The 1,076,576-nt window shown below is 37.1% G+C and overlaps 5 protein-coding genes, 1 long non-coding RNA gene, 1 other non-coding gene and 3 pseudogenes across 61 annotated transcripts; 4 read left to right on the top strand and 6 right to left on the bottom strand.

Moving 5' to 3' along the window:
* The first annotated feature begins 20,601 nt into the window (after positions 1–20,601).
* On the top strand, positions 20,602–109,235 carry DPYS (dihydropyrimidinase). 4 transcript variants are annotated; one of them, XM_055116848.2, is made up of 10 exons: positions 20,602–20,899; positions 36,215–36,322; positions 40,075–40,254; positions 43,138–43,327; positions 57,881–58,037; positions 59,474–59,615; positions 63,215–63,357; positions 95,673–95,880; positions 107,362–107,492; positions 108,826–109,235. In XM_055116848.2, the coding sequence occupies exons 1-8, from the start codon at positions 20,636–20,638 to the stop codon at positions 95,872–95,874; spliced, it is 1,386 nt and encodes a 461-aa protein (XP_054972823.2). In that variant the 5' UTR covers positions 20,602–20,635; the 3' UTR covers positions 95,875–95,880; positions 107,362–107,492; positions 108,826–109,235. The 4 variants fall into 4 exon arrangements, 3 of the variants coding, with proteins under 3 accessions (XP_054972823.2, XP_063462940.1, XP_063462941.1); XM_063606870.1 differs by having other exon boundaries at positions 20,620–20,899; positions 36,164–36,322; XM_063606871.1 differs by lacking the exons at positions 95,673–95,880; positions 107,362–107,492; positions 108,826–109,235 and adding an exon at positions 67,091–68,471 and having other exon boundaries at positions 20,620–20,899.
* Positions 109,236–131,011: 21,776 nt separating this feature from the next.
* DCSTAMP (dendrocyte expressed seven transmembrane protein) lies at positions 131,012–149,592 on the bottom strand. Of its 2 annotated transcripts, XM_034966471.4 has the most exons (3): positions 139,071–140,244; positions 133,469–133,777; positions 131,012–132,528 (listed from the first exon to the last, which is right to left on the bottom strand). In XM_034966471.4, exons 1-3 carry the CDS (start codon positions 140,097–140,099, stop codon positions 132,454–132,456), a joined length of 1,413 nt encoding a protein of 470 aa, XP_034822362.1. In that variant the 5' UTR covers positions 140,100–140,244; the 3' UTR covers positions 131,012–132,453. The 2 variants fall into 2 exon arrangements, with proteins under 2 accessions (XP_034822362.1, XP_063462686.1); XM_063606616.1 differs by lacking the exons at positions 131,012–132,528; positions 133,469–133,777 and adding an exon at positions 148,794–149,592 and having other exon boundaries at positions 138,448–140,111.
* Positions 149,593–230,319: 80,727 nt separating this feature from the next.
* On the bottom strand, positions 230,320–973,437 carry RIMS2 (regulating synaptic membrane exocytosis 2). 50 transcript variants are annotated; one of them, XM_055116819.2, is made up of 35 exons: positions 972,579–973,437; positions 832,808–832,840; positions 832,335–832,421; positions 787,712–787,922; positions 768,681–768,692; positions 717,041–717,351; positions 674,255–674,296; positions 598,636–599,561; positions 574,317–574,525; positions 572,674–572,793; positions 569,260–569,359; positions 568,318–568,441; positions 566,367–566,413; positions 563,079–563,191; positions 556,973–557,020; positions 553,468–553,598; positions 548,132–548,303; positions 541,938–542,091; positions 523,748–523,816; positions 509,344–509,500; positions 495,263–495,379; positions 486,467–486,532; positions 471,129–471,308; positions 470,138–470,247; positions 469,294–469,326; positions 466,476–466,544; positions 416,135–416,235; positions 391,061–391,233; positions 389,973–390,224; positions 335,868–336,109; positions 239,717–239,858; positions 235,956–236,068; positions 235,153–235,254; positions 233,581–233,720; positions 230,320–233,142 (listed from the first exon to the last, which is right to left on the bottom strand). In XM_055116819.2, exons 1-35 carry the CDS (start codon positions 972,752–972,754, stop codon positions 232,924–232,926), a joined length of 5,301 nt encoding a protein of 1,766 aa, XP_054972794.2. In that variant the 5' UTR covers positions 972,755–973,437; the 3' UTR covers positions 230,320–232,923. The 50 variants fall into 50 exon arrangements, with proteins under 50 accessions (XP_054972794.2, XP_054972798.2, XP_054972795.2 ...); XM_055116823.2 differs by lacking the exon at positions 389,973–390,224; XM_055116820.2 differs by lacking the exons at positions 674,255–674,296; positions 768,681–768,692.
* On the bottom strand, positions 713,886–715,310 carry LOC100983800 (small ribosomal subunit protein eS6-like; annotated as a pseudogene).
* Positions 819,601–819,700, bottom strand: LOC112440790 (small nucleolar RNA U13). Its single transcript, XR_003028800.1, has one exon. It is a non-coding gene; the product is annotated as a small nucleolar RNA U13 (small nucleolar RNA).
* On the bottom strand, positions 824,034–825,821 carry LOC100982784 (RISC-loading complex subunit TARBP2-like; annotated as a pseudogene).
* Positions 905,579–913,547, top strand: LOC129398638 (mediator of RNA polymerase II transcription subunit 21-like; annotated as a pseudogene).
* A 6,085-nt stretch (positions 973,438–979,522) lies between the features above and the next one.
* Positions 979,523–1,030,530, top strand: LOC129398639 (uncharacterized). The gene is made up of 2 exons (XR_010112830.1): positions 979,523–986,109; positions 1,025,895–1,030,530. It is a non-coding gene; the product is annotated as an uncharacterized LOC129398639 (long non-coding RNA).
* A 421-nt stretch (positions 1,030,531–1,030,951) lies between these two features.
* Positions 1,030,952–1,059,134, bottom strand: DCAF13 (DDB1 and CUL4 associated factor 13). Of its 2 annotated transcripts, XM_003821732.5 has the most exons (11): positions 1,058,421–1,059,134; positions 1,053,525–1,053,724; positions 1,052,906–1,053,013; positions 1,047,839–1,047,928; positions 1,046,731–1,046,886; positions 1,043,292–1,043,369; positions 1,041,200–1,041,282; positions 1,038,149–1,038,313; positions 1,033,659–1,033,794; positions 1,032,309–1,032,472; positions 1,030,952–1,031,132 (listed from the first exon to the last, which is right to left on the bottom strand). In XM_003821732.5, the coding sequence occupies exons 1-11, from the start codon at positions 1,058,944–1,058,946 to the stop codon at positions 1,031,045–1,031,047; spliced, it is 1,794 nt and encodes a 597-aa protein (XP_003821780.3). In that variant the 5' UTR covers positions 1,058,947–1,059,134; the 3' UTR covers positions 1,030,952–1,031,044. The 2 variants fall into 2 exon arrangements, with proteins under 2 accessions (XP_003821780.3, XP_063462531.1); XM_063606461.1 differs by lacking the exons at positions 1,052,906–1,053,013; positions 1,053,525–1,053,724 and having other exon boundaries at positions 1,058,421–1,058,566.
* On the top strand, positions 1,058,671–1,075,287 carry SLC25A32 (solute carrier family 25 member 32). The gene is made up of 7 exons (XM_003821735.5): positions 1,058,671–1,059,153; positions 1,066,147–1,066,297; positions 1,069,079–1,069,164; positions 1,070,600–1,070,760; positions 1,071,869–1,071,982; positions 1,072,262–1,072,407; positions 1,073,371–1,075,287. The coding sequence occupies exons 1-7, from the start codon at positions 1,059,000–1,059,002 to the stop codon at positions 1,073,504–1,073,506; spliced, it is 948 nt and encodes a 315-aa protein (XP_003821783.1). The 5' UTR covers positions 1,058,671–1,058,999; the 3' UTR covers positions 1,073,507–1,075,287.
* The last annotated feature ends 1,289 nt before the right edge of the window (positions 1,075,288–1,076,576 follow it).

The raw sequence follows: 1,076,576 nt of genomic DNA, 5'->3' as shown, positions 1-1,076,576 counted from the left end.
ACTAATATATTTTGTAATTTTGCACTATCATTACATTCTTTAAATAAATTCTTTTTGGCCATGTGTATTTTTTTAATATATTGCTAGATTGCACTTCATATTTTATTTAGGATATTTGCACTTGTATTAATCAGTAGTCTATAGTTTGTGTGTGCGTGCATACACGTGTTCACTTTGAGAAGTGTAGTATTTTATGCTTGTGGATTTGGAAACTTCCCTCCTTTTACAATGCCCTAGAACAGTTTAAATAGCATTGAAATTTTCTGTTTCTTAAAATTTCAGTGAAATTATCTGGGTTTCGTGGATGTTTGGCAAGCAGCTTTTTGACAACTTTGTTGGTATCATCTAGGTAATTAATCCATGTAGTTTTTATATCCTATCTGGATCAGGAACCATCCATTTAATCCCAAGTTTTCAAGTTTATTTGCCTAGTTGAGGAAAGTTAACTCTTCATCTTCTATGCATGTGGATGTTGCCCCTTAGTTTGTAAGTTTGTATTATGCTTTCTCCCTTATTTTCTTTTTTTTTTTTTTTTTTTTTGAGACGGAGTCTCGCTCTGTCGCCCAGGCTGGAGTACAGTGGCACGATCTCTGCTCACTGCAAGCTCTGCCTTCCAGATTCACGCCATTCTCCTGCATCAACGTCGTAAGTAGCTGGGACTACAGGCGCCCGCCACCAGGACCGGCTAATTTTTTTGTATTTTTAGTAGAGACAGGGTTTCACCGTATTAGCCAGGATGGTCTCGATCTCCTAACCTCGTGATCTGCCTGCCTCGGCCTCCCAAAGTTTCTCCCTTATTTTCTTGATAAAGGTAGCTAACAGTTTACCTACTTTTTTAATTGTGTATTTTTTTATTTTCCCCAAACCGCTTGGATGTCTCTATTCTGTAATTTTGTTCTTTCTAATTAGTTGATTTCCACTTTAATAAGTTTTCCACATTTTGCTTTCCTTGGTTTATTTTGTTTTTTTCTAACTCGAGTTAGCATGTAATTTATTTTTACTTCTTAATTCTTAAGAAGAGATTAAGACATGGACTTAAGTGTGAGCACTGCTTAAGGCGAATCATTTGGCTGCATTAATGTCATTACTGTTATTTTCTAAATGTTCTTAAGTTTCAGTTTTGATACCTTCTTTAATCCAAAAGTTGTATAAAAGAAGTTTTTTTCTTTGCTTTTTTTTCTAGATAATGAGAATTTTTTGGTGTGAGTCTTAGTTTTGTTTTCTGATTCTTTTCATTTTATGGCATCAAAAACAGAATGTTAAGAGTATATGTGTTGGGGGGGCGGTTATTGTCTTTCAATTTTTAAATGTCCCAAGAGCACTTTTAGAAAGTGTGTTATTTCTTTACAGGATACAGATTTTAGTGGGAGTTACTCAGATTTTAGATCTTCTCAACAGGATACAGTCCTTTGTCTTGTCAGTCAGAGCACCAATATTAGTAGGGAAGAGAATGGAAACAAAAGGAGCTGTTATCAGAAGGGATCTATGGGCCAGAAGCCCTGTTACTGGCTCATGTCATACACTAGCACTAAGAATATAAAAGCACAGGATGAAGGGGTCTTTCAATAAGCTGTTGAGGTTTTAATTCTCACTACTGCTTACCACCGTCATCCACTGTTCATCTGGAAATAAGTGGGTAAGACAGGCTAAATGGGATAAAGGAAGAACAAGTTCATTGAATTCTGTAAGTGTTTATTGAGCACCTACAACAGACCCAGCAATGTTCACAGCAGTTTACAGCGGCCCTCCTTTCACCTGCTCCACCATTCCCTCACACCTTTTCCCCCAAATTCCAGGGGAGAAGATGACAGCAACTAGATAGGACCTGCTTTACTCAGGAAGGTCCCTGTTTAAAGTAGAAGCAGGCAGTAGAGAGAAAGGCCTTTTCTCTGAATACCTAAACTCTTGCTCAGGAATAGCATACAGATTGCAAATTGTATATAGTTATTGGCATGAGCTGATAGCTGGCTGTGATTGCATTTGTTTCCTAAGGTAATCAACATTCAAGGTAGACAAATGATGCTAAGTAAAATTCACAGAATTTTAGAGCTGGAAGGAATCTTAAAATGAAGAAGTAACAGACATAGCTGTTTAGTCAGGAATTTTCTAGACAAAAGAAATCAATTATATACCCATATTATGTTATACATACAGGTAAACATAGGCCATGTATGCATACATGGTTTACCATCATGTGATGTCATGAGGTTTTTTCCTATTAGAAGTCAGGCCATTCTGACATTTTTGCACGTGCCTGCTCCTAAATGAGTGCATCCCACACCATGATGGTATTCACACCATCAAATGCTATTCTGCGAGCCTTTTACCACCAGCTACTTCTGCATTATAGGAATTTTCAAAGCAATAATATTTGCCCATTGTTGAGTGCCTATCACCTGCCAATTTCTTTATATGTATCCTTGGAATCTTCACAGTCCTGTGAAGTAACAAACTTACCTTCTATTTATCCAAGGTCATATAGCCAATAAGGGCAGAACTAAGATTTAACCTTAGTCGTGCCTGACGCAACAGCTGTGAATAAGATGGATCATAAAGTGAAGTAAGACTTATCAGGAGAAATATCTATCAAGCTGGAGTTGACAGACCTGGATTATTATGCCAACTCACTGAGCCTCAGCTTTGTCATCTTGAGGTAAGGATAATAGCTTCTTCATAAGATCATTGTGAGGAATAAAGATAACGTGTAAAGGCCTTAGCACTTGTTCTGTCCATCTATTGCTGCATAAAAAACTACCCCCAAACTTTGTGCTTAAAGCAACCACAATCATTCAGTTTTCTCACAAATCAATAATGTGGGCAGAGCTCAGTGGTATTGGCTCATTCTGCTCCTCTTGGCCTCTGCTGGAGTTGGAGAATATACTCCTCAAAGAACTCACCTGAGTGACTGGCAGGTTTGTGCTGCCTGTCAGCTGGGTGCTCAGCCAGGAGCCTGGGATCCTCTTCATATGAGTCTCCCCAAGGTTGCTTATGTTTCCTTAGAGCATGGAAGCTGGACCCAAGAATGAATGTTACAGTATACAGAAGCTGCAAGGCTCTTATGACAGAGTCTCAGACATCCTAGAATGTTATTAGGTTGGTGCAAAAGTAATTGCGAGTTTTACCATTACTTTCAATGGCAAAACTGGCAATTACTTTTGCACCAACGTAATACTTCTGCCACATTCTACTTGTCAAATCACTGGCCAACCCAGATTCAGTAGGAAAAGAAATAGACTCACCTCTAAATAAAAGGAATAGCAGGTAAGTCATTCCATCTTTACCCCAGCACAGTACCTAATACATAGCAAGAAACATTAAGTTGCCATTATTAATATTTTAAGTAGAAAAAGTTTTACAGCCTTAGAAATGTATTTGCTAAAAGGATATAAAATTAACTCTGCTCCACTGTCATGTCAGGCATGTATGTGTATCTCATATCTGTTTATTACAAATACAAGGATAAAACAATTTGCCTTAGCATATTCAGTCAGAAATCACAGCATTGATGCAATTTTAAATAAACATATTTAGGCAGTTGGTAAAATTTAAAGATTAGTAGTTATTTCTCTACATTTAAAATAACTTGTATTAATATTTCAACATGTTGTAACCTATAAAATGTTTATTTTTAAATTGCTTAGAGGCAACAGTATAGTGCGTAAAAGTCTGGAGTCAGATTGCTTGGATTCTAATTTCTGTCTAACTCCTTACTGGCATGTGCCTTTCAGGAAGTCACTTAATCACCTGTACTTCCATTCTTCATCTGTAAAATGGGGATAATAGGGCTACTGGAGGGTCAAACAAATTAATATACATAATGCTCTGGGAACAGCATTGTAATATATACATAGCAGCTCTTGGCTTATAGTAGGTGCTGTGTAACTGTTTGCTATTATTGTCATTGTTTAAATGTTAAAACATCTGACCAGGTACGGTGGCTCATGCCTGTAATCCCAGCACTTTGACAGGCCAGGTGGGCAGATCACCTGAGGTCAGGAGTTCAAGACCAGCCTGGCCAACATGGTGAAACCCTGTCTCTATTAAAAATACAAAAATTAGCCGGGTGTGGTGGTGCATGCCTGTAATCCCAGCTACTTGGGAGGCTGAGGCGGGAGGATTGCTTGAACCCGGGAGGTGGAGGTTGCAGTGATCCGAGATCACACCACTGCACTCCAGCCTGGGTGACAGAGCAAGACTCCGTCTCAAAAAAATCTCTGAATCTTACATTTAAATAAGCTATCGTACATGAAAAGTTCTAAAATAACAGTGGTTTCTGAAGAGAAATAGAAACAGATCATTTTCCATTTCTTATGTGTGCTTATTCCTGGGATCATGAAAGTGAATTGCAACCCAGAACAAAGGTCAATAAGAGAGCAGGGGAGAAGAAAGGATAACAGCCCACTTGTGATAAGGTAATAGAATTCCAAGACCAAGCAGACACAGATGAAAGGATCCTGCAGAGTTCAGGGGGCCCAAGGAAGTTACTTAGTGACAGGGAACTAAAGCGAGGTCTTTACAGAACTCCTAGATCCGGATGTTTTTCAGATCACGTTGTTATCTTGTTGTAGCAAACACTACTAATTGCATACCCAGTATCCATGAAAAGAAAAGCCTCATTTTAAGGGTGATGGAAAAGGAAGAGAAAAAGCCTGATTTCACTGAGCAGTTGCATCAGCCTTGGCCTGGCTATCTCTGGACTTCTAGTTCCATGAAAAAAATAAACCTGTATGTATTTAAGCAACTGGTAGGCTTCTCAGTTACCCATGGAGTAACCTTCTTAACCAGTCTACTGGCTCTTAAGTCAGGAATAGTAACGGTGGAGTAGAGGATTAAATGAGATGATGTGAATGCAGCAGAACAGTGATGAGGAGGCACATATCAATGGAGCTCAATCAATGAGTTCAATCAATGTAGGTGCTCTGTCAATGTAGCTCCAGTTGATGGGTTCTCTCAGTAAACTGCTCATCCTTGTGTTCTCCTAACAGCAATTCTATTTATATGTTGGACTTTCCTGCAAGATTTCATTTGAACAGAGGGTTTTAAGGATTAATACAATTTGAAAACTAGTGTTAGAACATCACAGGACCAAGTCGCCTTCTCCTACGTAGGACACACCTGGTTTACTGAGAATGAAATGAGAATTTGCTTAGAGTGTTTTCCAGTAAGGATACTGAGGTGTCAATTAGGGCAGGTTTTCCCATATGTTGGAAGGAAGCTCAAACCCCAAAAAGCTTAATATCCCCCAAAAAGTGACTTGGAAGCTTTACTAAGGAAAAGTAATAGAGTACAGTGAGATGGAAAAGCATGGGCTTTGGAGTCAGGCACATCAAAATTTGAATTGTGTCCACTACTAAAGAGGTCTTTTTTTTTTTTTTTTAGACGGAGTCTTGCTCTGTCGCCCAGGCTGGAGTGCAATGGTGTGATCTTGGCTCACTGCAACCTCCGCCTCCCGGGTTCAAGTGATTCTCCTGCCTCAGCCTCCTGAGTAGCTGGGATTACAAACGCACGCCACCACGCCCAGCTAATTTTTGTATTTTTAGTAAAGACAGGGTTTCACCATGTTGGTCAGGCTGGTCTCCAACTCCTGACCTCGTGATCCGCCTGCCTTGGCCTCCCAAAGTGCTGGGATTACAGGTGTGAGCCACAGCACCCAGCCTAGAGTTTTGTAACTGAATAAATCACTTGATTTTCTTGTCTCATCTGGAAAATGGGATCACACCTACCCTTAAGGGTTACCAGTGAAAAGATCAAATTTTTTAAAAAGCAAGAAAAAAATTATGCAGAAGCCTTTCCTAGAGCTTTACGCATAGAGATTGAAAACAAATTTTAATTGTCAATATCATAGGTTCACTTTCCAAAATAAAACAGTCTTTTAAAAGAGCTCCCCTATACCATGTATTAAGCATTTTGTGTATTACTAGAGCTTTCTGAAAGAGCAGGTTTCTTATAATAGCCACTGTCCTGTTTTCTTGGTTATAGGGCAACTTGTGGCTGTATCTCAATGAAAACTAACTTCACTAAACAAAGGTAGAGTGATGTCTTGGCTCACTCCTTTTTATTATTTACAGAAGCCAAAATGAAGAACTTCCATGGAGCCCTAGAACAGAAAAGACGTGGCTACTTCCTGTGGGCTTAGCAACATATGTTGAGCTCGTAATAATAACAGAAGTTATGATAAAAAGCAACATATAAACAATATTCAATGGAATATTCTCAATTGCATTATAATGGGAGCAGCTTTTTAAGATATTTCTATGTTACTGCTGAGCTCTGATTTCAAGTGACCCTGGAAATTCCTTATAGATTTAGTTTTCCAAAGTCTGGGTTACCTTAAATAAAAATTTTGTACAACAGTCCCCACCTTGTCTGAGGTTTCACTTTCTGTGGTTTCAGTTACCCACAGTCAACCTTGGTCTGAAAATATTAAATGGAAAATTCCAGAAATCAATTCATAAGGTTTAAATTGTATGCTATTCTGACTAGTGTGATGAAATCTCATGCCATCCAGCTTCATTCCATGCAGGATGTGAATCCTCCCTTTGTCCAGCTTCTCCACACTGTGGACATTGCATGCCCCTGGTCACTTAATAGTGGTCTTGGTTATCAGATCAATTGTTGTGGTATCACAGTGCTTGAGTTTATGTCACTCTTATTTTACTATTCATACTGGCCCCAAAGCACAAGAGTAATGATGTTGGCAATTTGGATTGCCAAAGAGAAGCCAGAAAATGTGTTCTTTAAGTTAAACGTTGGAAGTTCTCCACTTAATAAGGAAAGAAAAAAAATTGTAGGCTGAGGTTGCTAAGGTCTATGATAAGAACAAATCTATGTGTGAAATTGTGAAGAAGGAAAAAAGTATATGCATAGTATGTATAGGGTTTGGTTTAGGCATCCACTGGGGGTCTTGACAGGTATCCCCCCTTATCGATGGGGGGATTTTCATTTTGTGAGTTTTAGCTGCATCCTGTTCCTATTTCCTTTGGTGGTACTTTGCACATTGACATTTTTTATTGAGATTTTACCATACAACCTAATTTCCATTTCTCTATCTCATGTTGCCATTAGAGTAATTAGTCAAAGGCTGGGCTTGGTGGCTTACACCTGTAATCCCAACACATTGAGAGGCTGAGGCCGAGGAGGGAGGATTGCTTGAGGCCAGGAGTTTGAGACCAACGTGAGCAACATAATGAGACCCTTGTCTACTAAAAGTAAAAATAAATTAGCTAGGCATGCATAATGGCAAGTGCCTGTAATCCCAGCTACTTGGGAGGCTGAGGTGGGAGGATCGATTGAGTCCAGGAGGTTGAGGTGGCAGTAAGCTATGATAGCATCCGTGCATTCCAGCCTGGGTGACAGAGCAAAGCCTTGTCTCTAAAAAAATTGTTTTAATTAAAGAGTTGTTAGCCAAGTGTGCAAAGCAACTGTTTGTAACCAATTCCTTGCTTTTGAGTAAACATAAGCATTTATTGGTACTTCCTGAGTACCAACCCTCATACTAGATGCCTTATGTACTTTGTTTCTAATCCCCAGAACAAATATGTGATGGATGTTCTTATTCAAACAAACAGCAGAAGAAGAAGCATCAATAAGTACCTCCATCATTGGGATTGGAAGCAGTATAGCTCTTGGAAGTTGAACTAATTCTTTATTGTATTTTCACTTATAGAATAATTGAGGGATTTAATTTTCTATTTTAAATGTTATAGCCTCATAGTAAGGATTTATGTTTTATTTTGGAATCATATTTGCTTTACAAAAAATATAGAAATATTAGAAAACAACCACTTCACAATTACTGGGATGGCTGTAATAAAAAAGACAGGGAATAACAAGTGTTAGTGAGGATGTGGAGAAACTGGAACCCTCACACATTGCTGGTAGGAATGTAAAACGGAGCAGCTGCTCTGTGAAACCACAGTCTGGCAGTGTCTCAAAAGTTAAATGTACAGTTACCATATGACCCAGAAATTCCACTCCTAGGTATATACCCAAGAGAAATAAAAACGTATCCACACAAAAACTTGTGCATAAATGTTCATGACAGCCTTATTCACCAGAGCCAAAAAGTGGAAACAAGGCAAATGGCCATCACCTGATAAATGAACAAACAATATGTGATATATTCATGCAATGTAATATTATTTGGCAACAAAAAGAAATGCTGTGCGATGAACCTCAAAAACACTCTACGTGAAAAAAGCCAGTTACAAAAAAACACAAATTGTATAATCCCATTTATATGAAATGTTCAGAAGAGGCAAATCTACAGAGACAAAAAGTAGATCGGTAGCTGCTCAGGGCTAAGGAAGGCGAAAGGAATTTGGAAGGAGGTGGGTGTCAGAGGAAAATTGTGCTACACAGTTGAACAGGCAAGGAAGACTTTTCTAAGACTTAAAATAAGGGGAGAGATCAAACTCAAGTCTGCTGAAACAAAAGGTCAGCAGGTTTGGAAGTGCTGGGTGAGCTAGTGGAAAAGTCCTGGAGGACATAGAAGGGGAGGTTGGTCAGTGTAATTAGGCCAACTGTGCTTGCTAATTTGTACTTAGTGAAGTTAGGCTCCTACCCTTCCACAGAGACTAGGAGATAGGGGCACCAGCTAACTTGATTACATTTGAAGGAATGGCTCTAGGTCCTTGAGAAAGAGATACTTGGGTTATTAAACTGGCAAGAAGCTGGAAGAGGATCTATCTTCATTTCAAAGGAGCAAATAATTTTCAATTACAAGTTTTCTAAAGTAAATGCTCTAAGAACAGGGAGGTCAGGGACCTATAATCAGGAAGGAACTTGTCTATAGGCTAGTCAACCTGAGGGGAATAATAATACTGTCTTTGCCAATGGATACAAAGTTTATTTTTGATATGATGAAAATGTTCTAAAATTAGATCAAATGAATGTTGTAAAACTCTGTAAATGTACTAAAAACCATTACATTGTACACCCTAAATGGGTCAGCTTTGTGGTATGTAAATTATAGCTCAATAAAGCTGTGTTTAAAAGATCAGAGAACAAAAATACAAATAATATCCCTTTTTTTCTGTTTGCTTTTAGAATTAGATCTAGCTATTCCACTATAAATAACCTTGCTTATTCTGCAGGAAACAAGTAGTTGCTTTATGAAACTAAAGTTACAGAAAATACCGGCCAGGCATGGTGGCTCATGCCTATAATCCCAGCACTTTGGGAGGCCAAGATGAGTGGATCACCTGAGGTTAGGAGTTCAAGACCAGCCTGGCCAACATGGCAAAACCCTGTCTCTACTAAAAATACAAAAATTAGCTGGGTGTGGTGGCACGCGCCTGTAGTCCCAGCTACCTGGGGGGCGGAGACAAGAGAACTGCTTAAACCCAGTAGGTGGAAGTTGCAGTGAGCCAAGATCACACCACTGTATTCCAGCTTGGCAGACAGAGCAGGACTCCATCTCAAAACTAAATAAATAAATAAACAAACAAATAGAGTTGCAGAAAATACCATTCATCTTCCTTTAGTCAAAAACATAGGGCTGAGTGTGGTGGCTCACGCCTGTAATCCCAGCACTTTGGGAGGCCAAGGCAGGTAGATCACCTGAGGTCAGGAGTTCCAGACCAGCCTGACCAACATGGAGAAACCCCGTCTCTACTAAAAATACAAAATTAGCCGGGCGTGGTGGCGCATGCCTGTAATCCCAGCTACTCGGGAGACTGAGGCAGGAGAATCACTTGAACCCGTGAGGCAGAGGTTGCAGTGAGCCGAGATCGCGCCATTGCACTCCAGCCTGGGCAACAAGAGCAAAACTCCATCTCAAAAAAAAAAAAAAAAAAAAAAAAAAAACCCATAACATAGTGAGTGTAGTGGTTGTAGGTACTATTGACATTAAAATTTGACCAAAGTAACTTACTTTGGCAGTTAACCTCTCTGAGACATAGCTTGTACATCTGTAAGATTGAGGTAATATTTCCTACCTCATGGAGTTCCTGTAGTGATAAAATCATACATGCAAGGGCTTTATAGTCCAGTGCCAAGCATATTCAAATTCAATAACTGACTATTCCATAAACATTGATGGGGGGAATCCCACATGCCAGGCATTGTTCTGATGAGTACTACTCTTGACCTCAAGCTCCAGAGCCCTGCTTGAGAGCGCCTCTCCCTGGCTCTCCGCACCACATGCTTCCCTAAGAGGCAAGGAATTCACAGGGTTATGGAGAAATGAGTGCTGCTCTTTCTCCCTCCACTTCTAGACCACACTCTTGGTACCCAGAATCCTAGATTTTCCCATCCAAGTGGCCTAAGTCTACATGCAGGACCTCCCTCGTGTCTTCCTGGGATCTATCTTCCTGGGGCTGGATGGAACTGCTAGCATGAATATCCCAGGCCCCATGGGAGTGAGGAGCTTGGATGGACTGTGGCTAGGCAGGCTGCGGTGTCCACAAGCACGAGCATAAGGCCTCTCATGGTGCAGGACAGGGCCTGGGATAGGAAGACAAGGGACAAGTGTTTGCCATCCATAATCGTGCCCTGAGCACTGCAAATATTAGGGGCAAGACAGGTTCTGGCACTGGGGATAAGACAATATCCAAAACAAATATGAATATTATTAAAAACACTGAATTATTTCTGCCATCTGGAAGAATACTTATAGTGCATTTAACTTTTTTCTTTTCTCTTAAAGCCCAAGCCCATTTAGCTCTAAGCACAAAGCTATGGCCCTGAAAGTTTCTTGCCCCTTGAAGACTTGCTTGACTTGAACTACAATAAATGAAGAATTATTGCCTTTAGTAATTATGCATCTTCACTTCATTTCTAATTTATATTTTTTCTTGTTCCCATGAAAGACTCATTGCAAAGAAAATCCAAATGTTTATAAGAATAAAAATGCCTTATTTTTAAAAAGTCATTTATGCAAATTCCCTATGTACCATAATCTTTTCCCAGAGGGAAAAGTAGATAGGAATAAATAGATGTTAAGGAAAGGGGGGGAAATGGGGGATGGAGGAATGAAAGAAGAATTTTAAAGATATTTCATAGTTAGAGTCTGATGGAATAACTTTATTCTTTCTCTTTCTCTATCTCTAAATAAAAGTGGTTACTTATTTCCTTATTGTATGTGTCACTAACATTTTGATATTTCCCCAAATGTTCAAGTCTACATACATCAGGTATAATCAATGTATTCAAGTATAATCGATGTGAGAGTTAAATGCCTGAATAGGAATATGTAAATCAAGTGTATGTGAACTACATAATATTGGAAATGTAAGATGGAAGCTTATTATTTAAGGAACTCCCATTAGTAAACCTTTTTTGAAGTGAATAATATGCTCAATCTGTATTTTCTTTTAATCATGATGTGAAAACTTTGCTTAATGTGAAGAATACATTGTATAAATCTAAAAAGCTATACTTTTATAATATAAAACTGGACTTATAACTTAGTGTGCACAAAAGGATGCAGTAGTCATATTCAAAGGGATCAAAGAAGCTACTTTCCAATTTTGAAGGAAGGATAACAACTATATGTCAATATAGATGCAAAATCATCAGGATTGACACTTTTTTGATGACAAATTGCTGAACAAACCAAAGAAATAGTCTTTTCAAGAAGCCAACTAGTGGTTTATTCCAGCCTTACCCTTACATATTTTGCAACACAATTTGTTTAATAACTTGTTTTTTGTAACACTCAGTTGAACTTCCTTGAAATGAAAAGTGAATGATACTGAAGGTGAGTTTGGAGTTCCAAAGGAGTTTAAAAAAAGACTCCTGGGCCAGGCACAGTGGCTCACACCTGTAATCCCAGCACTTTGGGAGGCTGAGGTCAGAGAATCACTTGAGCCCAGGACTTCAAGACCAGCCTGGGCAACATAGGGAAACCTCGTCTCTACAAATAATTTAAAAATTGGCTGAATGTGGTGGCATACACCTGTAGTTCCCGCTACTAGGGAGGCTAAGGTGGGAGGATCTCTTGAGCTTGAGAGGTTGAGGCTGCAGTGAGCCTGCACTCCAGCCTGGGAGACGCAGTGAGACTCCATCTCAAAAAAAAAAAGAAGAAGAAAAAAGGAAAAAAAAAAAGAATAGAAGAAAAATCTGATCTGTGTCCTTATTAATACAGACCAAACGCTAAAATCCCTGCATAGAGCCCCATATTGGAATGTTGATAAGGCAAAAATGAAAAGTTAGTGAGTTACTCTTTTTGCACTGCTGTTTCAATAGGTCTTTGAAGACAAAAATATATGATGTAGTTTTGTTTCCCAGAAGTTCACAGATTAGTGCCCTTAAGTACATGGTTATGTAACAGATGGGCAGTCAGGTGTTATTCTTGACCCACAACAACATATTTACTGTGTTTACCGTGTATAGTTCTACATGAATATCTCTTACAGCAAAAATAATTTTCCCTCAAGAAGTATTTGTATAACGTGAATCACGTTTTTCATGAAGGAGGAAGGTAACTCCATTACCTTCCATTTATATTAAAGAAACGCAAGTGTAGTGAAATGAGATCGCATAGACAGTGATGCAGAGGTAGAAAGGTTCTAACTTCAAGGAGAGTGGGAAGAAGTGCAGGTAAAAAGGGGCACACCATGACTGCCTCTCTCTGTATCTCAAAGTCTTGCTTACATTGATTCCTCCAACATCTGGATCATCAGAGCCTCACCAGTGTCTCATCTACATAACTTAAATGCAGTGTTGTGAGGGTTCTGGAACAGTGCCTGCTCTCCCTGCTCCAGCCCTAGCTGTGGTTCTGGCTTAGGGCCTCCCAGGGCTCCTGAAAAAGTTTCAGTGAATCCCAGTGAGGTGCACCTTTCACTTTAGACCTTGACGTCATTAAGAATTTTTGTTTTATATGTAGGGGACAGGAACAGTGCTGCCAAGTCACAGACAACATTTAAAACCAAAGTAGGTAATCTCTTCCTCTGCAGATATCCTGCAGCTTGCTTTGTATACAAGCCTAAAGTTAAATTTTCTTTTTAAACAAAATAAAATACAAATAATAGATTTGTAGTTGCCAGGGGCCAGAATTTGTAGGAGAGAAGATTGACTCTAAGCAGGGCACAAGGAAACTATTTTGGGGTCGTGGAAATGTTCTCTACCTTAATTGTGGTGGTGACATAACTGTTTTTTTTTTTTTTTTTTTTTTTGCTGTTGTCAAGATTCACAGAACTCTATGCTTCTTAAAGATGACTTTTACTCCACGTATTTTAGCCTATTTTTATTAAAAAGTAAAATATATAATACAGTATTCAAACTCTGATCTATGTAGCAAAATTCCAAGTATTTTGTTAATGCTAAATAATCTTGCTTAATTCTCAAGATCAGAAGAAGCATTTCATAAGCTTGTGTATCTCACACTTAAAAGTTATAACTACTAATGAAAAGAAAGTTGCTGAAATATGGGAGTAACATAGTTGGTTTTGCTAATAATATATAGCAAGCACCGTGCTGTGGGCTTTAAATGAATATCTCATTAAACGTTTACAGCCACCGTGTGGATTGGAAGCACCATTAGGTGGAAACAAGAGCTTAAGAGTAGTTAAGAAACTTATCAAAGAATCACAGATAACAGATAATAAAGTCAGAGTTCACTTCCAGATCAGTCTGGCTCCCAAGTACAAGCCTATTTATTAATTTTATTTTGCTTTATTATATTTTTTCTAATCAAGGGAACACTTTCATTATTCCCCTAAAGGTTATTATATGCTGGAATATATTTTGCTAAAAAACTCAAAACAACTTGGAAATTTATGACACAAGATGAGTGAGTTAAAGGAGTAGGAGGGTTTCTGTGGGTACAAGTGAGTGCTGTTGGCAGGATGGGTAGACAAACTTTTGAGCAGAGCCTGGTGTTTCTTTGTCATTTCTTAACAAAGACAGCATCCTTTTGTTTAAGGGCAACAATGTTAGGCACTATGATAGGCTAAATTATAGCCCCCAAAGATATCCAGATCCTACTCCCTGGAATCTGTGAATGTTGCCTTATATGGCAAAAGGGACTCCCAAGATGTGATTAAGATAAGGATTTTTTAAATGGAGAGATTATCCTGGATTATCCAGGTGGGCCCTAAATGTAATCACGTGCATCCTTAGAAGAAGGAGACTGAGGGAGATTTGACACAGAAGAGGAGAAGGCGATGTGGTTACAGAGGCATCCGTAATGTGATTATGGAAGAATGAAGCGATGTGGCCACTGCCAATAAATGCCAGCAGCCACCAACAGCTGGAAGAGTCAAGGAAACAGATTCTTGTTTCATTCAGAGCCTCCAGAAGGAATCAGCCCTGCTAACATCTTGACTTTAGCCCACTGAAGCTAATTTTGAACTTCTGGCATCCATAAATGTAAGCAAATAAGTCTGTGTTCTTTCCAGCCACCAAGTTTGTGATAAGTTGTTAGAGCAGTCATAAAACTAATATACTTAGTTATCCCACTTATCCCTGATTTCACTTTCCAAGGTTTCGTTGCGCACAGTTAACCTGGGCCTGAAAACAGGAATCTTCCCTTTGTCTAGCATACCCACGCTGTAGAGGCTCCCCACCCACCAGTCACTCAGTAGCCATTTCAGTTATCAGATTGGCTGTTCCAGTATCGCAGTGCTCGTGTTCAAGACACCATTATTTTACTTCATACTGGCCCCAAAGCACAAGAGTAGTGATACTGGCAATTCTGATACACTAAAGAGAAGCAGAAAAGTGTTTTCTTTAAGTGAAATGGTAAAAGTTCTCCACTTAATAAGTAAAGAGAAAAAATCATATACTGAGGTTGCTGAGATCTACGGTGAGAAAAAAACTTCTATGCATGAAATTGTGAACAAGGAAAAAAGAAATTAGTGTTAGTTTTGCTGTTGCTCCTCAGACTACAAGAGTTACAGCCATGGTGTGTGGTGGATGAGTGCTTAGTTAAGATGGAAAAGGCATAAAGTTTGCGGAAGATGTGAACAGAAATGTGTTCCAGCTGATGGCAGTCAAGTTTGGTACTATCTGCAGTTTTGGTCCTATCCGCAGTGTGTCCCCTGAGAATCAGGGAGGACTTACTCTACACTGCTAGAGCCAGCTTCTCCAGGATATGCTTGAAACTGCCTGTTTAGCATCAGAATATCTTTAACAAAAAACAAGCAAACAACCAAAAAATAATACCACTACCATGTAATACCAGACAATATTGGAAATAGGAACTTTTAAATAAGTATTTCCTTGAATTTCTTGGAGTTACACAATAGCATATCTGAAAGTTCTTCCCCCAGGCAGTTCAGTGTTGGTGTGTTGGATCTGGTCCCACCAAATTTGTTAATTTATTACAAAAAGGACTGCTTTATAATTTTTTTGAACACTGATGACATTGATCACCTGAGCAAACACATAGACTGGCTCTACAATATTGAGATGACTAAATGAACCAGCCTGCAAGCAGCAGACAGAAGTGAACAAGGTCTGAAGGTAATGTCCACGATGTCAGATTTCATTCCAGGATCATCATTGATTCATTTATGTAATCTGAGGCCCAGCTGCAGCCAGGATTTGGACATGGCTTTGGAGCGTGGAGTTGCATAGTGGGTAAATGACAGGTTCCAGAAGGGAAGGCCTTGCCTGCCATGTGATCTTGGGCAAATCACTTGACCTTAAAAAGCTCATTTGTTAAAGGGAAAAACAGTACTTAGCTCAAAGAATTGTGAGGATTAAGTAAAATACTGCACGTAAAAATCTTGGCCCAGTACTAACTTGATGTTAGTGCTGGACAAATCTTAGCTACTGTCGCTGGTACTGTTATGTGGATTACCTCTTTTCTCCTTCTGCCCAGGAGTGGTGCTTCAGGGACAGTATCCACTGGGGTTGTGTAGTGGGCCAGCTCTCTCCATGGCCCCCCAGAGTCAGGGGTGACCATCCCTGCCTACCGTGCATGTTAATTCTGAGCAGTGATTAAAATGCCATACCTGCTTTTCAGTCCGAGGACTTTCAAACCAGTCCCACCAAGCATCACAGCCCCATCCCCATGACTGTAGGTTTTACACTCTGTATGTAGCTCCTTTCCAAGGAGAGCCCCTTGGCCCCAGTGGAAGGACCAGGAATAAAATATTTCCGAATCTAGAAGGCAAGTTTTACTTGGTTCCCAATTCACTCATCTGAATCTGGGAAGAGTGTAATTCTAGGACTACACCATTCAGAGAATGGAGAGAACTCTCCATTCAGAGAATCATAAAATTATAAAAGTGGGAAGGGTGGGTCTTACAAGCTTTTGCCAACCTAGCTGTGGAGGAGGCGGAGACCCTGAGCATTAAGTGACTCGCCCAAGCTCTCAGCAGAAGCTGGCATCAGATTACTATTAGATTAGATTACTATTTCCTCATTCAATTTTCTTCCACCCTTTCCATGCCATCTACCTTTCCCAACTTTCATCATTGATTCAAGTATAAATACATTACCCTGCCAGGGAATTCTATCCCTCAGTGGTCCAGGGAACTGGAGTTTCCACAGATGCTGGTGCACATGCACTGCTTTGAGACACCCAACTCTCCTTGCTCAGTCTCACTCACCCACCCTCACCATTCCTTCCCTGTGCCCCAGAGAACTCTTCCATTGGGTGGAAACAACAGCTTAAAAACCTCTCCTAGCCCACAGGAGCCTCTAGTAGGAGTGGAGAGGGTCAGGAGCAAAGGGAAAGCAAACTTGGCTCCTCCAGGATAGCCAAAGACTGAAATACAACTGACCCTGGTGGACTTGTTTCTCAAAATCTCAACCACTCAGTGAAGGAAGTCACCTGCTTGCTCCTCCAGGCTTTCTCTCCCTGTAGACCATCAAGCAGGGATGGGAGGCTCTTCTTGCCAAATCACCCTCACCTACACTTCCAGATAGATGTGTTTTCATGGGTTAAGCACTGACAATCTTTGTAACCATCCTGTAAAATGCTTCTTTAAAACTATTCCTCTGAGGGGTAATATGTTCTCAGACATCCTTGATATTTTCATCAATACAACTGACTCTCTCCCCAGCAAGAAGAATGAAGAACAGCAGGAGCTCTGCGTCCCACCTTTCTCCCAATGACAACATTGTGTCCCCTGATTCTTGTTTACTGCCCACGGAGGGCCTGGAGTGTCTGGGTAAGGAGGAGGCTGTGTAGGACAAAGAAAATGAAGGTGAGTGTGTGCTGAGAACAAGCTTCCCCCACTGAGCCGGTTTGTCCAGGCTCAGCCACCTGCCCTGCAAGCTAGTGTGCGGGAATGATGGCCAGAAAGGGGCAAAGCCCCTTCTGTTCTGTGAGCTAACATTTATCCCTAAAACTACCCCCCTCTCTCTTTTATTGCTGTCAGTTAATCTCAATGAGCCATTTCCTCCCACTTCGGTGACATTCTACAAGTCCCCTTTTCTGATAAAAGTTTGAGTTAATTAAATGTGGGAAGTTTGTTTTGTGTTGTGTTACAGGGCATTTCACGACGTAAACTGTGTAAGATAAAAGAAACCTTTGAAATCATTAATCTGAACAATTTCAGAAAGGATGGCACAACTGCACTGACATCCAATCTTATTTTCCTAAGGTGGTGCTTACTTGTACAGCTTGTAGAAATTTCATTATGTTTATAATTACCCCTTTCACCCTTACACAAAAGTCCCTTGACAATAATTGCATAACCTCCTTGGGTTTCTTGTTCCTGGCTTGACAGCCAAATCTACGGAACTTTAAATTATTGATGCTTTCTAATTTTTAATTATTTTGAGGTTTGTGTAAGCTGAAGCTTTAGGAGATTTGGCAATAATAATACCTCACATTCCACTATTGAAAATGCCATCTCTGAGGTCACATGTGGCCACCTTGTCTCGAAACATGAAGAAGATATCTTCCCAGTGTCTGTCAGTGGACCCTGCAAGTGACAAAAGACTCAAATCAGCTTAAGCCAAAAGTGGGAAGTCTAGGGGAGGGGGCTTTAGGCATGGTGGGATTCAGGAACTCAGTGTCATGAGAACCCAGCCTCTCTCCGTCTCTCCTTCCTGTTCTTGGTGTTGGCTCTGTTCACAGAAGGGCTATTTCTCTGTGTTGTCTAGAAGGCTCCCAGAAGCCCCTTGTTTACACTCCCTAGAATTCAAGTCCAAGAGGAAAGAACAAGCCTCTTGTCTGCTCAACCTAAAAATAAGAAGTCTTGGGATCTGCACTCACTTCTTGGGCATGAGAAGTCAGTTTGGAGCATGTGCCCATCCCTGTATCATCACTGTGGTTTGAGGATTCCCTGCCCTGATTGGAAGAGTCTAGGTGAGAGCTCAGTCGCAGAGCTAGAGGTCCCATTGTTACGGGCAGGTCTTTGTTCTTAGTGCTCTCAAGATGGTGGTGAGCCGCTCCCAAGATGGCGGCAAGCCTTTTGTTCTCTGACCTGGGGTTCTTGGCCTCATGGATTCCATGGAATGGAACCTTGGGTCATGCAGTGAGTGTTATTGTTCTATTAGAAAACGTGGGTCAAGGAAGAGAACCACGGAACCCAGCGACTAGTGTTCAGTTAGATTAGGACAAACCCAGGCACTTAGCCATGCAGGAACAATGGCGAGCCTCTAGCCTGAACTGGAGCGGCAATGGGCGCCTCGCTGGATCAGGAGCGCAGCGGACTCCCTGCTGGATTCAGAGGGGTGGAAGTCAGCGGCGGGTCTGTGACGGCAGCAAACAGCAGTGCTGGATGGTGAGCAAAAGCTCAGCTCAAGCCATAACAAACACAGACCAGAAGAGTGTGCAGCTGCAAAATTTAATAGAGTGAAAACAGAGCTCCCATACAATGGGAGAGGACCCAAAGGGGGTTGCCGCTCCCTGCTGGAATGCCTGGGTTTATATCCTGATCATTGTCCCTCCCCCTGTGCTCTCAGGTGATATATGATTTGACTATTTCTTTACCTCCTGCTTTTAGCCTAATTTGTATTTTAGTAAGCCCTCTTTACTACCTGATTGCTAGGGTGTGAGCTGAGATACAAGCCCCATGTTTAAAGGTAGGTGTAGTCACCTTCCCCAGCTAGGCTTAGGAATTCTTAGTCAGCCTAGGAAATCCAGCTAGTCCTGTCTCTCACCATCAGTTTCTCCAAAACAAGTGTTCTGAGACTTCAGGCAGAGGATTTCCCACCAAAGAAATGCCAGTGACTGTTACCAGAATAAGGACAAGAATGTATGCCTGGTCAGCAGATGTCCACCCCACCTCCCCATGACCCTTCATAACCCTTTCGCAAGATTCCATCCTGTTGCCCTTCTTAAAATTCTGCATTCCTGCCTTCCATCACACAGACCTGTGGTCTCCCTTCTCTCTGACCACTCTGTCTCTTCTTCCTCCTCCTCCCCTATAAGCAAAGGGATGGTCCAGGATTCAGTGTAAGCCTATTCCTCATAGCTTAACCACAGGGAGTGCATTCCTTCATCCTCTCTGTGCCTTTACACGCTCTGTTCACTCTACCTGGAGTACTATGTCCTCTTCCCACCACTCACCTCTGCGTGTTCACATTCTCTGTATCCTAGTTCAAATACCTCTTCACAAATCTTCCATATCTGATGTCTTTAAGCCAGAAATAAACTCACTCTTTCCTCTAAATTCTTATCTTTATCCCTTCTCAAAGATAGAATGTTCTGTTTTATATATTGAAATATGAATGTGTGTCACTGTTGGCTGTTAGCTACTTGAGGGTGGAAATGTGGTTTATCTTTCCCACTTAGCCCTCTAGCCAATCCCCCTAGTCAGGTAAGCTTTGTAGTCCTTACAAAGCCAGTATTTAAGTGAATTTGCATGGTGCTTCCCACTTTATTAGGGTGTATTCACAGCCATGATCATATTTGCTTCTCAAAGCAAATATGGAAGGCAAGAACAAGTATTAATCAATTTTATATATGAGAAAACTGAGGAACCAAGAGAATAAAAGATTTAACTGAAGATCTCTAAACTGGTTTTGTGGAAAAGCTGGGAGTAGAAATTTAAATCTTTAGAGTTACAGTACCGGTTATTTTCCAAGAAACACTTGCTGGTATGTGTTGTATCATTAAACTGTGGAGAATAGTTGACACCAAGTCGTTTTCTTTCAAATACATTAAATATTTTACTCTGATCCTTCCCTGTGTCTGCCAATTACTGGGATTATATGATAATTTGCTCCTCGCTTAAGAACATTTAACAGGAAACCCAGATCGAGTGGCTCTGTTCTGGCTTGGGTGGGTTTGGGTATTTTTGTTGCTGCTTCTAGTGATGGTTCTTGCTTTCTTTCTCCCTCTGGATCTGTCTTTTGGTACAAACACACCCCCAACCAAGGGAAAGGGTGAGGTGGATTTCTTTCCCTTTAGCACCTAATCTTATGATGAAAAACGCAGGTCCCTTTCTCTTAAAACTCCAAGATCTTTCCCTTCCAATGACTCCGAAGCCTGGGTGGATACCTCAACTCAGGGCGCAGAACACTTGGGGTCTGAGTGTGCAAGGACCATGCGGACCTGTTCAATCCCGGCCTTTGGGCTCCAGCCCAGCCTTCCCGGGGGGAGGAGCCGCATATGCGGCCAGGTCATAAACCCGCCAGGCCGCCGGGCTCCGGATTTGCAGCCTGAGGCAGAGCTCGGGGGCTGTCGGTGGGGACCTTGCAGGAGGGCACCCCAAGCCCGCCCGGCCCGCCCAACCCAGCCCCTGCGCGCAGCCCGGGCCGAGTAGGACCCCGCGCGCCCCTCGCCATGGCGGCGCCCTCGCGGCTCCTGATCCGCGGGGGTCGCGTGGTCAACGATGACTTCTCGGAGGTGGCCGACGTGCTGGTGGAGGACGGCGTGGTGCGGGCACTCGGGCACGACCTGCTGCCTCTCGGGGGCGCTCCTGCGGGGCTGCGGGTCCTCGACGCCGCCGGCAAGCTCGTCCTGCCCGGAGGCATCGACACACACACGCACATGCAGTTCCCCTTCATGGGCTCGCGGTCCATCGACGACTTCCACCAGGGCACCAAGGTACCCGCCCCGCCGCGCCCCCGCCCCGCGGTACCCACGGAGGCTCGGGCAGCCTCCCCAGTCGTCCCGGGGTCCTCAGCAGGGCCGCCTCGCGCGGCGCGGCGCCGAGGGGATGGGTGGGCGGGAAGGAGCGCAGCCCCGGCGGGTGTCAGAGGGGACTCAGATTCTCTTCGCTGGGGTGCCTTCCAGGCGCCCCTTCTCGGCGGCAGCCGAGCAGCCTTGGCTCAACCAGATGCCCTCGACTCCTCCTTTAGTGGTTAATTTGACGAGTTTAAGGCCATCCCCTTACCCTAATTTCTCTATACCGCTTACTCCCCAAATCTCCCCGCAACCCCATTTTGATTGGTGTTCTGTGGAAGTCGCAAATCTTCCATACATTCTTTAGAATCTTTTTTTAAAGTAGGCACTTCCAGCCATTTCTCCCAACCATTTCGACCCATCCTTTATCCCCAACCAAAACCAAATGAAAAATCCATTCACCTGGTAGTTACAGCCTTGACTCAAAGTGAGCAGTGTAGCAGGTGATGTGTCTGAGTAGGCTAGATGCCCACCGTGTTCACGTTCCCGTCCCCTACCCTCTGCCCCCACTCCCACCCCCAGTAGAAAAAATATAGCCCCGACCAGGGTTTAGAAGAGAAAGTATTCCAGAAATGATCTCGCAACACTCACACACACCAACGCAGCCTCGCAGCAGGCTCTTTTCTCCATCCCGCTTGCGCTGGGGACACAACATTCTTGCTGCTGGAGTACCCATAGTTTTACTGATGTTGCAGGAGGGTAATCAGATCACCACTCCCCAGGTGAAGGTAGGCTTGGGTTTCTCTAGATACAAAGGCCTAGAAGTTTGGGTCAATGAAAGGAAACTTAAACCAAACTTGTCCAACCTGTAGGCCGCATGCAGCCCAGGACGGCTTTGAATGCGGCCCAACACAAATTCATAAACTTTCTTAAAACATTATGAGATTTTTTTTTGCAATTTTTTTTCTTAGTTCATTGGCTGTCGTTAGTGTTAGTATATTTCATGTGTGGCCCAAGACAAGGGAAGCCAAAGTTTGGACACCCCTGCAGCATTTCCCCAAAGCTCCTCAACACAAGATCAAGAGACTAACAGAGCAGCTTTACAGGAACATAGAGTAAAAATTCTACTCTCAGCACTTGGGCTAAAGTAAAGCCCACATCCTCCTTAAGTCCTGTGTTTTGAGCTGCCTTGAGAGAAATGGCTCCTTCCAAAGTGAAGATGTATTGATATACTAAAGGCCTTTGCTTTTCACCTGGACCATACCTTGATGTGTGAAACAAGTTGGGCTATTAAGTCCAGTGTATAGTAGGCTTCCTTCCTCCCTGCCTCCCTCTCTCCATCGCTCCCTCCCTTCTTTCTCCCCCCGCTACCCCCTCCACCCCTCTCTTTCTTTCTATTCCCATGTTACTGTGGACAGGCCGACAGTCTTCCAAAGCAGTTTTGGTGATAGCTACTTCATTCATATACTGATTTCTGACAGTTTTGCTCTCCTTACACCTCCCCCTCTCCAAGTTCCCCAATCCTCTATAATTGACTGGAATGATTAACAGAAAAAAAGGAAGGCAGGTAGATTTGACCCAGAGAGAAGGATCTGAGCAGGCTGCTCAAATCACCATTTGGAAAGCTTCTCCCTGATTACTAATTATCAACCTATATCTTTATGTCAATAAAGTCTTTTGTAGGACAGATTGTTGTATGCTTTGAAAATTAGCAAACTTTGTTTTGTTTATTCATTTTTCCCTTTTGCTAAAAAGTAATATGCACTGAATTTGAATGAACTTATTTTTACATTTTAAAGAATTTTTTAGCTATCAAAACAATATGTGATTATAGGAAACAATTGGAAAAATAATAGGAAAATTAAAAGAAGCAAAACATTAATAATACTCTCCCTCTCAGTGACAGCCAATGTTTTGGTGTATTGCCTTTATGCTTTTTAGCATGCTCTATTTTACATAATCGATATCATATTGTGCATGTGTCTGTGTGTGTACACCTATATTTAAAATGTCAGAACTTGCAGTTTTCAGTCATAGTGCAAGCCCTTTCTGTTATTACAGACTTATCATTAACAAAGAGCTTTGCTGATAGCAGGGCATCCCATTGAACACTCCCACCTGCAAGGTGGGGAGCTGCTATTTCTGACCATGAGTTGCCCACTAGCAACATTCTCCCTCTTAGAGCTGAGCAGTAGCTTTCATTCTCTTTCTGCCGTCAGGGTTCCAGATGAAGCAGCAAAGAAGAGAAAGTGGAATGCTGTGGGGGAGGGGCATTCCCTCTCTTTCTCAAGATTATCTTTGCGTGCCCCAAGGTCCTGGGAAGTGGTTCTTGGTCTTCTATCTTTTCCTTAGCCATTCTGGGATTCTCTAGTTCAGAGAGATTTATAATTCTTAACTGAGAATGTAGGTCCTTATGGCGTATAGTCTGTTGTCAACATCTCAAAGGATTTATCCACCAGCTGATCCTCTAAGCATTTCTGTACTTAAAGGTTGTGAAAACATTAAACAAAAACATGTTCTTCATGAGCTTAGGATCTTAAACAAAAAATGATACGGTCAGAGATATTAAGGTCAAAGGTTTAGCAAATACCAAATTCCTGTTGAATATTAAACAGTACTTACAAAGGGGCTGTGTTGCAATAGTCTAGTTCAGAGTCAGTTGGTTGGATCCCAAGAGGTAACCACTCCCACCCCCAGAAACAGCTGAGGCTTCATAAAGTGAACCAGATGGGGAAATATAGATAAACATAAACATTACAGTATTGACCTGAATTCTGAAAGAAAGGCATTATAGAGTTATTTTGTCTTCTTTCCTGGCCTTTGCAATAATCCCCAAAGCAACGCTGGTGGGTGTTTGTTTTGGGGAGCTAGAGACAAAGATAGGCCTTTTGTAAATACTGGTTGTATGATATGTTAAACTTGAAAAACATCTTCTTATTATACCTTTAAGTAACATCTATTTTATCAAGTACATACCAGGCAATGCCCTAAGTTGTGCATTATCTTCCAAAAATCCCAGATGCCATTGTCTACTTTTTTACAATTGAGGAAATTGAAGCTTAAGTTACCTGCCTAAGGTTGTACATCTAGGGCTGTAACTCATTGAGTGGCTCTTCAAATTTAGTACTGCCTGACCCCGTCGCTAAAGCTGTTACCTATTAGTGTCTGTTCTTTTGAAAAAACATATAATGTTCAGATTTGTCAGGGTGGCAAGTGGTAGATGACAGAGCCATATAAGTTGCATTTTAATGCGAGGCATCTTTTCTCAAAAATAGAGCACAGCCATCTTTAGAAAAGACAGTAACTCTTCACTTTCCTAAAGCTAGAGGCAGTTAAGGTTATCAAAATAAATACACACTGCAGGTATTCAGTTTATAAGGCATTTGTATAATACATACATTTATAGCCATATCATTTGTAAGGGTGCAGAAATGGACCTTAAGTACAGAAAAAGCATAAAGTAAAAATGATATATTACACTTTCAGGAAATGGGCCCCTAAAGTTTAGACCAATAGCTGTTTGCATTCTACATCCAGCAGGCTGATCATTTATAATACCTGACAAATACAAAAGGATATTATTTGTGGTACTCTATTTATCGATCACTAGATTGTGATGGGACTCAATTTTAAAAATGAATATACATTAACTAAAGGTTATTTATTTTGTAAATCTAATTCATGTCAGAGATTGGTTTAAAGCCTATAACTGATTAGCTTAATTACAGGTAAAAGCTTTCTGAAGTAAATAATGGAAATAATGTTCTGCTTCAAAGAAATCATATTTCATTTTGTTGGTCTATACCAGATGTACAGTGGTCTTCAGATAATTCAATATCTATGAGGAAGGACAATGGAATTTTTTATTCAATGGGTAGTATGAATTCAATAAATTTGAAAGAATCGTGACTTTGCTTTTACTACATTCTGTGATAAGAGAATGAAGTATAAGAGTTTGGCAAGTTTTCAAATATACATAAATTTGTATTCAGAGGTGTATGCAGGTCAGAGTGGGTGGAGTTGCACTGAAAACCCGGTAGTGTCAGTAGCTGGCAGGAGGAACATCTTTTTAAAAATTGGGAAACCATGCAACACATTTTTCTTTTTTTCTTCTCTTTTTTCTTTATTGTAAAGGACAAAAAGTTCTCAAAATTATTGAGAAGGGAAATTACACTTTGCTTTGAAACTTTTTGGTAAAATGCCATTGTGGGGATTACTTACAAGGCAGTGTAAGGCATGTGATTAAGCACACCACACATTTAGTTGTATTTATAGAGCTTCTGCAACTTGTGGAAGAGCTGTGCTTCAAAAACCCTGGTTGCAAATCAAATCCCCTTTTCTGTTGCTTGCCAGAGCTCCCGGCTGGGCTTCAGGAGCTGCGTGGGCTGATTTTGTGACCTTAGGCAAGTAATTTCCTCTCTCAGGATTGTCAGCATTTTCTTGTCTGTGAATGAGGCATTGGTTAGATGAGCAATTCAAAAAGAGTTTTTTAAGTTATAAAAACAATATATACTTATCATCCAGACCTTAAAAAAATGCTGGCACATTATAGTCACTCAATATGCATTAGTTAAATGAATCAACTGCTTTTTCAAAAAAGAAAAATACAGATGAGTATAAAGAAAAATAATATTTAAATCACCTATAATTTTAACATTTGGCTCCCTATCCTTCTAGATATTTATTTGTTGGGGGAACGTGTAAACATTTGTTTCCTTCTACCAAATTGGGCATACTGATGGGAGTCAGCCTTGTTTATTAAACATTTCCCCCTGTCCTTAAATACCACTGGAGAATGTGATTTTGTGGCCTCATTATCCTCTCTGAGGATAATGATCTCTGAGTCTCGGATCTCTCTCTCCAGCCTGCATATTCCTTAAGCATCAGGCCTCAATTTCTGCCTGTCTCTGGATATCACAACCTGGATATCCCAGAAGCACCTCAAACTCAGCATGTGCCAAACCAAATGTGACCTCTCCTTCAAGTTTCAAACTCATTTTTCTTCCTGTTTCCCAAACTTTGATGGTTCAGCTCTCATCTTCTCCATGATGGACATTTTGGTGATCTCCAGTGTTTATCCACTATATAGCAATGCTGTGACAGACATCCTTATATGTAAATTATTGTTCATATTCTTGATGATTGCCTCAGAAATGATCCCTTAGAGTAAAATGCCTGGGCCAATGAGTATTAGACACATCTTAAAGGAGTTTAATACATTCATTCAGACTGCTCTTCAGTTTATGTGCCCATTATCATTCCCATTTCACTGTATTCTTGTCGATGGTGGATAATGACATTTTATTTTATTTTATTTTATTTTATTTTATTTTATTTTATTTTATTTTATTTTATTGAGACAGGGTCTCACTCTCTCACCTGGGCTGGAATGCAGTGGTGCAATCCAGCTCACGGCAGCCTCATCCTCCTGGGCTCAAGCAATCCTCCCACCTCAACCTCCCGAGTAGCTGGGACTGCAGGTGCACGCCACCATGCCCAGCTAATTTTTGTATTTTTTTTTTTTTTTTGTAGAGACAGGGTCTCACTATGTTGCCCAGGCTGGTCTCAAACTCCTGAGCTCAAGTGATTTACTCACCTCAGCCTCCCAAAGTGCTGGGATTACAGGTGTGAGCCACTGTGCCTGGCCTGGATAATGACTTTTTTAAAAATCTATGTCAATTTCAGAGGAAAAACGTAGCACTTCTTACTGTCTTTAAAAGATCATCTCTTTAATAACTGGTGAGGCTGAGCTTTGAACATTCGTGTTGTATTAGTAGTTTAGATGCTCCAGCTTCAAGGGTTTGTAATTCTGTGGTTCCCTTGAATGGCTGTTTAATGATTACAAACTTAACCTTCAGACTCATCAGAGGAAGCACAAAAAAACTCAAAGATGAACTGAAACCACTTGATGCTAACTAAAGCTTTGGTTCTGTTAAGGGTGTTGTGTATTAGGAATCCTTTCACTGACTTAGATTCCAAGACTTGCCTTATTTCAGCTTTGATAGTCCATAGTTCATGCTTTTCACCTCCACCCCTTGTTTTCTCTCTCACATGTCTGGCCTGGGTATTTTCAATGTCTCTATTAGTCTGTTCTCACACTGCTATAAAGAAGTATTTGAGACTGGGTAATTTATAAAGAAAAGAGGTTCAATTGACTCACAGTTTCACAGGCTGTACAGGAGGCATGACTGGGGAGGCCTCGGGAAACTTACAATCATGTTAGAAGGTGAAGGGGAAGCAAGCACATATTCACATGGTGGCAGGAGAGAGAGCAAAGGGGGAAGTGCTGCACCCTTTTAAACAACCAGATCTCATGAGAACTCACTCATGAGATCGACAAGGGGGAAATATGCCCCCATGATTCAATCACCTCCCACATGGTCACTCCCCCAACATTGGGGATTACAATTCAACTTGAGATTTGGGTGGGGACACAGAGCCAAACCATAAAATGTCTGAGAGAGGTAGTCTAGAAATCAAGGTTTCCATGATGCTTCTCTCAGGGAGGAAAGTCTTTTCCTTTACCCTCTTATGTTTAGTAATTGGGGGCCTGCAAATTAAACTGACAAAAGAGAGATTCACAAAAGAAAAGACAAATTAAAAAAATTCACATACATATATAGGAATTCACAGAAAAATGTGACTCAAGGAGGGGGCTAGATTTGGGGGGTTATACACCATCTTAACAGAACAAGGGAAGGCGGAGCAGGCACTTACAAAAAAACAACTTCTTAACAGGGGATGGTCACAGGGAGAAAAGACACATAGGAAAACAAATGACTTTTAGAAAAGATAAATGGGCCCTTAGAAGGAGATATGGGACATATGATAGTTTTGTGACAGTGTCTATTTAGGTATGGTGTCAGCTTCCAAGTCTCTAGTGATAAGTCAATCTTCCCTGGTTGTGAAACCCCTAGAGAGGGGATTTATGATAATTGAGGTCTTTGGGGAGGCTTTGCTTTATAGCAGATTTGGGACTTAAGGAAAAACAAAAACAAACAAACAAAAAAACACCTATTCTCAAATATCTGGAGCTCAAAATAATATTTATGCTACAGTGGTATATTCTAGAGTCTCAACTGCCATCTAGTATGGAATAATCCCAAACTAACGATTTTTCAAGCTGGCTGTTAGGTTCCATTAATTCAGTCAACAAGTATTTCTTGGAAACCCACTAAGTGCCAGGCATTGTGGCTGGTGCAGAGGTTATAGAGATGAAAACCATGGTATTTGTTCTCAGCGGTAAACAGACTAGAGGTATATGGGTCTCTAATCTGTCTGGACTTTGATAATAAATTTTATATAGTAAGTTTGGGCTTTATAGACTTTGCTTTGATGATTGTGACAATTTTTTAGTAAACATGTGAGGTCAGTGACATCTGGCATTTTCCCTGTTGCTGAGTCATCAATCACAGTGGCCTGCATCACCTGGCTGTGTTTCTGACCTGCTTACTTGGCTGACAAGTGAGCCTGGGCAACTGGCCACCATCTACACCTCAACACTGCTTTGTGCTTTCTTCTCACACGTCAAGTAACAAGTTGAGAAAGGACACTTCAATTTTTTCTGTTATGTTTCATTGCATCTAACAGGGAAACTGTGTTATATAGTGATAGTCACGGATGAGTTCCTGAGCCTGAGGATCTTTTCACACAGAAAAGACCTTAAAATTCACCTGAAAGTAAAACAAAATGTAATCATTTTTAGAAGTCAAGAAAGTATTTGAGGCATAGATACAGAAATAAACTAAAATTGTGTTTGTTAAAAGTCTTAGTTAACACTGCTTTGGTAATGAACTTTGGAAAAACTGAGCATTCAGCCTTCAGATGTGGTCTGCATTGACACTCCATATTAACATGTTCATAGAAGGATCTAGGAAACTACAGGGCCAGGACTAGCAATATTTTTGGGAAATGACATTTCACACTAACACGCAACTTACACAGCTTTCCCAGTTTGCTATTGGAAAAGTGAACCATCATAATTATTCCATCTCGTGACTTTTAGGGAAATTCACTGGTCCTTCTCTTCCTTTCCCCTTCAAACATTTAGAGAATATTCATGTTCCAGGTACTGTAATGGGCACAGAATATACAGAGATGAACCAACATTGATTAAATCAGAATCTCTGGGGAATGGGGTAAACGCTTTCTATATGATTCCTGCATGATCCAGGGCTAAGAATTGCTTGGACTCAGCACAGGAATGGGTAGAGGAGGGAAGAACATGAATGATGTCTCTCTCTGAAATGGGAAAGTCCTCAGGTCTCCTAAGAGAGGCAGGGACAGTGTCAGTGGAGTGGAGTGAATGAGTTGAGAGGGAATAGCTCAATAGACAGCTTTGGAGAAAGCTAAAGTTCAGGTCATGCAGGACCTTATGGGTTGGGCAACAATTGTTTTTTCTCCATCTTAAGAGCAAAGAGAAGTCAATAAAAGATTGGAAGTGGCAGATATGGCTGGGCAGACATATAGTAGGTATACCTCCTACCTTGGAGTTGTGTTCACATTGTTGCTCTGAGGATTTTCTGGGGACTGAACTCCGGTTGCTCACAGTGGTAACCTACTCATTAACACACCCTCTTTATGGCCCTCTTCCTTTCTGTTTTCCCTCCCTTCTCATTTCTTCACTGTGCTAGTCCAGTGGGAAGACGAAGGTGGCACCGGGCAGTAGAGGTGAAGACGCAGGAGTAGAGAGGCTCCTGGAGTTCATAGAAGACAGCCTCCAGGGTCTTGTTGATGGATTGGATTTGGGGATACAGGGAAGAAGAGAAGTAGGTGTCAGGAGTAACTCTTAAGTTTCTGGTGGGTTGGATGATAGTGTGATTAATATTCCAAACTTAGGGAGGCAAGAAGCCAAGCATGGACAGGAATGTGCAAGACATCTTTACAAAGCTGAGTGTGCTTCTGGATTTGGGACAGACGTTGGGACCATGAAACTTGTTTTTGTAGGTTTCAGTGATTGTGAGAGAGCTAGAAATTCAGCCATGAACTTTTCTCATTAAGGCTCAAACATACCGTTGGGTTTCTTTTTGTTTTACTTGGGTGGTGCAGGTTCTGTGATGGATTTTAGTGAAACAAAGTCACTTGTTTTAGGATAAGCTTAGAAATAAGAATTTGGTGGCACCATAAAAGGGAAGAAAATGCATTTGGATACAGTAGTGTACCCTGAATCACAGTTTCAATTTCTCCAGTTACCTGAGGTCAACTGTAGTCCAAAAAACTTAAGTGGAAAATTCCAGAAATAAACAATCATAAGTTTTAAATTGTACAACGTCCTGAGTAGTGTGATGAAACCTCAAGACATCCTGCTCCATCCTGCCTGGGACTGGGACGTGAGTCCTCCATATGTCCAGCACATTCATGCTATAGACGCTCCCTGCCCGTCAGTCACTTAGTAGTTGGCTCGGTTATCAGGTCAACTGTTGCAATATTGCAGTGCTTGTGGCCACCCACAAGTCACCCTTATTTTACTTCATAATGGCCCCAAAGTGCAAGAGTGATGCTGGCTAATTGTTCTATTTTTTATTAGTTATTGCTGTTAGTCTCTTACTGTGCCCAGTAATAAATTAAACTTTATCACAGGTATGTACATATAGGAAAAAACATAGCATATGTAGAGTTCAATACTATCCTCAGTTTCAGGCATCCACTGGAGGTCTTGGAATGTATCCCTCTTGGATAAGGGATAACTCCTGTACTTTCAGTAATGATTTACAATGGAATATTCTTAAACAAAATCTTGTGTAATATTATGACCCACTGTTAGAGTTTATCTCAATTTCTGTTCCACTGCATTTCTTCTGGAAGCAGTGTGGGCTCCCCTGTCCCCCAAAAGAGTTTTTTAGATAAACTGGAAGGTTTACAAGGAAGAACAGTGAAAGTAATTAGGAGCTGAAATAATTGATTTGTGAGCCAGGTTAGAAAAGCTAAATCCATTTTGTTTGGCTAACTGACAAATAAAAATGGAAATAAGTCAATCAGGAATAAAAGCAAAGGAAATAACTAGGCTTCATGTAGCTATTTGAGAGAAATTGGCCCCAGCCATCCTTTCCCATTCAATACAGCTTCTCCAAACTCATTCCCAGTCTGGGGTTGAGGAGAGGGAGATAAGAATGGGGATAAGAAACAGAACAAGAAGAAACAAAAGATAAGTGGTTGTTCCTCTCCTGTCTGTTTCCTGCTCCTAGTTAATTAGGAAGGTGGAGCATTTGTGATCAACCCTCATTTAAGAGCTTTCAAATTGTAGCCCCGAGAATTTTCATTTGCTTTAGTTTTAGAAGAGTGGCCCTTTGACTATCATATCTTCAGTCTGGTAAGAAGACCATCAGCAGCTCTGTCTATTTAATTTATACACCATTTATGGTCATGTGTCACTTAATAGCAGGAATACATTCTGAGAAATGTGTCATTAGGCAAATTTGTGGTTGTGAGACCATCATAGTGTGTACTTACACAAACCTAGATGGTATAGCCTACTACACGCCTAGGCTATATGCTATGACCTGTAGCACCTTGGCTACAAACCTGTTCAGTAGTTACTCTACTGAATACCATAGGCAATGACAATAACTGTGTATCTAAACATTGCTAAACATAGAAAAGGTACAGTACAAATATGGTACTGTGATCTTATGGGGCCACCGTCATACATGTGGTACTGTCATTGATCAAAACACCATTATGGTACATGACTGTACATATATATGCCCTGTGTCATATATTTATATGTAAAATATTTATTTTTCATATAAAATTATGATTTTAATAGAAAGTTTAGCAAATATTGAAAATAAAATTGAAGTAGGGGAAAATTAAAATGACCTGGAATTATACCACCTAGATCCAGCCACTGTAAACATTTTGTCTTGGCTCAGTGTGGTTTTGTGTTCGTGCTGAGTGTTGGTATGTTCCGAAGCATGTTATTGTGGCTCATGTTGTCATGTCTGGCTTCTCGCTCCCTGGCCATTTCGGCCAGTCTCGGGACCTCTATGGCATCCTCTAATAGGTCACTCCTACATTTTCTCCTAGTCTTGTATGCTGTTTGGAAACAGGTCTGTATGTCTTCCTGTCTGCAAATGCCACCAGGTGGACATGTGCCCAAGCACCTCACTCTCAGGATGTTCCCCACTTAATTCACGTCCCTCCTAAGTGCAGATCATGCTCCTCCTCTGTCCACTCGCCTGCCATCGTCTCACTCATCCTAGTCAAATCAGCTCACCTGACTCCCTTCGCAACTAAAAACAATCATTGCCCTGTTTTCCTCCTCTGGGACCACCACTTTATATGGTCCCCAGTCACCTTAATTCTGCCCTTTAACATTTTCTGCTGAGCTGCTACCTCTTCCCCCCAGATCTTCTTCCTCAGAGCTTCTCTTCATGCAGTTCACGTTTCCCAGAGGCTCAGGCTCTAGGGCCTGATGACTCAGATTCCAACCCTGCCATTGTTCCTTGCTGGCTATAAGACTTTGGCCAAGTTATTGATGGTTCTGTATTAAGTTTTTTTTTCTTTATTTTACTTTAAGTTCTGGGATACATGTGCAGAATGTACAGGTTTGTTACATAGGTATACATGTGCCATGGTGGTTTGCTGCACCCATCAGCCCGCCATCTGGGTTTTCTGTATTCAGTATTCACCACCCTAAAATGGAGTTAACCATAGTACCTACTGTAGAGCTCTTGAGATGGTTAAAATATGCAAAACATTGGAATAGTTCCTAGAGCATCATGGTGCACAAAAACAGCATCACAGCACTTGCTGTGAGTCAGATATCATTATACTTAATTGGAAACTTCCACGTGTATGTCCTAATCCTGATTGAAATCCAAGCCGTCTCTAATCTCTGAGTTGATCTTTCTCTCCTCTGAATTCCCAGTCATCTTTTCTCTGTACCTCTTCTAGGGAGCTTAGCAAATTTTACCTCCCTTTAGCAATTTTTATACTACTGTTTATTTTAAAAGTAGACTTGCTACCTGTTATTACAATCTAACTATTTTATATTTATTTATTCATATTTCTGCTTCTCCTATAAACACCCTGAGGGCAGAATCATTGCCTAATTATTTGTGTGATCTCCCACTCCCTTCACTACATACAGTGGCTTGGATGTGGTAGAACTTTTCTGGTTTTGTGGAGATAGAATCCACCTACAATACAATTCGGCCATTTAAAGTGTATAGGACAATGGCTTTTAGTATGTTCACAGAATTGTGCAAGCATCACCACAATCAATTGTAGAATACTTTTTGTTTTGTTTGTTTGTTTTGAGATGGAGTTTCACTCTGTCACCCAGGCTGGAGTGCAATGGCATGATCTCGGCTCACCGCAACCTCTGCCTCCTGGGTTCAAGCAATTCTCCTGCCTCAGCCTCCCTAGTAGCTGGGATTATAGGCACCCGCCACCATGCCCAGCTAATTTTTGTATTTTTAGTAGAGATGGGGTTTCACCATGTTGGCCAGGCTTGTCTTGAACTCCTGACCTCAGGTGATCCACCTGCTTCAGCTTCCCAAAATGCTGGGATTACAGGCGTCAGCCACCATGCCCAGCCAAAACACTTTTCATACCCCCAAAAGAAACACCATACCCTTTAGCTATCACCTTGGACTCTCCTCATCCCACCCAGCCCCAGACAACCACTATTCCACTTGCTCTATGGATTTGCCTCTTCTGGACATTTCATATAAATAGAATCACACAATATATTATCTTTGTGACTAGCTTCTCTCACTTAGCATCATATTTTCAAACTTCACCCATGTCATAGCGTATGTCAGTACTTCATTTCCTTTTATGGTAAAATACTATCCCATTGTATGAATCTATTAGATTTTATTTATCCATTCATGAGTCGATGGACATTTGTATTGTTTCTACTTTTTGGCTACCATGGATCATGCTGCTGTGAATATTCATGTGCAAGTTTTTACGAGAACATGTTTTCATTTCTCTTGGCTATAGGCCTAGGAGTGGAATTGCTTGGTCTTGTGGTAACTCTATCTTTAACTGTGAGAGGAACTCCAAATTGTTTTCCAAAGTGGCTGTACCATTTTGCATTCCCACCAGCTGTGTATCTAGTTTCTCCACATCCTGCATGTGGTAGATTTTAATAGGGAAAGAATAGAAAGAGTAGTTCTTTAAGCTTTATTTTCTAGTTCAGTAGATGCTAAAAGAGGACTTTCTTCTAATGCTTTAATTAACAGCAGATTCTATTAGAAAAATGTCTTTCATCCTCAAGGGATGTCTTGTCATACTGGGAAGACACTTTTAGAAGGAAGAAGGTAAGAAGATTAATCTGTATTCAAATAAAAATACAAAGCCTGAGGAATTTTTTTTCCTAGTATTTTCATTACATCAATAGGGATTTCTTAAGAAATGCAAATATGTATTGTTTTGCCACAGATAAGGCAGTGTTATTTAAAGGTGGAGACAACATACAGGATCCTGTATAAAAAGTGAAATTTTTGAGAGCAAAAAGAATTGGAGTGGGGCCAAGTAAGTTAAGGAAAAATAAAAATCTATTGAAGTAAGCAAGAAAAGTGGGAGTAGAATAGAGCTGGCATATCAGGTAGGACATGAGGGCATCCAGTGTATCTGGGGGCCGTTGGGGGAGGGTGGTGGGGGCCGGAAAGAGAGACTGAGGCACTGCCCCCTCCTGTGTTGTAACATGACCACATTTATGGTGATGAGGTAACACGATATAGGGAAGATGGAAAAATTCCTAATCCTGAAATAGTAGTGCTCAATCCATAAAGCACTTACCATGAATCAAACTCTGTACTAAGCACTTTATTTTTATTTATTTGTTTATTTTTGAGACAGGGTCTCTCTCTCTTGCCCAGGCTGGCATGCTGTGGTGCAATCATAGCTCACTGCAGCCTCAAACTCCCGGGCTCAAGTGGTCCTTCCATCTCAGTCTACCAAGTAGCTAGGACTGCAGGCGCATGCCACCATGCCTGGCTAATTTTACATTTTTGTAGAGATGGGGTTTTCACCATGTTGCCCAGGCTAGTCTTGAACTCCTGGGCTCAAGCTCTCCTCCCGTCTCAGCCTCCTAGAATGCTGAGATTACAGGCATGAGCCAAGGCGCCTGGACCTAAGCACTCTGTATACATTACTTCAGTTTAATCCTCCTATCAAGCCTATGGTTTAGGTACAATTGTCCTCACTTTGCAGATGGCGAATTAAAGGCACACAGAGGTTAAGAAATTGCTGAGATTACCACCGCGAGTAAGTGTTGATGCTGAGCTTTGTACCCTGGTGCCCGTGAGCCTCCCAGGTCTGTGGTCTAAGCCACTGTGCTAGCATCTGTCCTGTCTCTGTTTTCTTCACCTACGTTGTTTGAATACAACAATTAAAAACAATTAACCATCTTGTGATTTTAGTTTAAATGAAATTGATTTAAATAATTAGTCAAAGGCATGTGATTTAGTAACAGTTTTTAAATTAGTAGTGATGTAATGTAATATAATGTGCTAAGGGGTATATTGCAAGTTGAGGCAGAATGCAGGGATTTATAGACCATGTTATGAAGATTCCAGTTTGTGCAGAGGCAGGGAGAAGCACTCAGTTTTCATCTTTGGAGTCAAGTGGTTACATTTTTGCTTTGGAAATATCTCTCTCGTTGCAATGAGGGGTTTGTATTGGAGGGAGTGGGAGATGAAGATCAATCAGGACTCTGTTACAATAGTCAAGATGAGGAATGAGAAGGATCTGAACTAAGACCAGGGTGGTAGCAGTGGACAGAGGGACAGATGCAAATCTAAGAAAGATAAAGGGGTCACCATTTGGTTTCTGGGAATGGAGGCAAGACCGGAACCATGTAAGTCTCCCAGGATTCTGAGAGGACCACAGGGCAGTTAGAGATACAGTTCATCAGGATGGATTCTAATAAAATGGAATTTTATAATAATGAATATCACTTCTCAAGAAAAAATATGTGCATTTTTTCCACTTTTCCATTTTGATTTTTCTTTACAATCCTCACTCTGTTTTCTTTGAGTCAAATCCATTTTCATCTTATCAGATATGACATTCTTTTTGCAGAAGCGATTCCAGCAGGTTTAATACTTTAAACTTAATTTATGAAAAGTCTATTCATGCCCTTCTGGGTCATTTAAACAGGCAGCATCTTTTTGCAATTTCCTGGACCCATCGAGTTTGCCCAAGTGCTTACAAATGCACATTGTTCAAGATGATAAATGACTTAACTAGGAAATTGATAGCTAATTTGTTGAAAACCTCTTATGATTCCAGGCTGCTCTCGCAGGAGGCACCACCATGATTATTGATTTTGCCATTCCTCAGAAAGGTGGCTCCCTCATTGAGGCCTTCGAGACCTGGCGAAGCTGGGCTGATCCCAAAGTTTGCTGCGACTACAGCCTTCATGTGGCAGTGACGTGGTGGAGTGACCAGGTAAAGCACCTGGATTTCAATGTGTTCCCATTGTCCTCTTGTCCTCACTCTGCACAAGAGCAAGAAACTGGTGACATTGATTGCTTCCTAGACAACAGGAGGACAGAACTGTCAGGAAGACTTTTCATTGCATATTCTTTTGTGTCTTTTGAATTTTTAATTCTGCGGAGTATTACCAATTTTAAAAACTAAATTTAAAAAATCATATAAAGACAATAGGATAAATCTTTTATGCTCATTCATAACAGCTTCTCCTAATATTTAATCAATGAATCATCAATGCTTTAAGTGTAATGTTTAATATACTGATTTCTCTTTTTCTTAAATTCAATATCCCCCGAATCTTTTAAACAGTATTTTCCCACAGGTTAGAACTTCAATAAAAAATGTTTAATTTCTCAAAAAAAAATCAAGGAAATTCTAAATTTAGAATTCTCTAGAACTAGAAGCCTGCCTTCCCACTCATGAGCCTTCTTTAGAGAGGAAGGGACAGGCCTGGACTGTTTCCAGAGTCTTCTCCAAGCTGTATCTTGACCGAGTGATCTTCCTACTCTGCTAATGTTACCACACCTGGTCAGATGATTTCATAATAGAGCTTAAAACAACCTTCCATGTCCACTAATTGCCCAGGCCATGGCAGAAATAACATGATTTAGATAGAAAAGACAGTTTTGAGAGATGTTAAAATATGTTGATTTCCTCCCACATAAATGTGTGTGTGAATTTTGGAAGAAACTTTTACTTGGAATTTAAATTGCAACATGTTTTTCCACATTGCACTTAATTCAGCAATCTTTTTACCAGAAAGAGTTCACCATTAGGACATTATTTGCGTATCTTATAATCTCACATCCCCCACAAACTCGGGCTTTAGACAGCAAGTTAATCTAAAACAAATAATCAATCTTTAACAGGTGGTTCAGCAAACATAATAGCAAGGTTTATAGTCCACAGCTAACGTTAGTTTTTCTCCAAAAATGCCATTTTTAGTGATGCATCTGAACTCTTATGCTTTTAGGATCGTCCCTCCTTTTCTTCCCTTCCCTCCCCTCCCTTCTCTTCTTCTTTTCCCTCCCTCCCTCCCTTCCTTCCTCCCTTCCTTCCTCCCTTCCTTTCTTTTCTTCTCTTCCCTCCCTCCCTTCCTTCCTTCTCTTCATTTTCCTATTCTCCTATTTTATAAGATGGAGCAAAGGTGATGGTGTTTGTCCTTATCAGTGCTTCTCACACTTTAGTATACAAAGAGTCACCTGGTAAACCTTGCTAAAATGCAGATTGCAGATTCTGTTCAGGGGGGTTATTCGTTTGCTAGGGCTGCTGTAACACTAGCAAACAGAACGTACGACAAACAGAATGGCTTAAACAACAGACATTTACTGCCTCACAGTTGTGGATGCCAGAAGTCTGAGATTTAGGTGTCAGCAGGGTTGGTTCCTTCTGAGGGCTCTGAGGGAGAACCTGTTCCTTTCCTCTCTAACTTCTGGAAGTTTGCTGACAACCTTTGGCATTCCTTGTCTTGTAGAAGCATCATCCCAATCATTGCCTTCATCTGCATATGATGTTCTCCCCATGGAGGTCTGCATCCCAGTTTCCACTTGATATAAGGGCAGCAGTTACATTGGATAAAGCGCACATGCTCGTGTCCTCATCTTAACTAATTACATCTGCAAGGACTCTATTTCCAAACAAGGGGTTAGGACTTCAACATATGAATTTTGGGCTCACACAAGTCAACCCATAGCAGTAGGTTAGGAGCAGGTGGGACCTGAGATTCTGCATTTCTAGCAAGCAACCAGGTGACGCTGCTGCTGCTGGTTCAGTTGCCACACTTTTGGAGGAGGAAGGCTGAAGCTAATATGCTTGCAAGTTGTATAATGAGATTCTTCCATGGATGTGGATGGCAGGGATGATTAATGAGGGCTCTTCTACTCAGGGAGCAAAAGATATTTCATGTTAGCAATGCAGATCATAATCCCCTTTGGAAGCCCATTATGTGAATATGCTAACAATGTTTCAAGCATTTTTTTTTCTGACTATAAAACTAATGTACTCATTGTAAAAAATTAGAAACTGTTAGGGGGAACAAATGAGGTGCACTGTCCCATGTTCTGTCCCTTGCTGTTGTCACTTAACCTAACTTGGAGCACATTCCATCACTTGTCCACTCTCAATATTTTGGTGCTTTTTTCTAGATTAATTAAGTAGCAATTAATTTATTCAATAAATAGTTATTGAGTGGGCACTATGCACCAGGCACTGTTCTAGGATACAGCAGTGGACAAGCCTTACAAGGCCCCTTCTCTCACGGGGCTGAAATCCTGGTGGGGCCGACAGGTGATCAGCAAATAAGGACTGCTATGCCGGGTGATAAGCACCATCAAGAAAAGGGAGGGACATTTCCAAGGGAATAAACAGTGGTAGCAATGAGTAAATTCGCATGTAATATTATCATTCTTAAACTTTGCTGACTCAATAGAATTACACTGCTTTATTTTGCACTTTTTAGTTAGTAGGAAATTTCTTGCATGTGTTTTTAGTCATTTATTACTCCATGAATTGTTGCCAACATTTTTCAACATGTTTTTCTTATCAAGTTGAAAGAACTTTTATTAGCTAAGAGCAATAATCCTATGCTTGTTACACTTTTCATTGTGTGTGTGTGTATGTGTGGGTGGGTGGGTGTGGGTGTGTTTTAACATATAGAAGTTCAAACAGTCTTATTTGGTCAAATCTATGAGTTTTTCCTTTGGAATTTTTGATCCTTATTGAGACTTGAATCTGACCTACAAAAGCAATTATTGAGGCTGGGCGCGGAGGCTCATGCCTGTAATTCCAGCACTTTGGGAGGCCAAGGAGGGCAGATGACTTGAGGTCGGGAATGCAAGACCAGCCTGGCCAACATGGTGAAACCCCATCCCTACTAAAAATACAAAAATTAGCTGGGCATGGTGGTGCACGCCTGTAATCCCAGCTACTCAGGAGGCTGAGGCAGGAGAATCACTTGAATCTGGGAGGTGGAGGTTGCAGTGAACCAAGATCATGCCACTGCACTCCAGCCTGAGCAACAGAGCAAGACTCTGTCTCAAAAAAAAAAAAAAAAAAGAGCAATTGTTGAGATAGCTTTGATACTAACTTGCCCCTGACCCCTGGCAACCCTGAAGGCCTCTGAGCTTCCAACGGATCCAGAGTGGAGTCTCCAGCTCTCACCTCCTAGGAGCTGCCAATGGGTCCCATGCCACCACGGCTGGCTCTACAGCTAAACCATGAGTTTGTGCTTTCTTGGGCATGCCCGGGTCCATCTGCATCTTCTACTTTCTCCTTCTAAGAACTCCACCCATGGCTTTCAGATTGGAACCTGAATCCTTACCTCACATTAACGTTCATTCCTGCTGGATCCATGATTGCTTCTGTTGCTGCCAACATGGCTTCAAGGTCATTTTTTAGAATAATTTCCTCGAATCGGGAGATAGATGCAGAGAATTTTACATCCAAGTACAGAAATAAAGCACTTTGGGAAAAGCTATTCACTTTTTCATGATTTAAAAGTATGAGAGCAGCAGCAGTTTATCAGATGAAATGGGGTATAACCTGGGAAAAAGATCAAGGCCTTAATTGCATTTTTGTGGAACTAAACTATTGTTCTTATTTTCCTTATTTTACTTAGTTCTCTTCCGAATGCAACGTTTTAGAGAATGTTGAAATTATCATTTAAATTAGAGTAACATATTGTTGTTATGGTTGCTGCTTCCTTTTAGGTTAAAGAAGAAATGAAAATCCTTGTGCAAGATAAAGGTGTTAACTCTTTCAAGATGTTTATGGCCTATAAAGATCTGTACATGGTGACAGACCTGGAGCTGTACGAAGCCTTCTCTTGGTGCAAGGAAATTGGAGCAATTGCCCAGGTCCATGCAGAAAATGGAGACTTAATTGCAGAGGTACGCATTTGCATTCCAAAGCTACTATAGAAATGACAGCAGCCATAACATAAGGTGAAGATGATTGGGCCTACATAGGTAAACTCATTTAATGCATTGGAAGATGAGAAATCCAGAAATGGATTTTCCGTGGCTCGGAAACGGATTTTCTGTGGCTCAGAAACTCCCAACTCCATTTCCTTGAGTCCCTGCTCTCAGCTTTATGCAGGTGGTATATGCGCTAGAATGAGGATTTCCCCTTTGCAAACCAGCTCTTAGATCTCAAACATGTGCAGTTATGAAAACACAAATACTTTTCTTTGTGTCCTCCAGCATACTTTTGGCTTTGTTGTTGTTTTTCAGAAGCTTAGGCTGCTGGTTCAGAATACCAAAGCGTGGTCAACATCAGTGTCATCTGATGACTTAAGCAGTGTATTAGGTAGCTGTTTAAAGCCCTGCTCTTTTCAGAAACTGGATATTAAAATGTGCTCTGGAGGAAACTGGATGATATTTATTTCTCATGTTAGTCCCATTATTAATGCCTGAAGGATACACCATCTGCAAGATTTAAAGAGCTGTCTCTTGCCCTTTATATTAGCTGACTTTTTTTTTAATCTCCTTAGGCTCAGCTCCCATTAAAGTGAGTGAGATTGAGGCTCAGTGGCCACAAGGCAGAGAGGAATAATGAGAAGGGAGCGTGAGCTGTGAAAACAAAACAAAACAAAAAACAGACCAGGGTTTAAATTGGACTCTTCTGCTTTATAGTTTCATGACAACAGGAAGTATTTTTACCACTCTAAGTCTGGACTGCATGCTCTTTTTGTAAGGAAGAAATAACATTTTGAAGAAGAAAGATAACAGGTCCAATACCATTTAGTGGGTTGGATTGGGGAGCAAGTGAAGAGGATTATTCCGTAATAAAAGTAAAACTGATTACATAGTATGACAGTGAGTCACTTCAACAAGGATCCACAGTATTTTTATTTTGTCTGAATCAATATTGTCTTAAATATAGATATTGCTTTTCAAAGAATGTGATTAGAAATAACTTCATATCTTTTTCACCTTTTCTTTTTAAATTTTTTTATTTTTGTGGGGTACATAGTAGTGTATATATTTATGAGGTACATGAGATATTTTGATACAAGCTTGCAATGCATAAGAATCACATCATGGAAAATTGGGTATCCATCCCCTCAAGCATTTACCCTTTGTGTTACAAACAATCCAATTATATTATTTTAGTTATTTTAAATGGTGCAATTATTTTTTATTTGTTGTTATTATTATTTTTTTTGAGATGGAGTCCCGCTCTGTTGCCTAGGCTGGAGTGCAGTGGTGCGATCTCAGCTCACTGCCAGCTCCACCTCCCGGGTTCACACCATTCTCCTGCCTCAGCCTCCCGAGTAGCTGGGACTACAGGTGCCCGCCACCACGCCCGGCTAATTGTTTGTATTTTTAGTAGAGACAGGGTTTCCCCGTGTTAGCCGGGATGGTCTCGATCTCCTGACCTTGTGATCTGCCCACCTCAGCCTCCCAAAGTGCTTGGATTACAGGCGTGAGCCACCGCGCCCGGCCAAAAGGTGCAATTATTGACTATAGTGCCCCTGTTGTGCTATCAAGTACTAGATCTTATTCATTCTTTCTTTTTGTTTGTTTTACACACAAACCATCCCTACCTTCCCCCCTCTCCCCACCGCCATCCCTCCCCACTAACCTTCCCAGCCTCTAGTAACCATCCTTCTATTCTGTATCTCCATGAGTTTAATTGTTTTAATTTTTAGATCCCACAAATAAGTGAGAACATGCGATGTTTGTCTTTCTGTGTCTGGCTTATTTCATTTAGCATAATGACCTCCAGTTCCATCCATGTTGTTGCAAATGACTGGATCTCATTCTTTTTTATGGCAGAATAGTACTCCCTTGTGTATATGTACCACATTTTCTTTATCTATTCATCTGTTGATGGGCACTTAGGTTGCTTCCAGATCTTGGCTGTAGTGAACAGTGCAGCAACAAATATGGGAATGCAGGTATATCTCTTTGATATACTGATTTTCCTTTCTTTTGCATATATGTCCAGCAGTGGGGTTGCTGGATCATATGGTAGCTCTGTTTTTAGTCTTTTGAAGAACTTCCAAACTATTCTCCAGAGCAGTTTTATTAATTTACCTTCCCACCAACAGCATACATAGGTTCCCTTTTCTCCACATCCTTACCAGCAATTGTTATTGCCTGTCTTTTTAATATAAGCCATTTTAACTGGGGTGAGATGATATCTCAGTGTAGTTTTGATGTGCATTTCTCTAATGATCAGTGATGTTGAGCACCTTTTCATATGCCTGTTTGCCATTTGTATGTCTTCTTTGAAGAAATCTCTATTCAAATCTTTTGCCCATTTTTAAATCAGATTATTAACTTTTTTTCCTGTAGAGTTGTTTTAGTTTTGTATATATTCTGCTTATTAATCCCTTGTCAGATGGGTAGTTTGCAAATATTTTTTCCCATTTTGTGGGTTGTTTCTTCACTTTGTTGATTGTTTCCTCTGCTATGCAGAAGCTTTTTAACTTGATGTCGTCCCATTTGTCCATTTTTGCTTTGGTTGCTTGTGCTTGCTTTTTCCCCTTTTCAATAAAAAAAAGTGATGGTAAAATATGCATATGGAAAATTAACTTATATGATTAGAATATCAAAATTATTTTTACCAAATATACATGTTATATATATATGTGTTATAGATATATTTACACAAATATGTTCATATACACACACACACAGACACACACACACCCCTATACCTAACAGATCAAAAGCCTGGCATTGCATTTAATTTATGATAAAATAATGATATCTGCCATTAGTAAACCTTCCTTGCACATATACACATTCCTGCTGTCTTTTTAGGGAGCAAAGAAGATGTTGGCTCTGGGGATAACAGGCCCTGAGGGCCACGAGCTGTGCCGCCCAGAGGCAGTGGAGGCAGAGGCCACGCTGAGAGCCATCACCATAGCCAGCGCTGTGAACTGTCCTCTCTACATTGTGCATGTGATGAGCAAGTCTGCAGCTAAGGTGATAGCGGATGCAAGGAGAGACGGTAATTCTCGAATGTAACCTCACTTAGAACTCAGTGATAGCTGAAGAGAAAAGTCCACGTCTGTAGCCTCTGCTTCAGCTTAGGAGAAAGTGCATGTGGATTTCCACTACTTTTCTTCCTCCATTTTTATTAGCCTCCTGGTTTCATTTATCCTTATGTGTGTCTGTTTTCCCCCACTTTTGTTCATCTTCATCCTTGCCTCTCTACCTTCAGGTTTTATTTGTTATTTCTTCTCTATCCTTGCGACCCCAGGACATTTCCTTTAGCCACCTGCCCCCACACTCAATGCCACTAGCAGCCACTTTTAAATATGATAGCTAAATGCAAAGCTCTCCGGTTTTTGTTTGTTTGTTTTGTGATGGAGTCTCACTTTGTCACCCAGGCTGGAGTGCAATGGCGTGATCTCAGCTCACTGCAACCTCCGCCTTCTGGGTTCAAGTGATTCTCCTGCCTCAGCCTCCTGAGTAGCTGGAATTACAGGTGAGCACCACAACACCCAGCAAAATTTTATATTTTTAGTAGAGACGGGGTTTCACCATGTTGGCCAGGCTAGTCTCAAATTCCTGACCTCTAATCATCCACCCGCCTCAGCCTTCCAAAGTGCTGGGATTACAGGTGTGAGCCACCATGCCTAGCCCTCTTTCGTTAATTTTGAAGAAGCTTCCCTATCTCTTAGGCAGCTCCACTACCCTTCCCACTACCTGAATCAGGGCAGTGCAAGGCACCTAGTACATGCTCAATAAATTTCTTTTGAATTGGATTGATTCATCTGACAGCCACTTGGATGTTGGAGCAATTGAAGCAATTATCCAAATGGTATTTTTATGATGGTTATTTTAAGATTTTAAAATCTAAGTTATTTTTACCCCAAACTGCCTAATTGCCTCAGTTCTCTGGTTCAGCCTAGTATGTAAATACTCATCTTAAAGGAAAGAGAAAATCTCCTATTTTTGATAAGCACTGGGCAAAGAAATGATTTCACTCTTTTGCCAATACTGGTACAGAAAGGAGGAAAAATAAATAAGGAGCATTTTACTCAATGACTTTAGTCCCATGGTAGCTTCTGTCATCTCAATTTTAGGAATACAAATAATCAGAGACAGTGTTATAATTCAACCTTGCTGTTTTTGTTTGTTTTTTATTAAAACAGGCTGTATTTTTGTAAGATTCATTATAAAAATAATGGGTCTCACTCTGTTGCCCAGGCTGGAGTGCAGTGGTACAATCATGGCTCACTGAAGTCTCTAACTTCCAAGTGATCCTCCCATCTCAGTCTCCCAAGTAGCTGGGACCACAGGCATGTGCCACCATGCCCAGCTAATTTTTAAACTTTTTGTAGAGACAGGGTCTCGCCATGTTGCCCAGGTTAGTCTTGAACTCCTGGGCTCAAGCAATCCTCTCACCTTGGCCTCCCAAAATGTTGGGATTACAAGCATGACCCGCTGCATGGTTTTGGCATGTATATAATTGATACCAAAACAAATTTTGTCAAAATTTCTTCTTGTTGCATTAAGGTTCAGTAATGATTTTGTGCAAGCTGTGTGCACTTTTAAAATGTAATCCATCAACATCTTGCCTTAAGTGTAGGCTTATTTCACCTAGGATTTAATAATATCTTACTAACCAACCATTTCTGATTGCTATTCTCGCATGTAAAAGAATTTCGCCCCTTAAAAAAGAAAATATAAGTACTACGATTTTAAAGTTATAGGTTTTTCCCACCAGATGGTGCTGTTGCCAACGCTATGAGATGAGTTGGTCTATAATTATTTCCTTTGTTAAGTCGTGTACCGGGTCCATAATGTCAGAATATTATTTAAGGAACAGTGAAATCAGCAGAAATTTTCACTTCTAACCCACCTTCAAGCTCCAATTTTGACTGTTCTGTCAGGAAGCAGTTTCTTGATCTTGGGTATTTGTTTTGCATTGGGATAGAATTCCATTAGGAGCAAAGTAAAAGTCTAGGGAGGGTTTTAGAATACAGATCATAGGCAGAAAACTAGTAAATACAGACATTTTAATTTTATTGTAAATTATTTTAAAATTCAATATTATTTCTTGTATCTGTAAAACATTTACATGGCCCAAGAGTCAAAATTATATATAAAAATGTTCAATGAAGTTTTACTTGCCTTCTCTAGCTCCTTCTTCCCATACAGTATAAGTAATGATTTTTATTAATTTATTTCTGGCCTATCTTTACCATGTTTCTCTTTACCAAATAAGAATATAGTCCTTCTTTCCTACATAAAAGGTAGCATACTATACACCTTGTCTACACATTGCTTTTTTTTCCACTTGAAAATATGTTCTGAAGGTCAGCCCACATTAGATACAGAGATTTTCCTCATTCTTTTTTGTAAGTGCAGGGTATGCTACTGTATTTATTCAACAAGTGCCCTATTGATGGACATCTGGGTTGTTTCCAATCTTTAGCTGTTTCAAGAGAAACCACAGTGATGGCCTTACGCATATGCCATTTCAATTTGTGAAAGACACATTAATTCTGGAGGTCAGAAGCCTGAAATGGGTCTCACCAGGCCACAGTCAAGGTGTCTGCAGGGCTGCATCCCTTTCTGAGGTCCTAGGAAGCCCTTGCCAGGCCCCTCGAATTACTGGGCTCGTGGCCCCTTCCTCCATCTTCAGCACCAGCCACAATGGGTTGAGATCTTCTCACATCACATTATTTTGACCTCTTTGCCTCTCTCTTTCACTTTAAGGGCCCCTTATATTAAGCCTACCGATTAATTCAGGATAATCTCCCCATTTCAAGGGCCTTAATTTAATCATATCTATTAATCCCTTTGCCATGTAAAGTAACATATTCACAGGCTATGGGGATTAAGATGTGGACATCTGTTGGGCTCCATCTTTCTGCCCACCACAAAATGGGTATCTTGAGAGTACATGCCTAGAAGTGGGTTTGCTGGCTCAAATTGCATATGTAATTTTTGGGACATTGCTCATATTTTCCCCAAGGAATTGTAAACATGAAATATTTAAAATACCACCCTAAACGTTGTAGTTGAGTCAGACTTACTGTGACAGTATAATACTTGTGAAAATACCCTCATGTGCAATTGTCAAAGAGGCAAAATTGCTTCGGAATAAAATAGTTTGAAAGATTTCCTACCCCATGCATGTGACCAAGGCATGGGATCAAGCAGGGGCCCAAAGAGGAAGCGTTGGACATAAACTGTGCCCAGCTGTTCACATGGTGACTGCATCAGCAAACCAAAGGACAGATCCCTGGGTAGTACTGTGGGACAAGAGCTGTTGGACCACACTGACCTTTTACAGAAGATGCTGTCTGTACTCATTTATTATCTAACATCATTTCTAAATGTAAAAGAGCAAGATAGATGTAAATAAGAAATCATTCAGTTTTACACATTTATACTATGAAAATCTCCCATCTGTAAATACCATTGCCAGCCCATTCTTTTTTTGTTTTGTTTTGTTTTGTTTTGTTTTGTTTTGTTTTGTTTTGTTTTTTTGAGACAGGGTCTCACTCTGTCACCCAGGCTGGAGTGCAGTGGCGCGATCTTGGCTCACTGCAACCTCCATCTCCTGGGTTCAAGCGCTTCTCCTGCCTCAGCCTCTCGAGTAGCTGGGATTACAGGCTCCCACTACTATGCCCAGCTAATTTTTTTGTATTTTTAGTAGAGACAGGGTTTCACCATGTTGGCCAGACTGGTCGAGGTGGCTCATGCCTGTAACCCCAGCACTTTGGGAGGCCGGGGCAGGTGGATCACCTGACGTCAGGAGCCCATTCTATCTTCAAGGGCCTTGACTCTCACAGTGTGGTCCCTAGAATGCAGCCTCCACATTGCCTGGGAGCTCCTTAGACATGCAGAGCCTTGGGGCCCATCCAGATTCCCTGAGTCAGAAAGTGCATTTATAACTAGAATCCCAGGTGATTCATATGCATATGAAAGCCTGAGAATCACGGCTCCAGGAGGCACAAAGGAGATCCAATTATTGATTGCTTCATTGTGGTAGCCTAGAAATATAATGCTATTAAATTTGATTTTATTGTTCAATTGCCAGCTCTATATCCAGAAGAGCGGGATAGTAATGATAACAACTAACAGCTTGTTGAGTGCTTAATATGTGCCTGGCACATAGTAGTATTTTAATCTCTTTTATCTTATTTCAGGTTTTACTATATTTTTATCTTATCAATGTGTTTTAATACACATTGTCTTTTAAAAAATTGTCATAATAATGCTTCATGCTCAATTTTACCACTCTTTTGTGACTGATGAAATTGAGGCTTAGGAGAGATTGGTGAATTAAGCCAAAGATCACTTTATTAGTAAGTGCTAAACTTGGAATTCAAGTCCAAGTCTATGTGACCCCAAAGCCCAAACTTTTTCTGTCACTCTCCACTGTGTTAAAGGAGAAATTGATCTGAAGTTGGGAAAACCTGGATATCAAGTTTGTATTTAATGGGTTTGGGGTTTATTTATTTATTTTTAGAGACAGAGTCTCTCTGTCACCCAGGCTAGAGTGCAGTAGCACAGTCTTAGCTAACTGCCACCTCAAGCTCCTGTGCTCAGATGATCCTCCCAACCTCCGATCCCAAGTAGCTGCGACTACTCATGTAAGCCACCACACCCAGCCAATTTTTAAAATTTTTTTGTAGAAATGAAGTCTCCATTTGTTGTTCAAGCTGGTCTTGAACTCCTGGCCTCAGGCGATCTTCCTGCCTCAGCTTCCCACAGCACTGGGATTACAGGAGTGAGCTACCACGACCCGCTGGCTTTGGTGTTTTAAAATTTGTAATTGTAATTGGTTTTTGGGTTTTGGCATTACATTTACATTTTTTATTTAAGACGTTATCATCATTTTGCTGTTTTTATCATTATTAAGAGATTAATTTTGGGGGTGGAAATGATGAAGTATTAAATGGAAAGTAAATATCTTCTATCTCCCTCAGCTCATTCTTTAGAGCCAGTGATTTTAAACTTATCTATCTTTAGTTTTTGGTGGTGACCTCTAAAATCCTAAACTATAAGTTTGTAGTGATTTGTAATTTTTGACAGTATCACTTGACTCTCAACTATGAAAAATGAATAATTTAGTTCCTGTAAACTTCTCACCTCCTGAGTTTTGTCAGTAATAAATGTCACTTCAAATGATATATTTAATTTTACGTGTTTTATTTTACCTGTTTTAGGTATTCCTTTTTTTTTTTATTTAAGAGGCAGGATCTCACAGGAGATCTTGCAGTGGCAAGAACACAGGACACTGTAGCCTCTTTCCTGGGCTCAAGCAATCTTCCTGCCTCAGCCTCCAGGGTGGCTGGGACTATAGGCATGCACCACTGTACATGGATAATTTTTAAATTTCTTGTAGAGTCGGGATTTCACCATGTTGCCCAGGCTGGTCTCAGGCTAACCTCCCACCATGGCCTCCCACAGAGCTGGGATTAGAGCTGTGAGCCACCACGCCCGGCCTGACATCTCTTTACAGGCTGAAGAAGAAACTTAGAGGCCCTAAGTGCTCTCTCCCTCTGCCTCCTCCAGATGTCTACCAGCTGTATTATTATCTTTACACAGACTCTGTAACTCTAATTAGGTCTTCCATGCTTTGTCTATAGGTTAAGTCTAAAATTTAGAACTGTCACAGGGTAAAATTATGGAAATATTCTTCTCTGTAGAAACAATTAGTGAGAAGAGAACTTCAGAGAAATTTATAGCACTAACTTGCAGTGCAAGTTAGTGTTATTCAAATTGACTCTCAGAGAAGCAATTTCCAAGTGTCAAGGTCAAGTGAGTTTTCTTCATTCCAGTAGGACTCAAAAGCATGCCTTATTTTAGTTTGCTACATATTTAGACCATTATTGTCTTGCAAAGTTTCTTGTTTCTCTTGACATTTTTCCAATTAGCTCTTTTTAAAATAGGTTGAGAAAAGAAATATATGCCTTCTTTACCATATCATGAAGAGTTCTAGCTTCTTCATCATACTTTCTATTGAATAGAATCAGCTCTACTTGCAGAGATTCTTTGTGGGAGGAGAATCTGCTGACTTTCCCTTTCATTTTTGATAGCTGCTTGCTAAGCCTGCAGTAGAGATGTCATTCTGGGATAATGAGGTTGGATATACTGATTCCTGGTTTCCATATCTCCCTTTTTCTTGAATTACTTTGAAGATTTTCAGGTAATTTTTAAGGAAAAGTGTGTAAAAGGTAAATTTTCTGATTCCTTGTCTTCACGCTTACTGGGTGATTTGAATGGGCGTGGAATTCTTGGTTCTGAAATATTTCCTTCTGAATTATGAAGGCACAGTTTCCTTCTCTGCTGGCATCCAGTGTTACTGAGGAACAGGAAAACCCTATACAATTTCTTGTCTTCTTATCACAAACTTTTCATTATCTGTAAGATTTTTATACTTTCTCTTCATTTTAGATGTCCAGAAATTTCATTGAGACTATTACTGGAAAGGAGTTCCAGTCCAGACCCCAATAGAGGGTTCTTGGATCTTGCTCAAGAAATAATTTAGTTGAGTCCATAAAGTACAGTGAAAGCAACTTTATTAGAGAAGTAAAGAAACAAAAGCATGGCTACTCCATAGACAGAGCAGCCCCAGGGGCTGCTGATTGGGTATTTCTATGGTTAATTTTTGAATATCTGCTAAATAAGGGGTGGATTATTCATGAGTTTTTCAGGAAAGGGGCAGGGAATTCCTGGAACTGAGAGTTCCTCATTTTTTTAGGCCATATTGTGTAATTTCCAGATGTTGGCATGGCATTTATAAACTGTCATGGCATTGGTGGGAGAGTCTTTTAGCTAATATATTTTAGCTAATACATTATAATTAGTATATAATGAGCAGTGAGGATGACCAGAGGTCACTCTAGTTGTCATTTTGGTTTTGGTGGGTTTTGGCCAGCTTCTTTACCACATCCTGTTTCTGCAGCCCAGGAGGTTTCAGCCTCATTTTACCCAGCCCCTCTTCAAGATGGAGTTGCTCTGGTTGGAACACCTCTGACAAGCCTATATTTAGTAGTAGGCCTTTCAAAAATTCACCTGCATGTTCAGAGGGCTTTATCAATCTGACGACTGAGCTTTGATTCTGAAAATGTTTCCTCTGTATTTTCCTCCATATTCATGTCCTCTGTTTTCTTTTCCTGGGACTCCATCATAATCCTCCATGTCTTTTAACTATTTTCACCTTTTTAAAAAGATATTTGAATTTTTGCTATACATTTTAGGAAATATTTTTGTTTACTTTTTCCTGCCCTTCTAATAAACTTGTGTCTTGGTAATCACACCTTTATTTCCAAGAAAACGTTCTTGTTCTCTAAGCGCTCTTTTTTTCCATGGTTCCGTATTCTTTTTAATGTTTTTCTTTCAATAGATGCATTACTTTCTTTTTAAAAATAATTTGGTACTTTATTTGTTTTTTATTTATTTTTATATAAAGACATAGTCTTACAATGTTGCCCAGCCTGGTCTCAAACTCCTGGGCTCAAGTGATCCTTCTGCCTCGGCTGCCCAAAATATTGGGATTACAGGCATGAACCATTGGGCTCAGCTTATCTTCTTAATCTAAGAATACTAATGAAGATTTTTTTTTAAATTCTCTTCTGTTTCCTGAGTTACTCTGTTTCTTTCTAGTTCAGTTTTTCAGGGTTTTGTTTTGTTTTGTTTTAGATGGAGTCTCACTCTGTTGCCTAGGCTGGCACGATCTCGGCTCACTGCAACCTTCTTATCCCAGGTTCAGGTGATTCTCCTGCCTCAGCCTCCCGAGTAGCTGGGATTACAGGTGCCCACCACCATGCCCAGCTAATTTTTGTATTTTTAGTAGAGACAGGGTTTCGCCATGTTGGCCAGGCTGGTCTTGAACTCCTGACCTCAGGTGATCCGCCCACCTCTGCCTCCCACAGTGCTGGGATTATAGGCATGAGCCACTGTGCCTGGCCAATTTTTCAGTTTTTAAAACTCCTGGTCTTCTTTTTCGTGTGTGCGTGTGCTGTTTGTGTTTTCTTCAAAAGTCTGGTGATCCTTGGCTGTCCGTATGTTGACAGGACAGTTCAGTTGGTCAGTGTGGGAATGGGCATGGATTTCCTCTTCCACCAAGCGTGTCTGTTTCCTGAACTTGCTGTGTGAATGCACATGGGGCATAGTCACTGGACAGCTTCAGTTTAAGGTGGAGGGACCTCAATCTAGCATCAACACCACCTAAGAAGCTTTATTTCCCAGCAGAGGTAAGGGTGAGTGCTGACAGACCCAGACCTCCTCCTCCCCTCCCCTTCACTGCCCTTTCTGCCCCAGGAGGAAAGCTCTTCATGACTCCCTCTACTCCTTCAGGTTAGGCTGTCACTCCCCCTAACTTTTCTTTATGAATTATTGCCATCCCATCTGCTTTCCACATTCCTAAAATCTACCAAAACCCCGGTCAGCCATGATCCTTCTTTCAACCCCAGTACAGCTCTGGATTCTTTCCCTTTTGTCTGTCTTCACCAGGATTTTTTTGTGAACTGGGAAAGAAGAGGTGGGCAATATTCAGTGCATCCAAAGCCTGAGATTTCTTTTTGCTCATGCTTGATATTTTCTTTTAGCATTCTGCAATAAAAAGTGAAAAGCAGGTTACAGAAATAAGATAACTTTCAAGTCCAAGCCATCGAAAGTGGTGTCACCTTTGACAGTTTGCAAAGAATGCCCATTTCATGCTTAAGTATTTTTTCGTCCAAGTTGAGTAACTATTAGGCTGGTGCAAAAGTAATTGTGGTTTTTGCCATTACTTTCAATGGGAAAAACCACAGTTACTTTTGCACCAGCCTAATAAAACTAGATTAGTTCTCATCCACCCTTCTTGTGAGAAGACACTTTTGCAGAGATGAGGCAAGGGAATCCGGCATTTCTCCCTAAAGTGTTATCCTTTTCTTCCAGAAGCAGAGTTTGTCTCCCTTGCTCCATAGCCCAAGTGTGAAGTTGGACAAACAAGTTGTCATTGTGTTTCATGTGGACAGTCCAGTCTGCCAGCCCCTGACTTCTATCACCCACTTCAGTCCAGTTTTTGTCCGAAGAATATATGTGTCAATGTGTGTCATTGGCTTCAGTGACCCTTTTTAAATTTTGGTCTGAGTAGCTATACATGTTCTTTTTCTGCCACAGTGTTGGCATATGGGATTATTCATGGCTTTTTAGGAAATGCATTGTTCACTTCACCTTCGTACTTCCCAGTAGAACCTGTAGGCTCATGAATTCACTACCTTTCTGTGATTTGTTTAGAATGGTGGCAATTTCTCAAAGCAATTTAACTTGATGCCCTAATTGCTATGTATCTGGCGTTGTTTCTCATTTATGACTGAAATTGTCAATGCACTGCTTTGCTGTTGTTTTGGTTTACAGTTAAACTTGTTTTAACTTGTCTTAATAAAGTTTACGTCTATTTTAAATCCATGTTCCTTTCTTTAGGGTAAAAATATGATGCTCATTTGAACGTAACAAATATTTTCCTTATATTTTTCATAAACAACAAAGTTCTTGGATGCCAAGCGCATGCTAGGTACTGTGCTCTAGGCATTAGATTTGCTAAGATGATTAAGACAATTTCAGATCTCAAGCAGCTCACAGTAAACTGGGCTAGATTGTGGTTGTTTAATGTGTTTGTATATTTGATTGTTGTTTATTTGATTTGATTTCGTTTGGTTTTGGTTTTGCTTATAGTTTTACTTAATAGGCGTATCTTTGTAAAATAAAAAGTTCTCTTGCAGAGAGGTGTAAACCAAAAATAAAATTCTAAGGCCCCTTAACCATCTGAATGGACCCCTCCTCTCAGTCAGGGCATTCCAAAGTTAACCCGAAAATCTGTTTCAGGCCATGCTGGGAAGGGAGGGTTGGACATGCCTCATTATGTCCTCCTCCCTTTTGGAATTCAGGAAAGGCTGACCAGCATTTAACATCAACACAGACCTTAAGTCTAATAAAAACCATTTACAATTTATTCTCTCTGAAGCCTGCTACCTGGAGGCTTCATCTGCATGATAAAACTTTGGTCTCCACAGCCCCTTATCATAATCCAAACATTTCTTTCTATCGATAATAACTTTTTCAACCAATTGCCAATCAGAAAATTTTGACATCTACCTATAACCAGGAAGCCCCCACTTTGAGCTGTCCTGCCTTTCTGTCCAGAACAATGTGTAGCTTACATGTATTTGATTGATGTCTTGTTTCTCCCTAAAATGTATAAAACTAGACTGTGCCCCAACCACCTTGGGCACATGTTCTCAAGATCTCCTGAGGGCTGTGTCATAGGCCATTGGTTACTCATATTTGCCTTAGAATGAATCTCTTCAAATATTTTACAGAGTTTGACTCTTTTTGTCAACAGAGGCTTTGGAATTCCTATTTTCCATTTTATGTAAACTCTGTCTCCCATATATTCCTCTTGTGTTTTAAAAGATGGGGAGAAAAATCCACACAGTGGCCCCTCTCTTCCCAAGTAGTCACGCTGAGTGCTGCTTGGCAATGTTGAACAAGAATACACCAAATTTCATTTACTCATGTGCAATGAACTGATGCTTAGGCACTAGTGCTGTAGGAAGAATCGATGTGCAACTGAGTCCAGGTGATTTTGAGTCTCAAGTTTCCTTTCTTCTCTTTTTTTTGGAAAAAGAGTCGCGTTCTGTTGCCCAGGCTGGAGTTCAGTGGCATGACCTTGGCTCACTGCACCCTCTACCTTTTGGGTTCAAGTGATTCTCGTGCCTCAGCCTCCCAAGTAGCTGGGACTACAGGTGTGCACCATCATACCTGGATAATTTTTTGTATTTTTAGTAGAGATGGGGTTTCACCATGTTAGCCAGGCTGCCTTTCTTCTTTCTTGCATATGAACATCAGAACACTCCATTGTCCTTTAAATTTAGAACAAGATAATTTACATTATATCCAATTGCATAGCAGTTAAAAGCTAGCCATTAAAAAAATAGAATCGTGTGGCTATCAGGAAACTAACGTTTGTGGAGTGTATGAGTTTTCTATGGCTGCCGTTGCAAAGTGCCACAGACTGGGCCACTTAAACAACAGGAATTTATTTTCTCACAGTTCTGGAGTTTTGAAGTCCAAAACCAAGGTGACAACAGGGTTGAACAGGGTTGGCTCCTTCTGAGAGCTGTGGAGGAAGGATGTGTTCTAGGCTTTTCTTCTTGGCTTATAGATGGCCATCTTCTTCCTGTGTCTTCACGTTATCTTCCCCTCTATGTGTCCAAATTTCCTCTTCGTATAAGAACCACAGTCATTGAATTAGGGCCCACCCTAATGACCTCACTTTAAGTTCACTACCTCCATAAAGATCCTTTTTCCAAATACAGTTACATTCTGAGGTACCGGGGTTAGAACTTCAACATGTGGATTTGGGCAGAGGACACAATTCAGCCCAGAACATGAAATATCTCCAGGGTCCCAGGAAGATTCTGGGTACTTTCATAAACATTAATTTATTTGACTTTCACAAAATTGCCACAGTAGAGGGACACTATGATCCCATTTCACAGATGAGAAAAACAGACTAAGAACAATGACTTACCTTGTACAATGTCACCAGCTAAAAAGTAGCAAAAGCAGGATTTGAACCTAAATCTGTATGATCCATTCTACCAAGCTGCTTCTATGTATTTTCCTTCTCAATTCTTTTCTTCCTTTGTAAATGTAATGTTTTGAATCAAAATAAAGTCCAGGAAAGTTTGGCTGTATCCTTTTGGCTAGGAAGATTTATTTCTATAAATATGTTTGGCCTCCTATTTAGTGGCCAGGGCTTTTGGCCCTGGATGCCTATGCTTTTTCTGTGCATCTTTCAACCTTCTCTAGCAGATCTCAGGACTCAATATTAAGCATTGCTTGCAGATCCAGACAAGGTGTTAACATCTGCTCTATCACCGTCATCTAATAAATGGGTTGTCTGGTCAGTGGAGAGTTTGGATTGGTTTGATCTGCTTCATTACTGGGAAATCTTGAGTATCTCTCAAAGGGTAAAACTCCTTTAAGTGGGAGACTGCATCATAAAGGGCAGAATCTTTTGTTTGTTTGGGTTTGAGCCAAAAAATGGAGAAATAAGGAGAGAACATCTATGGGTAGAGACGATACAACCTAATGTGAAGCTTGCTAAGACAGTGGGAGGAGATTAATGATGAAGATGTTCCTTTCTCCTAAGAGTTGTTGAAACCCTCCAGTTGTGAATGTAATCAGAATAGTACCAGGCTGAAGACAGATAGAGCACTCTTCATTGCCAACCAGCTAAGTGTAGTAAATGAAACCAGTAAATGAAATTGGAAAAATGCTCAGCCACATCCACAAATAGCCTGTGCTTGACTTAAACATTTAGAAATACATGCTCTTTCCCAAGTAATAAAAAATGGCACTTTTCCTAGTAACATAGTGCATATGATATGATATTATAATACTATGACTGTAATTCTGGCTGTACAACTTAGTGCCAGTGTGTGTTGGGCACATTAGTCTCATTGAGCATCAATTTTTTCATCTGTCAAACCAGCATGAAGGCGGCTATGAAGGTCAAATGAGATTGTATTTGGGAGCCTTGCAAACTATAGAATGGTATGCATGTGTTAGCTATTTTTATTGTTATTTTATTTTTAGCCCAAATCTAACACAACCCATAATTATGCTGAATTATCCAGTTTGATTATCCAATTTATGGATTATCCAGGCCTCCTGTTTTCCTTCCCCTTTTTAGTTCTTGCATGCTTTTTAGTCCTTTGAAAATGCCTTAGAAATAGTGAAATAGGAAATAGAATATGCAGTTAGGAATTTTTACTTTTTAAATTTTATTTTGGATATTAACAGATACTAGATGGGGAGAAAGTTGAAAATAGCCCAGTTAACGAAGAGCTTGTTGTATATACCACTAAAGTGGCCTGTCACATTTTAAAGGAGCTAAGCCCTTCCAAGGAAATTACCTGTCATCTGGTTTCAAAACAGTCCTGGCAGACTCCCGGTAGATGCTGACACTTTTAATTTTTCCTGAGTGCTGTTAAAATTGCAGAACTTTTGGAACCATATTCCCGTATCACCTTGATGGGCCAAGTGATTGAATAGAACATGTGATAAGGATCTTTCCTCAATGATAAAGCACCATGGAAAATCCTCAGTCAGCGACTTGTAAAGTGATTGCAGATCAAGTCTCTGAGTTTTCATTGTCCAAGCATCTGTAAGACGTTCCCTTGGAATAGGAAGGTCTCTTCATACTTGCAAATAAAATATCGTGTCCATCTTCCCAGTTCTCCAGTAGATAGTACATTACCTCTTCATTCACTAAAAACGATTGGGCATATTCTATATTTAGAAAGAGTTGCTAATGGTGTTTCTCCTTTTCTGGGGATAGGGCAGTAAGAATCCGAATGGAGATGGGATTCATCCAGTAGGGTATGTCACGGAAGCAAAGTAACTTAGCCATGGCTAAGTCCCTGGGGGATAACTTTTATTGATACTTGGTTACTTAAGAATTGAAGTTCTTAGGCTTCAATAAGCCTTGCTTTCATGGTTTTTCAAATCCCTAAGCTAGCTAGTGGAAGATGGCTAGTTTGAAGAAGGATCTATGAAATAATAGGGTGCTGTGTTCCAATTTGATATGACTCAGGCAACTGGCGGCCATCTACTGTCAGTACTCTCTGAGGAAATCGTTAATTTCAGTTATATATCAGGATTTTAACTAAAACTCAGCATCTGATGAACCAGAGTGAACTAATTTGGTATGCCAGCATCTCTCTACTGTGCACTCTCCTTAATGATTGCCTGAATTTGATCAGGTTGATGCCAACAAACCTATTATTCTGACAAATGCTAATCAGAGATAGGATTCTGATTTTAATTTCAAATTCACTGTGCACTATTAACTTTTCTAACATTGTACACTTTTTTTTGATGGCCTCATTTGCATGATTTTTAAAATATGCATTTCTGGCTAAGACTTTATTATCTGAGTGTTCTTTCATTTAATACAAGTTTTTTGAGGAGTTCTTTTTTTCAAGGGCATGAAAAGATTATCAATTGATTTGCAGCAGAGATATGCTGTGGTTGAATTCCATATGACCTAACTAATAATTATCTGTCATCAGGGTAGTAAAGCATAAAAGTTAGAACCACTGGAGTCAAATTCTGGGTTCAAATTCTACCTTCTCCACACCACATAGACTGTATGTAATGTAAATGTAGAGAAATTATTACTCCATAGCTTTATTTTCATCTTTTTATGGAGATAACAATAGCATTTATCTGGTAGGGTTTTGGAGAAGGTTTCATTAGAATGGCTCTTGTACCAGCCAGCTTTTTCTAGGTTATATGGCCATAAAAATGGATCTAAAATATGAATAGCTTATACTTACAGAGGTTTATTTCTCATTCATATTTATGTTCATCATGGATTTTTAAATCCTGTCCACAAAAGTAAATTATAGTTTGGGATTCTGCTAAACTGTAGATATTACCCTCTGCTAGGGCAGAAAAGATTAATATTTATGTGTTTGTCATATGGTCCTCTTAAGAATAAAATTAAAGTGATGAATGCTTCTTTTAATCTTTCCAGGGAAGGTGGTCTATGGTGAACCCATAGCAGCCAGTCTTGGCACAGATGGCACTCACTACTGGAATAAAGAATGGCACCATGCAGCCCACCATGTCATGGGTCCACCTTTGCGACCAGACCCCTCAACACCCGACTTCCTCATGAATCTGTTGGCTAAGTAATCATTTTGCAGATGACTGGGAAGTGTATTGCCAAAAGAAGGTTTGGGTAGAAGGGAGCTCGTCCTCCCATCTGGATCCCCCACTAACCTCCCAGTATTCTCTTCTACTTGACCTGTCAGGTCCTGGGTACCCCTCACCTGCAGAGCAAAAAACATTGACTTAATTATGCTATGATATGTTGTCAAAGCCTTTCCTAGACTCTCAGAAATCAGATCGTTTTCACTGAAACTTTACTCTTTTCTGACTTTTTTCATCTCTCGTTGCCCAAACCCAGGGCTCTTCATTACACCTTACTTTTTATCAGAATATTGTTGAATTTTTTTCTATGCTGATATAATATGGGAACTAGGTTTTTGTATAGGTAACCCTGTTACTTTCTGGGAACATATGATCATTTTTCTTGAAAATTCTACCATTCCTGGGCCAGATGCAGTGGCTCATGCTTGTAATCCCAGCACTTTGGGAGTATGAGGTGGGCGGATCACATGAGGCCAGGAGTTCGAGACAATCCTGGTGAACATGGCAAATCCCCATCTCTACTAAAAATACAAAAATTGGCTGGGCGTGGTGGCTTATGCCTGTAATCCCAGTTACTCGGGAGGCTGAGGCACGAGAATCACTTGAACCCAGGAGGCAGAGGTTGCAGTGAGCAGAGATAGTGCCACTGCACTCCAACCTGAGTGACAGAGCAAGACTCTGTCTCGAAAAAAAAAAAAGAAAAGAGAAAAGAAAATTCTACCATTCATGGACATCCCGACACTCCCCATTCACAGATACTCAGTCTCAAGCTAAGAGTTTTTCATGACAGACCGTACAAGAGTTCACTTACCCATTCTTTTCAGCTTCCTTCCTCCTTCATGATTCAGCATCCCCAAGATTACTCACAAGTCAAAGCAGGATTCCTGTCCCTGGTAATATCAGCATCCCCAGCCAGTCTCACCCTCTGTTCATCCCAGTGTGGCCGTGTGGCTAGGGACTGCCCCGGAGGGCCTGCCCTCCATTCATGAGGATCACCATGGTGATGTCTTTGTGGATGCAGCATTCTGCTCACAAGGAGTTTTCTCTCACATATTTGCTGGTGATTCTGAAGTTATCTTCATCAAGTACATGTGACTATTCATTTCTAGATGAGAAATGGAGTCTCGGACAAGCTCATATCACAGAGCTAGTAAGTGACGGAGCTGAGCTTAGAACTCAGGTTTCCTAACCCGTCTTGGATCATGCTTCCGATCAGTGTGTCCTCTGAAAGTGCTTCCTAGAATAGAGACAGGAGAGGGATGAAATATGTTCTTGAAAAAACTGCTCATTCTCCATTGGATTTTTCTGACTTCAATTGAGAAGGGAGCCAGGAGATTAGGAAAGGTTATGGCAGTTTCCTCCTAACATATTCTGTATACTCACCCCATCACTCTCGTGTTTTTTTCTTTTACAGTGATGATCTAACCACAACAGGGACTGATAACTGCACTTTCAACACCTGCCAGAAAGCTCTTGGGAAGGATGATTTTACCAAGATCCCCAATGGGGTGAATGGTGTTGAAGATCGGATGTCCGTAATATGGGAAAAAGGCGTGGTGGGTTTCACAGGTTCCAGCCTTGCTTTGCCTAGTTCTTCAGCCAGGATCCTGCCCATTTGAGGACCAGAGTGGCACAAATTTTCATAGAGAAGCTTTTTGATTGTTTTTACTAGGGAGGATACTAGGAATGCAATACTATCACCTCCACCACCATTCCATCCCTCAGTATAGCATCAGCAAAGAAATAATCTTCTCTGCATAGTTTATTTTAGTTTAGACGATGCATCGCACTATTTTGCAGAGACATTAGGGGATGAATTAAGATTGCATACAAAGAGGGTTATTCTTCAATTCTCTGAAATGGCAAAGCCCTTCTGCTTGATTTCTCATGCTCTTGAATTCCAGTGCGTCATGTGTCATTGGCACGAATGCTTGAAATGATAAAAAATACACGAAGGGGCAGGGTGCAGTGGCTCACACCTGTAATCCCAGCACTTTGGGAGGCCAAGGCAGGTGGATCACTTGAGGTCAGGAGTTCAAGACCAACCTGGCTAACATGGTGAAACCTCATCTCTACTAAAAATACAAAAGTTAGCCGGGCATGGTGGCACGTGGCTGTAATCCCAGCTACTCAGGAGGCTGAGGCAGGAGAATTGCTTGAACTTGTGAGGCAGAGGTTGTGGTGAGTCAAGATGGCACCATTGCACTCTAGCCTGGGGCAACACAGACTCCATCACAAAAAAAAAATATATATATACACGAAGCGTATTCGTTATGCTCATACCTCCTTTCCATGAAATCTTTGTTGATGTCAGTTCTTTTTTTTTTTTTTTTTTTTTTTTTTGAGACGGAGTCTCACTCTGTTGCCCGGACTGGAGTGCAGTGGTGCAATCTTGGCTCACTGCAACCTCCACCTCCTGGGTTCAAGTGATTCTCCTGCCTCAGCCTCCCAAGTAGCTGGGATTACAGATGTGCACCACCATGACTGGCAAATTTTTGTATTTTTAATAGAGAGGGGGTTTCACCATGTTGGCCAGGCTGGTTTCAAACTCCTGACCTCAGGTGATCCACCCGCCTTCGCCTCCCGAAGTGTTGGGATTGACAGGCGTGAGCCACCGTGCCCAGCCTGATGTCACTTCTTAAAGAATCCTTGGATATCATGTTTTTAAAATTGCTATATGAAGTCACAAAAGTAATAATTTAAAGTCTGGAAAAAAATTTAAATGTCCATGACTACAAAACTTCTCCCTGAGGACGGAGAAAAATCACATGACTAAATGTCTATGTGTTCACTTGTCCAGCCAGTTGACATGTGGAGCTGTGAAGACCAGCAGAGGGGACTTGCCTGGTTAGACTTCTGGTCCCCAGTGTCATGCCCTTTTCACCCATCTCCTGGGATGCCTCCCTCAAATGACACATTAATTATATCTCACACTTCAGAATCCTCTTCAATTGCTTTTACCCTACACATACCACCTACTTCTAACTCTAATGAATTATTCACCAAGTCTTGTCAATTTTATTTCCAAAGGGCCTCCTTATTTCTTTCTTCGTTGCTACCATTCTAGTTGGAGGCTCATATTTTGTTTGGACCTTTGCAGTAATCTCACAGCTGGTCCCCATCTCCAGAGTCTCACTTGCTACAGTGTATTCTTTACTCCAGTACAAGAACTCTTGTTCTGTACTGAGAACAGCTGACAATGCTTTTATTATTATTTTTACAATATTATAGAGTGAGGATAGGTTTTGAATGGGAGTTCTCATTTAGAAATAAAGTTCTGTTTGTGCTATTGTTCTCTCAAAAACCCTTTACTTGTCTCCATTACTTATTGGATGATAGTTGAATCATTAACTTACAATTAGATCTTCAAAACATCTCTATAGCCCCATCGTCTGCTGATTATTTTCCTCACCCCCTCTTCCTCCACCCTAACTCTAACCATCCCAGATGACTTCTCTTCACTTAGATTTTCTTGATAACAGTTCAGGCTTCCACTTGAACTTCTGTTTTACAATGAATATCTTTATTATAGCAGATTTTCATAGTCTATATAGTTCCCTGGTATATAAATGGCTTTACAGTGACTGAATAGTTCTTAATAATATATAGAAAACCATGTCATTTTATGAAACATTAATATGGTTTACTTATGGGAATATTACTTTCAGGGCATGGTTCTTAGTCATTTTTAAGGCAAGCACTGTTTGATAATTAAATAAACCTTTAGTACCCTCTTACCATATAAATAGGGATAAACCCCTAACACTTTTAAATTGTATTTTAGAGGAGCCACACCCCTCTGAATTCTGTCCATATTAAAATCTCTTGCAATGGACTATCCATCATTGTTGGTTCATGTAAAACTTCAGTTGCATAAAATTGAACCTCTTGAGTTGTTTTTTTATCTTTTCAAAAGGATTGCATCTGGGTGTGGTGGCTTATGCCTGTAATCCTAACACTTTGGGGAGGCTAAGGCAGGCGGATTGCCTCGGCCTCCCGAAGTGTTAGGATTACAGTTCCAGACCAGCCTGGGCAACATGGTGAAACCCCATCTCTATAAAAAATTAGCCAGGCATGGTGGGGCATACCCCACCATGCAGTCCCAGCTATTAGGTTGGTGCAAAAGTAATTGCAGTTTTTGTCATTAAAAGTGAAGGCAAAACAGATTGCTTTTGCACCAACCTAATGCTTGGGAGGCAGAGTGGGGAGGATCACCTGAGCCAAGGGAGGTTAAAGCTGCAGTGAGCCATGATCACATCACTGCACTCCAGCCTGGGCAACAGAGTGAGACCATATCTAGAAACAAAAAATTTTTAAAAAGCATTGTCACCTGATTCAAAAGTGTTGTCACCTATCCTCACTCTATAATATTCTTTTAAAAATAATAAAAGCATTGCCAGCTGATTTAAAAATGTTGTCTGCTGGGTGCGGTGGCTCACGCCTGTAATCCCAACACTTTGGGAGGCCAAGGAGGGTGGATCACCTGAGGTCAGGAGTTGGAGACCAGCCTGGCCAACATGGTGAAACCCCGTCTCTACTAAATACAGAAAATTAGCCAGGTGTGGTGGCGCATGCCTGTAATCCCAGTTACTTACTTGGGAGGCTGAGGCAGGAGAATCGCTTGAACCTGGGAGATGGAGGTTGCAGTGAGCCGAGATCGCACCATTGCACTCCAGCCTGGGCAACGAGAGTGAAATTCCATCTCAAAAAAAAAAAAAAGTGTTGTCACCTATTCTCACTCTATAATATTCTATCTAATGTCTACATGATTATTTCATAAATCTTAGGTCTGTAATAAATAAGTCAGATCATAAATGTGGTATTGTCAAACTTTAAAGGAGAATCGAAAATACCATTACCAAAATTTAGCTGTCACCTATAACAATTTTTGTGATTCTAGGATGAATGGGAAGAATTAGTGTGGATGCTAAGTAGTGGGGTTTTTGAAAATCATCTTCAGGCTTCCATATGTTACCCCATCATCTCCATCATTGGCATTATGACTGTTTAATACTTACCAGCATCCTCAGATGCTCTACAATATAAGAAATTAGGTACAGTTCTGTTTGTTTAAGAGATGCAAGTCTTGTCATTTTATTGATAGGATACTTTTTAGTATTTGATCATTAGAATGATTCTTTGAATTGCTTTACAGCATAGTGGTAAAATGGATGAAAACAGATTTGTGGCAGTTACCAGCACAAATGCAGCCAAAATTTTTAATCTCTATCCAAGAAAAGGAAGAATAGCTGTAGGATCAGATGCTGACATTGTTATTTGGGACCCAAAAGGCACAAGGTAAGTCTAAGTTCTTGTATTCCTTGGCTTCATTGTGGAGAAGATGCACTAACTTGCACAGAAATAATGCTTTGGCATTAATCAGCCGTTTCTCCTTAGATGACTTCTTTAGCTATGCTCAGGTATTTTGAGCCTGTACACAAGATAAAGGCTTTGATGTGCAAATATTCCTTTGTTTTTCTTGGCATAGAGGATGCAGAAGTTGTGTTGCATTCTCTGACAATGGATCTGTATATAAAACCAATATGAATTTACCACTTCAGTGCCTGGCAAATGCCCGAGTTCACATGGAAGAAAGGTAAAGCGTTATGAAGGAAATAAAAGGCTTAGTTTGAAAAGGGTTGAATTGAAAACTCAAAATAATTACAGCCTTTTTAAAGCTTTCAGATAGAAAAATTCCAGCACAAAGGATGTCACTTTCAGTTAGCCAAATTTTCCAGTTGAGTTCATCTTCAGCCTATCATTCCTAGTAGATTCCAGCTTTTTGTTTCCAATTTCCATAATTCTATGTTAATATTGCAAGTCTGGCAAATTCCACCAACTCAGGAAAACAGTCAATAGAGGCTGGAGCTCTGTTATTGTCTCCTTATAGGACGTTAGTACAGGCAACACCTGCAGCCTGATTTGTGTTTTTCATAAATTTTGCAGTTGTAGTGGAGAAAATCCCATTAAATGCTTTAATAATCTGTATGTATGTGCACTTGCATGGACTTCTGCCTCCTTGTACAGGCATTTATTCAAAGTCTGTTAGGGTTTTTATTGTAGTAAGAAAAAGTCTACAGTTTCTTGGGCTAATATTGTCACAAAGGCCCAGCTTCAATTGAAGTGCTCCTAGGTTACCTTTGGGAAAACGATGATCATTTGAAACACTAAGGTACCATCACTATAAGCCTAAAAACAAGCCCCAGATATTCCTATAGGAAATCCTTGTTTTTTTCCACTTGACACTCTCTGGGCACCCACTGTTCCCACTCAGGGACCAGTTCACATGGTTGGCAGGCCGTAGTCATAGCAAGCAAGCAGCCTTCAGTTAAACACTTCAGCATATCACCTCATCACTGGTTAAGATCCATGCAATGCCATAAAGGGTGGTATACACATCTTACTCACATAAATATCTTAAGATAACAACAAGACATGGTTCAAGGTCTTTCTTATGTTAATAAGGAACTATTGCCCATTTAAGGACTAAATATCTGGTTGCATACAAAATAATTACATGCAAAATGAAGACAAGTAAAACCAAATGTAGGCAGCTTCTCTACAAAGCTAGAAAAATTGTGCTTGGAAAGGCAATGGAAAAAATATTGCTTGGATTTTGATTGTTCTGTGGCTGAATTGAGCATGCTGTGTTTAGAGAACTCCTGATATTTAAAATATCACTCTACAGCGGGCTGCTGTACACCCAGCAGGGGCCTGCCCAGGGCCATCTTGGCTGTAATTCAAACAATTTAGGCTGCTTCAAGGGCTGGGACCAGGCAGACCTTTTGAAATAACTTGTGGCTTAAGGAGATTGTGAGCTTTAATCTGAAAACCTAGAAATTTTCAAAAGGGAGAAAACTATTCTGTAAAGAAATATTTCTGAAAAATGGTGTTTTTGAAGCATAACATCAGGGAGCATCATACTAATGTTAATCGTCAGTAATAATCTGTACGTCACAGCTCTCGTGGGTTTTTAAAATGTTTTGGTGCCTTAAATGTAATTTTACCAGGAAAGACAAATATTGATTACCTTATGACAATGAGAAAACGGTAGCTGTACAACCGTGTAAGTGACAGGTTTGCTATGAGAACCCTGACCTAGTGACTTTGACTTCATAAACTCAGATGTTTCTTCATGAGATTCAGTACCAGGCTGTCTGATAGCAAAGCAGAGCACTTTATAATTTTCTTGATTTTTCATATTCCATGTTGTCTTCCAATCAGGTGGGCCAATAACTAAAAGCATTTTTGGATTTGATTTCATTCTCTGTCATTCTTTATCAAAGGTGAGGGAAAAAATGAAAATACTTTATTGTGTGGTGAGACTCTCCAGTCTAATTCTTAATAATATGGAGAATCTCAGGAGGCCATTTGATGTGCTTCTTCTTTTGAATCCTACACCTGAGTATCTCCAACAGGGCCCAGCCTGGCGAGCCCTCGTCTGCCGTTTTAATTTCTAGGGATGACACCAGCTCAGGGGTAGAGCATTGTCTTCCCTAGACAACTGGACAAAGAGAGATGACCTGAACCTAAGGTTGTGAATAATTCACTTGCTTTATTTACCACATATTGCTGCTTGGAGGATATTTATAGGCTGTGATTATGTCTCTTTGAGTCACGTTTTTAGACTATATAAATTTAGACCACTTTCTCACAAGTTTTGCTACTGATTTCTATAACATTGTCTTGCCCTTCCTTTCCTATTCAGTTGTTTCAGAATAGCACATAAAGATCCAGATGTGTAGATTTTTTTAAAAGATCTATATATATTACCTGCTTAATTTCCCTCATTTCTAGTCTAAGAATAACTAACTTAAGGTCAAACTAAAAAGCTCCTCTGTTTTTACATTTCTTTCTATTGCTTTCTCTCATAAGTTCTTTCACATTTCTTTTTTGTTTGTTTGTTTGTTTGTTTGTTTGTTTGTTTGTGATGGAGTCTCGCTTTGTCGCCCAGGCTGGAGTGCAGTGGTGTGATCTCGGCTCACTGCAAGCTCCGCCTCCCAGGTTCACGCCATTCTCCTGCCTCAGCCTCCCTAGTAGCTGGGACTACAGGTGGCCGCCACTACGCCTGGCTAATTTTTTTGTATTTTTAGTAGAGATGGGATTTCACCGTGTTAGCCAGGATGATCTCGGTCTCCTGACCTCGTGATCTGCCCGTCTCAGCCTCCCAAAGTGCTGGGATTGCAGGCATGAGCCACCGCGCCCAGCTGTTTGGCATTTTTGTATGATTTCCGTCCTTCACTTTATGAAGGACATTATTTATCACATTAATGATCAAATATATTTATCACAATAATGATAATGGAAAATTAAATATTTACATTTTTGTATGTGTGTCTTTTGGGAGAAAGATACATATTCTGCATTATCTTACTAGTATGAAGCCTTCTTTATCTGTGTCTGCTGATTGTGTACACCTCGGTGCCAGACATAAGGAAAACCAGCATAGGCCCCAGAGCCTGATGTGTAGGTTCTGGTCCCAGATCCATCAAAGGCCATTTAAAGTCTCTGAAAATCCACTCTCTCATATGTAAAATGTGATCATTAAGAATTGTTATGCCTACCTCATAAAGTTTTGGTTAGAATCACATGAGATACATGTGAAAATGCTTTGTCAACTAAGAACGTGTTACACAAAGACAAGATATGTATTATTATGGTTATTTTCTATTTCTCTAGTTTGACTAGTTTCATTCTTTGCAGGACATTTTCATTTTTAGATGTTCTTAGCTATTTTGCCTGTGGTGATCAGAAGGCAGATGAACCATGGGGTTCTATTTCTCTGACTGTAGATCCGTTTAAAAAGCTGGTGACCTTTTTGTTTTTCTTTTCTTGTTTTATCCGTTTTTTTTTTTTTTTTTTGAAAAGTGGAAAAATATTCTCAGGGTATATTGAATTGATTGAGCCTCCTTTGGATTTCTTTGACTTATTTGACTTACTCTATATCTTGCTTCTTTAATCCTCTAATTTAACATTTTCCTCTAAACCATCATCAGAATATTTTTGCACTATCATTATTCATTTTTTTCAGTTACAGAATGTGGGAAAAAGGAGAGAAGGGGGCTGTTGAAGAGGAGGCTTCATAGAATAATGAATCTGGAAGAATTCAAGGAGAAAGCGTGTTTGTTGTGGTTCACGTTAAAAGAGAGAGATCGTTGCAGCAACTGTATGCTGAGCCCTTATCTGGGTCGATCACAGCACCAGCTTTCTCTATTCTTGGCCTGGTTGTTATGAGAAAGTTGCTCATCTGGGCTGGCTGTTCCCGACCAAAATTTATGCTGATGACCTCAACTAGGACCTTTCTGAAGTGCAATAATATTTTTAGCCTTTTCTAACTGTCCATGAATCATCCATAGCTTTCCACTGTCCTTAGACACTACCCCTACCATTGTCACTGTCTGCCTCTTCTCACCTTGCAGCCCGAGTTCTACTGAATCCAGCAAACCCACTTACAATCCTGTACCACAATCTGTCTTCCTTTTCTTTCTCATTAATATTCTTGAGGTCTAGTTCCATTTTTTAAAATAAATGTTTTATTTTAGAATATTTTAGATTTACAGAAAAGTTGCAAAGATAGTACAAGACACTCCTATGTACCCCAGAGCTGGTTGCCACTATTATTATCTTACATTAGTATGGTACACTTGTCACAATTAATGATCCAATATTGATATGTTATTATTAACTAGAATCCATGCTTTATCATATTTCCTTAGTTTTTGCCTGTTTTTTCCCTTCCGGGATTTAATATTACATTTAATGGTCATGTGTCCTTAGGCTCCCCTGACTTGTGACAATTTCTCTGACTCTGTTTTTGATGACCATGACAGTTTTGAGGAATATCGATCAGGTATTTTGTAGAATGGCCTCTGTTGTGATTTTCCTGATGTTTTTCTCATTATAAGGTTCGGGTTGTGGGTTTGCGGGAGGAAGATCACAGAAGTAAAGAACCATTTTCATCACATTGTATCAAAAGACATACTGTGAGCACGACTTACCACTACTGGTGTTGACCTGGATGAACTGGCTGAGGTCGTACACGCCAAGTTTCTCCACCATACAGCTGTTTTCCCCACCCCTTTCCATGTTGTATTTTCTGGAAGGAAGTCACCATGTACAGCCCATACTTAAGGAGTGAGGAGTTATGCTCTCGATTTTTGTTTTAATTGATCCTATTTGACGTAGGCCAGTTCGGTTCAGCATAGAGAAGAATCACAATAAATGATGAACAGGTGAGTGAGAAGGATGCAGCCTTCCACACTGCATGGAAGATTGGCGGGACTAAGAAACAGCATAAAGGAAAATTAGAAAGATATTATTCAGCACTGGCTATGGTGAGAGGAAAAGTAAGAATAGCATCTTTCCATTTCATGCTTTTTACTTACTGCATGTGATCAATAAATGACTGTGTTAGAAGAATGAATGGATAAAGATGAATTTAAGTAGAAAAGATTTTCCAAGGAGAGGAGGAAGAACTGTCTCGCTGGTCTTATTTTCTTTAAGTGCCCCTTCATTTTTTAGGTTGGGAGCAACGAGTTTGTTAAGCAGAGCTCTTAGAGAGATGAAGTGAAGCCAAAAGAGTCACCTTTGTGTGTTCCTTCATTCACAAATTCACTCTGCACAGGAGCACCTCGGCAAGCTGCAGGCTGAGGGTCAAGCTTATACAATAGCCACACCCTGCCTTTAAGAAGCTGACAGTCCAGGAGAGGAGAGGAGAGGAGATGTAAAGTCAAATATTCTCAGCCTAAGAAGGGATGGGTTAAGAATATCACACGAGAGGCAGAAACAAGATGCCTTAGAAATTCAAAGAAGAAAGATAATTGTGGAGTTAGAGCAGTCATCGACATGAAATCGTACGAGAGAGGTGAGTAGATAACGTGGCCCTGTGAGTCAAGACTAAACATGGAGGTGAGATAAACCAAGGCATTGATGGGGGTTCTAGGAGGAAGCAGTTAAGGCTGGGGATTGCACCACAGAGAGAACAGCTTCAGGCTGTAGAAGGAAATGAGAAGGTGAAGAGGTTGTGGCTGTCTCCACTTTTAATTGTGTTTATCACAGACAGAGGCAATTTTAAATAGAGTTCACCTTGTAGAGAAGTGTTATTTAATCAAATGAATAAATGAATATATCTATACGGTTTTTTTTTCTTCTTGCAATAAAGGCCTCCCTTTTAAATTTTACCTGCCTAATTTTAACATTAAATGCAGGCTGGTAATGTGCAGGCTTTTTGTCTCACACCATTAGATGTTGGCCCAAATTTTCCTACAAAATTTCCTTAAACGGTTTTAGCAAAAATAATTGCCCAGCCGTCTCGTTAGTATCTAACAGGAAAGCAACATGCATTGCACCCTAGATGCTGAAGGGGGCGCCCGCAGCCCGAGCACTGAGCTAGGCTGGCTCCAGCCAGGCCATTCGAGCTGCTGGTTATGCAAGAACAAGCCAGCCTCTGGAGAACGGATGCATTTGCTAATGATTTTTGGCTTCATGGTACATAGATGTTTTCGTTTTTAAAATTCTTGTTACTTATTAATGGCATGTAGACGTAAGTATGCTTGCCACACAATCTGTAGCCTTAAAAATGGACCACGTTAAAGTTACCAGGGGAGACCAGTGGAAAGAAAAGCAGGGCAGCCATGCTTATTTTTTCCTTTTAAATCTGTAAAAAGTGAGATGATTCCAAGGTGAGGAATTTGACATATGGTGATGGATGGCGAGAGAGAATTGGGAGTGGGCGTAGTAGGGAAGGTTTGGACATCCTGATGAAAGATTACCTAAGACGTCACTAGCCTGTAAAAAGTTCCTGCAAAAATCAACTGCAATAGCTCTTCTGTGTCATTGCACAATAAAGAACAAACTGCATTTAGTGTAAAGGGAGCATTCACCTTTTTCGGAAATAAAGAGCCTGCTGTATTCAGCCTGACGGCTCATTGAACTGGTGTCTATTGCTTATGAAGGAAGTATGTGTCCTACTGCTTCACTACTTGGGTCAAAGTTTCAAATTTAAGGATGTTTTCCATATCTGAATGTCTGACCCATTTCTGTAGAAGATCTTGGTACTTAGAGTCAGGAGAAGAAATCAGGAACATGCTTTTCATGTGATGTAAAGACAGAATCTTGTGGTGTCATGTGGTCAAGACAGAGATCAGCCAAATTGGCCAACTTGTTAAAAATCTTATTAGAGAGAGTGACATGTCAGTTACTTGCAAGCCCATAGCTGCAGCAGTAACTCATGTTCTGGCAATTTAAAACCATCCTCGGAGCTTCAGTTCTTTGGTATTCATTAAATAGCACTTAGTTACTATGGTAACTGTCCCTTTTCAGTATTTATGAGCTACAGGATATCTCACAGAATCTCAAGCACACAAACACACAGCTAACACATTGTGTGTACTGGAACATTTAATGAAGACTTCTAGCTGGACCGTATTCTGCCGAGCAGACATTTTCATTTATTATTTTTTAACTCAATTATGGCAGGCTTTGACCTTGAATACACCATTCTTGAAAGCATTGTGCCATCTTTCTTGCTTAATTTCCTTCCTTTTCTTATTGAAGACAGAGATAAATGAATTTAACTTTATATTCAGTGAAGAGTAATGGCTTGCGGCTTATGATGGTGCCCTTCTGGATTCTAGAGGGGGCCTTTTGTGTGAAATAAAGCGGGGGAAGAATGACTGTCATCCTTGGGTAGTAGGGATTGTAGGGCGTGGGGAGGGAGAAGAAAGGAGGAGTCAGGTACCCTTTGGCAAAGAGTGATGGTTATGGCTTATTAGGATAGCTACATCACCAGTGACTGTTTCACAGAAGCTATGAAGCATTTTCCCTTGAAGTTGCACATTGTGTATCCTCTGACTAATTTGTGCGTTATAATCCTCCTCCTCTTCCTCAAAGAAAGCGTGCACACACACACACACTCACATGCACATCAGCACAGCAGCCTATGTTCCTGCTCATAATAGTTGATCGGCCTAAAGATGCTGCTTTTCATGCCTGTTTCTAAGAGTGTCTGTCACTAACGTGCCCGCCACTCCCCACACCCACAAGCATCCCAGTGTGCATTGTGTGGGTCTTGTCATGGGTGCATAAGTGGAAATGAATATGATTTATGCCATGATTTGTCGCTGTGATGTCTTGTAACACAATATCAGGGCTGCGCCATGGTGTCAGGGCTGCTGGCTGAGGTGGTTCAGGTTGTGCTTTTGCAAAGTTACAGGGGCACTCTTCACATCATAGTTACCACAGATATATGTGGATAGATAGGTAGCTAGATATAGATACAGGTAGTAACTATGCCAGTTTTCTAGCATATGATAGCAAAGCACCTTGAGGAACAAATATCTGTTGCTAATCCACACAAAATCAAACCTGCCATCTGGGCTATTGGGGGAGCAGTACCATAGAGTGAAGAGAAAGGCTTTGGTGATAAATTCCTAGTCTGCCACTTATGAGCTGGGTATGACCTTGGGTATATCATTTAATTTTTCTGAATTTCAATTTTTTTATTTGCAAAATGGGCATGATGATGTTATTTACTTCCTAGCTTTGTTGTGAGTTTTAAGGTAGCGTCATAAGATGCTTGGAACATAGTTAGTGTTCAGTAGCAGTTGGCATGTAGTAGGTAGTCAGTTAGTGGTAATAGATAGTAGTAGTAGGTGGTCAGTTTGTGAAATGAGTGGGAGCTCTTATTAGCTATAGCTGTGAGTCAGAAATCTTTGTATAATGACTTAATTCAGACAGGACCAAAAGATACTATAATTATATTTCATATAAAAACTCTGTCTCCCAGGTTTCTTGCACACCTTTAATTTTCACCACTAAATTTCAGAATGACTAAAATTAAGAAGCTTGGATGGATTATTTTGGCTAAGATAGCCCGAGCCTCCAGAACTGACACCTTTTAAAAATTATTAGCAGTGAAACTGTTCAAACAAACCTCCTAAGATTCATTTTGTGGCCTTCAGAAGACATTTGCTTTAAAAAAAAAAAAAAAGTCTGGGCTATGCATGAAAAAAAGCTAACATTGTTGATTACATATGCATACAATTTTAACCACTCTTTATTCCAAGTTGTTTATTTAAACATATTTTTATGCAACTGAACCTTTCAAGTGAACTAGAAATGATTTCTAGGGACTTTACTACTAATAACTGCATTTTCCCCCAAATTATAAAAGAAAAGCAGCTTAGAAATGAATCACAGTAACCCATTCTATCATTGATCATTTGGCTTGGCCAGAGTAAGCAGTTTATTTTCAGCATTAGCATTGGGCAAAAAATAAGCACCAAGCGAGGCTGTGTGAAAGGCATAGGCTTTCCTAACTAAGCACCTGCTGTATTTTTCTTCCTACCTGACATAGATTCTATGTTTTTATATCTTTGACATTTGCTTGTATTATTTACAACTGTATCCCTAGGTTTAAGCACAGCTCCAGGTATATATAGAAGCTCAATAGTCATTTGTTGAGTGAAGAAACCAGATACTAATGGACAAATGTGTGATTTAACATTTTTGTCTGAACTTTATCCGCCCATGGAACTGGTTCAAGAGCCGTGTTTTACATTCTTCCCCCATTTGAATTAAAAAGAAGAGAATTCTCAGCACTTCTGTCTTCTTCCCCAAAGCAGTGCTTGACAAAGATGCATTCCAGAGACAGTGGCTAGTTAGTGTCACCAGACCTGTTCGTGAATGTGGTTTACACCAGGTCAGATCCTTCTGTGGGTCAAACAACACTGTTTTTTGGACTCAGACTCATCTCTAATTCTGGCCAGTTATTTTAAAATTATGGCCATCGGTTATGGAGGAAACAGAGGACAGAGTGAAAATGGCTGAAAAGAAATTTAATATCAGTATCTGAAAAGAATCCCAGGGTCCTTATATTCTTATTGTACAGCAAAGAACCTTGTCTTCCTATAAAGGCATTAGAAGAAATCATCTATAAAAGTGATCCCCTCCCTCTAGAAGACTACAGTGGAAGTCTATTTGGAGGCAGTGAGTAATTCAAGGAAGGGCCTGCATTTTAATGGCCTGACCAAAACACCAAAAAACTTAAGTTGATTTACTATTTTTTTTTTAAGAGCAGAGGTTCTCAAAGCATGGTTTCTGGACTAGCAACATCAACATCATCTGGGAATTTTTCAGAAATGCCAACTCTCAGACCCTACCCCAGAGCTGCTGCCTCAAAAACTCCTGTAGTTGGTTCCAGCAATCTAGGTTTTCCCAAGCCCTCCAGCGGCTTCTGATACACACTCAAGTTTGAGAAACACTGGTTTAGAGTCATAGAATTAGATAACACTTTGGAACTAAAAAAGTCCAATTAGCGCCCCCAAATGGAGTTCTCTATACCTTTGCTTGATTGCTGCTAGTTTCAGGGAACTTACTACCTAACCAAACAGTCCTTTTCTTTCTGGGATGCCTGTAATTAAGAGGACATTCTTCTTCTGGTTGCATTAAAATTATCTCCTCTTAGCCCTTCACATGTTTAGCCTTTGGAATTATGCAGAATATATCTACATTCTCATATGATAGTCCTTTCATTTATTCATTCAAATGTTTGAAGAAAGTTACTGGCTCCCAATAAGCCTTCCCATCACCAGATATGCATTCCCAGGTTCTTCACCAGATCCTTAGGCCCATGAGTAGCAAAATCCCAATCACCTGACCACTCCTGTACCCACCCTTCTCTTGACACACACTTGTCCATGTCCTGCAAACATGTGAGTCCCAGAACTAGACATGTTCCTGCCTGTAATACCATCAGAGCAGGAATATCTGAGGCTGATTAGTTTTATAATTAAATGCAGAACTTTGCATTTTTTTAAAATAACATTTTCCTTGAATACACCTTGTACATCCAAAACAGTAATTGTGAGCAATTGCATGAGGTTTGAATATCTTACCACATTTATTCAGTGAGTAATTTAAAAACTTATATTGGGTCTTCTCTGATGTTTATGTTAAAATGACTAGGATTATAGTAAATGGCTGCTTTCTGTGTTTTAAGTCTCTTTAAGTAGACAGTAACTTACAACGTCCATAATTTTTTTTAAAAGTACAACATTTAATATAAACAAAAGGTACAAAGAGTACTATAGCTAACACTTGTGTATTAACCTTCCCAGGCCTGTCTCCTTCCTCATCTCAACAACTACCCAATTTGGTGTTTATCATTTCCATGCATTTCTTTCTATTTACTATATATATATAGGTGCATTTCTAAGGCATGACTATATATTTACATAATATATATTATATATAATTTTTGTGTATTCTTAGCTTCATATGAATTGTACTATATGTATTGTGCAACTTTCTCAACATTATAATTGTTAGATTTATCTATGTTGAAATGTGGTTTGTTTTATTTATTTTCACTGCTTTATACTATTATGCTTTATGAATATACCGTAATTGATGATATATTCTTTTGCTGGTGGACATTCAGGTTGTTTGCAATTTTTCACTATTTCAGATACTGTATGTCTTTGTATATATGTGTGAGAGTTTCTCTGGGGCATTCATCTGTCCCCTGGTTTGTTTTATATGAAATGCTCTCACATTTTCTCAATAGAAACGTATAAATTTATGGGTCTTTGCAACTAAATGCAGAAATTCCCATTTCTCTCTATTATGCTTTTATCTTGTTCCACATTCATTTATTCAGTCATTACAAACCATATCTTGGGCCCTACCATGTGCCAGAGACATAGTAGGTGGTGGAGACAAAGTGATTAGGCATAATCCCATTCTTTACCAGGGTGGTAAGGGCATGGCCAGCAGAGAAGTGGTGGCTTTTGCTTTTTGCCCCAGTTGTCTTTTGAATTGTGATTCTGATGGTCCAGGTACTAGCTCTCACTGCCAGAGTAAGCCCACCAATCAGACAGTGGGTTCTCTGACCAGATCTACCACACCAGAGCCACAGAAACAAAGCTGGTGGGCCCTGCAACCCTGGCAGGGGTGGGCCTGGAGCTGGAATATGAGTGGGGGAGGAAGTGAAGACAACAAAGCTCCAGACCCCTTCCAGTCCCCTGAGGCAACACAGCCAAATATTCACCTATTTGGTGACTTGAGTCTGCACGTATTTCATCATTCTAACTGCACACACAATGCTTGAAATATATAATATTGGCACCCACCCAAGACACACGCACATAGACGTACAACTGTTTCCTATTAATCAGTACCTCTCTTTATAGCCACATTTTCACAAACATTCGCATTGGCCCTTGATTTCCTGAGCTCATCACATAGAAGCTAAGATCTGTGAATCTGAGGTTAGTGCTTTCTTTCTGTGCTCCAGGGCAACAGATTGCGCATTCTGTCCTTGGTTACAAGTGTGCACTTGGCAGGAGCGTGGCCTGCATCCCTGCAAATCTGCCAACGCTCCTGGACATCGGTTTCAAGCATATCCTGCTGGCAGTGGGGCTTCTTTGAACACCAGCAGGCAGTTGACTTCTAAGTTTAAAAGATTTCATGTACCTGCAGAACACTTCCTTGGTGCCCTCCCAAAAAAGTGGCCTGTGCAACCCAGAGAGCACATGGGAAGGAGAGTCAGAGTACATTAGGTTTATTTCACAGCTGCAGCTGCAGTCACATTAAACTTATTGCCTAATTTCCTTTGTCTAACTTGATTTCTCTTTGGCTGGGAGGCAAATAGATTGATATTTTTTTTTATGCTGAGGTTATGTTGCCTGAAGAAAATTTTCCATTGGTTCACTACGCCTGCCTTTAGTCCAGTAAATGGGGCCGCGTGCTGTCTGGGCAAGGAAGGGCCTCCCCAGATGTGCTCTCGAGGCCAGCTGTCTGCGTGGAGGAGGCACCTCCTGGAAGGGGTAACAGGGGCTGCCCCTCCCATGCAGGGTATTGCTGAGCATTTGTGCTGGGCTCTCAGCTCATTTCTCTGGCTGTCTTCTAATAAATAGCTTTGTTTTATTTTTTCCTTTCCTGTGAAGTCCTTTTCTCCCTATGTTTTCTCTATCATTTTGTATATTTGCAATGCTCTTTCCCTCTCCAAAATTTCTTAAAGGTGGTTTCTTCACGTTTTTGTTATATTTTCTTCCCGTGAGCCCCCCACTATCATCCTGTGCTATGATTGTGCCCTTTTCTTCTCACCAGAGAAGGGAAATGTTCTTACTTTGCTCTCAGTTCTGTCCTCCTACCAGGCATTTATTTAAGAGAGCTAAGTTTCTGGAGGCAGAATAATGAGAAGGCAATTTACCCACAAGAAAAACAAATGGAGCCTTTATCTGTGTAGAAGGATTGCTGAATTCCTCACATGGTGGAGGCGAGGGGGATGAGGACAATGTTAATCAGTTATCTGAAAACATATATGGATTGCATGTTCATTGTGTGTAAGAAATGTGTGAGAAATTACTGAGTACTGAGGGAGACATAAATATAAGGTGTAATACCTGTCATCAGAGAGGTTGCATTTTGGTAAGACAAAGATATAAACATAGTGAAGGATAACTAAGTTTTGGAAGAGAAAAATATCAGCTCAACACATCAGTACCAGAGATGAAGGAGGTCTCACGTGCTGGTCTCCTTGACAAAGGAGTAGTCCAAATAATTGTCCTGAGTTGAGGTCGTCTGTGAAGACTTCACAGATGACTGGTTTGGGCTTGGGAAGGGGCTATGCACTAACCGAATCCTTGGAGGTGGCTCTGGACAGGTGGATGGGGACAGTAAAGCCATCCAGATGGTGGAGTCAGGGGCAAATGAGGAAAATGGGAAAGATACAGTCGTGGGATAATAAAAACTGGAGAATGAGATAGGGGTCAGGATGGGAAGGAGTTGAAGATGAGATTTGTCCTCGTCAGACTGCCAAGGGCTTTGAATGTTAGGTGAAGTATAGCAGACTTTATGTGAGGCAGCATGAGCTATTGAATGTCTTTGAGTGAGGGTTTGAGTTGATCCAAATCTGTGCTTCCCAATTTGCCTGGCACCAGTAGAAAATGGTGTTATTTGTAGAGTACATGGCTGTAAAGAGAAGGGGCTTTGGAGATGGGGAGGAGGATGTAGCAAAACCAACTCACCCTGGTTTGCCTGGGACTTTCCCAGTTTTAGCACTGAAACTCCCATGTCCTTGGAAACGCTCTCAGTTTAAGCCTAAGCTGTGAATGTCACTCTAGGAGGTTGCTTTTGGTCAAAGGTGTTGGCCTAGGATCTCTACACCTACCTGGTCACCCTAGGGTCTGAGGGTTTTAGTCTTGTGTCTAGGCCTGTCGGCTGGGGAAATCTGACTAAATCGTATTTTAGGGTGATGAGTGTGTAGGATGGATTGGACTCAGGGAGAATGGTCAGGAGGCTATTGTAGGAGTCTGGCCTGAGGGGATAAGTCAAGATGAAAGCAAACAAAATGAAGGCCTGGAAAATGGGGAAAAAAAGGAGTTAATTTAGGTTGGTGAAAAATTGGAAATGGACTGAAAGAGAGGAGTCAGAAGTGACTTCAAAATAACTGCAGCCTTGCTCATGTATGAACCAAGCATTTATCGAGTGCCAGCTGGATGCAATACATTGTACTCAAAGTTGAGTGAAAAAATTATTACCCTAAGGGAACTTAGGATCTAATTAGACAGATAAGGAACACCCCAAGTAACTCAAATAACTATAATACAAGGTAAAAGATTAGGCCCAATGGTTAAGGGACATGGCATTTAGAGCCAAATTAGGCAACTGTATTTAAATCTTAACTGTGCCAGTACTGGCTGCAGGACCTTGGGCAAGTTACTCCCCTCTTCAAGGCTCTTTCCTCCCCAGTAAAATGTAGATATGATAATAATTGTAGCAACTTTTGGGGCTTGTTGAGAAGAGTTAATGCCTTTAATATGGTGCCGGGCATATAGTAGAAATTTAAAAACCATTAATATCATGATCATGTATCAAGTGATAAAGCACTAGAGAGTTATACACTAGTAGGGAGATACCAAAGTAAATGACTTTTATAATGTGGGATTCTAGGAAAAAAAGCTTAGAAAAATTCAACTATCCCAAATTTCAGTTTGTTTTGTCAATCACAGTTTCATGCTTGTTTATACATTTCCTGTCCTGCATATTTAGTTTGTATTTTTTTAAGATTTTTAAAATTTTATTTAATTAATTATTTATTTCTCTGTCACCCAGGCTGGAGTACAGTGGCACGATCTTGGCTCACTGCAACCTCTGCCTCCCTAGTTCAAGCAATTGTCCTGCCTCAGCCTCCTGAGTAGCCGGAATTACAGGCGTGCACCACCACGCCCAGCTAATTTTTGTACTCTTAGTAGAGACGGGGTTTCACTATGTTGGCCACGCTGGTCTTGAACTCCTGACCTCAAGTGATCCGCCCACCTCGGCCTCCCAAAGTGCTGGGATTATAGGCATGAGCCACTGTGCCCGGCCCTGCACATTTAGTTTGTGACTGGCATGTTGGTGAGGCACAGTGGTAACCACAATTTTAGTAGAATGCCCCTTAGACGTTTAATTGTACAGTGCCATTAAACATGTGTGGCCGGGCACAGTGGCTCACACCTGTAATCCCAGGACTTTGGGATCACGAGGTCAGGAGTTCAAAACTAGCCTGGCCAACATGGTGAAACCTCATCTCTACTAAAAATACGAAAATTAGCTGAGAGTGGTGGCCGGCGCCTGTAATCCGAGCTACTTGGGAGGCTGAGGCAGGAGAATCATTTAAACCTGGGAGGCAGAGGTTGCAGTGAGCCAAGATCATGCCATTGTACTCCAGCCTGGGCAACAAGAGTGAAACTCTATCTCAAAAAAACAAACAAACAAAAAAACATGTTTGGAGGATCCAAATGTATTTTAGAATCCTTTGATTTTAAAGGCACTCTGTCTGACAGCATGGACTAGTGGCCTCAAGGAATGACTCTCTATATAATTTTTTTAATGTTAGGTCCTTAATTTAGATTTCATAGTAATGGGTAATTTAAAGCTTTAAAATTTTTTGCTATTTGAAAACTTAAAACCAAATTTCTTGTTTTTCCGTTGAATGGATTACTAAAAGAAAATTACTGTTTCAAAGGGTACAATCTTTTGATACAGCACAATCTCTTGCTCTTCCTTTTATTTTTGCTACTTTTGCAGGTAAAAATTGTTACCTTTCAGCTATGAATAACATACATTTGAGCAATAAGGAAATTGGACACTTTTTCATGTTTATTAGTCATTGAGGTTTTTTTCTTATGAAGAAATATCTATTCATGCCCTTTGTTCATGTTTCTTTTGGTAACATAATATTATTTGTGTCTTTATTTAAATGATCTGTCACATTTCTTGCAAAATCCCTAAGGCTTTTTTGAGAAATAAATGCTATAGTTACATGAAAGTGTTTTGTATAAACTGTAAGGTACTACAAGCATGTTACTATTATTGAAACATTGACTTTGTTCACTAAGGTATGTCAGAATCATATTTATAACAAAGAGATTCTTCCAAATGCAGAAATAGCATGACTAGGGTGTGAGCTCAGATTTTTATCTTTGTTCACTGCTGTATCCCCAGCACCTAGAACCATGCCTGGCACGGAGTAGGTGATCAATAAATGCATGTAAAATGAATGAGTGTATGATAAACCCATTGAATGGTAGGGATTTTCTACATTCTTCCACCAAGATGACTTTTTTTTTTTCTTCCTGTCTTAAGCCAGAAGTGAAAAGGGTTGTGTATAGTTCGTGGGCTAGAGCTATGGAATTGTGGTCTTAAGATTCTGGACATAGGAAACCCATTTATTAGAACCTAACTTTCTTTATGGTAATATTTTAAGCCTAGTTAGTATATTATTCTCCCTCATTTAAGAGAGAAACCAGAGACAAGAAGAGTTTAATGATCCAAGAATGATTTTCAACAATGATAAAAGACTAAGTTGTAGTTTTGTTTTTAATATAGCAGTGTTTCCAATTCCTAAAATATGGCAAACGTTGTTTTCTTCTCCTCTCATGCCTCATTTGTTGTTTTTCTGTTACCTATGAGAATAAATTGTATGCATGGCCTAAAAGAAAACATGACAACTTGCCTTCAATGGATTCATTTTTTGGTTGCCTATTTTTGGGTAAAGGTTTTGTATAGAAGTTTCTGCTAATGAGTATAATCTCCTATGTAGACCTAAATTCCACTACTCACAGGTACATGGTACCATCTTTTTTTCTAATGTTTTCCTGTTCTGTTTTTATCCCTAATTATCCTACCTCCTGTTATGTTTTCCTTTTAAAGTACTTTAGTATTTCTGGAAGAAGAGGGGTTAAAATTTTATATAAATGTGCATTTAGCTCTAGACTTGTGTTCTGGATGGATCACTTATAGTGAGAGACACTATACAGTGGTTAAGCACTTACTATTTGAGTCATATACACTGTGAGGTGAGTTACCTGGCTTCTCTGAGCCTCTATTGCTCCATTTATAAGTATGAAAAAACTCTGCTTCCATAGGGTTAAATAAAATAATGAGGATTGAATAAAATAATGTATGAAAAACTTCTCACATAGGGTTTAATAGCATGCAGTAAATGGAAGCTCCAATGGAATACTTTTCCTTATTAGCATCGTATTCATAATAGATGGCCTTGGCCATGGCTTCCAACCACTGAAGTGCTATTAGTAAATGTAAGAAAAGGAAGTGAAAATGTCAAGGGTGAATGCTTTTGGAAGCAAAACGATCAGGAAACTATTCCAGAAGTAACCCAGCCAGGATATATTAGTCAGGGTTCAATCAGAAAAGTAGATCCACTTGGATGTCTGTGCGTGTGTATGTGTGTGTGTGTGTTTATACATATGCATATGTGTGCATATATACGTGCATAGATATACACATACACATCCATATGTATGACTTGACCTTCCACACTCATAGGGACTGGACTCTCTGCAAGGCTACTGCCTTCATGTCTGATGCTGGAGCCTGCAGGCCAGAGGGCAAGTGGTCAGGAAGGGAAGATGGAGGTGAAGTGGGAAGAGCAAGGACCAGGTCGAACCCCAACCATGAGCTGGAGCCCCACAGGGAAAGATGAAGACCTGAGCCCGTTCTTGTTTGCCTTTGCCCTGGGTATGTGGTGTGGGTGGCTGCTTTTGGTCATGAGGCCAAACTCACACACCTGGCCCAGGAGTTGGAGCAGGTGAAGGAGGATCCGGGGGAAGGTGGAGCATTGCAAACCTGACCACATTCTCACACTACGAGATGAGTCAGCAGGTATCATGTGTGCAAAATGGCTGCTGCGTCACTTCCACCCTCCACCAGAGCTCTAGGTATAGATGCCATCATCAGTGCAGGTAACCATTTTAAGGAGAAAACAACAGAGGTTCAGAGAGGTTAAATCATTTGTCCCGGTTCACACATCTGGAAAGGACAGAGTTGGGATTCAGAGCAGGCCTGGTTGACTGCAGTATCTAGACTTTTAACCGCTGCAGAGCTTACAGCCTCTTAGAAGGGCAGGCAAGGAGGGGCCATTTACAGCACAGGGGTTCATACTTGGTCTCTGGAGCCTGACTGCCCAGGTTTGTAATCTGTCCCTCCACTTATTGACGGTGTAACCCAGGGGGAGTTACTTCACTTTGGTTTGCTTCAATTCCCTTGTCTGTCAAAGGGGAATGATTATAATACCTATATCAAAGGCTGAGAGTTGATATATGTGAATTCTTTGCAACAGTGCCCAGAGTTTTAAGCACCCCATGAACTTGGCCGAGCAAGTCAGCAGATCCCGGAGCATCTGGCTGTGGCGGGCAGCTCATCATGCCCTCCTGGGCACTGCTCCCCTCCACCCCCTCCAGCATGGATGTCCTCAGGCGTGCTCCCTGGTGAAGCTGAGTCAGTTTCGAGATCTGCAGTTCTGCAGCTTTTCAGCATCACCGCCTTGGACTCAGCCTTGTGCCTGCTCCAGGCAGACAGAGGTGATGTTACAGCGACTACATCAGCGCCAGCTGATTGTGCTTCTTAGAAGCAGACACCTTTTAGATAGGCCAAAGCCCGAACCATACAACTTTGTTGCTAATTGGGACCCTGAGGCTGAGCTTCTAGCTCTGACAGAGCCTCCAAGATGCTTTATTTCAGGAGTGTCCATGAAATGTTAGCATGCACCACCACTGGAAGAGATGATTAGCTGTCACCAAGCTCTCACCCAGATGGAAAGTAGATAATTACTATCAAAATTCCAGTGTAGGTAATTGTTTGAATGAGTGAAGAGTATAGTGCTTTCATCCTTTGAGCAGGGGGTGAACACTGATGGCTGGAGTACTGGGGCAGGAGAATAGAGTGGGGTCAGCGTCAACCTGCTAAGTTTGATTTCTGGCCCTGCTGACTCAGGACAAGTTACTCAAGCTCTCTAAGTCTCTGTTTTCTCATCTGTTAAATGGAAATACAAAGGTGGATTGTTGAGAGATTCAATGAGGCAATGTACCTGAAAGTACTCGGAATACAGAGATGCTTCATGGATAGTGGCCACACCCGACACTGTGGGGACAGTCATTCGTGTCCCTCTGCCACTGCAACTTTTAGTGGTTACTTTTTTTTTCCCCATCCCTTTTGTTCTTGCTCCCTTTAGGTCCTTGCCTGTCGTTTTTTTTTCTTATTTGTGGCTCTCTCACACCAAGTTTTAGGTCTTCCAATTACTCTTCAGAACCTTGTGTTGTTATTGTTGCTTTTTGTTTGTTTGTTTGTTTGTTTTTGCCACTAGAGATATTCAGAGCAGGGGAAGAGCAAACTTTTTGTAAAGAGCCACATAGTACTTTCTTTTTGGCTTTGTGGGCCATATGGACTCTGTTGCTAGTACTCAACTCTGCTGTTGTAGTGCAAAAGCAGCAACAAATAATATGTAAATGAATGTGACTGTGTTTCAATAAAACTTTATTTACAATGCAGGCTATGGGCCAGATTTGGCCTACGGGCCATGGTTTGCCAACCTCTGTTTTAGAGATTTGAGGATTTCAGACTCCTGTCACTGAATATCCAAGGTCATCTCTTCAGATGGACATCCTGATCTCCAGTTCACACCAAGGAGCCTTTGATGCCTGGAAGCCTTTTTGCCTTATTTTTCCACGGCACAGTCTTCAGACAGTGAAGCATGAAGTTACTTTGTTATTCACAACTGTTACTTTGTTTACTCATTTAAGTTTAGAAGATTCTAAACAAATTCCACTTAAACACTTAGATCATAAGTGGCTTCATCAATTCAAAACCAACTGATGGTTTTGAGCAGTGAGCATTAGGTAAAACTTCCTAGCCTTGGCAGAAATATATAAGCTTAGTACTAGTACAGTAAGCATTGCATGGTTACTGACTGATAGTCTCAGGTCACTTCCAAAAGAGCTTACAGACCCTGCGTTGAGGTTCAAATGAGCTGGGAACCCTTTTTACTACATAGATCTGAGTTCAAGATCTAGTTTTTCCATGTGCCAACTGTGTCTTAGGCAATCTCATTCAGCCTTAGTGTTCTCATCCATAAAATAGGGATAATAATAATAATAATGGTATTGATATCATAGGTTTATTGTGAAGATTAAAGATAAGGCTTTAATGCCTAGCTCAGAGCAAAGAGGCCATAAATATTTGTTATGCCTATTATAAGAACATGTTTGTGGTGGCTTTGGAGTTTCTGAGTGCCCCTTCAGCTGTGACTTGGGAACAGAATCAAAGGCACTTATGTTTCTGTTTGCCTTGTTACCTTCTCAGGAAAGCTGGAGGCCAGGTCTTGATTCTTAGGATTGCAGAACTTGAAGTTCTCTCTGACTTTTAAAGGAGTGCTTCAGCCCATTTTTGTGGATTTCACACAATTCTTTAGCATTCTGGATTTCATGGTTGTCTGGCTTGACTGTAGACTTTCCTTCTCTCTTTTACTAACATAACTCACTCCCTGGTTGTCAGGAAGTTATTTTCCAGTGTCAAACTACATTTCCTCTGTCAGCATTTATGCTTACTCACTCTTTTCATTTCCCTCAGTAGGGATGGAGGGAAAATAGGTCATCTTCTTCCTTTCAAAAAAAAGAGTTAAGTTTAGAAGTCCCCCAGACATTTCTGTTATCCAGCTTCTCTTTTCCAACCCTTAAATTGAGAGCCCTCCTTCCTGTCTTCCCTTCACAGTCTAGCCATTCTGTTACCGGGGGCAGAGATCCTTGCTCCCAGAGCTCCCAAGATGGTGGCAGGCTGCTTCCAAGATGGTGGCAGGCTGCTTCCAAGATGGTGGCAGGCTGCTTCCAAGATGGTGGCAGGCTGCTTCCAAGATGGTGGCAGGCTGCTTCCAAGATGGTGGCAGGCTGCTTCCAAGATGGTGGCAGGCTGCTTCCAAGATGGTGGCAGGCTGCTTCCAAGATGGTGGCAGGCTGCTTCCAAGATGGTGGCAGGCTGCTTCCAAGATGGTGGCAGGCTGCTTCCAAGATGGTGGCAGGCTGCTTCCAAGATGGTGGCAGGCTGCTTCCAAGATGGTGGCAGGCTGCTTCCAAGATGGTGGCAGGCTGCTTCCAAGATGGTGGCAGGCTGCTTCCAAGATGGTGGCAGGCTGCTTCCAAGATGGTGGCAGGCTGCTTCCAAGATGGTGGCAGGCTGCTTCCAAGATGGTGGCAGGCTGCTTCCAAGATGGTGGCAGGCTGCTTCCAAGATGGTGGCAGGCTGCTTCCAAGATGGTGGCAGGCTGCTTCCAAGATGGTGGCAGGCTGCTTCCAAGATGGTGGCAGGCTGCTTCCAAGATGGTGGCAGGCTGCTTCCAAGATGGTGGCAGGCTGCTTCCAAGATGGTGGCAGGCTGCTTCCAAGATGGTGGCAGGCTGCTTCCAAGATGGTGGCAGGCTGCTTCCAAGATGGTGGCAGGCTGCTTCCAAGATGGTGGCAGGCTGCTTCCAAGATGGTGGCAGGCTGCTTCCAAGATGGTGGCAGGCTGCTTCCAAGATGGTGGCAGGCTGCTTCCAAGATGGTGGCAGGCTGCTTCCAAGATGGTGGCAGGCTGCTTCCAAGATGGTGGCAGGCTGCTTCCAAGATGGTGGCAGGCTGCTTCCAAGATGGTGGCAGGCTGCTTCCAAGATGGTGGCAGGCTGCTTCCAAGATGGTGGCAGGCTGCTTCCAAGATGGTGGCAGGCTGCTTCCAAGATGGTGGCAGGCTGCTTCCAAGATGGTGGCAGGCTGCTTCCAAGATGGTGGCAGGCTGCTTCCAAGATGGTGGCAGGCTGCTTCCAAGATGGTGGCAGGCTGCTTCCAAGATGGTGGCAGGCTGCTTCCAAGATGGTGGCAAGCCTCATGTTCTCTGACCTGGGGTTCTTGGCCTCACGGATTCCAAGGAATGGAATCTTGGGCCATGCAGTGAGTGTTGTAGCTCTATTAGAAGCCATGGGTCATGGAAGAGAACCATGGAACCCAGTGACTAGTGTTCAGTTTGATTAGGGTGAACCCGGGCACTCAGCTGTGCAGGAATACCCGATCAGGAGCAGCAATGGGAGCCTTGCTGGATCAGGAGTACAGTGGACACCCTGCCAGATCTGGAGAGATGGAAGTCAGCAGTAGGTCTGTGAGGGTGGCAAACAGCAGTGGTGGATGGCAACAAACACGGACCAGAAGAGAGTGCAGTTGCAAGATTTAATAGAGTGAAAACAGAGCTCCCATACAAAGAGAGGGGAACCAAAGAGGGTAGCCATTGCCGGCTTGAATGCTTGGGTTTATATCCCGATCATTGTCCCTCACGCTGTGCTCTCAGGCGATAGATGATTGGCTATTTCTTTACCTCCTTTTTGCCCAATTAGCATTTTAGTGAGCTCTCTTTACTACCTGATTGGTCGGGTGTGAGCTAAGTTGTAAGCCCCATGTTTAAAGGTGGATGTGATCGCCTTCCCAGCTAGGCTTAGGGATTCTTAGTTGGCCTAGGAAATCCAGCTAGTCCTGTCTCTTAATTCCTTTTTCTTCCTAAAATATGGAGCTAGAACTGAACATACCAATAAGTCCCTGGCCTATTGTGTACTTTCAGGAAGGATGTTGTGTGAGTTTTACCCAGTGTATTTCTATATAGGAAACTGACATCTTTTCCTGCTCAAGTTGTCCTCGTAGTCTGTCAAGCAATGTCAGCTTGCCAAAGACAACACAGCTTCCTGGGAAGGATGACAATAAAATTATAAGACCAAGTCCACACGTCACCCCAGAAAGTTATTTCTAACTCTCACCAGTATTCAGGCTAATAGCCTAGCTTTCCAAAAGCTAATAATCATACCTTACCTATAAGTACTTATCTGTTTAATATTCATAAGACATACATCCTAGTATCATGCTAGCTTGGCTGATTCACATTCAGTTCCTGTTCCTTAAAGACACTAAATTATTTTTAGTTTCCCACTTTCTAAAAACTACCGTATAGAACAAGGAATATTTATGCTAAGTGGAAATCCAGAAATTTGCTAATAACTTATTTGCAGATAAACAAATACATATATAAAATACCTCTGTTTGCTTAGTACTGTGTGAGGCATAGGAGGTGAAGGACATGGTACCTACATACAAGGTCAGCTTGCTCATGTCTAAATCCAATTTATCTCACCATGATCTACATCACCATCCATGACCTATATTACATACCTCCAAGGACAAAATAGCAGAGTGAACTTTATTCCTTTAAGTCAATGCTTGGGGAGCATTTTTATAAACCTGCATTAAGTATTTTGTCATCTACTGAGCACCGGTAGAGTTCCAAGTTATTGTCCAATTTAGATTTAATAACGTGGCTGAAGCAATTCCCATTTTCTCTTCTGCAGGAGGCGGGTGTAGAAGTCTCAATAGAGGGTGGAAGATTGATGGGTGCAGTGAGTGGCAACTTTGCTTAATAATGACAATGTACTTGAAGCAGCACCATTTAGCATTTCCAGAGATGTGGCTGCTTTGCTCCCCATTTATATAACTTGTCACATCTAAGAAATTGACAGAAGAGGTAGTTTGAAATAGACAGAACACACACTTAGAAAAAGTCTTCTATGGTGATTACATCAAGAATGACTGGTCAATTTTGGCTTAAGGAATTCTTAATAACATCCTAAATCCTTTACTGCTAAACAGAAAACAGACCAAGAAACATCATGGAGTATGAAACAAGCTGCTTCCTATTTATTTTCTGGTGGATTAAGAATGTTTTCATCAACCGCATGCTTTCCAGGTAGCTTCCCATAAAGCTTTCGAGGGGCAGTATTGTCTAGTGGTTAAGAGCACAACCTCTGAAGTGAAAGGCCCAGGCTTATCTCATACGTCATATTCATATCTCAGCTACATGAACTTACTAGCTGTGTAAACTGGGGTGAGTGTTATTAATCTTTCTGTGCCTCATCATCTTTATCTAGCCCATGGGAATAATAATAATAATAATAATAATAATACCTACCTCATAGGAAGATGTCATGATTATTATTGTTTCACACTGAATACATAAGGCATCACACAACACAATGTAGAGAGATGAGGTATATTTTTAAAGATGCCACTAATAATCCTGACATGATTCTATTAACTTTTTTTGTTTCTCATGGCAACCTGGTAAGAATCTATCTGTTCCAAGGCCAAAGTGCCTGAGTGGGAGAGAATATAACAGAATACCTAAAACAAGTCATTTATCTGGGGTTGGGGAGACCCACATTACTCTAGGAAATTCTCTTCCTCTCCACAATGCTCCTTCTGAATGCATATGGGTGGTGTTGCTATCTCCTGCAGGCTCTGCTTCAGTGATTTTCTCATCTGTAAGAGCACGCGGCTCTTTGACAGAAAGCTATTTGCAAAGGGACAGAATGTTTTTCTGCAGCTGTGATGTGAGTGGTATCAAAGTTATTGGCTAAGTTGGAAAATAGCTTAATGTTTTCAGGGCTTCTGCTTCCATATCTGCTTCTGCCTTGGAGATGTGTATAATTGGGACTCAGTAAGACAACCTTGACACCCCTCTGCAGCGAGATGTGCCTCTTTCATACAGGCTTAAAGTGAGCTTGACAAAGAGTAGCTTTTGCCTTGGGGCAGAGTGACCATGGAGAACATCATTTCTGTGAATCTGCTAATGAGTCAGTGGCCAGGAACTCAGCCTCACTCCCTAGATGGTCAGGCTTCCATCATTCTGTATCCTTCCTGTTGCTGCCAGAGCAGGCCAAAATCCTAGCTGTCCAATCAGTCATTAGAGAGAATGTATTTCTCACAATTGCCACTCTCTTGAGCTGCTTTGCGTTTGGTAAATTTGAAAACTATTTAGTAATGAATCTTGAAGCTCTTTGCTTTTGCCTACAAATGTAGTGATAACATCGCCCCACATCTGCATCTGTTCTGCAGGAAGATTTAGTTGAAAATATCTTCTTGGTTCTTTTTGAGTCACAGGCCTTTTGAACTCTGCCTCAGAAACATCCATGGGCTCTTCATTAAGGGAATTATTCTCCAGAGAACAAGGTGTCTATCAGTCAGGAACTTTGGTTGCAAACCCTGGTAACTAACCTGTGCTCACTTCAGTAAAAACACACTCTGTGGGAAGGCCATGGGGAGCTCACAGATGGAAGGCACAGTCCCTGCTCCAGCTTGGAATGGTTGGAGCCCAGGGTGACCCCAGGCAGCTTGCAGCAGGAATTGGTCTGAGCTCAGGGATGTACCCTCCAACCACTTTTAATTATTTTTGTCACCATGCAAAATATTCTAAATTCCTGGGAAAGAGAATGCAATTGCCCATCTCTTGGTTAGGGAAAAGCAGACAACCATGCCTAAGGGTCTTGTCAGATTATCTCAAAAGCAGGAAAGTAGTTTCTTTCTTTTTTTTTTGAGACGGAGTCTTGCTGTCTCCCAGGCTGGAGTGCAGTGGTGCGATCTCGGCTCACTGCAAGCTCCGCCTCCCAGGTTCACGCCATTCTCCTGCCTCAGCCTCCCAAGTACCTGGGACTACAGGTGCCCGCCACCACACCTGGCTAATTTTTTGTATTTTTAGTAGAGACGGGGTTTCACCATGTTAGCCAGGATGGTCTCAATCTCCTGATCTCGTGATCCACCCACCTCGGCCTCCCAAAGTGCTGGGATTACAGGCGTGAGCAACCGCACGCAGCTGCAGGAAAGTAGTTTCTTAAAGAAAAACTGGGGTGCTGACACCAGAAGATGGGAGAATGGATGTCAAGGGGCCAAACCACAGTTCTTGTTCTCCTGCATGTCTCAGGATGGGATAGTGTGTGGGGCCCACTTAAAAGCTTAAATATGCTGCAAAAGATACATGATGCCTGCTCCAAATATCTCACAGTGTCACGGCACCCTATGACAATAGCGTATTAGTCCATTGGCTGAATATCTTAGAGCCTGGATGTGTGTTTTCTTGTTTTTTTTTGTTTTGTTTTGTTTTGTTTTTTTTGAGATGGAGTCTCACTCTGTTGCCCAGGCTGGAGTTCAGTGGTACCATCTTGGCTCACTGCAACCTCCATCCCCCAGGTTCAACTGATTCTCCTGCTTCAGCCTCCTGAGTAGCTGGGATTACAGCTATGTACCACCATGCCCTGCTAACTTTTGTATTTTTAGTAGAGACAGTGTTTCACCATGTTGGCCAGGCTGGTCTCGAACTCCTGACCTCAAGTGATCTGCCCGCCTCAGCTTCCCAAAGTGCTGGGATTACAGGCGTGAGCCACCATGCCTGGCCTGTTTTCTTGCTTTCTTCCAAGATTATCTCCCAGCCTTCAAAGCATGGCCTGCTCATCAGATGACATGAGGCCCATCAGCTCTGCAGGGGAGGTTATGTGAGTCTGACTTTGGCCTTCACACCTGCACCTCAGCTGCTTCAGGAGAAGCCACTTTGGGCAAGTTACAAGAACCTGGGGGATGTTTCATTACAGTGAAATAAAGGCATAGGGTGAGTTTTGAAAGGATGGGTCTGTTCCCATGTGCTATATGACAATGGCCCTAGATGGGTGTTAAGATACTGTGCTAAACACTCACCTCTCTCCAGGGCCTCTCTTAGGGACAATGCCTGGAGGGCAGTTGGGTTCAGCCTTCACATTCAAGAAAGGCCTCAAATTTTTGTTTTTCAAATTATCACAAAAGCAGATTTTTCTAAAAGTTCCATAGATACATTGCAAGAATTGAAAGAAAAAGCTGTGTCAGGCAGGGTTCTTAGCTGCAATCAAGAGAAATTCACTCTAAATAGTTAAACAAAAAGGGAATGTATCAAAGGATACTGGGTGGCTCATAGACTCTCCAGGAGGGCTAGAGGAGCAAGCTGAGAGGCTGAGCAGCCAGGACTGATGCCCCAGGCATCCCACAGGGCATCGGAGAGCTCTGATCCTGCTCCTAGGCACAGATACTGCAGATCACCTCACTGCAGTGGAGCTCAGATCCTGCTGCTAGAATCTCTGTCACAGCTGGCCCTAAACCCAGGATTGACCCATCTCTACCCTCCACATGGATTCCTGTGGTAGCTGCTTCCTGTGTCACCAACTTGCCAGGCAAAGTCTGGTACTAGGGCATCATTTTGAAGGAGCCCAGGTCACATGCCTGGGCCCTAGCTGCAAAGAAGTCTGGGAAGACATGTTTTTGGCTTCTGCCATGGGGAGAATTCCCCAGAGGAAGTGTGTTCAAAGGAATGACAGATGTCCTTACAAAGATGTGTGACTCTGAACTTGCGTTTGTTCCAATAATAGACCACATCTCCCAAACTGCACAACAAATGCATAGATTTTAAACACTGTTTGGTAGTGATCTGATAAATCACGTGATGATATTGCATTGTATTTTTATGTTTAAAACTGTCTATAATTAAATATTGAAAATGTACCACAATTTTTAAAACTTTCTGATGGCAGGGTTACAAATATAACAGTATTCTCAAAAGTTGGAAGTGGTTTCTGCCTCTCACAAGTTCATTCAATATTAAACTATGTGAACCTTGGGCAAGTTGTGAAACGGCACTATTTCAGCATTATCATCTTGGAAATGGAGTAATAATATTGAGCTGTGTGCTTATTACAGTTGGTAATATTAAAATTGCCAAGTATTTATAGGTATTAGTGAACAAGTACTTCATATAAGCTAAGATGCCACTAAGAATGATAGTTATAACAATTTTACTTATTTATTCATTACTAATCAACCTGTACAGCATGCTAGAAATGTTGGGTACCCAACAGAAATGGGCTGGATGTTTACCTCTCATTTACTTCAGTGTTCTGTTCCCAAAACACAGTCATGTCCCAGAGTACAGTGGAGGCAGGAATTTAAACCAACCTGACTAAACAGGAGGACAATCATGCAGTCTTTTAATTTGATCATCACATAAACGTTTATAAAGCACCTAGCATGTGCTGAAGCTAAACCAACCTAGTCTCTGTCTTAAAGTGTGTACCAAGTAGGAAAAGAGAGCCTTGTCAAGAGATCAATGTGATACCTTCAGATAATGCTAAACGACAGAGGAAAATGTTCAGTTTCACCCCATGTCATCAGGGTCAGCTTCTAGGGACCAGGGTTCTTGGGTGGAGTTTTAGGGCAGGGAGAAGGGCAGAAGTGAGGAGGGCATTTAGGGAAAAGATAACTTCATGTGCAAGGATTCAGAAGTGTGAAAGCTCCTAAGATTGGAGAATTACAGCTTCAGCTGGAAGGAAAAAGTTGGGTGACGAATGACACCCTGTCAGACACCTTCCAATGTGAAAGTGGAAGCACATTCCTTTTGCTGCTGGTGATAGTGCCTCAAATTTACATTTTGTGTTAATTTGACTTCATTTACATAATGACTTAATATAAAGAATCTCTTAGATGTTGTCTAATTGTCCTCTTTCTCTTGCTAACCCCAAGTCTGAGAAAGTCAACGTAATGACCTTTTTTTTTTTTTTTTTGGTATGAGGCAAAGAAATCTGATTTGATATTTTGCTGTGTCAACCTCATTTTAAGATCACAACTTACTTCAAGAAAACAGTATAACAAGAACACTGAAGATACCTAGAATCTGCCATCTTCCTTTTCTTAGCCACAAAAAAAGCTACTTTGTATATTCCCTCTTGTATTTGCCCACATGCATATATATTTTTCTGGTAGACATAATGTACATACTCTCTATCACCGGTTTTTCCATTGATATTACATAATTGTCAGGGTTTTTGCTTCCCAGAGTATTTTTAATTCTAGTCTTTCATAAATGCCTAATATTCTATAGGATAGACTTTGGAAAATAGTTATGCTTCAGTTTTTAAATAGTTTAGGCAACATTGTAATGACAATATTTGTGTATAAAGATATTTCTTCTGTTAGATGTTTTCCCTAAGAGCTTCAGTAACTCTTAAGAATTTCTTTTTTCCTCCCATTCATGTACTTCAAATAAATTTCAGCACAAATTTTTAATTCATTTTACTTTCTTCATATAGCAACCTTACTAATGCATCAGTCCAAAAATCTTCTTTATACAGTATGCTGTAATACAATCCCAAAAGTCCCTCCCATCAATATAACTGTGATGTGTAGGAATGCAGCAGCCCAGGCTATGGAAATATTTGGCAGATTATAATGGCCATAAAAAGTCTTTTCACCCTGAAGGTTTGAAGCCCCTCTCTATTGTTTCCTAACTTTATTTTCTTTGAGTTTGTATCTTTCATCACCATAATTCATCATAACTCATTCTATACTTAGTATTCCTTTAAATAATTTTCTTCATTTTCCTGTTTCAGTGACGTTATTTACCACTTGATTAATACCCCTCCATCCTTCTTAATGTTTGAAATTATTGTGTATTTGTACCCGCCTCCTACTTCTTGGTGATTCTTTGACATTTCTTTATATCAGTAAGTTGGTTCCTAAGGTCACCGAAAGCTCTTTTTTTTTTTTTTTGCTGCAGCATACACTTAAAATATGACCCAGCAATTTCACTCCTGGGTATTTACATTAGAGAAATATTCATGCAAAACAGGTACCTGAATGTTTATAACAGTTCTATTCATATTCATCAAAAAACTATTTAGAAACAACCCAAATGGCCTTCAGTGGGTGAATGTATAGCACTGCGGTATGTCCATACAGTGGAATACTATGCAGCAACAAAAAAGGAGCTATTGATACACAAAACAAATTGGATGAATCTCAAAGGATTGATGTGGAATTACATAAGTCAGTCTTGAAAGATTACATACTCTATGATTCTACTTATATGACAGTCTTGAAAACAGAAAACTATAGTGATGAAGAATAGATCAGTGGTTGCCAGGTGTTAGGGATTGGGGGAGGGCGTGACTACAAAGGGATAGTATGAGTCTAGGGTAGTGGTATCACTGTTCTGTGTCTTAATTGTTGTGATGGTAACACAAATCTATGTATGTGTAAACATTCATAGAAATGTGCACCAGAAGATCATTTTTATTGTAAATTTTAAAAATATAAAAAGATCCAAGTTTCCAACCAGGTGCAGTGACTCATGCCCGTAATCCCAACACTTTGGAAAGCCAAGGTGGGTGGATTGCTTGAGCCTTGGAGTTTGAGACCATCCTGGGTGACATGGCTAAACCCTGTCTCTACCAAAAACAATATAAATATTAGCTGGGTGTGGTGGCACGTGCCTGTAGTGCCAGCTACTTGGGAGGCTGAGGTGGGAGGATCGCTTGAACTGAGGAGGTAGAGATTGCAGTGAGCTATGGTCACACCACTGTACTTCCAGCCTAGGCAACAAGAGCAAAACCCTGTCTCAAAAACTAAAAATTAAAATTAAAAAAATCTTAGTTTCATCAAACTGGTCATATGTCCTTTGGCAAGTGATATAACCTTTCTAAATCTCAATTTATTTTTCCTATAAAATGTGGAAAATACTCTCTACCTTGGAGAGGCATTCTAAAGATGAAATAAGATGTTATAAACGATCTCCCTGACATACTAGATGCTCCTCTTTCTCTTTTCCATGGCAGCTGTTTCTCACTGGGAGCAGACTATTTTTTATTATTATCATCACCATGCTTTTTTACAGCTATTTGGCTCTTAGGTAACAGCCTGGAGCCACTGAGGGTTTCAAGCAGGAAAGTGACATGATCTGATCTTCATTTTTAAAAGACAATTTGAGCAGCTTTGTGGAGAGTGGTAAGGAATGCAGGAGGGTAAGAATTGAAACAAAGAAGCCAGTAAGAAGTGTTGGGGTTGTCCAGGTGAGAGATGACGGTATAGACTCCAGTGGGAGCCATGGAGTGGGGAGAGGAGAAGCGGGGGGTTTATTTTGGGAGGAGGTAGAACAAAGAAGCTTGATGCTGGTTGAGGGGTGAGGAAAGATAGATGGTGATGTCATTTACTGAGATGAGAACTCAAGGGAGGAGCAAACTTGAGTGGGTGGGTTGTGGTCAGCATTACAAGTCAAGAATTCTGTCTGGGCATGTTGGGATTGGAAACCAAGTAAGCAGTTAGACCAAGGAACAGGCCAGTGTTATCTTGCTCATTACTAGGACTGCAGCACACAGCAGCTGGGGCTTCCTCATCAGCCCTTCCAAATAAGGCTGGGGGAACTTTGAGCTGCTCCTCCTTAGACTCACTCAGCCTTGACGGTTTTTAAAAAATTTATCTCTTTAATCCATTCCTGAGAGGGATTGTAGAACCTTCCACCAGAATTTAGAGTATGCTATTATTCTAAGTGAAGTAACTCAGGAATGGAAAACCAAACATTGTATGTTCTCACTCATAAGTGGGAGCAAAGCTATGAGGATGCAAAGGCATAAGAATAGCACCATGGACTTTGGGGACTCAGCGGGAAAGGGTGGGAAGGGGTGAGGGATAAAAGACTACACATTGGGTTCAGTGTACACTGTTCGGGTGATGGGTGCACCAAAATCTCACAAATCACCACTAAAGAACTTACTCACGTAACCAAATACCACCTGTCCTCCAAAAGCCTATGGAAATAAAACATTTTAAAGAAAAAAAGGACTCAGATTATGCTCATATTAGTCACTGCTGCCAGATTTTTTTCTTTTCCATTTAATGAGATTTAAGGAAAGGAGGCATGTAGCATTTTCAAATACCCAGCCTGAAAGTCATCAATCGTATTATGTAGGATTGAAAAGTATTAATAAACTACTGAGAATGATGACAAATGTATGACATAGAATATGCTAAGAGATTATATTCCAACGTATTTGATTATTTCTGTTATCTTCAAATTTCTAGTTTTGCTACAGACAATGAAAGAAATTCCATATATACTTTTCCTTGATAACTACCAAGTCCAATTTGATAACTACCAAATAGCTATTTCCTTTGGGAAGGCAGGAGCGGGCATGGGATTTGGGAAGGGGTATTGAAGAAGCCCCCATTGTATCTATAAAAAGTTAAAATTTCATAGAGCTGGATATAGGGTCAGTGTGTTCATCAGTCATCTGCGTTTAAAAATATTTTATAATTTAAAAATGAAAAAATGTGTTGTTAACATATAAATAAAAATAATTTTAAAATCTGAACATAAAAGACAATGCCCTCCTTCCACTCACTCCACCCTCATTAATCACCTTAAAGAGTGATCTCTTGGGTTTTTCTCTCAGAAAAATGTAATTACTTTGTAATGAAATGTTAATGTTATGTTCTATTCTTAAAGTTACTTGTTACAGTGATGAAGCTATGACTTAATAGAGTTGCTAAGTTTTCTTCTAAGTCATTCTTCTTTTAATATTTTATATTTATCAAGTGAGCTAGTGATGATCCAGAACTTTTTTGTTGTTTTCACAAATATAGGACTATCTCAGCAAAAACTCATCATCAGGCTGTTAACTTCAACATTTTCGAGGGCATGGTTTGCCACGGGGTGCCCCTTGTGACTATTTCAAGAGGCAAAGTGGTATATGAAGCCGGAGTGTTCAGTGTCACAGCAGGAGATGGGAAGTTTATTCCTCGAAAACCATTTGCTGAATATATTTACAAACGAGTAAAGCAGTGAGACCGGGTGAGTGTGCCACAGTGGGATACTGCCACAAGTCGGACTGTCTCCTGCTTCTGGATGTCTGGCTGGTTATTGTTGGTAGTAGTGGTGTTGACACATCACACTTGGTTTAATGTATTCCTGGGGTGTCAGGATTGATATGAGAGATTAGAGATTCCAGTTTTTAGATAAAGGATCATTATTGGATGCACGCATTTCCCCTTGCAGACTGATAGGTCAGTTCGGGATTTCCAGATTGTGGGGTAATCTGGTGGGGGCTTTTGGCAATTGTGTTAGTCAGGGTCCTCCAAGAGGCAGACACCAAGATGGATAAAGGTGTATGAGTTTTATTAGGGGAAACACCTGTGAAAGAAACTAGGAGGTGGCTGGAAAGATTGGGAGAGCCCTCAGATTGCAAGTTAAGTCTGAAACCAGTAAAGAAAAGAAAGAGAGAAAATGGGTAGGAGCATCCTGGAACACCCTACAGTCTAGGGGAGGCTGAAAAAGGCCGTCAGGGAGTCCTTGAGCCAAGTCTCAGATCTCCCAGCTACAGGCCAGGCCCAGTCATTGGCTGAGAGCCACTGTGGGAGGTGTGACCTCTGTGTAAAAGTGTAATGAAGTTCAGAGCTCAGCAGCAGCCCCTTGAAAAAATGTGCTCCCACTAGTTGAAGATCTGCAAGGTCAGTTTTTATGACCACCAGAGCAATGGTGGAGTTTTGGGCTGGAGAAGACCTAAATTCTCTCTTGCCCTCACCACCATTTCCTAGCTGTGCGGCCTTGAGCAAGTTTCTCGATCCTCCTTGGGCTCAATTCCCTCATCTGGAAAATGACAACAACGTTTCCTTCCTAACAAATTGTGACACTCAAATGGGTTTTTTTTTTTAATGAAAGGCATGGCCCAAAGCAGTAGCTCACCACACCTGTAATCCCAGCCCTTTGAGAGGCAGAGGTGGGAGAATCACTTGAGGCCAGGAGTTTGAGAACAGCCTGGACAACAGAGTGAGACCCCAGCTCTACAAAAAATTTAAAAATAAAAAATAATTAGCCAGCCATACCAGTGCACTCCAGCCTGGGCAACAGGTTGGTAGGAGGTCAATAAATGTCACTTTTGTCTCTTTGCTTTCCCCTTTTGATGACCAAATCTCTATCAAAGACCCCTGTTATTATAAAAGGGATATCGGGGCTTTCACACAAGTTTTGTTTAGTTCACACAGAGTTTGAAATAGTTTTAAAATTTTACTACACCAAATACACTAAAATATTTGAGAATTTTAGATTTAAAAAATCTAGATTTCTGGATATGGGGGCCGGGGAGGCAACCCTGTGTCCTCAATCCCACATGGGTCCAATGGGCCAGAGCTAGATGGCAGGCCCCTAGCTAGGAGGTATTTCTGGTTTTCACCCAGAAGGCTTCACACATTACTTGCCTGGCCATGTAGATGGTAGTGTTTGCCACCCTTGGACTAGTTCTAAGGCTTCTCCCTCTTCTTTCCATTTTTCAAATGTACCTCTCCTTTTCCAGAGCTCTCTGGCTGTTTTTTTGATTCAATTCATTTGGATCTTGTAGAGGCTTTGGTTTCTCCTTTAATGTCTTATGAAAAATTTTTACTTGTGGATTCTCAGAGTCCATTATGCAAGATTTATCCATTTTTAAACACTTCCTAAGGCTTTGATTAGGTAAACAAGTTTTCTCACGTGCTTTAAATCCTCAGAAAACTGCAGTTCTTTATATGCTGTATTTATATGCTCAGTCAAAATAGGTGGTTTAAGGTTACAGTTAATATTTCTGGGGAGTTAGTTTATAAATGTTAACATTAATGGGTGACAAGTAGGTGGTAACTATAAGAATCCTAGGATCCTCGGTGTTTCTGAAGATGTATGTGATAAATAACAGCAGCACTAACATTTAGTGAGTGCTTACTGAATGCAAGACACACTGCTAAGGTCTGTGTCACTATAATAACCCTGGGAGGGAGGGAGGTATTTTTTTCACTTAAAATTAGAGAACTGGCCAGGTGTGGTGGTTCACACCTGTAATCCTAGTAGTTTGGGAGGCTGAGGCAAACAGATTGCCTGAGCTCAGTAGTTCAAGACCAGCCTGGGCAACATGGCAAAACCCCATCTCTACTAAAAATACAAAAAATTAGTTGGGCGTGGCAGCGCACCCCTGTAGTCCCAGCTACTTAGGAGGCTGAGGCACGAGAATAGCTTGAACCTGGGAGGTGGAGGTTGCAGTGAGCCAAGATCACACCACTGCACTCCAGCCTGGGCAACAGAGTGAGACTCTGTCTTAAAAAAAAAAAAAAAAAAAAAAGTTAAAGAACTGAAGCTTCAAGAAATTAAGAAATTTGTCCAAGTCACACAAGCAAGTGTATGGCAGGGCCAGGACATAAACCCTGCTTATATGATTCCAAAAACTTTATCCTTAAGTAATAATAGATGCTGTAAATTATAAACATTGAGTTAAATGAAGTAATGAAGGATAAGTTACTCAGCGTTTGTTTTGGAAAGTCTCTCAAGGAAAAAATTAATCTAAGTTGGAGGCACTGATGGCAGCTGGTGCATTCATGAGACTGTAGCAGTAATCTAGGAGATGAACATAGAGGGTGGATTTAGGATATTATAAAGTAGTAAAATCAATAGAACTGGATGATAGATTATGTGACGCCTGAAGTGGATCCAAGGTAGGGCCAATCTTGGCATCAGTTCCAGTTTCTTCCAGCAGGGGCGGTAGACTAACAGGGAACCCTGATAGACCATATTTAAATGCTTGGCTTTGCCTTAGTCTTCTTGTAGAGAAAACGTTTTGAGGCAGCAGAGATCATCAAGTCACTGGTTTCATCAGTTCTCCTTTGCAAATTGTTTTGTGATTTTTTTGGCAGAATTAATGCCAACTGCAATTTTTATGAGTTCACTGTCAATTCTGTGAATTATTTTAGTTTCTTAGTATTTTTTTCTGGTATCAAATTTTTAGGCATTTTAGTGCATCATTGTTTTAAAAATACCAATAAATGATAGTTATCATGTGCTGTTTTGAGCACTATCTGCCAAGCTCTGTACTAAGTGGTTTATATTCATTATTTTACTTAATCCATAAAGCAAGTCAAGTGGTAGGTATTATTGTTCCCATTTTACAGAATAGAAAGCTGAGTCTCCGTAGGATTAAGTAACTTTCCCTAGGTTAAGCATTAAGTAAACCTAAGAGCCAGGATTTGTGATAAGGTCTTTTTGATTCCCACTGTACCACTGGACCTCTGTAGAGACAAAAAATAATAATAATAAAAGGAAGAAAATAGTCATGAAACCCAAATCATGGAGAAATGCCTTATTCAAAAAATGTTGGTGTGGAAAAGATATTAAATAAAATGGATAAAATGAAATGAGGTTTGGGAACTGTCTGGAGATGGTTCCCTATGGCATTAGGCAAAGACAACTTACAGGATAAAAATATCACATGAAGGTTAAGAAAAAGAATCATAAAAACTCTAGATTTTTAAATTCACATGAGGTTATCAAAGTCCTTGCTTTGGTTTTCATTTCAAATATTCAGATTTCTTTGTGAGTGGGGATAAGAGTTTGAGGGCAAGCAGGAATAGCAAATGCTATTTCTTTGCTTATCTGTTGTCCCTACCAAGAAAATTAATCACTTCCTATTCTGGACTCCCAAAGCACAGAGTACAGAGTCACATCAGCATTTGTCAGTCCCTGAACTCAGCTGGTCTCCTGGCTAGAGTTAGTTCCTTCAGAGCAGCATCTTATTCTTTTTTGCCAGTACTTGGTACATAGGTGGCATCTGGTAAATGAATAAACTGCACACAGAAGGAGCAAAAGCTATAGTTTCAGAGATGCGTAGAAGGAAATTTAACTAAATTTACCCAGCAGATTACCCCTGCCTTATTTCAAATAGTGGGATTATCTGTGAGAGCTTGATTTTTATCTATGATTTTATTGCATAATAATAAAATTTGTCAACATCATACCATGCAGCTATTACTGTTACTGGATCTTTTGGGAAATTTCAAAGGAAAGAGAAGATGTTTTTATCTGATTTGACAGCTTTGGAGAATTGTTAATTTATTTATTTTAAAATGTAGACAGCTGATCCTAAGGGAAAATATTGAATCAGAAGATGAGGCATCAAACTTTATTTGATAAATATAACATAATAGAATATATTTCAACTTCAACTTCATATAAAAGTTGTTTAAGGAAAGAAAAGCAAAAGAAAAGAGGGAGGGGAAAAATGTAAGAGCAACTTGGATGTTCAAGAGAATCCTGACTGAGCAAAACTACATATTATTAATTGTTTACAAAAAATATATAGCTCTTTAAGTTAAAATGGGTTATGTTTCTTGAATTTTTGTGTGTTTAGAGTGTTATAAGTTCCAACAAAATGTGAAAGTACAGACATTTGTTAAGTCATCTGTTTTTCTCTTTTTTTTCAGTAATAGGGAACCCCAACCTTTTCTGGAAAATCAGGATCACATTGCATTTTATAGAGAAACAGGAATAGCTTCATGGAGTGATGTATGGTTTCAGAATACTGCTGCCAAAGCTTTTAAACTGGGTTGTATCTTTGCAATGATAAGCATAATTTGCCTTGTAGATAAGATAAAATTGAGTGGATGGCTGCTTTGGTCCTTGAGATGGGTATTCTCCATTTCTGAAATAACCATTTGTCAATGTCTTTCTCAAGGTGGTAGCTCAGAGAAAATAATTTAAGACATATCACTTGCCATATAATCCTAATTTCTTCAGGTTAATCACTACCAATACAAGGTAATACACATGCTGGAGTTGGCTCATTTTGGCTCACAAGAGACATATGTACACATCTATGCCCAACTCTTCATTCAGTGGTGTCAGTTTGGTAGCTTGAAAACAGCCAGAGAAGGAGTATTTACACCACAGAAATAGGCAGGTGCTTTAAGTTAGGGCTTTAAGGATGGTGAGGAAAAAGGAAGGTAGAGATAGTTGTTAATATTTACCAACACATCACTATACACAGGACACTTTCTAAGTACTCTTTTTCATGCTTTATCTAATCAATCAACATTCGTTCAGTAAATATTTATTGATCACCAGTTATGTTCCAAGCACACTTTAATTCTTTCAACAACCCTTGGAGGTAAGTAGTGATATTCCTATTTTATATACTAAGAAATAGAGGCTCAGGGAGCTCACATAGTTACCAAGTGGCAGTGTTGGGACTCAAACCCAGGTTTGTCTACCTCCAAAGCCAATCCCTTTAACTTGTATCACTGCAGTATCCTAACCATAAAGTTTAATCCCTACTCAAACAAATAGCCACCCATTCCTCCATCCTTATGATATCGCTCCCTCAGTCTCCCCTCTGCACAGAGGGTTCACTTCCTCTCGGACTGGCAAATTTACCAGAGGAGCCAGCCCTGAAATGAGACAGCCCAGCTTTGTAGCTCACAGCATTTTGTTTGTTTGTTTGTTTATTTATTTATTTATTGCTTCAAATCTTTCCCTCTCCCACTCCAGCCAGGATATTTTAAGGATTAAATTGAGATATTTGGTAAATTGTAAACATCATCAAAATGCCAATCTTCATTGTTATAGATCACCTCTGTTGCACCTAGGGCTTTCTCATGTACAAGTGATTCACAGAGCCCTGGGTAGCTCAGTTCAATGTGTGCTGAGTGCCCTCTACATTCACCAGGCCAGGCGTGGATTTCATTCTCAGGGAGTCACTGTTCATTTGGTCTGCTTGCTGTTGACCCAGCATCTGCTGTTTGGTATTTGGAAGTTCTGTTGTCTTTATTGATATTTTAGTATCTTAGCCTCCATGAACAGCATTCAATCATTAATACCTTTGGGATTCTTCTCTGTTGATCTTGCTAATTTCAGAAAATCTAGCATCCAGCCAGGCGTGGTGGCTCACACCTGTAATCCCAGCACTTTGGGATGCTGAAGCGGGTGGATCACCTGAGGTCAGGAGTTCAAGACTAGCCTGGCCAACATGGTGAAACCCCCTTTCTACTAAAAATGCAAAAATTAGCCGTGAGTGGTAGTGCATGTCTATAATCCAAGTTTCTTGGGAGGCTAAGGCAGAAGAATCATTTGAACTCAGAAGGCGGAGGTTGCAGTGAGCTGAGATCGTACCACTGTACTCTAGCCTGAGCAGCAGAGTGAGGCTCTGTCTCAAAAAAATAAATAAATAAATAAAAAGAAAAAAAAAAAGAAAATCTAGCATCCCAGCACATTCCATCCTCAGCAGTCAATATGATTAAATTTTCTTTTTCTTTTCTTTTTTTTTTTTTTTAAGAGTCTCACTCAGTTGCCCAGACTAGAGTGCAGTGGGATGATCTTGGCTCACTGCAACCTCCACCTCCTGGGTTCAAGCAATTCTCCTGCCTCAGCCTCCCGAGTAGCTGGGACTACAGGCATAGGCCACCACACCTGGATAATTTTTGTATTTTTAGTAGAGACGGGGTTTCACCATGTTGACCAGGCTGGTCTTGAACTCCTGACCTCAAGTGATCAGCCTCCCTCAGCCTCCCAAAGTGCTTGGATTATAGGTGTGAACCACCATGCCCAGCCCAATATGATTAAATTTACTATCAACTTATGTCTTCCTTTTTCCTTGGTCATGTAACCAAAAGGCATTTCTGCAGTTATGAAAGTGTAATGATAATTGGAATTAATGTTTATTTATAGAACCACAAATTATATAATTTTCATTTCTGTCTCTCTATTAATTTGTCACAATGACAAGTATCATCAAATACTGAGAACTCAAATTCAATTCTCATTTACCAAAGTAAACCACCGATGTCCTGCTAGGTGAGGTGCCACCTATGTCTTTTGTATTACTTATTTTTTGTGCTTCCTGCTATAACAGAATATCTGAGGCTGGTTAATTTATAATGAACAGACATTTATTGGCTGACATTTCAGGATGCTATGAAGTCCAAGAACGAGGCGCTGGCATCTAGAGAGGGCCTTCTTGCTGTGTCATCCCATGGAGGAAGGCATCACATGGCAGAAGGGCAAAGAGAGAAGAAGGGAGAGAGCCAAAGCGGCCAAACTTGTCATTTTATAAGGAATGCACTCCTAAGATAACAGCATTAATCCATTCATAAAGGCAGAGCCGTCATGGCCTAACCATCTCTCAAAAGTCTCACCTCTTAATACTGTTACAATGGCAATTAAATTTTAACATGAGTTTGAGAGGGGACAAACATTCAAACCACAGCAACAGCCTCTCATGTGGTTTTACCCTCAAGCCATTTTATTTGATTGTGATACCATCAAGATGGAAAGAATTGCTGTCAAGGTGTGATCATCTAATCTTGACCAGCATGTACTGGGGGGAAAAAATACCATAATCAAATTAGCCTTCCAACAGTGTGTTCTCAGGACTTGAGTCTCTTGAAGTATTCCTTGAGAAAGTTGTCAGATAATTTTAGATGATGTTACCCTCAGGTGATACAATTGCCCAATATCATAAAAAGTTTCAAGAAGTCCTATAGTCAAGAAATCTCCCTTCATTTAATAAATGTTTATAGATCACCAGGCACTATTCTAGATGCTGAGGATATAGGCATTAATAAGACAGCCAGTCTGATCACAAAAAGCTTATATTCTACTTGTTTCAAACTGTGGTTCATGGTGCTTAAGTTCTGGTTGTGTTTGAGCAATTTTAAACCTCTTTGTGCTGTAGCTAATGAGCACAAAGGAGATAAAGGAGTCTGGAGATCAAGAGACATCAAAGCTGGAGATAAAATTTGGGAGTCATAACATATAGATTTAAAACCGTGAGTCTTAAGGTCACCAAGGAAACTATATTAGAGAAGAAAGGGGGCTTAAGATAGAGCTCTGGGCCCACCAACCTTCAGAGGTGGAGGAGAAGAGCAAGCATCAGTGGAGTCTGAGAAGGCTGACCAGTGATGCAGGAAGACCATCAGGAGAACATGGAGTCCCAGAAGGCGAGAAAAGAAACCTGCTGTCTTTGTTCAATCCAGAGTACTCTGTTTCCTCATCCTGGTTTTTCTATGTGTTTTATGCTGCATAAATGTCCTGTAAGAATTAGGTATGCTTTTAGCCAGGAGAATAGGGATGGAGATTTTATTATCACCATATTCATCTGGGATGCCAGAGAAAGAGGCTCACTTTATTTTGACCCTGACTGCTAGTGTCAACTACATGCATTAAGCAATGGCTCTGCCATATGCTGGGGTCTGTGTCAGGCTGGGCAGTTCATACTTCGGACAGAGGTTTGCCATCGTCATTAGAGAGAAGGAATAAGACAAGGATTGCTAAGAGTTGGAGGTTAACTCTACTTAGAAAACAAATGTGCAGCTGAACTTCTGAATAACAGCAGTGATGGTTTCAGATTCTGCAGAAGGAGTGCCATCACTTTTCCATTTTGTCACAGTGAACATCTAGTGATGTCCTAAAACATGCCCAGAGAACAATGCCAGAAGTGACAGACAGCACAAAGATGAAGAAGGCATGAGTCTGGCCATCATAGAGCTTATGTAACCCAATTCTAAGGACGAGCAAATATTAAAAGGTTAAAAGGGCTGAGAGGCTTGAGACTAGAACTTAAGTTATCTTTGATTTCTGTCAACTTATCTATCAAAGGGAAAGACTGTGGAGTGTGAGACAGCACAGGACTCCTGACAGGAGGCTGCTTGTTTCTGAGGTGGCCGTGCACGCAGGCGTGGCTCCCATCCATGGCCACTCTGAGAGGAAAGCAGACCTGGCCCACCCAGAGCCTCAGAGGCAGGCAAGAGAGAGACAGTGTGCAGGTTAGACCCAGCCAGTCGGGTCAGAAACATGCGATGGTCAGCGTGACCAGGGTGACAAGCCAGACATGGCTGGCTCCATGACTGAACAGCCAGAAAGCAGTTTGTAGACAGCCGGCCACAGAAAAAGTACAGCCCAGGCCAGGCTCAGTGGCTCACGCCTGTAATCCCAGCACTTTGGGAAACTGAGGCAGGTGGATGACTTGAGGTCAGGAGTTCAAGACCAGCCTGGCCAAGGTGGCGAAATCCCATCTCTACTAAAAATACAAAAATTAGCTGGCCATGGTGGTGTGTGCCTGTAATTCCAGCTACTTGGGCGGCTGAGATATGAGAATCGTGTGCACATAGGAGGTGGAGTTTGCAGTGAGCCGACATTGTGCCACTGTGCTCCAGCTTGGGTGATGGAGTGAAACTCTGTCTCGAAAAAAAAAAAAAGTACAGCCTGGAGAACAGATAAATGATGCAGCACAACAAAAGAGCATGACAGAAACTGAGTCAGCCCACGCCAGGCCAAACCACAAAAAGAAGAAAGCAGGCTTAGATGGGAAGCCCCCTTCATAGCTCCCTCCCCCAAAATCCCTTCTACCCATATCTACTGAGTGCTTGTTATGAAGAAAGAGAGCAGCACACCGGCCTTCTGTCTGCTGGGGGAGACTGACGAGTGAACAGATTATTCCAGAAACCTGGGGTAAGCAAGATAGTGGATAGGGGACAGAGGGCCAAAGCTTCCTAGACTGATGATTAGCTGAGCTGAGTGATAAAAGAGAAGTCAGATAATTACACAAAAATGAGAGCGGCAGCCCAGCCCATGAAAAAGCATGGCCCTGACCGGAAGCTACCAGGAAGGATTCTGATGTGCATGGCCTGGGTGGTGCCTGCTCCCAGAGCCTGCAAGCTGGGTTCTGGGGAAGCATCCTCTAGGTGATGGAGCAGGCTGTAGAGCAAGCCCTGTTCTGAGTGAGGAGGACAGGCCCTGTGTGTGATGGCCCCACCTGAGCCACTGGCATGGGCAGTCAGTTCCCAAGACGGAGTCCAGGACAGACAAAAAATGAACAGCTGAAAAGTGCAAGTAGTGTAGGTTCAAGGAAGTGGTGTAGGAAGAGGGAGACGGAATGGGATCTGAGGAGGGCTGCACAGCACACAGTACGTGGCACAAAAGTCTGCTCAGTTAGGTCACATGCTCCAGAGGCACTCACTGCAAAAGAGCCTGAAGATTGAACTGAAATATGCCATCGGCTTTGCTGAGTATGAACGCCAAGAGGAGCAGAGAGAAGTCAAGCCCTCTAGGTGATAGGCAGGAACGAGCTGAAAGAAGGACATAAATCTTGGTTTGCTCAGACGGGCCTGGATTATACTTATGTTAATTATGTTTAGTGCCCTTTTCATGCTAAGAAGTGTCCTACTTTGGATGATAAATTGTACAGTCACCCTAGGTTTAAGTGATATTCATGCAGTCTGGCTTGGAAAGTCAAGTCAGGAGAAGAAAAAAAAAAAAAAAAAAACAGGGACCAAGGACCTGAAAGGGAGGATGTGGCCAGAGAGTGGGGTATTACTGAGTTTAAGGTTTCAGATGTGGTGGTCCAAGGTGGTAGAAATGGGAGGCTGGCCCTTCATTTCCTGGTGTCTGTGTTCCTCAAGATGACAACAGGGCTCAAAGACTGAGTAGACAGTGAGCCAAAATGGAAGTCCAGCAAAGCATTTAGACAGATACAGAAAGTGAGCAGAGGCTTGGCCTGGTGAGGGAAGGGCAGGAGTCCCCCGATTTCCTGAGCACTCAGTGCACACCCGATGCAGTGCTTCAAGTTCTGTGGCTGCAGGAGCTGTGGGCCTTGTTCTGTGTTGGATCCTCGGTGTTTGGTGTACTCTCTGGGGCTGTGTGAGCTCAGTAAATATCTGCTGAATGAATGAAGAAAATGCTTTGGCTCTGGAAATTCTCCACTATCTGAGAGATAGGTTTATTTCCCCCATTTCATGGATGAGGAAGTAGGCCTGGAGGCATTAATTAACTTGTCAGTTTCCTACACGTAGTAAATGGCAAATGGAGAATTCTAACTTAGATCTGTCTCACTTCAAAGGTCACACTGTTGATCACTACAATGTATTAGTTTGGGTGGTCAAAATGAGACCCACAATAATTTGTTATTTGTGTGTGTGTGTGTGTGTGTGTGTGTGTATGTGTGTGTGTGTGTGATTTCAAAACTCTGCTCAAGCACTGACAGCTCTTGCTGAATCCAGCAGAGGGTTCTGCTGCATAGTCAGTCACCAACGAGGTGAGATTCTGTGGAAGATCCATAATGCACAGAGACAGGAAAGTGGAAAGCGTACCCAATTGCTAGAATCTAAAGCAACTGCTCTGAGAGTGTTAGGAGAGGTACAAAGAAGCACTGCAAACTCAGGTGAGTAGGACTGAAACTAGAAGAAAAGGTCGGATGTTGGAAGGGACAGCAGGAGACAGTTGTGGGACTCAGAAGGGCGTGAGGATATGGCAGAGGCCCCAGTGAGTGTCCCTGGGCCTCTGTCTGATGCAGATTAATACCCACAAAAAGTGGGACAATCCAGATTCTCAAGGTTGCCAGGAATTTCCGTGAAAGGCCAAGGGGATGGGGAGGCACGTGATAAATTTACAAGATTCTTTTTTTAAAGCTCTCGCAATTCATAAAGGGAGCTACACTTAACTTTGAACTCAAGAAAATAAACCACAAGAGAGAAATGAAATGTTCTCTTTCAGACTTGCACACCTACCCCTGTGGAGCGTGCACCCTATAAGGGAGAAGTCGCCACACTGAAATCCAGAGTGACAAAAGAAGATGCCACAGCAGGGACCAGGAAACAGGCCCACCCTTGAAGTGTGTGCTGTCGGTAAGGGACTGTAGGCAAGAAAAGTCTTCCTGCATGACAGCATATGAAATTAGCATCTCTCCTCATAAGGGTTGAAGAGACCAAGGTCAGAGGCTTCACAGTGACTCAAGGACAATTGAGCCAAGGGAAGATTGATCAAAGCAGAACATTTAGATAAGCCTTCCAGATTGTAGAAGGCCTTGGGCTTGCTAGAGAGTCATTCTTTAAGATGTTAGGAAACATTCAATACAGCCTTGGAGAATCAACTATGAGCAAGTCGCACTAAGGAGGCTGATAACATACAGAGGGAACTACTTAAGACAGGGAGTATAATTTCATGGTCAAAATTTACAAATGAATTAGGACCTTATCTGGAGAAATGAATCTTCATTTTGTAAATACAACGGTGTTCTAAAATTTAGAATAAATGAAAAATGAATAAAATGTTGCTTTAGGGGATATAATCCTTCAGAAAAATTCTTTGATAGTATCTGATTATTTCACAGTTAGTTTTGGGAATAATATTACAGATACAGTCATTTTTGCAAAAGTATTTGAGCACTTCATCAGTTTTCTCTGTCTTTTGACATGCAGATCTTTCTTTTCTGAAGTGCCTCGTATCATCATCCTTGTCAATTTTCTTTCTTCAGTTGTCTTCTGGTCCTGCTCTCTCAGATCCTCATTTGACAACAGCTTTGCTGTAATTTTAGCATCTCCCTAATATCACTTCCACTGACTTCATGAAATCTACATGTTTTGCCAGTTTTGCAATTTTGCTGGGCTCTTAATTTTTTTTTTAACGGTGATATCTTTTCAGACAGTTCAACACGTGGCCATCTGCACAAGACTTAACCCCAGAGGTTGACCTAATGGACCTGGTTAGACATTTGTGTTAATGAGAGGCACAGTTTGACAACGGTTTGGTTTTCTACATATTCAGGCACTGCACCTTTTCACATTTGGACAACCTCTTATTCCCTGCATAAATCCTGTTCCTGCAGGGATTTGGATAATGAGGGCTTGAATGGCAAAGCCCTCTGTGCTACATGCCATGTTCTTTCATTATTGAATGTTGTGTCTTTAACAGGACTATCTAGCCCAAAGTCTCAACATTTTTGTCATTTTCAGACTACCAGAATTATTCTTCTAATCTAGGATGATTTTGTTAAAAATTCAGGGAAAGATTAGCAAGAGAAAGAAATGTGATTCAATGCTATAACATGCTATTAATGACATTTATAGGAGCAGGATTAGTGTTTACTTTGATTATAGCATTTCTTGGGGGTTAGGTTTGAATTCTGCATCTCTTTGTGAGGGAGAATGTTACAGTGAGTTCCTTTCATTCTCTTCAAAGGTAAAATCAGAGGAAAGGAGGCTGCCATTCCCTTCACAGCCAAACATTGTCAACCCATGGAGAAGCAGGCCTTATTCAACTCCCTAGGATCCTTTAGAAAAAAATCACCACTATAGGCTTCTTTGATTTTCTTTCAGAAGCAATTGCTGTCTTTCTCACTGTGTCTTTGTTGCTGCATAAGATTGAAGGTATAAATTTATATTATTGTGATGGAAAGGCTGTGTGGAAATTCATTGATGATACTTTAAAATGTCATCTTTGCTTGTACTAGATTTCTTACTTAGAATTTTTAAAAATTATTTTCTTGTTTAAATAGTTTCTTTTTTAAAAAAAATGGTTACATTAGTTTTAAAATAGTTCTGTGATTTTACTTTTTATTGTAATTAATAAACATTGAGATCTTCATTTTATACCTTATTATTTGATTTATTTGTATCTCCTTCTAACTAGTGGGATTGGGATTCTAGGAGGTTGGTTTTCATTTGAGAGCATGAGTTCCTGGCCATGTCTCTTCAGCAACTTTTGGAAATCTGGTCTTGGAAAACCCACCTAATCAAATTAGATGCTCAAGTTTAAAATAAGTCCAAGGCAAATTATCCAATCACAATGATGAATGCGAGATTTGAGGGAATTAAATGGAATCAGCATGGCTGAAAGAGGCTGCCTTAATACCTTCCTTCCCCTACACTTCCTAGTCTATGGTATGATCCTTCTGTGTGTGCAGAGAAACTAAGCTTCGATTTCTTCTCCTAGGTAACTAGGTCAAGAGGGATTTTTAAAAGATGGAATAAAATCAGGGCGATTATGCTCTCCTTGCAGGTGCATCTGCCCCCAGCATACTCACTTAGGAGTAAATTTGCACATTTAACAAAGGGTAGTAGAAATTCAGTTTACCCAGTTGTGATTTGTTTTGAGCACAAAGAGAAAGGATGGTGAGCTGCATCTGAAGAAAATCCTTCTGGTTCAATCAAACTACAGCTCTTTTTTCTCAGGTTAAGAGATACTTTAAAATATTTATTTCTCTCCTCTGCTTTGGTTGACAATGGAAAGTCTACAATAAGACTACTGAATCCTGTCGAAAGAAATATTTAAATTGCTTTCTTACCCAGAAGTCAATTCCCACTCATCCTTTGGTATTTAGCTGTAATAGCACCCCACTAAGAGTCTTACCCAGATCTGACATGCTCCTCCGTAGGAGGCCCAGCATACACCCATCACCGTGCCTTATCTCGTTGCCTTATAATACCTGTTCTACTTGTCTGTCTCCTCTAGGAAACTGAAAGCTTCTTCAGGACAGGGCCTGTCTGGTTCACTATTATTTCACCAGCATCTAGCAGAGTACCATGCAATTGATGGGTATTCAATGGATATTTATTAATATTCAGATAAGGGAGGAAGTGAAGGCGTTCCTGTTCAGTTCTCAAATTCATAAAGTTAGTGAGAACTCTCAACAAAATAGGGACAAACTTTGTAGAACATTTTAGTGTAAGGCTGCTTTAAATGGAGAGCACAGGTCATTATCTATTTGATAGATCTGTTCGGGAGAATAAAATAGCTATAGGATTCTGCATCAATAAAGACATTTGAAATGAATGTGGAAATCCCTTTGTTGCTTTTATTAGATTTTGTCACAATATTTTTATGGAAAGTTAGGTCTAAATAATAATATAAAGCAACAGAAAAACATGATTCAAGCTATTAATATTTAATACCATAGTTTTCAAGGCTGCCTCACTATACAGTGAAAGATTTGTCACTAAACAATTGCATTTTTAAGGTCTGCAGAAAGAATAGGTGGAATGAGTAACATTCTTTTTCCATATTCCCCTTCCATTGCCTCCCTCCTCCCCTAGGTACTGTGATGGATTGGGAGGGAACCATGTATTCATGGTGGGCCCTAAACTTCGCTCCTCTATTTACTAACGATGAGGCCTTCAGAAATTTTTAAAACTAAAATATGAGGTTATTGAAATATACAAAAAGCATCAAAATTAACATGATCACATCTCTGAACCTATCACCCAGTGTGGAAAATAAAACTTTACCAATACAGTTGAAGTCCCCTGTGTTTCTCTCCCTCTGATTGGCCCCTTCCTTCCCCAAGGTAGCCAGTGTCCTGATCTGCTGTTTTATTCCAGTGTCCATCATTTATATATTTTTCTTTTTTTTGGAGACAGAGTCGCCCTGTCACCCAGGCTTGAGTGCAGTGACTCCATCTCAGCTCTCTGCAACTTCCGCCTCCTAGGTTCAAGTGACTCTTGTGCCTCAGCCTCCTGAGTAGCTGAGATTATAGGCTTCCCCCACCACACCCAGCTAATTTTTGTATTTTTAGTAGAGATAGGATTTCACCATGTTGGCCAGGCTGGTCTCAAACTCCTGACCTCAAGTGATCCGCCTGCCATGGCCTCCCAAAGTGCTGGGATTACAGGCATGAGCCACTGCGCCCAGCCTATACCTTTGCTATGTATATACATATTTCTTTTTTTTTAAATTATACTTTAAGTTTTAGGGTACATGTGCACAACATGCAGGTTTGTTACATATGTATACATGTGCCATGTTGGTGTGCTGCACCCATTAACTCATCATTTAACATTAGGTTTATCTCCTAATGCTACCCCTCCCCCCATTGTTTTGTATGTCAGGGGTCTCCAACCCTTGGGCCATGAACTGGTGCACAGCAGGAGGTGAGCAGCAGACGAGCATTACTGCCTGAGCTCCACCTCCCTCAAATCAGCGGCAGCATTAGATTCTCATAGTGTGAACCGTATTGTGAACTGTGCATGCAAGGGATCTAGGTTATGTGCTCCTTATGAGAATCTAATGCCTGAGGATCTGAAGTGGGATAGTTTTATCCAGAAACCATCCCTCCCAACCCCCAGTCTGTAGAAAAATTGTCTTCCATGAAACCAGTCCCTGGTGCCAAAAAGGTTGGGGACTGCTGTTGTATGTGGTTAAATCTTATAGAAGCACAACATAGTATGTATTGTCTTGATTCCTGCTTTTTTGTAGTCAACATGTTTGGGAGTTGTTTTCATAGGCCTAGCTCTGGTTATTTACTTTATTGCTATGTAGGATTCCATGGTAATAGCCATACCACAATCTATGTTGGCATTCTCTTGTTTAATAAACATTTAGATTGTTTCCATTCTTTTGCTATCACAAACAACACTGTCATAGGCATTTCTGTGCCGGTTTCCTCGTGGCACGTGTGACAGCTCCTCCAGGGCACATGCCTTCAGCACAGGGGAGTGGGACTGGTGAATCCTAAGGTGGGCCCTTTCTCGCCTCACTTAAATACTGGTAAATTGTCCTCCAAAGTGGTGAGTTATGCCCTCATTAAGAGAGTGTACGAGTTTCTGTTGCTCCACATTCTCATCAAGAGCAGATATTGTCCAATTTACTAATTTTGCCATTCTGATCCATGCAAAAGGGATCTTATTGAAGTTTGAATTTGCATTTCCTGAGCACTAATGAGGCTGAGCTCCTTTTCATTGTGTAAATTAATTGATTTTTCTAAGCCTCCATTTTTTCATTTATAAGAGGAGAATGATAAGGGTGTCAGCCCAATACACAAGGACACCATGAGGATTATGAAGCCCAGACTGTATGGTCAACAAGTGCCAGCTATGATTACTGTGTTAACAGCCATGCAGTGAGTTAATAAATGATACGCTACCAAGAGACTGCCAAAGTCGACTGTTCTTCTCTTTCTATGGGGAAGTTCACCATGCTTTGTAGTTCCAACTCCTTTGACAGCTGCAAAAGCATGGAAGCCAAGAATGGGAAGGATGAGTGAGCCCAGGCACAGGGTGAGGGCGTCAGGCGGGCCTGGAGAGGGTCAGTGGGCCTGGGTCCCAGGCACTAGCATTGTGAGCTGTCTGAGAAGGAGTACAGACTGAAATAGGGGAGTGGGTAGAGCCTCACTCTCAAGTGACCCGCGCAGGTGCAGCAGGTCCCCATGTCAGCATGCAGGCCAACTACGGCAGGCCCTTTTCTCTCCGTTCTCTCTCTACATGATGCAGCATCCTGTAGGGGAATGATCAAGAGCTTGTTAGAGGCTTTCAAGTCACAAGAGCTGGATTTGAACCAGTTGAGCAAGATAGGTAAACTTCCTGAGCCTCAGTTTCTCTATTGAAAAAGTAGGAGTAATTAATCATACCTCTCTTTCACAGGATGGTTGAAAGGACACATTGGGATGGCACATGCAAAGCCCCAGCTCTCCCTCAGTGGTAGACAGATTCAGCCTTGTCTCTTTCTCTTGCCCCATCACAACTGCCACTCTTTTCGTTCCCATCTATCCAATATAGAGCCCCCTGAAGGCAAATATTTAATTAGGTTAATTTTTGACAAATGAACTTTCTCCCTTTACTTCGTTTTGGAGAATATCTGTGCACGAGTTAAAATTTAAAAAAAAAAAAGAAACACAGAGTGTCCATCATTTATTAAACACCGACTGTTTATAAAACACAGAAGCAAACCCCTTAGTTTGGCTGCCACTGCTCCTCAAATGCCTTGCACAGGGAGTGGCACAAAGAAGTGCTCAGTAAATCCTTGATGAGGGAATGAATTAACCTTGGGAACAGAAGATGACAGAGGAGGAGGAGAGGAATAATTCATGAATAAAAAGTAACACTATGACAAATCATTATTTGTGTCCAGGAGTCAGGACTCCATTTGTCTTAAGAGCCATCCTAGTGTGAATGGTGATTGTAAAAATATAAATGGCACTGGGGAGTGGCCTTCTGAGACTCTGTGGGCTTAGGTGAGCTTGCATAACCAGCTGCAGTAGTGAGAAAGCATTCAGGGCTTTTTCAAGCAGTGGTTCTTTTGTTGTTGTTGTTGTTTTTGCCTTATAATAGGATGCAGTCTTCACAAGAACATAGGACCTTGGCTTTTTCTTTAACAAAACCTATAAATGTGCTCAATAGAGTCTTAATGAAAATATTTATTAGGCCCTTATTAGGTGCCCAGACTTGTGCTAAGGTCTGTATAGATACCATCATTTAATTGTCTCTGCAGCCCTATGAGGGCAATGTTATTATTTTATTATATATTATTTTATTAATATTATTAATAAATTATTATTTATTATTTTATTACTATTATTAACAAATTATTTTTATTATTTTATATTATTGTTATTATTTAACAGATGAGAAAATGAAGGCTGAGAGAGGTTAAGTAATTGCCCAGAGGCACTCAGCAGGTCAGTGGGTGGCCCAGGACATGAATTTTGGTCCATTTGACTTCACATCACCCCTCTAATGTATCTCTTAATCAAGATTTTGGAAATAACTCACTCCTGAATGATGTACATCATTAGAGCTCAGGAGAAAAAAGAATCTGAACATCATTAGAACTCAGGAGAAAATATCAGGAGCTCACAATTATTAAGGGCTCCACCTAATGAGCCCCAAACACTCTGCAAACATTAGTTCACGTGATCCTTCCGACAACAACATGAGGCAAGCACTGAGATTATCCTCACTTTATATATGGTGAAACTGAGGCACAGAAAGGTCCATTAACTGTAAGTTTTCAGGCTACACAGGATGACATGGAAAGGAGTTTCCAAGGTATATTAAGCCATTTCAGTAAACACAGTTTCCAAGCCAATATCAGTGAAAGTGTATCATCTCATCTCTACAGTCTTGCTAAAAACTTTCTCCAATTACTAATACATAAAAAGTCAAAGCATAAGAAATGATTTTCTGAAATCAGTGGCAGTTATCATGGAATCAGACTTGATTCCTTATGAGAAATCTAGCATTCAGGTACGGACGTCTCTCTTGGAGCAGCCTGAGGTTGGTTGTTTTGTTTTCTTTTAAACATCTTATTCAAGAGAATTGAATCCAAATTTGATGTTTTTCCCTCTTGAACCCAAAGACAAGAGCACAGGTGGGAAATGGAGGCTGGAGAGCGGTGGGTGGGAGAGACCCATGGTGCCAAGGGCCTCTGAGTGGGCTGCTTCTCCAGGTGGGCGTCGCTCTGCTGCTGAGAAAGTGCCACAGACCAGTGGGGGCCTGGTCACGCCAGCCCTCCAGTCATCCAGAAACTGAACTTGAAGCAGAGTCAATGAGGACACACTGTTCCTGGGCTATCCCATACCCATCAGCGCCTCTGCCAGGGGCACTTCCCATGATGCAGAGTGGGCTTGACTCCAGGAACCCGGCATTAGTCCCGGCTCTGCACCATTTGCCTGTGGGGCTCGTGCAAGTTACAGCTCCGCTCTGAGCTTCCCTGTCTTCACTTCCATGGGAGGAGGTGTGGCTGGTGGTGTAGGGAAGGATACGGAGCACAAAATCTAGAATCAAACTGACTGGGTTCAAAACTTCCCTCTGACACTGGCCACTTGTGTAACTTAGGCAAATTACTTACATTTGCTTAGCCTCACGGGTCTCATCTGTAAAATGGGGGAATAATAATACCTACTCCCTGGGTTTGGGAGAGAATTAACTAAGACATAAGCGATTAACATTGCCCTGAGCACAAAGTGAGCCCTCAATCAATGACAGCTACTATTATTTCTTTGAGCTTGACTGCCTTATTGCTCTACATCAAAGCAGGACAAAACTATCTGATGTCATCTTAGAAACTTCTAGTCTCCTCTGAGTCACAGCTGATGGCTACTGCTGCTCAATAGTACAATTACAAAACTAAAACTGAAAGACAAACCCTTCAGCCAACAGCGATATTGTCCTCCTGTTTACTTTTGTGGGTTTCCTGATTGATATGGTTTGGCTGTGTCCCCACCAAATCTCATCTTGGATTGTAGTTCCCATAATCCCCACGTGTGGTGGGAGGTAACTGAATCATGGGGGAAGTTACCCTCATGCTGTTCTTATGACAGTGAGTGAGTTCTCACGAAATCTCATGGTCTTATAAGGGGCTTTCCCCCCTCTTGCTCAGCACTTCTCCTTGCTGTCACCATGTGAAAAAGTACGTGTTTGTTTCTCCCTCCACCACGATTGTTAAGTCTTCTGAGGCCTCCCCAGCCCTGCAGAACTGTGAATCAATTAAACGTCTTTCCTTTATAAATTACCCAGTCTCAGGTATGTCTTTATTAGCAGCATGAGAACAGACTAATACACTGACTTAAAGAGTGATTTCTGGCTGGGCACAGTGGCTCACGCCTGTAATTCCAGCACTTTGAGAGGCTGAGGCAGGTGAATCACTTGAGGCCAGGAGTTTGAGACCAGCCTGGCCAACGTGGCAAAACCCCATCTCTACTAAAAATACAAAAATTAGCTGGATGTTGTGCTGAGAGCCTGTAATCCCAGCTACTTAGGAGGCTGAGGTGGGAGGATCACTTGAACCTGGTTGGGGGGCAGAAGTTGCAGTGAGCCACGATCACACCACTGCACTCCAGCCTGGGCAGCAAAGCGAAACTCCGTCTCAAAAAACAAAAGAGTGATTTCTTACTTTAATCATTGAGGTGCACCGAAGCACAATCTTGTTCCTCAGGTAATTTACGAAACCGCTTGAGAAATAGACCTTGCTGTTTTCTTTTCCAGTTTTCTCATGAGCCTATTAAATGATAAGACTTTCTGTCTCCCCAAATATATTATTTGAGTTAATTACTGGTGAATGAGATGTCAACAATCATTGGAATAAAACACTGCTGCTACAAACTCTTCTAAAGTTATAAATGTCTTGGAACTTTGTTTTCACAAAAACCAAACTTAAACTGAAAGTGTTTATTTCTCAAATCTAATATTATAATAGACAGAAAGAGAGAGTTTTTTGCTGGATGAAGTCTTCATTATATCCAAACATAGTTCAGACTTAAATTTTATTCAGATGAGAAATAAGAACATGATAGAAATTTAGGGATAGAAAGGCCATTTAGTTTCATATCACAGATGAGGAAAGGGAGGCTCAGAGGATATATGACACTGAGCTCCCCTCCTCGCTCCCCTATTCACTGCTAGCTCTTGCCCTTAGACAACTAATATTTATTGAGTATATATTATGTGCCAAGTTTTGGCACCAGTGATAAAATTGTGAATTTAAAAAAAAAACAAAAAACATTGTGTCTGCTCTCCTGGGAAAAACAGACACTGATCACAGGCCAGCCTAAATATATAACTGTACTGCTACAAAGAAGGGGGATACAGTGAAACAAGAACCGGAAAGAAGATTTGGTGATTTGGGGAGTGGTCAGGGAGGGCTTCCCTGAGGAAGTGATATAAGAGCTGAGACCTGATGAATGAGTAGGAGATAACCAGGCAAAGGAGGGAAGGAAAGTCTTCCTGCAGAAAGCCATGTGTGCAGCTGGGGCTGGGGAGGGTGAGGACCTAGAAGGGTGAGTAAGAAATGAAGGCTAAAGTATGGGGTTGGGGTAGTAGGAGAAAATGAAAGAGAAAGATGAGAGAGAGAGAGAGAGATTAAGACTGAGAAAGAGAGAGACTGAGAAAGCCTGAGAAAGACAGAGATGATCCTAGAGGAACCAGGACAGTTTTTCTTCATCCTAAGAGCAATAGGAAGCCTTTGAAGGGTCTTAGGCAGAGTTCTGATCTGATCAGAACAGCATTCCGTAAGGATCACTGGAGCTATAGCACAAAGGATGAATTGGAGAGGACCAGAATGGAGACCTACAGGCCAGAAAGGAGGCCGTTGCAGGTGTCTAAGCCAGAGATGGTGATAATTTGCACAAGGGTGGTGGTAGTGGTGGTGGTAGAGATGAAAAGTGGGACATTTTAGCAATATTTCATTGGTTAAATTGACCAAAAAAAAAACTGTAAAAGGCTGGGTCAGCAAGAAAAGGGAACCAAAGATGACTCCTCTTTTTCTGGCTTTTGAAACTGGATAGATGTTACTGCCATTCCCAAAGAAAACAAGACCAGATTCGGGAGACAGATCAGAGGCTGGATTTTGGACACATTATATTTGAGATGCCTGTGAGATATCCAAGCAGAGAGATCAAATAAGGTGTTGAACACAGAGAGGAGAAAGCTGAGTCCAAGATTAAATTTGTGAGTCTTCTCCAAATAGAGAGAATACGCTTCCATTTCCTTTACCTATAAGCTGGAATCATCATAGTATCCACCTCAAGATTAAATAAGATAGTGTAAAGAATTCACCCAGCACAGCAGCAGCACACAGAAGGTGCTCATAGAAATCAACTCTCATTATTTCTATGAGGCAGCTTATTTCCTGAAGTCACAGTTAGTAAGTCACCTGAAAATAGCAGCCCTATAGATAACCATAAGATTCAACACCTCAAGTGGGGAAAACTTTTAATTTATTAAGTAATGAGATATGAAAGCTAATTCTTCTTGACTGGAAACTGCAGTTTCTGAGCAGGGGCACCTAATTCTGCAGATGTGATTAACTTAAAAGTTCCCAGTTTACCAGGCCCTTAATATAATCCCATGAATTTTGCCACTGAATGTGCTCCAGTTTTGTAATCTAGAAATACAACACCGAGCAATGAAGTGAAGATGATGTGAGACGGCACTTCTTCCAATCTTTCTGAAATGAGGCAGGTACAAATAACTAAATACAATTTAAAATGTCAAGCAGTGTCAAGTTCTGGCACTGTGTCTCTTCTCTGAGATGCACCTGCACCTTTGAGTACTGTGCACGTCATTCATTCAATTGCTCAGCAAATGTTTGCTGACTCTTTCATTCTTCCTGGTTATGTGCGAGGCTCCCAGAATGTAAATCACCCCTTTGTGCATGAGCAGGGCTTGACAGTTTATTCTATTTAACTTTCTCCTATGGTCCCTTCAAACTTATTCTGTGCATTCATTCTTTCCCCTCTCCCCTGCCCTCTCTCTTTCGCTCAGGTTAAATCTTGGCCAGATCCCACAGCTCTGATGATCATGCTTAGGTGGCAAGATAATATTCTGGCATTTAAAAATCAATTTCAGTCTAATGACCACAAAACGACAGTCCAATCTAGGATAATAATTGAAACTCTTGAACCTGTGAGTACCCCAGTTACGTCAGTTCAATCCTCTCACCAACCACCCCATTTGCTTCTCTCAACTCCACTACCTTCTCCCCACTCACCTGGTTGACCAGAAGCAAATGGTCAGAGATTGCTAACCCTCCAGTCAATCACACAGCCCCACCCTGTGTGATCTGGAGCAAGCCACTGAAACCCTGTGGCTCCATGTCATTATCTCTAAAATGCTGATATTTTGTCTACCTCACTGGATTCTCATGAGGCTTAAATGAAAGTATTTTGAACAGCATCTGACACTTGATAAGCACTCAGTACCTGTTAACAATGACTATTCCTAGTGCCTTCCTCTCTTCTGCCTACAAGTATGCTTTGTAATAAATCAATGGCACTACCTTTTGTTCCCTGTTTCTATGCCTACTCCAAGCCCCAAAGCAATTCTTGACTGTGTCACAGTCCTTCCTCAGCTTCTATGGGACATGGTACATATTCTGAGGACCAGTGGCCACTGATATTCTGCAAGAGACTGGAGTTCTAATATCCCATAGCACTGTTACCGTCAGAGTCCTTGCCTTGAGAGAGCCTCTTAAAGGGTTGGGTTTGAGCAAACAAAGTCAACAGTTACACACTCCTGTAATTGCCCCTACCACATGCCAGTCTCTCCAGCTGGGCTATGAATTCAACCAGGCAGAGACTATGTCTTACTCATCATTGCATCCCAGTGCCTGAGGTGATGCCAGACAAAGAATAGGCACAGCAGTGGAAGTCAGTTGGGTGCTTCCTCAATCAGTGTAACAGAACTGCCATGTGACCCAGCAATTCCAGTCCTAGGGACATTCCCAAAAGAACTGAAAACAGGCATTGAAACAAAAATCCATACACGAATGTTCATAGCAGATTATTCATAATAGCTAAAATGGAGAGACAACAAAAAATGTCCATCAACTGTCGGCTAGATAAACAAAATGTGGTATATCCATGTAGTGAAATATTATTCAGCTATTAAATAAGGAATGAAGTACTGATGCGTGCTACAACACGGAAGAGCCTTGGAAACATTACATTAAGTAAAAGAAGCCAGACACAAAAGGCCACATACATGAGTTCATTTACATGAAATATCCAAAACAGGCAAATATGTGGAGACAGAAAGCAGATTAGTGTTTCCAGGCGCCGCAGCAAGGGAGAAACGGGGAGTGACTGCTCAATGGGTACAGGATTTCTTTTGGGGGTGACAAATATTCTGAAATTAGAGAGTAGCGAAGGTTGTACAACACAGTGAATGTACTAAAAGCCACTGAAATGTACATTCTAAAACTACCGTGGTTACAATAGTAAATTTTATATGTATTTTACCACAATTGTTAAAAAACTAGAAAAAGGAAGTAGGCTTCACATAACCATTTTAAAATAAATTGGTGAATATAAGTGAGGCATTTGGGAGTTTAGGTTGTTGAAAAGTTTAAAGGAAAGTTGGAGAGAGGGGAGTTGAAAGGCAAATGTCTCCGAATGGCAGTAAAAGGTTTAAGGAGCCCACCTGCGATGCCCCTCAGTCTTCTTCCCAGAGGTAAAGAAACAAGTCCTTCCAGATGATCAGGGAGGGTCTGTGAAAAAGTCACATTCGAAATCAGCAGTCCTCTACTGTGAGAACCAGAACTGTATTAGGAAACCGCTTTGTTTCCCTAAGTTCTATAACTGAGCATTTCCCTGATCAAAGCAATTTCTTAATTCAAGGAGAACCTGTGGGTCACCTCTCTGCCTGGCAAGGCACCCTGCGTGCTCCATCCTTACTGCTTCTGAGGTCATCTACTTCCATCCTCTGCCCACTCTCCAAGAATCAAACTCTGTGGGAAGCGACCTCCAAAAGGCGACGTTGTTTACGGTCATGAGATGTGACCACAGTGTTAGATCTGCCTTGAACGGGCTCCTGAGAACAGCGTCCAAGGGACTCTCTCTACGCCCGTCTCTGCTTCCTTTCTAAGCTGGGTGGCCTTGGGAAGTCACTCAAACTCTCTAAGCTTCCATTCCTTTAACTGGAGGTGGTAGCATTCACGGAGTCTTCCTCACAAGGTTATTGTGAGGCACAGATCGCTTTGAAAACTATCAAATGCCAGAAAGAGGTAAGAGAGTCCCATTTTTACAGCGTTTGGGAGTCCAACAAGCAGCGTTTAGCGGCTGGGAGGCCAGGGCCGAAGGACCTCTGCGCTCCGGACCGCAGGTTCCTCGCTGGAAAACAGGAGCGTCGTCAGAAGTGTGTGGGCGAGGAGAGGATGAGACTGCAAGCAACGCGACCCGCGCAGAGCTGGACGGGGCGCCAGCTGGTAAATGACGGCGACTGCAGGGGCTCCAGTGCGCGCCATGAGTCAGCGCAGGCCCTGGGAAGGGGCTGCAGGAGCGCAAGCCTCACCCACCCGGAGCGCGCTCCGGTCCTGTTCCTTACCCAGCGAGGTTCCGGCTTGGCCTGTCTCCGACTCATCTGTCCCAGGGGCGGCCCCGCGAGACCCCCGGAGGCGGCTCCCGGCCTCTCCCCTCCCCTCGGCGCTGCAGACGGGCCCCCTGGGAGTTGTTTACTCTCCCCGCCACCGCCTCCCCAAGTTCTGTTTCCTTTTCTTAAGTGGTTTACAATCCTCTGAGTCGCTTTACACTTTGGGGCCAATTTCACTGTAAATAATTCTCTTGTCTTGGGATTTCTTGTTGCAAGAAGGCTTGCTTTCTCCTTCCCAATAGAACAAGCACGCCCGCACCAATCAATATGTACCGCCCTGCACTGGTCTGCGGAGAGGGGGCGAAGTTTCCAGAACATTGAGATGTGGACACAGCCCTCGGGGCGCTTATAATAAAAACGTGCCAGGGAGACGCTTCTCGGAGTGCAGGCAGGAGTGCTAGGCAGGCAGGACTGGGATTTCAAGGGAGCTCCTGAGATAGAGCCTCCCAAGATTTTCTCGTTGTTTCGTTTGTAGGCAAAAAGGAAAAAATGGAGCATCCTGCATCTTAGCTGGAGGGCCTTAGACAATGTGGTTATGCCACTGGGTCTAACAGGAAATGGGAAAAAGCAGGCATGAGTTGGTGTTTCTGTTTATTTAAATTCTTTGGAGGATGCTGGCTTCATACCAAGCAGGAAGAAGTCTTAGAACAAGAGTGGAGCATAGTGTGGGCACAGACTCAGTGCCACAAAAGGCAGAGCCTCAAGTGCCACATGACACGTGACAGGGACAAGGCGCCCACTTAGAACGAGAAGACAGGTTTCATCACTTCTCAGCATGTGACCTGGACAAAGTCACTTAACTTCTCTGAACCTCACTTCTTGATCAGTGAACTGGAGGTGATAATACCTGCCTTGCTTACTTTACTGCATTGTTAAAAGGACCATAAGAGAGGAAGTTGGTGAACAATAAAGTAATCCAAGTGCAGTGTGATCACAATAGGAACATCTAGCTCAGTGTCCGTTGCTCTGGAAGGAAAGTTGGTTTGTAGTGAAAGATGCAGCATGAGCGAGATTATAAAGGCAACAGGAGGTTTTAAAATAGATTGGTGAGATCACAGTAATAACAGAAGGCCACTGTTGAGGAGAGGGTGCTAAGGAATGAAGAAAATAATGAGGACCTGAACAGGAAGTTTATCCCTGGCGACTTAACAGGAGGAGGTGTTGCCGGGTCCCACGGGAGGAAGCTGGAGGTTATGTTCACTGATGTGCAGAGGAATCGGGTTAGGATAACAGCTTTGATGTGAGCATTTTCCATGAGTCACTATCCCATCCATATTGAAGGTCACATGCAAAAGCCAGAGCCAGGAGCAGGATGCCAAAGTCAAGGCTAGGACTGAGCATGAGAACCGATAGGGAAGACACACAGGGTTGGGAAGACCAAGATGGTGAAATGGACATTCCAGGCAAGTTCTGAGAAAACCCAGCAGGAGGCGTCAGAGGAGGTCGGGGAGCACAGAGGAGACTGATCACAGGTGCTGCAACTGCCATGGGGATGAGGTGGAGGCCAAGAAAATCAGTTCTGAAGGAGCTGGAATCCTGGGCACAGTGGTCAGGGTGCCCCTCAGCCAGGAAGGAGACCTGGCAGGCCCCCTGGAACAGGACCAGAGCTTCAGGGCAAAAGGAGGCCCAGTTCCCAGGAGTGAGCCAGTGGCTGTGTTTACGTCTTGCTCTTCCAGAGAGCAACCAGCGACAGCGAGCTACTGTGCCTCCTTAGTCCCTAGCCCTACACCTATGCCTGGCACACAAAAGGCATTCAGTCAGTGTTCTTTGGAGTAAACCAACATATGAATGACAAATGAATATGGTCAGATTGAAAATGCCCAAGAAGCCCTGAATTGTATTCCCCTTTTTGGTGGCTTTGGAAGCCGTTGGCTTTCTTTCTGGTGGCAGACAGCTAATGGGCAGGCTGTCTTATTGTCCCTCCTGAGGACTCCTGGCCGTCTAGCATGTTCCTGGTCCCCCTCCCATCTCTGTATATGGTGTCCGCCCGCAGGATGGTCGTGTCTCACTTGGAGGCTCGTTTCCCTGGCAACTCACTTCTACATTATGCTCTTCTCAATTGGCCTCTAGTTCCCAGGCACTGCTGTACTTTATTCAAATTTCTAACCATGGCAATCCCCAGCCGTATTTACATCTAGTCTTGATACAGAATCTCTTAAATTAAGGGAACATTGTCTTCTCAGAAATTAACTTTGAAAATGCATTTAAACGCATTTTAAACTAGAAATATAAAATTTCTTCACAACTTCCTTGCCAAGAAACAATTCTTGTCAGCCATTTTCATTGACTCTTTTCAAAACTGTTTTCTTCTCACATATTGAAAGCCAGCCCTCAAAAGAGTCTCTAGGAGAAGCATTTGGTTCCAAAAATAATGTCTGGTTCTCAAACTTTCACCCACCTCAGTAGACCCTGTCCACTCCTGGTCACTGCCATCATCAGGCTGCTGGTAGTCTCACCGTCAAGACTGAAGAAGACCTGAACATCATCGCAAGCAAATATAGGAATAACAGTCACAGTAAACACTTAATTTTGTTTTACCTTGCCATTTCTATTAGACTGGTCTATTTGTGTTTTCCAAACTAACATGGTTTGCACCCCTTTAATGAGTGAGAATGGATCTTGCTGAGCCATTCTCTATTCATATAGTGTTTTTTTTTTTAACCATGGTCTCTTCTTCAACTGTAAACTTGTAAGACTTTGTTTTGTTTTTGTTTTTTGAGACAGGATCTTGCTCTGTCTCCCAGCCTAGGGTGCAGGGGCACAATATCGGTTCAATGCAGCCTCAACCTGCAGGGGTCAAGTGATCCTCCCATCTGAGCCTCCTGAGTAGCTAGGACTACAGGCGTGTGCCACCACACCTGGAAAATTTTGTTACGTCTTGTTTTAGTTTTTGTAAAGATGAGGTTTCACTATGTCGCCCAGGTTGGTCTTGAACTCCTGAACTCAAGCAATCCTCTCGTCTTGGCCTCTGTAAGTGTTGGGATTGCAGGTGTGAGCCACCACCCCCAGGCTAAAACTTGTAAGACTTTTAAGAAATACTCTGGTGGGGCCCACTAATACTGGTTGAGGATCACCTCACCTTTTCTTTTCAAGGTGAATTTTCACCTCTTCTAGGAGAACTGTCTGCCACACATACACTACTCACAGCCGGTGTGGATAGAGATTCCCTCGGTGCAGCAGCTGATCCTATTCCTCACCTAAGGTCCTTAACCATCATTCTCTGCCTTCCCATAAAACACCGTATTGATTCCCACATTTGGTATCTCTCGATATACGGCCTCTGGTGGCTCAGTTCAATGTATTGCTGAGGTCTTCTGTTTAGGTCCTGAACATCACCTGGGCGCTCTCGGCCAGCGTGGGTTCCAGGTGGACGGGGGCTCTGCAGGCCCTGCTGTGCTTGATCAGGGGATGAGCTTCCTCTGGGCTGCTGGAGTGCCTGGGTTGGGTGCCGCAAAATCCCGCCAGGAGTGCCACTGAGAGGTGAAGCTGCTGGGCTTCTGGGTCTGGTGGGGACTTGGAGAACTTTTCTGTCTAGCTAAAGGATTGTAAATGCACCAATCAGCACTCTGTGTCTAGCTAGAGGTTTGTAAGCACACCAATCAGCACTCTGTCAAAACAGACCAATCAGCTCTCTGTAAAACAGACCAATCAGCTCTCTGTAAAATGGACCAATCGGCTCTCTATAAAATGGACCAATCAGTAGGATGTGGGTGGGGGCCAAATAAGGGAATAAAAGCAGGCCACGCGAGTCTGCCTATGCAGCTCTCTTGGGTCTTCTTCTATTCTGTGCAAGTTTTGGTTTTTAGCTCTTTGCAATAAATCTTGCTGCTGCTAATTCGTTGGGTCCGTGCTGCTTTTATGAGCACTAGCACTCACCGCAAAGGTCTGCAGTTTCACTCCTGAAGTCAGCGAGACTGTGAACCCACCAGAAGAAAGAAACTCAGCGAGACTATGAACCCACCAGAAGGAAGAAACTCCGGACACATCTGAACATCTGAAGGAAAAAACTGCGGACACAGCATCTTTAAGAACTGTAACAGTCACCGCGAGGGTCCGCGGCTTCTTTCTTGAAGTCAGCGAGACGAAGAACCCATCAATTCCGGACACACCAGTACCTATGAGTATAATCTTACTTGGAAATGAGTTTTTTGCAGATGTAATAAAATTAAAATGAGGTCATACTGGATGATGGACTGTAATCCAATAACTGTTCTTGTAAGAAGCGAGAACATTGGACACAGAAAGAAGGCAGTCATGTGAAGACAGAAGCAGAAATTGGTTTATGCTGCCATAAACCGGGGAATGCTGGGGAGTGCGAGCAACCACAGGAGGCAGAAAAGACAACGGAAGATTTCTTCACTAGAGAATTTAGAGGGAGCATGTTACTGCTGACACCTTGAATCGGCTTGAATACATTCACCAGCTGAAAAACTAGATAAAGGGGAGAGGTTTAAATTCTCCGGAATCTTCCTGCCTTCAAGGTTCAGCCCTACGAAAGATAACTAGGAATTTGTATTTTGGGCGATAACACTTTCTCTACTTTTAAGAGACAAACTTTTTCCACTTTTGTGAGAAGAAAAAAAGTACAAGAGAGTTTTTCTTTTCCTGGCATTTGGTAACATTGTTGTCCATAATGCGTTAGAGACTTATATTTGAGATAGTGTCTAAATACTTATAGCTCCTCATGGGGTATGAATGTTTGATTTCTTAATGAGGGACCACTTGAGAGCACCTCCCCTCATGCCCAGCTTGTGACTTAAAGATGACTATTAACCTACAAAGGCAGCAGGCAATTTGGGGATTGGCTGTGATAAGCAATGGGGATTGTAAATGTTGCATGTAAATTCTCTTCCAGGGAAAAGCTCTGAACCAAGTGCTTTTAAATTAGTTTTTGTTTCGTTTCTGGGCCAAAGCTGAGGGGCTATGGAGAAGCTGGAGTGGAGATGTAAGCAAATGTAGTGATTTGATAAGGAAATGACGGTGACAGCCAACATTGTGGGGTGGGGAGGAGGGTTAAGGGATGCTGCAGCAACAGAACTGGTTGGGTGTTAAACAGCAAGAGAGTTACGAATAAAGCGAACTTCTAAGCTGAGAAAATCAGGAAAATATTCGGGTCACTCATTGTGGTGTGGAATTTGAGATCAGGAAGGGGAAGGGGAGATGAGGATGAAGCTCTGTCAGACTCACTGGCTAATAGAGCTTGATAGAGCTCTCAAGATCATTGCCTCTAATTGCCGATTTTAAAGATGAGGAAACTGTGTCCCACAAAGGTGAAACTAACTCATTCAAAGTTCCATAGTTAGCAAAGGGCAGAGCGAAAACCAGAACCCAGGACTTATCATCATCCCATCCTCATTGTAAATTAGAAATCAAGAACTGGAAAAAGTGGGAGGGTTTATCTAGATTTTGTAGAATTTCATGTTATAGCTGGTAACACACGACTTCCTCATAGGAGAGGGTGTGGGGCAGAGATCACAAACTGAAAGCTTATGGTTTGACCTCCACTCTGTTTTTTAAATTAACATTCTAATTTATTTGTAACATTTCAAGATTAGGCAAGTTTCTGTACCAATCTGGATTTTTGCATGCTCTGGGAAAAGCCAGTCGAGCTGTCAGAGATTTAGTAAGAGACGCCCTCCTTTCAAGAAGGGGCGTCGTCTAGTTTACCCTCATCCACCTTGTTGGCTTCATGTTGTCTACCTGCTCTCTCTAGTCCCTAGTTTGCAGTCCCTGGGAGGGCAAAAGGAAAGCAGAAGCTCTGAGCCCAAGACTGACACTTGGGATTGTTAATGGCAGGGGGTGAAGTGAAGTGACCAAAGGAGCCCAGAACAAGAAGAGCCTGAGCCCCGAGGTCACAGAAGCAAAAGGTCTTGTCCAGGAATTCAGGGACAGGGTTTTCATCTATTTTTAGATAAATTAGCAGGATGTGGGAACCAAAAAAGTGGTCAATTCTCCAATACCGCACAATGGTGATGACTTATGCAAAACATCCTCTTTCCTATTTTTAACTAGATCACAGAAGCTGCGTCAGAGGACTTTGCTGCTGACTAATCCTGTTGAGGCATCTTCCTCTGAATTGCATAAATGTCATCTACATAGGCTAAAGAACATTTGAGAAAAAGAAAAACTGTAAAGACTACTGCATACGGGGCATTCTTATAAATAGTGTTCTGAGTGGGATCGGGGTGTTCTGGGCCACAGCTTTCTGGAAGTTGTCTAGGATTTCATGGTTGAAGAATGCAGACAGAGAAATCATTCATTTTGTAAGCTGAATTAATGATCCCGTGATTTTTTGCACTCTAAAGAACAGTGAGGACTGTTTAGAATTATGCTGATTTTTCAGGAAAACAATTTTCTAGTTGTATAGATATCCCTGCACAGCAATAGGCTTTTTATTGGAGAAGGGAATCAGGAATGACAACAGAGGTTTCTCAATGCTTTATAGATAACTTGTGGACAAGTTAGCCTCTTTGTGCCTCAGTTTTCACATCTACAAAACAGCAATAGCAGCAGATCGTCTCTCATGGGGTTTGGGTGAGGATTAAATGAAATAATTCACTAAAAACAGTGTCTGGCATCTAGTAAGGGCTTACTAATAACTATTATGATATTTTCTATGAATAACTGAATTGAGTCAGAGAGAAGTGCTTTGGCTAAGCTACTTGGTAGCAGTACCAGAATTAGGGACCAGTTCCTCCAATTTTTAATTCAGTATCCTTTCTTTCATCACGTGTGTTTTTAAACAACTTATTATGTATTTTCTAGTACATATTAACGTTTCCTCTTGCAAGACATAGCACACTGTTTCAGTACAAACACACTTCCACAATGGTTTCCTTTGGAAAAACAATTTTGATTGATTTCTTTTACTCCGTAATATATCACATTTAGAGTGAGAGTACTGCTCGCTTAGAAAAAAGCAAGACTTTCAATTTTCAGGTCTTCAGCCACTGACATGGCAATCTGACTTTAAGCCATATGAAATTACACATGACATTTAGAATTGAATAACCATACTGATTGCTTCTTTGTGTCTGTGGAGAAAATAACATTTATTTTGACCAAATGTTATCTTTTCTCTTTTTCATCAAATAAATCATACTTAGGAGTGGAGCACTTCTGTTTTTCTTTATGATTCATTGATCAACCGTGAAAGAACAAACACATCAAATGCTGAAACTTGGGTTACAGTCCATTGGTGATTCTCTCCAGGACACTGCGGTCTCCCAAAGAATCATAGGCTTAAAGAGATGGCAGAGATTTCAGAGATTCTTTAGCTAAACCCCTTGATCTTTATAGATGAGAAAATTGAGCTCAGAGAGGTGACATGACTTGCAAAGTCATCCAGCTAGTTGGTGGCAAAGAGGGATTTCAAACCTTGTTTTTTCTGACTTTCAGTCCCCATTGCATCATGTCCTGCACCAACTCATGTCCTGCACCAACTCATGTCCTGCACCAACTCATGTATTTCTAAAAAGCCTTTCTGTATTATCAGGTGTTGGCAAAGAGCCACAGGCCATGTCCAGCTTGCCACTTGTTTGTGCAAATAAAGTTTTATTGGAACACAGCCATGTTCATTTGTCTACTTATTGTCTATGGTTGTTTTCTCGCTACAGTGGCAGAATTGAGTAGTTGCATCAGAGTCGCTCTAACGTCTGGCCCTTCACAGAAAAAGTTCGCCAACCCTTGTTGTATATCAAGCTTGACTGAAATTCTCTCTTTTTTTTTTTTTTTTTTTTTTTTTTTTTTTTTACTCTTTTTGTATCAGACCCTATTGTCAAAAGTTGAAGAAAGTGCAGTTGGGTAGAGAATTATGGGAAAGAAGAAAGAGGAAGAAAAGAACTAACATTGCTAACATTTATTTATCTGAGACAGGATAATAGAGGCTTTATATATGTCATCTCATTAAGTTCTCAAAAAGATGCTGGAGACTGATATTTTCAGCCCCATTCTGTAAATAAGAAAACAGGCTCAGAGAGGTAAGAGTTAAGTTGCTAGGTTTATGTCACTAACAATTAGCAGAATGAGGATTTGAATCCAGCCTTCTCCATTTGAAGATTCTGTAATTCTTTCAATTATGTCATGTGGTTGTTGTAGTCAAGGTTACCTTTCATTTTCTTAAAAAAGTGCTATACTATCCTCCAAATTGAAATAGTTTAATTAAAAAATAAGATTTGGTACCAAATAATATTTAAAAAGCAAGTAACTATAGGTTAACATTATATAATTCATGGTGTTGCCATGGGTTATGTTTTTGTTGGGGTGCTTGTTTATACAAGTAAGTGAGTTGGACTGCAGATGATGAGAACAACACATTTCTTGACAAGAAATTTGCATTTTGCATTATTGGAGAAACTTAATGGCTCAGCAACAGGTAGAATCAAAGTCCTGTATGTATGTTCACACAGATAATTACATAGATAACATGTAATGTGTTTTTATTTAATCAGCAATCCCCCCTCTCCAAGGCTTGCCACAATTCTCTAAACCAGTGGTTAACAAACAGACCTAATCATCTGCATCACCCATGAAGTTCCTTAGGGTGCAGATTTCCAGGACCTTCCCTCCACCTACCTAAGTCAGTATATCTGAGTTTAGGTTTGGGCGTCTGTAATTTTATTTTATTGTTTAACCTCTGGAGATGGTTCTGATGATCAGCCAGCTTTGGGAACCATTACCCTAGAGAACGAGTGAACAGGCAAGGCCTGCGTCTTTGTCTCAGTCTTTCCTGGTCCTCCTCTAAGTCCTGTAAACCTGTCCACCACCTGAGCCCTACGCTTTGGTCAGTGTGCGTGCTCTTCTCTGTCTTCGTCAAATGAGGCTGAGTGCAGGGGTAGGGGCACTTCCTTCATCACAATGTATTTTCTCAGCATCCAGGAAAGTGATGCAAACACCTTCTGCCTTAATTGCAGTGAATGTGGCTTGTTATGCTTTTATCTCTGTCATTGCCTTTTCTGCTTTCTATTTGCATTTCACAGAGTGCTCCAATGACAAATTCAATTCTGATTTCTTCTGCTCCCTGAGTACAAAAGTAAAGTTCATGGACACTCAGAATTGAGATCATAAAAGGTCATACATTTTCCCCACTACCCAGTTACTCACCTCCTTTTCTTTCCTGCTTTTAACAATGTCACTGCAACCACGTTGGATTGAAACCAAAAGGGGTTTTGAGCTGGGAAAACTTGGAAAAGCCTCAGCCACCTGTTAATTTAAAATTTTCCTCCCCTCTGTGTGGGGGTTATATTAGCCTAATATAATACAGGCTTTTAAATATAGACGTATTTAAAAAACACATTTTCAAAACATATTAAGGAGATGGCAGAGATTTCAGAGATTCTTTAGCTAAATTCAACCCACACTCATTTTTTCAGCCAGTTCCTCTCTTCCATACTATAATCTCACCAATTGACTTCAGTAGTCTTTACTACTTTTTGGGAATCACTATTATTGAGTTTGGCTGAGAAAGCTAGTTCTTACTTTCTTGGGGTGAGATATGTGTACTTCTTTCTCTTAAGTAAATTAAGACAAAAATATGTGACATGTGAGGACTTCAACATATCCCATATTATAATTATGATTGATTAGGTCCCAACAGACAAAGTAGTAGATACAGAATCTGAGAAGAGGAAAGATAACATTTTTTAATCCCAGGTAGAACAATAAGAGAGACCTGTTCTCATGAAGGTGTTTAGAATTCCCATGTCTTGCTGTCAAAGAGAAACTCAACTGACAACAGAGTTAGTAAGCACATCAGAAAGACACTTGACAGCTTCTAACAAAATATGGCACCAGACAGAGATTTGTGAGATGAGAAATGGTGATTTAGGGGATAATGCAATATACTTTTATAGGCCATTACAATTAGAGGTGAAAAAAGGGTGCTCTATGAAATTGCCTTGGGCAGTACCTTTCTGCCTCTATAAGATTAACAGAGCGCATTTCACAATGGATTTCTCAAGAAATTTAACTTAACATTCATTTAAATCAAAGTGAATAAGCTGCAATTAAATAAGCATTTCCCATCCAAGTGAGATGGACCCTAATGAGCGAGTCTAAATCCTGTTTTCAAGATCAAAATTGCCTTTGGTGACAGCACTGCTTTCCAGTCTGTCCTTCCAACAGGGAAGAGCACTTCAGACTGAGGGCAAACGTGCCTAACAGATAAAGACAGTGTGTCCTGTGACTCGTTAAAAGTGATATGGGGGCTGGGCGTGGTAGCTCACGCCTGTAATCCCAGCATTTTGGGAGGCCAAGGCAGGTGGATCACCTGAGATCAGGAGTTTAAGACTAGCCTGGCCAACATGGTGAAACCCCATCTCTACTAAAAACACAAATACACACATATATATATAAGCTGGGCATGGTGGCAGGCGTCTGTAATCTCAGCTACTTGGGAGGCTGAGGCAGGAGAATTGCTTGAACCTGAGAGGCAAAGATTGCAGTGAGCCAAGATCACACCATTGCACTCCAGCCTGGGTGACAGAGTGAGACTCCATCTCCAAAAAAATAAAAAATAAAATAATAAAAATAAAAGTGATTTGGAGTATAGTTAAAGAAGAAAAGGGGCCCAAATATACATTTTAATAAGAATTGTATATAATTTTAATGCACATGGTCCGTAGGCCACCCTGTCATAAATACCAGCCAGGGGATTTGCTAAAAGAGGAGAAAACAAAATAGAGGCAGGTAGAGGGCAGAAGTGCAGGCGGTGGTAAGAAGAAACGAGGAGCTGCTAGGACTGAGTTTCAGAAAGAGTTCTTTAATAAGGGAGCAGGGAGAAAAGAGACCATTGTGGGGGCAATAGCCGTGGAAGACATTAAGGACGGAAGAGTTTGAAGATAGTTTGCTGGCTTTTTACATGTATGTTCCCCTTAGCATTTGCTTGTGAGGCTGTGGTAGAGATTTAAACTGTTTTCGTTTTCTTTTCCTTGAACATTATTCTATGCTGAAACTCATCACCAGGGGACCCAGCTAGAGTCTTGTTACATTGTGACACAGGCAAGATCATGTGGTTTGTTTGGAACATAGACCACATAACCATTTACCTGGCAGCTCTTTGGCTTTGAGATGAAAGGAGGCATAACCAGGTGCTGCAAGTTGGCTCTGTAAACTCAGACTCCTGAGAGGACTGCGTCACATAGTTCTCTATTATCCGGCATGAATAGTGACTGCCATCCTAGACCTGAGGAGAATTGTTGGTGCGATGTGGCTGAGGAGTAGTCGGGGTCTCTCATGGCTTGTCTGCACTTGCCATGTCCATTTGCTTCTTCCTAATCATTTTCAGGACTGGAAGCCAGAAATGAATCTGAAGAGACAGAAAAGTGGATAAATGGGCATTGGAGTTGGAGTCATTTTAAATGCCTCTGACATCAATTTTTCGTTGTGGGATTAAAGATGTTGGGAAAAACAGCAAAAGACTGAAATAGACAAGCTTATTTTTGTGGGTTATGTTGGTCTTCCATTGTCTATGGGCTATTTCCCAATTCTGTAAGTTGCAGATGGCTGATAGAAACAATGTGAGTGATTCTTGTCCATGACATGCACATGATCTCCGTCCAATAGCATACAACTGACCCCTCCCATCCACCCTTAAAGAAAAAGACAGTTTTGCATCTATTAAGCAAATTTGTTTGGTATTCCTGATGGCCTATATATATGTGTGTTCTTTGAATTATTCTTTGGTTCTAATTTTTATTACCATTCCCTCATTAATAAATATGTATTAAATTACGTAAAATTTTTGATATATGTCCATTTTATGTATGAGTCATGTTTTTATTTATATATTTGTGTATATATTATATTTTTGTATATCCTCTCTATATATATATACACACATAAACACACACTGGAAAATGAACAAATTCTTTGGCGTTTACAAAGCTATAGTAGACATTTCCCTGTCTGTTTTTTCTTTACCTAGGAAAGCATATCTTACTGTGCTTTGTCCTTTACTAGTCAACACTAAGGACCTCTCCAGTCGCCTCTCTACAATGACTGAACATATTTTCTTGAAACCAATATTTTAAGATATCTTGTAGTATCCTTTGGATCAGCATTCAAATCACAGAGTTAAGAGTCCTAGCCACGTACGTTTGTTCATTTTTCCTCAATGTCCTATCTACTGCTGGGGTACAAGCCCTGATGTGAAGTTGAAGCATTAAATGCTTCGAAGTCCCCTTTCCCATTTCCCTCCAAACTCGACACTTCCTCAATTGGAGTTTACACCACCATCTTGGCCTTACCTTTGTAAGATAGAGACTCAGCCGTCTTTTGACTTCTCCCAGCGGCTGCTTTGATCTTTTTTTAAGCAGCTTTGCATGCAGATATTGGATGCGCTTCCTCTCCACGCTGGGGTAGAAAGATGCTGACACCAGGATTTTAAGTTGCATAAGGATAGAGGACAACAGTCCCAGCATCACTAATATCAAAAGAATAACACTGAGAGGAACCCAGGTCTCAGATAGAAGGAATTTTGGTTTTGGGATACAGTTGGGTTCAAACACAGATATATTAAAGGAAGAATCATGGATAATATCTTGAGTTCCTTGTTTCTAAAATGAAAGAATAAAATAATCATGATGCATGCCATTTTTGTACTCAGTTCTTGTCTTTCTCAGTACTTCCCTGCAGCACATGGCACTATCTTCAAATATACAGGGAGCTTTGGCCAAAGGAACTATCACATCTTCCTTTGTGTGTTATGATTGGAGCAAAGGAGAAGAGATGTGTCTTATTTGTAACTATTGCAGTGTTTTCTGAAATGGGTTTGTAGAAATACAGTAAAGATTCCCTTGAGAGAAGTGTATTAAATACATTTTTTTACTCTATCCCTTCTTTTGAAAATCACAACGCCCATTAGACTGTTGAAGGCTCTGAGGAGTAGGCAGAGGAATCTTTTAATTTTAGCCAGCAGTTTTCCTAACAAATTTGATCACATAACTCATTTTCATGGAATACTTGTTTCTACATGTTAGCACACATGGGGCGAAAGAAAGAGCGGGGAGTCAGCTAAACTCAGGGAGACGATTGCTTTAGAACATAGCCCCTTAGGACCCCATCATCTCCTCCCAATACCCCTTAAGCAGACCACAAGGTCACAGAGATGTTGAGGCACTAAATTATGTTCTACATCTACCTTCTGGAGCTTAGGGGGGATTATTCTTATTTAGTGTACTATATTCCCTTCTGGGTTGACACATTGGCCCTCTAGCCCACATTATCGAAGGAGACTCTAAAATCATGTTTGGGCAGGTCCTAAAAATAGGAAAAATTCTCATCCCTATTGGATGCTCATGAGAGGTACATTCCTTCTTTTTGAAGGCAAGAGAATAAGCCAGTTGCCCTCAGCAGATTGACACAGAGGGCAGGAGATGACATTGAGCCACCCAGCCAAGCCACCCACAAGAGAAGTGTGTGCTGATCCAGCTCTTTCTTTCTCTGACCTGGGAAAGTCATTTAATCTCTCAGTGGATTTCTTTTCTAATTTGGCAAAACAGGAGTTAATGGACCAGATCCTGCCCATGAATAAACTACTCCCAGTGTAAATTAAACACCTTGGGGAAGGAGCATTAGCCTTATAGACTGGGGTGCTTAGTAAGTTATTATCACTCTAGTGCCACAGAGCCCTGGGGCCGGGAAAAGGTAAATGACTTCTCAAAAAGAACCCAACCACACCCAGCGGACGCTGGGCACCTTGGATCTATTCCAGTGCCTGTGAAGACTTTGGAAACCCCAAACCTGGGACCTCTACACAAATGCCAAATCAAATCTATAATTTCCCCCCACTGTGCCGAAGCAATGAAAAACATTTGTGTTGCCTCTCCCTTTCTCTTATTAAAAAGATAGGCTGCCTACAATTAAATAGAGAGATTTCAGTCCCCAGAGCAAAGACATGCACTCTTTTTAATACTACTGAAGAAACAAACACATCGATTGAGTCAGTGATGAGAAATCCTGCAATAAGAAAGCAGCGGATGTTCGGTCTGGGACAAAGTTATTTTGTCTAGAAATTTAACTGGGGATTTTGCAATTGGGAATCAGGGCTTCAGAACGGTTGAGTCAACACTTTTGTGTGGGATTGGTTGAGGGTAACGTGGAAGACAAATTAATTCTTTCAAAATGCCTAAGCAATATACTAAATGGCACCCCAATGTTTCAATATTTATATTCCTCTCTTAAGTAAACAATTTGTTGGCACAACACTAAGCAATGAATGGAGGGCAGGCTCTGCTGTCAGCCAGTCCTGAAAAGTTAATGCAGCCAAGTGCAGTGAACATAGTAGGTGCCCAATAAGTAGAAATTCTGGCTATTTTTATTCACACTGCCCACCCACAGAGCTAGCTCTACCTGGGTCATTTCCCGTCTTCTTTATTCAAAACACATAATTAAAATCATACAAAAGTGAGGGAGAAATATTGGCAACACCTTGAGCCAGTGTTTCTCTTCCTGTGTGACTTCTCCTTGGCAAATGTGAGGCAATGGTGAAGACAAGGAGCCCCCAAGGGCACCCTGGCATAAGGGCAGGGCATCGTCAGTCATGCAGAAGCTGGCTGCTGGCAGCACAGTCTCCCAGACACAGCAGGAGAGAGTTTGAGACGCGCTCCCACAGCAGTCTCGTACTCACATCTGTTCCAGTGCCCACCACCCTACTGTTTCACGTGTGTTCATGGTAACCTCCCTCCCAGGACATAAGCCCCTCAAGGAGGCCCTCACAACCTAGACATCTTTGTGCCCCCAGGAGCCAGCAGTGCCCAAAGACAAAGGTGTCAGGACATTGTCATTGGAAAGCTGCGTTTTTTTGGAAGGCAGAGCTTGCTTTTTTTTCCCCCTCTATCTAACATGGTGAGAATTCACAACACAGCCATGGGTACTTGCTGAGAGAGAAGTAAATGAGAGAGAAGAAAAATGTAGGAGAGAGAGGGAGAATTGAGGGGGGAAGACAAGAAAGGAGAACACAGGAGGAGAATGGCGGGGAAGGAGCGAGACCCTTTTCCTGGCCACCCCCAAAGATCAAGCATGTCTGAAATTCTTGTTTGGCTTTCAGCTAAAACACTACTTCCGTTATCCACCCTGCTCCAAATATCTAGAGCAACAGGGTGCCTTGTAATTAACGGGATTCTTCAGGGGACTCAGAGAGCTCAGAATAATCAACTCTGAGAGGCAGCCCAGGCTTAGGAGGGCAGGAGCCATGGGACTAGATCTGCTGAGCCAGAGGAAAAGGGAGGAAAAGTGTGAATGCAGCAGGAGGATTTAAGGCCCTGAGAGAGAAAGAGAGAAATGGCAAGTGGGGCTTCATGGGAGGGTTTGCAGGCAACATTGTGGCCGTTTTTCCTCCATGATTTCCCCAGCAGCTGGCACAGCCTATTGCAGCTTGAGGAATAGTAGGGCAAATCAGACCCGTGGAAACAGCTACTGGATACCCCATAAATATGTACAATGATTATGTGTCAATTAAAAATAACAATAAAAGTTAAAAGTAATAATCTTTTTAAAAAAAGAAACAGCTGTTGGTGTTTTTGAGGCAGGAGATAAGCAGGACTTATTTACTGAGCCTCTGTCGTGACCCTGTGGATAGAAACAAGATATAACAAAGAAACCAGCCAAAATCAGCTAGGACCAAGATGGTGATGAAAAAAAACCTCGAGTTGTCCTCACTGCTCATTATATGCTAATTATAATATATTTGAATAAGGCACTCCTACCAGCACCATGACAGCTTACAAATGAGGCCATGGCAATAACCCAGAAGTTGTCTTACATGGCTTGGGAACTCCCCACCCTTTTTCCAGAAAGCTCATGAATAACCCACTCCATAATTAGCATAAAATTAAGACTAGGTATAAATATAAGAGATCAGCAATCCATGAGTGCTACTCTGGGCCACTCTGCCTATGCGATAGTCTTTCTCTGCCTATGGAGCAGTCATTTTGCTGTACTCTGTTCTAATAAACTTGCTTTCTTTCACTGTCAGCTCACTCTTGAATTCTTTCCCAAGCAAAGCCAAGAACCCTCCTAGGCTAAGCCCCAATTTTGGGGTTCACCTGCATTATTTTTGCCAGCCTGGGCTAGTGTACTTAACCCAGCATGCATCACACACATGCACATACACACCCATACATGTGCATACACACACCACGTCATTCAGCCTGGCAATTTCTGGGTTTAAAAAACAATAAGACAAGTGTCTGACAATATCCAGATCCTCTGAAATGTCAGCATAAGCACAAATATCCACAGAGAAAATGGAAAAGAAAAGATAAACGATGGGATGCCCCATCCCCACCATCTTCTCTGTTTGTCCATGGCTGCCAAGAGGAGAGAGAAGGAGAATAGAGGAGAGAAAGCCACATCCCTCAAGATGCGGGAGGCACCAGCTCAGAGACAGATGCTATCCTGGCTAATGAAGATTTTTCACAGATCCATCTGATGGCAATTAGGAGTTAACTTTCTGGCTTTGTTCTTGGAGTGAGGGGTTTAGAACAGGGGTTCTCAATCTTGGCTGCACATTAGAATTACTCTGGGAGGTTTTAAAAATCTCTCGCCGCAGTCCAATTAAAACAGAATCTGGTGATTCTGGAGAGAGGAATTGAGTTGGTTTGTTAGTTCAACTCTGCAGTGATGCAACTCTGTATCCAAGGTTGAGGACCTCTGGGTTAGCAGGTCCTTGCTTTCTAAGACCTAGACCAGAGTTGCTCAAAATGCGGTCTATGAACCACCTACCTTGAAATCACAGGCATGCTTATTTAAAATGCTCTCCCAGTTAAAACAAAATCTGTGTAAATCGAGGCCTGAAACTCTATGTCCAACTCAGGAAATTCTTAACACACATTTAAAATTGAGAACTAGTAATCCAATCTGTCTCAAAAAACCGAAGTGTAGCTGTGTAGCATTTTTAAAAGTGGGTGCTATCAGCTACTAGCACCAGCCATTTTACTGGGTAACTTAGGAGCCCTTTTCAACAATCATCCTTTTAAACATTGCACTGATGCCTTGGGAACCGTCTTGTATTTGATAAGGACTCAAGATGCACAGAAAAGTTCTCACTCAGAGAAGGTGCTCGAAGTCTACTTGCCTAAGCTTGAGGATGAGAGGAAGGCAGACCCTAAATCCGTGTCTCTTAGGTTCATGCCGGATAGTCCTGCTTGGGAATCCACTTCATGTTCAACCTCAGAGATACTTATTTCCACATTTCAGTGTTTGTTGACTGTAGGAGGCTGGATGATGCCCTGAAGATATAAGATCTTAGTGCCTGGAACTGTTAATGTTACTTTATTTGGAAAAAGGATCTTTGCAAATGTTATTAAGTCAAAGATCTTGAGATAGAGAAATTACCCTGGATTATACTGGAAAGTCCTAATACAGTCATACAGATTCTTTAAGACAGAGGCAGAGAGAGATTTTCCACATGCAAAGAAGAAAGTGATGCGATGACAGAGCAGAGACGGGAGTGATGTGGTCACAGGCAAAGGGATGCCATCGGCCACTAGAATCTGGAAGATGCAAAGAGCGGCAACAGCACCTGGATTTCAGGCCAGCGACACTCACTTCATACTTCTCCCCCCAGAACTATCCAAGAATAAACTTCTGTTATTTTAAGCCATTCAATTATTGGCCATTTGTCACAGCAGCCACAGGGAACTAATGCAGAATCACACCCTAACATTGGGACTTCGATTCAATTTGACCTGCAATTGTTGGGTTCCTTCTATGTGCCAAGCACTATGCTGGGCACCAAGGATGCAAAGGTGAATGAGCCACTGCCCTGCCTCGGGAGGTTCATGATCTTTTGCAAGACAGACCAGCAAATAGCCGGGATAAACCATGAGAAGTACCTGTGGGCCCTACCTCTCCGTGCAGTTTCAAGTGAACCTCAAACCCTGGCAAGCTTTGAAACTGCTTGCTCACTGAGAAAATGAGCCGATACAGCAGATAATCTACAGCTGCAAACAGCACCCAGATGCAGAGATGGATAAGTATGGGGAGGAAAAACAGCCCCAGGTTTTTCCTTTCTTTAGGAGTCGGCCAGAAAGTCGGGATAATGACATACTTCCTCCTTTCCTCCTTATTCAGCGGGAGCACACAGGGCCTCTGTTGATGTCTCTCCCTTTCATCAAACTGAACAAATTGTCTGGTGATGTAGATGTTTTCATACTTCCAACCACAAGGGCCCAAAAATCGCTTCATGAAGAGGCCAGTGCCAAGCAGGACGAGCGAAAGCCCTGCAAAGGCAAGTAGCTTCTGACCCAGGGAGGACAACACCTCTGTGGTTGTTGCCATCTGGTACAAGACGCTCAGGACTTCCCCTTTGCTGTCATTTAGCTGTGCCTCCAGGACATGGCTGGGACTGAAAAGAGAGACTGCCAGGGTCTGGTTCCAAGAAACAAGGTCATCAAATACACTTAGTGGAGTGGCAAGGCCATAAATCCACTGAATTGCCTCAATATATTTTTTCAAAAGTGGAAAATGTATGGAAAAGCTCTTTGCCCTTAGGTTGCAAGTCATACCATCTAGGAGACCTTTAAAGTTGTGAAAAATATTTTCTACATGTCCCAAGATGACGATCCCTGTGCCAGCTGCAATCAAAGCATTCCTGCCTTCACGCAGGCCACAAGAGAGAAAGACAAGAAGAATAAAACATCGTGCATGCTTGGAGCAACACAGCAGAACACACGTGATAATCCAGGAGGCAGCGGCCGCTATGATTGATGACAGAAACCAGCAGAAGGCCACAGACAGGAGGCCCACTGAAATAAGAGCAACCAAACAGCAAACTCCCAAATGCTGGATAAAGTCCATCCATCCGGGGCTTCTTGGAGACACATAAATCTCCCAAAGACTTAGGAAGATATCAGTGCCTGAGGTCCAGATACCCATGCTCCCTGCGTCCTGAAAATGAAAAAGAAACCAAGGTCAGAAATTACTTTTGAATGTCCTCTGACCTTCGTAAAGGCCATGGTGGTAGACTGACTACAAAAAACGTGGCCATAATTCTTTACTCTTCCTGTGTCCTCTCCCTTGAAATATGACTTTACAGCTTCTTTGACCTTCCACCACCAAGAGTTGAGGTCTATTCCTCCATCCTTTGCATCTGACCTGGCCTTGTGACTTCTTTGCCCAATCGAATGCAGCAGAAATGACAGTGACAATCCTGGGCCTGGGACTCGCTCCACGTGCTCTCACGGAACCCTGCTCCTGCTGTGTTAAGTCCAGCTGCATTTCCCTGCTATCGCTGCTGTACAAATAACCACTGAGTATTTTAAAGGAGCACGTATTTATTCTCTCACAGTTCTAGAGGTCAGAGTCTAAAATGGGCCTGCAATGCTGTGGTCCTTCAGGAGGCACTGGGGGAGAACTTGATTCCTTGCCTCTTTCAGCTTTAGAGGCCACCTACATTTCCTGGCTCATGGACACTTTTTCCACCATCTCAAAGCCAGCAATGTTGCATTTTCCCTCTGCTTTTATCCTTATGTTTTCTCTCTAGACTCTGATCCTCCTACCTCCCTCTTATAAGAGCCCTTGTGAATACGCTGGGCCCACCCAGATAATCTGGGATAATCTCCCCATCTCAAGAGACTTAATCACATTTGCAGGGTCCCTTTTACCATGCGAGGTAATATATTCATGGGTTCTGAGCAGTAGGACATGGACAACTCTGAGGGGGCCATTTTTGAGCCTATTATACCAGGCTGGACTGCTGGATGACAAAAGGCACCTGACCAAGCAATTCCATCAGCTCAGCCGATAGCCGTCCAACTGCCAGATGTGAGAGAGGCCATCCTAGACCAGCTGGTTCTCAGCTGGCCCACCGGCTGACCACAGACACGTGAGCCATCATAAATGCTGATTTATTTTAAGCCCTGAATTCTGTACTGGTCTGCTAGAGAGTCTTTGTTTATTGATAAAGGCAACAGTCCTATATCATAAGCCTTAATAGTTGAACCCTAGGTTGATAGGCTGAAATGTCAATAAACTGCATTATGCAAGCTTACTCTTTAATAGTCATCTGTTTTCTTGTGCTCTAATTTTACAGACCAGAAAGCACACCAAGGGCATCCAAACTTAAATGCAGCCTTGGACTGAGGCCATTGTGTCTCTGCTCTGTAACCACGGCTTCTTCCCTCTTATGCCCCTGCCCTCCAAGAACAGTTTCCTCCTGAGAATCTTACAAAGAAAAGAAGAATATTTATTTTTTGTCACTGAGATAATCATCTTTTCTTTTTTCCTAGATCGGAATAATTAAAATGAAGGCACTCTGGAGCTGCTAACATGCCATCAGTCACACAGATTTAGGTCTGTGATGCTCTCAGAGAGACTTGGATTCATTTGGAGTGATATATATATAAAATAAATTTGATATTCTCTCCTGATTGACATGAAAATATCTAATAAGCATTATATCATATGTATGGGATTTTAATGCGGACATTGATCAATTTTTAAATAATCTCAAATAAATCCCTTCTCACATTAAATAGGATGGGTCTGAATTTACGGAGTAGCTGAATACAGTGAGAGCCAGTGAATTACATTTGTCGTGTAAGATGAATCCAGGCACTGGATAGAGGTTGTGAACTGAGCAACCAGAGGTGAGGAAATTATTCTTTCTGTGTTCAGGCCGAATGAGGTTAACGAAGGGCAGAAATAAAATGGGGGGAATAGGCAGGTTATGAGTAAACATGTGTAAATTTCTCCACCAGGAATAGAGAGTGCTTGCAGTTCCTGCCATATAATCTGAATGGAAATGCTCAGAGCAGAAAAGAGATATGAGGCGAACCTGAGTGTTGAAGAGTGGTCACTGCCATGTGGAACTGGCCTTAGCAGAGTCCAGATCCCACATATAAGGATGTTCTGACAGCATCAGCAGGAAAGGGAATTAGAATGGTCATTAAAATGGGGGCCAGCAAAAGGCCATAGTTCCTTTTTCCTGAAAGCTTGCTTCCTTTTGGAATCAGAGGCCAGACTGAAGGGTGAAGATAGAGACAGGCCTTACCATAGGCCCCTGTGCTGCTGAACCTTCCCTGGCATTACAGACCGAGTCAGACAGGCTCCACGGCACAGGCAGGAGGACTGCGGGCAGGTGGGCAGAGGGCAGGACGCCCAGCACCAGACGAAGTCAGGAGCTGTGGCGTCTCCTCCCAGGCATGACTCTTTGCTCTCCCATTACTTTGGGTTTGACCCCAAACCATTATTTGATTGATACCCTAAAAGATGATAATTCCCTATTACATTGTAAGCACTTTTTATAAAGCATCTCTCTAACCCTGCCCCAAGCCTGCAGATGCTCTTTGCATCTGGCACATTGGAAACTGAGGCTCTGAGTGCTTGCCGGAATTTGTCAGCAATCACACAGTGGAGACGGCACAGCAGGATTTAGGCCAGACTTCCCCGACTCCTGGGCAGGCCCTGTCATCTGTACCATGCCCCAATTCCATGCTCTGCATGATGTGACAGGACCCTCAGCTCACTGTTTGCCCCTGCTGGAGGCATCACACCTTCTGCCAGTGGCTGTTAAGAGCTGACCTGTATATCACAAGCCCATTTCCATTATCTGCTCACTTTTTGTTCCCTGCATCAAAATAGTTGACTCTGTAAGGATATCTCTCAAACTAGCAGATTCTTCTTTAAAGGAAATCAGAAATCCCAGCTGTTTAACTTTTTTCTAATTTCCTTTATGAGGCACCATTTTGCTTCCTTCCTAAAAAATTAATAATGTATATTCTGGATTCATTTTTCCTTTCTCTTGCCTTCATCCTTGTACAGTGTGTTCCTAATACAGACATTTTTCTGAAAGTATGAAAAAGATTTATGGACACATTAACATTTTAACGTTCTGCAATAAAATCTAGTATCAATTAAAGAAGATATATGACTGCAATTTTGTCCTGTAAGAAGAACATGTTTTCTTAACAGGCAACAGCTCTAATATTATCCTTATTTTTGTGTTAAAACCAGCACGTCACCAGACACCAAAACTTTCTGCAGTGAGAGGACTGAAGGTATCTTCTCTTATTTTACAGCTCAAGCTCCAGAGCACAATTTCGGCCCATGAGCCCAAAGGCTGATGTTCCAGTCTGCCCTTTTGGCATCGTTGACTGTGGCATTGATTTCTTCTCTGTTCCTCATTTTCCCTAATTGAATATATGACCTACCTGCTCCCTTTGGTTTAATGAGGGGAACCTTAGCAAGCACCTTAAGACTCTCTGGATAAAAGGTCCCCAGTAAATGCAACTCATTCCTTGTTGTTTCTTTGCTGCCACAGAAAATGAAGAATGTCCATTCTCTGCTCTTTAGGCAAAGATTGAATGCCCAAGCTGACGGGAGGCTTAGAGACAGGCACTGGAGGCTGAGCGTGGTGGCTCATGGCTATAATCCCACACTGAGGTGGGAGGATTGCTTGATTGAGCCCAGGAGTTTGAGACCAGCCTGAGCAACAGAGAGAGACCCCCATCTCTCTTTTTAAAAAACAACTACAAAAAAAGAGATAGGAGCTGGATTGTACCAACCTCCAAGGTGTACAACCCTCCAGGCACGGTGACGCCACCCATGCCTCCTTTAGATATCTGCTGATTTCTTTTTGCTCCTGTGGAGGTGCAGCCATTCTGCTGATCTTCCTTCAGATATTTCAACTCTTTCCTCTTAGGCAAATCAGTAAACTGGAATTTTGATAAGCTAAGCAAGTGTTTTCTTTCTCAAAGACTTTGTCAAGCAGATACCCAGATTCATAAATTTTCTTTTTTGAGCTGGAGGGAATCATACCTCAGAGCTTCTTAGACTTGAGTACGTGATCACTGGAGGGAATCTTGTGAAAATGCAGATCTTGATTGAGAAGGTTTAGGGTGGCCCCTGAGAGTTGGCATTCCTAACAATTTCCCAGGTGCTGCTGAAGCTGCTCTCGTGAAGACTAGGCTTCAGGTAGCAAGCTCTAGAATTCAGCGCTGTTGGATAGAACTGTCTGTGATGCTGGGCGTGCTGTATATATGCACTGTCCAGCATAGGAGGCACTGGCCACATGAGCACTTGACATAGGGCTCATGCGACTGAGAAATTGAATTTTAAATTTTACTTAATTTTAATTAATAAATTTAATTACTTTTAGTGTTATTTAATTATGATATTTAATTTTAATTTTAATAAATCAATTCACTTACATTTAAATTAAGATTAAATAAAATTTAAATTACTTAAAGTTAAATAAATAACTGGAGCCTATGTATTGGATAGCACAAGTCCAGATTATTTTGATTGACACCTCCCTGGCTGATAGTCACAGTTGAGGAAAATAAAATCCAAAGAGGCTAAGGGACTCTAAGCTAGGAGGGAGACCCCCAGTTTTCCACCACTTGGTGACACACTTCCCATCACATTAATATCTCACCTCTGACTTTTCATGAGTCCTGTTTTAAAATTCCACTACAGTTCCTGAGTAATGGAATTAAAATTTCCTATGTACCTGTTGTCATCTGCCAGTGCTGCCATAGCAGAACCCCACAGGCTGGGTGGCTTCAACAGCAGAAATTGATTTCTCACAGTGGTGGAGGCTGGAAGTTCCAGATCAAAGTCTGGCAGGGTTGGGTTCTGGTGAAGACCCCTCCCCGGCTTGCAGACAACTGCCTCCTCCCTGTGTCCTCACATGGCGGGGAGAGAAGGTGGGTAAGCTCTCTGGTATCTCTTCACGCTGTGTCGCCTTTAATTAAGTACAAAGAATTTTCCAACATGGCACCCAGAAATCATTTTACCCACTGCTCTGTTTGGCTGCCAGTCTCTTGTCTCTCTCTTAGACAATGGTGAGGCAGTTACATTTTCCTCTTCTTATAGGGACACTAGTCCTATCAGATGAGGGCTCCACACTTAGGACCTCATTTAACCTTAATTACTTCCTTAGAGACCCAATTTCCAAATACAGCCACACTGGGGGTTCAAATAAATTGGCAGAAGACACAAACATTCTGTCCATAACAATATCCAGTTGGCCCTGAGTCACCACAGAATACATAATTAGAGAAGCAGACAAACTATAGCTTGTGTCAATGTCTGAGGCTTAGTGAAATACTCCTAATAATAGACGGTAGTTATTAATGTGTTACTTTATGCCTGGCCACAGCATCTGATATACACGCTTTCTAACCCTGTACTATTGTAGCTACATCTTTTTAGGTAGGAAACTGGGGCTGAGAGAGGTTAAACAACTTGGTCAAGGTCACACAGCTAATAAGTGCAAGAGCCAGGATTTTAACCCATGTTTAAATGACCCTGAGGGGTCAGAATGGACAACTGCTCAGCCCCTCTTTGACATGATCATAGAGCAGCTTCTGAATTTTGTTGAACTATATTCCCAGGATCCCAATCACAAAAGAATCCTGAAATGCAGATTCACCATGCCAGGATGAGCTGTCCTGCGTTGTCAGCCACATCCAGGGTCCTCCCCTCCTCTGCCAGCATAGCTTTATTGAGCCATCTAAAGCTGACTGCAGCTCTCCTTTCCCCAGGTGAACACTTGCTCTGCAGCATCGTGCAGTCGTGAATACCTATATTTTACTCAGAGACTGTTACAGCCAGCGTTAGGCTCACCTTGCTCACCCCTTAAACTCGGGCACCCCGGACGCAGGCCCATCCTGGTCTGAGGTCCAGATCAAGGGCTGTCTCTCCCAACTTAGCCATCTCTCCCAGGGATGGGGAAGAAAAGTGCATTCCGTGTTGGTCTCACCTTCCCTGTTGAGCTGGGGTCAGGAATGGGGGCTCATCCTGTCCCCTGCAGGCAGCACTTAGCATTTCAAATGCCTACAGGGGTCAGACAAGCACCAGAAACAGTGAAGGAAGTAAGGAGATAGAGATACTCCTTGGGAGTGTGGGGTGTGGGCCAGTGGGCCATGGGTCTCTGGGGGGCTGGAGAGCCCATGCCCCCATTTAACTTGTAGGAACAGCAGCCTCCAACCCAGCAGATTTTCTTGAAAGTTCTCTATAGAGGCAGTCACCAGATTTTCTGACTTTTTTTTTTTCAAGTCAGAAATCTAGATTTCTTTGGGTGACATCTTCTGGTTCTTAAAAAACTGTTGGCTCAAATTATTTTTAAACACTCTGACGGCTGATTTTGGCCACAGATTGTGAGAGTGCAGCCTTGATCATCAGATGACGTTCACATGTCTCTCTTCTCTCCTCTCTGGCCGGCTTCTCACCTTAGCCCTCCTCTTCTCCGTTCTTGTGAATTACCTTTTCCCCTTTTATCCCTGGAGACATTTAAAAGTCATGCTTAAACCAAGTTCCAGTCTCACAAATAAAGGTTTTCCTCTATATCTCAGAAATGTTCATTTTTGCCCAAAGATTTCTAACTGTTTTATTCCCCTCTCCTGTGCTTACAGAGTCCCTCCCTCTGCCTCTCCATCGTTTTTTTCTGGCAGCTTCTAAAAGTTTACCTGATCCCTTTAACCTGTAATTTCTCTTTATTTTGCCTCCATTGTCAATAATGTCTATTCCTGACTCAACATGCTTGTGTCCCCAGGATACAATACCTGCTTCTGGCTTTTACCAACAGCACTATCCCTAGAGTAATGGCCACTGTCTTGCTTTTATCTCAGAACTGCAGTTTCTACCACACCTCAGGCAGGGGAGCCTTAGCTGCCGTCCACAGCAGAGTACCACCAAGGGCCCCATCTCTCTTTCATGAGGTTAAAGCCATTTTTGTGGCTGGGTGGAAGGGAACAGGAAAATAGCAGAACAGGGTTAGGGATGAAGAGCCCTGATTTGAGCTGAGAGCCCTGCAGAGCCATGCAGTCTGTGCATCTGGCTTGAGCCCACATTTACCTGCTTTCATGCAGGGCCAAGCTGTTGCCATGGGAAACAGAAACAGCCAGACTTCCACATCAACCCTGCCCATGCTAGCTAGCAGACACCTCTGCAAGGTACATACACCTCAATCGTTTTCCCTGCATGGGATCTCAGTGTCAGTGGGAGCATTGAGAGCCCCAGCATGGAGGGCACAGGGCTCACAGCCCCCACCCACAGAGCTCTGTTTGGCCACCTTTTTGATGAGTCAAGGAGACCGGCATTCCTGAGCACTGTCTTTTGAGCACAGATCAACTTTCAAGGTGCAGATGAATGTGTCCTTGCTTCAGATACAAGGTCCAGTCAGAAGCTACAAAAAATGGAGCCATGAAATAATAATGAGAACCTCCACATGAATGGCCCACCCTAGGAGCTTTCTAGACTGGGGGGGTATTGAAGCTGCACATCACCCATGTGTCTCCAGAGCTGGTAAGCAGAAACCCACAGGATTACTGCTATTGAAAGTGTGGGAGGAAGAAATGTGAACTTCTCTGGAGGAAAGGCCAGGAGACAATGACCTTGGGAGCATCTTATTGCTCCCCTCTCTCCCCATTTCCAAAGCTCCTGCCTCATCTGATGTCCTGCAATTCCCATTGAGTGACACCAGTTCATTCTTACTCTGCCTGTGCAGAAACCAATGGCTTATGCTCAACAAGCCCAGATATAGTCTGCAGACACCCCAGGGGACAATAAACCCAAACGGACAAGCACTCTGTTCTTTCTGTACTCCTCAACCAGCCCTGCCGGTCCCTTGCGGGAACCCAGTCTGAACCCATCAGCCTCCCTCACTGGCTTGATGTGAATCTCATTTTAAAAGGAATTCGAACAAAGGACAGAGCAGAACAGGAAAAGAGCGCCAAACAGGGAGACCTGTGGTCCAACCTGCCTCTACCCAAGCCAGGTTGCGTGGCCTTGGATAGGTCATGTCACCTCCTGGACCTCAGCTCCTATGGGCTAGCTGAGTTCTAAGGTCCCCACTAGCCCCATGCTCTCTGAAATGAAAGGTGCAGTGAGCAGTGGAGCTGGTTCTTGGAGCTGGCATTCTGCAGTGACTTCTGAGACAGAACATCAAAGCCCAGCACCTGGGAGTGGAACAAAAGAAGAATGGAGGGTTTCTTTTCCTTTTCCTTTTTTCTCCCTTTCTTTTTTGTATAAGCTCTTGCAAACTTACAATGTGGTTCAGAATGTACTGTTCTCTCAGACTGCCAAAATAGCTTGAGCAGGAGCTGCGGCCTTCATTTGAGGTAGAGAGAACTCCTCATGACTTTGTTTTCATTGTTCTTGCCTTGGGAAAGCCAGCAAATGCCTTCCTCTGTGAAAGCAGCCTTCACACAAGAAAGGAAAGATTAATAAACGCTACTAGGTAAACAGAATAGCATTTACGGAACAATTCAACCCATTGCTGCGTGTGCCAGGTGCCGGGAGCTGCATCGTCGGCCAGGCAGGACTGAGCCAGCCTAGGGCTCCCCATAACCGCCAGGAGGATTAGCTGAGGGGATTCATAAAGTGGAGGGTGGCTCGCGTATACCCAGGCTACACCCATAAGAAGATATTCATGCAGCAGTTTTCCCTGAGCAGAGGATATTCAGATACCAACATGAAAAGACTTTCTGATACTTCCATACATAGGGAGACTGTCGGGGTATAGGGGGCCTTAAAGTATGCTCTGGTTACAATTGTTTATTCCAATTTACTAGTACTTTTTTAAAAGCAATTTTAGAAATAAGATTATTCTGAAAGTTTACTTACAGGTTTCTCTCAGGTTCTTCTTCGAATGCAGAAATGCACTTCCCAAGGGCTGTAGGTCTTGATATATAGCAGGAAAAAGGGAACCAGAAGTGGCGAGAGGGTCACATCACCATGAATCAACCTCTTTATTTCCCCCATAAAGTGGCTAAGCCATTTAATATCAACAAAAAGTAACGCTGATACAAATGAATAGCATATTTCTTTCTAGCATTTTCCTCAGAATAGATGTTCTAGAAATTAATTATAGAAAATAATGAAATCAGATATTTTCAAACACAAGAGAGTGAGTTGTGAAAGCTTGGACGGACTCTCTCCCTCTTTCCTCTTTTGCCCTCACTCCCATACTCCCCACATCCACTCGAGCCATTGGGAAATGACAAGCATCCGCCATACCCACCTCTCATCCACACTTGAAGAGGCAGATGGTTCGTAGGAGCCGCCTCTGCACTCATGACCCCAGACAGGTCGAATAATTGGTTTCATGCCTCCCACTCATACATGTGACTTTCCATCTTAGAAATTTAGCTTCCAAGTCAAAAGGACCAGCTTGTGTAGTTTCAGAGAGTTAGGAAAGTCTCAAAATCTTTCTACAAAATTATTCTTTACTTTTTGTTGGAGACCCCTATTATACCTGCAAGAACTTTTATCTTAAAAAAAAAAAGGATCAGAATAGACCCTTGGGCTCAGGCTGGGCACACAGACTGCATGCCCCTCATGAGTCCTTTGTGTAAGGGCCTGACTTAGTCCTGAAGATGAAGAGAGCTGTTGAAATGAGATGTTTTCATTTGAACAGGAAGGATGGGACTGCAATGTGGGTGTCTGATTGAGTCATCCAGAAGCAGCCATGGTGGCCCCAAGGGAGGGAAGGGTCAGGGAGTGGGCAGGATCTTGAGGAAATGGCCCCAGACTTTGGTGAGTGTGAAGTCACTGGTGTTTCTGGAAGAGCCATTTAGGCAGGGGCCTAGGGGTGGGCACCACTCTTCAGTGGGCTGGAGCGTGAACTGGAGTGGGAGGAGGGGAGGAGCAAGGCAATCGGCTGGACTGGATGGGGTTCCTTTGTAGTAGTGCTAGGGATGGAAATGGAGAGGGAGAAGGCAGCAGTAGAGAGGTAGTGGTTTGAATTTGGGGAAAACTAGATGAAATTTAGCATATCAGCCTCACAAAGAAGAATAAAGATAAGAGAGAGATGTTGGTACTCTCTGAGGAGGGAGGGAGGAAAGCTGAGGGCAGTTGCAACCTTCTTGGGGAAGGAGGAGATGGAGCCTTCTGAGAAAGGGGGATGGAGACAGAAGTTGCTGGATCATGGAGAACAAACCTGGGGGCAGCTGCAGAAGAAAGAACTGGGAAGAGGAAATGGAGGGGCTCCCAGCTCCCAAAACCAAAAGTGGAGTCAGTGACATGGTTTTGAGAGTCCCCAGCAATTCCCAACTTGGGAGTGAAAGAAAAAGGCTGATTTGACAATGCCTATACAAATTTATAAGCTACTAGAATTAGTCATTCCAAGAATTTATCTTATATTTGCATGGTATGTGTGTGCAGTGTGTATGTGTATGTGTACGTGTGTGTACAAATCTACCATATACCTCTCTATGCCGGCTGGATAGCTAGATACACAGATCAGCATTGATTGTAATAGAGAATATGTAGAACAACCCACATGTCTATCAATTGGGAATTGGTTACATAAGTGTTCATATCTCCAGTAAAATGACTTATTCCCATAATGTATCCTTCTTCCAACTGAGATGGTCTTCCCTTCCTCTCCTTCCTTCGGGAAGCCTTCACAGGATATCTCATATCTTCCTGATTACTCCTTAGTAGATGCTAAGGTATTCCCCACCATATCAGTTTTCATTCTCTTTTACCACCCTGCAGTGGTAGATCCCAATTAATGACCTCTCTGTATGCATGACCTTTGCCTTGTAACTTTGTAGTTCCCACCCAATTTGAATCTGGGCTTAACCATGTGGCCTGGTTTGGCCAGGAGGTAGGTAGCAAACTTGATACATGAAAGAAAGAAAGAAAGAAAGAAAGAAAGAAAGAAAGAAAGAAAGAAAGAAAGAAAGAAAGAAAGAAAGAAAGAAGGAAGGAAGGAAGGAAAGAAAGAGAAAGAAAGACAGAGAAAGAAAGAGAGAGAGAGAAAGAGAGAGAGAAAGGGAGAAAGAGAAAAAGAAAGAAAGAAAGGGAGAGGCCAATTGGGTTTAAAACTCAGAGACCCCTACAAATTGGTGCAACTTAAGGTGGAGGGGCTGTGATATAGGCAGATGAGATTCAGCTGGTGCTGCAAGATTTCTTTCCTGCACTCCTAGATAACTCAGAGAATGGAAAAGCTATGCTCAGCTGGGAATTTTAACCTGATCAGCTCAAATGTTGTTTAATTATTTTGAAAGTCTGTAGTTAGTGAGCTGGACTCTTTGAGTATCCACCTGCACTTCTCAGAAGAATAGCCTCAGAACAGCAATTGTTGGTTAAGAGGGCCTGAGAAACAGGAATCATCCTGATTTTAACGCCAACGCCATTGACCAAATGAAGTCAGGGCCTGAACTTCCAGGACATCTCTGGGATTCTGCCTCAGGGGCCCAGCAAGGAGTAGTCACTGCTGAAATTACTGTATGACCCTAAGGTCAGGAGCATCTTCTGTTCTTTCTCTTGCCATCAAGGAATCTCTGTCCTGCAGAGGTGGTTTTAGGTTTGATGAGTCACAGAAGCACAGATAACACTAGGCTCACTTCAGACCCATGACTCACCTAGCCCAGGAACTCCTCTAGAAAACCAGCATAGAGAAAGGGTGTTTTGTGAAGCTGCATGGCCTGACATAGACAAGACTTGTCGCTTTGTCCATTTAGTAGCTTTTAACCCCTTAAAAATTGCTATGGCCAGGTGTAGTAACTCACACCTGTAATCCCAGCACTTTGTGAGGCCAAGGTAAGAGGATCCCTTCAGCCCAGGAGTTTGAGACCAGCCTGGGAAACACAGTGAGACCACATCTCTATTTTTAAAATAATTGTTATAGTCTTTCCTGAATAACCTACTAGAGGTAATAAGTTTCACATGTTGAATGAAGAATGTGAGAATTCTATTCTATGAGTCCAGCTGTGCTTTATCTGCCCTAAAGCACTCTCCTTTTCATTTCAGAGTGATGTTCCCAGGTGTGTTCTTCTGAGATCATCAGTTATATCCTTCACAATGATAGATCTTGACCATGTCTGCTATTTCTATAATGAAATCTTTTAGTGTTTTGCACTCACTTCTGTACTGAAGCTGCTTCCCCACCTTGGCCTTTGTGTTCTCCCCAGGATGGGAAAAGCTCCATCTGCTTTTTTCTGCCATCCAAGACCACTTTTCAAGCACGGCTGTGCACCAAGCCCTGTACAAGGTCCCTGGGCTCCCCTGATGAAAGAGGAGAGATTGCAGAAGCTCATGTCTGGCTGTTAAGACAGATACACACATAAAAAAGTCTACACAGAGGGAAGATAAAGTTACATACAAAGGCCTGAGGGAGATGCAAGGAGGATTCCTGAATGCTCTCAGCGAAAGAAGGTGGGTCAAGGGAGAGCGAAGAGAAGCGAGAGGGAAGGAGCATGAGTAAAGGCACAGAATTCTGCAAGTGCCTGTGTGGCCCCAGTGGGTGCTCGCCCTGCAGCCCTCTCCCTTCCCTGCAGTCAGATCATGGATATGAGACTCAACACTGACCAATGGGACCCAAGGGGAAGTCTATGGGGAGCTCATAGGAGAGCGTTCCTCTCTCTTAAAACAAGATGCATAGGAAGGAAACTGTTCATTTTTACTGGACGCTGTTTTGCCCGCATGTGTGACTTCAACAACTGCAACACTTTTTATAATATGAAGGGGTACAGAGCCAGAAGATGGGAAGCATCTGTGTCCTTAATAGCACTTTTAGCCACTGAACCAACCTTTGATCCTCTCTACCCGCCAGACGCCTGATTTGGGAGACAATAAATATCCTAATTGTTCAAGCCACTTTTAAAAGTAGACTATTTTTTAGAGAAGTTTTCGGTTCACAGAAAAGTTGAGCAGAAAGTAGAGCGATTTCCCACATACCTTCATCATCACACACGTACAGCCTCCCCCAATATCAACATCCCCCACTGTGGCGGTGCATTTGTTATAATCAATGAACCTACATTGGCACTAATCACCCTACATCCATCATTTACATTAGGCTTCTCTCTTGGTATTGTACATTCTATGGCTTTGGACAAATGCATAAGGACATGTACCCATTATTATGGAGTCATAAAGAGTATTCTCACTGTCCTAAAAATCCTCTATACTCTGTCTATTCATCCCTCCCTCTTCACTAACCCCTGGCAACCACAGATCTTTTTACTGTATCCACAGTTTTGCCTTTTCAAGAATGCCATATAATTGGAATCACACAGTATATAGTCTTTTCAGATTGGCTTTTTTCTCTTAGTAATATGCGTTTAAGTTTTCTCCATGCTTTTCCATGGTCAAGCCACTTTTAAATACCATTTTATTAAAGTATGATTGGCATACCAAAAACTGTACACGTTTAGTGTATAATTTGATAAGTTTAAGTTTTTGCGTATGTGTACACCTGTGAAAACATCATCACAATCAAGCTAGTGAACATATCTATCATCCCCTGAAGTTCCTGGTGATCTCTTCCTCTTGCCCCTCCCCACTCAACCCCATCTCCAGCCACCACTCATCTGCTTTCTGTCACTATAGTTTGCATTTTTTAGAATTTTATAAATGGAATCATACAGTGCATCTTTTTTGTAAATTTTTTTTAATGCACTGGTATTATTTTGAGGTTTATCCATGTTGTTGGATATGTCAGTAACTTATTCCTTTTTATTGCTGAGTAGTATTCTTTTGTCTGAATATACTACAATTGTTTTATTCGTAAATCTGTTGATGGCATTTGGGTTGTTTCCACTTTGGATCTATTAAAAGTAAACTTGCCATGAACATTTGAATATAAGTCTTTGTATGGGCATATGCTTCCATTCTTTTGAGGGAAACACCTAGGAGTAGAACAGCTGAATCAAATAGTAGCTGTATGCTCAACTTTTAAGAAATGGCCAAAGTTTTCTAAAACAGTGGTACTATTTTATAGTCCCTCCAGCAGTGTGAGAATTGCAGTTGCTTCATGTCCTCACCAACACTTGGTATGGTTAGTCTTTTTCATTTTAGCCACTCTAACAGATGTGTAGTGCCATATTGTTGTAGCTTTAATTTGCATTTGTCAGTGACTAATGATGTAGAGCATCTTTCTGTGTAATTATTTGCCATCCTTGTATCTTCTTTGGTAAAATGTCCATACTGGTCTCTAATTCATTTTTGATACAACTACCACAGTAACAGGATTTCTGTTAAGATTTGTCTTCTTTACAAAAAGTAATGCACATTCATTGCAGAAAAGCATCCTTAACTCTACCATTCAAAGATAATTCTCTATCAATTTAATACAATTCAAATATTTTTCTAGTTTGTAATTTGATTTATAGATTTTTTTAATATAGAGGTTTTTAAAAATGCTATAACTCTTTGTCTTTGAAATTATACTTATAAAATTCCCCTCTTTCCACAAGTTTTGTTTGTTTGTTATGTTTTGGGGGGTATCCCATATAAACATTTCATCTATCTAATACATACTTGATAGATTATAAACCAGGGATAACTATAAACAAGGATTACACATAAACTTATAAACTAACTATAAACAACATGTCTTCTTTTTTCTCTTTTTAACCTGGCTTTTTTTCATGCACTGTAATTATCAATAGTTTGTTCCTTTTTATTGCTGAGTAGTATTCCATTGTAAAATATACTACAGTTTATTTATTCATCAATATGTTGATAGACACTTGGGATCTGTATTCCTTTCCTATTGATACTGTAACAAATTGCCAAAAACAGTTGCTTAAAACAACACAAATTAATTTTCTTAAAGTTCTGGATGTCAAAAGTCTGACATGGGTCTTACAGGGCTAAAATAAAGGTGTCCACAGGGCTGTTTTTCTTTCTGGAGGTCTAGGGAAGAATGTGTGTTCTTGCCTTTTGCAGCTTCTAGAACACCACCCACATTCCTTGGCTAGTGTCCTCTTCTGAGCTTCAAAGCCTGCAATTGTCTCACTCTAACCTCTACTTCCATCACCATTTCTGTTTCTCTGAATATGAGGCCCTGCCCTCCTCTTGTACGAACCCTGGTGATTACCTTGGGCCCACCTAGAACCCAGACCCAGGATAATCTCCCAATCTTAAGATCCTTAATTCAGTCATATCTCTTTGCTATGCAATGTAACATGTTTCCAGGTTCTGGGGATTAGGACATGGATCACTTTGGGGGACCATGATTCTGTCTACCACAGGATCTAATATTGCTTTTTGTCCAAATGGTTCAACAGTTGGCCCAATATTATTTATTAAATAATCCATATTTTCTTCACTGATTTGAAATTTCAGCTTTATCATATAAGAAATTCATATAAGATGTATTTTTTTTCAGAACTTTCTATTCTGTTCCTCTGCTCAGTAGAATCAACTTTTTTTTTTTTTTTGAGACGGAGTGTCTCTCTGCGGCCCAGGCTAGAGTGCAGTGGTGTGATCTCAGCTCACTGCAATCTCCGCCTCCCATTCAAGCCATTCTCATGTCTCAGCCACCTACGTGGCTGGGATTACAGGCACACGCCACCACGCCCAGCTATTTTTTGTCTTTTTTAGTAGAGATAGGGTTTTGCAAAGTTGCCCAAGCTGGTCTCAAACTCCTGGGCTCAAGCGATCCACCTGCCTCAGCCTCCCAAGGTGCTGGGATTACAGATGTGAGCCCCTGCACCTGGCCTCAGTAGAATCAACTTGCTAATATGCACACCTGGTCCCCATTGCTGTAGTTTTCCATTCAAACTCCTTCCCATGCCTCTTGTGACCTACCTGACCCTCTCCTGCCTCTCTTTTCAGCTTCACTGTCTACCATGCCTGGTGGGCCTGCCACGCTCCCACCAGGCCTAGGAGTTCAGTGATACAGTGTCCTGTCTAACTTGCATGTGACAAGCTAGTCACTAGGGCTATAGAAGAAACAAGCCACCATCCCTGACTTTGAGGAATTCCCAGTCTGGTGACCTACTCAAATATGTAAAATGAAAGTTTTAGTACAGAGATGTAATATGTAATAGAGGCAGTTTTAGCTCACCCACCAGAGTTACATACTTGTCAACCTTTCCTGATGTTTCCATTATGTTAGCATTCATTAAGAACCACCATGTTATGGCCAGGCGCGGTGGCTCACGCCTGTAATCCCAGCACTTTGGGAGGCCGAGGCGGGCGGATCACGAGGTCAGGAAATCAAAACCATCCTGGCTAACACAGTGAAACCCTGTCTCTACTAAAAATACAAAAAATTAGCCCAGCATGGTGGCGGGCACCTGTAGTCCCAGCTACTCGGGAGGCTGAGGCAGGAGAATGGCGTGAACCCAGGAGGCAGAGCTTGCAGTGAGCCGAGATTGAGCCACTGCACTCCAGCCTGGGCGACAGAGTGAGACTCTGTCTCAAAAAAAAAAAAAAAAAAAAACCACCAGGTTATTAATTTCATCAAAAAGTTGTTCAAACATTTATCACGTATGTTCAAAACTTGTAGTGTCCTTATCAGCATCTGAATGTCGATAATGATATATCTCACAGTTGTCCTTGGTAAAATTACTGCAAACATCCCGAGCTCACCTTGAAAGGCTGTCTGGTAATTCTTCTCAGGCCACATCAGCTGCCTGTTGGCATCATATCCAGCAACCAGGGTAGGAAATGCTATAATCATTTTTCTAGTCATGATAGACCCTTTTCTCACTATTGAGTGGTGTGTTCTCAAGCAACTCACTTAACTGCTCTGTGTTTCTATTTGTCCACTGCAGTGTTGCAGGGTATAACCAGGTGAGTCATTTCTAGCGTTACAGCTTTATTATACCATAAACCCTATTACTGAACATTATTAAATGTGTGGGTCAGAGTGACATCAAGAGTTGTAGCCTCTCCCAGTGCCCTCTCCTTAAATTCATAAGATGTGATCATTAACCTCATTTGACTCCTGAAAACATGGGCTCTGCACATGGTGGGATAACATCTGAAACGCTTCTCGATCACAGCTACAGAGCAGCGGTGGACCCAATTCCACGGCACGCAGCGGAGGAGGCATCACTGCAGAAAGTTAGGACCCCAGTTTGTAGAAGGGCCCAGACTGAGGCTGGGCAGAGACTCTGCCAACTAACAGGTCAGAGTACTTGGGATCAAGGTTCAAAATGGAAAGTTCAGTTAGATAGAAGATGGAACCTTTGCAATAAATGTGTAAGACAAGAAGGGAGTCGGGGAAGTATTTATGTCAAAATTGAAATATAATTTAATATGATATCTTCATAGTATGGAGCCATAAATAGAAATTAGGCAACTCTTTATATACTGAAATGGAATGATCTCCAAGAAATACTAGGTGTGAAAAAATACTAAGTGGGGAAGAAAAATGAGGAGTAGAATGATGTGTATTGTACACAGCATTTGTATAAAAAAGGTAAAAAAGAATATATAGGCATATTGTTTTTATCTTTCTCTGTTTCCATCTCTGAAAGGATAACCAAGAAACTAATTAACTGTGGTTACCTCTGAGTAGGGACCTGGGGAGCAGAAGGACATAGGTTGAGGAGGGGACTTCTCATTGAATTCCTTTTGGTATATTTTGAATTTTGAATCACATGAACTATTGCCTATTTGAAAAATAAATAACATAAAAACTCCAGCAACAATAATAAAAATTAAAATTAACTACTGTATTAGTCTGTTTTCACACTGCTATAAAGAACTACTCGAGACTGGGTAATTTATAAACAAGAGAGGTTTAATTGGCTCACAGTTCTGCATGGCTGGGGAGGCTCAGGAAATTTAGAATCCTGGCGGAAGGCAAACGGAAAGCAAGGCACGTCTTACATGCGGCAGGACAGAGACACAGCAGGGGAAACTGCCACTTTTAAGCCATCAAAGTCTCGTGAGAACTCCCCCACCATCAGGAGAACAGCATAGGGAAAATAACCCACGATCCAATCACCTCCTACCTGGTCCCTCCCTCCACACCTGGGGATTACAATTTGCGACGAGATTTGGTTGGGGACACAGAGCTAAACCATATCAACTACAAAATTATATTAAAGTTACATAATTAATAAATTGTAAGTATATGTTAATTACTAATTTATAAATATGTATATATTTATATAACTATAGACATCGATAGCTTACTATAATATAGATACTGGAAAAATAAATAATAAAGCAGATGGACTTGCATTTGAAGGCAGTCACTAGCTGGGTGGTCTTGGACAAGCCATTTATTCTCTGTGATGCCTCTGTTTTTTGTTCTGAGCTAAATAATATTTATTATTGTTGCACAGATTAAAGGGGAGAACGGTGAACTGGCCGGCACAGCACACAGTGGCTGTTCCACATGTCAGCCCTGGACCCACTGTCTTGGGAGGAGATGATCCAAGGACCCCAGGGACGCTGGGGCAGAGAGGGGTAGGGGCGACAAAGCCTCCTGGGGCGAGGAAAGTGTCCTTAGGACACGCGAGTCTCCCCCTGGGGAAGCAGCTGTTACAGCAGCGGTTTTGTGACTCTGGCCCGGAAGCCTGGAGAGTTCGTGCCGCTGTGAGGCTGTCTTCATAGCGTATGTTCCTTAGGCCATCAGCAGGATATATGCTGCATTCGCGGAGCCCCAGGCGCCTGCCCCTGCCTAGTCTCCACGGCTGTGGCTGGGCCCGCAGTCTGGAAGCCAGAGGGGGCTCCCTAGCACCCCCCGCGGCCAGATTTCTCCTCTTGCTTCCCGTAGTCGGGCGGCCGGGGTGGGCCTGGCGGTCGGGTGTTGGTGGCCTTTCCAGTCACCCTTGCAGTTCCTCATTCTAGAGATGAGAAGGGCTCATGAATCAGTTCATGGGTCATGGAATAGGGAAGTGGCTTCTTCTTCTCCTAGCCTTTTTTTTTTTTTTCTTTTTTTCTTCTGGGTAAAACTGAGGCACCAAAAAGCCTGAGTCACAGGTGCAGGGGCTTAGAGCAGGGATAGGCGCTAAGCTTCTAGGAGCTTCGGCCCCCACCCAGCCCCTGACCCGCAGCCTAGGTCCTTCTTCCTGGGGCCTCACTTTTAAAAATCAAATTCAATAAGGGGGAACAAAAAATGGAAAGAAAGATTTCAATAGAAGATTGAAATAAAACTTGTTTTTTCATCTGGTTTCTGTAGGGTCCCCTCATCCCCCCGCACCCGTTCCCTGTGCCCAGTTGTTCATTTGAAACCACAAAATTAGCAGAAAAATTAAAATAATATTACTGTCCTAATTTAATTGTTTCTTCTCTATAGGCATCACAGCTCTGTCAGCCTGGCCTCCTTGAGTACCTTGAAGAGAGCCAGATTTAGAAGAAATATGACTTCAGCTCTCAAGATGGGAAAACATCTAGCCAAGAGGCAGGGATTCTGGAAAATTGCTAATAAATTGTTACTTCCTGCTATTAAAAGGATCGATAAGATAAGGCCAGAAATGACTGATGAGAGGGCTTTGTGCTTCGGGGACTAATGGGGGAAGAGGCGCCTGACAGCTCAGAACAGACTGGCTGGGACAGTGCATGCCTGTTCACCTCCTTCAGCAAAAACTCCAGTAGCTTCATTCATTGCTTTGACGATCAGTAGTTATTGATGGTGGTTATGAATAATTAAATCAATTGGCATGCTGGGGAGCTCAGATATCGGGGAGATTGCATTATATATGTCTGTAGCATTGAAGATGCACCAATGTGCCTCTTCTGTAATTTTTATTTGTGATGCTGTCTTGGGGCAGAACTGGGGTAGGAGGTGTTGGATCCTTGTGGGTCCGAATCGAGACAGGAAGGAGCCCAGGCAGACAGCTGGCTCTGCCTCCACCACAGCCTTGCCCAGCTGCCCTGCATGCCTGCCCAGCTCCTGCATTTTGTTCCCTGTCCCTTTGTAGGCAGCCCTGGGGGAGGCAGCATGGTCTTCACAGCCAGAGGCATAGTTGGTGAAGTAGGCTCTTCTGTCGGACTAACTTCTCTTCCAGCCAGCAAGAGCGAGAACCTTCCCAGAACCAAGAGTGAGGCACCATGCATCCAACAGCCTGATCTTTCAGGCACACACATCTCTGTCCCTCTTCTTCCCTTTTTTCTGCTGGTCAAGTTGTACCAGCTGATTCCAGGGTGCCCTAGGAGCCTTGTTAGCTGAAAGTTCTTCTTGTCCCCTCCCATTCTTCCGCAGGATTCTCCCCACTTAAATATTCCTGAATGCCTTAAAAACCTCCCTCTTTCTGCCCAACCTTTGCCCCAACATGTAGATATTCTCAGGGATATCCCAGGGGATCTGCCTCCTCTGCAAAGAGCAAGGCCACAAGATTATGTGACATGAGTGGGCTGCCAGGCAGGGCCAGACCTGGGGAGGCTGGGTGGGTAGAAAACCTCAGAACCTGTATTCAGCCTGAGGATGAGCCATCTTTGGGCAAAATGACAACACAGGCAAATCATTTGTGGCTCCTTTACCATCCTCCCTACTTTCTATTCCAAATGCCCTTCAATGCCTCCCTCTTCTGCTTCAGGGAGTTCTGGATTTTGCTGTGTGTGTGTTTTCTTTTTGTTTTTTTTTTCAGGCAGTGCCTGGGTTCAAGGCAACTTCCTACCCTTTCTCCCAGCCCAAACTAACCCAGCCTCCTTTCAGCAAGGCTTCACATCCAGCCAGCAGCCATGCTCACCAAACAGCTGGGATGTCATGGGCTTAGTGTAATAATTCAGCAAATTGAAACCACCTTTGCAAAATTATGACCGTAAGAGAAATCTGACATGGCTGACTCCATCTTGCTTCTAGCTTCACAGGCGGGCTGTCTTTGCACATTCCTGGGTATGGGCCAAACTAACTTTGGGAGAAATTTAATTTATAGCTTAAATGGTAATAGCCCTTCCCCCAAACTAAAGTGCCCTTGTAAAACTAATGAAAGGCCACCGACTTAGGAGATGAGAAGGGCCTGAATTCTAAATAACTACCAGTCATTATTCCAGAGGTCATAGGATTTGCAACCTCCCCAGTTACTCTTGCAGAATACATTACTATCATAGAACCTAAGATAGGCTTTTTGAGATGTCTTTTCAGGTTTTTGCATTTCTGAAAACTGGATGGCCCTAACTGGTGACTCGACCAGTCCGGTGGCCCCCACCCAGAAGCAGACTGAGTGCCTGAGGACCATTGTCCACACCCCTATAATTGCATCTGCAACCAATCAGCAGCACCCATTGCCTAGCTCCCTGCCCACCAAATTATCTCTGGAAAACCCCTAACCTCTGAGGCTCACAGGAAATTGATTTGAGTAATAATTCTGTCTCCCACGTGGTGTGGCCAGCCTCTCATCAATTAAACTCTTTACTGCAATGCCACGGTCTCCATGAATTGATTTTGTTTGTGTAGCAGGCAAGAAGAACCTATCAGGTAGTTACATAGTGGCTAATGAGTATCAAGTGTGTGCAGTGGATGACTTCTCAGAAGGTTTCTATACATTCTTACTCCTTCATATACAGTGATTAATTAGACATTGCATAATCTGGTTTCTCTTCAGATCGTATAAATCTTTTGCCTTTTTAAAGGAGGCATTGCTCACCCTACCATGCAGGTGGGCATCTTGAGGAGTAGAGGCACCTCTTGCGCAAGGCTACACATCGCTCATGTTCTGGAGCCCAGATCTGGCCCCAAAGCCTGGGCTGTGTCAACACCTCACCCCTACTCTTCCTGAGGGGCCTCAGGAAGTTGAATCTCTAACAAGGGCAGTTAAGGAGCCATAGCAGGGGAATGGCAGGGAAGTGTTATAGGGCCCACATCACTCCAACTGGTTACATCCTTGACATTTGCTGAGCTTGGCAGGACAGACCGCAGGAAAGCCAGGCCCTGAGGAGATTGTGGCTGGGGAGTGACGGACACCAAAGACCAGCAGCTTCTCAAATCAACCTAGGGCTACCTTGTCTACTTGAAACAACACTGGTGGGCCCTTGATCCAGGGAAAGTCAGCCTAAAACAGGTGATATAAACAGAGCCTAAATAGATCATCACAGGCAATCAAGAGGCCTGGCCTTTCTGATGGGTGACTCCAGGGTATTGAAGGCCCAAGGAGGGGTTGGGTGGCAGGTTGCAGACATGGAGGTCTGCCCACCTCCAGGGCCCAAGCCCAGCCTTCAGGAGACCCACGCTCCTGGAGTTCACCCTACCCCACCCAGCTTGCGGAGGTCAGCGCAGCCTGGACCCCTGCAGAGTCCACAGACTTCTAATCTGCGTTCTATGCTGTGGAGCAGCCGCTAACATAGGCAGCTGGCAGTGCACCACAAAGCAAGTTAGGCAAATGTGGAGAGTGGCTGCCAGAGACAGCTGCGTGTCCTCTTACCTGGGGACCTAATTTAGTGGGGGCACAGAGAAATTTATCCACACCTGCCCAGAAGTGAGGCCACGTAGATAGATAGTGAGCAGGGCACAGGCTCTGGTTAGATCCTAGGAATTCCCTGCCAGCAGGCAGGAGACAGGTTTGTGAACTGTTGGGTCCCACAGGGGTTGAACAGGTGGCTGAGCATTTTAGGAAGAGGCCTGTCATCTACACTTGGCCTGAAGGTGGCAGCTCTTCCCGTGTCTGCAGAGGGCTGGGGATTTCATTCTCTGAAGCTCTTTAAAGTAGGCCAGCTTCTCTTTCCACTGCCTGGAACGTCTCCAGCCTTTGGAGATTATGAAACAGCCTCATTTCTGATTTCAGAGATTTGTTGGTGGAATCATCCACACCAGCCGCCGCTCCAAAGCCTGGGATGGCACAGAGCAGCCCCTGGTGAAAGGACCACTCCCCAAAGGGCTCATAATGCTGAGTGGGGGCACCCTCAGAGCCAGTCTGTGTGGATGAAAATGCCCGTTATGCCTCTTGCCAGTAGTGAGGGTTTTGCCCAGTGACTGAGCCCTTCCGAGGTTGGGAATCAGAATCCAGGTGATTTCCTCCCTGTCTTCCTGCTCTCTTGCCTTCCTCACAAACAGGTCACCTCCAGGAGTCTTCAGGCACGATGGTTTAGAAAGATAAAGATGGAGCCTGTGAAGGGATGGAAGCACCCATTGGTCCAATGGGATCCATTAAGTGGGTATCTGGCAGTCGGCATGCAGGGGAGCCCACAGTGAGGCCACCTCCTGAACACTCTGCGCCTCTGAACTGCAGGGCGCACTCTGCTGGACATTCTCGGGACTGCAGCTCCATCCTCCCAGGAATGTTTACTAATAGTAATAATAATTACATCCAACACTTATTGATGCTAAGTGTGCCTGACACTTTTTTTTTTTTTGAGACAGGGTCTCGTTCTGTGACTCCAGGCTGGAGTGCAGTGGCACAATCATAGCTCACTGCAGTCTCAAACTCCTAGGCACAAGCAATACTCCTGCCTTAGCCTCCTGAGTAGAAGTGACCACAGGTGCATGCCATCAGGCCTGGTTAATTCTGGCTATTTTTTGTACAGACAGGGTCTCACTTTGTTGTCCAAGCTGGTCTCAAACTCCTGAGCTCAAGCAATCCTCCCACCTCGGCCTCCCAAAGTGCTGAGATTACAGGCGTGAGCCACCACATCCAGCCTGGCACTCTTCCAGGAAATTTATATCTACTACTTTGTTTAATGCTAACAAAGGCCCTGTACTGTTGATACCCAATTTTATATGTGAGAAAACCGAGGCACAGAGAAGTTAGAGAAATTGTTCAAATTCATATAGCTGGTAAGTGGCAGTTCTGAGATTCAAACCCAAGGCAATCTGGTTTGGCTTAAGAGAGTATTTTAAAAGGCTAAACTGAAGTGCCTCTTAAAGACACAGTCAGCACCACTGTTGACAGAAGCCAGGTGCAGAATTATGAAGAAGCAGGTTCCAGGGACCCAAGTCTGTTCTGTGTACAGAGCACAGAGAGCTGTCACTTCACCACTAGTCTAGAATAGGTGCTCTGCAGTCCAGGTGACAATCAGCAGAGCAAAAGGGCAGCCTGTCTTTGGGGCTGGAGAGAATGAAGCTGGGGAAGCTCATTTCCAGGGTGCTGGGCCACTCCTGAGCTGCCCCCATCAACACCCGAGCTCTGTAATTCTGCTCCAAACCCTGAAATGATACAGTGAAAGCCCCTGACAAGACAGAAGACCCTGGGGAGAATAGCTGCAGAAATGGAATCACAAGTGCCAGCTGCAGGTGGGAGTCACATAAACATTAGAATGGAAATTAAGTTGGAGAAGAGACAGCTCAGAATGGACTTTGGGGACTGTTTTTCTTCGTTCTGTAGATTGCCTTTCAAAGAGAAAATTAAACACTAAACATAAAGCAAATGTCCAAGGGAAGAGGGAATCTGCTTCCCTGCTGGTACCCTGGATGTTCTGGGCTGGGCCTGCCTCTGAGGCCCCCATCAGGCCGGAAGCCTAGAGTCCTTGGCCCCCTTCTGTGGACACTGTGGGTGGAAAGGTGCAATGAAGGCCTATTTCATAGAACTAACCTGCAGCAAAGACTCTGTACACTATGAAGTGTTCAGGGTTGGGGGAGGAGGCAGCCCAAATCCATCAGCTGAAATCATTAGAGCCACTAATTGCTGCCTGGGATGAGCTAAGCTCTAACCAGGACTTTTATGAACCAGCAGAATTCCCAGGGAGCCCGCAGGGCTGCGGCATCTCAGCGTCCTCCTCCTGCAGAACACCAGCAGCCACTGTGCTAATCAGCCTGTCCTCAGCCTGCCTGTCTCTTTCCTCCCAGACCTCAGTTTTGTTCCTAGCGTCTTGCAGCCTAATTATTCCTGGAGGTTGGGGGAGGGGGTGCATGGAGAGGTTGGACTCATAATTATATTAAGAGCTTTTGACAGGACCAACCTTTCTGTCTTCTATTTCTGTCTTGTTGAAATTCTACTGTGCCGCGTTAATGGGTGAAATAAATGTGAGGGGAAGGATCCATCAACCCTTTCTGGAAACAGGGGAGGCAGCGCAGTGCATTGTGTGCCCAGCACTCGTGTCCATGGCAAGATTTATGGCTTGTTCTCTTGACTAATAGGAAAACTGCCCAGACTTAAATGAGGAGGAAAAAAAAATCCCATGTTGTCTCACTCAGAGTTAAGTTTATTACATTCAATTTTATCCCAATCTCAAACCATAAAACAGAATGGGGCCCCCAGAAGGTATCTGGTCGACCCCTGTTTCTATTTCATGGGCTGGCTCTTTCCTGGCACCCCTGCTCTTGTCTTGACCTGCCCTGTGGTAGTTTGTCTTGTTGGGTATAAACAGGTTAGTGCTGGGAAAGTCAAGGCCACTGGCCAAGGCCTTCAGCTGGAAAGCGGCCAAGGCTCTGACTGTCCACCATCCCCAACACTGGCTTTTCTGACCTCAAGGGGAGTTAACAGTGTGAGCACATAACGGTCAGCACAGCAGGACTCAAGCAGAAAGCAGGAGAGTTGGAGGTAAGAAGGCCTTCTTGTGTGATAATAGCACCATGGACAAATAGCCATCTGCTCTTGCTGGAGACCCTAACAATAACTAACATTATCAATCATCATAAGCCAGGGCCTGAGTTAAGCACATGGTGTGGCTTATCTAATTTAAGCCTCATGAAAACCCTGTGAATTAGGCACCATTATTAGTCTGTTTTATAGATGGAGGACAGACTTAGAGAGTTTAAGTAACTTGTCCAGTGCTATATGGATAGTAACTCTCATAACTGGGTTGTATTCATAAACAAGTTTGCTCCTGAAAGTCTATCAACTTTAGTTCGTGTTCTGTGCCTGACCATTGATCTAATATTTTAGTTTGGAGAAATAAAACACCAATTTTACATGACTCTCATCATTCCAGGAGTTTTATTACCACATCCAAGAGCCTTGTGTCTGGGGCTGACTAATCAATAGAACCCACCTGACCAGGGCATCACAAGGTTTGCTACTGCTTTATTCTGTCCCATAAGAACTTGCATTCATCAAGAGTATGCTTGGCTGCAGGTTATAGAAAGCCTGACTTTCAGGGGCTTAAAAAGAAAGGAGGTGTATTTGTTGCACATACCAAGAAGCCTACAGCTAGGCAGCTGATGGTGTAGATCCGGTGGCTCAGTGATGTCAGGGCCACCTGCTCTTGGCCTTTCTTACAAGTTTGCAAGATGGCTGGTGCTACTCTAGGAATGTGACCTCATTAAACCAAGAAGAAGGCGGGAAGAGGTGGAGTTAATGGCATCTATCCCTTTCCTCAGAAAAAGCAACAGCCTTCCCAGAAGCTCCTAATGGACTTCTGCTGACATCCCATTGGTCAGAACTGTCATGTGATCAGACCAGGGACTGAGAAAGGAAGCAATTGCCCTTTGTAAAGAGATGCCCTGCATAAGGGAGCAGGATTATCCACTGAGTCAATCAACAAAGAGTGTCTGCCAGAGGAGCCACTTCTCAAATACTGTCTAGAGCCACAGTTCCCACCCAGGCTCTGCTGCTAGCTACTAGCTATGTGACCTGGAGAGTCACCTAATCTATGAAGTCTCAATGTCCTCGTTTGTAAAGTGGAGGTGATAGCAGCTGCTCAACAAGCTTGTTCTGAGACTGAAACAATCTAATAAATGTGAAAGCACCACGCCAATGCCTGGCACATGTCGTACAGCTGGATCCCAATCAGACTTAACAGGGACAGCTGGCGGCCAAAGAACCGAGCAGGACTTCTCCATGCCCCTTGCCCTTTTCATGGCTGTCTTCCCACTCTCTGCCTGCCACGTGGAGTAGCCCTGGCTTGATAAGTTCCTAAGATGAATGTCAGAGAACCACAGAAAAAGCCAGTAGAGGACAGTGGTTCAGAGCAAGGACCTCACGCTCAGACAGGCCTGAGTTTGAATCCTGGCTCAGCTCCTTACAGCTGTGGCCCATGGGGAAGTTACTTAAGTTCCCAGAACCCTCACTCTCTAAAGTGAGGTATCATTAGTTGTTGTGAAAAATAATGCAATACTGCTTGTAAAACACGGAGTCAGACATCTAGCGAAAGTTTGAGTAATTGTTAATGTGAGAGGTGTGAACTCCTCCAGTACTATGCTGTCTTCAGGTACGAATCAATCCCAGTCTTAACCTTGCTGAACTGGAAGGAAGTTCGGCAGAAGTGTCCGCCTGGGTTCGAATGCCAGCCCAGTCCCTCTGTGAGCCTGAATTTGTTTATCTGCACAGTGAGGTAGAGCCTTCCCCACTGGCTACCTGGGAGATCTGGAGACAGCCCTGGAAAAGCCCCAAGCCCAGAGCCAGGCACAGAGGAAGAACTCAGTGGGCCATTGCTGTTCTTACTACCGGAACCTTCATCGGTGATGCTTGGCAGTGCCAGACATGGCTTGGGGCAGAGGTGCTTGGTATCACTTCTGAAAGGCAACTTGGAGATTTCTCTGGAATTCTTTGACAGGGCCCCTGTTGATGAAATGTGACAGCACCACAGCACCTGGGGCTCAGCCATAACCCTAGACAAGTAGAGCAAAGAGGAATGACACAGGCAGTCATGCCAGCCCTGCTCTTGGGGCCTGCGATGGCACAGGAAGCAAGCTGATGATGACAGGGATTGCCAGGGGCCACGCCCACTCGGAAGCACCAGTGATTCGCTTTATGAATCTTCCTAAAGGGGTCTGGGGAACTTTGTGGGTGAGGGGAAGAAAACAAAATGCTTTACGATTTCTGTGTGAGTCTTTCCACACACACTCCCTCAATTCCACTGGGTCAGGTAAATCTCACAGTTTTTCTTCTCTGTGATTTAAGGGATAAAATATTAGGGAAGACAAACCTTTGCCCCATATATCCAGAAATAGCACCTTCATTCCTGGCGATTCTGTGAATTGATTTCTACTGGGAGTTTATAGGTTCACTCTGCATGCCACCAGAATGGGGTATGGGAGGACCAAGGAGCCACCAGCCCAGGGAGCAGACACAGATTTTGTTTGCAGTATACAAAGGTTGAAGCTAATGCTATTTTAGGTACCTCCTAGATGCATTATTTCTTTATTTACCAGTAGTTAAAATAGGCCTTGTTTCACCCACGTTTGCTTTGCATGTACTCTTCCAAACTGTTAATAGTAGTTAGCAAGGACTTTGCACATGCATTTTCCTATTCAACATATGTAAGAGTTGGCTAGTCGTATGAAAATTGGAGAAATGAGGAAACTGAGGTGCAAAGAATTATTATACAACTTTTCTAAAGTCACAAGTAGAAAACTGCAGAAAGGGCTCAAACCCAGGTCCTCAGACTCAGCTCTTTTTTACAATACCATTTTGCATAATTCATTAGCAAGTTTTGCGCCCATGCATGGTATCACATTGCCTATCTGTGCCTTGGCTTCCTCATCGGGGGCAGCATAGCCTCACAGCTCAGAATATAGGATCTGCAACTTGGCCATTACCAGCTCTGTGACCTTAGCACTTCACAGAGTGATACGGCTTGAATGTTTATTCACTCCAAATCTCCGGTTGAAATGTAATCCCCAGTGTTGGAGGTGGGGCCTGGTGGGAGGTGATTGGATCATGGGGGCAGATCCCTCATGAATGGCTTAGAGCCATCCCCTTGGTGATGAGTGAGTTCTCCCTCTGAGTTCATATAAGATCTGGTTTAAAAGCGTGTGGTCCCCTCCCCCACTGCCTCTCTTGCTTCCTCTCTCACTTCCTCTCTCTCCATGTGACTGCTCCCCCTTTGCCTGCTCCTGCTTCACCTTCCACCATGCAGCTTCCTAAGCTCCCACCGGAAGCCAAGCAGATGCTGGCACTGTGCTTGTACGGCCTGCAGAACCGTAAGCCAATTAAACCTCTTTTCATTATAAATTGCCCAGCCTCAGGTATTCCTTTATCTTAACACAAGAATTGACTAACACCAAGTTTGTTGTTTTGTCATCAAAATGGGGATAGCGACCACCTTACAACTGCCAGGCACATACCGTATGCTCAATAAATGGTGTCGTGTACTATTACATTAATAATAATATTCTCTAGGTCAGTATTATTTAACAGTGTGTCACCAACAGGGATGACCCTCTGGTACTTTATGTATGCATTTATTTGAATTGATCTATTTAAACATTAGATAGGTACTTAATTTAAATGCAAGCCTCCAGAGTTCAGGGACCATCATTCTACTCTGATACCCAACCTCTTCCTCCTTCCTCATCTCCAGGGCACCTGCCTTATACATGTCTATCAATTGGACTTAAATTAGGTGACAAAAGGCTTGATGTACATGTGTATCCAGGCAGTCAGAAAAAACGAATATCTATAAGAAAACCCACAAAAAGCTAAATGAATTCATTCTAACAACTTTTGAGTAGAGATCATGAAGAAGGGGTTGGAAAGACTAGACCCATTGGCTTTGAATAAATGTTTAACGTTGATCTGGATGTTCTGTCCTCAGGCAAAGCCAGGAATCAACTCTGGCCAAATCTCTACATATGGGTTCTCCAGCTGTGCCCCATGAAAATGAAACGGCTTATCCAATAACGTGCCTCACCATTGTTTTTCTTGTAGAATAACAGGCAGGCATCTGTTTAGGCAGGAAAAGAAGAGACATGCAAAAGTGAAGAAGTTCCTGTTGAAAGTGCATGATGTCATGTATAGCTCTTAGTAAGTGAAAATCGTGTCTTTGCAGGAAACCTCGTTCCAGCACAGATGGTCCTGACTGACAACCCCAGCCAGCCTTGGGAGCAATAGTTGAGATAAATCTAAAATTATAGGGTCTTCCCACAAAGGTGAGAAAAGGTGATATTTGAAGAAGAAAAGGTAATTTAAACTGGAATGTTTATACCCAAATTACTGGGCTCCCTTTGCCTCTCTTTTTTTCTTCCATTAGATTCATTTTGTTCTCAAAAGGGAAATTTTAAAACACTGTACCTTGCTCATGGTGGTGGAGCAATAATTTTTTTTCTAAATTGAATCAATCATTTCATTTTCCATTCATGCCTTCTCCTGCCCTCCAGCAAGTAACTCTCTCTCCAGTGCTGACACAGAACCAGAGATGATCACTCCCAGTGGGGAGCGTCTGTGGATCAGAATCACTAGCTCCATCCCATTCCCATCCTTCCATTCAGTGATGATGTAAAGTGCTCAGAGACTACAAGGCAGGCGTGTGCACTCAGATGCATGGGTCCTTACCTACAGCTGTGTGAACCTGGATGAGTTACTTAACCTTTCTGAGCTTCAGAATCCTTATTGGTAAAATGGTAATACCTCATAAGGTTGTCATGAGACTTGGGAGATTTAAGACAGGCAAAGTAAAACAGGTGCTGTGGCTCAGGCCTATAATCCCAGCACTTTGGAGAGCCAAGGTGGGAGGATCACTTGAGGCCAAGAGTTTGAGACCAGCCTGGACAACATAGCAAGATCCTGTTTCAATGAAAAAATTTAAAAATTAGCCAGAATGGTGGTACATGTCTGTAGTCCCAGGTACTCAGGAGGCTGAGGCAGGAAGGTCTCTTGAGCCCAGGAGTTGGTGAAACTGCCTTTGCAAAGATTATGACAATGAGAGAAATATGGCATGGCTGACTCCATCTTGCTTCTAGCCTCTCAGGCTGGCTGGCTGGCTTTGCTCATTCCTGGGCATAGGCCAAGCTAATCATGGAAGGAATTTAACCTTGAAGCAAGGATGATAATAGTCCCTCCCTAAAACTAACTCCCTCCTTGCTCAGGGACCAAAAACTAATGAAAGGCTATGGGATTAGGATTATGGGAGGGACCTGAATTCTGCTAAAATGTAGACATAGTTTCTATAATCCCTAAGTGCTCAGGAGTCATATAATCAGAGGGCACAAGATTTGTGACTTTCCCAATTGCTCCTATAGATAGACCCCACCTGGACCCATGACTCATGACTCAGCCAATCCTGTGGCCCCCACTGAGAGGCAAACTCAATGCTCAAAGACTGTTTCCCACACCCCTGTGATTTCATCCCCAGCCAATCAGCAGTTCCCATTCCCTAGCCCCTCTGCCCACCAAATTGTCCATAAAAACCCCAGCCTCTGAGTTCTTGGGGAGACTGATTTGAGTGATGACTTCATCTCCCACATGGCCAGCCTCCCATCAATTAAACTCTTTCTTAATTGCAGTATCATGGTCTCAGTGAACTGGTTTTTTCTGTACAGTAGGCAGGAAGAACCCACTGAGTGATTACACTAGAGGCTGCAGTGACCTGTGATCCCTGCCACAGCACTCCAGCCTGGGTGATGAACTGAGACCCTGTCTCTAAAAAAAAAAAAAAAAAAAAAAAAGACAAGCAAAGCATGCTTCCAGCAGTTATTGACAACCATTCAACCATTATTACACATAGTAGGCATAAATTGTAAGGTAGTCTCATATATTCCCCTGTTCACATGCTCCCAGACCCTGAGGTGTGTCCTCACCACTGTGTGTGCTCATTTTGGACTGTGTGTGCCCTCTGGGCACAAAAGCCACCACACCAGGCCATCTCAGAGAAGGATTTACTGAGGCCCAGACGGGTGGCTTTGTCAGCCAACCAAGAGCCAGGCCTGGAGGTCAGGTGACCTCATTCTCAGGCCCATATTTATTAGCCACCTTAAGGATTTTAAATTTTGGCAAAGGATGAAGCATTCTCAAGATCCAAGTCACATGAAGCAGAGTCTGGTTCTGTGTGTTTGTTTAAATGAAGCAGCTTATGACGTGAGTATTCAATTTCTGTCATCTGTTCTAAATTTAAGCATGCAAAATGTCAAGTTATCTCACTATTTTGCTTGAGTTAAAAAAAAAGATTTAGATTTACGGCTGAATGTTATAAGAGCTTCTGCTTCATTTCAAATCCTGACAGGCCCCGCAAAAGAAGCAATTGACCGGTAAGTCCCTTCCTGAGCCTAAGGTCAGTGTGCTGGTCCTGGAATGCACATTAGCAACAAGATCCAAACCTTCTGTCCAGCCACCTCTGGAGGGAGGGTCTGGATGCTCCAATTGCTCCTGCACCACCTGTGCTCCCCACCCATGCCTCTCCCCAGCTCCCTCCCCTACTCCTCTCCAGGGAGAGCTCCATACCGAGGGCTACCTCTGAGCACCTCCAAGGCCAAGAGCTTGGAGCTCCTCCAAGACCTGGAGGACTGAATCCTCCTGGCCCTCAGCAACTTGCCCCTGGGGCAAGAGGATGTTTCTACAAAGGTGCCCCACCTGAAAGGACACCCTGGACTTAGGGCTGAGGCCCAAGGGACAGTGCCTGGCTTTAATATCCCAAGTTACTTTCCAGTGTCCCTCGATGTCTGCCACTTAAAGATAGCATCAGGTAAAATATGCATCTATTGGTTTTGTTTTCTTAGATAATAGCTTTTAATACCATGCCATTGCCTTATCAAAGACCTCATAAGAAAGCTTTGTGATAACTAAAAATTCTCTAAACAGACAAAGGAAATGGCACTTGGAATCACTGTTTATTCATTTTCTAACAAGGCCTGGTTACACCCTCTGTCTGGTATAGATAAGAAAACTTACTTATTGTGTAACTTAGAGTCAAAATTGCAGAACTCTGCAGTGTATCTGATACTTTCTCAACCTGATTAATGGTGTTGTGGATCATAAATTGTCAACTCCCCCCCACCCTCAACACCACAAGAGCTGCAGCAAAAGCCACCCAATCTAAAGCCATCCCCTGATGGAGCACGCAGTTGCACTCTCATCTCTTCATTTTAATTATCAGCACATTACACTCTGATAGTTTCCTTGTTTGTTTATCTTCTGCCTCCAAAACACAAGAATGTAAACTCCTAAGTCAATCTCATCCACAGCTACGGCCACAGAGTCCAAAACAATGAGGTGCTCAACACCTAGGTCTCTTTGCAGCTTTACCTCTTGTTATCTAGGCAAGATCAGGAAGCCAGTGGAGAGCTAGAAAGGAAGGAAAGTACCATAGGAGAGAGGGACATAAGGATATCCATTAAGGAAAGGAAGCTGTATCCAGGAGAAAGCCAAGGAGGGAAAATCTAAGAAATGTCATTCTCCCCCATTCTCCATTTCTGGACCTACTAAAATAAGTAAGAATTTCAAGAATGAACTGAGCTTTTCCATCAAGCTGCTTTGCAGGTGAGCTGCCTAATGTCTACATGATCCTCTTTCCCATTCTCTGCAACCATGGCTCAAACCAGCTGCTGGAACCCATTCTTCCCTCTGTTTCCATCAACCCCTTACCTAGCTGCCCCATGCCGTGGGCATCAAAGGCCACACCAGCCAGCTGATAGAAGCCTAACAAACTATGCCTACTGTATTAGTCTGTTCCCACGCTGCTAATAAAGACATACCCAAGACTGGGTAATTTATAAAGGAAAGAGGTTTAATTGACTCACTTTCCACATGGCTGAGGAGGCCTCACAATCATGGTGGAAGGGGAAGGAGGAACAAAGTCCCGTCTTACATGGCGGCAGGCAAGAAAACTTGTGTAGGGGAACTCACCTTTATAAAACCATCAGATCTCTTGATGGTTTTATACCTATTCACTACCATGAGAACAGCACGGGAAAGACCCGTCCCCATGATTCAATTTACTTCCACCAGGTGTCTCCCACGACACATGGGAATTATGGGAGCTACATTTCAAGATGAGATTTGGGTGGGAACACGGCCAAACCATATCACCTACCTACCGAAACTGAGAACGAAAATTACTGCATAGGTGTTACACACTGACATTCAGAGACATGAGTCAAGAGAGATGACACAGGGGCAGTGAGTGAGGCCTGGGGCAGCGCCTGGGAGAACTATCAAATGGAGCAATGTATCAGTCAGCTCCAGCTGCCGTAATAGAATGCCACAGACTCAGCTCTTTTTTTTTTTTTTTTTTTTTTTTACTATACTTTAAGTTCTAGGGTACATGTGCACAAAGTGCAGGTTTGATACATATGTATACATATGCCATGTTGGTTTCCTACACCCATCAACTCATCATTTACATTAGGTATTTTTCCTAATGCTATCCCTCCCCCAGCCCCCTACCCCTCTACAGGCCCTGGTGTGTGATGTTCTGTTCCCTGTGTCCAGGTGATCTCATTGTTCAATTCCCACCTATGAGTGAGAACATGTGGTGTTTGCTTTTCTGTCCTTGTGAAAGTTTGCTGAGAATGATGGTTTCCAGCTTCATCCATGTCCCTACAAAGGACAAGAACTCATCCTTTCTTATGGCTGCACAGTATTCCATGGTGTATGTATATGTGCCACATTTTCTTAATCCAGTCTATCATTGATGAACATTTGGGTTGGTTCCAAGTCTTTGCTATTGAGAATAGTGCTGCAATAAACATACGTGTGCATGTGTCTTTATAGCAGCATGATTTATACTCCTTTCGGTATATACCCAGTAATAGGATGGCTGGGTCAAATGGTATTTCTAGTTCTAGATCCTTGAGGAATTGCCACACTGTCTTCCACAATGGTTGAACCAGTTTACAGTCCCACCAACAGTGTAAAAGTGTTCCTACTTCTCCACATCCTCTCCAGCACCTGTTGTTTCCTGACTTTTTAATGATTGCCATTCTAACTGCTGTGAGATGGTATCTCATTGTGGTTTTGATTTGCATTTCTCTGGTGGCCAGTGATGATGAGCGTTTTTTCATGTGTCTGTTGGCTGCATACATGTCTTCTTTTGAGAAGTGTCTGTTCATATCCTTTGCACACTTTTTGATGGGGTTGTTTGATTTTTTCTTGTTAACTTGTTTGAGTTCTTTGTAGATTCTGGATATTAGCCTTTTGTCATATGGGTAGATTATAAAAATTTTCTCCCATTCTGTAGGTTACCTATTCACTCTGACGGTAGTTTCTTTTGCTGTGCAGAAGCTCTTTAGTTTAATTAGATTCTATTTGTCAATTTTGGCTTTTGTTGCCATTGCTTTTGATGTTTTAGTCCTGAAGTCCTTGCCCATGCCTATGGCCTGAATGGTATTGCCTAGGTTTTCTTCTAGAAGTTTTATGTTTTCAGGCCTAACATTTAAGTCTTTAATCCATCTTGAATTAATTTTTGTATAAGTTGTAAGGAAGGAATCCAGTTTCAGCTTTCTACATATGGCTAGCCAGTTTTCCCAGCACCATTTATTAAATAGGGAATCCTTTCCCCATTTCTTGTTTCTGTCAGGTTTGTCAAAGATGAGATGGTTGTAGACACGTGGTGTTATTTCTGAGGGCTCTGTTCTGTTCCACTGGTCTATATTTCTGTTTTGGTACCAGTACCATGCTGTTTTGGTTACTGTAGCCTTGTAGGATAGTTTGAAGTCAGGTAGCGTGATGCCTCCAGCTTTGTTCTTTTTGCTTAGGATTGTCTTGGCAATGTGTTATCTTTTTTTGGTTCCGTATGAACTTTAAAGTAGTTTTTTCCAATTCCGTGAAGAAAGTCATTGGTAGCTTGATGGGGATGGCATTGAATCTATAAATTACTTTGGGCAGTATGGCCATTTTCACAATACTGATTCGTCCTATCTGTGAGCATGGAATATTCTTCCATTTGTGTCCTCTTTATATTTCGTTGAGCAGTGGTTTGTAGTTCTCCTTGAAGAGGTCCTTCACATTCCTTGTAAGTTGGATTCCTAAGTATTTTATTCTCTTTGAAGCAATTGTGAATGGGAGTTCACTCATGATTTGGCTGTTTATCTGTTAATGGTGTATAGGAATGCTTGTGATTTTTGCACATTGATTTTGGATCCTGAGACTTTGTGGAAGTTGCTTATCAGCTTAAGGAGATTTTGGGCTGAGATGATGGGGTTTTCTAAATATACAATCATGTCATCTGCAAACAGGGACAGTTTGACTTCCTCATTTCCTAATTGAATACCCTTTATTTCTTTCTCTTTCTTGATTACCCTGGCCAGAATTTCCAACACTATGTTGAATAGGAGTGGTGAGAGAGGGCAACCTTGTCTTGTGCTGGTTTTCAAAAGAGAATGCTTCTAGTTTTTGTCCATGCAGTATGATATTGGCTGTGGGTTTGTCATAAACAGCTCTTATTATTTTGAGATACATTCCATCAATAACTTGTTTATTGAGAGTTTTTAGCATGAAGGGCTGTTGAATTTTGTCGAAGGCCTTTTCTGCATCTATTGAGATAATCATGTGGTTTTTGTCAATGGTTCTGTTTATGTGATGGATTACGTTTATTGATTTGCGTATGTTGAACCAGCCTTGCATCCCAGGGATGAAGCTGACTTGATCGTGGTGAATAAGCTTTTTGGTGTGCTGCTGGACTCGGTTTACCAGTATTTTATTGAGGATTTTTGCATCGATGTTCATCAGGGATATTGGTCTAAAATTGTCTTTTTTTGTTGTTGTGTCTCTGCCAGGCTTTGGTATGAGGATGATGTTGGACTCATCATCCTGTTGAGTTAGGGAGGATTCCCTCTTTTTCTATTGATTGGAATAGTTTCAGAAGGAATGGTACCAGTTCCTCCTTGTATCTCTGGTAGAATTCGGCTGTGAATCCATCTGGTCCTGGACTCTTTTTGGTTGGTAAACTATTGATTATTGCCACAATTTCAGCTCCTGTTATTGGTCTATTCAGAGATTCAACTTCTTCCTGGTTTAGTCTTGGGAGAGTGTATGTGTCGAGGAATTTATCCATTTCTTCTAGATTTTCTAGTTTATTTGCGCAGAGGTGTTTGTAGTATTCTCTGATGGTAGTTTGTATTTCTGTGGGATCGGTGGTGATATCCCCTTTATCATTTTTTATTGTGTCTATTTGATTCTTCTCTCTTTTTTTCTTTATTAGTCTTGCTAGCGGTCTATCAATTTTGTTGATCCTTTCAAAAAACCAGCTCCTGGATTCATTAATTTTTTGAAGGGTTTTTTGTGTCTCTATTTCCTTCAGTTCGGCTCTGATTTTAGTTATTTCTTGCCTTCTGCTAGCTTTTGAATGTGTTTGCTCTTGCTTTTCTAGTTCTTTTAATTGTGATGTTAGGGTGTCAATTTTGGATCTTTCCTGCTTTCTCTTGTGGGCATTTAGTGCTATAAATTTCCCTCTACACACTGCTTTGAATGCGTCCCAGAGATTCTGGTATGTTGTGTCTTTGTTCTCGTTGGTTTCAAAGAACATCTTTATTTCTGCCTTCATTTCGTTATGTACCCAGTAGTCATTCAGGAGCAGCTTGTTCAGTTTCCATGTAGTTGAGCGGCCTTGAGTGAGATTCTTAATCCTGAGTTCTAGTTTGACTGCACTGTGGTCTGAGAGATAGTTTGTTATAATTTCTGTTCTTTTACATTTGCTGAGGAGAGCTTTACTTCCAACTATGTGGTCAATTTTGGAATAGGTGTGCTGTGGTGCTGAAAAAAATGTGTATTCTGTTGATTTGGGGTGGAGAGTTCTGTAGATGTCTATTAGGTCCGCTTGTTGCAGAGCTGAGTTCAATTCCTGGGTATCCTTGTTGACTTTCTGTCTCGTTGATCTGTCTAATGTTGACAGTGGGGTGTTAAAGTCTCCCATTATAATGTGTGGGAGTCTAAGTCTCTTTGTAGGTCACTCAGGACTTGCTTTATGAATCTGGGTGCTCCTGTATTGGGTGCATAAATATTTAGGATAGTTAGCTCTTCTTGTTGAATTGATCCCTTTACCATTATGTAATGGCCTTCTTTGTCTCTTTTGATCTTTGTTGGTTTAAAGTCTGTTTTATCAGAGACTAGGATTGCAACCCCTGCCTTTTTTTGTTTTCCATTTGCTTGGTAGATCTTCCTCCATCCTTTTATTTTGAGCCTATGTGTGTCTCTGCACGTGAGATGGGTTTCCTGAATACAGCGCACTGATGGGTCTTGACTCTTTATCCAATTTGCCAGTCTGTGTCTTTTAATTGGAGAATTTAGTCCATTTACATTTAAAGTTAATATTTGTTATGTGTGAATTTGATCCTGTCATTATGATGTTAGCTGGTGATTTTGCTCGTTAGTTGATGCAGATTCTTCCTAGTCTCAATGGTCTTTACATTTTGGCATGATTTTGCAGTGGCTGGTACTGATTGTTCCTTCCCATGTTTAGTGCTTCCTTCAGGAGCTCTTTTAGGGCAGGCCTGGTGGTGACAAAATCTCTCAGCATTTGCTTGTCTGTAAAGTATTTTATTTCTCCTTCACTTACGAAGCTTAGTTTGGCTGGATATGAAATTCTGGGATGAAAATTCTTTTCTTTAAGAATGTTGAATATTGGCCCCCACTCTCTTCTGGCTTGTAGGGTTTCTGCCGAGAGATCCACTGTTAGTCTGATGGGCTTCCCTTTGAGGGTAACCCGACCTTTCTCTCTGGCTGCCCTTAACATTTTTTCCTTCATTTCAACTTTGGTGAATCTGACAATTATGTGTCTTGGAGTTGCTCTTCTCGAGGAGTATCTTTGTGGCATTCTCTGTATTTCCTGAATCTGAACGTTGGCCTGCCTTGCTAGATTGGGGAAGTTCTCCTGGATAATATCCTGCAGAGTGTTTTCCAACTTGGTTCCATTCTCCCCATCACTTTCAGGTACACCAATCAGACGTAGATTTGGTCTTTTCACATAGTCCCATATTTCTTGGAGGCTTTGCTCATTTCTTTTTATTCTTTTTTCTCTAAACTTCCCTTCTCACTTCATTTCATTCATTTCATCTTCCATTGCTGATACCCTTTCTTCCAGTTGATCGCATCGGCTCCTGAGGCTTCTGCATTCTTCACGTAGTTCACGAGCCTTGGTTTTCAGCTCCATCAGCTCCTTTAAGCACTTCTCTGTATTGGTTATTCTAGTTATACATTCTTCTAAATTTTTTTCAAAGTTTTCAACTTCTTTGCCTTTGGTTTGAATGTCCTCCCGTAGCTCAGAGTAATTTGATCGTCTGAAGCCTTCCTCTCTCAGCTTGTCAAAGTCATTCTCCATCCAGCTTTGTTCCATTGCTGGTGAGGAACTGCGTTCCTTTGGAGGAGGAGAGGCGCTCTGCTTTTTAGAGTTTCCAGTTTTTCTGTTCTGTTTTTTCCCCATCTTTGTGGTTTTATCTACTTTTGGTCTTTGATGATGGTGATGTACAGATGGGTTTTCGGTGTGGATGTCCTTTCTGTTTGTTAGTTTTCCTTCTAACAGACAGGACCCTCAGCTGCAGGTCTGTTGGAATACCCTGCTGTGTGAGGTGTCAGTGTGCCCCTGCTGGGGGGTGCCTCCCAGTTAGGCTGCTCGGGGGTCAGGGGTCAGGGACCCACTTGAGGAGGCAGTCTGCGGGTTCTCAGATCTCCAGCTGCGTGCTGGGAGAACCACTGCTCTCTTCAAAGCTGTCAGACAGGGACATTTAAGTCTGCAGAGGTTACTGCTGTCTTTTTGTTTGTCTGTGCCCTGCCCCCAGAGGTGGAGCCTACAGAGGCAGGCAGGCCTCTTTGAGCTGTGGTGGGCTCCACCCAGTTGGAGCTTGCTGGCTGCTTTGTTTACCTAAGCAAGCCTGGGCAATGGCGGGCGCCCCTCCCCCAGCCTCGCTGCCGCCTTGCAGTTTGATCTCAGACTGCTGTGCTAGCAATCAGTGAGATTCCGTGGGTGTAGTACCCTCTGAGCCAGGTGTGGGATATAGTCTTGTGGTGCGCCGTTTTTTAAGCCGGTCTGAAAAGTGCAATATTCGGGTGGGAGTGACCCGATTCTCCAGGTGAGTCCATCACCCCTTTCTTTGACTCGGAAAGGGAACTCCCTGACCCCTTGCACTTCCCAGGTGAGGCAATGCCTCGCCCTGCTTCGGCTCGCGGACGGTGCGCGCACCCACTGGCCTGCGCCCACTGTCTGGCACTCCCTAGTGAGATGAACCCAGTACCTCAGATGGAAATGCAGAAATCACCCGTCTTCTGCGTCGCTCACGCTGGGAGCTGTAGACCAGAGCTGTTCCTATTCGGCCATCTTGGCTCCTCCCTGGGCCGTCCTCTTTCCTGTTCTAAGGCTTTTTAATAAACTTCCACTCCTGCTCTGAAACTTGCCTCAGTCTCCTTTTCAGCCTTATCCCTCTCGGTCAAATTCTTTTCTTCTGAGGGGGCAAGAACTGAGGTTCCTGCTGACTCATATGGGTTTGCCAGCAGTAACTCAGATACCTTCTACCACTAACATATTTTGGTGTCTTGTGACTCGGATCCCCTCTGCCAGTAACACAGTCTTGTTGCCCACCTGACAAACCCAGACCTCTTCAGTCAACAGCATATGGAGACTTTGCTTTCTAATATGGGACAGAAATCATTCCTGGTCTTTGGGCTTTGCTGCGGTTTGAATGTCTCCTCCAAAACTCATGGTGAAATTTGATTGCCATTGTGATGGTATTAAGAGGTGGGACCTTTAAGAGTTAGTTAGATCATGAGAGCTCTGCCTTCCTGAATGAATTAATGCTGTTATTGTGGGAATGACTTAGTTATTGCCAGAGTGGGCTCCTGATTTAAAAGATGAGTTTGGCCCCCTCCCTCTCTCTCTGTCTTGCATGCTCCCTGGGCCTTCTTCTGCCTTGTGCCATGGGATGATGCACCAAGAAGGCTCTTACCAGATGCTGGCCCCTCAACCTTGGACTTCCCAGCCTCCAGAACTGTGAGAAGTAAATTTCCGTTCTTTATAAATTATCCAGTCTCAGGTATTCTGTTGTAGCAACACAGAACGGACTAAGACAGGCTCTAAAAGATCTTATTCATTTCTCATCCCTGGGAACCTACTACACCCTGTACTCTACTGGGTTTCCTGCTTGGCAGGAAAATGTTCCCACTCAGTGCCCAGCTTTGGTGCCTCAGTTTTTATTTTCTTTTTAACTGACTCCATTTTGTTCACTGTACTTGGAGCAAAATAGCTTACTATAAAAGCAAGATGATCCACAGCTCTGATTTCCACACAAAATTGAAAATAAAATAAATAGACTGGGAATATAAGCTCTACAAGGGTAGGGATCTTTGTTTTATTCTCATTGTTGGATTTTAAGTACCTAGAGCAAATATTTGTTGAGCATGCATTGAATAAAAATGTGCTGAATGAATAATGATTGATAAATGAGAAGACAAGTATATATTCTGAACAGATCTCAAAAATTAATCAGTAAAGCAGGAACTTGAGCTATTCAAAATGAACTGGTAGTATTTCAGAATATAGGCAATGCCATTTTTTAAAAAGATATGATGTGGTTTAAAATAAAATTTTCTTGCATATTCCTCTGAATTTATTGCTTCCCCTGCAACACTTTTAAGTGGTAGATGTTTTTTCCCAATAGCCATCACACCACTTGACCTAGTAGGGCCCCTACTTATTTATTGACTATAACTCCTAGTGCACCATCACTCTGTACAACATAAGCCCCTGTTAATTTGTGTAGATTTACATAAAGATGATTCTTCCATCACCCTAGACTCTCAGATCCTTGAATTCTTCTCCTTTAAAAGCCCTCTTCCATTTTACCTTACTTCTATTTCCAAGATGCACTTATTACCAATAATCAAAACTCTTTCTCATCTCATTTCCAGGTATCCTACACTGACCACCACCTTTTATCTTTCCTATACGCTCCCTTCAGTCCTTCAATTCCAACCATCCTTCGAGTCTAGCAGAATGTTAAAGCTATTGATCCTATCACTCACCCACTTGCTATCCTATTTCCTCATCTTCCTCTGCAAGAATTCCATGGTTAATCATTATAATCACTCCCTTGGTACATCCTCAACTCTCTCCCCGTCTCCATTTGTCATGCTGGCTCAGCAAAGAAACAATCCTGGTTAAATGAAAATTTCTGTTTCCTCCATGCCTGCTCTCATGTGGTTGAATGTGGCTGGAAAAAAACCAAAAAACCAAAAAAACACACAATCTTGCTGGCTGGTCTCACCTTAAACTCATGACCACAGTCTCAAATGGGCTTTTAGTGCCTCTGGGCAATCTTACTATACTTTCCTAACCCATTTGACCTTGTGCTTTTCTGGATGAAAATTTCAAGCTTCTCTTTTTCCAGACCTCCAGCACCTTCTCCCCGATCCTCTCAGCTAACGATCTTGACTCCTATTTCACCAAGGAAATAGAAGCACCAGAAGGCTTCTACCCACTGCTACCACCACACCTACCCACCTGCAAGCACCTGTACCTGCAGCATCTGTGATTTCTCTCTTCCTGCACAGGAACCATTCATGCTGCTATCTAAAGTCAGTTCCTCCACTTACACCTTCATCCCATCCTCTCTTACCTACTCAAGGGCATCACTCCATCAATCTCTCTCCTGCATCAAAAATTTCCTCTTTCTGCCATTTCTCCCATCTGAAGGCATGGGGAGGGTGAAGAAATAGAAAACTGCTTTTGACCTGAGTTCTTTCATCAGGCACTACCCTATTTCTTTGCTCTTCCTTACAGAATCATCTATACTCTCTGCCTTCAGTTCCTCTTCTCCCATCATCTCTTAAAATCTTCTCTGGTTGGGCGTTTACCCACACCAACCACCAACTGTTCTCAAAGTCATCAATGTCCCCCATGTTGACCTTATGACAATGTATGACTGATTGTTCCCTGTAGCTTAATCTTTCCAACAATACTTGATATTGCCAGACTTTAATTTTTGCAAATTTAGTGGGTGAGAAATTATATCTCTTTGACATTTTATTTTCAATTTCCTGAGTACTAACGAGGTTGGTCATATTTTCCTGTAGTCATTGGCTATTTATACTCTTTTCTAGTATAGGCATATTCATTACCTTTGCCCTTTTTTTCTATTATCTTTTTCTTATTAATTTGTAGAATTTCACTTTAAATTATGGATACTAATCTTTTGTCATTTTATGTGCTACAAGTATCTTTTCTGAAAATAGATTTTTTGGAAGCTAGATCGTTTCCTATGAACAGAAAATCTTAATTTTAATGTAATTGTCATTGTCTATGTTTTCCCTTAGGTTTAGCACTTTTTGTGACTTGCTTAAAACATTCTTGTTTATCCTGAGGTCATAACGATATTGTCTTACTGTAAAACTTTTAATGTTTTGTATTTCATATTTAAGTCCTTGATCCATCTGGAAGCATCTTTGTGTATGATGTGAAATAGGGATACTTTTTCTTTTTTCTCATCTGAATAATTAGTTGTGTATAATGCTAACACATTTATATTGTCTATCTTTTTCTCTTGGTCTACAATGCCATGTCAAGTGCATATCAAGTTTTCAAATACATATGAGTCTATTTCCAAGCCCTAGTTCCTGTTCTGTTGGTCTATTTGTCTGTTTTTGCACCAACATCACTCTTTTTAATTACTACCACCTCAAAATAACTCTTTACATTTTATAGGCCAATGTCTCCACACTGCTGTTCTCACTCAAAAGCGTCATCGCTATGGTCTTATGGTCTTTATACAAATGTAGAATCAGTTTAACAAGGCCTATGAAATCACCTGTTGGGATTGATTGGAGTTACATTTTGTTTATTGGTCAGTTAGAGGATAAATATCTTTTTGTATTTAAGTCACCCTATTCATGAACATGTTATCTTTCTACATTAGTGTAAACCTTTTTTTTTTTTTTTAATTGAGATGGAGTCTCGCTGTGTTGCCCAGGCTGGAGTGCAGTGGTGCGGTCTCGGCTCACTGCAAGCTCCACCTCCCAGGTTCACCCCGTTCTCCTGCCTCAGCCTCCCAAGTAGCTGGGACTACAGGAGCCCACTGCCACGCCCGGCTAATTTTTTGTATTTTTAGTAGAGACAGGGTTTCACTGTGTTAGCCGGGATGGTCTCCATCTCCTCACCTCATGATCTGCTGGCCTCGGCCTCCCAAAGTGCTGGGATTATAGACGTGAGCCACTGCGCCCAGCTGACCTTTAATACCTTTTAGTAAAGCTTTATAATTTTATCCATGAAGATCTTTCACATCTTTTGTTAGATTTGTCCCTAGATCTGTTTTGTTAGGCTTCAGTTATTTTGTGATATTTTAATTAGTATATTTAAAAAATTATATTTTCTAACTCTTTGTTGTGGATATTTGAAAGTGTAAAGGATTTTTGCATTTTGAGTAGTAGCAGAAATTTTGATAAACTCTGTTGTTAATTCTGATAATTAATCCTTAGATTATGAGGTTCTGTTCATGTAGAAAATCTTATATAGATAATGATAGTTTGTTTCTTCATTTCCAGTCTTTATATCTTTTGTCATTTTTATTTCACTATAGCTAGGGCTCCAGTGTGGTTGGATCACAGTGGTAATAGCCGGTGTGGGATGAGCCAGCATCTTTCTAGTTTCAATTTTTCAAAGGCGCTTTTAATGTTTCACTATTGGGCCCTTAGGTTTAGAGTTGGGATTAGGTTTTTGTTAGGAATCCTTTATTAGGGTAAGAAACTTTCTCTCTAAGCCAAATTTGCTAACAGATTAAAAAAATGTTTTTAATCATAAAAGATTGTTAAATATTATTAACTACTTTAACTACCTCTACTGAGCATATCCTATTTTATTTTCCTTTAATCTATGAGTGTGATAAATCACTATTTGATTTTTAATATTCAACTACCATTGTATTCTTGGAATAAACCCAGTCTGATCATGTTTTATTATTTTGCTATGTTCTGCTGGACTTGAGTTGCTAATATTTTGGATAGAATTTTTGCTTTTATGTTCATGAGTAACATAGGCTTTAATTTTTATTTATTGTACTGTCTTATCTAGTTTTGGAATCAATATTTTACTAGCCTCAAAGAAGGGGAGTGTTTTCTCTTTTTATTCTCTGGAAAAGTTTGTATACGTTGAAAAAAATTATTCCTCAAAATTTGGTTGAATTTACTCCTAAAAGCATCTGAGCCTAGCATTCCCTTTTTGGGTATGTTTTGGGGTTTTTTGGACTATTTATTTTTAGTTTTAATTTTTTAAGAGCAGTTTTAGGTTCACAGAAAAATTGAGCAGAATATACAGTTCCCATACACCTCCTCCCCGACCACAAGCGCAGACTCCCCCATCACCAACATCCCACCAGAGTGGAGCATTTGCTGTAATTGATGAACCTGCACTGACACAGCATTGTTGGCCAAAGTCAATAGCCCACGTTAAGGCTCACTCTTCATGTACAATCTATGGATTTGGACAAATTTGTGATGGCATGTAGCCACCATTATAGTACTGTAGAGTAGTTTCATTGCCCTAAAAATCCTCTGTGCTCTGTTTATTTATTGCTCCTTTTTGGAAACGTTTCAAAATACAGATTCCATTTGTTGTGTAAGTTAGTTTTGGTAAATTATATTTTTCAGATAATTTATCCTTTTTCTTAGGTTTCAAACCTATTTACTCAGTAATAATGGCTACAGTTCTGGCACTGGAGATACTGTAGTGTGTGAAAATATAATAGATGTGAATCCTAATTTCATCAGGTTTACATTAAATGCACTACAATGTTCCTATTATTTTTTCATTATTTCTGTTGTATCTGTAGTTGACTCTTCATTTCTACTTTTTATTTTTATTTTTTGAGACAGAATCTCTACTCCTGAGCTCAAATGATCCTCCCACGTGTGCAGCCTTCCAATCCCAATTTTTGTATTTTTCTTTTTCTTTTACTTTTTTTTTTTTTTTTTTTTTGAGGTACGGGCTTGCTCTGTCACCCAGGCTGAGTGCAGTGGCACAATCACAGCTCACTGCCTCAACCTCCCTAATTAAAGGAGCTTCACCATTGGCAGGGAACAGGAGGCTCTGCCATGGTGGCAACAATCCACAGCTTCTGTCTTCCACTGATGGCATCTCAAAGCAGAGACCCTGATGAACTTGCCCTCTCATTTTTAGTCAAAATAAGGAAACCCAGTCCAGATGACTTCAAAGAGATACAATAGGGCTCAAGTGATCCTCTCGCCTCAACCTTCTGAATAGCTGGGACTATAGGCGCCCACCACACAATGCTCGGCTAATTTTTGATTTTTTTGTAGAGACAAGGTCTCGCTATGTTGGCCAGACTGGACTTGAATTCCTGAGCTCAAGTGATCCTCTGCCTTGGCCTCCCAAAGTGTTGGGATTACAGGCTTAAGCCACCATCCCTAGCCTCTTTTCATTTCTAATATTGGTTTTTATATCTTTTTCTCTCCTTTTTTTAACCTAGGTCAAACCCACCAGAGGTTTGTCCATTATACCAACCTTTACAAACAGCCAACTTTATTTTGGCTTCAGGGTTTAATATGTGGTCACTGGATCAAGTGTATTAAATGGCTTTGCTTGTCAATTACTCATTGTAGTTTCATCAAATATTCTTTACATATTGTAAACTTCACTAATAGGTCTATGCAAATTTAGAACGGTATATTCTGCTGAACTCAACTTTTTCTATTATGTGCTGGTCTTCTGCTATTTGCCTCAAAGTTTTTACTGATATAATAGATAAACAGTGACTTTATTTGGGTTAGTATTTGCCTGGAATATTATTGCTTTTGTCCTTTTATTTTAAGCCTTTCTATGTTTTTATGTTTTATGCGTGTCATGTCTTAGACTATAGCAGAATATTTTTTGAAAATTCCTAATTATTAAGTAAATAATTCAGCCCATTTTCATGTTTTGAGGTTACTGATATATTTGAACTTACTTCCAACATTTTATTATATGCTTTTATTTGTCCCAATTTTTAAAGTTGTATTTTGTCATGTTTTGGAACAGATTAAATTTTTCCTGTATTCTATTCTTTTTCTCTCTTTTTCTAATGGTTATTCTAAAAACTACAACATGCATCCTAAAGAATGAAAAGTTCATAAGTGTCTTTAATTCACCTTTCAAATAATACAAAGACCTTAGGAAAACGCCAACAAGAAATTGTCCGTTGTGTTAGCTCTTTTGACCCCACAAGTTAAATATTATTTTGTATAACATGTTTTAGATTTTTTCCAAACTTAACAATTTAAAATAATTTATTTCTTTACTTATAATTACAATTTATTACTTTCTGTATCTCAGAACTAGATTCTGGAATCCTTTTTTTCTTCTTTTCTCTTACTTTTTATAGTATGACATAGATTTTCCATTAGTGTGAGTTTGGAGGCTAACTTTCTCAGTGTTCATCTGAAAATGTGTTTATTTTGCTCCTGTTCTTGAGAAATATTTCTACAAAATGTATTAACCTAGGTTGACAGTTATTTTATATCAGCATTTTGAAGATACTTATCTAGTGTTTTCTGACTTCCATCATTGCTGCTAAGTCAGCTGTCAGCCTAATTGTCACTTGTTAATAGTTAGCTTTTTGTTTCTCACTGTATTAAAGATATTTTTGCCTCTGATTACCTTCGTAGATAATTATCTCAGTTACTATTGTTCCCGTTCCTCTCAGTCACTCTGTCATCCTCAGAATCTCTTTCCAGTTCTCCCAACAGCCTATGTTTTCTATGCACATGGTCTGGTGTATTTATTTATACTCCAGACTGCTCTTTGGAAGAACAAGACTTCTCCTTGTTCTTCCTTGGGTCTGTGAGTCCAGCTGAGCCATGCAACATGTGTCTATGGTCTGCTGAGGTCCTCTCTGGAAAGAGGAAGTGAATAGCTATTCCCCAAATGGAGTCAGATGAGGAGAAAACTGCTAACAGGATAAGTGAGTGTGTTTAGGTCTCTAACATCTGGGGATACAATGGCGTCATATTTTCATGTGTGGAAACAAAGATGTATGATTTGAAGTCAGCTTGATTTTAAACAGGAGAAGGTCTGAAACATCACTGGAGCCAAAATAAATTCTTTGTTTACTCTAAGCAACCAAGAAATACACATACAGCTCATCATTGCTGAGAGCACTGGATCCGTGTGATCACTAAAGAAGCTTCGCCATTGGCAGGGAACAGGATGCTCTGCCATCGTGGCAATGATCCACAGCTTCTCTCTTCCACTGATGGCATCTGAAAGCAGAGGCCCTGATGAATTTGCCCTCTCATTTTTAGTCAAAATGAGAACACTCAGTCCAGATGACTTCAAAGGGGTACAGTATCTCAAAATAATAAAATTCTTTCTTTCTTTCTAAAAGATTTTAATCAGAGAAGGATACCTTATTTTATAAAATCACATTGTAAAATGGATTTTACTATGATAAAGACAAAAATAGACTAATGGCAATGAAAACACAGGTTTAGCTTGAGTCACACAATTGAAGATACTGGGATTAATGAAGTTGAGTGTTTTTCATCCCAGTCATCCTGCTAGTTTGCCTAAGGAGCTCACAATTCATCAGGCAGGTGGTTTATCATTTCTGAAATTGTAGCAAAATGAGATTGTCTCAACAGCAAGTCAACTGGCTGGGCCAGGGCTCTCCATATTGTATACATCCTCTCTAACCTACACCTTGAGTTAGGCTAGAAGCTCCCAGAGAGCAGGGACCTATTTCACTTGTCTTTGGTACCCATGACATAATAAACACACTCAGGTGAGGACAAGTGTAGGCATCTCTGCCCATGATTACTTAACTGGCTGTCTGTGTAAGTGAGCAGGGATGCAAGCGTGTTTGTATATTGATAATGTAAACCCAGGGCTTCCTGACATGTCTGTTGCTACAGATGGAGTTAATGCAGCAGGTCTTGGAATTTCATGCTGTCTTTTAAAATATATATACAACTGATATGTATTAACTGTAGGAGAAAATACAGAAATACCAACAAACCAAAAAATAAAATAAAAGTCAATTATGACTTTTCTACCCAGAGAAAACTACTGATAATATTTTGGCTTACATTCCACTAGATTTTTTTTTCTAGGCACATATATTTTTAACTGTTCAAATGGGATTCTATTTCACATGTAGTTAAAATTCAAACATAGAAACATACAGAGTAAAACATTCCCATCCCCTTACCTTGTTTAATCAGACACATCTTACAGATTATCTCCTATGGACATTGTAGTAGGCATCCTTCCTGACTTCGAAAAAGCTCATTTGCATAATAAGTTTATGTATATATACCACATTCCTAACAAATATATGATCCTTTTGTTTGTAAGGCGTGCAATGATTTTATGTACCACTAAGAAAGAAAAAACATTGCCAATTAATCTATGATGTTATTGATTTTAAGATGTATTCAGATTTTTGATGTTCAAAGTAGGGGATAAAACATCATATGATGCAATATGTTTTTTTAAAAAAATATAAAAGAGACCTTGTATTGTTCTGTTTTGCTTTTCTCATGTAATGACATGTCTTAAAATAAATTTCTGTGTCACTGTTTAAGGCTCTGCCTAGTCATCTGGTTATGAATAGATCATCACTAGATTAACCATTCTCCTATGAGGTTGTTTTCAATTTTTTACTCTAAAAAAAAAAGCTGCAGTAAATATCATTGTTTACATATATATAAAACATATGTAACAATCATGTTTTATTTAACAAATTAACATCAGTGGTATATATTACACATATTGTTCCACCTTATGTAGCTTATTTTTTCTGTGTATGGTCTTCTTGGACCCCATCTAAGGGTAAATTCCAAGAAGGGAACCGCTGGATGAAAAGCTATGTGCATTTACAATTGTGTTAGATGTTACACGACTGTCCTCCCAAAAGGAGAGGGCAATTTACACTTTCTCCAGCAGTGTGTGAGGAAATCTTCACAACCTCACCAAGAGTTAACATTGTCAATCATTTTAAACTCTGTCAAACCTATCAACAAAGGATAGATTTGTCCATGAACACTTGTAAGAGTTAACATTTTTTTCACGCTTATTGGCCATTTGGATTCTGTAACTTTCCTGTTTATGTCATTTATTTTATTTTATTTTATTTTATTATTTTTTTATACAGGCCCTCACTCTGTCATCCAGGCTGGGTGCAGTGGCACAACCTTGGCTCACTGCAACCTCCACCTCCTGGGCTCAAGTGATCCTCTTGCCTCAGCCTTCTGAGTAGCTGGGACTACAGGCATGCGCCACCATGCCCGGCTAATTTTTCGTATTTTTGGTAGAGACAGGATTTCTCCATGTTGCCCAGGCTGGTCTTGAACTCCTGAGCTCAGATTATCCACCTACTTCAGCGTCCAAAAGTGCTGGGATTACAGGTGTGAGCCACTGTGCCCAGCCTATGTCATTTTATTTATCCTTTTTTATAGATAGCTTTTTAAAAATTTACCTTTCTCATTGGTCTTTATATGGTATGGATAATATTCTCCTCTTTGGTGGCTTTTTAAAAAATACTTTTTCTTTACTGAAGAAGTTTTTAATTTTATATGCTCAAATCTCTCAATATTTTTCTTTACGGCTTTATGGTATTTTTTGTTTATTAGGAAGGTCTTTCTTATCTCAAGAATATAAAGAGATGTTCTATTAGCTATCTGGGTTTTCTTTTTGCATCTTGATCTTTAATTTACTTGGAATTTATATCTGTGTATGGTATAAAATAGAGATCCAATTTATTTTTTTCCTTTAGGAAAATCCTTCGTTGCTTCTTAATTACCTATTTGGCCTCCCTGAAAAGATACACCTGGAAATTATCAGTCCACAGTGTACTCTGAGGTCAGCAGTAGGATTCTGTTCTAGCTTCATAACTCATGGGGATTTTTTCAAGTGGAAAAAGTGCAAGTGAAACCAACCACGAATACTTCATTATTTCACACGAGTGACTTGCTGCTTTTCTTCCAGAAGATGCTCTGACTGCAGCACTCTGCTTCCCCAAATCCATTTACTTTCCATTTCAAAAGGAATGATCGTAGCTTTGCTTTATACTCTGCACCCTGTGAATTAACACGAGATACAGCCCCAATCTCAAAATGTCTCAAATGCTTATAGTCTTATGGGAAAACCAGTTCATACATATGTAATTAAAACATAGATGTATACACATGCAGATGAAGTGAAAAGCATCCTAAGGCAGTATACATTAATATTAATGAGTGATGCATGCTCTGACGAGCGTGTGTCTCCCTGCCAACTCCCCACGAGGGGAGGATGATGGCATTGTCATTTTCATTTGCTTGTAACAAAGTAGGAGCTTGGTCAATGTTAATTGAACAGATGAAATAGTAGGTAGCGTGGGAATTTAGAGAGAGCAAAATTCACGTGGTTAATAAAGGTCAGAGGGTGTTTCCCAGAGGCAGGATTGTACTGGCCCTGAGGATTTGGAGAGATGGAAAATGGGAGAGTAGGCCTGCCGGGTTCAGGCCCTTAAGGACTGGCTTTCTGGGCGTCAGCTTTCTCTGTTCTCACACATTAGTTCAGGTTGTCTGGGAGGGAATTGAAAAGCTACAAACATTACGTAGATCTCCCTAAATCATCCTTATTCAAATGCTCGTGGAGCCCCATAGCTTTTCAGACCTATGAAAATCAATGCTCTGGGAGCCACCTGACTGACTATACTGCTGGAACCCATTTTGCCCAGGGCATTAGCTCCATGAGTGCATATGGTGCTCACCTTGTGGGAAATTCCAAACAATTATAACCCTTAAGTCTCAGCACAGAGGTAGGCCTGACCTTTCCTCTCAGAGCCAATTCTAGCAATAGGCACAAAACAGCAACAAGTTCTCTGCCCATGCAGAAAAGTGACACCGCTTTTCAGTGTCAGCCCGGAGAGAGCTGACCCTTCAAGTCAGTAGTGAGGGCTGAAAAGAAAAGATGTCACAGACCAAAAATGGACCTGAACCTTCAACCTCAGTCAGAGATGCCTGGATCTGCCTGATGCATTTCCTGGGACATCGGGACACTGGCACAAAGAGGAAGGTGGCAGTGCCTGTAGGGCAGATGCACCCTACAGCAATAACAAGCATACTCTAAGAAGAACCCTATGGTCTAAGAAGAACGTGTGTTCAGAATTCCAAGCTAAGGAATTGTAAACATTGAGTATCTGAGACAGTTTCAGTTAATTTAGAAAGTTTATTTTGCCAAGGTTGAGGATGTGCACTCTTGACACAGCCTCAGGAAGTCCTGATGACATGTGCCAAAGGTGGTCAGGGCACAGCTTGGTTTTATACATTTTAGGGAGACATGAGACATCAATCAATATATGTAAGAAGTACATTGGTTCCATCCAGAAAGGCAGGTACAACTTGAAGCAGGGAGGGGGCTTCCAGGTCAGAGGTAGGTGAGAGATAAATGGTTGCATATTGAATTTCTGAAGCCTTTTTGAAGAAGGCAGTCAGATCTGCATCTAGCTCAGTGAGCAGAGGGATGACTTGGAATAGAATGGGAGGGAGGTTTGACCTAAGCAGTCCCCAGCTTGACTTTTCCCTTTAGTTTAGTAATTTTGGGACCCCAAGATTTTCCTTTCACAGAATCTAAGAGTGGCAGTGGCCAACCCAGAGATTTGCTTTATCTATGATGGTCGTCTGAAACCTCAGCCCATTCTTTGGAACACAGGCCATAGAGGGAGTTGAGGCCCTTTGTTTTGGGTTAAATGGAGGTTGCCAGGTAGAGGGTGCTAAGTGAAAATGTTTTATACACAACGTGCTTTTTACAAACAATAGCGGTTCTCCTGTCCAGCCTGCCTCCGCTGGATTTCTCTGTATGTAAGTTCCCACCCCCCCATGCTAATAAACCCTTTGTCTCCAGGTCTCCTCTCTGGCCTCTCAGACATGGTGCCATCCCTACTGGAGTCAATAGGGGGCTGGTAGGACAGTCCCACAAGTAGAAGAAACACTGATTCACTGGATGCTTCATGAGCTCCTTCTCCAGGTCAGGCACTTTCTAGGAGCTGGAGAAATATCCAGGAACAAAGCAGACAAGTATTCCTGTATTCAGGGAGCTATGTTATAGCAGGGGGGAAATAGGCAAATATTAAGAATAAATAGAAATAAGTTAACACAAATTAAGCCTCTTCCAGATTATCCCACCACAATGGCATCATCCCAACTTTAAAATATATATAGTTTTTCCTAGTGGCAATTTAATTCAGACCATAATGGCCAAAATGATTGCTTTTGTAAACTAAAAATAAATGAAGAGACCACCAAACAGGCTTTGTGTGAGCAATATGGCTGTTTATTTCACCTGGGTGCAGGCAGGCTGAGTCCGAAAAGAGAGTCAGCAAAGCGTGGTGGATTATCATTAGTTCTTATAGGTTTTGGGATAGGAGGTGAAGTTAAGAGCAATGTTTTGTGGGCGGGGTGGATCTCACAAAGTACATTCTCAAGGGTGGGGAGAATTACAAAGAACCTTCTTAAGGGTGGGGGAGATTACAAAGTACATTGATCAGTTAGGGTGGGGCAGGAACAAATCACAATGGTGGAATGTCATCAGTTAAGGCTATTTTTACTTCTTTTGTGGATCTTCAGTTACTTCAGGCCATCTGGATGTATACATGCAAGTCACACAGGGGATGCGATGGCTTGGCTTGGTCTCAGAGGCCTGACATTCCTGCCTTCTTATATTAATAAGAAAAATAAAACAAAATAGTGTTGAAGTGTTGGGGTGGTGAACATTTTTGGGGGGTGGTATGGAGAGAGAGTGGGCGATGTTTCTCAGGGCTGCTTCAAGCGGGATTAGGGGCAGCCTGGGAACCTAGAGTGGGAGAGATTAAGCTGAAGGGAGGTCTTGTGGTAAGGGGTGATATTGTGGGGATATAAGAAGAAACATTTGTTGTATAGAATGATTGGCGATGGCCTGGATACGGTTTTGGATGAATTGAGAACCAAAATGGAATAAGAGAAGGAGAAAAACAGGTATAAAAGGTCTAAGAATTGGGAGGACCTAGGACATCTGATTAGAGAGTGCCTAAGGAGATTCAGCATAGTCCTGCCAGCCAAGATTATTTATTTACTTCAAGAGTTTAGAGTGGCAGTTTGGGGATAGCACCAGGAGATATCAGCTGTGATGGCTTGGAGAAACAGTGTAAACCGGCAGTGTAAACAAGAGCAGGGCATGTATGAGTAGTTGAGAACAGTGAATAGGAGTATGACTAGAAAAAAGATAGTAGGGATGACAAGTTTTTTTGGGGCACAGTCTAAGTGGTGGGGGTGGCTTCATAAAGCCCTGTTGCAAAAAGTAGAGTAAGGACGAAAAGACCTAATAGAATGAAGGGATGTATTAGGCTCATAAGGGTTATTACTGTTCTTCAGAAATATGAGTGAGTTTAAGGGAAGTAGGGGAGAGTACTTGCGACTTCCAGGAGGAAGAGGAGGGATTAGGCTGGCTCTCCAATGGACACAGCTTTATTCTGGAATGGTGAACCCAGTGGGGAGGATCCTGCAGGCGGACGGCAGTCGGGGTACTATAGATGACTAAGTAGGGTCCAGTCCATTGAGGTTGTAGAGTTTGAGGGGTCAGATTCTTAACAAGAACTGATCATCCAGCTAGGGTGTCTTCATATGGCTGGGGATCTGCAGTAGGCAAGAGAAGATTAGCAGCCTGGCAAATTTCCTGTCTAGCCTGCTGGAGGACTGGAAGATAGTCGCCTAGAGGGCTGGTGTCTGGGATGAGGTTGAGGCCAAGCAAGAAAGTGCGTCCATATAAAAGTTCAAATGGACTGTACCCTGTAGCATCTCGAGGACAGGCTCTGATTCTGAGAAGAGCAAGAGGTAAAAGTACTGTCCACTCCTTTTTAAGCTGGAGGCTGAGCTTGGTGAGGTGTGCCTTTAAAAGACCATTAGTCTGTTCCACCTTTCCTGAAGATTGAGGATGGTAAGGGATATGAAGGTTCCACTGAATACCAAGAGCCTGAGAAACTGCTTGGGTGATTTGGCTAGTAAAGTCTGGTCCGTTATCAGACTGTATAGAGGTGGGAAGGCCAAACCGAGGAATTATGTCTGACAGAAGGGAAGAAATGACTGCGGTGGCCTTCTCAGACCATGTGGGGAAGGCCTCTACCCATCCAGTGAAAGTGTCTACCCAGACTAAGAGATATTTTAGTTTTCTGACTCGAGGCATGTGAGTGAAGTCAATTTGCCAGTCCTGGGCTGGGGCAAATCCTCAAGCTTGATGTGTAGGAAAGGGAGGAGGCCTGAACAATCCCTGAGGGGTAGTAGAATAGCAGATGGAACACTGAGAAGTTATTTCCTTGAGGATAGATTTCCACGATGGAAAGGAAATGAGAGGTTCTGAGAGGCGGGCTAGTGGCTTGTACTATAGCATAGCCTGCCTTTGCTGGTGTGTGGCGATTAGGCCTGGTGGAACTGCCATCAATAAATGAAGCGTGATCAGGGTGAGGAACAGGAAAGAAGGAAATATGGGGAAATGGGGTGAATATCAGGTGGATCAGAGAGATACAGTCATGGGGGTCAGGTGTGGTATCAGGAATAATGTGGGAGGCCAGATTGAAGTCTGGGCCAGGAACAATGGTAATTGTGGGAATTAACAAAGAGTGAGTACAGCTGAAGGAGCTGGGAAGCAGAAAGTATATGTGTCAGGTATGAGGAAGAAAATAGATTTTGGAAGTTATGAGAACTGTAGAGAGTGAGTTGAGCATAGTTTGTGATTTTGAGGGCCTCTAAAAGTATTAATGCAGCGGCAGCCGCTGCACGCAGACATGAGGGCTAGGCTAAAACAGTAAGGTCAAGTTGTTTGGACAGAAAGGCTACAGGGTGTGGTCCTGGCTCTTGTGTAAGAATTCTGACCACGCTAACCATGCCTAGGAAGGAAAGGAGTTGTTGTTTTGTAGAAGGTGCTGGGGTTTGAGAGATCAGTCGGACACGATTGGCAGGGAGAGCACGTGTGTTTTTATGATAATTATGCCAAGACAGATAACAGATGAGGAAGAAATTTGGGCTTGATTGAAGTAATGGGGGCTGTCTGTGAAGCTTTGCAGCCGTACAGCCTAGGTAATTTGCTGAGCTTGATGGGTGTCAGGGTCAGTCCAAGTGAAAATGAAGAGAGGCTGGGATTAAGGGTGCAAAGGAATAGTAAAGAAAGCATGTTTGAGATCTACAACAGAATAATGGATTGCAGAGGCAGGTATTGAGGATAGGAGAGTATATGGGTTTGGCACCATGGGGTGGATAGGCAAAACAATTTGGTTGATAAGGAGCAGATCCTGAACTAACTTGTAAGGCTTGTCTGGTTTTAGGACAGGTAAAATGGGGGAATTGTAACGAGAATTTATAGGCTTTAAAAGGCCATGCTGTAGCAAGCGAGTGATAACAGGCTTTAATCTTTTTAAAGCATGCTGCGGGATTGGATATTGGTGCTGAGTGGGGTAAGGGTGATTAGGTTTTAATGAGATGGTAAGGGGTGCATGATCGGTCGCCAAGGAGGGAGTAGAGGTATCTTATACTTGTGGGTTAAGTGGGGGGATACAAGAGGAGGACGCAAAGGAGGCTTTGGATAGGGAAGAAGGGTGGCAATGAGACATAGCTGTAGTCCAGGAATAGTCAGGGAAGCAGATAATTTAGTTAAAGTGTCTCAGCCTAATAAGGGAACTGGGCAGGTGGGGATAACTAAAAAGGAGTGCTTAAAAGAGTATTGTCTAAGTTGGCACCAGAGTTGGGGAGTTTTTAAAGAGGTTTAGAAGCCTGGCCGTCAATACCCACAACAGTTATGGAGGCAAGGGAAACAGGCCCTTGAAAAGAAGGTAATGTGGAGTGGGTAGCCTCCACATTGATTAAGAAGGGGATGGGCTTACCTTCCACTGTGAGAGTTACTGGAAGCTTGGCATCCGTGATGGTCTAGGGGGCTTCCGAGGCGATCGGGCAGCGTCAGTCTTCAGCCGCTAAGCCGAGAAGATCTGAGAAGGAGTCAGAGAGCCATGGGCCAGAGTTCCAGGGGCTCTGGTAGTGGCTGCCAGGTGAGTTGGACAGTCCGATTTCCAGTGGGGTCCCACACAGATGGGACGCGGCTTAGGAATCCCGGGCTGCGGGCATTCCTTGGCCCAGTGGCCGGATTTTCGGCATGTGTAGCAAGCTCCTGGGAGAGGAGGTTCTGGAGGAACGCCTGGCCGCTGCGGTTCAGGCATTTGGAAGTTCTTGTGTGCTGGAGATGTGGCTGGGGTTTGTCTCACAGTGGAGGCAAGGAATTGCAACTTTTTTCTGTTATTTTACACCTTGAAGGTGAGGTTAATTAAATCCTGTTGTGGGGTTTGAGGGCTGGAATTTAATTTTTGGAGTTTTATTTAATGTCGGGAGCAGATTGGGTAATAAAATGTATATTGAGAATAAGATGGCCTTTTGACCTTTTAGGGTCTAGGGCTGTAAAGTGTCTCAGGGTTGCTGTCAAACAAGTCATGAACTGAGCTGGATTTTTATATTTGATGAAAAAGAGCCTAAACGCTATCTGATTTGGGATAAAGAAAAAGGAGCATTAACCTTGACTATGCCTTTGGCTTTTTAAGAGTAAATTGCTGGGCAGGTGGGGGAGGGCTAGTCATGGAACAAAACTGCAAGCTGGACCAGGTGTGAGGAGGGGCGGTGATAAAAAGATTATAGGGTGGAGGAGCAGAGGCTGAGGAAGAATTGGGACCTAGCTCGGCCTGGCGAGGAGCAGCCTGGGGAGGAAGGGAGAGGTCAGATGGGTCTGTAGAAAAGGAAGATTAGAAAGACTCAGCGACGCTTGGGGTTGGGACTGAGGGGACAGGCAGGAGGGAAAGAAGGAAGATTTGGGATGAGTTGCACTGGGCACAGGGACTAGGAAGGGACTGATGTGTAAAAGAATGCCTGGACGTCAGGCACCTCAGACCGTTTGCCTATTTTACGACAAGAATTATTTAGATCTTGCAGGATGGAAAAATTCAAAGTGCCATTTTCTGGCTATTTGGAACTACTATCAAGTTTGTATTGGGGTCAAGCAGCATTGCAGAAGAAAATAAGGCATTTAGGTTTTAGGTCAGGTGTGAGTTGAAGAGGTTTTAAGTTTTTGAGAACACAGGCTAGGGGAGAAGAAGGAGGAATGGAAGGTGGAAGCTTACCCATAGTGAAGGAGGCAAGCCCAGAGAAAAGAGTAGAGACACGGAGAAGGGGTGGGGGGTTCTTGCCCTCCAGAAAAGCAGAGAAGGGGTTGGGGCATGGAAATAAGGGATTGGGGCACAGAGATAAGAGGTCAGGGTGCAGAAATAAGGGATTGGGGCACAGAGATAAGAGGTCAGGGTGCAGAAATAAGGGATTGGGGCACAGAGATAAGAGGTCAGGGTGCGGAAATAAGGGATTGGAGGACAGAGATAAGAGGTTGGGGTGCAGAAATAAGCGATTGGGGGGTTTTTGCCCCCTAGGAAAGCAGGACTTGCCGCTAAGGGTGAAGGAGAAGGGGTTGAGGGGTACTTGCCCCTGCCCCAGGAAAGCAGAGAAGGGGTAGAGACAAGGAGAGAAGGGGTTGGGGTACTTGCCCCTTCCCCAGAAAAGCAGAGAAGGGGTAGAGACAAGGAGAGAAGGGATTGGGGTACTTGCCCCTTCCCCAGAAAAGCGGGACTTGCAGCTAAGGGTGAAGGACCAAGGCAGGCGTCCCTGTGTGGTCTGACACCCTTGAAACGTGGGTGTATAATCAGAGAGGCATCCCTGCAATGATTAAACACCAAGGGAAGGCTGCCGTCCCAGTCCATGACCGGCGCTGGAGTTTTGGGTCCAGGGATAAAACGTGTCTCTTTTGTCTCTACCAGAAAATGAAAGGAATTGAAATTAAGAGAAGGGAGAGATTGAAGTGTAGCACCAAGATTGAAAGAAGAAAGAGGTTGAGGGATAGTGAGGGAAGTTGGAGAAGAGAGTAAAAAGAGGCCGCTTACCAGATTTGAAATTGGTGAGATGTTTCTTGGGCTGGTCAGTCTGAGGACCTGATGTCGTAGGTGGATCTTTCTCACGGAGCAAAGAGCAGGAGGACGGGGGATTGATCTCCCAAGGGAGGTCCCCCGATCCAAGTCACGGCACCAAATTTCACGTGCGTCCGTGTGAAGAGACCACCAAACAGGCTTTGTGTGAGCAACATGGCTGTTTATTTCACCTGGGTGCAGGCAGGCTGAGTCCGAAAAGAGAGTCAGCAAAGGGTGGTGGATTATCATTAGTTCTTATAGGTTTTGGGATAGGAGGTGAAGTTAAGAGCAATGTTTTGTGGGCGGGGTGGATCTCACAAAGTACATTCTCAAGGGTGGGGAGAATTACAAAGAACCTTCTTAAGGGTGGGGGAGATTACAAAGTACATTGATCAGTTAGGGTGGGGCAGGAACAAATCACAATGGTGGAATGTCATCAGTTAAGGCTATTTTTACTTCTTTTGTGGATCTTCAGTTACTTCAGGCCATCTGGATGTATACGTGCAAGTCACACAGGGGATGCGATGGCTTGGCTTGGGCTCAGAGGCCTGACAGTTGCATATTGAATTTCTGAAGCCTTTTTGAAGGAGGCAGTCAGATCTGCATCTAGCTCAGTGAGCAGAGGGATGACTTGGAATAGAATGGGAGGGAGGTTTGACCTAAGCAGTCCCCAGCTTGACTTTTCCCTTTAGTTTAGTAATTTTGGGACCCCAAGATTTTCCTTTCACAGAATCTAAGAGTGGCAGTGGCCAACCCAGAGATTTGCTTTATCTATGATGGTCGTCTGAAACCTCAGCCCATTCTTTGGAACACAGGCCATAGAGGGAGTTGAGGCCCTTTGTTTTGGGTTAAATGGAGGTTGCCAGGTAGAGGGTGCTAAGTGAAAATGTTTTATACACAACGTGCTTTTTACAAACAATAGCGGTTCTCCTGTCCAGCCTGCCTCCGCTGGATTTCTCTGTATGTAAGTTCCCACCCCCCCATGCTAATAAACCCTTTGTCTCCAGGTCTCCTCTCTGGCCTCTCAGACATGGTGCCATCCCTACTGGAGTCAATAGGGGGCTGGTAGGACAGTCCCACAAGTAGAAGAAACACTGATTCACTGGATGCTTCATGAGCTCCTTCTCCAGGTCAGGCACTTTCTAGGAGCTGGAGAAATATCCAGGAACAAAGCAGACAAGTATTCCTGTATTCAGGGAGCTATGTTATAGCAGGGGGGAAATAGGCAAATATTAAGAATAAATAGAAATAAGTTAACACAAATTAAGCCTCTTCCAGATTATCCCACCACAATGGCATCATCCCAACTTTAAAATATATATAGTTTTTCCTAGTGGCAATTTAATTCAGACCATAATGGCCAAAATGATTGCTTTTGTAAACTAAAAATAAAATTCTAAGCCTTCCAGCCCTTTGATTGGACCCCTCCTCTCAGCTAAGGGAATTCTAAAGTTAACCTGAAAACCTAGTTCAGGCCAGGATGGGAAGCCGGGGTCAGGGGTGTTGGCCATGCCTCATTATGCCCTCCACCCTTTGGAATTCAGGGACAACTGACCAGCATTAACATCAAAACAGACATCTTAAGACTTTTTGTAACAATAAGGCTTCAAGTCCCAGCCTGACTTTAGTATAGCATCACTTGACAAATAGCAGGCCCTGAATGAAATTGAAGCATTTTACCCTAAAATATATTTATTTGACATATTTTGAAATGGCCCTGCAAAGCTGTCTCTCGTGGGGAAAAATCTACATTCTGTAGAGACTCCCTTTCCCTTTCCAGTTCTTTTCTTCTGATCCAGGAGAGAATTAACTAAGAGTCTAGCACCTTTTTAAGTCTGAGAAGAAACATTTACAATCTATTGTCTCTGAAGCCTGCTACCTGGAGGCTTCATCTGCTTAATAAGAACCTTGGTCTCCACAACTCCTTATCTTAGCCCAGACACTTCTTTCTATGGATTCCAGGTCTGCAGATAAACTCTTTCAACAAATTGCCAATCAGAAAATCTTTGAATCCATCTATGACCTGGAAGCCCCGCTTCTCGCTCCCACTTCAAGTTGTCCTGTCTTTCCAGACTGAACCAATGTATATCTTACATATATTGATGGATGTCTTATGTCTCCCTAAACTGTATAAATCCCAGCTGTAGCCAAACTGAAGCAGAGCCATTTGTCTGGGAAAATACCTGAGGTTTGTTACCTCACGGCCAAGGAAATCAAGGACACGAACACACAAGGAGTAGTTTAAGAGTGGATGTTTAAGGCTGGTCATGGTGGCTCACGCCTGTAATCCCAGCACTTTGGGAGGCCGAGGCGGTTGGATCACGAGGTCGGGAGTTCAGGACCAGCCTGGCCAAGTTGGTGAAACCGCATCTCTACTAAAAATACAAAAATTAGCCAGGCATGGTGGCACATGCCTGTAATCCCTGCTACTCAAGAGGCTGAGGCAGAGAATTGCTTGAACCCAGGAGGCGGAGGTTGCAGTGAGCCAAAATCGCGACACTGCACTCCAGCCTGGGCCACAGAGCGAGACTCTGTCTCAAAAGAAAAAAAAAAGGATGTTTAATAGGCGAGAGAAAGAGAAAAGTTCTCTCTTCTGCATAGAGAGGGGGGTCCTGCGTGGGTCTTCCATTTCCATGGTGAAATGCACGTGGTTTTATAGATGAGTTTGAGGAGGTGGTGTCTGATTTACATAGGGGGTGAGAGATTGGTTGGATCAGGTGTGCCATTTACATAGCACACGAAGAAGCTGGCCGCCCCACCCTCATCTGTTGTCATGCAGATGAGTTCTCTACCTGGCCGGTGCCATGTTGCTTGCTTCTTTACACGTGGTTGACAAAGAAAAGGGAAGATGGAGCCTCCATGTTGTGCACAGCTGCCGGCATTCACCCCTGCAAGCTTCTAGCTTGCTTTTTTATGTCTGCAGCTTGATTTTTCAGGCTTCTCTTTGTTAGAAAAAAAATGATTTGGGGGCTGCTTTTTATTAAAGGGGAAACCTTGCCAAAGACTCTCTTACCCTCACTAACTGCCTAAATAATTGCTTTCTAGCTCCTGTATCAAAACTTCCTTGGGCACATGTCAGAAACTCCTGAGGCTGTGCCACGGGCACATCCTTAACCTTGGCAAAATAAAATTCTAAGTTGACTGAGATTGTCTCAGATACATTTTGGTTTATACTTTCATCTCCTAAAGCTACAGAGGCTAGTCATAGAGTTCTGCAGAGATCTGTTTAAGTTTCTTTTTCAAAAACCCACACGGGTAAAAGAATAGACCCAGGAAAATCCTTCCTAAGTCCCACAGTAATATTTGAGAAAGCTCAGCCTTATACAGGTATATGACTAAATTCTGTACATCTGAAACTAGGGCAAATCCAAGTAGAAGATGTATTGCATGTTAAGCCAGTAAGGGCTGGTTCAAAAATCATAGAAAGAAAGAGTCTGCACTATTGAAAACACTGAGAGAATCCACCTCAGCAGATTGCTACCTGGCAGCCATCTTTCCCAAACAGCTGTTGGGACCAAGGGAAACTTCCCGTTCACCCTCTGAATGTTCACTGAAAGATCATCTCACAAAAGGCAGATTAGTTGGTGAAAAGGCATTCAAATTTTATTAACACGTACATGAGGAGAATCACAGTGATTACCTCCTGCCAAGGGGATTTGGACGCTTCTCTAGCATCCTGGCAAAACAGATTATGGGAAGAGAAGAGGAATTCTTTTGAGGAACAGTAAAGGCTTGCTGGGAAGAACCATGGATCCTGGAACAGAGATTACTTGTAAACACTTCTCTATGGAATTTGAATAAGCCTGAGAGGCAGACATTACCTTGTGAAAAGGTCTGTTCAGGTGTGGTTACATTCTTGGTCTTACAGTGACAGGAAGACAAAATAATTGTTCTCCTTTTTGGTGGGGAGGGGGGTCCAGACTTAAGGGAGATAATGGAACTTAACAACTTTATCCTGTGCTTTGAGAGAGATGGTGGGAAGAGGGGAAGGTTGAAGAGACCTTAAGGCTTCTTCTACAGTTCAGCATGTCAAAGCACCATATTTTGGAGAATGGTTTCTGAGCTCCAACACTGCTGAAGATGATTCTGTGGCAGAGTTGCCTAAGGGAGAAGGCATATACCTCTAACTAATGAATCTTACGTATTGAGAAGTAAATGTCTTCCAGAAACTTCATTTACTGTAGGTATTTACACACAAATATACAAACACACAAGTATACAAACCCAGATATTTAAAATTTAAAATTTTAAAATTTTAAAATTTTAAAATTTTAAATTTCCACCTTGTCCCTATTTTCTGTGAGAGCTTGATCTTGAGATAGGAGTTTGGCAGGACTGGTTTCACAAGATACAGGTCACAAAGACCCCACTGATAAAGCAGGATGCGGGAAAGAAGCCAGCCAAACTCCACCAAAACCAAGATGGTGACAAAAGTGATCTCTGGCCGTCCTCACTGTGCATTATACACTAATTATAATACATTAGCATGCTAAAGGAAACCCCAACCAGTGCCATGGCAGTTTATAGATGCCATCACAACGTCTGGAAGTTACCTTGTATGGCCTGAAATGGGGAGGAACCCTCAGTTATGGGAATTCCCGGCCCCTTTCCTGGAAAACTCAGATGAATAATCTACCCCTTATTTAGGATATGCTCAAGAAATAACCATAAAAGTAGCCAACTAGAAGATCTTGGGGCTGCTCTGCCTGTGGAGTAGCCACCCTTTTATTCCTTTACTCTCTTAATAAACTTGCTTTCACTTTACTCTTTTGACTGGCTCTTGAATTCCTTCCTGCTCAAAGCCAAGGACCCATGTGGCCTCCTGGGATGAACCCTAATTTGGGGGTTTGCCCTGTGACATTGCCATTGGAGATTTTGCATGCCATGGAACATTCCAGCTCAAAACCTCAAAATCAGCTTGACTGATGTTTCTTGTCCTCTGGGAGTCAACTTACATGTCACATCCTGAGAGACCTTTCCTGACTAGTGTGAATATGCTCTTCAGCTCATACCTCCCACCCACATGGTTACTTCCTTTCAGAAGGGAAGGAAGAACTAAATATAATTTATCTTATCTGAACTAGATATAATGGGAAATCATCTCTTCACTCATTCATTTCCTTGCTCACTTGTTTATTGTATGTTGCCTCCACTAGAACAGGGGTCCCCAACCCCTGGGCCATGGACCAGTACCATACAGCAGTAGGCAAGCTGTGGGCAGGCAAGCATTACCACCTGAGCTCTGCTGCCTGTTAGATCGGAGGTGGCATTGGATTCTCACAGGAGTGTATAAAATTTATAAAAGAAAGAAGATTGATTCACAGTTCCACATGGCTGGGGAGGCCTCACAATCATGGCAGAAGGTACATTAGGAGCAAAGTCATCTCTTACATGGTGGCAGGCAAGAGAGCTTGTGCAGGGGAACTACCATTTATGAAACCATCAGGTCTTGTGAAACTTATTCACTACCACAAGAACACTATGGGGGAAACCTCCCCCATGATTCAATTATCTCCACCTGGCCCCACCCTTGACATGTGGGGATTATCACAATGCAAGGTAAGATTTGGGTGAAGACACAGCCAAACCATATCAGAGCACAAAACCTGTTGTGAACTGCACATGGAGGAATCGAGGTTGTGTGCTCCTTATGAGAACCTAATGCCTGATGATCTGAGGTGAAACAGTTTCATCCTGAAACCAACCACGCCCCAGTCTATGGAAAAATTGTCTTCCACAAAACCAGCCCCTTGTGCCAAAAGTTTGAGGACTGTTGCACTAGAAGAAAAGTTCCATGGGAACAGGAAACTTATCTTGCTTTCTCCCAGCTCCTAAAACAGTGTTTGGCAAGAGTGAATGTTCAATAAATATTTGCTGAATGGATGAATCAAAAACTGTGTCAGGTTTGATTTAACAAAGCAGCTTTGGTTTTGCTGCTACCTTAAGCAACCATCTTGTGTCCCTTCCTTTTCCCCATATTTCAGTGTTCTGCCCCCACTTTTGATGGCTCCCTTCTCAGACTGGCTTCTTATCCAGCCCCCTTGCCTCCCTGAAGCAGCTCTCCTGAAGGCCAACCATGTCTTCTTCAAGGTTAGACCCAGCTTTGCCTCATTGACTTATCTCCAGATTGGGCACTGAGGAAACTTCTTGACATGCTTCTCACAGAAGTGACCCTAGATGAAACTGAGCCCTTCGCTTGTCTACATGTTTTTATTTTCCCTTCTCAAGTATGTGTTCCTCCTACTGTCATATAAATAAGAATGTTCTTTGAAGTTGTATCTTTAGAGCTTTGCTTTTCTCTCTTTCCTCTTTACGTCAAAGATGGCACCTCCTGCTCTGTCATCATCGTCTCTTACATGGATGGTACCTATGGAAGTCAGTACAGCAGTTTACAAATGGTGGTCTTTTGCCATAGGCACATGTAGAATCATTTTTCTGCATTCATAAGATCTCAGGAGTGATAATGTGACTCACTTTGCCAATGAAATGTAAGAAAAAAATGTCATATGTCACTTCCGGGCAGAAATTTTGTAAGCCAATGCTTGCTCCTTTCCCTTATTCTCCTTTCCCTTTCTCTGTAATCATTGAGAACATATGGATGAAACTGACTTGATTGTCCATTAGAACAAATATTTATGATTTTTTTTAATCAACATAGAAATTGAGGCTCCCTAGTCTTAAAACTTGAAACTTAACATTTGTCTCATTTGAGTTTCTTTCTCAGGAAACTTACCTTCAGGCAAGGAACTGAAACTCACCAGATCACCACAACCAGTGAGATGCCAGACCCCTCATCCATCATAATTGCTTCCTTACTCTTTTCTAATTCCTGTTTTCCTACCTTGCCTGCTACATAAACCCCCAATTTTAGTCGATTGGGGAGACAGATTTGAGACTATCTCCTGTTCTCCTTGGCTGCAGCACCCTATCAAAGCCTTCTTCCCTGGCAATACTCGTTGATTTAGTGATTGGCTTTCTATACAGTGAGCAGCAGGACCGATAGTGTTTGGCTCTGTGTCACCACCCAAATTTCATGTCGAATTGTAATTCCCAGTGTTAGGGGAGGGACCTGGTGGGAGGTGATTGGATCATAAGGGTGGAATTCCCCCTTGCTGTTCTTGTGATAGTGAATGAGTTCTCACAAGATCTGGTTGTTTAACAGTGTGTAGCAGCTCCCCCTTTGCTCTCTCTCTCTCCTGCTCTGCCATGGTAAGATGTGCTTGCTTCCCTTTCAGTTTCTACCATTATTATAAGTTTCCTGAGGCCTCCCAGCCATGCTTTGCTTCCTATACAGCCTGTGGAACTGTGAGTCAATTAAACCTCTTTTCTTCATAAATTATCCAGTCTCAGGTAGTTCTTTACACCAATGTGAGAACAGACTAATACAAGGACCTAGACCAAACCCCTGCTATTTCAGTAACAGATTTTGGTTCCCTAACTGGGAACATGCTGCTTGTGGCTTGACCACAGTGGGCTGGCAGAGTTTCAGAAGCCCTCCTAAGCAGCTGCCCACCTTTTTTTGGCCAGAGGTTGGTTTCAGTCTCTCTCTCTCTAGCCCCACCGTTGCCAGCTCCAACTGCATTCTTGATTGCCTAAGAACAACCTTTTTAATTTGGCATCAGTGTCTGGGTAGGTGAGTGTCTTTTGTGGGCTCAGAGAGCAGGATCAGCTCCTCTCAATTTGGGAAATTCTGGAGGAATTTCCATTTGTAGATGGAACAAGCCCAACTGTCAAAGAGGAAAGCACTCTGACTGTTTCAGTTTGTACACTCTTGGGGCTTGTTAGTAATTGCTTGTGTGTCTTGGCAATTGAGTGTCTTTTGTGGTTACCAGACAGTGAGATCAGCTCCTCTCAGCTTGAGAAATTTCAAAGGACTTTCCATTTGCAGGTTGAACAAGCCAAACAGACAGAGAGAGGAAGCACCTCAACTGTTTCAGTTTGGGCCTTTTGGCCCTTGTTTGCTGCTGCAACAGTTGTATTATATTTTGTTGATTGTTTTGTGTGTGTTTTGATGTAGTTGTGGGAGGTCGGGATTTGATCCCACAGCGCTGCCCACTTTGATGCATCCTTCACGGTTGGTCTGAATATAGTTGTGGGCTGACGGCTATGGCCATCCCACCTCAAAAGTGCCAGGTCTCATCTCATCTTGGAAGGTCTTTGAATTATAGGGCAGTCTTCATTTTGCTGTTGAATAGGAAAGCAGGAGGGACTTCCATGTACCCAGGATTTTATGCTGCTGTTCTAAGCAGGGTTGGGCCTAGTTAGTACATAATGTTCTTCTGTAGTGTGTTTGGCCCCAGTATTCTTTGGAGTTTGGGAGAGTTTGACCTCTAAAAGGAAATCTAACTACCATGGAAACTGCTTTACCCAAAGTTTTGGTTCACAGCCTTCATCGGATTACCTATCAGAGCAAATAAAGTTTAGCCATGTGGACAGGTCCCAATTTTGTCAGAAATCATTTGGATCCAGCTATCTTTTACAGACTAGTAAGTTTGCATTGCTATCTCATGGCTAGAATTCCAAGGTAAAAGTTACTGGCTCTTTATTTATATGGGTGTACATGTATCTGAATGTTATGTGTTTTCATACAGTACCAAATTGGCCTATAACTAAAAGAGCACTCATAAGTTAAGTAAATAAGTCCAAGCATTTTTCAAATGTGTATGACTAAAGTAAATGTATAATAAGCAAGCTGGCTTTAAGATTATTAGTAAAATAAAAATAAAAATGTCTTCAGAGTTGTCAGCATATATTTTTGTCTGGGTTTTATATTTGTCTCTGCTGGAAATTTTAAGGTGTCAGGGTTTGGCACAAAAGGTTGTAAGACTGCAAAGCCAGACAAGAACAAAATGATCTTTCTGTGATTTTTTTTTAAATGAATAAAACTAATTTAATGTTGTTGGTTTAACAAAAACAGGTGAATCTTCTGCGTTATGGGTGAAAATACCGATGTGTGTGCCTTTAAGATTCTTACCTAGATGAATGCCTATTAGGCACTGGTCATAAAAATGGTTAACAAGGAAATCATTACTAGCTTTTTCTGATATCACTGTTTTCATAAGTCATCTAGATAAACTGCTAAAAATGAATGAAATATAAATGGGGTAAATACTGTAAGGGAATCTTTGTGGATTTAAAAATCTTATAATTATTTTGGAAGCTCATTAGATGTCTGGGTGATTTCCAATAAAGAAAGGGTTATGACCTAGAGAAACATGTTTTTAAAAATTGTGGAAAGTTTTCATCTGTGAAATGCTAAATTCTGATAGACAGTTCAGGATTTCTTACATCCTAGGTTTTCACTAAAATTTAAGGTTACTAAAAATAAGAATTCTAGTTAATATATAATTCTGTATATAAAGCATGCCAAAGAAGATGTGTCCTTATTGAGAAAAAGAATAATTTTGTCTAAATTCTGAAGTTATCTAAAGGTTGATTCAAATTATGGACTTGGAAAAGTTATTTATGAAACAACGAAAAAAAAGGAAACACTAAGTAGGGGAAAGACATGTAAAAAAGTTATGGATATGAAGATGTATTTTTGGTAAGAAAGGTTATAAGGAAAAGAGAATGATTTTATATGAGAAAGGATCTTGTATAAGAGGCTTTGATTTTAATTCTATAATCTGTTTCTTTTTGAAAACTTCTCAGAGTTCTATCTCTGAGGTGCAACTTTGTTGTGTCTTGCTGTTTTCAGCTTTTTTCTCTCTCATTGTAAAGGCCTGAGATGATAACTCTCTCCTTCAACTTTTTTGTCAGCTTCTGTAACTTTATTTTTCCTCCTGTTCTAACTGATGTTGTGGCCTGATGCTTGAATGTTTATTTTGAAGGTCTAGAAAAGTAATGTTTTCCTCTAGAATAATTTGATTCTATACTCTTGGCTTTTCTTGCCATGTTGAAATTGTTCATCAGGTTTGACTTTCAGGTTATCTAAATAAGCTTCCCATAAATAGAAGCAATCACCACCTTAGGAGGCTGAGGCAGGCAGATCACTTGAGGCCAGGAGTTCAAGACCAGCCTGGCCAACATGGTGAAACGCTGTCTCTACTAAAAATACAAAAATTAGCCAGGTGTGGTGGTGGGCGCCTGTAATCCCAACTACTCAGGAGACTGAGGCAGGAGAACCACTTGAACCCAGGAGACAGATGTTGTAGAGAGCCGAGATCTCGCCACTGCACTCCAGCCTGAGTGACAGAGTGAGACTCCATCTCAAAAAAAAAAAAAAAAAAAGAGAGAAGCAGTCACACTGTGGAAGGTCTTTCTTTGCCTTTTGCTATATGCCCCCCCCAAAAATTTTATATTTTACCAAGATAATTCCTGTGTCATCATTATTAGGTTTTTGATTGCTTAGGAATACTGGGACTTAGAGGCATTGAGGAATTAAGGCTTTTACATCACGTAATTTTCTCTATTGCTAATAAAGTCCTTGTGCTGTTGAGTTACAGAGCTTTGGCTGGGTCCGAAAAAGGCACTGCCTTCTGCTAAATCTTGAACACTGACACCAATCAAAGCCTCATCTTCAGACTGAGAGAAGATGGCAATCAAAATGAACTGCTTTCATAAGACATGAGGCCAGAAGTTAAAGTGTTTGATCTCTCTTGGCCCGGGGACTATTGGGGAAGAGGTGGGCAGGTGAGATTGTAGGGCTGATTTTGAGGGATAAGATTAGTTCAGATTTTCTCTAGAAAGTAAACAATATCAAAAGCACACTTTTCCAAGGCCAGTGTCTGGGCCCCTGTGTCAGAATCACAGGATTCTCCTACAGCACTGACCTGCTGTTTCATAGAGAATTGTGAAAGGTTATAAAAGGCTTATGAAAATCTTACCTGTGGTCAAATTTATTAAACTTAGATAGAATTATTTATAAAGATTTATTGAAATTAGCTTTAACATAAATAATACATCATACCAAGGTAAAATTTGTTTTTATCTTTTGAATAAAATTTTCATATAATATTAATAAGAGATAATAAAAGTTTTTTGTTTATCTTTTGAGTAAACTGCAGGAAAAAAAGAGGAGAGAGAGAGAGACTTTTTTTTTGGCCTCATGCTGTCTTTATTAGGCCTTATTATTTGGTAATTATTATTTTGGCTAAATGAATACCTATTTTATAGTGACCCGTGATATTATTTTGTGATACGAAATGTTTTAAGCCTTTGTTATTTGACCAACTTTCCAAAATCAAAATTTCAAGTTCTAAATTCAGTCTTTTGACTTGAAACTAACTTTTTAGATAGTAGGGTTCCCTGAAGCCCAAGAGGGACATATTATTTTCATTTGATATGTTAAAATTTTACAGGAAGCTTTGTCAAATATGAAATGGAGTTTGGCTTTCTTTGGGTTATATTTATATAAATGTGTTCCAAAATTGTATGAGATTCCTAAAATCCTGATTTATCTTAGTATATTATCAGGAATAATTATGATTATTATGTTAAATTGTCACAGAAATAACCAAATTTCCTTGTCAATTGTGTCTTTAACTATGGGTGTCTTAAGACTTTTGTCGTCTACAATTATTGTTTCATTTTGATTCTTCTCAAAAAGCAGCTTACAATCAGCTATAGTCCAAAATTTGCTTTTGCAAATTGCTGATTGTTTTTGTTTTTGTTTTTAGAGTCAACGAGGCTTTTTTTTTTCCTTTTGAGCTAAGTATAGCCTTCGACTATCGTGTGGAGTATATCTTGTGATCAAAATTTGAAGCATATTTCTGTTTCTACCTGATTTCTGCAAAATTTGGAAACTGTGCATATTCCTAATTTATAGCAATAGTTATTTGCATAAGTTTAATAAAATTCTGTTTTCTTTTATAACTGGACACAATTGGAGGCACTGGTTATTTTACCAAGGCTTTGACTGGAATAATGTATTTTCAGATATGAGCAGAATGCTTTGAGGAATTGATGTTGACTTACAGAGCCTATGAAAGTCCCTTAGAAATATTGCCCTTGTACCTGGTCTACACAGTTCCTTTGCAGGGTTCCTGGCCTGTGGTAAGTAAAGAATGTCACTTTCTGACAGGCCCAGAAACCACAAGTTATTCTGGGACCTCAAGAAGAGAGGAATTCACCCAATTCATACAAGTATATTCAGGCACAGATAAATCCTTGGCCGGGCTTGAGAGGTCTTTAATTTCAAATCTGAGATTCCTTATGAAAAGTTCCAGCAAAGCCCAATTTAAAAGAACCTATGAGAACAATAATTCTTGCTGTATTTTATGCAAATAATCAGGCCGCCTAGAATAAGACTAACACTTAATTTTGCAAATAAATTGGGTCTACTATGATTTGTCTTTGGTAGAAATGGGGGATGGGAAAAAGAAAAATTGTGTTTCAAAAAAAAAAAAACACTAGAGTACACCTGTTATTAAATTAACCTTTGATTCTTGATGGCACTCTGGTCACCCATCATATGGAGTTGCAGCTGTGCTGCTTTCAGTTATTAAAGCTACAAGTTACCCATGGAATTTACAGATGGATTAAGCTCCTGGGGAGCTGGCTCACTGGATGCATAAGGAAATGTGAACTAACGAGGAAAAAATATTAAATTCCTTAGTTATTGTTATCTATAACAGTTCCAAAGAAAGTAAGAGAGTGCGGAGTTCCGGCTTCAAACTAAACCAAGCTCAGATGTGAGACTGTTTGGATTCAGACCACTAGCCTCAAAGCTACCCACAAAAGGGAAAATTATGCCAGGGCACCAAAAAGCACCTCTGAGACCTGCAGTTTCCAAAAAGGTAGTCAATGTTGGAGAAAGGCAAAATCAAGTAATTATTGAAACCAGAGGGTATAATGTAAAGGGATAAGTTCTGTTTTGTAGATTGGTACCATCAGCTTCCTCAGAAACCTTTACTAAAATGGGTTGTGAGAATAACTAATTGAAGAGCAATGTCTTTGATTTTAAATGCTGCAAAGTAGAAGAATCTGTTTTGGTTGACTCAGAACCCACAGCTCGCTAGTGAACAATCACAGATAAATATATATATTACAGGCACACAGAAGGTTATTCCCAAGACAATAGCCAGCCTGGTTGACTAGATAAAAGCCACTAATATCTGTTTACTTACTGAATACTTAAAGCCAGTAAGATCTGTTTACCCTGAGAAGGGAAACTGCTCAACTCCACTTATCAATGTCAAGTGGAGCACCTCAGATGAAGCAGATGATATGTTTCCTATGCAAACCAGTGGGGGCTGGCTTTATAATGGCAAGGGTATTAACTTTACCCTTTGGAAATATATTAACTACTTTCTCTGAGTTTACTTCCAATAGGCTCCAGTTCCCTACGGATGTGCCTCCTCACTCTTTGAAACTGAAACCAGAGAACCAAGTCATGCGGAGGACCAGCTGCAACCACAGTGGATCGGCCCTTCTGAGGTGCTGCTGGCCAGCCACCCTTCTGTTCTTAACCAGTGTTGAGACTTGGATTCACCAGACTTGAGTAAAACCAGTCCCTCTGGGATCCCTCCAGGGAAAACAGTCATGGTCTTGTGAACCTTGGGAGGGCCTTAAGTTAGCATTCAAAGCCCAGACAAAGACCCTAGATAAGAAATCATAAAGTGAACATGCGGCTTTCAGGAACATTCTCTTGGCTTCCCCAGGGGATCAACCCCATATTCTTTGGTATTATCTAAATTTGGGTTATCTATGTAATTTATCATCTTAGTCAATGTGGTATAAAATGTTGCTCTAAAACCAAGATAAAAGTACCCCTGACTGATTCCAACCACAGGGGCAACATTTCCAAGCCTCCTCATGATCCCACAACATCCCTCCTCAGCATGAAGCAGCCAGAAAGATCGATGACCAGATTCCCCATGACTGAGGAACTGATCTATAGAAAAGGGGGACTGAAGTCATCCCTGTTGTCCCATAGAACTAACATTTACAGTTGTTTGAATACACATAGAAATTGACCCTCCCTAGCCTTAAAACTTGAAACTTACATTTGTCTGATTTGAGTTCCTTCCTCAGGAAATCTACTCTCAGGCAAGAAACTAAAACTCAGCGGATCATTTCATCTGAACAACAATATTCCAGACCACTCATCAATCATGATTGCTTCCTTACCTCCATGAATTCCTGCTTTCCCACCTCCCTGCTTCCCTGCTATATACACCCCCCGATTTTAGTCGGTCAGGGAGATGGCTTTGAGACCTTATCTCCCATTCTCCTTGGCTGCAGCACCTGATTAAAGCCCGCTTCCCTGTCAGTACTCATTGCCTCAGTGATTGGGATTCCGTCCGTGCAGCAAGCAACAAGACCTAGACTGAACCCCTGGCATTTTGGTAACATCGAGACAGAGCCTCTATTAAATGGAGCTCCTGAGTAACTAGGATGGACACAGTGCCCCTGATGAACCACAATGAACATGAAGCATGAGTTACAAATAAGCAGCATTGTTTCAAGTCACCAAGATGTTCATGTAGCTTATTATTGTAGCATAAGCTAATCTATGTTTACTGATACAACATCTCAATATGTTTCTTTCTCTGAAGCTCAAGTTCTACTTCTCCTGCTGCCGTCAACATTTCTATATGATTTTACTTATAGAAGTACAAGCTCAACATATCTATTTCTATATTCATTATTTTTCCTCCCTAACCCAGAAGCAAAAGTCTCTTCCTGATTTTTTTTATTTTGGTCAATGGTATGAACACTCTTCTAAAAACCTAAATTTCATTCAATCACTTACAGTCATGTGCTGCATAATGATGTTTTGGTCATGACAGACCACAAATACGATGGTGGTCCCATAAAATTATAATGGAGCATATGCAGAAGCCTGATATGTGGCATTTGATACTAGCATTGCAGATTAAGTAGGGGAAATTATTGATATTCAGCAATGCTGCTGGGAAATTTGTTTTTCATATATATATATATACACATATATATATATATACACATATACATATATATATATACACACACACACACGATCTAGGTTTCTGTAAGTACACTCTGTGATGTGTGCAGTACTGCAAAATCGCCTAATGATGCATTTCTCAGAATGTATCTCCATTGTTAAGTGATGCATGACTATTTTACATTTTGTCCCCACTTTATTTGCAACTCTGCCTTATGGTTCCCACAGGTGCCTCCTTGATTCTTGCTTTGGTCCCTCAATTCTTGCACTATTATACGTCTTGAGTAATTTTGCTGCTTTTATTCTCTTCCCTTTTATGATCAATTATCTTTCCTTTGTCATTAGCTATTCATGAATGTGATAAAAGTAAATATCTAGATTATATTATGCCTTTGCTCAAAACTCCGATGTGTCCCCATCGTCTACTGAATAAACTCTCAATCCTTGATCTGGCATTTAAGACCCTGCATTCTTTCACCTCTAATCTCATCTCCCCTACTCCTTTGCGTGGATCTTACATGAGCACAACACCACATAGCCCACCATAAATGGGATATAACCTGTGATGGTTAATTTTATGTGTCAATGTGACTGGGACAGAGGATGCCCAGATATCTGGTTAAACTTTTTTGTTTTTTCTTTTTTTGAGATGGAATCTTCCTCTGTCACCCAGGCTGGAGTGCAATGGCACGATCTCCACTCACTGCAACCTCCACTTCCCAGACTCAAGTGATTCTCCTGCCTCAGCCTCCCAAGTAGCTGGAATTACAGGCACGTGCCACCACACCCAGCTAATTTTTGTATTCTTAGTAGAGATGGGGTTTTACCGTGTTGGCCAAACTGGTCTTGAACTCCTGACCTCAAGTGATCCTCTTGCCTCTGCCTCCTAAAGTGCTGAGATTATAGGTGTGAGCCACCACGCCTGCCCTGGTTAAACATTATTTCTGGATGTGTCTGTAAGGATGTTTCTGGAAGAGATTTGTTTGAGTTGGTGAACTGAGTAAAGTGAATTGCCTTACCCCAGTGTTAGGATCATTCAACCTTTGAGGGCTCTGAACAAAAAGTCAGAGGAAGATGAATTCTTTCTCTCTGCCCAACTACTTAAGCTAGGTCATTGGTCTTCTTTTGCTCTTAGATGGAGGATTACACCAACAGCTCCCCAGGTTCTTAGGCCTGCAAGCTTGGACTGGAATTTCCTTTACCAACATTCCTGGGTCTCCAGCTTGCACACAGCAGATTGTGAGACTTTTCTACTTTCATAGTCATATGAGCCAATTCCTTATAAAAAATCATTCTATATATATAGAATGAGTATATACTCTGATATGGTTTGGCTCTGTCCCCACCCAAATCTCATCTTGAATTGAAGCTCCCATAATTCCCACATGTTGTGGGAGGGACCTGCTGGGAGATAATTGAATCATGGGAGCAGTTTCCCCCATACTGTTCCTGTGGTAGTGAATAAGTCATGACATCTGATGGTTTTATAAGCGGTTTCCTCTTTCACTTGACTCTCATTCTCTCTTTGCCTGCTGCCATGTAAGATATTTCTATGCTCTTCTTTTGTCTTCTGCCATGATTGTGAGACCTCCCCAGCAATGTAGAACTGTGAATCCATTAAACCTCTTTCCTTTATAAATTACCCAGTCTCGGGTATGTCTTTATTAGCAGTATAAGAACAGATGAATACATACTCTATTGGTTCTGTTTCACTGGAGAACCCTGACTAATACATACCCTGAGCTTATTTGCTCAGTGCTCTTAGAATTAATTTTCTGTCTTTGAAATCCTTTTCTTCCCACATACTCATGTCAAAACCCAAGTTCACTTTTAAAACTCAGCTGAGATGCCACTTTCTTCATAGGAACGTCTCTGATCCCTCCAACCAAAAGTGACTCCCCTCTCCTGGGACCCCTAAGGCACCTGCTCTGCTCTATTTCTTGTTGTTGCAGTAATTTCTCCAGAAGTCTTATCTCCCCTACTGGACAGTGAGTTTTTTACATGAAGAATGAAGTTTTTTACATGAAGAATATAATGGCTAACCTTCGTGTTTTTCCATAAACATTAGTTGAGTAAAGAAGCACCAGGACATGACCTCAATTCACAGAAAAGTTGTGTGGCTAAGCAAAGATAACTCATATGAGAATTTCACATTTTGAGAAAACAGAGGGCAATATTAAGGCTAGGTAATAATTAGTGTTGTTGTTTTTTAGTTTTGCGACAAATAAAAAATGGTCCACCCTTGGGTTATGAAATTTCATTTTATTTGATTTAGAGATGTACTGCTGGTGATAATAAAACACCTAAATATTAGAAACATCTGTAATTATCCATCATTAGCCTTTCCAGTATAGTATATTAGATAAATACAGCCAGACCCCAGTTGTATACTTACGGCTCTTTATTGACAGCACCGTAAGTTCCGGAAACCCTCAAATCTCTCTGCTGTCATTTCTTCCAGAGAAAGAAAATCATTATTAATGTAATGGCTTATTTATGACCTTCTCTTTGCTCTTGGATATTATCTTCCAGCCCTACCCCTCTGTGTTAGTCAGGGTTCTCTAGAGGGACAGTACTAATAAGATATATGTATATATAAAAGGGAGTTTGTTAAGGAGAATTGACTCACACGATTACAAGGTGAAGTCCCACGATAGGCCGTCTGCAAGTTGAGGAGCAAGGAAGCCAGTGGTGGATCAGTCTGAGTTCCAAAACCTCAAAAATAGAGGTCAACAGTGCAGTCTTCAGTTTGTGGCCCAAGGCCTGAGAGCCCCTGGCAAACCACTGGTGTAAGTCCAAGAGTCCAAAAGCTGAAGAACTGGGAGTCTGATGTTCAAGGACAGGAAGCATCCAGCATGGGAGAAAGAAGAAGTCCAGAAGATTCAGCAAGTCTGCTATTTCCAACTTCTTCTGCCTGCTTTATTCTAGTCGCTATGGCAGCTGATAAGATGGTGCCCGCCCAGATTGAGGGTAGGTCTGCCTTTCCCACCCCACTGACTCAAATGTTAATCTCCTTTGGCAACACCCTCACAGACACAGCCAGGAACAATACTTTGCATCCTTCAGTCCAGTCAAGTTGACAGTCCATATTAACCATAACACAATCTAACCCTGGGAATATGGATGGCAGAATTTTGTAAAGTAGTAAGTTATCATGGAACTGGTGACTCTGTAAAGGCGGGAACCATAAACAGATGAACATTAACATGAACTTACTCTGAGAATTCTCCATGCCAGTTGTTCTTAAAGTGGGTTCCCCAGATCAGCAGCATTAGCACCTTGTTGGAAATGCATATTCTGGGGCCTTTCCTCAGACCTACTGAATCAGAATGTCTGCCAATGGAGCCCAGACACTTATATTTTAACAAGGTTTTCTTGGCGATTCTGATGCACATTGAAGATTGAGAACTATTGCTTGATATCATCTCTTAAGTCCCAAAGTTAAGAGAACTAGAATAAATTCCTTTACCCAGTATGGTCAGAAAATGTCTCCAGACTTCCAGCTTCACATCTGTTCTTGACGTTTATGCCACTTCCTGTACTTACACAGCGCTCAGATTTGATGAATGTATTCATGTCATGGTTTGACAAATTATCTGAATTATAGATGATGTTACAGTTTAGCTTGTCTCTTGGCTAAATAAACGAAGATTTACTCAAGCAAGCTAGCTTAAGGAAGGCGGGTGTTTATTGTGAGGAATTACATGAAGTGATTAGGAGAATCTCTTGGATATCTAAGAAGAGAAGATCTAAAATAGGGCTGGACCTCACACAGTCCAGATTCAAGATGGGTCTAAACATCTTGGCAGAGTGTTAGTGATACGTCATGATTTTTATACAATTACACTTCATATGTCTGCTTCTTTCATCCTGCTATCAATTAGTTTCCTCTGTTTAATCACGTTTCTGATCCTCCATAATTTGTGGCTGTAGGGTTAATTATTTCAATGAAAGAAAGACTATGATAGGTTGAACTTATCTTTGAAGTGTCATGCTATTGGTCATTCATGTTGATAGTCAAATACTAAAACTTAGCAATTGATACATAAGAGGTATCAGCCAATCGGAATGAAGAACCAACTTTTTAGAACAGGATGTCAATCAATTAGATTAGGCACTGACTACATAAACCTGGCATGGCTGTACCAATGCATACCTGCTAAATATTGGGCTGAAAAAATGGCTATGTACATTTGTCCCTTCAGAAGAGAGTATGAGCACAGCAGAAAGATTTGTATAGGTAGAAATTATGATTTTATTTTTGCTTAACATCACATCCACAAATTTCAACACAGTACATGGCACATAGGAGACACGCATTAAATGTTTAACAGGACATAATTTTGAAAAGTTACTTAAATATTTCCCAGTATTTAAATAACACCAATAAACATATTTAAAATTCAAGCTTTAAATCAAATTTAATGTTATCCTTTCCTTGCAAATGGCCTTTCAGCCTCCTTATCTATTATTTTTGCCCTTACTTCTTCCTCACCAACATTCATTGTGGATCATTTCAACAATCTTCTAATTAATCTTCCTGTCTCTAGAATAGAATCTCTTTTTCTTTTTCTTTTTCTTTTTTTTTTTTTTTTTTTGAGACGGAGTTACGCTCTTGTTGTCCAGGCTGGAGTGCAATGGGGAGCTCTCTGCTCACTGCAACCTCCGCCTCCTGGGTTCAAGTGATTCTCCTGCCTCAGCCTCCCAAAAGGTGGGATTACAGGCACCCGCCACCATGTCCAGCTAATTTTTTTTTTTCTTTTTTTTTGTATTTTTGGTAGAGACAGGATTTCACCATGTTGGCCGGGCTGGTCTCGAACTCCTGACCTCAGGTGATCTACCCGCCTCAGCCTCCCACAGTGCTGGGATTACAGGCACGAGCCACTGCGCCCGGCCTCCTTTTCTAATATAACTTCTGTCTCCAAAGCATCTTTCTAATACAAGAGTTAAGTATCCCAGTTACTTATCCATTTTCCTGTTTAAGGATAAATTCATGAATAGGAAAAGTATACTCATACATAGAAGCAATAAATGTAAAAACACAGTAGTGGTTGCCTCTGGGGGTACAAGGAATAGTCAGACAAAGGTTTAACCTGGAAGTATAATCTTTATATGTTTTAAAATTTAAAAATCAAAATAAAAAAATTACACTTTATAAAACAGTCAAGAGTTGATGTTATTATGCTCCTGTTAGTAGCGTTATCAAATGACAAGCCAGAGTGGACACAGCTGAGTGAGTACTTCAGACATGCAGTCGTGACTCCAGAAAGACTAGGCCTTAGGAATGAGGGCCATGCTCTAAGTTCAAAACTGAAATAGACTTGCCCTAACAAAGAATGAAACAAATCTGACAGGACAAAAAGAACCCATCATTAACTTAATAGTATAATATGGGGTAAAAACATTCAACACAAAATTCTTTATCCTTTAAAATTATACTTCAAAGGATGAAATAAAGATATTTTCAGGATAACAAGCCTGTAGAATTTATTGCCAGCAGGTCTGTATTATAAGAAATGCTTAAGAAAAATTTTCAGACTGAAAGGAAATGACACCATATGGAAACTTGGATCTACAGGAAAGAATGAGAGAACCAGAAAAAGTAAATATTATTAGAAATACAAAGAAATGTTTTTTCCTTCTCTGAATTTTTTGAAATATAACAAATTATTTAAAACAAAAATAATACATTGCATTATAGAATTTTATTACTTATGTGGACAAACTAAAGGACAACAATAGCAAAAAGGATAGGCAGAGTAAATAGAATTTTGCTGTTGTAAGGGTCTTACATTTTATGTGAACTAGTAAAATATTAACTCTAAATTGACAGTAATAAGTTAAGGCTCCATCTTGTACTCTATCTAGAAGCAACCATAAAAAATTAACACAAAACAAATAGAGGAATGAAAATGGAATATAAAAAATATTACTTCAGAAGACAGGAAAAGAAGAAACAGATAAACAAAACTAGATAAGATAACTTGGAAATAAATAACAAGAGGGTAGACTTACACCCAACCATATTATTAATTATATTAAATGTAAATGAATTAAACTTTCTATTTAAGAGGCAGAAACTATCAGACTAGATTAAAAAGCAAAAGGCAGCCATATAATCCTAAAGGAGACAGAGAAACAATTTAAATAAACTGGCACAAATAGATGAAGAGTAAAAGGATGGAAACAGTAAGCATAAGAAGGATGGTATAGGTATATCAACAGAAAATAAACTTCCAGACAAGGAATATTACCAGTAATAAAAGGGTACTGCATATAATGATAAACAATTCAATTCAACAAGAAGATATAGCAATCATATATCTTATGCAGTTAATAACAGAGGTTCAGGATACATGAAGAAAAAAACTGACAGAGCTAAAGGAAGAAATAGACACACCCACAAACATAGTTACAGATTTTACTACTTCTCTCTCACTAACTGACAGAATTAGACAATCAGGATATAGAAGATTTTAACAACAATATTAATCAACTTGACCTAATTAATATTCACAGAACTATAACATTATACCCAACAACTGCAAAATATACATTCTTTTCAAGTACACTTGGAATGTCAGCCAAAATAAACACTATGCTCAAAAGTAAAATAAGCCTCAACACTCAAAAGATCAAAATCTTAAAGAATTTGTTTTCTGGCCAAAACAGAATTACTTAGAAATCAATAACAATAAGATAGCTAGAAAATGTCCAAATATTTGGAATTAGTACATAGCCCATGGATTCAAATAGCAATCACAGGCATGACAAAACATTTTAGCTGAATGGTAATGAAAATAACAATGTTTGGTAGAAGCAATTAAAGCAGTGTTTGGAAGGAAATGTATAATTATAAAGATTATATGGGAAAGGAAGAATGATTTTAAAACAATGATCTAGGCTTCCATCTTAAAAAACTAGGAAAATAACAAATTAAATCCAAAGTAATTAGAGGTAGGAAATAATAACAGAAATCAATGAAATGGAAAAAATAGAGAAATATGACAAATCCCCAAATAGGTATGTTGAAAAGATTAACAAAATCAATAAACTCATAGTAAGACTGCTCAAGGAGAGAAAAAATATCAAAACTGAAAGAGAGGTCATCTTTTCAGATTCTACAGACATTAAAAGGATAATAACATTACACATACCTTTATAAGGAAAAATTTGGAAACATATAAAATTGACAAACTCCTTGAAAAATACAGCCCAAACTGACAGATATTCTATTAACCTTTTATTTACTGAACAAATTTAATTTAGAGTCAAAATGTTTCCACAAAGAAAACAAACTTCAAGTCTAGATGTTTTCACTGTTGACGTTTATCAAATATTTAAGAAAGAAATAGTATCAATATTAAACAAGTTGGTTCAGTAAATAGAGCAGGGAAACACTTCCCCACTAGTTTTTTCAGAACACCAACACATTAGAGGAAAAAAAATTGAAAACAAATATCTGTCATAAATATAGGTGCAGAAATCCTTAACAAAATATCAAATTGAATCCAGCACTATAGAAAGAGCTAATACATCATGATCAAGTTGGCTTTCTTTCCAAATTTTCAAATGTCTTAACACTGGAAAATCAATCAGTGTAATTCATTATATTAACAGAGTACAGGAGAAAAAAAATACAATCATCTTAATAGAAGGAGGAAAAGCATTTGGCAACATTTAACATCTATTCATGATAAAAAAAAAAAAAAAAACCTCTCAACAAATTAAGAATAAGAGGCAACTTCCTCCATATGACAAAAGAGCATCATATTTAATGGTTAAATATTGAACCATTAATATTTTCCTCCTTAGACTGAAAGTCTTGGGCAGGACTTCCAGGTCCAGGAAATCTTTAAAGGTAGCTACCCAATTGGCTGGTCCCTTTACTCTTCCCTCATCCCCTGTCTCTTTTTTCCTAGAATGTAGATGGCAGGAGCTGCAGCTACCATCTTGTAACCGGGAAGTAACTAACTTTGAAGAAAAAATAAGCTTCTATAATTTTAGGTTACTTTTACTGAGGACTCGGTTACCCATGGCTGAATGCAATGCCTGATTGATACGAAGAAACAACTTTGGTTGAGTCCTTATTATATGCTGGGCTGTCATTTCTTTTGTTACTTAAATTCTCAAGGGCCTTTGTAGTGGGCATTGTGCACCCCAATTTACAGATGAGTTAACAGTAAAAAGAAAAGCTCACCTCCTCTGGGCAGCCTTCCTAAAGAAAATTAACCAATGCTTCTAAGATCCTGTCTAGCAGATCTTAGCAACTGACACATCATATTTTAGGTATAGAAGCATACAGTTCGGTCATATTTGAGTAGGCTATTTGAGGTCTGGAATGACATCTTATTCACCATGTCATTGCTAGTGCTTGAACAGAATATGTTTTAAAAATACAATTCAGGGAATAGACTGTCATGTACTGTGTTATTCAGAATCGTCATTATCAAGAAGACCAACTGCATACTAGAGTCAGGAGCACGTGGCAATTGGTAAAGTTTCACCACCTAGACATCAAAGATTGAAAAGTTCTTGCATTACGCAGGCTCCTTCCAAGGCGACTGCTTGCTAGTGCCTACCCCTATGTTCTTTGGATCCTTGGGGCCTATCCTGTGTTTTATGCCCCATGATCCTATTTCCTAGGTGCAAAATAGTGTGTTTGAAATACAGCTGATAAACCACTCTACCCAAGAGACAAGAAAAATATCCCTGACTGGGCAGACCAGTAATCTGATACTTCTTTAGTAAAAGAAGAGAAAGGAAAAATAATGGACACACGATTTTGCAGTGGATGACAGCAGCAACAGCAAGGTATTCCCATTGCCACACATCGTGTTCCAAAGGAAGACCTTTCCATGGCAACGTTGCTGTGGTCCCACTGTCTGTGAGTGTGGTTTGTCCATCCCCAAGTTTGTTCCGCCCTAGGTTTTAAGTGTCCTCTTAAAGCCATGACCCCTCTCCTTGACCCTTTCAAGGCACACTCAGCTCTTCGGGAAGACCCTGGAAGTAATTATGTAATTAAATGAAGTCTCCATATGTTTGTTTCTGTTTCCATTTTGCTTTTGGTTCTCACTCACATTCACCTACTCTCCTGCCTCACTCTGAGCTAGGTCTGAGAAAACAAGGATTATAATTCTAGACAGGGAAAAACAGACCAAATTCCAGTTAAGGGGTAGGTGGTTTTGAGACATTTTCTTCCCTGGGTCCTTCTTTTTCTATACTCTTCTTCCCTCTCCCTTTTCCTGCCCTCATTTCCTCTTTTCTTCCATGAAAAAGAGGGACAGGGTTTGAGGTTCAGTGTTGAATGAGGAGTCCACAATGTTTATACCTGAAGACAAAAATGGGATTTGTCGTGATGATAGGAAAGATGTAAGACAGAAAAGGTGTGCTTATGAGTATCTAGAGGTGGCTATTGAAAGAAGTCCAGTCCTTTTAGAAGGACAATGATTCCTGGATATTTTTAACAGCCTGCCTCCTGGTGGATTGGAAGACTGTTGCTCTGTTTGTGGAACCCTATCACTTCTCCTCTCTGAGAAAGCCCCGCAGATCTAGGTTTCTGGTTTTGCGAGTTTGGGATTTTCCTCCTAACCAGGCTTGTATCGACAAGTTGACTGAATTGTCAACTTTAAGTGTGCAGCACTCATGGCATCTCAGGACACTCAGGATGCCCCTCCCCCTGCCACCAAAGTTTTAGGATTTTTTGTTAGTTTTTTACTATGTCGCAAACAACTTGCATAAGCTCCATGGATGTTAGCACATGAAGTTTTATAACAAATCAAGAATATCCCAGACAACGTGTCTCTTTCCCCACAGCTTCAATATTTCTCCAGCGAGAGCATAAGGTTTGCCAAGGAAGCTCATGACTATTCATCAGACACAGATCCCTGCCCTTCATCACTACCCAGACAGGGACCGAGTTGTTACAGGGTCAGGGTCTGGATAACCCCAACGTATTGCCAGAGTTCCATTGTAGTCCGCAGGGGCTCTGCAGTCCTTGGGTGTGACTGTGAGCCCACCCAAGAAGCCTGCTGTCCCCAGCAGCCCACCAGCCAGACCTATGACACAGCGAGCCCAGCCTTTGGAGGTCAGAACTAGAGAAGAGCCTGACCTATTCCTTGCTTAGGAAATAACCAGAGAAGCTGTGTGATAAGGAATGTGAGGATCCATCCAGGAGGATTCTGAGGTCGCCATTCTCCTATGTAGTGTGATCTTCCAGGGGCTGAGGCGTCCTCTGCCGTCCCTGACTCTCCAGGACCCTGAGAGCCAGCCCAAGGGTGTGAAACTCTGCTGGGGCGTTTTTAAAGCCCTATCCTTTGGATGACTGCTGGACTTGTCTGCCCAGCTGCTCCTTTCTGAGAAGGCCTGGAGCCGCCTTGCGGTGTGGGATTCCTCACTGGGGTCTCTCTTTTAAGTAGTCGTGGGCAGTGGACTGCTGAGCCTGTGGGGGGTTCCTTCCTCTCCAGGAAAGGTCTGCTATGAGAGGGCTCAGCAGAGTCGTCTCCAAATCCAGCAGGGATGCCCCAGCTTGGTCCCCAGTGTTCAGAGGGAACTCTTTGCTTCCCTTAGAAGACTTGTGCTTCAGATGAGACAGTCCAGCAAAGAATGAAATGGTTTTCAAGACATTCTAATCAATTACTTATGCTAATAACTGGCAATTTGAACACTAATTTTATAGCACTTATAGTACCATGTATTCTATATACAGAATCTCATTTAATCCCCTTAACAGCCTAATGAATTGGGTAGTATTATGATTTCCATTTTGCAGATGGGGGTAGTGAGGCTAAAAGAATATAAATGACATTGTCAGGGCTGAACAGCCAGTAAGTGTCAGTCCAGGAACAAGCCAATAGAATGTAATTCTTAAAGAAATAAAAACAAAATTGTAGTTCGTGATGTAGAGATTTGTCACTTACACACTTGGGAATAAGTCACTATTTCATTTTATAGTCATGACAATGAGGAAAATGGATGCTGGTCGTTATCAGACACGTGTCCTGGAATTTTTAATTGATGTGTGAAAAAATTCAGAGGATGTAAGGATGTTTCCTTGGCAGGAGTGGTAATAGCCAAAGATACATGGAAAAATCTAGAAAAAAATAAAATTATTATTCTAAAATTCCAATGAGAAACAAAGGGAAATAGTAGGTATGTATAAATATTTGCCTATATAAAATGAATATATAAACAAATACATAAACAAAACCAAAGCCAAAGCCAGTTTAATTACAGACAGGCACCACTGCTGAACTCAGATTTTAACAAATAAATATAAAAGAAGGAGGCTGGACCCATAATGAGGACAAATAGAACCAGGGCATGCACCTGAAAGAAGAGTGGCTGGAGGCAGAGGGTTAGAATCCAGAATGGCTGAAAAAATGCTGAAGGTGATAAAACATGTCCTTTATTTCCTTTGGGTCCAAGGAGTTGTCAAGGAGGGTGCAGATCCCTTCTACTACTCAAAGATAATGAAGGGAAAAATGCTGAAGCATTTCATTTCTCTCTTGCTTCTCTTGCATGCAGCTAGAATAGTCTTTAATTGGAAACAAAACAGGAGTTGAGGCTCATGATAAGAAAAAGAGCTGCCGCTCGTGGGTGCCCATTTTATGCCAAGTCCATATACATGTTCTAGTCAAGTCCCAACAGTAACTCAGAAAAGTTGCCATATAACCAGCAACCTCCTTCTCCATCCCCGCCCTGCCCTGCCTGACATGCTTTCTGTTGGCACCTAGATTACTCTATGAGGAAAACATATCTGTATTTCTGCAAATCATTCGAGAAAGCCATAATGAATTTTCTGTGGATAAAGTGGGGAACTGTGTGGTGGACTGTGGTCAAGTGAAGCGGCCCTACAATTGATGGACCCACTCAATTTATTGTCAGAAGACCCACGTTTCATCTGGATGTGGCCCTTCTCAGATGGGGGACTTTGGTCACATTATTTAAACTATATGAACCATAGTTTTCTTATCTGCAAAATAAAGTTGATGTTACTACTCACTTCATAAAGTAGTCATAAGGATTAATTTAGATCAGGGTCCCTAGCCTCCAGGGCATGGACCAGTACCGGCCCATAGGCTGTTAGGAGCTGGGCTGCACAGTGGGAGGTGAGGAGTTGACTAGTGAGGGAAGATTCACCTGTATTTATAGCCACTCCCCATCACTCTTATTGCTGCCTGAGGCTCGCCTCCTGTCAGAGCAGCAGTGGCATCAGATTCTCATAGGAGTGCAAAGCCTATTGTGAACTGCACATGTGAAGGATCTTGGTTGCATGATCCTTATGAGACTCTAATGCCTGATGATCTGTCACTGTCATCACCCCTGATGGGACCATCTAGTTGCAGGAAAACAAGCTGAGGGCTCCCACTGGTTCTACATTATGGTGAGTTGTATAATTATTTCATTATATATTACAATGTAATAATAATAGGAATAAAATGCACAATAAACATACCATGCTTGAATCATCCTGGAACCATCCCCCAACCACACCAGTCTGTGGAAAAATTGTCTTCTGAAACCAGTTCCTGGTGCCAAAAAGGGTGAGCACTGCTGATTTGGATCACGTGTATTAAAGTCATTTTGTAGATTATAATGTGTTAGATGACAATAACTACTATTGATATCAATTAATATTACCAGAAAAGAGTTACAAAACTTTGATCTTGGCCCTATTTTAGTCAACATTTTATCAAAGATGTGAATCAAGATAGAGGAAACGTCCTTATCAGAACTGCACGTGACACAGAGCTGGCAGTGAAAGCTGACATGTTTTATAAATCTTAAGCTTTCAGCAAAATTCAGAGTGAATGCAGATTTAGGGCAGTTGTAATGATTTTGATAGGCTGGAATATTGGACAAAACCAATAAGAAAAAAATTTAGCAAGAAAACTTTTACATCTGTGCTTGGCTAAAAATGAAATTCCACAAGGACAAGTAAGAAAGCAATTCATATGGAGGATCTGAGAGATTCGTTTGACCACCAGCCTAGTCTGAAAGGGCTATGTGAGGTAACTGCAGAACACGGCAACAGAATCACAGGTTGTGTTTACAAAGCAGAGTCCACAGTACTCTTCTTGAGCCAGTACTCATCCAGAGTCATTTGCTTAAGCAAATGGAGAGGGTATATTTAGAGGACAGATAAGATGATGAGGTTTCTAGTAAGTGACAAGTGTTGAAGGCATTAGAAGTGCCTGGAAGAGAAAAAAAACTAACGGTAGTAAAACTAATAGTAATAATGACAATCAGTACCACCACAGAAATAGCTAATACTTACTGAGTAATTGTATGTCTGGTATTGTGCTAGTCCCTTGTCTGCGTTACATTGTTTAATCCTCTCAACAACCTTGTGAGTCAGGTACTGTTATTATCTCTACTTCCCCATTTAATAGATAAGAAAACAGACACGATAAGTGGCTTATTCAAGGTTATATAGCTATTACATAGTTATTATACAGCAAATGAGAAAGCAATATTTGAACTCAGGCATTCTTATTTAGAACAGGAATTTTTAGCCAACATGCTATTCTGCTTTCTAAGAGTTGGGGATAATAAGATAGCTCACTTAAATATTTGAAGGACTATCTATGGAAGAGCGATCAGCCATTTGCTGTACATTTCTGCAAGGTAGTGCTATCCCAGGAAGTATAAAATACTGGAAGGAGATTTAGGCTAAGTGTTAAGGAATACAATTTAGGCTAAATGTTATGGAATGAAATGGATTGCAGCGTTTATTTCTCCATCCACTTGTCAAGCAGAGGCTTAATGGCCACCCCTTAGGGTTTCCCTTCAAGCTAAGAGGTTGCCCTAGGTGAACCCAATGGCTCCTTCGAGATTCTAGTTTCATTAGAATCATCTTTGGCCAAATATATTAATTAGGACTCATGACCTCAAGCAGCAGGAACTCAACTAATTACAGCTAGACTGTGTGAGCTTTCTTGGAAGAGCAGGGATGCCGCTGATTCTCAGTCGTAATGGAACTAGGAATGCAGAATCTGTAGGACTCTTTCCACATTCTTGCCTCCACTTGGTTTTGTTGACTTTCTTAGCATAAACCAACTTTCATCAGATATCAGAAAACACTGTCACTGGAAGCTCCTGACTTTTCCCCCACAATGGGATAGTTTTTGTCACTGGAGATGGACTGCCTCTTTGGTATCAAGGCAAAACAAAATAAAACAAAAAAATAACAAATCTTCATAGGCAAGGTAAAGATTGGCCCAGTTTAAGAGTCTGCACCCTCTATACTACCATCACATGGGGCCAGGGAATGGCAGGTCTCAGAGGAAAAATGTGGATGGACTAGAAAAGAAAGCTTATAATAAGCAATAGGGTCCCCTGCCCCAAGGCAGGATGATAGGAAGCTGGTACTCAAAAGGCATTAAGGACACGACAGGTTTAAAGTCTTTTTGATGTAACCATATACAAACTATGAACATAAATTTCAGGACTCAGGAATCTTCCATGTTTATGACAATAATCTTTTCTTTTATTTATTTATTTATTTTTGAGACACAGTCTTGCTCTGTCGCCCAGGCTGGAGTGCAGGGGCGTGATCGCAGCTCGCTGCAACCTCAGCCTCCGGGATTCAAGTGATTCTCATGCCTCAGCCTCCCACAGGCGCCTGCCACCATGCCTGGCTAATTTTTGTATTTTTGGTAGAGATGGGGTTTCTCCATGTTTCCAGGCTGGTCTCAAAACTCCTGGCCTCAAGTGATCTGCCCGGCTCGGCCTCCCAAAGTGCTGAGATTACAGGTGTGCGCCACTGTGCCCAGCTGACAATAATCTATCTGAGAATATTTGAGAAGGACATTCACTGTTAATGCTGGGTATCTGGCACCTATAATGTGCTCGGCATTGAGCTAGGTGCTGTGCTGGGTATGGAATTGCAGGCTTTGATTCCTGTGTTCAAAGGCCTAACCATTTAATGGGATTAAGGACTAAGCATCATTCTGAGAACCATTTCAAATATAATGAAACCGAAGATTAGACCTTATCAATTATCTCATTTAGAAATAGATTTCACATCAAATTTAAATCAAAACTAGCTTCCCAATAAAACTCTCAGTGCTTTAGAAATAGCCCCAAATGCAGGAATCTACAGATGCATTCATTCAACTCATTCACTTCTTATGTGCTCATCACTGTTTTAGACACTATAATACAAGTAGTAATGATTCCCTTTCCTCAAATTTCTTGCCATTGTTCTCTCTGCCTGACATAGTCTTGCTTCCCATTGCCATTATCTCCTTCTATTTAACTCCTGTTCATTTTTTTAATAAGCTTTCCCTAAATGTCTAAACTGGGTTGAAACACTTTGCTGTATCCTCCTGTAGCATTCTGGGGGCTTCACTTTAGGAAAGTTATCACACTTGGAATTGTTTACCCAATGTGTCTTCTTTAGAAGAATGAAAGCCCCATGAGGACAGGGCTACTGTTTGTTTTGTTCACTACTATGCCTGAAATAGTGCCTCAAATAAAGCAAGGACTAAATAAACCTTCATTGGACAGATGTTTATTGAGCAGCTATGTGTCAAACATTGTTTTTGATACTGAAGATGCGGTCTCTGCCCTGAAGGAGCTTACATTTTAGTTAAAGTGTTGATTTAATGATAGATGAGAATCTACCTCAAACTCCATATTTTCCAGGTGAGGAAATGAAATCCTGGAGATTAAGTGACCTGAGTCAGGGCATATGGAAGATGTGTGTGGCACAGACTTGTTGTTTGTTCACTTAAAAAAATTCTCTCTTGCAAAGTATTTCTCAATACACATTTCACAGTCCAGAGGTGGATGTGTGAACTCCTGTTTCTTCAGTGCATAAGTGCCCACAGAACACTGAGGGCATCACGAGCTGAGGGAGTTGAGACAAACATGTTGAGCACATGATTTTTACGTGCACAGAATGTCAAGGTTTACATCAGTAGTAGGCAGACAGCTTTGGTGATCTCTTGCCTAATTCTATCATACCCACTACAGGACCATCATATCCTTTATTGTTGCCTATGGAGCCTTGGCATCTGGGGTCCCTGGGAAAGTGAAGGTGTTGGCGTCAATGGCAGCCGTGTTGTTAGGGTTTAGTCAGGAGTTGCCGAAACAGCTCATTCGTGAGCTGGGAGTTGCAAGAAGGGACTCGCAGGGATCATTATTGAGAAAAGTAGAAGGGCTTTTCAAGAGAGGGCACATAAGAAAGGGAAGGGAATTTTTATAACAGGAATGTATATGAACAACAAAGAAACAATTCACTAGAGTAGGGGTTATATATGGGATAAAGGAAAATGTTGTTCATATACAGGAATGTATATGAACAACAAAGAACAGGAATGAACAACAAAGAAACAATTCACTAGAGTAGGGGGTATATATGGGATAAAGGAAAAATATATGGGACAGATATGGGGAAATGGACTCGAGTTGAGTCTTTGGAAATGGTGGAAATGGTTGTTTCCAAGAATAGAGAGACAGCTAGACTTAGATTTCAGTTCGATTACTAAACATGAATCCAAACTAGCTCTTAAATTTCAAACCTGAAGCAGACTCCCATGAGAACTCCGCAGGGTTTCCTTCTCCCAGTTGAGGAATTGCCCCAGAAGGATATGGAGAAATCCTCTCACCCATTCATATCCACACGTAGAAGCTAGTCTCCGGACAGGTTGTTACATGTCAGGTTACCACACGTCTCCCCATCCCAAAAACACACCCTCCACTCCCCACAAAGCAAAACTGACACTTTAGCAGAAACACATATGCTGCATAAAGCCAGTTATGCCTTCGCCATCTTCACCCAGGGGCTAGCAGAGCCTGTGCCTGAGTATTTGTGACTATGCTGTCAGTGAAGGCCATGACTAAATTAAAAATTTCACTCATAAAATCTGTCAGTTGCTGAGTCATTTAATCAGAAAGAAACTCAATCCAAAATAACAACCTTTTAAAAAACAGCAACTTTTAATAGTGTGAGCAGAAATCCTTTGGCGTTTTAAAGAAATGCTCTACTGAGGGCTGCTGCTAAGACCAGCAGTCCACTTATGTTATTGAGAAGTAGGAGACGGTGATTTCATTCTTTAAATGATACATGAGTTCAGGGAATGAGCTGCAGCAGGCTCAGGGCTGTGTGGGGAGAAAAGTCAGAGAAAGCACTGCAGACGTCTGTAAAGAAAATGTTTTATTTAAAGTGTTAAATACCATCACCAGAATGAATTTGATTTACATTAGTTGGTGTTCATTACAGGACTAATCTGCCCTTTTTTCCCAACTGGAATTCCCTTTACTTTTCAAACATACTATGTACAGGGCAACAACGGTCACTGGCATAGTGCTTGTTACATGACTAAACCATAAGTCGAGGTGCAGATGTGAAAATTAAAAAAAAAACACCAACTTTTAAATAAATACTGCATAATGACAAGTATGTACAAATATTCCGTAGTCACGTCCTTCTTATTAAAATTAGAAATAATTTGTATAGGAATATGCACAAAAGATTATGTGACTGCATCTTAGTATCAGGAAAATCATAAACCTTTATTTTAGGGGATAGTATAGACACTATAGGTCTATTAAATCAATTGTTGCTGGTACACAGGTGTCTACATTATTTTAATAAAGTTTTATTCGTTCTTTTAACAACTTTACCTGGGTCCATCAGAATGTCAAGACACAGTCTTGGTGTATTTCATATTGCACCACATAAAAAGAAGGCATTTTTAGTGATACTCATTTTAACTTTTGCACCGTATCAAGCATGATAGTTTTTAATGGTCAGCACTGAACTAAAAAAAAATTTGTGCATGGCCTTAATTTAAACAAATGAGATGTATGTGGATTTCAAAAATTAATGCAAAAAATTAAAATCAAGCTATAATAATGTGTTATCAAAATGTACATGAAGAACCATGGGTGGTTTATTACAATAACCAGTGACTTTTCCTCTAAATAGGGGAACTTAGGAGAAATTTGACCTTGCAGCTCCACCCAATGGTAATAACCGTCTGTAAAACCAAAGGCAGGGGTTTTGACTTTAGGAGATTTTCACATAGACTTTTGGTGATGGCATCAAATAACTATTAATAGGCATAATGACTTTCTTTGAGTCACCTAAAAACTGGAGCTTTAAAATTGTTGCAAATTTGTGTTTACTATATTTCTTTAGAAATATAATTTGTGAAAAATTGAATTTTACTACAGAAAAATGAATTAATAAACAGCCCTGTGTTTCAGGGTTCCCAATTTTTAGCAGTGCTTCTATTCACATAGTAAATGGAAACTGGCTGAAGAAATTGCTTTAAATGATTAAAAAACAAACAAAACCTAAGACCTTCTACAAATAATACTTTAACCCCTGTATGAATAATGCTGGTGCTAAAAACAAATTTATTGGACATCACAATGGCAACATGATTTTAGAATTTTCCTGTAAACTGAATTTTAAAGGTGAAAAAATTACCATGCACTGTACAATAAACTGCAAAAGTTCAAATATCTTCTTTGTCAAATACATGCTGACTTACTTTAATGTACTCCCAAGTCATGTTGCAAAATCCTTTTCAACATGCTTGAAATAAAGAAAGCTCTTAAAGTTAATTTTCCCTTGAGAAATTCGCAAATTCAGAGGCATCTACAGCTCTGAATCAAACATGGGGTATGAGAGAGGATCAGATCAAAACTTGTAATTTTTTAGTATAAGGTTCACTCTGGCAGGGAGAAAGAAAAGTTTAAAAGAGGGAGAAGAGGTAAAGTGAGAGAAGGAGAAAGATGTGAAAAATTTGCACATATTGAACTTCATAAGATTTGTATATTTAACATGGAAATAAATTGAATATATTATACTTGTCACATAAAGAGAATTTTAAGTATCTTCTAGAAAGTATTTCCATTTGTAATGTCTGCCAAAACACAGACTATGATTAAAGAATAAACATGGTGTATCTTTGTATCACCCTGTTGCATTCTCTCTCCTTTTTAAAACCATGCACTAGTGAAATTTATTTTTAAAAATAATATAAATTGTTGAAAATGGCTGATTTTTATTCTTTTCTTTTTTTTTTTGCAAGTTGCAGCCCCAAGAAAATAATTTTAAGTATTCAGCTAATCTGTGTCCATGCAAAAAAAGTTTCTTTAATTTCATTCCGTACAGTGTAGCCACAGAATTTTGTTTTTCAGAGTCCAACACATCTTAGCATTAGTAAATGACGTGCCCATGGAGCTACAAAGTCTGCCACTCTTCCTGCTGGACTGACTGCTCTGATCCCTGCCCAGAGGAGGGCTGATGATTGTTCCTGACCACTTCTTTGGTCTCCTGCTTTTCACCTGATGCTTCCTAGGATTTCACTCCTCACCTGTAACACCGCTTCATGGCTGTATAGCTCCATTTCTGTGGCATATCAGGGCTTTGGGGTTAGATAAATGAAGAAAAAGGAATGATAAAAATATAAAGGTGCCATTGAAAAGGGCTTCTGTTGCATGAAACTGACTGATTCTTTGAGATTAATCCATGGCTTCAGATTGGACCAGAACTCGAGTGTCATTGAATTCCAAACCTGATAGTTCTTCACAGCTCTGCTCTTTCACCTGAGGGCCTTCTTTAGGGCACAATGTGTGCAACTTCCTCTGAGAACACAGGATTGCTTTGTATCCCTAGAAACAGGCTCAGAAGACACAACATTAAGCATGCAGTGTTACCAGGGTTTGCAACCTGTGATTTTTTTTTTTTTGTAACGCTGGTTGCTGTGACAACAGTTTTTTTACAGCTGCTATGAACGAGAGTAAGAAGGTCCAGTTGAACTTTCCAGAGATGATTGGGAAGCTCTTCTTGTCAGAGGGGCCAAGGTTGGATCTACTAGGGAGGAAGGAGGGAAAAGTTTGAACCATCCAATCACCATATTGGATAGCTCTAGTTCATCTAAAAGTATCTGGGCCACTCCCATAAAAGATTTGTGATCCATGCGGCCATAATCTCCCCAGACGATGATCTGTTGGCAAAATAAAAAGTAGAGTGATGTCAGTGTAACTGTGTACATAGAAAAACTTGTAAAATATATTAAAATACTAAAGTACATTCAGTTAATTTTCTGACATCAAAGATCAAGTTAAAATATGTATAATAGAACAGTTGTCTTTAACTAGTGGTATCTAAAGGTACACTGGGGAAATTGTACTGAAGCATTAAGGTCATAAGAAATCCAGAGAGACTGGAATTTATGTGTGGTGGGGATTTGCATGTCTGTAAATCACTTTAAAGAAAATGACAACGTATATTGCTTTATAGCACGGGCCACTGCTTTGAAAAGTTTCCAAAGAATTTCATTTGTGAGGAACATAAAAGAATACAACAGAAAAGATTTGGGGTATAATGTCTGACCCCATGAAAAATACTTTCTTAGGTAAGGGATAAACAATTAAGTAGATACCTGTAAAACTTTTCCTTGTGGACTCTCTTCGAAAGATAATAGCTGCTGGTAAAGGGGTTCCAGCGTTTTTCTTGCCACTTTTGTTTTCTTTTTGGCTATGCAGACTCCGTTATCTAATAGATACACTTTTACATATGGTGCTTGGGAAAGAAAACACAGAGGAGAATGAGCAATAAACTATGGACATGAAATGGCCAACACACGGTGACATTTACCAGTTTAATCTTTGGCTGAAAGAGCTAGCAATCATGCCACTGGCCTAGCTGCATTCTGTCAAAATCATTAGATAAACAGTGGATAACTGTGTCTTTCAGAGAGTTTTAGGGGATGCTGACATAACCTCTGAGTTTATTATCATTTTTTTCAACAACTGGTTATATAGGTTTACACACTGTATTAAATAAAGTGAAATGCTTCCAGTCCTGAGAGATGTCCTACTCAGTCTTTAATTTATCAATACTTAAATCTATTTAACATGCTTGAAGCTATATTGTTTCATTCACTCATCCCCACAAATAGTGATTATTACTCAAAAGTACTTACTTACTGGTGGTGGTGTGGGTGTAACAGTAGTGGAATTTCATGTGATATTGATCAAATTAGCTAAGAGGCAACTAATTAGAAAATCTATGGCTTAAAATTTATCCAACAGACACTTCATAAAAACCATTTTCATGCATGTACAAATCATGATTTTTTTATAGCAGAGTGAGTTGACTAGCTCTAAGACATATATAAACACAACTGTCTTAATCACCAGTGCAAGGTTATACAACAGATTATATATTATAATTAAAAATTTCTGCAAGGATAGAAAAGTTAAGAGTCAAAGTTACAAGTCAATCAGTAGAGATGCTGAAGCTAGAAATAGAAAAGTTGAGAGTCAAAATTACAAGTCAATCAGTAGAGATGCTGAGGCTAGAAATCAAGTTTCAGAATCCTCAGAAATTGTTTTATACATCTTATCAAACGATCTCTACACAATATATTTGGAGCACTGTAGCACCTTCCATGGCTTCAATGCACCTTAGATTAAAATGACATTTCAATTTGAAATATGTAGCATAAGAAGTTATAATAGTGCCTCTCTTTCCTCAGATTATAGGAAGTAAAAGTCTTATAATTAGAATATCCAGCATACATAGCTTATGCTACTCTTGGAGCCTGTATCTATTTTTTATTCTAATTCCAGAGACTTATGGATTCCTGAGGAGAATTTTGAAGCTCTAGAGAAACTGAAGAATAACACAAAAGACTAGCTAATAAGAAAAAAGAACACCTTGTGTACATGGTGTGACAAAATGAATGATCTAAGTGGGGTGGTTTTTATTTTGCAGTGGTTTCTACTATGTATGTACTTATTTAACAACTTACATTATCCCCACCGGATCATCCTCACTGAACACTCATTCAGGATAAACACACAAATGACTCCAGCACCAGACCAGTCATAATGGACCATACATTAGTAATCTTGATTAACTAAATCAAAGGTCTAAACCAATCAAAAGGTCTCTAAATTGAAACAATATGGATTACGGACAATAATAGAAAAATCTCTTTTGTTTTTACCTGGCAGTGTCTTGGAACCTGGTTTTACAACAAGGCCACGGGCCCGGATGATTTCTACCTCCAGCTGTCCCTTTTTGTCCATCATTCCTACCTGAATGTCACCTAATGGAAGAAGGAAGGAACAAATGTGCTTTAATATACAAATGCACTAAGGGAAATAGAGTCAAAGACCTTGGTTTAACATCGTTTCATCATTTCCCATATATTTTCTTAAATTCAAATATACTTAAAATTCTATCAATAATATCTTCCTTTAGAAAGCATTAAAATTAAAAGAGAAATAATGGTTAAATATTTTTTATTCTTAAAATCTAAGGTCTTGATTCCTGCTGATAATATTGTTAAAGATTCCATTGGGCTGAGCCCAGTGGCTCATGCCTGTAATCCCAGCACTTTGGGAGGTGGAGGCAGGAGGATCGCTTGAGGCCAGGAGTTTGAGACCAGCTTGGTCAGCACAGTGAGGCCCTGTTTCCACAAAAAAAAGTCAAAATATTTGCTGGGTATGGTGGCGTGTGCCTGTAGTCCCAGCTACTTGGGAAGATGAGGTGGGAGGATTTCTTGAGCCAAGGTGGTCGAGGCTGCAGTGAACCATAATCATGCCACTGCACTTCAGCCTGGGCAACAGAGTGAAACTCTGTCTAAAAAAAAAAAAAAAAAAAAAAAAAAAAAAAAAAAAAAAAAAAAAAATAGAGGGAGAGAGAGAGGGAAAGAGAGAGAGAGAGAGAAGATTCTATGAAATTTAGAGAATTTCATTTTCAACAATCTAAAACAAAATAGTGAAATCATGTGGCAGAAATTCTTACCCATTGCAGGTGTTGCCAGAGTCTGGCGTCCCACTAGCTGAGCAGGGCCAAGGCCATCCAGGAAATCACTGAACTGGCTATCAGAGGCCAAGCGAACACCAGGGAAAATGAGACTGAAAGCAAAATAACATATGAGATTAAATCCCCAACCCCTATTTATTTTCAGGTAAGCTTGGTTTCATTCTAGCCTCATTATTGTGGCAAGACTAGTCCTATTATTTTGCCACTTATATTTACTGGATCCAAATACCCAGTTCCACCTCACAGGACTCTTCCTTCATATTCTCAGCAGCCCAAGTATGACACCAGAAGCACCTGTCACACTGCGCTGCAGGCTTCTGCTGGTGAGTCTTTCTCTTCCTTGGTCTCAAAGGCAGACTGTGATTTCTATGAGTAACACTCAGCACATATTGAGCACTTACTCCATCCAGGCTTTATCATATTTAATCCTCTTAGCTGCACTATGATAGATTCTATTATTTCTCCTATTTCATACACGAAGAAATGTTTCTGGATCATTCCCATCTGCATACAAATATGCTGTTATTTCTTCCACCATATAAAAAAATCCCTTTCCTGACCCCATTTCCCTCTCCAGTTACTACCCCATTTCTCTCCTTGAAATAATTGTCTCTATGTGCTGTCTTCAATTTCTTTCCTCTCATTCTCTCTTGAAAGTCTAATCATGTTTTCATTGTTGCCACTCCACTAAAATTATCTGATCATTTGACACAATTGTCCTTGCCCCCTCTTCCTTGAAGCACTGTCTCCCACTGCTTTCTGCACACTCCAGTCTCCTGGTTTCCCACTTTTCCCTTCTGCCACTCAGCCTTAACCTCCTCTGCTAGTTCTGCCACTAAACACTGGAGCTCGATCCTTTGACCTTTTATCTTTTTTCTATGTCTGAATTCCCTTGATAATCTCATCCAGTCTCATGGTTTAAAATGCCATCTATGCTGCTATTGCCTAGATTGGCATCTCCAGCTTGGATCTCTCCCTTGGGCCACAGACCTATGTTCCAATTGCTTAGTCTACATATCTGCTTGGATATGTAATAGACACCTGAAACTCAAATTGTCTAAAACTGACTCTCTCCATGCTCCTGTCCCCCCACTGCAAACACGCAAACAAAAAATCCAAACTCTGGTCCTGTCAAAAGATTTCCATCTTGATAAATGGTAACCTCATTCTTCATTCTTCCAACTGGTCAACCTTGGAGCCATCTTTCTTCCTTCCTCTCTGTTATGGACTGAATCGTGTCACCCCAGAATTCTTATGTTGAAGCCCTAAAGTTCAATATGTCTGTATTTGGCCATAGGCCCTTTAAAGAGAGAAGGTTAAATGAGGCCATTTGCGTGGTGCCCTAATCCAATATGACCCATGTCCTTATAAGAAGAGGAAGAGACACCAGGAGTAGATAAGCACAGAGAAAATGCTGTGAGAAGACATCACAAGAAGGTGGCCATCTGCAAGCCAAGCAGAAGAGCCTCAGGAGAACTCAAACCTGCAGACACCTTGATCTTGGACTTCTAGCCTACTGATCTGTGAGAAAATAGATTCCTGCTTTTTAAGCCACCCAGCCTGCGGTATTTTATTATGGTAGCCCTGGCAAACAAATATACTCTCTTTTCTCTCATTACCCACATCAAATGCATCAATAAATCTTACTTGCTCTACTGTCAAAATACATTCAGAATCTGACCTCACTAATGCTACACTCTGGTCCAAGCCACCATTCCCTAGCTTCTGTATTCCTGTAGCAGCCTTGTGAATGCTCTCCCTGTTGCTGCCCTTGCTGTCCTGGCCCCTTGCCCCCTCAGCACTCAGACTGATATGCCAAAAATGGAAGTCAGATCCTGTCACTCCTCTGCTCAAAACCATCCAACATCTTCTCATCCCACTCAGTAAAAGCAAAGTCCTTACAATACATAAAGTCTATATAAGCTGCCCCCGCCCCTGCCACATGCCCTAATTCCTCATCCTTTACTGCTCTCACCTTTCCTCCCCAGTGCTGCCTTCCTCACTGCTGACACCAGGCCAGCTCCTGCTTCAGGGCCTCTGAAGCAATCTTCATTCTAGAATGTTCTTCCTTCAGATATCCCTCTGCTCACTAAATTCCTTCAGATCTTCACTCGAATATTTCCTTTCCCCGTCTATCCTGTGTCAAATCTTACCTCCACTGTCTCGATCACCTCTCTTCCTTGCCGTATTTTTCTCCTTAGCATGTATGCTATCTAATCTACTATATATTTTACTAGTTTTTCTTTTATATACATTTTAACAATTTTTCTTATTGTTTGTCTTTTCTATGAGAGTGTAAATGTGATGAGAGTATTTTATTTTTGGGGAGATGGGGTCTGCTTTGTTCACTGCTGTATCTCTAGCATCTAGAACCATGCCTGGAATATTGTAAGTTCTATAGAAGTAAAGGAAAGGAAAGGAAACAAAAGAAAAGAAAACAAACAAAAAAAAAAAAAAAAAAAAGGAAAGAAAGAAAAGAAAGACCCAGATGAGAGAACCAGACCTATATGACTGCAAAGCCCATACTCTTAGCCATGGAGATTTACTCCCTCCCTCCTATGACTTACATCCCCAACGTACAGCACAGTGACTGGCCCACTGGAAGGTATGGTAATATTTGTTGAATGAATTTATGGGTATTCATCCTCTTTTTCCAATAAGACTATAAACATCTGGAGCAGGGGCTATAGTGTAAACATTTTTATATCCCTAACAGTATCTAATATAGTTCTTTGCAATGATTAGTGCTCAGTGCACATTCACTTTTCAGTTGATTTTCCCTCTCTTTTTAGACTTCCTTAATGAATAGTGAATCTATTTCTCCCCCCGACCTCAACTCTCAAATATTTAGTTAATACAAATGTTTTAGTTTGTTTCTATAAGTATCCCATATAAGCCTACTTACAAATGTAGAGAAACCAGTTATATCTCTTGTATTTATGTTGTTGTGCTAGACAAATTATCCTGAGACATACCATTCATGCTGTGCCAACAGCTCCTACGGCCTCACATCTGTAAACTGGCCACACATAGGTTATCTAAACATCTAATACTTACACAGTGATGACAGTGAGGCCAGTAAACCCCATTTTCCTTTGTTAATGTCCTTTACAGCCCCACTTCCAGATCTTTAGTTGCTAAGTACTATTAATTTGTTGGTGACAGAACTACACAAGCTAAAAATGCTTTAAAAATATCTGAGACAGTTGATTCAAAGGAAAGCTACTTGATAACTACGTAAAAGGCTCCCCAAGTTTTTGGTGGCATTTCTTTTTGGCTGTTATATTTAATATAATTAAATAATTATAGTTGTTTGTTGCAACATGGAACTAAGTATACGCCAGCATTCCATATTTTTTAGCAATAATTCTCAGGATGGAGATTCTTAAAACTAGCATTGTTCACATGGTGTGGCATGCATGCTTATTATTTTTGGGCTTTTATATATTATTTCAAGCTAGGGCAAAATATTTTATTTGCATTGCATTGTAAGAGTCACACTTTAGCAACTTGCCATTAAGGCAAAACACTTTATCCCCAAACCTATTTCACTTGATATAAAAAGCCAGATATGTCACATTGTTCAGTGGCAGGTGAGCAAAGTTCTCTTCACAGGAAATCAGCCAGTGAAAATTAAAGTGGTTCTGAAGAGCATGAGAGTTGGAAAATCTCTGTGAAAGCACATAGAGTGAGATAGGTGAGGCACGGAGGAGACACACATCACATGCAGCCTCACTCACTTTCCTTCTGAGCTGTAGCTGTTCATGCTACCATCTGTAGACTCTCGGCTTGCCTGTCGAGTCATCCAGTTCCTCATTTCCACGGCCAGGCCTGTTTCTGTACTTCTTTGGACAGTGCTCCTTAGTTTTTTACCTCCTGCTTCTGCAGAGATAGAAACAAAAAGTGTAACAGCTTTGTAATCACTATCTGGTAAGAAATATCAGCGAAGGCTCTGAGATCATCAGATGCAAAGAACTGTGTAAATAAAAAGTGCTCTTGTTAAGGAGGCAGAAAGAAAAGGTATTTAAAACAATTTTAAACAATGTCATGTTGAGTGGGATGAAGATTTTCTAAAAAATCTGTAAGAAGCACAAAACACCATTGTTTTATTTCCATTTAAAACAGTGTGCAAATTGTTAATATAAGAAACAAAAAGATTCAACCTAAGGAAAAAAAATAAGCCTTATTTTCATTGTAATACTTAAATGCAGGTTAATTTATGCCTATCTTTTGTTTTCATTGTAATATTTAAATGCCAGATTAATTTCTGCTTACCATATTTTTCCCTTTCTTTTAATCATAGTAAAAGAACCAGGCCTTCACACAATTTACAAAGAAACAGATGGTGAGTAATCCTCAAATTCCAGTCTTAACTTTTATAGGAAAGTCTGTTTTTGTAGGGTGATAGATATTAGAAGGAAAAAGAATCTACAAAAAGGAGAGAGCCTAGTTTGCCAATAGTTTCACATCTATTGGTAACTTTCAGAAAGATATTCCAAGGGCAATGCAAAAACTCACCAAAATAATGTGAAAAGAGATTTTTAATTTTTGTTCACGGGTAGTCATGTCCTCAAGGATTTTTAGTAGTTTGGTGATGTGATTTACTAATAGAAACCAATTAGAAGACCAAACAGGAAACTGAGTCAAATACTACAGATGTGACACAGATAGGAAGTACTATCTGGAGAGGTCAGGGAAGAAGGTATGTCATAGAGGCTGTGGGATTTGAGCTGGACATGAAAAATAGGCAGATTGGGACTTAACGAGAGGTGAGAAGAGAGCTTCGTAAGCAAGGGAAACAGCATGGCAAAGGTGCAAAGATAGGGATGACCATGTGCATTTAAGGGAGGTGCAATGACCAAAGCACATGTAAAGTAATGGGGGACTGGGTTCCACAAAAAACTGAGCCCAAATTACAAAAGCTATGAGTGTTGAGATGTGAAGTTGAGAGGCTACCAAAGCTCGAGCAAGAGGGTGATAGTCCAAATGATTTGTACTCGATTACTTCTTGTCAGGCTTAACTATTTATCCACACTGTGCATATTGATAGCTTTTTGGGATACAACCATACGGTTAGCTCTTTTAGTGGCTGGTATTAATAAGTTCTTTTTTTTTGAGACAGAGTCTTGCACTGTTGCCCAGGCTGAAGTGCAGTGACACAATCTCTGCTCACTGCAACCTCCGCCTCCCGGGTTCAAGTGATTCTCCTGCCTCAGCCTCCCAAGTAGCTGGGATTACAGGTGACCACCACCATGCCCTTCTAATTTTTTGTATTTTTAGTAGAGATGGGGTTTCGCTATGTTGGCCAGGCTGGTCTTGAACTCCTGACCTTGTCATCTGCCCGTCTTGGCCTCCCAAAGTGCTGGGATTACAGGCATGAGCCATCGTGCCCAGCAATAAGTTATTTTTAGGTCTATAAATATTTGCTGATATTGCCAGTGATTTGTCGAAATCTCTTTTCACCAAGTCTCTTAGAAGTACTTACCATTTTGAAATACTGCTTTAAATTTCATCCATTCTCTACTTCCAACATTAAGGTACACCAAAATGCTTTAAAGAGTATAAATGAAATATAAATTATGACTGATCTATAACTCAGTTCCACAATCTAAGGCTGATATTTTAGATAATTGGTAGTAAACATGTTGTACTGATATGAACTGTAACAAGACACAAAACATCCCCTACTAATAAGGGAAAGATCTTCTTTACAGCAGAATATTAGTAAATGTAAAAGCATTAAATTTTACATAAAATTTAAAATTTACCAATTTGCAACCTCCATTGGAACCAATGATATAAGCAAGGCTCATCAATGGAGGAGGCTAACACTATTAGATGAAAGGTTGTAGAAAGGATACTCATATGAGCCAAGTAATTGTTCCATAAATTATTCTAATTGTTAAAGGAAAAAAAAGTACTTTAACACTGGGAGACCAGGCTGCCACCATCTTAATCAAGTGATCAAACTTAGTAGCACTAAGAGGGGACAATCATATGCACCTCCACATTTAAAATACAAAGCATCACTTGTCAAGTTGTTCTAGACAAAAACATGCAACCTGTTTCTAATCAGATCTTTGGAGCCAACTTCAAGTTTTCAAAAACAGGTGATAGAGTAACAAGATATATGATAGACACACATGCACAAAACAATCAGAGAAATCCAGAACATGGACTATTGTTCAAGAAAGTTGGCCTAGTCTCTTAAAAGAAGTTAATATCATGAAAACAAACAAAGAAATAAGGTAAGGGAATTATTCTGGATTAAAATATATCAAAGAAATTTAACCATCAAATGCTACGAGTGTACTCGAACTTCTTGTTTGGGAAAGCAAAACAAGAAACTCTATATGCAAAACAGTATAAAAGTAATTTTAGGACAAGTTAAGAAAAATTTGAATATGCATTTGACATTAGATGAGATTAGAAAATTGTTATTTTTTAAGGTGCATAATGACATGTATTATAAAGAATTTTCTTATTAGGAGATACATGCTAAAGTATTTAGACCTGAAATGTTATATATTCTGCAATTTACTTTCAAATGGTGTAGGAAAAAACAACAAAACAACAACCAAGCCCCCACCCCCAACCCAAAACTGCACATATATGTTTTAAAAGATGAGGGAGAATGTTAAGGAGAAATGAAAGAATGAGAATGCAGAGTACATCCTGATATACATGAAGTTAATATTTATGATTTCATTTGAGTGGTCCTCAAATAACTATATCAAAAAGTAGGCTGGGCACAACGGCTCACACCTGTAATCCCAGCACTTTGGGAGGCTAAGGCAGGCAGATCACTTGAGGCCAGGAGTTTGAGATCAGCCTGACCAACATGGTGAAAATCTGTCTCTACTAAAAATACAAAAATTAGCTGGGCGTGGTGGCCCATACCTGTAATCCCAGCTGTTTGGGAGGCTGAGGCTAGAGAATCACTTGAACTCAGGAGGCAGAGGTTGCAGTGAGCCGAAATTGCACCATTGCACTCCAGCCTGGGTGACAGAGCAAGACTCTGTCTCAAAAACAAACAAACAAACAAACAAACACCCCAAGCAAGAGGTAATACAATTTTGTACAAGTGTGTCTTTCCATGTAGCTTTAATGTTCATTTCCTGTGAACAGCGCTCTTGTGAAAAAATTGCCATCAGGTGAGACATAAAACTTCAGTGACATTTGAGCATGTGGAATGAGGATACGTACAAGAAACATATGACTTAGAAAGGAAATGAGATTCTTAAAGATCTCAGAACACAGCCTCTGCAATGTCAAAGATCTAAAGTTTTTAATTTAAGGTCTGACTCTATCACAGTTAAAGCGACTTGAAAATCTGCCATTATAGGGTTATGAGAACCAGCACCATTTGTCAAAGAATAATATGATAAGCATGTAATTTTTTTGTTTACAGGTTGCTTCTTACATGTATCCCCTTCATAACAATGCTAAAAATCCCAATTTTACAGTTATAGCATCTAAGGACCCCAGAAGTTTACATAATTCCCTGAAGCAACATAGTAAGTGACAGAACCAGCATTTGTAGACAGTTCCCAGACTCCACATTTTCTGCTATTCAGTACTTCATTGTCAGAATATAACTAAATGGGGAGCTTGTGCAGCTGTCTATGGAGATTTTACTGTGCTAATGCTGTAACTGCATATGGAAGGCCCTATTAGAAGCAGCTTAGTGGGGTGGGAAAAGCAGAGCACAGTGAAGGAGTCAGGCCCTGGGATCAAACTGCTTCTTTTCTAGTCTCCAGTCTACCATTTACAAGGTGGATGACACTGAGGAAGTTACATACCCTCTCTGTGACTCAGTTTCCTCAAACTGAAATGACAGCAATAATAAGCCTACCTCATTAGGAATGAGGTAGGAATTTTTGTGAGTATTAAGGAAAACAATGCATTTAAAGCACTTAGGATAGTGCCTGATGCATAGAAAAGCTTCAATTAATTATACTGTTATTATTACCAGATACGGAATTTGAAACTATGTATTCTAGGTCTGACTCTACCACTAACTTGTGAGCTCTATCTATTCTCCTCTCTGAGTCATATCCCCTCTCTGAGTCTCTGGCTCCTCATTTATGAAAAAGGGAGGGGGAGGAGGGCAGATGATATCTGATATCTTTGAGTTCTAATGTCTATGAGTTTGCGTATTAATGCATAACCAAGACCATGATTAACAGCATACATTGAGGAGATATGCTAATCACTATCATCTGACATAATCAAATAAATCCAGCTAATATACTCAACATTTATAGTAGCCCTTTAATACATGTCTTTTTCAATGTTCCATTATCAAATACATTTATAGGCTTATTTTAAAAGTAATTTATTTTTCAGCACCACAAAATCTTTAGCTACATTCACAATAAAACTAATTTAACTTGAATGTCATTCATTACCATGAATCACATTTAATGTTCCAAATGATTTGTCACATTATTCAACTTAAAAACTGAATCTACATAACAGTGAAGGTCTATATAAAGAAAATGTGGTAGTGAGAATTCTAAGATGACACCCATGATTATGTTACTTTACATGGTAAAAGGGATTTTGCAGATGTAATTAAGGTTACTAATCAGTTGACCTAAAGATAGGGTGCTTATCTGAATGGGCGTAACTGAACCACACCAGCCCTTTCAAAGCAGAGTGCTTTCTCTGTCTGGTTCCAGAAAAGGAAATCACAGAGATGTGAAACACAAGAAAATTCAATATACTTCTCTCTGCCTGAAGAGGGAAGGGGCCACCTGGAAAGGATGTGAGAGCAGCCTCTAGCTGTTGAGAGTGATGCCTGGCTGACAGCAAGAAAATGGGGACTTCAGGCCTGCAACTGTAAGGAACTGGATTCTCTCCACTACCGAAAGGGCCTTGAAAGCTGATTTTCTCCCCTAGAACCTCCAGACAAGAACTCAGCCCAGGCAACATCTTCATTTCAGCCATGTGATGCTCTAGAGAAAAAACCCAGCCAAATGTGCCAGACTTGTGACCTACAGAACTGTGAATTAATAAATGGGTGTTGTTTTCAGCTATTAAATTTGTGATAATTGTTATACTGTAATATAAAACTAATACAGTAAGTTCTGAGTCCTTTGTAGATAAGTTTTTTACATGAGGAGACATTAAAATATCCTATTATGACTTAGGGGTGGACCATCAAAACTGTAAAAACTTAACCATTATTTTAAAAAGTGTACATTTTAAAAAGTATACACATACATATAAACATACACATGCATACATAAACATATATGTATAATGTGTGTGTGTGTGTGTATTGAGACATCAAAAAAATACTCAGGTAAGGCCCAGATGGTGTTGTTGTTGAGCCCTTAAATCACTAATTTTGGTATTAGGTATTTTAAGCCAAAGCACATTTGGAGAAGATGCCTGCAGGTAAAAATCAAGTTCTTGAACTGCAAAACATCACAGGCAGAAGGAAGAACACAGGTGTCCCCGTTATTCTGCCCTGCTTAGTCTGATGACTCATTTACCTGGCACCCTCAGTAAAGCCATTTGATTAAACAAAAGACCAAAGGGTCAGTTTCCCCAAATAATATCTGGAAACCAGAAAACCTTTTTGGTTACTTGACAACAAAAACCAAAAGATCCTTTCTGCTACTGACTTGGAAACTATTTTAAGCCCCACCCAAGGCAGGGCTTACAATGCATTGTCAAACTTAATGTCATGGTGACCTCCTTTCAAATCTTGGATTCACATAACCCATTCCTGGTTGCTCTCACCTGCAAGGTCTCATCTACTGCAGACAGACTTACTTTGGATTCAGGGTTTTCTCAATGTCAATATGGAAAATGGTTTATGGAAACAGGATGAAGAATAGTTGGCAGATTATGAAAACTGACTTTACATTTTAGTTTAGACCACAATTTATATGCTTTAACGAGTTGCTATTTTTGCATTTATTCAAAATTACCATTTCTCAGAGTATAATTTAGAAAACCATTTGTGTTACATTTAAAGCAAATTAAAAATGCATTACAATGAATTTCTAAAATTATTGACTCACAGATTTTAGGAAGCAATCTTGGCTATCCAGTAAATCTATGTAGTTTATGCACTCCCTTATTGCAGCAATGAGAAAGTTGAGGTCCTGAGTGGCTAGTTTGTCTTTGGTAGAAGACTTTTTCGTCTTTAAGAATCAATAATTGTAAATTCTACTTTTACTCTCTTCCATCTTGCTCCTTTAATTCCTAAAATTTAAATATAACAATTGTCTCCAGCACCTTCATCAACCTCTGTGGTAGACTCTGTGGACATGACTTCTCTCCCCTCAGCAGATTTTTTTTTTTTAATTTTACTTTAAGTTCTGGGATACATGTGCAGAACATACAGGTTTGTTACATAGGTATACATGTGCCATGGTGCTTTGCTGCACCTATCAACCCATCATCTAGGTTTTAAGCCCCACATGTATTAGGTATTTGTCTTAATGCTCTCCCTCCCCTTGCCCCCTACCCCTCAACAGGCCCCAGTGTGTGATGTTCCCCTCCCTGTGTCCCTGTGTTCTCATTGTTCAACTCCCACTTATGAGTGAGAACATGTGGTGTTTGGTTTTCTGTTCTGTGTTAGTTTGCTGAGAATAATGGCTTCCAGCTTCATCCATGTCCCTGCAAAGGACATGAACTCATTGTTTTTTATGGCTGCATAGTATTCCATGGTGTATATGTGCCACATTTTCTTTATCCAGTCTATCATTGATGGGCATTTGGGTTAGTTCCAAGTATTTGCTATTGTAAATAGTGCCCATCGGCAGATTTTATAACTTCCCTCCCATCAGCAGATTTTATATCAAGATATGAAAGATGTTGATTTATTTATTTATTTGGTCCTGCAAGACCTCAATATGGGGACACTGTCATGGATTACTCTGACTGCATGTAAAAGCTCATACACTTATGTTTCTCAGGTCTTGCTATTATCATAAATATAATTCAAATCTCTAAAAGTCTAAACAAAATAAAGACAAATAGCCAACAATTTCGTTTGGGCTAATCCAGGCTCTGCATTTACAATTAAAATAAAATTGAGATTAAAAATTAACAATTGACACTCAAAATTGTTCCGGACTTTAACATGAATCCATTCATTCCAAAAGCTTTGTCACAACTATTTAATATTATAAAAGTTACATATCTAATAGCTACAGCATGGTGAGCTTCAAGCAGGGGTCATGATTATGGTAGATGTTAGGGCTATTCATGTATATTCACTTTATTCCCACCTCTGAAGTTAGGTGTGGTCATGTGACTTGTTTGTCCAATGAAATGTGAGCAAAACTAACCCATGTAACTTCAAGGCAGAAGATTTAGCAGCTGATGTATGTATGACTCACTATGTCTCCTTCCATCAGCCTGAGTACAGCCACACACAGGACTCTCAATGGACAAGTAGCGGGAGTGAGACATAAATTTTTTGTGTTAAGCCATTAATATTTTTAGTTGTTTGTTACTACAACCTAACCTATTCTGACAGATACATACAATAGACAGTATTCCATTTTCTTGTAAATAAAGTTTTAAATTTGTCTACTTTTTTGTTTTCAACATCATTTAAAAATTGGCCATTTTGAATACAGCTCTGTTAAAAACTCTGAATTTGATATTCTATTTTATAACTGTTTTCATGGCTTTTGCTTTATAAGCATGCTTAAAGAAATTTTAATCATTTTTCTTAAAATTCAGATTCCCATTTAAAACACACTGAAATAATTTTAAATAAATATTTGATTTTAGAATAGTTTTAGATTTACAGGAAAATTGCCAAAGATAGTACAGAGAATTCTAGCACCCCCACATCCAGTTTTCTCAATTATTAACATCTTACATAGGTATGGTAAATTTGTGGCAATTAACTAATATTGATATATGACTATCGACTAAAGTTTATACTTCATTCTGATGTCCTTAGTTTTTACCTGAAGCGCTTTTTCTGATCCAGGATACCACATTACATTTAGTCATCATGTCTCCTTATGCTCTTCTTGGAAACTAATTTTTTATGTTTCTAATTCCTGATATTCTTTTATATTTCTAACTACTTTTCATCTGCTCTTTGTATATAAAATTAACATGCAGTATGATGACCCATAATAGTATTCACATATCCATTAATAAAACCACTTATTTTCAGTAAAAACTATATAAATCGAAAATACTTGTCTATAGAAAAGTAGAAAATGTCATGTCATATGTGAAAATGCTGTATGTAAGAAAATAAGTTATCAATACTATATTAATCCAGACTCTATGACATAATGTAAAAGCATAGACTTAATACACATTTTAAGTCTATTTTTAAGTTTGATTATGTTTCAAAAAAACTCAATTAAAATTCCCAGTCCCAGTGTAATAATTGATTCAGGCAAGGGTCAGCACTGGATATTACAATTATTGGATAATTTTTAGAGAACAGAATATTCACGTGGTACCAAAGTATTACTCCAGAAATTGCTTAGTAATTATAAAGGGAAAAATATATCTTTTCCATAGAGAGAAACTAGCAGTCACCTCTTAACCAAGTGATGAAATGTAGCATGCCTAGGAGTAAGAAATCTTGACATTATGTGTCTATTGATGGACTATATAAAGTTTATATCACCTATGACATTTAACTCAATGTAATCACATCCCTAGGTCTAACCTCCAGTTTACTGGAAATACAGGGAATAGAGAGAATGATAAAAAAAAAAAATCCAGAATGTTGGACATTCTACAAGACAGTTTTGTCTGGATTCTTCAAAAGTCAATGTCATGAAAAACAAAAGGGAAAGTACTGTTTTAGATTATGCGTAACAACCAAATGCAATGAATAAATCTGACTGAATCCTGGATTAAGGAGAAAAACAACAAAAAGCTTTAAAAAACATTTTTTTGGGGGACAACTGAACTAAAGATATTGGATACGGAATGAATATGAGATAACAAAGGGGTTTCTGGGTTAATTTTATGCTTACATATATTTTTTAAAAATTTGAAATGTATGCTAAAAGTACTTAATGATTTATCATGATGTCTGCAACTTAACCTTATGCTCAAATGGTCGGCAAAAATACATACCACGTGTATGTGGTGTATGTATGTGAATGCATGTGTGTGTATGAGTGAAAAGAGAGTGAGAAAGAGAAAAGATAAAGTCAATAACGTCTGTCAGTCTATGTAGTGGATGTTCATTGTATTATTCCTTTTTTTCATATTTAAAATATTTCAAAATAAAAGTTGGGAAAAAACTCAACTACTCAATTCAGAACAAAGGAGGGAAAGAGCTATTGTTTCATGACTTACAACTATGTGGAGATGCTTTGGATATAAGATCTACCTATCTCTAGTTTTCGTAAGAAGATTGTATGGCAGTGATGACTACTATCATTTTCCATATGAGGAAAGTGCCCAATTCACACAGTTGACTAATAATATAGATGAGATTTGAACTCAAATTTTGGCAATGTCAAAACCTAAGCTTGCTTCTCAAAGCATGCTGGGCTTCCATCTTCACTTAGTATTTTGGACACAAATTTCTAATTCCAGAATAATCAATGACTTGAAACCTCATCTCAGGTTCTCCTTGCATGTCCAAATAAACTTAAAATACATTGTTTTATGGGTAGTGTTGAGACTCAGATCATTCACGTTTTTTGTTCTCTCATGAAAAATGGGGATATGTCACTTTCATCACTAAATTCTGACTTCATGAAAATGATGGTAACGTATTTATGATAAAAATGGAAACAAATGTGCTAGAAACAGTTATTCCCTACAATATACATATGCATTTCAATCTCTCAGCATGCCACTTTGGACCAACCCACATGAAAAATTGGAGATTTCATCAAACGATACCATAGCTGTCAATAGGACTGAATACACCGTGAAAAATTGCGGATTTGCCAACATGTGGAGTTGAAAAGGATCTTGACCTCTTGTGTGTCTTGATCCTCATCTGCAAAACAGAGGGATCAAGCCAGAGGACTGGCATACCCATTTCCCATTATGGGTTCCTGTAATTGTTAATACTGACTTTTAATGAGAAACAAGACCTTATGATGAAATAAAGCTTATGACTCTTCTGCAGTAAGATAATTATATTTTTTTCCATAAAAGTAAGGCTTATCATTTTGGTATTCTTAACACATTTAAATACCAGAAATTATAGCTGTCATTGTTATTTTGGCATTTGTAATTTTTTGGTACTTTCTTGTTTTTCTTGTCTGATGTTGCTATTACTACACTAAGGGGGATAAAGTAAAAGCCCATTAGAAAATAATCCATTCCTGATCCACAGTTAAACTACTTAGATAGAGTTGCATATCCACTACCTCACTCCTTGGCTTTTTTTTTTTTTTTTTAACTTTCAGATCTGTACTTGATCATGCATCAGTCCACTGATACCTGTGCCTGTTTCTGTCTCAAGAATGGATGTGAAATATCACCAATCTCTTCGTAACTCTCAAGTTAGATATTTTGAGGCAATATTTTATGGTTGGATGAACACACCATTTTAGAATCAGATGATATGAGTTCAAGTTCCTATTTGACTATTTGCAAATTTTGGGCAGGTAACTTATCTTTCTGTAGGTCAGAGTTCTTTGGTGCAAACTTGGAATCCTAATTACCCTATGCCATAGAGTATACAACACGTAGTGGTGTTTAATAAATAGTGTTGAAAAAGAATCAGATCCTATAATCTGCACAGTTTTGGAAACTGAATAACATATGAAATTATCATAAATCTCCAGAAAAAAAACTATGCATAAATAACAGGCCTTGCCATGAAGGGGAGAGAGCCTATTGGCCAAATTGAACTAAGGGGTGGCCTTCCCACCCAAATCCTTTTTTTCAGATGATATCAAGGTGGCTGCCATTAAGTTGAAAGCAAAGGAAGTGAGTAGGGCACAGAGGCTAGAAACTAAAATAACAGAATCTTTAGGCTGAAAGCCTGTGTCTAATGAGGCGTTTGGCTGAAGAGACTCACACTTGAAACTGATTTGAAGCAAACAGACTGTAAGCCTACTGAATTTCTGCACTACTGGTATAGAAAAAAAAATACTAGCTTACCTTACAAAATTCTGTTGAACCCATAAGATAACAATGGAGTTTCCAAACCTGTACTAGAAAGAAGCAGGCTATGACAGCAATGAAGCCACCTCTTCAATACAAACCTTCATGGCCATAGAGAATAGACAACAAAGTAACACCTTCCTGAAAACAGATCCAGGGTTGCCAGATGAGTAAACTAAGAAACGTACTCTACTGTCAATCTCTGCCATTCCTACCAAGTGAGATTGATAACTCCTATAGATGACTGATTGTTTTGTGTTTCCTATTCTCTCCTTTCTAAATGGGAATTTTTCTTTCAGTTTTTCTGTGGCTACCATACATTTAAATTAGATTTAACAGAGTCAGATAACGGAGGCAGATAACTTGTTTTCAGCTTGCAGGTCACCATAACATGAAAAGCCACATCTAGATATGAGAGGACTACACATTGCTCAAAGATTCTAGATTTCGACCAGCCAGATAAGATTTTAAGGTTTTAAGGTTGTCCTTCTGAGGAGGAATTTATTATGCTCTATATGAAAAAACAAGAGAATGCATGGATATTGGGTGGTCAAATCTGCAGAAAAAGTTAAAATTGAGAATGCCATCTTCTTTACCTTAGATTTCTTCTATAGATTTCCCCCCGTTCTTGTCTGCTTATGCTCAATGAACAAAGAGGAAAATAACAATATGACAAACTCTTATTTAAAAGAATTAAAAAATAGCTAATCATATTGAGCTTAGTTTTTTTTTTCTTACCACTGGTAATTATTTTATATTACAAAGTGGATATTTGTTAATGTTTTTGGCTTACCAGCATTTAAATCTTCCTTCTACATTTGAAAAATATCCCATCCTTCAACTATAGAAGTTAAAATAGGAAGGTGGTACTTTTCCAGCCTGCTTTGCAATTAGGGTATAAGCACATGGTTGAGGCACTACTTTTCCAAACTTTGAATCTGAAGCTAATAAAGCAAAGAAGCAGAGACACCATAGGCTTTCATTCCAATGAGGGTAGTGGCCAGAATATACTTTCCCGAAGTTATCCTGTAGCAGCATGTAGTGATTTGCCATGAGTCCTGACAATGGTGCAAGCTGTGATATCTGTGCCAAGTAGCAGTGATAGTTTAGCAGGATTAACCTGCAGTATGGTTTTGGGCATCACTCCTAACCTACAGCCCAGAATCTCCAGCCTTCCTAGAGATTCTATGACCTATCCAGGATCCCTTAGCAAATACCTTTCTTTTCTGCTTAAATTGCCAGAATTGATTTCTGTTGATTGCAACTGGGCACCTGAAAGGAAACATGTTGCATATGCATGTTTCTTTGTAATGTATGATAGAAAAATATGTTGCTAGTTTATATTAAGCTAAGTATACACAACTTCTATGTGTAGCACAAAGAATGCATAACATTCAAGTACTGTTGTACCTGCAAGAATGCAAACAATCACCTAATCAGTATGGTCCCTTTCAGATCTAATAGCTTCTTTTCATTCCACAATAACAACATAGAAACCGACCAGGTACTTGTTCATTTATTCATTCACTACATGTTTGTTAAGTACTTCTTGGATGTAAGGTACTGTGGGAGATAAAAAATATGTAATACATGATCGCATAATTCCCAACTATATGATTTTTAAGTTTAGTAGGTAAGATAGTACACAAATAATGATAATGCAAGGCAATATGCGCTAAGTGCTTTATGAGTGGTAATAAGTTCCTAGAGCTGCATTGTCCAGTAGAACTTTCTGTGAATGAGAGAAATGTTCTATAATTCTGCACTGCATGATAAGGTAATCACTAGTCATACGTAGCTACTGAACACTTGAAAGGTGGCTAGTGGGACTGAAGAATAAAATTTTAAATTTTTAAAAATTTATTTAAATTTAAACAGTCACATGTGGCTAATACCTCATGTAGTAGATAGCACATATTTAGAGGTTCAGAAAAAGGCAAAAATATTTTGAAATGGGAGTATAAGGGAATAGTAAGCATAATACTAGTTCACGATATTCATCAAGATAGGTATTGTTATGTACACTTTACATACAAATGAGGAAACTAAAGCTGAAAGAAATTGTCTTCACAGTCCATACAACTAGGAAGAGGTGGAGCCAGTATTTCCAATTCAGCCACACAGTTTTTCCTGTCTACAGAAGCTCCTATAGCTTCTGAATACTTCATACAGTAGACGGAATATGAGCCCAGCTTTGAAGGACAATTAGACAGGATATATATACAGTGGTAAAGGAAGAATAGAAAGAAAGGCATGAACAAAACTTTGGAGACAAAGAGCAAGAAGACTTAGTTTAATAGAATTACTAGCCTTGGGAGGTGGGGATGCTAAACCACACACACAAAAAAACCTCATATTGTTAAAGAACTTGAATGTCAGGCTAAAGGCTTTACTTAGTAGGAGATGTAAATCTACTGAAGTTTTTGAAGGAAGGGTAGTGTTAAGATGAAGATGGGGTTTAAGAGAACTGATACAGGAGCAGTGATGTTGGATTGGTCCAGAAGGGAGAGAGAGAGCAGGTTGGGGGGTTATCAGATCACTTCAAAGGTAAGCTCACGTGTCCCAAACTACCAAGGTGACAACGAGAATGGGAAAAAAAACGAGAACTGAGAAAAGTTGGGAATGAAGCATTTCCTTGGCAGAAGTTGCAAAATGTTGGTCTTTAATGTCAGGCCACATTTGGTCAATAAGTGTGTTTTGTTTGGCCCAAATAATGTTTGAAAGTTTTTATTCATGTGCCAACATTTTAAAATATAAAAGTTTTAAGTAAACAACCAGATTTATAGCTTTCCTTCAGGAAAAAAAAAAAAGAGTAAATTTTCCAACCTTGGGCTGACATTCAGTCTGGCATTAATTAGCTAGAACTGACTATTCATCCTTCTTTTATAGATAGATAAGCTTTCTCCAGCTCTTTGAGTCCTTGTCTTTTCCCTTTCGTTTTATTCCCGTCCGACTTCACTGATGCATGTTTCTTTCCTGGCCTGTGATTTACAGGAATAATAAGGGAACAACCGATTATTTTATTTTATTTTTATTTCTTTGAGACAGAGTCTCACTTTGTCGCCCAGGCTGGAGTGCAGTGGCTCGATCTTGGCTCACGGCAACTTCCGCCTCCAGGGTTCAAGCGATTCTCATGCCTCAGCCTCCTGAGTAGCTGGGATTACAGGAGCCTGACAACACGCCCAGCTACTTTTTGTGTTTTTAGCAGAGACAGGATTTCACCATGTTGCCCATGCTGGTTGTGAATTCCTGACCTCAGGCGATCCACCTGGCTCAGCCTCCCAAAGTGCTGAGATTACAAGCGTGAGCCACCGCGCCTGGCTGATAGTTTTATTTTTAAGTTGCTAAAATAAATTTTCCTTTCCTTTTAGTCTCATTTAAACAAAACCTATTTTTTTTTTTTTTTTTGAGATGTAGTTTTGCTCTCGTTGCCCAGGCTGGAGTGCAATGGAGTGATCTCAGCTCACCCCAACCTCCACCTCCTGGGTTCAAGAGATTCTCCTGCCTCAGCCTCCCGAGTAGCTGGGATTACAGGCATGCGCCACCAAGCCTGGCTGATTTTGTATTTTTAGTAGAGACGGGGTTTCTCCATGTTGGTCAGGCTGGTCTTGAACTCCCAACCTCAGGTGATCCGCCCACCTCAGCCTCCCAAAGTGCTGGGATTACAGGTGTGAGCCAGCATGCCGGCACAAAAATCTAAATTTTAAAAAATGGTACTTCAAATCCTTTGTTCTTGATGATCCAGACAAAAGCAGACACCTTTGGTGATGTCTACGAAGCTCACAATAACCACTTCCCTTCTTAGTTGCCCACAGAAATGCATTTTTGGTGACTAAATTTATACATACATGGCCTTGCCTTCTGGCTGTATTGGGATGGACCAAACTGGGTAAGTGAAATCTCTTCTTTGGGAATTTGGGAGTGGGACTGAGAAAGACAGAAATATGCAGTGTGGGTGGAACTGTGACAGGTGAACTTGGATGCCATTGGCTGCCATTTTCCATAGGCCACATGGTCTGGGTAATAGAGCAAGGGAGAGAGCTAGCTGCCGAGAAAGAAAAAAGCAGCCATGCAAAGACAGAATCAACGGCAAGAAATGGGAAAAGAATGCTCATGGGTTCCTAACAGCCTTCTGGCTCCCAGTTTAGGTCCATGTGAGGCCTGGTGGGATTTCTGCTCATGGGTTTGGTACATTATCTTTGCATAAAGCATGATTTACATTACAATAAATACCCTGTTTTCATTTAAAGAGTGATACTTCCAAACTAGAATGATACTATCATTTTTGTGTGTTTTCTACTTGTTCAAATAATATTATATATACACAGCATTAGGTAAATCTCCCTCCTCCCCAATCAAAAACATTTCAATATGAAAGAGAACAAATATACAGAATGATCTTGTCTGATCCATAAATAGGGGCCTATGTAATAACAGCAGAGAACATTTACATTAAAACACAGTCCTTGGAAGAAATGGGATGCTGTTATTATAACTTTCTAGTGGGTTTCCTTCATAAGTCATTATATATAAGATGTTTCTACAGGGAAACTAATTCCTGTTACTGGTAGTGAACCTGTTAAAGGATGAAAGCAAATTGAGGTTTAATTTTACTTTTAAATTAAAGGGTTTTTTCCTTTGTAGAACTCAGTCTATTAAAGTTTTAAATTAAAGATACTATTTGGACACATGGTGGTGAAAGATTCTGAATCTTATATGAAAAAGGTAATATTTGATAGGCATTGAGTGGAACTGTTACTCAATTTACTTTTCTTAATTCCAAAATCTTTTGCTTCACTTTGTCTGTTATAATGTAAATCTAACATAAAAAAATATTGTGCTATTTTTCAACAAGGTATGAACTCATTTATGGAATGATTTATTACACATAATCTAGAAAAAATAATATCCCCTATAAAAAGATCCATAGTAACTGTCTATCCATGTCCTGCCTCCAAGGTTGGCTTCATGAAGATGGGTAAAAACTATGATCACTGCATTTAAAAAAGTCTCTATCACATGTTATATTTTTAAACAGTATAAATATAATGGATGGATGGCAGTCAGTTATACTGATATTCAGTGTGAAAAGAATGGTGGAACTATATACTGTTAATTATTAATAGACACTGAATATCACTGTGCTAGGTATGATGTTTGCACTTTAAGAGGATTACATTTAAATGTATGAAGAATTTTTCTTATTTCAACGGCGTAAGGGCAAAGTTCTAAACTATTTTAATCAAATGGGACTGATTATTAAGAATTAAGTATATTATTTACTATACACAAAGACTAGAATAAGATATGTCTCTTTATACTCTTCTTGCTGGGTGAATAAACCTCTTAAAGAGTGAAGCTAGGCCGGGCACGGTGGCTCATGCCTGTAATCTCAGCACTTTGGGAGGTCGAGGCGGGCTGATCATGAGGTCAGGAGATTGAGACCACCCTGGCTAACACGGTGAAACCCCGTCTCCACTAAATATACAAAAAATTAGCCAGGCATGGTGGCACATGCCTGTAGTCCCAGCTACTTTGGAGGCTGAGGCAGGAGAATGGTGTGAACCTGGGAGGCGGAGCTTGCAGTGAGCCGAGATCGCACCACTGCACTCCAGCCTGGGCGACAGAGCAAGACTCTGTCTCAAAGAAAAAAAAAAAAAAAAAAAAAAAAGAAACACACAAAGAGTGAGGCTGAGTTAAATAGGTCTTTTTATTCCAGTTTATTTAGTCAATTTTATTTTAATTCCTCATAGCTTCACTATCACATGCAAAGACTCCTCAGTTTTCTGGTGATTTTAAAGCTATTCTTATTTCTTAGATGGTTTTCCTATAATTTATTTTTAAGCTAGTGGGATGTAAAAGAAGTCAGATGAGTTAATTTATTCAGTTTTATAGTATTAAGCTGATAGGATCTCTTCTGTATGATTGCCAAACTATATTTGAAACAAAGGTGGCAGATCATAAAATCAGGCAGGCCAAATTCATCACATATGGACATAATTAAACAAGAATCACTAACCCAGAGCCACATGTAACATTAAGATATCTTCTGAGAAACCAGATTCCCCAAGTATTAGAAAATGTGCCATTTTCCTACATTATAGGGCCATAATCATTTGCCCTTGGATCTATGGGTGAGAAGTTGTGGGGCTGCTTCTCTTATTAAGAATGGTAACATTTGCTTGAAATAGTTCCTTCTTTCCTATAATTGTCTCTAATGTTTGAAAACTCTACACATAGTAATATCCTACATTAGGGAGGTGGACTCAGTGTCGAGGCCAAGTAGTTTATATAGTGAAAATAATTCTTATCTCAAAGGGTTCAGTGATAAAAGAAGTAAACATAATTTATAAACTGTTAAATAACATATAAGGTACTATTACTACTTTCACTTAAAACAAAAAAAACCTCAGAGATTTGGAGAGCATCTACCTGGAATACACCCAGGGAAAAGGATGCAAAAAAAAAAGAAAAAAAGAGCTCCAAGTATACAAAAACGATTCCACAAAGACCATCAACAATCTTAATTTATTTTGTTTATGGGAATGTCCCTTTCATCCTCACTGAAGTAAGCTTCACTGAGATTTATGATCTGGGGGCAAGTTGTTTAGCTTCTCTAAGTTTTGGTTTTCATATGTGTAAAATGAGGAAAATAGTAACATTCTTGAAAAATTATCATGAAATTAAAGGAATGTGGCACATAGAAAGTGCACAATGAATGGAAACTTTTATTATTGTTCTTGGTTTTCAAGACCATAGCATATTAAAAGGAAATGTCGTATAATAATGAAGAAGCAACATATAGAGTAATTAGATTATAAATTTCAAAGACAGATTTTGGGTTTATATCTTAACTCCACCACTTATTAATTGTGGGCTCCAGGAAAATTCCTTTCAAAGGTGTGTGGGAGGCTGCTGATACTGGCTTGGTTCATGAGAAACTGAGAGTTATCACTGACACCTGAATCAATGTTTAACCCTCACTTTCTCAGGGCACCCTTCTCTAACTCCTAAATCAGGCTTTCTTATAATTTCTTGTTGTGCTCTGCCCTTTACCTTCCTAACACCTGTCACAGTTGTAATTATGTAGTTATTTCTATTAATGTCTACTTATCTCCGTTAGGCTGAAAGCTCTGAGAGGGAAAGGAGCACATTTACCTAATTCATTAGAGACTCATTGCTTCTAACACATCAAATACCCCCAATAAATATTTTTGAATGAATGAATGAGTGGATGAACGAAAAGAATATGATCTCTCTGTAGACTTCTTGGCACTTTTTGTGTAGAATGGAAACTCAACACGCTGTACAAGAAGAGAATGTGAATATGGAACTGGAAGACAGGGCATACTTGAAATTATTTAGCTATTGAACTCTTTCTGAAAAGAATAAAAAAAAGAGACTAGCTTTAAAATCAGACTGGCTTACTGAACTGATTGGTTAATTTGGTCAAATCACACTGGTTAAATCATACTGGTTAGTAGATCCGTGCTCTTTAGACAACTTGCTATTAACCAGTGTGAAAATCATACAGTGGGATGGATTTTCTTTATAAATGTGAATGAGTCTCACAGTTATGATAATAGTAACATAATCCTGAATATGTTAACCACATGACCTTCATGTATCCTGTGTGGGTGTCTCAAAAGAAAAAAAAGGAAGTAGAGAAGCACTGCTTTAGGCCAATGATTTCTAACTTTTACAATCCTGCAGAGTATGTTGAAATACCTTTAAAAATCCCAGGACTTTCAAAGGTGTTAAGAGAATCACAAAATCAAAGAAAAAAGTTAAGATTTCTACTCGTGGCTGTAAAAATGACTGTAAGCCAATGGAAAAACCTCTAATTTATGGAGAATGTCTCCTCTCTAGTTACTAGTAGAGAACTGTATGGTTAACTTTAAAAACGCCGTTTCCCATATAAAACATTTTGTCTTGGCAACTTAAGATGCCATATTATGGGATAGAAATCTGTTCCAATTTCCATGTGTAGATGTAGGAATTTCCTTTGGGATTAGTCTGTGTGAGCCATAGTTAAGCAAACGTACTTCAAATATTGAAATAATTTCATATTTATATACATTTTTCTTGTCTCAAAAAGGTTTTTGGAATGATATTTTGTAAACTCAACAATCCTAATCATAATTTAAAGAAAAAGGATGATACCTTATCTGAAGCAAACTCAAGACTGAAGACTTGGTGTAAAAATAAAAATCTGGGAAATGAGTCCATAATAACCTATGTTTTATTTAAATATGTATTTTCAGGCACAAGTGGTTAAATTCTAGCCTCATCACTTACTAGGTATGTGAATGTGGCCAAATATAAGAAAATAATAATCTAGTATAGCTTGGGAGCTGAATGAATAGGTTGTGTTGCTGAATGCCTGGGTTCAAACGCTGGCTCTATTATCTACCATCTTGGTGACCCTGGGCAAATTTCAGAACTCTCTCCCTGCCTCAGTCTTCTCATTTGTGAAATGAGGATAACAAAAGTACTGCTTCATAAGGTTGTTGTGGGCCTAAAAGAATACACGTCAAGTGTAGAACAGTGCCGGACTAATAATAAGTACTAAAAGTTTTAGCTACAATTATGATCATTCATTTACTCAATTTAATTTACTTCTCGACTTGTTTACATTTCCTAGAATTTTAAATATTTAATTATAGGAAGCAAGTGAAACGTAAACGTACAAACAAAAACAGAAAAGGACTAGTATGGAAATTAAATCATGTTTATATAGGGAAGTCCCCTGCTGTTAAATCTATATTGATTTATATCCGATATTGCAACAATAACCTAGAAGAAACTTGGATAGCTCTAGCTAATAAATTAGTTTGAAGACAACTTTCCAGACATATTACCAATCCTCCATCTTCTACTTTTCCCCCTCCCCTATCAGGAAAAAAAGCAGAAAAAAATTATTTCAATCTGTTTTTAGAACGGGCAATTTCTTTTAAATCAGGGCTCACTACAGATGTCCTAATAAGTGGTCATTGATTGTCTCGGGATAAAAGCAAAACCAACCCTGTTATTTACAAAAATAGAGTTAACATCATGATAACGAACCTACTCCGGATATACATCTAAAAATGAACACAGTTTGCAACTAGTGTATCAGTAAATTAATAAATATTTCAAATGTTGGGACACTACTTACTATTTACCAGTCAATTATCATTTTGATTGACAAATTGTATTTTCAGTATTAGTTGTTAAATCTTATAGGAAAGTTCATGAAGAAAATACATGTTATGTTATTCAAAACTTTACGGACTCCAAATCAACTGGTGAAAAGTTTAAAACAGCGAGTCCTCCTCCTCGTGTTTTTCATTAGCTTAATTACAATGGCATTGCTGAAACACTAGAGATTGTGCCTTGAGCACAAACTCACCTTCGGTACTAGCAACCCTCTACCTGTCTGTCCACTGTGTAACCCCTTCCCCTCATCCGATCTTGGGTTTTCATAGGCTGACATTCCTGTTTCAAAGTTTTGCTGCTGCATTTCCCTCTAGTTTTCAAGTATTTCTGTCCTCCAGGCCGGATGCTAATACCCGGACTGCGAAGGGTAAACCAAAACAGAGTGGGGTGCACCCAAGAGGCGCCGCCTTGCCTCCCACCAGTTTACATTCTCTTTAAACTTCCAAGCACTTGTAATACAACTCCACTAGGAGAGCCTTTTCCCAAGTCGGCGCCTGTGGAGCTCTCCAAATAACCAAGAAACAACTTCTTTGCTCAGCTGACGTGCTCTAGGGTTGTCGCCCCCTGCACAGTCCCGGAGAGCAGAGGGGCTGGGACACTGCTACGTGGAGTTCTCTCTGCCCCGGCCAACCCTCCAGCCACCGACTTTCTAAACAGATAGAGACACCAGCTACGGGGGAAGGGGTGTCTCACCTCCTTCTTCCTCCTCCAGGGAGTTCATGCAGGGAAAGTAGCCGGCCAGTGCCTCGAAGGAGGCAGACAGGCTACTCCGGCTCTGGGAGCGCTGCATGGAGCGCCCCGCAGCGCTGGCACCCCCCAAGCCCTGCCGGCCCATCTTGGACGAGGACCCGCTTTTCCCGCGGTACAAGATACGCGGCGTCTTGGCGGCTGGGTCGCGGCGTCCGCAGCGGTTCCGGGACCAGTGGGCCAGAAGCCCAGGTTGGTGCCACGGGACCCTGAGGCTCTGGCCCCTGCCTCCCTGACCCAGCCCGGAGGAGACGTGGCTTTCCTGGCCGCCGGGACCTCCAATTTATTGGAGAGGGGTCCAGAGGAGGAGATGGAGGCGGTGGCGGGCGGAGCGGCTGCTCGCAGTGAACGTCCGAGGTCTCGCCCGGGAGGGAGCTGAGAATCCTGGAGGCTGGAGCTGCTGGAGTCTCGCTGCCCTCCCCGCGCAGGGAGATGCCGCTGATGCTGCGGTCCCCGCCAATCAGCGGCCGGAGGGGGAGGTGGCGGCGCGGCTGCACCTCGGCGGGCTGGTGGCTCCGGGGCAGGCGCCTCAGGTCCCGGGCAGCTGCTCCGAGTAGCTCCCGCTGTTTCCTCTTCCCTCCGCGTGGTTAAGGCCAGGGAGTGGTGACTAATTAGATGCAGTGAGTTAGGCATCTCATATAAGTAAACAGGTAAATTTCTGGTAGTCACTTTCCCTTTCCTCAGGTTCACAGTTTTTTTTAACGCTCCTCAAACACAGGCAAAAAATATTGAAATTTTCTTCAAGTCATGACACAAAGGCTCCTCAATTTTTACCAAGTTCCACGAAAACCTACAATTAAAGCTTTCGCTTTTACTCTCTTTGTTAAAAATGATAAAAAGTGAACTAAAGAAACCAAGAACCGATAAACACCAGCACTGAAAAGCACAATGATGTCTATCAACTTTGTTTTAATTTTAGGAATTTTTATTGCCTTCTTTCTCTAAATTAAATAATCTACCCAGTATGGCTAAGAATGACAACATTGTACGGCTTAACATCTAAGCAAAAGGTATAACATCCTGTTAACACAAATTTGGAAACAACACAAACATACTAGGGCAAAGTAGTTTATAAGCAACATTACATGATGCATTCTGCAAACTGCACATCTCTATCCCGGAACCTAAAGCAACTTTAATTCCGTTTTCCCAGGAGTCAGATGACTGCCTTACTTTTTGTAACCTGAGACAAGTCATCCCACCTCTGTTTCCCAATCTAGGGAAGTGGGAAGGTAGGGTACTATTCAGTCCTAACCCTGTCAAACATGATCACTGGGCGTGTGTAATAGGGGATTTCAACGTAAAATGTAAATTATACAATCTAAAATGGTTCATTTATTCAATAAATAGTTCCTAGATAGTATATATGTACAAGTTACTTGCTTGATATGCTGAAAGATTCAAATACTCATTCAATTAATATTAATTGAGCTCCTAGTATATGCCAGGTACCATGGTAGATGTTTATATGATGCAACAGTGATCAAAGCAGCTAAAAAAAATCCCTGCTCTCATGAAGCTTACATTTAAGTTGCAGCGGAGAGACACAACAAATCAGTAAATTATATAGTGCTAAAAAGGAGATGAATGCAAATAAAAAATTAAGTTAAGGGGTATGGGACACTGCAATTCAAAGAGTTGTCAGGGTGGGTTCTCACTGACAGTATGACATTTGAACAGAGGTGTGAAGAACCTGAGGAAGTGGATAGTCAGATATTCCAGGAAGAGAGTTAGTTTGAGGCAGAGAGAACCTCTAGTGCAAAGGCCCTGAGGTATGGTGTCCTGGTGTGACCACAGAACAGCAGAGAGGCCAGGGCAATTGGAGTGAGTGGGAAGGAGTGAAGGACAGAGAGACAAGAGTCAGAGAAAGACACAGGTCATACAGAGCCTTCTAGGTATCATAAGGACTTTGTCCATTGCACATCACAATTTAGAAGGTATGAAAAATGCATACAAGTAACAATCCTTTTAAATACACTGAAAATTAGGAAACTTTCAGTATAAATAAGAGTTCCATGGTAAGAAAAAGTAACAACTTTAGCTGTTTAGACTTAGGCTCATCCAGATTTATTGCTTTTGTTTTCCTGATAGACTTGTCCTTTCTCATTAATGTCCCTACAACTCTGTTAGTCCAATTTTCTTTTTGTTATTTATCTTCCTCAAATATCAGCATTTCAAAACAACGTTGATAAAACCAGAGAACTCTATGAGTACTTTTTCAAACCATATCACTTTTATTCAGAGACTAGAAAATTTTATTAAATGAGATTTTCATTATAAGAATCATAGAATTTTAGAAACTGCAAGGACTTTATTAAAAGTCACCTTTTTTTAAACTGTGGGTCACAAGTGAGTCATGAAAATAACTTATTAAGTTTTGATTAGAATTAAAAAAATAAAATACAGTATCAGAGTTCAGCCCACATGGTTAGTGCATCAATTGCACTATTGTTTTATGAATATGTATGTTTATGTGTGTGCACACATATGTATTGAGCTGTGATGTAAAACGTGTTTCTCACTTTTGAAAAAGTTTGAAAAACATGAATCTAATGTAATAAAATACTTTATGTAAGAGAAAATTTAGATTAAAGGGTAAAACAAATATAGAAAATATATTTATATTTAAGAGGAAACAGCTGTTACCATACAAATCTAATTATACTCGGAGAAATGGGCAAGTTTACCAACCAGTCAGACTCTCCTAAAGATTAAGTTACTTGGTTAGAAAAATTTGAGTACTTTTGACTGGACATCCCTAACTTTAGATCGGGGGAAGGTATCAAGGAAGAGAGATTGAGCAGAGAATCTTAAAGAAATAAATTGGCAAGCTGAGCTCAGGTGGCTCATGCCTGCAATCCCAGCACTTTGGGAGGCTGAGGTGGGAGGATCACTTGAGCTCAGAAGTTCGAGACCAGCCTGGGCAACATAGTGAAACCTCATCTCCAGAAAAAATTAACAGTAAAAATTTAGCCAGGTGTGGTGGTCATGCCTGTAGTCCCAGCAACTCAGGAGGCTAAGGTAGGACAAAGGCTTAATTAAGCCTGCAAGGTTGAGGCTGTAGTGAGCAGTGATGGTCTCACTGCACTCCAGCCTGGGTGACAGAGTGGGATTGTGTCTCAAAAATAAAATAAAATAAAATAAAATAAATTGGCTGGGGATGCATGGAAAACTTTTATTTTGGCACTCAGGGACATCACAATGCTGGCTGAAAGTCATTTTGGAAAAAGACTTCTTGGGTTTCTGCAAGTAACTGCTGGGGATGGGGAGTCTGAGAACGGAATCAGTGGTTATGCCTGAGTTGCCTGGGCCCTGCCTTGTCTGTGTTAATAACCTGGTTTCATGAACCAAGAAAAAGTTCGTCTGGAATAGTCTAGATGTGTCTACTACATGACCACCACTTCCCTCTTGCAGTTTCAGAACAAGGTTGTCCTGGGAAGCTTTTTGATATTTTTTTCCTAGGATCTTACAGATACAGATGAGTGACAGAAGAATGGCACAAGGTAGAGTAGAAAGAATGAAAGAGAAGGAAGAAAATAATCTTATTTAGGGGAAGAAAGCTTTAAGGAAAGAGTGTTGGCACAGAGGTACCAGAGAGACAGACCTTCAATAATGGCCAGAGACTTCTAGTCTTGAATGACAATTTGTGGAATATACTGAAATTATTGAGAAAATGTAGAATTCTACTTTAAAAAAAATTTTTATGTTCAATTGTTTTCCTATGTATAACATTATCTAAATAATATTTCTGGTTTATATATTTTAATAGGTTGATTTATTATTCCTTAATTCCATTCTAAGTACTGTCACCCCCCAAGGAATTTAAAAATTTACATAAAAATAAACTACTGATAAAAGATTGAAAATGTCCTTCCTTCACATCAGAATATACAAGTAGTATATGTAGTTTTGGATGTAGTTCTCAAGTAATGGGCCACTATATAGTTTTATTACATAAAACTAAGTGTAATTCCAGAATCATTATCATCCAGTATTTCAAATTATTTATAACTTTCTCATTAATTTATAGAGAAAAAGTGAGTCACAAATATACACAATAAATTGTCATCTAAAAGCAAAACACGGCCTTGAAAAAAAGACTGCACTATTAAACATAAAAATCACCTTTTTGAAGAAAAGATAAACAGATATAACTTGGATAAACTATCATAGTATCCTATTTGACAAGTGTGTACTCACATTTTTATAGATATGTTGTACTTTAGAGTTTATAAAACATAGTAATTATGCCACTTAATTCTTACATCAATCCTGACAGAATGTCATCATTATCTCTTTATAGATAAGACAATAAGGCAACATTAAATGACTTGCTTAACTACAAAGTGGCAGAGCAAGACTCAAACTCAGGGTTCCTGATTTCAGGTTCAGTGTCCTGTATATCATATTATAGATATCTTATACCACATATACTTTCATAAATCATAGGTTATAAATATGATTTTAACTGTGCAGTAAGTTACTTTGTCCAAAATAAATGTCGACAATGCATCTGTAAAACCATAGTGATTACTCAAACTATATACCAATGTTAAATCCATAATCTTTTTAAAAATAAAAACATTAATATTAAATAGCCATATATGTATTTAAGTCCCATCAATTCTAACAGGGCTAGAAAGTTACATGTCATTTATGTATCACTTTTTGTAATAGTTTTTTAAAAATCACCAGAGTTTTAAATTACGTGAAATTAGTTTATTCCTGAAATAGAGGTTTGATCACTTAAGTAAATACTCAGAAAGGTTGTTACATGAAGTAGCTCTATCATGTCTAGACCATGGATTAGTTCCATCAGGAACATGGTTACGCCTGTGGCAGCCTGCCCCTTTTCTATGCTACAAATGATGTAAGCCAGGGGTCCCCAGCCTACCCTGAGCCACACAGTAGGAGGTGAGCAGTGGCGGGTGAGTGAGCAAAGCTTCATCTGTTCTGTATTTACAGCTGCTCCCCACTGCTTGCATTACCACCTGAGCTCTGCCTCACAGGAGTGCGAACCTTATTTTAAATGCACACGTGAGGGATCTAGGTTGTGCACTCCTTATAGAATCTAATGCTTGATGATCTGTCACTGTCTCCCATCACCCCCAGATAGGACTGTCTAGTTACAGGAAAACAAGCTCAGGGCTCCCACTGATTCTATATTATGGTGAGTTGTATAATTATTTCATTATATACAACAATGTAATAATAATAGAAATAAAGTGCACAATAAATGTAATGCCCTTGAATCATCCTGAAACCATCCCTTGCTCCTGGTCTGTGGAAAAACTGTCTTCGACAAAACTGTTTCCTGTTGCCCAAAATGTTGGGGACCACTAATGTAGTTGATGATGAGGAGAATGCAAACTGCTGGCTAATACCAAGGGAAGGGAAGAGAAAGAAAGTCCCTCTGGGAAGTAATGGAAAAAGAAAAAAAAAGCAGTAAGGCTCAGAAGTGGCTATGCTAAAAAGAAGTAGAAAAACGAATGCCCACTTCCATCACTATTTAAGTGTTTTCCAGTAAACTCAGAAAAGGCTAGTTGCTGAGAGAGATGGGAATTTCTCACGAAAAGTTATAAATCATGCTGCAGACTGAACTAACCTCTTTCCTCTTGATATACACTTGTTCTTGGTAATAGGAGGATTAATCAGTTGTGAAGATAGATACGATATTAGTTTTCACAACTGGTATCAATTACCTGTGACTGTGACTTAATTCCTTACATACAAGTGTCTTTATGCTAAATAGGAATATTTGTGGATATATTTTGGTTTGGTTTATTAAAAACCAACTCTCAGGATCCTAAATTATTTTACTTTATTTTTTATTTTTTGCTGTAATACAATATCATTGCATTTAAGTCATGAGCGATAAATCCATGAAGTTGATATTTTTAAACTGACTTAAAATTGCTAAAGGTATTTAATAGTCTTGAGAAATTACCCTTGACGTGAATATGAAATCCAAAATATATAATCTTTTCTTCCATCCCCAGTTTTATGTCAATATTGTACAAATAAATTTTAAGCTTTTGCGATTTCAGTTTTCAAAAGTATTTTTGGTTTTTACTCAGCAGGTTTCAAGAGTGAAGAGCAGATGTAATACTTCAGCAGCTGGTCGACCCGAAACTTTCATAAAAATTGATGAGGTCAAAAAACATTTGCAAGCTGGACACTTCAGCTCAGGCCTGTAGTCCCAGCATTTTGGGAGGCTGAGGTGGGTGGATTGTCTGAGCTCAGGAGCTCAAGACCAGTCTGGGCAACAAGGTGAAACCCTATCTCTACAAAAAATACCAAAATTAGCCCGGTGTGGTGGTGCGTGCCTGTAGTCCCAGCTACTTGGGGAGCTGAGGCGGGAGGATCACTTAGGCCCTAGAGGTCAAGGTTGCAGTGAGCCATGTTCATGCCACTGCACTCCAGCCTGGGTAACAAAGCAGGACCCAGTCTCAAAAAAAAACAAAAACAAAAACAAAAAAAAACAAAAAAAGATATTCACAGTATGAGAAGAAAGATTAAATGATTAGTATTTTCATTATCTCTGCAATGAGATTTATGCTAATATATCCATGGAAGTTAACAAAATAAACTTATTGAGTAAGCTAAAAACTAATGGTAAGATTTAACTCAGGAATGAAGGGGAAAAAACTCTAAAGATCAAAATAATGAGTTATAAAAGCAGAGTAGTTAGATAATACAGGGGAAGAATAAATATCTGGATTCTAATTTTGATTATGGCCCTTTATAATAATGATGATGATAATAGGTTACTTTAGTTCTTCACATGCATTGTCTCATTTAATTTTCATAAACACTATATAAGGTAGTTAATTCCATTATTCTCATTTCACAGACAAGAAAATTGATGCATATTCGTTCAATAAATATTTGTTGAGTGCTTACCACATGCCAGGCACTATTCTAGTCACTGGGGATACAGCAGTGAACAAATACGGATAGAATCCTCCTCTACCTTCATGAAGCTCACACTGTAGTGGAATAGTGGCTAACACTTACATCCCACTTACTATAAGCCAGGCCTTTTTCCTCAACAACTTTACTTACCAGCACATACACTCATTTAATACACACACAATCCTATGAGGGAGATATTACTATACTCTTTATATAGATGAGGAAACCAAGGCATATTGAGGATGTCTCTTGCTCAAGGTCACATAGCTTATTAAGAAATGAGATCAGGAATAAGCCCATGAAGTTTGAGGCACAGTGTTACAAATAAATTTGTCCAATGTCTCAAGTAGCAAACCCAATATTTGAATCCAGGCCTTATGACTGCATAATCCATAATCTTTAATTGCTAAGTGACACAGCTGAAGAGACTCTGCTGAGATCAACAATTAGACAATGAAACTGCTAATAAGAACTGTTGACCATGATAATAAGACCATGTTGCCCAGGCTGGTCTCGATTTCCTGGCCTCAAGTGACCCTCCTGCCTCAGCCTCCTAAAGTGCTGGGATTACAACAAGGAACTTTTAACATGATTAGTTCTGTTTTCTTATATGGCATATTTATGTAAATCTTTATTTAGCTATCACCAGGAATCTAAAACTCTCACTGAATGTCTTCAAAAAGTTTTAGGAATCAGCATATGGGTATGAGTTCAGTCAAAATCACATGAACAACTCAGCCTCCAGACAAGATAGGAAATATATATTCATGAGATTTGCAATTCATTGCTATTTGGCCACCCATGAAAGTATATTTCCAAAAATGAAATATAATCAATCATAAACCAAACATTTTGAAGGATGTTTGGTAGGCAGAAAATAGGGAAAAAGAAAACTGAAAATGGAAGTTTCTCTACCCTGCCCATAATAACTACTATATATGCCTATTTTTGATCTTTGAAAATGGGCAAGAGTTTGGGCTTCTCATGAGGGCTTCTATTTTTCCCAGTCTCCCTAGGGCAGTGGTAGTGGCAAGGATGGTTTCCAAGTTTAAGAAACTCCCTGCTCACGCATTCTGTTCCACTGTTCCAAGCAATGCTCCAGCTTTGTGATAAATTCATACAAAGTCTTCATGGCAATGTTAGAAGAATATCCTCAAACACTTGAGAAAAGAAGAAACATGTCTCTTATTATAATTTCCTTGAAATTCCAGATGAACATCACCTAGCAACTTCTTATATCATTATGAGATGAACAGCACTTTGAGATTTTGTGAGTGTAAGCATTCTACACAAATATATGGCAAGATCTAAAAACTTTAAGTTTCAGATACCAATGTCAATAACTTTATGCAATATTTGTAAAAAGTTTGCATATTTACACTTTTCCTTATTCATTTATTATTTATTCATTCACTATTCATTTACTCCTTACACCATAGTGTGACTAGAATAATATTAGGTATGAATGGAAAAATAAAAAATTACCTTAACCACAATTAAAGTCTAGTTCTTACTTGTTCCTTTTTTCATTACTAGCTAAGCTTCATGTATTCATTACAACATTTATGGCAATAAAGACTTCTTTTGATTACCACTTTGTTCAACTAAGTCATATATTAGTGGATATAAATGGTTGTAAGTTGCTTATACTGCTTGATATGCTGACATAAAAATAGAAAATTTGGCATTTTTCATAGATGTTTTTGCTTAACTGTCTAGTTGACTTTTCAAATTGCAGACAATTTATTTTTTACTATGTATGAAGACATAAGATTTGTAATAAAGTCATCTAAAGTTATTAAAGACCAAAGGCAGTAGAGAAGAGTGAGGGGTCTGTCAAAGCATTACAAATTGCAAGATTTTAAATAGCACATTGGAAAAAAAGAGCCCACGGAAAACATTCATGTTATACAGATCCAGGTCAAACATCACCTAGATTGGGTATAAGTGGACTGTTGCTTGAAGGTAGTTCTATTTGTAGCTTAGTATATTTGGTAAACAGTTAAGGCTGTGGGCAAAGTAGCCAACTCAGGAACCAATCTACGCAAGTCATCATCAGCTGATTCCCACTTAAGATACTCTGTTAAAGATGTCTCTCGGGCCTGGCGAGGTGGCTCACACCTGTAACTTTGGGAGGCCAAGATGGGCAGACCACTTGAGGTCAGGAGTTAGAGATCAGCCTGGCCAACATGGTGAAACCCTGTCTCTACCAAAAATACAAAAATTAGCTGGGTGTGGTGGTGGGCGACTGTAATCTCAGCTACTCGGGAGGCTGAGGCAGGAGAATCACTTGAACCCAGGAGGTGGAGGTTGCAATGAGCCGAGATCATGCCACTGCTCTCCAGCCTGGGCGACAGAGTGAGGCTCTGTCTCAAAGAAAAAAAAAAATCTTTCAATAAGGGTTTGTCTGTCTTGTTGATATGAAACTTTATGATAGGAAATAATAATACAGATTAAACATGTTTTCCTCCTAAAATCCAATTCAAAATGGTTCCATATAATTTGCTTCATTTATACATCCACAATAAGGTGAGTGGCTCATGTCTAACAAGACAGAGGACTATTACCCAAGAAAAACAGTCTCAGTAAGAGGTAAATTTGTGGTATAAAACAGAAACTCTCTAATAAATACAAGTAATTACAAGGAGAGGCAAATCAGTATGTATTCTAATTAAGGGAAAATGCTGTAATGCTTCTCCTTGACCACTGCTTTATAACTTGGATTCCTCTGCTTGGCAACTCCTTCTGCACCTCAACTTTCTAATGGAATAACATTTCAAACCCCAATCTCCTTTCCCATACTTGACAACAAACTATGAAAAGACATTTGCAAAGGAGCCACAAGTCTTGATCCATGATTTACAGCCTACAATGTAACCAAATTAACAAACCCAAAAGCTATTCTATTTGCGGTTATTTCTCTTCTTCTTCTTCTTCTTAATTTTTATTTTTCCGAGGCAGAGTCTCGCTCTGTCACCAGGCTGGAGTACAGTGGCTCAGTCTCGGTTCACTACAACCTCTGCCTCTGGGGTTCAAGCGATTCCCCTGCCTCAGCCTCCTGAGTAGCAGGGACTACAGGCACGTGCCACCACGCCCAACTAATTTTTGTATTTTTAGTAGAGACGGGGTTTCACTGTGTTGGTCAGGATGAAGTCTTGATCTCTTGACCTCGTTATCCGCCTGTCTTGGCCTATGAAAGTGCTGGGATTAAAGGCATCAGCCACTGCACCCGGCCCATTCATTTCTTTTCTATCTGTTCAACAGATATTAGTTGACCACTACTATTTCCCAGGCACTTTCTTAAGCTTGAGAGCAAAATAATGAGCAAACGGGAATGACTGCTTTTCCTCATAAAGTTGACAATGTAATGAGTAGACAGACGTTAACAAATAATCATAAAAATTAACTCATAATTATTGTTAAGTACCATGAAAGAAAACTGCAAAGTGTAATAACAGTGAGGACTTAATTGAGATAGGAATTTGGGGAAGTCACAGAGGGAAGAAGACTTTTCTTTTTGAGACGGGATCTTGCTCTGTTGCACAGGCTGGAGTGCAGGGGCATGATCTCGGCTCACTGCAACCTCTGCCTTCCAGTTCAGGCGATTCTCCTGCCTCAGCCTCCTAAGTAGCTGAGATTATGGGTATGTGCCACAATGCCTGACTAATTTTTGTATTTTTAGTAGAGATGGGGTTTCACCATGTTGGCCAGGCTGGTCTCGAACTCCTGACCTCAGGTGATCCGTCTCCCAAAGTGCTGGGATTACAGGGTTGAGCCACCACACCCAGCCGAAGAAGACTTTTCTGAGAAAGTTTCTTTGATTGTGAGACTTGAAGGATAAATAGGGGTTTACAGGTAAAGAAAAAATTGAGTTAAAGATCTTCCAGGTAGAGGGGACAGCATGTATGACGGAGAGCTATAACACACCCCCACCATACTCAACCATTTCTCATAGGTCTCAACACAGTTCTCAATGTGTCTGTGTGGCATAGTGAAATTGTCATCTCTTATGAGGAGAGTGTTCACTTTTTTAGGTCATTCAATCTAAGTTCCACTCAGTTATAATAGCACTAAATTACTGAAGTGGTTTATGAGACCTTTTAAAACCTAGCTTACTAATTAGTGAAGTACACAAATATCAGAGGAACAGAGTATACTGTTCTCTTGAGTAAAGAAATCATGATTTAGTTTTAGTTAAGAATGAACATGCGTGTGTGTGTGTGTGAGACTCAGGAAAGAGTAAAACAACAACAAAAATAACAAAAATTAAACTGCTCTTTAGAAGGTTCCAATGACTAGCTTGTTGTCACATCCAATGGGACTTTCAGGTCCTTATCTTATTGGCTCTCTGAGCAGCATTCCACAGAGTTGAACACTCTTTAATCTGAAATTATTATCTTCTCTTGACTTCCATAGGATTACATTCTTGTAAGTTTTCTTCCTATCTTTGTGGCATCCTCTTAAAAAAAACCCTTGGCTGACTTCACCTCTTCTATCAAATGTACACCTCCAACACCTGTTGTAACACATCCTTCATGTTCAACTTTGGGCCCCCTTCTTTTATTATACATTCCCTACAGAGGATATAATTTCAATTCCAGTTTTAAAAACCAAAAGCATTTACTCAAATGTAATTATCTAGCTTAGACCTCTCGTCTGAGTCTCAGAGCTGTCTACTTGACATTACCACTAGAATAACTCACAGACTTCTCAATCTACTCTCGATTTCTTTCCCACAGAAATTTACTTCTTTTCTTATTTTCCCTCTCTAAATAAATGACATCAGCAGCCAAATAGTTGCTCAAACAACAAAAATCTGGACATCCTCCTTTATTCCTTACTTTCCCTTACCGTGTGCCTCCTCTTGTCCAATCGTCATCATAAAATCGATCCTACTTCTAAAACAGATCTCATTACTATCCATTTCTCTTAATCCTATTCCAAGATACTTTCACTCTTGCCCCCAAGATATTCCTCATAAAGCAGCTAGGACTATCTTTAAAAAATAATCCAGTCATGCGCGGTGGCTCACGCCTGTAATCCTAGCACTTTGGGAGGCCGAGTTGGGCAGATCACTTGAGGTCAGGTATTTGAGACCAGACTGGCCAACATGATGAAACCCCATCTCTAACAAAAATACAAAAATTAGCCAGAAATCACTTAAACCTGGGAGGCAGAGGTTGCAGTGAGCCAAGATTGTGCCACTGCACTCTAGTCGGGGCAACAGAGCGAAACTCTGTCTCAAAAAAAAAAAAAAAAAAAAAAAATTCCACATTGGGTCATGTCACGAACCTCTTAAAAACCCTTCAATGTCTTATCTCTGCAATCAAAATAAAATACAAACACGTAGCATAACCTTGGAGGACCTGTATGTCTAATTTTATCACAAGTCGTACTCCCTGGTGATCACCAGACTGAAATCACAATGTTTTGTTCCTCAAACAGGCCAAATTATTTTCTGCTTCATGATCTTTTGTTATTGGTTTACTTCCCATTCCTATAAGGCCTTTCCTGGCAATCCAATCTAAAGTAGAAGGCCATTTTATTTTTTCATGTGGTGTCCTATTCTTTTTCTCATAAATATTATTGCAAGGTATATTTATAAATGTCTTTGTTTATATTTTATTCTCTTCCCACCCCTACTCGACTCTAACCTTCATTAGAAAAAACCTCTGTTTTATTCCCTGCTGCACACTTTCTCCCCATCCAGTGCCTAATATATAGAACATGTTATCTTGTTGAGTTAATGTAATAAAATAAATTAGATTTTGGGTGTGTGTCTCTAGTTTCGAATGATTTTAAAATCTAGGTCCTCAGCTGAAGTAGCACAATGTCCAACATGAAGAGGAAAGATTTCTTAAGTTTTAAGCCTATAATGTAAGTTTTATTTCAACAGACATAAGATTGCAGTCAATCACCTTACTCCCAACCCCAAGAATGTCTATGTCAGAGATACATTTTGTTCCTACATAATTGAACTGAGCTCCTTATTTAAAATATTAGACATATTGCTTCAGGTTATACCATGTAGCACTGTTCTTGACAGGTCAATTTCAGTGAAAGAAATATAAATTGAATTAGAAAAAGAAATGAGCAGCCTGCCACTGTGCAAAAGTCAGATGGAAAGGCCCTGTGATACTGCATTTCCACACAATAATCCAGAAGTCTATGGGCAAACACGGATGTGCCTTCTGAATTTTTATGCAGATTTATGGCACTCCCAAAAGGGTCCCAGAACAACATTTAAAAAAAGAGAGATATGTGTATGTAGAGATCAGGAGAGGAATAAATCCTTTGCATAAATACCTTTTTCAATTTAAAAGAATCTCCTTTAATTTTCCTAGAGAACACTCTGACTCAAAGTATAGGGCCCTCATTCCAAACAAACAGCCAGTGAAATTCCAAAGTACAGAAGAGGTAATAGACACTTAATATTTTATGCAGTGTAATATTTCTACCTGTAAACTCTTCTTGAACAATTTTCAGTGATGAAGATTTGTGGTTTTAATTAATAAATAATTATTCTTACTATGATGTCAAAAATTACCTCACTGTAAAATCCAGAAATTGGTTCTAGCTGTGCCTTCTGTAATTGTAAAAAATTTCTCTTTCATGGGGGAGCCTTAAAATATTTAAAAGACTTCATTTTACTTTCTCCACAGCTTTCTGTTTTCCTATCTTTTCTTTCTACCTTGTTTTTGGTGTTTCTACGTATACAAAAAATCTGCAGGTCATTTGGACTTTAGCCTTTGTGGTATCGTACTTATAGTTCTACATCATTTCCCTTCATAATTTGCCTGAATCTTTCATTGTATGTCCCTCTGTTTCTCTTTCATTCTTTGGTATTTAAAAATACGTAGTGATTGCAAGCTCCCTGCTCAGCCTAAAATGGTTTCTTATATATCCCTTTCCCTTACTTTTTATAGAATCAATTTCATTTTTTATTATATATGTCAGGATTGTATTTTTAAGCTTTTTCTACTACTCAAGTCTAATTATTGAGTCAAATCAGCATAACTGCAACTTTAACACATTTCCAGTTTGTGTCATGCAAGAAGTTTAATTCCTCTTCTACAAGATAGTCTGTCAGATATTTCATTCATTTAACAAAATTTTTAGGCACCTACTATCTTAAGTACTTCAGACACATTAGTATACAAAACAAAGATCCTTGCCCCCTAAAGCTCACATTCTAGCAAGGGGAAACAGACAACAAACAACAAACAAAATAAGCCAGTGAATTATACAGTAAGATGAAAGATGAGTGTGATTGAAAACAACAACAGTATAGCACAGTAAGGGAGTGGTGGGAGGTGACAGTCAGGGTGTTCCTCACCAAGAAGGAGATATTTGAGCAAAGTCTTGAAGATAGTTCTCTTGTTCCTCTAAGGCTATTGCCTTCTCTTCCTTTATTTTATTACCAACTTCTTCCTACAGATTTTTTTAGCACCTACAATGTGTGAGGCAATATAACAGGTCCTAGAGATTAAAAGATCCATGAGAGAGTCTATTTCCATTATTAGCTCACAGCTAGTAAAAGCAGAACCATAAAACAAATATCCCTATGTTAAGTGTTGTAATAAAAGGGTGAACATAAATTATAGAATTGGAAGTAATTAACTCTGCCTGCTATATTTTGATTACTTTTGAAATCTAGGGAAATGTGGTCTCCTTCTCCCAAGATTTCTAACACTTGCTCCTCTCCATCAGTTCTTTATTGTTCCTATGAGTCTAGAAGGACAGTAATCCTGATTATCCTCAAAAAGACTTCTGCAAATGTATAGATATTTAAAGCTTTCTAATTACCCCATTTTGCCTGTGTAGTAGTTTTATGACCTGTTTCTAAGAAAGTATTTTATCTTCTAGACTGTATTAAATCTTAAAATTACGTAATTTTTCTTTTCAGCTTCACTTAAATGGTGTGTACTTGGCTTCCTTTGTCAAGTTCATGGAATTTCGGGTCCATTTAAAAGTGTCTATCAGGCTGGGCGTGGTGGCTCACGCCTGTAATCCCAACACTTTGGGAGGTTTTTCAAGCCTCAGTTTTACCTCTAAAATTATATTTACATCTTCATGTTCAAATTTCAGGTTTTCCTTCTTTATTATCCCACAGGACTTCCCTGTAGTATTTGGTTCCTGCTATTTACTCTTAAAAAGTCCCTGAGCACCTTTGTCCATTGTGGTTTCTCTTGTTATGTCATACTGATACCCTTTACAGAAAGTATTCTTCATTTTTTTTTTCTTTTTTTTTTGAGATGGAGTCTCACTCTGCCACCCAGGCTGGAGTGCAGTGGCTCGATCTCGGCTCACTGCCACTTCCGCCTCCCGGGTTGAAGCGATTCTCCTGCCTCAGACTCCCGAGTAGCTGGGAATACAGGTGCCCGCCACTGCGCCCAGCTAATTTTTGTATTTTTAGTAGAGACAGGGTTTCACCTTGTTGGCCAGGCTGGTCTTGAACTCCTGAACTCAGCTGATCTGCCCCCCCTCAGCCTCCCAAAATGGTGGGATTACAGGTGTGAGCCACTTTGCCCTGCCTAGTATTCTTCAATTTTAAATAGACCTTTTCTTCCTCTCATATTTCAGTTTAAAGAACTACTTAAAGGTCAGTCAATTCCTACCAAACGTATTTTTCAAGGTCTCATGAAATGTACTATATCTCTGGCCAGGAACATTTCATAACAGCATCATAATCCAGTGCTTGTTTAACAAAACAATCACTTGTTAGAAGAGGACTTTAAAACTTACACTTGCTAGCTGGTCATGGTGGCTCATGCTTGTAATCCCAGTACTTTGGGAGGCTGAGGCAGGAGGACTGCTTGAGCCCAGGAGTTTGAGACCAGCCGGGGCACCATAGCAAGATCCTGCCTTAAACAAAAATAAAATAAATAAAAACCTACACTTGCATCCATGAAGAACCTGTGTCTCATTTATGCAGTGGGCCACTATTACCGAATATTATTCACAAATATATATAATATATATTATATACACATATATATATTTTTTTGAGATGGAGTTTTGCTCTTGTTGTCCAGACTGTAGTGCAAGGGCGTGATCTCAGCTCACTGCAATCTCTGCCTCCTGAGTTCAAGCAATTCTCCTGCCTCAGCCTCCCAAGTAGCTGGGCCTGCCACCAGGCCCAGCTAATTTTGTGTGTGTGTGTTTTTAGTAGAGATGGGGTTTCACCACGTTGGCCAGGCTGGTCTCAAACTCCTGACCTCAGGTGATCCGCCTGCCTCGACCTCCCAAAATGCTGGGATTACAGGTGTGAGCCACTGTACCTGGCCCACAAATATATCTTATGGACAATATTATGCACAAGTATATTTCATCCCAGGGAATATTATCATATTCCCTGGTTGAAAATAAGCAGGGATAGGCTCAGGAACCTCAGGACCATGACATAGACAGCTGGATATTATTATTCTACTCCATCTACAAAGTCATTAAGAATATATTAAACTGGATTTAAATTTTTTAAAATGTATTTTAAATGTCACCTCTCATGTCCACTCTAATAAAATCTTCCAGTCTCTATTTGCTAGCTCTGCAGCTGGACAAAGACATTGGTTATCAATGATGGAAAAATGGGCTGGGCGTAGCAGAAATAGGTAGGCCCAGATGTTAGTCATCTTAAAACAAGACAAATTATTATGAACCTCCATACATACTTTTGGGTCTTTGGCAGACATTTCAAACCTTATATGTAAAAAAAGAAGCCTGTTTTTTTTTAATCCTAGTCTCTCATTAACTAGATATCTCTTTAACAGACATTTGATTTTAGGCAAATTTAATCTCTCTGTCCCTTGGTTTCTTTTCTAAAAAGAGGTCAGATAACTTCTCTGTCCTGTCTATAAAGATCACTGAGCTCCCTTCCAGCTTCAATAGCTTGCAGTTTTAAATTTTCTGCTTTCTTCCATACAGAACTACCTTCTATCCCTCCCTTGTAAGAGACAGGAATATATGAAACTGTCTGGAAGCTAGGCCTCCCTACTCCTTGGGACATATTCCAAACAGTCTGGTCAGATGTTTACTTACTCTTGCTCAAAGGGACATTATGACACAGTGGTTAATGGTGTAAACTCAGGAATCAGACAGGCTTGGGTATATGTCCCAGCCTTCACACATCCTAGCTGTAAGCCATGCTTGAGCAATTGCTTAAACTCTCTATACTTGTAAATAGGAGATAATAGTAATAACCGAATAGGTTGTTGTGAGAATTACTTCATTTAACAGTGAATACGAAGCCCCCAGTACAATGCGTGGTACATAATGAGAACTCAGGAAGTATTATTATCATCACTATATTTTATATTATTTTAAATGGATAATTTAATGGTATGTTCTTCTGACACTGATCCAAGGCAACATCTCCCATGATATACATCTACAAAAATGCAAAGAATTTATTTCATTTTAATGCAGCTAACATATTACTGAAGAAAGCCTTGGTCAGTTTGAATTTTTTGTTTCTAAAGTTCAGATAGATACGAATTTATATTAACTATAATTCAGACTATGCAAAAATTAATATCCCTTTTCAACTTTCAATATAAAGTGCTAATAAGATTTCCAAACACAAGAATAAAAATAACTCAATAACCCCTTTCTGTGACTTTTGATAAAACAAACTTTGACAATTACAGAAACCAGTGAATCATGATGCAACCTAAAATTTTATGTTATTATGGTAGATTACAGGGTCTTTATTATATAGGACTTCCTTTTCCTCTTCATAATATAAATAAGCAGTTCTTGGCTGGGCACAGTGCCTCACATGTGTAATCCCAACACTTTGGGAGGCCAAGGCAGGTGGATCACTTGAGGTCAGGAGTTTGAGAATAACCTGGCCAACATGGTGAAACCCCCTCTCTACTAAAAATATAAAAATCAGCCGGGCATGATGGTGTGTGCCTATAATCCCAGCTACTTGGGAGGCTGAGGCAGGAGAATCGCTTGAAGCCGGGAGGCAGAGGTTGCAATGAGCCGAGATCACGTCACAGCACTCCAGCCCTGGTGACACAGCGAGACTTCATCTCAAAAATAAAAAAAAAAATCAAATAAATAAGCAGTTCTCGATGATGAGTGTGCCTGATAATCACCTACAGAGCTGCTTCTGCTGCAGAGACTTTGATTGACCTATCAGGAAATTTGTATTCTTAACTATCACTTTAAGTGATATTAATATAGGTAGACCTAAAAACACACACCAATAAACACTGGTATAGAAGGCTTCTGATCTATAAGAACTCACAACTTAAGTTATGACGAATAGGGAGGTAGGTGCACATGTATGTGCGCGCGCACACACACACAGACACTTCACAAAATTTTTATTGTGAAGTGTCTATGTGTTAGTTGTTCACAGCTCATAAACCATTTTCAAAAAATTACAATGTAAATCAAAGTGTCATTCATTTCCTAGGTCATCTCTGGCAAACACTCAAGCCAGAAAGTAATTACATTATATTTAATACAGTATCAGTTTGTGTTCTGATTCTGGAATCCAGTAACTATATAACACAGGAGGGAGAAAGAGAGAAGAGGAAGAAAATTTAAAAATGAGAAAATAGAAGAGGGTTTACTTTTCTATTCTTTAGCACAATGAAAATCCTAAAAACACTCTGAAATGGGAAAAAGGTATAGTTTTCACATTCCTAACAAATTTTCTTCATTGCTTTCTTATCTCCCTACATCTCTGAACATCTCCAGATGGCTAGATCTGGAGATAAAGGTAAACTCTGTCTCTCACTTTAGTATGTCACCAAGGATGATGCCCAAAGTCTTCAGAAATTCCAAAACCATTAGCTCCATATCCTCCCTCCTTCAATTAAGACTTCTGCTCCTAAAGTATTGGTAATCTTAGGCTTGTTTAGCATTAAAACAAACTGGTGGAGTCTATTCATCTTTCAGAGATATTCTTATTTTCAAACAATAACCTTAACTGGTCAAATTTCAGGGACTGTTAAAAGTGCATTTAAAAAATGTATAGGCAAACTTATAGAGGGATTGTAATTTGGAGCTGGTTAATTTCCTTATATACAAGCCTCTTATAGGATTCTTCTCTGGGCTCAGTTCTCCTGAGTACTAGCTTTGTCATAGCTTCTCTCTTTCCTCAAACAAAACACACTCATAGATTTGCTAAAAATGTCAAGTAATTTTTTTTTTGTTTTTGTTTTTAAATCAGGTGCTCTAGAGGTTGAGGTTGAGGAATTGAGGTCAGTTTTTCAGACAAGTGTTTAATATTTTTATGAGCACTCTCTGTAAATTTTTTAATATAGTCACATTTAATTAATACTGTCCATAGAAATTTAACACCAGCTTCTGTACAACACCCCTGTAAGGCAGAGGAAGAACACCATATGCAAATACCACACACTAAAATAACAGCATCATGTTAAGACAGGTTTTTGATTAAGTAAAACTAAGCTTGGCAAAGCAGCCATCTCAAGTTAATCCCACATTCAGGGCTAAAGGTTTATTACCTAGTTTGCATTACTTCATGATTATAATGTGAATTTCACGAAGATTATTAACATGTAACATGCACTTACAAAGTTCTTAATTCTCCTCTAACATTGCATATATAGATAGGTTCACAATGTAGAATACTGTACACCATATATATGTATATTTTAATGTAAGTCCATATGTTAACAACTGCCCACAGGTTTTATGGCCAAGTGTACTCAGGGCAAATTTATGTTCCAAAATTATTTTGCTGTGTTTTATCTAGCATTTTTAATGTGGGTGGAATGGCAGGCAGAGAGTTCTTCTGCATCAACTATTTTTGCTATAGCCACATGGGGCAACTTTGTAGACTTAGGAACTGTCAATTAAAAATATTCAAACTATTGGCTTTGCCTCGTCCCTTTACTCAATTGAGAAGTAGCTGTAGCCATTCTTTATAAAAGTCACCAAAGCAAAAACCGTTTGAATGTTTCAGAAATAGTTTTTAATGGATTTATTGCTTCAATTGTTTTATTTAGTGTAATTAAAAGAAATAAAAAGTAGATCAGGCACTGTGGCTCACACCTGTAATCCCAGCACTTTGGGAGGCCAAGGCAGGTACATCACTTGAGGTCAGTAGTTTGACACTAGACTAGCCAACATGGTGAAAACCCATCTATACTAAAATTACAAAAATTAGCTGGCCGTGGTAGTGGGTGCCTGTGATTCCAGCTACTTGGGAGGCTGAGGCAGGAGAATCGCTTTAACCCAAGAGGCGGAAGTTGCAGTGAGCTGAGATTGCGCCACTGAACTCCAGCCTGGGTGACAGAGCGAGGCTCCGTCTCACAAACAAACAAACAAAAAAAAAAAGTACAGTGTCTAGTCCCATGTCTAATAACTCCTAAAACTTGTATTAAAAATTCAATTGGTTTTAAATGATCCTAAGTTGCTCTCTTCACTTAGTGTCTTCACTTAGAGATCATTTTAATAGGTTTCTGTGTTTGGGCCATAATATATTTATGAGACATGACATAACTAGCAGTTTAAGAAATTTACTATTTTAAAAGCTTTTTCACATATCTTTTCCAATTTAATTCTTTTCTGCACATAATACATGATAACATTTTTGGTATAAAAATATATTAATTTTATTTTCCTGAAAATTCATTTCTGATAAAATAACTTGATATTTTATACTAAATGTATTACTACTATAAATGTTTTCATGTTTCTAGGCCTGATAAATCATTTTATATTTGCGGGGCTGGGAGGAATGACAATATCTTACATTTGAAAATGTCTTGAGAAAGTACTAGTATAATCTGTCTATGAATACAACTTCACGTGAAGAGAATCAATTACACTTCTCTTCTAAATATTTAGGAAACATACTTCCCAACATCTTGTACTTCCAGGGTCATGAGAGTCTTTAAGTGGAGACACTATCCTTTACATTTCATTCCATACTTATTCCTACTTAACTGGAGAAAAATTATTGTGATTTATATCTTTTCACATGTGTTATGGGATTAAACAGTGTTCCTCCAAAATTCATATGTTGAAGTCCTAACCCCTAGTACTTCAGAGTATAATCATATTCACAGATAGTATTTAAAGAGGTGATTAGGTTAACAAGGCATTAAAATGGGGCCCTAGCCCAGTATGACTGGTGTCGTTAAAAGAAGAGACAGCAGAGATAGACTGGAACAGAGGAAAGGCCATGTGAAGAGGTAGCAAGAAAGTGACCATCTGAAGCCAAGGAGAGGGACTCAGAGGAAACCAATCCTGCTGGACGCTTGATCTTGAACTTCCAGTCAGCCTCAAGAACTATGAGAAAATTAAATTCCTGTTGTTTAAGCTACCTAGTCTGTGGTACGTTTTTTGTAAAGTATGCTTCAAGATAAAGTGTCCTATAATCTTTAGCTTTACAGTGCTTTCAAAAGCTTTCACCAGTCTCTTTTAAAAACTTTAAGGAATTTACTTAGGATTATTTAGATCTATTCTAAGATTTTAAAAAACATCTTGCACAATTTTGCTGTCCTAATATACCACGTCTCTTTGTATGATAAAATTCAGCTGTAAAGTGAATTTCCATAAGTTAAATATGTCCTAAGTACTTCTGCTCTTTTAAAAATTGGTATGTCTATACTAATTCTGAGTATCATGCTTTCAGTTTAAACAAAGGTAAATTATTTATATAATCTCTTAAAAACCACACTTGTTATTGCATTTTTACATATGTAAGACTTCAAGTTTCCTAAAGGCAAAAATTCTATTTTATTAATGATGTTATTCTAATTCCCAGGGCCTACCACAATGATCAGCTCACTGATTTGCTTCTAAGGACGCTATTTTATCTAAACAAATTGTAATAAAGAAACTACATTATTACCAACAGGCATACTTCAACTCTTATTTCATTATTCTTCTATAGAAAATATTTTAAAATGAAAACTGTTAATACTAGCTTCTACAATAGAGCTGAATGAGTCATCTGAATACTATTACTGTGGATTGTAGCTTTTGAAATTAATTTTTCTACATTAGCATCCTAAATCATTACAAATTCTATATTTGATATTTAGAAAGCTCTACAAAATGGAATTATAACTCGTTCAAATCACCAAAGAAAATAGATGCCCCGAACCCATTTTTATATCTCCACTTATCAGGAAGCAAATCAAAAGTGAACATGTTTCTCATTTCATCATTTAAAGGGTTCAGTACTAGAAGCCTGGATAATTTTTTAAGACAGAATACACTAAAAATTAACTGTGTAATTTTCTAGCTACTTAATTAAATATAATAGAAACATAAAATCTTACATTTCTAAAATGTCTCAATCCAATATCATTTAAATCTATGATGCCGAATTTTTTACATTCCTCGATTATGCATTAGCTTTTATGACTATATTCTTCTCCTAGATATCATTAATGACATATATTTCATTGAAGAGACTTAAAACTTATTTTGAGAATCTTTTTAGAATTTTTTGATGGTTCTGAAAAAATATAGAAACCTTAAGTTGTTACAAAATTAGCTTGGAAAGCCCTGAATTCTATGCAGCAATTAAAAATTTCCCACAAAAAGAATAAGACAAAGCACATACATCTAATTATGTTTTAAAAATTACTTCCTATGTTAGGAGTAAAACTTTGTCTCAGCCTTGAGTACACATGGACACAAAGATGGGAACAATAGACACCAGGGCCTACTTGAGGGGAGAGGGTGGGAGGAGGGAGAGGCTTTAAAAAACTACCTATTGGGTACTATGCCCACTATCTGGGTAACGAAATCATTTGTACACCAAACCCCAGTGATGCAATTTACCCATGTAACAAACCTACACGTGTACCTTCTGAACCTAAAATCAAAGTTGAGAGAAAAACAAAAACAAAAACAACCTTTGTTTTAGTACACATTGGCTAGGTTTTGTTGTTGTTGTTTTTGAGACAGGGTCTCACTGTGTCACCCAGCAGGAGTGCAGTGGCAAGATCATGGCTCACTGCAGCCTCGACCTCCTGGGCTCCAGTGATCTTCCCGCCTCAGCCACTCAGGTAGCTGGGACTACAGGTGTGTGCCATGAGCATTGCCCAGCTAGTGTTTCTGTGTTTTTTCTGTAGAGACTGGGTTTCGCCATGTTGCCTAGGCTGGTCTCCAAGTCCTGGCTTAAGTGATCCACCCGCCTTGGACTCCAAAAGTGCTGGGATTACAGCGTGAGCGCCACGCCCGGCCTCTCACTGGCATAGTTTTAAGGTAAAAATGACTGTTGACCCTGGCACCAACTCATATTTAAAAATACATATGTTAAGTATTCTTTCTTTTCAATTTCCAATCCTCATGCCCTTGCCCTAGACCTTACTACTTTGTGTTTGGATTCCTTCACAGTCTGCTCACTGGCATTCCTGCCTCCAGTTTCTCCCTTTTAATCCTTTCTAGACATCTCTGCCAGATTTATTTTCCTAGAATATATATATTTTAAAATAAGTTTCTAAGGAAAACAACAACAACAAAAAACTCTTAAGTGAACTGATAGGACAAAATCTAATCCACCAATCTTGGAATTCAGGGCTTCCAACCAAAGATCTTTCCAATTTTACTCCTACTTTTCAACACATACAGTTTTAACTAAGTCTCTCTATTTGCTACTCCCCTCCCCACCCAACATACCTCTTTGCTTCTCATTTCTTATTTCTCTTCATTTGGATCCATTAGTAGGGTGTAGAATGCATCTTCCTGTCCAAAGCTGCTTCTTGTCAGAGTTAAGCTCTGCCCTGACCATTCCTATATCCTGGGGCCAAAAGCTATTTGATTCCTCATGCTCTTAGCCTCTGGACCTTCAGAATCATGACAGGGTTTCTAGTCTGACTTGGAATACTGCCATTTCTAGGCAATTTCTCTTGTCATGCCATTCCCTACCTCCTTTCCCCAAGTAGGACCCAGGTTCATCATATTCCTCTTTAAAGCACACTTTAGACTTCAAGTCATGGTCCTCAGGAAGGAGGCCCAACTCCATAGCATTTCCAGCGCCACCCAGTTCAAGTTTCTTTCCTCCCAACCCTAGGCTTATGGTCCCAGCAGCCTTGCATATACGGAGCCTGTTAAAGACATTATTGTGTGCCGCTCATAGAATGTTCTCCTGCATCTCTGCTTATTGATATACTGTCTGTCCTTCAAGATTGAGTTCAGTTCCACCAGCTCTCTGAATCCCCTGAACCACAGGCATGCCTTCCTACTCTGAAATTCCTTTCTCTTACTCATTCTTTGGGAGTTTATCACACACTACCTGCTGAAGGAGTTAAAAATGTACCAGTCTGGCATACTGACGATTTCAGTTAAAGACACTTGAGTGGCAGCCGGTGGAAAAGATCACTCTAACAGTGCTGTTTCTTAAAAATAGAAGATAAAATTCCCATGTGAAAGATTCCCTCCCTTTACATCTTAACATCAAGAATGGGAAATTTAAACCAAGAAAATCCTATATAGATCTTGTTAAAATAGGCCGGGCGCGGTGGCTCACGCCTGTAATCTCAGCACTTTGGGAGGCCGAGGTGGGCGGATCACAAGGTCAGGAGATCTAGACCATCCTGGCTAACACGGTGAAACCCCGTCTCTATTAAAAAATACAAAAAATTAGCCGGGCGTGGTGGCGGGCGCCTGTAGTCCCAGCTACTCGGGAGGCTGAGGCAGGAGAATGGTGTGAACCCTGGAGGCGGAGCTTGCAGTGAGCCGAGATGGCGCCACTGCACTCCAGCCTGAGCGACAAAGAGAGACTCCGTCTCAAAATAAAATAAAATAAAATAAAAGTTATATTTTAAGCCTCCCTCCATAATTTAGTTGCTTCTTCATAGTTTACTATTCTTTGTCCAATTCATTATATAAGTAACTGACTTTAACTGCTTCTTTGGGTCATTTCCTTATGAAAGTTCCCCTGCCATGTAAAACTTGTATTAAATAAATTTGTGTGCTTTTCTCCTATTAATCTATTTAATATCAGTGTAATTCTTGGGCCCATCCAGGACCCTAAGAAGATGGTGGTGGAATTTTGCTCCCTTGGCAGTCTCTGGTGAAGAGGACTGGACCTAAAAGGCTGGGATACTCCACTCACTCCAGAGCCTGAGGATGGGATCCTAGGAGAACTGACAAAAACCAGAAGGTAGAAATTCCTACCAAAATCAGCTCTCCTGGATCTCTGTCTGGAATGCCTCGCGGAGAGAGAAAAGTAAATATTTTTCTTTGTCTCTTCCTTTCCAAATCTGGATTGGCAGGAGAAAAACATTTGTAAGAATTAGTTATTTCAATTGTGACTCTTGTGAATTTGGTTCTGGGTACCATTGGTTATTGATCCACAGCCTCCTAGAAATAATCATTGTTTTCCCTGCCTCTGTCTTTTGTGTGGTTTCTCATAAGGAGGAAAATAGTAGAATAAGATTCTCCTTCTGTCTTGTTTGATGTCTTGAAAACTAGACTTTGTGACCAGTGAAAATATTCTCTCTAGTCTTCACCATGACAGGGGCACAAGTTCTCAGGCTTGCATCAGGCAGCTAGCTAGCTGGCCAGGGGTCTGAAACACGGAGTGTCTCTTTTTGCGACTCTGCCAGCACTCAGAAGAATTTGTCTTAATTGTCTCAACCTTTGTTGCCTTGTTAACATTGAGTGTCTTTGTTTTTTTAGCAAAAACTTTGGATCTTGAGGCGAACCGCATCCTTTGTACCATCTTTGGGATAAAATGCATGCATCTGTAATTATGCCATAAAAGGATTATTGATTTTGAACCATAAAAAGGCTTATTGGTTTTGAATCACAATTAACATAGGTATACTTTTGAAGATTTTGACTGTTGTATTTAAAGTTTTAAAAAAATTTTTATTTTATTATTATTATTTTTAGAGAGCTCACATCCTAAGCAATTGTCTCATTGGTACCTATGTAAAGATTAAATTAAAAAGAGGACACAAAAAATGTGATGGCTAGCCTTAGGGACACCCTTAGCAAGATTAAATAGAAATCAGACTTAGAACAAAAGCTAAAATCCACACCTGCAAAAAATTCTCCTTTTCCATCCACCTATACTCCCCTTAACCTCCAACTCTCTGTCCCTGACCACCAACCCCAGAAGATCCTCTGGCACTCTGAGTCCCTGGCTTAAACCACTCTCGCAAAATCCAGTCCCATCTCCTCAGACCTCAATGAGGAGTTTTAAGTTTTCAAGATCATGTGATCTGGGGCAATCTTTGATAAATAAAAAGTTAGTTTAAATGTGTTAGTTTAAATAAAGAAGGTTTGTCTTCAGAGTTGTCAACCTTAAACATAATGCAGACATACAACTTATTCTACCTGAATTTACCAATAAAATTGCTTATGTTGGCCAGGCACAGTGGCTCACGCCTATAATCCTAGAACTTTGGGAGACCCAGGCGAGTGGATCACTTGAGGTCAGGGGTTCAAGGCCAGCCTGGCCAACATGGTGAAACCCCATCTCTACTAAAAATACAAAAAATTAGCCAGGTGTGGTGGTGGGCGCCTGTAATCCCAGATACTTGGGAGGCTGAGGCAGAAGAATTGCAAGAACCCAGGAAATGGAGGTTGCAGTGAGCCAAGTTCACGCCATTGTACTCCAGCCTGGGCAACAAGAGCAAAACTCCATCTAAAAAAAAAAAAAAAAAAAAAGCTTATGTTTAAGATTGTTGAATTACAAATACAATAAATTCAACCTAAGAACAAAACATACCATCAAAATAAATTGCTTAATGTATGACAAACACAACAGTGAAAAAAAAAAGAATTAAAAGAGCCATATGTCTTAATTTTTAGGTTCTTTGCATCTGTGATTTTTTAAATATTTGCCTGATTTATCTATAGGAAAAATATAAGATAATGACTAGCTTTGTTTAATATCTTATGAAATTTTCATGAACAATTATTAAAACTAAGTAAATTAAATGTAAGTGGGATAGAAGTTTATAAACTTTTCAATAATTATGTTTTTTAAAGTATGCCTACTTAAAAATCATTTTCAAAATCTTTTTTGCAACTTAAAACTTTAAAGTTATACTAAGTTAAATTAAATGATGGATATTTGTTAAGCATCTATATCATTTCCAAATACGACATAATACTGAAAAATATTCATTGTGAAATGTAAGTTTAAGCTTATAAACTTTGGACTTCTTATTACAGAACAAAGGACATTTGGGTCTGTTAGCAAACACATCCTGTACCACAGTGAAAAACTGTACTATCATCAAACATATTTCTAGAAATTATAAAATGGTGTTAATATATAGAATGATGTTATATAACAGTTCATAATTACTTCTTAGTTTTCTAGTTTTCACTAGAAATTAAGGTTACTAAGAATTAAAAATTCTAATTGATATATGTAATTAAAGCTACTAGTAATAATAAGGGAAAACAACTCTACATAAAAAGCTTAAAAGGAAAATAAGATATATTTTTGGTAAGAAAAGCTAAACATAGGAAAGACATTTTTGTTAAGGAAAGAGTACTTTTGTTTCGTAAGGTTATTCAAAGGTTGTTTCAGAATCAATCAGTGAATCAAAGATTAAAAGTGAATGGATATAAAAAGTTGAAAAGGAAAAACAAGAGAGAATCTTGCATGTCCAAGCAGATTAAATTGAATAAATTCATTATAAGACTTTGGAATTTGGTCTTTGTTAAAAAGACAAAGTGTTTTTTGGAGTATTGGTCTGCTCTTGGTAGAAAAACATTATAAAAGATTTTTCTTTACCTTTAAAATTATCTACCTAAAAACCAAATATTTCATGTTTTATAAAAATAATTTTCTGTGCTTCATGTTATAGTCATATTAGGTCTTTGATTCCTTAAGAAAAAGAAATCTTCTCAATATTTAAAGAGCTAAGCATTTTATCTCTACAACTATGTAAGTTTCTATATTTGCCTTAAAAGTCTTTTAATTATATAAAACTTGTATTAAATAAATTTATACACATTTTTCCTGTTAATCTGTCTCATGTCAATTTAATTATTGGGCCCAGCCATAACCCTAAAATGATGGAGATAAGGTGGGGCACGGTGGCTCATGCCTGTAATCCCAGTACTTTGGGAGGTTGAGGTGGGCAGACTGCCTGAGCTCAGGAGTTTGAGCCATCCTGGGCAATACAGTGAATCCCCATCTCTACTAAAATACAAAAAATTAGCCGGGCATGGCGACGTGTGCCTGTAGTCCCAGCTACTTGGAAGGCTGAGGCGGGAGAATTGCTTGAACCCAGGAGGCGGAAGTTGCAGTGAGTCGAGATCGTGCCATTGCATTCCAGCCTGGGTGACAGAGAGAGATTCTTTCTCAAAAAAAAAAAAAAAAAGGAGATAAAATTTTGCCACCCTTACACTTCATTATTATTTAACATTTCTTATTCAGAGGCCCACTACACATCTTTACTTGAAAGTTCCTGAGGTATCAAAACCTCAAAATATCCCCAAATGCTTTATCTTCTTTGTCAAACTTGCTCCTAATTCTGTGTTCTCTCACTTAGTCAGTGACAGCACCATTTATTCACTCAGTCATCCAAGGTAGAAAACTGGGAGTCACCTTTGACTTCTACCTCTTCCTCAACTTCCCATCCATATCTAATCAATCACCAAGCCCTAATTCATACCTTCTAAATATCTATAAAATCAATTCTTCTTAATCCCTAATTCAGGGCCTCACAATCTCTAATTTCTATTATTAAAAATACTACCATTCTGTCGTTCCACCTTCAATCTAAATACTTTCCAATTCACCCTTCATGAAGCCAGAATGAGCTATTTAAAAGGCAGCTTAGGCCATGTCACTGTTTTGCTTAAAAAGCTTTCAGCAGTTTCCCTTTCCTTGACCTAAAAGGCACACCTGTTATCCGTGTTTATCTGTTGCTTCTTCTTGTTTCTCACACCAAGCTTCAGTAATACTGAATTATGTGAGTTGTCTTGAATATCAGAGGTTCTTAAATCCCACATGTTTGTGAAGGTGGGGTACCTGGCATGTCCTCTTTGCTCCTTTTCTCTTTACCTGGACATTTTCTACTAATATGTTCAGGTATCTTTCAGGGAACAATTCCCAGTCTCTCTAGGTCAGAGTAGATGCCTTTTCTCTGAGATTCCATACCATCTGGAGTCTGCCTCTACCAAACAGTATTAAACACTATGTTATATAATATGTCTATTTATTCATTGATTCACCAAGTATTTATTGAACACCCACTCTGGGTCAGACACTTTTTGTGCCATGTACTAGATGGTCAAGAAATGATTTTTGCTAATGAGTGACTGAATATATCCAATTGAACTTCAAGAGCAAGATTGTTATGTTTTAAAAATGTATTTCCATTCACCTTCATGTCCCCACCCTATATCTAAAGCGTATTTTATATGTAGTATAGCTCAAAAACTTCTTTAATTTTACATTCAGTCTTTATTTAAAGATGTTTTCAAGAAAAATTATCATTGATTATAAATCACCATAAAGATTTTGAAACGCTATAAGAGCACAGAAAGTAAATAATGCCCAATAATATTTGTAATATCAAAAACCTTAATTGCTCATAATTTTGGTAAACTATTTGCAGAAAGCTTGCCCCAACACATGAATTTTGGGGCCACAATGTCTGAAGATTACAGAGAAATCATATGCAACAAAGTTTCAAGTGCAAAAAGGGTCTATAGGAGCATTTTGCTCATTTGAAAAAAAAGAAAGAAAAAAATTCTCCTAATACTGATTATTTGCCATGGGAAAGTACTCTAAGCAGGCTGAAAAATAATGTAGCCATTGTGAAAAAGACCATTTGAAGATCTTTGGCTCTTGGCACTATGCCTATACTGCCTAATGGTGAAGAGTCTTGCTTTGAGGTATTCTAGATTCTTCCAGATTTTACCCCATCACATTCCAAATGAAAAACAACAATAAAAACCTTCAAGATGACAGCTAGCAAGATTTTATAATGTCTCGATTCAAAGAAGGTATTAATATCAGAAATATTTGAAAACCAAAAGGATAAAGATAGAAACCCCAATAAAAATGAGCAAGGGTAAGGAATAGGAAATTTATATCAGATCACACTGAAAGATTGACTTGTGTGAAAAGATTTTCAAATTCATTGGTTATCAGAGAAACACAAGTTAACACAACAATGAGATATCACTAATTGCTATCACTCATGCTAGCCATCACTAATGCTGATATTAGATGTACTGATATTGGCATGTTAAAAATTAGGAAGTAATGCCCATCTTTGGCAGAAATGTTGTGATACAGGGATCCTGATGCACTGCCGGTAGGAAGGTAGATGAGAGCAGGCAATCTGATGAAGAAGCTGTCAGAACTTGGCCCCAAATTAATTAAACACATATTGAAGGGTTGACTCCATAAATCCAAAAGACATTCTCACCCAGGCTCATAAGGAGAGATATATGAAGATATTCAGCTCAATGTTATTTAGGATGGCAGGAGCTGGAGCATATCTGGACATCCAGCATTGGAAGAACAGTGAGGAAAAATGCAGTAAATTGAACACCATGGAGTACAATGCAACAATTAGAAATATAGGAATAAAACCAGGAAGAAGATCTGAAAACCACAGTACTCAATCAGAAAAGTAAAAAGAGAATCTAAATTAAAATGCATACACAAACACATTTATGAGTTATATAAAACAATACTATTTTACAAGAGCACATACACACACTGAAGGTACACATTAAACATGTAGAAAATTAGAATAACCATTCTAACAGATGGAGGGAGAATGGAGATTAAAGGGAAGGAGGGAGGGAGGGAGAGAGAGAAAGAGAGAGGGGAGGAGAAAAAGAAGCAGACTCTTTCTCTCAGTGTAGACCTACGTGAAGCTCTCTCCACCCTGTTTCTCTAGTTTCTCTAAGTGTTTCCTTGTGCTGACTCCTTTCTTATCAACAGCACATCTCATTATAGCGTAATGATACATTAAATGTCTCTTCAGCTAATTTAGAAGTCACGTGGTAGTGGGTACCATGTGTCTGTCTTGTTCACTGCTGTATCGTCTACAACTGGTATGATGCTTGCACACAGTAGGTGCTCAAGGAATATTTGTTGAAAGAAGGAATGAATGCACAACTTTATACAAGGCTTACTCATGCTAAAAGAAAGAAAACCAAAATCTGAATTTAAGATCTTGAAAAAATATCACATGGATCTCTTCAGCATTAGATTCTGGGTTTCATCTCCAGAAAGACAAGTTCTTACATTTCATTCAAGTGAGTAAGTATAGCAGCAATTTTGTTTTGAATGATACTCATTTGTGGCACTAGCTGAACCACTTCTATATTAGCTAATACATTTAAAATGGAGAAAATAAAAATTTTTATCTCCAGCTTATTGTATCACAATGATAAAGAAACACTACTGCTCAAATAACAAGAAATATTATTTTGAAAATGAAATTTAAAGTATAAGAATTGGAACTTTCACATCAAAATATGATTGTTATGCTTTCTTTTAATGGAATTTCTTAGCCACAAATGCTGTCAGTGAGTTTTCCTTTCAGAGTTTATAATAATTACTACAAAATAATTCAGACTAGCACTCTACCTATCAGTTTCACAAAGCATGCATTTTAAAAGTATATCACTCAGCACTAAATACTGTATTATACTGAACAAATGGCCCTATTCTTTCAATGCAGATACTGTTGATATTTGCATTTCATATGTTTTTCCTACTGGAATTTATAAATGTCTATCACTACTGCCTGCAGTTGAGAGAACTCTTACTAATGAATTAACTTGCATAAAGACCCTAACTTCTCTTTATAGTAAAACCATACATTTTTTGGCTCATACATAGTATAGTGAAAATTTTCATTAGGCTTAATTCTTCTGGGAACAAATATTTTTCTAGGATAACTGCTCTTCTTGGGAAATGAATTTCTATTCCAGGGCATAAGATAATTTACTTAAATATAATTTTGTGACTGGGCATGGAGGCTTCTGCCTGTAATCCTAGCACTTTGGGAGGCTGAAGAGGGAGGATTGGCTGAGGCCAGGAATTCAAAACCAACCTAGCCAACACAGTGAGACCCCATCTTAAAAATTAATAAAGTAATAATGATAATAAAAGAATTTTGCTCTGGGGCTACGCTGATCAGCTCTACACTAACAAATTTTCATTGTGCTATTTAATTGTTTATTATTAGCAAATTAGAAAGAGCCAAATATCATAAGGGTTAAAGACTGGTTAATACAAACTAATTTGCACTTAGATAATAATTTCCTTGAAACGGCTAAAGCTTCTAAATATTTCTTTTGGCTTTCTAATCATGTTTTATTTTCAATATACTTCCTGCTAAACTTCTTTTATCTTTTGGTCTTAAGCTCAATTGTTTCTTGGAAAGGCATAGAACTCACTCTATATGTGTATGATTGGTGTCACACTTTACTAAATCAGATCTGATAAATCAGAGTTCTGACACTCATATATATATGAAACTAGTGAATTAGAAGATGATTTTCACCACAAAAATACCTATTAGGTAGAGTATGCTGATTCATAAACATGGGAATTTAAAACAGCTACATTTTGTGCAAGAGTCTCCATTTCAGAAGCAGAATCCATGGCATAATCTTTATACAACTAAGACTTAAAATGATAGGCTCGATTTTCACTGCGCTGAGAAACCCACCATAAATACCCTCAAAATAGAGACTATGTTTCAACTGACAGCTTGCAATAAAATAAATTTTTGTTGTTGGAAATAAGAGAAACTAGATCCTGCTAAAAGAGAGACTCCAAAAATGTATAATGATTTAGGTAACAAACCTTTGCCTCCTATGGCCCTTCTTATGAAATGACCACATATATTTGCTTGATTCTATCTTTATCACCTCTGTCTACTGCTTCCCACATCAGAAGAAGAGATTGAAGCAAACAAAAATAAAAACAAAAAAAGAGAAGAATTAAATTTATCATTCTTCAAATGCTTAAAGTGAGATTGGAGGAATGAGCCTATAAAATATTTGCAACCTGTTATCAATAATTCAGTCTGCCAGTAGCAACTATATCTTTCTTATTTTTGAAGGCTTGAAATTATCTATGAAATGGTGAGGTTGTTAAGTAGTTACCCAAAAGGTCAATATGCTCATAGGCTGCCAAAAAAAATGCATGCTCTCATATCTATAGGGAAAGAGGAGATAGCCCACTCTACATCAATGCAGTCATTGCGCACCCAGAGCCTCACTCACTTTTCAGTACTAAACTTGAGAAATACAGGCAAACTTGAATATATTTGGAGGAGACAAATCAAAATATTTGGAGACTTGCATCATAAAGACAAAAAGGACAAAGCCTAAAAAGGAAATTCAGGCAAGACACCGGAACTTTCTTTTAAAATAAGAAGTACCATATAGGAGCTAAATGAGTCCAAAGAGTAGAACTAGACCTTTGGATGAAAGTCACGGAGAGCCAGATCCAAATCATATTAAAAGTTCCTAGAAAGATGGATTAAGGATCCGCTCCTAGAAAGATGGAGTAAGGATCCTTATCTTTTTATTTTTAATTAATTAGTTTATATTTTTTAGATACAGGGTCCCACTCTGTCACAGGCTGAGGTGCAATGGCATAATCATGGTCCGCTGCAGCCTTGAACTCTTTGGCTCAAATGATTCTCCCACCTCAGTCTCCTGAACAGCTAGGTCTACAGCCATGTACCACCACATCCAGCTAATGTTCTAATTTTTTGTAGAGAGAAGGTCTTATTATGTTGTCAGGCTGGTCTTGAACTTCTGGCCTCAAGTAATCCTCCCCCTCAGCCTCCCAAAGTGTTGGGATTACAGACATGAGCCACCATGCTGTAATCTGTGTCTGTCACTCTTATCTTTAAGTAGTGAATTCTCCATCACTGGAGGTGTTTAGGAGAGGCCAACGACCCTTGAAGATGATGTGAGACCCTTGAAGATGATGTGAAAAGATTCAATCAATGAGGTAGTTGGATTAGATGGTCCCTTCCAGCTCTGATATTCTATTTTGATCTCTGAAGCAAAGTAATTATTGGTTTTTTTCTGTCTTCAGAGATTCAGATTAAAAACTGGTTTACTTCATAATTTAATAATTAACTTAAAATATATACTACCTCAAGTTATAATTTTGTAGCCATTATTCTGCATGTTGTGGAAACTATGTATAATTTAAATGCGTATATATAGAGAGACTATATATACATTTGGAATATATATTTAGAATTGTATACATATATTTGAAATATATATATATTTAGATAAATATATATATATATAAAATGTATATATTTGGAATTTATCTCTTTCTCTTTCTCTATCCAGTTTAGATAAACTTTCCAGAGTTTACGCCAGGATCTTTTGGTGATTTCACTCTTTTGGACCTCTAGGGAAATATTAGGTTCAGTTACACAGTAAGAGAGTAACAGAAGTGAAGGGACACACCTAAGTGAGTGCAGTTCTGTCCCATTCCTGGATCAGGAAGATAGACTAGTGTTTTGATGACAAAGGGCTAATGATTTATTCTGTATCAGAGACCTGTGTTTGTAGGTGGTGGAATGTGTCTCTAGTGCCAAAAGCTGTAAATGGTTTAAGGAGAGAACAGGTGCTCTTTTCCAGCACCTTCTTCCCATTCCTTGTTTCGAAACTTATTGGGGGCTTCTTTTTCTTTCTTTGATTCCCATAGAAATATCCATCTTGCAGGATAACTTACAGAAAAGTCTGGCTGCTTATTGTTCTTAAAATAATAATTATTAAGAATTTACAATTTACTTTTGAAATACACAAAATAATTTGAAATACCAAATAAATTCACAATTTATTTTTTGAAATACAAAAAACATAATTTAACTTATGAAGAGCAATTAAAGCTATGGAAGGATGAACAATTTGTAGACATTGGTGAGCCTTATGAAAGTCTAATATTTGTAATTCACAAAACTGCTAGTTATGCTCACTAGCAGTCCCAGTCCATACAACTACTGCTTCTTTCTTTGCAGAATAGAAAAAGACGTGTAATTTTAAAAGTAATATATGTTTATCATAGAAAGCCTGGAAAATACTGAAGAGTCTAGTGAAATAAACCCCCACACTCTTACTGCCTGAAGGAAGGAAATGACATTTTGTTATATTTACTACCTGTAATTAAATATAATAAAAATGAATCATACTCTATAAGTTTGTGTCCTATTTTTAAGCTTACATATTGTGAACCATTTCCCATGCATTTAGAGTAAACTGTAATTTGGATACTACATCTCTGCACAATGCCTACTACAAAAACCATTGAATACCTCTTATATTGGGCATATACCTAGTTTGACAAATTTTGAGTGTTTCACCCACAGGAAATGTACAAATCTTATTTGTAGTTGGGTATCTAGGAAATTCTATAAGCCTAGCATATAATGGATACTAGATATGTTTATTATACTCTTTTTGAATTATACATAGCAATTAAAAACTACTGATTCAAAGAAAAACACTATTGAAATGGATACCAGGAATACTGAGAAATTTTTAAGCTCTGGATAGCTCTAGATAAAAAATTAGAAAGATCAACTTTATACCTAGATGATTTTATACTTCATCTATCTATCTATCTATCTACCTATCTATCATCTATCTATCTGAACAACTATCATCTATCTATCTGAACAAACCATTAAAAGTCCCACTTCTTCATTCCTACTTCGCCTTCCCTAATAAAAGTGGCCCTCAAGCTGAACTCTCTATACCTTTAGTACCAATCATTTAAGTATTGTCCTATTGAACAAAGTGTTAGGCTACATCCATTCTCATACTATAAATACTATTATATGTGATTACTTCTACATCTCCTATGTTATATCTGCAGCCCAACTCCCTGAGGGAAGCTAGGTGAAGGGTTCATGAGACTCTCACTATTAATTTTGCAACTTCATGTGAGTCCATAAATTATTTCACAATAAAGAAGTTTTAAAAAAACTCTTCTCTTGAAAAAATTACTAAGAAATATGTGTGATCTTGAAAAGTATCCACTGTTAAGAGGAACATTTTTTTATACCAAGCTTGAAAAATTTTATCAAGCTGAAGTCTTAAAGAGTTTGGCAGGTCTTACCGCTATAGAATCTCATGATTTCTAAACAGTAAACAATGTATCTAAAATATATTTTATTCTCTTAATCATAAAATCATTTAAATAATTCAATAAAAATATGAATATGAGGAAAAACTTCAGTTAAACAAGATGGATTTCATGCTTCCAAATACAACTTTAAGAAATACAAGTGTGTTGCTTTTAATGTTGGAAGAGATTTAGTTTTCAAGAAGGAACAGATCTAAACAAAAATAGAGTCACATTTCCATGCTAGATATGAATGTAGTGATAGAATAAAAGATGTCAGCTTTGAAATGTGTCAGTTTCACCTACAGATTTATTTTCTAAGCCTATTTTAATTCTGCGTTGATACTTCCCTAGCAGCAGGACACTACTTGCCTGTCACATCACTATGTTGCTTGAGATTTATTCTCAAATACACTATTATCATCATTATATTGTTCATATTATAAGCACTGAATTGAAATTCTCACAGTGAAGAGGAATTAACCTCAAACAACAAACCAAGTGCCTACACTGAATTATTTTGGAATTTATAAGAACAGTTTCCATATTTATATTTCTACAAAGTTTGCCTCATGAAATCCATGAAGGAAAAGGCAAGAACCATACAATGACTTTTGCATAGATTACCTCATCTCCAAAATCAACCAGTTGACTGCTTCTAAGACAAAGTATATTAAAATCATATAACTTGAGATTTGAGACTAGTACTATGACTTTGTTTCATTTCTCAGTCTGTCAGTACTATTTTTTCCCATCTTCTTTCCTTTTTTTCCCTAAACCTATTTGTACAAATAGGTTCTTTCCTCTATTTTCCTGCAAGACATATTTTCCTTTGAACAATATATTTTCCTGCACTTTAGGAAATCTGGAAGATTGTGGCAGTCATGCTAGAGGTCTGGCCTTTTTAGGTTAAAAATGTTACTTTTGGATCCTGACTTGGTCCTAGAATAGGCAAAAGGCCAAGGAGGAGTATCAAATATTCTCTAATACAGATAAGTAAAAAAATCTGGCCTATGTAAGGAGACCCTCTCTGGACTGGAACCCAGCAATCTATGAGTAGGTGAGGCCTAAAAGGACGAAAGGATTTAATTAGTGGAAGGCATTAATATGGAAGCGACTGGCTGGGATATTAACATGAAGGGCTATGGAGAGCCTCTGGAGTTCTGAGAATGAAGTGACATGGTAGTCAGACCTATAGACAAAGGGAGCTACTAATTCTCCCCAACTGTTTCTGCACACTGTATCCTCTACCCTGGCATTGCTAGAAGTCAAACCCCTCAGAGTAAAGAGTAGTAGAAATATTTTAGCTAAGAAAATATTTAGTTAGGAATAAAACAATAAATTTATATTGAAGCTTTAGATGTTTATTACATCATTCAGAGGTTTCTTTTCTATAAATTTACCAGGTAGAAGTATAATTTTGCTACATGCATAGGTTGTATAGTAGTGAAGTCATGGCTTTTAGGGTATTCATCACCCAAATAATATACATTGTACCCATTAGGTAATTTCTCATCATCCATCCCTTCACTCTTCCGAATCTCCATTATCTGTAATTCCACACTGTATGTCCATGTGTACATATTAGTTAGCTCCCATTTATAACTAAGAACATGTGGTATTTGCCTTTCTGCATCTGACTTTTTTCACTTAAGATAATAGTCTCCAGTTCCATTCATGTTGCTGCAAAGAATTGATTTCATTCTTTTTTTATGGCTGAATAGTGGTCCACTCCATATATATATATATATCACATTTTATCTAATCATCCATTGACAGACACTTAGGTTGATTCTATATCTTTTCTACTGTAAATAGTACCATGATAAACATATGGGTACAGGTATCTTTTTGATATAATGATTTCTTCTCCTTTAGGTAGATACCCAGAAGTGAGATTGCTGGATCGAATGGTAATTCGATTTTTAGTTATTTCAGAAATCTTCATACTGTTTTTCATAGTGATTTTACCAATTTACATTCCTACCAACAGTGTATAAGGGTTCCCTTTTCTCCTGCCAACATCTCTTATTTTTTGTCTTTTTAATGAAATTCTGACTGGTGTATATAATATCTCATTGTGGTTTTAATTTGCATTTCTCTAATTATTAGTGATAATGATAATGAGCATTGTCTCATATATCTGTCAGCCATTTGTATGTCTTCTTTTGTAAAATGTGTATTCATGTCCTTTGCTCACTTTATTGTTTGAAGTTTTAATGACAAATTTCTTTAATTTCTATCTACATAGCCAAAGGCCCTCTTTTAGTATAATGTTTACTATTTGCATTAGCGCCTCTTGTCAGAATTTTTGGCTACAGATACCATTGATCCAGGCAAACCTAGAAAAGGTGAACACTTTTGGCCCTTTGGAAATAACACCTATATATTATTTGTCATGTTGAATAGCTCTTCATTATTTGACAGCTTTGAAAGGTTACAGAGATCTAGGACAGTTAAAAACCTACATATAACCCACTATTACCAGGAAGGAAAAACATACAAGTATAAAGAATCATTTTTGTTTACTATGAAATGCAATTAATAACTGGCTTAATTAAGCAAGATCGTATGCCTTATTCTCAGGGCTTATTGAGTTGAAATTAGGTTCCTGGTGTGAAATGAAAAGGTAACTGTAAATTTAAACAGTTTCATTTATTCATAAGAATAAAAAGATATAATCAAGGCAATTATGCTTCATACAAACTAGGGTTAACTCTGAAAATATTTTATAACCTGCCAGTCATAACAGACGCTAGCTAGTACTATTGGTACACCCAAAATAATGTAAGTCAAACAACAAAGCATTCCATAGACCATAAATTTCTATCTTCTTCTTCCCTATTATAAATTTTTGCTAGAATCTAATTTCTTATCATGATACATATGTACATACGTATTAAAAAGTTTCCTAAACACAGTACTTTTTAAAGGAGGCAGATGAGTGTCAATTGACTTGATCTTTATTACTTCTAAAAATCTTTGATTTACAAATCTTTGATTTACTAAGGATTTCTAGGAAGTCCATCATGTTATCTTGATTTTTTTACTGTATCTTTTTGTATTAAAACAAAACAAAACAAAATAAAAGTCATTCACTAACAACTACTAATAACCTTTGGAAATTTCTTTAATCTATTTGGAAGCAGTTCTAAAGAGAAATCCTACAGAATGAGGTCTATAGTTAGTGAAATATTTCACCTTGATACTATCAGAAAGGATATTATGGCGAATCAAGCAAGACATATTTCTTATGCTTTTCAATAAAAACATTGTTTAGATATCATGAGGTAGGTAAAAGAGTTATAATAAATAGTGTTTTCTCTAGTAGTTTTTAATCTAGCTGGGTAACAAGTAATTAAATTACATGAAACATGTTTACACATGAATTTGAGTATAGATACCTTAAGAATAATAGTAATTTACACAGAAGACAAGGTCTTTGTTCTTTAGAGGCATATTACCCAATTTAGTATAAGCAAACTAAGTAGAGTGTGGATATGATGACTTGAGAAAATATAGTCTCAGAAATACTATGTCTTACATTTCATGTAATAACATTGTTACTTTGTTTGTCTCTGGTCATGTAGATGACCTGTTTAAGACAAAAAATCACATTATGTACATTTCCCACATAACTGTGGTAGAGCACAAGTTATGACATAGATAGCACATTGTTCTTTTCCTTTTGTGGGGTGTGTGGACAACTCCCATGCTTTCATGTTTATAGACCATGGCCGTAGGAAAAAATACAATGTTTCAGTACCAACTAAAGGAACAAAAGTTTTTTCCTCGAAAACCTCCATAATCTAAAGCTGCTATTAAGTGTTATAGGAAGTTTTACCAAAATATGTTGCTTTCACAGTTTTAAACTCTAGTCCAGAATTTAAAAGATAAGTCTATCTACCACTTTCCCCGAAGTTTTCTAATGGTGATAATACATAAATTAACGAGACTGTTAAAAATAAACTCTAAAGTTTATTTTATTTAACCTCAAACAGTTATGACAAAAGTTGTAGATCTTAGGGGCAGAAGATAAAATCATATTATTTTATACTCTGATAAGCTGTTCAGAATTCAATTTTTAAAAAATGAATACCTGCAGTATTTCCTAACAATTTCATCTCTATATTCCTTAATAACTCAGATTTTTCTCTCTAAAAAAAGTCAAAGCTTATTTTCAAAATAATGCTCATTCTCCCCCCCATGGTATTCTGGAACTTCTGCATTATGGTGTTACTGGTATTTTAGTATTCAAAATTGTCTAGTTTGAATGTCAATCTTATTAACCTTAAACATCTGCAAAATAGCATGATCTCTGTCTCTGACTACTTATATTCCCGGTTTTACAAAATGTATGGATTTATGTAATAAAGAAAAATGGAAAAAACAATGGTAAAATAAAGTAAAAAAGATAATAAAATAATTATGTAAATTAGTAGAAATACATAGATTATAAAGTCCTACTTAATTGCTATAGTTGAATTGCAAATTTAACTTTGAATTTCTTGACAGCCAAAGTTAATACAGAACATAGATTAAATAATTAGAAAAAATATATCAATTCTGCCATAGAAAGCAATCCCTTTGATAATTTAATTCTTTAGAAAGCTAGTGGGCTAAGTGATTGGATTTATTTTGTTAAGTTGTACTCTATCAGGCAGAGCAGAATATAGACCTGCAAGCAACATTTAATGTTGGTAAAAGTTTTAGTCACTTCTATATCCTTATGGATTCATTTTCAATGGCTCATTTATTTCTTTTTTTCCCCTAAATCTCAAAGGAAGAGTGTGCTTTTAGCTGGATCACTGGAATAGCTGCAGCTGTTCCATGGCTTATATTAAAAGTAAATAATCATCAATATTTGTAAACAGTGCACAAATACTTTCACACAAATTATATAACTTGATCTTAGCCTATTGAAATGGATATTATCTTCACTTCATAGAGGAGAAAACCAGGGCTGAAGAAAATGCACACCTATAAAACCGATAGAGTCTAAACCTACACTGTCCAAGATGGCAACCAGAAATCACACATGGCAACTGAGCACTTGAAATGTTGCTGGTGTGAACTGAGATGTGCAATAATTATGCTAAGCGAAAGAAGCCAGTCATAAGAGACCACATACTATATGACTCCATTTGTATGAAAGTCCAGAATAGGGAAAGCTATAGAGACAGAAAGTAGATTAGTAGTTGATTAAGGGGAGGGGAGGAGGGATGAATGGGTGAAATGAGGAGGGGGAGGAATAGCTAAAGGGTATGCGGTTTCTTTTTGAGGTAATAAAAGTGTTCTAAAATTGTGGAGATGGTTGTACATATCTCTGAGTACACTAAAAACTACTGGATTGTACATTTTAAATATGCAGATATGTGCTGTATGAATTAATCTCAATAAAGCTGTTAAAAATAAGATATTTTTCTAAATTCAGTACATTTTTAAAAGTACAATGTTATTTAAATTGTATTATATTTCCGTGACAGATTATTTTTGTAGCCAAAATATCTGTGATAACCTAAGAATATACTTGTGTCAGAATATTATTTGGAATATACACAGAACCCGTTGTATAAAAACATGCTAATGGATTAGAAGAAAATATTCCTAATATTAACAGTAGTTTGTGGGATTTAAAGTTTCTGCAATAATGGTACATTAAAATATTTATCCCCTAGGGCAAATATTATAACTTTCAAATATGACATTCCTCAAATCATATAAAATATTTCCATAAGGAAAAAAGTCCTAAATGGATCAACATAAAAGCAAAAGTCTACCAGTTAAGATCGGATTCAAGGAAAGGATATTTTACCATTCTCAAACTACATCTAACATTTGCCTTGAGTAGTAGTAACTTTAATTTGTAAAAAATGCATCATTAACTTTTAAGGGGAAATAAAAGGCTATGTAAACATAAATATTCCTTCAGAAATAAATGGTTATAAATGTCGAAGTACATAAAAAATTATATACAACAAATGTTACCCAAAGATTACTGCATAAAAATCAAATTTTTTCAATTTTAATTTGGTAAATTTAGTAAAATGTGCCATTATTTTCATAAAATCCTGGATTATACTCTTTTCCCCTTAGAGTTCAAAAGCAATAATACAAAATTATCTAAAATAAAATTACTTTTAAGAGAAAAATTGTGAAATTAAACAAACATTTGTGGAATTTTTGTTATCTTGACATAATTTTTCCCAAAATTTTTACCATAATTATAGCTCCTTTAATGGACTCAGTAGTACAGTTTAAGTTTGGGATACATAATATGAAATTACAACAGAAAGGGTTGATGGCTCAGATTAAAGATTTTACCTACTTAAGTGATTTGGTCATGGTATTCCTAACGGTGAAAAGTCTTATTTTCTCTATGACCCTACAATGATCACAAGTAATATCTTAGAATGCTGAATTAATCATAATTTTTTTTACCTACTTCTAAGTGTATCTTTTCATAAAAACACATGCTGCAATTTAAATTTAAGGATGTTTAGATGTTTTCCAAAATACTCTAAGGACTATTAATTCCAAGATATGCTTCAATAGACAAAGGGTTATTTGGTCAAAGTGAGTCAGGAAAAAGTCACCTATTCTATTTTGCTTTTGGAGAGTCACAAAGCACATAAACATAATAAAGGACTTTATGAAGTCCTGCAATTAAGAAAACAGAGTAAAACTGTTTAACTCACATTTTCTTCTATACTTATTTGACTATGAAGCCTTATTTTTCTGCTTAATACCAAATAGCTTCAAAAGAATTATTGTTTTGTAGGATACACTTTGGGAAACTCTGCTTTAAGTAAAAAGGTTTTCTGTTTTCATGATGCTTCATATTTGTCCACTTTTAATCAGTAGCACATTTAAATGAGAAGAATTAGAAAGCTACAGGCATAAAAGCCCTTAATAAATATTGCTTCTGATTACTTTTCTGCCCTTGTCCTAGTTACTTTATTAATACATTTAAAAAATTTACTTCTTATTCCTTTGAAAATATTGATAGCTGGAAAAAGATTTTAGATTGGCAAAAGATCCAATGTCATATTAATACATTAAATAGTGCAATGACCTTAAAAAGCAATGAGTCATAGATTAAAGTCTATGCTTCAAAGAACTACAAAGCAACAGTACAAATGAAAGCTTAATTTTGCTTTCTTATTTGACAACATAACATACAATGCATATTTGGGGCTGGGAAGGAAAAAATTGCTTCTTCTCCTCCTTCCCGTTTTTAGAAAGCAGCTAGTCATATTGATCTACTTTCTGGAGTAGCAGGGAACAAATGCAATATCTTTTCTGAACATATTTCAACCAACTGCTCCAATTAATAATCTGTTGCTGAGTACTGAAAAAAATGAAAATGAAAATTTGTACCAGATTGGCAAAGATTAAAAAAAAAAAACCTCACTAAGAAAATACTACACTAGCATGGCCAAGAGTGGGCAAAAATAAGTTCTCTCATATTCTCTCTGAGAGGATGTAAATTGTATAATACTTTTAGAGGGTAATTTGCAATATTTTTCAAAATTAAAAATGAGCATGCCCTTTTAGTTAGTTATTCTATTTGCAGAAATTATCCTACAGATAAATCATATATACATTAGGTCAGTACAAGTTTGTTCACGGTAGCATTGTATAGAAAAGCCTAAATGCCCTTCAATAGAGCATTACATTAAATCTATGCAGTAGAAGAGTATTCAACAGAGTTCCCTGAAAGATGAGATAGATCTTTATGTACTGACATGTAAAGATTCTAAATTATATTTTTAAGTGAAAAACAGAAAGCAAATTGCAGTAGAACATGTGGAGGGTACACACTGGAATGTATGATAAAGTCTGTATGATTATGCAGCAAAATGTTCACAGGGGTTATCTTTGGGAGATGAGATAAAAGCAGAGGAGGTAGGTAAGTAAGGAAGCAACTTTTATTTTCTATTATAGGTATTTGTATTATTTTGACTTTTTAAAAATAAAAGCAGATATTGGTTTTATAAATTAAAAACACAGAAAAGGGAATATTTTTGATGCATGTTTTCCTGAAAAAAAAAACAAGGTAATAATTATAAATAGGTGTATATTCATTAGAGATTTACAATTTGAAAATAATTTGCTGTTATTTTACTACATTTTCCTAGCTGAGCCACTTAACTTCAGTAGCTAAGTTTACTAAGCACAAAATAGATATTATGTAAATTTCAGAGAAGAAAGTTTTGTGCAGTAAATAATTAGTGGTTATATAAAATTATTCACAAAATCCCATATTTTATCAAGTGAAAATGGATTCTCCTGTGCATTATTATTAGTAAAGACTGGTCAGAACAATGAAGTCATATTTTTCTGTACAAATCCAGGAAATGTTTTCTTAGAATCCTTAATAAGATAATAAGCATAAGTATGAAGAATTGAGGGATTACAAGAAGTTTATAGTTATAGAAATCTAATTATTTCATTGCACTGATATTTCATGCAGTTGCTATTACCAAACTATTAAAATCCCCATTTTGCTGTCCTCGAAATAAGAATATAACCAAGAAAATCCTGATTCTTAATTCATAGGAGACATCTATTTGAAGTTTTTATAGATTAACCTGAGGTATTCTTATTGTTATGCCCAGGCTCCCTATGTTCAATGACTTACAGGCAAAAAATAAAGGCCACTGTCTCTGATTATACCAGGACTATGGTTCAATAATTAAGCCCATCAGTTCAGATAATGTCTAGGAATTGCTCATTATCTTGATATTCTTTAGCAATGGTAAAGATACTCTCATTCTCCTTAATGAAATAAAAATTCAGATTTTCCCAAGTTAGCAATGGTGTAAGAATTTCCACCTAGAGAGGCACATCCTGAGCATAATTTCTCTTATTATCCAAGAACTACTTTGAGATTTTTCTAACTGCTGTTGCTACCACGATGTTGGTATATTCCTCCTCTAATCTGTTTTAAGTATGCATGATTGGGTGTACAAACTTTTTCTTAATTCCCTGAAGCGTAGTAGAAAAATTGGAACAGTTAAATACGAACTCACTAAAGCATGTAGTATCAACAGCAACAACAAAATGTAGATTTTGATGTGAAACTAAATAACCTCATTTATATAACATGGCTTAGTGTTGCTGACGTTGTATGGTAGGCAGAATTCTAAAGATGTTCCCCCAAGATTCCATCCTGTGGCTATTCAAACACTAGACTAGGTAATGGTGTTAACATTGGGAGCTTGTCCTAGATTATCCCTGTGGGCCTAATATAATTGAATCCTTAAAAGAGGAAGGCGGGAAGAGTCAGTTACACAGTTTTTTCAGAAGAAAGAAACAAAGGGGAGACAAGGTGGAAAAGATTAGAGGCTGAAAACACAAGAGGGACTTGACTCACCATTGCTGGCTTTGAAAATGGAAGGGTCCCATGAGCCAAGTAATGCAGGCCAGCTCTAGGAGCTGACAATGACCCTCAGCTTACAGGCAGCAAGGAGATGCGGACTTTAGTCCCACAGCCACATGTAATGGAAATTCTGCCAACAACCTAAACAAGTTTGAAGAGGACTCATCCCTAGAGCCACCAGAAAGGAATGTAGTCCTGCCAGCACCTTGATTTTGGCCTTGTGAGATTCTAAGCAGAGAACCAGCTGAGCCACACTGTGTCTGAACTTCTTTCTGATCTAAGAAAGTATGAAATAATAAATGTGCATTGTTTTGAGCCTCTACATTTGTAGTAATTTTTTACAGTAGCAATAGAAAACTCAGAGTCTCCTAGACTCTAGCTCATTTCTTGTCTGCTTCCATATGGTAGACACCATCATTAGAGTTCTTTACTAAAGCTTTGACATCTTCTTTCAAGTCTAGAACCAAGCCCAGAGAGAAATGCATTAAGGAGAGACTATTATCAAATACCACTTTTCCTCTATCTGTTATGGTTATATAATTAGCAAATGTTAATTTAATGATAGACACTGAGGCCAGCATTTTACAGTAAAAAAATAAATATGGTCTCTGTCCTCAGGTGGCCTACAGTCGGACAATATATAGCCAATAGAGTTACTTATAGTCTATATCTATGTAGTTAGCAGTGAATTACAATTTGTTTACTTGTGTTTTTCTTATATGATCATTTGAAAATAGCAGATTATCTTATATCTAGGAATCCAATGTGTGATTATTCCTTCTTTGCCTATGTGATCACATTTAAGCATTTAAATTTATTTTACTTTTGTAATTGTTTATGTTATGAAAATTTTTCAGTAGCACTTCATATTGATTAACATGTAAAAGCTAGAAATTGGGCATAAATGTGTGAGATCTTATTAAGCAAGCAGTCAGCTCAGTTCAGTAAAAAGTAAAAATATTACATATGAAGTACATAAATTTGCCATCCTAATGTAGTCCCTATGGAAATAGCTGTTACATAGAATATAGCCATAAATTTTAAAAGAAATTTTCCTACTACAAAGGCACCATCACCACACTATTAAACAATGAACTAACTTTTGTCTTTATTTCATAATTAATATTACTCTGAAACCTTGAGAAAGTCACTTAATATGTTGCTTCAGTTTCACATCCACAAAATGTTCTTACTACCTGTCTTATTTCACAGAGAAAAGTAATTCAAGTTTTAAGAACTGTGGTTACCTCTTTTATATGCAAACGAAATACATTATATTATTAACCATAATTATAGTTAGTTATAAACATATGAAACATATTTAAACATATCTATGAGTTGATTAACCCATTGATGTGATCTATACACGTGTCTACTGACCTTCCGTATTTCAATACAAATTCACTTGTTGAATTTGTCACTTTCTTACATATGTCAAATAACCATACTGCTTTTAGTCAGCAACTATTTTGAAAGGCTGTTAATGATAAAATAGGAGTAGTACATAAAACCATGTGCTGTTTATATCCTTCAGATACAAGTTCATAACTTCTGTAGCTTACAGAAGTATTGAGAAGGCCTCGTGGAAAAAATATGGCTGTCATTCAATTATTTATGTTTCATTTTTTCTTTCACTATCATATATAATGATATGAAAATATATGATTATATATTCATATATAATGATATGAAAATATATGATTATATATTCATATATAATTATATGAATCATTTTCATTAGCATATAATGTTTAAATATCTTTTCTTCATTATAAAAAGGCTTAGCTTGACTCTCCAAAGCTATGAAGATGCTGTATTGTTACTATGGTTACTATAACTTCACAGCAAGGACAGAATAAATAAACCAATAGTTTAAGGACCAGGATTAAAGCCTGAGAGAATGGAACCATGCCCACTATGATTTGATGCCAGGCCAGTAATGCTGTAATGGAGTATGATGATGTTGATAGTGGTAGGTGGTCCAGCTTATAATACAGTCAGAGAAGGTTTCTAGGTTGTTCCCGATTCAGCTTGTTTTTACAACCAAAAGGGAAATGCTTAGGGAATCTACCAATTATCTTACTTATTTTGATGAGGTCCAAATGGAAGACAGGAAAAAAGCCACAGCTGGAGATACAGGCAAAGCTGTATCAGTATTAGCCAAGAAACAAGAAGTAAGGGAGCACATATTGCCAGATATGTGGCAATGAAAGGTAGCACAGGTATAAGCAAGTTAGAATTACAGATATAAAACTGTGAAACAATGGTGTGAGGAACTCGAGATTGTTATAATTCCTGCTTCAGACAGCACTGCAGATAGAGAAACACAGAGAGAGAGAATGAGAATATGAATGTGCCATCCTGAGAAGTTGGGTAGGACTAGTTTCGGACATAGCCACATCCTACTATATAGCATGTCCTAACATGAAGAGAATTATGCAGCTTGGCTCAGTTCTTTTCAGTCTTTGAGGAAACGAAAAAATGCAAGAAGAGAGCATACATCAGTGACTGGCCACCTCTAGAAACTGTGACAACCTGCATCTTTAGAGATTACTGGGCCCGTTTGGTGATGCTTCTTCAATTTTTACAGAAAGAATTCCTCTAAGGTGTGAAAGCTTTATATGACTCATCATGATACACTTTTCTTTACTTGTTCTTTCTCTTTTAGTCTCTGTTCTTCAAAATCCACCTTTATGAGTAAGTTTCAATGTGGTTTGGGGATTCATTATTCAGTAATGTAACTGGAGAAGTCATTGTGTTTCTTATTGCAACTTAAAAGCTGTTGAAAAGGGAAGTGGGGACAGTTAATGGGTACAAAAACAGAATGAATAAGATTTAGTATTTGCTAGCACAACAGAGTGATTACAGTCAGCAATAATTTATTATACATTTTAAAATAACTGAGTATAATTTGATTGTAACACAATAAAAGGATAAATGCTTGAGGGGATAGAGACCCCATTTACCCTGATATGATTGTTACATATTATATGCCTGTATCAAAATAAATACCTTGAGTACCCCACAAATATATACACCTACAGTAAAAATATATACACAAAAAAATTTTTAAAGTTAACAGGAAATTTAAAAAAAGAAAGAAAGTAAAGATCCTGAGGTGTAGGAAATAAATGACAGATATTTCTGAAAAAAAAAAATTGTTGGAAAGTTTTTATGCTAAAACAATTATATTTTAGCAGATAACACATCTTTTGGCTTAACGAAAATGGCAGCTCTTCAAAGGTGCACTTGGTGTATGTACAAGAAAGAAGAGTATGTATTCATCATAGAGGTGATTTTGGGGATACAGGAAAACTCTCTGTCTCTACAGACTTTTCTCTCTACTTGTCAATGACTAAAATCTCCATTACAAATTCACTATTTTGGCTTAAGACTTTTCAAATACTTGTAGAGAGTACTTAAGCATTTTAGCCATTCTGTATCTTAATGGAAATGTATTAGCCAATTAGTTCCTGAGAAAATAAAAGGGGTGAAAGAATCTGAAAACACTTTAATAGGGATCAGGTATTGAAAGGAAGGGAGCCCTATTCAAAGAGAACAGAAAGTGGAGAATATCAGAAAATTCTCCAGCTTCACAATTTTGAACAGGACTTAACTCAAAATCATTTATTGTTTCTTTTCCTTCCTTCTTCCCCGCAACACCTTTCTTTCTGTTGCTTCTTTAGTTTCCTCATATAAGAAGTAAAATCAAGAATCGTAATACCTACTGTAAAGAGCAACTGTGGGGTTTAAAAAAGTTAATAAACTAGAAAGTGCTTTGCAAAGTACCAAGAACACAGCTGATGTTCAAATAAATGACTATCACTTCTCCTGCTTCTCCTGTCTCTTTGTTATTTGGCTTAAGAAATAATGCATTTTCTTCTAAATGAATATGCCAGTAAACCAATATTAAGAAGGTAATATATTGTCATTACTCCCAAACTTATTTTTTTTTAGCTCTTTGTGCCTTTTAAGCCCAGAATCTTTCAGCTTGCCATTTAACCTCCACCCCAACAACAAAATATGTCAAGAAACCTATTAACTAGTCTAAGAGCCTGATTTAAATTTCACTTCTATTTCCTTTTCCTAAACTTCTTTAGTAATGGTTAAAATGATCCTTTAGGGCCGGGTGCAGCGGCTCACGCCTGTAATCTCTGCACTTTGGGAGGCTGAAGCGGATGGATCACCTGAGGTCAGGAGTTCCAGACCAGCCTGGCCAACATGGTGAAACCCCATCTCTACTAAAAGTACAAAAATTAGCTGGGCGTGGTGGCAGGCACCTGTAATCCCAACTACTTGGGAGGCTAGGGCAGGAGAATTGCTTGAACCAAGGAGGCAGAGATTGCAGTGGGCCGAGATCATGCCATTGCTCTCCAGCCTGGGTGATGAGAGAAACTCTGTCTCTACATAAATAAATAAATAAATAAATAAATCCTTTAACGTTACCCATTACTTCTAGACCATGAAACTCTTAAGTCCTAGAATCAGATTTAATTTTAAAAATCAGAAGAGCCTGGCTAACACTGTGAAACCCCGTCTCTACTAAAAATACAAAAAATTAGCCAGGCGTGGTGGCGGGTGCCTGTAGTCCCAGCTACTCGGGAGCCTGAAGCAGGAGAATGGCGTGAACCCGGGAGGTGGAGCTTGCAGTGAGCCAGGATTGCACCACTGCACTCCAGCCCGGGCGACAGAGCGAGACTCCATCTCAAAAAAAAAAAAAAAAAAAAAAAAAAATCAGAAGAGCTAAGGTAGTAAATATTTTAAGAAAGCAATAGCTTATAACTTTTTTCTTTGTTCTGTAAAAAATGTTTCATAACATCATAGAAACTCTCATGATCAAAACCATAGTAAAAAAATTAAAGATTACTTCAATAAAATAATCTGGTGTTCACTAAAATAAATAATAGAGTCATTGTTATCCTACAATTATCCACAAAGGGCAGAACTTCCCAAACTGCACAGATCAGGAAGCAGCACATCCTAACTGCCTACTCGTGTCATTTTTCTTGAAGAATGCCAAAACCCAGAAAGATTAATTCTAGGTAACAGGTATGAAACAAGAGTCTTCCAATAGCATTCTGAATTAAGTAGAAAAATGAAAATGAATACTCATTTTAAAGAATTTTTCTTTAACGTATGAGTATTAAATTTGTTACACTTGTTTCATAGTCTTAAACACTTACATTGATCAAAAAATAAAAGACCAAAAATGAGAGGAGGCATTGTTAAATGCACCAAAAGCAGATGTAGCAAGCAGGAAAATTGTAATTTTATGCAGAGACTACAAAAAATGTGCTAGATAGCAAATGTATGGACACTGGTAATATTTCAAGGCTATTTTAGTGGAAAACGCCACTCTTTCACAACAATGGAGCCAAACTTCTTGACTGGGCAATCTTCATGTAATTCACGTAGCTAGAGTACAGAACTCCTTTTGGAGTTTGGAAAGAACTGAAAATTAAGTATGAGGTGGAATACTGGCTGGACTAAGTGACATTTAAAGTTCTTTCTTATATTTTGAGATTTTAAAATTATCCAAGAAGATGTTTGGGAATCTATTTCCACACTTAGTCATATCCTCTTCTACATCTTCAATATTCTCTTCCATTTATGCTCCAACACAAAATTATTTCTCTCATTTTGGAGTATAAATGTTTGAATATCCAAAAGCATCAACTAGAATAGACAGGCAAACTTTTTCTGTTAAGGGCCATATGGCAAATATTTTAGGCTTTGTGGATCATGTGGTTTCCCTGATCCACAGATGCTCAGATACTACTCATCTCAGCCACTGGAGCACAAAAGTAAACACAGACAATATACATTAACAAATGAACTTGGCCGTGTTCTGACAAACTTTATTTATCAAATAAAAATTATTTATCAAGCAAAAATCCCAACCAAACATAAAAGTAGCAGGTTAAGTTTGGCTTGTAGCCCATACTTTGCCAGCCCCAAAACTAGAGCTTTTTCTTTGTTTCTTTACAGTTGGTACCTCCCATTTCTACCATGTATTTCCTCTTTAAGTCCTGATGATCCAGACTTCTTCACATCTTAAAAGCTAACATTTATTAAGAATTAAATTAGATGATGCCCTAACTGAGAGCTCCTCCAGCTACCTTCATCAAGGCTGGGACCTCTGTCTACCATTGGGTATTACATCTACCCACATGCTTTAGCTACAATGATTGCCTACCTAAGGGATATCTCCCCTATTGGCCTGAAGCCTGAATCATCAACTCAGTAAATAAAACATTGAAGAAAAATTAAGTACATAAAGTACACACCATGAGAAAATGAGATAAGCTTCAAGAGGTTCCTGCCATTCCAACCCCATGGGAGACAGTGAACTTGCCCACACAACAAGTACCAAACTACTACAAGCAGCATTTGGGAAAGCCAACACACAAAGACTCTATAACTAAGGAACTCATCCAGAGGCTTCACATAAAATATCCGAGAATCAAATTAGGCTATAATAAACAATAAACATTAAAGTCTTATCCTTAAGAGGGGAACAAAAGAAATTTAAAAAACACAGTCTAGTAGAAAATAAATTCAAGAACAATTTCAAGAAATAGTTTACCCAAATGAATGGGAACCATAAAAGTGATTCTGGTAATATGAGAAAACAGGGTTTTATAACACCACCAAAAGATCATACTCGCTCCCCTGTAATGGATCCAAACCAAAATGAAATCTCTGAAATGCCAGATAAAAAATTCAGAAGGTTGATGATTAAGCTACTCAAAGAGATAACAGAAATGTGAAAACAAAATTAAAGAAATTTTTTAAAAATCCAGGATACAAATGAAAAATTTTCCAGAGAGAGATATATATATAACAAAAAAAATCAATCAGAACTTCTGGATATAAAAGACACACTTAGGGAAATACAAAATGCAGTGGAAAGTTTCAGCAATAGAACAAGTAGAAAAAAGAATTCCAGAGCTCAAAGACAAGGCTTTTGAATTAATCCAATCAGACAAAGACAAAGAAAAAAGAATAGAAATATGAACAAAGTCTCCAAAAAAAAAATGGGATTATGTAAAACAGCTAAGCCTAAGAATAATTAGTATTCCTGAGGGAGAAATGAAGTCTAAAAGTTTGGAAAATTTATTTCAGGTAATAGTTGAGGAAAACTTCCTTGGCCTTGCTAGAGATCTGGACATCTAAATACAAAAAGCTCCAAGAACTTCTGGGAAAATTCATTGCAAAAGATCACCACCAAGGCACATAGTCATCAGGCTACCTAAAGTTAAGATGAAGGAAATAATTTAAAAAGCATCAGGTAACCTATAAAGGAAAACCTATCAGACTAACAGCAGACTTCTCAGCAGAAAATTTACAAGGCAGAAGGGATTGGGGTCCTGTCTTTGGCCTCCTTAAACAAAATAACTGTCAGCCAAAAATTTTCTATCCAGCAAAACTAAGCTTCATTAATGAAGGAGCGATAAAGTCTTTTTCAGACAAATCTTGAGGGGATTTGCTGCTGTCAAACTAGCACGACAAGAAATGCTAAGAGGAGTTCTAAACATTGAAACAAAACCTCAGCATACACCAAAAGAGAACTTCCTTAAATCATAAATCTCACAGGACCTATAAAACAATAACACATTGAAAAAAAAGTATCTAGGTAACAGCTAATATGATGAATAGAATAGTACATCATATCTCAGTATTAATGTTGAATGTAACTGGCCTAAAGGCTCTACTTAAAAGATACAGAATGGTAGAATGGATAAAAAACCACTAACCAAATACTTGCTATCTTTAAGAAACTCACCTAACACATAAGGACTCTCATAAACTTAAGGTAAAGAGGTGGAAAAAGATGTTTCACAAGAATGGAAACCAAAAGTGAGCAGGTGTAGCTATTCTTACATCAGACAAATCATACTTATAGTAAAAAAAGACAAGAACCATGTTATATAATGATAAATGGATTAGTTCAACAGGAAGATATTATAATCCTAAATTTATATGCACCTAATGCTGGAGATCCCAAATTTATCAAAAAATTACTCCCAGACCTAGGAAATGAGATAGATAGCAACACAATAATAGGCAGTCACTCCAATTCTCCAGTGACAGCACTAGACAGATCCTCAAGACGGAAAGTCAACAACAACAAAAAAATGGACTTAAACTAAACCATAGAACAAACGAACTTAACAGATATTTACAGAAAATGTTTCCCAACAATTGGAGAATATACATTCTTCTCATCAGTACATGGAACATTCTCCAAGATAGACAACATGATAGGCCACAAAAGAAGTCTCAATACATTTATGAAAATTGAAATCATATCAAGTATCTTCTCAGATGAGAGTGGAATAAAACTGGAAATCAACTCCAAAAGGAACCCTCAAAACTATACAAATACATGGAAATTAAATAATCTGCTCTTGAATAATTTTTGGGTTAACAATTAAATCAAGATGGAAATTTAAAAATTCCTTGAAATTAATGATAATAATGACACAACTTATCAAAACCTCTGGCAAAAGCAGTGTTAAGAGGAAAGTTCATTGTGTTAAATGCTTACTTCAAAAAGTCTGAAAGAGCACAAATAGACAACCTAATGTCACACCTCAAGGAACTAGAGAAACAAGAACAAACTAAACCCAAACCCAGTAGAAGAAAATAAATAACAAACATCAGAGCAGACCTAAGTGAAACTGAAACAAAAAAATACAAAAGATAAATAAAACAAAAAGCTGGTTCTTTGAAAAGATAAAATTGATAGACCATTAGCGAGAATAACCAAGAAAAGAAGAGAAAAGATCCAAATAAGCTCAATTAGAAATGAAACTGGAGATATTACAGCCGATACCACAGAAATACTAAAGATTACTGAAGGCTACTATGAACACCTTTCCACACACAAACTAGAAAATCTGGAGGAGATGGGTAAATTCCTGGAAATATGCAACCCTCCTAGCTTAAATAGGAAGAGACAGAAACTCTAAACAGACTAATAACAAGTAATGAGATTGAATCTGTTATATATATATATATATATATATATATATATATATATATATATATATCCAACAACAAAAAAAGTCCAGGACTGATGGAGTCACAGCTGAATTCTATCAGACATTCAAAGACAAATTGGTACCAATCCTGCTGAAACTATTCCAAAAGACAGAGAAAGAGGAAGTCCTCCCTAAGTCATTCTATGAAGCTAGTATCACCCTAACACCAAAACCAGGAAAGGACTTAACAAAAAAAAGAAAACTACAGACCAATATCCGTGATGAACATATTTAATAAATGCAAAAATCATCAACAAAATACTAGCTGACCAAATCCAACAGCATATCAAAAAGATAATACACTACGATCGAGTGGGTTTCATAACAGGGATGCAGGGATGGTTTAACATACACAAGTCAATAAATGTGATACATCACATAAAAATAATTAAAAACAAAAATTATACGATCATCTCAATAGATGCAGAAAAAGCATTTGATAAAATCCAACATCCCTTTATGATAAAAACCCTCAACACAGTTGGCATAAAAGTGACATACCTCAAAATAATAAAAGCCATCTATGACAAACCCACAGCCAACATCATACTGAATGTGGAAAAGTTGAAAGCATTCCCCTTGAGAACCGGAACAAGACAAGGATGCCCACTTTCACCACTTCTATTCAACATAGTACTGGAAGTGCTAGCGAGAGCAGACGAAAGAAATAAAGGGCATTCAAATTGGAAAAGAGGAAGTCAAACTGTCGCTGATATGATCGTATACCCTGAAAACCCTAAAGACTCATCCAAAAAGCTCCTAGATCTGATAAACAAATTCAAGAAAGTCTCAGGATACAAAATCAATGTACTCAAATTAGTAACATTGCTACACACCAATGACAACCAAGCTGAAAATCAAATGAACAACCCAATCCCTTTTACAAGAGCTGCAAAAAGAAAATAAAATACTTAGGAATATACTTAACCAAGGAAGTGAAAGATCTCTACAAGGAAAACTACAAAACGCTCCTGAAAAATCATAGATGACACAAACAAATGGAAACACAACCCATGCTCATGAATGGGTAGAATTAATATTGTGAAAATGACCATACTGCCCAAAGCAATCTACAGATTTAATGCAATTCTCATCAAAATAACATCATCATTCTTCACAGAGCTAGAAAAAAATCCTAACATTTATATGGAACCAAAAAAGAGACTGCATAGCCAAAGCAATACTAAGAAAAAAGAACAAATCTGGAGGCATCACATTACACAACTTCAAATTATACTACAAGGCTATAGTTACCAAAACAACATGGTACTGGCATAAAAATAGGCACCTAAACCAATGGAATAGAATAGAGAACCCAGGAATAAAGCCAAATACTTATAGCCAACTAATCTTCAACAAAACAAACAAAAACATAAATTGGGAAAAGAACACCCTATTCAATAAATGGTGCTGGAAAAACTGGCAAGCCACATACAGAAGAATAAAACTGGGTCCTCTCACCTTATATAAAACTCAATGCAAGATCAAAGACTTAAATCTAAGATCTGAAACCATAAAAACTCTAGAACACAACACTGGAAAAACTCTTCCAGACACTGGCTTAAGCAAAGAATTCATTACTAAAACTCCAAAAGCAAATGCAACAAAAACAGAGATAAATAGGTGGGACCTAGTTAAACTAAAAAGCTTCTGTATAGCAAAAGAAATAATCAGCAGGGTAAATAGACAACCCACAGAATGGGAGAAAATATTCGCGAATTTTGCATCTGACAAAGGACTAACATCCAGACTCTACACAGAGCTCAAACAAATCAGCAAGAAAAAAACAAATAATCCAAGCAAAAAGTGGTCAGAAAACATAGACCATTATCAAAAAAGGATATACAAATAGCCAGCAAACATATGAAAAAATGCTCAACATCACTAATTGTCAGGAAAATGCAAATTAAAACCACAATGATATACCCACTTACTCCTGCAAGAGTGGCCATAATTAAAAAGTCAATAAACAATATATGTTGGCATGGATGTGGCTGGAGGAGATGGGTAAATTCCTGGAAATATGCAACCCTTCTAGTTTAAATCAGGAAGAAACAGAAACTCTGTTTACACTGCTGGTGGGAATGTAAATTACTACAATCACTATGGAAAACAGTATGGAGATTACTTAAAGAACTAAAAGCAGAATTACCATTTGATCCAGCAATCCCACTACTGGGTATCCACCCAAAGGAAAATAAGTCATTATATGAAAAAGATACATGCACAGGTGTTTATATCAGCACAATTTGCAATGGCAAAGATATGGAACAAATCTAAGTGCCCATCAACCAATGAGTAGATAAATGTGGCATATACACACCATGGAATACTGCTCAGCCATAAAACGGAATGAAATAATGTCTTGTGCAGTAACTTCAATGGAGCTGGAGGCCATCATTCTAAGTGAAGTAACTCAAGAATGAAAAACCAAATATTGTATGTTCTCACTTATAAGTGGGAGCTAAGCTATGAGGATGCAAAGGCATAAGAATGATATAATGGACTTTGGGGATTCAGAAGGGAAGGTTGGGATATATTTATAGAGTATATTTATATATAAATATAAATATTTATACAGTTATAAATATAAAACTGTATAACTCTACCTTATATTTATAACTCTATCTCTTGTACTCTATGCTTGAGGTCTTGAATATAGTTTTAGTTCCTTGAGTATGCTCTAAGGACACCCTTAGAGATTGTATTGTCCTGTGCTTCTAAAAGTTAAATGGGTTCCATTTGCTTAAATAAAAAGTTTGGAAATGAATACTTTAGTCAAATTAGATCATTTATCTTTCTCTGCTGCATACTAAATGTTTTTTCTGAACTTACTCTACACTTCTGAAGCTCCCTATGCTTGACATGCATTCCTATCTCATTTCATTGAAATATGACTTATTCTTTGAAGTCTGGCTCAAATTACAAACCTTCAAGAAGTCATCCAGGCCGGGCCCGGTGGCTCACGCCTGTAATCCCAGCACTTTGGGAGGCAGAGGCGGGCGGATCATGAGGTCAGGAGATCGAGACCATTCTGGCTAACACAGTGAAACCCCGCCTCTACTAAAAATACAAAAAATTAGCCGGGCGTGGTGGCGGGCGCCTGCAGTCCCAGCTACTCAGGAGGCTGAGGCAGGAGAATGGCGTGAACCCGGGAGGCGGAGCTTGCAGTGAGCCGAGATCGCGCCACTGCACTCCAGCCTGGGCGACAGAGCGAGACTCCGTCTCAAAAAAAAAAAAAAAAAAAAAGAAGTCATCCAAAATACCACTCCAGTGAGAAGTGATCTTTCTGAAATCTTATAGCATTTTGTGCACTAAGGCTATCTAACATCTCTTCCCTAATAGAATTTAAGCTTTCTGAGAGTAGGTCTATGATTTGTTTAACTTTTATGTAATTTGTGTAATTTTTAAATTTTCCATAGTGCCTGCACGACACCATTTTTCTTTATTAGAAACACAGTTAATCATAATTGAATGGATATTTAGAAATTTGTATGCTTTTAAAAAATCTAAGTGCTTAGTGCTAGTCTGATATTCTATTTAAAATTTTAAGCAATATTTGATAAAAATGGAATCTAAACTAACCTTAGTATATTTAAGTGTTTCACTGAAAAACAGGATAAAACTTAAAGTGGACTATTTTAAGAAAAAAAAAAGCAGTTGATAGCAAGGACAGATAAAGACTGATGGAACAATCATAAAGGACCAAAAAGATACAGCAGATTAAAACTAAATGAATTTACATAGTTCTCTTATTCAAAATGAGGTACAGAGACAGCATAAGGTTTCACTGACACACATGAATATTCCATTAAAAAAAAACAGAAAAAAGTATATTTATATGACATTTTACAATTTTTCCCGCTAAGTTTCTACACATTAAGATAAATGCAAAATAAATACACATCTAAGAAGTAGGTCTAAGGAATAATAAATGTACTTAAAATGATTAAAAAGAGGAATAATCCAGTATATAAACCTGTGAGGGAATTTTATTGTGATTGAGATTGGATAACTCAGAATAAGAAGGCTAATTCATAAATATATGAAAGTGTACTCAAATATACAAATAATGCACACCACTTGGTATTCATCACAATCAAACATAAAACAAAAAGATTTGACAGTTAGTGGGATTAATTCTAGAACACAGTTTAAAGAGGATCCTGTATTGCTTTAAAATTGTGCACTGTACTGTAAAATTTGGAAGAAAAGAATATTATCCTTCCTTGAGAAAGGAAATAAACTCCAGTTTACCATTTCGGTTAAAAATAAGAAGTGAACTTTCAAACATATAGTCATATGTATTTAGTTATATGAAATGCCATCTCTTTTTTTTAACTTGTATTTTAAGTTCAGGGGTACATGTACAGGATTTGCAGGTTTGTTACATAGGTAAACATGTGTCATGGGGGTTGGTTGTACAGATTATTTCATCACCCAGGTATTAAGCCTAGTACCCATTAGTTACATTTCCTGCTTCTCTCCCACCTCCCAACCTCTGCCCTCTGACAGACCCCAGTGTGTGTTGTTCCCCTCTATGTGTCCATGAGTCCTCATCATTTACCTTCCACTTATAAGTAAGAACATGTGGTATTTGGTTTTCTGTTCCTGCATTAGTTTGCTAAGGATAGTGGCCTCCAGCTCCATCCACATCTCTGAAAAGAACATAATCTCATTCTTTTTTGTGGCTGCATAATATTCCATGGTATATATGTACCACATTTTCTTTATCCAGTCTATCATTGGTGGACATTTGGGTTGATTTCATGTGTTTGCTATTGTGAATAGTTGAAATGGCATATCTTTCATTGTTCATTAACTAAATTTATGATTTTTATTTTTAAAACACAAGTATTTTCACTTGTGTAAAAAACATTTTTGTCCTTATTTTTTTGGAAAAAACTTTCCAAATGAAATAAATCAAATGAATGCAGATCTCTTAAATAATCTGTGTTTTTTTGTAAAACAGAAATCTATTTTAATGTGTTGAAGCAGAACTTTATCAAACTAGTACTTCCAGTAAGATAATTTCACAACTGACAGGTTAAATGAAGAGGAATTCTGACTGATGGCAAGTCAGAAAACTTTGGTCATTTATCTTTCCTTTCACACAGATGGCTCTAATTCCAGGATAAAATGACTGCTGGCAGTAGGAAGAGGAAGACAAAAAGAGACAAGAAATTGAGATACTTCAAATGTCAATGGGACTGGAAAGGATTTGATAAAGGTGGGTGGCCGCTGTTCCCCTACCTTTGGGCTACTATATTTCCTTTGGAAAGGAGGATTTGGCTGAAAGGTGGTGAAGTAAAATTCCTCAATACCTCAGTTAATGAGCACAGTGCCTTTCCTGGAGGGTCTCTGTGGTATTCTTCCTATTCTTTCTTATACTTCTGTATTACATGTTGCCTCACCATCAGTTTCCTCATCAGAACATTTCCCCATCTCAACTCATACTTCTGTACTAGCTCTCATCCTATTCTCACTTTCTAAGCAATTATGAAATTTCAAGTAAAAAGCAATAAATTCCTCACATTACAAGATCAAAACCAAAACCACCCTTTTACATCTTTGGATTAAAAGCTACAGAAATTACATTCTTATGTCACACCAAACTTTAATGCCTAAGAGAAATACACTAGATTCCACTTTTCCACTGTATCGGTCCCAAGCATATCCTAGGTTACATTAGAAACTACTGCCTCTCTTCCTCATTGTATGCACAGTATACAAATTCAGATCCTACACAGTTGATTTTAAATCAAAAGGTCATTTGTCTTTGTGGACAGAAAGATGAGCCATAGTAGGTTAGTATCCTCTGCAATAAACTCGTATATCATTGGAACTTTTCATCAAGGCAAGCTTCGTAATGTTGACTAATTATTACTTTATTTATTTGTTAAGGCCTGTCTTTCCCACTGGAACAGAGATACCATATGAGGAGGACAATAGTTGGCACATACCATATTGTTTGTCACTCAGTGGAAGTTCAATAAATATTTACTGAATAATAATATACTGTTATACTAAAAGTTTATATGGCAGTGAATAATAGAGTGTCAGTTAAAAAAATACTTCATCCTAGAATAATATTAGAAGAATTTGTCCACTTAGAGCTGCATCAAAGGGAAGATGGATTCATCTTAGTGTTTTTCATTCTATAAAGTCTGCAATGCCAGACAGTTTTCAAAGCCCAAGGGGACAATGAGCCAACAGTCTTATCTTTTTCCATACTCCTGATATCATTGCTCCTAGTATCATTACTGCTTAGCTAGGATTTTATGATGTTTCTATCAAATAACTGCAACTGTGTCTTTGGAAGTCTTTCTAGTAGGTAACACGGACAGGACTCAATTGAGTAAATAGCATTCAGCAGCTCCATATACCAATTCAGAGTGTATGGGGATTTCATTTAAAATGGCCTTAAAATTGCATTTCTGTTTATACTCTGATGCTCAAAAACCTTAAGGCACTTATAAATTTTAATGAAATTAAAGACTTCTTTTTCTTGTATGTATTTCTTGGCTCAGAATTAAATTCTTTATGGTTTATTTACAGTTACCAGGACTTTACTGATTACTAACCTGGACAATGCCTGTTGGCTATTTACATCTTAAAATATGTCCAGTTAAATAAAGCTTATACTAAATTAAAAGTACTTTCCTGAGGAAGTTTTATTTTGAAAAGAAAGATCTCCCCCCCTAATAATATGAAAAAAGCTAATTATAAAAATACACTGTTAGCAATAATGGGGGTCATATAAAGAATACCAGCTTTAGAGCTTTATCTGTCAACCATGAAACTGCATTTTAGTTTTCTGATTTTAGATTTCTGTAAAATGGTAATGATAATAGTTACATCTCAAGTTGTGAAAATTAAACAACAAATTCATGCTATTGCTAATTACATTTTTTAATGACTGATAAATTCTTCTAAATTTTATATTAGAAAAAAAGCTTAAATCTTAATAACTGTGGGTGTTCTTTGGTCAAAGAAGGTAAGCTATGAAAGTTAACATTTATTTCTATTTGCATTGACTCCCAGGAAGCATACAGGATGCATATAATAACTTCAAAAACATGTCTACAGTATTTCTTGAATTTCCTTACCTTTTCATCTATTACTATCATTTCTGGTAGACAGAATGGTCCCCCAAAGATGTCCATGCACTGCACCCTGGACTCTGGGAATATGCCACATTACATAGCACAAGGACCTTTTCAAATGTAATTAAGGTAATGAACCTTAAAATAGGGAGATTTTCCTAGATCACCTGAGTGGGCCCAATCTAATTACATAAGCCCTTAAAAGCAGGGAAACTTCTCTGACTGGAAGGCAGAAGGGATAAGGGAGAATGGATAGTCAGAGAGATTAAATGCACAAGAAAGATTCAATGTGTCTTTGTTACCTTGAAGATGAAGGAGGTCATATGTCCAGGAAAATGGGAACCTGAGGTCCACAACCACAAGGCACTGAGCTCCGCCAACAACTGAATGACCTTGGAAATGGAGTCTTGCCTTGAGTCTTAAGATAAAATCCGAGCGTGGATGACACCTTGATTTTGGTCTTGTGAGACACAGAGCAGAGAAGCCAGTAGAGCTCACCTAGTCTTAGGATGGCATGGTAAATGTGCATTGTTTTAAGTTGCTAAGCTAATGATAATGGGTTACGGCCTCAATAGGAAACTGATACACCATAGATCATGCCCTCATCATTTCTACTCTAATCTAAAAAAAGTTATCTCTTATTCTTGATCTCTAGTCTTTCTTATTGACAAAATGTTTCTAATTTACGTTGTCATGACTCTGCTTGAAATTCTACAACAGATCCTATTGCCAACCCTAGGTTTCTAACTCCTTCAACCAACATGATTTGTAATCTGGCCCCAATCTCTATTGCTAGTCTCATTTATCACTATGTGTCAAATACTCTCTGTCTGCTCATACATAAGATACCTTTCCATATTTCTGAGTCTAATATTTCCCATGTCCAAAATGTCCAGGCCATATTCTCAGCATCTTCACAATTTAAACATTATCCATACTTCAAGGTTCAGATCAATTGGTATCCTGGCAACAATGCTGGAAGGAATCATTTCCACTATTACATTAATGACAATATAATAATAATATCAATGATAAAAGCTAAACTTATGTTAACAATAATATTAATAACAGCTGTCATTTAATAGAAACTTAGTATATGTTAGACAAAGTTTTAAGTGCTTAGTATAAGTGCTCATAACAACTTCATGGAGTAGGAGGATAGAGTCCATAATTTTTACAGCTGAGAAAATGGAGATTCAGAGAAGTAACTTGCCCAGGTGGCAGAATTGGGACCTGAATTCAGGCCTGCTTGAACTCTAAAATTTATGTTTTCTTCATTCTGCCACACTCCCTTACAGAATCTTGCTAATCCTCATGATGTTCCACCTTGTTTTATGTTTACTCAAGCTGACAACTCATTTCCTCTAGTAGATTTTAAGATCCTAAGAATATAGAAGCTATGAGGTAGTAGGGACAATGTTTTGTCAAGTTATGTCTTTCATGGCATCCATTAAAATGATTCTTACAAATAGTGTAGTTGATAAAAATGTTTATTTAATGAATAAATGTATGAATAATATTACTGACTTAGGGAAATGATTAAAATACCATAAGAATACATTAGCAAATTATTAATAATTTGATTATGACTGCAACCTTCATGTTTGGAAAGGGATAACGCAAGATAATTTGCATTTGTAGCTGTAGATATAAATATTCCTTAACAAAAGCTTTCAAGAGTTCTACTTATTTCCATAAACAATAATGAAACACTAGAATATGAGATGATAAATAAGAAACATTTGACATATATCCATATGATCATTTATAGCTTCAAAACATCAATATATCAGTTTAATACCTTGGGGAATACAGTTTTAAGTTATCTTCTCTAAAGAGATTAAATTGTTATTCATTCATTTGTTCACTCATTTATTCATACATGCATTCTAACAAATACTGAGTATTTTGTGGATATCAACTATTATCTTAGGTACCAGAGATGTAAAAACGAATGAGTATAGCTCCTTCCCTTAAGAAATTTATAGTCTGATGGGATTTGGACAAATGCAAATAAGTTATAATATATGTTATTATTAATATACAGATGACTCTTTTTTTTCTTTTTGAGATGGAGTCTTGTTCTGTCACCCAAGCTGGAGTGCAGTGGCACCATCTCAGCTCACTGCAACCTCTGCCTTCCAGGTTCAAGTAATCCTCCCGCCTCAGCCTCCCAAGTAGCTGGGATTACAGGTGCCAGCCACCATGCCCACCTAATTTTTGTATTTTTAGTAGAGACGGGGTTTCACCATGTTGGCTAGACTGCTCTTGAACTCCTGACCTCAGTTGATCGGCCTGCCTTGGCCTCCCAAATTGCTGGGATTCCAGGCATGAGCCACCGTGCTCAGTCAGATGACTCTTAAGATTGAAAAAACCTGCTTCTAGTTTTCTATTTTAAAAAAGTTTATTTTTAACTCAACAAAAACCCCCTGAAACCTGATTAAGAAATGGGCAAAGGTCTCCAATAAACAGTGTTCTAAAGAAGATAAACAAATGATCTATGAGCATATGAAAAGATGCTCAATACCACTAATCATTAGGGAAATGCAAATCCAAACCACAATGAGATACCACCCTCATACTCATTAGAATGGCTATTATCAGAAACCACCCCCACAAAAAAAATTAAGTATTGGCAAGGATCTGAAGAAATTGGAACTCTTGTGCACTACTGGTGGGAATATAAACTTGTACAGCTGCTATGAAAAACAGTATGGCCTGCCCAAGGTAATTTATAGGTTCAATGCTATTCCCATCAAGCTACCACTGACTTTCTTCACAGAATTGGAAAAAACTACTTTAAAGTTCATATGGAACCAAAAAAGAGCCTGCATAGCCACGATAATCCTAAGCAAAAAGAACAAAGCTGGAGGCATAATGCTACTTGACTTCAAACTATACTACAAGGCTACAGTAACCAAAACAGCATGGTACTGGTACCAAAACAAATATATAGACCAATGGAACAGAATAGAGGCCTCAGAATTAACAACACACATCTACAACCCTCTCATCTTTGACAAACCTGACAAAAACAAGCAATGGGGAAAGGATTCCTTATTTAATAAATGGTGCTGGGAAAACTGGCTAGCCATATGTAGAAAGCTGAAACTGGATCCCTCCCTTACACCTTATACAAAAATTAACTCAAGATGGATTAGAGACTTAAATGTAAGACCTAAAACATAAAAACCCTAGAAGAAAACCTAGGCAATATCATTCAGGATATAGGCATGGGCAAAGACTTCATGACTAAAACACTAAAAGCAATGGCAACAAAAGGCAAAATAGACAAATGGAATCTAATTAAACTAAAGAGCTTCTGCACAACAAAAGAAACTATCATCAGAGTGAACAGGCAACCTACAGAATGGGAGAAAATTTTTGCAATCTATCCATCTGAAAAAGGGTTAATATCCAGAATCTACAAAGAACTTAAACAAATTTACAAGAAAAAAAACAACCCCATCAGAAAGTGGGCAAAGGATATGAACAGACACCTCTCAAAAGAAGACATTTATGCAGCCAACAGACACATGAAAAAATGCTCATCATCACTGGTCATCAGAGAAATGCAAATCAAAACCACAAAGAGATACCATCTCACTCCAGTTAGAATGGCAATCATTAAAAAGTCAGGAAATATCAGATGCTGGAGAGGATGTGGAAAAATAGGAATGCTTTTACACTGTTAGTAGGAGTGTAAATTAGTTCAACCATTGTGGAAGACAGTGTGGCGATTCCTCAAGGATCTAGAATTAGAAATACCTCTTGACCCAGCAATCCCATTACTGGGTATATACCCAAAGGATTATAAATCATGCTACTATAAAGACACACGCACACATATGTTTATTGCGGCACTATTCACAATAGCAAAGACTTGGAACCAACCCAAAGGTCCATCAATAATAGACTGGATAAAGAAAATGTGGCACATGTACATCACAGAATACTATGCAGCCATAAAAAAGGACGAGTTCATGCCCTTCGCAGGGACATGGATGAAGCTGGAAACCATCATTCTCAGCAAAATATCACAAGGACGGAAAACCAAATACTGCATGTTCTCACTCATAAGTGGGAGTTGAACAATGAGAACATATGGATACAAGGAGGGGAACATCATACACTGGGGCCTATTGGGGGAGGGATAGCGTTAGGAGAAATATCTGACGTAAATGACGAGTTGATGGGTGCAGCAAACCAACATGGCACATGTATACCTATGTAACAAACCTGCACGTTGTGCACATGTACCCTAGAACTTAAAGTATAATAATAATAATAACAATAATTAGAAAACCAGTATGGCAGTTCCTCAAAAAACAAAAATTAAATTATCATATGATCCAGCAATTCTACTTCTGGGTATATCCCCAAAATAATTGAAAGGAGGGCCTGTTAGAAATATTTGTACACCTATATACATAGTAGCATTATTCACAATAGCCAGAAGGTGAAGGAACCCAAGTGCCTACTGACAGATGAATGGATAAACAAAATGTGGTGTATACATGTACATACACACAATGGAATATTATTCAGCCTTAAAAAAGAAGCAAATTCTGATGAGTAGAAATATCTAGAGCAGTCAAATTCACAAAGACAAAGTAAAATGGTGGTTACTAAGGGCTGGGAAGAGGGAAGAATGAAGAGTTATTGCTTAATGGATACATAGTTTAAGTTTTGCAACTGAAAAGAGTTGTGGAGATGGATTGTGGTGATAGTTGCACAACATAATGAACATATTTAAAAACACTTAACTGTACACTTAAAAATGGTTAACAGGTAAACTTTATGTCATGTGTATTTTACCACAATTAAAAGTATTTTAAAAATATGTTTTTTAGAAGACAAATATGAAATCCAATTCAAATTTAAGAAATGCTAAATTAGTTTCCACGAACAATAAAACTATCTTTCTTAGCTACATGCCGAGCCTAGATGCTATGTAAGTACCTTAACACAATTTATGATATATTAACACCAGCTTTCACTTACAGAAAATGTTTTGTTTACCTCATCTACAATACTTGAGTCACTTGTAGTAAATAACATACAGTAGCATGATTCAATATTTTTAAATAATGAATGATAATATTATAAGGGCTAAAACATTGTTATAATTTTAAAGGCAAGAAATATGCCTAAATTTAGTGGTAAAGGCACATTGTTAGAATCCTACATTAACATGCCATATCCTATAGGGTTAGTTTGAGATTTGTGATGATGTGAAAAGATAATACTATTACTTAACATCTCTTTTATTCTTATTACTTGTTTCCACAGATATTACTGTATTTAATGTACGCTTGTGTATTAATAGGGCATACATCAAGTCACTTTCTGTATGCCTGGTCTGAATGCTGTTCAAAAAAATAAGCATTAGGAAGGATGGATCTAGGATTACAGTGAGTTGGCCAGCAATTGAGTTTCTCTATGTTTCCTTAGCAAACATCCACTTAGCGCTGTTACATACTAGGTCAGTAGTTTTAAATCTCTAAAAATCTCACTTCTAGTTCTGTAAAAATTTATTTATAAATGATACACATATTCTACTACACTTTAACAATACATAAAATATATGTAGATATTTTTAAAGGTGATTAAAATTCAATAAATATTTGCAAATAGTTATTTTAAATAATAAAATAAGACATGCTCTCAGGAAACATATTTGAAGTAAAGTGCCTTATAATTTCTGAAAACAGTTGCTTAATGCTGTGTGGCAGTATTAGATTGTGGTTTGCTTATCAAACCTGTTTGCTCTTTTTCCTGGGCACTCTCTAAGGCTATAAATTTCCCAATGTCCCATTTTCCAGTATCAGCCTTCTGACTAAGCAGCCAATGGAATAGAAGCAGAAGTGATGTTACCATTTCCAATTCCTGTCCATAAAAACTTCCCAGGTAGTGGCTGAAGAGAGAGGGCTCTAAGGCCTTCTAAGAGGGAAAGCCCACAAGATGGAAAAAGTCTTGAGCCCTGGATGACTACAGAAAAGGCCACTGCCTACTGGAAATATCTATATTGGACTGATATTTGATGAATAAATGAACTTTTATATTAAGTTTTCAGGGTTTGTATATATTACAGCAGGTAATGTATGTTAGGTAAATACAGTATTTTGAAGGTTGGCTTCCAAATTCAGTTTTCTCATAGTTAGTTTTAATTATGTCATAGTTGAAAAAGAAACATCACAAAGACACACCATAGGCCATGTAAAGTATAAACCTAGGGTAAGGTTTCTTGTTAATAATAGTAGATGTAAATCCATATGTTATTCATCTTTTTGATAACTTAGAATTTTTTGGTAAACTTCTTGTCAGATCTTAAAGTGTCATAGTGTCTTTACTGGGGGCTGATGAAGAGCTTAACTAGGAGTGAAAGTTGCAAACTTGGTATCATCTTCAAACCACAGTTTCATCGCAAGAATCTTTTTAAGCCACTTTCCTATTTTCTCATTGTTAGTGTAGTTGAAACTAACACCCCCAAGGCCGGCGCAGTGGCTCATGCCTGTAATCCCAGCACTTTGGGAGGCCAAGGCGGGCGGATCACCAGGTCAAGAGATCAAGACCACCCTGGCTAACACGGTGAAACCCCATCTCTACTAAAAATACAAAAAATTAGCCGGGCATGGTGGTGGGCACCTGTAATCCCAGCTACTCGGGAGGCTGAGGCAGGAGAATGGCATGAACCTGGGAGATGGAGCTTGCAGTGAGCCGAGATCGCACCACTGTACTCCAGCCTGGGCGACAGAGTAAGACTCTGTCTCAGAAAAAAAAAAAAAAAAAAAAGGCAAGGCCGGGCGCGGTGGCTCATGCCTGTTATCCCAGCACTTTGGGAGGACGAGGTGGGCAGATCACGAGGTCAGGAGATCGAGACCATCCTGGGTAACACGGTGAAACCCTGTCTCTACTAAAAATACAAAAAATTAGCCAGGCGTGGTGGCGGGCGCCTGTAGTCCCAGCTACTTGGGAGGCTGAGGCAGGAGAATGGCGTGAACCCGGGAGGAGGAGCTTGCAGTGAGGTGAGATCGCACTACTGCACCCCAGCCTGGGAGACAGAGCGAGACTCCATCTCAAAAAACAAAACAAAACAAAAACAACAAAAAACAAAAAAAACCTAACACCCCCAGAAAGGCATGAGACCATCTGGCATTTAGACTGAGAATACTAGGTGAAGCCATATATTAAATATTTGTAAAGTTTAATTTCTTTTTTGTTTTTTAGATTAAAAAAAAAAGTAAACTCTACTATTTCTTTCCATTCCCCAGGGAAGTGTATCATGTAGCCTCATGTAATTCATGGCCCTTTCATTGAGGATCACCATATGTGATACAATACTAGAAACTGAGAAGCATAAACTAAACAAGAAAAACAGTTTAGGCAAGAGATAGATGAGTAAATGATTACAGTTGCTAAATGTTATAACAGTTACTTTAAAGTACTGTGTGAGCTTATAAAGTATTACAAGATGAAAAGAGCGTAGATGCCTGAGTGACCACAGGTTACAACCAATGATCTCCACTTAAGTTCTGGATCTCACCTACCCAATTGTTCCCACAAGTAAGTCCCTGTTTTTAAAAAACAAAGCTCTTCTTTGATTCTCTCTCCCTCAAGTTATAGTCCTATTTTAAAATTTCTATTGCTTATTTGTTTTAAAAAATCCCAGAAAGAATTGTTTTTAACTGTGCTATCCAGTAATCACTAGTCGCATGTGCCTATTTGAATTTAAAATAATTTAATTAAAAATGTAAAAGAATTAAAAATCCAGTTAACTTAGTTACCCTAGCCACATTTCAAGTGTTCAATGGCCACATGTGACTAGCGCTACCATATTGTACAGGACAGGGCAGATGTAGGAGATTGCCATCACTGCCAAAAGTTCTATTTAACAGTACTATTCTAGACTGTAATAGAAAAATTAAAAGTGAAGTATCCAGATCCAGATTGTCTGGATTCAAATTCCAACTTCCACCCATGACATTAGCTGGGTAAATTTGGGGAATTTATTTCCTGTCTCCCTACTTTTTCCCCCCATCTATCGAATGGAGATAATAACTCATTCCTCCTTCATAACTTTGTTGTGAGGTTTAAATGATTTACATGTAAATGCTTTGAACTGTGACTAGCACATAATAAGTGCTTAAAAAGTGTTAGGTGTTCATATTTTTATTCTCACTGACTCTAACTCACCTCTTCGTTTTCTTTACATGCTCCCATCAGGCTTTGTCCACCACTGCAAGTTTTGTCAAGGTTTACCAAATTTCTCCATCTTGCCAAATTCAATGGTAAATTATCAGTCTTCATCTTACTTGGCCTGTCAGAGCCCCTGACACAGTTGATCATGTCCTGCTTCTTAAAATATTTTCTTCATTTGGTTTCTAAGATATCCTTTTTTTGTTTTTCCTTTAATGGTTGCCTTCTCTTAAGCCTCTGATGAATGTTCTTCTTCTTCCTGACCTCTAAATGGTAGAATGTCTTAGGGCTCAGTCTTTAGTTTTCTTCTTGATTCAAGTTACCATATATAATCTTATCCAGTTCTATGGCTTCAAATGCTACCCGCGGATTACTCCTAAATTACATCCTTAGCTTTGATCTACTGGGCTCTGAATTCATCTATGCACTTAATCATGTAATAACTGTACTTAGATGTCTAATGGACATCTCAAAATCAAAATCATGTCTAAAACAGAACTCTTGATTCCCCTATGAGGCTGAATTGGCTACTGATGTCTTATATCTACCATGTGATTTTAATGTACTTTCCTTACATTTAAAAATATTATCTTTATAGAAATGCTGTTAGGATAGCACGTGTCAATTCCATCAGTCAGATAGACATACTATGACTCAGATCTGCTGGATAAGTTTTTAAAGAGTCCATATTTAATATATAACCCAGAGTAAGCAATAGAATTCAAGTCTCCTTATTCCCTCTATATGCTCTCTACTAGGTTATGATGCCTATCAAGTCATACTCAATTCTTTAGAAACAGTGATTTAAAAGATGAGTTTCCAATTAACAGGCAATGGAACATACAAATAGTGTGACAGAAGAGAGTTATAACTTAGCCTCTATGTGTGTTGGTCAACATACCTTTATAAAAGGTTTCTCCTTTGCCAATTATTATTTACATATAATTACTGTGATATCATCCAGAATCATTTCACTATTCTTTAGGAAGACCCCGTTTTGCTGAGTTTCTACTCTTCAGAAGGGAGGTAAGTTGTCTTGTCTGATCTTGAAATCCATGGTGGTACAATAACATTTATTTTTACAATAGTAAATACCATCTCAAAATATTGAAATCATTATGATACATCATTCATCACATGATGACTCTTTAACTTAATTACATATAGATCTTCACATAGAGACCAGGAAAATAAAGAGAATACTAAACAAGTCTTTGAAAATACAAACATATAGCTGAAAACACACAAAGAATTTCTTTGTTTCAGGCAAGTTACTCAATACATCTTATATATTTATGTCTGAAGAAAGAAGCTATTATAAGATCCAGCATTATAAAATTAGTTCATTATTGTAGATAATGACTTTTGATAATTTAATATCTAAGCTACTAGATCATATGCTCAAATACTGAAATTTGAAGATTTGTTTCAAATACTTTTGGAGCTTATGATTCCATTTTTTTCTTAAGAAAATAAAGCATAATTAAAACCTTATTTTGAACACATATACATATGCACACAAATACAGAACTGAGAAACCCATTGGAAGTTTGAAATCCAGTAATTGTAAAACAATCTCTGTTGGCTATGCTACAGTTAAACTTGGGCTTTAAAATGAGAGATAATCTGAATTCTATTGTCAGCAGGTCAAATCTATTAAGGGGAGTAGGTATGAATAACTGCAAATTTTAAGAACAATTAAAAATGTACCCATTATAATGTCACTGAATAGTAATGAAGACAGTGACAAAGAGATTTTATCATTTGCTATGTAATATATAGGAAGAAACTTTATGATATAACAAGAAACAAGACTACATTTCTTAAATCTGCCAACATCACAATGTTTTTGAGACAAAAACCTATAACTACTCATACATGAAAATCAGTGTTGTTACAGAATCTCAATGTATGGTCAATAGAGCTATAATTTTGTAATACAAATACAATCAAAGAAAGATATATGGGACAGTTGTGCCAAACATGTAAAGACATGAAATTGATTATTGAGAAATACTGACCCTTCTGTTTTAGAATATTCTACCCTCTTAATTTCTGTGATACTATCCTCTCATAATTTTGGTCTTTTCTTTGTGATTGTTCCTTCTTCTTCTTCTTGGGCTCTTCCTCCGCGCAATTCTAAAATGTTAATCTTCCACAGGGCATTGTCTTGGCCTACTGCTGTTTTATCTGTATAATTCTTCTTGGGCAATTTCAGCCATGTTCATGAGTTTAAGTATTACCTAAACTTTGTAACTCTCAGATTTATGTCCCTGCTTCTGACACAAGCTTCAAAAGTGTTTATTTAAATGTTCTAGATATTTCCACTTGGAAATTTTCACAGATATCACAAATTCAAAATTTCATAAATCAAAGACTCATCCCTCTTCCTCTTTCCCCAACATCTCTTTTTTTTTTTTTGGAGTTGGGGGAGTGCAGGACAGAGTCTCGCTCCGTCACCCAGGCTGGAGGGCAGCAGCCAATCTCGGCTCACTGTAATCTCTGTCTCCCGGGTTGAAGCAATTCTCATGCCTCAGCCTCCAGTGTAGCTGGGACTACAGGCATAAGTCATCATGAGGGGCTAACTTTTGTATTTTTTGTAGAGATAGGGTTTTGCCATGTTGCCCAGGCTGGTCTCAAACTCCTGACCTCAAGTGATCTGCCTGCCTTGGCCTCCCAAAGTGCTGGGATTACAGGCATCAGTCACCATGCCACAACCACTCCTCTTATACTTCCAATATCCATTAATGGCACTACCATCCACTCAGTGATGCAAGTCAGAAATATGGGAGTCATCTTAGAATTTTCTCTCCTTCACCTCCTCATATCCAATCAGTCACTTAATCAGGTAAATGACTACTAATTTTGCTCTTTAAAAATTCCCTGAATCTATCATTCCCTCTCTATCTTTATTACGGCTGGCTTAGCTCAGGATCTTATCTTTTGTCTGAATTATCATACTTCTCTGTTAATTCATCCTTAAATGCTCTTTTCCAGGTGTGGACTTAAGTTTACCTCTTTATTGTAGCCCCACTAGAATATAAGCTCCAAGAGAAGAAGGATTTCTGTCTTCTGTTTTCTTTAGGATAGTCCCTGGCAAATGATAGGTACTCAAAAATTATTTGTTACATAAACAAATGGCAGCCTGAATGGCCTAAAAACTATACATAAAGTACATACAAATATGACCATATCAATCCTCTACTGAGAACCTTTTAAAACTTCCTATCATCTATAATTATGATCTGAGATGCTCTATGACCTGGTCTCTATTTATCTACTAGCCTCATCTCTAGCTATTTAGTCCAATATTTTATGTTAAAATTATGTAACTGTTTATCATTCCTGCACATATCATGGATCTATGCCTTGTTTCTTACGGTTTCTATCTAGAACACCTTTCTAATTGTCTTTTACCTAGTTGGCAGCCACTTGAGTCACTGAGATGATACCTCTGATTAGGTATCATCCCCAGGAATTCATTCCTGGAATTCCAGGTTGAGTCAAGTGGCCTTCCTCTGAGCATCCAGTGTACCATCTATGTAATTCTAGATTCACCACTGGCGTATGACCTTGAAGCAATCTGTTTAAGTATCTGTCCTCTATTAGACTGTAAGCAACTTGGGTTATAAATGATTTCCTATTCATCTTTTTTCTTCATGTGTCTGGCACACGGTAAGCGCTCAATACTTATAAATAAGAACCCTGAGTGAATGGAATTAATTATTTAGTTTCATATATTTTCTAACTTGTAGTCTTACTAATGTCCATTTTAGGTTCCTAATTTAAAAAAAATTAGTAGACTTTATTTTTTAGAGAAGTTTTAGATTGACAGATGTTTGTAAGTTTTAAAGAAAAACATGCAATGAAGTTCTATTAGAGAAGTATAAAAAAACCTCAATTTCAAAAGGCCAACATGTATCATATTAGCACAACATAGTTAATTAGGTATAAATACTAACAATTTTAAAAATCATTAAAATATGATCTGTATGTCCACTGTCCATAAATTAAACTTCTATTTATATATTAAAATGCAAAATAGTATTTTACAACACCAAATTAAAAATCCTATGACAAAAATCACTTTAAATATCTTTAGTTACAATCAGAATATAAAAAATACCACCAAATAATTATTTCAATATAATATTGTTAAATAAGACTAAATTCCCAGAATCACAAGTACGGTTTGTAAAAATCAAGATTAGCCGGGTCCAGGAATTAATGTAACCTTAAATTCTTTTGTGCTGTAGATTTATATGACTTCTATGTGCAAGAGTCTTAGTAGTCAAACACAAATTAGATTTAATCCAGCTGCCTATAATTTATTTTGCTATAAAAGAAACACCATATTACATGCATTTGTTTGTCAAGTAGAAGATATGCTATTATTTCCAAGATACCAAGGATTTAATGTTTAATTATCTACACCCATTTGAAAAAAGACATTGCTTTGATTCACAAATTTCTTAATTGCTAACAGTGGCTTTTCTGAGTAGGAGTGTTGTATATAATTTATTTTTGCAGATGTGATTTAGCAACTGAATTTTAAAGTAGCAAAGCTTTGAATATCTTCACTGTCAGCAGAAAATTCCTCCATCCCTGCTGCTGGAGAATATTGCTGTTTGAAGTTTTAACAGGGAAATAAAAATTGCAGTGAGAAAATTGATAACTACTGGTAAATGTTGCTTACAAACTGAAAAGGAAGTTGGGTTGTCAGCAAAACAAGAACTGTATTATTCACACAAAATATGAGAAGTCATCTTCACAGCATCTTGCTGGGAATGGAAATTAATTTAGCTGGTTCCAACTTGAGGAACCTAAAGAAAAGCAAATATCCCCCATTTCAGATTATCTTTACAAAGGATCAGCAGCTGGCAATTGGGTGTCACAGCGTAACTCCTCCCTGAGGAGGAAAGACATTATCTACATTTTAAGAACACTGGCCAAGGTTCACTTGGAAGCAGGCTCATTGATCACTGGAAAAAACATCATTGTTGATTTCAGAAAGGTTAACTAGTTTAAAATGCCCTTTCCCTCTGGAACATGTCATCATCCACACATTACTGCAATAAAATGAGTAAGAGAAAAGAAATATATCTTGTAATGACAACTCAAATATCAAGTTAAAAGTAACATTGAAATTCCTACCCGTTTGGCTGAGCTGAGAAGCACTGCGACTTTTCCGTGACAGACCAACGATAGCTACCATTTTGGCACCAAGGCTAGAGCGCCGCTTTTTGCCACTGGTGCCCAAGGTGCCCACTGCAGTGTCAGACTGGCTGCCATCATTCTTCTCCAGTGAGCACATGTCTCCACTGATGCTGGTGCTTTTTGTCATGTTCTTCCCTGATATGCCCATTTGTCTGCTTTGCATTTTGGACGTAAAGACACTGTCAGCCGATGGATCATTAAAAGTGAGGACAAGAGTAAAAAGGAAAAGACAGAAAATGCATTTTAGATAAAACGTTTGGAGTATAATTAAATTATATCATCTATGGAATATATTTTTAGGAGTTAAAAAATTTCAAATACCATGGTCTTGATTGTGCTTTGCTACTCTGAGCCAACCTTAGAGCAAATATGCAAAATCAGATTTATGATTTTATTTCTGCTGTCAAAGACAAGGTGCAAATTCGTATGATCACAGGAAAAAAAATTCATGAAAAATCAGTGGGTTCATTTAAGACACTATGCTGTCCTGCAGCACCTAAAGGTAGCCATACGACATAAGGGAGAAGCTTACAAAAACATTCTTCTCTATTTTACTGTTGCCTTCAAAAGGTAATTAGACAAGTGGGAAAATTTTACCAAAAAAAAAAAAAAAAAAAAAAGGCTGATAATATAATATCCATTTCAAGAGTGGCCCTGTAAGTTTTCTCATAATAAGGTTTATCTAATAATGGTTAAATTTTCTAAAAAGGCTTGCTATTTTCATTAGCTTTGAATTAAAAAATACTTTATTTCACTTTACTTAATCATTACTGATATAAATCTATATTACAAAAATAAAGAAAAGAAAGATTTTCTTCTTGCACTCTTTTGAAAGAAAGAAAAATCATTATCAGTTTTCCAGACAGTGCGCCAGAAAGCAATTGATGAATCACTGAGGCATGTGAGCTGATTGATAATCTACTGCAAGACTAATACTGCAACTGGGAGTAATTAAAGAAATGACTTTGGATTTTTCCACGATTTGTGGGGTATGGTAGAGGTAGATTAGAAAGCGAAGAATCTGGAAGCAGGCTATCCAGCTAGCCCCCATAAACCTAGGAGGGCTATGAGGGAAGCAGTCTGTTTTGCAGGAATGAAAATACTTATTTACACATCAATTTTTGACTCAGTATTAGAAAGTTTTACTTTGGTTCTGATAATGAATGTTTAATACATAAAGTGATAAAAAAGAATAAAAATCAAGAAACAGAAATATCTTTAAACATTATTTAAAGGATGAGAATTAGAAAACTAACTTATTGAGGTGAACTCCTATGTGTAATTCAATATCTTTGTCTTCCAGAAAAAAAAAAGTGTTTTCTATTCTAGAGTAAAGTCTGGTTAAAGGCTAGAACCACATATTACTTTTATTAACCTATGTAATATCTTCTCCAAGTATTTAGGCGGTAAAAGACCCAGTGTGAAATTAAAAAAATATATAGTGAAGTATACTATTATATCCCTCACATTTGTTTTAAGAAAAAAATGTGGCACACATAGTCAGAAACAGGACAAAGAGAGTTAGTGTGTGTGTGTGCGAGGGAGAGAGAGAGAAGGCGCAGGTGGGTGGGGAGAGAAGAGAAAAGAAGAGAAGAGAAGAGAAAAGAGATGAGAATATGTTTCTGTAATATCCTGAAACGATAATTTTCAAGTTTGTTTTATTTTGATAGAAAGTAAAAAGAAAAGGCTTGTTATCGTTTAAAAGAGCCAAAGTTTAACAGAAACGAAGGCTTTTTATATAACCTATGTTCCATACTCAGAATAACCTAGTGTTTCTGTTATATAGCAATTTTTGGGTGTGCACAGTAGCTCACGTCTGTAATCCTAGCACTTAGGGAGGCTGAGGCATGACGACTGCTTAAGCCCAGGAGTTTGATACCAGCCTGGCAACATGTGAGACCCCATCTTTACAAAAAAGTAAAAAATTAGCCAGGCATGGTGGCACATGCCTGCAGTCCCAGCTACTTCGGAGGCACAGGAGGATCACCTGAGCCCGAGATGTTGAGATTGCAGCGAGCCGAGATGGTGCCACTGCACTCCAGCCTTGATGACAGAGTTAGATCCTGTCTCAGAAAAAAGAAAAAGAAATTTTCATTCAAAACATATACTCTTCTAAAGAACCACCTAATCTACTAATTACCAAGGATGTCAAAGATACACTCACAAAATTGTATCTTGTGATTTTTGCATTTGAATTTTTATGTTTGAATATCAAGGCCATAAAGAACTTGACCAAAATCAAATAAGACACTACAATAAAATACTAACTGGAACTGATACATCATTTTGCAGATAAACAATATTTTAATGAGAACTTTGTTTGAAACAAGTGCACTTCTCTTCAACCTAACAACTTTAATAAAGCATTATTTACAAAAGGAGTTATTTATTTTTATTCATTTGTTTTTTAGAGATGGTGTTTTGCTCTGTCACCCAGGCTAGGGTGCAGTGGTGGAATCATAGCTCAACGTAACCTCGAACCCCTGGGCTCAAGTGATTTTGATTTTCCTGCTTTAGCTTCCTAAGTGCTAGGACTACAGTGCATGCCAGCACACCTGGCTTTTTTTTTTTTTTCTTTGGGAGGGGAGACAGGTTCTCACTGTGTTGCCCGGGCTGGTCTCAACTCCTGGACGCAAGTGATCCTCTCTCCTGATCCTCTCAAAGTCTTGGGATTACAGGCGTGAGCCACCGAGCCTGGCCCAAAAGGGGTTATTAAAAGTTTTATAAGATGGATGCTCTTTTTATTTCCTTGAAACTTAGAGATCACCAGGGATGAGTTTATGAATAGTAGCACTAGAGTGGTGTGTTTTGATGAGAGAAAGATTGCAGCTATGGTTCCTTTTCTTTCTTCACTGGACATCATCTAAAACGATAAGCAAAAAATGTTGTAAGCAAATAAGCTACCATTTTTCTTTTTTTTTGAGATGGAGTTTCGCTCTTGTTGCCCAGGCTGGATTGCAATGGCGCGATCTAGCTCGGCGCGATCTAGCTCACAGCAATCTCTGCCTCCCGGGTTCAAGCGATTCTCCTGTCGCAGCCTCACAAGTAGCTGGGATTGCAGGCATGCGCCACCATGTCCGGCTTATTTATTTATTTATTTATTTATTTATTGTATTTTTAGTAGAGACGGGGTTTCTCCATGTTGGTCAGGCTAGTCTTGAACTCCTGACCTCAGGTGATGCTCCCGCCTTGGTCTCCCAAAGAGCTGGGATTACAGGCGTGAGCCACCACGCCCAGCCACAAGCTACCAAAATTTTTAAAGTTTTGGGACTCTTGATTTTTGAAAAAGTGTTTAAAGTTTTGGGAGTCTTGATTTATGAAATACTTTGGAGTAAAGAATGTGTAATTATGGGCCATATTTTAAAATGCCCAATGTGGTTAGGAAAAGACGTATTACATTAGTAATTTTTTTAAAAGAGAAATTTTATAAGGGTTTGGAAATACAGTATATTTCAACACTTCTAGTGGGATCTCAGTGATAGATTTCTAAAGAGCAACTTGGCAATATATGTCAAAAGCTTTAAAAAAAAACAAGCCTACCCTTTAACCTAGCATTTCAACTTCACAATTTATCATAAAGGAAAACTTAGCAATGTGTACAGATTTAGCTATAATGATATTTATTGCACAATTGATTATAATAGCAAAAACAAAACAAAATAAGACAAGGGGAAAAACCCACAAATGTCCAACAACAGTGGATGTTTAAATAAATTATGTTCATCAATAAAAGACAATGTACTTTTGAAAATGCTGTTATACATAAATGTTTATGGACATAAAAAGATATTCTTGATGGTGGGGGATGGGGAGGGAGAAGCAGATATCTGTAACTTAGCTTTGGATGACATATGTATCAAATATGGAATTACCCTACTACTAGGGGACACAGGCAAATTCAAATCCCAGAGTTTTTCCAGTGACAGAAATCCAAAAATAGTTTTATAAAAAAAAGAAGCAATATTTTGTGCTAAACTAAGTAATTTGAGAAGCCTAGATTCATGAGATGATGTGCCAGTCATCTGCACAAAAGAAGAATGAAGAGATATGAAGAAAAATAAAATTATGTGTTCAGAAAAATTTTATTTTTAGGGGAAAAATATAAATGTACGTAGCCAAAAATATGAAAGGATATACTGTGACCAGTCTGCTAAAAGTCATTTTAATTTTTTCTGGTTGATAGCTATGTTTTAAAAAAAGTTTGTCTTTTTCTATTTTGTTTTTTCCAGAATAAACATAAAAAGTGTTGGTAACTAAAAAAAATTAAAACAGACAAACGAAAAGAGCAATCAAGGTCCAACATCGCTTCTTCTTTTATGTAAATCAAATTACTCAACCCACATTAGTTCTTGTCATGGGTTAAAGGTACAGTATGGATTTCTAGCTAATCCTAACAGATTACTACACAATAGATTAAGTGTTGATATAGGGTGTTCGCTTCTAGAAAAGGACACTGTTTTTACATTTCTAAATATTGTTTTGTGCATATTTCTAATTTTTGGCTTTAGAAAAACAATAAAAACTGTATATATTTAGTATTATCAAAGTTAAATATATAAAACTGCCAATACAGAGATTGATTTATGGCAAAATTATAGTTGTTGAAAAGTTGTATCCTGAATGGTTAAAGAAAAAGGCAAATCTAGTATTGTCAATCATTAGGAGAAAAACAAGTAACTACAAAGCAAGTGAAACACAAGTATTCCCCAAATACATAAATAGCATATAGGGATTATTGGAAGATGTGATTAAATCAAATGAAGTTTATATGCTATAGGGCCAAAGTTTTCATTTATAGGTTTGAATGAATAGAGGTAAGTGGTTTGGCTTAAAGATAATAAATAGCAAAGATGAGACAAAGACAAATTCTGAGTCTTAAGAATGTATAGTCATGCCAAAACAAATATTTCATCACATTAGAGCTGAGAAGGTAGTCTGGAAATAATTTACCAAGGAATGAAAGACTGGGGTGATTCTGTGGAGGCCTAACAGCTAATACAACGGAGAATTAGGACTGTGGCACAGGGACAGAAAATACATTGAAGGATAGAAAGTAGACAGAGATAGTTCCAGGAATGAAACTATTTATAACATCTTTGGCAAGAAAGTGGTGATAAGGCTTGTACTGTTCAAGAGTTTGAAGACAATAGCATTCCTGGTAGATTAGAAACAAACCCAGTAGGACTGGTCAAGCTCCTAAACATGGTATCTTGAAAGGCTTACTTCCTTTTTCTTCCTACTGTTGTGCTTCCTGAGCCAGGTGCCACAAATTAACTGAATACCTGTTACTACTATAACTCATACTTCATCACACCAGTTGGCAGTAATTGGATAAATGTCTGGGTTTTAAAGTGCCGTTTCTTGCATGTTCTTTGCAGGAAAAAAAACAGCAACAAAAAAATCTGGCTTCTGTCTAAAGTTCTCCTTTTATGTAAAAACTTCTCTACATTAAATACCATTCCTTTCCTAAAATGTGGTAGCTGAAATTACTATTATCCTAATTTACTACAAATAAACTTTATTTCACTTAAACTCAGATTACCATCTATGATTTTAGGCTAGTAAAGTAGTAATCATTTATTCAACAAAGATTTACTGAACACCTATTATGACAAATATGCGGATACAAAAATGATATGACATAGTCTCTGATTAATTTGCTGGCAAATATCAGCATATAAAACGCAAATAAGGCTGCATAAGAACTTGGTTTTGGTTTACAACTGAAATTCCAATGGTCAACTCTAATGTCAAGAAACTGTAATTAAGTTAAATGAAAACCTCTCTTTGAAGAGTATGTAAAAACTGAGTTTTTCATACTAATTCTTTGACTTCTGGAGATGACAGAAATTTAAAGTTTAGTATTTTTAACATTATTGCAAGTACTGTATATAAACACATTATGTTAATACGCTTGAATGTATCAGTATAGTATCTAAATGTATTAGAGGGCACACGCGTGTGTCTGTGTGTGTGTCTATGCCACAAAATGTCCAGGGTTAGGGAGAAACATTTGGCTAATTAACAAAGTATATTTAGTCAAAAACATCTGCCTTGATTATAGCCATTAGTAATTAATCTATGTTTAAGGTTCTTAAGTCTTAGGTCTCATGGCAGGAAGCAGTATTTCAGTGGTCATAAGGTAGGTCACTGCTTACTTGGGATAACTTAAGGAGCATCCAGGAGGCCTGTAATTTCCAAAATTCCTTTCCCAAGAGCTTGTTAATGCCAAAAATTCCAATATATTAAAGATTTCTTTTTTTAAAAAAATGATTTGTTTCTTAAAGTTTGCTCCCTTTTAACATGTCACATTCCCGGGATTTGGACATTCTTATTTAAAAGATATTTACTTTGGGCCAGGTGCAGTGGCTCACGTCTGTAATCCCAGCACTTTGGGAGGCTGAGGCGGGTGGACCACCTGGGGTGAGAAGTTTGAAACCAGCCTGGCCAACATGGCAAAACCCCATCTCTACTAAAACTAACAAAAATTAGCTGGGTGTGGTGGCGGGCACCTGTAATCCCAGCTATTCAGGAGGCTGAGGCAGGAGAATCGCTTGAACCCGGGAGGCGGAGGTTGTGGTTGAGCAGAGATCACGCCATTGCACTCCAGCCTGGGCAACAAGAGCGAAACTCTGTCGCAAAAAGAAAAAAAAAAAAAAAAAAAAGGAAGATATTTACTTTGAAATAAACAAAAATAAATTAAATTAAAAGTAGTAGGCTATGTAGCAGGCATTATTCTCAAAATTAAGAGGTATAGCATAGAAAAGTATAGAATACTCCTGTTTCATGGAGCTTTCATTCATACTGTCATAGTGAAAGACAGTAAACATATAAATAATTGATAATTTTAGATAGTGATATGTGATCTGAAGAAAATAAGATGGAATAAAATAACAAGGGACTGAAAAGTTTGGCGACAACATTAAATAAGGTTGTCAAGGAAGGCCTCTCTGAAGAGGAGACAATTTAGCTGAGCCCTGAATGATGAACCCAGTCAGATAAAAGAAGCATGTTCTAAGCTTAGAGAGGAGCAAGTGCAAATATCCTGAGGCAGGAATGAGAATGCTTGTTAGAGGAAATTTACAAAACTAAATATAAATGGAATGAGGTGAAGGTGAGCATTGTAGACAGGATAAGGCCTACATGTGTGGGGACAAATGCATGGCCTGCACGACTTACTCGTATTTAACTGCCTATTCAGATATTACATCAGAGCTGTCCTAAGACTGTGAGAACATAGATTGCACAGGTTCTTGTATCAGGAGACTTGGGATTCAGCTCAGTATTATGTCTCCAAATACAACATCAAAGGGCATTTTGGAGAGATCATGGCTATCTTCCTTAAAAGTGATAAATTTATGAAGGCTAAATCTTTAAGGAAACTAGGAATATTCCTTTATTAACTGAACACAAAAAGTTTATTTAAACTCTTAAGTCTGTCTATATATTGAACCTTTACTATCTCTTGAATTTATTAATTCTCTACCAAATTATTGAATAATAGACCTCTCCCTCCACCATGAGTTTGAAGGAAGTTACTTTAAAGAAAAATTTTAAACGTTATTACTTTATAGATCATATGTTTCTCTGTTTATCACACCATGCTCATGGTTCCTAATCATTTGTCTATCATCAAATGATAATTTTTCAGTATCTTTTTTTATGCTAGTTATATGTCCCTGCACTCTCTCTAGCTATGTTTTGTCTTCCTTAAAAACAATTAAGCACAAAAACTACATTTAAAATGTACATGTTTCAAAAATAGGTGTCACTTGCTTCCTCTGTCGATTTAAGATAAAAATGTATACAAAAATTATGATTTTTAAAATGTCTTCATTATAACATGTATCTTACAAAAACTGTATCTCTTCTCTGATGATTTCAGCTACTTTATTTTTAATCATCCTCAGAGAGATGACCTGGTTTCCATTTTGTTTCTTTTTCCCCTTGAATTTTTAGTTCAAACATTTCTGTACTCAGCTAATTTAAACCATAGTAAACATCTTGCCACAAATTGATTGATTCCTTTAGCAAACATCTACCTTGCATCTACTTGGTGTTAGGTCCCAAGGCAGCAAGTGGGGGCTGAAATGGTACCTGCCCTCCATGCTCTGGCATACGGGGACTGAAATTGACAAAAAGGAAGAATACATTTTTTTCTTCAAATAAAGAAGGAATTTTCTCTAATTGTTCTGTTCAAAGCAAGTATCCATTTCTAATTATCTACCTAGAGGTACCACTTTTTCTAATTTGTGCAAAGCCTCCATTTAGGCAAATGGTAGCTTTGGCCCTGTGGTCAATAAGAACAATAAATAAGACATGAGACATAGTTATTATCTAAGGGACATGTGCTTTAGGGGTACAAATATGAGTGAAAATGCTTATACAAATTAGCAAAAGTTATAAGTACAGAGAAAAGGGACATAAACCCAGTGTTATGAAATTTCACTGGAGGGAAGGATACTATTGAGAATCAGAGATGAGAAAAGCTTTATAAACTTGGGTCTTGAATGGTGGGTAAAAATTATGACATGTAGAGAGAGAAAAATATTCAAGAGAATATTATAAATAATACAGTGGTTAGAATGCACATATCATGGTTTTAAGATGCAAAAATCTTCAAAAATAGCAAACTGAATTCAACAATACATTAAAAAGAACTTTCATCATGACCAAGTGGGATTGATCCTAGCGATGCGAAGATGGTTCAACATATGTAAATCAATCAATGTGATACATTGTATCAAAAGAATGAAGGACAAAAACCATATGATAATTTCAACTGATGCTGAAAAAGCATTTGATAAAATTAAATATCCCTTCAGGATGAAAACTTTCAAAAAACTGGGTATAGAAGGAACATACCTAAACTCTGTAAAAGCCATACACAATAGACCCACAGCTAGTATCATACTGAATGGGGAAAAGCTGAAAGCCTTTCCTGCAAGATCTGAAACATGGCAAAGATAGCCATTTTCACCACTATTATTCAACATCATACTGGAAGTCCTAGCTAGATCAATCAAACAAGAGAAATAAACAAAGGGCATCCAAATTGGAAAGAAAGAAGTCAAATTATCTTTGTTTGCAGATGATAGGATTTTATATTTGGAAAAACCTGAAGACTACACCAAAAAAACTATTAGAATTGATAAAAAAAATTCAGGAAAGTTGCAGGACATAAAATTGACATACAAAAATCAGTAGCATTTCTATATGGCAACAGTAAACAATCTGAAAAAGAAATCAAGAAAGTAATCTCACGTATAATAGCTACAAATGACATAAAATGCCTAGGATAAACTTAACCAAAGAAGTGAAATATCTCTATAATAAAACTACAAAACACTGACAGGAGAAATTGAAGAGGACACAAAAAATGGAAAGATATTCCATGTTCATGGACTGGAAGAATCAATATTGTTAAAATGTCCATATTACCCAAAGCAATCTACAGATTCAATGTAATCTGTATCACAATACCAATATTCTTCACAGAAATAGAAACAATAACCCTAAAATTTATATGGGGACACAAAAGACTCAGAATAGCTAAAGCTATCCTAAACAAAAAGAACAAAACTGGAGGAATCACATTATCTGACTTCAAATTATACTACAGAGCTGTATTAACCAAAACAGCATGATCCTGGAATAAAAACAGACATATAGACCAATGGAACACAAAAGAGATCCCAGAAACAAATTCAGACACCTCCACTGAAGTCATTTTTGACAAAGGTGTCAAGAACATACATTGAGGTTAGAACAGTCTCTTCAATAAATGGTGCTGGAAAACAAGACATCCATATGCAGAAAAATAAAACTAGATCCCTATCTCTTGCCATATACAAAAATCAAATCAAAATTGATGAAATATTTAAATTTAAGACCTCAAATTATGAAACTACTAAAAGAAAACATTGGGGAAACTCTCCAGGACACTGGTCTGGGCAAAGATTTCTCGAGTAATACCTCACAAGCTCAGGCAACCAAAGCAAAAATGGACAAATGGGATCACATCAGGTTAAAAAGCTTCTGCCACAGCAAAGGAAACAACAAAGTGAAGAGACAATCCACAGAATAGGAGAAAATATTTGCAAACTACCCGTCTGACAAGGGATTAATAACCAGAATATACAAGGAGCTCAGTCAACAGGAAAAAATGTAATAATCCAATTTTTAAATGGGTGAAAGATCTAAATAGAAATTTATCAAAAGAAGACATACAAATGGCAAACAGGTACATGAGAAGGCATTCAACATCACTAATCATCAGAGAAATGCAAATCAAAACTACAATGAAATATCATTTCACCCCGGTTAAAATGGATTTTATCGAAAAAAGAGGTGATGAATGCTGGCGAGAATGTGCAAAAAAGGGAACCCTCTTACACCGTTGGTGGGAATGTAAATTAGTACAACTACTATGAAGACAAGTTTGGAGGTTCCTCAAGAAACTAAAAACAGAACTACCATATTATCCAGAAATCCCACTGTGAGATATACACCCAAATTGAAGAGATATCTGCATTCTCATGGTTATTGCAGCACTATTCATGACAGCCAAGATTTGGAAGCAACCTAAGTATTCATCAACAGATGAATGGATAAAGAAAATGTGGTACATACATACAATGGAGTACTATTCAGCCATATAAAATAATGAAATCCTATCATTTACAACAACATGGATGGAACTGGAGGACGTTAAGTGAAATAGGCCAGCCACAGAAAGACAAACTTTGCATGTTTTCACTTATTCGCAGGAGCTAAAAATTAAAACAACTACACGCATGGACCTAGATTACAGAACGATGGTTATCAGAGGCTGAGAAGGGTAGTGGCGGTGGCAGGTGGGGAGAATAGGGATGATTAATGGGCACAAAAATATGATTAGATAGAATGAACAATATCTAGTATTTGAAAGCACAACAGGGTGACTGTAGTTAACAATTTATTATACATTTAAAAATAACTAAAAGAGTATAACTGGATTGTTTGTAAGAAATGGTGAATCATTTTTTTCTAACATGTAGAATTTCTAACATATATGTGAAGCAGTTACATCTGTGATCTCATTAAACAAACCTACAAATGAACAAATAAACAAGGCAATCTATTCAGTGAGGATGTCAAGAATAAAGCTATGCTTCTCTTATAAGTATCTTCTATTGATTATATACCTTTCTGCTATTTATCATATGCCATCTATTTATTATATACATGATTGTAATATATAATGAATGTATAAATGGGACAAAGACTTTTCTTCCTTTGTTCATTGGTAAATTGTAGGTTTTAAAATAATGTTTGCCACATGGTAAGTTTTCAGCAAATATATGTTGAATAAATGAGTTAATCTTTAAAACAAATGTAACTCTCTCAACGTTGTGATGAGGTAATCCTCATGAATTAACGAAGCAACCTCAATGAAGTAACATATATAGCAATTAGCACAATGTCTAGAATATGGTTAAGATACGTTGACTCTAATTATTATGTATATTTACAATTACATGGAGGCACTAGGGCTTTACTAAAAATATAAACAAACTTGTTAGATTTATTTGAAGAAGCAGCTATTTTATATAAACAGAGATGGTCTGTGGCCTTGAAGAAACAGTCCCTCAGATTTCCTACAGCCAAATAATCCCCATACCTTTGGTAATTTCAAATTTGAAAAGTATGTAATTCAATAAAAACCATTCATAAAATAATCCTGGCATGTGGATGACTGATAATAATGCATATACAAGTAAATTTAATTTCATAGACTAATTTGTTAATTTTCAGATTATTTATTGTTAATATATGAGTACAATTGAATTTTTTTTAACTTTTAAATCCAGGATACAAGTGCAGGTTGTTACATAGGTAAACTTGTGTTACAGGGGTTTGTTGCACAGATTATCTCATTACCCAGGTATTAAGCTTAGTACTCATTAGTTATTTTTCCTGTTTTTCTCCCTCCTCCCACCCTCCACCCTCCAAAAGGCTCCAGTGTGTCTTGTTCCCCTCTCTGTGTCCATGTGTTCTCATCATTTAACTCCCACTTATAAGTGAGAACAGGTGGTATTTAAATTTCTGTTCCTGTGTTAGTTTGCTAAGGATAATGGCCTCCAGCTCTATCCATGTCCCTGCAAAGGACATGATTGAATTCATTTTTATGGCTGCATAGCATTCCATGGTGTATATGTACCACATTTTCTTTATCCAGTCTATCACTGATGGGCATTTAGGTTGATTCTATGAAGAGACTAATTTATTATCTACAAAATGTCAAATATTATGGTTGGCACTAAATTGAAAGTTATACACTTTTGGCATAAATGAAATGCTATACACAATCCACGTGAATAAATTTACTCTTCATTTTTGTTGGTAAATAATTCTTAAAATTGGAAATTTCCTTTATTCCTTAGATTATCCCTAGAAAACATTCCAAAACTCCAAAATGTAGACTTTCCCATACACCCCTTTTTGTCTGTTAAGGATGACAATTTAAGTGCTGTATTATTGCTTTTAGCTAAATGTTAATTAAAATTGGATAAAAATGCTCAGTGAGAGTAGAGACATAAGATAGACAATAAATGGGTCATCAAAAAAGTCACCACTGTAACCTGAACACACTTATGGCAAAAGTGTTGAACAAAGTACATGGATGATTTGTATATTGAGTAGACAGAGTAATTCTCTACTGGTAAGCCAACTGAATTTAATTAGAAAACTCACGTTTGAGACATAGCTACACTAATCAAGTTGTAACTGAATAATCAAAGTAGTCTTTGTGCCTCAGTTTCCATATTGTATAAAACGGGGATAACATTATCCAGAAGGTTACCCCAGCAGTATCCAGAAGGTTGCTACAAGGCTTTCTGTCTCCTTTCCTTCCAGCTCAATTAATTAGTTATCTCTATTCTTCAACATTTTGAGAACCTTGAGCCCTCCACTTTTTCTCCAAGTATCAGCCCCTTCCTCTTCATTTATACTTAACCAACTTAGATTCCACAGCCCATCATTCCAACCACTCTTTTGCAAATATCTTAAACTTTTGAGTATCCCTCCTCATAAGACATCCAACTGGCTGAACTCCTTGATAAATCCTACCACATGCTGCTTCTCTGTGTACATCTCAACATTTCAGCATTCTTTTTTTTTTTTTTTTTTTTTTTTTTTTTGAGGTTGGGAGACAAGGTCTCACTCTGGCACCCAGGCTGGAGTGCACTGGCGTGATCACAACTCATTGTAACCTTGACCTCTTGGGCTCAAGTGATCCTCCCACCTCAGCCTCCCAGGTAGTTGGGACTACAGACATGCACCACCACACCTGACTAATTTTTTCTATTTCTCCTTTTTGTAGAGATCAAGTCTGGCCAAGTTCCCCAGGCTGGTCTTAACTACTTCTGGGCTTGAGTCATCTGCCTGCCTTGGCCTCCCAAAGTGCTGGGATTACAGGCATGAACCACCATGCCTGGCCCATATCAGCATTCTTGAAAAAAATTCAGTAGAGCACAGTTGCTCCACTATAGTTCACTATCATTGGCCTCAAAATTACAGCATATATGTTCTCCCCACTCATACAATAAGGAGTGCATACCTACCTTCTTCATGCTATTCAAATCTCTCACCTTCTGCTTTCCTCTCTGCAGACTTCTCCTTACATTTCATAGAGAAAATAGACGCTATCAGATGAAATTCCCTTATACCATATACATGAAGTTTTCAAAAATTAATGGAAAATTCATATTATGAAAAAAACTTCATGAATTTCAATTTTTTTTTTGCACCAAAAATAAGCTCATACTAACTTGTTGTAACATGTCTGAACAGGATCTATTTTGAGGTACTAAGAAGAATAAGACATCCATTTGAAAAGATCCCCTGTCAGAGCAATATAAATTCTGCTTAAATTGAAGTAAGAACAACACATTTAGGATGAAGTTTGGGTAGAAGAATGGTGAAATCACTAATATTTTATGAAAAGTTTATGGGGACAATGCCCCAAAGAAATCAGCAGTTTACAAATGGATAACTTGTTTTAAGAAGGGACAGAATGATATGTTCAAGATGAAGCCCCCAGTGGTAGATCATCCACATCAATTTGTGAGGAAAAAATTAATCTTATTTGTGCCTAATCAAAGAGGATCAACAATTAATAGCACAAACAATAGCCAACACCATAGACATCTCAATTGGTTCAGCTTACACAATTCTGACTGAAAAATTAAAGTTGAGTAAACTTTGCACTCAATGGGTGCCAAACCTGTTGGATTCAGATTACCTGCAGACAAAAGCAGAGCTTTCAATCGATTTTTTTGTTTGTTTTTGAGAGGAAGTCTCGCTCTGTCACGCTGGCTGGAGTGCAGTGGCACGATCTCGGCTCACTGCAAGCTCCGCCTCCCGGGTTCAAGCAATTCTCCTACCTCAGCCTCCAGAGTAGCTGGGATTGTAGGCGCTCAACACCATGCTCGGCTAATTTTTGTATTTTTAGTAGAGATGAGATCTCACCATGCTGGTGAAGCTGGTCTTGAACTCCTGACCTCAAATGATCCACCCGCCTTGGCCTCTCAAAGTGCTGGAATTACAGGCGTGAGCCACTGTGCCTGGCCCCAAAGTATCTTGAATTTGCTGCGGCTTATGTTGAGAAATAACATTTACTTTTTAAAATTTTTATCTTTTAATTCCATTTTTTCACAAACTTTTTGAGGTCTCCTCATATGATACATATGTATCATATATTAATGATTATTTGTAAATATATATAATCTCCAAATTTAAGTTAGTAGGCTGAGCTTCTTTCTGAACTTCATATCTACCCAGTTGCCTAGTTGTAACAAGCACTCAGATGTTACACAGAATATCACAAATTTGATGTGTTCCAAACTGAATTTAATCTTTTCTCTCAAACATATTCCTTCTTCAGTGTTCCTTATTTCAGTAAAGAGTATAACTATTTACCTAGTTGCTGAAGGTAAAAATCCAGAGGCACCCTTGATTTCTCCCTTTCCTTCATCCCCACACCTAATCTATCATTAAGTCTTACAGATTCTATCTCTAAAATATATTACATATCCTTCCACTTCTCCCCATCCAGATTTTGACCATTCAAATCCATGCCACTCTCTACTGCAACAGCATCCTACATGCTTATGTTTCAACTGCAACTCATTCTCCACATAGAAGCCACTTGATTTTTCTAAAATACAAATCATTTTATGGCAGTCTGCTACTAAAATTCTTCAGTGTCTTCTCATTGTACTTGGGAAAAATCCAAAATCCATAAAATATAAAATATCAGAAGGAATTCCCTTATCTTCCAAATACCAGTCTATAAACCTAATTGTTCTGCACCCTATCCTCTCTTTCTTGTGCCTATAACAAAAAGTGTCCCTTCTCCTTGGAAAAATCAATTCCTCCACAGGACCTCAGGATCCCACTCTCTTCTCTAATAGGGTCCTACAAGATTTTGGAGATCTGGTCTCTGCCTTTCTCTTTCACCTAAATGTCAAGCCATTTGTCTTTGTAAACAACTCTTTAGCCACAGTGGCCTTTTCTAAATTTCTCAAAAATGTCAAGCTCTTCTCCAACTCAGCTTCACATGTTACGTACCCCACTTAAAATGGTACAAATACAGATGTGGAACATGAAGGGCAGAAAGGTTATGAAGTTTGCTGAAGGTTTCATTGCTAGTATTTGAACCCAGCAGTCTGACACTAGAACTTAAGTTTTTAGTTACCAACTTTACCAGTAGTATAAGATGAATACGAATTCCCCTTAGCTTAGAGCAGGGGTTGCCACACTTTAACCTGCATCAGAATTACCTGGAGGGCTTGTTAAAACACAAAGTTTTTGGTTCATTAGGTCTGGGGTGATACCTGAAAACTGCATTTCTAACAAATTCCCAGGTGATGCTGATGGTGCAGATCCAGCAAGCACATTTTGAGAACTGCTGGCAGAGACTTACATAATACAAAGTACATGCCACGTGAAAAAATACTAAGTCTTCATTTATGTTTAGTAAACAACATACAGGTCACTCCTTTTGTTTTGCTCAATTCTTTCAGACCTGTAAAAACTGTCTGCATGTAGCTGTTACTCTGCCTTACCGTACAGGTATGATACGCTGTGGTAATTGTGCTTATCTGTCCTCCTATATCCCTTAGTCAGGAATTTTATAACACCTACCATCAGAGGTTTATTTTATCTCTGTATACCCGGTCAACATTTTTGCTTTCATTCCCTCCTATAATATAGCAGGTCAGAAAAAAGGTTGGAAATTCAAGTATTTGGCCTATTAAAAGGTAGTTCTATGCTTTTAAATATTAGCAAATTTAGGTAATAAGTACCTAGGATCATGAGACTGGAGTTCCAACGTTAGCTCTAGATAGCATATACAGCATATACCCTGAGACATATGATATTGATTTTTCTGACCTCAGTTCTTCAACTGTAAATGTAATGAAATAGATATTATGGAATATAATCTAATTCCGTTACAAAAGACAAATTCTGAAATGACCCAAAAAGAAAGTCTGCAAAGTAGAATTTTAAAATAATGATTAATAAGCTTAGAGTAATAAAGAACATGAATATTCCATCCACGAAAATAACAAATACTCTAAAATGCATTTATCTTAGTTCTAATTATGTTAACATACAAAATAAGAAAAGGAAAATGAATAACTTTCAAAATTATTTGAATGTGTATATGCATTTGATTGTAACAGAAACAGAAAATATGTATTTTATGAATTTAGAAGATTACTAGATGCAATTAAGAATTAGAATCTTTACTTTTATCCTCTCATCTTTCACACATTCTTTCATAATCACAATAATAACATAAAAATGGCAATTGGTTCCCATTATTTACTTCTTTTCAAAATTCTATAGTGCTTGTATTACTAAATGTAAATCACTCTTTGGTTTTAAATCAATCCAATTTACATAAAGGTATTTGCCAGAAATATTCCCCAATAAACCCCAATCCTCAGTTCCTGCCTTGGTCAAATTTAGTTGCCATCCACTGTGCATATGTTTTTCTCTCTTGCTTTTCCCTTTATTCATCATTATTTTCCTTTTTTGAAAGATTCAATTTTCTCTCCTCCACAAATTTAAAATATTGTTTTTAGCTTAATGTATTACTCACCTCCTAGAGCAATAACTGCATGATTGCTTCCAACCACTTACCATCTTTTCTAAGGGTAAAGAAATCCAACTCAATTTCATTTTCATATATCATGTGAATGGATGAAGTGATTATTAGTTGATTATCCCAGGTTGTCTATGTATCATCAAATATAACATATTTATTTTAAATAATGTATTAATTAACACATGCATGCATTCATATATATTTTCTCCTCAGACTACCTGAGGGACAACATTATCCATTTAACTGCCCAGATCAGAATCCAAGAAATTTAAGATATGTGTTCTCTTATCCTTACTCTCTCTATCCAACCAATCAGCAAGTTTAGGTTGGTTTAGTTTCCTATCTCTGCCTCTAGCCTTGCCCACTCCAATCATTATTTATAGTAATATTAATAACAACGCTAATAGCTACCACTTACATAATAATCTATGCTGGACTCTATGCAAAATACTTCACACATTTTCTCTTTAACTTACACAACTCTGTGAAGTAGGCACTATTATACTATGATGTCTATTTTACGGATGAGAAAGATATGTTTATAGTAATATTTTATAGGTAAAATTATTGAGAGAATTTCTTTAATGACTCCTTCATCTATAGAATAAAATAGAAGCTCCGTTGCATGGCCTACAAAATGAGTAATGCTCTGACCCATGCGTAACATTGACTTCACCTCCTTCTCTTTTCCCTCTTAAACTAAATGCTCTAGAAATACATCACTATATGTAGTTACTGAAATACCTGCCTAATTTCAGTTTTATGTGCCTTGACATCTGCTTTTTTCTCTTTCATAAATACCGTTCTTGCACATGGCCACTTGGTTTACTAAGTCTCTGCTTGAATAAGAGTTCCTCTGTGAAGTCTTACCTAATCTCCATCCTCTAGCTGGGATAACTTTGATGTGCTTTCTTTTATGCCAACTGTATATACAGAAAAACTTTGAAATAACATTTTCCTCAGTAATGTGAAATTAGATAACACTTTTGCCAATTTGCTCTTATCTTCCACCTAAGCACCTGTTGGCAAATTGGTGGGTTAAAATTCTCATCTCCGAAGAGGGGGATGTGGTGAGGATGGCAAGGCTCCCAAGCCCATTTTGAAGAAACAGGGAGATGGAAAGTAGGTCCCCCAATCCTCTTCCATAGGCTTGGGAAACCAAGAAAGAGGTACCTGGACTTCTGCCACTATGCTAAAAGTTTCAGTCAGCTACAGGATTCAGAATCATTTTCATTTTGGGTATTTTTACTAGAGTAGAAAACTGCCACCAGGTGGCGTCAAATTGTAGCTGGAATCTGGGCAGCGGTTATGCAGCAGGACTGCTCGGTGTACAGGTTCACCCAGATCATTACATGAACCTAGTATTTCCACATTGCATCTGACATAATGAATTTTTGGATATCAATTACAGTGTTTTCTCAGGATCTTACTATATATCCATTATGGAAATTCTTCTATTGCAATTGTTTGCCCTCATGGCATTTGGATATTTTGTCTGTGTTACCTCAGCAGCCTACTACCTGATACGTGGCACTTAATAACTCTAAAGAAAGAATTTATTGAATAAATTAATTCAATAAATTTACTATTTGAATGAAAACTCCTAGTAATGTAAGGATAGTTAAATACTAATATTCAAGCTGCATTTAGAAATGTTTGTAAATCATTTAGGTATTCAATAAATATTTGCTGATGATAAAGTAAACCTTCCTAATAAATGTTTTAGAAATATATAGATGTCAACCAATTAACACATATTATTTGTACATCTATTATGTATAAGGCACTGGAGTCAATGCTATGCTAATTAAAAAGAAATACAAGACACAACATCTGTTCCAAAGTCACTTATAACCCAGATTGCTAGATGAAGCATAAAGACAAAACAATCCCAAGGTAAAACATGGCAAGTGCTAAGTGAATGGTAAAGACATCAAATAATAAAGAATTTCCAGTAAGAAATGAAGAAATCCACAAACATCTGCCCATCTGTATGTTTCACAACAGTCCTCAGTTCTTTGTAGGCCAAGCTGTTGTCTGATGATGAACCCATTTTTGCTTCTATGACAATACAGAATGCATCACCCTATCTGGCACAGCTTCCTCCTTCTTCCACTTAAGCTAATCCTTCCATCTTCCAGGAACCACAGGTTATGTTTAGATTATACTCTCAACAATGTGCAGACAATTAACTCCTACAGTGGGATGTCAAGAAATGTTTTTATTGATTTGTTATAAAATCTTATTTATTTCTTTGAGACAGGGTCTTGCTCGTTCCCAGGCCAGAGTGTAGTTGTATTACTAGGGCTGATTGTAACCTCAAACTCCTTTGCTCAAGTGATCCTTCTGCCTCAGCCTCTATGTAGCTAGACCTACAGGATTGCACTGCCACACGTGGCTACTTTTTTTTTTTTTTTAATAGAGACAAGGTCTCGCTATGTTGCCCAGGCTGGTCTGGAACTCCTGGGCTCAAGGGATCTATCCTGCCTCACACTCTCAAAATGTTGGGATTACAGGCATAAACCATTGTACCTGGCCATAAAATCTTGAGTCTCACTTTTGTCCCTTCATATAAACAATTTAGTCAAAATGTACCACTTTATTCTTCAGCCACTTTTGAAGTCAAGATGTAAGGCATAATTGAAGGAAGAAATTATTTTTACATCTAGTCTAGAATAACATTCAGAAATTGCAAATTAGGTCACACCTTAGCCCACTGAGCCCAAGATTCTATAAACAACAAATATATTTTTTTCCTCCTGCAAATGTAAAATATATTTAGCCACTCTATTTAAAACAGGTGTAACTATTTTTTAATTTAAATTCAGTCTAGCATACTGAAGAAAACAAAAATTTAATGAAATGGGGCACAGCTGGGAGTTAAACAAATATTACTATTTATTTTGTTACGTAAGAGATAGATTTTTTATTTTTTATTTTTTTGTGATGGAGTTTCGCTCTTGTTGCCCAGGCTGGAGTACAATGGCGCGATCTTGGCTCACCGCAACCTCCGCCTCCCAGGTTCAAGCGATTCTCCTGCCTCAGCCTCCCTAGTAGCTGGGGTTACAGGCATGTGCCACTACGCCCAGCTAATTTTGTATTTTTAGTAGAGATGGGGGTTTCTCCATGTCGGTCAGGCTGGTCTCAAACTCCTGACCTCAGGTGATCCACCCACCTTGGCCTCCCAAAGTGCTGGGATTACAGGCGTGAACCACTGGGCCTGGCTGAGATAGATTATTTTTATGTATCTTAATTCCTCAAAGTTTAGAAAGTAAAACTCATTATTTATTTAAAATGTATTACTCTTGTAAAGGCCTTTGGCAATTGTTTGATCAAATATCCAACTAATCAGCACAGAAGAATTTATAAATACCCCACCATCCCAAAACTGGACATACTCATTCTTGCCCATGTTGGCTGTATGACCCTGTGGATCAGATAGTGACTGGGAAGAATTTAAATTTAGTGCCAGATCATTCCCACTTCTAAAATTAGCAGATTTGGTGATCTCCCTAGGTACAATTAATTAGCTATCATTTCAAATTGCCTCAGAAGAAACTCCCTGTTTCACCTGTTTCAGTTGAGTGACTTAATGTCATTTAATATGATAAAAATTTATGTTGTTTATAGAACCTTAGGCTACATGAGTTAAGATATACTCTGATGAAGCAATTCTTGAGTGTTACTCTGGACTAGATGCAAATCCCCTGTGACCTGCATTTGGGAAATGAGATGCTGCTTTTGGGCAGAGTCAGTATCAGGTGGCAACATGAGTTACCAAGCTGGTATTTATTCCCAGTAATGTTAAATTAGTAGTACATGATTTTGTAAGTACTGGCATTTCACGTATAAGTTTTGTCTTTGAGGGCAAAAGTTATATTTCTATTTCTTTTTTATTGTTTTTTTTTGCAACCATTTATCACTGTTTACTATGTGGTATTGTTGTAAGTGCTTTGCTAGTTTTAACTTAATCCTCAAACAATCCAATGAGGAAGTATTATTATCATCATAATTACATAAATGAGAAAAGTGGGCACAGTGAGGCTAAGTAACTCATCCAAGGTTACATGTTAACACAAGACAGTAAGTGGGAGAGCCAGGATTCAAACCCAACTGTCTGGTTCCAGAGTCTGCACTCTTAACACAATGCTATATACAACACATGCTATTCATTCATTGATTTGCCTATTCATTCACTCTTCCAATATAGTGAACTCTTACTAGGAACCAGCTCTGGGCCGAACATTGATTGGAATTGAGCCCAGATGGGTAAGACTCAAGAGATGTTTGCTGAATTAATGGTTTTGCTTCAAGTTTTATCCTTTTTTGTGAATCCTTAGGTCACTTCTGATGTAATTATAACTTAAATTAAAACAAGTACAGCTGTAAGTGGCCAAGGTTTTCTTTTAGAATAAGATAATTTAGGGTATTTTATTTTAGAATAGCCAAAAGCAGGCATACTTATGGAAAAAGTTAACCTGAAAAAAGTGAATATTCTAGAGAGTTAATACTTAACTAAAATGTAAAAGCAGGGTATTATTTATTTTCCTGCATTTTACAAAAACCACTGAAATAATTTAACTCTTTCTTGCTAAAAGGATAATAATTATAAATATTATTTATTATTCTGAGTTTCAGATAATTTAGAACTTTGAGCTGAATGGGCACTAGCCTTTGGGTAGCACTGATGAAAACTAGCTTGAAAACTTGCCATTCCTCTCTAATCCCTTAGCTCTTGAGGCAAGTGTATTTGCAGGGATTTTTTCTATCTTGAAAAGTACTAAGGAAATAAAAGACCAAAGCAGCTTTATAAAAATTTATTTCTTGCCTTTTTAAAAAATAATTTTTACTAATGCCATCAATGTGCTACTTTTCAGTTTCATTCAAAATATGTTGATTCCACTACATAAAAACAACAGCTTCTAACTTTGCCTAACATGTATTGAAAGCTTACCCTATGGTAGGCATTGTGTTACAAGCACTCACATATTTTAAAAATCTCATTCCACATTTCTAACATTCTTTAAGTTAGGTAATTATTCCTATTTTGCTGTTGAAGAAACTGAATATTTGGGAAGGTCACAAGCCAATGTGTGGTTCTAATGTAAAGCCAATTTAACCTGGTTCTAGAGACCATTTGCTTGAGTACTGTACTATATTGGAGGACTTAGGCCCCACCAGCAAAACCCCAATGTATTTTATTACCCCATAGGTCATATTTAAAATCAGATTGTACCTATCACTTGATTTAGCTGGCACTATTTATTATCTAGCCATGGAAAAGTTTTGATATCCCCAAGTGAGTTTGAAAATTGTTCACTACAGTTGCAAAAAAGGTAAGAGAACCCAGTAAAAAAACTATTTTTCAATTTATACATGTTTGCTTGTTTTTTGATTAGCCAACCTTTTATTTTGCATTTTGACAATAGTCTCTCAGCTTCCAAACTTTTATTAATTTTCATTAAGTAAATAAAATTAGACTTGCTTTTTCTCAACCACAGTAAGACATAAAACCGGTTTCTTCCATGAAACTGGTCCCTGGTGCCAAAAAGATTGGGGAATCACTGATCTAGTCCACCTTCTAGCCTCAATCACAAGAAACCTAAGTCAGCCAACACTAAACTTTGCTTCTGAGGAGGAGAAACTTTGTAAACACAAAGGCGGCCAGCAAAGATAAGCCTCTTATTACAACTTCACTTCTCATAAAATTGGAAGAGACCTTCAGGAATCAACAGCTATTCATTTATTCATCAACTATTTTGGGGCTCTGAAAACTTTCCCCGCAAATATAAAAATTAGATTTAGCTTGCAGTTTTTGAGTAGTTAAATATGTGTGACCTTTTGAAAGATTTTAGAATTATAATTTTTTGTCACCAAGAATACCATACATTTAAGAACAGGTAGTCAATTCTTATTTGTTTTCAAACTGGAGACACCTGATTTACTGATACAATATCATGGTATAAGTTGGTCATCATTAACATATCAATTTTAAAAAAATTATTCTCTAGGATCATTTAAGATATCTCCTGTAGTAATAGAGATGTTATTAATAGTGCCACAGCATCCTTCTAAAGCTTTATGATTTACTAACACTTTACTCAAGCTCTTTAATTTTGTCTCTTAGTTTGAATAGTAACAATGATGACAATAACCATCTATTATGTACTAGGCATTATTCTAAGTAGGTACATGCACTAATTTAAACCTCATAAAGAATCTGATATAAGTACTACGATTATCCAGATTAAAGAAGAGAAAACTGAGAAATCATAAAACTTGAGGAAGATGTTGGAATCAGGGTTTCAACAAAAGCAACATGGCCCTAGCATTTGTGCTGTCTCTCTTGAAGTGAAGCTTTCTTAAAATACATATTGCTCAGTCAATTGTCATTTAAAAGTGTTTAGACTTTTAACTTGACCAGAACATACAGACACTTACTTTCTATTCAGCTACAATAACTCAGAGAGAACATGGTCTAGACATCCAGATTTATATGTATGCAGACATAGTCCTTTACCACGGGCAGCACAACACAATTCTATATACTGTTTGGATTTTAGTCTTTCCTCTACCACTGATTCTCTTTTCTGGGTGGTAGTCTGCTGCTTACCACCTCCACTGCCTCCTGCTGCAGCTACTCCCCACTCACTAAGATTTGATCTATTTTTTTCTGCTTTGTCTTCTTGTTTTTCATGTTTAATGATAAAACATTTATAGACATGACCATTAAATCAAAGTGCTCCTTGTTCTCTATAGGGCAAACTGACAAATCACAGAATGCTGATTGTCATCATTGGTCTTCAGCTCCTTTTATTGCAGGTTGGACAGGTCTGCTTCTCTTTTGGCAAAGCTTTTGGTGAAAATTCCATAAAGCTGGACATTCTCCAAGGCATCTGGGCAAAAAGCCATGCACTAAATTTTGCCCTTGAATTATATGGTCCAATTGGAAGAGCATATGAAGTATACAATTTCTAAATTAATTAGAAAAATAGTTCTCAAATTTTAGTATTCACCACAACCACTTGAAGAGCTTTTCAAGAATACAGTCTGTGGTCTTAGCCTCAGGAATTCTAATAAGATACTTTTGGCATGAGGGGCAGATATTTTATTTTGAGATTTCTCTGGCGATTCTATTGCAAGTGACAAAAACCATTTGAGAACCCTGGTAGAGGCTAACAAAAAGTGACATTGAGTGAGAAGAGGCAAAATGAACTCACTAACTCACCATCTAACCAAGTGATATATTTTTAATCTCACTTTGTTAGTTTTGCTTTTCCTGTACTTAGAAAAGATTTTTATGGTTATATTTCTAAGTCCACTGGCAAGCAGAAAGCAGATAATAGATAATACTGGATTTCTCCAGCCCCAGCTATTCACATTTTCCTTTTTGGTTAAATATGTTCTGCATTATTTTCAGTTAGTTCTTAGTATATCTAGAACCATATTGGCTTCTTTGTGTCATTCTGATTACCATACACTTAAGAAGTATTTAAGAAAAAAAGTTTTGTTTTTCTCTCATATATAGACATGATTGCATATCTTTAAATTAAAAAAATTTTTGCACTGGCTGCTTTTAAATTAAAAAATACCAAGATGTTATTTTCAGTATAGCAGTTGGTGTAATTGCACAGGTCCACTTTTGTTGTTGATTCCACATATAGACATACTTTATTTTATTGAGCTTTGCTTTATTGCACATGGCAGACAGTATAAGAAAATCCACTTTAGAATTTTTTCATGTGTTGGTGTATAGAAATTTTATTTGGAAATTAGCTGATTTAACTTTATTCTGCATCTTATTAACTTTCTGACTTTACTATTCTCCTATTTTCCTACAAGATTTGAAGTAATTTTGTATTATAGTGCATTTTAAACATTTGCCCATTTGCATTTTGAGCTTTGAAAATAATTTAAAGCATTATCGGGCCTATATGTTTAAATTGGTTTAAAAATACTAGTTAATCACTATTTGTATTTTTTTTTTTGGTAATCTACCAATGTTTTACATTTGGCCATGTCCTATTACTACATGGAACATATTTAAGAAATAATAGAAAAATCTACTTTGCATATCAAATGCTATTTCTAAAAAAAGTCTACTGTTGTATTAGCCTCCTGTCCCCAATGATGCACATAATCAAAAATTTAGTGTAAATAATACCTGTCATACTCATTGATTCTTACAACTACTGTAAAATTTCATACTTAAAGGTTTTAATTTTTTTAATGGAGGAAACTCCTGCCTATGTAGAATGAACTAGTGCATTCTACATAATAAAAGATATAGATGATTTTTCTGTGTACCAGACTTTTCAGAATTATTTCCTATAATAATTAGAAATGCTTTTTAGAGTTGTTTAAATATCGTAAGATCATTTCCTCTACATATACATTAAATAAAATAAAAATATATACATACTGAGTGAAAGTTAGCATTATACCATATTTTATAAACAATAATTAAATATCTCCCTTAAAATGGCAAAAATCTCCACACTTCCATTTTCAAATGCAAATTTTTCTTTGTCTAAAAATGTCATTTGACTTCAGTCTAATGTATTCAGCATTTTTTGGAAATTATATTATATAAAAATAACACGGCAACAATGCAATGACTTCAGCACATTGAAAACTAAGATATTAAAATATAGCATCATTTGGTAAATCATACATTCTTTATTCAGCAGTACAATAAAACTTTCTTTAGAATCATATTTCTTGGGATTCTGAGAAGAAAGATAACTTGTTGATTGTCAAGTACTCTATTCAGAAAGTACATAGTGTAATAGAAAATGTAAACATTTGAAGAGTTAATAGTTTAAAATAATCTGAAGGTGGAATAATTAATGTCTTTTAAAATTACCATTATTTTAAAAGCTGAAGTTAAACATGAAGTTAATACCTATTTCAGTAATAATGTAGATTGTTCTCATTTCCTTTCACCAGATTAAGTATGAATCTAAATAGAAATATGCAGATCCATTCTCCAATTAGCTTCAGGCCAATTTCAGGCCTTACATGAAAATTCAAAATTTCTAAAATCTTTTACTCTTCATCCACTCAAAACTCCTAACCCTATTGACATCCCAAACTTTCTTTCAATAGTCATAGTTACCCAAAATAGGAGCACTGATGTCATTGCTATTTCTTTCTTTCCCTTTGCTTCCTATGTTCAGGTCAAGAGGGAAGCCTGAATTTGAACTGCTTTGTGTAAGATCACCCCTCCAGCCCTATATGTTTGAGGGAACTAAGCCCTAGAACTTTGCATGCTCCAGGTAAAAACGAACTCCTACCCTAACCCTAGCACTTACAGCTTCACATCTAATATCAGCCTTCAGATTACCAGTGCAAATCTCATTATATATCCCCTTTATCCCTGTTAATTTCAATCACCCACAAAGCTCAAAACTCTTAAATCTCCACATACAAAAAAAAAATCTCCACTTACTTCTGGGATTTAAATCCACATTCTCCTTTCTGGGAAGTGAGGCAATGCTTCCATCTCCTCTGACTGACACACACTGTCACCCTTCTCTACTATTATCATCTTATACCCAATATTTTGCACTTCTTTGTCAGTCCCCCCATCAGAATATAAACTCCATGATGACAGGGATTTTGTGTGTTAGTTCATTACTTTATTCTATTATATTATTTTATTTTTATTTATTTTTTGAGATGGAGTCTCACTCTTGTTGCCCAGGCTGGAGTGCAATGGCGTGATCTATGCTCACTGCAACCTCCGCCTTCTGGATTCAAGTGATTCTCCTGCCTCAGTCTCCCAAGTGCTGGGATTACAGGCGTGTGTCACCACGCCCAGCTAATTTTTGTATTTTTAGTAGAGACAAGGTTTCACCATGTTGGTCAGGCTGGTCTCAAACTCCTGACCTCAAGTGATCCTCCCATCTCGGCCTCCCAAAGTGCTGGGATTACAGGCTAGAGCCACCTCGCTCAGCCATTATTTTATTAAAAGCCTCAAGAATAGGGCCTGGCACTCAATAGATATTTATTAAATAAATGAGTGAAGTAACTCAATCAAATACCAAAACCTATTTACACACACTTTGTAATAGTCTTGTATTTTTTCCTTTCTTATCCCTTTCTTGCTTTTGCTTTAGTCTGGAACCTTACTGAAACCAAATTAAAATTAATATTTAGATTAATAGTAACAGTCTGATCATGACAAAATATTACCATTAAGAAAAAGGTAACGGTCTGAGATGATATACCACATGCTAGGATATGGCAGAATTAGGGATGTAAATTCATGTCTCAGAACTTCCGCCTTAATGTATTTAAAAATCCTCTGTTCCACCATGGTTTAAGTGGTATCTCCCCAGATTCTTTCCTATTTATTTGCACTTCCTTACTCAATGAAAATATGGAATTAGTAGTTATTTAATATATATCACTTTGGAATATTCAACAATTGAATATATCTTTATAATAGCAGTGATTATAACTGTATTATAATTATTTAAATGTCCATGTCCTCCACTAGCCTTGACCTTCTTAAGGCAACAACTAGTTTTCATGTATTTCAGTATCGCACCATGAAGTACCATAATTGCCTATGTGTAGCAGCTAGAAAAATGGTTAGAGAAAAAAAAGAGAGAAAGAAGGAAAGAGAAGAGATGGTGTGGGAAGAAGGAAGGAAAGAAAGAAGGAGGTTAATTAGCTCACTTTCTTGTAAAATACTGCTAAGATGAGAGAGTAGTTAGCTAATCCCCATGTTTATTTCTTTCAGGATTGGTGACTAGAGGGAAAGAACTGGATCTTTTAGAAAAATTCCTATAAGCAATGCTCTCACCCCAAAGACAATGAAATTAATTGGCTATGTCTTGATAGGGAATAATGTGATACTTCTAATTTTTTTTCCTTTTTTATCCTCTTCTTTGTATCTTAATTTATAATACTCTAAGTTGCTGCCTGTTGTAAGATCATTTTTTCCCAGAAAACTTGTCTAAAAAGTTTTAGTTAAAAATCATCACTTAATTTGATCATACACTGTGTATTATAAAATGAACCAAAATAATGAATAAAAATATCCTTTAACTTTTTTTGCTAACAGGTTACTTATTTAATCTAAGGCAATACACACTTCTGAGGAGAATGAATTACTATTTCCGGTTGATGGATACCGAAATTACTAACATACAGTCACAAACATCACAGTCTAGAAATATACCTGAAAACTATTCAACGGTGAAAGAAAAACAGAGGAAAAGGTTACTAGACACTTTTTCAAGAAATTGCCAATGACTAATGTTAGGAATTAAATAGATTGTCCAAATAATAATATAATTCAATAATAATATCATTTTTGGATAAAAAGCATTAAGTATTCACTTTTCTATGTTACAAATTATGATCTAGCTCATATGCTTTGGATTTTAAATGTTAAATGTTTACATTAAATGCTACTTAAATGTTAACATTATGATGATTTTAAATGTTTTATGAGTGAGGAGACTTGAAGATCATCTGGTTTGCTCTCTATGTGAGTGAGAAAACTGAAGCCCGAAGAAATGAAAATACTTGCCCCAGATTTCACAGAGGGCTAAGAGTCAAGATGAAATTAGAATCTATGCAATTCAGTGCTGTCTCTATTATAGCATAAGGAAATATGCTAAAAAACTTATTGGACAGTAACTCTGTGTTTTCACAATGTGCCCTACATTTGTCTAAAAATACAGTAGCTTACTGTCCTTAAGTACAAATGGAGCTCTAAAATAATCTTTTATTAATACATGCATTTTCATTTGCTGTTCAAGCAACAAGATGTGTCCCTTTTGAAGGTTCTAGTGTAATTTTTCAGTTACCACGACTTTTATTTTGAGTGAGACTGCAGCAATATGATAGGCAAGAATAGTAAATTGGCCCTCATGGAGCGTCAGCCTGGTAGTACTTGATTCATAGACCCTGTTGGGTAGAAGTTGACAATACACTACTAAAGAAGACAGGCTTTATTTGTACTATAATTTTATTTCAGAGAGAATACTCAGAAACCAAATTTAAAAGTAAACAAAAGTACCATATTTTTGACTTAAAAATAATAATTTTAACATTCAGAAAATCTTACTTTTATCTTATGAATAAGAGAATACGGTGACATTTTTAAGTTTGAAAATGTTTACTCTTCAATCTTATGGGCAAAGTGTCTTTTGCTAAGCATTTTTCCTTAACTGCCATATATAAAAACCCAGATTTATAGCATGCCTAAAACCTAAAGTACAATAAATTATGGGTTTTTTTTTTTTTTTTTTTTTTGAGATGGAGTCTTGCTCACTTGCCAGACTGGAGTGCAATGGCGCGATCTCGGCTCACTGCCAACTTCTGCCACCCAGGTTCAAGCAATTCTCCTGCCTCAGCCTCCTGAGTAGCTGGGACTACAGGTGCATGCCGCGAGGCCCAGCTAATTTTTTATTTTTTATTTATTTATTTTTTTAAGTAAAGACGGGGTTTACCATGTCGGCTAGGGTGGTCTTGATCTCTTGACTTCATGATCCGCCCGCCTCGGCCTCTCAAAGTGCTGGGATTACAGGCCTGAGCCACCACGCCTGGCCTAAATTCGTACGTGTCCGTGCCCGGACACATATGCTGAACATTTGTGTCCCTCAAAAATTCCTGGTGATACCATAAATCCCCAATGTGACAGTATCTGGAGATGAGCCCTTTGGGAGGTAATTAGGTCATAAGGGTGGAGCCCTCATGATGGGATTACTGCTCCTATTAGAAGGGGCAAGAAAGACCTTGCTTTCCCTTTCTCTGATTTCTGCCACGTGAAGACACAACGAAAAGACAGCCATCTGCAAACTAGGAAGAGTGCTTTCACCAGAATCCCACAATACTGGCACAAGCCTCCCAGAACCGTGAAAAATAAATTTCTCTTTTTTAAACCACCCAGTCAATTTGTTATAGCAGCCTGAGGTGACTAAAACACCATGAAAACTTTAGAATTTTGGTCGGGCCCGGTGGCTCATGGCTATAATCCCAGCACTTTGGGAGGCCGAGGCAGGCAGATCACCTGAGGCCAGGAGTTCGAGACCAGCCTGGCCAACATGGTGAAACCCCATCTCCACTAAAAATACAAACTGGCACATGCCTGTAATCCTGGGAGGCTGAAGCACTTGGACTTGTAATACTGGGAGGCAAAAGAATTGCTTGAACCTGGGAGACGGAGGCTGCAGTGAGCTGAGATTGCGCCACTACACTCCAGCCTGGGCGACAGAACAAGACCCTGTCTCAAAAAAAAAAAAAAAAAAAAAAATCAAAAAAACAAAAAACAAACAAACAAAAAACCCCAATAATTTTGGTAATTATCAACTGGAAGTTGGGAGAATCTTTGGTATTGAGTTTTTGCCTAAGAAATTCTTATATACTTCTTATAAGTTCTTCCTTTATGTAATAAGAATATCTCACACTATATAAAATATTCTAAAATTTTCATATTTTATCTATTATAATAAACAGGTAAAATAGGGTTAAAAAAGTAAACTCCTGTATCATCATGAGGAACTTTGTTACTTATTGGAAGTATTTTTACTCCCTTCTCATAATTTGTTTGCAATGCTGAAATATTCAGTTGTCAATGCCAATAGAAGTTCATATTCTGTCCAGAACTGTTGTCCAGTTCTATTTAAGTTCTTGATATGATTCTAAACAATCTGTGTAATCATAACATAAATCTCACTAATAAGAAATCAATTCAACGCTTAAGAATTGCCTTAAGTTATTCATTTAAATACTTAAATATATACAGATATTAGGCAGCCCAAGGACAACTACATTTTTAACAAGGCTATGTAGATATCATGTCAGAACTAAGTACTAGAAGAAATAAGACAACATTTCCCAAATATATACATAGGGTTTCTTTGATAAAATAAAGCCGAAGACAATACTCCATATAAACAAATAGAAAATGTAAAGATTATTTTGCCCACAATTACATTCCCTGGAAAATTTTAAAGATAAATTTTTGGCTAGGTGTGGTAGGTCATGCCTGTAATCCCAGCACTTTGGGAGGCCCAGGAAGGGGGGATTGCTTGAGGCCAGGATTTCAAGACCAGCCTGGAAAACAGAGAGAGATACCATCACTATAAAATATTTAAAAGTTAGCCAGGCATGGTGACACAAGCACAGGAGTTTGAGGCTGCAGTGAGCTATGGTGGTGCTACTGTGCTACAGCCTGGCTGGCAGAGCAAGACCTTGCTTCTATTAAAAAAAAAAAAAGGAAATTTATTTCAAAGGTATATATTCTTATATAAATTTTAAAGTCCATTACCTTAAAACTATAGTCCTGTGTGAATACATTAGATTATAAGATATCCAAAACTTACAGAAGTACATGCTAAAATACACACTGTGCTCAGCTATATTATTGACGTAATTAAAACTATTAATATATGCAAAGTGATAAATTTTGTTTCGTTTTATTTTGAGATGGGGATTTTGCTGTGTTGCCCACACTGGACTCAAACTCTTGGGTTCCAGTGATCCTCCTGCCTCAGTTTCCTGATTGGCTGGGATTATAGGTGAGTGTCACTGGGCCCACCAAGTGTGATGAATTTTAAGCAAAACTGAATTAATCTTATACAAATAAATTAACGAGCTACTAGATTAGAAAACAAGAATGACAAAGCTGTCAACCGATTTCCAATGAATAGTTATTGATGTTACTCAGTGTATGCAGAATTATTCCAAATTCATGCAATATGTACTTTATTATACTTAGAGTGATAAGAAAAGCTCTTTATCATTAAAAAACAAATCTGAGAAGTATATTATAATTACCATTTATACTTAAATTAGACTGATAAAGAAATATGTTTTTTTAAAGACATCTTATCTACCTTTCCAAATTATTCTTATAAATATAATCATGTCATCCTCTTTTGGTTTCAGACACATTTTATCAGGTTTAAAAACAAAATTGAAACCATCATCTTTCATGGTAAATTTTATAGTATCTCCCAAGTTTTAAAACTACTAGCTGAAGGTACAAAACTCAGCCTAACTCACTTCATACAAATGTAAATCCTAAATCAATCAATAATATAATTTTGCATTTTAAAGAGTTGCTTTTATTAAAACCATTTCAGAACAGATTTAACTGTTTTCCATTTTCTAGCAATATCAATAAAGCTTAATTTAATTTCTCCTTAATCTAGGTGGTCATATTATAAAAAATAGAAAACATAATTTCCACATGGGGCAAGATAATTTATTTATACATATTTAACATTTCTATAATTAGCTCTACTTCTGGAGACTTAAAATCCATTACAATATTTCTTTTCATACCTGTGAAATACTATGGATTAATAGTATTCTACACAGTTTATAGAACATCCTATTATTTTGCTTGTTATCTGAGAAAAATGAGGCAGAGCCAGAGTTTAATTTGCTTTTAACACATACATGTACACACATGAGTACAGTGAAATTATAACCACCAAACCTTCATTAACAGGAATACTTTAGAAATGCAATCTTCTGGTTAACTTTTATTCATATTACTAAAGACTGTTCTAAAACATATGAGCAGTTTCTGACTTAGAAATAACAAAATGAAGAACATGATTTATTCCCTTTTTGATTGTTCAGCAATTTTTGTCATTGAGGATCATCATTCCAACAATTACTACTGTAGCTGCAAACTGGTGGCCCATCCATTAGATCTGGCCCACTGATATACTCTCTTTGGCCAAAAGAGTTGTTTACAAAGATAACATAAGAATTAGGGTTTCTGATCTCCTGAAACAGCAGATCTGTCAATACTGCTGCATGTCAATAACTAGCTTAAGGGGAACAGCACTTTCCCCCTTTAATGGGTGCATACATTCTCCAGCTCACCACCATTCCCAACACTACCAAGTTCTTAAGCCTGACTTACTTCAATCACTTATATTACCTGCTTGGCCCCTTTAGGTCTTTAAGTTTGAGTTCCCCAGTCCACTACTATATCACTGTAACTGTAGGAGTCCCAGGAAATTAAATGTAATATGGTCTGGTGAAAATTCTGTGAAAGTTGCCTTAAGAAGAAATCCGTTATCTTGATGTAGGCAGTTTCTATGTTCACTTTCCTATTTCTGGTAAAACATGGTTAATAAAAATTCTAGTCAGTTTACTTCTAGTTGGCTAATGCCAGATTTACTAAGTAAGTGTTCCCATATTGTTAAAAATAATTAAAGATTTAGTTTATAATAAATGGTAAAAAAAATCCTTCCCTCCTCACTGAACCATTTCAAAGATCGTTTTACTGCATGTAATTCTCATTATAAGTATGCAAATACTAGAACCATAAATATTTAATGATTCAGTAAAGACATCAAGCATGCTATTGTCAAGCTAGCACTGAAGAAACTACACTTAATGAACAAAACACCTCATTGAATAAACAACTATTTCTGAAATTTAAAAAAGCGAAAGGCAGCTGTTATTCCTACGCAATTTATTTTGCTGAAAGTTTAAGAATTTAATCAACATTATTAACATTTCATTTTAGGGTTTATAATAAATTGAATGCAAACTGAAATACATTTATAATCTTAAGCTTCAGATCAGTACTCTTACATTTTGTTACTACAGAATAATTATTATAAACTATTATGCAGTAATATTCTGAGACAATGCATCTAGTTATTTTCAATTTACAAAGAAATATTGACTTGCACGTGTTCTTATATTTATTAGAGTTAAATATTTGCAATCCTTCAATGTAAGCTTGAAAAGTTATTAAAGCTTAAAAATTAAAAAATTAGTTATTAAAGCTTATACATTAATGTAGATGAAAAACTTAAATGATTTTAAAAATTGAATAAAAATACTGTAAGCATATTGATATTTTAATCTGTCATTTCTGCAGCAACTATGCTAATAATTAAGACATGAATATCTAATCCATCAATACAAAAAAAAAGGCAATTGCCAGATTTTTCAAAGTCAGTGATGTAGTTCCTAGAATCTTACTTTGGCTAACAGAAATATTAATGATTAACATTTACGAACAAATTTCTAATGGGTTTAAATACTACTGTTATTTAATACAATGAAAAGATTAATAAAATGCTTTATAGTATAATTTATATATTCCTTAAGGAAAATAATAGTACCTAATCCTTTCAACATCTTTTTGTTCTCTTCTTTAACTGTCATCTTCCTTTTTTCTGTGTTTCCATATAGTAACAACAAACTGACAATGTTTTTAAATTGCACTAAAGGCAAACCAATCTTTCAATACAAGATGAATGCATTATGTACTGATTTAATACCAAATTGTGTAATAACCACAAATCAAGAAACAACTAGTATATAGCAAGTGAAATGCAGATAAAAATGGAATATGACAAACCCTTAATGCAGAAATGAATATTATTTAAAATGCCAAAATAGAATTTCTCTTAGGTGTTGTTTTTATCTTAAAGGTAAATAATAATTTTAAAATAACAGTAAAAGTATTTTAAACACATTTAGAGAACATGAAAATTACTTTTCAGTTCAAATAACGTTGACAAAAATTAGGAATTCTAATATCAGAACAATTTACTTGTCAGAGACAAATTCAGGTCTCTAATTATCTAAATGTATTCAATTTAACTATTCAAGCCACATTAAAAGAAAATATCTACAAAATAGATTATGAAAAGACAGTTTCCTTATTTGTGGTTATTTTTTTGTATGCCATTAATCCATTATCTAACCTTATAATGTGGTAGAAAGACTGAAAACTGGATTTAAAAAAATAACTGAATTGTTTACATATCTTCTTGTGGCACTCAGCAAAATTTGATAGGGGGAGTAGCCTGTTCTATTTGAAAAAAAACATAATTTGGGATCAGCAGTCTAGGGCTGGAGCATAAAAGCTCTATGAAAAAATGAAGAATTATACTAATAAAAGTAGAACTATATGTACATATTATATGTATATATATGATATATATATGTATGTAATCCACTAGTTACTTTATATATATAGTCAGTGGGTTAAAGCATAACTAGAGCCAATTCCAAAATGATAGTCCCTGATGCAATTCTTTCTTCCAGTCCTGTTTTCATGTTTTAAGAACTGTGAAACATATCATAAATACAGAAATGTGTAAGATATATGCTCAATCAAAAGATAATTTTAAAATTAATATCTTTGTAATCTTCTCCCAAGTAAAGAGTAGTCTCCTTTAAAGAAGTTATAGGCAGGTAGGATTTGGCCCAATTGGGAAAAATCTTTATAATAATTACAAATGTCCAAGAATATGAACTGCCTCATAAGGTAGAGGGCTCTCAACTGTTCAAGCAGATTGGACAATCAACTATTAGTGATATCGTATAGCGTTAGAGCATTCATCACATTTAGATACAAACTGGAATAGAATTCTCATGTCAAGGCCAGAAAATTTATGTTTTTAAAAAGCTCCCCCAGTGTTTTGTTTATGAGCCTGATTTGAGAACCACTGATACAGGAAGAGTCCTATAGTTCAGGGTACTAGATAGTTAACTTCTAAAGTTCTTTCCAATGATGGCCTATGGTTTTCTGGATATTATAATCTAATTATGAAAGAGAAGTACTATGTTACAATTTTAAGAATGAATAATTAGCATAAAAGTATGAACAAAAGGAACATGATGATTATATTTCATAACAGTTAAAGGATTAATGAAAAGGGCACTAAATTTTACCTAATACTTTGATATTTAAAATTTGGTTTTTAGAATTATCTTTCTCATTTATTGTCTGAGTTCAGTAGTTTTAATGAAAAACTGCAGTTTTAAAAACGACTGAAATAGGGACTCATTCATCCTTCAACAGGTATTTGCTGAGGACCTATGCTGTGCTAGGCAGTGTTCTAGGCACTGGGGATACAGCAGTGCTCACAACAGATGAAGACTTTGCTCCCATGAACCTAAAATTTCAGTATGCCCTACATATTGTTCTCTGAAAGAAGCATGCCTGAAACACAAGTTCTTTTTCTTTTGTAGTTATAATCATTTATACAGATTGAACCTAAATTCTAAATTTATTTAGTTAGAGCAGCAACAGAATCTTAAACCAGGAGAATCCTCATCTCAGAATGTAAATAATAAAATCTGGTCTGTCAGTCTCTCAAGTTTACGGTTAACATCCCATGACACATACATATATCATGTATGTATGTATATATCATATACGTATGTAGGTATTATATAGAAATATATCTATATAGTATAGGAATGCCATATGTTATACATAAATATATACATATATTACATATGCATGAGCTATAAAATCAGTTTTTAGCCAGAAAAGCACCCTACAAATGAGATATCAACATTATTATTTGTTAAAATCATGATTAAAATAAAATGGTGAAGACTCTGAAAGTATAACAGGAAATGAGGTAGCAATATTTTATCTTAACAGAAGTCTCTAAATATCTCCTTATAACATTCACTCGTTATTACATTGATTGACCTTGAATATTTTATTTGACAAATATAAGGGAATTTGCTCATTTTGTGTAATATGTAAAATTAATTCTTTTAATGAAGAGGGTATATTCCAATTAATAGTGGAAATAGGAAACTTTAATGATGTGTTGAAATATTAGATATGGGAATAATGGACTCATAATCATTAAATAACAATGTAAAACCAACCTGGAAATGAAAATGAGGAGGAGAGAAATAAACAGACATTATGGCAAGAATAGGATAGAGCAATTCATAAAGAGGGAAACTGGGAGAGAGTCTTCTAAGCATGTGCTAGATGAGAGCATGGTATATACACATGTATACATAGACACACATATGCATGCATGCACACATGTATATATGACATAAAAGGGAGTTCTAGAGCTGTAACCTCCTTTATTACAGCTAATGGTTCCAAGCCAACGTATTGTTGGAAGCATAGAAAAAGACAGACAGATAGCCAATGGGAGGCCGGGTGCGGTGGCTCATGCCTGTAATCCCAGCAGTTTGGTAGGCTGAGGCAGGTGGATCACGCGGTCAAGAGATGGAGACCATCCTGGCCAACACGGTGAAACCCCATCTCTACTAAAAATACAAAAAGTAGCCGGACGTGGTGGCAGGCACCTGTAGTCCCAGCTACTGGAGAGGCTGAGGCAGGAGAATCACTTGAACCTGTGAGGCAGAGGTTGCAGTGAGCTGAGATCGCACCACTGCACTCCAGCCTGGATGACAGAGTGAGACTCTGTCTCAAAAACAAACAAACACACAAAAAGAAAATGGGCCACTTGTCAATTCCATCTCTTTATACTGTGGCTTAACTGCTTTGTTTGAAGTGATTCCCCAAACAACAGACAGACTGAATTTTTAAAATATATTTGGGAAGTCAGCAAAAATGATCAATTCTCATAATATTTATTGAACTATAGAAACTATTTTTATATTCCCTCTATTAGTGTCATTGCTTGAGAGATAAATCTCATCTTGTATTCCTTGGATAACATTTTTCCTCTTTACTGGATTTGTTAATCCTTACTTGATTTTACAATTCATTTCCTAGTTCCATCTGTCAGCTTTTTTAGAGATAATATCAATCCCTACAGTGAGTTTTTTCTAGACAACCCCATATTTTGTACCATAATTTTATGCTTAAACTCAACAAGAATAAAAATATTTATTTTACTGAAAGAATAGAGGCCAAAGTTTGAAATGGAAAATTAAAGCATGTCAATGAGTTTTAAGCACATTCCCTGAATGACTCTGAAAGTATTACACTAAAATAGTTCCACCATAAACAAAGTTTGGAAAATGCTGGTTTAAATACAACTTTATTATAGCGCGTCTCAGAGTGTTCAGGTATGCCATGAATCTTGATGAGAAGGACTGTATGTGTAGTAGTTCCCAAATTTATTTGATAGTGGAATAATTTTTTTAAAGCATCAGTGCAGGGGATTAACTTTCTGAAAATACACTTGAAAAGCACTGATTTAAAAGATTCAATTTTATATTTCTAAGTATTCATAACTCATATTCTGATCTTGTTGACTGATTTTAGCTAAAGGTCCTCTCAGATTCACATAGCTGGAATATTTTAAAAAGACTTAACAAGAGAACCCATGGGACTCATGTGCAAAATAATATGTAATGTTTTAATTACTGTATTTTTTATAGCTTAAAAACCTTATGCTTGGTTTGGATCAAGGATAAGAAAAACTGTTTAAACTTCTCAAATATGTTCTTAAGCTATTAATTCAGAAAAAGACTTTTTAATGGTTAGAGGCAGCAAGAAATTATAGATTTTCTTTTGAGAATGTTTTTCTGCCTTATATAAGGCTGAAAGAGTTTCACTTATCTTTTCTTGTCACAGTTTATGTCTTCAAAAGGTATTCTGCAGTGAAGTGGAAGGAACCCTGAACTTTGGTTACAAACGGTATGATTTTTATCACTACTTTGACACTTATGTAATACTGGGCAATTTAGATCACCTCTTATAACATCAGTTTTCCATCAATCTGAGCTTCAAAGAGAGCTTTAAGTGAAATTTAAGTGGCTTATAAAATGCTTTACCAATGGGAACTATTATGTTTAAATCAATCTAATTACTTTTTATACTTTTTATTCTATATTGTAATCATTTGTTCACTTATCCATCTCCCCTCTAGAAAATAAGCTCTTTGAGGAAAGGGATAGGTTTTGTTAACAACTATTTTCCCTATTTTGGCACAGGGTCTAGCACATAGATGTTAAAAATTATTTGCTGAATAAAATGAAGGCAATTTAAGAAATAAAATAATTTTAATTCCATAACCACTAAAGGTCAACCATATCAAACTATGAAACAAACCTTATAAACATTGTCCACAATCTCTACCCTATTACTTTGTGAAATTATAATGAAATCTTTTGGTACTTCAGAAAATATTTTATCTTGTCTGAAATGCAAAATGGATCTATCCTATTCTGAATTGTCATGTGGAAAAGTGTGAGGAAAGTTTCTATGGAATATGCAGTTCTAAAAAGCTAAAAAATGTGAGAATTTTATAAATTTACTTTTCCTCTTTCCGATTCCTTTCTTTTTTTAAACCCATCTCTACTATTTATGAAATGCTTGTCATGTGCCAGAAAGTGTTAAGTGCCTTGAGGGCATTACTGCGTTGAGTTCTCATGACAACCCTCTAAAAAAATTACTATTATTATCCCCAGTATGTGAAGACAGTGGCTTTTATTTTCCCAAGTTTATATTGTTAGAAACTGGCAGAACAAGGACTCAATCGAGTTCTGTCTGAATCCAGAGCTAACTTTTAATCATTATGCTATATTACCTCTCATGCATGTTTTTGGGGGACTTAGAGCATTATTTCTTTCTTTTTTTTTTTTTTGAGACAGAGTCTCACTCTGTCGCCCAGGCTGGAGTGCAATGGTGCGATCTCGGCTCACTGCAAGCTCCACCTCCCGGGTTCATGCCATTCTCCTGCCTCGGCCTCCGGAGTAGCTGGGTCTACAGGTGCTCACCACCACGCCCGGCTAATTTTTTGTATTTTTAGTAGAGACAGGGTTTCACCATGTTAGCCAAGATGGTCTCGATCTCCTGACCTATTGATCTGCCCGCCTTGGCCTCCCAAAGTGCTGGGATTACAGGCAGCATTATTTCTTATACTAAAAATTTGGATGATGAAAAGTGATGAAGACTCATTGTATGCTTACTATGAGTCAGTGTTCATGGCATCAAGTTCTCATTCACAGCTTAGCAAAGCAAGCCAGTCTAATCCTCAAGGTGCCAGATCAGAACTCTAAGTCTCTATATATGACAGGTGTACCATATAAGGTAGCAATTCATACTCTGTGGTATACAGAAATAGTAAAAGAAAGCTGAGTAAATAATAGACTATCTAGAAAATACATAGTGGTCTTCAGACAACTATATATCTACTCAAAATATTTTCATAGAAAGTCCCAGAAGACTAATTCTACAAATTTTCTTATTTTTGCCATCTCCAAATGATAATTACATTATATCTAAAAATCCTGCATGAAATCTAACAAGAGTGGGAGAAAACCATAAGAAAAGGTAACAAAAGGCTGGGTATGGTGGCTTATGCCTGTAATCCAAGCGCTCTGGGGGGCCAAGGTGGAAGGATCATTTGAGGACAGGAGTTTGAGACCAGCCTGGGCACGCAGCAAAATCCCATCTCTACAGAAATGAAAATTAAAAAAAAAAAATAGCCAGGTGTGGTGGTGCATGCCTGTAGTCCTAGCTACTTGGGAGGCTGAGGCAGGAAGATCGCTTGAGCCAAGAAGTTGGAGGCTGCAGTGAGATATGATCATGCCATATCATATGGCATGCAGTAATCATATGATCATGCAGTGAGATATGATCATGCAGTGAGATATGATACAGCCTGGATGATAAAACAAGACCCTTGTCTCTTAAATAAAAAAAAGAAAAAATAACAAAAGATACCATTAGAATTTAAACATTAAGCAAACTCATGCCAATCTTTGAATATGCCCCAAAAGAAAAGTGTAAAGAGAATTCTTTTGAAAGATGAAAAGATGAGGGAAATGACTATTCATCATATATCAGTAAATCAACCAACCAACCAACCAAATTGTTCCTAAATGGAATACATATGAGCCATGAAATACATTATTATGAAGTAATTTCCACTGATTTCTGAAATAGTAGTTTATTTCCATTGTGGTGGGGGGGGGCAGGGGAAAGACCACCTGGACTATTTATTCATTATTTATTGAGACAGGATCTCTCTCTGTTGCCCAGACTGGAATGCAACGGTTTGATCATGGCTAACTGCAGGTTTGAACTTCTGAGCTCAAGCTATCCTCCTCCCTCAGCCTTGGCATGTGCCATCACAAGGTAATTTTTTAAAAGTTTTTGTAGAGATGGAGTCTTGCTGTGTTGCCCAGGATGGTCTTGAACTGCTGGGCTCAAGCAATCCTCTTGCCTTGGCCTCCCAAAGAGCTAGGATTACATGCGTGAGCCACCAATACCAGCCTGTCCTGGACTATTTAAAAACTTTTGTCAAAGAAGACTGTGACTAGCATATTGGATATTGCATTACGTTAGAAGTACTATGTTGGAAGCTCTATTCCTTTGGAGCTCTTCACATGTGTAAACTTTCACTGTTTTGTTGCAATCTAATTTATTCATATACAAAGTTTTATTGAGTCCCTACTATGTATGAAATATTGTAGATACTGGGAGGCAGAAAAATAAAAAGATAAAAATGATAGATATACTATACTCAACTAATCAACCATGATAGATTAAATATATACTTAAAAAACTATCACAGGGGAGAAAATGGGTATCACAAGAGAAACTATTATTTTAAAAGAATATTATATATGAGCTGTGAAGAGAAGAGAAGGTACGTCATGGAAGAATTCACATGTGAGTTGAGTGGTGAAGGATGAGTAGGTACTTTACTCAAAAAGAAACCAGAAGCCACATTTCAGGTAGAAGAGTCAACGTGAACATACGTGCAAGGAACAAAGACAAGATCCTGGAAAGGGAATGGTCAAGGAGAAGTGCAAAGGGTTGAAGTCAAGATATGGCTAAAAAATAAAGACTGGAATTGTTTCTTCCTTAAAATCCTAAAGTCTCAGGCCAGGTGTTCTTGGATTTTTTTTTCACTTTTGTATCCTGAAGATTAGATTCCATTTTTTCTGTATGGAGAATCAGAATTTGAAAATAAAGTCATACTATAGTACCACACTATACTGATGTTATGGCATCTAACAACAATACTCATGCATGAAAGTTATTTTATTTCAAACTTTTTCTTTTACTATATCTATAAAATTCGAACTTCTGTATGTTAAATTTGCTTATCATGAGGGATAAACATGATTATGAGGGAATCACTGGTCAGAATACTGCATTTAGTTTGAATAACGGCTATAGATTAATTGTCCTTATTTGCTTTTAAAAATAAATATTGAATGTGATGGAAGCTACTGCAGCATTTTTTTCTACTGTAATTATTTCATACAGTAGAATTTATTCCAATTTCATGATTTCTCTACTTTCATACTAAATTCATTTTACTCCTTAATGTATAATCAGTGGGAAAAATGTTAGAAATTAAATGTGAAAAGAGCATAGAAATGCATTTTATCCCTATAGCAGACAAATTAATAGAAATAATATTTACCTGCAAATTAATCAATAGTAGTAATGCCATAAAACAAAAGTTGAATATATCAATGATAATGAACATTTTTAATGTATATAACTCTAAATTATTATTTTATCTATAATGAAATTAATCAGTAAAAATTAATCTGTGCAGGCATCTCTGAATAAGGATAGAATAACCAGTTATCACAGAAATACAAATAAATAGAAGTTACTAACTAACTATATTACAAATTAAAACTGTAAAAGTCTCTTAAAACTTATGTAAGACATGAGAATGAATTTTAGGCTGGCGGGCTCATGCCTATAATCCCAACACTCTGGGAGGCGTCAGTGAGAGGACTGTCTGTGGCCAGGAGTTCAAGACAAGTCTGGGTAGGTAACATAGTGAGACATTGTCTCTACTTAAATTTTTTCATTTCTTTTCATTTCATTTCTTTTCTCTTTCTCTCTTTTTTTTTTTTTTTTGTGGCGGAGTCTTCTCTGTCACCCAGGCTGGAGTGCAGTGGCACAATCTTGGCTCACTGCAACCTCCGCCTCCCAGTTCAAGCGATTCTCCTGCCTCAGCCTCCCGAGTAGCTGGGACTACTGGTGCGTGCCACCATGCCCAGCTAAATTTTTTTGTATTTTTAGTGGAGATGGGGTTTCACCATGTTAGCCAGGATGGTCTCGATCTCCTGACCTCATGATCTGCCCACCTCGGCCTCCCAAAGTGCTAGGATTACAGGTGTGAGCCACCATGCCCAGCCTTCTAAATTTTTTTAAAAAATTAGCCAGGCATGGTGGCATGTACCTGTATAGTACCAGTTACTTGGGAGACTGAGGTAGGAGGATTGCTTGAGCCCAGAAGGTCAAGGTTGAAGTGAGCTATGATAGCACCATTACATTTTAGCCTGGATGACAAAATGAGACTCTGTCCTAAAACTTTTTTTTTTAATTAACACTGATGTCCAATTTCATATCAATGAAGAGAGATATGGTATTGAATTAGAAATAATATCAGTTAGTAGAAATGATCACCCTGAAAGTGTGGTGACACCAATAGCAAGTGGAACCCTTTTCACTATGCACAATGCAATACCAACCTTTATCTTGTCTTAACTAAAACCTGGTACTTTCTTGAACACGCTGTTTCCCCTGAGGTTCTTTCTAGTAACAAATACTTATCCTTCTTCCTAGGTTGTAATATTTCTGGCTAGTTGATACTTTTTCTTGAATATTTACCTTCCACTTTTATTTAGAAGTTTAAATTTCTTTGCAGTTTATGACAACTGGCTATGCTAACTTATACCTCTGCCCCTCCCGACACCCAACCCCTTTTATTCCCTTTCTGGTATCTAATGGTCACTCCTTCATTTACTGAAGTCCTTGAGAGCTGGCTTAGACTTTTCTTCAATTCTCAATTTTACCACAATCCTAAAGGATTTAAATAGCCGTTACAAAAACCTAACCAACCGCCCAATTATCCCAAACTTACATAAATCCAGTTATCTTCATATTTATCTTCTCTTCCATTACACTCTATTCACTCCAATGCTGTGTCATATAATATTTCAACTAATAGAACAGCAACTACATAAAATCTTACATTTCAAAAACATGTTCTCTCTCTCTTTTTTTTTTCTTTAGACAGGGTCTCACTCTGTCAACCAGGCTGGAGTGCAGTGGTGCGATCTCAGCTCACTGCAGCCTTTGCCTCACTAGCCAAAGGGATCCTCCCATCTCAGCCTCCCAAGTAGCGGGCCACAGGTGTGCACCACTGTGCCTGGCTAATTTTTGTATTTTTTGAAGAGGCTGGTCCCAAATTCCTGCAGTCAAGCTATTTAACTGCCTTGGCCTTCCAAAGTGCTCGGATTACAGGCATGAGCCATCACACAGGCCTCAAAGACATATTATAACTAAAACCTCTTACCTCCCCGAACCCTATTTTTACTATATCATATAATTTTCCAATTCTTGGATTTCATCTGTTTTATCCTACTTCATCAGTTCCCACATGAACTTGTCTTCCTTCTTATTTAGCACTGACATTTATACAAGCACTCTCAGTTTCTTTCTACTGCTATTTTTCCAGCAACCCCATCCATCAAAACTCCCACTCCTCAATAAATGCTATAGTGTGACTTAACTGTTTCTACACTTTACCTATCTCAGTGCTAGTGAGAAAGATCACACTGCTCTCTCATGCTGGTGTCTCTTGAAACTGTTTGTCTCCAACCTGCAGAACTATTCAACAACCCTTTAATTTGTCCATTGTAAGCTACTTCTCATATTTTCTTCAGTAGTTATTCCAAATCTTCAAACCCCAACTCAACTTTTAAACTCTTATATTCTTACTTCTTATGTGATTGAGAAAATTAAGGCCATCAGGCAGTATTAGCCAACTTCCCAACTCCTTATCTAATAACTTATCTATTTTCATATTTGTTTTTCCTTTTTCAAGCCAGTTTATCCAGCTATGTTTCTGATCCCATCTCCTCCTCCATCTTCAGGTTCTTACTCTAGTAGGTTTGCCTTCTCAGTCCTCTACCTTCAGATAGACCTTCTCTTCAGACCATGTATGTTACCTAGCCTCAAATTTGTCACTTGCAGGGTCCCATATAGTGACTGTGAAGTCATGAGTACACTCAAGTTTACCACACAGGAAAATAATATGATGGCGTATCAACATTTAACCTAGTCATTTTCCTAAATTTTTGAGAATAATATATTTAATTATTAATTGAGAATCTTCAATATGTAGCCAGTTCACAGTTTTAGGCCAATTATTATATTTATGTCCAAAGAATAAATTTTGGACAGTAACAGAAAGGAAAAAAAAATCACCTTTTCTTGAGCATAAGGTCTGTGTTTTATTCATCTTCAACACTCTGGAAATTTAAAAATATATGCACAGATGAAAAAAATAGAAAAAAGATGAATATTTTAGGGAAAGGTGGCTTGGAAGGAGTATTAGAATAAAAGAAAATATGCTTGACAAACTAAACCCTAAACAAAATATTGTTTGCATATTATCACCTCTAAAGTCATATTTATAGAAGAAGCAACATAGACTATAGATTCTCCTTCCCTCACTTTTTTTTGGAGACTTTTTTTGGCATTTAAAATCATATAATTCACAGGTGATAAAACACACCCTTTTAAAGTATATGATTCAGTAGCTTTTAGAACATTCACAAAGTTGTGTGACTATCACCACTATCTATTTTGACAACATTTCATCACCCCAAAAATGAACTCTGTATCTATTAGTAGTCATTCTCCAGTCTCCTTTCCCCTTAACTCCCGGCAACAAGTAATCTACTTTTTTTTTTAAGGATTTTCCTATTCTGGACATTTCATATAAATGAAATAATACAATATATGGCCTTTTGTGCCTTTCTTCTTTTACTTAGCATAAGTTTTGCAAGCTTCATCCATGTTGTAGTATGAATCAGTGGTTCAATCCTTTTTACAGCTGAATAATATTCCATTGTATGGATATACCACATTGTTTACCTATTTACCAAAGCAGAGATCTTTTTCTCTGATGTTTTCACAAATTAACTACTTCAGAGAAACTGACTACTCATATTTTATGCTATTATCCTAATGAGCTTGTTATATGGTTTGGCTGTGTCACCACCCAAACCTCATTTTGAATCATAGCTCCCATAATCCCCATGTGTCATTGGAGGGATTGGGTGGGAGGTAATTGAATCATGGGGATGGGTTTTTCCCATGCTGCTCTCGTGATAGTGAATAAATCTCATGAGATCTGATGGTTTTATAAAGGGCATTTCCCTTGCACATGGTCTCTTGCCTGCTGCCGTGTAAGATGTGCCTTTCTCCTCCTTCACTGAACTTCCTCCATGATTGTGAGGCCTCCCCAGGCATGTGGAACTATGAGTCAATTAAACCTCTTTTTCGTTATAAATTATCCAGTCTCAGGTATTTCTTCATAGCAGTATGAAAATGGACTAATACAGTTTATATTTATAAGTTATTTTTTAAGATAAGAATTTCCTATTAAACTAATCTCCATGAGAGATAATATCTCAAGTTATGGAAGGAGAAATGGGGTTATGGAGAAATAAACATATTTCAGAGGCAATTAAGCATTAGAATCAACAAGACTTGGTGAATGGAGGGAAGAAATTGTGCCCAGTGGAGAAGAACTAATCAAGAGTGATGCCCAGGTTTCTGGTTTGAGCAGGTGCAAAGATAACAGGCCATGCACTGAGACTGAGTGTATAGGAGGAGTAAGTTATTTATTTTGGCTGCTGGTTTGGTGAGGGGTATAATGAATTTAATTTTACATGCTGAGCTTAGCATGCCCCTGGGACATACAGGAAGATGTGCAGAACCCAGGTGGACAGATCTGGCAGATAATTAGGAGGGAGATCTGGGCTGGAAGTATAGATTTGGAAGTTATCAATACATACATGCTACTTGAAGCCATGAAGCATTGAAGCCATGAAGCATTAAGATAATACGTGTAGATAGTGAAGAAAAGAGGGCCCAGGATGGCATCCTGGAAAATGTCAACATGGAGGACATATAGAAAGCTCACAAAGAAGACAGAGGTGGCCAGAGTGTATGCAGAACTAACAGACAATCATAAAAGCCAAGAGGGCAGACAAAATGTTTCAAGAAGAGATTGGCAATGAGATCAAATTCTAAATAAAGTTTGCCTGATAAAATATAAAAACTGCTAACTAAATTTAGCAGCATACATAATTTCAGTTATGTAACAAAAAGTTAAATAACTTGTAGTTGTAATAAAATAGAAGTAGAAAAACAAATCCTCAAAAAGGAGGCAAACAAGATAGTAGATTTTAGGTACTCCTAACACACACAAAATAAAAGAAAGAAAGGTAACTATATGAGACAATGGGTATGTTAAGTTGCTTGACTACAGTAAATGCTATGTGTGTGTATATATATGTGTGTGTGTGTATCTATATGTATCTCAAAATAAGCATATCAAAACATCACATTTTAAACCTCAAATGTGTACAATAAAAAATAGACAATGGTAAAAAATTTCAATTATTATGTCTAATATAGTAGAATTAATATAGTCCAAGAAGGCCGGGCACGGTGGCTCATGCCTGTAATCCCAGCACTTTGGGAGGCCGAGGCGGGTGGATCACTTGAAGTCAGGAGTTTGAGACCAGCCCCTGGGCAACATGGCAAAATGCTGTCTCTACTAAAAATATAAAAATTGGCTGGGCATGGTGGCACATGCCTGTAATCTCAGCTACTTGGGAGGCTGAGGCAGGAGAACTGTTTGAACCCGGGTGACGGAAGTTGCAGCGAGCCGAGATTGTGCCACTGCACTCCAGCATGGGCAGCAGAGTGAGACCCTGTCTCAAATATATATATATAAAATATATATTACATATATAATATATGCAATATGATATACATTACATATATAATATATGCAATATGATATATATTACATATATAATATATGCAATATGATATATATTACATATGTAATATATGCAATATAATATATAACATATGTAATATATAACATATATTACATATGTAATATATATAACATATGCAATATATATCACATATATACTATATAAATATATCACATATATAATATATTACATATAATATATAACATATACAATATGATATATACTACATATATAATATATATTACATATATAATACATATATATTATATATTACATATATAATATAATATATAATATATATATAACAGGAAATTGAATGGGATTAGTATGTTTTTGGCATTTCACTTGAACTTGCCAACAGACTAGATAAAAAAGAAAATACAATGGGCTACATTGTTTTCTTATCAGTAAGGCAGCTATATCCGTTCTTTAAGAGAGATAATAATAAAATCTTAAAGTTTTACCTAGACTATTCTAAAATGGATGAGTAGCATAAGAAACAATATCCTCAAAAATGCTTGGATAGCTAATGTAAAAGTAATTCTATATGGCTATTGCTGTTTCTTTAAGAACTTTCCATGAGCCTCTTCTACTCAACATAGTAGAGGAGGTTCTAGCCATAAGTTAACCAACATAGCAGAGGAGATTCATGAGGCAAGAAAAAGAAATAAAAGGGATTCAGATTGAAAAAGAGAAAGTAAAACTATCTTTAAATGCAGGTGACATGATCTCCTATATAGAAAATTCTAAGGAATCAACAAAAAACTATTACAGCTAAAAAATGAATACAGCAAGGATATAAGATCAACATACAAAAATTAATTGTATTTCTATACACTAGCAATGAACAATTAAAAATGAAAGTAATGAAACAATTCCATTTACAATAGCATCTAAACAAAATACTTAGAATAAATTTAACAAAAGAAGTAAAAGATGTATATACTGAAAACTACAAAACATCATTGCAAGAAAATAAAGAAGCTGGGTATGGTGGCTTACACCCATAATCCCAGCCCTTTGGGAGGCTGAGTAGGGAGGATTGCTTGAGCCCAGGGGTTCGAAACCAGCCCAGGCAACATGGCCAAACCCCGTCGCTACAAAAAATTTTTAAAAAATTAGCTGGGTGTGATGGCGTGACCCTGTAGTCACAACTATTCAGGAGGCTGAGGTGGGAGGATCACCTGAGCCTGGGGAGATAGAGGCTGCAGTGAGCCATGATTGCACCACTGTACTCCAGCCTGGGCAACACAGTGAGATGCTGTCTCAGAAAAAAAAAAGAAAGTAAAGAAAAAATAAATGTTTTCTGCCGATCATATGGGGCAGAAAAAGAAAGAAAAAATAAATGGAACAACATTTTGTGCTCATGGATTAGAAGACTTAATATTCTTAAAATGGCAACAATCCTGAAATTGATCTAACTGAACACAATCTCTATCAAAATCCCAGAAATTTTCCCCCTGAATTGACAAGCTGAACTGAAATTTCAGTAGGAAATACAAGCAACCCAAAAGAGAGGAGGAATAGCACCTACATACTACTGGCATCATAATCACCTGTGGTGTTTTAAAAATGCAGAATCACAACTTTAGGAGCGATGTTCAAGTACTTTCAAAAAGTTCCCAGTTGAGTGTTATGCACAATCATAAAACAGAGTAGAAGTTATTTGGGCTTATAAGGTTTTCATTGGTAATAAATAGAAGATAGCCTTGGTGATAAAGAAGAAAACAACAACAAAAAAGAAAATACAAGCCACAGGAAATACTTGGTGGAGGAGCACAGCCCATCATACCCTCTGTGATGAGTTGGCACTGAAACACACTTCCAGAAAATTAAAAACAAAACAAAACAAAAAACTAAGCTTGATGGAATATTGGAATGGAATATTAAATACTGTCTGGAAACATCTGCCAAATAGTAGAAACTTATGTTCAGCTGTTTGTTGTACCAGTGGTCAGTCACAGAACCAATTACCTCTTGAATTTATGATAATAAAGGCAAATCATCAGAATAACAGGCAATGCTCACTTTCCTGTTTGTTGTATACTATCATCTAAGCTATGGAAAGGTGCGTGAATCATTGAAAAATCCATTCTTCTGTTTAACAAGCTAAAAAGCCTAGATAGACAAAATAGATAGGTGTACACAACAGTCAGGATGACAATCCTGGTATTTTAGAGTCCTAATCACAACTATTTTCAAAAGACCTCTGCTTCCCCTTTAAAATTCCATAATATAGGCATAAATAGACTGTATATATCAAGTTACATCACATAGCTATGTAATCTGTTTTCACACTAACTCTGATCTAGAATATGTTAGCAGCAGTGACTGAATAAATGTTTCATTAACAATTATTCTGCTTGTCCTTCTAAAGATTATGAGATCTTTTGCTAGATAATTGAAATGGCTAAGTCTCTTAAAATCAGTTATTCATGAAAATTTGAACTGATGCCCCAAATTTTTCCTTAAAAAAGTCTCTATCTCAAAAAGAGCAATTCTCTTAAAAAAGAGCAATGATAATTCCATAGCATTTATAGATATGCCTGAGAACCATAAGTGTATAGAGAAATAATTTCTTGATTTTTAGTTTGAACACAAAATTACCAACATTGTTGCTTTTGACAATACTATGCTTTTCAGTATTTGTTTTTTCTATCTTCCATTACAAATTACTTAAGATTGCCTCTCTCTGAATATTTCATCAAATATGCTTATGAATTTGTTGAGGCCATCCCGATGACATTTTAATATGGAACTATCCTCAAACATCCATCCACACATGGCTAAGAAACTGCATCACTCTCAGGCTTAGAAATTTTAACATGTTTAATTTCATTAAACTTTTTAAATTTTTATTTTTGATGTGTGTGTAAATATAGCTAAGTATAAATATATTAGTCATTAATTAACTTAGGAAAAATATTATATTCAAACATTTAACAAACTATTTTTGAACTTACTTTTTGCTATTCATTTCTACTTTTACATTCAGTAGACTTACTAAATGTGACTTACTATAAAATGAACATAATCATGCAGTAAGATCTGTATCATGCAATTAGATCTAATTAACGAAAATAGCAATTATAATGGCTTCTGTTTATTTTAGTTACTGTGTTAATTGTAAGTACTAGCATTGCTATAAATGTTAAACTCTGAGGTAAATTTTTTTTCCCTTCATATTAGGTTGGTGTAAAAGTAGTTGTGGCTTCTGCCATTAAAATTAATGGCATTAAAAGTAATGGCCATTAAAAGTAATGGCAAAAGCCGCAATTACTTTTGGACCACGCTTCATAAAACTTAGATTTCAAATAAAAGATATAAAATGTCAATCATATATAGGTTGAGCATTCCCTAATTTGAAAATCCAAAATCCTAACTGCTCCAAAATCCAAAACTTTCTGAGTGCCACAATGCACAGTAACCTTTAAATTAAAACACAACATTGTAGGGAGAAACTGAAAGCCTGTCATTGTTTTTTTTTTTGCTATTGCTTAACTGCTGATAGAGGTGTTCTGGTGATGCTACTATGCTGCTTAGTTCCCTGAACACATTACCTTTTCACTGTATTAATAGTTTGTCATATTTTTTACTGTTAAGTACTTATGTGTTAAGTGCAAGAAAGTGACTACTGGTTGGGAGCATAGAAATTCAGAGTCAGAAATGGTATGATGCCAAACAACCACAGACTGTCCACATGAGTGACTGAGACAGATGTCTTTGGTTGCTTCTGATCATTCAATGCAGACAAACTTTGTTTCATTCACAAAATTATTAAAAATATGGGATAAAATTACCTTCAGGCTATGTGTATAAGGTGTCTATAAAACATAAATGAATTTAGTGTTTACACGTGGGTCCTATCCTCAATATATCTCATTATATATATGTAAAAATTCCAAAATCTGAAAAAAATCCAAACTCTGAAACACTTCTGGTCTCAAACATTTCAGATACGGAATATTCAGCCTGCAGTATAGAATAAGATTATTTCCAATAATGTTGTATAAGAACATAAGTTGTTATTAATGTTTAAACAGTCTGTGATTGTGTTTATCAACTACCAAAACAAAATGATGCTTGGAATACTCAGATATATTTTCTCTCACAATAAAGACTGAGATTTATTCTAAGAAGTAAAAGCAAATTCAAAAGCCTATGTTGAAATGATTAATGAGTGCTACCAACATTTTCTTTTTCTTTTTCTTTTTTTTTGGGGGGGGGCGCCGGGGATGGAGTCTCACTCTGTCACCAGGCTGGATTGCAGTGGCCTGATCTTGGCTCACTGCAACCTCCACCTCCTGGGTTCAAGCGATTCTCCCACCTCAGCCTCCCGAGTAGCTGGGACTATGGGCGCACACCACCACGCCCAGCTAATTTTTGTACTTTTAGTAGAGATGGGGTTTCACCACGTTGGCCAGGATGGTCTTGATCTCCTGACCTCGTGATCCTCCCACCTCAGCCTCCCAAAGTGCTGGGATTACAGGCGTGAGCCATCGCACCCGGCCCCAACATTTTCTTATAAGCAATTGCCATTGATACTTCTTGGCATGTTCCAGGATATATGTTCCCTACAGAGATCAACCTGGCCTCCTCTAGTTTACAGTTCCAGAAGTATTACACAGTTACTTAAGCTAAGTGTAGTGCTTTGATCAACCACATTTCTAGAATGTACCATCTTTCCCTTTTCCTTGAAAAATAATGTGCTCTTTTTTTGAAGAAATAATGAAGCAAGTACTATTTAAAAACCAGAAACTTAAGGTTATAGTCTTCTCTGAATCTCTGCCTAGCAAGCCAGGTATGGCAGCGTGGGATCTCGGCTCCAGGCAAACACCAATGGGCTCATGTGTTCTCATGTATACAGTATGTAGAAAACACATTAGAGACTCATTCTTTTCTTTGCTCCTGGAAGAAAGGAAACTCTATGTATCTTTCCAAGGACACCTTGGAAAGCTTTTCTCTGTGAATTAGTGATGAAATTATCCTATGCCCAACAAATCAGAAAAATGGTCATCTTTATTAGTAAACCAATGTAATTATCAAAAGTTAAATACCAAAGACAGAATTTAGATTCAAATAATAAAATATGCCTTAAGATTCATTTTTATGTTTAATGCCTGTTATACAGAAACTTTCATAGAGCACAAATACAGTTAAATATATCTAAGATAACAAGGGAAGGGACATCGGCTAAATCACTGAATTGTATACTCAATGGGTAGAGTTCTATCCCGAATATCTGTCTCACTGTGAGAAAAGTGAGAAAAGCACAATTTTAGATTGGGCTTAGATATAATAAGGCAAAATCTTGCTTATAAATAATGCGTGCTTTTATTGAGCAGGCTTTGTACTAACACAAAATCAAATTCTGGACTACTAGAAAACTCTATCCCTCCAAAATGTACATAATTTACAATTTTCAGTCTCATATAAATGTAATTAGAACAACCTCATATCCTCAAGCAGAAGGATAAAGTCTGACTGCACATTTGTGCTAATTTGACTGTATGTAATATATATAATACTATAAAGATAGCTTCATACTTACTTACTGACTTGTGCTATGAAAATTAAAATATAGTTGTTTTTATGCCATGCTGCCTGTATTTTTTCCCTGCCCTTCTCCCTGTTCAAAGTTCTCTCTCCAGAAGTTTATCTAATGGATTGAGTTTAAGAAAGGCATAACCAACACTTGCCTTCTAATAAACCCTAAGGCATCTATTCTTTCTTTTCAGAGTATTAAAAAACATTGCTCCTGCTTTGTAATCTTCTGCAGGACTCAAACTGCACTAGAACCTACCAGAAAACTAAGAAGAAGCAAGGGAACCAGAGCCAGAATAAAGTCTACTATTTGCTACCTGTTTTCTCATTCATTTTTGAAGTTTGTTTCCAGGAAATAATATTTCTTGTAAAGTAAGCTCAATTTTTTTCAGCCACTTCAGAAGTTAATTTTAAAGAACTCTGCCTTATTTTTGTCTGAAGCAGTTTTCAATATTGGTAAAGAATTTTCAAGTTTCTCTTTTCAATGATCTTTATTAGACCTCACAGATAAAGAAGATATACAGTAATTCATGTTAAAAGAGACACAGGGAAATTTACATTGGATTCAGCTACTCATAACGAACTTGGTAACCAAATAAATCAGACTCTCAGAGCTAGTGGATACAAATTCAAGACTGTTTAATAAATCAATCTATTTGATAATAGTTTGCCAACATATTAATTAGTAATATTAGAAGCTAAATAGATAAAACACAAGAAAATAAAGCAAATGTAAATGGCAAAATAATTTTTAGGAATGGTAAAAAAGACTACATTACTAATGGGAAATGCCTACAAATAACATATTTTACCTGGTATCATCTTGTGAGAATCTCCTTTGCAAATCCTCTTTATTCCACTGTTCTTTTTCTTTCCCTTGCTCGTGTATATCTTGTGTTTTTTCCTCGTCTCCTGATTCTCTGTTTTTCTCCTTATTACACGTTTTGGCAATCTCTTTCCCTTTCTCATTCTCATTAATTCTTTCTTCCTTTACCTCTTCCTTCTCATGAACTATCTCTTCATGCTTATCCCCTTCTTTCCCTCCCTCTTCTATTCCCTTTGGTCTTTTGAAAGCAACAGAAATTGAAGGCATGCAAATAAACACAAAAAAAAAGAAAGTAAGTCAAGAAAAAACACTTATGAAATTAAACAGAAAGGTAATAAAAACTATCAAAACATAAGTAAAAATTATATCTTTTAAATGTTGAAAACTTACTTCAGTGTATACTAGAGAAGCACTGTATAAATAGCTTAATTGTAATAGTTTTTAAATCATATTTTCCTTTTACAAAATTACATGAAAAAAGGTAAAAGTTGTGATCTCCCTGTTATAAAATTTTTAATCCAATAAGAGTAAAACAAAATTTAGCTTAGGCATCTATAAAATCTATAGGACAAGTAAGAAATGCAAATTATACTAACTTATATACTATATGTATAAATTTTCTTGAGAAGATGAGGACTTTTTCTATGCATATATAAAAATTTCAAGAGGATAGGAAAGCATCCTACTGAAAAAGTAATATTCTTATGTTTTCTAATAACAAAATATATTATTTTTCATGTTCCAAGGAACATGAAAAATTCAAGTCTCAGCCATCACTTTTATTTCAATAAAGATATAAGAGGTCTTAATTTTTAAATTACAGACATGAAAAAAGATATTATTTCCAGTGATGTAGTAAGCAAAATTATCCATAGTTTCATAACATTTTCTTCTGTGCAGGAAGTCTGAAATGTGGATTAAAATATATTAAAAAGTAGTATGTACCGAAGTTAAGCTCCCCTGGCTTTAAAATATATATTAACCTGTTAGAAATAAATAATTTTATGTTCATCCAGGAAACATAAAGACCTTCTAAAACATATTTAGAGAAGTTTGTTGTTGAAATCCCCTTACCTGATTTTCTTGTTTCCTCCTGGGCGTTCTGATTGGACAGACATGTAGCTTGTGCTGCTGAAACGAGAAGCACTACTAGTCCTTGAAACCGCAGATATATCACTTACATCACTGTCCGAAGATTTAGTAGAAACATTATCTGCCCCTCTATGAGGATCCCATCCTGATCGATACTGTTAACACAGATTGACAAATACGCAGAAGTTGTCAGTATTACCACACAAAGCAATTATTAGCTTTCTCCTATTTCAGCACTTTAATTGTCCACAGAGGAAACTGCAAAATCCCACTCAGTTGCATATAAAACAAAAGTGAATGGCAATTATCCTAAAAGAAAAATTCAATTTATATGAAACCTTTGTTTTTAGCAAAGTAATTAGAATGTTTTTACCACACCCCAGTGAAGGCCATTAAAATAGTTTCAAAACAGCACTGGCCTCAGGAAAGAACATTTAGGTAAGATCTGGGAAATAAACATTTGGCTTAATATGAGGAAGTAGAATTTTTTTTATTTTTTAATAAATTCTAGTAGCCATCAATTAATCCATTATGCTTCACTGAAAACCTAGAGATAATATAAAATCTAATTATTAAACCATTAACTCTTTTTAGAAAAGCCAAGAGAAAAGAGAAAGTTTAATTTCAGAGTGGTTGCTGGATTTTGATGAATCCTAGAAATACTAGAAAAAGTCATTATTATTTACAATAGTTCAAACTTCCTGGAATTGAAATAGTCAGATAGTTAACTGGCACAGCCAGGGTTGCAGGGTATTCTTGGGTGTTCAAATATTCTGGTAAATTAAAAACCATCGTAAATGCTTTAGGTTAATGACCTAGTCTCATAAAATACATTTAATGCAAAAACTAATGGACAAAATTTAACTTTATTTTGACAACAAAAAATCATTTGCTAAGAGTCCTCTTGTTGAGATGTAAAAAGGATAGACTTTGGAGTCTGCAAACCTGAGGTAAGAAAAACTCTCACTAGTTGAGTAAATTTGAGCAGATCATTTAACCTGTAAAAGGCTTCTTATAAAAAAATGGATAATAATATCTTTTTTTGCAAGGCCTAGAACTAAGACATATGTGGTATCTGGCATAATGTAAGTAAATGTAGCCTGTATTATTACTGCATTATTACAACTTGGTGATGCAACAGTATTCTTACTATAAACATCAAATATGACTACTATTGGGTTAAGAGATTATCTGCTAATTGATTTTTATTTGTTTAGATGCACTTCAAACTTAATGCTGAAACATTCTTATCTAGTTAATTTTGCAAAGGAGAATTTTCTAATCACAGATACTAGCAAATTTCATAAAGCCTTAGAAAAATGATTTTTTTTATCAACCACTTGCTATGTCTTAAAGAATAATTACCTAATAAACAATCCCCCATGAATGACAATTCATTGCAAGTATTAGATAGATATAAACATTTTGGCCAAGATAAATTGAGTGGCAACAAAGCATAAACAGTAGATCCGATATAAGTGATCTGTTGATTGTTTTCTTCCAAAACCTCTCAGTATCTAGATATCCATTTTTAATAATTGACTCTTCTTCAAACGTAAAGAAATTATTTCTAAGGCTCCACAAAATTTTAGTCAAATCCATTAACCTAGCAACATATATTCAAATTACGTGAGAATTGGCCTTTCTTAGTCCACTTTAACTTTCTGTCTTGTTAGATAAACTCTCAATTATTGAAAAGCATACAATTAAATTCTTCTAAAAATTGCTGCCTTTTCCCAGGAAATATCTATTTAAATAGAACCATAGGGTTTAATTTTAAAAGAAACATTATTAATGCACAGTGGATTTATTCAAAGACAATTTAGATCATAATATTATTTTTCAAATAAAGTCATTTTAAAATACCAAACATTTTGCCTTAAATGACAATGTTGAAAGCCATTGCCTAGAATAGCATTTAAATGAATGGTGTCAACATTATCCATGTTATATCTGTCTATATAATATATACAATATGTACACTATATAATAATATATTGTATACTATATAATACAATAAATGATATATCTATACATATTTTCACAAAATTTATTGAAAGTAAATGTGATCTCAAGGTAAGGTATATATGGAAGGCTTTCATTTTACTTACATGTTTTTTGGGCATTTATTCATACAAAAATCGAAGTTTTAAGAAATTTTTCAAAGCTATAAAATTGTTCAATAGATACTATACTCCATATGGGAGACTTTTCTCTGATTCTTATAATTTATAATAAAAAAGAAAAGTAGCTGCTATTCTTTCTTTTAAAGTAATTTATTATTGAATATGAAGGCAGTTTTGGTAATATATTTCTTATTTGTTTTTGCTCATGGGATTATTATATCATCTAAATTCAAATGGAAAACTGTAAGTTTTAACTCTAGCAGTAGTAAGGGCAATAATGTAATCATTAAGAGCCAATGCTCTGGAATGGGACTGAATCATTTGAATTCTGGCTACATAGATTATTAGGTTTGTGATCTTGGATCAATTGCTTCTATGAGTCTCAGTATTTCATCTGTTAAAATATGGATAATAATTGTGCCTATCTCCAAGGCTTGCTGCAAGGATTAAGCAAGATAACGCTTGTAAAGCACTTAGCACAATATCTGACACATAACAAGTGATAACAAATGATGACAAAGATAATGATGATGATGATGATGATTAAACAGTAGCCAAAGACTGGCTTATGTAAATTTCAGGAATATCTTTAGCTAAATAATATTAGCTAGAAATACTTAATAAATATATTAAGACTATTCTAAGCTACAAAAACATAATTATTTTTACATATATCCAAGAGATCTGCTTAAGAAAATATGTTTATAAAACAAAATTAAAATATTAAACCCAACTTTACCACTGACTCCTAGTATGTCCTCAGGCTTCACCTTCCCCATTTGGCCAGGTTCATCCATATTCCATCACCTAATAGGGAAATACTGATTCCCGACTGCAGGATGAATAATATCTTTATCTCAGCAGGAAATATATGACACTTCTTGGCTGACATAGAACATGCCTCATTTTTAATATTTGTCTTAGAACCTTATCCTGACATCCAAAGCCACCTGGTACTCGTGTATCCCATGCTTTCCTGATTGGTTTTTGTCCAATTTGCTTTTCTTTCATATCTGAAACCTAACTGCTTACTTGGCTTTTCAATTTCAGTAGTTAGGATTCTGATTTTGTCTACTCTAGCCTTTGTCTTTTTAGGTCTGTCATGATGTCTAGTCTTGTTGCTATGATTCATAGGTGCATAAAGGCTTTAATTTGTTTAGTTTTTAAAAGACAGGTTAGCATGGTGTGCACTGTGCATATCTTTATCCAAGACTTCTCAGATCATCCAATTTGCTGAGCTAAAATTTTAGATATGCAAAATTTAAGGAAAGATTCCCTATACTGTAGTTTTACACCTTTTTTCACAGCGTTATAATAGTGTAAAGGTTTTATGCCTTTTATTCACACACAGCCCTATGACAAGAGATAGTGTGTGTGTAATTCATCACACATGACCTCTTGTCATTGGGCTCTGTGTGTGTGTGTATATATATATAATATATATATGTGCATGTGTATATAAATGTGTTCATGTTTAATTTTCAAACCCCCTATTAGACTACAAACTCCTGAAGGCCAGCACAGTATCTTCCTCATCTTTGTGTGTCTCTTAGCACCTAAAAGTCAAAGATTTAACTTAAACTCTGAGGTTTAGCCTTCTTACTAGGGAGATAAGAATACACTCCATTTTAAGAATTTTTGAGAAAAATATATTCAAAATAATATATTCAAAATACATAATAATATGCTTAGCAAATAGCAAAGGCTTATTTCCAATGCCTAAAGCAGAAGGTCATTAAATAGAAGGACACTGAATGGAACAGTTTGTATAAAGAAAGAAGAGAAATTAGCTAAAGGCTCCAGTTTAATGATGATTCTGCTATCTACTCAAGGCTTGCACCAAATGTATTTCTCTGTTGACTTCTAAGCCACTGAGCATGTTTATCACTGGGATTAGCTCAGGTTTCTATTACAAATAGACATATGCTTTTAAAAATGAGAAATCTGGACAGTGAGAAAGAATACGAAAAATATTTTTTATAAATAAAATTTCAGAAGAATACATTTTGAACATATTTAGAATATAACATATTCACATATACAACTCAACCCCCACCCCCAGAAATCTAAGTACTAAACAACTTAATACTACAGTCAACATTTAAAATGGATAAATGTAGTTTTACTTTTCCTAAAATATGATAAACAAAAGTTATATACTTCAACAATGAGAGAGAAGCTAAATTGTTATTATACCAAGGTAATGAGCTACGAATGTGAGTAAGTAAATTTATTTATTTATTTAGGAAATGGTTGGTGTTGTCTTGGCACTATACAATACATAATGTTTTAAATAATTAGCATGTATTAGAATATAGCTGATGGATGAACAATGAATGGCCTGTTAACCATTCTCTTTAATGGAACAAAAACAAAGAAGGATAATATGATCTTAGCTGAAAACTGTGCTCCGATTAAAGATCATTAAAATCTTGGAAGAGAGTAAAGAAGTTTTTCCGGACAACATTTTAATGTTTTGTAGATACTATTAAGAAGATCATGAACTAGAAAAATTTACAGCAAATGATTATTCTTCAGGATGTTCCAGACTCTAAAGAGTTCCTAAGTGGCCTGGAAAAGTTAATGTTCTTCCTATATATCTAACATTAGTGGAAAGTAACAGTGTATCTGCAGAGCTCTATTGAAAAGAAGGCTATTATTAAAGTGTCAGAATGATATATTAGAATGATATACTTAAAAAAATAAATTACAATTTCTAAAATCAGTTTCATTTTCTCCAGTACTCATTTGAAGTTCTTAGGTTTGGCCATTTCCAACTCTGATTTTGCTAAAGCACCTCAAGAACTCTGGTTGTTTGATCTTCAGACAAAAGATGGGGGCAGGATTATGAATTTCCTTAAATATCACTTGTCTTCAATAAATCTCACCAGATAACCATTTATTGTACAAACAATAATTAAAAAATTAATTATTGCAAAATACTGGATAATATAGAAGCCCAATTTTGAAGAAAAACAAGTCTCATTCTATCGAGAAGTACGTGGATACCTGAATACCACATTCAAGGAAATACTGAGTTAATCAAAAGATAGGAGCGGGGAAAGAAAACTAAGGCAAACATAATCTTTGGAAGATAAAAGTTAGGCTCAAGTTGTGGGCAGGGCTCTTGGTATCAATCTAGGGGAGGTAGAGGAAAGAAGAGGGCAGAGGGAATTCTGGCACTGCAGTCATTAAATAACCATGTGCATTTTCGTCATCCTGTTTTTATTTCATATCATAATCGAAAGAAAATAGTTGTTGCTCTTTGATAGTAACACAATTGCAGGTACTTTTTCTCTGAGGAGCTACTTCCAGATGATGTTTTTCTCTGTCCTACCCAAGGCTCTTATCAGTGCCTGATCTGAATGCTGAATTGTATAAAAAATAAATAAAAATAAATTGCATAAAAATTAAAAAATGTACTGGTCAGAGATAATTTTGTTTAGCTATGACTTCTAAAGAGGGTATTATGTGATAATGGTCTAAAATTGGGAGGAGAGGGCAGTGAGAAAAGGCCAAAGACATTTGAGGACTTATTTAAGATTTAGTCTTGTAAACAATATTCTGCAAATGAAACCCCAGCTTGAAAGATTTCTGATAGCTGCAGAGCTCAAAAGGAAGGAGTCTGCAGTAAAGCTGAGCCTAATGAACATCATGCCTCAGTCTGGAAAGGAGTCTAGGACATAAAATTTTCACTGGAGACTGAGGCACTGAATTTTCTCCCTTGTTGGTCCTCAGGCCTGATGGCCTCTTCAGTTTGGTATAGTAATTAAATTAGCTACAATTATTATTTGTATACCCTGTGAAACATACTGTTGTAAATAATATGTGTGGATTATTTTATTTAGTTCTCCCAAACCTTATGAGGTCGCCTTTGTGATAGCTGGAGTCAGAAGGAAGTACAGTTAGGTAGGATGAGCCATACTCAACACCCTCTCCATTAAATAGGTCTAGTCATCTTCTAAGGCACAGTTTAAGATGTCACCTCCTCTGTGAAGTCTTCCTTAACTCCTTCAAAGAGAAGCACTGCTTCGAATGTTCCTCAACTACTTTACTCATGCCTTTATTATAGTTTTATCATGTGGTATTATGTGTACTTCTCCCTTGTCCATCCATCCATCCATCCATCCATCCATCCATGTATCAATCATCTATCCAGCTATTTATCCATCTATTTGTAATGTACCCACCCCAGTAGATTATAAACTCCCAGAGGATAATGACTTCTGTTGATTTTAGTAATCTTATTATCTATATCTGGGCCTGGCATTTAGAAGGAACTCAATGAATGTTTAATGATCAAAATGAATGGAATGATTTAGCTTTATCTGGGCTATATACTGAAGTATTATTCCATTATGAAGTATCAAATCAGTGTACAAGATACATTGATAGCTGTATAGAGTTTAGTCACCTAATTATTTCATTCTCTGTGGTGGGCATAGGCAGTGCTGTTACAGTAAATGTTTAACAACTAGCTTTCTGAGGAAAAAAAAATTCCAATTTACGGAGTTTTCTGATTTCCGTGATATAAATACTCCCATTATGGCTGATTTCAAGTTACCAAGTGGTCACTGAACAGACAGTTGGGCACACCACTGGTTGTGGGGTTTAGGAATACAGGCTTTGTTTATAGGGCTCACTAAGACTCCTTAGGAGAGAATGAGTAAGGGACAATAAATATTTACTGTGTATCAAGACCTGTGATCTCATTTAAAGTTCACCTTGGACCTGTGAAGAAGGTATTTTCTCCATTCTATAGATCTAGAAACAGACTCACTCAGGGAAGTCTTTGAAACATGACATAGCAAGAACAGCTTAAAGTAAAAAGCGGCAGTCAAAGAAAGGGTAGCCATTAGCATGTATGCCAAGACTTACTAACGAACCAGCTGTCGCTTGATATGAAGGAAATTTATGAGGTGAATAATTTTTCCTGGATAATTTACAGAGGAAGAGTTATTGCCAGTAGTCAATTATGACCTTCCCTAAGGCTTGGCTTTGTGGGAACTCAATGTCTATTAGTAATCAGCTTCTCCTTGAGAAACAATCTTAATTTACTTCTATCGATTTCTCAGTTTTCAGAGATAGAAGTGCCAGCGCTCCAATGAAACCCCAGGTTTAGAGATCTCAGGTAGCTGCAAAGCTTATGCTTTTGCCCTTAACAAATGAATTTACCATGTTCTTCAAGAGAATCAACAACTCTTAAGCCATTCTATCATGTACTAAAACTGTTCTCAAAAAAAAAAAAAACCCACCAGAACAAAATTCCCCAATAACATCCTAATTTACCAGTCAGTGGTATCTTTTTAGATTTTTTCTTTCCCCTCTCTTCTTGAAAATTTCCCATAATGACTTCTTAGATATTGCCACTCAGCGTTTCTACTCTATGTCCCTGAGTGTTACTTTTTAATCTCCTTTCCCAGCTTTGTTTTCCCTAACCTGATTTTAAATTATATTTTCTCAAAGTTCCCATCTTTAGCCTTCTTTTAACTATATTACCCCAGGATCATATAATCCATTGTCTACCCATTTTAATTACCAAGTAATGACTAATAAAATCCTTATTCTCACCTCTCCCAAGCTTCAGATCTGTATTTCCAGATGCTGACAGGACATCTCCTGTACTTCCTTTTGCTGGCACATCAAATTCAATATAGCTCAAACCAAATTTATTCTTTCACCCTAAACCAGCTCTCCTTGTACCTCTTATGTTCCCTGCACTGTAGGCTCAATATCCAACTAAAACCTAGATAAGTTGTGAATTATCTTTGACTCCCCCTTCCCCAGTATCCTCCATTCTAATCAGCCAAGAAATATTACTTAGTCATTTAATGGAAACAAATATTATCTAAATATTTAGCTATCGGGGGTTATGAATGGGTCCTTGGTCTTTCCTTTTGGTAACCAGAGTATTTAATATCTATTTATTTGTGGCAGTTGCTGCTGAATGCCTACTCAATATTCCCTCTCCCACTTTGGTCTTTATTAAAAGAATCCACACTGATTTTAATAACAACAAAACAAAACAACTTCATTTTCTACCTTGTATGTAAGGTGATCATTTGATGTGAGTGTGACCTCTGAAATATAAGCAGGAATCTAGGGTGGGGTTTAGGGAGAGCTACTATGTATCTGATTACAGTGAGCTAACATAGCTGGTATGACCGTATGTCTTTCCCTTTCCTTTTTTCTTTCTTATTGGAGTTCAAACCCAAGTCTACAGCTACAGCAGGCATTCTGTGATGATGGGGATGAATGTCTTACTCTAAGAAAGGAGAATAGGAAGACAGAGTGCTTGGGTCTTACATAATAGTACCAGCCCTGGGCTGTTTGGATTTCTTGTTGTGTGAAGTAAAATTCCTTGTTTATTCAGATAATTTTGTCAGGTGTTTTGTTATAAACAGCTGAGTGCAAACATGACTGATACAGTTTTCTGAATGCAAATTCTTCCTGGTCTGTGTCAGAAGAAAATTTCTGACCTCATAGTATAAACATATTCCCTAAGCAACAATATTGATGAAAATCATAATAGTCATCTAATTTTGATAAGAGGCAGTATACCATAATGACCAAGGGATTAAGAGCTGAAAGATATGGGTGTGTAACTGCTCTTCCACTTACTAGGAGCTACACAATCTTAGGCAAGTCTCTTAACATCTTTAAGTCTGCTTCTAGATTCACATTGTGGAGACAATACCTTCTTAATAGGACCAATATGAGTTTTAAATGAGATCACAGGTCTTGACATATAGTAAGTATTTACCATGATAATTAACTAGGCATAGTCCATGATGAAATAAAAGAAACTGTATATTATGATACTAAATATTCACCATCATTAAGCCATGAGCTCAAAAATTTTACCTTGACTTGAAAAAAAACCATGAAAATGGCTATGAATACTTTATAAATAGGTTCTTAATTGCATGTCTCATAAAAAACAAAAAACGAAAGGGCATTGTCCTTTGATGCTAGATTGGTTTATTTACTTAGAGTAGGATAATACCAAACCTGCCTTGGAAATTCAGGTTTATTCATTCTTGAAACTGTTCTACTTTAGTTTTTTTGTTTTGTTTTGTTTTGTTTTGTTTTTTTGAGACAGAGTCTTGCTCATTCGCCCAGGCTGGAGTGCAGTGGCGCGATCTCGACTCACTGCAACCTCTGCCTGCCAGGTTCAAGCAATTCTGCCTCAGCCTCCCAAGTAGCTGGGATTACAGGTGCCTGCCACCACACCCGGCTAATTTTTGTATTTTTAGTAGAGATGGTGTTTCACCATGTTGGCCAGGGTGGTCTTCAACTCCTGACGTCAAGTGATCCACCCGCCTTGGCCTCCCAAATTGCTGGGATTACAGGCATGAGCCACCATGCCTGGTCACAGTTAGTTTTTATAATTATGTTTATACTTGATACTAAGGAAAGTTAAACTGAGGACAGTAACAATCTATCACCATAACACATTATTAATAATAATTAAAATTTAAATACTTTTTATAGTTTACAAACAACTTTCAAATATCTTACAGTTTTCTTTTTCACATCTGATAAAACAGCTTTTTAACCTTTTACAGATAATATATAACATTAACACTTAGCTGTGTATTGATATAGATGTAACCACAAAAAGTAAATATTTTTTCAATAGCTTTAGTCTTAGATTTGTAAACCCTTTATTATTCAGTAATAGCTCAAACTCATGTCATCTGAAATATCTGCCTCAGTCAAGAAGTGTTTCAAAGTCTGTTTTTCTCAGACCCTTACATATATTAATAATAATATTCTGATACATACATACAATTTCATGTCTATCCAAGCCCCAGAGGGTAGAACAAAATGCCTGCTGCTAATCTAAACCAATGCACCCAGTTTAAAGCCCTTATGTTTTTATTATGACTAAATGCTTCTCCAAGCCCTCAGATCAGAAACCCATAAGATCTAGCTAGAATTAAGAAAAGTCATAAAGAAACCGTCACTAGCCATAAGAATTCCTGGCACATGGCCCTTTGTGACCATCTTTAAACATTACATGGATTATATGATTTTTATGAATGTTTAAAGAATATTTATCTAATTGATTGGGATATAGGGTATAGAAATTACAGATATCATGTGGCAAGCTAGCATCCCAAAAGTTGCAACAGAAATAAGACATGAGAACACATCAGTAGGACCAGTGCCCTGGGGATCTGAAGCAGGCAGAAACACAACAAAAACATATGAGCTGGAGACAAGAAATAAGGTTCCCTTTCAATTATTAGTACTTTAGAAGGTAATAGCGTAACTTTAAGTACTTGTGCTGAAAAGAGTCAAGGCTAAATAATAGCCTGAATAACTACGTAATGTTAAAAAACCTGAAGGGGCCTGAGAATTGCTCTGATCTATCAAATTCAGGGATAGGGCAAATATAATTATATTCTGTTGGAAGTCTGAAGAGGCCCACTACTCCTGTTCCCTGTGTGAGAAGACAGAGAAGCATCAACTGGGCTTACAGAAAGACCATTTGGGATGGAGCCAACAGTCAAAGCAGGGACAAAGACTAACAATTACCTCTTGCTTGGACTACTACAATAGCCTCCTAATGGGACTCTTTGTCTGTAATGTTCTTTTCAAATGCATCTTAAGTATATCATTAAAATTACCTTCTAAAAGCACAAATTTGTTCATGTCAGCAACTTCCTCAAAAATCTTCCAAACCCATCATTCCATATGGGTTGTATAAAATATAGAAAAATAATATAGAACATAAGTAATACAGATAATAAAATATTAAAAGAATATAGATATATAGATGTTAACATATAAGATACAGACTTTAAAATAATACAGGTATTTAAAATAATATAAAAGTATAAACATAAAATTTAAAATGTAGAACATTCTATATTTTTAACTGAGAGATTCAAAGTTCTCCACAATCTTGTCCCAGCCAACTTTTACATTCTTTTCTCCGAATACATATCCCCATTTGTTGTATATTTCCACACTAAAGAACTATTAGCTGTTTCTTAAACATGGCTTGTGCTCATGTAACGCCATAACTTTGTTGGAGCTCTCTCTTCAGCCTGAGAAGTCCTTCACTTCATGTGTTATATTCTATTCTATTCCCAGATTTCTACCAGCCAAATGAATATTTCTTTTGCTGTTCTTCCTTTGTACGTGTATTTTTAAAAATTATATCACTCAACACAGCCTATTTTGTACCATCATTACTTATGTACATGCGTTTCTCTAATTTGATAGTGAACTCTTGGATTGAAAGGATATGCTAGCCTGCCTTCCTCCATTCTTTCCCTCTCTCCTTCCTTTAATTCTCTTTTTCCTTTTCTTTTTTCCCCTCTCTTCATCCCCTTTCCCTTCCTTCCTTTATTCCTTCTTTACTCACTATTTCCTTCATTTTATTGTTATTCATATGGTTATTTCTCTGGCATTTTCTTTCTTTAATGTTGCAGAACCAGAATCCAGAATTAAAACTGATGAGCTTCAGCAATACCCGAGGTATGAAGTTCTGACTTGCAGGTAAGAGAGAGAGAATGAATGACCACTGAATGACCACTGAAATTGAAAAAAAAAAATTTAAATGTCTTAAAAAACAGAGAGGGAAAGAAGACTCATATAACCACTTTTTTGTTTGTTTGTTTTTTGTTCAAGAGAACAGCCCAGGAAAGTTACCTGGTACTGAACCACACATTTGGTTACTTACTCATCACTGAATCATTCACAAGTTCACCATATTTTAAAGCTAAAAGATACCTCAGAGAGAATGTAATCTAGCTTTCTCATTTTATAGATGAGAAAATTGAGAAATAGAGAAGTGATTAAGATTATACAACTTGTTATTATAAGGTCTATTTCTTTTCATTAAACTTTTTTTCACTTTTATTGTCAAATTTGTTTTTACTTTTAATTAAAAGTGATAATTTGTATTCATTTTAATGGGACACTGGGCAAGCAAGTTTAGAACTGATTTCTTTTGAAAATATTCATATTGTTTTCAACTTTAGGGATATGCTTAAAATAAAGATTTTCAGCCTTTTTTGAAATTTTGAAAAATCTATCTAAAATGACCTAAATAATCAGAATACAAAACAGCATTAAAATAACACTACTTGTAAGTATAATTGGATGGATTTTAACAAAGTAAAACTTTGACAATAATATTATATTAACTAACTTGAATAAAAACATGTTTTATGTTCTATTGAATAAAAGCATGTTTTATGTTCTATTGAAATAAGCCCTTTAAACTCATTTAAAATTTAGGTGATTTTATTTTTTGGCAGAAAATCGAAAAGGGCTTAAGAAGTAACATGTTCTTATGTGACTGGACCCTGGAGACTGTTGGCCTTGTTTGTAAGCATTCCGAGTCATAAAAATGACCTGAAAATGGCCAATCATAAAATCACAGCCATTTCTTTGTTACTCAGGAAGTTATATTGAGGTAGTAAGTTTTAATTCATCCATCAGAATGAAGTTCAACTGTAAGTTAGTTTTTATTACTCCTACCTCCCATGTTATAATAAATACTAAAAAATAACTACGATTATGGACATTCCCATGTGCTAGGCCTAGTGCTATAGAGATGTTTCCACTCTCTGAAGTTATCACCAAAGTCCCTTCCTTCATATGAAATATATTCCAAGGTTAGCTATATTATTTCCAGACTGGAGTATTATTTTACGATCTTCAAAATTGATGCAATAGAAGTAATCAAATTTCCAAATATTTAATAAAACGTTATATTTATTTTGCTAATAAATGATCTCTGTAATCCTTCCAACTAAAGAAAAATTACAACTGAATTTTGTGCTGATGAACAAAGCCATTACATAACAGAATTGTAGATATATTTGTATTATAATTAGCTGAACTAAATTGAAGTTATAGATGTGAATGGTTCCATGTTACCCTGGATGACTGACTTTATTGACTAAAGGTTTTTACACAAGTGTCAATTCAAACTTAATTATCAATTACTTCATGTAAAATGTGCAAAACATTACACATATAAATTTATTCTCTAAGTCATAGTTATTATGGCACAAGTTCATTAAAAATTATACAGATTCAGGCACTTGTGAGAACATATCTAGTAGAGAGCCTTACACTGATCAGACTACTCAATCAATGAATGAAACATTAGAATTGAAAGAAATAAACTATAGAAAATATATTTCAAATCTAATTTTAAGACTAGGCTCTGTGATTAAATAATTTACTTAATTAATGATGAGACTGATTAAAACCCAAATGTTAATTCATAGTGGTTTTTTCAATGCTGCCTCCAAAGTACCACATATTTGTTTAACACTTTATAAGTTTCCTTCAATTTGTAGATAGAAAAAAGTTGAGTTGTGAAGAACTATTGGGCAACTTACCCAAAGTCTTATTACATGAATGGCATAACCAAAGTTAGAAGCCCAATCTTCTCATTCTTTCTCAGTATTCTTTCCACTATTATTATCTCTAGATGGAAATCAATAATTGTATGCCCATTAGAAAACATGCTTTTGACTATTACCCAATAATCTACCTATATCTTCTTCTAAAAATCATATTTTGTTCTTATATTGATACAAAATGCTTAAAATTCACCTTCTCTAGAATCTTTTTCAAACTATCCTATCCTACTTCTCTCAGCATCCACGTCCACGTTCATTCACTAAAATTAATCCCATTGAGTGCTTATTGTGGCCAAGGCAAAGTACATGCTACTGAGAGACTACAAAGATGAATAATATAGTCACCGTTCTCAAGAAGTGTATAGTTTAATATAAAAGACATAAATATTCCACATATAAAACAGAATATATGTATTTTATGTGGTAATGCCATGGTTGGTTCAGAAGGTATATATGTTTTCACCTATCTGTTGTTTTCCATATTCTTTTACTTCTTATATATATATATATATATATATATCATGCTTAATCCTTTCAGTTATATGAAATTTGATTGGAAAGAATGTATCTGTTCTATTTGATCACATTTTCTTCCTTCTTTTCCCATATCCTCCCTGATTTTATAAAGCAAGACCTTTCCCTTCTGTGGTCTACGATAATTCATTCCCTGTAGAATATTCTAGCTGTTAACAAGCTAGCAACTCTGGAGCCTTGATGAAAGCAAAGATGAAGTCATATGTTTATTATTATTTTTTATTTTGCTGACGGTAAAAGGAAATGTTTCTCCTTTATATTCTTAGGTAATTACAGGAGGGTACTGCAGTCTTGGCAATGGCAGCTATTCTCCACAGATTGACCCTCTTACCTGCAAGTAGCTGCCTGCAACTTATCTACAATTCTCTCTTTGTCAGTTTTTAGAAACTTTATGTTACTAAAAAGGGAGAAGTTAAAATTTCTGCTATAATTCTACAGTGTTCTATAATATACAAGTTGCTGTTTTTGTCATCTCAAATGACTTTTTTTTTACATAATACTGCCACACTGGAAGACTTACTCATAATTAAAAATAGTCTCTTTATATTTCCTGGCTTAAAATGTGAATATATGGTAAAAGGTAGCAATTCACAAATACATCTAAAGGAAAGGGACCCATGCTTGAATATCAGCATAAAATTATGGCTACCCGAGTCATATTTAAATGTGGTTTTCATGGCTAAGACAGCTAATTTTTAAGATGCATTTGCAAACACAAAACCAAAATATTTTATCTCTTAGGATTTGAGAAGGCAGTTGTAAAAATAGGAAGAAATAGAGAAAAGTAATAAAATCAAAAAAGAAATAAAAAGTTCAAAGCAAAACAGCTACAGTTAGTTGCCTAAAAATCCCTATTCACATTCTAATCAAATATGCTTTCACAGTGCAATAAAGTTTTAATTTAAAAGATCATTAGCTACTTTGTAGAGATGTGTTATAGACTGAATTGTGTTCCTCCCAAATTCCTATACTGAAGTCCTAGTCTTCAGTACCTCAGAATGTGACTGTACTTGACGCTAGAGCTTTTCAAGAGGTAATTAAGGTAAAATGAGGTCACACAGGTAGTTCCTAATCCAATATGATTGGTGTCCTTATAAGAAGAGATTAGGACACAGACACACACAAAGTGAAGACACAGCAAGAAGGCAGCCATCTGAAAGCCATGGAAAGGCCTCAGAAGGAGCCAGCCTAGCCAACACCTTAAAGTTCTAGCCTCCAAAACTGGGAAAATACATTTCTGTTCTTTAAGCCACCCCTTCTATGGTATTTTGTTATAGCAGCCCTAATCAACTAATATGGGATGTTAAGGAAAAAGAAACCTAAACTAGAAACTTTTAAAATCGAAGATTAATCACAAATAAAAATACAAAATCGCTAAAATTTCATTAAAATCAGTTACCATCAAGTGTTTTTTTTTTGGTTTGTTTTTTTGTTTGTTTTTGAGACGGAGTCTCGCTCTTGTTGCCCAGGTTGGAGTGCAGCGATCTCGGCTCATTGCAACCTCTGACTCCCGGGTTCAAGAGATTCTTCTGCCTCAGCCTTCTAACTAGCTGGGATTACAGGCACCAGCCACCACACCCAAGTAATTTTTGGTATTTTTAGTAGAGATGGGGTTTCACCATGTTGGCCAGGCTGGTCTCAAACTCCTGATCTCAGGCGATCCACCTGCCTTGGCCTCCCGAAGTGCTGGGATTACGGGCGTGAGCCACCGCGCCCGGCCACCACCAAGTTTTTAACTGTAGATCTTTTATGTAACAGGAGAGACAAGAAATAAATGAGAATTTCTTCCAATGAGGCAAGGAATAAGTGAACAGTTGTTGCTTCTATCAGCTAAATCATCATTTATACATCTGTGTTTACACATACACTTACTCATACCCTAAAGCTCTGAACCCTGAGTTCAGAGCTTTAGGGTATGAGTAAGTGTATGTGTAAACACAGATGTATAAATTATGTGTAAATACATTATAATTTTATATCTGCCTACAGGTATATCTATACCAATAGACAGATATTTAGATTAAAATTTAAATACAATCAGCTTGCTAGGGAATATAAACTATACAATAAGAATTTTGGGTAGAAAAAAATTTGAATAGATTTGCAAAAAAGACAAATCATTTTTAGGCTTTTAAAAGTATCATTTTTTAAAATTTTTCATCCTTTTCTCCCCACCTGTTTTTAAGATTACCTTAAAGATATACTTATCTATCTCTACTAGATTCCTGATGACAACAAATATACACTGGAACCCCCAAGGGCTTTGGTAAGTGGAAGTTATCTGTTGGAAACAGTGTTTCTTCCTTTTGTCCTTCTTTCCTATCATCATCGTCACCACCACCACCACCACCACGACCACAACCATCATTATCATATCACAGCTAACGTTTACTGATTGCTGTTACATATCAAGCTCTGCTCTAAGACTTTAATCTTTATATGTAGACAATCTTGAAAACAATCTGGCTGGGTGTGGTGGCTCATGCCTGTAATCCTAGCACTTTGTGAGGCCAAGGTGGGCGGATCACTTGAGGTCAGGAGTTCAAAACCAGCCTGGCCAACGTGGTGAAACCCTGCCTTTACTAAAACGACAAAAAAATTAGCTGGGTGTGGTGGCACGTGCCTGTAATCCCAGTTACTCGGGAGGCTGAGGTAGGAGAATCACTTGAACCCGGGAGGCAGAGGTTGCAGTGACCTGAGATCACGCCACTGCTCTCCAGCCTGGGCAACAGAGCGAGACTATGTAAAAAAAAAAAAAAAAAAAAAAAAAAAAAAAAAAAAGATAAAACAATCCTCGGAGGTAGGTACTATTATTGACACACCTTATAGAATAAGAAACTGAGGCACAAGAATGTTAAGTAACTTGCCCAAGGTCATACAGATAGTATAAGAGGTAGGGTTTTAATCTAGGCAGTTTGGTTAAGGAGTCTACACTTTTAATACTACTCTGTAGTCTTTATTTAACCCTAATCACTAAAAATATATTGAAGAGTGATTATCAAACTGTCCATATATCTCTATTACTGTAAACAAGACTTCAGAATTTCTGCTATAAATGTGTGTCTGCTATAGTTATTAATAATATTGTGTACCAATTGTAAGAAATTATACTTCCAATGGCTCCTTCTCTCTTGACATCACCCCTTCTTTTGCTTATCTCATAAAGGAAGAAATTATACAAACACATACAGAAATTTTTAGTTACTTTTAAATGCTAGTTTGATGGATGTTTAATATCACACAAATGAGAAATCTATCCTTGCAAACATGAATTCAAAAAAAAACTATAGAAGGGGGAAAAGGGCATAAATGATTTTAAAAATGTAATTTTATCATTTTTCATTCTGAACTATGACTCTTTTAATTAGGCTATATAACCATTTGGCGATTTTGTAAGTGGGACTGAAGGCTTTAATCAGGCCTTGATAAGATTACCATTAGCATCTCGTGCAATTCTACAGCTATATTATATAATGCTGCTCTTATTTGCTAGCTTAATAACCTGGATTTCAAAATCTAAGTTTATGTATCTTCATAAATATACTTGGTAAAGGAAGTACCTCAGGGTGATGTAAAAATAAAACATACACATCAGGTGACTAATTAAAATCCTGGAGGATGGCTGGCTTGGACAAGCAACTTAGACAGCTTAGAAGACTGTGGCCTGGTTTGGGGCCAGGAAGCAACGAAAAGTGTGCAATACTTGGTCAAATGTATCCTCAGCTGGTGGAGAGGTGGGAAGTATAGTAGGCGGCAGTATCATTGAGTACTCAGCATACTCTCATAGTTTCGTAGGCTAGTCTGGCATTTAAGAATACTTCCAAGTAATGTAGGCTGTCCTTTTTTCTCGTATGCTCCCATATCAGCAGGTTCACTGATTTCCAGATATTTCTCTTGGGATTCTGCTATAGGACCTGAAGTTATCTGCTTGCTGAGGCATGAAGAAATAAATAAAATAATAGGAAAATATGAAAAAGTAAAATAAGCGTTTATAGAAGTGATGTGTTTCATTGAAGAAATCCAGGTATAGCCACTGGCATAGTCTCTGACATCTTCATCAGTACAAGATAAGATTACTTGACTTGGCTTGAGTTGAAAATCATGAGTAAGTGATCTTAATTCTAATTCAAAAATAGAAAACCATTCTGCTGGATATCTGTTAGACTATGCCTAGCAGGCATTTTTTTGAAAATCTGAACCCAACTTCTGTTCATGAAACAGTAGATTGCTTATTCCAAAGAAGAATGCTTCATTCATTACTTTCTATTTAAAACATCTTATTGTACTCCCTGAGACTGCGTTCACAAGATCATGCCTATTAGAATCCTCTTGTTCTATTTATCAGAGGATTCCATCTTACACATGCATAATGACGTCTGTTTTACATGAATACTAGGTTCTCTTGGTAGCTTGAGAACTGACGCTGCAGCAGCTCTTCCTGTAGCAGGCACAAAGCCTTGCTCTATCCACCTCATCATGTTACTGGGCTGAGTTACATACTAACAGCAGCTCAATTTTTCTCCCTAAGAAAAATACTTTTCCCCAAGTATTTTGTTTCTATCACTGCTGTAAAATTAAAACATAACTCTTATTTCTTCATGTCTACATTATATCTAAATTCATGTATTGTCATGTTTCTTCTTGATAATATATATAAGGCTATCTAATCTACATTTTAAAACTTGCCTTTTATAAACGTGGTCTTAGTTGTCAGGTCCATTTATGTCATCACTATTAATGAGTATTTCTTTGAAAACACCCACACCCATATGCATGTCTATTAATCGCTTCATCAAGGACCAGTCACCTTTAATGTCAACCATGATAGCATAATTTCTTAATTTCAGTAATTTGGTTTGTAATTTTTCATCACATATTATGTTCCAGTCTCCTTTAATTAAAAAAAATCTTCATATCCCCTTAAGATTCATAAATTTTTTCCTCTAAATTTCATTTTTCCTTTTAGATTTGTGCTACTTGAATCTCCTTATTTGAGAGTAAAGGGAACATTCAAAGATATCTGAGCCACACTAAAATCAATAAAATCATTTTCCTTATCTTAGTCATTTCTTTATCATTTCTTTTTGGTCTTGTCAGATTCACATCTGGTGTCTATTATTATATTTGCTGTTGTTACTATAAAATAATAACTAATATTAGCTGCATTATTTATTGAGCATTTACTAGGTGCTAAACAATTTATATACATCATCTCGTTTAATCCTCATCACTACCCTATAAAATAGATACCAAAACCTTGTTTAATAGATTAAAAAAGCTGTGAGGTTAAACCTACCCCAAGCCACCCAGGCAGAGTCCACTTGACCCCAGGCTGTGCCCTTTCTAATACACTACTCACCCACTGCTGCCACATTCTGATGATATTTGAGACTTAAAGTATTCCTGACTTACATTAAATTTTTGAAGAGCTCATATATGACCACTTGTAACAAGCCTCAACTTTTCTCCCCTCATTGCCTGTGCCTTGAAAGTCAATGTAAAATACTTAAGGTTAGCACTGAATATGTCTTCTCAGTGTTGAGAAGCGCATAAGCGCTAATCAAATGAAACAAACAGTTTAGATAACAGTGGCATTTTAATTGACCAAACATACTTTAACTATCTGAAATATTTTCTATTAATACTGCTTATAAGTCCACCAATTTCAGTTTATGTTGTATTTATAAGGGCTTTTTAAAAAATGAAGCTCTGTGTTGTCATTCATATTTTAACGTAAACTAGTTTAATCAAATTGCTTTCCCCAATACATCTTTGAGATCTGTGAATGGGTGCCTAAAAGACTAGAAGCCTGGGAAAAAAGCGACAGGATATAGGTGAAAAGTGCCTAGGGTCAGGCATGCACAATAAATGGAGACAAACTTTCTTTTCCTTTATTTTATTACATTGTCCTCTGTTCTAACCCAATCTATTATATTATGGGTTAAATAGATTATCATAGGCTTCTGGCCTCCATTTGAAGAGATCTGGGCAACTCATAGATTATACTGCTTCTTAATTCCAGGGAGACAAATAAGAGAATGGAAAATTATGATATAACTGCTATAATAGGAGTGAGACATTTTTGTGATAATTTTGTAGAAGTATTGCCACAACATACTCCTTAAAAAAGAGCATTGTTTTTCCAGAGAAATAAGCTTTGAGTTCCAATAAATACTGTGCCAATAAACATCATTTGTTGAATGAGCCTTATTTGTTGAAATGCTATGGGGCCACTCTTTCAAAGAGTATCTTCATAGCAATATATAGCTTTTGGGAACACTTAAAAATATTAAATATGGCAAATTTAAAAACTAAAGGTCATATGTTTAAATAAGCATTATCAAATCATCCATATTAATTTCCATGTATAAATACATTGTTGGACTTTTAAGTATTGATAATTATGCCAATTTATCATTATATAACTCACAGAAGGGTAGTTGACCTGTGGTGAACCATAATTTACACTGTTAAACTTAATAAATCACATTTTTCTGAGAAAATAAAGAGGAAAGAAGGTTGATTTTATAGAAAAAATACGTTGATCCTTAAATTATTGCTAAGAATAGATTAATCACATTCAAGCTGGGATAAAAAAAGTACAAGAAGCATGCAAGAGTACATTGAGTATAATAAATTCTATTTTGAGGGAAACTCCCTGAGAAATCATCCACTGATTAACTAGAAATCATGTCTGTATATGCCTTTGCTGCTCTTATTAAAAATAGACTCTCTTCTTTCAAGTTTTCTAGTATACTGAAAATATTCTTAGAAAGACAGTAGCTTAATAGGCACTGCTCTATAGATGCTTTCAAAGTGAGTTACTAAGAAGATTTCTTTAAATTTAGTAGGAATTATTTAAAACTATCAATGCAGAAGTCTTGAGAAATTCAGGGAGCAATGCCATGTAGAATGTGAACTGTACAGTTTTTTTAAAAACAACCTAGGCTAACAATTAGATTCCACACAGGGCTTCACAATTGTGTCACTGGAATTTCAGGAATACAGCTCAGGAGACAGCATATGCTTCATATGTCTGAGGCTTTGGATTTCATCACAGTTATGTCAAATTTGAAAAACTAAATTAGCCCAAGTAATACTTTCCATGACTTAGTGGCTATGTGGACCTGGATAGATTACATAACCTTTCTATATCTTAGCTCCCTTATTTGTTAAATGATTTTCTTCAGCAACTAGATCTAATGTTAAAACATATAGCTCAGTAGGAGGCTCTATAACTTGCATTTGTTATCAAAATAAAAAGTAAAGAATGTAAATATAAGCTAAATAGCCCTCATCAAAAAAGAGAGAAATGATGTTGAAAATTTTAATCTAAGGAATTAATTGAAAATTAATGTAACTTAATATATATATGTCTGAAGAAGATTCCTCTGTAACTTTCTCTTTGACATATCAGAGGAAGATGAACCTCAGATGATGGGGAGATAGGTGATCCAGCAAAGATAGTTCCACATCAAGAAATACTTTGTTGTGGTACAAAATAGGGTTGTATTTTGGAACCCCTTAAAAAGTTGTACTTAAGAGACTTGATTATATTTTGAGGTAAGCTGCCTGCATAATCCTGGCAATAGAAAACAGAATGATAAGTATTCTACATTCAGTAGGATTTGTCAGACATTATTAAAGGCCTTATAAAGATGTCAGATCATTTATTCTCAAAATGTCTCCATTTTCTTGAAGACATCATTCACCTCTGGCTTCTAGTTGAAACCCTAATTGAGGAAGTCAACTCAATTATCTAAAGGATAATTTTACAATAGTTCTTCACCTTAGAGCAGTAATTCTCAAACTTTAGTCTACATCAGAATCATCTGATAGACTTGTTAAAACACAGGGACCCGGCCGGGCGTGGTGGCTCATGCCTGTAATCCCAGCACTTTGGGAGGCCAAGGCGGGCAGATCACGAGGTCAGTAGATTGAGACCATCCTGGCTAACACAGTGAAACCCCATCTCTACTAAAATAATATAAAAAATTAGCTGGGCGTGGTGGCGCGTGCCTGTAGTCCCAGCTACTCAGGAGGCTGAGGCAGGAGAATCACTTGAACCCAGGAGGCGGAGGTTGCAGTGAGCTGATATGGTGCCACTGCACTCCAGCCTGGGTGACAGAGCAAGACTCTGTCTCAAAAACAAACAAACAAACAAACAAACAAACACCACAGGGACCCCAACTCCAGAGTTTTTATTCCATTGGTCTGAAGGGGCCCCAGACAATTGCATTTCTAAAAGTCTCCAAGTGATGCTGATGTTGCTGATCTACTGCCTTAGAGAATATCTAGGAAATTATAATGCTTAGTACAATTAATTTTTACCAATATTTATTTTTTCCCAACTTAAAATGATTGCTGTCAAAGATATAAAACTTTGAAGCCTTAAGCATTCATTTATTCATGAATCGAAGTAAAATCAAAATTAGAAAAGAAATCCCAGCTATGCCTATAATATTCCTTTGGTCCATCCAATAAATTTCTGTCAGGTTTCTATAACAAGAATCATTGCTATTGCTTCTAAGAAACTTGTCTTTATTGTATGAGCAATGTAAATCATATAACTGATCAAGTTTCCCTTTCTGCCTTTGCTGCTTGTTAAGAAGCTCAGTGTTGACATATAGCCCACATGTAATGGGTATGTGGGATCTTACACTTACTTGCTGCTTGTTAGGAAGCTCAGGGTTGACATTGCCCACATGTAGTGGGTATGTAGGATCTTAGACTATACATTTTTTTCACAGACTTTACTTCTGGAGTTACCTTGTTTTATCGTGACTTTATTTTCTCTTGATCTTTTCTTCACTGACAATATTATTGAGACTATTATAAGTATTTTTATAAATCATCTACATTCCTTCCTGAAGTATAGTAAAATATAAACCAACAAATTTATGTTTTCTGAAGACACATTTACAAAAAATTTAGTATCTTATTTTATCAGGACTTTATGCTTTGGCCTCTGGATTATACAAGGTGAACAGATGAGAGACTACAGCATAAAAAAACCACAAAAGGTCAGGTGTGTCTATTTAGTTCTAGGCAGAAATACAAAACAAACAAATGAAAAACACAGATATCATTTCTGATATCCAACTCAAATAGTTAGGAATGTTCTAAAATATTATAGCATTATAGAATTATTTTCTACAAAATTTACTATACCTGTTTGAAGTTATTCATATTTTCATTTTAGTGAAAAAGCTCTAGAAATTTAGAACCTACTGAGTAAAGCCAAGGCTATTTTAATTTGTCTTAAATTTACTTTTGTCTGGCTTTAGGCCTGTGACATTTCCAGTATATCAGAATTCTGTGATAAATAATTTTGTATGCACCATGTTGGTAATAATGTAATCTGGGGAAGAGACTGGTAGTTTAGAAGTAGATGCTGATGTTAAGAATCTCTGCCTTCTCTATGTTGTCTTATTGAAGAAGCTAGAAACTGGTACATATGTACATACCTGCTACATATGTATACCCAACATAGCCACTTATGCTTTACTTAATTAGTTCTTGAGGTTATGAAGGGATGTAATGTAATAGAAACTGCAGATTAAGTATGTAAGGATAAAACAGGCCTAACTTTCAAAAAATCCAAATTGCTTTTCTCTATTACACGGAGACCACAAATATTACAACTATAATGATTCAATTACTAAGTCATAACAGCATATAACAGCTACATGTTATGAGTAAATTTTGCTATTTTAATTCTTTTATTAAATCTTCAATAGCTATATCAGAACAAAGTATTTTCATGACTTTGACCACGAATAATATCAAGCAACTAAAAATGTCTTGAATATAAAAAGGTAATGGAGTACAAGAACAATGAAATAGGCCGGGCGCAGTGGCTCACGCTTGTAATCCCAGCACTTTGGGCTGAGGCAGGCGGATCGCCAGGTCAGGAGTTTGAGACCAGCCTGGCCAACAACAGTGAAACCTCGTCTCTCCTAAAAATACAAAAATTAGCTGGGCATGGTGGCGCATGTCTGTAGCCCCAGGTACTTGGCAGGCTGAGGCAGGAGAATCGCTTGAACCCGGGAGGCGGAGGTTGCAGTGAGCCAAGATTGCACCACTGCACTCCAGTCTGGGCAACAGAGTGAGACTCCATCTCAAAAAAAAAAAAAAAAAAAAAAAAAAGAACAATTAATTAATACTTTATTTCCTCCCTTGGTAGACCTCATACTTCAAGTTATTCCCAAACAGTAGTTAAAAAAGATTCATACCAAAAGACTTTTGAACCTCTAACAGCACTTCGTGAATATGTACAGAAGCTCTTTGCTTCATGATGGGGTTATGTCCCAATGAACCCACTGTAAGTTGAAAATGCATTTAATACATCTTCTGAACATCACAGCTTAGCTTAGCCTACCTCAAACATGTTTAGAACACTTAACATTTGCCTATAGTTGGGCAAAATCATCTAACTGAAAGCCTATTTTATAATAAAGTATGGAATAGCTCATGTAATTTATTGAATACTGAAAGTGAAAAACAGAATGGTTGTATTAGTACTTGATATATGGCTTCTACTGAATGTGTATTGCTTTTACACTACCCTAAAGTCAAAAACTTGTAAGTTGATCCACTATAAGGCAGGCACCATTTGTATTTTGTTCCAATAATTCAGTAATAAACCAGATTCCATTAAAATACTATAAAATGGGAAAAAATCTATATGAAAGAAAACCATAAGATCATTTAAGTTCTTAAACATTTTTGAGGGGCTATAGATTTTACAAAATGAAAAATTGTAAAAGATTTGTCCTTCAGATGTTTAATCTTCTGTATTTTATAATAGTTTTTTTAAGTAAGGCAAATTCTATTGCTAAGAGCTGTATACAAACACATAAATTTTAGCACTTAATAATATCATGGGGCCATGGCATTATATGTTTGTGTCTGACTAATCTGCATTTAGTAGTTTAAAAGAATCTAACTGTTTCATATGATTGATTATTTTACAACTTTTAAAAAGAAAAATGTCTTGCCTTCGAATGGTAATCTTGTTCCAGTCTGGGATCTGATCCGGCTACCTGTTTGTATTTGTTAATTTTCATTTGGCGATTTCTCTCCTCTATATCCATAGTACCTATCGAGTAGAAAAAAACCCATAAAATTAATGTTCAGTTCTTATTTCTGAGTCCGACTTACAGGATGTATAAACGAAGAAATGCTAGGCTGGTATATTACTTTCACTCAATGTAGCATGTACAAATTAAATGTCATATTATTTTAAAGATTTATTTAAAGTATACAATTTCATAAGTAAAAACATGATGTTAAATATGTAAAATAATTTCAATCTGAATAAAATATAAATAAGTTTAAAGAGAAGATAACAAATCTTCATTAGATAGAAAACAATTTCTGGTATGTGTATGTCCAGAATACATTTGACTGCACAGAAATTTGACAATAATAATATCATGTGAACTCTGACTTTTAATTCATCATGATTTATTTATAGGTATTAAAGTTATAAGTTGCTTTCAAATACAATTTTAGAACTGCATTTAGAAACTATTATCATAAAATTAGGCTATGCATTGAAGCAGTTTGCCCCAGTATATGTGTGAATCCAATTATCAGAAACTTTTGAATTTGAATTTTCTAGAACTAGGATCAACAAAGAGGTTCTTGTAATAATACTGCTGATAGCATACCATGCCAGTAAAGGCACAAAGTATGACTGAGATCAATTTTATAAAAAAAATTAGAATATAGAGTTAAGAAAGCGAGACGGTAAGCCTCTTTCAAAAAGACATTAATGCCCTCTACAACAGGTGCTACCTAAAAGACATCAGTTGTAAATATTCAGAAGGCCTTCAAAAATTTGGGTTAGAACAAGAACTAAATTCAGTTAGCAAATCCTAGAAAACATGAAAAAGCATTTTGGAAGTATATTTATGGGGCAGGCACAGTGGCTTATGCCTGTAATCCCAACACTTTGGGGGGCTGAAGCAGGAGGATTGCTTGAGACCAGGAGTTCGAGACCATCCTGGGCAACATAGCATGACCCCGTCTCCACAACAACAAAAACAAAAAATTAGCCAGGTGTGGTGACACATGCTTATAGTCCCAGCATCCTGGGAGGCTGAGGCTGGATTTGAGACCAGGAGTTGGGAGGCTGCAGTGAGCTATGATCACACCACTGCACTACAGGTTGGCCAATACAGTGAGATCCCATCTCAAAAAAAGTACATTTGTCATTTTTAAAGGAAAGTTATAGGAATATTCCATTTCTCAGAAATATATATAATTTAGAAATCTCGATCATATACTACAAATCTACATACTGGGAAAAATGAGCTTAGTGAACTCAACTGGATATCCATAATAAAATGTCAGTAAATTCACACAGTGTGTTTAGGTAGGAATGTCAACATACACACACACACCCCTTGCTTAATTAAGATCATGACTTTAAAACCGCGGTAAAGACAACTAGACGTAAGCGTGCCTATTAAAAAATAGGTATTTTAATACTTACCTGATTTTTAAAATGGATTAAAGGAAAAGGGGATTAAAAAGATACCAGTATAACTAGAAGTTATGGTATCCCCTCCTGAGCCAATATTTTTAAATTTTTAATGTTTTAATTTTTTAGTATTATTCTCTGCCCTGCAAAAATCTCATTGCATATTAGATAGTTCTTGTTAGTAACAAATTTTAAAGGAAAATCGTTTAATGAAAATAATATGAAAAGGGAAGAAAATGTTTCAAAAAGAAAATCTTAGATAAATATACAAAAAACCTATACTATATTACCTCTAAATACCAGAAAATTTAAATCAACTATTCAATAAAGTGAGACAATTTCTTCCTTATAATAGTCACATGTTAATAATGATTTGACTAACTGACTCTGAGTCAAATTTGAAAGTGAGGAATATTAATGCTAGGTTAATATAATTTGAATGACATATAAAACCAGGTGAGGGCCTCCATGATGTAAATGTGAAATATAGTCAAGTACAAATACCTATTAGTCTATTAAAATACAACTTTGGAATTCTTTGTACTTCAAAAGATATTTTCAGGTAAACATGTCTTTTCCAAAGGCAAGCCAATAAAAAAATGAGCCCAACATTACAAAATGATGGGTCCTAAAAGAATATTAGCTATAAGGTGTGTTTGGAAAGTTTCTCAAAAAGTTCCATCTTGATATAATATAAATAGCACCAATAGACAAGTTTAAACACACACACACATATATAGATATAAATATGTAGTGATAAATATATACGTAGAAGCAGGGATATACATTTTGCAATATTTAGACTATTTTCTGGATGGCAACATCCTAGGAAAGCTATATTAAAATTCTTTCTGATTACTAGGTAGTAATGTGAATAACACTGGCAGTAGTTGGCAAACTTTTTCTGTAAAGGGCCCAATAACAAATATTGCAGACTTTGTGAGCCACATGGAAACTGTTACTCTGCCACAACTCTGCCACCATAGCATGGAAGCAACTGCAGACAATGCATACATAATAAGTGTGGCTTTATTCCAATAAAACTTTGTTTACAAAACAGGCAGTGAGTCAGATTTGCTCTCTGGCATATTGGTTTAACAGTGCTTGCAAAAGTGTCTTTCTCTTTAGAAATGGTTTAAAAATTAGGTAGAATCAGATTTATGCAATATAACTTTTACTTAACAGACCACTGGCAGATCTAAGGAGAATATTAATCTGTATTTGCTGGATAAACAAAGCAAGATGCAAATAGAGCTTTCTAACCATTTAAATATGTCATCAATTAAATTACAATCTCAAACAAATCTCTCATCTCCAGACCCCAATCATCATCTATAGACAGTTCCCAAATTGGAAAATTCTTTATTAGAGTCTTAACCAATGAAATCTCAAACGACTATTTTAGTCAGCAAACTTGAGTAAATATCCTTTTACCTTATAACTTCAAATCCTCCTAGAAGAATAACCCTTGGGACAAACAGTAACCAAACAGGTCTCCCTACCCAAAAATTATTTGGTTCATATGAAGTCTTCTGTTCCTTTTCTATATTTGTAGAAACTATTCCTAAAAACACTCCATGTAGAATAATAACCTTAGAGAGAAAAGTCTCCTATAGATAAAGTGATCCAGCGTAGAGGATTCTTCACCAGCAAGGTGATTTTTCTTTGCTGGTCCTTTCCTCTATCTAAGAAAAATAATCCAGTAATAATATTTTTATTTCAACAAAACTTAGTCTTTTTTTTCTTCCTTGGAATGAAAAGCAATTTAGAGAAATCAATAAAATAGAAGGGCTGTTCACTAGTTGAGGAAAGGATCACATAATTCCTAAACTTTGTTTCAGCTCTGATATCCTATATACACTCTATAAAAGGAAAATAAATGAAAGTGATAAATTGAATGAATTTTGTTCAATTTCCTCTCTCTTTCTCTCAGATTGACAGTAAAAATCTGTATATACAAGGCCCTCAAAAACCTGCAATAAAGAATAAACACTTGACCACAGAACACTTACCTTTTTTCTCCATCTGTTTATATCTTGCTGAAATAATTTCAAATTTCCAAAATAAAAATTTTGAAAAATGACGGTTTACAGGTTTAGAGAGTAAGTTTATCTAGGAATCTCTAAGATTAATTTTCTTATATGTGATGAACTATGTTTATTTCAGAAGACTTCTTAGTGGTTTGATATGGTTTTATAATTCAAGTATGCTTAAAAAATTAGGGTCATTATATCTTAGAAATCAAATCAAATATCAAAACATTTTCAAATTGTAAAAAAATTTGATTGAGATGGTAATGAGACAAGCCAATTTCTTTGACAAATACATTTACAATGACAGTTTTTACATGTTTGTAAATATATATTAATGTGATAATCTGTTAATGTATAATGTATTAAACTAATATTCAAGTTATCTCAAATTCTTTTTTGTATAAGTAAATTATTAACTAAATAGAGAAAATATAATTTGTTTCATAAATATCTTGTTTCATAAATGCTAGAGTTGTTTTAAATTATGGTGGAAATGGCCCTCTGTTTTTTGATATGTATATATACAAATACTCCTAAATTCCATAAATGTTAGCATTCCTACTAAATAAATGACATTTTAAACAAAACTTTTCTTCTTTTCCCTTAATTTATAATAATCCCCTTCCTTAAATTACACAAGACCTTTATTCTACTTTAGAAATTTTAAGGCAGAGCACAAAAAAAGACAGCATATGTGGATGTTCAGGAATTAATAAATAGCTCAAAATATTCATTTTTTTAAATTGGAAATTTCTGGCCCATTTCAGCCACTGATGAAAAAAAATCCAATATTTTGTTGCTCTTGATTTAACTTATTTCCTTAAATCATATCACATATTCTGCAGCTATTTATTTTGGTGTAAGTCTTTAAAGAGATTTACTTCTTCTTAAATAAAAAATTAATTCTATAGTTACTTTGAACTTTAAAAAGCCTATTTAGTGTGCCCAGAAAGTTAAAGTTATATTGATAAAGCTGCTATGGCATCCAATATAAAAAAAGTTAACTTCTAGATGAATTTTTTTAACCAAAGATATAGTTGAATATGGTCACAATAGCTGGCAGCCAGCTAGTGGTTGTTTAGGTTTTACTACACGCATGTACTACAAAGATCATCGATATACCTTCAGTGATTTCTGTAGTATGCAAACAGTAATCGTTTTAAGTTTGCTTTTCCAAACACACACACACTCCCGACACAAAGACAGAGAGAGAGACTGAAAGAGCATGAGCATGCCCCTGGAGTCCTAGAGCAATTTCATAACCCAAACTTCTTTGAAGTAGGGGCACAGGTTTAGCAGTGACACAATCCACAAGGAAGCTGAACAGCGACCAGAATATGGCAGTATTGTTGACTCAGTCATCCATCTTGTAGTCTTAAACAAAATGCTCAAATCTGAGGATCTTACAAGGGAAAACTCTTAAGCCCAATATGCAAACTCAAGAAAGAACCCCAAACTTCAGGAGAAAATTAGAAATTTGCAATTATAGACATCTTGGAAGTCAGAAATTGCATTGATTAGTACTTCAAATTCTTGTGGGTAATTTAATTACTTAAAAACATTCCCTCTATTCCTTACCCCATCTCTTCTATTTTTATATAAATATTCAACCTCAGGTTAAAAAAATCTTTCCTTTAATTGAGCTAAAGAATTGCACTAACTAGCTGTTTCATGAAGGTTTCTGATAAACAGTCATATGTGGAGTTGTTTTTGATTATTGTATGTCTTTACAAAACTAAGGACTGCCTTGAAATAATTTGAGGTTAGAAAACAATTTTTATTGTTTATATTTTTTAACATAACAACATATCAAGAACTTGTGGGATGATCATTAAACATTTGCACTTTATAATTAAACTTATTCTAAATAGTATTCTTTTAATAAGTACAAATTATATTTGTTTTTCAGTTACATTTAAGAATTAAAGGTATTGGTGTAAATATTAAGTTGTAATCAGTAGTGAAGGATTCCCAAATGAAAAATGTTTTCTGTTGAAATTATCCAAATAATTGATAACAAAATATAAAAAGTATAGTTTTAATAAATCTAACTGATTTTTTAAAAGTAGAGTGATAAATGTAATCTGAACATAAATCAAAATATTATCTGAGGCTTTTCTTCTAATTGAAGCTAAAGAAGTATATTACTTATATAGAAGAGACATATTTTAAAAAATTTTAAAGTTAATTAATTTAAACCATTGAGAAAAAGTAATTTTGATAACTATCTTATTACATTTTATTAACTTTTAAGAAAATACAAACAATGTGGAATAGACACAAAAGAAGATAAAGAAAATAATGAGAATGACAGAAATAACATATTTAAAATGAACAAAACTAAAAAAGCCAAATTGTGGACTCTCAATGTTAAATTCACCATTTAAGTATGTATCAAATGAAGTGCAGTGAATAAAAAGGTATCATCAGTGTATACAGCTATTGGCTCACCTAAAGGTGGCAATTACAGATGAGAAAACATGGCTACATATATTTATTTTCTAGATTCAATGAGATATACTATAAAAAGAACAATTTCTTTCAACAGAGAACTAAGTATAGAAATTGCTAATATGTCTCATGAGATAAGAATGTGTAATATTTTCTCATAACTGTATTTTAAAAGGTAGTGCCACTCAAGAAGAAAATAAAGTACTTAATTTTAATGAATTTTTTTTAATTTTTTTGAGATGGAGTTTTGCTCTGTTGCCAGGCTGGCTGGAGTGAAGTGGTGCAATCTCGGCTCACCGCAAACTCTGCCTCCTGGGTTGAAGCAATTCTCCTGCCTCAGCCTACCGAGTAGCTGGGATTACAGACTTGCACCACCACGCCCAGCTAATTGTTGTATTTTTTGTAGAGACAGGGGTTCACCATGTTGGCCAGGATGGTCTCGATCTCTTGACCTCATGATCTGCCCGCCTCGGCCTCCCAAAGTGCTGAGATTACAAGCGAGAGCCACTGCGCCTGACCAATTTTAATGAATATTTTAATTGTTCTTTCAATATCTAAAAATTGTGAAAAAATTACTTCAAAATATAACTTATTGGCATTGTATATGAAAAAAACTTAAAAATGACCATATTTTTGATCATTTTGATCAAATTTTTGACCACATTTGAACATATTTAGATCATTTGATTTTTGACCCTGAAATTTCACCTCCCAGGAGCTTTCCTAAAGAAATGTCAACGTGCAAAGATGTGTACACAAGTATATTAATCATACCATTGTTTGATAATTGTAAAGACCTTGGGAAAAAAATTCCTAAAGGTGCAAAACAGGTAATTATCTAATTGCATAATGGTATATCTATAGAATACAACACATCCATAAAAAATGATGCGGATGTTGTACATGTGTGTTCATATACTATAAATATATTGCAATTAGTAATTATAAAACAGATTAAACAGTAAAAATAGTAGCATAGCTTAGAACAATTTTAAATATAAATATATATTTATAAAAATATATATACATATAAACTATAAATAAGACAGAGAACAAAAAAGATTTGAAGACTGATACACCAGAATGTTAGCAGCTATTACTGGGTATTGAAAGTATGTATAAATGCTATTTGATTTCTTATTTGGGTTAATACATGATTTATAAATTTTACACAACTGTATGTTACTTTTATAAGAAGAAAAGTGTAATTAAAAAATACAAGATACACGACTTGCTTTATGAATCTGGGGTTGCAATCCTAATCTCCTATAAAACAGACTTTAAACCAACAAAGATCAAAAGAGACAAAGAAAGCCATTACATAATGGTAAAGGGATCAATTCAACAAGAAGAGCTAACTATCCTACATATATGTGTACCCAATACAGGAGCACCCAGATTCATAAAGCAAGTCCTGAGTGACCTACAAAGAGACTTAGACTCCCACACAATAATAACGGGAGACTTTAAACACCCTATTGTCAACATTAGACAGATCAACGAGACAGAAAGTTAACAAGGATATCCAGGAATTGAACTCAGCTCTGCACCAAGTGGACCTAATAGACATCTACAGAACTCTCCACACCAAATCAACGGAATATACATTTTTTTCAGCATCACACTGCACCTATTCCAAAATTGACCACATAGTTGGAAGTAAAGCTCTCCTCAGCAAATGTAAAAGAACAGAAATTATAACAAACTGTCTCTCAGACCCCAGTGCAATCAAACTAGAACTCAGGATTAAGAAACTCACTCAAAACCGCTCAACTACATGGAAACTGAACAACCTGCTCCTTAATGACTACTGGGTACATAACGAAATGAAGGCAGAAATAAAGATGTTCTTTGAAACCAGCGAGAACAAAGACACAACATACCACAATCTCTGGGACACATTCAAAGCAGTGTGTAGAGGGAAATTTATAGCATTAAATGCCCACAAGAGAAAGGAGGAAAGATCCAAAACTGACATCCTAACATCACAATTAAAAGAACTAGAAAAGCAAGAGCATACACATTCAAAAGCTAGCAGAAGGCAAGAAATAACTAAAATCAGAGCAGAACTGAAGGAAATAGAGACACAAAAAACCCTTCAAAAAATTAATGAATCCAGGAGCTGGTTTTTTGAAAGGATCAACAAAATTGATAGACTGCTAGCAAGACTAATAAAGAAGAAAAGAGAGAAGAATCAAATAGATGCAATAAAAATGATAAAGGGGATATCACCACCGATCCCACAGAAATACAAACTACCATCAGAGAATACTACAAACAACTCTATGCAAATAAACTAGAAAATCTAGAAGAAATGGATAAATTCCTCGACACATACACTCTCCCAAGACTAAACCAGGAAGAAGTTGAATCTCTGAATAGACCAATAACAGGCTCTGAAATTGTGGCAATAATCAATAGCTTACCAACCAAAAAGAGTCCAGGACCAGATGGATTCACAGCCGAATTCTACCAGAGGTACAAGGAGGAACTGCTACCATTCCTTCTGAAACTATTCCAATCAATAGAAAAAGAGGGAATCCTCCCTAACTCATTTTATGAGGCCAGCATCATCCTGATACCAAAGCTGGGCAGAGACACAACCAAAAAAGATAATTTTAGACCAATATCCTTGATGAACATTGATGCAAAAATCCTCAATAAAATGCTGGCAAAACGAATCCAGCAGCACATCAAAAAGCTTATCCACCATGATCAAGTGGGATTCATCCCTGGGATGCAAGGCTGGTTCAATATACGCAAATCAATAAATGTAAGCCAGCATATAAACAGAACCAAAGACAAAAACCACATGATTATTTCAATAGATGCAGAAAAGGCCTTTGACAAAATTCAACAACGTTTCATGCTAAAAACTCTCAATAAATTAGGTATTGATGGGATGTATCTCAAAATAAGAAGAGCTAGCTATGACAAACCCACAGCCAATATCATACTGAATGGGCAAAAACTGGAAGCATTCCCTTTGAAAACTGGCACAAGACAGGGATGCCCTCTCTCACCACTCCTATTCAACATAGTGTTGGAAGTTCTGGCCAGGGCAATTAGGCAGGAGAAGGAAATAAAGGGTATTCAATTAGGAAAAGAGGAAGTCAAATTGTCCCTGTTTGCAGATGATATGATTGTATATCTAGAAAACCCTATTGTCTCAGCCCAAAATCTCCTTAAGCTGGTAAGCAACTTCAGCAAAGTCTCAGGATACAAAATCAATGTACAAAAATCACAAGCATTCTTACACACCAATAACAGACAAACAGAGAGCCAAATCATGAGTGAACTCCCATTCACAATTGCTTCAAAGAGAATAAAATACCTAGGAATCCAACTTACAAGAGATGTGAAGGACCTCTTCAAGGAGAACTACAAACCACTGCTCAATGAAATAAAAGAGGATACAAACAAATGGAAGAACATTCCATGCTCATGGGTAGGAAGAATCAATATCGTGAAAATGGCCATACTGCCCAAGGTAATTTATAGATTCAATGCCATCCCCATCAAGCTACCAATGACTTTCTTCACAGAATTGGAAAAAACTACTTTAAAGTTCATATGGAACCAAAAAAGAGCCCACATCATCAAGTCAATCCTAAGCCAAAAGAACAAAGCTGGAGGCATCACGCTACCTGACTTCAAACTATACTACAAGTCTACAGTAACCAAAACAGCATGGTACTGATACCAAAACAGAGATATAGACCAATGCAACAGAACAGAGCCCTCAGAAATAACACCGCATATCTACAAATATCTGATCTTTGGCAAACCTGAGAAAAACAAGCAATGGGGAAAGGATTCCCTATTTAATAAATGGTGCTGGGAAAATTGGCTAGCCATACGTAGAAAGCTGAAACTGGATCCCTTCCTTACGCCTTATACAAAAATTAATTCAAGATGGATTAAAGACTTAAATGTTAGACCTAAAACCATAAAAACCTTAGAAGAAAACCTAGGCGTTACCATTCAGGACACAGGCATGGGCAAGGACTTCATATCTAAAACACCAAAAGCAATGGCAACAAAAGACAAAATTGACAAATGGGATCTAATTAAACTAAAGAGCTTCTGCACAGCAAAAGAAACTACCATCAGAGTGAACAGGCAACCTACAAAATGGGAGCAAATTTTTGCAACCTACTCATCTGACAAAGGCTAATATCCAGAATCTACAATGAACTCAAACAAATTTACAAGAAAAAAACAAACAACCCCATCAAAAAGTGGGCAAAGGATATGAACAGACACTTCTCAAAAGAAGACATTTATGCAGCCAAAAGACACATGAAAAAATGCTCATCATCACTGGCCATCAGAGAAATGCAAATCAAAACCACAATGAGATACCATCTCACCCCAGTTAGAATGGCAATCATTAAAAAGTCAGGAAACAACAGGTGCTGGAGAGGATGTGGAGAAACAGGAACACTTTTACACTGTTGGTGGGACTGTAAACTAGTTCAACCATTGTGGAAGTCAGTGTGGCGATTCCTCAGGGATCTAGAACTAGAAATACCATTTGACCCAGCCATCCCATTACTGGGTATATACCCAAAGGACTATAAATCATGCTGCTATAAAGACACATGCACACCTATGTTTATTGCGGCACCATTCACAATAGCAAAGATGTGGAACCAACCCAAATGTCCAACAACGATAGACTGGATTTAAAAAATGTGGTACATATACACCATGGAATACTATGCAGCCAGAAAAAATGATGAGTTCATGTCCTTTGTAGGGACATGGATGAAATTGGAAATCATCATTCTCAGTAAACTATCACAAGGACAAAAAACCAAACACCGTATGTTCTCACTCATAGGTGGGAATTGAACAATGAGAACACATGGACACAGGAAGGGGAACATCACACTCTGGGGACTGTTGTGGGGTGGGGGGAGGGGGAAGGGATAGCATTAGGAGATATACCTAATGCTAAATGACGAGTTAATGGGTGCAGCACACCAGCATGGCACATGTATACATATGTAACTAACCTGCACATTGTGCACATGTACCCTAAAACTTAAAGTATAATAATAATAAAATAAAATAAAATAAAAGAAGAAACTGATATCTAAACTATTTTGGATATAAGTTGATTAGGAGGGATCTAGTAATCTATGAAAATAGCATGTGTTTGTTTTGTTTTTGATCTCTAAATTCAGTGAACAGACTAACTGAAATTTTATTATTCAGAGGACCTAGATTTTAGCATTATTTTAGGTTTTGATATTAAAAATCAGGATATAGCCATGTGAGATGGCTCACGCCTGTAATCACAGCACTTTGAGAGGCTGAGGCGGGAGGACTGCTTGAGCCCAGGAGTTTGCAACCAGCCTAGGCAACAAAGTGAGAACCTCTTCTCAACAAAAAATAAAAAATTTAGCTGGGGGCGGTAGCATGTGCCTGTGGTCCCATATGCATGGGAAGCTGAGGAAGGAGGATTGCTTGAGCCCAAGAGGTCGAAGCTGCAGTGAGCCATGTTTGCACCACTGCACTCCAGCCTAAGTGACAGAGTGAGACCTTGTCTCAAAAGAAAAAAAAAAAAAAAAAGAAAAAGAAAAAGAAAAAAGGATGTACTTGGTCCATAGGGGAAGATTAGGGTTTTATGCCGCAGAGTACAGTGGAAGTAACCACCACAGAGTTGACGGGACCTTGAAACTGCTCAGATTTGGGGAATGGGTGTATTTAGGATACTTAGGATTAAATAAAAACTTTTTTTTCTTTTTGAGACAGGGTGTTGCTCTGTCAGCCAGGCTGGAATGCAGTGGCTCAATCATAGCTCATTATAGAGTTTTTACCTCTCAGGCTTAAGTGATCCTCCTGCCTCAGCCTTGCAAGTAGCTGAGACCACAGGCGTGCATACCACGCTCAGCTGTTTTTATTTTTTATTTTTAGTAGAAACGAGGTATCACTATGTTTCCCCGGCTGGTCTCAAATTCCTGGGCTCAAGCAATCCTCCCACCTTAGTTTCCCAAAGTGTTGGGATTACAGGCATGAGCCACTGTGCCCAGCTAAAGAAAACCTTAAAAAACAGCACTGGTTGAAAAGATACAAAGAGATAAGACTTGGGTTTTAGTCCTGGCTTCATGAGTCCTGTACCTACAAACATGTCACTTCCTGAGCATAAAATTCTTCATCTATAAAACGAATAGTTTTGTACCAGATACTCTTTATAATTCCATCTGCTACAAAACTCCTTTTTTTTTTTTTTAAGATGGAGTCTCACTCTGTCACCCAGGCTGGGGTGCAATGGCGTGATCTCGGCTCACTGCAACCTCTGCCTCCTGGGTTCAAGCGATTCTCCTGCCTCAGCCTCCTGAGTAAGTGGGACTACAGACACGAGCCACCATGCCTGGCTAATTTTTTGTATTTTTAGTAGAGTCAGCGTTTTACCATGTTAGCCAGGATGGTCTCGATCTCCTGACCTCATGATCTGCCCACCTTGGCCTCCCAAGGTGCTGGGATTATAGGCATGAGCCACCACGCCTGGCCGGTTAGTTGACTTTGAAGTCAAATGATGTTTAAGTATTTTCTGTTTTATATTATCATATTTATTTCATTAATATAATGTAAAGTGCTCTTAGAAATTTTTAATATGTGTCCTGGTACTGCATTCATTACATTTCCCTTTACAAAATGTTCGTATGTGTGCAGAGGCAGAGAAGAAAATGGAATAAAGGAAGAAGTGAGGGAAAGACAGAGATAAAGAAAGAGGAAGAGAGGAAGAAAGAGATGATTAGCCAGAGCCTAGGAGAGACAGACAGGACAAACGAGACACTGACTATATTGAGAAATTCATTAAACTAGGAACTTTGTGCAGGAAAAAGAGTCCCAGACTGCTCTTATGTAGAAGGATCTTTTAGGCTAAAGTGCAAATGCTTCACTATATACATTTCTTTTTTCATAATATACAGTGACAGGTATAGAAGAAAATGTTACTAACCTTCTAGTAACTTAGTTAATTTGTTAGTCACAATTCCTTATCTTTGAAAAAACAAGATATATTTTGAGGGTAAACTAAATTTTAAAATGAAAATTCCCTCAGAGAAGAAATATAATGGTTATTGAAATTGCTTCTAAGAAAAGGTACAATAATTGTTTATAAAAGATACAAATATCAGTCAAATTCATTGTGTTAATTGACTATTCCCCATTTGTGTTATGGACTTTAGAACATTCTACCTTTTACATGATTGCTAAATACCCACATTAAAGGAGATATTATTAACAGAGTAGCATGTATTATCACCCTGTACATACATCTTATCCTCAACTTTTTATGTTGTCATATGACATAATTATCAAATACCACTGTATTCCACATCTGGGATCTAAATTTATGAACTAAATAAAATTTGTGAACTAAATTTAAATTATATTAACTATGGCATTAAAATGATGATATAGAATATTTTTGAGAGTATTAAAAGTATCTTTTACCCACCATGTCAGGCAGACAAAGAGGCACACAAAAAATGAGAAAAAATTCACAATAGAATCCTATGATAATATGTATATTCTTAAAAGGATCCAAACACAACACATGTGATCATGCCCCCCAAACCTTAATGAAAGTGTGAAATAATGAACCTCACTTTTCTCCTCCTTCAAAAAGAGTGGAATCGTAAATGGATTCCTATACAGAGAGAGGAGTGAAATAAGGCAAAATTACTAAATGAAAAGTATTAGTTGTTAGATATATCACTTCATATTTTCAATGATGTTATAAAATATTTACATTTTCTTTATGCTAATAACATGTTGCAAACAACACACATGTCAGATAAGATGATTAAACAGGGTCTGGAAAATTAAATTGTGCAAACCTACAGAGAAAAATAAAATTTTTGATACTTAAAGAAACATCATTAAAATAAATTCTGATTATAAATTGCAAATGTGATGTAAGATTCTAATATAAGAACAGATAAGAAGGATTTGTGAAAGTAATTTCCTCCTTATATCCATGGTGATCAGCCTGGAAAATGATTATACACTTGGGTTATGAATTAAAATAAAATCAGTGAAGCTTATGTAGCAATATTGTGATGAAAACAAGAGCAGCACATTTTAACTTTTGCTACATTTTATCCATTTGGCTAAATTTTTTTATAAAGTGATATTAACATTTTTAGACAAATTAGGATCACCATTAAATTGAAATAATTATTTTTAATGAAAAAAGGAAATATTTAGATATATGGATTTTAATAGTACTCATGCTTGGACACTAAATTGTATTGCTTTTTCCCAAGATGCTGCCGCTGATTGCTATTGGTCAAGTGTACAAGAATGACTACAGAGAGCAGCTAATGTCATGTAGTGTAACATTACCTTAGAATTCAAAGGAATGTATCCTAAATGTTTCATGAATAGGAAAATCTCATAAAGTGTTTCCATTCAATACTGAGAATAAACAGAAATTAACAATTAGATGGGGTTACTCTCAGATTAAGAAGGATGAGAATTAGATGGAGAGACATCAGGACAGACTAGGAGAAACTGGACTGAGTTTTAATTTTTTTCTTTTTTCTAAATGTAATGTTGGCTCCAGTAACTTTTAACCTTTCAAATGCCCTTGTGTGAAAACTAGTTACATTGAGGATGTTAAATACAACTGCAAACTAGAGTGAGTTGTTCTCCATGGATGTTAAATATCCGTTTCTGAATTCCTCTCTTATTGCTCTCCTCTTCCCTGACCTCTAGTATTGGTCTCTCATAATATTCTCTGCACAGTGTCCCCATTCTTGGTTTGGCCTTCTCGGCTTTAAAGTTTCTATATCCTTCTCTTTGTCACTGTAAGGCCACCATTTCCTAAGGTTAAGGACATGGGTTCTGGTACAAAGTCATTGCTTTGGTTAAAATTCCAGCTTCAAATGGCTTGGGTAATTTATTTAACTAACCTGTACTTCAATTTTTCAATCTGTAACTAGAAATAAAAATAGTACCGAATACAGTGTTAAACTCAATTACATATTAAAACAATTTATACTAAGTGATTTAATTATCCGAAATATTGACTGCATTTTAAAAGAAGAGTTAAGAAATTTGATTGAGAAAATGCACAATAAAAATTGGTTTTGATCACTGAGTCCTCCTTCCTCAACTACTCTAAAACTTTCCCAATCTCCTTGTCAGAACTAGTTCTTATACTGAATCTCCCAAGAGAAGATGTAATATGTGGAATTAACAATCTAGCCATCAATTATTCATTATCATTCCAAGTTTTTCAAGTGGGACCTATTGCAGCTAGAATAAAAACAATGAGTTTTTATATAACTTGAGCATCTGGGTTCATTCAACTGAGCCTTGTATACTTGAGTTATAAAGTAAGAATATCCAAATATAGGGAGCTTCTTACTATATCTCCAATATTGAGTTCAATGCAACATGTGGTGTGGTTTACTGGTGGTTCATTAGCAAGAACTCCCTCTACTTAACTGGTGGTGACTTTAAAGAAAAACCTAATCATTGATTGCTGTAGCTAAATGGATATTGTAAAACATATCTCTCAAAGGTTACTAGAAAAACCCTATTTGCCAAATCAACTGATCATTCCTCAGCACCATTCTATTGGACCTTACTTCAGCATTTGCTAAAATTATTACACTGTCCTTGATATTTTATTCAACTGTTTAGCCCTGTACTTTTCTCTCAGTTCACTCTTTATCAAGCTACTTTGCCGGCTCATCTTTCTCAGCTGATTTTTCAAATTTATGCATTTCCCAAAGTGTTGCTATAGCTTTCCTTTTTATTCTATCCTTGAGTGTTTTTTTATTTAATTCCATATCTTCAATGTCCCATCAATGCTGAAGGCTCTATCCTTCAGCTTCTACCTTTCCTGTAAGCTCTAAGACTCACATTTCCAGTTGTCTCCTAGTCATCCCCAAGTGGGCCCCCTTAGCACCTAAAACCCAGCTTGCCCCAAACAAATTAAAATTATATCTCCTATCTGTTCTTCTCCTATAATCATTATCAATGAATATCTACAATACCCAGAATCTATTTCTTTGTTAACTGTCTTGCCTATACTTGGACACTATGTTAGCCCTAAACATCTCTTGATCTTTTTTGGTTTCTTGCCCACTGCTTTAGATTCAAAGCTTTAGTCCCTTCTTTGATTTCTAGCTAAACCCCTTAGTCATCTTGTCTCTTTCACTTTGAGTTCTGAAGCTGCAGGCAAACCCCACCCATGACCATGCCCCTGTGGACCCCTATCTTGGGAGGGGATCTTAGTTGCTTGGGATGTGTTAGATTAGGTAAATTATTTTTTCTATTAGCATATTAGAACTATTTGAGTAACATATAAAATCCATTTTAATTTTCTGTATTTTCAATAATTTTAAAAGTCAGATTTATTGAGGTATAATTTACATAAAGTAAAATTCACACAACTTAGTACAAAGTTCTGTGACATTTGACAAATGGATTTAGTCATGTAAACTCACCACAATCAATATACAGAGTATTTCTATCACCCTAAAAATTTCCTGATGCTGCTTTGATGTCAATCCTCTTCTTGCTTGCCCAGGTAACCACTGATCATATTTATGTCTAGCTTTTTCTTTTTCTTCAGTAATGTTTTCAGTCTAGAATTTTACTTGCTGAAGCCATAGAAAATGAAATGCAACAAAGCTGTAGAGACTACACAGTAAAAATCTACTATTTTAGAATTTAGTAATACTGTTCTCTGAAAAATTAAATTCTTAAAAAGAATAATACTCTGTATATCCCAGGAATTGTGCTAAGAGCTTTGCATGTATTATGTCTGTCACTTAATCAGCACAACTATATGTGCTAGGACTTATTTTTTTCTCAATTTTACTTATTAGACAATTTACACAAGGTCATATAACTAGTAGGTGGCAGAGATTGACGTGCCCTTCTCCAGAACTTATGATCAAAAATATTGTCATGAAATGAACCTTCTTTCTCTCTCTCACACACACATGCAAAGAGTCAAATTTTATTTCATTCTTTTCTCTTTTTCCAGCATCTTTCCTTCCTTTTGACATCTTCACCCTTTTCTTTTTGAGCAGTTTCTCCTCTGTCCATTTTTTTTTGGTAATATTTCATCTGATTTCCCTATGAACCCAACCTTGGACTATAATATGGTCATTCTTTAATATTTTTACAGATTTCCTTAAATTCTCACCCCTTTACTCTAAACAAGCCTATCAACCTCCTTCATACTCGGCACGATCTGTAATCTATAACTATGTCCTTCCCATAAGTTATGCAACATAATGTATTAATCAAATTACTTTACATAGCTTTCTTCATGTCAACTTACCTTATTTTGAAATATATATATGTGTGTGTGAGTGTATATATATACACACACATACATATATATATATATACACACACACTTGTTTTGAGACAGAGTCTTGCTGCATTATCCAGGCTGGAGTGCAGCGCTGCAATTATGGCTCACTGCAGCCTCCAACTCCTAGGCTGAAGACATCCCTCCACTTCAGCCTCCTAAGTAGCAGGGACTACAGGCTTGTGCCACCACACACAGCTAATTTTTAAATATTTTTGTAGAGATGGGGTCTTGCTGTGTTGTCCAGTCTGGTCTCAAACTCCTGGCCTCAAGTGATCTTCCCTGCCTTGGACTCCTGAAGTGCTGGGATTACAAGCATGCACTACCACGCATGGCCAATTTACCTTCTTATATATTATGTTTTCATCACAGATATAGAAGTATAGAGCTTTAAATGGGCAAAGAGAAAGGGATTAAAAAAATCATAAATTCACTATGTTCTAATGAATATTAAGTATTGTTACATGTTAATATTTACTAAATATTTGATCACAAACTTGGCTTATTACAAGTGTACTCTTTCAATTCAACTCAGAAAATTTAACAAATATATTTTAATCATAACTACCGTCCAGTGCTACGCTTTACTTATTCACCTTCCTGTAAAACTTAAAGTTTGAAAACTCCCTTATCCTTCACTGATGCTTAAATGCCTGCTTGCAAAAATACTTTATAGCATAAATTATTCTCCTCTTCTAAACTTTAATTCCCTTAGTTTATCTTCTGTTTAATGGTCTTTAGTATGATGTATTTCCTGGCTACTTTACATAGCTGGTTTCTTCTTACTCTTCTGGTTTAGTCTTCTGGTTTAGTTCAAACATCACCTCCTTAGATAAGACTTCCTGGATTATTCCATCAAAAATAGCTCCTTCCCCACCCCAATCCCACTAGGTTACATAAGAATTTTAAATAAGAGCACTTAAAACTAAGTTTAACTTTTTAGGGACTACTTTCTCTCAAAAAGATAATTTCCATGAGGGGAGATCTTGTATGTCTATGTCACTGTTATGTCTCCAGCACCTAGAATAAGGCCTGATACGTATATATTTAGTAGCTGCTTGTTGAACAAATAAAATTTTTGGAATATAAAATATCTTTATAGTAGAATAAGAATTTCAGAAATAACCTTTCCTTTATGGAGAGCAATTATATTGTATTACAGTTTAATATACCATATAATAACCAGGAATGATTTGAGTCTAGCATAGCCAAATTTGCTGGTTATTTGGCTATTTTATAAGGAGATTTTAATAGTCTGTCTTGGAATTTTATTCCTATCTTAATAAAGACTCATATATTCACTACTAACACCTGAAATCTAGAATTGACTATAATTCTGAGCACAAAATATACATTTGGGCATTAGAAACATATTTAAAGAAGGAATTTGAATAGTTTAAAATGATTTTTATTAACAATATGCTTTTGGCCACCTGCTAGACATTTAATGAAAAATTTATCTAATTTTAAACACAACTCTTCAATCCTAAATGAGAAAAGTGGTAGACTATATCTTTTTGTGTGTTTTCCTTTTTTGAAATTTGCTTGCAATTGAAGTGGAAAAATTTTCATTTTGGCTGGTCATTTATTTTTATTTTTCTGTTGGTTGAAAGTATACACACACGCACACATACACACAAATTATCAACCCTCAACCTCATTTTTTTAACAATGATGAAACTGAGATTGGAGAGATTAGGAAACTTGTCCAAGATCGCATTGGCCTTCTAATTTCATGTTTTATTGCCTGTACCAACATGCCTCTAAACAGGGCAACAGAGAATAAAACATTACTTGTTTTATTGTTCTTTAACAAAAGCATGGCTTCGGGTATTTTTGTTTGTTTGTTTGTTTTTTGTTTTTTGAGATGGAGTCTCCGCTCTGTCGCCCAGGATGGAGTGCAGTGGCGCGATCTCGGCTCACTGCAAGCTCCGCCTCCGGGGTTCGGGTTCACGCCATTCTCCTGCCTCAGCCTCCCGAGTAGCTGGGACTACAGGCACACGCCCACCCCGGGTAATTTTTTGTATTTTTAGTAGAGACGGGGTTTCACCGTGTTAGCCAGGATGGTCTCGATCTCCTGACCTCGTGATCCACCTGCCTTGGCCTCCCAAAGTGTTGGGAATACAGGCGTGAGCCACCGCCCGGCCTTTTTTTTTTTTTTAAAGAAAAATCTAGAAGTAATTTGTCTTGTTTCTGGTGCCACAGATGAACACATGAAGTGTCCAAGCTATAGTCCGATGCCCAGTTCTACTATTAAAAGAAATTTTCTCTTTTTAAAAATAATCCTAGAAGTGGGTATTATCCAAACTCCTTACTAATTCATCATTACAGGTTATTGATGTATTAAATCTGGATTCAAAATCCTACTGATTTTGCTTATAACAAACATAAATCATAAAGAGTTAATGATATTTATCTAAAAAATAACCTCGGCATAATTTGAGTTGTGTAATAATTAATAAGAGCTACCATTCTTTGATTATTTACTATGGATGAAACTTTGTAACAAGTTCTTTACAGACATTACTTTCAATTTCTTTCAAATTACAAAAAAGAAATGTGTTTCTAATGTATATGTCAAAAAAATTCTTCATTTAAATGGCTGTATATGCATATAACTTATTTAGCCATTGCCCCATTATTTAATATTCATTGTAAGATCGTTTTTATTGTTACAAATAATGCTAGTGAACATATCATACATATGTTTTTATTTGAATTTCTATTTCTACACAGTCAAAAGTCTATGAACATTTTTAAGGTTCTTCATTTATATTGCAGAAGTGCTTTTAGAAAGGTTATGCTAAATTTCACTGCTACTCTGTTATCACACTCTTACCATGGTTTTTTAATAATTTTTTCTCTCCACATACAGGCATCACCATGGTGTTTTAAATAGGTGGACATGATATCTCATTTAAAATAGTATTTATTGGGTCATGACTGAAATAAAATGTTTTCATATATTTACTTACCACTGCATTTCTTGTTTGGAGAAATGTCTGTATATATCCTTTGCCCATTTTGTCTATTAGAGTTTTATTTAATATATACTTTGTAAAAGTTATTCAGATGTTAAGGCTTCTAATATTTTACCTGAGTTGCAGCAAATATCTTCCCAACTTGTGTGCCTTTTATTTATGATGATTTTGATATTCTGAAGTTTATACCTGCCACATTGTACTCAGGATTCTTCCTCTTTTTAAATTTATTTAATTGCTTTTATTTTTAGGATGGCTTTCTTTTTTCACAGAAATAAATATTTTGTGCTTTCATTAAAACATAACTAATCCCTTAATCTAGCTGGAGTTTATTAAGATTAATGAGAAGTGTTAAGCAACCAGCCCAAAGTCATATCCCTACTGACTGGCAGAACCTGAATAATTCATACCTGTCTGATTTCAATGCTCTTGCTCCTTCCACCCAACTATGTTTTTCAGAAATGATAAAGCTTAAGAGTACAGGTGCAATAAGCTTGATGCATAGATTTGCTTGTCAGTTATCTCCTAAACTAGCAGTCACAAACTAGTATATTTGTAATGCATATAACAAAGAATTAATTCTAGATCATGGAAATAATGCATACACATCAAAATGCAGATGATTTGAAATAAAAATTCAGTTTTCATGTATTTTTATAAAAAATAAAATTCTTCATTTATGGTGCTTGCTCTGTACTGGACACAGTTTTCATGTGTTTTGTACACTATATTTTGGTTAACTTAATCTTTGCAATAACCATTTGAGGTAGTACTATAATTATTCCCATTTTACAGATGAGGAATCTGAGGCACAGGGTAACTTTCACAAGATCATGGAGCAAGTAAGTGGTGGAGCTGATGAGGCAGTTTAGTTCCAGAATCTGCTCTTATACTGCTTCTCAGACCAATATTTCTTACAGGAACAAATATTTTCCCTAACAGCTGAAATTTTTAGGACACAGAGTTAAGGTGGGTGATAGGCATAGGTAAAACAGAATGTTATAGTTTTCAGAATGTATGAGTAATATATTAATAATTTAGCAGTAACATCCTTTAATTTCCAATGTAGACGAAATTTTATATCTAAAAAGAACTAAAAAATGTTGCATTCCAAACCTCATTTTAAATGACTTACTTAATCACTAAATAGCTACTTGTTCCACAGTTATTTGTTCCATGTTGGGGCATCCTTACTCTTTTGAGTCCCAAGAGCTTTAACTCTTTTCTTTTATTTGAATATTTATAAGCTTTAGTAAATTGAGCTTAAGTATTATACTTTATCAATAGAAGCTGTCATATAATTTGTGATATATTTTTATATTATACGTACATATATTTCATTTGAGACTTTTTTGTTTAGATGTATCATAAGAATACTTAATAAAATATTTAAGCTTAAGCTTATGTAAAATATTCCTATATACTAACATTTAAAGTATCTAGCCCAGTATTGAACATAGCATTGACACTTTGTGCCTCCTTATAGACTGAGTGATTTGCATTTTCAAGATTTCAGGGTACTAGGGTTATATAAGGTTTTCATGACTGAGCCATCTTGAGTATCTCTGTCTTTGACTTTCATCAATAATACTGAGTTAATCAAATAAAGGATGTAATCAATGCACACAGACTATCTATAAAATGGATAGAATGTGAAATAATTGATAATAATAATTAAGATTTTGGAAAATTTCAAGAACAGCTTATATGTGCATTTATATGTGTCCGTACATGCACATATATTAAATTACTACTATAATGAATGTTACTTCTCTTCACTTTTTAGGACATAAGTATAACAACATGCCATATAAAAGCACAGAGCATTCAAAATATGTCATATATGCCACTCAAATCTGACAAGAATTGATATACAAGTTTGAAATAATACATGCTAGTCTGAATATTTGTGTCTCCTCAAAATTCATGTTGAAACCCTAACAACTAAAGTGAGCATATTAGCAGATGGAGCTTTTGGCGGGTAATTAGGTCATGAGGGTGTTGCGGGATTTGTGCCATAATGAAAGAGGCCAAGAGAGATCCATTGCCCCTTCTCTCATATTAAGACAAAGGGAAAAAAAGATGGCGGTCCATGAACCAGAAAGCAGGCCCTAGCCAGACACTAAATTTGTTGGTGCCTTGATCTTACTTAGACTTTCCAGTCCCCAGAATTGTAAGAAATAAATTTTTGTGAATTATAAGCCACCTAGCTTATGACATTTTGTTACAGCAGTCTGTATGGACTAAGATAATACATATCAATGGGCAACATTCAGAATAATCAGAGAACCAAAACAGAAAAGAATACTGTAATTGTATTAATTTTTAGAAGTTTCACTTAGCTAACCCTAACAGGAAGTGATTTTACTAAACATTATAATTACAACACAAAATATATGTTACTTATTCCCAACTGTATTTTTATTAAGAAATGTTTGAAATCTATTCAATTTGAATTGTTAAGCTTTTCAAATTAACATTAGTATCTGGAAGACAAATGGATCAGTCTGAAATAGTAATTTATAACATATTTTCTCAAACTCTTAAGGTAGCACAGACCCAACTGTAATAATAATTTAATAATTATTAACATATCATAACAAAAATAAATATCACAATAATAATAATTGATCTAAGAGACTGGTGAGAAACATAGCTGACAAAACATTTTTTATGTTGAGATCTACTTATGAGTAAAACTGATATATTACACAAGCACTAATCTTGTCAGATGCTCTAAATCAGGTCTGGAAGTAATTCTAAAAATTTGTGTAGCTGAAACTTAAGATGTTGTTTCATGTAACTTAACAAATAGTATTTTAAAATTTATTTTGTATTAGACTTGTTTAACAATTATTTTTAAAAATTGTCATATGAAATTTCATATGAGTAAGAAAAGGTAAAATACACCCTAATAAAGCATGCTACTTCTCATTTAAAATAAACTTCATTATGATTTGCAAGTGCTAAGTCAACATATTTTGCTGCTTCAAAATGTGTAATCAATTCCTCCATTTATTGTGTAGAAGATGTTGTAGTGACTGTAATTGGACCTCGTAATGCAATTGAAGGTCTTATAATTGTGGTTTAAACATAAAACATACATTTTGACCAAATATATTAGTGAAGTAATTGGACTTGTGAAATTATTTCTCCATCATATTTTGGGCTAAAATTTATAAAGAAAGATAACCAACTTGCATATTAATTGGAGATGTGAGTGACAGGCTAATAAAGATATTACCTTTTATTGGTCAGATACTACAGTCAGTTTTTGAAAAGCCTTAACTTTAGTTTGCTTTTATTAAACAGGTGAAATACATTCTGAATTGCTTGTCACAAAATTTACTGCTTCCTTTTCTAAAATAATTTCCTTTTTCTCTGAATGTTTTCTTATCGTCTGTATTATTCTCTCTTTACTCTTACTTTGGAAGAGAATGCATTAGTCTTTATTTATCTCTAGGCTTATGTGAGTTTGCAGAATCCCAAACACAATGCTGGTTAACATAGACCATGTCTCCCTTACAGTATTAGGGGTCTGTAACAGAAATCCAGAAAGCTCAGGTTTCAACTTCCTCATACTAGGAAGAAAAGGGGTGTTATAGATCTATAGCTACCATTACAATTTTAAAAGTGTATGTTAAGAGAGACTTCAAATTATGTTTAGTTAACTATGATAATTAATTTAGAACTTAATATTTGAAGACAATAAAACATTTTTGCCTCCATAAATTTAAACATCCCACATACATCCTAGATACCATTTTTTTTTTGTAAGAAAAGTTGCTTCCATTATTAATCCTCTCCTCTTTGGAGTCTTCAAATTCTCCCAACCAAGTCCTTTTCCTCTGCCTTTATGCATATCATAAAGATTCCTTTGCTCAACCTCTAAGTTGTACCTCTGAATTTTCTTCCCCCTCTAAGCTTAAATTCCTTATTATTCTCCTTGTTTTGCTACTACTAAATTACATGGTTCATTCCTTCCAACCAGCATTCGTTCTTAACATTTTCCGGTCGGTACTGTCAAAACCCTACTATCCTGAGTTTCTTTCTCTAATTCTTTCTGCATTGCTTAGAGACCTCCTAATCTTTTCTACTGTGGTCTGAAACCCTATTGCTTTTACTTAAATACAATATATCCCTCAGCTTCATCAGAGAACGTTCATTTCCTTTCGTATCATGAATGGAATGTTGACCCTTCAAGAATACTATCTTCCCTGAGGGAAACATTCTGAGGTGAAGCTGCTCAAAATCCTTTAACTTACATATATGCTATACAATCCCAGAAACGGTATCAGCATTCTTGGTATAAATTGCTCCTTCCACATGTTTACTTTTCTAATCTATGTGAAGTCTATGCCTTTTATGTTCATAGCATTATTCTTCCTTGTTGCTACCATCTATATTCTAGGCAATTTCCTTCACATATCTATCAAGCTGAGGCCCTCAATAATTTCAATGTCTGTATAAAAATGCTAGCATCAAAATTTGTAGCTTTATTTGCATTCCCAAACTGTAATCCATGCTCCATCTTGGAAACTCACTCCTTGAAACAAACATTGTATCTTCACATTATTTGGAATTGTCCAACATCTGAAACTTCTTAAGATAATTAAATTGTCTCTCATAATAACCTGCTCAGTTTGCTTCTATTGCCTTAGATATCGCCACAAATTTCAGTTCTATCATTGAGACCTTATCTCCCAATTCATGAAAAATTCTGCATGATTTCACATGAAAACATGATTTCACACAACTAACATCCTTCCCAATCCATTTGAACATTACTTCAACTACTTCCCTTGCCAACCACCCTTGACATCCCTATTCTTTTCTTCTTTCTATATAACCGCCCACAAAGTTCCAACTGTGATCCAAATGATTAATTACTACATCCGAAGTGTGCTAATGAGCCAATCATTACACAATCTTAGAGAACCAATGCCATCACAAATGTAGGGTCTCCACTCAGCTAAACTATAACCATTCTTCAGGATATCCTTGGGGACCTTCCTGTCTTATTTCCCATGGTATTCTTAACTTTAAAATTTCCCCAAGCCATCAAGAAGCCTAGTTTATATTAACTACCTTCATTTTTTTCTTTTCCATCTCCTTTTCCTTCTCTTCTATTTGGTTTCTACCTACAACTTGACTGAATCAATAAGGCAAAGATCATTACTGTCTAGTTCTACCATTTAACAACATATTTGTCTTCTCTGGAATTTGTCTCTGCTGATTGTACCCCTTTCTTAAGATTCACTTCTATCACAGATTTTTTTAAATTCTCTTCTTTCATGAATATCCGTCTTTAATCATTTTCAACATACTTTTCTGGCTTTTGTTCTTTCATCCATTCCTTAAATGTAAATAAGTGCTGGTGATCCCCAAATTTTGATTCTTGTCTCTCTTATTACTCTTCATATGCTACTGACAATTCCATTAATTCCAATGGCATCACTTGAATGCTGATATGCTACCCTAATCTATGTCTCTAGCCCAGACTTCTCTCCTGAATTCCAGACCACCAATCATCTCTATAAGATATTTATACTTGAATATTTCAAATGAGGCTTCAATTTTACCTATCCTAAAAGTGAACTCTATCTTTCCCCTGAAACTTGTATAACATATATTCCCTATCCTAATAAAATGTACCATCAAACATTTCAGTCACCTGAAATCATCTTATTCCTCCTCTTTCTGCATCAATAATATCTAGTCTGATCAGTGACCAGGACTTGTAGGTTCAACATCTTTATATAACTTCTCATGTATTGACTGCCTCTACTGATACCTTAATTCAGACCATTATCATTTCTTAACTGATTCATTACACTATTCCCATATATGATCTTTCTGCTTATATTGCTCCGGTCCATCTTTTATATAACTGCCAAAGTAATCTTTCTAGAAACAAACATCTGACCTATTCTGTTGCTTTATATGTGTCAGTAACCTACATAATCTTCATAAATCTGGTCTCTGCCTACTTTCGCCAAACTTGTGTGAAGCTACTGGCCATACTGTTTCCTCTGCCTGAAATGCTCTCTACAAAAGAGGCTAACAGTGTTCTAGCGTTTAATATTCAATTAAATTCTTCTATGAAGTCTTTCTTGAACTAATATCCATCCTCCCCAGGGGAAAGGAATCATACCATCTTTTCTGATTCCATTATATTTTATATATGTGTGTATATACATGTACATACATATTTTTTATATATATAAAATATATACACTCACACTAGGAAACGCCTGCAAGGATAGGGAGCTATTGTGTGTCTCCTGTTACTTCCAGCACCTAGAACAGTACCACATGTGTTCAAGTTTCAGCTCAAATGTTACCTCTTCCAAGACACTTTTTCTGACTGTCTAGTTGAAATAAACTTCATTTCAGTTTATATCTCTGTAGAATATATTGTCAGAATAAGCTGCCTTGACACATAAACAGTGCATGTTACCCACATCTCTTAACTCTTCAGTGATATTGATAGCTTTTTTAGGGTATTAGGTCTTTGGTATTCTCCACAGTGTAGAACACTGATGAACTCATGTTAGAAATCAAATACTTTTGGGATTATTTTAAAAAGCAAAAAACTAGTTTTAAGTCTAAAATGCTTGAAACCAAACATATGTGTATGTGTGTACCTAAATATACATATGCATACATACACATCCTATTTGCCTTTAGTTATTCAGTTTATGGAAAAATTACATCTATACATATTACATAAAAATTAATTATTTTACTTTTATCCATCTAATTGGAGCAGTTGCTGTTGATAGTTGAATGCACAAATACCTAAATCAAAATGCTCATAAGATTTAATATTTTGTTATATTACAAAGGAATGAAAAACTATGAAATGAGTAAAAAAATGATTAAACATTTCTAGGACAAGTTAGATAAATAAAATAATAACAAAAAAAGCAGAAGAGACAGACCTGCATATCTTCTCCTTGTAGAGTCCAGTTCTTCTGTGATCACATCGTGTAATGGACAGACATAGACAAAGGAGATGGGAGTGAGTGGATATACTCCAAAGGTAAAAAGTGACACTGATGGAAAGGGCCTCAAATCATTTTGAGAAAGAATCCTGTGTACAGTTTTAGGGAAGGTATAATCAAATGCATTCCACAAAAAATACATAAGAACTGATGGCAAGTTGATTTTGCTACTATAGGTTAGCGGATTCAGAAAAATAAAGTTAGTGTAGAAATAAAGAAGATCCAGAAGTTTACAATTATTTACGTACAGCAAATCCTGAACACCAATGCTGAAGAAAGATACCATTAGTAAAAACAGTGTTAGTTGCATGACCACATTGTTCAAGACATTACTGAGTCAATTTAAAGTCTGTTACAATGCTTTCAAACTTTTAATTATCTGAAGAAAAGATTTAATTGAGTCATCACCAAAAAGAGCAATAAAAATAGTTTCAACAGATTTCTATTCCTTTTATGTTTCCCCAGTAAACCAGTGTGCACACAAAAACAAAGAATGGTCATCAGGCCAATATTTAATTGAATTATTTCAATACAGCAAAATATCATAAAAATTTTATGAAGTAATAATTATAGTACAAGTCTTTACTAGAAGAGTAGCTGAAATACATGGCTTCATTTCAGCATTAAAAATCCAAACTAAACTTCAATGTAGACAAATTTTCTTTGATCATATTCCCTTTTAATGCCTATTCATTCAACAGATTCTTACAAATGCCACTTTATAGATTATTAAAATTTACGCTAAAATGTATCCATCCAAATCCATCAACTATAACAGATATGACATGATATGTTTTGGAAAAACTTTTTTCCCTAGTGCTAGTGAAGAAGTTAAAATAACATTTTATACAGTGACTTGGAAACAGAAAAATGTCTGTTAAACTCAGCATTCTAAGAAAAAATTTCTTCCAAAGATATTAGCGAACTAGTATGACTGACACAGATGAACAATATGCCACAAAACCAAAATCTCCTATTTTAATTTAAACACTTAGCTTTGAATCAGATACTACAAATTCTAAAATCAAACACCACATTTAAGTTCTGCAAGAGTTGCATCATTATTTTTGAGTGACTTATATAGCAAAGCATATTGCATCAAAATATACTTGCAATATCAACATATTAAAATTATAGCTCTTTAGAGAATGATTTCCTATGACAAATTTGTCTCTTTATATGAATAGTGATAAAATGAAAACATTCCATCAGACTAAGTCCATTAGTGCTAAGATGACCAAAACAATTTTTCTTAGAAAAAAACCAGAAATCTTAGCATGAATTATAGAAAACTGGAAAAGAAATGACATTTTGAAATTTAGTATCATTTTTATTATTATATGAACACATTTTTTCACCTGTTGAAAATAAGACATTAAATCTCATCACAATTAAATTACAAATCATACTGCTAACAGGATTAACCCCTAGAAAAAAAATCTTCAGATTCTCCAGAAATATACTAATACACATTAAAATGACACATGCTATATTTTTGTTTCCATCATCAATCCACCTGCTTCTCAAAGAAGAATAAGGTAGGATAATCACAGTTTATTAATACCCTAGGCAAATGCCGACTTTCGTATGTTGCATTGTGTTTTTATACACAAAATTTCCCTAGATACACATTTTCCATACTACTAAAATAGTTCCCTCACAAGTAAAAATGAAATTGGTATGAAGTGGATGAAATAATGGCTTCCATATATTCCATCTCTAAGAAAAGATCTTATTGTTTGCAGAAAGTATAAAAACTACGTAAATAAATGAAGCTTTTTTCTTCATCTAGTATTTTCCTATATTTTGAATTACTTTATGTGTCATCAATGCAATGGTTTTCATATTATGTGGATCCAAACATGAAAAATTATTCTCAATTCACTCATGAATTAATTTTAGTGAATAACAGAGGCACACATAGTTCCAGTGACTTACCCAATGATACAAAACAAGTTCAGTTGCAGAGCCAGAAATAGAACACAGGTCTCCTGATTACCAGGTCAATTTTCTTTGGACTAGGTACTATATGACCCAATAAAAACATGTAAAATACAAAATCAAACAAAGAAGAAAAAATAATTCTCTCATGGTGACGCCTGAACTGGATATTTTATTATATAGTATTTAATTGGAAACAGTTGTTTTCAAAGTGGCACATTCTACAACTGTCGAGTAATTCACCAATGCTTTCATTCTTATAAGGAATATGGCAAAACTTATCTTAGAATCAATAATAAAAATTTTTTTTTCAGGAAGTACAAAATTTATATGATTAATAAGGTGATGAAAATGAAATATTTTGAAAATGATTTCACTACTAAAAGTATCAATTAAGTCATTTGCCATAGTTTATCTGAATATGATCTATTAATAATTAGTCCATAACTAAGCCTACATAAAAATATAACTTTAGCAAATAAAAATTCATGTAATGCATAAAATCTCAATATATAACTATAGTTGTATCAGATATATTTAAAACATTTTTGGTTTTTTTGATTTCCTGTGGTTATAGTTTTATTATGTACTATTGCATTTAAACAGCCTCATTTTAAAAGAGAAACTTATAGTCAACTCCCTTACGTAAGCAGCCATGTCTTAGGCAAATGATAATATGCTGTAAGTATTTATTTTGCATATAGTATTATAATGAATAGCAGACTTCAGTGAAACTTGGAAGAAGCTAAGAGTATCCCCTCTACTTCTCCCATATTTCTCATTACCATGCCACAGTCAAATATTCTACTTTTTAGTGCAGTTAATGAAGGGTTCTAATGAGAACTCTTTCTTTTTCATTTATCCAATAACCAGTTACCAGACTCTTCTATAACAAACAAACCCAACTTTTCATCTAATCAATAACCAGTTAAGACTGATTAAGGATAGTAAAAGTATTCCCTCTTTTAGGTGTCCAGGTACTATCAAAATTATGGCTGGATCTTTGTTTCAGACAGAAAATATAAAGAATTTCTTTGTAAAAACAAAAACAAGTGCGGTATTTTTTGTTCATTCCATCATACAAAAGAAAATATTTTCACAAATTACAATGAAATAAAAGATACATAAAATATAATGAATAAACTCATAAGCACCATTTCATCACTTACGGTAAATTATATTACAACAAATATTTTGAAATTTAAGATACCATCAAGTTGCAAACTATTTAATATAAAAAGCAAGATGGGTGTGATTTCATTATTGTGTATTATAGAGTGTAATTACACAAACCTACATGGTATAGCCTACTACACACCCAGGCTATGATATAGTCCTGTTGTGCCTAGGCTACAAACCTGTACAGCATGTTATTCTATTCAATACTATAGGCAACTGTGACACAATTGTATTTTGTATATCCAAACATAGAAAACATACAGTAAAAATACAGTATTATAATCTTATGGAACCACTGTCATATATGCATCCATCCTTGACTGAACTGTCATTATGTGATGCATGACTGTATATCTACATATCTACATATATAGATATTAATGCATGTATAAAATCACTTTCATCAAGCATATTTGGTAATATAGTAAGCTCATGAGAATATGATGTGAGCTTTTATGTAAAATTTTGTGCAAACTAAGAATTCTTTCCTTGCCAATGTAAAATGTTTTAACTATTGTTATGTTTCAACTGAACACATGTCTCAAGTTCAAACAGAAATGATCATCTGTAATCAACTTAAAAAAGACAAACACTTGGGGCCTCTTTATCCACAAACGCAGTTTTCACCAAGGGTGTTTGATATCTATCTGAAATTCTGCTGATTGGCTAATGTTCTCACTTACCACCATTTACAACAGGCATACACTTGGTACTGTTACCAGATTTAATTGTAGTTGAACAATATGTGTCTATGTGTCTATGTCTCATAGAAACAAGCATTATGTTAAAAACATTCCTGACACAATGAAACAGAAGCATGAAGATTCTAAGTGTATATTAGAATTTGAACATAATTAGAAGCTAATCATAGTGTGAGGGCTCATTAAAGGTCACAGAGTCTTAGAATGTTTCCTCTGGGGGAAGGAGAGATACCTTTCAAAAAATAAGCCTAAGTAAGAACCTAGTAGGAGGACCTCAGTGAATAGAATAGAATAGAAGTCTCCTATAAAAACTAAATGCTTACCAAGTTTACAGATGACAAACTAGAACATCTCCACAGTGACAAAACCTTTTTGAAAAATTTCTCAATCCAAATGATGTGAACTAATCATTTCTAAACTGATTATTTCCAATAATTTTGTCTACAACCATAAAATTACTGAACATTTACAATAATTTCAACCTATTAAATGGCCATCTATTAAATTAGGAGCAGTATTTTCAAATACTTTGCTATTTTTAAAAATTCACTATGCTTACATAAAAAGGTTATTTTTTATTTACTTTTTTTTTTTAGAAGGAGTCTCACTGTGTTGCCCAGGCTGGACTGAAGTGGGACGATCTTGGCTCACTGCAAGCTCTGCCTCCTGGGTTCAAGTGATTCTCCTGCCTCAGCCTCCTGAGTAGCTGGGATTACAGGTGCACGCCACCACACCCAGCTAACTTTTGTATTTTTAGTAGAGACAGGGTTTCACCATGTTGGTCAGTCTGGTCTCGAACTCCTGACCTCATGATCCGCCCACCTCGGCCTCCTAAAGTGCTGGGATTACAGGTATGAGCTCTTGTGCCCAGCCTAAAAAGGTTATTTTTTAAATGCCTTCCTATTTTGGGCTGTGCTGTTTTTCTCTGACTTTATCTTTGAAATCCAACATATAATACATTTTTAAATGCAGAAAAAAAGAGAGTATGTACTGAGGGAGTTTAAAATAATTTATTTCCAGACCGGGCGCTGTGGCTCATGCCTGTAATCTCAGCACTTTGGGAGGCTGAGGCAGGCGGATCACGAGGTCAGGAGACAGAGACCATCCTGGCTAACATGGTGAAATCCTGTCTCTACTAAAAATACAAAAAAATTAGCCAGGCATGGTGGCCGGCACCTGTAATCCCAGCTACATGGGAGGCTGAGGCAGGAGAATGGGGTGAACCCAGGAGGCGGAGCTTGCAGTGAGCCGAGAATGCACCATCGCACTCCAGCCTGGGTGACAGAGCGAGACCCCATCTCAAATAAATACATAAATAAAATAAAATAAATTTTATTTCAAAACTATAGCATGCTGTTTATCATAAGAAGGATGGTTACTGAAAAATAGGCTTGGCATTACAAACTTATCTGTATGTGCAGAGAAAACTGAACTAATTTTAAATGAGCAACTAACTTCATAAATCATGAAATTTCACTTCATGGTTACAACGAAAGAATGTGTTATTTACTTCTTAAGATACTAGTAGTAGTTAATTCCAAATTCTATCACCTGATTTGTCATATAAAACATTTGTTTGTCTTACATAAATTTTTTCAATTAAGAATAAAATATGTTTATTTTACAACAATTCAGAAATTATCAAGCTGCTGATAATGACCAAGAACAGAACCCTGATTCCTTTTTCCAGACTGGATGGCTTAAACTAGCATTTAATAAGAAGACTGATGTGGAATACTGCTTTAGACTAAAATAAATTTTTTCTACTTTCAAAAAATCTTAAACATTCAAGAATAAAAAGAAACAAAAGTACAAAGTATCAAAATACTCAAAAAAAATTTTACAGTATAAAATTCACTAACAAAATGCTTAATTGAATATTTACTTTTCCTAAAGATACATTTTATAAAACATAATTCCAAAGGTAAAATTAAGTAAAAAAAAAAACCCTACCTACACCATACTTATATATTCCATAAAGAACACAATATGGAAATGTACATGTTAGAAAAAAATTAAAGGTTAATATATTAATTAAAGCAAATAATGCCAAATCTGGGAGCTTATGTACACATTAAAATATTATAGTAAGTTGTAAAACACAATTTGTTACTCTGAATATTTTCAATTTTCAAAAATACTGTTAAATCATACAGTATATCAGCAAAGGGTTTAGTTGCCTTCACTTTTACAAAAAAAAAAAACAGTTATTTTCCATATAAGATACAAGATAAGAGCACGTTATGGTGTCAGTTGCAATAACAATAGCTGTGTCAATTCAAGATTTTCCTAGATGTAGCATAACTTACACTCAGAAAATAACAAATCAAAGCTCATAATCATTTTAAAGTTATATGTCCAAGTAAATAAACTCTGAACTATGTAAGTCCAAGATTAGTTTCTAAGACTAATTTTGGAGAATATGCAAAATTGTAACACTTCCAAAACATTCATTAAGCCTGAAGAACTTCTAATTTCAGGGAGCTTTCCCACTACTTTTTTGTGTGGTAATTAAAATATCAGCTTAAAATATTTTATATGTAAATGTGCTCTTTTCTCATAAACATTTCTAATTACTATAAGGAAAGATAAACTCACAAGTTAAAAATTATTAATATGATAAATATTACATTTCCCAGTGATCTTTATCTATACTGATGTCAATTAAGGTAAAAATACTGCAAGTAGGGCTGGGCGCCGTACCTCATGCCTGTAATTCCAGCACTTTGGGAGGCTGAGGTGGGTGGATCACCTGAGTTCAGGAGTTTGAGACCATCCTGGCCAACATGGTGAAACCCCGTCTCTACTAAAAATACAAAAATTATCCAGGCGCGGTGGCGGGTGCCTGTAATCCCAGCTACTTGGTAGGCTGAGGCAGGAGAATTGCTTGAACCAGGAGGTGGAGGCTACAGTGAGCCGAGATCGCACCATTGCACTCCAGCCTGGGCAACAAGAGTGAAACTCTGTTTCAAAAAAAAAAAAAAAAAAAAGATACTGCAAGTAAATCACTTGTTTTGCTGATAATCCTCTCAAGACATCCCAGTTCAGAAATACCAAGATCATTCTTTAAAAAAAGCAATTACTAGTCATAGTACTCAAAATTCATCCAAATACTTGTTAACTCGTTTTCTAGTCCATGTCATACCATTTAGCTCCTTGGTTCTATAGTCTCACATTTAAAATAAAAATTCCAAGTGTTATTTGCATTGCTAGTAAACATCCCAGAAATGGCAAATTCCCAGGTATTATAAATTGTTCTGGCATAGATTTTCATAAAACACCAATTGAAAAGGAAAACAATATATGCTATTGATGCACAGCCAACTTTCCATCTCAAGTTTGGGCTCATTCCCATACAGTTTTTCTGATGCCACAAGTTTGCCACATTAACCCTTTGACGAGGAATCTTTGACAATTTATTGAAGTGGGTTTCTTAGATTTCAGCACATAAAAATTATACATTAAGCACTTTACATTCAATAGATTATTAATATCATAAATGCACTTAAACATAAGAGAAATAACTCCAAACATGTCTTCTGTAAAGCATAGGCATATATAAACATGTTGTTGAAATATAATCTGCTATACCTGCATCCTACTACTTTCCTCCCATTTTATCACTCCAAAGTTTTGATACTTAAAAATATTCTTTAAATATCCCAATTTCCTTTTAGAAACAAACAGATAAGAATATTTGTGAAGCACTAAAATTTAACATTGTTTTTACTGCCTTAGAATATTGCATACTTACTCATGACATTTAGGGTTTCAATTTCCAGGACCAATTTTCCTAGTATACAGGAAAAAAAAAATCGCCAAAACAAAAAAAAACTATAATCATTTTCAACTATGACATTAAGGCACTATAGTTAAATTCAACTAAGTAAAATATTTAAAATAGATCTTTAAAATGTTGTGTTTCTGAGATGTCAAAATATTTTTTAAACATTGCATTGTTTTGTGTTTTAATATACAATGTAACTTATTTACATAGATACATATGGCCACAAACATATTCGTGTATTGGACATGATGACAAAGTGGACAACAAATAAATAATAGCTTATGATCAAGGATAACCTGTATCACACAATGTAGCAAGGGGAGAGGTTTACAGTAATAATTTTTGATATATAAATCATAACATAAAACATTAATTTTATATTTATCTTGTTTACTTAAAAATATCCTTAAATCTATTAAGCTAATCACTATTTTCCCAATAAACTGATATTAACTGAAGATTTGAAAAAATATATATTTTCTTACAACTTTACGAAAAAATTTAAATTCCCAATGTGAATTCCAGTTTATTTTATTACATTTTCAGTAGGTACTGTTTTACTAAAAAATAATTCACAGATTAATATTAGCACTACGCCATCTTTCTTTGCTCTTCAGACTTATGTTACATGATACATTTTCTCAAAGCATCCTATTCTCCTTAATAGCACTTACTACAATTGTAATAGCTTAATCATTATTATAATTATTTTTAAATTATGTATTTTCACAGACATAATATGCTGTGTGAGGGTAACTGCTGTATCTGTCTTGTCTACACTAATAGGTCAGTGCCAAGTATAATGTTTGGAATACAGCAGGATGGCAACAAATACTTGTTAAAGACTAGTTTAATTTTTACATTGACATCTTTTAAAATATGGGTCTTAGAGCTGTAACATGAAATAATGAGTCGGCACATAAAAATACTTTAACATTATTACTACAGACACAACTATTTTTAATTATAATCTCATTAGTAAAACTCCCCTTGAAGTTTTAAATTTTCAATGAAAATTTCAATGTATTCTCATCCAATTACTAATTAAAAGTAGTACTGGTTTTTTAGTTAATCAATTATCTCTGCACTTTGTCTTTTTTCATTTTATTCTTGGTTCAAGTTTTGTCTCCTACTTAATCCATTTATGCCTAGTGTTCCATAATTGGAATGCTAAGCTTGTGGGAGTTATTTATATCCTACTGCTTAAGGTCATTGCCAAGGTCTGATTTTCACACAAAAAAATGTGTAACCTCCAGCATAAATGGGTTAATTACATCTCTCCACAAAAAAATAAGAAAGGGAGAGGAAAACAAAAACACTTTGTTTCAATTCACTGGTAGAATTAACAGTTTGAAGAGACTCCTTATTGAATTCACATACCATGCTAACCCTCTTCCTTGTGGTTGGTGATATTTTTTATCTCCAGAGATTGTAAATAAATAATTACCAATATATGGTATAAATATCTCAATAGCATTTGCAATTAAATAATGGAAATATCCTACAAAGACAAACTTTAGATAGTATATTGAGCTTTTATTGTACTTTTTAGGGAAGCAAGTACCTCTGCATTAAAGTACTTCAATTTTAGTCAACATAATCAAATATGTAAAGTGGATGACCATCTGTATTTAAATTAGTCATTTTTTCCCTAAAGGACTAATCTTCATAATAATAAAATAACTATATTTTTTCCCAAAATATGTGTAATTAGTTTTCTAAACAAATCTTGAAATAAAGTGTTTACCACACTAATCTAAATGGAATCTACACACTATCAAGTCCACACCAAAATGAGAAAAATGAGGTACAACAAGCACACACGCATTTTAAAAAGCATGAAATGCAATGCTTGTAGTCTCATGCTTTCATATGGTTTCCAAACCCTGACAAACCTGTCTCAGACTGGTGTTTCTTTTTCGGCAATGGTTTGTCATCACTTATTGTACCATTCACCTTTTTCTGCTGGTCTTCCCATGTAACTTCTAGTATAAATCAAAAATAATAATCAGGGCTTATCAGAAACATTAGATAATATGCATAACAAGAATCTAAATATACTTCAGGGATCTATGGGATTTTGGGGGATATTTTTCCTAAATTCTCACATAAACTATGTAATATGCAGTTAACATTTTAAATATAGAAATGTGACATTAAAATTTTGCTTAATAGATTTCAAATTCCAAAGCACAAAATTTACTTCTAGTATATCCCAAACTTTATTTTCAATAAAATGAATGCAGTCAAGGTATGAATAAACTAATAATTAAAATGGTTTGACAAGGTCTTTTCTTAGTTTATATTACATAATACATACTAGCTTATTTTAGAAATAAGCATTTTACTAAACACTGTTTTATTGTGATGAAATGAAATGTTTATATAGAATTACAATGTAGAAATTTTGAAACATCAAGAGAAAATTCATAAATACATTTCAATACATGAGATAAAACGGCTATTTTATTATCATATTTAGTATCTTCATAAATGACAAACATTTATATGCTATGAGATATTATTTCGATAAAAATCTTGATAAGGGAAGACAAAGATATTTAGTAGTAACAGCTTGGTATCATTGAATATGAGTTACTTGGCTCATCTAAGATTATCTACAATTATTTCTCATGTGGTTAACAATCATTCATTTAATAAATATATGCTCAGCACCTACTATAATCCAGGCATGTCTGGGTACAGGGATATAACAACAAACAAAACAGGCAAAACCCCATACATTCATAAAGTTTATATTTTAATGGGAGAGAGTGATTATAAACAAGATAAGTAAAATATACTATGACCTAAATATTGATAAATGCTAAAAAGACAAACAAAGTAGGTAAGAAGGAAATAAAATATCCAGAGGTAATGGAATTTTTGATAAGGCAGGAAGGGAAGTCTTCTCTAAGAAGGCAACTTTTGAGTATAGAACTTAAGATAGTAAGGGAGTTAGCCATATGGTTATTTAAAGAGAAGGTATTCCAGGCAGAGGAGCAGCATGTGCAAATGTCCTGAGTTAGAAGCATGTCTGATATGTCCCAGAAAAGCATGGAGGTCACTTTGGCTGGGGCATAACAAACAAAGAAAAAAGTAATAGATGAGGTTAAAGTAGTAATGGAGATGGGAAGTGGGGGAGCACAGGTCATGTAGGGCATTATAGGCCATGGAACAAAAGATTCACTGGCCACCATTTAATCTTATTCTAATAGTAGCATTCACAAATAATCATATATCTTATAACTTGCCTTTCTTTTTATTTATATGTTTCTAAAGCCATACTATAAGTCAATCAGTTATTAATTATGTATATTTTATTTTTATTTAGGAAATATTTTAGCCACACGATCTTGCTATGTTACTCAGGCTGGTCTTGAACTCCTGGTCTCAAGTTATCCTCCCGCTTCAGCTTCCCGAGTAGCTGGGATTATGGCATGAGCCACCTTGCCAGGCTCTATGTGTATTTTAATCCCTATAGAGTTTCACCATGCCATACACAATGCTCTGGTATCCTATCTACCTTTAGCCATAAATAGTGGAATACTAACATATTTTATAATATCAAGCTAAGTAAAACATAACTGGAAAGAAGAAACCACTGCCAAAAATGGAAAAATATGCTATACTGTAACATCAAATATAGGTGATTTTGGATACACTACTGCTCCCTGATGAGCATTAATCTGCGGTAATGCAAAAAACAACAGAGTATTTCCCCCATGTTGGGAAAAATAATCTCATTAATATTAAAGTATTTGTTGATTCTGAATTACCTACACTTTTTGTTATCTACGAATAATTAAGAAAGATTTTACAAGTGTTACAGAGTTGTTCCCAAAATCAAATGCTACATGGTTATCATTTTTAAAAGCTATTTCACCTTTTGCCATTTCATAAATTTGTGATGTTCCAAAAAATAGATGACATTCTATCTTCTGAAGCAAGATTGAGTACACAGAAGAAGAAATAGGCTGTTTTAAAAATAGTCAGCCTATCTGTAAATTGGCAGACAGCATTTTCTGAAATGTGGAGGAAAAAATAAACCTTTGAAATTAGCAAATATTTGTTGAAAAGTAATATATGCTGGTAACAGAAAAGTTCCAATAACCATAAATTTATGAATATCAGCTTAAGACAATGAAGGAACTAGATCAAAGCTATCAATGATTGATAGAAAAGGTAATATATATGTCACCATATTGAGCCAGGAAAGCTGGCTGGTCGGAATATCTCTGCCATTAACTAGGCCTATAACTTTAGGCAAGTTTTGTCAGAAGAATTTGAACCAGAGCAACTGCATGTTGAATAGGGGCTGGGTAAAATAAGGCTGAAATTTGCTGGGCTACATTCCCAGGATGTTAGGCATTCTAAGTCACAGGATGAGACAGGAGATCATGAAGACCTTGCTAATAAAACAGCATGCAGCAAAGAAGCCAGCCAAATCCCACCAAAACCAAGATGGCAACGAGAGGGACTTCTTTGTCCTCACGGCTCATATGCTAGTTAGAATGCATTAGCATGCTAAAAGGCACTTACTCCAGTGCCATTTCAGTTTACAAATGGCATGGCAATGTCAGGAAGTTACCCTATATGGTCTAAAAAGGGGAGAATCCCTCAGTTCTGGGAATTGTCCACCCCTTTCTTGGAAAATTCATGAATAATCCACCTCTTGTTTAGCATATAATCAAAAATAACCATAAAAATAGGCAACCAGCAGCAGGCTGCTCTGCCTATGTAGTAACCATTCTCTATTCCTTTACTTTCTTAATAGACTTGCTTTCACTTTGTGGACTTGCCTTGAATTCTTTCTTGTTTGAGATACGAGAATCCTCTCTTGGAGTCTGGATCAGGGCTCCCTTCCAGTAACATCTTGATAACCTCTCTGACATCTAGATTTGTTATATTTGATGTGATAAAGCTGGTCTTGAAAATTTATAAGGTTATTTCCACCTCTAAAATTAGTTACTCTTACATCTTATGATCTTAAGTTGATTTGTCAAATGGGATTTTATAGAAGAGTACCTATAACAGAGATGGTGAAATTGAGGCACTGAGAGTTTACAAGATTTTCCAGAAGTTCCAAATGTGGCTACTATTAAGCTTTATACTGAAACTCAAGCATCTATTTTTAAAACATAATTAAAGTCATACAAAGAACAGAATTAATTAAAATGGCATGTAATTAAAAGTTAATTTGTTTTTAAAATTCAATAAAATACAGAAGAACAAGCTTTAAGATTTGAAATTCTTAAATGATCATTATATGTATCCCATCTTTAACTTGTAGATTAAAGCTTGATTTAATAAATATTAGGTAATTTGAAGAGTGATTATATTCATGGAGACTTAACTATGAGGTGACTTTTTAGTAAGTAATATTTAAGAAACCCATATGTCTGCAAAGTAATTATATTCTAGCTAGTCTTCATCACAACATGTAGCCAATTCTATCTGAACACTATAATTTAAAGAGCATACAGTTTGAGACCAGCCTGGACAACATAGGTTCTCTTTCTTTAGATCTTTTTTTTTTTTAGAGATTCTATCTCTAAAAAAACTTTTAAAAATTAGCCAGGCATAGTGGCATGTGCCTGTAGTTCAGCTACTTGGAAGGCTGAGGTGTGAGAATCAGTTGAGCCCAGGAGGTCAAGGCTGCAGTGAGCTATTATCACACCATTCCACTCCAGCCTGAGTGAGAGTGAGACCCTTTCTCTAAATAAAATAAAATAGCATAAATTCATTTATTAGTAAGATTTGTATAATAGTATATGTTCCAATATGCTTTCACAGATGGCATCACATTTGACCCTACAAAACACAGATGGGACCTTCTATTAGGTGGTTTATACAGGTGAGAAAATAGAACTGACAGATAAGGATAAGCACTGAAAAATTATCTTAGTTTACAATTTCATACTCATTACATCACTTGATTTTCATAGTCGCATACTGGGAATGAGAGAAATATGTTACAATTTCCTTTTCTCAGATGAACTAACTTGGGGCAAGGGTCTAGAGTCACACAGTTAGTACATTGTAAAGCAGGCCCTGAGGCAAAGTTTCAAGAACTACACTCTTTCTCTTGTATCATATCACCTTCCTAAGATTGTCACTTTCAACAACAAAGAGAAGATGATTTAAGGATTGCATTTAGGAAGTCAACAATGATATGGCCTTGAAGAATGACTAAGTTCGCAGGAAGGTATGAGGTGAAAGGGAGTTCTTTTCTAAATTTGTTTAGTCAGTTGGGACTTTGGAAGCATAGAAGAAATAAGACGAGAAAAGGGAAACAAAAGTAAATTAAAGGGGAAAGGCTCCCAGAATGAAAGGAAAGGTTAGGAAAAGAAATTACAAATATTCATTTACAAGTATTTCACTTAAACAACAGGTACACTTAAGCTTATGGATTATGAATGGGGAGAGGAAATCTTAAGTGCATTCCTTCCTCTTTATTCCAACCTCTGCTTTAGTTCAGGCCATCAAATACCAGATGACTGAATTGCCCTAAATGGTCCTATGCCCTCAGTTTCTCCTCTTTCAAGTCCATCTTGCTTGCTGTCACCAAGTTACTTTTCTTAATACAGATGTGACTGAATGTCCATCCTGCTCAAAAACATATGATAAATCCCTTGGTATTTTAAAGTATCCCTGAATCTCTCTCATATTAATTTTGGACACATGGTCATTTATCTAAGTTGGGAGGGAATGATATACTTAGGAAATATCCACCAATTCCACCATAAAATCCATTCCTAGCTAGATATTAATCAAATTTGGAAATTAAGATATGGGTGCTAACATTCTCCCTGCCCTAGTAGCATTCATGAGAATAGAAAGAGGCAACAAAACAAAGCCAAGCTCCTTCATCACTGTTGTATCCTGTCACCCTAAATGGTATCCAATACCTAGAATGCCTGCAGAAGCAATCATTAATTACAAAGACTGTCAAAATAACTATCACTTTTGGTTCCTTTGTAAACTTTTTAAATATGTTTGTTTGTTTTTATTTTCCCCCCTCTCCTCCCTCTTTCCATTTCTTTCTTTCTTATTTATAAGGTTATCTGTATTTGAAACAATGTAGAAATTGTACACATTAAAGAAACAAAATTTTTTTTCCATCTCATTGTGTATTTTCAGGGATCTGACTTTTTAATAGGTGATACGGTAGGCTTTAGTCTATATAATCCTGGCAAAGAATTAATCACTAAAAGCCAATTAGGAAGGTTGTAGATGTTAACTTTCCAAAACCAAACAAAATTAACAAACAATAATAAAACATAAACAATAAATTGGAAACAAAACTATTTGAGACTTTAGACTTTATCAGCCACATCTCCAAAAATTCTTACTTTTTGTTAAATCCTAATGGATTAAACAGTTCTCTGGCCTAGAGAAAAGTATCCTAAAATTTGCATATTGATTTTTACACATGCATTGAAATATGTAGAAATGTATTAGCACATTATGAAATAACTTATACTGCAATCCAATTCTATTTATTTCCACCCTGGTATTGTTTCTTATGCAAGTCATTTGATTAAAAATAGCATTGTGATTACTAATTTCCAAAAATCTACTAAACTATATACAGTCATACATTGCTCAACGACAGGGATATGTTCTGAGAAATGCATTGTTAGGTGATTTCGTCATTGTGCAAAGATTACAGAGTGTACTCACACAAACCTAGATGGGGTAGCCTATTATATACCTAGGCTATTTGATATGGCTTATTGCTCCTAGGCTACAAACCTGTGCAGCTTGTTACCATACTAAATACTGCAGGCAATTACAACACAATAAGTATATATGTATTTAAACATATCTAAATATAGAAAAGGTACAGGAAAAACACAGTATGATAATATTATGAGACTATTGTTGTATATGGAGTCTGTTATTGACCAAAACAGCATTATGTGGTACATTACTGTGTGTGTGTGTGTGTGTGTGTGTGTGTGTGTGTGTGTGTACGTTTAACAACTGCTTCAGGGTGATCATAATCAGACTTAATTTGGCTTTAAATATAAAACAAAAATTTTCAGATTTTGTGCCGCAAATACAAAATTATAGCAAGACATTACTAAGAAATTACAGTAATAACTAACATTTATATAGTAATTATTATGCAACAAGTATTGTTTCACTTCATCTTCCCAACTTCAAACTTATTTGTTTGTATATTTGCTTTACAGACAGAGTCACCCTCTGTCACCCAGGCTGGAGTGTGGTGGTGCAGTCACAGCTCACTGGAGCCTCAAACTCCTGGGCTCAGCGATCTTCCTGCCTCAAGCTCCCAAGTAACTGGGACTAGAGGTGTGCAACACTATGCCTGGGTAATTTTTAAATTTTTTTGTTTTTGGTAGAGGCAGGGTCTTATTAGGTTGTCCAGGCTGGTCTCAAACTCCTTTCCTCAAGCAAGTCTCCTAAAGCTTTGGGATTACAGCTGTGAGCCACTGCACCTGGCCTATTATGTGACAACTATTTGTTCTAAGCAATTTTAATATACCAAGTTATTTTAAAAAGTAGATTTATAGCATATCTACACGGCAAATAATAAAATTTAGAATGAACAGATTTTGCCATTATAACCCTTCCAAGACAACTAGCACTCTACCACATCTTTCAGCATCCTTTTTCCTACACTTGATTTTCTCCACCCACTTGCTTTCTATGAAGATTTGTATGTGACAATAGCTTGGGATAGTGCCCTCAGGAATATTTATATTTCAGTGTTCCAGAAAGGCTAAAAGCTTTGTATTATGAAAATAAGCCATTAGGTAATAGCAGAATATGAAATACTATGACAGGTAATAGGAGAGATATTTAGGACTGAACCCCCTACCCAGAACCTCTCAAAACTTACCTTCTCCTTATAAAATTGACCCTGAATATGTACCACAATCTTAAGACACTTTATATAAGTTACACATTATAGAGTAATTTTACCAGCTATGTTTTATTTCTTATCATTATATTATTTTTTCCCTTGGGAGCTCCCCAAAGGCAAGAAATATATCTTGTTCATCTTTGCATCCTCAATGGCTACCTAATACAACACATTTAAAATAGCACACATTGGTTGAACTACATCTTTAGCTAATGTCTAAAAACAACAACAACAACAACAACAACAACAACAACGAAACCGGTTGAAGTCCATGCAAAGAGAACACAATCTACAACAGTGTCATAGAATGCTATGAAGAGGCATGGTATATCAACACATGAGATTAACAGTCTAGACTACAGATCTGCTGCTATGTGGATTGAAGAAAGGTAGTTATCCTCCAGAATTCTCCTCCTTTATCTATAAGGGAAAACAGTTTTAACAAAAGATTTATAATGTCCCTTCCAAATCTAAAAGTCTTTGATTCTAAATCAAGGAGCTAAGTCACAGAACACTGATAGATATCTTGGTAAACTACAAGCACAAGGTTCGAGGCCACATGGCATTACACAGCCAAGTGGCAGAGCTGGATCAGAAGAAGCCAAGTGAACAAGAAGTTTCCCACATATCCTTCATGTATTCTGTTTCTTTGACCTCTCCTCATGGCTCTAGATATTTTTCTTTTCTTCCCTTTACAGCCTTTCAAAGGTGTCTGCACTTGCTGTCTCCATTCCTCTCTTTCCTTGAATCCCCTCTAATCAGTCCTTTAGCCCTTATCACTCCACCGAAACTGCTCTTAATAAAGGTCAACATAGTGACTTCCTACTTGCTAAGTCCGATGATCATTTCATATTCTTGATAAATTCTCTCCTTCAAGTAATTTCTTAACTTGTCCCTCTTCTCCCACTTTCTTCATCTCTGGTTGCTTCATCTTCTCAACTTCAAAATATCAAAGTGGTCCAGTTTACACTTCTTGGACCTCTTCGTTATCTACCTACATGTGTCCACTTGTCCTCTTGATAACCAGTCTTATGGTGGTAAATACCTCTTTATAAGGATGAGTCCCAGATTTATAGCTACAGTCCACACCTCTAATATGAAATGTAGACCATATTTAATTTGGCATCTTCACTTGGATGTCTAACAGCATCTCTAACTTAACATATCCAAAACTGAGCACCTGATATTCCCACTCAACCTATTATTCTCAAGTATTTCCCTGTATTAGTTAACAGAAACTCCATTATTTTTCTATTCAGGCTAAAAACCTGGATGTCATTATTGAATCTTTCTTTCTCTTTTACCTTGTTAGGAAATTTTGTTGGCTCTATCTTCAATATCTATTCAGAATCCAGCTACTTATACTGCTATCATGCTGGTCTAAGCCACTATCATCTCTTTCCTGGGTTAGTGCAAAACCTTCTAACAATGTTCCCTGTTTGCAATCTTAATTCTTCAGGGTATTCTCAATGTAGTAATTGACATCATCTTACTTAAAAAAAAAAAAGTGGTATTGTGTCACTTTAATCCAAACTTTCCCATTTTATGTGATAAAAACCAAAATCCTAAATATGATCTGTAAGTTCATATATGAGTCACCCCTCCAGCCTCAACTATGCTTCTGACTGCACCTGCTACAACAATATACTTTAACATATCCACGAAATGCTTTAACCAATTAAAAAAACAATGTCCTCCCTTAAACTTACTCATGAACTTTATTGTGATACATAAAATAAACTGTAAATAAAAAGCCATTCTCTCAGAAGATAGCAAAAGGACAAATTGAATAACCAAATCTTAATTACAGGTAAATAATCAAAATATTAAGCCAAGTAAAACCAAGTTAGCATATGTGAAATATGTACAGAGTTCTCATCTTACAAATTTATTCATTAATTTCTAGGTTCAACTATATCATATGTTGGATTGATTTATATAGCAATAGCAATATTTTGCAGTGGAGAGGATTTCATATAAATGATAAAAACAAATTTATAAGTGTGTGTATAAAAACAAATTTATAACTGAGGTTCCAATAATCATTGTCACTAGAAAACTTTACATGTGAAACTGCCTGTGCAAAATCAAGACATTAAGAGAAATCTGAGGCTTGGAGTGGTGGCTCACACCTGTAATCCCAGCACTTTGGGAGGCCGAGACAAGGCGGGAGGATCACCTGAGGTCAGGAGTTTGAGACCAGCCTGGCCAAGGTGGTGAAACCCGTCTTTACTAGAAATACAAAACTTAGCTGGGTGTGGTGGCAGGTGCCTCTAATCCCAGCTACTCAGAAGGCTGAGGCAGGAGAATCCCTTGAGCCGGGAGGTGGAGGTTGCAGTGAGCTGAGACTGTGCACCACTGCACTCCAGCCTGGGCGAGAGAGCAAGACCCTGTCTTAAAAAAAACAAAAAAAGAGAGAAATCTGACACAGTTGACTCCATCTTGCTTCTAACCTCCAAGCTGTCTTTAATCATTCCTGTGTGTGGGAGGAATTTAATTTATAGTTTAACTTTAAAGCAAGGATAAAAACAGCCCTTCCCCAAAACAAAACTGCCTTTGTAAAACCAATCAAAGGCCATAAGGCTAGGATTATGAGACGGGCCTGACTTCTGCTAAAATGTAGGCTTAAATAATAACCAGCCATTGTTCCAGATGTCACAAGATTTTAACTTCTCCAGTTACTTCTGTAGATAACATCACTATTGTAAACCTAATACAGTCTTTTGAGATATTTTTCAGACTTTTGCATTTTGGAGGATTGACTGATTCCATCCAGCCCTGCGACTGATGACTGAATCCACATCCTGTGGCTCCCACCCAGAGATTAACTCAGCACATAAGAAACATTTTCCACAGCCTTACAATTTCATCCCCAACCAATCAACATTCCCCATTCCCTACTCCATGCCCACCAAACTATCTTTGAAAAACCTTAATCTCTTAGCCTTCAGGGAGACTGGTTTGAGTGACTCTAACTCGTTATTCTGCCTGCAGTACCACTGTCTTAATGAACTGGTTTTGTCTGTGCGGGGGGCAGGAAGAATCTGTCATGGTGATTGCACATGCAAGATCATAGGAAATAAGAAGAAAGCATAACAGTCTGAAGGTAAAAGATGTGAAAGTATTCAGGGCCAACTAGAAGTCAAGAAGACAAAAAAACCTTATGATAATACTTCCTCAGTTAGTTAAAATATTTAGCCTAGTGAGTTCATGTGAAAAGATACGATCTTGACACATTTAAATGCACCTAAATACAAAATGGCATTAAATGTTCTCAAAACTTGTTGAACATTTAGGAAGATATATTTATTATTTCAGATTGCCGACATATATTTAAGTACATATCAACATTTCCTTTCATAATTACTAATCAAAAATCATGGAGCTCGTGAAATAGATAAAAATGACAAATATGTAAAAACATGTTGAGATGTTGAGAAGTCATTTAAATGTTTATTGTCTTATGAATACTATTCATATTTACATGATTTAACTTTATTTTGTTACATTATCTTTTAAATCATATTCTAGAATGTGCATTAAAGAATAATTAATACTTCGCAGTAAGAAAAACTGTATTTTAGTGTTAATTAGGTTTTACAAATAACACTATAGACATTCTTTATAAAAGAAGAAGACAGGGAAGAATACATTCAAGACTAAAAACCATTTCAATGAAATTAATGAAGCATAAAACTACTTATTTCTTAATTTGGTCCAGTAATGGGCCAAATTTTATGATATAGAATGGGATGTTACTTTTTTGATAAAATCATTTTAAAATGCTAATATTCTAAATCAATATATGTAGACATATTTGATTATCAATTACTGCAAAACACACACAGTCCTACCATTTTGACAGAATTTGGTTGTGGTAGATTCCAGAATTATGTCAGCAATAATTATAGGAAAATCAAATCTAAGTATTAAAATCAATCATCTTTTTACTTTCCAGGCAATATTAATTCATGTGTATAGAACTATGAAAAATCCACAAATGCTATAAATCTTTTTATATTATTGTTTAACTTATGATTAAATTTGTCTCATTTTCTACTTTAAACTTCTACTTTAAAATGTTTTAAAAATAATTCAATTTTAAAACAATTTCTGGATTGAAAAACATCCATGCTGTGATTTTGTAAATGTATAACATGACCACTAGTATCTTCCTCAGAATCCTTTCCCTTAACATGATCAACAAAGTAAATCTTCCAATTTTAATGCCATTACATTCAATAAAATAGAATTGTATCAGAATCATTAAAGGTAAGTATTTTGAAGACTAATTTCATATTCAGAAATAAAAAAGAATAGACATTTTAAATACTGGATAACTTAAATTGAGACTAATACTTGTGCTTATTTTAAAAAGCATATTCAAATACATTACAAATGTCAATATGGAGTGTCTAATATCTAGAAAGATACCATAAACTTCATTTTAAGACTTGCCTTTTTTCCCATTAGTAGGTGGTGTTGATGTTTCTCCCTCATTGTCTTTATAATATTGAAAATAGACAATAGTGATTAATGATTAAGATCATTAATAACCAAAATAAAAACCAAGCACATCAAAAAAGATGAAATCACACAATAGGGAAACAAATCCATGCACTAAACATGACACTCTATATTAATGAACACAAGAGAAAAGTATATACTTCCTATCTCACAGGAAAAGTAATAAAAACCAAATAAATGAAAAATCATTTTTATAGTATATGGTTATGCTTTTATGTTAATTTAAAAACTGATGCAACTTACTAATTACTTTTGACAATAAAACAGCAGCAACAAACTGGTTTAGCACATGGGCTTCTTTATCTTAATGAATTTAAAATAAATAAAAGTGATATTAACTATTGCTGAAGTCCCCAAACTAATGCTACCTTAAAAAATGACTTTAATGTGGAAGACAATTAACAGTGTGAAAGGCTGCAGTGTTTGTATGGACTATATGAGATACAGAGGAATGAGCTAATGGGAAAACATTAACTTAACAGCTAAGCTAAAATGAAATTCATTCTTATAGTATTCCATAAAAATGCAATTCCTAAATTATTGCAGGAAAATGGAAGAAGGGTGACATTCTAAAAGTTAGATAGTAGATATTCAGAACCAAAGCAATTCTACATGTCTAGAAATATGCAATTAAACTTGCCTGTTTCCATTATCAGATGACTGATGATATTTGTCACCTTTATGACATTAAAAAGTTACTGATAATGAGCAATTCTAGTAGCTTAAGAGATGTTTTCAGTTGTAAAACTAAAAACTCCACTGAGAGAATGCTTCCATGAAAATATATCTTATGTACAATATACGTAATGGCATTGCTTTCACACCATGAAAACCAGAGGAAAAAAAGGCACAAAAAGTACACTCTATTATTCATAAATAAAAAGTGGTCAGTTAAACACTTGACAAAATTAAAGGTATTCTGTATTATTCAAAGAAAGTTACAATTAAACTTGATAATTGGTAAGATTAGTATTCAATTCTGAGTTTCAAATAAAAATAGTGAAAATTTGATAAAAGAAGTATATAAAAATATACTGATTTACTGATTATATAATGTTTTAACTTTTTTGAGACAGAGTCTCGCTCTGCTGCCCAGGCTGGAGTGTAGTGATGTGATCTTGGCTCACTGCAACCTCTGCCTCCCAGGTTCAAGCGACTCTCCTGCTTCAGTCTCCCAAGTAGCTGGGACTACAGGCATGCACCACCACGCCCAGCTAATTTTTTTATTTTTAGTAGAGATGGGGTTTTGCCATGTTGGCCAGGCTGGGATCTTTTAAGTTTTAAAATCCTTTCAAGAACATTAAACATTATGATATATAAACATAATAGGGACTTTAAAAACAACAAAAATAAAAGGTATGCATTTCATTTAGAAAGATGGGGAGAAATTATGATTGACAATAAATGTTAGAGTAATATTGAACTGGGATGAAGAAGAGAAGCCTGTAATTGCTTTATTTTAGGAAAAAAATATAATGGAAAAAATGATCATGGTCTACAAATGTTTTAATGGAATTTATATTCCGTTCTATATTTCTTTATAATTTGCTTCTACTAGATTCAAAATCCATAGGAGAAGGGGCTAAAGCTTCAACAAAACTTTACTCACCATAACACATGATAAAATATAGTTTTCTAGTAGGTACTCATTAAATATTTTTGAATAAACAAATGAACTGAATGTAAAGCTGGGTAAAGGGTAGGTGTATGTCTTGGTCGGGGCACTACCTATAATTCTAGTTTGATTTAAACATCAGGGAAAATATTTAGCCAGTTGGGTAAATTAAATATTCTGACAAATTGCCTAGATAGCTTAAGTAATACCCATTCATTAACAAAATGAGGTAATTTATCTTAAAGTTAGTTGTGAAAAACAATCTATTCTTCATTGTGCATTTATAAATTTGGAGCCTAAAGTCTTATGTAAAATTGAAAAGTCATATTTGAAAACAATCACTTATTTATTTTAGATACACAGTCAGACAGACAGACCTGCCTTGACCTCTTCTCCCTGCTTTTCTTCCCCCTGCTCTTCCACATGCTCAGTTTCTTCATTAACTTCTGTACTTGCAGAAGCAAAAGTAAAGAAAAATATAAGACCAAATAGGTATATCTGTTACTCTTCAATGAAACTAAACAAATAACAAATTCTAAATTATTCAGAATGATAAAGACACCAATAGATACTTATTATTTAGAAACAGAGTCTCACTGTCACCCAGGCTGGAGTGCAGTGGCACAATCACGGCTCACTGCAACCTGCGTCTCCTGGGCTCCAGTGATCCTCCCACCTCAGCCTCCCGAGTAGCTGGGACTATGGGAGTGGGCCATCATGCCTGGCTAATTTTACATTTTTTATAGCGATGGGTTTCACCATGTTACCGAGGCTGGTCTTGAACTCCCGAGCTCAAGCAATCCACCCACCTCAGCCTCTCAAAGTGCTGGGATTACAGACGTGAGCCACGTGGGCCAGTGCAACTGGCCCAATAGGTTATTTTTAATACGTTTCTGACATGCTATAGAAAAGTAAATAAATTTACTGGTTAATTATCACATCGCTTTTATGATGACTTCGATTTGTAAAAGAGAAATTGTGACTTTTAAAATATTTGTAATATGTGGATAACTGGGTAAAGTAGGCAAAATACTTTATATATAAACTTGGTATATTACTAAAAAAAGTTATATAACTTTTCTTCTAGAAAAAGAGAAAATGACATTTTATAAAATGGCAGTACATAAAAGTTAGGGAAAAATAATAATAATGCCTTATAGTTTTTTAGTACATTGTGCTTTCTATACTATTCTTATTTTACTTCTCTGGTTCTAAACAAAGATAAATGGCTAAATATATAACAGACTAAAATATAAAATAATCAAAATCATAAAGAGTTAAATTATGACTTGCTCATATTTTGGCTGTTGAAAAGGATTTGAAAATAAATATTTCAACACTTTAATTCTAAAATAATGCCATTAAATTACAACTTCTCATAATTAACTTTTTAGGTGATAATCCAAACATAATTTGATTTAGACCATCAACTGATAGTCTATTTTGTGTTACTTACTGAAGATTAACTGAAGTTGAGATTTCTAAAAGAGATATTATATATCTTCTTTAAAACTAAAAAAAATTGCATAATCTACTGAAGTCTCCATATCAACATTTATAAAAACACTTTAAAAAATCATCCATACTTTTATATAAAACAAAACTAAAAAACAAAACCCCTTTTATTTCATACTAAAAAGGATAAGGGAGGTTTTGGCTCCTCTTTGTTTTATGAAATAAAAAAAATGGAAAAATCACAATCGGGGACTTTAAAGGAAAACTGTGGTTTTAATTAATTTTATAGGGACAAAAACAATAGTAAAGATAATCTTTATTGAGAAGCCCATCAGAAACCTCACCAACTCTGAATTTCGGTATTACCAGTAGGCTCTGTTTTCTAGGATACTTGCTATTACAAAGAATAGAGCTACTTATATTTCAGTAGACTATTGCTATAAACAACATTAAAAATTCAATTTTAAAAATGTGCATAAATTATAGTTTCTGACTTTAAATGCCAATAAATGATGTTAAAACTCCATCTTTAAAAACACTGAAGAGACAAAAAGTTCCATAAATATTACTAAACTTTCCTTAGGAAAAGTGATTTAAAATTCTATGCCCCCAATTTTAAGCAAATAATTAAGAACTATAAAAACGCTGTGAAGTCTTTTTCTCAGGCAGCATAACAGACCGTCAGTCACAATATCACTGGATTGTTCAAAATTATGGTACTTGGAAATAGAAAGAACGACAAAACAGAAGTTGACCATCATCCAGTTAACAAGAACACAACTTATATCAACAAGTTATATAAGGGTATAAAATATTGCTGCTCGAATGCAGCACACTTACAAATTTGTTACAAATAGGTTACAGAAATATAAATTTAATATAAACATATATATAATGACGAGATTATTTTAGTGGTACTTTGTATACTATTTGAGGTAGCTTTTCCCTTTTTAAATAAATATTTCATGAATTCATTCAACAAAGATTTATTGAGGGTCTACAATGTGCCAGGCATTATTCTATGTGCTAGAGATTCATAAGTAAACAGTCAACAAGTTTTTAAAGATACAAAGTTAATTTCAGATTTCCATAACTGGTAGAGAATTTTGTATTGATCTAGCAAATGTACGACACTCCATATATCACCATTCAGTATTTTCTTCTGAGTCATAATGTAGTGTTTGATAATAAAACTATATCATATTTAACTCTGATATACTGTAAGCAGCCTTGCTACAACATGAAAAATGATGTTGGAAACGCAAGCCACAATCACTTTCTAATTCAACAACTTTCTTTTCTAGAAAGCCAAATTTAATAATTAAAAACATCATCATAAATAAAAAATGAAATATATGATGGTAAATATAACTACACTATGTGTACATCCTCAATGATGTAAATGTAGACTGCAATTGATATCTTTGGTTAAAGTCTTACTCGAAATCTAGTTTCTGGTTAAAAGGTACATAAAAATTTTATGAAAGAGCACATTTTATCTGCTCATTTAAAAGAAGTTAAACTCTGCATTCTTATTTGAATCAAAGATATTTAACTCCTTGGTATAATTTCCAAGTTAAAAAAAAGTTGAATACTTTGTCAGATATCATAAAACAAAATAATTTTACTGTATTTAAGTCTACACAACGAAAGGATATCAATTGCAGTTGGGTTTATTTTTGCTTACTAGCCCCCCAAAAAGGCTGTTAGCACAAAACAAACCCTCTTTTATGTACAGACCTTCATAAGGTTCTATCTCCTTGACTCCATTGTCTAGGGAAAACAAAATAAAAACAAAAAACAGAACAAAAACAAACAAACAAAAAGGGAACCAAAGCACAGGGGTTAAAAACAACAGAAATTTCCAAAAGCACAGAATGTATTATCTACTAGAGAAAAGTTAAATGATTTAAATATATATGTATTATTTGCAAAGCACATCCAGTTACTAAATAAAGGGATCATTTAAAAAATGATCTTAAAAACCATTATATTCAGTTATCCATGCTTTTAGAGGTCCTTTATCCAAGAATTTATAGATGTTTGGGAAGTATGTTCATGTGTGTGTCAGCAAATAGTGCTTCTTATGCAAAAATGTAAAATTAATAGAACATCAGTACAACATGCATCTTTCATTGTATATTCTTGATTACCTTTTTCTTGTTCTCCAGTTTTGAGAAGGATCACCATTGTTGTGCATCAGCTAACCAGTCCTTTGCAGTGTGTGAAAATTGATTTGGCTAGTTACTAATAAACTTTATATAACTATCAACAATTACATAAACTTATTTGTAGCAAAGAAATATTATCCAACAGCTTATTTAAGAGTATTGTTTACTTTTTAAGATGCATTTATTCAAATTTAAAAATGTGCAAGAGCAATAAAGATACCTTATTTTACCTGGAAATATTACAAATTTTTATTCAAAAATACATAATATTTATAAATATAACTATTATCAAATACAGACAAGGCATACAATTAACAAAAGAAGAAAATTAACACAAAGGTAATAAGAAAATCTTGATTCACCTTAGCTTCCATGTGTATTTCCTAAACGAGACAATTAGAAATAAAACTTACTTCTATCCAACGTTCCCTTTGGTGGAAGCTGTGGAAGCTGTCGGCCCCTTCGTCCTGCCACTGGAGTACTTGATGGGCTTGTCTGGACAGACCCAGTACGAGGATGAGACCTAAAGACACACCATTAATATTCATTTTCAGTATAATGAGTTACATATTTTTAATACCTACATTTGGTTCATATGATAGCTGTATAAATACAATTTAAAAAGAAGTTTAGCTGCAGATTAAAAGGTTAGGAAAACTGGACAAAATATGGATATCTGAATGATTAAATAGCAAAAGATGTTTATTTTTGGTGTAATATGCATACATACACATACATGCACACAAAACCCTACAGTAAAATCCATGGAACTATTAATGTAAATTAGTACTCTATCCATTGAAAGCAAGAGAATTTCGCTGCTCAAGAAAGAAAAGGTAGTACTTTTCTTTCTACCAGATTTCAAACTTTCAACACTAACCTTTCTCCCTTGATCCAGAGATTTTTACTCAGGCTTATATTAAATATCCCTTTATTAGAAAACATTTCATGAAACTACAAATAAAATCCTGAACAATTCAAGATTCAACTAAGGAAAATACTGGTTAATACATAATATTAGTATCGATAGAAAGAAACTTAAAAAATCTAGTTTTATTTATAATCATTATGATGATTTGAAAAGTGATGTGTAATGGACACAAATAGTTTCTCATTCTGTAGGAGAGGAACATGACAGTTAATGACAGAATTTACCCAGGACTCCTGATTAATGAGAAATCACAAAACAAATGCAGTCAGGACAGTTAATAAACAAATTACAATGGTAGCCACACACTATTATATCCAGTGAATATAAATAGTGTGTTTACATTGAAAAGGTTAGTATTGATTGTTACTAGTGATCAGCCAAAGATGATAGAAGAGACCAGTTAACTGCTGGGAAAATAAAATGGTGTGCTGGTGGGGCAAAGGGGAAATTAGTCTGATTGATTTATCTTTCACCTCGATAAGGCAGGTGAAGGAGGGGCAGATCTTCCAGTCATTAATGAAGGCATCGACCTCATGAGGTTTGTATCAGGACGTTCAGTGGATCTGGAGCGGGTGGTGGTCCGCTCAAGAAGAGGCCGTTGTTCTGTTGATCTGGATCTGTGATATGGCTGTCTATCTGCTGCTTCACAATCCCTGAAACGTTAGTCAAAAAGCAGCTCAGTTGATCTTTAGTGCCCTTCTTCTATTTGGTTATGATGCATCAAACTGATTTTGAAAAAGGTAATTGTTTAAAATTATGGAGTATGTAAAAAGTTTTCTTTTCCCCAACATATTCTGAGCAATTTCAAACGAAACTTAAGAATTTCTAAAAAACCAAAATCTGCCTTTCGAAGTAATTCCCAGCAAAGATAATAGTTGCTCAGTTATAATAAACAACAAACAAAACTGCCTGCTTTCCGAAATGAATTCCCTAAATGGAATACGTGAAATATGTGAATTATTCTATTTTAAAAGAATTCAATGACTTTTCCTAACATTTTCAAGAGTGAAGAAAACCATATAAGCATTAATTCTGTAGCACCTGAAGCTGTTTAGTACTATACCAACTAAGATATAAAAAGGCTTTCAGAAAACACTATACACCTGAACATTTAAACAGAAGAATCAAAATAAGGTTATAAGAAAATAGGGTGACTGTGAAGTCTGTAGCCATATTTAAACCTGATCCACAAGAAAAATCACTCTGTAGAAAACTGGTTAACTGGCTGTCTATCTTGGTGCACTTTAGCTATGCCAACTGATTCAATTCAGAGTGGGTATTAATTGAAATAATAATTCTGAAACAACATGATCTCTTTGACCACAAACAAATCTAATACCAAAACTTAATCCTTGTTGAAGGAAGTATCCTTAAATTTAAGCAACCTCTCATTGTTGACCTTTCTATCCCTGGAACCTAGCATAATACTTTTACATTTAACATGATCAATCAATGTTTTCTAACATCAGCCCCACAATTTGGGAGATGACTTTAAAAACACTAGCTTTGGCTCCAGAATTCAAAAGTAAAACATATGTCAAAGTATATTTCAAATAAAATTATTACCTCCCCATCCAGTTGTAAGCACAAAAATGGAAATGCTTATATAATATAGACAGTCAAGAAAGCATTAGTCTCCCTCAAAGCTAATGTTTCAATGACATCCACTTTACCTATAAGTTATCTCAACCTTATTTTGGATAATGAAAAGTGCAAGTAATTAAAAAAAAAAAAAAAGAAAAAAAGGACATAATTTCCCAAATGTCATGAATTATATGGCAAACAATTTTATACTACTTGATATTAGATTAGGTGACTTTAGAAAGTGAATATTGGCTTTATTCTACACCATATCTTGTGATTATTTTACATTTTAAAGTCATAGGGTAACATAAAAGTCAGAGCATTTTTAAATACTTTTAAGTCCGTATACTATCATGTGATTTACTTTCTAAGTTTAGTATTTTCATATAAGTGCCTCAAGAACATGTCAAAATAACTGACATTAAATGTAAATATATAAAAAATATTTAACTACTAGTAACAGTTAAATGGTAAGAGAAATGAAAAGGTAACCTCATAGTGTAAATATCACAGCTGTCTTTTTGTTTCTGAAAAACTATTTTAAAAGAACACTTTTCTTTACAAATAAGTGTGTTCAGTAGTTTGCTGCATGTTTTTAGTCTAACATCTTTATATATCTTCATCACAATCAACAGAAACAAAGGGTATATCTATGTATGATTTCTTAAATTGCTTAAAGCCTATTTTTTAAGAGTACCAATCTTTACATTTATTTAAAGATTCATCTTACATTAATTATAAACATCTTATTATATAACAAATCTTTGGGAAATAGCTACAATTACCCTAGCAGAAAGTTAGACTAATATTTCATGTATTTATATACAATTTCATTTATTCTGATTCCATCAAGAAATTTTTCCAAGTGGAAAGTGGAGTAAATGTTAGGATATGCAGTTTCACTTCTTTGTGAAGAATCATTTTTAATAATTGAAAAATATGATAATGAGTGAAAACCAGAGAATTATTTTAAATGTGTTATGTCCTATGTCCTCAAAAGGAGACCATTATTTATAAAACAGAGGTCACTCCTTAGGAAGTAGCTCTTACAAAAAATGTCTCTTTATAAAAAAGTTGTTTGACAATTAACCCATCTTTTACATTTTACTTATATATTTTTCTCCGTAAATACAAAGTATATATTAAATAAATACCATAGTGTGAAATGAAAATAGGTTAATAAATGAAAAGAACCACAGTAGAAGGTAGAAATTTCCCCAAATGTCCCAACACAGTTAAGGGGAATGGAAAGCTACCACATTTTAAACTTTGACAGCACATAAGAGAAGGCTGACACAGGCTCCTGCTCCCACATTGGATAAAAATAGGTCTGACTAGCTTAGACACGATGTTACTGCTATGAAAATTTAAAGCAGCAATGCCTAAATTACACAGTCTTACATCAGGTCCCTTAAAGGGATTGAGATATAGTACTCACAAACTCCCACCAAAATTCTGAATTAGTTTTAATTTTAAGATGAGAATATATAATTAATTTTGAATAGCAGCAACTGAAAAGTGGGAAATAATAAATACTTGCAAGGCTTAAAATATTTTAGGGCCCACTTAGGGTTCTTAACTTGGAGTGTTTATTTCAATATAAGTCGTTTCCTCTGTAACCATTTTATTTACCTTATTTTATGTTATGCATATAAAATATTATTCCAAAAAGAGTGGCCATGGTTTTATCAGATTACCAAAGGGTAAGCCACTGAAAAAGCCAGGGCCCCCTCACCTGTAAATTTAAATCTTTCTTAGGTAAATAATTCCATTGTCTTTTAAAAAGTGATTTAATATCTATCACTGTTACATTTTTTGAATAGTTTCTATTTTCTAATCTCTGTTTATAGTTCTTTTTTTTGTACTTGAATTGATCTAGGCTACTGTCCATCATTATCTAATGGGTGCTATTCTAAACTGCATGCGTTCACAAAGGATACTGTGTTATCAGCCCCTCCACTAATTTACATTGACTAACAATGTTATAACAATACATACTATTGTTAACAACCCAGTCTTAAAAGCACATTATTAGCATATGCAGATTTTGAGATGAGGATGAACTGACAATAGGCCACAATAATAAAGAGAACAACTTAGAAGGCCTTTGTCTTAAACAGCAATCTTTATGCATAAGAAAAACTAAAACTGAAAGTGTTTAGTATTTATTTTCAGTCATTCTAAGGGAAAAATAATTTTATAATCATCCAGCAAAGTTGTCAGTTTTGAATCATTTTTTTGGGTCAACATAGTTGCTCATAAAAGATTTTTTAAAATTTCCAAGTATTTGATGCAACTTCCTACCTATTTTATCAGTTTTGCGATGTACTTTAGGTTTCTTAATTCAATGAAAGGACAAGGGATTTGTATGCAAGGGATTGTATGCAAGGGAATTGTCTTGCAAGGGATTTCCTTCTAGTAGTGGGAACTCTTGTCTATAACCCAATGTTATTGCCTGCCTGCCGTCCGTCCGTCCATCCATCCATCCATCCATCCATCCATCCATCCATATCTTTCACAATGATACAACTCCAGATCAAAGTAAGCTCAATGTAGAGTATCTCTACAGGTATGATAAATACTAAGAATACTAAAACTCAGAAATCAATGAAAATTTCCCCAATATGTAACTCAGGACCTAGTCTGTATTAAATCAGACTTACTTCATGTTTATATTGGAAAGATGTCATAAGTAAATGTAATAGGTTTTCTTGAAAAGTAAACTTGTAAAAAGTAAAGCTACTTAGGAATTATTCTTTTCCTTTATAAAGCTGACATCTTAAATTTAAAAAAATTGGATATATCTCTGAAGAACAAGTATGGTCTCAGGTTTGGGGCAAGAAATGACTTCTCTATATCCATACTGTACAGAATAAGCTGATCAATAGCAGAAGTGCCTGACACAGTGGCTCATGTCTGTAATCTCAGCACTTTCAGATGCTGAGGCAGACAGATGGCTTGAGCTTAGGTGTTTGAGACCAGACTGGGCAACATGGTGAAACCCTGTATCTACAAAAAATAAAAATAAAAAATAGCGGGTGTGGTGGCAAACACCTATAGTCCTAGTTGTTCAGGAGGCTAAAGTGGGAGGATTGCTTGAGCTCGGGAGGTCGAGGCTGCAGTGAGCTGTGATCATACCATTGCATTCCAGTCTGGGTGACAGAGTGAGACCCTGTCTCAAAAAATAATAAAAAAAAAAAACAGCAGAAACATTATATTTTTGTTAAAATATCTTGAATGTCTACAGATTTTCTGCGCATTAACTGCATAACTGAAGTATAAATATATGATAAAATATACTAGAAAACAATTAAAAATGAAACATTTTAGAATAATTAATATAGCATATATATATTTGTATATAATAAATAACTTAAAGTAATTATGACAACTTTAAAATTACAATTCTCATGTTCATCATTAATGTGCAAGATTAACTTTTTAAAAACTCTAGCTCATTATTTTAGCATCGTTTCTAATGTTATGAGGATTGCAAGATACAAAATATTTGCCATAGAAATCATGGTAAATAAGCAAATAGGTAATGTGCACAAATACGAATATTATATTATTTTGGAGGAAGATTAATTTATCCTTGGGTGTAATAGCATTATTCTACAGAATCTTTCTGTTGAGTTAGATGTAAAGACTCTATGTTAGTTAAAAGTAAATAAGCTTATTCAAAGATGACAACAATATTTAGAGTCAGCCAAGTTAATAACAATATAAAATGTGAAAATGGTATAATATATATATTGATGTGACAAAGCAAGACACCATTCACGTAGAAAAAAATTACTATTACCCACAAGCCTATTATTTTATTATCAAAAAGAGAAGTATTCTCACATCTACAAAGGTATTTAAAAAATATATTCATTATTGAAAATTGCATGAAGAAATGACCAAACGTCCCAATTTCCTCAAGAAAATTAGGGACAAATACAATACTGAACAGTAACATATACTGTATTATTAAACACACACACACACACACACACACAAACATATAAGATGTAAATATTTTGAAGATATTTTTAGTATATTAAATATTTATAATTTTCATTGTTAATTTTTATTTAAAAAATAACAGAAACAAAACCACAAATAAGCAGGAATATTTACCCATAATAATTAATACAGAACAAATTAATAAATCTTTAAAATATAAATTTTAAGAATACTGAGAGATAATATGACATGTTACCTGTAAAATCCTTATTTTTATGAAATAGGTTCCCATATTCAGTGAATGTTTGAATTTAATAATGATTCGTCAAATGTAAAAATTAAAGTTATTCCACCAAGGTACTGGCCCTACTTTATCACTTCCCAGATTCTCAGATTCCATAAAATAGCAAACATTTTTTAAAGTATATCTCTAAACAATATAATTATGAATTGCTATTGTATTATATCAGTATATCTGATGAGGTATGGCTCTCAAGCTAGAATACAGATTCAATAGTTTCACTGATCAATTTTGAACAATTCACCAGCATTCCTTTTGTTTTGCTGTTTTTACGTGGATAGAGAAATGGGTATAATACAAATCCCTCATATGCACTGTTGCCTGCTGCCAGTAGCAGTCACTTCATAATAAGTCCAAATCTCATACTCAGATGTAGCAGTCTGAAGGTTGTTTAATGCTCCCCAACACCCCAACTAACAGAACAAAATTTGTGCTCATTTTCAAGCATAAATACTATCTGCCTCAGTCATTACTGATGATATGATCTCAACATTCAATACCAATTTATTGGAAACACAAAAAAAGCATGACAAATAAGACCTACTGTTAAGGACAAAGCACCAACAGAGGCCAACTAAGAGATGGTATAGATGTTGAATCTATCAAATGGGGAATTTGAAATAAGTCTGCTTGATATGGTAAAGACTGTAGTAAAAAAGATGAACAGCATGCATGAACAGATGGGGAAATTTCAGCAGACACATAGATGATGGAAGATAAAATAGTCAAATGGAAATGCTAGGAATAACAGAAAGCAGAATATGGTAAAATGTTAGTTAAAAAATTAGATCGGAATCCATTTATGACAATTTTTAATGTCTAGTTAAGAGGTTTAAACAGTTTAATTTTCAATGAGAGTAATAAGAAAAACTTCTGAACAAAGGTAATTTCCAAGTAATAAATTAAGAAGAATAATTCAGCAGTAGTGCAGAGAATGAGCTAGATTAGGAAAAGGCTCTGACTTGTAGTAATGAGGGTGGAAATAGAGAAGAAGGTATGAATGATAAACATTACAAATCACAATATACAAAATATATAATATAAAATATAGAGAACATACATAATATTCAGAAGCATACAAACAATGTTAGTGATAGAAGGAATCTCAGAAGTTATATAATCCAAACTCTCTCACTTTAGAAATGAGCAAACTAAGGCTTATAGAAGCTTGGATGAATTCACATAATTTGATATTTTCTGGGCTGGAACTTGAACTGGGCTGTCTTTATTCTAAGCCTGGTAATTTCACTGAACTGTGTTTTCTTTGATAGCAGGGATAGTTTTTTCTCTCAATAATGTTTGACAAATCACCATATAAATTAAATATAAAAAAACCTTTAAAATTTTCAGCCTCAGAAATGAAATGATGATCTATTAACAGAAATTAAATAGTCCAAAAAAGGCACATACAAAAACCCAAACCCAAATATATATATATATTATCAGTAAAGCACTGGAGGTAGAGGTCAAACCATAGAAGGTTAAGGCTTAGGAGCTGATGGAGTGAAGGAAGCATATGTAAAAATACACACTTGAGATATCTGACCTAAGTAAAAAGAGAGAGACACAGAGAGAGAGAGAGAGAAATAGATCACTCTCAAGTTAGCTTGAAGGGGTAGCAGAACAGAAAGAAGGTATTATTATTATTGTTTATTTTTATTTTTGAGGAGTTTTGCTCTTGTTGCCCAGGCTGGAGTACAATGGCACCATCTCAGCTCACCACAACCTCCGCCTCCCAGGTTCAAGTGATTCTCCTGCCTCAGCCTCCTGAGCAGCTGGGATTACAGGCATGCACCACCACGCCCGGCTAATTTTGTATTTTTAGTAGAGATAGGGTTTCTCCATGTTGGTCAGGCTGGTCTCAAACTCCCGACCTCAAGGTGATCTGCCCACCTCGGCCTCCCAAAGTGCTGGGATTACAGGCGTGAGCTACCGCGCCCAGCCAGAAGGTATTATTAAGACAATTTCAACAGTAATTTGCGGAGAAATAAAATCAGTAAAGGAAGAAAGATTGAAATACAACAGAAACAAGAAATAATAAATGCAGGAAAATTCTAGAGAAACTAAGATAGGCTAGAGTCAGAAATGTAAATAGAACTTAGTTTTGATGGAGAACAAAACAGTTGTAAGAGGACAGAAGATGATTGGTAATGTAGAGAAATTAAGATTAAAAATGATAGCAGTTGGGAAAGTGTGTTATTGGCTTAGATCACATTGACTAAGAGTTCTCAGCACTACCTTACATGTAGGGAATCTTTAAGAAAACAGTCTATGTAGAACATAGAACATAGTCTATGTTCTACATAGACTGTTTTCGTCCTTTACCATGACTCCACTAGCTTTGTCAGAATCCTTTCTTTAACCAGGGTTCTAGTTATGTTACCCATCTTGACAAAGGACCATCATTGCCTCTCTTCAAACTTCATAGCAGCCCTCATCATTAATCTGGACACAGGTCAAACCTGTCCAGGGACCCTCAGCCAGTTCTGGCATTAAAACAACTGACAATTAACTTAGAATATTTTAATTTAATCAGTTCTATTCAAGTATGTTATCTCTGTGATTCTTGGCTATCAAGTAAAAGGCTATCCCCTCTGCCCCCTGATATCTTCTCCCAAAATTCTTCTTTTACTATACTCTCTTCCATACCATTCTTAATCTCTTCTAATTCTCTTCTGTATTTTTGAGAATCCTTACTCCATTGTTAATAAACTTCCTTAAACATCAACCTTCCTGCAGGATGGTTTTTGCATATTCTTGCCTTAAATAATATTTAGTTCAACTGTGTAGCCTCTGCTTCCATTGTAGCCTTCATCTGCAGAAGCTACTTATTCTTTCACATTTCACAGTCCAGGAATCCAGGAGGGGAAACTGGCTCCCTAGAGACATTTCTGACAATTACCCCCCGAATCATAATGGACACAGTCCTTACTTCTCTTAAGCATTCCACTTGGCAGTAACATTCATTATTAATACAGGTTGCTATTATCTATCCAACTTCCAATCACTATCCCTTAGTCATTGGTAATTTTAGGGATTGACTATGGTAGTGCTAGAAGATTTCAATGCAAAGGCAGAAAATCATTGAACAATCATGAACCCCAGTCTCCAGATTTTCAAGACTGCAATAACCCTTACTTTATTCTGGCATCAGTCCCACCAATTCCTGGCAGTATATATCACCATCTTTGACTTTCTTCTTTCCTTATCCACCCTGGACTCTATGACTGATCATCTGAACCACTCCCATACAGCACTCAGATTCCCTTCTAACCAATCTTCCTACTCACACAGTCATTAAAACACTAACAATGGTTTAATAACAAACTTAATTTCTCTCTATTAGCATCCTTTTACTCAGCTTCACTTCTCCCATCTATTTTCTTCCTGTCTCAGTGGTAAATAATAGCTTCTTTCTGTTCACAAAATCCATCTGTGTGTTTAGTCTGATGACCTCCTACCTCCCCTAAGACTCTTCTTCCAATCATTCTGTCTTTTTTTCTGTATTTTTGACTTATCTTTCTCTAAAACATCCTTTGCTCCAGTGTGTGAACACATGGACATATTTCTTACTCGAAGGGAAAGAAATATCTTTTGATATCACATATGCTATCTAATTTTTCTCCTTCACACTTTCTTGATAAGTTCATTTTCTTATCTCCTGGTCATACTTAGGCTACTGCAACCTGTTTTTTCCCCCCTCACCATCCTTCTAAAATTACCCCAGCTAAAGTCATCCATGACACCTCACTTGACATATCCAACAGGCATTTTTCATTCATTATTTTTACTGTAATGTTATTACTTTCTTCTTGAAACTATTCCTTTAGCTCTCGTCATTCCACTTTTCTCATTCTTTATGTCACTCAGAAGCTCCTCTTCCTCCCTCTGCCACTTAATGTTAATGTTCCTCAGGCAGGGAAAAACTTCTAAGCCCTCATTTCATGGGTTGTTTCTCAGACTGATTTCACTTACTTTTTATGACTGCTTACCATTAGTAGTGAATTTACTCTGAAATTACTCTGTAGCTTAGGTAACTTCAAGTTCAAAAATTGTTTACTCTGTTCCTGCTAGATATTTCCTCTTAGCTTTCTCAGTAATTCCAAAACTGAACTTGTCTCACACCTAAACTGATTCCTCCCCTAAGAACCCACTTGGACCCTGTTAAGGTACCTTATGAATCTAGTTATTGAAGGTATAAGACTGGGAATTTTTCATGACTCTGCACTCTCTCAAAATCCAAATTCCATTATTTATCAAGTATTGCTGATTTTAATTTATTAAAACCACTATTTTCTCTCTGTTCTTCCATCTACTACATGTCTCTCTTTTGCTTTTTTCTCTTCAAATCGATCATTCACATAGTTTATAGGTAGGTACTCTAAGGTGAATGAACTTGTTATCACCATTTCTAATTAAATCCCTTCCAAGTACCTCTAGAACCTACAGTCTTTGATCTAAGTTCCTTAACATTTATGAAGAGTATATAAGATTCTTCAGGCTAGGAATGGTGGCTCACACCTATAATCCCAGTGCTTTGGGAGGCCAAAGCGGGCAGATCACCTGAGGTCAGGAGTTCGAGACTAGCCTGGCCAACATGGGGAAAAACCATCTCTACTAAAAATACAAAAATTAGCCAGATGCAGTGGCACATGCCTGTAATCTCAGCTACTCAGGAGGCTGAGGCAGGAGAATCGCGTGAACCTGGGAGGTGGAGGTTGCAGTGAGCCAAGATCATGCCATTGGCACTCCAGCCTGGTGACAGAGTGAGACTCCATTGCAAAAAAAAAAAAAAAAAAAAAAAAGATTCTTCACAAGTGGAACCCTCTCTATCATTCCAGATTCATTTCTTGCTATTTCCTGCCTTGCCAATAATGTTACAACAATTCTAAAATACGATATTTATTACTTCTGTGACCCTCTTCATACATTTCTTTAAAATGTCACAAATATCCTCCCTCACCTCCACATCAATCTAAATAATTCCTATTTATTCTTTAAGATACAGCTGAGTTGTTGTGTCTTCCATGATACTTTACATAAAAATCTAGCTGCCCACCATAGATGTTAGTAGTTCCTTAATATGTTGTGTATAGCTCTAAGCAGGGATAAGTACTAGAAAAATAAGTAGGGTACAAAGGTAAATGTTAAAAAAGGTTATATTTATTAAAATAAAGGGTATATTTTAATAAAGAGATATTAATAAAGGGTAACATGATATCCATCCTAAACATGTTTGCTCAAATGAGTGAATTTAAAAATGCACAATGAATCAAATATTATTTCATACTAGTTAGCATAACCTGGACAGAAGACATGCTTTGATTTCTAGTGTTAGTTAATATTGTCTCTTGAAGTAATATAAAAAAGCTTAGCAAACATTATTTAAGTCTCTACTCTCCTGTTCCCAAAGAGGTAGTCCTTATAACTTTTCATGTTATACCCCAGGGTAGAGAGACCAGTGAAAGCCCAGCTTCTTCTAATGGAGTGGGCATAACTGGGGATGCCATGTTAAATTTACTACCTTCATCCCATTCATTTAGAAAGTTCCAGATATCATATAGCCAAACTATGGCCCAACTGAAGCTATTAATACATATTTTATTCCTAGGAAACAATTTCCAGTTGAAAGTATATGCTACCTTGAAACCGAGGCTAGAGAACTGAATACTTAGATACTGATGTTACTTTCTTTTTCCACAGCTCTCAATAAAAAAGTTACTTTTTATTGTCCACTTCTATGTGGTCAATTATTTTGACTCAAGTAAGTAAAAATTTGGATAATCTAGTCCAAAAACAATTCTACAAGAGAAAGAGAGTAATCCAGGTTTGAACTTTGTTAAATAGGTAAAAGAAGAACAATGCAGCAAGAGAACTGAGGATATTTTTGAGAATGGATTCAACTTCTGGATATGTAAGTAGATAAATAAAGATGGAGGCTAACAGCAAGAATAAAGGGATCAAGAGAGTAGCATTCTCTACTGAGACAGAAGAACAAGTGAAGTAGAAATAACTTAATGAAACAATAAGAAAAAAAAGTGTGCAATCATGGAGTCCAAGGGCATAGTATTCAAATTAAGATTTTAGAGCTAGAACAATTTCTACTGATAATAAAATGTAAAGTATGGTCATGAGAGTGACCGACCAAAGTAGAATTGGAGGTAAAGCTTGCTACATTAGAGAAAGTTAAGGAAGTGAGTGGGTGCTAAATAGATTATTCAGGTAAATGCTGACATTACTCAGGCTTGATGGCAGGAACTGTGAAGTTTAGGAAGACTACAGCCAGGTTCTAAAATCATCCGTGAATAAAATGATATTACTAAGAGCTCAACAAATGACAGCAACAAGGAAGGGTAGTGGGTGGTTGTGTTTAGTTGCATTACATACAAAGGTACAAGATATAAAAATAACAAGCACGAAACATTACAGAAATAAATACAGGAGAATGGATAGATTACTAGGTCAGCATTCACATGTTCAACAAATGTCCAAAAAAAGGTCAGTCCAAGAATCTCAAAGTGGATTGGGATGGAGGTCAGAGGGAAGAGAAACTTAGAAAGTTAGTAGAGTAAATAACAAATGATCAAAGTCCCTTAAAAAAGATAAAAAAAAGAGAAAGTTACACTGCAAACTCAGCATAGCATTTATTACTTCTGTGAAAGAGGCACAGGGATATAACAGGCAAGGAGAGTGCAGGGAAATATAAGATACATAATTAGATGTTCTGTTCTTGGTTTGGGTAGTAGATTCAAGGATGTTCATGTTATTACATTGTGTTGTAACTAATACACATTCATTTATATGTAGCAAAATTAGAATGAAAGCTAATATTTTAAAAAAATTTATGGATACATAATAGTTGTACATATTTATGGGGTACTGTTACATTTTGATACAAATATATAATATGTAATGATCAAATTTGGGTAATTGGGATATACATCACTTCAAACATTTACATTTCATTGTGTTGGGAACATTTCAAATCTTCTCTTCCAGATATTTTAAAATATACAGTAAGCTATTGTTAATTATAGTTGCCTGACTGTGCTATTGAACACTAGATTTTATTCCTTCTATCTAGCAAAGATTTCTTGAGTAAGACCTCAAAAACACAGGCAACCAAAGCAAAAATTGACAAATGAGATTCTATCAAGGTGAAAAGCTTCTGTACAGTTTAGAAAACAATAAACAAAGTGAAGTGACACCTACAGAATGGAAGAAAATATTTGCAAGCTATTCATCCAACAAGGGATTAATAAACAGAATATATAACGAACTCAAACAACTCAATAGCACAAAATAACAATAATAATCTGATTTTTTTAAATGGATAAAATATTTGAATAGACATTTCTCAAAAGAAGACATACAATGGCCAACAGGTATATAAAAAAATGCTCAACATCACTAATTATCAGAGAAATGCAAATCAAAACCACAATGAGATATCATTTCACCCAGGTTAAAATGCCTATTATTAAAAAATTCTGAAAATAACAAGTGCTGGAGAGGATGAAGAGAAAGGGGAGTGCTTGTACACTGCTGGTGGAAATATAAATTAATACAACCAGTATAGAAAACAGTATGGAGGTTCCTAAAAATCTAAACATGGAACTATCATATGATCTAGCAATCCCTTTGCTGGGTATATATTCATGAGAAAGGAAATCAGTATATTGAAGAGATACCTGCACTCCCATGTTTACTGCAGCACTATTTACAATAGCCAAGATATGGAATCAACCTAATTGTCCATCAACAAATGAATGCATAAAGAAAATGTGATATATATACACACAATGGAGTATCAGCTAAAACAGAAAGAATAAAATCAGGTATGAAATGCATGATTAGCAAGATGAATGAAAATGGAGGACATTATATTAAATGAAATAAGCTAGGCACGGAAAGACAAATATTGCATGTTTCCACTCATATATGGGAGCTAAAAATTGATCTCATGGAGGCAGTGAATAGAATGGTAGTTACCAAAGACTGGGAAGGATAGTAGAGAGAAGGAGATGAAGAGGGGTTGGTTAATGGGTACAAAATATTTTTTAAAAAAACAAAGGAACTTCATTCTTACAAATTCTACCCATATTGTCTAGGTCACTAGACTTAGGTCCTCAAGAGTTTCTGTTGCACTAGGGCAAGGCAAATACTTTAATACATATAAAATAAATATTACATATACATGTAAATATACATAGTAAATCCTACATTAGATATTTGATAACTTGCTTGTGGAAACAGATTTTAACATGTTATATTTTAATATAAACATTAATGATCTCTGTTTTCTCAGCACAAACCAAATTGTGGCACAGAAAGACAATTCATAAATGTCTTCCTCAAAATGGGCCAATTAGGCCGAAGTTGAGAATTTGGGGAAAAGTACAAAATTGAGATGATCAAGAACTAATTCTAGCTACATTGCTGAATGGAAAAACTAAGTAACATGAAGTAGATAACCTATCTGTTGATAACTGAGACTAAGAAAATACAAACTATTGAAAAAGTGATGTGATATGACTTTAACTTAGCATGAAATGAAGAGACACCAGAGTATATACAGTAAGTCTATAATCAGTAATGTCTCATTCATGTATGTCACCCACCTTTAAAAAAGGTTTAGCCAATTATCAAAATACAGTTATATAACTACTTTTCCATATTTTTGTAAGGTAAATGTATAATTACTGAAAGTAAAAAATAGTCGGAATGCAATATATAGCAACAGTAAAACAAAAAACAACAAAAGATAATTATTTAGGATTGAAGCAGAATAACAAAAAAGAGTGAAAAAATGCAAAAGAAAATTAAATATAGCAATAACCATTATCATATAATAAACTGGAAGGCACTAAATTTCAATCATATTTGCTGAAAGACATTACAAAAGTTATTAGTAAATTACTGTTGCTATTACCTCTTATGTTTCCTTTCACATTAACCCACATAAATAAAATACTTATAAATTTACTCTTTAGTTTTTAATCATTTTTATAAACTCTTTTATTATCAACTCTTAGTTAATTTCATAGGGATGAAGGAAGTCACACATAACTCCAAATCACTTAGAAACAACAGTCAAGGTGACCAACCATGGCACATAATTCCTAATTTATACTAGCTAAGCCTTCCACCACATTATTTCTTTACCTAAAGGATCTCAAATGTTGTCACTGGCTCAGATCTCTAAATCTCCATACAGCCTTGAGAACTTTTCAGATTTTAGAGATCTTCTCTCTCTCTTTTCTTTCTAATTAACCCCTCTTTCTAGTTAACCCCTCTTGCTATTATATGCCAGGTAACTGAGATTTCCCTCCAATGTAAATTATATTTCCTTAAGGCATTGTAGCTGTACTATCTATGATTCACTGCAAATTCCCACTTTGGAAAGAGAAATGGTGGTAGGGTAGAAATGACAAGTGTTTTCTCACAGACTCAGTATTCTCTGCAGATAAGGATTATCTACTACGACAAAGGAGTAGATTACAGCCACCTCTGACAAGGCAACCACAAACAAATCAGTTCAACCTAAGCACTTCAAGGACAGATTCCTCTACTCTGGAGGTGGGAAAGTGAGTTTTCAAGACCTATGCCATCTAAATACCTAATTATGGACTCTGCTGAGGAAGGTGAGTAGTCAACTGGAGTTAATTTAAAGATAATACTCTTATTCTATATTTGTAGATAAATAGAGAGTTAACTGTAATTCCTGATGAACTAAATTTTTAGAATCACCAAAGAGATTCTCCTAATTTACAAAAGGGACACTGTATTTTTGATGTCCTACTACAATTAGTTAATACGTTTTATTTCATGTTATTTTATGTGGGTGATATTTCTATATTTCATTAACAAACATATATGTATATACATAAAAACAGAAATAAAAGTGAACTATATCATATCAATACACAGGCACAAGCAATTCCACAAACAGACTCAATTGTAAGAAAAATATACCTGCCATCCCTGTGATGATGGTCAATGGTCTGACTGTATCTGGAGCGAGGTAGAGTAAGAAAATGACTGCAAGCATGGCAGAAACAAGAATATAAATAAGACTCAAGAAAGAAGTGAAAAAAAAGTATAGTTTAATTTAAAAAGTGAGATTTTAAAAGATAGGCAGACAGTAAGCAAAGCACATGGAAACTGTTATTGGAAAGCTTGCCCCCTCCTCCCAATGTTCACTGTAATATGACAGTGCCAAAGGTTAAAATATTCTAAATATTTTAAAATAAAATGCAACAACAATATAACATTATCAGTTATTACTCAAACATCTTTAGCACCACCTAGAATATGTTATATGATAGAGATGCTTTACCATTTTTTATGAGGAAAGATGAGATGAGAAAAATAAAATAAGCAGAAAGTTTAAGAAGGAAATAATAAATGAGGTAATTTCAAATACTTATAAAAGTTGGGAAATTTAAAAGGTAACTATTTCTCTTTTAATTATTAATAATTAAAAATAACTACAAAGGGCCTTAACAATTCCATTTAATAAAGAGTAAACTGATCCAAATTACTTTGATTATTAATTGTATTTATTAAATTTATTGGGTGCTATTCATTTTTCCATTCACTATGTTTATTATGTATTATGTATTACATGCTATTGGCTTTGCTACCTTTCACGCCTCATAACTACCATAAGCAATCCAAGCAGCACACTGATCTTTTACCCATCTCTTCTTTCCACAGCACTAATTTAAAATTTCCTACTTTCTTAGAACCTTTAATACTAAAACAATTAATCTTAGCAGATTATCATTATGTTTCCATAAACAATGGAAATGAACCTTGAACTCTCTCAACTTCCACAATTCTATCTCTAAATATAAAGTAAACATACATTTAAATCTTCACTTGTCCTTGTCTTCTGCACCAAAAGAGATGCCTCTACTTGTAATCCTGCTTCCCATATGACCTTGCTTCATTTATTATTCCCTTCCTCAACTGCACTTAATCCTAAAAATAAAACCCTTGCTAATCTTTCCTTCCTCTCAAGCCACTGTATCTCGCTCATTTTCTTTTCAACATAGAACATCTTAAAATACATATCTACAATTCTTGCCACCTCTGCTAGAGTTTGCTTTCATGCTTTAAGCTTACTGTAATTTGACTTCTGCTTCTACCACACTCTCGAAGCTATCTTATGAATGTGCAATTCCCCCAAAATTCTTTCGTCTCCTCTTAATCCTCATCATACTCCACTTACCTTTGGTATTAGACATTGATTTTCAAACCTCTATTTTTTAATACTCTCTCCTTTTTTGGTTTCTGAAACCTCTCTAGCTATTAAAAATAGTCTTTATTTAACTTATAGTTCAGTTCATATACACTGAACTATATGCTGAGTACTCCATTAAAAGCTTTGCCTACATTATCTCATTTACTTCTCATAACAACTCTTTGAGGTAGGTTCTACTATTCCCACTTTTGCACAGACAGATAAACTGAGGCTATGAGTGCTTGTTCAGAGCTATATAGTAAGTGGCAGGACTGGGTTTCAAACTCAGGGCTTTCTTAATTCAAAACTCAGGCTCTTAACACATTTGTACATACAGCCTGGTCTCTCACCTATATGAGTGGTTCTTCATGCATTTAATGTACTGGATTTCCTTTCTCTGTAGAGAGGCAGTGGTTTTCCAAGATTCATTTCCTGATCTTATATTCCAACATGTTCTTTCTAAATAATGCAATTGCTTTTATGGTGTAAACAATAACTCTGCTTTATTACTGATTATTCTTTGGGTTGCACAACACTTTTCCATCTGCTTCTGGGCTCTCCACATAATGCTTGAGTGACATGTAGACACTTCAGGAAAACATATGTTCATTGTGAGACTAGAACAATACCCTTTGCCTATTTATGCGGAGGTTCAAGCAGTGGTTTTCAAACTCTATTTTTTTTTTAGCAGATCACTTTTTTTCCAAACAAAATTTGATATAGAATCAATATACAGTAATCAAATAATATCAGGATGATGCTGGCTAAAGAGAGTAAGAAGCCTAGATCTCTATCCATTTGGCCTCATTTTTACCTGTCATAGCAGTCTCTCAGGTACCTCTACAAAACACAGGAGTCCATCATCTCTAAAGTCCCTTCTAATTTCTAACGTAATTCTTTAATCCCCCTTTGGAATTTAATATAATACTTCAGCTATTCTTTTTTGTAATCTCTTGCAATTCCAGCTTCAACTAAGGATTAAAATATTTATTTAATAAACCAAGTTTTACAGTCTCAAAATTTAACTCCTCCATTTCCTCATTTTTCACATTCAATGGATTTACAAGCCTTGCTTGTTCTGATGCCTAAATAACTCAGATTTCTCTCCTTTACCTTTTCTCCTGCCACCACCTTAAATCAGGTTTACTATGTCTATTGAAACAACCTTCTCTTAGGTCTTCCTACCTTCAGACCCCAGTCTTCCCCTGACTAAATACAATCTTCATCCTGTCTACAGAAGTTTATTTGCATATTATGCTTTCTGATCACATAGGTACCTTACTAAAAATCCTTCACTGGTTCCTGATATCAAAAAACAAGTATAAATTCCCTAAAAGTTCTAAACTACTTTCAATCTTCATCTTCTATCACTTTCCATTCCCCATACCACTGCCTCTTATCTAGGTACAACAGACTACCTAAGATTCTCTAAATTATCATGTGTTTTCCTGACTCCAAGAATTTGTTCATGTTCATCATTCTGTCAAGAATGCCCACCATTCTCCCTCTGTCTCCACTGCTTCACTTTTCACAATCTTATTCAATCTTTAAAGCCCAACTTCTCTGTGATGCCTTTTCCAGTTCACCCAATCAAGTAATTTTCTCTCCAATCTGTTCCAGTATTGTTATCCTTCTGCCACACAGTCTTCAACATTTTAAAATTAGTTGATATACGATAATTTGTCTGGCTAGACCAGGATAATGTCTGTTTTAAATCTTTGTGCACAATGGCTGACCCACTCAAATATATTTTGGATTGCACTAAAAAGTAAAATCAAAATTATACTGTTTTCACGATGAGCCTTCTCTCAAAAAAGAGCAGTGGTTCATATAATTATAGAAACATTCTAGAAACATAAACAGAAGATTATGAGCCTATGTAAGAAAATATTTAAAACAGTATACATAGCTTTATGAAGAAGAGAAATAATACCCAACAGTTGTGATGTTGGGCTTTACTGCTTTAAAAGGAATAGGTTTTCTCCAAAATTACTTAAGAATAACAGAAAATATGTAAATTTCAAAGCTTGTTAAAATTTATAAATTTATAAAATATATATATAAAATCATCCAATTTCTAATAGTTTCCTTGAAGAGTCTTATAATTAACTTTGTCCCTATAAAGCCAAAGCAGCCATTAAGCAAGAATCACCTTTATCAAGCATCAATTTATTTTATTTCTCTTTTCTGTCTCTAGTCATGTTAGTTCTTAACCTTATCTGGTCATGACCCTCCTTGAGATTCTGTTGAAAACTATAAAAACTCATGCATGAACATTATACAAAATTTACCATTGTGTTTTAGTAAGCCCTCTAAAATCTACCTAAGGTCCACAGCCATACTCAAGGTCCTTTGCTGCATCCACTTGGTACAACCTTAAAACATATTACACTTCTCCACTGAACCATGCTTACTTTTTTTCCAAAATTAATGGACATTATTAAATTTGAGCAATAAGTATGCATAGTGTCTTAAATATGCATAATGACTAAACAAATAAAGTAAGTTATATTAAAACTGCAGTTAGTCCAATCTGAGCAGTAAATCACTGTAAAAGAAAAAAATAGAAAAACAATACATTTACTAAATTTTAAAAAGCAAAAACAAAATAAAGAAGTCATAGATTCTAAGGCTCATGATAAAAAATTACTATTCAAAGTATTAAACTAGATTACTAATCCAATTTCTAGACACTTTGATTCTTAAGCAATATAACCTTTAAAGACAACACAAAATTATATTTATAATGAATTGTCCTTCCACTATATGAAATTAGCCGAATGTCCCCTTTAGGAATCACTTTAGTCCATACAAAAAAGAACTGCAAAAATGGGAGATAAAGTATTCCATTCTTAAGTAAAACTATAGCTTCCAAAAACCCTTACTTAATGCAAAAACAGTTTTTTATTCTTTTTTTTTTTTTTTTTTTGAGACAGGGTCTTGCTCTGTCACCCTGGCTGGACTGAAGTGGTGCGATCTCAGCTCACTGCAGCTTTGACTTCCCTAGGCTCATGCAATCCTCCCACCTCAGCCTCCTGAGTAGCTGGAATAAAAAAAAGGTGCACACCACCACACCTGGGCTAATTTTATTTATTTTTTATTTTTTGTGTGTGTTTGTGGAGATAGGGTCTCACTATATGGCCTAGACTGGTTGAGAACTCCTGGGCTCAAGTGATGTGCCTGCTTAAACCTCCCAAAGTTCTGGCATTACAGGCATGAGCCACTGTGCCTGGCACGTGTCTTTAATATTGTTAATGCTTTCCTTATGTTGTAGTCCCTACATTCTACTCAGTATGATTTAACTGTCTTAAAATGTTTCCGAAATACAGCAAATAAAATAAGTAAAATAAAACGTTATATTATTTTTGTAAAGTGAATTTTCTTTTTTCATTTACTTCATAATTTTAAACTATCAGAGATATGTTTCCTTCATAGTTGATAACTGAAAGGAAAAAAGAGACTATTCTTTTTGGTGAAATAGTTATGAGTATGAGTTACACTTTCTGGTAGCTGACTTCCTGACAAGGAACAGATAAATAGCATGAGTGTGTAAGGTATGCCAGTGGTCCATATAATAGGGCATTTTCCTTTTTAGAATATATATCTATTAATTGAATGTATAGGAGAAAAAAAGCTTATAAATTTATCTTTTGCCAACATTAATTGTATTCTTATGATGCTAAAAGTATACTCCATGGAAATAAATGCATCTAATGTATTTTGGCCTCCAGGATAGACATAAAAATGCATACTGTGGAGTACTTCTGACATGTTACAGAAATATTATCTAATACTCTATACTTATTCTAATAGTAAACTAATTCAAGTAAACAAAAAGCTCTTAAAATATATTTTTTTTTTTTGAGACAGTCTTACTCTGTCACCCAGGCTGGAGTGCAGTGGCGCGATCTCGCCTCACTGCAACCTCTGCCACTCGGGTTCAAGCAATTCTCCTGCCTCAGCCTCCTGAGTAGCTGGGATTATAGGCACCTGCCACCGTGCCCGGCTAATTTTTGTATTGATTTCTAATACTAAGGCCACATAGTCTGCCTCAGGAAAAATTATGTTCCTAGTTGTAGTAGTTACCAGGACTTATCAGAAAAACAATGGTATAAAAAGCGGTGGAATGGAAGTAGGAGATGAAAGATATGCTTAATAATTCCTTGTTTTAGCTGAGTCCTTGCATCCAGGTTACTAAATTACTTGTGAAGAATCTATCTACTTTGCAAAGCAGAATAGGATTTTGACTAATGATAACACAGTGAGATAGGCAGAGAAACAAAGACCTAATAAAAATTTAAAGTGTAAATTATTTTTACATTACCTATAGAAAGGATATAAATACTATATCTTCTCCTTACACCACCCAAGTTTAACCAAGTACTATTAATGAATATCAAATAGCATCTTTTCTCACTCATTATAGTCTATCCTTGCTCTTGGTCTTGCCTGAATAAACATGCCCATTTTTCAAGGTCCAATTCATGCCCTAAACAAACAAACAAACAAAAAACTACATGGGCCAGGCGCGGTGGCTCATGCCTGTAATCCCAGCACTTTGGGATACCCAGGCAGGTGGATCACCTGAAGTCAGGAGTTCAAGACCAGGCTGGCCAACATGGCGAAACCCCGTTTCTACTAAAAATACAAAAAAAAAAAAAATAAAAAAAATTAGCTGGACATGGTGGCACATGCCTGTAATCCCAGCTATTTGGGAGGCTGAGGCAGGAGAATCGCTTGAACCTGGGAGGCAGAGGTTGCAGTGAGCTGAGAAAACGCCATTGAACTCCAGCCTGGGTGACCCAGTGAGACACTGTCTCAAAAAACAAACAAACAAAACAACAACAACACTAAGTGAACTGGCTGATTTCTCTCTCTCTCTTTTTTTCTTGTTTACTAAGCACATTAAATGTAAATTATTTGCAAGTGAATATATCCTTTTAAAATGGTAAGGTTAAGGCACGTATTTTCAATACCTACTATACAATTGGAGGCAGTGTCATTTAATCTACACAACTCAATAAAGTTGATACAAGTCATTTAATCTACACAACTCAGTAAAGTTGATACTGATATTCTAATTTTACAGATAAGAAAATCAAGTGTCAAAGAGGTTAATTTTCCCAAAGACACAGGTAGCAAGAGGTTAAATCCTGCATTCAAAATCAAGGCCATTTGGTTTCAAATCCTATAAAAAAGATTCAATAAAATATTACATTCAATAAAATACTATTCTAGTCCAGTGCATCAATTCTTACTGACAAGAAAGGTTAGTCATTGTACCTCTCAAAAGACCTAAATTACTATTATTATCTCAAAGGAAATTCTCTCTTAGGCTTTTTAATCAACATTATTATTGATTAAAATGCTATTCATGAAAATTCACTGTAAGAGTTCTAGAGTATTCTTATCTTCTAAAAATCATAACGCACCCATATGCATTTTATTACCAAAACTCTTAGAATATTAAGATAAAACAGAGATTAAGAATTTGTTGCTTAATGTGACAGACCACATATATAATATTGAACTTTTAAATTTTTTATTCCTCATGTTAATAAATAATTACACAGATAAATAATATTAGAAATGGTTTTATATTTCTATTTAAATAAAATTCTATTTTATTTATTTGAAAAAAGGATTTAAGGCAGCTCACAATTAAGAGGAATTGTGATCTGGCATTGACAGTGCTCTAAAAGAGAAATAAAAACCACATGGATCAATTTTCTTGAAAACTTCAGAAAATAGTTATATGAACATTTTTGCTAAACTGAAAGATTTATAAATTTTTTAAATAAAAAATAAAAATATAATGATGTTTCAGTTGCAGACATAAATTGGGACAGACCATAAAAATGCACATTGTAGGATATCTCTGACATGATAATTACCTAATATGACCATATTAACTAATACCAAGGATTAATCATCTAGGCTTTAATAGGAAGCTTTGCTGCCATTAAACCTAGGGTCATTTGCCTTTAAATATTTATAAAGTATTATGCATTTGACATGATAGCAATCATTTTTATTTATAATTCTAGATGTTAATTTTATTTTTCTTCAAGATTTAGACAGCATTTATTTGTCTTAAAGAAAACAAAGTCCATTTTTTCATTAAAATAAAACTTTACATAAAATTGAAGACAGTTTAAATTCATTTCAGAATTTTCTCTCTCATCATTTCCATTAACAAACCTTCAAGGAACAAGGATTTTATGACTTGGTATATAAATAATTTCCAGAAACAATCAAGCTCATTAAAATGCTATATTAGGCAACTAAAATACCTCTTCATTCATCCTAATGACTCCTTTCAACTCCTAATCATGCCAACATAGTTACCCTTCTTTCTATTACAGTATTGTTCTTGATAAGCATCAACTTCTACAGGTAGCATGTCTATAATTACCCCTAAACACAGAGATCACTTTGAAAAAGTTAAGCAAATTAAAAGAAAATAAAATACTACATTAGCTTTCATTTATCACTAAAAGCAATATTAATTTAATAACTTCTTACATATAATTTCTTCTTAGATCTCAGGCACAAAAGCCAATACTTGTTAGACACTATTGAAGACTATGATAGCCCCTCTTTAGTTCTGGAGAAGTATACTAAATCACAGTGAAATTAAGCATGAATTAAGTATAATCTTAATTTAGACAAAAAAATTAAGTGTTTAAATGTAAACAGTAATTTCTCATATCAGCTTATTTAAAAGCCCCCAAATGTTCTTCCTAAAATCGGTTTAGGATGCATACAAAGGGACTTCTGAGTTCCTTCGTTATTTTATCATATCTTTGAATAGTTTGGGAAATATAATGGCATTTACTTCATGTATAACCAAAGCATGAATTAGAGAGTTTATTGATTTGCTTAAGTTAAAAATATTAATAGCAGCTAATGTAAGCATTGTAACATACCATGTTACTTCCAAGTTCGTGACATTTAATGGAGCAAATTCAGAGAGCTCTTCCAAATACAGCAAACAATCTTTAAGATGCTTAAAAGGTTTACTGAAAGCCATGAGGAAAAACCTCTTCATGAATCATAAAATGTTTCCTAAACAAATCAGACTCCGTCTCAATACTTCCATATGTGAAAAGTCACACCAATTTCTCTGATGAATGTAAAAGACTTTAAAATCTTTTGTCTCATGAAAGTATTTATATATATAATTGTTTATGACAAGGAAAAATAATAAAACATCTTGGTTTCACTATAATTAACATTATAATCATTTATACAGATTCACTAACTTAACTGGTTTGATTAAACCAAAAACAAAATGGTAGGAGAAAGATAATTTTGTTTTTTTCTTACCAGAGAAAAGGTTGTTTGTATTTATTTACCTTTAACAATGTGGCAGTCATAAGAAATAATGTAAGCATTGTAACAGAAAAACATTGTTTCAGAAACTAAGAAAAAGGAATATGTGAAAACATTTTATGGTAACCCCTTCCTGAAAGCAGTGATTATATTAATAATAAGGTCTAATAGTATTTAATCATATTTACCTGTCTCTATCTGGAGAATAATGGTCATCCATGACACGATGTCTATCCATTCGGCTAATTGTATTATAATGTCCGGTCGTAGTGCGGGTCCCTCGAAGCCCCTGTTCCACATTCCGACTAAAACAACAAGATCTATTAAATATCTTAGTAAACCATTTGAAACACTAAGAAACGAGGTTTATTTTAAAGCACAGTAGAAAAAGACAAAGTCACTATATGGTGAAGTCCAAATTTTGTTTTAATTAATTGCATCTCTAACTAAAGGTATAAGTTTCAGTGGAAGGTTGACAGTTAAGTAAGATTACTGCTACAAGAGATGCAGCACAAGGAGCTCAAATTAAACTAATAACAGTGGGGATATGATAAGGACTATCATATATCCTTATATATAACCATCATATGGATGACTACCAGGTCTCTAGTACTGATACTCAATAATATACTCAAGAGGAGAAGATTTGTATGGAGAAAATATGTTCAGTGTTAGACACATTTGTATATATGACCTATAGGATTGCAGATAGAGATGCCTCATAGGTGGTTGGACATGAGTTCGGAGCTTAGGGGAACAAGTCAAAATTTGCACACTTTGCGCCATCTCCCTTGATACCACTCTAGTCCAAACTACCATCTTTGTGAATATACCATAAAATAGCTACCTAGGCTGGGTGTGGTGGCTCATGCTTGTAATTCCAGCACTTTGGGAGGCTGAGGTGGGCAGATCACGTGAGGTCGGGAGTTCGAGACCAGCCTGACCAACATGGAGAAACCCTGTCTCTACTAAAAAATAAAAAATCAGCAAGGTGTGGTGGTGCATGCCTGCAATCCGAGCTACTCGGGTGGCCAAGGCAGAAGAATCGCTTGAACCCGGGAGGTGGAGGCTGCAGTGAGCAGAGATCCCACCATTGCACTTTAGCCTGGGCAACAAGAGCGAAACTCCATCTCAAAAAATAAAAAAGCTACCTAAGTAATCTCTGGCTTCAACTCTTACCTCATCCATGATGACACGCAACAGCCCTTTAAAACACAATTAAGACATGGCATGTCATATTGTAGGATGAAAGATAGGAGTCCAGTTTTTAATTTATTCCATTGGTGAGCTAATTTTCCTACCCTGTCTGACCCACCCCTTGCATATTAATTGTGGTGCCACTTTATCATCATATGTCAAGTTCACATACAAATATCGCTGTAAATGTATATATATTATTATTTTACTGTCGATTCCCTTCAATATGTCTATTTTGCTGCTGTTATTCAAGTTCCATCCTAGTTTTAATTATTTTTGCCTGCTGGCAAATTTTTCTCTTCTTTTTTCAAAATGGATTTATTGGTATGTCTTTATCCTTCCACATAATGCCTAGAACAAGTTTGTAAAATTGCACACAAAATTTTGATTGTTATGGCATTAGATTTATAAATTAATTTATGGAAAATTGATATCTTTATTATAGGAAGTAATTTTACCCATGCATAGGGCATATCTCTCATTAATTCCTTACCCAAAGTTTTACCTCTTACTTAAAAAGATCCTGTGAATTCTTAGTACATGAATTGTTGGATACTTTGGGTTACTTTTGAGAACAGTACTTATATTTTACTATATTTTCCAATTAGTAATTACTCATAAGTTGATCTATGGACAGCTACTTGACAGAACTCCTATATTAGTTTTAATATTTTGGTTATGTTGGGTTTCCTGTGGAGATAATCCTGTCATTAACAAATAATGATGGTTTTCATCTCTTCTCTTCCAATCCTGAAACCTCTTATTTCCTTTTCTCAACATTTTTCAGGACCTGAAGTACTATTTTAAACAGTGACAATATTAATGAACATCCATCTCTTATTTCTGCTATTAATGTAAATTTCTCTAAAGTTTTTCCATTAAGTATAATGCTTGCTTTATTAAGCCTTTATGAAGTGTAGGTGGTTCTCTTCTAGTTTAGTATCTTATGTGAATATAAGTTGAACAATAAAATTCTTTTTCTGCCTGTGATAAGATTTATTTCCCCATTAGTCCATTAATATGATGAATTACCATAACAATTTTTCTGGTGTCTCACTGACATGATTTAAATTCATGGTAAGGTTTACTTAAAGTAAGATTTTTTACATACGTTTGTAACTAAAATGGGCTTCTTAAGCTGGGCACAGAGGCACATAGTCCCGGTATCTGAGCCTAGAGGATTGCTTGAGCCCAGGAGTTCGAGTCTAGCCTGGGCAACATAGTGAGACTTTGTCCTTGAAAAAAAAAATGAAAAAGGAATACATATATATTTTATTATACTCTAAGAATTAGAACTAAGGTTATGTTAGTTCCAGAAAAAGAATTAGGCAACTTTCCTTTTTTATCTGTTTTTAGAGCCAGTTGTATAGAACAGATATTAGTTCTCAAAAACTTGCTTAAAACTTACCCATAGTACTTTTTAGTCTGGAATTCTCTTTATGGGTGGATGGGGGGAAGAGAGTAGTTTGTCTTTGAGTACCATTTCAACCTATTTGCTGGTTGTTTTTTTTTTTAATTTTATTTTACTGTTTTTTTTTTTTTGAGATGGAGTTTCACTCTTCTTGCCCAGGTTGGAGTGCAATGGCAGGATCTCGGCTCACTGCAACCTCCACCTCCCAGGTACAAGCGATTCTCCTGCATCAGCCTCCTGGGTAGCTGGGATTACAGGTGCCTTTCACCACGCCTGGTTAATTGTTTTGTATTTTTAGTAGAGATGGGGTTTCACCAGGTTGGCCAGGCTGGTCATGAACACTAGTTGTTATTTTAACTTTCATTTCTTCTTGTGTCAATTTTAATATTTTATATCAATTTCAGAAATTTAACCATTTCACCTAGATTAACAAATTTAATAACATAATTTCATAATGATTGCTATTTTAAAAGTCTTTTCCTTATCTGTAGTTGTTTCCCTTTTTCAATGTTTTATTTATTTATACCTCTCATTTTCCATGTACAATCCTTTTATTGTATTGATGTCACCAATCTTTTCAAATAACTAACTTGTGGGTTAACATACATTCTTATCTTTCACTTCTTTTTCTTACTGTCTGTGCCTCATTTTGTTTCAGTTTCACTGATTTTTCCCTAATCTTTATTAATTCCATCCTTCACATTTCTTCAGGACTTTCTCCATTGTTCTGTACTGTTTCCTAAATTCAGTGTTTATTTAGCTCTCTATTTTCGTTAAAAATTTTTTTGTCAAGTAAACATTGCACATATTTATGGTATACATGATGTTTTGATAAGTGTATACATTGCAGCATGGCTAAATCAAGCTATTTAACATTTGTACTACCTCAAATATTTATTCTTTTGTGTGAGAACACTTTAAATCTACTCTCTCAGAAATTTTCAAGTATATATTAACTATAGTTGCCATTATATACAATAGATGTCTTGAACTTATTCCTCTTGTCTAAGTGAAATTTTAGGTCTTTTGACCTATATCTCCCCAATCTTCTCACCCCACCAGGCTCTTTTATCTGCTTCAGAAACTGCAACTTTTTAGATTCTACATATAAGTTAGATCATGTGGTATTTATTTTCTATACCTGGCTTATTTCACCTAACATAATGCCCTCTAGGTTCAACTATGTTGTCAGAAATGATAGAATTTTCTTCTTTTTAGAAGTTGAATAGTATTTCATTGTGTATATTTACATTTTTATTACCTGTACATCTGTTGATGACAGTTTCATTCCATATCAATTCTGTTGTGGCTAACGTTGCAATGATCATGGGAGTGCAGATATCTTTTTTAATTTTAATTTTTTAACTTTGTGAGTACATAGTAGGTGTATGTATTTATGGAGTACAGGAGATATATTGATAAGGGCACAAAATACTTAATAATCCCAACATAGAAAATGGGAAATCCATCCCTTCAAGCATTCATCTTTTGTGTTACACAGAATCCAATTATACTCTTTTTTTTTTTTTTTTTTTTTTGAGACAGAGTCTTGCTTTGTTGCCCAGGCTGGAGTGCAGTGGCACAATCCTGGCTCACTGCAACCTCTGCCTCCCAGATTCAAGTGATTTTCCTGACTCAGCCTTCCAAGTAGCTGGGACTACAGGCGCGCACCACCATGCTCGGCTAATTTTTGTATTTTTAGTAGAGACGGGGTTTCACCATATTGGCCAGGCTGGTCTCGAACTCCTGACCTCATTATCCATCTGCCTTGGCCTCCCAAAGTGCTGGGATTACAGGTGTAAGCCACCGTGCCTGGCCCCAATTATACTCTTTTAGTTATTTTTAAATGCATAATTAAATTATTTTGACTATAGTCACCCTGTTGTGCTATCAAATACTAGGTTCTATTTATTATTTCTATTCTTTGTACCCGTTAACCATTGCCACATCCCCTTCACCCACTGCGACCCATCCCAGCCTCTGGTAATCATCCTACTAGTCTCCATCTCCATATGTTAAATTGTTTTGATTTTTATATCCCACAAATAAGTGACAACATGCAATGTTTGTGTTTCTGTGCCTGGCTTATTTCACTTGACATAATGACCTCCAGTTCCATCCATGTTGTTACAAGTGACAGGATCTCATTTCTTTCTGGCTGAATAGTACTCCACCATGCATAAATACATTTTCTGTATCCATTATGGACATGTAGGTTGCTTCCAAATCTTGGCTATTGTGAACAGTACTGCAACAAATATGACAGGGCAAATATGCCTTTGATATACTGATTTCCCTTCTTTTGGGTATATACCCACCAGTGGGATGGTGGATCATATGGTAGCTCTATTTTTAGTTTTTTGAGGAATCTCCAAACTGTTCTCCATAGAGGTTGTACTAATTTACATTCCAACCAATAGTGTACAAGGGTTCCCTTTTCTCCACATATTCACCAGCATTTGTTATTGTTTTAGGATATAAGCCATTTTGACTGGAGTAAGATAACATGTCATTGTAGTTTTGATTTGCATTTCTCTGATGATCAATGATGTTGAGAATCTTCTGATATGCCCGGTTGCTATTTGTATGTCTTCTTTTGAGAAATCTCTATTAAAATCTTTTACCCATTTTTTAACTGGCTTATTGGATTTTTTTCCTATACAGTTGTTTGAGTTCCTAACACATTCTGGCTATTAAGCCCTTCTGAGATGGATAGTTTCTTTGCAAATATTTCCTCCCATTCTGTGGGTTGTGTCTTCATTATTTCCTTTGCTGTGCAGAAGCTTTTTAACTTGATATGATCCCTTTTGTCTACTTTTTTTTTTCCTTTTTTGTTCTGAGATGGAGTCTCGCTCTGTCGCCCAGGCTGGAGTGCAGTGGCGCGATCTTGGCTCACTGCAAGCTCCGCCTCCCAGGTTCATGCCATTCTCCTGCCTCAGCCTCCCGAGTAGCTGGGACTACAGGCGCCCGCCACCACGCCTGCTATTTTTTTTTTTTTTTTGTATTTTTAGTAGAGACGGGGTTTCACCGTGTTAGCCAGGATGGTCTCGATCTCCTGACCTCGTGATCCGCCCGCCTTGGCCTCCCAAAGTGCTGGGATTACAGGCGCGAGCCACTGTGCCCTTTTGTCTACTTTTGCTTTGTTTGCCTGTGTGTGGGGTATTACTCAAGAAATTGTTGCCAAGATGAATGTCTCAGGGGGTTTCTTGAATGTTTTCTTGTAATAGTTTCATAGATTTAGGTATTAGATTTAGGTCTTTAATCCGTTTTAATTTGATTTTTGTATATGGCAAGAGATAGGGGTCAAGTTTCATTATTATTCATATAGATATCCAGTATTCCCAGCACGATTTATTGAAGAGACTTTCCTTTCTCCAATGTATACTCTTGGCACCTTTGTCAAAAATGAGTTCACTGTAGGTGTATGGATTTGTTTCTGGGTTCTCTATTGTGTTCCATTGGTCTACATGTCTGTTTTTATGGCAGTACCATGCTTTTTCAGTTACTATAGTGCTGTAGTATAATTTGAAGAAAGACAATGTGATTCCTTCAGTTTTGTTCTTTTTGCTCAGAATAGCTTTGGCTATTCTGTGTCTTTTGTGGCTCCACATGAATTTTAGAATTATTTCTTCAATTTCTGTGAAGAATGTCATTGGTATTCTGATAGGGATTGCATTGAATCTGTAGAATTCTTTGGGTAGTATAGAAAGTTTAACATCATTGATTATACCAATCCATGAACATGGAATATCTTTCTATTTTTGTGTGTGCCATCTTCAATTTCTTGCACCAATGTTTTATAGTTTTCATTGTAGAGATCTTTCATTTCTTTGGTTAAGTCAATTTCTAGGTATTTAATTTTATTTGTGATTGTTATAAATGGAATTACTTTCTTGATTTCTTTTTCAGATTGTTCACTGTTGCCATATAGAAATGCTACTGATTTTTTATGTTGATCATGTATCCTGAAACTTTACTGAATTTATCAGTTCTAATAGTTTTTGGTGGAGCCTTTAGGTTTTTCCAAATATAAGATCATGTCATCTGCAAGCAAGGATAACTTGACTTCTAACTTTCCAATTTAGATGCCCTTTATTGATTTCTCTTGGCTGATTGCACTAGCTAGGACTTCCAGTACTATGCTGAATAAGAGTGGTGAAACTGGGCATCCTTGCCATGTTCCAGATCTTAGAAGAAAGGCTTTCAGTTTTTCTGCATTCAGTATGATACTAGCTGTGAGTCTGTTGTATATGGCTTTCATCATGTTGAGGTATGTTCCTTGCATCCCCAGTTTTTTGAGGGTTTTTATCTTGAAGGGATATTGAATTTTATCAAATGCTTTTTCAGAAACAATTAAAATAAACATATGGTTTTAGTACTTCATTCTGATGATATGATATATCACATTAATTGGTTTGTATATGTTGAATCATCCTTGCATCCCAGGGATAAATTTTACTTGGTCTTGATGAAAGACCTTTTTAATGTATTGTTGAATTTGGTTTGCTAGTATTTTTTTTTTGAGGATTTCTGCATCAATATTCATTAGAGATATTGGTCTGTAGTTTTTTTTTATGTGTCTTTGTCTGCTTTTGGTATCAAAGTAATAACGGCCTTGTAGAACGAGTTTGGAAGTATTCTCTCCTTCTTTATTTTTTGAAATAGTTTGAGTAGAGTTGGTATTGGTTCTTCTTTAAATGTTTGTTAGAATTTAGCATTGAAGCCATTGGGTTCAGGCTTTTCTTTACTGGGAGACTGTTCATTATGGCTTTGATCTTGTTATTTGTTATTGATCTGTTAAGCTATTGGGTTTCTTTGTGGCCCAATCTAGTAAGTGTCTAGGAGTTTATGCATTTCCTCTATATTTTCCAATTTATTGGCATATAGTTGCTCACAGCAGCCACTAATTATCCTTTGAATTTCTGTGGTATCAATTGTAATGTGTCCTTATTCATCCCTGATTTTGTTTATTTGGGTCTTCTATCTTTTTTCCTCTGTTAGTCTGGCTGAAAGTTTGTCAACTTTGCTTATCTTTAAAAAAACAAACCTGTTTCATTGATCTTTTCTATTGTTTTCTATCTATCTTAAAGCCAATAACTCTTAGATTTGCTCTTTTGAGTCTATTTTTTAGATCTTGTAGGTGTGCTTCACTGTTTTTTATTTGTTTTTCTTTTGTTTGCTCTTTGCATTTTCAAATGGCCTCTTGAAGGTCACTAATTCTTCTGCTTGATCTATTCTGCTCTTAAGTGACATTGATGCGTTCTTTAGTATTTCAATTGCATTTTTCAACACTAGAATATCCACTTGATTATTTTTAATTATTTCAATCTCGTTGTTAAATTTATCAAAAAATTTGGAATTCCTTCTCTGTGTTATATAGAATTTCATTGAGTTCCCTCAGAATAGCAATTTTGAATTTTCTATCTGAAAGGTCACATCTGTTTCTCAAGTATTGGTCCCTGGTGCCTTATTTAGTTCATTTGGTGAAGTCTTGTTTTCCTGGATGATCCTAATGCTTATAGACGGTCTTTGGTGTCTTGGCATTGAAGAGTTAGGTATTTATTGCAGTCTTGGCTTGTTGTGCCCATCCTTCTTGGGAAGGTTTTCCAGGTATTCAAAGTGACTTGGCCCCAAGCCCAATAATGCTGTGTTTTTTGCAGACTCACAGAGGTACCACCTTGGTGGTCTTTGATAAGATCCAGAATAATTCTCTGGATCACCAGAGACTCTTATTCTTTTCCCTTACTTTCTCCCAGACAAATGGAGTCTCTTTCTCTCTCTCTGCCGAGCTGCCTGGAACTGGGGTTGTGGTGATGCAAGCACCCCTGTGGCTACCACCACTGGTTCTGCACAGGGTCAGACCTGAAGCCAGAACAGCATTGGGTCTTGCCCAAGGCCGACTGTAACCACTACTTGGCTACTATCACCGATGTTCACTCAAGGTCCTAGGACTCTACAATCAGTAGGTGGCAAAGCCAGCCAGGTTTGGGTCCTTCTCTTTGGGGTGGTAAGTTCCCCTAGGCCCTGATCAGATCCACAGATGCTATCTGGGAGCTAGGGATTGGAGTCAAACACCTTAGAAATTTGCCTGTTCTATTCTACTGTGGCTAAGGTGGCACTCAAACCACAATATAAAGTCCTTCCTGCTCTTCCCTCCCCTTTCCACAGGCAGAAGAGCCTCTCCCTGTGGGATCTACCACCACTGGACCACAAGGGGGTTCCGTCAGGCCACTGCAATGTTCACTGAAAGCCCAAGGTTTCTTCTGTCAGTTTGTGGTAAATGCTGCCAGGCCTGTGACTCACCCTTCAGGGCAATAGGCTCCCCTCTGGCCCAGGGCAGGTACTGAAATGCTGAGCTTATACTAAGCTTGTACTCAGGGACTCCATGAGCCTGCTTTTTGCTCTAACCCACTGTGGCTGAGCTGACATCTAAGGTGCAAGACAAAGTCACCTTAGTTTTCTCTCGTTTTTCTCAAACAGAAGCAGTCTTTCATCACAGCCACCACTGGTGGGAATGTGCTGAGTCACCCGTGAAGCCTGCGCATCTCAGAGCCCAATGCCCACAGCATAGTTCCTGGGTATCACTGCTGGTTATTCAGCGCCCAGGGGGTCTTTATTCAGCAGGTGATTAATCCTGCAGGACTGGGTCCTTCCCTTTAAGGCAGCAACTTCCTTTTAGCCCATGTTTGTCTAGAAATGTGCCAGAGCTAGGGCCTAGAATGGGGGCTTCTTGACTCTGCCTCGTTCTCTCTCCTACTGTGGCTGAGCTGGTATGCAAGATGCAAGACAAAGCCCTCTTTACTCTTTGCTCTCCTCCCCTTAAAGAGAAGGAAAGAGACACTTTAATTGCTGTGAGTTGCACTGCCTGGGGTTGGAGGAGGAGTGGTACTAGCACTCCTTTAGCCATGCCAGCTGGTATCTCCTTAGGTCATGTGCCATCCTAGTCCTCTGGCTCTGAGCCCAGCCTGGCACTAGGTGTTGCCTAGGAGTTGTAGTCCTTGTGTCCTTTCCAGTTTACCTAGGACTCCAGAGCACTTTGTCCCACTGTGGCATAGCTTGCTAAGAAACTTAAGTTCTGACTGATGGAATGGGTGATTCCTCTCTGGCTAAATCTGGTCCAAATGCTCCCTCCATATCCAGGCACTGGCTGAGCCCAGCAAAGCTTTGCCCTCTGCCATGACAGGGCAACACTGAGTTCAAGGTAAAGTTCCCCAGTCACTGCGCTCTTCCTCTCCCAAATGCACAGACTCTCCATGTTGAACAACTGTTGCTGGGGGTTAGGAGAAGGATGGCATTGGTGATTAAAGACTGTCTCTCCAACCCTCCTCAATGTCACTTCCAATCATATGAAGTTAAAACCAGGTACTGTGTTTGCTCACCTGATTTTTGGGTCTTGTGATAGTGTTTTTCAGTGTGCAGATAGCTGGTAAAATTTGGTATTCCAGTGAAGATATGAATGGTGCACGTATTCCCCATCTTGCTTTGTCCCCTCACAGGTATCTTTTTGACATACTGATTTCATATCCTTTGATACTCAGTAGTGGAACTGCTGAATCATATGGTAGTTCCATTTTAAGTTTTTGGAGATACCTCCATACTGTTTTCATTAAATAATGACTGTATTAGTTTACATTGCAACCAATAGTGTACCAGGGTTCCCTTTTCTCCACGTCCTTGCCATCTCATATTATTTTTTGCCTTTTGATAAGAGCCATTCTAACAGTTGTGAGGTAATATCCTATTTCATCATTTTGAAGCATCCCTATTTTTTGATGAATACCCTTTACGGTAAAAATTTCCTAAATACTGCTTTTGTCCCCCAAATGCTTGCATCATTTTCATTGTCATTCAATCCTAATATTTCCTAATATCTCAATTATTTCACTTATAATTGAAAGTTATTTCACAGTATTTTAGATAAGTTCCAGGAATTTAAAAACTATCTTTTTAAAATTGCTTTATAAGTTTATTGAATAATATTCAGAGACAATGTTTTATCTGGGATTTATTGAGGTTTACTTTTTAACAAGTTTTTGTTACCAGTTATTTTTTGTAAAGTTATGTTTTGTTAAAAATAATTTGTATTCTTTGCTTTAATGTTATGTAATTTTATACTGAGATACACAAAAAGATATATATACAAAATATAGCATATTTGAGTCGCACAATTTGACATTATTCAAATTTTCTAAGGCATTGCTAATTTTTTTGGGGGGGTCTGATTATTGATTTCTGTTAGGGATATGTTAAAATCTCCAACTACAATTGTTTATTTCTTTCTTTCTATAACCCTGTCAGTTGTTGCTTCCTATCTTTAGAAGCTCTTTATACATTAAGGAACAAATTTGTCCATGATCATTATACCCAGGTATTTTTATTAGTTTTTATAATGCCTTAGGGCAAATTTGAAAAAGTACTGCTTCTTTACAGAAATGGCCTTATGAGCATACAATTGAGCAAAATTCTAGCTGCAGTTTGACCCTTTCTTGGCCCTTGGTCCAGTCTTTGTGCAAAGTACAAACTGTCTAATTCAAAGTGGTAGTAGTGGTTACATATTTTAAATTTAGTAATTTTTTCTAGAACATATATTTCTTTGTCCTTTATGACACTTTTGACATTGCATTCATTTTTTTTTCCTCTGATTGAACTTGGGATCTTATTTTCATTTTAGTTGTTCTCTGTGTTCTTTTAAGGACATTGCTTATGAGTGATATATTAGTGGATCTTATTTTAGGAATGATAAGTTACTTGTATTTTAAAAATGTTACTTCTCTCTATAATCAATGATGCCTTTTTTAAGCTACCATTTTTGCCCTAGATTGTCTAGTTACACACTTCTGTTTTATCATGGAATAAACATTTTATGTTTGAGCCCCTGTTATGATGGGCTATCATATGAAAGAGAATCTGATCTAAAATGTATTCCTATCTTCTATTGGACTGTTTAAATGTTCTTTCCCTGATAAAAGTAAAGTGTGGTATAATATGAAATACATTTGGTCTTTGTCTTGAGTTCCTAAAACCATCGGAATTTCTTAAGTGATAGAATGTCTTTTGTTACTGATAACCTCTGATAACTTTTGAGTTTATGCTAATGATTACTAAGGGTGGGTCCCCTGGGTATCCTCATGATAGGACCAGTCTACAGAGCTACAGAGGGACCAAGTGATTACAGGGCTGGAACTTTCAGCCCCACCTACTGACCTACAGAAAGAGGGTTGAGGGCTGGAGATTAAACTCCATAGAAACTTTTGAACAAGATTTGATGAGCTTCCAGGTTGCCCAAATCTCATCCTATGCATTTCTTCGTCAGCATTTTAAAAAATATCTTTTATAATAAACTGGTAAACATGATTAAAGTGTTTAACTGAGTTCTGTGAGCTGTCCAAGCAAACTATCAAACTAAGGAGAGGGGCTATGGAAACTCCAATTTATAACTGGATAGGTCACAATCTGGGACTTGCAATTGGCATTTGAAATAGGGGACAGCCTTGTGGGACTGAGCCTTTAACCCTTTAACATGTGAAATCTGATACAATTTCCAGATTACAGTGTCAGAATTGAACTGAATTACAGGATACTCAGGTGCTTTCTGCTGGCAAGTTGCTTGGTGTGGGAAAAAATCCCCACAAATCTGTTCACAGAGGTGTTCTGTGTTGAGTAGAATGTACAAAGAACAAAAACATTTTGGTTTTTCCTCTTACATAGGTATTCTTTTATTTTCCTAGAGGAGGGAAGGGTTCAATTTATTAAAGTTACAAATTTAAAACTAGTTCTCAAACTTTAAATTTCAGATTACACGTTATTCTATTGATAAGTGTATCACATTTAAGTACTTTTAAAAAATGTTTAATAATTTTGGTCCCATTTATAAACTTTGTTAATTCAACATCTTCAAACACTTTAAACCATGTTTGTCAACTTAATATGTCAGATATTGTTTAATTTCTGCAATTGTCTAAGTTACATAAATCTTATTTTAGTGTCTTATATCCTTCAAACATAATAAATCTAAAGCTGTCTTAGACATTCCAATATTCTGTGTAAAATTAAGACTCAATTAAAATTCTAAGTCAAATAATCATTTATTTAAAATAGGATGTATAAGTGTGTCATTCTAACTGGTCAAAATTTCTTAAACATTCCAAGTATGTACAATGTAAATTATGCACATATTTCTTGTTAGCTTCAACTATTATTTCCGTGATTCTTATTCCATTAAGCTTGTCTGTACTTAACCAGGTTGATCAGAGATTTCCAGTAAGCTTAAGACCTGTAGCTGCAGATTTTCTGAGCCATTCTTACCACTGCACACGCTTTTAAAAATTATTATTCTCGCCTGTAATCCCAGCACTTTGGGAGGCCAAGGCGGGCGGATCACCAGGTCAGGAGATCAAGACCATCCTGGCCAACATGGTGAAACCCCGTCTCTACTGAAATACAAAAAATTAGCCAGGCATGGTGGTGTGTGCTTGTAATCCCAGCTACTTGGGAGGCTGAGGCAGGGGAATCGCTTGAACCCAGGAGGCGGAGGTTGCAGTGAGCCAAGATCGCACCACTGCACTCCAGCCTGGTGACAGAGCAGGACTCTGTCTCAAAAAAAAAAAAAAAAAGAAAAGAAAAAGAAAAAGAAAAAGAAAAAAATTATTATTCTGATATTTGTTACTAATTTTAAATATCAGTCAGATTTTCATTTTTTCCTATATATTAAATTACCGATTATCTATATCATTCATGAGTATAATTAGTTGGTTCTACCTAGATATACTCCTATCAATATGTGATTGAAAACTGGTTCTTCTGAATTATTTTGAACTCTTACAATAAAATAACATATAGGTTGTCTAAAATTACAAAATAAGTCATGTTTCATTTTACTCTCGTTACATAGGTTATTGTATAGCATCTTGTTTTTCCTTGAATAGCATTTTGTTTTTCCTTAAATAAACAAAACCATCTTGTTTTTCCTTAAATTCTTTTTCCACAAGAATCTCTTATCTTTAGAGATTATTACCGATATGTGATAAATAGGTCTGTAATGCCATTTTGATGGTTAACATTATGTGTCAACTTGAATGGAATGAAGGATGCCTAGGCTGGTAAAGTATTGTTTCTAGATGTGTCTGTAAGGTGTTGCCAGAGGAGACTGACATTTGAATATGTGGACTAGGAGAGGAAGACTCACCCAATCCACCATCCAGTCGGCTGCCAATGCAGCTGGAACAAAGCGGGTGAAGAAGGTGGGATAACCTTGCTTGCTAAGTTTTCTGGCTTCTTTCTTTTTCCCGTGCTGGATGATTCCTTTCACTCTTCCTGCTCTTGGGCATCCAACACTAGGTTCTTTGGCCTTTGGACTCTGGAACTTGCACCAGTGGCTTGCTGGTGGCTCTCAGGCCTTTGACCACAGACTGAAGCCTGTCCTGTCAGCTTCCCTGGTTTTAAGCCTTTCAAAATGGACTCACACTTGGACTAAGCCACTACTGGCTTCTCCCTTCCCCAGCTTGCAGAAGTTCTATGGTGGGACTTTGTCTTATAATCATATGAGCCAATTCTCCCTAATAAACTCCCTTTCGTATATACATATATCCTATTAGTTTTGTCCCTCTGGAGAACACTGACTAATACAGCCACCCTACAAGTCAAATAAGTAGTCTATCTTACCTTTGTGGAGGAGGGACACTGGGTGACCATGATCTAGTCCTTCCTATAACATCTACTCGATGAGGAGACCCTGATGGTGAACAGTGGTTTGATGACATTACTTGTTCTGGCACTGATAATGTTGAGCTTTGAAGATCTCGACCATCATGTCGATAATCTAAAGGTAGAAAATTAATAAATATTATAGTTATGTATATACAAAGTCCTTTGCGTCTCTTCTACTTTACTCAAAAACAAAATGTTGGTGAAATTTAAAGACTTCTAATATATTAAATATAAAGTATAGTGAATAAACCATGATATTAAGACAAAATATTTTATGAATACAGAAATTAAAAAGGAATGACAGATATTCAAATATTTAGACAGTTACTATATCCAAGGCATTGTGCTGCGTAAAGCTTTTATATAAACTTAGAGTAAAATTTTACATACAGTTAATTATCTCCAATAGAAGACTCAAATTTATTCTAAAAATATTTTCATCTCTTCAATGACCTAGAAAAGCTTCAAATAATTCTTAACAATTATTTAAAATTATTAAGCTCATAAAAACTCCTAAACATTAACATCATTTTTTTTTAAGTGATAAAAAGTTTTAGAAAACACGCTGAATAACATTTGTAGTAGATGTGTAAATGGCTTTTGCTTTTTTTTAAAAATGAGATGGGGGTCTCACTATGTTGCTTAGACTAGCCTCAAATGACCCTCCCACCTCAGTCTCCCAAGTAGCTGGGACTACAGGCCCGTGCCACTGCACCTGTCTATCATTTTTCTTACAGTATATGACAGGGCTGAGATACAGTAGAATTCTGAGAATAAAAATATGACAAATCAGAAGAGAGTAACAGCCCAGTGATCTGACACATTTATACAAAGTATATTAGAAGAGATACTATCTAAAAGAGTAGCAGAAAGCAACTGGTATGTGGAGAGATGGAAGGAAAGTAGAAGGACTTCTAAGTTGGTAGGAAAACAACAGTTCAATGTGGGGAAATGAGCAGGAAAAGTACGTTTGACTCAAGTTGTAGATATCTAAAACATCATAAGGTTGGAAATGGAAAGAGCCTGAAAATTTCTGAGCAGGAAGTAATATTATCACCACCACCACCATTATCTTCATCATACTCTTTGTGGCTATTAGTAATTGACCTTTTACTATGTGCTAGGAACTCTGCTATGCACTTTAAAAAAGTGTTCCATTACAACATTTGTTTCAGAAATAACTCAGAAAAACAACTGTTCATATGTAATATTTCCTATCATGATAATACTTTACAATATTATCTCACATTAGATTCCCTAGAAACAAGGATTCACCTGCACATGAATAAGTGAAGTAGTGCCCTCAGGAAAAAGGAGAAGAGCAGAATAGGGCAAGAAAAAAGGGAAGAAACTAAGCAATGATGTATTCTCAGTCTGATCCAACTGTATGCTCTGAAACATGAACAATTGCCCAGGGTTGGTCTGACTTTGAGGTAAGAGGCCTGGATTTTTGTACTCCTGTGTTAGCCATTCACTGGCTAAAGACTGCCAGTGGAGAGTCAGCAAGGTGTTTAACCTCATGGATGAGGTGGTTTCCATTTGACCAGGCAATTCTCCAGAGAGAGAGGGACAGCTGTGAGTTGTTAACAACCAACACTCCCCATAACTGAGGATGAGTAAACCAGCTGGTAAAGAGGATATGGGTGGAACATCAACAGTGTCCACTACAACTTCCAAATAATTGCAGTTGAATGTAAAGTTCACTAACACAGCGGGATGCAGCAAACCAGAGAAATACAGAACTGCACACAATGCTCATTCATCCCAAGAATCTCATGTTCCTCCTCTTGGCTCTTTGGTCACAAACTCTGTCTTAGATATATGTACTTGGTGGGTCTTTACTGATGTTTGTGGATAGTCCCCTTGAGTTCATAACTTTGCAGACTTATCCTTCTTTCCATCTAGATATACTCCTTTCATCTAGATATCTTCATTTTATTTTAGACTCCTATTATATAGTAAATATTTTTATTGCATAAAATTTAACATGACTTTTTAATTGTGTTATTTTATTTTTTACTCTTCAGTTTTCAAAGCTGCATGGGTTTTGAATGGTCTTTCCTAACCTTTCTTTCCCAGAAGCCCTGCTGTTTTTAGTCCATGATTATGCACAGCACAAGGTTTCCTCAGGAACACATATATTATGTAATAGAAAACAACTCTGCCAAGATATTACCTCCATTTCCATTTGAGAAAACAGAGGTAAAAAAAATCTAAATTAAGTGTCAATACCACAGTTGAGACTTAAAAGAAGATATTTCTGACTCCAGTGCTCTCACTGTGTCCCAATAGTACATTCTGCTCTGATGATGGAAGTAATACTTTAGGAAGATGAAGCTGATAGCAGTATACAATTCATACTGAAGGATAGAGAGATTGCAGCAAGAAGATTAATTGTTCTTATAAAACTTAGAACAGTATTGTCCAATAGAACTCTAAAATGATGGAACGTTCTTCTATCAGTGCTGTCCAATTTGGTAGCCACTAGACACACATGACTACTGAGCATTTGAAATCTGGATGGTATTAATGAGAATCTAAATTTTAAACATGTTTATTTTAAATTCATTTAAATAACCACATACAGCTAGTGGCTATATATACTATACATTTAGTAAAATAGAACAAGAAAAAGGAAAATCAAAATGCCAGAAGAGGAGGGCATTTTGCAATTTTATATAGGGTGGTTAGACTAGGTAACACAAATTGAGAAGGTGACATTTCAGAAAGAATTGAATGAGATGGTTTTCCAAGCTGATAAACACAGAGAGAAGGGTTCTAAGACAAGTGAAAAGGCCCCAAGGTAGCAGTGCGTCTCACATGTTCACAGAACAGCAAGGAGGATAGGGTGCTTGGAGTGGAGCAAGTGATGAAGAACAGCTATTGGAGACATTTGGAGGGAAGGGGGAAGATTATGTAGACGCTTGTAAATTATTGCAAACATTGTGGCATTTAATCTGAGTGATTTTAACCCATTCGCGGGTTTTAAGCAGAAATTGTGCATGATTTAACTTTTGCTTAAGGCTAGACAAGGTAGTAAGTCATATAGGCAATAACAGCAGCTTTAACTAGGATAATAACAGAGATTATAGAAGTGGATATATTTTGAAGGAATAGCAATAAAGACAATTTTGTGAAAGATTTGAGGGATATGAGAGAAAGAGAAGAGACAAGAACAAATCTAAAATTCTGACTTAAGTAAAATAATGAAGTTATCAAATGACATGGTTTGGTGGAAAAGATCAAAAGTTTAGTTTTGGACATGTTAAGCTGGAGATACCTACTACATTTCCAAGTGAAGATGTCAGGTGGGCAGTAAACTATAAGAATTTAAAGAAAAAATAAGTAGAATTGACTGGAGATATACATTTGGGAGTTTTAGCATATAGATAACTATTTAAAGCCATGGGACTTTAAACATGGGACTTGAGATCACTAGGAGAAGGAGTAAGATAGAGAAAAGATCCAAGAATAGAGTTCAGGCCATGCCAACATGAATCAGTAACATTTTGTGACTAGATGAAAAAGCAAAAAAGAGCAAAAATTAATGCACCTTAACTTTTTAAGTTAGCCTATTAGGAAGTCAGAGTATACTATTGGCCAGCTGTGGTGGCTCATACCTCTAATCCCAGCACTTTGGGAGGCCAAGGTGGGAAGATCACTTGAGGTCAGGAGTTCAAGACCAGACTGGCCAAATGGTGAAACCCCATCTCTACTAAAAATACAAAAATTAGCTGGGAATGGTGGCATGTGCCTGTAATGCCAGCTACTCAGGAGGCTGAGGCAGACGCCTTGCTTGAACCCGGGAGGTGGAGGTTGCAGTGAGCTGAGATCACACCACTACACTCCAGCCAGGATGACAGAGCAAGACTCTGTCTCAAAAAGAAAAAAAAAAAAAAAAACTATGCTACTAAGATAAGAGTAAGAAAAGTTTATTGAGGTTGACTAGCTTGGAGAAGGGGAAATGAGGGTAGTTTCAGTTGCGTAGGTCAAATATTAAATACGTGGAAAAGAATCTTGAGAAAGATGTTAGGACTGTTGCTAAACATTTGAAAGTCATTTATAAAGAGATCATCATTGTAACCCAAGGAAAGATTACATATATAGATAGAAAAGAAGTCTGATTATTGAGTTTAAGAGACACCACTGAGAAAAGGAGAAGTTAATTCAAGAACTCAAATTATGCAGTCACATGGAGATTAAAAATAAACAAACATCTCTCCAAAATTAAGACATAATTAAACCCTCAACATTTTCAATGAGAAATAAATTATTTACATTTGTGTGTATTGTTTCAGGTCACAGTAGAAAATAATTCTAAAATTGTACATGACTAGGTTTGATATTTTATCTATATATAGTCTATTTATTCAAGTTGTGAAGTGCATCAATAGGTTAAAAGGAATGGTTTATAACCATTCCCATTCCTGTTGCTCAGTATACTATGGGGGGGAAAACTCCATGCCTAGAATTGCTTACTTGAGAAAAATTTCCATACCAAAGTTTCAACTTACTTTAAAGAACATTAACAATGCAAATATCAAAGTTACCTCTGACTTAAAGACTTGGTATCAGAATAAGCCAAATAAAGAGCACACGGAGGAACTTCTAGTTTCTGTTTCTGTTTGTAAGGAGCTTGTAATGTTTTCACTGTCCTAACAACAAATAAAAAGCTGAAGAGACTGAAAAAGCGACAAATTATCTTGGATCTGTAAAAGAGGGATGACACAGGGCAAACAACTGCCCCCAAGATTGAAGAGACAGGCAAAAACAGGGAGTCACAGCTTATGGAGAAGATACTTACGAGGGGAAAGCAGTGTGGGAACCAGTGCCAGAGTAGGAAAACTTGACCTTCAAATGACAAATTGCTAGAGGATCAGTTAAGAACAAGTCTGAGAGTTATAAACTCCACAGGAACCCAGTCATTGAGGTCTCTTACAATATTGTGAGACTCACCTCCAGGAGCTCCACCAGGTTCCCACAGTAAATACTGAAGAAAAATCTCCTCATGCTTCCAAGAGGGAGAGGGAAACGAACCATTTTGAAATACTCCAGAATGCTCTACTTTTCTTAACAAGACTTTCCCTCAGGGGAAACTAATTAACCAAAGCCTAACCAATCTGGGAGAAGGGAAATACCCAAATCTAGTCCACTCTAGCTTTCCACACAGGAGAAAGAAAACAATTCCAGCCCACTCTAACCATCTTGTTCCACCTAAGGGAGGAGGGAAAAAATGAGAACCACTTGAAATTTTCACAATCCAGAGGCTCACTAAGACTGAGACCTAATCATAGGAATATAGAATGTTTCCCTTCCCTGACCTTACCAGCACATTACTAAAGGCCTATTTACAGCAATTTCTTTTAACCAGCACATCATATCTGCCTATCAATAAAAAAATTATCAAGAAAAAACAACTACAGGCTGGGGATAGTGGCTCACACCTGTAATCTCAGCATTTTGGGAGGCCAAGGCAGGTGGATTACTTGAGGTCAGGAGTTGAAGACCTGTCTGGGAAACATGGAGAAAACCTGTCTCTACTAAAAAATACAAAAATAAACTGGACATGATGGTGCACACCCATAGTCCCAGCTAGTAAGGAGGCTGAAGCTGGGGGACTCACTTGAGCCCAGTAGGCAGAGGTTGCAGTGAGTTGGGATCGTGCCACTGCCCTCCATCCTGGGCGACTGAGTGAGTCCCTGTCTAAAAAAAAAGAAAGAAAAAAATTACATACCAAAAGGCAAAAAACACAATTTGGATAAAAAGAACAAGTGTCAGAATCAGATATAGCAGGAATGCTGGATTTATAAGACTGAGAATTTAAAACCACTATGATTAATATACGAAGGGCTCTAATAAATAAAGTGTACAGCCTGCAGGAATAGATGAGCAATGTAAGCAGAAAGAAATTCTAAGAAAGAGCTAAAAAGAAATGCCAGAGACAAAAGAAATACCTGTAATAGAAATGAAGAATGCCTTTGATGGGCTTATTAGTAGACTGAACACGGTTGAGAAAAGAATCTCTGAACTTCAGGATATGTCAATAAAAACTTCACAAACTGAAAAGCAAAGAGAACAAGGACTGAAAAAATAACAGAAAAGAACATCCAAGAATTGTGGGACAACTACACAAGGTATAACATATTTGTAATGAGAATACCAGAAAGAGAAGAAAAAGAGAAAGAAACAGAAGAAAGATTTGAAAGAATAATGATTGAAAATTTCCCCAAATTAATGGAAGGAACCAAGCCACAGACCACAGATCTAGGGAGCTCAGAGAATACCAAGTAGGACAAATGCAAAATAATAACAACAAACAGAAAAAAGAAAAACCCTTGAAAGAAGACAAAGAAAAAGAAAAAAACACTCCTCCTCTATAGAACAAAGATAAGAATTACATATGAGTTCTCTAGAGAAGCCATGCAAGTAAGAAGAGAGTGGAGTGAAATATTTGAAGGCTTGGAAGAAAAAAACCACCAACCTAGAATCCTATGACCTGTGAAATTATCCTTCAAAAGTGAAGGAGAAAGAAAGACTTTCACAGACAAACAAAAATTTGGATTTTGTTGCCAGTAGAACAATATTACAAGAAATATTAAAGTAAATTTTTTTTAGAAAGAATGAAAAAGATATAGGTCAGAATTTCAAAGCTACATATAGAAAGAAAGAGCATTGAAAAAGGAATAAATGAAGGTAAAATCAAAAGCTTGTATTTTTCTTATTCTTAATTTATCTAACAGATAAGAATTAATTCAAAGTAATAATAGCAACAATGTATTCAATTATGTATGCTTAAATTTAACTCAAATGAATGACAGCAATGATACAAGAAGTGGGAGGAAGAAATTGGGATTTTCTAAGTATATGATATAACATTACCTATGAAGTATTACTTGAAAGCAGACTTGCATGAATTGCAAATGTATACTACAAACTCTAGACTACCTACCCAAAAAAAAAGGTAAGAAAAAGAAGTATAACTGATATGCCAAGGAAGGAAAGACATATGAAATGAAGGAAGGAAGGAATCATATGAAATGTTCAATTAAAAAAAAAACACTGAAAAAGAATAGAAGACAAAAATAAACAATGAATAAGGGTAACAAAAACAGTAGATATTAATCCCACTATATCAATAATCACTTTAAATGTCACTCATTTACATGCACTAACTAAAAGAGACTGTCAGAGTCGATTAAAAAAAAGAGGCTCAACTGTATAAGAAACCCATTTTAAATGGAAACAATCATACAAATTAAATGGATGGAAAAAAATGTACTATGGTAACACTAATCAAAAGAAGTTAGGAGTAGGCCGGGCATGATGGCTCACCATGCCTGTAATCCCAGCACTTTGGGAGGCTAAGGCGGGCAGATCACCTAAGGTCAGGAGTTTGAGACCAGCCTGGCCAACATGGTGAAACCTCGTCTCTACTAAAAATACAAAAATTAGCCAGATGTGGTGGCACGTGCCTGTAGTCTCAGCTACTCAGGAGGCTGAGGTGAGAGAATTGCTTGAACCCAGGAGGTGGAGTCTGCAGTGAGCTGAGATTGTGCCACTGCATTGCAGCCTGGGGCCTAGGTGACAGAGCCAGACTCTGTCTCAAAAAAAAAAAAAAAAAAAAAAGCAGGAGTAGGTACACTAATTTTAGACAAAGCTGACACCACAGCAAAAAAAAGTTATTAGGGATAAAGAAGGACATTCTATAAAGAAAAAGGAGCCAATTCTTCAAGAAGAGATAACAATTCTTAATGTGTATGCATCTAACAAGAGAGTATCAAAATATGTCAGGCAAAAACTAATAGAAGTGCATAGAGAAATAGATGAATCCACCATTATAGTTGGAGATTACCGTACCACTCTATCAGAAATGAACAGATCTGCTTGAGCCTGAGATGCAGAGGTTGCAGTGAGCCAAGATTGCACCACTGCATTCCAGCCTGGGTGACAGAGCCAGACCCTGTCTCAAAAAACAAAACAAACAGGCTGGGCATGGTGGTTCATGCCTGTAATCCCAGCATTGTGGGAGGCCGAGGCTGGTGGATTACGTGGGGTCAGGAGTTTGAGACCAGCCTGACCAACATGGAGAAATCCTGTCTCTACTAAAAATACAAAAAAAATTAGCCAGATGTAGTGGCACATGCCTGTAATCCCAGCTACTCAGGAGGCTGAGGCAGAAGAATCACTTGAACCTTGAACCTGGGAGGTGGAGGTTGCAGTGAGCCAAGATCGCACTGTTGCACTCCAGCCTGGGCAACAAGAGTGAAACTCTATCTCAAAAAACAAACAAACAAACAAAAAAAAAACAGCAACAACAAGAACAGATCAAGCAGGCAGAAAATCAGTAAGAAGATAAGTGAACTCAAAAACACCATCAACTGGATATAATCAACATTTATGGACTACTTCATCATCAAAAATTAGCAGCATATACATTCTTTTCAAGTTCACCTGGAACCATTCACTAAAATAGAGCATATTCTGGGCCATAAAACACACCTTAGCAAATTTTTTAAAACATACAATGCTGCTCTGAGTCCGCAATGAAAATAAATTAGAAAGCAGTAACAGAAAGATAACTGCAAAATCCCAATAATATATTTCTAAATAACACATGGGTCAAGAAAAAAATCTCAAGAGAAATTTAAAAATATCTTTAAATAAATAAAAATGAAAACAACAAAATTTGTGGGATGCAGTGAAAGCAGTACTTAGAAGAAAATTTATAGTACTGAATGTATATGTATATTAGAAAAAAAGCAATACCTAAAATCAGTCATCTAAATTTCTACCTCAGGAATCTAGAAAAAGAAGAGCAAATTAAATGCAAAGTAAGCAATTACAAAATAAATAGTAGAATTAGAGTCAGTAAAATTGAAAACAGAAAATCAATAGAGAAAATCAACAAAATCAGAATCTGGTTCTTTAAAAAGATTAATAGAATAAATTAGCCTCTAGACAGGCTAATTAAGAGAAACAGGGTATAAAAATTACTAATATCAGAAATGAAAAAAAGGACATCACTACAGATCCCATGGACATTAAAAGGATAATAAAGGACTATTATGAAAACTCTATGCCCACAAATTTGATAATGTAGATGAAACTGGACCAATTCCTTGAAAGACACAGTTATGTCAAATTCAAACAAAAACAGATAACCTGAACAGGCCTACATCTATTAAATAAATTGAATCAATAATTAATATCCTCCTAAAATGGAAAGCAACACAGTTTAGATGGATTCACTGGCAAATTCTACCAAACAAGAAAGAAATTATTCAATTTTTCTACAATCTCTTTCAGAGAACAGAATCAGAGAGACTACTCTCTAACTCATTTTATAAGGCCAGTATTACCTCAATATCAAAACCAGACAAAGACATTAAAAGAAAAGAATACATCTCTCATGAACATTACTGCAAAAATTATCAATGTAATGTTAGCACACTGAATCCAACAATGTATAAAAAGAATTATACACAATAAGTGGGATTAATCTTGGATACACAAAGCTGTTTCCACATTCAAAAATCAATTAATGTAATCCACCACATCAACAGGCTATAAAAAAAAATCACATGACTAAATCAATAGATGGAGAAAAGACAATTTGACAAAATCTAACATCCTGAATTTACTAAAAACTCCCAGTACACTAGGAATATGGGGGATCTTCCTCAAGTTGATGTAGAATATCTACCAAAAACCTACAGCTAACATCATATTTACCAGTTAAAAAAAGCTCAAAACTTTCCCACTGAGATCAGAAACAAGGTAAGGATGTCCACTCTCACCACTTGTATTCAACACTGTACTGGAAGTACTTAGATAATTCAATAAGGAAGAAAAGAAAATACATGCATACAGATTAGGGAGAAAGAGATAAAACTCTGTCTGTGATGCCATGATTGTCTATGTAAAAACCCAAAAGAATTGAAACAAAGAAACAAAAAGCTCCAGGAACTAATAAGTGAGTATAGAAATGTTGTAGGATATAAGGTTAATATTCCAAAGTCAATAACTTTCCCATATATCAACAATGAACAAGTGAAATTAAAAATGCAACACCATTTACATTAGCAATTCCCAACAATGAAATACTTAGGTATAATCTAACAAAATATGTATAAGATCTACATGAGAAAAACAACAAAACTCTGATGAATGAAATAAAAAAGAACTAAATAAATAGATATTCCATATAAAGGAATACTCAATATTGTCAAGATGTCCAATCTTCCCAACTTGACCTACAGATTCAAAGCAATCTCAATCAACTTCTCAGCATATCAATTTGTGGAGTCTGATAACCAGATTCCAGAGCTCATGTGGAGAAGACAGAAGATTCAACACAGTATTGAAGGAGAAGAATGAAGTTGGAGAATTGACCCTGACTTTTCAATACTTACTATGAAACTACAGTAATCAGGACACTGTGGTACTCTTTGGTCAACGAATAGACAAATAAATCAATAGAACATACAGACAGCCTAGAAATAAACTGATATACATATATTGAACTGATCTCTGGCAACATAAAGGCAAAGGCAATACAATGGAGCAATGATGGTCTTTTCAACAAATGGTGCTGGAACAATTGGATGTCCACATGCAAAATAGGGAACCTAGACACAGACATTACACTCTTCAAAAATTTAACTCAAAATGCATCAGATATGTAAATATAAAATGCAAAATAATAAAACTCCTAGAAGATAACATAGGAGAAAACATAGATAACCTTGGTATGGCGATAAATTTTTAGATATAACACCATAGGCATGATTGATGAAAGAAATGATTAATAACCTGAATTTCAATGAAATTAAAACTGCTCTGCAAAAGACAATGTCAAGACAATCCCTGCTTTAAGAAGCCACAGAAGAGAGAAAATGTGTGTAAAAGACACATTTTATAAAGGACTGTTGTCCAAAATATACAGAGAACTCTTAAAACTCAACAATAAGAAAACAAACAACCCAATTAAAAAAAAATGGGCCAAAGACCTGAACAGACACGTCACCAAAGAAATTAAACAGATGGCAAATAAGCATATGAAAAGATGTTCAACCTCATATGTCATCAGGGAAATGCAAATAAAAACAACAAGATACCACTATACACCTATTGGAATGGTCAGAACACTGACAACACCAAATGTTGGCAAGATGTGGAACAACAGGAACTCTCATTCAACAGGAACTCTCATTCATTGCTGGTGGGAATGCAAAATGGTACAGACGTTTTGGAACTTTCTTACAAAACTATACTCTTACCATACGATCCAGCAATTGTGCTGGTTGGCATTTGCGAAAAGGAGTTGAAAACATGTCCACACAAAAACCTGCACACAGATGTTTATAGCAGCTTTATTTATAATTGCCAAAACTCAGAAGCAACCAAGATGTCCTTCAGCAGATGAATCAATAAACAAACTGTGGTATATCCAGACAATGGAATATTATTCAGCACTAAAAATAAATGAGCTATCAAACCATGAAAAGACAAAGCATATTACTAAGTGAAAGATGCCTATCTAAAAGGCTACAAACTGTATGATTCCAACTATGTGAAATTCTGGAAAAGGCAAAACTATGGAGACAGTAAGAAGATCAATAATTGCCAGGGGTTAGGAGAAAGGGAAAGATGAATTTTTAAGGTAGTGGAAATATTCTGCATGATAATATAATGATGGATACATGTCATTATCAATTTGTCCAAATCCAATGAATGTTTGACACCAAGAGTGAGCCCCAATGTAAACTATGGACCATGGGTGATTATGATGTGTCAAAGTAGGTTCATCAGTTGTAACAAACATACCAGTTTGGTGGAGGAGGTTGATAATGGGAGAGGCTATGAATGTGTTGGGGTAGGAAGACATACGGGAAATCTGTATACCTTCCTCTCAATTTTGCTATAAACCTAATGCTGCCCTAAAATTTAAAAAAAACATAGAAAATATTACTTCTGGCATAGTTAATATTCAAGACATCTGCCTTGCAAGCTTAGAAAAACTGAATAAGTTAGTCGAAACAGTTCCTACTTAAGAACAGGTTTGATAGTTCAGGTTTATTATGAATGATTGTAATTGATACTCTGAATTTGACTTTATTCAATGTGCAATTGGAAAGAAATCTCTGGATATAAGCAACAAACTATCAATAGATTTTGCTGGTTTGTTGACATACTATGTGTTTAAATATTATTAAGAGAGGTAGGGGTGTGCATTTTGTATATGTATACATTGCATTTCACATCTGAGTTGCTTTACCCAGAAAATATATTATTTATTTTATCTGGTGGTCCTTACATTATTTAATAAGCTATTGATTAAAAAATTTATTCTCTATTAAAACTAGTTTTAATATTGGAGTTGTAAAATGAAAAGGCTATAAAGAAGAAATGTAAGGAAAATATTTAACAGAACTAATATATATTTAAGTCTTGGTGATCATAAGTCTTATGTAAATGTAATTCCTACAGCGTTTACTAAAGTGATGGGTTATGAAAAAAAACTACATATACCATAATTTCAGAAACTACAATACCATCATCCTAATTTTTGAGTACTAAAGGTATTGTTAAAGTGTACTATATCCAAAATTTAGCTGGGTTTAGAAAAAATAAGGGATTAGTTAGTCCTAGTTAGTACACTCAATAGGTATCGTGCCCTAGTTAGTAACCCTAGTTAGTACACACACTAGGTAGTGTGCACCTGTAGTCCCAGCTACTGGGGAAGCTGAGGTGAGAGGGTCAAATGAGCCTGGGGAAGTTGAGGATGCAGTGAGCTGTGATTGCACTACTGCACTCCAGCCTGGGCAACAGAGTGAGACCCAGTCTCAAAAACCAATCAATCAATCAATCAATCAATCAATAAAAAATAAAGTGTAGTATACTATGAAAAATCTATTTCTCAAAATCGCATTGGATTTCAAAATAGCAAAATATAGTATATTTCATGGCAGTCTTTTCAGTGTCTTATTAAACGATTCACCAGACAGTTTCTGACTGGCAAAATAATAAGAACAATAATGTCAAGATAGGAAAGAATGTTTTTCATATGAAGAAACTTAATGAATCCAGAGTAAGCACTTTGAGTGGGGTAGGGTTTCTAAACACAATTCTGTAGTGCCAGAAAATTATTCCAGAGACTATTAACCCAAATAAATGAAAAAATATACAACTTTTTCAAAAGATACAACTCCTTTTATAGGAGGGAAAAACTTTAAATGATCATATTAAATAAAGAAATATTTCTGTCATCTTGAAAACAGAAAATGAAAGGACAGAAACATCCAAAAATGGCATCAAGATGAACGATCTGGATGGAAAGAATTTGGAAGAAGAAAACCTAATGGACTAGATATTTACAAAAGATAAGAAATGGAATAGTCAAATAACAAAGGAATAGAATACAAATAGAAAAAAAATTTAATGATCTCCAAGAAAGCAATCATGAGAAATATTTCTCAAAACTACTTTATGAGTTTTAGCTCTTCTAAACCACAATACATGAAGAGTATTTTTGTAGTCGTATATTGTTCACCCTTAGTACAAAGAAAGGGAAAAAATAATCATTGAGTTTTTAAAAAGTGGTACACTGATAAAGGCATGCTAACTGACTCTTAACAAAAATTGGCAAAAAAATATTGTTATCAATCACTAATGCAACTGTGGCATGCCTTGCATACATTTTGTTTAGAGTAAAATTAGTCATAATTATGAAATCTATTAGGTTATTTAACCTTCAAAAGGAATAGAATACTTTATTTTACAATATTAAAGGTATTACATGTAAACATTGTCATCAGAACTTGCAGAAAAGATATATACTTACCTAAAATATTAAACCATTGGATAAGTTTCTAACTTTAAAATGAGGCAAATATTTTAAACTACAATACTATAATTTCAAAACGTAGCTGTACATGATACTTCATATAAAAACAATTTTAAAGTTTCAAAAACTCCCATTTAAACATTTGACATATTTAGATATGGTGGTTACATAAAAAAGATTTCATCTTTTTTCCACCATATTAGTGCAGTATAAAAAAGTCTGATTATGCAAGAACTCCTCCAATTTATTGTAAAATCCTTATTATTGTCTTAAAATAGAAAATTTATTGACATCTACTTATCTGGCATCTTTCAAGACTATCCAATCTAATTGGTACAGGTGTTCCAGCAATTGGGATTACTCAGGGGTTTAAGTTGTCATAGGTTGCCATAGGCTGTTTTGGAGGGTGAGGAGACGAGTTATATCTTTCTCTTTTATTTATTTACTTTTATGGTAAATGATGATGAATTGCACTCCCTTTTTAATACTATAAAATAATTCTAAAATTCTTACCTGATACTACACCAATTCCATCATCACAGTCATAGTCAGAGACTTCACTATCACTTATTCTCTTTGACCCTATAAAGTAAACAATACTAATAATTAAAAATTCTGATTCTCTAAGGAAGAAAATTCCTCAAACACCTGAAAAACTAATGAAAATATTCTGAGTGAATCAGTTAATAACAAAAAATATGTACAGAAGAAAAGTCCTTATGAGCTTTTTGTCATTTATTTTCACATGCATTTCATGACGTGAGGATATGGGTGATGAGGAGTTAACAATTTATACAATTATTATTCTGCAGATGTATAAGATAAAGTTCCTAAATGGTTTAAAGCTTAAAATAACATTAAATACTAAATAATATGTGTAAGTTATCCAACACTGATAAAATCTATTAGAAAATAGATAAGTCAAGTTAATTTTAGATGCTTATGGACAAAGACACTTAAGACCAGATAAATTTCAAAACACAATGTGTTATATTCAAATGCATTAATGTGTCTTTTTCTAATATGCATCACCAATACATTGAATATAGTCAGTTCCTTATTTTTCATACTCATGGAGAGAAAGTATAATTCAGAAAAGCAAACTCACTTAAGACATCTTAAATATCCTTTTTAAAAAAACTATGTAGTTTAGCTATTTGTCTATTGCTTTGAAAAGACAATAAGAAAAAAGTCATCCACAATACTAATACATCAAAATTGTGAGTTTTGTTATGTTTTCTAAGAAATAGACTAGGAAAGGCACTCATAGTTATTACAATTCAAAAGCACCATGTTTGTGTTTTTCCTCACATAACAAATCTATAGCAAAATTTTTAAATGTGAATCTTACTGTGGCAAAAATAGCATCAAATTGAATCAACCAGAGCTTTGAGGACTAAAGTAGATTGTGACTACACGCTTATATACGAAATTATTGCATATAAAAACAAACGTTGTTATTTGTTTTTAATTTGTTTTCACCTCCATGTGTTTCAGGAACAGACACACCCCACACAACAGAATTCTTTATTAGTCTTGCTAGCGGTCTATCAATTTTGTCGATCTTTTAAAAAAATCCAGCTCCTGGATTCATTGATTTTTTGACGGGTTTTTTGTGTCTCTATCTCCTTCAGTTCTGCTCTGATCTTAGCTATTTCTTGCCTTCTGCTAGCTTTTGAATGTGTTTGCTCTTGCTTCTCTAGTTCTTTTAATTGTGATGTTAGGGTGTCAATTTTAGATCTTTTCTGCTTTCTCTTGTGGGCATTTAGTGCTATAAATTTCCCTCTACACACTGCTTTAAAGACTGAAATATAATTTGAGCCTCAGTGAGGAAGCCAAAGGTACAATTCTGTAATATGTTAGATGATAGGGAAGAGGGTGCTTATCAAATTGCAAAATTGTATATGGTTTGGAAGAAAAGGTAGAGATACACGGTGGCTCACGCCTGTAATCCTAGCACTTTGGGAAGCTGAGGCGGGCAGACTGACTGAGCTTAGGCATTCGAGACCAGCCTGGGCAACATAGTAAAACCCCATCTCTACTAAAATACAAAAAAATAAAAAAAGAAAAAAAAATTAGTCAGGCATGGCGGCGTGCACCTGTAGTCCCAGCTACTAGGGAGGTTGAGGCAGGAGGCGGAGGTTGCAGTGAGCCAAGATCACGCCACTGCACTACAGCCTGGGTGACAGAGTGCGATTCCATCTCAAAAAAAAAAAAAATTACTTTTTTAGGTATGCATGTTAATATTTCAAAAGTAACCACTAAAACAATAGAGATTAAAAGCAGACAGAAAGCAGAGTATAAAAATAGTAATAACATGTCCCTATTTATGATACAAAAAAGAAAAAATAATAATCCATATACATTTGTCTGTGTGTGCATTTTTGAGATATTGTCACTATAATTGTAATTTTGCAATTTCTCCTTTCACTTCCTTCTGGTTTTTAATACAGGTGTGATAAAACCAAAGTCTAGGATTTTAGATGCTTTTCTGATCCTGATAAATACCCTTTTTGAATCTTCTCCCAGACCTGAGCTAAGCACACCTGGAGATTCATGACAAGGACATCAGTTGCAATTGCTTCTGTAGATGGCCCACAAAATCAAGGTGCAAGGGGATGAGAGATAAACACAGGTTCCAGTTTGTCTGCATGGGTTCTAGTTTTCTTTGATTTTCCTTTTTGGATGCGTTTTTCCTAACCAGTCTATGCTTCTGTCCCACAGAGACTTCCAGAATCACTACTATATGAACAGGCAACAGACTTTCACAGACTTTTTCACTAGCTCCTCTTCATGGTCTTTGGCAAGTGACTTTTCTCAGACTCCTCAACCATTGTCTTACAACCTTCCTAAAACAATTCCCAGTTTCTCCCACCACTTTGTAAAGTTTAATCTTTAAAATAAATATCTTATTTTGTAGTACTTCAGCACTAAATGCTTTGGCTTCCTCACTGAGGCTTAAATTATATTTCAGTCATTAATCCACCTAGAGTTTACTTTTTTGTACATGGTGCAAGAAAAAGATCAAGTTCTATTTTCTTTTCTTTATGAATAGCATTTTTTCAAGCTCATTTATTCTTTTTTAAACTTTCATTTTAGGTTTGAAGGTATATGTGAAGGTTTGTTACATAGGTGACAAACTCTCGTGTCCCGAGAGTTTGTTTTACAGAATATTTCATCACCCAGGTATTAAGCTCAGTATCTAACAGTTATGTTTTCTGCTCCTTTCTATCCTCCCACCCTCCACCCTCAAGTAGACCACAGGGTCTGTTGTTCCTTTCCTTGTGTTCATGAGTTCTTTATTTAGCTCCCACTTTCAAGTAAGAACATGTGGTATTTGGTCTTCCGTTCCTGCATTAGTTTGCTAAGTATAATGGCCTTACAGTTCCATCCATGTTCCTGCTAAAGACATGATGTTGTTCTTTTTTATGGCGTCATAGTATTCTAAGGTGTATATGTACCACATTTTCTTTATCCTATCTGTCATTGATGGGCATCTAGGTTAATTCCATGTCTTTGCTATTGTGAATAGTGCTACAAAGAACATTCACACGCATGTGTCATTATGGTAGAATGATTTATATTCACCTGGGAATATACCCAGTAATGGGATTGCTGGGTCAAATGGTAGTTCTACATTTAGCTCTATGAGGAATCACCATACTGCTTTCCACAACAGTTGAACTAATTTACACTCCCACCAACAATGTGTAAGTGTTCCCTTTTCTCCACAACCTTGCCAGCATCTGTTATTCTTTGACTTTTTAATGATAGCCATTTTGTCTGGTGTGCGATGGTATCTCATTGTAGTTTTGATTTGCATTGCCCTAATGATTAGTGATATTGAGCTTATTTTATATGCTTGTTGGCCGCATGCATGTCTTCTTTTTTTATTATTACACTTTAAGTTCTGGGGTACATGTGAACAACGTGCAGGTTTGTTACATAGGTATACACATGCCATGGTGGTTTGTGGCATCCATCAAACCATCAACTACATAAGGTATTTCTCCTAATGCTATCCCTCCTCTAGCCCCTCACTCCCCAACAGGCCCCACTGTGTGAGGTTCCCCTCCCTGTGTCTATGTGTTCTCAATGTTTAACTCCCAGTTATGAATGAGAACATGCGGTGTTTCATTTTCTGTTCTTGTGTTAGTTTACTGAGAATGATGGTTTCCAATGCCATCCATGTCCCTGCAAAGGACATGAACTCATCCTTTTTTATGGCTGCATAGTATTCCATGGTGTGTATGTGCCACATTTTCTTTATCCAGTCTATCATTGATTCATTGATGAGCATTTGGGTTGGTTCCAAGTCTTTGCTATTGTGAACAGTGCTGCAATAAACATACATGTACATGTGTCCTTACATTAGAATGATTCATAATCCTTTGGGTATATAACCAGTAATGGGATTGCTGGGTCAAGTGGTATTTCTAGTTCTAGATCCTTGAGGAATCGTCACACTGTCTTCCACAATGGTTGAACTAATTTACACTCCCACAAACAGTGTAAAAGCATTCCTATTTCTCGATATCCTCTCCAGCATCTGTTATTTCCTTACTTTTTAATGATCGCCATTCTAACTGGCATGAGATGGTACCTTACTGTGGTTTTGATTTACATTTCCCTAATTACCAGTGATAATGAGTTTTTTCATATGTTTGTTGGCCACATAAATGTATTCTTTTGATAAGTGTCTGTTTATATCCTTCCTCCACTTTTTGATGCATTTGTTTGTTTTTTTCTTGTAAATCTGTTTAAGTTCTTTGTAGATTCTGGATATTAGCCCTTTGACAAATGGACAGATTGCAAAAGTTTTCTCCCATTCTGTAGGTTGCCTGTTCACTCTGATGATAGCTTCTTTTGCTGTACAGAAGCCCTTTAGTTTAATCAGATCCTATTTGTCTATTTTGGCTTTTGTTGCCATTGCTTTTGGTGTTTTAGTCATGAAGTCTTTGCCCATGCCAATGTCCTGAATGGTATTGTGTAGGTTTTATTCTAGGGTTTTTATGGTTTTAGGTCTTATGTTTAAGTCTTTAATCCATCTTGAGTTAATTTTTGTATAAGGTGTCAGGAAAGGATCTAGTTTCAGCTTTCTGCATATGGCTAGCCACTTTTCCCAACACTATTTATTATATAGGGAATCCTTTCCCCATTGCTTGTTTTTGTCAGGTTTGTCAAAGATCAGATGGTTGTAGATGTGTGGCATTATTTCTGAGGCTTCTGTTCTGTCCCATTGGTCTATATATCTGTTTTGGTACCAGTGCCATGCTGTTTTGGTTACTGTAGCCCTGCAGTATAGTTTGAAGTCAGGTAGCGTGATGCCTCCAGCTTTGTTCTTTCTCCTTAGGATTGTCTTGGCTATGTGGGCTCTTTTTTGGTTCCATATGAAATTTAAAGTAGTTTTTTCCAATTCTGTGAAGAAAGTCAATGGTAGCTTGATTGGAATAGCAGTAAATGTATAAATTACTTTGGGCAGTATGGCCATTTTGAGTTTTGATTCTTCCTATTCATGAGCATGGAATGTTTTTCCATTTGTTTGTGTCCTCTCTTACTTCCTTGAGCAGTGGTTTGTAGTTCTCCTTGAAGAGGTCCTTCACATCCCTTGTAAGTTGGATTCCTAGGTATCTTTTTTCTCTTTGTAGCAATTGTGAATGGGATTTCACTCATCATTTGGCTCTATGTTTGTCTGTTATTAGTGTATAGGAATGCTTGTGATTTTTGCACATTGATTTTGTATCCTGAGACTTTGCTGAAGTTGCTTATTAGCTTAAGGAGATTTTGGGCTGACATGATGGGGTTTTCTAAATACACAATCATGTCATCTGCAAACAGAGATAATCTGACTTCTCTTTTTCCTACTTGAGTACCCTTTGTTTCTTTCTCTTGCCTGATTGCCCTGGCCAGAACTTCCAATACTACGTTGAATAGGAGTGGTGAGAGAGGGCATCCTTGTCTTGTGCCAGTTTTCAAAGGGAATGCTTCCAGTTTTTGCCCATTCAGTATGATATTGGCTGTGGGTTTGTCACAAATTGCTTGTATTATTTTGAGATATGTTCCATCAGTGCCTAGTTTATTGAGACTTTTTAGCATGAAGGGGTGTTGAATTTTGTTTAAGGCCTTTTCTGCATCTATTGAGATAATCATGTGGTTTTTATCATTGGTTCTGTTTATCTGATGGATTATGTTTATTGATATGCGTATGTTGAACCAGCCTTGAATCCCAGGGATGAATCCATCTTGATTGTGGTGGACAACCTTCTTGATGTGCTGCTGGATTCAGTTTGTCAGTATTTTACTGAGGATTTTCGCATCGATGTTCATCAGGGATATTGGCCTGAAATTGTCTTTTTTTGTTGTGTCTCTGCCAGGTTTTGTTATCAGGATGATGCTGGCCCCATAAAATGAGTTAAGGAGGATTCCCTCTTTTTCTACTGTTTGGGGTAGTTTCAGAAGGAATGGTACCAGCTCCTCTTTGTACCTCTGGTAGAATTTGGCTGTGAATCCATTTGGTCCTGGACTTTTTTTGATTGGGTAGGCTATTAATTGCTGCCTCAATTTCAGAACTTGTTATTGGTCTATTCAGGGATTTGACTTCTTCTAGGTTAGTCTTGGGAGGGTGTATGTGCCCAGGAATTTATCCATTTATTCTAGATTTTCTAGTTTGTTTGCACTGAGGTGTTTATAGTATTCTCTGATGGTACTTTGTATTTCTGTGGGATTGGTAGTGATATCCCCTTTATCATTTTTTACTGCATCTATTTTATTCTTCTCTATTTTCTTGTTTATTAGTCTGGCTAGTGGTCTATTTTGTTTGTCTTTTCAAAAAACCAGCTCCTGGATTTGTTGATTTTTTTGAATTTTTTTTGTGTCTCTGTCTCCTTCAGTTCTGCTCTGATCTCAGTTATTCTTGTCTTCTGCTAGCTTTTGGATTTGTTTGCTCTTGCTTCTCTAGTTCTTTTAATTGCGATGTTAGGGGGTAAATTTTAGATCTTTCCTGCTTTCTCTTGTGGGCATTTAGTGCTATAAATTTCCCTCTACACACTGCTTTAAATGTGTCTCAGAAATTCTGGTATGTTGTGTCTTTGTTCTCATTGGTTTCAAAGAACATCTTTATTTCTGCCTTCATTTTGTTATGCACCCAGTAGTCATTCAGGAGCAGGTTGTTCAGTTTCCATGTAGTTGTGTGGTTTTGAGTGAGTTTCTTAATCCTGAGTTCTAATTTGATTGCACTGTGGTCTGAGAGACTGTTATGATTTCTGTTCTCTTGCATTTGCTGAGGAGTGTTTTACTTCCAATTAGGTGGTCAATTTTAGAATAAGTGTGATGTGGTGCTGAGAAGAATGTATATTCTGTTGATGTGGGGTGGAGAGTTCTGTAGATGTCTATTAAGCCGCTTGGTCAGAGCTGGATTCAAGTCCTGAATATCCTTGTTAATTTTCTGTCTCGTTGATCTGTCTAATGTTGATAGTGGGGTGTTAAAGTCTCCCACTATTATTATGTGGGAGTATAAGTCTCTTTGTAGGTCTCTAATAACTTGCTTTATGAATCTGGGTGCTCTGGTATTGGATGCATATATTTTCAGAACAGTTAGCTCTTCTTGTTGCATTGAACCCTTTACCATTATGTAATGGCCTTCTTTGTCTCTTTTGATCTTTGTTGGTTCAAAGTCTGTTTCATCAGAGACTAGGATTGCAACCCCTGCTTTTTTTTTGCTTTCCATCTGCTTGGTAGATCTTCCTCCATCCCTTTATTTTGAGCCTATATGTGTCTCTGCACATGAGATGGGTCTCCTGAATACAGCACACTGATGGGTCTTGACTCTTTATCCAATTTGCCAGTCTGTGTCTTTTAAATGGGGCATTTAGCCTGTTTTACATTTAAGGTTAATATTGTTATGTGTGAATTTGATCCTGCCATTATGACCCTAATGGGTTATCTTGCCTGTGAGTTTATGCAGTTTCTTCATAATGTCGATGGTCTTTACAATTTGGTGTGTTTTTGCAGTGGCTGGTATCGGTTGTTCCTTTCCATGTTTAGTGCTTCCTTCAGGAGCTCTCGTAGGACAGGCCTGGTGGTGACAAAATCTCTCAGCATTTCCTTGTCTGCAAAGGATTTTATTTCTGCTTCACTTATGAAGCTTAGTTTGGCTGGATATGAAAATCTGCGTTGAAAAATCTTTTCTTTAAGAATGTTGAATATTGGCCCCCACTCTCTTCTGGCTTGCAGGGTTTCTGCCGAGATAGCCACTGTTACTCTGATGGGCTTCCCTTTGTGGGTAACTCGTCCTTTCTCTCTGGCTGCCCTTAACAGTTTTTCCTTCATTTCAACCTTGGTGAATCTGACAATTATGTGTCTTGGGGTTGCTCTTCTCAAGGAGTATCTTTGTGATGTTGTTTGTATTTCCTGAATTTGAATATTGGCCTGCCTTGCCAGGCTGGGGAAGTTCTCCTGGATAATATCCTGAAGAGTGTTTTCCAACTTGGTTCTGTTCTCCCCGTCACTTTCAGGTACACCAATCAAACATAGATTTGGTCTTTTAACATCATCCCATACTTCTTGGAGTCTTTGTTCATTTTTCACTCTTTTTCCTCTAATCTTGTTTTATTTCATTGAGTTGATCTTCAATCTCTGATATCCTTTCTTCCACTTGATAAATTCAGCTAATCATACTCATGTATGCTTCACAAAATGCTCAAGATGTGTTTTTCAGCTCCATCAGGTCATTTATGTTCTTCTCTAAACTGGTTATTCTAGTTAGCAATTCGTCTAACCTTTTTTCAAGGTTCTTAGCTTCCTTGCAGTGGGCGAGGACATGTTCCTTTTGCTTGGAGGAGTTTGTTATTACCCACTTTCTGAAGTCGACTTCTGTCAATTCGTCAAACTCATTCTCTATCCAGTTTAGTTCCCTTGCTGGCAAGGAGTTGTGATCCTTTGAAGGAGAAGAAGCGTTCTGGTTTTTGGAATTTTCAGCCTTTTTGCACTGGTTTCTCCCCATCTTCATGGATTTATCTATCTTTGGTCTTTGAAGTCAGTGACCTTCAGATGGGGTCTCTGAGTGGACGTCCTTTTTGTTGATGTTAATACTATTCCTTTCTGTTTGTCGGTTTCCTTCCTACAGTCAGGCTCCTCTGCTGCAGGTCTGCTGGAGTTTGCTAGAGGTCTGCTCCATACCCTGTTTGCCTGGGTGTCACTAGCAGAGGCTGCAGATCAGCGAAGATTGCTGCCTGTTCCTTCCTCTGGAAGCTTTGTCCCAGAGGGGCACCCACCAGATGCCAGCCAGAGTTCTCCTGTATGAGGTGTCTGTCAGCTCCTACTGGGAGGTGTCTCCTAGTCAGGATACACGGGGGTCAGGGACCCACTTGAGGAGGCAGTCTGTCCCTTATCAGAGCTCAAACACTGTGCTGGGAGATCTGCTGCTCTCTTCAGAGCTGAGCTGCCAGGCAGGAACGTTTAAGTCTGCTGAAGCTGTGCCCCCAACCGCTCCTTCCCCCAGGTGCTCTGTCCCAGGGAGGTGAAGGTTTTATCCATAAGTCCCTGACTGGGGCTGCTGCCTTTTTTTCAGAGATGCCCTTCCCAGGGAGGAGGGAATCTGCGGAGGCAGTCTGGCCACAGTGGCCTTGCTGAGCTGTGGTGGGCTCCACCCAGTTCAAACTTCCTGGCCGCTTTGTTTACACTGTGAGGTCGAAACCGCCTACTCAAGGCTCAGCAATGGTGGATGCAACTCCCCACACCAAGCTCAAGCGTCCCAGGTAGAGCTCAGACTGCTGTGCAAGCAGCAAGAATTTCAAGACAGTGTATCTTAGCTTGCTGGGCTCCATTGAGGTGGGATCCGCCGAGCCAGACCACTTGGCTCCCTGGCTTCAGCCCACTTTCCAGGAGAGTGAATGGTTCTGTCTTGCTGGCATTCTGGGTGCCACTGGGGTATGAAAAGCAAAACTCCTGTGGCTAGCTCAGTGTCTGCCCAAATGGCTACCTAGTTTTGTGCTGGAAACCCAGGGCCCTGGTAGCATGGGCACTGCAGTGAATCTCCTGGTCTGCGGGATGTGAAGACCATGGGAAAAGCACAGTATCTGGGCCAGAGTCCAAGGTACAGTCCCTAATGGGTTCCCTTGGCTGGGAAAGGGAGTTCTCCAACCCCTTGCACTTCCCGGGTGAGGCAACGCCCCACCCTGCTTTGGCTTGCCCACCTTAGGCTGCACCCACTTCCAAGCAGTCCCAATGAGATGAACTGGGTACCTCAGTTGGAAATGCAGAAATCACCCGCCTTCTGCGTCGATCTCGCTGGGAGCTGCAAACCAGAGGTGTTCCTATTCGGTCATCTTGCCAGCAATTGTGCCAGTTTTCAAGGGAAATGCTTCCAGCTTTTGCCCATTCACTATGAAGTTGGCTATGGGTTTGTCATAGATGGCTCTCATTATTTTGAAGTATGTTCCTTCAATGCCTAGTTTATTGAGAGTTTTAAACATGAAGAAACGTGGAATGTTATTGAAAGCCACTTCTCCATCTATTGAAATGATTATGTGATTTTTGTATTTAGTTTTGATTATGTGATGAATCACATTTATTGATTTGTGCATGTTGAACCAATCTTGCATCCCAGGGATAAAGAATACTTGATCGTGGTGAATTGACTTTTTGATGTGGCACTGTATTTTTCAATTTTCAATTGTTTATTGCTGGTACATAGAAATAATTGATATTGTATCTTGATCTTATATCCAGTAACCTTGATAGATTCACTTCTTATAATAGTTTTTGTATAGATCCCATCTGACTTTCTATATGAATGAACATGTATGCAAATAAGCACCCTTTTACTTCTTTTTCAATCTGGATGCATTTGATTTTTCTTGCCTTATGATACAAGCTAGAATCACAATTACAACTTTCAATAACAGCTGGGAGGGCAGACATCATTTCTCATTTGTGACCTTGGGAGGAAAGAATGCAGTCTTTTACCAATATGATTTAGCTGTAGGGTTTGATACATGTTCTTTATTGGATTGAGGAAGTTCCTTTCTATCCTACCTTGCTTAGGGTCTTTTACAGGGATGAACATTGGATTTTATCAAATGCTCTTTCTTGAGATGATCTCTTGAGATTATGATATAATTTTTTTCTTTTTTAGTTTAATATGGTGAGTGACATTCTGTTTTTCAAATGTTAAACATTGCATCCGTGGTATAAAAAACATTTGGTCATGATATATCATCCCTTTTATGTATTGTGGATTCAATTTTCTGTATTTTTATTTTGCAAAGTATTTCTAAATTTAATATGCTAAATTTGCTAAAATTTTCATGAGGTTTATTGGTCTGCAGATTTCTTTTAATATGTTAGTTGTTGGTATTAGAGTAATGTTTGTTTCATAAAATGAGCTGGATGGTATTCCCAACATTATAATATTCTGCAAGAGTTTGTAAAGAATTGGTATTTTATCACCCTTACATGTTAGGCAGACTTCATTGATAAAGTCATCCGGGCCTGAAATTTTTTTTGAGGGAAAATTTTTAGCTACAAATTCCATTTCTCAAATAGATATTGGGCTACTCAAGTTATTTCTTTCTTCTTGGGAGAGACTCAAGTTTGTGTGTTTCAAGGAAATTTTCTATTTCACCTAGGTTGTCAAATGTATTTGCATCAAGTTGTTCACAATTTTCCCTTACTGTCTTTTTAATATTTGTAGAATTGTACTGATATCACCTTTTTCCAGATATTGATAATTTGTCTTCTTTCTTTGCTGATCATTTTGCCTAAAGGCTTATCAATTATATTGATAATTTCATAGATCCAACCTTTGGTTCGATTTACTTTCTCAATTGACTTTCTGTCTTTATTTCACTTATTTCTATTTTGACTTTTATTCCCTTTCTTCTACTTAATTTGAGTCTATTTTGTTCTTCTTTTTGACGTTTGTTAAGGTGAAAACATGTCACTGATTTGAGATTTTTTTTGGTATTAATAATATATGTCTGTCTTTAATGCTATACATTTCCCTACTGTTTTGCTTTAGTTGTATCCCATGAATTTCGATACATTAGGTGTTCATTTCATTCAGTTCAAAATAATTTTTAATTTCCTGTTTAACTTCTCCTTTGATTCATGGCTATTTAGAAGTGTTATTTCATTTATAAATATTTCAAGCTTGTCCAGAGATTTTCTGTTATTGATTTCTAATTTATTTCTATCATGATCAGATAACAAACTTTGACTTGAGTACTTTTAAACTTATCGATACTTGTTTGGGCAGGACTAAGGTCTACCTTAGTGAATGTTCTCAATGAACTTGGAGAGAAGGTGTTTTCTGACTTGTAGAATGTTTTGTAAATGTCAGATAAAACCTTCAAGCCTTCTATTTGTTCTATAAACATTGACAGCGGAGTACTAAAATCTCTTACTGTAATTGAGATTGTATCTATTCTGTAGTTTTATTACTGCATTTTCTTTTCTCTTCTCTTCTCCCTTTCCTTCCCTTTCCCTTTTTTTTTTTTTTTTTTTTTTTTGACAGAGTCTCACTCTGTTGCCCAGGCTGGAGTGTAGTGGTGTGATCATGGCTCACTGCAGCCTCGACCTCCCAGGCTCAAGCCATCTTACCACCTCATCCTCTCAAGTAGCTGGAACTGCAGGTGCATGCCACTGAACCCGGCTAATTATTTTTTTTTTTTGTAAAAATGGGGTCTCATTATGTTGTACAGGTTGGTCTCGAACTCTCGGGCTCAATCAATTCTCCCACCTCAGCCTCCCAAAGAGGCTGAGATTACAGGTGTGAGCCATCATGCCTGGCTTTGACTAAAATTGAGGTATAATTTATATAACATAAATATTTGTTTTAAGTATACAGTTCAGAAATTTTCAGTAAATTCTAAAATTTGTGTATACATCACTACAATCTAATGTTGGAATATCTCCTTCACCCCCAAAAGATTGTTCACACCCATTTTCAGTCAGTGTCTATTGCTACTTCCAGCCAACTGCTAACTTAATCTGTCTCAATAGATTTGTCACTTCTACATATGTTATATAAGTAGAATCACAGGACACATGGCCTTTTGCATGTATCATCTTTCATTCAGCATTTAGCATAATATTTTTGAGGTTTGACTATATTGTAGTATGTAGCCGTATCTTCTTTCTTGTTATATATAGAAATCAATTGTGAGGATATACCACATTTTATTATCCATTCACCGGTTGATGAATATTTGGACTATTTCTACCTTTTAATCATTGTAAATAATGCTGCTGTGAACATTCACGTACAAGTCTTTCAGTGAACATTCACTTTCATTTCTCTTGAAGGTGAATTAGTGGTCATACAGTAAATTTATTTTTAACTTTTTAACAAAGACCAAACTGTTTTCCAAAGTGGCTGTACCATTTCACATTTACATCAGCAAATGGATGAGGGTTCCAATTTCTCCACATTCTTGCAAAAATTTGTTATCATCTTTCTTTTTTATTACATCCATTCTAGTGGGTGTTAAGTAATGTAATTGTGGCATAACTTGCATTTCACTAATAACTAACGATGTTGGGCATCTTTTCATGGCCTTATTTGTGATCCATATATTTTAATCTTTCAAATAACTATCAAGTATTTGCCCACTTTTTGACAGCACTATTATTTTATTATTATTGCATTTTAAGGGCTCCTTATATATCATGGATGCAAGTCCTCTGTCAAATATATGACTCACAAATAAACATTATGTGCTGTATAATGATGTTTCAGTAAACAACTAACTGTATATTAGATAGCGGTCCCATACAATTATGATGGAGCTGAAAAATTCCCTATTGATGTCATAGCCATCACAATGTCACAGTATAATTACTTTTTTTTAATAAATAAAGTGTAGCCTAAGTGTTCGATGTTTATAAAGTCTACTGTAGTATACAGTAATGTCCTAGGTCTTTGCATTAACTTACCAAGTTGCTCATTGACTCACCCTGAACAACTTCCAGTCCTGCAAGCTCCACTCATGATAAGTACCCTATTCACGTATATCATTTTTTAATCTTTTATACCATATTTTGACTGTACCTTTTCTATATTTACATACGTTTAGATAAACAAATACTTATCATTGCGTTACAATTGCTTATAGTATTCAGCACAGTAACATGCTCGTACAGGTTTGTAGCCTACAAGCAACAGATTATAACACATTGCTGAGGTGTATAGTAGGCTACACCACCTAGGCTTGTGTAAGTGCACTCTATGATGTTCATACAATGATGACAATGTTTAATGGCACATTTCTCAGAAAGTAACCTGGTCATTAGCTGCCACATGACTGTATTTTCTCCCAGCCTGAGGCTTTAAAAAAATCTTCTTAATGATGTCTTGAAAAGCAAATATTTTAAATTTTGATGCAGTCCAATGTATTATTTTTTATTGATCAAGCTTTTGGTGGTGTTTTGGGGAAAACTCTGCCTAACCCAAAGGAATGAAGATTTTTCTCCTATGTTTTCTTTGAAGACTTTTATAGTCTTAACTCTTACAGCTGGGTCTATTATCCATTTTAAGTTAATTTTTGTGTACAGTGTGAGGTCAGGTCTAAATTAACTATTTTGTATGTGGATATTAAATTGTTACAGCATTATTAGTAAAAAGACAACAACAACAAAAAACTATTTCCCCCCATTGATTTGCTTTGGATCCTTTGTTGAGAATCAACTGACCATGAATATAATTTTTAATTCTAAATTAGGTTCAATTTATCTATAGGTCTATCATTATGCCAGTATTACACCACTGCAATTACTGTAGCTGTACAATAAGTATGGAAATGAGGAAATATACATCTTCCAGATTTGTTTTGGCTGCTCTGGATCTTATACTTTCGCATATAAAGGCTAGAATCTGCTTACCAATTTCAGCAAAATATCCTGCTTAGATTTTGATAGGAATTGGGTTTAATCTGTAGACTAATTGGGGGAAGAGCTACCATCTTAATAATACTGGGTGTTCTAATTCATGCATGTGGAATACATCTCCATTTATTTATATCTCTTTTTCATTTCTCTGAACAATGTTTTGTGATTTTTTATTGTACGAGTTTGAACATCTTTTGTAAAATTTAATTCATTCTTTTTGTTGTTGTTGTTTTGTTTTTGTTTTTCATTTGTTTGTTTTGAGATGGAGTCTCGCTCTCTCACCCAGGCTGGAGTGCAGTGGCATGATTTTGGCTCACTGCAACTTCTGCCTCCCAAGTTCAAGTGATTATCCTGCTTCAGCTTCCTGAGTAGCTGTGATTACAGGCGCCTGCCACCACGCCCGGCTAATTTTTCTGCTGTTAGTAGAGATGGGGTTTCACCATGTTAGCCAGGCTGGTCTCAAACTCCTGACTTCAAGTGATCTGCCTGCCTCAGCCTCCCAAAGTGCTGGGATTACAGGCATGAGCCACTGCACCTGGTCAAAAATGTTTTCTTAATTTCAGTATTAAAATGTTAATGGATAGATTCTAGTATATTGTTCATGTATCTCGGGACCTTGCTGTCCTTGTTTATTAGTTCTAGTAGTTTTTGTGTGGGTTCTTTAGAATTTTCTACATATAGAATCATGTCATCTGTGAATAAAGGCAGTTTCTCTCTCTTCTCCCTCACCATTCTGAATGCCTTTTATGTATTTTTCTTGCCTGACTGTCCTAACTACAATCTCTAGTGCACTGCTGAATAGAAGTGATAAGAAGAGACATCCTTTCCTAGTTATCAATATTAGAGGGAAAGCATTTATTACCATGAAATATGGTTTGTCATCTAAAGGGTGTTCATAGTCTTCATCAGAAAGTTCTCTTCTATGCCTACTTTGTGGAGGGTTCTCTTCTAGGCCTACTGTGTTCTCTTCTATGACCATTCACTTTTTTTTTTAAATTGTGAATGAGCATTGAATTCTGCCAAAGCTTTATCTTCATATTTTCATATATTCATGTGGTTTTTGTTCTTTTTTCTGTTAATATGTTGAATTATATTAATTGACTTTTGGATAATAAATCAACTCTACATTACTAGGATAAATCCCTTTTGGTTATGGTATATAATCTTTTGTATACACTGTTGGATTCGATTTATTAATAGTTTGTTGAAGATGTCTGTGTGTATGTTCATGAGGAATATTGGTCTGTAGTTTTCTTTTCTTTTAATGTGTTTGTCTGACTTTGGTATGAGGAAAATACTGGCCTTATAGAATGATTTGGTGGGTATTCCCTTTCTCTTTCTTATCAAGGAATTTGAGAAACATTAGTGTTTCTTTTCTTAGGTTTAAAAGAATTCAAGAATGAAGGCTAGGTTTTTCTTTGTGGGAAGATTTTTTCATTATCAATTCATTAATTCAACTTCTTTACTTATTACAGGTTTATTCAGATTTTTAGCTTTTTATGGATCAGTTTCTGTAATGTTGTTTAACTTTTTGGCATAGAGTTGTTCATTGTATTCCAATGTAATTCCCCAAAGGGGAATTACACACTTTTAATGATAACTGTTCATCTGTATGTTCTATCAAATATGATCACGATCTTTGAAATATGATACATATACTTAAAATTAAATGCAATATTTATCCACTGGATGAAGAAAAACCCTTAAGGAGGTTCTTGTCATCAAAGGAGTTTATAACATATTAGTAGATTTATTTATTCATATTCTAACTTGTACCTTCCATTATGACTAATACATCCTATTAGCCTAATTAGCCAAAGGTAATGTGGTTTTTAGCTTTCTATCTATTCATAAATGTTATTTCCTAGTTTTTGTTTCTTTCTTTTATGTGTATGTACATGTTTTTACTTATCTTCAGGCTTACATATCATTAATAAATTATTTATTAGAGGTTAGTTGATAGTGACAAGACTGACATGGTACTACACGCAGCCATTATATTACCCATGGGTAAGTTTAATACTATTACTAAGTACCAGAAAGATCATATGGGGATGTGAAAATATTAAAAGCTACAAGATAAATTATAATAATTCCATGAAAATCCATGACACATACAGCTAACCAGTACTCTAATCTCATTGTTTCTCATATCCACTATCCCTAAGTAGTGTGGGGAAAAAAATGAAAAATGTTGGTGGATTTAAGCGTTTCAGGTATTCAGAGTCCTCAATCTATTACCTATTGCAGTAAAAACTGAAGGCCAATCCTGAATGAAAAGAAGATGCTGGCAAGTGTTAGCAGCCTATAAACTTTAAGAATTAGTACATAAAATATATTAGGTTGGTACATACAGTAGTAATCATCATGTAGTAACCCACCATCCTACACTGTAATTCAGAGAGAAAGTACTGAATAGATACAATGATCACAAAGAATAAAATTAATTTACATACAATTCATTGTAACGTAATTATTACAACAAAGGATGTCGTAATGACATTTGAAAATAGAAGTGTATGGGTGTTTACTATGTGGGGAGGCTGAAAGACATTGACGCTGTAGAATTAGTGCTCAATTAATACCATCCAAAGGTACAAGACTGTATTAAGTGGAAATAAAATTCCAGTAATTAGAGAGGTTATTTTAAAAAGGAGTGAAAATAATTCTCTAGGCTTTCCTATGACTACTAAGTATCCCATAAGATCAATCCTTACCTCTAATTCTCTACTAATCAAGCAGACTTCTAACATATATAATGTATTCTTCTATTCAGCAGAAGGGTGTGATCCATATACACAATACTCATTTGTTAAGTTACCAGCTATACTTCCCATGATTAATAAATGACATGGCATTTGTGTTTATAAATTTATACTTCTAAAATTTGGTTAATGTCAATCAGTCCTGCAGCACTTGACAAAATGTTGCTAAAACTGGAGCATGCTGTCTCCGTAAAGATATAACTACCCCATGAATACTATGCAAAACAGTATGCATACACCTCGGTCTCCAATAGTAGATTCATTAGAAAAATAATGACCTGAGTTTTAGGGGCGAAAAGCCTACAATGTCATTATTCAATCTGGAAAATATTTCTGAGTTTATTTTAAGCATCTATGGAGTGATGTAATTCTATTTCATATTTCAGACTGTAAAATCCAGGGCAAAATGTGCAGGTAGATGATAATAACAATAGTAATAATAACATCAGTTTATATTATTGAGACTAATTAATTCTTATAACTACCCTGTAATGCAGGTATTACTATTTCCCTTTTATAAACAAAGAAAGTGAGGCATAGAGAGAGGATCTGCCACAAGACATACAGTTCTAAAGTGTAAGAATTAATATTTAAACTCAGGGTAGTCTGGAATTAAAGTTCATGGTTTCAACCACTATAGTATACTTGGTATACTACATATTCATAAAATACCTAGAATAATAAAGGAGGAAATGATAATTTTGTGTATACAACTATGTGGCTAAACTCATATTAGCCATCTTATTCCTATATTTAGGATTCTAAGCACTAAGATTTAAATGTAAATATGCTTATTTGGTGTCATATCATCCAAAATACAAATATAAACCACTTCAACATTGTGATAGGTGAATGTTATGGGTACAACCTTATTTTAGTGTTTCAAACAATTCAAAAGCTTCAAACAATTGTTTTCAAACAATTCATAGCTATGGAAACACTAACAAATGACTATTAATATTCACAAAGATATCTTCAAGTTCTTTATCACATACATCACTCAAGATTAGGAAAATACAATAAAAATATGAAAGAATTTTAGTAAAACTTACTTTGCAACCTCCGTGTTGGGCTCTCTCCATGGAGCTGTCTTCGTGGCATATATGGAGAAGGGTGGGGAAGTGGCAATGAAGAGACATCATGCGTCTGAAGTTTGTACCAATGTGGCTCATCATCTAATAATGCTGTTTCTAATTCAATTAAAATCTACAAACCCAAGAGACAAAGGATGGTTAAAATATACCAATAATAAAGAAATTATGTTAAATGGTCCTATAACTTTTGTAGTAATAATTATAATAGTAATGCTATTACATGAAAAACAAGGTCATTTAGACGTTGCAAAATTGTCAATATGTTCTTGACAAAAAATAAACTTTTATAACTTCTTAGTGATTTAATAGTTTTAAATATCTAAGACATTAATTTTGTTGACCCTTGACTACCCACTACTAGAGTCTATCAAATTTACCATTACAAAAATAACACTTTTCATTTTAAATGACTGTAATAATAACTAATATTTGTATATCATTTTAGAATTTAAAAAGCATTTTTATTTAGAGTCAACCTAAATGGCCATCAGTGACGACTGGATAAAGAAAATATGGTACATATACACCATGGAATACTAAGCAGCCATAAAAAAGAACAAGATCATGTTCTTTGCAGGGACATGGATGGAGCTGGAGGCCATTATCCTTAGCAAACTAATGTGTGAACAGAAAACCAAATACCACGCATTCTCACTTTTAAGTGGGAGCTAAATGATGAGAAACACATGGACCCACAGAGGCAAATAACACGTACTGGGGCCTATCGGAGGGTAGAGGGTAGGAGGAGGGAAAGTATCAGGAAAAATACTAATTGGTATTAAGCTTAATACCTCGGTAATGAAATAATCTGCACAACAAACCCCATGAAACATGTTTACCCATGTAACAAACCTCCACATGTATCCCTGAACTTAAAAGTTAAAAAAAATTAACTCTTACAATTGAAGTGCCTACTGTGTATTAAGAACCGTGCCATATTGTCTGTCATAATTATTTAAAAATTACTAGCTTCGTCTTATTGTTTAATTTTCATAAGCAAAAGTACCAAGGCTAACAAAGGTTAAAAGAACTTGTCTAAGGTCCCACCAGCTTGTAAGTGAAAGAAGTGTAAACTGAATCAGCCTGTCTTATTTAAAATTCTGTATTTATCATACTATCCTGCTGAAGATTTAAAACAAGAAAAGAAAAAAACAAGAACGGATTTTAAATATGAACCATATTATAATATAAATTTTATAATAGGAATATTTTTAAAATTTACCCAAAATATAAGTCTGTAGAAATGAATGTCTATTTTTTTAGGAGGTTGTGCAAGTGACAGTGTTTGTGCTTTGTGTTTACAAGAACTGCCACATAAAGATCAATTACTATTTATCTAAGGGAGGTAAAGAAGCAATACAGCCAAGTTAATATTTCATTCTTTATTTTTTGTTTTTGAGACAGGGTCTTGCTATGTCACCCAGGCTGGAGTGCAGGGGTGCGATCATAGCTAACTGCAGCCTCAAACTCCTAGGGTAAAGCAATTCTCCCACCTCAGCCTCCTGAGTAGCTGGGACTACTGTATGCACCACCATGCCTGGCTAATTTCTTTTTTTATTTATTTTTAGACATGGGGTTCTTGCTATGTTACCCAGGCTGGTCTTGGACTCCTGGTCTCAAGCTATCCCCCTGTCTCCGCTTCCCAAAGGATTGGTATTACAAGTGTGAGCCACCATGCCTGGAGTTGTTTCATTCTTCCTAAATTTTCTCTAGTCATTTTCAAAATTATAGGTACTGTGTTCGAAAGGATTACAAACACACAATACAACACACTTATTTAATTCTCATATTAACCTTGAGTTGCATACTAGTATTATTCCTACTTGGCTGAAGAAGAAACCGAAGCACAGATGGGTTAAATAACTTGTTCGAAGACACAAGGCTAAGAAGTGGTAGTGCCAGGAATATAAACCCAGGCAGCTAGCTCCAGAATCTCTGCTCCTAACAACTGTGTGACCCTTCCTCCCAAAGGTCACACAAGGGATTTTAGCTTTTTTTTTTTTTTTTTTTTTTTGAGATGGAGTCTCACTCTGTCGCCCAGGCTGGAGTGCAGTGGCGCGATCCTGGCTCACTGCAAGCTCCACCTCCCGGGCTCAAGTGATTCTCTTGCCTCAGACTCCCAAGTAGTTGGAATTACAGGAGCCCACCACTGTGCCCAGCTAATTTTTGTATTTTTAGTAGAGACAGGGTTTTGCCACACTGGGCAGGCTGGTCTCGAACTCCTGACCTCAGGTGATCTGCCCCCCTCGGCCTCCCAAAGTGCTGGAAATACAGAAGGGTTTTTAGTTTTACCACTCTTTGGTTCCTTAGCTGACAACATTCACTTCAATATTTCTACAGATTGTTGTTTTTCCCATGAGATTACCATTTAATTTACTCAGAAAAAAAAAAACTGATATAGTTTGGTTGTGTTCCCACCCAAATCTCATCTTGAATTTTAACTCCCACAATACCTTTGTTTCATGGGAGAGACCCAGTGGGAGGTAATTGAATAATGGAGGTGGGTCTTTCTCGTGCTGCTCTCATCATAATGAATAAATCTCACAAGATCTGATTGTTTTATAGAGGAGTTCTCCTGCACAAGTTCTCTCTCTCTTTGCCTGCTGCCATCCATGTAAGACATGACTTGCTCCTCCTTGCCTTCCACCATGACTGTGAGGCCTCCCCAGTCATGTGGAACTGTAAGTCCGTTAAAACTCTTTTTCTTCCCAGTCTCGAGAATGTCTTTATCAGCAGCATGAAAACGACTAATACAATAAATTGGTACTAGTACAGTGAGACACTGCTAAAAAAAATACCTGAAAATGTGGAAGTGCTTTGGAACTGGGTAATGGGCAGGGGTTGGAACAGTTTGGAGGGCTCAGAAGACAGGAAAATGTAGGAAAGTTTGGAACTTCCTAGAGACTTGTTGAATGACTTTGCCCAAAATGCTGATAGCTATATGGACAATAAAGTCCAGGCTGAGTTATTCTCATATGGAAAGGAAGAATTTTTTGGGAACTGTAGCAAAGGTGATTCTTGTTATGTTTTAGCAAAGAGACTGGTGGCACTTTACCCCTGCCCTAGAGATTTGTGGAATTTTGAACTTGAGGGAGATGATTTAGGCTATCTGGTGGAACAAATGTTGAAGCAGCAAAGCATTCAAGATGTGACTTGGGTTCTGTTAAAGGCATTTAGTTTTATAAGGGAAGCAGAGCATAAAAGTTTGGAAAACTTGTATCCTGACAATGCGATAGAAAAGAGAATCCCATTTTCTGAGGAAAAATTCAAGCCAGCTGCAGAAATTTGCATAAGTAATGAGGGGCCAAATGTTAATCGCCTATCCGCAATGGGGAAAATGTCTCCAGGGCATGTCAGAGGTCTTCACGGCAGCCCCTCCCATCACAGGCCTGGAGGCCTAGGAAGAAGAAATGGTTTTGTGGGCTGGCCCCACGGTCCCTGTGCTGTGACACCAAGTATAGGGACTTGGTGATGTGCATCCCAGCTGCTCCAGCTGTGACAAAATGGAGCCAAGCTACAGCTTGGGCCATGGCGTCAGAGGGTGCAAGCCCAAGCTTGGCAGCTTCCACATGGTGTTGAGCCTGCAGGTGCACAGAAGTCAAGAATTGGGATTTGGGAACCTCTGCCTAGATTTCAGAGGATGTATGGAAATGCCTGGATGTCCAGGTAAAAGTTTGTTGCAGGGGTGGGGCTCTCATGGAGAACCTCTGCTAGGGCAGTGCAGGAGGGAAATGTGGGGTCAGAGCCCCGGTACAGAGTCCCTACTGGGGCACCACCTAGTGGAGCTGTGAGAAGATGGCCACCAACCTCCAGACCCCAGAATGGTAGATCCATCTACAGCTTGCACTGTGCACCTGGAAAACCAACAGACACTCAACGCCAGCCCATGAAAGCAGCCAGGAGGGGGGTTATACTCTGCAAAGCCACAGGGGCAGAGCTGCCCAAGACCATGGGAACCCACCTCTTGCATCAGCGTGACCTGGATGTGAGACACGGAGTCAAAGGAGATTATTTTAGAGTTTTAAGATTTGACAGCCTCACTGGATTTCAGACTTGCATGGGGCTTTGTTTTGGGCAATTTCTCCTATTTGTAATGGCTGTATTTACCCAATGCGTGTACCCCCATTGTATCTAGGAAGTAACTAACTTGCTTTTGATTACACAGTCTCATAGGCAGAAAGGACTTACCTTGTCTCAGAAGAGACTTTGGACTTTGGACTCTGGACTTTTGAGTTAATTCTGAGTTAAGACTTTGGAGACTATTGGGAAGGCATGATTGGTTTTGAAATGTGACGACATGAGATTTGGGAGGGGACAGAATGGAATGATATGGTTTGGCTGTGTCCCCACCCAAATCTCCTCTTGAATTGTAACTTCCACAATTCCCATGTGTCGTGGGAAGGACCCAGTGGGAGGTAATCAAATTATGGGGGTGGGTCTTTCTCATGCTGTTCTCCTCATAGTGAATAAATCTCACGAAATCTGATGGTTTTATAAAGAGGAGTTCCCCTGCACAATCTCTCTCTCTCTTCGCCTGCCACCATCCATGTAAGACGTGACTTGCTCCTCCTTGCCTTCTGCCATGTGAACTGTAAGTACATTAAATCCCTTTTTCTTCCCAGTCTCGGGTATGTCTTTATCAGCAGCGTGAAAATGAATTAATATACCAACCACACTGAAAAAGGCTGAAAGTGAGTAACTTAGCATGCTAATAGCTGGATAATTGCTTCCCATCTTGCCCCTCTTCAATCATTCTCCACATTACAGCTGGAAATACTTTTCTCAAGTACAATCGAACCATTTTCTTTTTAAAGAAAATATGAGACTGGGCAAGATGATGAGACCCCATCCCTACAAAAAAACAAAATTAGCTGGGCATGGGGGTGGGTGCCTGTAGCCCCAGCTACTTGGGAAGCTGAGGCAGAAGAATTACTTGAGCCCAAGAGCTTGAGGGAGCAGTGAGCTATGACTGTGCCACTGTGACAAAGCAAGACTCCATAGAGAAGGGAAAGAGAGAATTGGTTATTAGTCATTGGTTCCTATTATCGATCAGATAAATCCAAATTTGTTTATATATTAAGGGACATGCCCTGGTCTCAGTTTAAGCCTCAAACCTCATTTCTTACCATATTCCCTTCCAATTTCAATGCAATTGACCAAGATCTCCTCACCCTGATGCCTTCTTATTTCCTCTGCAGGAATTTCACTCCCCTTGAATTTGCTAAATTCCTCTCTCTTTGTGAAGACTTCCTTTGACCACCTGCCCTCCTCTGCACAGCAATTACGTATTCCTATTGCATTTTCCTCTTCATATCAATTGGCATGTTATATTCTAATTGCTATTCATGTGTCTGTATCACCAATGAATTGTAAATTCCTTGAAGTAAGTAACACTCCTTATTTACCTTTGAAGGCTCAGTCTATAGCACAGTGCCTGTTACATTGTAGGGCTTGAAAATAATTCATAAATAAATGGTTTAACTACTTATTAGTGGTACGGTCTGTTCAGTAAACTACCAAGATTTATACATATCACTATAAAACAAAGCAATATATTTGTGAAATACAAACCTTTTATCATTCAACACTGAGAGTTCTAAAATAAGAACTGACATGTAAAAACTGTCAGAATACGTAGAACCACTGTTTTCTATAGTATCAACGTTTGTCCTAAAGCAGCAGCTGAAATACATTCCATTAAAGAAATTGTGCCTACCTTTGCAGATATTCTACATCTATTATTTATTTATTTATTTATCTTTAATTATTTATTTTTTGAGACAGAGTCTCGCTCTGTCACCCAGGCTGGAGTGCAGTGGCGCAATCTCGGCTCACTGCAACCTCTGCCTCTCGGGCTCACGCCATTCTCCTGCCTCAGCCTCCCGAGTAGCTGGGACTACAGGCGCCTGCCACCATGCCCGGCTAATTTTTTTTTGTATCTGTAGTAGAGACGGGGTTTCACCATGTTAGCCAGGATGGTCTCAATCTTCTGACCTCGTGATCCGCCCGCCTCGGCCTCCCAAAGTGCTGAGATTACAGGCATGAGCCACCATGCCCGGCCTATTCTACAAATGAAATTATACTGACAGTTATATAAATAAAAGTATTCAGGATAACATGAATAGCATAAACTTTAAAACAACTCCAGATACCTCGCCTAAGAATTCACTTTCTTCCTCTCGAACACGAGCTTGATCCCAAAGGGTAATCTCTAGCATTCGTTCCCGAAATTCTCTTCGGTGGACTGGAGAATAAATGAATGTTTGGTTCCATTTGGGTTCCAATGTTTTCTTTACTGTTTTAGTTCTTCTCTTGTTTTTATCACTATGGAAAAAAACAATGAATTATGAACTTACATAGAACTATAAGTTTTGTCCTAAAATTTTTTAATTTAAAATTTCTCAGGAGACAAGTCAGGCGAAGTTTTACCATAAAATTATCATACATTGCAAATGTTATAACCTTTAAAATTATTATGAAAATTTTAAGGTGTATACTATATCACACTTTATAGGTATGACAATAATAGCAATGTTTCAATAAATGTTAAATTTTTTCCATGACATATTATTGAAAACTGAATATTTCTCAAAATCTAAATAAAACCAGACTTGAGAATCTTAACTCCATAATTTTTTAAAAATATCACCCTATTGAAAATCTTCTAAATGATAATTAACCAGTAACATTACATATACTATTCACTTAAACTACAGAAGTCATGTTACAAAAAGATGAGTAAATTGTGATATTCACAACTTCTTATCTATAAAGTTCTAGCTAATGCCCAATGATAATTTATTTTTTATAAAGATACTTTTTTAAATATAAGAAATTCATATTTATTTGACATACATCTGGTATTTTAAAACACTGTACATTTATGTCTACTTGAGCTAGTCACCACAATGTGGGTTGAAAATGCAAGATAACCATCCCAATAAATGGGATTGCCAGCTCAGAGGTTTTCATGTTCTTTTTCGTTGTATATTTCTGTACATGTGTTACCATACTGTTATACTAATATATTGTCCATATTGGGAAATATACTAAAACAGAAACCAAAAATAATAAAATAAAAATTTTTAAACATTCAAATATTTCTTCCTGACCATGAAAGGATTATCCTATATATCACCTAGGGTACATCCAACCTATTTGGAGATCATTACTCTTGCTTATTAGACAGGATCACTGGCTGGATAGGAATACAATTTTCTAGAAAATACAATTTAAGCTACCTAAGAGAACTATTTAAAATGACAGACAAGCTCCAATTAGAACAGTATCAACTGCTACAAATTATCTCAGCACAACACAGTTCCAAGAGTTTTGGGAAACAGGGAGGAGAGAGAACAAAGAAGGGGTAGAACTGTTTCTGAAATTGGGATGTAATGCAACTTCTTCTCATTGGAATTTTAAGTTTAATGTAGATTTTACTTGAATGATGAAGAGGTATTATATGTTTCCAGAGCACACATATATAACATGGCAGAAAGATGACTTTAAATACACTAATTAATAATGAATTTTGCTAATACACATGGAAAAGATAACATGCAATGTAGCTTTATTAACCACGAAGGCATTGGCAGAAAAATGACAATGCAAACCCATGTAGGAGATTTTATCTCTATACATGGAAAGAAGTGATAATGTGTATGGGAATAACTTATCTGAAACAAGGACTGTGATGTATGATCTTTCTCTCCCTCCTTTCGTTTATAGCTTTAACAAATATTTATTTAACATCTACTCATATTTCATTGACGAAGAATGAATTCTGAGACCCTGTCAAAAGATAAAGTTCCTTCCACGAAGGCCAGGATGAAAGTATTTAACCAGAGCCTTGCTATCTAATTTGAGAATGGTTTATCTGGCTGGGGGTGGTGGCTCACACCTGTAATCCCAGCACTTTGGGAGGCCGAGGCGGGTGGATCACGAGGTCAAGAGCTTGAGATCATCCTGGCCAACACGGTGAAACCCCGTCTCTACCAAAAATACAAAAAATTAGCCAGGAACGGTGGCAGGTGCCTGTAATCCCAGCTACTAGGGAGGCTGAGGCAGGAGAATTGCTTGAACCCGGGAGGTGGAGGTTGCAGTGAGCCGAGATCGTGCCATTGCACTCCAGCCTGGGCAAAAAGAGTGAAACTCTGTCTCAAAAAAAAAAAAAAAAAAGAATGGTTTATATCAAAATCTGAAAGGAAAAAGAAAAGTAAGTCATGAACTTCCTCGTAAGGACAGAAAAAAGTTCTCAGATAAAGAATGAAAATTTTAGACAGGATTTCTATATTGGATAGGAAGAGGAATAGACAATCTCTGAAGTTTCTTATAAGTTATATATGATTACAATTTAATAAGGCAATTTAGTATGTACCCAAGCACCAATTCACAAAAAGAACTATGAAAAATAACCTTATCTTCAGCAAGTTAAAAAAATGAGTTTTACTTTCTCTAGAAGTATAAATAAAGCCTTTAGAATCAAAGCATACTGCATAAGTCAAACACTGAAAAGTTGCTAAAAATATTTAAACACTAAGATCAATAAGCATGCTATAGAGATCATTTTAAAATAAAAGCCTAATTATAATAAAATAAATGATCTTTTAATGAATCATCAAATTGCTGAGAAGGTAGTTAACTTTTTTTAAAAAATAAAATCCAACCTAATCCTTTTTTAAAAATGTATTTTCATGTTACTAGGACTTTGGTTTCCATTAAACGTAATTTAGTAACAGCATGCAAACACTTGATGTTTTTACTTAAAATTAGAAGAAGAAATATATTTGAACTAGTAACTAACTTCAAGATATAAAAAAAGAGTATAAAACAAGCCCAGTTATTTTTTAGAGTACACAGTACATTACCTAGAAAATAATTTTCACATGGCTTAACTGAAATTCTATACTAGATTTCTTCTATGTAGTCTCCCTGGCCCCTCTAAAAAGACTCATCAATAAAAAGGCATCAATTGTTTTCTGTTTACTTGTTCAAGTATTTCTTTCAGAAAAATTATCAAAAAAATTAATAATTCATAACAAAAGCACAAACAATCCTTTATTAATGTGTAAAAACTTGTGTCAACCACAAATAAAAAAATTGTTAAGATGATAATGTAACTTTCTGAGTTAGGCAGAGAATTCTTTTCACTATTACAGATGAAACCTTGACACAACCTAATCAATAAAGTAAGCTATAAAATTTATCTAAAGAATCTTCAAATTCCTGATAAATAACAAGGAACTCAGCTAAGAAAGAATCTCAGAAGGAAACACTCAAATGCCTCTCACATTCCTTGGTGTTGACAAAAGATAAAAAATACTACATCTGGAATATAAAGGACTGGTTAAGAAGAGCTTCCATTTCATCTTTTACTCTTTTTTTTATTTGAGATGGATTCTTGCTCTGTTGTCAGGCTGCAGTGCAATGCCGCATGCAATCTCAGCTCACTGCAACTTCTGCCTCGCAGGTTAAAGCAATTCTCCTGTCTCAGCCTCCCAAGTAGCTGGGATTACAGGCACCTGCCACCACTCCTGGCTAATTGTGTGTGTGTGTGTGTGTGTGTGTGTGTGTGTGTGTGTGTGTGTGTGTGAGACAGAGTCTCGATCTGTTGCCCAGGCTGGAGTGCAGTGGTGCGATCTCGGCTCACTGCAACCTCTGTCTCCCAGGTTAAAGCAATTCTCCTGCCTCAGCCTCCCGAGTAGCTGGGGCTATAGGCACCTGCCACCACGCCTGGCTAACTTTTTGTATTTTTTAGTAGAGACGGGGTTTCACCTTGTTAGCCAGGATGGGCTCGATCTCCTGACCTCGTGATCTGCCCACCTCGGCCTCCCAAAGTGCTGGGGTTACAGGCATGAGCCACCGCACCTGGCCAATTTTTTGTATTTTTAGTAGAGACAGTGTTTCACCATGTTGGCCAGACTGGTCTCAAACTCCTGACCTCAGGTAATCCACCCGCCTCGGCCTCCCAAAGTGCTGGGATTACAGGCATGAGCCACCACACCCGGCCATAGAGATAGGGTCACATTACGGTGCTCAGGCTGGTCTTGAACTCCTCACCCCAAGTGATCCTGTGATTACAGGCATGAGCCACTGCACCCAGCCTAGAAGAGCTTCCATTTTAGCTCTATCTGGTCAGAATCCAGAAAGAGGGGTTACATAAAAATAAAACTAAGCAAAAATAGTCACGAAAGAAATTCAGTAATTTGCAAGACTTTAATCATCTTAAAAATATGTTTCTCTTTAAAGTTTTGAGTAAGTAGAAACTTAAGTAATGTGCACAAAAGCATAGATGATTATGGATGACCTCTTCCCTTATAGTTCCACATGTATCTCTCTCCAAAAGACAACCTAAATTGTTAAAAACAGCTTTCTTAATCAAACTTTATAAGATAAAATTATATAGCAAACAGTTTCTAATAACTTTTGATGTTGTGGCATCTTGATATATCCTGAAGAATCTGATATACAGCTTTGACTTCAAAATATGTATCAAATAAAATGCAAAGCCTTTGTTCATTGTCTATTCTTTTGTCCTTTTCTTTGCTGAGATTGTTGTTCAGGTGACACTTTGGTACCCAACTCAACCTTGACTTTCTACTTGAACTAAATAACTAAATCAATGAGATTCCAAAAGCGTATAAACATATTTAACATCACATCTGTGCCTATCCACTTTCAACCTGAGAAAAAATAACGAGATCTTGAGAGCACTCTGCCGTGGGAGGCAGGGATGCAGACAGATAATTGGGGAAAGGTAACTGGTATTATTCCTTCTTTCTTTTTTCATGATGCCTATTGAATAGTCTCTTTTATTTTTTATATGCCTGAAATTCAGAGTGATTAGATTTGTTTTCAGATAAAATATTTCTCCAATCAAATCAGGGTAGAACAAAAAGAAAAAAAAATAAGGGTAGAACAATACCATTTATATTGATTAGAAGAGTCACAAAACAAATAATGCTTGAAGAAGGTGATTCTGGGACTTGTGGTAAGTTTTCTTGACGATATAAGGTGATGATACAAAACAACTTGTTAAATTTATAGAATAGAGAGAAATAATATCTTGGTAAGAGGAAGTAGAAATTGTATTAAAATGAGTACTTTTTAGTAGTATTTTTAGCTTTTTTACTAAAAAAGCTAGTATTTTTGACTAAAAATTCTAGTATTTTAGCTTTTTGATTCTATACTTTGTGTTAAAAATTTGATTTTAGGAAGCATAACTTTTAATGATTTTGAATAATGAAAATATATACAAGAAATAATACACACATGCCTAAAATTAATATTCAAAATCACATATACGACATGAGTTTTAAAAAATCTTATTTACTGTCACTATTTTGTTTCCTAAGAACACCACGTTTATGTTAAACTTCACATATCTCACTAGTATGATACCAATAAATGATACAGAATTGAAATACCCATTGCTATGAACATTTTCTCATTTATTTTCCAGAACATTTATTTTGTTTTATATCCTTACCTTCTGTCTGGAAGAAAGTAAATTTTAACATAAGGATTCCTTGGCCTCCCATCTTCCCTGGAAGGGAGATCTTTTGCTCCCAAAATTGTAACTATTAATTGGTGACCAACCTTGTCAAACCATAGTTTTATCTGAAAAGCAAAAATATTCATTTATCAATTCAAACATTTACTACACAAACACAATGTTTACTTTTCCAATCTTCACCCCATTCTCTTACAATAACATTAGCGCAGAATATAAACTTTACTTAGTAAATTGTGGCTAGTTAAAATAAAAGGATATACTATAATAACTTCAATGAATAAAAGAATGATTCAGACATTTCAGTTTGACTGATCAAGCATGTGGGCTTTTTATTATCTTAATGTGATTGCTTATTAACATGCAAATAATTACATTATCATAATTAAGGACTTTATATACAATGACTGATCTGTATCTTTACTTATGCAAGAATCACTAGTTCATTTTGGTTCCCCTACAATACTGAGTTCAGAATAAGTGCTCAAAATGAATTGAGTATAGATAGTATCCTGTTTATATAACATTCATAGGGAATTTTCAAGTAAATGTTTTATGTTGTTTCACAGTTAAAAACATTTAAAATATTATAGGCAAAAGAGATTTACTAGTAGCTTTAGTGAATAGATTCCTTCAGTTTGAACTTAAAATGATAATGAATTCATCTTTAAAATTTTTCCTTATTCAGACATTAAGTCTCATTCTTTTGTGAAGTTGATGAATAATATCCTTAGGATAAAAGAGTACATTTTATTATTTGAGATAAGAAAATGAGAACAATTTCCCTGTGCCATAATTAGGGAAGGGAACTTCATATCCAACTGCTGAATTCACTTGATTTAACAGTTATCACCTCCCACACACATACCTCACACCTGCACACCTAGCTGTCTGATTCTATGTCAGGATCTATGATAATTACGGCTCTGATCCATATCTTGGCCCAGAACTCAGCACATACCTAACCACTATGTTGAGGCTGAAATGGACAGAAATTTGGAACTTGAGAATAACAGTTAAAAATCACTACTGGTTATACATGAAACACTGGCAGTTCAGTTCCAATTCCAACATAGCTTTGTCGAGTCCCTCACTTCATATCCTAGAGCATGAGACACCGAGCAACTTTTGAGTCAGAAAAGGTAAACTGACAGCCCAAAAAAGTATATAAAATTATTTCTATCTTTTTTTTTGCCAAATGGAATCAGCCCTTTTATAGGAATAAGAGTAAGAAATATCCAAATTGTTTAAATTATAGTTACCAATTTAGCTGCTAAATACAAAAATAGACCCTAGACAAGTATTTCTCAAATTGTGATTAATAAACTTTCCATGTCAGTATTATCTCACTTATTTATTATAAAGTTATAAATTCCTGGGGCCCACTTCTCACCTACTGAATCAGAATGAGGCCCTGGAAGTTGGATTTTAACAAGTCCTCTGGTGATCCTCAAGTGCATTAAAATTTGAGAACCACTGCCTTAGATTAAGAGATTAACAACTTGAAGAAAAAAGTCTCCAAAATACTAAAGGAAAACAGTTCAAATATTTGCTTGTCTAATAATATTAGAACATAGATACAGATAAGAAAAACGGGCAAAAAAGAGACTATTCTTCTGGCAAAAGACATAAGTGAAAAAGAAAGAAAGAAATGCAGGAGTGTTTAATTGTATATGAGATCAAAGAGGTGTTATAGATAGTATCATGGTTCTAAATGTGTGACAAAAACCCAACTGATTTCTATGGTATTCTCTATTTTCACCAGTTTTAAAGAGTTTATGGCTTCATTTTTTCTGAGACATTAAAAAGCTTTCTCTGAGGGTCATAACATGAATATTAAGCACCTCAAAGGAAAAAAAAATTCTGCAATTTATTTCCAATAAATGTTACATTTAAGAAACAAATAATAATTATTATGAGAATAAACTAAAAATTATTAGAGCAAATTATTGATTTCTATGAGAACCTTTTGGGGGGTTAAACTAAGTACTTGTTGCCATCTCCACCATCAATATTTTTTCTCCTTTAAAATCATTAAAACTAGCATTTGAGATATATATTTCAAAAGTCTGATACAGAGTATTCTTTTCAGATTTCCTTATGCCATGGAAAACCTGAATATTATCAGTTACTAATATTATCAATTTCTCATACAGAGTAAACATATGGCTTTCATATTTTTGGTATAATATTTTAGAGTTTACTAAAGTATAAATTACAAATGTGCAAATATTAAAGTAATTTAAATAGCAAATAGGCACATTTTAACTTTACTAATTATTTGACCAAAATTACACCTTTTAATAGACTGCCTTAAACTGAGTATTTGAATATAGCACTAATTTTTATTTATATTATAGGACTTGCATTGAAGTTTTTTATAGATATCCAGTTCACATAATCAAAACAGATTTTATTAGGTACATCACTTTATAACATTCTTAATTTCTTATCTGTGCTTTTTAAATAAGTGTTTAAAATATAGCTGTTGATTCCCCCAAATATAACAAACATATCTTCACAATTCTGGTCCTGACATAGTTCCTGTTCAGCCCCAATTTCATTAATAAAAATATTAGTATAATTTAAATTGTTTTAAAATATTTCTCATTCTGGCTTTAGCATGTAACTTTTTAATTTTCCTAAGTAGGACCTAAGCAGCATAGGTAAATATTTTATATTGTATAATATTAACAAGAATAATTTAATTTTAAAAATTTAAACAAAATAAGCATTACTCAGAAGCAACAAATTTTTTAAAAACAACATGCAGCAAAGCAAGGAGAGCATAATACTACTTAAAAAAAACTATATTGCCATTACTTTACCATATAAGGGTTTCCTAATGAAAAGAGGCAAACAACTTGTACCCAAGTATTACATAAAATTAAATAAAACAATGGCAAAATATTAACAAAATAAATCCAACTTATTTTATTTGGATTATAATTTTGTTCTTTCAAAGCAAAATACTTTCCAAAAACTGAACCTTATATATAATATGTGTAAAATTCATATTTTAAATAAGGTACAAATTTATTTGCCAATCTCCTCAAGGAGTTATAACTTGGAAAATGCAAGAGAATATAGATGTTAAGTGACATAATGAGTGATTTAAAGAGACAGCAACCTTAGTGTAATAAAGGAAAATATCAACAGTATAAAATTAGCTATTTCCGTAAATGTCATATATATGTAGAATCTACATTAAATCTACATTAAATGCCATTTTGAAATCTATAAGGTTTAATATTTAGTTTATCATATAAAATCACTAACAAAGATTGTCTCTTTAAATTTTTATTCAATATTCTAATCCCCATGCAAAATTTTACAAGCTGGCTAATAAAATGATTTGAAAGTCAATAATGTGATTTGGAGCAACATACCAAAAAAAGTTTTCCTACTAACGCATTTTCCAAAAACATACAAATAGGGTTAAACACAACTTTAGTTTCTATCAGGCAGACAAGGCCTTTACCTGAACCCTAGGAACAAAAGGCGTTGTTCTTCTACTAAGGCTTTGGCTCTGGTAAGCAAAATTAAAGAAAAAAGCAATAAAACAAAACCAAAAAGGACAACACGCTGGAACTAAAAGACCAAAAGTAAAAACAAACACATACAACTATCCCTTAAATACAATTTTTCCATGACAATATTTATCAAAATTAAGTACTTCAGTGTGATGAATAAATTAATTTTGTCCAATGCCAAAAAACATTAAAAACTATACAAAATATTAGAATTTGTATAATCCAATTTTTCAAATGTAGTTCACATAACAAGAATTAAGACCGGATATAAAATAATATATTTGGGCTCATGTACTTTGAAAGAATGATTATAAGCATAACCCAAGAATCAATAAATTTCATATTTTATCCTTAAACACACTACATAAAAAATAGAATAGTGCAAAAAGAAGTTAGTTGAAAATGTATTACAGAGTTATTAGTGAAAAGCCATCTGTGGAAGTAATTGTGTGACTTCTCCAAAGTATGTCTACCCAAAGTCCAAAAACTATTAGCCAAGTTGGCTTTAGAATTTCTTAAAAGAATAAACACATTAAAATAAAAATGTGCAGAAATACGTTGGACTAATTAGTTGATTCATACTTGGTGAATCCCTATCAGGTTCTAGTATTGAAACACCATCATCAGATATTTATTATGTATCACTCAAGATAACACTGCTTATTGCTAATCACACCTATTAATGACAATATCTTGTTTCTTTTTGCTTATACAGTTCGTTATACTTTTCCAAGCCTTTATTGACAGTTTATTGTAAGTTTATTGCCTCATGGTATTTCCAACAACCTTATGAGGTAGTTGCTTCTACTCACAGTTTGTAGATGAGGAAACACAGAAAAGGGCTAGTCATACTTGCCCATACTCAAACAAAAAGCAAGATAGTGTAAAGACAGAAAATATAACCCAGTTCTAATTAAATAACTAAATCAAATTCTCAGAATCAAATCAAATTTCTTTTCTCTTACTGACTTTTGTTTTCATGTTGAAACAGTTTCCAAAAGACATCACAATAATCAGAATGTTGTGCCTTTATTAGGCATTCCAACAGTTAATCAGAACATAATCAGGTTTGGGAATGGATTTCAAGGCATTTAATTCTGCTTCTATCACCAAGATTCCATCCCATTCCTCACATTTCTTATGGATGTCTCTCTTGTCTACTTCAAAATCATAAATAGTTAAAGGCTTCTCTCTTTCCACTGCTAATTGGAAACAGATAATGAGTACTAGGAGTACTTTTGCTCAATTCAGTTGGCATTGAACAGACACGTTTATTTAAGACATAAATCTAAAACCCAAAGGAAAGCAGACTTCAAAGCAGACTGTCATTCAGTCATGAGTCATCTTTCTCTCTCTCTCAATCTCTCTCTCTCTGTCTCTGTCTCTTTCAAAACTAAGGCAGTTTCAAATCTAAGCTGTCTTCCTTTTTATGTGGAAATATTCCCAAAGGAAGAAAGAAATATTCAGATGTGGAGTGTGTTACTGATGTCTATTGGCATAACCACAGGCTATTATAATGCTTTAGCAAATGACAGAGGGGATATATGAAATTCATAGAGAAATTTGGCATGTTGAAGAAAGGGACTAAACAAGGTACTTTAGAAATACATTTTATTTCCCCTGTCTTCCTACCTGTTTTGTTTTAGACCAAAAATATTAACGTTACAGAATATTTTTACAAGTAAATATTATGTCATAAAATAAAAGATTCACTTTAAAAGAAATACTTTCAAATAAATTAATCCTTTAAAAGCAAACATTTTTTCATGTTCTAAAATGAACTCAGACATGCATCTCACAGACTTCTGAAATCAACCTTCTGAAACCTATGGCAATTTACACCTAATCTTCACCCATGAGTTTATATTTTAAATATGGCTATAAAAATATATTTTTGCGTTGACAATATTTTTTAAATTAAGGTAAAATTCACAAAACATACAACTGACTATTTTAAAGTATACAATTCAGTGGCAATTACTGTGTTCAGAATTCTGTGGAATCACCACCTCCTTCCAGTTTCAAAATATTTTCATCATCCCAGAACACTCTGAACTTTACGTAATCACTCCCTACTTTTCCATCTCGCTGTCCATTAATAACCACTGCTTTCTGTCTCTATGGATATTTCAGATAGGGATGGCAAACTACTATGTGTCTCACTGTAATTTGTAATTACTATTAATTCATTTATTGTAAGCATGAGAGACCTGATGATCTCTATAACAATTCAGGCTTCATACAAATGAAGAATCTGAATTTGTACCCCACAATTCATTTTGCATTTTTAATGTCACTTTCCACTATTAATTGCACTACTATCTTTAGAACATTCCTTTCATACAATACTTTCAGAATAACAAAGTTATGACAATGAAATGTAAAAGATAAAAGCTCAAAAAAACCTGTCATTTATAGAAAGTTTTTAAAAGGCTATGGAGTTTCTAGGGAGATAGAAAGGACACATACCTCTCCTTAAATTATGTATTCCTTTTAAATGGGCATATAAAACGGATATTTGTAATATTTACTTAAAATGGAGTCAAAAGATATTTTTAAAAGTAACTTGGAAAAACACTGCAACCGTAAATCAACCACAGATCATGAAGTGAATGAAATAAAATATGATTATCAATAGTATCAACTGTGTAATACGTTCCCACAGAAAGAGAATTCTGAGCCTTTTCTCACTTCGAAAATAATTGAAAGCTATATTTTCTTATAACGCCCTGTTATAAAACTAGCCAAAGACTACAAACTAATTAAAACTATTAAGAACTACAAAAGTAATCCACTGAAGGAAAAAACTGCTAAATTCTGGAAGAACACATATTAAAAATGGAGTCCTAATAAGGGAGTGCTGTCAGTGAAAATGCTAACAAACAGCCTACTTGGCACAAACCTGAACTCATGCTGATTTTCTTCACCAAATACATTAATGGCATTTTCACTGTTATGCTCTAGAATAATAAGCAGCAGGACAATTCAAGCATGGAGAAAAAATAAATTGCATACATTTAAAAAAATCAACAGCCTTGAGCATGAAAATGTAAACAACGAATTTACATTACATGTTTTTTTATAATCACCTCCTTTGAGAATGATATTATATGTATATATTTTCTATTTGAGACATGAACTGACAGAATATTAGGAAGGTCAGCTCACATACTATAGAAATTATCATTGTTCTCAGGCATTAGCAGTTTCATAATTTTGTAAGTGAAGTATGGGCCCAAGTAAAAACTAACCAAAAGCAAAAATGTCCAAAGGTAGAAAAGAAGGAAAAAGGAATTGTCATGTTGGTTTATGACTTCCTAGTTTTCCTTAGGGTTGATATATGTAGATATATTTTTCCAACCTCTACATCATTAGAGCAAATCAAAATTGTCTCCAGGCTGATAGAGACAGGATTAAATATAAAGGGAACTATTATATACAAGATAGCATCTTAGTTATGTTTTCCTGGATGCAAAAATATAAGAATAAAATTCATAAATTACATGAAGGTAAAAACTTGTGTTTGCAGTGACTAGCACTATACCTGATGTGGGGGTCAAAACTTAACATATATTTCTTAAGTAGATGATTGGAGTTTAATTAGGTAAAATCATTTCTGAAGGAAAAATGTGAAAATAGATTTCAAGAATCCTAAAATTTTCCTTTGCCTTTTATATTGTAATTTTATTTCTGGAAGGTTATTCTGACAATTGAATTTTGTCCTAACAAAAATATTCCAGATTTATATTCAAGGATTTCCACGGTATCATTATTCATAAAAATATAAGTTAGAAACAAGCAAGATAACCTATAATAGTGATTTAGGTTACAATGAAGTATTAAAATGGCTATTAAAACAATTTTAAGAGGAATTTTTAAGGACAGGAAAAAGTCCACAATATTACTAAGAGAAAAATCAGGATTCAAAAGAGTATTTCTTTTTAGTTTTGTTTAAAAATTTATATGTAGTGAATGGTTATATTTCAGTGTCAGGATTATAGGTGATTTTATGTCTTATTAATTTTCTGTACTTTCCAGATTTCCCACAATAAATATGCAGTATATTTATAACCAATATTTTTTATATATGTGGGTGGGGTATGGGTATATGTGTGAACAATTTCAAAACATATACAGCTAAAAGTTTTACTACTAATATCATAGTGGAACATATTCCTTCCAAGTCATAAGAAAAGGAGAAAATAGTACACATTTTAAATTACAAAATCACTTATAAATCTAAAGACTATAACTTTACATCATTATACATAAATTTAGAAGTGAAACTTCTACGTTTATATTTCCCCCAAATATTTAACAGATGTACCTTTTACCATATTAATTTTGAACCATGAAGAAAAATAGTTGAATTTGAAATTTGTCTAAATCCCTGACCTATGCTTCTCATCCTCCCCTCCTAGTCCAATCTGTAATAAGACCTTGGGATTCAAATGAGATAACAAAGTGATACTTACTTATTATAGAAATCTAACTTCCACTCCTTCTTTACCAACTCAAGCAAACTATACATACACACAGACACAGACAGACAGACACGCACACACACACACACACAGTTTTATTTATGGACTGGGATCATCCAGCCCCAAAAACATTATTTAAGGACGAACTATTGAAATGGATCCATAATAAGAAACAACATTTATTAGCATTTTATAGTATAGTAGAAGAAAATACACATTTGTAACTATAAATGACAACATATGGGCTGTCGATATATGTAAGAATAAGTAGAAAGATGCTACTTATTTTGTAGACTTGAAAAAAGACCACTGGCCTCAAATGAAAAAGTTCACTCTGTTTATGAAATACAAAGGAAAAAAGATAATAAAGGAAGAAATATATTTTAGTGGAACATTTACAATCTCCTAATAGCATCACATATTCCTTACATAACTTTTCTGTTATTGTCACCTTTATGGTCAAAATCATTCTAAAAAAGACATGTCTAATGATTTTTTTAATAACTTCAAATGAACTTTTTTCCTTTTTGCATATACTTCCTATAACTCCTTTTAATTAATGAAAATACTTCAGAAAAATCAAATACTACCCTTTCCTCCCCACCCACCCCCCAAAAAAAACCAAAGGAGAAATTTCATAGCTAATTTAACAAAAAGCTATCTTTTTTGGGCTTAAAATATCAGCCTCAAATAATTTAGTTTTTAACTGTAACTTTTTTTTAATCCAAAACTCAAGGTCTGAATTTTGACAACCTAAATAGCTTTTTAATACTCATGAAACTTCAAGTTTAGTAATCACCAACAATACTGGTAATATTAACCTGTATTTTTCTAATATATAACAATAAATTTATTATTTCACTATTTTAAAATGGTTTAATGAGGGAATTACAACAGAACAAACGAATAAAAAGTAAAGACTTAGATTTGTAAAGTTTCTCTAATATCAACACAATATAAAATTCATAAATGAATATTTAAGTTTTATTTTAAAATGTTCAAATCAGGGATCACTTAATGTGCAAAGTTATCTGAAGTATTTAGCAATCCATTATATATTTCTCTATTTCATTTTGTCTATTGACAAAAATATCTCAAGTATCATTTTATTTCATAGCAATATTCAACTCCAATGATTACTATGAGCTGACACCAAATATCCTTAAAGTTGAAAAGCAGTGAAGAATACATGTTTACTTTTATCTGAAATACCATCTTTATATAATGCAACATTTTTATTTCTCTTAAAAATCTATGACAATTTATAGTCATCTTAAGGTATAGAGCAAAAATTATGAACTTGAATTTTGTTATAATTACTAACATAAAAAAGTTTAGGTACCTTTACAAAATGTAACTTTTATTAAATTTCAGTAAATCTAACTCTTAATAAATGAAGCAGTATGATAAATAATCAAAATTGGATTTCAAAAATTAAAAGAATGAGAAAGTGGGAGGTTAAAAGCACAATTATGTTCTAGGAATAACTTGGTTTGTAAAAAACAAGCATCATATTTTAAAAACACTATTTGATATTCCAAAAAGAAGAGTAAATGTAATGACTACATACTGAAAGTTGTCCTGATAAGAACTGTGGGACATCCCTCAACATTCCAGGACTCATGGGAGAGGTAACAGAAATAGAAGGACGATCCATTTTTTGAGATTCAAAGGAGCTAGAACCTGAAACGATAATTACACATAACGAATAATAACAATGTCTCTTCACAAGTATTTAGTAAGTTTTGCCATATATCTTTTAAATTATTTATTTTTTTGATGTCCACAAGGTGTCATTATATAGACCATTTCTTAGACACAACATTCCAAATATTCTTAAAGGGTTTTTTTGGAAGCAAAAGTGCACTATAGGGATTCTCTTAAGACCAACAGTGAACCATTTTCTGTGCCAGTTATAGCAGAGACAGGCCTCTACCTCAGGACTTAGTTATTATCTGTTAAGTGTACTATATTCATATCTTACAATGACATATTAAGAAAAATTTAAAAGTAGAAACAAGGAGTAATCAAAACATAAATCATTAAAGCAACTGAAAGACAGACTACATTTGCAAACATTAAGAAAATAAGTCCAAAATTATTAAATTTTTAAAACGATGTCTGGCAGAATATAACAAACTGGCAGAAAGAAGTGAGGGGCATGAAAAAAAGGAATAAAATGTTAAATATTTATTGTCACTATTTTGATTCTTGGGGACAAGAACATTCCCTGTATGTCTGTCGTGTTCTCTCGACAGAACATTGCTGATATTCATTGAGATTCAGAACACTGGGGAAGACCTGTTTTTGTTGTTGTTGTTGTTGTTGTTGTTGTTGTTGTTGCTTTGAGACAGAATCTCATTCTGTGGCCCAGGCTGGAGTGCAGTGGCGTGATCTCGGCTCACTGCAAGCTCCGCCTCCCGGGTTCACGCCATTCTCCTGCCTCAGCCTCCCAAGTAGCTGGGACTACAGGCGCCTGCCACCACGTCCGGCTAACTTTTTTGTATTTTTTTTTTTTTAGTAGAGACGGGGTTTCACCGTGTTAGCCAGGATGGTCTCGATCTCCTGACCTCGTGATCCGCCCGCCTCGGCCTCCCAAAGTGCTGGGATTACACGCGTGAGCCACCACGCTCGGCCAGGAAGACCTATATTTAAGGGAATGGATGTATAAAAACTTAATTGGGAACACAGTGAACCTACAACACCTCTGGGACATCCAATGGGAGATGTAAAGCAGGTATGTGGAAGTACAGATGGGACCAAATGTCAAAGTAGAGACTAGTGTTGGAAATTAACCTGTAGAGTGGTATGCCTAATTGGAAATGAGGGGAAACTGCAAGCCTTGGGATTAGAAGTAATGGTGATACCTTTTATATTACTAGCAAGTAGAAAGAATGAAAGCTTTTTACTAAGAAATAAGCTGGGTTTTTTTTTGGTTGTTGTTGTCGTTGTTGTTTTTTACAATAAAGGTTGTTAAGCTTTAGGTAGCAGGAAGACACAACAGAATGTATTCTTTGAACATCCAGGCATGTAGGGACAATGATAGCTCCTTTTGGTAATGTAAACTTGGAAGTCATACAGCTGGCAATTACAACCATAAGAAGAAAATAATTTATTGAGGAACCAGTAATAAAGAGGGTTAAGGACAGGGGCTTGGAAAAAAATCAATGTTTAAGGAATAAAAGATTGGATCTAATCTGAGAAAGGACCCCTGTCTCCTCAGAAACGATTTTGGAATTATAGCCTAGGGTCTTTTTAAATAGCTAAAATAAGATAAAGGTTTCCATGCTGCTCATGCAGTATCTGAGAGATGTAATAAAGGTGAATAAAAATTTTAACCTATCCCATAGGATTGTTGTAAAAATTAAATGTGATGGTATAGGTACAACATCAAGCACAGTTACAAGTACTAAATAAAAAGGGAGCAATAAGGATAATGATGATAATATCATTTTATAATAATTATAATTTTATTATTTATGTTACAGTTTTATGTGATCATGATATTACTTTGGATAAAATCATTTAGCACGTAGCCAAAGATACTAAATCAAATAAGCCCTGGGACCATATTGTAAAGTATAGAGCTATGGCATTCAAAGGACTACTCTGATAAAAACTTTAAAGAAACTTGTAATTGTAAATATGAAAGTAAAAAACATCTATTTTAATAGTACATTCTCAACTATTGTGGTATATAGAGAATCTGACCACTTCTCACCATCCTCATTGCTACCACCACAGTTTAAGTCACCACTATCTTGCCACTAGATTAGCCTTCTCACTAGTCTCTCTGGTTTTACCCTCGACTCTATTTAATCTATTTGCAATCTAGTAGCCAGATTTTAACACTAAGTATCTACTCAAAACCATCCTAGATAGCTCCCAATTTTCCTGAAAGTAAAAGTCAAAGTCCTTACAGTGGGTTATATAGCCTATGCAATTTGCCCATTATTCCTCTATCCTCATTCATACCATTCTTCCTCTTGCTCACTCCATTCAGCTACACTGGCCTCGTTGAATTTCCTTAAATGCACCTTAGGCTTTCTTGCCATTGCATCCACCTATCCTGTACCTGGAAAGATTTCCCCCCAGGCAGCCACTCCAAATGTTTCCTTCAATCCTTCCTTCTCCGTGTGGTCTATCCTGATCAACGTATTTCAAACTGCAATCCTTTTTTTCCTCTCTCCCAATATCCCTTACTGTACTCTCAATCAATAAAGTAACTTAGTTCATTGGAAAAAACTAATTTAACATTGGAAATAGCACTCAAAATAATTTTTTAAATTATAGATAAATTTGACATTAAACTTCTGTATTTATTGTTCCACTACTGCTCTGACGTTAAATCAGAACTGTTATCCCACTTTCCAAAAATAGAAATTAGAATAAATGTAATTATTCACTAGTTTATTCCAAGCATTTCCCCCCACTTAATGAGGATAAGGTTACAAACAGTAAATTTTAAAACTAGGGGAAGTTTTGGGGATGAATTTTTGGGAGTAGTGAATATATTCATGATTTTTTGTTGGGATGATGGTTTCACAGGTATATATGTATTTCAAAACTTACCTAATTGTGTACTTTAAGTATATGCAGTTTATTGTAGTATACCTTAATAATGCTATCTAAAAATTTGTAATAAGACATGTTTAAAAAAAACTTAAAATATTCTACATTTTTGTATTTTTTCCCACAGTGACATGAAATAATACTAAATTTTCCATCTTTATATGCTTACAGACTTGATAACAAGGTTATCATATTTCTTACTTCACATTACTAGTTAAATACTTCATCTGATCTCTGATGAATGCAATTATAAATAACGTTTTCTTCCAGCATAAATAAAACTTACTGGACTCCAGTTGTGCATGTGTGCTATCAGGTATTCGCGGTATATCTCTGAAATGATTAAAAAAAAAAAAGAAAGACAGAAACTGTTTCAACAATTAATGCAACTCATATTTTTTATTATTATCAACCTATTAATAGGAGAGTGTAAAATGAAGAAAACTGTGTATAATAGTGGCATTATATAAATAAGAAACAAACAAGCCTTAGTACTTATTGCTAATAAAAGTATCCTGGGCTAACCCCAACTATTTAAAAGGAATTAAAATTCACATGCATCCATAGCATACTTTTAAAAACAGACTTTATTTTCTATGTGCCTCACTACACAATTACCCATTACAAAAAATTTGCATTCAACAAGGTAAGTTTTACAGATACATTTTTATTCTATTCTGCTCTTTGGTTTTACCTGCTATTCTAAATCAGTAACATTAAAGTGCAAATAAAATATCACCAAAATAAAAAGTAAGATATTCATATTGTGATTAAAACTCATTTTATTTTATTTATTTTTATTTTTTTAAGATGGAGTCTCACTCTGTCACCAGGCTGGAGTGCAGTGCCGCGATCTCAGCTCACTGCAACCTCCACTTTCTGGGTTCAAGCAATTCTCCTGCCTCAGCCTAATTTTTGTATTTCTAGCAGAGACGAGGTTTCACCATGTTGGCCAGGCTGGTTTTGAACTCCTGACTTCAAGTGATCCTTCCGCCTCGCCCTCCCAAAGTGCTGGGATTACAGGCATGAGCCACCGGAAACTTTTAAAATGTAGTAACATCATTGAGAAAAAGGCAAACATGTTTCTTATGGGGAATCTCAACATTACCTTGGAACTATATTTATACCAAAAGTAAGTGTATCTTTTTATTTGAGATTTGACACAAGGGGTAAATATTAATGGTTACATTCATTCGGTAAATTACATAAAGGACTATAAATTCTTTAAAATATTAAACAAAAATATGACTTGAAGATCCTTTAATACCAAGAAATATATTTGATCAATACACAAATCTTATGCACTGCAGTTTTACCATAATACAAAACTATGAAAGGACAAAATAAAAAATGAATACAATTTCAAGTGCCAGATTTAATACTTTAAAAGGAACATTTCAATAAAACTAAGCTACCACCCTAAGTCGTTTTCTTCAGCATTTTTAAAAAAGAGATAAAAATAATACAGGCCCATCATTTCCTAAATGAATTAAAACTGGACATTACCATTCTACAACAAAGGATTTCTGTAGGCTTCACCCTAGAATGCTCTTACCCCAAATCTGCATGTAATAATTCACTAACAGTAGTATTTTTCTGTTGCTTTTACTCTGATATAGGTATATATTTTACCTTGGCATGTAATGTAATTCACTTGCCTCTTTAATATTTATTGCTAATGTTTGGAAACTGTCAATTTTAATTTATAGGCATTATATTTAATGCATAGGCATTATAAAACAGAGGTATAAATTACAAAGCCAAAGAGTACTTTGGTGTTTGCTTATTTTTGGTCTGTTTGTCTACCTTGTTAAAAAAGATTTCATGTTTTTCCATAAACTATTACCTCTATGTAGGAATTGTATGTCCTTTGGCACTTTCTTTCCTATGTTGAAATCTCTATTTTGAAAAATGTAAAATTTATAGACTATAGATGATTTATAGTCTCCTTCCCCTACTATATCCTATAACCACCTTCTAAAGTGTTACAACAAAATGAATAAACACCTAGATATTTCTTCTTCTTTTGTAATTAACTATATATTCTACCATCTATATGATCAGATAAAGAGATATCATTATTTTTGGTGTGGTGCTTTTGTTAAGGAAAGAGAAAAAGTTACTGTCTACAAAATAATTCATTTCCATAAAGCAATCAGAAATTATTAAATGGCACATTACATATTGTTTAACAGTATTCAACTTCACACACATATAAAATACTGAAACCAACTTACCCAATAGGCCTTGAAACTACAAGTTCTACTTGTGGTTCAGGTTTGGATTCTAGAATGATGTTGTACACTTCCTCAAATGTGGCTCCTTGCAGTAGTCTTCCATTCCATTCTAATACTTCATCACCTATAGTGTGTGTCAGTAATAATAATCTTTACAGAAAATTTGATCTGACAAATTATACTTAAGAGCATCTTAAACTTCAATAAACTCCATAGGATAAAATAACCATTATACAATACGAAACATACTGAGAACAACAGTTCCAGTGACACAAAATTTGATGACCATGGTGATTAGTATATTTCACAGGAAAGGACAATGATCAGAGGAAAAAATTATGTGAACATTTTCTCTATGGGATTTCTTAATAGAAATTCGAATTCTAAGCAACTATCAAAATCAGTTGCCTCCTTAAAGATTTTATGACTCTATACTCCAGGTTTCTCAATATATGTGCAACTGAGCACCTTGTTTTTTTGTAAAGGGTTTCCAGTATCTAAATTCTCTTGTAAAAACCTTAATAATTAGTATATTATCAAATCCTCTTTAAGGTACTCAAGGATTTCTCCAACAGTATCCATTAACAAAGAGAAAAGGGGTGACACACACGGTAGGAAATATGCCTTTATCCATAAAGTGTATTCTAAACTATGTTGGAATTTTCTCAAAAGAAAAAGGTCTTAGGGGAAACAAAATAGGTTAATATTAGATACAGATTAGAACACCAATCAGAAAAAAGTAAGATAAAGTCAAATAAAAATGATTTTTATCTACTATGACTCAAGAAATAATAGTTTTGCCTTTCCATTAATGAATAGAGATTTATATCTAAGTTAAATGAGCTCTTTGTTATTGTCAAATCACTTCTAAATAAATGAAAATAACTCATAACTACTCAAGTTGAATGGTTTAAATGTAAATAATCAAAGGTAAAACCCTACCTGGTCTAAGATGTCCTACAGTATCAGCTAAACTTCCTTTTTTTACTTTAGTAATAAATGCACAAAGCCGACCTGATTCAGTCATCTTTCCTCCTACAACCTGTTTAAAAGAGGAAAGTATTAACATGGAAATATTGTTAAAATGAGCATGGTTGAAGATTCAGGTAAAAAAATACCTAGAACAATTTGCAACACCTAAAACGCTAATTTAATGTACAGAAAATGATTTCTTAAATAATTTATTGTCTCTATTAGGTTAGCACATGCCCTAAGAGCTAGGTCTTTTTCACATATTCCAACTGTTTTGCCATTTAATCCATAATTTGCTGAAATGTTGCATAACTTAGAAACAACATAACAATTGGTAATTTTTGTCCTTATTCAGGAATTCTTGCTTTTGTCATTTACAAAAACATTTTACAGTATCATTAATTATATAAACATTTCTAGTTATAGATGTAAATACTTTAATACAAAATTTTTGTTTCTTTTACTATAATTAGGATATACCACCAAATTTTCATTGATAATCTTTTAGAAACACTGATAATGTGCTTAATGATGATGGATCTTTCTTGAAAAAAATTACAAAATTTACGTAATCGCATCAGAAGTAATATAAAATTCAGACCATCTGAATCCCAATTTTTCATTTTTATGTTTCTATTAAAATATAACTTTTAGAAAATGAATAAAAATGTTAGGAATAATGCTGTGGAGTCATATGTATACCTGCTGTGGAGTCATATGTATACTTGCATATCTTACAAAATTAATGCTTTGATTCTAATCAACTGCCATTCAGTCAATATCTCAATTTGATGGCAAGTGAAGCAAATAATAGCAACTCACTGACTGAAATGAATTGGTTTTTCTCTCCTAAATAGAGTGAAAGTTATTTGAATTCAAAAATCACGGGGTGTATCTTATTCCATGCATTTTTTCCATAATTACAGTGACTTGAACATAGCTTCAATTCAGTTAATAAACTAATTAGTCCTATGTTTGATTCTGAAAATTATATGTATAGCTCTTATTGACTTATATCCTTAAGTAAATATTTAAAAACTTTTTGGCTTAACAAACATTAATAATAATTAATTATACTGGCTATAATGATTATTGATATCTTAAAGCTTGCCAGACACTTTACTAAATGTTTGTATGTTGATTTATTTAATCATATTACAATTCAATTATCCTCATTGAACAGGTAAGAAATCTAAAGCTAAGAGAAGTTTATTTGTCCGGTTTCACATAACTAGTAACTCCTGTATTTGGAATTGAAGCCAAGACTTCCTAACCTTTATTCTAACACTATAATAGGCATATCTGGATTAAAAAAATTGTTTTTAAGACAAAGGGTCTCACTATTTTGCTCAGGCTGGACTTGAAACCCTGGGCTCAAGCAATCCTCCTGCCTTAGCCTTCCAAGTAGCTGGGACTATAGGCACATCTCACTGTCCCTGGAAATGGTCAAATCTGAATTTAAATCCCACCATCGTCACCATCTTGTGACCATGGGTAAGTTAAACACCTTTCTGGGCCTATTTCTCATCTATTGTGAGTGTTCTAGGATAACAGATATAAAATGCTCAGGTTGAGTGCAAGCACATGGATGCCACACAATAAATGTTAGTAGTCTGATATAGTTTGGATGTTTGTCCCTGCGCAAATCTCATGTTGAATTGTAATCCCCATTGCTGGAGGTAGAACCTGAGGAGAGGTGTTTGGATCATGGGGCAGATCCCTTGTGGCTTGGTGCTGTCTTTGTGATAGTGAGTTCTTGCAAGATCTGGTCATTTAAACCTATGTGGCACCTTGCTTCCCACTCTCACTCTCTCTTGCTCCTGCTTTTGCCATGTGACATGCGTACTCTCCCTTCACCTTTGACCATAATTGTAAGCTTCCTGAGGCCTCCCCAGAAGCCAAGCAGATGTTGGCATCATGCTTCCTTTAAAGCCTGCAGAACTATGAGCTGATTAAACCTCTTTTCTTTATAAATTACCCAGTCAGGTATTTCTTTACAGCAATGCAAGAAAGACCAAATACACAGCCCAATTCCACCTACATCCAAAGTTTCCTAATATCTCTTATATTCTACAGGACAATTTTTATAGGAATGGCTTAGCTCTAAAACATTTACTTTTTTTTAGAGAGAGACAGAGTCTCACTCTGTTGCCCAGGCTGGAATTCAGTGGTGTGATCACAGCCCACTGTAACCTCGAACTCCTGGCAATCCTCCTGCCTCAGCCTCCTCAGTAGCTAGGACTCCAGGCATGTGCTGCTATGTCCAACTAATTTAAAATTTTTTGGGCTGAGCGCAGTGGCTCACGCCTGTAATCCCAGCGTGCTGGGAGGTCTTGGTGGGCGGATCACAAGGTCAAGAGATCAAGATCATCCTGGCCAACATGGTGAAACCCCGTCTCTACTAAAAATACAAAAAAAAAAAAAATAGCTGGGTATGGTGGTGCGCGCCTATAGTCACAGCTACTTGGGAGGCTGAGGCAGGAGAATCGCTTGAATCCAAGAGGCGAAGGTTGCAGTGACCCGAGATCATGCCACTGCACTCCAGCCTGGGACATACAGCGAGACTCCATCTCAAAAAAAAAAAAAACCAAAAAAAAGTTTGCTAGAGACAGGACTTCACTATGTTGTCTAGGTCGGTCTCAAACTCCCGGTCTAAAGCAATTTTCCCACCTGGGCCTTCCAAAGTGTTGTGATTACAGGCATGAACCATGACACCCAGCATATTTTTTATTCATTTCAGGTTTTAATTGGTTATACTAGATGCACAAAAACCAAACAAAGCTCTATTTAATGTATTTACCAAATAATTTTCTGGTATTTTACTGTAAAACATAAATCAATATTTGTATTTAATCTCCCAGCATAATTATTTTTGTTTTTAGAATTCAAACAGTACTCTCTCTTAAGTGCACATATGCACATACACATACACACACACACATTTTACAGCATTTATACAAAATTATATATATACACATATGCAATATACATATATATACATATTACATTTCCCGTTTTCATTTTCAGTAATTATTAAAAAACTATCACTTTAATAAAATATAAACATAGATTTTGACTTAAAGAATAAACTGTATAATTAAAATACATTCGACCACTGTATTTAAGATTCAAGTAGATCTTAATGAGGTTACTTTTAATGTCTTCCAAATTTATATATATACAAGTATTACTGTGGAATTATGGCAACTTCTTAAATAATAGTGGGAAAATGAAATGTTTTAGATAATGAGTGCGAATCTTCACAAACTATTGAAAATGGAAAAATACACTACTAAATTGGTACAGGTTGAAAGAGTTATCCTTTGCTTTTCTGGTAAATCTGTAAGAGTATAGAGCCAAAATCTCATACATTTTATTACATACCTTCAAGCCAAGCATTGCTCCTGAATCTCGAGGTACACTTCCATCTTTTAGACGCTTATTCAATAAAATGCGACCAATTAAACGATCTCCATCTTTAGATGGTTGCCAGGTTACAGGGTGCTGACATTTTGCATCAACAAACAAAATAAATAAATGCAAAATAAATAAATGATTTTATTTATCGCTTTATGACAAATGATCTCTGATTGTACGACCTCTCTAAACTTCAGAATTTCAGTGTTATGATTACACAAACCAGCTTTCATTTCAAAGCACTGATCATAAGGGTGTACTATATTATGCTTATAACCTCAATATAATCTCAAAGTTTTTTTCAAAATCCAATTACTTCCAATTCTTACAGTTCTCTAACACAATACTGAAGTTATATAGCTCTACAAAATCTGAGAAATTTTGAAAATGCATGCAACTCTAATTATCTACATGCTGAAAAATAAAAATTCACGGGCAGAAAAGATGCATTGAAATTCTATGCAAGTGAATTCATTTAAAAATGAAAATTTCCCCTTCAAACACTTTTGGAAGATTTTGAAAGCCTGTATTACAGTAAAAATTTAAAAGTCAAATCATATTAAAACATTACATTTGAGCCTATGATGAGGGCTTTTTTGCATAGGTTTCTAGATTAAAATAATAAAGTGTACACAAGCCCCAATAAATTCCCAGTTGAATCTGCATGGGAGAAATAGGCTTCATCTACAGGTGAGAATAGATTACAGTTCTCATTTCTCAGAGGTTCTTTCATGATTCTTTCAGGTCTTTGATCTATTTAGTAAATTACCTTTACTAGATAATTCAATGATATCCATTGTTAAATAACCTTGAAAACATTATTCTTTCTTTCTCAGGGCTGAACCAAGGCCTCTGTAAATAATGACAGTATTCTTTTATGAATGATATTCTAAGTAAGGAAAGTAAATGATTTGTGTAATCATAGTTTCACAGTTATCAAAAAGTAACAGGCATATCTTCATGCAAAATTTAGCAGGCAAAACACAAGTTCCAGTCAATTACATCTATATTGTAAAAAGATATCAAAAGTCCTACTATCCTAAGAGCAACAATGATAAATATCAAAGCAGATGGCAAGGGCTCTAATACTAATTAATACCACATTAAAATGCTATGACAATAAAACAAAAGACCAAAATGACAGTGAAAGGGAAAAAAGAAAAACAACTTTTTCTGTGCAAACAGACCCAATTATCTCCCTTTTGCCTGGGATTCAAACTATTAATAATTTAATTTTCATCCCAAGGAAAATATATGCAAACAATCAAATAAGCCAATCCAAAACTTATTTATTATTTGTGGTTTTTAATAACATTACAAAGTTCTCTCATGCGACAAAAGACAAAACATTCCTTTGTTCCTAAGTTTTATTTTCATATACTTATTTTTTGGTATGCCGTCAAACAATAAAAACAGCAAAGCAAGCAAGAGGTTCTTTTTGGTTTGTTGTTTGTTTAGTTTGGTTTTGTTTTTCTTTTCTGCACCTTAAGAAATGCTACAGTGACCCTTGAGATGCCCTGTCCTTTTATTATGTTCTGTTTTAATGAGTGACAGAGAGCAAACGAAGACCAAATGAGCAGGTTAAAAGGCAGGCTCCACAATCTCAGTACCTTATCACTATGGCTATGCTCCTCGTTAAGGGTTGTGCTACTACACGTATCTACCCCAGAGTCCTTAATCTGAGGTTCAGACCATTCCAAATCCTCTTCCAAAGAGTGGCCACCAAAGTACATCATTTCCTTTTGTCTCTCAGACCTGGTGTTAGAGTCCGACAAAACTGCCTGCTCACTAGTTTTTCTTTTTCCCTTTTGACTGTCCCCTACAGGTATGGGATAAAAAAAAAAAGATACAAAAAAGAAACATGCAAAGGTGTAAATAAAAAAGGAAAAGTGAAATGATAACGAAAATTAAATAGTAAGGCTCCACATGTCTCACCAAAGACATTGGGGATGCCTCACTGCTATGCCAAGACGTATGATCCAACCAGTTGTAATCCATGTCTCCTGTGAGAGTCAGACAAAAGAGTGCAGTAAAGGAGATGGTGAAAAAAGGGACAGACAGAGACATTATAAACATTTTAAACTGTGTGATCCTGTCTGGTCTCAAGAACTTTGTCTGTAGCACTCACTATATATATATATATATAGTGAGTGCTATATATATGCCAAAAGAAAGCTAATATTCAAAAAGTAAAATTTATAGAAAGTATAATATAAAGTTTATATCTCTGGACAGATCCTACAAAAGTCCTGCAAAAAGAGAAAAAGCTAATAATAAACAGAAATAATAAACAGAAATAGAAACAAAAAATGTATATGCTGAAAAAGACTATTAGCTATGACTGTTATTCATGCCATATTTTTTTTTACTCCTATGCTGGTCTAAAGACATGAGTTTGTTCTCCAAAGATTAAGGGACATTTAAAAAGTTTACATTGGTTTGCAATAGCCAGTATTTTAAAAAGCCAAATAATTAAAAGTCATTCTGAAATGCAGTATGATATTCTTCATCATGCTAAAACCTCCTAAGAAATTTGTATCGTTAAAAAAATTGTTTTCACAAAAGATTAATTTGTATGAAAATTATAAAACAGGTTCATTCAATATCTATTAGTAAAAATAAACTTTACTTAAACATCATGAATCACTTAATATTTTGAAATAACTTTTTCCACATTTTTCAGAAATCACATTCTTATAATAAGTAAATTACAAAAAATTTTGTCAGACAATTTATGTAATTGGCAACTAAGAATGTATATCCACCATTTCCCAAACTTACATGCTTATTTGCTCAGTATTTCAAAATATAAAATATTTTTTATCTTAAATTTTTTAGTCTATATATGTACATATATCTTTTAAAATTCTATTTATAATTTTATTTTTCTAAAAATACTTACTGAACACCTTCCATTTGGTATGTATTGTGCTAAGCTCTACTTGGAAGGGTAAAACAATGAAATATGCTTACAACAGAGTAGGGATAGAGAAACAGATCATCAGTGTCATATAGAAAAATACAAGACACTACGAAAGAATACAATAAGATCTAATTTAGACTTTGGGGTCAGCAAACACCCCTCAAGTAATGTTTAAGATGAGAACTGAAAGATGTGACATGGTGCTATAAAAGAACTGAAGGAACACCATGGTTTCTGAACCAAAAAGAATGAAGAAGAATATAGTATTAAATGAAACTGGTGAGGCAGCACAGAACAACTTAGGTAGGTCTTTCTATTTCATATTAAAGATTTTAAATTTCAAACACTGAAGGATTTTAAGTGAAATGGTGACATAATCTGATTAACATTTTAAAAAGGATGAATATAAGTACTATATAGAGACTAGGTTGTATGACACCAAAAGTTAAAAGACATTTACAATAACCCTTAGGAAAGGTAATTATGGCTTGAATAAAGATAATAGCAATAGACATGGTAAGAAAAGAGGGATTGAGAGATGTTTTTGAAGTAGAAATAACAGTGTTAAGAAAGACTAAAGAGTCAAGGTTAACTCCCCGGTTTCTGGCATTAATAACTGAATGGAAGAAAAAATTTATGAGATGGAGAAGACTGGAGGAAGAGCACTTCTTGTTAGGGAAGGGTAACAGGGAATTACTCTATTTCATAAAATATATGATGCCATTGACTATAGGATTCATAACTTTCAGGATATAAAATGATAAAAATGTACATCTGAGAATGTATTAAATATGGTGGTTGATTTTTGATATATTATTTGAACCTAGTGGACATATAAGAAGGAATCTGGTCAAGGTGTAATAAAACTTAAAGTTTTGGCCAGGCATGGTGGCTCACGCCTGTAATCGCAACACTTTGGGAGGCTGAAGCAGACGGATCACGAGGTCAAGAGATGGAGATCATCCTGGCCAACATGGTAAAGTCCCATCTCTACTAAAAATACAAAAAATTAGCTGGGCATGGTGGTGCACGCCTGTAGTCCAAGCTATTCGGGAGGCTGAGGCAGGAGGATTTCTTGAACCCGGGAGGCGGAGGTTGCAGTGAGCTGAGATTGCGCCACTGCACTCCAGCCTGGAGACAGAGCGAGACTGTCTCAAGAAACAAAACAAAGGCCGGGTGCGGTGGCTTACGCCTGTAATCCCAGCACTTTGGGAGGCCGAGGCGGGCGGATCACGAGGTCAGGAGATCGAGACCATCCTGGCTAACACGGTGAAACCCCGTCTCTACTAAAAAAAATACAAAAAATTAGCCGGGCATGGTGGCGGGTGCATGTAGTCCCAGCTATTCAGGAGGCTGAGGCAGGAGAATAGCATGAACCCGGGAGGCGGAACTTGCAGTGAGCCGGGAGCGCGCCACTGCACTCCAGCCTGGGCGACAGAGCGACTCCGTCTCAAAAAAAACCATAAAAAATAAAAATAAAACAAAAAACAAAAAACAAAAAATTCAAAGTTTTGATCTGGAGACATAAATTGGCAATAATTAACATATAGACAGGAGTATGTGAGATCATTTAGAAATAGAGGGTAAAATAAGGTATGAAGAGAATCCAAACTGAATTCTAACATTTAGGGTTTAATTTGAGAAAAAACAAAAAAGAGAAAAGATTCAGAAACAGCATGCAGAGAAAAAAAAGGAAGGAAGGAGGGAGACAGAGGGAGGTCTACAAATCAAATAGAGTTTCCTAAAACAAAGAAGAAATCAACTATACTGAATGATTTTTACGTATCAAATAAGATGAGGAGGTGAAAAATATGCATTGGATTTGGCAATCATGAAGATTAGAAAAGATGTCAGGAAGAACAATTGGATAGAATGATGAAAATTAAAATCAGGTTGAAGAAACTGAAGAACCAAGGGAAGTAAAAAAGTAGAAAAAGTTGTGTGTAAATGAATGGTTCTCAAATTGCAGTCCTCAAAATAGCATCATCAGCAACACCTGGGAACATGTTAGAAATGTAAATTCTTGGGTGCCACCCTAGACTTAATGAATCAGAAACTGTTGGTGGGCATAGCAGTCTATATTTTAACAAGCCTTCCAGATGATTATGGTCAGATGTTTCAGAATTACTGGAGGCAATTCTTTTAAGAAACTAATTTATAAAAGAGAATAGGCTTTATTACCTAACACACACAATATGCAATTTGTAGAAAGAACCCCATTCCTTCTGTGGGCTAGGGAAGTGCTTCCCAAGCTTTTTCATGGCACAAATAATTACAATATTGGTAAAACACACTGGAGTATATGGAGATGACCAGTACATGGGATACTTAATGCCCATGCCTGGATGGCTACCCAAAAAGCTAAGTGTATCTATGTCTCAGAAAACCTGTAGCCCTTTCAAAATACAGTATTGTCCCATAACAAAGCATTGACAAATCTGTGCACTAGAGATAAAACAGTATGAAGCCTGAAGCATGTAAATAAAAATTCTTAACTGGTTTATGTGACAGTAAGAAAATTCAGCTCAAAATTTCTCTTCTCCCTCTGTGCTTGCAACCTACCAAAAAGGCAGAAATGTAATTCTTTTTCTCTGAAAATAAAAAACCATAAGCTGTTTAACCATTTGAAACTAAAGCAAAAACATCTGATTGACAAAAAAACCTGTCATATAGGCTGGGTGCAGTGGCTCACGCCTGTAATCCCAGCACTTAGTGAGGCCGAGGCGCATGGATCACCTGAGGTCAGGAGTTTGAGACCAGCCTGGCCAACCTGATGAAACTCTGTCTCTAATAAAAATACGAAAACTAGCTGGGCATGGTGGCATGTAGCTCCCAATCCCAGCTACTTGGGAGGCTGAGGCAAGAGAATCATTTGAACCCGGAAGGCGGAGGTTGCAGTAAGCTGAGACAGTGCCATTGCACTCCAGCCTGGGCAACAACAGAACGAGACTTCATCTCCAAAAACAAAAACAAAAACAAAAACAAAACGAAACAAAACAAAAAACTGTCATGTATAAGTACTAACTAAACACTTGTTGAATAAGTGAAATTAGTGTCCCTGTAAGAATAAGATAATGGTAATTCATATAGAAAATAGTCCTAAAAACTATTAAGACTATTATTATAGACCTAATAATAGTTTCCACTGGATATTCTTATTTTTTGCAGCTTAATAGTACAGAACTAAGATAATAAAATATCTTTCTTTAGTAACAGTACAAAAATGTATTATTGGGCTTTCCAGTCTAGAACAAGAACTAGAAAGCACATAAAGAACCAAATGGAAATTTTAGAACTAAAAAATAACTGAAATACAAAAAGCAAATTGATGGGCTCAACCACAGAATGGAGAGGACAGAGGAATGACTCAATGAACTTGAAGATGGAACAATAAAAATGACCCAATCTGAAAAACAGACAGAAAACAGACTACAGAAAAAAAAAAAAAAAAGAAAAGAAAATGAACGGAGCCTCAAGGGCCTAAGAAACTATAGCAAAAAGTCTAACACTCATATCATTGTAAGTCCAGGAGAAAAGAAAGTGAATGGGCTTAAAAAAAAAAGTATTCAAAGAAATAAAGACTGAAAATTTCCCAAATTTGGCCAAAGATATAAGCCTACAGATTGAAGAAACTATGTAAAACCCTATACAAACAATACCCAAAGATACCTGTTACAAGATACACCATAATCAAACTAAAACTAAAAACGAAATATCTTAAAAGCTCCAAGAAAAAAGCAACACCTTACTTAAAGGGGAAAAACAATTCAAATGATAGCCAACCCCTCATCAGAAACCTTAGAGGCCAGAAGGAAGTGGCACAATATTTTTCAATTGCTAAAATAAGAGAAATGTCAACCTGAATTCTAAATATGATGAAATTATCTCTCAGAAATGAATGAGAAATACATTCTCAGGCAAAAGAAAACAAAGACAATCTGTCACCAGCAGATCTATCCTAAAAAAATAACTAAAGGAAGTTCTTGAAACAAAAGAGAAACAAAAAAAGAAGGAATCTGAAAGTATCAAGAAGAAATAAAGATACTAAACAGAAATACGGGTTTTCTTCTCCTCTTGAGTTTTCTAAATTATGTTTTTGATATTTAAAGTGCAGAACATACATTGTCTGATGTGGTTTTCAACATATATAAAGAAAATATTTAAGACAAGTCCACTATGAGATAAGGGAGAAAATAAAGGAATTTAAATGACTTAAGGTTTCTACATTCCAGTCTAGTTAAACGTCAGCACCAATACAAGGTGATAAGTTGTGTACATGTAATATATTACCTAAAGCAACCACACAAAAAAACCTACAAAAAGAAATACACTTAAACATTCTAGCTCAATCAAAACACAATTCACAAAATGTTTTTAAAAAATGTTCAAATAACCTGTAGGAAGGCAAGGAAAAGAAAACAACAAAATGAACAATAGAAGGAACAAACAGAAAACAAAAAAGAAAATGACAAACTATAAATGAGCTGTAGACCAATATTGCTCATGATTATAAACATAGAAATCCTTAACAAAATATTAGCAAAGAGAATTCAGTGATATGTAAAAAGAATTATACACTATGACCAAATGAAGTTTATTCCTGGAATGCAAGACTGGTTGAATATTTGAAAATCAGTGTGATCCACATATTAAAAAGTTAAAGGAAAATAATTACATGATCTTATCCATTGAGCGCTGATGTAGAAAATGCATTCATGGTTTTTAAAAACTCTAAAAAAATAATCGAGGGGAACTGGCTCAAACTAACATAGAACAACAATAAAAATCCAACAGCTAAGATCATACTTAATGATAAAAGGCTGAATGCTTTATATAAACAGAAATTTCACCAAAGAAGATATCTTCATTTATAACAGGCAAAAAGTGGAAACAACCAAAATATCCATTAATAGCTGTGGTATATCTATACCATGGAATGCTACTTATAATAAAAAGGAAAAAACTATACACACAACATGGATAGACCTCAAGGGCATTATATGAATTGGAAAAAAACTCAAAATGTCACATACTGTATGATTTCATTCATATATCATTCTCTAAATGATAAAAATATAGACATAAAGTACAAATTAGTGGTTGGCAGACATCAGGGATGGTGGAGAAGGAGTAGGATGTCATTAGAAAGAGGAAGCGTAAGAACAATCTTTGTGGTAATACAGTAGTTCTTCATCTGTATAGAAGTGGTGGTTATATGAATCCATATATGTGATAAGATGTCCTAGAACTATAAAAACACTGTTCCAGTATTAGTTTCTTAATTATAGCTAAGCAAGATATAACCACTGAGGAAACTCGGTGAAGCATATATAGGATCTCACTGAACTATCTTTCCAACTTCCTACAAATCTATAAATACTTCAAAGTAAAAATCTAAATGTTTTGCTGCCTTCATAGACTGTCACCACCCCATCACAACAGGTGTTCAAAGAAAAGGCTAGAGTATCACTTGTCAGCATGATGTAGAGAAGGGTCAATGCTTCAGATAGGAAGTTACACAAGAAGCACACTAAATCCTGTCTAACTCTGGTATTCAGTTATTCTATTAACACAAGTTAAACATACTTAAATATGAGGACCTGACAAAAAATAATCTAAAAATTTGAACCTTTGACTAAAATTTCCCCTTCACTTACTTCTATTGTAAAATACAAACTAACCTAATTATGTGTGTATGTGTGTTCTATACACAGAGAAAAAATGTTCATATATTCTATTTACAACATTTTTTCATACAGTCATTACATTAAGACAATAGTTCATTAACTATTTTATATCATTGTTTTTCATTACTTTGGGTTAATAAATACTTAAAAATTAAATCACATAGTACATAAAGGCATTCTTCAACAACCTCATTTTCAACTTCATCATGTTTATAAAGTAATAACATGTTGTAACAGAAAGAGTTTTATAGTTGAAGCTAGAAAACCTATACTAATATACTGACTTCACCCCTTATCAATTTTATGACTTGTACAAGTCATGGGCCTCATTTTCTCATCTGTTTTGAAAAAAATTAGTTGTGATATCTAACAGATTGCTGAGAGTTTTAAATAAGATAGTCATGAAAGCTCTTTGCAAAGTGTAGTCATACCAAGTTCATGATCTCATCATCATTTTAAAAAAAATATTAACTTTCATTCTAATTAGGTAGGGAACATTTAACTATGACTCTTTTATGTTTTTTATTTCTCTTCTTGGTATTCTGTCCTCCTTTTCAACTTGTCAAGTTATATATGTGGCATTTCCCAATGTGTATTGCATGGAATACTGGTTCTGCAAAATGTTAAAGGGCATTGAGTAATTTAAAAGTTCTCTAATCAAATTACTTTGGAAAACTCTAATTTAAGTACAATTAAATAGGTTTCTTGAGTGTAGGACTTTTTTCAAATAATAACGACAATATGCTTCACTAAGAGGATTATATAATATATTGTTTCCACAAACTTAATTGAAACACAGAAGCTTTCTCAGAGGACAAGTGTCCCAGGAACTATATTTTGAGACATATTGATGAAGCCTTCCTGGAGGGTCATTTCCTCTCATAAGATAGTCACTAAAACTGATAATAAGTCTTAAGTCTTTCCCATTCCAAAGAAAATGTTCTAGTAAACTATTAAACACAAAGTCCAACTTAAAAAGGTCATATATAGGGTATATTATGTAAGGCAATGGTTTGCAAACTATGTTCCATGGAGTTGCTTCAGAGAAAACTGTTGGACACTGTGCAGAGGACTGATTGTAGCCCATAATCCCCACCTCATGGTATTCATGGCTTTGTATATGAGTCACAAGTCATATGACCTGTGACTTGCTCATAAACAAGGTAGGGGGATGGCAAGGTGATGGGATCTTACTCCCATGACACTGTTAAGTTTCGTAAGACTTTGCCTTGCTAGTCAGCTTGTTTTAGATACTCTCTTTGCTGGCTTAACGAAGTAAGCAGCCATGATGTAAAGCACATGTTACAAAGGAAATGCAGGCAGCCTTTAGGAACTGTGGATACCTTCTAGGAACTACTAACAGCCTTTAGGAGATGTGGGGGAGCTGATGGCAGCTTCTTGTCAAAAGGAAATAAATTCTGCCAACAATCTTATCAAACTTGGAATCAGATTCTTCCCTGCATCAAGTGTCCAGATAGAAATGCAGCACAGATGACAACTTGATTGTAGCTGTAGGAAACCTAGCTTAGCCATGCTAAGACTCCTAACCAACAGAAACTGTGAGATAATAAACATGTGTTGTTGTTTTAAGCTGCTAAGTGTCTGGTAATTTGCTCTTAATTCACTGCCAGCTCTGAAAGCAGCAGATTTTAGAATAGGAACCAAACCAAAATGTCAGTAGATCTAGAGGCCCCATGTGCTTAGACCAAGTCTTAAGCTCCAATACAAAAGCATGGCTGGCTAAAGTACAGTAGAATTTGAAATAGGATGATAAACATTATCCATAATTAGCTTATTTTTTAAAATCTTGCTCTTTTGGTATTACCAACATATTCCTCTTTAAAAACATGTAATTGATGAAATGATTGTATATATGGCATATATTAGAATTCATCTTAATAATTACACAATTTGAAACTGTTCTAGGTTCCACAGGTACAAATAGGAGCTTAAGAAATTCACATTCTAGAAAGATAGACAAGTAAAATATATAATTTAAATATGTATATAGATTTCTTTGGAAGCATATAGTCTCATTTCCTGCAACTAGTGGGCATAAACAGCTAAGTATCAAGCCCAAGTGTTAATTATAAAGGTAACAATGCTCTAAAGAAAGTAAAATTCTCAATGTCAGCAAGTTTGCCACACTAAGGGCAGATTCCTGAAAGTAGGGAAACCTGAGGCATGGAATGGGGACATCTTAGCTGCATGTACTTGAAATTCCTAAAACTAGATCCCCTGAACCCTCTGAATCTGAGGATTCAGATGCCCCTCCATTTGCTAAAGAAATAAGAAACACACTGCTGAGGCAGACACCAGCATCATTGAGAATACCAGTGTTGGCTTTCCTCTTACTGATAGGGCTGACAGTAAGAGATGTTGTTACTTATCTGGGCTCCCCAAAAACAATCAGATAAAGAGGAGCCTGAAATAGAGGCCAGGTGACAGCTATTAGCAATCAAATACATAGTGAGTATGCCATTATTATAATGAGTGTCAAGGTAGGAGTGGTAGCCACAGAGTATGGATACACATTGCTAAGGAGAAGATCATTGAGCACAGCGTCCCTGGGGGCAAGACAGATGGGCAACTAATGAAGATATGCCCAATCTATATAATCAAAACAAAAATTATGGATGATCAGGAGGCTAAGGGAAACCACCCCAATAACAAGACAAAACTCCTTGCATAGTTTCTGGATCTAAACCAGTTTTCAGACATGGAATCCTGTGACTGAAAGAAAGGATGAATTGCCAGGAGGAAGAACTCTAACATCATGGAAAGTGAATTCAGCTATTTTCTCGGGTAACAGTAAACACAGGAAAGGAAATAACCCACACATTTTAAGAACTATTGGACACAATGAACCTAGTTGACAGTGACACTGAAAATCCCAGTATCATCATAACCCCACTTTTAAATTGGGGTTATATAGAAAATAAGTAACAAATTGAGTCCTGGCCCAAGTCTGGCCCATGGTGGGCTCAATAATTCCACAGATTCCATTTAGTGGTATTTATAGCAGTCTCCATATAGACATACTTGGTATTCAGAATAACCCCTACATTAGTTCCTTGGCCTGTGGAATTAAGAACTACTATAATGGCCTGGCCAACACGGTGAAATCCTGTCTTTACTAAAAATACAAAAATTAGCTGGGCGTGGTGGTGGGCACTTGTAATCCCAGCTACTCAGGAGGCTGAGGCAGGAGAATCGCTTGAACCCAGGAGGTGGAGACTGTAGTGAGCTGAGATCACACCATTGCACTCCAGTCTGGGAGACAAGAGTGAGACTCTATCTCAAACGAACAAACAAAATCTCTCAGCATTTGCTTGTCTGTAAGGGATTTTATTTCTCCTTCACTTATGAAGCTTAGTTTGGCTGGATATGGCTACCTGAGTTCAAACTATACTACAAGGATACAGTAACTAAAACAGCATGGTACTGGTACCAAAACAGAGATATAGACCAATGGAACAGAACAGAGCCCTCAGAAAGAATACCACACATCTACAACTATCTGATCTTTGATAAACCTGACAAAAACAAGAAATGTGGAAAGGATTCCCTATTTAACAAATGGTGCTGGGAAAACTTGCTAGCCATAGGTAGAAAGCTGAAACTGGATCCCTTCCTTACACCTTATACAAAAATTAATTCAAGATGGATTAAAGACTTAAATGTTAGACCTAAAACCATAAAAACCCTAGAAGAAAACCTAGGTAATACCATTCAGGACATAGGCATGGGCAAGGACTTCATGTCTAAAACACCAAAAGCAATGGCAACAAAAGCCAAAATTGACAAATAGGATCTACTTAAACTAAAGAGCTTCTGCACAGTAAAAGAAACTACCATCAGAGTGAACAGGCAACCTACAGAATGGGAGAAAATTTTTGCAATCTACCCATATGACAAAGGGCTAATATCCAGAATCTACAAAGAACTCAAACAAATTTACAAGAAAAAAACCACCCCATCAACAAGTGGGCAAAGGATATGAAAAGACACTTTTCAAAAGAAGACATTTATGCAACCAACAGACACATGAAAAAATGCTCATTATCACTGGCCATCAGAGAAATGCAAATCAAAACCACAATGAGATACCATCTCATGCCAGTTAGAATGGCGATCATTTAAAAAGTCAGGAAACAACAGGTGCTGGAGAGGATGTGGAGAAATAGGGACACTTTTACACTGTTGGTGGGACTGTAAACTAGTTCAACCATTGTGGAAGACAGTGTGGCGATTCCTCAGGGATCTAGAACTAGAAATACCATTTGACCCAGACATCCCATTACTGGGTATATACCCAAAGGACTATAAATCATGCTGCTATAAAGACACATGCCCACGTATGTTTATTGCGGCATTATTCACAATAGCAAAGAGTTGGAACCAACCCAAATGTCCAACAATGATAGACTGGATTAAGAAAATGTGGCACATATACACCATGGAATACTATGCAGCCATAAAAAAGGATGAGTTCATGTCCTTTGTAGGGACATGGATGAAGCTGGAAACCACCATTCTCAGCAAACTATCACAAGGATAAGAAACCAAACCCTGCATGTTCTCACTCATAGGTAGGAAATGAAGAATGAGAACACTTGGACAGGAAGGGGAACATCACACACTGGGGCCTGTTGTGGGGTGGGGGGAGTGGGGAGGGATAGCATTAGGAGATATACCTAATGTAAATGACGAGTTAATGGGTGCAGCACACCAACATGGCACATGTATACATATGTAACAAACCTGCACATTGTGCACCCGTACCCTAGAACTTAAAGTATAATAATAAAAACAAATAAAAACAAACAAAAAGAACTACCATAATGGGGAAAGTCAAGCCTAAGCCTCTGAAAATTCCATCTCCCACTGGTGAAAATTACATAAAAAATAAGGGCACAAAGGTGATGGCCTACATTATATTCCTTTTTTTAATTCAACAGTCTGCCCTCTAAAAAAACAGTGCATTGATACATCCTAAAAAATGACAGTGGACTACTATAAACTCAATCAAGTAGTAGCCCCATCTCAGGTTAACATGCCAGATGTTGCATCTTCCCTAAATAATTAATACTGCCCCAAGTACATGATATGCAGACACTGAACTGGTAAATATGTTTTTTTCCATTCCTATCAAGAAGGACCAGAACTATCACATACCCCTGGGATGGACAAAAGGACATACTGATAGTTCTTTCCAGGGTTATGCTAATTCTCCTGCCTTCTATCATAATACAGTCCAAAAAGACTGAGACCATAGGGACATTCTACAGGACATCATATTGGTCCACTATATGGTGAGAAAGAAGTAGTAATTATATTTGAAGTCTTGTTTAGTCATATACTCTTTAGAGGGTAGAAGGTAAATCCTACAAAGATTCAGAGGCCTGTAACACCAGAGAAATTTTTAGAGACCTAGTGGTCATGGGAATGGTCAGATCATCCCCTCTGAGACAAAGGACAAATTATTACCTCTTGTACCTACCACCAATGAGAAGGAAGCACAACACGTGGTAGGTCATCTCTTTGGATTCTGAAGGCAGCATATTCCACACTATGCAATATTGATTGGACTCAATTGCCAAGAATACAGAAGGCTTCCAGCTCAAAATAGAACCCAGAGCAGGAAGACGCTTTAGATAAAGTCCAACCCTGTCACTTGGGCCACATGATATAACAGACTATATGGTATTAAAAGCATCTATGGTGGGAAAAGAAGCCATATACAATTTATGGCAAGTCTCACTAGGAGAATCACAATGTACACACTTGTTCTGGAACAAGGCCATGTAGTCTGCAGTGGAAACCTATATACTACTTCTTGGTATGCTCTTAGCCCTGGTGGAGGGCAAAGATCTAGTCATAAATCATCAATGACCAAACAGCTAGAAGTGCCCCTCATAAGCTAGGGTCTGCTAGGTCTGCAAACTGAAAGGTTGGACAAGCCAAACAATGATTCATTATAAGACAGATGTAGTGATCCATATTTGAGCATCAGTAGGACCAGAGGGCATGAGTAAAATGCATATGAAGGTAACGCAGACTTCCATGCCATCTACTAATATTGTATTGGCATCTCTCCCTCAGCTCACATCTATGGCCACATGAGGGGCCACTTATGGCTACCTGACAAAGGAGGACAAACATCATGCCTGGTTCACTGATGGGATAGCTCAGCATGTGTATGAAAGCCAAAAGTAGACTGGTGCTGTACCACAGCCCTATTCAAGAGTGGCCCTGAAAGAAAGCAATGAAGAAAATAGGGCAGGGCTTCAGATGGCCATCCACTTTGTGTAGAAAAAGAAGGTGCCATGAAGTAAGAATATATACAAACACATAGGGCAGGGCAAATGGCTTGGCTAATTAATAGGCCAACAAGGGAAAAAAATTCACAAGATTGAAGAAAAGGATGTCTGGAGAAGTAGTTTGTTAAAATATCCATGGGAATAAGGGGAAAAAAAGATGTATGTATCATGCTTTAAAGCCCTTTGGGTAACGGGGCTCTTTGGATGGTCCTTGAACAAACCATGTCTCCCAGTATCCACGCCCTTCTGTGGACCCCTCTCCTTGTATTTTCTGTGACTTTTTTTTAATACCAAATAGAATATTGTAGGAGTGATGCCACATGAGTCCAAAGCTAGGACAGAATAAGTGGTGTCTCAGAATTATATCTCTGTGAGCCCTGAGCCATCATATAAGAAGTCCTTATAGGGAAACTGCTATGTTAGACCAAAAGTAGGTGCACTGGTTCAGAATCCCATCTAATCATCCCTGCTAAGGTGCCAGATGTGCAAAAGAAGCCATTTTGGACCCTCTAGATGAGCTCATACCACCAGCTAAATTCCACCAGTGTTAACCTCTATAGCATCATTTGAAAAAGAAAAACTACACAGTTGAACCTTGCCTGAATTCCAAACTCACAAAATCATGCAAAAGGTGGTACTTCTAGGTAGTGGCACAAAGTGTTGACTATTTCTCTTCACAAAAATCAAGTATAAGCCTTGAAAAATTGGTCACAATAATTGTATGGCTGTGGAAACCAAACAAAAGCAGATATCAAATTGAGAAAAACTTCTAGAGCTTCAGATAATAACAACAGATATATGTTACCTTCTTACCTAGGGTTGCTTCCATAACTTTCTTCTACTAGAGTACATACATAGGACGGGTCTACTGAAAGGATCAATAAATCTATCAGCGTGAGGATGGCTGGGAAAACCAGCAGCTTTTTTGCTACCAGAAGACATAAACTTGATTTGGGGTGGAGCTGAAAACCCAAGGTTTTGTCAGCTAAAAGAGGCAAACCCAGTAAGAAATAGAAAACCAGCAATTTTTCTAGCCTAAGGCGTGGTCCAACAAAGGGTGAAGCAGACCAGTCAGAAATTTGACAGGAAGACCATGGAAATAAGAGACCCTCAGAAAAGCTAAATACACTCTCCACATATATCAGGCTAAGAAATTATACCACTTCTTAGACACAGGGGAGATCCTGAGACAGCACGGTAGAAAGTAAAACCCAAGGGTTACTTGAGAACTGGCTGAACTTTAAATGTGTCTGTATACCACACAAACATTAAATGGCATAAGGTGGAGGCTTTCAAATTCAAGATATTTGAGCACAACTTCTACCCAGATCTTTGGCTAACAATTTGGATCATGACCCAAAGAGTAGAGACTTCAGAGGGACACATACCACAGGGAGACAAATTCTACATTTTAAGTCCAAGAAAGTTACTATAAAAAGGAAAAGAAAAAAGAAAACATAATCCTCAGGAAAATCTGTAAGAATCCAGAGTTATTATATGATCATCACTTAAAATGCCCAATTTTCAACCAAAAATTATAAGACATTCAAAGAAATAGGGAAACATTACTCATAACTAGGAAAAAAATCATTCAAAGAAACTGACTGCTACGGACTAAATGTCTGCATGCCCCTCCTGCCAAATTCATGTGTTGAAGCCTTAATCCCCAATATAATAGTTTTTGAGGTGAAGCTTTTGGGAAGTCATGAGAGTGGAGTCTTCATGATGGAATTAGTACCTTTATAAGAAGAAACACAAGAGAGATTATCTCTCCCACATCATGTAAGGATACAGCAAAAAGAGCTATTTGCAACTTGGAAAGAGGGCCCCCACTAGACACTGAATCTGCCAGCACCTTAATCTCAAACTTCCCAACCTCCAGAACTATAAAAAATAAACATCTGCTTTTTAAGCTATCCAGTCTATGGTAATTTGGTATAGTAGCCTGAGCTAAGATACGGACTCTCAGTGGAACAGAGGTTGGATTTAGCAGACAAAGATTTTAAAGCAGCTATTAAAAATATATTCAAAAATGAAAAAAAAAAAACCTTGTCAAGGAATTACATGAAAATAAGAACTCAGTAAGTACACATAATTTTATTTCCTATAATAAATTGTATTGCTTAAAAAGTGAAGCAAAGTAATTTAAATTCTGAAGAAAATAAATGTCCAGCAGAAAAATTATAAGCATAATTATAACAATATTTAATTTTTAAAACTTAATTTTTTTAGTTTTTCAAAGTTAAAAAAGTATTAATGATTATTTTCTCATTTTTAGAAAATATCAACTGATCTCAAGATAACTTTATCGAAAATGAACAATGCATACTGTACTGTAATCCAGGGATTGGCAAACTTTTTCTCTAAAGAGCCAGATAGCAAATATTTTAGAAGCAAAAGAGCAAAACTGAAGCTATTATGTAGGTCTTAAGTAAAAACAATGAAGACAAACTTCCACAATTTTTATTGATGAAACTTAAAATATAAAATAATAATTGACTATAATTTTTGAAATATAGACCTATACATTTTGGGGATAACATTTCACTTAATTAGGGTTCAATGTTAGTGTTTCCTATCATCGAAATTTCATCTGCTACCACTGATCTGTATTAAGAGGTATTTGATCTTCAAAAATTTTCTTTTCATACAGATAGGTACTGCCAAACGCTGATATCAATTGATAAACATATAATCTAATTATGCATATTTATCCCTTTTAATACATTTCTAGGTTTTTACTAGATTCTTCTACTAAAAGCTTGGCATGTTATTATACTGCAGATTAGTCATTTCTAGTTGAAGGTCCTCAACTGCACAATTAAACAAATTTTGAAATACGGAGGTTTCTTTGTATTCACATTGAAGTCCGAGAAACATTGCTGGAACTGTACTTTGACCTTAGAAGATATTTCTACTGCAAAATTCTGCAGGGACAGAGATCTTGCTATTTTGTTTTAACTTTTGACACCAAGTAAAGTATATAAAACAGCTTGACATTAGTTAAGATTCAAACATTAATTGTTGAAATAACTTTACCACAGTATAAGTTTCTCTTAAAATAGTTATTTTTTTGTCTCACAATTTTGGGTTAAGTTCATTAAGAAAAGTCACCAAATCTGGTGACTTAAATTTTCAAATTTTTCTGGACTTTGCTTTCCTGTGAGTTGATAATACCGTGATGGGTGTTTAATCTGGTAACATGTGATCCACATTCCATGGTGCCTTAAAGCTGTAACATTCAAAGTCCGCTTTCGTTATCCTTTCTTGACATGACATAATGTGCGCACAGTTAATAAAAAATTAATGAAATGACACAGCATGGCTGTGTGCATGCTACTCAAAACACTGTGGAGTTACAAACAAGTCACTGTAATTTGTAGTTGCTGAGCAGCACTGCAAAGCAATGAGAGCACAACATGTAATCTGTCTCAACTACTCAACTCTGTCATAAAAAAAGTATCAATGAAAGAACCGATAGGCAATACATAAATGACTGGGTTGGCTGTGTTTAAATAAAATTTAGTTTACATAAACTAAAATTTAAATTTCATGTGATTTTCATATCACAAAATATTTAAGTTTTTTTAACCATTCAAAAATGTAAAAAACATTCCAAGTTCAAAAACAAGAGATATACAGAAAAGTGATGCGCTGAATTGTGCCCACAAACCATAGTTTATCTATCCCTGATCTAAACTGCATTATTTGATCATTTTCTCAAGTGACACTTCCTAATAAATGGATAATCTCCCACATGCAGTAAAAGTACATTGTATACCCAAAAGGTTGAGGCTTAAATAAGAAGTCAAGTTGTTTTGCTGCTAAACTAACTCTAAAATCCTTTCACTTGTGTAATATTTCTAGCACAGGCTAACAAAAATAAAAGCCTACCCCAGATACAATTTTCTAGGATGAATCAACTACCATATATGCAGTTAAATTTACAGTCCAAGATTTTACCCCTGTACCCCAAAGCTGGAATTCTAGAGCAAGAAAAAATGCTATCTTATTTCATGTTTCATACTCTAGTATTACATATTATTGACATTTGATATATTTTAGCTGAAAGAAATAATGAATAAATGAATGAATGAATCTACTCTATCCCTCTTGAAATATTGAATTAGTCTTAAACCCAACTTATCTGCTATTTCAATGCTTTTTCAGGTCAATTATAAATGCCCTATACACCATTTGTAATACCATTAGGACATTTGCTCTTTTATGTCTCTCATCAATTAATAATAATAATAATATATCCTCCACAAAAGTATACATTTTTCTATCCATTGAACAAATTTAATCATCAAATGTTTAAAGCTTTACTAAATATTAAAATCTAGGCATCCTCTACTGAATTCCAATCCAACATAACAGCCTTCACTTTCAATTACAATTTGGGCCAGGTGCAGTGGCTCATGGCTATAATCCCAGCACTTTAGGAGGCCAAGGCAGGCCAATTACCTGAGGTCAGGAGTTATAATGATGCCTAATATAGCAACAAAGGAATTTATTATATCCATGTAACATCAATGTGATTGAGTCCTTTTTATTCAAGGGTAAAGTCCTAAGACTCACATTAAAATTGGAATAATTATTTAGCATAAGATTATTTTACCGATAGGTGGAGTGAATACATAAGAGAAAAATCAATCTTTGACTTTTAAAAACTTTTACTTGTGAAAGTCTTAGTAAATTTTATTACAAGTCAGGAGTGGTGGCTCACAACTGTAATCCCAGCACTTTGGGAGGCTGAGGCAGGAGGATTGCTGGAGCCCAGGTGTTCAAGACCATCCTGCACAACATAGTAAGACCTCATCTCTAATAAAAATAAAAAAATTAGCTGGGCTCGGTGGTGAAAGCCTGTGGTCCCAGCTACTTGGGGAGCGGAGACAGAAGGATTTCTTGAGCCCAAGAGGTCAAGACTGCAGTGAGCTATGATTAGCCACTGCACTCCAGCCTGGATAACAGAGTGAGACCCTGTCTCAAATTAAAAAAAAAAAAATTGTTATCTAGCTATCTAAGAATTTTTAACATATTCTTATTATTAGAATTTGTCCTAAAAATTTTTGAGTCCAATTGGTTTAGAATTCCTTAGATGTTTAATTGGTCTGAAATACCACAAATTAATATTTTCCTCACACTGCTAATGTATATTGTCTTCAACAGCCTATCTTCTTTACAAACATATAGTAAATTCATTACTTAAAAATTATAAAAAATTATGAGATTATGTAAGTCAGTAAATTTCACTAATGATACTTACAACATCTAAACTCAGATAAATACAAAGCCGACATCTTTTGGGTTTGTTTTAAAAGCTTAAAGGATAATGCTTCTATCTGAAAGGTGTAGTCTATTTTTCCTTCCTCCTATGCTAGGTCTTCTCTCCAAATTAATCCACCACCATTTCCATTCACCCTCTCATCTTACAAAGTAAGTAGAAGTGTGTTGTGCTAATTTCAAAACTGTAAGAATTGATTCAAACATTTCATAATTTATAGCTAGAAAACTAAACACATGTATTCTTACATTTGCTAGGCCACTTTTTACACAAAATTTTATACAGAAACAAAAAAAGGCCTGCAACTACCAGGTAAAAATAGTCAGATTAGGCCATGAGACACAGAAGAAACTAAAACTCTCCACAACAGACCTCAACTTAAAGAAGATCAAATGGGGCATCTTTTGTGCAGTTGGGCAAATGGTTGACAACATGGCTATTTAATTAAAGTGAAAAATTTCACTGGATTATAATATTAAGATTAAAATATATCTAATGAAAAGTTCAGAATCTATTATACAAGATATTAATTCGCCAGTGAAACCAATTTCTAGACCTTTCTCTGGGTCTAAACGTGAAACACGAGCATCAAGTAAGTCACAAAATTCTAATATAAGTGAGTAACTTTAAAACATTTTTGGCCATAATCTACAGAAAGAAATATATATTTTACATTATAACAAAACAAAAATTTACCAAACACAATTATCCTTACTCTGTGAACTTGACTTTGATATTTTCTACTCTATTCTAGTCTACTCTTTTTAAAAAAATGATGGTTATGATCCTCTCAATTGGTTCTGAAAGTGAAGTGGGGAGGAGACCCAATGAAGTGGATAAGGATGAGGACGAGAGTTGGAGATGGTGAACTTTGCCCCACAAGAGATATTTTGTAATGTCTGGGGATATTTCTGGCTGTCACAACTGTGATTAGGGGTGCTACTGGCATCTAGTAGGTAGAGGCCAGGGATGCTGTTAAATACCTTACAAAGCATGAGATAGTGCAACACAACAATTATCCAGCCTCAAATGTTAATAGTGCTGAGGTTGAGAAACCTGCTATAGACTACTCAATAAGAAAATAATAGATCAAATTACAAATCCAATATTACTTTTTAAGGCTATGAAAAAATATATTTTAAACTTTGAGAAGAATGTTCAAAATATTTAAATTCAGAAATACTATGACATTAGCAATCTAAGACTTACCTCCTTCTATAGTCCAAAGGCAAAAAACAAACAAACACACAAAAAACGAAAAAGAAAAAAAAATCAATTTGCAATTTCCTAACCGAACAGAAAGTATGGGAAAGCGATCAATTTAGTGTTATAAAAAGCAAACTATATCACACTGAGTAAAAGAAAAGTGTTACAAGACATACAGAGTGCGCAAAAATCAGTAAATAAAACTAATGCTTCTTTCCTCTGAAGTCCTACGGTACCTGTTTAGTACAATTGCCTTATATTGCTAGTTATTTTAGATTTTCAATTTCCAGAATAGAAAAAATGTGTAAATCATTTCTACATTTTCCACTGGATCCAGTCCAACACCTTGCAAATTATAGGCACTGAAAGAGTTCTTGGCAGAAAAATGAGTAAATAGGTGTTCAGTATTCAGTGAGACACTGAATTACATCTCAAAATTACATCTCAACAAGTTAAGCATATTCTTTCCACCCTGAAAACAAGCTTCATTCAGTTTAGGACAGATCTTGGAAGAGGTGAAACCAACACAAATGACCACATCCGTATGACCACAATTATACTTTCATTCAAAGCTCTTGAGAGTTGTCCTATAGAAGTCTTAACTATCACAGAACATTAAGTAATCCAAAAATGATTTGAATACTGTATGATGAGTATTGTGTATACACAGTCTCATTTGATCCTTACAATGACTGAACAATAAAGATACTATTATCCTGATTTACAGATTTATAGGTAAAGAAACAGACCTAGAGTGGTTAAAAAGGTAGAACAAAATCACATAGTGAAGGACAGAACCAGGGTTTGATCATCCTCTTTTACTCCAAAACTGATACTCTTCCCATGAAACCTCTCTGTTTTTGTTACACAAACAATGGCCCAGTCATTGTAATTAGCAGCATCATTTAACAGAACATACTGAATGAAATGACATCTATTATAAATTTGAGTGAAACTCTGTATATTTAAAATAATGAAATCCATCCGAAGTGACAAGTAAGAGACGAGCCAAAGTCACTAACACACCAATAAGGCTAAAGATAGAAGAAGAAAAGAAACAGAATATCCAAAAGGACAGCAGAGAAAAAAAAATTAGGTAGAGTAAATTATAAACTTGCTACCAATTTCCAAGGAATTTTATTATTTATAGACCAGGAAAGATTCTGCTACGTAGTAGAAGCTATGATGTACTAGGACCTCGAAAAAAAATTATTCTGCAATGATAATGTTCCCTGGTGCTATTTATAAAGTGTTGGTTAACATTTTAAAATTAGATAACTTGATGCAAATTTGCCTTGCATATTTTTGAAAGATTATGCACAAAATTGAAAAAAACAGAAAAGTAAAGACAAGGAGAAAGATATCTGAGTTGTAAAACACATTCTTTGGAGTTATTTAGTGTAGGGATAATAAAGAAAAGTGATGATTATTTTTTAAAAGTTGGTTTGTTCTCAGAATGATGTCTCTCCATATAAAAATACAGAAAAACATGTTTAAAATTCACTAACAAAATTTCTTTAACTATTAGGAAGAATTTTCTAACATTAGTTAACTATCAAAGATGAATCACAATGTTAGATACTTCTAAAGGTAATTTATTCCCAAATCAAATTGCCAATTTTCCACAAATAATAAAAAAATGCTACTTTAATGATGAAAAGTCAAGACATAACTCAATCTCTTTCCCATAATATCCCAGTGTCTCAACAGCTACAATTTATCCTCACTGAATTCAATTATTGGGGGAAATATCAAACAGAAAAAAGATTACTTCATTCAAGTTTATTCTTCCAAATTCAAATTAAAGTGTAGTTTTCTGCCAAATACATGTTGGCAGAAACTGTCCTCTGTGAAACAAATGATTAAATAAATGAGAAAGAGGCCTGTCTTCAAGAGCGTCTATTAGAAGTTCCAGTTTTGGAATAAAAAAAGTGAAAGCCATTTTTTTCTATATTTGATAAATGTTTTAGTTTTGCTAATTTGTTTCAAATAGGATTTTAATTTAACTCATATATACCTTTTTACTTATATGAGACTTTTATAAGTGGATACTTCGGAATACTAAAATAAAGATATCACATATAAAAAAGCTTTCAAGCACTGAATTGATACATTTCTGAGTTTTTTACATTTTTATGTGGTACAAGTGAAGGCATTACTTTAGCAAAGGATAATAGAAATACCTACCAGATAGAATCTAAACCAAACCACCAAAGATAACAAAACTATCCTTTTTCTTATTTTTTAGTATCATGATATACTCTGGCAAATGTGAAAAATGACCAAACTAAAGATTATTAAATATACTTAAGGAAGTACTACAGCTTAGGGAAAATAAAATCTCTATATACTCCATAAAAAATTAATTAAGATCGATAGTTGCTCTTTATAGATAACTATATTTTAATAAGCAAGTTTTTCTTAGTATTTATGATTTGAATGCAACAAATATGAAATATCCCTAATGTGATTTTTTAAAACTTCATATGCATTTCCCCAACCCTATTTGTTGAATAGTTTATCTCTCCCCCCTTGGATTGTTGTGCATTTTATATTTTATCATTTATTAGTTTTAATATATTATATTAGAATTTCACCGATATGTCCAAATTTTCTATCAGTATCACATTTTCAATTATTGTCATTTTATACTATCTGGTCAAGTGAGTTCTCCCTCACTACTCTTAATTATTCTTACAAGTGTTGTTTCTTCCAGATTAACTTTAGAAATAAAATACTTCAAGGGTCCAACTGGTATTATGTCTAGAATGTTATTAACTCCAAGAGATTATCTGCAAAGAGCTTGCATCTTTATACTACTTAGCCTTCCTAATTAGGAACATGAAATGAACCACTACTCACATCTTCCTTATGTTACTCAGTAAAATTTTATGGCTCTTCCTGTGGGCCCCTCATTTCTTGTTAGTTATTTTTATATCACATTTTTTATTCTTAATTCAGAATGGAAACAATTAATGTGTTCTAACTAATTATTTTGGTACAGTATAAAATGATTCCATAATCATTTCATACCTAGCTCCTTTCTTGAATTCCCTTAGTGATTCCTGTTGATTCGATAAACAAAAAATGGACTATTCATCAAATAGTATAAGGAAATTGGGGGTAGGAAGTTGGTATGATACTCATCCATCTGGTATATTTTTGTCATACACCAAAATAAATACCAGAATGTTAAAAAAGTTAATGGTTAAAAATAATTTAAAAATGAGATAATATACAGTTAAATAATTGATTTGGAAGCGAATAAAGAGCTTTTAAAGATGAAAATAATGGAAAAAAAATCACCAAATACAAAGGTTTAGATACATTAAATTCAACAGTTTCAAATAAACAAATTAAAATACTAGATAAACATTAAAATGAGAAATGTATTTGGCAAATAATAGTTAAATGGGGTAAAATCCTAACTATATAAAAAGTGCTTATAAATCAATAATAGAAAAACTAATACCCAGAGAAAGATGGGCAGAAGGAATTAAAGGAATGAACAGATAATTCACAGAAGATATCAAATGCAGATAAACATATAAAACATTCAACTTTACAATCAAATTCAAATTAAAATGACAAAGAGAGCATTTTTGTGGCTATTCAATTGGCAAAGATTTGGTGAATTGAGACTGAAAACTCAAGTACATCTGACAAGAGTAAAGCATGTTACAACCTTTTTGGAAAGCAATTTGGTAATCTGAATTAAAGCTTAAAATAATCCAAAGTACAAATATATATTTTTGAAATACTCAAGAGATGTACGCAAAAAGTATGTATAAAGATAACCATTATAATTTTTACATTGGCAAATGGAAGCCACGGCAATGCCCCAAATAAAGAAATATTTAGTTTGTGGTATAATCTTATGATAGAATATTAGTGTAGCTATTTAAAACGTATTACTAAAGAACATCTAATGGCTTGAAAAAAATCACTTATGATGTGATAACAATTGAAAGCATCAGTATACAAAATTATATATAGCATGATATCAATTTTATAAATCTATAAACCATACATGCATAGGAAAAAAAAGAAAGAAAATACAATAAAAGGTTAACAATGGTTATATCTGGGGGAAGAAATATGGATAACTTGCATTTCATTCTTTATGCTTTGAGGACTTTTTCAGATGTTTTATAGTGAATATATTGTTACTTTTATAAGGAGACAAAAAATAAATGTTATTTTAAAAACTACAGTTAATGGATATTTTTGAAATATGCTGTCAAATGATACAAGAAAACTTTCAGAAACAAAGCAAGAAGGCAATTTTTAAAAATCAATAGAACATCATTCTGTCGTTCTTATACATGAACAACAGAAGATACTTTTTATAACACGAAATTTTCTTCACACGTTCGATGCCATTAAAAGACTTTTAAAATAAAGCTACTAGTAATACCTATTAAATTTTCACTCAGAAATGCAATCTATTAAAAAAACGCTTATCTAATCAATTACAGCAAAATGTATGATTAGAAAGCTTACCTTTTTCACTTACACTTTCACTTTCAATCTCAACATCATCACAACTTGTATATTCAGGCGTGGAAGCCAATTCCTCCTCTGAACTGCTCAACGAAACCTGGCGCATTTTACCGCCTTTCTTTGATTTATGAGGCTTTGGTGGTGGAGGTCTCACTGACTCTGACTGGTCTGAACTGAGAGAATCATTCCTTAACATTGTTTCCATTTTTTCCCGTTTTGTTTTTCTTACAGCAGAGCTAGGATCTAAGTGGTGCTGTTTCCGTAGTGAGTCAGTACGCCTCAAGTCTGGTCTATCTATGGGTAGTGGACTCCTCCTGGGGGTAGGAGGACTATGGTTTGTGGTCCTTTGTGCATAAGAACTTGGTCTCTGAGCCTCTCGAGTTCTTTCCATTGAATAAGATCGCTGATTTTCCATGGCAGCTCTACGTTCTGATATAGATCTTTGCCTTGATGGTCGATCCATCCTTAGCATAGAAATCCTGGAATCTTCCAGATCAGCATTTGCCAAAGAAACATCACTATGCCTTCTCTCATGCCGTGCTCGGGACACTTCAGCATGGATCCGCATTTGTTCTTCATAGGGTTGTGGCTTTACTGGATAACGGGCCAAATTCGGATCACTTCGGTAGCGTGACTGGTACTCTTCCTCTCTCCTTTGCCTTTCGTATTCATCTCTGCTTTCCACATCCTCATCATCTACAATATATTCTTTGGAATGCCTATGACTTCTCCTGTTGGAGTCCCTATAACTTAAATGATCAGAGTCTTCATAAAACTGAGGTTCATGTTGAGATCGCCTATCAGCATAATCTGATGGAGATCTAGGCATTGCGGTATCCGAAGTAGCATACTGTGAATATTCCTCTCTTTCTTCCCTTTGGTCGTATCTTCTATTCTGATCTCTGGACACAGATGGGCTTCTTTTCCTAAGTAACCAAAGGAAAAGAACAATGAGAAGAGCAAAAGTTTATCAATTTTACATTTCATTGATTTGCTGGCAGGTTGATGGATAACTAAGTAGTCCTTTTGCCTTTTTAAAATTTCATTTTAAAGGCATAGCGTAACAATAGTTTTAGTAGTATTCATTATATTCAGTTCAAATAAGTACTTTGTTGTGGTTATTAAGTGCCTGCAACACTATATCTGGAATATGCTTATGCTTGAAAATTAGATAATATGATATTCCACTGCTATAAACTAGCATTTATTCTAATTTCCTTGCTTGGTTTGCTACGTACACTTCCACTACCCACCAACTATTATTCAGCAGCTTAGAAAAATATTTCCTCCATCTTCTCTATACCTAACATGCTGATATGAAAGTTACCTGAAAATGTAATGAAGCCAAACTGATTTGGCTCAAGAGTTGAATACTTTCTGACTAAAATTAAGTGCTGGCTCTTAAAAATCATTTTTCATTCATCATCTTCTAGATCATTCCTAGTATTGGTTCACCTAAATTTTCATTTTATCATCATGTCTCCAACCGTTTTTTATTGATCTACCTTGAGATAAGCAATAAAAATAGACAAATAATAATGATTTATTCATTACAAAAATCCTAGAAATCAGAAAAAACTGCTATTTTTATTCCATCTTCATTTAGATTAAGAACAACTTGGTGATATTATTCTACTAAGTCTCCACATCTGACCCCTCATATTTCCTTATAGTCTCAGAGGAAGAAACTGCTTATTACCTTCTCAACTTACCCTTCTAACACTGGTAAAACCTAGTGAACCTTGCAATCACACATGATACCCTGTTAACAAAATATTCACACTAACCTTTTCTCTGGAATAAACTTAGATAATATCAACTATTAATCATGAAAAGCAATAGGATTAGAATCCTGAAGATAACAGAAAAGGTTTAGAAAACTATTATGGGGATTTTGCCGGACATGAACAGGAGATAATGAAAGAGTGAAGTCAGCTGAAGTTAAAGATGACTAAGATTCAACAGTTCAGTTGTGAATTTCTTAGTCAATGGTTTCTTAGCCCAAAAGCAAGAGCAGATAAAGGATACAGTAGAATGACCCAACCTGGCAAAATCAGCACTCTTCTCTAATATCTCCCCCGGGTCACAGAATCCCTTTTCCCCTCATATTTGGAACACAGTCTGCCAATCTACCAATTAGGTTCACTAACGAAAACAGAAGTTAGTCTAGGTTTTCCAGGTAGGAAGGGTTTTAATTCAGGAACCAGAAGCTACATAACAGTTGAATGGGCTACAGGAATAAAGGCCAAGAAAGTTAATGCTGATGATCTTAGCCTGAAGATGCAAAGACAAGGGTTCTCAAAATGGACATTAGAAAGCTGCTGTGAATGTCAGGAGTCTATGGAAATCTGCCAGCAATTACCTGAACCACCTACAGCATCAGGGTGGCCAATTAACAGGAGTTTGCCCAGGAGCCACTAAGACTTTTATATCTGCCCATCTGCTAGCCAACAACTAATGCTTGACAATAATGGCTTCTGTATATCCTCTACCTTTCAAATCTCATGTAAGTACAAAGCCAGGATAAACTCTAACCTGGAACTATAAAGGAATAAGTACTGTAGAAAGTGAAAAAATTAGTCTATCCCTTAAATGTTTTATAATTAAGAAAGTGGATGTGATATTTTTTAGCATTTACATTTATATATGAAACACTTAGGACTTAATTACAAATCTTTTAGATTACAATTGTTACATAAAACCATAGATTCCTACAGTTTAAAATTTACAATCAAAACAAAACATTCAAAAAAATTTATAGTACCCAACACCCTATGTATCTGTGTATATGTGTGTGTGCACTGTGCATCATTCATTTTACTGTTGTCATTACTTTTATACATTTGACTAAAAAAAACTCTAGCATGATAGTAGTCTATCATGAAGAGAACACTAGATTTAAGGAATCTACAGTTCTTAGTCATACTTTTGTAATTAGCCAGTTATTTCGAACTATATAACCATTAAATCCTTAGGAGTTTGTGCTTTAAATTGAGAGGCATAGATTTTACATGTTAACTTATATATTACTTTAACAAACATATATTAGGTTAAGAAATAAATGCCACACACTATCTTATAAATTAGGAATGCAGAAATGATTAAGACATCTTCCTTGTTCTTAAGAGGGTGAATGATTCTAAAACCATCTTCCATTTCTTAGGTACTATGATTTTACAATATTGATACCACAACTTCATCAAGTTAATAAGCCTACATGAAAGCTTAATGCATTAAAGATTTCCCATAATACATTTAATGTTAAACTGAGTATTTTAGGATAGAAGTTAAAAAAAGGAATATTTCATTCCTATCTTAAGGAATTAACATGAATTTTTGAAAGTAAGTAGAGTATAAAGTGAATACAATGAGTCTTTATAACAGGGGATTATATTTTATCTTACAGATAAATAAGAATATTTACTTCCTATTATGGAATTCAGTTCCAAGAGAAAGGCTATTAATAATTAGTCACTAGCAAGCCATCTAAGTACTTTTTAAAAATCATACCTTAGGAAAATTGAATTCAATGTTAAATCCAGCAATCACATTGTTCTAGAGATTATCAAATTTGCCAGAAATATGTGAATCATACTGTAGATGTCGATTTGTACTGGATTTAAGATTATAACCACTATAAAAATGGAACAGTGGTTATAATCGGAAATTGGGATGACTACTGTCACTGTTACAAAGACTTAGGTTTTCAAGAATACCCTTTAAGGTATAGTACCTTACAGTACGTTAACACTATGCGAGAAACAAGGCAAGATTTCATTCTAACAATACATGTATCAAACAATGAAGAACCTGCAATCAATTATTTCAAAATAATAAATATTCTATCAAACAATTTTTACCAACTATATTATGAATTACTTCATATATACTGTCCTTTAAATTTTAAACTTCTATATTTCATAGATACTATATTCCTTTCAGGAACTAAATAAAATCAGTGTAAATTCAAGTAATGTGTTTCTACTGTATATCTTTGCTATTGGCCTTTATAAACAAGCCTTAGCATTTATTATCATCAGGTGGAAAATATTTAATAGATAAAGCAATATCATTGATAATTTGTACATTTCTCTACAGAACCATAAGGCATTTAGCAGTATTTAATTCATCTGTTATAATACAAAGGAAAAGGAACAATTCGTCTAGGATTTTACATTTCACTTAATCCTTCAAAGACCCTGAGAAATTAAGAGGCAGAATCCAAAATTACGCCTTTCTTTAGTATAAATGTATTTGTGGCATCATATAGTGCCTTAATCTTTACTCCTACGCATTCTATTATCCTTATTTCTGTTATAATATCAGTATATATTTATATTCACTTTATATTTACCTAATATCGATTCACTTCTCTTTATTGCCACCTGTGTTGTTAGAATTGTTTTCTCTTTTGCCATAGTATTCTGTCCTTAATTAGAACCAGTTTATAGAAAACCACATTTTAAACATCCTAAATCTACTGTAGTAAGTATCATTTCTATTCCTTGCTTACAATTGTTTGTCATGTGGACTATTCAATCTATTTCTAAATATTCTAGCTTGTATAACACATCTGATGCTCCATTATAAATGTTATTCTAACTATGCAAAATAGTTTGCGTAGGAAATCCTACCAATTAGACTCCTTAAATTCTATGTCCAAAAAGCATACTGACTGATGGGAAAACTCCAAAGAAGCTTCTTTCCCAATTAAAATCACTTCCAGATTTCCCAAAGGCATCCAGGGTTTACATGCCATAAATTAATTCATCATGTTTTTACCATAACTTCCATTTTAATATTTACAGGCTTTACCATCTTAAGTGACTTGTGTTACTAATACCACCTATAATACTGACCATATTGATAAAAGAATCATCAAATCTCTGAACATATAGTCTAATGAACATTTGAAAACATTTATAAACAGTGAAAAATTACATGGAAACCTACACTGTAATATTTACATATTTTAACTCAACTGTAGAAATATGCAATTTTTAAAAATTATGACAACACTGGACATACAGTGCAAAATTTGAAGATTATTAATTTTTGTAAATTCAAATTTTATATTATTAAATTAAGTACTACCTATATGAAAATTCCTGACTCATAAGCATTATTAGTAGAGATCATTAAAAAATTGTTACTTTATAAATAAAAATATGTAAATCACTCTTGAAAAATCAATAACCTGAAAAAATACCTACTTGTTTTTAAAAATCTTTATAAAGCATGGATATTGCTAAATAAACTAATGTAATACTTCATGAATACAATTACACAATGCTAACTAACCATACAGTTTAAACATAACATTGCAACCAAATTCGAAAATTTTAAGTTGTTAAAACACATTAAATCAAGGATTTAACAGAAGTATATAATCCTGTAAAACATGAAAACAAAGGCCCATTTCTATAATTCCTACAAAAAGCTTTGAATAAATCAATTTCTATTTATAAAAAAACAAAAATATATAAATTTTTACATATCACAATTAAGATTTAATATATTTTTATTGTTTTACCTTTGTTCAACCAATGCACATCTGTCGAGCATGAAGCATCATGTTGACAAAAATACATCAACAGTGTGCCAGGCAGTGCTTTCATTTAATCCTTCTAGCCCTGGCAAAATCATAGGAGCCATCCTTAATCAGATGATTTGAAAGTCTCTACTTGCTTACAATCGTTTTATTTCAAAATTAAGTTACTAAAAAATTACACAAAAACAACACTCATTCAAAGGATGGAGTCATAGAATCCTCTAGTGATGGGCCTGTTAAGAAAAAGGTTATTCTTTAATGCTGTTACTATGTGGCTGTATATAGCTCCAGGTCAAGTAAGAATGTACCCTGTAAGGAGGATTATGGTACTTAGCTGATTAGTGCCTCACAATACTGAACACCAAATGCAAGCTGCATCCAAGGCATTTCTGGGCACTACGCTTATAACTGGTGGATTTAGAAATTTATAAATCACCTTCTCCTATATGAATTGCAGTATTTCTAAAATAACAATTCTATGTGCTTGTTATTGATAATTGTGCTGCTTAAGCTTTCACCATAAAATGTATAGTAATAGTTTAACAGGCCTATTCTGTAACTTCTTTTCAATTATTCACTAACAAGTTTCTTAATCTTCAGTAAAAAGGCAATGTTTCCCCAAAGGTTCAAGAAGCAGCAGTTTTTGTACAAATTTAATAAAAAGTAATGTGCTCCATTAACTAAGAAGTTGGTTAGACACTAAGTTTAAATCAAATTTTGCTCATTTTAATTTATCAATTAACATCTCAATGCTCATTCAGTGATTTAAAAAAAATTAAAAAGAATTTTAATAAGGCCACACAAATTCCTTCCTAGCAAAAGCCAGTTATCTGGATACTAATATTACTACTCTGAAAGTTATATTTAAATGTTTCCAAATACTTTTATATAAAACTGAGAAAAGGCCAGTGTTAGACGAGTAGAAAAAGATTAAAAAGTGCTGTGCTGTTTTTAGATCTCACAAACAGCAAGTTTAAATGACGGTCTAGGAATATATGGTAGTACCATTCCATATTTGTATAGGTATTCACCTCTATCATTTTATTTTAGAATTAAATGTAGGTCTTGAAAAGATTGGGGGGAAGATGTGGACAGAGAATGTGATTTTTTTACCTCTCAGATTTCTAATAAAGACTGGTAGATTATTCAAAGAGAAAGGCAATAAAAATTCAAAATAATTCATTTTCATAGGAATGTAAAACCAGTAATTTCAACCATACAGACCCCACAGTTCATACCAAACTGAAAAAAAAAATCCATTTGCCCACAGCTTATTTTTATTCTTAAGTCAAGAAAATTTCAGAAACATTGCAGTTAATAGCAATCCTTCTTCCTCTTTACTTTTCCTTCCATTCACTTTTACCCCCTCAGTGAGTTCTCTTGGTGGTGTTCCTCCAACTGTAATGCACACTCTGGTGCCAATGCCTTTCTCTATCAATCATCTTGTTTCTAGCTCCTCTTATTCATCTACCCCAGACTTTCATTTGTATCACCTTTAATACCACTAGTGCTTTCCCTTCACTCTCTACTGATCTTTCTAGGGCTCCAATTTCCTTCTCCCTTTCTCTTTAGAGTGTTTATTCTCCTTTCAGGACTATTTTCCTCATTTTTAACTCTTTACTCTTAACATGTTTTCTTTTGTTTATTGCTTTTGTAACTACTTCCCATGCATTCAAATTTTTGAGGACCCAAATTGGGATCTAAAAGGTTTTCATGAGAATAATTGTAATCTTATTATCCAGTTAAGATTACAATTGGATCTTAAAATACAAAACAACAAAAAGATTCTATGAATCAGATGCTAGTTAAATTAATTTTTATTTTATTCATGACAATATTTTCAACTCCTATTTAAAAGACAAAGGTTCTTAGATACTCAAACCTCTAGAAAATCGTGCACAATTGATGATCCCCTCAGGGGATCAATAATGAGTAGTGAGATTGAATCAGCAATAAAAAAATTTTCAAACAAACAAAACAAAAGCTCAAGACCAGGTGAATTCACACATGAAATCTACTAAACATTCAAAGAAGATCTGGTACCAATACTACTGAAACCATCAAAAGATTAAGAAGGACGGAATCCTACCTGACTCATGCTATGAAGCCAGTATCACTCTGATATCAGAGCCAGGAAAGGACACAACAAAAAGAAAGAGATAGAGATCAATATCTCCGATGAACTGAGATGCAAAAATCCTCAACAAATACTAGCAAACCAAACTTAATAGCATATCAAGAAGATAACTCACCACAATCAAGTAGGTTCCATTCCAGGCATGAAAGGATGATTCAACATACACAAGTCAATACATGTGATTCACCACACATAAAATACCTAGGAATATACTTAACCAAGGAGGTTGCTTTAGTCTGTTCTCACACTGCTATAAAGAAATACCTAAGACTGGGTAATTTAAAAAGGAAAGAGGCTTAATTGACTCACAGTTCTTCATGGCTGTGGAGGCCTCAGGAAACTTACAATCACGGCAGAGGGAGAAGAAAAGACATGTCTTACATGGCAGCATGCAAGAGTGAGTGTGTGTCAGTACAGGAAAAACTACCATTTATAAAACCATCAGATATTGTGAGAATTCACTCACTACCAAGAGAACAGCATAGGAGAAACCACCGCCATAAATCAAATCACGTCTCAACAGGTCTCTCCCTAAACACCAGGGAATTACAATTCAAGATGAGATTTTGGTGGGGACACAAAGCCTAACCATATCAGAGGTGAAAGATCTCTACAAGTAGAACTACAAAACATTGATGAAAGTAATCATAGATGACACAAACAAATGGATAAACATCCCATGCTCATGGATTGGAAGAATCAATATCATTAAAATGATCATACTGCTCAAAGCAATCTACAGACTCAACACAATTCCTATTAAAGTATCAGCATCCTTTTTTTCACAGAATTAAAAAAAAATCCTAACGTTCATATAGAACAAAAAAAAAGAGCCTCAATAGCCAAAGTAATTCAAAGCAAAATGAACAAAGCTAGAGTCATCACACTACCTGACTTCAAATTAAACTATAAGGCTACAGTAAATAAAACAGAATGGGATTTGTATAAAAGTAGACATATAGACCAATGGAACAGAATAGATAACCTAGAAATAAAGCCAAATACCTATAACCAACAAAACATACACTGAGCAGCAGAGTAAACAGACAATCCACAAAGTGGGAGAAAATCTTCAGAATCTATACATCTGACAAATGACTAATAACCAGAATCTACAAGGAACTCAAACAAATAAGCAAGAAAAAAACAAACAATCCCATCAAAAAGTGGGCTAAGGACATGAATAGACAATTCTCAAAAGAAGATATACAAATGGCCAACAGACATATGAAAAAATACTCAACATCATGAATGATCAGGGAAATGCAAATCAAACCCACTATGTGATACCGCCTTACTCCTGCAAGAATGGCCATAATCAAAATATCAAAAAAAAAATAAATGTTGGTGTAGATGCAGTGAAAAAAGAACACTTCTACAATGCTGGTGGGAATGTAAACTAGTACAACCACTATGGAAAACAGGACATTCCTTAAAGAACTAAAAGTAGAACTACCATTTGATCTCACAACTGGGTATCTACCCAAGGGAAAAGAAGTTGTTATACGAAAAAGGTACTTGCACGTGCATGTTTATAGCAGCATAATTCACAATTACAAAAATATGGAACCAGCCCAAATGCCCATCAATCAACGAGTGGATAAAGAAACTGTGTTATGTATATGGGTGTGTGTATATATATATATATATCTATAAAATAGTGTGTGTGTGTATATATACACATATATATACACATATATACACAATCCACACACAATGGAATACTACTCAGCCACAAAAAGGAACGTAATAATGGCATTTGCAGCAACCTGGATGGGATTGGAGCCTATTATTCTAAGTGAAGTAACTTAGGAATGGAAAAGCAAACATCATATGCTCTCACTCATAAGTGTGAGCTAAGCTATGAGGATGAAAGGCATGAGGATGATGGACTTTGGGGACTCAGGGGGAAAGGGTGGGAACGGGGTGAGGGATAAAAGGCTACAAATTGGGTTCAGTGTATACTGCTCAGGTGATGGGTGCACCAAAATCTCACAAATCACCACTAAAGAACTTACTCATGTAACCAAATACCACCTGTTCCCCAAAAACCTACGGAAACAAAAAATTTAAAAATTCAGACGACCCTACTTCTTCATAAGGTGTTTTTTAAAATATAAGTTTGGATTTAAAAAAAAACCATACACTGGGGAAGGGATACCTTGTTCAATGAATGGTGCTTCGAAAATTAGATAGCCACATTCAGAATAATGAAACTGGATCCCTATCTCTCACCTTTGTCAAAAATTAACTCAAGATGGATTAAAGACTTAAATATATGATCTAAAACCATAAAAATTCTAGAAGAAAACTTAGGAAAAACTCTTCCGGACATTGACTTGGCAAAGAATTTATGACTATTATCCCAAAAGCAAAGGCAACAGAAGCAAAAATAAATAAGACTTAATTAAACTAAAAAGCTTCTGCACAGCAAAATAATCAACAGAGCACATAGACAACCTAGAGAACAGGAGAAAATATTCACAAACTGTATATGCAACAAAGGACGAATATCTAGATTGTACAAGGAAGTCAAACAAATCAGCAAAAAAAACCAAATAATCCCACTAAAAGTAGACAAACAACATGAACAAACATTTCTCAAAAGAAGATATAGAAGTTGCCAATAAACATGAAAAAATTCTTAACATCTCTAATCACAAGAAAAATGCAAATTAAAATCACAATGAGATACCATCTTACCCCAGTCAAGAATGGCCATTATTAAACAGTCAGAAAACAATAGATGTTGGCACAAATGTGCTGAAAATGGAACACTTATACACCACTGGTGGAAATGTAAATTAGTACAGCCTCTATGGAAAACAGTATAGAGATTTCTCAAAGAACTAAAACAAGATCTACCATTCAATTCACCAAACCCACTACTGAGAGTATCTATCCAAAGGAAAATAAGTCATTATATTAAAAAGACACCTGCACACGTTTATCACAGTACAATTTACGATGGCAAAGATGAGGAATCAATCTAAGTGCCCATCATCTGATGAGTGGATAAAGAAAATGTGGTACATATATACCATGGAATACTACTCAGCAATAAAATATAAGGAAATCATCTCTTTTGCAGCAACTTCGATGGAACTGGAGGCCATTACCCTACATGAAGTAACTCAGGAATGGAAAACCAAATATTGTATGTTCTTACTCATAAGTGGGAGCTAAGCCATGGGTATAAAACGGAGTGTATAATGGACATTGGAAACTCAGAATTGGGGAGAGTGAGATGCGAGTGAGAGATAAAAAAAATCACCTATTGGGTACAATATACACTATATAGGGGACAGGTACACTAAAAGCTCAGGTTTCACTACTACACAATTCATCCATGTCACCAAAAACCACTTGTACCCCTAAAGCTATAGAAATAAAAAAAATTTAATCTCTTTTTAATAATTCTGCTCTTGAAGTAAATCTCTCTTCAATAAAGCTCTCATCTTCTTGCCAGCTTCTTTCCCAACACTCCTATAGAAATTTCCTCTGCCAGTGATGCATTAGAGCCAGCAAAAAACCAAAAGAAACAAACAAACAAACAAAAAAGTGTGGTGCTTGCTGGAGCTAGGCTCCAAATAAGATGAGGAAGCAGATGCAACCAGATGCTGGTGAGGCTGAGTTTTGTAAAAGAAGGTTGTTAAATTTCAACAAGTGTTTCTATGTGATCTGATCATATTTTAAACATGGTGTTCTTTTTTAAACACCACATTAAAAGAGGGATATCAACTAAGAGGCATGTCTGAGACCATGAGAATGATGAGTCACCAGATTAGACAACACAGTTAGAATTTTCTTTTAAATGTGGATATGTTTTTAACATAAATTCCTCCAAATTACGTGTTTTTAACACTTTTATAGAAAAGTTTCTTTAGCAATTTTAAAAGTAACTGATAGAAAATAATTTCACACTGTGAAATTACTTGTTTAGCCTTTAATTTAAATCTATTCTCTAAAAATGTGTTAGATTACAAGCTAAAAGTAGGTGACTTTTAGGGTTACTTAGTCTTTTGAATGAAGAAAATAGGAAATGTACTCTGGAAGCAACTGTAATGAAGTCTGTTGTTGGCTTTCTGTCATCTATTTCTCTTTCTCCTTGAAACGGAAGGAATGTCTCCTCCATTCTAAGCTTTGTGGTTTTGATTGAACTGGCCTCAACTGCTTCAGGGTTGAGCCATGATTAGCAGAGCTAATCAGAATGTACCATTTCTGTTCAGAATGACTAGCACAATGACCTAAGCTGGTCCAATCACAGTGCCTCTTAAGGACATTGGTCTGACAGCACTGAGACATAGACTTATTGTTTCATGATTGAGAGTTCATGTAACTCTCACAGCCACTAGAAGACAATTTAAGGGCATAAGTCAGAGAACCTTCCCCAAATGGAGTCAATATCCACATAGTGATAATTAAAAATAGAAATAAAGAAATTAGGTTCTAGGTCGCTTTACAGGAGATTCAGGATCAATCCCCACCTGAATCAACTCATGTACTTCTGAAGTTTCAATGAGGTAAACTAATAAATTATCTTTAATTTTAATGCCAGCCTCATTTGGGGTTTCTATTACTTGAACCTAAACTTTTCTTTGTTGACACAGAATCTGTGACATAGACAGACCCCAAAATCTGTATGTTGCTTTCTTATCAGCTGTCATGATGCTTCTGAGCCCTGTTTCTATGAAAATTGTGTTTTTCCTTTCTGAAATACAGGCACTCTGGCACCTTTATATATGCTGTAGTCATATGGTTTCTTTAAAATATTTCCAGTTTTACAGCAAAAATAGTCACTTAATGAGATGAAAATCTTTCCTGAGATTAAAAATCAAAATATTGCATATTTAATATCACATTTTACATGATAATTCTGATGTTTGGCTTGTTCTATTTAAGGCTAGAAAGAGATAACAACAAACCACATGCCACATGTTTCAAGCAACAGCAACAAGCTGCTTTTTAAAAGTAATTCTCAGTAAACTATCCCTTGGCCAACTGCTAACCTAATTCAGAAACAGAAAAAAGAGGTAGACGACACATGAAATATTACTTCTATTACTGACAAAACAGAAATTGTAGAATTGGTCTCCATGTAAAAAGTGGGATTCCTAATACAAAAACTCAGAATCATACAGACACACCCATCCAGGCAAAGACTACATTGGTCTGAGACTATTTTACAGCCTGTTTCTATAAAACTTGTGGCAGGAACAGGAATGTACACTCTCTGTGAGCATCTTGTTCCCAAGAGAAAGAGGAAAAACAAAGAAATTGCTACTTATGCTCACTTCCTTATCCCAAGGGGCAGAATAGAAGAGGGATAGGAGGAAGCCAGGAATATTATTTTAAAGCAGCTCCATCCATGAGGGAGGAAACATAGGAGTAAAAAGGAGGATATCCTATCTACCAAAACATTTTAAGTCTAGAGTTGTGTTCAGTTAAAGCAGCTCTAGTGCACCCAGAACTTCATGATTTAGGGTTCAAATAACACTTCTTAAACTGAAAGTTGACAAGATAGCAGTAAGAATTAATAGCTTTATAAAATCCATAAAAGAACCAAAGACAAACAGAATGTGGCAAATACAATTGGTTGCCTACTGAATATCTAATCTCTCTACTTTCTTACAAATAGAATCCAAATTTTATTCAGGGCAGCAGTGTGCCTGGTCTGACAAATTTCTTTTCTGGGTTTTCTCGTGGCTGTGATTCAGGCCAATAAGATTTAGATAGAAGTTTATTAGGTACAGTTTCTACAAAGCTACGCATTCTTAGTGAAAAGACATAAGCCCAATAGGCCTACACCTTTCATACTTTATTCTTTCAACTTAACTGTAATGTGGTGCTACTACCTATAACACAATAGCCCTCTTTTAATCTTGAGTTTGAGAGCCACACATTGTTGTAGCAGGGCATTAAGCAAGAGGAAGACAGGTCTCTGTTAACTTCCTTGAGCATAGCATCATCCTTGAGCTGTCTACCTCCAGACTTCTTTTTACATGAGAAAAACATAAACTTCTTTATTTAAGCATGTGGTTATGAGATCTATGTTACATTTAGTTAAACATAATGTCAACTAAAGCCGACTTGTCTCAAGTGAGAACTCTTTAAGACATCTACGCTCATTAGTAAATTAACAACAAACTTGTTATAAACAAGTAAATAAAAGGTTACAATAGATACAAGTGGTCTAGGAACAAAAAATATGTGCAGGTTATCTGATGAAATACAAGCCAAGGAGAGAGTGATTTCAAATAAGACATAGAACAGTACAACACAAGTCATAATTCCTTAATCAGTGGCTGCTGGAGCCAAGAGTCTATCATGAGCATCTCCTCCCAATTCTGTGTTCAGTGATGTCACATTGGTAGCTTAAACTCAGCCATGGATATTGACACCACAGAAACAGGCTAATGCAGTAAATCAGGTCTTTTTTCTTTGGTAAGCTTGTTGTCAAATATTTACCAGCACATCACTGCTTACAGGCCACTGTACAGTTAAGCAAGAGTCTAGAAAAAAATGTGCAATGGGTAGCCAAACTGCTAATGCTGTTCATCCAGAGACTTTATTATTGTAAAGAATACCTAAAGTAGGGTCTGACATTTAGCAATAACTCAGTCACAGTTTGAGAAAACAAGACAGTAGGAGAGAAAGAAAGAATTCGTTCTTGGCATTATAACTACAGAGTTAATTTTACTTCCCAAAAGAACTAAATGTAAAAAAAAAACAAACACCTTCGGTTTTAATTTAAAGACACCCAAAAATCAATGCAATTCTTTGAATATGTCATTCTATCCCTGATCCTACACAGTCTTTTGAGTTGCATGTTGTGACAGAGTTTAAGTGTGTTTATGAAATCAGAACACGTCAGAGCATTAAAAAAAACCTTTGTAAATATGGTTTCCAAAGATCTAATGGCTAACGTAATGACAGAAAGCAGGAAGAGTGTCAGACTTCATTTAAAGTGGTAGAGCATATAGAAAATAAAAAAATCTGAAAGTAGTTACCACTAGATGGCACTAGAATATATAACTGAATCTACACATTTGTATCCACAAAAAAAAATTATACTAGATTTTTATATTATACAAAGTCCCTTTGACTTTATTTAGTTATTTATTTAGACGGAGTCTTGCTCTGTCACTCAGGCTGGAGTGCAGTGGTGCAATCTCAGCTCACTGCAACCTCTGCCTCCCAGGTTCAAGCGATTCTCTTGCCTCAGCCTCCCAAGTAGCTGGGATTACAGGCGCTCTCCACCGCATATTTTTAGTACAGATGGGGTTTCACCATGTTGGTCAGGCTGGTCTTGAACTCTTGACCTCAGGTGATCCATCCACCTCGGCCTCTCAAAGTGCTGGGATTACAGGCATGAGCCACTGCGCCTGGCCCTTTTACATTATTTTCTATTGGAATTATTTATATCATACTTCTTTGCACAACGAATTTGAAATGGCACAAAAATAAGATGCAGAAAATAGTTAAGTAGAAATTGAAATTGGGATCAAAATCAGAAGTGGCAGCAGAGGCCATAAATGAAAGTTGGATAAAAATTGAAAAAGGCTTATAAAACATGACAAGCATTCTGAACTTTTATCCTGTAGACAAAAGGGATATCATCAGATGTTTTGTATTAGCAGATATTCTGGTTGTAATCCTATGGTTAAACCTAGGGACCAGGAACAAATCTAGTGTTATAAAGATCAATTGGATTATTCCAATAATCCAAGTAGGAAATTACGAGGTCCTGAATTAAAGCAGTGGAAGAGAATGAAACAAAATATATTTAGGAGGTAAATTCTGTGGAACTTTAGATGTAGGAAGTAAGAAAAAATAAACATTAACTATGTTTTTTTTTTCTTGAGGGGCAAAATGAGTAAGATTTGGAATAGAGGAAAAAGAAAGTTTGTAGAAAAAATATGTTCTATTGACCAATAAATAAATATATTTAATAAACAACACTGAACAGAAAGAATTTGACAGTGTTTTCCCATCACTAATAAAAGTCTACATGGCAGATTCTATTTCTATAATGGGTATGAGGGCTTGAAGACATTATGCCATTAATGTGTGTGATAAAGAATGCTATAATTTTTTTTATTATTGCGGTGGTGTAGTGGTGGTGGTGGTGGTGCTGGTGGTGGTGGTGGTGGTGGTGGTGGTGGTGGTGGTGGTGGTAAGAGTGGTTTAGCTAAACTTAGCACTGAGTTGTGGGTACTTTACATGTATCCACGAATTCATTTTTCAAAATAATCCTTTGAAGTACTATTATTATCATCCCCATTTTTCAGATGTGTAAACTGAGCCCAAAGTCATTTACTTTGCCTAAAATCACACAGCTGGTAAATAGTAGAAAAGGAATTTAAAACTAGTTAAAAAAAAAAAAAAAACAGCTGTCCTTATAGCTATCGGCTGTTAGCTGACCTAGTTGCTACCAGTTGGGCTCTGATTCCCCCTAGTACACATAAACAATTTCACAGAATATCAACATCAGCCAAAGGCTCACTGTAACTATTATAGAACAAAGGAAAAACAATACTACTCCATCATCATGTCTGAACAGAGATAAAGGCAAAGATGCCGTGCAACCAAAAATAACCAAACATTCCCCTCCCCTAACTGCCACAAGTGACTATTACTTCTTCTCCAGTAACAACTCTACCACTGTTCTGTTTATCCCATCTCCAAGATTAAAATTAAGATCCTCAAACTGCCCCCACTTTCTAACAGCATCAAACTCAACAAAGACCCCATTTTTAAAATCCTCCCTCAAATCACCTAATACAAGCCCAACTTGTATAAGTGCCCCTTAACTCCTTCTTATTGAGATAACCCACAGTTTCACAAGGTTTGTGTCCTGCCTCGCTGTAGCCAACTTTTTTTTTTTTATTAGAAACGTGTTCCTTGTCGGGCGTGGTGGCTCACGCCTGTAATCCCAGCACTTTGGGAGGCTGAGGCGGGCAGATCATCTGAGGTCAGGAGTTGCAGACCAGCCTGGCCAAAATGGTGAAACTCCGTTTCTACACAAATTAGCTGGGCGTGGTGGTGGGTGCCTGTAGTCCCAGCACTTTGGGAGGCCAAGATGGGCGGATCACTTGAGGTCAGGAGTTCACGACTAATTTAACCAACATGGTGAAACCCCGTCTCTTACTAAAAATAAAAAAATTAGCCGGGCGTGGTGGTGGGTGCCTATAATCCCAGCTACTCAGGAGGCTGAGGCAGGAGACTAGCTTGAACCCAGGAGGCAGAGGTTGCAGTGAGCAGAGATCACGCCATTGCACTTCAGCCTGGGCGACAGGAGCGAAATTCCGTCTTAAAAAAAAAAAAAAAAAAAGTGTTCCTGGTTGTCTTTGGCTGGTGGACATCAACAGTAGCTCTTCAGGCTCCCTCCAAGGCTTATGTTCTTATGTTCTTAAACACAATGTGAACACTCATCATACATGAAATGCACATATCAGGGAAACTATCAATCTTAAAGCTAATTAAAGAGCTGGAAAAATAATCCAAAAAGAGAAAACTAAAAAATAACAAATTTTTTCATAAAATAAGTACTTGCAGTTAAATAGTTATGATGAATTTTGGTATAAAGTATTTGCAGTTAAATACTTAACATATATGCCAAATTAATAATGATGATGCTTATATTTATATTAGTTTTTTCTGTGTCTTATACCACAATAGGACTACATTTGTAGCTATTTATAGATCGTCACTTCAACAAAATATAGGGAAACATGGTCAGAAGTTCCTCATGAATTATATCAAGTGAACATATTTAATAGGTTCAAATAAATGTTTTTGATATTCTAATAAGTGATAAAAGTTTTACAAAGAAAAAACTAAAATTCACATAAAACCATAACTTTTTACTTAATTTGCATAATACTGTCTCAAAAACCACAAAAAAAATTTAATCAAACTTGTTTTAAAAAGTATGTTTAATCTTAACACATGGGAATTTGTTCATGCTATTATCATTAATAATGACTACTAAACACATTCACAATTCAAGAGGAGATTCTTTAAAAAGATACTGAACAGATTCATGACCTTTTCAGAACTTAAACAAAAAATACAAAAAATGTTTATAGTTCAGGAACCATAAAGGAAAAAATCCAGAGAGTAAACAGTCTATATTGTATTTTATTTTTTTAATAAAACAGAAGCAGGAACAAGAATGTATTGCCTTACGTTCATTCTGGGCTAGTCAAAAGAATCCAAGTTCAAGGAAAACTAAGATGATTTCTAGGTTTTTCACCTTGTAGTTTTCATCATCACTAATGAGTTAAGACAATGTTTCAAATACAAAATTTATAATACTAGAACCTTATCTAGTTAACCAATTTATGTATACGTATCCAACCAAGACTGCTAAAAAAATTAAGAATTACTTAGCTGTTACAATCTCTGTGATCCCAGCTGTTGAAAATTATCCCTAGCACTACAAAAGATGTCTAATAAATGTTGGCTATATGATGAACAAAGAATGAATAAACAAATGAAGCCAAAAACAAATTTGTAACAGAACATTATTAAACATAATGGGCTTAAAATTATAATCTTCATTTTAAAAATTATTAGAAAGACATAATACCAATGGTAATTATTATTTTGGTATATAAATTTTCAGTAGCAGGCATCTCCAGAAAGTGTTTTATACCAACTAAAGCAAATAGCAGGTACCTCTGACCTTCCCAGTGAACCATTCCAGTCTCTTAACTTCATAGCCTAACTCTAATTATTAAATTCTTTGTTTTGCATAAAAATGGAATTTTATTTTTTATTTAATTTGATGTTTTCATAGATTTTTTCTAACATTAGAAGTACATGCTATCTTTGTCGAGGTTATTATCATAATTATTATTATCTCACAGCATAGAAGCATAAGTAGAACAACTAATTTTGTAATTCCTCTCAGTTGCTACTTTGGCATTTATTATTGTATTTATGTATTCATTATTAGCTTTTTACCTTTACTATTAATCAAAGACTAACTCCTTGCATTCTTTTATAATAAGTTATTTGCCTTAGAAAACTTAAAAGGTTAGTTCTGATGACAAAGAGTAACTGAATATAATTTATTTAAGCCAATTTTTAAAATGGATTATAAACATTTATGTTTTCAGAATAGATTTTTCAAAATATTTGTATCATAATGAGAATACATAATATTTGTATTCTATGAGAATTTCAAAATGTTAATTATTAAATTAAATGAATGTTATTTCCGAATTTTCAATTTTGCTTATTACATGCTTATTTTTCAGTTGACACAATTTATAAAACCTTAAGAATGTAGACAATCTTAATAATATTTAGAAAATTTGATTTTCTGAAACTATAACTGGCTAGTATCTCCTTAAATACTTCCTTTTAAAACAGATTTCATTTTTATTTAACTGAAATTTTAAAGTTTAGTTAAGTAAAAACTTATTTTAATCATAATTTCAAATTTTTATATTAAACATTTAGTAAGGATTATATCACATTTTAAAAATGTGTATGTAATAATTCTTCCTTTCCTTAACCTAAATATATTTCCAGTTTATTGGTGGTGCTAAGTAAATGACACAGAACCTCATGACAAGATATTCATCCTATATGAACCTAGCTCTGCCATTCTAAATATTTTAAAACACCTGAAAATGCAAAAAATAAAATAAAATAAAATAAGAGTCACAAAAGCATCAGATTAATTTCAAAAAATGTGGTTATAAGATGGTGTAATTAATAGTAAAAGCCAAAATACTTCCTACAATTACAGATTCACTTGTCATCCTGTTCAATAATATCCGATGTTAAGAGGTCTCTCTTTTGAATAGCATTAGTAAACATATTACCATGTCAGATTATACAAAGACAACGTTAATCCAAAAGTTTATGAAAGCACAAATCTTTGACAGATGATGGATCTACTGACATTAGTACCTGTGCTTAGGTAAGTAGCAAAATTGGAGTCTCTGAAGAGAAATGACTGTTCAAATATCGTTTGTTATGCAGAAAAGTACCAAAATAAGTTACCAAAAAGGGAAAAACAAATAAGGTGTTAAGCAAATACAGCACAACTCTGTATACCTGTGCAGTGACAGGAAGTGTAAAGGCAAAGATTTATTCTGAAGACCTTGAGATTCAAGTAATTGTTTTATTCTCAGAAACGCCATTACATGTAGATATGAATTCCACATTAAATGATATTATCAAAATATTGTGTTAATAAAATCTAAGACATTGTAGTCCTGTTATTGTCAGCTTTATAAAAGGAAGTAGAATCAGAATATCACTCACTTTCTGCTGCTACATTATGAAGGTAGTCCCTGTTCACAAAAAGTGCTATGATAAGTAATCTGAAAATATTTTGTTGATGATACACATTAACATGGCATTTTGGAGCACCAGAATGAACTTCTTAGACAATTTTAAGGACTGCATTTTTAAAATATTACTGTTTTCTAAGAAAGTTTATAAATTCAGAATAAAAAACCTAATCTGGAAAAGTGAAACTAAAGTTATGAAATTTGTTATTTGAGTCCTAAAGAGCAACATCTATATGTACTGAAGGGCAAGTGAAATAATTGAAACACTTGTAGAAGTAAGTTGAAACAATACTAAATCCAATTGCATTATCACAATAATACAATTTTCCAATGTTAGAAAAGGAAGAGGTGTTAAAGACTAAAATATTACACTTTAATCAATTTTTTAAAAATATTATCCAAATTCTGAATAATAGAAAAAAAATAGTGCTTCTGTTAATCAGAGAAAAGGCAGTAATCTTCTATTTTTGTCACCTTTTAAGGAAAGTTTTTTTCTGATAATGAACATAAAGAATTTAAAGACATCATATTTATGAATTTATATTAATGAATTTAAAGACATCATGTTTAAATACATTAAGTTATCAGGAAATGAAGGTAGCCATTTGAAACATAAAAACTGATATGGATGCTGGGTGTGGTGGTTTACATCTGTAATCCCAGCACTTTGGGAGGCCGAGGTGGACAGATCATCTGAGGTCAGGAGTTCAAGACCAGCCTGGCCAACATGGTGAAACCCCATCTCTACTAAAAATACAGAAATTAGCTGGGTGTGGTGGCATGCACCTGTAATCCCAGCTACTTGGGAGGCTGAGGTAGGAGAATCTCTTGAACCCAGGAGGCGGAGGTTGCAGTGATCCGAGGTCATGCCACTGCACTCCAGCCTGGGAGACAGAGCAAGTCTCCATCTCAAAAAAAAAAAAAAAAAAAAAGAATAAAACTGACATTGAAAAGTTATATTCACAGAGAAACTCAAATTTCTCATTAAAAATTTTAAAGGTAGTTGGAAAGTTATAATAATTCATGAGACTTTGTATTTATTTTTATTTTTATAATTATGATAAATAAAATTATAATAAAAATTATTACCAAACCTCATATAAACATCTCCAAGTCCCATATGTTTATTCAAGTATATGATGTATATTAACATTTTCTATGTGTGCTATGAAGGGAAATAGTTTGGGAAGCACTGTTATTTGGTCTTGTTTAGAAAATATAGTATGGTTAGCATCAATCCATTCTGAATATAAAGCTCAACTCATTTGCCTTACTGGATGAGAGATAATATCATTTAATTAATTATCTTAAGGAGTTTATTTTGCTCTTCCAAAATAACTTTTAAATAATAAATGGTGTGACAGAATACTTCGGTGCACAAGCCACAAGCTCTAGAGTCAGGCACACTTGATGCTCTGTGACTGTTAGTGCCCTAACTCTATGACTGTTAGTTGTATGACTTCAGTTTACTGATCTATTAGTGGGAATAAGAAATTAATTTTCTTAAGAATAATTAATACAATTAAATGAGATAATATATGTCCAGTGCTTAACACAATGCCTAGCACACAGCAAGTGCTCAATAATGAAAACCATTTTTTTTTTTACCATGTGTCAGGTCATAAATTTAGCATAAAGTAAGTCTCAGGAAATTTTTTAAAATCAAAATCATAACAAGCATTTTCTCAGACCATGGTCGAAGAAAATTAGAAATCAATATATAGAAGAACTCTCAAAACCACACAAGTACCTGGAAACTAATTAACTTGCTCCTAAATGACTTTTGGGTAAACAATAAAATTAACACAGAAATCAATTTTTTGAGAAAAATGAAAACAGAAACACAACATGCCAAAACCTCTGTGATGCAGCAAAAAGAATGTTAAGAGGAAAGTGTACAGTATTAAATGCCTACATCAAAAAGATAGAAAGATCTCAAACTAACAACCTCATGTGACACCTGAAGCAACCTGAGAAACAAGAATAAACCAAATCCAAAGGTAGCAGAAGAAAAAAAAATAATGATGAACTAAATGAAACTGAGACAAAAAACACATCATACAAGGAATCAGTAATATGCAAGTTGGTTCTCAGCCTGACCAACATGGTGAAACCCCATCCTTACTAAAAACACAAAAATTAGCCAGGCATGGTGGAACACACCTGTAGTCCCAGCTGCTCTGGGGGCTGAGGCAGGAGAATGGCCTGAACCCAGGAGGCGGAGGTTGCAGTGAGCCAAGGTCACGCCACCGCACTCCTGCCTGGATGACAGAGCAAGACTCCATCAAAAAAAAAAAAAAATAACAACAACAAAAAACAACTTGGTTCTTTGAAAATATGAAAAAAATTGATACACTGCTAGTTAGATTAACCAGGAAAAACAAAAAGAAGACTCAAATCAGAACAATCAGAGACAATAAAGGTGACATTACAACTGATACTAAAGAAACAGAAAAGATCCTCAAAGACTATTATGAACATCTGTACACACACAAACCACAAAACCTAGGCTATATTTCTGGAAATATACAACCTCCTAAGATCCCAGAAGAAATAAAATCCTGAACAGACCAGAAATGAATAATGAAATTGAATCATTAACCAAAAAAAAAAAAAACTTCCAACAATAAAAAAAGCCCAGGATCAGATGAATTCATCCCCAAATTCTATCAGACATACAAGGAAGAACTTACACCAATCCCACTGTATATATTCCAAAAAATTGAGGAGTAGCACCTCCCTAACTCATTCTATGAAGCCAGCATCAGCCTAATACCAAAATCTGGCAGACATACCACAAGAAAACTTCGGGCCAATATTCTTGATGAACATAGAGGCAAAAATCTTCAACAAAATACTAGCAAACCAAAAAAAATTAATACACCACAGTCAGGTTGGCTTTATTCCTGGGATGCAAGAATGGTTCAATATAAGCAACTCAATAAATGTGATTCACCATGTAAAGAGAATTAAAAACAAAAAGCATATGATTATCTCAACAGATGTCAAAAAAAATTCTGACAAAATCCAACATCCCTTCATGATAAAAATCCTCCACAGACTAGGCATCGAAGAAACATACCTCAAAATAATAAGAGCTATTTATGACAAACCCACAGCCAATATCATAGTGAATGGGGACAAGTTGAAAGCATTCTCTCTAAGAAGCAGAACAAGATAAGGATGTCCACTGTCACCATTTATATTCAATACAGTACTGGAACTCTCAGCCAGAGCAATCAGGCAAGAAAAAGATAAATAAATAAAACACATCCAAATAGGAAAAGGGAAGTCAAATTATCTCTGATCACTGATGACATGATTTTACACATAGAAAACTCAAAAGATTCCTAGACTTAATAAATGACTTCAGTAAAGTTTCAGGATGCAAAATCAACCTACACAAAATCAGTAGCTTTTCTATACACAAATTATCACCTCAAGCTGAGACCCAAATAAAGAACTCAATCCCATTTACAATAGCCACAACAAAATAAAATACCTAGGAATACACTTAACAAAGAAGGTGAAAGATCTCTACAAGGAGAACTACAAAACACTGATAAAAGATATCATAGATGACATCAACAAATGGAAAACATCCCATGCTCATGGATTGCAGGAGGTAATATCATGGAGATGACCAAACTTCCCAAATCAAGCTACAGACTCAATGTAATTCTTATCAAAATATCAATATAATTCTTCACAAAATTAAAAAAAAAATCTAAAGGCCGTATGGAAGCAAAAAAGAGCCTGAATAGCCAAAGCAATCCAAGGGAAATGAAAGCTGGAGGCATCACATTACCTGACTTCAAATTATACTACAAGAATAGGGTAAATAAAAGAGCAGGGAATTAATATAAAAATAGACACATAGATCAATGGAACAGAATAGAGAACCCAGAAATAAAACCAAGTATCTACAACCAACTGATCATTAACAAAATCAATAAAAATAAACAATGGGTAAAGGACACTATATTAAATAACTGGTGCTGCAAAAATTGGATAACCACATTAAGAAGAATGAAACTGAATCCCTCTCTCTCACCATATATAAAAATTAACTCAAGATAGATTAAATAATTAAATGTAAGACCTGAAACTATAAAAGCCCTAGAAAAAAGCCTAGGAAAAACTCTTTCAGACATTGGCCTAGGCAAAGAATTTATGACTACGAGCCCAAAAGCAAATACAACATAATGAAAAATAAATAATAAAATTAAACTAAAAAGCTGCTGCACAGCAAAAGAAATAATCAACAGAGTAAATAGACAACTTACAGAATGGGAGAAAATATTTGTAAATTATGCCTCTGACAAAGGACTAATATCTAGAATCTACATGGAACTCAAATACCTCAACTAGAGAAAAACAAACTACCCCATTAAAAAGTAGACAAAGGACATGAACAGACATTCCTCAAAGAGAAACATATAAGCAGCCAACAAACATGGAAAAATACTCAACACCACCAATCATCAGAGAAATGCAAAATAAAACCACAGTGAGATACCATCTTACACCAGTCAGAATGGTTATAATTAAAAAGTCAAAAAACAACAGATGTTGGCAAGGATGCAGAGAATAGGGTACATTTATACAGTGTTGGTGAGATTGTAAATTGGTACAACCTCTGTGGAAAACAGTATGGAGATTTCCCAAAGAACTGAAAAAGAACTACCATCAACCCAGCAATCGCACTACTGAGTGTCTACCCAAACGAAAATAAATCATTATATCAAAAAGACACATGCACTCATATGTTTGTTGTAGCATTAATTGCAATTACATAGTCATGGGATCAACCTAAATGTCCATCAAAAGTTGATTGCATAAAGAAAATGTGGTGTATATATACAACATGGAATATTATACAACCACAAAAAGAATGAAATCATGTCCTTTACAACAGCATGGGTAGAGCTGGAGGCCATTCGCCTAAGTGAAATAACTCAGAAACAGAAAATCGAATAGCACATGTCCTCACTTGTAAGTGGGAGCTAAACAACAGGTACACATAAACATAAAAATAGAAACAATAAACACTGGGGACCCTAAAAATGGGGGGCTTAGGAGGGGGGTGAGGCCTGAAAATTACTTATTCTGTATGATGGTCACTATTTGGGTGATGGGCAAGAAGTCGAAACCTCACCATTATGCAATATATCCATATAACAAACCTGTATATGTAATTCCTGAATCTAAAATAAAATAAAAAATAAAAACAAAATATAAAAAGAAAAAATATAACCTACTATGTCTACTTACCTTTGTACAGACAATTGCTTAAGTTATGCTGTTTTTAACATTTGTACTTGGATAAAATGCTTATGTGTGTATAGGAATGTCATAGTACAAGATGCTGCTAACCCAGGCACAAAGTATTAAAATTATTTTGTAGGGAAAAAAACATTATTTTACAATATTTCTGCTCATTGGGATGTGTAAAGTTTCCCTTACTTGACCCTAGAAGAAATGTTGAATTAAGAAAAATTTGTCATATTTTCCCACATATTTTTTTTTTAATCTCTAGTTTACCTCCTAGTGTATGCACTCTTTCACTAAGCCCTCAAATGGCTAACAATAACAGTGGCTGTTAATATTTATTGAATATGTACTATTTGCTAAATACTATACATGGTGATTTACTGCACTATCTCATTTAATTCTCACAAACAACTTGCATGCACCCCTTCCCTAAGCCCCCAAATGCCTAACAATAACAATGGCTGTTAGTAGGTACTGAATATGTACTATTTGCTAAATACTATGCACGGTGATTTACTGCACTATTTCATTTAATTCTCACAAACAACTCCATGAAGAAGGCTCTATTACAATATCATTTGGACAAATAAGAAAAGTGAAACAGAGTACTTAAGTAAAAGATGAACCACTAAGGAGTAACAAAACCTAAATTTGGGCCCAGCGTGTTGTACTCTAGAACCTGCACTCTCAAAACACGCCATTCCCTTATGTGTGCAGATCAGTGAGCCATCTCAGTTCAATAGGGAATAAATTTGAGAATATTATTATTTTTCTCCAATCAGTGCTTTCAACTATGTTCTGTTGAACTTCCCTTTCCCATTCCATAATGACATCTAGAATAGCTCAATCATAGCCATCTTCAATGATGTTGATTAGACCTATGGAAAATTCATTATGGTAGATATTACTGGAGTCTTGTGACATGATATTTTCCTCCCCTTCTGGCACACAGAGGAGTGCACGTCTTATTTCCATTTATTAGGGAGGGGCCAAGTGATAGAGTCTGTCCACTGAGTTCCTAAAGAAAGTGTATCATTTCTGTGCTGAGGTAGTAAAAAGCCCATGCCCTATTCTCCAGTCTCTTCCCTCTGCCCACATGCACTAGACAGTGAAGCTTCAAGATGTTGGACCCTGGACTGCTAGACCACATAAGAAGTAATTACCCTGGAGAGTCCCCCTTACCCACAGTGAAATATACAAGAACAAAAAGTAAACCTCTTTTGTATGTTAAGCATTGACATATTAGATTTGCTTGTTCCTGCTATATAACCTTGCCAATCATGAATACTAGATAAACACTCCTTTCCACCCCACAAATGGAAATACAGGCTGTTCTCTGACACCCATCCACCTACCCTCTTTTCAATTATCTTTTTCTGTGTTGAAATAAGAATAGGGATAGATAGATCAGTAACTTTACTGCTTAAGTAGATGGCTGACCAGGGAATAGAATGCTATCATCCCCTTTCTGTTAGCTCCTCTAATTGCTACAAAAAATTCTGTTGGAGATTTCCTTCATTTGGCCTTCAGTGGGGGGTGGGAGGAAATAGTACATCCCTCCCCAAAGTGGTGGAAAAGGGAGAAGAAAGCTTCTGCATTCTCCACTAGGCTCCAGATTTATTACTCAGATTGCTCTCTTACCCCTTTCCTTTCCTCAGTCCTCATTTATATTATGGAAAGTGAAGGTTCCAGTGGGTTTAAGGGCTGAAGGTAATTATCAGTTTATTTCCTTTTAGAAAACCCTGAGAAAAGTATTGGGACCAATTGCTGGCAGAACTTTTTTCAATGAGATGCTTAATGCTTTCTTGCCCACATTAGATTTCAGTATGTAATTCCAAGGCAACAGAAAAAGACCCTCTCTGTATCCAATTATAACATTTTAGTTTCTCATGATCTATCTTGTAGTATTTAAGTTTATTTGATCCTGAAAATTAATTCAAACCTTAATTATCTATATCTATTGCTATGCTATAAAGAACTACTTCAGATTGAACCCATTCACACAAATGAATGAATGACAAGCTCAATGAATATATTCCAGAGGGCTTCTATTTCCCCTTCTTTGTAAAACGTATGGCTCAGACTAGAAAATGAAGATTCCCTCTAGTTCTACTCCAGTATAATCTTATAATTCTGTATACTGTTTTGTTGTATATTATAATCCCATATGTGTGTGTGTGTGTGTGTGTGTGTATAGGTATGTATTGGTATGTGTATATATATACACACGTATATATATATACACACACGTATATATATATGGTTAAGGTTTCCTATACTATTCAGCTAGGAGAAATATATATATACACACACACATACAGACACACACACATATATGTGTGTGTGTCTGTGTGTGTACATATATATGATTAAGGTTTCCTATACTATTCAGCTAGGAGAAATAAAAATAATTTTAAGTAACTAGGTTCTGAATTAGATGAGCTCGGCCAATCTCTTTGCTAAGGTCCTCCTTAACTTAATTTTTCTGATTTTATATGATAATCCAATGCCTTCTATTAATATTAAAATAAAATTGGAAAGTTGGCTACCAGTACCCAATAATTTATAAATTGTTTCACTCAATTTTTATTCCTTCATATATATCTTAATTTTCTACTAGCTACAAAGCATTATGCTAGACATGACTGGGATTTTAAATGTTAAAACAGTATTCACTGTGTCCAAAAACGTATTCTGAGGACATGCCAGGCCAATGTCTCATGCCTGTTTTAGCAATAGTATGCAAATGTTTTTGAAGCTCATCCCAAAAAGTTAACCTAATTATCAGTTAAGACTACATTTGGCTGCAAGTCCTAGAAAATCTATAAAACATTTTAAACAGGAGAGGTATTTATTTCTCTGTACAACAAGAAGTCAGTGTAAGCCTGGTGTAGCACTAAATGATGCCCAAAAGGCACCAGACTCTCTCTAACTTACTGCACTATAATCCTGGATTTTGGATATTACAGCTCAGACATTTCTCCTTAGGAAGGAGAAAGGTCAAAGCCAGAGAAGCTGCACTAGCTGACAACATACTCTTTGTCCAGAATGGAGTCACAAGGCTACCTGAAGCTACAATGAAAAGATGAGCTTTTTGCTTTGCAGCTTCTATAGAGAGGAGAATGTAGCGTAGAGGAATAAAGTGAGAAGAGAGTTGTAATAGACATAGTGAGATCACATAGAGTATTGACACATCTCTGGATCTGGTGACTATTATTCTGATTTTCCAATTAAGTGGTGTAATTCTAAAAACAACAAATTGATTAGAATATAATAATAATTGTATGATAAACTTAAAAATATTAAATATTGTGTATCTCATGGGGAATTAATGATCAACAACTACTTTGAGATTAAACTAAAGGCCAGAATACACACAACTGCATATACATACATATCCTAAAATAAACAAAAATATTCCAAAGCAAAATGTAAGCTTCACAACTCCAAAAAATTGATAAACGAGGACTATTAAAATAAGTACAATATTAAATATTGAGTAACAGTTTTTTATAATATATATGAACAAATAGCTGCTTAAGATTAAGGACAAAAATAAAAACAAGTGAGCATTATAATATGCAACTGATTTGAAGAATTTCAATAAACTGTAACTATCCTATTCATAACAAAATAAGCAAATAGCTCAATAAAAGATTCTGAGGCACTAGCCATGTCTGCAGAGTTTTCATTAAATGCAAAATATATTTGTAAATCTAGATTTGTATATTGATAATTAACCCCTTATCTGATTTCTTATCCATCAAGTTTGGTAACTCATGAACCATCGTGAGTAAAATTTTATGTAACACCGTATCTCATCTATTATCACACTTTAAAGAAGACAGGTTGCAGATTTGTAGGGGAAAAACTCAAAGTTCAATGTAATGATATTGTCTCTACCTATACATAAATATTTAAAAGAAAAAACTTAGCTTAAACTTATTGGAAATCTTTTTAAAGATAACTGAGTTGTGCATCTGTAGTCCCAGCTACTCGGGAGGCTGAGGCAGGAGAATTGCTTGAACCTGAGAGGCGGAGGTTGCAATGAGCCGAGACCACGCCACTGCACTCCAGCCTGGGCAACAAAGCAAGACTCCTTCTCAAAGAAAAAAAAACAAAAAAAAAGATAACTGAGTTATCTATATTATTTCACCAGGACTGAAAGATGGCGAATCAAACAAACTATTAATTAAAATGTTCAATTAATGTTCATGGTAGCTAGTATTAGATATATGCCATATTTACCATAAGTAGAATCAGTGCTTTGGTTGTTTAACAAATGAATGCTTTCAGGCATAAACTATGTGCATAAACTATGAAAGGCCACCAACTTCCCTCTTTTTAATCCTCTCTTTTCAAATTGCCATGTGAACTTTTTCTTGACAAATTAATCAGTTACAATTGAAAATCAATTTAGTGTAGCAGACAAGACAGCTTCTTCCAAATAAAAATGTTTTGTGTTGCCATTCCAGTATAAAAGTCACATCTGAAACACAGAAGTTTTGTATTCTCTGTGACACGTTAGTAAGTTAAAACTTGTACATAAAAGTGCTTTGTGACACAGCAAGTTGGATAAAAAGACAAGCTCCAACCATCTCTGGCTTCAAGAGACCCAGCTCATGTGTAACAACACCCACAGGCGCAAAGTAAATTAAGATTTACCACTGTACCACTGTAGTAAGATTTACCACCCAAATGGAAAACAAAATGAGCAGGAGTTGCTATCCTATATCAGATAACAGAGTTGCTATCCTATATCAGATAACACAGATTTTAAACTACTAAAATGTAAGAAAGACAAAGAAAGACATTACAAAATGATAAAGGGTACAATCCAATAAAAAGAAATAAGTATTCTAAATACATATGCATGCAACATCTGATTCAATTTTGGAGTACCCAGATTCATAAAACAAGTTCTTCTTGGCCTACGAAAAGACTTAGACAACCACACAATAATAGTGAGGAACTTCTACACCCCACTGACAGTATTAGACAGATCATCAAGGCAAAAAACTAACAAGCAAATTCTGGATTTAAACTTGACACTTGACCAACTGGACCTAATAGACATCTACAGAACACTCCACCCGACAACCACAAAATATACGCTGTTCCCATCTGCACATGGAATACATTCGAACATTGACCATGTGCTCAGTCATAAAGCATGTCTTAATAAATTCAAAAAAATAACATACCACAGAGATTCCTGGAACACAGTGCAATAAAAACAGAAATCAATATCAAGATGACCTCTCAAAAGCTACTCAAATTTATGGAAATTAAACAACTTGTTCCTCAATAACTCATAGGTAAACACTGAAATTAAGGCAGAAATAAAACAAATTCTTTCAAATTCATGAAAATAAAGACACAACTTACCAAAATCTCTGAGATGAAGCTAAAGTAGTGTTAAGAGGAAAGTTAAGAGAAAAGTGACAAATGCCTTTATCAAGAAGTTAGAAAGATCTCAAATTAACAATCTAACTTTGCACTTAAAGGAACTACAACAAAAAGAATGAACCAATCCCAAAGCTAGCAGAAGAAAAGAAATAACTAAAATTAGAGAAGACTCTAATGAAATTGAGATGCAAAAATCCTTACAAAATATCAATGAAACCAAGAGTTTGTTACTTGAAAAAATAAACAAGATTGATAGATAGCTAGATTAATAAAGAAAAAAAGAAGATCCAAATAAGTACAATCAGAAATGATAAAGATGACATTAAAACTGATCTCACAGAAATACAAAAGGTCTTTGGAGAATAGTGTAAACATCTCTATGCACAAAAACTAGAAAATACAGAGGAAATAGATGAATTCCTGGAAAAACACAATCTCCCGAGACTGAATCAGGAATAGATTGAAACCCTGAATAGACCAATATTGAGCTCTGAAATTGAATTAGTAATAAAAAACCTACCAACCAAAAAAAGCCCTGGACCAGATGAATTCACAGCTGAATTCTACCAGTTATACAAAGAAGAACTAATACCAATCCTAATGAAAATATTACAAAGAAGTGAGAGGCTCCTCCCTAACTTATTCTATGAAATCAGCATCAGCCTAATACCAAAATCTGACATATATACCACGAGAAAAGAAAACATCAGGCCAATATCCCTGATAAACATAGATGCAAGAATCCTCAACAAAATACTGGCAAATCAAATCCAACAGCACATCAAAAAGTTAATATACCACAACCAAGCAGGCTTTTTCCTGGGATACAAGGATGGTTCAAGATACACAAATCAATAAATATTATTTACCACATAAACATAATTCAAAACAAAAAGCATATGTTCATCTCAATAGATGCAGAGAAAGCTTTTGATGAAATCCAACGTCTCTTCATGATTAAAAAAAAAAACCCTCAACAAACTAGGCAACAAAACAACATGTCTCAAAATAATAAGAGCCATCTATGACAAACCCACAGCCAGCATCATACTGATTAGGCAAAAGCTGGAACCATTCTCCTTGAGAAATGGAACAAGACAAGGATGTCCACTCTCACGACTCTTATTTAACATATTACTGAAGTCATAGCCAGAGCAATCAGGCAAGAGAAAAAATAAAAGATATCGAAATAGGAAAAGAAGAAGTCAATCTATCTCTCTCACTGATGATATAATTCTATACCTAGGAAACCCTAAGGATTCTGCCAAAAGTCTACTAGAACTGATAAAAATTACAAAATCAATGTAAAAAATTAGTCGTATTTCTATACACCAATAATGTCCAGGCTGAGTGCCAAATCAAGAACACAATCCCATTTACAACAGCCACAAAGAAAACGAAATATCTAGGAACACAGCTAACCAAGGAGGTTCTAGAAGGAGAACTATGAAACACTGATAAAAACAAATCAGGGTCTACACAAATAAATGGAAAAATATCCCATGCTCATGGATTGCAAGAATCAATATTGTTAAAATGTCCATACTGGCCAAGGCAATTTACAGGTTCGATGAAATTCCTACCAAACTACCAATGTCATTCTTCACAGAATTAGAAAAAAAAAGCTGTTCTAAAATTCATATAGAATCAAAAAAGAGCCTGAATAGCCAAAGCCATCCTAAGCAAAAAGAACAAAGCTGGAGGCATCACACTACCTGCCTTAAAACTACGCAATAATTCTACAGTAACCAAAACAGCATGGTACTTGTGTAAAAACAAACACAGAGACCAATGGAACAGAAAATAAAACTCAGAAATAAAGCCTCATACTTACAACCATCTGTTCTTTGTCAAGGCTGACAAAAACAATCAATAGGTAATGAACTCCCTACTCAATAAACAGTGCTGAGACAACTGGCTAGTCATATGCAGAGTAATAAAACCAGACCCCGACCTTTCACCATATGCAAAAATTAACTCAAGATGGATTAAAGAGTTCCATGTAAGACCTCAAACTATTAAAATCCTAGAAGAAAATTAGAAAATACCCTTGTCAACTCAGCCTTAGCAAAGAATTTTTGGCTAAATCCCCAAGAGCAATTGCAACGGAATCAAAAATTGACAAATGGAACCTAATTAAACTAAAGAGTTTCTGCATAGCAAAAGAAACTATTAACAGAGTAAGCAGACTACATACAGAATGGGAGAAAATATTCACAAACTATGCATCAGAAACAATTCAACAAGCAAAAAAAATTAAAAGGTTGGCAAAGGACATGAACAGACACTTCTCAAAAGAAGACATACACGCAGCCAGCAAACATACGAAAAAAATGCTCAGCATCACTAATCAACAGAGAAATGCATTTTCAAAACCACATTGAGATACTTACTATTTCATGGCAGTCAGAATGGTTATTATTAAAAAGTGAAAAAACAAACAAAAAAACCCAGATATTTTGGTGAGACTGTGGAGAAAAGGGAACACTTACACACTGTTGGTAGGAATGTAAACTAATTCAGCCACTGTGGAAAGCAGTTTGGAGATTCCTCAAAGAACTTAAGATAGAGCCACCATTTCACTCAGCAATGTGATTACTGGGTATATAACCAAAGGAAAATAGATCATTATACCCAAAAGACACATGCACTCATATGTTCGTGGCGGTGCTGTTCACAAGAGCAAAGACAGAGAATCAACCATTGCCTATCAATGACAGATTGGATAAAGAAAATGTGGTACATACACATCATGGAATACTACATAGCCATAAAAAAGAAGTAAATCATGTCCTTTGCAGCAACATGAATAAAGCTGGAGGCCATAATCCTAAGCAAATTAATGCAGGAACAGAAAACCATATACCATATGGTCTTACTTACAAGTGGGGGCTAAATATTGAACACCCATGGACATAAACATGGGAACAATAGACACTGTGCTGCACTTGAGGCGGGAGGGAGAGAGCGAGGTTTGGGTCAAAAAACTACCTATTAGGTACCATGCTTGCAACCTGGTTGCAATATACCCAATGAGATATACCGCAATTGAGCACAAACCTGCACATGTACATCTTGTATCTTAAAAAAAGTAAAAAAAAAAAAAAAGTGCTTTGTAACTACAAAATTTAATTCTACTGTAATACTACCTATGATCTTAGTTTCAGACTTCAAATAAATGAAATCATTTAAAAATGTATTTAATTAATTCATGATTAAATTGCTAAAATTAGCCCCCAAGTCCCTATGTGAGTCCATTGCTATTATATCTATACTATTTTCTTTTGTCACTAGCTTGCTTCTTAGTTCAATTAATGCTAATTCCCCTCAGGCAAACCAGCTTTTCTGACATAAGAGAAAAAACAGGATCCAATCTTGCTGGAAGTTGCAATCACAATCCTACTGTTAAAATAGCCTCTTCACTCTCTAAGTAATGTTTTCGGGGAAAAGTCATTAGTGTCTATCCCGTCTTGGAGTAAGGGAGAAGAATACGGAAACTGCAGTGGAGGATTGGTCTAAATGCCCATCTGCCTGAGTACGATTTGCAGCATCTACACATGAGAGATACAAAAAGATGCAATCTAGCTAGTTCTAATTTTTTTTTTTTTGTTCTTTACAGGGCTGAACCATACAATTAATGATTTTTCTAAAAGTGCAATTCATTTTCATATTCTACATGTCCTTGCAATGCAATCAAAAATATATGCAGCAAATGACATCATAATATGAATAAAGTCCCATTTTGCTTATCAGTGCACATAATTTGTTTGGTTTAATTTATTTCAGTCCAAAAGTGTCATTCTTTGAATCTTAAACTTTTGAGTTGCCTGTGTGTGTGTGTGTGTGTGTGTGTGTGTGTGTGTACATAGCATTCCTATAGACACAGGCATACACATCTATACATACACAATTGGTCTGCAGCTAGCAACTATAAGAATACTAAAATCAAACTATTTTCAGTACATAAAGACAAGGAAGAAAATATACTCTACTCTTAGTCATATATTTGAAATCTCATTGTTGTAACTATATAGAATATAATTTTTTTCATTTATATTATTTTTCTTATTCTATTCTTATTTTAAGGAATCATTCCTACATTATCAGATTTTGTTCATGTTTTATTGGCAGCATAAATATTTCTGAATTATCAAAATTATAAGGCAACTTTATACATAACTAGCAAAACATATAGCCTACAATTCTTAATAGAAATATAGTACCACATACCAATAGAATATTCACAACCATTTTAAAACCAAGTTCCTTAACTCTAAGAATTATCAAAAAGAAAACTAGATATATAACTGATTGATTATTGCTGGTCACTTCATTTCCCTTTTGATCTTCCATGTTACTTCATGAAGAAAAGTTTAAATAAATATTAATAGTTGTTCTCTAAGCACCTTTCCCTTTATGCCTGAATATAAAAATTCACATTAGATTTGACAAAAATAATTTACAATGCAAAAACCACATGAATTTGTAAGTTACTTTTCCAAAACTCCAACAAAGTGAATAGGATATTCTTTAGCATTTATCTAAAAGTTATAAAAAGCTTTCCCCACTCAAGGACATCATAGATTTAACATAGGAAAACATATCTAATGCACCTTATACTCAATAATTAGTTGTCTTATCCAGTAGTGAATACTGGATAAGAAACATATAGGATTCTAAATATACTTTCAGATAAAGAAGATCATGTGCAACAGAGCAGATCTGGTACATTTCAGTCATTCACATTAAAAATATATGACTTACCTACTAAACTCCAAGACTGTTTCTTAGCTCTGTTCGTTTAAGAGTTGTAGCCAGAAATATAAATACAAGGTAAAAGTACAAAGTCATAGTCATCCAAAAAGAATAGGTGGCCACAAAAGATACAAAGATTAGAATTAGGATGCCTCCAGTCTCTTCACCCTCAACCAAAACCACAGCATTTGATCTTTGGCATTCATTGGAGAACTAAACAGGCACCAAGGAGCTACATTGGAAGATGATCCTTCCTATCAGACAGTTTATTTAGCAGCCTCTGTAACAGGACTCCAAACAGCACAGGCACCAGAGGAAATCTACTGAGCTGTCAACGACTTGGGGGACTCTGATCATGATGGAGTAAGAATTTTGTTTGACAATTTATTATCAATACCAAGTATATATTATATTTTGAAATTAAATACTCATTGCATAAGAATAATGTTTTCTTCAAATGTAATAGTATTTCATTCTTTTGTTCTACAAGATACAAATCTTGGAAATTTTTCTATTTGTGTAATATACGGTCATATGTAATTGAATGACTATATTTAAACAGTAAAGACTAGATTAGGAATATTACCTTAAATTATAAAGAATGATTTCTGGAGTGAAATAAAAGTGAGTGAAAAGAAAAATGTTAATACCTTGTTAAATAAGATACTGGCAAATTTCCCAACATTCAATATTGTTTTCCTTCTAGTATGGAATCCATTCAGTAATTCTTTTGCTACGTCCATCCTCTTTAACAAAGTTACATGTAAACAGCTATATTAGGACCATTTTTCTTTTTGACATTTTTCCTCACCAACTTACTCAATGACTAATATATCCACCTCCCTCTTTAGACAAAAGAGTTAATTTTTATAATATGGTAAAACACTGAAATCTGTCGAGAGTTCCTAAGCCACAGTATTTCAGGAAGATACACATAATTTTTGTTTCTCCCTATGGTACAGACTGTTAATGTCCTTTACAGATACCCTTTACCAGTCTTATGAATCCCTCCCGCAGCTGCTATAAGTGTTGGCTACAATAATGGCTAACATTTTCCCTTCTGCAGAGAACTGGTCCCCTCAACTAACAGAAGTCACCTCCACTGGAAAGTAGCACTGCTATTCCCTCCCCAGGTATGGTTTAGAGCTAATGACCTACTGATATGGTGATACCAAAGTTGGCCACCCTTGCTTCAAAGGAAAAAACAGTGCCTTGCAATTTACACTCAAAAAACAACTCTCCAAAACACACACTTCCCCATAAACACACAGCGAGGATTAGCCAAGGCAAGGCTTTACCTGAGACCACATGTTTCCTCAGCTCTTTTCTCATTCCTATCTTGCTTCCATCACCTCCTTAAAGATTTTTCCTGAAGAACATTCCTTCATTAACTCATGTGTACAGAAATCCCTGTCTTAAGCTCTGTTTCTAATGAACTTGACCTGAGACAATTAATGCCAGGAGTGAACCTAGAGACAGACACTAGGAAGGAAATTCTGGAGTTGGATTACTTGCTGGCCAACTAGAAATGAACACTCCATCACTGCTGTAAGTGGACTGAATATATCCGTGGTCCCTGCCACACAGTGGCCATGCAACTGTTAAGATTTTCACCTATAGCGAATTGGAATAGATTATAGGTAGCAAGGGATGCACTGGATTATGTGGTATCTCTTATCATTTCAAAGGTATGAGAGAAACAGTAATTGTAAAGACTAGTTTTAGACGGTCATTGCTGAATGCCAAATGGATGCATTACAAATTAAGAATGACAAGGTCAGAGAAGTCATCCACTAATATAAATCAAAGTATGAGAGTCAAAAGGCCTCTCTAGCATTGTTTAAAGGCTTCTTCATCTCTTAAAGTTAGAAAGAAGATAGAGCTGAAGACTAGTCACAGAATTTAATTATAACATTGACAGAACTTCACAGAAGGCTAAATTCTCAGCCTAAGCAAATCTTCTATGGTAAAGTGAGGGTCCTGTCAGAGTAGGGCCCAGAGCAAAACCAGAGATTCACAATTGGTCCAGAACATGACACAATCCCATATAACCCATGGTACTAGAGATATCTGTGGTAGAACAACATAAACCCATAGGGTTCTAGAATAGAGCATACTGTCAAAGTAGAAAACCATTCAGGTCATGTAGTCAGGGTAGAAATGGAACATCTGATCTCAAGACATCAAGTGACTATGAATCCAGAAGCACCCATCATGAAACCCACCAAATCATAAGACCAGACAGACTCAGCAGTATTCCATTTCTAATAAAATGGAAGTAGCTGATCTGGGCCTAGGGTTGAGCAGGTCCAGATGGGACAAGGAAGATGCCCAAACATGTGACTTGGACAACCAAGTTACTTAACACTATTGCATCAGTGCTGCCTCTGAAGTTCATATCCACTTGAAGAAAAAAGAAAAAGGCCAAGCTTGGATATTGAATGGGTCAGCTCAGTATGTGAGTGTAAACTAAAAATTGAGTGCTTCTTCACTGCAGCCTCATTCAGTGTTGGCCTTGAAATAAAGTAATGAGAAGAAATCCTCCCAATAAGTGGAGTTTCAGTTCACAACCTGGTTATCCATTTTGTGTAAAAAGAAAAGAAGCCTAAGGTCATAACACATATGGACAGGAATAGTGGTGAATAGCTTAGCTGATTGATCAGGGGCTGCTGGAAGATTGAGGACAAGGAGTTCTAATAAAGAGGCATGTGGATGGACCTTTGGGAGTGGGCTGAGGGTGTGTGGATCCTTGCATTACATACTTATGTGTACCAGAGAAGATCTACACACGAGGTATTAAATAACCAAGAAAACCAATGAATTCATCCTGAGATATCTGCTGGTCTCTGTCCTCAACAACTCCACCCACCTCCATAAGTAGAATAAAGCCATACTGACAGATATGTAGGCAAGCATGTGCCCAACAGCATATTCTACTCCTAACATAATGTATATAATCCTTGCTTCTGCTGAATGCCTCATCTGTCAATCACAGACCCCTCCCCAACCTCAACATGATTCCACCCTTCAAGGAGACAACTGGACATCTGGTGATAAGTTGGCTGCACTAGATACCTTCCACCTTGTAAGGGCCAGTAATTCATTCACACAGACATAAAGAGGCATTCCAAGTATGAGTTTGCCTTTCCTGCCCAAAGCACCTCAGCAAGTGCCTTTATACATGTGCTCATAGACTGCCTGCTTTACCTACATGGAATACCACATAACATATTTAAGACAAAGCAAAGGAAATATGTTTCTTTGTAGTGTTAATGCAGTAAAAACACTAATTATGAGATCCACTGATCCCACCACATACTGTGCCATCCAGAACTCTTTAGTTTGATAGTAAAATGCCCCATTAAACACGTAGCTAAGACTGCGCTTACAGTGGACACCTTGCAGGACGGAACACTATCCTTCAGGATACAGTATATTCTTTAATTCAATGGTTATCATAAGCTGCTATGCCCCCGATACATAGAATTCACAGATCTAAGAACTAAGGGATAGAAGAAGGAGTGGCAACACTAACCATTACTGCCAGTTATCCACTTGGGAAATCTGTGCCATACTGTTGCTTCAGGCTCTGTGAAGCAAGAAATCCTGGTTCCTAAAGTGGGGGATGCTTCAACAGGGGACACATAAAGCTATGGCTACTGCCCAGTCACTGTGATCCCTATGCCAGAAAAAATAATAATAATCACACTGGCATTAGTAATTGACCCTGATCACTGTGAGCAAGTAACACATCTGTTACAAAATGGGTATGGGAGGATATGTTTGACATTCAGGTTAGCCACTGGAGTGACTCGTTATTCCCAAGTCACGCTGCAACTATAAATGGGAAACCGTAAGTACATGATGACAAGGAGCTCAGACTCTGCAGGGATGAGGATCTGAGTCAATCTACCAGGTATGTCACCCAAATCAGTAAAAGTGGAAAAAAAAATTTAAGTATCAGTTATGGTCACAAGATCAGAGACAAGTTTTTACAGAAATTGTGAGCATAGAATCCTGGAGGACCTGTGCCTGAATAGAGTAAACTTAATTATCAGAGGCAACTGGCTCTGACTGGTACAAAGGGTACACTAATGTACACATTGTTGGTGGCTTATCCAAATCTCCTTTATCTGGATAGTGCACTCATCTTCCAGCTGCTGTGAATACTGGCTGCTAATTGCACATAGTATCCCTGTTCTCCAAAGAAAGAACCTCAAATGATAGCCATCTCATGTAGGAGGTTACCCTCAGTCCAAGGATAGCTCTGATAGGGGTATATAGATAAGAGAAAAAACTGAGGAAGGATTTATATTCAGAGTCCTTCAGCCCCATGGCTAGGCTTAACCTGAAACCATGCCCTTGACTAGTTCTTCTTTCTCTATCCTGCTTCACTCCATTCCCTTACAATTTATTCCTGAAGTGTATTCCCACTATAAAGCATATGCACCTGAATTCTTGTCTTAGACTCTGCTTCTAGGCAATACTCCTCTTTTTCTTTCTTTTTCTAAGCCTCAGCATAAATTCAAATAAACTGGAATTTTCAAGCACAAGGCAGTAAAAAGAAAATAGACTTCAAGATTAATATTCATTAAATATCAAGATTCTGACTTATAGTCATCAGGCCCCAGATTTCACACAAACTTAATTAAAAAGAAGTGAGACAGCCAGTCAATTGGGCAGAAATTGGGCAGTCAATTGGGCAGTCAATTGGGCAGAATCAAGGTGAGACAAAAGGCCTAGTTTAAGAATGGTTTGTTTGAAAACAAGTTTTCCTTGTAGTTAAGGTCACCAGTAAGTATTACGTTCTTCAAGAATAGAGATCCTTAGCATCTTTTCCCCCACCTTCCTCCTCAGTGCCTATAAAGCAGTTGGCAAGTTGTAGGTACTTAAATATTAGTTCAAAGAATAAATAAAAAGCACTGGATAAATAGCTGCCTTTGATCTTCCTATTCTACTCAAGTATGAACTACCATAAAAAACTGGAGATGTTGTCTTAGGCTGTTGCTCTTCCCAACCTTTACCCCACATAAGCTAAGTTCCTAGAGTGTGGGAACTTTCAAGCCCTTTTTCTTATAACTAGCAAAAAGCATATTTGACATGTATCCAGCTATAAAAAATTACTTAATTTTAAGTAAGAGCACCTGGGTTTGGGTACTAGTTTCTGCCAGTTGTGAAATCATGGGCATATTACTTATCTAAATATAATTTCTAAAACCTGTAAAATAATGGTAGTATACTAATACGACATGATTTAGAGAGTCACAGTAATGATTATCTAAGACAAGTGAAAGTAGTGATTAATTGTAAGGCATCAAAATATTAGTAAGCATTCCAATTGTTTTAAAATCGTTTTCACTAGTAATAACAGGTAGGGATAGTAGTAATTAATGGTGGCAGTTTCCTAATAATGAAAGAATTATAGATAATGTCTCCATTTCTTCTGCTTTTCCTACCACCATTGGCTACAGAAATCAAGCATGCCCATAAAAAAGGAGAATGGTACAAAGTGATATAAAAAAGAGTGATGTACAAGCAAGAGATTTTGGATGTGTAAAAAATGTTTTAAAAAAGGATCTTTGACTATTCTCTGCAAAACTTGCTTAAAATTAAAGTGATTGTAGGTTTAACTTTCACAAGCAACAATAAAATGGTATAATTTTGAAAATAAAAGATTTTATTTTGTTAAAAAACAAAGACTTGACAGAAATATGGAAACTAAGAAAACATATTTTTCCACAAAAAAATTAAAAATCTTGAAGTTGGAAGTCTATTAAGAGCTGGAAAATGCTGAAATGCTGAAGTATGTTGAAAAGGATTTCAAAATGCAACCAAGTCAATAAAGTAATATTCTCTTTAAAAATTGAATATTTTTACTGAGTGGCAAACAGAAAGAATAGCTAAGGTAGAAGAAAAAGGTAATAGGGAGAAGCAGAAACAAAAGGTAGATACTTTTCAGTAATATGAATGAAAAAGACTAGAGAATAATCTCTCATTCTCTCTCTGTCTCTTCTTAACCAAAAAGCACTGAAAAATGTCCAAAGAAAATAAAAAGTGAAGGTATTTACAGGTTTACCATTTTTAGGAAAAAATAAACATTTATAAAAACTACAAAGAAAGTTACTAACAAAGTGGCTTTATTTCTATATGATGGCTTTCAGAGCCAATGGCATTATCAAAGAGGAGTGAGCTTGAGATAGAACTTAGAAATATTTTTTAAAAGAGAGGACTTGAAAACTAAGACTAAATACAGTTCAAGAAAAGAATCATAACCAACCTTCAACAGTCATGAACCATATCTGGGACTGACAGTTCAGTTTGAGTACAGCTGAAGTAAATCTCTTAAAACCTTTAATGAAATATGGAAATAGAAGAAGACTAAACTGACTACAATATTTTCCTCTTTTCAAAATACAAGGGACTAGAGGTTGCTAAGCACACTAAAAATACAGCACACTTCTCATAGATATTACCTTATAAAAATTGGTGAAAGTAATTAAAGACACACAAACAAGGATGTTTTAAAAGGAAAATGTATTAGTCCATTTTCACGCTGCTGATAAAGACATACCTGAGACTGGGCAATTTACAAAGGAAAGAGGTTTGTCAATTATAGTTGCACTAGAAGTAATGTTAGTGCTGAATAAGTGTAAGACATAAAGCTATCTATTTCTTTTTTTCTTTTTTTTTTCTTTTTTTTTTTTTGAGACGGAGTCTCGCTTTGTCGCCCAAGCTGGAGTGCAGTGGCAGGATCTTGGCTCACTGCAACCTCTGCCTCCCGGGTTCTAGCAATTCTCCTGCCTCAGCCTCCTGAGTAGCTGGGATTACAGGTGTGTGCCATCACACCCGGCTACTTTTTGTATTTTTAGTAGAGACAGAGTTTCGTCATGTTGGCCAGGCTGGTCGATGTAAAGCTATTTCTTAATGGCAATCCTCAAATGTCTACAGATGTGTAGCCAAGGGTAACCACAAACAGGATTCAAGCAAAACAGGTAGAAGCAGTTTGAAAGTTTCAAACAGATGCTAAGAGACTGCTGAAACATCAGAACCATCTGTAAGATTTTGTGGAGTAAAATGTCTAGCTGATTGGGTTAACAAGGCTCCCCTGCATTTCTGGAGCTACACACTGATTGGACAGTACTATCAGGCTGTGAAGACTGAAATTCTTATGATGATTCACCTGGTTGTATTCTGTTGCTGATAACGGTCATTTACACCGAGACAGAGAATCATCAAGTCTAGATTTTTCAATGTTTAATAAAAAAGGTTTTTAAAAAGAGATATTTATAAAGTAATATTATGTATGAGAGAGAGAAAGTAGGGAAACATTCTTCTGAGCTAGTAAGAAAAAAAGCAGCAATTTCAGATCTTGAAATACATTTTAGAGACTTGGCATTTATTATTTCTGGATATAAAAGTCAAAAAGGAATTAATTTCCTGATAAAAATGTATGTAGTGGGAGGACACATGGTACTAATTAATTGGCAATAAATAAATAATTCCTAAACAGCAGCATTAAAGACCTAGATGAGCTCAGAGAGCCTAATTTGTTTTCACTACAGCAACAGTTTTCTCTGGCAATACGTAGCAATCTGGAGACTTTATCCATGAAAATTCCCTGTGCTCTTTAAGTCCTGCTCTATAAACTACACCTAGCATTCCTGCCTATTTCAAAGCCCTTCCTTCACTGATGCAGGAAGGTTTTATACATTGTTTTGGCATTTTAAAAAAGGAAAAGAAAGAAATTTCTGATACGAGTAAGTTCACTTAAAATACACTTATGCTATAATTATATTTTTGTCAAAATAACAAGTGTACCTTCCAGCAGCTGCCTGGTTTAAATTTTCCAGCTTTTTAATTAAGGTTTTGCTCTTGAACCGTTTCATTCCCACAGTATACAGTGAATACACTGAACTGTCATTGCCTTAAAACTATTATTATTCCTAATTATAGTATATAGGTATATAGGATATATATAGTATATCGTATATAGTATATAGGAAATACTTATAGTATTTTTCCTAAAGTTAACATATGAACGGAATGTATCCACGAGAAGTTCCTACATATGTGCAACAGAAAACATACACAAAAATCTTCACAGCAGCACTTTCACAGTGGCAAAAGCGGGAAACAACCCCAACAATCTCTCTGTGGGAGAGTGGATTAAAAACTGTGATATAATCAAACTCTAAAATATTATACAGCAGTCAAAATAAATGAATTACCACAACCCACAACAATATGAATGCAATGTAAAACTAGTGGGAAAAATAGAACAATGACTTTTTACAAAGATGAAATAACCAACGATTTTTAGAAATACATATAAGAAACCTGTATAGAAGAAAAAACAGAAATGATGAACTTGGGGCTGAATATCATGATAGCCACAAACTGGAGGAGTCAAGGAAATGATTGCCAAGGTTCTAGCTCTTGCTTGATAGGGTATGTTCATGGATGTTTATTACATTATTATGAAATAATTAACAGGTTCCTGAGTAGCTAGTATTAGGTTTGCCTTCTTTCTATAAACAACTATAAAACTGGGCAGAATATGAAACAACCACTTTAATGTGTTGGACAAGACAAAACATAAGGCTGAGATTCTTGAGAAAGCGGTAAGCTTCACATTAGCTTTCCACCTGGAAACAATCTTCCAACTGTAGTATTAGGAACTGGAGTCCAAGCAGAAAGCATTGGTTTCATGGAGCATAAGAAACACAGTCCAGTGTTAAAAATAGAGATTAAAATTCAGGCTTGTTAAGACAGCTAGAATTTTGTTTTTGTTTTTGTTTTGCGCTACATATTCATAGAAACTTCTTTTAGTAATGAACTGCAGAAATAATCCCTGAAAGTATGGTCTTGGCAGCTAGAATTTTTGATGCAAAGTACTAGGGCAGAAGAGAGCTAAGTGAATAAGCTCCAGAGATAGGAATAGAAGTTCTGCTCTTGTTCCTGCCCAAACTCTAAGTAGTACATATGCAGGCTATCTGGAGCCTGGTAGACTGCACCTGCTGAGGACTGAAAGTTGAAGAAAAATTTCAGAAGTCACACCCTACTATAAAACTCTCTGATCAAGCAAGCTTGGAGAGATATTTGTGAAAAATCCCAGGGCATTCAGGTGAGGCCTCACAAAGGCCATGCATTAAGAGTAAGAAAACCATACCCTAGAAGTAAGGGCTGTGTCCTATGACAAAGAAAAAAAAAGAGTACTCTCCAAATAAAGCCTAAAACCAAACTTTGACAAGATCAAGGTGATCCTCCTTAATTTAGCTGCCTGACATAATCAAAATTAGCATTCTCAAGATGAAAACATAATATAAAAATTCTACAATACATCATTTAGGTGTTTACCCTGCAAGACAATGTTACAAGACATCCAAAGAAGCAAGAAAATGAATCCATAACAATGAGAACAAAAAGTCAATAGAAACATTAGAAACAGTCCTACAGATGACCAGAATGTTGCAACTAGCAGAGAAGAGCTTTAAAATAACACAATGAATATGTAAAAGGATTTCGTGGAAAAGTGGATAAAGTAGGAAAACTGACGGGGGAATTTCAGCAGATTAATAGGCCTTTTTTTTTGAGACGGAGTGTCGCCCTGTCGCCCAGGCTGGAGTGCAGTGGCGCGATCTTGGCTCACTGCAAGCTCCACCACCCGGGTTCACGCCATTCTCTTGCCTCAGCCTCCCCAGTAGCTGGGACTACAGGTGCGCGCCACCATGCCCGGCTAATTTTTTGTATTTTTACTAGAGACGGGGTTTCACCGTGTTAGCCAGGATGGTCTCAATCTCCTGACCTCGTGATCTGCCCGCCTCGGCCTCCCAAAGTGCTGGGATTACAGGCGTGAGCCACCGAGTCCGGCCAGGAACTTTAATAAATGGCAATTCTGAAGTGAAACACGCAATAATAGAAGCGTAGAATACACTGCACATGATTAACAGTAGAATGGAATAAAATCAGAGGTGTCCTATCCTACACCTTCTGCTTATCCAAAATATACATAACTTTTGAGAAGTAATAGAATGGTAGACACTCTGACGTTATTAGATAATAGAGTGAGAGATGTTGAGATTGGTATCTGTGTTCTCACAAATCACATGATGAAAACAAAAGCTACCTAATAGTTTAGCCTTGTTGAAACCAATATGGAAAATAAATTATGCTAAGAGGCAGGAAATATTACTTTAAAATTGGGCCTATTTTCTTTGGCTTCTCCTTTTGCTATAATGCTGTAGGGTCACGTACCTCAGGAAAACAGCTGTATTAATTCTAAATCACAATTTCTAATGACTTTTGCTTACATGTGGTTTAAACCTTGCTAGCAGAAAAGGAAGTGAGAAGGATTCCAAGCAGGTGAAGTATTTGATATGCTATTGCTGGCTTTGAAAATGGAGGGAACAAGATCTGGCACAGTGGCTCACGCCTGTAATCTCAGCACTCTGGAAGGCAGAGGTGGGTGGATCTCTTGAGCTCAGCAGTTTGAGACCAGCCTGGGCAACATGGTGAAACCCTACTTCTACAAAACTACAAAAATTAGCCAGGCATGATGGCTTGTACCTATAGTACCAGCTACTGGGGGGCCTGAGGCGGTAGAATCACTTGAGCCAGGGAGGTCAAAGCTGCAGTAAGTGGAGATCCTGCCACTGCACTCCAGCCTGGCTGGATCCTGGGAGGGAGACACTGTCTCAGAAAAAAAAAAAAAAGAGAAAGAAAGAAAAAGAAAATGTGGGGGACTATGAGGCAAGTAACATTAAGAATCCCATTACTGGGTATATACCCAAAGGATTATAAATCATGCTGCTATAAAGACACATGCACACGTATGTTTACTGAGGCACTATTCACAATAGCAAAGACTTGGAACCAACCCAAATGTCCAACAATGATAGACTGGATTAAGAAAATGTGGCACATATACACCATGGAATACTATGCAGCCATAAAAAATGATGAGTTCATGTCCTTTGTAGGAACATGGATGAAGCTGGAAACCATCATTCTCAGCAAACTATCGCAAGGACAAAAAACCAAACACTGCATGTTCTCACTCATAGGTGGGAATTGAACAATGAGAACACATGGACACAGGAAGGGGAACATCACACACTGGGGTCTGTTGAGGGGGGAGGGATAGCATTAGGAGATATACCTAGTGTTAAATGACGAGTTAATGGGTGCAGCACACCAACATGGCACATGTATACATATGTAACTAACCTGCACGTTGTGCACATGTACCCTAAAACTTAAAATATAATTAAAAAAAAAATCCTCTAGAAGCTGAGAGCTGTCCCCAGCTAAAAGCCAATAAGGTAACAGTGACATCAGTGCATAACTGCGAAGAACTGGGTTCTGGCAGCAATCTGAATTGTCTGGAAGTACATTCTTCCCAAGAGCTTTCAGATAAGTGCCAATGCTAGTCCACACCTTGATTTCAACCTTGTGAGACCCTAAGCAGAGAACTCAAACAAGCCCACCTGGACTTCTGACCTACAGAACTGCAAGACAGTAAATAGGTGGAGTGTTTTAACCCACTAAGCTATGGTAATTTATTAGACAACAATAGACAACTAACATATAGTGTATCTGCATTAAGCGTTTTATAAAGTAATGAATCTTCTTTGTATTAACCGTCATAAAAATACGTAGAGAAAATTAAAAGATTCATATGCTCATGCAGGTGAACAATTCCATATAATCTTTGCACTGTACTATCAAACTGTGGTACCACTTTTCATTGAAACTGCTCATCTATACATTTGTTGCAACGCCAACACTAAAAAATACAAATAAGAATGTCCTTAGCTGTGTGTGTTTCATGGGAAATATGGTAATAGTTTTTTTTGTTTTGTTTGTTTTTTTTTATCTTTTCATCTGTTTATTGGTCAGTTTTTCCATTCTGTGAATCATGTTTACATTCTGTTCCTGTTTTCCTCTTGATTGCAACTTTTTAAATGATTTTTAGGCTTTTTGAGTGTGGTGGTTATAAACCCTTTGTCAAGTATATTACAGATATTTCCCAGCCTGTAGATTGTCACTTTTATCATATGAATATTTAAAATTTTGATTTTTTTCTGTGAATTTTTTTTTACTATTTTTATCTAAACAAAAACTTATCTTTATTTATTTTTTTTTATATACTTTAAGTTTTAGGGTACATGTGCACATTGTGCAGGTTAGTTACATATGTATACATGTGCCATGCTGGTGCGCTGCACCCACTAACTCGTCATCTAGCATTAGGTATATCTCCCAATGCTATCCCTCCCCCCTCCCCCCTCCCCACCACAGTCCCCAGAGTATGATATTCCCCTTCCTGTGTCCATGTGATCTCATTGTTCAATTCCCACCTATGAGTGAGAATATGTGGTGTTTGGTTTTTTGTTCTTGCGATAGTTTACTGAGAATGATGGTTTCCAATTTCATCCATGTCCCGACAAAGGATATGAACTCATCATTTTTTATGGCTGCATAGTATTCCATGGTGTATATGTGCCACATTTTCTTAATCCAGTCTATCATTGTTGGACATTTGGGTTGGTTCCAAGTCTTTGCTATTGTGAATAATGCCGCAACAAACATACGTGTGCATGTGTCTTTATAGCAGCATGATTTATAGTCATTTGGGTATATACCCAGTAATGGGATGGCTGGGTCAAATGGTATTTCTAGTTCTAGATCCCTGAGGAATCGCCACACTGACTTCCACAATGGTTGAACTAGTTTACTTAAAGCACACATTTCTCTATGTGTATTTTCATCATCAGATTTACATTTTGTGTAAATAGTTTTTATAACAAGCTGTTTAACTTCTCTAGAAAAGGTAGTGTGTCCTATTTTTATGTTCATCATGTTTTGTTCCAAAATTAAGATATAACTCAGAAAGACCCAAAAAATTATTGTTGAGAAACTTACTGCAAAAAAATACATTGGCATAGGAAATTTTATTTATTAATTTATTTATTTAGAGATGGGGTCTCAGTCTGCCACTCAAGCTAAAGTGCAGTGGTGCAATCATGTCATGGCTCACTGCAGCGTTCAACTCTTGGGCTCAATGATCCTCCTGCATCCGCCTCCCAAGTAGCTGGGATGACAGGTGTGCAACACCATGACTGGCTATTTTTTTTCTTTCTTTCCTTGTTTTTGTAAAGAGGGGGATCTCACGATATTGCCCAGGCTGGTCTCAAACTCCTAGCCTCAAGGATCCTGCTGCCCGGGTTTCCCAAAGGGGTGGGGTTACAAACACCATGCCCAGCTTGAAAACTTATTAATTTAAAAGATAAGCCATGATTATAAATAATTATCATAAAATTCTTCAGCACACACTTTTCATTTCTTATACTGTGACGGACACGAGTTGAAGAATCAATTGATCAATTAATTTCATCTTTAACCTACTCATTCTCACTACAACCCTAAATCAAATTTCCTTTAAAAATTCCCTCTGGAAATTGTCTTTGTAATGGATGCCCACCCAGTTAGAAGGTAAAGAAAAAGTATGATAGCTTTTGTCTCTTTATTTTATCTGATCAGAAGTTTTCTTTTAAAATTAGATCAGTCATACCAATCTTGCATTTTCTGTGAAGAAAGCCTTGCACATCTTGCTCATGTTTTGTCATTACCAATAGTCATTAGAATCTAGATGAAGTAAAGTAGTAAAGAAAGAATATTGAAAAGTTATATATTCTCAATATACTCTGATAATACAGTGATTATTTAATTGGGACATACAGTTCCAAATCAGCCACTGGACAACAGGCTAACCAATTATATTTAGAATACACAATAAATTATAAAGAATGAAAGTGAAGATTACAGAAGAAGCTACATATATAATTCCTACCAGCAAGTATAGGATCAATACAACTTAAAATATAAAAGAACAGATTCCTTTTTTTGATAATGGCCAGCCAGCTCCACTCAAGCTAACCTTGCAGAGATGGTAAGTATAAATCCTGGACAAAGTATGAACATACAACTATTTGAGGCCCTCAATAACAAAAAGACAAAAGATACTGGAGACCAACTGATTTTTCGAGGAAGATGACACCAAGTGAATTTCTCATTTTTATGATTTTAACCAAATTCAATCAATGCCTGAAGGCTAAATATATGTTAGAAAACCCAGTCTTGGCCAGGCACGGTGGCTCATGCCTGTAATCCCGGCACTTTGGGAGGCTGAGTCAGGCAGATCACAAGGTCAGGAGTTCAAGACAAGCCCGGCCAACATAGTGAAACCCTGTCTCTACTAAAAAGACAAAAAATTAGATGGGCCTGGTGGCACGTGCCTGTAGTCCCAGCTACTCGGGAGGCTGAGGCAGGAGAATCCCTTGAACCCGGGAGGTGGAGGTTGCAGTGAGCTGAGATCGCACCACTGCACTCCAGCTTGGGCAACAGAGTGAGACTCTGTCTCAAAAAAAAAAAAAAAAAAAAAAAAAAAAAAAAAAAAAGAAAAGAAAAGAAAAAAAGAAAACTCAGTCTTGGCCAGATGCAGTGGGCTCATGCCTGTAATCCCAGCACTTTGGGAAGCTGAGGTGGGCAGATCGCTTGAGTCCAGGAGTTCAAGACCCACCTGGACAACATGGCGATAACCTGTCTCTACAAAAAATACAAAAATCAGCTGGGCAGGATGGTGCATGCCTGTAGTCCCAGCTACTCAGGAGGTTGAGGTGAGAGGATTGCTTGAGCCAGAGCAGGTGGCAGTAAGCCGAGACAGTGCCACTGCAGTCCAGTCTGAGTGATACAGTGAGACCCTGTCTCGAAAGAAAGAAAGAAAGACAGAAAGAGAGAGAGAGAAAAAGAAAGAGAGAGAAAGAAAGAAAGAAAGAAAAAGACCTCAGAGGCTTGCTGGCTTGAAAAACCTGAGGAAGGAGTTCGAGCAAAAACAGACTGGAAAGTGAGGGAGATATGACAAAAAGAAAGCTAAAGAAAGGAAAAATAAAATTATGTGTATTAAAAATACTGCCAAAATCTCATGCATACATAAGAAGACTTCAAGGAGCTCTGCTGAGCACAGTGGCATGCCCCCTACAATCCCAGTACTTTGGGAGGCCGTGGCAGGAGGATTCCTTCAACCCAGGAGTTTGAAGCTGCAGTGAGCAATAATTGTGCCAAGGCACTCCAGCCTAGGTGACAAAATGAGACTCCCATTTCTTAAAAAAAAAAAAAAAAAAGAAAAAAGAAAAGATTTTTAATTTACAAAAAATAAAAGCTCAGATAAAATGAAAACAAATTATATTTTAAGCTACTGTCATCTCAAGGGAAACAGGGTTAATAGCTAAAGCTCAAATAAAAACAATCAACCCTGTCTGTACAAAAAATTTTTTTTTAAAATGGTGCATGCCTGTAGTTCCAGCTACTCAGAAAGTTGAGGCGGGATGATCACTTGAGCCCAGAGGGTTGAGGCTGCAGTAAACTCTGATCACTAGACTGCACTTGAACCTGGGCAACAGAGTAAGACTCTGTCTCAAAAAATAAATAAATAAATAAATAAACGAACGAACAAACATCAGCATTCTTCAGAGGGACAAACTAATTTCAGAGTCTATAAAGCATTATTAGTCATGTCCAAAATACACTTCAAACTTACCTGATATATCAGGAAATAGGAAAACAAGATCCATACTCAAGAGAAAAAGCAATCAATGAAGACTGTGAGATAACAAACCCAGATGTTAAAAATAGCAGAAAAAGATTTTAAAGCCACTATAACAACTATGTTTGAGGAAATAAAGGTAAGATTCTCAAAATGAGTAAAAAGATAGGATATCTCAACAGAGATATAGTGGCTATAAAAAACAAATGGAAATTTTAGAACAAAATATAAAATATTGGAAATTAATAATTCACTAGATGAGCTTTACCTCTGATAAGAGATTCTGAAAGAAATAAAATCAATAAAATTTAAAATTAATCTAAAGAACACAAAAAAAGTTGAAAAAATTCCAAGAACTGATGGGATAATCTATAAAAAGTCTAAAATACAAATAACTGAGAAATCAAAAGAAAAATAGAAAATAGGGTAGAATAAATGCTACAACAATGGCCGAACTTATTAAGTTAAAAATTAAAATTTGGTTTAAAAAAGAACATAAATTTATACACATACAAAGCACAGCCAACCCAAGCAAAATAAATCCAATAAAAACACACATGTAAGCATAACATAACAAGACTATTATAAACAGAAGATAAAGTTAAATTTTTGAAGGAAACCAAAGAAAACAAATTAAATACAGAAAGACAATCAAGTGCCAATGACTTGTCATCATGAACCATTTACTTCTCATCAAAAATCTATGAAGGCCAGTTTAAACTACAGAAACGTAAATTTAAAAACAAACAAACAAAAAAGAGTGTCAACATAGAATTCTATTACCACCAAAAATATTCACAAAGAATGAAGGCTAAGAAAAGATTTTTTCAGGTAAATGCAAATGGAGATGTGACTATCGGCATTTCAAGTAATATTACAGGGTGTTCTCCAGGCTGAAGAAAAAGTCTATCAGATGGAAATCTGGATCTTCAGAAAAGAAACTTAAAACAAGGAATATGTGAATAAATGTAAAAGACTACTCATTTCTCTTGATTTGTTTAAAATACATAAGACTGCTTAAAGCATTTCACATAAAATTTGCACATATAAACACTAAATAGATTGTGAATGATTGTAAATAGATTGTGAAAGTGCAACCAATAAGAACTAATGGTAAAGAATAGATGTAGCTAATAAGCAAATAGATAAATTAAAAATTGCAGCCATAAAAAAAGAATGAGATCATGTCTATTGCAGGGACATGTATGAGCTGGAAGCCATTATCCTCAGCAAATTAATACAGGAACAGAAAACCAAATACTGCATGTTCTCACTTAAAAGTGGGAGCTAAATGATGAGAACACACGGACACATAGAGGGGAACAACACAAACTGGGGCCTTTTGGAGGGTGGAGGGTGGGAGGAGAAGGGAGAGGATCAGAAAAAATAACTAATGAGTACTAGGCTTAATACCCAGTTGATGAAATAATCTGTACAACAAACCCCCATGACATAAGTTTACCTATGTAACAAATCTGCACATGCACCCCTGAACTTAAAATAAAAGTTAAAAAAAATTGAGTCCCACAATGTATTCATGTAATTCAAAAAATATGGCAGGAAGAAACAAAAGTAGAAGAAAATCCATAAAACAAATACCTAAATTCAAATATATCAATAATTATATTAAATGTTAATGAACTAAATACTCTATGTAAAAGGCAAAAATTGTCAAAAGTTGATGAAAAAAGTAAGAGCCAATTATGCTCTTAAAGTGATAAAAGATACATTTTATATTAAAGCCACAGATATATTGAAAGTAAATGACTACAAAAAGACACACTAGAGAAACAGTATTTGCACACATGGTTATATTAATATCAAATAAGATGTTTTTGTAACAGGAGCATTTTTCACTATTGAGACAAAAAAAGGAAAAGACATAGGGTGCTGAGCTATCCTAGTGATCTCCCTGAGCACCTTCAACTAAGGGTTAGACCCATGAGACAAAAACAGGACTCTGAGGCTCTTTGTGAGCACACAGATCCAGCTGAGGCTGAAACTAGTACTATCAGTTTTGTTTTGTTCTGTTTTCAGTTATGTGAACTGATAAATACTCTTTTTCCTTAAGCCATTTTTAGTTGGGTTTTCCATTTCAGCAAAAGAATAATCACTGGTCAGGACTCTGCCTGAGCCTCACTTTCCTTAATGGTATAATGAAGCTTGTAATACCACCTTGCAGGGTTTGAAAAGAAAAAAATGGCAATTAATGTAAAGGACAAAGCCCAGAATAGATGCCCCCAAAATGGTAGTTAACTACCAAAGACAAGCTCACAAAAATTAGATTTCATATCATTATGAAAGCAAAAAGCAAAGGAAGCAAAGTAAGGTGTGAAAATTCTCTGGAGCTCCTCTGTGTCCAGAGAAGGCCAATTGGCCGAGGTCAGTGCTCAGTGAAGCCTAGGGTCTGGCTTGGACTATTCAGTTACACAAGTAGAAAGGACCACTGACCTCGAGTCACTCTGAGACTGGTTTTTCTCCAATGAGTGTTTCCTGACACTGTGTGTTATTAGCCACACAGAAAGAAAAGAAAAGCCCTCTTTCAGGTCAAAGATGAGGCTTCTCACCCCTTTTCTCTTTACTTTGGTATGTGTCTTTTAAAAAATCATTGACTGTTCATATTTGGAAGGGGGAGTAAATGCTGTAAACCAAGAATAAACACAGAACAAGTACAAAAAACATTAATATTAATAAGACTTATACACAAACAGTAATACCAAGGAAAAGAGAAACATTTCACAAAGCTTTTCCTATAATGTCAATTAATCAAGAAAACATAATCCAGGCACGATGGCTGATGCCTGTAATCCCAGTACTTTGGGAGGCCAAGGCAGGAAGATCACTTGAGCTCAGGAGTTCGAGACCAGACTGGGAAACACAGTGAGACCTCATCTCTACAAAAAATAAACAAAATTAGCCAGGTGCGGTGGCTTGCACCTGAGACCCAGCTACTCAGGAGGCTGAGGTGGGAGGATTGCTTGAGCATGGGAAGATGAGGCTGTGGTGAGCCAAGGCTGCACTACTGCACTGCAGCCTGAGCAACAGAGCAAGACCCTGTCTCAAGAAAAGAAAATATAAAAATCACAAACGTGTAGATATCCAGTAACAGAGCTTTAAGGCACATAGAGCAAAAGCTGACAGAATTAAAAAGACAATAAATTCTATAATCACAGTTAAAATTTTTAACATGTCTCTCAGCAATTGAGAGAAAAAATAGGATAAAAAATCACTGAGACAGAAGATCTGAACAACACTATTAAACATCATGACATAATTGACATTTATAGACCACAACATCCAGCAAGTACAGAATACACATTCCTTTCAAATACATGTGGAATGTTCAAGATAGTCCTCACAGTGGGCAGTAGAACAAATCCTAATAAATTTAAACTGATTGAGATTATACAGGTATGTTCTCTCACTAGAATAAAATGTCATCATAAAAAATAATAAGATATTTCTCTCACCAGAATAAAATGTCATCATAAAAAATAATAAGATATTTTATTTTTAAATTAAATGTTTAGAAATGACCACAATTTAAAATAATCAATGAATCAGAAGAAATCATACAGTTCCACCTTCCAAAGCTTTAAAAAGAAGAGGAAATTAAATCCATAATAAGTAGAAGAAAAGGACTAATTAAGACAGGAACAGTAATCATTGAAATGGTAGACAAACAAGACAGAAAAGTAACAAAATCAAAAGAAAAAAGATGATACACTCCTAGGTAAACTAATAGGCAAATGAGAGAAAGATCACACATCACAAAATAACAATATCAGAATAAAATAAGAGTCATCACTATTAGATCCATAGATATTAACAAGATAATAAAGAAATATGAAATTTATAACAACAAATTAGTCAACTTAAATAAAAATATTAAATTTACTGAAAAACGTAACTGACCATATTGAGAAAGATTGAACATAAAACCTCATCAATCCTATTTATCTTAAAGAAATTGAATTCTTTTTAAAATTTGTATTATTTTTCATCATCATAGTGTTATTATCTTTCTCTTTCCAATTTTTATTTTAGGTTTGGGGGTACATGTGCAGGTTTGTTACATGAGTAAACTTGGGGATCTGGCATGTAGACTATTTCATCACCCATGTAATGAGCATAGTACCTGATAGGTAGTTTTTCCATGCTCACTCTCCTCCTACCCTCCATCCTCAAGTAGGCCCCAGTGTCTAATCTTCCCTTCTTTGTGTCCATGTGTATTCAAGCTTAGCTCCCACTTGTAAGTGAGAACATGCGGTATTTGGTTTTGTGTTCCTGCATCAAATTGGTTAGGATAATGGCCTCCAACTCGATCTATGTTGCTGCAAAGGAGATAATGTCATACTTTCTATGGCGGTATATTTCATGATGTATGTGTATATTTTCTTCATCCAGTCCATTATTGATGGACATCTACATTGATTCTATGCTTTTTCTATTGCGAATAGTGCTGCAATTAACATATGCATGCAGGTGCCTTTATGGTAGAACAATTATATTCCTTTGGGTATATACCCAGTAATGGGATTGCTGGGTTGAGAAATCTCCAGACTGCTTTCCACAGTGGCTCAACAAATTTATGTTCCCAACAACAGTGTATAAACATTCTCTTTTCTTCACAACCTTGCCAGCATCTGCTATTGTTGACTTTTTAATAATAGCCATTCTGACTGGCGTGAGATGGTATCTCATTCTGGTTTTGCTTTGCATTTCTCTAATGATTAGAGCTATTGAACATTTTTTAAACTACCAACAGTATTTTGCACCAAATTAGCAAAAAAAAAACCAAAAAACCTATTATTAAATTCACATAGAACCAAAAAAGAGCCCAAATAGCCAAAGCAATCCTTAGCAAAAAGAACAAAGCTAGAGGCACCATCACAGTATCCAACTTTGAACTATACTACAAGACTACAGTAAACCAAACAACATGGTACTGGTACAAAAATAGATATAAAGTCCAACAGAACAGATTACAGAACCCAGAAGTAAACTCACACAACTACAACCATCTGATCTTCAACAAAGTTGACAAAGAAAGCAATGGGGAAAGGGGACTCCCTATTCAATAAATAATGCTGATATAACTGGCTAGCCATATGCAGAAGATTGAATCTGGACCCCTTCCTTTCACCACCTACAAAAATCAACTTAAGATGGATTAAAGACGTAAATGTAAAACCCAAGACTATAAAAAAAAATAGGAAATACCATTCTGGACTAGGACCTGACAAAGATTTCATGACATAAAGGCTCCAAAAGCAATTGCAACAAAACCAAAAATTGACAAATGGGACCTAATTAAACTAAAGAGCCACTGCACAGCAAAAGAAATTATCAACAGACACCTACAGAATGGGAGAAAATATTTATAAACTATGTATTTGACAAAGGTCTAATATCCAGAATCTATAAGGAACGTAAACAAATTAACAAGCAAAAACCCAAAACCCCATTAAAACATAGGCAAAGCACATAAGCAGACACATCTCAAAAGAAGACATACATATAGCCAAAGAAATTGAATACTTAATCAAGATTTTCAGACAGAGAAAACTTTAAGTCCGGATGGTTCTGCTGGTGAATTCTATCAAATATTTAAGGGATAAATAACACCAATCTTGATACCAACTGTTCATCCAATAGAGAAAAAGTAAATGCGAAACTCATTTCATGAGGTCAGAATAACCCTAATGCCCAAACCTGTCATAGACATTTCAACTTAAGAAAAACTAAAATCTCTCATGAACATAGATGCAAAAAAAACCTTATCAAAATCACAGAAAATCTACACCAGCAATATATAAAATTGTAAGTATCCCATGAGGTGGTATTTAACCCAGAAATGCAAAGTTGGTTTAATATTCAAAAGCTAAACTAATAAAATTAGCATTATTATGGAATCAGGAATAAGAATTACAAAATAATTTCAATTACTGAAGAAAAAGCACTTCACAAAATGCACACCTTTTTTTTTTTTGAGATGGAGTGTCTTCTATCTGGTTAGTTATCTACTGTTGCACCTTCTTTTTTTTATTTTTTGAGATAAAGTCTCGCTCTTGTCACCCAGGCTGGTGGAGTACAGTGGCACGATCTCAGCTCACTGCAACCTCTGCCTCCCGGGTTCAAGCGATTCTCCTGCCTCAGCCTCTTGAGTAGCAGGGATTACAGACACACACGGCCACGCCCAGCTAATTCTTGTATTTTTAGTAGAGACAGAGTTTCACCATGTTGGTCAGGCTGGACTCGAACTCCTGACCTCGTGATCTGCCTGCCTCAGCCTCTCAAAGTGCTGGGATCACAGGCGTGAGCCACTGCGCCCGACCCATTCGTGATTATTTTTTAAAAACTATTATTTAACAAAGAGACTCTCACAACTTCTGTTTGACATACTGTTGGTTTTATGCATTATAATAAGGCAATAAAAAGAAATAAAAAGCATAAATACTGGAAAAGAAATAAAACTGTCTCTGCAAATGACATGATTGCTTACACAGAATAGCATAACAAATCTACAAAGCAACTATTAGAACTAGTAAGTGAATGTGAAAAGGTTAAAAGATAAAAGGTTAATATTAAAAATAAGTTAGATTTTAATATACTAGCAGCAAACAACTCGATATTGAAATTTTTAAAAGAATTCCATTTATAATGAGATAAAAAACTTAAAATACGGAAATTTTCACAAAGTCATACAAGATCTCTACTCTAAAAACTATAAAACACTGTTTGGATAAATTTAAGGAGACCTAAATAAATGAAGAGATACACCATTGGAAGACTCAATGTTAAGATGTTATTTCTTCCCAAATCAATCTACAAAAATACATTGCAATCCAAGATTTAATCCCAGCAAACTTTTCAAATCAAAATTAACAAAGTGATTATAAAAAATATATGAGGCTGGGCATAGTGGCTCATGCCTGTAATCCCAGTGCTTCGGGAGGCCAAGGCAGAAGTATAGCAGATAGCCTGAAGCCAGGAGTTCCAGAACATCCTAGACAATATAGCAAGACAAAAAAAAAAAAAGTTTTGTCTCTACAAAACTCTACAAAAATAGTTCTAGCTACTGGGAGGCTGAGGAAGAAGGATCACTTGAGTCCAGGAGTTGGAGGCTGCAGTCAGCTATGATCACACCACTGGGTGACAGAGAGTATATATATGTATATAATATATACATATATATATATTTGAAATATATATATGCAGAAGACCTGGACTATATAACCTATTGGACAAAAAGAACAAAGGTGGAGGATTTACACTGCCTGACATCAAAATTACTATAAAGTAAGACTGGCGTATTGCACAGATCAGAAATAGAACCATGCTTATACAACTATTCAATTTTCTACAAATGTGATAAATCCATCCAATGAGGAATAGAAACCTTTAAGCCTTTTCAGCAAATGGTAATGAAATAACTGGATAACCAAACGGAAAAAATATTAATCTTGACCCCTACCTCACACTATATTCACAAAAATTAATTTATGATGGATCATATATGTGAACCAAAAAGCTAAAACTCAAGCTTCTGGAAGGAAAAAAAAAAAGATAGTTGCCTGACTTAGGGGTTAACAAGGATTTTTAGAGTGCAAACAGAAAATAAAAACCACAATGGAAGACAATTAGTAAATTACATTTTATCAGAATTAAAACTTCTACTCATCAAAAGGCATTGTTAAGAAAATAAACAGGCAAACCACAGAATGGGAGAAAACATACACTTTATATATATAAATTCACTTACTAGTGAATTTAATAAAAACACAACCTAATTTTAAAAATATTGGACACTTTACAAAGGAGGATACACAAATAGCCAACAACAGTATGAAAAAGTTCTTGTAGTTGTTAGTCATGAGGCAAATATAATAAAATTATCATAAGAGGATGCCACTATAAACTTACCAGAATGACAAAAATTAAAAACCTATATCACCAAATGTTGGAAAGCATATGGCATCACCAAAATCTTCAATCACTGTTGGTGGGAGTTTAAAACTTCTTTCAATAAAGAAAATACTTAAAAACTGTAGATAAGTATCATTTAAATGTGCTTTTAAAAATGATGTGGCATTATAAAATTAAACATACACCCACACTATGATCCACAAATTTCTCTTTTAGTTATTTACCTAAGAGAAATAAAAATATATGGCCACAAAAAGACTTACGTGAAAGTATGGTATATTCATATTCATAAAAAGAAATATTATTCAGCAATGAACAGGAAAAAACTACTCACACATGCCACAATATGGATGAATGTTTTAAAACTATGTTGAGTAGGCCGGGAGCAGTGGCTCATGTCTGTAATCCCTGCACTTTGGAAGGTGAGGCAGGTGGATCGCCTGAGCTCAGGAGCTTGAGACCAGCCTGGACAACATGGCGAAACCCCATCTCTAACAACAACAACAAAAAAATTAGCTAGCCATTGTGGCACATGCCTGTGGTCCTAGCTTCTCAGAAGGCTGAAGTGGGAGGATCACTTGAGCTTGGGGGAGGTTGTAATGAGCCGAGATCACGCCACTGCACTCCAGCCTGGGTGACAGAGAGAGACAACATCAAAAAATAAAAATAAAAACAAACAAATAAATAAAATTATGCTGAGTAAAATGCCTTATCAAAAAAAGATTACCTTCTATAAAATTTCATTATGTGAAGTTTTAGAACAAGCAAAACTAATCTACACTAGGTGGGGAAGCAGTACAACAGTTGGTTCTGGAGGCTGAGGGGAGTGGGTATTGACTGGCAAGGAGTGTGAAGAATATAACTGTGGGAATTCAGAGATTAATAAATATGTAGTCCCTAATTCAAGGAGCTCATAGGACAGCAACTTTACCAGTAACACATAGCCAGTAAGCAGCAGACCCTAGATATGAGCACGACTTCTATGTTCAGTACTACCCAACATAAAGCTACAATGTGTAGCAGAAAAGTCAGGCACAAATAAATCCTTACTTAAAAGCAGCAGTTTTCCTTATCATTTTCCATTAACTCTATGTCTCACATTTCAAAGGACTTATGATGAAATGAAAAGTTTAAAGCCACATGAGTAACCGTAAGTCCTGAGTTTAAGTAAGCAGCTGGACTTTAGTTTGTTCAAGAGTAAAATGACAGCAGTAGAATAAAAAAGTCTCCAAATGTGTTTCTTAGAACCAAACATGGGTCCCATGTCCCACTTTCTATACCAGAGCTGCTCTACTTCTATCTGCTTTGCATATTGAGTTAGACCTTGAAAGCGTTCTCTGCCCAAAACAGAAAGCATAGTTTAAAACACACTAGGCAAAATAAAGAGCCCTCATATTTTAAGATACTATAATTTTTAACGTGCAATGGGTTTTTCCATTTTTCCCTATAAGAAATGTTCACACATTTTTCTAAAATACTTACAATTTCTCAAATTTGAAAGCAAAACTAAAATTGTGGATGAGTCCTAGGAATTCTTTTGTTGGGGCCATGAATTTTTTGTGAGTAATTCATACATGGATAGGAAGAAAGCCTATAGCCCATATGAAATGAATTCATTTTACTATTTAGTGAGTAGTGCCAGAATTAAAGAAGTTTACTAGTAATTATTTTCAACTTTTAAAATCCTTTATGATCATACAGAAGTTGATAATTTAAAACTATAGTTAACATTTACCTGTCAGTCATCACCAAAAGCAGAAGCTTTATAAAACTTCTTTCAATAAAGAAAATGCTTAAAGACTGTAGATCAGTGTCAGATTAAGGACGTATACTAATAATTGTAGTATATTGCTAAGGTCCACAGTAAATATTCTAGTGAAAATACTAATGACACACATATCTAAATCAAAAGCCATTTTGATTAGAAATCTAAATAGATAATTAATTGTGTTATAAGCTTTTATGCCTATAATGAATAATGTTATAGTTATAAAAATATTTTATAATAACAATTATGCATGTTCAATAAAGTATATATATATGTACATAAAATGTGTATATTAGATGACTGGATGCTTTATACCTCATAACACAGACTTTTCATGCAATATGAAAAATCAACTGTGCTGGAATCATACCAAGTCCAAACAATGCACACTGTGTAGATTGCACCCTGAGAACTATGAAAAGTAAGCATGCTGTTCTTTCAATGTCAAAGTAGTCATTAACGTACCATAATGAAGAATCATTATCTGTGCCAAAATTCCTGAACACAAATTACTGGTTTGATTACAAACCAAAGCAATAATAAATGCTACAGGAAAAACTAAGAATTTCTGACCAAAAATAATACTAAATAAACATTTATTTAGCAAGTCAGATTTTACTTAAAATATTAATGTTTTAGAACAGTGGCAATGTTTCAAAGGAAAAGAATCCACTTAAACTAAGTGAATTTAAGTTTTACATTTCACTTTTATAATTAGAGTAGCCCTGTAATTTATTTTCAAATCACAACACTATTTAGAGAGAATAGTACTAATAATAATCACTGGATGACTGCAGGCATAAACTGGGAGTACTCCAGACAAAGTGGATCGTATGGTTATCTTACCTGCAATTGAAAAAAAAATCCAAATATTCTTCTGTCTACTAATATTTTTTCTTTTCTTACTTTTAAATATGAAAGTCTGCATATCTCATTGTACGTATACGGAGAGAAAGACTGTTTTTAATATCTACTCTAAATAAATTCCAGTTTTATTATGCCTCTGTGTGGCCAGAAGTCACAGCAAATTCACTGTCACACATTCAGTGGCAAAAAAATAATTATATCTAGAGGAAAATACAGATCTCTTCGTTGTATAAAAAAGATGGCTAAAAATTAGCAACTGGAAAAACTCAGAGGATCAATTTTATCACAAAAGATAGCCATCATTAGCATGTTTATTTGAATATTGCCCAAAGCAACTGATAACTCAATGCAGTGAACAATGCTAAAAAATATATCTTCTAGCGTCTCAATATTTATGTTTGCTTCCAAAGACAAGCTCACAAAAATTAGATTTCATATTGAACTCAGTACTTGATTTTTTTACTAATGACAAAAGCATTTATCTTTGTGTCCTGATTAAATAAGTTCACTTGAGAGTTTACAATGAGAAAACTTGATAACAAAAAATTAAACTAAAGTGGCATTTCATCAAAACCTATCAAGTGAGTCAAGTGAGTTTATGCAGGATGCAGACACATGTTTTCTTTTTGCTAGACGTCCAGTTGTTTCATTTTAGCTGTAAAAGAACAGAGAATCCTGCTTCATGCACTAAAATGGTACTCAAGAACCATACAATAAGAGAATAAGCTAAACACTTTCAGTATGAAAATAAGGTTTGTGCTATATGGTTTCCAACAAAAAGTTAGTCTAAAATATTTTAATAATTATTACTCATAGATAAATTTCATTTAATCATTAGTTAATTAATTCACTTAAGAATCTATATTAATCTCCACTTTGGGGACTTATGACACATACAGTATTATTGGTTGGTTTAAAAATCTTTCCTCCTTTAACAAGTTGAACTTGGAAATGTTTCTGGAGCAGTTGTTATGGAAGATTTTCATCCTTTAATGTTTTATTGCTAATATGTCACAGAAGTCAACTGCCTCACCATCTAAAATCCTAATGAAAGTTGAGTTGCAGATTTGGGGATAAGATTAGTTACCGAACAAAAGTCTTAGTATAAAAACTACTTGAAAAGGTGCCCTTTTAATAATACATTGTCTACAAATGATGCATAGTACTATTCTAGTAATCCCTACTAGAAAGCAATTCAGAATAAAATATCTAATTGTCCAAATTGATGGCTTTTTTTCTATCAATTTAAAGATCATTGTTAATGTCACAATACAAATATTGAATATTCCATGTCAACTAGTCCAAACAATTAAATGATTACTATTCATGTACTAATAACCAAAACTGTTCTTTCCAGAGGTGATAGTTATATAATTGATGCTTAAGAAGATCATAGATGTCTAATTGAAAGGTCCATTATTCAGAAAAAAAATCTAAATTCTTGCATATGAGATCTTTTGATGACATATTCAGGCCATTCTTCTTCCATGATTTTTTTCTTCAAGAATAATTTTTTAGTCTATACTAAAGTGGAAAGTCTTTACTTTCCACTTTAGTGTTAACTAAAATGTTAATACCTATGCAGGATGCATAGGCATTTATATTGTTTAAAAGAGTATAAGCAGAATAAAAGGTTTAAAAGACCCTTGTATCTAAAGTGAACACAAAAAATAACCAAAAAATTAAAATATGTGGAAGCATAAAATTCATATACTTATTTTTTCACTCATCATACTTCTAAAACAATAACTATTTGCAGAACTTTTTGATTGATCTTAAAAGTAAATCAAGTAGCTGATGGGACATTTATGAAGATGCATAGATGTATTTGTGGTATAAGGGCAAATGATTTTTAAAGACTAATAAGAACATATAAAGGCCGAGATTTTTTCCCCTAAAGCAAGATAAATTATTTATTGAGTAATTGGTAGTTTGGGATAGTTTTAGATAATAATCAATATAAGTTAAACCATACTGGTCGTATAGAAGCATTAAAAACTTCATAATCTTATGTTTAAGAGCAGCAGCATAAAAGTCCAGATTTTAATGAGAGCCTTAAAGGCTCTTACTGAAATTATAGGCATGCCAACAATAAAAGAAACTTGAAGCCAAAGCAAGTACACAGTGATAGGGATGCACACAATTCCCTCAAAAAATAGTTATTTTCAGATTTTTTAATTAATACTTTAAAACCAATTCCTTACTATGCTGTTAATAGCATAATTTCTATACCTAAACCCTAATATTAATAAATTGACACACAAATTCTTGGCATTAAAAAAAAAGATGGAACTAAAACAAGGAAAAGGTTTATAAAGGATGAGTACAAATCCTAAAACTCTGGTAGCTTCAGGTCATGGAAATTTTTAGAAAGCAATACTTGCTTTTTAATTTAAATATAACATAAAATACATATTTTTATGATAAATTATAGACACTAAAGTGATGTATTACTTTAAAAAAGGAAAACAGCATCTTAAAATACAGATATCCAATTTAGAATATCCTAACATTTCATATACTGTTTGATGTTTTTAATTTGTCTCAAGATAAAATATAAACAAAATCCAATCAGTTTATTGAACAGAACTGGATTGAGGAAAGAAAGTGAAATTTTATAAGAAATAGATATGTTATCCCATATTCAAAGTAAAGGTTATAAATATATTTATCATCAGTAAACATTTTAAATGCCAACAAATTTTAAAAGCCTTCTTTTCACTTGCTAAATTAAAATACATATTGTATAACCGGTATTTTTTTAATCTCCAAAATAGGATGCCTCACATTGTTCAGAGATACTAAGAAGAAGAGACAAGTAAAACCATTCAATATTTTATGCACTATTAGTTCCCCATCGGTTTCCAGAAGGTTTCAGTGCATTGCCATGTTCACAGAATTTCTTTCTCAGTCTTCTCCACATATATTTAGTTAAATGGGGTCTTTTTTTTACTAAGCATGTAACATGAGAAATTCTCAAAAGCCAAACAACTTAAATGAGGAAAGAACTGGATGATAAAACTGCATTCCAAAAACATTCTTTAATAGAATATCTTTTAGTGTAAGCCAGAGAAACCATCTGAGAGATATGTTCATAATTTAACAGCCTTCACCATAGAAAAATGATCAGGTTGGAAAAGCAATAGGAATTTATAACAAAGAATCCTGCCAAATTAGCTGACCTAATGCAAAGCATTATTCGCAGTTCCACAATATATCTTGTTTAAAAGTGATTATTGAGCTACCCAGCATAGAGAAATGTCTTAAACCTAGAAAACATTTCCACATGTTTTACAGGAACATGTACGATTGCTAATTCACATTTTCAAACAAATCACATATGATTATATAGCCCCATCCTTATATATGCAATGTAATCACTGCCATGATCACAAAGAAAACATCTATCAGGCATTTTTAAGTTATTTTATGTATCTAGAAAACAAAATAATGAAACAGCCTGATATCTGTATTACGTTTCAGAGGTCAAGCTAGTTAAATTTAAGATGCTTTTTCTGCTTGAAGTAAGCTTATTTTCCTTCTTAAAATCAAATTAAGAATGCTATATAAAATTTTATATTTACAGTAAACAGATAACACCTTTATAACACTAGCACTTCAATACAAAACAATTTTTACTGGCATATAAGATTATTCTGAAAATAACAATATTAAAAGAAAATACAGTTTGGCTCTACTCACCTTGCATTGTTCAGTGTTTGTCCAAAAAGCTCATTTTGTAAGATATTTGGTGGGGATGAAAAAACCCCATGAAAATGAGATAAAACAGAATTGCAGACCTGGCGCAATGTCTCAAATTGCATTTTCTTTCTTTTTTTTTCCCCTTCTCTTATTTTTCCCTACCACCTGTCTTTAAAATCATCTATTTGCTGACACCATCAAATAAAAACACGCCAATCAAGTTCCATATTTCTCCTGAGCTCTGTAAAAACTGTGCTTAAATGAACAGAGGTTGATAGTTAATTGTACAGTCATTATTCTTCTAATTCAGTCGTAGAAGATTCAGTACCCGTGCAGCTTTCGGCTTTCTCCTGACTGTAGCAAGAATTCTAAACAGCAGTAAGCTTTTTGGGCATTCCCAGCTGAAGTGTGAAGCTGAGCTGCTTTCATGTACTCTACTCATATTTCTCTAAGCCTATTAAAAACATGCAATGAATAGATGCTGTCATCAGGAGTTTTAGCACATCTGGCTGCCAGCAATAAAATATCAGAAGTAATAAAAATGGGGACAAGGTATCTTCTCAATGCTACTACTGGGTAAGAGTAAGAGAAATTATGCATTTCCCCAACCCTTTTCTCTTTTCCTGAAAAACAACTCCAGCAACAGCATATATCTCTTCAATGTGCAAGCTGCTGCAAAGGACCAGAACACTCTAAAAATAAGTGGTATATTCTTCTTTTGATGTCATGAAGCAATAAAAATATGATCAACAATAGAGCATTTATCATCTGCATTTAAAATGCCATATTTCTAAGAGAAGTACATTTGGAAAACATGTACTTAGGCGTTTTAATTTCTTATTTTAAAATTTCTCCATTTATTTATTTTTAAAGAAAAGTGGATAATGTTGAATCTGGTCTTTTCTAAAGGCTATATACATAGTGACTACATGGTTATTCACATAATTTTAGAAAAACATTATAGCTTTTCAATTAAAATTCACCTAAACACCACACATTAAATTAAAACTTCCCTCCAAATCCAGGTGGAGGAAAAACCCTACAGTCAAGGCCAGAGACACTTTATCAATTATTACTAATTTATTTCAATAATGGTGGTCATAGCATTTTGTAGAAGAAAATGTTTCCTGAAGGCTCCTATGGTCTTGGAAAGCCACCCCATCATCATCTATTCTCAGTGAATAATTCTGTTTCTGATAAACATTTAGGTTATTCTATATCCAAGTACATCCATCTTTCCATAACAGATCTCTAAAACTAGTGTGTAAACCAAATTTTAAATATTAACTCACTTGCAGAGATGCTTAGTATTTTCATTGACTTTTAATAGCTCCTAACCTTTGACATTTCTTTAATAGATCCAGCCCTTTTTGCCCTTTTTACCTTAACTCTTTGCCCTTTTATCCCTTTCCATACACTATCAACAAATAGACATTTAAATACATTAAGTTTTTAAAAGCTATGAATTCTTTTTTGGCATAATCATGTCACAAAAGAACAACACAAATTAAACATGTAATAATATAAATTTTTAAACAACCATTTTTTAAAATAAGATGTTCAATTATGGGTTTCTTCTCAACTAAGAGTGCCCCCATTTTATTTCAGTTTATTATTTTATTTTATTATTTCACTATTATTTATTATTTCAGATTTTTATAGGTATACACCAATCTATTTGTCAAACACACATACATACCTAAAAATCATAAAGTATTTTTAGTTTATAAAGCACTTCTAAATTTATTTTTTAATATCCAGAAAACATTGTATGTGCTAATGCCACCATCATTTTATGGATGAAAAGAAACTGATGCTTTATTTATTTATTTTTAAATTAATTAATTATTTATTTTTTTGGAGACAGAGTCTCACTCATTGTCACCCAGGCTGAAGTGCAGTGGTGCTCACTGCAACGTCTGCCTCCCAGGTTCAAGCAATTCTGCCTCAGCCTCCTGAGTAGCTGGGATTACAGAAGTGTGCCACCACACCCAGCTAATTTTGTATTTTTAGTGGAGACAGGGTTTCATCATACTGGCCAGGCTGGTCTCAAACTCCTGACCGCAAGTGATCCACCCAGCCTGGCCTCCCAAAGTGCTGGGATTACAGGCGTGAGCCACTGCGCCTGGCCTGAAGCTGTATTGAATTAAACATCACACAATTTATAAAAGATAGAAAAAATATTTTGATTTTCCTGTTGCTTTTGTCTTTGCTTTGGACTCCATTTTCTATGTTCCTTCCCTGTGATTCTATTTTTTACATATGTGCATACATGTGCACATGCACACACACACACAAATGCACACCTATTGTAAAATGGCCAATTTCAATAGATGAATAGGAAAACTACCTGCCAGTGGCCTAATCAAGGGTATTTTAGTTAGAGCAAATATCTCAAATGTTTTAACTCGCAAGTAACTTTAAATGGGCTTCTTCCATTTACCTCAAGCAGAAGCAACCTGAGGTGCTTTAATTTTTAAGCCTCTGATTATGAGTTGATTTTTCACACCTTTGAAAGGTCAATTTCTACAAGTGTAAACAAACATTTTTAAATTTCTTATTTTCAAGTCAATTTCACAGCTCATACTATCTGTGATGGGAAAAAATGTAAATTTTCCCCTTTTAAATAGATTTAATTTTTATAAATAATCAGAACCCCTTTAGAAACAAGTCTACTAAGTAAGAAGGTGATTATACTGCAAATCAACATTTACTGTTAAAAAGGTTTCTTTTATATTTCAAAATTGGATATGAAGACTAAGTCATAGAAAAAGCATCGAAGTGGTCTAAGTAATGGAAACACTAGAATGAGACTTAAAAATGACTCATTTGAAAGAGTCAATGATACATCAACTGCCTTCCTCAGAGACGTATTTTTCCAGCTCTCACTATACTACACCCATGCTAGTGAGCAGCTTTCTTCTAGTTCCCTCAGTATCCCAGAAATGATCTCTTCCACCTTCCCTCTCCATTACCACCCTTTCACCTGCCCCTACTCATCCTTAAGGTTTCAAATGTCCCTCCTTTAGAAAGACTTTGTCTGACCTAAATTAGGTCCCCTATTATACATTCTCATTATACCCTGTGCTTATTCTTCACAACATTTGATATGTGTGACCATATATTTACTTGAAAAAATGTTTAATATCTTTCACCCTCAATTCCATGAGGTTAAGTCCTGCATTCTTGTCTCATTCATCTAGCATAGTGCCTAGTACAGGGTAGGCGGTTCATTAAACATTTGTTGAATAAGTGGATGCCTACATGTTATCAAAAAGTTAATTCTTTTTCAATCACTTACATAGACAGGATAGGAAACCGCCACAGGACTTCATCTGGTTCTCAGTTTCTACAGGGTTTATTTTATTTATTTATTTATTTGCTTGTTTATTTTTAGCCTGCCACATCATCTTCTATAAGGGTCATAAATACAAGAGTAACCAATATTTGCAATCAAAAACATTGTGCTTTGAATGGACTCTGTAATTTGTTATGGATATCCTGAATATTATAAAGAATGTTTATAGATAACGTGTGTTTTAAATTTTCAATATAGTGCAGGTTCACATGTAACATAAATATTGGAGACTTCTGTCAGAACAGAAAGAACATGGTATTTGGCATCGGGCAGCCTGGTTTTAAGTACTGACTCCAACCCAAACTAGCTGTATTACCTCAGCATATTTACTTTATGTATCTGAGCTATGGTTTTACCAAATGTAAAATAAGCTATATCACCTCATAGGGAAATTACTGTATTAAAATCTCATGTGTATCAATGCATTTTATAAATTATAAAGTATACAGTGTTTGGAAGTAAACTCAGTATGAACTATTTAAGGAATCAAATTACTGGTACCTGAATTCTAACAATTATGTTCATGTATCTTTTATTTATCACGCTTATTCATTTGACAAATATTTATATTTTCTTTGTCCAAGTCTCTATCCTTCTATCTGTTAGTGCTGATAGGATGTAGGGCTTATGATTATCCTTTTCCAGAAAAATTAGATAAACTCAAAAGAACTTCCAAGCAAGATCAGCTCCATATTTACATTGAGTCCAGCAGAGAGACATTAACTATTACAAATGGTATAGATGATGGCAATTGGTTTCTCTATGTATGTTCTATTAGAATCTTTAGAGTCTCACTGGAAATGACAGTGATAATAAGAGTTCTAACAGAAGAAGTGTTAAGGAACTTTTGGAAGCAAAGGCAATTTCGTGACAGAAAATATCTAAAAAACTAATCAACACTTGAATAAGTTCAATCTAAAAGTAATCAAAAGAATGCAAATAAAAATAATAAGATAATGTATTTTGCCTATTAAATTGGCAAAATATTGACCAGAGGATCAAAAAACGCACAGTCTCATACCATGTTTATTGGTAGAAGTGTACATTGGTACAACATTTTGAGAAATATTTAGTAGTATATCTCAGGTTTTTAAATGTTCAAAATCTGAGAGCACACTGGAACAATACAAACCAAAATGATAATATTGATTATCTCTGGGTAAGAACATGACAAATTTTTTCCATTTATACTTTTTGATACACTAGCCACAAGTAAAGCTCAAAATTTAATTTTCAAACAGTGGAGAGCTCTAAAATTATAACAATCATTAACCATCACATATTAAGTATAATGTTGGCCCATGAACTTTTCTTTAGCAATGCTCAAGTAAATAAAATAGTAGATTATTAGTTTTCATGTGATTAGCTATATCATTAGCAATGGTTTCTCCCCTTCTATATCAGTATAGATATAGATATAGATATTTTGAGACAGAATCTTGCTCTGTCACCCGGGTGTAACTCCGAACTCCTGGGTTCAACTGATCCTCTCACTTCAGCCTCCCATGTAGCTAGGACTATAGGTGTGCACCATCATGCCTGAATAATTTTTGATTTTCTTGTAGAGATGGAGGGGGTCTCACTATGTTTCCCAGGCTAGTCTTGAACTCCTGGCCTCAATCAATCCTCCCTCCTCAGCCTCCCAAAGTGCTAGGATTACAGGTGTGGGCCACTGTGCCTGACTTCTCCTTCTTAAACAGTAAGTTCCTAAAATTCTGTAATAATTCAAATTGTTTAATTAGTACTATGAAACATCCAAATGACAAGAGCAACCAAAACTCAGCACTAACTTCTTTACATCATCATCAAAAATATTTGAAGTGTAAATTCTTTTCTTTTAAGTTTTTTTTTTTAGTTTTTTTAACTTTTATTTTAAGTTTAGGGGTACATGTGCAGGTATGTTACATAGGTAAATTTGTGTCATGGAGGTTTGTTGTACAGATTATTTCATCATCCAGATATCACGCATAGTACTTATTAGTTATTATTCCTGTACCTCTCCCTCCTCCTATCCTCCACCCTCCAATGGGCCACAGTGTCTGTTGTTCCCCTCTATGTGTCCACGTGTTCTCATCATGTAGCTCCCATTTATAAGTGAGAACATATAGTATTTGGTTTTCTGTTCCTGTATCAGTTTGCTATGAATAATGACCTCTAGCTCCATCCATGTCCCTGCAAAAAAACATAATCTTGTTCTTTTTTATGGCGCATAGTATTCCATGGCGTATATTTACCGCATTTTTTTATGCAGTCTACCATTGATGGGCATTTAGATTGATGCAATGTCTTTACTATTGTTAGTAGTGCTGCAATGAACATACGAGTGCATGTTTCTTTTTTTATCCCATTACTGGGTATACACCCAAAGGATTATAAATCATGCTGCTATAAAGACACATGCACACATATATTTATTGCGGCACTATTCACAATAGCAAATACCTGGAACCAACCCAAATGTCCAACAATGATAGACTGGATTAAGAAAATATGGCACATATACACCATGGAATACTATGCAGCCATAAAAAGGATGAGTTCATGTCCTTTGTAGGGACATGGATGAAGCTGGAAACCATCATTCTCAGCAAACTATTGCAAGGACAGAAAACCAAACACTGCATGCTCCCACTCATAGATGGGACTTGAACAACGAGAACACTTGGACACAGGGTGGGGGAACATCACACACTGGGGCCTGTCGTGGGGTGGGAGAGGCAGGAGGGATAGCATTAGGAGATACACCTAATGTAAATGACGAGTTAATGGGTGCAGCACACCAACATGGCACATGTATACATGTGTAACAAACCTGCACGTTGTGCACATGTACCCTAGAACTTAAAGTATAATAAAGAAAGAAAGAAAGAAAAAAAGAAGTGTAAATTCTTAAAATTATTTAAGAATCTTGGTTTATAAATGCCTAGTGGCTAAGGTAAATGTCTTAAGAAAATTAACACAAACTCAAAAATTAAATGAAAGAATCAAAATTGGAAAGTTATGCTCGTCTGAATTAATAACAACACAAGCCTCTAACCTGATAAGCCATGATAATTCATGACATACTTAGATTTTACAGGCTAGGTTTAGTTTTCATTTTTAAGAGTACCAAAGCATTTCTATTAAAATATTCCATACATGAAAATAAACATATAACTAAACAAAGCTAATGAATCATTAAAATCATAAGATACACAATATGTATCATCTATAACAAAAATCCCTGAAATGCTAAAGGAATACTTCCTTTTCTTAAAATTTATATCTGTAGTCCCATCTATATAATTGAAACAACTGCATTCTCTCTTCCATTGCATTATTCTTGTTCTACTGACTACTTGAAGCATCCGACTGATAAAAATCTAAAGGCTATAAGAAAGACAGTCCAGAGAACAAACATTTTGAAAACAGTATCTTCATGTATTTTGCACATTAAAGTACTCTGCTGTAAAGTATTCTATATTTCCCTGAGGCACGGATCATAGAACAATTCACCTCAGGGATAACATATAAGCAAAAAATAAAAGGCAGATGATGGAATTCCTAACAAAAGGAGGAAGAAGAAGGCATTCAAAAAAGGTAATTTGGGCCTGGCATGGTGGCTAATGCCTGTTATCACAACACTTTGGGAGGCCAAGGCAGGCGGATCACCTGAGGTCAGGAGTTTGAGACCAGCCTGGCCAACATGATGAAACCTCGCCTCTACTAAAAATACAAAAATTAGCCAGGTGTAGTGGTACGCGCCTGTAATCCCAGCTACTCGGGAAGCTGAGGCAGGAGAATCGCTTGAACCCAAGAGGCGGAGGTATATACCAAGATCGCACAGTGTGCAGGGATTGCACAGTGAGCCAAGATCGTGCCATTGCACTCAAGCCAGGGGGACAAGGGTGAAACTCTGTCTCAAAAACAACAACAACAAAACAAAACAAAACAAAAAAAAAGGTAATAAGGTAATAATTTGACCTATGCTTCAACTTAGGATGAACCATACAGTACATTCAGGAATGGAAGAAAGGAAGAACAGCCTGGAGCTAAATAAGCACACTACAAATCTAAAGATGACGAGTACATTTCTACTCACAAAATTTGAGATAAAAATCAGAAAACAGTTCAGAATTGTTACATCAGTTTTCATAAGTTTTAAAAATTTGTTGATGGCCAGCTGAAAAAAACATGCTGTTTTCTGATGTACAAAAACATTTTATAGCATTTCTTAGGGACTGAAACCCTGTATCTATCCATAATTCTGACCATTGCTGCAGAACAGACTAATAACACAACAGTTTATGGCATCTAATTCAAAAAAGAAAGGGAAAGCATGGTGGAAGCCACCACAAATGTGTGAAGCCACACCATAATTGTGATCTCTCTCACTCTTCTTTCTAAGCCAGAAGTGTAAGGGCTAATCCTACTGTGCTTTGGTTTGAGTGGCATTATTCTCAAAAGTATTACTAGGTTGCTTTAATAATCCAGTGCAAAAGCAGGTTTTGCAAGAGCAGTTCCCACACCTAAAACCTCGCAACAGCTGGGTGTGGTGACCCACGCCTGTAATCCTAGCACTCTGGGAGGCCGAGGTGGGTGGATCACCTGAGGCCAGGAGTTCGAGACCAGCCTGGCCAACATGGTGAAACCCCGTCTCTATTAAAAATGCAAAAAATTAGCCAGATGTAGCGGCGGGTGCCTGTAATCCCAGCTACTCGGGAGGCTGAGGCAGGAGAATCACTTGAACCCAGGAGGCAGAGGTTGCAGTGAGCCAAGATCACGCCACTGCACTCCAGCCTGGGTGACAGAGTGAGACTCCAACTCAAAAATAAATTAATTAATTTAATTAAATAAAAATAAAAGCTGGCAACAGCAGAAATATCTTTCTTGTTGAATACAAGAGTTAGTTATAGAGTACCAAACCTAGATTTAAGCTCCACAATGAGAATGTCCAGAGTGACACCTGAAGATTCCACCAATTAAAAGAAAGAGGCCCAAGATCCCTGAAAAAAAAATTTGGAAAATCCTTTTAGCGTTAGGACTGCTTGTTCCAAGTATATATTTCCTTGGTAACTAACAAGAGAACCACTGAAAGCAACATTACAATTTCAGGGAGCTATATCAACATGAATAAGCTTCAACTCCATCTCCAATAGTTACATTCACCAACAGCCACAATATAAGGAATGTTTATAGCCCTGGGACTTCAAGGACTCACACCTAAACTTGCAAACTGCCTCTACAAGTCACCTCTGCTATCTAGCAACTTCCAAGTACACCTAGATTCCTTGAGAAACAAATATTGACTGCACATTGCTATTATATAAGATATTAGAAATAATAGTCATTTGCACAACTATAAATGCGTTTCAGCAAAATATGTGAACAAATGAAATATTACGGAATAACATTGGCCTCCAAGAGTGCCCATTCATAATTCCTTTCTTTCATATAATTCCTCTCTCTACTCATTATACTATGAAAAAAGGCGGTGAAGGATCTTTTCTCCCAAAGGCTACCTATTCTATAAATACAAATATTTGTTTCACTTTGACATTGGCTGTCAGAAAAAAGTGCTTTAGAAGCTTTAAGAACATTAGGATATGTCAATTTGCTTGAGTAAAGTAACCTTTTTAGTATCTATATGTATATCAAAACATCATGTTGTAGACCTTAAATATTTACAATAAAAAATTTTTAAAGGACATCATTAGGTTCAATACTGAAGAAAAAATATCTACATAAAGGTATAACAATAAAGTTTAAAGTACTTTGTTTTCACTAGAACTTGCATATGACAGAACACTTCTCATAAAATAGAATATATTGTCATTGCCAGCTATATAATACATTCAATTAAATATGCTGCAAGTACTGACTAGCTGCTTGCCACTGATTGAGTGTAAATGGGAAACAGTGAGTTGGAAGGTACTTGGCTGACTCTCTTCCACTGCCTACCTTCTCCTTTCTTTCTTTTTTATCTTTCCCTGCCCACCTTCCTTGTCAGCATAGCCCAGGAGGCCACTAGAACTAATACAATTGCTTCTAAGGAGGCTCAGCTTAGAGGCAATATTAATGGTGATTCTAATGGGAACATTTTTTTCTATTCCCATATAGGCAGAAGTCTTTGGAGAGCTACTGAAGAGTGAACTGGTTAGAATTAGTCCTGTGACAAAGGCTCAAACAATTGCTGTTAGATTCTACCTTGCTGCCCTTAAATGTATTCAAGAAGAGGACATAAGGGATTTGTGTAAAGGAAGACTGAATTATGCAGAAGCTAAGATTATCTGACTTACAAAGTTCCTTCAAAATTTTATGCTGAATCCCAAATGCCTTCTGCTTCATCATGCTTTAGTTACAAAAGGGATTACATCAAGACTAATATCTCAAATTTCCCTGGATTTTTTACCCTACCTGTGTTTAGCAGGACGTCAGCTTCCTGCTAAATGACCTCCTATAAATGCACAAGTACCCAGGCATTTCAAATATGCCTCCACAGTCCTCTAAGTCTACTCATATCCTCTCATCAGTAATATGTGCTGATTATAAAGCCACTTGAGGATGGAGCCTCCCCACTTGTTGGTGCCCTCAGTCTGAATTCCAGTCCTCAGCCAAAGGTGACGAATCTCAAGGTTACAGCAATTCAAGGTACTGTGCTTTATGCAGGTATTGGGAGAATAAATCACTGTTCAAAATTCACTCATTCACTCAACAAGTATTTAAATACTGACTAAAGTATCATAGGTACTTTTCTAAGTACTAAAGAGCTCACAGGAAAGAAAGAAAAAGGAGTGGAGGGAGGAGGGAAGAAGAGAAAAAGAAAAGGAAAAGGGAAGTAGGGAGGACACCATCCAGCCCTTACAGGGGTTTTTATCTGTAATATAGCAGGGAAGACAGAGACTAAGAAATTATATGTGTTATTGAGAATTCAGATTAGAAATGTTAAGAAAACTTGTAATAATAGGTTACCTTGAAATAATCTTGGAGTTCAGAAGTTCAGAGGAAGTTTTCCTAAAAAAAAAAAATAGATTCAAGATGAGAAACATGGAATGATAAGCATTGGCCAAGCCAAAAGCGGGACAAAGGAGTATTCCAGATATGGAATACTCATATATAAAGATGTACAAAGATCAAGAGATGACACTGATTATGGCATAATCAAAGAACCACAAGAGGCCAATTCAGGGAGAAATCAAATAGCTGGGGAAGAAACAGTAGCCACATCCTATAGAGCATGGAAAACTGTTGAGATTCTGATTTTTAATCAAATCCATGAATAATTATGTGTTTTGCTGTAGCAATGCTTTTTGAGTCAACAGATATATCAAGTCCTAGCAGTCAGAATGGAGGAGATTCAGGAGTTAACAAGAAACACATAGGAGGACATATAACCATAAATACCCCAAAATATTATCTCACTGTATGTGGATGCAGAGAGATCATTTAGAAAGCTAATGTAATAGTCCAGGCAAGATTTTAGTTGGCCTGGATTAAAGTGATCATAACAAGATAGAGAAAAAAGAATAGACTTAAAAGGTAGAAGTCGAATCAACAGGACTTAGTCGTTGATTGGTCACGGTCAAGATAGGTGTAAAAAGTAACTCTTAGATTTATCTCTTAAGTACCAAGTAGACAGTCTTAAAATTTGCTGAGACAAAGAATGCTAAAGGAGAAGCAGGTTGAGGGAGAAGAAAGGGGAAGATGATGGATTGTTGAATTTGAGGTGCATGCAAGACAGCTAACAAGACAGAGAAGTAAGCAATTAAATATGTCACTCTGCAGTTCAGAAGAGAGTTCTCAACTGAAGATATAACTTTAGGAAGCATCAGCGTGTTAGTAATGATTTCAACCAAGCAAGTAGATGAGATCACCCGGAGATAAAATTTAAAAGGAAAAACACGCAAATAAGAGGTTTATGACAAAGCATCAAGGAGCTAAGTTCCACATTAACTCATCAGTTAAAGAAGGAGAAGCCAGTGAAGGAAACAGAAGAGGAGCAGCCACAGAGGTAAGAGAAAAGTCAAGAGAGAGAGTGTGGTAGCCCAGAAGACAATAAAAGACAGTATTTTAAGAAAAATACTATGATCAACTCTGTGTTATATATTCTGCCATTTGGAAACTGAAGAATTGCTGCTTGTTTTCCTGTGCTTCAAAACAACTCTCGGGAAAAAAGCTCTTTTGGCCTGAAATCACTCAATCCATAAAACCCAGATCTAGCCTATGAAATGTAGTCTGGGAATAGACATCTTCTTAGCCTCTTCCATCATCCCCCTTTCCTCCTTTGGTGAAAGGTAAGCAAATAAAATTTTTAGTCTTTTTTCAGCCAAAACAGAAGATCTGATGCAAATAAACTCATGCAAATCTAAATGTATTTCAATCTAATCTTATCAACTTAAAAAATATAATTTGTCTGACCTGTAGATATGGACAGAGATCAGGATTAATCAAAGATCCTAGCTACTTAAAAGTAAAGGTGTTTAAGCACCAAATGTGAAAATAGAAAAGAAAGGAAAATATAATATAAACAAGATCTATTCTATCAATTTTCCATCTGTCTTACCCTTTTTATTACCAGCTCCTCCATAAAATACCTAGTTTATTTACTCTTTAGTCTATTTTAGAACTCCCTTGGTTCCAATGATACTTGTAATGATAAATAAATAATATTAATTTTATATGTGAATCAAGTTATCAGTGATTTTATTACTATATTATTTCCTATCTTAACAGAATTTCCCTTGACCTCATATTCCCTTCCAGGTACTACCCCATTTTTCTGCTCCTCTTCACAGCAAAATTTCTTGAAGAAGTTGTCTTTAGTTGCTATGGCCATGTTTTCATTTCACATCCTCTTTTAAATCCATACTAATCAATTTTCTAGCACTAATGTTCTATTGAGATTGTTCTCACCAATTACTTGCATGTTATCAAACTAAACAGACAATTCTCTGTTCTTTTCTTACCATGACTTATCTGTATCATTTGACACTAATGCTATCCATGACTTTTAAACCATTTTTACTCTTCATTCCTGAGACACATTCTTCTGATTTTCTTTCACAGTGTCAATTTTTTCACAGTGTCTTTTGTTGGCTCTCATTCCTCTCTTAGATCTTTAAATGTGTGGAATGTCCAAGGCCCTGTTTTGGCTATGTTGTGAACCCTCTCTGCTCTTTTTATTTACAGCTCCCCCTTCCCGGTGACTTAGGTCCCATGGCTTTAAATATCTTCTGTATATCTTTGCCCTTATCTTCCCCTAAAACTCCAGACTCATTTAACCATCTGTCAATTTGGAATCCCCAAATGGAAGTCAAAAGGGCATCTCAAACATAACATGGCCAAACAGAATTCCTGATTTCCTCACCCAAACCTGTTCCTCCCATTTTTTTTCTGTCTTAAAACAACACCATGATTTATCTAGGAATTAACCTTGATATCTCTTTTGCTTTCACACTCCACCACACAAATCAAATCTATCGGTAGGTTCTATCAACTCTATCTTCAAAATGGAACACAAATCCATGAACATTTTCCATCTCACTACTATAATTCTAGTTCAATCTACCAACATCTCTCTAATGGATGACTTCAATAATCTCCTAGCTTCTCGGTGCATTAATCTTGTCCTCTACAAACCATTCTCCACCAAAGATTGCCCACACACACACACACACAAAATAATATCATGCTCCTTCCATGTTTAAACCCTACAATAGTATCTTATCACATTTAAAATAGAATCTAAACCTCCTCCGTCTACAGAAAAGAGATGTGATGCATTGTTTCATCCAAGGCTTTTTGGACCAAATGGCTGGTGACAAAGTTAGAACTAGTACCTAGAGCTTGTGATTTATAGTCCAGTGCTCCTTCCATGGTACTACTGTATCTGTCATTCAGCAACTTCTTATGGAACTCTCATTTAAAATGTAAGTTAATGTTATAGTTTCTAAGGGTCCTTGGAATTTAAAATCCAAAGGTGATGTAAAAATACAGATAAAAAGAACAAGGCCTTCAGCCTTGAAGATAAACATAACTCTTAAGCCTTATGTTTTCTGAGAGAATAAAACAATAAAGCATAGATTCAAACATGTTTAGACAGAAAAAAGAAATATTGCAAGAGCACAAATCAAATCTTCATAATCTTTCCACCCTCATGACTCTAATTCTTATTAAACGAAGTCAAATAGAAGAGAATCTGTTGTCTTACCACTTTCCAGACAGGGGTTTTAAGTTATATCTCAAAACTTTATGTTAAATTTTTCATATAAGTGAGTTTCAGATATATATCACAGAAATAAAGAAGTTATTTTATATTGCAACAATTTTGACTCCCCACACACTGTAGTCTTGCCATCTTGGTTATATGAAGAATATTATAAATATTTCTGAGAGATGTAACTAAAATTTATTAATCCTGCTTTATCACAACTGATTAAGTCTGAGGCAGAGGAAAGGAAGACTAAAGTGATTAAAGAGATTAAATATACAGAAAACTCAATAGGAATTTGAAAATATCAATGAGGAAAAATAAGGTGAAAACTAGCTCTAAGAAATAGACAAAAAAGTTCAGGTGGAAATATAATAAAAGAAGAAATGAAAAGAAAAAGTGGAAGAGAGATTGCATTAGTAGGGATTGGGAAGTCAAAATAAAGTTTAATTTTCCAGCTCAAGCACTGTGTAATTTGGTAAGCAAAGTGAGAACTGTTCTACTAATAACCTTCAAACCAACCTTGAAAGACCTTATTTCCAAAAAAAGAGTTCCAGATCATACCTTAAAATTTCCAACTGTGTCAAATAATAGATGTTAGCAACTCTCAGGTATGTATCACAGAAATAAAAATAGTTGATTATATGTAACAACAATTTTGATTCTCTGTACTATTTATTTTTGCTGACTTAGTTATTTAAAAAAACAAGAGTAGCTGCAGCTTACTAAAGAAGAAATCTACATAACATATTAATGTTAATAACACTAAGATGCATCCCAAATCTTACGACAATAGTGAATTTATCATATATTGAGCTATCTTGAGATTCATGGGACTAATTCACTCTTCAGGATTCCTAGGGATAAAAAAGGTCACACAAAATTAAACAAAAACACTCAAGAGAAATAACAATTAGTACCATTATTAAGTATTACACATACAGAAAAAAACACATACATAAAAATAGATACACACACTTTTTTTTAAATGAGGCTGGGTGTGGTGGTTCATCCTGTAATGCCAGCGCTTTAAGAGGCCAAGGCAGGAAGATTGCTTGAGGCCAGAGTTTGAGACTAGCCTGGGCAATGTAGTCAGACCCCATCTTAACAAAAATAAAAAATTAGCTGGGTGTGATGGCATTCACCTATAGTCCTAGCTACTTAGGAGGCTGAGGTAGGAAGATTGCCTGATCTCAGGGGCTAGGGGTTGCAGTGATCTATGACTGTACCTCTGCACTCCAGCCTGGGTGACAGAGCAAGACTCTCAAACTAAAAAAAAAAAGACAATTTCTACAAACTCCTTATAAGTGAAAAACTACAGTTTAAAAACTCCTCTTGGGTTTTAAATCAAATCTCTCAATGGCTACAGCACCTTTGCAGGTAAATACCACAGTCAAAATATGCCAGGATGATTTAGAAAAACTCTGTCTCAATTCACTACATATTAAACATATTCCTATCTATTCCTCCTAGAAATGAGAGTCAGTAAGGATCTACTGCATTTTCTTACCAGGAGGAGCAGAGAAAATAAACGACATAGACAAACTCAAGGACAAAAGCAGAAATCAAGTGAAAAACAGTCAAGGAAGCTGAGTGTTCCATATATGTTATGTTACCTTATATAATCTTGTCCACATACAATCCAATACTCTGTTGGTGGTAGAGGAGGAGACTACGGAAAATTTATTCCAAAATCTAGCAGTTCTTAAAAGTGTAATCCAGTGCCCTCAGTAGAATCCCCAAATCCCTTTCAGAGGATCTGCAGGGTCAAACCTATATGCATAATACTAAAATGTTATTTGCCTTTTTGATTCTCATTCTCTCTTGGGTGTACAGTGGAGTTTTCCAGAGGCTAAAGTATGTGTGATATCTCAATATATTGAATACAGAAGCTATCTTCCACTAAGTTAGACAATAATGGAATTTCCCAAAAATGTAAAATAATGTCACTTTTCTCACTAAATTTTTCTTTACTTTTTTTGAAATATGCTGTACTAGTTTTCCATTGCTGCAAAACAAATAACCATATTTTTAATAGCTTAAAATGATGTATATTTATTATCTTGCAGTTTCCATAGGTCAGGAGTCCAAGTATGGTTTAAATGATCCTCTGACTCAGGGCCTGAGAAGGCTGTTATCAAGATGTCCACTGGACCACGTTTATTTCTGAGCTCAGGATCCTTTTGCAAGCTCATGTGATTGTTGGCATGCCTCAGTTCCTTGTGGCTCAAAGACTTAGGTCCTCACTTTCTCACCTGCTGTCAGAGATGTACTACTCAGCTCCTAGAGACCCCACACAGATCCCTGACACATGGCTCTCTCACAGCCCTTTTACAACATGGCAGTTTATTTACTTCTAAACCAGCAGAAGAATCTCTTGCTCCAATTGAAGACATAATCTCATACAATGTGATATAACTATATAACTGACTATCCCAACATCTTTGCCATACTCTACTAGCTAGAAGCAAGTCACAGGTTTTATACATACCCAAGGGAAGGGTAAGTCTCATTGTACATAACTTAGAATTCTGTCTACTGTATACAGTTAGTTGTCATATGGTGGGTTCACTGTTATTTTTAAATTAATTAATAAATGCATATTTAAAATTTTTTTATCAGTTATTTCTAATATGGTAAATAGTAATAAATATAATCCACATAAACAAAAATTCTTTGAGGTCTTCAAGCATTTTAAAGATTGTAAAGAGGCCCCAAGACCAAAAAGTTTGAGAACCACCACTTTAATCTAAGTTACGTCTTACATTTGACACATAACACTAGTTTTAAACAGAATAAGCAGAAGTCAAATCCCCAATATAAAAGACATTTTAAATTATGAAAATTATTCAAGTTATTCAGTTATTCCATATCATTTAGCATAAAAATTTGAACTATAATAATTATTTTTATAAAACTTTATTCCCCACCCAATCTCATACTGTATTTCAGAGAATTCCACGAGCTAAGTCCTTAGTAGATAAAATAGGGCGGGTTCCATGCACAGTTAGAGCAGGGATTGCTTATCTATAGTAACAAGCAGGAAGGCAGAGAATATAAGTACATATGCTTCTATGTAAATGAGTAAAAAATCTCAAAGTAAAAAACCACCATGATGCTGAATTCATGTTATTATGAATTGACCAATTTAAATGCCTGAATCCTTGGAAAATTAAAAATATGCAATAGGAAAATGTATCTTCATCTTTATTAAAAGTGTTGACTCCAACTCCCCCCCGAGGTGGCTAGACCTTATATGACCCTTGAAAAGACTATTTCTGCTCCTTAAACTTCAGTAATAAACAAGATCAATTTAGTGGCTAGCTCCTTAGTCTCACTCTTCTTTCCTTTTGACCCTCCAAAGGGTACTTCCTAACTGGTTCATCCCAGGCCTGTCTTAGCACATTGGCTCTAAGAGGGAAAAATATCCAGTGAGGCAAATAAAAGAAGAAATTTATTTCAAACCAGTTTTCTTTATTACTGGTTTATTTGCTTTACAAAAAGATCTAAATAAACACTTCTACATTCACCAGCCCCTACCCTTGCCTCACCTTAGTATGGCTGCCAAATTTTGTAGCCCTTATCCATTATATCCTTGACCAATACCGGAATTACTTCACTGGTGTGTATTGGGAGAGCCAAAGGAGAAGGTGAAAGGTGGGTGAGAAGTCAGCATATAGCATTAATATTGCCATAAAAGCCCAACTAGAGGCAATGTACTCCCACAGTCTACTATGCACACTCACATATATACTTCTACTGCCAATATATCTGTAAAATATCTGTGAAAAAGGATTATATGAGCATATACGCAAATATCAGTTAAGAACGCCTTACAATTTATTAAATTTTATGTTGTTAATGCATGAGAGACTTGGGTAACTAAGACACACATTAGTGTTGGAATAAATTAAAGAGGCTCAAAAATGGTCATTTTGGTGTTAAAATTCTCTCCACAACAGCTTAAAAAAGAGTGCTGCTGGCTAATAAAACCACCACCATTGGCTAACAAATACTCCCATTTTAATGCCTTACTAGCTTTTCTTTGATTGTAATTTTACTACTAAAGAATTTTCCTTGCTACAATTATCAATACCAAAATATATTTTACAAATGAATATATGACGCTGAAAGAAAGCTTGTTAAAAATGAATTTACAGATATTGTCAAGAAATAGCAAGTAATAAGTAGTGTCTTGCTCAATTGAATGTCACCGATTATGACATTGGATATTGGCATAAAATAGTTAAAGTATGATTGAAAAGCAAGTGCTTCAAAAGTGGACAATCTAGTGAAGTCATGCCCTACAGGAAATGGATAACGGCTTCACTAGACTTTAAATAAGAATGACAAAACAAGTGGATAGCAGACTAAAAGGCAAAACTTCTGCAAGGTAAAGGTGAATGACAATGATTGAATATCTCAGATGAAAAGTAAAAAGTCACTAAGTCCAGCCTGAGACAACGAGAAATTATCACTAAAATTATCCCAATAGTACTGGCAGATATAAAGGTTAGTTGAAATTGGAATTAAATATAGGTGTAAGATATACAGATTAGTATGGAACATGAAAAAGGTTACGTTGAAAAAGAGTATGAAAATGTCTGTTCTGCCTCTAATATTTTAAAAGGAAAAGAAAGAATACTTTTTAAATGATTATTTAGACAACCCTAGAATAAATATAGCTACCATGGCTATATATTTACTAGACTGTAAAAATATCCATATGCTCAAGGATAAATAAGTAACCTGAAAGGCTGCATAATCATTGAAAAAACGGAATTCATAGTCTTTAAAGACATTGCTGGCTGGGTGCTGTGGCCCACGCCTGTAATCTCAGCACTTTGGGAGGCGGAGGCGGGAGGATTGCCTGAGCTCAGGAGTTCATGACCAGCCTGGGCAACACGGTGAAACCCCGACTCTATTAAAATACAAAAAAAATTAGCCGAGTGTGGTGGTGTGCACCTGTAGTCCCAGCTACTTGGGAGGCTGATGCAGAAGAATTGCCAAAGGCGGAGGTTGCAGTGAGCGGAGATCATGCCACTGCACTCCAGCCTGGGCGACAGAGCAAGACTTCATCTCAAAAATAGAAAAAAATAGAATAAATAAATAAATAAAAACAAAGACAGAGCTACAAGAGAACTCTAGGCCCAAATGGCAGTAGAGGCAAATTCTATCAAACATTTAAAGAAATAACAGCTCTATAAAAACTATTCTAGAAAATTGAAGATAGAAGATCATTTCCTAACTTATCTTAGGAGGCCAGCATTCCCTGATTAAATCAATGATGTTACAAGGAAAGGAAACTACATACAACTCTCCCTCATGAACATAAATTGTAAAAATTTCAAACAAAGTATTAGTAAATCCAATCCAGCAATACATAAATAGAATAATACCACCATGACCAAGAGGAGTATCCCAGAAATGCAAAGTTGATGCAGCATTTGAAAACAATCAGTGTAATTCACCATATAAAGAGACGAAAGAGGAAAAACCATGTGATCCTTTCAACAGAGGCATAAAAAAAGCAAATGACAAAATTTCATAGCCATTCATGAAAGAATTCTCAGCAAATTAGTAATAGAAGACAATTTTCTCAGTCTAATAAAGGACATCTATGGAAAACCTATAGCTAACATCGCATTTGATTGTGAAAGACTCAAAGCATTCACCCTAGGACTGGAAAGAAGGCAAAGACGTTACTCTCACCACTTCTATCTAACATTTTAGTGGAGGCACTAGCCAGTAAAATAGGATTAAAAAATGAAATAAAAGGCTTACGACTTGAAAAGAAAAAATAAGCCTTTTTTCATTATAAGTGATGCAATCATCTATGTAAAAAATGCCAAAAAGCCTAAAAAAAAAAAAATCACAGTGTGGTACTATCACAGGGTAAAACATAGACCAGTAAGACAGAACAGAGAGCGAAAAAGTGGCCCAATTATATATAAGTGCATTATAAACATTATATATAAGTGCAAAAACCAGTGATGTGAGAATAGTTTGTCTAATAGCTTCTGCTGGGAACAGTGGCTCACCATATGGGAAAATAAAACTTGGGATTCATACTTCATCATGTCCACAAGTGAACTCTGACTTAATTTAAAATATACATGAGAAAGGTAAAAACTGTAAAGCTGGTAGTAGAAGTGTAAAAGAGTATTTCTAGGGATTCTGAATGATGACTGACTTTTTAATCATGACTAAAAGAGCACAAACTATAAATTTTAAAAAGTAATGAATTTAACTACATCAACATTAAAATGCCTGCTAAAAAAAACAACAGACAAAAATGATGTGGAGCTAATTTTTTCAAATTGACAGATAAATAAATACTTCATAGTAATGGCAATCCAAGTAGCTAATATGTATGTGAGGGGATCCTCAGCTTCAATGTAATGAGGAAACTGCAAATTAAAACAAAAATACCCCCTCATATCCACCAGACTGCAAACACATGAAATGCTTAGTAATATCAAATATTAGTAATGATATGGGAAATCACAAATCCTTAAGCACTACAAGTAGAAGTATGGACTGAGGCATTTTTGAGAACAAAACTAGTGAAATAAAGTATACATACCCTATGCCACATTAATTATACACCTACATAGACAGACTACAAAGTCTTGCATAGGTCCATAAGGAGACATGTACAAGGATGTTCACTGACTCACAGTTTATAGTAACGAGTTTTGACATAGTCTAGATTGTCCATCACTAATGGGATGTCAAATAAAATATAGTGTATTCACACAAGGGAGTATCTATTAATTTTCCATTGTTGAGGTAAAGAAAATTACCACCAATTAAATGGTTCAAAACACAAGTTTGTTGTCTTACACTTATGTAGGTCAGAAAGTCTGGTAGAAGTCTCATTGGACTAAAATTAAGATGCCAGCTGAGTTTCTTTTTGGAGGTTCTGAGGGGAGTCTATTTTTTGCTCATTCAAACTATTGGCAGAATTCACGTTGTGGTTGTAAGACCAAGGTCCCCATTTTCTTGCTGGCTATAAACTGAGGGAGATTTCCAGCTTCTAGAGGCTGGCAAATTCTTTGACTCATGGTCCCCTCCCCCATCTTCAAACTCAACAATAGGCATTTTCGTCCTTTTCCTGCTTTGAATCTCTCCTCCTTCTATCTCATCTCATTGACGCAGCAAAAAAAAAAAAAAAAAAAAAAAAAAAAGTTTTCTACCTTTAAGGCTTCGTGTGATTAGATTGGGTCCACATAGACAATCTAAGTTAATCTCCCTATCTCAAGGTCCATAACCTTAATCATGTCTGCAAAATCCCTTTGCCAGGTAAGGTAACATCCAGGGGTTCCAGGGATCAGGGTGTGGACATTTTTGGAGGCCATTATTCTGTCTACCACATTACAATGCAGCAGTCTGGAACAACAAATTGATATTCCCACATGAACGAATCTTTTAAAATGTAAGATCTAAAGCACCATATCCTTTCTGTAATTTAAAACACATGCATACAAAAAGCAACATTCTGTATTATGCAAAGATATATATTTAAGTGGGAAGAAAACATAAATCACCGAAGTGCCATAAACTGACAAATGATTAACAAACCTCACTGTATCTGAGGACCAAAATAAAATAAAAGTGACAGAAGAAAAACTGATAATATAGAAATGTCTATACTATACAAACTTGCTGTCATGCTATTTTTACACAATGCTGTATCTTCTATCTTTTAAAATTCCTTTATTAAAATTTAGTTGGTTTTAACAAATCTACAAAATTTCTCCCAAATTTCCCTATTTGGTTCCATCATTTAAATTTGTTAATGTACAAAAGTAGTCAATTATCTGACTACTTTTATATATTTCTAAATTACATTTTGTTACATTTATATTTGCCGATTTCAAATATTTATGTTTATATAACTATATCATTAATCCTGACTTATTAGATTATAAATTCATATGACACAGAGAATCTTATACTGTCTTTGTATTTCTCCATATAAACTGTTATATATAAAGTATATACTTAATCAATATTGTAGACTACGTACCTGAAGTAATATTTGCTGCAGTATGATTCCATTGGGAATTTTCAATAGGTCTATCAAGCATTGGGCAGCACAGTATATGAGCTATCACATAGAAAGCCTCAAAGAAGAATAGGAAGACCATGTAATTTATCGTCAACCCCAGGATACTTTTGAGAGTAAAAAGGGTGCTCTTAATAATTATGCCAATATAACATATATGAGCCAGGACCGGCAGTGACAAACTGGGACATAGGTCATGCTGCCCAAAAATGGATAGGAGAACATGGAAAAAAAGCAAGACATTCAAGCAAATTATTTAAAATGAAGCTAGAATGTGACAGGTTAAAGCAAATAGGCATAACAATTTCTTTTCAAATATGCTAATACACTTAAAATGATCCATCACCATTGCCAGTTTCTAAGAAAAAATCGAACACTAAAGATCAATCTGATATGTAGCAACAAGTAGTTTAATTCTTTTATGCATGTTAAGATGGTTTTACAAAGACATTGGGGCAAAATGAGGCTAAGGGGCAGGGAAAATTACCAGATTCTTTAAGTAAATTCCATTTTTGTAAACACAGGATAATTGTAACAAGTAACAGATATGAAGAAGATAATGGGTAGCTACTACTTTTTCAGTGATTTAGTTCAATTCATTCTAATTCAACTAGTATTCCATTTCTAGAACCTTAACTTGGTATGTATAGACCCAAAGATGTAAAAGTAAGTATGCTCTCAAGTTGTTTGAAATTGAGTAAGAGAAAAGAAACATTGACAAGTATACTGAAGGTCAGACAGTGGTAAGTGCATTAATAAAGGTATCCTTTCTAAGCAAAAATATAATTCTTGCTAGAAAAACATACAGGAAGGGCTCAAGTAACTAGGAATACTTGAGTTAGGCTTTGAAGAAAATGGTAAGATTTAGGCCGATATGCCAAGGCACATCCTCACTTAACAATCTTGGCACTTGCTATTTCTCTGCCTAGAGTGCTCTTCCCTCAGATATCCACATGTCTTACTTCTTCACTTCCTTTAAGTCTTAACTAAATCTTAAGCAATGCCTTCCCTAACACCCTATTTAAAATTATAAACTGTTTCCCCACAAAAAATCCCTTTCCCTCCTCCCATGTATTATTATACTATCTTCCTCCACAGCACTTGTCACTGGGACCTCAGAGGTGCAGAACTCCAAGTTGTACCACTCACATCTGAGTGAATTGTGCCCCCTGGAGTTCTGCTGCACACAACCTGGACAGCCAAATGCACAGGCCTAAAGCTACACTCCTATCCAACATACTAGTTATTTCTTATTTCTTTGTCTTTCCCAACTAAAAAGTAGTTTTGTCTATTTGTTCACAGCTATACTCTAAGCATCTAGAAATCTGACACACAATCAATACTCAATAAATATTTGTTGAATTCACACATACATAGCTAGAATAGAATTCTAGATAAGAGGAAAAGCAGAGCAAATACTTAAAATTTTAAGAAGGAAAGATTTTTAAAAATTCATTAGTGATCTGCTGAGGCTAGATTATAGGGGAAAGGAAAAAAAGTGGTGTGAGATGAGGTAAGAAAAGATAAATAATAGTGAGTCTCAAAAGAGGGCATAACAGGCTTTTGAGTTAGAAAAACCTATGTTCCACTGGAAAATCTACCTCTAATTTTGGTATGTTAAAATTATTTTTGTATAAAAGGATATCTTAAATAGCACTTTATAACATTTTTATGGGAATTAAAATTACATGCATTAAATTTTTCTCACAAAGTCTAGAACACTGTAGGTACTCAGTAAATGTTCATTTCTCTTATAAAGTTAAGAATTTGAACTTTAAGTCCAAAATGAGAAGGCATCAAAAGTTAGCAATTTAATGACTCCATATCTACACTTTAATATCACGTTTCAGGAAACCAAGTAGAAAATGGAGAGCAGTAAATAAAGTTGAAAAGCAGGAGGGCAGAAAGGAAGAAAAACATATTGTGGGGAGTTGATGGGGAAGGGGATGAAATTAATCAAAATCATAAATATGTACATATTATAAAATCAAGAGGAAGATTAGAAAAATGATACCTAAGTATCTTTAAATGGCCATAAGAATGATGGATGGTGCAATAAGATGGGCTAGGGGATGACAAAGAAGCTGCTACTTTGGGAGGAAGTATACACTTACATTTTAAATGTCTCGATTTTGAAATATTTGTGGAACACAAGGTAAGATTATAGAACTTGGAGTTGTAAATACAAGTCTAGTACTTGGAAATCTCAGAACTGAGATAAATATTTGGGAATAAATATCATATTTGAATATTAAAGGCAGCGATACATGTGAAGGCTTGTTTTCTACAATCTCAAATGTCAACTAAACAATCTCTGCAACTAGTTCAGGTGGAAAAATCAGAGAATTGTGTATCTTTTGATTTTAGGACGCATGTTCGCCATCTGGTGGGAAAAACGATAAATACAGGCTTATCCTCTTTTTTTTCTTTGTACTTCTTATTTTTCATCATTATTATTATACTTTAATTTCTAGGGTACATGTACACAACGTGCAGGTTTGTTATACATGTACACATGTGCCATGTTGGTGTGCTGCACGCATTAACTCATTTTCATTAGGTATATGTCCTAATGCTATCCCTCCCGCCTCCTCCCACACCACAACATGCCCCAGTGTGTGATGTTCCCTACTCTGTGTCCAGGTGTTCTCATTGCTCATTTCCCATCTATGAGTGAGAACACCTAGCGTCTGGTTTTCTGTCCTTGCGACAGTTTGCTCAGAATGATGGTTTCCACCTGCATCCATGTCCCTACAAAGGACATGAACTCATCCTTTTTATGGCTGCATAGTATTACATGGTGTATATGTGCCACATTTTCTTAATCCAGTCTATCATTGATGACAATTGGGTTGGTTCCAGGTCTTTGCTATTGTGAATAGTGCCACAATAAACACACATGTGCATGTGTCTGTATAGCAGCATGATTTATAATCCTTTGGGTATATACCCAGTAATGGGATGGCTGGGTCAAATGGTACTTCTAGTTCTAGATCCCTGAGGAATTGCCACACTGACTTCCACAATGGTTGAACTAGTTTACAGTCCCACCAACAGTGTAAAAGTGTTCCTATTTCTCCACATCCTCTCCATCACCCGTTGTTTCCTGACTTTTTAATGATCGCCATTCTAACTGGTGTGAGATGGTATCTCATTGTAATTTCGATTTGCATTTCTCTGATGGCCAGTGATGATGAGCATTTTTTCATGTGTCTGTTGGCTGCATAAATGTCTTCTTTTGAGGAGTGTCTGTTCATATCCTTTGCCCACTTTTTGATGGGGTTGTTTGATTTTTTTCTTGTAAATTTGTTTAAGTACTTTGTAGATTCCGGATATTAGCCCTTTGTCAGAAGGGTAGATTATAAAAATTTTCTCCCATTCTGTAGGTTGCCTCTTCACTCTGATGGTGGTTTCTTTTGCTGTGCAGAAGCTCTTTAGTTTAATTAGATCCCATTAGTCTATTCTGGCTTTTGTTGCCATTGCCTTTGGTGTTTTAGTCATGAAGTCCTTGCCCATGCCTATGTCCTGAATGGTATTGCCTAGGTTTTCTTCTAGGGTTTCTATGGTTTTAGGTCTAATATTTGAGTCTTTAATCCATCATAAATTAATTTTTGTATAAGTTGTAAGGAAGGGATCCAGTTTCAGCTTTCTACATATGGCTAGCCAGTTTTCCCAGCACCATTTATTAAATAGGGAATTCTTTCCCCATTTCTTGTTTTTGTTCCGTTTGTCAAAGATCAGATGGTTTTAGATGTGTGGTATTCTTTCTGAGGGCTCTGTTCTGTTCCATTGGTCTATATCTCTGTGTTAGTGCCAGTATCATGCTGTTTTGATTACTATAGCCTTGTAGTATAGTTTGAAGTCAGGTAGTGTGGTGCCTCCAGCTTTGTTCTATTGGCTTAGGATGGTCATGGCAATGTGGGCTCTTTTTTGGTTCCATATGAAGTTTAACATAGTTTTTTTCAATTCTGTAAAGAAAGTCATTGGTAGCTTGAAGGGGATGGCATTGAATCTATAAATTACCTTGGGCAGTATGGCCATTTTCACAATATTGATTCTTCCTATCCATGAGCATGGAATGTTCTTTCATTTGTTTATGTCCTCTTTTATTTCGTTGAGCAGTGGTTTGTAGTTCTCCTTGAAGAGGTCCTTCACATCCCTTGTAAGTTGTATTCCTAGGTATTTTATTCTCTTTGTAGTAATTATAAATGGGAGTTCACTCATGATTTGGCTCTCTGTTTGTCTGTTACTGGTGTATAGGAATGCTTGTGATTTTTGCACATTGATTTTGTACCCTGAGACTTTGCTGAAGTTGCTTATCAGCTTAAGGAGATTTTGGGCTGAGACAATGGAGTTTTCTAGATATACAATCATGTCATCTGCAAACAGGGACAATTTGACTTCCTATTTTCCTAGTTGAATACCCTTTATTTCTTTCTCCTGCCTGATTGCCCTGGCCAGAACATCCAACACTATGTTGAATAGGAGTGGTGAGAGAGTGCATCCATCCCTGTCTTGTGCCAGTTTTCAAAGGGAATGCTTCCAGTTTTTGCCCATTCAGTATGATATTGGCTCTGGGTTTGTCAGAAACAGCTCTTATTATTTTGAGATATGTCTCATCTATACCTAGTTTATTGAGAGTTTTTAGCATGAAGGGCTGTTGAATTTTCTCGAAGGCCTTTTCTGCATCTATTGAGATAATCATGTGGTTTTTGTCTTGGTTCTGTTTATATGAGGGATTACGTTTACTTATTTGCATATGTTGAACCAGCCTTGCATCCCAGGGATGAAGCCCACTTGATCGTAGTGGATAAGCTTTTAGATGTGCTGCTGGATTCAGTTTACCAGTATTTATTTAGAATTTTTGCATCGATGTTCATCAGGGATATTGGTCTAAAATTCTCTTTTTTTTGTTGTGTCTCTGCCTGGCTTTGGTATCAGAATGATGCTGGCTTCATACAATGAGTTAGGGAGGATTCCCTCTTTTTCTATTGATTGGAATAGTTTCAGAAGGAATGGTACCAGTTCATCTTTGTACCTCTGGTAGAATTCGGCTGTGAATCCATCTGGTCCTGGACTTTTTTTGGTTGGTAGGCTATTAATTATTGCCTCAATTTCAGAGCCTGTTGTTGGTCTATTCAGGGATTCAACTTCTTCCTGGTTTAGTCTTCGGAAGGTGTATGTGTCCAGGAATTTTTCCATTTCTTTCCGATTTTCTAGTTTATTTGCATAGAGGTCTTTATAGTATTCTCTGATGGTAGTTTGTATTTCCTTGGGTTTGGTGGTGACATCCACTTTCTCATTTTTTATTGCATCTATTTGATTCTTCTCTGTTTTCTTCTTTATTAGTCTTGCTAGCAATCTATCAATTTTGTTGATCTTTAAAAAAAAAAAAAAAACCAGCTCCTGGATTCACTGATTTTTTGAAGGGTTTTTTGTGTCTCTATCTCCTTCAGTTCTGCTCTGATCTTAGTTATTTCTTGCCTTCTGCTAGCTTTTGAGTGTGTTTGCTCTTGTTTCTCTAGTTCTTTTAGTTGTGATGTGAGGGTGTCAATTTTAGATCTTTCCTGCTTTCTCTTGTGGGCATTTAGTGCTATAAATTTCCCTCTACACACTGCTTTAAGTGTGTCCCAGAGATTCTGGTACATTGTTTCTTTGTTCTTATTGGTTTCAAAGAACATCTTTATTTCTGCCTTCATTTCGTTATGCACCCAGTAGTCATTCAGGAGCAGGTTGTTCAGTTTCCATGTACGTGAGCGGTTTTGAGTAAGTTTCTTAATCCTGAGTCCTAATTTGATTGCACTGCGGTCTGAGAGACAGTTTGTTATAATTTCTGTTGTTTTACATTTGCTGAGGAGTGCTTTACTTCCAACGATGTGGTCAGTTTTAGAATAAGTGCGATGTGGTGCTAAGAAGAATGTATATTCTGTTGATTTGGGGTGGAGACTTCTGTAGATGTCTATTAAGTCCGCTTGGTGCAGAGCTGAGTTCAATTCCTGGATATCCTTGTTAACTTTCTGTCTCGTTGATCTGTCTCTTGTTGACAGTGGGGTGTTAAAGTGTCCCATTATTATTGTGTGGGAGTCTAAGTCTCTTTGTAGGTCTCTAAGGACTTGCTTTATGAATCTGGGCGATCCTATATTGAGTATATATATATTTAAGATAGTTAGCTCTTCTTGTTGAATTGATCCCTTTACCATTATGTAATGGCCTTCTTTGTCTCTTTTGATCTTTGTTGGTTTAAAGTCTGTTTCATAAGAGACTAGGATTGCAACCCCTACCTTTTTTGTTTTCCATTTGCTTGGTAGATCTTCCTCCATCCCTTTATTTTGAGTCTATGTGTGTCTCTGCATGTGAGATGGTTCTCCTGAACACAGCATACTGATGGATCTTGACTCTTTACCGAATTTGCCAGTCTGTGTCTTTTAATAGGAGCATTTAGCCCATTTACATTTAAAGTTAATATAGTTATGTGTGAATTTTATCCTGTCATTATGATGTTAGCTGGTTATTTTGCTCGTTAGTTGATGCAGTTTCTTCCTAGCATCGACGGTCTTTACAATTTGGCATGTTTTTGCAGTGGCTGGTACGGGTTGTTCCTTTTCATGTTTAGTGCTTCCTTCAGGAGCTCTTGTAAGGCAGGCCTGGTGGTGACAAAATCTCTCAGCATTTGCTTGTCTATAAAGGATTTTATTTCTGATTCACTTAAAAAGCTTAGTTTGACTGGATATGAAATTCTGGATTGAAAATTCTTTTCTTTAAGAATGTTGAATATTGGCCCCTACTCTCTTCTGGCTTCTAAAGTTTCTGCCAAGAGATCCACTGTTAATCTGATGGGCCTCCCTTTGTGGGTAACCCGACCTTTCTCTCTGGCTGCCCTTAACATTTTTTCCTTCATTTCAACTTTGGTGAATCTGACAATTATTTATCTTGGAGTTGCTCTTCTCGAGGAGTATCTTTTGTGGCATTCTCTGTATTTCCTGAATTTGAATGTTGGCCTGCCTTGCTAGGTTGGGAAAGTTCTCCTGGATAATATCCTGCAGAGTGTTTTCCAACTTGGTTCCATTCTCCCCATCACTTTCAGGTACACCAATCAGATGTAGATTTGGTCTTTTCACATAGTCCCATACTTCTTGGAGGCTTTGCTCATTTTTCACCTAACACCATACTTTAATAAATGTTGGACAGATCCATTTTTTACAATGTAAACATAAAATCATAACAGTATTACAATAACAGAAATATGTATTAATCTTAGTGAAGAAGAAAGGGCCTTTTCAATATAACCCCAACAAAGGATTTGATTTGATATTTCTCCAAAGAAGATATATAAATTGCCATTGAACACAAGAAAAGATGCTCAACATCACTGGTCATTAGGGAAATACAAATAAAAACCACTTCATACTCCCTGGAATGATTATAATAAAAATACAGACAAGAGAATTTAAAACATATGTCCACACAAAAAGTTACACACAAATGTCTATAATAGCATTATTCATAAGGCTAAAAAGGAGAAACTCAAATGTCCATCAACTGATGAATAAAAGAAATGTGGTATAAACATACAATGAAATATTCCATCATAAAAAGGAATGAATTATTGATTCATGCTATACAATCAATGAACTTTGAAAACATTATGCTAACTGAAAGAGCCAGTAACAAAAGGCTACATAATTGCATGATACTATTTTTATGAAATGTCCAGAATAGGCAACTCCAGAGACATAAAGTAGATTAGTGGTTGCCAGAGGACTGAGGAAAGAGAAGAATGACAAGTGACTGCTAATGGGCACAAGTTTTCCAGGGTTTATGGAAATATTCTGGAATTAGATAGTCGTAATAGTTGGACAACTTCAAAAATAAACTAAACACCACTTAGGTGTACATTTGTAAGGGTTAATTTTATGACACATGAATTATATCTCCATTACAAATAAATAAATTAAGAGCCATAAAAGAAAAACACATGCTGGGCAGGGTGGCTCATATCTGTAATCCCACCACTTTCGGAAGCCAAGGCAGGAGGATCACTTGAGCCCAGGAGTTTGAGATCGGCCTAAACAGGCTAGAGAGATGCCATCTCTACTAAGAGTTTAAAAATAGAAAAAAATATCTGGACATGATAGCACACACTTGTAGTCCCAGCTATTTGGGATGCTGAGGCGGAAGAATTCCTAGAGCCTGGGAGGTTGAGGCTGCTGTGAGCATGACTGTGCTACCGTCCTCCAGCCTGGGCAACAAAGCCTGACCCTGTCTCAAAAAAAAAAAAAAAAAAAAAAAAGTACAATCCATCATAATATATGTTTATGTTTATGCATTGGTAAAAAGAATAATATAAGCAAAGTCAAAAGATAATAAACTGGGGAAAAGTATTTGCAATCTGAAGTGAGCAGAATTCTAACCTGGCTCCTACAAATCTTGCCACCTGGTGTACACACCCTGGTCATCATCCCTCCCCTTGAACGTTGGCAGGATCTGTGAATATGATGAGATATCACTCCCATTATTAGGTTACATTATATGACAAAGTGAGGTGATTTTGCAGATGTGATTAAGGTCCCTCCTTGGTTGACTTTAAACTAATCAAAAGGGAAATTAATTTTATCAGGCCCTAGGTGCGTCTGATAAATCATATTAGCCCTTCAAAAGAGAGTTTAGAGGTCAGAGACAGAAGTCAGAGAGATCCCAAACAGCATAGACACTCTCTACTGGCTTTGAAAAAACAAACTGCTAGGGAGGAGCCAAGATGGCCGAATAGGAATAGCTCCGGTCTACAGCTCCCAGCGTGAGCGACACAGAAGACGGTGATTTCTGCATTTCCATCTGAGGTACCGGGTTCATCTCACTAGGCAGTGCCAGACAGTGGGCGCAGGTCAGTGGGTGCGCGCACCGTGCACGAGCCGAAGCAGGGCGAGGCATTGCCTCACTTGGGAAGCGCAATGGGTCAGGGAGTTCCCTTTCTGAGTCAAAGAAAGGGGTGACGGACGGCACCTGGAAAATCGGGTCACTGCCACCCGAATACTGCGCTTTTCCGACGGGCTGAAAAAACGGCGCACCACGAGATTATATCCCGCACCTGGCTCGGAGGGTCCTACGCCCACGGAGTCTCCCTGATTGCTAGCACAGCAGTCTGAGATCAAACTGCAAGGCAGCAGTGAGGCTTGGGGAGGGGCGCCCGCCATTGCCCAGGCTTGCTTAGGTAAACAAAGCAGCCAGCAAGCTCCAACTGGGTGGAGCCCACCACAGCTCAAGGAGGCCTGCCTGCCTCTGTAGGCTCCACCTCTGGGGGCAGGGCACAGACAAACAAAAAGACAGCAGTAACCTCTGCAGACTTAAATGTCCCTGTCTGACAGCTTTGAAGAGAGCAGTGGTTCTCCCAGCACACAGCTGGAGATCTGAGAACGGGCAGACTGCCTCCTCGAGTGGGTCCCTGACCCCTGACCCCCGAGCAGCCTAACTGGGAGGCACCCCCCAGCAGGGGCACACTGACACCTCACACAGCAGGGTATTCCAACAGACCTGCAGCTGAGGGTCCTGTCTGTTAGAAGGAAAACTAACAAACAGAAAGGACATCCACACCAAAAACCCATCTGTACATCACCATCATCAAAGACCAAAAGTAGATAAAACCACAAAGATGGGGAAAAAACAGAACAGAAAAACTGGAAACTCTAAAAAGCAGAGTGCCTCTCCTCCTCCAAAGGAATGCAGTTCCTCACCAGCAACGGAACAAAGCTGGATGGAGAATGACTTTGACGAGCTGAGAGAAGAAAGCTTCAGACGATCAAATTACTCTGAGCTATGGGAGGACATTCAAACCAAAGGCAAAGAAGTTGAAAACTTTGAAAAAAATTTAGAAGAATGTATAACTAGAATAACCAATACAGAGAAGTGCTTAAAGGGGCTGATGGAGCTGAAAACCAAGGCTTGAGAACTACGTGAAGAATGCAGAAGCCTCAGGAGCCGATGTGATCAACTGGAAGAAGGGGTATCAGCGATGGAAGATGAAATGAATGAAATGAAGTGAGAAGGGAAGTTTAGAGAAAAAAGAATAAAAAGAAATGAGCAAAGCCTCCAAGAAATATGGGACTATGTGAAAAGACCAAATCTACGTCTGATTGGTGTACCTGAAAGTGATGGGGAGAATGGAACCAAGTTGGAAAACACTCTGCAGGATATTATCCAGGAGAACTTCCCCGATCTAGCAAGGCAGGCCAACGTTCAGATTCAGGAAATACAGAGAACGCCACAAAGATACTCCTCGAGAAGAGCAACCCCAAGACACATAATTGTCAGATTCACCAAAGTAGAAATGAAGGAAAAAATGTTAAGGGCAGCCAGAGAGAAAGGTCGGGTTACCCTCAAAGGGAAGCCCATCAGACTAACAGCGGATCTCTCGGCAGAAACCCTACAAGCAAGAAGAGAGTAGGGGCCAATATTCAACATTCTTAAAGGAAAGAATTTTCAACCCAGAATTTCATATCCAGCCAAACTAAGCTTCATAAGCGAAGGAGAAACAAAATACTTTACAGACAAGCAAATGCTGAGAGATTTTGTCACCACCAGGCCTGCCCTAAAAGAGCTCCTGAAGGAAGTGCTAAACATGGAAAGGAACAACTGGTACCAGCCACTGCAAAATCATGCCAAAATGTAAAGACCATCGAGACTAGGAAGAAACTGCATCAACTAACGAGCAAAATAACCAGCTAACATCATAATGACAGGATCAAATTCACAAATAACAATATTAACTTTAAATGTAAATGGACTAAATGCTCCAATTAAAAGACACAGACTGGCAAATTGGATAAAGAGTCAAGACCCATCAGTGTGCTGTATTCAGGAGACCCATCTCACGTGCAGAGACACACATAAGCTCAAAATAAAAGGATGGAGGAAGATCTACCAAGCAAATGGAAAACAAAAAAAGGCAGGGATTGTAATCCTGGTCTCTGATAAAACAGACTTAAAAACCAACAAAGATCAAAAGAGACAAAGAAGGCCATTACATAATGGTAAAGGGATCAATTCAACAAGAAGAGCTAACTATCCTAAATATATATGCACCCAATACAGGAGCACCAAGATTCATAGAGCAAGTCCTGAGTGACCTACAAAGAGACTTAGACTCCCACACATTAATAATGGGAGACTTTAACACCCCACTGTCAACATTAGACAGATCAACGAAACAGAAAGTCAAAAAGGATACCCAGGAATTGAACTCAGCTCTGCACCAAGTGGACTTAATAGACATCTACAGAACTCTCCACCCCAAATCAACAGAATATACATTTTTTTGAGCACCACACCACAGCTATTCCAAAACTGACAACATACTTGGAAGTAAAGCTCTCCTCAGCAAATGTAAAAGAACAGAAATTATAACAAACTATCTCTCAGACCACAGTGCAATCAAACTAGAACTCAGTATTAAGAATATCATTCAAAACCGCTCAACTACAGGAAAATTGAACAACCTGCTCCTGAATGACTACTGGGTACATAACGAAGTGAAGGCAGAAATAAAGATGTTCGTTGAAACCAATGAGAACAAAGACACAACATACCAGAATCTCTGGGACGCATTCAAAGCAGTGTGTAGAGGGAAATTTATAGCACTAAATGCCCACAAGAGAAAGCAGGAAAGATCCAAAATTGACACCCTAACATCACAATTAAAAGAACTAGAAAAGCAAGAGCAAATACATTCAAAAGCTAGCAGAAGGCAAGAAATAACTAAAATCAGAGCAGAACTGAAGGAAATAGAGACACAAAAAACCCTTCAAAAAATTAATGAATCCAGGAGCTGGTTTTTTGAAAGGATCAACAAAATTGATAGACCGCTAGCAAGACGAATAAAGACAAAAAGAGAGAAGAATCAAATAGACGCAGTAAAAAATGATAAAGGGGATATCAACACCGATCCCACAGAAATACAAACTACCATCAGAGAATACTACAGACACCTCTACTCAAATAAACTAGAAAATCTAGAAGAAATGGATAAATTCCTCGACACATACACTCTCCCAAGACTAAACCAGGAAGAAGTTGAATCTCTGAATACACCAATAACAGGATCTGAAATTGTGGCAATAATCAATAGCTTACCAACCAAAAAGAGTCCAGGACCAGATGGATTCACAACCGAATTCTACCAGAGATACAAGGAGGAGCTGGTACCATTCCTTCTGAAACTATTCCAATCAATAGAAAAAGAGGGAATCCTCCCTAACTCATTTTATGAGGCCAGCATCATCCTGATACCAAAGCCAGGCAGAGACAAAACAAACAAAGAGATTTTTAGACCAATATCCTTGATGAACATTGATGCAAAAATCCTCAATAAAATACTGGCAAAACGAATCCAGCAGCACATCAAAAAGCTTATCCACCATGATCAAGTGGGCTTCATCCCTGGGATGCAAGGCTGGTTCAATATACACAAATCAATAAATGTAATCCAGCATATAAACAGAGCCAAAGACAAAAACCACATCATTATCTCAATAGATGCAGAAAAAGCCTTTGACAAAATTCAACAACCCTTCATGCTAAAAACTCTCAATAAATTAGGTATTGATGAGACGTATTTCAAAATAATAACAGCTATCTATGACAAACCCACAGCCAATATCTTACTGAATGGGCAAAAACTGGAAGCATTCCCTTTGAAAACTGGCAGAAGGCAGGGATGCCCTCTCTCACCACTCCTATTCAACATAGTGTTGGAAGTTCTGGCCAGGGCAGTTAGGCAGGAGAAGGAAATAAAGGGTATTCAATTAGGAAAAGAGGAAGTCAAATTGTCCCTGTTTGCAGATGACATGATTGTATATCTAGAAAACTCCATTGTCTCAGCCCAAAATCTCCTTAAGCTGATAAGCAACTTCAGCAAAGTCTCAGGATACAAAATCAATGTACAAAAATCACAAGCATTCTTATACACCAACAACAGACAAACAGAGAGCCAAATCATGAGTGAACTCCCCCCATTCACAATTGCTTCAAAGAGAATAAAATACCTAGGAATACAACTTACAAGGGATGTGAAGGACCTCTTCAAGGAGAACTACAAACCACTGCTCAATGAAATAAAAGAGGATACAAACAAATGGAAGAACATTCCATGCTCATGGGTAGGAAGAATCAATATCGTGAAAATGGCCATACTGCCCAAGGTAATTTACAGATTCAATGCCATCCCCATCAAGCTGCCAATGACTTTCTTCACAGAATTGGAAAAAAATACTTCAAAGTTCATATGGAACCAAAAAAGAGCTCGCATCACCAAGTCAATCCTAAGCCAAAAGAACAAACCTGGAGGCATCACACTACCTGACTTCAAACTATACTACTAGGCTACAGTAACCAAAACAGCATGGTACTGGTACCAAAACAGAGATATAGATCAATGGAACAGAACAGAGGCCTCAGAAATAACGCCGCATATCTACAACTATCTCATCTTTGACAAACCTGAGAAAAACAAGCAATGGGGAAAGGATTCCCTATTTAATAAATGGTGCTGGGAAAACTGGCTAGCCATATGCAGAAAGCTGAAACTGGATCCCTTCCTTACACCTTATACAAAAATCAATTCAAGATGGATTAAAGACTTAAACGTTAGACCTAAAACCATAAAAACCGTAGAAGAAAACCTAGGCATTACCATTCAGGACATAGGCATGGGCAAGGACTTCATGACTAAAACACCAAAAGCGATGGCAACAAAAGCCAAAATTGACAAATGGGATCTAATTAAACTAAAGAGCTTCTGCACAGCAAAAGAAACTACCATCAGAGTGAACAGGCAACCTACAAAATGGGAGAAAATTTTCGCAACCTACTCATCTGACAAAGGGCTAATATCCAGAATCTACAATGAACTCAAACAAATTTACAAGAAAAAAACAAAAAACCCCATCAAAAAGTGGGCAAAGGACATGAACAGACACTTCTCAAAAGAAGACATTTATGCAGCCAAAAAACACATGAAAAAATGCTCACCATCACTGGCCATCAGAGAAATGCAAATCAAAACCACAATGAGATACCATCTCATGCCAGTTAGAATGGCGATCATTAAAAAGTCAGGAAACAACAGGTGCTGGAGAGGATGTGGAGAAATAGGGACACTTTTACACTGTTGGTGGGACTGTAAACTAGTTCAACCATTGTGGAAGTCAGTGTGGCGATTCCTCAGGGATCTAGAACTGGAAATACCATTTGACCCAGCCATCCCATTACTGGGTATATACCCAAAAGATTATAAATCATGCTGCTATAAAGACACATGCACACTTACGTTTATTGCAGCATTATTCACAATAGCAAAGACTTGGAACCAACCCAAATGTCCAACAATGATAGACTGGATTAAGAAAATGTGGCACATATACACCATGGAATACTATGCAGCCAGAAAAAATGATGAGTTCATGTCCTTTGTAGGGACATCGATGAAATTGGAAATCATCATTCTCAGTAAACTATCGCAAGAACAAAAAACCAAACACCATATATTCTCACTCATAGGTGGGAATTGAACAATGAGATCACATGGACACAGGAAGGGGAATATCACACTCTGGGGACTGTTGTGGGGTGGGGTGAGGGGGGAGGGATAGCATTGGGAGATATACCTAATGCTAGATGACGAGTTAGTGGGTGCAGTGCACCAGCATGGCACATGTATACATATGTAACTAACCTGCACAATGTGCACATGTACCCTAAAACTTAAAGTATAATAAAAAAAAAAAAAGAAAAGAAAAAACAAACTGCTATGCTAAGGAGAAGGCCACCTGGTAGGGAACACTGGGTAGCCCCTAAGGGCTGAGGGCATGTCATACAAGTGCAAGGCAGTGAATTCTGTCAACAACCATACAATTGCAAGGCAGCGAATTCTGTCAACAACCAGGGAGCTTTGAAGACGACCCTGAGCATGAGATGAGATCTCAGCCTCAGGCAACACCTTGATTTCAGCCTCCAGAGATCCTAAGGGGAAGACCCAGCTAAGCTAGCTTGTACCCTAATCTTGACCTACACAAACTGAAATTTAAAAAGTATGTTTTTATAAGCCTCTAAGTTTGTGGTCATTCGTTATACAGATATAGAAAACTAACATACAGTCCATTCCACAAAGAGTTATTTTCTATAATATAAATGGAGATGCTAAAAATCCATGTAAATAAAGACCAAAAACTCAATGGGAAAATGGAAGAAGATACAAACAGAGTTTTAAAAGAAAAAACTACTCTTAAACATAGAGAGAAATGCTCAGTTTGACTCACTTATGATAAAAAAAGAAAAATTAGAACTATAATGCAGTAACATTTTTCACCTATTGCACTGGTAAAGATGTATAATATTGTGTTGGCTAATGAATTAGAAACTAAAACCCTAATACCTGCTGATAGAAGTGTAACTTTGTACATCCTTTCTAGTGGGTCATATCGCAATGACTACAAAAACTTAAAACTGCATACATTCTTTAACCAAGTGATTGTACTTCTAGGAATTTTCCTTTATCTTACAGATTTACTATTTTGCAAAACTGTAAGTACACACACACACACACACACACACACACACACACGGGATTTATGTATCATGATAGCATTTGTAATAGCAAAAAAATGTTGTAATAATCTAACTGTTCATCCTTACAGACTAAATAAATATGACACATCCACTAAAATTATGAAGAAGAACACTCACTATGCACTGGTAAAGAAAGATTTCCAACATATGCTGCTAAATTAAAAAAGAAAGATAAGGAAATACAATATATAGTATGGTATCACTTCAAAGAAATATATATATAGTGTACGTATATATTCTTATATTTGCAGACAGTGTCTATAAAAATACACACTCAAACAAAAATAGTAACCGTGTTAGAGAAAAAAAAAAGAAAACAGAAACCGAGCGAAATTGAGCAGCTGGAGTATGCAGTAAATATATAGAATAGGGGAGATAAGGCCACGTGTGGTGGCTCATGCTTTTAATCCAAGCACTTTGGGAGGCCGAGGTGGGCGGATCACCGGAGGTCAGGAGTTCAATACCAGCCTGACCAACATGGTGAAACACCGTCTCTAATAAAAATACAAAAATTACCCGGGCATGGTGGTACACACCTGTAATCCCAGTGACTTGGGAGGCTGAGGCAGGTGAATCGCTTGAACCTGGGAGGCAGAGGTTGCAGTGAGCTGAGATCACAACATTGCACTCCAGCCTGCATGACAAAAGTGAAACTCTGTCTCAAAAAAACAAACAAACAAAAAAAAGAATAGGGGAGATAATATACGGAAGAAATAAACCTTGAAGCATAAGAAAATTCTTCTTCAAGAACTGAGGAGTCTTAAAATTTACTCCAAAACACATTCAAAGAGAACATGCAAATCAAAAAATTTGAGTAATTATGGAAACAAGATTTTGAACCGTTTTTTAAAATAAGCGTAGTAACTTTTTCAAGTACCTATCAAAGCCATCTCTATAGCAACAATACTAAGTCATTTTGAACAAAATAACTTTTAACACTTGCTGATGAAAAAATAATTTTAACTTTACTAAAAATATATACTTTTGTTCCAGTTCCAAAATGACAAAGAACCAAGCTGGCTTCACTCCCTCCACCCCCACAGAAAATGGAAAACAAATATACAGCACCAATTTATCATCAGCAATATCCCAGAATTCAAACGTGAGGAAGAGACAGTTCTCAGGGCCACAAAGAAGTGAAAAAACTCCAAGCAAGCTGTAAGGTATTTGATGCCTTTCCCCATAATCTGCCCACCACGAAGTGTGTGGAATACTTCCCCCAACTCACAGTTTCTACACTGGATCTCAGTCCTGGAAACTGTTCCTTAACTCAATCAAAGGAGATGCCAAATCAGAGGGGCTATTCCACAGCACCATGCTACAGGAGGTATATTCCATAGATCCCCTGGGCATGAGCCCCTGGCCAGCCTCCCAACACTGCCAGAATATCCCCTTTGGACTTTTCCCATTCAGTATGGGCAGCAACCCAATCATTTACTACAGCCAGGCAAACTTTGGCTTAAGGTACCATCCAGCAACAAAAAGAAGGCAGCAACCTAGAAAAAAAATCAACAGGTAAACTAAAAAGAATCTCTAAGAAAACAAGTCAAGTAAAAAACAAAACAAGCCAGACAGGGAAGATTGGAATAAATAACCTTTCAATGCAAAGACATAGAAAGACATCCCCAAGAAGCAATAGCAAACAGGAAACCATTATCTCTCCAAATGGACAAACCAAGGAACCAGCTACTGATGCCACTGAGAGAGTGATATGTGAGCTCTCTCACATAAAAAAATAGCAGTTTTAAGGAAATTCAGTGATCTCCAAGTTAACACAGAAAGCAATTCAGGTATTCATCTGAGAAATTTAGCAACAATATTAAAATAATTTTTAAAAAACAAAAATCTTGCAACTGAGAAATACATTGGCTGAACTGAAAAAAATCATTAGAGGCTCTCAACAACAGAATGGATCAAGCAGAGGAAAGAATCGGAGAGCTTGAAGACAAGCATTTGAAAATACGATCAGAGGAGAAAGAAGAAAAACAATGAAAAATATGAAGATGATCTACATTAAATAGAATATTACCAGAAAAGACCAAATCTAAGAATTATTTGTGTCTAAGAGGGAGTTGAACAAGAGCAAAAGGTAAAAGCTTCAAAGAAATAATGTTGAAATTTTTCCAAAACTTGAGAAATACATAAATATCCAGGTAGAGGAAGGTCAGAGAATATCAAAGAGATTCGACCCAAATAATACTAACTCAAGTCATCTAATAATCAAATCCTCAAAGGTAAAGGATAAAGAGAGGATCCTAAAAGCAGCTAGAAGAAAGAAGCAAGCAACATATAAAGGACTCCAATTCATCTGATAATTTCAAGAGAAATTCATCTGATAATTTCAAGGGATGTTAGAGGCTTCACACTACCCAACTTCAAAATGTACTACAAAGCTATGGTAACCAAATCAGTATGGTACTGGCATAAAAACAGACACATAGACCAATGAAACAGAATAGAGAATCCAGACATAAACCCATGCATTTATAGCCAACTCACTTTCTTTCTTTTTTTTTTTTTAATTATACCTTAAGTTTTAGGGTACATGTGCACAATGTGCAGGTTTGTTACATATGTATATATGTGCCGTGTTGGTGTGCTGCACCCATTAACTCGTCATTTACATTAGGTATATCTCCTAATGCTATCCCTCCCCTCTCCCCTCACCCCATGACAGGCCCCAGTGTGTGGTGCTCCCCACCCTGTGTCCAGGTGTTCTCATTGTTCAATTCCCACCTATGAGTGAGAACATGCGGTGTTTGGTTTTCTGTCTTTGCAACAGTTTGCTCAGAATGATGGTTTCCAGCTTCATCCATGACCCTACAAAGGACATGAACTCATCCTTTTTTATGGCTGCATAGTATTCGATAGCCAACTCATTTTCAACAAAGGCACCAAGAACATTCATAGGGTGAAAGGATAGTCTTTTCAATAAACTGTGCTGGGAAAACTGGATATTCATATACAGAAGAATGAAACTAGAATCCTATCTTTCACCATATAAAAAAATCAAATCAAGATGGATTAAAAACTTATATTGAAGACCCAAAACTGTGAAATTACTAGAAGAAAACATTGGGAAAATGTTCCAGGACATAGATCTGGGCAAAGATTTTGAATAAGGCCTCAAAATCACAGGCAGCCAAAGCAAAAACAGACAAATGGGATTCTATCAAGCTTAAAAGCTTCTGCACAGAAAAGAAAACAATAAACAAAATGAAGAGACAACCCATATAATGGCAGAAAATATTTGCAAACTATCCATGTGGCAAGGATTTGATAACCAGAATATATAAAGAGCTCAAACAACTCAGTAGCAAAAAAACAACTAATCCAATTTAAAAGTGGGCAAAAGATCTGAACAGACATTTCTCAGAGGAAAACATACAAATGACCAACAGGTATATGAAAAATGTTCAACATCACTAATAATCAGAGAAATGCAAATCAAATCACAATGAGATATCTTCTCACCCCAGTTAAAATGACTTCTTCAAAAAGACAAGGATAAGGGATACTGGTGAGGATGTGGAAAAAGGAGAACTCTCATACACTTGGTGGGGATGTAAATTAGTATAGCCACTATGGAGAAGAGTTTGGCGGTTCTTCAAAAAACTAAAAATAGAACTATCATATGATCCAGCAACTGCACTACTGAGTATACATCCAAAAGAAATGAAATTAATGTATTAAAGAGATATCTGCACTCCCATGTTTAATGCAGCACTATTCACAATAGCCAAAATATAAAATCAACCTAAATGCCCATCAATGGATAAACAGATAATGTGACATATATACAGAATGGAATATTATTTGGCCATAAAAAGAATGAAATCCTGTCATTTGCAGCAACATGGATGGAACTGGAGGTCATTATGTTAAGTGAAATAAGCCAAGCACAGAAGACCAAATATTACATGTTCTCACTCATGTAGGAACTACAAAAGTGGATCTCATGAAGATCTCTAGAAAGTAGATTGATGGTTACCAGAGGCCAGAAAGGGCAGAGGGAAGGAGCATAAGGAGGTTGATAAATGGATACAAATATACAATTAGATAGAAATAAGACCTAGTGTTTGATAGATCAGTAGGATGATACTAGTTAACGATAATCTATTGTACATTTCAAAATAGCCAGAAGAGAAAAATTTGAATATTACCAGCATAAAGATAAGATATTTAGGTAATGGATATCCCAACTACCTTGATTTGGTCTTTACATATTATATGAATGTGTCAAAATATCCTATGTACCCCCAAAATATGCATATGTATTATACATCAATAAAAAATCAAAAATACATAAATGTGTACTTTTCATGTCACTCCATTTTTTAATTTCTAACCTATGAAGAAAAGTAACAAACTTTTTAAAAATGTCAAAGTCATAGCAAGTTTTGACATTTTTAAATGTCAGCAAAGAAAAGATAACTTAAAATTATATGCTATGATTGAGTTCCGAAGTTGTTACTCCTCTTTGTAGCCAGTTTATACCCAATTTTGTACCCAGTTTATACCCAATTTCATACCCAGCATGAAACAAAATTCTATTTTTATCTTTTTGAGAGGATTTTTTTTATGGTCCACAAATCAATTTTGATAACCAATGTCAGATCAAAATGCATACAGCCCATTTTAAAATACTTTTATATGCATACCATTATGAAATCAAATGATGAAATATTTTAACAGCTTTCAAATGGCAGAATTTATATTTATTTTCTGTCTATATCAACCCTAATTAGCATAAAGCACTGTTCAACTATATGCTATCTTAGACCTCAACTGTATTTTCATCACCAAAATAAATAAAATAGCTTTTTACTTAAATAAAATAGCTTTTATTTAAGTTATCTTAATTCCCAAGCAGGATATATGATACATATGCCAATAATGTACTGATTTTCAATATGAAAGCCAGTACAAAACTCCTTTCATTCATTTATTCAGAAATTTCTATTGATGATCATTTTTCATTCCATGTAGAACAGCTGACCAGTGAAAATGTTTTGGAAAGACACAAAAGAATAGATATACTGAAAAAAAGAGGCAAGATACTGGGATAGAGTTCATAGCATTTGAGTCCGTAACTCTAATTGTTTGTAAGGTCTCTCTTCATTCTTTTCCTGGGGTTCTGTCCTTTTAATTCTTCCTCCTTTTTTCTTATAATTCTTTCTCCTTTTTTCTTAAGCTTTTTTACTTATCTACTCATTCAGTCTTTCAACAACTATTTAATGAGCACCACTATGTATCAATTACTGTGTGATGTGCTAGGAATACACTGATGAAGAAGATACACATGACTGTTGCATAATGAAATTTGATTAATGTGTTCAATTCTTCCCTTGCTTTTGTAGAGAAAATCTAAATGTCTTAGTGTTGAAAAGCATTGGTTTTAAAATGCCTTTTAAAATGTCAACACTTACTAATATAGTAAAGTTCTTCTGTTAATGAAGCCAATGATTTACTTTTTGATTGCACACACATGTGCACACACAACTTGGAACTGAAATTGACTAAAATTAAAAAGAACAGCTGTTTAATCTAAAGGAAAAGTCATGCTTCACAGCTAACTTATAAAATGCACTTTGCCCATCTTTGTCATCGTTGGGTTTTCTTAAAATAATTCTACTAACTTTTGAAATTGATGTTGCTTCTTCAACAGGTTTATTTTTTTCTTTTTGCAAGGATGTATTCTGTGACTACTAGCCCCCTAGTGGATAGCAAATGTCAACAAAAAATTTGTACAAGTTACACATTCATGAGTAAAAATGCATTTTCATTTTTAGCATCTTGCTGCTGAAATATTTATTGCAAATTTTTAAAATTACCAAATAATAAAATACAAAAATATTTATAAATTTACACTATACAATAAATGACAAAACCACTGGAGAAAAAAACATCCAGACTACCTTCTGTACATTCTATGACAGGACTGTTCAACCTCTATTTCCTACCCTAATTTATAATCTCCAACAAACTTATAGTCTCCCATCTCAAATGCCAAAGAATGGATCATGACTAAACTGACCAATACATCAAAAGGCAAATGGCATAGCAATGTCAAATACTTCTACCACCACCACCAAAGATCTTTCTATCACACTTCGTTTTAGTAGTGGTACCTTCATCCTGTCCTTAAACAAGAAATGTTAGCTGTCTTGTGTCTGAAAAGTTAGGGGAAAGATGGGTTATTGCTGATTATATTTCAGTTGAGAACCCTTCACCATACATGCATCCCACACAGGATGAAATCATGGCAGCAGCAGTATGTAAGTACAAAATGGAGACCTTCCAAACTCACCCCAGCTTATTTTAATGCAACTCTTAATAAAATACTTCATATAAATCCAGAACAAATGTCAATCTATGAAGAATGCTGGGACAGCATGTGTAAACTGGGACTGTCCTAGGCAAGCTGGCACATGTTGCAACTCTATTTATAGGTCACTTAAATGAAGGAAACTTGACAATGGTTCAAGTTTAATTCAGTTGAAAATAGAAATAGAGATTTTTTTTTCACCTAAAAATTGAAATATTTAAGTTACATATTCCATGAGAACAAACTGACTTCTATGCAGTAAAACCAATTATTATACTATGTTAAACATCCTTTTTAAGAGAGATACTTTGTCTTTCAGAGCTCATATCATATTCTTGAAAACAGAAGTCTATTAAGCATTGGCCATATAAGAACAGATCATTATTTGTCTTCAAGTCTATTGATTAATCATCCTTTCAATAAAAGATAAAAATGCTACAGAAAAGACATCAGTCATGTTAAAGACATTTGTTATTTAATTATTACAGCTTTCTCTCATTCATCATATGCACCAAGCATTTATTGAATGTGCATAATTCACAGAAAGTGGCACCAAAGACATAGCCATCTTTGTTGCCTTTTTGTTTCACCTGTATTCTAAAAAGTATAAGAAGAAATATCTAGGAATAAAGGTTATGAGATCATTTGCTTCCAGGTTATTAGATTCTTTTTTCTCCTAAGAAAAACATTGGTGATTTATTTTTTCTAGTTCCTTAGCTCTATAGTTTAACCGCTTTCTTAACCATACTTTGATTTCCTTTTACAAATTATTTCCCTTTACATCATTTTATCTTATTTCTCTCACGGTTATGCTATTTTTTCTTACCACATAGCTCAGATGACCACTTTGAATAAGAGTCATGGCAATCATGGTCATGATTTCATGAAAGCAGACTACCTAGATAGTCCTTAAACCATATGTAATGCACACTTAGTAGATTCTAAATACCATTGATTTGGTGTTAGGTACACTATCAGCATTCTATAAATATAAGCATCTCTGAATTTACTGAAAAAAAACCATTATTGAAACATTGATTATAAAGAAAATTGCATTAATTTAGACTCAATTTCACAATAAGTCTTAAACATTTACTACTAATAAAATTTCAATGAAACCAGTGATTTTGAAATGCAGCAATTATGCACATAATTCTCCTTTAATTTTTTACTAAATATAATTTACATGCAGTTAAAAGTATACAGATCTTAAACGTTACCGCTATAGTAGCCACTGACAAATACATCACCCAGTAATCCATACCCCTATGAAGATACAGAAGGTTTTCATCACCCCAGAAAGTTCCCTCAAGGAAAACATTGTTATGATTTCTTTTCTATAGATTTGTTTTATCTCTTCTTGACCTTCATATAAATAGAAGCATATCATATGTACTCTTTTGTGTCTAGCTTCTTCCATTCATCACAATGATTTTGAGATTCATCCATGTTTCTGTGGATAAAAATTGAATTATATCTTATGTACTCTTTTGTGCCAAGCTTCTTCCATTCATCACAATGATTTTGAGATTTATCCATGTTTCTGTGCATGTAAATAGTTCCCTCACTTCATTGATAAGTAATACACTTATTTGAATATACTTGAATATACCAGTTTGTTTATCCATTGTCCTGTTGATGGACATATGGGAAGTTTCCATTTTGGAAATTCTATGAATGAGACTGCTATAAACATTATCATACAAGTATTTTGTAGATATATTATTTCATCTCTCTTAAGTAAATACCTAGGAGTAGAACTGCTGTGTCATTGGGAAAGTACATATTTAATTTTATAAGAAACTGTCAAACACTTTTCTAATGTTTAGACCAGTTTATTATTTATTTATTGAGACAGAGTCTCAGTATAAGAAACTGTCAAACACTTTTCTAATGTTTAGATCATTTTAATATTTACTTATTTATTTATTGAGACAGCGTCTCACTCAGTCACCCAGGCTGGAGTGCAGTGGTGCAATCTCAGCTCACTGCAACATCTGCCTCCCGGGTTCAAGCAATTCTTGTGCCTCAGCCTCCTGAGTAGCTGGGATTACAGGCATGTGCCACTGCGTCCAGCTAATTTTTGTATTTTTAGTAGAGACGGGGTTTCACCATATTGGCCAAGCTAGTCTCAAACTCTTCACCTCAAGTGATCTGCCTGCCTTGGCCTCCCATGTTTATACAATTTTAAATGTTTTATACTTTCACTAGCAAGATATTAGCGGTCAAATTCCTCTGAATTCTCACAAAAGGTAAGTGTTGTCAGGATTTTTGTTGTTTTAAATCGTAGGATTTCTAGTGGGTATATCAAAGTATTTCCTTATAGATTTGTTTTGTTTTTTTAGATGGAGTTTTGCTCTTGTCGCCCAGGCTGGAGTGCAATGGCGCCATCTCAGCTCACCGCAACCTCCACCTCCTGGGTTCAAGTGATTCTCCTGTCTCAGCCTTCCTGAGTAGCTGGGATTACAGGTATACACCACCATGCCCAGCTAATTTTGTATTTTTAGTAGAGATGGGGTTTCTCCATGTTGGTCAGGCTGGTCTCGAACTCCTGACCTCAGATGATCTGCCTGCCTCTGCCTTCCAAAGTGCTGGGATTACAGGCGTGAGCCACCGTGCCCAGCACTTGATAGTCTTGATTTGCATTTCTCAAATAACTAAACACATAGGACACTTCTTGTACTTACTAGCAATTCATATTTTTTTATAAACAGCTTATTCCAATTTCTTATACTTTAGGCTTATTTTAAGTTAATGAATTTTAAGAGTGCTTTATATATCTTTTTAAGCAATATGCATTTTAAGCAATAAGCAAATATTTTCTCTTGAAATTTCTTGAAATACAACATGGTTATACAGTTTCTTAATGGTGTCTCAATGAATAAAGTTTTTATTTTGATGAAGTCTAATTTGTTGTGGATTTTTTTTTCATTTCATAGAATTAGTGCTTTCTGTGTCTTGTCTAAGAAATTATTGATTACCCTAAAATTTGGAAGAAGTTATCCTCTAGTTCCTCCTACAAGCTTTACAGTTTTAGCCTAAACCAAGATCAAATAATATTCTCCAATATTTTCTTCCAGAAGTTTTATAATTTTAGCTTTTACATTTATCTCTATGATCCACTTTCAGTTAATTTTATACAGTAAAAAAAGTATGCTTCAAATTTTTTTGCATATGGATATTCAGTTATTCCAGCACCATTTGTTGAAAACACTATCCTTTCTCTACTGAATTGCCTTTGCCTCTCTGTCAAAAATTACTTGTCTATACATGAATGGCTTTATATATAGACTCTCCATTCTGTTTCACTGATCTATTTGTCTTTATGCCAATGCCACAATGTTTTGATTACTGTAGACTTATAACGTGTTCAAATCAGGTAGTGTTATGCCTCTAACTTCGTTCTTCCTAAAAGCTGTTTTGGTTATTTCAAACATTTCTATTTTAATTTTAGAATCTATCTGTATATATAAATCAAATTGGGGAGAAAGACATCTTAACAATATTGAGTTGTATGATCCGTGTACACAGTTTATCTTTCTATTTATTCAGACTTTCTTTTATTTCTTTCATCAGTGCTTCAGTGTTTTCAACATACGGACCTTGTACATATTTTGTTAGATTTATATCTAAGTACTTCATTTTTTGGTGCTAGTATAAATGTATTTTGTATTTTTAATGGTCTTAAAGTTTTTTAAAATTTCCATTTATAAGTTTTTCCTTGCTACTATTTAGAAAGATAAATGGTTATCAGACATTGACTATATTCTACAGCCTTACTCTAGTAACAATTTTATAGATCCCATTAATGTTCTATATAAATAATCATGTTCTCTGTGAATAAAGTGTTAGTTCTTTCTTTTCAATCTAGATGCCTTTTATTTTATTGTGCCTATTGCATAATAGTAAATCCAGGTACTATTATTCCATTTGTACTAGAAGCAGAAGTATTAAGCACATATTTTGAATATTATTTTTATTTTTAAATAATCAATGTCACAGAGATATTTGGAAAGTCATAAGTACTAGATAATAAGGAAATGGTGATTACCAAACTGCTAAATATTCATCATATTGAACCTACCTTAAAACTTTACAGTTTCGATCCAAGATAATTGTTTTATATTTTTATTACCCTTGGTATTTTCATTAAGCGTCATCATCTAAGCAGAAAAATGTAGAAACAAATACTACACTGAAATTCAATAAATATCTGTTGAATGAATGAATTATAACAATGAATTATAATATGAATGAAGATAATCCTGCATTAATTTGTCATACAACTACCAGTTATGCGAGGAAAAAAATAGTGAAAGAGAATGCCTTCAAGTTTATCTCATGGCCAAGGAGCTTAAAATACAACACAATAAAGAATTTTAGAACTGGAAGTCTTCTCAGGATTTAGACTGTCTTTTCCCATTCCAGAGATGAGAAAACAGGACATACAGAGAAAAAAATAAACATCTAGAAATGATGACACTATGGGGAAAAGGTGAGAACAGGGCCTAGGTCTTCTGACTTCTAGTTCTTTCTCATCTACCATACAAACTATCCATATTTCTTACTTTTTAACTTCTCTAAATGTTGTAGAAACTGCTACAAATTAAATAGTAAAATTTTGCAAATAAACTTTCCTACATTTCACTAATTTGCAACTATGAAAATTATGAAGCATCCAACTTAAATAATTTCAAATGTAAGAAATATCAATTAAATGTTTTTAAACAGTTTTACTTTAGTTTTCACTAATTTTATTTTCTTAACCAGAAAAAAATCCAGTTTTACAATGTATTTCACAAGTTATTTTGAAATAAAAACATACTTGAAACTCAAAAATATTTTGCATCTAAGTTGATAAAGAATTGCAATTTTATGACTATATGTTAAGTAAGTATTCACCTACTCAATGCTAAGGTTTAGAACCAACTTGATATTCATTCATTCAATAAATACTAATGGCCTATCTGTAAAACACTGTACCAAAACCTGTGAGAGAAATAACAAGTCATTTAAAAAGGTCAAAACTACTACATCATGTTATAGATTAAAGCTCCTTAAAATAGTAACATACTTTTCTGTTTCAAATATAGTTATAAGTCCATAGAGATTTAAATTAAGTTGAACTGAAGCTTCTCTTTCTGAAGCCACTGGTTTCTGAATGGTATTGAAAAAACAAATTACTAATGCTTCAAACTGAAATTATATTTCTAGCATTACCTCCATTTCCCTGTCCAATTCAAATACTGCAATAAAACCCATTCTGATAAGAAAGAAGAAAGAGAGACAGAAAGAGAAGGATAGAAGCTGGCAGGCAGGGTGGGAGACGAAGGAACAACAAAAAAAATAAGTTTAATTAAAAAATTTAAATGGTGACAAAAGAAAATGGGCAAAGGGAGAAATTTCTACAACACTAAGAGAACTGCTCTCTAGGGCAGGGATTGGCAAACTTTTTCTGAAAAGATCAGAGAGCAAATATTTGCAGGGTTTTTTTTTGAGACAGAGTTTTGCTCTTGTTGCGCAGGCTGGAATGCAATGGCACGATCTTGGCTCACTGCAACCTCCAGCTTCCAGGTTCAAGCGATTCTGCTACCTCAGCCTCCCAAGTAGCTGGGATTATAGGCATGCACCATCACACCCAGCTAATTTTTGTATTTTTAGTAAAGACGGGGTTTCACCATGTTGGCCATGCTGGTCTCGAACTCCTGACCTCAGGTGATCCGCCCTCCTCGGCCTCCCAAAGTGCTGGGATTACAGGCATAAGCCATTGCACCCGGACTACATTTGCAGTTTTGAGACCCATATGGTCTTTCACAACAACTCAACTACGGAATTGTAGCTGACAGCAGCCATAGACAATAAATAAATGAACAGGAGTGGCTGTGTTCCAAAAGAACTTTGTTTACAAAAAACCAAGTGGCAAGTCAAATTTGGCCCAGGTTCATAGTTTGCTGTCCCCTTGCTGTAAGGGAAAAAATTCAAAGGACTCAATACTGGCTACAGATAAATGTCTAATTAACTACTGTATAATCTGCATTTTAAAAATAAAAGAAATACTCTTTAAAGTGTTTCCCAAATAAAAGTGTATGTAAATTACAATGAGTTCCATTTTCTTGGCATAACTACCAAATCTGATATTAAACTCTAACTTCTTTCCTGACTAAAAGTAATTTTTGTGAACAAAAGGAGCTATTGGTTGGGCATTTGTAAGGTTTGGAAAGAAGATATACAGTATGCTTTTAGTCATTAAGCACGAATTTATTAGTAATAGTAGCCAAAGCACCAGGCAAAAGAGAAAAGAATAAAAGGAACTACAACCTGTTGGCTCCCCACAATAGGTCAATTTCAATTGTTTATTCAGGCCAGTACTTGTGAGTGAAAGAGGCATTAAAGAATATAAGATTTTTATTTGTTCTCATTACCACCTTCTTCAAAGATTACAGATAGGCAACCGGGCACGGTGGCTCACGCCTGTAATCCCAACACTTTGGGAGGCCGAGGTGGGTGGATCATCTCAGGTCAGGAATATGAGACCGGCCTGGCCAACATGGTGAGACCCTGTCTCTACTAAAAATACAAAAAAATTAGCCAGGCATGGTGGTGGGTGCTTGTAATCCCATCTACTTGGGAGGCTGAGGCAGGAGAATCGCTTGAACTCGGGAGGCGGAGGTTGCAGTGAGCTGAGATCATGGCACTGCACTCCAGTCTGAGCAAAAAGAGACTTCTGTCTCAAAACAAAAACAAACAAACAAAAACCAAAGATTACAGATAGGCTTTACCTTGTCTATGATGAATTAATTACTCATAAATTTATTGAATTTATTTTTAACACGCATAACTTCCTGATGAAATGCATTCCAAAACTTAATATTCTATTATGTGACCTAGTGCTTTAGTATTTCATTTTATTCTTACTAACCCTGCCTCTCTAAGCTCCACAAAAAGCTATCTCATGTGGTTAATTTTTAAACAAATGGAGTCTATATTCCTATTATCCTTTTTTTTTTTAGTCTGATCTTATCGATTTGTTATTCAAAAAACCTTATTTCTGACTGGATTCAGACTTAGAAGTAGAAGCTTGCAGACAGGAAAGCCTGCATTTCTTAGCAATTTGTTCCTGACGCTTCTGTTTAGCCTCCTTCATTCTCTTGGCCAAAAGTTAAGCATATTCTGCAGCCTCTTCCTAATTTTTCTTAGTATGCTGCTTCTCCAGAGCAATATGGCGCCATCTGTGCTGCAGGACACATGGAGTAATAAGACGCTGAATTTTGGGTGCTTTGGTCCTAGGTTTCTTACCTTCTTTGTTTAAAGGCTTTCTTACAACATACTGGTGGACATCATCTTCTTTAGAGAGATTGAAAAGTTTGTGGATTCTGCTAGCTCTTTTGGGCCCCAGGTGATGAGGCACGGTAGTATCAGTCAATCCTGGAATATTTTTATCTCCTTTTTTTACAATAACCAAGTTAGAGCGCTCCGATTGGCATCCACAATGCAACCACGAACTGATTTTCTCTTTCTTTCTCCAGTTCTCCTTGGTCTGTAACAGGAATGCCCCTTACTCATTAGCAGGCGGACACGGCCATGAATCAAGACACCCCACTTCATGGGGAACCATTGTTTGTCATTCCCACCACTGATTAGGACCACATAACCCTTCCATTCTTCAACCGGAGCACAGCAGCAACTTCTGTGGCCATATGCTTCTCATAAAAAGTGCAGAGTTTGCGTTTATCATCCACTTCAATGAGTTTCTGGCAGCCAGTGGCTGGGAAGGAGATATCCAGCTTCATCTTGAAGCAGGTGAATGCCTCCAAGGCACCACGAAAAAGAGCCCATTATTCATTTTACTTAGTCATTCATTCACTCATTTTTTAAAAATTCTATCTCCACTGGTTACCTATTTTTTTCATATACCTTGACCATTATAACTGCCATTTGGGGAACTTTCTTGATCTCTGAAGTCACTGTGTAGCAGATACTACCAGCAACCCAACCACATTGCCTCATCATTCACCATTCCCTACATAGCAAAATCTGCTGACTATAAGTGTTTGTTACACTCTGCCTGAGTGCTTTCTCTAGCCAGTGAGTTTCAGAGAGTTAACAATTCCCAGGATCAGCCCTGGACCAACAATAAAGGAGAGTTGATAAATTAAATACTCCAACTTCCTTGTCCTCTATATAGGATAACTCTGAGGTCTTTCTACCCAGTCTCCCAGAGGAAGTCCCCACAAGATTAAGATGATTGTTTTCCCCAAAGATAGGATTACATGTACTGTTCCCTTTTACTACTTTGCAAAAGAACTGGTGCAGTCATTGTTTTCTTTTTCTCTCAAGATCCAGCAATGTATTGGAGTGGTGACTTTAGGCACCATCTAAAATGACTCCCAGTGGTCTTACTTGTTAGAACTGATACCCAAGAACCTACCATACTATATGTACAATTTAGATTTGTTTCTGCAGGAATGCATGACTTTGTACTTATTCAACACAGAAATGTATCTGCTACTTCTGGGCAACAGAAATAGTATAAACCAGATTTAAATTTATCTTTATTCAAACACAAAAATAAGGTATAGAAAAATAGGCCGGGCACGGTGGCTCACACCTGTAATCCCAGCACTTTGGGAGGCCGAGGTGGGCAGATCACGGGTCATGCGATTGAGACCATACTAGCCAACGTGGTGAAACCCCGCCTCTACTAAAGTACTAAAAATTAGCCAAGCATGGTGGTGCACACTTGTAGTCCCAGCTACTCGGGAGGCTGAGGCAGGGGAATTGCTTGAACCTGGGAAGCAGGGATTGCAGTCAGCCGAGATCGTGCCACTGCACTCCAGCCTGATGACAGAGCGAGACTCCATCTCAAAAAAAAAAAAAAGAAAGAAAAAGAATCTTCCCATCAAAATCCTTTATTCTCCTTCCAAAGGTAGGAAATATAAGAGCCCTATGTACTATTTTAAGTATCACACTTTGAACACAAAGAAGCCCATAGAACTGAGCGAAAATAGTTACAACAGAGTTAGCACATGGATGTATCAAACTCATGAAATCCTTCACTATAAACCTGATGTCGGATCTGCATATACTTGCTTGAAAACCCACATCATCCTTCAGCCCAAGATAGAACCTTTGGAGATATTGTTAACCTTCCCTATTACCTTAACTCCCACTTCCAACTAGTCCCATCAATCCAACCTCTATAAAGAGTCTTATAGCCATCTCTTCTTCATCCCCATTAGTCCAATGCCAGTCTGTCTTTCCTTTGACAAAAACTTCTAAGTTCCCTGTTTTATTTCACTTCTTTATGCTGGGAAATCTATCTGATAACCTAACACTCCCACATCAAATCTAAGATAGTTCAAACCTATGATAGGTCAAGTCCTGAACATCACATATAGTATTTATGTAAAACATATGAATGTTTACATTACTTAGACAACTCACCATTGCCTAAACATTTCATGTATTGTTATCTCTGTTTGGAATGAAGACTAAAAGTAATACATTTGCCTAAAGATTAAACAAAATGTTTACCTGTCTGAAGCTATGTCACTGGCAATGTGATGCTTCACGCCTGACCCATTTTTAATAGAATCCTGTCTTGTGAGCCCATGAGATCGACTTTTCTCCACTGCAGGTACAGATAAGTCACCTGAGGGTCCTTGGAACTGGGTCTGCTCATGTAGTTTTGGTTTCTTCTCCTGAGGTGCCTCCTCATTTCTTAGCCCTCGAAGAACCTTTTGATCAGGTTGCTGTGGTGTATTAGATCCACTATTATAAAACCATGCTCCTGATTTAGTGAGGATTTCTTGTTGTTTTCGGCACAAATTACATACCCACATAACCTGCACATGAAGACATAGGGGGAAAAAATTAGTGTTCCCAAAAGTTAAAAACAAATAAAAAGAGACAAAAATTCAAGCAAACAAAAAATTATGTGGTTATCCTTCTGAAGTTAAAACATAATCCTAATTAACTGCTACTGTAAATTAAATAATATATACTTTCTTTTAATTTTTCTGAATAATTCTAATGAAATAGTCAATATTTATTGACCACAGAGATAGCAAACTAGAGTCCTAAATTGCTGATTGTTCATTTGTATTATTTAATTAGTTTTATTTAAATTAGAGGCATTGTGTAATACACAGAAAATAGATTTTGAAACTAGACAGTTGGGTTTAAATACCAACTCCAAAATTAGAAACTTTGCAACTTTCAACAAGGAACTGAAACTTCATATCTATAAAACTTAGTTTCCTTAATGATAAAATAGGGAAATAAAGATGATAATTTCCCTGTATTTTGAGGCTGAATATTAGAAATAATTTATTTAAAATATCTAGAATATTACTTGTTATACGGAAAATTAGCTGTTAGTATTAGGTTAACATTCTATCAGCAATTATATTCTTAAGGGGGCTTTTATTTTTTTCAAGTAGCACCTAATGGCTAAAATAAAGCTACAAGCTTTGTTGATCCTCTATAAAAAACCAATTAATTGCTAATAATTTATACTAATGCATCTGATGTTTTTACTGTGGCAAAAGACACAACATAAAATTTGCCATTTTAACCATTTTTAATTGTACACCTCAGTAGCAGTAAGTATATCCACATTGTGAAACAGATCTTTAAAATTTTTCCTGCAAGATTGAAACTCCACACCCACTAAACAGCAACAGCCCTTTTCCTCTCCTCCAACCCCGGCACAACTACTCTATACTCAATTTTTCTACAGATCTATTTTTCCGATTCCAGAAATCTAAACATATTGTAATTAATATCTCTGTGGCCAGAAAGCCCTTCACCCTTTTCTGAAAAATCCTTTTCAATTAATCATTTAAAAAGCCATATTATCATAAAATAACCGTTCATAATTCAAGTGTGTGAGTGCTAATGTTTTGTTTATGTCAAATACTTACTCTTACACAGCTCTCCAGGTTGCTAAACATTTTCTCACATAAAATAAATTACAACAGTATAGATAATCACAGTAAAAGTTTCAACATGGCATTTTCAACTGACACAAAAATGTTTTTGTAAAATACCATGTAGATTTTTTACCTTATTGTCCATTATTCCATTTCATAGTTTGTACAGATCTTATCACACAACATTGTACTTGCTCATTTTTATTATTTTGTTCTTTCATTGAATTGTATATACATTTCTTTTCTCCCCAATTAAATTTGAAGTTTATTGAAGGCAGGAACTACATCTTCTACTAGCATAATAAAACCTTATAAATTATAGAATAGTAAGATATAATAAATGTTTGCTAAGTTTAGGTTGTTTAAAATTCTTCTGGGGGAAATATGGTAATAATATATTTGATATTATTAAGCCAAGATGTATGTTCATTAATTTCCTAAAGAATTAGTCATAAATAATATCAATATATGTATGTATTTTATTTTTATAAGTATTTTGATGTGAAAACACCATTATCTCACTGAAATTAAAAAGAATATGCCTCAGTTCAAATTTCTTTTGCTATAATTAGTTTTAATAGACATGAAATATATCTAACCCATCAACAGTCTCAAAAAATGAAATTTGAGCCAGCATCTCAGCCTTTTGATGCCATCTTGTGACAAACGCAGGTACTACAGATCTCTTTTAAAAAGTCACGCAAAACAGAACCACAAAATAATGTAAAAATAAATGAAGTTTGAATTTCAACTTTTCTGTTTTAAACAAGTTGTTATTTATGCTTCAGTGATAATCTATTCTAGATGATTATAAGATATAAATTTATCTGAATTAGGTCACACTCAGAGTACTGAAGAAGAGCATCCCTTTGTGCCTGGTAATTAACAACAGAAACGAGAGCTTGTGAGACAGACAATTATCCAATCACTATCATCTGCAGAAACAGCATTTGCTGCTTTGTAACAGTTGAAAAATAAAATTTTTCACAAGGTAAGCAGGTTACTTAATGTATTTCAGAGCAGAGCTTCTCAAAGAATATCCCTGGGAGAATAGCATCAGTATCACCAGAAGTGCCGATTCCCAGGTCCCACCCCAGATTTACTGAATAGGAAACTCTGGGGCAGTGCCCAGCAATATTTTTTCCCCAAACCCTCCAGGTAATTCTGATGTTTGCTAACATTTGAGAACCACCGGTCTATGGCAGAGATTCCTAGTTCAATATGTTAAATAGGTTACAAGTATGCTCCTCAGACTGGCTAAGACCAAAGGAGTTCATACACAGCCTTGTCAGTTTACCTTAGTGTGAACTGCTGACTGTACAAGTAGTATTGTTTCTGTGGAGCCCAAAATGAGAAAAAGAATTGGAAACACTATCAGCTTAATTTTCCTCATCTGTTAATATCTAGTGAATATTAATATAAGACAGATGAGCATAAGGTATGAAGGATGATGTCTGATTCCTATTAAAGACTCTCCATGTGTTAATATCCTTCTCACATTGCCTGGGCTATGCACACTGCTTGTTCCTTTTCTGACTAGATCATTTGTTCCTTCCTAAATCACTAGCTCCTATATCCTTCCTTTCCTCCCTTCTTCCCTCCCTTATTCTATATCCCTCCTTCCCTTATCCTATATTCCTCGCTTTCTCCCTTCCTTATTTCCTTCCTCCCTCCCTTCCTTTCTTCCTTCTTCTTTTTTTTTTTTCCTTGAAACAGGGTCTTACCTTGTCACCTAGGCTGGAGTTCAGTGGCACAATGTCAGTTCACTGTAGCCTCAACCTCCCAAGTTAAAATGATTCTCCTGCCTCAGTCCCTCAAGTAGCTGGGATTATGGGCATGTGCCACCACGCCAGCTAATTTTTGTATTTTTGTAGAGATGGGGTTTCACTATGTTGCCCAGGCTGGTCTTGAATGCCTGAGTTCAAGCAATCTGCCCACTTCAGCCTTCCAAAGTGCTAGGGTTACAGATGTGAGCCACCATGCCTCCTAGTATTTTCCTATTCATATATTGACACCCTGGTTACCTTTCTTTTCTTCTTCTACCATCTCCTCCTACTCTTGGATTAATAGTTTATTAATCCTTTAAGCTCAGGAATTCCGGATCTACCCACATCAAGTACTGCCATGTGCTGCATAACAATAGTTCAGTCAACAAAAGACCATATATAGAAGGGTGGTTCCCTAATATTATAATACCGTATTTTTACCATGCCTTTTCTATATTTAAATATGTTCAGATACATAAACACTTTTAATTATGTTACTACTGCCTACAATATTTAATACAGTAACATGTTGTACAGGTTTGTAGCCTAGGAGCAATAGACTATATCATCTAGCCTAGGTGTGTAGAAGGCTATATCATCTAGATTTGTTTAAGGACACTCCATGATGTTAGCATGACAAAATTGCCTAATGATGCACTTCTCGGACTGTATCTCCATCATTAGCAACACAATTGTAGTACAGAAAAACTGATACTTTCACTTGTAGCCCTTTACACAGATAGCAGCTTAGCTTATAAATTGGCGACGGTATTGAATTACCTCTCACACACACCAATACCTCTCACAAATATATATATGTTGTGAAATGATTTTTCATTAATTGACTATGAAATGATTAATAGCTATTAGAGATAAATTCTGTGTCCATGGAACAAAATTTATCTAATTTGGCAATAAAGTCACAGGCCTTTTGCTAATAGAACCCTTTAACCAATTAAGTTAACCACATAAGGAATGCCATCTAAAATATGTTAGAAATATATATGCCTATAAATCTCCCTGGTTAGAGACTATTAACTGATTCTCATAATTACCAAAAACATCTAGAACCTGAGAATACAAAACATACAGGGTCCAAAATTATAAATTATTATTACCTTCAGTCCTAAATATGTCAAAATTTTAAAAATAATATAGAAATATTAAGAGATGGAATAATCTCTAATGACCCAAATTTGTCACTTACTTCCATATGTTTTATTCCATAAACATTCTTAGGAATGTTAGGAAAGGAAGGGAAAAAAACTAAGGAAAATACAAATATCTTTTTTAAACCACAAAAATAATAACCATAACAGCTGCAGTGAATACTAAAAGAAAGCAAAAAAAAAAAAAAAAAACCTTACATTAGGTATATACAATAATTGAGAGCAATCTAAAGGTCTGCAAAATACTATGATTTTCTTCTAAACAGGGACAAAAAAATAGAGTAATTCAAAAAAGGGAGGGATTATAGTTTAAAGACTTACACTAACGAGACCATAGGCCAAGCTCCTATGATCCAGCTAACTGCACAGAAAAACGAATTCACTAGACTCTACCTCTAACCATTGCCAACCTGTTTATAAATATGTGTGCATTTGTCAGAGAAGAAATAAGGTAAAAGAGTATAAATTGATCAAGTAACCATTACATAAATAGAAAATTGTGAAAGATTCTGGCTAGCTATTCAACAACTTATTTCCTTTCCTCTTAGAAAACTACATTTTCCATGTTATCTTGGGCAGCTATGACCATACAATTATATTCTACCAATGGATTATAAGTGGAATGGGTGTGCCACTTTCATAAACTTTTAAAAATTCTCATGTGCTATCTTCATGCTGTTCAGCCAAGACCTTGGAGATAAGGAAGCCACAGGAAAAAAAGGTGCCTGGGAACCTGAATAATCACTAGGAGGAGAGCACTCAGCTGATCAGCTTACCAGTGTGGACTTCACATAGGTGAAAACTAAACTTCTACTAAGTTGAGCTTTAAAGATTTTTTGAGTTTACCTTCTATAATTGATTGCATTACCTTGACTAATTCACAGTCTTTTTAAAGTACATGCTTATTCAATGTGTATTACTAGCACAATCTTGTATGTGAAGAACAATACATTACCAGGGCATGAATATGAAAGAGCTTCGGTGTTGTTCACTAACTCATGAAAACAAATTGTGTGCTTTCTCCCTAACTCCACATTCCATGAAGTAATGTGGGTTAGCTTGAAATCAGCTGTGGTGGATGTATTTAGACTAAATAAATTGGAAAATGCCAAAAGTCAGAGATTTTTCTAAAAGAGAGCTGGTTGTTAGCACGTATGAACACACCAGTGACTATAATATATTCACTACATTCTACTAAAAGAATAATATTACATTTAGTTTAGTAGATAAACTTAGATGAAGCTATAATTTGCCATAAAAATTAATTGAAATCATAGAATTCCAATTTATTTATAGATGGGCAAGTAACTATTAACACCAATTCATTATTTATTTACTTACACAATATTTACTAAATGGCTACTATATGCCAAATGCTATGCTAACAGCTGGTGAATAAAGCTCAACAAATATACATTTTGCTACAGAGTATAAAGTGTAGTAGGGAGACAATAAGCAAACAAATAATTGCACAAATATTGTTATAATTATGGTAAATGTTACAAAAGGAATGCAGTCCCACCATAGATCTTTCCCTCTGGCCCACATTGTGTTTGGAAAAAAAACAAGAATGCAGAGATCTGCAAGAGGTCTGGAAATCCAGAGGCTCAACCAGAGCATTACCCTAAAGCATTCCCATGATCAGATCCATGGTGTCTGTGTCTCTAAAAAGGCAGAATTCAAGGGTAGCTTGTGCTACTAAACTACAAGCCCTCACCCAGCACTGCCATGGTGGATTTTGAAAGTAGACACATTGGCTCATATCCCAGAAGGTTAACATTTTCTAATAGGATTCCTTAGGCAATTAAGAGATACTGTCATCTGTAAATACTAAGATTCTGGATTACAACACAAAAATCAGAAATTTTCTTCATCTGATGCCCCTGATACAAGCAGCTAATCACAGCATTTCTAGCAATAGTCACACTTACAGGCTGAAGCAGGAATGTCTGATGGGTCTTCATTAAATCTCTTGGGAGGCAACAGCACATCCTCCTGAGAGCTTTAACCTTAAGCATTTCCCAGTCTTAGCTGTTACAAACCCTTCTATGTTGGCTATCGCTGTGGCTTTGAAAAATTTACTCACAAAGAAAGGTAGCTTATTTATTTCTCTATTTTTGATCTGATTTTTGTCAACAGCACACTTGCCAGATTCTTCTTTAAAGCTACTCAGTAAATTGTAGTCCAATAAATAATAGCTCCTTTGGACAAGTTCTCTATTTCTGATATTTCTGCTCCTTTTTTGGCTGTTCTCCAAGAAAGTATTCAGGTGTTCTGTGAGGCTTATGCTGCTACACAACCTGCAGCTCATCCAATCGATAGTCTGATTCTTCTCAACTTAGACAGACTTGCACTTCTCAATAAACCTGATCTCACTTCGGTTCCCACCAGCACTGCCAAACACTTAGTCCCCGAATGATCCTCTATTCCACTATGGCAAAAGCTGTCTATTCTGCAGCTTCTTCTGCAAAGTCATCTCATCCCTCACTATAGATAGGTGTCATGTCTGGGACATGTAGTTATGCTCATGCCACACTAGAACAAAGGACAGTTCTGGAAGTCAAGTCTGGCCTTTTCTTGGCCTTTCTTTTCTTTTCTTTTTTTTTTTTTTTTGAGACGGAGTCTCGCTCTGTCGCCCAGGCTGGAGTGCAGTGGCACAATCTCTGCTCACTGCAAGCTCCGCCTCCCAGGTTCACGCCATTCTCCTGCCTCAGCCTCCCGAGTAGCTGGGACTACAGGCGCCCACCGCCACGCCCGGCTAATTTTTTGTATTTTTAGTAGAGACAGGGTTTCACCGTGTTAGCCAGGATGGTCTCGATCTCCTGACCTCGTGATCCGCCTGCCTTGGCCTCCCAAAGTGCTGGGATTACAGGCGTGAGCCACCGCACCTGTCCTTCTTGGCCTTTCTTAATCATGATCCACTGCCAAGTTCATTCTGAAGTATCTATGCCCCTGATGGATGCTAGGGCATCCCGAAGGGTGATTCCCTTCCATGGATCTCAAATAATAATAAGAGTAAAAGATGCCCTTCAATTTAACAAAAATGCATCCTCGTCCTGAGTCAAAGCCTGGAAAGAAGAGACTGGAACATACCTCTAATCATCTACTGGCCTCACCTGTCTTCTTTCTCCTCCCCTACAATTCCCTTCCATGGATCTCAAATAATAATAAGAGTAAAAGATGCCCTTCAATTTAACAAAAATGCATCCTCGTCCTGAGTCAAAGCCTGGAAAGAAGAGACTGGAACATACCTTTAATCATCTACTGGCCTCACCTGTCTTCTTTCTCCTCCCCTACAATGTAGAAGAATAGAAGAAACAAGCTTTTCCTTGACTGTTCTTTTCTGTATACCTAACACTTTCCCCAAATACCCTCAGCTTGAAGTAATGAGCTTCAGTCTTCCCATTTCATCGATTTCATCCATTAAGCAATCCATTGCCTTAATGGCAAAGGAGAAAAAAGATGCCGGCTTACTGATAAAAGAATCTAAGTAGGAAGGCAATTATAATATAATATATGTGTTTCATTGTGCTTTGAACATTGTCGGCTATGTTCAGAGATTAATATCTGCCTAAGAACAAAGTATGGACCAGATACACCTCGAGAAAGAGAAGTCCTGGTAGCTTCTGGTTTCTGGTAAAATGGCTGATTTCCCAGCTTTAGGCAGGAGTTGTGGGGCGGAAGGAGGAAGTCTGAAGAAGATGGAAAAGGAAGCCTGGGCTGATACTTAAAGAGTGTTAAAAGTGGCCAAGCATGGTGGTTCACCCCTGTAATCCCAGCACTTTGGGAGGCCGATGTGGGAGGATCATGAGGTCAAGAGATCGAGACCATCCTGGCCAACATGGTGAAACCCCATCTCTACTAAAATTACAAAAATTAGCTGGGCGTGGTGGCACTTGCCTATAGTCTCAGCTACTCAGGAGGCTGAGGCAGAAGAATTGCTTGAACCTGGGAGGGAGAGGTTGCAGTGAGCCGAGATCATGCCATTGCACTCCAGCCTGGCAACAGAGTGAGACTCTGTCTCCAAAAAAAAAAAAAAAAAAAAAAGTTAAAAGTGCAAGTTTTGAATATAGCAATATCAACCGATAATAGCTCTCAAAAGAAACAGCACAACAGATCAAAGGTAGAAGGACGTGGAGTAAATATCAGAAACTAGAAAACAGATGGTTTAGCAAGTCATAAGGAACAAAGCATGGGACTGCTGAAAACAGAAACTGCTGCTAAGGTTGAACTTTAACACACTATTTAAAGCATGTTAGTATTAAGCTATTTCCTTTGAAAAGAAACAGATGGCAGTATCAGAATTATTGAGGGATTCATTCAGTATGTGGGTACGCTCCAAAGAAATAGCAAATGAAACTCAAACAAATTAGAGAACTGGGATGGATAAAATTAATAAGTATTAATTTCTGTAAACTTACAATAAATAACTGGTTAAATCAGAAAACTGAAACAATCAGATAATTAAGTAGAAATTTTAACAGCTTCATAATTAGTATGATGAGTACATGTTCCAAGTTTTGACAATTTTAAATGCCAAATATTAATTAAAAGACGGGAAATGATAATAAAAACAAGACAAGCTGAAAATACAGTCATACATTATGCCATGAAGTTTGTATTACTAAAAATTTTAGATATCTACATTATTATTTATCAAAACAAAATACAAAATTGCAAAGAAATGCAATGTAACTTGCACGTAAAGCCTCAGATAAATTATAATTAAAATTATAGTGAGTTTTACCACTTTGCCTAAATTTAAACTTTTAACCCTCTCTATTACTTTTCCCAAACTCTATTTTTCTCTACTTATTTGTAATTTGTAAGTAAGTTGTTTTATGCCATGATATAAATCTAAACTTTTAACCTTTCTTCTGCTAAAAGAAGACATGTCTTTCAATAGAAAGACTGTTGTTTCTACACCCAGAATTTTAACGTATAAATGAATAAATAAAAGTAAAAAAGAAATGAAAGGAAATTAGCAGAGCTAAAGCCTCAGGTCTACTATGTCTCCAGCCAAACAGCAGGTACCAGTGAATAAGAGCACAGGTCTTATGGTTTAACAGAACTAGAAGTGCTGCATGTGAAATGACAAACTGAAATTCATGTTCACGTCTTCATTAATAAAAAAAAGCTGAAAAAATGCTGTGGAAATCTTCTCAACCTACAGCTTCCTAGAAGCTGTAGGCTTGGGCAAGTGGGACACACTTGTAACTTTGACACTGAACAAAGCCTCCACAGACTTGGTTTGTATATATGAATTTATAAGATCACTAATGTAAAATATCACTAATATATTAATTTGCAATATCACTCAACACCAAGATTGAGGCAAGACCACAGCTCATTAATGAATATCTGGTTCTGAACTGGAGATCCCAGAGACTGCATGAAGGCAATCATGAAATTATTAATAAGGAAGAAGTAAGTTCAGAGGAAAGAGGAAGGAAGAAAGAGAAGAAGAGAAAGACAGGAGGTCCTAGATAGCTATCTAAAGTCTATCTAAGTCTAGATAGCTATCTAAAACTTATTCAAAAATATTACAGAAGGGGGAAAAATGGAAACTTCCATGACTCAAATTACAAATTACCCCAAACTGGTGGCTTAAAACAACAAGAAATGTATTCCCTAACAGCTCTGGGACAAGAAGTCCAATTTCAATATCACCTGACCAAAATCAAGATGTCAACAGGGCCATGATCCTTCAGAAGGCTCTAGGGAAAACCAGTTCCTTGTCTCCTCTGGCAATCAGCTTCTGGTGAGTATCATCATTCCTTGGCTTGTGGCCACATCAATCCAATATTCAAAAACAGCATCCTCGAACTCTCTCTGTTAAATCTTCACATCGCCTTCTTTTCTGTGTTTGTGCACAGATACATACGCACTGATGATACAAGGGATTGCATTTAGGGCCAACCTGCATAATCTCCCTATCTCAAGATCTTTACTGTATCACACCTGCATGTTGTTTGAAGAAAGAGAAGAGTTGGGGGCCATATAAGATAACATTCATAGGTTTCAGGAATTAAGACATGGTTATCTTTAGAGGGGTCATTTTTCTGCCTACCATAGACAAAATTAAAGTAAAATTATAGCCCAATAGCACAAGTGGAAATGAATGCATACGTCTTAAAAATGTGAACCAAATCCTTAATTTTATACAGCAAATATATATGAGAAAGAAATGAACAAAGACGAACCTACCATGACAAAGGGGAGATTACACCAAAGATGCAAGAATAGTTAAATTCATCAAATTAATCAAATTCATCAAATTAATTAATTAAAATAGAAATAAAATGGCATTATCAATACATACAGAAAAACCATTCAGCATTCATAAAATGCAAGATTCGTTTGTGTGAAAACAATATAAAATGCAGCAAACTAAATATTATAAAAATTAGCAATGCTTTAACCTAATAAAGGATATCTACAAAACCTCTATATCCTATTTTATATTTAAGAATCAAAGGTAAGAGCATTCCTTTTAAAGTAAGAAATGAGCTAAGGATTCCCAGTATCACCACCTCTGTTCTACACTGTATTGGAGATGCTAGCCAAGTAAATCTCTCCTGAATATCTCTCTCTGTATCTCTCTCTCTCTCTCTCACACACACACACACACACACACACACAGACACACACACACATACAAGAAAGGATGAAATAAAACTGTCCTTATTTGAACACTATTTGATTGGCAATGCCATTTGATTATGACAGAAAATCCAAAAATCTACAGCCAAAATATTGAGTAGTAAGGGAGCTCAGTAAGTTTCCTGGATCAAATCATGATTAAGCAAAATAAACAGCATTTCTATACACCACCTATAACCAATTACAAAACATTAAATAAAATTTTTAAAGATGTCTGTCATAAAGAAAAATAACAGGCTGGGCACAATGGCTATGCCTATAGTCCTAGCACTTTGGAAGGCTGAGTGGGCAGACTGCTTGCACTCAAGAGTTCGAGACCAGCCTGGGCAACATGGCAAAACCCCATCTCTACAAAAAATTAAACAATTAGCTGGACATAGTGGCATGGCCCACCGCACCATAGGTCTGAGACAGGAGGATCAGTTGAGCCCAGCAGGTCAAGGCTGCAGTGAGCCAAGATGTGCCACTGCACTCCAGCCTGGGTGACAAAGTGACACCTGTCTTAAGAAAAAAAAAAAAAAAGAAAGAAAAGAAAATAATATACAAGAGTCCTGCGAAAAAAAAACCAAAAACAACAACAACAACAAAAAACTCTCCCAAGGATCCATTCCAAGATGGCCGACTAGGAACGGCTCCGGTCTGCAGCTCCCAGTGGGATCAAGGCAGAAGATGGGTGATTTCTACATTTCCAACTGAGCCTCTGCTGGTGATACCCAGGCAAACAGGGTCTGGAGTGGACCTCCAGCAAACTCCAACAGATCTGCAGATGAGTGACCTGACTGCTAGTAGGAAAACTAACAAACAGAAAGGAGTACCATCAACATCAACAAAAAGGACATCCACACCAAAACCCCATCTGTAGGACACCAACATCAAAGATCAAATGTAGATAAAACCACAAAGATGGGGAGAAACCAGAGCAGAAAAGCTGAAAATTCTAAACACCAGAGCACCTCTTTGCCGCCAAGGGATTGCAGCCCCTCGCCAGCAATGGAACAAAGCTGGACAGAGAATGACTTTGATGAGTTGACAGAAGTAGGCTTCAGAAGGTCAGTAATAACAAACTCCTCCAAACTAAAGGAACATGTCCTAACCCAATGCAAGGAAGCTAAGAACCTTGAAAAAAGGTTAGATGAATTGCTAAATAGAATAATCAGTTTAGAGAAGAACATAAATGAACTGATAGAGCTGAAAAACACATCACGAGAACCTTGTGAAGCATACACAAGTATGATTAGCTGAATTGATCAAGTGGAAGAAAGGATATCAGAGATTGAAGATCAACTCAATGAAATAAAACAAGAAAACAAGATTAGAGAAAAAAAGTGAAAATGAACAAAGCCTGCAAGAAGTAAAGGACAATGTGAAAAGACCAAATCTATGTTTGACTGGTGTACCTGCAAGCGATGGGGAGAATAGAACCAAGCTGGAAAACACTCTTCAGGATATTATCCAGGAGTACTTCCCCAGCCTAGCAAGGCAGGCCAATATTCAAATTCAGGAAATATAAAGAACACCATAAAGATACTCCTCGAGAAGAGCAACCCCAAGACACATAATCATCAGATACACCAAGGTTGAAATGAAGGAAAAAATATTAACGTAGCCAGAGAGAAAAGGCAGGTTACCCACAAAGGGAAGCCCATGAGAATAACAGTGGATATCTTGGCAGAAACTCTACAAGCCAAAACAGAGTGGGGGCCAATATTCAACATTCATAAAGAAAAGATTTTCCAACCCAGAATTTCATATCCAGTCAAACTAAATTTTATAAGTGAAGCAGAAATAAAATTATTTACACACAAGGAAATGCTGAGAGATTTTGTCACCACCAGGCCTGTCTTACAAGAGCTCTTGAAGGAAGCACTAAACATGGAAAGGAACAACCGGTACCAGCCACTGCAAAAACATACCAAATTGTAAAGACCATCGACACTATGAAGGAACTGCATAAACTAACGGGCAAAATAACCAGCTAGGATCATAATGGCAGGATCAAATTCACACATAACAATATTAACCTTAAATGTAAAATGGGCTAAAGGCGCCAATTAAAAGACACAGACTGGCAAATTGGATAGAGTCAAGACCCATCAGTGTGCTGTATTCAGGAGACCCATCTCACGTGCAGAGACACATATAGGCTCAAGGTAAAGGGATAGAGGAAGATCTACCAAGCGGGTGGAAAGCAAAAAAAAGCAGGGGTTATAATCCTAGTCTCTGATAAAACAGACTTTAAACCAACAAAGATCAAAAGAGACAAAGAAGGCCATTATATAATGGTAAAGGGATCAATTCAACAAGAAGAGCTAACTATCCTAAATATATATATACTCAATACAGGATCGCCCAGATTCATAAAGCAAGTCCTTAGAGACCTACAAAGAGACTTAGACTCCCACACAATAATAATGGGACACTTTAACACCCCACTGTTAACAAGAGACAGATCAATGAGACAGAAAGTTAAAAACGATATCCAGGAATTGAACTCAGCTCTGCACCAAGCGGACTTAATAGACATCTACAGAAGTCTCCACCCCAAATCAACAGAATATACATTCTTCTCAGCACCACATCGCACTTATTCTAAAACTGACCACATCGTTGGAAGTAAAGCACTCCTCAGCAAATGTAAAACAACAGAAATTATAACAAACTGTCTCTCAGACCACAGTGCAATCAAGTTAGGACTCAGGATTAAGAAACTCACTCAAAACCGCTCACCTACATGGAAACTGAACAACCTGCTCCTGAATGACTACTGGGTGCATAACGAAATGAAGGCAGAAATAAAGATGTTCTTTGAAACGAATAAGAACAAAGAAACAACGTACCAGAATCTCTGGGACACACTTAAAGCAGTGTGTAGAGGGAAATTTATAGCACTAAATGCCCACAAGAGAAAGCAGGAAAGATCCAAAATTGACACCCTAACATCACAATTAAAAGAACTAGAGTAGCAAGAGCAAACACATTCAAAAGCTAGCAGAAGGCAAGAAATAACTAAGATCAGAGCAGAACTGAAGGAGATAGAGACACAAAAAACCCTTGAAAAAATCAGTGAATCCAGGAGCTGGTGTTTTTAAAAGATCGACAAAATTGATAGACCACTAGCAAGACTAATAACGAAGAAAACAGAGAAGAATCAAATAGATGCAATAAAAAATGAGAAAGGGGATATCACCACCGATCTCACAGAAATACAAACTACCATCAGAGAATACTATAAACACTTCAACGCAAATACATTAGAAAATCAAGAAGAAATGAATAAATTCCTGGACACATACACCCTCCCAAGACTAAACCAGGAAGAAGTTGAATCTCCGAATAGACCAGTAATAGGCTCTGAAATTGAGGCAATAACTAATAGCTTCCTAACCAAAAAAAAGTCCAGGATTCACAGCCGAATTCTACCAGAGGTATAAGGAGGAACTGGTACCATTCCTTCTGAAACTATTCCAATCAATAGAAAAAGAGGGAATCCTCCCCCTAACTCATTTTATGAGGCCAGCATCATCCTGATACCAAAGCCGGGCAGAGACACAACCAAAAAAGAGAATTTTAGACCAATACCCTTGATGAACATCGATGCAAAAATCCTCAATAAAACACTGGCAAACCGAATCCAGCCTCACATCAAAAAGCTTATCCACCATGATCAAGTGGGCTTCATCCCTGGGATGTAAGGCTGGTTCAATATACGCAAATCAATAAATGTAATCCAGCATATAAACAGAACCAAAGACAAAAACCACATCATTATCTCAATAGATGCAGAAAAGGCCTTTGACAAAATTCAACTACTCTTCATGCTAAAAACTCTCAATAAATTAGGTATTGATGGGATGTATCTCAAAATAAGAAGAGCTATCTATGACAAACCCACAGCCAATATCATACTGAATGGGCAAAAACTGGAAGCATTCCCTTTGAAAACTGGCACAAGACAGGGAAGCCCTCTCTCACCACTCCTATTCAACGTAGTGTTGGAAGTTCTGGCCAGGGCAATTAGGCAGGAGAAGGAAATAAAAGGTATTCAATTAGGAAAAGAGGAAGTCAAATTGTCCCTGTTTGCAGATGACATGATTGTATATATAGAAAACCCCCATTGTCTCAGCCCAAAATCTCCTTAAGCTGATAAGCAACTTCAGCAAAGTCTCAGGATACAAAATCAACGTACAAAAATCACAAGCATGCTTATACACCAATAACAGACAAACAGAGAACCAAATCATGAGTGAACTCCCATTCACAATTGCTTCAAAGAGAATAAAATACCTAGGAATCCACCTTACAAGGGACATGAAGGACCTCTTCAAGGAGAACTACAAACCACTGCTCAATGAAATTAAAGAGGATACAAAAACAAATGGAAGAACATTCCATGCTCATGGGTGAAAATGGCCATACTGCCCAAGGTAATTTATAGATTCAATGCCATCCCCATCAAGCTACCAATGACTTTCTTCACAGAATTGGAAAAAACTACTTTAAAGTCCATATGGAACCAAAAAAGAGCCCGCATCGCCAAGTCAATCCTAAGCCAAAAGAACAAAGCTGGAGGCATCATGCTACCTGACTTCAAACTATACTACAAGGATACAGTAACCAAAACAGCATGGTACTGGTACCAAAACAGAGATATAGATCAATGGAACAGAACAGAGCCCTCAGAAATAACGCCGCATATCTACAACTATCTTATCTTTGACATACCTGAGAAAAACAAGCAATGGGGAAAGGATTCCCTATTTAATAAATGGTGCTGGGAAAACTGGCTAGCCATATGTAAAAAGCTGAAACTGGATCCCTTCCTTACACCTTATACAAAAATCAATTCAAGATGGATGAAAGACTTAAACATTAGACCTAAAACCAAAAAACCGTAGAAGAAAACCTAGGCATTACCATTCAGGACATAGGCATGGGCAAGGACTTCATGTCTAAAACACCAAAAGCAATGGCAACAAAAGCCAAAATTGACAAATGGGATCTAATTAAACTAAAGAGCTTCTGCACAGCAAAAGAAACTACCATCAGAGTGAACAGGCAACCTACAAAATGGGAGAAAATTTTCGCAACCTACTCGTCTGACAAAGAGCTAATATCCAGAATCTACAAAGAACTCAAACAAATTTACAAGAAAAAAACAAACAACCCCATCAAAAAGTGGGCAAAGGACATGAACAGACACTTCTCAAAAGAAGACATTTATGCAGCCAAAAAACACGTGAAAAAATGCTCACCATCAATGGCCATCAGAGAAATGCAAATCAAAACCACAATGAGATATCATCTCACACCAGTTAGAATGGCGATCATTAAAAAGTCAGGAAACAACAGGTGCTGGAGAGGATGTGGAGAATTAGGAACACTTTTACACTGTTGGTGGGACTGTAAACTAGTTCAACCATTGTAGAAGTCAGTGTGGCGATTCCTCAGGGATCTAGAACTAGAAATACCATTTGACCCAGACATCCCATTACTGGGTATATACCCAAAGGACTATAAATCATGCTGCTATAAAGACACATGCACACGTATGTTTATTGCGGCATTATTCACAATAGCAAAGAGTTGGAACCAACCCAAATGTCCAACAATGATAGACTGGTTTAAGAAAATGTGGCACATATACACCATGGAATACTATGCAGCCATAAAAAAGGATGAGTTCATGTCCTTTGTAGGGACATGGATGAAACTGGAAACCATCATTCTCAGTAAACTATCGCAAGGACAAAAAACCAAACACCGCATGTTCTCACTCATGCATGGGAACTGAGATGGGGCAATTTACAAAAGAAAGAGGTTTATTGGACTTACAGTTCCATGTGGCTGGGGAGGCCTCACAATCCTGGTGGAAGGTGAAAGGCCCATCTCACATGGGAGTAGACAAGAGAAGACAGCTTATGCAAGGAAACTGCCCTTTTTAAAACCATCAGATCTCTTGAGACTTATTCTCTATCAGGAGAACAACACGAGAAAGACCTGCCCCCATGATTCAATTACCTCCTACTGGGTCCCTCCCACAACACGTGGGAATTCAAGATGAGATTTGGTTGGGGACATAGCCAAACCATATCGCTGGGTAATTTATAAAGACAAGTGGTTTAATTGACTCACAGTTCCACTTTGCTGGTGAAGCCTCACGAAACTTACAATCATGGTGGAAGGCATCTCTTCACAGGGCAGCAGGAAAGAGAATGAGTGCCAGCAGGGGAAATGCCTGTCACTCATTCTCTTATAAAACAGACACCTATAAAACCATCAGATCTCCTGAGACTCATTAACATGGGAACAACATGGGGTAAACCGCTCCCATGATCCAATGATTTCCACTTGGTCCCACACTTGACACGTGGGGATTATTAAAATTCAAGGTGAGATTTGGGTGGGGACACACAGCCAAACCATATCATAAACACGTAATAATGAATGGGGTCTCCATCCCCTCAAATATTTATCCATTGAGTTGCAAACAATCCAATTACACTCTTTGTTATTTTAAAACGAAATGACTTATAATTTTGTAATTTAAGCATCATAACTGTCAAATTCTTCTATATAATGGAAAAGAAAACTGTCAACTGATAGTATATTTGTATTTATGTCTTGTTTAATCTTTGAATCAGTAAATATGTGATGGAAAATAATTCTTCTAATTAATATCACCACATTTTGTAATGGGGAATTATGATACTTTTTGAACTGATTCTTTTTGTTTTACTTAAGTTACTATATTTTTAATGGAAATTTTTTTTTCTTAGGGGAAAAAATAGGTTAACAATGTAATATCAATATGCAGTGAATCCAGTTGGGCCAGATTGAAAAAAGTGCTATAGCACAGACTAGTGGGAAAACTTAATAACTGCAGAAATGTTCCATTTCCTTAATCTTGTAGGATATACCCACTGTTTTAACAGCTGTCTTTAAAAAAAATTACTTGGAGGAATTTAAGCTTAGAACGCAATTCTGAATTAAAATAAGATTTTTAAATTGTGTATTTATTATGAAGGCAGCAATCATCTATTCTGATAATAATCAATAAACAATCAAATGCTTCCCAATGACTAATTTACTTTGGAAACCACTTCCTAGTTTTTTGATAAAATTTCATTTAGAACAGAACATTTATAAAATGAATTGGTTAACATTTATGTAATCACCTGATCCCTTTATTCCCACTACTTCACAAAAAAAGGCCTGAAAATAAGCTATATTGTATTTGTAAAATTATATTAGTGTGAAAATTTAGTAATTCTCAATTAACTAATATATTTATGTCAAATGCATATTTACTTCCAGTAATAAGCATGAAAACAGACTAATACACCCAGTCTCAGGTATTTCTTCATAACAACATGAGAACAGACTAATACAACTTATTTCACATTGCATGCCTCTATCAAAACACCTCATGCTCCCCACAAATATATACACCTACTATGTACCAAAAAAATTAAAAATATTAAAGTAAAATAATAGTTTAAAAAATGAAAAGAAAGAGAGTTTAGTTTTTCTTAAAATAGAAAGTGGCCAGGCGCCGTGGCTCATGCCTGTAATCCCAGCACTTTGGGAGGCCAAGGCGGGTGGATCACGAGGTCAGGAGATCGAGACCATCCTGGAGAACATGGTGAAACCCCGTTTCTACTAAAAATACAAAAAAGTTAGCCGGGCATGCTGGCGGATGCCTGTAGTCCCAGCTACTCGGAAGGCTGAGGGAGGAGAATGGCATGAACCTGGGAGGCAGAGCTTGCAGTAAGCCGAGATCATGCCACTGCACTACAGCCTGGACAACAGAGGGAGACCCCGTCTCAAAAAAGAAAAAAAAAAATAGCATATGGCCAGGCACGGTGGCTAATGCCTGTAATCCCAGCACTTTGGGAGGCCGAGGTGGGCGGATCACCTGAGGTTGGGAGTTTGAGACCAGCCTGACTAACATGGAGAAACCCTGTCTCTACTAAAAATACAAAATTAGCTGGGCTTCGTAGTGCATGCCTGTAATCCTAGCTACTCAGGAGGCTGAGGCAGGTGAATTGCTTGATCCTGGGAGGCGGAGGTTGCGGTGAGCTGAGATCATGCCATTGCGCTCCAGCTTGGGCAACAAGAGTAAAACTCTGTCTCAAAAAAAAAAAGTAGAATGTATATTCACATAGAAGGTTTCACTTAAAATGGTGATTGGAACATGAAAATTTCTGAAGAGGATAAATTATAAAAGACAAAGGACCAGACATAATTATATAAAGATTAACAGATGGTAAAGAAGACAATGCTTTATACAAATTGAAGAGAACTGAAGATGTAAACTAGAGGCAATGATGGTGAAATAGTAATGAAATTTGGTGATATGGAAATCACCAGAACGACCTTGCAGAGAAGAAATTTTTAAAGAAGGAATGTTAATTCAGAGAAAAAAGTTGAGGGTATAAAGCTTCATTCACCTGTTTTTCAGATTCCCACTGGTATGTATGTATGCATGTATGTATGTATGTATTTGAGACGGTCTCATTCTGTTGCTCAGGCTGGAGTGCAGAGGTGGGATTGATCATGGCTCGTGCAGCCTCAACTTCCTAGGTTCAAGTGATCCTCCCACCTCAGCCTCTCAAGTAGCTGGGACTACAGGCACACACCACCAGATCCAGCTAATTTTTTTTTTATTTTTTGTAGAGACAGGGTTTCACCATGTTTCCCAGTCTAGTCTTGAACTCCTAGACTCAAGGAATCTGCCTGTCTCAGCCTCCCAAAGTACTGGGATTAGAGGTGTGAGCCACCACACCCCGCTAATTCTTGGAAACTTTAAGGTTAATGAACAAAACTATTTTAGATCCTCCATGGTTTCTTGCAAATAAATTTCCAGAAGCCATGGACTAATATATGAACTTCCCTTTGCGAAATGTGCTTCTTTCTCCTGTACTGCTAAAAAGCAATAGCATCACTTATCAGGTATAGTCATCTGACCTACTCCAAATGTAAGGCAAGTCCAACTTTGCCCACCCAAGGAGGATTTACTATTCTAAGATAAACTATATCACAACACTACCACAGCACAAAATTAAAAGCACAGCCTTATTTATATCTAAGCTTCAGTGTACTTGTATTTTGATTTATCTCAATCTTAATAAGTCCAAAAGTGAATTTCAGACCTTTACACGGAAATTGCTCCACCTGCAGTCTTACCCATAGCAGTTAATGGCAACTTACCATTCTTCCAGTTTGCCTCAGGCCAAAAATCTTGGAGTAATATTTTTCTCTCATATTCTACATATATTCCATCATAAAATCTCTTTTATCCCACTTTTAAGATACATCCACAAAGATGACATCTCACCACCTCCACCACAATTACCTTAGCCTGAGTCACCAGGTATCTCTCATAAATTATTTCTTCATAACTAATCTTCCAGCTTCCATTCTTTTCATACCTCCACTAATGTATCTCAACAAAACTATCAAAGTAAGCCTTTTAAAATGTGTTAAAATGTGAGTAAGATCATGTCATATTTTTTTTTTGGTCAAAACGTTTTAATACTTCCTGTTTTGCTCCAAATAAATGCCAAACTCCTTAAAATGACCCAAAAAGTTCTTTACAGTCTCACTCCCCAACCCTGTCTCTTACCATTTTTTGCTTCTCTGCTCCATGCTCACTTGGACACAGGAAGGGGATCATCACACTCTGGGGACTGTTGTGGGGTGGGGGGAGGGGGGAGGGATAGCATTGGGAGATATACCTAATGCTAGATGACGAGTTAGTGGGTGCAGCGCACCAGCATGGCACATGTATACATATGTAACTAACCTACACATTATGCACATGTGCCCTAAAACTTAAAGTATAATAATAATAAATTAATTAATTTAAAAAAAAAGAAAGAAGATCATGTCCTTTGCAGGGACATGGATAGAGTTGGAGGCCATTATCCTTAGCAAACTAACACAGGAACAGAAAACCAAATACCACATGTTCTCACTAAAAAGTGGGAACTCCTGTAATTCCAGCACTTTGGGAGGCCAAGGCAGGCAGATCACAAGGTCAGGACATCGAGACCATCCTGGCTAATATGATGAAACCCTGTCTCTACTAAAAATACAAAAAATTAGCGGGGTGTGGTGGCACATGCCTGTAGTCCTAGCTACGCAGGAGGCTGAGGCAGGAGAATCGCTTGAACCCGGGAGGCGGAGGTTGCAGTGAGCCGAGATGGCACCACTGCACTCCAGCCTGGGTGACAGAGCAAGACTCTGTCTCAAAAAAAAAAAAGAAAAGTGGGAACTAAATGATGAGAACACATGAACACATAGAGGGGAACAACACACACACGGTGGCCTTTCAGAGGTTGAGGGGTGGGAAGACGGAGAGGATCAGGAAAACAACTAATGGATACTAGGCTTAATACCTGAGTGATGAAATAATCTGCACAATGAACCCCCCTGACACAAATTTACCCATGTAACAAACCTGAACATGTACCCCTGAATCTAAAACTTAAAAATAAATAGAATAAAATAAATACAGCTAGTCTTTAAAATATACCAGTAGGAACTAATGAGGTATCAGAGACCTCTTATACAATTCAGATATCCTGATTTCAAACTTACTACAAAGCTACAGTTATAATGACTGAGATATTGGCATAAGGATAGACATACAGGTCAAGGGAATAGAATTGAGAGTTCAGAAATAAACCCATACATCTATGGTCAACTGATTTTCAACATGGGAGCCAAGATCATTCAATTGGAATAGTCTTTTCAATAAATGGCACTGGAACAATTTGATATCCACATGCAAAACAATGAAGTTGGACCCCTAACTCATACCATACACAAAAATTAACTTAAAATGGATCAAAGACCTCAATGTAAGAACTAAAACTATATAATTATTAAAGGAAAATTAGGAATAAATCTTCATGACCTTGGTTTAGGCAACTGTTTCTTAGATACTATGCCAAAAGAACAAACAACCAAACAAAAAATAGATAAATTGGACTTCATCAAAAAAACCTTTTAAGTATCAAAGGACATTTTCAAGAAAATGAAAAGACAACCCACAGAATAAGAAAAAATATTTGCAAATTATACATCTGATAAGGGTCTGGCATCCAAAATATATAAAGAACTCTTACAACCCAACAACAACCCAACCTTAAATGGACAAAGGACTTGAATATTTCTGCATAAACATATCCAAGTGGCCAAAAAGCATAAGAAGTAATGCTCAATGTCATTAGTCACTGGAAAATGCAAATCAAAAGCCATAATGAGATACCACTTCATACCCACTGAAATATATGTCATTTTTTAAAAGAACAGAAAATAAGTGTTGGTGAAGATGTGAGGATAGTGTAACTCTTGTACATTGTTGGTGGGAATGTAAAATGATATAGTTACTGTGAAAAACAACTTGGTAGTTCCTCAAAAACTTAAACATAGAATTATCATATAACCCAGGAATTCCACTCCTAGGTAATATCCAAGATAATTGAAAACAAATCTTTACACAACCTGCAAATGAATGTGCACAGCAGCATTATTCACAATAGCCAAAAAGTATAAACAACAAAAGTGTCTTTCGATTGATGAATGAAAAAAAAATGTGGTATATCCATGCAATGGAATGTAATTCAGCCATAAAAAGAAACAAAATATTAATTCTTGCTACAACACAGATGAGCCGTAAAAGCATAATAGGAAATGTCCAGTACAGATAACTCCATAGAATAAGAAAGTAGATTAGTGATTGCAGGGGTATAGGGAAGTAAGGGAGTGACTACTAATGGGTACAGGGGTTTTTTGGGAAGATAGTGATGAAAATGTTCTGGAATTGGACAAATTGTGATGGTTGCATGACACTGTTAATGTACTAAAAACCACTAACTTGTATACTTTAAAATAGTTAATTTTACTATATAAATATCTCAACTAAAAAATGTTTTAATGTAGCTCTTCTACAGAAAATATTAGGCCCAGATGGCTTTTGTATTATTTCAGGCTTTTCTACAAGCAGATCCTGAGCCCAACATTTGATGCAAAGAAGTTTATTTGAATGACAATCCAAAAAAGTATAGTCAGAGTGAAGAAGTGAAACATGAAAGGTAGGAAAGCCAATAGATGTCAATTAAAGAGTAGATTATTTCTAGGGGCAAATCTTGGCCATGATGAGACCTTCTCAGAATCAACCCACTGAAGAGCAAGGGGTCTGGGGTATTTATATATTAGCTCATTGGCATGCCTGTCTCTCCTCTTCAGGTTAGGCCTGTTCCCTTGGCCATAAAATGCCCTTAGGCATAGAGGTACAGGATGCAATTGTTATGTTCAGGAACCATTTGCAGGTACCATTTGGAATGCGCTGAAGGCATATGAGTAGGGTACATATAACAATTGTTACAGTTTTGCAGGTGAATCCTACTAAACTTTTCAGGAACCATTAATTCGTATCTTAAGTAAATTGTTCCATAAAATTAAATTAAAAAATAAAGCCATACAGCTCATTTTATGAAAATAATATAATTTTGACACAAGATAAGCAAAGCACAGGCCAATTCCACTGACATATATTTGGAGCCAAAACATAAGCCAAAACTTAAATATAAAAATCCTAGCTGGGCGTGGTGGCTCACGCCTGCAATCCCAGCACTTTGGGAGGCTGAGGTGGGTGGATCACAAGGTCAAGAGATCGAGACCATCCTGGCTAACATGGTGACACCCCATCTCTAGTAAAAATACAAAAATTAGCTGGGCGTGGTGGCGCATGCCTGTAGTCCCAGCTACTCAGGAGGCTGAAGCAGGAGGATCACTTAAACCTGGGAGGCAGAGGTTGCAGTTAGCTGAGATCCTGCCACTGCACTCCAGCCTGGCAACAGAGCAACACTTCGTCTCAAAAAACAAACAAACAACAACAAAAAATCCTACACAACTAGGAAACATACCATATTATAATCAATACCATTTAACTTCTTGAATGTAAGGATGATCCAACTCAAATGTACTTCAACGTATTAATAGACTAAAGGAGAAAAAAATCATTTGATTCTCTCAATCAATGAAGAAAAAGCATTTAATAAAGTTCAACCCCATTTATGTCTTAAAGTAATTCTTAGAAAACTAGAAATACAAGTGTATTTCTTTAACTTGGTAACAGAAATAGGAATAAAAGGACATTTCCTTAGAATGGTAAAGATTATATATCAAAACACTGTGTCAAAGATTATATTTAATGGGGAAGCTTTAGATTCATTCCCTTTAAATTTGCATACTATCTGACCAAATAAAACCAGGTTTTCTCAAATACTTCCTTAGAGCATAAATTAATATATGTTTACAATATAAATGTAAACAAAAGAATCTGTGATATCAATAAAATCATAAGTAATAAAGAAATATAGATGCTAATTATACGATATGACAAAAAGGAAACTTCAGTTCAGTTATGCCACTTTTAAATGATCTTGATAGCTAGGTAAACTATAATGCGGTTTTTTATCCTAATAATCCAGAGTTATCAATTTTTAAAGATATTTTCAAATCAGACACTGTTAACTCAATGGAATAGAAACTGCAGATAAACAAATTTATCCAGCAATAATTCTGGAGTCATCGTAATTTTCTTAACTTAGTTTCCCAATAGATCTCTGAAGTATTCATTGTAGTCAATTGGCAAATATCTTGAAAAGAAAGAAATATATGGCTGATTCCTGTTATATACATGAAATATAGAATGCATTTGTAGATTAGATATTGACATAAATGGAGTTGTGTCAACAGCTAACAAAAGTACTTGCTTATTAAAGGTGCAGAGTTTTCTTCTGTGTCCAGAGAACATTAGTGATGCTACAGTTATACACCCATGACTAAAACAAGGTACTTGCTAAACAAATTTTGGAAGAGGGCATAAAAGGAACTTAACTGACATCCTTTATAAAAATATCTTAATTGCTAATAATGTAGATCAGACCTTAAAAACCCTGTTCATGGTACGCTATCTTATAATAAACTAATGCTGTTTAATAGCTTGAAATTTGTTGGAATTCATAAAGCATTAAGAAGAAAGGTACGAGTATATGTAAGATAATGTCCTCAGATATATAATCCTCCTGGGAAAGTGACTCCTAATTATGAAAGAATGCACTGCTCCAGAGAGCCCCTGAGAGATTCTGCTCTTGAGACATCGTTGTTAAAGAAAACAGCATGAAACCATCTCTCTTGAAGCATCATTTATTCGCAAAACATTCAAACCCTAAAGAAAACTATTCACATTATAAGAAAACAGAGGGTATTAGCAACTTACAAGCAGTTAACCAAGACTGGCTTTAGAGAGCCTTTATAAATTAATATTGCTCACTACTAAAGCTAGGAAATCTTATATGACAAAAAGGGTTATTGCGTCTGCTACAAAAGTGAAAAGCTAAAAGGATGTTGCCTGGTAAGTCTGTCAGTGCAATTGTATTAAACCCTTACAGATATAATTATAGAGTTTATAAAACTGCAGAAGGCATTGTTCAGATCACGGCAAAAGTAATGGTAGACAGAAGATATTACTTACAGACTCATTATGTACATATGGTTCTAGTCATTTGCAATCATAACAAAAATAACATATTTGATGAAATGATGGCACATTAAGAGACTTGCCCAGGAATCCACTAGTGAAGAGAATTCAAAACTGTAAATACTCACATTTGGGTTGTTTTGGTTTTACTTGGCTAAATATATAAGGATCTTCAAGATCTTTATATCCATCTCAAGAATGGAGTTGACTCAGTGGATAATCATAAGAAATAGACTAATGGATAATACTTATACTTTAAAGCCTACATTGAAAGCATTCATATTCATAAAGAAACTGTTCTTAAGAAGTTGAGTCCTGATTGGAGTATCAGATGCTACCATTAACATGGGAACTATTATTAATACAGTATTAATACATATGATATTAAATTTTTTCAAGTGGTGAGTAAGTAAACAGGGTGCACTCATACATAGCTTTTGTCACAGTATGTAATCACATTCTCAGATGATCTGTATTAACATACTTATTTAAATCGCAAAGTAAAGCGAGACTTTCTCTGACAGAAAGTTTCATGTGGCTGATTGGTTTGACAACAGGACCAGCTTTGGAAATTAGCTCATATGTTTCACATTTTCTATAAGCTCAAAGCTAAATATATAGTTCTAAGATACTTATAAAAATAACTTAAAGCATGTGAAAAGGCAAAATAACTTTATCAATAGTAACTGTAATCGGCAGGGACACTAAAATGAGCATTTTCCAAATCCTTTTTAGTATATTGTCTTAAACAAGGTGCCTCTAAGTGAAAGGATGGTTAAGTTTAAATAGTCATTTGATAAGTCTTGGTACAGCTTTTTTGGTATAACTCCCAGAAACAGACAGAATGACTCACCACCTGGGTAACAAATCATTTTGCAAGCCTGGTGTCTTCAATTCTTTGCTTTCAACAAGTTGAGAAAAAACCTAAATTAATAGTCAGCTGATATATAATTAAAAATAATTTGTGATGATAGATTACTATAATTTTGTTCACATAATTTGGAAAGAGTTCAAAGAATTGAGTGAATTGTTCTAACCAACCTCTTTCTATTCACATCTAGCCATTAATGTGAACATATTTCCTCAGCATTTGCATCTATAAAAACGAAGGAAATAGAAACAGAATTGATGTTGAATTCTATCTGGGTCTGTACTAAGTAATATTTGTCCATGGATTTATGAACAATTTTGAAAGAAAACCAGTCCCTTTTGTCTCATCAAGAAATGAATTTCCAGTAAAATTTTATGTCTTATATTTAATTATTTGTAATCAAAATTTGCATTTATTTTAAACAATTGTGTATTAATAATTATTACAATTAAACTCAATCCAATAGAAATTTTTCAAAACTTTAAGACTTATGGTCACTGAAATTCTTAAAATGTTTAATTTCAACTTATATACATATTTTGTTGAAAAAATATAAAAAGGTTATCTTTTTTAAAATTCTAGCAAAAAATATATTACATGTGGATAAACTGCTGTGAAGAAAATGTAAATAAAAATTCAATAAAAAACAAGGAAAGAAAACTTTCAATTGTTAAAAAAAAGTTTGTTCATGTATTTGTTTCATTTTTAAGGCTAATTGAAGTTATCAAACTGCTATGCTATTTATATTCCACTGGATACATTTTTAAAGAGGCTGTAACAGTTTTACTGTAAAAGGTCGTATTGATAACTTGCTAGAATTTGTACCCTTTGCAACCACTTAAACATACAATGAAAATATTAGATGTCATCTTAAAAATATGTGAGAAAGTAACAGGTTATTCGAAATTAAATTACGGATTCAAAGTAAACATATTTCAAGATCAATGTCAGAACTGCCATCTCAGCTACTGCATATAATATTCAGCTTCCTCCACCCATCACCTAACACCAGACTAGATAAGTTCCCCAATCTATAACCATCTTCCATTGAGCTAAAGTGTACAATATTTTCTGAGCAAGTCATAAATTGCCATCCTCTACAAGAAGCCCTATAAGCCAGGCGTTGCCTACTAAGGCATTTCTTCCCTTCTCTACCATCTGACTGCCAAGAAGTCAGCAGGCATCTAGGTTAAGTCATCATGGCTTATGCAGTAATACTCACTAATATTCTATTTAATCACCACTTATAAAATTGTTTCTGTGGGAAAATACATTTCACGTTCCCACTTGGCATGTTAACAACGTATATTCTTCCCCTCCTTTCTTTTCACTGCCCCACAATCTTAATAGTAGTGACTATTCTGACAACAGAAGAAAAGCTACATATTACTGAACACTAACAGAATGTTAACTTCCTATGTTGGCATAAAACAATGCTTATCTAAACAAATCATTTACCGTCCACTCTAAATTAAAGTACAAAGGGTGGATATTCTCTCTGGGCCTGGGACAAGGTTCATATTTATAAATATGCATCTTAATCTATTTCTACCATCCATTATAATAAAAATTGCCCTCAAAAGTGAAACAGACCCCAAGATATATAATGATGACACTTGAGGACTTAGTCTATGGTACAAAGAAATAGACTAGCCAGTGAGCACTCTATTAGACTTAAGTGCTATGTTTTGCTCCTAGAGACTCTGAGAAGCAGAGGTCTCTGAGAAGCAGAAAAAGGAATCCCTTGGAATGCACACTGAGGAAGGAGTAATACATGATAAAGAGATAATTGTTACAATATCTAATTGAACTACTCATTTCTATTTTCTATGTTCTCTTAATTTCAAATGACTGGATCAAAAGTTAGAAAGCTAATGTAAAGTAAACAGAGAAAAAAATCACCAGGTCTGTCGCAGCCAGTGTTAGCTAAGTTCCAGTGATATGCCTGACACAATTTTTAAAATTTTAAATAACATTGAAGTTTATTTTATGTTTTATATTATACTTTAAGTTCTAGGGTACATGTGCACAACGTGCAGGTTTGTTACATATGTATACATGTGCCATGTTGGTGTGCTGCACCCATTAACTCGTCATTTACATTAGGTATATCTCCTAATGCTATCCCTCCCCCTTCCCTCTACCCTACGACAGGCCCCAGTGTGTGATGTTCCTCTTCCTGTGTCTAAGTGTTCTCATTGTTCAATTCCCATCTATGAGTGAGAACATGCGGTGTTTGGGTTTTTGTCCTTGCGATAGTTTGCTGAGAATGATGGTTTCCAGCTTCATCCATGTCCCTACAAAGGACATGAACTCATCCTTTTTTATGGCTGCATAGTATTCCATGATGTATATGTGCCACATTTTCTTAATCCAGTCTATCATTGATGGACATTTGGGTTGGTTCCAAATCTTTGCTATTGTGAATAGTGCCACAATAAACATACGTGTGCATGTGTCTTTATAGCCGCATGATTTATAATCCTTTGGGTATATACCCAGTAATGGGATGGCTACGTCAAATGGTATTTCTAGTTGTAGATCCTTGAGGAATCGCCACACTGTCTTCCACAATGGTTGAACTAGTTTACAGTCCCACCAACAGTGTAAAAGTGTTCCTATTTCTCCACATCCTCTCCAGCACCTGTTGTTTCCTGACTTTTTAATGATCGCCATTCTAACTGGTGTGAGATGGTATCTTGTTGTGGTTTTGATTTGCATTTCTCTGATGGCCAGTGACGATGAGCATTTTTTCATGTGTCTGTTGGCTGCATAAATGTCTTCTTTTGAGAAGTGTCTGTTCATACCCTTTGCCCACTTTTTGATGGGGTTGTTTTTTTCTTGTAAATTTGTTTGAGTTCTTTGTAGATTCTGGATATTAGCCCTTTGTCAGATGAGTAGATTGCAAAAATTTTCTCCCATTCTGTAGGTTGCCTGTTCACCCTGATGGTAGTTTCTTTTGCTGTGCAGAAGCTCTTTAGTTTAATTAGATCCCATTTGTCAATTTTGGCTTTTGTTGCTATTGCTTTTGGTGTTTTAGACATGAAGTCCTTGTCCATGCCTGTGTCCTGAATGGTATTGCCTAGGCTTTCTTCTAGGGTTTTTATGGTTTTAGGTCTAACAATTAAATCTTTAATCCATCTTGAATTGATTTTTGTATAAGGTGTAAGGAAGGGATCCAGTTTCAGCTTTCTACATATGGCTAGCCAGTTTTTGAAGTTTAAATCAAAGTGACTGAAATTTAAAATCTTTCCACTTCAATTTGGAGTGTATAATATGTTATACAATAACTTAATAAAATGATGATCTCATTTTATGTCCTTTTTCTTATTTCATCTGCTCATTTTGGGTTGAGGGCAGGGAAGAAAATTAGTGATATCAGGAAATATCTATTTCATTCAATCACTGAATTATTTACATATTAATAAACAATCATTGAACACATATTACTGTGTACCAAGCCCTATGCTACTTATTAGAAACACAGTATTAAAGAAGACAGACATGTTCCTATTCTCATGGAACTTATCGTCTAGTGGAGAAGACACACAATAAACAAGTAAACAGACATATAAACAAAATAATTATATAAGTGCACTTTCAAGAAAAATCAGAGTGATATGATGAGAGTAGGTGATGTTGATGGAAGTAACACCCTACAGAGGGTAGTTAGAGAAGAGCCCTGTAAAATGATGACAGGAGAACTATATCAAAGATGAGAATGAGCTTGCCATGTAAAAATCTGGTGAAGTGCATTCCAGGTATAAGAAACAACATATGTAAATGCCTTTAGGTAGGAAAGGGCTTGGTTGCTTCAGGAACAGAAATACCTGAGGGGAAGAATGGTATGAGATGTTAGAAAGATAGTCAGAAGCCAGATTGCGTTTTGCCTTCCCTGTGTGCCCCAATAGGAAGTAACATGAGTAAGCATGTAAGAATGAAAATGACACAATCTGATTGCATTTTGAAAAATACCATCCTAGTAGACGTATGAAAGGTTGGAGGAAAGAAGCAAAGAGACCAATTAAGAAGTTATTCCAGGCTGGGCACAGTGGTTCACTCCTATAATCCCAGCATTTTGTGAGGCTGAGGCGGGAGGACCACCAGAGGTTGGGAGTTTGAGACAAGCCTGGCCAACATGGTGAAACCCTATCTCTACTAAAAAATAGAAAAAAATTAGCCAGACATGGTGGCATGCACCTGTAATCCCAGCTACTCAGGAGGCTGAGGCAGGAGAATCACTTGAACCTGGGAGGCGGAAGATGCAGTAAGCTGAGATCGTTCCACTGCACTCCAGCCTGGGTGGCAGAGTAAGACTCTGTCTCAAAAAAAAAAAAAAGAACAAAGAAAAAGAAAAGAAAAGGAAAAATTATGCCTAGAGGTTTTTGGTTAAAGGAAAAAAGTATCCAATAATGCTTTCAAGGGGATGCATATTAAGTTTGAGATGCATATTACATATCTAAGGAAACAAGTCATAGAATATACATTTAGAAAATATCGGTACACAGATTATATTTAAAGCCCATCTTCTATTCCCATCTTCTATTCTCTCACTCTTGGAATTTCATTTGATACTACAGATAAAATAGATGGCTGATCTGAGGAAAACAAGCCCAATAATTCACAATTCATTCCTGCTCACAAAGGTCTATAAGATTCTGTTCTACCTAAATGTCAACCCTAGTATAAAATAAAAGAAAGAAAAACTCTTCATGGAAAAGGTGTCATTTTTAGTGACAAAACTCAATTATAGGCCATTATATTATGTTTCAAGAATCCCTAAAGTCCTCCCAAGAACAAACCAAAATTTTATTTCCATACAAAATCCAATTCTCAAATTAAAATCAGTTGAGAAGTAAATTTGAGCCAAACGTGAGTAACTATAAAGAGAAATATGTTTTTAGATTCACGCCAGCCAATTCATAACTGGACATAATAGACCAAAATTAGTCCAAGGTAAGGGTAAAAGAAACAAGGCCATATTCTCACTAATACCAGAATATAGTTTTGTGTCCCTTCACTTGGGTAAAAAATATGAATAAGTCATTTCTCATAATGAATAGATTCAAAACATGCAGAAGTTCAAGCTAATAAACTGGCTAGGTCTGTTCATACAAGTGGCAAAATGGAACCAGCTATTTATTGTTGTACTGTTCTCCTCTTTAAAATGTAGCCCCATGGGACTTTGATGTCAAAAACTTCTATTATACATTGTTCTGCAGAATTCCAGCTTAACTCAATATAATAGATATAAAACTCTAAAAATATTCTAATTGCCATGGGTTACTTCAAGGAATTCAAATTTTGACTTGAGTTTTGACTCACATTACAACAAGTATGACTGCACATTAAAATATTCTGAAAATTACTATGGCTATTAAACCCAAATTATATTAAATGAAAAGCTGAGCTGCAAAGAAAGAAAAGCCAAGGTGCCACAATGGAAGATGGAGTTATAAACCAGAATATTACGCGCATAAACTGACATTGTGTAATTTACATTTTAGCACCTATGCAGGAGCAACACAGAACTTAAAAATAAAGCCTAAGTACTACATAGGCTGAAGAGCTGAATCTAAGATGATGCACAAAGGCAGGGTATTTAAAACTCAATATCTTTAATGAAAAGATAAACTAGAAAAAGTTCATCTACTGACAAAAGAATGCACAAAGAAGTATGTCTCTGCTTATACTCTGGACTAACAAAAAAACGTCTCTCCCAGTAATTCAGAACATTGTCCTGTACTGCACACACAGGTTTATAATTTGCAGCTTGGTCCATGAACCAAGAAACCTGAAATCATCAAGAACACTAATCCCAGGCCAAATATTCCAGGAAAACACTTAGGAGAAAAATTTAAAACTTCTTAAGAGACACACCATCAGCAATGGCTGCCAAAGATTCCCATGATTTGAGGTCCTCCAAAAATAAGTTCACAGGTGAAAATTATAAATCACATGAATAATCCACCATGAACGAACATCAGCAATCATAAAAACAGAATCAAAACCAAAAGAACTTCAAATAAAAGAACAAGATATTAAAAATTATAAATATGTTTAAAATTATTAATGATGGAGTAAATAAAAACACCAAAAAGGATTAAACATATATGAAATAAAATAGAATTTCTGGAAATTAAAAATATTTTCATTGACATTTGTCTGTTTCTGCTTAGGCTATAGAAAGTAACAAGAAAACATCACTCCCACTTTAACAATGAAAATCAGCCAGGTTCAACTACAAAATCAGTTTTCTGGAGCCCTTCACTGTACTGAAGTCAAAAAGAAATTTACTGAACTAAAAACCAAAATAATAACAAGGCTCTTTGAGGAGAAAGCAAAGCAGCTTTCATCACTAACAGAGCAGTGAGAAGAGGAGGAAGCTGCCACAGATGTGAGGAGAAATAGGCTGAACTTTTAACAAATGTTGGAAAGACTGAGTGTGGGTTGGTGTAGCAGTGTTAGTATCCCTGCAACTCCAGACGCAGGGGAATCTAAACCCACCTAGTGACTATTTTCCATGATCCCTTACCAACTGCTCATAAAAAAGACTAGTGACAGTACAGAAAACCTGAGAGACAGCCCTTCGGTGGCACAGAAGTGTGATTAGAAAACTGAGAGAAGAACCCTCCAGTATTTCAGGCCTTATAATAAGAGGTAGAAAATATGCATTATCACTAAGGGATGATCATGGGAACTGAGAGAAACCCTTGACCAAAAAAGAAATAGGCACAAGAGGCTTACCAAAGCTTGCAGATGTAGCTAGAGATCTGAGGAACGCTTCAGACATGCTAGACTTTGCACTTAGTATGAAGGCATCTGCAAATGACAGAACTGCAGAAATGTTAAAAAAGATACTCTGTCAGGAACAGGCATATAGTACCTGTTGCCAAGGCAGCGGAATTGAGAGAAAACCTGCAGATACTCCAGTCCTTACAAGGAATAACAAGCAGAGGGTGTCTACTATTTCACCTGAGAAACAATGGAGTTCAGAAGACAAAAAAAGAAATAAAAATACTAATATGTTTAAAGTGCTAAAAAAAAAAGAACCATCCAACCTAGAATTATAAATCCATAAAATATATGCCCAAAAATGTGGATAAAATACATTTTCAGATGTACAAAAGTTGAAATATTTTATCCCTAGCAAACCTGCACTAAAAGAAATGTTAAAAAAAAAAAAAAAAAAAAAAAAAGCTTTTAGGCCAGGTGTGGTGGCTCACGCCTGTAATCCCAACACTTTGGGAGGCCGAGGTGGGTAGATCACGAGGTCAAGAGATTGAGACCATCCTGGCCAACATGGTGAAACCCCATCTCTACTGAAAATACAAAAATTAGCTGGGTGTGGTGGCGTGCACCTGTAGCCCCAGCTACTTGGGAGGCTGAGGGAGGAGAATTGATTGAACCCAGGAGGCGGAGGTTGCAGTGAGCAAAGATCACACCACTGCACTCCAGCAGCGAGACTCCGTCTGGAAAAAAAAAAAAAAAAAAAAAAAAAGAAGCTTTTAGGAGAGGTAAAGCAAGATGGCCACATAGAAGCCTCCAGTGATCATTCCCACCATAGAAACACCAAATTGAACAACTATCCACACAAAAAACACGATCATAAAAACCCAAAGCAGGTGAGCAATCACAGTATCTGGTTTAAACAACATATTAAGAAAACAGGAACTGAAGATAGAAAAGACCATCTTAAATCACCTACACCACCCCTCCCCAAGTCCACAGCAGCAACCATGAAGTGTGGAAAGAGAATCTGTGAGTTTGGAGGAGGGAGAGAACAGTGATTATGCGACTTAGCGTTGGAACTCAGTGCTGACCTGATGAAGTGGAAAGCAACACCAGCCAGCACTCAGCTACCACCCACAGAAGAAGCATTTAGACCAGTTCTAGCCAGAAGAGAATCACCCATCCCAGCAGTGAGAACCTGAGTTCAGACAAGCCTCACCACCATGTGCTAAAGTGTTCCGGGGTTCTAAATAAACTTGAAAGCCATTCTAGGCCACCAGACTGCGATTTCTGGGTAAGTCCTGGTGCTATGCTGGGCTTGAAGTCAGTGAACTTGGGAACATGCAACCAAGTGAGACACCAGCTGAGGTGGCAAGGGGAGTGCTTGCACCACCCCTTCCCCCAGCCCCAGGCAGTGAAGCTCACACTACTGGGAGAGACTTTGTTCCTCTGCTTGGAAGAGTAAAAAGGATTTGTCTTGCAACATGGATACCAGTTAAGCCACAGTAGAACAGGGTACCAGGCAGACTCATGAAGTCCCCATTCCAGGCTCTAGCTCCCAGACAACATTGCTAGACACACCTTGGGCAAGAAGAGAACCCGCTGCCTTGAAGAGAACCCAGTCCTGGCAGGAATCGTCACCTGCAGACTAAAGGGCCCTTGAACCCAGAATAAACACCAGTGGAAGCCAGGCAATACTTGCTGTGGGCCTTGAGTGAGACTCAGAGCCATGCTGCCCTCAGGTGTTACTCAGCACATTGCAGCCTATGGTGGTTAATAGACTCCTGCTGCATGAGAAAAGAAAAGGGAAGAGTAAAAAGGACTTTGTCTTGCAGCTGTACCAGCTCAGTGACAGTGTGGTAGAGCACCAAGTGAGCTCATGGAGTCCCACTTCCAAGCCTTCACTCCTTGACCCTGGACCTCCCCTGAGTCAAAAGGGAACTGACTACCCTGAAGGAAGAGACTCAGGATTTGAAGCATTCACTAAAAGCTGACTAAAAAGATCTTGGTACTTGAGCAAACATCAGCAGAAGCCAAGTAGTAGAGGCCACAGGTCCGCGGTGGTGGTGATGAAGGGAAAGTCCTCTTTGGAAGGAGAGGGAAGAGTGGGAAACATTTTGTCTTTCAGCTTGGATACAAGCTCAGCTGCAGCAGTACAGAGCACCAGGTAGATTTCAAGGGTTCCCAACTCCAGGCCCTGGCTCCCAGATGATATCTCTGGACCCACCCAGGATTGAGGGAAACTTACCACACTGAAAGGAAGGATGCAAGCCTGGCAGGCTTTAATCACCTGCTGATTGTAGAGCCCTTAAGCCTTGAGTGAACATAGATGATATGTTCACCAGTGGTCACTGCGGGCCTTAAGCAACTCCCAGGGCTCTGCTGCCTTTGGATCTGACGTAGCACAGTCACAGTGGTGTAGACCACAGGAGTGCTTGTGTCACCCCTCCCACAACCCCAGGCAGCTCAGCACAAAGAGAGGCTCCATTTCTTTGGAGAAAGGAAGGGAAGACAAGAGTCTCTGCCTAGTAATACATGAAATTCTCCCAGATCTTACCCAAGACCACCATGGCATCAGCACCTCGGTGAGTCTGTTAGAGTCACAGCATTAATGGGCTGGGGGTGCCCCCTTATGTAGATATGGCTACAGTGACCAAAAACTTAGATCACAACACCCAAGTCCCTTTGAATATGTGGAAAACCTACCCAAGAAAGTGCAAGTACAAACAACCCCAGACTGTGAAGACTATAATAAATACCTAACTCTTCAATGCCCAGACATCAACAAACATCAACAAGCACCAAGACTATCCAGGAAAATATGACTTCGCCAAACAAACTAATGCACAAGAGAGACAGATATGTGATCTTTCATATAGAAAATTCAAAATAGCTGTTTTGAAGAAGCTCATTGAAATTCAAGATAACATGGAGAAGGAATTCAGAATCCTATCAGATAAATTTAACAAAGAGATTGAAATGATTCAAAAGAATCAAGCAGAAATTCTGGAGTTCAAAAATGCAGCTGACATACTGAAGAATGCATCAGAGTCTCTTAATGGCAAAATTGATCAAGGAGAAGAAAGAATTAGTGAGCTTGCAGACAGCCTATTTGAATAAACACAGTGATAGGAGACATAAGAAAAAATAATAAAAAAGAATAAAGTAGGACTACAAGATTTAGAAAATCGCTTCAAAATGGCAAATCTAAGAGTTAATTGTCCTGAAAGAGGAGATAGAGAGTTAGAAAGTTTGTTCAAAGGGATAATAACAAAGAACTTCCTATACCTACAGAAAGATATCAATATTAAAGGGCAAGAAGATTAGAATACCAAAACTTAACTCCAAGAAGACTACCTCAAAACATTTAATAATCAAACTCCTGAAGGTCAAGATAAAAGCTTCCTAAAAGCAGCTACAGAAACAAACAAAAACAACATAGAATGCAGCTCCAATATGTCTGGCAGCAGACTTCTCAGTGGAAACCTTACAGACTAGGAAACAGTGGCATGACATCTTTCAAGTGGGAAAGAAAAAAAACCTTTTATCCTTGAACAGTGCATCCACTGTGATATGGTTTGGCTGTGTCCCCACCCAAATCTCACCATGAATTGTAGCTCCCACAATTCCCATGTATCATGGGAGGGACCCTGTGGGAGGTAATTGAATCATGCGGTGGGTCTTTCCCATGCTGACCTCATGATAGTGAATAAGTCTCACAAGATCTGATGGTTTTATAAAGAGGAGTTCCCTTGCACAAGCTCTCTCTTGACTGCTGCCATCCATGTAAGATGTGACTTTGCTCCTCTTCACCTTCTGCCATGACTGTGAGGCCTCCCACCCATGTGGAACTGTGAGTCAATTAAACCTCTTTCCTTTATAAGTTATCCAGTCTCGGATATGCATTTATCAGCAACATAAAAATGAACTAATACACAGTGAAAACATCCTTAAAACATGAAGGAGAAATACAGACTTCCCCAGACAAACTAAAGCTGAGAGATTTCATCAACATCAGATCTGTCCTACAGAAAATACTAGAGTTCTTCACTCTCAAAGAAAATAATGTTAATGAGCAATAAGAAATTATCTGAAGGTACAAAACTCATTGCTAATGGTAACTACATAGAAAAATACAAAAGATTACACCAATGTAATTGTGACGTGTAAGGTATGCATAACTTGAGTAGAAAGACCAAAAGATGAATCTATCAAAATAATAGCTACAAAAAATTTCTAGACAAAGACAGTATAATAAGATATAAATAGAAACAACAAAAGTTAAAAAGTGGGGAATTTAGGTTAAAGTGTACAAGTTAGCTATCCTTAGACAAAATAAATTTCAAGACAAAAACTATAAAAAGAGACAAAGAAGGTAATTATATAATGATAAAGGTGTCAATCAGCAAAAGAATATAACAATTGCAAATATATAATCACCCAACACTGGAGCACCCAGAAATAGAAGGCAAATATTATTAGAGGTCCTCTATATATATAACAATTGCAAATATATAATCACCCAACACTGGAGCACCCAGAAATAGAAAGCAAATATTACTAGAGCTAAAGAAAGAGAGAGAGACTTAAACCCCCCACCACCCACGGACAATACAATGAGACCTGAAGACTTCAACACCTCACTCTCAGCACTGGACAAATCATCCTGGCAGAAAGTCAGTTAAGAAACATCAGACATAATCTGCAGTATAGTCCAAATGGACCTAATAGATAATTACAGAACACTGCCTGCATCCAACAACTGCAGAATATACATTATTTTCCTCAGCACATGAATCATTCTCAAGCATAGACCATATGCTAGGCCACAAAACAAGTCTTTAAAAATTCAGGAAAAACTAACATTATATTAAGTATCTTCTCTGACCACAATGAAATAAAACTAAAAATCAATAACAAGAGGAATTTTACAAACCATGTGAGCACATGGAAATTAAACAATGCTCCTGAGTGACTTGTAGGCCAATGAACAAATTATGAAGGAAACTGAAAAGTTTCTTGAAACAAATGAAAATGGAAATACAACATACCAAAACCTATGAGATAGAGCAAAAGCAGTACTAAGAAGAAAGTTCATAGCAATAAACGAATACCAAAAAAGTAGAAAAACTTAAAATAAACAAACTAACAGTGCATCTTAAAGAACTAGAAAACCAAACACAAAATAAGTAGAAGTAATAATACAAATCATGGCAGAAATAAATGAAAATAAAATGAAAAAATACAAAAGATCAATAAAACAAAGTTAGTTTTTTGAAAAGGTAAACAAAATAAACAAACCTTTAGCCAGACTAAGAAAAAAAGAGGGAAACCCCAAATAAATCAAATCAAACATGAAAAAGGAGATGTTAAAATTGATATTGCAGAAATTCAAAGAATCTTTAGAGGCTACTATGAACAGCAATATGCCAGTAAGTTGGAAAACCTAGAAAAAATAGATAAATTCATAGACACATACAACCTACCAAGATTCAAACATGAAGAACTCCAAAGCTTGGATAGACCAAGAACAAGTAATGAGATCAAAGCCATAATTAAAAGTTTCCCAGCAAAGAAAAGCCCAGGATCCAACGTCTTCATTGCTGAATTTTACCAAATAGTTAAAGAAAAACTAATACCAATCTTACTCAAAGTATTCCCAAAAATAAAGGAGGGAATATTTCCAAACTCATTCTATGAGGCCATTATGACCCTGATACCAAAATCAGACAAAGACACAGTGAAAAACAAAAAAACTAAAGGCCAAAATCACTGATGAACATTGATGCAAAAATTCTCAACACAATACTAGCAAACCAAATTCAACAATACATTAGAAAGATTATTCATCATGATCAAATGAGATTTATCCCAGGGATACAAGGATGGCTCAACAAACATAAATCTATCAATTTGTTACATCATGTCAACAGAATGAAGGACAAAAACCACATGATCATTTCAATTGATAATAATAAAGCAAATGAGAAAATTCACCATTCCTTCAAGATAAAAATCCTAAAAAAAAAAAAAGAAGGAGCATATCTCAACAAAATAAAAGCCATAGGGACAGGCCTACATTGAGTATAACACTGTACAGGGAAAAACTTTTTAAAAAGGGCATAGAAGGGTATAGAAAACTAAAAGAAGGGTACATCCCCCAAAAAAAGGGTATAGAGGGAACACACCTCAACAAAATAAAAGCCATGTATGCCAGACCCGCAGCTAGTAACATACTGAACAGGGAACAACTGGAAGCATTTCCCCTTAGATCTGGAACAAGACAAGAATGACCACTTCCACCACTGTTATTCAACATAGTACTGGAAGTCCTAGATAGAACAACCAGATAAGAAAAAGAGATAAAAGGCATTAAAATGAGAAATAAATAAGTCAAATTATACTTGTTTACAGATGATCTCATTCATCTGGAAAAACCTAAAGACTCCACCAAAAAACTATTCAAACTGATAAATTCAGTAAAGTTCCAGGATATAAAATCAACATACAAAAATCAGTAGCATTTCTATATGCCAACAGTAAAAAATCTGAAAAAGAAATCAAGAAAGTCATCCCATTTACAATAAACACAAATAAAATTAAATGCCTAGGAATTAACTTAACCAAAGAAGTAAAAGATCCCTAGAACAAAAACTATAAAACATTAATGGAGGAAATTGAAGAGAACACACACAAAAAAATGAAAAGATATTTCATGTTCATGGACCGGAAAAATCAGTATTGTTAAAGTGTCCATACTAACCAAAGTAACTGACAGATTCAATGAGATCCTATTAAAATACCAGTAACATTCTTCACAGAAATAAAAAAAAATACTAAAATTTGTATGGAAACACAAAAGACCCAGAATAGCCAAAGCTATCTTAAGCAAAAAGAATAACACTGGAGGAATCACATTACTTCACTTCAAATTATACTACCAAGCTATAGCAATGAAAACAGCACAGTACTAACAAAAAAACAGATACATAGATCAATGGATCACAATACAGAACCCAGAAACAAATCCATACGTCGACAGTGAAGTTATTTTTGACAAAGGTGCCAAGAACATACACTGGGAAAATGTCAGTCTCCTCAATAAATGGTGATGGGGAAACTGCATATCCACACACAGAAGAATAAGACTAGATCCCAATCTCTTGCCAAAAGACTTATATCCAGCACCTGAAACTATGAAACTACTACCAGATAGGACACACTCCAGGACATTGGTCTGGGCAAAGATTTCTTGAGTAATACCCTAAAAGCACAGGCAACTGAAGCAAAGGTGGACAAATGGGATCACATCAAGTTAAAAAAAAAAAACTTCTGCACTTCAAAGGAAAGAATAAACAAAGTGAAGAGACAACCCACAGAATAGAAGAACATATTTGGAAACTATCATCAAGTAAAATTTGAAATATAACAAAATGACAAGTTATATAGATTATTCTAGTTTCATAAGTGAATATATTATTTCACACTATTCTGAAGAGTCTAGCTAATGCAATTAAACGACAAATAAATGAGAAAGAAGAAGGTAAACTATTATTATTTTCAGGTCGTATGGTTGCATATTATTAAAATTCAAGAGAAACAACTAAAAAATTCAAATAATATCATTCAGAAAGGTGGCTGTGTACATTAATAACACAAAAAAATCAATATCCTTTCTATATAAAAATAAGTAGAAGTAGTAAAAATATTTTATTTATAATTTTAAAATAAAATTATTAAGAAATACATAAAATTGGCTGGGTGCGGTGGCTCACACCTGTAATCCCAGCACTTTGGGAGGCTGAGGTGGGCAGATCACAAGGTCAGCAGTTCAAGACCAGCCTGGCCAACATGGTGAAACCCCGTCTCTATTAAAAATACAAAAATTAGCTGGGCATGGTGGCACGTGCCTATAATCCCAGCTACTTGGGAGGCTGAGGCAGGAGAATTGCTTGAACTGGGACCCAGGAGACAGAAGTTGCAGTGAGCCCAGATCGCACCACTGCACTCCAGCCTGAGCTACAAAGCGAGACTCTGTCTCAAAAAAATATATATATATAATTAATATAAATAAAATATATATATAATTAATATAAATAATCCTATTGAGGGACATAAAGGAAGGTGAATAGATCAAAAACATTCTAATTTTGAATATGAAGACTTAATATCATAAAGATGACAATTCTTCCCAAACTTATCCATAAATTAAATGTGATCCCAGTAAAAAACACCTATATGGCCTATTTAGGACTAAACAAATTGATTCTAAAATAAAGAAGGAAAACTAAATTAAAAAGTATAGCAAGGGAATATCGTTGCATCCTTGAGATAGGGAAAGATTTCTTAGGTTACAAAAAGCACTAACCATAAAAGAAAAAGTTAATAAATTGGACTTCATCAAAATGTAAATTATCTGTTCTCCAAAATACACTATTAAGAAAATGAAAAGCCAAGCCGCAGACAGAGAGAAGATATTCTCAATCCTTAACAGATGCTCCTTGACTTACAATGGGGATACGTCCTATAAACCAACATTAAGCTGAAAATATCTTAAGTCAAAAGCTCATTTTCAACTTACTATGTCTTTAACTTATGATGGGTTTATTTAGATGTAACTCCATCATAAGTCAAGGAGCATAATAAATGCATATTGCTTTCTCACCATTGTAAAGTTAAAAATTATAAGTCAAACCATCATAAGTCAGGAACCATCTATATATGATATTTGTTCAGTATATATAGAGTGAGAACATCTGTAAGTCAATAATAAAAAGACAAACAACCCAAATTTAAAATAGGCATAAGATTGAAGCAGACATTTCTCAAAAGACGTGATATAAATGGCCGAAAAACACGAATAATGCTCACCATCACTGATCATTAGAAAAATGGAAATAAAAAGCCAAACCAGTAACCCAACCAAATGCTGGTGAGGTTATGGAGCAACCAGAGTGTTCATATTTGGCTGATAAGAATATAAAATTGTATATGACCTTTGCAAAACTGTTTGCAATGAAAATTGAATCCAGCTTCTTGATCCAGCATACTCTACTCCTAGGTTCTACCAAAAAGAAACATATAAGCCCACAAAAAGACTTGAACACAAATGTTTATAGTGGCTTTATTATAGCCAACAACATTAGAAGCAATCCATATGTCCTGCAACAGAAAAATGGATAAACAAATTGTGGCATATTCATATAATAAAGTAGTATCAGCAATAAAAAGGAACAAACTACAGTTATAGGCAACATCACGGATGAATCTCATAGATTTTGAATTGAAAGAGGACACTACATATTATATGATTTCATTTATATGATGTTCAAAAACAGGCAAATCTACCTATGGTAATAAGGTCAGAAGGGTGATTGCATTTTGGGAGACGGGGATAAAAAACTGACAGGAAAAGGGCATGCATAAACTTCCTAGGATGATGGAAATAATATATATCTTGATGTGGTGCTAGGCACATTGGGAATATACATATCTTTCAAAATTTGTCAAACCATACTTAAATTCTGTGCATCTTATTATGTACAAGTTACACTTCAATTTTTTACAGAAAGGAAATAAAATAGCCAGGAAATTTTTGTAAAGAAGAGTAATGTGAGGAAACTAACTTCAGTGGTGTAACAAATGTAGGGGTGGGGGAGATAGGAGTTGTAATCTGCCACAGTGGGGAGGAGTATTGTAACACTAAATTTGTATCAAATTTAGTTTTGTTCACATATGGAGTTAATAACCAGGCCAATTTTTAGTCCCTTCTCATATTTTTGAAATATTTTCTACAGGCAGTTCATCCACCTCATACTGTCTATAGCCGGGGTGGTCCACTCCCAACAACAGTCCCTCAGTATGCCACTGACCATGGCTACAAGCTACCAGTAACACATACTAAAAAGACGCAGTCATTAAACTATGTGGTACTTGTACGGGCAAAATAATTGAAAAATCAATGGGCAGATTAAAGAGACCAGAAATATACCAGAATGCATATGGGAATTCTATATATGAAAAAAGTGGCTGTGAACATTAGTGGATAAAAAATAGGTTACTCAATAAATAGTATTATGACAAATGAGTAACAATATGAAATAAAGTAGGATCCATATCTTATATTGTACATCAAAATAAATTCTGAATAAATCAAAGTCGTAAATGTTTTTTAAAACTTAAAAACTATTCCACAAAAAAGATAAAATATTGGAGAATTTATTTTTGTAATCTTGAAATAAAGAAACTTTTACTGTATGTAACAAAATCCAATGCTAAAAAGACTGATAAATTTGACTAAAGGCAATTAAATGGTTTTACATCTAAATGAAGTCAAAAGGAAAAACCTGAGATATTTCCAGCATATGTGATAAAGAATTATATTCTTTAACAAATAAACCATATTTAAAAATACAAATATAGTAATACAAATGAGCAAAGAATAGTACACAATAAGAGAAATGCAGAGAGTGATGTCAGGAAGATGGCAGAGTAGGATTTTTCTACCCTCACCCCCTCTCAGAAGCATCAATTTAAACAATGATCCAACCATAAAAATACACTCACAAGAGCTAAGGAATCCAGGTAAGAGATTATAGCACCTGGGTGGAACACAGAAATAAGAACAGACGCATCGAAGAGGGTAGGAAGGACAGTTTCACATTATTTACATCACCCCTCCCTCACATCCCTGCAGTACAGTGCCAAGAGAGATCATTTCTGTGGGGGGGCGGGGCGGGGAAGAGAGTGAAGTAAGCACCTGACTTCAGTGGGTACCCCAGTATCAGGCCTTCCCCAGTGACCACTGACACAAAGCCAGCTCCTGTGGATCCCATCTCCAAGCTTCCCCTAGCACCAGGCCATCCCTCCTGGCCCCAGGCTCCAGGCTCCCCGACATTGAACTCAGGCTGTAGGCCCATACCAGGATAAGACCAGCCCCTACACACCAAGGTTCCTGTCCTTTTCCAGTGCTGGGCCAGCTCTGTGGCCTCAGGCTCCAGGCTAGACCCTATAGACCTACATTTCAAGCCTTTCATGTTGGCTCAGGGACCAAGCAAGTCCCATCACCAGGCTAGCGCCCACAGCCTCAGACTCCAGGTTGGACCTGGTAGCTCCAGTCATCAGGCCAGCACCTGTGGACACAGACTCCATGCCAGCACCCACAGTCCCAGGCTCTAGAGCCAGCCAGTGCCAGGCCAGCCCATGATGCCCTAGGCTGCAAGTCATCAGCCCTTATGAATGCAGACTACAGGCCACACACATATGCTGGAAACATGCCGGCCCCTGTGGGCACAGGAGTCAGGCCTACTCATCCACTGACCCAGGTACCAAGCCATCTGACCCACAGACTCCAGCAGCAAGCCTGCCCATGGATCCTGAAGACACTTGGTCTAGAATCTCTGAACAGGCTAACTGGTAAAGGGCTTTCCCTGCTGAAGCCAGTTTGTAAAGAGAACAAGAAGAGCTTACTTCTTCAAATGTGCCCACACCAATACAAGTCCAAAAGATCGTGAATACTCAGAGAAACATGACATCATCAAAAGATCAAAATAAAGCACTGATGGTACAGGAGTTAAGAAATTATTTAGGCAGATAGTGAGGGTAAGGAAGTCCTTGGTAAGGTTTACCTTTTAATGAAAAGCAACCCACAAATCATTTTCTTTTTGTTTGTTTGTTTGTTTGTTTGGAGACAGGGTCTTGCTCTGTCGCCCAGGCTCGAGTGCAGTGGCACAATCTCGGCTCACTGCAACCTCCACCTCCTGGGTTCATGTGATTCTCCTACCTCAGCCTCCCAAGTAGCTGGGATTACAGGTGTGCCCCACCATGCCCGGCTAATTGTTGCATTTTTTAGTAGAGACAGGGTTTCTCCACGTTGGTCAGGCTGGTCTTGAAAATGAAAATAAATCAGTTTATTCTGCCAGAGATAAGAAATCACAAGCAGTTTCATACAAAAAAGACCTGGTCCATAAGGAGTTCTCTCCCAGCTCTGTCCTAGTCAGACAGATTAAATCAAGGCCCTGGAAAGACCCAGCAAATCTAACAGGAGAAGAATCTATGCAGAACCTATTAGATCAAGGATACCCCCAACAGATCAGGAGTACCAGTCCATGACCTGTTAGGAACTGGGCTTCACAGCAGGAGGCTAGTGGCGGGAGAGTGAGCAAGCAAACTTTATCTATACTTATAGCAGCTCCCCGCCTTGCATTACCATCTGAGCTCTGCCTCCTGTCAGATCAGTGTCGGCATTAGATTCTCACAGGAACACAAATCCTATCGTGAACTGCACATGGGAGGGATCTAGGTTGCGTGCTGCTTATAAGACTCTAACGCCTGATGATCTGTCACTGTCTCCCATCAACCCCAGATGGAACCATCTAGTTGCAGGAAAACAGGCTCAGAGCTCTCACTGATTCTACAATATGATGAACTGTATAACTATTTCATTATATATTACAATGTAATAATAATAGAAATAAAGTACACAGTAACTGTAATGTGTTTGAATAATCCCGAAACCATCTCCTCACCCCTGTGTGGCTGGGACTACAGGCATATGCCACCATGCTAGGCTAATTTTTTTTTGTATTTTTAGTAGAGATGGGGTTTCACCATGTTGGCCAGGCTAGTCTCAAGCTCCTGGCCTCAAGTGATCTGCCCACCTTGGCCCCCAAAAGTGCTAGGATTATAGCTGTGAGCCACCACACCTGGCCAATAAATGTTCAATGATATTATTAATAAACATATCTACCCTGGTTTCCTGAAAGCTCTCCAAATTCAATATCTTCATAAAATCATTGCCTTCCCTACCGTCACCCTCTGACCCTCACCACCCCAAAACGGCTCCTCCATCTTCCATATACTGGTTTCAGCACAAATATCCTCATTCAATGCAGAAAGCTAGTTGTCATCCTTGACTCTTCCATCTTTTTATTCTCTTCTCAACTCTCAAATCCACCAACCCTATATAGCTACTGACATTTTCTCCCACTTTAAGAGCTCATAAACTCTCACTGATGGTATTTTTTAGTTATGGGAATCCCATGCAGGATAAGAAAACAGATTTCATTTTCAGTTATAGATTGGATGGAATGGTATTCATGATTGAAATAACTTGCTCAAAGCAGTTATCTAAAAGATAAAAAAGTAGTAAAATGTATAATAAAAATGTATGACCTGTGCCTGCTCACAAGAAGTTAGGTATGCTGCAATTATAAATATGCTTTGTCATCTCTCCAACTTTCTGTGAACTCTATCACAGCCAAACTGAAAGTCATTTTAAATCATTTCTTACTAATATCATCTTCTATAAAACTTCAACATATGTTCTTTATTAATATTTTCAGTTGTCATATACATTTTTTATAATTGCCCTATAGGATATTTTAATTCACAGAATTTTCACAGTGTGGATTTTTAATCCCTTTTTATAGGAGACCTGTATTAGTCCATTCTCATATTGCTATAAAGAAATACCTGAGACTGCATAATTTATAAAGAAAATAGGTTTAATTGGCTCACAGTTTCTCAGGCTGTACAGGAAGCATGATTCTGGCATCTGCTCGGCTTCTGGGAGGCCTCAGAAAACATATAAACATGGCTTCAGGAAACATGCAATCATGGCAGAAAGTGAAGGGGAGCCAGCACATCTTACATGGCCAGAGCAAGAGTTACATACTTTTAAACAACCAGATCTTGTAAGAACTCTATCAGGAGAACAGCACCAAAGGGATGGTGCTAAACCATTCATGAAGGATCCACCCCCATGATCCAATCACCTCTCACCAGGCCCCGCCTCTAACACTGGGGATTACAACTGAACATGAGATTTGAGCAGGGATACAAATCCGAATCATATCAAGACCTAAATCAGATTTTCTAAGTTCATTTGTGCATTTATTCTAAATATGCAATCAGGTAAGTGGTTTTTAAAATTACGTATCTTTTTTCTAAACTTAGAATGTATAATATATTCAAACAAATAGTCAGTAGCCTCTCTCTGCCTTTTAAATTACTCAAAACTCTTCTAGCCTTCTAGAATCATTTTGTCCTATATTCTTATTGAATAGTATGCTGTCTAAATAATACAGTCCAAAATACCTCTATGTTGCTGATAAAAATACTCTGGATGTTTGTCTAATTTCCTAGTTAAACAATGTAAGAATGCTGGTCTTCGTCAGGTTTACAATACAATAGGACTAATGGTAGTAGTAATATATAAACTTGTGATTTTTTTATGAGTTTGCTATGACAGACGGTTATATTCAGTTTCTAGAATGATTTTATTAAGGTGATTTACATCTTACTGTATTAATAAATAGAAGTGCAAATGCAAATAAATTAATCTACCACTGTTAAGTCAGTATTTACTAGAATGAAGCTCCACACAGCCATTGCCCAGATGAAATGGAATAATCAAAAATGATGTAATTTGAAAAATACTTTTAAGTATATGCTAAATTACATATACTTAATTTAGCATAAGTACATGCTAAATTGCAACTCTATATGAGAATAACAATGAGCAGCTAGAAGAATACACAGGTTATGAAGGCCTATGTGCTTAAATTATGAAGGTATAATGCACTTAATCAGAAAGAGATTACATTGAAAAGACAGAGCACCTTCCTCTGAACATCATAGCTGCAGCTGCAAACCAAAAGATAACTTGTATACTTCTGAAATGTGAGAATTACTGCAGGTCATATATCACCCTTCCACACCCTTCATTTCAATAATCATGACCATTAGTAACATTATTCTTGTACAATAAAAGTTAACAACTGTTACTAACAAGTGAACTTTTTATCTAGTGTTGTCTCAAGAGATACCAATATCCTAAGAAAACTAATAACTGTTGTAAAAAGAGAGAAAGGAATAATTTAATACCCACATTAAAGTTGCCTTTCTATAAACAGATGATACGCCTCTAGACAGTGAAATGGGCTTAATTTTGTTCCAAAACTTTAATTTCATGTTGTTCTCACTAGACACGCCTAGGTCAGTATTTAGTAATAGATGAACAGTTAGATATATGTTCTGGCCTGTGAGAAAATAATTTACCATAGAGTGTAAGTTTACTTATTTGCTCTATGCATCCTAAAAGGTCTGGGAAACATTAAATTATGTTTAAAAAATTTCATTTCTCTTTATTTTGATCCTATGTAAAATAGAAAATTCATAACTGAGGAAAAATTCAATCTCTAAGACCAACATGTTCATAGTAATTTACTACTAACAACCTGAGGTTATTTATATGTAATAAATGAGAAAATGTGTTAAATTATCCTACTTCTTAAAACATGTATAGAGGCAAAAACATACAGATGAGTACTGGGCAATGATCATCATGCACTTCCTTTACTGCACTTCTGCATTTCTGAAGAAAATCAACTCTAGATGTTTGTATGGCTTCCCTGCTGCATACTGCATATCTTACTAGTGTTTCCATTAGGAATGTTTTTGGGTATAAGAAGCAAAAAAACACTGACTACCAGTGACAGAAACAAATTTGGGAAGGGAATATTTTTCTCACATTGGGAAAAGTATCTGATTACATTGAATCAGTGGCTCGACAATGTCATGACTAATGACTCCAGTGCTCTTGGCCTTTCCTTCATCATCACAAATGGCTGGTCAAGTCAAAACATTACTTTTGCACTAAAAGGTTGTGCCAGCTACATTTTTTTTTAACTTATGACCTCCCAGCAGCTCTCAAAGACTTTCTTATAACTCATTTGCTAGAACTGTGTCACACAGCCATTCCCAGTTAGAGGAAAGCTAAGAATATTTTATATTTTTCCAGTCTATCTAGTGGGGATTGCAAGAGGGAAGGAAGTTAAAAATGTCTGTTGGAGGAAGGGCACAGTGGCTCATGCCTGTAATCCCAGCACTTCAGGAGGCCGAGGCATTTGAGATCAGCCGGGCCAACATGGCAAAACTCCATCTCTACTAAAAATACACACAAAAATGTACCCAGGGGTGGTGGCAGGCGCCTGTAATCCCAGCCACTTGGGAGGCTGAGGCAGGAGAATCACTTGAACTCGGGAGGTGGAGATTGCAGTGAGCTGAGATCACACCACAGCACTCCAGCCTGGGCAACAGAGTGAGTGAGACTCCTCCCTCCCCACCCCCACAAAAAAAAAAAAAAAAAAAGGTTGTTGAGCCATTGAGCAGAGTCAAAAACAGTCTCCTTTTTCAGCTACTCAACATTCCATATGTATATTTTACATGTAATACATTCACCTCCTCCATAAAGGAGGTAATCCCAAAGTTTCATCTAGTTATAAAATCTAATTCCAAATCCAGGATCTCTGAGGAAAAACAAATCTTACCATCATGGCCCAGTGTGCATCATTGTGAACCACTCAACTATACACTAGAAGACAAATTACACCTGTTCCCAATACACCCAATACACAATGACTGAGAAAAAACAGGGTAACTGTAATAAAAACTCTCATTCAGAAGTATGAACAATAATAAATATACAGCAACAACTGTCCATAGCACACAGCAACCCATATATGAACAATAGCTTAGTTTCATTGGTTAACCTATCTAGCTGCCCCTGATTGAGCTATCTAGATATTTTCCCTTGATGACTGTCTTTCATGTCCCTTGATTCTACCTTGGCAGGATGTCCCTTGCCTATTATCCTCCTTGGCATTAGATACGATTGGGACTAGCAAGTATACTCTTCTTAGAGTCTGTATGGCATTCACATGCACTGCTAGAATATACATCATATTGCTAGTATGAGTTCAAGAGCTTGTATATTGCCTTAGAAGTTGAAAACTCATAGAATTTGCTGTCTAGACTTAGGATTACTTTAACCATTAGCCACATGTGGTTATTTAAATTAAAATTAATTAAAATTAAAGAAAATTTAAAATTCAGTTTCTCAGTCAACCAGCCACTTTTCAAGTGTTCAATAGCTATATGTGACTAGAACCTACTGAATTGGATAGTGAAGATGTAAAACATTTTCATCATTGCTGAAAGTCCTATTGAACAGTGATGCATAGTATTATAAAAAGGCCTGCTGAATTTTATTTGCAATGTCCCAAATCCACACAAAATTATACTTTTATCTTGTAGTCAATATTTAGTTTAAAATATAGACTGTTATATTATGAAATCTTATCAATGCATAAAAGTCATTTCTAAAGCTGAGTTTTATCATCAAGTGCCTCACTTCTGGGATGGGTATCAGAATTCATTGTGGAAGCCACAAACAATAATTAGACCATTATGCATCCTGCATTAACTCTGGACACAAAAGTAGCACCAGAGATTCTAAAGGTTATAAATTGCCTGAATTATGCTACTTGTGAGTCAGAAAATCAGGTGGGCTGGAAGATAGCTTATAGGTTCTCTAGGGAACCTGTCCCAGATCAAGGATGACGCACATTCTGGGACATGTCTACAGAAATTGACCCATATATCTTCAAAACTGCATCTAAAATTTGGTAGGATTCCTACAGGTTTTTTTTTTTTAAGGAAAGAAAAAGAAAGAAATTGCAGTAACCTTTTTTCTACTAAGAGATTTTATTCTGAACCCACATTCGATATTTGCCACCATCTACATCATCCCCAACTGAGTAACTAAAGACTTGGAGAGGAAGAAAAAGGCTCCAACTGGTAAAAGGAAAAAAAAAAAAAAAAAAAGAAGGCACTATTTAGAAACTATCAGCTGAATGATATTCTCTTTGAGTTTTATGCCAATTTGAAATGGGAAAACTTGAAAAGTCCTCAACTTTAAGTCTGACTCATCCAAAAGAATCAGATAAAATGATTTTTATCTATATTTGCAGGGAGTCATCAGTCTCCATGGCAGATCCAAATTCAAATTAGACCACTAAGGGCACACACTAGCAGATTATTAAAACCTAGCCGGTAGTCTAGTCGTATCTACCTGAGTATTTTAAAGTATGAATACATCCAACATTTAACATGAAGATAATAAGGTAAACATTTTACCAAATTCTAAAACATATAAGAAAAATAAAATACATGAAATACTTGTAATCAACTGCCAAATATATACTTCAGAAAATTCATATTCAGTGTTATTACTTCAATATTATAACAGTTAAATCTTTATACTAAGTCAGAAGGTTAAGATTTTAAAACCTTATCAGTGCAATGATGAGTTTAGCATAATAGAAGATTATAGAAATTTATCACAATGAGGAATGCTATGAGGTTTCCTTGAAAAAAATGCTAAATTCTAAAAGGGCAAGCCTTTTTAAAAATCAAATAATCAACTTTTCATCTATAATATATGAAGTGTAAATAATTTAATGTAAGTTTTTCAGTAAAAGCAGATAGCATGCTTAAATAAGCCATAATGTTTAGTAATTACCATGCATCATAACTATAACAAAACACTGAGAAGTATATAAATTAAATATAGCTACAAAATTAAAACTGGCAATAACAACAATAAGGAAAAACTAATATTAGACAGAAAAAAAGACTCTAACCACTTTGTCCTCCTGGAGTGAATATCCACGAAAGCAAGTTAGAAAAGACAAAACAAAAAAGAAATAATTAATTCCATTCTTAAAACAAGTAAGAGTTTTAAAAAGTTTTCTTACTGAAATTAAAATTCTGAAAATGTCTAAATTACATTTTGACTGAAATCTAAAATTCTAGATTTTAAAAAATTTTAGGGGAGATTTTTTTCCATACATTTCATTCAATTCAAGCAAAAGCATGCTACATAAGAGAATATATTAAGATATATAAACAAAATAATTTCCATAACAGCAATTAAACATCCAAACATTGGGAAAAAAAGAATACTCTTCCTACAAACAAAATCAGTTAAACACTGAGCTCAAAAAACTGAAAAATGTTTAAGAAAAAAGTTTTATATACAAAGACAATAAAAAACATAGCATCAATGTTTAATTTCATCATATACTATCAAAAGTAGATAAAATGTAATTTTCATGAATTATACATATTGTTTCTGAAGTTTATCTCTGTCCCAATTATTCAGAAGTCTTTTATACTTAATATAACTAAAAAGAAAATCTTTTTGAAGTTGTTATTATTGATTACCACTGGTAATTTGGGGTCACTGTTTCCCAATATGATAAGTGTGGAAAATAAAATGAGAAAATACATATTTTGGTGAAAAGGTGATTTAAATACACTACAAAGTAAACTCGTTTCATTTCTCTTTTCTTTAACATAAAGTAACAATAACAGTGAAAGTGACAATGCAATAATAATGGCTGATACAAGAACTTACAATAATTAAAACCAAAATCATGTGTTTTGAGATATCACTGTTTCTTTGAAATATGGGTGATAGTACAACATTTGTGACTCAGAGGAAAGACAATCGCAAAGTCCTATATTAAAATCCCACATTTTGGGGAGCTGAACAATCAGAACACATGGACACAGGGAGGGGAACAACATACCATACACTGGGGCCTGTTGGTCGGGGGCAGGCAGTAGGGGTTGGGGACGTAAAGCATCAGGAAAAATAGCTAATGCATGCTGGGCTTAATACCTAGGTGATGGGCTGATAGGTGCAGCAAACCACCATGGCACACATTTACCTATGTAACAAACCTGCACATCCTACACATGTATCCTGAAACTTACAATAAAATTAAAAATAAAAACAACATCTTGTCTCACTTCAGATCTTGCACTATAGCCACTCAATAGTGCTGCCTCTATATAATGCCAGTGTCCTTGGTTGATTTTATATCTCTTTTCTCTGTAATTTAATTGATCAGCTAATTATTTTAGGTCATAATTACTAGACCTGGAAACTCCAGTGGTAACTTGAAGTATGCCCAGGAATATTCATTAAAAATTTAATAATATAATTACATGTTAAAATTTCTTTTAAATAGTTAACATCTTATCCTATTTTATTATCTAAAAAAATTTTATACCAACTACTTTTTTCTCAAAATCAACCATCCTTATGGCCATCCTTACTATCTTATCACTTCTAATAATCAGTCACCCTTCCTCTCCACAAGATCAATTTACTTTAAGTATTACTCCCAAATCTACCTTCTCATTATCACTTATATATCATTGATTCTATCATTATTTTCCACCTCTGATATTTCCTCTTATCATGGCATCATTTCAGACTATATATGACAAAATCATCTGTCAATAACTATTCTTTGTGCAACTTTCCATGATTAGTTCCCCAGTCTCCTAGGAAACTAATGTTAATTTCCCCTCAGAATCCTTCTTTAGATAGAGGTATTCCATCTTTCTGATCCCTCCCTCTGTATCAGTGCTCTATATTCTATATAGTTAAACTACCATCACTTGCCTCTCACTTCTTGACTACCTTCTATAATCAACCCAAAAATACCTCTCTTTCACACCACTACAATATTCTCTCTCAAGGCTGGTCTTCTTTTTTCCAAGAATAACAACAATTAAATTCTGTCTGTATAGTTTATATTTTTAATTCATCCACAAGTTTAGATTGTTATCTTCCATAAAACATTATCACAGTGCTGAGCTACAGCAAAGAGCTGGACTTAAATGCAATGCTTATCCCATAATAACATGCCCATAGTAAGTACACTAGACTTCTTTGTTCCATTAATTCACTGACCCATTATGTGCCAAAACATAGAAGCCTACAGCAGTCAAGGGGAATTAAACAGATCTAATCAATTAATAATAATACATTTTTAAGAGTACTAGATTGGAGGTCTGAAGAATCCAGTGTGGCACAAAAAAGTGAGTGGTTAATTCACAGGAGATACCCAAAGAAAGCATCATAAAGGAGATGATGCTTAAATCCAGAAAAATAAGTAAGTGCTCATCAAGTGGGTAAGAATTGTGGACTGGGAGTGGGATCTAGAGGGGATAAAAGAAGTATTTCAGGAAGAAAGAAAAAAAGGCAGAAATAAGAGAAGTGTAAGTAGTATAATCTGGTTAAGACATCTAGAATGGAGTGAAGCTCATGCCTAGAGTTAGGCAAGGAATAAATCAGAGAGCGGTGACTCTTTATGCCATTAGAAACTTCACTCAGGTGATGAGGAGTCACTGAATCATTTTTAAACAGAAGGTAAAAATAATCAAATCTGCATTTTACAAATCACTATAGCAGTATTTGAAGGATGTGATTAACAGGCCAAAACTGAAGCAGAGAGACCAATTACAAGATTGGCCTTAGTCTAGGTGACAGAAGATAAGAACCTAAAAAAGACAGCATCCGTAGTTTACATAGAGAGACAGGAAATGATAAAATCAAAAAAAATTGGGGAAAGGAAAGAAATCTGAGATGATTCCTACCTTTCTGGCTTAGATGACAAAGTGGATAGTAGGGCCAATTAAAAAGTTGAAAATTATAGGAGGTGTAGATTTGGGGGTTCTTCCAGCAATAGGAAATACATGGAAAGTCTGCTTGGACTAAGTGAGATTCAGCAGTATTCTAATGTATTTACCGCAAAGGACTTAGAAACACAAGATATTAGGCCGGGCATGGTGGCTCATGCCTGTAAACCCAGAACTTTGGGAGGCCGAGGCAGGCAGATCACCTGAGGTCAGTAGTTCGAGACCAGCCTGGCCAAAGTGGCGAAACCTCGTCTGTACTAAATATACAAAAATTAGCCAAGCATGGTGGTGTGTGCCTGTAATCCCAGCTACTCAGGAGGCTGAGGCAGGAGAATCACTTGAACCCAGCAAGTGGAGGTTGCAATGAGCCAAGATTGCACCACTGCACTATAGCCTGGGCAACAGAGTGATAATCCATCAAAAAGAAAGAAAGGAAAGGAAGGAAAAGAAGGAAGGAAGGAAGGAAAAGAAAAATCCAATGTCCTATTTAATGGATTTTTACATAAAATAAGTTAAAAATAAGGATTATTACTACACTTTTATTTTAACTTCAAAAAAATTCTTTTATTTTTCATTTACTTTTTGCTTATGTTTGAAATTAAAGGTTTCTGTTAGGAATTCTTGAAAAGAAATTGGGGAAAGTTAACTGGGTATTCCATTTAAAAGGGATAAAGGAATTCATGACCAATGTCTAACCCACCTTACATGTCTTGCCTGCTTTCCATTTCCTTTGTGTTCCTGTGTCTACAGTCTGTTTTACCATCCTGCAGTTTTGGTGATGTCATGAATTTTTTATATCTTAAACTGTTGTATAGTCTCCTATTATGATTAGAATTCATTATAGATTCTATTATTAATCTTCCTTATATATGCTAAATGAAATCTATTTAACTTGGTACTCACCTTATCTACTGATAAGGAGCTTAACTACTGATGAGCACATCATGTACTAAGCAGTATCTTTGACACCAAGAGATCAGGAACAAGTGGATACCAAAAGCAGCTTTCATATGTAGATGTACCAACAACCAAGCACACCTTGCCTTTGCCATATGTCCAGTGAGCTAAGAGTATTTTTTCTCTAATCTAAAATAAATCTCTAAAACCATATGCTCCTACATATTTTTAAATTAACATTTAAGTTTTAAGCCAGGCATGGTGGCTCACACCTGTAATCCAAGCACTTTGGGAGGCCAAGGCAAGAGGACTGTTCGAGCCCAGGGGTTATTTCCTGGGCAAGGTGGCGAGACCCTGTCTCTATTTAAAACAAAACAAAACAAAAAGTTTAAAAATTAAGCGGGTGAGGTGGTGTGCACCTGTAGTCTCAGCTACTCAGGAGGCTGAAGCAGGAGGATTCCTCGAACCCATGAGTTCAAGCCTCCAGTGAGCTGTGATTGTGCCTCTGCACTCTAACCTGGTTGACAGAGTGAAACCACATCTCTAAAAAAAAAAAAATTGAAAATTAAAATAAAGTTTAAATGGTTAGGGTGCATTTTCAGATATATTGGGTATTGTACAAGTACATTTTAAAAGTGTGATATATATATATATATATGTGTGTGTATATATATATATATATATTTATTTCAGATGGGGTCCGGCTCTGTTGCTTAGGCTGGAGTGCAGTGGCAGATCTTGGCTTACTCCATCCGCCGCCTCCCAGGCTCAAGCGATCCTCCCACTTCAGCCTCCCAAGTAGCTGGGACCACAGGCACTCACCACCACGCCTAGCTAATTTTTTGTATTTTTGGTAGAGATGAGGTTTCACCATGTTGCCCAGCCTGATCTCAAACTCCTGAGCTCAAGAAATCCACCCCACCTTGGCCTCCGAAAGTGCTGTGATTACAGGGTTGAGCCACCGCACCTGCCTGATATATTTTCATCAAATCTTGGAACTGCATATTTAGCTTATACACGGAATATATATGGCAAATGTCTACTATAGAACCCATTTGGCAAACCACTCCACACTGTTAAACCATCAAATCTGGCTTTCTATCAAAAAGAGTCCAACTTCATTTTTAAATTAAAATTGCTATTATAATGATTCACAAATGGCCATCTCACATCCAAATTCTAATTCTAAAAACAATAGAAGAGGCAATAGAATCTTGCCAAAAATCTGTTGCCTGAATGAAATAAGGCGCTGCCCCCTTCTATATTTCTTACAAACCTTCTCATTGCTTTGCCTCTGAACTCTCCCTGAGGACAACACATTCTGGAATTGTCACTTTGTGTGGTGCCCCAGAGATTTCTACACCCTGAGCCAATGTACTATATAAAAGCTAGATTCAGAATAGGTAAGGTTGAGGAATGTAGCTTTCTTTTGAAAAATAGAACAATTGTAAAAGTGAGTTGAAAAAGAAAGATCCACAAAAAAGATAGTGTTCTAAGGTAGATCAACTTTAAGAATATGCTACTAAAATCTTTGCCCTTGAAGTTATTCACACCAGTTACTCCCAAAAAGCATTCCTTCCACAGTAGGTGATACACTATCTCACTTTCAAGACTACTGTAATATATTTCAGAGTATAAAGAACTTGTGAACTCATCAGAGATTCCTGAAGAGAAACAACCCTCAAACTGGCAATGTATATCAATATATTTCAAAGAACTTGCTTAAGAATCACTTTCTAAAAATAAAATAAAATTTTTAAAAATCACTTTCCTTTATAACCATTATAAAATTATGTCATTATGCTTCAAATCTGATAATTTATAAAGTGAAAAAATTCATGTTACATTTTAAGTTAAATAATACAACTGTGGAAATGTACATTATTTATTTTTTTCTAAATTAGTGATTAAGCAGGTGGTAATATACTTTTCTTACCAAAAAGTAAAAGAAACAAAAAGTTAAAGTTGCCACACTCTGACGCTTAAAATAATCCTTATTGTAAATTACTTTTAATGTCTTTCTAACATCACTATCCAATAATTACAAAATAATTGTTTTCTTATGAAGTCATTATTTTTTCACTTGACTAAAAATATGGCTTTTATATTAAGAGGGTATAATCTGAAAAGGAAACAAAGAGAACCGATATTTCATAAAATTTTGTTGTTTGGTACTTCCATATGTCCTGCCCTTCATTTATTTTCTATGTCCTAAGTGTACCTCAAGAGAATTAACTAAATGTTAAGGATGGCTCCACATGAAAGAGCCTCAAAATTAAAACAAAAGATTATTTTATTATATTCTCTTAAAAGATTACTAAGAGAATTTTTAAATAGCTTTATAATTAAATCATAAGCTATATAATATTTGTGTTCTCATTATTCTATTTCATAAGCTTAGTAAGACCAACTTTCACTGAGATTAATCCTTTTGGGCTATGAAAAATCAAAGAAATGTATTTAGTACCTGTTGGGAACAAAAGCCTTCTACATAAGGCAACTAAGCATGATGATCAAATTTGAAAAAGAAAAATACATTCCAGAGTCTTTTTATTTAGAATATAGGCAAGTTTTATACATGACAAGTCTCTTGCTTGAATAAAAATGTAGAAAAACTCATGAAAGAAATCCAGGGATGTCTTCCTTGAGCTAAAATCTATCTTTACAAATCCTCAGACTTAAGGAAAATACGAGATAAGTGGGGAGTATTGCCTCTGGCTCCATCCTTCTTCCATAAACCATCCCTATCAGGCTAACCCTCAACATATAAAGAGACAGAGTTGATACAGAAAGCTGCACAGAGACAGAACCCAAGAGAACTCCAGGGGTTTCTTCAAGTCTTCAGCTCAGTAATGATCAGTGAACATACATATGAGAAAAATACTCAAGGGAATGGGGTTAAAGAAAAAAAAAAGAATATCTAAAAGAATTAGAAAGGAAACAGTTGTTCCTACCAGCAAGACTGGAAAAACTCCTAATTCATGGGATATTGGTTAAAGACTCAGTCTTTCCTCTGTAGAGGAGAATAATTAGTGCTAAACTGAGCATTGCTCCAAATACACCTAACAAACCCTCAAAGAATGTGTAAAAGTATCAAACTGTTTCCATGTAACTTAACTACATCTGAAAGCTCAAGAAGTTACAGAAACACAAAAATAGCCAACATCCAACAAAGTAAAATATACAACACCTGTCATCCAACCTAAGATACCACACATGAAAAAAGTACAAAAAAAAAAAAAAAACCCACATACCGTAATGAGAGTAATCAATCAAAACTAACCCAGACTCAAGGGGGGTTAGAATTAGCAAAAGAGAATATCGAAACAATAATTATAACTGTATTCTACATGTTTTTAAAGTTACACAGAGCATGGAATATATCTTAAGTCCCAAATTAAAGTTCTAGTCATAAAAACTACAATGTCTGTGATTATTAAAAAATATACTGAATTTTATAAACAGCAGATTTGACATTGCTACAATGTCTGTGATTATTAAAAAATACACTGAATTTTATAAACAGCAGATTTGACATTGCAGAAGGAAAGACCAGTAAACTTGAATGCACATTAATATAAAGAATACAAAATAAAACACAAGGAAAAAAATAAAACTAAGATTAAAGGAAAGAACATAAGTGAGCTGTAGGACAATTACAAGCTGCCTAATATACTGGGAACAGGAGTTCTTGAAGCTGTCTAGAGAAAGGAAGGAACAGTAAAAATATTTGAAAAATAATGGCCAAAATTCCCCCAGGCCCTCAACAAACCTCAAACCAAAGAGACACAAAGAAAAATACACCAAAAAAAAAATTTAATTGCACACAACTAGTGTTAAAAAATACTTAAGCAGCAAGTGAAAAATGCTACATTATGCACAGAAAACCAAAGATGAGAATGATATATTTCTCAATGGAAACAGTGAAAGGGAGGAGGCAGAAAAGCAGTACATTTAAAATACTGAAAGAGAGAATGATTTAGGGAAGGTGGAGCAAGATGGTGAAAGAGAATCTCCTGTGATCATGTCCCTGGCAAGAACATCAACTTTGAACAACTATCTACACAAAAAGGCACCTTCATGAAAATTAAAACATCACATGAGAGATCACATACCTAGTTTTAGCGTAATAACAAGAAAAGATGCATTGAAGAGGATGAAAAGAACAGCACTGTCTACACCACTCCTCACCCAACCCTAGAGAGCACAGCCAGAGGAAAGAATATATGCTTAGAGTGGAACATTAACACCAGGCAGAATTCCACAAGTGCCCATGGAGGGAGTATTTAGAACAAGTCCTGGAGCAGAAGAGAATCTGCCACCCCAGCAGGAAGAACCCAAATCCCGGTCCACTTCACCACAGGCTAACAAAAGTGGCCTTGAGCCGTGAATAAATTTCAGTGGCATCCAGGCCATAGCAACTGCAGTCCTTGGGTGAACCCTGCCACTGCACTACTCTCGAAGGCTGTTTACTCCAAGTGCAACCCAGCATGAAACCTTCTGGTGGTATCCATTAGAGAATGCCTGCATCACTCCTCTCCCAACTTCAGGCAATACAGTGCAGAGATTCCTTTTTCTTAGAGTAAACAGAGGAAACTTTTTCTTACAATTGTGTACCAGCCCAGCTACATTAAAATAAACCACCAGGCAGGATCCCAAAGCTCCCAGTTGGCCATTGGTTCTGGATGGTCCTTCTAGACGCACCCTAGGCCGAAAGGAAATATGTTGCCCCGGCAGTACAAACCCAAGTCCCAGCAGGTTTCACCGCCTGTTGACTACAGTGGCCTTAGCCTTAAGTAAACATCAGTTGCAGTCAGGCAATAGTGGCCAGGGTCCTTGGGCAAGCCCCTGTACTGTGCTGATTTGAGACGCCATGGGATTCGAATATAACCCAGCATGGTGCCACTTGCTATGGTCACAGCAGTGCCGAGTCACCCATCCCCCAACTCCAGGCAACACAGTGCTGAGAGGGACCCCTTTCACTTGGGGAAAAGGGAGAAAAGAAAGCTAAAGACTTTGCCTGGGAACCTTATCTTCCCCAAGTCCACCAGGGCTGGATCGCGAGGATTTGCAGCACACATGGGCTTAGAGTGCCCTCTAGTGCTGAAATGGCTACAGTTACCCACAGGCTTAAGTAAATACTCAGTACCCTTAGCAATTATTGGAAGACCCTCTGAAGGACTGGAACAAACAAGGCCTGACTACAAAGACTGGAATAAATACTTAAAGTCTTCAACGCCTAGGCATCAACAAACATACACAAGCATCAAGAACATTCAGGAACATATGACTTCACCAAATTTACTAAATAAGTTCCCAGTAACCAACCCTGGAGTCATAGAGATACATAATCTCTCAAGCAAGGAATTCAAAATACCTAATTTGGGGATACTCAATGAACTTCAAGAAATCACAGAGAAGGAATTCAGATATTTATCAGAAAAAAAGGCAGCATGGAAACTGAACTAATTAAACAAATCCTGGAGCTGGAAACATCAATGATTAAAAGAAATGCATTAGAATGTCTCCGTGTGGAATCGATGAAGGAGAAGAATCAGTAACTCGAAGACAGGCTATTTGAAAATTCACATAGGATAAAAAAGAAAATAAATGAAAGAAATGAAGTACACTTACATGATCTAGAAAATAGGCTAAAAGGGAAAAATATATGAGTTATTGGCCTTGTAGAGGAGGCTGACAAAGAGATTGGGTAAAAAATGTATTTAAAGAAATAATAAGAGAACTTTCCAAACCTAGAGAAAGATGGATATACAGGTACAAGAAGGTCAAAGAATACCAGCAGATTCAACTCAAATAAGACTACTCCAAGACATATAATAATCAAACTTTCAAACATCAAGGACAAAGAAAGGATCTTAAAAACAGCAAGAGAAAAGAAGCAAATAACATATAAAGAAACTCCAATACACCTGGCTGCAGACGTAGCAGCAGATGTAGCAGCCAAGAGGAAGTGAGGTGACATATTCAAAGTGCTGGAGGAAAAACTTGCAACAGAGAACCCTGAACTCAACACAGCAATCCTTCAAACATGAAGGAGAAAAGTTTTCAAACAAACAAAACCTGAGGGAATTCATTACCACTAGACCTATTTTACAAGAAATGCAAAAGGGAGTTAATCAATTTTTTTTAAAAAAAGAAACAATCATCCAAAAAAATCCTGTGAAGGTATAAAACTCACTGGTATAAGTAACTACACAGACAAATTCAGACTACACTAAAACTGTAATCGTGGCATGTAGTGTCTTTAGTATGAAGACTAAAAGTTTACCAAAAGTAATAACTACAACAATCTGTTGAAAGAAAGGCATATTTAAAAGATAAAATGTGAGATAACAAAAACTAAATGGGGAAATGAAGCTAAAGTGTAGTTTTCACTTTGCTTGCTTGATTCTTTTCTTTGAAATCCACGGGAAGTTGTCATCAGTTTAAAATAACTTTCTATAACTATAAAATATATTTTGTAAGCTAATAGAAACGACGAAGAAATACCTATAATAGGTCCACTAAAAATAAAAAGCAAGGAATTAAAATATAATACCAGGAAAAAAAAATCACTTATCCACAAAAGAAGACAGTAGGAAAGAAGGAAGAAGGAACTTACAAAGCAACTAGAAAACAAATTTTAAAATGGTAGTAGTAAGTGGTTACTGATCAATAATACTATCAAATGTAAATTGCCTAAATCCCCCACTTGAAAGACAGAGGAGTGAAATGAATTTAAAAAAAAAAAAAAAGATCCAAATATATGCTGCCTAGAAGAAACTCACTTGCTTAAAGACATACATGCATGGAAAAGATATTCCATGTAAGTAGAAAACAAAACAGATCAGCAGAAGCTATTAGATTTCAAGTAAAAAACTGTAAAAATGGCATTATTTAATGATACAGGGGTCAATTCAAGAGATATAAAAACTGTAAATCTATATGCAACCAATGTCATAGAACCCAAATATATAGGGAAAATATTATTACATCTAAAGGAAGAGAGAGATTGCAATACGATAACATTGGTGAACATCAACACCCCGCTCTTAGTAATGATCACAGCACGCAGGCAGAAAAAGCAACAACAAAAAAAAATCAGAATTAAACTAAACTCTAGACCAAATGGACCTAACTGACATTTACAAAATATTTCATCCAACTGTGACAAACTATACATTCTTTTCATTAGCACATATAACATTCTCCAAAACAGATCATATCTTAGGCCAGAAAACAAGTCATAGTGAAATTTTAAAAGTAAAAATCATATCAGTATCTTTTCTGACCATAAGGAACAAATTCAAAATCAGTAAAAAGAGGAAAGTTGAAAACTGTATATATACATGGAAATAAAACAACATGCTTGTGAATAACCAAAAAGTCAATGAAGAAATTAAGAAGAAAATTTAAAAATTGTCTTGGAACAAATTTAAATGGAAATACTAAATTACTAAAACCAATGGGATCCAGTAAAGCAGAGGGAAGTTTACATCAATAAATGGCTACATCGAAAAAGTAGGAAGACTTCAAATAAACAACCAAATAATGCATGTTAAAGAACTAGAAAAGCAAGAACAAATCAAGCCCAATATTAATAAAAGAAAAAATATAATAAAAAAGCAGGAATAACTAAAATTGAGACAAAAAACACAAAAGAAAAATGAAAGGAAAAGTTGGCTTTTTGGAAATATAAACAAAATTAACAAACCTCTCACTAGGTAACTAAGAAGAGTCCAAAATAAATAAAATCAGAGATAAAAAAGAAGACATTAAAACTGATACCATGAAAATACAAAGGATCATTAGAGACTACTGTGAACAAATATATGCAAAAAAATTGAAAAATACACAAGAAATGGATACATTTCTAGACACATACAACCTACCAAGATTGCATCATGATTAAATGGAAAACCTAAACAGACCAATATAAGTAAAAAGATTGAAGCCATAATAAAAAGTCTGTCATCAAACAAAAGCCCAAGACATGATGGAGTCACTGCTGAATTCTATCAAATATTTAAAAGAAGAATTAATACCAATCCTACTCAAACTCTGCCAACAAGTTTTGAAGAGGAGAGACTACTTCCAAACTCATTCTATGAGGCTAGTATTAACCTGAGAATGAAAACAGGCAAAGACACAGAAACAACAACAATGACGACTAGAGGCCATTATCTCTGATGAACGAACATAGATGCAAAAATCTTCAAAAACATTCTAGCAAACTGAACTGAATAAAACATTATAAAGATCAATCACCACAATCATCCCAGGAATGCAAAGATGGTTCAACATTCACAATTCAATAAATGTGACACACCACAATAATAGAAATAAAGACCAAAACCATACAGCCATGTTAGTACATTCCAATAAAAGCATTTAATAATGATTTTTAAATCTGAACATACTAGATATAAAAGAAACATGCCTGAAAATAAAAAAGGCCATATTTGACAAACCTACAGCTAGCACCATATGGAAGGGAAAGAATTAAAAGTCTTTCCTCTAAGATCTGGAACAAGTCTAGGATACCCATTTTCACCACTTTTATTCAATATAGTACTGGAAATTCTAGCAAAAGCAATTAGGCAACAGAAATAGACAAAAGGCATTAATATTGGAAAGGAAGAAGTCAAATTAGACTTTTACACAGATAACACAGTCTTATGTTAAAACCATAAAGATGACACCAAAATCTCTTAGCACTCATAAACAAATTCAGTAAAGTTACAGGATACAAAATCAACATACAAAAATCAGTAGCATTTCTCTACGCCAGCAGCAATCTGAAAACAAAATCAAACAAGCAATCCCATTTATAGTAGCTACAAAAATAAAATAAAATACCTAGGAATAAACTTAACTAAAGAAGAGAAAGATCTCTACCATGAAAACTATAAGACACTGATGAAATAAATTAAATACCAAAAAAAAGGAAAAGTATCCTATTATCATGGATTGAAAGAATTGCTACTGTTAAAATGTTGAAACTACCAAAAGCAATCTATAGATTCAATGCTATACATAAAATACCAATGAAGTCCAGGCGTGGTGGCTCATATCTATAATTCCAGCACTTTGGGAGTCTGAATGGGTGGATCACTTGAGGTCAGGAGTTCGAGACCAGCCTAGCCAATATGGCAAAACCCTGTCTCTACTATGAATACAAAAATTAGCTGGGTATGGTGGTGTACGACTGTAATCCCAGCTACTCAGAAGGCTGAGGCAGGAGAATCATGTGAATCTGCGAGGTAGAGGCTGCAGTGAGCCAAGATTGTGCCACTGCACTCCAGCCTGGGCAAAAGAGGAAGACTTTGTCTTAAAAACAAAACAAACAAACAAACAAACAAAAACAATGACGGAAGTGTGAGAGTGAAACCAGCCAGGACAACATAGTGAGATCTCATCTCTACAAAAAAAATCAAAAAATTAGCCAGGTATGGTGATGCATATCATAGTCCCAGATACTCAAAAGGCCAAGGCAGGAGGATCATTTGAGCTCAGTGGATCAAGGCTGAAGTGAGCCATGACAGCTCCAATGCACTCCAGCCTGGGTGACAAACTGAGATCTTGTCTCAAAAAAAACAAAACAAACTCACAAAAACACCCAATAACATTTCTCACGAAACAGAAAAAAAAAGTCCTAAAATTCTAATGCAACCAAAAAGATGCTAGATAGCCAAAGCAATTCTTAGCCAAAAGACAAAAAAAAAAAAAAAAAAAAAAAACAGCTGGAGGAATTACATCGCCTGACCTCAAAATATGCTATAAAGCTAGAGTAACCAAAACAGCATAGTACTAGCATAAAAACAGACATAGACCCAGGGAAAAGAACAGAGCATTCAGAAATAAATCAATGCATCTACAGCTAAGTCATGTTCAACAAAGGCACCAAGTATATCCACCAGGTAAAGGACTGTCTCTTAAACAAATGGTTCTGAGAAAATTAAATATCCATTAGCAGAATGAAACTAGAACTCTGTCACTGTATATAAAAATCAAATCAAAAGAAAGACTTAAATCTAAGACCTGAAACTGTGGCACTACTACTACAAAAAGAAGTAAACATTGGTCTAGGCAAATATTTATTGAATAAGACCTCAAAAACAGACAACAAAAGCAAATATTGACAAATGAAATTACATCAAGCTAAAAGATCATGCTCAGCAAAAGAAACAATCAACAGAGTGAAGAGACAGCCCTCACAATGAAAGAAAATATTTACAAATTATCTATCCAATAAGGGATTAATAACTGGAATATACAAAAAACTCAAACAACTCAATAGCAAAATAAAAAATAATCAGATTTAAAAATGGACAAAAGATATAAATAGACATTTCTCAAAACAATACAAACAAATATCCAACAGGTATATGAAAAAATGATCACCATTACTAATTATCAGAAAAATGCAAATTAAAGCCACAATGCGATATCATCTCACCCTCATCAAAATCACAATTATGAAAAAGAAAATAACAAATGTTAACAAGGATGCAGAGAAAGGTGAACACTTGCATACTGTTGGTAGGAATGTAAATTAGTATAGCCACTATGGAGAAGAGTATAGAGGTTCCTCAATAAAAAACCTAAAAATAGAACCACCATATGATCCAACAATTCCACTACCACGTATGTACCCAAAAGAAAGGAAATAAACATACTGAAGAGATACCTGTACTACTCTGTTTATTGAAGCCTATTCACAATAGCCAAAATATGAAATCACCCTAAATGACCATCAACAGATGAAAGGATTCTAAAATGTTGTATATATACACAATGGAATATTATTCGGCCCTAAAAAAGAATAAAATTCTGTCATTTGCAGCGACATGGATGGAATTGGATGTCATTATGTTAAGTAAAATAAGCCAGGCCCGGAAAGACAAATACCACATGTTCTCATTCACATGTGGGAGCAAATAAAAAAAAAATTTGATCTCATGCAGGTAGTAAATAGAATGGTAATTACTGGAGGCTGGGAAGGGTAGGAGGAAGCGGGAATAAAGAGTGGTTGGTTAATGGGTACAAAAATATAGTTAGATAGAAAAAAGAAGTTCAGTGCTCAGTTACAACAAGAAAGAGACTATGGTTATCAATAATTCACTGTATATTTCAAAATAGCTGGGAGAAAAGATTTGGGATGTTCCCAACACAAAGAAATGGTCAGTGTTTACTGTGACGGATATCCCAATTATCCAGATTTAATCATTACACATTGTACAGTTGTTATCATTATCACATATACCACATTAATATGTACGACTATTAAATATTATGTATCCATAAATTTTTAATTTAAAAATACTGAAATACAAAAAGTGTCAACCAAGAATTCCACAATCAGCAAAAATATCGTTTTAAAAAATGAAGGCAAAATTTTCAGCATGAAAAAATTGAAACTATTCATCAGCAGCAGACTTGCCCTTCAAGAAATACTGAAGGAAATACTTAAGACAGACAAAATGTGATACCAGATATAATTACAGATCTACAAAAAGAAATAAATAATGCCAGAAATAACTACAAGAATAAATATAGATCTTTTCAAAAATTATTTAATATTTGAAACTCATGGAAGATAAACTCTTTATACAAAAAGAATAACAATATATTGTGGGGTTTATAAAATGAATAAAAGTAAAATATGACACCAGTAACATAGAATCCAACATTTCTGTGAGCTTCTTATAATACACATGAAATAGTGTAATATCAGTTGAAGGTTGACAACAATAATTTAAATATGTATTCTACAAATCTTGAATAACTTGATAAAATAACAAAACAGTTACAGCTATTGAGCCAACAAAGGAGAAAATATGAATCATAAAAATACTTCAGTAATCTCAAAAAAGGCTAAAATTGAAAAAACAAAGAACAGATGACATAAGACAAAATCAAAAAGCAAGATGATGTAATCAAATGAAACCATATCAATAATCACAGTAAACGTAAATTTTATAAACATCCAATTAAAAGGAAGAGATTGTCAGGTTGAATAATAAAGCAAGATCCAACTATATGCTGGCTATAAGAAAAGTACTTCAAACAAATAAATTTTAAGTAAAATAATAGAAGAACATATACTATGTTAATACCTAACCCAATACATATATGCAATTCCATTTCCAAATATACATCTAGATAGAGAGAGAGACAGAGAGACAGAGAGAAAGAGAGAGTACTTGGTCTATATACATGTATTAGACCAAGTGAATTTTAGAGCAAAGAATATTACCAAAAATAAAGAATATCACTTAATAATGATAAAGAGGTCTGTTAAACTAGAGGATATAACAATCCTAATGTTTATGTCCCTAAAAACAGAGGCTAAAAATACATAAAACTATAACTAATAGAACTCCAAGGAGAAATAGACAAATCCACATATTATTATATATTTCAAAACCCCTCTCTTAACAAATGATAGAATAGGCAGGAAAACAACAGTGAGATAACAGATTTAAATGACTCTATCAACGAAACTGGTCTTGAGTGGGCATTTTAAAATATTCTGGCCAAAAACAGAAGAATATGCATGCTTCTTAAGTGCACATGGTTTACTAAAGTAACCATATTCTGGGCCATAAAATAAGTATCAACAAATTCCAAAGAATTTGAGGCATATAAAGTATATTCTAAAACCACGAGAGAGGTAAATTAGAAATCATTAACAAAAAGATCCCTAGGAACCCCACAATATTTGAAAAATAAATAACATATTTCTAAATTATCTATGTCAAAGAAGAAAAGGAAAATGAGAAAGTATTTTTAACTTAATAAAATGAAGAAACAACACATGAGAATTGTGGTGATGCCAGTAAAGTAGTACTTAGGGAACATTTATAGCATGTGACCCCTAATTTACAAAAGAAGAAAAGTTTCAAGGCAATGATCTCAGCTTCTATGTTAAGAAAGTAAAAAAGATAAAATTAAACCCAAAGTAAGCAGAAAAAGAAAAGAAAAGAAAAAAGAAAAAAAGATCAAAGCAGAAATCAACAACAGAGAAAAATCAATAAAACAAAAAATCTGGGCCAGACGTGGTGGCTCACACCTGTAGTCCCAGCACTTTGGGAAGCCAAGGTGGGAGAACTGCTTGAGGCCAGAAGCTCAAGATCAGCCTGGGCAACACAGCAAGACCCCATCTCTACAAAAATAATTTTAAAAATTAGCAGGGCATGGTGGCACACACTCATAGTTCCTGCTACTCGGGAGGCCAAAGTGACAAGATTACCTGAGCCCAGGGGGTCAAGACTGCAGTGAGCTGTGGCTGTGCCACTACAATCCAGCCTGGGCAACAGAGTAAGATCCTTTCTCTAGCCAGGTTGAGCAGGAACAAAAAAGATACAAATTACCAATATCAGGAATGAAAGAGGTAGCATCAATGCAGATTCCATGGATACTAAAAGACTAATAATGGAATACTATGAACAAGTTTAGGCCAATAAATTCAGCTATTTATGAGGAACTAGACAAACTAAGATTTAACAATGAAACCTTATTCAAGAAAGATAACCTGAATAACCCTATATCCATTAAGAAAACAAACCTTACTTTAAAACCTTCCCAACAAATAAAATTGCATGCCCACATGGCTTCACTGGTGTAATCTACCAGTTCTACACAATCTCTTCCAAAATTTTGAAGAGGAGGAAATACTTCCCAACACATTTTATCAGGCCAGCATTATCCCAATACCAAAACCAAAGAAAAACATTACAAGGAAGAAAAATACAGACACATGCCTCATGAATACAGAAGCAAAAGTTGTAAACAAAATTTTATTAAATCAGCCAGGCACCATGGCATGTGTCTGTCGTCCCGGCTACTTGGGAGGCTGAGGCAGGAGGAACACTTGAGCCCAGGAGTTAAAGTCCAGCCTAGGCAACATAGCAAGACACTCATCCCTAAAAAAATGATCAAATCAAATCCATTAATATATAAAAGAGATAATCCATCATGACAAAATGAGGTTTATCCCAGTAATACAAAGCTGATTTAACATATAAAAATCAACCAATGTATTTCACCACATTAAAAAACAAAATAAAAAACATATGATTAATCTCAACAGATAGAGAAAACACATTTGGCAAAATCCAACATCTATTCCTGATCTTAAAAAACCAACCAAACAACAACAACAAACTCGGCAAAGTAGGAATAGATGGCATCTGTGAAAAGCGTACAGCTAACTTTATACCTAATAGTGAAGACTAAAGGCTTTCTCCCTAAGATTAAGAACAATACAATGGAACATCTGCTTTCATCCACTTTATTCAAAATTATACTGCAGTTTCTAGCCAATGTACCTAGTCAAGAAAAAAAATCATAATCAGGTAATCCAGGGGAAACAATTATAAGTGGTTAGTTCTTAGCAAAACAAAATAATGAAAAATGGGGATTAACAAGAAAATGAAGAAATGAAATCACATAGGGAAACGAATTTCCACCATTATGTCTAAGTAATGTATGTAAAAAAAAAGCTTCCTATTTAAAAACTACTGAAATAAATGAGTAGGTGATAAGATTAGTAAGTAGATAAATGCAAAGTCTAAAGAATTTACTGACACAAACTTTTTTTTTTTGAGACAGAGTCTCTGTTGCCCAGGCTGAACTGCAGTTCTCCTGCCTCAGCCTCTTGAGTAGCTGGGACTACAGGCACACACCACCATGCCCAGCTAACTCTTGTATTTTTAGTAGACATGGGGTTTCACCATATTGGCCAGGCTGGTCTCGAACTCCTGACCTTGTGATCCGCCCACCTCAGCCTCCTAAAGTGCTGGGATTACAGGTTTGAGCCACCACACCCTGCCCAAACTTTTTCTTTTTTGAGACAAGGTTTCACTCTGTCACCCAGGCTGGAGTGCAGTGGCACAATCATGGCTCACCACAGCCTTGACTTCTCCAGCTTAGGTCATCCTCCCACCTCTGCCTCCTGAGTAGCTAGGACTATAGGGGCCCACCACCATGCCTGGCTAATTTTTGTGTTTTTTTTTTTTTTTTTTTCGTAGAGACAGGGTTTCACCATGTTGCCCAAGATAGTCTAGAACTCCTGGGCTAAAGTGATCCGCCCGCCTTGGCCTACCGAAGGGCTAAGATTACAGGGGTGAGCCATCGTGTCTGGCCACAAGCATTTTAAAATGTTTTTGCTAATTTCAACAAAATATTATTTGGGTTGAATTAACATACTCTCTAACGTGAATAGATAAACACAATAAGCTTAACTAGAAGAGAACTGTAATTTTCATTTCTGTACCTTGTTTGAGCGTAATGACACTCGACCTCCACAACGAGCACAGAACTTTGTTTGGCAATATGAACAGTTATGGCCACATCCATCAGCAAACTTTGTTTTGTGGCAGATACCACAGGTTGGCGCATCACCCTTCTGTTCTTGCTGTTGCTGTGATTCTTCTCCCATCTTCTTTACCTGCTCTTTATACATTTCAAACTGCTGATGCAGTTTTCTGCAGAGAAAATAGATAAGAAAAAAAGTTGGTTTCCTGATGATCTCTAAAGGAAAAATTATCACAATTTATAGACACAGTTTTATAACCAAAAAAAATACAAGATGAGAATAAAAAGAATGAAAATTTAATTTTCTGATGATAAATTAACACTTTTCATGGCACATTATTTGTAAAAGTATTGCAACTAGTTCTACCTTCTTTTTTTTTTTTTTTTTTTTTTTGAGACGAAGTCTCGCTCTGTTGCCCAGGCTAAAGTGCAGTGACGCGATATTGGCTCGCTGCAACCTCTGCCTCCCGGGGTCTAGCAATTCTCCCACCTCAGCCTCCTGAATAGCTAGGACTACAGGCACACACCACCACGCCAGCTAATTTTTATATTTTTAGTAGAGATGCAGTTTCGCCACGGCCAGGCCAGTCTCGAACTCCTGACCTCAAGGGATTCGCCTGCCTCGGCTTCCTGAAGTGCTATGATTACAGGCCTGAGCCACCATACCCAGTCTCTACCTTCTAATATACATATTAAATAACCAATTAATATAATATATGTTTATGGAAATATTTATTGAAATTATATTTCTAAATTTCTATCTTCCATTTGGAGTACATTTTCAATTATATGCTCTAAAATATTTACAATATTATTTTTCTACCATTTAACTTCAGAAATACAGAAAGCTAATTTGACTTACACAGTGAAGCCAAGACCTATGAACTTCAAATCACTGAGACACAGTCTCAGTCAGAGTGATTAAAAAGAATCCAAAGAGAGAAAAAACACTAGATAGGCGCTCCAGTCAAATGGAAGAAAACTTACATGCTATTAAAAATGAAGAATTCCTTCATTTTGGGGGCTCTTGAGTAGATTTGAAAGTGCTGAGGCAAATATAAATAAACTTAAAAATTAGTCAATAAAAATTATCCAAACTAAAAGAAAAAGAAAAATAAGTGGGAAATATAAAACAACAGTGCATCCAAGAGTTAACCCAACCTACCATATGTATAATTGTTCACAGAAAAAAAATGGAAATGAAGGAAATATTTGAAGGGATTATGACCAAAAATTTTCCCAAACTAATGAGAGACAACAAATTAAACACAAGAACCTCAGAGAATCCCTGGAAGCACAAATGTCAAATCAACTACCAAATATAAACACATGCCCCTAGTCTGCCTTCATAGTCAAACTGCTAAAACCCAAAGATAAAGAAAAACCTTTGAAAGTGGCCAAAGAAAATACACATTGTGTAGTGAGACCCAATAAGAATTAGAGAAGATTACTCTTGAGAAACCATGCAAGCTGGAAAGCTTTGGAGTAATGTCTATAAATTGAGAGAAAAACAAACAAACAAAAAAAAACTGTCAACCCAGGATCTCATACACAGTAAAATTAGGCTTTAAAAAATATAAATAAGTAAATAAAAATTATAAAAATAAATAAAATTTAAAAATAAAAACTTTTCCAGATGGACACATATTGAAGAAATTCATTGGCAGTAGACCTTCACTGCATGGAACTTAAAAGAAGTTCTTGAAACAGAAAGAGTATGATACTCCTTGGAAGTATCATATGGAAAAAGAGACCTAGACAAAGAAATAAATGCTCATATTAAAAATAAAATGTGTCTCAAAAACTTAAGAAAATAGAAAATTAAACTCAAAGAAAGCAGAAGAAAAGAAATACAAGAGATTAGAACAGAAATCAATGAAACCAAATGCTGGTTTTATGAAAAAAATCAATGGAGACTGACATAAGCAAGCTGAGGGAAAAGGACTTTCCAACATTTGTCCCTCAGCAGAAACATCAATTTGAACAACTACTCATATGTGAAAACACCTTCATGAGACCTAAGGAAACCAGGTGGGAGATTATAGCAACTAAGTGTAGCAAAAAAATAAAAGACGCACTGAACAGGGTAAAAAGGACAGTTTAACATTTCCTGTTCATCCCTCCCCAACCACAGACAACACCGCATAAATAGAGATACTCATCGCTAGGGGGAAAAAGAGAGAACAGAACACTCAACTCTGCCTTGAACTCCAATATCAGGCAATTGTTTACTGTTTCACCAATAAAATGAGGTGCTAGGCAGACCCCCACAGTCTCAGACATCAGGGTTGTATGCACAGACTGAGCCTCCAGGCCCACTCCAGTGCCAGAACAAATCCCACATCCCCAGGCCCCATGCCTGACCATCAGACTTGGTCTTTGGGCCTGCCCAATCTCCAGGATGACTCCAGACTTCTACAATGCCCTCAGTGCCAGGCTGGCTTCCCTGACCTCAGGCTTCAGGCACAACCCAGTATCAGGCAAGGCCCTGCAGTTCAATCATCAGGCTAGCACCCTCAGAACCAGCCTCCAGACAAGCCTCTGTGGATACAGGCTCCAGGCACACCTAGCACCAAACCAGCCCCCATAGCCCAGGATCCAGGCTGGTATCTGCAGACCAAGCCTCCAAGCCCACCCTGGCATCAAGTGAGATCCCACAGCTCTAGGTTCCAGGCCTGCCCAGTAGACAAGGTCTATATGGAACCTCCAGGCATATTACAGAGCCAGGATAGCCCCAGCCATCCTGGGCTACTGAATACTCCCATTATTATACTGGCTCACATAGTCCCAGGTTACAAGGCATGTCCCAGCACAGCACAAGTGCCTAAAGCCCTAGTCATCAAGCCATCACACAAAGACCCAGCCTCCAGGATGGCACCAGAAGATACAAGTTCCAGGCCCACTCAGCAGAAGACCAGCCCCTGTAGCCCTAGCCTCCAGGCTTCCTTCAGGTTTCAGACCAGCTCAGTAAAACAGAGGCCCATACTACTGCAAGCATCAGCCCAACACAGCAACATGTTAGCATCCTGGTCTAAGGCAAAGATCAGAACCTGCAAAAACAGATTCTAGGCATACCCAATGCCATGCTGCTCCCTGAGGCCCACCCTTCAGGCCAGCCCTTACAAAGCCACACTCCAGCAGACCAACAGATCAATAGTGTGACAGTAGAACCCAGTGCCAAGCCAAACCACATGGAAAAAGTCTCCAAATCCACTCTTGCGGACACAAGAACAAGTTCCACCCTAAAAGACTCGGGCCCCAGGACCAACCAAGCACCAGGTCAGGTCCCATGGACTCTGGGTCCATCCCAGTGCACCTGTGCACTAACACCATACCAACACCTAGCCAGCCCCTCCTGACACAGGCTCAAGGCCAACTTCAATGCCAGGTCAGCCTCTGTGGACCCAAGTTTAAGGTCAGTTCCCAAAGAAAGAGATTTGAGGACAAAGCCTGCAGACCAAATGAATCGGCCCACAACAGAGGCTCCAGGATCAAAGACTAACCCAACAAACCCAGGGGCCAGGGACACACACCTGCTGACCCAGGCACTGGTTCAGTCTCCCCAAGAATTCCAGCAACAAGCCCACCTACCAACCATGCAAACAGCTTGCCCAGAATCACCACATGGGCTGACTGGTGAAGACATTTTCCAAACAAAGACAATCTAAACAGACTGGAATAAGTCCCTACTTCCTACATGCACAGACATCAACAGAAGGTAAGCATAATCATGAAAAACCAAGGAGATATAACACTACCAAAAAAGCAATCATTTCCAGCGAGGAAGAATAAGAAGATGGTGGAAGAGAAGCCTCCATTAATTATCCTCCTCACAGGAACACCAAATTGAACAACTATCCACATAAAAAAGCACTGTCATAAGGACCAAAGATCAAGTGAGCAATTACAGTACCTCGTTTTAACTTTTATATAAAAAAGAGGCACTGAAGAGGGTAGAAAAAACAGTCTTAAATTCTCGATGCTATCCCTCCTTCACCTATCAGCAGCAGCCACAGGGTGCAGGAAGAGAATCTGTGAACTTATGGAAGGGAGAGTTTAGTAATTGTGGGACTTTGCATTGAAACTCAGTGATGACCTGTCACAGGGGAAAGCAACATCAGGCAGAACTCAGCCACCCCTCATAGAGGGAGCATTTAGACCACCCCTAGCCAGAAGTGAATTGCCCATCACAGCAGTAGGAACCAGAGTTCAAGCAAAGGTAAGCCCCATCACCATGAGCTAAAGGGGTCTGGGATCCTAAATAAACCTGAAAGGCAGTCCAGACCACAAGGACCACAATTCCTGGGCAATTCCTGATTCTGTGCTGGGCTCAAAGCCAGTGGATGAGGGGAGCATGCAACCCAGTGAGAAACCAGCTGAGGTGGCAAAGGGAGTGCTTGCATCACCCCTCCCCCAATCCCAGGTAGCAGAGCTCATAGTTCTGAGACTGTATCCCTCACTTGGAAGAGTATAAAGGACTTTGTCTGGCACCTTGGATACCAGCTCAGCCACAGTAGAATATGGTACCAGGCAGAGTTGTGAGGCCCCCATTCCAGGCCTTAGCTCCCAGACAACATTTCTAGAGATACTCTGGGCCAGAAAGGAACCCACTGCCCTGAAGGAAAGAACCCAGTCCTAGCAGGATTCATCACCTGCTGACTAAAAAGCTTTAGGCTCTGAATAGTCAGCAGGAATGCCCAGGCAGTACTTGCCATGGGCCTTGGGTGAGACTCACAGATGTGCTGGCTTCAACAAATTCCCAGTTGTGGTAGCCATAGGAAGAGACTTCACTGCTTGTGGAAAAAAGAGAGAAGAGTGGGAAGAACTTTGTCTTGTGGCTTGGGTCCAGCTCAGGCACAGTAGAATAGAACACCAGGTAGATTCCTAAGGTTTCTGACTCCAGGCCCTGGCTCTGAAATACCATTTCTGAGCTTGTCTGGGAAGAGGAAGCAACTCACCATCCTGAAGAAAAGGACAAAAGCCTGGCTGGCTTTAGCACTTGCTGATTGTAAAGCCCTTGAACCTTGAGTGAACACAGGTGGTACTCAGGCAGTGGTTGCTGTGAGCTTTCGGTGAGGCACAAGGCTGGGCTGGCTTTAGGTCTGACCCAGCGCAGTCTCATTGGTAGTGGCCACAGGGGTACTTGTGTCACTCTTCCTCAACCCCAGGCAGTCCCACACAGACAGAGAGAGACAGAGACTCCATTTGTTTGGGAGAGAATAAGGAAAGAGAACAAGAGTCTCTGCCTAGCAATCCAGAGAATTCTTCCAGATTTTACCCAAGACCTTATCCAAGGCAATACCTCTGTGAGTCTGCAACATTACTGGGATTGGTGTGGCCCCTTGTGAAGATACAGCTACACTGATCTAAGACATACATCACAATACCCAAGTCCCTTCAAATACCTGGAAAGCTTTACCAAGAAGGATGGGTACAAACAACCCCAGACTGTGAAGACTACAATAAATACTTTACTCTTTGATCCCCAGAAACCAAAGAACACCCACAAGCATCAAGACCACCCAGGAAGACATGACCACACCAAACAAACTAAGTAAGGCACTAGGGACCAATCCCAGAGAGACAGAAATAGATGTCCTTTAAGACAGAGGAATTCAAAATAGCTGTTTTGAAGGAGCTCAATGAAATTCAAGATACCATGGAGAAGGAATTCAGAATCCTATCAGATAAATTTAACAAAGAGATTGAAATAACGTAAAAGAATCAAGTAGAAATTCTAGAGTTGAAAAATGCAACTGACATACTGAAGAATGCATGAGTCTCTTCAAAGCAGAATTGATCAAGCAGAAGAAAGAATTAGTGACCTTGAAGACAGGCTATTTGAAAATACACAGTCAGAAGAGGAAAAAAAGAACAAGAAACAATAAAGCACACCTACAAGATCTATAAAATAGCCTCAAAATGGCAAATCTAAGAGTTATTGGCCTTAAATATATAAACAGAGATGGGGTAAAAGTTTGTTCGAAGGGATAATAACAGAGAACTTCCCAAACCTAAAGAAAGATATCAATATTCGAGCACAAGCAAGTTACAGAACATCAAGCAGATTTAACCCAAAGAAGACTACCTCAAGGCATTTAATAATCAAACTCCCAAAGGTAAAGGATAAAGAAAGAATCCCAAACGCAGCAAGAGAAAAGAAAGAGAAAACACAGAATGAAGCTCCAGTATGTCTGGCAGCAGACTTCTTAGAGGAAATCAAGACAAAGTAGCATGATTATTCAAAGTGTTGAAAGAAAACAACTTTTATCCTAGAATAATACATCCAGTAAAAATATCCTTCAAACATAAAGGAATCAAGACTTCCCCAGACAAACAAAAGCTGAGGGATTTCATCAACATCAGACCTGCCAACAAGAAATGCTAAAGGGAGTTCTTCAATCTCAAAGAAGAATGTTAATGAGCAATAGGAAATCACCGAAGGTACAAAACTCACTAGTAATAGTAAATGCATAGAAAAACACAAAATATTATAACACTGTGATTGTGGTATATAAACTACTGATATCTTGAATAGAAAGATTAAAAGATGAATGCATCAAAAATAGTAACTACAAAAACTTTTTAAGACAGACACTACAGTAAGATATAAACAGAAACAACATAAAGTTAACAAGCATGTGAGTAAAGGTTAAGTGTAGTATTTTTATTAGTTTTGTTTTTGCTTATTAGTTTATGCAGTCAGTGTTAAGTTGTCATCAGTTTAAAATAATGGATTCTAAGATGTTATTTATTAACTTCATGGTAACCTCAAATCAAAAAACATACAACAGATACACAAAAAGTAAAATACAAGCAATTAAAGCACACCACAGGAGAAACTGACCTTCACTACAAAGAAGACAGGAAGGAAGGAAAGAAGGAAGAGAGGACCATAAAGCAACCATAAAAAACAAAATGGCAGGAGTAAATCCTTATTAACATTGAATGTAAATCAACTAAACTCTCCAATCAAAAGACACATGCGGCCAGGAGCGGTGGCTCATGACTGTAATCCCAGAACTTCAGGAAGCTGAGGTGGGGGGACCACTTGAGGTCAGGAGTTTGAGACTAGCCTGGCCAACATTCTGAAACCCTGTCTCTACTAAAAATACAAAAAAAATTAGCTGGGCATCATGGTGCATGCCTGTAACCCCAACTACTTGGAAGGCTGAGGCAGTAGAATCACTTGAACCCAGGAAGCAGACGCTGCAGTGAGCTGAGATTACACCACTGCACTCCAGTCTGGGCAACAAAGTAAGACTCCATCTCAAAGAAAAAAAAAAAAAAAAAAGACACATGGAGTAGCTGAATGTATTCAAACAAACAAACAAACAAACAAAAAATCCAATATTCTGTTGCCTAAAAGTAACACACTTCACCTATAAAGATACACATAAACTGAAAATAAAGAAATGGAAAAAGGAATCTTTCTATTCAAGATATCAGTAGTTTATACACCATAATCACAGTGTTATAATATTTTGTGTTTTTCTGTGCATTTACTATTACTAGTGAGTTTTGTACCTTCACATGATTTCCTATTGCAAAAGGAAACCAAAAAAGGAGCAGGAGTAACTATACTTGTATCAGACAAAATAGATTTCAAGACAAAAATTATAAAAAGAAACAAAGAAGGTCATTATGTAATGATAAAGGAATCAATTCAGCAAAAGTATATAACAATTGTAAATCTATATCCACAAAATACTGAAGCACCCAGATATTGAAAGTAAATATTATTAGAGCTAAAGAGAGAGATAGACCTAAATACAATGATAGCTGGAGACTTCAAAACCCCACTTTCAGCGTTGGACAGATCATCCAGACAGAAAATAAACAAAGAAACATCAGACTTAATCTGCACTACAGACCAAATGGAATTAATAGGTATTTACAGAACATCTCATCCAATGACTGCAGAATACACATTCTTCCCCTCAGCACATGGATCATTCTCAAGGGCAGACCATAAGTTAGGCCACAAAACAAGTCTTTAAAAATTAAAAAAATAAAATAAAATTATATCAAGTATCTTCTCTGACCACAATGAAATAAAACTAGAAATCAATAATATGAGAAATTTTGGAAACTATGCAAACACATGGAAATTAAACAATATGCTCCTGAATGACCAGTGGGTCAAAGAAGAAATTAAAATGCAAGTTAAAAAAATACCTTGAGACAAAGAAAAATGGAAACAACACACACCAAAATATACGTGATGCAGCATGGGCAATTCTAAGAGGACAATTATAACAATAAATGGGTAGATCAAAAAAAGAAGAGAGATCCAAAATAAACAGCCTAAAATTACGACCAAAGAAACTACGAAAAGAAGAACAAACTAAGCCCAAAGTTAGTAGAAGGAGGGAAACAATACATATCAGAGCACAAATCAGTGAAATCAGAAATTTAAAAAATAGAAAAGATAAAACTAAGAGTTGTTTTCTTAAAAAGATAAAATCAACAAGCTTTTAGCTCTAAATGAAATCAGGCATTAAAGAGGAGACATTAAAGTTCATACCACAGAGATACAAAGGATCATAAGACACTACTATGAACTAATACCAATCCTTCTCAAACTCTTCCAAAAAACTGAATAGAAGAGAATGCATCCAAACTCATTTTATGAGGCCAGCATTACCCTGATACTAAAGCCAGAAAATAAACTACAAAAATAATAAAATTACAGGCCAATATTCTTGATGAACATAGATGCAAAACCAAATACTAGCAACCAAATACTAGCAAACTGAATTCAACTGCACATATAAAAGGATCATCCACCATGATCAAGTTGGATTCCTTGATAGTTCAGAATGCAAAGCTAGTTCAACATATACAATTCTATCAATGTGATACACCACGTTAACAGAACAAAGGACACAAACTGTATGATCATTTTAATAGATGCAGAAAAAGCATTTGATAAAATTCAATATCCTTTCATGATAAATAAACTCTTAAATTAGGTATACAAGAAATATATGTCAACACAATACAGGTGTTACATTACAAACCCACAGCTAACATCATACTCAACGGTGAAAAGTTGGAAACTTTCCTCTAAGATCAAGAAGAAGACAAGGATGCCAACTATTGCAACTTATATTCAACATAGTAATGGAAATCCTAGCAAGAGCTATTAAGCATAAGAAAGAAATAAAAGGCATCCAAATTGAAAAGGAAATTTAATTGTCTGTTTGTGGACAACATGATCTTATCTACAGTAAACCCTAAAGACTCCAGTATGTTGAAGAGATATCCATATTCCTATGTTCATTGCAGCATTATTTACAATAGTCAATATATAAATCAATGTAAGTATCCATCAGTGAATGAATCAATAAAAAAAATGCGGTATATATAAACAATGGAACACTATTCAGCTATAAAAAAGAAAGAAGTCCTGTCATTTGTTACAACACAGATGAACTCAGAGGACATTATGTTAAGTGAAGTAAGCCAGGCACAGAAAAACAAATACTGTATGATTTCATTTACATGTGAAATCTTAAAAAGTTCAACTCACAGAGGTAGAGGGTAGAATTATGATCACCAGAGACTGGGGTATGGGAGGTTAGGGAGATGTTGGTCAAAGTATACAAAATTTCAGTTAGATGGGAGATTCAAGTGATCTATTGTACAACATGATGTCTATAGTTAATAACAATATATTGTATTTTGAAAATCATAAGAGGGTAGACTTTGTTCTCACCACAAAAATAAGTATGTGAGATAATGCATATGGTAATTAGCTGGATTGAATCATTCCACAATATATACAGACTTCAAAACATCATATTGTGTAAGTATACACAATTTTTGTTAATTTGAAATTAAATTTAAAAATTAAAAAAGCATTTAAGAAAAAAAAATCACTAAAATTGATAAACCTCAAGTTAGAATGATGAAAAAAAACAAGACACAAATTACCTACAGCAAGAATGACAGAGATTACAACAGAACTCACTATTAATCTAAATTAATTTAAAAGACTACAAAGGAATACTATAAGCAACCATATGCCCATATGTATGTATGTCTTTCTTTGAAAGACAGAAGCTAGCATACCTCATTCACCAAAAAAAAAAATAGATAGCTTGACAAGCTTTATATCTATCAAATAACTTTAATTCATAGTTTAAGAACCTTTCAAATCTAAAACTCTGGTTCCCAATGGTTTCATTGGTGAATGCTACCAAACACTGAAGGACGAAATAATACCAATTCTACATAGTCTCTCCCAGAAAACAGGATGGAACATTTCCCAACTAATCTCTTAATGCCAGTATTACTCTGACACTAAAACCACACAAAGAAGCTGGGCATGGTGGTATATACCTGTAGTCCCAGCTACTCAAGAGGCTGAGGCAGGAGGATTGCTTGAGTCCAGGAATACAAGGCTGCAGAGACCTATGATTGCACATTGTACTCCAGCCTGGGCAACAAAGCAAGACCCCATCTCTTAAAAAAAAAATTACAAAGATACTGGAAGAAATTATAGACCAATAAAGTATTTCTCATAAGCAGATGTAAAAATCCTCAACACTAAAAATATTAGCAAATCAAATCCAAAAATGTGTTAAAGAGTAATACCTTACAAATAGGTGATGTTTATCTTAGGAATGTAAGTTTGGAACCACATTTTAAATTCAAGCAATATAATCTGTCATATTAATATGATTACCTAAAAATATGCTGAGAAAGCATGTCACACAACTGCTTAGCAAACTAGGAATTGACAAAAACTTCCTTAGCACAGTAAAGGCATCTGTAAAACAGTCTACCACTAACATCACACTGTATGGTAAAAACCTGAATGCTTCCCCCTAAGATCAGTAATAAAGCAAGGTATCCTCTTTCACTACTTCTAATCAACATCAAACTGAAAATTCTAGCCACCACATTAAGGCAAGAAAAGAAAAGGAAAATAAAAAGCTTACAGATTAGAAAGGAAAATAGAAAACTATTTGCAGTTGCCCTACCTGTCTTTGTATAAAATCTCAAAGAATCTAGAAAGAAAAAACCTCTTGTAACAAATAAATGAATTTAGCAAGGTCACAGGATACAAGATCAATATACAAAAAACAATTACACGTGTATTTAGTAGCAATGAACAATTGAAAATGAATATTTTTATAAACAGTCTGCAACAGCAGCGAAAAATAAAAAAAGAAAAAAGATTCAGGTATAACTCTAATAAGATATGAACAAGCTTCCTATGGCGAAAACTATAAAACACTGATAGAAGTATCAAAGGAGACCTAAATAATAGGAAAAATATACCACATTAACCAATGGCAAGACTAAAATTGTTAAGATCACAATTCTCTTCAAATCAATCTATTCAATCAATGCCATTCCAATAAAACTCCCAGCATTTTTTTAATAAAAATTGACCAGCTAGCTCTAAAATTTATGTGAAAAACAAAATCCTGGAATAAACAAAAATATTTTTTAAAAAAGAAGAAAGCTGAAAGACTCAAAGTACCTGATTTGAAGACTTACTATAAAAGCTGTAGTGATCAAGTAAACATGGTACTGACAAAGGATAAAGATACATATCAATGGATGCAATGGGAAGTCCAGGAGTAGTACAATACTTAGTGATCATTAACATTTTTTACAAAGGAGCTGAAGTAATTCAATGGAGAAAAAAATTGTCTTTTAAGCAATTAGAAATTTATATGTAAAACTAGTGATATTATTTGGATGTTTTGTACCCTCTAAATCTCATATTGAAATGTGATCTCCAATGTTGGAGGTGGGGCCTGGTGGGAGGTGTCTGGGTCATGGGGGTGGATCCCTCATAAATGGCTTGGTGCTCTCCTCATGCTAATAGAGTGAGTTCTTGCTCTGCTAGTTCACAGGAGAACTAGTTGTTTTAAAAAGTTTGGGACTACTCCCTGCCCTTGCTCCCTCTCTTGCTATGTGACATGTCTGCTTCCTGTTTGCCTTCCACCATGAATGGAGGGTTTCTGAGGCCCCACCAGAAGCCAATGACAGCACTTTGCTTCTTGTACAGCTTGCAGAACCATGAGCCAAATAAAACTCTTTTCTTTAAAAATTACTCAGGTATTTCTTCATAGCAATGCAAAACAGACTAACATAAATAGTAATTGAAAATCCAAAAAAAAAAAAAAAAAAAGAAAAAGAAAATCCAAGTGTAAAAAACAAAAACCTCAAACTTGTATCTTACACCTTATACAAAAATTAACTCAAAATGAATTATAAAACTAAATATAATGGCTAAAACTATAAAACTTCTAGAAGAAAACATTCAAGAAATTCTTTGTGACCTTGGGATAAACAAAGACTTCTTAGATAGGTTAGGAAAAGATTTCTTTAATAGGATATAAAAAGTATGTGCCAGGTGAAGTGGCTCATGCCTGTAATCCCAGCACTTTGGGAGGCCAAGGTGGGCAGATCACCTGAGGTCAGGAGTTTGAGACCAACCTGGCCAACATAGTGAAATCCCATCTCTACTAAAAACACAAAAATTAGCCAGGCATGGTGGTGGGCACCTGTAATCCCAGCTACTCAAGAGGCTGAGGCAGGAGAATTGCTTGAACCTGGGAGGCGGAAGTTGCGATGAGCCGAGATCACACCACTGCACTCCAACCTGGGGGATAGAGCGAGAGTCTGTCTCAAAAATAAAATAAAATAAAATAAAATAAAAAAAGTATGAACCAGAAAGTAGTCATGAACAATATATAAATGAATGAGTGTAGCTGTGTTCCAGTAAAGATTTATTTATGGGCACTGAAATTTGAATTTTATGTTGTTTTTACAATTACAAAATACCATAAACTTAAAAAAATTTAATCAACCATTTAAAAGTGTAAAAAACTATTTTTAACTTGCTGGTTATACACAAACAGGCAGTGGGATAGAACTGGCTTGTGTACCATAGACTGCCTACTTCTCTATGATATAGTTTCATTTATATGACATTCTGGGAAAAGCAAAATCAGATTAATGGTTGCCAGGGGCTGGAGTAGAGTGATGGGCACAAGAAACCTCTTGGGGAAAAGGAAATATTTCTATGTCTTGATTATGCTGATAGATTTTATGTTTGTCAAAACTCATTCAACTATATACATAAAAGAGGTAAATTTTACTGTAAATAAACTATAGTTCATAAAACCTGACATTAAGAAAAGTTAGATTTCAAAGTGCTAACCTAAAGTCAGCCAGTAAATTAACAGATAAAATTCCAGGAGTCCTTATATCTACTTTGTCACAAAAGTATACTTCCTTTCTACACCTAATATCAATGAAAATTGCTTTAAAACCAATTTTATTAACTTTTTCTGTCACTTCAGATAATACCCTGCTTTTCCCTGATAATCTCACACCAGGTTTAAGTGAAGCTCTGCTAACACAAAACGAGCACCACTACAGGAGGTTCAGGCCCATAAATGAATGAGCTCTGCATTAGAACTTCTCCCACCATTTAGAAGAATCATCTTTCCAAGTGTAGAAATTTGACACATATTTGTACCTTTGTGCCATACTGTGCATTTCCACTGCAACACTGTTGATAAACTTCCTAACTTTGAGATGCTTCTCAGTAAATGACTAAACCCCATTGGGAGAAAGAACAAGACAGAAAAAATAGAAAGAGCAATATTGTTTCAGTTCTGGAGGCATTGGAGTACTGGACAATTTACCAAGTGCTATGGTTTGAACGTCCCTGCCAAAACTCATGCTGAACTTAATTCTCAGTGTGGCAGTGTTGTGGCCTAGGAGTTGTTTGGGTTATGTGGACAGATATCTCATGAATAGATTAATGCTCTTCCTTGGGGGTGAGTGAATTCTGGGACTAAAATGGATTAGTTCTCACAAGAGTGAGTTGTCAAAAAGACTCTGGCTTTATTCATTTTACTCTCTTACTTCCTCTTTAACCATGTTATCTCTTCACACCTGCCCACTCGCGTTCAGTTTTCTGTTAGAGTGGAAGCAGCATAAAGTCCTCACCAGAAGCCAAGCGGATGCCAGTGCCAGGCTTCTTGAACTTCTGAGCCTGCAGAAACATGAGCTAAATAAACTTCTTTTCCCTATAAATTACCAGCCTCAGCTATTCCATTAAAATAACACAAAATGGACTAAGATACCAAGGAACACTGGAACAGAAACTAAAAATCCAGGTGACTGAACTGTGCTATAACTATAATGACTATGCCTCAAGGGAAGTGGAAGCCGCATTTCTCACACACAAGAGTAGGCCAGTTAAATTAGTAGCAGAGCTAGTAACTATTTATCCCAAACTGTCATATTAGATATTTAAAACTCTCTTACATAAGAACTGTAATGATCCCAGATACTGCAGCACTATCAAGGCTGCAAAATGGAATCAAATGGTTCCAGCTGTAGGAAGAACAGAGATACAGAAGCTACAAGCCAGATAAGACAATGTCTTGATAAGACAGTAATTTGAGGTACTAAGAAACAGTATTTACCTTACTTTAGTTTGAGGTACTAAGAAAGATTTTTTTAAAAAATTTTATTTATTCATCCTACCAGGCCTATAAAATGAGACACTGCTAGACAAAGAGGTGGTGGTATATGGGCAGACTCAGGAGTTAATTGACGTTCCTTGCCAAGATCATATCTTCCCTTCCCATTTACACATACACAAAATTCTCTGCTTCCTCATGCCAGGCACTCTTCTACTCTATCTCATCACTTTCCAGTCTACTTCCTAATGCTCACTAAATTTATCAATGGCTTCCATGTACCTAAAATTAATGGACAAACGTTTCAGTCATCATATTACTTCAGTTCTGAACAATATTTAAAACTATGTGTCACAGTCCTCACTGTCCACTTAGCTTTTGTAAGACTCCTGGTTTCTTCCTGTATCTAGGTCCTTTCATTTTCTTTCTCCTTCGCAGGTCAAGACTCATGCCCTCTTCTCTTTTTATTATGTAGAGTCTTCTTAGGCATTTTTATCCATACTTAAGGCTTCAACTTCCACCTATATATAAGTGACTTATAAATGTATACCTCTAGTTCAGACTTTTCCTCTGAGCTTCAGTATTCAATCGCCTACTTAACATTTCTATTTAAATTTCTCAATGCCACCTCAAATTCAAGAAAACTCACAGTTTTCCTACGCAAACCAGATTCCCTTCCATTGTTCCCCATATCAGTAAAATGGTGCCACCATTCAATTATACAGGCCTGAAATCTGGAATTACTCTGGAAATGTCTCTCTCTCTCAAATGCATCTACCAATATGTCCTTTCAATTTTACATCCTACATGTGCTTTGAATCCTTCCACTTGTCTCCATTATATGCTGCCAATACTACAGGTCTTGCTAACATCAATTCCCACCTAATCTAGAGAATAGTCTCCTAGTTAGGCTACTCACATCCATGCTTCTTCCCTTCAATCTACTCTGTACACTGCAGAAAAAATTATCTCTACTTAAAAAAAAGAGTTATTCTTCTCTCACTGCTAATTGTTCTTAAGAAAAATCTTATGAGGACCTATAAAACCTTGGATATACTATACACATCTTTAACTTAATTTTTTTGCAGTTTCTTTTCCCACTTTCTGCTAAAGCCTTTCTTTCTTTCTATCCTTTTTCTTTCAATCCTTTTTCTTTCATCCCATTATAGACTATATTTTATACATGCTCTTGCCTGTCTAGAATGAATGAATAGATTGCTATGTACACTTTTTTTAATTCTCTTTTTTAAAACCTTAGGTATCCATAATATAATTGATCATACCCTTGGTAGCACTGGTCCATGCTTGGTTCTTGTTCTAATTAACTATTTTCCCTTCCCCAATTTGATTTCCCTTCCCTGAGGAAACCAGTCTTGTACATTTACATATATGGCATGTGCCATTTACTTATTTCCATTTATTTTTGTCACTCAATTTTACATTTTTATATTAAAATCTAAATAGCTAATGTGCATGGTACTTACTATGTATCAGGTAAATAGATGCTGTTATCATTATTCATATTATTGTCCCTATTCTACAGACAAGTTATGTGGCTCATAGTCAAACAGCTGGTAAATGGTAAAAGCCAAATCCAAATTTAGTGTTGTTCCAAGAGTTCGTGCTCTTTACCCCTATAGTTGCTGCATCTAGTTCATGCATTTTAATGGCTGTATAATGTTTCTGTTTGGATAATCACATTTTATTCATCCATTTCTTTAAGTTGGCTCTTTATAATTCGTTACTCTTTAATATATCTATGCCATATTTTTTAAACCCATATAAAGTTTTCCCTAGGGCATTTACGCAGAAATATGATGAACATACTAACATTCACTAGATACTTTTTAACTGCTCTTCCAAATGGATTAACCCTGTTAGTACACCTGCAAGCAAAGTATGAATATTCTAGTTTTCTCTCATTCTTGCCAATGTGTGATTATTACTCAACTTTTTAAATTTTTGCTGATTTGATAGGTATTAATTGATGTCCCATTTTTTAGTTCATAGTTTTCTGATTTCAATGAAATCCAGTCAATTTGACTGCCCTTCCGATGAACTGCCTATTCATATCCTTTACTGATTGGATTTCCTGTATTATTCTTCATGATATGCAGGCATATACTATATAGCCTATATATACATAGTTGAACATAGGACATTTCTTCTCTCAGTCTGTTAATTTTGCTAAACAGAAATCTTTAATTTTGAGGTAGTCAAATACATCAATTTCTCCCTTCATCATTTGTAGCTTTGGTGGCTGGCTATATAAAACAAAACAAAACAGAACAATCTTACCTACCCCTAAGTCAGGCACCAAAAATTTCTGTGGTTTCTTCTAGTAGCTTTATAATTTTACCAGTCATATTTAGGCTTTTAATCAATCTGAAGTTTATTTTTATATGTGCTGTGATGCAGGGATTTAATGTCAATCTTCTCCATATAGAGATCCTATATTCCAAGCATCATATACTAGCTAGTTCATCCTTTCTTCCACTGATTTGTGATATCAATCTATCATATACTAAGTTCCCATATATACATAGGTCTGTTTATGAACTCTGCATTCTATTTCAATGGTGTTTTTGTCTGCCTTTACTCCATAACAAGATAATAACAACCAAACTCCAAATAAAATTAAAGATCAAAAAAATCTTAAATATATAAATTTGAATATATAACTTTCTAGTGATGTAGATCAGAAGTCAACAAACTTTTTCTGTAAAGCACCAGACAGTAGGTAATTTAGGCCTTGTGGTCCATACAGTCTCTGTAACTACTCAACTCTGCCACTGCGATGCAAAGGCAACCATTAATAATATGAAAACATGAGTTTGACTATATTCCAATAAAATGCTATTTACAAAAGCAGATAGCAGGCAGGATTTTGGTCCACAGGCCATATTTTGCAAATTCTTGATGTAGATAAAAGAGGCAAAGATACAATCATAAAACTAGTTTAAAACTTTTATTACAAATAAATATTTAAATAAATATAAATTTAGAAATATTTTTCTACTTTCTTATCTCATAAAGTTATTGTATCTAAATTTTTCAGGTATATCTTCTATCAAAGTCTCCCTCATCACTAAGGAAACTCAATGAATTCAGTATTTTCTAAAGTAAATATTTTTCACTTCTGAGTTCTGTGAAATAATGAAACTTCTTCAATTCATATTTACTGCTGTTCCTGGCAATTTTTTCCCCAGCCACTTAGTTTTGTTGTTGTTGTTTACCTATTCATATTATAAGTGTGTTTTCATATTCTCCAAAAGTTAACTACCTATATTACTCCTTTTTAAAGTAATCTTTTAAAAAGTTTGTTTACTAGGATTTCCAACACTTGCCACTGTGAGGTCATACCACTGTGAATTTCTTGATTGATGTTAAATTTCTTGTTTCTCTATAGGATAGGTATACAAAACTAGATTTGTTTGAGGTCCCTTAAGGATAATATGTTCTCTCCAAGCAGTTCTCTGTAGTTCAAAATAAAGAAATTAAGAGCTCCTCATAAGATAAGATTTATGAGGACTCAAATCGAGCAGTTTCCTTTTACTAGAGGGTTGGTTTCGGGGGAAGGGGAGAATCCATATATTTCAGGATATATAGTGTTCTGGCTTTGTAACTTGCTTTGCTATCTGGTAAAAAGGGTTTGCCTCTGGTCTTCTTCATGGAAACTTACTATTTGTAAAATGACTTCTTCCATATAAATATTATAACCCTTTTATCCAACTTTCTTGGAAATCCTAGAGGGACTTTTATTAAAATTGCATTATATTTATAGATTACTTTTAGGATAATTGACATCTTCACAGTGTTGAGTCTTCCCACCTAAAAACATGTGTCGGCATTTATTGCCAATCCTTAAAAAAAAAACAGTAACCACCTGTATGGATTACAAGTGATTCTTTTAACTCAAATTTTTCTATCTTAACTTGTGATCCACCCCCAGATAGTCCATGAATAGATTGGTATTTCAATTGAATTGACTTCCTTTTTAATTGCATGTATTATCTTTTATGCATTTAAAAACATTTTGAGAAAGAATCGATAGGCTTCAACAGGCTGTCAAATGTATTCATATACAAAACAGATTAAGGACCTCCAATAAATATTTCCATGTTCTATATGTTGTTTCAGAAAGAAAGAAAAAGCAAGTTCTCTAACAATGTCATAAAGCTAATATAACCATACTTTCTACTCTTCACTTCCATACTCCTACTTATTCTCATGCACTTCAATATCACTTCCTTGGAGAGGTATTCCTTAACATCACTGACTAGGTCAAATCCCTCTGTTAAATATTATCAAAGCACTGTATTATATGACATTTACTACAGCTGCACCTTTTGTTCATGTATGTAATTATCTCATTAATCTCTACCTCTCTAATTAGAAAAGTCATGAGAATTGCTTTGTCTGTTTTTGCTTTCCATTTTATCCCAGTGACTAGCATAATACATGGCTCATAGTCAAGTTCTCAATACTTACTGAATGTTTACATTAATAATGAATAAACAAATATGTATTGTGTGTATATTATTTGATACATGATAGAGAAAAATATAAAGTTGAATATTACCCTGTTCTTGTCATCAGTAAAATAAGATAGATAAGAACATGCATAGATATGAGACAGACATGGAAACAAATATAATTAAGTCTATTAAATTAAGTTTAGCCAACAGCTGGCTCCTTATAAGTTTGTCCTAAAGGTTTCGCCATACATCTGTCTGGAGTACAGTTACATAGTGAACTGTAACCTAAATGGATGTATACACAGACTGTAACCTACTCTTGTAACTATCACTGAGTTTCAGCAAAGCACAGATAAATAAATAAATGCATACACACATACATACAGAATAAATAAATAAGGCAAGCACCTAACTGTAACTAATTCAGCTCCTTCTATACATCCCTTCTGTATTTTTGTATGTCACTTCTTTTTTTTTTGTCCACGAATCTTTTCCAACCACACAGAAGCACTGGAGTCTCTCTGACTCTGTTCTGGTTGGGGGGCTACCTGAGTCACAAATCATTCTTTGCTCAATTAAACTGTTAAATTTAATTTACCCAAAGTTTTTAATTTTACCACATGGTATCAGAAGTAGGAACCAAAATAGAGCTTCTAGTGAGCCCCAGGAGCATTGAGTAACCAAGCAAAGTACCTGCCTGGCCATTGTGTCCATTGCTGTCACAGAAACTGGAGACTGTGGGTAAGTTCTCTCTCGGATTCTTAAGATCCATGGATTTCTAGTTTTGAGCTATCTAAGTTTGTTTGAGCAAATTTTTTATCTGAACTGGGTTCAGAAGTTATGACAGAAACTAAACTGGGTCCCAGATCACACTCTATCTGTTAATTATCTGGCCTGATTCCAGTTAGAGGCCTAAGGTGTCTGACTAGGTCAGGTAGAAACTGGCAGTAAATGACAATATTGCATGGGATGTGAACTCCAGCTTTCAGGAGTTCTCAAAGACTTTTGTGTACCATCCCCTTTGTTTCTTTTTTTTTTACACACTTAAGTAGGAAAAAATCATTGGCTAAGTTGATCAAGCGGATCTGAGAGGCAAAGCCAAGATTCCATGTGAAAATGGAATCCTAATTTCTAAAGAACTGAGTACATCAACTTCCAACTATATCTACATTTACCTGTATAAGTATTAAGCCCCAAAAGCATCAAACACTTGGAGAAATGGCAAAATCTGACTAAAGGTAATTTAAAATTACACTGAAACATTCCAAATGAATGACACTACACTTTAAAAAGTATATTTTATTTATTTTTAAGACAGTCTTACTGTGTCACCCAGGCTGGAGTGGACTGGCACAATCTCAGCTCACTGCAACCTCTGCCTTCTGGGTTCAAGCTATTCTCCTGCCTCAGGCTCCTGAGTAACTGAAATTACAGGCATGCGCCACCATGCCTGGCTAATTTTTTGCATTTTTAGTAGAGACAGTGTTTCACCATGTTGGCCAGGCTACTCTTGAACTCTTGACCTCAAGTGATCCACCCTCCTTGGCCTCCCAAAGTGCTGGGATTACAGGTGTAAGCCACCATGCCCAGACAGGGAGTATATTTTAAAATGAGGGCTCCTGAATTAAGCTCACCCAGATATGCCTATTGATATGCAGAAGCTTCTAAAAATATTTCAGTATTGTTATTCCCTCTTTATTAAAAAAAAAAGACTTTAAAAGGCAAATAAAAAGCTTAAGCAACTAACTGAGAAGAAGAATTGAATCGGCTTAACTTTGGCTTAATTAATATCCTGTTCTGAAGGAAAAAAGAAAGCTATTCTGGATAAAGTGTTTATAAAAGGTAGGCCCTCAGGTAAAGTAGACTTGCTTCTTTTTAAGAGCTATACGTGCTAAATCCAGGCATAAAGGCTTTCTTTGCCCTATTCCTTAAGGGGCTGTACCCTGAGCTCAGTAATTTTAGCTAAGAAACAATAGCTTAGTTTAAAAGACCAGCTATTGAACTAAATTGTTTTGAAAATATACCTTTCTGGCATTTAACAGTCTATATTAAAAACCCTTTTGCAAAAAAGTTTACATCTATAAGGAAATTTCCATTTGTAAGGGTGTATGAAAGGGAAGACTAGGTCACTAGGAACTCTTACCATTGTTTTAAATTTACATAACAAGTCTTACCTTTGTTTAAGGTAGTTTTCTGGCCATCTTGTCTTAAATGGGTCTTTATGTAACCTTTTTTCCTTGGGTTGAATAAATGGTGATAGGATATTTAGGCCTAAAGTCTCAGCTCTGTGCTTTTCAGATATAAATTTTCTACCTTTTTTTCACCTAAAAGTCATCACTTTAAAAGACAAATTGTTGCTTAACTAATAATTGCTTAGGACAAAAAAACAGGTATTTGGAAGACTGATAGAGTAAATAGAGAAAAGAAAAACTATTTAAAAGTCTACAAACCAGAATTCCTTATAAAAGCTAAAAGATCTGCTTTTGTCTGAGTGTCTGTATGTCTGTAAGTCTATATGTGTTATGTGCATGTGCTGATACTTTGTAAAAAAAAGTAGTTTTAAAATTGTTGGTAAAAAAAATAAGAATGGCTTCAAAATTGTCAGTTAAATATAATACGGTAATTTCTGCCTGGGTGTACTGGTCAGACAGGCTTATGCTATCTCTGTTACATGTTTCAAGGTCACAAAACTGCTGCTTCCTTAATATTTTTAATCCTTGTTTAATTTGACGGTGAACTTATGTTTATGTTTCAAGCCTCTAGGTTCTGGGATCTGGACAGGCATCCAAGGTAAGACCTGAAGATATGTCCTCAGTACTTAGACCACCAGCTGCAGGGCCGAGTCAAGCCCATTCCTCCCTGGTCCAGTTTTGCCTCCTAGCCATTCTGCAAAGGGTTGCATGGAACAGGAATCACTTTCACAGCTGTCTTCTCTTCTGAGTTCTATGCCTAATATGTAAATTCAGGACCCAGATGGGCCCTGGGCTTCATAGCCATCCAGGATGCCATGTGGCTACCTGAGACCCAGGACTACTAGGAAAGACTTTAGAGAGGGTCACATTTCAAAATTCTCTTCAGGACCAGTTCTGGTGGCTCATGTCTGTAATCCTAGCACTTTGGGAGGCCAAAGCGGGCAGATCACTTGAGGTCAGGAGTTCGAGACCAGCCAGGCCAACATAGTGAAACCCCATCTCTACTAAAAATACAAAAAATTAGCCGGCCATGGTGGCGAGTGCCTGTAATCCTCGCTACTCAGGAGGCTGAAGCAGGAGAATCATTTAATCTTTTCAGTAATTTAAAATCTTCAAATCATATTAAATTAAGTAACAAATAATCAAAAAATGATTCATTTGTAAGTAAATTAAAATATTGAAACATTAATTATTAAATATAAATTCAAGGTTATATACTTTGCCATCTTACTTTTATGTTGCATAAAAATGCTAAACATATTTAAATCAATTAAACAAAAATTTGAGAAAACATAATTCTAAAAATCATAAAATCATTTTCATCAGCAAATGCTGATATAAAACAGTTCAAAATTACTTATGCTAGGTTTTCACTAAAAACTAGGGTTACTAAGAGTTAAAATTATAGTTAATGTGTGTAATTATAACTACTAGATATAGGAAAAACAATTCTATATACAGTGTATAAAGAAAAGTAAGATATGTTTTTAGTGAGAAAAGTTGTAAAGGCACAAAAATATGCATTTGTTGAGAAAATCAATTCTGCCCATCTAGAAGTTACTTAAAGGTTGCTTCAAATTAAAAAAATAAAAAAGATATAGATACAAAAAAAACAGTTAAAAATAAAAAGAATTTTAAAATTTTCTAAGAGATTATAAAAGGTTTATGAAAATCTTGTGTGGTCAAAAGCTGTCTGAGACTGGATGGATTTGCTTATAAGATTTTAGCAATATTAACTTCTATATTGATAGTATCAAGGAGTAGGGCATTGCTATAAAGATACCTGAAAATGAGGAAGCAACTTGGGAACTGGGTAATGGGCAGATGTTGGAAGAGTTTGGAGGGCTCAGAAGAAGAGAGGAAGATGAAGGAAAGTTTGGAACTTCTTAGGGACTGATTAAACAGTTGTGACCAAAATGCTGATAGTGGTATGGACACTAAAATCAAGGTTGGCAAGGTCTCAGATGGAAATGAGAACCTTACTGGGAGCTGGAACAAATGTCATGCATGTTATGCCTAAGCAAAAAGTTTAGCTGCATTCTGCTCATGTCCTAGGGACCTGTGGAAGTCTGAACTTCAGAGTGATGACCTAGGGTATCTGAAGGAAGAAATTTCTAAGCAGCAAAAAGTTCAAGATGTGGCCTCCCTGCTTCTAACAACCTATACTCACATGTGGGACCAAAGAATAATCTAAAGTCAACACTTACATTTCAAAGGAAACAGAGCCTAAAAGTTTGGAAAATCTGCAGTCTGGCCATGTGGCAAAGAAAAAGCTTTTATGGGAGAGGAATTCAAGCTGGCTGTGAAGCAACAACTTACTAGAGATATTTATATTACTAAATGGGAGCCAACTGCTAATATTCAAGACAATGGAGAAAAGACCTTGATGGAGTTCAGAAACCTTCATGGCGGGCCCACCTATCACAGGCACTGAGGCCTGGGAGAACAGAAACCACTACCCTGTGCCACCTCAAGACATGGCACCTGGCATGCTGGCTGCTCTAGCTACAGCTACAGCTGGGGCTCAAAGAGGCCCAGATACAGCTTGAGCTGACACTTTGAAGAATGCAAGCCATGAGTCTTGGCAGCTTCCACATAGTATTAAGATTGCAGGCACACAGAGTGCAATCTCGGCAGCCTCCTCCTAGATTTGAGAGGATGTATGAAAAAGCACAGTGTCCACGCGGAAGCCTCCTAAGAGTGGAGCCCTCACAGAGAATCTCTACTAGGAGAGTGCAGAGGAGAAATGTGGGGTTGGAGCTTCCACAGAGAGTCCCCCCTGGGGCACTGCCTAGTAGAGTTGTGAGAAAGGGACCACCATCTTCCAAAATCCAGAATGGTAGATCCAGTGGGAGCTTGAATCCTGCATGTGGAAAAGCTGCAGGCACTCAATAACTTATGAGAGCAGCTACAGGGGCAGTACCCTGCAAGCCACAGGGGTGGAGCTGCCCAAGGCCATAGGAGCCCATCTCATGCACCAGTGTGTCCTGCACGCAGGACACAGAGTCAAAGGAGATTTCTTGGAGCTTTAAGAGTTAATGACTGCCCTGCTGGGTTTCAAACTTACATGAGACCTGTAGCCCCTTTCTTTTTGCCAATTTCTACCTTTTGGGATAAAAATGTTTACCCAATTCCTATACCCCACTTGTACTGTGGGAGTAGATAACTTGTTTGATTTTACAGGCTCACAGGTAAAAGAGACTGGCCTTGTCTCAGATGAAACTTTGGACTTTGGACTTTAAACAATAGAACAAGTTACAATGTTGGGGGACTGTTGTGAAGGCATGATTGTATTTAGCTATGTGAGAAGGAAATGAGATTTGGGAGGGACAAGGGATGGAATGATATAGTTTGGAGATTTTTCCTTACCCAAATCTCATGTAGAATTGTAATCCCCAGTGCTGGAGGTGAGGCCTAGTATAAAGTGTTTGGGTCATGGGGCTAGATCCCTCATGGCTTGGTGCTATCTTCACTATAGTGAGTGAGTTCTCACTAACTCTGGTTATCTTTAAAAGTGTGTGGCACCTCTCCCCACCACCCTCTCTTCTTCCTGTTCTAGCCATGCTCCTACAATGGTCTGTTCCCCCTTCACCTTCCACTGTGACTGTAAGCTTCCTGGGGCCTCCCTAAAAGCCCAAGCAGATGCCGGCACCATGTTTACTTTAAAGCCTGCAGAACTGTGAGCCAATTAAAACTATTTTGTTTATAAATTACCTAATCAATGGCATTTATTTATAGCAATGCAAGAATGGCTTAATATAATTCATAATGTATTAATACATAAATAACATTTGGTATTTTACTTTGAACAAGATTTTCATATAATATTAATAAGAGATAGTAGATAAATTTCTGTTCAACATTTGAGTAAACTGTGAAGAAAAAAAAAACAATAGAAGACAGAAGCAGACACAGATACTGTCCCATATTGTTTTCATTAGGTCTCCAGATTGTTTGGAAAACTGAAAACAGATTTTTGCTTTTTAAAACCTTTTATTTATCCCTTTGGCTAAATAAATATTATTTACAGTGACTAGTGATCCTGTTTTAATTGTTTTAAACCTTTGACATATTTGATATGTTTCCCAAAATCAAACTTTAAATTAAAAGTTGTCTTTTTGTGACCTCAAACTACTTTGGAATGCTACAGAGGGACCCTGAAACATTCAAAAGAGAGATGAACAGGCTTATTTGGTATGTTAAAGCATATGGGAAGCATTGTCAAATAAGAAATGTTTTACCCTCTTTGAGTTATATTTTCATGAATACATTATTAATATATGTTCCAAAATTGTATGTGATTCCTAAAATTCTGTTATATCTTGGTAGGAAATCAGTCATAACTATAGTTATTATGTTAAGTTATTATAGGCCACAGAAATAACCAAATTTTCTTCTCACTTGTGTCTTTGACCATGATCTTATTAATTCTTGTCCACAGTTAACTGCTTAATTCTGATGCATTTTAAAACAGCTCTTTACAAGCAAATAAAATCCTAAAGTGTTGTGTCTTCATGGAAGTTCATGGAAAGGGTAGAAAGGACCATAAGAAGCACCTTTGAATACAGGTTTCTGATGACTTTAGGATCATATCATTTGGACTAAGTAAGGATTCCTAGTACTCCAATGAAAAGACTAACTGATTTATAAAACTGCTAATCCAAGGAGGACAATAATTAATTGAATACCAAGAAAATACTTTGCCAGGTTTTCATAATAAATCAGCCAGCACTGAAATTATTAAGATGTGCTATTCGAATGAACTCCATGATGCAAGTCAAATTACCAATGTGATATGGTTTGGCTGTGTCCACACCCAAATCTTATCTTGAAATGTAGCTCCCATAATTCCCACGATTTGGGAGGCACTCGGTGGGAGATAACTGAATCATGAGGGTGGTTTCCCCCATATTGTTCCCATGGTAGTGAATAAGTCTCACAAGATCTGATGGTTTTATAAGGGGAAACACTTTCACATGGCTCTCATTTTCTCTTTGCCTGCCACCATGTAAGACGTGCCTTTCACCTCCCACCATGATTGTGAGGCATCCCCAGCCACGTGGAACCATGAGTCCATTAAACCTCTTTCCTTCATAAATTACCCAGTCTCAAGTATGTCATTATCAACAGCATGAAAATGGACTAATACAGTAAGCAGGTACCATTAGAGTGGGGTGCTACTGTAAAGGTACCTGAAAATGTGGAAGCAACTTTGGAACTGGGTAACAGTCCAGAGATTTGGACAGTCTGGACGGCTCAGAAGAAAACAGCAAAATGTGGGAAAGTTTGGAACTTCCTAGAGACTTCTTGAATGGCTTTGACCAAAATGCTGATAATGATATAGACAATGAAATCCAGGCTGAGGTAGTCTCAGATGGAGATAAGTAACTTGTTGGGAAGTGGAGCAAAGCTGACTCTTGTTATTTTTTAGCAAAGAGACTGGCAACATTTTGTCCCTGCCCTAGAGATTTGTGGAACTTTGAACCTGAGAGTGATGATTTAGGGTACCTGGCAGAAGAAATTTCTAAGCAGCAAAGTATTCAAGAGGTGACTTGGGTGCTGTTAAAAGCATTCAGTTTTAAAAGGGAAACAGCATAAAAGTTCAGAAAATTTGCAGCCTGACAATGTGACTGAAAAGAAAAACCCATTTTCTATGAAGAAATTCAAGCCAGATGCAGAAATTTGCTTAAGTAACAAGGAGCCAAATGTTAATTGCCAAGACAATGGGGAAAATATCTCCAGAGCATGTCAGAGACTTTTGCAGCAGCCCCTTCCATCACAGGTCTAGAGGTCTAGGAGGAAAAAAATGGTTTTGTGGGCTCAGCCCAGGGTCCCCCTGCTGCGTGCAGCCTAGGGTCTTTGTGACCTGCATCCCAGCTGCTCTAGCCATGTTTAAAAAGGGCCAAGGTACAGCTTGGGCTATGGCTGCAGAGGGTGCAAGCCCAAAGCCTTGGCAGCTTCCACCTGGTGTTGAGCCTGAGGGTGTACAGAAGTCAAGAATTGAGGTTTGGGAACCTTTGTCTAGATTTCAGAGGATGTATGGAGACACCTAGATGTCCAGGCAGAAGTTTGCTGAGGGGCAGGGCCCTCATAAAGAACCTCTACTATGGCAGTGCAGAAGGGAAATGTGGGGTTGGAGATCCCACACAGAGTCCACACTGGGGCACTGCCTAGTGGAGCTGTGAGAAGAGGGCCACCATCCTCCAGACCCCAGAATGGTAGATCCACTGACAGCTTGCACTGTGCACCTGGAAAAGCCACAGGCACTCAGTGCCAGCCCATGAAAGCAGCCGGAAGGGGGTCTGTACCCTGCAAAGCCACAGGGCAGAGTTGTCCAAGACTATGAGAACCTACCTCTTGCATCAGTGTGACCTGGATGTGAGCCACATGGAGTCAACAGAAATCATTTTGGAGCTTTAAGATTTGACTGTCCCACTGGATTTCAGACTTGCATGGGGCCTGTAGCCCCTTTGTTTTGGCCAATTTCTCCCATTGGGAATGGTTGTATTTATCCAATGCCTATACTCCCATTGTATCTAGGAAGCAACTAACTTACTTTTGATTTTACAGGCTCATAGGTGGAAGGGACTTGCCTTGTCTCAAATGAGATTTTGGACTGTGGACTTCTGAGTTAATGGTGAAATGAGTTAAGACTTTGAGGGACTGTTGGGAAGGCATAATTGGTTTTGACATATGAGGACATGAGATTTGAAAGTGGCCAGGGATGAAGTGATATGGTACAGCTATGTCCCCACCCAAATCTCATCTTGAATTGTAGCTCCCATAATTCCCACATGTTTTGGGAAGAACCCAGGGTGAGACAACTGAATCATGGGGGCAGTTTTCCCTATACAGTTCTCTTGGTAATGAATAAGTCTCACGAGATCTGATGGTTTTATAAGGGGAAACACTTTTGCATGGCTCTCATTCTCTCTTTGCCTGCCACCATGTAAGATGTGCCTTTTGCCTCCCACCATGATTGTGAGGCCTCCCCAGCCACATCAAACTATGAGTCCATTAAACCTCTTTCCTTTATAAATTACCCAGTCTTGGGTATATCTTTATCGGCAGCGTGAAAACAGACTAATAAACTATGATAATCCATCTAGAAAACAATGCTACACACTTAATTTGGAGAAACAAAATTGGTATTTAAGAGAATATAAATCCAATGTTAAATGTAGACTCACAGAGAGAGGCTGGACAGTCACCTGTAATTCCTAAGTCCTTAAACCTCCATTATTAAAAGCTCTAGCTGGGCATTGTGGCTTCTACCCATAATCCCAGCTTCTCAGGAGGCTTAGGTGGGAGAATTGCTTGAGCCCGGGAGTTCAAGGCTACACTGAGCTACAACTGTGCCACCACACTCCAGCCTAGGTGACAGAGCAAGACTCCATCTCTAAATAAATAAATACATAAATAAATAAATAAATAAATAAATAAATAAATCGTCTATACTCCATGACTCACCATGGAGGAGATAAAATGATTCAAATAGAATACACACATGCATGCACACACTCACACACACACACACACTTACAAACTGGTGTGGTGACTCTTCTAAATTACAAAAATGACTTGTGACAAATATACTTCAGGTATATTTCTGCTACCTGATTGGCCATTTGAACATAGAAAGATTTCATTCCATTGTTGTTTTCAATGCATATATTCTGGTTATACAGAAGCTTTCTCATACAAGAAGGTTAATCCTATAACAGTAGCTAAAAGGTTATCAGAAAATGTATTTCCCTCATGGGACATTCCCGGAAAAATCTCTAGTGATAAAGGTACTTGTTTCACTGGACAAGTAAAATAAATAAGGTATTACAAGTACAGTAACATTAAGCAAAACTAATTGAATCAACTAGGTTGCCTTGGTCAAAGATATTGCAGATTGATAACAATCAGATCTAGTTCCAGAGGAAAATATAAGTTGATCCCTTATGAAATAGTCACTGGAAGGCCTATGCTCCTAATAATAGAACCTCATGTATCTTCCACTCCTAAACTCTAATATGACTAAATTCTACCAGGCTTTAATGTATTATGCCAAAGTGTATTTTCACCAGGTTAAAGAAAGTTTGTCATGGTCCCCCAACAGAGGACAATCAAACCCAGGTGATCTAAAACTCAGAGATTTGGTCTTCTGGAAACATCAAGGAAAGACTGCCCCTGCCACCCACACTGCAACAAAACTGTGGGACTGTGAACCTTAAGCTTGTAATCTCACAACTCAGAAGATCCCCTACAGACTCTTGGAACTCTACACCCATTGGAGACCTTAAGGTAAAGCTAACCACAGAAGTTTCTCCCTAGAAGCAGATGACATCCCAGATTCAGACAGCTTTCCCAAGAACACAGATCAAGACTTCTCTGCTATCATGAAACTCTTACTTCTCAATTTTTTCCTTGCCTATACCTCTATGAGCAATACCACTGGAAAAGGGGTTTGTGTGCACTCATGAAGTATACTTTTATTTGTGGGGGATTTTGCAGCCAACCTTATTTATGGACAACCTATGCTTTGATACATGAAAGATGAAAAACAACGTTTTCAAGAAATTTTAATATCTTTGTTGCTTCATAATCTGTCAGAGACAGAACAGTGGTCCACTCCTCTTAACCTACGTCATCAGTTCAAGAGAAAACTGCCAGAAGGCCTTCATTATTCCAGATGGGCGGTCTCTTTCTACACAGTTTGGAGTAAATGAGGCAATGATTAAAAATTTATTCCTTATAACAGGTTCTACAGCAGATTCTACTGCAAAGACTATGGGTGCACAAAAAGCTTCTTTAAATTCTCTTGCTGAAGTTATGCTACATCCAATAAAATTATAACTTACTGCTGAACAGAGAAGTATCTGTGAAGTTACTGACACTTCTTGTTGCACATGACACATACATTATGTATTATAGAGATTCTGTTGTAGGGGATTAACAAATAGGTTGCTTGGTTGAAACAAACAGATGCTTTATCTAGCTTATTCTTTGGTCTTTGATTTTAGCTGATTTGGTTCATGAGGATCCCAGCTAAGGCATACTCCAAACTCTTGGTATTATCCTCCTGACAGTCATAATAGTCATCTCCCTGGTGCACTGTATTCTCTCAAAAGTTTTAAATGTTTGCATACAGTCATCTATAGAATGTCAAATGGTTTCTCTTCAACTGGAACAGCAAAAACTCAAAGAAATGCATGATTATGAGAACACCATAACCTATGAACGACACACTGTGACTGGAAACCCTAAATGATGGTAACTAAGAGTAGTGCTAATGCCCTAAGCTTTGCTCACACTCTCACCTACGTAAAAACCTGACCAAAAGGATGAGTTAAACAAAATTATGGGAGGTCATTGTTTTGGACTGAGCTCATACACTAGGCCTTAACAGACCAGACCAGATCAAATCAAGATGGAGTCACTCATGCTAAATGCGACATAATCAAATTGAAACTTTAAAGAAGCAGATAGCCCCCCAAAAAAGACTAGAAATGTTTTTCTCTCTTGAAAACAGGACATTCCAGCATAATAAGGAAGTCTCCTCTAGGCTACCTTTTACAAAAAAGTAAGTTAAAGTTCTGTTTACAAGGACTTACAAAACCCACTGTTCTGCTATTTTCTAGTGAGATTTGAGACCAAGTAAATACATTTATCATGGCAAAAGAATGATGTCAACGCATAAAGTTTTGGTCAACCTCTCAGGTTGACCAAATGAAGGGAATTGTTAAATTAGGCTTAGCCTAAAACTGCCCTCATTATAAGTTTGGCCTAAAGGTTTCTCTGTACATAGTGAATTGTAATCTAACTAGATGTATAAACAGACTGCAACTTACTCTTGTACCAATCACTGAGTTTCAGGCAATAACAGGTGACCAACTGTTCAACTGTAGCAAATGCTGAACTGCAACACATCCAGCTATTCCTGTACCTCATTTTCATTTTCTGTACATCATTTTCCTTTTTCTGTCCATAAATCCTCTCTGACCATGTGGCAGTGCCAAAGTCTCTCTGAACCTATTCTGGTTCAGGGGATTCCTGATTCAGGAATCATTCTTTCCTCAATTAAACTCTGTTAAATTTAATTTGTCTAAAGTTTTTCTTCTAACAAGTCAACTGAAATATGTACTAAATAAGTATTAATATATAAGAAAAATGTTACTGGAGCATAAGGAAAAGAGGCATTAGTTGTGAATGGTGTTGATAAAACTTCAAAAGAAGAAAAATATTTTTTAGTTTTTTAAGCATTTGGGCCATGAAAGACATGCAAAATTGTGATAGGCATAAAATGAAGAATAAATTTCAGGCTTACATTTTTTCACATGCAAAGTATGAAAGCAAATGGAAAATTCAGGAAGTTGAAAGTATTCTCATTTGGAATAAGGTATGCATGTGGGGAAAACAGGGAGGAAAATACAATAGAAGAAGCTGGAAAGTCAGCGTGAGGTAGAATACTAAGAATTATTTCCCATATTATCTAATATCCAATTAAGATTGTAACATCACAAGTTATAGAAATCAGTAAGACAATGTTGAGAAAGATTACAAACCTATCTTGAATAGGTCAGATATTTGATTAATTCTTTTTAGACTCATAGCATATCTCAAAACCATTTCTGAACTACTGAGTAAAAAAGACTTGATGCCAGAAGTCACATGAAGTTCTTTATCAATGTTAATCCTTTATCTTTCACACATTTCTTTTTTTAACATCAGATGTGTAATGTGCAAACATCATACCAAGGTTTGAGGGAGGAACATCTCAAATGAGCGTTAAACACCCAATCACACTTATGAACTATGAAAGAATCTCTAATACACATTTTTTCATTATACTTTAAGTTCTAGGGTACATATGCACAACGTGCAGGTTTGTTACACAGATATACATGTGCCATGTTGGTTTGTTGCACCCATCAACTTGTCATTTACTTTAGGTATTTCTCCTAATTCTATCCCTCCCCCAGGCTCCCATGCCCAGACAGGCCCTGGTATGTGATGTTCCCCACCCTGTGTCCATGTGTTCTCATTGTTCAACTCCCACCTATGAGTGAAAACATGCGATGTTTGGTTTTCTGTCCCTGTGATAGTTTGCTTAGAATGATGGTTTCCAGCTGCATCCATGTCCCTGCAAAGGACATGAACTCATCCTTTTTTATGGCTGCATAGTATTCCATGGTGTATATGTGCCACATTTTCTTAATCCAGTCTATCAGTGATGGACATTTGGGTGGTTCCAAGTCTTTGCTATTGTGAATAGTGCCACAATAAACATACATGTGCATGTGTCTTTATAATAGCATGATTTATAATCCTTTGGGCTTATACCCAGTAATAGGATTGCTGGGTCAAATGGTATTTCTAGTTCTAGATGCTTGAGAAATTGTCACACTGTCTTCCACAATGGTTGAACAAATTTACACTCCCACCGACGGTGTAAAAGTGTTCCTATTTCTCCACATCCTCTCCAGCATCTGTTGTTTCCTGACTTTTTAATGATTGCCATTCTAACTGGCATGAGATGGTATTTCACTGTGGTTTTGATTTGCTTTTCCCTAATGACCAGTGATGATGAGCTTTTTTTCATGTTTGTTGGCCAGATAAATGTCTTCTGGCCAACAGAAGACTTCTGGCCAACAAAAGAACAGACACTTTTGAGAAGTGTCTGTTCATATCCTTCATCCACTTTTTGATGTGGTTGTTGTTTTTTTTCTTGTAAATCTGTTTAAGTTCTCTGTAGATTCTGGATATTAGCCCTTTGTCAGATGGGTAGATTGCAAAGGTTTTCTCCCATTCTGTACTGCCTGTTCACTCTGATGATAGTTTCTTTTGCTGTGCAGAAGCTCTTTAGTATAATTAGATCCCATTTGTCTATTTTGGCTTTTGTTGCCATTGCTTTCGGTGTTTTAGTCATGAAGTCTTTGACCATGCCTATGTCCTGAATGGTATTGCCTAGGTTTTCTTCTAGGGTTTTTATGGTATTAGGTCTTACATTGAAGTCTTTAATCCATCTTGAATTAATTTTTTATACTGTGTAAGGAAAGGATCCAGTTTCAGCTTTCTACATATGGCTAGCCAGTTTTCCCAGCACCATTGATTAAATAGGGAATCCTTTCCCCATTGTTTTTGTCAGCTTTGTCAAAGATCAGATGGTTGTAGATGTATGGTGTTATTTCTGAGGCCTCTCTTTGGTTCCATTGGTCTACATATCTGTTTTGGTACCAGTACCATGCTGTTTTGGTTACTGTAGCCTTGTAGTATACTTTGAAGTCAGGTAGTGTGATGCCTCCAGCTTTGCTCTCTTTGCTTAGGACTGTCTTGGCTATGCGGGCTCTTTTTTGGTTCCATATGAACTTTAAAGTAGTTTTTTTCCAATTCTGTGAAGAAAGTCAGTGGTAGCTTGATGGGGATACCATTGAATCTATAAATTACCTTGGGCAGTATGGCCATTTTCACAATATTGACTCTTCCTATCCATGAGCATGGAATATTCTTCCATTTGTTTGTGTCCTCTTTTATTTCGTTGAGCAGTGGTTTGTAGTTCTCCTTGAAGAGGTCCCTCACATCACTTGTAAGTTAGATTCCTAGGTATTTTATTCTATTTGTAGTAATTGTGAATGGGAGATCACTCATGATTTGGCTGTTTGTCTATTATTGGTGTATAGGAATGCTTGTGATTTTTGCACATTGATTTTGTATCCTGAGACTTTGCTAAATTTGCTTATCAGCTTAAGGAGATTTGGGGCTGACACGATGGGGTTTTCTAAATATATAATCATGTCATCCGCAAACAGAGACAATTTGACTTCCTCTTTTCCTAACTGAATACCCTTTATTTCTATTGTAACACACCTCCTTAATACAAATGGCTTTGTTTCTCTGTTTTATAATGCCACCATAACTAAAACTGTATTGAAAAGGCAATTAAATTAAGAGAGTCTTTTCCTCCAGAAAAAAAAAATTTTTTTTTTTTTGAGACAGAATCTCACAGTCTGTCACCCAGGCTAGGGTGCAGTGGTGTAATCTCAGCTCACTGCAATCTCTGCCTCCCAGATTCAAGCAATTCTCCTGCCTCAGCCCCCTGAGAAGCTGGATTACAGGTACGTGCCATTATGCCCAGCTAATTTTGTGTATTTTTAGTAGACACAGGGTTTCACCATGTTAGCCAGGCTAGTCTCGAACTCCTGACCTAATGATTCGCCTGCCTGGGCCTCCCAAAGTGCTAGGATTACAGGCATGAGCAACTGTGCCTGGCCTGCTCCAGAAAAATTTATGTAGTCGCTAGATACAGAATCTTCAGAGCTGACATTATTATTCTGTTCACAAAACAAAATAATATTGATATTAGAGACTGACATTAAAAATATGTAAAAATTACACTTGTAGCTTGTTATTGACACTAGAGAATGACTATATTTGTAAGACTACAGATACATAGATAGATAGATAGATAGATAGATAGATAGATAGATAGATAGACTCTTCTGACACCAAAGGGCAAAGGTGTTTCATTTCTTCTCTGAAATTTGCTTCTTGAAGAAAAGTATCAACTCAATTCTGAAATAAAAATATGGTGATAAATAGAAGAATAATTTGAGTTCATTGTAAATATTCCACCTGTAACTGCTTTCTGCTTGACCAAAAAAAGTACTTCTTTGAAAAAGACATTGGAGAGTAAAAACACTTTTATCCACTGTTGCCTGGGTATAAGAACATGTGTTTTTCACACAAAACATAAAAAGAAAAAACTCTGATAACAATATTTACATTTTTTACAATTTGTGTAAATTTAATTGCACTTAATCTCAAATGATGTCGTTAACTGTAAACTTCCTACTACTATATGATGCACAGTGATATGATCTGATTTGTATTTTAGAAGAGATCACCACCATAAGAGGCACATAGCTTACACAAAAACATCTTCTGTCTATATGAAGCTTGTCTAACCTGGGACCCATGGGCCACATGAGGCCCAGGACAGCCTTGAATACAGCCCAAGAAAAATTTGTAAACTTTCTTAAAGTATTATAAGATTTTTGGAAACTTTTTTTAGCTCATCAGCTATCATTAGTGTTACTGTATTTTATGTGTGGCCGAAGACAATTAATTCTTCTTCCAATGTAGCCCAGGGAAGCCAAAAGATTGGACACCCCAGGTCTATATCATTCTCAATATCATTCTCTGTATCTTTCTCAATCTTCAGAAAAAGTAGAAATAACAAGTGAAATTTCAAAATTGTATTTTAGAATAAATCATATCATATCACTCCTTTTCTCCCTTTCTAGGCCAGATGCAAAGGCACCAAAACATCAAATGGTAAGGCATGCTCAAAAAACAGCATCTAGGCTAGATGCAGTGGCTCACGCCTGTAATCCTAGCACTTTGGGAGACCGAGCGGGCAGATTGCCTGAGCTCAGAAGTTTGAAACCAGCCTGGGAAACACGGTGAAACCCCATCTCTACTAAAAATACAAAAAAATCAGCCAGGGGTGGCGGCGTGTGCCTGTAATCCCAGCTACTCGGGAGGCTGAGGCAGGATAATTGATTGAACCCGGGAGGCAGAAGTTGCAGTGAGCCAAGATCACGCCACTGCACTCCAGCCTGGGTGACAGAGCGAGACTCTGTCTTAAAAAAAAAAAAAAAAAAAAAAAAAACAGCATTTATAGTATTACCAAATAACTAAATGGGAAATTAGGGAAATTAGAGAGCAACTAGCTTTAATATTTTAAAGTATTTTGAAGTAGCTGAAGTACTTTACTTTCACAAATAACTCCAAAATTCTCCTCCAAAGTCATAGGAAAAAAAATAATGACATCAGAATGTATACAGCAGCACTATTCATAATAGGCAAAAATTAGAAACAAACTCAAACGCATATCAATAGTAAAACTGATCAATAAAATGTGGTATATTCATATACTGAAGTACAGACAGCACTGAGAATGAATGAAATACAACTGCATGCAATTATATAGCTGAATCTCACAGACATTATATTGAGCAAAACAATACAGAACCAATAGAATACATTGCATGATTCTTTCTGTAAACTCTAAATAAAAATAGGCCAAAATAATGGTGCTGGACAGAAAATAGTGGTGCTAGGCAAAAGGATAAAAGTTACCCTTGGAGATGGGAAATAGTTCTCCCTGAAAGGGAGCATGAGGAAATCCTGCATGGCTGTTAATGTTCTGCTTCTTGATCTCAGTGCTACTTTCTATACTTTCAATCTGTGCACTTTTCATTTTTTATATTACTTATAAGTTTTACTTAAGTTTTATATTACTTAGCAATAAGTACTTTGCTGCTTTTATCAATTTTTCTAAATATCCTTTTCTGAGCAACCTATCATTTGTCATTTTAAAAGTTTATTTACTTATCCCTGCCTTGAGCCACACAGCATTTAATATGATTCTAAGGTATGAGAAAGATTCTGGCAATTTTACATTATTCAGATTAAAGATTATCTATGTTAGACCTGGAAACACATCTATGTCCAGGAACTGCCTTTACCATTTCACAACTCCGTATCAGCTTTGTTTTTTTGTTTTTGTTTTTGTTTTTATCCACGAAGCAGCATGTTTATTCCGGGCCCTAGTATACAGCCCGCTGATTTCATTCCCACTCATCATCACCAATAAAATGAGGACAGATTCTGGGCTGGCTGAGGCCCTGAGGTCCTTGGCTCCTTGCCCTGTGCCTTCTCAGCCTCGAGGCAGACAGTCTGTGTCAGAGGTAGAGATGGCACCTATAGAAGGTACCAGAGCTGAGCAGATACGTGAGCACAGAGGCAGGAATAGCAGGAACCAAAGGGTGCACATCCATGAGTCCAGCTAGCGCTTCACTTGCTGCCCGCCATGATCTTGTGGTACTGCAGGGCACGGCAAGCAGCCTCACCATGGGCTGCCTCCCTGGTGGTTGCAGAGCCATGATATGCAGTGGCCAGCTGGAAGGACAGTTCCACCAGACACTGGCAGAGTCTACTCAGGCTCAGCTCCTCAACATCCAGGTAACTGACGTGGAAGACCTGCTTTTCAGAGAGCTCACTGAGGACATGGCAGCAGGCAGGGCCCAGGGCACCTATGGAGCCCAGGGAGCAATTGCAGAAGGACAGGATCTTCTCTCCCATGAATTTGGTAGAAAATCTCAGGTGCAGCCTGGGCCCCGGTTCTGAAGACCATCCAGGCGGGAGCCCACATCAATGGAGAAGTAGTCATCATCAGGCTCTGCCTCATTGCCATCCCAGGCATCCACAGACACCGTGTGCACTCTAAGCAGCATTTTGGTCACTGCATTACAACTTGTTGATTTTTTGGAAGTGCCACTGCCAATCTCAATGAAACGCTCCACTCGTCAGGTCAATTCTTCGTGTTGATCTGGCCTGGACTCCTAGGTCACTGTGTGCTCTGGCAACCACCAGCCTTTCTGCACCACCAGTTTCTGAAGAGCACCAACAGGGATGCACTCCGACTGCTGAAGGGAGGAGCGGGGGCTGCTTTTCCATGGGGGTGCTCCTGGTTAGGAAAACAGATAAAACTGGGGTAGCAGCTGCTGAAGCAGTAAAAACTGGAAAGTCCTCAGGCAGTGAAGAGTCTAGGGGAGAAAAAGAACTGCTGTCCTCCGGGGCCGGCTCCAACATGCTCTCCACTTTGAGGTGTCTGAGGGCCACCTCAGCTGCCTTGTGCTTGACTACCTTCTTCCTGGGGCCCTGAGCAGTGCAGCTGGTGTTGCCAACAGTGACCCAGAAGGTGAAATTAGGCTGGTGGGCCCTCGGCTTTGAGAAGGTAGTAGACAGGTGTTCTTCCCTATTCTGGTACCATACTTCTGCAGGCTGATTGGGGTCTTGCCCGGGTTGGTGGCCAGCATTTTCTCTACACTAGGCAGCCCGCAGCCCGTGGTAGTGCCAGAGTCTTGCTCCTCTTCACTCATTCCCTCCTCTGTCCCCACAGGCACCACTGTGACTGCCTCCATATCAACTTCTTTGACCAGTCAAGCACCATAAGAAGCACACAGCTTACAAAAACAATCTTTTGTCTATATCATTCTTAATCTTCAGAAAAAGTAGAACAAGTGAACTTTAAAAATTAAAATTAAATATCCTCAAGGACTCTTCGATTTCTATCAGCATTAGCCTTCAAAACAAAAAGATAAACATTTTTGGGGACCCATCTGCTCTCTCCTTGTGAATGAATAATGGACTGCCCCACATATTTTTAAATTTCACCTTTGATCCTATATTCTGCTATTGCAAGCTAACATGAGTAGACACAGCAAAGAAATCATGTGATACACTCAGTCTTGTCATCAACAGGTAAAAGCAGTCTTTCCAAAACATCCTTCTAAGCAACTCTCTATGACCTGAGATCTGCACATTTAGTACTCTGGAGGAGACAATGGAGAAAAACTGTCCTGGACACTTAATGAAAAGAGTGTGGTAAGTCATGCTAATAATTAGCACTTCCGTTAAAAGCTCCAAAACGTTGACCCTTGAATTCATGTTTCACAACTAAAAAGATACACACCATTTTCCCTGGGCTTGAAAATCTTCTCCACTGGGAGTCCTTAAACAGGAGTCTTAAGAAGCTTCCAGAAGCAGATGATCTTTGGAAAAAAACAGCTAATGACTCCTGGATCAAGCAAATGACAAACCAAAGTATACAGCTTCCACCCAAGAACAGAAGATTGTAATTCTTCTGGTATCTCTGCTCCTGCTTTCTAAAACAATTTTGTTTACTTGTAATCTTATTTATTATTGTGCTTTGGCATCCCTAGTGATCAACTAAAGGCTTCTCAGAATATGTGTATACATTCACACATGGCCAGTGTTATCACGTTCTTTATCTTCATTAGTCTTTCATTACCACCTAAGAGAAGGCAAAAATCTCCCTGTTATCTCACTGACAAAACTTAATATTAGGTTGGTGCAAGGTAATTGCAGTTTTGGCATTGAAAGTAATTTACTTTTGCACCAACCTAATAGCTGTTATTTAAAACACTACAAATAGCAAATTTCCTTCCAGAGGACACTTGTATATTTGAATTTTCTTCACGTTATAACCTAACCTTCAGTCTTGTAAAAATTAGACCTTGATCCTAGTCATTATAGCAGTTACAGTAGAAGCAACTACGGTATTGGAGTTGTGAACAAATGTGAACCTGAAAGAGTTAATCCTTCAAGGTGGAACTCAAGTGGCTAACTGGGTCTAGATTTTAAATACAGCCAAGCTGCCATTTGCTAACTAGAGGTCATCACATACTCTGAGTTTCCAGAAAACCCACACCTCTATTGAACTTTGTGCTCACCTAAACCAAGTAATCAGGGCTCAGCTATACCAACCAATCAGAACCCAGCTGTATCAACCAGTCAGAACTGAGCTGTGTTAACCAATGAGAATGAAGCAAGTTTGAATCCTTCATTTTCATAAAGAAACTGGATTAAAAACATGGGCAGGAACGTTTGCTATAAAATCAGATCCTCCCTTTGCTTTCTGGAATGCACCTTCCTCTATCATTGAAAACTATGTCTACCCCATTTGCAAACAAAGTCTCTTTCCTCAAAATTCCTTTCCAGAAAAATTTTGTTGACAGAGCAATCCTTGCTACAGTAACTATTCTTTTGGGAAATCTTTATCTTTTGGCATCCTAAAATTTCTGTCTCATTGCAGTAAATAAGAATCAAATGTAAACTAACTGTAGGTGTTACTAGAACTCATTATATAGAGGATAGTGCCTTGTGAGAAGTTTTAGGCAATAATCTGTGAGCAAAAGTGACCTATGACACTTCTGTCTTACATAATTAAGAATAAGTGTGAGTTCTCCATTATCTCTCTTCCACTGGTGTAGCAACCCTGGAAGCTATGTGTTCCAGATGGCTTACAAGAGAGCAGCAGCCTAAATCTCTGAATTGCCACTTGGAAGAGAAACCTACTGCTATGAATAGGTTTTGGTCTTTAGTGAACCTGTGCTCTTGGGCTGTGACTCTGAAAGTGATTCTCAGCTTCTTGTCCCCCTTAGGTGAGGCGGAAAATCTAAAGACTGGAGTTATTTTCCTTTTCTCATATTGATTCAGCTCTGGTAAAGTTGTTTCTCTTGAGGGAAGGTGGGGAACAGAAAGTTCTGGGAGTATGTCAAAATGGTTACTCCTCCCCTGGGCTATTTCAGAATGGTTACTTTCCCCTCCCCCAGCTGGAGGCATGAGGGGACTTTTCTCTGATCTTCACTTTCAGAGCTTGATGGTACTCCCAGAAGTAAAACCTTAAAATTGTGGGGGCTTCCCTAAGGCTAGGACCGCAAGAAGTTTTAACTTTTAAGTTAGTCCACATTCAGCTTCCAGCAGTTCATCAATTATAGTTTAAGTTTTCCTAACAGAATCTGGTTTCTTCACCCAGTAAACTTACTCTTTGTATTTGCCTCTCTCTCCACTACTCATGGCTTGATTTGCCCTGTGACCTCAATTTTCTGATGGATTTAAGAAAAGTTGTTGGTTTTCAGTTCAGCATTTTTCTTGTTATGAGAATAGCAGTGACAACTTTCATGCTCTTTCACATATCAAAAATCAAACCAGAAGTCCCCACAGAACTGTTTTTAATTACTTATCAGCTTGTCTGTTTTTCCCACTTAACCATGAACTATTTGAGAGTAGGAACCACAGTCTTTTTATCTCAGGACCCAGGATAAGTATAAGGATTTTTCAGAGCTTAACCAATCTTTGTGTCTGCTCTTTATCACACACTCTCTCTCTAGGTTATTTTATGCATTTTTCTAGCTTTATGTGCCATACTAACCACTCTCAAAAATATATCTCTGGCCAGTCCATCTCTCTCCTTTAATGCTGGATAATTATAAGCATCTTAAATTTTAAAAGTTCAAAATGTAAGTTTTAGTTTATACCTCCAACCTGTTAATCTTCTCCTCTTCTTGATCATATTTAATAACATCATGACCCAATTAGTTCTTTCAACTAGAAACCCAGGAGTCATCTTTGGTTCTTTTCCCTTCTTCAACAACTTCTAAATCTTCTCCTCTGACAAATCATATCATTTCAATCTTCAAATATATTCTCAATTTACTTCTCTCCATCTTCACTGTATTCACTGTAATCAGTGTGGTCCAGGTTATCACTATCACTAGCAAAGTCCTCAAAAAAGGCCTCTTCCATTGCTCTCTCCATTTCTATTCTCACTCATGCTACTTATAGAGCAGTCAATATGTTCTTTATACATAAAGTAAATCATGTCACTCCCACGTTTAAATCTCTTCAATATCTTCCCTGTATACTGAGACTCAGATTCAAACTCCTTATCATTCTCTGTAAAACCACTGCCCTATCTGAGTCCTACCTCTGGAACCTCATCTCCTGCCACACTCCCTCTCATCTACTATACTACACCCATGTTGGTCTTCTTTGTGTCCCTTGCTACTTAAAGACTCTCACATATCATGTTCCCTATGCTTAAAACACTCTTCGCTTTAACATTTTGTTTCTATTAAAAGACCTCACAACCAAAGAGGATTACTATATTAGGTGGTTATCTAATTCCAATAATTCAAATTTTAGATTTCTCTAGTATTTCAAAAGTACATGTATTAATCATAGCAAAACATAAATAAAACTAAAATATAAAATTCAAAGTAAAGTAATCCAATTGATTAGTTTAATGTATTTGCATTGGAAACTTTTTAAATTACCTTTACCATTTTGCTATGTATTGCAGATACAAAGTTAAAATGACAGTTGCATTATAAGGCATTTATCATTTTTCCTAGTATTTCCATCTTTAATTATCCAGAGGCTTGTTTTATACCTTACATAAAACCTATGTTATGTGATATTCTCTTTGCAGAAAACTTTCCCTCATTTTAATGCTGATGCAAAAAATAGCAAAAGAAAAGAGAAAGTAATATTAAAATTATTTAATTTATATATTAAGCAGTTTCTACAAAGGGTGAATTAACTGGCAACTAAAACAAATGGCTCATTCAATTTTCTATGCCTCAAATCTCATGAAAAGTCAAAGTTGAATATACAGTAGTCTACTTATATCTATAATTTCACATCAATTGCCAAAATCAAAATTAGTAAATCTTCCTATTATGCTAAAGAATATGAAATGAACGAACCTCAAAAATACAGACCTCAAGAAGCCTACATCATCACTACATTTTTCAACAACCGCAAAATGGAATTTATACAAATGGATTAAAATGAACTAGTGTTTAGGAAACATAATAGATTTTTAATACTAGCTATCTGGTAGAATATTTCGTTATTCTACTATGAAAGTATTTGCACAAAATATGAAAAACTTACTTTTTAACATTTAAAACTTAAAATGAATACCTGGAATTCAGCTTCCAAAAATAATTTTATGGATGAATAATAGAAAGTAAGCAGATAGGAAGTTATCCCACTCACATAGTATTCATATTGAGAAAGAAATAAGATAACCCAGAAAGAAGAAGCCTTATAAATCCGAATAGAGAGTAAGTGAATTAAAGGGCATTCAGAAGTAACCCTCGTCTGTGGTTCAGAAAGATAAAAGGAAGGCTTCTAGAAAATTACATACCAAAAATCTTCAATGTAACAAGAATGTAAGATGAAGAATGTAGCTATTAAGAGAATCTATTGATTCTGAATTTTTAAAACTACATAAATCACAGAGCAAGAATGAATTAGTTGTCAAAGAAATCTTAACTGAAATAATACCAATTAATCAAGAATTAATTTTTAAATCATCTAAAAGTGCTAATTTTTTCTACCATTTTCCTATACAAAAATCAAAGCAGATTGGATTATATTTATTATTAAAGTGATTTCTTTTGTGTTTATGCCAATCAAATGTCACTTTATTTACAATAATCTAAATATCATTTTTTAAAAGTTACTCACAAAATATGTCATTTTATTTGATGGCCATGGTAATTAATACATAATATGGCACAGTCTTGATTATTTTCAAAATCTCACACACAAGATACATTAACTGAAGTCATTTAAAACCAAGACAAAATTATATCTAATTATATTTTGTTATTGGTTTCTCCATTTTATTTTACGCTTCAGTGCCATAGTGAAAAAGCAAAACAATGACATTGTGTGGCATTTTAATATAATGCTTGCTAGTTAGAAAAGCAATTGTTAAATTTAATTTTACTCCTTATGTCATAAAATTCCTGTATCATAAAAGGATAAAATATGAAAAATCAATTGTGAAGAAATATTTATTGAGTTCCTACTATGTATTAGGCATTTTGCTAAATGCCAAGAATAAAACAGTAGGCAAGACAAATACTGGCCCTACTTCAACGACCTTAAGTACAGGAGAAGTTCCAATTTGAGAACTACATATTAACTATTAGGAAGAGTACACATCATACTTTTACTTCAGTTGAAATGAAAACCCTGACAAAATATAACATAAAATGTATGCAAAGTAGCATAAAATGCATGAGGAGATTATCCTCATCAATAGCAACAAGACATAAAAGATGTTTATCTTTTACTCTGCATTAAAGGCAAAATATGAATGTTTTTCTGAGTGTTTCATCATACTCATCATTCTCATTCTCTCCTGGAGTCCATGTCACTTGTCAACTTGTCCATTCCTACAACCAAACCAGCTTCTCCAAAGTCATAATTCAAAAGGAAGCACAGAGGCTAAGTGGTTGGAGCACATCTGAATATTATGACAACTGTCAGGAGAATACTGGAATTTAAATATATGCAGTCTCTCTCACATCCTCAGCTACCTCAACTTCACAACATAAATAATATTGCTTGCACAAAATTAAAATGCTACAGAAGTGAACAACTTTTTAAACAGTGTTTTTTAATCTAATAACAAAAAAATGAAGTCAATACTTCTTTAATGTTTCAGGTCAGTGTGAGAATATATTGCCACATTTCCCAAATTATGTTTCATAACCTAATGAAATGTTTAGTAAAAACAGGATTCAGTGGTCAAACAAATGTATTAAACAGTGTATGTTCTAATACCCTTGGAGCATATTTGGGTTCTCAGAATAATTATAATAAAGAAACTTGCTTAACCTTTTTTAAAACAACCTTTCCAAAACTATTTGACCAAAGATTGAATTTGGGGGTTAATATCTTTTAATGTCCTCTAGAACAATTTTTGAAAGAAACACACTCTAGTTATATATTGCATTGTTGGAAAAGGGTGTTTTACTGAATAAGTATGGCTTACATTATTTATACTAAAATATAGCAGGGTGGGGGGAATTACCTCTTCTTTTTTACTACCCTATTAATTATCCTTGCGTTCTTTATAGATTTTCATTAAGGGTAACAGTATCAAACCCTAACCGAACAATTTTCCTTTCTGAGGGCATACTATTCCAAGGACAGTATTTTAACACATACTTTTCAGTATGTTATACTATCAGAGATAATATTTAGTCTATATAGATCAGCTTACTTACGTCTGGGGCTCCTTTTCATTTTGTTGTTTTTGCTGGGGCTGAAGAACGTTATTTACCAGTTCAGTGATTCCACTAAAGGGAAACCACCTGTTTAAATAAGCAAATAATGTGACTGAATAACCAAATGAATAACAATGTAGGTTAACGTTTTCTTATCCATAATAAAAATACACAGGCACAAAAGCTACAGCCAATGGTAATGTGAGCTCCAATTATCATCCAGGCAGTCAAAATGTAGGGAAATTAAATTTGAACACTTAACTAGTCCACAAGCAGGCAGCAAAAAACTACATCCAGTCACTATGTGGGTGACGTAAGAAGCTGCAAGCAGCTCTCTTACAAGCCAGAGAGTCAGAAAGCAGAAGACACGCTAGCTGCAGCCTATCCAGTATTAGTGTAAGCTAATACCAGAAAGCAGTATGTGGCAAAAGTACAGAAGTCAAGCCTACTACACTCTTAATACATTTACTTACTGTGTCAGTTGTGGTTTGTGTTCTTCTTTGACCCTAAAAAGATAAGTTTGCACAACTGAGTGCACTGTACTATGAAGAGATTTCTATTTACAAATTTGTGTTCATATAAAATGGACACCAAAAATAAGAATTTTATATAGAAAGACTTAGTGCTTTGCCATATATTGAAATTATACATTTCAATCAATTTTACACAAAAAAGAGAAAATGAATCATTTGTCCTTAACAGAAAACTAATATTAAAATTCTACCTCTGTTTTAAAGCAATGATTTGGTCCTGAAGTTTTCTGAATATTTTTATTGATATTGAAGATTTTTAAATAATTATTTTAACATACTATATTAAACACAATCACATTTAGTTAAGTGCAAATAGATTTCCTTTTTTTAATTTTTCCTTAATATTGAAGTAAAGGCATAAGTATTTTAAATTAAACATAGAGTTTTACGAATGTATTTTTAAAAGCCTTACAAATGAATTTCTTTATGCCTAAAGGAACAGAGAAAGAAATGGGAGGTGGGGGAGGGCAGGTATCCAAACTCTCTTAAAATAGCTATTAAAATAACTAGGTATATTAAATTAGAAATATTCATAAGTTAATTATGCAAACAACTATTCCAGACTGAAAATGAATTTAAATAAATAGTATAGAAATAACTATAATAATCAAGTCAGTGCTTTACTTCTAGTTCTGCTGAGTTCAATAAAGTCTTATCTAAAATAGCATATAGAAAAAACTACTTTCTAATTCTCTGAGATGAGAAGATATTTTTATATTACAAAAATCTAAAAATTCACAGTCAGAAACTGATTTAGAAGTAGACAGTTGTGGAAAGCTAAGACAGCCAATTGAAAGCAGCTGCATTCCACAGCACTCAAGGAGAGGAATGAAAGGAGCAAGTCAGTTCAGCACCTTCAACTGAAATATCTGAGTTCTCACGTTGAAACTGACTAAGCAAACAACTTGACCCTCAGAGAACAAAGAGAAGCAGGGTAGGGCGATAGCCCACCTGGGAGCAGCACGGAGCAAAGGGAAGCTGTCAGTGATTGTGTGACCTGCCCAGGAAACCACGCTTCTCCCACAGATCCTTGCAACCCATGGATCAGGAGATATCCTCGTGAACCCACATCACCAGGGTCCTGGGTCCAATACACTGAGCTATGTGAGGTTTCGGCAGGGCGGCTGCTTAGACACACACAGAGACCCAGGAGTTTTGCATACTCTGGCCCCGGAATCTGCATCAAGGCAGGAGATCCATCTGTGAATACCCCTAGGAAGGGGACTGAGTCCAGGGAGCAAAGTGGCATCATTCTGTGGGCCCCACTTACATGGTGCCTCACAAGTTGGGACCCACTGGCTTGGAATTCCAGCCAGCTGGTAGTAGCAGGCTGGAGTCTGCCTGAGTCAGGACTGAGTTCCCAGGGGGATGGGTGACCACCATCTCTGTGGTTCAGTAGACTCAGTCATTTCAGCCTGCCAACTTTGAAGAATACAGGCAGTTTGGATGAGGAGGAGTCCCCCACAGAGCAGCATAGCTGCCTTGACAGATCATGTCCAGACTGCTTCTTTAAGTGGAACCCAATTCATTCATCCTCACTTGGCAAGACCTCCCTGTGAGGGCTTCACCCACTCCAGCAAGGATTCTCCGGACAGAGCTTTGATCTTTCTCAGGGATGAAGCTCCCAGGGGTTCTCTATCTCTGCAGTTCAGTAGACTCAGCCATTCCAGCTTTGGAGAATACAAACAGTCCAGACAAAGAAGAGACCCCTGAATGCAGCACACCTGCTCTACCAAAGGGCCACCTGATGGCTTCTTTAGGCAGATCCCTGATCCTGTTCCTCCTGACTGGGTGAGACCTCCCAGCAGGAGTCTCCAGTCACCTCCTACAGGCATATTTGGGCCAGCAACAGGTCAGTGCCCCACTGAAAAAAAGCTTCCAGAAAAAGGGGAAGGCTGCCATCTTTGCTGGTTCACAGCTTTCACTGGTGATAACTCTGGGAAGGAGAAAAACGAAGGCAACTAGGGTCTGAAGGGGACCCCTGCAAACCACAGCAGCCCCACAAAACAGTGCCATAACTATTAAAAGAAAAACAAACAGAAAACAACAACAACGTCAATAAAAAAGACCCCATAAAAACCCAAATCAAAGGTCACCAACCCCAAAGACCAAAGGTAGGTAAGCCCATAAAGGTAAGAAAGAATCAACACAAAAACGCTAAAAACTCAAAAAGCCAGAACAGCTCTTCTCCTTCAAATGACCACAACACCTGTCCAGTAAGGGCACAAACTGGGCTGAGGCTGAGATGGCTGAAGTGACAAAAGTAGGCTTCAGAAGGTGGGTAATAACAAACTTTGCTGAGATAAAGGAGCATGTGGTAACCCAATGCAAAGAAGCTAAGACTCACGATAAAACAATACAGGAGCTGATAGCCAGAATAGCCAGTTTAGAGAGGAATATAACCAACCTGATGGAGCTGAAAAACACAACATGAGAACTATAGACCAAGCAGAGAAAAGAATCTCAGAGCTTGAAGACTGTCTTTCTGACGTAAGACAGGCATACAAGAACAGAAAGAAAAAAAAAAAGAATGAAAAGGCATGAACAAAACCTCCAAAAAATATAAAATTATTTAAAAAGACAGAACCTAAGACTCATTAGGGTACCTGAAAGAGATGGGGAGAATGGAACCAAGTTGCAAAACATACTTAAGTATATCATCCAGGAGAACTTCCCCAACAGAGAAAGACAGGCCAACATTCAAATCCAGGAAATACAGAGAACCCCAGTAAGATACTCCATTAGAAGATCAACCCCAAGACACGTAATAATCAGATTCTGAAATATACAAATGAAAGAAAAAAATGTTAAAGGCAGTCAGATAGAAAGGCCAGGTCACCTACAAAATGCAGCCCATCAGACTAACAGGGGACCTCTCAGCAAAAACTCTAAAAGCCAGAAGAGATTAGGGGCCAATATTCAACGTTCTTAAAGAAAAGAAATTCCAACCCAGAACTGCATATTCGCCCAAACTAAACATCATAAGTGAAGGAGAAAAAGGATCCTTTTCAGACAATCAAATGCTTAGGGAATTTCCACCACCATGCCTGCCTTGCAAGAGCTCCTGAACAAAGCACTAAATATGGAAAGGAAAAACAATTACTACCCACTACAAAAACACACTGAAGTACACAGATCAGTGACATTATGAAGCAACCACATAAACAAGTATGCGAAATAACCAGCTAGCATCATGATGACAGAATCAAATTCACAAATAACAATACTAACCTTAAATATAAATGGGCTAAATGCCCCAATTAAAAGACACAAAATTGCAAGCTGGATAAAAAGCCAAGACCCACTGGTATGCTGTCTTCAAGAGACCCACCTCACATGCAAAGACACACATAGGCTCAAAATAAAAGGATGGAGGAAAATTTACCAAACAAATTTAAAACAGAAAACACAGGGGTTGCAATTCCAGTATTTCTGACAAAACAGACTTTAAACCAACAAAGATCAAAAAAGACAATGAAAGTTATTATGGAATGATAAAGGGTTCAATTCAACAAGAAGAGCTAATTCTCCTAAATATATATGCACCTAATACAGGAGCACTCAGATTCATAAAGCAAGTTCTTAGAGACAAAATGACTTAAAATTCCCAAACAATAATACTGGGAGACTTTAACACCCCACTGTCAATATGAGACAGATCATCGAGACAGAAAACTACCAAGGATATTCAGGACCTGAACTCAGCTCTGAATCAAATGGACCTGATAGATACCTACAGAACTCCACCAAGGAAAGAACAGAATATACATTCTTCTCATCACCACATGGCACTTAATTTTATCTAACTAAAATTTTATTGACTAAAATTTATCACATAATCTGAAGTGAAACACTCCTCAGCAAATATAAAAGAACTGAAATAATAACAAACATTCTCTCAGACTACAGCACAATCAAATTAGAACTCAAGATTAAGAAAATCACTGAAGAACACACAACTACATTGAAATTGAACAACCTGCTCCTGAATGACTCCTGTGTAAATAATGAAATTAAGGGAAAAATAAGAAAGTTCTTTGAAACTAATGAGAACAAAGAGACAATGTACCCAAAGCTCTGGGACGCAGCTAAAGCAGTGTTAGGAGGGAAATTTATAGCATTAAATGCCCACATCAAAAAGCTAGAAAGATCTCAACAACCTAACATCACACCTAAAACAACTGGCAAACCAAGAGCAAGCCCCACAGCTAACAGAAGACAAGAAGTAACCAAGATCAAAACTGAACTGAAGGTGATACAAAAATTTAAAAAAAAAAAAATTCAAAAAAAAATCAATGAAACCAGCAGCTGGTTTTTGGAAAAAAAATTAATATAATATACCACTAGGTAAGACTAATAAAAAAGAAAAGAAAGAAGAATCAAATAAACACAATCAGAAATAAGAAGGATATCACCACTGACCCCACAGAAATATAAACGACCATCAGAGAATACTATAAACACGTCTATGCACATAAACTAGAAAATATATAAGAAACAAATAATGTCTGGACACATACACCTACCCAAGGCTGAATCAGGAAGAAACTGAATCTGTTAATAGGCCAATAATAAGTTCTGAAATTCAGGCAGTAATAGATAGCCTACCAACCCAAAAAAGCCCAGGACGAGATGGATTCACAACTGAATTCTACCAGAGGTACAAATAAAAGCTGGTACCATTCTACTGAAACTATTCCAAAAAATTGAAAAGGAGGGTCTCCCCTCTAACTCATTCTATGAGGCCAACATCATACTGATACCAAAACCTGGCACAGATACAACAACATAAAAAACCTCAGGCCAATGTCCTTGATGAACATCGATGCAAAAATATCACATTGATACCAAAACCTGGCACAGATACAACAACAACAAAAAACTTCAGGCAATGTCCTTGATGAACACTGATGCAAAAACTGTCAAACATAAATGCAATATACTGGCAAACCGAATCCAGCAGCACATAAAAAAGCATATCCACCATGATAAAGTAGGTTTCATTCCCACAATAAAAGGTTGGTTCAATGTACAAAAATAAATAAATGTAACTCTTCACATAAACAGGACTGAAGACAAAAAATGCATAATTTGTCTCATTAGATGCAGAACAGGCCTTCAATAAAATTCAAAATCCCTTCATGTTAAAAATTCTCAACTAGGTATGGAAAAAACATACCTCAAAATAATAAGAGCCATACATGAAAAAGCCATAGCCAGTATCATACTGAATGGGCAAAAGCTGGAAACATTCTTCTTGAAAATGAGCACAAGACAAGGATGCTTTCTCCTACCACTTCTACTCAACATAGTATTGGAAGTTCTGGCCAGGGCAGTCAGGCAAGAGAAAAAAATAAATGCTATTCAAATAGGAAGAGAGGAAGTCAAATTATCTCTGTTTGCGGATGACATGATCCTATATCTAGAAAACCCCATTGTCTCAGCCCAAGATCATGTCCTTTGCAGGGACATGGATAAAGCTGAAAGGCATTATCCTCAGCAAACTAACACAGGAAGAGAAAACTAAATACCATATGTTCTCACTTATAAGTTGGAGCTGAATGATGAGGACACATGGACACATGGGGGAAACAACAAACACTGAGGCCTGTCGGAGCTGGGTGCGGAGAGAGGTAGAACATCAGGAGGAACAGCTAACGGATGCTGGGCTTAATACATAGGTTGTGGGATGATGTGTGCAGCAAAACACCATGGCACACATTTGCCTATGTAACAAACCTGAACATCTGGCACATGTACCCCTGAACTTAAAATAAAAGTTGAAGAAAAAAAAGGAGACAGTTAATTCATGATGCATATGATACGAAAAATTAGATACACCTAACTAAAAAAAAACTTCTACCTCACGTGGCACACATTTAGTGAGTCATTCTTGGGATTAATTCTCAGGCCTCTGAGCCCAAGTTAAGCCATCATATCCCCTGTGGCCTGCTCATACACATCCAGATGGCCAGTTCCTGCCTTAACTGATGACATTCCACCACAAAAGAAGTGAAAATGGCCTGTTCCTGCCTTAACTGATGACATTATCTTGTGAAATTCCTTCTCCCGGCTCATCCTGGCTCAAAAGCTCCCCTGCTGAGCACTTTGTGACCCCCACAACTGCCCACCAGAGAACAACCCCCCTTTGACTGTTAATTTTCCTTTACCTACCCAAATCTTATAAAACGGCCCCACCCGTATCTCCCTTCACTGACTCTCTTTTCAGACTCAGCCCACCTGCATCCAGGTGAAATAAACAGCTTTATTGCTCACAGAAAGCCTGTTTGGTGGTCTCTTCACATGGATGTGTATGAAATTAATATTATTCATTTTTTTAATATTCCTTTATTAAAATTAAATTATTCCTTCTACAGACCTATTAGTGTGTACTGGTTTCACAATATTCGGGAAATTAAGGGAGACTGGCCCAATATAGATCACTGAGTACCAAAATGAAATAAGACTGGATATTTATAAGGCAGAGAAAAATCATGCACAAGGATAATAAAGGCCTCTGAAATTTGGCTTCTCACAATTTCCTAGAACTTATCCTAAGAGGTAAACTTATGACTACATGATCAGTTTATTAGTTTTTACCCTCTCAGAGGGAAACTAAGAATTAGTCATGAAAACTGGTCAGCAAAATCCTAGACTTTCATTACAAGGCTATACCTAACACTGTAAATTAAATTCTCTTTAGATCAAATTGATTCACTTTTACACTGTGTTCATTTTTTAATGATATAGTAATAAATGAAAGCCATATTCTTAGACATATTTGTGTCACAATAACAAATATAATTGGTATCTATTTCTATATTAACAATAAAATTATATCCTGTATTCTCTTTATAAATTCAGAGTGTAATATCTTATTTGCAAGAATGAAAGTCACATCATTTAGTATTTAAATACAGTCACAAAATGGATTTAATATTTAAAAGATTATTTTAACACCAAATGTCATATAAACATTCAAACACAAGCAAACTATATTGACACTGAATTCTATTTAGAAAACTTGTATTTCTTTGAGAAAAAGATAAAAATCTCTTTTTAGAACAAAACATTCACAAATAGATAAAAAGATAATGGCAAAGAAAGATTACCATATGAGCTCATTAAAATGAAGAACAATTAAAATGACCCTTCACCAAATAATAGTATGCTAAAAACAAGAAATACTGAAATAAATATGTAAATGGGCTCATTTACTTGTTAAAGAACTCCTGGGTGAGAATCTGCAAGAAATCATGTTGCTCTTAATCAGTGACAAGTTTTTATCATAAACATGTTGATATTAATCTAAAAATCAGTTTCCAATTTCAAAATCTTTACTAGAAAACATAGGCATAAAAATCTAAATTATTAAAACTGGGATTTGTAAAAACATCTATATATGAAATGTATAACATTTGCATCATCCTCCCAAACAAAATATGTATAAATATTTAAAATATTTATATTTTATATTTATGTTTTAAATAAATATTTAAAATGTCTTTAAATACAATTAAAAGTATAAAATTATTCTTCTCCTTTTGCCGATATTTTAGATAAAATCACATTACAAAGTATCTCACCAAAATTAAAATGTTGAGATAATGAATTAAAAATTGGTAATACGAGAAACTAATTACATCACCTATTTCTCTGACAATATGCTAACATTATTAACAGTGAACTCCTACATTCGTCCATTCCAAGAAGCTGATGAGATTCTAGTTTCCAATCTGACACATAAAGATGTTGGAAATTATCACTCCCATCCTCAAAATGAGAAAAAAAGCTGAACTGAAAATCAACAACTCTTGTTAGCGTCATCAAGAAATTAATGTGACCTCACAAACTGCTGCCACAAAAACTAAACAAACAGACAAATACAAAGTTGCACAGCTTACCAGAACCAAATGCCCAGGAGCAGAGGTCTGCAGGTGGAACCAGTATATCCACAAACACTTTATAATTAATTGCCAGAGGCTCAGGGTAGACTACTTCTAAGTTTCAAATTCCAAATCTTAGTTTCTCAGTCTTATGGGTGCCAACACACTTGCATAAGTGTTATCTCTAGAAGCTCCACCAGGTTCTCTCGGTGAAAATCAGAGAAAAATCCTCTCCTGTATCTAATAGGGGGAGAAGAAAAGTAACCATTTTGAAATGCACTTGAAGCTCTGTATTTTAACAAGGTCTTCTCTCAAGGGAAACTATTTTATAAAGATGGTGTTTTGCCAAAGCTTAACGGGCCTGAGGAAGGTAAATACCCAATTTCATCCTCCTCTAGCCTTCAATGTAGAAAATGGAAAACACCAAATTCCAGTCCTCTCTAGCCTTCAATGTAGGGAGAGGAAACTCAACTCAAGCTCATTGACAGACTGAGGCCTAATGACAGAACTATCAGATGCCTCTCCTCCCTCTACACTTACCACCAAATCAGTAGAGTTCTTATATAATAACAGGTGAAACAACTAAAACAACTGCAATCCTCAGAAACTATTTAGTAAGGAGTCAGTACAGAAAAACAAAACAGCAAAAAATAAAAAAAGATAAACACAAGGACAATAGAAAAAATTTTAGCCTCTGACACCACAGCTACAATAAACAGCAAACACAGTCTAACTCTTCTCCAGATAAACATAAAATGTCATACTTAAGACCTAACTACCTAAGCTCCTTTTACTGAATAACCCTTCTCCAGCTTTCAATAACAAATTACAAGGCATTCTAAGTGGCAAGAAAAAAGTCTGAAGAGACAAAGAAAGCATAAATCAAATATGGCAGAAAATTTGGAATTGCTAGACTGAGAAAAATAGCTGTGGTTAATATACTAAGAGTTCCAATGTAAAACGTAGACAACATGCAAGAATACACCGGTACTATGAGCAAAGAGAGGGAAACTCTATGAGTGAATCAAAAAGGAAATGCTAAAAATAAAAAATAATATAAAAGAAATAAAGAATGCCTTTGACAGACTCATCAACAGAGCAGTAGACTTGGCCAAAAAAACAATCAATTAGCTTGAAAATATGTCAATAAAAACTTCTAAAACTGAAAAACAAAAACACAAAAGAGTGAAAAAGATGGAACAGCATATTGAAAAACTGAGGGACAATTATAAAAACTATAACGTATGTGTAATGGGAATAGCAGATGGAGAAGAAAGGAACAAAGGAAATATTTTAAGTAATAACAACTGAAAATTTTCTAAAATTAATGACAAACACCAAACCACGAATCCAGGAAGCTCAGAGAACACCAAAGAGGATGAATATCAAAAAATGTTTCAAATAAGAATATACTATTCAAACTGCAGAAAATGAAAGACAAAGATGACATTTTGAAAGAAAAAAAGCAAACACCTTATCTACAGAGAAACAGTATAAGAATTACATCAGACTTCTGTTCATAAAAAAAAGAAAAAGGTAGAATGAAATATCTAAAGTGTTGAATAAAGAAACCAACCAACCTATAGGTCTACACTCAGTCAAATTATCCTTCAAAAGTGAAAGAGAAAGAAATATTTTCTCAAACAAACAAAAATTATAAAAATTTGTCAACAGATCTGCCTTGCAAGGAATATTAAAAAAAAGTTTTTCATTTCCTTCAGAGACAAGAAAATTACATAGGTCAGAAATTCTGATGTACATTTAATAAAAGGAATAGCATTAGGGAAGGAAAAAATAAGGGTAAAATAAAACCTTTTATTTTTCTTATTCTTAATCTATCAGTTTGTCAAATATGGAACTGTAGCAATACTGTATTCTGTGATAATATTTTATGGATAAGTGAAATAAATTACAGTGATGTTATAAGGTACAGAAGAGAGGAATTGTGAATAATCTGTTACCAGGTTTACATCATTTGTGAAGTTGTACAGTGCGATTTTAAAATGGACTTGGATTCATTGTAAATAAACACTTCAATCTCTTAAGCAACCACCAAAATAAAATTTTAAAAGGAAGTACAATTGATATGCTAAGAGAGAAAATAGAATTGTATAAAATGCTAAAATAAAGCAAAAGAAGAGAGAGAAAAATTAGAAGACAAAATAAGAAATAAAACAAGTACAATAAATGCAACACAGTTACAAACACAGTAACCATGAATTCAACTAAAAATAGTCACCTTAAACGTGAATGGTCTAAATATGCCAATTAAAAAGCAGAGAATATCAGAATGGATGAAAACAAAAAGACACAATGTCTTAGTCCATTTGTGTTGCTATAAAGGAATACATTAGGCTGGGTAATTTATAAAGAACAAACGTTTATTTGGCTTATAGTTCTGCAGACTTTCTAAAAAGCATGGCAACAGCATCTGCATCAGATGAGGGCCTCAAGTTGCTTCCACTCATGGTGGAAGGTGAAGGGGTGCCATGCAGAGATCACATGGAAAGAGAGGACACAAGAAAAAGGGGAGGAGATGCCAGGCTCTTTTTAACAACCAACACTCATGAGAACGAACAAGATGAGAATTCACTTACCCTCCACCCCCAAGAATGGCATTAATCTACTTATGAGGGATACACCTCCATGACCTAAACACCTCACATTAGGCTCTACTTCCCAACACTACCATACTAGGGACCAAGTTTTCACATGAAATTTGGTAGGGACAAACAAACAATACCCAAGCTATAGCATCACGAGATTGGGGAATTAAGAGAGGTTGATTGATAGGTACATACATACAGTTAGACAAGAAATATGACCTAGTGTTTGATAGATCAGTACAGTAATAATAGTTTACAATAATCTATTGTATATTTCAAAATAGAAAAGAATAACTCAAATGTTTCTCACATAAAGAAAAGACAAATATTTAAGGTGATGAGCATCCCAATGACACTGATTTAATCTTACAAAATATATTAATGTATTAAATCATTACATACACCTCTAAAATTTGTATATCTATTATGTATCAATAAGAAATTGAATAAATAAATAACACCAAGCAATGTATTGTCTCTACAAGAAACCCGCTTTAAATATAAACAAAAGCTAGAGTATCCACATTAATTTCAAACAAAGCCAACTTTAGAGCAAGGAAAATTATCAGAGAAAAATCAAAGTATTTCATAATAATAAAAGGATGAATTCCTCCAAGAAAACATAACAATCCTTAATGTGTGTGTGCATAACAACAAAGTGTCAAAATACAGGAGGCAAAAATTGATACATCTGCAACCATTAAGAGATTAATCCACTGTTACAGATGCTCTTTACACAGCTATCAATAATTGACATATACAGTTGGCAGAAAATCAGTGAAGATGTACTTGAAATGAACAGCATAAATAAAATTGATCTAATGAACATTTTATAATGCTTCATCCAACAACAGCATAATACACATTCTTCTCAAGCACCCAGGGAACATACACCAAGACAGACCACATTCTAGGCTATGAAACACCCTTTAATAAATTTAAAAGAATACAAATCATTCAAAATATGCTCTGAGTTCACAGAGGAACTAAATTATAAATTAACAGCAAAACTATAGTGAAAAATCTCAAAATATCTGGAAATTAAACCATATGCTTCTAAAAATATGTGAGTCAAGTCTCAAAATAGATTAAAAATATGCTTAACTAAATGAAAGTGAAAATACAACCTATCAAAACTTGTGAGATGCAGCTAAACCAGTGCTTAGATGAAAATTTCTAGCATTTTAATGCATATATTGTAAGACATATCTACAATTAATAAAGCTTCTACCTTAGTAAACTAGAAAAAGAAAATAAAATCTAAGCAGAGAAAAATAAATAATAAAAGTTAAAAATCAATGAACTTGAAAACCGGGCATCAATAGACAAAATCAACAATACCAAAAGCCACCTCTTTGAAAAGACCAATAAATTGATAAATTCCTAGCTAGGCTAATCAAGGAAAAAAGAAAAGACACAAATTACTAATATAAAAAATGAAAGACAGTCCATCACTTCTGATCACATGACATTAAAAAGATTTAAAAAATAGTAAGAACAACTATCCCAAATTTGATAATTTTGATGAAATGGACCATTTCCTTGAAAGAAACAACGTACCAATGCTTACAAAAGGAGAGGTCTATGTCTATTTTAAAAATTGAATCATACATAAACCAAACAAATATATACCAAATCTATAAAAGGAAAACTACAAAACTCTGACGAAATAAATATAAGAAAATTTAAATAAATAGGGAAGTATGTCATGTTCATGAATAGAAAGACTCAACATTTTTTAAGATGTCAGTTCTTATGATTTGATCTATAGAAACATGGCAATCCCAACCAAAATCTCACCAAGTTATTTTGTGCATATCAACAATGACTCAAAGTTTATATTAAAAGGCAAAAGACCTAGCAATCCCACTTTCTAGGTATGTAATCAAATAGAATGAAAACTTATGTTCACACAAAAACCTATACATCAATGTTTCTAGCAGCTTTATTCATAATCTCAGAAAACTGAAAATAACCAAGATGTTATGAGGTGAATGAATAAACAAACTATGGTTAAATCCATACAAGGGAATACTACTCAGCAATAAAAAGAAATAAACTACTGATATGAACAGCATGACTAAATATCAAATGTATTTTGCTAAGAGGAAGAATTGAGAACTAAAAAGCTACATAAGGTTTGATTCAATTTATATGACATTCTGGGAAAGGCAAAACTATAGATAAAGAAAACAGAGTAGTGGCTAACTGGTCAATGAAAGAGGGAAGTATTAACTACAAAAGTCACACAAGGAAATTTTTAGAGTGTTGAAACTATTCTATAGTGTTGCTGGATAATTACATGTTTGTCAAAACCCATGGAATTATGCATCACAAACATTAAATGTTAATGTTTGCAAACTTTTTTTTTAAATCCCTGGAAGGAATACAAAGTGTGACAAATTGATCAAATTGTATTTAAAAGGTACAATATAACCTAGTTAGTTACAAGAGAGTCAGGAATAAAGGAGGTGTCCTAAAGAACATTAGGAAAGGATATTTTAACTAGATAACTGTAATACCAAAGACAAAAAATAACAATACATAAGCATTGTACTCTGGTAAGTTTGTTTCCATACTATACAAGTTAGCATTTGTGAAACTATTCTACATTTATACTGGGGTTGAACATGAGCAAGTAACTGCCACAGAATACAAATAAACAAAGAGAGGAGGCTAGAATGAACCCTGCCAGCAGTGCTAAATTTAGAGACAGACATATCAGTACAAAATCATGCAAATTTACATATTTTAAAGATAGATGATAGATGAATAAATAAATAGAGGTCGAGAAATAAATATAGATATGTGTGTCTACACAAGTTTATATATACAAGTATTTCCTCATTTTGTTTGCTGAGAGAGCCTAGAAACAGTGACATCCCAATTGCAGTGAGCCCATCTGGTACAAAGATCTTTGTTTCTAAATACCATCCTCCAATCAAAGATATTTTGAGAAATGGCTAATTTTCCAGGTAGACAGAAAAAAATACAAAGTTAACCTAGATTATCTTGTAATGCCAGAAAATGAGAAATTGTTCAAAAACATAAAAACATGGAGTATGTCAAAAGACACAAAATCAACCTGAAAGAGTTCCCAATGGCCAAAGCTGGAACTATTTGAGGATGAACAAAAACCCCATATGGATTATAATGCTCCCTCAAGAAATAAATATCCATTAATCCATACTGATATAGATAAATAAATAAATAATTAGAGAAGACGGCGCATATTTCCCTTACAGAAGAGTGCCAAATAAGAAACATGAAAGGTATGAAGAAAATAGAAAGTCATCATTAGAGCATCACAGTAGTAACTGTTGCAGGTAAGATCCACTGATATATGCTAACATTAGAAATCAAAGCTTAAAGGAGAAGCAATATTTGCATAGCCTCAAGTATCTCCTGTGAAATATTTATTAATTAATGTGGTTTTGATGTCTAAAAATTATTTTATACCCTTTCTTCAAGTGGTGGAGCTTAATTCCTCTCCCCTCAAATAGGGACTGAAATTAGTGACCCACTTGCAACCAATAGAAAATAAAAAAGAAACAATTATAACTTTACAGTGGAGAAAGCTGAGAGACACAACTCTAACTATACGATCAAAATTAACCACCTGATATGATGTGATACCACTGTGGTATTCTTCCAAAAACTTCAAAACCCCAGTTGAATCAGGGGAAAAATCAAAACAAACCCAAACTGAGGAACGTCTACAAAAATTGAAATTAGGGAACACTCTTTTTCTGTTTTCACAACTTTCACCAGTATTCTTCACAAGTATCAAAATCATGAAAACAAGGAAAGAGTGAGAAACTGTCACAAATTGGAAGAGACTAAGGAGACATGACAATTAAATGCACTTATCCTAGATTGAATCCTGGAAAAGAAAGTCAGTAAAATATATGGTAAGATTTGAATAAATCCTACAGTTATTTAATAGTATTGTACCAATGCTGTTTTCTTTGTTTTGATAAATACACTGTAATTGTGTAAATTGTTGACTGCAGAAACCTAGGTGAACAAGATACAGGAACTCTCTGAACCATCTTTGCAACTCTTCTAAAAATTTAAAATTATATCAAAATGAAAAGTTAAAACAAAACAAAAAACCTTCCCACAAAAAACTCCAGGCCCACATGGCTTCAATGGTGAATTCTATAAAACATTTTAAAAAATAAGTAATACTTATCTTTCACAAGTACTTATCTTTCATAAAAATCACATTCATTTTCAAAAAATAGAACACATTCCAAATCAGTTTGTGAAGCCAGCATTATTACTCTGATAACAAAACTAGAAAAAGTAAATTCAAGAAAAGAAAGTTACTCATATCCTTAATGAACACAGATGCAAAAATTCTTAACACATTAGTGTGAAATTAAACTGTAAATGAGACTCCAAGCACTCCAGACTAGATGGACTCACCATGACTAATAGAAGAAATACCAGAATTGAGACTACAGAACAAAGTGGCCATGGTGGAGTGAAAGAAGAGTGTTTACTTGCCTTTTGTTCATAGAAAGGCAAATCTGGATAAACATCCTACTTTATGCCCGTAAGCCAGAACAGTTCCTGTGACCAAAGCCAAGAAAAACTGGCAAGAAATGACCCACGACTAGCCCTTTAGAAGAAACATCTCACAGAGCCTTCTAGTTTGGGTCTTAGGAAGCCACCCAATCAAGGGCTCAACTATCTTGGCCAATCAGAACTAAACAAGCTTGAATCCTTCGTTTGCATAAATAGATCTGATTGAGAACTTGGGTGAGAACTTTCCTTATGTGAGCCAAACATTCCTTTTGTTCTTTAAAGAGCACACTTTCATTTTTCTTGAAGGCTGTGCCTCCCCAAAACGCAGATTGGTGTGTGTGTGTGGGGGGGGGGGGGGTTATAGAAAAAAAGCAAGGGAGTGGCCAAGATTGCCAACTAGAAGCAGCTAGTATGCATGGCTCTCAAGGAAAGGAAAGGAAGGGCCAAATAAATAGCAACACCTTCGACGATAACATCCAGGTACTTGCACTGAAATTAATCAGGAAAACACCCTGACCCAAAGAGAATGAAGAAAAGCAAGACAGGACAACGGCCCACCTGGGAGCAACACAGACCCAGGGGATTCTCCTCTGCACAAAGAAGCAGTGAGTGAATGAGTGACCCTGGGAAACCATGTTTCTCCCACAGATCTATACAACCCTCAGTTAGGAGATCTCCTTGTGAACCCACTCAACCAGGGCCTTCAGTCTGACAAAAAGAGCTACATGGAGTCTCAGCAGAGCAGCTGCTCTGGCATGCATAGACACCCCAGAGTGATAGATACTTACAATTTCTGACAAAAGTAGCTGCAGTTCCAGCAAACTGGGAGGTTAGACTTCTGTGCACACCCCTAGGAAAGAGACTGACTCCAGGGCACTGAGCAGCAACAGCCCGCAGGCCCCACTTCCACAGCACCTCACAAAATAAAACCCACGGGCTTGAAATTCCAGCCAGCTACCAGTAGCAGCATTGCACCTACCAAGGAGCTCCCAGGCAGTGGGGCATACCACCATCTTTGCTGTTAAGGCATCTTAGCCGTTCCAGCCTTTACACTTTGGAAAGTGTGAGCTGACCTGGAGTAGAAGGGATCCACCAGCACAGCACAGCTGCCCTACCAAAATGAGGCCAGACTGCTGCTTTAAGGGAGTACCTGATCCTGTTTCTCCTCACTGGGCAAGACCTCCCAACTAAGGCCTCCAACTACCCCCTGCCCAAGCTCTCCAGCCAAAAGAGATCTAAATTCCCCCTAGTACAGTGCTCCTAGAGGAAGGGGAAGGCTGCCATCTTTGCTGTTTGGACAACTTAGCCATTCCAGCCTTTAGGCTTCAGAGTGCATGACATGACTGGGGGCTGAGGTGGAACCCCAGCACAGCTCAGCTGCTCCGCCAAAATGTGGCCAAACTTCTTTCTTAAGCAGGTACTGATCCTGCTCCTCCTCACTGGGCAGGATCTCCTAACTGGGGTCTCCAGCCACTTCCTGCAGGTGTCTTTGGGACAATAAGAGGTCAATACCTCCCTGTGACAAAGCTCCCAGAGGGAGGAACAGGCTGTTACCTTTGCTGTTTCACAGCCTTCACTGGTGATACCTCCAGGTTCTGGAAGATCCGAGGTGACTAGGGACTAGAAAGGGCACCAAGCATACTGAAGCAGCCCTATGGAAAAGTGGCCAGAGTGTTATGTGGGTGCCCATTCCCATATCTCCTCACTGGGTGGGTCATCCAGGCCTGGGCCTCCAACCACACCCCACCAGAGCTATGGATCCAGTCAGTACCAACTCAGCAACTCCCTGGACAGAGCCTCCAGGGACAACTGAAAGCCTCTCTGTCTTTTCAGATAAGAAAGTGTTAAGAAACTTCCTTACCACCAAACCTGCCTCACAAGACATCTTGAAAGAAGCACTAATATAGAAAAGAAAGACCACTACCACCTAATACAAAAACAAACATAAACACAAAGACCACTGTTACTGTAAAACAAGCCACACAAACAAGCAACATAATAACACACAAACAAGCCAACATAATAACCATACAAACAGGCCAACATAATAATCAGCCAACAGCACAATGACAGCAGCAAATCCACATATAGCAATACTAACCTTGAATGTAAATGGGCTAAATGCCCCACTTAAACAGCAAAGAGTAGCAAGCTGGATAAAAAAGACCCAATGGTATGGTGTCTTCAAGAGACCCATCTCACACATAATGACACTCATAGGCTCAGAATAAAGGGATGAAGAAAAATCTACCAAGCAAATGAAAAACAGAAAAAAAAAGCAGGGTTGACAATCCTCATTTCAGACAGAACAGATTTCAAGACAACAAAAATCAAAAAAGACAAGGAAGGGAATTACATAACGGTAAAGAGTTCGATTCAACAAGAAGACCTAACTATTGTAAATACGTATGCACCCAACACAGGAGCAACCAGATTCATAAAGCAAGTTCCTAGAGAATTACAGAGACATAGACTATCAAACAATAACAGTGGGAGATTTCAACACTCCACTGACAGAATTAGACAGATCATTGACAAGAAAACTAACAAAGATATTCAGAACCCGAACTCAGCATTGTACCAAATGGATCTGATAAACCTTTACAGAAGTTTTCACTCAAAAACAACAGAATATACATTCTTGTCCTCACTACATGGAACATACTCTAAAATCAACCACATAATTAAACATAAAATAATCCTCAACAAATGTAAAAGAACTGAAATCACACCAAACACACTGTCAGGTCATAGAACAATAAAAATACAAGTCAATACAATGAAAGTCGCTCGAAACAATACAATTACATGGAAATTAAACAAAATGCTCCTGAATGACTTTTGAGTAAATAACGAAATTAAGGCAGAAATCAAGAAGTTCTTTGAAAATAATGAAAACAAAGATACAACTTACCAGACTCTTCGGGACAAAACTAAGGCAGTGTTAAGAGGGAAATTCACAGCACTAAAAACCTACATCAAAAGTAAGAAAGATCTCAAATTAACAACCTAGCTTCACAACTGAATGAAAATTAGAGAAGCAAGAACAAATCAACCCCAAAGCTAGCAGAAGATGAGAAATAACAAAAATCGGAGCTGAATTGAGGGAAATCGAGACACGAAAAATTATTCAAAAGATCAACAAATCCAGCAGTTGATTTTTTGAAAAAATTAATAGGCCACTAACTAGACTAATAAAGAAAAGAGAACATTCAAATAAAAACAATTAGAAATGATGAAGGGAATGTTACTACTGATGCCACAGAAATAGGAACAACCATCAGAAACTACTACAAACACCTCTACACACACAAACAAAATAACTTAGAAGAGATGGATAAATTCCTGGACACATACACCCTTCCAAGACAGAGCCAGGAAGAAACTGATTCCCCGAATGGACCAATAATGAGCTCCAAAATTGAGTCAGTAATAAATAGCCTGAAAATCAAAAAATGCCCAAGATCTGATGGATTCACAGTGAAATTCTACTAGATGTCCAAAGACATAGTACCATTCCTACAGAAACTATATGAAATAACTGAGGGGGGAAGACACCTCCCAATTCATTTTGTGAGGCCAGCATCATCTTGATACCAAAACCTGGAAGAGACAAGAGAAAAAGAAGAAAACTTCAGGCCAAAATTGTTGATCAACATGATATAAAAATCAGCAAAATACTTGCAAACTGAATCCAGCAGCACAACAAAAAGCTAATCCACCATGATCAAGTAGGCTTCATCCCCAGGATGCAAGTTTGGTTCAACACATAAAAATCAGGATGGGCATGGTGGCTCACACCTGTAATCCCAGCACTTTGGGAAATCGAGGCAGGTGGATCATCTGAGGTCAGGAGTTTGAGACCAGCCTGGCCAACATGGTGAAAACCCATCTATACTAAAAATACAAAAAAATACCAAAAAAAAAAAAAAAAATAGCCGGGCGTGGTGGCACGTGCCTGTAGTCCCGGCTACTCAGGAGGCTGAGGCAGGAGAATAGCCTGAACTCAGGAGATGGAGGTTGCAGTAAGCCGAGATCACACCACTGCACTCCAGCCTGGGTGACACAGCAAGACTCCATCTCAAAAAAAAAAAGGCCTGGCGCGGAGGCTCACACCTGTAATCCCAGCACTTTGGGAGGCCAAGGTGGGCAGATCACAGGGTCAGGAGATAGAGATCATCCTGGTTAACATAGTGAAACCCCATCTCGACTAAAAATACAAAAAATTAGCCCGGCGTGGTGGCGGGTGCCTGTAGTCCCAGCTACTCGGGAGGCTGAGGCAGGAGAATGGTGTGAACCCAGGAGGCGGAGCTTGCAGTGAGCCGAGATTGCGCCACTCCAGCCTGGGCTACAGAGCGATACTCCATCTCAAAAAAAAAAAAAAAAAAAAAATCAATAAATACGGCCGGGCACAGTGGCTCATGCCTACAATCCCAGCACTTTGGGAGGCCAAGGTGGGCAGGTCACCTGAGGTCAGGAGTTCCAGACCAGCCTGGCCAACATAGTAAAAACCTGTCTCTACCAAAAATACAAAAATTAGCTGGGCATGGTGGCAGGTGCCTGTAAGCCCAGCTACTCAGGAGGCTGAGGCAGGAGAATCGCTTGAACCCGGGTGGCAGAGGCTGCAGTGAGCCGAGATCACACCACCTCACTCCAGCCTGGGCAAAAGAGCAAGACTCCACCTCAAAAAAAAAATCAATAAATATGATTCATCACATAAGCTGAACTGAAGACAAAAAAACACATGATTATCTCAATAGAGGTAGAAAAGGCTTTTGATAAAATTCAACATTCTTTCATGTTAAAAACTCTACTAGGAAATGAAGGAACACACCTCAAAATAATAAGAGTCATCTATGACAAACCCACAGCCAACATTATACTGAATGAGCAAAAGCTGGAAGCATTCCCCTTGAAAACTGACACAAGACAAGGATGCCCTCTCTCACTACTTCTATTGAACACAGTACTGCAAGTCCTAGCTACAGAAATCAGGCAAGAGAAAGAAATAAAATGTATATAAATAGAGGAAGATGAGGTCAAACTATCTCCATTTGCCAACTATATTATTCCACACCTAGAAAACCCCATAGTCTCTACACAAAAGCTCAGATCTAGCAAACAACTTCAGCAAAGTTTTAGGACACCAAATCAACATACAAAAGTCAACAGTATTTTTATACACCAACAATGTCCAAGCTGAGAGCCAAGTCAAGAACAGTTTAATTCAGAGCAGCCACAAAAAGAATAAAATACCTAAGAATACAGCTAACCAGGAAGGTAAAAGGTCTCTACAAGGAGAATTACAAAACACTGCTCAATGAAATCAGAGAAGACAAAAACAAGTGTAAAATCATCCCGTGTTCATGGATAGGAAGAATCAGTATCATTAAAATGCCCATACTACCCAAAGCAATCTAGATTCAGTGCTATTTTTATCAAACTACTAATGACATTCTTCACAGAACTATAACAATCTATTTTAAAATTCACATGGAACCAAAAAAGAGGCCAAATAGCCAAGGCAATCCTAGGTGAAGAGAAAAAAGCCAGTGGCATCACATTACCTGACTTTGAACTATACTACAAGGCTACAGTGACCAAACAGCACGGTACTGGTACAAAAACTAGCGCATAGACCAATGAAACAGAATAGTGAGCCTAGAAATAAGGCTGCACATCTACAGCCATCTGATCTTCAACAAAACGTACAAAAATAAGCAATGTGGAAAAGAATCTCTATGCAATAAATGATGCTGGGTTAACTGGCTAGCCATAAGCAGAAGATTGAAGCAGGACCCCTTCCTTACCCCTTCCTTACACTGTATACAACAATCAACTCAAGATGGATTAAAGACTTAAATATAAAACCCAAAATTATAAAAACCCTGGAAGAAAACCGAGGCAATACCATCCTGGACATAGGAACAGGCAAAGATTTCATGGCAAAGACACCAAAGGAATTGCAACAAAAGCAAAAATTGACAAATGGGATCTAATTAAACTTAACAGTTTCTGCACAGCAAAAGAAACTATCAACAGAGTAAACAGACAACCTACAGAATGGGAGAAAATATTTGTGAACTATGCATCTGACAAAGATCTAATATCCAACATCTACAAGTAACTTAACCAAATTTACAAGAGAAAAACAGGCAAGCCCATTAAAAAGTGGGCAGAGAACATGAACAGACACTTCTCAAAAGAAGACATACGTGCAGCCAACAAGCATATTAAAATAAAAAAATAGCTCAATTCACTGCTCATTAGAATGATATTTTGGGCTGTGTTCCACCTGTTCTCACTATTTTTCTTTTTTTGGTTCCTTTTTTCCTGTTCTTTTGTGGGTTACTGCAGTATATTTTAATATTCTAGTATTTCATTTTATTTTATCTATACTGTTTTTGGCACATCTCTTTTCATAGTTTTCTAGGAATATGTGTGTGTGTTTGTGTGTGTGTGACTTATCATAGTCTTTCAGCATCTTACTACTGTAAGTAGCATGTAGACATCTTTGTTTCTTTTTTTTTTTTTTGAGATGGAGTTTTGCTCTTGTTGCCCAGGCTAGAGTGCATTGGGACGATCTCGGTTCATTGCAACCTTTGCCTCCCTGGTTCTAGTGATTCTCGTATTATTTCCTATCTATCTGTTTCTAAAACTGCCTTTACTCATTCTTTTAGAGTAAGCCTGTGGTGACAAATGTTCTTAGATTTCCTTCATCTGAGAATGCTTTGCATTTCACCTTAACTCTTGAAGGATATTTTTGCTAGATATAAGATTTTGAATTTATAGTACTTTTGTTACAGCATTTCAAAAATGTAACCATTTACTTCCAGTCTTTATGGGTTTTGATGAGAAATCTGCTATCACTCAAAAAAATCTGCTATTGTTCTTCTAGTCAAACTATTATTACTCCTATGTTAGGCATCATTTCTTTCTAGCTGCTTTCAAGATTTTTTTTTTTGTCTTCAGTTTTCAGAAATTTGATTATGATGTGTCTCAGCCTGAATTTCTTTTGGTTTGGCCTGATATTGGTTCACTCAGTTTCTTGAATCTGTATGTTTATGACTTTCCCCCAATTTGTGAAGCTTTTGCTCATATTTCTTAAAAATTTTTTTTTACTTTTGTACTGTTCTTTTTTTCTGGGACTCTGAGGACACATATGTTAGGTATTTTACTCCCCCTCTCCCTGCCTTCCTTTGTACTGCCAGAGTATCCAAGATGGTTCATTTGTTAATTTGTTTTTTCTGTTCATCAGATTTTAAAATTGGTATTACTCAGGTTTCAAGTTTATAGTTTATTTCCTATTTCATCTTGTCCTGCTATTGAGCTCATCTAGTGTGGTTTTTGTTTTGGTTATTGCATTTTTTACTTCTAAAGTGATAGCCTTTTAATGATAACTGCTTTAAAATATTTGGAATTAATCATCATCTATATCATCTTAGTGTTGGCATATGTTAATTGTATTTTTTCATTGGAATTGAAATTTTCCTAGTTCTCAATATGACAAGTAGTTTTAAATGGTATCCTGTACCTTTTACATATTATTTTATGACACCCTTCTTCCTATTTTTTTACTTCCTGTTAGGTTGCATATACATTTCTTAGCTTATTTTTGTGGGCTGCAGTTCAAATGTCAGTTTAGTTCTCAAAGCCTTTCCAACATGCTTCTGGTCTGCCCCACTTATGTGTTATCCCGAAGTCAATCTAAAATCCAGGAGTTATTCTGTACCACTGCTGAGTTCTTAAAGCATTTGCTGTTTTGATTTTGGTCAGCTTCATGCATTGTCTGTTCAGGGATCTGTCCAGGACTTCATATGCAGATTATAAAAATTCTTCCCTCTAACCCTCTCAGTAATCCTCCTTCAGCTCTCTAATTGACAGGATATGGTATTCTGGCTCATTATTGCATCATGGGGATGGAGGAGAGGGTCTATCCACAATCTGTTGGCTGCAGCACCCAGTTGAGTCAGGTGCAGGGTAGGGGCAAAGGGGTACTATCTCATTACTGAAGGGCAGGGATGCAATATAGTTTCTCCTGAGAGCCTGCATCTGGGAACAGGGGCCTCTCTCACTATTGCAGGGCAAGGATAAAAGGGCTCTTACCACAATTCCCACAGGTATGGAGAGGTTGCTGCTTTGTTTTTCAGGCTGTGGTTGGTGGACAGAGCTCTGCTCACAATCTGGGTAGCTGCAGTGCTCCATGGGGAGGGGAAGGAGTCTATCTCTTTTCATGCTATTTTCCTGGAGCAGGCAAGTATAATCAAAATGCTTTTGTTCTGTTGGCTGTCCTTTTTCTGGTCCTTTAGCTAGAGACAGCAGGCTTTCCTTGGGACCTCTTTTTTTTTGTTTGTTTTTAATATGGGTCTGTTGATGTTTCTCGGTTGTGGGTTTCTTTAGTGCCCATGTTGGGGTATAGAGAGGGCAAAACAAAAAACCCAAAGGGCCAGCCACAGTGGCTCACACCTGTAATCACAGTACTTTGGGAGTCCAAGCCATGGGACGCCAAGGTGGGCGGATCACCTGAGGTCAGGAGTTCGAGACCAGCCTGACCAACATGGAGAAACCCCGTCTCTTCTAAAAATACAAAATTAGCCAGCCATGGTGGCACATGCCTGTAATCCCAGCTACTCAGGAGGCTAAGGCAGGAAAATTGCCTGAAACCGGGAGGCGGAGGTTGTGGTGAGCTGAGATTATGCCATTGTACTCCAGGCCTGGGCAACAAGAGTGAAATTCTGATTCAAAAAAAAAAAAAAAAAAAAAAAACAGGGATCTCACTCCCACTCACTCCCAGGGGTTTTCTCTTGAAGTTCCTATCCAGTCCACTTTATTTTCTTTCTCTTGTAAGGTCTTCTATTAGTTGCTTTTTGAATTTTGTCTAGAGTTTTAAAATTGTAATTAGTAGAGAAAATAAAGTGGAGTGTGCATACCCAACTTGTCTGGAACCAGCCATAGTTTCTTTTTTGTTCTCTTAATGTTTTGTTTCCTCACCTGTTTATTTTCCCCAATGCCTTATATAAAGTACCTAATTTGCTAATATTATAATGATTATACAAAATTAATTATAGGTAACTCTTGATTGTGAAATTGTCTGAGGTCTAGATAGCATGCATGCAGTTGTTCAGTAACTCTGGAGAGCCTGAATCCATGAAGAGAGTTGTAAATTCACCACCCAGTTACATAAAGGAGCAGGCGCATTTAGGTTTTGAAAGGCACTAGATTAACATAAAAGCACCCAAAGTATGCTTCATCTAAATTTAAAGCATGAAGAAAGGTATAAATGATTATTTTTTCTACACCAAATAAAATGATCTTAACTGATTACTACTTTGGGTTGACAATCATTATGTTATAACATGTTAAGTCAGTAGTTCTCCACTGTAAAACTGATCCCTCTTTTTACTTTCTTGATGAACTCTTAAAGGACATCTGTTGTGGGAAGTCAGGGACCCTGAATGGAGGGACCGGCTGGAGCCGAGGCAGAAGAACATAAATTGTGAAGATTTCATGGACATTTATCAGTTCCCCAAATTAATACTTTTATAATTTCTTATGCCTGTCTTTACTGCAGTCTCTGAACATAAATTGTGAAGATTTCATGGACATTTATCACTTCCCCAATCAATACTCTTATAATTTCTTATGCCTGTCTTTAATCTCTTAATCACGTTATCTTCATAAACTGAAAATGTACATCACCTCAGGACCACTATTGTACAAATGGATTGTAAAACATGTGTGTTTGAACAATATGAAATCAGTGCACCCTGAAAAAGAACAGAATAACAGCGATTTTCAGGGAACAAGGGAAGATAACCAGAAAGTCTGACTGCCTGCGGGGTCGGGCAGAATAAAGCCATATTTTTCTTCTTGCAGGGAGCCTATAAACGGATGTGCAAGTAGGAGACATATTGCTGAATTCTTTTCCCAGCAAGGAATATTAATAATTGAAACCCTGGGGAAGGAATGCATTCCTGGGGTAGGTCTATAGATGGCCGCTCCGGGAGTGTCTGTCTTATGCAGTTGAGATATGGACTGAAATACACCCTGGTCTCCTGCAGTACCCTCAGGCTTAGTAGGATTGGGAAATTCCAGCCTGGTAAATTCTAGTCAGACTGTTTGTCTGCTCTAAAACCCTGTTTCCTGTTAAGATGTTTATCAAGACAATGCATGCACAGCGGGACATAGACCCTCATCAGTAATTCTAATTTTGCCTTGCCTTGGGATCTTTATTGCCCTTTGAAGCATGTGATCCTTGTGACCTACTTCCTGTTTGTACACTCCCCCTCCCCTTTTAAAATCCCTAATAAAAAACTTGCTGGTTTTGCGGCTCAAGGTTGCCATCATGGTCCTACCAATATGTGATGACACCCCCGGAGGCCCAGCTGTAAAATTTCTCTCTTTGTACTCTTTCTCTTTATTTCTCAGACCAGCTGACATTTAGGGAAAATAGAAAGAACCTACATGGAAATATTGGGGGCTGGTTCCCCCGATAGACATCAATATTTTTTATGGTATTAGATCAATATATGCATTACTGGAAAACATTCAGTTGTGTCACTTTTATGTGAAACAGCTGTTTGGAATAATTTTAACTTGTTTGTAGTTTTTTATGTTGTGTGCTACATTACATTATTGTAATAATTGTTTGCTGTTCATATTTTTGCAGTTAGTCTGGAATATTTTATTATTATTATTATTACATTTTTCTTTCTTGACTGCTGCTAGTATATTGCTTCTTCAATGACTGCCCTATTCATTTTTTTATACACATCAAACAAAAACTGGCAGTAGAGAATGATTGTAATTAGTTGGTAACAGAAGAGGTTGACAGCTTTGTAACCATGCTCTATTAAGAATTGAATATCTTCAATCTATGAATCAAAACTCAGGTTTTCAACATTCAACAATTCTGTTAATACAAATATCTGAATGAAACATTCTCATGAGAGTTAACATATATATTTAAATTAAACTGTATCCCTATGTTTCAGATAATGTACCATCTAAAGTGGTAAAATATAAAGAAATTTATAATTCACTTATGCACTTACAACATTTATCACGTACTTATTATGTGACAGGTATTGTGTTAGGTCTTGAAGTCATAAAGATGAATGAAACATGTTTCCTATTCTCAAGGAGTTCATACCCTATTGAGAAAAGATAAATATATGAACAATTTACTAGTGTGTGTATATATATAATATATACACACATACACATAATAAATGTATGTCTACATTTTATATATATTATATAATGTATTCATGTATGTATACAACTATCTATCATAAAAGCAGAATAATGTTACAAAGCCAGCAGGAATACAAACTATTTAGTTCATTGATGTAAATTATAACTATGTCAGACCTGCCTGCATTCAATAAATTTCTGTTAAATGTTTGCTGAATTAACATAATTTTCACTCACTTTGCTTTTTTTCATCATTGTACCCTTTATCACTGTGATCTCGAGATGTCATATAAACTATTCAAGCTTTGGTTCATACTATGTTAAACAGTCTTTATCATTAGAAATAATTCTCCCTTTATATGTTGTTGTGAGGACTAAACAAATTAATACATGGGAAAGCATTTTGTAAACTTTAAGTTACTGCGTTAGGTAATGTAAAGAATCCTATCCTTGATTTTATGCTATTGTATGAATAAAAAGACAAAAGCTAAATGTTCTATTATTAAATCCATTTTTTATTTCTGCCTTCTTAGTGCTCTGTTCTAGAATGTAGCTCTTCAACCAGAATGTGAACTCATTGTGGGCAGGATACTTTAAGTCTTAGTATCTACCTTATTCAGTACTCCTTAAGTGCCTCAACTTTGTGCCTGATATAGTAGGTGCTTAAAAAATGTTATTGATGGACAATTTTGCTTTGTGCACATGTACCCTAGAACTTAAAGTATAATAAAAAAAAAAGGTTGCATTATACTGCAAAATAAACAAACACCCCTGCCCCAGCCCTTTACATATCCAACCTCCTTCCCCCTAAAAACACTGTATGAGTTAGTAGCAGGATGAACAAGAAAGACAGCCAGTTGAAGTAAGAAACAAAACTTAATTAGATTAAAGAATCTGACAGGATATAAACTGATTCTATTTAAAAAGTAAAAATGCTGTTTTTACATATTTCCTTTATTTCCTTTACCCTTCCATATTCTTCTGCCAAAAAGGGGCTTAGTATTTTCTGTGTACCATTTTATTTATTTTTGTGTGTATGTATGTATGTATCTGTAAATATTCATTGGTTAAAATCAGAAAATACAGATATGTATAAAGATGAAAACCACTCATAAGACTTATCTTTTAAATTGAGGATAATAAGAATCCCTACCATATAGAGGTAAGAGGATTAAATGAATTAATATTTGTAAATACTTAGAATAGTGCCTGATATATAGTAAGTCATCATATAAAAATGTTTGTGTATTAAATAGAATAAAATCCCACAAGCAAATGATATCCACTATTAATATTACCTATATACACATGTATAGCAAAGTTAGATTATTCCCTCAAGAATTTCACGGTGACAGTAAGCAAAAGAAATTCTTATAATAAACCTTGTCATATATATAAAGGGAGAGTTATTAGGAGGAATTGGCTCACATGATTATGGAGGCTAAGAAGTCCCACAGTCTGCCATTTGCGAGCTAGGAAATCAGTGGTGTAACTCAGTCAGAGTCTGAAGGTGTGAGAACTAGTGGAGCTGATGGTACAGATCTCAGTCCGAGGGTCTGAGAAGATGAGATGTCCTAGCTTAAGCAAGCAGGCAGGCAGCCAGCAAATGGGGAGAATTCCTCCTTCCTCTGCCTTTTATTTTCTTCAAGCCCTCAACTGATTGCATAATGCAACACACATTGGCAGGGCAATTCACTTTACTGAGTTCAGCCTTTCAAATGCTAATCTCAACTGGAAACACATTCACAGACACACCTCAAGATAATGTTTAATCTGGGGCCCCTTGGCCAGTCAAGTTGACACATCAAATTAACTATCATAATGGGTTTTGTTTGTGGGTTTTACTTACTATGGGTTTGTAGCTTTTAGCCATTTAAACTAGAGAGGTCCTTAGAAGTGAGTCTCTTTTTACAATTAACATTAACTTAGTCTATTCTGGATTTAATTGACCATTTTTTCCCTTTTAAATTTCTTTTCTCTTAGACACTGAGAAAAATCTCTCGTACGCTGAAGGTCATCAGAGGATATTTATTTAATGTGATAGATCTCCCTAGAGGCAGAGGTCTGAACTTGATACTTGATGACCTCTAGTTCCTTCCTTTTTTAAAAAAAAACTGAAGAAACCCTAGTTTAATTTTTATGTCTGTACCAAGGAAATGATTCAACATTTATTGAGAGCCAATTATTTGCCACACATACTACATATTTTTATAATTAAAAAATATTTCAAACATATAAAAAATTTATATAGAAATAAAATGTGTTCTGTACTTTAATTTATTGTTTTACTTAATCTGAACTACCAGTCTATGAGGTAGCTATTGTACTCCCCATTTTTACAAATGTGTAATAAAATGGTTAAATAACTTACTAGGTATGAATGTTAGGGCTAGCATAAAACCTCAGTCTGCTTGACTCAGAAGCCCATACTCTTTCATATAAAAACTAGCAAAATCACATTGCGAGATCATGTTGCTTTTTTATTAACCTTCAATATGTCAGATCAAATTTGCCATCATCTGCATTTTCTTTGAGACTCTCTTATGGAACAAACAGAGACAGTTAGTGTCTTTCTTTACTCTTTTCAAGTTGTTTCAGAAATTCTCATTATTTTAAGTGCTCTCATATGTTGTGACAGCAGGTTCCTTTGTCAGCCATCCTGTTCAGAATAAATAATCTGTGCTATGCCAGCATGATTTATTGCTGCTACTTCCTTTCTTTATGTTTTGAGTAATTTTATCACAAAAGGACATAAAGAGTTTTAGACATGTGCAAATGCCTGAGTGACTAGAGCAGTTTCCCTGGCTGTTTAGCCAACTGCCTGTGGCTGGTGCTCCATTTGATAGCAGGGGGGAGAAGATAGGAGAGCATATAAGGTTATCAAATAAGGCAGACATACTGAATCACAGCACCCTTGTTGAACAGGTGGTGCTAATTGCAAATCCCTTTTCTTGAGGACTTTGAAAACAGAATGTGCATCTGTATGTATGAGATTGCTGAATCTATGACCTGGCTATAATCATAGGGTATATTGGGTGGTTACCTCTTTTTTAAACCAGATGGCATCTTAAAAATGTTACATATATTTAGTTATATAAAAAATTGAAAAATAGAGACAGGAAAGATAAAATTCCCCACAATCTTGACACTCTCATTGAAATACTAGTAACATTTTTATGTGTTTTGTGTTTGTCTTTTTAAAATGTTATGCATTAAAAAAACACTTAGAGGTAATCTTCCAGATAATATCTTCACATTTCTTCTGGACTCAAGATTTATATGACTTATAGTGATGATGCTGAAAAATTTCAGAATATAATGTATGTGTCATTGTTTGTATTCACTTAATCAGACATAGATACCCTTCTATGTGTTGCTCTACTTAAAATTATAAATTCTTATAATCCACTACAGCAAAAGTATTTTTTCTTTCTTCATAATTTACTTTTGTCTTCTCTTCTGTAAAGGGCAATAACCTTATTCTTTGTGAATAATTTTTATATTGTTAGAAATGTACTTTTCTCTACAAATCTCTAGAAATTAATGATAATTTTAAAAAATGATACTATGGCAAATCACAATATTTTTGGATTATTTTTATACACACAAGCATTAAATGTATCATTTTGGAACCAATTATTTTTGGTTACCCTGATAGCCCAGTAAATTAAGTTGCTGTACTCATATTCTATCACTTAGGTACTTAGAAACAATAGAGAATTAATTTCAGTTTTATTTTTGCTACCATACATATATGATCAAAATGTGCATCAATGTCTCAAAAATACAACCATTTCTCCTACATCCATTCCTTCTGATGTTTGTGAATATTTACTATGTGCCAAGCATTGTTCAAAAATTGTGGGTCCCAGAGATAAATGTAAAAAGTAAAGCAGAGGTTCCTCTTCAAAGACTTTCCTCCCCATCTAATTAGGAATAAACAGTAACTTCTCTTACAAGCAAAATTTATTCAAAGACCTGTGCTAACATTCTTAAATATCTGCTAGACGTAATAAAGAAATCCATGAACTTTATGTTCTTAGCTCCCACAGTTTAGCCTAAATATTTGCCCTGGCATGCTTATACTGGTCCAAGCAAGCATTAGGTCACAGCCTATTCCTCTTCCTTATTTGAAGGTGTTTTTACCTTTCTCAGCATTCCACAAGTTACTTCCTCCTTCCTTTGTTCTCCTCTGCCTTTGCCTCTTTTAAAAAGTTCTAAGTTGCTAACCAATCGGGACAAATACAGAATGTGAGGTCCCGTTCCAGCCAATGGAAACCAGACACAGCAGTAGGGTGGGTGCGTCAGGTTATCAATGACCCTGTCTCCTTTGTACAGTGTACTCTCGTGGCAAAACTGCTGGTGGGTGTACCCTTTCTGCAGAAAGTAACAACGGCCTTGCTGAGGAAATTAAATTTATGTTCAAGTGCTATTTCTTTATGGCAATAAGGAACAAGCATTTCTAACATAAATAAGACATAATCCCTACTTTCAGGGAACTCACATAAAATTATTAGGACATCATGTGTAATATTTATTTGGCTATGTTTTTCAATTTACTGTTTTATTATTTTTATTTAAATTTCATTTATTTAGTTTCAAATATATAATATAGTCACATAGTTCAAAAGTTACAAAAAGTATGCAGCGAAATTTTCCTTCCCACATCTTTGTTCTATCCACCTATTCTTCTCCCTTAGGATAATATGTTCACAGTAAATACTTAAAAGGATAATTTTTTAAATTTTGAAAAGAAAATTAAGTTTTGAAAAGGGTGTTCTTATTTACAGAGTAACCACTATATGCCAGGCACTTTCTACATAAATTATTTAATCCACTCAATATCCTTTATCTGGTATTATCACAATTTTATTAATTATAAACAGAAACTCAATGAAATAAAGTAAGTTCCTGATGATCACATAAATACCAAACAATGAACTAAGAATCGGGACTAGGTCTGTCTAAATTCTCCTTTGCCCATTCTCTTCGCACTCAGCTATCTTACACAAAATTAATGTTTTGGAATTCCAGCTGTTTACATTAATCGGTTGCTTTCATTTTTCCCTCAGATGATGGATAAAAAACAGGTTTTCACCCCAAACTAATAATGATAAGCTTGAGTAAGTAGTCATAGAAATTTAGGCATTTTTTTTTAAATTATAGCTTTTAAATGATGCGGTCAACATTTAGTTGTTCATATTGAAAAAAACAAGAATTAAAAGTAATTTGGTGTTGAGTTTTCATTATGAGTTTATTGTCATATATATGTTTAACTTAGAAAAAAAATTTAAGCTTGTATTCCCTGAGCAAATATCATCTAGCAGTGAAGGAACATCTTTGGTGTCAGAGGAAAAACAATTTCACATTGAAAAGTTGCCACGTATACAACCTGGATAGATTATTGTAACATTTATTGACTACTTTTAATATGGAAATTACTTCAGCATTCATTGACAACCACTTTATTAGCCAACAGTTTGACAAATGTTACCTTATTATTCATAAGTATAGTGGCTCATTGTCATAGGCAAGGGTGGTGACAGCTAGAGCTTAGGAGCAATAGTTTCTAAAACACTAGTCTGTTTGTTATAGGTAAAATGCAAAAATAAGTCCATTTATAGATGTATATAGATGTTAAAATATTTGGCATCATACAGAAAATAATGTGTTTGTTTCATAGAAATGTTCATATTTTCCCTTTGAGTATTTCCAGCTATGTACATATATCTTGTAGCAGAAAAATACATAGCCTTTTCTAGGAACTGTTATAAAAGTAGAGTAGCCAAAATGCGGATTAAAGGGAGAATCCTGTGTGCAAGCAGTAGTAGTGGTAGCTTTGAGTACTGATGGTAGAGGTGAAGGAAGCAAGAAAGTGGTTGGTCTTTGTTCTGTGTTATTTCATTTTGGTTTACATTTACACAGAGAGTAGAAGTCTTTCTCTATGTGATCTGTTTTCTTCTCCTGCCTCCTTCTTGTAGTTCTGATTTATTTTACTGCTCTTTCTTTTCTTCCCCACTGTTTACCAACCTTGAATGCAGAAGATTTTTTTCTGCTGCTTAAAAGTTTGATTTTGATTTTGTTCTCAGAATATTTTTCCTTAATTCAGATGCAAATATTGGGAATTTCCCCAATATTCCAAATATTTATTTATATATCTTTACTTCTTAAATATGCTAATATCTACATAATTTCTCTAATAAGACAAATATTTAAATATATTTTCATGATTCTTTGATGTACATCTACTCTCCCTCAACCACAATGTTGATATCATCTAGAATTTTAGCTTAGTTTTTAAAAAATACAACTTTGTTTTTTTTCTGAAATAGACAGTTTTTACAGAACAGACAATAATAAATTTTACTAAGATACTTTTCTAAGTACTCTTACTTCATATATTTCTTGCCATATCTCTTCGATTTGGTTCTCTTGTTACTTGAGAGCTTTTTCTCTTTTCAAGTACTCACTGTTTTCCATATTGGTTTTTTTTTTTTTTCCAGCAAAAAGTGAAGTTATTGACTCATGTAATAGGGGAGCATATCCAGGAGTGGATTGGCTTCAGGCATATCTGGATCTACAAGTTCAAACATTGTCATTCAAGCAACTTTTCTTTCTCTACCTTTTTGCCTCTCTTTGTCTGTTCTACAGACAAGTTCCCTCTATGTGGTAGTCAAGATGGGTGTCAATATCCCTGAATTGAATTCTCAAGCTTAGCAACCACGAGTGAAAATAGGTTTGTCTTCCAATATCCTTGCATTACCCTCAGAGAAAACTCTCATTTGCTCCACTTGAGTCATGTGTTCATTCTTAAAGTAGTCCCCCAGCTGGGAAGACAGTACATGTGAACTGAATGATCTGGGTCAAGTACTCATCTGTGTGAAGATGACAGAATACTACCATTGAGAGGCCCCTAAGGAAACATGTAGTCAGGGAATACTTTCTCTAGAGGAATCAGAAGAAGAGGGGTGGGAAATGGGATGGATAGACAAAAGTCATAGTTATTACAGCCTTGAAAATGGTCTCACACAATAATTCCCTTCCTCTCATTCTACCAGATTCTCCCTTTTTTGCAACTGTCTGGGTCTCTCCAGCTTCAGGAAACTTCTTTGAATCCTGTCCCTACTCTAGTGTCTTTTCCAGCATACACTGGCTGTACTGCCAATTTACAAATTAATGATATGCTGTACTGTGTTCTTCCTCAACCCATTTCCTGAGGGTTTCTGTAATAGCTATCTTTTCTGCTCCTCTCCCTCCTCCCACCCTCCCCATTCAAGTAGATCCTAGTGTTTGTTGTTTCCTTCTTTGTGTTCATTAAGTTATAATTTAGCTTTCTCTTATAAGTGAGAATATGTGGTATTTGGCTTTCTGTTCCTGTGTTACTTAGCCTCCAGCTCCATCCATGCTCCTGCAAAAGATATGATCTCATTTTTCATGGCTACATAATATTCCATGGAGTATGTGTACCACATTTTCTTTATCTAGTCTGACACTGATGGGCATTCAGGTTGCTTCCATGGTCTTTGCCATTGAGAACAATGCTACAATGAACATTTGCATACCTGTGTCTTTATGGTGAAATGATTTATATTCCTATGGGATTGCTGGGTCAAATGGTATTTCTGCTATTAAATCTTTGAGGAATTGCCATATTGCTTTCCACAATGGTTGAACCAATTTACACTCCCACCAACACTTTATAAGTTTTCCATTTTCCCTGCAACCCTGCCAGCATCTGTTCTTTTTTGACTTTTCAGTAACAGCCATTCTGACTGGTGTGAGGTGGTATGTCATTGTGGTTTTGATTTACATTTCTCTAATGATCACTAATACTGAATTTTTTTCATATGCCTGTTGACCGCATATACATCTTCTTTTCAGAAGTGTCTGATCATGTTCTTTGCCCACTTTTTAATGGGCTTGTTTTTCTCTTATAAATTTGTTAAAGTTCCTTGTAGATGATGAATATTAGACATCGTCAGATGCACACTCTGCAAATATTTTCTCCCATTCTATAGGTTGTCTGTTTACTCTGTTGATAGTTTCTTTGGCTGCGCAGAAGCTCTTCAGTTTAATTAGATCACATGTCAATTTCTGCTTTTGTTGAGATTGCTTTTGGTGTCTTTGTCATGGAATCTTTCCCCATTCCTGTGTCCAGAATGGTATTGCCTAGGTTTTCTTCCAGGGTTTTTATAGTTTTGGGTTTCACATTTAAGTCTTTAATCCATCTTCAGTTGAATTTTGGGTATGGCATAAGGAAGGAGTCCAGCTTCAATCTTCTGCATATGGCTAGCCAGTTAACCCAGCACCATTTATTGAATAGGGATTCTTTTCCCCATTTTTGTCAGTTTTGTTGAAGATCAGATGGTTATAAATGTGGGGCCCTATTTCTAGGCTCTCTATTCTGTTTCATTGGTCTATGTGCCTCTTTTCATATCCATACCATGCTGGTTGGTTACTGTAGCCTTGTAGTATGGTTTGAGGTTGGGTAACGTGATGCTGCCAGCTTTGTTCTTTTTACTCAGGATTGCCTTCGCTATCTGGGCTTTTTGGTTCCACATGAATTTTAAAATAGATTTTTCTAGTTTGTGAAGAATATCATTGGTGGCTTGGTAAGAATAGCACCAAATTTATAAATTGCTTTGGGGAGTATAGCTATTTTAATGATACCGATTCTTCCTATCCATGAACATGGGATGTTTTTCCATTTGTTTTTGTCTTCTCTGATTTCTTTGAGCAGAGTTTTGTAATTCTCATTGTAGAGATCTTTTACCTCCCTAGTTATCTGTATTCCTAGGTATTTTATTTTTTGTGTGGCAATTGTGAATGGTATTGCCTTTCCGATTTGGCTCTCAGATTGGTTATTGTTGGTGCATACAAATACTAGTGATTTTTTTTTACAATGACTTTGTATCCTGCAACTTTGTTAAAGTTGTTTATCAGCTGAAGGAGCTTTTGGGCCTAGACTATGGGGTTTTCTAGATATAGAATCATGTCGTCTGCAAATAGAGATAGTTTGACTTCCTGTCTTCCCATCTGGATGCCCATTATTTCTTTCTCTTGCCTGACTGCTCTGGCTAGGACTTCCAAAACTATGTTGAATAGAAGTGGTGAGAGAGGGCATTCTTGCCTTGTGTCAGTTTTCAAGGGGAATGATTCCAGCTTTTGTCCATTCAATATAATGTTGGCTGTGGGTTTGTCACAGGTGGCTATTATTATTTTGAACTATGTTCTTTCATTTCCTAGTTTATTCAGAGTTTGTAAGATGAAAAAATGTTGAATTTTATCAAAAGCCTTTTCTGCATCTATTGAGACAATCATGTGTTTTTTTGTCTTCAGTTTAGCTTATGTGATGAATCATATTTATTGATTTTTACGTATTGAACCAAACTGGCATCCCGGGGATGAAGCCTACCTGATTATGATGGATTAGCCTTCTGTTGTTCTGCTGGATTCAGTTTGCAAGTATTTTGTTGATTTTTACATCAATGTTCATCAACAATTTTGGCCTGAAGCTTTCTTTTTTTTATCATGTCTCTTCCAGGTTTTGGTATCAAGATGATGCTGGCCTCATAGAATGAGTTGGGAGATGTCCCTTCTCCTCGATTTTTTCAAATAGTTTCTGTAGGAATGGTACCACATCTTTTTTGGACATCTGGTAGAATTTGGCTGTGAATCCATCAGGTCTTGGGCGTTTTTGGTTTTCAGGCTATTTACTACTGATTCAATTTTGGAGCTCATTATTGGTCTGTTTGGGGAATCAATTTCTTCCTGGCTCAGTCTTCGGAGGGTGTATGTGTCCAGGAATTTATCCATCTCTTCTAAGCATTCTAGTTCGTGTGCATAGAGGTGTTTGTAGTAGTTTCTGATGGTTGTTTTTATTTCTGTGGTGTCAGTAGTAACATTCCTTTCATCATTTCTAATTGTGTTTATTTGGATGTTCTCTCTTATTAGTCTAGCTAGTGGCCTATTTTATTAACTTTTTAAAAATCAACTCCTGAATTTGTTGATCTTTTGAATGATTTTTTGTCTCTTGCTTTTCTTCCTCAATTCATCTCTAATTTTTGTTATTTCTCATCTTCTGCTAGCTTTGGTGTTGATTTGTTCTTGCTTCTCTAATTCTTTCAGTTGTGAAATTAGGTTGTTAATGTGAAATCTTTCTAACTTTTTGATGTCGGCATTTAGTGCTATGAATTTCCCTTTTAACATTGTCTTAGCTGTGTCTCAGAGACTCTGGTAAGTTGTATCTTTGTTCTCATTATTTTCAAAGAACTTCCTGATTTCTGCCTTAATTTCATTATTTACCTAGAAGTCATGAAGGAGCATGTTGTTTAATTTCCATGTAGGTTTTGAGTGATTTTCATAGTCTTGACTTCTATTTTTATTGCGCTATGGTCTGACAGTGTGCTCAGTATTATTTCAGTTCTTTTACATTTGCTGAGGATTGTTTTATGTCCAATTATGTGGTCAATTTTAGAGCAGTAAAGGGTACATTTTAAAAAGATCTTTATTATGCTAATTATAGCCAGTAAGAGCAAATAATATAATATAAACATAATTAAAAGATAAAAGCTAATTAGCATTGGATGTGAAACAGAGAAATGTAATGAGATAGAAATTTCTCCAATAAATGCCAATTCAACTGTAAAGTCAAAAGTTTAATATTTGTTAGAAATGTGTCACAAAAATCTTCATATAAAGGACAGTGAACATCATATTAGGTAATGTCCTCAACAGCATTGTCCCGAAACATGTATTAATAGAAATATGACACAGCTGTTAATTTCATGTGACTTCTGCAACTCTTACAAGCATAATATTCAATCTTTTTATGGAGGTAGAAAGATATACTAAGATATACTCCTTTGTGATGATCACTCTCATTATAAAGATTAATTTTGGAAACTTGAGTAGAAAGGAGGGTTGCTGTACTCACCACGATTTGAGAATACAAGCTCTGGAGGAAGGCGGAGCAAGATGGCAGAACAGAAGACTATGCCATTTGTTGCCCTGCATGAACACCAAATTCCAACAATGATTGGCACACACAAAAGCACTGTCTCAATAACCAAAAATCTAGTGAGCAATCACAGTACCTGGCTTTAACTTTGAATCATTAAAAGGGGCATGAGAAGGATCAAAGAGACAGTCTTAAATAGCCAGTGCCACACCTCTCCAATGCACTAGCAAAGGCCATGCAGCACAGAGTCTGTGCACTTAGGGAAGGGAGAGCATAGTGACTGGGGGACACTACACAGATCTCAGTATTGCCCCATCATAGTGGAGAGCAAAGTTGTGCTGGGCTCCGCCAGTGCCCATGCATGGAGAGAGCAAATGGACCAGACCTGGCCAGGGGGAAATTGCCCAACCCAGTGGTCAGAACTCAAGTTTCTTGGCAAGACTTACCACAGGCAGAAGTACTCTAGGATCCTAAATAAGCTGAAAAGACAGTCTAGGACACAAGGACTGCAATTCCTAGGCAACTTCTAGTGCTGGGATGGGCTCAGAGCCAGAGGACTAAGGAGGCATGTGACCTATGGAGACACCAGCCGGGGTGGTTAAAGTAGTGCTTGCACCATCCCTTCCTGAACACCCAACATGGTAATAAAAGTGTTTCCTTCCTGATGCTTAACAGGCAGAGAGAGAAAAGTAAAAAGAAATTTGTCTTGAACCTTGAATACATACCTACTCAGCCACAGCAGGACAGGGCACTGAAAAGAGTCATGAGGCCCCCATTCCTGACCCTAGCTCCCAGGCAACATTTCTAGACACACCCAGGACCATGAGTGTGTCTTGAAGGAAGAATCCAGTACTAGCTTTGGCAGGATTAATCACGTGCTGACTCTTAAGGAGCCCTTGGTCCTGGAATAACCAGCAGTGATACCCAGGTAGTATGCCATGGGCCTTGGGTTCTGAGACGCACTGACTATAGGACATTCCCAGCTGTGGTGGCTATAGTGAAATACTTCTGTTTGATAAAATTAGAGGGAGACCTAAAGGAAACTATGTCTTGCATCTTAGGTACCAGTCCAGGCACAGTGGGGTAGAGCAATAAGTAGGTTCATGAGGTCACTGAGCCCAGGCTTAGGCTCTTGGAGAGAATTTCTGGACCTGCCCTAGGCCAGAGGGGAGCCCACTGCCCTGAAGGATGAGTCTGACACATGGAAGCATTCACCACAATTTTATGGAAGAGCCCTTGGGCATTAAGTGAACATCAGTGATGGCCTGGCAGGATCTTCCCTACCACCTCAGTGGGCTAGGGTTGGTGTGCCCACAGGGATAGACTCCTCTGCCCGTTGAAGGGAGACGGGAGAGTGAAAAGGACTTTATATTGTGGTTTAAGTGTCACCTTAGCCACAGTACAATACAACATCAGACAAATTCCTAAGGCTTTAGACTCCAAATCCTAGCTCCAAGAAAGCATCTCTGGACTCAACCGGGGCCTGGGAAAATGCACCACCCTGAAGGAAAGGACCCAAACCTGTCTGCCTTTACCATCTGCTAATTGTAGAGCCCTAGGGGTTTGAGTACACATAGGTGGTAACCAGGGACTTAAGTAAGACCCAATGCTCTGTTGGCTTCAGGTCTGACCCAATGCAGTATCAGTGGTCGTAGCCACAAGAGTGCTTGCATCAACACACAACCCAGTTCCAGGTGGCTCAGCACAGAGAGAGACTCCATTTGTCTGGAAGAAAGTAAGGTAAAAGAACAAGAGTCTCGGCCAGGTGCAGTGGCTCACACCTGTAATCCCAGCACTTTGGAGGCTGAGGCAGGCGGATCATGAGGTCAGGAGTTCGAGACCAGCCTGGCCAACGTTGTGAAACCCTGTCTCTACTAAAAAATCAGCCAGGCATGGTGGCACGCACCTGTAATCCCAGCCACTTGAGAGGCTGAGGCAGGAAAATTGCTTGAACCCAGTAGGCGGAGGTTGCAGGGAGCCAAGATGGCACCATTGCACTCCAGCCTGGGTGACAGCATAAGATTCCGTCTAGAGGGGGGAAAAAAAGAAAAGGAACAAGAGTCTCTGTCTAGTAATCCAGAGAATTCTTCCAGATGTTATACAAGACCACCAAAGTGGTACCTGTATGAGTCTGCAAGAACCACGGTGGTATTGGGCCTAAGACCCATGTCCATTCAAATACCTGAAACACCTACTCAAGAAAGACAGGTAGAAACAAGCCCAGACTGTGAAGACTACAATAAATACCTAACTCTTCAATGCCCAGAGACCAACAAACATCTACAAGCATCAAAACCATCCAGAAAAACATAACCTCACCAAACAAGCTAAATAAGGCACCAGGGCCCAATCCTGAAAATAGAGAGACATGTGACCTGTCAGACAGAGAATTCAATATAGCTATTTTAAGAAAACTCAAAGAAATTCAAGATAACACAGGGAAGGAATTCAAAATTCTATCAGATAAATTTAACAAAGAGATTAAAATAATTTTAAAAAATCAAGCAGAAATTTTAGAGTTACAAAAATGCAACTGACATGCTGAAGAATGCATGAGAGTCTCTCAGTAGCAGAACTGATCAGGCAGAAAAGAGAATGACTGACCTTGAAGACGGCTATTTGAAAATACATGCTCAGAGAAGACAAAAGAGAAAAAAAATAAAAAACAATGAAGTATGCCTACAAGATCTAGAAAATAGACTGAAAAGGGCAAATCTAAGAATCATTGGCCTTAAAGAAGAGGTAGAGAAAGAGATATAGATAGAAAGTTTATTGAAAAGGATAATATCAGAGAACTACCCAAACTTAGAGAAAGATATCAACATTCAAGTACAAGAAGGCTATAGAACACCAAGCAGATTTAACCCAAAGAAGACGATGTCAAGGCATTTAAATAAGCAAACTCCCACAGCTCAAGGATAAAGAAAGGATCCTAAAAGCAGAAAAAAAAAAGTAACAAATAACATACAATGTAGCTCCAATATGTCTGGTGGCTGACTTTTCACAGGCCAGGAGAGAGTGGCATGACATATTTAAATAGCTAAAGGAAAAAACGTTTACCCTAAAATACTACATCTGGCAAAAAAAAAAAAAAAAATTCCTCCCAACACAAACAAAGGCTGAGGGATGCATCAACACTAGACCTATCCTATAAGAAATGCTAAAGGGTATTCTTGAATCTGAAAAACACAAATGTTAATGGGCAAGAAGAAATCATCTGAAAACACAAAACTCACTAAGCATGCAGAAAAAAACAAAATATTAAAACACTGCAACTGCTGTATCTAAACTACTCTTAAGCAGAAAGATTAAGTGATGAACCAATGAAAATAATAATCACAACAATAATCTATCAAGACATAGTATAATAAGACATAAAGAGAAACAACAGAAAGTTTTAAAACAGGGGAATGAAATAAACAAAATTAGAAATGACAAAGGGTAAATGACCACTGACCCCAGAGAAATACAAAACAAAACAAAACAAAAAACCCTCAGGGACTACTACTACAAACACCTCTACGCACACAAACTAGAAAATCTAGAAGAAATGAATAAATTCCTAAAAACATACAACCTCCCAAGACTGAACCAGGAAGAAATTGAATCCCTGAACAGGCCGATAATGAGTTCGATAATTGAATCAGTAATAAAAATCCTACCAGCTCAAAGAAGCCCAGGCCCAGAAGGATTCACGCCTGAATTCTACCAGATATATAGAAAAGAGTTGATACCATTCCTATTGAAACTATTCCCGAAAATTGTGAATGAACTCCTCTCGAACTCATTCTATGAGGCCAGCATTATCCTGATACCAAAACATGGCAGACACATGACAAAAGAAAATTTCCAGCCAATATCTTTGATGTACATAGATGTAAAACTCTTCAACAAAATATTAGCAAATCAAATCCAGCAGCACATCCAAAAGCTACTCCACCACAATCAAATTGGTTTTAGCCCTGGGATGCAAGACTGGCTATACAAATGCAAATCAATCAATATGATTCATGACATAAACAGGACTATAAACAAAGCACATGATTATCGCAATAGAGGCAGGAAAGGTTTTTGATAAAATTCAACATCCCTTCATGTTAAAAACCTGCAATAAAGTAGGCACTGAAGGAACATACGTCAAAATAATAAGAACCATCTATGACAAAACCACAGCCAACGTCATACTGAATGAGCAAAAGCTGGAGGCATTCCCCTTGAAAATCAGAATAAGACAGGGATGCCCTCTATCACCACTCCTATTCAACAAAGTATTGGAAGTCCTGACCAGAGCAATGAGACATGAAAAAGAAATAAAGGCATCCAAATAGGAAGACAGAAAGTCAAACTATCCCCTTTGCATATGACATAGTTCTATATCTATAAAACCTCCCACTCTATCCCCAAAAGCACCTTGGTCTGATAAACAACTTCAGCAAGGTTTCAGAATACAAAATCAATGTACAAAAACCAGTGGCATTCCTATACACCAACAATGTCCAAGCAGAGAGCCAAATTAAGAATGCGGTTCCATTCGCAACTGCCACAAAATGAAGAAAATGCCTAGGAATACAGCTAATGAAGGAAGTGAAAGATCTCTACAATAAGAATTACAAAACACCACTCAAAGAAATCAGAGATGACATAACCAAATAGAAAGGCATTCCGGGAGGGAGGAGCCAAGATGGCCGAATAGGAACAGCTCCGGTCTACAGCTCCCAGCGTGAGCGACGCAGAAGACGGGTGATTTCTGCATTTCCATCTGAGACCTGCAGCTGAGGGTCCTGTCTGTTAGAAGGAAAACTAACAAACAGAAAGGACATCCACACCGAAAACCCATCTGTACATCACCATCATCAAAGACCAAAAGTAGATAAAACCACAAAGATGGGGAGAAAACAGAACAGAAAAACTGGAAACTCTAAAATGCAGAGCGCCTCTCCTCCTCCAAAGGAACGCAGTTCCTCACCAGCAACGGAACAAAGCTGGATGGAGAATGATTTTGACGAGCTGAGAGAAGAAGGCTTCAGACGATCAAATTACTCTGAGCTACGGGAGGACATTCAAACCAAAGGCAAAGAAGTTGAAAACTTTGAAAAAAATTTAGAAGAATGTATAACTAGAATAACCAATACAGAGAAGTGCTTAAAGGAGCTGATGGAGCTGAAAACCAAGGCTCGAGAACTACTTGAAGAATGCAGAAGCCTCAGGAGCCGATGCGATCAACTGGAAGAAAGGGTATCAGCAATGGAAGATGAAATGAATGAAACGAAGCGAGAAGGGAAGTCTAGAGAAAAAAGAATAAAAAGAAATGAGCAAAGCCTCCAAGAAATATGGGACTATGTGAAAAGACCAAATCTACGTCTGATTGGTGTACCTGAAAGTGATGCGGAGAATGAAACCAAGTTGGAAAACACTCTGCAGGATATTATCCAGGAGAACTTCCCCAATCTAGCAAGGCAGGCCAACGTTCAGATTCAGGAAATACAGAGAACGCCACAAAGATACTCCTCGAGAAGAGCAACTCCAAGACACATAATTGTCAGATTCACCAAAGTTGAAATGAAGGAAAAAATGTTAAGGGCAGCCAGACAGAAAGGTCGGGTTACCCTCAAAGGGAAGCCCATCAGACTAACAGCGGATCTCTCGGCAGAAACCCTACAAGCCAGAAGAGAGTGGGGGCCAATATTCAACATTCTTAAAGAAAAGAATTTTCAACCCAGAATTTCATATCCAGCCAAACTAAGCTTCATAAGTGAAGGAGAAATAAAATACTTTACAGACAAGCAAATGCTGACCGATTTTGTCACCACCAGGCCTGCCCTAAAAGAGCTCCTGAAGGAAGCGCTAAATATGGAAAGGACCAACCGGTACCAGCCGCTGCAAAATCATGCCAAAATGTAAAGACCATCAAGACTAGGAAGAAACTGCATCAACTAACGAGCAAAATCACCAGCTAACATCATAATGACAGGATCAAATTCACACATAACAATATTAACTTTAAATGTAAATGGACTAAATTCTCCAATTAAAAGACACAGACTGGCAAGTTGGATAAAGAGTCAAGACCCATCAGTGTGCTGTATTCAGGAAACCCATCTCACGTGCAGAGACACACATAGGCTCAAAATAAAAGGATGGAGGAAGATCTACCAAGCAAATGGAAAACAAAAAAAGGCAGGGGTTGCAATCCTAGTCTCTGATAAAACAGACTTTAAACCAACAAAGATCAAAAGAGACAAAGAATGCCATTACATAATGGTAAAGGGATCAATTCAACAAGAGGAACTAACTATCCTAAATATTTATGCACCCAATACAGGAGCACCCAGATTCATAAAGCAAGTCCTGAGTGACCTACAAAGAGACTTAGACTCCCACACATTAATAATGGGAGACTTTAACACCCCACTGTCAACATTAGACAGATCAACGAGACAGAAAGTCAACAAGGATACCCAGGAATTGAACTCAGCTCTGCACCAAGCGGACCTAATAGACATCTACAGAACTCTCCACCCCAAATCAACAGAATATACATTTTTTTCAGCACCACACCACACCTATTCCAAAATTGACCACATAGTTGGAAGTAAAGCTCTCCTCAGCAAATGTAAAAGAACAGAAATTATAACAAACTATCTCTCAGACCACAGTGCAATCAAACTAGAACTCAGGATTAAGAATCTCACTCAAAGCCGCTCAACTACATGGAAACTGAACAACCTGCTCCTGAATGACTGCTGGGTACATAACGAAATGAAGGCAGAAATAAAGATGTTCTTTGAAACCAACGAGAACAAAGACACAACATACCAGAATCTCTGGGACGCATTCAAAGCAGTGTGCAGAGGGAAATTTATAGCACTAAATGCCCACAAGAGAAAGCAGGAAAGATCCAAAATTGACACCCTAACATCACAATTAAAAGAACTAGAAAAGCAAGAGCAAACACATTCAAAAGCTAGCAGAAGGCAAGAAATAACTAAAATAAGAGCAGAACTGAAGGAAATAGAGACACAAAAAACCCTTCAAAAAATTAATGAATCCAGGAGCTGGTTTTTTGAAAGGATCAACAAAATTGATAGACCGCTAGCAAGACTAATAAAGAAAAAAAGAGAGAAGAATCAAATAGACGCAATAAAAAATGATAAAGGGGATATCACCACCGATCCCACAGAAATACAAACTACCATCAGAGAATACTACAAACACCTCTACGCAAATAAACTAGAAAATCTAGAAGAAATGGATACATTCCTCGACACATACACTCTCCCAAGACTAAACCAGGAAGAAGTTGAATCTCTGAATAGACCAATAACAGGAGCTGAAATTGTGGCAATAATCAATAGTTTACCAACCAAAAAGAGTCCAGGACCAGATGGATTCACAGCCGAATTCTACCAGAGGTACAAGGAGGAACTGGTACCATTCCTTCTGAAACTATTCCAATCAATAGAAAAAGAGGGAATCCTCCCTAACTCATTTTATGAGGCCAGCATCATTCTGATACCAAAGCCTGGCAGAGACACAACCAAAAAAGAGAATTTTAGACCAATATCCTTGATGAACATTGATGCAAAAATCCTCAATAAAATACTGGCAAACCGAATCCAGCAGCACATCAAAAAGCTTATCCACCATGATCAAGTGGGCTTCATCCCTGGGATGCAAGGCTGGTTCAACATACGCAAATCAATAAATGTAATCCAGCATATAAACAGAGCCAAAGACAAAAACCACATGATTATCTCAATAGATGCAGAAAAAGCCTTTGACAAAATTCAACAACCCTTCATGCTAAAAACTCTCAATAAATTAGGTATTGATGGGACATATTTCAAAATAATAAGAGCTATCTATGACAAACCCACAGCCAATATCATACTGAATGGGCAAAAACTGGAAACATTCCCTTTGAAAACTGGCACAAGACAGGGATGCCCTCTCTCACCGCTCCTATTCAACATAGTGTTGGAAGTTCTGGCCAGGGCAATCAGGCAGGAGAAGGAAATAAAGGGTATTCAATTAGGAAAAGAGGAAGTCAAATTGTCCCTGTTTGCAGACGACATGATTGTTTATCTAGAAAACCCCATCGTCTCAGCCCAAAATCTCCTTAAGCTGATAAGCAACTTCAGCAAAGTCTCAGGATACAAAATCAATGTACAAAAATCACAAGCATTCTTATACACCAACAACAGACAAACAGAGAGCCAAATCATGAGTGAACTCCCATTCACAATTGCTTCAAAGAGAATAAAATACCTAGGAATCCAACTTACAAGGGATGTGAAGCACCTCTTCAAGGAGAACTACAAACCACTGCTCAAGGAAATAAAAGAGGATACAAACAAATGGAAGAACATTCCTTGCTCATGGGTAGGAAGAATCAATATCGTGAAAATGGCCATACTGCCCAAGGTAATTTACAGATTCAATGCCATCCCCATCAAGCTACCAATGACTTTCTTCACAGAATTGGAAAAAACTACTTCAAAGTTCATATGGAACCAAAAGAGAGCCCGCATCGCCAAGTCAATCCTAAGCCAAAAGAACAAAGCTGGAGGCATCACACTACCTGACTTCAAACTATACTACAAGGCTACAGTAACCAAAACAGCATGGTACTGGTACCAAAACAGAAATATAGATCAATGGAACAGAACAGAGCCCTCAGAAATAACGCCGCTTACCTACAACTATCTGATCTTTGACAAACCTGAGAAAAACAAGCAATGGGGAAAGGATTCCCTATTTAATAAATGGTGCTGGGAAAACTGGCTAGCCATATGTAGAAAGCTGAAACTGGATCCCTTCCTTACACCTTACACAAAAATCAATTCAAGATGGATTAAAGATTTAAACGTTAGACCTAAAACCATAAAAACCCTAGAAGAAAACCTAGGCATTACCATTCAGGACATAGGCGTGGGCAAGGACTTCATGTCCAAAACACCAAAAGCAATGGCAACAAAAGACAAAATTGACAAATGGGATCTAATTAAACTAAAGAGCTTCTGCACAGCAAAAGAAACTACCATCAGAGCGAATAGGCAACCTACAACATGGGAGAAAATTTTCGCAACCTACTCATCTGACAAAGGGCTAATATCCAGAATCTACAGTGAACTCAAACAAATTTACAAGAAAAAAACAAACAACCCCATCAAAAAGTGGGCGAAGGACATGAACAGGCACTTCTCAAAAGAAGACATTTATGCAGCCAAAAAACACATGAAAAAATGCTCATCATCACTGGCCATCAGAGAAATGCAAATCAAAACCACTATGAGATATCATCTCACCCCAGTTAGAATGGCAATCATTAAAAAGTCAGGAAACAACAGGTGCTGGAGAGGATGTGGAGAAATAGGAACACTTTTACACTGTTGGTGGGACTGTAAACTAGTTCAACCATTGTGGAAGTCAGTGTGGCGATTCCTCAGGGATCTAGAACTAGAAATACCATTTGACCCAGCCATCCCATTACTGGGTATATACCCAAATGACTATAAATCATGCTGCTATAAAGACACATGCACACGTATGTTTATTGCGGCATTATTCACAATAGCAAAGACTTGGAACCAACCCAAATGTCCAACAATGATAGACTGGATTAAGAAAATGTGGCACATATACACCATGGAATACTATGCAGCCATAAAAAATGATGAGTTCATATCCTTTGTAGGGACATGGATGAAATTGGAAACCATCATTCTCAGTAAACTATCGCAAGAACAAAAAACCAAACACCGCATATTCTCACTCATAGGTGGGAATTGAACAATGAGATCACATGGACACAGGAAGGGGAATATCATACTCTGGGGACTGTGGTGGGGAGGGGGGAGGGGGGAGGGATAGCATTGGGAGATATACCTAATGCTAGATGACGAGTTAGTGGGTGCAGCGCACCAGCATGGCACATGTATACATATGTAACTAACCTGCACAATGTGCACATGTACCCTAAAACTTAAAGTATAATAAAAAATAAATAAAAAAAAAAAAAAAAAAAAAAAAAAAAAGAAAGGCATTCCGTACTCATGGATGGGAATAATCAATATCATTAAAATGGCTATACTGTCCAAAGCAATTTACAGATTCACTGCTATTCTTATCAAACTACCAATGACATACTTCACAGAATTAGAAAAAAACTATTTAAAAATTCATACAGAAGCAAAAAAGAGCAGAAATAGCCACGGCAATCCTAAGCAGAAAGAACAAAACTGAAAGCAACACATTACCCAACTTCAAACTATACAAGGCTACCATAATCAAACAGCATGGAACGGTTACAAAGACACATAGGCCAATGGAACAGAGATAATGCCACACACCTACAACCATCTGATCTTGGACAAAGCTGACAAAAACAAGCAATAAAGTACTTCCTAATTAATAAAGAGTGCTGGGATAACTGACTAGTGTTTGCAGAAAATTGAAGCTGGACCCCTTCTTTATACCATATCCAAACAGGAACTCAAGGTGGATTAAAGAGTCAAATGTAAAGCCTGAAACTATAAAAACTCTGGAAGATAATCTAGGAAAGACCATTCTGAATATAGGACCTAGCAAGACTTCATGACAAAGATGCCAACAGCAATTGCAACAAAAACAAACATTGGCAAATAGAACTTCATTAAACTAAAGAGGTTCTGTACAGCAAAAGAAATTATCAACAAAGTAAACAGACAACCTACAGAATGGGAGAAAATATTTGCAAACTACACATCCAACGAAGCTCTAATATTCAGCACTTATAAAAAACTTAGACAAATCTACAAGCAAAAAACAAACAATTCCATTAAAAAGTGGGTAAAAGACATGAATCAGCACTTTTCAAAACAAGACATACATGTGGCCAACAAGCATATGAAAAAATGTTCAACATCACTAATCATTAGAAAAACGCAAATCAAAACCAAAATGAGATACCATCTCACACCAGTCAGATAGATATTATTAAAAAGTCAAAAAATGGGAGGGAGGAGCCAAGATGGCCGAATAGGAACAGCTCCAGTCTACAGCTCCCAGCGTGAGCAACGCAGAAGAAGGGTGATTTCTGCATTTCCATCTGAGGTACCGGGTTCATCTCACTAGGGAGTGCCAGACAGTGGGCGCAGGTCAGTGGGTGCGCGCACCGTGCACGAGCCGAAGCAGGGCGAGGCATTGCCTCACCTGGGAAGCGCAACGGGTCAGGGAGTTCCCTTTCCAAGTCAAAGAAAGGGGTGATGGACGGCACCTGGAAAATCGGGTCACTGCCACCTGAATACTGCACTTTTCCAACGGGCTGAAAAAACGGCGCACCACGAGATTATATCCCGCACATGGCTCAGAGGGTCCTACGCCCACGGAGTCTTGCTGATTGCTAGCACAGCAGTCTGAGATCAAACTGCAAGGCGGCAGCGAGGCTGGGGGAGGGGCGCCCGCCATTGCCCAGGCTTGCTTAGGTAAACAAAGCAGCCAGCAAGCTCCAACTGGGTGGAGCCCACCACAGCTCAAGGAGGCCTGCCTGCCTCTGTAGGCTCCACCTCTGGGGGCAGGGCACAGACAAACAAAAAGACAGCAGTAACCTCTGCAGACTTAAATGTCCCTGTCTGACAGCTTTGAAGAGAGCAGTGGTTCTCCCAGCACGCAGCTGGAGATCTGAGAACGGGCAGACTGCCTCCTCGAGTGGGTCCCTGATCCTTGACCCCCGAGCAGCCTAACTGGGAGGCACCCCCCAGCAGGGGCACACTGACACCTCACACAGCAGGGTATTCCAACAGACCTGCAGCTGAGGGTCCTGTCTGTTAGAAGGAAAACTAACAAACAGAAAGGACATCCACACCAAAAACCCATCTGTACATCACCATCATCAAAGACCAAAAGTAGATAAAACCACAAAGATGGGGAAAAAACAGAACAGAAAAACTGGAAACTCTAAAAAGCAGAGCGCCTCTCCTCCTCCAAAGGAACACAGTTCCTCACCAGCAACGGAACAAAGCTGGATGGAGAATGACTTTGATGAGCTGAGAGAAGAAGGCTTCAGACGATCAAATTACTCTGAGCTACGGGAGGACATTCAGACCAAAGGCAAAGAAGTTGAAAACTTTGAAAAAAATTTAGAAGAATGTATAATTAGAATAACAAATACAGAGAAGTGCTTAAAGGAGCTGATGGAGCTGAAAACCAAGACTCGAGAACTACGTGAAGAATGCAGAAGCCTCAGGAGCCGATGCGATCAACTGGAAGAAAGGGTATCAGCAATGGAAGATGAAATGAATGAAATGAAGCGAGAAGGGAAGTTCAGAGAAAAAAGAATAAAAAGAAATGAGCAAAGCCTCCAAGAAATATGGGACTATGTGAAAAGACCAAATCTACCTCTGACTGGTGTACCTGAAAGTGATGGGGAGAATGGAACCAAGTTGGAAAACACTCTGCAGGATATTATCCAGGAGAACTTCCCCAATCTAGCAAGGCAGGCCAACGTTCAGATTCAGGAAATACAGAGAACACCACAAAGATACTCCTCGAGAAGAGCAACTCCAAGACACATAATTGTCAGATTCACCAAAGTAGAAATGAAGGAAAAAATGTTAAGGGCAGCCGGAGAGAAAGGTCGGGTTACCCTCAAAGGGAAGCCCATCAGACTAACAGCGGAACTCTCGGCAGAAACCCTACAAGACAGAAGAGAGTGGGGGCCAATATTCAACATTCTTAAAGAAAAGAATTTTCATCCCAGAATTTCATATCCAGCCAAACTAAGCTTCATAAGTGAAGGAGAAATAAAATACTTCACAGACAAGCAAACGTTGAGAGATTTTGTCACCACCAGGCCTGCCCTAAAAGAGCTCCTGAAGGAAGCGCTAAATATGGAAAGGAACAACCGGCACCAGCCACTGCAAAATCATGCCAAAATGTAAAGACCATTGAGACTAGGAAGAAACTGCATCAACTAACGAGCAAAATAACGAGCTAACATCATAATGACAGGATCAGATTCACACATAACAATATTAACTTTAAATGTAAATGGACTAAATGCTCCAATTGAAAGACACAGACTGGCAAATTGGATAAAGACTCAAGACCCATCAGTGTGCAGTATTCAGGAAACCCATCTCACGTGCAGAGACACACATAGGCTCAAAATAAAAGGATGGAGGAAGATCTACCAAGCAAATGGAAAACAAAAAAAGGCAGGGGTTGCAATCCTAGTCTCTGATAAAACAGACTTTAAACCAACAAAGATCAAAAGACACAAAGAAGGCCATTACATAATGGTAAAGGGATCAATTCAACAAGAAGAGCTAACTATCCTAAATATATATGCACCCAATATAGGAGCACCCAGATTCATAGAGCAAGTCCTGAGTGACCTACAAAGAGACTTAGACTCCCACACATTAATAATGGGAGACTTTAACACCCCACTGTCAACATTAGACAGATCAATGAGACAGAAAGTCAACAGGGATACCCAGAAATTGAACTCAGCTCTGCACCAAGCAGACCTAATAGACATCTACAGAACTCTCCACCCCAAATCAACAGAATATACATTTTTTTCAGCACCACACCACACTTATTCCAAAATTGACCACATACTTGGAAGTAAAGCTCTCCTCAGCAAATGTAAAAGAACAGAGATTATAACAAACTATCTCTCAGACCACAGAGCAATCAAACTAGAACTCAGGATTAAGAATCTCACTCAAAACCGCTCAACTACATGGAAACTGAACAACCTGCTCCTGAATGACTACTGGATACATAACGAAATGAAGGCAGAAATAAAGATGTTCTTTGAAACCAACGAGAACAAAGACACAACATACCAGAATCTCTGGGACGCATTCAAAGCAGTGTGTAGAGGGAAATTTATAGCACTAAATGCCCACAAGAGAAAGCAGGAAAGATCCAAAATTGACACCCTAACATCACAAGTAAAAGAACTAGAAAAGCAAGAGCAAACACATTCAAAAGCTAGCAGAAGGCAAGAAATAACTAAAATCAGAGCAGAACTGAAGGAAATGGAGACACAAAAAACCCTTCAAAAAATTAATGAATCCAGGAGCTGCTTTTTGAAAGGATCAACAAAATTGATAGACTGCTAGCAAGACTAATAAAGAAAAAAAGAGAGAAGAATCAAACAGACGCAATAAAAAATGATAAAGGGGATATCACCACCGATCCCACAGAAATACAAACTACCATCAGAGAATACTACAAACACCTCTACTCAAATAAACTAGAAAATCTAGCAGAAATGGATAAATTCCTCGACACATACACTCTCCCAAGACTAAACCAGGAAGAAGTTGAATCTCTGAACAGATCAATAACAGGATCTGAAATTGTGGCAATAATCAATAGTTTACCAACCAAAAAGAGTCCAGGACCAGATGGATTCACAGCTGAATTCTACCAGAGGTACAAGGAGGAACTGGTACCATTCCTTCTGAAACTATTCCAATGAATAGAAAAAGAGGGAATCCTCCCTAACTCTTTTTATGAGGCCAGCATCATCCTGATACCAAAGCCGGGCAGAGACACAACCAAAAAAGAGAATTTTGGACCAATATCCTTGATGAACATTGATGCAAAAATCCTCAATAAAATACTGGCAAAACGAATCCAGCAGCACATCAAAAGGCTTATCCACCATGATCAAGTGGGCTTCATCCCTGGGATGCAAGGCTGGTTCAATATACGCAAATCAATAAATGTAATCCAGCATACAAACAGAGCCAAAGACAAAAACCACATGATTATCTCAATAGATGCAGAAAAAGCCTTTGACAAAATTCAACAACTTTTCACGCTAAAAACTCTTAATAAATTAGGTATTGATGGGATGTATTTCAAGGTAATAAGAGCTATCTATGACAAACTCACAGCCAATATCATACTGAATGGGCAAAAACTGGAAGCATTCCCTTTGAAAACTGGCACAAGACAGGGATGCCCTCTCTCACCACTCCTATTCAACACAGTGTTGGAAGTTCTGGCCAGGGCAATTAGGCAGGAGAAGGAAATAAAGGGTATTCAATTAGGAAAAGAGGAAGTCAAATTGTCCCTGTTTGCAGACGACATGATTGTATATCTAGAAAACCCCACTGTCTCAGCTCAAAATCTCCTTAAGCTGATAAGCAACTTCAGCAAAGTCTCAGGATACAAAATCAATGTACAAAAATCACAAGCATTCTTATACACCAACAACAGACAAACAGAGAGCCAAATCATGAGTGAACTCCCATTCACAATTGCTTCAAAGAGAATAAAATACCTAGGAATCCAACTTACAAGGGATGTGAAGGACCTCTTCAAGGAGAACTACAAACCACTGCTCAAGGAAATAAAAGAGGATACAAACAAATGGAAGAACATTCCATGCTCATGGGTAGGAAGAATCAATATCGTGAAAATGGCCATACTGCCCAAGGTAATTTACAGATTCAATGCCATCCCCATCAAGCTACCAATGACTTTCTTCACAGAATTGGAAAAAACTACTTTAAAGTTCATATGGAACCAAAAAAGAGGCCGCATTGCCAAGTCAATCCTAAGCCAAAAGAACAAAGCTGGAGGCATCACACTACCTGACTTCAAACTATACTACAAGGCTACAGTAACCAAAACAGCATGGTACTGGTACCAAAACAGAGATATAGATCAATGGAACAGAACAGAGCCCTCAGAAATAACGCCGCATATCTACAACTATCTGATCTTTGACAAACCTGAGAAAAACAAGCAATGAGGAAAGGATTCCCTATTTAATAAATGGTGCTGGGAAAATCGGCTAGCCATATGTAGAAAGCTGAAACTGGATCCCTTCCTTACACCTTATACAAAAATCAATTCAAGATGGATTAAAGACTTAAACGTTAGACCTAAAACCATAAAAACCCTAGAAGAAAACCTAGGCATTACCATCCAGGACATAGGCATGGGCAAGGACTTCATGTCTAAAACACCAAAAGCAATGGCAACAAAAGACAAAATAGACAAATGGGATCTAATTAAACTAAAGAGCTTCTGCACAGCAAAAGAAACTACCATCAGAGTGAAGAGGCAACCTAACAAATGGGAGAACATTTTCGCAACCTACTCATCTGAGAAAGGGCTAATATCCAGAATCTACAATGAACTCAAACAGATTTACAAGAAAAAAACAAACAACCCCATCAAAAAGTGGGCAAAGGACATGAACAGACACTTCTCAAAAGAAGACATTTATGCAGCCAAAAAACACATGAAAAAATGCTCATCATCACTGGCCATCAGAGAAATGCAAATCAAAACCACAATGAGATACCATCTCACACCAGTTAGAATGGCAATCATTAAAAAGTCAGGAAACAACAGGTGCTGGAGAGGATGTGGAGAAATAGGAACACTTTTACACTGTTGGTGGGACTGGAAACAAGTTCAACCATTGTGGAAGTCAATGTGGCGATTCATCAGGGATCTAGAACTAGAAATACCATTTGACCCAGCCATCCCATTACTGGGTATATACCCAAAGAACTCTAAATCATGCTGCTATAAAGACACATGCACACGTATGTTTATTGAGGCATTATTCACAATAGCAAAGACTTGGAACCAACCCAAATGTCCAACAATGATAGACTGGATTAAGAAAATGTGGCACATATACACCATGGAATACTATGCAGCCATAAAACATGATGAGTTCATGTCCTCTGTAGGGACATGGATGAAATTGGAAAGCATCATTCTCAGTAAACTATCGCAAGAACAAAAAACCAAACACCGCATATTCTCACTCATAGGTGGGAACTGAACAATGAGATCACATGGACACAGGAAGGGGAATATCACACTCTGGGGACTGTGGTGGGGTGGGGGGAGGGGGGAGGGATAGCACTGGGAGATATACCTAATGCTAGATGACGAGTTAGTGGGTGCAGTGTACCAGCATGGCACATGTATACATATGTAACTAACCTGCACAATGTGCACATGTACCCTAAAACTTAAAGTATAATAAAAAAAAATAAATAAATAAATAAAAATAAAAAAGTCAAAAAATAACAGATGCTAGCAAGGCTGCTAAGAAAAGGAAACACTTATACATTGTTGGTGGGACTGTAAATTAGTTCAGCCATTGTGGAAAGCAGTGTGACAATTACACAAATAACATAAAACAGAATTACCATTTGACCCAGCAATCCCATTAATGAGTATATGCCCAAAAGAATGAATATAAATTCCTCTACCATAGAGAGACATACTTGTGTATGGTCATTGCAGCACTATTCACAGTAGCAAAGACATGGATTCAACCCAAATGTGCATCAATGATACACTGTATGAAGAAAGTGTAGAACATATACACCATGAAATACAATCCAGCCATAAAAAAGGAGTTCACATCCTTTGCAGCAATATGGATGGAGCTGAAAGCCACTTTCCTAAGCAAACTAATGCAAGAATAGAAAGCCAAATACTGCATGTTCTCACTTATAAGTGGGAGCTAAACAATGAGAATACATGGATACTAGGAGGGGAACAAAAGATGCTGGAGCCTCTTTGAGGGTGAAGGGTGGGAGGAGGGATGGGATCGGAAAAAAAAATACCTATTAAGTACTATGCTTATTACCTAGGTGATGAAATAATCTGTACAACAAACCCCCATGACATGCAGTTTACCTATATAAAAACCTGCACACGTAACCCCAAACCTAAAAATAAAAGTCATAACTTTAAAAAAGCATGGACCAGGCGTGGTGGCTCATGCCTGTAATCCCAGTACTTTGGGAGGCCAAGGCAGGCGGATCATGAGGTCAGGAGATTGAGACCATCCTGGCTAACATGGTGAAACCCCGTCTCTACTAAATATACCAAAAAAATTAGCCAGGCATGGTGGCATGCACCTGTAGTCCCAGCTACTTAGGAGGCTGAGGCAGGAGAATTGCTTGAACCTGGGAGGCAGAGGTGGCAGTGAGCCAGGATCGTGCCACCGCACTCCAGCCCTCCAGCCTGGGTAATAAGAGTGAGACACCATCTCAAAAAAATAAATAAATAATAAAAATAAGAAAGCATGAAGATGAAGTTAAAGGCTAGAATTTTTATTAGATTTTGTCAAGTTTGTTTGTTTATGCTATCAGTGTTAAGCTGTCATGAGTTTAAAATAATAGGTTATAAGAAAGTCTTTGCAAGCCTCACAGTAACCTCAAATTGAAAAAAACAGAACAGATACATAAAAAATAAAAAGCAAAAAGTAAATCATAAAACCAGAGGAAATCACTTTCACTAAAAAAGACAGGAAAGAGAAGATCCCCTAAACAACCAGAAAATAAATAACAAAATTTCAGGAGTAAGTCCTTATCAATAATAACAATATAAATGGACTAAACTTTCCAATCAAAAGACACAGAGTAGCTGAATAGATGAAAAAAAAACTCCATGATCTGTTGCCTACAAGAAACACACTTCACCTACATATATGCATATAGACTGAAAATAAAGGGATGAAAAAAGATATTCCATGCCAATGGAAACCAAAAAAGAGGAGAAGTCACTATATTTATATCAGACAAAATAGATTTCAAGATAAAAACTGTAAGAAGACACAAAGAAGGTCATTATATGATAAAGTGTTCAATCCAGCAACAGGATATAATTATTGTAAATATATACGCAACCAACACTGGAACACCCAGATATACATAGGTAACATTATTGGAGCTAAAGAGAGAGAGAGGCCCAAATAAAATAATAGCTGGAGACTTCAACAACGCACCATAAGCATGGGCAACGAAAGCAAAAATGGACAAATGGGATCACATCATGTTAAAAAGCTTCTGTATAGCAAAGGATACAATAAACAAATTGAATCAACAACCCACAGAATGGGAGAAAATATTTTGCAAACTATGCATCTGACAAGCGGTTAATACCCAGAATATATAAGGAGCTCAAACAACGCTATAGGAAAAGAATCTAATAATCCATTAAAAAATAGGCAGCAGATATGAATAGACATTTCTCAAAAGAAGACATACAAATGACAAACAGGCTTATAAAAAGGTGCTCAACATCACTGTTTCATTGATTAATTCATCAGAGAAATACAAATCAAAACTACAATGGGATCTCTCACCACAGTTAAAATGGCTTATATCCAAAAGGCAGGCAATAACAAATGTTGGAGAGGATGTGAAAAAAAAGGGAACCCTCACACACTGTGGGTGAGAATGTAAATTAGTACAACCACTATGGAGAACAGTTTCCAGGTTCCTCAAAAAAACTAAAATGTTGAGCTACCATATGATTCAGCACTCCCACTGATGGTTACACAGCCAAAACAAGGAAATCAGCATATTGAAGAGAGATCTGCACTCCTATGTTTGTTGTAGCACTGTTCACAATAAACAAGATTTACAAGCAACCTAAGCATCCATCAACAGATGAATGGATAAAGAAAATGTGAGCCAGGCATGGTGGCTCACGCCTGTTATCCCAGCACTTTGGGAGGCCAAGGCAGGTGGATCACTTGAGGTCAGGAGTTCAAGACCAGCCTCGCCAATATGGCAAAACCCCATGTCTACTAAAAATACAAAAAATTAGCGAGGCATGGTGGCACATGCCTGTAATCCCAGCTACTCAGGATGCTGAGGCATGATAATTGCTCGAACCCGGGAGGCAGAGGTTACAGTGAGCCAAGATTGCACCACTGCACTCCAGCCTGGGTGACAGACTGAGACTCTGTCTCAGAAAAAAGAAAGAAAGAAAGAAAGAAAATGTAGCATTTATACACAATGGAGTACTACTCAGCCACTAAAAGAATGAGATTCTGTCATCTGCAACAACATGGATGCAACTGGGGGTAAGACAGGCACGGAAAGGCAAACATTGTATGTTCTCACTCATTTGTGGGATGTAAAAATTTGTGGGATGTAAAAATTTGTGGGAGATAGAGAGTAGAAGGAGGGTTATCAAAGGCTGATAAGGGTAGTGAGGGGTTAGCGGAGATGAGGATGATTAATGGACACAAAAAATAGTTTGAAAGAATGAGTAAGACCATATTTGATAGCACAACAGGGTGACTATAGTCAAAATAATTTGATTGTAAATTTTTAAATAACTACAAGAGTATAATTGGATGGTTTGTAACACAAAGGATAAAGGCTTGAAGGAACAGATACCTATTTTCCATGATGTGATTATTATTCATTCCATGCTTTATCAAAATATCTCATGTACCCTATATATATTTACTATGTATGCACAAAAATTAAAAATAAAAAAATGACCAGGTACAGTGGCTCATGCCTGTAATCCCAGCACTTCAGAGGCCAAGGCAAGAGGATCACTTGAGCCTAGAAGTTCAAGACCAGCCTGGGTAGTATAGTGAGGTCTCGTCTCTACAAAACAAAACAAAACAAAACAAAAATTAATTAATTAGCCAGGCATGGTGGTGTGCAGCTATAGTCCCTGCTACTCTGGAGGCTGAGGTGGGAGGATCACCTGAGCCCAGGAGGTGAAGGTTGCATTGAGCAGAGATCACACCCCTGCATGACAATCAGGGCAACAGAGTGAGACCTTGTCTCAAAGAAAAAAAATATATATATATACATATATATTTATTTATATATTAAAATATACATTATATATAATAAATAAAAACAATACAAACTCTGGAGTCAAACATACTAGATTCGTATGCTGATTTCATCACTAACTACTTGTGATACCTTGGACCGTTCCCTTCCCTCTCAGAGCCTGAATTTCCCCATTTGTAAAAACGGAGAATAAAAACAGTATCTATTTCACAAACACAAATATTCATTTGTATTTGAATAAAATCCAAATACAGATGAAAGGTCCTGGTTCATATATTAAGTGCTGTACAACTGTAAGTAGTAGCAGTAGTGTTATTGTTGTTCTTAAGAAGAAAAAAAGAGGAAGGAGAAGAGTTTTAACATGGCTTTCAGACAACTTTTGCCTAATAGCTGTCTCTCCCTAGCTCTTGGCAAAAATTGAGGAGAAAATATTCAAAGTTGAGGCCAGTAGGAGTAGATCTTCTGGGTTAATAGAAAGATCAATATGTTTTAGCTAACAGATACATCAACGGTAACAACAATAACTTACTGTAAAAAAAAAATAAAGATCCTATCTATCTTGGTCATCCCCCTTATAGACAAAAGCAGATCATAGAACTACCTGTCAGCAAAGCCAGGACTTTTCTTTAAAAGAAGCTCTATCTCCTATTTACTTTTGGAACAAGTATTTGTTGAAACCTCAGAATTCTGTACTTTAAACTATGGAAGAGATGCTCTTGGTTTGGAAGACTTTGAGATCAAGACTTGCCACTGAAAACCATTATATCATCATGTCAAAGAACACTCCCCAATCGGGCAAGTAACAAATAATAATGTCCTTCGCCAGGACAGAGTATAGGGGTAAGGTTTTGCTTCTAACACTACTTGTTATTAATTCATTAACCACTTGCTGCCACTTGAATCTGCCCAATTTATAATCCTGCCACAGTATAAAATCTCCTAGTGCATATTTTCCTGACAAATAAAATTATTACCTCAATGAATTCCATTTTTGTAAGATTACGAATAGGAAGATGAATAAGGATTTATTTCAGTATCTTGACATCTTTCAAAGCATTCATCTTAGCTCTCTCAGCCTATTCATTTCTAAATGTAGCACAAGACCAAAAGAGCTGCAACAGAGCTTCAAATGTCCATATGATCAGGAATTGCTTTGGAATCCCAGTTTTTATAGTAGTTTTACTAAATTAAGTTGACCTAAGCACCTCAGAGACAGTAATGTTATTCTGGGGCTCATACAAAAGTTGTGATGGAATTTAAAGGTTTCTATGGGAAATCTGATTTAGTTCAGATCCATTCTTCCAAGGCTTTCTATGAATGTTTCTAAACTTGATCACAAACATATAAAGTGGTTGATCCAAATAAGTAAACTATGAAAGCAGCTAAGGCTAAAAAGTATATCTTATATACAATTACATTCAAACTTTTTTTGAACTTGACCCACAGCAAGAAAGACATTTACATATAATATATACTTATAGAAATGCATATAATTAAAAATAAAATTCCATAAAATAATACTTTTAAGTGCAATATCGGATATAGCCTATTCTTTTCAATTTACATCTTTGTTCTTAATTAATAGTTTTATTCACACCAAATTGATTTCATGACCCACGGTTTAAAAAACACTATTATATACAGATGATTATAGCTTATAACCTCTGGACAACTTTCAGAATATTCATAAGGTTCAGATAGCAGGTGAATACAAAAAAAATAATAATAACATGAGGTGCCTTTATAGTTACCTATCATAGATGCAGAAAGGCAGGTTGTTTAGTCACCCTATAGGTTTCAAATCACTGTAGTTCTATATATAAAAGAGTTCAAAGGAGAGGGATAATTATTAAGGACAGAAGGAAAGTATAACATTGAACAGAGAAAAGGAAATGAACATTAAGTAAGCAGAGAGGCAGGAGGTGTGGGACCTACTGTGCTGACAAAGGAAGCAGAGACTGGAAAATAAACACAGCCAGAGCCAAGAAAACAAGTAGAACCTGAAGCAGGAGGCTAAATGGAGCCAGAGCCAGAAGGGTATGCATAAACAGGGACACAAGAGGAAACAAGGCCAACAGAAAATAATGTGCATGCCAGAAAGTAAAAAGCCTGACGGCATTTGGCTGTCTTATGCATGAGAGCAGAAAGGCCTGAAACTGTGCTACTATGTGTATTCTCTCAGGCTATCAGAGAACTAGAACTTTATATGCAGCTAAAACTCACTATAGTTAAAGAAAATATGGTCATTATCTATTATGCTCTATTAATTAGCACTTCTTTTCTACCAATAAATTTGATCTTTTTTATTAGAATGCTCAACTGAGAAAATAAGCATATGTTCTTAATCTGTTTGTTAATTTTCCACTGCCAGAATTTAGAATCAAATTTAATTTCTACCACATTGTTATCCAAATCATTTCCTGTAGATATGCTTTTCATTGTAGAGATCTTTCATTTCTTTAAGCTAATTTCTAGGTATTTAATTTTACTTGTCACTTTTGTAAATAGAATTGTTTTTTTCTTTTTCACACTCTTCACTGTTGGCATATAGCAATGCTACTGATTTTGTATGTTGCTTTTGTATCCTGTAACCTTACTGAATTTGTTTATTAGTTCTAATAGTCGTCTTGTGGAGTCTTTAGGTTTTTCCAAATATAAGGTTATGTCATCTGTAAACAAGGATAATTTGACATCTGCTTTCCAATTTAGATATCCTTTATTTCCTTCTCCTGTCTGAATGCTATAGCTAGGACTTCCAGTACCATGTTGAATCACAGTGGTGAAACCGGGCATCACTGTCACGTTCCAGGTCTTAGAGAAAAGGCTTTCAGTTGTTCCTCATTCAGTATATTAGCTGTGGGTCTGTCATATGTGGCTTTTATTATGTTGAAGTATGCTCCTTCCATCCCCAGTTTTTTGAGGATTTTTCATTATGAAATGCTGAATTTTATCAAATGCTTTTACAGCATCAATTAAAATGATCATATGGTTTTTATCCTTTATTCTCTTGATATGAGGTATCACACTGATTTGTGTATGTTGAGCCATCCTTGCATTCCAGGGATAAATTCCACTTTGTCATGAGGAATGATCCTTCTAAAGTATTGCTGAATTCAGTTTGCTAGAATTTTGTTGAGGATTTTTGTACCAATATTCATCACAAATATTGGTGCATAGTTTTTTCTTTCTTTCTTTCTTTCTTTCTTTCTTTCTTTCTTCTTTTTTCTTTTTTCTTCCTGATGTGTCTTTGGTTTTGGTATCAGGGTAATACTGGACTTGTAAAATGAGTTTGGAAGTATTCTTTCCTCCTCTATTTTTCAGAATAATTTGAGTAGAACTGGTATCCACTCTTCTTTAAATGTTTGGTAGAATTCGGCAGCGAAGCCATCAGGTTCACAGACCTTTCTTTACTGAAAGACTTTTTATTATGTCTTTGATCTCATACTTGTTATTGGTCTGTTCAGGTTTTTGATTTCTTCCTGGTTCAATCTTGGTAGGTTGTATATGTCTAGAAATTTGTCCATTTCTTCTAGATTTCCCAATTTATTGGAATATAGTTAGTTGCTCAGATAAATGGATCTTGTTTTTTCATTCATTCAGCCAGTCAATACTTTTGATTGGAAAATTTAGTCCATTTACATTCAATGTTATTATTGATAATATATTGATAGCATATAGTAGCTCATAGTAACCACTAATGATTCTTTAAATATCTGCAATATCAGTTGTAATGTCTCCTTTTTCAATCTGATTGTATTTATTTGGATCTTCTGGGTTTTTTTTTTCTCTTACTCTGGCTAAAGATTTGTCGATTTTTTTAACAATTCAAAAAGCCAATTTTTGTTTCACTGATCTTTTGTGTTGTTTCATTTCAATTCCATTGATTTCTACTCTGATCTTTATTCTTCCTTTTCTTCTACTAATTTTGGGTTCAGTGTGCTCTTGCTTTTCTAGTTCTTTAAGATGCATTATTATATTTTTCATTTGAAGTTCTTCCTATTTTTTGATCTAGGCACTTATAAATTTCCCTCTTAGCACTGCTGTTGCTGCATTCCAAAGGTTTTGGTACATTGTGTTTCCATTATCATTTGTTTCAACAAATTTTTCAATTTCCTTCTTAATTTCTTCATTGACTCACTGGTCATTTCAAAGCACATTGTTTAATTTCCATGTGTTTGTTTAGTTTCCCAAATTCCTCCTGTTATAAATTTCTAGTTTTATTCCACTGTAGTCAGAGAAGATGGTTGATATGATTTCAACGTTTTGAATGTTTTAAGACTTGTTTTGTAACCCACCATATAGTCTATCTTTGAGAATGATCCATATGCTGATGAAAAGAATGTGTATTCTGCAGCTATTGGATAAAATGCTCTGTAAATAAATATTAGATCCATTTGATCTATAGTGAATATTAAGTCTGATGTTTCTTTGCTAATTTTCTGTCTGGAAGATTTGTCCAATGCTGAAAGTGGAGTGCTGAAGTCTTCAGCTATTATTGTATTGGGGCCTACCTCTCTCTTTAGCTCTAATAATATTTCCTTTATATATCTGGTTGCTCCAGTGTTTGATGCATATAGATTTACAATTGTTATATCCACTTTCTGAATTAACCCCTTTTATCATTTTATAGCAACCTTCTTTGTCTTGTTTTATCATTTTTGTCTTGAGATCGATTTTGCCTGATATATGAATAGGGACTCCTGCTCTTTTTTTTTTTAATGATTGATGCAATTTTTTAAAATTTTTCTTTAAGTTCTGGGACACATGTGCAGAAAGTGCAGGTTTGTTACACAGGTATACATGTGTCATGGTGGTATGCTGCACCTGTCAGCCTGTCATCCAGTTTTTAAGCCCTGCATGCATTAGGTATTTATCTTAATGCACTCCCTCCCCTTGCCCCCAACCCCCCAACAGGCCCTAGTGTGTGACGTTCCCCTCACTGTGTTCATGCATTTTCATTGTTCAACTCCCACTTATGAGAACATGTGGTGTTTGGTTTTCTGTTCTTGTGTTAATTTGCTGAGAATGGTGGTTTCCAGCTTCATCCATGTCCCTGCAAAGGACATGAAGTCATTCTTTTTTATGGCTGCATAGTATTCTATGGTACATATGTGCCACATTTTCTTTATCCAGTCTATCATTGATGGGTATTTGGGTTGGTTTCAAGTCTTTGCTATTGTAAATAGTGCCGCAATAAACATATGTGTGCATGTGTCTTTATAGCAGAATGATTTATAATCCTTTGGGTATATACCCAGTAATGGGATTGCTGGGTCAAATAGTATTTCTGGTTCTAGAAGAATCACCACCCTGTCTTCCACAATGGTTGAACTAATTTACACTCCCACCAACAGTGTAAAAGCATTCCTATTTCTCCACAGCCTCACCAGCATTTGTTGTTTCCTGACTTTTTAATAATCGCCATTCTGACTGGCATGAGATGATATCTCGTTGTGGTTTTAATTTGCACTTCTCTAATGACCAGTGATGACCTGTTTTTCATATGTTTGTTGGCCGCATAAATGTCTTCTTTTGAGAAATGTCTGTTCATATCAACAGACTACTGCTCTTTTATAGTTTCCATTGACATGGAATATCTTTTTCCATCCCTTTATTTTCAGTCTGTGTGTCTTTATAAGTAAAGTGTGTTTCTTTTAGGCAACAGATAAATGGATCTTATTTTTCATCCATTCAGCCAGTTTATATCTTTTGATTGGAAAGTTTAGTCCATTTACATTCAATGTTATTACTGATAAGTAAGGGCTTACTCCTGCCATTTTTAAATTTGTTGTCTGGTTGTCTGTGATCTTCTCTTCCTTCTTTCTTTAATTCCTGTCTTCCTCCAGTGAAGTTGATTTTCTCTGGTGATATGATTTAGTTTCTTGCTTTTTATTTTTTGTGTATGCATTGTATGTGTTTTGAATTGAAGTCACCATGAGGCTTGCAAATATTATATTCCATTATCTTAACCTGAGAAAAACTTAGCACTATTTGCATAAACAAACAAGCAAAGAGCAAACTATTAAAACTCTATGCCTTAACTTCATCCTCCCCCTTTTTAAATTTTTCTTGTTTCATAAATAATTTGTACTGACTATATCTTAAAATGTTGTAGTTATTTTGATTGTGTCATTATTTACTCTTTCCACTTAGGATAAGAGAAGTTTACACACCACAGTTATAGTGTTAAAAAAATCTGTGTTTTTCTGTGTACTTACTATTACTAGTAAGTTTGGTACCTTCAGGTGATTATTTATTGCTCATTAATGTCCTCTTCTTTCTGATTGAAGTACTCCCTTTAGCATTTCTTGATGACAGGTCTAGTATTGATCAAATCTCTCAGTTTTTGTTCATCTGGGAGTCTTTAATTCTCTTTTATGTTTGAAGGATATTTTAGCCAGATATATTATTCTACAATAAAAGTGTTTTTCCTTTACCACATTAAATATGTCATGCAACTCGCTACTGGCCTGTAAAATTTCCACTGAAAAGTCTGCTCCCAGATATACTGGAGCTCTATTTATGTTATTTGTTTATTTTCTCTTGCTGCTTTTCGGATCCTTTCTTTATCCTTGACCTTTGGGAGTTTATTAAATGCCTTGAGGTAGTCTTCTTTAGTTTAAATCTGTTTAAATATGCCAAAGGGAGTACTGCTTTAGTTCTATAACCTTCTTGTACTTGGATATAATATCTTTCTATAGGTTTGGGAAGTTGTTATTATCCCATTGTGTGTGTTTTTTCCCCCACTCACGTGATATATGTTGACGTTGTTACCCTTTGAATTAACTTTCTACACCTATCTACCTACCTCCTCTTTAAGGACAATAACACTTACACTTGCCCTTTTTTAGTTCTAGTTCTAGGTCCTATAAGTATGCTTGAATGTTTGTTTGTTTTTCTTTTCTATTTTGTCCCCTCTGACTGTGTATTTTCAAATAGCCTGTCTTGAAGGTCACTAATTCTTTCTTCTGCTGGATCAATTCTGCTATAAAAGGACTCTGTTACATTCTTCAGAGTCTTGATTCTTTTTAATTATTGCAATCTCTGTTAAATTTATCTGATAGAATTCTGAATTTCTTCTCTGTGTTATCTTTGATTTCAAAATAGCTGTGTTTCCTCAACACAACTATTTTAAATTTTGTGTCTGAAATGTCACATACATTTCTCCAGGATTGATCCCTGATGCCTTATTTAGTTCACTTGGTGAGGTCATGTTTTCCCAGATGGTGTTGATGCTAGCAGATCTTCTTCAGTGTCTAGGCACTGAAGATGATATAACAATTTATGGTAGTGTACACTATCTAGGCTTATTTGTAGACGTCCTTCTTTGGAAGGCTTTACAGATATTTGAAGGGACTATGATGTTGTGATCTAAGCTTTATCTGTTTTAGAGAGCACCCCAAGCCCAGTAACACTGTGGTTCTTACAAACTCATAGAGGTACCACCTTGAGAATCTAAAACAAGAACCAGGAGAATTCTCTGGATTATCAAGCAGAGACTCTGTTCTTTTGTCTGTCTCCCAAACATAAAGTGTCTCTCTCTGTGTTCTGAGCTACCTAAAGCTGAGGGTGGAGTGACACAATCACCCCTGTGGCCACCACCACTATGACTGCGCTGGGTCAGACCTGAAGCCAGCACAGCACTGGGGCTTGCCCAAGGCCTGCTGCAACCACTCCATGGCTACTTCCTATTTTGCTCAAGGTCCTGGGGCTCTACAATAAGCAGGTGGCAAAGCAAGCCAGAACTGTATCCTCCTCTTCAGGGCAGGGAGGTCCCCCAGGCCCCAGGTGGGTCCAGAGGTGCCATCTGGGGGCCAGGGACTAGAGTCAAAAACCTTAGAAGTCTACCTGGTGTTCTATTTTATTGTGGCTGAGCTGGTACTCAAACCATAAGACACAATCCTTTCCACTCTTCCCTCCTCTTTCCAAAAGCAGAGGAGCCTCATTCTGTAGCCATTATTACCCCCAGCCACAAGGAGTATTGCCAGACTAACACAGATGTTCCTTTAAGGTCCAAGGTTTCTTAAGTCAGCTTATTGTGAATGCTGCCTGGCCTGGGACTCACCCTTCCAGGTATGGACTCCCCTCTGGCCCAGGACACATCCAGAAATACCATCTAAGAGTCAAGTCCTAGAATTGGGGACCCCAAGAGCCCTCTTGGTGCTCTATCCCCCTGTGGCTATGTTGGCACCTAAGGTGCAAGACAAAGTTCCCTTTACTTTTCCCTCTGCTTTTCTCAAGCAGAAGGAGTTTTTCCCCGTAGCCACCACAGCTGGTAATGTGCTGAGTCTCATCTGATGCCAGCAAGTCTCAGAGGCTCGCCCAAGGTCCTCGATGTAGCACCTAAGTATTGCTGCTGGTTATTCAGTGCTCAAGGCCTCTTCAATTAGCAGGTGATGAATGCTTCCAGGACTGAGTCCTTTCCTTCAAGGCAGTGGGTTCCATCTTGGCCCAGGATGTGTCTAGAAATGTCATCCTGGAGCTAGGGCCTGGAACAGGGACCTTGCAACTCTGACTAGTGCCCTATCCTGCTGTGGCTGAGCTGGTATTCTAAATGCAAGACAAAGTCCTCCCCACTCTTCCCTCTCCTCTCCTCAATTGGAAGAAAGAGTTCTCTTTTGGAGCCACAAGCTGTGTAGCCTGGGTTTAGGGAAGGAGTGATGCTTACATTCCCCTGGCTGCACCAGTGGTGTCTCAGTATGTTGCATGCCACCTCCCCCAATTCACTGTCTCTCGGCCTAGTTCGGTACTAGGACTTGCCTTAGAGTTGCAGTCCTTATGGCCTACACTGCCTTTCAAGTTTACCTGGAGACAGGGCACATGCAGCCTTTGGTGGTGAGGTATCCTTACGGGAGAGATGATTGGTGGAGGCTTCTATCCACCGTCTTGCTCCTCCTCTGACCTCACGTTTTTCTAAGTATAAGATCATGTCATCTGCAAACAAACCTAATGTGACTTCTTCCTTTCTAATTTGAATGTCCTTAATTTCCTTCTCTTGCTTAATTGCTCTGGCCAGGACTTTCACTTTTATATTGATTAAAAGTGGTGAAAGCAGGCATCCTTGTCTTGTTCCGCATCTTAAAGAAACCGCTTTCCATTTTTCTCCATTCAGTATGATGTTAGCTGGGGGATTTTCACATATGGCCTTTATTATTTTGAGTTATGTTCCTTCTACATTCAGTGTGTTGAGGGTCTTTGGCATAAAAGGATGTCAAATTTCATTGAATACTTTTTCAGCATCTATTGAAATGATCATATAGTTTTTGTTCCTGGTTCTTTTAATGTGATGTATTATTCATTTACATATGTTGGCCCATGCTTGATTCCCTGGGATGAATCCCACTTGATCATGGTGAATGATCTTTTTAATGTGTTGTTGAATTTGGTTTGCTAGTATTTTGTTGAGCATTTTACATTTATGCTCTACAGTCTTCTTATTTTGTTGTGTCCTTGTCTAGTTCTGGCATCAGGGTAATGCTTGCCTAGTAGAATGAGTTTGAAAGTATTCCCTTCTCGGCCAGGCGTGGTGGCTCATTCCTGTAATCCCAGAACTTTGGGAGGCCGAGGCGGGCAGATCATGAGGTCAGGAGATCGAGACCACAGCAAAACCCCATCTCTACTAAAAATACAAAAAAATTAGCTGGACGTGGTGGCGGGCGCCTGTAGTCCCAGCTACCTGGGAGGCTGAGGCAGGAGAATGGCGTGAACCCGGGAGGCGGAGCTTGCAGTGAGCCAAGATCGTGCCACTGCACTCCAGCCTGGGTGACAGAGCGAGACTCTGTCTCAAAAAAAAAAAAAAAAAAAAGTATTCCCTTTCTCTTCAGTTTCTTTGAGGAGTTTGAGTAGACATGGTATTAGTTCATCTTTAAATGTATGGTAGAATTCAGCTGTGAAGCAATCAGGCTGTCAGCTTTTCTTTTGATGGTAAACGTTTTACCACAGTGTTGCTCTCATTACTCATTACTGGTTTGAGGTTTTCTATTTCTTCATGGTTAAATCTTCTTAGATTGCATGTGTCCCCTGCTATTACTGCATTGCAGTCTATCTCTCCAATTAGATCTATTAATGTTTGCTTCATGTACTAGGGAGCTCCAGTGTTATGTACACAGAAATTCATAATTGTTATGTCATCTTGTTGAATTGATCCCCTTTATCATTTTACACACACACACACATGCACACATATATAGTCTTTGTTTTTACAGTCTTTGATTTGTAGTCTATTTTATCTAAGTATAGCTACTTCTGCTTGATTTTGGTTTCTAATTGCAATGAAATATCTTTTTCCACCCCTTCAAGCTTAGTCTATGTGTATCTTTACAGGTGAGGTGGGTTTTTGGTAAGAAACATATAGTTGGTTGTTGTTTCTTTAGCTATTCAGTCACTCTCTGCCTTTTAGTTGGAGAATTAAGTCCATTTACATTCAAGGTTATAATTGGTAAGGACTTACTACTGCCAATTGTTGCTTTTTTCTGGTTGTTCTGTAATTCCTCTCTTCCTTTCTTATACTGTGTCCTTTGGTGGTTGATATGGTTTTGCTCTGTGTCCCCACCCAAATCTCATGTCGAATTGTAATTCTCAGTGTTGGAGGAGAGACCTGATGGGAGGTGATTGGATCATGGGGGCGGATTTCCCCCTTGCTGTTCTCATGATAGTGAGTGAGTTCTCACCAGATCTGGTTGTTTAAAAATGTGAAGCATCTCCGTCTTCACTCTCTCTGTCTCCTGCCACCATTTGAAGACATACTTGCTTCCCCTTTGCCGTCCCACCATGATTATAAGTTTCCTGAGGCTTCCCAACCATGCTTCCTGTACAGCCTGCAGAACTGTGAGTCTTTATTCATAAATTACCCAGTCTCAGGTAGTTCTTTATAGCAGTGTGAGAACAGACTAATACAGTGGTTAAGCAACGCTTCTGGTATTATATTTTAATTGGCATTGTGGTTACCATGAAGCTTATAAAAAAATCTTATAGGTTAAGAAGTTATTTTAAATAAGTGAAAACTTACCTTACATCATAAAGAACACAGAAAGAAAAAAAAACTCTACACTTTAAATCCATTCCCTCCCATTTTTACTTTATGTTGTCTCAAAATACATATATAGACTTTCTCTTAAAAGGTAGCTATAACTATGATTATTGTTAGATCTGTCTTTTGAGCTTCATACTAAAGTTATGAATGGATTGCACATTGTAATTACACTATTATTCTGGGTTTGTCCTTGTACTTAATTTTATCAGTAGGTTTTATACCTTCAGATGTTTTCTTTTTGCATGTATTTTTTCCTTTCAGATTGAATAACTCCCTTTGGCATTTCGTGTGTGTGCGTGTGTCTGTGTGTGTGTGTGTGTGTGTGTGTGTGTGTGTGTGTGTCAGAGACAGAGAGAGAGGGAGAGAGAGAGAGAGTATTGCTATGCTGCCCTGGTCCTGAACTCCCAGGCTCAAGCAATTCTCCCACTTCTTTCTCTCAAGTAGCTGGGATTACAGGCACATACCATTGTGCCTGGCTCCCTTTAAGTATTTCTTCCCATATTCGTGGTGGTGAATTCTCCCAGTTTTTGTGTATCTGGGAAAGACTTTCTCTCTCCTTCATGTCTGTTGGATAGTTTTGCTAAATACAATATTCTATTTTTTTTTTGAGACAGAGTCTTGCTCTGTTGTCCAGGCTGCAGTGCAATGGTGCATTCTCAGCTCAGTGCAACCTCCACCTTCCAGTTGGGTGATTCTCCTGCCTCAGCTTCCTGAGTAGCTGGGATTACAGGTGTGTGCCACCATGCCCGGCTAATTTTTTTGTATTTTTAGTAGAAACAGGTTTTCACCATGTTGGCCAGGCTGATCTCAAACTCCTGACCTTAGGTGATAAGCCTGCCTTGGCCTCCCAAAGTGCTGGGATTACAGGATTACAGGTGTGAGCCACTGTGCTCAGCCATGGTATTCTTAAAACAGCAGATTTTTTCCTTCAGCACTTTGAAAATGTTGCCCCACTCCCCTCCTGGAATGTATGATTTCCATTGAAAAGCCTGTTGCCAGACAAAATGGAGCTCCTTTATATGTTGTTGGGTTTTTTGTTGTTGTTGTTGTTGTTTTGTTTTGTTTTGTTTTTTGTTTTGACAGGAGCTCACTCTGTCACCCAGGCTGGAGCACAGTGTTACTATCTTGGCTCACTGCAACCTTCAACTCCCAGGCTCAAATGATTCTCCCGTCTCAGTCTCCCGAGTAGCTGGGATTACAGGTGCACATCACTTCCTCTCAGCTAATTTTTGTATTTTTAGCAGAGATGGGGTTTCACTATGTTGGGCTGTCTGATCTTGAACTCCTGACCTCAAATAATCCACCTGCCTCGGCCTCCCAAAGTGCTGGAATTACAGGCATGAACCACAACGCCTGGCCGATATGTTAGTTGCTTCTTTTCTCCTGCTGCATTTAGAATCCTCTCTTTGTCCTTGACCTTTGAGAATTTGATTATGTGCCTCGGGGTACTCTTATTTGGGTCTAATCTGTTTGGTGTTCTCTGACCTTCCTGCACCTGGATATTTATTTCTTTTCCAAGGTTAGGTAAGTTTTGTTATTATTTCTTTAAATAATCTTTCCACTCCTTGTTCTTGCTCAATTCCCTCTGGAACATCAATAAATCTTAGATTTGCTCTTTTAAGGTAATTTTCTATATCTTGTAGATGATTTTCATTCCTTTTAAATTTTTTCTTATTCCTCTTCTATTTTCAGTATTTCATATTTCAGTATTTTCAAAAAACTTGTCTTTGAACTCACGAATTCTTACCTCTGCTTCATCCATTTTGCTATTGAGAGCCTCTAATGAGTTTGTCAGATCAGGAAATATATTTCTCAGGTCCAAGGTTTCTGTCTGGCTTTTAAAAATTATTTTATTTTCTTTGTCAAATTTCTCTGATGATTTCTGAATTGTTTTTTCATTTTTGTAAATATTTATTTTCATTCATATTGTGTAAATACCAAGAAATGAAATAGCTAGATCACACAGTAACTGTATTAATACTTTAAATTTTCTAAAATTATACTTTAAGTTCTGGGATACATGTACAGAATGTACAGGTTTGTTACCTAGGTATACACATGCCATGGTGGTTTGCTGCACCTGTCAACCCGTCACCTACATTGCATATTTCTCCTAATGCTATCCCTCCCCTAGCTGCCCCTGATAGGCCCTGGCGTGTGATGTTCCCCTTCCTGTGTCCATGTGTTCTCACTGTTCAACTCCCACTTATCAGTGTTTGGTTGAAATAGTGTCTCACTGTGGTTTTGATTTGCATTTCTCTGATGACCAGTGATGATGAGCATTTTTTTCATGTGTCTGTTGGCTGCATAGATGTCTCCTTTTGAGAAGTGTCTGTTCATATCCTTTGCCCACTTTTTGATGGGGTTGTTTGTTTTTTCTTGCAAATTTGTTTAGTTCCTTGTAGATTCTAGATATTAGCCCTTTGTCAGATGGATAGATTGCAAAAATTTTCTCCCATTCTGTAGGTTGCCTGTTCACTCTGATGATAGTTCCTTCTGCTGTGAAGAAGCTCTTTAGTTTAATTAGATACCATTTGTCAATTTTGGCTTTTGTTGCCATTGCTTTTGGTGTTTTAGTCATAAAGTCTTTGCCCATGCCTATGTCCTGAATGTTATTGTCTAGGTTTTCTTCTAGGGTTTTTATGGTTTTAGGTCTAACATTTAAGTGTTTAATCCATCTTGAGTTAATTTTTGTATAAGGTGTAAGGAAGGGGTCCAGTTTCAGTTTTCTGAATATGGCTAGTCGGTTTTCCCAACACCATTGATTAAATAGGGAATCCTTTCTCCATTGCTTGTTTTTGTTAGGGATATCAAAGATCAGATGGTTGTAGAAGTGTGATGTTATTTCTGAGGCCTCTGTTCTGTTCCATTGGTCTATATATCTGTTTTGGTACCAGTACCACGCTACTTTGGTTACTGTAGCCTTGTAGTATAGTTTGAAGTCAGGTAGCATGATGCCTCTAGCTTTGTTCTTTTTACTTAGGATTGTCTTGGCTATATGGGCTCTTTTTTTGTTTTTATATGTTATCTTGGAGAACATTTAGATTCCTTAAAACTGGTATTTTGAATTCTTAAGAGAGTTCACATATGGCTGTCTCGTTAGGGTCAGCCACTGTTTTCATTCGTTCTCCATTTGAGGAGACCATGGTTCCCTCTTTGCTCTTGTTTTTTTGAATGTACATTTACATCTTTGCATTCAAGGATTAGTTATTTATTCTAGTCTTACCTATCTGGCTTATTGTGGTTTTTATTGGATATGTTTGCTTACAGATGCTTTGTGATTTACACGTTGATTTTCTTTCTTATGGTTGTTTGTTTTTTCTGCCATGTTGCTGCCTCCTTTTTGGCACTAGTTGGTGCATTAAACCCAAGTTTGCCTTGGTTGTAGTAAATATTCAGAGTGCCACCCATTCCAAATGAGTCCCAAAGGGGATAGCCTTATAGTGTGGGAAGGCTGGCTAGGGATTCATGCCCAGGGGACCTGTGGAACAAACCTCCTACAGCATGGCATCTCCTTTGGCTGACTTACATAGCAGGGTTTCCATGCTGAGGATAGTGGTCCTGCCCTCCCACTTTGTGTTTGGTTCTCCTCAAGGATAATTTTTCCTTCAGGTACTCCTGATGTTTCCCCTGGGTTGAGGCAGGGACAGTCTCCTGCTAGGGAACTGAAGTTAGAAGCAAAACTAGTTATCCACCTTGATCTCACTTTTTCCAGTGTAGAAACTGTAGTTTTGGGGAAACTTTAGGCATATCTGGTGCCAGGCAGATTGTGGGGAGGAGCATCATGGAAATCCAATTCTCTTAATCCATTCAGAGTTTTTTCAATTCTCTGTAGTCTCAGGAACTGTCTCTTCCTCATATTTGAATTCTGGGATATTACTGGTGATAATCTCAGTGCTGTATGTGTATATATATATGTATGTGTGTGTTTATATATATAAATTATATATAAAACATAAATATATATTATATAAATACATATTTCCTGTGGTGGGGGAGTGCAGCCAGCTTCACTTCACCACCTTTGAAACCAGTATTTGTGGTAATTTGTTATAGCAGCAATGGGAAACTAATATAGGAATATTATAAACATTGTTGCACTGAACATTCTTTACTTTTCTTTTGGTGAGTACATGCATTCATTTCTGCTGAGTATATACCTAGGAATGGAATTTCTGGGTCATGTGGTATCATATGTTCAGCTTTGGTAGATACTGCCCATTTTCCAAAACGGTTGACTTTAGTTTAAACTGCTAAAAACAGTGTATCAGAGTAGCAATTGTTCCATAACCTTAAAACACCTACTATTGTCTCTTTTTTAAGCCACTCTAGTGGGTACACAGTAGTGTTTCACTGTGGTTTTATTCTGTATTCCCACTGCGACTAATGAAGTTGAGTACTTTCCACGTGTTCAATGGCCATTTATATAAGTTCTTTTATCTAGTAATCTCATAAGTGTCTTTCCTATTTTTTAATTGAGTGATATGTTCTTTTACTGATTTGTGTGAGTTTTATATATTCTGGATATGAGTCCACTGTCAGATAAATTAGGACCTTATGATAGTAAAAAGGGACACATTCTTGTGGCTCTGCCAAGAATCCTTCCATGTAAAAATTTTTAATAGCTACAATGCTGATATTGTGATTGCTATCACAGGCATTCAGTGTAATATGGTTAAAAGTCTAGATTTAAAGTTACTTCACAACAAGGGCTAGAAATATCTTCTATCTCCTTTGTATCTTTGGCAGATCCTAATCATTAAGTACACATTTGGTGTACGCTAAGTAAACATTTAAATCAAAGAATGCTCTAAGGTAAACAATGTATTTCTCTTCCCAAGGGCTTTCTTTTAACCCACCAGTTACAATTACTAAAGCTCATGAATATGTCTACCAGCCAAGTACCACTCGTAACACTGAAACAACGCAGGGAGTCCCAAGAACCAGGGAAGACCAAGAAGCATATTTATAAAGGGGAACCAAAGACAGTTTAGAAAGAGAGAATGGAATTGCAGTGAATCCAAACATTATAGACAGAGAATGACATTCTTGGAATAGCTCCATATCAGAGGAATAAAGTGAAGAAATAAACAGACGAAGTAATCTCTAAAAATAAGAGCAAGTCAACCATAATAAACTAGAGCAGGAGTTCAGGACAAGGCTATGAACAATATCGGTCTGTGAGATGCTTGCTTTTATATAACAAAGCTTAGTGGAAACTACACAAAGACTGGTGTTTGAGAGTATTGTCTGAAGATTCATTGCTATAAAGAAGAATGGCAAAAGCACTCCATACCAGAATTATTATGGTTTGTCCAAATATCTTTTTATTTACTAAAGTGGGGGAACCTAGGGCAACTATGATATCCAGTTTTTATTTGAATAGCATCCAGTAAGTGATATCTCTTAGATCGTTCTAAGCAGATTATAATATAAGTAAGCAGTTCAACTTGCAAAAGAATGAAGCATACATACACTGGCCAGATGAAACACTTTTAGATAGGAAAAAAAAAACTATTGCTTACTGAAGTCAATGGCCAATCGGGAACATGTAAGATGCAAAAACCTGAAACAAATAAATACAATACTGACATGCCAGTGAAAATAATACAGTTATCTAAAAACCTTTGTTTTTGCCCATACCTAAGAATACATCAAACCAAATAGGTGAAAGATCTCTATAAGGAGAACTAAAAAACACTGATGAAAGAAATCACAGAGGACACAAACAAATGGAAAAACATTCCATGCTCATGAATTGGAAGAATCAATAACATTAAATATCCAGAATGCCCAAAGCAATATACAGATCAAATGCAATTCCTATCAAATTACTAGCATCATTTTTCACAGAATTAAAAAAATTCTAAAATTCATATGGATCCAAAAAAGAGCCTAAATAGCCAAAGCAATCATAAATGAAAAGAACAAAGCGGGAGGTATCACATTACCCAACTTCAAACTGTACTACAGGGCTATAATAACCAAAATGATATGGTACAAAAATAGACACAGGGACCAACATAGCAGAATAGAGAACCCAAAAACAAAGCTGCACACCTACCACAAAATGATCTTAGACAGTCAACAAAAATAAACAATGGAGAAAGTATACCCTATTCAATAAATAGTAATAAACAAACTGGCTAGCAATATGCAGAATAATGAAACTGGACCCCTAACTGTGACCATACTCAAAAATTAACTCAAGATGGATTAAAGACAAGGCCACCTGTGGTAGCTCACGCCTGTAACCCCAACACTTTTGGAGGCTGATACAGGTGGATCACTTGAGGTCAGGAGTTCAAGACCAGCCTGGCCAACATAGTGAAACCTCATCTCTACTGAAAAAAAAAAAAAAATACAAAAATTAGCTGGGCGTGGTGGCATGCACCTGTAGTCCCAGCTACTTGGGTGGCTGAGGCATGAGAACCACTTGAAACTGAGAGGCAGAGGACCTGAGCCGGGATCACACCACCACATCCAGCCTGGACAACAGAGCGAGACTCTATCTAGAAAAAAAAAAAAATTGGATTGAAGACTTAAATGTAGGGGTAAGGCCTCAAACCATACAAATCCTAGAAGAAAACCTAGGAAATACTCATCTGGACATTGGCCTAGGGGAAGAATTTATGACTACGACCTCTAAAGCAAATGAAACATAGACAAAAATTGACAACTGGGACCTAATTAAATTCAAGAGCTTCTCTACAGCAAAAGAAGCTATCAACAGAGTAAACAGACAAACTACAGTATGGGAGAAAATATTTGCAAACTATGTATCCAAGTACTAATATCCAAAATCTATAAGGAACTTAAATAAATTGACAAATAAAAAATAAATGACCCCATTAAAAAGTTGGCAAAGAGCATAAACAGATATTTCTCAAAAGAAGACATACAAGTGGCCAACAAACATATGAAAAAAATGTTCATCATCACTAATCATTGGAGAAACGCAAATAAAACCACAATGAGATACATCTCACACCAGTCACAATGGCCATTATTAAAAAGTGAAAAAAAAAACAAACAGACATTGGCAATGCTGCAGAGAAAAAGGAATGCTTACACACTGTTGGTGTGAATGTCCATTAGTTCAGCCCCTGTAGAAAGCAGCTTGAGTTTGTAAACTCACCAATCAGCACTCTGTAAAAATGGACCAATCAGCACTCTGTAAAATGGACCAATCAGTGCTCTGTAAAATGGACCAATCGGCAAGGCGTGCGCAGGGCCAAATAAGGGAATAAAAACTGGCCACCCGAGCCAGCAGCAGCAACCCGCTCAGGTCCCCTTCCATGCTGTGGAAGCTTTGTTCTTTCGCTCTTCACAATAAATCTTACTGCTGCTCACTCTGGGTCCGCGGCACCTTTAAGAGCTGTAACACTTGCTAAGAAGGTCTGCAGCTTCACTCCTGAAGTCAAGCGAGACCATGAACCCACTGGAAGGAAGAAACTCCGGACACTTCTGAACATCGGAAGGAACAAACTCCTGACACACCATCTTTAAGATCTGTAACACTCACTGCGAGGGTCCGTGGCTTCATTTTTGAAGTCAAGAGAGACCAAGAACCCACCGGAAGGAACCAATTCTGGACACACTATTACTATTATTGATGCTGTTGCTTTTGTTATGTGCATTAGAAATATGTGAGGGAACTATTAATTTTGGACAATGCAGCCTAAATATGGAAGCTGTGTGTCTTTCTCAGTTGCAGAACAGACAGAAGAAAATTTTTGAAGCAAACAAAAGGAAACAGAACCAAGAGAACAATGGAGAGAGTCCTAAAGATATTCTCTGAGGCTCTGAATCCAGTTACCTATTGGACTTTCCAGTTATATGAACCAATACATTTCTTTTTTCTTTCCTTAAGCTAGTGTAAGGTGAGTACTTTTTTACTCACAACAAAAAGTATTAATATAACACCTTTTGCCTATAAATCACAAAAATAGAAATGCATATATACACATATAGTAGGTACATATATACATATACACACAAACATACATATGACAAATATATATGCCATATATAAGAAATCTGTGTGTCAAACAATTAGTTTTTCATTATTTGCTGTCACAGTATCCACACCAAAAGTAAAAAAAGGAAAGCAGCTTTATTCTATACTCCTAGTTGATAAGTTAATATTCCATCTCTATTAACATCCTATTACAGTATTTTCAAGAAACTTCAAGGAGGCTTGTGTGTGTTAAGGTGGGAAAAGGGGAACAATGCAGATGTGGTTGGAAAGGTAAATTGATCAGACTATTATGAATGTTGTATATTAGGGGATTTGAAATTTTATTTTGTTGAACATAGGTATGATGTTTTTGAGATCATAAGTGACATTCTTTATTCATTCAATAAACACTTAATGAATACATAGTATGTACCAAACACAATACTAGAGCATAGACACATCACAGCTGCTGTTGTCAAATTTATAATCTAGTTAACAGGTCTGTGTTCTCTAACACTGATGGCAGATCATAACAGATAAGAAAAATGAGTGAGAATTTATATAGACAAGAAAAAGGAAAAATTATAAGTAGACCAATTGATCATTAGGACAGTACAAGAACAGTCAAAGAAGGCTCCAAAATATTTATTTTGTGTCATTGGTATAGGAAAAACAGTAAAAACAATAGCTTTTGTCAATAAATACTTAGGTTGGTGCAAAAGTAATTGCAGCTTTTGCAATTACTTTTAATTGCAAACTTTATCTGGAAATATTGAGTTCTCCCTACTTATTAAAAGCTAAGCTCCTTGAAAGCTCTAATCACTATACAAAACAGAGACTAGACTAGTGACTGGTACTTAGTAGGTGCTCAATAAATGTGTTATTTTTGAACAAGCTATCTTTAAGATTTGCAGGTAGAAACATTAATTCAATAATTAATTTATTGATACCTATCATGTTATCAGGGATCATGCTAACAACCAGGGACTATGCTACCAATAAATAAAACACAATTCCATGCTCCTAAGGTACTCTCAGTGTGCTGGAGCATTATCGACCTTTTCCACCCCTAAACACATTTACAATCTCCTGCAAAAATTTTTTCCTGGAAAAGTTTAGAGAAGCGAAGCATCAGAGGATTTATGAAATGTGAGAGACTTATTTATAAGAACATTCAATATGCATGTGAGTTTAGCTAACTCATTTAAAGAACTCAAAAAATTGCCTTTTGATAATGAATAAATAAGTAATAAAGCATGTGATAACTCATAATTTTTTCAATTCTAACTCTATTTTTTAATTGGTGTTATTTTTCCAAAACTCTATTCTTTGTGGAGAATGTGCTGGCAACATCAGTACTGAAAATCAATCTAAGAGTTTAGATGAGAGGTCTAGAAACAAACCTACAACAACAAAACAGCATAGAAGTACATTGTATAATGAGGGTACAGGGAGGGATTTAGGGCAACACAAAGAAGGGTTACCTAATGCAGTCCTAAAGGATGTGTAAAAACTTCCTGGAACACGTGATATTTGACAAAAGTCTTAAGAACTGAGTAGATTAAAACTAATTGCAGGATACAAGACCAATATTCAAAGATCAATTGTATTTCCAGACACTAGCAAAGAACATTTCCAAAATGAAATTATGAAAACAATTGCATGTTTAAAATAGCATGAGCCAGGCATGGTGACTCACACCTATAATCCCAGCAACTCGGGAAGCTGAGGCAGTAGGACTGCTTGAGGCCAGGAGTTCAAGACCAGCCTGCGAAAGACCAGACATAGCAAGACCCTGTCTCTGCCAAAAAAAAAAAAAAAAAAAAATTTAAATTAGCCAGGGGTAGTAGCACATGCTTGTAGTCCTAGCTACTCAGGAGGCAGATGTAGGAAGATTGTTTGAGCCCAGGATTTCAAGGCTACAGTGAGCTGAAATCAACACCACTATATTCTAGCTTGAGCAAAAGAGCAAGACCCTGTATCTTTAAACAAAAAAAAAATCAAAAAGAAAAAAATACTGAGGTACAAATTTAATAAAAGCAGTGTAAGATTTGTATACTGAAAACTACAAATCATTATTGGGAAAAAAAGAAGATTTAAATACATGGAAAGACACCCCATGTCCATAAGTCACAAAACTTAATATTGTTAAGACAGCAATATTCCCTAAATTGACCTACAGATTCAATACAATTACTATTGAAATCCAAGTTAGCTTTTTTTCAGATCAGTTCTATTGATCTGAAGTCCAGAAATAAGCCCTTGTATCAATGACAAATTGATTTTTGACAAAGGTGCAAAGGCTATTCAGTAGAGAAAGAATAGTATTTACAACAAATAGTGCTGAGAAAACTGTTTATCCATATACAAGAGAATGAAGTTAGACTCCTATTTCACATCATATAAAATTAACTCCAAGGGGATTAAAGACCTAAATGTCAAAGCCAAAACCGTAAAACTCTTAGAAGAAAACATAAAAGTAATTTTCATGACCTTGGGTTAGGTAATGGTTTCCTTCGATATGACACTGAAGCACAAGCAACAAAAACAAAAAAAAAGATAAATTGGACATCAAAATTAACTTTGTGCAAAGGCCTCCATCAAGAAAGTGAAAAGAGCAAGAGGAACACGGTGATCAGCTCATGCAGCTCCCTAAGACACCATGAACTCGCTTTCAGATCAGTTTTGCAATGCCACTGATGTGTTGCAGCAATGTGGTCTTCCTGCCTCTTTTAATAATATTCAGACAGCAATTAACAAAGACCAGCCAGCTAACCCTACAGAAGAATATGCTCAGCTTCTTATAGCACTGATTGCACAAACAGCAAAAGACATTCATGTTTTGATAGATTCCTTACCCAGTGAAGAATCTACAGCTGCTTTATAGGCTACTCCCTTATGTAAGCTAGAAGAACAAAACCATGAAGCTGCTACATATTGTTTATCTAGGGAAATGCTTCTAGAAAAGATACAAAGTGCACTTGCTGATATTGCACAGTCACAACTGATCACAGTTACAGCTGAAGACAAGAAGTAGTACCCATGGCCAGTCTCTTCCAGACTTATAGCACCAGTGAATACTATGTGGCTGAGAAAAGGATTGTTCCAACAACATTAAGAATTCTGTCTCAGATTTAGATGGTAAGCCTTACCAACAGTTACAGAAACATTAAACACTGACATGTGTTACCTTTTTAGCTACTTTTAATAATCTCCAATTTTCACTCTTGATAAACAAGGTTATAAAACTGTGATTAAACCATCTCTGAACCATAATTTTAATTTATTTTACTTTATTTTATTCTTATTTTATTTTGAAACAGGGTCTTGCTCTGTCACCCAGGCTGGAGTGCAGCAGCAGGATCACAGATCAGTGCCACCTCGACCTCACAGGCTCAAGGAATCCTCCCACCTCAGCCTCCTGAGTAGCTGGGACTACAGAGGCACACCACCAAGCCCAGCTAATTTTTTTTGTTTTTATTTCATTTACTTTTATTTATTTATTTGTTTTGTAGAGATAGGGTGTCACTATGTTGCCCAAGCTGGTCTTGAACTCCTGGGCTCAAGCAATCCTCCCACCTCAACCTCTCAATGTGCTGGGATTACAGCCATAAGCCACCATGCCAGGCCAAGAATTTGAATATATATTTCTTCAAATAAAATATAAAAACAGCCAATGAGCACATGAAAAGATGCTCACCATCATTTGTCATTAGAGAAATGCAAGGCAAACCCACAGTGGGATACTACTTCATACCCACCAGGATGGAAACAACCAAAAAGAGAAAATAACAAGTGTTGAGAAGGATGTGGAGAAAGTAAAACCCTCACACATTGCTGGTGGGAATGTAAAATAGTGCAACCCTTTGGAAAAGTCTGGCAGTTTTTTAAAAACTTAAACCTAGAGTTACCATATGACCCAGCAATTCCACTCCTAGGTATATATCCAAGCACAATGAAAATACACACCTACACAAAAACTTGTACATGAATGTTCACAGCATTATTCATAATGGTCAAAAAAGTGGAAACAAATCACCTGATGGACATTTGTCAACATATATGTGGCATATTCATACAACAGATTATTATTTGGCCACAAAAGAAAACAAAAATGTACTATACATGTTACGACATGAATGAACCTTGAAAACAGTATTCTAAGTAAAAGAAGCCAGACACACAAAAAAATTACATACTGTATGATTCCATTTATATAAAGTAATGAGAACAGACAAATCTAGAGAGACAGAAAAGAGATTAGTGGTTGCCAGATTGGTGGCTGGGATGAGGGAATAATGGGGAGTGAGTGTTTAATGAATACAGGGTTTCCTTTTGGGGTGATGAAAATATTCCAAAACTGGATAGTGGTGATGTTTGCACAACACTGCAAATGTACCAAATGCCATACGGTAAAATTTTATATGTGCATTTTACCACAATAAAAAAAGAAGTAAAGTACTGACACATGTTATGACATGAATGACCCTTGAGAACATTATGCTAAGTGAAAGTAGTCATAAAAGACAACATACTGTATGGTTCTGTTTATATGAAATCTCCAGAACAGGCAAATCCATAGAAAGATTAGTGGTTGCCTAGGATGAGGGAAGGGAAAAGGGAGGAGTTGAGTGCTAACGGGTACAGGGTTTCTTTCAGGAGGAACAAAAGAACAAAATGTTCTAAAATTAGACTATGGTTATAGTTGCACCGCTCTGAGAATATACTAGAAAGCATTGAACTCAACACTTTGAAAGGCTGAATTGTACAGTATGTGAATTATCTCAATGAAGGGATTCAAGGAGACAGAAAGGGAGATAACTGAGTAAGAACTGGCCAGGAAAATGAAGGGTTAGTAAAGGACAGGAATAATCAGTACAAGGATATAGGAAAGGATATAGAACAAGACCACCTTTGCTCTTGAAGATTCCATACATCTTGTTCCAAAGTAATTACCACCTAAAATAGATGGCTAGGAAATTTAGCATACAATTCGATAGAAGGAACAGGTTTCTATCCTGGGAGAAGTAATCAATAAATGTTCACTACAAAATATGAATATATGTAAATATATCCAAGCAAGTATTAAGTGGAAAGTAGAAAAACTGAGAGTACACATGTTATACACTCCATTTTCCCAACAAAGTAGGAAGTCTTTGGGTATCAGCTGAGAGTTAAGGGTATCAGAGCAGTGTTGAAAATCTATAGAAAATGACAACTTTGAACATCTCCCTGAAACAACTGAGAAAGAGAGCCATTTTCTTGCTTCCTTATGAGACAGGAATATGGGGTGGTCACAGAAGAAATAGGAAATACCAGGCAACAGTTTCACATGACTAAAATAGAAGGAACACAGAAACCAGCTACAGGAATGGGGAAGGGGGAGGAGCCAATAAGACCCTGACAAACAGGATGTAAGAAATACCAGTTAAGACAAGCTAGATCTAACATGGCACTGGATTTGACTCAAATTGTACCCCAGGTTCAATTATAAACTCATTATTATACTAAACCACATCTCACCAGAACCATGACAGTTCCAGGTATACCTATGTTTGTTATAAAACTCAGTGGCACCTCAATTCCAAGAAATCTTATTCTCTTCCCAGAAATCCTTATGATCATTCTGCCTCTTAATTTGAAAAACATTTTTTGGTTTTGACAAACCCCAAACATATTGGGCATAACATACTCTCCTGAGTAGGCCTATACTCCCACCCTTGAGTGTGTACTTTCACTTTACAAAAAATACTTTCTACTTTTGCTTTGACTCGTCCTTGAACTCTCTCGCAAAGGTGTCAAGAACCGGGACAGTGGCTGGGGTCAAGGTCTCACCACTGTTCAGAGGCCTCCCTAAGCCCACTGGCATCACTGATACTCCATAAGACTACAGCACCAATATTAACAGTATAGTAGACCTATTCTTGGCCTTCACCTTCAGTAAAATTCTACATCTCATTCTTCTCAACTTGCTCCTTTTTATACAATTATATAAAATTCCACAGAGTCAAAACACTTGCTAGGCCAAGTGCGGTGTAATGCCAGCACTTTGGAAGGCCAAGGTGGGCAGATTGCTTGAACTCGGATATTCGAGACCAGCCTGGGCAAAATGGCAAAAACGACGTGTCTACAAAAAAATACAAAAATTAGCAGGTGTGGTGGTGCATGCCTGTAGTCCTGGCTACTTGGAAGGCTGAGGTAGAAGGATCACCTGATCCCAGGCGGTCAAGCTTGCAGTGAGCTGAGATGGCACCGCCGCACTCCAGCCTAAACAACAGAGTGAGACCTCGTCTCCAAAAAAAAAACATTAAACAGCACAAAATCAGATTTCCTTCTCCCTCCCTCCTTAACTTTAGTACATTTACATCTAACAAAGGCCACTGGAGCTAAAGAGAGTTGCTGTACGGCACCTTTTATAAACTGCACCTAGACTATTCATTCTGTCACTAACCAGGGCACAGGTGCTATGTACTTCCTAGGCTAGTGTAAATGTTAATGAGAAACAATGAACTTCCGTACACATACATGTCTTTAGCCCATATGTCTGTCAAGTCTCAGATGACAACATAAATAGAACCCAGTAAAAGTCCCAAGTATGAGGCTTCTCTACATGTGTGGTTAAAAAGCTGAAGATAGAGCTGTGTCATATAACGTTTAGTCTCTCTCTCCTCACTCTCACTCTTTAAAAAGATAACCATGCCTAATTCCTAAAAAATGGTAAGACCAGCGTGATGGTTGAGTGTCAACTTGATTGGATTGAAGGATGCAAAGTATTGTTCCTGGGTATCTGTGAGGGTGTTGCTAAAGGATTAACATTTGAGTCAGTGGACTGGGAGAGGGAGACCCACCCTCAATCTGGGTGGGCACCATCTAATCAGCTGCCAGCACAGCTAGGATAAAAGCAGGCAGAAGAACGTGGAAGGACTAGACTGGCCAAGGCTTCTGGACTTCATCTTTCTCCCATGCTGGATGTTTCCTGCCCTCAAACATTGGACTCCAAGTTCTTCAGCTTTTGGACTCTTGGACTTACACCAGTGGTTTGCCAGGGGCTCTTGGACCTTCAACCACAGACTGAAGGCTGCACTGTCAGCCTCCCTACTTTTGAGGTTTTGGGACTCAGACTGGCTTCCTTGCTCCTCAGCTTGCAGATGGCCTATTGTGGGACTTCATCTTGTGATTATGTGAGTCAATATTCCTTAATAAACTCCCCTTTATATATACATCTATCCTATTAGTTCTGTTCCTCTAGAAAACCCTAATACAAACAATGACAGATGGCTGGAATAAACCCATAGTCTCCCAAAGTGACTACTTTGAAGAAGACAATACTCATTTAAAGGTACAGAATCTGATGGAGTTGTTTTAAATCAGTTAAATTTTGCACGTAATCATATTTCAAATAAACACACTTTGGATGAGTTGAACAAAGAGATTAACTTTAGTGCATGTCTTAACAAAAGTTATGTTCTTCTCCTGTGCAGGAGAATTAAGACCAAGAGTATGCAACAGACTTAGACACTGCAGTGCAACAATGTGGACTGTGATTTAAGGCCATGATATGGTTTGATTGCGTCCCCACCCAAATCTCATCTTGAATTCCCACGTGTTGTGGGAGGGACCAGTGAAAGGTAATTGAATCATGAGGGCAGGTCTTTGCCGTGCTTTTCTCATGATAGTGAATAAGTCTCATGAGATTTGCTGGTTTTATAAGAGAGTTTCCCCTGTACATGCTCTCTCTTTGCCTGCCACCATCCACGTAAGATGTGACTTTTTCCTCCTTGCCTTCTGCCATGATTGTGAGACCTTCCCAGCCACCTGGAACTGTAAGTCCATTAAACCTCTTTCTATTGTATATTGCCTAGTCTTGGGTATGTCTTTAATACCAGCGTGAAAATGGACTAATACAGTAAATTGGTACCAGGAGTGGGGTGCTACTGAAAAGATACACAAAAAAGTGGAAGTGACTTTGGAACTGGGTAACAGGCAGAGGTTGGAACAGTTTGGGGGGCTCAGGAGAAGAAAGAAAAATATGGGAAAGTTTGGAACTTCCTAGTGACTTGTTGAATGGCTTTGACCAAAATGCTGATAATGATATGGACAATGAAATCCAGGCTGAAGTGGTCTCAGATGGATATAAGGAATTTGTTGGGAATTGGAGCAAAGGTGACTATTGTTATGTTTTAGCAAAGAGATGCAGCACTTTACCCCTGCCCTAGAGATCTGTGGAACTTTGAACTTGAGAGAGATGATTTAGGGTATCTGTGTGAAGAAATTTCTAAGCAGCAAAACATTCAAAATGTGACTTGGGTGCTGTTAAAAGGCATTCAGTTTTAAAAGGGAAACAGTATAAAAGTGTGGAAAATTTGCAGCCTGATAATGTGATAGAAAAGAAAATCCCATTTTCTGGGGAGAAATTCAAGCCAGCTGCAGAAATTTGCAAAAGTAACAGGGAGCCGAATGTTAATCACCAAGACAATGGAGAAAATGTCTCCAGGGCTTGTCAGAGACCTTTGCTGCAGCCCCTCCCATCACAGGCCTGGAGATTAAGGAGGAAAAACTGGTTTTGTGGGCCAGGCCCTTGGTCCCCCTTCAGTGTGCAGTCAAGGGACTTGGTGCCCTGTGTCCCAGCTGCTCCAGCCTTGACTAAAAGGGGCCAAGGTACGGCTCAGGCTGTTGCTTCAGAGGGTGGAAGCCCCAAGCCTTGGCAGCTTCCACATGGTGTTGAGCCTGCGGGTGCACAGAAATCAAGAGCTGAGGTTTGGGAACCTCCACCTAGATTTCAGAAGATGTATGGAAATGCCTGAGTGCCCAGGCAGAAGTTTGCTGCAGGGACGGGGCCCTCATAGAAAACCTCTGTTAGGGCAGTGGAGAGAGGAAATGTGGGGTCGGAGTCTCCACACAGTGTCCCTATTGAGGCACCGCCTAGTGGAGCTATGAGAAGAGGGCCACCGTCCTCCAGACCCCAGAATAGTAGACCCACTGACAGCTTGCACCATGCACCTGGAAAAGCCGCAGACGCTCAACACCAGCCCATGAAGGCAGCGGGAGGGAGGCTGTATCCTTCAAAGCCACAGGGGTGGAGCTGCCCAAGACCATGGGAACCCACCTCTTGCATCAGCATGACCTAGATGTGAGACATGGTGTCAAAGTAGACTGTTTTGGAACTTTAAGGTTTAATGACTGCCCTGTTGGATTTCAGACTTGCATGGGGCCTGTAGCCCCTTGTTTTGGCCAATTTCTCCCATTTGGAACAGCTGTATTTATTCAATGTCTGTACTCCCACTGTATCTAGGAAGTAACTAATTTGCTTCTGATTTTACAGGCTCGTAGGCAGAAGGGACTGCCTTGTCTCAGATGAGACTTTGGATTGTGGACTTTTGAGTTAATGCTGAAATGAGTTAAGACTTTGGGAGACTGTTAGGAAGGCAGGACTGGTTTTGAAATGTGAAGACATAAGATTTGGAAATGACCAGGGGCAAAATGATATGGTTTGGTTGTTTCCTCACCCAAATCTCATCTTGAATTCCCACATGTTGTGGGAGGGATTCAGTGGGAGGTAACTGAATCATGGGGGCAGGTCTTTCCCATGCTGTTCTCATGATAGTGAATAAGTCTCACAAGATCTAATGATTTTATAAGAGCAAGTTTCCCTGCACAAGCTCTCTCTTTGCCTATCACTATCCATGTAACATGTAACTTGCTCCTCCTTGCCTTCCGCCATGATTGTGAGGCCTCACCAGCCATGTGGAACTGTAAGTCCATTAAACCTCTCTTTTGTAAATTGCCCAGTCTCAGGTATGTCTTTATCACCCGAATGAAAATGGACTAATACAGGCCATAAAAACAAAGGCAGGGAAAAAAATACCTGCCCATATAAAGATCTTGAGTAACCCATTCAGGTAGGCATTAACTCACTTTTATGGCTGTCAAGAAGCTAACATTTATTAACTCAAGATATAATAGGAACACACTTTTTTGTTTTGTTGCTCTAGTTTTGTTGTTGCTGATATAAGAAAAGAAGTGGTGCTGTGGTTTGGGGGGTTTTTTTAAAGAAGAAATGTCTTTCGATGGGTAAGAACTGGTAATGTTTATGTATCTCTTGACTTCTACCACTGTCATAACAGAGAAATAATTTTAATCATTACAGAAGCAATAAATCAAATATCAAGACATAGTGATTGGGCTATATAACAAGTGTTAAAGTAGCTATTTCTAACTGAAAGGAGTACTTCTTTCATATGCCTGGATTTTCTAAATTGATTCAATGGGTATGTTTCTTATTTTTCAAATATATAGTCATTTGGAATTCCTATTATTTTTATCTAGCCAGATCAAAATTATCTAAAATAAAAAGTATATAAAAATTGCTCTTTGTTAAGCCTATACTAAGTTGTTATTCTTAAATATATATGACTAAGATAATCTCTTAAGATATATATATATTTCAGATTCTTGGTCACAGAGAGGAAAAAGCCGCAGGAAGCTGCACTCTGTTAGATTAAGCCAGCTAGTATAAAAAGCTCATGACCAATTATTTGGAACAGCTGCAACTGAGTCACTGAGCTAAATTTTAAAACCAACCTAAGTTTATCAAACAAACTCTAAAAAATGCTTACAAATTTAAAGGTACAGATAGTAATTTTTGGTTGTTGGTTTGTTTTCACTGATGTCTGGTTTTTAGGATTTGTTGTTGTTGTCTGTTTACAAGCACTACTAGTTAAGTTGCTAACGATTCCTACTTAACATAAAAAGAACACCTATATTTATTAACACAACCTCAAAATAACATAAATATGGTATCTGGGGTTTCATTTTTGATTAAGAGATTTGATAAAGTGAAAGAAATGTCTGAAATAAACTTATTCTTGAAATTTAAAAACATATCTTAAATTTCAAATGATTGTGTTTACCTTGTGTTCTTTAACAATCTCTGAATCCCCAGACATTGACACACAGCCCAATTACTTTATATGTAAAACACTTGAATTATTATATGAGCTACCTTTCCATCCTTTCCTTGAGTCAATGAGTAAGCATAGTTAAATGTTTGATCTGTGTATTCAGCAACATTCAAGAATTTACTTAAATGTTGCTTTCAGAGTGCGCTCCCTTCTGAAGATTGTTTATATAAAGGGCACATGTTTATCAGTTTCTAATACTTTAGTTGGTAGAGATAGATAAGATCAAGTCTAAACTTAGCTATTTTTCTTTTTTTTCTTTTTTTAGACAGAGTTTCGCTCTTGTCACCCAGGCTGGAGTGCAATGGCGCAATCTTGGCTCACTGCAACCTCCACCTCCCAGGTTCAGTGATTCTCCTGCCTCAGCCTCCCGAGTAGCTGGGACTACAGGCACATGCCACCATGTCCAGCTATTTTATCCTTTAATATAACAATAATTCTAATACTCTGTTGGAAGGCAATTCATGGATGTCCCTTATTTCTTCATGTCCTGTGAGAAGATGCACTGACTTATTGTTCTGAACTATTTTGTTTACACCGTAAACACTTGGAAGATAAGCTCTGCTTCAGCAACAGATTTGGGGGCAGCTTTGGAAATAATAATGTCTCCTTCTAGGTCAAAGGGCAGTAAAGCATACTTACTACATGCTATAAAAGATTTGACGCCCTAGCCTCAGAGCTCCTCTCCTATAATTCAGCTCACTGCATGTGTAGGTATAATCTGGCCTTCTTTATTTCATCCTGTGGGAATAGGAGCTTACAGAATTGAAACAAATAATACACTGGCTACTATTATTGCTGTGAGTAATCAACTGCCCTTCATCTCTGACCCAGAGTTTCATTTCTTCTGCCAGCATCCTGAAACCATGGCAGGCTAACTTGTTAGTTTGTCAATAGAATAAAATCTCAGACATTTCATGGTTTTTGATAATCTAACACATATTGATTTAATTTCATTAAGTATCTATTGAATGTCCTCAGTGTGCTAGCACTAGTTTTAACTTATAATGAGACTTGAATTCTGGATCCACCATGAGTTGACAGTGTCATTAGGAAAAGATCACATTCTAAAGAAAAGATACTTTAGCCTCACTGGCTGCTCTTAAAAGCCATCTCTGCATTGTTCTCAGTCCTGCTCCCTTCTCACAGCAGCCACCTCCACAGCAGGAAACTCTGCAGCTTGATCACCAGAGTCCCTGAACTCTCTCTTTCTTTTTAATCCCCTGCATCGGATCACTGGCATGCTCCACCGTGAAGCAGCCGTGGACACCAGCTCCGAGATCACCACCAAGGGCATAAAGGAGAAGGAAGTTATGGGGAGGCAGAAAATGGAAGAGATGTCCCTGCTAATGGGAAGGCTAATTAGGAAAATGAGGATCAGAAGGCTGGCAATGAGAGAGATGAAAAAGAAGAAGAAGGAAGTGAGGAGGAAGAGGAAGAGAAATAAGAAGATAATGGTGAGGAACAGGATGGAGATGAAGATGAGGGAGCTGAGGCTGCTGGGGGCAAATGGGCAGCTGATGAGGATGACGATGTTGATACCAAAATAGACCAAATAAGGATGATCAGAGAGCAAAAAAAAAAAAAAAAAAAAAAAGTTAAAAAATATTTGAAAGGCCACCATGACATATTTACTCTCCATTTCCATCTCAGAATCTAAACACACGGTCACCTTTGAGAAGAGAGGCCCAGCAGTGCTACCTGTAAATGATGCATGCTCTCCACCACCCAAACAAAACCACAAGAATTTGTAACAGAGAAGGAAAAAGAACTAAAGGCCCTGCTTGTTTTTTAAAAGTACTTGAAAAAGGAAATTTGTTTGTATTTTTAATTTACATTTTATATTTTTGCACATATTGTTTGGGTCAGCCATTTTTAATGATCTCCAATGACCAAACCACCCTTCAGATTGTTCTCTGTCCTACTTCTGACTTTACTTGTGGTGTGACCATGTTCATATTTACAATCTCAAAGGAGGAAAAATCCTGTTTAAAAAAAGCAAAACCAACAACAAAAAAAAAACTATCTTATCCCAAGAATTCCAGTAAATTTTTTCATGTATGTACTTAGCTGTACTATAAGTCATTGGTTTGTATGAAATGGTTAAAAAGGCCAAAGATAAAAGATTTGGGGCAGGCACGGTGGCTCATGCCTATAATCCCAATACTTTGGGAGGCCGAGGTGGGCAGATCACCTGAGGCCTGGAGTTTGAGACCACCCTGGCCAACATGGCAAAACCCCATCTCTACAAAAAATACAAACATTAGCCAGGCGTGGTGGTGTATGCCTGTAATCCCAGCTACCGGGAGGCTGAGGCTCAAGAATCATTTGAACAACACAGGAGGCAGAGGTTGCAGTGAGCCGAGAGTCACGCCACTGCACTCCAGCCTGGGTGGCAGAGCGAGACTCTGTCTCAAAAATAAAATAAAATAAAAATAAATACAAGGTTTCTTTTTTTTCCTCTTTTGTCTATCAAATTTCGAACTGCTGGGTTTTTTTGTTTGTTTTTTGAGTTAATGCCTACCTGTAAAACAATGCGGTCCAAAAATAAACTGAAATTTTAGTTTGCTGACTTGTTCAAAAAAAAAATAAAAAATAAAGGTACTTTATACACCTTTTTGAAAACTTTAAGATCACAGAAATTTTTACAACTGAAGGAACTTTGGAGATAACCCAATCTTAAATTTTAATTTTACCCATAGTTGGGAGAATTTATGTAACTTGTTCAAGGTTGCACATTCATTTACAGGAGAGCTGGAACTGGAGCACAGACTACTCATTTTCAGTACTCTTTCTATAATACTAGAGATTATTTTGTTATGCTTGATTTATGTACATTTTCAAAATTGTGCATGGTTAGGCCTAAATTATAACTGAAAAGGTTACAATTTAGTTATAAATCAAGGAGTTATAATTCAGTTAGTTATAAGTGAAAAGTGTTGAATAAAAACAAAAATATTTCAGCCATAAGATTGTTACAGTCATTACTTATGGAAATAGCAATGATAGAGAATGTAAACTCCTGTATGGTAGAAATTATCAAGGGTTTATCTGATAGTTTCATTCACTGTAGTGTCCCAAATTTCTAGAACAGTGCCTGGAACACAGCAGGTGATAAATATTTTCTAAATGATATATAAAACATGTTTTTAAATATCACAAAGTCTAAAACCAATATAAAACTATGTTTACTCTGTGTTTTTCCCTAAAAGTGGGAAAGAAAATAAGAAAATCAGAATGAACACATGGACATTTTTCCTGACCAAGAAGGCCCAGAAAGACAGGTAAGGTGAATGGAACATTTGATGCTGGCAGTTCAGAAGAGCCTTGAAAGGGCTTTTGAAAACACACTGCTTAGCAGTCCAGTGTTAAGATAAGGTAGTTCTATCCTAGCCAGGAGACAGAATGGAGATTATATTGCAGTGTTGGTAATCACTAAGGATCAGTAATATGAGTAAAAAGAGGAGAGACAATGAGCTATCGGTTTTTGAGAATCTACTAGCATTTATTGAGATAAACACTGTGTTAAGTACTTTACATACATTTTTTCATTTAATTCTCCCGAATCAGAAGATTTATATTTTGATTTGTATTTCCCAAACCACTGATCCTAACTCTATTTATCGAGATTTAATTTTCAAGTTGATTATATTCTAAAATTATCTTTCCTAAATCAGTTGTTTTAACCTATAATGCATATTCCCATAGAAGTAGCTTTAGGTCCCCGCCATGATCCATAGAAGCTAATATAGATAAAATGCTATAATGTTGCAACAAATGACAAATCCTGCTTTGTCATTAAACCTACCTATTTGTTAGGTAGGTTTTTGTGTTAACCCTGGGAACCTAACCCTTATCAGTATTTTTTTTCCTATAGAAATATGTGGTATACCAAGAAAACACAAAATTACTGAGAACACGTTCAACTCTCTGGCAGTGGCTTCTCAATATTATAAAGAAAATATAATAGCTTACAAAATACTCTCTGAGTTCTATGAGTAAATTGATCTCGACACAGCATTATGCCAGCCTTAACTAATACATATAACTTCCTATGGAGAAGAGGTAGGTATAAATTCAAAAGACTTAGATGAAGTCCGGGCTACCCCAGTATAACTTTGAATGTCACCTAACTTATTTAAATTTCAGTTACTGCATCTGTAAAAATAATATTATTTCCTCTACATTATGGGATCACTGCAAGTATAAGATGAGATAACTTGTAAAAGGGCTTTTAAGCTGAAAATAACTTGAGAAAGTATGTCATTTTACATTTGAATAGCTATTTTGGATCAAGCTTTACAGGAATTTTTTATCTTCATTTTTTAATTGACAAGTAGTATAAATTGTATATATTCATGGTGCACAAGTTTTGATATATGTATACATTGTAGAATGACTAAATCAATATATAAAACAAATGCATTATCTCACATATCATTTTTTGTGTGGTGACATTTAAAATCTACTCTTAGAAATTTTCAACTGTACAATATGCTGTTATTAACTATAGTCACCATGTTATACAATATATGTCTTGAACATATTCATTCTATCTAACTGAAATTTTGTGTCTTTTCACCATCTCACAAATCCCCTTATTTCAACCCCACCACAGAGTCCCTGGTAAACACAATTCTACTCTCTCTTTCTATGAATTCAACTTCTTTAGATTCCACATATAAGTGAAATCGTCCAGTATTCGTCTATCCATAGTTTATTTCACTTAACATAATATCCTCTGAGATCATTCACGTTGTTGCATATGATAGGATTTCCTTCTTTTTAAAAGTTAAATAGTATTCCACTGTGCATTTATAGCACTTTTTTTCTTTTTCTTTTTTTTTTTTTTTTTTTTTTGAGAGAGAGAGAGGGTCTCTCTCTGACACCCAGGCTGCAGGGCAGGGGCACAATCACACCTTAATGCTCTCAAATTCCTGGGCTCAAGTGATCCTCCCACCTTGGCCTCCCAAAGTGTTGGGATTACCAGCATTAACCACCATGCCTGGCCAGATTTTTTCTTTATTCATCTGTTGATGAACACTTAGGTTGATTCCATATCTCGGGAATTGTGAATAATGCCACAATGAACATGGGAGTACAGATATCTCTTTGACACACTGAAATCATATAGTTTGGATATATACTTGGTTAAACGACTGCTATATCATATGTTAGTTCTCTTTCTAGTTTGTTGAGGAACCTCCATACTGTTTTTGATAATGGCTGTACTAACTTACATTCCTACCAACCATGTGTAAGGGTTACCTTCTTTCAACATAATTTCCAAAACATATATTTTACCTTTTTTATAGTAGTCATTCTAATAGTTGTGAGGTAATATATCTTTGTGGGTTTAATTTGCATTTCCCTGATAATTAGTGAAGGTGAGCATTTTTTCATATACCTATTGGCCATCGATATGTATTCTTTCGAGAAATTTCTATTCAGGTCCTTTGCCCATTTTTTTAACTTTTATTTTAGCTTCAGGGGTACATGTGCAGGTTTTTTATACTGGTAAGTTGTGTTTCTTGGGGCTTTTGTGTACAGATAATTTCATCACCCAAGCAATAAGCACAGTACATGATAGGTAGTTTTTAAAATTCTCTCCCTCTCCTTCCCTCCATGCTCAAGTAGGCCCTGATGTCTGTTATTCCCTTCATTGTGTCCATGTGTACTCAACGTTTAGCCCATACTTACACATGAGAACATGTGGTATTTGTTTTTATGTTCCCACATTAGTTCACTTGGGATTATGGCCTCCAGCTCTATCCATGTTGCTGCAAAGGACATGATCTTCTTTTTATGGCTGCATATTATTTCATGTTATGTCTGTATCACATTTCCTTTATTCAGTCTACTGTTGATAGGTATCCGGACTGATTCCATGACTTTACTATTGAGAGTAGTGCTGCAATGGACATACATCTCCGTGTGTCTTTATGGTACAGTGATTTATATTCCTTTGGGTAGGTACCCAATAATAGGATTGCTGGGTCGAATTATACTTCTGTTTTAAGTTATTTGAGAAATCACCAAACTGCCATCCATAATGGCGGAACTAATTTACATGATCAGCAACAGTGCATAAGTGTTCCCTTTTCTACACAACCTAACCAGCATCTGTTACTCTTTGACCTTTTAATAATAGCTATTCTGACTGGTGAGATGGTATCTCATCATGGTTTTGATTTGCATTTCTCTAATGGTAAGATGAGCATTTTTTCATATGCTTGTTGGCCGCGTATATGTCATCTTTTGAAAAGCATCTGTTCATGTCCTTTGCCCACTTTTTAATGGTGCTGTTTGTTTTTTGCTTGTAAATTTGTCTAAATTCCTTACAGATGCTGGATAGTAGACCTTTGCTGGATGCATAGTATGCAAATATTTTCTCCCATTCTGTAGGTTGTCTATTTACTCTGTTGACAGTTTCTTTTGCTATGCAGAAGTACTTTAGCTTCCATTTGTCAAGGTGCATTTGTTTTGCAATTCCTTTTGACGTCTTCCTCATTAAATCTTCGCCAGGGCCTATGTCCAGAATGGTATTTCCTAGGTTATCTTCAGGATATTTAGAGTTTCAGGTTTTACATTGAAGTCTTTAATCCATCTTGAGTTGCTATTTGTATAAGGTATAAGGAAGGGGTCCAGCTTCAATCTTTCACAAACACTACCCAGTTATTCCAGCACTATTTATTGAACAGGGGGTCCTTTTCCCACTGCTAGACTTTGTTGACTTTGTTGAAGATTAGATGATTATAGGTGTGTGGCATTATTTCTTGGCTCTCTATTCTGTTCCATTGGTCTATCTGTCTGTTTTTGTACCAGTACCATGCTGTTTTGGTTACAGTAGCCTTGTAGTATAGTTTGAAGTCAGGTAGCATGATGCCTTCAGCTTTGTTTTTTTACTTAGGATTGCCTTGGCTATTTGGGCTCTTTTTTGGTTCCATATGAATTTCAAAATAGTCTTTTTCTAACTCTGTGAAGGATGCTGTTAGTAGTATGATAGGAATAGCACTGAATCTGTAAATTGCTTTGGGCAGTATGGCCATTTTATTATTACTTTTTATTATACTTTAAGTTCTAAGGTACATGAGCACAACATGCAGCTTTGTTACATATGTATATATGTGCCATGTTGGTGTGCTGCACCCATTAACTCGTCATTTACATTAGGTATATCTCCTAATGCTATCCCTCCCCTCCTTCCCCCACCCCATGACAGGTCCCAGTGTGTGATATTCCCCACCCTGTGTCCAAGTGTTCTCATTGTTAAATTCCCACCTATGAGTGAGAACATGCAGTGTTTGGTTTTCTGTCCTTGTGATAGTTTGCTCGGAATGATGGTTTCCAGCTTCATCCATGTCCCTACAAAGGACAAAAACTCATCCTTTTTAATGGCTGCACAGTATTCCATGATGTATATGAGCCACATTTTCTTAATCCAGGCTATCAGTTATGGATATTTGGGTTGGTTCCAAGTCTTTGCTATTGTAAATAGTGCCACAATAAACACACATGTGCATGTGTCTTTATAGCAGCATGGTTTATAATCCTTTGGGTATATACCCAGTAATAGGATGGCTGGGTCAAACGGTATCTCTAGTTCTAGATCCTTGAGGAATCACCACGCTGTCTTCCACAATGGTTGAACTAGTTTACAGTCCCACCAACAGTGTAAAAGTGTTCCTATTTCTCCACATCCTCTCCAGCACCTGTTGTTTCCTGACTTTTTAATGATCGCCATTCTAACTGGTGTGAGATGGTATCTCATTGTGGTTTTGATTTGCATTTCTCTGATGGCCAGTGATGATAAGCATTTTTTCATATGTCTGTTGGCTGCACAAATGTCTTCTTTTGAGAAGTGTCTGTTCATGTTCTTTGCCCACTTTTCAATGGGGTTGTTTATTTTTTTCTTGTAAATTTGTTTGAGTTATTTGTAGATTCTGGATATTAGCCCTTTGTCAGATGAGTAGATTGCAAAAATTTTCTCCCATTCTGTAGGTTGCCTGTTCACCCTGATGGTAGTTTCTTTTGCTGTTTTGGTACCCTAAAACTTTGCTGAAGTTGTTGTTCTTTGGATGTGTTTTTTTCTCTTGTATCTTCTTTGATGCCCTTGATGGTTTGATTGTGGTATAAGCTGGGTTCACTCAACTCGCTTTGATTCTAGTCTGCTCGTGGGTCTTGTAGGAGCCCCCTCCGATTACTGTCTCCATGCCTGTATTTCTTTTCTTGGGTGTTCTGGTGCACAGGGCTTCCTCAGGCAGGGGCCACAGTTGGCAGACAAGCCATATCTTTGCCACCTTAACCCTAATCTGCTGTCTGAGTGCTTCCCACAGGAACATGGCATTGTGGCTGCACACAGAGTTCAGGCAGAAGTGGGACCACTGGGCTGGAAGCTCTAGCAGGTGTGGCTGTAAGAGGTGGGGGAGGGTAGAGTTGCCTGCCCTGCCATCTAGGTGTCTCTAGCGCAATAGGAGGTTGCTCCCCTCAGCAAATGCAGGCAGAAATATGCTCACAAAGCTGGAAGCTCTAGCAGGCACTGACTGCCTGCCTGGCTACCAGCAGTGGAGGTGGGTGGGGCCACTTGCCCTGCCCTGCTACACAGTTATTTCCCAGGACAAGTGTAAGCTGCACCCACCAGCTGAGTTCAGGCAGAGGAGGTATGGTGGGGCCAGAAGCTGTAGCAGGCATTGCCCACCTGGCTACCAGCAGCAGGGGTAGGCAGAGTCACCTGCCCTGTCACTCAGGTGTTTCCCCGGACAACAGGAGTCTGCAACTAACTGCTGAATTCACAGAAAAGCGGGACTGCTGGGCCAGAAGCTCTAGTAGAGATTGCCTGCCTAGCTCTTTGCCCATTGTTAAATTGAGTTGTATGTTTTCTTGCTATTGAGTTGTTTGACTTCCTAATATATTCTGGATATTAACCCCTTATCAGATGTATGGTCTGCAAATATCTTCTCTGTAGGTTGCCTCTTCACTCTGTTGTTTCCTTTGCTGTACAGAAGCTTTTTAGTTTCATGTAATTCCATTTGTCTACTTTTGCTTTTGGGATCATATCTAAAAAAATCATTGCACAGACCAATGTTATGGAGCTTTTCCGCTATGTTGTCCTCTAAAAGTTTCAGAGTTTCAGATCTTAGATTTAAGTATTTAACCCATTTTGAGTTAATTTTTGCACATGGTGTGACATCAGGGTCTAATTTTATTCTTCTACATGTGAGTAACTGTTTCCCCAACACCATTTATTGAAGAGATTGCCCTTTGCCCATTGTGTATTCTTGGCATCTCTGTCAAGGATCAATTGACTAGAAATGCCTGAATTTATTTCTGGACTCTCTATTCTGTTCCACTGGTCTATATATCTGTTTATAGTACCATGCTGTTTTGGTACTATAGCTTTGGAGATTTTAGAATCAGGTATTGTTATGCCCCAGCTTTGTTCTTTTTGCTCAAATCTGCTTTTGCTCTTCAGGGTCTTTTGCAGTTCCATAAATATCTTTAGGATTGTTTTTCTGCTTCTGTGAAAAATATCATGGAATTTTCATAGGGATTGCATTAAATCTATAGTTTTGAGTAGTATGAACATTTAAACAATATTAATTCTTCTAATTCATTAACGATATATCTATCCATTTATTTGTGTCATCTTCAATTTCTTTCATCAATGTTTTATACTTTTCCGTGTACTTATCTTTCACCTCCTTGGTTACATTTATTCCTAGATATTTTTTGTAGCTATTGTAAACAGGATATTTTCTTGATTTCTTTCTCCAGTACGTCATTCTTACTGCACAAAAATGCTACTGATTTGTGTAGGTTGATTTTGTATCCTGCAACCTTAGTGAATTCATTTCTTAGTTTTAGCAGTTCTTTGGCTGAGTCTATAAGGTTTTCTGTATATAAGATCATATTATTTGCAAATACAGACAATTTAACTTCCTCCTTTCCAATTTGGGTGCCTTTATTTCATTCTTTTGCCTAATTGCTCTGGCAAGAACTTCCAGTACTATATTGAATAGAAGTGGTAAGAGCAGGCATCCTTGTCTTATTCCTGATCTTACAGGAAAGTTTTCAACTTTCACCATTGAGAATGATGTTAGTTGTGAGTTTGTGATGTAACGCCTGTATTGTGTTGAGGTACATTCTTTCTCTACCTAATTTTTTAGAAGTTTATTTATCATGAATGGATGCTCAGTTTTTTCAAATGCTTTTCTGCATCTATTGAGATGACCATATGATTTTTGTCCTTCATTCTGTTAATGTGGTATATCACATTTACAGAATTGTGTATGTTGAACTATCCTTGCATCCTAGGATGAACCCCACTTGATCATGGTGGATGGTCCATTTAATATGGTGTTGAATTCAGTTTGCTAGTATTTCATTGAGGATTTCTGCATCTATGCTCATCAAGAATATTGGCCTGTGAATTTATTTTCTTTGTAATTAAAAATTTTAAGAAATTCTTACTTTCTTAGTGTCCTTGTCTGGCTTTGATATTGGCATAATGCCAGCTTTATAAAATAAGTCTGGAAATATTCACTCCTCTTCATTTATTTTTGAGAAGTTTGAGAAAGATTGGTATCAGTTCTTCTTTACATGTTTAGTAAAATTCAGCAGTGAAACCATCAGGTTCTGGGCTTTGCTTTGATGGGAAACATTATTACTGATTCTAGCCCCTTATTCATTATTGATCTGTTTAGCTTTTCTATTTCTTCATGATTCAGTCCTGGTAGATTACATGTGTTAAAGAATTAATCGTATTTTTCTAGTTTATCCAGTTTTTTGGTGTATAATTATTCATAGTAGACTTTCATGATCCTTTGTGTTTCTGTGGTCTGAGTTGGAATATCTTTTCTTTAATTCCTGATTTCATTTAATGGAGTCTTCTCTTCTTTTCATAGTCTAGCTAAAGTTTTGTCAGTTTACTATTTCCTTCCCTCTAACCTTGCTCTTGGTTGTTTTGTGGATCTTTTGTTCCTTTTTCCTTCTCCAGCCGTCTTACTTTGTGATTAGATTATTTTCTGTAGTGGTGTGCTTTGATTCCTTACTTGTTAGCCTTATATATCTACTACAGGTTTTCATTTTGTGGTTACCATGAGGCTTATCTAAAATATGTTATAGTTGTAACAGACTATTTTAACATAATAACAACTAAACTTTGATTGCATTTTTAAAGCTATACTTTTACTACACCCCTCCCCAACATTTTATGTTTTTGTTGTCACAATTTATATCTTTTTGCATTGTATATCCCTTAACAAATTATTGTAGCTATTACTATTTTTAATAGTTTGTTAACCTTCATAACTAAAGCTATAAGCGATTTACACACCACCATTACAGTACTAGAGTATTTTGAATCTGACTGTGTACTTACTTTTACCAGTGAGTTTTATACTTTAATATGTGTTCATGTTACTAGTTAGCACCCTTCTCATTTCACTTGGAAAGCATTTCTTTTTTTATTTCAGTTTGAATAACTCTCCTTAGCATTTCTTTTTTTTCTTTCAGCTGGAAGAACTCTCCTTAGCATTTCTTGTAAGACAGGTCTGGTGGTGATTATCTCTGTCAGCTTTTGTTTGTATGGGAAAGTATTTACCTCTCCTTCATTTCTGAAGAACAGCTTTGTGGGTAAAGTATTGGTTAACAGATACTTCCTTCAGCACTTTGAATACATCATCCCATTCTTTCCTGGCTTGTAAGGTTTCTGCTGAGAAGCAGGCTGTTGGCCTTACTGTAACTACATTATGTGTGGTTTGCTTCTCTTCTCTTGCTTTCAGGATCCTCTCTGTGTCTTTGATGGTTTGATCATGCCTTGATGTGGTTGTGTATGGACTGAATCTGATTGGAACTCCCTGACCTTCCTGTAATTGGATATTTACATTTTCCCCAATTTGGAAACTGTTCTGCTATTATTTCTTTAAGTAAACTTTCTGCCCCTTTCTCTCTTCTCCTCAAATCCCTATAATTCAAAACTGCCTTTTTGATGTCCCATAAATCCCATAAGCTTTCTTTGTTCTTTTTTGTTTCTTTTTTATTCCTCTCACTGTATGTTTTCAAGTAACTTGTCTTTGAATTCACCAATTCTTTCTTCTGCTTGATCAACTCTGCTGCTGACATTCCCTATTGCATTTTTCATTCCAGTCATTGTTTTTTCTCCTCCAGATTTTTTTTTGTTTGTTTGCTTGTTTATTTACAATTCCAACTCAAAAGTTTTTTGTTCATTTGCTGTTTTCTTGATCTTGTTGAATGGTTTCTCTGTATTTCTTGACATTTGCTGAGATTCCTTAAAACAATTACTTTGGATTCTTTCTCAGGCAGGCTTATATAGCTCCATTTATTTGGCATTAGTTAGTGGAAAATTAGTATGTTCTTTTGGTGGTGTTATACCTCACTTTCTCATGTTTCTTGTCATTTTATGTTGATGGCTGCACATCTGGTGCAGTAGCCAACTCTTCAAGACTTTATGAGCTAGTTTTACTGTGGAAATACTTTCCCCTATGGTAGGGGTACAAGGGTGCTTACATGAGTGGAGTACAGATGTTCTGGCACCAGTGAGGGTGCCGCTATGTTGTCTCCATGCAGCTCTGGCAGCTGAGGTCGGTGTTGATGAAAACTGCAAGGATCCTCAGCGGCCAACATTGTGGATGGCCACAATGGTGGCAAGGACTGGAGTCTTCAGTGGTGATGACTGCTAAGGTCCACCCAATTTCTTTTTCTCCCACCGAGGAAGTTGTGTCTAAAGGGGTCCCTCTTCATGTTGGGTCTCGCTTATGAGCCCACTCATGTTGGTGGTGGCAACAGTGTCAGATGAGTGGCACCTGTAAAGTACCCATGGAGCTGAGGCCTGAGGCACAAACGTGTGGAGTACCTATGGCTCTGAGATCCAGGGCAGAAATGGTACTGTTGTCTGTGGCACAGGCAACCCCACTGCCATATTGGAAATAGTACGTGATGCTTGTGAAGCAGCCAAGAGCCAAGAACGGGAACACAGATGTGCACAGAGTTACTGTGGCTCCAGGGTTTGGTCAGGTTCTTGCTCTGTTAGGTGGCTGAGCTGGTGCCTGGAGCATTGGCATGCACAGCAAGAGCTTGGCTCCAAGGCCCAGTATGCAAATTAACTCACTATGGCAATGGCTCCAATGTCTGGAATGTGAGCAAGCACAGTGCAGCCACAGAGCCTGAGTCTGAAGTGTGAGCACTCTCAGGGTGACTGCAGCTCAGGGGTTAGGGCACAGGCAGGGTTGGAAGAGAGGGCATTTCCTTTTCTGAAGCAACTTAACAGTGGCTGCTTCTTGGGCAGGGGAAGAATATACAGCTGTGTAGCCCTCTCTGGGATCCCTCAGAGGGAATGATTGTTGGTTGCCTTGGTGGCAAAAAATGCCTGTATGCTCTGTGGAGCAGGCTCTTGGGGATGATGGTGGTTTCAACAATATAGCTCATACTGATAGTCTCTTCCTTTCTTTCCTGCCCCTAGATATCTCCTGGCATCTCAGGTAAGCCAATTCACCAGTGATTATTTCTGTTTGGATATTCTCCATGTTTTCTGCTCCACTTTGTTGCTTCAGTATACTTTATTGGGCCCTTGAGCCCTCTCAGGCCTATTTCAGTTTATGGATAGCTGTCTATACTTGTTTTTGTATGTGTGAAATAAAGGCTGGTATCTCCTACTCTGCCATCTTGGTGGTGTATTTGAGGCCTTTAAATGCCAGTCAGAAGTGTTTGGACTTTTTTCCCTAAATGAATGAGAAGCCATCAAAGATTTTTTAGTAGAAGAATAATTTCAGCTTTTTCTCAGCAGCAGAGTCTCATTGTGTTGCTCAAGCTGGAGAGCAGTGGCTATTCACAGGTACAACCATCACACACTACAGCCGCAAACTTCTGTACTCAAGTGATCCTCCTGCCTCAGCCTCTCAAGTAGCTGAGATTAAAGGCACATGCCATTACTCCTGGCTAAATTTTCTAAAAAATAACTTATGAAAAATTAACTTGGATACAATATGCAAAGCATAAAAGGTGAATACTATCCAGCCATAAGAAGGAATGAATTAACCACATTTGCAATGACCAGGATGAGATTAGAAACTATTATTCTAAGTGAAGTAACTCAGGAATGGAAAACCAAACATGGTATGTTCTCACTGATATGTGGGAGCTAAGCTATGAGGATGCAAAGCCATAAGAATGATACAATGGACTAGGCTGGGCGTGGTGGCTCACGCCTGTAATCCCAGCACTTTGGGAGGCCAAGGCGGGTGGATCACGGGATTGAGACCACCCTGGCTAACATGGTGAAACCCTGTCTCTACTAAAAATACAAAAATTAGCCAGGCGTGGTGGTGGGTGCCTGCAGTCCCAGCTACTCGGGAGGCTGAGGCAGGAGAATGGTGTGAACCCAGGAGGCGGAGCTTGCACTGAGCCAAGATTGCGCCACTGTAGTCCAGCCTGGGCAACAGAGCGAGACTCCATCTCCAAAAAAAAGAATGATACAATGGACTTTGGGGACTTGGGGGGAAGAGTGGAGGGGGGCGAGGGATAAAAGACAACAAGTATGGTGCAGTGTATACTGCTTAGGTGATGGGTGCACCAGGTTCTCACAAATCTCCACGAAAGAACTTACTCATGTAACCAAATACCACCTGTATCCCAATAACTTACGGAAAAATAAAATTTTTAAAAAAGAATAAAAGGTGAATATAAGGAAATCTGTTATAATTGCAATAATTCCAGAATAAGATAAGATTGTTATTAGAATATTAACAGAAGAAACAGAAAGAAAAGCAATATTACAAAGAGAGGAAGAAGCAACAGGGCTTTGTATCTAATTGGGTCTTTGTTGGTTTCTATCAAATAGGTCAAAGCCTAACTATGCCATATATATATACATATATGCCATTTTAAAGACCATAGGAGAGATTTTATATCAATTCTAGGATCATATCAGGAAATTCTTTCTAATGTTTATCCTAAATATCTCATACTACAGTAAACATATTCCATATATTGTCAATAAAACAGAAATTAACTGTGTTGGCCAGAAAATTCAGAAACTTATCTTTTTTTGCAGGTAACCAAAATATATCGCATGGCCCTCCAGAGAGGCACAGGGTTACTGTATATTGGTAAACATCTCCCATTCTCATTTGGCAGAAAAAAAAAATATGCCATAGAAAACTAACCTTTCCATTTTCCCCTTAGTTGGAAAGATTAAAGCAAAAGACCATGGCAAAGACTATAATCAAGCAGCAGTCAGGGAATACTACCTGACTACTTAATATTACTACATTATTAAAAACCATTATTATAATTTCCCTTCACTGATCACTTGGTAAAGCCAGTGATCTGGCTTGGTAAAGCCAGACATGGTAAGTACTACCCTATGAAGGAAGTACTATTGTCCTCATTTTATATAAGGAGGCTGAGGCAAAAAAAAAATGAATTTGCTAAAGGACAGATGCTTAAAAACCAGGCTTAGAACCCAAATCTCAAGGTCTCAAATTGCTGTCCTGGTAGAACAGAAGGATTGAAGAACTACTCTTTGACAAATACATTAGATCTTACTAAAACTGTCATATCCTTAACAATATCTCTGAATAAAGTATGTGTTTGGTGAGATACATTTTGAACTATTCTAAGTTTTCAATTCCAGAAATCACATTTTTCTAATTTCATTCAGGTTTCTTCAGGATTCAATGCCATTTGCTCTCAGGCGTTAACCATATAGCATTTGTAGAAACCTCAATTACAATATAATCACTGTTAATTTCTGTCTCCTTTACTATTGTGTTAGTTGAGCTCCTAACTATGTAGCCAAGTGCTTTATATGAATTTAATGTATTTTCTTATTTAAACCTCACACACATGCAAAATAAGTTGAGCTAAGTATTATGATTTTATGGGTAAGAAACTGAGACTTAATAGAGATTAGGACAAAGACCATGTCTTCTTCATCTATGTATCCCCAGTGCCTGGCAAATATGCTGCCATATAGTGAATTAAAAGTTCAATGAATAGACCAGAGAATTAATTTATCAGTTGTGAGTTTGGTTTTTGTTTTACAACCTATTGTCAAGTGTTGCAGTTTTCCTTTGTTATAGTTCTTGTCATTTTTAAATTTACAATCCAAAAATAGACATTATTCAAAGTGTGACTGATATGTTTTGGATCTATGTCCCAACCTAAATCTCACATCGAATTGTGATCCCCAGTGTTGGAGGGTGGGACCTGGTGGGAGGTGATTGGATCATAGGGGCAGAGCTCTCATGAATAGTTTAGCACCACTTCCTGGTGCTGTTCTCATGATGGTTAGTGAGTTTTTGCAAGATCTAGCTATTTAAAAGCGTATAGCACCTCCCCCTTCAGTGTCTCTTGCTCTTGCTCTGGCCATGCAAGATGTGCCTGCTTCCCCCTCACCTTCCACCATGATTGAAAGGTCTCCCCAGAAACCGAGCAGACGTCAGCATCATGCTTCCTGTACAGCCTGAGGAACCATGAGGTTAATTAAATTAACCTGCTTTTCTTTATAAATTACCTAGTCTCAGGTATTCCTTTACAGCAATGCAAGAATGGACTGATACAGTGACCAATGTACATCTTAAGATTATTTCACCGTTTCTATACTCTGCATTAATACTTCTCCTTTCTTACTGCTTGTTCTTAGGTCCATGGAGAGTCTTAAAGTCTTCTCTGCCATAAATCACATTTATAAAAGTATTTAAATAAACTTTAAATTTTTAATTTGGTCCCATACCCACAAAAGTGCCCTTGTTTGTTTCTGCTAACACAAAGTCAAAAGAGCATCTTTCTAGAACTTACTACAACCAAAGTAGGTTATCAGAATATCTCTGCAGTTTCCATTCCCAGAAAATAAGTCTGAACCAAATAATTGGCTCCCCAGTAAAACACAATATGATGACACTAAAGTCAGAGGTGACCCAAACTACTATTTTATTATTAGCTGCTTCTACTTTTGCTATAGTCTCTACTTGTGTCAACTATATCATAAGAATACAAGTATTGAAGACAGATGGACTTGGCTTTTAACATACTACCTGCTACTGTAATTACTTGAACTCTGAGTTCCATCTATAAAATAAGCATGGTAGCAACTTCCCCCTGGATTTTTTGCTATAATAAAATGATACACATAAAGCACCTCACACCATGCCTACTGCTCTATACATGTTAGCTCCTTCTGAACTTTGTTCCTTATGTGATTTCACATTCTCTTCATCACTCGAATCTCAGAGTATTCAGAAGCTTATTAAAGTTGAGCCCTACTTATCTTGTCACATTTAGCTACCTGAAAGACTAAGCCATCACCCATTGCTAAACCTATCATTAATCAAAATGCACCAAATTGTTGCCCCACAGTTTGGCAAGAACTGAAGGTGAGGAAGCAGAACAGATGGCCAAAGTATACCACTGGCTCCTGGAGTCTAGCCAAAAGCTAACGTTGAATTCTGGCAAAGCTCTGCGGGCATTCAAATCAGTTCTTCTAGCTGTAATCGACTCAATAATGGGGTTACACATTACAGTATTAAAATCCTGTAGATATACTTGAGCCTGATCTGCCACCTATGGAATGAATAATCACATTTCTGAGCAAGGTTCCTGGTAGTTTCTAATATCAGAGTCAAAAGTCTAGGTAGAGAGAAGGCTTTTCTAGCAGTATAGCTCATTGCCAAACTATGTAGAAATAATTAAGGGCAATCGATAGGCTGCATAGCAAGAGAAGAGGAAGCATTTATACTCCTCCAAACTTACTCTACTTCTGCTAGCATAACCTCTGCTACAGCTAATGCTTACATGACTAGGATAAAATTTCACAAAGAGAAAGTTCTGACATTCAGAGCTGATGATAAAGGTGGTTGTTGAAATTAACCATATATAAGTACATTCTAAAGTCGTAAATAACAATTTATATTCAAAGGCAAAAAAAATTCTTTTAGCCAGAAAGAGGCAACAGTAAACTGGATATTTTCAAGCTAAAGAGAAATAAATTTCTCTTGTTCATTCAAAGAAGAAAATCAATACAATGTAAAGATTTCAAATAAGTCTCAACTGGTATTTTTTACTGGCCTAAATCAAGGGTTGGCAAGCTTTTTTTCCTGTAAAGTGCCAGACAGTAAATAAGGTTTTGTAAGTCAAAAGGCAAAATTAAGGATAATGTGTAGTGCTAACAGAACAATAAAAAACAAATTTCTACAAAACCCTTATTGATAAAATTCAAATAATTGAATGTAATAATACAGGTCTACTGATGAGAATAATGGAATTCTCTTTGGGGGGAAAATATTTCACTCAATTGGGATTCAAAGTTAGTATTCCAAATGATCCAAATCAATTGCAAATGTCCTTTTGTTAATGCTGATCTGTAATATGATTTTATGTATTTCATTTTAGTAATATATTTTTGCACAGATAGGAAATACAAATACGTACTGATATCAAACAATGAGAATGTTTTTAATTGATGATATTCATCACTTAGAGGATACTTATAGAATTGAGTTTGAGACTTCTCTAGACATTTGCCTTTTAGCATGTTATTATACATCATACATTGCAGACGAAAGTTGGATATTAACTCTTCAATTACACAGTTAAATAAATTTTGAAATATGTAAATGTCTTTTGTACTTGCTTCAAAGTCTGAAAAATTAGGTTGATACTATAGTCTGAGCTTGGAAAATATATCAACTGAAAATCTGTGTGGGAATGAGGAGCTCACTACTTAACTATTGACAGCATAGGAAGCATATAAAGTAGCTTGAAATTATTTGTGATAAACATTGTCATTGAAATGACTTTAAGTTCCATGGTAGAACTTATAAATTCCATATGTAAGCACAGTTTTACCTTATATGTGGAGCTTCTAAGTTGAACACAGAAATTTATCAATTTTGCAGCAAAAGCAAATTTCCAAAGCCATCCAGTGTTCAATAACAGGGCTTAGTGTATTTTTCAGAAACAGTTCAACGTCAGCCTTGAGCTCAAAAAATTGAAATAAAATTTTATGACTGCTAGACCATCACACTTCTATTTGATAGAATGAGTCATAATATTCAATTTCTGACAAAAATGCACAGAAGTGATGATGGTTACATCTACAAGAAGGAACGAAGTTCACTGTTGACACTAGTGACTCAGTAACACATGATGATTCAAATATTTTCTGCAGAATATCTACTCATAAATAACACAATGAATAACCATAAGCTCTAAACACCTTAATTTTTACAAGCTTTGAAAAGTTGTCCAACTAAGACTTTTTCTACTCCATACATTATTTTTATCTTTTATCAGGTTTTTTTCTTTTTCTTTTTTTTTTTTTTTTTTTTGAGACAGGGTCTCGCTTTGTCCCCCAGGCTGGAGTGCAGTGGCATGATCTCAGCTCACTGCAACCTCCGCCTCCTAGGTTCAAGCAATTCTCCTGCCTCAGCCTCCCATGTTTTATCAGTTTTTAACACATCTTAGCAGATTCCACTTCAGGTTGTACTAAATTAATGTTTTCTCAAATTATTTGAAAATGTTCTTGCCACTAATTGTTCCACACTGACTATTCAGAGGCTTATTAAAACTCAGTACTAACTCCTAAAATAAAAAACAACAGAAAAGCATTGATAACATTTGTCAATTCACCAAGAGTCAAGGAAAACCACTCAAAAATCACTTGTTGTGTTTTGTAACTGACTAGAAATGCTGCTCCCAATACCCTCAACTCTTTGAGAAACTGTTCCCACCAAAAGGCTTAATGTTTATTTTCTCTAGATACATTTTTTCAGTTCCTGCAATCAAATATGATTTAATTAACTAACCATATCTTAAATGGATTTATTTGCTTGGCTAACAAGAGAACCACTTAGAAACTTACTTTTTGGTCACAGCCTTATTTTCATTTATTACTTTCGTAAAGAAAATCAGCTTATATTCCACTTTAATATTCTAATTTTCCCTACTTGAGAATATTGTGATCAATGCTTAGTCTGGTAATGTCAACATATATTATATTCCTTTAGTATAACTACAGCACTAATACATAATAAACCCAGTGCTTTGTCACCTAACTTAGCAACTCATACTCTACTGTACTTTAAAGTCACATTTGAAGTCCATTTTCCCTTTTTTCTTTTTTTGTTTTTTTGTTTCTCTTCTTTTATTATTTGACATGATATGTACTCACTAGTAATTAAAAAGTTAATAGAACTAAATGTCATAGTAAAGCTATATTCATGGCACTCAAAATGCTGTTGAGTTGTAACTGTATTATTGCAATTTGCAGTGGACCAAACAGCAGTGTAAAGTGAAGTGTGCCACATTTGGTCACAAGTGTGCCACATATAGTCACTGTCTCAACAACTCAATTCTGCCAGTATAGTGCAAAAGCAGCCCATACAATACATAAACAAATGAGCATAGCTTTGCTCCAATTCCATATTTTTCACAAGTCGTATCCTTTTGACTTTTTAAAAGCATTTAAACATGTAAAGGCCATTCTTAATTCACAGGTCTACAAAACAACAGAATGGATCAGATATGCACTGTAATATCTGATCCATTCTCTGGATCAGATATTATTAACAGATTAGCTATGTTCCTGTCAATTCCTAATTTGCTATTGTTTTAATCAAAAGTTGATCAGATTTTGCCCATAAGCAGTATTTGCTGACTCCTGGCCAAAACCAACCAATGGAATGAGAAATAGAGAAATCAGAACATTCAGAAACTACTTTTTCCTTCCCTCCTGGGACCACATCTCAGAGCTACTAAATCACAATTCTATGGTGTAATAAGTGGGAAGTAGGTTTGAATGGAAAAGAAGATCATATTTGTGTACAATGAAGAGCCAGAAAATGAAAGAAGATGATCTAACTGGGAACATAACAAAGCTATTTCCTTCAGCTATGCCTGGCTCAGCATTTTGACATAACTTAATGAGGGAGAATTAGAAGTTAACACTAGAAGTACACAATAGTTATATCTGCATTTTATTCTACTTTATTGCATATAATTCATGCCTAAATTGACTATAGTTATTTAATATTGCATAGTGTCATTTCTAACTAATTATTTTTCTTGTCATTATGTAGCCTCAGGTACAAAGTCTGCTGAGATAGTGTTAAAGAGAGGATATAAGACAAAATAAATATTTAGCAACTGTAAATACCATGGTTATGGACTGTATTACAAACTTCATTGGTTTTTTCACTTAATTTTCACAACACTACCTACATGGTACATTTACTAGTTTATTAAAATGTTTATTAAAACATTTACTAGTTTATTAAAATTCCAATTCATATGAAAAGGCATTTGAATTAGAATTTGAACTCCATATTTTTTATGAGTCATATTTTTTTGATGTTTTAAAATCATTTAAACATGTAAAAGCCATTCTTAACTCATAGGTCTACAAAACCAAAGAGTGGATCAGATATGCACTGTAATGTAAAGGGTGAGGTATGAGGGTGTGGGCACGCAGAGCTCCCATGCCCTCTCCAGGTGTAACACCTCCCAGCAACTCCAGGTGTTCAGCAACCCAGAAACTCCCAAGTAAAAATACTTTTTAATTTTCCTTGTGATTTCTTCCTTAATCTTTGGATTATTTAGAAGATGATTTATTGATTCCTAAATATATAAGAATCTTCTTATTTTTTTCATTATTGATTTCCAGCATGGTGATCAGAGAATGCAGTCTGTATATTTCAATCTTCTGATTTTTTTGAGAACTGCCTTATAATATAGGAGATGGTCGATTTTGGTATTCCATGTGTCCTTGAAAAGAATATGTATGTACTCTGCAGTTGTTTAGTGTGCACATTAAAGATATTCTGCAGTCATTGGGTAAAGTGCTCTGTATATGCTGGTAAAGTCCAGCATATTAATTATTTGTTCATATATTCTATAATTTTACTAATTTTTTATCTGCTTGATCTACTGATAATCTTGTTTTGCCTATGTGTTAACGTTTCTCATTATTTACCTTTAAATTCTGCCCATTTTTAAAATAAACTTTTAATGAAAGTATAACATACAGACAGAAAGGTACATAAACCATAAAAGTTAAGGTCATTAAATTTTCACATTTAATACATCCATGTAACCAGCACTTCAAAGCAAGAAATAAAACAGTTCTAGCCCCTGCCTCCCAGTCAATATCATTATGATTTCTAACACCATAGATCTGTCTCGTCTGTTTTTGTTTTTACTTACAGTTCTGTAAAATTTTGCCTTGTACATATTTTAGCCTATATTATTATGCATAAAAATTAGAGGTATTATACATTTATTATAAATTCTGGTGAAGTAAAACTTAAAATGTCCTTCCTTACCTCTAGTGATATTTTTGCTTTAAATTCTACTTTATCTGATATTAATATAGCTTCACCAGATTTCTTTTGCTTAATGCTTGCAAAGTATATTTTAATATCATTTTATTTTTAATCTTTCTATATCATATACTTTAACCATCTATAAAAGAGATTTTAGACACATCTCATAAATAGCATACAGTTGGATTCTGTTTTTTATCTAATCTGTCAATTTTTTATTATAACAGTCCATTTACATTCAATGTGTTAACAGATTCGTGGTCAAATCTACTGTTTTACTACTTGCTATTTGCCTCCAACTCTTTTATGTTTATTTTCCTCTCCTTGTTTGTCTTTTTTAATTAATTAAATACTTTTTATTATATTTTTCTTCTCTATTAGCTTGGAAGGTATACATTATGCTACTAACATTTTAAAATAAACTCAGCAATTATAACATGCATCTACAAATCATCAAACCCTAACATATATGATATGTTTACTTCTTCCTGGCAATGTAACTTAAAACCATTTATACTGTCCCAACATATACACTACTATCATGTATTTTTAATTCTTACCATATATTTAAAACGCACTAAGATATTTTGTTTTACACCCAACACTAATTTCCATCTATCCACACATTTATCCTTTTCATCTTTCCTCATTCCTTTCTCCACTTCTAGCTTTCTGTCTGAGACCATTTTCCTTCTAACTGAAGAACGCTCTTTAGTACAGTTAGCCTTCCATATCAATGAGTTCTGCATCCACAGATTCAACCAACCACAGATAAAAATATTTTGGGGATAAAAACAATAAAAAGTAATATTTATTTAAAAATATTGTATAACAACTATTTACATAGAATCTACATTGGATATTGTAAGCAATCTAAAGATTATATAAAGTATACTGGAAGATGGCCGAATAGGAACAGCTCCAGTCTACAGCTCCCAGCGTGAGTGACACGGAAGATGGGTGATTTCTGCATTTCCAACTGAGGTACCGGGTTTATCTCACTGGGGCTTGTCGGACAGTGGGTGCAGGACCGTGGGTGCAGAGCACCAATCATGAGCCGAAGCAGGGCGAGACATTGCCTCACCCAGGAAGCAGAAGGGGTCAGGGAATTCCCTTTCCTAGCCAAGGGAAGCTGTGACAGACGGCACCTGGAAAATCAGGTCACTCCCACACTAATACTGCACTTTTCCAGTGGTTTTAGCAAATGGCACACCAGGAGATTATATCCCATGCATGGCTCGGAGGGTCCCACACCCACGGAGCCTCGCTCATTGCTAGCACAGCAGTCTGAGATCGAACTGCAAGGTGGCAGCAAGCGTGGGGGAGGGGCACCCGCCATTGCTGAGGCTTGAGTAGGTAGACAAAGCAACCCAAAATCTCCTTAAGCTGATAAGCAACTTCAGCAAAGTCTCAGGATACAAAATCAATGTGCAAAAATCACAAGCATTCTTATACACCAATAACAGACAAACAGAAAGCCAAATCATGAGTGCACTCCCATTCACAACTGCTTCAAAGAGAATAAAATACCTAGGAATCCAACTTACAGGGACATGAAGGACCTCTTCAAGGAGAACTATAAACCACTGCTCAATGAAATAAAAGAAGACACAAACAAATGGAAGAACATTCCATGCTCATGGATAGGAAGACTCAGTATCGTGAAACTGGCCATACTGCCCAAGGTAATTTATAGATTCAATGCCATCCCCATCAAGCTACCAATGACTTTCTTCACAGAATTGGAAAAAACTACTTTAAAGATCATATGGAACCAAAACAGAGCCCACATTGCTAAGTCAATCCTAAGCCAAAAGAACAAAGCTGGAGGCATCAGGCTACCTGACTTCAAACTATACTACAAGGCTACAGTAACCAAAACAGCATGCCACTGGTACCAAAACAGAGATATAGACCAATGAAACAGAACAGAGCCCTCAGAAATAATACTACACATCCACAACCATCTGATCTTTGACAACCCTGACAAAAACAAGAAATGGGGAAAGGATTCCCTATTTAATAAATGGTGCTGGGAAAACTGGCTAGCCATATGTAGAAAGCTGAAACTGAATCCCTTCCTTACACCTTACACAAAAATTAATTCAAGATGGATTAAAGACTTAAATGTTAGACCTAAAACCATAAAAACTCTAGAAGAAAACCTAGGCAATACCATTCAGGACATAGGCATGGGCAAGGACTTCATGTCTAAAACACCAAAAGCAATGGCAACAAAAGCCAAAATTGACAAATGGGATCTAATTAAACTAAAGAGCTTCTGCACAGCAAAAGAAACTACCATCAGAGAGAACAGGCAACCTACAGAATGGAAGAAAATTTTTGCAATCTACTCATCTGACAAACAGCTAATATCCAGAATCTACGAAGAACTCAAACAAATTTACAAGAAAAAAATAAACAACCCCATCGAAAAGTGGGCAAAGAACATGAACAGACACTTCTCAAAAGAAGACATTTGTGCAGCCAACAGACATATGAAAAAATGCTTATCATCACTGGCCATCAGAGAAATGCAAATCAAAACCACAATGAGATACCATCTCACACCAGTTAGAATGGCGATCATTAAAAAGTCAGGAAACAACAGGTGCTGGAGAGGATGTGGAGAAATAGAAACACTTTTACACTGTTGGTGGGACTGTAAATTAGCTCAACCATTGTTGAAGACAGTGTGGTGATTCCTCAAGGATCTAGAACCAGAAATACCATTTGACCCAGTCATCCCGTTACTAGGTATATACTCAAAGGATTATAAATCATGCTGCTATAAAGACACATGCACACGTATGTTTACTGCGGCACTATTCACAATAGCAAAGACTTGGAACCAACCCAAATGTCCATCACTGATAGACTGGATTAAGAAAATGTGGCACATATACATCATGGAATACTATGCAGCCATAAAAAAGGATGAGTTCATGTCCTTTGTAAGGACATGGATGAAACTGGAAACCATCATTCTCAGCAAACTATTGCAAGGAGAGAAAACCAAACACCACATGTTCTCACTCATAGGTGGGAACTGAACAACGAGAACACTTGGACACAGGAAGGGGAACATCACACACCAGGGCCTGTTGTGGGGAGGGGGGATGGGGGAGGGATAGCATTAGGAGATATACCTAATGGAAATGATGAATTAATGGGTGCAGCACACCAACATGGCACATGTATACATATGTAACAAACCTGCAAGTTATGCACATGTACCTTGAACTCAAAGTATAATAAAAAAATAAATAAATAAAAAATAAAGTATACTGGATGATGTGCATAGGCTATATGCAAATACTATGCTATTTTATATTAGAAACATGAGCATCCACAGATTTGGGTATCTGCAAGGGGTCTTGGAACCAATTCTCCAGTGATACTGAGGGATAACTGTACTACCTTAAGTGTGGGAAGCTGGTGACATATCTCTGGTTTTATATGTCTGATAAGGCCTTTATTTTGCCTTCATTTCTGAGTGCTATTTTCATTGGACATAAAATGCTAACTGTGCGGTTTTTTCTTCAGCACTTTGAAGACATAAATCCATTGTCTTATAGCATTTATTGTTTCTGTTGAGAATCAGCTGTAAACATTATTGGGGATACTTTGAAAATGGCTACATTTTCCCTCTGGATACATTTAGGATTTTTGTTGTTTCGGGGTTTTGGCCATTATTGTGATATGCCTAGCTATGGTTTTCTTTTATTTCTCCTTCGTAGTTTTGCAACACTTTGTGAATTTATGGCTTGGTGTCTTTCATCAGTATTGAAAAAGTTCTCAGCCATTATTTCTTCAAATATTTGGTCTCTTGCACTCTCCTTCTCTCCTTCTGAAACTCCAACTATACATACTCCCCATTTCTATTACTTTTTTCTTTCTCCTACATACTGTTATATTTCTGTGCTTTATTATACATATTTTCTCATTTCTCCTAGTTATTTCTCTCTTCACCTGTATCTAATGCTGTTAAATACATTCAATGAGTTCTTAATTTCATTTATTACCTTTTTCAGTTCTTTTTTTGCTTTTAATTTTCATGATGTATAGTGCTCTGCCAAAGCGCTCTTATATTTTGCTAGTCTAAACAGATTCATTTTTTAAAATTCAATGACAGAACTCCATTATTTGAATCCCCTGTTGGTCTATTACTATGGTCTATTGTTTATCTTAGTTTCAGTTACATGGCATCATATAACTTATGTCTTGTATGCCTGATTATTTTTGTGTCCATGTAAGACATTATAAGTAAAAACTGTAGAAATTATTTGAGGCCTAGGATGGTATTATCTTCCACCAGAAAGAATTTACTTTTGCTTTAACAAGTAGCTAGAGTCATTAACAATCTTAGATGTCTGTAATCTAATTAAAGACTACGATGATTCTAAACTGGTTTTCCTCTGTATGTGGACCATTCAATTCACAGCTCATCCTTACTCCTAAGGAATCACCCTTCAGGTCCCAACCCAAAGCCTGGGGGATTTAGCAGGCAATCTCCCTGTTCAGTGGACCATGAATTCAAACTGTTGCTCCATTAGCCCCACCCCATGAGTGTGTCAAAAGCTCTTCTTAGCTTCTCAGCCTCTTGGCCACCTCTACTGGAAACAGCGAGATTCCCATAGTAGAAAGAGGCTTCAAATGCACAGCTCACCTTTTGGGTTTCCTTCTTCTCCAGGACCTTGTCTCCACAGCCTTCATTGATGTGTTAGCTCTCTGATACGAATAGATGATTTTTATATTTGATCCAGCTTTTCTAGTTGTTCTCAGTGGAAGAGTTAGTCCAAATTGCCTAATCCACCATCATCAGAAGTGCACCTCTCAATTTTTCTCATCTGTAAAATGAGGATAATAATGACAACTTCCTCAAAGATATTATTAAAAGAGATCATAGTGCCTATTACATATTAAGTGCTCAAGAACTTTCAGGTATGGTTTTGAGCTACCTACTGCTAATTTAAAACAAGCTTCAATTAGTAGATATTTTGTCATTTTTGCCTGTCTAGTATCTATTCTCCTCTAATATCTCAAATTTTCTTTGAGAACTAGTCCTCAATTATTGAATATAGTCTTGATGTCAATCAAGGTGCCATACCCTCCTCTGTCCAAGGGTAGGTAACTAACCCAAGCTAGGCCGGACTGCCTCTTTCCATGTAATGTGAACTTCAAGCAGCAAATAGTGAAGCTGATCCATACAAACAGTGGGTAGCACATTGAACAGGCCATCCATTAGTTTCTGCAAACAGCTATCCAGAGCTAACCTAATTTCTGTCTTTTCCAGGGACTAGTCAATTTTTCTAAGAGCTATTCCTTAGGGCTTACAATAAATTATTTTCTGTTTAAGTTAACAGGGGCCATTTTTGTTGCTTGAAACAAAAATACCTTGATACCTCAATGAAGAACTATCATACTTTCAAAGTTTTTCTACCAGCCCCTGTAACTTAATCATTTGACCACAAAAAAAGAAGAGTCTTGATGTTATTCAGAAAATTTGCAAAAATGCTTCTTTCTTCTTATTATGATTAAAGAATCAATATTTTGTAACTTCTTCCTGTGCTGGCTTTATATTGGCTCTCAGCCCATTCCTGCTCTTATTTCAGACTATCCTCTCTAAAGATTACATTTGTCACACTCCCTTGAAAGCTGGTTTCCAATTATGTTCTGCCACTGGGAAGCACTGGTAAAAACTGGATGACAGAAGAAGGTAGATCATTTTATTTTCTTCCTTCTGTTTCTAATTCCTGCAGGAGCAGCATCAGTATTCCAGGAAACTCACAGATTGCCCATGGTCTCTGGTTCTAGCAGCAATAGCAGCACCAGATAACTACAATGCAAATTCTGGCTACTGTAACAACAGTGCAGTTCTGGCAGGGGTAGCAATGGGTGACTGCAGGCTCCAGCATCCTCTGAGGTGAGTCCAGCACCATCAACAGGACTATAGGTTTTCTGGATCAATAGAAGTGCAGGCTCATGGCATCCTGTAAAGCAGCAGCAGCAGCTTCAAGGGTAGCAGTAGTACTCCAACAACCTTAGCATCATAGTACTCATTAGCTGTTTAACACCATTTTCCTTTTTTTCTCTGCCAGCCCTAGGAGCAGTAGTGTCTTCCTGCAGTTACTGATCTTTTGATGAATTCATTGTCCATTTTCTGCTTCTCCAGCCCTACCAGGACTTTTGGCAATTGATTCCCTATGTATTAAATTTTCTTTGTTTAAAATATTTAGTGTGGTTTTTGTTTTCTTAATCACACAACTTTCGGTGGCGTGGATCTCCTCATTTCAAATGCTTCATTTCAAATGTATCAGCACTATCCCATGAGCAAAAAGAGAAACCCTGTCATTTTTGTGTTTCTTGTCCACTCTTCCTCTCATTCATCCATTCCAATTCTCTATACTCTCTCTTCAACTCCTTTTTTTTCTTCTTAGCCTATTTCTTAAGTATACCAATGACACCTATGTCGTTATGTATTTTAATAACACTTGGGGCAAATGAAGTTGGACCATTTTCAATTGAAACAATCAGCAGTTCAAATGCAAAAACAGAAAGTCCCTCTGAAACTATAAATCTTTATTAAAATATAATCCAATTTTTATTATAATTACAGTTGTCAGTACTTAGAAAATATTTTCCACAAACACTACAATTCATTTTTTGGGTAGCAAAATCATCTTAGTTTTGAAGACTAAAGGCAAGTAACAATTTTAATTAAAATAGGAATTATAACTCATACCTATAGGTTGTACTTCATGTATCATTTCAAATGTAGCAGCACTATCCCATAAGCAAAAACAGAAACACAGTAAACATTTTAGAAGATAGAAATAATAAAATGTCAAGATAGCCTAACTCATCTGAAAAATTGAAAAAAAAAAATCACAAGTCTTGGGAGACATAAGACTTCATCTATTTACTTGGGATCACAAACCAAACTACATGTTTGTTCAAAACTGAACTGTTATTTGAGGCAGAAATCTGCCACCTCTTTTGCCCTCACTCTATAACACTGACTATCATCATGTCCCCCAACACCATACCCCTCAACCTGCCTGCTTTACATTGTCAGTATAATTAGAATAAAGCCAAATTCCTTGCCATGTCATACAAGTCCCTGCCTAATCCTGCCCCAACCTACTGGTCCATTTTCAACTTATCTACTTTCCTTATTCAAGACAGATATTTTAAAAATAACTAATGGTCACAGAATGACTCAATCCTAACTCACCATACACACACAGACACACACAAACACACACACAAAATTACTTTAAGTCCATGGGCAAGACCCAAATAGCTGCAGTCAAAGTCAATCACATCTTTCCTAGGCAAATAATAGGTGGCAAGTGAACTGATGCCCAATGCAAAATCAAATGATGAATCTGCACAGTTTGGCAAGTAATGCATTAACACAGAATGGATACTGAAACTCAAGACATCCTCTATGTAAAGAGTAAATAATCTCCCATGTGCTTCTCCCATTTTTCTCTCTCTCTGTATCTCTCATACTGCACACACACACACACATGCACACACACATTCACACACACACATAAACACACACATCCCATCATCATTCCTGGCCACAGCAAAATGATTAATTCCAGTTTACATTCAAGGTCAGTTTTTAAAGTGTTCTTACTATGATTCTAAAATTCTCTGTCATTGTACCCCTTCATTTCTTCTACCAATCTATTGAAACTCTTTAAACAAAGTGTCTTTAACTCCTTCATTAATTCATTACTTACACCTACTATGTGTCAGGCACTGTGCTAAACTCAAGGAGGAAAAGAACACTATATCACACTCAATTTCTGCTCTCAGTCTCCACAAAAAAGTAAGTTACCAATAACTGGCTTAACTGGTAAGTAAATATCTGTTTAAGGTTATAACTTATTAGCCATTCAGAAATTAAGGTTATTGTAATTTCCCATTTGGAAAAATATAAATAATCGATTACTCTTTTTCTAATGCACTAGGGACTGACGAGAGAATAAAGAGTTGGAAACCATCAGATACCCAAAGGAAGAAGTCATTTGTAAGTGGTAAAAAGAAAGGTATCAAATGGGAAAATGACAAAGAGCACAAGATAGGTTCCAACAAGCTCACTACTTTACCTTGGCCCAGGCTTCATTGTTATCAAACTTGGGCAGATAAATAGAAACTGCACTGCCACTAGTAACATTGTCTTAGAGCCACAAGAACCAGAACAACTCTGTTTAACATGACCAATAATTTTTTCTTCTATTTTACCGAGGATATTTTAAAGGAGCTATATCCTCGAAGAATTTGTTAATCAAAGTATCACTCTACTCCATATGATCTTAAGAAAAAAAATTGCTGAAATCTAATTATAATGACAACCTAATGGCTCTTCACCTTTCTCTTAAGTAGATGCAGTAAAACCCTTACCGAAATCTTAATATTAGTTAGGTCTAGGCAAACCTAAGTCTGAAGGAATCCCCTAAAGACCAACAAAATTCAATTGAACAACAATTGATAGAAAAGACTATGCAGTAGAATGGACGAAAAATACTTTACCAAATGATATTGAAGATTTTTTCTTTGAGGAAGAAACTGTCCATTTAGGAAAATACTTTGATAAACTACTGCAGAGTTGAAAGGAAACTCCAACAGAAAATAGACTGAAAGAAAAAAAACATTACTAGCCTGATATTACAAAACTAATAGAGATTGGAGAGTGGGAAAGAAATGAGAGAAGCAAGGTAGAGCAGGAAGAAGCAGAGGCAACAAAATGGACATAAGTGGGTAGAAATGCTCAAAGTGTTTTTTGTTTTTTTTTTTTAAGAATGAGAAAGTCTACTTCAATTTTGAATTATCCACTCTTGGGAACCTCATCATCTTTATCCCCAAATCTCCAGAAAAATGCTACTAATGCAGCTGCCTGATATGAGTACAATTTTAGAATCCAGGAAATAGGGTTATGTCCCACATTTGGCATGACACCGGAGCAAAAATCAAAGCAAAACACACAGCAAAAATGAATAGTAAAATGTTGACTATTTTTGTTTTAATTGCAATGAAATTTTCTGCAATTACTGAAAACTAGAATGGAGAGGAACCCATTTAATTGAATATGGCAAGCATGTGACAGATGCTGAGGTAGATGGCTGAGAAAATCTATTCATGGAAGAAATATTTATGATATCCTATTAAGTAAAAAATTATAATAAATAAGCAAAATATAAAACTGTATATATACCATAACTGCATCTATGTAAAACATATGATGCATACAGATAAAAATAGAGAGGAAGATATAAAAATGAACAGTTGTATAGGATGGTGAGGTTACACACTTTTTTCATTTTAAAAACTATTATTGTTTTTTTTTAATTTTATTATTATTTTACTTTAAGTTTTAGGGTACATGTGCACAATGTGCAGGTTTGTTACATATGTATACATGTGCCATGTTGGTGTGCTGCACCCATTAACTCCTCATTTAGCACTAGGTATATCTCCTAATGCTATCCCTCCCCCCTCCCTTCACCCCACAACAGTCCCCAGAGTGTGATGTTCCCCTTCCTGTGTCCATGTGTTCTCATTGTTCAATTCCCACCTATGAGTGAGAACACGTAGTGTTTGGTACACCACGGAATACTATGCAGCCATAAAAAATGATGAGTTCATGTCCTTTGTAGGGACATGGATGAAACTGGAAACCATCATTCTCAGCAAACTATCGCAAGGATAAAAACTATTATTGTTATTACATTTTTATAATGAAAATTGAGATAAAAAATGAATAGTCTTTGAACTTTCTATGTTTATATAAGGTAATCAGAGCTCCAGATGAAAGTATTTGAAAGATGGTGATTTCAGTACTTAGAATGGTCAGAAGAGAATTAATATAAACTTAAGAATACTACTATTTTGATAAAATTTGAAAAAGTAATGAACAGCCTTGAAATACATACTTCTCAAACTACATGGTAAGTCCATAGCAGGGCTTAGATGTGAATAAGATGGTTTGCAGAATTTTTTAAACTATTTTTAAATTATTACTATTTTGAAATAGTTATGAAAATACTTTAAAATTATAATTGTCAGATAACTAATGGCAAGCAAAGAGCAAAGATGACACTCTGTTTAACTATTTTCAGTACACTGTTTATTTTTTAAAATGTTTAAACAAACAAAAAACATCTTCTTACCCCAAGAGAGCAATTTGCTGTTATCAACAATCTCAAAAACTCTCTAGTAAAGATAATGTTCAAGGACAAATACTCAGATGAATTTCACCTGTGTTCTTCTCACTTCCTCTCACTCTAGGCTCATCTTCTAACCCTCAAGACTTCATGTAAACAAATGAATCTAACTTCAGATGGGGATGTAGAGCACAAGCATGGCAGCAGAAAAAGTAGCCTAAAATTCATAGTATCTGTTTTCCTTTTAACATTTATTGAATGTCTTCTGTGTACCCGTCACATTACATTTGCATCTTACCACAACCCTATGAAATAGTCATTGCTTTTAATTTATAGATAAAGAGACAGAGAGTCCAAGAGATTAAGTGACTTGCTCAAGGTCACAAAATTAGTAACTGGGAAACTAGGATATGACCCAGAGTTGACTAATGCCAAAGCCCTTCCTTATATACACTGTACTGCCTTGACTCCAAGGAGTTACTAGCTAAGTAAACACAGGATTAGAAGGAAAATAAGCAGGAAAGCAATATTTGCAGTCATAAAAATCCAGCTACTTATAAAAAGCCATTTTAATTGATTAGATTTAGACTACAGAAATTCCCCTAAGCTCTAACCAGATGAATACAGGGTTTCTAAGAGGAAATTTTTTCCTGAAAATATTATATTGTTACAGGAGCCAGCCTGAGTCTAAACCGTAATGTTTCTGGCTCTGGTAAATTTAAACAGAGGTTAAAAAAAAAAAAAAAAAAAAAAAGTAGTAAAGCCATGAAAACATGTACTGAGAGATCTGAGAGATCAGAACCCAAGCCAGAAATCAAGAATTCTAAATTCAGGATTAAGCACTGCTTATTTTAAGTGACTTTAAAAAAGTCCAGGAAGGAGAACCAGTATAGAATGAACTCCAAACTGGAAGGCTATAACAAAGATTAACCATGAATCAGAAAAATAAATGAGAATTGTGGGGTAAGAGCTGGGACAAAGCTGAGAAATGTGAACTGGAAGGGGTGGGAAAGAGAGAAGAGTGTTTGAAAACATTGGAAATATTGAAACATATGGTAAATTGTGAGACAGTTTGAGCTATGGCATGATTATATAAATTCCTGCTGCAAAATCTGGTGGCAGATTGGAAGCCTGTGTTCCAAAACAATTCCATAAGATTTCCTATTGAAGTTGAAGAAAATGAGTAATGAGAGTTTTATGTCTTTAATGGTGTCTGAATTACTTCCAAAGGTGATTTTAAAATGAAAGCAACACTGATTTGGTCCCAATTTCAAATATTTCAGGATATATAGTATATATGACATATAAATTCACTGAATTGTTTATTCCATACATATCTCCCTTATGAAAGGGTCCCCTTTACCCCTTCAATGCTCCAGAAACAGTAAAAATTTTATTATAACTAAAAGTAAAGATACATGAAAGGGTGGAGTGGAAGATGAAGCTGGAAAAACAAGTTGGAGAGGGGCTGTGAAGGACCGTGTATGCAAAAGGAGTTTGAATTTTATTCAAAGCAATAGAAAGCCTAAAAAGATTCTTCAGCCATAAAATTAATTATTTAAATTTCATTTGTAAGAAGATACTCTGCAGCAATACAGAGGACAAACCCAGAATAGAGACACAAGATCTCAGGATACAAGGCAGTACCAGTGAAAATGCACTCGTAGGAATTCTCATGCTAGTGAGCACTGGTAAGAATTCTCATGCTAGTGAGAATTTTTTACACTAAGTCATCAGAAGTCACTTGTTAACATATCATAACAGGCCCTATCACTATCTCATTTCAAAACCTTTCACTACAGATCAAATATGCCAATAAGATAAACCCAAATTTCTTAGCATGACATATAACCATAGGTGATTCTAAATATTTAACAACTGATACAGCAATATAAAATTAATATAAAAATCAATATATAAATTAATATTAAAATATATTTTCTTTTTTCCAAATAAAGTATAGATGTATATATATAGATACCTGCTTTCCATATGACAAGAGTTACAGCAAGCTTGTCCAACCCGCAGACCGCAGGCCACATGTGGCCCAGAAGAGCTTTGAATGAGGCTCAACACAAATTCATAAGCTTTCTTAAAACATTATGAGATTTTTTTTTTTTTAGCTCATCAGCTATCGTTAGTGTTAGTGTATTTTATGTGTGGCCCAAGACAATTCCTCTTCTTCCATTGTGGCCCAGGGAAGCCAAAAGATTGGACACATGGGAGTTATAGCATAAATTATTTATACAGTCATTCTAATAACTTACAAATCATTTTTTGAATTTTATAAAGTGTCAATCTCTTAACAGAGCCATGGTTGGATATTTAGAACAATATTAGACTTCTCCTGACACATTCATAATTAAAATGAGAGTCATTAGGTCCCTGATACCCACCATTTTGCTACAACTTTAAAACAAACTGGGCAGGCTGCCTGCATGTCATAGTCACATAAACATCTAGATTGAGCCTGTCCAACCCGCGAGCCAAGGGCAGCTTTGAATGTGGCCCAACACAAATTTGTAAACCTTAAAATATGATGAGATTTTTTTGCAATTTTTTTTTAGCTCATCAGCTATCATATTCGTGCATTTTATGTGTGGCCCAAGACAATTCTTCTTCTTCCAGTGTGGCCTAGGGAAGCCAAAAGATTGGATACCCCAGATCTAGCTGTTAGTGTTTTCCACAGAGACTGAAAGCACTGTGCCTCAGGACACTCCCTGCAAAATGCAGTTACCACGAAAACCACTTGCACTGCAGCCTTCCATTGCCTCCACCAACAACAGGGCACAGGGGTATCAGGTAGGCACTGACACTACAGGCAGTACATGCCTTCCAAGGACCATGTTAACACATACCAGCAAGGTTACTAGGTTTCATAATTCTATAAGACTGCACTAGACAACATCATTAGATAATTTGTTCTCTCAATAATATTTAGTAGTCTGCATCAAAGTGATTCAGTTTTTAAAAATTAGTGTCTCTGTACTGGTGCAGGTCAATTGAATACCAGTCCTGCATATGATGCCCTTTGTAACTGACTCTCACCAACTAGCTTCACCTTCCACCACTCCATCCCTTCTTTCCATCTTCCATGCACCTAGCAATATAGGAATACTGGCTATTCCCCAAAGACACCATGCACTATGCTTTTCACAGTCCATGTCTAAATGCTTTTCACAGCATATGTCTAAAATGCCCTTCTTCTCCACATACTTTTTCCTGCAAGGCCAGTTTGAATGTGATCTTTGTTTATAAAGACTTCCTTAAATCCTCCATGTTCGTATACTAGCCCCTTCCTCTGTTCAACACTTGGTATATAACTACTTTAAGGCACTTATCATGCATTTGGATTATTTATTTACATGACTCTTTACCACTAAATTATAAGCACCTCAAGGGCAGAGACTGTGTCCTATTCCTCTCTGTTTCCTAAATTAGTACAGTGGCTGGTATAGAACAGATGCTCAAAATGCATTTGTTTAAAGGAAGAACAAATAAATACTTAAATCAAAAACAATCATTATCTTTGATTCCCTATACTGTATTGCTGGAAATTTTTAGATGCAGACTTAAACATGTATAAGGGGATATGCATTTTTTAAATTCTTTTAGAGAGTAGAGTGTATATGGCTTTGTAGAAGCAGCGCCATGTAGTACCTCTCCCCTGACCTTCCCATTGGATCATCTCAGGTAGTCCAATTATTACTTTTGTCCCAATTGGGTTATTATTACTGAAGTTCTTTGTCTTATATACACATGTAAAACATTTATTTTTAATTTTCCCTTGTTTCTACATTTTTCCAGCACATAAAGTATGTAGGAATACTACATTGCAACAATAGCAACATCTAGTATTAGATGTCCCACATAGGATATAAATTATTTTGTCAATCTTTTTATTGTTTGTATTTCCTTCTTTTCTTCCATCTTTCATTCTGGCCCTCTTTATTTCTTTCTTATTGGCTTTTAATGTTAACAATTACCAAGAGAGTCATTCGTGACAGAATTTCATAATCGATTGTTTTAATTTTAGAAATAAAAAATAATGTAACATAATTTAATTAAATAAGTTCAGTAAAGGGACTGCAGACTTTTTTGAAAATATAAGTATGAGTACAAGTATGAAATTTTTGAAATTTTAGTTAATGAAGTAAATCATTATTTCAGCAATATAATACATTTCTCAAATTTTGGTTCCTGTACTCCTATAATTCTTCTCTTTCTCAAACTAAATGTCCTATTTGTAAAAAGAAGTTAGCACATAAAGCTATGGGGCCAATAAACAATGCCTGCACCTTGCCACAAAGCAAGATTTTAACTTTTTAAAATGTCTGCAAGTTTAAAATAACAAAGCATAATACAGAACCTCTCATTTAGAAGTCTACATAGAAACTGCCAACTGCCAACACTATATTTGAAATCGATGAACCAAAAAGAAAAAAAGACAAAGAACATGTGTCACTTTCAATGATATTAGTAAGTGTATAGATGGCACATGAGAGGATATAGAGACAACACTAATCAAAATTACTAACTAAAGTTTTCACTGCAGATTAATGAATCTATAGTCAGCAAACAGTATTAAGTTAATAACTGACACTATAGCCACTAAAGAGGAAAAACTAAAAAGATATTTGTCCTGCAAAGATGTACCAAAAACAAAATATATTCAAATTGGTAAATTAAGATTTTAAAACACTAATATTTATAAAATATTATAGAAATATTGTATAAATTTGCGATGACAAGTAGAAAAGTTCTATCATCAGAGTTCATTCTGAAAAATCTGAAATTCAAGTAATATTTTATTTCCAGAGCTCTTGAATATAAATTTTGCCTTTAGATATGAATTCCACATTAAATGTTATCAAAATGAAAAATCTAATCAATTCCAAGCTGCTTCAATCCCAATTACTGTTGGCTTTACACAAAGAAACGAGATCAGAATATTGTTCTCTGTTGTTCCATACCTAAGTTTGTTGTCTATGAAAGGAAAAGCTTGTATTCTGAAGTTTATGGGTTAAAAATATCATTGAAATTGTAAGTGATTCTCACTGTACAGATCTGTTGAAAGGTAGTTATTGACTTCAAAAAATGGCTTAACTGAGTTTAGAACATCTGAACGAACTTAATAAAAAATTTTCATAAACTGTGTGAAAGTATATTAATGAATATGACGAAGTTTATAGATTCAAAGCAACAGTTTAGCTCCAGAATAGTGAGGTTAAAGTGATAGTCAAATGTTACAATATGAGTCCTAAAGAAAAATTAAGATGAGCAGAGCATTATATATGCTTGTGGAACACCAACATTATTTTTAAATATTTGATATTGTTTTTAAAGTTCAAATGGATTAGAATACCATTCTCATTATCAGAGGAAATTTCAACATTATAATTGTCACTGAAAGAAAAGGACATGAGTTAAAGGATATTACTAGCTTTGAAGTAAAATTTAAAGAGGATGAATTTTCAAAATTCTAATAGCATAAAAGCAGTTTCCATCAATCAGAAAAAAATGAAGTTTTTTGTTTTGTGTGTGTTTTTTTTTTGTTTTTTTGGTTTTTTTTTTTGTTGTTGTTGTTGTTTTTGAGACAGAGTCTTGCTCTGTTGCCCAGGCTGAAGTGCAGTGGCGCCATCTCAGCTCACTGCAACCTCCACCTCCCGGGTTCAAGCAATTATCCTGCCTCAGCCTTCCAAGTAGCTGGGATTACAGGCACATGCCAGAAAATGAAGTTCTTCTCTGCAATTTTCTACCAACTACTTTAAGAGTTTCTCGTCAATGGTGACCAACAGGAATTTGAAAAGATCATCATTAAACAACCTTGGAATAATGTGTTTCTGTCCAAAAATAAATAAATAAACCTGATATTAAAAAGATATGCTCATAGAAGCTGGCTAAGTGTCTCATTGTAGATATTGAAAAAAATTTAAAGTTTTCATAACTCAACATTTGCTATCTTCCATAATACCTTGCCTTTTGTTTTGCTTAGAATTTTGTAACTTAAGATATGATTAATTTTTTTACCAACTTTCATGTAGATGCCCCTAATCTTTCCCAGTTTATCTCAACATGACATACACCTCCTTTATTGTTTTCTACATGTGGAATCACGTGAAAAAGGTTAGGAAGCATTAAGTTAAAGTAAATTAACTATTCAGCCAAAATATACAGTGGGAAGGGAGAAGAAAAGTCTAAAAGACGGTAAATGAAGAGAGGACAAATCATGAAGGACCTAGTTTGACATGCTAAGAATTTTACACTTTTTCTAGCCTTTGTCAGCTAGAGGTCTGGAAGAGAGGTAAGCTCTAATGTTCTAAGTCATCCATTGTATGTAACACATTAATTTATTTCTTATGCTTCTAGAATGGTACTATTTATGTATCCATCCCTGGTAGAAGAAAAGAATTACTTACTATTTTGTATGTTCCATGGTTCAGAGAAGGGAATCCAGTTAAAGGTTGCATGTAGCTGGCAATAGGGAAACACTGATACGTTAAACAAAAGAGTTATATAATCAGATATTTTATGTGTAAAGCTCTTTCTGGAAAGAGTAAAATTTAAATTGTTTTAAATCAAAATTCAAATGACCTGGGATCAATAAAGACCCCAATATTGATCTATCTAAAATCCTACAAGTAGCAAAATCTAATTTTCAATTTTTCCTTTAAATATTATTTTAAATAGCTGGTGATAATGATCACATCAACAGCCACTATGATTACAATAATTAACATATTACAGCAATTTACAGCTCACAGGCACTTTCATTTATATAGCATCACTTTACTCCTATGATAAAGATACCACACACCCATACTTCCTTAACCACAATTCCCAAATCCAAAAAGCTCTGAAAACAAAAATTATTTTTGTGTAAGTCTGGGCCAAAATTCCTGGCCTGACTATATATAGTCCTTATTTAACCCTTTTGTAAATATTCATATGTTTCACGAGAGAAATATCAATGTTTGATTAGGGGCTACTGTCCTGACCCTGCTAAGAGTTACATATCTTACAGTATATACACCTTTACATTTTTAAATTCTAAAATACTTGAATTCCAAAACATCTGCCACCATGAGTTTCAGTTACAGAATTGTGGACTTGTGTTTTCAATCTTCATTTTATAGAATGCAGGAAGTTAACTGACTTCTTCAAGATAGCACAGCTTATAAATGATGGAGCCAGGACTATTATCCAAATATCTAAATCTCGTTTTCTATCCCCTATCCAAGACTAACCATAAATGGGAAAAAAATCCTATAGAGGCATATAGAGGCATTTCATATTACATGTACCTGTAATTCCCTGGCCCAGCTCACCCAGAGCACTTGCCGACTGCAGGCAGCCTCCAAGCCCATACATTCTGGGTTCATCCTGGGAAATCCAGTTCAAGGACTATGCATACATCCAGGAATGACATGACCTGGACAGCAGGCTCCAGCCCTGCCACTTTCTATATCTTATAAGAATTAGTTAACACAACATTTTCAAAATGCAAAATTTCAAAATAAAAGTCTATTTGTACCTAACCTTCAAAAAAAAATTTTCTGCTGATTTAGTTTATCAGCTTCACTATGTTACACAAATGACTAAGCTCATTGTCTAGTTTGAGTTCACTGATTCAGAAGTAAAAAGCATCATCAATTTGTATGTTGATACTATTTTTCACTAAAATTTATTCTTTAAAAAGTAGAAAGCAAATAAGACAAAACTGTAAAGCGGGAACTACAATTATCCTAAGGATTGCCCACTTTTCTAATGCCAATTCTATCAATCCTGTGATAGTTATATTTTTCAACAAATTCTCCTGGTTCTCCCTCTATACATGATAGGATTGTCCTTCTCTACCCTGAGTTAGGTAGGCATGATCATGAAATTTGCTTTGGCCAACAAAATGCAAGCAGAAGTTGTATGCATACCTCTGAGAGGAAATTTTAAGAGACAACTTAGGATTCACTGCAGTCTCCCTTTTCAGCTGCTCAGAATGTTCCAGAAAGCATTTTCTCCACTAACCTGTGTCCCAGGATGAGGATGACATGGAGTAGAGACCCAAAGGGATCCAGAGAAACATATAACGCCAAAAAGAAATAAACCTTTGTTGTTTTAAGATACGAATATTGGGGATAACATAGCCTACTATAAATTTACTGCCTCTCAGCTCCAAATCCACCCTTCTTTGACCTGCTTTGTGATAGTGAATCTGGACTGTCACCATTTCTCCTTTGCAGTTGGCAAATGTTAAACTTTGTCACTAGAGGGAGCCATAGTGACATTAAAGGAAGAAAGGACTTCAAGGTTCTGGGTGTTTTGTTGTTCTTGCTACAGTGCATGGTTGCCAGTAGCTTATAGACACCCAGTGTTACTCAACCTCTTAGCAAGTTTCAGTGGCACCCCAGCAGACAGTTTCTCAAGAAGTCTCACTGGCACCCCAAGAGGTGGCTTCCCAATAAGTTTCCTAAGCACCTCAGCCAGCTTCTCTGCAAGTCCCACCAACGTTCCCACAGATGATGTCCTGCTTTCCTGCCACAGCCTGAGACAGCTCAGTGGGCCACAATCACATCCTCCAATGAGGGCTGAATCTCAGCCTCAGACACACAGGAAGGGCTTCTCTGAAATTTGTTTCTGTCATAGGTACTCTACCTTACCCCTAGAAGAGGGCTGCTCCTTGCTATGAGTAGTAATACTTTATATCAAAATGTCCCTGTTCAAATTACTATTATAGTTTCTATCAAGACTGGACTCTGATATCTAGTCTATCCTAACATACTGTCAACTGCAACGTAAATTTATATTAGTAGTTTTAAAGAAAAATCTTGGATTACTTTCTTTTTCTACTTTATTTCATAGCTACTTTTAATCTTTACATGCCTAAGTTAAACAACTGATTATATCCTAAACCCTGTCATGAAGTTTAATCATAACATACACTACTGTGCATCTTTTCATTAAACCAGACTCTAGGGTAAAAAATTACAAAAAAGTAATATATGAAGGCACACTTATGTAGAGTATGGATATTCAACCAAGCATGCCAAAAGAAACTACTTCTTGTGGAAATATTAAATTCAAATATTTACTTATTCATACTGGAATATAAAGTTATGCTGAGTCTTTTAACATGACCATTGGATAATGAAAATACTGTATATGAAAATATTTCAATGACTCTTCACTATGTTAGTCATATGGTAAAATTATTTACTCCTCTCCCTATAAAAATAAATACAATTATTAACTAACATGACTACTGCTTAGGAATAGTACTTAATCTTTACATACAGGGCACAGAACAATTCACACTTCTTGCCCCCAGTCCCTCCACCTAAAACCCAGTTACACAAACATTTTAACTCTGGAGGAAACTGTTAAATAAATAAAAAGTGGAATGCAGATTGGCGGCACTTTGAAGGCAATATAGTATTATAAACTATAGTACAACATATATAGTAAAATATTATTTCAGAGATATTCTGGAATTTGTATCTCTGAATACAAAATACTTTTTAAAAAATAAGAGTAGTTCAGTATCTACTTTATAAAAAATATATATCCAAATTTATATCTACTGGCACTCTTTAGAGGAATGTCATAAGGAGAATAAATGGTCCCCCAAAGATGTTCTGTCCTAATTGCAGGAACACATAAATATGTTTCCTTACATGGCAAAAAGAACTCTACAGATATGATTAAAATAAGAAGATTATTCCGGAATATCTGGGTGAATTCAAGCTAATCACATGAGTTCTTAAAAGAGAAAAAATCTTTCCTAGTTGTGGGCAGAGAGAGATGCAATGACAGAAGAAAGGTCAGAGAGACGGCATCGCAATAAAGATTCAAAATGCCCCATCGCTTGTTCAGAGATATAGCAAGTTATGTGCAAGTACCAGAAAGAGGCCTCTAGGAGGTAAGAACAGCCCTCAGCTGAATAGCCAACAAGAATCTCGGTCCTATAACTTCAAGAACGTAATTCTTTCAACAACCCAAATGAGCAAGCAAACAATCCTCCTTTAGTTTCTAGAAAGAAATGCGGCCCTACCTACACCTAGATTTTGGCCCAGTGAGAAAAATAAGTGTGCTAATAAAAGTATTAATTAATTCTTTCAGATTGAAGACTGTTTTATGTGTGATAAAACAGATTTTCATCTATGTGCCTGGGAAGCAAACTATTATAAAAATGATAATAGATACCAAATATGCCAACAAAACAAGATGAATGTGAGCACCACCTCCATCTGTCAACTGAACAATACCAAAGCACCAAACACCATTGTGGTTATTCTGCTACCCAGTTATATTGTTTAGTGTATCCTTTTCCCCTAGTTTTAGCCTCCCAGAAGCCTAGTTACAGGATACAAGAAACTACCAAACTATTTGTCTCTTCGAGCTGAACATAAGCTTGATTGGAAGAAAAAAATGCTAAAGGGCATTCCTCCTGTGCCTTAAAGGAGCATTTATCCAGTTCCTCTGTTTAGCAGAACCTATCAAAGTATTTGTATTATATAAAAATACTAAATGTTTATAACCATGTAACTATACAAAAGTTGTTAATTCCAAATGCCTTAAAAAGCATTTAGCTAGCACTATATTGTACAAAAAGTAAGAGCTTTGACAGGTATATATAATATAGATATATGTTCATAATATATAAACTGTATTAAAGTTGTTAGTTCTTGACCAATTAATTTATACTATCTAGTTGTCTTCAATTTTATAGGTTACCCGTATTAGAAAGAAAGTAGGTAAAATAATATATTACTCCTGTGTAAACCTTTTCTTAACTTTCCCCTTTCCATAACTCTACCTCAATTCCTATTTCTGGAGCTTCCCATCACAAAACCCAATAAAATTTATCTCCCTTTTATAATACAAGCACTTTCTGAAATTCTGCAATAATTCAGTAAGCTAATATAAAGATGCACAGAATCTTCACCAACTTCAGCATGTCATTTCCATAAGTAATCTCCTCTCTCTATTTTCCTAAAATACATTCATATTTCCAAAATTCCCTTAGAGGTGATACAGAAATATATACAGGGAAGGAAATTTGTCCTTGCTAAGCCTAACATATAAAACAAAGATTGTGTGATAGTTTAAAATACACAAAGAATGAAATAAAACCAGAGGGTGAGAAATTCATTGAGACTAAGTTATCAATGGGAGTAGGGAATATTCAATAAAAGGATGATAGTCCTGAAGTTCTGAAAAGATTACATGGTGTGAATATACCCAGTAGAAAAAATTTTATAAGCTATTAAGAAGGGTTCCTTCTAATTATGAATGGATTCCAAGAGCCCTAATCTTACTTTCTCCCCTTTGTTCTTTGTCCTTTCTTTTCTTCTTTGTCCCTTTTGGCCCTTTCTACTACCATCCCATTATACCAAGTTATAGTCACTTCTATTACTCATATTAATGTTACAAACTCTCTAGAATAACTAAAACAATAAAATAAGCCACTTCACAACTGCTCCCTCAAGAGAACACTGGTCCTAGGACCAGATGACTTCACAGAGCTAACTATAAGTGAGATAAGCAGATACAGGCAGATATATATTATGTACAGTAGTCAGTTAAGCAAGTCTGGCATCATAAGAGTTTACCTGACCCTTAACACACAGCTGTCAAATCCTGGCAATTTTGGCTCCTCAATTTTTCAAAAATTTGTCTTGACTCTCCACCTCCACCTCTACTGCCTTATTTCATATCTTCATCATTTATTACCTGGATTACTGTAAGAATCTCCTAAATAGTGCCTTTATCTCTAGTATTACACCTTCTAACCAATCTATTAAATGAGAGTGGTTTTTGTTCCAACAGAAGTCTAATTATATTGTGTCACTGCTTAAAATCCCTCCATGACTCCCTATTGCCAAATCCAAAGAATAGCATAGAAGGCTTTTTAGGCTCTGAACCTTGCCATCTCTCCAGTCTCCTCTATTGACGCATCACCATTTAAATCTGTGCTCTTCTGAACCACTTCAAGCAAACTTCTTGACCATGTCCTGCATCGTCTTCTTTTTTTTTTTTTTTTTTTTAACAAATGAAAGGTTTTGGGGGCAAAGAGGAATTGGGAGTTTTAAGATTTTTGCTTAGAGAACAATCTGCCCAGCTAACATCTACTCATCATTTGAGATTCAGCCTAGATGGCATCTTCCCAGGACTGAATCACGTGCTCTTCTTGTAAAATATATCCATGATACACTGTAGTGCACAGTAGTCTCCTGGTACTTACCATGCAAAATTTTCATGTGGTTTATCACGTTTCTTACAATGAGCTCCTTAAGAATTACCTGATAATGGTTAAAATTATTTCAACTCCCAGAGATATCTGTATTTCATTAGGTGACTAGAGAATACAAAAGTTTTTAATATCTAGCAGTGAAACTTTCAGATATTTTAACAGGAAAAACTATGTGACACCATGTAATATAACACAATATAATCAAACAATACCATAGAGGCAATAAACTACTAGTAAGATTAGTCTGACATATTTTTTACCATGGTTATAATGTATTAAAAACACCTTTACAGTACTTTTTCATGACACTTTACATTTTTATGTGTTCATATGATTATGGTTGGCCTTAGATTATCTGTCCCTGGAGGGCATGAACTATTTCTATCCAAAGCCTTCAGTGTACTCTTTACCACTCATCTGTGCTAAACACAATGGAAATGTATCAATTCTCTTAAAGGATCACTTTTACAGCCAAATTTTCCCTAATTCCTAATATTCCTTAAATTTAAAAATGATATCTATCACAATGTTCTTCTAGTTTCTAGTCAAAAAAGATATGCTCTTAGTCCAAAAGAAAGATAAGCTGCAATCATACACAAACACTGTAAGTTTCCTTCCATGTAAAATAAGCAAAATTAGGCATATGTTTAAAAATTACATTTGATTTCAAAAATAAGGACACTACTACATAAGCAAATCTTTTTTTAAGATTATTGGAGTTCACCTTGAAAGTTGGTACCACCTAGATGAACATAATATTTCATTCCCAATGTGCGTTCATTCACCCGATTAATATTTTTGAGTACTACTATGTGTAAGGCATTGTATTACATTAGAAGTTGAAGCTGCATTAGTGAACAAAACAGACATGGTGTGTGCTCTCTTTGAGTTGATAATCTAGCAGGGTGGACAGACCATAAACAAGTAAATAAATCATTATAAATTTTGATAAGCATAATTGGGGAAATATAAAAGGTATTGTTATAAAGAATAATGGAGAGAATCTACATAAGAAAGAGTGGTCAGAAAAGAGCTCTCTAAAGATCCAAATTTGAAGCTAAGCCAGAAGGATGAGAAACCGGCAATCATACAAAGCTTAAGTGTATTTGAGGGGCGATGTGAAGATCAGCATTCTAAGCTCAATAACCATACTTCAGAATTAGCTTAACCTAATACAGTTCTCTGGGTTCTTAGATACAATGTGAATAAGACAAATAGGTAAATATAGATTTTAGTTAAATAATAGAGTAAAAAGTTTAACCAAGGCAAATCTAAAGTCAATTACAAAGTAGTTTCCACAAGTAAGTCCCCTCAATTCACCTTTGACTATCAGTATCTTGCCGATTACCAATAACTTGATGTCAGTGCTATTTTCACTGCTATGTCTTAGTTATCAGGCTCCTTAAGAACGGTATTTGCTGAGGAAACTATTTTCAAGTTGTCACCCACCCTCTCCCCATCCCTAGTCTTCTAAACAAATAATGAAGTCGCTTAAAAGCCCTCCTGGCATATTTTGACTTCATAATAGACAAGGAAAAGAATCTCTCAATTTTTAGAAAGTAAGAAAATTTCACCCAGCAATCCTATGATAAGGTTTAAAGAGTGCTATCTATATCAGTTAACAATAATGATTATTTATTGCACCACTACTTATGCCAGGATACTTAGTCTATAACAATCACAATCCTTCAAAATAGGTGTTATTACTCAAATAGTATAGATGAGGAAACTCAGAGTTTAATAATAACAATCACAATCCTTCAAAATAGGTGTTATTACTCAAATAGTATAGATGAGGAAACTCAGAGTTTAATAATATAAGCAAAACGTTACCATTATTAATTAGTAAAGTAAGGTGTCAAGTCAAAGTTCATCTGGTCTATCACACTTGCTTCCACTATCTCTTTCTTCATCGCACAATATAATTAGTTCTTTATCAAAATCTATTGTCAAGAGGAAGATATTATTTAATTGCCCTTACTTTAAAATAGAATATATATAAATTTATTGGGTACTCTTTCATAAAATATAAGTCAATTTTTTGTTTGCTTGTTTTCTTATAAAATGTCAATCAATTTTTTAGAATGCATTTTGAATCCTTAAAAACTAGTTTTTCATTTTTTTGGCAATGGCAACAGTGGTTTACATATGCAATTTTTATTTAAAAGTATTCATGATTCAATTGGTACTTTTTAAAAATACTAGAATAGGGAAGATCATTCTAAGAAGATCACAAACTCAAAATCCATAAAACAAAACTACAATAAATTCAATTTTTTTAAATCCTGACCAGTAAAAAAGGCATAAACAAGGTCCTAAAACAAATAACATGTAAGAGAGCCTCCACAAATCACTAAAAATTACTAATAGAAAAGGGAATACAAATGGCTGTAACCAAATTTTTTTTAAAAGGCTCTCAATCTTTCTGACAAGAAAATTGCAAATAAGTCTACAGTGGCATCTTTTTCATTGAAACATTGGTAAAGATTGCCATACACTGAGTTGGCGAGGATGTGGGAAAGTCCCCTTAGTACACACCACTTATACACACTTCCTCTACAAAAGTAAATTTCACAATATTTATTAAATTTAAAATATACTAACCCTTTGGCCCAACAACTTTGTTTCTAGGAATCTGTCTCAAATATACATTCATACATGTAGGAAATGCATGTACAAAGATATTTATCACAGATAATACTGTGATAAATACTAAAAATTTCTAATGACAAAATACTTAGAAAAAAACTTAAATACCCACAAATATGGTACTAGTTAAAGAAATTACAGAATATTCATTAAAAGGGATAGTATATATCCTATATCCATTAAGGTTAACGAGGCAGCTATACAGTCACAGATGTGGAACTGACCTCTTATAAAGCAAACTGCAGGACACATTTCTGTTTTTACGTTTACATCCATCCATACATACATGTATGAGCACACACATACACACATATACAGACACACACAATATTATATATACACATGTATTTATTCTTATGCATAGACTGTCTCTAGAAGAGTATACAATATAAAATACACTAGTAACAGTAGTTGGCTCTGGGTAGGGGAAATAGGTAGCTAAGAAATTTGGGGGCTGCGGGTTGCTCACACCTGTAATCCCAACACTTTGAGAGGCCAAGGCGGGAGGATCACTTGAGCCCAGGAGTTCAAGACCAGCCTGGGCAACATAGGGAGACCTCATCTCTATAAGAATTAAAAATAAATTAGTCGAGTGTCATGACACCTGCCTGTGGTCCCAGTTACTCCAGAGGCTGAGGTGAGAGAATCGCTTGAGCCCAGGAGGTCGTGGCTGCAGTGAGCCGTTATTTCGCCATCTCACTCCAGCCTGGGCCTCAAACCAAGAAAGACCCTATCTCAAAAAAAAAAAAAAAGAAAGAAAGAAAAGAAAAGAAAGAAAAAAAAAAGATTTTATTTCAAAATTTTATAAATTAACTTTAGAAAATACTTTTAAAATTGAATTATTTTAAAAAATAGAGAACTTCTCACTATATATGTGCTAAATATATACTAATTGTTATCCTAATCTATCAGGAAAATGTTTACTTATTGCCTTCCTTTATTTGGGAAGCAAATTAACCCTTTAACAGAAAATCTAAACTATGAATGAAAATATACACATCAAGAAACACATAATTTCTAATTTGTGTTACAAAAAGCTTATCTGAAAGGCTATGATATGTACATATTAGAAACTCAGTATTTACTGAATACTTTTCTATTGATTTAGTGGGTTTGCTTTCCTCAGACATTTTTTCACAATTACACAAAAACCCACTGGAAATTCAACTTTTAATAAATTATGTTTTTCCTTCAAACAATGATTCCTCATTGTCCCACAAAATTGATAAGCTACCTCATTAACATTACCATAATTTAAATAAACACAATTTATTAAGTACTTATTACGTGCAGGTGTTAAGGATGCTGCAAAACACAAACTCAAAAAAAGGGTAAATTTTGATTCTTGCCCTCAAGAAGTTTACAATCTTGAAAGACAAGACTTAAAAACATTAATCATTCAGATATCTTGGAAGATTGAAAAAAAAACATTAGTCAGTAAAAGGACATTATAAATTTTACTGATAAATTGAATTAGCCAAATTTAAACTGCTACAGCAATACATGAAAGGATTTTTTAAAGTAATTACTGATTAGGGTTCTACTGAGATTTTTTAAATGCTTCCAAAATTACAGTACCTCGCTGATATGTAAAATGGTATTATTTGATGATGATAGACTTCCTACGTGGATGTTCAGCTGGACTTTGAAGAAATTACTAATAATTAGGAATAGCTTTTAATTATTCAGGCTCCTAAGGTGAGAGATAACAGTAATGGTCTCAGTTTTGATCACTCAGTTCTCTTATTAAAAATATCTCAAGCATGAATCTTTCACTACATGCATATTTACTTATAAATTATATGCATCTAGGTATTGTCATCTATATATTAAATATTAATAAGGTTCAAATTCCTTCTTTCTCTCCACTTTGCATGAATACTTAATATGAACATTGAAACTCACAGATCATGCAAAAATATTTTTATCTAACCATTGCAGTATCTTCACACATCAAATGTATTTTTTAACATAAATGTTAAAAGGCAGCAGACATGCATTTAAATTTCAGTTTATTTTTCTCTCTACTCTTAAAATACACGTTAATTTTCAATGTAATGAACAGCACTAAAAAGAAACAAAGCATAGTAATGACTAGGTAAGCGAACCCTAAAACTTCATGGGAAATAGTAACCATTGAAGACCGTTAGTATTATTTTTGAATTATAGTATATTATATAATAGTATAATTATAATTATACAATAATTATCAATATTGATAATGTATTATTTAGTAAACTGTCAAAATCTTCAAAATGATTTGTCTCTCATTACTATAATTCCATTATAAAGTCTATTCATTTCCTCATTTCCTTGCCTACTCTTTCGTTAAAAAAAAATTAAGAACATTTAAAACCAAATGTCCAAATATATTATGCTTTAACCTCCAAATAACTTTTTGTTAAAATAAATATAACAAGAATGTGAAACCATGAAAGCCATTTTGAGGTAAGACTCCTTTCTAAGACTAAGTTAGGTAGCAATGCAAACAAATATTTAAAATAAATCTGAATATATATTTTTCATCAATGTAATTTTATAGATTGTATGAATATGTATTTAGAGAACATTTGTTTCTATCTAAACTATGGAAATATGAATATGTAAATATTATATGTATTGAATAGTATGTAGGTTTACATACAGATATAATATATACATATATAGCTACCTGAAAAACCCTTTTACAACATCTTCCTGACATATTGTTCATTTTGAATAATCCTAATACTTAAAGTCCACTTAAATTTCTATATTAAAACAACAAATAAACTTAGAACTACAGTGAACTAGCCACATAGTATTTCTACTATGAAGAAATAAAAACACATTTTACATTAAATAGGTAAGTCAAAAAAATAAAACTACATTTTACTGGCGCATCATTTTGGCCGCACTGATTTTTATCAATTATAGTAAAAGGCATTAAGTTCACATATTTAAATATCAAACTGCAAGTCATCAAAAGCTTGGCATTGTTAGTACACACAAAAAAAGTTAAGCACAGTAAGAAGTATGCTCAAAAAGCTTCTAAAAATAATGCTTTATTCTTCTATTAGTTAGAGTAAACTGCTTAAGTCTCTTAATTTCTTCATATCTCAAGGCTGTTAATAAATAACATTCCCAAATAAGTATTCAACGCCAGAAATTAGCTTTCATGAAGACATTCTTAATTTCAGTTATTTCAGGAACATATTTGCTCTTTTAGCCACTCAATATTTTGTGAGAAATAGTATCTTTCTCTAAGATTTGTGAATATTTGATGTTTGCTACTATAAATTATTTAAAGTGGTATTTTTCATTAAAATATGAAAATATATACCTATTGACAATGAAACCTGTTTCTTTATTAGTACATGAAAGACTACTAAATTCAACAACCTGCTTTTAAAATGTACCTGAATAGAGGTGAGTGTATTAGTTCCTTCACAGAGGAACTCTACACTTTCAATTGTATATTTCTGTGGAGAATATGGGAAACGTATACTTGACAAAACGCAAAAGAATCATCTGAATAACTCACTTCAAGTAAAAAGAAAAAAGCCAAGCTGGAAAAACATAAAAAGGTTACACATCTTCTGAATAACCTCTTTCACAAAGTAACTGAGAAATCAAATAACCATAAAACATTCAAAAGCAAACCTTGTAGAAACAAATCTCTTTGCTAGACTAACCAGAAAAGTAGTCTCAGAGCTAAAGATAACCCTGTCTGGACAGTTCCCTGGTGCTGAAGTTCCAGAGCCGGTAAACGGATGCCTGGGTGCTGCTTTCACTCCTACCACCCTCAGAAAAACCCGGTCTGCCAAGACCGTGAGCAAGAATAGTAGAACTTCACAAGGTAGGGAGCATCCCAAACTGCAGTGATGGTAGGAACTGGAGTCTCTTCAGGATTAAACAGATTTACTAGTTGCAAACAGGAAGAGCAGCGGAGTGCAGGGTGTTAGCACTCGCCGAGGGGGAGGGGCTGGAAGATGGCGGCGGACGCACACCCACCCGACCGCGACAGAGCTTAGGCCCCTCGCCCGCGCCGCCGCCCGCTGCTCGCAGCCACTGTGGGCAGCCCTACTCTGTCCCGCGTTGCTGGTAGAGCCGCCCCGCGGAGGCGTGGGACCAGGGTGGCGTCCGCATCCCCTGCCAGCGCGCCTTCGCCCGGGTCCGTCCAGGGAGCACCTGTGCACGGCCATATTGGATTCTGTGCCCCAGTCACTGCCTCAGCGCGGCGGGAAAGGAGAGGGTACGCACAGAGCCTGGGTTCAGCCCCAGTCCCGCTGGGGCCCCGGAGCCAAGATGACCAGCGGGGAAATCCGGAAAGGCGCCAAGGAAAATCACACCGCCCTAAGGCTCGCCACCCTCACCTCAGCCGGCCTTGGCGCCCTCCCTCCCCGACACACACCCCTGCTCTCAGACACCCCCAAAACAGCCCGGGCGGCCGGCGCTGGCCGCAGCCCTCGTGGCCTGGGCGCCGCCGGCGGGAGGGAGGGCGGCGAACTGGGGCGCGCAGGCGGCCGCAGGGCAGTGGCCGAGGGGGCGGAGGGCAGGGAGAGAGGCGGGAATATGGAGCCAGGTCCTTACTTGAGTACGGACTGCTCCTTCTCCTCTTCTTTCTTCTGCCTATCCATGACGGCCAGGATGATTTTCCTCTCCTCCTCCGTGAGGTGGCTGAGGTCAGGCATCTCGGGCTGCAGAGGCGGCTGAGAGGCCGCCGGGATGGGAGCCGGGCGGCCCCGGGGCCCGACAGGAGCCGACATGTTTGGTGGAGCCCAACCACCCTAGGGAAGCGGGGAGGCAACTCCACTGGCAGCGGCGGCACCGGCGCGGCGGCTGGGGCAGCCTCCAGCGCTGGGACAAATACATACAAATCAATGGCCTTCAATCCAAGGCGACAGCCCCCTCCCCCAAGAAAGAGCAGGGGGAGGGGAGGGCGAGCGCGTGGGGAAGGAGGGCTGAGGAGTGCGCTTCGGGAAATGTTTCTTCTTCCCGGGGGCGAAGGGCTGTGAAGTGAGCGGTTCAAGGGAAAGGGGAACTGGAGGCCGGGACGCGGAGTGCGCGGAGAGGCGGGGGAGGGTGGTGGAGTAAGGTGGCGGGGACAGCTAAGGGTGGGGTGACTGGAGGGAGCAGGCGGGAGGGCGACAGGCGGACCGGGGCGCGAGTGTGTCCGGCCGCGGTCAGGGCCGGGAGCGCGCGCGCCGCCTCGGAGGGGAAGGGGTGCCTGCGAACCAGCCCCCCGGGAACTCGCTTCGAGCGCCCGGAGGCGGAGTACTGCCGGCCCGAGGGGCACCCAGGCGGGAGCGGAGAGGGTCGTGAGGAAGCGAGGACGGTTTCCCGGAGAAGCAACTCAGCCGTCCCGCCTGCTGACGCGTCACAGGGCTCCCGCGCGCCACAGAGGGAGAACTCCTCCAGGCACACCCGGGAGCGGGCCGCGGGGCCGGAAACCCCCGCGGAGACCCCAACCCCACCCACCCCACCCCCGGCTAGAGTGGAGAAGCGAAAGCGGAGAAGATATGACGGGGGCTAGCGGCGGAGAGTCCCGGGGCCAGGGCCCTTCGGCTGCCAACGCCCGGATCCAGGCGAGCTCCGACGTGCAGCGGGGTCTGGCGCCGGCCCCTCCTCATCACGCGCCCGGCCCAGGGTCGCTCAGCCGCCGCCGCCGCCGCCCCTTGGGTCGATGGAGTCGGCGCGGAAGGCCCGCGCGCCCTGCGCCGCCGCCGCCGCCGCCGCCGCTCAGTGCCGCCGCCAGCACCTCCTCCGCCCCTCCGCCTCCCGGGCTCTTCCCGCGGGGGCGGCGTCACCTCCTCGCTGCCCAGGCCCGGGCACCGCGGGCGGCAGCCGCCCCTCCCGAGCGCGATCTCCAGGCTGGGTCCGGGGCCGGGCGGGGAGGGAGGGGAGACTGAGCGTGAAGGGAGGGGGCGCCCGAGTTTTCGGGGACGGAAGTGTGGAGAATAGGAGCGTGTGGGGGGGCGCCCGAGGTGTCGGGGGCTGGGGAAGAGTATGAGCAGGGGTGGGGGCAGGGGTGCCAGGTGTGGCAGGTAGGGAGGTAGAGGCGGCGAGTGGGGGCGCCCGAGGGACCGGGGCGGGGCGGGGAGCGTAAGGGTGGCAAGGCGCCCGAGAGTCAGGGCTGGAGCTGAAGGCAGGTGACAGGGAGGGGGCGCCCAGGTGTCAGGACCTGAGGAGAAAGAGCGCGCGTAGCGGGAGGGCCCCGGTGTCGGGGCGGGATCCTGGAAGGAGGGAGAACGTGAGGAGGGAGGAAGGGTCCCTGGGGTGTCAGGGATGGGGGCCAGGAAAGGGGCAGAGAGCTGGAGGTCCGCAAGGGGGGATAGCGGGGGAGGGAGGTTGGAGCGAGTGGGGAACGCAGGTGGTGTCGAGGCGGGGACAGGGCGAGGGGAGCGGGGCGTGAGGAAGTTGTGGGAAACCGCGCTGGACGCTGAGAATGTGCGGAAGGATCCTGAGGGGAGGACGCGGGACAGCGCGAGGAGAGACGAGGAGAGTTAGGGTTGGCCGGGAGGGTGCGAAGATGACGCGACCACTGGAGGCTGTGAGGGTGAAAGGAGCAAGAATCGTCTAGAGACGGGCTGGGCCGGTGCTGGGGCCAAAGGCTTCTGTCTGTCAGGCCCTTTTTGGCGCTCACTCTAGAAAGAAGAGGCGGAGACGCGAAGAGATCGGGTTAGAGTCAGATTTTCGAAGCACGGAGATGGGTTCAATGAAAGGACGAGGAAAGACGAGAAACCAGCGGCCGGAGAGAACGGAGGTGGCCGCCGCCGTCCTTTGCTCTGCTCGGGGCTGGGCGCCGCCCGGAGAGCCCTCCCGGAGGGGGCGGGGCGGGGCCGGGTGAACAGAGCTGGGCGGGCTCGCCACCTCTTCCAGGCGCCCTGGGCAAGCAATGTGGGTGACTGAGCTGGGGTGTGTGTGCCTGTGTGTGTGTGTGCCTGTGTGTGTGTGTACGTACACAAGTGAGCGTGTGTGCGCACCCCACCCAGCCTTCCACACGCGCGCTGCTTAGTACCAGGCCATATTGTGGTCTGATGAGTAACGTAAGCCTTTGGGGTTTATATTATATTTACCTTCTTGGTGTGTAGTAAGCGCTCTCCCTCCTCCCTCTGTTCCCCAGGTACCGTCTGACTAGCTCCCCATTTAAGAGAGCTGGGGACAGGCAAAGCAGCCCTGGAAGTCTCCTGTGATTTCTAAGCTTAAATGTCTATTTTTCTTTTCTCCCATGCCTTGTAACTGGGAAGAGGGAAAAGTTTACTTAAGAGCTGTTTTTTAAATTATTACTAACTTGTTTCAAACAACACTCTCATACTCCAGATAATTCAATTTTCATCTCTTTGGAGCTGAGCAAACCAGATGAAATTATATGAATCCCAGTTTATTTCATTTTGTTGTAGAGTTCAACAATTTTTATGAATTTCTAATCCAACCTCATCATCCTATGGGAAACAGAAGACCACCAAGAACAGCCAGCTGGTAAGTGGCGGGGCTGGAACTAGAACCTAGATGTTTTTAAGCAACTTTGAAACCATGCTGGTTTTCAACCGTAGCTGCACACTAAAATTACCTGGCTCACTTTTTTTTTTTTCCAGTCATCTGAGTTAAAGATTCACTGGGTCACTTTTTTAAAATACCACCTGGGCCCATAGGTCAAATGAATCAGACTCTGGTGTTAGGACCCTGGCTGTGAATATAGTTTGAAAGTTCCCCAAGTGATTAAGGTATAGCAAATGTTGAGAACTGCACTATATGCATTGCAAAATAAATAACGGAGAAGGGAAAAAAAAGTGACAAACTAAAAAAAAAAAGCGACAACTAAAACCAACAGTTTTAAAGAGAACATAATTTTTTACCTGAAATTGAAATTGACGTTTACTATCCGTACTTTCCTCTCATACACAATGACAGGTACCAGTAAATACATTTATCTTTGACTTTCGCTTAGGAAAACCTAAGTGCTGCTAAAATCCACAAACTGCTCCTTTAGAAGAAAGGAGAGCAGAACTAAAAATAATCAAAAGGAATGGGTGGAACAGTCTACCTTATTCAACTATTTCTGTGCCAGATTTAAAAAAACAAACACCACTTCCCACCCCCAGCTAACTATCAACCCAAGCAGAACCAGAAGCCAGAATATACACACTGCTCTGAGGTTTAAACTTTTTGAGGTTAAAATAGCTTAGTTATTTTGAGTCTATAAAATGTGAACTTCAAAGTCGTGGTCCAAATTAGACGATTTTGGCTTCCTTTACAGTAGAGGGTCACCCCCTGGGCCCTGCACTGCTTTCTAGCCGTCATATGGTTAGCATGCTGGGTGCCTGAGGCTGTGTCTCCCTGCACCCCCACCCATGCTTCGCCTACCTGGAGACAGTGCCAGCTCATGAAATACAGTGGGCATGAGTCAGTATCACTGGAACATATGACTTTTTACAGGAATGAAGCAGAAGTGAGTGGGGTTACTGTTACGGTGTTTCCTTTTTACAGTTTTTACTACAACTAGATGTGTTTTTCCTATTAAAGGGACTACTTAGGAGTGGAAGGAAGTCTTTTAAACCATCTTCCACTGTTATTCACACACCTGGATGAAGTAAAAATTTGTCACAGTATTTATATATCGCATACATAGAATATATATCATATAGAATTTTTAAATTGGCTTTAGCATAAATGAACTACTTTTCAAAATACTTGCCCCAGTTTGACATAAAATTGCTGGGCTCAGAACTAAAGAAAGTAAAATGTATTCACAAGATCTCTGTCTTTTGGTCTTTCTACAATATGGATCTTAGAGGTGTTTTGTTTGTTTTGGTACAGTGTTTTACTTAAAATCTTCATCACATCTGACTTTGTCCTGTACAGCATTATCTTTTACTTTGGCCTGTCCCTCAGTGTATGAACACATTTAAAGTTGAGTCAAAACCAGTATTCTTCTTTAACTTTAGAAGTAACAGCTGTCTTCATCACTGAATTTTCAAGTCTTGACAGGCCATAAACTAATCCCAAAATGCAAGTCCTGGCCAGGCACTGTGGTTTACACCAGTAATCCCAGTACTTTGGAAGGCCAAGGCAAGAGGATCCCTTGAGCCCAGAAGTTCAAGGCTACAGTGAGCTATGATTGCTCTGCTGCACTTCAGCCTGAGTGACAGACTGAGACCCTGTCTTAAAAAACAGGCTGGCTGGGCATGGTGGCTCACGCCTGTAATCCCAGCACTTTGGGAGGACGAGGCGGGTGAATCACCTGAGGTCAGGAGTTCAAGACCAGCCTGACCAACATGGTGAAATGCCATCTCTACTAAAATACAAAAATTAGCCGGGCATGGTGGCGGGTGCCTGTAATCTCAGCTACACGGGAGGCTGAGGCAGGAAAATCACTTGAAACCTGAAGGCAGAGATTGCAGTGAGCCAAGATCATGCCACTGCACTCCAGCCTGGGCAACAGAGCGAGACTCTCTCTCAAAAAAATAAATAAATACAGATAAAAAACAAACAGGATGGGCATGGTGGCTCATGCCTGGAATCCCGGCACTTTGAGAAGCCGAGGCGGATGGATCACCTGAGGTCAGGAGTTCAAGACCAGCCTGGCCAACATGGTGAAAACACGTCTATACTAAAAATACAAGAAATTAGCCAGGCCTGGTGGCAGACACCTGTAATCCCAGCTAGTTTGGAAGCTGAGGCAGGAAAATCACTTGAGCCTGGGAGGCAGAGGTTGCAGTGTGCTGAGATCAGGCCACTGCACTCCAGCCTGGGTGACAGAGTCCAAAAAATAAAAAACAAGCAAACAAATAAAAAACCGCAAGTCCTTTCTGCAGTTCCTATAGGCTCTTGAAGTCTATGATTCTGTGAACTTTCATTTTTACATATGAGTAAGGGCTGCTTGTAATCTAGTAAATCAGTATTAGGAGGTATATCTAAAGTCACAAACTAAAATAGTTTTAGTTCACTAGAACTAAAACTAAAACTAAAATTCACAAGAATTTACTGAGGACCTAGTACTCTGCTACAAAAGCTGGGTGTTTCACGATGCTCAGAATCATTGCAGCACCCCTTAGTGCATGTAAATATACTTCGATGGTTGGCATTTCTATCGATTCTCATAACAGGTTTCCCTGCTTCTGTGCTTGCAGCTCTATAGTCTCTTCTCAACACTGCACAACCAGAAGCCTCCTAAAACATTAGATCAAAACACTCTGCTGGTCAAAATCCCAAGGTGGCTCCCCACTTTATTCACAAGCGTTCTTTAAATGGCTTACAAGTCCCACATGATCACTGACTTCATCTCCTAGTACTTTCTTTTAGGCTTTCCTCGAGCTGTTCCCTGTGCCTAGAATACCCTTCACTAAGATACTCACTTGGCTAAATCCCTCTTCCTCAAATTTTTGCTCAATTGTCCATCTTATTTAATAGTCCTACCTGCCCCACACCCTCCCTGGTCATTATGATGATCTTCTTTACCTTACCCTACTTTTTCTTCTTCCCACAGCACTTACCACTCTCTCTGACAACAGTATTTTTACTCCAAGTTAAATATATACCAGTTTATTATATTTATCATCTACTTCCTTGTACTTCAATATAAGCACAAGGACAGAGTATGCATTTTATTAATGTATCCCAAACACTTAGAACAATACATGGCACATAGTAGGTGTTCCAACAAATATTTGTTCAATAAATTTCTGGAAAGAGGATTTGACATTATTATATTTGTCTAAGTTGGGCAGCAAAAGGGAAAAAGCATTCTGAAAAAAGAGAAAAGCAGTGCAAATAAGTAAGACCTAAAGTATTTGCCAAACTGTACAGATTCCTTTAGGATTAAATTGCTGTCTACCTCTCTAGCGTTGCCTCCAACCCAGCCTACAAACACATCCTCCTCTTCAGCCATGACGGTCTACTTGCACTTTACTGAATATGTGAATTGTCTCATCTCTCTAACTTTCTATTCCCTCAGCTTAGATCACCTTTTCTACTCCCTCTCTCATAACTTTCTTAGTTAATTTCTTTGTCTTCACCATATACTCATCCCTCTCTCTCCCTTTCTTCCACGTGTTTTCCCTAGACTGTCATACCAATATACCTACTGTGCTTATAGATAGCACTTGTCACAGTGTGTTGTGGCCATTTATTTCCTTGTCTGTCTCCTCGACTGGACCATGAATTCTTTAAGATCAAGTAATGTGCCTTCAACTTCAGTTTCCCCAGGGCTTATCAGAGTGTCTCATACATTATAGAGACTCAATAAATGTATACTGAAAAAATATATGAGCAGTCACAAAATAATGAGAAAATTACAGTTGTTAGAGTATGAAGAAAGGGAGGCAAAGAGTTGTAGCAAAAGATAAAGCTGGAGAAATTGGTTGTTATAAGATTATGCTACAATCCTATATGCTGTGCTGAAGAATTTGAACTTATATCATTAGACAGTGGAGGTTTTTTAGTGAGAGAACTGACATGATCAGCTTTGATTTTCAGGAGGATATCCTGCCTTCAGTTCTTCACCCATGTCTAAAATGCCTACTAGTAGAATACTCAATGGACACAGATGCATGATGGTTTGGGCCTGGAGACACAAATAACAGAATTTTTTGCTTCCTGCTTTCAGAATTTATTTTTGTAGCTATTTTGCTCAGTAGATTATAACAGCATGATAATGAGGCCAAGGTCATGGTTTAAATCCCTGAGTGAGTCAGTCAGTGCAGTGGCCACAGCTGACTGTTAATCTTTGCCAGTTGTCAGATGACAACATGTTATTTCTTGACCAGGAATTGGGTGAGAGACTATGACTGGTTCATCCAAAGTTAATCACCATTATTGTAGAAGCAACTCAAAGTACATGGCTATTGGTTATAGGACTATAATTTCATTTTAATGAAAATAATAGTATTATATTAGTGATGACCAAAGAGCACAACCTCAGAGAGAAACATACATTGTTTGTTCCTGGAGAAGAAGCTAGAGATTAGTAAAATTTAATTATTGGAATTCAAGGCCAAAAAATAATGAAAAACTTAATGGATGTTAGTGTAGGTAAGCATTATTAATTACTTTTTGTGTATTTAGCAATATAGGAAGTTATTTATTATTATGTCATAAAACTCATAGAGCTATTCATATTAAAAGTGGGAACATAATAATTGTCTTTTTTTTTTTTTTTTGAGACAGAGTCTCGCTCTGTTGCCCATCTCAGCTTCGTTTGTAGCTGGGATTACAGGTGCGCACCACTACATCTGGCTAATTTTTGTATTTTTAGTAGAGACAGGGTTTCACCATTTTGGCCAGGCTGGTCTCAAACTCCTGACCTCAAGCAATCCACCCACCTCGGCATTCCAAAGTGCTGGGATTACAGGCATGACCCACCTTGCCCAGCCTTCATCTGTCATTTATAGCATTATAAAGTTGTTTCTATTTTTGCTTCCCTCCTAGCAATCAATAAGCACATCTGTAAAGTGAAATAGGACTATATTAGAGGTAGAGACATAGCATAACTGATGTTATTTTGTTAATTACATCTTTATCCTTTTTTATTTAACTTTTAAGTTCAGGGGTATGGTGGGCGTGGTGGCTCATGCCTGTAATCCTAGCATTTTGGGAGGCCGAGGCGGGTGGATTGCTTGAGCTCAGGAGTTCGAGACCAGCCTGGGCAACACGGTGAAACCCCATCTCTACTAAAATACAAAAAATTAGCCAGGTGTGGCGGCATGCACCTGTAATCCCAGCTACTCAGGAGGCTGAGGCAGGAGAATTGCTAGAATCCGGGAGGCGGAGGTTGCAGTGAGCCGAGATCGCACCACTGCACTTCAGCCTGGGCAACAGAGCAAGACTCCGTCTCTAAAAAAAAAAAAAAGAAAGAGAAAAAGTTCAGGGGTACAAGTGCAGGTTTGTTACATAAGTAAACTTGTGTCTTGAGAGTTTGTTTTACAGATAATTTTGTCACCCGGGTATTCAGTCTAGTACCCATTAGTTGTTTTTTCTGATCCTCTCCCTCCTCCCACCCTCCACTGTTCGATAGACTCCAGTGTGTGTTGTTCCCCTGTATGTGTCCATGTGTTCTTATCATTTAGCTCCCTTACAAGTGAGAACATGTGGTATTTGGTTTTCTGTTCCTGTGGTAGTTCGCTAAGGATAATGGCCCCCAGCTCCATCCATGTTCCTATAAAGGACTTGATCTCATTCTTTTTTATGGCTACATAGTATTCCATGGTGTATATGTACCACATTTTTTTTTTATCCAGTCTACAATTGGTGGGCATTTAGGTTGATTCCATGTCTTTATAATAACAATTTCTATTCCTTTGAGTATATACCCAGTAATGGGATTGCTGGGTCAAATAGTATTTCTTTTTTTATATCTTTGAGGAATCGCCATGGTGTCTTCCACAATGGTTGAACTAATTTACACTCCCACCAACAGTGTATAAACGCTTCTTTTTCTCTGCAACTTCAGCAGCATCTGTTATTTTTTGACTTTTTAATGATCGGCATTCTGACTGTTGTGTGATGGCATCTCATGGTTTTGATTTGCATTTTTCTAATGATCAGTGATATTGAACTTTTTTTCATGTGATTATTAGCCACGTGTATGTCTTCTTTTGAGAAATGTCTGTTCATGTCCTTTGCCCACTTTTTAATGGGGTGCCTTGGTTTTTTCTTTATAAATTTGTTGAAGTTCACTATAGATGCTGGATATTAGGCTTTTATAAGATGCATAGTTTGCAAAAATTTTCTCCCATTCTGTAGGTTGTCTGTTCACTCTGTTGATAGTTTATTTTGCATGCAGAAGCTCTTTAGTTTAATTAGATCCCATTTGTCAATTTTTGCTTTTGTTGCAATTGCTTTTGGCATCTTCGTCATGAAATCTTTGCCCATTCCTATGTGCAAGATGGTATTGCCTAGGTTGTGTTCCAGGGTTTTTATAGTTTTGAGTTTTACATTTAAGTCTTTAATCTATCTTGAATTAATTTTTGTATATGGCATAAGGAAGGGATCCACTTTCAATCTTCTGCATATGGCTAGCCAGTTATCCCAGCACCATTTATTGAATAGAGAGTCCTTTCCCCATTGCATGTTTTTGTCAGATTTTGTCAGGTACGTGTGTGGCCTTATTTCTGGGTTCTCTATTCTGTTCCATAGGCCTGTGTGTCTGTCCTTGTACCAGTACTATGCAGTTTTGGTTACTGTAGCCGCATAGTATAGTTTAAAGTTGGGTATAGTGTGCTGCCTCCAGCTTTGTTCTTTTTGCTTAGGATTGCCTTGGCTAGTTGGGCTCTTTTTTGGTTCCATATTAAGTTTAAAATAGTTTTTTTTAGTTCTGTGAAGAATGTCTTTGGTATTTTAATAGGAATAGCATTGAATCTAAACTGCCTTGGGCAGTATGGCCATTTTAACAAACTGATTCTTCCTATCCATGAGCGTGGAATGTTTTTCCATTTGTTAGTATCATCTCTGATTTCTTGAGCAGTGTTTTGTAGTTCACCTTATAGAGATCTTTCACCTATGGTTAGCTGTATTCGTAGATATTTCATTCTTTTTTTGGCAATTATGAATGGGATTGTGTTCCTGATTTGGCTCTCGGCTTGACTGCTGTTGGTGAATAGGAATGCTAGTGATTTTTGTACATTGATTCTTGTATCCTGAGACTTTGCTTTGCTGAAGTTGTTTATCAGCTTAAGGAGCTTTTGGGCCAAGACTATGGGGTTTTCTAGGCATAGGATCCTGTCGTCTGCCAAAAGGGATAGTTTGACTTTCTCTTTTCCACCCTTTATTTCTTTCTCTTGCATGACTGCCCTGGCCAGGACTTTTAATACTATGTTGAATAGGAGTGGTAAAAGAGGGCATCCTTGTCTTGTGCCAGCTTTCAAGGGGAATGCTTCCAGTTTTTGCCTGTTTAGTATGATGTTGGCTGTGGGTTTGTCATAGATGACTCTTACTATTTTAAGGTATGTTCCTTCAAACCTAGTTTATTGAGAGTTTTTAACATAAAGGGTGTTGAATTTTACTGAAAGCCTTTTCTGCATCTATTGAGATAATCATGTGGTTTTTGTCTTTAGTTCTGTTTATGTGATTAATCACATTTATTGATTTGCGCTATGTTGAACCAACCTTGCATCCCAGGGATGAAGCCTACTTGATCATGGTGGATAAGTGTTTTGTGTGTACATCTTTATCTTAATTATAACTCTGACTGCTTACAGAAGTAAAACGAGTGAATTTTATGAGATCAGAAATAAATTTAAAACTCCTAATGAACAAGTGGACCTAGATATTCAATATCGATTAAACAACAACGGCTGCTAACATCAAAGAAAATAGACAACCAGGCATCGTATGCTTCCTGATAGAGGAACACAACACCCCCCTATGAAGTTGTCTTGCTAAAAACAAAACAAAATCAGATCTGAAATTGAACGTCTTCTAGTTTCACCTATCAATTTACAGGAAATAATGGAGACAGAGGAATGTATTAAACTGTACCAGGAGATTGCCGTCTGTGGAACACTTGAGAACTTTCTACATGACAAAACCCAGTTTTTTCAGCATATTGCAAGGAGGATATATAGTTAAGATTAAAAGACATCAACCAAGTGCAAATAATTCATGAAATTTCATTTAGTACCTGAATTTTTTTCGTTTGTTTCTTTTCTTTTTTTAGAAACAGGGTCTTGCTCTGTCATCCAACCTGGAGTGCAGTGGCACAATCATAGCTCACTGCATCACTGCAGCCTTCACCTCGTGGGCTCAAGTGGTCCTCTTGGCCTTAGGCTCCTGAGTAGCTACAACCACAGGCAGGTACCACCACACCTGGCTAATTTTTAAAAAAATTTTTTGCAGAGACAGAATTTCACTGTGTTACCCAAGCCAATCTTAAACTCCTGGTCTCAAGCGATCCTCCTGCCTCGGCCTCCCACTGTGCCTGGCCTAGGGACTCTGAATTTTTTTAAAAGACTGGAAAAAACTTTTATAAGAGAATTGGAAATTTGGACAGTAAGTATTTGAGGATAATAGGGAATTATTGTTAATTTTAGGAGAATAATTGTAATGATATTAAAAATAAATCCTTAGTGATAAATACTAAAATAATTATGGATGAAATGATGTGATATCTGAGATTTGCTTCAAAATAATATGACTAGCAGGATTGGCAATGGAAGATCAGAAAAAAAATCTGCATAATAAGTTTTCACAAAGAGATTGAGTCTTCTAGCTTCCTTTCTGGTTGCCTTTCATTAAACTAGAACATCAGCAAACTCAGATAACCTTTTATCAAGCATTCATTATTTGACACATACTGTGTCAAGTGCTGTCGCATTTTTTTACCTTCTCATTCTGTGAAAAATTAGTATCATTCCATTTTACAGGTAAGACAACTGAGCTTCAGAGGGGTTAAATGATGTGACCAAAGGGAGTGCTTGAAATTCAAGGCTAATTTTCAAATCTAGGTCTCCTGGCTCCCTGTCCAGTATTCATTCCGCTATACGCATTTGCTCAATATGATTGTATGCATATATTTGGTTTCCCTGACTCAAATCTGAGCACACTTTTATTGTAGTGCCTGTCATGTAATAGGCATCATAAAGTAGTTATATTTAACCCAACATGGTCCCTAATAACTATCATACGTACAATGTGAAAATACAAGTATAACAGAAACTGATATTTAATTAAGGTGACCATATGTTCCACTTTGTCTGACACTATCTCAGTTTTCCCAAGACAGTCTTTATTTAATCTGTTGATCAGGTATGATTATTAATTACAACTCCTTTCACTCCCCACAGTATCCCAGTTTGCACTTCACATTACATAGTCTTGCTAAATTTAGTGTAACATGAATTAGACTCAGATGCACAATATGTAATGGGTGTAGAAAATCTTTAAAATCTAGACAATATGTTCCTAAAGCAAAGGTGTATGTCATGACCATCCTGTAATTGCAATACTACATGTAGACATTTAATAAATGTTGTTTGAAATTAAGTTAATTAATTCCCCACTAGAAAAGAATAAATCACTCTGATTAGGTTATATTCTCCCCAGGAAAAGATTTTTGACACCAGCTGGAATTCAGAAATAACTATTAATAATAGAAATACCAGGAATACTGAGCCCATCTTCTAATAAAGTTTCATGGCGAAAAAAAAAAAATGAGTCAAACTACCCAGGGGTTTGTAAGAAAAGCATTATAATTGATATAGAAGTAATCAACATAGGCCTGATATTCAGTGCAAGAAGATAAAGTCATAGCAAGCTTCCCAACTGGAAAAAAAAGTAATCACTGTTTATGTAAAATCATATAAGAAGTGACTATAGAAATTTGGGGCAAAATTTGGGAAATTAGAAATAGCCTGCAATCCAAGATTTCCCACAACTGTGGCTTTCTGAAACAAAAGGTGGGTTTATCTTCCACAGTGTGACTGACTGCTGTATGCTTCAGATGTCTCCCTGTGCCTACAAGGATTGATTTAATCTTATCTAGATGGTGCCTGATCCAACTGCTTTCCTCCATGTCCTTTACTCTGCCAGACACTATGAAATTCAAGAAACCTCATCCTAGATCTGATGAAAGGAGATGCAAAGCTTACTATCAGCTGTGTACTGATGGTACTGCATCCCTAATTACTTCACTATCTTTCTGATTAGCATCATATAACACTAAAGTGAAAGGGAGACAGAAAAAAGCCATGTCGTTTCCCAGAAGGGAAGAGTAAAGAAAGGGTTAGCAGAAGAAATCAAGAAATAACCCAACTTTATTAGACTCTTTATCTTACTAGTGGAGAGAAATTTAGTTCATCCCACTACCAGAGAAAGAAAAATAAGTTTGTCATGTTTATTAGCTGCATATTTTATGGGGTGCCTAGTATAAAGAAAATGTTACCATGCCAATAATTTTGGAAAAGTCATTCAACTTTGAAGGCTTCAGTTTTCCCCTTGTAAAATAAAAATTCTCTATAAAGTGATCAGTAAGAATTTTTTTTCTTTTTTTTTTTTTTTTTTTTTGAGATGGAATCTCATTCTGTCACCAGGCTGAAGTGCAGTGACGTGATCTTGGCTCACTGCAACCTCCACCTCCTGGGTTCAAGCGATTCTCCTGCCTCAGCCTCCTGAGTAGCTGGGATTACAGGTGCGTGCCACTATGCCAGTTAGTTTGAAGTGGAGGCTGAGATTCTGCATTTCTCTCGAGCTCCAATTGATGCCTATACTACTGGTCTTGGGCACATTTTGAGTGGGGGAAGCGTATTCTACAGCAAGGAACTGTTATGGTGAGATTGTATTTAGGGAGGTTATTCTATGAGGAGATAGGAAGTGAAATGGAAGGAACCAAGAGTGGTATAAAGAGAAATATTAGAAGCAATAATAAAGGTCAAATCGAAAGTAAACAGTGGTGATGAAGATGGAAAGAAGGGGTATCTTTAAGATGTATTTAAGATGTAGGATGAATAGGACTTGGTGACCAGGCACCTGTGATAGATGAAGGAGAGAGAGGAGCCCACACAGTAATCCAGTCTCAATTTGATTTAAGTTAATAAAATCTTATTAAATAAGCCAGGTGTGCCTCTCGCCTGTAGTCCCAGCTACTCAGGAGGCTGAGATGGGAGGATCACTTGAGCCCAGGAGTTCAACTCCAGCCTAAGCAAGATAGTGAGACACTGTCTCTTAAAAAAAAAAAAAGAAAGAAAGAAAACAAAACAAAACCTCATTAAATGCACATTGAACAACATCTCAAGGATTAAAAAAAAAAAACTGTAGAAGTACACTTGTTAGGCTAAAGCATTCAACTGCCACTTATTTAACCCTGCAATATTCTAGCGTTGATCTTCTGCTGTGTTGTCTAATATGGTAGCACTAGCCATAGCCATACTAACCACATGTGGCTATTGAAATTTAAACATATATTAATTTATTATGTTAATTAAGATTAAGTAACATTAAACATTCAGTTCCTCAGTTACACTAATCACATTTTAAGTGCTCATAGCTATATATGGCTACTGGCTGCCATTTTGCATAGTGCAGATATAAAATATTTTCACCTTGGAAGAAATTTCTATTGAACAGCACTGATAGAGGATTAGTTAAGCATCTGTACTGCAAGAAGTCAACATGGAAAACATCCCATTGTCTTTATTTTTTGTTTACTTCTTTTAAAATGTATATTTTTCTTCTTGTAAGATGCTTTAATTTTTTTAATGTGATGGTCAATGAATTAAGAAATGGAAATATTCGTAAACCATATTGAAGGTGGGGAAATCTTGGCAGGCTCAACAACATGATTTTCTCTTAAGAAGCAACATCATGCTTTGGAAATCCCAGAAGATCATAACACCCCTGAGGGAATGACCTCATTTGTAAGTAAGTCTATGAGAGTGATAACAGACATACTGCTCGCATGTAAGTAAGGGATAAATAAAGCTCAATTTCAAAGCCTTGTGCAACTGCCATGAGTAGCTTAGTCAAGAAGGAAGAACTAAGTATAGAGGTGTAAAGTTGGAATCTACAGGGCTTTCCTGTATAATAACGGTTAGCTTATCAATAGAAAAAGAAAGCTCTACCTCTTAGGACACTTCCAGTAACATATAAAGGAAATTCGACATAAAATGACAAACAATAAGGAAATTTATTGGCTCATGTAACTAGAAAATTCAGAAATAGATAATCAGAATTGATTAATCCAGCAGCCTAGTTATTTTGTCAGGGACTCAAATTTCATTCTGGTTCTGTACTTTGCTGTCCACGGTATTGATTTTAACAATGATTCCTTTCACGGACATAATGTGGCTGACAAAAACAGTCAGGCCTTTCCACATCTGAGCTAGTCTACTCCTATATCCATTCAATAGAAGTTCTGAACTGTGCACTGATTTGAGCACCTTTTATTCATCCCTGTGGCCAGGGCAGGCCATGCTCTGATGACTTAAGTCTGACTAACCTGAACCTATCTCTGTAGCAAGGGAGTGGGATTACTTGATAGGCTTGACCCAACAAAACCACATGGTTGCCACATAATAGGGAAGGGTGAAATAGATGCTGGGAAATAATCATAATACTCAACTATGTCGGTGGACAGAAAGTATTGATTATTTTTTAGTTTTCATTAATGTGAACTAATTTTTGAAATCTTTACATTTTAAGTACTTTTTTTCACACACACAAAAAATATGCTGTGGGCCAGCCGCAGTGGCTCACGCCTGTAATCCCAGCACTTTGGGAGGCCAAGGCAGGCAGATCACTTCAGGCCAGGAGGTCCAGAACAGCCTGGCCAACATGGCGAAACCCCGTCTCTACTAAAAATACAAAAATTAGCCAGGTGTGGTGGCACGTGCCTGTAATCCCAGCTACTCAGGAGGCTGAGGAATGAGAATCGTTTGAATCTGGGAGGCGGAGTTTGCAGTGAGCTGAGATCGTGCCACTGTACTCCAGCCTGGGCGACAGAGTGAAACTCTATCTCAATATATATGTATATAATGTGAAGCGTAAAAGTGAGCAAATGATGTTGACTTCAGAATCACAATGAAAATAACATAGAGATAGCATAAGGAAAAAAATAGCATGAAAGTAGTAAATTTTATATTTTCAATGTAATCAAAAAATGAGGGAAAATAGAATTTTTAAAATGTTATGAAGAGATGATTGAGATATATCCAGATTTTACCCTAAAACTATAGATAAGAATCTTTGAAAAAATAAATAGCACCAAAAGTGAAATAGAAGGACTCTGACCACCCCACTGTTAAAACAATACATACATAGGAATTATTTACTTTATAAATAGAGTTCCTATTATAATATATAAGCATGTATTGACTTGATGACCATGATAAGGTACAACCATAAACATGTTATTTCTTATCATTTCTTCACTCATGAGAGAATATTGGAGAATTTTTACCCAAGTTCACTATAAATATTACAAAAGGTTTTTTTTTTGTTTTGAGATTTTTGAGCCTCAGCCTCCCAAGTAGCTGACAAAAGTTTTTGCAAACAACCAAAAGGACCCTAGATGGATGCAGGAAATTTTTTTAAAATAATGATGATGCCCTCACTTTGTTTTACCTTCACTTTAAGATTAATGATAAAATTATGGTTTCAACTATTACTTTAATGAAGCTAATATCTAAAACTGTATCTCCATTTTCAGTTATTCATTCCCAGTTGTCTATATAGCATGTATACTTGAGGGTTTCACTATCACCTCAAACTGAATATATCTAAAACAGTTTATACACTATCTCCTCCAAGAACAAAAAACCAATTCTTTCTCTGACTTCCATTTTTCTGTCATTGATGTCATCATTTTCCACAAATCTCCCAAGGAAGGAATGTCAAAAACATCCATGATTATTCCTTATGGTTTTCTTATTTTTAATCAATTTCTACATACTATCAATTATCAGGTATTAATACATCAGTTATTTCTTTGTAATATTTCAGTTGTACTAAAATTTTATGCCAGAACTATTTTCCCTTGCTTCAGTCTCTTCTGTCCTTCTCCTCCAAATTATTCTGTATGCTGCTATCAAATTAATCTTTTAAAAACACCACTTTTATTATGAGGCAGACTAAAGCATTAGTTAAGAGTGCCTGCTCTGAGGTCAAATGCAAGGGTTTTATGTCAGCTCTACTACTTAGTAGCCACTGTACTAAGCATGTTCCTCATTTGCAAAACAGGAAAAATCATAGGACTTTGTTAAATACTGCAATAATTAAATGAGATAATATAAGTATCATGCCCAGCACATAATAAGTAGTCAGTAAATGTTTATTGTTTTTACATTCCCCAGTCAAAACCCATTAACTGACCTTGCCTACAAAAGGTCCAAAATCCATAGCTCAAGTTTTACATTTTTCTGCATCTGCCTCTGAACCATTTTTTTTGTACACTTTTTACAGTTTACCATTACATTGTATACACCCTCCATCTTCAAAATATTGTTCTACTTTTTATCTTCCAGGGCTTTCTAACTTACTTGCATTTCTTGAGTACTACTTGTTTCTGGAACAGTCTAACTTCTTTACTTATTTGAAATGTACCCATCTAAATCAGAAGGCTTTCAACTACATAAAACAAAACAAACCAACAAAACTTAAACTGAGTTAAACAGTAAGAAAATATATTGGTCCAGCAGTAAGACAGGCTTCACGTTGGCTTGATCCAGTGGCTCTACTTCTGTTTCTTTGCAGGTATCTTGGCAGTAACCTCCCCCATATATTTCCTTGGCTCTCAGCTTACATCTAGCAAAATGACTCTACTGGTTCCAGGCTTCACATCCATACAACATGGTGTTGGAGGAACAGAGATGTTTTCTCTTCCTGGTGTTTTCCCAGACATTTCTTAGCTGGCATTTCAAACAAGGGTCCTGAAATTCACCCTGGTTGGGTCATGTTCTCCCCTTCCCATTCCCCATCCCCACCCTCAACCGAAAAATGATGTAAGCAGGGGAAATTGAATGTACCAATGTTTGTTTTTAAACAAGCCACAGCCCCCTCCCCAACTCCCCAACTGAAGCTTGAAGTGGGATCAGCTTTCCCTAAAGTACTTGAGCTTATGGTAAAGCATTTATGTTATCCAAGTTAAAGTCTGGACGCTGTTAGTAATGGGAAGGCAAGTAATGAATGTTAGCTACGGAGCCAACAGACAGTGTCCACTCCATTGTCTTTAAGGCCCAACTAAAGACAACCTCTTTACCAATGTCGGTTTATTTATTCATTTATTTATTTATTGAGATGGAGTCTCACTCTGTCACCCAAGCTGGAGTGCAGTGGAATGATCTCAGCTGACTGCAATTTCTGCCTCCCAGGTTCAAGCAATCTCCTGCTTCAGCCTCCCAAGTAGCTGGGATTACAGGCGCACACCACCATGCCCGGCTAATTTTTGTATTTTTAGTAGAGATAGGGTTTCACCATGTTGGCCAAGCTGGTCTCGGACACCTGACCTCAAGTGATCTGCCTGCCTTGACCCCCAAAGGTGTGAGCCACTGCACCTGGCTACAATGTCAGTTTCTATAAAAACTGCCTTGACTTGTTTTGTTTGCTTGTTTTGTTTGTTTGTGTTTTAATTTTTATTATTTTTTTTTAGAGACAGGGTCTCAATCTGTTGTCTAGGCTTGAGTGCAGTGGTGCAATCATAGCTCACTGAAGTGTTGGACTCCCAGGCTCAAGCAGTCCTCCCACCTCAGCCTCCCAAGTAGCTGAGACTACAGGCATGCACCACCCTGTCTGGCTAATTTTTTATTTTTAGTAGAGATGAGGTCTCACTATGTTGCCCAAGGTGGCCTCAAACTCCTGGCCTCAAGTACTCCTGTGGCCTTAGCCTCCCAAAGCTCTGGGATTGCAGGTATGAGCCGCCATGCCCGGCCTACTGTATATTTTATGCATTTGATATAAGTCTTGCCTCCCTAAGTATATTACAAGTCCCTTGAAGTTAAAGACATTAGATTCCTACTCAGTGCTGAGCTGCAACAGAGAGCACTCAATGAAGGATAAAATAGTTTTAGCATGCATTCAGCGATATATATTTAGAAAGTGGAACTAGGTGGTTGAAAAAAGTGTATAGATAGGTGGAAGGGAATATTACAGCTCTTAGAATTGCCCTAAGGTGAGAGTAACAAATTAAGCAATGAGTCCCTGGGTTCACTCAAGCAACTTCACTCTCTAAAACAAGAGCCCACAGAATCCCATTTCTGCTTTCAGAATGAGTTTGAGGCCAATATTATTTCCATTTTTTTTTCTTTTTCTTTCTTTTTTTTTTTTTTTTTTTTTTTGAGACGGAGTTTCACTCTTGTTGCCCAGGCTGTTTTGATCTCGGCTCACTGCAACCTCTGCCCCTGGGTTCAAGCGATTCTCCTGTCTCAACCTCCCAAGCTGGGATTACAAGCATGCGCTACCACACCTGGCTAATTTTGTATTTTTAATAGAGACGGGGTTTCTCTGTGTTGGTCAGGCTGGTCTCAAACTCCCAACCTCAGGTGATCTGCCCACCTTGGCCCAGCCTCCAATATGATTTTCTAATAGCTGTGTTTGATGATTATATTTATTCCTCCATCAGTAGCTTTTTTAGCCTTGAAAATATCTATTTAAGTTTCTTATTTCCTTTGGATCTATCGAAGTGTTTTTCCCCAAGTGGCACCTGGGAAAACATATTCTATTCATTTATTTTATAACTGTTCCCTTGACCTCTTTATTGCTTCCCTATTACAACCCAAGATGCTCTTGTAAACCTGACTTAATATTGGCAGTCTTCATCCCTTGCAAATGGAAGTGATGACAGACCCAATACTTTGTGTAAAAATATTTTGCTATTTCTATACAAAATATTTTATTAATGGAAACCACATGTTATGTATTTTACATATGTTATGACTTGAAATTTATGTTATGACTTGAAATTGGGGAATCTGATATGTCTCTAATAATAAAGGCTTCACAGTACAACTGTTGTTTGTAGATTTACAGATGGCTGGCATTTTAATTTTTTAATTTAAATTTTTAATTCAAATATGATTGACGTGAAATATTAACAAAAATTATCCTTGAATTGTTGCACTGCAAAATAAGGAAGCAAAATCAGCTATCTATGATGCAACATTTTATTTATAAATTAAGATTGTTAGCACTCATCTATTGATTTTTCTCTCTATTAAACATACTCCTAATAATGAAGGGAAGGAAGGATCTTTGTAAAGTTAAATTTACCGTAGCAAAGAATAGAGGTGATAATTAATAACATGTTAAAACTCCTTTCTAAAAGCAGATTCAATAAACAGTAAGTGTTCAAATAACTACTACAGTTTATCTTTCTCAAACCTTGAAAAAGAACATTCCAAGGTATTAGTTCTAATAGTTATTCTGTCTTTTCCACTGGATTATTATGAACTCCTTAAAAACATGTGAAATGTCAGCCGGGCACAGTGGCTAACGCCTGTAATCCCAGCACTTTGAGAGGCTGAGGCTGGCAGACCCCTTGAGTCCAGGAGTTCAAGACCAGCCTGGGCAACATGGCAAAACCCTGTCTCTACAAAAAAATACAAAAATTAGCCGACCATGGAGGTGCATGCCTGTAATCCTAACTGCTTGGGATGCTGCAGTTGGAGCATAGTTTGAGCCCAGGAGGCAGAGGTTGCCGTGAGCCAAGATCACACCACTGCACTCCAGCCTGGGCAACAAAGAGAGACCCTGTCTCAAAAAAAAAAATTAAAAAGAAAAAGAAAATATGTAAAGTGTCTTATTTTTCTTTATATTTGCCTATTCTCTTAGCATAGTGTCTTTTACACCACTGAATATTTGTTGAATTTAATTTAAAATCAGTAAGTCCTGATAATAAGCCTACAATTGACAGGCAATGTTTTGACCCTAAAATATTGACATGTGAAAGAAAAATATCTACGTATAGGAATATTATTTTCATTTAAAATGTTGAGGAATTTTTTCTATTGCTTTTAGCTTTTATTATTAACAAATGTTGAAAAAATTTAAATCTATCTGGTTAAGTGAATCGGTGAAACATTACTTCACATTCTAGCTCACATGCAAATGAACTTTTTTTTTTTTTTAAGGGGGTTTCGCCATGTTGCCCAGGCTGGTCTCGAACTCCTGGACTCAAGCAATCCACCCACCTCAGCCTCCCAAAGTGCTAGGATCACAGGCGTCAGCCACCATGCCTGGCCCAAATGAACATTTTAATTTAACTTTCTTTTTTTTTAGAAAAAATGAAAAATGATTAAATACTTTTCTAACTCAGAGGGTAGGAGGTCATAACTGTCTACCCCAGGATATTTTTTCCTTCTTCATTCCCTGTGTGTTTCTATGAAAGGACTACTCTGTTGTCACTGTGTATGTATTATGGTGATAATGATTCATACCATTTTGTGATGATGATTATGATGATGATAGTCCTTTAAGTCACTGTCTCACAGAATACTCAAGAAGTTAACCTCAGTGAGAAGTGCTCAGATCTGTTAACCTCAGTAAGAAAGTTTTGGATAAATAACTGTGTCAACTGTAATTCCAGTAAAACACTATGGATAAGTTGTGTACCTCAGGCTAAAACCTGAACTGGGTGGGAAGATCTTAATTAGTCTGAGAAGTTCAAACCAGGCTCCTAAGCCTTGGCCCAAGAATGAGTCATTATGTCAAGAAAACAGTTCTTTTGTGATGGTAAATGAGATGCCCTGTGATATGGAGGCAGGAACATGAAAGGGAAGGAAACCATGCTTTCAAAATTGAATTAATTCTTTAGGGTTGCTGTATAGTTATAATTATCTCATCATCAAAACTTGTATCTTTTATGCTTGATTTTCTTTGCTGTTTTTTCTTTTATTCTAATATCTAATGAAGTTTTCAAAATAACCACCTAAATATTGTTCACATTTGGACCAGAGTTTAGTGCCCAGCATAATTCAAATTGTAACAGCACAAATCTTCCCAAGGGAAGTTGAGCAAAGGTGGAAAAATGAAGGTACTTTAGTCAGCTTCTCCTCCTAGAGATTTTTCTTCTAGAACTTTCACTGAATGAACCTTAGAAGATTTTGTGTTTTACCTTTTATAAGAAAAGGACATTGCACTGTGGCTCAGCATGTAATATTTTTATGAAGTTTATAAGATCATTCTTAAGCATGTCAACTCATATGGTTTCCCTAAGAGAAGGAGATGGCATAAATAAATCTCAGAAAAACAAGACAAAAGATGTGGGGACATCTTTGACTATTATCTTCATCTTCAATTTAGTTATAGATCCCCATGGTGCCTGATGATTAACTTCTACTCCACATGGTGCTGTGCTGGGTTGGTACAAAGATAACTCCCTAATGGCTTCAAGTAATAATTGGGAATATGAGATTTAACAGATTTGAAATAATAATGGGAGATAGAAGAAGAAGATATGAAAATTTAGTTAGAGGAAAGTTTCGAGAAGTTAAAAATAAAAGAGACATAGCATTGAGAACAGGGAGAATTTAGGATTGGTTATTTACCAATATAAATAAGAAAAAATAAAATAAATGGCTAAGGAAAAAATCCTAATATATAAAAAATGTTATATGTATTATATATACTAGGGAAGCAAAGATGATACCTAGGAGGTAGATAAAGGCTAGAGAAATATGGTTCTCATTAGCTTCAACCAATTAGCAAAGTGTCTTGCATAACATTATCAACTTTATCAATTCTTCTAGGCATGTAGGCTAGAAAAACTAAGACGCACCTTTGACTCTGTCCTCCACTTCATCCCCTATACTCATACTATTCCTAAGTCTTTCTGTTTTAACCATTCTCTCTACTTTCACTCTTTTTCTTTCCTTCTCACTGTTACTACCCCAGTATAGGTCATCCTACTCCAATCTATTTTATATGTGCCTACCAGATTAATCTTTCTAATAATAAAGAAAGACATGATTTTCATCATGTCACTACTCATCCTGCTTAAGAATCTACATTGCCTAGAGTGTCAAGTCCAAGCTTCTTTTTCTGAGAAGCTAGGGCTCTCCGTAAGCCAACTCTACCCAAAGATGTATAAATTTTATTTCCCATTAATGCCTAAAACATACACTTGCTTCAGGCAGAGATAACTACCTAGGCACTTTCCCCACAATACCAAGCACATTCTTGCTTTAATGCCTGCACAAGTGTTGGCATATTGCTGAAATGACTTTACTGCTTCCCTCCCCTCTAAATTCTCTTATCTTCAAAGTTCAGTTCAAGTCCCACAGCCAGAATGAGACTTTTTTCCAGTTATTCCAACTCTTAATATAGATGCCTCATATTTCTGAAATCACTCTGGCCTTACAGTTAGTGCAGACAACTACTTGTTTTTTTATGCTTTGATAGAAAGATTGGAAACTACTTGATGACATGGGCCATGTTTTTAACTCCTTTTTTCTCCAATAGTATGTAAAATGTGCTGACCCTTTATTTATTCTTAGTGCTTTGACTCACAATAAAACTGAAATTTAAATTTGAAGACTGTGATTTGGGAAAAACCTTTAGAGATTTGTGTAAATTTAGACATTTATAGAGTACTTATACAGTGTAAGTTTTTACAACTTATGTTAAATAGGTTTTTTAAAAATACACTATTCTTGCTGGGTGCTGTGGCTCACGCCTATAATCTCAACACTTTGGGAGGCTGAGGCGGGAGGATCATTCTAGCCTAGGAGTTCAAGACCAGCCTGGGCACCATAGTAAGACTCCATCTCTATGAAAAATACAAAAAAAAAACAAAACCTACCTGGGCGTGGTGGTGTGTGTCTGTGGTCCTAGCTTCTCCAGAGGCTGAGGAGGATTACTTGGGCCCAGGAGTCTGAGGTTGCAGTTAGTTAGGATAATGCCACTGCACTCCAGCCTGTGCGACAGAGCAAGACTCTGTCTCTAAATAAATAAATTAAATTAAATAATGAAATAAAATATGCTATACTCATGGCAAAAAAGAAATTCAAAAGTTTCTTTATTTATCTCCAACCACTCTATTCCCACTCCCACTCTCCAGAGGTAACCCATGTTAATCATTTATTTTAAAATCATTCAGAAATTTGCTATGCATATACATGTAATTTTTAAGGCAAATGAGTTTATTATATACACATTGTTTTACCAATTTGCACTTTTCTTTAAAATATATCTTGGAATCCTTTCTATATTAGTACTGTAGAATTATATCATTCTTAATGTTTTGCATACTTTGCCATTTATATCAGTGTACCATATTTTATTTAACCAGTGCCCTAGTGATAGTCATTAAAGTTGTTTCCAGTTTTCTTGCTATTACAAACGATGCTACGATGCACTTTTTTGGGGGGGGAGGGGCTACAGTGCAATGGCGCAATATTGGCTCACTACAGACAATCTTCCTGCCTCAGTCTCCCGAGTAGCTGGGACTACAGGCGCCTGCCACCAACCCTGGCTAATGTTTTTATTTTTTGTAGAGATGAGGTCTCACTATGTTGACCAGGTTGATTGCAAACTCCTAGCCTCAAGGGATTCTCCTGCCTCAGCCTCCCAAAGTGCTGGGATTATAGACATGAGCCACCACACCTGGTTAATGTATTTTATTTCTTTAAGAATTAATTCAAACATTTATGTGGAAACTGATGACTTAATTCAGTCATTAATTTTTTTTTTTTTTTTTTTTTTTTTTGAGACGGAGTCTCGCTGTGTCTCCCAGGTTGGAGTGCAGTGGCGCGATCTCGGCTCACTGCAAGCTCCGCCTCCCAGGTTCATGCCATTCTCCTGCCTCAGCCTCCCAAGTAGCTGGGACTACAGGCGCCCGCCAACACGCCCGGCTAATTTTTTATATTTTTAGTAGAAACGGGGTTTCACCGTGTTAGCCAAGATGGTCTCGATCTCCTGACCTCGTGATCCGCCCGTCTCGGCCTCCCAAAGTGCTAGGATTACAGGCGCGAGCCACCGCGCCCGGCCTTCAGTCATTAATTGATTACTTTAAGGTTAAGTAGTTTGAGAAACTTCAACTCTATCATTCTTCTTAGCATTGGTGTAGGATATCCTGGTAGTACATATCCTCATGCAGCTAAATTTTAGTGACTATTTTATGACATCTTTTGATAAGAAAGGTCAGATTCCTCTCTTTCTTTCACATCCCTCGGCCAATCTATCAGCAAGACCTGCCAACGTTACCTTTAAAATATATTATGGGCCAGGTGCAGTGGCTCACGCCTGTAATCCCACCACTTTGAGAGGCCGAGGTGGGCGGATCACGAGGTCAAGAGATCAAGACCATTCTGGCCAACATGGTGAAACCCCGCTGCTACTAAAAATACAAAAATTAGCTGGGCGTGGTGGCACGCACCTGTAGTCCCAGCTACTCGGGAAGCTGAGGAGGAGAGTGGCTTGAACCCAGGAGGCGGAAGTTGCAATGAGCCGAGATCATGCCACTGCACTCCAGCCTGGTGACAGAGTGAGACTCCACCTCAAAAACAACAACAACAATAAACAAACAAAAAACAACATATATGTAAATTGTATATATGTGTATATATACATTACATATATAAATTATATATATGTGTATATATACATTACATATATATATGGTTTCTCTCTCTATATATATAGAATCTGATCACTTTTCACCATTACTACAACTTGCACAATAGGCCCAGGCTGTTGTCAGCACTTACCTGGACCATAGCAGTAGTCTCCTGACTAGTCTACCTCCTTTCAGTCTTGTCTCCCATGGGATCTCTTCCCCATGGTGATATTTTCAAAATGTAGCCTGAATCATGTTGCTTTTCTGCTCCAAAGCCTCTAAAGCTTTCCAAAATATGCATAATACAATCTGAACTACAAAACCCTATGTGATTTGGGTCCTGACTACCACTCTCTCGGTCTCTTTCCCCACTTCAGGAACACTGGCCTTTTCTCACTCTTCCTCATATATACTGTATGAAGCTAACTTGTGTCTCAGGAACACTCATCCACTGCCTGGAAGCTTCTTGCCTTGTAGAGTCATATGTCTCAGGTTTCTGTTCAATGCTACCTCCTCAGAGAAACTGTCCCTTACCGTGTTTTCTAATTAGATCACCTGCCTTTTATCATTCTCAATATCCTTGATTCGCTTTATTTTTCTTCATGTAACTTCTCACTACCTGACTTTGTATTACAGGTTGAGTATCCCTTATCTGAAATGCTTCGGACCAGAAATGTTTTGGATTTCACATTTTTTGTGGATTTTGGAATATTTGTATATACATGATGAAATATCCTGGGGGTGAAATCAGTCTAAACACAAAATTTGTTTATGTTTCATATATACCTTATACACATACCCTAAAGGTAATTTTTTGTACTATTTTAAATAATTTTGTAAATGAAACAAAGTTTTTAATGAAACCTGTCACATGAGGTCAGGCATCAAATTTTCTACTTGTGGTACCATGTTGGCACTCAAAACGTTTAAGATTTTGGAGCATTTTGGATTTTGGATTTTTGGATTAAGGATGCTCAACCTGTACATATATTTCTGTTTATAGTTTTTTAAATCTCTCTCACCTACCAGAATGTAATCTTCATGACAGAAAGAGTTTTGTCTTGTGCACTGATGTATTCCCAGCATCCAAATTGGTCAGGTATATAGTATGTGCTCAATAAATATTGTTTCACTTGAAAAATGATGCAGTGTTGACTAATACAGGACTTTGGCTCCCTAGATTTATATCATTCCATAATATTGCAAATTATGCATTATTATCATAGAAACATATGTACATTCTTGGAGGCACAATTATCAGCAAATACTGTCTCCTGGACAACCTACCTAAAGAAGTCTAGGTAATATTAGAAGATAATTGAATTAGATCATCACCAGTTGATCAATTACCTGATTTGTTTGTTCACTTGTGATCATCATTTCTGCCAAGTAACCCAGACGTAGGTCCTATTGACTTGCAGAATCACTGGGGTTAGATTTCACATCCATGGAACATCACTTGCACACCTGCTCTGTGTTATTATGGTTAGTTTTCTATCTTGGTTTCTCACAAAACGTTGAATATTGTGTGTTGTAATTTCCTGTGTTCTTTTTTATTAATATTATTTTTAATTGGCAAATTATAATTATATACATTTATGGGATACAATGCAATGTTTTGTTTTGTTTTGTTTTTTGAGATGGAGTCTTGCTCTGTTGTCCAGGCTGGAGTGCAGTGGCACAATCTCAGCTCACTGCAACCTCTGCCTCCCAGGTTCCAGCGATTCTCCTGCCTCAGCCTCCTGAGTAGCTGGGATTACAGAGCCTGCCATCATGCCCATCTTATTTTTGTATTTTTAGTAGAGATGAGGTTTCACCATGTTGGCCAGGCTGGTCTCAAAATCCTGACCTCAGGTGATCCATGTATCTTGGCCTTCCAAAGTGCTGGGATTACAGGCTTGAGCCACTGCACCTGGCCCAGTGTTTTGATATATGCAGACAAAGTAGATTTTATTGTAGCTAAAGCTCATTAGATTAATCTAATTGACATATTCATCACTTTGCTTACCTATCATTAAGCTAATTAACATATTCATCAACTGCATACTTTGCTTAAAAAATACCGTTTTGTTTTGTTTTGTTTTGTTTTTACTTTTATTATTAACAGTTTTATTGAGGTATAACTGACACAGAATAAAGCCTTCATTTTTAAAGTATAAAATTTGGTTAATTTTGAATTATATATATATACGCATGAAACCGTTACCAAATCAAAATAATAAACACATATATCACACTGCAAAGCTTCCTCATGCCCCTTTGTTATTTCTCCCTCTCATAAACCCAAGCGACCATAAGCAGCAGGTAACTACGGTCTTCCTTCTATCACTATACACTGGTTTGCATTTCCTAGACTTTTATATAAGCAGAATCATATAGTCCACACTCTTTCCCTTTTTTTTTGGTGGGGAGGGAGGATATGTCTTCTATAACTGACAATAATTATTTTAAGATCCATCCATGATGTTGTGTTAATTGATAACTTGTTCCTTTTAGTTTTTGAATAGTATTTCATGGTATGAACATATCAAAATATGTGTGTGTATTTACTTGTTGAGGGACATTGGAGTTGATTTTTTTTTTCTATTAGAATAAAGCTGCTGTGGACATTGGTGTACAGATCTTTGTATCTTAGAGTAGAATGTCTGGATCATATAGTAAGTGGATATTTAACTTTTAAGAAAAGCCCAAATTGATTTCCAAAGCACTCACACCATTTTGTGTGTATGTGAGAGTTACATTCTTCTTAACACTGGGTATAGTCAGGCTTTAATTTTAGCCATTTTAGTAGAAATGTAGTGGTATCTGTTAGTTTTAATGTGCACTTCTCTAATGACTAATGGTATTAGCATCTTTTTCTATCAGTGTGCCTACTAGTCAACAGTGCAACTTGTTTGATGAAGTGTTTGTTTAAATCTTTTGCCCAATTTTAAAATATTTGTGTTTGTATTATTGATTCTTGAGAGCATTTAAAATATGTTCTAGATACATAGGCTTTATGAGATACATGATTTGCAAATATTTTCTCTAAAACTGTTAGACTTATGGAGGTAACCTTTGTGACCTCATGTTGGGAAAAAATTTATTAGATAAAATACCAAAAGTGCAGTTCACAAAAGAGAAAATTCATAGACTGGACTTCATCGAAATTGAAAACTTCTGATCTTAAAAAAAAAATACCGTTTTTATGGTGAGACATTCAAAATTTACTCTTAGTTATTTTGGAATGTACAATACATTAATAGATCTCAAGTCCCTACTTTATTTCTCCCATCTGTCTCAAACTTTGTACCCTTGAGTGAAAAAACCAAAGCTGGAGGTAACTCCTTGATTTTGAAACATATTATAAAGCAATAATAATCAAAACAGCACAATGGTGTCATAAGAACATTGACATCAACCAATTGAACAGGACAGAAAGCCCAGAAATAAACCCAAACACTTGCAGTCAATTGATTTTCAACAAAAGTGCCAAGAACACACATGTTAAAAGGAAAGTTTCCTCAATAAATGATGTTGGGAAATCCACATGCAGAAGAATGAAATTGGATCCTTACCTCACACCATATACAAAAGTCAACTCAAAATGGATTAAATACTTAAATATAAAACCTGAAACTGTAAAACTACTGAAAGAAAACATACAGGAAAAGCCCTATGACATCGATCTGGGCAATGACATTTTGGCTCTAACCCAAAAATCACACACAACCAAAGCAAAAATAGACAAACGGGATGGCATCAAACTAAAAAGCTTCTGCACAACAAAAGAAACAGTTAACAAAGTGAAGAGACAGTGCACAGAATGGGAGAAAATATTTGCAAACCATACATATAATAAGAGATTAATTTTCGAATTATACAAGGAACTCAATAACAAGATAAAAACACCTGATTAAAATATGGACAAACACCAGATATTTCTGAAAAGAAGACATACAAATGGCCAACAAGTACATGATAAAATACTCAGCATCACGAATCATTAGGGAAATGCAAATTAAAAACCATGATATCACCTCACACCTTTTAGAACAGCTTTTATCAAAAAGATGAAAGAGAAATGTTGGCAAAGATGTAGAAAAGAGGGAACTCTGTGCATTGGTGGCGGGAAGGTAAATTAGCACAGCCATTATGGAAAACAGTATGCAAGTTTCTCAAACATCTAAAAAAGGAAATACCATTGATCCAATAATCCCATTTCTCAATGTCCATCCAAATAAATTGAAAGCAATACATCACTGCACTCTTATGTTCATTGCAGCATTACTCACAATAGCCAAGATATGGAACCAACCTAAATGTTCATGAATAGATGAATGGATAAAGAAAATGTGGTACATATACACAATTAATACTATTCAGCTTTTAAAAAGAAGGAAATCCTGTCATTTGCGACAACATGGATAAACCTAGAGGAAATTATGCTAAGTTAAATGAGTCAGGCACCGAAAGACAAATGCCTCATGAGCTCACTTATATGTTGAATCTAAAAAAGTTGAACTCATAGAAGTAGAGAGTAGAATGTTGGTTACCAGAGGTTGGGGGCTAGGGGAGGAAGTGAATAGGGAGTTGTTGGTCAAATGAACATTTTTTTCCATATCTTCATGTATTCAAGAAAGTATATCCTAGAAGAGAAATTACTAGGTCAAATGGTAGGTTGTATTATGCAATTTTAAATGAGTGCCAAATACTGTCTTCCAACAAAGTCTGCACAAACTTATACTCCCACCAACCAGGCAAGAGTGCTGTTTTCCACACCCTCACCAACATGGATATTACAATTATATTTAATCTTTCCAATCTAGTAGATTAAAAATATTGGTATTTTAATGTTCCATTCATTAATTATGAATAACGCAGATTTATTGGCCATTTGTGGGGAAAAAAATTAGCCAAGTTTGGTGGCACACGCCTGTATTCCCAGCTACTCAGGAGGCTGAGGCAGGAGGATTGCTTGAGCCTTGAAGTTCAAGGCTACAGTGAGCTATGATTGCACCACTACACTCCAGCCTGGTGACAAAGTGAGACTTTGTCCCCAAAAATTTTTTTCAATAAAAATTAAAATGGGGTAGAGATGCAGATTTTTTCTAAATATCTAGCCAGTTTTCCCCAAATGATTCATTGAATAATTTGTCTCTTTTTTTTTTTTACTTATTTAGGATACATATAAATTAACTGCCTTTTTAAATTATTATTGTGAAGCAAAAAGCAAGGTCTGACTACCAGATTTTGCCAGTAAAAGGAACAAGTCCTTTTTAGATTCAAACAGTTTGTTACCTACATAGACAATGGGAAGAGTATCATAAGGTGCCAGGTCCCTGCAGACCTTGGGCATGGCAACACCAAAACATAGGGAGCCAGATGACTGCCATACAAATGATGAGACACCTGTTGCTGAGAAGCCAATGCCACACTGCAGATAAGTAGTTTTATAAGGTGCAGCTGTGCCCTAAGTAGGGGCTAAGAACAAGGCAAAAACCCTCATACGTTATAAAAACCCAGAAAGTGATGAGAAACTGTTTGAAGACACCATCCTTGGTAGATAGGTAGGAGGCAAGTAGGAAATGGCCTTGTAACAACTCACAAGCCTCCCATTCTCTTGTGTTCAGGCAAAATCACAAGCATCCTGTCAAGTCAGCTGCAGTTTAACTTGCCTACTTGGCGTATGTGGATACATAGAAGGTCATTAAGTGCCAGCATGGAGCTGTTCCTCTACAACCAATATCTGTTGTAATTGAAAGTGTCCTTCAAAAATTCATACCCACCCAGAACTTTAGAATATGGTCTTATTTGGAAACAGAATCTTTGCAGATGTAATTAAGACATCATATTGATGGAGATTAGAAAAGAAATAGAGCCGGGCACGGTGGCTCACGCCTGCAATCCCAGCACTTTGGGAGGCCGAGGTGGGCGGATCACAAGATCAGGAGATCTAGACCATCCTGGCTAACACGGTGAAACCCCGTCTCTACTAAAAATGCAAAAAAAATTAGCCGGGCGTGGCGGCAGACGCCTGTAGTCCCAGCTACTTGGGAGGCTGAGGCAGGAGAATGGCATGAACCCGGGAGGCGGAGCTTGCAGTGAGCCGAGATGGCGCCACTGCACTCCAGCCTGGGCGACAGAGCGAGACTCCGTCTCAAAAAAAAAAAAAAAGAAATAGAAAAGATCAATGAAACTAAAAGTTGGTTTTTGAAAAGATAAAATTGACAAACCTTTGGCTAGATTAAGAAAAATGGGAGAAGGTTCAAATAAAATTAGAAATTTGAGAGGAGACATTACAATGGATACCGAAGAAATACAAAGGATTATAAGCAACTACTATGAGCAATGATATGTCAACAAACTGGATGTCCTGCTCAAACTCTTACAAATTCTTCCAAAAAATTGAAGAAGATAGAATATTCCCAAACTCATTTTACAAGGCCAGCATTACCCTGATACCAAAGCCAGTCAAGGAAACTACTAGAAAAGAAAATGGCTGGCTAACATCCCTGATGAACATAGACGCAGATATCCTCAACATAGTACTGGGAGTCTCCTATATAAGAGACCGACATCTCTTCCCTCAATAAGAACAATACTGCCAGTTTTTGTCCTCCAGTGTTTCTATGGTTGAGAACCAAATGAAACAGTTGGTTTGGATAAGGATCGCCTTGTACAAAAGTTTGTCTCTTCAAGCACCAGATATAGATGCACACCCTACTGGAGGCATACGGAAACTAAGATGGCCTTGAGAGATAGCAGATTCATGTCTCCTATCACATGAAATGGTGGATAGAATCGCCAATTCTTTATATTTACTTTTTTCCCTCTCTTGTTTGCCTTTTTGTTTTTTGCTAATGTTTTGTTAATATATGTAAAATAAATACGCAAATGACATGCTTTCAGTGATAATTCATCGTATTAAAATAATTCAATCTTTATTACTCTCACTATATTCACCATTATATTTATTACATGGCCCAAATACAATTAAAAATATTTCAGTTTTTCCTGAATCCATTTTAATGTGTTATTTAGTTATTTATGATTTAAAATTTGTTGGAACTTACATAGTGATGGTACTAAATTTATTTATTTAATCATTCATACATTCAACAAACAATAATGAAGCATCTATTACATTCAAGTTACTATGTTAGGTTCACTGTGAACTAAAAAACAAATGAATGTCTTGCCTTCAAATAATTCACTATTAGCATCAAGGTAGTATCAATAAATTCACATTGGTAACAAAAAATATCCCATGAGAAAATTTTTACATTATACTGTCTCTTATTTTTTAAATCCTTCACTGATATCTCTAAAAATATTACAAAATATTAAAAATTATTTTATAGACTCTGAGACATCTATAAAAATATTTCAAGCTGGGCCAGGCGTGGTGGCTCTTGCCTGTAATCCCAGCACTTTGGGAGGCCAAGGCAGGTGGATCACGAGGTCAGGAGATCGAGACCGTCCTGACTAACACGGTGAAACCCCGTCTCTACTAAAAATACCAAAAAAAAATTAGCTGGGCGTGGTGGCGGGCACCTGTAGTCCCAGCTACTCGGGAGGCTGAGGCATGAGAATGGTGTGAACCCGGGAGGCGGAGCTTGCAGTGAGCCGAGATCGTGCCACTGCACTCCAGCCTGGGCAACAGAGCGAGACTCTGTCTCAAAAAAAAAAACAAAAAACAATATATTTCAAGCTGGTCATGAGTTTGGAAAATGCATTAATCAATGTATTATATATCAGCATACATTATTTGATCCAGTGCCACAAAGTAGTAAATAAGCAAAACACTTGGCTATATAAAAACCTCAGGAAAGTCTCTTACAAGAGGCCAAAAACCTCTGTGACAATGCCTTTGTAGACCTTTTTTCTTCTCATGAGAAGTAGATGGGGCTAGCAGACCGTAACTATTGTCTACTGCTATTTAACAGGGTACATAAATTTTTCAGTGCCCCTTCCCAAAAAAAGAGTCAGCTATATATCTGTAAAACCTACAAATTCCTGAAATCTTCTTTGTTTACAAATCCTGCTTCCTTGGTCTTTTGATAAGATATATTTCTTCATAAATAAATTGAGGAGAAATTAATTTTTTAGGATCCAAAATAAAGTGAAACAATGTTGGGCACTGGTGCCAGTATATGCCAACAATTCCTGCCCTAGGAAAGGTAACAAAAGGCAGAGGGGAGCCAGGCACAGTGGCTCACACCTGTAATTGCAGTGACTTGGGAGGCTAAGACAGGAGAATCCCTTCAGGTCAGGAGTTCAGGACCAACCTGGGCAACACAGCGTGACCCCCATCTCTTAAAAAACCACAAGAAAAATTTGCTGGGCATGTTGGTATGCACCTGTCATCCCAACTACTTGGAGGCTGAGGTGAGAGGATCACTCGAGCCCAGAAGTTCGAAGCTGCAGTGAACTATGATCGTGCCACTGTACTCCAGCCTGGGTGACAGAACAAGACCCTATCTCCTTAAAAAAAAAAAACAAAAACAGAAAGGCAGAGTAGACATCCCCCACCACCACCACCTTCTACTATCTGACTATCGCCACAAGATTTGGCTGTGGACAAGAAGAAGATACCTGTATCCACTTTGTTGACAAGTAAACCCTGTCAAATGGATTCAGAACTTTTGTATTATCAAAAATCTCACCTTGGGCGAAGGGCTGAAAACATTGCAGGCAAAAGAATCAAAGTACAATGGGCTGGGGGCAGTGGCTCACACCTGTAATCCCAGTTCTTTGGAAGGCCTAGGCAGGTAGATTGTGTGGACCCAGGAGTTTGAGACAATCCTGGGCAACATAACAAAACCCCATCTCTACAAAAAACAAAAAAATTAGCCAGGTGTGATGGTGCATGCCTGTAGTCCCACCTACTCAGGAGGCAGAGGTGACACTTGAGCCCAGAAGGTAGAGGTTGCAGTGAGCTGAGATCACGCCACTGCACTCCAGCCTGGGCAACAGAATGAGACCCTATTTCAAAAAAAAAAGCAGAGTACAATGTAATGGTGAGAGATGGGAAGCATTTTTAAGAGGACCGCAAAACAACTTCATGAAAATTACCTTGTACTTTACAATTATATATTTAATATTTAGTTTCATTCATGAGATAGAGGGGTAATCAGTAATGTGGGAAGAGTATTAAAACTAGTGTTGGAAGCTGGGTGCGGTGACTCATGCCTGTAATCTCAGCACTTCGGGAGGCTGAGGCGGGTGGATCACCTGAGGTCAGGAGTTCGAGACCAGCCTGGCCAACATGGTGAAACCTTGTCTCTACTAAAAAATACAAAAATTAGCCAGGCGTTGTGGTGCATGTCTGTAATCCCAGCTACTCAGGAGGCTGAGACAGGAGAATCACTTGAACCCGGGAGGCAGAGGTTGCAGTGAGCAGAGATCATGCCACTGCACTCCAGCCTGGGCAACAGAGCGAGACTCCATCTCAAAAAAAAACTAGTATTGAAGTGAGAGGAACATAAGATCTTGGGTTCTGGGGCAAAACTGTTCAAATTCCAGTTTTATCACTTACTGACTGTGTGGCCTTGAACACCAGGCCTTAATTTCCTCATCTATAAAGTGAGCAGATAATATTATGCATCTCCTAGGGCTTTTCTAAGGAACACATAAATTAACATGTGCACTTGGAAAAGTAGTTGGCATAGAGTTAAGGCTTATTAAAAAAATTATATATATATATATATATGGCCGGGCATGGTGGCTCGCGCCTGTAATCACAGCACCCCGTCTCTACTCAGAATATAAAAATTAGCCGGGCATGGTGGCATGTGCCTGTAATCCCAGCTACTTGGGAGGCTGAGGCATGAGAATTGCTTGAACCCAAGAGGTGGAGGTCGCAGTGAGCTGAGATCGTGCCACTGCACTCCAGCCTGTGCGACAGGGTGAGACTCCATCTCAAAAAAAAAAAAAAAAAAAAAACCTACTATTATAAATGCCTTAGCATCATTTGGGGAGTGTGATGTGGTATTCTGTGCTAGCTTGCTCTCAGTCAAGACAGATTGGAATTCTATCAAATTTTAAAACTCCCAACAAAGGATTAAAGGCCCTTCCTCTTTCCCTACAATTTTTCTGGTATCCAGTCACCTTCTATACTGCAGTTAGGCAAAGAGAGTAAATGAACTGAAACACATGGAATCTCTAGCAAGGACCTTTATTTTAGGAACTCTAATAGTTTCCTCATCTTAGGAACCTGCTGAGAGCAGGGTGTCATATTCAGGCAGCATGCTATACATTCCTGCTACTCCCACCTCACTGTGATTGCAACTTGAGCTCTTAGGGAGCTACAACTATCAGAGGACAATCAGTAATAGTAATCGTAAATGATAATAATATCTGAGTGTATGCCAGGACTGGACTAAAGAACTCTATGATAAAGGTACTATTACTGACAGAGGATATAGCATAAAAATTATGATTGTGGGTTTTAGAGACAGACTTGTCTGGCATTGTATCTTAGCTCTATCATTACCTAATTATGTAATCTTGGCCAAATTGCCTAACCTCTTTCACCTATAGAATGGGGATAATGATAGTACTCATAGGACTTATTGGTGAGCATTTAATGAGTTGACATATGTATGGTCCTCAGAATAAGGCTGGTTTAAAATGTGGACACAGCTCAGACTGCTTGGGTTTATATCTCAGCTCTACCACTTACTAGCTGTGTGGCCCTGGGCAAGTTACCTAACTTGGTGCCTTGGTTTCCTCATCTGTAAAATGGGTGTGGCAAGAATAGTGCCTACCTCGGAGAGATTTTATGAGGATTAAATAAGATATATCTGTAAAGTACTTAAAGCAGTGGCTGGCAAATAATAACCTTCTCCATATTCTTTCACATCTCCTTCTGGGACTCCAGATGCACATGTGTTAAACCTATTTGCTGTGTCAATTTATCTTTTACTATCTTTTCTGTAATTTCCATAACTTTGGGCTTAAGTCTGAGTATTTTCTTCTGACCCATCTTCCAATTTGTTAAATCAGAAATAAATAAGTGAATGGACACTCTGGGCATGATATATACTCAATGAATGTTAGCTGCCGTTATTAACCCCAATATAACATTGGAGGAAACTGAAACTTAGGGAGATCAAATATGTTTTCAAGGTTATACAGCTAGCAGGTGGTACAGCCAGCATTTAAACACAGAGTCCTTAGACTTAGTTACCTTAATTATACTCTATCGCAATTACTGGAAAACTGGTAGGACACTGCAGATGTTTTGTGATTTACCTTGTTCTTGAGGGTTAATACTGGCTTTATGTGTGTGTGTGTGTGTGTGTGTGTGTGTGTGTGTGTGTGTGTGTGTGTGTGTGTGTGTTTTAAGGGCTTTGTCAGAATGGGGATCATTTCAATCTAATCCACTCTGCCTACACCATGTTTAATTTTGCTCAAAATATCTCCCAAATAGAAAGCTTAATCCTCATTTGTTATTCTGTAAATGCCATCAGTGGCAGCTCCCTACCCACAAGGAGATGAGAAGTGAAGCTAACAGTTTTCAAGCAAGCAGCCTGTGAGTCCAAAATTAACCTCATGCTGCTGCCATCCTTGAGCCCTGAGGCTGAGATGTGGCTCTGGTGGAGGAAATGAATGAATCACCTTTTTTTTTTTAAAATTAGTCTTTAGCTATTTGAAGCATCACCACTTTAAATAATGAAAGGAATTCAAAGGAAAAAAAATTAAAGAAATAGTAATTTCTTTCTTTGTTGATAAAGCCCAAATACATCTATATTAACTTGCTGAGAAAGAAGAGAGCAAAAACCTTCAGATGATTCTCTAGGAACAGTTCTGCTTAACTAAAAGGCATAGATAGCTGGAAATCAGATATAAAACTGGAATGAGAGCAGACTACAAGGAAAGTATAATTATTATTTTGTCAAACCATCTGCTTCCCATCAAACACACAATACATACAAATATTATCCTTTATGCAGTAAGTTTAGTGATTTAATTCTGAGTCTCCAATCATCAGGGTTTTTTTCATTTTATTTTTTTCCTAAAATATTATCTATTCTATCAGCTTTGCTTATCACTTCTACATATTGAGGACTAAGCTCTGATTTTTTATTTTGCCTAAATTCCTATCTAAGGGGTCTGGGGAGTCATGCCCTACAAACCATAAATTCTCATCAGATGGGTTTTATTTGACCCTATATATTGTGACTAACTTTTCAATCTGACTCTGGCATAACATTGTGAGACAAGGAAAAAATGTTTTACCCGAAAATATATTTCTTTGCCATACCTTGAAATTGCCCTGCAAAGTCTCTTGTGGGAAAAATCCACATTCTGTAGAGAATATGGATTTCTCCTTTGTTTTCCTTTGTTTCTTTCCAGATCCAGGAGGTAATCAACTAAGAGCCAGGCACTCTTTTAAGTCTGATAAGAAATATTTTACAACTTGCTCTCTCTCTGAAGTCTGCTATCTGAGAGATTCCTCTGCACAATAAAACTTGGTCTCCACAGTCATTTATCTTAACCTGAATATTCCTTTCCATTAATCCCAGGTCTTCAAATAAACTCAACAAATTGTCAACCAGAAAATGTTTAAATTTACCTATAGCCTGGAAACCCCCACACCACCACCCCACTTTGAGTTGTTCTGCCTTTCTGAATCAAACCAATGTATTTCTTAAATGTATTTAATAGGCCGGGCATGGTGGCTCACACCTGTAATCCCAGCACTTTGGGAGGCTGAGGAGGGTGGATCATGAGGTCAAGAGATCGAGACCATCCTGGCCAACATGGTGAAACCCCATCTCTACTAAAAATACAAAAATAAATTAGCCCGGAGGGGGGCGCGTGCCTGTAATCCCAGCTACTTGGGAGGCTGAGGCAGAAAGTATTGCTTGAATCCAGGAGGCAGAGGTTGCAGTGAGCCAAGATCGCACCACTGCACTCCAGACTGGGGACAGAGCGAGACTCCGTCTCAAAAAAAGAAAAAAGTATTTGATTGATGTCTCACGCCTCCCTAAAAATATACAAAACCAAGCTGTATCCCGACCACCTTGGGCACATGTTCTCAGGACCTCCTGAGGATTGCGTCACAGGCCATGGTCACTCATATTTGGCTCGGAGTAAATCTCTTCAAATATTTTAGAGTTTGACCCTCTTCGTCAACAAGAAGACATCTGAATTTGTGTATCTTGTGTCTTTTATTTGCAACTACTTCTTGGAAATATCTGCTTCCTTATCCTGCCACCAGCCCAAATCAATTATATTTAAAAGTGAACATAATTCCACCCAGCGCGGTGGCTCACGCCTGTAATCCCAGCACTTTGGGAGGCCGAGGCGGGTAGATCACGAGGTCAGAAGTTCAAGACCAGCCTGACCAACATGGTGAAACCCCATCTCTAATAAAAATACAAAAATTAGCCTGGCTTGGTGGCACGTGCCTGTAATCCCAGCTACTCAGGAGGCTAAGGCAGGAGAATCACTTGAACCCGGGAGGTGCAAGTTGCAGTGAGCCGAGATCACGCCACTGCACTCCAGCCTGGGCAACAGAGCAAGACTGTCTCAAAAAAAAAAAGTGAACGTAATTCCATTACCATCTAGAATGTAGAAAGCTGGAAAGAAGTTTGCTTCCATCCTAACAAAAAGAAAACACAGATAAATCAACATAATCATAACTTTTCTTAAACCCATCAAGGATCTGCTATCACAGGGCAACAAAGTATACTGAAATCCAAAGAGAGACAGAAACTTCCAAGGAGTGATAAGTGGGAATATTGACTCACTTGTGGCACAGCCTAGGAGGAAGAAACCCCAGGTGCCATGCAAGCAGATAAGAAGAATACAAGCATTTTTTAAGGATATTGCTAAAAGCTGAGTGTGAGCTAGTGAGAGAATTTAGAATCCCTGGAAGCTGCAGACACAAAGGGAAATCATACCTACTTGCAGGCTCTTCTCTGTGCATATCCATTTGGGGTATATAGTAAATAGGTGTTCAAAATATGTGTAGTGGAGAGCACATGGTGTCTAAACAGAGCCATTTCACAGGGACAGGGAACATTTACAGGTGAAAACCAAGGACACCTTAGTGGAGAAAAAAAAAATGTCACAGAAGACTATATATAGCCTGAACATCAGGCACATATGCGTTTGTGTTTGGGAAGGAACATGAAGGAGTTGGTGGGGAACATGAATTCTCGTTTAATTTACCTTGGAAATGAAGGGTTTTAGGGGTCAACCATAGTGTGACTCTTCAACAATATCTAACTTGAGACATAGCAGTTGTTAGTATCATAATGGAAGGACACAGAGGAAGCAGAGTGAAACTGATACTGAGAAATGGTAGAGCAGGAAGACAATGTGTGGCAGCTTTTTAATGTGGTTGTTCCCTTCTCAAAAAACGTTTTATCTATCATCCCCATCTACCCTAGCTTCTTCCACGGTCTTGCATGTGCAAATGTCAAATCTTTGATAGATCATCTCTTTCTCCCCTTGACTGATTGGCCCGCACTAAGTTTTTACCCCATTGCAGTGCATGGGATCGAAGCACAAAATAGCCCAGGAGAGTATCCCCAGGTTTGATTGATGGCTGTCCCTGTGCCAGATGCAAGCCATGCCTAACACTTGACATGGGCCTCCCATTTCTGAGGAAGCACAGTGTCATATGCCATGTTTTTCTTTGTTGGTACAGTTCTGACTCTACCACCCAAGCCACTTCATTTTAATAAACTTTCCACATTCCAAAATCAATATTTTGTGCTGCCCATGTTAACCACTGGGGTCAATTAGCAGCTTTGTTTTAAAAACTAGAAAAATAAACACACCCTATTTTATAATAGAATTGGTATTTTGAGGGAAAAGGCTCTGAGAAAAATTTTTGAGGTTTTATCAAATCCAAAATAAAACAAGTTAAAAGAAACTTACATCATAAGCAATCAAAAACATATTATTGCTCCTTAAATCCAAATGATAACACGAACCTTTGACTGCAGGGAAGAATAGAGGAATTGTGGCAGAAAAATGAAGACTAGAGAATTTAGTCGTGTGGTTTTTTAATTTAACTTTTAATATGGGGTAAATTTGATTTGAAAGAAAACACATATAAAAGTATTTCATTTATACTTCAGTTACACATGGGATTGCTATGTGCATTTTTTTAAGTGCACCTTGACCTACCTCAGTTCATCCTCAGTACTAGACATGGGCATGATTTGAAGGGTACTAGAAATATCCTACAACCCAAAATAATTATCTTTATACTTTGGAACAAAAACATATCAGAGCAACCACTAGAGAGAATCTTCCTAGAATTCCATGACTGGTAAATTTCCCTGTCACCACCTTATGGGCCAAGGGTTTTTCTTTTTATTATCCTTGTATGTCTCTTGCTTTCTCTGCTTTCTGGCTCCTGTTATTTCAGCCCAGTCAGTCACTTGGGTTTTAATATGACATTGTTCTACAGTGAGGAAATTTCAGAATATTCAGAGTCACAGGAATACAGTCTGGCTACTTAAACCAGCTTTGATGCTTCTTAACTCACTAAACCCAATTTTAATAGATTGTTCCTCAAAATTCATTGCCAGGTCAGCTGGTAATTCAGCTTTGTCCTGGCCACCAGTTACTGCTTTCACTCCCAACTGAAGATAAAATGTTCCCTGCAACCTTCGGATAGTGCTTGGGCAGTTGCATTTAATATTTGGATTCCATCCTAAAGCTCTTCATCAAATTTCTCATCTCAAGGTTCCTTCAGTCTGCTTAGATGAAGTGATTGAAGCTGCTGCTTCTTTTCAAGGCTTTTCTAGATAACTGATCTATATAAAGCTTATGCCCTTCTCTCATTGGACTCTCCAAGCATCCTTACAACCTCCTGTCTCTGCTCCAGTTTCCCATGTTTCCTGAGCTTTTCCCAAGTGTTTCTCTAAGTAACATCCAGATTTAATTCTATCCATCCTTTTCTCTCATACTTATATCTCTAGTCTTCTCCTGTCAGTATTTTCAGAACCTTCATCCTATACCACTTGGTACAACATAAAGCCCATTTACATCTCAATTATTACTGCCTCCATATAGACAGGAGTACTACATCCTTAAACCCACACACTCATTGAGGGAAGAGTTATCTTTTTGAATCACAAGTTTTAACCAACCAAAACCTGGTTAGCAACAACAATTACATTACAACTGAGCACCTGATTGAGATAAGAAGGTCTTATTATAGGGCATGGACTAGAGCCAGGGAGTAGAGATACTGGAAGAAGAGTGTAGTAATTCATTAAGAGTGTAGTAATTCATTAAGAGTGTAGTAATTCATTAAGGCTCCAAATAGGATATAGCTATCCTATATATAATTATATATCCTATATATAATTTGGGGGTAAAATCAAGGAAAAGTTAACTTGATATTAAAACTAATAAAAATTAGATGCACCTGCAGAAATAACTCCCATTAAGTGGTTTATAAACAAGCTCAAATAGAGCCACTGTCTCTTAGTCCAATTAAGGAAGTCGCTGGATTTTTCAAAAAGCTGTAGTGTACTCAGTGATGTTGTCAAATGCCTCAGATTACTGTTGTGCTGCCATACAGGAGGAGAAAAGAAATGCAAGAAAACAAATTGATATTAGTTTTATCCAGCCTTTCCAGAGGGAAGGGCACTTTCACTTTAGAAGACCAATGTCAATGTCTACGTAAGAATACACCTAAAATAGACCAGGGCAAGCTACATCTAATTTTATAAAAACAGCCAGTAATTATATCTAACGATTTTTGTTGCAATTATTTTCATCAAGTGTTGTAGTAGGCAGAAAGAACTAGGAAGAGGAGTGCCTAGGAATGTCATGGAGAGGAAAATAATGCACATTTATTTAGTTCAAGATGGAGAAATAAATTCCCAAATGGAAGTTTTCAAGAGAGATGCAGCTCAGGAGTGGGTGAACAGAAAGAAAGACTGGAGAAAGGCAAGGGTGACCTACTGATAAGAGAACGTTAGGATGAGACATAATCACAGGGAGTGCATTTGTAGATAAATACTGAATCTGAATGCTTGAGTGAAGAGGAAAATTGAGAGAAGATGTCCCATGGAGAGGTTGCCATAGTAAGCATTTTTCCAAATGAAGTTGATGCTTTGTTATGTCAAGTGATGGAGGGGTAAGCATTTATGAGTATAACCAGTCAAATAAAGTAGGAGATAGGGAATAGGATGAGATTCGTTGGATGGGTCAAATCAGCTATAAAGACACATTGTGTAAATGCTGCTAAAACTTTGTTACTAATATAAGGTGAGAAATAAATTCCCAAATTTTAGTCTTTGAGTTCTACCCTCATCATCTTTGCCATATTCTCATACCATTCTTATCTGCTTAATATAATTATTTAAAACAATTTAAAAAAATTTTACACTTTAGCTTCATTCTAAGCCACAATATCTAGGACACCAGGAGTTTGATAAGCTAGTTAGGTCTTTTGCTAACACACATTAACATAAATGTATAACTTTAAAAATAAAAGCTCTTCACCTGGGTAAAAGCTAAAATCAACCTATGTACTACTGGTGATACCAAGATCCCATTCTGAGAAACCCTGAAATATATATTGTTTGTCCACAGTAATGTTGTAGTTTGGAGTGCAGGAAGGGAAGTATTAAATGCACTTAGGACTCACTTCACTTTTGCTTCAGACTTGATCTTGCTTTTGTTTGTTTGTTTGTTTGAGATGGAGTTTCACTCGTTGCCCAGGCTGGAGTGCAATGGCACGATCTTGGCTCACTGCAAACTCCACCTACTGAGTTCAATCGATTCTCCTGCCTCAGCCTCCCAAGCAGCTGGGATTATAGGCATGCGCCAACATGACCCACTAACTTTTGTGTTTTTAGAAGAGATGGGGTTTCACTAAGTTGGCCAGACTGGTCTTAAACTCCTGACCTCAGGTGATCCGCCCCCATCAGCCTCCCAAAGTGCTGGGATTACAGGCATGAGCCAAGGTGCCCAGCCTCTCAATCTTGCTTGAGAGAAAAAAGCAGGAGAAAATAAAGTATCACTAACTTCCTCCTACGTGGATGGCTCCAGAGCTTATTTTAAGTTATTGAAACTGCTGGATTACTGGAAGTATAAGCCCTCTAGAGGAGCAGCAGTTTGGTAACTGGGCTTTAGATTAAGAGAAAAGCATTATCTTCTCTGATTTGGGTAAAACTACAGGTCTCCTGATAGATTCTCCTAGATAGATACTCTGAATATACTTCTTTCAGGGCTACAAAGGAGAAAAGCTATATGGGAATGAACAGGTACCTATTGAAAGACAGACCTCTTTGAGGAAAATCAACTAATATTTATGCAAGTACACTCATACTGTGAGTTAAGAGAGGCAGGTGAAGATCCCTCCTACCTGGACCCATCACACACCCTTCTACTGTTTTCACCATAGTGCAGCACCAACAATTTGTTCTCTCAAGTGGATTTACCACTAAGAGAAAGAAGCTGTAGCAAATAGCCAATACTGGCATCTGGGGAGATGTAAATTCTGCCTCCTATAAGTTCTGAAATTGGCCTCCTGACTTATAAAGCATCCTTTTGTGAGTTAAGTTAGAATGAAAGTGTTCCCCCTAAACTTGCACACTTTGTAGGAAGTAAAAAAAAAAAAATCTAGTTTTTAAGCCCAGAAAGCTAAAAGTCAATGATTCCTCTACCAAGAAAATTTATATCACTTGTATTTGGGGCCCAGTCTAGTCAGAGGGATGTGCTTTCTTTGAAACTTCAGTAAGTACAATAGATACTAAAAACAAACTTAATCTCTAGTCTAATTTTCCAAAGGCTGGCCTTGTCTATTGGATATCATTATGAGGGCAGTCCTACTACATTTCAAAGCTATCACTTATATCTTACTGGTGGAGGCTCTGTCATGATATTCAATGAAAGCTATTCACTAATGAAGCTGTTTAAGAAATAAAATGAGTTTATGTGGCAGGTAAAGTATTTTCAACACAGCAAAGACTGGTTTGTGCTGCAAGTCTTCATTTGGTAAGAAGCTTGGCCCCTTGTCCTTGAACCATCTGTCTATCTTCCAAGTCCAAGGGATATGCTGACCTTCTTGTTAAATTGTCTTTTGCTCACTTAGCTCATCAGTTAACATTCTCTGTTAATTAGATGCTAAGAGGACAATGTGATGTCTAGGTAGCAGAACTCAGGACCAACATCTAATTATATACTACTGAAAACAAAAAGTCTTTGGCACTAGGTAAGTGCTCTCTGGAGCAGATTAGTGCATAAACTATATTCCTTTTCAACATTTCATTTCAGTTAGTCATGCTGAAAACTTCACATAAGTATTTGATGTCATAAAACTCTTAGAAGAAAACATAATGGTAAATCTTTAGGACCTTGGATTTGGCAATGAATTCTTAGATATGACACCAAAAGCATGAACAACAAAACAAAATTGGACTTTTTCAAAATCTAAAGCTTTTGAGCATCAAGGGACATTATCAAGAAATTGAAAAGACAGCTCATGTAATAGGAGAGCATATTTGCAAACCGTATATCTGACAAAGGAATTATTTCCAGAATATATACAGAACTCAACAATAGAAAGACAAACAACCCAATTTAAAAATGGACAAAGAGGCCAGGTGCGGTGGCTCACACTTGCACTTCCAGCACTTTGGGAGGCCAAGGTGGGTGGATCACAACAAGGTCAGGAGATCGAGACCAGCCTGGCCAACACAGTGAAACCCCGTCCCTACTAAAAATACAAAAATTATCTGGGTGTGGTGGCAGGCGCCTGTAATCCCAGCTACTCGGGAGGCTGAGGCAGGAGAATCTCTGGAACCCAGGAGGCAAAGGTTGCAGTGAGCCGAGATTGCGCCACTGCACTCCAGCCTGCGCAACAGAGCTAGATTCTATCTCAAAAAAAAAAAAAAAAAAAAAAAAAAATAGGCAAAGAACTCGTATAGACATTTCCCTAAAGAAGATATGCAAATGGCCAACAAGCACATGAAAAGATGCTCAACAGTGTTACTCATTAAGGAAATGCAAGTCAAAACAACAATGAGATGCAACTTTATATTTACTTGGATGGCTATCATTTTCTTTAAAAAGCAAAATAAGCATTGGTAAGGATGTGAACAAATTGGAACACTTGTACGTTGCTAGGGGTATGTAAAATGGTGCAGCTGCTACAGCATTTACATACAACGAACAGTATGGTTGTTCCTCAAAAGGCTAAACATAAAATCGCCCTATGACCCAGCAATTCTATTCCTGGGTATATAGACAAAAAAATTTAAAATAAGTACTCAAATTCTTGTACACGAATGTCTACAGCAGCACTTAGTCACAATGGCTCAAAGGTGAAAACCACATAGATGTCCGTGAATGAAAGAATGGATAAACAAAATGTGGTATATGAACACAATGGAATATTATTCAGCCATAAAAAGAAATGAAGTACTGATATATGCTATGACATGGATGAACCTCGAAAACAGTATGCTAAGTAGAAGCCAAACACAAAAGTTCACATATATGATTCCATTTAGTTGAGATATCCAGAATATGTAAATCCACAGAGACAGAAGGCAGATTAGTGATTGCGTCAGGCTGGAAGGAGAGAATAATTTTGAGTGACTGGATTTTCTTTTTTTTTTTTTTTTTTTTTGTAGAGATGGAGTCTCACTCTGTCGCCCAGGCTGGAGTGCTGGAGTGCTGGAGTGCTGGAGTGCAGTGGTGCAATCTCGGCTCACTGCAACCTCCGCCTCCCGAGTTCAAGCAATTCTCCTACCTCAGCCACCCAAGCAGCTGGGACTACAGGCGCACGCCACTATGCCCGGCTAATTTCTTTTGTATTTTAGTAGAGACGGGGTTTCACCATGTTGCCCAGGCTGGTCTTGAACTCCCAAGCTCAGGCAATCCACACGCCTTGGCCTCCCAAAGTGCTAGGATTACAGGCGTGAGCCACCACACTTGGCCAATATGTACAGGGTTTTCTTTTTGGGTGATGAAAATGTTTTGGAACTTGATAAGTTAGTGGTTGTAGAACATTGTGAATATATAAAATGTCACTGAATTGTATACTTTAAACTGGACAATTTTATGTTACGTGAATTTAACCTCAATTTAAAACAAAAAGCAGTTGACGGTTGTTATTGAATGATCTGATGTGGAAATTTGAAGCCAGAATCAGCGAACAATTGATGGAGAATTGGTTCAGAACAGGTGGCATTAACGAACTAGACTGGCTATCTGAAGTGACTGTGAGATCATGGGGAACTTGATAGTGTCAGATGACAAAGCTGATAGATACATGGCATTGCAGCTGATAGCTTAGAAACTATAGAAGTACATCTACTATTCTGTGGAGTACTTATTAGGACCAGACAAAGTCCACAAAAAAGGTGCTTTGGAAGAGTTGTACCTCATTCTACTAAAAACAGAGGAGCCTGTCAAGAGAGCGAGTTCTATTTTGTATCTATTCAATACAAAATTGAGGTAGAAGAATTAAGAATCCTTACAGAGAGGATGTACTTTCCGCTTTATAGAAGTCAGTTTCATTACCTTCCAAAGAAAATGCCTTGATATGATAAGCCACCTGAACCCTGCCCCTTCATGGTCTGTAAACGGCCTCATTTCCAAACTGGTTAAAAGTTATTATCACCCAGAGGATGATTATTGAATTGTGTTACTTGCACATCTTGATGATGAACTACTGTTTGCATAATACCAAACTATCACTTCTTTTTCATCCTTTTGAAAGGTCCAGCTTACTTACTGAATCAAAGAAAAGTTATAATGATTATTACAGATAGAACAATCTCACCTAAAATAGATAAGAAATGAAATGGAAAGTATTCACTTACCCTTTGGAGTGGGGGGTGGCTTTTAGACTGAAACTTAAAAACAAGTCTTGTCATTAGGATGTTTTCTTGGTTGTTAAGTATTCAGAAAATCAAACTAACACTGGCTTAAGCTGAAAGTAATTTATTTGTCTCTTATAATTAGAAGACAGGAGACAGCAGGTTGGATCTCCTGGTGAATGATGTCCTAAAAGACCCTGGCCTTTTCTATTTTTTCATTCCACCATCCTTCACCTTATTCTTTTGGACTCATGGTCACAATATGGTCACCACAGTAACAGGTATCAGGTTCACATTTAAGGCATAAAGAAGTGGCGGGGGAAGAGGTAGCACCAACAACATCTGTTCCTTTATTAAGAAAGAAATGCTTTCCTAGAAAAAGAAACCTCACAGTAGACTTCTGCTTATGCCACATTGGCCAGAACAGGTTCACATGGCCACCCCTAGGTGCAAGGGAGGTAGAAAAAAAATGTTCAGCATTTTCAGCCTCTCTAGTGGAGGACTGCAGATAGAGAAGAGGGCTGGGAATGGGGTTTAGGCTAGCCAGCTTTCACTATTTCCCACACTTTTCCTTGTACAAATGTAAAAGAGATTCTTAGACGAAGAAATAAAATAACTGATTTTAGGCCTAATAAACAAGAACATGAACAATGTTGTGATTTTTATTTCAGCTGTCAACCTAGGAAGTATGTAGTGGCTTAAGTTTCACTACATCACAGGAAAAAAGAAAACTGACATTCTACCCTTAATGATTTGTGGCCTTACTTTTCAGGTCCTAAAAGATCTTGATGTATATTGATCTATATTTGGTTTTACTACATTTAAGAGAAAGACACTGCAGGTTGGGGATGGGGGAGATGAGAAACAAGCTACATGACCATTTACTCACCTAAATTTAGAACTTTAAGGGGTCATGATTTGGAATCCAGGATATTTGGTAAGACACTCTTTCTCTACTATTTTCCCTACTTTTAAATGCCCAGTTAAATACACGCACACACACACATGCAAAGTGATATAAACATAGTCACCAGCATAGGAGAAGAAAGCAATTTTCTAAACGTTGGTCTGGGCAAATTAAGGTTGTGACTGAATCCCCAATGTCAGGAAAATTATTATTTCCCTGGGGAATACAAATCTCTTTTAAGTTATCACACCTAAAAACTGGATTTATGCACCAATATTTCAGGGAACAGTGGTCAGATTTATGACATAAAATTCATTCAATTTATAAAATAATCCAGCTTCCTCTTTGTTATCCACAGAACCTATCTTACCCGACCAGACAAAATAAGCTTAACCTTGACAAATTTTCTCCCTGCAGCAAATGCTTGCATCAACTGGCAGATTTTCCCAGCTGTGTATTTGTAATTACTTTCTGAATTTTGAAGAACAGATTAAATGACTACATAAGGATCTGAATATTACCATCCACAAATCTTTGTGCTAACTGATTACTATGAGTTATTATTAAATGGGTTTTCCATGTTTCATAAGCATTTCCTGTGCTGGTGCAGCTTTTGTGATACTGCATATTGCCTCTGACAAATGATTCAAAAAATAAAATATTAGCTTTAAAGAAAATGAAACCAACTATATGGTAGAGTAGCTTTCAAGGAAGACTTTTATAGTATCCTAGGGGGAAGAACTTTAAAAACACATTTTCCAAGGCAAAAAGCACATAAATGTTAAAATAAGTTTTACCAAAGGAACAAAAGCCTTTATGGAATTCAACATTTATAGGTTTAACATTTCAGCTTTGAAAACTTGGGTTACAACTGTGATAGAAATTATCTGTAAATACCACTTACAGGCAAAATATATTCTCTTATAGTAGGTTGAAATGGTCTTCTAATCAGCTAGCCAAAGGGCACAGTTTATCTCTATGGCAACCATCTTTTTCATTTATTGGAACCTCTGAAGAAAGAACACACTGTGTACAGCTGGGTAATGCAGTTGTCCTAGACTTCAATAAATTTGCTTTTCCATGCTATTTACAGATTTCTATCATATCTACAATCTTAGTCATTAAGGTTGAGAGATACACAGGGTCTTCATAAAGTTCTTCTACAGATATGTGGTAATATTAATCCCCTTTGACAAACTCCTACAGTACAATGTTTTACGTTTGGAAAGTACATTCTAATCACTTCCATTTATCTTCTCAATATCCGTAAGATGGAATAACTTCTGGACAGGGAAAGTGCTGGTTAATACGGAAGGCAGAGGAGGCTGCTGCCTTTCATAGAGATTTTATAACAACAATAGGAGGTTGAGAAGACAGATCATCTTGTCACAAATGCCATAATAAAGGGGACAGCCAAGGACGCCAAACTGAGAACCTAATATTGGAACCCAGGGAAAGAGTTAGACCTACTAACTTTTGAGTCCAGAGAGAAAAGCCCGTGATTGTTGAGCTTAGTGTGCTGGGCACTGGTATAGTAATTTACCTACTTTATTGTCACTGAAATCTCATAACAGTCCTGTAAAGAAGCTATTATTTCCCTCATTTTTCAGATAAGGACAGGAGGTTTATGGAAATTTCTTAATAAGGGTTAGGTATCTTTTCTGCTATTATCCATTATGATGATATTTAATGAATGATGACCATTCCCTCATTCTGTATTCCTGCTACAAATATTTAATGTACAACTATTTAATGCAAGGCACTGTGCTAGTCATTGAGCAAATCAAAATAAACAAGGCCACCATAAGCCCTACCGTCATAGAATTCTTTGCTAGTCTATGTGGCACAGAGTCTGTGTTCAAAATGATAATAGCAAATACTTGCATAGCATGTATTATATACAGGTGCTGTTCTGTTTGACATATATTACTTCATTTAATTCTCCTAACAGCCCCTTAAGGTAAGTATTTCTACTGTCTTACAAATGAGGAAACTCTGTCATGACTAGAGGTTGAGCAATCTACTCAAAGTTACACTCCTTGTCATTGGCAAAGTCAGGATTTGAATTCAGTGGTAGGAATGTGGGAAGGGGCAGGAGTTGAGAAAAAAAAATGGTCTTGGGAAGAACAAGACACAGTCACCAAAAAAAAAAAGAGAGAGAGAGAGAAGGAAATGTACAGCCCCAATAGGAGGAAAAAAATCCCTATCCAAACCAGAAGCAGCAGCTCAAATGCAAAATACTCAGATCAACATAGTACAGGGCTTACCTTCTTTGCAGCATTCCCCACCAATTTTTTTTTTAAGAAAAATAATTCTTAGGAAGGCAAGATTTACTTAAGAAAAGCTAATTAGTTAGAACCCTCTCTAATGTAACTTCTAAAAGGTAGGTTTCTAGTTAATTGGCCAAGGACTATACACATCTAGGTTACAGCATCAGAAACTGACTTTTGCTAACTTCAGTAGAAAAGGAATTTGTTGCAAAGGTATAGGATGGCTCACAGATTGGACAAGAAGGCTGGATTTGAAGGCTAGAAATGTGATAGGGGCCAGGGAAGGTTAGGGAGAAGGAACCAGGCCAAGGTCCTACTGCAGGAATGGTCTGTTTGGCATGTCTCAATGAACATGACTGCCACTGCTGTAACTAGATGAACCTCCCTGTCACTTCAAAGCTGTCTCTGCACACTGGCTTCACTAACCCCAGATGCAAAGTCCTGGGCAGGAACATCCAATTGGCTTTGCCCCTAAGGGAGTGGGGAAAGGAAGTCTCTGGCTCCATCATTTCCAAGAATTACATAGTACGGATTCCATCAAAATAGATGCTGTGCAGCCAGGGAAAGGACAAATGTTCATTCACACTGCTTATGATAATTTATAAAAGTATTATGGTAATAAAGGGGTAGAATTTCAGCCAAGGATTTCAGAAATGTTTTTAAGGGCAGCAAAAGAGCTCTGCCCATGAGTTACCTCCACTGATCAACTCAAATAACAAACACCACTCAGGCCTACCCTTGACTTTCTTAGATCTTGAAGTAGATATCTTTGTCAAGATTGCTACTTGCCTAGGGCACAGCATTGTCTCATTAGAAATCCTCAGCTCTAAAGACGTGGGTGTGCCCACCTTCATACACCCATTTGACATAAGACATGACTGAATTTCAGAGGTGTTTTGCCCTACAATCACTTACTAGAGACATAACTGATTATTATAGAATACCAACAGATTTGGAGCAATTAATTTCTTCTACCTTATTTACTCTAACTTAAGCAAAACATGATTAGTAAAAGTATTTTAAGATATGTATTTCCTCTAGAAAATATTTCACATTTTTTTCTCATAAAATGAATCATAGTGATTTGAAAGTCCCAGATGGATAAATAGGAAACTTGTTACAGCTGAAATTGAATTCATTCATTATAAATCAGATTGGATAATGCTATTCAAAGCTTCATATTTCACCTGGAAAGAAATCTAATTAACAAGATTGCTTTTTACAAATTAATTTCCTGACCTATTTTCTTATAGAGTTGAAACTAAACTCAAATATATTTGTTCTAATTACTTAATACTTATATTCGAGCTTGAAACTCTTATATTTGGGATTCTATATGCCGTGATAACACACATAAATCCAAGTGAATTTTACAATTAAAATTAGAAATACTGAGAGTAGCTTTGAGGAACATGTATTATCATGCCAAACGCAATATTTGGGCTTATCTTCCTCCCAATTCTAATTGTTTAAGGGAACTTTTGTGTGATGTTTTGATTAAGAAGTCCTTGAGGGAAACAAGTATCTTCATAAGGAAGTTCAAGGTGTTAAAACCAACAAAAACCTTCATAAATGATGCAAAGCAAGGCTTCCTGAATGTGTTAGCTGGAGAGCAACACTTCTATATAAAGCTTCTATTTCATCCCTGCTAAAGTGAAGATAAAATTCCCTTTGAGATAATTATGAAGTCTGCAAAATTTGTGTTCTTCTCAGATGCAATGCATGCTAAGACCTCAGCTCTTGCTTGGCCAATTAAGGGTTGCATTTACTGGGAATGCCTGCAGTACTCTCAGCAGTGTGGTTTTGCAAGTTTGGGCAGAATTCAGGGGTTCATTGGTGGTCGGCCAGAGCACAGAGGGAGGGTTTCTGTGTGGTAGTTCAATTTAGGAACCAGGAAAGACATATACCAAAGTGTCCATTATGCTAGTAATAAGCCAGGCATGGCTGGCAGCCATGAGGAAGCAGATTTGGTAGGAGCTAGTCAGGGCTCCATGACACTACTCAACACAGGGGCTCAGGGTGGAGCCACTTGGAGAAAAGATGGCAATTGGGGTCTACACCCAGACCTGGGAGACACTGAGGGTCTAGGGAGCTTAACTGGATTCCAAGCCCTCATTATACTTCTTATTTCATTCAGTAGCACCAGAGGCAAGACTGAGCCTACGAGCTGTTTTTTGGGGTGTATGTCAGAAGGCCTAGGATTATGGATCTAGGAAAACAGGCAGTGGAAATAAAGTTAAGATTTGCCCCTCTTCCAGTGCCCTTTATTGACTCGGGGCCACCTGTGCTACTTTCTTCTTAGTTTCTTCACCTCCCTCCCCATGTGAAAATACTGATTTGGTATTGCTATTTATTTTGATGATTAACTGATATGTACTGAGCATTTTATAGGCTTGCCTACCCACAGCTCATTTTGAAGACCCCCTACTTCTAGCCCAAGCTAAGACAGCTGTCAAAGGTAGACATCTGAAAGCCACTAACCAGGACCTCTGATGGAACACTGCTACAAAAGACCCTGCCCCTAAATACACATTTCTAGCTAAGTTTTCTTCTCTTAGGAACTGAAACTGAAAGACAGACGTAAGTGGATAATTGATGGGGCACTGGAACTGCAAAGTCATGTCAAGTCAGTCTGGGGCAGCCATTTTGGGACATGAAGAGCTGAAGCTATGGAAGAGTAGAAATTGTGAGCAAGGACAAGATAATTAGTAGGAAATGTACAGAATAGAGGCACAAAAAGTCTCATTTTTGTGGCTATCTACTGTCCAGCCCCAGAGTCCTGGATGTCTGGCCCAGCTGTATTGGGGTTCCTGTACTTGGGTTTCTGTGTGAGATTCCTGCTTACAAACTGCTTGAAATGCCTTGAGGAAAATATCATTCCCTGTAACAAAATGATCCCCAGTCTACAAGAAAACTATTTACTCAACTAACCATTGTATTTTTAATCTTTGTGTTCAGTTGCAGCAAAGATGTTTTATTCACTGAAGGCAGAAGACAGAATCATAAAATCATCCAGGCCTATTTTTAAAGCTGGCCCTACAGATAAAACTGATTTTCTCCTTGGGTGGATGAATTATGGCGGGTAAAGAGCAGAAGATTGTGTCTGTGTGTGTGTGTGTGTGTGTGTGTGTGTGTGTGTGTGTGTATTACAATGTATATATTTTGCTGCTGGCTTGCCCTCTGTTCAAGTATGCACGGGCATGTGTGTGCACCTGCTGTAAGCCTACTTCTGTCGCTGCTGGCTGATCTTGCCATGGGCCCATCCATCCACAGGATTTGCAACACACTCAGCTCTGGCTCCGTGCCTCCATTTCTCACATCCACCTTCATTTTTACCTAATACTTGCCCTTTTTTTCCTCTGCCCTAAGACCCCCTAGATCTATATTTTGTGCTTTCTGATCCATTAATCTTAAGTACCCTAATGAAGCTTCTATCCCATAAGTCGCTTATCTCTCTGGAGAATATTAGCCCAAATCTTATAGTTGACCCTTAAATGACATGGATTTGAACTGCACAGCTCTACTCATGCAGAAATTTTTTTCAAACAGATAAAAAACACAGTATTCATGGGATGCGAAACATGCATATACAAAGGCCCAACTTTCTCATACCCAGGGGTTCCACAGAACTGACTTTGGGGACTTAAAAATGTATGGATTTTGGTATGTGCAGGACAGGGTTGTAGGGTCCTGGAACCCATCCCCCATGTATACAAGGGACAAATGTGTATTATTTGACCTAAGATAATGACTTTCTGATACAGATTGCTGGAATTTTCTTTCATTAACAGTGCCATATCTGAATGATGGATCACAGATTTTGAAAACAGCCCTACTGTATTTCTACTCACTCATGCAATATCCCAGAATCAAACGGTGTTTGATAAATGCCATTTACCTCTGAAGGGCTTCTTTCCCCAGCAGGAAGTCAGGCTTTCCTCTTGGGCACTACTATAGTATCCTGCTAAGACATCATAATGTGCTGCAATTACTTGTTTTCATGTTTATTTCCTTTGAGACTGAGCTCTTTTAGAATCTTTTATAGATTCAGTGCACAGTACTGCGACTAAATATGGATTATAATAGGACCTTCCTTTTGTGGTTCTTAGAATTAAATTAAGTGCATGTAAAGCATCTGCAGTGTTGTAGATGTCCAATAAACATCAGCTGCTATTGTTAATAGTATTAATTTAATAAAACTTGTGCCCTTACACCCAGGTTTCTGTCTTGGCTATCCCTGTGGATGGTATGTCATGCAGAGACAGGGAACATAGATGAAATTTAGGGGCTGGAGCAAAATAATGAGCTCATTTCTGGATACTGGCTTCAGTGCTTGTGAAGACATCTGGCCACGAAGCTGGTATTGCCTTTGACTTAAAAAAACATACACACCTAGCTGGGACTCAATACATGTTGACTAAATGAAAAAATGCTCATTCAATAAATCATTAATTCATCCAGGTTCTTGGCCCTGACTTAATCAATTTAAATAATTTTAAGGGAAGGGAATCAAAGCAAACAATGTTTACTTTAAAATGTATGCACCATTAGCACTACTAGGAGTGTCACAATACCCCAAAACTGGAAAACACTGATCCATGTTTCAAAATCCTCAAATTAAGTACTGATTTGGTATTTTCTAATATGGGACTTTAAGGCCCTGTATGAATTACCGATGTTCACTGGGTAGCAATCAATTTTGAATTTATTGCTCAAACTTTCAAGCTGACCACGAATGTTCCCTAAGAACAAGATGTCTTGATTTCCTGATTAACTCTTCTTGCCCATGATAACCCTTAAGTCTTTCCCCCTCCTTTTCTCTAAAAATATGATGATGAATGGGGAATATAAAAGAACAGATTGCATAGCAACCTGCTTTCTCTGGGTCCATCAAAGAGAAGGGTCAAAACAGTGACCAAGTGGCAAGACTTAATAACAAGGCATTTGATATAACTTTTCTTACCTGAAGGGCTACTGTAAATCCTTTGTATTTACTTATGTTTCCTTATCTCTGTAAGTAACCCTTTCCTGTTGCCACCATCCTTATTTTCTTCCTCAGGATTCTACCCTAACAACCTCAGTCCTTAAAACATACTTGTGCATTTTATTCTGTAAGATTTTTACTCATAAAGTTGCATTTCAAAATGATCAAAACCATGCTCCCATTTCTAGATGAGTAAAAGACTTGATTATAGAAAACAGCTCAGGTCTTTAACCAGTCAGGTTCTATTGTGTGAAAGTCACTGAAACATCACTATGGAAACCACAGCTTGTAGCAGGGGGTAGTGCCAGTGACTCAGCAGGTGGAACAACTTCAAGGCAGTACTACCAAATGCCCTGACAAGATGCCAGGCAAACATCTTACTACAGTCCATTCATTTTTTAGGTGGTATATAAACTGGGCTAAGGTACACTCAGATTTTAGATGAGCCAAAACATGAGCAGGAAAAGCAGAAAAAGAGAAGATCAGAGTGAAGTGGTGAAAGGGAAAGGTAAAAAAAAGGTAAACTTCTATTTTACCAACTTTGTAAATCACTTGAAAACTGGCCCAAGTAACTGGAATTGATTACTCAAGGGAAGGCTTTAAGAGAAGGATGCTCCTTTCTGTTAGGCTTCTTTTCAGTGCCTGTAAAGGTTGACATATTGCTACATGATGAAACAGCTTTCCTATCTGGAATTATTTCCCCTTAATTAATTATAAGCTGCTCAAAATTTGCAGTGGAAGACAAAGAGGATGAGTATCTGTTGTGGTCCTTCAGGGAAAAGGGCTACTGATCACATGACCAACCTCTACCTTCTAAGAGATGTACATGGAACCATGGAGGAGTTGCTCCCAAAACCTGCAAGAGACAGATCTATGTGGTGCAAAAAGGTGGACGGTGGCAGATCTAGAAATGTGCTGCTTAGAATTTCTTCAAAAGAACTCACTACAGGAAGCCCAGCTGACTGGCAGTCCTAGATGCCACCCCTCTGGATTCACCACTACATTAGCTGCAAGGCCCCAGGGCTGCTCCCCACCTTGGACAGCACAGTGATGATATGAGTGCAAGCACAACACAAACTCCTCTGGCTGGCAACTTTGGCCTAAGGACTCCCCATCAGCCTGGCCCAACCTTCTGTAGGACTGCACCAACAGTCTGAGATTTCTCCTACCCAATCCTCCTTCCTTCCATCTCTTACCACAGGTGTTAGGTTTATGGAAGTCTGAAGGCTCTTCCTGCCTACTCCTACTCCCTCCGCTTTGTCCTACACAAGTGAGTTCCTCCAATAAATCTCTTGCATGTCTAATACCATCTAGTCATCTGTTTCTTGAAGGACTCAAACTGACAGAGGAGCTCACATTTATGGATCAGTATTTGCATATTCTTTGAAACCACACCCAAACTAACAGCAATATAGGTGCACAAGTGAACTTGGTTCACCCTAAAAATCAAGTAATTTGAGTCCTACAATAGATCATCAGGCTGGGCATGGTGGCTTACACCTCTAATCTCAGCACTTTGGGAGGCCGAAGTGGGTGGATCACCTGAGGCCAGGAGTTTGAGACCAGCCTGGCCAACATGGTAAAACCCCGTCTCTACTAAAAACACAAAAATTAGCTGGGCATGGTGGCGGGTGCCTGTAATCCCAGCTACTCGGGAGGCTGAAGCAGGAGAATTGCTTGAACCTGGGAGGCAGAGGCTGTAGTGAGTCGAGATTGTGCCACTGCACTCCAGCCTGGGTGACAAGAGCAAAACTCAGTTTCAAAACAAAACAAAACAAAAAACAAATAATCAGAATTAAAAACTATGGTTAATCCCTTACCAGCCTTAAGAAAAATATATTTCCGATATCCAAGAAAGCATAAAAAAAGAAAAAAAAAAAACGCAGCTTAAGAAATAAAATGTTACCAAAAGAGTTGAAATCTCCTGTGTACTGCACCCTGACTGCATCCTCCTCCCACTCTTCAGATTTTGATCTTTATCATTCCCGTGCACACTGCACATTTTTGCTATAAATGATGTGTACAGTCGGCCCTCCATATCTGTGGGTTCCTCACCCATAGACTCAACCAACTGTGGCTCAAAAGCACTTGGAAAAAAGAAATTGCATCTGTACTGAACATGTAGAGACTCTTTTTTTCTCATCATTATTCCCTAAACAATACAGTATAACAACTATTTATTTAGCATTTACATTGTATTAGGTATTATAAGTAATCTAGAGATGATTTTAAGTATTTGGGAGGATATGCAGAGGTTATATCCATATACTATGCCATTTAATATCAAGGACTTGGGCATCCTTGGATTTTGGCATCAATGGTACATCTTGAAATCAATCTCCCACAGATACAGAGTGATGACTGTATTCTTAACACATTCTTTTCTTTGGATTTTAAAATCTCTTCTTTACTTAACATCTCCTAAAATTTGGATTTATACATATTTATAATAAAGTTTATTAAGTTGATGATTAAAAAAAGAAAAACCTATGTTACACAGAGCTATTTAGGATTTAGTGAGATTGAAAATTATTTACCAAAAATAGGCCAAAGTTTCAATGCTGAAAGGAACTTTTAATATCTTAACTTGACCCAAATTATATTATTATTTATAAAAGTTATATAAATGCAGGCTGATTGTTTTAAAAGAGTCAAAAAGCCAAATATAAGTAAAGCACTAGAAATAAATTCAGTTGTAAAAAATTGACATCATTATTCTAAATGTTATGTGGAATCACAGGAAGAAACATCATTGCAATCATTATTCAAAGTAATATTAAAGATAACATAACAGATGTTTGGTCTTAAATGTCAATTTGAATGTATAGTGTCTACAATAATAGATCAAAGAGAAAGTAAGTATATCTGTAATAAAAACAAGAAAAAATGAGTTGCAAATACTGTATTCTACAATGAAAGAAGAATGCAGATTAAGGATAAAACAGTCTTACCAACTAGGCCACCTTTAAGGATCATTTTTCAGGGTAGCTAAAAGGAGTAACAATAAAGCTCTACACATATAACTAAAATGTTTGCAATTAATCTAGTCCCAGCACTTTTATTTGTAGAGTTCTCAAAGCAAAAGTAACAAATAATTATACATCAGGATTGTTAGGAATACCAATTATTTTACAACTGCCACTACGTGTTTCTTCTTCTCTGACACAATTGGCACAGATCCAGGCTTGCTGTGTTTAATACGATTCACTTCCCTAGAAATAAAATATACAAAATATAAGCAAGTTATGGGAACTCATCTTAAAGAAAACTTTCTCAGAAAAATCAAAGCATTTTCTTTCACTAGAAAAACACCTATTTAAAAAAATATTTTCACGATGACAATAGGTAAAAGGAAGCTAGTACCAAGAAATCAACTTTACTTATTTAATTGCTTCTTATCATATTTACCTAATAGGGTCCTTTACTAAGTTTAAAAACCTGCCACAGTTAATAAAATTTCTAAAAGTGATTCTACTGCAACATCTACCCAAAGACAGAAAAAAAGAGCCATTTGTATATTCTAATTGAAAAATAAAGAGCTCTTAGAATTTCATGCATGACTTCAAGTATTTCAAAGAGAAGAATATTTCACGGGAAATGGTGGTGGTGGTAGTAGCTCTGCTCTATATCCAAAATGATAGATGTCATGTTATAATAAAGTATATCAGAACACTTTTTACTTAAGAAAAGAGCTCTACTATAGATTAATTCTTTAACTTGGAAAATACACAAAATCTCTTAATTCCAGCTACATCAGAAATTATTTTTTAAAACATTTTTTACAATAATTTTTTAATATGAGCAAGTGTTTTCTTATTTTGGTAACTCATTTTCATCGTTTGTCCTTTAAACATATTCTCAAAAACAGGTAATGGAAGTTCTCCCATTCTCAGATAGTCATTGCTTCCCTTTTTTGGGAAAAGGAAAAAGAAATGGCCTTCTGGGCGGGGCATGGTGGCTCACACCTGTAATCCCAGCACTTTGGGAGGCCGAGGCAGGCGATCACGAGGTCAGGAGATTGAGACCATCTTGGCTAACATGGTGAAACCCTGTCTCTACTAAAAATACAAAAAATTAGCCGGGCATGGTGGCGGGCACCTGTAGTCCTAGCTACTCAGGAGGCTGAGACAGGAGAATGGCATGAACCCGGGAGGCGGAGCTTGCAGTGAACCAAGATTGTGCCACTGCACTCCAGAGCGAGACCCCGTCTCAAAAAAAAAAAAAAGAAAAAAGAAAAGGCCTTCTGTAGAAGTCTTCAAACACATCACTAACATACTATTAAATAATAGCACATAAACTACTCCCTTGAATGGCAGTTAAGTTTGTTTTTGGTGAGATGAGAGCAGAAGTCAGAAAAGGGTAATAGAGTCAAATGCCTCAAAACATACTTTCGTCGACGAGCTTCTTTCATGATGCGCTGTTCCTGAATCTGGCTATAGATAGATTTTGGTAGATGTCGATGACGAGCTATACGTTTTATATGAGGATAATGCTGAAATTTCTCCTTCAATTTCTGGTTATAATCCTTGGCTGCTTTTTCTCGTGATGTAAGCTGAAAATACACATTTTGGTATCTTAATGAATAGTGTGTTGTTTTGCTTCAGTATAAAAAAGCTAGAAAGCATCCTTTTCCCCCTAACCTAATCTTTTATGATATGCAACCAAAATTGCCAATGTAATTCTGCACTTTACAAGGTTATATTAGTAACACTAGCTCTGCAAGCACTGAATTTCCTTTTAGGCAACACACTCGCCATGTAGATAGATGTCACCCAGTAGAAAGCAGCAGTGCGGAAGGAGTAGGGCCACGTGGATCACTGAGTTGGACCTTCCCTAGGCATCAATAACATAGAAAAGCACCTAAATCACTCACTCAAATTTTGGGGGTGGGTAGAGAGGTGAGTTAAACATAGTGAAACAGCAAAGAAAAAATAAGTATCCAATTCCATAAGAACTACCCTTTGTTTAACGAATGTTAAGGATGATACGATTTAGAGGAACATTTAATGATGGACCTAGGCACAATGCAATACTTATCAATCATTAAACCTATAACAGAATTGCCTTTGATTTTCCTATCAGGACTAAGTAGAAAATAATTCACATTTACCCTTTCCTTCTTAAACTTAATATTTCTTTCTAATATAAACACTCTGTTTCTTATAGAAAATATGGGACATTTAGAAAAACATCAAGAACAAAACAAAATCAACCATAATCCCCTATCCTGGAGGTAACCAGCCAATGATAACACCTGCTATTTTTTCATGGAATCTTTTTTAAAGTCTGAAGCTTTCTGTATTTATTAAATGTTCCATTGTGTCTTTGATATTACAAGATCTCCCAGGGACTTGCAGCCTTTGAGTTGCTGGATGACTATTTCTCTAACAAGAGATACGAGCTCTAAGTTCTGAGCCTCTAGTTCCTGCATCTTCTGTCCCTACCTCAAGGAAAACACAAAAAACCAGTAAGACTCAATATTATCAAACATCTGAATTAACAAAGGCATTCTGAAGGTCTTAAATGTCAATTTGAATGTACAGTGTCTACAATAATAGATCAGAATGAAGCAAATAATTATCAATACAACCTTGTCCATTTATTGCTTTTTTTATCACAGCTATGTCAATTTAATCAAAATACCCAAAAATACCTAAAAGTAAATTTTCACAATGTAATAATATCTAATAAAATTAGAAATCAGCTTTATGACAATGAAAGAAAATGAATTCTCTTACCACACCCAATTTTTCAGAAGCATTAGCTTTCCACAGGCGAATGTTCATTTCATCAGATCCACACATAATATACTTGCTGTCAGAAGTCCATTTTACACAGATAACATGTTGCATTCTCTTTGTATGATATACCTCCCTATAGAAAAGGAATTAAGTTAAAACCCTTTGGATTTTGGTACAGATTTTCTTTGAGTAACCACTGCCTATTAAGTATCAGGATACCATTTCTGAGTCCTATAGGAGTATAAAATAAAAACTCAAATTCTTGTCAATGTATTTTTATTGAACCCAACTAATAAGGTTCTGTGTTAAGTGCTGGGGTAGTAAACAAATTTCTGCTCTCAGAGAACTTACTATCTAGTAAGAGAAATAAATATGAACAAACTAAGCAAAACCAGATGTACAGAAAAGTTCACAGAATAACTAAAAGCATAAAATGCAAATAAAATATGATGTTCAACCGAGGTAACTTTGTAACAAAAAGAAAGGACTTGATCTTAAAAGGCCTCTTCCCCATATCAAATCAATTCAGGTCAACACACTTTTTTTCCCCTTCATTTTACTGAAAAAGAAAGAAATGCAATGGTCTTCAAAGAGTACCTCCTGATATGCTGAATCTAATGCCAGAATTTTGTTTTGGTTAAATTGTTTAAAAAGCTTAATTAATTAGACCAGCCTGCCCAACATGGTGAAACCTTGTCTCTACTAAAATTACAAAAGTTAGTTGGGCGTGGTGGCACACACCTGTAATCCCAGCTACTAGGGAGGCTGAGGCAGGAGAATCACTTGAACTTGGGAGGCAGAGATTGTAGTGAGCCAAGATTGTGCCACTGTACTCCAGCGTGGGTGACAGAGTGAGACTCTGCCTCAAAAAAAAAAAAAAGCTTAATTAAAGTGAGTTGATGATTTACATGTGTGAAAAGGAAGGGAGGACCACAGAAGTGTCTGATAAGTTGAGGTAAGAATAATTTAATAGAGCCAGGCGCAGTGGCTCACACCTGTAATCCCAGCACTCTGGGAGGCTGCAGTAGGTGGATCATGAGGTCAGGAGATCGAGACCATCCTGGCTAACATGGTGAAACCCCATCTCTACTAAAAATGCAAAAAATTAGCCAGGCATGGTGGCAGGCTATGTAGTCCCAGCTACTTGGGAGGCTGAGGCAGAATGGCGTGAACCCAGGAGGCGGAGCTTGCAGTGAGCCGAGATCGTGCTACTGCACTCCAGCCTGGGCAACAGAGTAAGACTCCATCTCAAAAAAAGAAAAAAAAGAATCATTTAATAAATGGAGATGTCAAATATCATACCTATTTGGAAAGGCTGTGAAATATGCTAGATGAATTCACAGGTGATACTATATTAGTAAGTGTTAAGAAAGGCATTAAAAAGCAAGTAAAATACAAGGTCAGAAAAAGTAAGATGAAACTTCTGGAGAAATAAATTTTCTGCATCTGGATTAAATTATTCAAAATGCAGAGTATATAAAGAGGAAGGAAACAGGCTCAATAAACTATGCACAGTAAAAGAAAACTCAAACAGAATGACTAAATCAAATATTCATATCTATAAAAAATATCTCTAAAGTAGGCAAGGTGCAGTGGCTCATGCCTATAATCCCAGTACTTTGGTGAGAGGATTACTTGAGCCCAGGAGTTTGAGACCAGCCTGAGTAACACAGGGAGACCCCATAGCTACTAAAGATAAATTTTAAAAATTAGCTAGGTGTGGTGCTGCTCAGGAGTCTGAGGTAGGAGGATCACTAGAGCCCAGAGGACAGGGGCTGTAGTGAGCCGTGTGGCATCACTGCACTCTAGCCTGGCTGACAGAGCCAGACTGTCTCAAAAAAAAAAAAAAAAAAAATCTCTCGACTATACTCACAAAACTGGTCTTTTACACTGTTTCTGATAGGTATGTTTTAAGCACTTTGATAAACCATTAGAAATTCATTTTTAAAAGAGAGGGGATGATTAAAAAGAACGTCCTATTAAAATGAAAACTACATGAGATAGACTGCTTTTTCTTCTCCCCCTCAGGGCTCTGCTTTTGAAGACTCATTTCTTATAATCTCCACATACCTAAGAAGCCCTTTTTTCCAAAGCAGTATAATGCATTTGAAGTAGGGAAATTCAATCAGGCTTCCGTAACCATTAAACATAATCTGTTCATGCAGTAGACCAGTCAGATCCAACGGTTAGTCACTTAAGTAACTGAGAATCCTCCCCAATGGTAAACTATGCTGAGTTCTTAACTTCTAGATATGTTTATGTCTGCATATATGCTAAGTTTATTAAGCTCACCAAAAGTTCTACTATTAGGAGATAAATACATTTTTAAAGGCTTAAATTCTTTATATACACAGTCACACTAATTTTTCCATGTGAACACTACTAATTTACTTGTTTGCTCAGTAAATACTGAATGAACTTCCAACAGAAGCCTACTTTCAAATACTGACTTAACTGTAGTTTTAAAAAATTTACTCAAAATTTATTTTAAAAATACTATGCTTTAGCCATTTTAAGGTCTTTTAAAGGAAAATATTTTTTAAATACAGATTATTCACCCAAGCATGAGTTATTTGATGTTTATAATGATAGGAAACAAACCACAGAAACAAATTAGAACTAGCTTTCAAGCAGATAAAGGCAAAGGTCAGAGGGAACACCATTTATATCTAAACACAACAGGACGTTAACACATATTAAGACTGTGATTACAAAACCTCCAAATGACATCAGGAGACAATTTCTTGGAAATGAAATATAAGAACCCTTTTATACAATTTTGGAATAATGTGAGTTTTCTAGCTAGACCTACATGTAGCTGTCCACACTAGCTTTGGAATAATTCAGCCTGAACTCAGCTGCTGGCCCCTTGGGATCATAGGTAACTATACAGTCCTGTTTTTTTCTTTGTTCTCGTTTCATTCTTTTGTCTACTTATGTACCATGTTGGAAAAATACTATCCTACTACCTTTGGAAGTTGTGGTGCCAAGAAATGATGGAGGACCATATTCTCTTGATTCTCAACATTTTCCAGAGGTGAGAGAAATATGGAAGCTATTAGTCTTGCCTTGGGCCTAAGTGAATAATGCCAAAAAAACACTCATGACAATTTGGAGAATATCAAGGCAGCGACAAAGGAAGCAATAGTCACATAGGAACACACAGCAGAAGCTCTACAACAGAAATGATGAAATGAAGATCAAAGTCATCAGAACACTCCTGCCAGTATGCTTCTAACTGAAGCACCTTCATAATCAGATAAACAGTGATGATGATAATTATCTGCTGACAATGACGATACATGGTTTAGAAATCCATATGGCTTCCTCAAATTACAGTGGAAAAAGACTTAAATATCACAAGTAAAAGAGCAAAGAGTTAGATAAGCAGATTGACTATGACCATAATCATCCAATTATCATAATTTTTTGAGAAAAATTATTTCCATTTATTTGGATTTATTTTATGGATGCTTCCAGGAACACATCTAAAGCATTACTAAGGAACAATGGGAATGTGTATAACAGCTCTTTGTAAACCATAATTCACTATACAGGGGGCTGTATCTATACAGGACTTAGTTTTTAAAGTCAGTCTGTAAAGTGAAAACTCGAGAACAAAATTCCCCTTGCAAACTCCTTAAAATGCCATCACTTTCTGTAAACTACCTCTTTACAAAAATAAGATATAATAGATGTATAAATAGATACTGTATTTAATAACATATAATATGTAGTAAAGGGCCAAACTATACAAAACACAATAAAAATCTTAAATATTAGAATCACACTCTATGTGCTTACAAAATGAGACACACACGAGACTATGGGACAGCTGAGTATTCAAATCTCCCACCTCTCAACCTCTCATCAACCAAGCCATATACCTACTAAAGTAAAATAGAGGGAGAATGGTCTTGACAATTTAAACTTACTTTTATTTCTTTTTTAATTTTTGGTTTGGCATACAGAGTTGGATTTGACTAAGTAAAAAATAACAAATGTAAAGTATTATTACTAATTTTTCTTAAACTGTATTGGAGCAAAAAACTTTATTAAACTTCAGGTACCCTCTCAGAAAAGATAAATAATAATCAGGACAAAGAAAAATGAAACAAAAATAGTCATATGACATTTTGGTCAATGATAGACTGCATATACGCCAGTGGTCCATTAAGATAATACTGGATTTTTACTGTACTTTTCCTGTGTTTATATATGTTTACATAAACAAATACCACTGTGTTACAACTGCCCACAGTATTCAGCACAGTAACATGCTGAACAGATTTGTAGTCTAGAAGCAACAGGCTACACCATATGACCACACAGCCTAGGTATGCAACACGTTATACCATCTAGTTTTGTTTAAGTGCACTCTGATGATGTTCACACAATGATGAAATCGCCCAATGACTCATTTCTCAGAATGCATCCCCATTGTTAAGTGACATATGAATATAAATGGCTTACTGGTAGGCACATACCTGCTTCGACTTTTGTCTACAGGAAAGATTCGAATAGATTTATCGAAACTAGCAGACACAAACTCCTTCCCAGTGGGAGAGTAATCCACATCAAGCACTGCAGATACATGATCCATATGGACCATTACAGGAGTGTCCAGTGCACGCATATCAAAAGTATATAAGCTGTAAAAGAATTTTTAAATATTTGACACATATTTCTAGAAAGATGCCATATGCAGTACTAAAAGATACCAGTGAAAACAAGACCCATTTGCAAAACAATGCACATCTAAACAAAAAGCTCAATGCTGTACACAAGCAGGTGAGGGATAAGGAAAAATTTCAACAGTTTTTATGATTCCTTAAGACTCCACTTACATATACACCAACACATTTTCCACCCTATAAATCTCATTGTAGAAAATGTGGAAATTTCAAAAAAAGTACAGAGTACAAAAATTACCTTGAATTCTACTACCCAGAGGCCAGTTATTTAGTACAGCATAATTTTTTAAAAAACCTTTTTCACCATACTATTTAAATACATACTTTTAATAAAACTGAAATGTTATGTAAAGCTTTATATTCTGATATTTCACGTAGCATATTAATGAGCATTACCCATGTTATTAAACAATCTTTGAAAATATTTTAACGGCTGTATATATAAGTTCAAATAATTTATTTCCCTATATTTTAATAGTTTCCAACATTTTATTATATATAATGCTTATTAAATTCCCAACGTTTGGATTTTTAACATTCAATCTTTAACTGAATGGGATAGGTTCAATTAAATCTGGACAGATTCCTACAAGTAGCATTGTTAAGCTTAAAGGCATGAGCATTTTTAGGCTTGATTTGAGTTGCCAAATCACCGCCAACAAAGTTGCACTAATTTATACTCCTACTGGTGATATGTAAGAGTGAACACGGCCTTTCAAAGGGTGTATCAAAATGAGAAACTATACTTTATGCACAATTGGTAAAAACAATGACTTCATGAGTTTCAAGATTCAAAAATTCTTAATCTAATGGCTAAAAGAATAGTGCTTCAAATGAACCAACATGAACAATGGACAAGAGTAATACAGCATTATTGTGACCAAGTTCCTAATATAAAAATACTTGAAGATGCTAAGATTAGTGAGTGGAAGTCTGAGAAGAGGATATCTACATAGTTTCAAAGTATCTCCCCAAAGATATATAATAATTACAAAAGGAAAAAAAAGTAACTCTTTAGTGGAGAAACCTGGCAGACACCACCCTAACCAAATGATCAAGGTTAACATTACTAGTAGTAAGACATTGACAACTGCTTTACAGTACCTGCCTAAGAACAATGGTTTTCAGCTAGGTTTGTTTGGTTCCAGCAAACTGCTTTTTAGTAAGATGCTTTAATTCTACATGGGAAAAATGATAAGAATTCCAATTCTAAGCATATCAATTTGTTTACATGGAAAACCTTTAAATAAACAAAGTTCCACATTATAGGATTCATTAGGGATCATCTATTCTAACCCTCACCTTACAGATGCTGAAACTATGATATAGAGTTAGTTTAAATGACTTGCCCAAGTTTATACAGTAATTACTGGTCGGCCTAGACTTGAACTTAGGTTTCTAATTCAGAATGACTAGAATATCTAAAGGGCAATAAAAGAAAAAAATACTTACAAATATAGAAAAGGGATACAAAAGCAAGATCATTTTCAAAGAGCAATTATGATACTCCAACAGTCACTTATTATAAGGGATATGCTCTTTGTTTCAGGTGGCATATGCAATTCTTTTCAAGGCAAGGAATGAGAAATTCCAAGGACACTCTGAAAAATGGTACCTTGCTAAAATAGCTTATTAGAACATTCTTTAGAAATCTTAATGAGGTTGGTCACAATAATGCTGTATTACTCTTGTCTTTTATTGCCTTTAACTGGAACAATGCCACTTAATTTCAAAACATCAATAAAGGTTAAAAAAAAAAGCTTCAATTACTGTGGTTTGGTATTGCTAGTTAATGAGAGTCTAACTGAGCTTCTTTTGTTTTTTTAAGACACCAGGGTCTTGTTCTGTTGGCCAGGCTGGAGTGCAGTGGCCCAACTACAACTCACTGTAACCTCAAACTCCTGGACTAAACCTCTTTTTAGCAGAAAGTCATAAAAGATGCTTTTAGTTGGTACCACTAAAACATCATATAATAAATCCTTTTATGAGCTAACACTACTACTTTTTTGCTTCCAAATCTACATAGTGGAACATAAAACAATACAAAGATCTAAAGTTCAATCCACCAACAAACTTCTGCCTTCTTAAAAAAAACATGTATTAAGAATCTATCAAAGGCATAGCGCTATAATAAATGCTTTGGGAAAAAAAAAGATAAGATACTCTTTCCTCCCTGGGAGACTAATCTCCCCGCTTTAATATCTTAAAAAGGGGATAACATGCATGTCCCACCTACCTCATATGGATACTGAAAAGATAACTATAATTTTTCTTCCATCTGACTGAACAGTGATAGCTGATAACATGACCACATGAGCATCAGCTACCTGATACTCACCGCAATACAAACATTGCAGGCAGATATTTTCATTTCCATTAAAACATGTATGGTTCAGTCATTATTTATAAGACCTACATCAAACATCAGCCAACTTCTTCTGTAAAGGGCCAAATGTTAAACATTTTCAGGCAAGTGGGCCATAAGGTCTCCGCTGCAACTATTCAACTCAGGCATTATAGCACAAAAGCAGCCATATCCAATATCTAAATAAGTAAGTGGGTGTGGCCATATTCCAACAAAACTTTATAAAAAACAGGCAACAGAAAGGATTTGGTCCACGAGTTGTTTACTGTCCCTGGTCTACATCATTCTAAATACTGACGAAATAAATACTTTTCTAAGAAGTTCTTCTCCAATTTGGAAAACTTTTTAAAGCTAAACAGATGACAGTTTTCAAACTTTATAGGTATACCTACCTAGTGGTATATATTTTATTAGTACGACTTATACAATTAAGCCATTCCTGATAGAAATACACAAGTTTTTAAAAGAGGGAAACTTACTTATAATCTTCATTTGCTGCTGTAAAAATGAAAGCTTCCATAGGGTTCCAACAGATTGTATTTGTTCTCATATCTAAGATAACCTGAGAAAGGAAGCATATAGTATCCCATTACCATGAAATTAATTACCTCTAAAATGGATGAATTTCCCACTTCCTTTCCTTTTCTTTTCCCCACTGATTTAAGCAAATATTTCATAAACACCTATTATGTGTAAAGTACTCAGCTCAGTGCAATGGGAAGAGAAATCAATCAGTAATTGCTTCTTAAATACACAGGCAGAATAGTAAATATAAAAATAGAAATGCTTAACTCCCAGTCTCCTAATCTCAAACAACTTACAGTTTAGTCAGAAAAATGTGACACATAATAAAAGTTAAAATATAAACAATAAAGTAACAAATGACTAAGTATCAAATTAGGGGCAAAATTAATGGTGAGCTTAGGGTTAACATAAAGAACTGTTTCTAAAGACAAGTATGATTTGAACTGACCTGTGAAGGATCAGTAATTCAGTGTTTCTCAATGGGAACACTGTTGGCATTTTGAGCAGGATTATCTTTTGTTGTGTATGACTATCCACTGTAGGATGTTTTGCCACTCAGGGACCTCCCACTAAATGTCCCTCTTGCATTCCCAGAACTGTACCTGGTAGGGGACTACAATCCCTGATTGAGAACTACTACATTTATGAGAGAAAGGATAAAAGAAACATTGATAGACTAGTAGACGGAGCAAAGAAGCAATAGAAAGTAGCAGTGTCTAACAATCCCTACATCTATCAAAGTGACCTGCATGTGACAAACTCCAATTCAATGTTACCTCACTGACTAAAAGAAATAAATGAGTTGCAAATTAGAACCAGATTTCAGAGCACCTTGAAAGCCAGGCTACATTTTCTTCAACCTAAAATTAATGGAGCTCCATTAAAAACTGAGAATGTGCAAAGCAGGAGGCAATAATAATGAAAAATAAACTAAATTAAAAAAAAAACAGAATGAGTGTTAGGCAGGTGGGAGGAGGCAGAAATGACTATTCATTAAACTAGTACCTCATGTCAGCATTCTGCTAAATGCTTAAAGTATCATGTTTTATTCTCAGCGAAGTGCTGCGAGATAGTTATTAATACCACCACCTTACAGGAGAAACACATTTTAGGTTAACTTGCTTAAAAGTCTAAGACCAAAGTTCATATAGGATCTTCCCATTAAATCACATGAATGAGTGAAATCATATAAGTGGTACTTTGGAAAGATTATCATATTTATCTATTTCAAACTTCAATGAATGTACTCTCCTAATATCTAGTTGTTACGTTATAAAAATGATTTAGGAATAACAAAAGCAAGTATTAAAAGCATTTCTTTTGTATGTGGACTACGACAACAGACTTGTGGCATCTCAATGATGTCCAGCCCTTTCTGTCACTCAAAATTCTAGTACCTGAAATAAACTTTATACCCTTTTACTTACAATGGCACTCCTTTCCTTACTTACAGACAGTATCTGTCTCCCTCTTGAGAGTTAGCTTAAGGTTGTATTATTAGCTCTGATATGTAAGTCCTGAAATTACTACTTTAGAATTGTTAGGAAATCTGTTACTTTGAACAGGATAGTGGTTGCCTAAATGTCAAACTAGTATTGATCAGCATGTAACTGAACAAATAAAGCTGGTTACGTGAATGAGTTCTAAAACCTTCTGGAATAAAATAGTGTACATGTCATATGATAATCATGGGGCTTGAATTTATTGAATATTATTTGAATATTATTACACTGTTAAGTAACAGGATGCAATACCTTTAAGAACTTTCAATTCAGTAAGTATTAATTAGAGGCCTAAAATGTACTGGCATCATGGAAGACACAAGGTTGGTGACTAGGATACAATACCTAGCAGAAATTTAAGAGTCTCTAAAAAGCAATGGGGAGCTGAAAGAACATGACTATCATCATGTAGAGTTCTAAGAACACCAGTATAAAAGATTTTTTTAATTCTGAGAAAATATTTGCTCCATATTGTTAGTCACTCTATTTACAGAGAAATATATAATGCCAACTGTGTAAAGCAAAAGTCAAAACTGAAACTCACCTTTTTCAAAGGAGTAGCTTGCCTCATATCGTACAGTACTATATTCCTGTCAGATGCACAACTTCCCAAGAGAAATGTCTAAAAACAAGTATAACAATCACCAGTTAAAAGCCAGACCTGGCAGCAAACCACATCCATTCAGTAAACAAATGATTTAATTGCCCTTAATATTTATGTTAAAAAACAAAGTCCATTTTAAGAGGGTACAATAAATCATCCATAATCTCAGCAACTTAAACCAAGTATTTTCATTGTAAAATCCTCATGCTTGTATTTTATTTATTTATTTATTTAGAGACAGAGTCTTGCTCTGTCACCCAGGCTGGAGTGCAGTGGTGCAATCTTGGCTCACTGCAACCTCTACCTCCCAGGTTCAAGCAATTCTCATGCCTCAGCCTGTGGAGGAGCTGGGATTACAGGGGTGCGCCACCACACCGGGCTAATATTTTGTATTTTTAGAAGAGACAGGGTTTCACCATGTTGCCCAGGCTGGTATCAAACTCCTGACCTCAGGTGAGCCACCTGCCTCAGCCTCCCAAAGTGCTGGGATTACAGGCATGAGCCACCGCACCTGGCCCCCATGCATGTATTTTAATGTACAGATACTACTGTGTTCTAATTTGTAATAAAACATATTTTACTTACCTACTCTTCAACTTAAGACTTGTTTCCTGTTTTTTACTATTATAAGTAATACTTCAATAAACATTTCCCCCCCACGTAGCTCTTCTTTTGAATTATTTCCTTAGGATAAAATTTCACAAATGACATTACTGAATCAAAAGGTATGAACAATTTTATGGCTTTTGATATTTAGGGCTATTTATTTTTCAAAAGAGCTGTACCAGTATACACTACAATGTGGGATATGTCCATTTTAACGCAACTGGGCAGCACTGAGTAGTGTCATTTAAAAGTTAATATCTGTATGACAGTATTTCCTAGCTATATAAATTTATTGTTTTATTAGTAAATGTTTCTTTGTGTTGTTAACTCTCTATAAATTAGGCCTGTCTTTTGTCCAACTGTTTGAAGATTTTTCTAATTATTTTATTTGTAAGTCAATTATAAATGTGCATGGTACTCACATAACCCCTTGGCATTAAGTAAAAATAAGCCCTCTATCATCCAGTGGATCCCTGAAACCCTCTCTCTGTAGCATCATTCCTCCTCACTCATGGTTCCTGACACTCACAACTATTGGCTTCTGCCTACAATTACTTCCTACTGCAAGTATGTGGGCAGCAAGAAGAGCTATTTACTAAATAGTTGCATGGCCAGCTAACTCCTCCTACTGTCTGTACGCAATTCAAATAACACATCATAAAGCTAATGTTATGATCATGATTTCCTCTCAGTTCTTTCTGAAAGCCTGCTATCTTAATGGCTGCTTTTCTGAGACTTCCCTAGTGAGGTCCCTCAACCTTTCTTGGCTTCTCATTATGTCGCCTCAGGGTCTGACCAGGTTCCATTTCTAAAAAGAAAGACTTTGATCTGAACAAAGCAAAACAATCTACCTAGACCAAATGCCACCTTTCACACTGTAAAACGTCCCAATGATCAGCATAAACTTTTGGCTTTACCAGAATTCTAGGCTTCAATATTTTAAGAGAAAATTAATTATTAATGATTAGAGGAGACAAATACAAATACACTCCATTTGTTCACAGCAACATGCCCTTTCCATTAAGTTTAAAATAGGATAAGAGACATGCACACCATTTACTTTTACCACTAAGTTCATAAGGTTAATAGTAATTAAAAAAAAAACAGCTGAACAAATACAGCTGCTATACAGGCAAGTTTGAAAAACATGGTCACTAGGTCATCCCTAATAATTACGATTTTAGAATTGGTGATCAGCTCTTCTGACACAGATGTTCACCAAAGCAGAGAAGCAAAAGATTTTTTTGTTCCTCTAAATAGTAAGAACCAGTGTTTGTTTAGGTTTTTTTTGTGTTTTTTTTTTTTTAGTACGTAATACCATCACCATCTTGAATTTGGATAGCACTTTTAAAAAATGTTCACATATGTTATCAACTTTTACACTTGGTCCTGCTCTGCAAGGGTAGCTGCCTTTCCATGCCATTTCTCTCTTCTACAACCAAGGGAAACATAAGGAAGGAAGATGGAGGATGGAGTGAGAAAGATATAATAGAGACAGATACTCCAGACCAGGAATCAGAAAACTTTTTCTGTAAAGGGCCAGAGAGTAAGTATTTTAGGTTTTGTGGGCCATATGGTCTCTGTGGCAATTACTTAACTCTGCCATCATAGCACGAAAGCAGCTACAGACAATATGTACGCAAAAGAACATGGCTGTCTTCTAGCAGAGCTCTGTTTACAAAAACAGGCAGTGGGCCACATGTGGCTCACAGACTAGTTTGCCAACCTATTCTAGACCTGTAGCGTCTCTAGAAAGTGTGTGTGTGAGCATGTGGTAGTTGCAGGAAGAGTGTCCTCTTACTTCTCAGTAATTCCTCAAGGCCAAGCTCACATCGCACTGCAGCATCTCATTTTCCAGTATATCATACAAACTATTTTTATACCTTACTATTTTGACTCAACCTTACTTCCTATCTTTTATCAGGTTGGGTCTTTAAGAGCATAACACTTGCATATTAGCATTTTTCTCTCATACTACCTAAAATGGTAGCCTCGCAATAACTGCTAAAATTGGCTTATATATGCTATGATTGCCTTTTCTTTCAACAGGAAAAACATATCCCTACTGAGTCTTCTGGACAATCAGTTCATCTATTGTTATGTATTAAGAAAAAGTTCAGAGAAAGATCTGGAGTCCAAGGGCTAGCTTAGCCTTCAGGACAGCCTCCATTTGTAAATTCAGACCTAAACAGACAACATGTAGTGGCCAATCTCCAACTCTTCCCTTAGGCCTGGAGGAACTGGGAATCACAATTCAGACTTCTGAGCAAAGAAAAATATAACTATAACTAATTACCATGCAGTTCAACAATAATCACAAATGTTTTTATGAAGCATTGGTACCTTACCAATTACAAATAGACAAAATGATGTCCAATGCTCCTTCTTCTGACCTCCAAGGCAGGTAGAAAAATTAACATTTTCCTAAATGTACAATGACATAATCTATGGAACATGAGGTTGAAGGCATGAGTAAAACTAAAGTTAAAACAAGACTATATTTACTTGGATTTTACCCCAATGGGCAAATGCACACGCCACTCCTCTAACAATGCTTAACTCTAGTATCTGGGACTAAACTGCTGGGAAACATGTTGGGATTTGAGCAAAGGTATCAGAACTCATTTACAATCGGGAAAATTGACAAAATGCCAAAACACCATGAAAATTCAGAAGTTTCTATCATACATTCAAAAGTTTTCTAAACAGAACTGAAATTATTAAGCCATAATAAGGAAACAAAAAGCAAAACATACTTAAAAAAAAACATTACCTCAATTGGGTTAAATTTAACACTACTTATACTGTCAAATCCCCAGGTCATTGAACATATAGGATTAGTTCTTTGTTCATCCCAAATGTCTACTTGCTGTCCACATGTGGCAAAAACAGCTTCTTTCCAGTGATGATCAATCCCAGTATACACTGTCTTTAAAAGCAAAAAGGTTAAGAGGATTTTTTTCATTACTAATTCAAATCTGCAGAATAATATTTTAAATATATTTATCTATACTATCTTTTTTTGAGAAAAGCCCTGTTCACAAAGAAACTTCTTTGAAGTCCTTACTTAAAGGGGGAAACAATACCATAATGAGACAAGACATTTTAAGAATGAAACCAATTTTGTTTTAGAAATTACTAACGTGTTTCCAACTACAAATTATCTCTACCTCATACTCATACCCCATTCCCCTATCCCTTTAAGAACATTTAGATCTTCTTGAAACCTAAAGCAGAACCTAAATATTATATACTAACCATAATATTGAAATGACAAAGTGATTTTTAAAAGGTATATTTAATTTAAAGATTAAATCTAATTTTGGAATTGTTTGCTTAATATAAAAATGTAAACATTATAAAACATGGATAGACCAAATGTTCTAAATTATTCTTATGCTAAAACTAAACCACCCATCACCTGATTTGCAGAATAATTTGGTAGAAACATTAATAAGATTTATACATGATGCATAATACTATTAAATTTCTTCATTTCTTAAAGGAGTCTTTCAACTAAGAAATTCTGAGTTTTTTGTAAGATCTATGATGACATCAACTAGACAAGCTGAAGCATTTTCTGAACTTCTATCTTTTTCTCCATGGTCTTCCCATGGGAAATGTTTCATTGTATCCTCTGGCTAAAAACAGAAATCAAACTCTACTACAATGAATACCAAAAAAAAAAAAACTGTTAAAATTCTTTAGCATCAAAGGACTTTAGCTGCATTAAATATTGCGTAAATGGGTCAACAATTACAGCCTAAAGTCTTTCGTTTCTTATTTGCATCTTCTTCCCCATCTTAGGAAATTATAACTATAAAATAATTTTAAATAAAAGAATGTTAATAGGCAAGCTATTAGTCAATTTACTTTTGTACCTTTCCTAATATTGTATGTAATGGCTCTTCCTCGTCTCCACAGCCTGGCCCATCCATTTTCCACTGCTTCACAGTTTTGTCATCACCAACCTAGAAATATTTGTTTTATTATGATGATGGTAAGGAACAACAGTTATAAATTAAAACTTGCCAACACATATCAAATTATAAGCATCTTATTTAAAACAGGTAACATACCATATCATTCCAGTATTACACTTATTGATCCATTTATATCCCACCTTGTTTTAGTAAAGATTTGTGACAAATATATAAAGTACATAAAACTAAAAATATAACGAGTAGAGCAAAAGAAAAACAAGAACAGGGGCAAAGTTAGGTCATGCATATTGTGATAAACATGGCATTTCAACTTGGAGAAAAAATGGATTATAAAAAATGGTATTATAATATCTGGTTAGTCATTTAAAAAAATTGAGCCAATTTGATGCCTTATGTGAAAATAAAATTCCAGGTAATTTTAAATGTAAAAAATAAAATGAAAAACATGAAAATACTGGAGAGAAGGCATTGTTATAATATTGAAATAGATAAAGTCCTTTTCTGCATGAACTGCAGAAACTACTAAGTCAGTGGTTTTCAAACTGTGAACTTTGGGCCTCCGGAGGACCCTGAGAACTTTTCAGGGTCCACACGGTCAAAACTATTTTCATAATGTTAGTAAAGACATAGTTTGCCTTTTCACTGTGCTGACAGCTGCACAAATAGTAAAAAAGCAACAGTGAGCAGAACTGTTGGCACGTTAGCCCAAATCAAGGCAAAGCAACAAACTATGGTAATTTAGACATGGGTATTTGGCAGACATGTTTAAGCTATCAGGTGAAACAGACTACAAAACAGAACATATCATGTAGTTTGAGGTTGAAAACAAAATCATAAATGTGGTACTGTATAACTGCATATATACAAAACTGCTAGTTTTAACTTAAAATCTTACATTTATATATTAGATGCAATCTATATCCACTTTTTGATAAAATCATTAACAAAGATATCTTTATCTAAGGGAAGAGTATGAATGTAGCTCTTTTCTTACAGCAAATTCAAAAAGGAAAACGCTTCTTGCAAAACAGTTTACAGTGCCCATGAGATGAAAACAGATAAGTGATCAGGAAAGGTTTTGGTACTAAGATTACACAGCGATGTCTTTTGTTGAGGATGTCGATGAACAGAATCCTTAACAACATCCTTGTTATAGACAAAAAGTATTTAATAGGGCTACATCTTATTAACAACTCTGAATCTGAGCCACTGGCACTATACTAAAACTCAATTCTAGAAACCTGATTCTACTGGAAGACTGTAAGATGTAATCTAGGTACCAGGTCTTGACTGATCTGGCTTGACCCAAAGAGACATTTTAGCACTTACAGAATACAGGATAAACTGTGTCCCTGAGCACCCCGTTCCTGAAGACACTATCCCTCCATCAAGTTTCTGATAGTGTCTGCAAGCTCAAGACTGAATTTGCTTGTAAATGACCAAGCTGTTCTGCCGTCTACTGAGTACAAACCTCAGCGGACCACCAATTCTGGGAAGGGTTTTCTCATTTTATAGAAATGAGTAGCCGAACAAGAATATGTGCCTGGCTAGAACATCTCATCTCCAGGCTGGTTATGCTGAAGAAGGAACTGTTGGTATTACAAACTGGGATATCTTAGTGAAGTTTTAGGTAATAAAAGTTTATGTGTTGCAACACTGTGTACTAAAATTTTTAAAAACATTCTTGAAGTTGTACCAGCAAGTAGTCTTCACATGTGTCTTATCTCTGACAAAGCACACATTACTCAAAAATATCTTTTTGGTTGGGCATGGCGGCTCGCGCCTGTAATCCCAGCACTTTCAGAGGCTGAGGCGGGTGGATCACTAGGTCAGGAGATCGAGACCATCATGGCTAACACGGTGAAACCCTGTCTCTACTAAAAATAAAAATAAATAAAAAAATTAGCCGGGAGTGGTGGTGGGCACCTGTAGTCCCAGCTACTGGGGAGACTGAGGCAAGAGAATGGCGTGAACCTGGGAGGCAGAGCTTGCAGTGAGCAGAGATCATGCCACTGCACTCCAACCTGGGCGACAGAGGGAGACTTCATCTCAAAAAAAAAAAAAAAAATCTTTTTGAAAAACCGAGAAACAATAAGGTGGGCATGGTGACTCATGCCTGTAATCCCAACACTTTTTGGGAGGCTGAGACAGGCTTGAGCCCAGGAGTTCAACATCGGCCTGGGCAATGTAGCAAGACTCTGTCTCTTTAAAAAAATAAAGTGGGGGGAAATAAGTGGTGAATATGAAACATTTTCAGTCTTTATTCATTTCTTAAAATATTTTTTATTTAATTTACAAATAAAAGTTATATATATTTATGATGTACAACATTGTGTTTTGATATACGTAGACACTGTGGAATGGATAAACCAAGCTAATTAACATATCTGTTACCTCACATACTTATTTTGTGGTGAGAACATTTAATTCACTTTCATAGCAATTGTCAAGAGAGCATGTTGTTATTAACTATAATCACCGTGTTGTACAACATCCATCCCATCTATTTGAAATTTTGTCTCTTTTGACCAACATCTCCCCAATCTCCCTCCCTCAAAGCCCCTAGTAATGACCATTTTACTCCATTTCTATGAGTTTGGCTTTTTTAGATTCCACACAACTGAGATCATGTGGTATTTGTCTTATTTAACTTAGCATCATGTCCTCCAGGTTCATTCATGTATGCTGCAAGTGACAGGATTTCCTTCTTTCTGAAGGCTGAATAGTATTCCTGTGTGCGTGTGTGTGTGTACTTTTTTTTTAAAATTCATTCATCCATTGCTGGACACTTTAGGTTGATTCCATATCCTGGGTATTGTGAATAATGCTGCAAATGAGCCTTTATTCATTTTAAGCATTAAAAAAAAATACACTAAGTCCTCTGGCTGAGCTATTAATCAATATATCCAAAAGAATAACCAAGTGTAAGAAGCCTTAGTTGCCATCCATTCCCACTTGCCAATCAATTCCTTGCACAACACTGGGCTTGCAGGGTCAGGCAGCTTATCTGCACCCCTCTAGTGAAAAGTAACTGAATGCTTTTCAAGGTAGCCTATTCTGCTTTTTGACAGCAAATATTTTTTTTTTTTACACCAAAACCGAATCTTTTAACACTAACACCTATTTCCAGTGCCTCTCTATGGAGCAACAAATTAGTCTATTTTCTTTTTCACATGACAATCTTTCAAATTGTAGCTATCAGGTTTCCCAGAAGTCATCTTTTCCCTTTATTATTCTCTTGCAATCTAGCTTCTGCACCCAGCCAACCTGGATTGCAACCTACATTTTATAACTCAACTCAACCTGTTTTTTAAAAAGTCACCAGTAAATAAAGAATAAGGAAGATCTATTTGACTGATTAGCGCATGTGTATACAAAAACTGTTGTATAGGTAGGTCAAAACACTTGAAAAGACATACACCAAACTAATAGTGTTAGAAGTGAAAGACTAGAATTATGCAATCTTTAATTTTCTATTTTTTACATCTCTACATTTCTAAAATGTTTTCCTCAGTCTTCATTTTTCATTATTCTTTGTAGTAGTTCACAAAACTGACTATTCCTTCCTCCTAGGACACTATGCTCATTCACAGATTCTTTGAGCTCTGGCTACTCCCAGAGTTTTCCCACTTCCCAGAGGTGGGCATTCCCCAAGGCTACTTCCTTGACATCTTTGTATTTCTATATTTTCCTCTTCATTTCCTCCCAATGATGCCATACTATGGCTTCAATGATTAGTTCTATATTGATGACGTCAAGTTCAGCTCTGACCTCCCTCCTGAGCTCCAGACCTGCATCGTAAAGGTATGACAGACATCTTCACTCGAACAGCCCATTAGCGGTCCAGTTTGTCACATCATATCCTTCCCATTGCCACCCTTCAAAACTTGCTGGTACTCCTCAGCAACAGGAACCAACCTCTTCCCAGGCACATCTCAGTTGTCAAACCTGTCAATACTCCAAAGTGTCAACCACTGATTTCTAGTTTTCAGTCTCCATAATAAGGTAGCCTCTTATTATTGCCTGCCAAACTATTAAAATGGCCTTCAAACTGATCACTAACTGCTGTCAAATTACTTAACTCAAAGCACAGCTCAGATTTTGTCGTTCCCCTTGTTTAAAAAGACTTTCAATGAACTTGAATTGGTATTTGTACACCAATGGTCACGGCAACACTATTCACAATAGCCAAAAGGTGGAAACAAATCAAATGCTCATTGATGAATGAATGGATAAACAAAATGTGACACATACAATGGAATGTTATTTAGCCATAAAAAGAAAGGAAATTCTGACATGTACTACAACATGGATAAACCTTGAAGACAATTATGTTAAGTAAAATAAGCCAGACCCAAAAGGCTTATTCCACATACACAAAATGGTATAATTCTTTAAAATATGCTTCTATTTATATGAGGTACCCAGAATAGTCAAAATCACAGAGGCAAAAAGTAAAATAGTGGTTACCAGGGGTTGGGGACTGAGGGGAAAGAGGAGTTATTGTTTAATGACTATAGTTTCAGCTGGGGATGATGAAAAAGTTCTGAAGACGGATGGTGGTGATGGTTGCACAGTGATGTGAATGTATTGGATGCCACCAAACTGTATATTTAAAAACAGAGAGTAAATTTTACGTTCCGGATATCTTGCCACACACAGGCACAAAACTTCGATGATTCCTTATTATCTGACTAACAAAAGTACAAATTACTCATCTTAGCATCAAAAATCCTCCAGAGTAAGCCAAACTCTTTCTAGACTTACCTCTCATTAATTCCACTTTTGTGGTAAATTGAATATTAGTTTAATCATGTTAAGTTACGGGGAAGGCTGAATTACATAAAGAAAACTAGTAATTTTCAAGGTTTAATAAGCTATTTTGCATTGTGAAACTCCAAAAGGGCCTAGGAACAAATAAATGAACTTGAAAAAAAATGTATTCAATTAGATTATTCTTACCTATGTTGATCAAATTTAATGACTTCATGGTATTATACTTACAGTGAAAAAAGAAGTCCCACAAAAGCGAGTACATATTCCTCGTACAAAGCCTTCATGTGCTTGTATTGTACGGATACAATTCCGCTGAGTTAGATTCCAAATTCTAACCTATGATAAGGCATACCAGGAAATTTCAGTGAACTATAAATGTAAAATGTTCAGGATAAATTCAACACTGACAAGGCTACGAATCACTCTACTGGGCAGCTAAAACCAAAATCCTTTGGATTAAAACAATGCAATGCATATGGATAAGTATACTGATGAGCAAAAAATACAATCTGGCAAATACTCTGTTGATTCTAAAGTGTTACAAAACTTTTTCACTTGCCATAGTAGGAAATTAGGTGTTGACAACATCTGTGAAAAAACTCATACTTAAATACTTTAATTATAAACATGATTATTTAATTTACTGTCAAATTGATCCTTAAACTACTGCATTTATAATTTCTTAGGTTTAAAGAAGAAAATACTAAACAGTATTCCTAACGAAATTTAGTCTTGAGAAGTAAATTGAAATCCAATAAAGTAAAACCTACAGTAACTAAAAACTAAAGGGAAAACATTTGTAATATAACTACTTTTAGTTGAAAATATCATCTAGATTGACACTCGCCTCTCCATCACACGCCCCAGAAAGGACAGTAGCCAGGTTCTCTGGATGCTTTGCCAAGCAATTGACTCCATCACGGTGACCATCCAGCGAAGCAAGGAATGGTTTTGCAAATACTCGTTCCAGTTTGGTAGCATTTAAAGCTCTTACATATTCTCGTGGGACCTCAAAAGGATGTAAAGCAGGATCATAGTTTCTTGGAACTGAAATAAGAATGATCCTTCTTAATAATTCACACTTAATATTTCCTGCAGTCTTCCTCAGCTAATCACTCTGTTATTCAATAAGCATTTAGTTAGTGACATTGTTCTATGCCTAACACTAAGAATACAAAAGTACAAGACCTGCTGTTCAGAAATCTTTCTGAAATTACTGGAAAATCATGGGATACATACATCTTGCAAAACAATTAGACCCTAGGTATATATACATGCAGCATTTCCTTTTTTTTTTTTTTTTGAGACGGAGTCTTGCTCCGTCACCAGGCTGGAGTGCAGTGGCGCAATCTCGGCTCACTGCAACCTCCGCTTCTCAGGTTCAAGCAATTCCTGCCTCAGCCACCCGAGTAGCTGGGATTACAGGCGCATGCCACCACGCCCAGCTAATTTTTCTATTTTTAGTAGAGATGGGGTTTCACCATATCGGTCAGGCTGGTCTCGATCTCGTGACCTCGTGATCCACCCGCCTCAGCCTCCCAAAGTGCTGGGATTACAGGCATGAGCCACCGTGCCCGGCCTCCCTTTTATATGTCCTAGTACCCTCTTCAACTGGGTTGTAAGTGTTCACTGTCAGGGCTTCCAATACACTTTTCATTTGTACTTCCTTATGCCTAGCACAGTTTCTGGGACAAAATATGTGCAAGATGTTTGCTCAACAGAACTCTAAGCTTCCTGTAGGGCAGGGAACATTATTACTCTCTGGTGCTAAATACTGTGCTGATAGACACACGGAGTTGTGATTATGATGATATTATATAGCTATCATTTACTGAGCACTTTCTATGTTTGTTTACTTACTTAAAAAAGACTCACATAAGAGTTCACCAAGTGCCAGGCGCTGTTCCAAAAACCTTAACCGTTTAATCTCCACAGCATCCTATGTGTTAAGTTCTATTACTATCTCACACTTTATTGATGGGAAAACTGAGGCATAAAGAGGTTAAGTAACTTGAATATGACACGGTGGAGCCAGGATTCAAATCCAGGTAGTATGGCTCCAGAATCTATGTTTCAACTGTCCTGATACGCTGCTAAACACATTGTCTTGGTTAATAATCACGCTTAGGGCCGGGCGTGGTGGCTCACGCCTGTAATCCCAGCACTTTGGGGGGCCGGGATGGATGGATCACGAGGTCAGGAGATCGAGACCATCCTAGCTACCACAGTGAAATCCCATCTACTAAAAATACAAAAAGTTAGCCGGCGGTGGGGGTGGTATGTGTCTGCAGTCCCAGCTACTCGGGAGGCTGAGGCAAAAGAATCACTTGAACCTGGGAGGTGGAGGTTGCAGTGAGCCGAGATCGCGCCACTGCACTCCAGCCTGGCTGACAGAGTGTGACTTCAACTCAAAAAAAAAAAATATATATATATATATATATATATATATATATAATTATGCTTAGAAAGTAATTTTAAGCTTGTATGTCTAAAAAAACTCAGTGAGTAAAAAGTAAATGCATCTTCTTACCCCATGACTTCATCCTGCTGTTTCTTTCTGACTCCCTAGTAATGGTGTTATATCTAACATTCAACAAAGCTCTAGCCTAGGTCATTCTTATGTATTCCATCTTCCATATTCCCTACTACCAAAACTCAAAGTCCTACTCATCATCTCTTTGCAACACTTACTCATCTTTCAACTCTCTATTTCTAGTTTTTTGTGTTTTGTTTTTGTTTTTGTTTTGAGATGCGGTATCATTCTGTCACCCAAGCTGGAATGCAGTGATGTGACTATAGCCTACTGCAGCCTCAACCTCCAGGGCTTAAGTGATCCTCCTACCTTAGCCTCTCACCTCAGCCTCCCAAGTAGCTTGGACCTGAGGCATGCACCACCATGCCCCATTAATCTTTAAATTTTTTGTAGAGATGGGGGTCTCCTTACGATGCCCAGGCTACTCTCGAACTCCTGGGCTCAAGAGATCCTCCCACCTTTGCCGCCCAAAGTGTTGGGTTTATGAATGTGAGCCACTGCATCCCCAGGCAGTTTGGGTCTTCATTATCTTATATTTGGGCTACTTTAATATCATCCCCACTTGATTTGGCGGCAATTTACACTATTATCAGATGTCTTTTTTTTTTTTTTTTTTTTTTGAGACGGAGTCTTGCTCTGTTGCCCAGGCTGGAGTGCAGTGGTGCAATCTTGGCTCACTGCAAGCTCCACCTCCCAGGTTCACGCCATTCTCCTGCCTCAGCCTCCCGAGTAGCTGGGACTACAGGCACCCGCCACCATGCCCGGCTAATTTATTTATTTTTTTGTATTTTTAATAGAGATGGGGTTTCACCATGTTAGCCAGGATAGTCTCGATCTCCTGACCTCGTGATCTTCCCGCCTCGGCCTCCCAAAGTGCTGGGATTACAGGCGTGAGCCACTGCGCCCAGCCTATCAGATATCATCTTTAAACAGCTTTTTACATGTCACTCCCATGCTTAAAACTTCCAAAGGCTCCCTATATAGTAGTCTTCAAACTTTCTGTGTGCCCCATTAATAACAGAGTTTTTGAGCAGATCCCTTCTCAACATATGTGTATGTTAATGAGAGCATGTAATTAAAGATGTTCTTTTTTTTTTTTTTTTTTTGAGACGGAGTCTCCCTCTGTCACCCAGGCTGGAGTGCAGTGACGCGATCTCGGCTCACTGCAAGCTCTGCCTCCCAGGTTCACACCATTCTCCCGCCTCAGCCTCCTGAGTAGCTGTGACTACAGGCACCCAGCACCACGCCGGGCTAATTTTCTTGTATTTTTAGTAGAGACGGGATTTCACTGTGTTAGCCAGGATGGTCTCAATCTCCTGACCTCGTGATCCGCCCGTCTCGGCCTCCCAAAGTGCTGGGATTACAGGCGTAAGCCACCACGCCCGGCCAAAGATCTTTAAGAAAAATCTTGATTCAACACTGTGATAGATTTAAAGGTTCTAATTTCAGCTTAATTCAATGTTTGGTTTTAATGGCTACTATTATAAAAAAAATTCAAGCAGTACTCACTTTCGCACTGTACTGTATTAACGGGACGGGTTGCATACTGGAATCAATTCCCCACTTTGCAAAGTTTCGTGGTTAACAGATGTGATTTCAATCACTGTAAACCTCTTAAACAGTGGGACTGGTTCAGTTAATATGGTACTGTGCAAAGTGCAGAATGCCTGTACTTCACAAAGAAAGCATACCCAAAATGATAATGTCCATAATTGGCCACGTTTATTTAATACATTTAATTTTCAGTCTCATCCATCAGTTTTGCAAAGATTATTTTTGAAGTCTAGAAAATTTCTATCTACTCTGATGTCAGCAGCTTTTCCTACAACTAAAATTAGCATTTTAATAATTTCAACAGAAGTTTAAAAACCCCAACAAGATAGATCATTTTGTTTCTAAATCTCTTCATGTAGGCAAAAATGAATCTTTATAGATGGAGAAACTGACATTTATTAAAGCAACTATTATGTGCTAGGTGCTGTCTTAACAGTGCATACACGAACATGATTCTTCCCCTTTTTGGAGGCTAAGTCTGATGGGAAAGACTATTAACCAAAATAATAATCATGAGACAATGTGATAAACACTGTGAAGAAGTGATAGAATCACAGAAGACGGGTGCTGAAGGGGGCTGGGCTCATGCAGGAGGTAAGCAGGAACAGATTACTGTTCGGTGAAAGTCTTCCAGAGAAAGCGGCTAAACTGGGTAAGGGTGTGTGCCACAGGAGGCCTTAAAAAAGATGACTGAAACGCACTGAGATTTGCAAGGGTGAATACTAAACCACTTGTGGGAAACGTAGTGACTGACTAAAGTGGCAAGGAAGGTGGGACCAGAGATTCAAGGACTGGGAATGATGCCAAATCCAAGTGACAAATCTAATTTATATTTTAGAAACATTACTGCCTTGTGACAAACTGTAAACATCTTTTGAGCAGAGACTTCTTAGCAATGCTCACACACATGTTGATAATATCTCCTACTCAACCAAAATAGTGAAATACTGTTTTCGCCTCATCTCATCTCGCTTACTCCTCATTCAAACTAATGACACAGCCCTTCTTTCTATGCCTTAGGTTCATTCCTGCCTGAAGACCTTTGCTCCTGTTATTGTCTTTATTTAGAACAATCTGCTTACGCATGGTTGGTCCCTTGTCATTTAGGTATCACAAAGTACAATTTATAAGTGGTTAGCATGTTAACGGGGGAACAGACCAGGAAGGATAAATTAATTTCATTTAACCATTCTTTCATCAAACTTCTTAAGGGATGGTAAGAGAAAACTGATGCTTTTAAATTTATCTTTGTCTCTTCCAACATCCAGAACTAATGTGAAGTAGTAAAGCGGCAAGAAGAGCAGTAGGAAGGTTTTAAAAGCCTTTTTAACTCTCAGCCCTTCAACCCACGAGTTTGGCTCATTCAAGTCCACTTTTCAGTAATAGGAACCTGAAGACAATCCCAGAGCAGCAGCTGGAATTTTTCTCCACTATAGACAACTATTTCCCACTCACCACTAGAGGAAATTCTTAGAAAAAGGACTTGAACAGACTTTACTTGCTATCCATCCAGTTCCGCAGCGACTCCGTAGCGAAAGGTAACTGAGAAAGAACCAGACCGGAGTGCCAGCCTCCCCCGGCTTTACTCCGCGAAAGCCGAGGCTAGACCCAAGGACTTGCGGAAACCGTCCCTTTCTCCCTACCAACTTATCTTACCTCTCTGTAAGTCCAACTTGGTTTCGCGGACATAATTGTCCGGATTCCGGCTCAGCATCTTCACCTTCATCTCGGTTGCTCTTCCGGCCGGACTCCACGAGCTGTTCGCTACGAGTTCCGCCCACCGCCACCTCCTCCCACAGGCGACTTCCGCTTTTCCCAGACTACTTCCAGTCACGTGACTCGCGGAGCGGCGGCCTGCTGGCTCAACTGGATCCTGCGCCGCTCCGTAGTTTTGCCGGCAAACGTTAGCAAGGGGCGGTTCTTTAGCGGTGCAGTCGCTTCCGCGTCCGTGGGCTGGAGCATTTGTGGGCGAGGCAGGGCGGAGACTCGGGAAAGGCTGGGACCTCCTCTCCATCGCGCTTTCCGCCGGCGTGACGTAGTGGCTGTGCCCCGTTCTTGCCCCCTCAGTACTAGAGTCTCCGGCTTCGCTCACGCGCCTTGGGCATAAGAGTCCTGTCGTTGGTCCCGGAGGTGGGGTTGCGCTCACAAGGGGCGACCGTCGCCACGGTGGCGGCCACTGCATCGCGTCCCACCTCCGCGGCCCTGGGCGCCGTGGTGTCGACGGGCCCCGAGCCTATGACGGGCCAGGGCCAGTCGGCGTCCGGGTCGTCGGCGTGGAGCACGGTATTCCGCCACGTCCGGTATGAGAACCTGATAGCGGGCGTGAGCGGCGGCGTCTTATCCAACCTTGCGCTGCATCCGCTCGACCTCGTGAAGATCCGCTTCGCCGGTAAGAGTCCTCCCAGACACCGGGCTGCATCCTCTCACTGTCAGCCCGAACTGGATCTCCTCCGTCTTTTCCGTTCTAGGGGGAGGAGGAGCGTTGAAGGGGGTGCTGTCCGCGTTGGCTAACCTGAACTAGATTTGAGGAAATGGTGCTTGGTGGAGGGGTCGGCCTGCGATCTTCCCCGCTCCTCAAGACTAAGAGAGGGGGCATGTATGTAGAGAAGTCTGAGAAAAAACATCCTCATTGGCAGAGAAGATGGGATTCAAAGCCTGATTTGTAAAATAAAGAAGGGATTGTCACATTTTAAGGTTTAGTCCTCACCCGTGCAAATCATTCACTCTTGGAGGAACTTTGAAATCTTAGCATACCCACGTGGTTTGGCAGCTCGACTAGTATTGGGATAGGGCGTAATCTTCAGCGAATGGTTGGGAGTAGATTTAGAATAGAATTCTCTTGAATGTTTGTTTTTTGGCATTTGTAGAATGGTACAAGTTTCTGTGAAAAAATAGGTAGCTAGAATCGAAATACTATTTTAAGTGTATTAGATGAATTGAGTATGTTGAAATTAACAAAGCATTTTAGAAGTTAAACTCAACACTAAAGTCTGGAAAGAGTTTCAAAGATGATCTTTGATAACTGAAATTGCAGAAAATAGTTTCCAAATAAAGTTACTACAAGTTAAGTTCAGCCTTGAGAATTAAATCTACAGAAGTTGTTTATTTTAGCATTAGGCAATTCAGTTCACTTGATTTATATTCTCTTAATATTTGTAGACTGCTGTACGGGCTACAGAAGTATCTAATAAAGTTCTTGCCTTCAGGGAACTTAGAATTTAATTGTAGGCGTTAGACTTAGTCATATAAAAGGTAATTCTAGACAACATAAAATCAAGAAATACAAAAACAAAATATAAATACAGGTAAACCGTTAAGAAAATTCTACATTACTGATGGCCATATGTATCTTTAAGGTTCAGTGGAAGATTGGGGCTTGGGGTTTCCCATAGAAGGGCTAATATTTTGACAGCTGGAGAGGAAGCAAGAAGCCGTTCTATGAAGGAAAATCATCGAAAATTATGGAGTATTATCTCTAGAAAAAACACCACAAAGACATATAATTTCATGAAGTTTTATGATGCATGCACAAATAATTATGTTATTGACAAGTAATCTTTATCGAGTATTTACTAGGAGCAAGGCAGTGAACTATGCTTTAGATGCATTATCTCATTTATTATCCTGTAAATCTATTCACGGGAACAATCCTGTGAGTTTATGATATCTGCTATACAGATGAGGATAACAGAAGTTGACTAACTTGCCCAAGTCACAAGTTTGTAAAGATGGATCTTGGATTTAAACCCAGGTAATCTAACTCTGGAACCCTCTGGCACTTAACCTCTCACCATATTACCTCTATAAGTACCTGTTATACAATGGTTTGAACATTAGAAGAATTTTAGACTTGCCTGCAGGTGCAGGCCTGTATGACTTGCTGTCTCTCTTCAGTAGCATTTTATCTAGGAGCAGAAGAGGTGATAGTCGAGGTGATCATTGAAGAATAGTGTGGTTGGCCTGATGAGTTTAGACAGTGCTTTGAAGCATATCATTCCTGAGGAAAGGGAATTCTTGGTACCTGAGAAGATTAATAGTCTTGATGAATTGGGAAGAGTATTAGGAGACTAGTGGGCCTGAGGTGACAGATAAAAGGATTGAGTTTGGATTGGAGGCCTAAATTAAAGATCCAGGAGTGGAAGCAGGACTTTGTAATAATAAAGCTCACAGTGTAGCTGTGAAATGGTGATAGGAGGAAAACTTAAGAAGATGAATAACGAAATAAAAATTTATTGATTATCAACATCAGTGCTGAATAACATACTATAATTTTTATGCTTCCATGTAATTAAACTCATTTAATAAAGTTAAAATCTAATGATGACAGGGTGTGGGGGTTAATTCTGAATGCATGTGCTATTAAACCAAACCTGGAATTATTCTGTGAGTTCAAGTATAAATTGGAACTCAGAGGTGTCCAGAGTGGTAGAAAGATTAGAAATTACTTCATATGAAAAATGACTGGAGGAACTAGTTTAGCTCGGGAGAGAAAAAAACCTCAAGATATTTAGAGAACTTACATGTGGGAAAGGGGGCTGCCTTATTGTGGGTTGATCCTAAGGTCAGACACAGGTTGAGTGGAAATTACAAGGAAGCAGATTTTGGTTTGGCAACGTGGTAGTGCTCAGAAATGAAATTGATGATGATCAGAAGTGGTTCAGATAGTAGTTGGATGACAGAAGTTAGAAGATATTCTTGTATTAGGTGGAAAGATTGGATTGGATGATTATTCAGGCCCCTTCTAACTTTACTCTGTAATTTTAAACCCTCAAGAATGATGAGAGAGCCCCAACAAAGAATGAGATATAAAAATAGTAATTTTCTCAAATACCCAAAAGCCTAATCTGCAAGTTAAAGTTGTGTGTGAGCTTTTGTGAAGAATGTAGAGACTATGACTACATCCAAAATATTAAGGAACCAAAACGTAAAATTCAGTAACAGTAGTGCCGAGTAAAGTTGTGTAAGTATGTGGTATCGCAAGACCCAGTAGCATAAATAAACTAGTACTTATAGAGTGCTTGCAATATGTCAGGCATAATTCTAAGAGCTTTATATGTACTAACTCATTTAATCCTTTATAATTTTTAGAGTTAGGTTCTATTATTTTTTCCTATCTTACAGAAAAACTCAGGCACAGAGCAATCAAGTGACTTACTCAGGGTTGCAAAGTAATTGCTAGAACTGGGATTCAAGCTCAGAAAGTCTGTTTCCATAACATATGCTGTTAGTTCGAAACCATGAGTGGGTAGTTTGGTATAGCTAAAGGGTAAATTAAAATGCTAGAGATGGAAATAAAGAATGATTCCAGAAAGTTAAGCTGCCAGATTGACATTATCTTTTATGCCATGTGAAAATGGAAACTGGCAGTAGAACCACAACCCTTAGTAGGGCAAGATGTTAGGAATAAGAGATCAGGACTAGTAGCACAGGGATCGCAGTTGAAGCCACTTAATGGTTGAGACACCACCCCTATTTGGTGGAAATTGTGCCTATAAATCAGCATTTAAGAATGGGCAGAGAAAAGGGGGCCAAGGAAATTTATTGGCAAAGAAGCAAGAGGACATTCAAGAAAATGTGGTGTTAAATGAGCCAGAAGAGAGGGATTTACACAATATCAGGTGTATTAAGGGGTTCCTAAGAAAGAGAGAACTCCAAAGTGCCTTTGAAGGTTCTTAATTAGAGCGCTTGCAGTAATTGGTAAAGCTCAAACCAGATTGCAGCAGGGGTGAGAGAGTCCCTGCTGAGATTGTCTCGGGGGCCAGGGAGGGGCTGGTTTTCTCATTGCAGACACTTACCTGATAAGGGGGCACTGAGATCAAAGAGGAAATACTTAGGAGAGACTTAAGTCTATTTAAATACTAATGGGAAAGAACTGAAATCAAGGAAGAAATTGGGAAATGGAGGCAGGAGGATAAGGAGTAAGGTATCTAACTAAGGGGGGTTATCTGAAGAAGCAGGATCTAGAACAAGCATTTTTGACCAGAACACTTAGTAGGAAATAAATTTTACCTTTGCTATCCACACACAAACATTACTGAAACACAAGTTTCATGAAACATTACTTATCCTTAACTACTTGTAATGTCATTTATATTTGTTTTCAATTCTAGTCTGGTTTTAAAGAAAAGATACTGGCAATCTGTTCAATTGGTTTCTTGATTCATCTGCAATTTTAAAAACACCAATATAGAGCACAGGTAGGGGGGAGATTAATTTTAAGAGAGACAAACTTGTCACAGAGGAAAGGAGGGGTAAAACTAACATCCAGCAAATGAAACAGGTTGTGTAAGGGTGATAGTGCTAGATGATAATTTTTTTAAAGTCATTATATTGTCTTTCTTTGAAAATGAATTTAAAATTAGTGTCCTGTCTTGGCTCCTTTCTGTACACCAAACTTTTTATCTTCAGCTTGTGTCCATTGGCATTTTTTTAGTGCTGTGATAGGCCATTGTAAGTTATTTGATAGGTACTTAGATCTACATACTAATTCATTAGTGGCAAATGTTTTTAAAATGATGATGAGGTCATTTAAGCCAGTGGTGGTCCCCAACCTTTTCGGCACCAGGGACTGATTTCATGGAAGACAATTTTTCCATGAACGGGGGTGGAGGAGGTATGGATGATTTCAGGATGAAACTGTTTCACCTCAGATCATCAGGCAATAGATTCTCAAAAGGAGTGTGCAGCCTAGATCCCTTGCATGTGCAGTTCACAATAGGGTTCGAGATTCTGTAAGAACCCAATGCCACCACTGACGGACAGGAGGCAGAGTTCAGGCAGTAATGCAAGCAATGGGGAGCAGCTGTAAGTACAGATGAAGCTTCGCTCGCACTCCGCCCACCTAGCTCACCTGCTGCTGTGTGACCCGATTCCTAACAGGCCATGGATTGGTACCCAGAGTTGGGGACCCCTGATTTAGACCAAAAAAATTTACTGTATTTTATCGATATAACAATTTTAATTTTATGTTAGGGAGATTATAGTTCAGCATTGGTTTATACCTATGAAAAGAACAAGTAGTGTTTTTATGGTTGGTTTTGCATTTTACCTCAAGAGAGAAATGGTATTGTGAGTTTATTATTGAGAGGAAAATGGAAAGTTCTTAGAAAAAGGGATCTATACAGAAGAATGAGACACACAGAATCCAGGGGAAGCATCAGAAAGTTTATAAACTATGCAGGAAAACATTTCTCAAGAGCCTGTCATTCTGCTGCCTGCCTTTAAACTTGTTGTCTTATATAAACCTCAAAAAACCCTGTGAGGTACATGATTTATCCCCATTTTATAAGTGAGGATGCTGAAGCTCAGAAAGGGTAAGACCATGTAGCGAATTAGGGAAGTTACGTATCAAACCCAGGTCTTCTGACAAAACCTGATGTACTTTAATCTCCCTTCATGCTGTAACGTTGGCAGGTTAATGATGAAAGAAATTGACTTTTCCCCCTTTTCCTGGCAATGGTAAATAGTGATCCTTCTTTGCCAGGCTGGATTATACACAGTGAGGTAGTGGCAAGGGGACAGTGAACCAGGGATGCTCGTATGGCTAGTGGAGTGTAATTTGTATAAACTTTCTGGAAGGCAGGTTCAATACGTATTTGTAACTTGAGTTTATACCCATTGACCCATATCAGTTCCCTTTCTAATAACTAATTCTAAGGCAGTAATAAGCATTCATGCAGATTGTTGTATGGAATGTTGTTTAGAGGACTTTTTATAATAGCCAAAAAAAAAAAAAGAATTCATAGGTCAGGTGGAGAAATGACTGTGTAAATCATGGGATATCTATAAGATGGAAAACCATAATGTAATATGTTAAAATCTTATTTGGGGGAATCTGTTGAATAACAAGGGGGAGTGCTCACAAATAATCTTGAGTGGAAAACAAAGCTGTATACAAAATTATATATAGTAAAATCACAAGTTTGGATATCCTGTAGTATAATGTAGAATGGTATGCATAATGTAGAATGCCGTTGCCGATTACTGAGATACTTAATATTCTACTTATAGAATTAAGTGATTTTTCAAAGCAGTAAATAATTGATACTGTATTATTCCTTGTGGTTTTCTATAACCTGCTCACACCTTTGTAATTAGTCCTTTTAACTACCCCTCATGCCCTAGAGTTACCCTATTTTGAATGTGCTTTCTGTTTCCTACAGAGAGATGAAATGAAAAGTGCCAGATTTATAATCTAGATTATATTTTTTACAAAATTAGCAAGAAGACTACTTTAAATGCTGATGATACTAGTTGAAAACTGATGGTATCTCAAAGTAGGATGATGGCAGTGTGAACTGAGACATAGACAGGTGCAAGAGAAATTTGTGATGTGGAATCAAAAGGACTTGTTATTTGATAAAAAGGGATGGGAGGGAGGAGGGTTCATGGATAGTCCCCAGGTATCTGGTGTGGGCATCTATGCAGATGATGATGGCGTTTGTTGAGTTATATGGAACACTCTAGTAAGAGCAGCTTCAGAAGGGATGGGGAAAACTAGTTCAATTTTGGATATGTTCAAGTGAAATGCTTTTCTACTTTCTACTTGGATTTTGACGTATGTTGGTGGGGAGGATAGAAAGAATTTCCAGGAAAAAAAGTTTACCCCATCCTCTGCATTTTCTTTCCTGCCACTCCTCAGTCTTGATAGCATTCGATATAAATTGAGGCTCCTAGCTAGTTTATTTTTTGAGTAATATTTTTTAACATTCAAATCCTTAACCTTGGAGCAAAAACAAAACCTAAGTGTTGAAACCTAGTTACCTAAGAGACTTTTGGATTAAGAGCTAATCTAATATTTCCTTAAATATTATTTGAGTGCTTAGTATGCCCTCAGTAAACACTTGAATAAATGCATGAATGTAGTAGTTTTAAAATATTAAAGCCTGGGCTGGGCATGGTGGCTCACACCTGTAATCCCAGCACTTTGGAAGGCCGAGGTGGGTGGATCACCTGAGGTCAGGGGTTTGAGACCAGGCTGGCCAACATGGTGAAACCCTGTCTGTACTAAAAAAAAAAAAAAAAAATTAGCTGGGCATGGTGATGCGTACCTGTTATCCCAGCTACTAGGGGAGCTGAGGCAGGAGGATTGCTTGAACCTGGGAGTCAGAGATTGCAGTGAGCCAAGATCGTGCCACTGCACTCCAGCCGGGGCAATAGAGCGGGACTCTGTCACAAAAATGTATATTTTACATATTTATATATATATATTTATATATATGTAATATATATATAAAAGCCTGGAAAATAATTTTTTCTACCTAAAAAAGTTTTTCTTCTAAGTTTATCTCCTTTATATAACCAATTGTACAGTGTCTGTGTTTATATGTGATACAGAGCTAGAACTTTGTTCTTTCCTGACTTTGTGTATCCCTTGATGCAGTGAGTGATGGATTGGAACTGAGACCGAAATATAATGGAATTTTACATTGCTTGACTACCATTTGGAAACTTGATGGACTACGGGGACTTTATCAAGGAGTAACCCCAAATATATGGGGTGCAGGTTTATCCTGGGGACTCTACTTTTTCTTGTGAGTAGATTTGGGAGATTTTACAGTATTAAATTAAAAAGGAATTTTTGTTTTCGGTGATTTTTACATGTAAATGTAAAATGATAAGTTGAGTCATTTAATCAGTTTCTCTGAATTGGAAGGATCAGGAAGAACAAAATGGCTGATTAGTTATTTGATTAGTTTGATTCAAAATGGCTTATTAGTTTGATTATCAGATGCCTATTAATAGCTAATGGCTTATTAGCTATTATCAGAGGCATTATTTGGTCTGGAAGAAAATTCTTAATAGGAAAAAGGCAAAGAGATGAGGTGGAATGATACTTTTAGAGAAGCCATTTCTGTGAGGTGAATTCAGGAAGATGAAATGTATAACTGATTACTTTTGTAAGCTACATACATATTAAAGAGAGCTTTTTATTTTAGTTAAAGCCATTTGAAAAACAGCCAACTCCAGATAATTCGCAATGAAATTGTAGGGCCCCATCGGTGTTTTATTAGGTGTTTTGGCCATATCAATACATACTTGTGAGCATTTCTAATTAGAGTCAAAATATTACTAGATAAGAAAAACTTGAATCGGTCGGTTTGTTATTTATTAGTGATTTTGGAAAATGATGTAGAGACTGGAAGAGCCTCCAGCTGTTGTCCAAAATGAATCCTGTGGATTTCAGGTCTCTTTGGTATTCAATTTTGATAAAGAAAGATTGTTTAAATAACTAAGTTATTTTTTCCGTTTATCAGAGATTAGTTCCGGAGTGTCCCAAATAGAAAATTTTATAAATACTGAAGTATCATTAATTACTTGTTTATCCTCAACCAGATTCCCAAGATATTTGAGATGGCTTACAAAAATACATTTGTTTATGATGAAGGTGGAAAAACAGGATAGACCTTAGGGTCCTCATATGAATAGGTACCACAGGAAATCGCTGTTGGGAACAGAAAGCAAAAGCCAGTGCATGGCCTAAAGGGTTTGAGGCAAATTGTTTCTTCTTGTTTGACCTGCCCCATCATCTTCCCAGCTCATTGCTTTCCTTACTCCTTCACCAGTCAGATATCATCACCATTTAAAATAACTGCTCTCACCTGCCTCCTGAAGAAGCCATAGAAAGTTCCTGTGGCAGGTACATTCAGCTTATTTAGTGAACAAGAACATGGACACAAACCATCATCGCACTGTATTGCAGGAGCATGTGCTGCTCTGAGCACGCCTCTGATCTGTGAAACTGAAACCATGAATAAGGAAGCTTTTCTTTGCTTCAACAGATTTCATTTTTAGGAAAACATCAGTATCTAGTGTATTTGCCTTTGTCTTCTTTGTGTCATATATTTTGCTTGATCTCCCATAAGTTTATGGCAGTATCCAAACCAATCTTAAAGTACCTTTTAAGTGAAAGCAAAATAAAATTCAGCCTTAAAATTTTTAAATATTTTTTCTCTTTTTCTTCTCTTTAGAGAGGTGTGTGTGAAACTATATACACACACACCCCCCTTGACATATATATGTGTGTGTGTATAGATATGTATATATGTGTATGTATGTATATATGTATATATAGATATGTTTATGTATATGTGTGTGTGTATATATATATACACACACACACATCATGAATTTGAGTTGTATAGATTCTTCAAGACAGCTTCTAAGGACAAGCCATATAAAATTTTTGTGATAAGAATTTCTTGGGCCAGGTGCAGTGGCTCACACCTGTAATCCCAGCACTTTAGGAGGCCAAGGTGGGAGGATCACATGAGTCTGGGAGTTCAGGACCAGCCTGGGCAACATAGTGAGACCTCCATCTCTTCAAAAAATTTAAAAAAGAATTAGTCTGGCATCATGATGCTGCATGCCTGTAGTCTTAGCTAATTAGGAGGCTGAGGCAGGAGGATTGCTTGAGCCTAGAAATTCAAGGTTACAGTGAGCTATGATTGTGTCACTGCACTCCAGCCTGGGTGATAGAGTGAGACTCTGTCTCTGAAATAAAAAAAAAAAAAGAAAGAATGTGTTCACTTGACATCGTCATCCAAGAGAAAAGTAGAAATCGGCATTAAAGGAAATAGGCTGATTTGACTCCCTTACTCTGAAACATTTAATGGATATTTTCTACCAAATAAAATGCAAATCTCAATCTACCACTCAAGTGTGGCCAATTTTCCCTGTCTTCCCACCCACCCTTATTACTTTTCACCATGCTCATCTTTTTCCTTGTTGAAACTGTGCCTGTCTCAATACCCAGCTCAATACTACCTCCTACACAAAGCCTTCTGTGATCTCAGTCATAATTCCTGAATTTCTTCTATTGTCTGTGTTGTCTTTTATTATGATTTATTTGTGTGCCACTTAATAGTCCTTATTAATTTGTTAAGAAAAATTCATCACTTGTTTATCTTTTTATCATCTATTAGAAAGCTAACTATAGTACCTGAACATAGGTGCTCAGTGGTATATTTGTTAGGTACCCCTTCTTTGGTCCCTTTTGTCTTTTATGGCCAGTCTGTGTACCACTACTGTACTCTCCCCTCCTCCCGGTTTCCCTGTCTTTTGAGATTAATTGATGAGTGTCTGATTAAAATATTTTACATTTGTATTGCTAGCCATATTCATTTGAGAGGGAGGGGTGGTATAATCTTGCAGCAAACCACTTCCAGCAAATTCATTCTTGAAAAAGGTCTCATTTTGTGGTTGCATTATGCATTGACTTCTGCTTTTGGGGTACTGCTGTTGACTTACATACACTTTAAAACAGACTTAATGACACCTATTCAAATTAAACTGCTCACATTTAATTCTTTTAGTTACAATGCCATCAAGTCATATAAGACAGAAGGAAGAGCTGAACGTTTAGAGGCAACAGAATACCTTGTCTCAGCTGCTGAAGCTGGTAAGGCAATGTGTGAAATATAAAAATGTCACCTTCCAAACTTAATTTTCAGTTTTTGTTTTTGATTTTTTTTCTTTGAACACCTGAGTTTAAATATGCCCATCTAACTGTATTAAATCAGTTACATGGAATTTCTGTTTTTTTTGTTTGTTTGTTTTTCGGTTTTTGGTTTTTTTTTTTTGAGGCGGAGTTTTGCTCTTGTCGCCCAGGCTGGAGTGCAGTGGCGCTATCTCGGCTCACTGCAACCTCTGCCTTCGGGTTTCAAGCGATTATCCTGCCTCAGCCTCCTGAGTAGCTGGGACTACAGACACGTGCCACCACGCCCAGCTAATTTTTTGTATTTTTAGTAGAGACGGGGTTTCACCATGTTGGCCAGAATTGTCTCGACCTCTTGATCCGCCTGCCTCTGCCTCCCAAAGTGCTGGGATTACAGGCATGAGCCACCACGCCTGGCTGTTATATGGAATTTCTTAGCAGAAATTATTATGATTACTCTGTGCAGATTTCAAGAATTTTACTCATGACAAAGTGGTAAAGTTTAGAAAAGTTATGAATCCCTAATGGTTTAAAATGATTTGGTATAGTGTTTCTTTAATTTTAATTTTCAAATTATACAATTTAGTAGCCTTGTTTAATTGCCTCACTTATGTATACTATCCAGAAGGAAAAAACCGTAAGAGCCGTAAGTCTTTGTAACTCCTACTTTAATACCTTGATTTCTTAATGTTTGATTAGTCAAAACCTAACTTAATCATTTTTGAACACATAGCCACTAGCAAAAACCTGAGTCATAACAGGACCAAATATTTGTTGAATAAAGGACTACTTAGGAAACCTGGCAAATGAGAAACTTAACCAGATGAATTTTTAAATAAAATTGTCACTCTATAAAGGATGTAAAATGTGACTTACTGTATTACATAATTATTTAATTTTTGAGGGGTAGTAGTTACTTTGGATTTGAGGAAGATTGTGATAAAGTTGGGGTAGATATATATGTCACATGCACAGATTATTGGGGTGCCAGATTCCCGGTTCTTTTCGCCTATCTTCAACCCCTCTGGGATTATACCATGTGCTACACCTAAGGTCTGTATCTGCTTACCATCTGTTCTCTGCACCAGGCCACGTTGTTTAGGAGTCAAGACATTTTTGCTATCCTTACACTTCAAAGAGAAAGCATTTCACATTTCCATCTCCCTTTTAATTTACCTCTAGCTAACTGCATGAGGAACTTTTTATGACTACCAAAAACAATGTCTACCTTTTGACCCTAAGACTGTGCCTCAGAAACTACATTTCACAGTTTCAGATATGGTCCTGTGCATTATCTTTTTTTTTTTTTTTTTTACATAAATGTACTGTTTCTAATTTGGGTTGTCATAAGTGCGAAAGTATCTGTATGCTGAATAATCTTATTGAAATCTCATTTTAGGAGCCATGACCCTCTGCATTACAAACCCATTATGGGTAACAAAAACTCGCCTTATGTTACAGTATGATGCTGTTGTTAACTCCCCACACCGACAATATAAAGGAATGTTTGATACACTTGTGAAAATATATAAGTATGAAGGTGTGCGTGGATTATATAAGGTAACAAATTATCAATATATTTTAAATAACTGAAAAATTTGAATTTCCGTTGGCTCTGTTGTCTTAGTTCTGAATGACCTATAGTAAGTCCTAAAAAGAAGCCACACTTAGGCAAAAAACAATTTAATGAAAACTGAAATATAGTTAATAATACTGAAATTGTACTTTAAGCTGTTTGTCCCCATTAACATAGGATGTATCATCATGACATTGGTGGGCGTGAGATCTGTCTAAAACTTTGTCAAGTTTCTATTTGATAAGTTATACGACCAGGTCACTTATTCCTTACTCCATTCCTTGGAAGCTGTGGTCTCTTGGGGACCTGGGATAATGTAGTCTGGAGAAGACATTAGCAGTTCTAACAGGATCTTATTTTATTGAGTTTTTTTATTCATCTCAAATCTTACATAAATTTAAAAATAACGAAACAAATCAAACCCAGCCTTTTGCCTGTTGTAATATTTTAAAAATTTTTTCCTAGTGTCAGATCTGTTTTCTGATTTTATAACTCCTTTTTATTTTCCCCTTTTCTGCCTTCTATCCCCATCTATTGCTTATCCCCATAAAGAAATTTTTAGGCATACATAGGTTAAAATCAAAATTAGACACATTGAATTTCAGTTTGTTTTTCAAGAATTGAGTAATAGCTTTTAAAATCATTTTAAGGCTGATATGATTTTACTGACCTATAAGCAAGAATTTTATAAATATATTACTTTTATGTTTTTTCGTCACTTTCTGCCTTATTCTTTCAGAATACCTATGCTCAGTTCATTGATTTACCATTACCTTTAGTTTCTTAACTTTCCAGAATTTAGTTTCCCACTCACACCTCAAGTCTTGTCAGTGTGGGTCTTCTTTATATGTATACTGTTTAAAGAAAAACTAATATGTGAACATCCAAACCTTTAAAAATAAAGTAGAAGAGAATACTACCCATGTCTTTATATTACAAGTTTTTAACCCAATATTTTAAAAATGTGATTTGTGCAAAATTAAATGAATTTGCTTAAAGTGCTGTAATGAGAGAGAAGAGAAAGTATTTTACTTAAATATATTGTTCTTCAAACGTATGTTGTTTTGCTTTTTAAAAATCATTCCCTTGTAGGGATTTGTTCCTGGGCTGTTTGGAACATCGCATGGTGCCCTTCAGTTTATGGCATATGAATTGCTGAAGTTGAAGTACAACCAGCATATCAATAGATTACCAGAAGCCCAGTTGGTAAGATTATTCTCGTAAAAATGATATCATTTCCTTTTATGGGTATTTAATAGGTAGAAATTTTTGTCATGCTTACTTTGGTGGTAGTGCTATGATGATGAGTACTGGCTCGGCCACTGATTTAATTTATAGTTAAATATTTATAGGCCGAAGCCACACAAATGTCAAAAATAGAATCCCTTAAAGATCCATTTAAATGTTTTTTGTATATAATTTTTACTTCTGTATTTTTAAAGAAATCCTGTCTAAAGAAAAAACTGTTTTGTATTGCCATTTTAGAGCACAGTAGAATATATATCTGTTGCAGCACTATCCAAAATATTTGCTGTCGCAGCAACATACCCATATCAAGTCGTAAGAGCTCGTCTTCAGGATCAACACATGTTTTACAGTGGTGTAATAGATGTAATCACAAAGACATGGAGGTGAGAGCACGTGCTATATCAAAAATTGCTTTGACAAGGTACCTTGCATATCTTAGACCATCCTGTTGATACTAGTTTTATAGCAAAGGCCAGTTTGCTGTGGTGAAAACATGATTGGTGGTCCCTGCTTTCCCAGTTATTACGTATGTGACCATGGCCTTAATCTCTCTGAGACTTAATTTCTTCATTTGTAAAGTAAGACTTTCTAGACTAATAGGTTTGAATCAAATTAAATGTGTGAAAATGTTTTGGAAAATAAAATTTAGGTGTTATAAAATATCTGAATGGTATTGAATGTAAGAAGTCATAAGCTAGCTTAATACATTCAAGAAGGCTCCACACCTGCTACTGGCACCATAACTTTTGCAAATACTTGTTTCCATATATGAATGAGATGTTTGTTCTTCAGTATGAGACTAGTTAAATTATTATAGGCAGACATCACCATATTTCCCTTTAATTCTAAAGGAACAGAGGAGAACATTTAGGATGTTTAAATTTAATTCAATTCAAGAAATATTTAATGAGCACCTAAGTGACAAATTTCTAGGCCGTATTCCATATTATTGGCATCAAGGAAATAAAGTTTTATATTTGTATGTGCTGTATTTAATGTTGGCTAGCATTTATCCAAGCTATGAGGTTTTTTAATGCCTACATTAGGTCAATTAAAACTCCTGCCTGTACATACATTTAAAAGCATTTGAAAGATAGCTAATTGAAAGCACTTTTTAGTTCAGTTTTGAGGTGTCCCTACCCTCTCTTACTCAGTCCATCCATAAAAGGAATGTAAATCCCTACAAATGGCTTATAAACTACATTACTTTAGGACATTGAAAACATGAACTTAAATCAGAGTGAGGTTTGACTGCTGCTTGCTCCATGCCTTGTGTCAGTTAAAACTTCCGTGTTTTCAAGCTAGCTCTATACAAAATTAAGCATTATCTATTTTTCCCTCTAAAGGAAAGAAGGCGTCGGTGGATTTTACAAGGGAATTGCTCCTAATTTGATTAGAGTGACTCCAGCCTGCTGTATTACCTTTGTGGTGTATGAAAACGTCTCACATTTTTTACTTGACCTTAGAGAAAAGAGAAAGTAAGCTCAAAGAGGACAATTCCAGTATATCTGCCCAAGGCAGCAACAAGCTCTTTTGTGTTTAAGGCATAAAAGAAGAATTCTGCATAGAAACATGGCTCATATTCGAAATTGCTCTATAGTCATTAGAAGCCAGAGAACTGCTAAGTCTCCTGCAATGTTTTTCTGCTTTTTGCCTTCCCCATATATATGGAACTTGGCTACCTCTGCCTGAAATGGCTGCCATCAACACAATGTTAAAACTGACACGAAGTATAGAGTTTCACAGATTTCTACGTTTTATTGGTGGAAGCTGATTTGCAACATTTGCTAAATGGATTAGATGAATGTACTTCTTTTTGTGAGCTTACTTGCCTGGATTGCTTTAAAATTAACCTTTGTGCAATACCAAGAAAATAGCTCTTTAAAAGAATGTCTTTGTATGTCTCAAGGTAAATTAAGGATTTACTGAATAAGGTGTTGACCAAATCCAGACCATTTTATTTTATTTTTTTATTTATTTATTTTTCGAGATGGAGTCTTGCTTTGTCACCCAGGCTGGAGTGCAGTGGCGTGATCTCAGCTCACTGCAACCTCCACCTCCCGGGTTCACGCCATTCTTCTGCCTCAGCCTCCTGAGTAGCTGGGGAGTAGCTGGGACTACAGGCACCTGCCACCACGCCTGGCTAACTTTTTTTTATATTTTGAGTAGAAATGGGGTTTCACCATGTTAGCCAGGATGGTCTCAATCTCCTGACCTTGTGATCCGCCTGCCTTGGCCTCCCAAAGTGCTGGGATTACAGGCGTGAGCCACTGCGCCTGGCCAGACCATTTTAGAATTGGGAAATTTTAGTGAGAAAAAATGCACTGTAAATATGCTTTAGTTTTAATTCAGTTGGGATGCACCACCTAGTGAAAATTGAGAAACTATATACTTCTCAGAGAAATATCTGACATCTATTGTCATTCCATTGCTAATTTTTTTCCCCAGAGACTTCCATAATTTAAAATAAAATCCTAGATCCAGTTCTTGTTTTTTGGCATAAATACTTAATCTATTTTAAATTTATAAAATCTGAGCTTCTAGGATCCAGCTGCGTCAACCTTTATTTAGCATATATAACTATAAATCACTTATTACAGATGCTAAATAGATCACCTTTTACAGATGCTGAAATGTTTGGGATGTTTGTTGACAAAGTAAATGGAAATGAGAAACTTTATACTTTAGTTTTCAGATATATGGATCTAGATCCCAAATAAATGATTAATCTTCATTGGTTTCTCAAATTCAGGTTGAAATACAAATTAATAGCCTTTATTGATTTTACTTTTATGAGTCATTGTAGACATCTATAAATATAAAAGGGCCTGTACCCAAAGGATGCCAGAATACTAGTATTTTTATTTATCGTAAACATCCACGAGTGCTGTTGCACTACCATCTATTTGTTGTAAATAAAAGTGTTGTTTTCAAAGCCATCTTTAAATAGTTCTTTAAAAATAGGTCTTTTTTTTATATTTTGGAAAAGGCATTGTTTTTAAAGTAAAGATAAAATGGTAAGTACCTAATTGTATTTACTGTAATATCTTATAACATGCAGATGAATGCTTTATAAGTTAAATATGATGTATTTTTTCATACTTCTGGATTATACTATAATTCATATGAAATCTTGATATTAGTCCCCATACGGAAAAAGTGAACTGCAGTTGATATTTGGTGTTTAAGATAGCACCATTATTTAAATACCGCCTATGTACTCCCAAATGAATAAAACATAATTCTTGTCCTCTGAGAGCATACAAGCTTGTGTGATAGATAAATATGCATTAAATAATTACAGCTATAGATTAAGAACTCGTAAGGAATATCTCACAAAGCCTGGTAAGAGTTCTGACAGAAGAGAACTCAATTTCAGTCATTCAACAACAAATAGTCACTCAACTCCTGCTCTTTGGCAGGTACGTCACCAAGCACTGAGGATATAGCAATAAATAAGCCAGACAATATTCCTGCCCTCAGGGAATTTTCATCTTGGTGTAAGTGACAGAAAAGGAAATATATGCATAATGTAATTTCAGGTATTTAATGCTATAAATAAAACTACAGCAGAACTGGGGAATAGTGTTGCTATCTTAGGTAGTATGGTTGGGGTCAGGAAAGGTCTCTGAGATGTATTTGGAACATTTTGAAAGAAGTGAGGAAGCGAGCCACAGTGAGAGGAAACACATTCTAGGCAGAGAGGATAGGAAGTAAAAAGGGCCTGAGGGAGGAATTAAGTTGGCTAGAGGGGATGGGTGAGGAGAGAGAGGAGGTTGGAGAAGTGGCCACTGCAATATGGTGGGAAAGAGCTCAGGTGGGACAGCCAGGCCCTCTGGCTTCAAAATTCAGCTTTCCCATTTTCTGTTTGACCTTAGGCAGATCACTTCAGCCCTCTTTGTCTTAGGTTTCCTGATCTGTAAAATGGTGTCTTAGATCACTTCCTCTGTAACAATGCTGGAGATGGGGATTCTTGGGCAAGTGATTGAGGGAGCACTTTCAGGAGAAATCTGTAATGGAGTAAAGCAAGCAGGGTAAGGCCGGGGAAGAAGAGTTTCAGGAGTAGTGCAGCCTCACCCTGACTCATAGGGCACTCTGCTGAATGAATTGGGCCCAGCGTTGTCCTGCCCAGAGGTGAAGGGGCTGAGCCATTAGGTTCCCACATCAGGCTGTCACGGACCACTGGCTACAGGGAGAAAGGATGGAGGAGTGACTGTTACCTCTCCTCAGCCAAGGGCAATCCTCCAAATAAGGGCGGAGGTGTCAGTTCTTACCAGCCAACACCTACAGCAGCTAGGGTATGGGTGCACCAGTCCTGTGAAAGGGGTCTGGGTAAGTCACCAACAGCATCTACTGCAAATGAGGATATTAAAAGTACATAGCTGTAGGATTATTGAGAGGATTAAATTAATGAATTTTTAAAAGGCACTTAGTGTGCCTGGGCCAATAAATGTTAGCAGAGACCAGGCCTTGTAGGCCATGGTGAAGAGTTTTGATTGAGAGATCATTCTGGTGATTGTATAGAGGAAACAGGAGAAAGGCAAAAAAGCAG

This window comes from Pan paniscus, chromosome 7, assembly GCF_029289425.2.
Source record: "Pan paniscus chromosome 7, NHGRI_mPanPan1-v2.0_pri, whole genome shotgun sequence".
Classification (NCBI taxonomy): Eukaryota; Metazoa; Chordata; class Mammalia; order Primates; family Hominidae; genus Pan; species Pan paniscus.
Note: the sequence above shows the minus strand (reverse complement) of the source record. Positions and strands in the feature narration are given on the sequence as shown.

Bases quoted from the DNA above. Each gene is read 5' to 3' on its own strand.
- DCSTAMP (XM_034966471.4), bottom strand. From the start codon at position 140,099: ATGGGTATCTGGACCTCAGGCACTGATATCTTCCTAAGTCTTTGGGAG. The intron at 133,778-139,070 runs GTAGGGCCCACA...CTTTCATTTTAG, and splicing joins ACTTGAAACTGCACGGAGAG to AAACAAGGAACTCAAGATAT. The intron at 132,529-133,468 runs GTAAGGCCAAGA...CTGTCTCTTCAG, and splicing joins TGAGTCTCTATCTTACAAAG to ATTCATTTCTGGCTTCCAGT.
- DPYS (XM_063606870.1), top strand. From the start codon at position 20,636: ATGGCGGCGCCCTCGCGGCTCCTGATCCGCGGGGGTCGCGTGGTCAAC. The intron at 40,255-43,137 runs GTACGCATTTGC...CTGTCTTTTTAG, and splicing joins ATGGAGACTTAATTGCAGAG to GGAGCAAAGAAGATGTTGGC. The intron at 59,616-63,214 runs GTGGGTTTCACA...ATTGCTTTACAG, and splicing joins TAATATGGGAAAAAGGCGTG to CATAGTGGTAAAATGGATGA.
- DCAF13 (XM_003821732.5), bottom strand. From the start codon at position 1,058,946: ATGCAGTGGCCGCCACCGTGGCGACGGTCGCCCCTTGTGAGCGCAACC. The intron at 1,053,014-1,053,524 runs GCGAGTGTCAAT...GCCTTATCATAG, and splicing joins CTGGGGCGTGTGATGGAGAG to GTTAGAATTTGGAATCTAAC. The intron at 1,032,473-1,033,658 runs GTAAGAGAATTC...GTGTATTTTCAG, and splicing joins CTTCTGAAAAATTGGGTGTG to CTTACATCACGAGAAAAAGC.
- SLC25A32 (XM_003821735.5), top strand. From the start codon at position 1,059,000: ATGACGGGCCAGGGCCAGTCGGCGTCCGGGTCGTCGGCGTGGAGCACG. The intron at 1,069,165-1,070,599 runs GTAAGGCAATGT...ATCTCATTTTAG, and splicing joins TGTCTCAGCTGCTGAAGCTG to GAGCCATGACCCTCTGCATT. The intron at 1,070,761-1,071,868 runs GTAACAAATTAT...ATTCCCTTGTAG, and splicing joins GTGTGCGTGGATTATATAAG to GGATTTGTTCCTGGGCTGTT.
- RIMS2 (XM_055116819.2), bottom strand. From the start codon at position 972,754: ATGTCGGCTCCTGTCGGGCCCCGGGGCCGCCCGGCTCCCATCCCGGCG. The intron at 832,841-972,578 runs GTAAGGACCTGG...TTATCTTTTTAG, and splicing joins AAGGAGCAGTCCGTACTCAA to GGTCAAAGAAGAACACAAAC. The intron at 469,327-470,137 runs GTAAGTTTTATT...TGTTTTCCCTAG, and splicing joins AAAGGGAACGTTGGATAGAA to ACAATGGAGTCAAGGAGATA.